A 1105671-nucleotide genomic window follows, 5' to 3' on the forward strand; every position below is an offset into this window, starting at 1 on the left:
ACGCACGTACGCGTATCTCGTACACACGAACACACGCGCACGCACTTGGGTGGGTTCGGGATCAAACGCACTCGCAAACACACACAGACACGCGTGCATGTGGTGTTCGATTGGTCTTCCTCTGACGTGGTGGCTTTGCGCATTGACCGGTGTGATGATGTCGTCTGACACACTCGCGACGCAGTCTGCCTGCCTGTCTGTCTGTCAGTTTGTCGTCTGTCTGTGCGTCTACTTGCAGGCGGAATTTCCGCCTCCTCTTGGATTTGTGCGTCGTGTGCACCACATACTAGCCAATTCCTCCCTGTAAGTGTGTGTGTGCGTGTGCGTGCGCGTACCTGCTGGAAGTTGGTGGGAGATTCCGAAACTGCACGCTCCTGAGTTCAGAAACCCTAAAGATCGAAATTGAAAGGCACAAACTCAACCTGTTTTTCGGTCCTCGGCGGTGTTTCTTGTACGGTTTTTGTCGGTTTTTGCCGAGTGCCTGTTTAGGGCCCATCAACAAGTAGGGTCGCTAGGCAACGCGAGGCTAGCCGACCGGCGGGGCCCAGCGGGGCAGGGCAGCATGTCGGCAAACATTGACTCAAGGCGAGGCGCCCACAGAATGTCCCTGTCCGTCCACGCCTCGCGCCGACGGGCACGCTCGCCGCCGAGCGTAGCGGGGGTCGAGCGAGGAATTTCTCCCGAATTTCTCCCAAAGTCTGCTGCGTCATTCACAACGTGAACGGTGAGAGCTTTTAACGGGCTTGGCAAAAAGAAAGTTGAGGGTTGATCCCACCAAAGGATTCCTCGTTCGCAATGCAATCCATTGGTGGGGTCACACGTTTCGCACTGGTGTAAATTCATTCAGGAAGTCACTCAGGAAAATTCACTCAGAAACGCGTTTGAGTCCCATTTAGTGACTCTGGAGCTGAGTTTCGGCCGCCTCCACCGGTCTTCTAGCCAATCCACTGTGCAGCCCCGCAGTCAGAACGTCGGACGACTTGTCCTCCGACTCGACGGGCTGTGGCATTGGCCCCCTCCCCATGGCTCGGCCATGGCTATGGCTCTCTCCGCGAAGGATCAGCGACTCTCTTAGAAAGGCGGCCCTTCGGCCGGCGTTACGTGGTTCTTGCAAGGCCGCTCCGCGAATCTGGTGGCTTTCAAACCGCCATATCATGCCGTGCCGGCCGGGCCCGGCTCGGCGGGACACCAAACTGCCGGGCGAGCCGCGCGCCAGGAGAGAGAGACGGCGAGTAAATAAAAAAGGAGTCTTAGGGGAGCGGGCGAGGGGCGTCCGTGCGTGAAGAGAGATAGCGCCGCTGAAGGAATCATAGGGAATTACTGTGAAATGTGTTGGACGAAGGCAGCGCTGCAGGCAGTCCCTGTTTATTTTCCATTCATTCTTTTTATTTTTCTTAAATTTGTTTTTTTTTTTTCGTCGCGCTGACTTGAGACGGTGGCTTTTATTCTTGATCGGTTGGGTATTAATAGCCTGGGCTCGTCAATCATGGGGCAGACTTTGAATCCAGGACTGCTACTCGTTTCACTGCATGAGTCCGCTTTCATCGCGTGGAACGGACGAGAGTCGTGCACAGTGGGCCAGAAGACCGGTGGAGGCGGCCAAAACTCAAGACTCGATTTGAGTTCTTCAGTCGCTAAATGGGACTCGAACCGAATGTGTGACCCTACCAATGGATTCCTCGTTGGGAGGGCCAAACCAAAGGTGGGGTCACATGTTCGGTTCGAGCCTCATTTAGCGACTCTGGAGCTCAAAACGCGTTTAGAGTTTCGGCCACCTCCACCCCTCCACCGGTCTTCTGGCCTACTGTGCGGTGGGACTCGCGCAAAACGCGCGTCTGATTAATTTTGAAGTGGAGGCGGATGCAGTCGGCACAGAGGACTCCTCAGAGGAGCGCGGGCGAATTTGTCAGATATCCGTTGGCGCGCGTCCAACACTGTTAATGGGGCTGTTCCGGCCAAGCTGGTCCCGATCCCGACCCGACCCCACGCTGGTGTCCCCTACCGGCCCTGCCACAACACCACCAGTTCTTTCTTTCCTCTCCACCTTTCTTCCCGTCGCTTTTGGCTCGCCACTGTTTGAAAAGCCTGCGGGCCAAAGGTGGGGCAGGCAAAGTGGGGACAGCGAGGACAGGTAGGGCGGGGTGATTGGAGGGGAGGGGGCGACGTCGCACCGCGCCAGGCCACGCCAGCGGCCGATATTGCAGGCGCTGTAAACGTTGCGAGTTGAAAATATCTCTGAAGGAAAATGTGATTTGCTCGCGTTTCTCCTGCCCCTCCCACGCCCATTCCATTTTGTTCGGCCAAGGCCCCGCCACGCCCCGCCACGCCCCGCCACACCCCGCCCCTTCTGGCCATTCCTCGAGGCTTGTCATTACGAAACAAAATGTAACTGCCGGGGGCGTGGCGCGGCGTGGCGGGGCGCGGCGGCGGGGCGCCAGACGATTGTGCCGTACGTGCCAATGGAAGGTACTGTGTGAATGACGGTTCTATCCCCGCGAAGGTAGCGAATTTAGCTCGGGGGGAACGGCGCACCCTGCGCGGCTGCAGACCGGGCGTCGTCGCTCTGTCTCTCTTGCACGCATACGGGGCGCCTCTTGAGTGCGAGAGAGACAGAGCGACGAAAACGACGACGGGGAGCCCAAGCGACGTGTGAGGCGAAAGGTGCTGCCGGGGGTCGCGAATTTACTCGCGTATGTTTGTTTGCGCGCCGTGAATGGGCCTTGCAAACCAGATTGGATTCTTCGCTCGCCCTGGAAAATGTGTCGTTCAGGAAAATAAAATTTACTTTCACGAAGATTTTTTTTTTTATGACAGATCAAATTCTTTACAATGTGACTCGAAGTTTGTGTTTTAATGTAGGCCAAGTCTGCAGTGCACCGTGCTGCAGCCTGGCGTCCGAACCGAAAAAACTCGGAAAGCCGACGACAAATGACACCTCGCAGCCATTGAGATGTTTGGTCCTCGCGGCTTGCTTTAGGGTGAGGGAGAGAGAGAGAGAGAGAGAGAGAGAGAGAGAGAGAGAGAGAGAGAGAGAGAGAGAGAGAGAGAGAGAGAGAGAGAGAGGAGTCCGCCGCCGAGGCGTAGGAATGTGAGGGAGGACAGTCCCGCTTCAGAATGATTCCAAAACACTGCTCATCTACCTCTCTCGCACTCAACGTGCACCCCGTGTGTGTGTGTGTGAGAGAGACAGCACTCCGCTGCCGAGCGGCGGGGAGACGTCGCAAAGGTTTTAGGTTCTTTGCTTACGTTCGCCGCTTTCTCGTGGAAATGAGGCCTTGGCTACTTTTCCGCGCCGACTCTCCCCTCCCCCTTTCCCCCTCCGTTTTGTCGCAGCAGGAAAAGCTTGAGCAATGAAACTGCAATGAAATATGCAAAAGAGTCTGAGGTACGGGAGCGTGCAGCCCTTTGAGCCCGACGCCACGATTTGCTTAATGTCTAATCCCCGAGGCAGGCCGCAACACTGCGAGAGAGAGGGAAGGCAGACGGGGCTGAAGCAGCGCAGAGGCGTGTGCGGCGACAAGAAACGCGTGGAAAAGAGTTGCATTGTGATGAGGCTGGGCTGATGGTGAAGCCACGTGCCTTTGCAGCAATCAGTCTCCGCACCGTTAAATTCCTCTTAAATCACACTACACGTGCCCGAGTCGGAATGTCCCCACTCGCGCGCTGCGCCTCGGGTTCGACTCCCGGCACTCCGCGTTCGAATCCCACGCAGCCTTGTCCCGCTTCTCCACTTCCGGACTTTTGCCCGGGATCTTTCGCCGTTTAGCGGAAATTGGATTTCGGCACGCGCGAGGCGGCGCCTGGCTGGCTGCCTGACTGGCTGGCTGGCTGACTGACTGTTCGCGCGAAGAAGGAAGAAGAAAACAAGATGGCCCAGAAAAGGGAGTGTGATGTATTTTCGTTCGGCGCGCAGTTATTGATGGAGTTTGTCGAGGGCCGGACAAGAAGTCACGTCTCGCTCGCGGCCCTGTCCAGGTCAGCCAGCGTGTATTTTTAGAAGCCTTCGCGCCGTGTGTGTGTGTGTGTGTGTGCGTGTGTGTGTGACTGCGTGCGTGTTGCTGGGGGAGTGTGTCCCATTGGTCGTGCTGCGCTACGCCGCGCCACGGATCACTGTGGTGTGAATGCTTACGGAGGTAATGCCCCCTTTGGGGCCTCTGGGGTGCGGGGCGTGGCGGGGCGTGGCGGGGCGCGGCGCTGAATGCGCGGGGACCGTGTCGTCTGTGTCTGCGGCTCCCCCTCGCCTCCATTCTAACCCCCCGCCCCGGTGACCATACGCCTCACGCTCGACTTCGGTGACATCAAAGGTTAAGGCAGGTGGGCCTCGCGCACAAACCACCGCCATCACCACAACCACCCTCCCCCTCCACCCGCGTCCACCGCCGTGGCGCGCCATCACCGCCGACCTCTTCCGACTCTGATTCCATCGCCTTGCCGCCCGCGCGCCCGCACCCGTTCCATTGCCGTGTAGTGCCCCGTTCCGGACCGTTCCGGACATTGAAACCAACATGGCGAGCGGAGCGCGCCGCGGCCGAGCCCGGCCGAGCCTCGGGGGAGCGCGGCGGGCTGGTGCCGAGAGTCGTTCTCGTCGCTCCGTCTCCCTCGCACTCACGGGGCGTCCCGTACGGGTGCGAGAGAGACAGAGCGCCGAAAACGGCTCTCGGAGGGTGCCCGCCGCCCATTGTGAGCGGGAATGCCACGGAGGAGTGGGGTGGGCCGTGCGGCGCCGCGCGCCCACCAGGCCGGACTGTGTCGCACCGCATATTTCAGGAAAGGCAACGTGGAAAAAAGACACGGTTACTTTGCGCGGCCACACAGTGTGGTGCATGCTCCGATTCATAGCAAGGCCGCTCGGCTCCCTTCAAAAAATTCGAAAAAAGTCAACAACAATATAAAAATTATAATTCCCCTAGGATATAATTCTGACCCAGCAACAATCGACGCAGTCCTACCTAACATTAATTAAAGTCTTGTAAAAATCAACTTGAAAAAAAAAACAACAAAAACTATAAAACATAGAACTAGACAATGTTCAGAACAGTAGGAACAGAAGGACGCTCCCCGACACTGTTGGCGCGAAAATTGGTCCAGTGAGGTGCGACAGGGTGGGCAGGCCGGGCAGGCGTGGCGACGAGTGACCCATTTTTCTGACGTGTGGGGTAAAGGCTGCCGAGCAGCCAAGTCCTCTTCCTGCGAAAGTGGAATTCTCAATTCCGCGGCGCGCCCCGCTAGCCGCGCACGTCTACCAATTTATTTCAGAAATGCTTTTAATTTTGCGTTCCAGTCCCTCCAGTGCCTCCCTCGCTCCCTGTCACAGGCCTGGGTGTGTGCTCCGCAACAAAAGCAGAGAGCATGAGTCGCGTGGAATTTGGCGTTTTCAGGTATTTCCGCCTCGCCTCTGCCTCCGTGCGTGTGAGTGTGTGTGTGCGCGCGCGCGTCTCTGTGCCGGTGGCGCCTGCAGCATAAAGGAGCATATCCTGCTTAACTAGCTTCATCAGAAAGAGATAATGGAAAACGGTCTCTCTCTCTCTTTCTCTCTCTGTCTCTGTCTCTCTCCCTCTCTCTCACTCCTACGCGACGCCCCGTGAGTGCGAGAGAGACAGAGTGACACTGTCAGACTGCATCGTTCCCCTCCAGCCTGGGGCGGCTTCCCCGTGATTGGCACCACACTGCCACCCTCCGCCTGGACGGTGAAAACCATCCGGCTCAGATTTGATTCGATTTCTTAGTCATTTTAAAATGATCAGCCAGGGAGTAAACAAGTAGCGTAAGACTTCTTTTTCTATATTATTTTGAAAATGCACAATTTTGTGCAATTCAGACGACAGTGCTTGTTCAAGTGGTATTCTAGTCGGACCAAACTTTTGAACAACATGTTTTCAGTCGGACCAGTGTGTTGGAGGTATGCGGAGGTAGCCTTGGCAAAGTGGTAGTAGTGCAAGGCTAGCTCCTTCCCAGTGTGTCACCAGGGGCATGTGTGAAAATGTACTTCCGATGTACTCACTAAACGGAATGTGGCACAGGTCGACTTCCGATGTCGGTCACGTCCTTTCTACCCAGGGCGCGCCTGCGGCGTCGTCCTCACTGGCAGATAATTGGCGATGAGCCACCTGTACGTGTCGATTGGGTGGTGGAAAAGGAAACGGCCGCTACCGGGAGGCGATCCCGCGACCGGCCGACCGCGCGTCTTGGTGGGGGTTGCCGCCGTGGACCATCTTGGATGGAGCTGCAGAAAGGATTGTTGCCTCCTTGTTTGGGGGCTGGGCTGCCTGTCGTAAGCGGGACCGAAAAGGACCTCTCCTCTCTCTCACACTCTCTCTCTCTCTCTCTCTCTCTCTCTCTCTCTCTCTCTCTCTCTCTCTCTCTCTCTCTCTCACTCTCTCTCTCTCCCTCTCTCACTCTCTCTCTCTCTCCCTGTGTGGACGGGGTGGCTGTTCGGGCAATTGGACTCGGGCCGAGGTCAGGTCGTCCTGAATGGGACGGGGCGCATCCACGCATCCGGCCGATGGGCCATTACGACGTCGTTAGCGGGAAGGGGGAGGGAGGGAGAGAGAGAGAGAGGGGAGGGAGGAGGGAGGGAGGGAGAGAAGAGCGCTAAGGGCCATAGGCCCTTTCCCCTCGCTGCTCCCGCCTTTGCCGGACATGCGTAGTGACCAGCAGAGACGACGGGGAGGGACCAGGACGACGGCAAAAAAATGTGCGAAATGTGTTTGCCTGTCAAAATATTGAGTTTCAGGGAGTAAACCTGAGCGCACCCCATTGTTAATCGCAGTGAAAAGCACTTGTCGCACGTGACGTGGTGTAGTGTGACTGTGTCTACAGGTGTGAGTATGTGTGCGTGTGTGTGTGTCCCTGTCTGACATCGGAGCCCCATTGTCGCTCAAGGCTCACCTGACATCATGCCCCGTCTGCACCGTCATGGTGTGTTCATCAATCCACAGTGGGGTGGCGGACGTCACAACTCTTGGGCCGAGAGAGAGAGGGAGAGAGGAGGGGGGGGGGGGGGCAGCAGACGGGGCAGCGTGGCAGGGACGCGTCCAAGCCGGACGCAAGTTGAGATTGTCTTTTTCAGATTTATACGCAGCGAATGCAGGACCTGGCTTGCGAGAGATAATCCCCTGACCGAGCCGACCCGACCCATACACCTCCACCACTCCACTGCCAGCGCCAGCGCCAGCCATACATCAGGGGCAGGATGGGCACGTCCCCGCCTCGCCACGCTCACGCTGCGAAGCGCTGCGAAGCCTGCGAAGCCCCGCGAAGCGCTGGCCAGCGCTGGGGCGTCCGGCGTTTGCAAGTGCGCAAACAAGCGGGCAGTGTAGTGCCCCGCTGCGGTGCCGCTTTGTCGTGCAGAGAAAGGAGGGCGGTGTGGAGCGACCCTGTGCCAGTGGTCACCAGTCACACTTGCCAGTCACACTCGCAAGTCACACTTGCAAGTCACACTATGTTCCAGAGCCTTGTCCCGACTTGAGCGACTCTGGTGCTCAAAACGCGTTAAGAGTGTTGGCAGCCTCCACCGGTCTTCTAGCTGGCCCGCCGTGCGGGAGTCCTGCCTCTGTCTGCCACCGAGTTACGGCCATGAGCGGAGCCCCCACGTGTCTTTCCCCCGAGCAGCTTGCCCCCCGCTCGCCCGGGGCTCCCCTGTATCGAGGACAGTCTTCGGCCCGCGTGTGAGAAGGCAATTTGTGCGAGGGAATGGAGTTAATCCCTGGCCAGACATAGTTTGTTGTTGTTCGCACCTGTTGCCCCTTGCGTGGGCAGCCCGGCCGTGGTCCATAGTCGCTCCAGTGGCCACTCCGGCCATTCTGGTCGGACTGCGCAATCAACAGAGTGGACGCCGAACTTATTTCGCCGCCGAGTTGGGGCGTACTAGTTGGCGAGTTGGCAGCGGCTCGTTCAAATAAGCACCTGAGTGGGACAATACGGTGTGACTAATGATTACGCTCAACACGGTGCTGCTGCCCCTTCCGCGCTAAAAACAGTCTCGCCTATCCGCTTCGGATATTTCCAATACCTTTTCGAGTAGGACGAGTCTACTCCGGGTGACTTCCAAGACTACAGTGGCAATCCTGCGGAAGCGTTGTCTGTTTTGGAACGGATGCTGAGCAACAGGCTACAAGGAAAGTGCTTTGAGCTCCAGAGACGCTAAACAGGACCCGGAAGGAGCGTGTGACCCCACCAATGGATTCCTCGTCCGGAGAACAATCTATTCGTGGGGTCACTCGTTCGGTTCGAATCCCATGTAAGCGACTCTGGAGCTCAAAACGCTTCCGGGATTTCGACCGCCACCACTGGTCTTCTGGCCCACCGTGAAGACGCGGAGCTCCGTTCGGATCCCGTTTGAATCTGGCGCGCCGCCGCACCGCCTCCCAGATGAGCTCGGAGCCGACGTGATAAGGCGAGGCGCGCTTTGTTCTTCGTTTTTGGAAGGCCGCGCTGCAGCGTGATAAGATAAAGGCCGTCGCGTCTGTCCGCGCTCCGTCTCTGTCCCGCGTCCGAGGTCTCCCCGGCGCGTCTCCGTCGCACGCGCGTCACTTGGGGCGGGTAGCGTCCTCGGCCGCTGCAGCTATCAAAGCGTGATTCAGTATTGTGCATGCTGCCGGCAGCAACGCGTGCGACGCGCCTCGTGTGTTTGTGTGTGTGTGTTCGCGTCCGTGTGTTCGTGCTCGAGTGTCAGGTGGCCGCGTTGGCCTCCCGAAACGAACGAACCCCGTGTCAAAACCGCCATCGTCGTGGCACCGTGTCGATATTCTTCGGGCGCGCCTCGAGTCGGAGCAGACACGTCTTGTTATCGGGGACGAGAGTGCAGTCGCTGCAGTTGCCGAACCAGACTTGTTGTACGTGGCTTGAGTCGCCCGGAGACAGTCAAGCGTGTGCACCTGCGCCGTGCCACGGAAACTGCCGAGGACGATGAGATCGTAGGATCGAATACGCTCAGTGATTTTTTTTTGCTGCGGCTGCTTTTAGGCGGCGACACATCCACCCCCGTGTGCGTGTGTGTGTGTGTGTGTGTGTGTGTGTGTGTGTGTGTGTGTGTGTGTGTGTGTGTGTGGATTACCTTGGCTTGCAGTGTATCGGGCGGCGGGGGGTTCGCTTCCGGGCCTTTTGTCGCGGGCCGGCATGGAGAACAGGTGCGTGCTCGGCCGCAATTGGAACACACCTCGTGTGTGGCGCGCCGCGCTGCGCTCGGCCGTGGCGCGCGGGGGTCGTACACTGTCGGGAGCGCGCCGATTTACGTCTTCATTACATTCCGATCGAACCGCAAAGTGTGCGGTCCGCCAGCCAGCGCACACGGCACGCTCGTGGCGAGCGGAAATTTTCACCCAGTTGTTTCGTATAATGTGATACCGACTGATTTGAAAAACAAAAAGACCTTTGCAAGTTCATGAGTGTTAAAAAAGACTGCCAATTTTATTTTGTTCTGTTTTCTGTCAAACGCTATACTGCTGCAAATAATTTTGTTACTGGTTTTAAGAAGATTTCCGAGATTTTTTGTTTTAAGTCAATTGAAAAGCGAAATAAGATTTTTGGTTTGACACTTGGTGGTTGAGTTGGTAAACCGTGTTTCCACTTAAAAATTTTAAAAACAGGAAAAATAAAAACACGACATAGTATGCAGCTAAAGTTTTTGGTTACGTTTTTTCAAACAGTGCCTGGATTAGGGCGGTCGTGGGCTAAGGGAATGTGCATGTAACTCGGCGCCCGGCCGCAGCCCCCCTCCCTCCGGCCTTCGCGCGTGGCGAGGTTTGAAATTCGCGGGCCTTTATCGCTGTAGAACATCGCCCTGCACGGCCCGCCGCGGCCCGCGCGCCCTGCGTGTGTATTTCACGGAATCGGCCCATTTCAGTCGCTGCCATTCCGCTCCGCCTGTTCGGAACTACTGGGTACGGCGTGGCAGGGCGTGGGGGGCGCCAAGCCAGCCAAGGCGCGCAGGGTGTGCCGCTGCTGCGGGACACTGAAAAAATTATTTTTGACGTGACGCACAGTGGACAAGAAGACCTGCGCAGGCGCTGAAAACTCCAGACGCGTTTTGAGCTCCAGAGTCGGTAAAGAGGCCTTGAACCGAACGTGTGACCCCACCAATGGATTCCTCGTTCGGAGAGCAATCCATTGGTGGGGTCACACGTTCGGTCCGAGCCCCACTCAGCGACTGTGGAGCTCAAAACGCGTCCAGGATTTTGGCCGCCTCCACCGGTCTTCTGGCAAATCCACTGTTGGGCGTGCATGCCGGCGTCGATGTAATCCCTCCCGATGCCTCGATGCCCCGCCCGGCAAGTTTATTATCCTGCACTATCTTATCAAGAAAGTCCCCCGCAGACTGTCCTTCGCGGAAGAGACTTTCGCACGTTTTTAAAATAGACTGCCGCAAAAATTAAAAGTACAATTTAAAGAAAAAGAAAAATGAGGAAAGTGAATCTGTGGGAGATGTAGGCAAGTCGTGAAAATTAGAATCTAGTCCAGCGGTTCCCAACCTTTTTCGGTGCGCGACCCCAAATTTGTAACAAAAAATTTCCGCGACCCCACGGAAAAATTTCGCGACCCCACGCGACCCCTCCTTTAGCATGCCTTTGATACAAAGTGCGATAATCCACCTTAGTTTGGGAGCAGTATTGCCGCAAAGTTGATCAAAACGGCCACAAATGTCTTTTAAAAATCGTGTTTTGGGCCGACTTTAAGCAGCCACTGCGTTTGATCCGAGGCGGTATTTCGTCCTCCCTCAACGGGCATTTGTTCTTTGGACCTTCCTTTAACATGCCTTTGTTACGGAGTGCGATTATCGGCCTTAGTTTGGGAGCAGTATTGTCTCAAAGTTGATGAAAACAGTAAAAAATGCCTTTGAATGCCATTTTGATCCACTTTGAGACAATACTGCTCCCAAACTAAGGCCGATAATCGCACTCCGTAACAAAGGCATTCTAAAGGAAGCTCCAAAGACCAAATGCCCGCTGAGGGAGGACGAAATACCGCTTCGGATCAGACGCAGTTGCTGCTTAAAGTCGGTCTAAAACACGAGTTTTCAAAGGCATTTTCGACCGTTTTGAACAATTCTGCCAGCCGGGAAACAGCCGCGACCCCAGGCGACCCCAACCACCTCGCCGCGACCCCTCGAATTTTTTTCGCGACCCCCTTTGGGGTCGCGACCCCAAGGTTGGGAACCGCTGATCTAGTCCTATGCAATCATCCTGTATCAAATGAAACTCTTCGGTGTTTGTGGGGAATTGTTATCCTCTACGTATTTTCAAATTACATGACAATAGAAACTGCACTCATGTCCTTTCACGAAGGTGATGTCCTGCTTTCGTCGCGTAACATTTCGAATCCTCCCGAGCTAACCCTTCTATCTCTCTTTGATTACAGGTGAGCGTGACAGACTCAACGACGGCGACCACGGGTGTGCCGGCGACAAGGGTAGGCCTATACCTTGAGGAAAATGCGCCTGGCACTTCGCTGTCTCTCTCGCAATCATCGGGGATCCGGCATGGGAGCGAGAGAGACAGAGCCCTGTGCGCTCAAGTGTGTGTCAGAGCGTCACGCTAAAGTCGTAATGATGCTGCGTGTCTGCGCGTCCCGGCGACTGGAAGCGATCCGATTTAAAGCCGCGTCTCGCGATGGGATTGTAAGTGGATATTTCGCAAACAAGGTTGGATGGATCTCATTTCGCGCGGCGCCGCGAGATCGCCTAAACAGCGACAGCGGGCTCACTCCGAGCCGCGGCTCTCCCGTCTCTCTCGCGCTCCTCCGGGACGCGCCGTGCGTGGGAGAGAGACAACAACACGCGACTCGGAATGAACGCCTGCAGGATGGGGCGGGGCGTGGAATGAAGAGAAATCCGTCAGGGAGCGACACGAAGAAAGTGGAAAATTTTGTGTGCCGCTTGCTCTTGCCCCGCGCGGGTGCCCACTGCGCCTGTCCTTATTTCTGTCATATTTCAAACTGTCCGTCTGTCTTTGTCCCTCGCTGCCTCGCGCCTCGCCCCGCCTGCACTTTCGCTTTCCGTGCCTCGACACAATATGCGTGCATGCAGACACGGGTTCTTCACCTCTCACCCTCTGAGGCGACCTCCTTCTTCTTCTTCTTCTTCTTCTTCTTCTTCTTCTTCTTCTTCTTCTTCTTCTTCTTCTTCTTCTTCTTCTTCTTCTTCTCTTCTTCACGAAACAAAATTTGGGTGGGCGATACGGGTCCACGACCTACCATTGGAATGTTGAGGCGGAGTGGGCGTGGCTTTGCTGCCTCTCTTTGGTCAGATTTTTGCCAAGAAAGTGACAGAAAGAAAATGAATGCGCGAAGTTAACGCGATTTTTACGACTGACTGGCCCCCTGGAAAAGTTAGTCGAAAGCATCGCAACTCTTATATTCATTCACGTACATTTTTTTGCGGCGGGTAGAGAGTCAAGGAATCCAAAAGAGTGTCGCGATGTATGCGATCGGCCTGTCGCATACAAAAAGAAATTTTCATACCAGCTTCGGGAGCGGAGCAGAAATAGCGCAAGTGCCGCTTTTCAATGCCATCAGTCTAGTCTCGAGAACACTGTAAAGTATGTCATTTTGGAGGACAATCGAAGAGGAGATTTCCATGACGTGGTCGCTCGCACGCGCGGTGTGGGCGTGTGGCCGCGGGCCCGCAGCGCGGAGGGCAAACTTGGCGACGGGGCGGCCCGGGCCCTCGCGTTCCAGCCCGGATAATAATTAATCGAGTTTGGCTAACCGAATCAATTTTATCCGATAAGCATCCATATCCAGAGACAGATTGGGTTCGGGCCGGATTTAATAAGCGGTTATTTGTCGGTCTTTAGCGCTGCTCCGCGCGCCGCCGCCCTACAGTGTAGAGCACAGTGTCCGCCCCACCCCGTAATTTGACGAGTTTGATCAGCGGGGGATGCAATGACCTGCGGCGCTGATACCCCTCCCCTCCCTCTGCTCAACCACTAACCCCTTCCCCCTCCCCTCGAACTCCTCGGCGGCGCTGTATCAGGCAGACACGGCCCCAGGCGCCTTCTCCGCGCGCCTTCCCGCGTGTGGTGCGGCTGCCGGGTGCGTCCGCCTGTCTGTCAGTCTGTCTGTCTGTCCGCTCGCCGCGTGTCCGCGCGTCTGTTTGCCAGCCCGTCTGCGCGCGCCCTTCCCTCGCCACGCCGCGTCTCTGTCTCTCTCGCACCCCCGGGCGCGCCCCGCGAGTGCGACGGGGACAGAGCGACGCAGCGACCCCTCGGACTCCGTCGGCTGTCTCGCGCGGCGCCACGCCTTTTCCTTATTATTGATCCAATTTACGCTTTCTCCATATATCCATCAAAGTGATTGTCAGCTCGGCTCTAAAATTGCCCACCACCCCGCCGTCCTCTCTCCCTGTCTCTCTCTCTCTCTCTCCCCTGACTCGCGCGCTAACAGACACGCGGCACCGGGACTTGCAGGGGGAGGGGGCGTGCATAAGCGACGTGGCGTTGCCACCTCCTGCCATCACTTCCGTTCGTTTTAATCCCCCTCTCTCGCTCTCTCTTTCTACATTGATATTGCTGCTGCAGCTGCCGGGCCGTGCAGTCAGCCCTTGTTATCGCAGGTAATTACTGCAGCCTTGAGTTTGCCGCACCTGGCAGGGCGTTCCGGGCGGGGCGGGGCGGGCCGGGGCGGGGCGCCGAAGTGATACACCCTAAATGACCCGATTTCCCCTTCGCGTTGTAATTCCCATGTAGGCCCGTGCTCGCTGCTCGCACTGCAAACACCACTCCCCGCTCCTTGGCGGTCTACCGCGCGCTTTTGTCTGCAGAAGTCTACGCTCATCAAAAAAACTCCCACCGACTTTTTTTTTTGTTTTTTCGTTCCGCTCTGTCCGATTTTTTTCCGTTTCCGGCTAAAGAGGAAGATCTCTTTCATTCGGAAGGCGGCTCAAAGTCACAAAGTGCTTACACACTGTCGGACAAGACGGGGAGAGAGAATGGACTGGGAAGAGGGGCCGAAAAAAAAAGGGGTTAAAAAGCGAGTGGTCCGCGGAGAGAGGTGACTTTCGTCACTGGAGGCCGACTCCGAACCGCTCCGGCGGCGCGTCGCGCTGTCTCTCTCGCACTCGCTGGGCGCTGCCTGCGCGCCCTTGGGGTGCGAGTGAGACGGAGCGACGCAGGAAGCGTTTAATAAGCGCGGACAAGGCGCACAAAGCTAAGCAGATTCCTCGGGGGGAGCATTTAAACCACAAAAGGAAATGCAAAGCGCAAAATGCAAATGGCCGCCGCGACAAAAGCCTCCCTCTCGCTCCCTCCCGCGGCCGCGCCGCCCGGCCAGAGCGAGACGGAGCAAGGTGATCGAAATACAATTAATTCTCCCTTCGGCTTTCGCGAACCTCGTTTTACTCACCCACGCGCTGCTTCAAATCTGCGTCGTCGTTTTCAATTTTTAAACGCATTTTTATTTTTATTTTAGATATTTTTTTTTTTTTTTTTGGGCAAATCAATTTGGCGGCGGAAGCGGCGAAGCGGCGCGACGCGCATTAGTCGATCATGGGAGACTACTTCCTAATTGAAGGGGCTGAGAGAGAGAGAGAGAGAGAGAGAGAGAGAGAGAGAGAGAGAGAGAGAGAGAGGAGGGGGAGCTAGGTGCTCGGTTCCTCGGGGTGGCATTAGTTACCGCCCTGATGGCTGGCCCGGAGTGACGCCCCGGACAGGCAAAGGGTTGCCCGCCCCGGCCGGCCCGGGGTTTGGAAAGTTGAGGAAGGGAGGGGGGAGGGGGTGGGGGTCGCAACCCTTTCCTACCTTGATCGCCAACTATCGCCCCGCAAATTGGAATCTGTGCAAGCTTCCAGCGCGGGGGGCGGGGCGGGGACGGGGCGGGGACGGGGCGGTGTGGGGGGCCTGGATGGACTACAGCGCCCTCGCCCCCGAGCCAGGCCGGCCAGGCCCGCCCTTTCCTTGCTCCATCATCCGAGCCAAATTGGACCTTTGATTGGATTAGAGATTGAAGGCTCAGCAGACATCCGCTTGCAGCGCCAGCCGCTCCGCTGGCCGAACCAACATCCGCCCCCCTGCCGCCCCCGCCGCCCCCGCCGCCCCCCGGGGGCCGCGCGCCAGGATATGGGGGTCCTGCAGCGCTCATCCCACTGCCGCCGGCTCAAATTGTGTCGGTGCGAAAGTGGGGGACTATCCGCAGTCACTTAGGGCGACCAAATTCGAACCACATCCCCGAAGAGACGAAGAGTCTGTTGCACAGTGGGCCAGAAGACCGGTGGAGGCGGTCAAAATCCCGGACGCGTTTTGAGCTGCAGAGTCGCTAAACAGAACTCGAACCGAGCGTGTGGCCGCACCAATGGATTCCTCGTTCGGAGGGCAATCTATTGGTGAGGCTACGTTCGGTTCGAGTCCCATTTAGCGACTCCGGAGCTCAAAACGCGGTCCGGAACTGAGACCGCCTCCACCGGACTTCTGGCCCACTGTGTGTCGTCCCCCACGTGACTAACAGCTCCCCATAGAACAGGAAAAGGTCATATTGACGTCAAGTAAGCTAAAATTGATAAAATTTAGTCACGCTCTGCATCAGTGACCCCTCATGACTAGAATTTGACTGGGTATTTTGTGTCAAATTCATATCATAAGATATCATATTCAATAAAAGGATATCAATTGACGTGCACTTGACGTCAAAAATCGCTAACTTTGACCGTCGGCAATGATGTCATCTTGTCACCAATCATTTGACATCATAGTGACCTTTTTCTGTTCTTTGGGTCGCGGGGGCCGAGTCCCGTGGCTGCGCTCGAACTTGAGAGGTTAGGCTGGATTAGTGGGGCTCGGCTTAGGGCGGGCCGGAGGCTGTCTCTCGGTTCACGGGCGACCCTAACGCCTGGGTGCAAGAATGTGGCCCCCACTTTCCGAAGTCGAGCCGCTCGCAGTGGCCTCACCCTGTCAGGGCTGCGACCCAGGAGCTAATCAATCCCTCGCACGGATGACAACCATGGCCACCGCCAGGTGTTCCTGAATGTCCTTCGAGGACTGCGGAGCGAGCCCACGCCCGACTGACGGGTCGGGTTGTTCACCGCACTGCAAGCAGTCTGCTGCGTCGCAGCCATCGGCGACCGCGCTGTGGATGTAGTTTTGCCGGAATAACACTCTCCGCTCTAACAACTTTGAAATTGAAAACGGTTTGCATTTTGATTGCGGCATTGATACCGCGCGAGGCGGGGCGGGGTGGGGCGGGGCGGGGCAGGGCGGCCCAGAGGGCTCTCCGACCAATTAAGAGGGGACTACGTGGCGGCTGGGGAATGCCCAGGGAATGGCTGGGCAGCCACAATCAATGAAGGATTTGGCAAGACGTGTCCGCGACAGTCGCGTCATACCGCTGTCTCTTTCGTGTCTTTTCTTCCTTCTCTCTTACGCTCGTATCTCCTCCCCACTGAAAAGTAAAAGGACGGAATTCATTCCATCCTGGGGGATAGAAACAAAGTCTCACCATTCTGTGGCGAGAAAAAAAAGTCTCACCATTGTTTTGGGGAAACAAATGTCTCGCCAAATATGGCAAAAATTTGCAACCCCACTCTATTGGATCCGGAAAATATCCCAGCAATTATTGCCATATTTTGACAAGACATTTGTTTCTCGCCAAAAATGGTGAGACTTTTTTTTTTTTCGCCTAAAAATGGTGAGACTTTTTTTCTCGCCACAGAATGGCGAGACTTTTGTGTCTCCCCAAAATTTTTGGGCCATCATCTCGCCTTCAATTTTTGGCGAGCGATAGCGAGCCCATGCCGTGTTTGGGGGTCCCAAAAAAGGGACTGGTCGTGCGTCTGTCTGTCTGTCTCTGTGGTCCGTAACTCACTCACGTTTCTCAGCCTACTGCACAAATAGTTTAAAAATTTCGCACCGGAAGGCTCCTAAATCCCCCCCAGGGGAGTTTATTTATATTCACGATTACTATTGTTTGAAATATTCAAACATCTTTTTGAATTAGGTTCTTAGCGTGGTTAGGTTGGCAGTGGTTGGCAGCTCGTAGCAATTTTTCATACTTGCGGCCGCGACTCTAAAAAGGGGGACCTGGCAAAACATTGGCAAAAAAACAAACAAAAGAGCAGAAGAGCTTAGAAGTGAGTACGGTCATAGTTTTTCGATTTTTTAGAATGATTGAAACCCCTCCGGAGAGTCAACTCAGTGAAATACGGAAAATGAAAGTGACAATTATTACGCGTTTCGCCCGTCCGTCCCCCCCTCTCCCCTCCCCCACTACAGGGGAAATGTTTTAGTCAGTGGAGTGTGTTTGATAATTGCAAGAATGATTTGGTTTTTTTAAACCTTTGTGAGTGTATTTCCATTTATATTCTCAGACACTATATTTTTCAGTTGTTTCCTTTGCTCAATAACAGTTAAAAAATATATTAATACATTCTATGGTACAAACCAGATGCTAATCTTGCCAAAAAAAATAGTCTTTGCTGACTTTTGGGCACTGATTCTGGGAAAAGGCTTCATTGCAATGCTGTGAGTTTACTATAGTACTAACCTTAAAGAAAACCATATGATGAGTGAGTGTAGCGCATTCAAGGTTTGACATTGACATCAGATTCAATGAGACGATTCACTGACTTGGTCATATGATTTCATGAGACGATTCTTTTAACTTAATCATACATTGTCTGCGACAACTGGTAATTTGTGTTGGTCATGGTTTGATTTTTTTTGTTTTTTTTTTTAATTTACTCAGAATGTTAGGTAAATACTTTTGCTAAACTGTTTCAAAGATTAAATAACACACCATGACTATTTATCAATAAGATAAACTTGCTTTAGCAATAAGTGGCCTCGACATTGGATTCTATGACACGATTCATTGGATCTGACAGAAGGTCTTCTCCGTAAAGTAGTTGAAATCAGCCTGCCTGTAAATATGTCTCTTTTTAATTAATGCAGATAAATCAATATAGTTAATCCACTAGTTTAAACTAAAAGGGAGAAAGGCTATTTAGGTATTACTAATAACATTGCGTATTCATAAGTTCAGTAACAAGGAGTTTTCGAATGGTAATTGAAGTATTTGTGAATCGTATTAAGCAATTCAATGCTGGCTGTTAAATGTTACTCGACTGAGTAACAGGGGCAGGGTTCGTGGCATGACACTATGAACAGGAAACGCTCTTAAAAACCTAACAACTGAAGACCCATACTTTCAACTAGAATTACATGATTTGCGACCAAAATTTCCTCGGTGTTTCATTGCTTTCTGCAGTATTTGGTGTGCTGATCACAAAAATGACTTCCAATGCCCTCCCAGACCTTTACTTTTCCAAATATTTACCAATTTTTGGGCCAAAATTTTTCATCGAGTTTTACATAGTTTCCTGCAGTTTTTGGTGTGCTGATCACGAAAATGACTTCCAATTTTATCTCAGACCTTACTTTTTCCAAAAATTTACCAATTTCGGACCAAAATTTTTACATCGAGCTTTACATAGTTTCCTGCAGTTTTTGGTGTGCTGATCACGAAAAAGACTTCCAAATTTTATCTCAGACCTTTACTTTTCCAAAAATTTACCAATTTCGGACCCAAAAATTTTTTCATCGAGCTTTAACAGTTTCCTGCAGTTTTTGGTGGGTGATCACGAAAATGACTTCCAATTTCATCTCAGACCTTTACTTTTCCAAATATTTACCAATTTCGGACCAAAATTTTTACATCGAGTTTTACATAGTTTCCTGCATTTTTTGGGGTGCTGATCACGAAAAAGACTTCCAATTTCATCCCAGACCTTACTTTCCCCCCCAAAATTTTCCAATTTTTGACCAAACTTTTAAAATTGAGTTTCACATTGACCCTGTATTGGGCCCTTTCTTTGCATATATTCTTCACCATCTTCTACAAGAATACAGACGCATCGCTCGCCTACTACGCGCCCAAACAAAACGGCGCGTACCCCTAGTCAGTGCCCGCACAGTGGGCCAGGAGACCGGTGGAGGCGGTCAAAATCCCGGACGCACTTCGAGCCCCAGAGTCTCTAAATGGGACTCGAACCGATCGTGTGACCCCCACCAATGGATTGCTCTCCGAATGAGGAATCCACTGGTGGGGTCGGTTCGAGGCCAATTTAGCGACTCTGGAGCTCAAAACGCGTCCGGCGGGTTTTGGCCGCCTCCACCGTCTTCTGGCCCACTGTGCAGGTATTCCTGGGTCCGGGCAGCGTCCCGGTATTTTTCCGAGTCGGCAGCAGCCAGCAAGCGCAGCGTGTATTTCGGCGCGCGAGTTTTTCCTCATTGCGACGCCTCAAAGGAGAAGGCCGCGCCGTGTCCCCCACTTTACATAAATCCTCTGAAATCCCGGCGCGATGCGCGAGACAGGGCTTCGTGCCGTGCCGTGCCGTTGGCAGGCTAGTGTGCCTCTGTTTCTCATTACGTGAGGGCACTGCATCGGACGGACAGACAGACAGACCGCCCTTGTAAACGTGCGTCCCCTTCCGGCGGCTGATCGTTGGATGGCAAATAGAGCACCCGGTATTGCGGAGTGACACTGCCCAATGTGGGTCAGGCCATCGCCCTGTCTCTCTCGCACTCTCGTGGGACGCGCCGTGAGTGCGAGGGAGACAGAGCAAGCGGGTCCGGACGGATTCGCCCTGCCGGCTGCAGTGCGGTGACAGCGGTGTGAAAAATTGAGCCAGGGTTTCAGGTGACCGGTGAAACTGTGAAGGTTATCAGAGCGGCAAAGAGGGCCTTGACGGGCCGGGCGAAAACAAAAAGAAAATGGCGCGAAGTTTTAACCCGGGCGTGGGTTCACCCCACTGCGACGCGCTGCCACGTTCATTCGGTCCTTAGGGTGTCGTGGCGTGGCGCCCCGGGTCGTCGCGGGGCGGGGCGGGGGCGGGGCGGGGCGCGGCGGGGCGGGGCGGGGCGGGGCGCGGCGGGGCGGGGCGGGGCGCGGCGGGGCCCGCAGGTCACACGGGGGCAAGCAGGGCGAGTCGGTGGGGACGGCGCTCGCTCGGTCCGTTGAACGGATCACGGTAAGCCCCTCTAAGTACAACCCCTAGGCCTCACATGCCGCCCATTCCCATGACTCGAAGCAGCACGACGAACCGGATATTGCGCACTTGGGCGGCAACCTTCTCGCCCACCCCCAGTCTCCCCCTCCCCTCCCCTCCCCTCCCCTCCCCTCTTCTGCTCGCCCGGCGTCGCCCGGCGTGTAGGTGTCGGAAGGGAGGCCAGGCGACTTCCAGTCAATTTCGCTACTTCTCGAGACGGACACTGCCGCCGTCAGGAGGATATTTCTGGTATTCTTGACCATTTTTGGAATTGAAATTGTGTAGTGGAAAATAATGCTGTAAGGTTTCAGCATTACTTTAAAAGAAAAAAAAACCTTTGTGACAGTGTTATTCTTAAAGACCTTATAGATTGTCAAATCCTTACGACTACCATAGATCGAAAGAGACGCTTTAATTTTTAGGGTTCAGAACATATTTAGCGGTACAACTCACGCAGTTGTACTTTTTCTCCTTCACATTTCGAATAGCAACATAAGGATGATTTTCGGAAAACAGGGGTTGTTTTGTTGGACGACCCCTCTTGGCCTTTCTTTCTCCTCTCCTGTCTTTTTCTTTCCCTTTCTCTCTCCTTCCCTCTCTCTCTCTCCCTCCCCCGGCGGCAGGAGGGTTTTCAGCCACACTCCGGGCTGTAAAAGGCCGCCCGGCTGCAGCGAGAATGTAAAGAAGTAAAGCGCATGTGGAACGACCGCCGCGCCCTTTGGGCCCTGCTCTGGGTCAGGAGGTCCCCCCCCCCCTCTCTCTCTCTCTCTCCCGTGTCTGGGGTGGAAGGATAAAGGGCGACGCTTGTTGTCTGGAGTGATGATTGTGCATGCTTCATTCTTGTGCGGAAAGGACACGCCGGCCACTCAGAGGCGGCGGCCGACCGACAGACTCAATCCGAAAGAGAGAGAGAGAGAGAGGAGAGAGAGAGAGAGAGAGAGAGAGAGAGAGAGAGAGAGAGAGAGAGTCCGAACCATTCTTAGGAACGGATGGGCAGGCGCAACCGTGACATTCCCAGTGTAGGCTAACGTCCGTCTGTCCGCACTTGGCTGCGGTCTAGAGACCTGCACGGTAGAGCTCTGGTAGGTCAACTTTTGTAGTGTCGTGAGGGGATGTACTAGTGCCTAAAGAGTAGGCTCGAAAAAATTAAATTAATTAGCAAGTGACGACTGCTTATTTTTGGGAGGCCAGGCAGTCGGCCAGGCCGGGGGCAGTGTCTGCGGGAAATAGTTCCAGCCGGGTTCACTGTTCTGGGGCGCCAAGGCACAGTCGGGAACAGCCTGCGGTGCGGTGCGGGGCGGGGCGGGGTGGGGGGTGGGGGCGGAGGGGTCGGTTCGGCGAGTGTGTTTGGGCGGCGCGGCGCGGGGCTCCGCGGTTTACGAGTCATCCCGCGGTGTACGCGGCGGCCAGGGCGGCCACCTGCCTGCAGCCTCCCACCGCGGTACACTCTCACACAAAACCATTGGCCCAAAAAAAGGACAGAAAAAGAGCGAAAGTTGTATGCTTCATTGTTTCGCGGCGCAATGGCCGGCGAACCCCCGGGGCGGGGAAGCGTTGTCTCTCTGGTACTCGGTCCGTTAAGGAGTGGTGCTATATTTCAATCAGGCCCGGGCGAACTGCTGGCGCGCTCCAAACGTTGCAACCCGGACGAAATAAAAGGACGAGGCGAGGAGGTTTCAGCGTTTTGGCGCGAAAATCTCCAATGGCGCATCTGGCGCCGGTCCAACGCTGTACAGGGCTGCTGTGTCAAGTTGGCCCTGCCAACAGGGTTATGGAAATCAAATAGAGTGGATGGGGTAAGGGAGTGGCATCTGTGTGTGTGTGCGTGTGTGCGCGTGCGCGCGTGTGGATGTGTGTGCGGCAATGCACGCCAGTGTATGATGATGCCAGTTTTCCGTTGTTCGATGAAATAATGCCATTTTTTGCGTCTGTCCACACTGGTGCCAACAAATGTAGGCTAGTGTTGCGCATTTCAGTTTTCTCCGTTTTCTGTGTGGACGTTCAAAAAACCCTTTCTTTAAATTTTTGTCATGAATATTAGACACTAGAATAAATATCAGCAATACTAGATGATTTTACTTTTTTTTTCTCCTTTTGCACATTGACCGTGACTCGGTTGGCGGTGTGCTGCCGATCACGGTCGCCGCTGATTAAAATGGCAGGGCGAGTAACTAGGTCACGTGGAGTGACGTCACCGTCACTCCCCGCTGTGCGTTGACAATAGACCGACGCCGCCGTCGCCACCGCCCCTCCACAGACCGCTCCAGTCCTGCAAGGGCCGCCGCCCCCTGCCGCCCCCTGCCGCCCCCGGGGCTTGGTTTACCTGCCTGCCTGTCTCTCGCCCGGCTGCCTGTCCTCCGAGCCTCGCTGCCGTCCGCCTCCACCTGCGCCTCTCTCTCTCTCTCTCTCTCTCTCTCTCTCTCTCTCTCTCTCTCTCTCTCTCTCTCTCTCTCTCTCTCTCTCTCTCTCTCTCTCTCATTTCTCACTGTCCTGCTTGCGTCTCCGGAAAGTAACACTTCGGTGGGAAACAGAATGACTCCGTCCAGCATCCGTGAACGACCTGCCTACGCACGGCACATGTGTGTGTATATGTGTGTGTGTGTGCGCGCCCGTCCGTCCGTCCGTGTATGCAGACACCTCTCCGAGGGCCGCCCACGGCAAACACCGCGTTAAATTCCACCGATGTGTGTGCGGGCCACGTTCGGGGATTTGCAGTGTGCCCCCACTGGGCGGGTCGCTTCGAAGTGGATGAGTACGCGGCAGACGAGAGCTCGAGTTTCCAGCGCACGCTCAAAATAAAGTTGAGTCTAATAGACGACAGTTTGGTCCATCTTCCTCCCATTTTGTCCACGGGAGCACTCAATCAATTTTTCACTATGATTTTATCAATAGAAAATTGAAGAAACAGTTTTAGCCCATTTAGACTTATACAGCTCGCTCCTTTACGTTTGTATTGACGTAAAGGTATCACCTGCAAAAAAAATTAATCAGTGTGGCGTGTTGATAAGACGATAGCCGACTTTATCGAAGCGACTGGTTGGCTGTGGGAGCGTGGCCTCGCTGTGCGCCTGCGAGGTAGGCCTGCCCGGCGCGCTGGAGCGTCGCTCGGTCGGCCGGCGGCCTACCTGCCGGGCGCCCTCAAAGACTCAAAGATCCCACCTCTTGCCTTTGCTGGCTAATTTCCGCCGTTTAAAAAGTGACTGTCCCTTTCTGCCTTCATCCCGGGTAATCCGTCCCTGGCTAGCCTTCGTCATTTCACGGCCCAAAGCGCCGTTAATCATCGTCGCTCCACTCTCCCCCTCTCTCTCCCTCTCTTTCCTCCTTTTCCCGTTCTGTCTCTCTTTATTATCATTTCCCCTCCGTTTGGATTTGCTGTCCGGCCGCCGGGCTGGCCGCAAGGCAGGCCGACTCAGTAAGCCTAGTTTATTGCTGCATGCGATCAAAAGACCCGCTTCAACAAAGTGGCTGGCGTCGCGCTGTCTCGCTCGCACACATGCGGAACGCCCCACGAGTGCGAGGGGGACAGCGGCGGAAGCAGTGCACTGGAGCGGGCGTCCAAAATCAGGCCGGCTGCATTCGTGCGTTGTTCGCTGAGCTTGGTTTTGGAACTCGAGTCGGTGATTGCGAAACGGTTGTGCGAATCTAACCAAGTTCGCTGTCTATCACTACTGGCGTAGGCTTATACCGCTTATTTCAAAATAATGCTGCAATATATTTTTAAAAATAAACTGTAACGGAGAGAAGTATCACATCGAGGCCCCGTCTGTCTTCTGTGCGCGGCTCCGCTCATTCAATTAATGCAGCATTCGTTTTCCCCTTCTGACCGGCCCACCGGCCTGACCGGCCTCCGCACACAACAAACCCATAAAAACAAATTGAAAAAAGGGGCTTTGAAAAAAGAGCGAAGGGTTGGTACTCGCGCCCCATTCTTCTTCGGCACTTGGCGGTGATGTGTTTACGCGCCCCACCCCTTTTCATTTATGTATCTTGGCGGCGCTGCGCGTGGAGAACATGAGACGGAAATTAAAATGAGGAATCCAATTGCAGAGCGTTGGACCGCCAGCGAAGCGGAGCCGGGCGCACCAGCCAACCGTTTTATTTTCTCTTTTTTTTTCGTTTTGCCTAATCCCCGAGCCGAGGAAGAAGAATTAATGCGTCAATTACGAAGCTCACTCCGCTCGCGTGGACCAGTGCACCACCAGTGTACCACCGGCCGCGGCTCCGTTCGCGTGTGGTGAAAGCGAGAAGGCGCGTCTTGGTCGACTTTTCTTCGGAACAGACCACCATGTTTAACTTATTGAATTTTTGAACCGCTTGAAACCAGGTTTTTGCACTTCCAACTGTTCCTCTCGTGGAGTCCGATAACGTAGCTAAGGCTATCTCTTTTCAGTTTATGGAATATATACGAGCTACTCCCAGAATGTCGTCGTCCTATACTCTTCCAGTAACTCTTTGACTTATTTTTGAACGTCACAAAAATTAATTCTTTATTTATTTTTACTTGCGATGAAAATATCCCGGCATGTGTCGTCGAGCCCGATGGCGCGCCATCTGACGACGTCTCATTTAAAAGTGGACAGCCAGTGAGAAACATTTTCGCAATTTCTTGCCAGAGCCTCCTCGCGTATTTTCACTTGGGACGAGTGGACACTCTAGGTGCGAGTGGGGAAGAACGCGAGCGGGACGAGTGGACACTCTAGGTGCGAAGAACGCGAGGGGGTGGTCCCGGCGCCCGGGGGACCGGGACCGACCGGGGCACGGCCGGCGCGGCGAGGGAGATAAGCAGACGACGCGGGGCGCGGGGTTCGACGCGAATTTAGGCCGGACTGTCCCGGGCCAGCCAGTGGCTCGCGCAAAAACTGCTGACAAGGTTAGTAATTAAGTAATGAGGGAGAAGGACCCCTGGGGGACGGCGGGGGCGGCGCGGGGGCGGGCCGCCTCTCGCTTTCACGGTCTCGTTGCGCAACTCGATATCGGGCCGTGCCGTCCGAGTTGGCGCTGTGCTTCGCCGCTTTTTCCTCGACGGGACGACGGCACCCTCCGCGACTCTAATGAAATGGGATTAACATTATCAGGAATGGTTCCGCCGGACCGGCAGGCCGAAGGGTTGCGAACCACCATTGCGGCATGCCCTGACGCCGCGCTCGTTCGAGCGCGGAGAGGGAGAGGGAAAGAGTGAGAGAGAGGACATGTACTGATAGAAAAAAAACACAGAAATTACACGGAACACGTCTGGTCAATATTTACCTACCGCCCGTACCCCATTTTTTGTACATTTTCCGTACCAAACTACGGAACTTTTTTGCGGTATAGGTTCGATCTCTGTTGAGTCCCGCACCACTTACATAGCATTTCAAACCGCAGGCTTGAAACAGGTGTAAACTTTTCGGGTCGTCCGCCCCTTGCATGCTCCACTTCCGTCTCCCGGGTTCGACTGGCGACGGCGGCGGCAGCGCGGCACCAGGCCTCATTCATCATTACTCCGTACAGCACTCGTGCATTGTCGCGCACCTGCTCTTCCCCCGGTGTTTTCAATTATTTACGCTCCCCCTTCGCTTTAAACAAGCCGCCCTGCTCTCGCCTAGCTCTCTCGAGCGCCGCCGCGTCGGTCTGGCTGAGCACGATTTTTATTTATTATCGGGACGATTTGACGCCCGCGGGAAGGGGGAGGGGGGGCGCTGAATATTTCCTTGTGAGTTAGCCGGCCGGGGGGAAGGGGTTGACGTGGTGCACGCCCGCTGAATGCCAAGCACTCCTCCGATGTGCTGACTCTTTGCGGCCGGCGAGAGAGAGAGAGAGAGGGGGGGGGGGAGATAGAACGGCCCAGACACACTGACAGCAGGTTATAGATGGTTTCGGAAGGTAAGGCTGTGGTGGTGGCGGTACAAAACGCGGTGCAGAGTTCGTGCGGCCCCCTTTAAAACTTGGGCGCGCTTCGCCGTGCTTCGCTGTTTCGCTCTGCTTGGCGCTTCGGTTTCGGCTGGGGCTGATGAGTGCGCAATGCCACTGCGGAGCCGCATGGCGTGTTGCGACGACAACGGGCAAAAAAAAGACAAATGAACAAAAAGAAGAAGCTGGGAAAAAAATTGGGTTGATTCAAGATTTTGGGTTGAGGAGATCCCAATACCCCTTAATACGCCCTTAATACGTTTAAAAAAGCAGGAAAGGCCCCGAAAAATTCAATAGATTTGGTTTTCGTATTTTTAAAACAACAGCGGTAAAAGTTCTCTCTCTCTCTCTCTCTCTCTCTCTCTCCTCTCTCTCTCTCTCTCTCTCTCTCTCTCTCTCTCTGAACAGTGTATCCAACATTAGGCAGTCCGAATGGGCGGTACGAGTGGCGGCCTGTGGGGCAGCGCGTTGACTGGCGTGTCCCCGGGGGCGGCGGGGGCGTCGCCCGGGGGGCGGAAGAGACAGAGTGAGGGGGAGGGGGGAGTGTGGCTGGAGTGATGGATGGTGCAGAATCTCCGTGCACAAAGTGATGACGGTTAATACAGCGCCAGCCACGGCCGGGCTGCCAGGCTGCCAGGACACCTGTGCGACTCGGAGCGACGGGCTACCTTTCCCCGGCCTGTCACGCTCTCGTCACGCTCTTCTGGCTAACGGACAAAAATGTTAGAGTACGCATTTCAATGTCGTCATTGACAAGAAGATTAACTTAAAGTACTATTAATTTTGAGTCTTTCTTAAATTTTTTTTTGAGACAAGGGCTCAACTGTCGTCCTGCCGCGTCCCGAGATATGTGGCGATGACACCCACCACACACAGAGTGCGTGAGAAAAAGAGGGAACGGAGACAGAGGATGAAAGACAATAGGCGACAACGGATGACGCCCAGAATAGTGGCGCTCAGATGTTTGGTCTTCATTTTGTGAGGTTGCTGGCCCCGCCGCGGTCGCTCCGTTTGTAAACAAGTTCCGACGTTTCAAAGAGAGAGGTCGAAATCGTCTGTCCGAGTCGCGTCCGACGGCGCCTCAATAAAAAAGCACTGTTTGGACAGTTTTCTAGTGTGCGCCCCTGCAGTTGGACGGACGTTTGCAGGACGGATGCTGGCCGTTCAAAGGGACCCGCTAAAACGAAGGAGTTATTTTTCCGCTAACAGTGTAGTGGCGGGCGATTCGTCGTTCCCGTTAAAAGCGCGACCCCAGCGGCCGTCTCCCCTCGTGCTTTAGAGTTTGGTTTAATTTCACTCGCTTGTGTAAGCAAGCGTTTTCGCTTGCGCCGGCCGGCCGGTCGACTCGCTGAAAATATGCCTTTTGTTTTTGTGCCGTCCCGCAGCATCGCTCTGTCTCCCTCGCCCCCATGCGGGACGCCCCACGAGTGCGACAGAGACGAAAGGACTGGCCGGCTGCTCCACGCTTGTTGCGCCTCGCGCGGTAGACTCGTCGCCTTGTCGACGTGAGTTGGGGAGATTCACAGATTTCCAGCGAAGTGAGCCAGTAACCGGTGGAGGCGGCCAAAATTCTAGATGCGTTTTAAGCCCCAGGGTCGCTAAACAGGACTCGAAATGAACGTGTGACCCCACCAATGGATTCCTCGTTTGGTGAGCAATACATTAGTGCGGCCACACGTTTGGTTCGAACCCCATTTAGCGACTCTGGAGCTCAAAACGCGTCTAGAGCTTTGACCGCCTCCACCCCAACCGGTCTTCTGGCCCACTGTGCTCTGGCGCGTCCGACTCCCCGATCGCCGCGCGCGCCTGCCCAGGGGACTACTCTGCACCCTTCCCCGCCTAGCGGCCCTCGCTGCCCCCTCCCCCACCCCCACTTTCACCTTTACCCACGCACGCGCAGCCCAGCCACGCCGCCGGAATGGACATGCCATTTTGAAATCAAACCGCCATCTTCGTTTTATTTGTTCCCCGCTGCTGCGTGACACTCCCACACCTGCAAGCGAGTCAGAACTCTTTCATCGCCCTGTCTCCGTCGCACTGGTGGGGCTCTCCGTAGGAGTGCGAGGGAGACAGAGCAGCAAACCGCTCCGCTGGAACAATGTCGACAACTACAAGGTCGGAGGAGCCTTTCCGACTCTGGATTGCTATTCAGATTGGGGCACAAAAGGGCGCGCCCAACTTTGGTATCGAGATTCGGATTCGGGCCGCACGCGGGCCGCAGTGTCACCTTGAGGCTGGGGCCGTGTGTGCTTGAGCCGTGCTGCGTGGTCGGGCACCTGTCTGCGCGCTCGTGTGTGTGTGTGTGTGTGTGTGCGTGCGCGCCCCCTCCCCCTGGAAATGTCACCCCTTCCTCAGCCAGTCGATAGATAGCCCCGCACAGGCTAACGTTGAAATAAATGGAGTAGAAGGAAAGTGCTGGGCATCGGGCAGGGGTTCAAGAGGGATGGAGGGGGGAGGGGAGGTTGAGCTGTCTGGAAGGGTGCGCGCTGGCCCCCTGGCCGCCCCAGGCCGGGCCCGGTACGGCAAGGTGTAGCCCTGGAAGGAAAGTAACTTCCAAATCATTTTCCGTGCTCCGCCATTAATTCGAACGGCTCTCGGTATCCCCCGACAAAGCCGACCCTGCGTAGGCCACTCAATTCGTAGAAGCGTGTGAGTTTTATCTCTGTTTTGTCAATTTTGTTATTTGCATCAACTCTTTTGACTGGACTAGTTCAACCTCATTTTCTATATAGTGGATTAGTTCTCGATTTCGGAAATTCTTGCGAGTTCCTGCCAATCTCATTGAGCCAACGAGGCACTTATTTGCCTCTTCTTCTAACTCATTCACGCGTGTGAAGACAGCCACCTGATTCCGCACATAGCTTTGGCTGGTCAGCCTCTCTCGCACTCACGGGGCGTCTCGGAAGAGAGGGAGAGGAGGGGAGACGGCGGCAAATTCCTCCGAATTCCGGCGACACACTGCCAGGCGGGCCGCGACGCGCGGCGTCTCTCGTGTCTACGAGGCGAGACCGCGACGGCGAGACGCTGCTGCCAGACGAGAGAGAGGGAGAGAGAGAGACGAAACGTAATCCGCTTGTGCCGCTCGCGGTCTGCCGCGGGGACTGTTTCGGGCGGCGGCGTCTGCGTCGCTTTGTTGGCACTGAGGCACTGATTTCTCAAGGCGGGCGGACAGACGGACAGACAGTCGGTCAGACAGACGGACGAGCACGCGCGTATTGACGTGTGTGACGACGGTAATTAAATCGGGGCGGTGATCGCCGCCTTGCCTCGGGCGCGACCCCCGGCCCCCTCCCCCGCAGAGCAACATTCGAGAAAGGAAAACATGGCTTCCGGAGTGTCAACAGTGGGGAGCACGCGTCGCCCTGCGTCACGAGTCAGAAGAGTCGTGTCTCTGTCGCACTCATGGGGCTCTCCGTGAGGGTGCGAGAGAGACAGAGCGACAAACCGCCCCTCTGAATCGCGGGGCTGCCGGCCTTGTGAACCGCCGCAGTAATCCCTGCTGCGCCGCTAATTGAATGCGCCACGTTTTGCGATACCGCCTTGTTTTATTTGGATATTTTTTTCTGTCGAATGAAAAAAGCTTGAAAAAAGAACACACACGCTCACCCACCTTTGCACTGCTGGAAATGGAGCGACCCAACGGTACACAGAATTAGGGGGTTTTGGAATCAAAAAAAGAGGGCGTTTTGTGAACAAGCCTTCAAACCTTGCTTTTCTCACCAAAATGAATGTATTGGAAATAAAATATGTTGAAGAGAGGAGACTCTTCCTGAATCTATAGTCCCCTAAATTTGCGTTAAATTGGAGACAATTCACCTTGTTCAAATGTCCACAAATTAACGAGTGTACCCATCGCAACTCAAATAAAATAAGTCAAAACCGGTTTATCAGCGTTAGTTTGTAACGTTTTTTTTCTCGTTTTTTAAGTACGAAATCGGAATGACTGCCAAGCCGAATAGCAGTGTGTTGTGACCTTTCCTTTCGGGGTGGCCGCCACGGAGGCAGTCCACCCTTCTGATCCGCTGCACCGTGCCGGCCAGGCTAGCAGCCCACCGCCGAATGGATTGGAGCAGTGTACACACCACTCGTCAGCACATACATCAAATGCAGGGCGTCTCTCTCTTGCGCACAGGGCCCGCAGGGTGGGACAGGGATGCCCGCTCCTTACAAGCTATTTGCATGCTGACCGCCCCGGGGCAGAGAAAGTAGCCATCTGTCTGGAAGCAACTCGGTGCGTAATCTCCATCTACCCCTATCGCGGCGTGGTGGGCAGGCCCTCCGCGAGGCCCTTGGCAGACCCTCCTCGCACGAACGCGGCTAGTTATGTCCACACTCGGAAAGCGGCCCCCACTTTGACCAGCGGCCTTTCATCACAGTGATACGAGCTGTTCCCAATTTGTAGCAGATGATACACTTAAATTAATCAACTGTCTGTATTGTCGTATGCAACCTGCTTGTGCAGTGTGCAGCCAGCCTGGAAGTAAAATCTCTACACCGGCGATGTGTTGACCTCACATCCAATCGCAAAACATCCGCAAGTTTTGTCTTAATCCATTGCCTGTCTTTCTACTTGCTCTTGGCCGGTTTCGTTCATTTGACTTTAAAAGTCGTTGATTGCATGAACAAAAAGTTAGCATGGGTAGTACTCTTTCTTATAAAGACACTCACAAACAAAAAGAAATTAGAAACAAATTTCTTTAAAATGTCTACTTTTTGACGATTTTGATGATTACCCTACTTCATTACCCTTGCCTGCGGTTCCTCCGCGCCCCGAGGAGATTATCTGCTGATTCCATTTCCCGCCGCCAGAGTGCACCGCCCAAGTTTTGTGTGTTTTGACGCGCCACGCCGCGATGGCCGTATTAGCATGCCACATCCTGCGAGGGCATTTGAATGGCCCTGCCGGCACTCCGTCTCTCTCTCTCTCTGTCTCTCTCTCTCTCTCTCTCTCTCTCTCTCTCTCTCTCTCTCTCCCACTCACAGGCCCCACCGTGAGGGTACGAAGGGTGCGAGAGAGACAGAGCGACGAAGCATGGCAGTGGCGCCCAAGTAATTTCGCCAATTTCCGGCCGCGTGTATTATGTGCGGCTGAGGGTGCCTGGCGGGAAATCTGCGCATTAGCCCTGCAGTGACTCCTGATTGGCCAGCCGGCCTGCTGGGGTTATGAAGAGGATCTGAAAAAAGGATCGTAACGCACAGGCCAGCACACACACACGCACACACACACACAGTGAGGCGTGCGCAATCATGGAGCCTCACGCAGGTGGATTAGAATGGGAGAGAGAGGGAAAGTGGAAAAGCTGCTGAGGGTGAAACGGCATGCACTGCCTTGCTAATGTCGCGCCTCTTTGTAAGCGGGAATGAGAGGGTTCATTAGGCACTCCCTCTGTGTGTGTGTGTGTGTGTGTGTGTGTGTGTGTGTGTGTGTGTGTGTGTGTGTGTGTGTGTAAAAGGGGGGGGAGGTCGATGTTTCAACGGGGGTGCATTTATGTCCAAGGATATGCGGTTCGTGTGTGAGTGTGCCAAGCCGCATCGTAAGATGAGCAAAGCTGCGAAACCAGTGGTAGGATGATGCTCTTTCATGTGGTTGATGCAACAATCCAAAAATGGAACGAATGGACCGAACTTAATTTGTATTCCTTGGTTTTGCAGAGTAGGGAACGCAAGGACGTGTTTTGACTCGATATTTTACAATGTGATTACAATGACTCAGGGACTTTTTTTTTGGCTCGGGTTGGAACCCTTCGAGGCGTTTTGTCGAATCCCCCTGTGCTGTTGGGCGAAGCGTCGGCAGTGTTTTGGCGGACGTCGAGTCGCGGCAGTGCGTCTGCGAAGGCAAGCCAGGCAAGCCCAGCGGTTGCTCTGAGCCGATTTCACAACTGCCGGCGCTGCTCCGCACGCGGTGTGGCGGGCACTGATCGCATGAGCTCCCGGCGAGCCTTCCAGCCTTTCAGAGCATCTCATGCTGAAAAGACGGTTGTCGCGCCTTCGCCGTCCGCCAGTGACTTCGCCTTAAGAGCGCGGCCACTTCTGATGCGGATTACAGGAAATCGTCGCGAATCGCTCCATGCTGCGACACTTTCAAGGATAGCCGGAAAAACGTCATATTCGAACCGAGCCTCCAAAACCCCCAATCAGTCACTCAAAAATCTGACATAATCCTACGCCTTTAAAACGTTCTGACCGCTGAGGTCTCGTCTGGAATAAAAGAGAAATGGATGAAACTCGTGACCTGCTCGCCCGGAGAGAGCGACAAAAATGTGAAAAAGAGAGGAAAAGTGAGGCGAGTCCCGTAATGAAAAAATAAAAGCGTCTGAGCGCACAGGTCCTCCCGGCCCACATCGGCACACTGTGTTAGCAAAGCTCTCGGAGTAATCCCTTGACCAAGCTGGTTTCGTGAGAGATAATATTTGTACAAAAGATCTCGGACAGGAGGGGCGCGTGGAGTCACGGGCAGTACTGTTTTTTTAGCAGAAAAAAGCAAATCCCAGGGTTGTGTTGGTTACAATTGGGCGAAGCCGCTTTGAAACGCCGTCGCCACTCCCAAGAGACTCAGTGCGCTTTTAACAAGCTGTCGCGCGTGGCCGAAGAGTTGTTTTCATCGCATGAGGATTGTTTTCCGAGCCTCTGCTTGGGGACGGCTGCTCCCTGGGAGGCCAAGTGGTGGCAGCCGGGTCAGAACAATGGCGTTGGTTGCGGTAAATAAATTTTTGCAAGGTTGTGGTGTCAGGTGTGGCGAGCGCAGACTGCGTTTCGTGTTAAGTGCACGTTTTTTGTTGCGGTAAGGTTGATGTGGGGGCTGCTGCAGGTGCTCATTGGATAAACGGACGAAGGGTACTTTCGTTGTCGGTCCTGAGCTTGCGGTTTTAAGCTTCCAATTTGTAGCTGCTATGTAGTTGGACTTGGCTAGAGGTTTTCCTTGCCAGGATCCTAGGTGACAGACACGGCGTGAGTGTAGAACGGTCAGTGGACGCACGATCGGGCATCCGGGTGGAGTGGAGGGGGTAGCAGGGCTTGAGGCGGACGCCGTCCTCTTAATAATGTATTGGCGTCGTCCGACACGCCCCCCACCTTGCGCCGCCTAGCGCCGCCCAACCCTCTGGAACCACAATGTTTATCCAACCACTTGGTGGTCCCGATCCTGCGAATCTCATGAATCCGTCTGCTGGGCCACTTTGTTCTACCTCGCCAAGTTCCATTACCAAAAAAGATGGAAAAAGTACTCGCTGTGTTTTTTTCTGCTGCGGTTTGGAATTGTACCGACCGAGGCAATATTTATCGTGGTCGGCAGAATTTATCTCGATTTTTTTGTCCGTCGGGCATTGAAATGGGCAGCGCCCGAGGGCAGCTTAATGCTTCGGCATTCCGCAGGGATGCGCTTTCGGAAGGGCATCGGGTTGTTTGTGGAAGGAAGGGTGGCCGGTGGGGCGGCAGGGCCAGGGCGGGGCGGCGGAAGGGCCGGCCCTGCCCTTTTGGGCGGCCTGCATTCCACCCATATTGCATTGCGATATGACGCGTTTTGGTGAATGGCCTTCTCAAACCTGTTCTCTCTTTTGTTGCAGGTAAAGGACGAGCGATCGCCGCTTCCGGTGGAGGCAACACTTCTCTGCCGCCTGCACCGCAGTGAGCTTGCCAGCTTTTTCCCCCGACTTTCCCACCTTTTTTTGGCGGGCAAGGCGAGTCATTTCGGGACGGGGAGCACATTCTCGCAAGGTGCGCTCGGGGCACCGTTTGAGGGGCCATTCGGCCGGGGCGTGTGTACAGTGTAGAGGCACGGCGGTGGGGGGAGCGGTGGGGGCTTAAAGCAAGCCTTGGCTTTCCTGTACATTACAGGCCCCCGCCCCTAAGCCGATTAGTGTGGGATGGAAAGAGGCTGCTCCCCTCTCCGGAGCTGTCTCGGCCGTTGTGACCTCCGTCATCCCTTGTCAACTTTCGCCCGTTTTGACCAATCGCGCGGTTCGCACGTCCCTCAAATTGGGTCGGGATTCCAGTGGCGCCGGACTCTCTCTGCCTCTCCCTTTTCTTTTCGAGCCGGCGACCCTGAGAAGGCCAAGCGAAGGCTGGCGCCGTTACTCTGTGTGTGTGTGTGTGTGTGTGGTACCCCAGGTCAGGCTCGGGGCCTGTCTCGCCGGCAGGCGGCCAATAAACTCCTACGGGATGTACTCAAGATCCTACGGGATCCCCGCGTAAGATCCGCTCCCCCCTCGCCATCCCCGAGCATTCCTCGCGAGCCTCTGACGCCATCAGAGAAGCGCGCAACCTCTTCCCCCTCTCCCCTTTTCCTCATCTGAAAAAACCCTCGTTGCCTCGTTTTCAAGTGGCAATGCCTTTTCCCTGTCTTTGAAGTCTTTCATCGCGAAATACTATGGCCTGAATTTCCTCCCTCGTGACATCCCGACCGAGTCCAGACTCTGCGTAGTGCATTTACCTGTCCACTTGCCCAGCCCTTACCCAGCGCACTGGTAGCCTCCCGGTCAAGAGACTGTGAGCTTTGAGGCTTGATACCTGCTGAGCACGCTGCGTTGTATATTTTAACCTTTGTCAGTGGAGACCACTGCCCTATAAAGAACACCATGATGGTCGTTCTACATTAACTTGGGTTAAACGTTCAACGTCTCTGTACCAAAGATGAATCAGGATTTTGGACGGCATTCGCATACCGGGTGTCGGTGCCTCGCGTTGCCAGGAGGCAGTGGCCCGGATGATGCAGAGCCTCCCTAGTCTCTTGGCAGTGTCCAGCTGGTCAAGTCCTGGAGTCGCGCCAAATTGGCCTCCAGCCGCTGGACAAATCGGCCCGGCAGTGCTGTTGTTGTTGTGCCTTTGTGCCCGGCAAGCTTTGTGGCATCGACGGAGAAGAAGGAGAAGGAAATTAATGAAGAAGGGGCTGTCTGTGGAGTGTCGAGCGACGCGCGGTCAGCCTGCGGGGTCGGCAACAGCGCAGCGGAACGCATGCGTATCCTCGCGCGGCCTGCCTCGCGGGCGGACTCGGTCATGTCCTTCACTCTGTGAGAGAGAAATGGGGGAGAGGGCGGAGGGTGAGAACTCACGCCTGTGGGTCATGGCATGACGGGCCGACAGGGACGTGGGTTAGATGATGTGTGAATTAATGAAGAATGGCGTGCAGCTTGCCTATAGGTGGACTGGAAAGAAACGTTATCATTCTCGTTGTTATTATTTGTGACGTTGGACACCGGTTTGCACGTGAGGTGACGCGCTGTGGGCCAGAAAGCCAGTGGAGGCGTTCAAAGTGCTAGTCGCGTTTTTGGCTTGACAGCCACTAAACCGCAATTGAACCAAACGTTTCACACCACCAACGGATTGCTCTCCGAACGAGGAACCCATTGGTGAGGTCACCCGTTAAGTTGGAGTCCCATTTAGCGACTGTGAAGTTTAAAACGCGTCCAGGATTTTGACCGCCCCCACGGGTCTTCTGGCCCACTGTGTAACGGGTCGCAGAATTAACAGGTGGAAAATGAGCGCGTCGAGCCGCCGAGCCGTCAGGCGGGAAGGGCTGAGGTGATTAAAGGTTATCGATTGGTGGGGAAGGAAGGGCCGACGAAGGGCAGCGAGGGCAGCCCTAATGGCGTCCCTTAGAATAGGCCGTGCAACGAATGAAACGCGATCGAAGCCACACGACCGACTGCTAATTCCGCGGCATTCCGACCGGAAACGAGATTCGGACCGGAAGTGGCCGGAAGCGGCCGCTGAGTGAATCGTGTCGTCACGTCGACTGGGAGCGCGGCCAGGCCGAGCGTTTGTGACCCAGGCCGTCGGGGGATCCGATAGACATTCCTGCGGGCTTCGCCGCGTTCGCTCTGGTCCACGAGTTGGAACACAAAAAAAAAAACAAGAAGAAAAACGTTGTTCTTCCTTTCGATAAATTCCTCTCTCCGCGTGAGTGTTGGTAGGTAAGTAGGGCTACAACGAAATGCCTGGCCGCGCGCCAGCTCCGCTCGCCGCATTTCTTTATTGTCTCGCACCTGAGTGCCGTCAAGGTGATTTACCGGTCCGCCCCGCCTAGGTGCAAGGCCCGTGGCGCAAGCCCTCTCGGCGCTGATTTCCCATCCGTTTGTCTGCCATCGGCCCTCGGATAGGCCCGACGCCAACCCCCTGTCAATTAGAATGCGTTACTCCGAACCGTTCTCTTCCACCGGCGTTTCGCAAGGAGGGGGAACGTCTGCGAGCATCACGGTCTTCTCACGTCAAGACGAAGCTGTGTCATTATTTTGCACATGTAACGAAAAACGGCTGTGGTGCCATTGAGAGCCCCGGTGATGTCACAGGGTGCCAGAAGGCCGTCACAGTGGCCGAAACTCTAGACGTAATTTGAGCTGTACAGTCGCTAAATGGGACTTAAAACGTACGTGAGACCCATTAATGGATTCCTCGTTCGGAGAGCAATCCATTGGTGGGGTCACACATTTAGTTCGAGTCCCATTTAGCGACTCTGGAGCTCAAAACGCGTCTAGAATTTTGGCTTCCTCCACTGGTCTTCTGGCCCACTGTGGATGTGCCGCTGGGTCAAATCGAGCGTGTTGCGCGTGCCGCCTCGGCGTGCCGCGGAGTGGTCGGGCTTGGGCCGCTTGCGGTGTGGCCGCGTGCCAGTCTCTTGTGTGTGCCCCTCCACTGCCAATTAGGGGAACCGCAGCACTCGGCAAAATAAAAGCACGCTGCAGCCCTATCAAATTGAAAAAAAAAGGAGAAAAATTATAAAGGTATTGTTAAGTTCTTGAACTAAGGCGTGTCACCCCACCAATGGATTTCTCGCCGAACGAGGAAGCCATTTCGGTGAGGTCACACGTCAGGTTTGAGTCTCGTTTAGCGACTCTGGAGCTCAAAACGCGTCTAGAGTTTTGGCCGCCTGCGCCGGTCTTCAGGCCCTCTGTGCGGCGGCGGTATTATCTGCGATTGTCACGATGCGTAAGATGAATGAAAGGGGGTGCCACACGTGCCGGCGACGGTTCGTGACTCGGCGAATGAGAATGTTATTTGAGTCTGTAGCTGCAGTGCTGCCAACCTGCTGTTCCTGCCACCTCACGTCACAACAGGCTGGCGCAGCGCGAGATTTATTTGTTATTACCATTGCTGGACCATTCTTCACGCAAAGGTGCTGCCAACTTCCTAATTGCAGTTTAAGGGGTGGGTCCGCCGCACGCATTTCAACTGGATGTGTAGTGCCCCCGCTTTCTGCGGCGGCCTCGGCGCGCCCGGCCTACTATGCAATCATCAGGCACGACTGTCGAGTCGGAGAAAGAAAAGAAGGAAACAGAAATCTGTTGTGGAATGGCGCTGGCGTAATAGCTGAGCTGACCTGTTCTTGAGGACGGAGTCCATTAGTCTGTTTCTTCAGGTTAGAACCCATTTCTACAAATTTTAGCTGCTGCTCGGCAAAAAAAAGTAGATTGCAAAGATTTATATTTGCCCTGAGAAGGTGCTGGGCATAAAATGTTTCGCCTGCAGAACTTTTTGCAATGCCTTGGTGTTTTTCCAATTTTCCTCGACAGTATCTAGCCACCGACTCCTTGATAGTGCGCTCATTCTTGACAGGTCTACTAAATTCGCTCGCATCCCGCCAATGGCAGCTCATTTCCGACTCTTTGGCGATCTGGCCTCTAGGATCGATCGGGAGAAGCAGGTAACCTGCTCGGGCCTGCGGCAGCCTACGGCAGCCTGCGGTTGTTGGCCGGGCCTGTCTCAACTAAACGCCGCAAGACGGTCGTATCGGCACTCGGTCGGCGCGGCAGATGCGGCCTCCGGTTCGGGGCATATCCGGTGCGGGTTAGTGCCCGAGGGCTGCTTCGTTTGAGATGACTGGGACGACCCCACAGGGCCCGAAGAAACTTTGGGGTCGGAGTTGGAGGCAGGCGGTGTGCGCCAAAGGTGGCACGCCGCCAAAGGTGGCATCAACGGGCCCACCTTGACGCCCAGTCTAAACACGGTGCGTTCGAACACCCGCTGCTCTTTGCGCTTGCTCGTTTGTCGCCCATACATGATGCACTTGTGAACGCTAGCGCCCACCCCGCCTCCAAAGACACCACCGAAAAATAATCCGGTAACTTAGAGTGTGCGCTCTAGTTTGCAGAGTCGTGGTGCTCCACCCGGTCGGTCGGCGGAGTCTCGCTGGAGCCGGAGCACGTTACAGGTTTGCTTTGGCAGTGCGTTTCCATCCTTTGGCCTCCTTTCCTCATCCTCTACCGGGGCACACACACTCACACACACACACACACACACACACTCACACACACCGACGAGCAGGATTCGTGGAACTGCTTCCCTACTTCCATTTGTCTTGTCGCGGTGTCCAAGTGTGTGAATTGCTTTGGCGGACGGAACAAGTCGGTATATTTGCCGTGCCAAACCGAGGAACGCAAACATCCGATAGGTTTTTTTCTTGTCGGTTGTTTTTTTACGGTACGGAAAAGGACGTTTCGCCAACCGACTGTTTACTGCGTGCGTATTGCGCGGGAAGGAAAGGACTGCGTCACGTTTTCCCATACGAGCTTCCCGGTCCGCGTCCTATCGTTGTCGCTGCGGAAAATAGACAACACCCGGCGCTCGATATTGACTTGCGAGGCGCGACGCCGTCTAGACCATATCGGTAATTGGCCCTGTGGACTAATCCCAAACGGCGCTCTGTCGCCCCCGAACTCCTTGGGAACGCTCCAGTTGTGCGACAGAGACGGAAGTTAAGTGCTGTCGGAGTATCCGCTGGCGTTCCGGCCAGGATTGTCATCAGGTGCTCCGGACTTTATTTCACTCGGGCAGTTCCGGTTGAACTGTACTGTCGACGAAGGCCGGCAAAGGTCGAGCTTAGGAACCCGGCGCACAGTGGCTCAGTAGACCGGTGGAGGTGCGGCCAAAATCCTAGACGCGTTTTTTGACTTCCAGAGTCCCTGAATGGGACTCAAGTCGGGACCCCACCAATTGATTCCTCATACGAAGAGCAGTCCATTGGCGGGGTGACACGTTGGATTTGGGTCCTTGTCCTCCTCTGGAGCCCAAAAAACGCGTCCGGGTTTTTGAACGCGTCCACCGGGTTTCTGGCCCACTGTGCTGCGGGGCACCCTGGGCAGGCGTTCTCTGTCTCTCCCTACTGGACGACATGGTGCGGGGAATTACCGGCTGGTCGAGTGATTTAGGGCTGGAAGCAGTGCCAGCGAATCATTAAGGTGCGAAGGACTCGAAGGAGGCTGAATTATTGGGGCGGTCCGTGCACCGCTCACGAAGATGGAGAGCTAGGAGGAGGTGTAGCTAAATGAGGTGGCTAAAGGAGGAGGAATGAAAAAGGGGAGAGGAGGACGAGGAAGAGAAGAAGGAGTTCCAGGAAGCTCGAAAGGGAAAAGCAAAGTGATGCAAAAATTTCCTAGAAGGTCCGCGAGTCAAGGAGGAAATCTTTTGAGGACCGCGAGGATCATTGCCGAGCGCGGTGAGGGCCGAGCAGGGCTGAGGAGGGGCCACCCCCGATGCGCTGTGGGCGATGTCGGTAATAGTAACTACCCTCAAAGTCAGGAAATACGGGTGGTTAGTTTCGAGGTCAATGGCCGAGGGTCTGGTGGGGTCTTGGTGTGTGGCCCTGCAGACTGACTCCGAAAGTCAGTGGCCCCTCTCGCACTCACGCACCGAAGGTATACAAGAGCAAGTCGAAGCACAGTTCGGAAGGTGGGTGTAAAGATGGGAAAAAGCCCGAAGGTACAAAACAGTAGGATTGGATGGACACTGCTAAAAATAAAACATTAAACTATGACTTGGAACAATATATGAAAAGTGACAAAATTGTTTTCAAATTCCCATCTCTTTGCTCTTGAATAAAAATTTCAATAAATAGAGAAAATCCGGGGATGCAATAAGACGAAAAGTGGGGAAGGTTGGGATGCGCATGGGGGATACGCTGTGTATGGAAAGTGGGGAGGGAGGCCGGATGGGGTGCGCTTCGGCTCACAGTGTAGTGACAGTCTTGGAAAGTTTCCGCTCATGTGCCTGCGTGAAGGGCCGGGTCGGTCCGGGCCGCGTCGCCGCGTCGCCGCCACCCCACGACGCCACATTGTTAGAATGGCGAGGCGGCCCTGTATTACCCGACCCGACTAGGCAGGCAGTAGTTAGGCCGGGCTCGTAAAAGGACAGCCAGTCTAATAAAGCTTAGTGGCCAGATCGCAAGTCAGTGCACTGCCACGCGTCGTCGTCTTCGTGTCATCATTCGGCTGGCTGTGCTTCAACGTGCTCTCTGCGTTGACTGTACGTGTTGTGCTGTGAGGCCGTTTAACCCCGGAGCCGTGCGTGAAATTAATTCACGACAAAAACATTGATGGAAAAATGGGGTGGGGCGCGCGCGCCGCTTAGCGCATTATATGTGTGCAAACAAGGCGACTAACGGGGCGCCGGGGGACGCCAAATTCAATCATTAATTAAATTAGCAAGTAGATGAAAGTATCGGCAGCCTCTTACGCACGCACACTTAGAGCCCAGATTACAGAGCGTTCACTTTGCAATGCCTCAGTGCCTCCCATTAAAGTTTCTTACGACACCCTGCCTCCCCTTGGGCGAGCCCTTGGGCCCCGCCTGGCTGCCTGGCGCCCCGAATCCCTGTAACCCTTTCGTGCCAACTCCTCCACTCTCAGTAATGGCCACTGTGGCAGTCCCATGATAGCAAGTATGCTCGCCGCGGCCCGCCGGCCCTCAAGTCTCAGCCTGTCTCCCTCGCACCCACAAGACGCGCTCCACGAGTGCGAGGGAGGCAGAGCGACACGTTTCAGCATGAGCCTGGAGGGCGCGAAGCTGGGAGCAGAAAATTCTTAAATCACGCCCTTAAGCTCAACGGTGAGAGAGCCTGACGCCCTGGCCGCCCAGGCCGCCTCTGTGTTTCGTATCACAGATTGGCCCTCCCCCTTTCTTAATAGCATTTAGCCTGTGAATAACCTGGCCGCCCGCTCTCCGAGGGCTTATTTTCGCAGCGCCAAAGATCGCGTAAACCTAATGTGCTAAAACGATTAGGCCCCGGGCGAAATATTCACCTGGAGCGTTTGGGGAGGCGGGGGTTCGTAGAGTTGGCCCTTCGCCCCGGATTTGGACGGAGAGCTGCGGTGGATGCGTCATGACGTTTTACCCTCCGGCATCTTTGATCCTTTTCCTTTTCTTATCTCTTATTCGCTTCCTTGTTCCGCTCTCTCGTTAGGCCAGTTATTTCGGTCTCCTCCTCCAACTCCATCCCTCCTCCCCCAGTCGAGCAACTTGCGGTATTTCACAAGGGTGCCCGCTTCTCCCCTTCCGATGGCGAAACCGCGCCGTGCGGGCCGAAGTCACCCACCCTGTTTTCACGCTTGGCCCCTCCAGATCGCTCCTCCTCTCTTTGAGATCAAATTAATATAATGGAGAAGGCCAGGCGGCCTGGTGCTAGTCCTCCAAGGCGTCCTCCAGGCCTCCCCCTTTCCATTCGGGGAAAAGGGGGAGGGATTCAAGCGGGTCCATTCTCAAAATTCGCATGTGGCGGTATGCAGTAATAAGCATGCAGGAATTACGTAACAGCACGCAGTGTTCGGTATCTGTGTTTCCCTCGCACCCCTTCGAAATACGAGCCATGATTGCGAGAGCGACGGCATCATCAGTCTGCAGCAAGGCGGTTTCGGGTATTTGAGCCACCCGGTGCGGGTCGTGAAAACACCTGACACCACTGTAAGGCCTTACGTCATTCCGTGGCGGTTCGTGCCGCGCGGTCGCGCCCCGCAGATTGGCCGCAAGAAAAATCACCCGGCGTCGGCGGATTGCTTATCACCGTGGTTAGCGTTACCTGGCTGACCCTAACTCGCCGCTAATGAGAGAAAATGACAGTGTGGGTCCGCGGCGTTTCTCGCCTTGGGACCCGGTTTCGGTTTCGGCGTCGAAATGCCAGACGCGCGTATTATTGACGTGTGGGAGAGAGTGAGGAACAGGGCGGCGCACTGACTCTTGACACGCGAGCCCCCCGCACCCCTGGGGTCCCCTGCACCTTACACGCGCTATCAATTACAGATTAGATTCCCAGCTGGGGCGATACCACGCATTGCGGCGTGGTCTCCGGGAAATTTGTCTTTTTTGCTGTTGGCTTTCTTCCACCTTTTTCGTTTGTTTTCCTCAGGTTTTACTTCTAAGGCCGCTAAAAAGGCCACGAACTGGAAGTAACATTTTCTGTGTTAACTGAGGAATTCGCTTATAGTTTTTCTCCCGTGCTATTATTTTGCCCTGTTTTTTTTAAATGATTTCTGCCTTTCGCTTTTTGGGCCTTTTTTATTCCTTTTCTGTCCGTTTTCAACGCTGGCCAAAAAATGCCGCTGACTTTTGTGTAGGTTCCTAGTGAAAAAAGCGCCATTCGAGTCGTACCTCTGTCTGTATTCCGACTGATTCCCAACAGCCGCCCTCGTTATTTGCGAAACCCTCCATGCGACCGCTGATATGGAGGGATTGACGTACGTGAGAGTTTCCCCCGTTGTTCGCGTCCTTTTCTATCTCTCTTCTGTCTTCGGCGTCCCCGTTGCTGCAAAGTTAGATCCATTGTGTTGCGCACCGGATTGCGGGGGGCGGAAGGTAAAACTGCGTGCGTAGTGCGGTGCGGGTTCGACTCCCCTTGGGTGCCGCTTTTTTTGCCTTTGTTTCTCGGGGCCTAATGCGTCTGTCACGGCCATACAGCGTTTTTCTGGCAGTGCAGTCTCAGTGCCGCGAACGCAGCGCTGCCCGCGGCGGGGAAGGTCAGAGAAAAATGAAAATCTCCTTCCATTCCGCGAATTTCATCTCAGCCTGTGTACCGCAGCGGCCTTGGAAAAGCGAGGGGGGAAATTTTCTCCGGCCGGCAACGCCACCTGCCGTCCCGCCGCGGCGAAAAATGGAATCAGAGGAAAATGGCGGCGTGAAGGCGGAGATCGACATCTCTTTACGTGAGCCGAAACCGGGACGACGTCCGCATGTCAGCGCCTCCAACGCCTCGAGCAAATAGTCGCGTTTGCCAATGAGATTGGCAGCATGTTGTCAGCCGGCGCGCTCGCGCACGGACGCACCCTGAATATTTATTTCAGATTTCGCATATTTTTTTGCCCTTCCTTTTTTTGTGTGCGCGCCATTGTGATGACATTTTATCGTTGTTCTTTTCTGCCCATCAGTCATTTTAGGCTCGCTGTACCCTGCGCCGCCACCAAAAAGGGGACTTGAAAAAAAACTACAATTTTATGGACGTTATTTAGAACGAAATATGCATTTTGGATCATTTCAGCTGGTGGGTTGAATGTCACGAACGCCTAATCCTGAACTGCAAAATCGCCTCACTGCGCAGAAAGCTAAACTTAACCTCTCTGACCGCTCTGCGTCCATATTTCTCTGGTATCATCAGGAAAGAAGTGGCAGGAGAGGGGATGACCCGCCCGCATGGCCCTGTTGCGTTGTTGAGGGGAAAGGGGGCGGCGGAGGGGGCAAGTCACAGGCTTTGGCCTGGATTTAGGATAGCCCTTGACGGCGCTGCAATCTCACTGCCAGGCGCGGGGAAGATCCACGCATCCAGGGACCGCGACGGGGTCGGTTACGTCCTTGTGGACGGACTCGGCGACGGAGTCTGCCTGCATCCGGGCCGCCAAGAACCCGGACGCGAGCCGGACCGGGGAGATAGCAGCGAGGAAACAGGGTGCGATGAGGGGACGATAATTAGCGAATTCGGAGAGGGGAGGAGAGGGAGTTGAAGGCAGAAAATAAGGAGACGCTGGGCGGACGCTTTGCAGCGAGTTTTACGATGGTCGAGGCAGAGGCTGGAATCAGAAGTCCTTGGTCCTCAGATATTCTTCGTGCTTCAACTAATTGGAGTGGAATCACAAACTCAAAATGCACATTGGTTGGCGCCCCGCTCAACGTCTTCTGCTCTGCCAGTTTCAGTCCTCACTCCGAGATGATCCGTCATACCTCTGGGTATATTTTCAATCGGTGAAATCAATTCTGTAAAAATCTCAATTGGCTTTTTCTAGTGGGTTCCGTCTTACGCGAGAGGAGGTCCTGAATAGAAACGTGGCCGACAGTGGGGGAAGGTGCGCTGTCCCGACCCTCGACCGCCCCCGGAGTGGAGCCAGCCGGCGACCGGATGGTGGTCCAAGTAATTAGAAGATACAAGTAAGCGTACTTTATCAAGACGTTGGGGCCCAGGACGCCCCCGCCCCCTTTCCTCCGGGGGGTTCCTGGCGGCACGCGATGTTCGGTGGGGACGTCGATGTGGGATCTAATCTACGGTATGGTTTTCCGGGTCGGCGCACCGATCCGGGTCACGCCGTTTAAGTGCATTCTGACCCCTGTAAAGATTGATGAGAGAGCCTCCAGGTGGCTTCCACGCTGCGTCGTTCTGTCTCTAGCGCACCCCTCCGCGACACCCCACGAGCGCGAGAGGGACGGGAAAGCGCTCGGGAAACAACCTGCGGCTCGGATTCCAGCGACGTAAGGTGGCCATGCGCGCGCCTCTGGTTTTGGCTGAATAATTAAAAGCTGGAGCCAGGTCCGCGGTTTGCTAAGCCTTTCCCACCTGGACGAACCTAATCAGGTATCCCGGCTGTCGCTGCTTGCGGTGCTTGCGGTGCTTGCGGTGTGGTCGGGGTTAATGCTGCTACAGTTAGGTGCGTCCGACTACGCAGACCCGCCACAACGAGATTTACATAGCACCGCTCTTGGAATTTTACTGCCCGCTTCCTGCGGATTCCAGCGGCTGAAGGCGGTTGTCCTGGAATTAAGGACCTCGTGTGTGCTGTGGCCTCTAGTGCGGGGCAAGGCAAAGGCGGGTTGAGGTCAGCGAACAAAGGGGCCGGTTGAAACTTTGAAGAGTTCCGCGAAAGGTGGGGGTTGTTAACATTGTGCATGCGAGTTTCGGGAATTGCGGAAGTGACTGGACTGAACGACTTGGCGCACTCGTGGAAGACACACTGTGCTGTGAAAATTTTGACTTCTATATTTTGATACAAATCAACGGAATTTTCCGTATGAGATGAGTTGGAGGCTACCGAGGTCGCCAATGCGATTAGGGTTTGACGTGATAGCTCTCCGTATGGAGTGCACTCTTGAGTGCACTTGCCTTGTGTGTTCAAGTCGAAACCGGATCAACGTTGCGGGTGCAGTGTTTCTGGGCAATGTTTGCGAGACGGTCTTCTGGCCGGTCCCCTTACGACCGCTGCGGCTCCTCCACGATGGATGGCGAGGTGCTGGGGCGGAACCACACCGCAAGGCTCGGCAAGGCGTCGGACGGGAAGGTCTCCAAGTCAGAGACCCTTCCCTCGTCCCTCCGACCCGCAGGGCCGAAGGGCTGCGGGGCCCGGCGGCCGAAACGGCCCGGCAGGCAACCCTCGCTACCCGACCCGAACTAACTCTGGCGGGTCCCATCGTGGGCCTCAGCCCGCTTCAGCCCGCTTCAGCTGGCCCCGGAAGTTATTTGTTCTGCCCGAAGTTATCGTCGGTCGAGATATCGGAACCTGCGGACCGGGCTGTGACGTCACGAGACCTGGCGTCAAAGGACCACGCAGTGCGCGAGTCCGTGATCCTGTCGACGAAGTGGCTCTGTTTGCACACGCAAGACCCTAAAGTTGGGGAAATCGTTGACCAGCTGAGGACCCCCTAAAGTTGACGAGCGCTAATGTCTGTCTCTCTGTTTGTCGCAGCATGGAGCAGCAACCGGATGCGGACTACATCAAGATGTTCGTGGGCCAGCTGCCGCGGTCCATGGACGAGGCGGACCTCACCAGGCTGTTCGAAGAGTTCGGTCGAGTGCACCAAATCAACGTCCTCAGGGACAAGGTCACGGGGCAGAGTAAAGGTGAGTGTGTCTGGAGGACGGAGCCTTGACAGCGAGCGGAGCGAGTTCGTTTTCCCATGACTGTGTCAGCATCCTTGGCAGTGTCAGTGGGCCTTCCGGCCACGGCCTCGGCAGCAAGACAAAGCTCTCCCCCCGTCTCTCTCCGACTCGCTGGCGGCCCGACGGTGCGACGGAGATGGGGGACGCTGCCGTTAAAGACTCCACTGTCCCCCTCAGAGTTATGAAGATGGCTCCATTAGGGATGCATATTTTCGGCCGGAGGGAAAGAAGGGGGTGGGGGCCGGCCAACACGTTGCACACTTCCCTAAGCAGAAGCAACAAATTTCCCATCTTGTCTTGTTGTCTTGCCCCACTCCCTGCCTCATTCTCTTCAGCCGATGTCTCCGCGCGTAATAGGGTCGAGAAAACGAGCAGACAAACGGACGGACAGACAGACAGATGAAAGGCTGAGCGGAAAGGGAGATGCAGTAGATAGGGTGAAAGGGTGGGGAAAGGGTATGAATAGGGGCGGTGAGCGGCAGCGGTACGTTCGACCGGTGTAGGTTTGCAGCTCAGCGCGCTGGTTCCACTCCGTCTCTGTCGCACTCATGGGGCGTCCCGCATTGGCGCGAGGGAGACAGAACCGACGCTTCGGAACCAGTCGGCTGCTGGGGATAATAGCTGTCTCGCAATCTATTCTCACAGACGACTTGCCTCGCGGCGCTCCGCCGGGGGACTGCCCCGGTGGCGTAGCCTCGCGCGATGAGTCTAATCCGCCCGTGATGCATAGCTATCCGTTTTAAAATGAAGCAGCTCGTCACGGCTCCGTCGTTGTGACGCCGTGAACGCTGAGGGACCGTCCATAAAAGCGGAACGGACTAAGAGCCCCTTTACCGCCGCGCGCGACGGGAGCGACCCACCTAACCTAACTTTGCCATGCATTGCAGATGGGGCCGCGGTGATCCGCACAGGGAGACCATCCCCCTTAAATTGGTCACGGGTTCCAAGTGCTACTCACGCCTGGCCTCCTTACTTCCTTGGAAGATGTTTTCGTAGGGAACATGTCAAAGCGCAGCAAGTCGAGGGGGTTTTGAATATCTTCGTTGTTGTACATCAATTTTTATGGTTGCGTAGTGCTGCTTTTGGAAAATTATTTTCATTACAAACTTACTATTTCAGACTAAAAGTTGCTTTTATTTTGCACACTTTTCCGGCAGTGTATATCGTGCCAGCCTGCCCACCCTTTCCGGCCGAAAGGTGAAGAAGTCCTCGCGGAGCCACTATGCAGATTGATGGAACTTCACTGGGCCCACAATGTAGCGCCGGTGGCAGGTGCTCGCTTCAGCGTGCATGGGTGTGAGTGCTTGTGTGTGTGTGTGTGTGTTTGTTTGTGTGTGTGCGCGCGCGTGTGTGTGTGCGTGAATTGGAGAATGAAAGCTGCTGTAAACGGTTTTACGGGGCGGCCGTGCAGGCAGGCCTAGGAGGCACTCGAGAGAGGACGTGAGCAGCGGCGCAGGTGGAAGCTCTGGAACAGATTTTCACAAAACAGAAAATATAATTGACAGATGTGACAAATTCTGTTGCTTACCTTTTTTGGCGAGGTCGATCTATTTATCTATTCCTCTATGTGTATGCATGCGTGTGCCTCGCTACCGCTGCATAGTTATTCTGTATTCACTGGAGGAGCGAGTATGGCAAACACACCGTGCGTGTACGCCTCTGTGTGTGTGTGTGTGTGTGTGTGTGTGTGTGTGTGTGTGTGTGTTGCGCGCTTACTCCATTCCCGCGCTGCCTGATGGTAATAGGCGCCATGACTCATTCCAAAATGAAAGCAACGAGGGTTATTCTCAGAATTAGGCTCGTCTAGCACCACCTATAGGTACGCCTCTAGCTGCGCCTCAAGCTACGCCTCAAGCTACGCCTCTAGCCACGCCTCTAGCTACGCCTCTAGCTACGCCTCTCGCTACGCCCCTAGCTACGCCTCTAGCTGCGCCTCTAGCTACGCCTCTCGCTACGCCTCTAGCTACGCCTCGACGTGCAAATGGCAGGCCTTTTTCTCGCCTGGGGCATGGTGGAGTGCTCGAGGTGCGCGCGTCATTACCGAGTGTCACTTTTAGGACGCCATTCGAATTTGGCGCGCTGCGGGGCTGCGGAGTGGGGCTCTTTGGCGCGCAGCGGGGCGGGGCGGCGCGGGGCGGCATTGGCTCCATAAAACTGGGAGTAGTGCGTATATATTCGGTGAGGGGGTGGGGTGGACCGGCGGCACGGCGCAAGGGTTGTGCGTCAGGTGAGGCTAATGGACCGACCGGACGCAACAAGGGTCAAGACCGTCCCGTCCGAACTGTGTCCCTGAAGGTCCCTGGCGCTCGGCCCGCAGGGTGGCGCTTTTCGGAAGCAACCGGGTGCCACCTGGCGGCGCCCGGCGGCAGCGCCCTCCTAGAACACCCCTGCGGCCCTGCGGGGTGAAGGGTCCGCTAAGTGTGAGTACTGACCCTTTTTTGGGCGAAAGTATGGTTCGGGGTCGCGGCGAGGGGAGTGCGGTGTGAGGGTGGGGCTTTTAGCCAAAACGGGGCGGGGCAAGGCGGCCCGTTTCGGAGACAACCGGTTTGACACCGTCGGGTGGCACTTCGCACGGCCGGTTGGAGGAGGACTCTTGGTACCGCGCTGCTCCAGGATTGAACACAGCGGCCACCTGCTGTCAGCCCGAGCCACGACCTCCTGTCACGTGTGTCGCCGTTTTGACTAACTTGGCTGCAAGACTGCTCCGCAAACCAAGGCAGGAAATCGCACTCCGTGACAGATAAAACGCGATAAAAAGGACGATCTGTGGTTCTTGTCCCATACCCGCCCCGTCCGAAAATCGAACGCCCATCTAACAACGTTGGCGGACTTTTTCTGCAAGCAAGTTCCCCCGTATCGCGCTTGGCGATCTTTCTTTCCGCATTGACGAACGTCGAAAGAGGACGCGACCGTGTTAACATGCCGAGGCAACGTCGTCGTTACACCCGACGAGCAAGAACACTGCAACAGTTTACTACCCTCGTGCCATAACGCTCAGCTTTTTCTTGGCTGTGGAGGGCGTCCCGGTCGTACGGCCCCAGAAGTGCGTCACCCGCTAGCTGCAGCTCCACTGGTGTCAGAGCCTCACCCAGTGGGCCAGAAGACCGGTGGGGGCGGCCCAAGCTGTAGACGCGTTTTGAGCTCTAGAGTCGCTAAATAAGACTCGAACCGGACGTGTGACCCCACCAATAGATTCCTCGTTCGGAGACCTATCCGTTGGTGGGTCCGCACGTACGGTTCGAGTCCCATTTAGCTACTCTGAAGCTCAAAACGCGTCCGGGATTTCGACCGCCTCCGCCGGTCTCCTGGCCCAGGCCGCTCCACTTAAAGACAGTCGCCGGAACGGCAGTGGGGGAAGCCAATGAAAAAAGCCCGTTACATTCCCTAATTACCTCGGAAGCCGCATCGCGTCTTCCAATCGCGGCTCCTTTCCCCTCCGCGCTTTCAATTCGCGGCGCGTTGTGTCGTGATGGACTCCATCACGGAGCCGTCACAAAACTCGCAACAAATTAAATTTCCTCGAAGACGGCGAGGACGGCCAGCCACACCACGGGGTGCGCCGCGAATCACAGGACAAGGCCACAGCGGGCTGAGGGGGCTGTCTCTCTCGCCCCCACGCGGCACGCGCCTCGAGTGCGAGAGAGAGCGAGCGACCGCCCGGAGTCAGTCTGCAGCGGACACGGCCCCCGCAGCGGTGGCACAATATCAACTTCCTTCTCCCTCAAGTTCCTCTCCATCTTCATCCGGGACGACTTCCCCCTGGAGGGCTGGAGCGGGCTGGAGACACCAGGTGGCAGTCGCAGGCCGGCCGCCCTTTATTAATGCCAGCAGGCCGCGCTGGCCGCGCTGCAGGCAGAGAGTCGTTTCCGTCGCTCTGTCTCTCGCGCACTTGGAGTGCGCCGTGAGTGCGGGGGCGACAGAGCGGCGACCCTCGGAATCAGTGTGCTGGCCGCCAGCCACTTAGGCCTCTGGAAGCCGCGTTGCCGCGCGACGCGTGCGTCAGTGTGTCACCCCGCCTGCCCTGCCTGCCCTGCCTGCCCCGCCCCCTCGCCGTGACGACGGACGAGGCCGACGTGACAGCCACGCCTCGACAATGCCGCGCCACGCCAGCCACGCCAGCAACGCTAGCAACGCTTGCAACGCTCTGACCAAGCGGCGGTGAGCGCGGACACTGCCTGTCCTCGTCACGCACGCTCGGTGGGCCAGAAGACCGGTGGGGCCGGCCAAACTCCCGGACGCGTTTCGAGCTCCAGAGTCGCTAAATGGGATTCGAACCGAACGTGTGACCCCACCCATGGATTTCCCTCCGAACGAGGAATCCATTGGTGGGGTCACTCGTTCGGTTCGAGTCCTGGAGCTCAAAACGCGTCTGGAGCTTTGGCCGCCGCCACCGGTCTTCTGGCCCACTGTGCGACGCAACGTGACGCAGGCAGGCGTGTGCATTCAGCACATTCAGCGCATTCAGTGGCTGGTGCGTCGAATGAGCCATCGGTCACTGCACTGACTGCCTCCCCCTCCCCCATTTCCCCTTTGACGCGCCGACGAACCCACCTCACTGCAGAGCTAAGCGAATGTGACAAATGACGGCGATGTCCATTCCACTGCCCCCCTCTTCCCCCCTCTTCCCCCACCGGCGCATTACCGCCTAACCACCTTATCATCTCTCGAGCCATCAATCACACAGCCAATAGGCATCGCGCGTGCGCGTTTTCGAATTGACCAACATTTTGATGGTCAGAACATGTTGCTATGCGATTTGAGTCACAAACTCACCACTATAGTGGTTGAATTTAATTTCATGGCGCTTCAACACGTGCCTGGGACGGCCTCCAGCAGACCACGAAACGCCATTTGACACCACGTGCCACGAATTGACTCGACCGCACTTGGCACGAGGCCGTTTAGAGTAACTAGAGTCACGTCAGATCAAGAAAACACGACCAAATCCAGGAGCGTCGATGTGAGTCGAGTTTCTTGGTGGTGTATCGTCGCCAGAGCGCCACCCTCCCCCACCCCTCGCCCTCGTCAGCCTCGTAAGCAAGCAAGCAGGGCGAATTCGACTTGGGTGTCTGAATTATCTTCACACTTCTCTCTCTCTCTCTCTCTCTCTCTCTCTCTCTCTCTCTCTCTCTCTCTCTCTCTCTCTCCCTCCCCCCCTCTCATACACACACCTCCTCTCATTGAGCCGTCATTAGTCGGGATGGAATGTGAAGCACGTGGCCGCGAAACCGCCAGCAGCCGAGATGCGTCGTGGATGGAGCTGCATCCGATGCTTCCCCCTCCCCCTCCCACCCCCCTCTACCTTCCTCGCCCTTTCCCTTGCCGCGCCGCTCCCGAATGGAAGAGCGAGACAGGCTGGAGCCGGGCTCAGGTTGCTGCTGAATAAGGTAAAGGACTTAAACATCGATGCGAATTTGCTATTCTTTTTCGAGAACGATTTCCTCTTGCTCTCTCTCTCTTTCTCCCTCCCGCTGTCGGTCCTTGTTTTGGCGGCTCCTTGATTCTGCCGTCTGATCCTCGATCCCCGATCCCCGGCCTCGCTGACCTCAGAGGAGATCAGAACTCGGCCGCCGCCTGTCTGTGTCTGTGCCGGCGCTCAGCAGGGAGAGAGAGAGAGAGAGAGAGAGAGAGAGAGAGAGAGAGAGAGAGGAGAGAAGAGAGAGAGGTAGGGAGGGAGGGAGAGAGGGAGGGAGAGAGAGATGTCCTTCGAAAACAAATCGCACATCCGTTCCCCTCGCACTCATTGGCATGGACGCGGGGTGAACGTTTTGGGGACGTTTCTGAACGCCAGCTGAGCCCGTATGGCGTCCCCACTCTGTGTGTGTGTGTGTGTCCAGCCACCCTGCTGCCCTCTGAGTGTGGTCGCATTCGGCCGGCGCCCTCTTTGTTTGCTAGTCTCTTTGTGTATCTAGAACCCTCCCCCGCCACCCTCCTTGCCGTCATCCCCGAGTGGCTGGCACGCCCTGGTACGCCCTGGCACGCCCTGGCACGCCCTGGCACGCCCTGGCACGCCCTGGTACGCCCTGGTACGCCCTGGCATGTGTGTACCCGTCCGAGCCGAGCGGACGCGAGGGACCGAGCCGGGCCGAGCCGGGTAGGCCCGAGCGAAGCCGAGCCGGACCGGGGCGCACAAGACACCGAAATGATGAACAACACACTGTGAAGTTGCAGCGGGGCAGTGGCCTGCGGGGGCCACACTGCAAGCTAGGGGGCTGGAGATGGCGTGCTGTCCGGGGTGGCTGGATTACAAAACCGAGGCGAAGTGGGCGAAAAGGTGACGAAAGTGTAGACATGGTGGTTTGGGCTGACTGCGTACCGAGTGTCGCGTGAAGTCGAGTCCCTTCGACTCTGTAACATTCAATTCGAAGTCTCTGTTTTCGCGAAGTTGGTTCGGCCGGAGTGTTTTCAGTAGTGCACCCGAAGCAAGCCCAAAGTGACAAATAGCAGCCTGCCCGCCTGCCTCAACGGCGGCGGCCCTACGCCCGCCCCGCCCCGCCCCGCCCGGACCCATTTGGTCGTTTGGCTCCTCAGACAAAAGGGCCGGGCGGTCAATGCGCCGCGCGTCGGCCGCGTCGCCACCTTGGTTGCGGAAATGAAAGGAAAAGTCACAGAGCGGCGGGGCGGGGCGGCAAAGTCTGCGCGAAAGACGACGGGCCGCGGCGGGCGCGCCGCCAAATGAATCAAGTTTACAACTCGGTTCAATCTGCTTTCGCGAATTAGTCCCTCGCCTTAATTGAATCGTCACGCCGAGGCGACCAGGCCGGCCAGGCCGGCCGTTGCGATGAATAAATAAAAACAGCGCCACCTCTCTGTCTGTCTCTCTCGCACCCGTGCGGAACGGCCCGCGAGTGCGAGAGAGAAGGAAGGCGTCCTGGCACCGCCCCTGCTGGCTCATTGTGTCCCGACCGACTCAACTGTGAGCAGTTTCAGCTGCTAATTCGTGTGTGTGTGTGTGTGTGTTTGTGTGTGTTTGCGCAAGGAGTTGTGTGTTGGTGAGTGTTGCTGCAAACATTCCTTTTGTCTCTAATAGTGACTTGGTGCGCCGGCCCCCAAATGGATGGCCGTGTATCTCCCTCAGTCCCTCTCTGCCGCCTCCCCTCGTCCTCTTTCTCTCCCCCCCCCCCCCTTCTCCCCTTTCCCCTCCGCGGCGTGCCCTAGGTGCGGCCGCTGCATGCTTGAGATGCCAAGAAGGTGTAAACTAAGGACATGGCCGGCGGCGGCGGCGTGCGCCGTCAAGTGTCTGTGTTGCGTCTCTCTCTCTCTCTCTCTCTCTCTCTCTCTCTCTCTCTCTCTCTCTCTCTCTCTCTCTCTCTCTCTCTCTCTCTCTCTCTCTCTCTCTCTTTCTCTCTCTCTACCTCGGCGATTCATGCATGATGCATCGGGCGGCCGGTGCCGGACAGACAGCTGGAAAAGATTTTCTCAGGGAACAACGGAACCCCGTGAGTGGATTAGACCGGGTATGCTACGTGTTTCCAGTTTCGTGCGCTTCATCGCCCTGTCTCTCTCGCACCCTGAGAATGGGGCGAGGGTTCCACCCCAGCAGCACCCGGGCAAACCTGGCAAGCCTGGCAAGGTGCAGGACTCAATTTAGATGGATTATGCCCTACACGGTCGTGCGGGCTCACACCCCACAGTGGGCCAGAAGACCAGCGCAGGCGGCCAAAACTCTAGGCGCCTTTGCAGCTCCAGAGTCGCTAAACAGTCGCGAACGCGTGACCCCACCAATGGATTCCTCGCTCGGAGCGCAATCCATTCGGGGTCACACGTTCGGTTCGAGTCTTGTGTAGCAACTCTGGAGCTCAAAACGCGTGCGGAGTTTTGGCCGCCTCCACCGGTCTTCTGGCCCACTGTGCCAGCAGCGTACCGTTGGTCGGATTGAAGTCGGACAGGGCGGCGCCGGGCCGCGCGGGTGCAGTGGGTGGAGCATTAGGGCCGTATTAGGGCTGGAGGCGGGCAGGCAGGGCCTGGCGGGGCCAGGCAGGGCTCGGCGAAGGGCGGCCAGGGCAGAGACCTCATCAAGAGGCTCGGAGAGGACGGTAAATACACGCACGAGGACTGCTTGGGCTCGCTGGGGCCTTACCAGGGGTCTCGCTGATGATTGTCAGGTGAGCCTGGGGTCAGTCTACGACGGAGGGAAAAAAATATGAAAAGAGCTGTGGAAAGCAATGAAAAGCGCTGCCCTCTTTTCGAAGGCTTTGAAAAAAAGGAAGGTTTTGCGAAAGAGAAAGATGGATGATGATCAAAAAGATTTGCGTCAACCCTGCACGGCCCCACATGCACAAGCGCAATGACTTCGCCAAGTACGACTGATTCCGGAAAGTATTTTGGTCGCCCTGTCTCCGTCGCACTCGCGGGGCGTCGCGTCGGGGTGCGAGAGAGACCCCGTGCCCCACTCAAAGGGAGAGAAGGCGATTACGCCATAAATTTCCCGCACTCATGTAGGTCGCGGAGGGCTCGAAGGGACCGCTTGTGAGATGACTTATCCCCGGGTACGCCTCGCCCCGAACGGCATGTCGCCGCACTGTCCCTCTCGCTCACCCGCACGGGGCGCTCCGAGTGCGAGAAGGACGGAGCGACCGCACTGTGGGAAAAAATCACAGGAAATCCTGTAGTGATTAGTACAGCTGGCACTGTAGTTCAGAGTACAGGATTTACTGTACTTTTTTTACAGGATCTACTGTACTTTGTACGGACTTTACTGTACCACAGGAGTGAAGTACGGAATATCCTGTACCTGGTACAGTAAGTACTGTAGCCAGGCACAGTAAATCCTGTGTTCTGAGCTACAGTAAATCCCGGCAAAAAAATTAACGGGATTCACTGTGGTTTTTTCGTACAGTGCGGAGTCGGCCCCGTGGCCCTGCCCTGATTCAGGACAGGTGCGACAAACTTTGCTCGATCACCGAGTGCGCGGGCCGGGGCGGCACGGCGACGGCCAACTTCCACAAGCACCCCGTCCTGTCCGACGTTCGCGCTCCTCTCCAAGAAGTGCCGTGTGCGTGTGTGTGTGTGTGTGTGGGTGTGTGTGGCCGGATTACACGCCATGTCGCGGACTTCCGGACTCTTCTTTTTATGTTGTTGTTGTTGCCTCGCCCTTCACCTGTGGCGGCACTGCAAGGAGTTGCTTTGGCCTGCTTTGGCCTCCGGAAGTCGGGGGCGGGTGGCTGGGTCTGTTCGCGTCACACGCCTCTCCACCGGGTGCATTCCTTTGGGCGAAGGAAAGGACAGGAAGCATTTCATTTTTCGGTTTCACCCACTTAAAAAGTTGAACAACTTATCGTCGCCGCGTCAGCAGGGTAGAAGTAACACTGCCTCGCCAAAAATAAGGAACAGGAATTGAATAAAATATACTTGTTAAAAAAATGCGTGTAAAAAGTAACGGCGTTGACGGTTTTTGTTGTTGTTGTTTTTTGCGGTGAGTATAGCGTCTGCCGGACAATGGCAACAGCAACAGAGAACTTGGCGGCCGCGGAAGCTTGAAAAATGCTAATAACTTGATGAGAATGGCAGTCTTGATGAGGTGGCAGCAGGGCACAATGGGGACGGGACCGGACCGGACCGCGCCAGAGTGGTCACTCCATCCGACCCTACTCCACTGCCCCGCCCCGCCCCGCCCCGCCCCGCCCCTGGATTAGCGCGGCTTTCGCCACCTTTTCGCTGGTCAGTGTGGGGGAAGGTGAAAGGGAAGGGCTTGGAGAGCGTCGCACGGGGATCTAGTGCTGGGGGGGGGGGGGGGGGGGGCACAGGCCGGCCACCCTTGTCATTTGTCCTCCATGATGTATGGCGAGGATCCTAGCGTCTCACTCCCGCGCACGCTGACAGCCCCCTCGGCCCCCCATGCATTCCACGCCCATTCCCCCTCCCCTCCCCTCGCCCCTTCCCCGAGCACCTCAACCCGAACCCCTCGGCCGCCCAGCCCAGCCCAGCCGCCCCTTCGCGCTCTTGAACCTCACCCATATATTGTTCAATCCACCCGCTGTCGGTCGTCCGTCTCGCACCCTCTTCTTCTTCTTCTTCTTCTTCTTCTTCTTCTTCTTCTTCTTCTTCTTCTTCTTCTCTTGCTTGCTTGCTTGCTTGCTTGCTTGCTTGCCTGCTTATGCTGGCGGGCGCCTGCTGTCCGGAGGATAGGCAATACGCCGGACACGTCTGCTTAACGGGACTGCCTATCCTCCAGCGCGACAGGCGCCCAGGCGGACTTCTTTCTGATCTATTTATCCATCTATCTATATCTATCTGTCTATCTGTGTATCTATCGTGCGCCACGCCCCTTCCGCCCCTAGCACTCGTTTATTGCACCCGTACCGTTCCCCCCATCTACACTTTAGTGCACACAAACAGGGCGCGCGCACACACATACACTTGGGCACCCGCTCGCGAAGTTTACTTGCACACATGCAGGGCATGCACACACACACACACACACACACACAGAGGCACGCACGCACATTCACAAACACAGTCACCCACAAACATGTCCCCTCACGCACACTCACACACACACACACACGGAGGCCGGGCAGTGAGACAAGTGAGGCGGGCCGACCCTGTCCGTGGACGCCCTTCTGTTTGCCATTCGACGCTATCTCCATCGAGAAGGGGGACCGAAGTGATGGAAGCAGCCGGGGGAAGGGGGGGGGGGATACGACCGATGTCGTTGTCCGCATGCAGTACAGAATACTTAATGGCGCGCAAATCACAAAAATGTTCCTCATATAAAAACGGGTCGTGCTGCAAACATCACAAAACTGGTTTTTGCCAAAATGAAAAAAAGGAAATAATCAAGGCGTGAAAAAGAAAGGTTGGGGTGACGGGGGGCGAACGAGGAGGGGATGGGGGTTTTTCGGCGTGTTTGAGTTGCAGGCGAACGACGGCGTGTATCATATTAAGCGTCATTGCAATATCTCTGGCCGAGTCATAACGCGGACTGTCGCTCCGTCTCTCTCGCACGCGCCGAGGGTCGCCGCTGGGTGCCGCTGGGCCGTGGGGGTGCGAGAGAGGCAGCGGCAGCAATCACCGCGGGGCCGTTCCGACATTCACCGAGAAAGTGCGGCGGCGTCGAGTCGATATGTTGGTCGGGGAAAGTCAACAGCCCCGCCTGCCTGGCAGTGCCTGGCCTGCCTGCCATGCAATCTAGAGCAGCGAGCGTGTTTGCCCAAAACGCGTTCGCCCAAATCACTCGCATTGGGGACGTCTCGACGTCTCGCGGGACGACCAGGGCTGCGCCAATACTAGCTCTCTCGCCAAAATATAAAAATTATGTTTGCTGCAAAAAAAAATTACTTAGATTGCCGTCTTTGCCATGAGGTACAGTGGGCCAGAAAACCGGCACATGCGGTTAAAACTCTAGACGCGTTTTGAGCTCCATAGTCGCTAAAAGGGACTCGAACCGAACATGTGACCCCACCAATGGATTGCTCTCCGAACGCGGAATCCATTGGTGGGGCCACACGCTCGTGTTGAGTCCTGTTTAGTAACTAGACCGCGTCTAGACTTTTGTCCGCCTTCACCGGTCTTCTAGCACACTGTGTGACGCGCCACAGCCGCACCACTCCTTTTCACAAAAGCTTATAACCGTCGATAGAAAAAAACGGCCGCCCCCGCCACGCCACCGTTAGCAGTGTGTACGGTGAAAACCGCCCTAAATTGCCGGCTCTCTATTGGCACTAGCTTTGATGTGAAAGGGAGTCATATTTCAAGATTTGCTGCGGGCCGGCGGCGCCAGCGGCCGTGGGGAAAAGTGCACTCCTAGGGCGGGGTGGGCCGGGGCGGGGGACACTTGTAGGCAATATGGGGAGAGCGTATTGGCGGCCTCCAGAACGGCCTCCACGGCTGGAGCGTGGCGGCACCGTGACCATCCCCAGCAGGCTGCTTCAGCGTCGCTCTGTCCGCACCCCTGGGCCGGTCCGCACAGACAGAGACAGTGCGACGCTGTTCGCAAGCAACCCTCAGGCAAAAGGCACGGCACTAAAATGTCTTTGGCGCAACTTCTTTATCGCAGTGCACAAAGAACATTTGATGGCTGCTGGTCCTCGTGGTGACCGTGAGGCCCCGTGAGGCGGCCATGCTGGTTTGTTTTCCTTTTGCCGCCCACTTTTGCCGGCTCGGCCGGGCTGCAGACAGTCGTTTTCGTCGCTCTGTCTCTCTCCCACCTACATGGAACACCGCTTGAGTGCGAGAGAGACGGAGTGACTCAGGCGGCCGGGCCGCTGAATCGAATCCTCTTCCCTCCTCGCGTTCGGCCGACCAGCGAGCTGATTCCGGAGGGTCGCCCTGTCTCTGTCGCACTCGGGGGCGGCCCGTGGGGGTGCGAGAGAGACGGGGCGACGAAAGGGCGCCGGAATCGGTCGGTGGCTGGCTGCCCGGCCGGCACGCGGTTCCTGGGGGATTTCCGGTGGAGCGGAGCCGAACAACGCTCATGTTATGGAATCCTGCGATCCTGCCGGTGGGGCCGTGGCGTCCTGCCGCCCCGCCGCCCCGCCGGCCGTCCGGGGCCCAATCCCGATCCCCTGGGATGCAACCAATGCCTCGTATTGATAATGGGAGCAGCACAGCAGGTGGGTGGGGCCATCCCACAAGCACCAGCCCCCTCCCCCCTCGCTCTCCTCATTTTCCCGTCCTTTTTGCTGCGCTCGTCCTGTTGCTGTATTGTTGATGTTCCTTTATTCATGTCATTCATTTTTTGGAGGCATTTTTTCCGTCCCCTTCCCGCCCTTTTCTATTTCGGGCCTGGCGTACGTACCAGCATTGCCTCCGTCTCTCTCGCTCCCTCGCACACCCCCTGGTCGACTAATGCGCTCTGCCTCGCTCTGCCTTCGTCCATGTTCCACGTAACGCGCGTTACCGCTTGTTTTGCCGGCCAGTAGGGGGCCAACCCCACCCCGCCCCACCCCGCCCCACCCCGCCCTACCCCACCCCGCCCCACGCCCGCGCTCGCTCCGCCGACCCACTGGAATTTACGGGGACGGTTTCAATGGGCGAATCGAGCCCCCCAAGCCGGGCCGAGCGCCACGGCACGCCACGCCGCGCCAGCGCGCTACGACCGGGCTTCCGCGGGTTTGGCTTCGTTCGTACCGAACGACTACCAGCGCGTGTTTATCCCGACTTCCCGGCGGCCTGGCACCGAGCCGGCAACCCCGTACTACGCCGAGAGGGGTGACTGGCGGGGGAAACCACGAAATTCAGGTGGCGAACGGACAGACAGACGGACGGACCAATTGAAGCGAAGACCAAGTATTTTTCCCTAGACACCTGCTTTCATTTTGTCCGGATGAGCATACTGCTTGGCATACTGTTTTTCACATTTTCACATTTTTTGCGAGTCCAGGTGGATGGCCGCGCGGACAGGCGAGTTGACAGGCGGGTGGACAGGCGGGCAGGCATTGCCGCAGCAAAGCGAGTGCCGGCCATCCCCCGGCCGTCCCCTGGGTGGGCTCCAGGGCCGCACTTGTGCACATGTACCCGTGCCCTGGCCGCGCTGGCCGCGCTGGCCGCCCTGCGCAGTGCTCCCGTGAAAGGGTTGGCGAAAGCGCTCCGCCGAGCCCCAAGAGGGGCCCTGCCCCCGGCCCTGCCCCCGGCCCTGCCGGCCCCCGAGAGGGGCCCCTGACGGCCACAGCCCCCACTCGTCGCCCCCGCCTTCCCTCTCCTAGTGTCCCCCAGGGCCGGCCGGGGGAGGGGGTGGGGGCTCGCGATATGGCCGCTATCGTCAGATTCTTTCAATTCGGCTAATGCAGGCTGCCCGAGGCTGCCGGGGCGCTCGGCCAGAGGCTCGGCCAGAGGGTGGACGCGCTGCCACACTGCGTTTCGGACCATCGGCCGCGGAGAACCCGGTACTCTTTTCGGCCTCTTGCCGGAATGGCCAGACTTTACATCGACTTTTCAACTAACGCAACCATGGGAAACGGCGACCGCACTGGTGGGGATTCGAACCCATGACCCTGACCCCCGCGCGCTGCCGCGCTACCCCCTGAGCCGCGGCGGCGGCGCGGCTAATTCAGTGACGCAGTGCGGCCTGACACCCTCACCTGCCGGGGTAATGGACTGCCGCAGCCCCCCTATGGCGGGTGGCCACCCTATGGCGGCGCTATGGCGGGTGGCAACCCTATGCCGGAACGGCCTCCATTATCGGCCCCGTAAATCAGCCTTGCTTAAAAAGGGAAGGGTGCAGCAAGTGAGTCGCATTGCGACAATCAGCGCACTGCACTTTTTCACGAGCCGCACCTACCGAGTTTCGCCGTCCCTTCTCTCCCCCCCCCCCTCTCTCTCTCTCTCTCTCTCTCTCTCTCTCTCTCTCTCTCTCTCTCTGCTCGCGCGCTCACCCTCTCCCTCGCTCCCACAGCTCCGTCGGCCATTGGCTTTTAATTCCGGTAAGTGTGGACCTTTGAGGCGAAAGGTTGTATAAGTAAGGCTCTGGAGTGCACCCGGAATTGCTCCGTTTCTTTCTGTGTCTTTTTTTTTCGTTCGTTCGTTGGTTCCCTTGGTGGCCGCGTGGCCCTCACGGTCCCTCACGTCACGAGGTCATAAATTGATGAAGGAAGGACTCATGAACCTCTCTGCTTCTCTCTTCCTCTCTCTCTCTCTCCCTTCCTGGCGGGGCAGAAAAGCGCCGATGGTCATTGACGCGGCGTTGTGACGGGGCGGCCGTTGCCACCCTTCATTCCACCCTCCTTCCCTCCCCTCCCCCCCCCTCCCCGCTCGGCCCGTCTCAATCTCACTAATGCGTCCAGGCGGCCGGCATAAGTCCACGCCAGCGACAAACAAAATTGTCAAGTGCGGTCATCAGTCCAGCCGTGCCGTGCCGTGCCGCGCCGTGCCGTGCCGTGCCGCGCCGCGCTGCCGGACGCCCTATCGACGGGTCAGCCCTGCTGCGTTGCCCCGCCCTGCCGGCATAACAGCCACAAACTGTGGCGGCCAGAAGGCCGTATCTCGGCTGTTTTTCTTACCCCGATGGCTCTGTCTGGCGCGGCCTCCAAGAAGTCGACCCCTCCCCTCCCTCCCCGCATCGAGGTCCCCCAAGGGGCGCGCTGCTTTCCTGTTTGCCGGGGAATAAAACTTTCGCGGGAAATAATTAATTGCAGTTGCTTTTCGTCTTATATATTTATTTATCTGCGGACCGCGGTCAATACAGTGTTTGTTTTTGTTGTTGTTGTTTGGCTCACCTGTTTGCCCCTCGTTGTTGCAGGTACGTTCTTCTTCTGGCTATCGGTGGGGTGCCCGCGAGTGAGTCAACACGGCCACTTCTTTCCTCGTACCGTGAGTGCGTTCCAGTCTGGCCGCCCTGGCTTGGCCAAACATCGCATGATTTGGCCGTGGGCGGGCTTCACGGGGAAACTGTGTGGTTATTTCTGTTAGTGGAGGCGGTCAAATTCCCGGACGCGTTTTGAGCTCCAGATTAGCTAAACGTGACTCGAACCGAACGTGTCACCCCACCAATGGATTGCTCTCCGGACGAGGAATCTTTTGCTTGTGACTCACACGTTCGGTTTGAGTCCTGTTTAGCTACTCTGGAGCTCAAAACGCGTCTAGAGTTCTGGCCGCCTGCGCTGGTCTTCTGGCCCACTGCGTCGCGTTCTTGGAATTTACAGTGCAGGCTCACCTTCGGGCCAGGGAGGCCAGGCAGGGCAATGAGTAATTACTCTAGCGGTGCAGTCATGCAAGGGATGAGCCAGGGTCGCGGGGCCGCGGACCGACAGCTCGATAAAATTCTTCGCCGCGAGAAAAAAAAAGACAGTAATTTGTCGCAGTCGGGCAGCGGGAGCGCGCGCGCGGCTCGTCTTGTGTCATATTTTATTACCTCTTTTAAACTTTGAAAACTTTAAATAAATGGGAAATAATTTAAAGGGGAAAAGTTTGCAGTGAGGAGCAAAAAAAGAGAAAATCAGAAGACGCAGTCGAACAGGCCAGGCAAAAAGTTAACGGCCGCGGTGAGGCCGTTTTACATCAAAGGCATCGCGAAAGGAGAGCAATAGTGCTGTCACGTGTTCTTGCGTCCCCAAGCGCAGTTGCATCAACTAGTTTGCCTCGAAAGCTGTCGTGCCGATTCCCGAACAAGCTGCTAAGTTTGTTAGAATTCAATAAATTTTCGTTGATTTTCTGCAGTTAAGTTTCCGACGAAGAGAGCATCCCACAGTCAACATTTCTTAAAGTCATAGTTTGAGTCGTTGACTTCGCTTTTTTAACAGTGAAAGACAAAAATAAATTCTATCGAGAGAAGTCAAAGAAAAATCGTTTTTACCTCGCGTCTTTTTACCGGCGATTCCGCCGCGTAGTTCACCGAGTCTTCGTCCTCCAGGACCGTCAAGGACCCTAGGCAAATCCTCCGGCCCGCGGTCCATAATTGATAGAGCAGGCGCCCTTCGTCATATTGGCAGACCGCAGGGCGAAAGGGCCCACAGGGCCCACAGCGCGCGGACTCACCTGAAAAGGCCTGCCCCCCCCCCCCCTTTCCCTCTCGCTCGCCACTCAATCGTCGTCCCCCACCCCTGCCCCTAAAGCCACACTAATCTGGATTTTACTTTCACCCCCTCCCCTCCGCCGGCCCCACCCCTCGCTCCCTTCACCACATCCATCGGACCGGGGCAAACTTTGCTCTCGCGAGAGCACTACCCCCTAACATCTTTCACCATATACTTTTATACATGAAGTTTCCGCTTTTATGGTCAATATATAATTTCGCATCTCCGCGCCGCTCGGCCGCGCCCGATTCCGCTTTCGGCTTTCCGTCTCACCGGGCCGTTTGGTCGTGAAAGAACCGCCGAGGAAGCGCACAGCGCGCTCGGCTTCCTGGTCCGGTCCCGCTTACTCCATCGGAATGAGCTCCCAGACTTTTCTCTGGTCCAAATTTTTCGGATTTTTTTAATCTTTCTTGTCAACGGCGTGAGCTGCGAATAACACCCATGAAAGAACTTTCACCCAAAATGCCGTTTCTCACACTGAGCCAGAAGACCGGTGGAGGCCGTCGACCCCTCCAATGAATTAATTGCTCTCCGAACGAGCAATTCATTGGTGGGGTCACAAGGTCGGTACGAGTCCTGTTTATCGACTCTGGAGATCAAGACGTGTCTACATTTTTGACCGCCTCCACCGCCGGTCTTTTCGCCCACTGTGCCCCACCAGTCTCCTCCTGAGAGAGACACCTGTAACTCTCTCCGTTTACCGGAAATCTGGAATTTCGTCAAGTTGGTTTGGCGGCGCGGCGGCGCGGCCCGGCCAACTCCCAGGCGGTACACATAATTCCGCAAGTATCTGGCGCTGAAGGGGTGCCCCTTGCCAAACATCTCGTTCCGCCGCCCCGTATCCATCGCCCCCAACTTTTCACACTAAACTATCGAAATTCCTTCCCCCTGTGACGTCTTGCCGGTCTCGCCGGTCTCGCCGCCACAGCGAGGCGTCCTACCTGCCTCGGCGTGTTTAGCGCCCCGCGGCTGCCCCGGTTTTAAGACCGCCTTGTAAACCAGCGACGCCTTACTCACACTGTCTCGAACTGATGCAGGGCAAGGGGGAACAACATTGCATTTCAGTGTACAATCTTTTGTTTTCCACGAAAATTTTAACGAATTGCAGTGTCGGTACAAACTTCATTGATTTTAAAAGAATTTCATTCAATTTTGACTAAATTTCGTAAACTTTAAAGAAATTGGTCAGTTTTTTTTTAAAGTTAAGAAACTATCTTTTGATTAAACTAGACACTCAGGTCTAAAAAAATCAAACAGGAAAATTTCTTTAAAATAAAATTGAAGATTGCGTTCAGTGCGAATTCGATCAATTCCTCTGTTGTTTAGTGGGTTTGAGTGGCTGTTTGCTGCGGGCCCATCTCGATTGGGTGAAACGTCGTCCTTTGTCACCAGCTCCTTCCCTCGGCGGAGAGAGAGAGAGAGAGAGAGAGAGAGAGAGAGAGAGAGAGAGAGAGAGAGAGAGAGAGAGAGAGAGAGAGAGAGAGGATGATCTTGGATTGGGCATCGGTTCCAGAGAAAAACATGGTTCCAGACGCTGAAAATATATATATGACGGAAAGAAAGAGAAGGCGAGAGCGGTCTTTTTTCGTCTCGCCGGCAGGCAGCCAGACGGAGCGGCGAACCGGCCTCCGAACAGTGATGTGGACTCGTGCCTTCCAGCGACATAAATAAATAAGCGTGTCACATGATTTATGGACGCCCCCTTCGAATTGGAGGAAGTGGGCGGGAAGGCGTGGCTTGGACGCGTCGGGCCCGCCGGCAGCGCCGGCCTGACGAACATCGAACAGTTTGCTGGCGATAGGGGCGAGTCGCGACGCGACCTGCAGTGCAGGATGACAAACGTAGAAAATCGAAATTAAACTGAAATTTAACCTAAACCAATAGTTGTATCAAACGGAGTTTCAAGATCACTGTCACAAAAATTTGCCTTTGACAGAAAGTGCGCAGTGGGCCAGAAAGACCTGTAGAGGCGGCAAAAAATCTAGACGCGTTTTGGGCTCCAGAGTCCGTAAATTGGATAGAACCGAACGTGTGACCCCACCGATGGATTCCTCGTTCGAATAGCAAAACCATTGGTGGGGTCACACGTACTTTGAGTCCCATTTAGCGACTCTGGAGCTCAAAACACGTGTAGAATTATTTTGGCCGCCTCCCGGTCTTCTGGCCCACTGTGCAGCGTGAAACCTAAATTTTCACAGCAGTGTAGAACTGGCCGACGGACTTGACGTGACTCAGCTTCGCTTGTGACAGCTCGTCACGTGACACTTCAGGTGACGACACCCTTGTCACGTTCGTCACCAAGGTTGCGTCTAAACAAATGGGGATTATTTTCGTCCTGTGATACTGACGGGCGTTTTGCTGTTGTTTGTTTCAATGGCGTTTAGTTATTTACCTCTTTTTTCTCGTTGTTTCACCGCGTCTTTTTTTTTCGCAGAGCCGCGCTGTCAAGAATGTTGCAGGCTTTGAACGGGGCCGTGGATGCCTGCCTGCCTGCCGCTGGCACGAATGTGTCAAACTTTGGCGTCTGACAGGATAAACTAAACAGGCAGCGCGGCGCGTCGCCGCGACGCAAGCTTGTTTATTGCGCGGGTTCGGAGAGGGCGCCGAAAATGCGGAGCTTGGGGGGCGGAAAATAGCGGAAGTAATGCGGTGTACCCGCCGAGACTAGCAGGTAGAGGGTGCCTGTACTCTCGAAGCAGGGTGGCCACCGACCGGGAAAACCGGGAAAACCGGGAAAAACCCGGGAAAATAAAATCTCCTTGAAAAACCGGGAAAAAACCGGGAATTTCATATTGAAACCGGGAAAAAGGCGAAAAAGGCCTGCGCTGCCTGTAGGTCAATCTGAAGGTTCAGTCGTAGTCGTCGGCGCCGCAGCAAGGGGTACTCAACTCAAGATAATCATTGCACGTCTAGCTGGTAATCAGTGAAACAATCAACATCATCCAATGAAATGACAATCATACTTTCGGGGATTCAATCACTTTTTGACCATTTTTGCGAGACCACTGCTCCCAAACTATCAGCGGTCAAAGCCTTCCCGAGGCGGGCCACTAAAGAGCAGGGTCCTCAGAATAGTAAGGCGTCGGAGGCCTTTGACCGCAACTAAATTGGATGCAGTGACCGCTCAAAGTCAGCAAAATCGGTGATTTTCTGAAATTCATTCACTGTTTGACCATTTTTGCAAGACCACTGCTCCCAAACTATCAGCGGTCAAAGCCTTCCCGAGCGGGCCATGAAAGAGTAGGGTCTTTAGAATAGTAAGGCGTCGAGGGAGGCCTTTGACCGCAACTAAATTGGATGCAGTGACCGCTCAAAGTCAGCAAAATCGGTGATTTTCTGAAATTCATTCACTGTTTGACCATTTTTGCAAGACCACTGCTCCCAAACTATCAGCGGTCAAAGCCTTCCCGAGGCGGGCCATGAAAGAGTAGGGTCTTTAGAATAGTAAGGCGTCGAGGGAGGCCTTTGACCGCAACTAAATTGGATGCAGTGACCGCTCAAAGTCAGCAAAATCGGTGATTTTCTGAAATTCATTCACTGTTTGACCATTTTTGCAAGACCACTGCTCCCAAACTATCAGCGGTCAAAGCCTTCCCGAGGCGGGCCATGAAAGAGTAGGGTCTTTAGAATAGAAAGGCGTCGAGGGAGGCCTTTGACCGCAACTAAATTGGATGCAGTGACCGCTCAAAGTCAGCAAAATCGGTGATTTTCTGAAATTCATTCACTGTTTGACCATTTTTGCAAGACCACTGCTCCCAAACTATCAGCGGTCAAAGCCTTCCCGAGGCGCTGCCGCGCCCTGAAAAAGCGCCTTTGAACCACTAAAATAACCTAGAAAAGCCTTAATTTTGACCGGGAAATACCGGGAAAAAACCGGGAATTTCATTTTTGGAATTGAGTGGCCACCCTGTCGAAGGCAGTTCGAGTTTATCGCAGAGCTGTCGATCAAAATCTAACCGCAAGTCTAGAGCTCGGAAACAAAAATTGAGTGCACTCTATCCAAAAATCAATAGTCACATCAATTAAATTATTACTGCTTTTCGGAGTTTTTCTGACGCGCTCTCAGGTCAAGCAACATGAACTGTGAGTGATTTTCGTCAGTCTAAACCAAATGCAGAGCTATCTGCAGGCTGCAGGCACCGCACAGCAAGCAGATCAGCTGCTTGCTTGAGCCAACCGTATTAGCTGTCAGAACGTGGCCCGTTTTCCCAGCGCGGTATCCACTGAGCCGGCATCAGAAATAGTCCGACCTGCTGCTGCGACTCGGAAGAGCCTGTCTCTGTCGCACTCACGGGTTGCCCCATGAAGGTGCGAGAGAGACAGAGCGGCTTGCTTCATTGCATTTTTTAGCGGGAAACGACGACACTCCCGGGGGAGACTAGACGGGGAAGCTTGCCAGAAGGCCGCGGCTGAGATATGCCGCGAGGATTATAGGCACCGCGAAGTACTAATTTCGCTTAATTTTGCCGCCGCCCCGCCGCGGCGCCGCGGCCACGACACCTGCTGGCCGAAGAAAGCGCCCCGCGGTCTGGTTTTTGTTTGGGGTCGTTCGAAGCGGATTATCCCGTAGCCAGGACACGGAGAAGGCGAGTCACTGCCCCACAGTGGGCCAGAAGACCAGCGGAGGCGGCCAAAACTTTGGACGCGTTTCGAGCTCCAGAGTCGAACGTGTGACCCCACCAATGGATTGCTGTCCGAACGAGGTTCGAGTCATTCCTGAAATTTCATTGTCATATCCATACAAGGTGTCTCTCTACAAAACAAAATTACGCAACTCAATGCGGGCGTGTGCAGAGTTTTGTACATTCAATTCACGCTGTACTCGGGCCTCTCTCCCTCTCCCGGAAGATAATTCTGCCCCGCCACTTTTGAACAGAAGAGTGGGAAAATACCAGGAAACGTGACGACAGGCGACGACGGTGCGCACGCCTTTTCTTAATGAAATTTAAAATGGCGGGAGACATGACTGCCCAGCCTGCCCGCCTGTGTGTCTGCCAGCCTGCCTGTCCGTCTGTCCGTCCGCGGCCCTCTCATCGCGTCCCGCGGCAGAGACGCGCGGCCTCGCCGGAGCCACAGTTTAAACTTTTTAATGTCACCCGCGTTTTCTCCTTTAATTAACCATGAATCTTGAGCACCGCCGCACGTGGCCCCGCCCACGTCACTGCAAGGATCAAAGAGGACACTTCCGAGAAAAGGGAGTCGGGTCTGCGTTCCTATTCATAGCGAAGCCATAGCCAAGCTGCGGCATTTCCCGTAACCTTGCTTGTGTATTTCCGCGTAATCGTCGCTCTGTCTCTCTCCCACCCCTCTGGAGCAGCCGATGTGTGCGAGAGAGACAGAGCGACACAGCCTGCCGCGCTCGCGGTGTAGTGCACTTGTCGCACCCATAACGTGCGCTGCCTTACGACTCCGCGCACCGCGCACTCCTCTCCACGCGGTTTACGGTGTAGCGACTCGCGGTGTAGCAAGCGCTGCCAGCGAGAAGAAAAATCGCCGGTGCTCTGTGGGCCAGAGGGCCGGTGGAGGCGGTCAGAATCCCGGACGCGTTTTGAGCTCCAGAGTCGCTAAATGGGACTCGAACCGAGCGTGTGACCTCACCAACGGATTGCTCTCCGAACGAGGAATCCATTGGTGGGGTCACACAATCTGGAGCTCAAAACGCGTCCAGAGTTTTGGCCGCCTGCGCCGGTCTTCTGGCCCACTGTGAGGAGAAAAATCGCCGCCAGCGAAACTACAGCACGAGATTTCTCCGCGTGAAATACAGCGAGCACATAATTCGGCCGTTGAGCCTACACGCCGATATTATGCTAAAAGGTGGGGCCAAACTTTGGCTGGATGTAAACATTAAGCGAAGCGCTAAAACTGCCTCGGCCTCGGAAAGTGGGAAAGAGTCCAGCGCGGCGCCAGCGACGTGCTGTTTCCCTATTTTTATTTTTCCAAGTTTTCTTTCTTTTTTTTCTTTTGCGGGGTGGAGGGATGATGCATTCAGTCCCGATGAACCGCCACGGGCAACGCTGCCGTCTTCTGCAGAGTCGTCTTCGTCGCTCTGTCTCTCTCGGGCCAACGCGCCACGCCCCATGAGTGCGAGAGAGACAGAGCGACGAAAACGACTCTCGGAATCAGTGAACCGAGTCAAACCGCGGCGGTCCGAGGCGTCGGGGTGTAGCCGCCTTCTCCTTCTCCTTGTTGATCTGCCCGTCAGCCTCCAACAGGTGTGTCCCCGAGCGGCCTAGGCGGCCCACACTGACAGTGCAGGCACACTGCGCGTACCCGGCGTTGTTCCGGACAGTGGTTCCGGCGCCCTGCTCTCTCGCACTCGCATCACCATCCAGCAATCCATTGGCGAGGTCGCACGTTCCGCTCGAGTCTCATTCAGCGACTCTGGAGCTCAAAACGCGTCTAGCGTGTTGGCCGCCTTCATCGGTCTCCAGGCCCGGGGCGCACGTACCGAGCAGACTCCAAAACTGCAGTCTCGGACACACCGTGAAAAGGCCGGCTAAGCCTTCCTCAGCCGATACGGCTTTGCTGCCCGCTCGAAACTCGATCAAAAACTTGAGGAAACGGAAGGTGGCCGCGCCGGTCACGCCGAAAACGCCCGGTCCCCGCAGGGGCGCAGAAAAAAGCGGTCCAAATCGAATCCCAAAGCACCTGTCCCGCGCTGCTGCGCTACAGCCTCGGCTACAGCCTCGGCTACAGCCTGCCACCCTCCTCCCCCTCGATGCCGACAATGGATTGATTTGGGAGGCCAAGCGGACGGGGCGCTGCGCCGGGCGCTGCTGGCCTTAGTGTTTTGATTTGGGGAATAGCCCCTCTGCCCCGCCGCTCTGCCCGTCGACTGTTCAACTTTTTTTTCGCGCTACTTCCATCCCACCGCGGTGGAGCCACGATTCGCTCAAGTGCTCCAGTCTAAAAGCTCTGTCTCTCTCGCTCGTGGACAGGACGCCGCGTTCGTGCGAGAGGGACAGGTGGACGATGTTCGCTGCGCGCTGCAGTGCAGGCAAGGCGGTGTTGGTGGAAGTGAGGCGAGTCCAAGGGCCTCAGTGTGTGCGGACTGTCGCCTCCCAGCCTCGTGGCAGCCGGGGGGTGACACGTACGCACGCGCGCACACACACACACACACACACACACGAGTAAGTTGCCGAGCACCCCCGCCTGGCTTTCTAATAGCCCCAAAAGCAGGGCTCTGCGGGCGTCTCGGCTTCGCTTCTTCGCCCCCCCAGCAGCTCGCGCCGCCCGCCAGCCCCGCCAGCCCCCCACCCGGCCCAGCCCCGCCAGCCCCGCCAGCCCCGCCAGGCCCAGAGGCCCCCACGTGTGACAAGAAGTCAATACTCGCTGCAAAAGTCCGCCCAGACGTGGTCACTTTGTCTGAGTGACTCTCGTAATTTCAGCGTTTTTCCTTTTATTGCTTTCATTTTTTATTTTAGTTCTTTTATTTTTTACCCTGGGATTTCCCCCGCCCTTCGACTGTAGCTTGGACTGCACGGCTCTCAGTTTCCTCCCCTCTCTCTCTCTCTCTCTCTCTCTCTCTCACTCACTCTCTCTCTCTCTCTCTCTCTCTCTCTCTCTCTCTCTCTCTCTCTCTCTCTCTCTCTCTCTCTCTGTTTTTGTTGTCGTAATAGAGGCAACGCGCTATGCACACTTCTGCTTGACGGGCTTACCTACCCGAACCAGGACAGGCGTCCAAGAGAGACGGAATTAATCTGTGCACGAATGGGATTCAATTTGCCGCGAAAGCGAGACAAATTGTCCTTTGAAGGCAGCGGCACGCCATTTGCGGCGGTATTCGGTACCAGATGGCGTATTGCAAGCCATTACGCACCGGCGGACCGCGGACCACGCACACGCTAAATTCAATGTTGGGGCAAAATCATCCTCCTGCAGTCGGTGTTTGCTTTTTCCTCCCCTTCCCTTCTTCCTCCTCGGTCGCTACCCCTACTGTGCATCTCTCTCCCTCCCACTGCCGTGCGTGCCGCGTTTGCGTCCCAGTCGGTGACGTTACGAAATGCCGAAAAACTGCGCAATTGGGGAGCCGAGGGAAGGGGCCTGGGCCCCGTTGGGCCCTGTGGGTGTGGGCCCCACTGTAGGCTGTGCCCCCTCGAGGGTCGGCACGGTGTTGGGAGATTTGGCTGCAGGCTGCGTCCACGCCGTGTCGCTGTCTCTCTCGCACCGACGCGGGACGCGCCGGGACGCGCCGTGCGTGCGGCAGAGACGGATCGACGACATCTCCGTTCGGACTCGGCAGACTCGGCCCGCCGGGACGGCCGGGACCGGGAATTCGCCTCCAGATTCCTCAATCAGTAGCGAATCCTTCGCTCGCTTTAACCCTCAATTCTCCCCACCCCTTTTCTTCGGCTGTGCCGCGCCGGGGCGGCCGGGCTGTTTCGGGGGCTGTCCGTAAGCCTGCGAGGCTCCGGGCAAGCCGTGGGCAAGCCGTGGGCAAGCCGTGGGCAAGCCGTGGGAAAGCCTTCGCCGAGCCGCTGCGACATTCAACTAAGCCCGTGATGAAGCCCTCCCCGGATTTGCAGGACGTCTTGCTCCTATCAGTCAGTCGCCCAGTCCTATCCGTCCGTTCGCCTGTCTGTCTGTCTGTCGGTCGGTCTGTCTGCGTCGTCACCTCCGGGCGGCGTGCTTCGATCCTCTTATTCCCTTTCCACTGCTTTCTTTCTTATCCGCCGTTTGCTTCATTCGTCAATCGCTTCCACCCTTCTTCTTCTTCTTCTTCTTCTTCTTCTTCTTCTTCTTCTTCTTCTTCTTCTTCTTCTTCTTCTTCTTCTTCTTCTTCTTCTTGGGCGCTGGCTGGATTGAGCGATTCGCAGCGGCAATTCGTGTCGGATGCTGCTTTGGCTGCGTTCCTGAACTCCCTGGAATTCCCTGGAACTCGCGGTGCCTCTCATTGAACGCCATAATCACTGTAATTGGCCCACGGTCGCCTCAATACTTCCAAGAATCATTTTATTTTTTTGTATTTTTCCCTCCCTTTTTCTTGTTTAACTTTGGAGGGTCTGGGCGTGGTGGTGCTGGTGGGGGGCAAGAGCAAGGGGGATGTTCACGATGAGAAAGTTTGCAAATGTAGACAGACTCTTTCAGACAGTTCGTTCTCTACCTCTTTTTTCTCTCTCTCGCTCTTTCCTTATTTTCGACTGTAAGCAACGGAGGGAGCAGCCAGGTGACAATAAAGGGGAGGTTTCACGGGGCGGGGCGGGGCGTGTCCGCGGCGCATTTTGGCAGCGAACTTGGAATCCATGATGGAGAGCTGGCCCGGCTCGTAATGAGTGCGAGAAGGACGGAAAGAGGGCCGTATTCAGACCATTAGTTCTAGTTACCGGGCCGCGCAATTCCAGGTGCGTGCCCCTTTCGGCCCCTCCAAGGCCTGTCTGTCTGTCTGTCTGTCTGTCTGTGCGACTGCTCGATTTGCCCTGACCCCGTAATCATGCCAAGATTTTCGTGCGCCTTATCGTGGGTTACCCCGCCAGAGACTACGCGAGTTGCCGACTGCAGCGCTCTGCGGCAACGCTGCGAAACATTCTTCCAAAATCCTGCCAGTGCCTCGGTGTCACTGCCGGTTACCCTAAAAATTTTGTTTCGGATGAAATATTTCACCCTGGGTGTCAAGGCTTTCAAAACTGATGGAAATTTAAAAACTTTCTCCAGGCGGGCGACAGCTTGCCGAAAGTTGGATTCTTTCCTCCTGTTGGCTGTGTATGGGGCTCTGGCTAGGGTGGAAAATCGGACGTCAATGACTTCTGAAGCCTTGCAAAGCCGCCGCCTCCCTTTCTGGTGCACCCTTTGATTGATGTGTTGGAGATGAAACGGTGGCCCGGCCGGCCCGCCGCGGCCCGCCCAACTCGGCTGGCTTTGTTTGGCCCTCCAGTCAGCTGTGAATGCGCGCAAGTTGGCAGGACTTCATTTTGGCGCGAATATGGCTGCGGCCGCACAGTGGACCAGAAGACCGGTGAGGCGGCCGAAACTCTAGACGCGTTTTGAGCTTCAGTGAGTCGCTAAACAGGACTCGAACCGAACGTGTGACCCCACCAACGGATTCCTCGTTCGGAGAGCAATCCATTGGTGGAGTCACACGTTCGATTCAAGTCCCATGAAGCGACTCTGGAGCTCAAAACGCGTCTCCGATGTGGACCGCCGCCACCGGTCTTCTGGCCCACTGTGCGCCCTGTCTGCCCCTTTCGCCACCGTTACAATTAATCCGAGGCCTCATCGTGGCCCAGTGCGTTCGGCTGTTCGCCCACTTGTGGCTCAAGTTCTAAGTCCGCCAATGGGCCCGCTGCTTGTGCAACAACTGTGAATTAAGCTCCCCTCTGCCTCTCCTGCTTTTGATGTGCTGGCAAGCGTGACTAACGCAAGTCGAAATTTGCCCGACCGTTGTCACGTTTTGAAAGCAGCTTCAGCCATCCCTCCCACGGCTGAAAAGGTTTCTGGTTTGCCCAGGTAGCATACGTCTTTACGTAGGCGATTTCTAGGTTGTTCCTGAGAAAACCAGAAACCCTTTTTGCCGTGTCAGCCTGAGTCTTGATGGCAAACCACGATTAAAACCCCGCGAAAATGTTTCGTCACCGGTGACGTAATCGGTGCTCTGCTTGCACTGCGGTGGAGAGTCACTCCCGCCTTGGGAAATTCATTACCTCACACCAGGGAAAATGAAGGAAGGAGGCCGGATATCAAACGAGTTTTGACTTCTTTTCGTCTGCTGCTCGCGCTCAAACACAGAGACGATTAAAGTCCTGGCAGCTCTCTGTCTCTCTCTCTCTCTGTCTCTCTCTCTCTCTCTCCGCCCTAACCTTGCCCGCTCCGCGCTTGGCGCCTCAGAAAAATTGCTTCACAACATTTTGCCGGATTACTGCGACTGGCGCGCCCTCTGCCAGTGATTAATGAAATATTAAGGCGCTTCCTCTCCGCCGCCTTGCCTTACAGTGCCCTGCCTTGCAGTGCCCCGCACCACCGCCTTGCTGTACAAGCGGCGATAATTTTCTTTTTGCTCGGATGAGCTGAATAATTGATCGCATTGGCTGAGCGGGGCCGAGACGTTTGGACGAGACGCGAGCGCGAGGAGTCTGTCCGGGTCGATTTGGCGCACAGTGGGCCAGAAGACTGGTGGAAGCGGCCAAAATTCTAGACGCGTTTCGAGCCCGAGAGTCGCTATACGTGATTCGAACGGAACGTGTGACCCCACCAATGGATTCCTCGTTCGGAGAGCAATCCATTGGTGGGGTCAAAAGTTTGGTTCGAGTCCCATAAGCGACTCTGGAGCTCAAAACGCGTCTAGAGTTTTGGCCGCCTCCACCGGTCTTCTGGCCCACTGTGCGCTGTCGGATTGGACGGATTGATTCCTTTGTTGCCCGGCTTTGAAGCTTTTGAAGCCGTGCGTGCAACGCGTCCGATGATTCCTAGAAATCAAATGTGACTTCCAATTTCTCTGGAGAAAAGTGAGTGGTGTGTGTGCGTGTGTGTGTGTGTGTGTGTGTGTGTGTGTGTTGGTGCGTGCGCCTGCCTGTAGGGCCTAGCTGGCGGAAGGCCGTTGAAGGCCTCACGGGTGCCCTTTGAGCCGGTTGGTCCGCGCTATACAAGATGCGAAGCATGCGAAGGCCCGAAAAGCGCACACACACACACACACGTCCTTACGCAAACACACACTCACACGAGCACTCTTAAATCTTATGTGTATGCACACTCAGGGGCACGCACGCGCACGCACACACACACACACACACATTTGCGAGCAGAACGGCTCGCCCTTTGGGTTTCGCTATTCATTTACTGCAAGAGCAAGGGGAAACGCAGTCACACACACACATACACACACTAGCCGCAGCGCGATGGAGTGGCGCCAACAGGCTTAAGCTTGGTCCGGCATATAGCGTCTCTGCGAAAGTTGCACACAAAATGCATGCCGCTATATTTACACACTGACACAAACACTGCGGAAAGCCGCGTCCTATGTGTGTGTTTGTGTGTGTGTGTGTCTGTGTGGTGCGCTGGTTTTCCCTGCACTTCTTTCAGCTCCTAAATCATAATGCGACATGTTTTTGACGTCGTCGGGGTCCTTCGCTCCGCCGCGGCGGTCCGGTCCCGTCGGGCCCCGTCCGGTCCGCCCCCGCGCGCACAGACGTGGTGGCGCGCGGCCTTGCGCGCGGCGGAGCGGAGCCCAGCGGAGCGCGGTTTGCTTTTTGCAGGCATTCCTGCCATTCCGCCTCCCCCACCCCCCTCTCTGACTACAGGCCCTCACACACACACACACACACACACACACACACACAAAATGTAGCTTATTATTGCATAGCGCGGCGCGGCTGGGCGCAGTAGTTAGGTCGCGAGTATGATGAGAAAGTTAAATGACCGCTTTCAATGAATGTCCTTACACTGTCGGATGCAGCGCTCGCCGAGGTAGTGCTGTGTCAGTTTGCCGTGCAGTCAGTAAACAGCACTCTCCCATCAGTAAAATCAAAAGCAAGCGTTTATTTATTTATTTCTTTTCACTTGCCTTCTGGTAAAGCCTCTACACATTTTTCAAACAAAATTTGCCGTGGGCCGCCGAATTTTAAAACTCGTCCGTGTCGCAGCACGCCCATTTCGCCACCCCGCGACGCCGCTGGGGGACCGTTGGCCGCAGCAGGAGTGCAGGGCGGAGACAGACAGACAGACAGGCAGACAGACAGGCAGACAGGCAGGCAGGCTCCATATCCCGTGTACGCATAATGCCCTGGACACCCGGTCCCCTTCGTGTAGACCGTGGATGAGTAAATATTTTGCGTGGCGCGATGGTCGTAATTGGCGAATGCACTGTATGTGGGCGGGGGCCCTTTGCCTCCCCTCCCCCTCCCACCTGCCCTGCGCGAGCCACTTTGAATCGGCTCGCCACTGTACATATATTTGGCCCGGGCAAACGCTTTTTACGCCAACCGCACTAATACACGGCGTCTATTTAATTTTGCAGTGTAAACAAAATTGGTCGAGAGGAGGGGGCAGGCGTGGAAGAATCATTTAGAGCGCAGTGAACCCGGTCTCGCGTTTCGGCTCCGCTCCGCTCGGAGTGCCGCATACGTACAGTCCCTGTATAATTTGCGCGATGTGTATTGGGCTGCGTTTTGGCGACATCGCACATTCTCACATACCCTTGCCACACACACAGACGAAGTGGCAGACACGTACGCGCGTGTTTATGCATATTGGGTCGTCCCAAAGAAAGGTGCAGAGGCCAATTGAGGTTTTTTTCAATCGTTTTTTGTTTAAATTATTTCATCTCTTTGCCGTGTTTTGTCCCCTAATTGTATCATCCGATGCGACTCTTACCTCCCTGAAAATTGCTTTTCCGGGCGGCACGCGCGCAACATGCGCGGCATGCGATGCTTTCCGTGCGCTCAGTCAGTTTAATTTTGTTTGCCGAGACTTCACCGCACTGGAATACATCAATGCAATGAGAGGGGGGGTAACGAGCTAACGGGGGAGGGGGTGAGTACTTGAGGACTGGCAGGTGTGGGGGGAGGGGGGCTGAGGGGGAGGAAGGAGCGAACTGAGGACGAGATGGGGTTGAACTGAGGGGGGGGGGGAGGACGAGCCTCTAAAGCAGGGGACGAAGGAGTGAGGGGACAGGAGAAGAAATTAGTGAGTCGAATAAGAAAGGACGGACTGGGTAAATGCGGGGGGGGGGGGTATTTTATGGCCCGGGAGGCTGGGGCTGAGGGGGTGTTGTAAGTACAAGTCAGGTGCAGTGCTCCCTTCCTCCGGGGCCCCGGTGGGCCCTCCTTATGGTTGTGCCTAAAAGGGCAGTCGCTTCTCGCTGTTGCACTGCAAAAACCACGAAATTTTAACAAACGAAAGGGTACCATACTGCTCATTCGGTTACAAAGAATTTCTTCGCAAGCTTTATGTGTGCTTGAAGTGTGAAAACTTACAAAGACTGAGTTCGTTTGATTTAACAGTGTGGGTAATGCTGGGCTTCTTGGCAGTGTGCTAACTCCGGGCGGGGCCAAGGTGGGGCCACCGCTGGGGCGCATCGCTGTGCAACTTTTGTCATCAAGTCATAAAGCGGTGTGCTTTCTAATTGTCCCTCCCTTCCACGCGGGACAGGTGGCGCCACTGTATTGCAGTCCAACTTAAGGAATTTGCGGGCTTCTCCTGTTCCGAATTTCGGTGGGCAAAGGCGGCCCGACTCAAAGCCGCTCCAGCGCACAGTGGGCCAGAAGACCGGCGGACGCGGCCGAAATTCAAGACGCGTTTTGAGCTCCAGAGCCTGTAAATGGGTAGAACCGAGCGTGTAACCCCACCACTGGATTCCTCGTTCGGAGAGCAATCCATTGGTGGGGTCACACGATCGGTTCGAGTCCTGCTTAGCGACTCTGGAGCTCAAAACGCGTCTAGAATTTGGGCCGCCTCAACCGGTCTTCTGGCCCACTGTGCGGCGGCGGGCTCGCTCTGTCCCTCTCACTCGTGGCGCGCCTCGCGGGGGTGCGAGAGAGACGGAGCGAATAAGCCCGCGGGAAGCCGCACGCGGGAAATGAGCGACGCTCTTCTGGAAGTGCGCGGAGGAGAAAAGGGGGCATCGGGACAAAGCGCGGCGACAGCGAGAAAAACAAGGACGGCGAGAAAGGAAGGAAAACGAGGAAAACAGGCGCGGCCAGGGTCAACCGCTGTCTTTCTTCCAGCCCCGCTTCACCGCGCGGCCGGCAGGCTCGAGAGTCGTCTGTCTCTCTCGCACTTTTACGGGGCGCCCCTTGAGTGCGAGAGAGACTCTCGGCATCATTCTGCAGGCCAGGCTGGTGACTTGAAGGGACAGCGCCTAAGGGGGCAAGAACAGCGAGGGCTGAGCTAATCCGCCTGGGTCAAGAGGCAAAATGGGTGGAGGTGCTCAAAATCCTGGACGCGTTTCGAGCTCCAGAGTCGCTCAGTGGGTCTCAAATCGAACGTGTGACCCAACCAATGGATTGCTCTCCGAACGAGGAATCGATTGGTGGGGTCACACGTTCGGTTCGGATCCCGTTTTGGGACTGTGGAGCTGAAAACGCGCCTGGAGTTTTGGCCGCCGCCGCCGGCACCGGTCTTCTGGCGCACTGTGCGAGGGGTGGGGGAGGCCGGGGGGTGACGGAGCAAACGTAACGGTGCAGCGCGCAGTAATGCCGCCGCTTTACGAGTGGAGGGACAGTGTAGGAGCGACACCGACTTGAGCCGCATTTACATGCTTTACTCCGCGTTTGACGGCGTGCGTGTTGTAAAGTGGTGGAAGTCAAGGGTCGCCCGGAGGATAGGCAATGCGTTTCATCTGTGCTCCGCGGGCCTGCCTACCCGCCAGGCGCTATCGCGCTCCACCCAGTCTCTCTCTCTCACACACACTCACGGTGCGTCCCGTGTGGTTGCGAGAGAGACAGGCTGGTGCCCCTCGCGGCAATGAATTCTGTCAATCGCCTCATGGAGTGGAGAGCGCACGCATGCGGGTTGGCGTCCCGCTGTTCGTTGCGTGCGAACGAAGACGAAGAAGGAGGAAGAGGAGGAGTGGCAGGCAATTAGTTTTTTGCACTTGCAGTGCCGTGGAGTCGCAGGTTGGAAATGGTAGGGAAAGGGTGGCGTCAACGGCGACGCAGGGTTCGAGTTGAACTGTCGCGACGACACCGACGCCATGATGCGCTCCACTGGACCACGCAGCGCTGCTGGAGTGGCCTGGAACGTCTTGTGGAACGTCTTGTGGAACGACCTCGGACATCCTGGAAGTGGAACGGCTCGGAACGTCCTGTGGAACAGCCTGCGCAACAGTCTGGAACGGTCTGGAACGTCCTGGAACGGCCGCTGGAGCGCGGCAGTTTACGGACATAACTCTCACACTTGGCTACGGATTGATAACAGCCACGGAATCCGCGCCACATTCCACACAGACAAATGCACATACAAGCACGTTACGCACACCGATACATTCTCGACCTGTTCACACGCACACGCGCGCACACTCACACACACACACGGCTCGTCGTGTCGGCATTCACGCCCTTCACAGCGCGCACGCACGCACACAGTCGGTTTCGCACCTTCAAAGGCCTCAAACGCGCAGCGAGCCCAGCAAGCTCGGCAACACGGTTAAAAGCCGAGCGAGCAGCCACTGTAGGACGAGGGGGAAGGGGGGGGGGGGGGGGCAATTTTGATCCGACTTCGACAGAACAACGCGACTCTGTTCGCTCAACTGAATGCGACCAAACTACTTGTCGACAGCTCTAGGAGACACTGATCTAGCTGGCGCTGTTCTCAGCAGTTCCCCTCGTGTTGGTTCTCGGTTCACGTTCGGGATTATAATGTGGGCTGCCACATGCGGCTACACTGTTAAAAAACTAGTAATTTTACAAAATGTTTTTCTCAGTGTACACGTGTGAGACAAAGTTCTACGACGGTAATTTTGAACCGATACGAGCGCCTTTAGCAGGCACGGCACTGGAAGCCGCAGAGAGGGGAGGGGGAAGTCCAGGCCGACTGGACGTGTCGGACGGCAGGACGAGTCCATTTCCGGTTTTCGGCAAGTCCGACTGTTAGTCAAATCCCGGCCAGAGGGATTGTCGCCGGTACACTGCCAGCCCGCGGACGTGTGGCTTGCGGTGGGGAGGGCTCTGTGACGGCGTGTCGCGTGGTTAGGGTGACGCAGATGGGGGCCAAGGCGGGGCGGGGTGAGGCGGGGTGGGGTGGGGCGGGGCGAAAGCTGTTTAGGCCTCGCGAGGCGGCGAAACCTTACCCCCCGTCAAGTTGACGAAAGTCCGCCGCATTTTACGGGGTTCGCATCCCTCGTGAACTAAGGGAAGTTACACGCATGCGTGGGGGAGGGGGGGATTTGGTTTTGATTTGATTTTGACCAGAATCCCGAAACCAAGCAAAGAGGCGTGGATTAGTATTCTTCGGATCTCCCGCACAAAATAAGTTCCGACTAAACAAAAACGCAGTACGCGTGTGGAAATAAAATGCGGCAAGCGGAAAATGTTGTGCTAGTTTTTGAATAATTTTCATTAAATTACGAAGCGCGCTGCGTGCTGCCTCCCGCGTCCCCTCTCTCCTTCCCGACTGTCTTGGAAACAACAACAACTAAACGACCGCGCGGCGAAATTTGAATTTGGCGCGGCGGCAGCCTGTCCAGGCGCGGCGAAAGTTACTCGGAACGCGGCGTCGCGGTAGCCGAAGTCGCTGGCATAAATAAAAGGGCGGGGCGGTAATCTCGGCGCGTTAACGTCAAATCCGCGTAACTTCAACTGTAATTTCGATGCAAACTACGTGCGGCCCTGCGGCTTGCTGGATGGAGACTGATGCTGGGTCAAGGAGAGACCTAAATAAATGTCACGTAACGTTTTCACGCCGCACAGTGGGCCAGAATGGAAGACCGGTGCAGGTAGCCAGAACTCTAGTCGCGTTTTGAGCCCGACAGTCCTTAAATGGGATTCGAACCAAACTTTACTGGTAAAAGTAAAGCGTAGTAAAACCCTCTGTTCTCAAGCGTAATCAGTTTTAGCTTAAAATCAAGCGTAACAAGCTCTTCCCCAAGATTTCCCCTATCTAAATGCATGGGGAAATTTCCAGAGTATGCTCCATTTCAAGCGCTACGTCGTCAAGCGTAACTTTATGCTTGACTCAAGCATAGATTTGCGCTTAGTTCTACCAGTGTTGTAACCCCAGCAACGGGTTCCTCCTTCGGAAAGCAATCCATTGGTGGGGTCACACGTTCGGTTCGAGTCCCATTTAGCGACTGTGGAGCTCAAAACGCGTCCGGGGTTTTGACCGCCTCCACCGGTCTTCTGGCCCACTGTGCGCCGCCTTGGGGGCAGGCTGGCTGGCTGGAGCGCTAATTTTGGCAGGCGAAAGTGTGTGCGCGGTGCGCAAGCTACTGTTCCAAAACGGAACATCGGTCAAAGGGGCCCGCCGTGGAGGAGTGGAGGGAGGGAGGGAGAGGGAGAGAGAGCAGAGTATAACCAGCGACGCGGCAAGGTGCACGCCTGCCCTTGGTTCTGCTACACTGGAATCAGGCAAATACATCAACGCGGACTATCATTAATTCAGTCCCATGTCTCTCTACACTCTCGGTGACATGCTTCCCCCCCTCCCTCCCCCCTCTCTCCCTTCCTGCTTTCATCCCTCATATCCATCCACCACCCCCTCTCTCTCGCTCTCTCGCCCTCTCCGCTGGTGCGAGGGAAAGAAAAGGTGGGATGGCTTCTTCTGCCTGCGTGCCGCCAGCAAAGGGTCGCATTGGAGTGGGAATATTCCAGCGGGCATGAAACGTAATGTACCGGTGCGCCGCCCATCCCCCTCGCACAGTGGGCCAGATGACCGGCGGAGGCGGCCAAACCTCCAGACGCGTTGAGCTCAAGAGTCACTAAATGGGACTCGAACCGAACGTGTGACCCCACTAATGGATTCCTCGTTCGGAGAGCAATCCATTGGGTGACCCATCCGTTCGGTTCGAGGCCTGTTAAGCGACTCTGGAGCTCAAAACCCGTCCGTAATTTTGGCCGCCTCTACCGGTCTTCTGGCTCGCAGTACCGGGCCTGCCACCATCCTCTCTCCACCATGACGATATGTGGAAAGCAGGGCGGCGGCGGCCCCCCCCCCGGGGGGGGGGGGGGGGGGAATAAGAGAATGGCGGGGAAATTCATGTGCCGCAAATGGGACTGGCGCTATGAATTGAGGTGTGGTGGGCGGCACACTTGATTTGCTGCCAGAATGGTAATGGTACACGCAATTCGAGCGCCCCAGGGCGTGCGTGTGTGCGTGCCTGTGTGTCACCATGAATAAGAAGAATGGGAGCTAATACTGTCTTCTTTTCCTTATTCGACCCGCCAAAAAAAGCAAAAAAAAGAAAGCTAATGGAAAATCTGCGGCGTGACAATAATAAATATATACAGTGTAGCGATCCGCCCCCACCGGGAGTCGAACCTAAACCTCTTACGGCGTGGATTCAGATGGGAGGTGGCTGGTCTGCCGTCGTCGTAACCCACTGCGCCACGGCGCCACTCCATCCGACCCGTGTGGCGCTGCAGGATGTGTGTGTGTGTGTGTGTGTGTGTGTGTGTGTGTGTGTGTGTGTGTGTGTGTGTGTGGACAGGAGGCTGCACAGCAAGCGAAGGGGCCGCGGAGACGTTGACGTACTCGATCCGATCAGTAACACGTCTTCGCCCTCGGCCGGCTTTTACTCTGATGTATGTGTTCTGTAAACTGTCCCTACCCCGCACTAAATAGACACCCCCTCCCCTCCCCTGGCCCGCAGTACGTGGCCGCTTCTGATGACGCGTGCTGCTGCACACCCCCTCCCCCCCTCCCCATCCCGCGGTGTCGCGACTCAAAGTGACAAAGTGCCTGTTTACTCGTCCGAGACGGAGCTCTAAGTGACGACAACTGCGGCCAGGGTGCTTCCCCCCTCCCCTCTAGCGCGTTTGCGGGGTGGATAACGCAACGAAACCGCGGGAAGTTAACAAGGACTCGCGGTGGCCTCGACGACAGTAACGGGTGAAAAGGCAGCCGCGGAATGGCCCTGCAGCCCCGACGGATGCACTTAGCTCGTCTGGCGCGGCAGCGGCGGGGCACAGTGGGCCAGAAGACCGGTGCAGGCGGAAAAAACTCCAGACGCGTTTTGAGCTCTAGAGTCGCTAAATGGGACTCGAAGCGAACGTGAGACCCCACCAATGGATTGCTCTCCGAACGAGGAATCCACTGGTCGGTTCACACGTTCGGTTCGAGTCGTTTTTGGCGGTTTTCACCAAGGATTTTAAAAGTGCGGGCCTTTTCTTTGGCTTTCCCTCTTGACCGCATCAATCAATCTCGTGCTTTTGTTTGTCTGCCGCCCCGTCCGTCTGTCTGTCTGCTTGTCTGTCTGTCTGCCCGCTCCCTCGCCGTCCGCCTGCCCGCCGTGTTGTAGGAGCATTTAGTGGGCGATCCCTAACCATGGCGAGTGGGATGAAAAGTGGGTCAAACTTTTATTTTCCGCGCCGCCGGAAAACGGCTCATTGGTCTGGATGGAAGCCTCTCAATCTTGCCAACTTTACCATCACACCACTTTCTCCGCGGCCGAAGCCCCGCCACGCCTCGCCACGCCCACCCAAGGGCAATAATTCAATTCCCCCCAAGTTTTAGCTCAATTTATTCCTTTTTCGGAAATTAATTTTCCATTCAGTCACGAAGCCGTCGTTGTTTGCGCGCGCGGTGTGTGTGTGTGTGTGTGTGTGTTGTGTGTGTGTGTGTGTGTGTCAGAGAGAGAGAGAGAGAGAGAGAGCGTTCCTGGGTGTGCGTGTAGGAACTGCAAGTTTCCTCCCGAAAGGATGACGTCTGTATCGCTTGTAATCCGCGAGGTCCTTGCAAGTCTTGCATGTCTGTGTGTGTCTGCGTCTGTGTGTGTCTGTGTGCGTTTGTAACGTACGACTGTTGTGATGCATGACGGGGCAACCTGCTCCGGGCAGACCGCGGCCGGAGCAATAATCTGGCCGTAAATCAGTTTCCCTTCCAGATGAGCACTACCTCTTGCCTCTCTCGCCGCGCCTCTCGCCGCGCCTCTCGCGTCGCGCGCCATATTTCGGGGGATTCCCTCCGCGCAGCCAGCCGCAAACTGCTTCACCCCGTCCGCTGAGCGCCCGCGTCGCCGCGAACCCTCTTTTTATCCTTCAGCCCTCGTCCCCTCCCCCCCTCCCCTCGTCCGCCCTGCCAAGCGCCCGGCGCGGCACACTGGCCCGCCGCGCGGCCGTGGCGCAAGGGTTGCCTATCCCGCACTTCACAGGCGCTCGCCGCCGCACAGCGGCCAGAAGACCGTTGGAGGCGGTCAGAACCCCGGACGCGTTTTCAGCTCCAGAGTCGCTAAATGGTACTCGAACCGAACGTGTCACCCCACCAATGGATTGCTCTCCGAACGAGGAACTCATTGGTGAGGTCACACACTCGGTTATCGAGTACCATTCAGCGACTACACGTCTACAGTTTTGACCGCTTGCGCTGGTCTTCTGGCCCACTGTGCAGCCCCGTAGAGGGTCGGTTTTGGTTTGCACCGCGTGGCTCCGCGTGGCTCCGCGGAGGACAACCACCCCAGCATTGCGGCGCCCCCGTTATGCAACCCGCCGGGCTCACGTTGGCACACGTGCGCGGCCAGCCGGCGGACGCTGAACAGAGCTTCCGTCGCTCTGTCTCTGTCGCACTCCAGGGGCGTCGCGGAGCGGTGCGAGAGAGACAGAACAGCGGCGGCTGGCCGGCGAAGGCGCTCGCCTCGCCTCCCTCGCCGAGACGGAGCCTCACCCGTTGCATAACCTGGCGGGGCGGTGCCCGCAGAGCGGCGGCAGGGTTTGTAGAAATGCATCAAGCTTTAACGGGGACGACGGATAAAAAGAAGGATGGGCAGCCCTCCTTATGATTTATCTCGGGGAATCGTGTTATTACAATGATACGCCGTGGCCGCCGCCCTATCTCGCAGCGTGAAAGGAACTGTCTCGCAGGTAGAGGGATGGTGGCCGGGCGACCTGCGCTGCGAAGCGAATCCGCGCGCTGTTGCGTCGCTCCGTCTCTCTCGCGCCCCTCGGGACCGCACGGGACGCCCCGCGAGTGCGAGAGAGACGGAGCGGCGGAAGGACTGTTCGGCCTGCTGGCGTGCGAGTGCGAGGGGGAAGGGGCGGGAAGGCACTGCGTGGGGTAGGGGTACCCCGATTAGTCGTGCAGCAGGCAGGCAGGCGGGCAGGCGGGACAGACAGGGCTGGCATGCAGAAGGCCAAAGCACTCTCTTCGCGCCGCCGTGCTGCGCGTCAAATTTGCATCAGGCTCTGTCCAACCGGCTCGGAGCGCGCGCACGCGGTGCGTCTCTCTCGCGCTCATGGCGTGCCCCACACAGGTGCGGGAGAGACAGGAGTGGCCGACGAACTGACCGTCGTGTAAAATTGACGCGGCCTCCCGGGCGAACTCTCTGTTCCTCCACCGCGACGCGAGCGACGCGAGCGACGCGAGCACCCACACGTCGGTGTTGGCTTGCCTGTTTGCCGTCCTTGTTAACGATGTTCCTCGCAGTGTATCCTTTGCATCCTCCGCCGCCTCACCTCAGACAACGCCTCTTTGGGCTTTGTCGACGACTGTCCTTTTTTCGCCCCCTTCCTTCCCGGCTGCCGTGTTGCATTTCAGAGACAAGCAAGCCGACGGGGTGCCTGTGTGTGTGCGTGTGTGTGTGTGCCCGCGCGCGTGCGTGCACGTGAAGGGGAAATAAGCCAGGTGTATGAGTGCCTGAGTACGTGTTATGCTTTTTGGAAGCCTGAAAGGATCTGCTGTACTTCGTGCTGGTGTGTGGCATCACTTCGCTTTCCTTTATAAAATTTTCCAGCATGGTTAAAGGTTATTTTTTTCGTCCGTTTTTTTGTCGTTTCTCTCGAACCGGAATGCAAACCCGGAGAAGCAACCCCCGGAAGGCAACCCCGAGAAACGAATCCCAGAAAAGTAATTCAGGGAAAGCAGCCGAGAAAGCAACCCCGGAAAAGCGACTCGGGGAACAGACTGGGGGAACCCACAGCTGTCAAGCCACCTTTGTTCTCTTCCCTATTCTCTCGCTCTCCGCATCACCATCAGTTGCAGCGAACCGTAGAGCAACAACGTCCTGAAAAATTTGACAATTTCGGCTAAAGCCGCGGTGAAACATGTGTGAGGTGAGCGGGGTGACTGAGGTTGCGGCGAGTGGGAGTGTATGTGGGTGTGACGGAGAGGGGAGAGGGAGGAGAGTGAGAGGGAGGGGAGGTGTGAGAAATGTTGTTAAGTTGCCTGGGCCTCCTCCTTGTTGTGGTAAAGTGAGGTGGAGCCGCACCGCCCGACGCGCCGCGCACGCCGCCTGGAAGGAAGAGATGGCAGCTTTCTCTTTGTCTCTCTCTCTCTCCCCTCCTCCTGCCCCGCCACAAACCTCCCTCTTCCTCCTTTCTCTTTCGTTTCGTCGTGACTTTCGGTACGCGGCGGTGATTTGTGCGCGGAAATGTTCGCATGCGTGTGCAATTCTTCAGTAGATGTGCGTGTGTGTGTGTGCGCGCGCGTGTGTGTATGTGAGGTGGGGAAGCAGTGGTGACGTTTCTGATGTGGGAGAAAAAAATACGACGAGTGTGCCGCGTGACTACAGTGCGTTTGCTCACGTGTGGCTCTGGTGTTTGTGTGAGTGTGCGTTAGAGAGAGATGGGAGACCTTGCGGAAAGACAGAGAGAACACGGGAGTGATCGACAAAATGGCGCATACCTCTGGTTCAGGTCTTTTTATTCAATCAGACCACCATAAAAGTATGACCGGCTCGTCAAAATTTTCAGTCGGCCTTTTTGGGTGCAGGTGCGAGCCTATAGCGCGTCTGCGTTCTCTGCGCGGAGTTTGCGTGTTGTGTGTGCGTGAGAGGGAGAGAGAGAGAGAGACGAAAGTTTTGGTCTGCGGTAGGCGTAAGCGCCGCACCTCTCTGACCCGCGAATGTTTTATAGCCATATCGCGGCTACTCCCCCTTGACGCTCTCTCTCTCTCTCTCTCTCTGTCTCCCTCTCTCTCTCTGCCCCCCGCAACACACACGCGCGTGCTCGCCCAGGAAGGGATGGGGCAGTGATTCGCGGCGTGTCGCCCGGAGATGAGTGTGGGCGGTTTGGGGCTTGAGCCCATCATCATCCGTCTCTCTCTCTCTCTCTCTCTCTCTCTCTCTCTCTCTCTCTCTCTCTCTCTCTCTCTCCCCCCCTCACGTGAGATCTCGTGCCCGGCCAGGCAGGTGGCGATTCGTGATTAGTGAAGCACTTAATCAGCTTGCCGGGCTTGGTCCCATCACACGCATGTCAAATCGCGGTGTAGGGACACGAAGCCGTACTGTCGCTTTTTATTGGACTTCGATTACCATCAGCAAAAAAATATAAAAAGTGTCGAGGCCTTCCGAAAATATTTCTTTTGTAAACCTGATTTTTGTGTTTTATGTTTGCGGCACAAGTTTTTTTTTTTCCTGTTACTCCTCGTGCAATTTGCCCACCGGGCGGCGACACTGCGAGCGTGCACCAGGCTGCCTTGTGTGCGGAGAGGCCCCTGGTCCCGGTCCCGGCCGCCCTGCTGCGTCCTTGCAGGCCTCGGGGGGGAAAACTATCATCTGTGATTTTCCGCAAGGATGGAGGAGAAGTCGACACGTGATAGACTCCCCTCCGTTGTCCACACACACACACACACACAAACACACACACACACACACTCACAGAGTATAGGGGGCGAGCCCATTGCTGCCAACTTTGAAATGGATCCGCTTTGTCCAGTGCGCCGGCGCAGCACTGCCACTCGATAGGTCCAACTTTGTCTTCCTCGCGGGAAATTGTTTCGGATTAATTTTTGATCAAGCCGTCTCCGGGGAGTTTAAGGCCGACGCAGCAGCAGGCTGATTCTGGGAAACGGCGGCGCACTTGGCGCTGTCTCTCTCGCACCCCAACGGGACGACCTATGAGTGCGAGAGAGAGACAGCGACGAGCTTCGCTATCAGCCTGCAGAACGGTGCCCTGCCCGCCGCTTTGGCATTCGAGGAACCTCACCCCAATGTAAGTCGGACTCGCGTTTTCACGCATTTCCTGTGCCATCAACGCTTAAAGCCAAGTACTTCACGAAGCATTGTAAGGTGCAAACAATTACGTTTGTCATACGAAAAACGAAGGATTTCCTTTGTGAATCCTGAATTAATTTGCAAGTTTTTGAGAGTGTGGCTCCCCCGGCATCCTTGTTGCGATGCAGATTCTTGCCAATGATGACCGGCCAGCCATTGGCAGGCATCCAGCGACGAAGGCTCGGGCCGAACATGACGGAGCAGCCCCCTTCCGATGCCGATTTCCGCCGTTTTCCTCTCTCTCTCTCTCTCTCTCTCTCTCTCTCTCTCTCTCTCTCTCTCTCTCTCTCTCTCTCTCTCTCTCTCTCTCTCTCGCAATACGGATGGAGCGCCATCGGCGAGTGAGACAAGGCGATAAGGAGACACCGATAGCACGGGCATCGGGGCATCGGCAGCGACGGCCGACAGATGGCCGCGATTTGGCCGGCGGAGCGGTTCGCTGTCTCTCTCGCACTCGTGCCCCGCCCGGGGCGGACCGTGTGGGTGCGAGAGAGACGGACGGGGTGAAGGACGGGATGACGAAAGGGCGCAGAGCGAGCGTGTAATCGTCTTGCTGCGTCAAGCTACACCTGTCCAGAGACGCAGCAGGTGCCCGTTCGCACCATGACTTAAAATTTTAATTTAGCACCTTTGTTTTGCAAATTTTGACTATAACTTTACGAAATTGCTAAAAAAATTTGACATTTTTTTAAGCAGATGATATCTTTATACCTACTTCAAAACATACCTAGAACAATACAAGACGTTTTCATTTCATTCTTCCTGTGTGATTGACACAGTCACAAATTAAAATTTTCCCACAAATTAAAAATTTTGCTGTTTGAAACATCGGCGCTGGCATCTGCCGGTGTCGGCATCCATCTGTGTCTCGTGCGTCTCCAACACTCACTGTGGTGGCGATACACCGCGGAGCCTAGCCCCTGGGGGGGCTGTGTCTGTCTGTCTGCCTGTCTGTCCGCCTGTCTGTCTTCCCGGATGCACTGTCTCAACGTGTCTGTGGCTGCACAGGCGGGTATCTTCCCCGCCGCGCCGCCATCTTCCCAGTGTGCCAGTGCGTGGCCGCGGTCGCCGCGTCGCCTCGGGCGACTGTACAAATTACGGCGTGCCCGGATTCGATTCCCGCCAGCCTTATCTTTTTCGCGTTTACTCGGCGTGACAGGCATGCCGCAGCGCTGCAGCCCCCCGGCCTGAGATTGCGATGGGAGGGTGAAATGAAATAGTCGCCGAGGGTAATTTTGAGGGCGGCGGCAGCCCTTATTCTATTTTATTTTGTGTGCGATTTTATTTTTGAGTCGCGTCGAGGCGGATTGTCTCCGGAGACGGAGGGGCCGACTTGCCGACCTCAAGCCGACGCAGGCTGCTTTTCGGTTAATTAAGGGTCGGCCGGAGGGACGCCTTCTCCTGGCTGGCTGGCTTTCGGTTTTTCTCGTCCGTCGCGCAGACACGGAGCACAGCCAGGGACACCACCATGCCCCCTGCACTCTAAAAGTGCAGATAAAAGTGAAGGTGATAATTCTCTATATTCTCTATATTATGGTGAAAATTCTCTTCTCTATATTATGGTGAAAATTCTCTTCTCTATATTATGGTGAAAATTCTCTATATTATGGTGGTGCAGCTGGCTGTATAACATACCATTGAGAATTCACTGCACCGTATAGATATTTTGACTAATTTCTTTCGTTTCATGGAGAAAATCTTCACCTAATATGGCGGTGCAGCCTTTCACCGTAAGACATTAGGAGTGTGGTTCCCCATTCATCGTTCCGTCGCTCTGTCTTTCTCGCTGCCGTACGGGACGCCTCACGTGTGCGACGGAGACCGGAGCGCCTAAGGATTACAAAATGCGGGAGTGACAAGAAAGTCAAAACGAAAATCTTGAGGGAGAAACCTCTCTTGCTCGCTCATGAGCGAAATGCCTGTTGAAGATATAGTCGTCGCAGACGTCATACGAGATGCGGCCTCCTTAAAACCGGTGTTTCTTCAAGTTACACGGTCGTTCACCATGTCCGCTCTGTGTGTGTGTGTGTGTGTGTGTGTGTGTGTGTGTGTGTGTGTGTGTGTGTGGAACGCGATCCGGGCTGGCACGCGAATAGGGTGCTGCGCTGAGGTGTGCTGAGGGGGATGTCCCGGGACGTCCCTTCGGGTTCCCCTTCCCCCTCCCCCGCCGCTCCTATGGGAACTCCTGCTCCTCCTCCACGACGACGACGACTCGGGCATATCGCGCGCACACACAGTAAAAGGGATGGAAATGTGTTTTCCGGATCATTGATTCACAAAAGTGCAATCTGTCCGCCGTTTTAGAGGCGGAAGCAGGGCGCCAGCCTGGAGGAAGAAGAGAGAGGGGGGGGTGGAGGGAAGAAGTGAGAGGAGGGGAAGGTCACGAGATACTGGTGCTGCCGACCCGCATGATCGAGTTCGGGACCTCCCTTACTCTACCTTTTCCTCGTCCTGCACCCCCTCCCCCCGCGTAGTCCAGACCGGCCCACGCACACTGTACTACCTATAGGCCCGCCCGCCCCGGGGGAAATCTCAAACCAAAAAATTTGCCCACATGGAACTGCGTGGCGCGGGAAGGGTGTGGCTGCGGAGCCGTTCTGCGAAGCTACTCGGCGCGGGGGAACGGCCACTTAGACGGCGTCAAGTCCTCCAATGCGTCCCACAGTGGGCCAGAAGACCGGTGGAGGCGGCCAAAACTCTAGACACGTTTTGAGCTCGAACCGAATGTGTGACCCCGCCAATGAATTCCCCGTTCGGAGAGCAATCCATTGGTGGGGCAACACGTTCGGATCGAGTCTCACTTAGCGACTCTCGAGCTCAAAACGCGTCCGGGGTTTTGGCCGCCTCCACAGGTCTGGCCCACTGTGGGACGGCGACACGGTTCTGACCGAGCGGTTCCTTGGAACTGTCTGAAAGTGGCCGGCACTCGCCGGGACTCGGCCTGATCCGTTTACAAGTTTGGCTTGTCGCCGCGGGCGGCGCTGCAGGCTCATGCCGAGCAGCCGCGCTCTGTCTCTCTCGCACTCGCGGGGTGCTCGGCACCCCCCACGGGGTGCGAGAGAGACGGAGCTACCGAATCAGCATTCGGAAGTCCTTCCTTGTGCAGCGCAGCATCGCCTTAAGGGCGACAGTGCACTGCCTGGCTGCTAAATCCCGATCGAGCCTGCTTTGCCATGCGCCCCCTTGGCGCCCCCACCCCCACCCCCACCCCGCGGCCCGTCCGGACGGCCGGCAAGGAAGGGTGGGCCCCGCTGAGCCTGGTGGGCTCGCGGCCGGGCCGGCCCTCCCTCGAGCCCTCCTGGGCGCAGTGGCATTTAAAACGATATCTGATGCTGCAAGGGCCGCTGCCGCCCCGCCCCGCCCCGCCCCGCCCCGCCCCTCCGAGGGCCGACGCCATCCCTTTCGCGGGGCTGGCCGAGATGGCCGTGGGCCGCAGGGCGGTGGCTGCTCGTGTCCGGAAAATGTATAAAATATGACGCATTGTGCGGCACCAGTGGTCCCCTCGGCCTTACGGGCCTAATGGTACTGCCCCAAACAACAACAACATTAACTCCAGGTATTTTTGCTTGCAGGATGCTGTTTCGTCACGTTCTACACCCGGAAGGCGGCTCTGCAGGCTCAGGACGCCCTCCACAACATCAGGACGCTGGCAGGGGTGAGTTCGATTCCCGGCAGAGTCTCCCGGTTTTTCCCCTTTTCTTTGCGTCGTTTGCCGGTTGCACGAGAGGGCCGCAAGGTGTCGGTCGGGCGGTCCTTTCGTTTTCCACGCTGCGGCCTGCTTGCAAGCCTGCTTGGCTGGCACAGCTGGGGGCCGCAAGGTCGACCGCTAACGATATGCGTGGCCGTCCAATTTTCACCCCACCCCCTCTTGCGCCCCCACCCCCTTTTTCTGGTCCCACCGTCCCACCCCACTGATAGAGTCGGGAAAGGCCGCCGCTACCGGGAGTCGATCCGCGATCCTCGCGGACGAAGCACGCTGTCAGTGACGAGCCGAAATTCGACAGTGTGGGCGGCGCACCGGGCTAAGCGCGCCTTCGCATCCAAGCCGATGGGGCAATTTTGGACGGCAGCCCGTTGTAAGGCAGTGACGCAGCGACGCAGTTTCACCTTACCCTCCATCGAATGTCTCAGCCAGCCCGGCCCGGCCCGGCCCGGCCCACAGTGGGCCAGAAGACCGGCGCAGGCGGCCGGAACTCTAGACGCGTTTTGAGCTCTAGAGTGGCTGAACGGGACTCGAACTGAACGTCTGACCCCACCAATGGGTTCCTCGTTCGGAGAGCAATCCATTGGTGGAGACTCACGTTTGGTTCGAGTCCTGTTTAGTGACTCCGAAGCTTAAAACGCGTGCGGGATTTTGTCCGCCTCCGCCAGTCTTCTGGCCCACTGTGCCCGGCCCGCTCCCTCGCCAACCTCACGTGGGATTCTCTACATAAAAATAAGGCCCTCCTTTTACGATGATTGGCTGAGCCGGCCGCCCCTCCTGGAGCACGTGACGTGCGCCCTGTCTCTCTCTGTCTCTCTCGCACTCGGGGCGCGCCCGGGCGTGCCGTCGGGTGTGCGAGAGAGACAGAGCACAGGCTCGCCACAGGGTGATTCGCGTGGGTTCGCGAGAGAGAATGTATCGATGCGTCAAGCAGTTTTGCCTCAGCCTGCCCTCTATCCTTCTCTCTCCCCCTCTCCTGCACTTTCACTTTCCCTCTCTTATTCTTCACCGCCCTTCACAACTCCCTTCTGCGGAATCTGCCAAAAAACTGGACGATACACCGTGTTTTGACTTTGAAGGGCCTGTGGGGGTGGTCCTTCTTTTTCTCTCTTCCATTTATATTTTAAGCGGCAAAGGGCGCAGAAGTTAGCTCGGTTCAGCAGTGTGGCAGTGAGGCGATACTAGCGACGCCCTTTAACCCCCACCCACACTCTCTCACTCTTTCACACACACACACACACACACACACACGTGCGCGCGGGCCGAGTCGAGCGGGCGCGCCCTCACCCACACACAGACACTTCTGCTGTATGACCTGGCGCCCTTCTGTTCCCGGACAACACCTGTGCGGCTCGCGGCGTCTGCTCCGCCTCCCCTCCCTTCCCCTCCCCCTCCTCTCACCTTCCGTATCACTGCCCGGGCCGGCCGTGCATTTTCCCACCTCCTGCATGTCGTAACAGCCGCCGCTGATATTCCGAAGGGTTCGTGCCGTCGCTCTGTCTGTCTCTCTCGCTCCCTTTCGGGCCGCCCCTCGAGTGCGAGAGAGACGGGGCGACGAGGCAGCGGCGAGCCTTCGCCGGCGTGGAGGGCGGCCCGGGCCACAATGTGCTGAGCGGCGGCCGTGGCGATATACTTGGGTGCGTGAGGGGCACCCCAATGAGAGGCTGACCGGCTAACGGTCATTCCCTCCCCTCCCCCACCCCTTCCCCCTCCCTCCCCTCCCCTCCTCTTCCACACCTCGTTACCGTCCGCGTTGTGTTGCCGCGCTGCCGCCGATGTTGCGGCCCGATAGAGGCGAGAATGCTCCCAAATTAACACGCCGTTGATGCGTTCCGGAAAACGGGCCGGCCGGAGCGGGTGTTCGAAGCCGGGCCGCACAGTGGGCCAGAAGACCTGTGGTGGCGGTCAAAATCCCTGACGCGTTTTTTGGGCTCCAGAGTCGCTGAATCGGACTCGAACCGAACGTGTGACCCGTGGCCCCACCACTGGATTGCTCTCCGAACGAGGAATCCACTGGTAGGGTCACACGTTCGGTTCGAGTCCTTTTCGGCGACACTGGAGCTCAAAACGCGTTTGGAGTTTTGGCCGCCTCCGCCGGTCTTCTGGCCCACCCTGCGAGGGAGGCACGGTTAGAAGTCGTATCGAAGAATGACAATACCAGTGTACTCGTTCCTTTTTTTTCGAAGGGCAATTCGTTGGAAGGGTCGGGTAGGCGGCCCGACGGACTTCCCTATGTTGCCTTCGTCAGTCTGTCTCTCTCGCAGCCACTGGCCGCCCCGCGAGTGCGAGAGAGACGGCGCGTTGCCGTGCGGCCGGCGCTACAAAGTGATTGATAAGTCTGACTGGTTAACGTTTACGGCTCCGCGGTTTGAGGCCCAATTTGCGGCGATGGTCTTCGAGACCTTCGAGGTCGCTCCCGAAGAGTCGCCTCTCTCTCTCTCTCGCACTCGCCGGGCGTCCCGAAGGGGTGCGAGAGAGACCGAGCGGCGAAAGGACTCTCTGGTCGCGAGGCCTGCCTGGGCCTGCCAAGCGTCGGCGGGGAAGCCCTTAAAGTGGAAAAGTGGGCGTGGCCGTGGCGTGCACGGTAATGTCTGTGTTCGCCGGCCTTTTCGGATTTGCAAATACCGCGGCACGCCACCAGTAAAATAAAATTGCGGGGGAGGGGACTAGTATTTGAACCCAGGGCCGTGTCGTTAAGCGGCCTGCATCGATTGAATTGGGCCTGTCGGTCCAACCATGCAAGAGGAGGTCGATGTGTATGAAAGTATCAAACTGGTTGCAATCGAAACATGTTGAAGATACATTTGACTGTGCTCGTGAGTCGTTAAACAGGACTCGAACCGAACGTGTTCCCCGCCAGTGGATTGCTCTCCGAACGAGGAATTCTTTGGTGGGGTCACACGTTTGGTTCTAGTCCTATTTAGCGACTGTGGAGCTCAAAACGCGTTCGGGATTTTGACCACCTCCGCCGGTCTTCTGGCCCACTGTGCAGTGCATGCGGGGTGCGAGTTTGGTTCCCGCCACCAGGAGTCAGGAGAAGCATGTCTGCGTGGCACTCTCCTTTTCCCTTTATTTCCCTCTTTTCCTCTTTTCCCCTCCTATTTTCGCAGTGAGCGCAACAAATGCGAAACGACACGGGGATCCGGCCGCGATGAAACATTCCGTATCTGCGCCCCGGGCTTAACTGCGCCAAGGAATCGGAACGAGACGACTGCAAAAATAAGCATTTGATAAAGGTGGGGGGCGGGGGCGCCGCCTTTGTGTACGGAAGTGGCGCCGCGCGCGTCGCGTTCGATTTTCCTCCCGGTTTCTCCTCTTCCTTATTCTGTTAGTTTTCTATTCCTTTGTTTGGGAAAGGAAAACATTGTGCAGCAGCGGTGGGCGGATCTGCCCAGATCAGCGCAGGGCGCGTGCTTGCAGCGGTGCCTGCCAATACTGTGCAGCGGCGCACAGTGGGCCAGAAGACCGGCGGAGGCGGTCGAAATCCCGGACACGTTTTGGACTCGAGAGTCTCCAGACAGGACTCGAACCGAGCGTGTGACCCCACCAATGAATTGGTCTGCGGACGAGGAATTCGTTGGTGGGGTCACACGTTCGGTTCGAGTCCCATTTAGCGACTCTGGAGCTCAAAACGCATCTAGAGTTTCGGCCGCCTGCGCCGGTGTTGGCGGGATAACCTACTCCCCGGGTTGAGTTAGACCCGTCTTCTGGCGCACCGTGTGGCGGCGCGGGGTATCGCCGGGGCGTGCGCGGGGCGGCGCGCGGGGTAGCGCCGGCGTGTCACTGCGGGGTATCACCGCCTCGATGTGCACCGCGTGCGCGCCGCCCCGTTTTTGCCGGGCCGCTTGGCCGCTTGGCCGGCAGTAAAGGGCCAACCCCGGCCGGCCAAGGGCTGATTCCGACTTGAAGGTCTCTCTCCCTCTCTCGCGCTCACGGGGCGCCCCGTGTGGGTGCGAGGTAGACAGACCCTGTCCGGAACCAGCCCGCTGGAAGGGCCGGCCCTGCAGGACGCGTCGTAAAGTCAGAAATAGATGTGGTCCTAGCCGTGCCGGCCGAGCCCTGCCGGCCGAGCCCTGCCCTTCGGGGCCCTAGGCCGGCCCCTGGCCCTTTGAGGCTGCCTCCAGACTGCCGCGGCCCTGCAGGTTAGCCACCCTCGGGCAGCAACCGCACGCTGTTCGGGATAGCCTTGGAACTTGGGCTGTTTAGGGCTTACATTGCCTTGCCGTTGCCGGCCGCGCCGCCCCGATGCCGTCGGCCGGCCGGGACGAATATTTCTTTTCGATTTACATCCGCCGGCCTCTGCCACTCGTGTGTCGGACAAGGGCCGCCGCTGTCCGGCTGCGCGCAAACTGACACCCCGACGGGCAGCCCCGCCGCCCCGCCCGCCCCACCGGCATCCAGCCCGGCTGACAGTTCCGAGAAAGCGGTTGCTGACGGAAGTCTCCCCCCCCCCCCCCACCCCCACCGACCGCGCCGCGCCCCACACACCCCCGCGTCCTTCTTTGCCTGCTCCGACATTTTCACATTTTGCTGACAAAGCTGGCGCGCTACCCACATCACATCATATCCTCCCTGGAGCCCCCTGGAGCCTGGAGGGGCGGACGGACGTCTAAGCGACTGCACTGCCAATAGCGGAGAAGTGGCGCCAACTGTCCTGGACGACGACACCATCGCCACGACACAGTGGGCCAGAAGACCGGTGGCCGCGGCCGAAACTCTAGACGCGTCTTGAGCACTAGAGTCGCTGAGCTGGACTCGAACCGAGCGTGTGACCACGCCAATGGATTGCTCTCAGAACGAGGAATACATTGGTGGGGTCACACGTTCGGTTCGAGTCGCATTTAGCGACTCTGGAGCTCAAAACGCGTCTAGCGTTTTGGCCGCCGCCACCGGTCTTCTGGCCCACTGTGCGTTACCAACATCACCGCCAGGACGCGACAGCAGCGCCGACTCGCGCCCGAAAGGCTTTCCTAAGTACCAAGTGATTTCCTGTTGGCGGCGCGGCGCCCGCAGGCCGGCCAACATGGCGCCACGCCGCGCCGAGGGAATTTCTCGGCGGAAAGTTGGCAAGGCGCGCTGCAAACAGCGATAGAAAACTTTCACCTCGTTCGGGGCATTTCGCGGCCTGCTGCAATTATTAGGTTAGCGCTGCCGCCGCGGCGCCGCGGAGCCGCCCCCTCGGCCCCCTCGGCCCCGCCACCGGAAAGCCATTATCAAGAGCTGCGGCCTCCGTGGAGAAATCTTAAGCCGCGTGTTAACTCGTGTTTATTCGGTCCCTCATGGGCCGCGCCCGCCGCGCCCAGATGAGCGTTCTCCTTCTTGCCTCCCCCGCGACCGCCGGCGAAGGGGAGGGGAGGGAAGGGGTGGAGGGGAGGGGGTTGGGACATCGTCCCCGATCGGATAGTGGAGAAGGTAAGCAGAGAAACGCCGCGTCTGAAGCGGGGGACGAGTCTCTTTCTCTCTCTCTCTCTCTCTCTCTCTCTCTCTCTCTCTCTCTCTCTCTCTCTCTCTCTCTCTCTCTCTCTCTCTCTCCCTCCCTCTCTCTCCGGCGGAAGGAGGGAGAGGGACACCGGAGGGCGCTCGGCCCGTGGAGACGGGGAGACGCGTGCCCACAGATGCGGAGCAAGCGAAGCAAGCCCCATTCGGTTCAGTGGCTGTCCGCGAAATACGTGTGGAGCCACAGGGGCATGGGGCGGCCTGCCGGGCGAGAGGGGGTTGGGGGGGGGAGGAGGGCGCGGCGCGACCGGGGTGAGGGGCGGGTAGGCGAAAGCCGACAACTTTGCCGGTACAAGTTTCCGGCGAAACTTGCAGTAGTGCCGTATTTCATAAGAGGGGCCGGCAGCGGCACGCCAACGCAAAGAGGGGGGGGGGGGGGGAATGGCGTGCGGACAGGTTGCCACGCGAGGCGCCTTCTTCGAACACGAGGTTGACACGGGATAATTGAGATATGCGAGACGCTGGCCCAGCGGGCAGCGGCGGCGCCCGTATTGTTGCAGGGCGCTAAGCCGCGGCAAGCCTTTTCCGGGCCAAGCACTCGTTAAGTTTCTCATGTTTCCTGTTTTGTTTTTAGCAGATGACACCGTGCTAAAGCAAAAGCAAGAAAATTTCACCTGTTGGGGGTCATTTGCGGCCTGCTCAATATTGTTAGGCGGCGCGCCCCCTCGGCCCCCTCGGCCCTGCCCCGGAAAGCCATTATCAAGAGCTGCGGCCTCCGTGGAGAAATCTTAAGCCGCGTGTTAACTCGTGTTTATTCGGTCCCTCATGGGCCGCGCCCGCCGCGCCCAGATGAGCGTTCTCCTTCTTGCCTCCCCGCGACCGCCGGCGAAGGGGAGGGGAGAGGGGGAAGGGTGGAGGGAAGGGGTGGTTGGGACATCGTCCCCGATCGGATAGTGGAGAAGGTAAGCAGAAAACGCCGCTCTGAACGGGCGACGAGTCTCTTTCTCCTCTTCTCGTCTCTCTCGGGTCTCTCTCTCTCTCCTCTACTCGCCTCTCTCGCTGTCGCTCTCCTCGTCTCTCCGGCGAGGAGAGGGGACACCGAGGGCGCTCGGCCCGTGGAGACGGGGAGCGCGTGCCCAGCAGATGCGGAGCAAGCGAAGCAAGCCCCATTCGGTTCAGTGGCTGTCCGCGAAATACGTGTGGAGCCACAGGGGCATGGGGCGGCCGCCGGCGAGATTGGGGGGGGAGGAGGGCGCGGCGCGACCGGGGTGAGGGGGGTAGGCGAAAGCCGACAACTTTGCCGGTACAAGTTTCCGGCGAAACTTGCAGTAGTGCCGTATTTCATAAGAGGGGCCGGCAGCGGCACGCCAACGCAAGAGGGGGGGGGGGGGGGGGGATGGCGTGCGGACAGGTTGCCACGCGAGGCGCTTCTTCGAACACGAGGTTGACACGGGATAATTGAGATATGCGAGAGGCTGGCCCAGCGGGCAGCGACGGCGCCCGTATTGTTGCAGGGCGCTAAGCCGCGGTAAGCCTTTCCCCCGGCCAAGAGCACTCGTTAAGTTTCTCATGTTTCCTGTTTTGTTTTTTTGACGTGTGCATGGGAGCTCCTCTCAGACTGTGGCTGCACCGACCGTGAGGCCCGGAAGACGTTCCCGTCCCTTCGGGCATTCGGCCCTTCAGGTGCGAGACCAGGCGTCGCTCAGTCTCTGTCGCACTCGTGGGGCGGCCCGCGGTGGTGCGAGAGAGACAGCCGGCCGGCCAGTCCGGGGAGATGGGGCACCTTAGCCGGCCGGCGGAACGCCCCGACTCTTTTGTGGAGCCTCCACAAAAATGCGGCGGCCGGCCAACGGCGGGCCAAAGGGGCCTGTCCACGCTTCAGCGGGCCTAGCGGGCTCCGCGCTCCGTCTCCCTCGCCCGCACGGGGCGGCCCGCAGCGGTGCGAGAGAGACAGCGAGACGACGGTCCGCAAGCGTCCCGCAGAGGGACTCCAGCAATGGCGAGCGTTGTACAGCACAAAGTGAAGGCGAGAGCGGATGGGTCGTGGCGGGGCGGGGCGGGGCGGAGGTCCAGAACGACAAAAAGGAGAAGAAATTAAGGAGTCCCGACCCCAGCCTCGGCTCTTTGCGCGCGGTAGTGCCGTGAAGGGGAAGGGGGGGTAATAGACCATCGCGCAGAATGTCACCCCACCCCATTCACTGGAACGGACTCGGACGCCACGGCGCGGCACGGCGCGGCACGCCACGGCACGGCTCAAGGAATTCTTGTAGTAATTTGGCGGGGCCGGTCTGGAGTCCACTCGCCCGGTCCGTGCCGTGGACAGGCCGCATTATGGAGCCCTCCAAGGCCCTCCAGTGGTCCTCCAGCCGCGCTCCAGCCCGCTCCAGCCGCATCGGGACGCGGCCGCGCGGCCACGACGCGGCTCGACCCACGGTCTATCTACACGAGAGCGCAGCCGCTGTCCCTCAGTCCCAGGGTCGCTTCTTCTCAGATTACAGGCAGAGCCGCTTTTTACACGGACCAAAAAATTTGCTGCTTACTTCGATATTTCCGTCCGTGTTGACAACTTTACAACCACGCTCACCCCACCTCTTTTTGTTTTCGGCCTCGGCCAGAGCCGAAAGAAGTTCTACGAGGCCTGCTTTGCCTCGTGAGGCAGACGCCGTGGCGGGTAGGCCTCGCGGGGACAGGAGTGGCCACGGGACTGCCTACCTCGCAGGCGCTCCCACCCGCCCGAATTGACAGCTGGAGCTAGGTGCTCCGTTCTCTTTCCCTCTCTCTCTCTCTCTCTCTCTCTCTCTTCTCTCTCTCTCTCTCTCTCTCTCTCTCTCCTCTCTTCTCTCTCTCTCCGTGTGACGTAACACGTGCGCAGAGTGGGCGTGTCGGATTTGCCTCATTAAGAGACTCCATGGAAGCGGGCAAAGCGAACGACCGTTTGCCCTAATTTGGCTTTGGCTCGCCCCGCACTGGCTCCGGTAGACTGAGAGACGTTTTTGTTGCTCTGTCTCTCTTGCGCTCATGGGCGCCCCCTGTGGGTGCAAGAGAGACAGAGCGACGAACACGACTCTCGGAATAGGTCTGCAGGCTCCAGGTTCCAGCGCAGTCCTCCGGTGTCGAGACTCCAGCGCCTGCCGCCAGGTGGGTAGGACCACGATCCCCCCCCCTCTCTCTGTGGGTGTGAGAAAGACAGCCGGCGTTCCTACAGGGGAGGACCAATTACCTTGGCTCGCTGTTGTCGTTGGTAAGTGCAGAGAAATATTCGCCCAGGCCGGCCACGGGTCACAGGATTCTAATTGCACAGCCTGATACTCGCCCTGGAAAATCGGAAAATTGCAGCGTTTTCTTGGAGAGTACCGAACAGACCTGTCCGGTCTCTCTCGCGCCAATGCGGCGCGGTTCGCGAGAGCGAGAGAGACGGAGATACGAGTGTGGGGCTGCTTTTGATCATCAAGGAGCCCGGGCGGGGCGAGGCGAGGCCAGCGGAGCGAGCTAGACATACGGGAGTGATACTTATTGCTGGTTGTTGCGAGAGACAAATAAAAGGAATGGCCTCATTTCGGCTTCATCATCGCCACGTGCTCCAGGTGCACGCCGGCCAGAGTCGTAGACAGGGAAGGGGAGGGGGAAGGGGGGCACCCTCAACCTCAAAACCTCAACCAGCATCACGGAACGCGACAAAAAGTCCCCGAGCTTCGGCCTTCTTTCCTCCCCTTTTTCCCGGGGCCTTGTTACGCCACTGATGGTCCTTGGCACGGCACTGGGAGGACACCGGACTCGGACCGAATGTGTTCCTTTGAATCGGCGTCGTTTTATTGCAGGCTTCAGTTCGTTTTTTTTTTTAAATTGGAGGTGGCGGGTGCACATTGACATTAGGAGACCAAAAATGGTTTGCGCCGAAGAGCGGGTTCTTTTACCTTCTTCGTCTCGTGACCCTTAAATTGCTTCTAAATGTCACCGCGACTCCCAAGTATTTTTCCGCGACCCCTTACCCTCAGGTTGATAACCGCTGTTAATCCTCGTGGTCGAATCAAAGCAAAAGATCAGCCTTCCTTTTAGTGTTGTTTTTTCGGAAGGGAAAGGGGGTTGCCCAAGATATTTCAAAGCTTTAAATTGCATCCCTCTGTTAGCGGAAGTGTTTCTCTGTCTGCTCCCGTGGCGTATGTGTTCGTCCTCGCCAGAAAGGGTTGCCCCCTCCCCCCCCCTTTCCAGACCCTCCGTCAGCGCCAACGAACATGAATATTTATTCACGACGGTTATCCTGCCATCTTCATCCGGTGCGGCCGGATTAACCTCAGACAAACACCGGCAGGGTTGTTTATTTTCACTCGAGTCGCGTTGTTTAGTTGTTTATCTTCCCACCCGGGGCGCTGCGGGGCGCTGCGGGGCGCGAGACCCCCAAGGTGGTGATTACGATTGGTTGCCAGGCTTGTCCGTCCGCCTGCAATGCCACGGCAGTGCGGTGGCCTTGCCCCGCGGTCTCCCTTCAACGACTCATCTCATTAATTTATTGAGATAGCGAGTCACATGCAAACACACTTCCTCGTACTGTCACAAAAATTTTCATAAAATCTCAAAAAACTTGATGGGGACGAAATTGCCTAATTTTCATGAGTTTTCAACAGGTAAGTACAAAAAAACTTTTAAAAAAACGGAAAAAAGCCGACAGAGCCACGCACTTTGCGGAAGTTCCCAATTTGTTTTTAACAGTGTTCCTGCTTCCCTCCCGCGCGCCTCCCCGCTTTTTGTTGTTGTTGCTTTTTCTTCTGCCCTATCAGGGAGGGGCAATTAGCCGAACGTTTTGCTCAAGTTGGGCGGAAACGACGCGTCGCGGAATCTCTCGCCGAGGTTTTGCTCGCATTTCGCGGCGGGCTCTCTCTCTCTCGCACTCACGGGGCGTCCCGCTCGGGTGCGAGAGAGACAGAGCCACGCTGGCCGCGGCGGCCGGGCGGCACGCGAGCTTATATTCATTTCCAGACCCGCCCTTCTTGCGGTGTGCAGGGCAGGGCGGGGCTACAGGCAGGGCCCAGGACCCTCCGTGTTGTTTTGCGACACCTTCCGGTCGAGGGCGCGCGCATCGCACTTCGCGGAGGAGAGGCAGCACAAGGACAACAATAGTCGTTAGGGAACGGAGGATGCGCATGGAGCAAGGACACACACACACGCATTTTGTTGGCCCTGCTCTAGCCCGCTCTCAGCTTGAAACCACACCATCTCGACACGACCAGATTAGTTAGTCAGTCTGCTCAAAAAATTTAAAAATAGTCGTCTGTACCATCGAAAACATATGAAACAGCTGCCTAATATGTGTTTCCAAGTGAACTGGAGAGCCAGGGCCGGCAAAAGGTGACTGATGAGGAGGGCCTGCTGGAAGTGGGGCACCTCGACAACTTTCCTGCGAATCGGCAGGTTCTCCAGCGGAACAAAGTTGAGCCTGAAAATCAACAAACGCCGCGTGTAGTCGAGCCGACCGATGTTGTTTACGCGTTGTGCGAAAACACGAACCGCGACGCCAGTGCCGGGGTTCGACTACCGGCGGCGGCGGCGGCCCGGCGAGCGTTTTCTGCTTGTTCTGCTCCACACACGCACGTGCAAGGCACGTGCATCCCCCCGGGCTGTCATTAGCTATTGTGCGAGGGGCGGAATGTGGAGCAGAATGTGATAAAATGTGTGTGTGTGTGTCGGAAGCGGCGGCGGTGGTGGCGGTGGCCCGGGGGGGCTGCAGGGGGCCCGGCGTGTTGCCTTTCCATAACGAGAAGTAAACAGCCACTCCGAGTGCCTCACCGCAGCCGCACTGCCTCGCAGCCTCTGCCTCGCGCAGCCTTAGCCTTGTCAGGTCGCCCGCCAACCGAGCAAGCCGCCAAGGCGCCATGCCGACCCCCCCCCCCTCTCTCTCAAAACTCTTCTTTTCATCGTCATTGTTGTTATCCTCGCCGTCTGCATCGGTTTTGGCGACGGGGTGCATTCGCCCGGCCGCCCCCGGCCGCGGTCCTTTGATGCTGCACAAAGTAACGCCGGCCAATCTGTTTACCCGGGTAATTAGCACTGTTTTCTCAGAAGGAGAGGCCAGCCTGAAAAACGAGAGAGAGAGAGAGGGGGGGGGCAACCCGGAGAAGCCATCCCTTTAAGAGAGAGTGCAACCCAGAGAGGCCAGCCAGAAGAGGAAGAGACAAGCTGACAGGAGAGAGAGAGAGAGAGACAGACAGACAGACACAGACAGACAGACAGACAGATAGATAGTAGAGAGCGAGATAGAGAGGGGGGGGGAGAGAGAGGAGCCCGGAAGGGAAATGAGAGGAAAGAGAGCGCGTCCCAGGTCGCCGTCAAGGCCCGCAGAGGGTTCGAATTTTCGCGGGAGATTCCTCGGGGAAGCCTCCCACGCCACGGCTTGCGGTCCAGGACGCGATGCTGCGCGGTGTCTCGGACACGCGCGGCGATGTCGCGGACCGCCAGGACTTGGCTTCCTGGGCCCTGGGCGCCCTGGGCTTGGCGAGGCGGCGCGGCGGCGCGGCGCAACACACACCGTGGCGCCACCTGTTGGCAGCGCCGCGCACTACGCCGCCGTCAGCTGGCCGCCGGGGGGAGGGGGAGGGGGAGGGGTGGGACTCGCCGGGTGGTCTGCCTCGGCCGCCCCGGCCGGGCCGCCCCGGCAGCCGCATCGCCAACGCGAACCCTCTAGCCGCGCCGGGGGGGTTGTGTTTCACAGTGGCGTACAGTCACCTCAGCGCAGGGCCGGGGTTTAGTCTACTTTTGCAGGCGGTTAACAAAAAAAAACGCAAATCTCGCGTCAAAATGTCAACAAACCGATGAAACGTGTTGCTGACTTTGCTGAGATTCCCTCAATGTGCCGGTACTCGGGTCTAACTTTTTGTACCGCGCCTCGGGAACCCCTTGGCCTTACTTAATTTTGGAGCACCGGCCGAGCAGCATCATTGCTGACTGGTCAAAAATATTTAAATTCGCTCCTGCAGCGAAGCACGTCTATGGACGTTTTAACTGTTAACTGGAGCTGTTAAACTCTAAGCTTCAGCAAACTCTTCGTTCTTCAAACAAACTTCTTTTTATCAATCTTGGTGCTTATTTTCTGCGACTGTGCGCCCCGCGATGCATGTCGTCCGATATCGATCTTCGATACATCGACCGCCGTTTCGCGTCACGTGTCGTGTTCCTTTCTTATTACTAATTCTGCGCGGGGCGATGCCCCTTCCGCTTCCCTTTGAAATGAGGGAGCTACACCGCGCGCCGTCCCTCTCGCTCTCGAGTGGACGGTCCGCGAGGGAGCGACAAGGACAGCTGTCGCCACGTGGATGGCTCTTGACCGAGCTCTTGACTCCTTTTACGTATGCAGGCCTCTCTCGAATGCAGGGGCAGGCCAAGTCAGTCGGGTCACGTGAGGAGCATGGGTTGAAATGCGCGTCCCAAAATCCGTCACTTGGGAACAGCCGTCTCACTTCCTCTCTCTCAGTCTCCACCTCTGTCTTCCCGCTGGCTGGCCGGGTCGCTTCCTGGGGGCTTTCCGCTCCAGGACGCTGTGCTACTTTGAGCAGAACCTTGTCGGAGCGAAACCCTAAGTGGGTCACGGTAGTTTCGGAATCGAAGAGGTGGACGTAGGTTTTCTTCGTATTCATAAGGTTTTTCTTGGTATTTTACAACAACAACTTTGTTTTTAAATACATTTTTCGTCGTCTTATGCGTGAACTGTGGGTTCAGATACGCCACAGAATTTTAAGAGACCTCGTCAAACTAGTTGCAAGTTTCCGAGTGATCGCTGTTGGACTTATGATTTGGATGCTCCGATTTTGACTAATTTAGGGAGTCAATAATGCCCCTGAGCGGCGCTATTAAATGCAAATGGGGCCCGGAATGGGGGCTCGCGCGTGTCTGCCAGGTCGAGGCAGCTCGGGGCTGCAACAACTTATTCATGCAGGTGACATTAGGACGACCCCTCCAGGAAACTTGGAGGAAGCACACCGCCAAAATCAAGTCCGAAATAGTCGGGCCAGAGTAACTTTCCCGGCGTTTCCACGACACAGCAACCCGGCTCGATGCAGCTGCAAACATAAATGTTGTTCGTTCTTGGAACGCCGCGTTTTTTTTCCGTTTGCGCTGGGAGACTGCTATTCAAACACGGTACGTCGGTCAAAGAGTCGAGAAACACACTCACGCGGACTCACTAACACAGACGCGGGCCACGCGCACTCGGCGCGTTTGGGACACTGCGAGGCCGAGGTTGTCCCAAGTCACGCCAGAAAATTCAAGTAAAAGGTAGGAAAACGAAATCACGTGGCTTTGATGTCGGCGCCAGACTGATTCACTTCGTCGCTCTGTCTCTGTCGCACCCGTGGGGGGCCCAGGGGGCTGCAAGAGAGACAGAGGGACGCATGGTTGACTATCCGCAGATAAGTTTTCAACGTCGGATCTGTAGAGATTGAGGGTTAACAAATATCGATATCGTTTCAGCCGAATCAAATCGTGCTCTCTCGTACTGATTTTTTGTCTAATAACGTATTTATAAAGCGTATATGCATTTTTGTTTGTTTTAGAAACATAATTATCAATTCCGTCATCACAAATCTGTTAAGCTTCTTGACGAAATTCTATTAGTGCGCACAAACGTCAATGAAATTGGGAAAATCCTCGCGTAATAGGGTCACCGATTTCATAATTGACCGAAGGCTCTTAGGAATCCTTTTTTTAAAGCCCCGAGGCCGAAGCATAATCAGGCGTGCATTATGGAAGCCAGTCTAGTCTGCCCCTTACGTCATCGACGAATAGGATGTCGGAATATTTAGAGGCATCCCCTGCGTCAATGGATATGGATAAAATGGGTGAAGGAGAGACGGCGAAACTGACCATGCTCTGCCAGACGGCGTTCCTGGCAAGCAGCCGGCACGACCGGTCAGCCCTGCCTGGGAACTTCTCTCTAAAATTCGATTCCTGACGCAACTCGCCCCGTTTCCGAGTTAAGTTTTCCGCCCCTTGTCTTAACTCGCGGACAATCGGCTGCCGAGGATGCCGCGCAGACCCCCAGCGCGCCAATGCTGTTTGCCATACCGGCGGGGTCCCGCATCGCGTCATGTGGGCGGCGGAGAGAGCCACGTCGGCACACGGGACCTGCCGTGAGTGCGAGAGAGACAGACCGACCACTCTTTAGTGCGCAGCCGCCCGAATCGCAACTCGCTGAGTAAATTTGGGATCACACGAGACAGCCTCGCACCCCTCGCCCGAATGGTTCTTTCCTGGTAGTCCCGCTGCGTTTTTGGCGGGAAGATTAATTCGAGCGGGGCCGTGTGGAGAGGGGCGCCGTTTAGGTGCCAAAGAGAGCAGGGCGAGTCACTCTGGCGCATTGTCGCCGAGTTCAGGGGCCCCTCAGTGGTAAAGACCGGTGGAGGCCGCCCAACTCAGACGCGCCTTTAGATCCACCGGGCCCTAATGATTAACGCGAACCGATTTTGGGGAAGATCAATGGACTGTCTCCGACGAGGAACATGGGGCCGTTCACCCAATGCCGATGCAGGGCGAGTCAGTGCTGGAATATTGTCGCCGAGGTTTAGGGCCGCTCAGTGGTCCAGAAGACCGGTGGAGGCGGCCGAAACTCTAGACGCGGTTTGAGCTCCAGGGCCGCTAAATGGCGAACTCGAACCGAACGTGTGACCCCATCAATGGACTGCTCTCCGAACGAGGAATCCATTGGTGGGGTCACACGTTCGGTTCGAGTGTCACTTAGCGACTCTGGAGCTCAAAACGCGTCTTGAGTTCTGGGCCCGGCACCTGTCTTCTGGCCCACTGTACACCGCTCAGCCGCGGAGCGATGACGTCATCGCTTCTGCACGGCCCCTCCGCCCCACAGGCTGCAGCCCGCGCGGGGCGTTGACACAGGTGTGATCGGCAGCCCGATGGGCAGCCCGATGGGCAGCCCGGGGGAAGGGATTTCTAGTGGCGTGTCGCTGCGGCAACCCTTTCCCGATCGCAGAGTGCATGGCGTTCGGCCACGTCACGCCCGTCAAGCCCCGCCACGCCCCGCCACGCCCCGCCACGCCCGACACCCATCGGCTATTTATAAGACTTGACGGGCGGGGCGGGCGGGGCGGCGTGGCCGTGCGTGGCTCAGATTGTTCGCTGACCAATGGCACGAGCGGAGAGCAGCGCCCCGCCGCCGCACAGTGGGCCAGAAGACCGGTGGAGGCGGTCGAAATCGCGGACGCGTTTTGAGCTCCAGAGTCGCTAAACAGGATTCGAACCGAACGTGTGACCCCACCAATGGAGCTCTCAGAACGAGCGAGGAATCCATTGGTGGGTGACACGTTCGGTGGATTACGAGAACAACACTTCACCGGAAGTTGCTTCCGGCTTCACCTGCACGCGCCATTTTTCATACAGTATCCGCCTCGGTTTTTCGGGAGCGGCTATCTGCAGACTGATTCCGAGAGGCGGTGTCGTCGCCCCGTCTCTCTCGCACCCCTACGGGCAGCCCATGAGCGAGAGAGAGACAGAGCAACGTGAGCGACGCTCGGAATCAGTCTGCTACGTGAAAGACGGCTGCTAATTCGCGTCGCGTCGCGTCCACTGTTTGGCCACCAACCTGGCGGCTGTTGGAGGGGGAGGGGTACAGAGTGAGCGGCTTCAACGCGAGGCGATAGAAAACCAACGTGATTTGTCTGCTTTTTGTACTCAAAGTCTCTACAGTGTTCCTTGTATTCCGCCGACGTCACATGCTACTTGGTGGAGGGGGAAGGGGCTCACTCCCCGCCCCCTCACTCCGCTGCCCAGCGGTTCCGAAAGAGTCTTCTTTTCGTCGCTCTGTCTCTCTCGCACCCTCACGGGCCGCCCCTTGCGTGCGAGAGAGACAGAGCGACGGAGCGACCCCTCGGCATCGGCCTGACGGCCCCCATTTCACGGGCCGTGACCGTCCCCGATGGACTGACTACAGTCGATACCGCCGTTGGAGAGTTTACGGCAGGCGGCCGGCCGCTGCGCCACTGGAAACTCCGCCAATCGCTCGCACCGCGGAGGAAATATCACAATTAAGGCTCAGGAACAGGGACTTTCGGGACGAGGTAGACACGCCCGCCGTGCACTGGAGCGCGCTGCAGGCCGGTTGCCTACCCGCTCGTTCGCAGGCGCTACCCACGGCGGACGCATCTCGCTGCCTCTCTCTCTCTCCCTCTTTCCGATCTTATATTTTTGTAAGCGCGCGTTTGTGTGTGTGTGTGTGTGTGTGTGTGTGTGTGTGTGTCCGGCCCGCTTCGGCGGCGCTTCACATTGACCCTATTTCTCAAAGTTTACGCCCCGGTCCCCGACGACAAATGGCCCCTCTCGCAGTGCCGTACCGTACACTGGAAGGGGAGGGGGCAAGGGGAGGGGGGCTGCAAATCCAGTCGAGTCCATTCGCGGCGCGACGTAACGCCGTTCGGTTCATCGCGTTGCCATCCGATTCGCCGGGCCGCTTTTACGATTCGTTTGGTGTGTGGCCGACGCGGGGGAAGGGGGAGGGGGGAGCAGGGGGAAGGGGAAGGGGTGGAAGGGGATGCGACGGCGTGCAGCGTCGCGGGGTCGGCGATAACTGTGCCGGCTTTGCGGTGGACTGATTCCGAGAGTCGTTCTTTTTCGTCGCTCCGTCTCTCTCGCGCTCCCACACCGGGACGGGCCGCCGTGGGTGCGAGAGAGACGGTCGGATTGGGCCCCGCTGCCGGCCGCGGCCCGCGGTTTGCCGCCCAGTTGCGTGGCTCTGCGCTGCCCCTCCCCCCTCCCCTCCGCGACCCGCGGCATCGGAGTGGACGGCTTAGCCTTTCATATCGCTTTGATGGCTTTATGGATGGATAGCCTGGATAGCCCGCGTGGCCTGCAATGACCAGCGTGACGCCGGGGGAGGGAGGGAGGGATGGCGGTCGTCTGGGCCGCCGGCCGCCCGGACAGGCGGGTAGACAGACAGACAGCCAGGCAGACAGTCAGGCAGACGGCCTGAAAGGGCTAGACAGGCATACAGGCTGGCTGACACAGGCTGGAGGGGATGGACAGGACGCACAGACAGACAGACAGGCAGTCGGGCTGAAAGGGCTAGACAGGGAGACGGGCTGAAAGGGCTACAGCTAGGCTGGCTGCCACACTGGCTGGAAGGGCTGGACTGGACGCGCAGACAGGCAGGCATGCGGACTAAAAAGGTCGCAAGACAGGCATGGGGAGGGAAGTAGATCGGCAGACCAGGCGCTCAGTCGTTTCTATTTCCATGCCCTGCCATGGCGTGAATGATTTCGCAGTCAAAAGGCGACGTGTGCTATTCCAGGAAAGGGCGCGACCTCCGCGTGCCGTCTCTCTCGCACCCCGACGCGACGTGACGGCGCGCCACGTGAGTGCGAGGGAGACGGAGCGACGGAAGCACGTTCGGCATTAGCCCCCCTGTCTTGGCGACGCTCCCCGAGACAATGCTGCTCGCACCCCCGCACACTGCGGTGCACTGGCACTGCACTGGCACTGCACTGGGTGGGGTGCAGTCGACAAACGGCGCACGCATGCACCTCTCTAATGGCGTCTCTCTCCCGCTGTCTCTCTCTCGCTCTCACTCCGCGTGTCGTTTCTCTCGCTCTAAATAGAACAGTGGAATCATTTTCGGAGCTCTCCTCGCGGCCGGTTACCCGCGGCTCCGCGTTTTGCAGCAAACGACGACCTGCCGAGCGATTCCGAAGCACTGTGTTCGCTCTGTCTCTCTCGCACCCCTACGGGCCTCACGGAACGCCCCATGAGTGCGGGAGAGACAGAGCGGCGAAGCGACTCCTCGGAATCGTCGGTCTGTGCGGGTACCAAGTCCGCGTGCGTCGTCGTCTGCTCGTTTCCCTCAGGACCCACTTCGAGATCTCGAAGCGAGAGCAAATTAACCGGGCGGGATTTGTAAGCGGGTTGTTACGGTAGATCAGGCGAGGCGGGGCGACGCTCGGTCGTCGGCCGCGCCAGGAGCATTTGTACCCTACTTGTCAAAACAGCGGCGGAAGTGGACCGGGGGCGGGGGAGTTATAGGTGTGACCGTGTGTGCCAGCTGGCAATAATGGCACCTTAACGACGGCCCCTTTGGAGGAGTCCCCGCCCGCCGCGCCCCGCGCCCCAGGCTGTCTCTCTCGCGCTCACGGCGCGGTCCCAGTGGGGCCTGTGGGTGCGACAGAGACAGAGCGACGGCACGCCGCGCAGAATCGGCCTGTGCTGCCGGGCCTGCCCAGGCCTGCCTCGCGCACCGGTAGAGTTCGCCGCGTCGCCGGCAGGCCCCGCCCCGCCCCGCCCCGCCCCGCCCCGCCCCGCGCCCCGCCGCGCCGCGACGCCAGGCAATGCGTCGGTGTAGGCGCTAGGCGCGCTCCGCCAGGCTCCGCCGGGGCACTGCAGTCGGCGCGTCGGACCGTCCCGACCGCCCCGTCAGACGTCGCGACACCCTTGGCGGAGCCCAGAGCGGAGCCGGGCCGCACGCCGCCACCCCCGCGCCCCGCCGCGCCCTGCCCCGCCCCACCGCGCCCCGCCCCGCCTCGCCGCGCCCTGGGAGCAGCGAAGCAGGCGAAGCAGCAGGAAGCGCATCTGCAGGTTGGTGGCGCCGGGACGCCTGGACGCCTGTTGCGCCGGCAGGGCACGTGTGTGAGAGTGTGTGCGTGGGTGTGAGTGAGCTGGCGCCAGCGCGCGGTGCTCTAACCTCCCTTTGTACACGTGTACACTGGGCCACGTGGCGTGGGCGCCGCGAGTTACACGTGGCACGGCGAGCGGCCTGGGTGGGACAATGCCATAAACTGGTTTGGTGACATTCTTGTATGAAAAGTTAGCGTTGTCATTGTGATCCAGTAACAACCGAAACTTTGCCAGTGTGCCCGCAGTGGGCCAGAAGACCGGTGGAGGCGGCCAGAATTCTAGACGCGTTTTAAACTCCAGAGTCGCTAAGCAGGACTCGACCCGAACGTGTAACCTTATCAATGGATTGCTCTCCGAATCAGGAATCCATTGGTGGGGTCACACGTTGGGTTCGAGTCCCACTTAGCGACTCTAGAGCTCAAAACGCGTCTAGAATTCTGGCCGCCTCCACCGGTCTTCTGGCCCACTGTGCGCGCTCACGTGGTGGCGTGGCGCGGCTTGTCGGCCCGCGGACGTGCTGAAAGCAGTGTTCGCCACGCCGACACGCCGACACGCCGCGCTGCTGCAGGCCTGGCGCTGCCGGTACAGCGCAGTTTCATGACTCTCTGAAATAGTCCGGCGACCTTTCGAACGCTGCCGCACGCTGCCGCCCCTCCCCGTCGGCGGTCGACGGCGTGGTGCAGCGCGCCGCGTTTCGCTCGGAATGCGCCAACGGCCGAGCGGACCGATTCCCGAAGAGTCATGTCGTCGCTCTGTCTCTCTCGCGCCACGACGGGGCGCCCGTAGAGTGCGAGGGAGACAGGGGAAATGCGGAAATGGAAATGGCCGCCGAATTTTGTTGCGCTGGTCCTGGCGGTGCAGCCAGGCTGTCGAAGCGTGCTCACGTGCCGAGGTATTCTCGCTAGGGCAGCGCGGCAGCGCGGCAGCGCCTGGCAGCCAGCGGGCCGTCGTCTGTCTCTGTCGCACTCGCTGGTCGTGCCGAAGGGGTGCGAGAGAGACAGCGCCGAAACGACCGTTCGGAATGGCTTGGCAGGACCTCGGCTCTGGGCGGGGGTGGCCGCAAGGCCCGCAAGGGCGGCCGGGGCCCGGCCCGGGGAGGGGCGGGGGGCTCGAGCCCTCCAAGGTATGGGTGCTGGCGGCTCGCCAACGAGGTACTCAGCTCGCATTGTGTTTTCCTCGTTTTCCGACGCGAATCCGCTCCGCCGCCTTCCCGTCTCCGCCGCTCCCCGCCCACCAACCACTAACGCCCGTGTCTCCCTGTTGCAGATGCATCACCCGATCCAGATGAAGCCGGCGGACAGCGAGAACAGAAATGGTGAGTGACAGGGACAGCGACAGCCCTCCCCAAGTCAAGTGCGCGATGCGTTGCAGGCTAGCGCCCGCTAGGTAGGCAACACTTCGTGCCCGGCCGGCACGCCAGCGGCCTACCTGGTGCTCGCCGGGCGCCGTGCCCGCCCCGAGGCCCGCTCTCTGCCTCCCTCACCCCCACCTCAGTCTGTCTGTCTGCCCCCCCCCCCTCTCTCTCTCTCTCTCTCTCTCTCTCTCTCTCTCGCTCTCGCTCTCTCCGAAAATGCCCGTAAATCGCTTCCCCCGCTCGGCCCGCCCGGCCTCGGCGAGGGCCTCGTCGACGGCGAGGTGAGTCTGGACCGCTTCCAAATGCCCCGACGGCCGACGGCAGCCGACGGCGTCCTGGCCGGCCGGACGTTTCGTCAAACTGCCGCGCTCGCCTAGGTGCTGCCGCCGCCACCGCGCCGTTTTTAAAACTTGACGCACGTGTGTGTGTGTGTGTGTGTGTGTGTGTGTGTGAGGTTGTGTGTGTGTTTCGCGCCTCGGCCCGGCCCCACGTCGCGGCACACACATCGCCCTGCTCGCGATTCATTCGGTGGACAATGGCCGCTCTATGCACACCGCGCGTCCCTGCTCTGCTGTCTGTCTTGCCGCCCGTCTGTCTGTCTTTCTGTCTGTCTGTCTGTCCGTTCGTCCGGTCCGTCCCTGTCCACCGCAAGGCCACACAAGTAGCCGCGACACACCTGCCACGGGGGCATCACACGTCGCCGCGTCGGTGGTGGCGCCGCCGCGAGGTGGTTGTCGGTTGTCGCCGCGCTGCACACACACACACACACACACTGACACACACACACGCTGACACTCTCTTCGCTGGTGGCCAGATAAGAAGAACATCCCCGCGACCACAATCGCCGCCTTTGTGCGTGTGTGAGAGAGAGAGGGAGAGAGAGAGACCACCGCAATATCAAGCGGAATTCCCCCTCACGACTTATGGCGGGAGATTCAAACCGGCGGCGGAGGGGGAGGGGAAAGGGGGTGGTCGATTAGTGCTCGGCTGGCAAGCAGTCAAGCCACTGGCAGATGGGCAGGGCAGGGCGCGGCGGGCCAGACAGAGACAACGTGTGGAGAAGTCCGAAGCGCGAGTCGATGGGGCGACGGGGCGGCAGCGTGCCGCCGAACTGACTTATAGAGCGGTGACATCGGCCAGACAAACAGGCAGGCGGCATTTCGCTGCTTTAATCGATGGGACTTGGGCCGCTTCGCCACTTACTCACTCATCCGCCCCGTCCCCGTCCCACCCCGGCAGTGCCGCGGCCCTCCCGCCCCGCCCCGCCCCGGCGGGCTATCCCTCGCCGCCCCGGCCTATCTCTCCCCCTATCGGCATGAATCATTGATCTGCTTCGCTTCGCCGCTAATGATTTTAAATAGTTGTTTAAATAGGGCGGCGCGCCGCACGCGTCGGCACGCCATGAGGGAGGCTACACTACACTGTCAGTCGGTGGCCGGGCAAAAGTCACATTGCCAAAACTCTGGACGCGTTTTGAGCTCCATAGTCGCTAAATAGGACTCGAACCGAACGTGTCACCCCACTGAAGGATTCCTCGTTCGGAGAGCAATCTATTGGTGGGGTCACAGGTTCGGTTCGAGTCTCATTTAGCGCTCCAAACGCGTCCGGGATTTTGACCGCCTCCTCCGGTCTTCTGGCCCACTGTGCGGTCTGGCCAGGCCTCCGTCGAGCCATCGATTAGGGTAAGTCACACGCGCCCTGGTACAGACTGCCATGGTGGGGGCGGTGGGGTGGCCAAATGTTTCATGAGCAGCTACTCGCGAGCCAATAGTGGACGGACGAGCCATGAGCCAGGCGACACTGCGTACAGGCGAGCCACCCATGAAATTATCATCTCAAAGTTGAGCAGAAGCTATCTTTATACCAACTCAACTCTCAAAATCGATTTTTCTTTCTTTTATGTAACTTCTCAATCTTTTGGGGTAGGACTGGGGATGGTTGAAGTGGTGAACGCTGAAGCGTCCGGGCGTTTGGCAGTGTGATGCCCACCTGAGCGCAAAAAGTGCGTCTACAGTGTGACAGCGGCTTGAGGTCATCGAGTGCCACACCATCGGCACAGTGAGGGGAGGGAGGAGGGGGCTGGAGGGGCGAGCGAGGGAAGCGTGTTATTTAGTGTCTCAACGACTCCACCTCATAAATTACGCGTTAGGGGTTGAACCGCGTGCGGGGCGCCTGGCCGGGCGCCTGGCCGGGCACCGCCCCTCCGCGGGGTGTGCGTGGGTGGCGGCGGCTCGCGCGGCACACCGCGGCGGCCAGCTAGGCGCGTCTCCCTGTGGCCGGGGCAGGAAAAAAGCCGCTTCCGCCGGGAGTCGAACCCGGGCCGGTCGTCCGGCCACCTGACCGCACTGCGCACAGTAGGCCAGAAGACCGGCGCAGACGGCAAAAACTCTAGACGCGTTTTGAGTTCAGAGTCGCCGAGCAGGACTCGAACCGAACGTGTGACCACACTAGTAAATTGCTCTCTGAACGAGGAATCCATTGGTGGGGTCACACGTTCGGTTCGAGTCCCATTCAGCGACTCTCGAGCTCAAAACGCGTCCGGGATTTTGACCGCCCCCACCGGTCTTCCGGGCCACTGTGCTGCGCCACGAGACACGAGTATGTGACCAAATTATAGAGGCCTTCCTTCCGGCCGGCTCGCTTCACGGGGCGATAAATTTTTGAAAGGCAGTAATAAGGCGGTGAGTTACGGCGGCGGTGAAGGCGGGAAAGCGCCCACCGCTCGGAAAATAAATTTCCCGGGAAAGATGGGGAGGCGGATGAATAGAAGGTATGGACACGGCCGCCCCTCTAGCCCGTCTCTTTATGGAGGCTGCCTGGAGCCCGCGACGTTCTCCAGCTCTCGCGGCCACCCCAGCACTCCCTTGAGCAGTCACCCTTCCAGTACCCCGTCCTAGCAGTCACCCTACCAGCACTCCCTTGAGCAGTCACCCTTCCAGTACCCCGTCCTAGCAGTCACCCTGCCAGCACTCCCTTCCAGCAGTCACCCTTTCAGGCACTCCCTTCAAAAGTCTCCTTTCAAGCACTCCCTTCCAGCACTCCCCTTTCCGTCAACAGCGTTTCCTCTGGCCGAGAGCGTTTCTTCTGGAACTCTTTCTGAGAACTCTCCGCTCTGCTCGGCGCTGTCTCTCCCGGCCGCCCACCCCTTTGCTCGCCGCCACTGCCGCCGCATTGCCGCATTCAAACTCTGGAAACACTGGAAACACGAGTCGCTGCGAAAGCGGAACAAGTCAGGGGAAACATTGATGAGGCTTCGCCGGGCTTCGCGTTTCGCTTCTGCTCGTCCTAATTACCGGCGTATCTACAGTGTGGAAGCCGAAAGGTCCAACTTGGCCGTGAATTTATAATTGGACAGCGAGTTGTGCAGTCGGTCGGCCGGGCGCCAAGTGGCGGAGGCCGCGCGCCGCGGACCATGGAGTGGCGGCTGCAGGCTGCATCAGCTGACCGAACGCGTTTTGAGCTCCAGAGTCTCGGTAAATGGGACTCGAACCGAACGTGTGGCCCCACCAATGGATTGCTTTCCGAAGGAGGAATCCATTGGTGGGATCACACATTCGGTTCGAGTCCTGTTCAGCAACTCTGGCGCTCAAAACGCGCCTACAGTTTCGGCCGCCTCCACCGGTCTTCTAGCCCACTGTGCTGCATCAGCACGCGCGGTGGGCGAATATCTAAAAACGCCACTTTGTTTATTTTCTTGCGAAACGCGCGCGGGAAACAAATCGGTCTCGATGTCCGGTACTCTAGTTTGGCGTGAGCGGCCAACCGCCAGCCCGCCAGCATCCTCCCCTCCCCCTCCCCGTCCGCCCACGCAGCAGCCCCTCTGTTTACTTCTGGTTGCTCGGAAAGCACACGGCCCGTGCTCCGTAATTGCTCTCCAGGGTTGTTAAATGACGTAACACCTTGAAGGCGCCCCACTACACTCCCGCCTTGAGTTTGCGTAGGTTACTCACCCCCCGCGCCACGCGCGCCACCGCAAGTCTTGTTTAGGGCTGTCTCTCTCTGTGTCCCTCTTGAACTCGCAGGGCACCCGGCGGTGCGAGAGAGTCGGAGCGACGATGCCCGCCGCCGTGGGGCGCGGTCGGTGCACAGTGGGCCAGAAGACCGTTGGAGACGGCCAAAAACTTTAAACGAGTTTTGAGTTCCAGGGTCGCTAAATGGAACTCTAACCGAGCGTGTGACCCCACCAATGGGTTGCTCTCCGAACGAGGAATCCAGTGGTGGGGGTCACACGTTCGGTTCGAGTCCCGTTTAGCGACTCTGGGCGTCAGCGCGCCCGGGATTTTTACCGCCTCCTCCGGTCTTCCGGCCCACTGTGCGCTCGTTCGCGCTCAACGCGCCAAGGGAATGCACGTGAGTTCCGCGGTGAACTCGGAAATTCCCTGGGCGGGCCCCCTTCCCTCTTTTTCCGCGGTAACCCCTAGCCGGGCCTCCCCCGCCGCTAGCCCTGTTTACGACGAATTAAAAATAGGTCTTTGACAGGTTGTGAAAGACCGCACGCTTGAGTAGAAACACTCGGTGGTCGTAAAGACCCACCAGTCCGACGGAGAGGGGGAGGGGGAGGCACGTACTCCACGCCGCGGTCCGTCAGGGGGGCAGGGGCCGAAATGCACCGCCAGGCTGTCTCTCTCGCACCCATACGGGGCGCCTCACGCGAGAGAGACAGAGCGACGAAAACGACTCTCGGAAATCAGTCTGCGGGGATCTCGAACGCGGCCCCCATCAGCAGCCCAGCCTCTGCCCACAATGCATGACCTCTTTTTCTAGATCCCCGTTTTAGTTCGGCTGCTCTGCCCGCCTTTGACGCGTCTAGGGCGGGGTCTAGATCGCCTAGGGCAAGGCGGCGGGGGGTAAGAAAACACCTATTAGAATAGCGGTGTGTGTGTGTGTGTGTGTGTGTGTGTGTTTACGCGACTGTTTGAACGAGAGGGGGGCTGGCTAAAATTGAACTAGATTTTTCGACGGGCGTTATTGAAAAAGTTGACGGGGCAATCCGACACTGCGACTTGTTTTGTCTCGTTTCTGAGATGAATGGCCGGACGGAAAGGACAGACAGACAGACAGACAGGCAGACCGACTGTCGGACTGGGTACTGTTTCGGAAGTCAGTGCACACCCTGCCAGTCTGTTCCCGCCGGTGTGCCCCATCGTCGCAATAGCGTAGCGTGGTGGGGGCGCATAAACTTCCTGTGTGTGTGTGTGTGTGTGTGTGTGTTGGTGTGTGTGTGTGTGTCGCATGCTTAACGCATGCGCATATAACGCAACATATATCGATGGAATCTTTGGACTTCCGTCGCACTGCTAGAAATATCCCTGTGAACAAAAGACGCGTTTGATTTTTACGACTCCTTTCTTTTTACGGCGATCGTTTCCATTTTACAGATTTCCGTTTTCCATGAACTTTCCACGGAATTTTCCGACTGTGCACTCCTATGCACTGACTCAGGGACCGAGGGGGCGAGGGGGAGGGGGCCCAGAGACGCGAGGAGAATACCGACAGTGACGACGACTCCGAGGGCCCCAACTGAAATGTGAGGCTGGGAGAGGCGGTCAACTGGCCAGGCAGCTAGCTATCGTGTTTACGTTTGCGGACCGTCCTGATGACGCATCTTGATAAAGAGGAATCAACACTGCATGCCGATGGAATTTGAAAGACAAAAAGGTTTGAGTAGGTGACTCGAAATCGCAACCTTAATAAGTCATTTCTTGAACCACTAAAAATTTACTAGCAATAAGTGAATTTTTCTGAAGGATTCATATAAAGTCACTTTGTTGCAGGCATACACTATTAATTATCACCATGGTTCAAGAAACGACCGTTTCGAGTGTGGGGAACGGGATGCCTCCTTGAACACGTGTCTGACTGCAAGCTTGCACTCCCCTCGGTTACTCCGTACTTGCGGAAAACACACACACACACACACACACACACACACACACGGACACCCCTGACGCGCGCTTCGAGATCTCGAAGGTCCATCCGAGGCCCCGCCGGACTCGCAAGTAAACAAACAGCGGGGCGAAGCGTTTGAGGAGGGCCGAGAGGGCCGACGTCAAATCCAGGCTCTGGCTGGCCGCTCACACTTTTCTTTAGTGGCTCAACGTATTTGTCGAGTAAACTGGGCAAACCAGCTCGCCCTCCTTTGAGTCTCGTGTGTGTGTGTGTGTGTGTGTGTGTGTGTGTGTGTGTGTGTGTGTGTGTGTGTGTGTATCACGGACGCGCGCGACCGTCGGCCAGGTTTTTTAGAAATCCACTTTAAGCTCTAGGCGCGTTCTTGAAAAAAAAATTCCGCGGAAAGTAGTTTATTTTGCGCCTTCTTTCCCCTGTTCTTGGTGGCCCCGAATGAATCGGGTGCGAGGGAGAGGGGAGAGGGCAGGGGTGCAGGAAGGGGTGAGTGGGAGGGGGATGGAAGAAGTCCGTCACGGCACCAAGTGCTGGGGCGTTTCCCACGTGTGTGGTGGTGGTGCCGGCTTTGGCCCCTTTGCGGTTGCCCACTACGCCGTCAATCCTTCCTGACTGCGTGGGCGGGACAATGTAGCCAAGTCGTGGGAAATTTCCCCTTCGTGGGAGTTTTTGAACCCTGAAAAGGCCAAAAAAGGGGGGATGTCTTAAGGGAACCTTTTATTGGCCTAATTTTTTCCATTTTGCTTGAGCTTCTCACGGTAAAAACGGTTTCTGGTTTTTCCAGGACCTCCCTGGAAATCGCCTATATCTCTACCATAGGCTTTGTGGTAAAACCTGTTGCCGTTTTTATCGTGTTAGTTAGGAACATTGCCTGAAAGATGGTCTAAAGTGGGAAAAATCAAACATAGGACGTGGCAACCCTGACGTGGGACACCTTCCCTTCCCTTTCCCCCACCGTGAGGGAAATTTGCCACCGGCAGACTGAAGCCGAGGGTCTCGCTCTGTCTCTCTCGCACCCATACGGCACGCCCCGTGAGTGCGAGAGAGACGGAGCGACGAATCAGTCCGCTGAGTGACCACGACGACGGCGCCGTCACGCAGACCGCAGCCCACGCGTGCAGTGCCTTGTCCTTTTTCCGATATTGGGGATGGAAGGAAAGGGAGGGACGCTCTGTCTCGCTCTGTCTTGATAAATTGACGAGGCTCGCCGTCAGCTGGGGCCCAGAGGGCTGCCGAGCCGGCCGAGCCATTATGCCGCGGAACTAAGTATGTGTGTTGGACTCGAATTACATTCATGATTCATCATTTTCTGTTTCAGGTGAGTTTGGTCGCCTCGCGTCGCCCGTCGCCCGTCGGGTCGTCTGCAGGTAGGCCAGCGACGGGGTCAAAATGGAGGAAACTGGAATTATTCAACTCCTGCCTCTTGTTGATGGAGAGACCTGGGAAACTTAATTGACCCAATGCGTCCTGCTTGCGGCTTAATCGATACCAGCAGAATTTCTCCGCACACCGCGGCCAAAATTCTAGACGCGTTTTGAGCTCCAGAGTCGCTAATGGGACTCGAACGGAACGTGTGACCCCGCCAATGGATTGCTCTCCGAACGAGGAATCCATTGCTGGGGTCACACGCTCACCCTAGTGACTCTAAAGCTCAAAACGCTTGTAGACTTTTGGCCACCGGCGCTGGTCTTCTGGCCCACTGTGCGTCGCTGTCTCTCTGTCAAGGTGGCTGCATGGAGTGCGGGAGTGCGGGGCACGGCATGCAAACTTGTGCGTTGAAGTCTCTGAGCTAGCGGCTGTGGCCGAGGCTGGGGCACGCGAACGCGACATGCGGCCGGCCCGTCCCAGGCCCGTCCCAGGACACTGCCGCCTGTCCCCCTCCCCCTCCACGATGTCGATACCGTATCGGAGACTTCGGTCTCTGCCGGAAACCGAAGTCCTTGCATTATTCCGACGACGGGGAAAAAATAAAAAATAAGCCCGTGTTTCATAATTTATAAACTGAGGGGATGGAGCGAACTTCGCCCTCGCCTGCATGAATGATTCAGCCGCCCTATCGGCCAAGGGCCTTTGTGTCGTCCGAGTGCCTGCCCGCCCTGCCCGGCGCATCTCGGGGCATTACCTGCAACACTCCGTCTCTCTCGCACCGCCGGGCCGCGGCCCCTGAGTGCGAGAGAGACGGAGTGACGTCACTTTCTTTGCTCGACTCTCCAGAGTCACGCCATGCCGCCCCAGCCAATGCCCGTCACTCATGCTTAATTAATGCGTTTATCAACTGATGACCCACCCCGCTGCCACCGATCGATGTCTCAACTAGCGTGCCTCTCTCCCTCTCTCTCCCTCCCACTCGCGGGCCGCGGCGAAGGGGCGCGAGAGAAGGCAGGGCGCGTCACTGTCGGGAATCGGACTGCATAGTGACGGACTCCTACGATGGAGACTCAAAACGGCAATCGAACAGAAATGCATAAAAAGATTCTTCTTTGTTATGCAGCGCTTCCTCCGTCGGCTTTGTGGGGCAGAAACACAAAACGCGTCGCTCTTGACTCGCAGACCATTCTCAAGTGCAGTCTAAATCGGGCTGCGCATCATCGGCTGCACCCGGCCTCTCTCTCTCTCTCTCTCTCTCTCTCTCTCTCTCTCTCTCTCTCTCTCTCTCTCTCTCTCTCTCTCTCTCTCTCTCTCTCTCTCGTAATAAGTGCACGTCTGCCATGAATCTCGAAAGGCTGTGAAATGTGAAGTCGTCTCCTTGTAGTGTAGTGCACTCGTGGATTCTTGCCGGGATGTGAGTGAGTGTGTGTGTGTGTCCGTGCGTGCGCAGGGGCAGACGTGGCTCCTGGCTGAAACAGAACTGTTGATAACAGCGACCAGGAACGCCCAGCCAGAGAGAGAGACAGAGAGATGGAAGGAATCCAGACGCCCCGAACAGAGTCGGTCTCGTTTTTAACCCGGTGGTCCGGGCCGGGCCGGGCGGCCGGGGCCGGGATGGCTCGGTGCGTCTCTCTAGGCGGCCTCGAGGTCAGGAACGCAACGCACCCCCGCTAGAGACGCAAGTCTCTCATTTGTCAGTGCTCCGAAACAATAGCGGCGCTGCTTGGCTGCTCGGCTCCCATGCCGTGCCGTGGCGTGCCGTGCCGTGCCAGTCGCGGCTTGAGTCAAAGTGGCACTGTCATCCAAGACGAACAAGGACAGCAAACAGTGTCGGGAATTACCGCACGACAGTCACAGGAAAACTTGATTTTTGGTTTCCATCTTATTTTCCTCTCTCTTTCTCTCTCTCTGTTGCTGGTGGTGGTACTCTTGTCGGGCCTGGGCTCGAGCGAGGCGAGGCGAGCAGGCCGCTTTCATGTGTTTACTGTTTGCACACGCCGCGCCCCGCCACGCCACGCCCCTGCGTCTACAGCGCGGCGCGCTCAAGCTGAGCCCGAGGCTGTGCCCTGGGCTGGGCCCCCGGGTCAGCTCTGCTCAGCCTAATTCGCTTTTCGTGGCCGACGCACAGTGGGCCAGAAGACCGGTGGAGGCGGTCAAAGTTCTAGACGCGTTTTGAGCTCCAGAGTCGCTACATCGGACTCGAACAGAACGTGTGACCCCACCAATGGATTGCTCTCCGAAGTAGGAATCCATTGGTGGGGTCACACATTCGGCCTGGTTGTGGAGTCGTGTTCTGTGTCATCTTAAAGTCTCGTTCGCTACCTACAGCTCGCGAGACTCGAAGCCCGCGATAACTCGTGCCCGTCGATGCTGCGGCCCCCTGATTCCGAAGGACCGCTCTGTCTCTCTCGCACCCCTACGGGACGCCCCACGAGCGCGAGAGAGACAGCGGCGAAACGAATGAGTCGGCAGCCGCGCTGCAACGGAAGCGGAAGCCTGGTCCCGCCCGGAGGATGCACCGTGGATGCACGGCCACGGCACGCCGCGGCCGCGTAGACCCTCGCAATGTCGCCGCGTTTTCGCCCCAGTTACGTGGCTGCGATCCAACGGGCAGCGATGGCGCCATGGCACGCCACGCCACGCCGCGCCATGGCCATGCACCGCGACGCCGGGCCGTGCCGGGCCGTGCCGAGCCGCGCCTCCTAGACCTAGGCCGTGTCCTGGGCCGTGCCGCCGTGCCGTACTGCTTCTAGTGGCGTCACTGTCACTCCCACAGTCGGCTAGTCAGTCAGTCAGCCACACGGCGGACGGCCGGACCGAGTCAGCTGCCAGCGCGACTGGTGACGGCGGGGAGGGGGGGCAACTATCAGTTGGGCCCGGCCTGCCGGTCTGCCCGGCGGCGGCGGGTGGGGGCGGCGAGGGGGGCGGGGCCGGCGGGCGCAGCGGCGGGCGGCGGGCTCAGTCGCGCCGCTCCCTGCGTCGCGGTACCTCACCTCGTCGCGTGGCCGCCGTCCCTGTCGCACCTCGCCGAGCCCGCCGCGCCCGCCGCGCCGCGAGTGTCAGGACCTGCTTGTCGTCCGCCGGGTTTCCCCTCCGAACGCGCGAGTGCCTCAGTGGATTGCAGTGAAGTGTTGTGTGGTGTGCTGCAGTGCGCGTGCTCGGACGATCTAGGTTGGTCCCTGCTCGGCCTCCTCGGCGTGTCCTCGCCGCCACCGCCGGCCGATGACGGCGACCATGGCCCCGCTGCTGCTCTACTACGGATGCCCCGTCGTCCAGGACGCCGGCAAGGACGCCGGCAAGGACGCCGTCAGTGAAGGTGGTCATGTTGGTGAAGACGACTCGACGTTCGGACGCCAGGCCCGGCCGGGCCGGTGTGCCACTGACTGACATTCTGACGACCACCGGCACCGCGACTCACTCTGTCTCTCTCGCACTCGTGGCGCGCTCCTGAAGGGTGCGAGAGAGACAGCGGGTCCACGGTTCGCGGGTTCAAAGCCTCCCACGTGACTTGGCTGCCGTGGGTTTTGACGGGTGTGACATCACTGTGGGCGTGTGCCAGTGTGCTGGTGATTCTGACGGATGGTGGAGTTCGCCGCGAGGCATGCCTCAGCGTCGGCGGCCCTCTGGCCGTAACCTGGCGCTCTTCACGTTCGTAACGGCATAACGCATCTCCCGTCGCTAAATGGGCCTCGAACCGAACGTGTGACCCCACCAATGGATTGCTCTCCGAACGAGGATCCTATTGGTGGGCTCGCACGTTCGGTTCGAGTCCTGTTTAGCGACTCTGGAGCTCAAAACGCGTCAAGACTTTCGGTCGCCGGCGCCGGTTTTCTGGCCCACTGTGCGTCAGCTGCTCCTTGCATCGCGACAGCGTCTCTGACGCGGACCTAACCTGAGCCTCGGCGAACGGGACATGCTCGCGTGCAGTGCAGCGCGGTGCAGCGCGGCGTCGGCAGATGCATAGTCGCGTTGCGTCATCTATGTACCAAAGCGTTTGCGCATGCGGTTGCGGTGGCCACGCTCCGGCGAGCCCCTTATTATTGTTGCCCCGGGTTCAAATCCCCGCAATCTCCCTTTTTCATCTCCAGCTGTTGTTGATTGTTTTATTGTTGTTATTAATTTACCACCGCGGCCGCGTGGTCTCGTCGCGCTAGCCCGCTTAGTCTTTGTCGCCGATCTGTCTCTCTCGCACTCATGTGGCGCCCCTTTCAGGTGCGAGAGAGAAAACGACTCTCGGAATCAGCGTGCCGCCACTCCGCCACGCGACACGCCGGCGTGTCCCTCGGTGTCACTGCATCCCGGGTTCGAATCCTCCCGCAACTGCCTTTTTCTTTTTCTCTGGTACCGGCCGGTGCGGGCACCAGCCGGTACCTCACGCCCGGCGCCGCGCGCCACGCAGCTCTGTGGAGGTACCCGTCGGGCCCGCACTATAATGGGTGTGAAGGTGGCTTCCCAGGCACGTGTTTCTGCCTTGACCCCGCTGTCTGTCTGCCCGTCTGTCTGTCTGTCTGTCTGCGCTTCGGTCGGTGGCAGTGGGGCGACACTCGCGCCGCGTATTCTGCACGCACGCCATCGGAATTGGCCAACCATTCCGCCGCCATTTCCAGCCGCAATTGTGTTGCGCCAATTTTTTGGCGGCGTTCGGCAGTTTGCCTGTTTGGCGTCGCGCATGGCCTACTGCAGCCTACTGGCGGTTGCCTCGCGTCCTCGCCGCGCTGCCGCCACCGGAAGTGTCTCTCTCTCTGACTAGTACTTCCGGCCGACCGGGTCCCGGCCCGCTGCCCGCCGTGCCCGCCGCGCTGTGTGTGATTTTTCTGGCACTTTGCACTCGCGGGGGCACCCGCCCCGCCCCACCCGGGCGGCAAGAGGTAGGGACCGAACACTTTGAAAGTCAAAGCAGTGTCGCCTGGCCCGGCCTGGCCCGGCCTGCGTCGCGTAGCGCGTAGTATCGCTCTCGTAGAGTCGTTCTCATGAGACGAAAATTTCAATTCCGGCAGCGCGGTGGGTCTGTCACCCAGTCGGCCACCGGGCCAGGTCGAGCAGGGCCGGGCAGGGCCGGGCACACCTGCAGGGTCTCTCGCTCGCACTCGCGGGGCGTCTCGGAGGGGTGCGAGAGAGACAGAGCTGGGCCTACCACCCCGGGGAAGGCCCTCACAGTGTTGTGGAGGCCCTGAACTTGGCTGGGGATGGCGACACACGCGGTCAACGGCCACGCAGTGGCTTCCGCAAGCGGCTCTTAGCAAGTCCGAGTGTCACACACACTGTGAAAATCCCGCGAAGGTTGAAGGTTTCGACAGAGTAGCCACGGGTGTGCACTCCCGATGGGGTCACCGTGTCGTTTGCTGGTGGAGGCCAAATGACCGGGCTGAGGTGCGGGTGCACAGTGGGCCAGAAGACCGGTGGAGGTGGCCAAAATTCTAGACGGCGTTTTGAGCTCCAGAGTCTCTAAATGGGTTCGAGTCCGTTTTAGCCACTCTGGAGGTCAAAACGCGTCTAGTGTTTTGGACGCCTCCACCGGGTCTCCTGCCCCACTGTGGGGTGTCCTCTGAACGGTGCAAAGCACACCGAACTACTCGGTTGAGCCTTCCGAGGTTCGGCAACTCCGTGGCATTCCTAATTCGAATCCCTCTGCGCCGCTCTTAAATTCCGAAAATTGCCACTCGTTTTAGCGGTGTGCCAGCGGGGCCCGATGTAGTGCGCTAACCAGGTCTCATGATGTCGATCATATGGACCGAATGGATGGACTGGATGGGGCGTATATTTGCAGTCGGCCTTCCGGTGTAGTGTCATCACGCGCCAGGCCTGGCACGTGTCCTGCACGGGTTTCCAATTCGTCACTCGCGTGTTGTGAAATTTGAACTTGTCACGATCTCGTCACGCTCGCATCAAAACGTGTCACACATGTCACAATCTTTGCACTCACTTGTCACGACCTCGTCACACTCTTTTATATTTTACGCTTCTTTTATACTGCTTAGCACTTTGTGCGGTCACAAAGTGCGTCACTTTTTTTTTTTCATTTCTTTTTCGAAAAAAAAACGCGAAAAGACAAAGTTCCTGACAGTGTGCGTGTCTGAGGGATTACGCGCGTCACATGCAAATACGTCGAGACAAATACATTACACCGAAACATGCGCCCGCTCCTGTGAGATATGCGTCGACCTTATCACCTTTGCGTGAGCCAGGCGGGGACCCCGGGGACACTGCACTCGAAAAATTCTGTATTAACAGTACCTGCGGGGTGTGATAATATACATAGTACTTTCTTCAGTGTGCCAGATGGATTTCTTTGGACGCTTGGGGGAGTTGACCAGAGCTGAAATAGTACACCTGCGCGTGAAAATGAAAATTCTTTTCAATCAATGTCGTCAATGTTGTCGCACAAGCGTTAGTTGAATGAAACCGTCTTTAGAGCGCACTTTTCTCGAGAAATGAAAACCCTCGCCTGTTTTTTTTTCACAACACCCGAACGTCGGGGTTTGCTTTTCCGCGCTTTTCTCAGAACGTAAAGATGTGGAGCATGGAAAATCGGAGCCTGCCCCTTCCCTTTCCAATCTCCTTCCCCCTCGCTTGAAACTCCGTCGAACAAAGGATTCGTTTCAGTCCCGAGCCTGGCTGCGTGGCTGGCTGGCTGCGTGGCCGGCAGCCACAGCCCTCGTGGCGACGGCTGGAGTCAAGTAGAGGTTAGTCCGTCTGCGCAGCGCCGCTCCGCCCGCCACACTGTATACGTGCAACCGCTTCCCTTCACAGATAAGCCTTTCGGTGTACTGCAATCAACTTTTCCCAACAGCGGCCCTTTTTATCAGGGCCGCCCGGATGTTTGGCCGTCCAGTAGTGTAGGGTTCGTTTCGGCTGGCCAGCGCGCCAATCCGCAGGGCCACCCACAGTGGGCCAGAAGACCGGTGGATGTGGTGAAAACTTTGGACGCGTCTTGAGCTCCAGGGTCGCTAAGCAGGACTCGAACCGAACGTGTGACCCCACCAATGGATTCCTCGTTCGGAGCGCAATCCATTGGTGGGGTCACACGTTCGGTTCGAGTCCCATTCAGCTGTACTCTGGAGCTTAAAACGCGTCGAGAGTTTTGGCCGCCCCCACCCGTTTTCTGGCCCACTGTGATCTAGGGTTCTCACTTCACAGTGCTCTAGACACCTGGTGCACGTCTGGCAGGAAGCAGTCGTTAGTTTCTTTCCATCCGAATCTCGCGCGTGCATAGCTTGTTTGCCGCGGACTGTCGGCAGCCCGTTCGTCGTTCCGTTCCGTCGTCCCGTTGTCGGACGAAGGCCAGAAGGCAAGGCAACGATATGGGAATCAATCAGTTGGCGCCTCCCGAACGCGCACCGGGGATTCCCGGCTGGGCCTCTATTGCAGTGTGGCAGCGCGCTGGGCCAGGCCGCTGTAATCCCTGGTAAGCCATCGAGCGTCCCTGGTGACCCATGCAGAGTCCGTAGAGAGCGTAAATATCTCCCTCCACCGATCCCCAGTGATCAATGATGGAACGTCCGCCCACACCGCACAGTGGGCCACAGTGGAGGCGGCCAAAACTCTAGACGCGTTTTGAGCTCCAGAGTCTCTAAACGGGACTCGAACCAAGCGTGTGACCCTACCAATGGATTGCTCTCTGGACGAGGAATCCATTGGTGGGGTCACTCGTTCGGTTCGAGTCCCGGATCTCAAAACGCGTCCGGGACTTTTGACCGCATCCACCGGTCTTCTGCCTCAATGTGCGCATACCAAACGCAACTAGAGTGATGCTAAAAGGTTCCCACTGATGCTCAGTGACCGGTATGAGTTCATTGATAGTGATCCCCGTAGTGGTTCCCAGTGGTCCCCGGGCAGTGGTCTCGAGGAGGTCTCGAGGGATGGCTGGGCTGGGGGTCCATGCAGGCTCCACCGCCGGGGCTCCGTCTCTCGAAACCTAACCTCTCTGTCAATATGTTTGCTCGGCCGCCGGCACTCGCTTCGGCTTTCGGCTCGCGCGCCAAACCGACAGACGCGTCCTTCCTGCCGCCCTGCTGGCGGGGACGCCGTCGAGCACGTCGTGGAGCACGTCGGCGGCGGGGACCCGCGTCACCGCGGTGTTGACACGCCGGGCTTCCATTACCTGCCCCGGGCCTCGGGCCCCGGGCCCCGCACGACCCGGACAGGCCCTCCGCCCTCGCGCGCCAAACACGATAGGGATAACCCACCCTGTCTCCCTCGCACCCTACGGGCGCCCCGCGAGTGCGACAGAGACAGCGCGGCGACGCGGCTCCGGGAACCCCGGAATGCCGGGGAGTGTGGGTGGCGGGCGAGGCACGTCCGTATGCACGTCTGCCGTCCTGCGGGACGCCCCGTGTGTGCGAGAGAGAGGGTGGCGAAGGCACCGGGGAATGTCCTGCCCTGCTCGCGGGCCGGTTGGGAAAGGCTCGAGACTTTGGCGATCTTGGTTTTGCTCCTTGAGTCCTCTCACCTCGACCCCACCCACTGGGAATCCAGGAATGTGACGTCATTTTCGTTGCAATGTTATGCACTAATGTCGCATCCATGTGACTGGTTCGCATCATGATACCTCGAGTCGCGTTAAAACGAATGTTAGAACTCTGCCCAGTGGGCCAGAAGACCGGTAGGGTCACACGTTCCCTTCGAGTCCCACCCATGGATTCCTCGTTCGAAGAGCAATCCATTGGTGAGGTCACACGTTCGGTTCGAGTCCCATTTAGTGCTTCTGGAGCTCCAAAACGCTTCTAGAGTTTTGGCGGCCTCCACCGGTCTTCTGGCCCACTGTGCACTGGTGGCTTACGACGCTCCCCCAGGGCGTCGCGCCCGTCGCGGCGATGTACGGGCGGACGCACCGAGGCTGTTTAGAAGCATATCGACAACCGCCCAGTGATTTCGTTTTCCGAGAGAGGGGGAGGGCGGGGGGACATCCGGACCTGGAGCGCGGCAGCAGCAGCGGCGACACACTCCGCTGCACCCGCCGTGATGTGGACCAACGCGGCGCCTCGCTGTCTCTCTCGCACCTGCACGGGACGCCCCATGAGTGCGACAGAGACAGAGCGACGGAAACGACTCTCGGAATCAGTCCGCAGGGCCGCAGCGAGGGACTTTGTCTATGGCCCGTACCCGGTCCAGAGCGCCACGGCCCGAAAGCTACGTAGCGTCAATCTAAGTCCCGAATGAACCTTCAGTAGTGGGAGAACCTCTAGAGCGGCCCTGGAGTCTCTTAGCGCCGAGACACCGCCGCCGCAGTGCTCAGAGGCCCTACAAGCGCCTGCAAGCAACTACACTGCACTGGAGTACAGTCCCTGCGAGCCTCCAACAAGCACTGCGCGGCACTGCGCGGCACGGCACTGCAAGGCCCTGGGGTACAGTCGCAGCAGGCACCGTGTGATGCAACTTTCCCACCGGCCGATCTTCCTTTAGGGAGGGGAAGACGATCAGGGAAGGTCGTGGACGAGAGGGGGGGGGGGGGACGCGCACGCGATGTCGCGGACGAAAAATCACTCCGGAGCAATCCTTGCGGCAGCCGCGGCTTGCAGTCTCGCTGCGAACAGTGTCGCTCTGTCTCTCTCGCACCCCCACAGTGCCCCAGTGCGCCCCGCGAGTGCGAGAGAGACAGACTGGCGGGTTGGTTGCTGGCTTTCCTGATAAGGCTGGGGGCGTCCTCTGTTATCCTGGCGCGGGGGGCGTGCCTGGGCGTGCCCGGTCGTGCCGCCTGCATGGCCTGTCTGTCTGCCTGTCTGTCTGCCCGTCTGTCCGCCCAGTAGCTTGCGGGTACGTACTCGTCGTGCGGTGTGCCACGCGGTGCCACGTCTAGTGCCACGCTGCTATATTGCCGACGGCGAGGCGGGCGAGGCGGGCCCGTTACCCGTGTCCGTGTCACGCAGAGACCAGCCGTGTGTGACAGCCGCCTGTCTCTCTCGCACCCACGCGCGGCGCCGTGTGAGTGCGAGCGAGAGACTTCCCAGAGCCTTCCCTGTTGCATGGGAAGCGAGGCGGTCCATTGATCTGGTCCCTCATCAAGTCAAGGTCGCTCGGCGCGTTGCACTCGCGGTGCGACACGGCGCAACAGTTGCAGCAGCGGGTCTCTCTCTCGCTCTCTCTCGCACTCACGGGGCGTGCCGCGGGGCGCGAGAGAGACGGAGCGACGGCGGGCGCTGCTGCCAGCGCGGCCGCTTGCCCAACGACGCCGTCGGTAGCTTGGCGCCTAAAACAACGTCGCGTCGTCGAGTCAAGGGTCACACCGGGGCACAGTGGGCCAGAAGGCCGGTGCAGGCGGCCAAAACTCTAGACGCGTTTTGAGCTCCAGAGTCGCTAAATGGGACAGCAACCGAACGTGTCGCCCCACCAATGGATTGCTCTCCGAAGCACAGTGCTCGTCCACGTCACGTATCGCTTCCAACAGGCTCGCGACTCCCGCCGATTTGCAGGTACAGTCCGCGCACTGCGGCCCGGTGGCGTCACACGGCGCCCGGCTCGGCTCGGCTCGGCTCGGCTCGGCTCGGCTCGTATGACGTCGCCGGCTCGGCGCTGCGGCGCTGCACTGTGGACTGAGACTGCACGGCGCACGGCAGGTTGAAGGTGCAACGCAGTGCAATGCCTCATGCCTGCTGGATGTTGGTCGTCCGATACGGAGAGCGAAGACAAGCCTCTGCCGCGTCCAGCAGGTTGCTTGATTCCGAACGGCGCCTCGCCGTTCTGTCTCTCTCGCACCCCCACGGGACCACGGCACGCCCCACGAGTGCGACAGAGACTGTGCGGGGTCGGCCCGCCTCGCCACGAGGACGACGACTCGCTCTGGCGTTGTTTGACGAGGGCGCGTGGCCGTTGTTCGACTCCTGTCAAACGGATTCCATGCGCCGCTCTGTCTCTCTCGCGCCCAGACGGAGCGCCCCGCGAGTGCGAGAGAGACGGAGCGACGACGCCCGGAATCGCTCCGCGGCTCCGCGGCGGGGCCGATGAAGACGAGACCAGGCATACCGATGGAAGACAATGGCCGTCTCTGTCTCTCTTCGTGATTGTGTCTCTCTCGCCCGTGGCACCTGTGCCCCCCGGGCCCACCTGGGGCCGTGCCGGGCCGTGCCGGGCCGTGCAGCACCGCTACGCGCCAGCCCGGCACCGCGCAGCACCGCGCCGGCTAGGTACTTAGCTCGATTGTTTTCCAGTCATTCCCGTTCTCATCTTTTTGTCAACGTTTTGTTGATTTTTTTGTCACGCCACGAATGTGTTATACGTAAGCCTTGTGACTACCCCATTGTAACTACCCCATCAGGCCAAAAAGTGCGCACCCTCACTCGTCCATGACTCGCTATGAACGACAATTATTTTTCTGTTTTGTTTCTGTTTGTGTACGTGGTGATGTTAGGAATGGTGCGGGTACGGCACAGAAGTTTGCCTCCACACCTGCGTTGTCGAAGGGGCACCAGGGGCAGTCCGCCCCACGATAACATCTTTCTGTTCTTTCTCCGCCGCGCAAGCACGGCGCGGGCACACCGATGTGTATGGGCCTTGTCAGGTAGTCGACGAGGTGCTCACGGAATCCTCGGAGAGAGGGAGAGAGGGGGGGAGCGTGTCCCTACCGCGCTTCGCACAGCGACGCAAGGACACTTTTTTCTCTCCCTCGGTACCTCGGTACTCGGCTCGCGCTGTGCCGCCGCGCCGTGGCGGTACCGTCGCCTACACTCTCAAGAAACGTTTTGCAGCGATTTGAGTTGCAAATGCGGGCCGGGCGCATCGCTTTTCGTCGCCGCTCTGTCTCTCTCGCACCGCCACGCGGCGCCCCGTCAGTGCGAGAGAGACAGCGACGACAGCGCTGCGGGCGTCGAGTGAAGTGACGTTCGCACCTGCCCGTCGGACTGCTTGCCGTCAGCGCGCGCGATTTTGAACGTTGGCGCGCCGCCAGCGCCGCCTTCGGGCGCAATTATTGCCATTATTTTTCTGCATTCGTTTGTCTTTGTTTCTTTCTTCATTTAATAACGAAAAACACAATAAAAGCGCATTTTAATGCGAGGTTGGCACTCCTGTGCATCCTGTCTGCGTGAGGGGAACCTGGGGGAGGGGGGAAGCGTAAGGATTTGAGTTGTGTCACGACTGCAGCCCCGCCCCCTCCCCTTCCTCCTTTTTTTGCCCAGGACAGTGTATTGACTGGAGTAGTACACTGTTGAGTGTGCTAAGCTTGGATGAGCCTTTAATTTACAATGCCCAACGCACCTTTCTTTCACACCGGTCTCCAATGACTAGTTTGGTTATTTTTTTCATTTCATCGGTTCCTTTTTCCGGCAGGTGTAAAAACGGGGGGAGGGCGCGGCGCGTGCTTTAGAGACGGGCCCGCCATCTGCATTGCTAACACGTCCGGGATGCCCCGTCCTTCCTGCCGCCTCTCTCTCTCTCTCTCTCTCTCTCTCTCTCTCTCTCTCTCTCTCTCTCTCTCTCTCTCTCTCTCTCTCTCTCCAACAGCGAGACAAACATGTCACACTCGTCTCCAAACACACGGCGATAGGGGTCATTGGCTCCTCCAGCGGGCTGATTCCGAACAGTGCTTCGTCCCTCTGTCTCTCTCTCTCTCTCGCATTCGTGGGGCGACCCGCAGCAGTGCGAGAGAGAGCCGAAAGCACCGTTCCGAACAGCGTGCTGTGCTTCTTAGCCTGCGCGGGTAATGTCTCGCTTTTCAGCCGCCCCCCCCCCCTCCGGCAGCTTCTGGTCATATTCGGACGCGCCACTGTGGACGTGCGTCGAATCAATCAGAGTGTAGTGGCGGATGCCGCGCTCGGGGGGGGGGGGGGGGGGGGGTCACGTGAAGCCGAGGAAGGAGCGACTGACGCAGAATTGAGGTATGCGTCTGTTGCGCCTCTGAAGTGCTCGTTGCGAGAGAGACAGAGCGACGAAAGCGACTCTCGGAATCAGTCTGCAGGGCGGAGGGGTGCAACGAGTCAGCCAGACTCGCGGCATCAGAGTGACGATTTTTGAGAGGGTGGCTCGCCCCGTGCCGTGCGCCATTGGGCCACGTCCGTTCACTACCGGCGCTGCCTCTGTCTCTCTCGCACTCTACGGAACGCCCCACGAGCGAGAGAGAGAGAGATACGGCCACGCCTCGCGCTCCGCTCCCCACCCACCGGCCGCCATGCCGCCTTGCCGAGAGGGCCCTGGACCAAGCCACCGCCAACCCGATGGCCCGAAAACCTGTTTGGAGTCCGTGCGAGCCAATCCGGGAGCCCCTTGGCGCGCCTTGGCTTGGAGAGGGTTTGGGACGATGCTCGCCTTGGCCAGCCTCGACCACTGGCCGAGCACTGGCCGATGGCCGCCTGCCGCACTAGAAGTTCGTTTAGGTCAGGGGGAAGTGACCAGAAGTGGAGGCAGACGCGGGCTCGCCGAGCCATCGCGTTGCCTTGCCGCCTGCCTCGGCCGCGCGGCCGGCCCGTCGCACTGCGCTGCGTGCGCTGCGGACCGGTTGCCTACGTCGCCAGGCGCTCGGCCGCCGTCAGCTTGCGTCAGCTCCAGGAGGTGGCCTCTCTCTCGCCTTCATGGGGCGTCCCACTGCGGTGCGACGGAGACAAAGCGGCCACGCACAGTGGGCCAGAAGACCGGCGCGGACGGCCGAAACTCTAGACGCGTTTTGAGCCCCGTCACTTAACATGACTCGAACCGAACGTCTGTGACCCCACCAATCCATTGGCAATCCATTGGTGGAGTCACACACTCGGTTCGAGTTCCATTTAGCGACCTGGAGCTCAAAACGCGTTCGGGATTTTGACCGTCTCCGCCGGTCTTCTGGCCCACTGTGCGGCCGCTGGTCCACGCGGTGAGGCCGAGGGAGGGCAGGGAAGGGCAGGGAAGGGCAGGGCAGGCAGGGCGAAGGGCGGCTGGCTGGCTGGCCGGCCGGGCTGCCCTAAATGCGAGCTAAAAATAAAGGCCGGGATGTAAACAGAAACTGGCAATAACTCCACGCGACATAAACACAAAGGCTGGGCGTACTCGCCCGGCGAAGCCTTGGCGGACCCCGGTCCAGACTGACCAGAGGGGCCATATAATCGCGCGCGCGCGTGTGTGTGTGTGTGTGTGTGTGTTCTCGGAACACTAGGGCGGCGGCGGAGGGGTGTGCGCTCGGTGGGCCGCAACGTACTTAACCTGGGGCCTGGGGGTAACGTTATTAGCCTACCGGGTACGGCGGCACCGCACTGCGTACCGCGTGCCACCAGGCGTGCCACAGTCGCACAGTCACGCCGTGAGAGAGAGAGGGAGAGAGAGAGGGGGGGGGGCGCTTATGCTCGAGCGGCCATAGCTTGGAGCGCTCCGGGATAGCTGCGTCAATCTACCAACAGGGCGATTAAATTTTGAATCTTTTTTTCGGCGGTGGCGTCCGATGAGTTCCCTTCGGGTTCTGCCGGCATTGCTGGAATCGTGGAAAGGTCTTGGTTTGCGTGCCTCGTGCCTCGGGCGCCGGCAAGGGCCGGGCAAGACGGCGCGGGCCAGCGCCCCGCCAGGCCAGCTGACGAAACACGGTCGGCACCCCGAGCAGGCGGGGCTGGCAGGGCTGGCGGCCCGGCGGCCAGGCAGGCAGGCAGGCAGCCCAGGGCGCATCGCGCATCGCGGTGAAAGCCGCGACCTCCCTGCGGCCGCCTTGCCGCCTTGCCGCCTCGGGCTGCACTTTGTCTTATCTCGCGATGCTCCGCAGATACTGCAGAGCACGGCCATTGCGCGCGCTGCGCCGCGCGCGCCGTGAGTGCGAGAGAGACAGACGCCGAGTCCGTCTCGGAGAACGCGTCCGACTGGCTGGAAACCCGCGGCCGATCCGGGTAGCGGCCGAAACGCGGACGGACGTCAGTCGCATGCCGCGGGGCCAGTTTCAATGTTCGGTCTGTCTCGCTCATGCATGGGCGCCACTTTACAGTGCTTTGGCTTTCAAAGTCTTGTTCCGTTTTTCCACCGGCAGAGCGCACAGTGGGCCAGAAGACCGGTGGAGGTGGTCGAAATTCCAGACGCGTTTTGCACTCCAGAGTCGCTGAATGGTACTCGAACCGAGCATGTGACCCCATCAACGGATTGCTCTCCGAACGAGGAATCCAGTGGTAGGGTCACACGTTCGGTTCGAGTCCTGTTCAGCGACTCTGCAGCTCAAAACGCGTCCAGAGTTTTGACCGCTGCCACCGCGTCTGGCCCACTGTGCCTCGCAGGCCGCCGGACGCACTCCCTGGCGCAGCTCTGAAAAAGGGGTGGGGGTGGCGGGGACCCCGTCTCGTTGCCGCACACCTGCAGACTGCCGGGAGTCGTTTCGTCGCTCTGTCTCTCTCGCACTCATGGCGCGTCCCGTGTCGGTGCGAGAGAGACAGAGCGACGAAAACGACTCTCCGAATCGGGGTGCTGGCATTGTGTCTCGAGTCTGGGGTCGTTCTCGAGACCAGACTCTAAAGTGGCGCTCGGGTGTAAAGTGTAAAGTGCTTGCTACCGGCGGCACCTTGGTGGCACACCGCTGGGAGGCGCACGGGCAGCCCGCTCCTATTTTCGTCGATATTTATGCGTGGCCACGCCCGGGGAAAGGGGTGGGGGGCCTGCAGCGACAACGGTGACAACGGTACGCGAACTAACTCATTTTATTTCAACACGCTCCGGGCCCGTGGGCCGGCATCAACCGGCATGCGTAGGGATTTAGGGGAGGGGGTGGACTCATTCCGAACCTTCATCGCTCCGTCTCTCTCGCACGGCGGGACGTGCGGGAGAGAGCGAGAGAGCGGCGCCGTTCATGAAATATTGATACAGCATTTGGTTATTTGCTACCCGTCGCTGCATTCGTTTCGTTATGGGATTTCAATAGCATGCCGCTTCTGGTGAGGTCCCCCCAGTTCCGCCCCCGCCAGGTGCGAGTCCGTGCCACAGGGGGCAGGGACACCACCCCACAGTGGGCCAGAAGACCGGTGGAGGCGCTCAAAATTCTAGACGCGTTTTGAGCTCCAGAGTCGCTAAATGGGACTCGAACCGAACGTGTGACCCTACCAATGAATTGCTCTTCGAACGAGGATTGGATCGGTGGGGTCACTCGTTCGGTCCGAGTCCTGTTTGGCCACTCTGGAGCTCAGAATGCGTCAAGAGTTTTGGCCACCTTCACAGGGTCTGTGCACCCACCCCAAAATTTAACGACGGTTTTTATGCGGTTTTTTTTCTGGTGTCTTGAGGGGCAGTTCAGGGAGCAGCGTGTTGCACTGTGCTGCAATGCATTGGCACGGTGCCGGACACGCGCGTGCCGTGCGGGGGCGGGGCGTGGCGGGGCGGGGCGGGCGGGGCGGGGGCGTGCGCGCCTCTCTGCCGCGCCCCGCCAGGTGCCGAAAGACCCGCCTGACGGACAGCCGAGGTGAATCCTCGTACACATTTATTTCTTTGCTGTGGACGAACGACACTGACTGCCAACATGACCGCCTTCACCAACATCACCACGCCGAGACGTGGCGTCCGGACGGGGCTGCAGCGGGGCAGAGGCATCGGCTTGGCGGTGGTGACGCCATGGTGACGCTGTGGTGAAGTCGCGTGCGCCTCCGGGAGACTCCATGGTCGCTGGCCGTGGAAACTCCCCAGGCCTCGTCGACGCCATGGTGGCGCGTGGTGGGCCGGTCCCTTCAAACCGCACCTGCTCTTGCAGCCCGCTCCGCCTCCACCGCCTCCACCATGCCGGCCGTGCGGGCGTTGCTGCCGCGGCGACGCCTATGATGACGTCACCCATGACGTCATGAAGAGCAAGCACGCTCGCAGCGCCGCCTACTACTACCCCTACAGCGTGCACCCCTACGCCCTGCCGGCCCTGCCCACCGTCACCACGGCCACCTTGTCCAGCGCGCTGCCGGGCGCCGCGGCCGGCGTCACCAACGGCGTGGTGGCTAACGGTGTGGTGGCGAACGGGGTGGCCGCGCCCCGCGCCCAGAGCTACTGGGTCACGCCGCCGGCCTCCTACTACGAGCCGCAGATGCCGCCCGTGGCCCCAGGTAACGCGCCGCCTCGTACCCAGTCGTCCCTCTCGCGCTCGCGGGGCGTCCCGCAGGCCGCAAGGGTGCGAGAGGGGCAGAGCGACCCTCGCCAATTACGTTCCGAACGGCGGCAAGAGCCAGCTTCACATCGAACGCAGAGTCGTCATTTTATTCAGTGCACGCAAAAAAATAATTTTCATCAGAGCTAAAAAATTAGCACCCGCACCAATAAGATTAGCTCTATAGGCGCAGCTAATTTTTTAACTGTGTGGCTAAAAAGTGTTAGCTGGGCGATTCTAGCAACGGATCTAACGGCCTAGCTGGAACTGTAAGTAATCCTTAGCTGTAAACCAATCAAATCTTGCTGATGAACTACTCAAGTTGTTTGCCCCCTAGTTATTCCGAGATGAAAAGATGAAACCATCATTACGAATAATGTCTACTCCATGTGGTCTAACGGTCACGGACACATCTTAAGTAGGACGGAGTCGTCAGTGACCCTTGACGCGCTCACGAATCACTCAGAATTGCCCGCTGGAGTAAAGTGTCACTCCAGCAGGGGAAGCGATCCGCCACCTGGCAGACAATTGTAGAAACGATGGCGCCCAGACTAAGTGAAAACGCATGCTACACTGTCACCGCGCGCGAGCGGCGGCGCGACGCGCGCAGCGCACTCTCGCGGCGACCTCCTCCACCGCGACGGTGACTGGACGACGATGACATCAACTGGTCTCGTCAGATCGCATTTAGCTTGTTTACTAGAAATTTTTGAAGGCTTGCAAACAATAGTTAGCAGCCCACGACTAGCAGTATTAACAAACAAAATTGGCTAAATCCGCCACAAATTTGTGTTTTGCGAGAGTGGTTGCTTGGCAGGTAACCAGCTAACCATCTGGGCCCCGCGCACCTGAGGTCGCTTGTAGCTGTGCTGGTTTTTTAGCGCCCGTGCTAAAAACGATCTGTTAAAAAAATTAGCACGGGTCTGATTTACATTTTTTTGCGTGTGTGACGGACACAGTTTGTGTGAGAGAGAGAGAGGAGGGCTGGGTATTAGTGAGTGTAGGTGTGCTCGGGGTGGTGCGCGAGTGGAGGAAATTCCACATCGCCTAACTTTCTCCATTTGTGCGTTCCTCCGTGGCCGTTTAGCTAGCCGGGTTCACCTGCCTCATCCCCGCGGTCTCGCCCACGTGTGTCTGTAGGTGTGTGTGTAGGTGTGTGTGTTCAACATGCAAATGGCGTGCGGCGACGGACGGGCGGGCGTTCGGACGGACGGATGGACGTACAGACAGACAGACAGACAGACAGACAGACAGACAGACAGCCCGCCTGCACGCCCCATACCAGGTCGTTGCATACGCATGACCGTGTCATCACCCGCTACTACCGCGCGGCGTGGCGTGGCGCGGCGCGCTCCTCCTGTCTCCTTTGCTCCCATTGGCTGCCGGTGTCGGCTTGTCGGGCTTGTCGGGGCGCATTCGGAAACGAAGCGACTAATTGAGTCAATCTGGCAGCGCTCTCTGTCGCTCTTTAGCGGCTCCGCGGGGTGGCAATTATTTTCATTTGGAAAGCAGTTAGGCGGGCAGTGGGTCTGTGAGGCGGAGGGGGAGGGGCGTCGCTTTTGGACGGACGAGGCTTTCCCTGGTTCCGTCGTTTTCCAAAACTACCTGGCCGCTCGCCAGCGCGGGGGGCGCCCGTAAGTCAGCCCGCCTGCTTTCGGATACCTCTTCCGCCCCCTGGTCTTGTTAACCAGATCCTCCTCCGAACAAATGCTACGTGGGATTTGGTGCAGACATCATGTGAACGAATCTCCGTCAAAACAGTGCGCTATTTTACATTAATTTAGAAATCCTGGAATTTCAGTGATTTGAGTTTACCTTGTCCTGGACGGTTTACCATCAATTTTAGCCATTTTCTGGCCTGGCCTGGAGACTGCGGACCGATACCGCGCGTCGTTTTCGTCGCTCTGTCTCTCTCCCACTCACGGAGCGTGCCGTTTGGGTGCGAGAGAGACAGAGCGACACACCTGATGGAGGCGAACGCGGCTCCACCCGCATCGAGTGCCTCCCCCTCCCCCTCTTTTGGTGGCAATGTCACAATTGTTATTTTGGCTGTCGTTCTTTGGAGGCGAGCCAGGAAGCAAAGGCCAGCGAGTAGTCGAATTGTAACATTAGCGTCGTGTGTGTGTGTGTGTGTGTGTGTGTGTGTGTGTGGTGTGTGTGAGTTTGAGCGTGTGTGGCCCCTGAGCAAGCCGCCCCTCTGTCTTCCCCGAGCGCACCTTGGCCTGGCCATCGTGTTGTGGGGTCTCCCTGTCTCGCGTCGTGGGGGTGACGAATCCCGAAAGCAGCCCCTTCTGTCAGAGAGAGAGAGAGAGAGTAAGGCACTTTATTATTTTTCATTTGCCCCTCCAGTAGCCGCATGGACGACCGCAGAAACGCAACTCGCATGCGAGCCCGAAAAAACTCAGTGCCACTCAATTTAAAATTTGGAACGGTGACGAGCGACCTCGACGAGTTTGCCGATCGTAAACCGGAAGCAGGCTGACAGTGTAGGGGCCGCGACTCTCTGATGGCAGTGGAGTGGAGTGGAGTGACTCTATCGGCTGCGGCCATCACGACCACGTCACCACAATGTAACAAATTTTTCCTGCAAAAATTTGTGAGTGAGAATTTGTAAAAATGATGGCTCTTTGCGCCACTTGACTAAGTATCACTTTCCAGGGGGGGGGGGCTACCGTACATGGTCTCCATGCCCGCCGGTCCAGATGCCGGCCGTTAAGTCGATATTACCGCTCACGTTGTCTCAATGAAAAGGAATGAGTTGTAAACGAAGACGGCGAGAGCGGCGCTGCCGTCTAACAACAGGCGCTAACGGACCGTCCCTCTCTCTCTCTTTCTCTTTCGCTCCGTGTGAGGTGTTGCAAGCCTTCAATATCCTCGCCACACCGCGATTTACCGGCGATTTATACTTTGACAATCTTCCGACTTCTTCGATATTTCTCTTCCCAATTCTGGCACTGTTCTTTCCTTGCCTCTGGGACTTCCCCGCTGCACGGCACCCGACAACGTCTTTTTTTTTCGAGCCAAGAAAATGTGTTAATTGTATCACAGGAATTTGCTTGAAACATGCGAGTCGATTCACTTGGCGCAAGTGTAATACCTTATTTCGAAACAAACTTTTTTTTGGCAGCCCGGACATTGCCTTGCCTTCCCGCCTGCAGCCCTGCAGTATCGCAGGCCGCTCGCTCCGCTCCGCTCGCTCCGCCCTCTCAGGGGCTGTCCGGTCAGATTGCATTATGGAAGGCAGTGATCGATGCTCCGCCTTCCATAAAACACCGCGGACGCCGCCAGGCTGGCCAGGCCGGCGCGAGGGGCCGCTGGAGAATGGAGTGGTCACTCTGGTGGTCAGTGTCACGCTCCCCATTCCCGACGGGGCGTTTTGGAACGCGCCGCGCCAGTCTGATGATGACGCCTCTCTGCCGCGCCGCCCCGAGTGCGAGAGAGACGGAGCGGCCCTCGCCGGGACGCGCTCCAGCGCCAGAAGGACGCGATGATACCAGCGTTCGATTTGTCCGCCAACAATGCCGCGTTGTTTGACAATGAAAAGGCGCGATTGGCTTTTGGGAGGGGGGGGGGGCGCTGGCAGCGCAAGATTACATTGTAGTCGCCTGGGCCAGCCAGCCAGCCCGCAGCGCCAGCAGCCAGGCGGCATTATCTCCCGTAATTTCGTACATGTAACCCCTAACCCCGTCGGCATCACAGTGCTGTGCACTCTCTGCGTTGTGCACTGTTAATTGTTTTCCTCTATCATCCCCCACCCCCTCAAAAAAATGTTTGGCTGCGGCGCACGTCCACTGTTGTGTGGAAACAAACCGCACTGACAGGCGGCAGGGCGCAGCGCGCGGCCTCGCACAGTGGGTCAGAAGACCGGTGGAGGCGGCCGAGACTCTTGGCGTGTTTTGAGCTCCAGAGCCGAACGTGTGACCCCGCCAATGGATTCCTCGTTCGGAGAGCAATCCATTGGTGGGGTCACACGTTCGGTTCGAGTCCCATTTAGCGACTCTGGAGCTCAAAACAGTCTCGGCCGCCTCCACTGCCATACACTGTGCCTCGAAGTGGCAACACAGCAGACTGATTCCGAGAGTCTTTTTCGTCGCTCTGTCTCTGTCTCACCTGGACGGGACGCCCCAGGAGTGCGAGAGAGACGGCGCGACGAAAGCGACTCTCTGTCTGCGCAGGCTCCCACGGCCGCGAGCCGCAACGCCGCGCACTGTGGACAGCGGCTGTCACTTGGAATCACTTTGAATGGCGCGTGTTCGAATACCGGACAGCCTTGTCTCCGCCACTCATTACTTCGTTATTATCTTTGGGCCTTTCAGTGCAACTTCCGCACCTGTCTGCATGCCCTCTGGTGTGTCTGTGTACGTGTGTGTGTGTGTGTGTGTCTGTTTAGAGAAGTGTTTGTGTGTAGGTGTGTTTGAGAAAAAGGGGGGTGGGTGTAGGTATCGACCCTTACGTCTGTTAGGGGCGGGGCATCAAGGCTACTGTCAATAATTAAGCAAGTCGCCATAAGACGACCCATAAGACAACCACTCATCAAAAAGACCTCGCACACCCCACCAAATAAAAAGTATCGAACAGTTTTCTCGCTCGTAGCAAGGCGACAATAGGCATTGGTCGTGCTTTGCGTCGAAGGGACCCCCAACGGGTAGGCAGCCCCAGATGCAAGCGGTGACTTCATCCTCTCAACTCTTTTTCCCGCTTTTCCAATACCCGTCCCTCTGTCCCTGCTCTAACACACTCTCACTGGCTGTTGTTCCGGAGGTGCGAACGTGAAGCACTGCGGTGCTATGCTAGCCCTTTCTCTCTCTGTCTCCCTCTCCCCACCGAGGGTCGCCCCGCCACGCCACTGCTTTCTGCTTGTTGCTCGCAGCGACTCCACTTGTCATATCAATTTGATTGCACGGGGTGCGCCTTAATGAACCACCTAATGACTCGGCTGTGTCGGGCCGTCCGCGCGCGTTCTAGTCGTTCTGGCACTCGCCTCGTACTAGAGGGCGGGGAAGGGGGTGGTGAGGAAACTTGAACTTGGTTCGGCGGTGCACAGTGGGCCAGAAGACCGGCGGAGGCGGCCAAAATTCTATGCGCGTTTTGAGCTCCAGAGTCGCTAAACAGGGCTCGAACCGAGCGTGTGACCCCACCAATGGATTCCTCGTTCGGAGAGCAATCCATTAGGGGGGGTCGCACGTTCGGTTCGAGTCCCATTTAGCGACTCTGGAGCTCCGAACGCGTCTAGAGGTCATTTCTGGTCACCCTTTTGTCTCCTTCTCCTTCTTGTCGGTGCCGGCGGCGTGCGATGCGAGGCACGCGTTGTGCCCCTCCCTACAGGTATGCGCGTAGCTTCCGCCGACCCACTGTGACAGTGCTGCCGCTCTCGCACCCGGAGCGACCCGGCGTTTTCGTCGCCGTCTCTCTCGCACTCGCGCGGCGCCCCGTAAGGGTGCGAGAGAGACGGGGCGATGCGCGGAGACGGAAGCCTCGCCCATTTCGCGTCTGGGTGACGAGGCGCCGCGGCCCACACCGCCACCGGCGCACGTGCGCGTGTGTGTGTGCATAGGTGTTTCATGTTGACTTTGGCACCGGTGAACGTGCAGGGCCGGCCTTGTTCCGAATGGAAAGGAAGTGACATTTTCGGCTGCGTTTCTCCACCACTTTTTGGTTTGTTTGTTTTTAGATGTTATTTGTGTACTACGAGGCTTGGGTTTTCAAGTGTGCACAGTGTGGCCTGTCGGTCGGGCCACACCCTTCTGACCTGTAGTGTACAGCATCGCACGCACGAAACCTCAGGAAGCCTGCGAAGTCCTCGTCCGTGTGGCTGACACTTCCCCCTCCCCTCTTTTTCTCCCTCATCGTTGAATCTCGTATTTCGTGGCAAAGTCCAGCGCTCAACCGCGGAACCAAAAAAAAATGAACAAATTGTTGGCTTTGGTTTTTGGGTACGAGTTAACGCCAGTGGCGGTAAGCTACGATGCCCGTGTGTACAGCCGAACGAGTCGTTTCGTCGCTCGGTCTCTCTCGCACTCATGGGGCTGTCCGTGAGGGTGCGAGGGAGACAAACCGCTCTGCTGAATCGCTCGGCAGTGCCGAGTGTGGTGGCTCCGCCGGTCAAGAGAAGCCTGCGAAAAACCAAGGCCACACACAAGCACCCCCGCGTACGTTGGCAGACACACAGACACGCTGACACGGACAGGGTCAACCCCCAAATCCTCAAGCTTGCCGCTCAGAGGGGCAGGGACGCGCAGGGAGCGCCCGTCAGGCAGGCACGCCGCGCGCAGCCGTGCCGGTTTGGTTGCCTACCCACCGGGCGCTCCCCAGCCGACTCAGCAGAGAGAGGGAGAGGGGGAGAGAGGGGGGAGGGAGAGATAGACTCCGTGCTGTGGAGGGGCTGGTTTAGGGATGCGACAGGGCTGTCCTCCGGCAGCCCCGGAGCGAAGGGGACGAGCGGTCACGCGATGCTAATGTTCAAACCCCGTGATTGATTGGTTCATTGATTGATTGATTGATTGATTGATTGATTGATTGATTGATTGATTGATTGATTGATTGATTTAGCTGTTGGTTGGTTGGTTGACGTTTGCTGACCGGTTTGCTTGGTTTTTCTGTTGCAGAGAGAAAGTTGTTCGTGGGCATGCTGTCCAAGAAGTGCTCCGAGAACGATGTGAGACAACTGTTCGGCCAGTTCGGCGCCATCGAGGAGTGCACCGTGTTGCGGGACACCAACAACCAAAGCAAAGGTGAGGTCGTCACGGCGTTTGCCCTGAAATCGAATGCCTCAGCTTTGAATCCGTATCGACGAGGCTTTCAGCCGTCACCGTTTCGGAGTTAAAAACGTCTGAAGTCTGAAGGTGGGATTCGTTGAGTTAGCACTCCCCCCAGCCCGGCCCCTCCCTTCCCCTCCTCCCCGCGCGCGTCCAGGATTAGCGGGGGCCTGCAGTCTCAACAGTGCTCCGTCTCTCTCGCACCCTGCGGGACGCCCCTCGAGTGCGAGAGAGACAGAGGGACGAAAGCAGCCTGCCGCTGGCCCGGCGGGGGTCTGTTACTGTTAGCGGTGGGGCTCGAATTGATTCCTGGGCCACAGCACCAGGCACACCAGGCACACACTGCAAGACGAGGGCCATTTCCATCGCTCTGTCTCTCTCGGATCCTTAGGGAACGCCCCATGAGTGCGAGAGAGACAGAGCGACGAAGACGGCTCTCGGAATCAGGCTGCAGGCGCAGCACCGCAGCTGCTTTCAAGTCTCCTTGTTCCCCGGCGGCCGCGCGCCTCGTCTCGCCTTCGAGCGGTTCTCCTTCTTTTTCCATTTCTCTTCTCTTTTTTTGTTGCCGAAATTGCTGCGGTTAGTGGTGGAGCCTATCGCCTCTTTCTTTCGGGCTGGAGGCAAGCAGGGACGGAGTGCCTACTTGACGAAAATACCAACTTCCGGCTCCATCACTTTTAACTGGCGCGAGCGCTTAGCAACGTTTCGCGGAGGACAAGATATCGGCATGCAAGTTCTCAATTTCGTTATTCTAGACCCAACGACACCTGCAATTCCTCATTTTCGAATTATTGAACACTACGCGGAAGTTATTTGTTTGGTTGGCGCTCTTCGGAGGGAAGTCCCAGGCGCGGCGGGCGGCGCGCGCGTACGGATATGACTGACCCACATTATTGTACGGTGGCTGTCGTCGCTTCGTCTCGGTCTGGCGTTCTGTCATCATTTCTGGTGGGGTGCCGTGGCGTGTCGAGGCGCGGCACGGCACGGTGCGACGTCGGCCGACGTCGGCGCGGTGTCCGCGGCCGCGCGGCTCTGGGGGGCCTCGGGCCTCGGGCCTCGGGCAGGCCGTGCCGGCTGCGCGCTCCGTGTGCTCCGCTTGCAAGGCGAAGTGCAGAGGCATTCATTTTCTGCCAGCTGTAACTGAACACTCGTCGGATGGGGCACCGCCGGGCCTCTGAGCTGGCCGGCTGGCCTAGGCCGGCCGGGGCCCCGTCGAGGTTCGCCTAGGGCTGCGTTGCGAAACCAACTCGTGAGGCCCCCGCCGACGGCAACCTTGCGACAGGCGGGACGGTCACCGGCGGAGTCGCGGACGCAGCCCTAGCACCCCGGACGCGGGGAAGGGGAGGGGCGGGGAGGGGGGCGTAGCCGTGCCGGTGCGAGCGAGACAGACTGCCGCACTGCCGTGTGTGTCGAGCAGTGTCTAGGGGCCTAGGCCAGCCCGTCAGCCCGTCCCCGCGTAGTTTGTGCCAGCGCGAATGTGCGGCGCGTCTTCGCCAGGCTTCGCGCTTCGCCCTGCAGGTCTCCGAGTCCCTGGTGCCGAACGCCCTCCCGCCGCACGGTGGGCCGAAATCCCGGACGCGTTTTGAGCTCCAGAGTCGCTAAATGGGACTCGAACGACCGCCACCCCACTAATGGATTGCTCCCCGAACAAGGAACCCGTTGGTGGGGTCACACGTTCGGTTCGAGTCCGGTTTAGCGACTCAGGAGCTCAAAACGCGTCTTGAATTTTGACCGCCTCCACCGGTCTTCTGGCCCACTGTGCGCCGCGCCGCCGTGGGCGAGGACTCCGCCGACCGCGTACGTCGCCCCTCCGTCACGCCGTGTCATTCTCCTGTTGCAGGTTGCGCCTTCGTCACCTACACGTCCAAGCAGTGCGCCGTGAACGCCATCAAGGCGATGCACCACTCGCAGACCATGGAGGTGAGTGAGGTAAATTACCACCGTCGAACCATTTCCCTTTTACCACTTTTGACCTCGGTCTTGTTTAGAAAGCGACGAGACGTTGTTGTTACTCGGAGGCAAGGCGGAACCGTGAGCGCACAACCAACAGCAGACCGATCTTCAAATAATCGTTTCGTCGCTCCGTCTCTGTCGCACTTGCGGGGCGATCCGTCGAGAGAGACAGAACGACGGAACGATCCTTGGAAATGGCGCGTCTGAACCTGCCCGGCCCGACTGGCTCACACCAGCTCGCACTCACTCCCGCGCCTGGCTTTCGGTTCGCCCCGCCCGACCAATCAGAGGCCCGGCCGGCAGGAGTCAAAATCTGCTTCTACGCACCTTCGCGCACTGCTGCAGCTAGAGCCGCTGCTGGCGCTGGCCGCTGCGAGCGATAGCCGATAGCGGTCGTAAGGCGACGGCCGAGCCGTGCGTGACTCCTCACTTCACTCGCAGTCGCAGCCAAGCCGTAAACAAACTCAGCGTGTTCGCCTTCGCCTGCACGTGTTTCACCTTCCCCATCTTCCTCCCATGGAAATCGCGTGGAAGGTTGAAACGAGTGCGAGCGTGGCCACGGTTCCGCTGTCCCGAGTAAATGTCTCCGAAGTTTCTTTCCGTTTCTTGCGACACGTTGACACGTCTTTCCGTGCCGACAGTGCGGCAGCGTGGTGCGTGCTGCCTCCAAAGTGCTGTAACGTCATGCCCTCTCGATGATTTCAGGGCTGCTCTTCACCGCTTGTTGTCAAGTTCGCTGATACCCAAAAGGAGAAAGATCAGAAGAGACTTCAGCAGATGCAAGCCAATTTGTATAACTTAGCAGGGGTTAACATGGGACCACAATACCTGACTGTGAGTAATTTTCTTTTCAGCCTTCAATTTTTTTAACAAAATGGTTTTTGAGGAAACTGAAAACGCTTTTTCAACGTCAACATCAACGGGATACTTTAGGATTTTTTGTACTTTTTTTATTTGCAGGGGGAATCCCATTCAGTGTTGGCACCTTCATCCTTACAACTTCTTCAACAGTTGCAAACCAATGCACAGGGTCAAATGTCCCCTCTCTCACTTGGCACGTCTCTTCAGCAGCAGTTGCTTATGCAGCAGCAACTTCAATCACCAGGTACAGTCACTGCAGTTTCATTCAAAAATTTCTTATTCAACAGTTTATTCTGATTTTTTAATTTTTAAATGTTTATTGTTTCAGGACTGCACAGTTTAGCTGCTCTTCAAAACTCAACAGGATTGGGTTTGACAGGGTCTTCGCCAAGCGGAGCAAGCGACATGACCCAGGCGAATCTGCAGAACCTTGCAACCTTAGCTAATTTATCCGTCAGTCCTGGTAAGGCACAAATTATCTCTCATTTCCCCCACCCCCTTGTCAAATTTTTACATGTTTAACTATGTCACTAATTAATATTCGATTGGCTAGGTGTTAATCCGATGAGCATGCAGAATCTTGTTACATTGGCAGCGATGACTAGTGGGAGCAATCCCAGTTTGCAAGTTTCACCAACAGGTAGGCAATTTGTTGCCCACTTTTTATATTTCTAGAATATTTATTACATTCATTTATTACAAAACTCATGATTGAGAAATTTAAGGCCTTTTGATAAATTTGAAATGACTGAGGTTTCATTTCACCCTCGACCCATCCAGAAATTTAATGTCGTACATCTGTTGTCTACAAGAGTATTTTTAACTTGCAAACAATTCACTGTTCCTCCAACTGCTTGTCTTAATAAACTGGCCATGACATCTAACATTCCCATTTAATTCTGTATTTGGGATAAACAAATGTTTAATAACGTAAATTTTTTTAAATCTTTGTTGTATAGGATCCAGTGCTTCTGGACTAAGTAGCCCAGGTTGGTTCCCTTTTGTCAGTTATTTCTGAATAGTTTCTGGCTTTGGAAAGTATGAGCACTTGCCAAGAGAATTGTTTCCATTCCCTTTGGTGGCGAGCTTTTTTCTATCTTTGGTGACTGATTTGTTCTTGCATGTTTTGGTAGATTTTGCTAGGTGTTACTTTCGTGCAGCCCAGCAGTTCTTTTGTGATGAACTAGTCTTTGTTCACACCTTTCATTATTCATAAAACTAAAATGTGAATTAGTTTAATGGGAAATAGCACATACATTGTTTTCAAGCATTTAAATTTGGATAAATAGGGGAGCATTGAAGCATCATTTTATTAATATTTATTTGACATTTTCCCTTTTTTCCTGTAATAGCATTAATTTGTATGTATTAAGATATCCCTCATCCTTCATCGTTCTTCCTCTTAGCTACTTGGATGCACTGGGTCCCCGTTCAGAGGGGCATGCCTTATTACTCTACCTACTTGTGGCACCCGTAACAGTTTCAGTCAGCATAACGGCACGTAGCGGACATTTATTTTCAAACATCTTTTTTCCCCGTGAATCGAAATGGTTTATTGCATGCAACAAGTGACTTGTTCCATGTGTCCTCTTTTGCTTAATTTAAGTTGTGTGCTAGCCAAGTGTGATGTGTTTGTGTGCTTTTAACACATTCTTGTAGTTATTGACCGGTAGATGGTAGATGCCAATGTGGATCTTGGCTCATGTAGTAGTTAAAGGTTTACATTTTATTGTTTTATTTTGTAATGATCTTGATTTTCCTTATAACTACTCACAAATTTCAAAAAAAGTTATTTTTGGATCACCATAATGGGAACTTGGTTGAATCAACCTATTCAAACTATTGCCCTAAAATTGTATATATGAGAACTGTACCTATGATCAGTCAACCTGCCTCAGTAGTTTGTATCATTTAACTTCAATATGATCTCTGGAGGCAGTTCTGGGTCATGGGTTTGTTTTCATAGGAGCATGTTGTTTCTCTGTTTCAGCTCTGTCCAGTCTCACAAACTCGTCTGCAGGTGTGTGTACGTGTCTGGAATATCACTTCCATAAGTTTTACAAGTTTACCTTTTCATTTCATGTGGTTTGATATGAGTTAAATGTGAGCTAGGGCACTGTTTTGAGCATACATTTTATTGCTCCAAGAAAATTCACAAATTCACTCAGATTTAAGTTTAGTATCAGAACTAAAGTGAATCAGCAGTTGAAACCTGGAACTATGACACATCCATATTTTTTTTCCTTATTAAAAACATGGCTAAAAATAACTTTCTGTTTTGTTAACTTAGATTTTTTATCATTTCTCTCCTAGTAGTAATTGAATTAAATGAGTTCTGGTACTGTTTTCTATCCTTCATTTTATTTAATGTTCACGTATCTTACCTTTATTGTAATTGCATGAAGATTTGCCTTATGTATGTGGCACAGCTTTAGTCTTTGCATGGAATAAAATTAACTGGTGTGCTTTTCGTTGTCTTAGTATATGTTGCATCTATTGCATACCCTAAGGTACTGTTCTGAAATGAACTCCAGCTCTCAGGCTGAAACTATATACATGTGCAGATTTTATTTTCAATGAGTGTTGAACTTGACAACCTCAAAAAAAATAGTGTCTCCTGAAATTATTTTCTTGAGTCTGGTCCAATTTTTATATCTAGGATTTCTCAATGTCCAGCTTTGTTGTAATCGTAATTGAATTTGTACCTTTTATGTTTTTCAGGGTCACTAACTGGGACTTCTGGAGGAAGTTCAATGAGTCCAGTCACCAGCCTGGGTCTTACTGGGTCACCTTTAAGTTCAATGGCTTCACTGAACAGTCTGAATGCCATGACAAATGGCTCAGGGCTTGATTCAATAACTTCTGCATACCAGCAATATGCAGGTGAGTTCTTCTCTTTAGTTTCAGCTCTCTGTCAACTGAGTTTACTTTCACTATTCGTTCCCATTTATTTGCTGTGTCCAACGCCCTTGTCGTCCCACTGTGTGCGTTCACTAGAAATTTGCACTTTGTGAAAAATCTTTTTGGGGGCAGCTAAAACTCTGCTTACACAACCCCTTGAAACAAGATTATATTTTATTTGCCATCAATTATTTGTCAATACTAAGTTTAGGGTGTGATAAGAGCCACCCTTTCATGCACTTTTTTTGTATAAACGCAATTGTTTTGTTTCATTGGATGGTTTCCTTGTTTTATTTTTATTTTTGTTGATTTTGCTTTGTTTCTTTTTTTTTTCTCCTCGCTTGTACCAACAGATATGCTGGTATCTCCAAACGGCTTCTCTCAATTTGGTACAAGTAGTTTGGGCTCTGGCAGCACAACAGGAACTGGCAGTGTAGCAGCTTGTTCTTCCTCAGGAAAACAAATCATGGGACCAGAAGGAGCCAACTTGTTTATTTACCACCTTCCGAACGAATTCACCGATACCGACCTGGTACAGGCATTTTTGCCATTTGGCAATGTTATATCCGCAAAGGTATACATTGACCTAGATACTCACAAATCGAAATGCTTTGGTAAGACTTAAGTTGTAAAACTAAATGTATTTTGTAATTTTGTCAGAATATTCTGTTGTGTTAATTTGTTTCTTTTTTTATTTTGTCAGGCTTTGTTTCGTACGACAACCCTGTGAGTGCTCAAGCAGCGATATCAAACATGCATGGATTCCAGATTGGTGCCAAAAGATTGAAAGTCCAACATAAACGCAAGAAGGACAACAACAAGCCCTACTAGGATCCTTCTTACCAAAGGTATTAAGCTACCCTTTCGCCTTTCAATTTTGCCTGATGGCTGCTAGTTTGTTAGTTTTGCATTTCCAAGATGTGTATATGCAACAAGCTTACATTGTTCTTTCTTTCGAGTCTGGATGGAGTGGATGAAAATAATCGGCATTGACTTTTTATTTAACTTATGCATTATTGCATTGCATTCTTTGCCGACTGCAAAAGCATTTCTATTTAGCCCTGCACAGTTTAACTCGTTGTCTAAATCATTCTTGAAAAAGAAAACTTGTTTGCAAGATATTTGTCTTCAGTGTTAGTCTCAATGATGGAGTAAGAATGGATTAGGAATTGTATAGAACCAGTCAATGTTCTATGGTAATTCCATTTTTCCATTGTGGTATGTTGGCTTAGTGCTATGAGCCACCAAGCTGTTATGTTTTAACAATAATTTTAACCTGTCTCTGTGATATTACCTGTATTAAGGGATAAGTGCAAATTGGACAATCCACTGTGATATTCATGAAGTTGTCATCTTCTTATTGTTGATGCATTGCTCATCTAGTCAATGATACCTTAAACATAACACTCTGTAAGTTATTGACACACAATGAAATGTGTGCTGTGAAGGTAACTGTTCCATTTTTAGGTCTTGAATTTAAAGTTAGCAATAAGGACATCCATTTGGTATAAGTCAACCTTAACGTGCAAGCCTTGGAATTTTCTTACCAAAAGTGCTTGGTGTCTTCCCTGACATACAAGCTCTAGGCTTAAGGGCAAACTCTCAGAGTTTGCAGCTCTTAATTTTTTGTGCATATTTCACTTTATTATATTTAAAGTGCACATCTTTCCAGTTTGGCAGCATTGCATCCACGGCTTTGCCAAGCATGTTCTCATAATCAAATTGCTCAAAATAATGATTTCTATGAGCTATTGAGACTTTTAATTTCTATTCATTAAATTTTTCTAGTCTCCCATCTTTATACATAAGAGAAGGACGTCCATTTCTCTATTGCTTAAACTTTTGCTTAAATTGTGTTCCTTTCTTTGCACCAAAGAGGCCTAATATATTTGTTATGACTTCCCAATTTCTGTTTTCTTCTTATTTGTTTCAATGTTGTCTTGTGTTGTGTATTGCATGTTGGACTGCACTCCGCACTTATTTGTTTGCAAACAAATATCAATTTGGTGCAAAGCTAAAGCACCAACTTAAAATAATGTTTAAAAGAAACTAAACACCCGATCCCCCTGTAGATCAAAACATTGCCGCTCATGTGGATCTTGATTGTTTTTATTATTCTCAATGTGCCAAGAAGGTTGGTCAATGTGTTTCAAAGTAACTGCTGTGATATTTCAAAATCAATTTGCATTTCATTAGTCTTATTGCTCATGAAGACAATATTACCTCCTCTTCTTTCTTCTGTAACCCTCAATTTATGTGAACTTGAATTGGACAACAGTCAAGATTTTCAGGAGTTAATTCTGTGCTTTTGGCTGACTCAAATGCTTTACAGTTGCAGTTCCCTGATTTCATCTGTGTTAGGATGACACTTTGTGTTCTAAAAGAATTTCTCCCGCATGCCTTCTAGGTTTGAAGAGCACACAAAGCTGAGCCTGAAATGTGTGCAGTCCACTTCTACCATCCAATTGACAGATGCAAACTGTTCTTAAACTTAAACATTTGCTGCAGCATTTCGCCTTTCAAAGCATTTTGCCTTTTTGCAGAGACCTATCTGTGATTTTCTTTCTTTTTTTTTTCAAAGAGAATTTCATTTTTTTAAGACTGCTTACCATAATTTACTCGTGTCTAAGTTGAATTTGCCAAGCTTTCGTTGTTTCATGAAAATCTGTTCATTCTTGTTGTACAGTATATTGGAACTCATGCGTTTAATATGAACAGCCTGCATCTCTCAAACATCCCTTTTCTTCTAGATATCTAGTCACAATACTTCTTTGCTCATGTGTGTGTGTGTGTGTGTGTGTGTATGTGTGTTTTTTGTGTTGTTGACATAGATGCTATGTCAGGTGGTTGGTCCTTGAAAGAATAAATTTTTCCAGTAGTTTTCATTTATTGAGGAGCTGCATGTTTGTTTTTATGATGGTTTCGTTATTTTTGTTCATTGTTTGTCATTGTAAGGGCTGAATGTTTCAATAATTCATTTCTTTATTAAAATTGTTGTTTTCCCACTATGCATACATTTTGTGTGCGTTATGAAGCATGAGATTAAATTATCCAAATGTTGGAATATTTTTCTTAGAAGGACCAAAGCCGCAACACTGAAATATTAGCTTTTCTTTTGCATGAAAGGGTGTATTTTCTGAAAGTTCGCAATGAGGTTGTTTCAAAATTTTCCAAATTTTTCTCTTACTACCTTAATTTATTTTTTTCAGCATGAATTCCATGGAGGGCAAAGAGAAATTAACTCAGCGACATACTAATTCTATTTCTTTGAGTTTCACTTTTTAAAAGCTTTGTTGAAGGAGAATTTTGGAGCTGAAGTTTTAATTTTATTTGTGTTTTCTATTAATATGGTATGACGTTTGACAGTGAGTCATGCATTTATTCACATTTCACGTACAGGTATGAAAAAATTGAAGGGATGAATGAAAATTCAATATTTTGGCATGTGTGGTTGTGTTTGTTACTCATTCCCATGAGGATAAATTGGTTGATTGAATGTATGGATAGGTGGAGTGACTGAAAGTGTGTATGGCTATTTCTTTGTTCTGAAGCAAGTGAGATTGGTGTATGTAGGTGTGCCTGTATGTACTTTGTGTGTGTGGTGTGTGCGTGTGTCTATGTATGTATTGTGTATCTTTATGTCCGTGAGGAACCATTCACACTGAACTCTCGTTTAACTTTTTATGGGTGTTTGTATTCATCCACAGTTTGTTTCCTCACGTATTGTATTATATGTTTTAACACTGGTGGCATTGTGCGTGGGTTGTTTGTTATAGCTGCCGTGAGCTGTGGACCATCCCTATCAAAATAACACAAGCGTTCCTTCGTTCGCTCACGCCTCTGTTCGCTCGCTAACCATGGTGTACGTACGTAAGTGTGCGTTTGCTTATTCGGTCAATCATTTCTGCAAAACAAGAAATAGGCAAACACAAATTGCAGCAAAAGTGTGGACTTTACCTCCTACATGCTGTTTGGAACTGAAATTGTACATATGAAAAAGTTAAAGAAATTTATTCTATCTATTTTTCATTGAGAAAGATTTTTGTTTAGTTTTAAGTTCTAATCCTGTTAAGATTTCACATAAACAAATTTGACTGAAATGTTTGTACTTTGAAATAGTTGTCGCCTTTTTACATTGACTCAGAGATGTCAGGCCTGTAGCCAAGTTAAATGTTAGTGTAACACTGTAAAGTGACTCCCCACCAAACACTTGCTAATTCCATTGTTTGCTCAGTTAGGTCTTGGGAAGTAATGATTGAGTATGCCAAAGTTTGTTTCACTGGATTCCACTGCTCCTGCTTCTTGCTATCTTGATTTTGAGTAAATTTTCCTCAAGTCTGCCACAATTTCCTTTTAGTTTCTCCGTTGTGTCTATACAAAACACGGATGTTTGTAATTTTCTTGGTTTGCTGCGCTTTACTTCTTTATAGCCCATGTATTTTTTGTGTTCTTTTCTTTTTTTGAATATGTACTTCTGTAGTCATTTTTTTCTCTTTTTGAGTGGTCTGTCACGCCTATGGTACAAGTGTGGCAGCAGGTTACGGATTTCCAGTTTCCTTTCCTTTCTTTATCCTTTGTTGTTGAAGTGTGAAGAGTCAATATTATTGGTAATGTAGTCACTGACCTAGCTTATGATGGGATGCATGTAAACATGCTCTCTGGAGTGGAGCAGATGAACCAAATCAAAGGCTGATTTATGTAGACTCTGTGTTTCTTTGTACTTCATGTTGTGTTGTTTGTTCACAAGTGGTCATGTCTGCTACACTGTTGTGCAACAGTGTAGTTCCTGATTTGTGTATTAATCTTGTATCTAAAAAGAGGCTTAGAGAGGGTTAGTTGTTTAGCTCTAAGTCTTGTCCTCTAGTCTTAACAAGGAAAAATAGAGACCCGATGGATTGTCTCATGCTACAATGCAACATTTATGATGCAGAGACTCCCGTCCATGTTACCATTGTTCTGTCCTGATCAATCACTTTTTGAAAGGTTCATGACCAAAGATTTGTTTAGTGAGAATATGTGTAATGCAATGCAAGTCTATTACTTTTTTTTTCCTCTTCATGGTAAAAGCTGTCACTCCATGCAATGTGCACAATTCACGTAACTTTGCCTTTTAAACCACCTGAAAAACATAAAATATAAAAAGCAGCCTGGCAAGAAGTACTGTGCATCTGAGTTATTTCTTTTGAAAATAGTTAAGTCACCTCGTTTAGAATTTTTGTTGTATTGATAATTTGGTAGCTATTGTAGTAGTCTTGGGTTTCTCGTATGGAAAAACAAATTGACTTGCTTACAGTTCTGCACTGTATGTCGTCAAAGGAACCTTATTATTTTTCTTTCGTAGAATTGTTTATTAGGTTCAAGTGTTCATCTGTTTCTGTCTCTATTTGTACATTGATTATTCATGTTTTGTTGTTAAATACTTTTGCCTTGCCCTCTAGCAAGCAAACTCTAGCCATGCAACTGTGAACTGGTTCAAGTGGTTTTATAGTGTAGTTTTACATTGTTGACCCACCAACTCCGCTGTTAACGGAGCATACCTAATATTTTATTTGAAGTCCATATTTAAAACAAAGAAACAGTATTAACTGTCTGTCGCTTGAATAATTTTTGTTTAGTTCATGTGTGATGTATTTCATGTCAAAATATCTATGGTACTTAACTGTGTTTGGCTTACTGTCTGTTTAAATTCTATATTCAAATATATCTATCTACTTGATACAAGTTTTGTACTATTTGTGATATGGAAATGAAAAGATTATATTTATTGTTAAATGGAACAATATTTTATTAGAGACAAGATTATGTAATAAATTTCATGTGAGATGTGTTAATGATGTTGATGTACTTAAATGTTTGTATGAATAAGGATTAGTGTTTGGTAAATGTAGTTTTACACTGCTATCTTCAATTGGGTGGAAACTGACAAAACTAAGTGATTATTCTACTGCTATGAGTGCCATTCCAACTGATTTGAAATTGAATCAGTTTTACCTGACAATGTCTCCTTCTTAAAACTTGATTGTTGAAATCTTTTTGCTTAATTTCATTTACAACAAATGATTTGGATTTTGCAGTTCCTCTGTTCGACTGAACTTGTAGAAATATTTGTCATTTATTTACATATCTCTCTGCCAATGTTGCTTATCGTAACATTTGTGGTCTGACAGGGGATGCTATCACATATTTTTGTTTATTTTTTGCCAACTTGAAAGTGGTTGCTGTTACTACTTTTGCATTGCTGTCCTTCAGAATGAGGTTTGATAACAGTAACGCTTCATACGGCCTCAGGTTGCTAGTGGAAAAGAAATGCATTTGTCAAATCCAAACCTATTGTGCAAATATGTAAAAGTACTTTTTATAATGTGCTCTTGCGGAAGAACAATTAAGTTCCAAGCAACTCAAAATAAGTTGACCTTTTAAAGCACTGCATGTTCAATATGCCAAAGACATTTGGTTTTCATATGCACAGAAAGCTCATAATTCAAAGTTTGCTGTATAAAGTGTTTAAGTGACTGAGAAGGATCAACATTGTAGTCAGTTATCAATAGCAGTGGATTGTTTAAAGTCCTTTTGAGACAGAGATTAGCATGTTCAGAAAATATTTGTGAAATATTTTTTCCCTTTAGATGGAATATTAAAATTTCGGTCAGTTTTTGACACGAAATTCTGTTATGTGTAGAAGTAAAATAGCCTTTTGTTATAATGTACTTAGTCAAATTTGTACCAGGAAAAGAAAGTTTTATTTCCCTGAGAATTATTTCATGTTACATTAAAATCAGGCTTAGAGTATTAAAGATATTTTGAAAGTATTCAACGAGCTTTATTGTATGCCACACATTCATCTGACCAATGCCATATGACACCGAGAAAGGATGAGCTACAAAATCTAAACTGGGAGCAGTGCTTATCAGGGTTCAAAAGAAACCACAGGATTGAGTTGATGCGGCAGCGCATAACTGCGTGTCACAGGAAAAGTTCATTAAGCACTGAGCTCAGTGCCTTCTGAGCTAGCTTCTGTTTCTTAGACCCAGCAACGTCCCATATGAATTTCAGACAAATCTGAGGTGGTCAACCATTTTCATCGACACTCCTGACACTATTTCGAGGGCCATTTTGGCCTTAAGCAGTCTTTTTCTGGTGAAAAACAGGAATGTGCGCCGGATAGGTAGGCAACCCGTCGTCCACAGCCTCTTCACCGAACCAGCACTCAACTAGCGTCGTGGGAAAAGTCGTTTGCACACCAAATAGTATGTCTCAAAGACCATTGGGCAACGGATATCTGTTTCTTAGACCCCTAGCAACGTTCCATATGAATTTCAGACAAATTGAATGTGGTTGACCATTTTTTACATCATGGTTTTTTAGCGTTTTGGGTGAAAAATTTAAAATGGCCCAAATTAGAGTATGTTGTGTTGGAGCACTCCCTCAACACTCCTGACACTTTTTTAAGGGCCATTTGGAAGTGGAAAACTGGAATTATTGGAGTGTGTGCCAGTAAGTTAGCCAACCCATCATCATCTACAGCTCCTGCAGTGCAGAACTGAACTGGCATCACGGGATTAAGTTTAAGCCATTTTGATTTTTTGCTGGTAATGGTACTAACAGGTCCTGACATGAATGGTCGGAAATAAACAAAACAAAAAACATTTGATTAATTAAAAATTTTATTTAAAAATTTACAAGGGCAACATACTAGTGTCCTACCTCATAAAGCAAGATACGGCTGTTATTCAGTAGCCAAATCAAGTGACACTGCATGCAACAAGAGTTCAAAAATACAAGGCATTCTGTGAATAGGCACCATTGTTATACAATTCATTAAATATATGATTTAGATAAACTCTTTAATAACAATAGAACACTTCATAATCTTGAAAACTTGTAACTCGAAATTCATACAGTAGAAAGTTAAGTGAATCAAGGCCACTAAGTGTGAAATTCTTCCTCACTTGTCAAGTTACAATACACTTAGGAAGATGGTGTCTGGAGAGGAGTGAAACATTTAAAAGCTATGTACAGGAAAATGATGGGGAAAGCCCCAACCCAGGCACCATCTGCCTGCCTTCCAAAGCAAATTAAAAGTTAAAGGTCAAGAGCAAAGATAATGTGTGTCAAAATGTAAATATGGCAGTCACAGACAGTGCTTTACACACCTGGAACATAAAATTTCTTTTAACGAATCATACCAGTAAATATCTTAGGCACTTGCTCTTCCAAATAACCCTGCTTTAAATTTTCTACTTATCAACTTTACAAATGAACTACGGTTTTGTTCCTCTTCAACAGATATATTAATATATTTTTAAAAAGAAGATACAAAACAGAACTGAATGCCTTTCTTTTTTAACTAAATATTACACACACACACAAATTTGAAAATTTAACCCCCCTTCCCAAGAGGATGGATTTCACTGATAGGTGCATATGCAGTAACTTTTATTCACCACACTAAGAGTGGCTAAAGTTTTGCATGCAACGGACTAGGTTTAGCCGTCTAGAGGCTAACACTGCATTTAATTGCCTCCAACCACTATAAACAATGATGGAGACAAAAATAGAGCAAAAAAAGAAATCACACACTAACTTCTATCATTAGTCATGAAATGATTGTGAAGAGAACTTAACTAAGCCATGATAGATGCGTTACATCAACAGAAATTAAAATGAAAACAATGTTATAAACTATAAGTAAAATCTATTAAAACAAACGATATGTTGATTTCTTTGACACAAAGTAAATGGCAACACATAAGCAGAGAGTGAAACTGCTATGTCAATAAATAAAAAGGAGAAAACCATAAACTGTTGGCACAATGAGTAAGAAATTAAGAAACAAGGATAAAAAAAAATTAAAAAAAAAAAAAAACAGATGCAAGGCTTTCTAATTTCTAAGTAAACTTATGCAGCTGAAATAATGCCATTCTATTTGATCCGTGAAAGGTACGTTCATATTGGTCTGCCAGGTATATTATTGATTAATTAATCACCAAAAAGACAAACTATGTCAATAGTCATTAACATACAATGAAGACCATAGTGTTACTAAAAATAAGAAAACAAGTGTCATAAATGACTTAGCTCATTGAAGTTCACCTGGGACCAGAAAACCTACAGAATTTTCTTCACACACAACAAAACATAGGATAAAAGGAGAAATCAAACTACAGGAAAATAATTGAAAGGTCAGAAAGAAAGTAATGGAGAAGAGATGATAGATAAATAGAAGAGAAAAAGAGAGTGAATGAGAAAAAGAGAGTGAGAGAGAAAAACAGAGAGGGAGAGAGAGGGAGAGAAGAATAGAGAGTGGTAGGAAAAAAAAATGAAAGTCAAAGATCACAGATACAACAGAGAAGAGAGAGAGATAGAGAGAGAGAGAGAGATGGAGAGAGAGAGGCAGAAAAAGCAAGAGAGAGCCAGAGAGAAAGACGAGACATAAACTATAGAGAAGGAAGTGAAATGAGTTAGATGAGAGAGACAGAGAAAGCAAGTAGAGAGATGGAAAGACAAGAGGAGGCAGGAAAGAAAAGACAGAAAGGAAAAGGAAAGGCTGGACATGAAAATTATTCCAAATTAAAAACAATGATTAAAATATATCCGGTCCCATTAAGTGAGTGTTCCTGAGCAGAACTCTCTATACATTGCAGTAGAATAAGTACTACAGAGACACGTCCAATGCAAATTGAGATTGATGCAGGCTTTCCATTTTTAACGTGTTAAGTACTTAGTGGCAATCACTGATGTGGCCGCAACACAGCAGCATCAAGAACAGCTTGTTTAGACTACATCAGTCTAAGAGACACAATGAATGTTTAGGAACAATCACAGTGATTAGCACCATTTAAAAAATTAGAACTTAAATGTGAACAATATTTGAGAATGAGATGAGCAGATGTCCACATTGCAGAAAGTGTACAACCTACAACTACAACCTGGTCCAATTCATGTGTGTGAAGCATGGATGTAATTTAACAACTTTATAAAGGAGAAAAGAAAATTGATGAACAGGTGGTTTGACTTTTGAAAAACTTTGTTACAAACACAACAACATAATCCATTAGTTGTTGTCAAGTTGGTATGTCTTGGAGGATGATGATGTGGTCAAAGTTCTTCTCTCTACGGTGCGCTGTGTCATGGACTGTTTTAGCATTCGCTGCTCCAACGACTTGGTTTCCACTAAGGACCCATCGTCAGCCACCCTCATGGAAGAGCTAGACGTCATGTTCCGGTCCAAGTCCCCCAGGTTGCTCTCCGAGAAGGTCGAGAAGTTGCTGGTGCTCATGCTGGACGCGCCCGAGTAGTCCAGTGGCGGCGGCGGCGGTGGCGGAGGCAGCGAGTGGTCCACAGTGCTGCTGGAGGAGTACGTCTTGTACACGGAGCTGCCGAAGGGGCCGGGCCGGCCGTCCACGCAGGGGCTGAGCGGCCCTGCCGGCGAGGACGTGGCCGAGGCCGACTTGTCAGACTTGCCGGCCTGGCTCGTGCTCGCAGACAGCGAGTAGAGCTGCGGGCTGGCTGGTACGGGCGGCGCCGAGCCGAGGCCGAGGCCGTGCGGAGTGAACGCGCTGGGCCTGGCCAGAGGCGTACCCAGAGAGCCCAGCGACCCGGACCCGGGGCTCTTGAACGTGCTGGTGCCTCCGTAGTGCTGTGGTTGACTAGGGCTGTACGGGCTTGGGGTGGGCGTGGCCGTAGGGGTGGGCGTGGAGTGCGCGCTGGCGTACACGCCACTGCCCAAGCTGTTCTGGGCCGCTGGCGGCGGCGTGGCCAAGGTTGCGTAGCTGTTGCTGGGCGGGTGGCTCGAGAAGGAGCTGAGGCCTGGCGGCGAGCGCTGCGCGGTGAAGTGCGGGCTGCCATGCTGCCCCTGCGGGTAGGACTGTGCCGACTGCGCCACCCCCGCGTTGCTTGGACTAGAGTAGGCCGGACTCTGCCAGGACGGCGCGCCGTGGCCAAAGCTGCTGCCGCCGCCGTGCCTGGCCTGGGGCTGAGCGGAGTCCCCGTTGACACCCGAGTGGTGGTAGTGGTGCGGCTGATGCTGCTGCTGTTGCTGCTGTTGTTGGTGGTGGTAGCCATGGCCGGCACCGGGGGAAGGCCCCGAAGGAGCTCCTCCTGGCCCGTGGCCGTCCGGCCCGGGACCTCTGCCGTCGTACCTGCAGCAGCAGACAAGGCACTAGTCAGTGGAGAGGCCAAAACCACGTGAAACACCGCGCACCCCAGCTTAGCTTAGCTGTGCCTGCTATGCAAAGAAAGCTCATTAGAATGCAATTCTTTTGTCGTCAGTTTACAGGTGTTAAAACTTGGAAAATATATATACAGCATTAAAAACAAAAACAGTTTGAACACAGCCCAACCTCGGTTAAAAAAGTGTTGTTAAGAATGAACCATTTTACATAGCGCAGCATCACTTTTGTTAAAAATCAGTGGATTGACAAAAAAATGGTAATGCCTACACAAAAGCATTGTGAAATTCTGTTGCTTGCAAGGTGCATTTGGGGATGACATTGCTTATTTAGAAGGATATTTTTCTCTTTTTTAAATTTAAGAACAAAATTTGAGATAAAAATTAAGCCACAAGTTGGCTTTGATTGAAATCAAGGTGAATATTTTATTGTTAGAATGGCAAATGAGCGATAGAGGATGCCCATGCACATGCTCAAGCCTTTAGTTTCGGCGAGCAATAAAACAAAACGAAAAACGACACACACACATTGTTACCTCGTCGTGAAGGACTCATAACCACTTCCATAGCCATCAGTTTCACCATCAGATGCACTAGCATCACCTCCCTTCATCTTGTACTTTGCTTGTCGAATGGCAGTTAAACGACCTCTGGCTTCTTCGAGCTGTCTTTCAATACGCAGCACTTCCGACCTGTAATGTAAAAAGAATTATCATTAAAACCAATCTTGATTTTGATAAGAAAACACAACCATATTACACATTAGAAATGTACTGACCTTGCATTGATTTCTTGAGCAATTCCACCGACCATTCGCTTGTTCAGGACGAGGCTACGCTCTTCTTCATTTTGAATAGCTTGTTGAGCTGCTCTAACTAGGTTATCAGTTGCTCTTTTCACAGCATTTCCAGCAGCTTGAAGCCGTTTAGTGCTTTCTGCATCAGGGTCAGCCTTCACCTGAAAATCCCATAGCAAAAGTTAAGTATACAGCAGTTACCTGATAAAAAAGGCAAGTATTTTAAGGGACTATTTTCATTACCTTGCAAGCAACTAATAATTGTGCTGTAGAAGATGCAACTTGTTTAGCTGACGAGATAAGTTTCTCCTCAGATGCTAGACCCTGCACCAAGGCATTGGCAGATTCCACAAGGCTGTGTGTGGCTGCTGCCACGAGACGAGCTGCTGAAATAAGGCCTTCTGACCACTGGCCATCTTCAGAGCTGGTCAAAGGCCTTCGGCTCACTTTGCCAAGGTCCATAAGCTCTCGCTGAGCGGCTGATGCTGCCTTGACCAATGCTGATGTTGCAGCTGCGATTGATTTTGCAGCTTCCAGAATCATTTCATCAAAATTCATACTTTCATCGGCTTCCTAAAAATAGATAAGAAAACAGAAAAAAAAACCGTTTAGTCTCCATAGTTCAAAAGTGCTGCATCTTTGCTTAGTGGACTTTAAACCTCCTATTATTTTAATGGTTTTGGTCTAAAGTATTATTAGTTCTAGCACACAATATTTATTTTTTAAATAAATGAAAGTAATGTGTGGGTATCCTGATGTTCGTTGTAAATAGCTTCACTGTAGGAATATGTTTGATTCCTGGTTGGTAGAAAAATACAACCAAGAATATCAAACATATCTCACAGTAATAAGCCAAAAGATCCTCTTGAGAGCTGATTGTTGTCTTCTTCTGTTCAGAGATGGCTAAGCAAAGGTGATCGTCCATTTAGTGCGACTATCTAACATCTAAATAACCAAATTTTGGAATACTGCTCTACAGAGTTGATGGACGATCAACACATTGCAAAGTTCTACATCATAGACAGAAAGCTCTACATTCTACGAATTACATCCTTCTACATATAACCTACATTCACTAAGAGGAAACAAAAATTACCTGAACTCCCTGGATAGAGCGTCGTGGCCTTAATGCTGCTAGTTTCTTGGCTGCTGCATCGATTGAAGCTGCTGCACCAAGCAACTCATTCTCCGCAATGACAGTGGGGTCATCGGGGTCAACCCAGTCAGTACCTAAAGAATACATAAATGTGATCATTCAATTGGAAAATACAAACACAATTATAAAGAAAGACAAGAAATGATGCCGAACCTTTGAGCAACTCAGCCATGGCCACTAGGTTAGTGACACACTGGGCGATGAGCCGCGAAATGGGCAGTAGTTCTTGTTTGGCTTCAGATGAACCTGGTCTATTAAGGGATTGCAGAACTGCTTGCAAAAGTTCACGATAGCGAGCTGCAGTGTCTTGACCCGCAGAAAGAGTACGAATACGCAATTCTTCGGTTTCTGCTGAGTTTGCACATCCTCGACAAATAGTTAGCATATCAGAAATTGCTTTCCGGCCTACATTAGCCGCTATTATGATATCTTCCTGTTTGCATGAATTTCCAGCAGCAACAGCTTTGGCAGTAGCAAGAGTGATCGGTTTGGTACACCGAACGAGGTCTTCCGGAGTAGCATGAGATTTGACTTGCTCTGGAGAGTTTAAGGCCTGAACAGCATGAGGAAAGAACCATTAGTCAGTGAAAGATACATGGCTTGACAACATCAAAGAAAAGAAAATAGTTTGGACCAAGTTATAGAATTCCATGAAGGAAGACTTACTCTGATTTCCTGTGCAATAGCCTCAATTGTAGATTCCAATGCACGAGTTCCCCGAGTGTGTTCATCTTCAACAGCTTTCACAGTTTTCAAAAGGGATGTTACATTTGTCACCATCACCTGCAGAAAACAAATTAGGAATTAAGAAGAGTGTCCTGTGACTTCTGAACAGAAACACAGACTGTTAGCAAAAACTCAAAGGTTATTTGATCTGTGATTATGCTATGAATTTTACAGTTTATGCAGGGTTAGCTTTCTCTTATTTTGATTGAGTTTCATCATTATGTAATAACAACCAAAGACCTATAAACCACTAATTTGTGTGTGACTCCTCTAGTTTCTAAAGTGCAGGCATACTTATGCTACAATGATATAAGGGAAAAACAAAGCAACAAGATAGGCATCCAGGATGAGTAGTATTTAAATCAACATACCATTACATTGCAGAAGTATCTTGAAACCCTACTACCATACAATTTTTACTATTATTGATGAAATACTATTTCAAACAGGTTTTTACTGCTTTATTGTTTAAACAGTTCTACAATAGATATATTTCCAGAAACCCAAGAAACAGTACGATACCAACCAAAACAAATACATTGATAGAGTAATTTGCCATAGGCTAATAAATAAATAAAAGTTGTATAAGAAATATAACTCTCCTAAAAAGCTTAAATCATAAATAAATGCTTAATAAATAGGCTTAACAAATAAACATAAGACTGATATGTGTACAGAAGAAAAAAATGCGACACTCTGAAGCCCTCTACTGTGCATTATAGGGTACATCAAAGTTTTTATTACAAGTTTTATGTTGCAAAGTGCGACTTTACAATATAGTAAATAATACAAGGAAAATAATTGTGAATCCCCCAAACTATTCTCTTGCCTCCGATGCGGGTCTGTGGCTAAGTTGTGTCCATCCAAAGCGACTCGCCACTTGCTTGTGAGGCTGAAGACAGCACACTTTCAAGCCTATTGAACAGATACATAAATAAACAGACGGACATGGAAACACATTGAAATTTAAGTCCACAAAGTTCACAAAGGAAATGTGACATTCAAGATGCAGAGAACAAACTAAACAACAATATTACAAACAAAACTCTGCATGTGTGTTACTACTAAAACTGTACATAACAACAACTATCTTCAATGAGAAAAGTGATGGAAAAAGTATGACAGAGAAAAGTAAGGTGTTATTGTAAGAGATTCTTTGCAAGAAAAATGAGATTTGAAACATATATGAAACACTGAGCATTCCACAGAAAAGGATGCAACAGAACAAATTAAAAGCCAGGCGCTAAAAGCCAGGCAACACTCACAGTGGACTTAAACTTGGTGCACCATTTGTCTGTCCAAAACTTCTGTTCTCTTACCACAAGCAAGCAACTTAAGTCCAAGGTGCAGATCACCAGCTTTGTTGATACACAGCTATATAGTTCCCTCAAATTTCTGCATTTCTTCAAATACACTTCTTGACACTATGAAATATTAGCAGAAGATGTCCTGAATCTATAACTATGTATACCCATTATAAGGATGAGGTTTCAGTCACAATCCAGTAATGTTAACTCAAAGACCTTCAGGCCCTCGAGTATATTCAACCAGACAAGTTATAAAAGAATTAAACAGAAAGAAAAAATAATATAAAACGTTTGTTATTTAGAAAGTTAAAGAGGAACTTCACCTTACACCTAACTTATAGAAGCATTGTGAGTAACCATCTTGGTTCTCATGAAGTCCACTGCGAGGACACACCAAAGAACTAATCAAAACTACATATCACAATGATTGTTAGCATTCCAGTGCCATTTGACATAAACAATGTAACAGTTAAATCAAAATGCAATTAATTCTAAAAGAGTCACACCAAAGTCGATCTAAGGAGTCTTTGATTATTAAAACATTAGTTAGAAGCATAAAACACTCTTTAAAAATGATAACTTAAAAGCTATCAATGAAACTGCATGCTTCTTCAACTGAACACAATACAGGCACGAACAATGAGTATCACAGAACAAATTGACTAAAATACTGGTTAGACATCAAAAGAAACAAAGCTAAAAACCTCAACCTTGATAGATTGAATTTACTGTACCTTTGCAGAGTCTTTCAAATGGTTCATGGAGGGATCGTTAATGCTTTTGCCTGATGCTGCCTTTGTGGCATGGATCAGATCTCCAAGAGCAGATGCCACATCTTTGACGGCATTGATAAGCATCACCTGCAAGGAAGAAATAAATAAACTGGTTTAAGAACACGCAAACACACTCACAGATACAAATGTTGAACTTTATGGTGCCATGAGAGTATATAATACCTGTGCCTCTGGATTGTTGGAGCCAAGGGAAGCAGCACCAAATTTAACAACCTCTGCTAACTGTACAATAGTAGAAACAGCATTCTGGGCTGCAACAGCTAGCTGTTCTTGAGATGAAGCAGCACCTGTGATCAAAAACAAAAGATATAAGCTGAATTCAGCACCCCTCCAATGTGATACAAGATGTAAACAGTGCCAATGCTTACCAGCAACCAGGGTTTTGGTGTCCTCAACAAGGGCTTTGGCTGTCTTCAGAATATTTTCTCTGTGGTCCGCAAATGTGTCGTCTTCTCTTTCTGCATTAAGGGTGCCAGCTGTCGCAAACATGATTGTTGTATCCAAATCTCCAATAATGCCCGACACAGTGGAAGCAGCATTGATGCAAGCTTGGGTTCCCCTCGAGCCAGCTTGAAGGGCAGCAAGGACTTGGGACACCTTTTCGGAGACATTCCTGGCACTGTCAGCAACGTCACGCTGAGCAAATGTGTCACCAGTGGGTGCCATCTGGCAAGCTCCACCAGCGGCAACAAGGTCAAGACAAGACCTTCCAAGTTCTTGCACACTGGTGCGGATCCGAGAAGATACATCAGCATTAGTTGTTGACATAGCCGCTCCAGTGGAGTCCGCTGCCAGCTTGCAGTATTGATGAGTAAGTTCTGCGGCAAGCTGGCCAAGACGGGCAGGATCATTGCCTGACTTTGAAACCATCTCTTGAGCTATGCGGGCAATCTCTTTAGCACATGAAACCATGCGAGTCTGGTAGTCAACGAAGCTATCAGTGATGGTGATTTCAGTAGTGGTCGACACTGATGTGCGGTTGTCAGCAACACGAGTCATAGCTCGGGTGATTGTATCCAGGAGACCAGTTACAATGCCTGCTTGCGTAGAAAGCTGTTCAAGTGTGCCAGCCAAATCCTGAAGAGCATCCCTTGTGGATTCAGCCGATTCATCGATTTCAGGGTGAATGTTCAGTGCTTTGGGGTTGCCTCCACCTTCCTTGGTTGCGTGAACCAGTTGCAAAGCACATTCAGCAGTTGTTTTCGTCTGGTCAAGCAACCTCATTTGTTGTTTGGAGTGAACCATAGCAGAGGCAGCACCCACTGCCCCAGCTACCAAGGGCTCAATGTAGTGAACTAGTTGAGTCACCTAAAAATAAAATTTAAAAATTTTCAGACACTTAAAAAAAGGCAAAATTGAAAAGAATTAAAATATTAACAAAAGACAATGCTTACTGCATGGCCAATATTTTCTGCTTCATATTTAGCAGCATGTCTCAAGGGCTCAAGCTTCTCTGAGATCTCATTCACAGAACTCTCCATTTGATCAGTGAAACCCTGCAGCGTGTTGTCGCGTCTCGCAGGCAGGCTCTGAGACACGGCGAGAAGCGACGTTTGATCCAGATCTCTAATTCGTGAGCTCAAGGTGTCTATGGCCGCATCACAATCCTTCTGACCAGGAGCCTTATCCCTAGAATCAAACCAAAAGCCAAAGTAAGGAGACATGCCAAAAAACGCGTGCAAAGCCCCATCGCCCAGGCCCATGTTAATTTAGCACCAATAACCATTATCCAAAGGTAATGCCATGCCGCTGGCGCTGGCCGCTACCAACTAACCTGATGGACGACACCAACTTCTTGATCGAGTCACTCACGCTCTTGCTGTGGTTGGCCAGCAGCTGCCACGTGGGCGGGTCGCGGGGGTTGACGGCGAGCCCCTTGGCGGTCTGGATGAGGTTGCACGAGCCGTCCACGATGGCGCGGCCTGCCTCCAGGATGGGCTCCTGGGCCTCGTGGGCCGCGGCGCCCAGGCGGGCGGGCCGGCTGGCAAACTCGGGCGAGCCGGCGTAGGTGCACAAGCTGTCCACGGCGTCCAGCAGCGGCCTCGTGGCCTTTAGGCACGACTTCCTGTTCTCCTCGCTGTAGTCCACGTCGAGGGCCTTGATGTCCTTGACCAGCAGCGCCGTCGAGTTGGCCACGTCCTTGGCGGACTGCACGAAGTGCTTCTTGGCGACGGGGTTGGTGGTCTTGAGCGAGGCCATGCGGCACGCGTTGCACAGCTGGCTGGTGTGCTTGGCGATGACCGTGGCGGCCGACAGCACCTGCTGTTGGCTGCTGGCGGGGTTGGTGAGCGAGCTGCACGCCTGGTGGATGGCCTGGGCGGAGCGGGCGAACTGCGCCTGGTCCACGATGCCCGGCCTGCCGGCCACGCTAGTGGGGTCCGACACGGCCACCAGGTAGGCGGCCTGCGCCGATGCCTCCACCAGGCCGCAGATGAGCGTGCTCACGTTGCGCACCGACTCGCCGAACTGCTCGTGCTCGGAGCGCTTGGCGTGGTTCGCGATGCCCGTCATGCCCTCGCCCAGCGCCTTGGATTTCTCCATGAACGCGTCCAGGCACTCGAAGTAGCTGAGGTCGCTGACGGGCTCGGACGGGTGGTCCAGCAGCGGCTTCATGCTCTGGATCTTGCGCACCGCGTTGTCGCACTCCTTCTGGCCGGGCGCCGCCGAGGTGCACACGTCCACGAGGTGGTTGATGCTGTCGGTGACGGCGCGCGCCGCCGCCGTCAGCTGGTTCTTGGAGTTGGGCGCGCTGGGGTCGGCGGACACGGACTTGGCCGTCACGAGCAGCGTGGACGAGGTGGTGGACACGCTGCGCAGCGAGAAGATGATCTGCGTGCGCGTCTCCGTCTCCTTGGTCTGGCCGGCCATCTCCATGCCGACGTTCACCACGTCGCCGAACGCCGCGCCGAAGTTGCGCGAGGACGTGGCCAGCTCGGACGAGCTGTGGATGGACTGCACCACGTCGGTGGAGGCGTCGTTGAGCACCGCGGCGGCCGAGTTGAGCTCCTGCTGCAGCTGGCCGTACGACTTGTTGGTGGCGGGGAAGTGGTCGGGCGAGGCGAGGAACGACGACACGTCGTGGATCGACATGATGGCCGAGTCGATGTCGCGCTGGCCGGGCAGCGAGTCGACGCACGCGTTGAGCGCGGAGGACACGTCCTTGGCCACGGCCGCCATGTTGCCGGCGTTGTCCTGGTTCTGCAGCGAGCGCCGCGCCTCCTCCACGAGCCGAAGCGACCGCAGCATCACGTCCTCCGCGGAGGTGATGACGCGCTCCTGCGTCTCGCGGACCGTGGTGGTGGCGGCCACGCCGCGCACGGCCATGGTCAGGTCCTTGAGGGAGGCGGCGGTGTCCCTGGCGGCGAGCCCGGTGTAGTTCTCGTTGCCCTGCGACGCGGCGGACAGCAGCTGCGCCATGGCGAAGTTGACGCTCTTGCTGGTGCTGCCCAGCTGCAGCGCGGCCGTCTCGGCCGTCTCGCCGGGCAGGGGCCGCAGCTCGGCGCGCTCCGAGGCGCGGCGGAAGGCCTGCAGCTCGGCCTGCAGCGAGCGGATCAGGTCGGACGCCGCCTCCAGCTCCGCGCCGGAGCACGCCTCCCTGGCGCGGACCGCGGCGGAGCGGAGGTCGCCCAGCGCCGAGTCCAGCGACTGCGAGCTGCTGCTGAGCTGCATGGCCGAGGCCTGGTCGCTCACGGTGGGCAGCACGGCGCGCGCCGACTGCACCACGCGGCCGCCGGGCTGCAGGAACTGCTCCGAGGCGTTGATGAGCGCCAGCTGGCGGTCGGGGCTCTCCGGCGCCGCCATGGTGCCCTTGACGCCCTCCACGAGGCGCGGCACCAGCCCCGCCATCATCTTGCAGTCTATCATGAGCTCCTCCTGCGAGGCCTTGTTGGCGTTGTGCGGCGCCACGCTCTGCGACGACGCGATGCACTGCGTGGCCGAGGACGCCGCCTGCTTGGCCGCGGACTCCAGCTTGCTGATGAGCTTGCGGCGGTACTGCGGGCTGGCCGCCGTGATGGTGGCCGAGCGCAGCTCCTCCACGGCCTGGATCAGCTGCGTCTGGCGCGAGCCGTCGTGCGGCGTGGACGCGCACTGCCTGGCCGCCTCCACCATGCGCGACGTGGCGTCGGCCAGCTGCTTGGCCGCGGCCAGTAGGCGCCGCTGCAGCTCCGAGTCCGGCTGCCGCTCCGCCTCGCCCTTGATGGACTGGATGAGGTACGCCGTCGCCTGCCCCAGCAGCTTCGCCTGCTTCACCATCTCGGCGGCGTCACCCTGCGACTTGACAAGCTTGTCCGTCGTGACCAAGATGGTCTCCACGTGGTCCTCCTCCTTCGTCTCCCTCGCCTTCTCCCGCGTCCCCGACCTGTCGGGACACACGGCACAAGCACAAGCAGCGGGGTCAGGTGCGGTGTGCGGCAAGGGTCAGGAGCAAGGGCAGAGCAGCCGGCTTTCGCCTTTCGGCTTGCCGAAGAAGGGAGTGGGGTTATCGCGACGGGACCAGACCAGCACCCCCAGCCCAGGTTAGACCCCGAAACGGGAAGGGAAGGCGACCATCGGGGAGGCTGTGGTACAGGGGCCAATTTACTATCATCAAATTGATATTCAACTGAATGAACGAATCAGTTAAAACTAAGGGCTCTAACCAAAAATCACTTTAAGACACTGAATCATTTTTTTTCTGAATAGAAAAATATCTGCTTCCCCAGTGGTTGCTTACGAACGAAAAGTATACTACAGCAGGCTTTATTTTGTACATGTTACAACCCATCCGTTCCTCCTTGCAATTTAGTAATCATTCCGGGGTTGAAATAAAAATAACAAGGGAAGCGCAGGGGACAGTGACACTGGACACGACACTCATGAACAACACCTTTCCATGATAAAATAAGTAGCACATCACTGAAGTGCTATAAAGCGCATGGAAGGTGCCAGTGCCTCCCCACTTGTGCCCTGGGCTTCCCCGTCGCTGCACAGTGGGCCAGAAGACTGGTGGAGGCGGCCAAAACTCTAGACGCGTTGAGCTGCAGAGTCGCTAAATGGGACACGAACCGAACGTCCACCGACGGATTACTCTTCGAACGAGGAATCCATTGGGGGGGTGACACGCTAGGTTCGAGAACCATTTAGCGACTCTGTAGCTCAAAACGCTTCTCGAATTCAGGCCACCTCCACCGATCTTCTGGCCCGCCGAGCGCTCTGCGCGCCGCGACACGGCGACCGCAACTTACTTGATGTGGTTCAGCAGCTCGTTGAGGGTGCGCGTCACCTCGGCGGCGGCGGCCGCCAGGTCGCGGAGCAGCCTCTCGTCGTTGCAGGACTCGTTGCACACGCTCACCAGGCCGTCCACGGAGCGGCCCACCTCGCGCACCGCGCCGCGCAGCTGCTGCTGGCAGGCGGGCGAGGACACGGTGGGCGCCACCACCTTGGCGCAGGCCACCAGCTGGGACGTGGCGAGGGCGCACTGGAAGGGCAGAGCAGAGACAAGGTAAGCGCGTGCACGAGGATGCTCCCACACCGACCCTGCCACACAGCGGGCCAGAAGACCGGCGCAGGCGGGCGAAACTCTAGACGCGTTTTGAGCTCCAGAGTCGCTAGATGGGACTCGAACCGAACGTGTGGGTCACACATTCGATTCGAGTCCCATCTAGCGACTCTGGAGCTCAAAACGCGTCCAGGGTTTTGGCCGCCTCCGCCCACTATGTACCACCCTCCCGTCCGCCGAGCTGCTCTCACCTGCGTGGCGGCGCCGATGACGCGGTTCTGCGTGCCCTGGTCCGGGCAGGTGGCGGCCACGCTCTTGGCCTTGATGACGAGGGCCGCGGTGGTGTTGGCCACGGCCTTGGCCAGTCCCAGCAGCAAGTCCTGCACCTCGCGCCCGTACTCGTCCTCGTCGCCCATGTTGCTCAGCACCTGGTGCGAGGCCTCGCCCACGCGGCTCGCCGCGTTCAGCAGGTTCTGGCGCGGCTGCGACGACAGAAGCAAGTCAGTCAGGACAACCCAGTTCACTGAGACGGGCGAGGCAAAGCGACGGTGGCGGTGAGACTGACTTGGTGCGTTACCTCTCTTGTTTCAGGCTCCGCAGCTCGCAGCAGGTCGCTGAAGGCGTTGCACAGGCGCCTGGCTGCGTCCAGCAGGCGGTCCCCAGAGTTCTCGTCGTCCATCAGGGCGGCGATCATCCTCACTCCCCGAGTCATCTCCGGCAGGTTGCTGGTGATGGTGGTGATGGCTGCCCCCACGGCAGTGTGGTCCACTTCTTCTGGTGGGCCAGCAGTCAGCGTCACCACCTGGGCCGTGGCAGCATTCATCGCTGCAATCTGGGAGCTTACGTTTTGCTTGTTGGTGTCGAGGGTGGATTCCTTCCATTTTAGCGAAGCCTGGCAAAATAAAAGAGACGTTAGCAAATAGGACAATGACATCTATGTGTCAATGGTAGAAGACACCTAAAGACTCAAATACATACAGGGTCTGATCCAAGTTCTGGAACCTCAATGCTTTCAATGAGCTCCTTCTCCACTGTTACAATTATGTCTTGTCCAGTGTTTATCGTAGATAACAATGCTTGCTGCGGTTCAGACAGCAGATTGGTCACCTGTGATTGTTGAAGCTGCCAAAACAAAATTACAGAATTAGGTTTGACTTTAAAAAAGTTATTCAGAAAAAGAAATCTAGTAAATGAGATTAGAAAAGAGAAGTAAATGAGAAATGGCAAGAATGGCACGCTTCAAGCTAGAAGCAGCTTGTTTGCATTTATGAGGGAATTATTCTCACACATAAATGACTTATTAAAATATATCTACAGTTTCATAAAAATGTTAATAAAAGGAGTACCTACTCTGCTCCAATTGTAACCACCCTCTATTAGAGGCAAGACATGGAACAGATAACACACAAAAAGACAAGTAAGTAGACAGTCACCAAGCAGTCACCCAATATTAGTCACATGCTTTAACACAAGCTGCAAATTAAAACGATTCACAGGATATTTCATTTTGATTTCGGGACATTTATTGAATTGTATTGCAGGGCGCAACCCAACAATTAATTGTTGGTCAGTGGCAAATGCTTCCAGCATTTGAAAATTTTATAAAGAAAGTCTAAAACCCCAAGGTAATAGAAGAATTGAAAAGGAAAAAGACTTTGTACAGTTTCATTTCCAATTTGCAAAGGCACATGCTTTTAGGCACAGCTTAGACACATTTAATTTGATGACACAAATTATGAATATACAGAAAGCAGACTGTAAGACAATAGAGATTGGATTAGACACATAATAAGTCACCTTATCATGAAAAGGGAAAGCACATTCAGAAAATAGTTCATGCCAGGTTTTGGATAGGAGTCACTTGAATGTGACAGAAGAGATATTTTCATTTACACATTCTGAAAAAGCAGCGGTATGTTAGCTGTCAATAATACAGCAGCAGCTTGAGTACTCACCGTTGTTGCTTGATGGCCTACATTGATTTGGCCAGTTGTGGTCGTGTACTGCACTCCACCTATATGGCCAGTTCCATAGGGTCGTTCGCCTGCAAGAAGCGTATACACACTACAGCTACAGCAATAACGACGCACACCGCCTCAAGCTTCACCTAACGCAGTGCAGGTGTCCACACTCCTCAGTTTGCACCCATTCAATCCGTTGGTTAATTGATTGGTTGCAAATCTGGGGTAGTGCAAAATGTACACAGTGCAGTTCAGAAAAATTGAATTTGAATTAAATGGTGAAAAGAGGGGACAAAAAAGTATTTACAGTAAGAAAACTGAAGTAAAAATTGACTGTACAGGACTTGACTTTCAAATTTGATTAAATGTAGGACTTTAAAAGAGTAAAATTTTCACAAAATTTTGTTAGAGATTCTGGCTTGCCTGAGGGCAGCAGCGTGTGTTTGCAGCTAACAGGCTTTGCCTGGTTGCACATGCACTGCACTTTTAATGTCAACACACTGCTACACAACAGCCCCTGAGCTGTATTAACATCAAATAGAGTACTCAAAACAGTACAGAAACTTTACTAACGTATCTGAGGTATTTATTTTCTGATAAAGAGCCAAGGTAAATCAATGGCAAGATGGTTGCATTCATCTCACCGATAATAAATCAAACTTTGTCAAATGCTTACCATCAGCTCCTGCACGCATGATGGCTGGTTTGGCCACTGACTCTGTGTTGACTCTTCCAATTTTACTGCTTTCATGTTGAAGGATAGTTGCCCTGTTAACAGTAAAATGTACAGGACAGTTTAAGACAAAAGCAAAATACACAGAATGTTTTAGGTTTAGACTTGGGATTGAGAAATGCTCTTACTTGAGTGGAGAAACACTGTCTTCAACCATGGTAGAACCCTCATCTCCTTCAATTCCAAAGTGGTCTTTTGACTTCTTTTTCTTCAAAATGATATCGATGTATCCTGCAATGAGCTGCTGGATTTGCTCAGCCTCAGTGGTCTGCACGGAGTAATACTGATCTGAGTAATCACCAAAATCCAAGGTGAATGTGTTAGGGGAGGCTCCCCACCGGCGCACTGTTGTCAGTGGCCATGTCTTAAGAATTTCTTTGGTTTTTTCATCTAAACGAAGCACCGAGTCTTTTGTTACACCCAAGAGACGAGGCACTAGTTTGTTCTTGCCTTTCATTTTCTCTTTCACCAAGAAAAATGTAACACCATAGGTTTTCAGGTCTCGGGCTGTCTTTGTGTAAACAACTTTTGCATCCAGTTCTGATAACCCTACATGCTTCCGATGCTCAGCAAATATTTTCTTCTCCACACCCTTTACTTTTATGTATGACTGGGGAAGGAACTCCTTCAGATCAAGGAAGGGTGGTTTGTGCTTCTGCTCATTGTGATCTCCAAACTGAATATGGCATTGAATTCCAGCAAACTCACAAGCTTTTTCAAGAGTAACAGGATGTGTTCCATCCAGCATAGCATCCCGAGCTTGCACATATAGCAGGTTCAGCTGAACAGGGTCTCGAGAATCAATATTTTGATCAGAAAAGAAGTATTTACGCCGCAGCAATACAGCCTCATTTTCATCAATACCCTGCTCTCTCAAAGTTTTACCAGGATCAATCCAGTTCACTTCATCATCTGTCTTTAACTTTTTACGCAGTTGTTCCATTTTGGCATCCCGTTCTTTCTCTTCCTTTTTCCTCTTCAATGTTAGTGTGCCAAATTTAGATTGATTTTCGGTATCTTCCTCCACATTTTCTCGAACAAGACTGTATTCATCATGGTTAGTGATACCAATTTTTGTGCAAATAACAACCATGAGATTAGCAACAGGCTGACTATCATCCACTAACATAGTCTTTAGTGTTCCATCTAACATTCTAACTCTAAGTGTACGCAATTTTCTTCGATACTCAAGGAGATCCTGCCAAAAAAAAATTATTGATGGAATTAAAATAAGATTAAATTTTACAACCATAAAAATACTGAGGCATAAAATAATTAAATAAATTGAATGAAGTCTCAAGCCTTGATACTCACCCCATTACGAAGAATATAATACTCTAAATTACGTCCAGGTTCCAGCCACACACCCTTCTTGACATCTTCATCAGCAAGGAACATTCCATAGTCCTGAGCTGTAACACATTGACAAAAAATTATTAGTCGATCAGTTTGAAAAACTAACAAGACTGGAAAACTAAACAAGACAGTACTACTCACGCTGTCCAAAGTTAGCTTCTGATATCTTCTCCCGTATGATGCGGCAAGCATCAAAGACGGAAGTCGAAGGGTCGAATTTCATCGTCTTCGTTACATTCTTGTCGACAATGCTTATTTTCAGCGATAGTGTGGCCATCTTGGAGGCGAGGGGCCCGCGGCCCTAACTACTCTCGTTCACTGCAACAATAGAGAAAAATACATTTTTTTTAAACTGTCAAAAAAGGGGAGGAAAATGAGGGTTGTCGAAGCAAATACAGTATTTTCTGTCGACAAAAAAATAAATAAATCTTAGAGCAAATCCAAGGGACAACACTCGTGGCGGCATGGAGTGAGATGGGAAACGGTGCAGTGGAGGGGATAATGAGAAGGAGGGAGACAGATAGGGGAGATGGAAAGGGGGGGGGGAGAGGAGGGGGGAGGGAAGGCCAGGCGGAGGCGGGACGCTCGAGAAGGGCCCAGCGGATAGCTTAGGGCTGAGTTTGAAAACAAATAAAATTTCACTGCACGCGTCCTGCTCGCACGCGGCCTGCCAGGCCTGCCCTGCGTCGGGAGCGACAGAGACAGAGTCGGAGCCTGCCCCCGATATAGAAGCAAACGTAACGCTGGCGGCCTGGCGGGCGTGGCGCGGCGCAGCAGAGTCGCGCCGTCTCTCTCGCACTCGCGGGGCGTCGCGTGCGGTGCGAGAGAGGCAGGGCGACGCGGCGCGGCCCACAGGGCACCCACGCTCAATCGCGCCTTGCCGCGCCGCACGGCCGCACGCAGGGGCCCTGCCTAGTGCCTTGCCGCCTTGCCCAGCCTGGCTCTGGCCTGGCAACTTGCTCCACTCGATGCCAGTCTGCCGGCAGACTCATTCCGAGAGTCCGCTTCGTCGCTCTGTCTCTCTCGCACCTACACGGAGCGCCCCGCGAGTGCGAGCGAAACGGAATGACTCTCGGGGTCAGTCCGCAGTGTGCCAGTCCCAGCAACCGAACCGAACGGACCCAATCCCATCTCATGCCGCCTGACAGAGTCCGAACGTCCACCGTCCGAACCGCGCGGTGCGGCGAACGGGCCGTCTTTAATTTAGTGCGGCGCCACACAGTGGGCCAGAAGACCAGTGGAGGCGGCCAAAACTCTAGACGCGTTTTGAGCTCCTGAGTCGATAAGCAGGACTCGAACCGAACGTGTGACCCCGCCAATGGATTGCTCTCCGAACGGGGAATCCATTGGTGGGGTCACACGCTCGGTTTGAGGCCCTAGCGACTCCAGAAGTCAAAACGCGTTTAGAGGCTTGGCCGCCTCCGCTGGTCTTCTGGCCCACTGTGCGTGGCATGCGTGCGAGAGAGACAGGCCGACAGCCCAGGGTCGCGCTCTGCTTCATCAGCCAGCGCGACACAAGAGTGAGGCAGACCGCCGCACTGTATGACTGTCCGCCAGAGACGTCGTCGCCGGCCAGGTCACCGCCGTCAGCGCCGCGCCGTCGGCCGTCGTGCAGGTGGGCCAGGGGCGGGGCAGGCCAGGGCGGCGTTAGTCACAGGAAGCGGCCCGCCCCCGCGAAGCCCCTTCCCCTCTGCCTCTTGGACAGCGGCCAGCCGCCAGGCAGCCGCCAGGCAGGCAGACAAGCGCGGCCACTGCGGCCAGCCAAGCCAGCCCATTGCCCCCAGCAGGGCCCAGCAGCCAGGTGGGCAGCCAGCAGGCCGCAGCACGCAGTGGGCCAAAAGATCGGTGGAGCCGGTCAAAATCTCGGACGGGTTTTGAGCTCCACAGTCGCTAAAACCGACTCGAACCGGACGTGTGACCCCACCAATGGATTCCTCGCTCGGAGAGCAATCCATTGGTGGGGTCACACGTTCGGTTCGAGTCTTATTTAGCGACTCTAAAGCTTAAAACGTGTCTAGAGTTTTGTCCGCCTTTTCCGCTCTTCTGGCCCACTGTCCGGCGCCCTGTCCCTCTCGCACCCTCACGTACCTTTCGGGAGGCCCTGCGAGTGTGAGAGAGACAGCGAGGCGGTTCGAAGTCGGCCTGGCCGGGCCTCTCGGATACTACAGCGAAATCGGGCTCCACACTGCTGCAGACTCGGTGTCGGCTCTGTCTTCGTCGCACTCACTTCCTTAGGGCCGCAGCGGTGCGAGAGAGACAGCGAAGCCACAGCTGGAGGCGCGACACTCCGCCAAGGACGCTTCGCGTGGCTTCGCGCCGCGCAGCCGTCCCGCGTCCCGCCTAGTCCCGCCCGAGAGAGGTGCGGCTCAGCACGGCGCGCTCCGGATGTTCCTGCCTCCCGCCTGCTTCCCCGCGAGGGGCCGACGGGCCGACGGGCCCGACAGAGCCTTGACCGTCACACAGTGGGCAACTGTTTCGCGAGACGCCCCCCCCCCCTCTATTCCCGTCTCTCTCGCACAGCACGCCGAGAGCGACTTCAGCATTCCAGAAAGCCCGGGCGATAAAGCAGCCTGCAGGCTCATTCCGAGAGCCGTCGCTCTGTGTCTCTCGCACCCACACGGGACGCCCCACGGGTGCGAGAGAGACAGAGCGGCGAAAACGACTTTCGGAATCGGTCTGCAGCACACAGCTGTGCACGCAGCCGGCAAGGTACGGACTCTCGGGACTCGCGAGCACGACCGACCAGTAAGGCTCAGCATGAGGCGAACGATCCCACAGTGCACCAGTGGTCTAAAGGGTCTAAAGGCGACAGGCCGCCAAGAAGCCCTACGATAGCCTTAATGGAAAACCCAGTGGACCCCCCGTCAGCCTTCGCGCACAACCTTTGGGCAAAAATAGCCAGTCGGCGCCAGCGCGCCGGCCAGGCCGACCGGTCAGTGGGCCAGAAGACCGGTGGAGGCGGCCAAAACTCTAGTCGCTTTTCGAGCTCCAGAGTCGCTGAATGGGACTCGAACCGAACGTGTGACCGCACCAATGGTTTGCTCTCCGGACGAGGAGTCCATTGGTGGGGTCACACGTTCGGTTCGAGACCTGTTTAGCGACTCTGGAGCTCAAAACGCGACTAGGGTTTCGTCCGCCTCCACCGGTCATCTGGCCCACTGTGGGGCGGTCTAGAGGGCCAGCGCTCTGCCAGCGGTCAGCCCCGGGCCGGGCCCCGCAACTAGGGCACGGACCAGCCGGCCTAGGCCAAGCCAAGGGACGGCGTGGGCTGTCGCACGCCGTCGCACGCCGTCGCAGCGATGACTGAAAGCGGTTATTCGGCCATGCAAACGGCGACGCGGAGCGGGGCTTGGCGGTGGCGCCCACACACATACACACTCACAGACACACACACACAGACACACATATATACACACACACACACGAGCGCGCACGCGGCCTGCAGTCAATGGGCCTGGCTGCCGCTACGCCCCTGGCCCCCCTAGCCGTCGTCGAGCCCAGCAGCTCGATGCCGAACACTGCCTCCGACGCGCCGTCTCTCTCGCACTCGAGCGGGGCGTTGCCGGGCGTCGCGTGGGCGTGTGCGAGAGAGAGAGAGAGAGAGAGAGAGAGAGAGGAGAGAGAGAGAGAGAGAGAGAGAGAGAGAGAGAGAGCGCTGCAGCCATCCGCCGAACTGGAACGCCAGAGCGGAGCGTGCGGCAGAGTGGTGTCGACCGAATCCATTCCAGCGCCACACACGCCAGACACAGCCTCAGCAACACACGCACACACACACACGCACAGAGCGCGCCAGCGGAGGGAAGCCACAGGACCAAACGAAACGTATCGAAGAAGGAGAAGGAGAAGAAGGGGGTTCGACACGCAACAGGAAGGCGCTCGCTCAGCCTTCATATCCGAACCGGCCACCCCCTCCCACAACACCCAGGGGGACGGACCGGCGGACCCTTCGCGGAAATCTAGTTATTTGGGCGGAAAATGAAAAATTAGAAGGCCGGCCGAGGGGTGAAGAGGCCCCCGTGAACCGTGAACCAAGCAGACTGATTCCGAGGCTCGTCGCTCTGTCTCTCTCTCTCTCTCTCTCTCTCTCTCTCTCTCTCTCTCTCTCTCTCGCTCTCTCTCTCTCTGTCTCTCTCTGTCTCTCTCTTTCTCGCACTCACGGGGCGTCCTGTAAGGTGCGAGATAGACAGAGCGACGAAAACGACTGACCGTCGAGCCCCTGCCACTCCAAGCATAGGCCATCCCGGCGCACACGGCTGCGTGCGGGACTGCCTACCCAGCCGGGCGTCTCTCTGCCTGTCCGTCCGTCTGTCTGTCTGCCCGTCCGCTCGCCCTCGTTCATTACGAGAGAGGCAGGCGTCGAGGCGCAGGGCGCGCAGGGCGCGCAGGGCAGCAGCGTGGCCCAAACACAGCCCCTTTAAGGGCCGAAGGTCGTAAAGTTGGCGCAGGACACTTGCAGCCCTTATAGCCTTCCGCGGGGAAGTCCTAAAGGGCTAAAGGGTCCGAGGCGTGGCTCTGGCCGTGCCACTACACTGGGCGGGCTGGGCGCACCCTCTCTGCCAATTATAACGTGCGGGACCTAGAGATGTATACGAAGGGAAGACGACCACCCTCTCGGCCGCCCCTCGGCCTCGGCTGCGAGTGCGAGGGAGACAACGAGAGACGCTCGGCTAGATGGATGGGGTTTCCGTTCCAGAAGCTGCAGGGGGCGGGGCGGGGCGGGGTGGGGCCGGGCGGGGCGTCGGCGCAACACTCGATTTATTGCCGATTTGCGGTCAAGTCAACGTCGGTCATAATGAGGTTAGCCCGATCAGCCCTGGCTGGCTGGCTGGCTGGCTGGCTGGCTGCAGGGTGGCCATTATCAGCAGGGCGCGCAGACACGCCCAAAACACAACCCCAAAAGCAAGACGATTCGGAGCATAAATCCGGATTAGAATTCTTTCAGGCCCAACAGAAAAAAGGGAGTCTAGAATGGAGAACATCAAACCAAAAGTGGTACTCAGTATAAATCCAGACTGAATGTCCAGGTCCAGGTCAGACAAAATTTTAGAAAGCCAAAAATATCCTTGCAACTTTAAAAACGAAAAACATTGTATGCAAGCGTCGTTTTGAGGGTAAACTGCCAGTGGTCGAAGCCGTCACTGTCCGATTCCCGATTCCCGCCCCGTTCCGGCTCCGGCCTTCCGGGAAGCGGCGAGGCCAAGCCGACAGCGACGTGGACGCGCCCATCGCCAATCGCAGCGACATATTTCGCCCCTTTCCCCCGCCGACGTCACGATGACGTCACACCGGGTCGTCACAAAGGGGGCGTCGGGCGTGACTGGCCCCGTCACGTTCCCCATGGAAAAGCGCCGGGCGAGGTCACGGCCGGGCGCTCTGTCTGTCTCTCTCGGACCTCCAACGGACCGGCCCGCGAGTGCGAGAGAGACAGAGCGACGGGGCTTCTCAAAGGTCGGCAGTCCCTTGACGTGCCACCTGCCCGCCGCCCCGCGACGCCCGCGACGCCCCCCGACGCCTACACCCGAAGCCTTGGGGCGACTTAGGCCCAAGTGGGGGCTGCTCTGGCTCAGCGCGCGGACATCACTGCAGCAAAAGTGTGTCAAGATCCGCACAAAATCAAGCCTTCTCTACGCCAAATCCATGTCAAAGGCGGGAGTCGCCGAAAACTTGGCAGTGGCCCTGCTGCAATTCCTCCAGCGACTGCGCTCACAGCAGATCAGCTCCAGACCATCGTGCAGCTCCATGAAGAGCAGCGGCAAGAGACTGATTCCGAGCAGCGGTTTCGTCGCCTCTCTGTCTCTCTCTCTCGCACTCGCGGGGCGTTCCGAAGGGGTGCGAGAGAGAGAGAAAAACAGCGACCGAGCTGTTGTTGGCCGCGTTCCCGCGACACCGCACCCCTTGGAAGCGCGCCTGGCCGCGCCTTTGGAAAGGGGGGGGGGGGGGGGGGGGCAAAGAAAGCAAGACGTACGGCCGCGACTCCAGCCTCGCCGCTCTGTCTCTCTCGCACTCACGGGCCCTTCCTTGGGGTGCGAGAGAGACAGAGCGGCCTCTTTTCCGGGGCGCTCGCTCCTCTCCAGCGCCGCTCCAGCGACCACTGCGGTCCAAAAGCAGCCCAAAATTTAAATTTCCCAGTGGCGCGGCGCCGCGCAAAGACCAAGAAGAGGCATTACAAGTCGCGGCGACGGCAAGGGTGGCAAGTCACGGGGTGCTGGAGATAGCGACCGGAAGAGAAAGAGAGAGAGAGAGAGAGAGAGAGAGAGAGAGAGAGAGAGAGAGAGAGAGAGAGAGAGAGAGAGAGAGAGAGAGAGAGAGAGCGAGGAGGAGGAGGAGAGAGGCGGAAAGGCAGGCGAGAGTAGGTGAGCGGGACAGGAGGGGAGGCATGGAAAGCGTGGCGAGGAGGGTGCGGCGCGCCCACCAAAAAGCCAAAAAGGGAATTTCCGCACCTTTCTCCTCCACGCCGACTGTCTGTCTCTCTCGCACCCATACGGGCCGCCGCAGGAGTGCGAGAGAGACAGAGCCAACGAGCCTGCTGGAGGCTCCAGCGGCAAGCTCGACAAACGGCTACAAAACGCGCGACGGGCGCGGCGGGCGGGGGGTCCTCCCGGCTGATTCCGAGAGTCGTTTTCGGCGCTCCGTCTCTCTCTCGGACTCAACGGGCGTCGCGTATAGGTGCGAGTGAGACAGTGACGGAAACGACTCTCCGCGGTAGAGAGGTGTGAAGAGACGCGAGGCAAGAGACAATCGGGATTAGAGAGGCGGGGGAGGGGGGAGGGGCGAGGCCGGCGAGAGGGAGGCAACGACCCTACCCGGGGCACCCGTGGGTGGCGGGGGTGGCGGCAGGGGCGGCGCGGGGAGGAAGCTCCACATAATCACCAGAAAATTACACACGGCCTACTACCGCCCCCAGGCAGGCCCGCCCAGGCCCAGCCAGCCCGCTACCGCCGCTGCAGCAGGGCGGCCGGCCGACGGGGGCGGCCTGGGCCTGGGCCTGGGCCTGGGCTCGCTTGGGGGCGGCCCGGCAGAGGCAGCCAGAGGCGGCCAGAGGCATAGTGGATCAATAGCGGGGGCGGCTGGTGCGTCTGGGGGCGGCGCGGCGCCGCACGGCGTGGCGTGGCACGCGGCGCGGCAGGGCGCGGCACGGCGCGGCACGGCGTGGCATCGCACTGACCCACTGAGAGCCCGGCTAAAGGCCCCGCCGGGCGGGGCGGGGGACTCCGAGGGTGCGGTGCGGTGTCACACGGCGCGTACCGCACAAGCGTTTACATTCCCCCCTCTTTAATTTTTGTTATTTATTTTTCCAGGCCAGGTTCGCCGGTTTCCCCTCCAGGCCTTTCACGGTGGGCTTCCTGGTAATTAATCATTATTGCTTCACCTGAGGGACTGCTTCGCGCTCGGCTGGCTGCCTACCCACCAGGCCACCCTTCATTTAACGCGCAGGGTGGGGCGGTGCTGCTACACTGTAGCAGCCACCGCTCGCAAAAAGGGACGCTACGCGCCTCCCGTACCGCACAGCGCACCCACAAAGCCGGCGGTAGTTTCTGAACAGCCAACATCGCGGCTAAAGTTAAAGCTAATGTAAAATGTGACATCTGCTAAAAACAACTTACGAGGGGTGTTCGCCGAAGCGGCGGGCAGCGTCGGGGTAGCGCCCCGTCAGCTCCACATACCTGCAACACACACACACACACAGACACACACCGTTAGAGCGACCAAAACGTGGAGTTGGTTACGTGATTCGCGCACGCGGCGGGGCGGGGCGAGTCCGGGATCGTGTTTGTGTTCTCGCTGCGCCGTGCACCCCGCGGAGGGAGGGAGGGAGGGAGGGAGGGATGCTGGGCGCACCCCCGCTGCGACGGGCCGGACGGACGACGGGGCCCTGGCTGCCTGCCTGGCTGCCCGCCTGCTGACGGCCCTGGCAGGCAGGCAGGCAGGCACACGCAAAAAGAGAAGTAAGGCTGTGGCAGGGTCCCACAAAGGACAGTGTCCCGCCATTCGCACCGTGACAATCAGCCGACAATCGATTAATTTAAAAGTAATCGCGATTATTTAGCTAATCGAAGTGCATTTCGCCAAGTCCAGATCCGATTAATTGATCAATCGTTTTCGACTGGCGATAACCAAACCAAATAATCCAAACAAATCGCGATTATTTCAAATCGAGCGACTCCGATTAACACCAATAGGCCCAAGCTCTGTGCGCGCGCCGAGCACGGTGTGGCACCCATTCACCTGGGGCTCCATTCATCACTCCGTGCCATTGCCGCCACGGCCGCCCCCGGTCACTCCACCGCCACCGCCCCGCGGCCCCACCCAGCACCGAGATAAGCCCGGCGCCAATAAAACGGACACAGCGACACACACTGTTTGCCGCTGGCTTTTGTTCTTTTCCTTTTTTCCAGTGGTCGCGCGTGCCGCGAGGGTGTCGGCCGGCCGGCCGGATCGCGAGGCGCGTCCGACACCGGACTCCGCGGCGGGGAGGGCGAGGGACCCTCCACGGGGAAGAGGAGGAGCATGCGGTGCGCCAGGAATGCGCGGCCGCCACCGCAGAGGACGGCGTCGAGGACGGCGTCGAGGACGGCGTCGGCCGGGAGAAGCCCCTGCCGGGTGGGTCGGCCCGTCGAACACGCGTGTCGTCGGGTTGCCTACCCCGCCCATTCGGTCCCTCGCTCCGTCTCTTTCGCACCTGTTCGGGGCGCCGCATGAGTGCGAGGGAGGTCGAGAGACCCCTGGTTCCGGCGGACACATCATCAGAACCCACCCTCGAACGTCTCGGGCCCTTTGGTCATCCAATGGCACTCACGCCAAACTCGTGAGGACACCCAAACGGACTCCGGTACCGCATATTCGAGTCCCTTTCGGGGTCGCCGACCTCAAAAAGTGTCTCCACTCCAGAGCCCGCCGAAACACTGCGCTGTGGCGGGCGGCTGGGCGGCGCACTGGGCGGGGCGCTGGGCGGGGTCGAACGCCGCCAGAAAGCCAGGCCGTTCATCTTGCAAAGCAGTGCACACACACAGACACAGAGAAAGACAGACGCACACTGGGGCCGCGCGCAAAACAATAGTAATTAACCCCAAATCCCCAGCAAACGGAAACATGCCACCGGAGGCAGGCGAGGGGGGCGCCGAGGGGGGCAGTGAGGGGGGTGGTAAGGGGGGGTAGAGCGACGAGCGCTTCCACGGAGGGCTTAAATCGAAGACCGCAGTCCGCCGCGGCTGCCGAGAAAAGGCCTGGAAGGCAAAGAGGAGGCCGGGTACACTGTCAGGGTAGTACAGTGCCGCAAGGACAGTCTAAGGGAGCCGTTAGAGTCGCCCAAAGGCTGTTAGTGGTACCGACGGGGCCGAGAGGGAGTTCTCTGTCGCACTCATGGGGCGTCTGGGGGAGCGACGGAGACAGACAGTCCGGCGCACCTGACACCGCGCCCCTCCGCGCCACTTCGCCGGCCCGGCCCAGCCGCTGAGTCGCCGATTAGGCCACCAGAGGGCGGTGGCGGCGGTAGCGCTGCCGGCCACAAGAGGGGCTCGTTACCCCGCGCTCCGTCTCTCTCGCTCTCACGCGCCGCACCCCGCAGTGCCCAAGAGAGAGAGAGACAGTCTGCGGTGTAACGGACAAGGGCCGGCATTAGGAAATTAGCCTCCCCATTCAGAGACGGTCCCCTTTTTAGATTTTACCTCGACCGCGCGCCGCTCGCCGAGCCACACACGGCCCCGGCCACAAAGAAAAGGAGAAAAGGGTCTTCCCCGACGGGAATCGAACCCCGGGCCGCCCCGGGCCCAGGCTAGCGGAGGGTCACTCTCATCACGGAACACACACACACACTAACTCAAAGACAGGCAGGGTCGGTCTCAGCATTCATTGCAAGCACGCCAGGCAAACCCGTCCGTAACACCTTAAAATTGCTCGCTGGCGGTCGAAATCCCAAACGCGTTTTGAGCTCTAGAGTCGCTAAATGGGGCTCGAACCAAACGTGTGACCCCACCAATGGATTGCTCTCTTAACGAGGAATCCATTGGTGGGGTCACACGCTTGGTTCGAGTCCCACTTTGCGACTCTAGAGCTCAAAACGCGTCTGGAGTTTTGGCCGCCGGCGCCCGTCTTCTGGCCCACTGTGCTGGGCGACACGCTGGGCCGGGTGCCGGGGTCAGGGCACTACTCTGCAATCCACTCGACAAGGGGTAGCGCCCCGCCGCCTCGCCTCGCTCGCGCGTAAGCTTCCGGGGGATTACCAGCACCCACCGATCCCCTCCCCCTCCCCCCTCCCCCGCGGCCAGATCCCCCGCAATAGCAAGCGGTCACGCTCCCAAGGAAAATATCCGTCACATAAAGGCGCCGTTTTAATCTGCACGGAGTACCAGTCGGATTAACTCGTTGCGCGGTCCGGCGGCGGGGAACAGATGGACAGTCAGAATCGCTGTCGCACAAAAAACGACAAAAGATAACAGTTTCCGGTCATTATGATAATGCCGAGTCAACGAGAAGGACGCCGTCAGAAGGACGCCGTCAGAAGGACGCCGTCAGAAGGACGCCGTCAGAAGGACGCCGTCAGAAGGACGCCGTCAGAAGGACGCCGTCAGAAGGACGCCGTCAGAAGGACGCCGTCAGAAGGACGCCGTCAGAAGGACGCCGTCAGAAGGACGCCGTCAAGACGCGCAAGCGCCGAGGCCTCGTGGACGGTCAGAAGACGTCAGAAGACGCGTCAAAACGTCGGGATCCTCAGGACCTCAATAGTTTCGCTCAGAGCGTCCACGCGCGCAATCACCGAGATGCCTCACAGTACCACGCTCCTGGTATTCCGAGCTCCGACCATTCAAAGCTCCATCTCCCCTCTCCTTCTCCACACATACACACGCACGCGAGAACAGAAAGCTGACGCCTGGGTGTTCGAACCCGGGGCCGCAGACGACGTCCTTACTGGAAGCTCGGCTGGAATCGCTCGTGAAAAACAAACGCGGTACCGAAACGACTGTCCTGTGCCACCGCAAGCTCGGCCAGCTCGGCGTGCTCGGCGTGCTCGGCGAGCTCCAGCAGCCACCGCCCCGCCAGACTGCCTTGTCAGCGCCGTCAGCGCCGGGGGGCGGCCGGCAGCGCAGGCAGGGGGTAGCGGGGGCCCACAATGCATCAGGGGCTGCATGCGGACAAGCCATGCGGCACAGGGCCGGCCCAGGGACCGAGGGGCCGGCCCTTCAGAGGACACCGCCCCAAACACGTCCAGCGCACACACACCGACCGACACACACACACCCACACAGACAGACACACAGGGCAGACAGACAGACTTGCAGGAAAAGTCTGGCGGCCAGGCGGACTGCCCAGCCCGAAGGGGAAACACGAAGAGTGCTACGGCGAGCGAGTAACTTGGGCGCCGGCAATCGAGTTCTTTGGGGAGTCCCTTGGATACGCGGAATCGGAACAGGACGCGGACGCAGCCCAGGGCGCTCTCTACTCTAGGCTGCGCTCAACGCCACGCTATTCCACACCGAAAAGCGAGTCATTTTAGAGGCTTCCGCATCATGACGGCAAAACCATCGCATCGCACCCCTTCGCGCGTCGCGTGAGGTTCTGAAAAACTGCGGGCAGGCCGGGGCAGACAGACAGAGCAGTAACACCAGGGCGCCGCCACGCCCCGCCCCGCCACGCCGAGGTCACAAAGTACGTCGAGGTGTCGCACGTCGCCCTGGCGCCGCGCCCCCCGCGAAGTCGCGTGGAGCTGTGGGGCGTGGCGGGGCGTGGTGGGGCGTGGCGGGGTGCGCAGCGGGGCCCCCAGCGGGGCTCGGGGCGGCCTGAGGCACTTTACGTAATGAAGCCGATACGCGGCCTCGCCTCTCTCTCTCTCTCTCTCTCTCTCTCAGCGGGAAGGCGCCGGCCGCCGCTTCCACCCTTCAACGCACGCCCCCGCCCGGACCTCGGCCGGAGCCCGACCGGAGCCCGACCGGAGCCCGACCGGAGCCCGACCGGAGAGCCAAGCGCTAGCCAAACCCTACCGGATACGCACCGGAAACCGGAGGTGCGTACGGGAGGAGGAGACGCGATCCTGCGTTCGCGAGCGAGCGAGCGAGAGCGAGAGAGAGCGAGAGAGAGCGAGAGACAGGCGACGTGCAAACATAAACCAATCAACGTGGATCCGCGCGCCTAGCCGGGAAGCTAGTAGGAGAAAATCAAAGGCAGCGAGGGACGGTCACACGTACGACACCAAGCGTGCGGCACGAAGAAACAACTCGACGGCCGAACGGTCAGCGCTACAGCCAGAACGCTACAACGCGGCAACGCGCGAGCAGAGGAAAATAGCACGCCACACGTGGCGAAAGGGACAAAAACACTCATGCACACACACACACACGGGCCGCGACAATTTACGACGCGTGTTATCGGCACGGCCGAGCGAGAGAGAGCGAGAGAGAGCGAGAGAGAGCGAGAGAGAGAGAGAGAAAGAGAGAGAAAGAGAGAGAGAAAGAGAGAGAGAGGCGGGCCATACGGGGTGGAACGGCCGGCGGGCGTCAGGGCGGGGAGACGGGGACACGAGACGCCAAGAGCCGAACAAGTGGGAATCCCTTCGCGGAGAGGTAGAGAAGGAAAGACGGGGCGGCGAAGGGAGAGAGACAAAGACGGAGTGAGCAAGGGCGGAAGAAAGTCGCGCGCGACGCGCTCCACACCGTTAGGTCCCCTCCGGGCACCGCGCCGCACCGCGCCGCACCGTGCACAGCCGGTAATCGGCCGCCGGATTTCAACCAGGGCGAACTGAAGGGACAGCGGGACAGAGGGACGCAGCCCGAAGCAGCCCGGCGACGCAACAACTCAAACGCCCGGCCGGTTGGCGGGTTGGCCGGATCCGCGCGGCCAAGGCACTTCCGGTTTGAGTCCGCGTTCAAAGGGACGGCGTCGCGCCCCACGGGACGGGGACACCGCAAGGGAGACCGGCGGAGGCGGCCCGCAAACGTGTTTGGAGCTCCAGAGTCGCTCAATGGGACTCCAAACGAACGTGTGACCCCACCAATGGATTCCTCGTTCGGAGAGCAATCCATTGGTGGGGTCACAAGTTCGGGTTTAGTCCCATTAAGCGACTCTGGAGCGCGAAACGCGTCTGGAGCCGGTCTTCTGGCCCACTGTGCGGCGGTGCGCGGACAAGCAGCGAGGCCGGTGCCGGCTGGACTTACGTGGCGGCGAGGCGGCGAGGTGGCGACCATCCCGCGGGCAAGGGCCGCTGGGCCGTGGGGCTGCTAGGGTGCCCAGGGGGCCGAGGGCGCCGAGGGCGGGCAGGGGAAGGGCCTAGGGCCGCCAAAGGGCGCCGAGGGCTGCTGCCGTGCGGCCGTCCTGCCGCGTCCCACGCTGGCTGCCAACTGACTGCTCCGGCCCGGCCCGGCCGCCTACAGCATCTCCCGGATCGCAGACGGCCCAGAGCCGCCCTTGCTTGCCGCCGCCCTGGCCGCCCTGGTCGCCCTCACCCCCAGGCCGGCCTCGGCGCACCGCGCACCGCACCGCGCCGCCAAGAGGGTTGAAGGACGGCGAGGCCAGGGCGCCTGCGCACAGCGGCGCACAGCGGCGCACAGAGGCGCGCAGCCAAAGCCTCCCCTCCCCTCCCATCCCGGCCATCACATGCAAGCACCCTCGAACCTCCCCCGCGAGCCATCAACGCCTCCCCCTCCACGCCGCCCCCGCCGCCCCCGCCGCCCCGCCGCCGCCTGCCGCCCCCGGCCTCCCCTCCCCGGTCCAGGCTGTTCCGCCCCGCTCTCTCCATCTATTTGTCTCGCCCTCCCCTCCCCCGCCCCGCCCCTCGCATAGTCGCCGCGTGTCATCACAATACGGCAAATTGCTGATCATGCCTTGCATGTCCGCCCGGCCATGGCCGTGCCGAGCCGTGCCGAGCCGTGCCCGCCGTGCCTCCATTCACCTGGCCACCCTCTTCCCCCTCCTCCTCTAATTAGAGATCGGCACAGCGTCGCAAGTGTAGTTACAGTAGTGGCTAATTTACCGCGGGACCGCGTGCAGCGTGCACCAACCACGTGACGCCGCGAGGGTGTAAGAGGAGTTTGCCGGTGGAGTCGCAAGGGGTGCAAGGGGTGCAAAACGGTGTGCGCAGTGGGCCAGAAGACCGGTGGAGGAGGCCAAAATTCTAGACGCGTTTTGAGCTCCAGAGTCGCTAATCAGGACTCGAACCGAACGTGTGACCCCACCTGGATTCCTCGTTCGGAGAGCAATCCATTGGTCGGGTCACACGCTCGATTCGAGTCCCATTCAGCGACACTGGAGCTCAAAACGCGTCAAGAATTTTGTCCGCCTCCACCGCTCTTCTGGTCCACTGTGGAGCGGGGGTGCATGGGGGGTGTAGGGTTCAAGGGGTGTAAGGGATGCGCGGTCAGCCACCCCCTCGCCACGGCCCATCGCCACCAGATCGGCGGACATGTGCATGCCCTCGCTGCAGCTCGCTGGTGACAGCAGCAGCAGGTAATTTGGTCAAGCTAGTAGTATCGTGTCAGAGGCAGCAGCCCCGCGCCGCGCCACGCCGCGCCACGCCGCGCGAAACCCGAGCCCCGCCGCCCCGCCGCCACGGGGCGGACGACGGGCTGCACGGCCCGATGGAGACGTCCACGGAGAAAGGGGTGGGGAGGAAAAGCCGGTGAAGAGGGTAGAAAACAGGAAGAAAAGGGGGTGGAGAGGAGCAAAAAGAAGGGGGTAGCGAACCTAGTGGCCGAGGACTCAGTAAGGAGGCGGCCTGGAAAGGGGTACAAAAGACGGTGCAGAAAAGGTGAAAAATGATGAGGAAAACACCCTCGCCGCCAACGCCGCGCCGCTTCTGTGAGTCCCCCAGCGCTGTACGCCCGATGTACGCCACACTGTAAGCCCTGGTGTGCGCCGCGCCACGCCGCGCGCTCCGCTGGTCCCTCCCTGCCGCCTCATGCCGAAGGATTGTTCCGTCGCTCTGTCTCTCTCGCACTCACGGAGCGTTCCGCGTGGGTGCGAGAGAGACAGAACGTTCCTCGGGAATGAGGCGGCTGCGGGTCCGCGACGCGTGGCCGGCACAAAAGCAGGGCGTAACTCAAAACCGGCAAGGACGGGGACGTCCAGGACCGTCCAGGGCGGCCATCCCGGCAGTGACAGCGAGTACACTGTGCGCCGACGTCCATGCACACATACACACGCACGGGCGTGCTCCAGCATCCAGCAGGTTATACTTTCACATTAGCGGAGTATCACCACACAGTTGGCTGGCACGACATCGGGTGGGGGGGGGAGGGAGGGAGGGAGGGAGGGAGAGGGAGGGAGGGAGGGAGGGAGGGAGGGAGGGAGGGAGGGAGGGAGGGGGGAGGGAGGAGAGGGAGAGAGAGAGAGAGAGACAGAGAGGCGTCACGGGAAGGCAGCGGAGATCGCCGCGACACTTTTCTGCTAGACCGACTCCGTTTCAAAAGGAGACGGGTCCACACGACAACGTGTCATATCGGCTAGAAAGGCGCGTCGCAGCCACGCTACGCTCAGAGAGGCCGAGCCAACGCACAGTGGGCCAGAAGACCGGTGGAGGCGGTCAAAATTCTAGACGCGTTTCGAGCTCCAGAGTCGCTAAATGGCACTCGGACCGGACGTGTGACCCTACCAATGGATTGCTCTCCGAACGAGGAGAGCCAACGCCGAGCCGACGCTCGGTGGTCAAGTCTCAGGCGTTTACGCGCGTTTACGTCCAGCGTCAAAGATCAAGAACGCACACATGTTAAGTTTTACGTTGCACTTTGTGCACGAAGAATGCACGCATGCCTCACCGGCACGCCCTTTAGACAAGCAAAGGGCCCAAAGGGTGCAAGGGGTCCGGTAAATTACCCGCGGCCCTTGATCTGCTTCATCATCCCCTTGGTCCTTCCCTTCCTCGCCCTTCGGTCCTTCGGGATGAAATGGACCAATCCCATTTGCCGACCAACAGAAACAAGTACAAGAAAAACGTCAACATAAATTTTCATTTCTTCCCTTCAGCTCGCCGGAGAAGAGAGAGGGAGAGAGGGGGGGGGGGAGAGGGCGAGCGGCGGCCCGGGGATGCTCCGGGGAGGCTGCGGGGGTGGCGGGGGCCGGCGCCCCCCTGGCGCCTGGCCGCCACTGCCCGCCCGGCCGGCATTCCGAACAATCCCTCGCTCTCGCTCGCACCACCACAGAACGCTCGGCGCGCCCTGCAAGTGCGACGGAGACAGAGCGCCCCCATTCGGAGTCAGCCGACTGGCGCCAGCAGCGCAATAGCGGCGCCGCGTCGGCCGCGCGACGCCAGCGAGCCCAGTGAGAGGGGACTAGTGCCGCCATGGCCGCCACTAGCGCTGCGTAGGTTTCATATCGGCCCGAAGGACGAGTGGGGGGGGGGGGGGGGAGTGGCCAGGCCTAGGGGAGCCTTTAGGAGAGCCTTTAAGGGGAGCCTTTAAGGGCATCCTTAAAGGGCATCCTTTAAGGGCATCCTTTAAGGGCATCCTTTAAGGGCATCCTTTAAGGGCATCCTTTAAGGGCATCCTTTAAGGGCATCCTTTAAGGGCATCCTTTAAGGGCATCCTTTAAGGGCATCCTTTAAGGGCATCCTTTAAGGGCATCCTTTAAGGGCATCCTTTAAGGGCATCCTTTAAGGGCATCCTTTAAGGGCATCCTTTAAGGGTAGCCTTTAAGGGTAGCCTTTAAGGGTAGCCTTTAAGGGTAGCCTTTAAGGGTAGCCTTTAAGGGTAGCCTTTAAGGGTAGCCTTTAAGGGTAGCCTTTAAGGGTAGCCTTTAAGGGTAGCCTTTAAGGGTAGCCTTAGGGCAGCCATACGGGCTATCCGTCGCAGCAACCGGCTGACATCATGTGACGGGCCACAGCTCAGACCGGCTTATAGAGAAGGATTTAAGTAGTAGCTTCATATTACGAAGACGTTTATCAGTATTTAGATACATTTGCACCACACTGAGAGTTCAGAAATGTTACAGCAAAGCATTTCTAAACGCAAAAACAAAACGAAAATCCCAATAAGTAGGAAATTAGTGTGTAACACTGAACAGCAACACTGAGTCGCAAAGCCAAGCCAGCCTACACCCACCCCTGGCCAAGCCCCTGGATAAGCCCCTGGCTGCTCCGCAGAGCCTGCAGACTGATTCTGAGAGTCGTTTTCGTGGCTCTGTCTCTCTCGCACTCACGGAGCGTTCCGTATAGGTGCGAGGGAGACAGAGCGACAGTGTGCTGATCGAGCCCGCCGCGTCATTAAGGCATGACACAGCGCAGGGCCGACGGGGCCGACAAAGCGGACGACTTGACTCGCTTTCCAGACTCACTCACTCTGTCACTGCACCCAGAACGCCGAGGCGACGCCGAGGCAACACCGGGGCAACACGCACCTGCAACACGAAAACAACAACACCGTGAGCATCGCGATTTCCAAGGGCCGGCACTGCACTACGAGGACACGCGCCAGTTTGGGGAACTTGACGACCAGTCATCATAAACACATTAAAAGCGTCGGCAGCGCTAGCGAGGCTATAGTGAATGGGACGAGGGCTGCCCGCACCTCGTTCCTTCTGGCAAAAAAAATGCAGCACTACCAGTTTAACGACAAATATTCCGCGAGAGAAAAGCAATGGGGCACGACGGCAAAGGGGTTCCCTTCCCTCTCGCCGTCATAAAGGGATAAAATACACGCCGCCCTCGCGCCGGAAAGTTTTATAGAAGGCAGTTTAGGGTGGGCATTCCGGGATGCGTGTGACGTCATGCCCAAAGCCCGCCCGGCTATGCTGTCCGAAAAAGGGCGTCCGAAAAGGGGTGGTCTAATCGGGGCGTCCGCAAAAGGGGCGTCCAAAAAAGGATGTCTGAAAAGGGGCGTCTGGAAAAGGGCGTCTGAAAAAGGGCTTCCGAAAAGGGCGTCAAAAATGGCGTCTAAAAACAGCGTCCGAAAAAGGGCCTCCATGAAAGGTGTCAGAAAAAGGGCGTCTGAAAAAGGGCGTCTGAAAAAGGGCGTCCGAAAAAGAGCATCCAAAAAGGCGTCCAAAAAGGGCGCCCGAAAAGGGGCGTTTAAGAAAGACGTCCGAAGAGGGGTGTTGTCTCCGGTTTGGCTGTCGCGGCTGTCCCGCGCGGGGTTTGGCGGGGTGTGGCGCTGTGGCAAAGCCCTCTCGAGATAAGCAGTCCGATAGACTCGGCAGGACCCAGTCACCGAACGGTACAGTCACCTCGATACGCGCTTTGGCGTGCACTGTACGCGAATGAACAGGAATCCTTCTCTAAGGAAGTTCCTTGGGACTGGAATCGAGCACTGCGCCAGAGTAGCGCGTCGAGCGCGGGAGAGAACTCAGCGTCTCATTCCTGTCATCGCCAAAATGCTGCCTGCCCGGAACTGCGACCAGCGAAGCGTGCTGGTTTTGAACCCGGGTTTTCGCGTCGCTGGAGCGTCGCCGAAGCGTTGCCGTCGCTGCAGTCTGCCCGCGTCGCAGGAATGTGCAGAGCGGCAGAACTGTACCGCACAGCGTGGCACGGCGAGGCACGGCTCGCCGAGCCGAGCCCAACAGCGCTTTCGTCGCTCTGTCTCGCTCGCACCCGTGGGGCGTCCCGCGGGGTGCGAGAGAGACAGAGCGACGCCCGGCGACGCCCGGCGACGCCGAAAGCGCGCGCAGTGCATGCAAACAAGAGCGTCGCGCTTCAGGTTCGCGCCGTGTGCTGTCAGGCTGTTACGACAGGGGCACGGGTTCGCGTCCCGCCGCGGGCGGAGCCAGGAAAACGGGAGAATGCGCGGCCGGCGCGGGGATTCGAACCCGGAGCCGGAGGCGCTCGCCCGTTTTGCGCTGCCCAAGGCGAAGGCAGCCCTGTCGCCTGCTTAAACTTTTAATTGTTGATTAATTCACAGCGCGTCCCGAAGACGCTGCACACCCTGCAGGCTGAGAGTCGTTTTCGTCGCCCTGTCTCTCTCGCACTCATGGGGCGTCCCGCGTCGGCGCGAGAGAGACAGGGCGACGAAAACGACTCTCGGAATCAGTCTACGGGGCTCCCTGGGCCAGGCTCGCCTGGGCGAGGCTGGGGGGCGCGTCCAAAACCCCCTTCTCTGTCGCGCTCTCGTAACGACGCTGTAATGAACGAGAGAGAGAGAGAAGAGAGAGAGGGAGAGAGAGGGAGAGAGAGAGGGAGAGAGAGAGAGAGGGGGGGGGGGTCCCATCACAGCTACCACGTGCCGCTAATGCCAATACAATAAAACGGCCTTCAGAGGGGCGTACAGCAAGTCAAAGAGGGGGGGGGGAGGGGGACAGGGGGCATGATTTGGGTGGGAGAGGGTGGAAAAGGGACGGGTGGGAGAGAGAGGGTGGGAGTCCAAAAGGGGTGGAAAGGGGGGTAGGCAGGGTGGCAACGCAGAGAAGCAGTGGAAGAGGAGTGGAAGAGAAGACAGCTAGGTTGGGGAGAGTGACACTCTTTCTTTCATTCTCAGCGTACACAGGCAGGCGCCGTGGAAGCAGGCCCTGGGCTTTGGTCGCACCTAATTGAAAGAGGGAGAGAGAGGGGGGAGGCGTGTGGCCGAGCGTGTTGACAAACTATGAAGCGCCATGCCGACGACGACGGTCCACAGTCCGAACGTCGACGCGTCGACGCACTGCCAGTGTACTGCCATAGTGCACTGCCCGGCCGCGGACTCGACGAGTCGTTCAACCCGTTCAACCTGAGTACTACAATGCACACGCCAAAAAGAATCACACCTCGAAAAATGAAAATTTGTTGGAACAAGCTGGATATATCAGCGTGTGATTGTATTTACGTACTGTAACAGCATGACAGCCTGCCACCTTTTTCCAGCGGCATGGCGCTCTTTTTAGGGGCGGGCCAGGTGGCGAGGGAGGCCTAGATCTCGGCTAGACGACGGCGAGGGGCTGGGAGGGGCGTCCGCGACACCGCGTCGCGTTGCCGCTTCAAAATATCCTCCAAGGACGGGCGGACAGACGGACGGACGGGGGGCAGCGGCCACCACACTGTGTCATGCGTGCAAGTCGACGGCACTTGCAGTGCAGGCCGCAGACTGATTCCGAGAGTTGTTTTCGTCACTCCCTCGCACCCCGACGGCACGCCTCATGAGTGTGAGAGAGACAGAGCGACGAAAAGGACTCGCGGAGTCAGTCTGCAGAAGGAGCAGAGAGGAGACGCGAATGAGTTGCAAAGGAGAAGGGCTGGAAAAGGGGGTCCATCGTTTCGTCCTTACTGCGAGAGTCGCTTTCGTCGCTCTGTCTCTCTCGCACCCATACGGGACGCCCCACGGGTGCGAGAGAGACAGAGCGACGCGGGCGCCTTCACATTCAGAGTGGGCGAGGGCCCCACAACGAGAAAGAGACGCTGTGTGCGTGTGTGTGCGTGTGGGCCTGGCCGACGCGAATTGGCTGAAATGACGGACTGGCATAGTGGACGCTGTCAAGCAGCCTGTTAGCCAGCAGGCTGATTCCGAGAGTCGCCTTCGTCGCTCGGTCTCTCTCGCACCCATGGAGCGTCCCGTATGAGCGCGAGAGAGACAGAGCGACGAAGGCGACTCTCGGAATCAGCCTGCAGGCAGGGCCGGCAGGGCCCAATCGGACGGAACGAGACGCGAAGCGACGCGAGGCCAGCACAACGTTTAGAATCCGTCTCACAGAGATCACTCGGATACACACACCGCACGCGCCTTCGCGCCACGCGCCAGCAACTTACCAAAAAATCTCTATTTCAGATATTTTGGAAACGGTCGACAAGACGTGTAAAGCATAAGACAACAGAATTAGGAAATCGAATTTTAAATTGAAGTCGCCCTCGCCATAAAGTTCCGAACGCTCGCCGTTTAAGAGATACAGTCAGCTTAAGTTAGATTTGTACGTTTTTGTTGTTTTTTTTTCAAGTTGGCACTCTCTGCACTAGGAGTGAGTGCGCCCCGCCCGGCCGTGCAAAAAAGTGTACATAATTCCACACTCAGGGCTTGGCAGGGCTCCGCTCTCCGAGGCGCTCTCTCGCCTTCCGGTTTCCTGCCGAGCATCGTTCCGTTCGTTCCGTCGCTCTGTCTCTGTCGCACTCCCGGGGCGCCCCTTAGGGCCCGTCGGGGCGCGAAAGAGAGAGAGGGAGTCACCCCGGTGGCCCCACTTGGCACTACACCATCCATCAATGCGCGATGCAGCGGGCGCGCCGCGCTCGCCGCGCTAGCGCCATGGAAAGATGGAACCACGCCCTCCCCCACCCCCTTTCCTTCTCGCCAAACTTTTTCCTCGCGTCGACTAACGCGCCGATTTATGGCACTGCAGGCCTGGACGCAAATTAAAAGATGATGCGAGTCGAAACTTTAAAACTTTTCTGGCGGTGGCCCGGTCCAAAGGAGCGGGACGGACGCGGGGAGGCTGCGCGAGGCTGCGCGAGCGAGCCAGGCTGTTCAAACAGAGCGGCCAGGCCGTGCGCCTCAAGAGGGCGCGGGACCGCCGCCGCCCATGTGTTAGAATCCAGGCCGCCCCGCCCCGCCCCGCCCCGCCCTCCGCGATCCCGCAGTCTGCATGCACCGGATGCACCTACAGCCTCCTCCGTCTCTACGGGCCGCGGAGCCCGGCCCAGCAGACGAACAGTCGCTCTGTCTCGCTCGCACCCATGCGGCACCCCGGCACGCCCCGTGAGTGCGAGAGAGACAGGACGAGCCCGGCTGGCTTGGCTTGCTACTACCCACGTGCGCCGCGCCGCCGCGCCCCACCATCCTCCCAAGCCCCAATGGGACTCCGAGACGGGGAATGGAATGAATGGGCAAGTTTCACTACGTCTAGTCCGGTCTGAAACGCGAGCAACAAACAGCTTCAATTACAAAAAATAAATTAAAAAATACATTCTAAAAAATATGTTTTGAAAAAAAGGCAAAGTTTCGGTTTTTATCCGGTTTGGCACATCACAAATACTGGCTAAATCCTGTTACAACGTAAAACTTCACAAATATTTCATGCATTTTAAGCGAAACTATTTTTTATCCAAGCACTTTAAAGAATGCAACACAGAAATGTAATACAGAAAGATCAAGTTGGCCATACATTGACAAAACACACTTTTGAACACCGGGCTGTGATGGAAGGGAGTGGAGTTCAATTCTGGGTAACTTTGATTCAATTCACAGACCAGTGGCTGGGCAAAGGGTCTGGTACGAGATCCATCTACCCCACCTGGCACGACGCCAAAGGTAACATAAATTATCAGGGCAGGCTTCTACTGCCAAACCACTACTCAGACACACACCTGAGAAATTGCAGACGGAATAAATCAACACTCTTGTGAAAAGTAAGTTTGAACTCCCATGAACCATCAGAGCAGTTCGGAAAGGGAGAGAGAATCATCACTACGAGGAAGATGTTGTTATCAAGAACCAACACAATGCCAAAATATGTGCAATGAACCCATAAAGTAAAAGGTCAAGATGTAAAGACATAGTAAGCTGGCATATCAAGAATTTTAAAAGTGAAAATAAAGGTTGACAAAATAAAATAACATTCAAAACATTCACCCCTACGAGAACTCTGCATGAGCTCACTGCTGTGTTTGGACCACAAATTGAAAACCAAGACTAAAAAATTACAAAGCCAGGCCTACCAATAAAGTAGATCGACGCTCAGCTTGGGATTCCGCACGAAAAGCAGAGAGGCTAAATTTAAAACACTACAAGGACGCCCACCACCATAACCTACAACCACAAAACCTCGTAAAAAACAACAGCCCGCACACAACAGTCGCACCGATATAACTCCTAACCTATCTTTGAGGCGCAAGGCAACGCCGAAAGTTTTCAGACACACCTAAAACGGCACACGCAGAACAAAGGGAGCAAAATCAATACCAGACGGGCAGACGGGCGCCACCTAACCTCACTTCTGGCTCGGCCAGGATCGGTCGACATCGACCCGCGCGCTTCGAGAAGGAAAACCCACGCCCCCCGCGGCAGCGGCAGCTAAACCCAGCAAAACCACGCAAGGGCAGCGCCCTTTCGCCGCCATTCACGGCAACCTTCGGTCCAAACCTTTGCTTTTGGTGGACGGCGAGTCCTGGGCTGCTGCTTGTTTATTCAACTGTCAACACGGCCAGAAAAAGCGCTGCATTTCGGGCTACGCCCACACCGAGCGCCGGCGAGCGCGTTCGGAAGACGGCCCGGAACGCGGCGCTCCGCGACGGCCGCGGTTTGAACGCGAAACCGAGAAGGGTCCGCGAAATGCGTGGCAAAAGCGTCGCGCGCCGCGAGGACTCTACTGCTAGTCGGTCGCGAGCGACACGGCAGTCATGGCGGCGGGCGGCGGGCGCAGAGCAGAGCGCAGGGCGGACGCGGGCGCAGCGCGGCGGGGCGGGCGAACTTGCATCTGCGAGGCAAACGCCGCGCCGGCGGGCGTCGCGCCGCGGGCCGCGGACGGGCGGACGCGCAAAGGGACGCCCGCACCGCAAACCACCTCATGCTCACCTTGGAATCGGGGTCCGCTAGCCGGAAGTCCGCGGCGACGACATTAGGACTTGGCCAAAATGCACACCAAGTCGAAATTCTCGCTCCTCCTGCGCGAAGCACGAAGCACGCGAAGCGCGAGCCGAGCGGAGCCGTGTCGGGCCGAGGCGACTCGAGTGTGGGGAGTTGGGCCTCCCCGCCTCGCCGCCTTGCCGCCTACAGCGGTGACGTCACACCCCGCGGCCCGCGCCCCGCGGTCGGCACTACGGATGGGCGTCGCGGGGCGTGGCGGGGCGCGGCGGGGCGCGGCGGGGCGGGCGGGGCGGCAAGCTCGCCGCCGAGGCCGGGGCGCGGTGCAGCGAGCGGCGGCTGCAGCGGCCAGGACGCCGACGGCGGATGCTGCGACTGGCGGCGACGCGGTGGTGCGGCGCCACGACCACGACGGCGTGGCGGACCAGACCAGGATGCGAGCACCGCGTCGACGACCGCGGCCGGAGCACGGAGCGCGTGAACTGCAGCTGGAGCGCAGCTGGAGGCTGGAGACCTCGAAGGCTGCAGCTGCGGACTCCTTCGCTCTGTCTCTCTCGCACTCGCGGGGCGTGCCGTACAGGTGCGAGAGAGACAGCGGCTGTCTGCCCGCCAAGGCAGCGGCGAGTAGTACGGGTAGGGCCGCGTCTGGCAGGTCGGCAAGGCCTTATGCCTGCCGGCCTTATTTGGACTACGCCAGGACAGGTCCGAGGCTCGCGAGGCTCCGAGACCGCCGGGCCTGCCGGGCTGGCGGACTGGCACGTCCTCGCCCACTCCAAGTCCCATCCGCAGCAGGACGGATCCTGGAACGCCAGAAAGGGGAGGGGGGAGTACGGAAAAAATTAACAAGGCATACCGGGTCAACTGAGGAGACGCCGTGTGAGGAGAGCATCGTGGGCAGAGCAAACTATCCGGTAACGTGTGGTGCGCCGTGTTGCCGCGGGGGCAGGGGGCGCGCGCGAGTGACGTTAGGTAATGAGTATCCTTCGCCCTTACCTAACCTTTGCCATTCCGAGAGTCCCTGGAAGCAAGGCGATCCATCGAAGACAGCGTTACCTAATTCGCGGACAATCAACTGAGAAGAGACTCTGTCGCGCCTGTCTTTTCACGGTTCGCCCGGAGAAGAGAGACAGACGCACACACACATACACACGTTCGCGTTACGCCAGCCGTTTCGAACGCCCGTCGGATCGGCCGGACCGGCGTGGAAGCGAGACGGGGCACCGGGTGTGAAAGGGAGAGCGAGTAAAGAGAGACAGATGGGGGCGCGGGGTATTTTTACCCAGGTGCAGGGCAGGGCGGGACCAGGCGAGGGGGGAGGGGTCTCTCCCACGCACGCACACACGGCCGCCTTGTCACGCGCGTGCGACAGAGAGGGAGAGAGGCCGTGGTTTCTGGCGCACCCGGCGTCGTCTCCGTCGTCCGTGGTCCTCCCCCTGCGAGGACAAGACACAAGGCTCGCGTCGCCCGGACAGGTTACGTCAGACGAAAGTCAGACCGTTTCGCGGAAAAATCAGTTCGCCTGGCGGTCACTGCATTTCCCGACGCTCTGTCTCTCTCGCACCGCCGCGGGACGGCCCGTGAGTGCGACAGAGACAGAGGGACGAGTGGAGCCGCCGAGCCCGGTTTATTTCAGGCGGGTAAACAGTGGGCTTTGCCTTTGCACTGCCGGCTGATTTCGAAACGGCGCTTCGTCGCGCTGTCTCTCTCGCGCAGTGCGGGACGCCCCGTGAGTGCGAGAGAGACAGCTCGCCGCCGTCGAGTCCGTGGCGCGCGCCGCGCGGCGAGCCGGGCCCCGGCCACGCCAACAAGGACTCGCGCGACGACGTCGACGCCGTCCTCGGCGGACCCTCGCCGTCGTCGAACCGCGTGCAGCGTGCCAGAGATGGCGTCGATTGGGCTTCGCAACGCCGCGGCACGGCGGCACACACCTGGCTGCGCGTAAAGCACGAAGGTTGGTCCAGTTCCGGCCGCGGGAGTCCGTCCACGGCACTGCAAGCAGCGCGCGGCGCCGGCGTTCCAACCTCGCGGCGCGCGGACTCACGGCACGGCGACGGCGCCTTGGACGGCGCAAATACCCCACGGCACACCGCGCGGGGTCTCTGCCGCGCGGTGTAGCGCCACCTCGCGACGCGGCCCGGGGCCCGGGACCCAACGCGACGACGGTGTGGCAGAGTGGCGCCAAGCCCGCAGACTCATTCCGAGAGGCGCTCTGTCTCTCTCGCACCTATCCGGAACGCCCCATGAGTGCGAGAGAGACAGACCGACGAAAACGACTCTCGGAATCAGTCCGCTGTCGGCCCACGCGGACAAGGCGACAAGACGGTCTCCGTTCCATTCAGCGCCGGACCCGTGAAGGACGCCATTTCGCATGCCGGGGGAGGGGAGAGGAAGGGGGAGGGGGCAGACATGTGTCGCGTGCCGAGACCGAGAGCCGCGCGATGTGATGGCGCCGCCGGGCCGCCACGAAGAAACGCACCAAGTTGATGATGGATGGATGGCCAGCCTGGAGAAGCAGAGCGCTCCAGAGAGCCTCGCTGGAAATTTGCAGGCCAGCCGCGCGGAGAGCGCGGCCATGTCCAAACTTAGCGCGCGCGAAAGTCGTCACGGAGTACGGAGCACTCAGGCGGCGCTCTGTATGTGCCGCGTTTCGCGCTCCAGAGTCGCTAAATGGGACTCGAAGCGAACGTGTGACCCCACCAATGGATTGCCCTTCGAACGAGCAATCCATCGGTGGGGTCACACGTTCGGTTCGAGTCCTGCTTAGTGACTCTGGAACTCAAAACGCGTCAAGAGTTTTGCCGCCTCCGCAGTGGCTGTGGCGCCCACCGTCGGGGCGATAGGCAACCCGCGGCACGGCCCTGCGCGCCGGGCCTGCCGCCCGCGCCCGCCCCCACACTGTAAAATCAAAAACCACGGCGCCGAAATCATCATTTTGGAAAGCGGTTCGAGAATCGGTGCCGACAGTGTAACGGGTGACTCAGCGAAAGAGTGGCTCCCTCGGGGCGTAAGCGTAACAGCGTAACAGCGGAGAGAGGGATGGAGGCGAAATGATGGGCCGACTCTCAGGACTCTCAGCGGACTGATTCCGAGAGTCGTTTTCGTCGCTCTGTCTCTCTCGCACCCATACGAGACGCCCCAATGAGTGCGAGAGAGACAGAGCGACGAGAGCGGCTCGCAGTCTGCAGGACTTTGGATAGTGGCGGGGAGGATAAAGTGCGTGTATAAAAGGGCGGATCGAAGGCAGGCCGGAGTAATGAGGGAGGGAGAAAGAGAGAGATAACGAGTGCAGGACGCCGATGAGCAGACTAGTTTTCCAGGCAATTTTTCTACGTTCCTTCCTCGAGAGATAATAGATAATATTTGGGATGCGCCGATAACCAAACTAATTTCAAGACTTTTCCCATTTTTTCCCCTTATCTCGGCGGATACTGCGTCCGACCTAAGCCGCGAACTTTACTCGCTTTACGCGTTTTGATCTCCAGAGTCGCTAAACAGGAGTAGAATCGGCTGTGTGACCCCACCAATAGATTCCTCGTTCGGAGAGCAATCCATTGTTGGGGTCACTCGTTCGGTTCGAGTCCCATTCTGCGATTCTGGAGCTCAAAACGCGTCAGTTTCGGCCGCCTGCGCCGGTCTTCTGGCAAATCCACTGTGCGTTGTCGCTAACAAGGCGGCCGTTAACGACCACTCTGCGGCCGAGCCACCGCGCATCGCCACGCCAACGCCACGCCACTGCCGATTACGGCCCAGAGATGTCGCCAGATTTTAATGACTCGACATTTGGTGTAGCCTACAGTGCAGTGCGCTGCCTCATTCCGAACGGCGATGCTGTCGCTGTCTCTCTCTCTCTCGCACTCATGGCGCGTCCCATAGGGGTGCGAGAGCGACAGAGCGTCGCGGAGCCTAGCCGCCCGGAGCAGTGTTCGGAGGCAGGGGGTTGTTGTTAGTCATCGAAACAAGGAGTTAATGGGGCGGGCCGGCCGGCTGTCTCTCTCTCCCCATCGCGCTGGCTGTCTCCCTCGCACTCAGGCAGGCAGTGGACCCCCAGCCGGAGGAGAAAAAGAGGACCTCGTCCAGCTCCTTAATCAACACGAATGTTTTTAAAGGCGAAGAAAAGTGAATTATTCGTTTAGGAAGATGTTGATTTATTGGGGTGAGTCGTCGGGGGAGATGATGCTGGGTGGAGAGAGGGCTGCTCTGGAACAGAAAAGAGGAGGACGACTCGAAGCGCGTCGCTGTGGACAAGAGAATCACATATACCTTTTCGACGCACAGTGGGCCAGAAGACCGGTGGAGGCGGCCAAAACGATTGACGTGTTTAAGCTCCAGAGTCGCTAAATGGGGCTTGAATTGAACGTGCGACCCCACCAATGGATTGCTCTCCGAACAAGGAATTCATTGGTAGGGTCACACGATCGGTTCGAGTCCCATTTAGTGACTGGAGCTCAAAACGCGTCAAGAGTCTAGAGTTGTGGCCGCCTCCACCCCGGTGTTCTGGCCCACTGTGCGCAGCAAGCTCTTCGTAGTTCGGCGGAGATGGTACAGCCCGCGCCAAAAGGGCGCCGCGCCTCACCCCTCCTGCCGGGTTCGCGCGTCCGCGCGTCCGCGCCGGCCACTGCGACAAGTGCCGTGCTTACATTCTGTCATTCTGTCTGCCATCGGCGCATCCCGCCACGCTTCTCACAGACACTAAAACATTTTATTATTCCAGGAGGGGGCAAGCTTGCTGGCTTGCAGTGGCGGAGAAGGAGACGCGGAGAGGGGCGCTGGAACGGCGCTGGTTCTGCTTCGCCGAATGTTTCTCTCCCCCTCCCTCTTCCTGCTTTGCTTGGCACTAACTTCCTCCTCGCGACTCGCGGCCCGCTCCTGCTTTTCTGGCGCATTCATTGGTTCTCGGTCCCCGGGGTCAGAGATTGGTTTCCATTTCCGAGCAGTTAGGCGCCGCGATGGGACGTCATATCCCTGGAAAAACAGCGCGGCACAGCGGGCCAGAGGACCGGCGCAGGCATCTAAAACTCTGGACTCTAGACGCGTTTTGAGCTCCAGAGTCGCTATGGGACTAGAACCAATCGTGTGATCCCACCGATGGATTGCTCTCCGAACGAGGAATCCATTGGTGGGGTCACACGTTCGGTTCTAGTCCTGTTAAGCTAATCTGCAGCTCAAAACGCCCCTAGAATTTTGGCCTCCTCCACCGGCCTTCTGGCCCGCCTTGCGTGGAGGGATCACGGACGGGATCATTTAAAATTTTGTCGTTCGTTGGTGTTGACACGACAATTACAGTATATTTACATCGTGAGAACAAAAACCAATTTTATTTCCGCCTTTTCCCCCTTGTTTTTGACAGTGCCGGGGGCGTGTCGCGGGGGCGTGTGTGCGGGAAGTCGGTTCGCTTCGCGGCCGCGCGGCGGCAGTAGGCGGCAGTGCCCTGGAAAGGCGCAGGCTGCGAAGGCGGCGAAGGCAGCCAAAAGGCCGGACCACAATGGACCGATGGGAATGGAGCGGTTCCGTCTAATGCATTTTCCCTCGCAAAAACTTGCCGTCCGTTCGCAGCATCAACGTAAATATTCCTGCCCCGTTAAAAGCCGCCCTAGGAGCGCCGAGCAGAGGTCAACCCGCGCCGGGGGGAGGGGGAGGAGGGGGCGGTTTCAATGACTCCCCTCAGCGCCAGCAGGTTTCTCTCTCGCACCCCTGCGCGACGCCCCGTGAGTGCGAGAGAGACGGAGCGACGGAACAGTTCGGAATCGGCCCAGCTGCCAGCCCTGCCAGCCCTGCCAGCCCTGCCAGCCCTGCCAGCGCGGCTCCCTCCCCGATCGTGACGTATGTATCTCTGTTCGGCCATCCATACAAACCTCGCCACTACCATAAATCACACATTCGTCCTCTCTCTCTCCCTCCCCCCTCTCCTTTTCCAATCCGAGGCAGCCCAGCGACACTGTAAAGTGTCCCCTAAACGCCCCGTGCATTATAATTGCTGCCATCGCGTAGTTTGGTCGTCTCTGCGACGACGAGAACGCTAACGAGAGGGAAGAACAAACGTGTGTGTGTGTGTGTGTGTGTGTGAGAGAGAGAGAGAGAGAGAGAGAGAGAGAGAGAGAGAGAGAGAGAGAGAGAGAGAGAGAGAGAGAGAGAGAGAGAGAGACGGGCAGAGCTGCTCGAGTGCAGTTGTTAGTGTCGCTATAAGCATCCCCCCGGCGAACATTTGGGGATTACAAACAGGGCAATGTTTAAATTTCACTGGAGTTCGCGGCTTCAGTTCGAATTGGTTTAGCGTGCACGGCGTGGTAACTCTTTTCTGTGGTCTCTGTGCTCCCCCCTCCCTTCTCTCTCTCTCTCTCCCGCTATTTAGTGGACAGGGCGATGAGGGGCGCGCCGTCTTTTGTAACAAATACGTACGGGATGAAAAATTCATACGGACGTGCCGCCAAGTCCGCCAAGGGGCGCTGAGGGTAAGAAATGTTTGACTTGATGCGCATAGCTCGGGCGATAAATCAAAGCTAGCGCCCCGCCCCGCCCCGCCCCGCCACGTTCAGCTCCACTGGGCGCGGTCTATGGCGCGTTCAAAACACGCGCGAGTTGTACGCTGGAATCGCTTCGCATAATCTCGAAATATAGATTCGAGACTCCGAGGAAAACCGCGGCGAGCCGAGAGCCGAGCCCGAGCCGCGCTTCCTGCCTTGTCGCAGCGAGGGTGGCTTACATCGCACAGTTGATTTGCCAGAAGACCGGTGGACGCGGCTAAAACTCCAGACGCGTTTTGAGCTCCAGAGTCGTTATATGGGACTCGAACCGAACGTGTGACCCCACCAATGGATTGCTCTCGAAACCACGAATCCATTGGTGGGGTGCGTCACACGATTTTTCTGATTTCGGAGATTCCTTTATTCTCTCGGTGGCCATCCAGTGCCGAAAGCCTCCACGGCGCTCCACGGCCTCCATGGCCTCCACGGCCTCCACGGTCTCCCAGGCCTCCACGGCCTCCATGGCCTCCATGGCCTCCACGGCCTCCATGGCCTCCACGGCCTCCACGGTCTCCATGGCCTCCACGGCCTCCACGGTCTCCCAGGCCTCCACGGCCTCCATGGCCTCCATGGCCTCCATGGCCTCCATGGCCTCCACGGTCTCCCCAGCCTCCCCGGCTCCACGGCGTTGGGGCCGGAGGCCGAGGCCAGCACTGCAGCGCGCGGCCAAGCGGCCAAGCGGCCATCGCCCAAGTGTCGCACTGATATGCAAACATTTTACACCCCAGTGCGTCGCGGCGTCGCGCCAGACCCCCTCTCCCTCCTCTTCTCCTTGTCGACTTGCCGCATCTATCGAACTCGTCTCCCTCCTCGCCACGCCACTGCAATCAAAACACGAGGCGGCGTACCCATCGGACAACGACGGTTATCAAGATTTCCTCCCCCAGCACTGGCAGTGCACTAGTGCAGCACTACCCCCTCGCTCGGCCCATCCCCTGCCGAAAGCCATTAAGAAGACGCTTGTTTATGTTTTTATACATTTCATTTTTTGCGGCAATCGCCGCGCGACTCGCTTTGGCATGATGAACCGAACGAACAACACCAAGTCCATTTGAATGCGTCATGAATAGGAAACTCCAACAGTCGCAGCCGAAGTGAAAAAGAGAACTTGGATTGTAGAAATGTTCTTGAAGAAATGCTCTTGGGAGAAATGTCCGGAAATGCTCTTGGGCTATGGAAATGCTCTTGGGCAAAGGGGCAAACAACGTCGAAAAAAATTTCACTTTAATTCGAAGTTATTTCAACGTAATTTCAACATTATTTCACGTTGTTTCACGTTATTTTATGTGAAACTTACACCAAAACCCAAGTTTGTTTTCCCCTCGTCTCGGGCTGTCGAAATGCTCTCGCTGCTGTGCATGCGTCCTGTGAAGGGGACGATTTCTCGTCGTGGCCTGGGCAGTCCGGGGCAGTCCGGGGCAGCCTGCCGATGCTGGCGGGCGTCCAGGGCGCGTCCCCCACTGGCAGAAGAAGCAGGCCCCGTTCCAGGCTCTAGCGCGCTGCAGGGACAGCACTGCAGTACAGAGTTAGAGAGTACAGGGCGTCGGGGTCGGGCAGCCAGCGACCCCCCAGACCTACCGGCGTTCATGTCGCTCTGGCCCAACCAGGAGGTCGCTCCGCTCTGCGAGTCTCTTAGACTGATTCCGAGAGTCGTGTTCCTCACTCTGTCTCTCTCGCAGTCACGGTGCGAGAGAGACAGGGCGACGAAAGCGACTCTCGAAATCAGTCTGCAGGCGTAGTCGCGACACGATGAAACCGGAAGCGGAATCGTGGCGCCGCTTATGGCACTCCAAGACAGACGACGTTGGAAACGACCGAGGCGGCATATGAATTACGTGCCATGAAATTTCAGGTACGAGAACCGAGAAGAGAGGCGAGTTGACGACGCACGAGGATGAGTGTTGGAAAATGGCGAGGGCTTCTTCCCCCTCCCCTCGTGGGGCCCCACCCCGCCTCGCCCCGCCCCGCCCTGATGAATGTTCGCCGTGGCGCCGGGCCGCGGGGGCACGGCGCCCCGTGTCGGGACAGGAGGGCGCCCCGCCCTTGGGTCGCCTCCAGGCTTCCAGCCGCTTCCAGCAGCCCCGCCGTCTCTCTCGCTCTCGCGGAAAGTTCGCGAGAGGGACAGAGACAAAAGTCGCGGCCCTTCGGAACGCAGCCTCCAAAGACCAGCCCCCTGGCCATGCCACGCCATGCCACGCCATGCCACGCCACGCCACGCCATGCTGGCAGGCGGGCCAACCCTGGACCGCCGCCGCCGTGAGTACCGGCGAAAGCAATGCCTCGGCTGTGCAGGCAGATTCCGCACAGCGTCTCGTCGCTCTGTCTCTCTCGCTCGAGCACGGAACGCCGCGCGAGTGCGAGAGAGACAGAGAGACTGTCTGGTGGAGGGCCCCGAATACACGGCTAGGTCGTTATCGCGAATAGCATTGCTTATTCGTGTTGTCGAGGCCAGAAGGGGCGGAGGTGGGCGACGGGAAAGAAAGACCTCTTTTTTGAGACAAGGTTTCAGCAGACACTGATTTTCAAATGTATTTCCAGCAGAATGCAGGCGTCCGCTGGAAACCAAAGGTGAAATTCGCCCTCGCACTGCTTCTTCACATGTTCTAAATTATAGAATAAATAAAATTCAAAATTTGAGTGTGCACTAACGGTGCTTTGTTTGCCGAGGGAACTCAAAGAGCCATTCCGTTCCAATCCGGCTAACTCACTGAACCCGAAATTTTGGGGGCTCACACTCCACGTTCGCTGATTTGTGACAGTTTTTTTCCTTGTTTTTCTCGGAAAAAATATTGCTTTTCTGTCTGCGGTGCCGCGGTGAGCTTTTGAGGTATGGTTCAATCAATCGAAGCGGTCGTCGTGTTTACCCAAAGATCCCTTTTTTTTCGTGTTTTTTTTTTCGGCTCGTCGCGGATGGGATTGATACTGGAAGCTGGATGCGTGTTCTGCCATGTCCACCCCTCCCCGCCCCGCCCCACCACGCCCTCGCATTACCAGCCAGTCATTCCATTTAGCACGTTTGTGGCGTCACCAGCCGCGGTCGGGTGCACCCGCCCCGCCCCGCCCCGCCACTGCTTGAGCGAGGTGAGGGTGTGGAGCAGGATAAGGCAATTTGGTAAATGCTCGCCAGCTGGAGCGGCACAAGCACTGCAGACTGATTCCGAGAGTCGTTTTCATCGCTCTTTCTCTCTCGCACCCACACGCGACGCCCCATGAGTGCGCGAGAGACGGAGTGACGAAAACGACTCTCGAAATCAGTCTGCAGAAGCACTGCCTCCACGGCCTCCACACTGCTAACTGGCTGCAGTAGGCTGACTGGCTCGTTCCGCTACTTCACTTTCACTCTGTCACTTTCACGAGTTTTCATCGACCTTTGAACAGTGGACACGTTTTGATCTATAACGTCGTTTACCTTGTCCCGTTTGTTTGCGAAAAGAGAGGTTTTCTTGTAAGACGACGGGCCGATGTTGACCCGATGTGCAAACGTCTCTCGGAGCACTGCCCTACTCTGTCGCTCTGTCTCTCTCGCACCCCGGCCGGACGCCCCACGAGTGCGACAGAGACAGAGCATTCGGTCTGCAGGGGCCAATCAGAGACGCGTGCAAACACCGCGATGAACGATTGGCGGATATCCGGAGGAAGGAGGGGGAAGGACCTCCATCGTCTTGCCAGGATTTGCACAGGCAGCGCATCCTTGCGAATTTTATCTGAAACTACGCTGCTGTAGTTCCAGTTCGCCTAGGCGAACTGGCTCCGAGCGGGGTGCGCCGTCGCTCTGTCTCTCTCGCTCCCACGCGGGATGTCCAGTGAGCGAGAGAGATGGATAAAACCTCCCCCTCGGATTCAGTCTTCGCGGTTTCGGCCCATTCCCCAGACGCTGCTTGGCGCTGTTGGCTCGATTACTCCCTCTGCGGGCAAGCCGATTCAAACTTGCCCCCCCCCCTCGTGTGTGTGTGTGTGTGTGGGGTGTGTGTGTGTGTGTGTGTGTGTGTGTGCTTCTGAGAGAGCGTCCGCCTGCAACTCTTCCTTCCCCATGTTCAACCCTAGCATGCACGGTAAAAACGCGTCCTGGAAAAACCGACCGAAGGGCTCCAAGGTTCTATGAAGGCCCGTTTCTAGGACGGTCCTGGAGGAAATGGCAAAACTTCCAGGACCGTCCTGGAAAATGGTGCGTTTTTATGAGCCGGCCACCCGTTTCCAGGACTGTCCTAAAAGAAACGGACGCTTTGGACCAGGACGGTCCTGGAAACGGGTGGCGGGCGGAACCTTGGTGGAGCCCTTCGGTCCTATGGTTTTTCCAGGACGCGTACCGTGTGCCGCCATGCCCGTTGAACAGGGGGTTTGAGGAAATCCCGGCCGGCACACAGTGGGCTAGAAGACCGATGGTGGCGTCTAAAATTCTAGGTATGTTTTGATCCCCAGAGTCGCTTAATAGGACTCACTCGAACCGAGCCTGTGACCCCATTAATGGATTCCTCGTTCGGAGAGCAATTCATTGGTGGGGTCACAGATTCGATTCAGTCCCATTTATCGACTCTAGACTAGAGCTCAAAACGCGTCCGGGATTTTGACCCCCTCCACCGGTCTTCTGGCCCACTGTGCGACGTCCGTGTCCTGTCGGTTGGACTGGATCCTTCGTCAAACTTTGAACCCCGTGCGGCACTCGTGATGGTCCATACTCCGGCGGCCCCTCCCCCGCAGTCCCGCAGTCCCCCTGTACGCAGTGCCGTCGTCGTCAAGGCAAAATGACTGTTTTATGATTGTCAGTGCCATTCACCACAACGACGCCACCACTCCCTTTTAGGGCCCCTCGCGTCGCGTCTCTCGTCGCACCAACGCGTCCCGACACACCCAGCGCGTGCGAGGCTCGCGGTGCCAATTTCAGGCAATTCAAAAAAAAAATAATCAAATTTAAAAATCCAAATACCAACCTTTGAATTTTACATTTCAAATTCCAAATTTGTGCGAGTCAAACCGCAAGTTTTGAAGCCTGCGGCCTTTCTGAACCAGAACACAGGTAAAAATTTTGGTTCTACGTTGTAGGGGAAGATACGGGAGAAGGTCGGAAAGTGGTCGAAAAGGGTTTGAAAAGGGTCCGAAATCGGTGGCGCTGTCCAGTGGGGTGCGTGCCTTGCTCCCTTTCTCCGCCACGATGACTCCGGTCCGCTGGAATTTGGGCGTGACGACAGTGAGCAGCGAGACGGTGCGACAGTGCGGCTGTCATCTCGTCTCCCCCTGCCTCTGCCTTAGGGGGATGGGGTGCCCGGCAGTGCCCCGTCCAAGCCTCGTCGCCCTGTCTCTCTCGCACGCATGGGCGTCCCGTCAGGGTGCGAGAGGGACGGAGCCATCAGATGGACTCGCGGAATCAGCCTGCGTCCATCCATTACACGAAGAAGCGAAAACTGTGTTCATTGGGAGCACTCGGCTGCGGACAAGCAAACAGGCCTGTTTGTCTTCGCCGTCGTCGCTCCGTCCCTCTCGCACTGGCGGAGCGTCCCGACGGGGTGCGAGAGAGACGGGGCGGGCTGACTGAAGGGATGACACGATGACGCGCGGTGCGGTAGCGAGTGTGTGACAAGGACGGCCGCTTTTTACGGCTTCGTTTCGTCTCGCGGAGAGAGAAAGTGGTTGGCTGAATCGGCAGGGGTTGCAAAGAGAGATGAATGGCGAACCACCCCAAGGATGACGCAGTGCGAGAGGGAGAGAGAGAGAGAGAGAGCGCACGATGACGGAAGATGATGAATGATTAATAAATGATTCATTCATGCAGATTTTATGTTTTCACGCGGGTTACATCCATCAGGTAAATTGAGCGTTCATGATGGGCGACACTTCTGGAGTTTCCTCTGCCGATTTTTGTTCCAGTGCGTTGGCATAACATTCTCCTGCAAACGAACATGAGGGCAAAAAACGAACCATCTAGCGTTTAAACCCAGACTCTTTAAAAACTATACACCCAGTAATCTGTTTCTTTTTCAACTTTCTTTTTAAATTTTTAGCGACACAACTATTTGCATTCTGTTCAATTTCGTTGGTTTTCAAAAAAATCAGCATTAACCGTGAAACAAACGTACTTACCGTAAGAGAAATCACAGAACACCTGCCCAAGACTGCAGATATCAACGAAACTATTTTCCTCTGCTGGAATAGCTTTAGCTAGAGCCATGAAAACCTTCCCCCACCCCTCCCCCAAAATACCAACTTCCCCCAGTGTCCGTCCTCCTCGAACCAATTCGCTTCCTTGGACTTCCTTGGACAGTGTCCGGCTGGGCTTGATTGCCCCAGCAGAGGTCAGCAGTGCGGCCGAACTGATCACCAGCCGACCCAACGGACCCAGCAGCATTCCCAGCGACATAACATCGCAGTCCTGGCATCGCCGCATCGCGGCATCGCAGTGTAGTGACGTCGTTGGCGAGCGGGGCCCGGCCCGCCACCCCTATCTCCAGATGCATCTGTCTGATCAGCCCGGCCCACGCATGTCTGTCTGTCCGTCCGTCCGTCCGTCCGTCTGTCTGTCTGAAAGATGTAAAATCCACCCGCGCCTCAAGAAACATGAATCCAAGCGAGGACTTTCGAATCCCCCAATAAAAGCATTTTAAAAACTGAACTACTGTCTGTCCGGCACCCATGCGGCTCCTCGCTGATTCGCCCAGACAGTCTTTCGTCGCTCTGTCTCTCTCGCACCCCTACGGAACGCCCCATGAGTGCGAGAGGGACAGAGCGACGAAAAACAAAAATCCGTGTTCGGAATCAGCCCGCAGGGTTGCCCGGGCGGCCCCAGGGTCGTCGAACGACTCCGGGTAGGGCGCTGCCAGGCGCTGCCTTCTCCCTTCCTTTCCTCTTCCTCCGGTCCGGACTCCGGTCCGGACTCCGGATGGCGCTGTCGCTGCTACACTGCGAGACAAGGCGCCGCTACACTGCGGACTGACTCCGAGAGTCCTCTTCGTCGCTCTGTCTCTCTCGCACTCTTGGGCCGTCCCGTGTAGGTGCGAGAGAGACAGAGCGACGAAAACGACTCTCGGAATCAGTCCGCTGCCTCCCCTCCGGCAAGTCGCCCCGCGCCGCGCGCTATTGACTGGATTATTGCCGAGCAAGATAAGGAAGCGGAAACGCATTCTGAAAGGAATCGCTGCCGGAATTAGACAAAGTGCAAAGGCGAGCCGCGGCGCCGCGGAGCCGCGCAAAAGGGATGCGCGCGTATCAGCAATATTTCTTGCAGTGCGGGGGCGGCGGCACACTGCGAGGCCGCGGCGCGTGGCGCGCCACTGTAGTCCGCGTGTATCGCTCGGGATGAGTAACACGCATGTCCTACACAAATCACTTCGCGAACTGCGCGCGCGCGCACACACACACACACGCTCTCTCTCTCTCTCTCTCTCTCTCTCTCTCTCTCTCTCTCTCTCTCTCTCTCTCTCTCTCTCACACACACACACACGAGATGGATTCACATAAATGCGAAAAACTCCCCGCTGCGAAAGTTGTTTCGCGAGATGTTGTGATTCCGCGCGCTCCGCGGGGGCGGGCCGCGGCGGGCCTCGCGACTAGTGCGCGATTTACAACGCGCCCACCGAAGGATCATTTTTATTTTTTTCTGTGGTCCTTAAACGGAGTCACTGCCACGCCAAAAAAAAGCGGGAATTGAACTGAAAATGATTAATTAAATGCTAACGCATTTGTACTGGTGTTTCAGCGTCGAGAAGAAAGGTTCGAAGTTGTTTATGAGAACTCGTAAAATCCTTAAATTTTCATGTTCAGATGGACGGACAATTAGAATGGAAAGTCCATCTCAATTCCACTTTGACATGAACAGGGCAGGTTCCTCCTATGACGGTGAAAACCTTGGCGACAGCGTTTCGTCTTTACGCGTACTTAAACACCGAATGCAACCAAGACACGATCTAGCTCGTTCGTAAACGGAGCTTCATCTACGGGCTCTTTTTAGCAGTGTACGCGGTGCGCCGGTAGGGCCGGGCCCAGGCAGCGCAGGCAGAAGATGAGAGCCATTTTCGGCGAACGTGCCCCGGCCTCACGGCCAATCGGAGCGAGGGGCGGGGCGGGGCGGGGCGGGGCGGGGCGGGGCGGGGCGGGGCGGGGCGGAGGAAACCGCGGTGTTCGCTGGCTCGGCGGGGCTCGCTGGCGCCACTTCGGCAGGAGAGCGCCAACCGGGCCGGGCCGCCCCAGACTCCCCAGACGATCCAAACAAGCAGAGGCAACCATAAAGTTGGCGAGGAAGGCGACGAGAGAGAGAGAAAGACGGCCGCGAGCGAGCGAGAGAGAGACGGGGAGACGCGGTGCGCGGCGCGCTCTCGCTGCCGGTGCGGTCGGCCTGGTCGGCCCGTGGCGCCAGGATGCCCGCCCCTCCCGCACACCGTCGCCGCCGCCCCCGCCGCCCCCGCCACCCCGCGCCCGGAGACTCCACACTCCGCCCGCAGCGCGCCGCTCGCTCTCTGACAGGTGAAGGCACCATGGGGCGGGCTCTCACCCTGTCTGCCTGTCCGCCTGTCTGCTGCCACATCCGCGCAGCTCTGCCCTGTGTTTCGAACCCGCCACCGGGTCCGAGTGCGCGACCCCTGCTTCAGACACGCCCTTCCCGGGGCCCTCCCCCGGCCCGGCCTGTCCGGACCATTTCCTGGCCTGCATCAGATTTTCGCCGGCCAAACTTCTGCTGGCGTCGCCGCCCCGCCCCGCCCGCCCCGCCCCGCCCCGCCCCGCCCCGCCCCCGCCCCCCGCCCCGCCCGCCTCGCCCCGTCGTCGCGGGGTCGTCGCGGACGCTGTCTCCGTGGCGGGGGGCGGATGGCCGACGCCTTGCCCGCGAAGTTGGCGGCGTCGCGACGTGGCGGGGGGGGCGGGGCGGGGGGCGGGGCGGGGCGGCGGGGTCCTTCTTCGCGAACTCATTCCCCCTCCAAGCCCCGCCTGCAGGTTGAGTCCGAACGGCGCCGCACTGCTGTCTCTCTCGCACTGGCACGGCGATTCCGCATGCAGGGAGTGGTGCGAGAGAGACAGCGCGCTGTTCGGAATCGCTCTGCCGGCTCGGCCGCCCCGCCCCGATTCGGTGGCGTCCCTTCGGTCCCTTCGGTCCCTTCGGTCCCTTCAGCGCGATGTTGCTACTGCTGCGGTGATCCCGGGCCGCCCCTCCCCTCCCCCGGCATGGCGCCGGCATGGCGGTACGCTGCTGGCGTCTCCAAAGTGGCGGCTGGATGCCTCTGGCGCGCTCTGCCGCTCCGCCGCTCCGCCGCTCCGCCGCTCTGGCTCGCTGGCGCCAGCAACCAAACTTTTTTCCCTGCCTTCCTTTTTTGGAACTGTTCCCAGTTATGGGGCTCTATTTGTCTTGGCTTTATCGCCGCCCTGTTTGTTTGGAAGCCACGCCGTCTCTCTCGCACCCGCGGCCCGGCGCGTAGAGCCCAAGGGGAGCGAGAGAGACGGAGCGAGCGCTGGCCGGGGAAACGTGCGGCGGGCCTGGCGGGCCTGCTGGCCTTCGCCCCGACCACGCAGTGCACGCAGTGCACGCAACGCACCCCTCGCGGATCGCGTTGCCCGGGCACTGCATGTCCACCCGGACGACGCGGCCACCGTGACCGGACGACGGCACCTTCGGTCTAGAGTATAGCACCAGGCCGCCGCGAGTACCGCGCCAACAACCGCACAGTGGGCCAGAAGACCGGTGGAGGCGGCCAAAACTCTTGACGCGTTAGGGGCTCCAGAGTCTCTAAACAGGACTCGAACCGAGCGTGTGACCCCACCTGGCTCCGAGAGCAATCCATTGGTGGGGTCACACGTTCGTTTGGAGTCCCGTTTAGCGACTCTGGAGCTCAAAACGCGTCGAGAGTTTCAGCCGCCTCCACCGGTCTTCTGGCCCACTGTGAGCCGCTTCGTTTCGCCGCTCTGTCTCTGTCGCACTCGCGGCGCTGTCCATAAGGGTGCGAAAGAGACAGAGCGACACACCGCCAGCAAGGCACCTGAACGCCTGCGAAGCCGTGCGTAGGCAACCCTCGGACGAGGAAGCGCCCTTTCTGCCTACGCGGCAGGTGACAGGGGCTCGAGCGGGCTGGTTACAGACAATGCCCTGTCTCTCTCGCTCCCTCTACGGCAGAGTAGCCCAGTGATAGTGCTAATGCGATGCTACGTCTCACCTGACACAGTTCAAAGGAACAATTCCTCCGCCTCCAGTGACGTCTACTGTGATCAGCCCGCCCCGAGCACGAGCTGTGATAGACCAGGGCGCAGAGGCGTTGGTTCCCCGTGCTGTGGTCGGCGGACTCCGAACACCTAAGAAAAGCAGGAGGCATCCACATAAAGACTCAGGCTCGGACTGGCCCCCAAAAGGCCCCGGCGGATAAGACCGCAAAAGGCCCCCGATCATCATTGTTTTTACCCTTCATGACCAACTTTGTGAGGCTAACGCTCCCAAACTATTTGCGGTCAATAGCCTTCTCGTACAGGGCATGAAAGAGTAGGGTCTTAAGAATTCTAGGGCGTCGAGGGAGGCCTTTTACGGCAACTAGATTGGACACGGTGGCCGCCCAAAGTCAGTAAAATCAGCAAATTTCCGAGATTCGACCACTTTTTGACCAACTTGGTCCCAAAATCGTTGCGGTCAAAGGCAAAATCGTTGTGGTCAACGTCTTCCCGATACAGGGCATGAAAGAGTAGGGTCTTAAGAATACTAGGACGTCGAGGGAGGCCTTTTACGGCAACTAGATTGGACACAGTGGCCACCCAAAGTCGGTAAAATCAGCAAATTTCCGAGATTCGACCACTTTTTGACCAACTTGGTCCCAAAATCGTTGCGGTCAAAGGCAAAATCGTTGTGGTCAACGTCTTCCCGATACAGGGCATGAAAGAGTAGGGTCTTAAGAATACTAGGACGTCGAGGGAGGCCTTTTACGGCTACTAGATTGGACACGGTGGCCATCCAAAGTCGGTAAAATCAGCAAATTTCCGAGATTCGACCACTTTTTGGCCAACTTTGGTCCCAAATCGTTGCGGTCAAAGGCAAAATCGTTGTGGTCAACGTCTTCCCGATACAGGGCATGAAAGAGTAGGGTCTTAAGAATACTAGGACGTCGAGGGAGGCCGTTGGCCGCAACTAGCTCGGACGCAGTGGCCGCTCAAATTCAGCGAAAACGGCTACTTTTGGAGATTCAAACACTTTTTGGCCAACTTTGTGACGTTACAGGTCCCAAACCCGAAGGCCTCGGCATATTCCTTTGCCTGTCTGCTCTGGCCAGTCCGAGCCTCTTAAGACTGCGAAGAGGGTGTAGAGTTCCAAACTTTTCTTTCCATTTTCAAATTTCTGACAGTTAAAAGTACATAATTGCGTTTGGAGTATTTCTACCTTTTTTGGCGCCCTCGCTGGCGCCACTTGCAGATGGACGAATCTTGCTCGTGCTGAATACCCGCGCGTTAAACTTTGTAACCTGTTTCCCCACCTTTTGCAGTGTGGCATGGGGCGTAAGTCACCGCTGCTTTACTGATTGTACGAACTCTCTGAATTCTCGGCGCGTTCGTCATAAATCAACGGATTCCAGCCGCGAGAGGAGAGAAGCGCGGTGGCCCCAAAAAAAACTCTAATTGCCGAGGTCCGCTTCCATTCCAAGTTTTAAAACAGAGTAGGCGGCGCCCAGGCAGCGCCCGCCCCACCCCCAAAGGGCTGCTGCCCGTCTGCCATGCTCGGCGCCAGCGAGGCTGCGTCCGCGCCGTGCGCGTCTCCAGCGCCAGAGGGAGAGAGAGAGAGAGGAGAGAGAGAGAGACGCCAGGTGGCGTGCTGCCGCTGCGGACGCGGCCCCGCTGTGGTTACTGTTCCAGCCCTCCAGCCCTCCGGCCGCGCACCCCTCTGGGGCCTCTCCGCCTCGAACGCTGCGCTGCCATTGGTCGAGCCAGCCAGCCAGTGGCGCCGCCCCTCGAGGGGCCCCGCGTCGCGGCCTCTCTCTCTCTCTCTCTCTCTCGCACTCACGGGGCGGGCCGGCTGGCTGCAAGGGGGCGAGAGAGACAGACACAGAGCGGAGCGAAGGGGAATCCTTAAATCTGCGTCCTGTGAACTGCGACACCGCCTCCACTGCCACTCTCGTGCCAAGCGGAGCGATTCCGAGGGGGGCGCTCTTCTCTCTCGCACGCATGGGGCGTCCCGCAAGGGTGCGCGAGGGTGCGAGAGAGACAGGCCGACGACAGCCCCGCTCGGAATCGGCCTGCAGCGAGGGGGAGAAAAGATGAGATGGGACCTTCCGGGGAAGGGGAGGGGCGGCGGAATGCTTGCGAGAGTAGTTTGCAGGGAGTTCCAGGGCGGGCGTGCCAGACCGGCCCGGCCCGGGCTAGTTCCATTCCACGCCGCGACAAGCAACTACACTGTGAACCATCGAGAGAGAAAATAAAGCATTAATGGGCACCATAAAGACGGACCACTTTCTCAGAGCAAAATGGTGTCCGTAAAGGGGTGATTCCAAAGTCAGTTTCGTCTTCAGAGCACCACACCTCGTCAGACTGCACAGTGGACCAGAAGACCGGCGCCGGCGGACGAAATTCTAGACGGGTTTTGAGCTCCAGAGTCGCTAAACAAGTCTCGAACCGAGCAGGTGACCCGACTGGATTCCTCGTTCGGAGAGTAATCATTGGTGGGGTCGTTTCGAGTCCCGTTTAGCCACTCTGGAGCTCAAAACGCGTCCGGGATTTTTACCGCCACCACCGGTCCTGGCCCCCTGTGGACCGCCCGCGCCCGCGCCCGAACGCCCGAGAGGTAGGCAACATCCCACGCGGCACACTCCGGTGCTCACGCATTGCCTACCTCCCGGGCGCGTCTCCCCTGTCCCTTTTTCGTATTTTTCGTACCAGCTTACCGGAGCCTTTGCCGATCCGGTCGCCGAAAGCCCTCGACTACGTACTCACGGCAACTGTGTTCCACGTTATTTTTCACTGCCTCCCCGAGCCCAGTGGGCATCACTGGGTGGGGCGGCGCCATTTTGAGATTTGCGTCCCTGCACCATCCACGTGGCGGGGCGGGGCGGGGCGGGGCGGGGGGGGCGGGGCGGGGCGTGCGCCAGGACCGTTCCAGGCCCTATCTCGGGCCGCAGGGACACAGGATGGCCAGGACGGCCGAGGACGCCACATTGAAAGCCCCCCCCCCCCTTTTCCTCCAACTCCAACCCTTCGTTTTCCCTGACAGGGACGACCCTGTCTGATGATGACCAGGGCTGCCATACCTCAGAACCCCCCCCCTTCCCCACACACACAGATCAGAAACAGAGCCGTGATAATTCAATCATTGCCAGGCAGTGCCAGGCAGTGCCGGGCAGCGTCACTTGATTAGTCTGATGGAGTGGGCGCCCTGCAGACTGATGCCGAGAGTCGTTTACGCCGCTCTGTCTCTCTCGCACTCATGGGGCGTCCCGCATGGGGGAAGGGAGACGGAGCGACGTGAACGACCGTGAACGACTCTCCGCATCAGTCTGCCGGTGTAGGAGGCGAACTGTACCCGTCGGCGCAGAGTACCCCCGGGTACACAACGCCTAGGGCCATAGTACCCTGGGGTACATGACGACTAGGTTCAATGTACCCAGGGGTACAATGCGCCTAGGTGCCAGGCGAATTGTACCTCGGGTACAATGCGGCTAGGCGAAACGTACCCCGGGGTACATTTTGCCTAGGCTTATTGTATCCCCCGCCGGCCGGGGGAGGATGCACGTCGCCTAGGCGCAATGCATCCCCCCCCGGGTACAAAGAGCCTAGGCGAGGAGTATCCCCTCGGCCGGCCGGAGGGGGATACAAAAAGCCTAGGCGCAATGCATCCCCCCCCCGGATACAAAAATCGAAAAAAAAAGAAGAAAAAAAGGGGGGCCCTTCTCCCACCTCCGCACACAGGTCGGAGGGCCGCCTGCAACTTCGGTGGATCGGGGGAACCGGTGCTTTACAGGCGGCGACCCCAGGGGTTCTCGTCTGTATATGGGCCGGGCTTGAAGGGCGGGTTTGACAGTCTCTCTCTGCCTTGAGAGCCTTTGCTTTTCGCGGGGTGGTCTGTACCAAATGTACACCCGCTGTCCGGCGCTCTCTACCAAACATACAGTTTGTTTAAGGGCCAGCTTCAAAGGACTTATCATCTCCTCCCGACGAATCAAGGAGGACCCACCCGCGACCAATTACGGGTGGCTGGATTGACGGATCGAATACTCCGTCGCTCCAGTGCCGAGGCCAACCCGCCGAAGCGCAGTTGCTTTTTTAGACACCCCAGCGGAGTGGCCAGGTGAATGTGACTCTGACCACTACGCTATCAAGCTTGTACGTCTGGCGTCGTGTTGGACGACGGGTTTGAGTTGCAGTGGAAGGAAGCCAGTCGAAAAATGTAATGAAATGATGGGAGTCGATCCCAGGACCTTACTGCCGGGACCGCACGACTTTTGCCGCTCGCCCACCACGGCCCATGAGAATGGAGCGGCGTGAGGCGGGCTCTTGACGCGACAGGAATGGACCGACCCGGTCAAAATTTCACAAGAAGTTTGGGGAGTCGAACCGCCGCCCTCAGCACGGAGAAGCGACGCCTCTACTCCCTAGACCACCACGGCACATGCAGTTCGTTGGCTGAAGTCACGGTTTTCAACCACACTGGGCGAGGCAGTAAAATTAAATGTTAATGTTTTTTAGGAATCGAACCCCCGACGTGTGGGGGCTGTTTTACACGGCTCCGCTCTGGGGGCCTCAAAACCCTTCCACAAAAGAAAGGAAATCGAAAAAAAAATTGAGATGCCGGTATTCGAACACCGCACTGTGCAAATGGACAACGTCGTCCCTTTGCACAGTGCGGTGTTCGAATACCGGCATCTCAATTTTTTTTTTTGATTTCCTTTTTTTGTGGAACGGTTCGAGGCCACCCGAGCGGAGCCGTGTAGAACAGTCCCCCACGTCGGGGGTTCGATTCCTAACAAACATTAACATTTAATTTTACTGCCTCGCCCAGTGTGGTTGAAAACCGTGACTTCAGCCAACGAACTGCATGTGCCGTGATGGTCTAGGGAGTAGAGGCGTCGCTTCTCCGTGCTGAGGTCGGCGGTTCGACTCCCCCAAAATTCTTGTGAAATTTTGACCGGGGCGGTCCATTCCTGTCGCGTCAAGAGCCCGCCTCACGCCGCTCCATTCTCATGGGCCGTGGTGGGCGAGCGGCAAAAGTCGTGCGGCCCCGGCAGTAGGGTCCTGGGATCGACTCCCATCATTTCATTACATTTTTCGACGGCTTCCTTCCACTGCAACTAAAAACCCGTCGTCCAACACGACGCCAGACGTACAAGCTTGATAGCGTAGTGGTCAGAGTCACATTCACCTGGCCACTCCGCTGGGGTGTCTAAAAAGCAACTGCGCTTCGGGGGTTGGCCTCGGCACTGGAGCGACGGAGTATTGATCCGTCAATCCAGCCACCCGTAATTGGTCGCGGGTGGGTCCTCCTTGATTCGTCGGGAGGAGATGATAAGTCCTTTGAAGCTGGCCCTTAAACAAGCTGTATTTTTGGTAGAGAGCGCCGGACAGCGGGTGTACATTTGGTACAGACCACCCCGCGAAAAGCAAAGGCTCTCAAGGCAGAGAGAGACTGTAAAACCCCGCCCTTCAAGCCCGGCCCATATACAGACGAAAACCCCCGGGGGTCGCCGCCTGTAAAGCACCGGTTCCCCGATCCACCGAAGTTGCAGGGGGCCCCTCCGACCTGTGTGCGGAGGTGGGGAAGGGCCCCCTTTTTTTTCTTTTTTTCGATTTTTGTACCGGGGGGGGGGGTGCTTGGCCTAGGTTTTTTGTATCCCCCCCCGGGCCCGGCCCGGGGGATACTCCTCGCCTAGGCTCTTGTACCCGGGGGGGATGCATTGCGCCTAGGCGACGTGCATCCTCCTCCGGCCGGCGGGGGATACAATAAGCCTAGGCAAAATGTACCCGGGGTACTTTCGCCTAGCCGCATTGTCCCCGGGTAAAATTTCGCCTGGCACCTAGGCGCATTGTCCCCCTGGGTACATTGAACCTAGTCGTCATGTCCCCCAGGGTACTTTGGGCCCCAGGCCTTGTGTACCGGGGGTACTCGGGCGGGGGGGTACACTTACACGCTGACACCGGCCTGCACTGCCATGCACTGGCCATGGACTAACTCTCAGTCTCTGGTCTTCGGCCGCACACTGAATGAAACGCAGGGCAGTCAAGATGAGCTCAAAATGACGTCAAAATGGTGTCATTTTCACGACAAAAGGGATCGAATTCCGCCGCCGTGAATTCCGCGAGCCGACCGCGTGACCGCGCGAGTGCGAGAGAGACAGTCCGGTGCCGTCCCCGCGGCCCGCGGCTCTCCGCACTCCGTCCCGGGAGAGATGTTAAATTAATAGAGCACTTGGCCGAGGTCCCCCGGGCCGCTTGGCGCAGCTCGGCGTGAGGCAGCGCCAGCAGTGCTTTCGTTCGCTCTGTCTCTCTCGCACTCGTGGGGCGGCCCGCAGGGGCGCGAGAGAGACAGAGCGACGAAAGCACTGCGGCGCCGCTCGCCGGGAGAAGCGCTTCATAAGTCACCCTGGGGACGCCCGGCCCCGGCAGCCTCGGGTAGGGTAAGCATCACGGTGGTCATCGCGGGGCTCGCGAAGAAATCGCCTTCCAAAAGGGCCTTCGGGGAGGGGAGGGGAGAGGGAGGTCGGCGCCCTCCTCGTAATGGGACGGAGGCTATTCAGGTTACGATACGATAAATTCAAATTAAATTATGGCCGGTTTTACCGCGCGCGAACAGGCAGACAGACAGACGGACGGACAGACAGACGAACTGCGAGTGAGCCAGAGCGACGACGTAGTCCTCCTCCGCGGCGGACCATCTCGATCTCGATTCTCCGCAAACAGGGCTGTTTCCGCAAACAGGGTTGTTCTTGGGATTGCTCTGCGCGTTGCTGGTGGCGTGCGTGCGTATCTTAGCGAGATCGGTTGGCCACGTGACCCCCCTGCCTATTGGAACACCATTTGCGTGGCCTCCTCCCCCCCCCTTTTCCGTCTACCCCAGCGGCTCTAATTCGTCGTCGAGGCAATAAATATACATTACGAATTGACTCGATCGGCTGGGCCGCGCTCAGATTTTGCACGAGAGAGTGAGAGAGTGAGAGTGAGTGAGAGAGAGAGAGAGAGAGAGAGAGAGAGAGAGGGGAGAGAGAGAGAGAGAGAGAGAGAGAGAGAGAGGCGGCCAGGGGAGGGGGTTGGTGGCGTGGAATACATGATTCATGCCCTGGTGCGTAGCCTACAGTGTACGTAACAAGGGCCGCGCCACCATTTTTCACAACGTCCGCTCCTCCTTTGGCGGATTTATGAACTGATGGCGATCGCGGGAGAGAGAGAGAGAGAGAGAGAGAGAGAGAGAGCGACGGGAAAAGAAGAGGGAGAGAGAGATAGCAGCCGTGGCCAAGCGGGAGGAGGTGGAGGAGAGCGTTGTCTTACTCGACGGCCCCATACGATGGCAGCAGAGGGGGAGTGGAAAATTGATATTTGTTGTGGTGTTGTTCATTCCGACGATCTCTCGAAAGCGGCTTGGTTGGTTCGCGGTTCGGAAACATGAAAGGCTAGAGACTTTCACGCGCGGTGCATAGCGCACAGCGCACAAGTGCCACGCACAGTGGGCCAGAAGTCCGGCGGAGGCGACCAAACTTCTAGACGCGTTTTGGGCTCCGGAGTTGCTAAATGGGACTCGAACCGAACGTGTGACCCCATCAATGGATCGCTCTCCGAACGAGCGATCCATTGGTGGGGTCATTCGCTCGGTTCGAGTCCCATTTAGCGACTTTGGAGCTCAAAACGCGTCTGGAAGTTTGGCCGCCGGCGCCGGTCTTGGAACACTGAGGACCGCTATTGTGATGTTATCCCCGCATTCTACCTTATCTTCCAAAAGAAAAAATCCCGGCGGTTTGCAAACTGCGCCTTCCCTCGTCTTGGTCCGAACGTCCCCAACGTTCAGTCGTCGAACTTTGGCGGTGGCAGCCAACCCTTGATCGGATTCCGAACAGAGTCATTTTCTATCGCTCTTACACTCATAGTGCGTGTGCCGTGCTACGTAGGGCCCCGTAGGGGTGCGAGTGAGACAGAGCGACGCCGCAGGGCAGCATCCTGCTGGTCGAGGGCCTGGCCTGGCTAATGGAGCGCACTGGCCACGGCCAAGGAAAGGGTTGCCTCTTGTCGGCCCGGTCCCGCCTCGCGAGGGAACGCAGTGCCATCTCGACGACCTTTGTGTGCCCAGACAGGCCAGACAGCCGCGCCACTGTATTTGCGGATTCACGGTCCATTCTTTCGACCACGGAATGTGTTCCCTCAACCTCCCCGCCCTTTCGGGACCCTCCCAGCCCCCTCCACCCCCAACCCCTTTTTTTTGCCCTCCTGCAACGCGACTAGTGACTTGGGAGTTCGCATAAAGTTCTTCGAGGAAAAGATAAAACTGAACGCTGACGCGAGGAAGAAAAAGTCTGAACCCGCAACGATAATGCTCCGTAGCTGAAAAAAGAGGTCTTAACGCAAAGTGCACAGTTTGAAAAACAGAAAGGAGACGAATGAGGAAGGGACGGTCAATGTCATCGAGGGTCGCACACGGGGCCAGAAGACCGGTGGAGGCGGCCAAAATCCCGGACGCGTTTCAAGCTCCAGAGTCGCTAAATGGGACTCGAACCGAACGTGTGACCCCACCACACCAATAGGTTCCTCGTGCGGGAGCAATCCATTGGTGGGGTTACACGTTCGGTTCGAGTCCCATTTGGCGACTCTGGAGCTCAAAAACGCGTCCTGAATTTTGTCCGCCTGCACCGGTCTTCTGGCCCACTGTGGGTCTGAATCGCGCAAAACACCAACTTTTCTACGCCCTTCCGTTGGGGCGCAGTAAAAGCAAGCTCCGCTCTGTCTTCTCTGATCGCAGACAAAAGCCGAAGGCAAAGCTCAGGGCGCTCGGAGTGGCAGCGAAGTTCCCGGAAGTTCCGCAGCAGACTGATTCCGAGAGTCGTATTCGTCGCTCTGTCTCTCTCGCACCTGTTCGGGACGCCTCATGAGTGTGAGAGGGAGACAGGGCGACGAAAACGGCTCCCGGAAGTTCCGCAGCATCCGGTTCCGGCGGGCGGGAGCAGCGACAGTGGGAGTCACGTGTTTCCTGCGAGGCAGTCTTACAGCGCCCCGACGACCCGTCATCCCGGGCCACGCCGGACGTTTCCGGTGCACTCGCAAAAACAGCTGCTGTATTGCACACTTTTGTTGGTCCCTCTTTCCATCTCCGTCCCAAACAACATGAGCATTCAAGCTGCGCCTCAGGGTTTGCACCTCCTTTCCAAGAAAAAAAAAACGTGTCGTTGAATAGTCGGTGATAATATTTTTTGGATGAGTGTCGAAAATGGGCATTGATACGGTGCAATGGCGTTTCATGAAATCATTTCGGGGCTGTTTCGATGCTTATTTGTTTTTTCGTGAGAGTGTAGCGGTGTAGCGGTTTGCACTGGCGGCGACGCGCAGCTGGGCTGCCCCAGGCTGCCCCAGGCTGCCCAGTGCGACGAGTGAGGCGAGTGCGGCGTGTCACTCCGCGAGGCCCCCGAAACAATTCAATCCGGAATTGAAGGGAATGGGGTGGAAAAGAGAAGCAGCCAAGCAGCCGAGGAGAAGACGCCGCAGAGCGAGGCAGGGCGGGGCGGGGTGGGGCGGCGGGGAAGAGCATCCCCAGGAGGGGCCGGGGCCACCCCTCCATCTCTCGGCAAAATGGCTGGCTCGTCCAGCATTAAAAACAAGCCGAAAGCGCAAGCAGGCTGCAGTGCCGAACAGCGCTTTCGTCGCTCCGCCTCACTCACATTCATGGCGCGTCTTGTGAGAGAGACAGAGCGACGCGGACTCCTTGTAGCACCGAATTATAGCTTCAAAGTGCACCTCTAACTCTGTTGCTTTAGTTCACACTCTAGGGTTGGAGTGCTTTCGAAGGTCACTCCAGGCAGAGCACACTCCGAGTTTTGTACTGTGCCGTCATACGCATAGTAGGCCAGATGACCGCTCCAGAGTCGCGAAACGGGACGAACAGAACGTGTGACCCCACCAATGGGTTGCTCTCGGAACGAGGAATCCATCGGTGGGATCACAGGCTCAGTTCGAGTCCTGTTTTGCGACTCTGGAGCTCAAAACGCGTGTGGAGTTGTGGCCGCCGGTGTCGGTCTTCTGGCCCACTGTGACACGCCTGAGTGCGATAAGAAACAGTCTTTTGACCAAACCTCTGTCACGCGCAACCGTCTGACCGTGTCCTTGAGTGTACTCCAGGTGCGTAGGCACATTGGTGGTTTGCCCACTGATGAGGCACCACTGCGTTGTTTACGTCCGCTGCTCTTGGCGCCTGCAATGCAGAGGCATGCCGTCCCGCCAAACACACGTGTGTGCGTGGAGGCCTACCCTGGGCTGTCAGGGGCCCAAGAGAGGGAAATTTCAAAGACGCGACGTAAGATGTTTCGATGTTTCGCGTAGCTATGGGCGTATGCGACCGAGTGCCCAAAGTCATTCAAGCCAAAAACTACGAGTGGCAAGGGTAGGCTGGCCACCGGAACATACCGGACGTGCCGGAATGTACTGGTGGGCAGAAGGGAATTGAAAGGAGCCATATCAATGTTTTCAATACACATTTATTATTTTTATTTTATTTCTGAACAACAATTAGCTACAGACTAATAGCTAAGGTTGCTTCATTTTTACTGGGGTTCAGAGTAGTGCTTTGGAGATACATTGCTCCGCAGCTTAACCACTTAGCAGATTACGTCTTGCGGTCCTTCAGAGACCCTGGGAGATCAGATCGACAGCTTGCCTTATAATAACAAAAAATTTCCTTCATTTAATTTGTTTGGAATACATTCACTCTATTCAGAACATTATAAATACACTTAATCACAGCATTTAAGTGTTGCACATTTTGTTTGATTCATGATTCTTGCCAACAGATCTGGTAGACAATTTCAAAGAGAAGAAAACACAAAATATGTCCAAGCTAAAACAATCAAATTTATATTTTCGTAAATTCTTGCTGTTAATTTTGTTAAGGAGGTGACCTAACAGATTGAAAGCTTTTAAAGGATAAAACAAAACATAAATGCAAAGTAGAAATGCCCATGGTCAAACATCATATTCAGTAAAACCACATGTTTGTTTTCAAATCCATCTGTGGTAAATTTGAATCACAAACCAACCTTCTTAACAACAGTACAAACCATCTTCCCCACAGTTACAGAAGGAAGCTAACAGTAAACATTTCAAATGTAATTTGAAGTAACTATCCTGATATGCAGTAATCTGATATTTTAACATGAAAATTTCACACAGCAGCCTACTAAAAAAAGCAGATCATATGGGTTGATCAGAAGCAAGTTCAAACAAAAAATGTCACTCAGAATTCGTAAATAATGAAATCCACACACAATTTTTCAGAATAATAGAGGCAAGGGAGAGCATTTTCAAAGAATACACATAGCACTCAGTTTTAAGTCTTTTTCAGATGCCATCACAAAAAGAATATGGAGGGGCATTTTCCAAGAATACAAAAAGCACACTGGTTTAAGTCTTCTTGAGGTGCCTTCACAAACAGAATTAACAACAAACACCTTTCACTAAAAAATCATATAATTTGGCATAAAATCATATAATACATTAAAGTACCTATATAAAGGATCTTAAATGCTGATCATGCTAAAAAATGATCAATATTCACACTAGTACCATTTCACAGCATAAATATGTAGTAACAATATGCCTCAATTGTGCAATATGTGCATGTTGGTTCAATAAATTTAACAGAAAAAACTTGTATAACATCAATAAACGAACAATCTCTGGAAACCATAGAGCCGGCTCTTCTAAGATTTGTAGTCAACTGAAGAAAAGCAGTACATTTATCGATAAGTTATTGGTCGCTCCTATCCACAAAATGTTGACTTGGTATGCAAAACATTTTAACAGACAATGCGTTAATACTGAAAGACAGCTAAGCTCTTGACATGAGTCTAGTCAACAACATTCATGGAATTCATGCCTCTCCAGATCATGTATTATACTGTATACATCACCTTCCTCTTTTTTTTTTGCAAGCTTACAGTTAATTGTTTCATTAAATTTTAAAGTCAGAATAAGTTACATACATTCACAAAACCAAATAGAAACATTGGTTGGAAAACAAGGTTGTTTTTGATCAAAGATATTGTTCAAACTTTTTGTTCAAACCAAGGTAAACTTTAACAGAACATTAGCTTATGAGCTCTTATTGCATTCAGTAGGATATCACCATAATCCATTACAATCACAAAATGTGATTAGATTTTTGATATTTTCTTAAAAGACAGAACAACCATTCATTTTTGCTTAAAAACAATAAAATCAAGAATGTAGATGAGAAAAAGTTGTTTGAAAATAAATCCTGATGGAAATTATGATTACGCTTCAACAGAGCAATTCTATCACTAGCAACAGGAATATTTGTAAAAATAATTATTGTAAAGAAAAATCTGACTAGACACATGTAAAGCCACTACTCATTCTTTTTAGCAGACTTGCTCTTGGGCTTAGTATTGTCAGCAGGAGCAGATTCAATGGCCGGTTTCTGACCACTTGAAGATTTGGCCTCTTCTTCCATCTCTGCAGAAAATCCAAACTCATTTACACGAGTAGGATCAGTCTTATAAATGTACCTCTGGTACAAGAAGATAAGGAAGACAATATCTGAAACAAAAAGTTGTTTACGTGTGGGACAAGATAAATAAGGTCAAATGGGGAAAGTGCTGATCAACAGCTACAGTTGCAACTACATTATTAGTCAAATGAAACTTACCATCTCTGAAGCAGCCAAGGCGATACATCATGGGCATTTTGATCACAAAGGCAAAAATATCATCGATGAATGTATTGAGAAACTTGTAAGAGAGCATTCTCCATGGTAAATGGGCAACAGACTTCATTTTGTAGTTGATAAAGAGCTGAGGAGTCATCATAATAAAACCTGGCAACAACAACAAAAAAATTACAATCATGTAAATAAATGTTTCTAAAATGATAGTTACAGAAAACATACCAGCCAAAGCCAAATTGACAAAAATAAATGTTGGAACTCACCAAAAGTCAACAAGAAACCATAGAGCATATTGAGGATGAATGAGTACCATCCACGATGTTCCACATAAAGGAGGGCATAGACAGCATAAGCAGCTAAAAGTGGGTAGAGAGCCCATGAGAGATAACGGAAAGCCAGCATGTCATATTGCTTGGTGCTAGATTCAGTGTAGGATCCCTTGTCAGCAAAGCTGATACGTGGGAAAATCCCAAGCACTTTCTGTTCCCGGTTGACTTTGATGTCTACAACCTGAATTGATTAAGAAACAACACATCAGCCTTTTCAAAGAAACAGTGCAAAATGAATGGTACACATGTTAGCATGTTACCAACCTTATGAATTTTCCAAATTTCAATAAGAAGGCCAATGCCTACACTGATTCTGACAACAGTATTAGTGTCATTGTCCAAAACATACAAGAGCACGACAAGCGATTGGAAGACATTGAAGAACACTGAGCGAACAGACAGTCCTTCTAATGATTTCCTGTTGTTCCAGAATTGAATATCTGATACAAATAAAAAGGAACAATTAGAGTGAACCAAAGAAGAAAATTGATAGGTAAAAGAAGTATAAGAGAATAAATTAAAATATCCACCATTTTTGAATGCAAGGAGCTCAAAAACACTATGCAGGATTGACACAACTGCAGTCAAAATTAAGAGGTAAGTTGGAGTTTCCAGCAAGGCCTCTTTCAAAGAGTCTTGGTCTTCATCTTCCTCTTCAACAAAATTGTCACCAAAAACACTTGAAGTCCATTTGTTCCTCATAGACTGGGCAGTATACATCTGCCACTTAAAAAGTGACAGAGGCTGGAATGTGAGTTCAAGATCAAGGGTTCTGTAGGGTGATAAAAAAAATTAGTTCGGTTTCAGACAGTTTAAGTTAAAAGACATGTGGCCATGGCAGCATGCTTACTTGACAGTTGAGTTGATGGGTTGGTAGTCGCGAAGCATATTCCAGAAATCATTAAAGTAAACAGCTGGTTTGTAATGAGTACCAGCAGGAAGAAATTCAATAACTGCAAATTGTGAACTGTATTAATAAAAATGGTTGAATATCAACTTCTTAACTATCAATCCATACTTACATTCATTGAGTGGAGGAGGAACTGTTCCCTGAACCCAATTTGTTTGATCAGTAACCAAACTAATTGTGAGATTAGGATGCCAGTGGGACATTACTTCTTCTTTTGTAGTCTCTGCTTTCTACAATTTATAACACACAAGAGTTTCAGATCAATAAAAAGTTTAACTTCAAATTTTTCAAGTTCAATGTGCTTTAGCAGTATTTACCAAGACTTCTTCAGGTGTCGCTGAGGTTTCTCCAGTCAGTAGGTTCTTTGTCTTCATATAACGCCTACGCTTAAACTTGTTGAGTTGTCGCACATTGTATGTGCCAAATTCAGAATTTTTGGGAGACTTGCCATGCTTTGTCACATATACATGCAAGTATAATGATCCATTGTTTTGAACAGCCTTAAATAGAATGAATCAAAAATTAATGTAAAAATACTTATGACAGTGTTTGTTGGAATAGTTGATGACCGCCTCACCTCAGATGTTTGAATTTGGGATTTTAAAACATAAGTTCCATCCCCATTGGGACCACCATACCAGTCTCCATAAATTAAATTATTCTTTCTCCAGATTAATGCTTCATGTTTATCAAAATCTTTGAAGGTCTTTGATTCTGATATAAATACATACAGATCCTAGTTGTTAAAAAAGAGAGAAAAAATAATTTTTAAACTACAAATTTTGAGAAAATAATGTAAGTCATACATGTAAAAAAAGGTCTGTTCCTTACCAAGGCAGTTCCATTTTCAAATAAATTAAAGGCAGGCAGGTTTCCCTTAGTTTGGACACCAGTCTGTGGGTCTGTCGTAGTAACTGGAGCTGATGGTCGTCGGAAGAAAGAAGTGATAAAGTAAATGACAAGCGCACGGATAATTAAAGACTTTGTGATGGCCATGAAGGACTCCATTCCAGTAGGTTGTCTAGCTTCCTGCTGGTTTTGGGGAGCCGGCTGATCCTGCAACATAAAGCAGAAACCTTGCATAGTGATGTCTGTACATACTTGGCAACATAATTTCGAAGAAAATTTCATCATCATTGAGAGCCTTAAGCTTTCGTAGCGAACGTGGCAGCAAACAGTTTTTTAGGGCGATAAAGCCTCACGCCGTAAAAACACATGTCTGAACAAGGGTAAGTCAGGCTGTTCAAACTACGTCAGGTTGGAGAAATGTGGCATTCCGTTGATGAAAAGTGAAGAGGACACCTAACCAGTAGGTACACCTACTTGAGAGCCACAGGCGCCACAGGACACTGGGGATGGCAAACTCACCACTTGTTCCTCGGTTGCCTGGGCCACCGCCCCGGCGTCGCTGGGCGGCCCAGCATCCCTCGGCGCTTTCGAGCCACTTTGCGCTGCCCCCTGAGCCATGACCTCTTCAATTCGGGCCAGACTGCCCAAGGTTTCGGCCTTTGACGAGACGAGCAACTAGCACGGAACAGGAACTAGGCAACGGATCGGCTGGCCCTGCGCCAACGTCTGCAGCGGTCTCCGAGCTGGTTTCTGGTTTCACAGGAGAAAGGGGGTCAGCACACGGCGGAAAACCCGACAAGCAACTTGCACTTTGGTCGGTAAAAGTATTTCGGAGAAACGGCAAATGTCATCGTGAATCAGAAAACAATTTGCTGGAGTACTCACCGGAGTCACGGGCTCGGTCGGTCGTCGTCTGCACTAACTCAACGCCTTGCGAGAAGAGAAAACAAGAACCAGCATGTACGCGGACAGATGACAATCGCACCAAAGTGGCTCCAAAGTTCAAGTTGGAAATTTCACCGTCATCGTGAGTGATGTAATTGCAGATTTCACTCTTGGCTGTACTCTTGGGCAGGTTCAATCGTCTTCTCATGTTATTGCACAAGTCGTTACATGAGTTTGTCTTGTTTTTTTGTGTTTTTTTTAAGATTTTTCGTGTGACGAGTCTCCATGATCAGACCAGTATATCTGTGTTGTGTATTTTCGTGATGCAGTTATCGTCTTTTGTGGATCGAGCGCTTCAGTTACACGAAACAGGAAATCATCACTGAATTTCTCTCTCCTTTTAGAGGAATGGGCAGGCTCTTAGACTTCTTTCAAATCTGGAAAGTGATTGATCGCGGCCCTCTCCTGTTCAAATGCTGCCGCGCTGTTCTGCGGATACGCCTCGGCCGTGCGGATACCGGCCGCAGCTATTGGCCCTCGAAGTGCGTCGTCTGCTACGGCCCTGCGCACAACAGACGCGCATCATACAAGTCAACCATCGCCATCGATCGGCTTGTGGAGTGTCGAGTCGCCTGCAAAATGACGTCCCCGCACGGAATTTGATTCCAGCTTCCAGCGCGGGCCGTCCACTCCGCGGCTCTGGGAGAGGACCTCGCGCGATGCCCGTGTCTCTCTCGCTCTCGGCGCGGAGACCCGCCGTTCGATGTGAGTGCGCGTTATCGGGTGTCCTGGCTGCGACCTGGGGCCTGGGCGCCTTTGTTTACGGTGTGGGTGCCCAAGTGTCAGTCGGTGCAAATGCCCGATAACAAAGAAATGTGTGTATTGCGGTCCGTCGCGCTCGCTGGCTCGCTGCACCGCGCCACCCTGCGTCCGCGGGGTGACACTTGTCGTGCGAGGGTGCTCGACTGGGCGCAGTTTGGCAGCGCTAAAAGTGCGCAGCAGAAGGTGTTATGACTGCAGTGTTGCATTGTGTGTCGTTGTCGTGTAGCGCAGGTGTGTATGCACCGAGGCGATGCCTTTGTGTGGGCCTGCCAGTGTCATGGGGCTCGGGGCGCGGGGCGCGGCGCAGTGCGTGGGTGGCTCGGCAAACACTGCCACTGAGGACCAAGTTGCTCATTCATTGTGGTTCAGGGATCTCAGCCTGTTGCCTATCCTAGCTTTGTACAGTCTGACTCAACTTCCCTGCTGAAACACAAGATGCAGTCTCTGAACGCACGAACTTTGTGAATTCTGCTGCACGTCAGCATTTTACAAAACTCCCTATGTACTTCCCCATCTTTGTTTCATTTATTATTGCCACAAAATACACTGTAATTAAATCAATAGTCTGAGCCCTGTGAAAAGTCTTTTCTATGACTAAGTAGTTATCATTTTTAGTATTTGTCATGTTCAACAGTAATTCTTTTTGAATGTTGCTTCACATATCCTGTTACGTAAGAGTTTTCCTACTAAAGTAATATATTTTATTCAGGTCTGACCCGAGTGAAGTGATAGAGGTGAACCCTCTAGGAGCCTTCTCTCTGTAGAATGCTAGATCATTCACTGCCAGCCTGGGAAGAATGGATTCTGCTGTGCCTATCCCCATCGCTTGACCAGTTCAATTGCTTTTCTTGACAAAGTATCGTTTCGACTGGTTCAAAATGGGCACTGCGTCTTCCAAGTTCAAAAAGTACCTTCAGCATGGAGATGAATTTGCAGCCATGCAGGTTTGTGTTTTCATTAATATACTTTATATGTGTACCTCTTTTTACAATTCTATTTTTTCTTGACTGGCTGCTCCTAGTGTGAGGATGTTTGTCTATCTTGCTTTCTTTCTTTCAGGTGTTTCAAAGCTCAGGAGATTTAAAAAGACATCTAGACCCCAACACAAGCTATGGGGAACACCACAATCATAATACTCCTTTGCATTATGCAGCAAAGCATGGAATGAAACATCTGCTTAGGTACTAATAATTTTCTTCCTTTTTTTCTTTTTTTTTTTTTTCTTGGCTGTAGCTGAGCTATGATTTACAATATTCATTAACTTAATTCTTGTGTTTCAGGACATTTTTGCATGACCTTGGAGGTAATCCAAACAAGCGAAATGCATTTAATGAGACTGTCTTGCATGCTGCCTGTAATCTGGAAGTCAACAAATGGTTCTCAGCACAAGAGCGCAGAGCAGCGTGCGTGTCTTTGATCTTGCAGTGGCGAGGTGCAGACCTTAATAATGGGGGCAGAGAACGCATTGATCTACAAGCTCAGGACCAGGTAAAATGAAATGACAATATTCCTCAGCTTTTAAGAAGTTAATCAAAACTCTTAACACACTTTTCACTTGCTGGTTGCAGAAAGGAGATACTGCACTCCACTGTGCGGCCGGCTCAGGCCTAAAACGTTGTGTAGAGCTGCTCCTTGCTCATGGCAGCCCTCTGTTTGTTGAGAACACAGAGCACCTCACTCCATGTGATGTGGCAGTGCGTGCGCAGCATCATGATATTGCTGCTCTTCTGGAATCAAGGATGGTTTTCGTAAGTATAACTGAAAGCAGTTGAAAAAAAAAAGTTCTGATTGGGTGACCGTGTTGACCCTCATTCTGTACTTGGCTACGTTCTAGGCTGACACTAACGACACTGTTAATGAGGCTGAGCTGACGGGAGGATCTGAGCCTGATGAAGTGTACAGTGGTCTTCGTACTCAAGATTTACAAGAGGCCAAAGACCAGCTTTTAGTCGAAACTAGTGATATGTTACACATACCTCTCTTTACTGCAGAAGCGCTTCTGAGAGATAATGGTAGGATTTACAAGAGACATTTATCAATCATTTATTGATATGCGTTTTCTCTTGCACTCCATAACATGTGTTTCCTTTCAGAGTGGTCTCGGGAGTCTCTTCTTGATAAATGGATGAAGGACCCAGTTCAATGTTGCCATTCAGCAGGTGTTCAACCACCTCCTTCAGCCTTAGAAGGGGGCCCAAGTACATTTTGCCTGACCAGACCAATGCATTTTCCTAGTGTGGTTGAAGAATCTAATAGCTGTGATGAACAAGAAATGGAGGGAACTGGATTAGAAGACTCTTATAAGTCTCCTATTCGACAAAGGACGCACTCTGTGGACAAGGGCCCTGGACAACAAAATGATGAAATCGAGGTACTTATAGGACTCGATTTATTTCTACATATTAATTGTCCTTTTGTTTTTTACAGACCTGATTTCTAGTTTCAAATAATGTTTATATTTGTTTCAGTGCTCAATCTGTATGCTTTCTGTTAATACTTGGGCTATGCTGGAACTTGGCTCAATGAGTTGTGGTCACACATTTTGTTCAACTTGCTGGGAAAATTATTTGACTATGAAAATACAGGATGGTGATGCTCATCACATCAGCTGTCCTGAGTATGGCTGTGATATTTTAGTTCCTGTTGAAGTGATAGAAAAGTCTGTGACTCCTGAGGTGGCACGAAGATATTTACAATTTGATATAAAAGTAAGATTCTTAAAATTCTTTCCAGATTTAAACACTAAAATTAACATATTTGTGATTGAATACTTATTTGTTAAAGCAACTTGACTTATTGACGTTTTGTTTGTATCTTTCCAAAGGCATTTGTGGAAAGCAGCCGCTCCATCAAATGGTGCCCGAGGCCTGGTTGTGGGCAGGCTGTAAGGCTTCCAGAAACCGAGCAAATTCCACCGCCAAACCAATCAGCTGCTGCAACTTCGCATGCTGTTGACTGTGGCAACGGTCATTTTTTCTGTTGGTTAGTTTAACATCAGCTCCATGTATTATTTGTTTGCCCAAAACCTTCTGCAAACTAAAGATTGTATTTCTGTTTGCATAGGGAGTGTCTTGGTGAGGTACACGCCCCAAGTGGGTGTGAGCAATGGCAAATGTGGCTGAGAAAAATTGCTGAAGTGAAGCCAGAGGAACTGCCCACGTCTGGAGTAGACATTGAAGATGCTGCTAATTGTTTATGGCTTGTGACAAATTCCAAACCGTGCCCCAACTGCAAATCTCCCATCCAAAAAAATGAAGGCTGCAACCATATGAAGTGTTCCAAGGTAAGATTGGAGAAATCAATACTCGCATGAGACTTTGTGATTCATCTTTCTAATATGTACTATTGCTGTAATTGCAGTGTAAGCTTGAGTTTTGTTGGGTTTGTCTGGAAACCTGGAAGAAGCATAGTTCTTCAACTGGTGGCTACTTTCGCTGCAACCGGTTTGAAGCTTCGAACAAGGCAGATGAGCGTCAAGGTGTACTCATAAGTGAAGTATGTGTCTAAATTGTATTATTTCAAATTCCACCATATTATACCACATGTAAAATGTATCACTGCTATTTGAATGATATAATCTTTCGTTTTACTTTCAAGGCCATGGTGCGCAACCAGCAAGCCACTGAGCTGAGTCGATTTTTACATTTCTATACGAGGTTCAGGAATCATGAAAACTCACAAAAGTTAGAGGAACCTCTGTTAAGTTCAGCCCCTGCAAAAATGGCTCTTCTGGCTGCTTGCTTGGTACCTTCCACCAGGACCAGGAGTCCAGGAGATGGTATGACAGGTCCTTTCATTTGTTGAGGGCTTCTCCATTGTTCTGTCTTTCATTGAAAAAATGTTCATGTTCCCCTCTTTTCCTCTCCTACAGAAAGCAAAATTGAGAAAGGAACACAGTTTGTGGTCTCTGGTGTCAGAGAGCTTCTGAAAGCCCGAAGAATCCTTTGTGGTTCTTATGTGTATGGCTACTATCTCCAAGATAATGGATACAACAAGAGCATATTTGAATTCATGCAGGTAGTATCTTTGCTTTAGAAATTTAAAAAAAAACTTGGTATCCTGTGTGGGAGTAGGAATTATTGTTCCTGTATTTATCATAATTTTTAATTTGTATTTATTGCCATTTTGTAGAATGAATTGGAGGAAGTAACAGAGAAGCTCTCAGAGCAAATTGCTCGCCCTTATCTGAGAACACCTCGCTCACTCATAATTCAAACAACAGCTCTGGTACGCCGTAAAAGACATGAGTTTGTACGAGCTGTTAATAAGGGTCTTGTGCCTCCAGAGACACCACCTGTTTTGCGTAAAAACCGAAAACGTCGATTCCCTGGACTAGTTCCAGAACTTCTGGATGATGTAAGAAATATCCTCAACTTTTTAGAAATCAAAAAAATTCTCATAATTCATGTTTTGTTTTGTGTTTAAATTGTTTTCTCTAGAAGGAACTGTCACAAGCCATAGCTGCATCATTAAAGGAAATAGATCCCAATGATAGCTGGGCCAAAGATGTTCTGCACCATCATGCATTACAGCCTCCAGACTATGACTCTGATGAAGAGGTTAGTATATTGTGCCATTAGAAAATACCTGTCCTATCCTATCCAAAATAAATGGAAACATAAAAATGGATTTCTTTGCAGTCTCCTTGTTCAACTACAACACCGCTGACTTTATGTGGGAGGTTTGGTTGTGTGCGCCCCTGTGCACAAAATGCAAGAACTCAGTCTTTACACCAGTTTTGTAGTTTACGCTGCTCTCGTGCAGTCAAAGTGTCTTCTACAAGTAGTGGTGATTCCTACAACCTTGATCTGGTCATTGCCTTAGAAATGTCTAGACTTCAAATGATTGAAGATGAGCTTAAGAGGCATCAACTGCAAGTTCCATCTCAAGTTTCATCCAATTCTAATGAGTAAGATACTTAAAGCAGGGAATAAATTCTCTCTACGATTTTACCATATTCAACCTTTTTTTTTTGCGTATTCTCTCTGTTTTAGCAGTGCCTGTCAGTCACAATCAATTGCCAACCGACCCCCTGCCCCACTTCCTATGGAAGTGGAGAATCGAGCCTTCATGGAGGGCACAGTAGCGCATCCCCAACAGGGTGAGCACAGCATGCCAGCTCTGTAAGTTTTCTTTTTAGTTTTCTTCTTTGGTCCAAGCAACTGGGGAAACATAATTAAACAACAAAAGACAAAGCGGTATTATATGGCATTTTTCAACATTTATTGATTTTCTCTGGCTAGCTAGTCTGCTCTGAGCTGACTGACAATTAGGTGCATCTTGCTGCATTTTCAATATATTTTTTCTTCTAATGAAAATATGTGCATTAGTTCCAGTCTGTTTTAAAATCTTTTTACGTATTCCAATTTCGGCATTTTCCTTGTCTTTTTTTATTGCAATATTCGTGTGCATGGAATCTGGAAAATGTCTCATTAGTCTTCTCTCATCCTGCTTTTAGGCTCAAACAATTTGTAGTGTTCCATGTTACCATGTTTCCTTTTTCCCTTTTAATTTCTGGTCAAAATATAACATGTGTGTTGTTCCTTATTAAGAGAAAATGATCAATATCTGAAACTGCATTGTTGCCTGTCAGATGCTCTGACTGTAGTAGCCATGTGCATCAATGTGACGTTTTACTGTGCCATAGTTGCGTGCTTTTCCATGTGCTTCATTTATTAATTTCCTCATTATAGATGAAGGCATGATAGGAACATAAAAAGGATTGTGGATGCTTAAAGTAGATCCTTCCTAACATTAATATTTTTGTCGCCTTTACAGAAAATTTCGATGAATCAACTAAGTCATCTATTCATCTGCCCCTGCAAGATCTGGAGCATCTGAAAGAAATCTCAGAGACACAGGAATCATGTCAAAATGAGGAAAGAATTGCAACATTGTATACTACAGGCCAAGTGAAAATGCAGTTAATCAACAGACCATACTATGAAAATGGAGAAATAAACAATTTGTGAGTAAATTAGATGAGCAGTCCCATTGAAACCAGTTTCCTTCAAGTTTGAAACTAATTTTGTATATCATTCATCATATTGTTGCAGTGGAATCAATAGAAATGACTGGGCAAAGCCATTAGCTGAACCTTCGTTTCTTGTTGGAAGCTTTAAACGGGAACACGGCGAAGATGGCCGTTTTGAAATAAGTGACATACATGAAAATGGCATATTTAATGAAGAAATTATCAGAAGTACCAATGGTGATGATACATTCGATAATTATAATAATTTTGAAGAAGACGATGGCTCAGGCGAAAGGTCTCTGAAGCGGTCTCATTCAACTGGCGATCTCATACCTCGGCGAGTATGGGGTGCTTCTAGGAGAAGAGAGCCACGCTACCACTTGGATTCAGACCATTCTAGTCAACATGATGACAAGCCGGAGGAAATAGCGAGGCGTATTCTTAAGGCGGAACGCCATACCTTACTTCTGGTTGGACTACATGGTAGTGGTGGTAGCACCGCCGGGAGCACCGCCGGGAGCACTGCAGAAAGCACTGCAGAAAGCACAGCAGATGACACTGGTGTTGACTATGGCCTACAATCATCTCTGGATGAAGCGAGCACCACTGCATGTGATTCAATGAATGCTGATCTTGAGGTAACTTGTCAGGACTCTCATCACTTGTGAGCATGGAAATATTCCTAATCATATTTTTTCTTAAGTTGGATTGTGTTTTCCACAGGTCTGTGGCATTTTAAGCAGCTGTAAACCAAGCCGAAAACCCGGTGAAAAGTCTGCGCGTAGCTTTACAAACCTTGCAGCCATTGGTAAGAAACCAGCACTAGACCTTGATTTGGAGTTTATAGACGAATGTCGGGTGGACACAAGTCAGCAGCAGGCTCCCTCAACATCTGATGCGCCTCAAGAAAGCAAACCTCTTATTGTCAAAGAGAAAGATAGTGATTGGAAGGCAGTGTCCACCTCCGCATCTGGTAGTTCCTGCACTTCAGGGTTTGCGGGTCCTTCCAACAGCACAGCAAGCTGCATAAAACATTGCAAGCAGACTGGCACAAGAGCATCTGGCTCTGCCGCCAACCAGTGTCTTCGCATACGGATCTGTAAGTCCCCTCAGCTTGTGCCTATTTCGTTGCCCAACAAACCCTTACAAGAGACTGATAGTTCTAACGAGTACGAATCCGAGACTGGTATCCCGAAATCCCCCACCCTCTTCATTAGTGGTGTCTCCATCAGCAGAACCCCCGAGCCCCGGCCACGGTCCCCCACCGCGTTCTCTGGACTCGCTGTGTCCAGTGTGGCTGTGGGGCGGCAGTCACGGGCCTCCAGCCTCACAGTCCCAGCCGCCCCTTCCCCACCATCGTCAATTGAGGCAGAATGTTCTCCAAATCTGTCCCCAACGCCTGGCCTGTCCCCCTGCCTGTCCCCCTGCCCCTGCCCCAGTGGAGTAGCCACTGCCCCTGGTTCTCCCAGAGCTCATCCTCACTCGGGCACACCATCGCCTATCTTGAGTCCACACACAGCCAACATTCAACAACCAGCGACCAAGAGCAAGTCTGCCAATGAACCTGAGCGAGAGAGAGAGATGTTCAGGTTCCCTAAGTCATCGACAGATGGTGCTCTAAGTTCTGTTCTCCATGTCCAGGAAAGCAATTTGAGCTCTGATGACTTTCATGAAGCCCTGTTCCTGCTGGAACGCAGTAAAGCTGTAGGTCCAAATGTTGTCACCAAAAAACGTAAAAAATCGAAAAAAGAGAGAGACAAAGATAAAGAAAACAGCAGTGGGGGAAGCAGTAAGCCCCTTGATATTATAGAGGCGAGTTCTGCACTCTAGAAGTTCTCTCTTAATGGTTATTTCCTTACAATTCAGATTTCTGTTTTGCATGCTTCAGTGTGAAACTGTCAAAGTTGTCAAAAAAAATGCTTCCAAGGTTTTTTTCCCAAGCGCTCTTTTCTTGTATTCCTGTCTATATGATATGATGGGTGCAAATCTTCCTTTGTGTGATTCTATATATTGTAAATAGATTAAATTTCTTGTTGCTTCATGTTATATGCAACAGGACTGTGTCCAATGTGGCTTCATAGCCGACTGAATAACTGATGACAGGTTCTTGTAGTGGCTGGATGAAAATAAAGTAAGTGAGCTGATTTGTTAATTCTAGAATATATAGTTTCTAATTCTTAGTTACTTTAACATTAAAACACATAAGTGTTGTTGACTGGTCTCCATTATCTGCATTGTAGGTGCTCTTGTAAGCTTCTGTACACCCATAGCACTTTGACAGTCCCATTCCTTCAACTTATGTACATTGTTCCATTTTCACATAAAAATTCGAATTCGACTGACTTAAAGCATTCAAATTTTGTTTTTGATGCATAAAATTTGTGATTGATTTATGCCCTCTGTTGGTGTTTTGTGTCTGCCTTATTATACTGGTGTGCAACACGTTGCTGCGATACTGATAGTCGGACTCCCTACGGTAAACATGATCTTTCCTGGTTTAATGTGTTCTTAGAAGTGCCCTTTAAACATTATTATTACTAATATTCACCTTGTCCTTAATACCATTGTAACTAGACACAAAAAACCTTATAAAAACATGTAGTGTTTAGAAGTACATAGAAAAGTTTGCAAGTGAAACTGACTTCTGACTTTTGAGTCTTGCCTGTGGATCAAAAACCATTTCTATCAATCAACCTTTATTAAGTTGTGTTAAGAGTCTGTACCGTCAGTTTTTGTGAGCTTGAATGTTTCTCAGCCTCTCATCTAAGGATAGTGTTTATCTCTCCAGTTTTTTCATTGCATGATTTATATTCTTGTCTAAATGTATGATACAATAACCAGTCGCTTAGCACCTTATTAGAGCTTTAATTAATATGCAAATATCCTTAATATTTGTAAGATGTGCAGTAAGAAATGCAATGTTAAAATATGTGTGTTAGTTCCACCATATTCTTGTGTACATGGTTTTGCTAGTCCAAATATTTTGTGTCCAACATTACTAGTGATCACAATAAATCAATGATTAAGCTTGTAGAATTCCAAAAAGAAAACCACTTTATAGTCATAGTTATACTGTCAAGTCAGTAGTGTTATTACTGTATGTATGATGTTATGTGTAAACCTTTTATTTTGTAGTACATTTCTGTGTAAAGTATTAAAATTTAATCTGTATTTTTATGACGTTTTAATGTTTGTCAAGTTTCGTGTAAGAGCTTAATTGGTGCACCATTGGAGACTAAATTAACTGCCGAAATACTGATGATATCAACGAAAATGTAGCAGCATTTTTCTTTCTTTGGTCATTTTGGACTGTTTTATCTTATTGCATTTGCCCGGTATCAAAAGCTCTAGAGTCTGTGTCGTATAAACCAGTGTTCAACCAAACCTTGATTACTCTCCTTCATTGGGATGCAAATTTGTTGCCAAATATGCTAAGATTCATTATTATGAGGGCCATTTTCATTGTGATAGAATTTTATTTCTGCAGTGCCTCCCTATTCATTGAAGCCAAATTGTGTTCAAACAATACCCTTTAGTCATGCCAGTTGATGTATTTAGTCTCATTAATTCTTTGAACAATTATCTTTGCTTATACATCTCATTATTTTAAAGCAAACAAAGAAAAAACTTATTATGTGTTTTTGAAAAGTGGCTCATGGTTGCCTGCGTATCATAATCAACAATATCCTTAAGTGTATTGAGTGAATTTCTGTGTTCTAGTCAGTCTTAATAGTTTTCAGAACTTTTCCCGGGAAGGATGTGTCTTTTTTAAAAAAAGAGATCTATTTAAATTTGTGGATTTTGGTTGTGTGTTTGTAGTTTTTTTGTATGAGTGTGTTTGTGTTTTCTTGATAAGAAACACATCTCGTTTTTTTTTTTTTTTTTTTGTTTCTTTTTTTTTAACGGATCAAAAGTTTCAAACCTTCTGCATTTTTATTGTGATATATTTTAACGACTGCCATTTGGTCCCGGCTTAAGATGAAGTGAAAAGTGTGAAGTTGTACTTATAAGCTAAAATATCAGCCACATTTAAACAGTGTGGAGAAGTAATGAAAATGAGATGGGATGTGAGGCAACAGAATTAGGAGTTGTATTGTGCATGGAAGTGTTGGAAGTCCAGTATTGTGCCACTAATATTCGGTTTCCATTTGCTTGACTTCTTCCAAGTGCTGAAACAAACAGCATTACTGTTTTGTTCTAAATTGAAAATAGATACCCTTCACTAAGGAAAATACATACTTTTTTGCATTTGATAGCAATAGTGAGGTGTTGAAGGATGAAGAGGCTGGAGCTTGGTGTTTATACTTCTCTCCATGGTTACTATTCTACTCTATTGAACCAATCAAAACTACATAAGTGCTAATCAAGGCAAGCTTTTCCCGTTTCTTTATTAGTGTCTTTTGTACTGTCGATAACATATTACATGTGGTTGCTGTGTGCCACTAAAACTTCACTGATTTGATTTTCATTACCCACTTACATTATTTACCGTAGTAGTATTTGCTCACATATCTTCTCCATAAGCATGTGCAATGAATTCTATGTTTTAATACAGAAAAGGATAACTTTGCAATATGACGGGATTGCCCTTATTCAAACTCATTCCAACTTAAAATTTTTGCACATGACTTGAGAGGCCTGCAGAGCATGAACTTTGAAATGCACCGGAATAATTGTAAATACATTTGAATTGCTCTATAAAAAATTTGGCGCCAGGATGTTTTGCTTTTGTTTTCAGGGCATTTGCAGACGGCCCTAAATTTGTGCTTTTTCAGCTCATTATTTTATTAAAAATTGTGTGATATTTTCATTTGACTGATATGTGCATCGAAGAAATATACACTTGTAACAGGACGTACTTGAAGTGTGTTATGTTTTTCTTTTCAATCTCACTTCTCCTTCAACGCACCAAAGCAAAAAACAAATCAACAACAATGAAAACAGTTACACAATATTAAAATCAGTGTAAATTCTATTCTAAAGTTTCAGGGTAAAACTACTTAATAGAAAGTGGACAGTATCCTTACGACTGGCAGCGTAGGCCCTAAGTTGAATGGCATTGAAAATAAGATACGCGTTAACATCTTACAACAGACAAAAGGTTTTATCAGTCTCATGTTGTTGGCAAGAAGCCCTTCAGCTCCAGCCTGACAGTCTTGTTGATTTCCGTCTAACGGTGTTTTCTTCACTGTCGCTCACGTCTCCTGTCTACACCGCCTCGAACAGTGGCGGATACAGAAATAGACAAAAAATAATTGTCTTTTTACATCCAAGGACAAGGTGCGACTGGCGGGGTGGTGGCCATCCAAGGGGGATGTAGGGGCAGCTACGCCCTTCCCCCTTCCGCTGGATTCGCGCTTGTTCTCATTTCTGCTCCGTCCGGAACGACTACCAGACCCGTACTCTACCGCCTAGGCGTGCCTCGCCTGGCCTAGCCGTGCACGTTGGCTATCCTGTGTTTGGCGTTTTGGATCTTCCACCGGCGACGCAGCAGCTCCCTGTCCCGGCCGTGCGCCATCAGGTCCTCCTTGAGCTCGCCCAGGCTGTTGGGGCGCTGGGGCCGCTGCAGTGCCGGCCGCGTCCGCGTCGTCGGCCCTGGCTGCACCGACGATGACGACGACCGCGCACTCTTGGCGCCCCTCGAGCTGCAAGGACAAGCCAGTCAGTATCTCGTTCTAAAATAGGACCCGGATGCAGTGGGCCAAAAGACCGGCGCAAGCAGCCAAAACTCAAGACGCGTTTTGAGCTCCAGGGTCGCTAAACAGGACTCGAACCGAGCGTGTGCCCCACCAATGGATTCCTCGTTCGGAGAGCAATCCATTGGTGGGGTCACACGATCGGTTACAGTCCTGTTTAGCAACTCTGGAGCTCAAAACGCGTCCGGGATTTTGGCCCCCTGCACCGGTCTTCTGGTCCACTGTGCGTGGGTTTGGAAGGAGGGCATCCGCCTCACACTTACCTGGAGGCTTTCGAAGTCTCTCCCAGCACCTGATCCCGGATGTCCCGCTTTCTGAGAGCGTGGATGAGGAGGGACTTGAGCAGGACGGCGTCCTCCGGGTGGAGCTGGACGCCGTCGGGGACGCCCTCGCCCAGGACCAGGGTCAGGCTGCCGGGGGCGGGGCGGGGGGTGGGTCCGCGGGCGGCCCGCGGCAGTCGGCGGAGGTTGATGGACCTGGCGGGGGTCATCTTGAGCGGCACGGTCCTCTTTGCCACGTCCAGGAAGTTCCTGGACACGCCGTCGTCGACACTCGGCAGCGGTATCGAGTCGCCCTGCACTGACCGAGTAGGGGGTGACGTGACGTGGTGACGTGTGGCTCCACGCGCCTTTTAATGAAACCGCGATTTAAAAGAAAACGGAATCGATCAGACGTTTCGCACTGTACCTGTTCCTGGAGGTTGGCGCGGTCGGCGACGAGTGCCAGCAGCGAGATCATCGACATGAACACCGCGATGATGGGCGTCATGGTGTACACCCTGCGCCGAAAGTAAAGTAAGCCTTGGTGTTGGCTGTACCACAAATCCCTATTTTACAAATTCAAACACAGCCTAGTTTGAATCACAGGAAGGACGCAAAGCGTTTGGACGCGTGCTCTGACGCGTGGTGTTCGTTCCTCTTTGTGCCGCTGGACCGGCTGAACCGGCTAGACCTTCACCGCGGCCCGAGCTGTCCGTCCTGCGAGGCTTCACGGCCAGGACCTTGATGTCCTGCACTCTGCGTGAGGCAATTCGACTTGGGGAAGTCCCGGAACAGCTTCTTTCCAACTGGCCGACACGCCGGCACAACGAGTCCGAATGTATTTGATCGCAATAATCAATTCGATCAATTTTCCGCCGCCCGTTCAAAATAATAAAACTTTAAAAAAAAAATAACACTAAGAAGTGTCTCTCTCACTTTCTCACGCGCACCCTTATAAGAGCGAGAGAGACAGAGAGACTGTCTGCCAGTGGCGCGGCACTCACGCGTTGAAGGCGGGGAAGTCCAGCGGCAGTCGGTCGTCAAATGGCGCCCGCGGGACAGCGCCGTCCTATAAATAGGATGAGTCGCGGGACGCGGAGGAGGAAGGGGGGGGGGGCATCCTCACGCACATACATAGACTCGTTTCTTTTGTTCGGTACCTTTCAATTAAAAGGACTGCCATCGTGGACACAAGAGGAAGAAGTTTCTCTGACCACGCACCTAAAAAAATCTATGGCACCCGAAGATTATTTCGGCCAGGGATCCAAGTGATTGGTTTCCGAATTTCTCTTGGAACACCAACCAACACGAAAATCGCAGTGTTGTCATTTGGACGTCGTTGTGCCTTTCGAAGGTCAAAAAGAAACGTAAAAAAGAAAACGAGTCATTTTTTGTCACCCGTTTTGACGTCACGCATTGCCATCAGACCGCATTTGATGACCTCACGTCGACAGTCAAATTGAGCGCCGTTTTGGTCGATCCGATGTTGGTCGCTCCGATTTTTTGGTCGCTCCGATTTTTCGGTCCCTTTGCTGGGCTTGGGGGCGCATACATTCATGCAGTCGGGCCCGCCGCCATCTGGCCGTTACACTTCCAGCGGCCTTGACTGCATTACGGTGAAGTGCGGTGGAGCGAACAAACCTCCTCTAAACACAGAGAGTGCGCGACCACGCAACGCAGCGGCGACGCAGTCGATCATGTGGAACGCGTGGAACCCGCGCTCATGCATACACCGCTTCGAGAATATATATATCTTCACATGTTAAAAAAAAAAATGAAAATTTAGATGATTTCGTCTTACTTGGGGGTCTGAATTTGTAAATTCATAAAATGGCACGAATATTAAGACCAACGGGCTGAAAAGTTTTACCTGTTGTCTGAAATTTGAATTTAGACTAGCAAGTCTGAATATTTAGAGCGATGGCTATCAAGTTTTGTACATTGTCGTCCGAAAAAATAAATTCATACTTGTGAAACGGAAAAAAGAGTGAAAAAAAAAAAAGTCCCCCTTTGTTTCATTTTTCGATTTCTCAGAACTTTTATCAATACTACGTTGTATTTCAAAATAATTTACGTTTAGTGTCGTAAAAGCATAGAGAAGTTTCAGAGCTCCGAAATGGACATTTTTGCTCTATCCGCTAGGTGGCGCTGTGTCGCATGGATGATCTTTTGGAGCTAAAATGCCACTTGAAGGGCGAAATCGCGAATATTTTGTTACAAAAATTATTCCCAAATGATTGTTTGAAAAGGGGATGAGCGCACCAAAGCAAGATTCAGGTTAATAAGAGCAGTATAAGCTAAATAACAAAGAATACAATTTCACTCTCGCGCATGGCCACGGGTTTGGCGCGTGGTTGGGCTAAGGCCGCTCTCCCTCGCAATTCAGCAGTCCCTCTAGCCTTTTTTACCACCTTGCAAGGGGACCTTTGGGGCCCTTTTTTTTTGAGGGGGAATGCGGCGTTGAAAACCGATGGGTCGCCGATTTTTTCCTCGGTTTTTCGCCCCTTTCGCTTGCAACTTGGGTTTTTTGCCACTGGTTTTTTTTTTCCCCTGTGATCTAAAAATTAGACAACTCTCTAAACCCAGACCGCGAAAGAAAGGGAGAAAATTCGACTGTGAAGTAACGTTTCTTAAAAAAAAATTTTTTCGAAAAATTTTTTAAACTCATTCAAAAATACTATTGCCACAAAAATATTTTATTTGCCAGTTTTGATAAGAAATGTAGCCGCGTGGAAAGCGCATCGGACTTTTGTCAGTCACGACCACACTTTTCTGTGAACACAATAAAATTAAAACAAAAACAATACAAAAACAACAACAACCAAACTTGGCAGATGTGTGCGAACTCCTCGTGCGGTGCTTTCTCCGTCAGAAATGACCATCAACAAAAACAAAGGAACGCGCTTTTGCTGTCTGCTGGCGTCACGGCGGCGTCACGACGAATGCATGACTCATTTAATTTTCGACACGCACAATAAAAGGCGAAAAGAAAATGACTCTGGCGGATGTTGTGCCGCATGGCCGCCGCGCCGGGTCCGGGCCGGCATGCCTCGCGTTGTTGTTGATGTTGTTGGTTTGTTTACTCGTCTCTATTTGACTGAAAACGTGTGATCTTGAACGCAGCGCGTGGATTCACGCGGATTCTTATCTGTGATAATAATAATTCTCTCTCTAATAATTCTTTTTTTTTATTTTTGCCGTGCAGTACCGACGCATCCATTTGATCCGCCCAGCACGCCACGCGTACTCGCTAGTCATTCATTAGAGCAGTGCAGTGGCGCAGTGGCCGGCCCACTGCATCCGTGTTGACCCACGCTCGGACCGGCTCGGAAAAAAAGAAGGGGGCAGTATTGGGCAGGTCAGTGACCAGACACAAGAGAGTGCCCGGGAAAATCGGGGGGGGGGGGGGGTCATTATACAGGCCAGGTGCGCGAGATCGGCATCGACATCAAATCTCGAGCCAGGATATGAGTCGCGTGCTCGCGCCTCGGCGGGGGTTTTATTATGCTTCAGTCATTTCTTCACAATTATTTTTATGGCAGGTGTTATATTGCCAAACCGGAGACAAAGTGACGAGAAGCCGCTCTGCAGCCGCAAAATCACAGATGTGCGTCAAATTTGGACATTAATTAAAAATAAAAGAAGAAAATATTTTTCTTTATTTTTGGGTAACAGCTTTTTGTTTGGTTTGCACAGACCGTTGTCCGTACCTCCGCAGCGCTCCGCGTCATGTGCGCGTCCAAACCCTTCGCCGAGACTCGCTGCTCTGCAGTTTACCTACTCCTCGTCTATTTCCGGCCGATTTCCCGCTGCTGATGCTCGTCACTGGAATTATCCAACAACGGCAACAATAACAACGACGACGACGCGTCGGACTGGCGCATCCAAATATAGCCCAGGTTATTTCCAGGTAACGGGGGTTTCGGTACGGTCAGATGATGCGCTTTCCCCCTCCTGCTTGTCTGGTTTTCTGGTTGCCTGCTTGTCTGTCTGCCCGTCTGTCTGTCTGTCTGTCTGTCTGTCTGTTCGTCTGTCTGTCTGTCTGTCTGTCTGTCTGTCTGTCTGTCTGTCTGCCTGTCTGTCTGTCTGTCTGTCTGTCTGTCTGTCTGTCTGTCTGTCTGTCTGCCTGTCCTGATGCGTTTGCGTCAAGCGGAGCGCCTGCGAACTGCGAGGTAGGCAAGCCAGTAACGCACACCAGTGGCGCGGGCCTGCCCACCTCCCTGGCGATTGCGATTGCGATTAATGTCTGGACCACAAATGATCGTCTGCCTTTCGGGCCCGCCCTGCCATGTCGGTGATTCACCAGCACGTGACGGGTCGTCCCTACTGAGGCGGCCTCGATCTCGCCTCTGAATGCCACCATAAAAAGATGGAAATTCCCTCGACGCGCCTGGGTCGGAAGGATTGCCAACCAGCCTGCCTACTAGGCGACTTCTCGAGGTGACTTGCCCAGTTGGCAGGCGGAGGTTGGCAACCCTATGGCGCACCGCGGCGGGAATTTTCGCCAACTAATGTGGCAGCACTGACTGGGGCAAAGGAGGCCCGCTTAACTGTAAAGACCCCAGGAGGTGGAAAACACGACCGTCTGCCTCAAAATGTAAAACTGTGCCGACCCGTCCGGGCCGCGCCGCCGCCGACTACAAATTCGCCGCGATGTAGTTGGGGCATTACCGGCGATAGCCCTCCCCCCCCCCATCCCCACCCCTTTCTCTGCGGCCACTCGCCCTCCTTTGTCGTAAACAGTTTTCTTTCTTCCCTTCCGGGTCAATGAATAAAGGGCAGTGAGTGAGGTGGAAAGGGGGGGGGGGTACTCCAGGGGGTAAGTGCAGGGCAGGGACCGCCGGTCTAGTTGATTCTCCCCGCGGCCGTTCGCTGTTTTCATTTCGCGGATTGCTTCCGGATCGCGGAGCGACTTCTTAATGCCGGGGCGAAATTTCAATGATGTCTTCATTCACTTCAGCGGCCAAATATCTACATTCTTCGGTGGGAAACGAGGACAGTTTTCAGATTCGATTTGCAGAACCTTCGAGGAGCGTTCTACTGCAAAGGAATTGGGATTTGAAATTGAACTGATACTGCGGGTTACCTTAAGTACTTTTGTGTTTGGTTTGAGCAGTTGACAACCTAACAGGAGCACTTCGGACCGAAGCCTGGATCCACAAAGTGGAGTGTGTCTTTAGTTCCCCACTCGCGGCGAAGCTTTCAAGCCTTTATGCCTCGGCTTCGCCTGGCTTCGCCGACCGCCTTGCTGTCCGCCTCTTTGCCCCACCTCCACTTTCACTGGCCGCCACTGTAATGGCCCTCGCGCTGTCTCCCTCGCACTCACGGGGCGCGGCGTCGCGGTGCGGGAGAGACAGAGCGCGGCGGCCCCGCCAATCGCATCGCGCCGTCTCGAGCCGCCCTCTCATTCGGGCCAAAAAGAAAACATGGAAATAAAACCACCACAACAACAAGAGCCACGTAACTGACGTAACTGCACTGGGTCCGGCACGCAGGTGCACGGCTCTGCGCAGCCGCCACCCCCCGGTGGAACAGGGGCAGGGGAGGGCGGAGGGGGGGCACGCAGCGCGAGGGGCGGTGCAGCGCGGCAGCGCGGAGGGGTGAATATAGGTCACAGAGCGCCGCGGCGCCGCGGCGCGCACCGCCATGCCCGCCGGATAACATCTGAGACGGCTGAACGGGCCACCTCAGGGCGCGGACGGCGGCGGTGCGGCGGCGGTGGAGGGGGCACAATCCAGCGCCGAGCCCTGACCCCCGCCAAAGAGCCAAACTGACCCGTCTAAGGCACGCCGGACAAACCGCCCTCGTCAACGCGCGCGGGGCAGGGAAGGGAAGGGGCCGGTTCCACCCGGCCTTTCCGTCCGTCTGTCGGCCACGCGGGCGGTTAGCACACTGCGTGAGGCGGGTATCGCGGTCACTCCATATTTATACCGGCATGGCGGGCCAGGCCGAGGGCCAGACTGAGGGCCACCCTGAGGGCCAGCCCGGGGCCGCGAGTGGAGTGGCGATCTGGAAGTCGTTTCCGTGGCGGGCGGTGCCGAGGCGGTGCACGGCGGGGAAGTAGGTTGAATCAGTCTACTCGGCTGGGGATTTCAGCGAGACCGTTCCGCCCGCGTCGCCGCTGCGGAGGTGGTTACGGAGGACTGCTCCCCGCACGAGAGGGAATTACCCCAGCATGAAGAGTCATGAAGAGGCTCGGTGGCGGCGGCGTAGGCTCCGCGTCGGAGAATTTGCCTAGCGGCTCTCTACCTGGGGGGTCACGACCTCATTTAGGGTCGCGGAAAAACATAAAGGTCGCAGAAAATAATTTTTGGGTTGTGTGGCAAGAGCATGTTATACCAGGCCGAGAGCATTGCTCCAGGCCAAAAGCATTTCTCCAGGTCAAGAGCATTTCTTCAGATCAATAGCATTTCCCGACGCCAAGAGCATTTCTCCGCGACATGGAGCATTTCCATGTCGGATCTTGCCGCCTGAAACACGTCGCGTCGAAGAATGCCTCGTAGACAGAACACAACAGTGCAATGCAGCGGCACCCACACACATGGCAGCACTCATACACACACGGGGGCTGAAGAAAGCGAACGCCATCCGATGCAACGCCGCCGCCGTGCTGGCCCGGGGCTGGCTGGCCTGGGCTGGCCTGGGCTGGCCTGGGCTGGCCTGGGCTGGCCTGGGCTGGCCTGGGCCCCTCGTGGGGTGCCGCTGCGCCGCTGCCGCGTGGGGCGGGCCTAGGCGGGCCCGGGCGGGGGCGCGCAACAGCGGAGGGCTGTTCTCGGCCAGTCTTGTTCGCGACGCTGCCCCGCAAGGAGCTCAGCGCACTCGCCGCCCTCGCCGCGCGCCCCGGCCTGGCACCGCGCCCCCACCCCCGCCTCGCCCCGCCGAGGGTAAACAACGTGCTCCCCGTTGTGCCGTTGTCCGTCTCGGCCGAGCAGGCCGGGCTATGTTGACGGCAAGGCGGCCCGGGACAACACAGCGCCGCGCTCTCCCTCGGAATCCCCGCCACCCCGGCTGCGACGGCGGCAGGCTCCAGCCCCGGGCCGGAGGTAGTCCCGACCGGCAGGACGTCGTCGACGTCGTCGTCCGCGAGGGATGCCGCCGCCCGGGCCGGTGGCGCCCCGGGCCGTCCCCTGAGCGTGCGCGCGCCCCGCCGGCAGCGCGGCATGGAGGTCCTCCATGAAGTGGCGTCGGCCGTGGAGCCGCAGCCGACCGCGGCGGACGACGGCGACCTGGACGAGGACGATGACGCCGTCCCCAGGGTGCTGTTCCCGTCCACGCCGCACCGCAAGCGGCAGACGCGGCCGGCCAGCTCGTCCATGTCGCTCACGCCGCTGTGGCAGCAGGTCATCAAGTACCACCGCCTGCCCGCCGCCGTGGACAAGGACAAGGTGTTCGCCGAGGTGGCGGCGCGGCTGCGCGACCCCGAGTGGGAGGTGCGGCAGCATGCGCTGCGCGTGCTCGTGGATCTCATCGCCGTGCTGGAGCCCCGCGACCTGGCCGTGCTCGTGTCATCCACCGTGGCGGCAGAAACCATCGCGAACCTCGGCCACGCCGCCCCGGCGGTCCGCCAGACCGCCACCGAGGCCCTGGCCACGCAGCTGAAGCGGTCCCCCGATCCGGAGGCGGTGCTGCTGGGCGTGGCGGAACAGGGCCTCGACGGGCAGCTCGAGGGCCAGGGCCAGGGCCCGCTCGGCACCATCCTGGCGCTGCCGGGGCTGCTCGGCCGCGCCATGCAGGCGCACCCCGGCTGGCAGCTGTCGGCGCAGGGGCTGGCCACGCTCACGGCCTTGCTGTCCGCGCGGCTGATGCAGGTCACCTACCAGCCGCACGCGCTCGCCGCGCTGCTGGCCGTCCGCGACCTGGTGGGCGGCACGCGCTTCTCGGCCGCCATGGAGGCGCAGAACGCCGCCACCAGGAGGGACTTCGCGCTACTGTGCCAGGTGTACGACGGCGCGGACGAGAACGGAAACCACGACGATTCGAGCGAGGAGTCCATGGCTGAGGATGACGTCGGCAGTCAGCACCGCGTGGACGTCATTACAGTGCAGGCAGCCGAAAACGCGCCGCCGGGCCGCGTCGTCATGGAGACCGAGATCAAGTTCGACGCGGACACGGCCATCACCATGACCATCCTGGAGGAGCAGCCGCAGCAACAAGAGCAGCAGCAGCCGGAGCAGCAACTGCTGCAGCCGCGACTGCGGCCGCCGCTGGAGAAGGCCGCGTCCACGGAGAGCGACGACGGCGCCGCGTCCGCGGACACCGACAGCGACGACGAGGAGGACGCCGACGACGAGCACCGCGACCACGACGTGCTGGACAGGAACACCGGCAGCAACGCGTTCGTACTGCAGGTGCTGACGGACGACGAGGACGACGAGCTCGACGTCGTGGAAGGCGCGCCGCAGGACGTCCCGGACGCGCTGGACACGCCGCGGCGCACGGCGCGGAGGGTGCGCTTCGGAGGGGAGATCGTCAAGATGAGGACGCCGGACAGCGACGCCGCCGACCAGGCCGAGAGGGACGGCGACAGGAAGGAGCGCGAGAGAGAGGGCAGGGAGAGGGAGCGCGAGAGGGAGAGGGAAAGGCAACGGGAGAGGCAGAAAGAGAGAGAAGGGGAGGTGGAGCTTGAGATGGAGATGGAGAGACAACAGGAAAGGGAAACGAGCACCACCGAACCGGAAGTCGCAGCAGAGGAGAAGACAGAACGAGAGAGACTGCAACAACAACAAGAACAGCAACAGCAGCAACAGGAACAACAACATAGAGAAGAAGAAGAGAAACGGAATGAACAGCTTAGAGTCGAGGCGGCGTTTCAACAACAGCAACAACAACTTCAACAACAACAGCTTCAACTGCAACAGCAACAACAGCAGCAGGAGCTGGAGCAACGAATGCAGGATCAACAACAGTGGCTGTTGCAGCAGCAGCTCCAGGAGCAGCGTCTGCAGCTTCAACAACAACAGCAGCAGCAGCTGGCGGTGGAGTCCAAGAGGATCCAGCCCAAGGTGCGCTCCACGAGCCACATCCCGCTGCCGGTGGCCGCGCGCCGCCCCGCCCCCGCGCACCGCGGCCAGCTCGCCAACGGGCTGCGGCGGCCGGTCCCGGACACGGACAGGGACTCGGAGCCGCCGCGGTCGGCGCCGCTGCCCGCGCCGGTGCCGCGGTTCCGGCCCATCGAGCCCCTGCGGCCCTCCGGCCTGGGCCCCGGGCACGCGGCCACGACGCCGACCTCGCCGGCCGCGCCCCTCGACGTGGAGCGCTACGGCCAGCCCGACTCCAGCACCACGCACAAGTCGGGCAGGGCCTCGGGGAAGTGGGCGGAGGACGCGCCGGCCGGGCAGCCCGTCGCCCAGCCCGTCGCCCAGCCCGTCGCCCAGCCCGTCGCCCAGGGCCAGCCCGGCAGGGACTCCCCCATTCCCAACCTGGACGGCGGCGAGTCCCTCACGTGCTCCAGCAGCGAGAGCGACTTCCAGCAGCTGGTGGCGCGCGAGAAGGAGATCCTGGCCGCCGGCAAGGAGGTCGCTGGCATCGACAAGCACGTCATCGAGGACCTCGACAACAAGGTGAGTTCTGTTGCCTCGGAATCTTGCACTTCCTGTTTGATGCTCGGTGTTTTACCTCACTGTAACTTTTATATTTTCGTTTTATTTTTTATTATTTTTCACTGTGTATTCCGCTGCGGATGGCATGCCAAACCACGCCGCCCTGCCGCTCGGTGCGTCTCGTCCCTCGTGCGCGAGGCTGGCGCTGAAGGCTGGCGGCGAAGCTCGCCAATTTGGTGCGCGGACTCCACTTTACTTCCGCACTATACAGTGCACTGCCGTGGCACTGCGGTGCAATGTTTGCATTCTGCATTTAATTTGCAGTTACCGACGCAGTGACTGCGGCGGGCGGCCCTCGGGGCGGCCGCGACACGCACGGCAGCGTCCTGGCCGGCCTCCGTCTCTCTCGCACTCGCGGCTCGTGCATGTGCGAGGGAGACAGAGCGTCGGCCGCGTGGTGCGGCATCATTCGAGTCTACCGGGACATTACGCGCACAAAGCGAGCAGCAACGAAGCGCACCGGTCCACAGTGGGCCAGAAGACCGGCACAGCGGGCCAAAATTCTAGACGTGTTTTGAGCTCCAGAGTCGCTAAACAGGACTCGAACCGAAGGTGTGAACTCACCAACGGATTCCTCGTTCGGAGAGCAATCCATTGGTGGGGTCACACGTTCGGTTCGAGCCCCATTTAGCGACTCTGGAGCTCAAAAGCCGTCCGGGATTTTGACCGCCTCCACCGGTCTTCTGGCCCACTGTGGGGTCCGGGGCTCTGTCAGTGTTGTCGTCGCTCCGTCTCTCTCGCGCTCGCGGCGCTGACGGCAATCAATGGTGTTGTGGCTGTGTCGGTGTCACCGGCGACAATAACACGGCAGTCCGAGCAACAATCTGCCGACGATATGCTCGTCGCAGGGCTCAGAGCGCCGCCTTCGTCGCTCTGTCTCCCTCGCACCTAGGGACGCCTCACCAGTGCGAGAGAGACAGAGCGACGAACCGAGGCCAAGGGCGGCTCCGCCGCGGCGCGTCCAAGGCAAGGCAGGCCGAGGGCCTCTTCAAACACCGCCAGCACGTCGTCGCTCTGTCTCTCTCGCACCCCAACGGGGCGCCCCGCGAGTGCGAGAGAGACAGAGCGACGAGAACACTGTTCCGCGATCAGCCTGATGGCGTGGGCGACGGTCACTCCGTGAGGAGCCGTGAATGATTAATCGCATCCCTTCCGGTTGCCAAGTTGCCGCGTTGCCCCCCCCCCCTGCCCCCTAATCCCGTCTCCCCGCGGGGTGACCTTGAAAGGGTAGTAGCAGTGTGACGTCACCTCCTTGGCTGCACCGTCTGGGGCACCACCACGTGTGGAGCCCCCTGGGGGGTCGTCAGCTGTCGCACGGACAAGCCTTGCAATAATGCATGCCACCGATCGGCTGGCTCACATCCGTCTGTCCACCGTCCACCCACCCGTCTGACCTGTAGGCCCCAGTGGACTCTCGATTTCTGGCAGCTCCCTGCCTGTCTGTCTATCTTCCTGCTTTTCAAGTCGGATTTGGCATTTTTCAAAGCGCACTTGGAATTTTCCGACGCTTGAGCACGTGTGCGCCGGTTGGTAGAACGAATTGAACACAATTTGGTGGTGTGCTAGTCCCGCAATTTGTGCTTTGAGGCTTCACGCAGTTCAGTGAGCTAGGTCAGCGCGCCTGTGAGATCGAGGGTAGGCAACCCGCTTCCCTTCCGCGCACTGGGTTGCCTACACCGAACGTCGCAGGCGCTCCGCGTGCGCAGTCCGGGCGGAGAGACAGAGACGGAGAGGGGTGCACAGTAGCACGCTGCACGCTAAACGCATCGGAGGGGTGGGCCGACTACAATGTTGTGGGTGGCGGGTTCAGGAGTCACTGGCGGTCGCGGGGCGCAGCGGGGCGCGATCCTAGGCTGGGGAGGCCCCCCGAAAAAGGCAAGGGGTGGGGAAAGATTGGCAAACGCGGCGACGCGGCGACGCGGCCCCAAGACGGCGGGGCGGCCGTTGAGTCACGTCTCGCTGATGGGCGTAGAGCGTAGAGGGGCCGGCATGCGGGGTGTAGCACCCGCAGTACGACGCGGAAGGGGAGGGGCGCCTGTCCGTCTCTCTCGCACCCCCACGCGCCGTGAGAGAGAGAGAGAGAGAGAGAGAGAGAGAGAGAGAGAGAGAGAGAGAGAGAGAGAGAGAGAGAGAGAGAGAGAGAGAGAGAGAGAGAGAGCGAGAGAGAGACTATGGGCTGCCCCAGGTCGTGCGGCCACTGTAAATCACGGACGGGGCGCCGAAGGGCCAAGGGGCCCTGGCCTCTGGCCCCTCAGCCCTCCAGGCCTTATCAGTCCAACCCTAACCTACAAACGGAGAGCCGTGCAAGTGGGGCAGTTGAAAGGGAGTCTTCACCTGTGTGTGTGTGTGTGTGTGTGTGTGTGTGTGTGTGTGTGTGCGTGCGCGCGCCGTGTGTGCTTGTGTGTGTGTGTGCGCACGCGCATGAGTGAGTATTTGTTTATGTGTGTTTCGGCCGTAGGGGGCAGCGGATGGGTGGGTCGAAGGTTTGGTTGCGAAGTAAGAAACGACACAACACATCAATAGGTCAGTGTTAAGCTGGCGTGTCGTGTCAGGTGGACAAGCTGTACACACACAGGTGACGCTGCCCGCCCCGCCCCGCCCCACCCCGCCACGGGAAAAGGCGTTCTGGGTCCCAGGGGCTCGCGTGCGGTGGCCAGACGGGGCGGCACGTGTGATGAATATTTTTCAGATTCGGATTCAGACTCGGATGGGGTTGCTGACTGCTGACCACGCAGAACGAGCACTGCAGCCTGAACAGTTGCCGCTCGCTTTCTCTCTCGCACTCATGAGGGCGTCCCGCGCGGGTGCGAGAGAGAGAAAGAGAGACAGAGCGCTGTTAGGAAGCAGACGGTGCATTTAAATCTCCCCCTGCTGGGGCCCCACCGTCTAAATTCCCCGCGCTCAGGAACGTTAATGACTGTTGTGTATGCAGAAAAACCAGGCGGGTCGGACGGTCGGACACGCCGCCGTTTTTTATTTTTCGTAAAGTAAAGTATAAAGTAAAGTATAAAGTAAATTAAAGTAAAGTAAAGTAAAGTAAAGTAAAGTAAAGTAAAGTAAAGTAAAGTAAAGTAAAGTAAAGTAAAGTAAAGTAAAGTAAGTAAAGTAAGTAAAGTAAAGTAAAGTCCAGTCGGTTTGGTCGCCATTTCGGCCATTTGCGGCAACACTGCCCACAAACCAGATTGGTTAAACGCACACACCATGCATGCTGAAGAAAGGTCCAAAGACACCACCCCGTCGAGGGGGCACGATTAACCGGCCTGGATGGGGACGCAGCGGCCGCCCAAAGTCAGCCGAGAACACGATTCACTGACCGGTTTGGCCAACTTTGCGGCGAGGCTGTTCCCAAAGCAATCCGCCTAATCGCACCCCCTGGCACGCTAAAAGGAGGTCCAAAGACCACCGCCCCGCCGAGGTGGAGCCGCGGGAGAGGAAGGGGAGGGCGGAGGGGGGAGGAGACGCCGGGTTCAGGGGTCGGGTCGGAGGGGAAAGCGTCTCGACTCGAATCAATGCCCTACTTCCCAATGCACGCGACACATTCGCCCCCTCCACCCCTCGCTGCGCCAGCCTCGCCAGGCAGGCTCGCCGCACTATACACCAGTTTCTCCGGCCGGCGACACTATCTCGAGCTGCTGAGGCACCGGCGGCGCTGGAGGCGGCACGCCACTCTAAGGCCCGCTGGACTCTCCGACCAGCCAGCCAGCCACTGGAAAGCAATCGTTTGGTCCAGTGACACGCAATGATCCTTTGCTCTGAGTATCTTCAAGAAGGACAACTAAATGCAACAAACCAAAACAAATTACTTATGTTTTGTTTTGAATCTTTCTTCGATTTTGGTTTTCCAATGGAAAGGACCTTGGAACACAACAAGTGGATATCGTCATATGCGTTTCGAAGTCCCTCGGCTGGAGCTCCCAGGGCCTTGTTGGCGGCTTGCGGGTCCGAACAGCCATCTCGTCGCTCTGTCTCTCTCGCACTCGTGGGGCGTCCCGTCGGGGTGCGAGAGAGACAGAGAGAGACGCTCGGCAGGATGGCCCGGCCGGCGCCTCGTGCGCTTCCGCTGGCCGGCCTGAGGCCTGAGGCCCCACAACCCCCCGAGAGGCGTTTTCGTCGCTCTGTCTCTCTCGCACTCACGGGGCGTCCCGTATGGGTGCGAGAGAGACAGGGTGACTCTCGGAATCAGTCTGCAGGGTGTCAAGTGCCCGCCCCACCGCTAGCGTGCCGGCCGCCGGTCGGCGTAGCCAGGGCGTAGCGTCCGAGGCTCGGCCAGGACGTCAGGACGTCTCGCTCCGAACGGCGGCGCCTCGTCTCGCGGTCTCCCTCGCACCGCCGCGGACTAGTGCGGACGCCCCGCGGGCGCGAGAGAGACAGAGCGACGCAGGCGCGCCGTTCGGACGCAGTCCGCGGGCCGGACCTGCGATCGATGCGTTTCTTGAGAAAGCGGTGGGGAAGGTAAAGGTGCGGCAGGGGAAAAAGGGGGGGGGGGTGAAAAGGGTGCGCCGCCGGGTTGCACACCACACCTCCGAGCAATTCAGAACGAGCTCAATGGCAACGCCAAATTAAAAATTAATTTAATTTTTTTTATTTTGTAAACAACCCATTAAGGATGGATAATGTCGCGCGAAAAATCCGTTTCCCTGCCTGGGTCAATTCGTTTTCCCCGGCGGCCCGGCGGTGGTTCCGCAATGTCGTTCATCATCGGCTGTCCTGGCGACAACGCAGTGACATGGGACGTCTTCCCAGATGGCCTTGCCCAGGCCCTGGCGCCCTGCCCGAGGCCCTGCCGGCCTTGGCGTGCGTATTGTCGCGTCGCGGACGTTCACCCACCCCGTCCGCCCCGTGCGCTGCAGGCTGCCATGCGGACACGGCGGTGCACAGTGGGCCAGAAGACCGGTGGAGGCGGCCAAAACTCTAGACGCGTTTTGAGCTCCAGAGTCGCTAAACAGCAGCACTCGAACCGAGCGTGTGACCTCACCCATAGTTCGGAGAGCAATCCATTGGTTCGGTCCGAGTCCTATTTAGCGTCTAGAATTTTGGCCGCCTCCACCGGTCTTCTGGCCCACTGAGCGGTGCCGTCGCTGTCCTTGCACCCCTGCGACTGGCTGCATGAGTGCGACAGGGGCAGAGCGCCGTTTCGCAATCAGCCTGCTGCGCAGTACGACTGAGAGGGCACAGGGGACGTTCGGCCGGCCGGCCGGGCCTTAGCAAACACACACACTGGTAAAAAAAGAAAGCGTCTCATTTTTGCCGATGATTTGGAAGCCACTTTTCTCCTCGTATCAACATTCTATCGTCATTCAAGGTTCAGACCTTATTCCTTGCAGCACTGACGAAGTTCCTCCGTGAACCCCACATCCGATTACCCTTGAACTCGCTTGAACCCATCGCTATTTTATTTTTACACACTTTCACTGCGCCTACTTACCTGTTACACCCCCCTCCCCCCCCCCTCGCTAATTCCATCCCCAGCCGTCATTTTCCCCGGCTTCTCGCCCAAAGGCCGGGCCGGGCAGCCTGATTGGCAGTCCGCGCTCGCTGGTTCCGGAAGTGGGGCGGTGCGATTGGCGGATTGGCGCGGCCGCGGGGTGAAGGACCGCAAGGACCTGAAGGGCCCCAAGGACCTGCACTGCCAGGAAAGAAAAGAGAATCCGATCGAATCATCACGATCGCTGTCTTCATCGACACGTTCAATGTTTTCAAAAATTTCATTTTTTTTAAGAGCATACTAGCTTTTTTTGTAAGCTTAATTTTTTTTAAACATGCCTTGCAACGTTTAATCAAGGACCCTGTCGTCCAGTTCAATGAAAGAAAATCACGGTTCAAAAAACGGAAGTAACGAGGGCGATCGGGTGGCCTTGCGGGTCGATGGCCTTGGGCGGCCCGCCGCGGAAAGTGGAAAAGCCTGGGGAAAAGCGGAGAGCGAGTTCCGAACTTTGGTGCCCTCATGAAAAGCGCGTCGCGCTCGGCCTGCCTGCACCTTGAAACTTGAAAGCGAAAGGCCCGAAGGGGGTGGCAGGGGGCGGCGCGAGTGACATGATAGTGACCTTGGGGGAGGGGGGCGTGTGTTGTCACTGGCCGCTCGGGGCTGGAGGCGAGGGGTCTCGCTCGCTGTCTCCACACGTTATCTTCATGCAGCCTAACCTAACCTAATTTTCGTGCGGCAGGAGGACTGGCGGCTGCAGGCGGCCGCCTTGGACCGGCTGACGGCGCAGCTGCCGCAGCTGCTGCAGTTGCCGGCGGCGGAGGGCGCGGCGTCCGCCACGTCGCTGCTGCGCCTGCTGGTGACCGTCCTCGCCGAGGACCGGCACGCCAGGACGACGGCGACGTGCTTGGCCACCATCAGGGCGCTGCTGGAGCAGCAGGCGGCGGGCCAGGGCCAGGGCCGCGACGCGGTGCTGCCCGTGCTGGGCGTGCTGGTGCCCGCCGTGTGCCGCCGCGTGGGCGGCTGCAGCCCCATGCCCGTCAAGTTGGAGGCCGTACAGACCGCCAGGGCGCTGGTCAAGTGCGTGCGCCCCGGCCCCGTCGTCGACGGCCTGCTCACCGCGGCCTGCATCGGCGCCAAGAGCTCCAAGGCAAGGCCTGGCAAGGCGGCACACAGTGGATTTGCCAGAAGACTGGTGGAGGCGGTCGAAACTCTAGACGCCTTTTGAGCTCCAGAGTCGCTAAGCAGGACTCGAACCGAATGTGTGACCCCACCGATGGATTCCTCGTTCGAAGAGTAACCCGTTGGCGGGGTCGCACGCTCGGTTCGAGTCCCCTATAGCGGCTCTGGAGCTCAACAAGCGTCTAGAGTTTCGACCGCCTCCAACGCTCTTCTGGCCCACTGTGAAAGCTACGAGCTCCGCGGCCTTCTGTCTCCCTCACACCCACGCTCTTTGCAGATGCGGGAGTGCTCGCTGCTGCTCCTTATGTACGTGGCCATGACGTTCCCCAGCGTGGAGCTGGACGGCCGCTGGGCCAGGGTGTGCGCCAGGGTGGCCCTCGCGGCCCGCGACCCCCGCCGCAGGGTGCGGCAGGGCGCCCTGGACGCGCTGGCCGTGCTGGCGCAGTTCATGTCGTCTCAGCAGATGTCCACCGCCCTGCGCCACGCCGCCAGCAAGCAGGTAAAGGGAGAGGGGGCGCATCGAGTGGATGGGGTTCAACGGGTTTCATGTAGGGTCCCTCTTTCTTCCGAAACGAAAGACTTCGACCGGCAGCGGGAGGTGCAAAGAAACACACTGGCATAACAAATGGCGGGCGTGAGAAAGAAGATGTGTTTTGCAATTACGGGCTGATGGGCAGGTAGGAGGGGGAGGGGAGGGGGAGTGTGGTCTTGAGAAGCAATAAGGCCCTCCCGCCAAGGCCGAGGTCATACAAAGGGGACCCGGGCAGAATGGATGCAGCCGTTTTCATTCACCCCCCCCCCCCAACCCCCCTCTATGTGGGGACGGCAATTTCACCGATTGCAAAGAAGGCGGGGCGTTCCCACCATTAGACGACAAACGCAACGCGAAGACGGCTTTTTCTTCTTCCACGCGTTTTGAAGTCGCGCGTTCCATTCTTCGCCGAAACGACAGTGGCGGGAACGGGGTGACTGCAGAGACCTGAACGCAATAGGGTATTTCCGCGACTCTTGAAACGGAAGGAAGAAGAACACAAGTAAGTGCACAACTTCGGTCCCCTCGCCTGAGGAGGGGGTCCAAGGGGCAGCCATCTTTACCCCTTCCTCAGGCGAGGGGACGGAAGTTGTGCTCTTACTTGTGTTCTTCTTCCTTCCGTTTTAAGAGTCGCGGAATACCCTATGAGCGCGGACACGGCCGAAGTGGGATTCACTGGCTTGTCTTTCCGCAGTCCAGCCCGATGGCGACCGACGCCTACCTGGCCGCGGTGCAGGCCCGCCTCGCCCGGCGCCTGCTCCCCACCGTGGCCGCCAACGGACTCATCCTGTACGCTCTGCAGCTGCCGGCCAACGGGTACCGATCGCCGCACCACCCCTCGGGTAAGCGCCACTCGCCACTCCATCCTCGACGTCGTTGTTGTTGTTTGTTTCTTTGTTTCGTTTTTGAAGTTGGCGGAGAGAGCGTATGGAAAGGCCCAGCAGACTGATTCCGAGGAGTTGCTGTCGTCGCTCTGTCTCTCCCGCACACACACGGGTCGCACATGAGTGCGAGAGAGACAGAGCGACGAAAACCACTCTCGGCATAAGTCCGCTGGCCGGCCGGCCGAACACAGCCGTTGTTTTGCCTGCTTGTGCAAACAAGGGCCGTGATTGGCCGCGATGGGCCGCGTGGCGATACCCCGTGCGCCCTGCGGCCCGCACGCGAGGGGTAGTTGTGCGCGGGGCGCAAGGGGTATCGCCGCAGGCATTGATTGGCTGCCTTTGTGCTCCCGCTTCCGCAGGGCCGGACGTTGACTGGATCATGGCCGGCTCCGGCTTCCTGTCTTCCGGGTCGGCGCGCAGTCGGGAGCAGCTGGCCGACCCCATGAGGTGAGTGAAGCGCCAGGCAGCCCCCCGCAGTGGGCCAGACGACCGGTGGAGGCGGCCAAAACTCTGGACGCGTTTTGAGCTCCAGAGTCGCTGGATGGGACTCGGACTGAACGTGTGACCTCATCAATGGATTGATCTCCGAACGAGGAATCCATTGGTTGGGTCACACTCTCGGTTCGAGTCCTGCTTAGCGACTCGGAGCTCAAAACGCGTCCAGAGTTTTGGCCGCCTCCACCGGTTCAACCCCAGTTTAAATTTTCCTCGCTGCCTGTTCTGACTGTTCTTCGGCGTTGCAGGGAGGCCGCGGGACGGCTGAGCGTCCGCCCGGGCAACCCCTGGACGGACCGACGCTGGGATGCACCGCCGCCGCCGCTGCCCGCCCCCACACCCCACCCCCACCGCGTGCAAGCCGTTCAGGTGAGCCCAGCCCGGCGATACCCCGTGCCGTGCCGGCCGCGGTACGTGGCGATACCCCGCGTGGCGCTCACGCGTCCTTGACAGCGACTGTCAATACGCGGGGGGGACCCGGACGCCGGACGGGGTGAACGGACTTGACTCGTTCCTACACTGTAGGGACTGTAGTCAGTAGACACGTCATTGTGTGTGAGGGGGCGACCACCCCTCACTAAAAATTGTTGACTTCACTCTCCGCGCGAATGTCCAGGGAAACTCCACAGCGCGCCTCTCTTAGTACCCGCCAACCTGTTGTTGTTTGCTCTGTCCTAGTGTTGTTGTTTTTGGTGCGTAATTTGTTCGCGCGTCGACGCGATGCGCTAGGCACCCCCGTGGCTTGGGAGTCTCGCAGGTCGAGCCGAGTGCTGCCTTGCAGTGCCTTGGCGTGTTGGCGTGCGCAGAGGAGTGCACGGGTGGAGCTCACGCGTCCACCGTGTGTTCCTTGCCGTCAACGCGCGTGACCCTCGGCGAAACCAAGTACCCGTTTCAATCCCAGTTTCCTGCTGGGAACTACTGTGCCATCATAATTCAATTTTCTTTTTGGTTCAAAGAAAGACGTTAACTTATCCTAAATTCAGACAGCAAAAGGAGCCCGCAAGGCGTAATCTCAAGGAATCTGAATACGAATCGAGCTCTTTTCCTCGCGTTCGTTCTTTTATTGGCTCCTTGATTCTCGTTTTATGTCGACCTCGTCGATAAGGCTGCACTCTCCGCCGGACCCGCCCGTACCGTGTTTCGCCGCCGTCTCTCTCGCACTCCCACGGACCCCCGGCCCGGCCCACGAGTGCGAGAGAGACGGATGCAAAGGGCGTCGCCATTGATTCACTCGCCTCACTTCGCCTCGCTTTGGTGCGGTTTGCGTGGCTTCCAGAGTGTGTCGCGTGCGCCGCCGCCTCATTGCGAGCAGTCGTTTCGTCGCTCCGTCTTCGTCGCACTCGTGGGGCCGCCCATAGGGGTGAGAGAGAGACAGGCGACGAAACGGACCTCCGGCAGGCGGAGTCCGAACCGAACCGCTAGCAGCGGCCGGCAGCGGCTGGTCGACCCGACTGGCTAAAGGGCTTGCCTTTTTTCGTCCCACCTCGAGGCCGGCGGTTCCGTGCAGCAGGATCAAAGCACCAAGCGCCCTACAGTGCGGAGCCGACGGCCAAAATTCTAGACGCGTTTTGAGCTCCAGAGTAGCTAAACAGGACTCGAACCGAACCGAACCCCGCCACTGGATTGTTCTCCGAACGATGAATCCATTGGTGGGGTCACACGTTCGGTTCGAGGCCTATTTAATGACTCTGGAGCTCAAAGCGCGTCTAGAATTTTGGCCGCGTCCACCGGTCTTCTGGCCCACTGTACGCCCTGGCCGCTGTGACGCGGGGCGGCGGGATGCGTGCGTCGCCGTGGCCGATCGGGGGGCTGCGGGGGCCTCGCTGGGAGGGGGGGGGGGCGCTCTCGGCCGCGGTGTAGTGGCAGCACGTCATTGATTGCCGCGCTGCCCCGCGACAAGCTGGCCGCGCGTTCGGCCCGTTGGGCCCGTTGGGCCGTTCGGCCGGCATGCGCGCCGCGCCGCCCGTCCACGTCGCCGTCGCGGAGGTTAGGTTGCGGGAAACGCCCCGGCGGCACTCCGACGACGCGAGCCCGCGGTAGCCGCGTCTCGCGCGCACCATGCTGCTGTGCCGGATCGTCGGCTACCGCCCCATGCTGTACGCCACCAACAAGGTGAGCCTGTGAGCCGCGGGGCGGGCCGGGGCGGGCCGGGGCCAGCGGCCAGGGGACGGGCCGAGCGCCCGCGAAGTCTTGGGTAGGCAACCCGACGGCAGCCGGGCGGGGCGGGCGGCCTACCCTCGCTGCCACAGGCGCGCTGATGCCGATTCGGCGCACCACGGGCCAGAAGAACGGTGGAATGGAGGCGGCCAAAACTCTCGACGCGTTTTGAGCTCCAGAGTCGCTAAACGGGACTCGAACCGAACGTGTGACCCCACCAAGGGATTGCTCTCCGAACGAGGAATCCTTTGGTGGGGTCACACGTTCGGTCCGTTTAGTACGAGGCTACGCTTGTTGTTCCGATCTATCTCAGTAAGTTCTTCGGCAAGAAAATGACTTGGCAATGCCCTCCTTCCAGGACGACCAGCGTCCGCGAGTCCCTCCAGGCGGGGCGCAGGGTCCCGGAGCCGCCACCGGCACGCCGTACTGGGGCCCGGTGGACAACAACGACCACGTCTTCTTCTCCTCTTACGGTGAGCCCCTCTCTCATGTCCAACATTGTTTCACTTTTAGAGAGTGCGTCTGTGTTGATGTGCGTGTGAATGCGAGGACGATATTTACTTAAGAGTGTGTGGGGGAGGGGGGCGTTTGTGTGGTGTGAAGGAACATTGAGCATTATGGCGTTGACGTGTAAGTTCGTGTGTGTGTGCGCGCACACACACAATGTGGGTCGCGCCTGTGTTTGTGAATGCACTGCATGCGAGTGTGTGGGTGAGTCACAAGGTGTATGCATGCAATCCCCCCACCCCCACCCCCTCCCCTCCCTCAAGCTCACCGCCCACTCTCACCGGCTGTACATCCATCTCTTCGACGTGCGCTAGCAGCAGGGCTAGCAGGGCTAGCAGGGCTAGCAGGAGCTCCTCCAAGACCCCCATATGTAAACAAGTTACGACGTCCTGGGCCTTCCGGGTAAACTCGACAAAAAAATATTTTTTTTTAAAGTTCCTGTCCCGAGTCCTATCCTTAGAAAATGGGATAGCGACAAGTGAATGCTCTTGAAAAACATTCAGACCACACGTTGTCCCATTTTCTAGGAACACGATCGAATATTTTTCTGGGTGAGGCCATCCGATCATTAAATCAGCAACTGTTGAGACTTTTCGTCGCCGCTACTCGGGGGCACGCGGGATCGAAGCAGGTCGATGTCACGAATTTTGTATAATATTGTCTCCACGGAATTGGGCGCTTGAAGGGCCGGCCGAGGGAATATGGAACTAACCGTCCCCGACGGACGGGAATGAGGGCAGCGCCGTCGAAGCGGTGCACGCTGTCCGCTGCCCTGTCCAGCCTGTCCCTGGACAGCCCGACAGGTTAACGAGGGGTATCGGATGACCGGCCGGCAAAGTGATACATGCAGATGGTATCTAATTGGGTCATCCGGTGACCCGGCCCCTGGGGGGCGGGGCGGGGTGGAGCGGGGCGGGGCAGGGCGTGGACCTTCCCATCGCGGTTCGGTCGGTGCAGTCGCAAGCTTTGTGCTGATGGAAAGTCAGTCTGTGTTCGGTTGGCAAGGCGTGCGATCCGAAGTCATTTCTCGGCTGTGTTGGCAGGCATGGCTCCGGGCGGCGCGCGGCAGCCCCTCTACTACCGTGTGGCCCACGACCCCCTCGACCCCCACTACACGCAGCAGGCGGAGAGAGGCAAGTACTACGTTAGTCACACGCCCCGAGGGCCAAGAGCGTTTTCTTCAGGGAACCTTCATTTTGGCAGTGGGGTCATGATAAATTTTGGCCACCATTCATGGGTCGAGTCGGAAAAGGTTGTGATTGTCTGTAGAAGCTTGCATGTAGTCAAAATACTTGTTGTTTATTTTTTTGTTTCTTGGTGTTCCTTGCTTGATCTGAGATTTCTCTGCGCAGGCTTCTCGCTGCTGCACCCCAGCAGGGTGCACCCCTTCGTGTACCCATACCCCTACTACCCCTACGCCTATCCCTTCCACCACCACCACCACGCCAACGGCAACCTGGACCTCCACGCGGCGCACGCCGAACACCTCAGCCAGACGTGGCCGCCGAGGGGCGTGGCGGGGGCGGACGACCGCGCGCCGCCCCCGCCCTACAGCACCGCCCCCGGCGCCGCCCCCGTCGCGCCACTGCCGCGGGTTTTGAGCTCGCCCACCAACCGCAAGGGCAGACGTATGCTCGACCCGCTGCCGCACTCCTCCGGTAAGTTGCTAGTGATTTCTCATACCGGACTCAAGGGTTTCAGCATTCCTCTGGCGCACAGTGGGCCAGAAGACCGGTGCAGCCGGACAAAACTCTAGACGCGTTCTGAGCTCAGGGTCGCTGAACAGGACTCGAACCGAACGTGTGACCCCCCCCCCCAATGGATCCCTCGTTCGGAGAGTAATCCATTGGCGGGGTCACGCGTACGGTTCGAGTCCCATTTAGCGACTCTGGAGCTCAAAACGCGTCTTTCGGGCGCCTCGACCAGACTTCTGGCCCACTGTGTGACGGTTGCTGCTACCAGAACCACGAGACCGCCTTGCAACCAGCTGAACCTCTCCCCGTTCCTGAGACAAGGGACCCGGGAGTATCGAAATGGAAGTGACGAACCGGGCCGGCCTTCCCCTGCGTTCAGGTTCCGCCTCGGTGCAGTCGCGGAGTAGCGCCGGCGCGGGCGGCAGCGACGCCAGCGCTTCCGAGAACCGCCACAAGATGCCGCCACTGCCGACGGCCAACGGCGTCGACCACCACCACTACCACCACATGCAGGTAAGCGGCACCGGCACCCCTCGGGGTTCAACAGGCGTTAGGGGGATCGGTGATCGCCTTGACGGGGTGGCGGGTGCGGGTGCTGTGCCCAGGGTGAGGTAAGGGTGAGGGCCCACTCTCCTCACCGTCCGAGTGTTCGGCCTGAGGGTGGGGAGAGGGAGAGGGCCGAGGAAGAGCGTTTACTTGGGCCATAAAAGATTAACGGCTCCGATCGCGTGAGTCGGCTCGGCCGTCACGGCCGAAGCTGACCCGACCCATCTTGCCCCGCACCGCGCACCGCCCAGAGCCTTTCGAGGCGCTCAATTATTTGTGCGTCAAAGACGTCGAAGACCGGTCTGGCTGCCGTGGGCTGCCCTGGGCCCTGGGGCCGAGATTGCAGGCTAGCAGTAGACCGATTACGAGTCGTTTTAGTCGCTCTGTCTCTCTCGCACACACCGTGCTCGCACCAATACGGGACGCCCCGGAGTGCGAGCGCGACAGACCGACGAAAACAACCCTATCTGCTCAGCGTTTCGTCGCTCTCTCCCTCCTTCACAGTACGAGTGCGATCAGAGAGAGACAAGAACTGCCCCTTTCTTGCAGAACGGCTCTGGGGAGCGAATCGTCGCCGACGACGCGTCCTCGAGAGCCGTCGTGGTGCCCAGGAACGGCGTGGGCGGCAGCAACAGCAGCAGCTGCAGCAGCAACGCCACCAAGGACTCCAGGGACGCCAGGCCGCTGCATCGCGGCCAGGCCGTCCGCCCCGCCGCCCCCAACCGCGCGCCGCCCCCGGGCCGCCTCGCCGCCCCCAGAGCCTCCGCGCTCGGGGCGGCCGAGCACCCGCCCCCGGGAGGACAGGCGCCGCCGCCGTCCGTCGTCGACTCGAGGTAAGAGGGTCTCGTTCGGCGTGGTCGCGGAGGCATCGATGGTGGTCGATGTCCGAGCGGGCAGGTGCGGGACGCACAGTGGGCCAGAAGACCGGGTGGAGGCGGCCAAAACTCTAGAAGCGTTTTGAGCTCCAGAGTCGCTAAATAGGACTCGAACCGAACGTGTGACCCAATCAATGGATTCCTTGTTCGGAGAGCAATCCGTTGGTGGGGTCACACGTTCGGTTCAAGTCCTGTTTAACGACTCTGGAGCTCGAAACGCGTCTAGAATTTTAGCCGCCTCCACCAATCTGCTGGCCCACTGTGGAACGCGCCTAATGCTCTGCCTGACCCACTTGGCGGGGCAGCGCCGGGGAAGGGTGCATCGATGCGCGTGCATGATTGAAGCCGCGACCGCATTCCTCTCCGTCAGCAGTCCGTCTCTCTCGCACCCCTACTCGGCTTACGGACGCCTGCGTACGCGAGAGAGACGGCAGCCATTATTGGCAGTCCCCCCGGACCTGTTGTGCGCGACGGCAATATTCTCAGTGCTCTGCCCTTAAACACGAAGCACGCCACCGCACAGTGGGCCAGAAGACCGGCGCAGGCGACTGAAACTCTTGACGCGTTTTGAGTTCTAGAGTCGCTAAATGGGACTTAAACCGAACGTGTGACCCCACCAACGGATTCCTCGTTCGGAGAGCAATCCAATCCGTTCGATTCGAGCCTCAGCGACTCTAGAGCTCAAAACGCGTCTCACCGGTCTTCTGGCCCACTGTGCAACGTGCCTTGATGACTTTCACGAGGGGCCTTGTCGGGGCCGCTCGACCTTGGAACAAGATTTCTCGTACGTGTGTTTGTCTGTCTGTGTACCTGTCCGCGGCGTGTTGGTGTGTCCGTGCCTGTGCGCGTGAAGTGCCCGAAAGCCGGCCTGGAACGATTTCACGCCCTCCCTCCACCCTTGCCATTGATTTCCGGTTCGATTCGGCCCCCCGGGGCCACGCCAGTGGTTGTCCGGCCTGAGCCTGACCTGCCCCAACACGACAGCGTCGCGCTGTTGGCGGCCGGGCGCCCCCCGCGGCCCCCTGGCCGGGCTGGCCGAGGCCCTGGCCGCCACCCTTGGGGGGCCGCCGTCTCTTCACCCCCCCCCTCTTTATGAACCCCAAAGGTCACCGCGTTGACCTGTGTGGGCGGCAGCGCGCCTCCAGGAAGCCACAACATCGTTTTCTAGTGCCGCCCCAATCACTCATCGAAAAAGAGGAGGGACAATGCGGCTGCTTCGGCCTTCGCCCGCTCCGGCAAGCAGTTGGTCGGTCGGTCGGTCTTCCCTGCCGCTGGGGCAGAAAGCTACTCGTAGTTGTTGCTTGCCCGGCTCTGCAAAACGGAGCACGCCGCGAGGCCACTGGACTTGACGGTCTCTCTCAGTGCCTACGCTGCATTTCTCGAATGTTGCAAAGGACGGGGTTTCGTGTTGTGACTTGAACGCACGCCGCTGCTGCTGCATGCATACCCCGCGGGCTTTCTTCCGTCGAGTACAGCCACGTTAGTAGGAGGGAAGCCTCCGTGAACCACCAGTTTCGAAAAGGTTGGCAACCTAAGTCTGGCTGCTCGGCCGCGGGTGGCAACCCTCACTCCGAGAAGGCGTTGAGCGGGAAGTAGTCGTCGTAGCGGGCGGACGGCACCACGGCCTGCGGACACGAGAGACGTTTCCGTCGGTCCATCTCTCTCGCACCTCAACGATTCCACGAGACGCCGCAAGAGAGCGAGAGAGACAGCCCGCTGGCGGACTCACAGGGATCTCGGCGAATCGCGCCGAACACTTGCGGTGCTCGCGGATCATGGCCCTGAGCGCGTGCAGCTGCCGCCCGGCGGGGACCACCAGCGAGGACGTCATCTGTGGGGCATGCCGTCAGACGAGCGTGACGTCACACTGGTGGCTTTTACAGTGAAGAGCCCGTGGGCGCGCTCCGCACGTGTTGGTGCCGCTGGTGCTCCTCCTCGTAACGCCGCCGGTCGCGCTCGCTCTGCCTGGCGCGGTCCTGGTGCTGCGGGGCATGTCAGTTAGACGGCACAGTGGATTTGCCAGAAGATCGGTAGGCGGCCACAACTCGAGACGCGTTTTGAGCTGCAGAGTCGCCAAATGGGACTCGAACTGAGCGTGTGACCCCACCAATGAATTGCTCTCCGAGCGAGGAATCCATGGGTGGGGTCACACGTTCGGTCCGAGTCCTGTTTAGTGACTCTGGACCGCGCGTCTACACTGGACGAACCACGTACCCGCTGCAGCGCGGCCCAGGTGGCGTCGGCCGCCTCCCGCGCCCGCCGCTGCACGCCGGCGCGCCACTCGGCGCTGCCCAGGTTGTCCGCCACGCACCTGCCGCCACGTCGCTCTGTCTCTCTCGCACCCCTGCGGAACGCCCCACGAGTGCGGGAGAGACAGAGCCTGCTGAAAAATCGACCAAAACGTCAAAATCCTGGCCGGGCTGTACCTCTCCCCGATCTGCGCCGCGCGGGCCCCCACGTTGCCGGCGAGGTGAGCGATCTGGCGGCCGCTGAGGACGGCCGCGTCCACCAGGAAGGCTGCCTTCTTGTCGGCCGGCGGCGTGGACGTCAGGAAGTCCTCCATCGCGGCGGGGGACGTCGGGTGGACCACCCTCGCGGCGACGGACTTGGCCGCGCGCCAGACCAGGGCGTCTGTCTCGTCGATCTGTGGGCTGATTCCGATCCACTGTCTCTCTCGCACTCGCGGGGCTGCTAACCCTTCGCTCAGTGGGCCAGAAGACCGGTGGAGGCGGCCTCGAACCAAACGTGTGACCCCACCAATGAGTTCCTCGTTCGGAGATTAATCCATCGGTGGGGTCACACGTTCGGTTCGTGTCCCATTGAGTCACTCTGGAGCTCAAAACGCTTCTGGGAGTTTGATGGCCTCCACCGGTGTTCTGTGGCCCACTGTGCATCGAGGTGTACAAGTACTGTAGTACCTCTGCGGTATGGCGGTGCGTGGCAGCAGCCCGCACAGCCCCAGAGCCGCCCTCGTCCACCCCATGGCTGCCCCGGGCGCCGCCTGTAGAGAACACGAACATGATGGGCTAGACAGCAGTCTGCGATGTAGCGAAAGCGAAGCATTTCCACGATGCTTCCAGGTAGAGCCGCACCTTGTCACATTAAAATAAAATAATCGGTGGGCGGTCTAAAAACTAAAGCAAAAACAAGGTCATTTTTAACGTGCGGAAAGTGAACACGTGGCGGTGCTCCAGCCCCCATTGTTGCATGAACGCATTGTCGCAATTTCGCCCTCAATTCGTCGGACATTGTATTTTCGGCTCGCATTCACGTTCCTCGATCACGCCCCGAACGACGTTGACGCACGGCGCAGCAGCGCGGGGAGCCGTCGGCCTGTCTCTCTCGCACCCACACGGGACGCCCCGCCTCTCGGAGTCAGCCCGCGGGGAACCGGGGAACGAGGGAACCGCCTCGAAAAGCCGCATAAAGGCGGCGGCGCGATGAAGGCCGAGGCCGAAGTGCCGAAGTGCCCCTCGGAGGGATCGACACCTTTTATGTCAGACTGTCCGCGACGGCGCCGCCATCTATCACACGGTCAAGGTCACGGTGTGGCGCCGCAACGCGGCCCACAGTGGGCCAGAAGACCGTTGGAGGCAGCCGAAATTCTGAATGCGTTTTGAGCTCCAGAGTCGCTAAATGGGACTTGAACCGAACGTGTGACCCCACCAATGAATTGCTCCTCGAACGAGGTATCCATTGGTGGGGTCACACGCTCGGTTCGAGTCCTGTTTAGCGACTCTGGAGCTCAATAAGCGTCTAAAGTTTTGGCCGCCCACTGTGCGCCGTGTGGAGGGAATGGACACTCTGCGCCTAAAACACTTCCTTTCGTTTACCTACGCGGCAACGTAAGGTTTACGGCTTCGCCAAAGCACGGCGCGAAATGGCGCGTCCCGACCGGCCGGCCGGCCAGGCGGGACTAAAGCGCCCCATCAGCGCGTTCAATTTATTAGCTGGAAAGGTGGAGGGGGGGGGGCGGTGAAAGATTACCGGGCTACCCCCGACGCCGTGGCTCGGTACCTCCACTCTATGCAACCCTCGGGAAATCCCCCGCCTATTCCAGCAAGGCGAGGCGCGGCAAATTCGAACACCGCAAGGAGTCACGGCGACGGTCACGGTGACTCACTGTCAGGCAGGCAGCCGGCCGCCGCAAGTTTGTTGTTATCAGCAGGACGGCGGAAACGGGTAGGGGGTGGGGGTGGGGGTAGGGACGCCGCCGGCCGCCCGGCCGCCCCTCGCGCTGGCCTAGGCGCGGCGTTGTCCAGCCGCGGTTCGCGGGTTCGCCGCGCCGCCGCCTGGAGGGCGCCACTGCGGCGGCCGGGCCAGGGCGGCCGGGGCGGCCAGCCTGGACGTCGTCCTTCGGCGTCGCGACGCCCAGTGCCCCCAGTGCCGGTGTCCGGGCAGCGCGTGGCGCGTGGCGGCGTAGCGTGGTCGAAGCGACCGCAGGTGAACCGCTCCGGGTCAACGGCGTGGTCGCGGCGGCAGGGGGTGTGAAGCCCCCGGCGGACTGTTCAGCGCGCAGCTCGTCCTGGAGCCATGTGAGCCGATGGTGCTGGCGCAGGGCCGCGCCGCCAGCAAGGATGGCGAGGACAACAACAACAACGCCAGCCTGCCGGCCGCCGCCGTGGAGTTCCGCGACGAGGACGACGAGGACGGCGAGGACGCCGCCGGCGGCCGTTGCTGCTGCTGGTTCGGCGGCCGCGGCGGCCGCCGGTCTTCCAGAGTCAGCCCCGAGGGCTCCTCCAGCTGGCCGAGCACGGAGGTCGCCGTCAAGGGCACGGAGCGCTACCTTCAGCTCGACGACGCGCGCCCCCTCACGGAGATCCTCACGCTGGACAGTCTCGAGTCCTGCAGGTGCGACCGCGGCGCGGTGGGCTGTGCGAGGTGGATTGGACGGTTGGATGGAGGGAGTGCCCAGGGTTTCTTCCACGCGAGCTCACAAGTTTTACTGAACGAGCCGTAGAGTGACGCACACCGGTACTTGCCCGCAGCCAGTCACCCGCAGCCCACGGCCGGGCGATTCCGCCGCTTGACGTTGTCTTCGCTCCATCTCTCTCGCACTCATGACGAATGCCGAGTAAGCGCGTGAGAGATAGAGCGATGCAACACTGTTTATTCGGAGTCAGTCTACAGGTGCGCGTCGCGGGCGGCGTGACACCCGGCACCGTACTGTCGTGCGATTCAAGAGAGTCGTTTCGCCACTCCGTCTCTCTCGCACTCGTGGGGCTCTCCTTTAGGGTGCGGGAGAGACAGGGCGGTAAACCGTTCTTCTGAATCACGTGTCAAAGTTCGCCAAGACGGCGTAGTATTAGTACTCGCAGGGTTGCCGGCGCCTTCCGCGAACAATCGTCCGAGAGTAAACAGTGCGAGTTGTGCACGTCACATCGGTGTCTCCCTCGCACCCATGCGGCTTGCCGAAAGGGTGCGAGAGAGAGCGAGGAAGAAAGAAAGCCGACCGCGAGCCATCGACCGCGTGGCCATTCACAAGTTCGACGCCGTGCACCGTCGCCAGCGTGCGCGAGCGTGCGCGAGCTGCCGTGCGTTGCGTTCGGTCGCCAAGAACGCGTGCGTAGCAGCGGCACATCGATTACACCGCCGGCGGGCTCGCTCCGAACGGCGCATTCGTCGCGCTGTCTCTCTCGCACTCATGGGGCGTACCGGGCGCGCGCGAGAGAGACGGCGCTCTTTTCGGAAAGGCTCGCCGCGCCGCGCGGAGTGCGGTGCGGGTGTCCTGCTCGCCACGCCGCACTAGAAACTGGTGTATACTGTGCGTCTGGAAATACAGTATAGCCGCGGACGACACCAACCCAGTGCAGTACCCGTTATATTTGCTTTGTCTTTTCATCCGGTGCGGTCGATTCTCGTGACCCACTCCGCCATCCGATGGCCGATGGCCGAACCATTCCGATAGGATGCAGAATGCACGCCACTGCGCGACCCAGAAAATGCACGACCTTCTGTCAAATTGTCCCATTTTTTGGACTGATTCTCTTTAGACAGAGCGCGTAAGTGCAAGCCCATCCTGTCCACCTCTTCGTCGGCGCCAGTCAGCGGCTGAGGAGGTGTCCGATGGACTCCCGCGACCGCTAAAAAACAAATCAGTGGTTTCTTGTCGCGTTTTGCCTTGGGCCTCCTCTGGCACGCAACTGGTAGCCGCCGTGTGTACTACTTCAAATTGGATTCCATGATTCCGTGGAGCGAGACAGGCCCGACAGGCCGACTCCGGGCGGCGGTCTCGTCGACCTGTCTCTCTCGCACCCTCCCGGAACGCCCCGCGAGTGCGAGAGAGACAGAGGAATCAGTATGCAAGGGTCAGCGCAGAGACCCTTATGGAAGTAGGCCACCGAAGCGAAGGGGTGGGGGTGCTGGACTGGAAAGGAGGTCGCGGTGGAACACGCCTGCCGTCGGGGCGGTCCGAGCCCTGGGTATCTCTCGGTCTCTCTCGCACTCGTGCGGCGCTCCGATGAGTGCGAGAGAGACAGGCCGACAGACCCCGCTCGGAAGCAGCTGTCTGAACAGCCACTCCAGACGGCACGCGTGTCTTGGCCCGACTTGGGCCCCAACGAGGTCGTCTTGCGTCTCGGCCGCCTCCGCACAGCAGCGTAGCGTTTCGTCGCTCTGTCTCTCTCGCATCCATGCGGTCCACCCTGTGAGTGCAAGAGAGACAGCGGGACCTTCTTCGCCTCCTTTCGGCGCAAGTCATTCCCTCCCTGCTGTAGGGGCTGCCAGCCTTCCCGGAGCGCACTGTACGACGGCATGGTGTCAGAGGGGTTGCCTACAGCCCCGGCGGCGTCGCCAGAGTCGTCGCTCTGAGGGGTTGCCTGCCCAGTCCGTCAATCTAGGCAGGCCGGGCAGGCCGACAGTAGCGCCCCTGGCGGCTGCGTTCACCATTTGTTCTGGAACAACCGATCAGCCCGACCCACGCCGCCCGAGCGCCGGCCTGCAGCCCCATTTGACAACTTCTCACTTTGGTGTTTTGAAATCATGTCCAAACTGATATATGAATGTGGAGTGAAAGTGACAGTGCGGAAGAAAAAGTGCTGCTCGAGTTGGTCCGTGTACGAGATGGAACAACTGGGTGAATCGTGGAATCCAACCCTGGAAGATGTTACCCTTGCCCTATTAACCTGTAACACGATAGAGACGGAATCAGCCAAGCTGTCAGAAAATAAGAGGATTTGCACTTAAATGTAGAGTGAGTGAGTACCTTTGTTCTCCGTATGTTTCTGTGAGTGCTGCAACTTGCCATCCACTTTGGTAAGCTTAGTCCGGTCGCAGCATGTGGCTTTTTGTTGAACATGCTGACCATTCACATAATGTTATCTTGGCAAATGGTTTTAGACCAGAATCAAATACCTATGATGATTCGAGGTATTTGTACTGTTATTGGCCGAGTTCCTCGTCTCTTGGGAATGAGAGACCTCTTGTTCGAATGAAGCCTAAATCACTGCGTAAAAGTCATCAAATCCAAACAAATGAAATTGATATGACTTCGTTAGTCTGGATTTGGCTATTATTTCATGACAACAGCATAAGAATTTCATCGGCACTTTATGTTCCGTTGCTGGAAAACTGTTCTCCCATTTATTTTAGAATTAGCATTTCCTTATTCTTCTATTTCATCCATGGTTGGTTGCATTCCCCATCAAATCACTTTTTAAAACAATTAGATTTTCCCCATCCCTCCGAAAGTTACACTATTCAACTCATCGTAGAACTTAGGAGATAAAATTGAAAAGCATTATATATTAATAGTATAGCCCATATCTAGTTTGCAAAATAGCTGGCAGCGGTGGGATTCGAACCCACGCCTCCGAAGAGACTGGTGCCTTAAACCAGCGCCTTAGACCGCTCGGCCACGCTACCTGTTGAGAGACTATCGCTGATGTGAACGAACGACACACACGGACGGGCTGGCCATAGCTCTTCGTGGCCAGCTGATGCAAGCTGATGCAGGGTCCCTCAAGTCATTCCCTAGAGCACGGCGTACGCGTGAATTAAGGATCCGAGCAGTTGGCGGCTCGTTCTGTAGTATCAATCAGCTGCTTAGTTTTACCCTAGTACCGTCTAGGAAAAACCATATTTTTCTTATAAAGTATTGAAAACGAACGAAAGCACTCCCTCCAACGCCGGGGGAATTTTTCATAATAACCTGAGCGAGCACGCTTGTTTGAAGAAAATTACCAATCGCTAGATCAGCGAAGGTCCTCAAACCACTGAGGGAAAAACTTGCCAAATAAACAGGCGTGGTTTTTTTTTCCCGCGAAATTAGTTTGCAATTCTTATTCTTATCAAAACTTGGAGGTTTATAAACGTGGCGGTCGATGGCCACGATGCGACGCGCGTGGCGTGGCGCCGCGGCGTGCAGAGAGTACGAGCCGTGGCCAACAGATGGCACTAGTGGCGCTGGCGGTCGAAAGCCCGTCGTACGTAGCAGCGTCCATGTTGCTCTATGCCAGGCCTGCAGTCCGCGGGGTCAGCTTAGCCAAAGGCGAGCTTCCATTACATCGCGGTGCTCGCCACGGGTCGTCGTGCATACTATTGGTCAGCCGCGCGCACCATGTGGTTAAGATTATACTTCACAGAATCATTTCTGTAGTATATCTTCCTTTCTCTCTACTCAACAGTAGAATAGAAAACACCACGATGATGAGGATTAATCCTCTTCTCTGAGCGTGAGGCAGACTTCAGGTGAACTTGTCAGAGTTTTCTGAGTCATCGATGATCGTTCACTGTTCCTTCGGGTTCAGGATGGGAAGAGGATAATCTGAGTGGCCCCACCGCTTCTGAAATCTTTGATTATGATTCCACTCCCTTCTGCGGGGGATTTGGGATAACGATATGGACACTCGTCTGTTATCCACAGACGACGTGGAAGGCTGCTTTTGCGAATGGCAGTTGCTAGGCCTTCCTGATTGACCCCAGACAAAATACCTCCCCGACGCTGAAACTTCGATCTATCTTTACCACTCAACGCAATGCCTTCCGGCCTTTTAATCAGCATTATTACTTCTGTTGCAGCGAGCCCCAACTGACACATCATGCGCCCCCGCAAAAGCCGGTGTTGGCGAGGCCCGGCGGCAACTCCAACCCCACGCCCAACCAGAGTGCCTCGAGCGCCGCTAGTTCGGTCCTCAACGGCGTCCAGCGGGGCGCGTCAGCGCACCACCCCCTCGCCCGTACGTCCTCGCTAGTCCTCGCCACCGCGCAGTGGGCCAGAAGACCGGTTGAGGCGGCCAAACCCTAGACGCGTTTTGAGCTCCAGAGGTGTGACCACATACCAATGGATTCCTCGTTCGGAGAGCAATCCATTGGTGGGGTCAGGCGTTCGGTTCGAGGACCATTTAGCGCGTGATTTAGCGACTCTGGAGCTCAAAACGCGTCTAGGATTTTGGCCGCCTCCGCCGGTCTTTCTGGCCCACTGCACCGCATGCTCTTGTCAGGAATGATCAAACAGTGTCGGTAACCTCTGTTTTTATTCTTCAAGCCCTGGACATGGAGGACTCGTCGCCTCGGAACGACTCAGCGTCGTCCAGCCGCACTTCGGCCCACGCATCCAGCTCCACGGTGTCCCTGCAGAACGGGAACGGGCCGTCGTCTGGGCCGGCCTCGGGGGGCACGTCGGGCTACCAGTCCGCCGCGGCCTCCCCCGGCACCAGCAACAACCAGGTGCGTCACGCCGCGGGCAAAAAGAAGACGCCCAACGTGGGGCTCGAACCCACGACCCTGGGATTAAGAGTCCCATGCTCTACCGACTGAGCTAGCCGGGCTGGTGTAGAGGGGCGAGGGCAACGCAAATGACGTTCTCTGCATCCCCCACCGCGGAGTGCCGGCCCCCCACTTCATCGCAAAGCCACAGCGGTGGGGGGAGCGACTCCTGCGGGGCGATGCGAGGCTAGCGAAAGCGCGCGCGGCATGAAGGAGCCTCCCCTCCTCCTCCTCCTACCTCCCCCCTCCCCCAACGGTCAATGTATTTTCCTGAAAGAAAACCATTAAGGCACCTGCTTTCTCACCAGGTTTTGGAACGAGAAACAACACTAAGCAACGACTCGTCTGGCGACGGGGAAGCCCCGGGCTTCACTATGGTAAGCCAGGTGAGCTCGAACTGCGTACGCGTACTTGCTTGGTGCCTCGTGGCGAAGGATGTCTCTCTCGCACTCATTGGGGCGTCCAACGCCGAAACGGCCCTCGGAATTAACGGGCTGACTGTTTCCGTCTGCACGCCTTGCAGGTCCAGGCGGCGGTCGACTCGGAGGACGGCGTCGACGGCGAGAGTCACCCCGTGGCGGCCCACCCGTCGTCGCTCACCGAGGGGCCCCTGGGGGAGGACGGCCCCTCGCTGGACACGCAGCACGCCAAGCACGCAGGGGCGGCCCAAGGAATGGTGAACCGGGTGGACCTCTCACCGCCGCCCAAGCGGCAGTCGGCTGCGACCCGAAGGGCGACCACACGCCCGGGTAGGGGCGTCCGAGTGTAAGTGCATCACGCCAGGTGCCGTCAGGGAATTCCCTCGGGAAGGTGTCTGTCCGCCCCTGTCCGTCGTGCGTGTATGTAGTTTGAACTAAGTCAAAGAGCCAAATTGTCTATCTCATGATGCGATTGCAGGCTGAATAGGCCGCGAGCCACCACGCCAGGCAGCCTGGGTTCCAGTGCTGGCTCAGCCAGCCTCATCAGTCTCGCTAATGGAAGCCTGAGCTCTTCCCTGGGGAACTCAACAGCTTCGCTCTTTGCGGACACTCTGCCTGGATTCGACAACCCTCGAGAGGCTCTGAATCACGGTCTCCAGCAACTGGATTCCATGGAGTGGTATGTTTGCTATTTTATTTCTCCCACCGAGTTGAAATTTGATTCAACTAAATGAATGTCAACCAAAAAAAAAAAAATTAAATTTGAGCTTTGTTTTATTTAGGGAAGTGACAATGCAGGCACTTCAAACAATAGTTCGACTTTTGCGACATCATCCAGCCATATTGCAAGGACAATTGCACACCTGCTGTGAGTCCCTTGCACGCCAAGTGAAGAATTTAAGATCTCAAGTTGCAAGGGCTGCCTGCCAAACAGCCAGTCATTTATTCCACACACTGAAACGTGGGATGGATCCTGTAAGTAACCATTTGAATTTATTTGTCGAATCTAGAAATTTGGTTAGTATTTTAAGTCTACATAGATTGTTGTTGCTCACAGGAAGCAGAGGACCTATCTACAGCTCTCTTCAACCGCACTGCAGATACCAATAAGTTCTTGAGAGCTGATGCAAACTCTGCATTAGATGTTATGACTGACAATGTTTCTCCTGCAAAGGCAGTGTCAGCAGTTGTACACAAAGGCTGCAGGTATGTAGAATCAGTTGTTCAAGCAGCATAACAATATTTATGTGACAGTCAGGTGCACCTAAAGGTCAAATGCTTATTGTTCAAGGGAAGGTAAAAGAAACATCTGAGATTTTTCTTTTCTTTCTCATATAGTATTTTCTGTAGTAACAGGACAAACAAGAACACAGTACAGCAATAACCAAGACAAAACAAAAGTAATCAATTTTTTGCATAAAATCCTAGGTGAATCAACTAGTAGTTAAAAATTGATGCTTTACTACATCTTTCAGAGATAGTGCTGTTGACTATCAAAATAAGCAATTATTTTTAATAATAACAAAACAGTACAAAAATATGATATAAGTAATGCTCTTTTTATAAATCAACTAAATGCCAACCAAAGAACAGGGAGGGTGGGCATTAAGTTAATCTTATCAGTAAACATGATCCGAAATAAAAATCTGGTAAGAGAAAAAAAAAAATAGAATGTAAACAGGCTCCTTACATCTACAGAGTAGTTATAACATTTACACTAGTTCTCACACCTTTCAGCATTTTATGTCATGAACAATTATTGTTTGGCCCCATAATAGCTGTCAGGATTTAGTGATATTACACAAGAATTATCTGCATAAAATTGTACACAGGTTATGAAAACTGTTGTTAGTTTATCACATTGACTATGTCTAAAGTACTCTCTCTAAATTATGAAACAATAAGACAAATACACTACAAAAAAACAATATAACTTTGACAGTTGACTTTAAAGATACCAGATAGTACTACAACAAGATTGCTTAGATCTAATCCTTTGGCTAGAGGCAACTGTGGTGTCCATATTCACCATGAGCCACTCATAAATCACAGAATTTTAGAAATTCATAAACAGTAGCTTTAAGATAAGTTAAACACTAAATGTGATCACCTCTTTGTACATTTACAGGCATCAAAATGCAGTCGTAAGAGCAGCAGGTGCTAGACTTTTGGCCCGACTAGTTGAAAAGATTGGAGTGGAACGAATTATGTCACAACCACGAGAAACAAGAGATCTCATGCTGCTGACAAGTGCTCGTCTTTTGATGGAGGGTAGTCTCGAAACTCGGTCTTACACCAAATCGATGCTGAAGAATCTCGCTCAAGATCACAGATTAAGCTCCATCCTAGTTGAAATCGTGCCATCAAATGTTATGAGAAGCATTGACAAGACATTAAAGAGTTGTATTTTAAGGAAGTGATAGTACACCGGCAGTGTGTGAATTTCTCTGTGATTGTTTTAAAAGAATTAAGGTGCAAAATTATATCTGCTGTAACTGAGCCCTTTGCTCAAGTGGATTTCCATCATAAATCCTATGCAGTATTCATTATAGAAAAATAACAAATGTGTTGAGCAAAAAAAGATCTACAGTCTGTGATTTGAAGAAATAATGTATAGAGTATTGAAATAAGAGATTCTGATCAACAGTGTTTGCAACGAGCTGAGATTCCAATCTGAACGTGTTAGATCCTGGGGATTGGCAAACAAATTGACTTGTATTTTTTGTTTTAAATCTGTCCCTGCATTGTAATACATGTACATAACCAAGAAACTGTGAGTATTCTGTTAGGCGAGGTACATATAGTAACCAATAAAATTGGAGAAGCTTAAATACTATTCAACAAAAGTGTTCTGAACCAAATGAAATAGAAGTTTGCAAAAAATTGCTGAAAGCCAGGAAAAACAAAACTTAAGTAAAGTTTTGTCACATTAAATCTTTTAAAAAGAAAATAAAAAAAGATGAAAGCGCAGTACTTGAAATTTTTCAACAAACACAGATAAGCTTCCCCAAACAACGGTTTACTGTATTGCCTTCAGATATTTCAAGTTTTGTATCAAATATTGCAGCTAATAAGTACTCTAATAAATAAAATCAATTTTACAAATCAAGTCCTTACCTCAGAAAGAAAGTCCCTCAAATAACTTGTGGGCCAGGGACATCATAAAACAGGGAAGCTAGAGGGTAGCGGATGGCAAATGCTAATGCACTACAAATTACCTGCATGAACAAGAAATATTATTCAGGGTTAAGTGTTCATTAACAAGTTAAAAAAGAACCTTCATATTCTGCAAGTAATGGAAGTTTTACCTGAATGGTAATAAGAACAGTTGTAAGCTTGGCTTCATTCATTGGTCCAAGCAAGATGAGCACAAGGTTGATAAGTGTAAGGTTGTTACACTCAACCATACGATCATCCGGGTCTCCTCTACCACAGCTATCTGGATGTGGTGTCACAGTGTCACGCCAACGAATAAGGCCTAATTTTCCCAAGAAACGAAGAGCCAATAGCATTGGTTTTTTTAGATCAGATTGTTTAAATAGGGTTACACTTGGTTCCAGCTTGTTTGTAGCAAGGTTCAACCTAAAAATGGTGCAAGAATATTTATCATAGCAATTACTCTAGTTTTTAAAAGAGAAAGAAAGAGAGAAAACATACCTTGGCATGCGATGGCGGGGACATGGCACTAAATGGAATAGCTGGGGAACTGAATACAAGAAGTTGAAAACTTGAGGTATGAAGAAAAGTAGCATTGTCTTGCTGAAGTGTCCTAAAATGCCCACTACAGCAAAAGTCATACCAGAAAAATAACAGAAAGTATCCCCAACAAAGACACGTGATGGGTACCTGAAAATATTATTGGGATATTATTTGGAGCTCAATCAGACAGAAAGTGTACAGGGTGTATTCACACTTACCAATTGTACTTCAGTAGTCCAAGTGAAGTCGCAATATAAGGGAATAAGAAATAAAGAGAAAACACATGGGCCTGCCACAAAGTCCCACTCAATTCTATGAGATTGAACAAAGCAATTGATGATGCAATGACAACTGATTGTCCTACTTCCAGTCCATTCACACCAGCCAAGATGTTTATCGCATTGGTGCAAAATACAGCCAACATTCCCATGTAAATGTAATATAGGGGTCCTGATCAAGAAGAGAAAATAAAATAAATGGCATAGCTATTTTAATTTTCTGGAACTCTGACTAAAATCAAGTAAATACAACCCATTTACCAAGATTTAATGAAAATCCAATCCAGGACCTCAACGGCTTTGGCACAATTATTGTTGTAGCATTGAAAGTGACATAGTATACCATGAGCAATGGTAAGGAAGCCACAGTGGGAAGAAGCAGTTTGTGCCGCCATCTCAGATCGAGGACGTCGTCAGCAAAGCCCAGCAAGAGCATACAGCAGATGGAGAGAAGTGCAGCCATCAGCTTTACGAGCTAATAACAGAAAATTTAAGAGATATACTTAGGAAATATTTTTTATTTTACAGATTAGTTGATGACCAAAACCTAGATGGGCAATGTATTAGCTTACCTCATCGTGAGGGAAGTCGTCATTTGTAAACAAGGAACGGCTAAATGGGAGGGGTATGAAGAGAAACATCGTCACCAAGAAAATGGAACCAGTAACTACTCCAAGAGCCTCCGGACTGTAATTGAATGAAAAGGTTGTCAGGATTCACATCAAAATAAAAGCAACAACGGACAAAACACACCAAGATCAAGTTGTTTACACTCACACTTTATCCTTCGTCTGCTTGTTCAAGTCAATACCAAATAAATTGGCTTTCAGGAACATGTCCTTGAGCCGAGGAATGATCCTGACGGTAAAGTGATAAGCCCCGAAGGACATCACCACGTTAATGATGAGCGGCAGAAACATTTTAAACATGAGAATGAACATATTCGAGTGCGACTGATGGTGACGGGGTGACGTGGTTAGGGTTAGGATCCTCCACCTGCTGCCCTCCGAAAGGCCTCCTCCACAAGTACACACGCCAACGTCTGCAGTCGACACGCGGCCGCGACCATTGCAGTCCTTTAACCCGAATCGGCAGTTTTCAGTCCATTGCAAACGCTCAGCGCAGCCACTTTTCGTTCAGGTTTATCAGTTTCAGCTTGTTGAGATGAGACGCTAGGGTATATATACGCACGTAGAGGGGGTCGCGACTTCTGCGCCTTTCCCCCACTCCACCCCCCACCACACGGACCACACCACTCCACAGTAGGCGTTTTCTCTCTCTGTTGTTGCCAATGTAACAATTTGGTCAATACCACGACAACTGACAGGTCGTCTTCGGCGTTCAATCTTCAGAAGACCTTTAGATCTTTGATTGCACGAAGCGACTGTCTTGACTGCTTGTTTCCTGAAGAGTTTTCAACATCCTGTTAGTTCTTTCCTTTGGGGTCTCCATTCACCACAGTACTACTTAACCTCTGATTTTAATACAATTTGAGCCATGGTAAGTTTGTTTTTGCCAAGTGTGTGAATCATAGGCTATTTATCGGTCACGACGCGTACCTTTTTGGAATAAGGATAGTTACAGTTATAGCTAGAATTGATTGAACTAATCTTCGGTTATGTGGTGTTGTCTTATTCAACGAGATGACGATTCAAGTTTTAACTCATCTTTAGTTTTTGTGCACCAATAAAGCTCTTACTTTTTTTGCTACAGGCAAGCGAAGTAGAAGAAACTCTCAAGAGAATCCAGGCTCACAAAGGTGTTGTTGGCACAATTGTCGTCAATGCTGAAGGTAAGAGTCTCGATTTCTTTGACCACAAACTAAAATTATATTCATGAAAATTTAATTACCTTGTTTCATTTTTATATTCTGCTCATCAGGTATTCCGATTAAAACTACATTAGACAACACCACTACTGTTCAGTATGCTGGCTTGATTGGACAACTGTCTGACAAGGCACGCAGCGTTGTGAGAGATTTGGACCCCACCAATGATTTGACATTCCTGCGTATACGCACTAAAAAACATGAAATCATGGTTGCACCAGGTGTGTATAATATCTAAGAACTTGTTGAATGTTAAGATAAATAATATTTTATCTGTGTTATTGGGATTTTCTTTGTGCCACCTAGCTAACAATATCTGTTTTGTTTTTCTTTCAGACCGAGAGTTCATTCTAATAGTAATACAAAATCCCATGGACTGATGACGCCTACTGCACTTCAAAACCTTCCATGTGCATTCATCATAATCTCTGTACTGTGATGATCAAGATATTATCTGTGTGCTTATCCAAATTTTTGTGAGGGTAAAAATGTAAAAAATCCTTTTTATAATTTAATTATGCTTTTACTACATGTTCTGTTTGAACTTAAATATGTACTAATATTTAATCGGAATGGAATGTGGGGTCAGGCCCCTTTTTCCAGTCAATAAATTATTTTAAGTGTTAAGATATAATCTTATTTACTTAAGTGATTTTTTATTTACTTCAATGACAATGTTTTCCAACATTATCAGACCAGGAAATCAGGTTGCAATAATCAATAAGTTGAGAGTGGACAAGAGGGGGTGGGTTTGCTGGTGGGGGGGGGGGGGGGGGGGTTAAAGAAGTAGCACAGAATCAAAACATTGGGTTGCTATGACAACTGAGGAATGCTTGCCTCCCGAGCCGAACACGCCGCATACAGCGGCGTAGAGACTGCTGCTTATCGCGGGTGGTTTTCCCTCTGAGGCTTCTATGATGAAGGTGAGAAATTACTGACAAATCTATCCCCACTGTCTTACATACCAGCACGTCATGGTAGGACAAGATTCCAGCACGTGCCGATTTCCTATTTCAGGCAATGATGGTGCCTGTAGCTTCACTTGCACTGTTGACTGTCAGTGTGGTCTTAAGGCCAGTGAGTGCTTCGACATCTGGTCTAAAATGTAGCACTATCAAAAGTGCATATGTTAACTTGTGAGTAGAAGAGGAAGGGAGAAGTTTGTGATGTTTTTAAAAAATTATCTCTGAATCCTCTACAGTTTCTTTTCTGTACTTTGTAGATGTGGTTATTGTGTAGGCGGATCGACAGGATTGCAAGATTCTGAGGGTCAAGACACATGTAATATTTGTTATGGTTCCAATGAGTGTACAAAATGCAATGATGAGGCAAAAGAAGGTAATGCAACACACAAAGGATGAGAAGATTCATGAAAAAGTTCACAGGTGTTTCCAGTGCAAAAACACTCTTTGTTTTTTCTAGGGTGTGCAGCTCAGAGTTTTCCTCTTAAATTCGATTTGGCAGTCCATGAAAGAAGTTATAAGTTATATCCTCAGAGTTCCTTATTGAAGGAAAATCTTGAGAACTATGCTTGTGTGGTGAAACCGCAGGATGATTCTTCTGTTTCCGAAAGAACAGAGGAGGAGCTCACAAACACTTTAGTTCTAGAAAATGTACCTTACATTGAAATTGATTCCAAGGAAATGAAAATAGGACATTATGTTGTTAAATGCTATGACAATATGTCAAAGGAAGTAGTCTTCAACACAACTTTTGAAGTGGTTGATAGTGGGAGCTTCACAATAACTTCTATGAGCCCAGAAATGGTGATGCTAAACGTTCCTTTCAAGGTAAGTTCAAAAGCATCAGTAACTTTCTTCAAACTTTTTGATTTTAGACTTGTTATCAAAAATCTTTCTCTTCAGGCTGTGTTTAATGGGACATTTTCAAGTGAAAAAGCACTCATCTGCTTTACAAGAATAAATGATTTGATTGAGAACATTGTGAGTGCAAGACTTTTGTCTGATGGACTTGTTGAGTGCGACCCAATGATTGTTCATGATAAAGCTGTTTCCGTTGGTATTTCTGAAACGCTTGAGGCAGCTCTTGACTGGTGAGAAATGTGTTAAGCTTTTGTAAGCTTAAGGAAGTTACTGTACTTCTTATAATTTTGTATGTGATTATCTGTATTCCAGCTTATCAAAAATTAATATGAGAAAGTTGGTAATTCATAATTCTGATCTATTAATTAAGAAGTCAACATTTTCTTCCGATTTAAGATTAATTTTTATTCAGTTTGATCAAAACATAAACCCTTCTAGTGACTGCATGAAGGCATTCTCACCAGAAACAATAAGTTTATTTGGAAAGGGTGAGTTTCTTTCCAGGAGTAGTCTTCATCTATGAAGGAAAAGATTTCACTCACTCGACAATTGTTTCCATCACTGTCTCCATCACAGGTTGGCAATGTTGGATACGAGCAGATCAAATTGTTCTTCAGCTTGGTGAGGATCCAATAATTCATCCAGGTTCTCGCATCTCACTGTCCCCAACAAATAATATTCAACAAATAAGCTCAGATATCAAAGATGTGCAACCCTCCCAAGTCTACACCACAATAGTGGATGATGTGACAGACCAAGTAAAACTGCATTGCATGTATATAATTTATTATTGAAACTTAGGCTCATTTTTGTAATGTTTTCTTTTTATCTGAAATAGGTTGTTGAGCCAGTTTACAATGTACTAGCTCCCCGCGTTGCATGCTATGGTATTCGCCATTCCAGTATGCAGTCATTATTTTATGCACGAAAAATGAAGAGGGATGACACGAAGGAAGCAATGGTTGATGGAAACAGTGTAACTGTTCTTGAGGTAAGAAAAGTTTAGATGCATTTAACTTTAATCAATAACAAAACTCCAAAGCAAATAATATTGTTGCTTGATTTTTCTGTCACAAAAGGTTCAGCAGTTAGGCGGACAAACTCTGTTGTACAATTGGTCAGTCAGCTTCAGCCCTTCAAGTAACATAAATGCATTATCACAACGAGACATACTTATGACATGGTTGAGTGTACGCACTTTGGATAGATCAGTGCGAGGCATTACTTCAAATAGAATAAGTTTGAACAACAGTTTGGTATGTCTATGAAACGATGTGACAAAATATTTTTTGAAACTTTGGATGTAACACGTGTTATTTTTTGTTTAGATGCTTAGCAATGTGGATTACACTATCACAGTAAAAGGTACAAATGCACTGGGCATGAGTGGAGAGGAAAAGAAGATTCCTCTTCGTTTACAGGATAGAAAGCCATTTTCGGGAGAGCATAGAGCACGTACTTCTGAAAGAATCATAGATGCTTGTACTTCAGGAACCCCTCTTGATGTTGTACTTTCATGCTCTCCTGCTACATTTTCTGATGTAGAATATCGGGTAGAAGCATTAACATCATGCTGTGATGGCAATTTGAATTCAGACATTTTGGGACAAATTGGGGTAAGGACATGAGAGAAAAAACTGTTTTTACATTTTCAAGCTCATAATAAATTTAACAAGCTCTCGTCTGTTTGCAGTATGCTTGGTCAATAAAATCTTACAATGGCACTCAAGTTAACATTGGACATCACCAAAGAAAATATTTAAACATTCCATCAGGTACATTCCGTGGAGGAGAACGCTACAAAATAACATGTAATTTGTACCATAAAACGCTGAATAAACCCCTTGGATTTGTAAGTGTTCTAAAGAAAGAGGTTGCAACACAGTAAAAGACTTAAAAATAGGAGGTTTTCTTTTTTTTTTTGTTTGGAAAATCTTTACCTTATGACCTTACTTTAACATTCTAGGCTAGCACATCAGTAGTAATATTGGAAAGAGGTATTAAAACAAATATTAATGTCAGTGGTGTTGGAATAAGCACACTCCAGCCTTTAATACTGGATGCTTCAGGAAGTGTAGATCTTGACAACAAAATGGGATCTTTACAGGTAACATTTGCTTACAATTCCACTTTAGAGTAAAATTTATAAATTTTAAATATTTTTGTTATCAATTTTTTCTTTTTTAGTTTGAGTGGAGCTGCCGCATGATAAGTAGTGAACCTGAACGTGTTGGATATGGGGACAACCAATGCTATGTACCTACGCAAAGGAAGAAGTTGGTGCAGGAGGCATATGCTGCAGCATTTAGGAAAGCCATTCTCCATCTCCCAGCTGGGTCTCTTCCAGTTGGGCGGTAAGTGAAGGCTAACTTTTTATTTTTGTAAATAAAATGGGTTTTTGAATTGATAATATTTATTTCTCTTTCTTCAGGTATTCTTTCAGTATCAAAGTATCAAGAACTTCACAGAAATCAAAACCCATTAGCAATGTGATGACTATTGAGGTAGCAATTTTAGGTGGATCTGCACCACTTGTGTACATTCCCACAAGAAACCCAGGCAATATTGAAAATCCTTATGCTCATGTTATAAACCCTGATGATGGAGTAACACTGACAGGTATAGTGTTGGGAACAAAAGCAGGATGCCAAATTTATTGGAAAGGGGTTGATCAGCCTGGTTATATCACCACCAACAAAACTTTGGTAGATACTCCCAGATGTTTTTCTTAATAATTTTCCACATATTTAATTACATGTATGACCCTAGTATTTATTTTGGACAGCTAAGACATGAGCCGCTCAGAGCTATAACTACTTCAGAAAAACCACAAGAGATTTCTGCTGAGATACTACCTGGACTTGTCGGAGATGCCAAGTATCGATTCCGTTTATCTGCCATCTGTAAGAGCTCTGCAGGAAAAGTTGAACTGTCTTATGTGGATGTGGACATAATCACTGATGCACCTCCTGTTGTAAAACCACTATCGGTTTGTGTTCTTTGTGTTTGTTGCTGAATTTACTTTCTCAACACAAGTAAATTAATACAATTAATCTTTCAGGTTGAGCCACTTGAGGGAGAAGCATTAGTAACTGAATACAAATTCAGTACTCAACCAGCTTATGATGATTTACTTGATTATCCTCTAAGATACATATTTGGCTTTCAAATTTTGGACGAAAGCAGCACCATCCCTAGCCCACCGAAATTTTTCCACTCAAGTAGTCAGAAGCTTTCTACAACAACCTACCTACCTGCTTGTGAGTGATCAGCCCAGTCATTGTTGTTGTTGTTTTTGTCACATTTCAAAATAATTAGACCCTTTTTTAAACCTGCAGTGTCCCTCGCAACCACTAAAATCCAAAGTTTGCTTAGAGTTTGTGACATTCGTCACATATGCCACACTGTGGAAGGACCTGTTGTATCTTCAAATGCCCCAAAACAGCTGACAACTGGACATGTCGAGTATGTCACTCACAAAGCCACTTTTCTCGAAATATTGAAGTCAGAAGTTTTCTGAAATTCCTCCAAATGTGATTCAATCTTTAATTTCGTTAATTTTAAACAGATTATTGAGTGAAGGATTCTCAACATTTCTTGCGGCAGAAGAGTATGAAGATGCAATCATGCTCGTTGAAAGCAGTATGACTACCCTGGAGGTGCTTGATGACAAGTCTCTCTACAAATTAGCCTCCAAGCGGGTAGAAAATGCTGTCAACACTCAGCTGGATTCTTATGAAAAGAGGTATTCCTCCATCACTTACATTTTCAAGAAAAAAATTTTCACCAAATGAAAAGCCTTTACAAAATTTGTTCTGATTTTAGACTTGATGCATCACCTGATGAAGTCAATGCAGCTCTTCGCTTTTTGAAAGCAGCCAATGCTGCCTTAAAGCATGGTTCTTTTTCTCAAGAGACGCTTCAAAGACTAGTTGCATTTAAGGACAAAATTCTGAGCATCCTTAATGATCAGACCAAACTATCTACTGGTAATTTATTGTAAAAGGTTTTAGACACCTTAAAAATTTTCTATTTCTTGTGTTATAACTTTGGAAATTTATTGTTTTAGAATACCAAAACAACTTCAGGAAAAGAAGACAAACTCAAACAGATGAAGAAATTCCAAGGAATATATTGCAACCTGAAATGGTAAGTTCTCATCCTCTCCCTCTATTTTGAGTCTCCATCACACTGCCTCCCATCTCCAGCATAAAATTCTTATGTTTGTGTTTTTACAGGTTCGAACATTTTTAAGTGTGTCAGAGGTAGCAATTTTTAATTTAAGTGATACTGAAAAAGCATTAAATGAAAAGCGTAAATTACTACAAAATGTGTCCTTCTTCATGGACTCTCTATGCAGAGGTCTGCGTAATTCAGTTCCATTGTTCATTGGTAAGACTGAAATACAGTATTTAATAAGAAAAATCAATTATTTGTCTTGCTCTGCACTCAAAATAACCTACGATTATTTCTTTAATCATGAAACAGGTTCTAAGGTTGTGAGCTTTAGTGTACAACGACTGAACATGCAAATTAAGTACAAGGATGATCTTGCCATACCTGATTGGAGATCTTCTAAGTCAGGTGGAGTGCCTGTAAATGCCACCGCACAGGTAAGTCTTTTCCCCAACAATGAGTATACTGTTTATGTTTGTAGCATTTCAATTCAGATGTTGCTGTGATTTAGATTTGCCTCGGTGAAGATGTTCGTTTTCTACTTGGGGGCAGCATGGTGTGTATGGGTGCTGCATTTTACCCTATGGACTTGTTAACAGAAGTTGCTCAAATATCCATGAAGAGCATTAAGCGGTACGTTTTCTGATGGAACAATTACTATTTTATCAATTCTGTCTGATTTCTGCAGACATGATGAGCTTTAACAGATTTTATCATTGTTTAAAGGCATAGCTCTGTTTACCACGTGAAGATCATTCCAAACGCATCTCAAAAGGTAACAAACCCAGAAGATAATGACGGTTTGGATGTAAAAAGGCAGACTGTAAGGGTTACAATTCCTATTTGGAGTGAACAGATTGCTGGTGGATTGCATTTGGAGGTAAATAAGTTGAAAACATGGTAAACTAAAATAAAATTTAATAGTTTTTAAGAAAAATATGTTTTTGAATAAATTATTCTATTTTTCCCAGTGCCGAGTGTGGCTGCACGGAACCTGGGATCCCAAAGCCTGTAAATATACTAAAATTGCAACACTTATCAACAAGCCAGCAGTGGAATGCCAATGCAGTTTTGTTGGCTTTTATGCGTAAGATTTTGTTTTAAAAAGTTCATTTTAAGCACTTGGTATTTTCTTGAATTGTAAGGAGCTTTTTTTTATGTATTTTAGAGTTTTTGCTGTGGAGTCACCCACAACTACGACTTCCACAACGACAACCACCACGACAACCATACGACCAACATCAACAAGAAGCACTCCGACTTCAACTGAGATTCAAGCAGTGACCAGAATACTCACAACTCCTCCGACCACAAAAGCTACGACTACACCGACACAGTTGCCCACAACTGCTATTCGGGAAGAAACAACATCACTTACTAGTGGAGAGTCAGTCTCTCATTTACCTCCAGGGATCCCCATTCCCAATACGTCCCAAAATTTCACATTCAAGTATGTTGTTATTTATCTTTATAGTGATTTTTATTGAAAAATTTCTCAAATATTCATGGAATGATGCTTTCAGAATTCAAGAGGAATTTTCTGCCACAGTTGGTTCAAATCAAGACGCTTTCACTTCACAGCTGAAACAAGACATTCTGAAACAAGTAGAAATGCCAGAAAATATGATTGCCAGTATTGACTTGGCTCCAGGTGCAGACTTGAGTACACTGGTGCTCTTATTATTTTTATCTATGCTACATGTGAAAGTTTGATAATACATGTTTTTCCAGGCAGCATTCTCGTAACTCTTCACCTAGTTGATACAGATATACGCACGGTTAATGACGTGCTACCAACTTTAGCAGCAGTTCTTCAAGATGGACGGTTGTCTGTTAATGGTGTTGATGGTAGACATTTATCCGTACCACCACAGCGGTTGACTCTACTTCAACGCCGCAGTGACAGCAGTTTTGTGGCTTGGATCATAATATGTTGTACAGGATTTGGTTTGTTCAGTATTGGATCTCTCGTTATTGCTGCAATTGTAGTCAAACGGCATTTGAGAGACATGACAGACTTTACCAACAGCTCTGTAAGTTTCTAGGGAAAGAATGCCTTGAGAACAACACCCTGTTCTTGATCATTAAAACTGATTCTGATGTTTCTTTTTATTTATTTTCAAGGGAAGTCCAGAAATTACAAACAAGACCCCAGCCTATGGTCGTTTCCATTTAGAACAAACCCTAGATGGATCTGAAGCAACTCTTTCACGTTACAGGAGTTCAGTGAATAATCCTTTGGTTGTTAGTACCATAGGTGGCTTAGCCTCTGTGATGGGAACAAATGCTCTGTTGCCAACAGATCATCTTACCTCAGATGTTCAGTGAGTTCACATCAAATCATGCAATTTTTTGTAGGTACAATTTTAGTTGAATAAACTCGATGTGTAATGTGACTATTTGATTCAGTTTCAGACTTCAACCATCCCAGGTGGAAAATAAGAACTCATCTTCACCTTTGCACCAAGCTAGGCAATTGTCTAATCTTCCCAGCAGCAGTGGGAACACTAGTGGAAGTAATGGAAGTGGCAGCAGCAGCTTCAACATTAGTCACAGAAGAACGAGAAGCAGGATGAACGAAGGGAATGGGGACAAACTTGATTTAGAGGCAGAAGGAGATGACTCTGGCATTGTCATCAATGGCCAAGTCAATGTTGTCAGAAGTCAAACTCCTGAAACCAGTGTAAGTTCTACAACATTCTGTATTTTAGGATAGTCAAGTTTCTGTCTAACACTACAGCGTTCCCTGGTTTCTAGGGACAACAAGCACCCCAGGTCCGCATACTGCCAGGCACACCCACCGAGAGAGGTGATGAGCTTTACATGCACATCAGTGACAATCAAATTGCGTAAAAGTAGTAAGTCAAGAGTGGAAGATAAGTGTAGTGAGTGTCAGTTCTTTAAACTTAAGAGAATGATGTGAAATTGATTTATTTCTGTACATTTTGAATAACAAAATAAAAATAATAACAAGCTTTACTGGACAAAGTACACAAGAGTAGTAGCTAAGACTGTTTACACAGCAAAAATGGACACAGTATTTATAAATGTTGAGTGTCGGATCAGAAGGGGGGAAAAAAGATATTGAATGTACCATTAATGACATGACTAACCTTCAGGTTAAGTAAAAGTTTGAAAGAAAAGGAGTAATATGTAGCAAATCATATGATAAACAATTCTAAAACCCAAAAGTTGGAAGTTTTGAAAAACACAGAATGTTTAAAGCCACAATTGATATCAATTTTTATCATTGTTTGGCACTACAACTCAACCGGTCTATATGCTAAAATGCATAACTTGGGTAAGTAAGTAAATGAAATGAGAACAACGTACACATGATAAATTATAGGTAAAGATATCATTCATTTAATCAATTTTTGGATTACTCCACAAAATTATTCCAAGGCAATAAGCCAAAATCACTGGTATGTTCCTCCACTAATAAGTTGCAAACAAATATACTCCATTCTAGGCTGACAAACTTTGCCCATAATGTTGCCAACTCAATGTGTCTATTTGCCAGTCATCTGTGCATTTGAAGAAAACAGTTGTAACAACAATATAGCCACTCATCCCTGCCTTTTAGCACTTCCTACCTATTTACAGCCCCATAAAACTTTACCTCTAAGTCAAATTACGAGCTTGCAAGCTAACACATCATACATTCCAATCAGCACCTTACCTTCACTTTGTAGTACGTGACTACCCCATAAATTCATATATAAGTGAACAAAACAGAAAATCATAAAGACAACTAATGCAAGAGCATAGTGTATATGTACATATACGTATGTATAAAGAGATTTGAAAGAAACAGGAAGATTATCAGAAAGAGAAGGCAGATAGAAGGCTTTAAAAATCAAAGCTGTCAGTTCACAATAGATAGAATGGGCAGTCAGATAAACATGCAATCTGACTCAAAAAATGTCATATCACAAATTATTTACGAGACCTAATTATATGATATACCAAAAAGGACTACTGTAGAATTTCTATTGAAACATCTACATATACACTTCAATACTAGAAGGAAAAAAAACTGCTGTTTTTTTTCTTTTCAGGTAAATAAATTATTCATCTTGAAGATCAAGAGAACATGTTCAGAATGTGATTGCCCAGACTCAAAGACGTATCCAAAGATAAGGAAAATAAAAGGACTAAATTCCTAATCAGTTAAAATACAATGAGGCCCCGTTATAATAAACCCCAATATAAAGTGACGATTTCTTATAACAGATTGACTATAACGGAGTTTCACTGTGACTCTAAATGAAAGCCAACAATCAACCATGGCTTATTTCTTCCCTTTTTGTAACAAAAAAAAAAAAAAAGAAAAAAAAGTATTTTTTGAGACCAAATCTTTAACTCCACTGTAGCATAATAAATTCGCAGGATTTCCAAGAATAATTTCCATCTATTATCTTTGCATGAGCTTCCATGTTGGTGGTTGAGGCCTTTGATAATACTACAGGTAATCAAACCACAGAGGCGGGAATAGGTAACGGGATAATTAATTATTTAGAACAAAGAGTGAGCTCTGAAGATCAGTCATCTGTTTGTGATCCTTTTATCTCAAGTTCCCTGACAGGAGCAAGGATCAAAAAGGGCACAGATAAACCCGGCAATTTTCATCAGACAAACAGACACAAAACCAAAGAATGTTATGAATGATAAGCCATCCATCATTAAAGTGATGAAGGGCTTAATAGTGTAACAAGAAACAGCTAGAGTACAAACTGGTCAGTGATCATTAGGAGAATTGCTTCCACAACATACACTTCTCTGGTGCAATAGAGGTACTGCATAAGGCACATCTGATAGCATGACATAATTCCACACCCCATCCGAGTTATAGGTCTTAATTTGAGGAAAAGGGGAGGGAAACAAAAACCGACAGTCCATGTCAAAACTCAAAAAGAAAACTCTGGTTAAATTTATGAACTGTGGTCATGCAAAAGGTTTGAGTTCTATATAAAATGCTTCACCATTCAGTACTATTGGGTTTGTTTGAAAGGCAACAAACTGAACAGATACTAAGAGTAATATTGTAACCCTTTGTCTATTGTTTTCTCTACAAAATCTTAAGCAAGAATCCAGAGGAGAACATTCGATTCACAATTGAATAGATCCACAGAGGGCAGACTTACCGAAATCATTACGTCTTTTTTGTGAAATCTGTCCTGGCTAATGCTGACCTGCCACACTGACCTCAAACGTCTTAGCTTAGACTTTTGATCAGATTGCAATATGTAGCAAATTAACTGTAGTGCAATCTTCTCAATGCAGAAAATCTTCAGCATCAGCAGCTTCAACAGCCTGGAGCTTTTCCCATTCATCATCTATAGTTCCAAGTGAAAGAGGGTTCCGTTTAGTGAGATATGATAAAATTATTTCAGAAAATAGTCTTGATGTATTATTATGAATGCTTACCAGGTAATGTGGCAGAAGAGGATGATGATGATGAAATTACTGTACTGTCTTCGTTGCCTGTATCACTGTCATCTGCTTATGGATGAAAAAAAATTATAGAAAATTGCATTGACCACAAAAAGAAGCACAAACAAAGATAAATGAGACACTCTTACCTTTGTCTCTGCTTTTCCCCAGGACCACCATGTCCCCTTTATCCCTCATAGTTAAATCCAAATTTTGACAAGCGCCAATATTATCGCTTTCAGTAGTTTCACCACTCTTGGGGCATTTTTCATAGCTACTGACTGAAGAAGACTCTTCAGTTTCATAGTCATTCTCAAGGAGATCCAATGAATCAATAGCAGTCTTGACAAATGAAAACAGCTTGTTCTTGGCATCTGAGATTAAGGACTTTTCAGAATCTTCATCTGATGGAGAGAGGGCACTGCCGTTTTCAGGAGACTTTCCATCAGAATAATGATTTTCTTTAAGCGGAAGTTTACGAGGAGATGAAGGTGTTGAGTCATGGGTTTCCAACTCATCAGATGGTTTGGTTTTACATTCTTTTTCATATTCTTGAAGTAATCTGATCTGCTCTTCATCAGAAATGTCCATTTTACTTGAGGAAAATTCATCTTCTGAAAGTAAAAAAAAGAATTATTAATAAGGCAAAAACTAATTAAAAAAGGGGGACTGAGTTAAATTAGTTACCATGATTATTCAAAACTTGCTCAGCTTCTTGAGCTTCACGGTGTTGTCGTCTTTCTTGGGCTTGGCGCCGGGCTTCTTCATCCTCAAGTAAGGCTCTCCGAAATAGAAATCTTTGCCAGAAATCAGCATGGCTCACCTGATAGTCAAATCATTCTTAGTCAGCTGTCCAACATTCTAGATATCTAATGAACATAAAATGTCAAGTTAAGATACTTGCCTTTGAGGGGACAAGTTTGGTATACTGTGAATGGAGTTCTGCATAAGTCACCATAAGCTTAGTTAGGCTATCATTATTCAACAAGTCTTCTTGAATGTCAAGCCAAGCAGAAAATTGAGTCGCCTCAATATCTGACGGCTCTGCTAGGAAGGTTTCTTCGGATGTCATTAGTGTGTGCACCTGAGCCTGGACTCTAGTCAATACTACTGGGATGTTTCCACGCATGACCATGGCTTCTTGTTCACTATCATCAGGGGCAGGATTGAGAACAGTATTAACTGTGCCTAAGAAGGAAGACATACTGCGTTTCATGGTATTGACAGTTGACTCGGACTGTGATAGATCGAACTGCAGAAACATGAAAAAATTTCAATGACAATCGTAATATTGAGTAAGAGCTTCATTGAACCAAGAAGGAAACCCACACTAAGCTGTTCTTTGAGCACCGATGTAGTTGAATTAACCACCTGAGATGCTTCATTTTTAACAGTTGAGGAAAGTTCATCAAGATCTCGTTTGACAAACTCTAGAACTTCAGCAGACTGTTAAGAAAAATACAAGAAGGCAAACATCAGTTCTCAGAGAAAAAATTGCACATTTGGAGCGGATAAGAACCACTTTGAGAATTAAGGAGTTTACCTTGTTTTTAGCTGCATTAACTACGCCAGTCAATGACCCCCACCAACCACTGCAATCATAAATGAAAAAAGATGGTTGTTTAATGTTCGAAAAATACATAGACCTCTGCACAAAGACAACAGGCCTAAAATGGGTTTTCATGCATAAAAACGCAAAAGTTGTGAAATTTGATGGTGCTGATGAGCCTAAATAGCCCACTTCAGAAATTCAAAGGAATTCTGATGCAACAGTCCCAGCTGGGAACGGTGGAACGGTGAAAATCGAAATGCGTGGTAATTGAAGATTGCAGGCAATAACCTTAGGGCAGCATCTGTGACAACTACTGACATGGACGACACAAGATACCAAACAAAAGGAATGAGTTTCCCGCAAACTCAGATAAAATTAATTTAAAGGACAATCAAGGTTTTGAGCAACAAGACGACATTATCGGACTAAAATAATGATCCCGAAATGGTAAATAGTGCCCCACGATCAGACTTAATAGAAGCACTCACCCTCCGTCAGCCATCGTTCCAGCCCAGGTGTTGTCCGTTGCCTCCGCCCAGGTTCTAAAATACACCAGGCATAAGACTAAACTCGTTTTACACAGCAAAATGACGCAAAAGTCACAGAAAATGGCAAGAGCAAGTGTCTAATAACTTGTAAATATTATTGTTCGTCGGCCATCTTGCTTTGCAGCAGCAGAAACAAACAAACAATAGCGGATACGGAACTGGTGGGACTTCCACTGCAGCCAAATGAAGTGGAGATTCAAATTATTTCGAGCGGTGGTCGGAACTGCGTTAAAACGCATCGGATGGACTCTTATGTGTCAATTGCCATTCAAGTGGAGCATTTAGGGAACGACAGTCTTTTGTGAGTACAAAATGTCGGTAAGATACTGTCAAAAGTGTGAACGCATTCAACCAGGATTGCATGGATACTACCAACAGCAGAAAATAAACTTGATTTTTATAGTACAGAAGCTGTTGGCAGATGGAAATTGAATTATGTGAAATTTAAACCAAGAAATCAGTATAATATTTTCAACATTTGATGCGCCTCTTTTACCCCAGCATTTTCGAAGCTGGTAACGCGATCGTTGTTAGAGACATTTCGTGACGACATGGTAACAAGGTAGCTCTGAAGGCAGACATCTCACTTGTGCAGACGACGTGCGACGTCTTACGACTTTTTGCGGAAAACTGGTCATTTTAGATGTGATTTCACGTTGTTGCTTGGAAACCATGTCGACACCGACAGCTTCATAACAGCAACATGAAAATTCGACTTTCAGTAATAGCTTGGACAAGTTTCTGTTCAGTTTTGTTACATCTTTGTCACTTTGTTCAAAATGGGGATTCTCAACTGCTCATCAACGTCAAAAATCAGGTTTGTGTACAGCACAATGCTTTGTGAACTAGCTGTAAATTGAGTTGATACATTTTTATTTGAGGAAGGGTTTGATCCTCAATACGAGGAATTTGGTATCCTGTTTCCTCTGACGTGTTTATGAGACAGTAAGGTGTCATAACCTACCGTTGTGTCCTGCTTGTGGTCCTGAACTGCTCGCACAATTGTTGTGTATATACTACTCATTTTTTGTTTGTTTGTTTTCAGGGAGGTGACGTTCTGCAGGAAACCATTATATCAAATGTTACGGAAGACGTTGTGACTCTTGAATTTCAGAGGTCAGACGGAACGTTAGTAACACAACTAATAGATTTTAGGAAGGTAAGTTTTGTGAACTGTTTATTACTTACTTTCTGAGTATTATCATAAACTTTTTTTTGACTGTCTTTTGTTTGTACAATTACTTTGTTTTCATTTTTTAGAATGTTCAAATTTTGAAAGCCTTAGTATTAGGGGAGGAGGAGCGAGGACAAAGTCAGTATCAAGTCATGTGCTTTATATCACACATTGAAAAGGCTGAATTTATATCATCTGATGCCATGGCCAAACTCAGACAGGTAATATAATGTATTTCAGACTCAATTTGGATTATTTGTTTAGAACAAGCAGTCTAACACGGATCCTAATTCTGTCATTAGAAAAATCCTGGGACTGTAAGGATGCCTGAGGAAGACAGAGGAAGGCATAATTTCACAATGGACCTATTTGTTGATACGAGTAGATCAGGTGTTATCTCTAAGCATATTGCAAATCTCTGTACTGAGGCAAAAGATGCCACTTATACTAGAAAAGCAGATCTCAAACTTTGGTCAGAACAACCCGGTAAGATATCTTTTCAACTACTAATAGACCTTCAACTTCAAATCTTTTTTTAAAAGAGACTAATGAAACTTTTTTCCCTTGAAGGTGCATCAATGAACGCTCTTCTTTCGTGTGTTCGCCCATTCCCCACGGAAAACACTTCACCTCCAAGGTGCTTGGACATAACAAGCCTGTGGAATCCATGCATGTGTCATCTTGAAATGTGCATTGGGTGGTACCCATGTTCACTAAAGTATTGCAAAGGCAAAAGTGATGCTTCATATCGGTGTGGTATCAAAACCTGCCGCAAGTGTAATCTCTTTGCCTATTTTGTTCCTCAAAAGCAAATGTGTCTTTGGGATGAATGACCCCGGCCTTACAGTGGGCTTTTCTCATCACAAACACACCTGTTTGTTGGCAACGGCTGATGTGTTTAGTGGATGAAGGCTCACTGGAAACCGTACAAAACAGCGGTTCATCACTCAGTTTTGTCTCTTGTCATTCCAATCAGAGGATTTTTGCCTGGAGTAAAATTTACTATCCCTGTAAGCTTAAGTTCCTGGCCAAGATGGTCACTCATTTAACATTTGTGAGAACATCACATGTGAGAACATGTCACTATGGTGCTAACTCTTATAAAAGAGTTGTGTTTGGTATGTTGACTTAAAATTTATTGTGAGGTACCATTCTCTCTGCTTGGAGCTTTTTGTGATATATTGTGTTTAAGTTGTTGAAAAGATTTCATGTCCAGATACTTTTTATGCGACTGTAGTTAGCAATTAATAGCTGTCTTATCCTTTTAATTTTGTTTATCTATTCTGCTCTTTACTGCTGCAAACGTTCTTTGTCATCCAATTTTAAAGTTTATAGAAGTTTACTCAGTACCAGTTGAATGCCCTGTTATCAGTCAATAATATTTTTTATTTTTGATCTCACCCTGGATGTATGAAACATTCCTTTGATATTAAATTAAGTTTTATTCCATGTTTGAGAAAATAGCAATTCATTATAAAACATGAAACATTTTTTTTGTCCTCTTGGAATTGTTTTTGATTGCTCTGATGTGATTAAGAATTAACTTTTGTAATGGGTAAATAATGTACGGCCTCATGATATGACTAGACCCATCTTGGATTCTATGAGATGCAAGGAATTTATATCTTTGTTTCATCAAACTTTGTTCCAAGAAGATGGGCTTACACATGTAATGTTTTTGCACTTAAATTTCTTTGTGAATTTTGCGTTTTTCTAAATCATGTGATAAAGATCTATGATTAATTTTTAAGTTAGGAAAATGATGTTTCTGTAGCATGTATGTGTAAGATGTATGAATGTGTGTCTCTTATGAGTTTTGGGGTAAATTTTGTAAAGACTCGGTACATTCTCTGGCATGTATACTTGGTGTATCAGACTCACTCATTGAAGTCAATTGCTGACAATTGGCACATTGTAGTGTGGTTGCTACAGTCTTCTCCCTTCGAATATAACTTTTGACAATGAAATGGTAATCCAATCTTTATGTGTGTCATTAATGGGTACCACACTTCATTACTGTTTTTTTTTTTTTAGAAAGTGCAATGGCATTGGTGCTATTTCCCCTCGCAAATATTTAAATCTATTATTGTCTCGCATCTCTGGTTTCTTCCCCATCTGTTTGAGTGGTAGGTCAGCTGTGACTATTTTAGCAGCAACTGTAACAACATTGTCAATGTTTCCAGTTGAGTCTCAGTGGTGTGAAATGCCTTTGTCCATCTGTAGCTCAACTTGATTGAAGATTGGGAGCAATATTTTTTGGTAGGTTTTAGACACATGGGATTTTATCTTTTTTTTGTGTGTGTGTTTTTAAATTCCAATGTCCCAGTAATTATGTAAGTCCTTACAGACATATGTGTTGTCTATAAAATTCAAGGGCAAAGAACTGAAGTAATTTTACTGACGAGTGGTGATTTAGTCAGTGCTTGATATTTTATTTTTACCATTGTAATGAATGTAAGTGCCATTCTACTGAAATGTTGAACAGTATACCTTTAAAAAAAATTGATACTATGTAAATATTTTACCCCTCGCATCGCAGAATACTAATTTTTTTACATTTTGTACCTGATAAATAAAGCATTACTACTGAATGTCTCGTGCGTCGTCCTTCTCTGCCGCCTTTTCCTCCTAGAGCCAGTTTGTGGGCGAGCCCCCTGCCCCCTGGCGCGAAGCTCGGGGTCCCTCTAGGGGTCCCCCTCGTCGCGTCACGCAATGCTGCTTACTTTGTATCGCGGGCCAGGCCAGGCGCCTCTCCTTGTTCTGTAGGTTAAATGTCGAGCACATCAATTCATTATGCCAACAAGTGCACATGGCTGTCGGACCGTCGGGCCAGCATGCTCGTTCCGAACAGTAGCTCTGTCTCCCTCGCACCCCTCCGGCATGGCCACGGCCTACCACGGCCCCACGGGTGCGAGGGAGACAGCTACTGTAAAGTGCCTGCCGGCAGTGGAGGGGCTCGGCCCAATGAGATGAGAGCTCGGACGGGGCTCGGCCAAGGCCACGGGATGGACGGGTAGCAACGCCACCACGCCGGGTTGTCAGTACCCCTTGCGCCAACGCGCCGCGCCGCTGGGGACTCATGCCACCTACTCGCCTAGCTCGACGCGCTCCAAGCGGCCGAGCGCGGCGTACCGACGGGACCGCTAAGTACAGGGTGTGTTCGACTTCCCGCCCCGCCTGCATGCGACGCCGACGACGCGGTGCCTCGCGACACCCCGGTTGGCTGGAGCACATGACACCCATCACAGCACATGCCATGTGGGCCAGCCAGCACCCACATACGTTATGGAACCGGCTAACAAGAATGTATGGCAACGGCGGATGCGGGGAGGGGGGAGAGGGGTGGCCGATGAGAAAAACAGCCGCCCCTCCCCCACCCCCTGGAAGGACAAGGACTGTGCATTTTGTGGATCGAGCCACTTAATAAACGCGGGCGGAGCCAGGCCAGCCTACCGCCGGCCGGCTAGAGGGAAGCACCTCGGATAGCGGCCGCGCCGGCGCGTCGGATGGGTTGCCTGTCTGCGCCTGGGGCCGGCCTGGGCCTTCCCCGTCGGACCGCTCGGAGCGCGGCAGCGCGGCCGTCGCTGGTGACTTAGCAAAGACCTAGCAAGACCAAACGAACTCCAGTCAGACTCCAGCACTTCAAACTAAAAATCCCATTTCCCGTGTTAATCAATGTTAATTTTCACATTTGATTATTTTTTGAAAATTGTCACTGGGTACATATCCGCCCGCAGGTCGCAGGCAGTCGCAGCGCGGGGTCGCGGGTCGCGCCGCCTGGGTGGGTGCGTGCCGCGTGCCGCCTTGCGTGCCGCGTGCCACCCCGTGCTGTGCGTGCGACAGAGACAGAGAGACGCGGGCTGGCTCTAGCGCGACCGAACGGCCGGTCCACGCGCGCGGCTGGGCCGTCGGTGGTCGCCGGCGCGCTTCGCTTGGCATCGCTCAGTCCGCGTCGGAGTGGCCTAGTGATCGGTGATGGCCGCCTCCACGACTCCACGAAGGCGTCCTCAGGGCGCGGCCGCGTGCGCCGGCGTCGGCGTGGTGGCGCTACTCCTGCTGCAGAGCGCGGGCGCCGTGCAGCTCTCCGAGTTCTACCCCTTCGGCGCCAGCGTGGGCCCCAACGTGAGCCAGCAGGCGCTGCCCACCAGCTACTCCAGGGACAGCGCCAGCGTGGAGGCGCGGCTCCGAGTGCCCATCCACTTCTACGACGTCGCCTACGAGAGCGTCTTTGTAAGTGCGCCTCCAAGCCTCGAACCGCGACAGGCCTGCACAAATTAAAGCAAACTAAAATTTTAAAACAGGAAAATATTCCTTAAAAATAATTTATTTTGTGGGTAAACGTCTAGTAACAGATACTCCTTCCGCGTGATGCAATGAGAGCAATACCCTCCCGGAGGTACCGCCCCACCCCTCCCAAACCCCCACCCGGCCCCAGTCCCGCCCCTGGGCCCTGCCCGACGCGGCTCTGCGCGCTCTGCGCGCTCTGCGTCCGTGTCCCACTGGTTCCCACGCCCCGCGCCTCGGGGACTCGGGAACGCGAACGTCGCCCGTCTTTGTCTAGCACCTCGGGGGGAAAGAGACGGCGTCGTTTTTGGGCTTTCGGAAGCGCAACCCGAGGCGGCTTCGGAGCTATGCCGATAGATAAACGTGTGCAAATAGTAGCCCGCCGGCAGGCTGATTCCGAGAGTCGTTTATGTCGCGCTGTCTCTCTCGCACCTGCAGGGAACGCCGCATTAGTGCGAGAGAGACAGAGCGACGAAAACGACTCTCGCAATGAGCTGCGGCCCCTCGCCGTCCACAGCCACGTCCAAAGCGGGCGACGGACCTCCAGGTCCCCCGGCGGGGGAAGTCCAAGTGCGAGAAACTCGCAGTCCCATTTCTCAAGAGTCTCCGCACAACTTTGCGCAGAGTAAAATCGAGGCAGGAAGGAAGTGGGGTGCAGTTTTAGCGTCTGGCCGCTTTTCAACCCCCGGCGCCTTGCTTACGGACGCCCCCGCGTCGTCCCCGCCGTCGACGCCGACCTCCACGTCGCCGTCGTCGCCCGGTCGGCGCGCTTTGGCGGCGCTCTGGCGGCGCCCTCGCCGCCGTAAAGACTGTCTTCTTTACGAGGCCGTGCTCCGCCTGCTCCGCGAGGCGCGACATCTTTACGCGTGGCGGACTGTGAAATCCCAAAATACTGGTGCCGGCTAGCACGCGGCTGTTGTCAGTCGGAAGCGCTTGATACACTGTATCGGTCGGTCATTGGATAGCAAACCGGACCGGGAGGTGTCTAGGTGTATGTCAACCACTTTGACCCTTAAAATATGACAATAAATTTTAAAGGTTTTTTTGTTGTTTTTTTGCTGTCGTGATGAGACTGTGGGCTCTTAAGTGGCACAAGGGGCGGGCGGGTGTCACATTACGATTCCCCGCCACTGACTTGTTGACCGGCGGGTCCGCGGTCCGCGGGTCACCCAGTCTCACGCCTTCGCGCCTTCGCGCGCAGCCTCCGCCACTCCGCCCGGCCAAAGGCTGCCGACACGCCCACGCAGGCTTCGTTATGCGGGTGGAGGAAGCACCAATTAACCAGCTCATCTCCACCCCGCCTCGCCCCGCCCCGCCCCGCCCCGCCCGCCCGCCCCGCCAATCCATCAACCGCCATTGAGGCGCGGAACGCCACTCACTGACGCCGGGTGCCGCCGGGTGCCGCCGGGGACGAAAATTAGCGTTGCACCATCCAAAGAATTCCCCAAAAAGGAAGGAAACAGAAAAGGCAAAGACATGTCTAGACGCTTGGCAGAAGAAAAAACATTCTGTTTCTACACGGTGGTTTTGGCCTGTTGAGGTTGGTATCTGAAGCTGGCTTTGAGGCGGCCCACGCGAGAGTGAAGGGTCAGATTATTTGGAGAAGCACTCTGGACCATACTTCTCCTTCCAAAAATTAAAGCTTCGCATACATCATGCGTTGCGTGCGATTGCCTGCTTCTGACGGATCACCACGTTCCTGAAAAGGAAATCAGTTACATGCATACGTGTCAATGACGCTGCGCCGCAGACTGACTCCGGTGCGAGTGGTGGACGTCCCCGCGAGCGACCGCTGGGCGTAGCGTTCACCTCAACAGCAGCAGCTGGTCTCCCTCGACGCAAGCAGCAGTCCGAGCTGACGACAACGGAAGACGCGTCACAATGATGGGAAGACCGGCGCCGACGTGTTTTGAGCTCCAGAGTCGCTGAACAGGACTCGAACCGAACGTGTAACCTCATCAATGGATTCCTCGGGATTCCTCCGGAAAGCTTTCCATTGGTGGGGTCACACTTTCGTTTCTAGCCACATTTAGCGGCTCTAAAGCTCAAAAATTACCCCTGGGATTTTGACCGCCTCCACCGGACTTCTGGCGCACTGTGCGAATGGACTGCTGACTGCCTTTGTCCTCGGTAGCGGAGTGGCCATCAATGCCGACCGCAAGGGGACTCTCTGTCCGGTGCGCCTCGTTTGTCCTACCGTTTCTTGTCCAACTCGTTCGGTGGCTATTTATCGCGTATCATTTCCACTACCTGCGAAGTCAAATTTAATATTAACTATATAAGTCTCGAAATTAAGTTTTCTTCATAAATCCCATATTTAATCTTATTTAGTTTCGTATTAACATAACTTGTATAGTCAGATAAGATTTCAGTTCACGGGTTCATAAATTCACGTCTCACTAGAAGCGTCTGATTTCTAACGCGAAACGGTCCAGTTTATCGGCACCTGATTCGCGGGACAATGTCTAATTATGAGGGGGAGTACACCGGTCATACTCCCCCCTCCAAAAATTTAATATGCTTGCACACCTGCTTCCGCTTAAGTGCTGCCTTTGCTTGATAACCGACATCCCTGCGGGCGTAGGCAGCATCTAGAAAGAACGCTGGCCACCAGCGAGAGAGACAGCGCGACGGAGCCGACTCGCCGAAGCGAATCCGAAGCCTTCCTCAGAGGCGTGCACTCCGTGTTGCAGGTGAACACCAACGGGCTGCTGTCCTTCCTGACCGACATCCCGCAGTTCCTGAACCTGCAGTTCCCCCTGGACTACCCGGTGATCGCGCCGTTCTACGCCAACGTGGACACGAGCGCGTCCGGGACCGTGTACTTCTAGTGAGTGAATACCCCGCGCTGGGGTGGCGCACCGTACCCGCGGGGTATCTCCTAAGCTAACTTGACCTGTTCTTTCCAGTGAGTCGGAGGAGGCGGCGGACCTGCAGAAGGCCGCGGTGAGCGTGCGGCGCTCCTTCTCGTCGTCCACCTTCCAGCCGACCTCGGTGTTCGTGGCCACGTGGGAGCGCGTCGGCTACTTCAGCCAGGGCGCCGACAAGGTAAGGGGCGGCGTCGCACAGTGGGCCAGAAGACCGGTGAAGGCGGCCAAAATTCTAGAGCTCTAGAGTCGCTAAAAAGGACTCGAACCGAACGTGTGACCCTACCAATAGATTCCTCGTTCGGAGAGCAATCCATTGGCGGGGTCACACGTTCGATTCGAGTCCCAGGCCGCCTCCGCTGGTCTTCTGGCCCACTGTGCTCGTCCATGTATGACAGTGCCCTCGGTGTTCATGGAGACAGAGCACTTACGGTGCAGGCGGCGGCCGTGTCACCATGGCCTGCACTAACACGGCCTCGGCCTCCTCGCAGGTGAACACGTTCCAAGTGGCGGTGAGCAGCGACGGCACGCAGTCCTACGCCGAGTTCCTGTACGCCGACGACGGCATCCAGTGGGTGCGCGGCGTGTCCCGGCAGCAGGGGCTGCCCGACGCGCGCGCGCAGGTGGGCTTCGTGGGCGGCGACGGCAGCTTCTTCGAGGTGCGCGGCTCCGGCACGGACCACGTCATCAACGTCAACAAGTGGACCAACGTGAACGTGCCCGGCCACTACGCCTTCCGCATCAGCCCCACCGAGGACCACCAGATCGTGCAGGCCGACCTCGCCGACGCCGGTCAGTCTTGACGTCAGTCTTGACGTCACGCTCGAGGTAAGGTGCCCCGGCCAGGGAAAGGGGTTGATCACAGTCTGTGCCCCGCAGCGCCCGTGGACAACGCGACGTGCGTCAACGACAACACCCTGTGCCACTCGTTCGGCCGCTGCACCGAGACGGTCTCCGGCGAGTCCTGCTGCGTCTGCAACGACGGCTACTACGGCAACGGGCGGCAGTGCCTGTCGCAGGGTGAGGACCCCGGTCACTGACCACCCTCGCACGGTGGAGGCGACCAAAATTCCAAACGCGTTTTGAGCTCCGTTGCTCAACGGGACTGGAACCGAACGTGTGACCCCACCAATGGAATCCTCGTTCAGTGATCAATCCATTGATGGGGTCACTCGTTCGGTTCGAGTCCCACCTCGTGACTCTGGAGCCTTAAAACGCGTCTAGAGTTTTGCCCGCCTCCACCGGTCTTCTGGCCCACTGTGCCTGGCCGCCAACGAGGCTCGTCTCGCTCTACAACTCGGCGGCCTTTTCCAGTGGTGCCGCTGCGGGTGATGGGTCGGCTCTTCGGCGTGCTGAACGAGATCAACATCACGGCGCTGGACCTGCAGTCGTACGTGCTGGTGCAGGACGGCCGCTCGTACACGGCGCTGTCCCGGGTGCCGGCCGACGTGGGCGCCGAGCTGCAGCTGCTCACCCCGGTGGCCATGTCCATCGCCTGGATGTTCGCCAAGCCGGCGGCCGTGGGCGCGCCCAACGGCTTCACGCTCACCGGCGGCACGCTCACGCACTCCATCGAGCAGTTCTTCCCGCAGTCGGGCGAGCGGCTCACGCTCACGCTGCGCTACCTGGGCCTCGACGTGTTCGACCAGCTGCGCCTCGAGGTGGAGGTGCAGGGCGCGGCGCCCAGCCTGCCGGCCGGCGCCAAGGTCAACATGGTGGAGCACGAGGAGTTCTTCACGCGCCAGGCGCCCGGCGTGCTGCACGCCAGCTCGCGCCAGGCCTACACGCTGGACGACGCGCCGCTGGAGCACCGCTTCACAGTGGAGCAGCGCATCGAGTACGCCGAGTGCGGCATGCCGGCCTGGCTGGACGACGCGGTCGCCGCCCCCGCGGACTCCCAGGACGAGGCGCAGGGGCTGAAGCTCAAGGCCTCGCTCAGCCTCATCTCCTTCGAGCCCAGCGACAACATCGTGCGGTTCGCGCCCATCGCCAAGATCACCAACAAGCTGAGTGAGTACGACAAGTTGGCAGCCTGGCTTCGCGCTCCGCCCCGCGCGGCCTCTGCAGATTCTCATAGTCCGCTTTGGTCCGCTTCCGCAGACGAGACCGACCCCTGCGAGGAGGGGCGCTACCGCTGCGGAGCCAACTCGTTCTGCGCGCCGTCCGGGGACTCCTTCGAGTGCCACTGCAGTGCGGGGTGAGTCGGCCTGTCTGTCTGTCCTTCCGTCCGTCGGTCCGTCCGTCGGTCCGTCCGTCAAAGCGTCGTTGGCGCCCGCAGGTACCAGAAGCTGGTCACGGAGGAGACGGTGCAGAACGGCGTGGAGGAGTGCGTGGACATCGACGAATGCCTGCTGGGCCGCCTGCCCTGCTCGCCCAACGCGCGCTGCATCAACACCCCTGGCGGCTTCTCGTGCGAGTGCCTGCCTGGCTTCCAAGGCAACGGCGCCTCCTGTGAACGTGAGTAGGAAGAGACAGCGACAGTCTTTACTCCTCCACGAAATTCTTATTTCAGATTTATTGGGGAAGTACGGTACCGCGTACTTCCCGCTACAAAAATTACTAAAGACCGGACATACCCCTCGGGGGGTATTAGTGGTGTTGGGAGCGACGCAGCCAGCCACTAACTCTGCCACGAACAGTAGCCGCCCGCGCGAGCGCGCGTTCCTCCTCAGCCGCGTGTCGACCTCTGCCGGGAAAAGAAACACGCAAAACTGCGCAACACTGGAATCAGCCGCCCATCCCCTCGACATTGTGCGTGATTGAATGATTGAAGTGTCCTCCTGAAGCAGGAAATTGCCTTTCGGGTCCATGCGATGGTACATGGGATCCTGGAACTCGGGACGTGGCACAGTGGGCCAGAATACCGGTGGAGACAGCCAAAACTCTAGACGCGTGTTGAGCTCCAGAGTCGCAAAACAGGACTCGAACCGAGCGTGTGTCCCCACCAATGGGGAGCAATCCATTGGTGGGGTCACGCGTTCTGTTCGAGTCCCATTTAGCGACTCTCGAGCTCAAAAGGCGTCTAGAGTTTCGGCCGCCTGCGCCCCGTGTGTCCGCAATGGCATACGATCATGTGTGGTCTAGCCCTTAGTGGTAATGGTAAGCAGGGTAGGCAACCCAATGCACCGCTGCGCGGCGGGTCGGCCTTCTCGCCGGGCGATTGCGATTGCGATTAATGGCTGGACCACAAATGATCGTCTGCCTTTCGGGCCCGCCCCGCCATGTCGGTGATTCACCAGCACGTGACGGGTCGTTTCTACTGAGAGGAGTGGTTTTCTCGGTAGACTGGGCGTTCACCCTTATATACCTTAGCCGAGTCTGACACTCGTCTTTGTGCACCCCGTTTCTAGGGCTGTGTTTTGCAGGTCTTCTAGTTGCTTCAACCTCTTCACTCCTATTGATGCGTCCCGTTTTTGCAGCCGTGGTGACGCAGCGCTCCTGCGCCGAGCTGGGCTGCGACCCCGTCGCCGGCGACTGCAGGGACAACAGGTGCTTCTGCGTGGAGGGCTACGAGGGCGACGGCTACCGGTGCAGGCCCGTGCGGGTGGACCCCAGGGAGCAGGACCGCAGGCAGCCCGACCCGAGGTACCCCGACGCCGACCCAAGATACCCCGACCCGAGGCAGCCCGACCCGAGGTACCCCGACCCCGACCCAAGGTATCCCGACCCTAGGTACCCAGACCAGAGGCAGCCCGAACCAGAGCCATACCCGCCACGCAGCAACCCCAACTACCAGGGTACGTTTCCAGAGCGACATGTTGGCGGCGAGGTCTTGACGGCGAGGTGTTGACGCGGTGCTCGTTGCAGCGCCGCCGCCAGCGCCGCCCTGCACCGTGGCCGAGGACTGCTCGCCGCACGGCGTGTGCACGCTGGACGAGCGCACGGGCGCCAAGGCCTGCGTCTGTCTGCACGGCTTCGACGGCGACGGCATCACCTGCCAGCACGTGGACCTGCAGCCGCACTGCGACCCGGACGGCGTCAGCAACTGCGTCTGCCCCGAGGCCTACATCCTGGACACCAATATCTGCCTGCCCGCGGCCGAGGCGGCCGAAGAGTCCGAGAGTGAGTGGGACACAGGTGTCTCTCTCTCTCTCTCGCACTCACGGGGCGCGCCGTGTGGGTGCGAGAGAGACCGGCCGACGGAACGATCTGGACTGACTCTCGCCTCGGTTGCAGTCTCCTGCGACTCGGCCAACAACTGCCACCCGCACGCCTCCTGCGTGTACGTGCCCGCGCTGCTGCAGCACAAGTGCGTCTGCAACGTCGGCTTCAGCGGCGACGGCTTCGAGTGCTCCAACAACGCAGGTGCCTTCCTCACTTTGATCCGACCACCATCTCTCTCGCACTCGCCGTGACGCTGGTTCTTCTTTCTCTCCCAGGGTCGTGCCTGGACCTGCAGGACTGCCACCCCTACGCCGAGTGCAAGCTCCTGGAGCACGAGGACCGCTACGACTGCGCGTGCAGGGCTGGTTTCAAGGGCGACGGCCGCCTGCAGTGTGTGCGCGACGAGCCGCCCGGCTGCGAAGTGACGCGCGACTGCCACCCCGAGGCGCGCTGCATGCCGGTCAGTCTGAGTCCGACGCACTGTGGATTTGCCAGAAGACCGGTGGAGGCGGTCTAAATCCCGGACGCGTTTTGAGCTCCAGAGTCGCTAAATGGGACTCGAACCGAACGTGTGACCCCACCAATGGATTGCTCTCCGAAATCCATTGGTGGGGTCACGTGTTCGGTTCGAGTCCTGTTCAGCGACTCTGGAGCTCAAAACGCTTCTAAAGTTTGGCCGCCTCCACCGGTCTTCTGGCCCACTCCGTTTCTGGAGCGAGGGGTAGCGACGCGCGAGGACGAGGGGAATGACCTGTCGCTACCCCGCGCATGGGGGGATACCCGAGAGTCCCTCGCTCGCGGGGTCACGGTGGTATGACGCCTCCACGGCTGCCCCGGCAGGTGGGCCGCAAGTACCAGTGCGTGTGCGGCGCGGGGACGCAGGGCGACGGCAAGACGTGCGAGCGGACGACGCCGCCGGGCTGCGAGGTGCTGCAGGACTGCGGCCGCTTCGCGGAGTGCCTGCGGGTGCGCGGCGAGGCGGGCTACCGCTGCCAGTGCCTGCCCGGCTACCTCGGCGACGGCTACCGCTGCGACGTGGACTCCAGCCGGCAGCGGGAGCGCGAGCGCGAGTGGGAGCGCCTGTCGTGCGGCCCGGCCGGCAGCCGGCGCTGCACCGAGAAGGACTCGGACTACATGGTGGTGGCGCAGGGCATGGCGCTCATGAAGGTGCCGCTGCTGCCGCCGCAGACCGCGTCGCAGGCCGGCCAGCCCCTGCAGATCCACTACTTCCAGGAGGCCATCGGTAAGGCCTCGGCACGCACGGTGGAGACCGGCGGAGGCGGACGAAACTCTAGACGCGTTTTGAGCCCCAGAGTCGGTGAATGGAACGCGAACCGAACATGTGACCCCACTAATAAATAGCTCTCCGGACGAGGAATCCATTGGTGGGGTCACAAGTTCGGTTAAGTCCTGTTTAGCGACTCTGGAGCTCAAAACGCGTCTAGAGTTTTGGCCGCCGGCGCCGGTCTTCTGGCCCACTGTGCCGCGGCCACGTGCATCATTGGTTTGGCGCCCCGCCACAGCCCTAAATCCCTCTGACCCGATGCCTGCAGGCGTAGATGTGGACTGCGAAGAACAGCGGATTTACTGGAGCGACGTCGCCAGCAAGTCCATCAAGAGCATGTTCTACAACGGCACCGGCATCAACACCTTCCTGGACGCGGAGATCGTCAGCCCCGAGGGCATCGCCGTGGATTGGGTGTCCAGGAACATCTACTGGGCCGACTCCTCCAAGGACACCATCGAGGTGGCCAGCTTGGACACCAAGGGGAGGACCACCCTGGTGCGCGACGGCCTGGTCAACCCCCGAGGCATCGCTCTGCACCCACAGAGAGGGTGAGTAGGCGGTGCGCAGTGCACCGGCCGGCAAAAGTCTTGGAAGTGCGGGTAGTTGAACCCATGTTCCGTCTGCAGCAAACTGTTCTGGTCTGACTGGGACCGCGCGGCGCCCAAGCTGGAGTGGGCCAACTTGGACGGCTCCCAGAGGGAGGTGTTCCTGCAGGGCAACGCCGTCAAGCTGCCCAACTCGCTGGCCATCGACTTCGACAGGGACGAGCTCTGCTGGGCGGACGCGGGCACCAAGTCCATCGGTGAGGCTCGTGGCATCCAGCCAGCTTTCTCGTTTTTTTCACAGAGTTACTAATTTAGATTAATTTTTTTTTCGGTGCGCAGAGTGCATCGGAATCAGCAGTGCCATAAGACGTACGGTTGTCGCAAACGTGACGTACCCGTTCGGGCTGGCCATGTCTGAGGACAACTACTTCTGGACGGACTGGCAAAGGTAACTGGAAGGCCCCTCGCCTCCCCACAGTGGGCCAGAAGACCAGCGGAGGCTGCCGACACTCTTCACGCGCAGGCTCGGACTGGCCAGGGCAGACAGGCAGAAAAATCTGCCGGGGCCTTTCGGGTTTGGGACCAGTAACATCACAAAGTTGGTCGGTCAAAGAGTCCTAGTATATACAGGACGAAAGTAGCCGTTTTCGCTGATTTTGGGCGGCCACTGCGTCCGATCTAATTGCGGTCAACGGCCTCCCTCGACGCCCTAGTATTCTTAAGACCCTACCCTTTCATGCCCTGCATCGGGAAGACGTTGACCACAACGATTTTGGCTTTGACCGCAACGATTTTCCGACTAAGTTGGTCAAAAAGTGGTCGAATCTCGGAAATTTGCTGATTTTGGATGGCCACTGTGTCCAATCTAGTCGCCGTAAAAGGCCTCCCTCGACGTCCTAGTATTCTTAAGACCCTACTCTTTCATGCCCTGTATCGGGAAGACGTTGACCACAACGATTTTGGCTTTGACCGCAGCGACTTTCCGACTAAGTTGGTCAAAAAGTGGTCAAATCTCGGAAATTTGCTGATTTTGGGCGGCCACTGTGTCCAATCTAGTAGCCGTAAAAGGCTTCCCTCGACGCCCTAGTATTCTTAAGACCCTACTCTTTCATGCCCTGTATCGGGAAGGCTATTGACCGCAACTAGTTTGGGAGCGGTAGCCTCACAAAGTTGGTCATGAAGGGTAAAAACATAATGATGATCGGGGGCCTTTTACGGTCTTATCCGCTGGGGCCTTTTGGGGGCCAGTCCGAGCCTGTTCACGCGTAGAGTGTACAGCTCCGGAGTCGTTACACAGGATTCGAACCGAGCGTGTGACCACAGCAATGGATCCCTCGTTCGGAGAACAATCCATTGGTGGGGTCACACGTTCGGTTCGAGTCCTGTTTAGCGACTCTGGAGCTCAAAACGCGTCCGGGATTTTGACCGTCTCCACCGGTCTTCTAGCACACTGTGCTCCACTGACCTACAACAGCGTGCAGCCGTTAACGCAAATTTTGCATTCCCAGCCACAAGGTGGAGAGCGCTTCGCGTCCGGAGGGCGCGCCCAGACCGGCCAAGGACGTGCCCCTGGGCGGCTCGGGCAAGATGTACGGGCTGGTGGTGGTGCCGGAGGCGTGCAAGAGAAGTGAGTCAAGGGCCAGCGCCTCAAAGCCGCAGAAACGAAACACGAACATTGCAACACCTTTTTAAACTGTTTCAGTGCAAAACCCCTGCGGCTGGCAGCGGGGCTACTGCAACCCAGACCAGATCTGCCTGCCCGACGGGCACGGCAACAGGCGGTGCGTCTGTCCGGAGAACCAAACGTGCGTCGAAGAGTGAAGAGTCACGCCGCGCGTCGCTCGAAGCGTCTTACTACTTACAGCGGAGCAGGCGGAGCCTCCGTCCCTTCCGCTTCCACCCACTGACGCACGGTGTGGAGAGACACTCTGACTCCACACCGTGCACCGACGACATGCTCGCATGCGCAGCAATGCACAGCAACGCGCAAACTGCCCGCAGCGGCACTGCAGACGGCACCCTGGAGGATGACACTGTTAAAAAAAAGGTTTTGTCCGAACGACCCAAACTATCAGTTGACCTTCTGAATCGGTACAACATTCCTAAGGAAATCAACTAAATTTTGATTAATTCAATTCCACGTTTTTGATAGTGTACGCTGCTAGTTATTTATTGCTGTTATCCACGCTTCGGCGACACTTTACCCGATTTGCACTGTCGCTGCTGTTAGAATCAGTATTTGTTAAATGGTTGAGGAGATTTTAATTTTGATATTTGATTAAAACGTCCAGGAATCAGTGTCAGGAATGGTAGATTGTAAAAGCGGTAGTTTCAAAGTCTTTTTTATTGTGAAACGAAAATAAAACAATTTTGTAACGTATTGTCTTTTTCTTACCCTGCGGTGCTTAAGTCCAGCTTAAGGAAAACAAAACAAACAAAAAACGGTGAACGCCTTCATTGAGCTTTTTATTCATAAAAAACAAAAGCACCACAATTCGATACTCATCACAATTCCCAGCAAGGAATGAAAAGATAATCTGTCGATTTTAAATTCGGCGATTCGCGTGATACAATCATTATAGAGAGATGCTACGTGGATGCAAGCCGTTAAAAGTTCATTTCTCACTGGGATATTTTTCGACAAAGCTGATCATATCTTTCGCTCAATCCCCGACATTGGCTCCGAACAAACGATGATCAAAAACATCCACAAACATTACTCAAGTGACAATGGTCGAAAAGCAAGAGGCTTTTGTCGCCATTTTACTGGGAAAACGGTTAAAAATCTAGAAAACATATATTCTAAAATCTACATGAGGTAATTACCACCTATATCTCAGACAAAAATATTTGGTACAAACTATTATTGTGATTTCGACGTGACATCTATAGAGCACCCCCTCAGGGTCCGTGGGGTTCGCTCTCCTGATCACTCCTTGAGACATCCCCAAGAGACACATTCGCTCTAAATCTACAAAATTCAGTCGAGTTGCAAGTACTCTCGCGCACTTGTCAATCCACTAAGGTACACAAATAGTTGCTATGTGGCTCGAGACCAGCTAAAGCTCACACTCGCTATTGAAGCTGCTCTCCCCACCTTCTCTCTCAAGCGCCACATATGTCCACAATGTTCTTAAAGGGTTCCCATCACGGTGACGACTTGTGGAACATGGAGTGATTTCGCGGCGCTCCGGGGAAAATAAATCCAGCTTTCTCTCATTTTTTCCAATAGAAAAAAAAAACACAGCCCATAAATATGTGTTCGAGAACAGCACCACTTTGGTCGGTGTTCGTCCAACGGTGTGGACTACGAAGTACAATAAAGCACTTGTTTAATCCTAACCAAGCACCACTCTAGTAACCTTGGGTGTCCGGTCAGATTTGACTGCCACCTCACAGGGAGCGGCAAGGCCCTCCGTCTGACCCAAGGTTTAAAATAATTATACTGATAAAATCACAAAATGACAAGCTCCTCCTCTCAGTCAAAGACAACAGTCTGCTACTTTTCTTTTCCCTGTCGCCAGCGACATCTCATCTCTACCAGGGGGCACGGCGCCTAGGGCGACAACCTAAACCTAAAGGTTTTCTATCAGTCAGAGTTGCATTGTTCGTTGCTGGCTACACTCGCGGGTCGCACTCGAGGGTCTACTTCTTGATGGAGCCGTTGTGGAGGGAGGGTCCCTTCTCCATGGCGGCCTCCAGGTCCGCGTCGCCGTCCTCCACGAACGTGCCGATCCCGTTGAACTCCTGGAAGGGAAAAGGCAGCATTTTTGAAACCAGGGCTGACAGCCCACAGTGGGCCAGAAGACCGGTGGAGGTGGACAAAATCCCGGACGCGTTTTGAGCTCCAGTGGAGGTGGACAAAATCCCGGACGCGTTTTGAGCTCCAGAGTCGCTAACTGGAACTCGAACGAAACGTGTGACCGCACCAATGGATTGCTCTCCGAACGAGGAATCCATTGGTGGGGTCACACGCTCGGTTCGAGTCCTATTTATGAACACTGCAGGTCAAAACGCGTCGAGAGTTTTGGCCACTTCCATCAGTCTTCTGGCCCAGAAGGGGTTCATCCTAGGAGTCCTGCCATGATTTATGAAACTTTTTGTTTCCATTTTGGCGGCCGTACCGCAGTGTTGAGCGCCTCGCCGTCGGGGGACTCGAGCTCGGCCTTGGACAGGTGCTCCACCACGGCCGCGGCGTAGAGGTCCCCCAGGCAGTTGTTGGTGGTGCGCACGCGATCGCTGCAGCAGAAGGCAGAGGCCGTGAAGGGAAAGGCGGCGACGCCGTTTGGCACGATTCGTCACTTTGGGGCGACATCATCGCGGATCGATGTGTCCAGACACGCACACAAACCAATCGACGGCAAACAGCAGGGACGCCTCCCCGGCCGGGATGCCGATGGTGGACAGCACCATCAGCAGCAGCACGAGCGCGGCGCTCGGCACGCTCGCCGAGGACATGGAGGCCGCCGTGGCGGTCAGGCTGCAAAGAGCAAAAGCAAACCACGTCAACGGGCGGCTTCCTTTCAGCAGACTTCGAGTCGGACAGTGGGCCAGAAGAGCGGTGTGGAGGCGGCCAACATGCTAAACGCGTTTTAAGCTCCAGAGTCGCTAAACAGGACTTGAACCGAACGTTTGAGCCCATCAATGGATTCCTCGCTCAGAGAGCAATCCATAAGTGGAGTCACACGTTCGGTTTGAGTCCCATTCAGCGAATCGAAAGCTCAAAACGCGTCTCGAGTTTTAGCCGCCTCCGCCGGTCTTCAGGCAAATCCACTGTAGCGCGGAGGCACTGAACTGACCAGACGGTGGCCAGGTCGCCCCAGCCCAGGGTCATGTAGTTCATCTGCGCGATGAAGATGGTGGCCACGGCGATGAAGAGCGCGGTGCCGTCCATGTTGACGGCGCAGCCGATGGGCAGCACGAAGCGGGTGACGCGCGGGTCCACGCCCAGGCGGTCCATGGTGCGCATGGAGATGGGCAGGGCGGCCGCGCTATAACGCAACGATGCACAAACTACGTAACACGCGCAACACACGCCAGGGCACAGTAAGCCAGAAGACCGGTGGCGGTGGACAAAATCCCGGACGCGTTTTGAGCTGCAGAGTCGCTGAATGGGACTCGAACCGAACGTGTGACCCCACCCATGGATTCCTCGTTGGTGGGGTCACACGATCGGCCCGAATCCTCTTTTGAGAGTCTGGAGCTGAAAACGCGTCTAGAATTTTGGCCGCCTCCACTGGACTACTGGCCCACTTGCAGAGCGCGCCAACTATTCGGCGACAAACTCACGTGGAGGCGGTGGCGAACGCCGTCAGGTTGGACTGGAACAGGTTGGCGTAGAAGCGGAAGGGGTTCTTGCGCAGGAAGGCGTAGTAGATGAGCTGCATGATGATGAGCTGGTACAGCAGCACGCCGATGACCACCGTCAGGATGAACCACGCCAGCTGCGCCATGACCACGGCCAGGTCGTCGACGGCCAGGATCTTGCCGCAGATGACGGAGCACACGCCGACCGGGGTGAGCCTGGCAAAGCAGTGCAGAGCGGCCGTCAAGCAGTGTCAACCAGCGTCGCCTCGTCAACGGTGGAGGCGTCCAAAACACCAGACGGGTTTTGAACTCCAGAGTGGCTTAACAGGACTGGAACCGAACGTGTGACCCCACCAATGGACTGCTCTCCGAATGAGGAATCCATTCACACGTTCGGTTCCAGTCATGTTCAGCGACTCTGGAGCTCAAAACCCGTCCGGGGTTTTGACCGCCTCCGGCGGTCTTCTGGCGCACTGTGCTTCGCCTCACTCACCACATGATGCCGGATACCATCTTCATGATGACCTCGTAGATGGTGCAGAAGAAGTCCACCACCACCTTGCCCTTGCTGCCCATGGTGCTGAGCACGGTGCCGAACAGGAGGCAGAAGAAGATGATCCCCAGGGTGTTGGTGCCGTCCCTGAAAGAGGACGCCGCGTCAAATCGCGTCGTCGCCGCTTCCCGGCTGTTCGTCCAACGATACCCCTCGCGCGACGGGGGCGCGAGTCTCCGACGCGTGAGGTAGCGACGCACAATGGGCCAGTAGACCGGTGGAGGCGGCCAAAATTCTAATCGAGTTTTTAGCTTCAGAGTCGCTACATGGGACTCGAACCGAACGTGTGACCCCACCCATATGCTGCTCTCCGAACGAAGAATCCATGGGTGGAGTCACGAGTTCGGTTCGAGTCCCATTTAGCGACTCTGGAACTCAAAACGCGTCCGGGATTTTGGCCGCCTCCACCTGTCTTCAGACCTACTGTGCGACGGATCGAATCCGTAGATTGTGTCTTGGTGCCTACCTGTACTTGAGGGCGCGCTTCATCTCCACGCTGGCCGTGCTGGCCGTGAGCGCGGCCACGGCGGGGTAGGCCTGGGTGGTGGCGGCGGTGGGCCCGGTCGGCGAGAAGGGCTCCTCCTTCGGGACGTACACGGTGTGCACCTGCAACAGGACCGAGGCCGTCTCAGCCGGGGCAGTGGCTGGCTGCGTGGAGCGTGGCAGCGTGGCCGAGATACGTGAGGCAGCAAGCCTCTGTCTCTCTCGCACTCGCGGGGCGTCCCGTAAGGCGTCCCGTAAGGGTGCGAGAGAGACGGAGCGACGAAACGACTCTTCGGAACCGCCCGGGCCGGCATGAGAAACATGTCGTACTCTGGACACATTCCTCATACCGGCCTTGGCGCCATTTTGCGGCAGCGGACCGAACCTCGTTCACGTCCAAAGCGCCAGAACACTCTACCGGTAGTGTGGGCAAAGGAGTTGGGCATTCGTCATGAAAAAGGCGATTCGGGCAAGTCTAATGGGCCTCTCTGCTTTGGCTTACTTTCTTTTGTGTGCCATTTACCTGTTGGAATGCTGCTTGGAAAAGGTTGTCTGCGAAGAGGTTTCTGTAAAAAGACGTTTGTTATAAGCAGTGGGCAGGGGTCAGAGTGAAGAGCGAGGCTGCGACTCGCCTAGTCGTTGGCTAGTCGTCCTGAGTCGGAGGACCGAAGGACGTGTCGGACTATCGGGAGAAACTTTTGCTTTTGACTGTAGCCGGCGGAAAAGAGGAGACTGATTCGCAGACGCCTTTAAGAGCAGTGGTACAGTCCCAAGTCACGAGACCGAAGGTCTATTCTTAGACAAGCAGCGCCCGAGTGTGGAACTGCTCACAATTGAGGCGACAAGTCTAGAGAGTCTAGGGTGGCGGGACAGGAGACTGGCCGGACCCTCTGCCTCCGCTCTAAGACACCATGCCACTATTCCGATGTGCTTTCCAAGCGGCAGTGCACAGAAGCCATGAGAACACTTCGTTGACAGACTAGTAACCCTTTGTTCAATCAGATGAGAGCGTCGCCTCTGTCCTTACCTTCCGAGGTCGAGCAGGCCGTCCATGACCTGGGCGCGGTCCCGGGGGTCCCTCGTGTCCCTGGAGTCCAGGGGCGGGCCGTCCTCGCCGAAGGACAGCGGGTCGCCGGGGTGGATGGCGAGCACCAGGACGATGCCCAGCATGGCGTTGAGCAGCGAAGTCAGCGCGAAGTACACCAGCGTGCGCAGCGCGATGCGCCCGTTCATGCGCGCGTTCAGACGGGAGGTGCCTGGTTCAAATACCGAGTCAGATGAGTTTTATTAATTCATTTTATTATTTCATTCATTTAGGCATCCATTTATTTAGTCGTCCACCCGTCCGCGTCCGTCCGTCCGTCCGTCCGTCCGTCCGTTCATTCATTCATTCATTCATTCATTCATTCATTCATTCATTCATTCATTCATTCATTCATTCATTCATTCATTCATTCATTCATTCATTCATTCATTCATTCTTCGTTTACCTGCGATGAGTGAAGCGATGACAAGCGGCAGGATCATGAGCTTGAGGAGCCGCATGAAGAGTTCTCCGGGGTACGAAAGCAGCAGCACCCAGTCATCGTGCAGGTCCAGCGGCCTCAGCGACAGCCCTGAAGGGGAAAGGCGGAGAGGGTAAAGTATCATCATCCCTGACGGCCCTGACGGCCCTGACGGCCAGCAGCGAGGCTACCCCTTTGTCGGGTACGTCCCCCTCCCTGTTCCCTATCGACCCGCCCAGCCCGGGCTTGGGGCAGGCCTCACAGCTGACAGGGTGAAGGGTGCGGTGGGGTGGGGTCCAAGAACCAGAGTTTATTATCACTTTGTCACATTAATCCTAGAGGGCTGAGGGAGGATTGCGTCACAGACGGACCGGTTCGAGCCAGGGGTGGGCATCAAGACTTGGGTTTGGGCGCTGCCATCCCGCCCAAGGAGCAGCGCACAGTGGGCCAGAAGACCGGCGGACCGGACTCGAACCCAATGTGTGACCCCACCAATGGATTGCTCTCCGAACGAGGAATCCATTGGTGGGGTCACACGCTCGGTTCGAGTCCTATTTTGCGACTTTGGAGCTGAAAACGAATCTAGACTTTTGGCCGCCCGCACCGGTCTTCTGGCCCACTGTGCAGCGCAAGGGGCAGCCCAACCTTCCCCACACGCAGCGAGGTTGGAGGTTCACCCGGCGGGCGGCACCAGCCACCCCCTCCCCACTCGCTCCCTTTTCGAAACGCGAATCGATCAGGTTTTTGACCCCGCGCACTTTCTTCAGGCGTACCGCGGCCCAGACGGCCAGTTGAGGTGAGACGCGGCGACTCCGGACACGTTTCGGCCCTGGCAGCCCCCACACTCAAATTCAACGCATGATGGCACTATGGATTGCCTTTCGAAAGAGGAATCCCTTGTCGACGTGCGGTTGATTCGAGTTCTACTTGAGTTGTTTGACGTGTTCGCGTCTGGGTCTGGCAGCACCAGGGCCCTGCGGTCAGACAACTCTGTTTTGATAGGTCGCGAGGATTATGGGGTCAAGTTGAGCTCACTCCCACGCGCTGCTCGAGCCAAGCCAGCGACGCCGCGACCTGCCCCAACGGCCCCAACCGCCCAGCGGTCGCAAGAAAAAACAAAACAAAAAACGAATAAACGACCGAAATTCTCATACGCGACTGGGGACCGGGGGCTGGGGTTGGCAGTGACGGGGAGGTTGTGTCAGAGGACAAGAACAGAGCCGAAGCCGGGAAGCCTGGCAACACGTTGGCAAGACGTGCCAGCGCCGCCGCACTGTACAGCGCGCTGAGCACGCTCCGTCTCCGTCGCACTCACGGGGCGTCCCGCTGCGTCCCGCTGCGTCCCGCGGGGCCGCGAGAGAGACAGAGCGACGATTCGGCTGAATTGCGCCGACGCCCGGCCCGGGTCCACCCTGTCTGTTTGAGTTTCAGCCACAGGCGGGGCGCGCGGCCAGACGCCAGCAGACTGATTCCGCGCAGCGGTTCGCCGCTGTCTGTCTCACACCAACACGGGACAGCGAGGACGAAGCGGACGCCCGGAATGGCCCTGCTGACCAAATGCACCGTGGGGCAATCTACGGCCCAACTTGGATTCTTTCGGACGGAAGTTCCGTCTTCGAACAGTGTCGCTCTGTCTCTCTCGTACTCGTGCGGACGCCCCGCAGGAACGCGAGAGAGACGGATCGGCCCAAGAGGAAAGCACCCCTGCATAAAAAGACTGCCCACGTGCAACCCGCCCCTGACGCGGGCGGCTATCATGTTGGTCGCCAGCCAAGGCGCTGCAGTCTGTCCGCCTGTCTGCCCGTCTGCCTGTCTGTCCGCCTGTCTGCCCGCCTGTCTGTCTGTCCGCCTGTCTGCCCGCCTGTCTGTCTGTCCGCCTGTCTGCCCGCCTGTCTGTCTGTCCGCCTGTCTGCCCGTCTGGCTGTCTGTCCGCCTGCCCGCCTGCCCTTCCGGCAGTCCGGCTGCAGGCAGACAGACAGGCAGCCAGGGGCGACATACGGCGAGTGTAAACAAAATCCGTTGCTGCTTTTCTTTTGAAAGCACGCCGCCTGGCGGGACGCGGAGGACGCGGTGACGTCAGGGGTCGCAAAGAGACCGGGCACACCCTCTTGGCCGGGACGCAGAACGCCTGCACGCTAGCGCGTCGCACGTCAGTCCACACGTCAGTCCGAGCGGCACTAGTGACAAATAATTCATTAGAACCAAGACACGAGAAACACATGCATGCGTGGCTTTTTGCAGTGTGTTGGCGGACTCCACGTTTCTGGCGTGTTTTTTGGCGGAGGCCTACAGCCGGAGAGCCAGACGATTCGAAATGCGACAGAGTGCAGTCAGACAGACAGACAGACAGACAGACAGACAGACGGTCCAGGCAAACAGACCGACGCGCTGGCATCACTCTGGTATCGATCCTGTCTGCTTGTCTTGTCGCTTTTTACAGAGCACGTGCTCATCCATTATGAGCGGCAGACTGACTCCGAGATGTGCTGCTGTCGCTCCGTCTCTCTCGCGCCTGTACGGGTTGAGACACGGGTGCGAGAGAGACGGAGCGACGGTCTGCAAGCGATTGATGACGGAGGCGGGCGTCACGCTTCGGGCCGCGGTGCACGTGTTTATGATTTGCCCTGAAGAAAGGGGAAGCGAGGATCCGAAGAGTTGCTTCGTGAAAAAGGATTCAAGCCGAAAATTTAGCTTGGCTTGCATGCATGCTGTAGACGAATTTTGTTTTTGATTGTGGGGGTAAATTGCTGAAGGAAATGGGAGTGTTTTCCTTGTCGACGGCGGCTGTTGCCTGTCCCACGCACCCTCAGCCGCCCTTTCGGCTGCCACTGCTGGAGTGACACTGTAAGAATCAAGAAGCCAGACTCGGGCCCCGCCACAGTGAACACAATCGATTCCCGAAGCCCACCAAGTGCCAACCGCCGAGAGCTAGGAGCAGGCCAACAGTGCTCTCGTCGCCGTCTCTCTCGCACTCGCAGAGCTTGGAGAAGGCCACACCGGCAGGGCTCTTCAACCAATCAGCGCGCTGCGTTTACTTCCCGCCGAAAAACGCATCGAGGTGATTGGCTGAAATTCAGTGACGTAGTGCCCCGTCGCACAGTGGGCCAGAAGACCGGCGGGGGCGGCCAAAACTCTAGACGCGTTTTGAGCGCCAGAGTCGCTAAACAGGAGTCGAACCGAACGTGCGACCCCACCCTCGTTCGGAGAGCAATCCATTGGCGGGGTCACACGTTCGGTTCGAGTCCTGCTCAGCGACTCTGGAGCTCAAAACGCGTCTAGAATTTTGTCCGCCTCCACCGGTCCTGTGGCCCACTGTGCGTCGGTCCTCCACGCGTTAAACGCCTCTCGGGGTGTTTCGCGACCTCGCACCCATTGCAGTGTGGGCGCCTTGCGTGGCAACCCGGATAACAAAGGACACGACTGTAAAAGGGAGACTCACCCAGCAGGACGCCGCAGAGCACGCCGACGAGGGTGGCCAGCAGCAGCAGGTTGCGGGAGAGCCAGCTCTTGAGGCCCTTGATGCTGTCCTGGGGCCGCGAGGAGCCCCGGCGCACGCCGCCCAGGGCGCCAAGGCCCCCCAGGCCGCCGCCCAGGGAGCCCCGCGCCCCGCCGGACTCGGACCGGGACATCAGTGGGCCTGCAATCCGTCAAGGTGGTCGTGAAGGCCGTGAATCAGCAGAGATAAGGAAGGTGCGCGGAGGTTGTTGACCTCGCCGCCCCCGCCTCTCACCTCCATCGCTGCTGTGGTGGTGGACCCTCATCCACGGGTCCGCGGTCCACCTGGTGGACGTGTCTGCTGCCCTCGTGCCCACGGCGAGGCCCTGGCGAGGGCCCACGGCCGCCCCCTGGCGGGGCCCCGCTCCCTTCGCAGGGCCCCTTACAGGGCCCCTTACAGCGCACGTGCGCCGGCCCTGGCCAGGCCCTGGCCAGGCCTAGCCCGCGGCAGGCGGTGGGGCTGGAGCGGGCTGGAGCGGGTTGGGGCTGGCTGGAAGCGGGCTCGGGCTGGAAGCGGCGCAGATTCCGCGGCCGTGCCTCGTGCCAGCCCCTGGACGCACTGCCTCACTGCCGGCCCGCCCGTCCCGCCCGGCCCGGTGCGACGCCCTCCCCGCCAGCCTCCCCGCCAGCCCCCCCTTCCGGTAGCGAGTCGAACGAGTCGAACGCCCTCCGAGCGCGCCGAGTCCGGCCGAGTCCAGCCGAGCGCGCGCCGAAGGGGCCCGGAGGGGGCCGAAGCCAGCCGAAGCCAGCCGAGGAGGCAGAACGCGAACGCGAACGCGGGCGCGATCCCGCTCCCCTGGCGCGCTACCCCTTGACGAACGAAACCACCACCAGCACGGCGCGGCGTGTCGCGTGCCGCGTGCCGCAGCACTGGCGGCGCGTGGCGCGGTCCTGTCCCCGGCACGGCAGGGCACGCCCGGCAGCACGCGGCCGGCTGCGCGAATCCCACGCCGCGGTCTTTTCTTTGCCTCCTTTGATGTCCCGCGCTGCTTGTCCTGCGCCGCAATCAGGCCGGCGCGGCGGCCTTGGGAGAGTCATCAGAGGCACGCCGACGGATAGGGAAGCGGCAGGGGGACAAAGGTGCGGGGCGGCGGCGTGTCGCCGGCGAGGTGATGGTGGCGGTTCAGTGGGCCGCGATCCTACCCGTCCGCCCGCCCGCCCGCCTGCTTGCCTGCCTGCCTGCCTGCCTTCACTTCCACCCCGTTGGAGAAGGGCCGCGGTTACGCCTCGCGGGGACACCATGGCGCGGTGCAGAGTGGCAAGGTCGGCTCGTATCGCCCATTGTGAGTGTGTATCCCCAAGACGTCGGACGTCATCGGGGCGCTTTCAGAAACCACCCCCGCAACCGCCAACGCCGCCAACGCCGCCAACGCTTGAAGGCTTCCAGAATTGAATAGTGGCGCTGCTGGAGCGGTGGTGGCGGCGGCGGCGGTGGTGGTGGAGGCGGCAGTGGAGCGCCGCCTGTGCCGATGACGTCACCAGGGCGCGACGAACGCCGCCCGAACGCCGCGGCGCAGCGCCATCAATGGAATGAAGCAGGCAGTGCCGCAGTGTGTACACTGTCTCCTAAACCAACCGGCCGTTTTATCTTTTCTTCAAAGAATTTTTTTAAAGACCTTTTTCTTTTGTTATGGTTTATGTGTTCTCAACGGAGACCTAGGCTCTCCATGGGCTTTTTTCATGCAGCCTCCACCATTTTGCGAGTTTACTTTTTTTGGAGGGTACGGCAACCACAGGGAAGTGCCCCTCCTCCCCATCGACCAGGCTCGGCAAAGACGAGGATATCAGGGACCTTGATCACTCTCAACGCCAGGGGCAGCCCGAGGGGCAGCCCAGCCCTCCCTCTGCGTCAGTGTCCCGGTCGCTCGGCCTAGCTCGGCCAGCAGGGCCTGCCTGCAGCAGTGCATTCACCCATGCGACCGCCGCACCCCGCCCCGCCACGGGGATTAAAGAGGCTCGATTTAGAAGCGTCGCGTTTTCCCGCCCCCAGGACGTCCGCAGCCACGCGTGGCACTGTGTGTGTGTGTGTGTGTGTGTGTGTGTGTGTGTGTATGTGTGTGTGTGAGAGAGAGAGATCGTTCGAGGGTGTGAGTGAGATGGAGGGAGGGGCGAGGGGCGTCGAGCCGCATTGTGTCTATGTACATAGTCCTGACGCATATTCGATTGGGAGGCCCCATTCGTGCGGTGTGTAGATGTGTAGATACACGAGGCCCGATACCGAACTACCGGCCGCCAAGGCCGACCTCCAGCTGCCCCCGCCACGCTGCAGAAACCTCCTCCTGCTGGAATTTCTTTTCTGAACGAAAATTAGAGGTGCGGTTGTTGATAAACATTGGCGTGAGTGTACTGCAGGCTGCAACGCTGCCTCGAAACGCGATAGCCCAGCCAGCCTAGCCGGCCGGGATGGCGATGTGTTTGGCGTCATATGAGGCGAGGCTCCCTCCACACGGGCGAGCTCATGATTGATGCCCGAACCGAACCGCCCTAGTCGCTAGTCGCGCTGTCTCTGTCGCACTCGTGCGGCTCCCCGTAAGGGTGCGAAAGGGACAGAGAATCTGAATGGCGCGGCTGGTCGCGGTGCGCACACTGTGAAAAAAGGTCGGGCGACCGCACTGCCATGGCACTGCCGTGGTCATGGATCGGCCAATCAAGGAGTGCGGGCCTGGCTGCCTTGCGTCACCGCCTTGGCTCTGGCCCCTCCTTGGCCCAGGCTCACCCCCGGCAGACAGAAAGGCAGACAGTCAGACAGACAGACAGTTAGACAGACAGACAGACAGTCAGACAGACAGACAGTTAGACAGACAGACAGTCAGACAGACAGACAGTTAGACAGACAGACAGACAGTCAGACAGACAGGCGGACGCACGGACAGGCAGACAGACAGACGTTGATATCTTCCTCTTTCATCGCTGGACTTCTTCCTTTTTTTTTAGCGCGAGAATAATGCCGGGGGTGTTAGTCTTCCTTCCGGAAGACCGGTTCGCGGAAAGTCTGATTTTATCGAGCTGCCAGCACGAGCGAAGGGGACGGCGGGACGGGTCTGCCGGGCCGCGGTCTGTCGCGGACGGGGTCCTGGACGCAAGGGCGGTCCGGGCGGTCCGGGCGGCCCGGCCCCGAGAGCTAGGCGAGTCGGAAGCGCCCCGTTTTAGACGGCACGGCGGGAAGGGCGGCAGCCGGTCGGTCTGTCTCTCTCGCACCCCATGAGTGCGAGAAAGACCTCCCTCTCGGAACCAGCCTGCAGGGCCGGGCAGGGCAGGGTGGGGCGGCATTAAGGTCGTCCGCATTTAGCCAGAGTCCCACCTTGCTCTTTGGCCCGCGATGGACTTGGGAATGCCACCTCCACCACCACCGCCACGACGGCGACGGCTGGGTGCCTGGTCATCGTACAGCCCGTCGCCCCTTCGGACGCCCCCGAGAGCAGCTTCGGGTGCACTCGGCCCCCGCCGCTGGTCTCTCTCTCCTCAGCCACGGGACGCCCCATGAGTGCGAGAGAGGGAGAGAGGGACGGAGGGCGACCGCGCCGCGCACGTGCCGGGGCCCTGCGAGGCCCTGCCAAGGCGGCTTGCTCTCTCTGTCTCTCTCGTCCAGGGAAACCCCGCGCGTGCGAGGGAGACGGGGAGACGGCGCTGTCATGACTACCGTCGCCGCCCTGCCGCCCCGTCCGCCTGTCCCTGTCTGCCGATGCGGCCGGTTCTACGCAAGCCGCGCAACCCGAACCGCCCATTCCTAGAACTTTCCTGGCGTGCTCTAATCTGCACAGTCGGGGAAATTCTCATGAGTGTCCCTTGCCCTGTGTAACCGCGGGCTGGAGCGCCTGCTGGGTAGGCAATGCAGTGCACAGGTGCCTTGCGGGCTGGCCTATCTCGCGTTCGCAGGCTGGAGCGCCTGCTGGGTAGGCAATGCAGTGCACAGGTGCCTTGCGGGCTGGCCTATCTCGCGTTCGCAGGCTGGAGCGCCTGCTGGGTAGGCAATGCAGTGCACAGGTGCCTTGCGGGCTGGCCTATCTCGCGTTCGCAGGCTGGAGCGCCTGCTGGGTAGGCAATGCAGTGCACAGGTGCCTTGCGGGCTGGCCTATCTCGCTTCCGCAGGCGCTTCGCTTCGCGCGGTCGGTCCACAGTGGGCCAGAAAACCGTGGAGGCGGCTAACATTCAAGACGCGTTTTGAGCTCCAGAGTCTCTAAATGGGACTCGAACCGAACGTGTGACCCGGTGTGACCCCACGCATGGACTGCTCTCCGGACGAGGAATCCATGGGTGGGGTCACACCAGGCTCGGACTGGCCAGGGCAGACAGGCAGAAAAATCTGCCGGGGCCTTTGGATTTGTGACCAGTAACGTCACGAAGTTGGTCAAAAAGTGATTGAATCTCCGAAAGTGGCCGTTTTCGCTGAATTTGAGCGGCCACTGCTTCGATCTAGTTGCAGCCAACGGCCTCCCTCGACGTCCTAGTATTCTTAAGACCCTACTCTTTCATGCCCTGTATCGGGAAGACGTTGACCACAACGATTTTGCCTTTGACCGCAACGATTTTGGGACCAAAGTTGGTCAAAAAGTGGTCGAATATCGGAAATTTGCTGATTTTGCTGACTTTGGGGGGCCACTGTGACCAATCTAGTAGCCGTAAAAGGCCTCCCTCGACGTCCTAGTATTCTTAAGACCCTACTCTTTCATGCCCTGTATCGGGAAGACGTTGACCACAACGATTTTGCCTTTGACCGCAACGATTTTGGGACCAAAGTTGGTCAAAAAGTGGTCGAATCTCGGAAATTTGCTGATTTTGCTGACTTTGGGGGCCACTGTGCCCAATCTAGTAGCCGTAAAAGGCCTCCCTCGACGTCCTAGTATTCTTAAGACCCTACTCTTTCATGCCCTGTATCGGGAAGACGTTGACCACAACGATTTTGCCTTTGACCGCAACGATTTTGGGACCAAAGTTGGTCAAAAAGTGGTCGAATCTCGGAAATTTGCTGATTTTGCTGACTTTGGGGGGCCACTGTGTCCAATCTAGTTGCCGTAAAAGGCCTCCCTCGACGCCCTAGTATTCTTAAGACCCTACTCTTTCATGCCCTGTATCGGGAAGACGTTGACCACAACGATTTTGCCTTTGACCGCAACGATTTTGGGACCAAAGTTGGTCAAAAAGTGGTCGAATCTCGGAAATTTGCCGATTTTGCTGACTTTGGGGGGCCACTGTGTCCAATCTAGTAGCCGTAAAAGGCCTCCCTCGACGCCCTAGTATTCTTAAGACCCTACTCTTTCATGCCCTGTATCGGGAAGACGTTGACCACAACGATTTTGCCTTTGACCGCAACGATTTTGGGACCAAAGTTGGTCAAAAAGTGGTCGAATCTCGGAAATTTGCCGATTTTGCTGACTTTGGGGGGCCACTGTGTCCAATCTAGTAGCCGTAAAAGGCCTCCCTCGACGTCCTAGTATTCTTAAGACCCTACTCTTTCATGCCCTGTATCGGGAAGACGTTGACCACAACGCTTTTGCCTAGGCTATTGACCGCAACTTGTGTGGGAGCGGTAGACTCACAAAGTTGGTCATGAAGGGTAAAAACTATGATGATCGGGGGCCTTTTGCCGTCTTATCTGCCGGGGCCTTTTGGGGGCCAGTCCGAGCCTGGGTCACACGTTCGGTTCGAGATCCTTTTAAGCACTCTGCAGCTCAAAGCGCGTCCAGAGTTTTGGCCGCCTCCACCGGTCTTCTGGCCCACTGTGGCGCGGTCGCTCGTCCGCAGATGGGCTTGCCATGTGTGGTGCCCATCTGCCGGCGAGGTAGATTGGCTGGCTGCATTGTCACTGCGATAAGATTGCACCCCGATGGCAGGGGCAGGGCCGGCAGGGCCGGCAGGGCCGGCAGGGCGAGGGTGGGGCCAGACGGCACCGGCTGCAGTATTGAGCACCGCGACCCCGCGACATTAATATCAGATGCCCCCGCCGGGGGAGTGTTTTCCCTTTTTGCTGTTTGCACCAGAAGCTCCGTGGGGTCACGACCGACTAGACTTCGCAAACCTCTTCTTTTTTAAATACGAAAAATAAAGATAAGTTTGGGCCAGGTGCGTCCTCACCTGCTCTACCGCGGTGCTACGCGCTACGTGCTGCGGGTTGTATCACAGACGCGTCCGGGAGTCCGGCGGGCTGGGCTTCAGACGACGGCGCCGCTGAACGCCACCATCCGCACGTCGGTCTCGTCCTTGACGGAGCGCCGCGGCACTGTCCGGACGGCGGGGGTCCTGGTGCCGGGGCCCCTCCTCCGGCTGCGGGAGGTCCTCGTCGGGGTCCCCGGGGCCTCCACGTTGGCGTCCGAGATCGCGCACCGGGGGCAGCCGCTACGCCTCCACCGCCGCGCCGCGTCCGGGCCGGGCTCGCCGACGACCGCGATGACGTCCGGGAGCGCGTCGAGAGACAGCACCCTGCGACGCCCCGACGTCCTGAACAGCACCGGGCCGGCAGGGGACTGGGCGCGCAGGCTGGGGCTGGTGGCCGAGGGCGCGCGCACAGCGCACAGCGAGCAGCCCCCACCGCCCCACCCCCACAGCGTCCTGTCAGGGCTGACGGGGTGGGGCGGGGCGGCGGGGCGGCGCGGGTCAGGGATGGGTTAGGCTAGGTTTCTATTAATCACCAGAGTCGCCGTCACGACACAGTGGGCCGGAAGACGGGCGGTGGCGGACAAAACACTAGACGCGTTTTGAGCTGCAGAGTCGCTGGGACTCGAACCGTGACCCCACCAATGGCTTCCTCGTTCGGAGAGCAATCCATTGGTAGGGTCACACGTTCGGTTCGAGTCCGTAGCGAATCTGGAGCTCAAAACGCGTCCAGAGTTTTGACCGCCTCCACCGGTCTTCTGGCCCACTGTGCACGGCAAAGCCGCTCGTTGAACAGCTGGGCCGTTGCGGGGCTTGCGAGGCTTGCGAGGCTTGCGCGATGACGACGGCCTTGGCGGCCTTGGCGGCGTGCTCCGCGCCTACTTGCAGACTTCCAGGCGGAAGCGCGGGGGACATCAACGCGTATCGCTCTCGGGCAGCAAGACAAACTACGCCGAGGAGACGGGGCAAGGCGGCGAGCAAGTTTTGCGATTAGCGCGCCCTCCGCGCATGCTGCTCGATGCCATGCGGGCCATGCAGGCCGTGCCGCTCTCGCGTGCCGCCTACACTGTAATGCTCCCCGACTGGTTGGACGTCAAAATCCCGGGTGTCATGCAATACAAAACACGCACGAAATTTTTTTAACATTTTCAGTTAAGGAAGCACTGGACGCTAACGGCGAAAAATGCCAAGTTGGTGTGTTCTGGGACCGTTGTGCATGCAACCAGTTCATCTTTAAAATAGCTTCCCTACTATCTTACCGTGTACATAGCACCCGTCTCTCTCACGAGTCACGAACATTTTTCGACGGGTAAGTTAGTTAATTAGCAAGGCCCCCTTGTGTAACTGAGCCGCGGCGGCGCCCCTTAAGCACGCGACGGCCGGCCTGATGAAGTGCCAGTCCGCCCCGTCCTACGAGACGCCTGTGGCAATAATTGCAGAGTCCTACACTGGGAAAGCGGGAAGCGGGCGGGCCTACACTGGAAGCTCCAAGTGCACGACGAGCCCGCGTCGGGAAGGTCCCGACGACCGTCGCAAGGTTTCCCTGTGTTTGGCGAGTGCCGAGTGCGCAGTGCGGGGCGTCGCTCTGTCTCTCTCGCACTCGCGGGCCGTGCCGCGGGACCGGAGGGGTGCGGGAGAGACAGCGACGAAAGCAGGGCGGGTCCCGGCAAGGCGGGGGGTGGGCAGCCCTCCTGGAGGTCGAGCGATGAGCACACAGCGGGCCGTTCTAAATGTTTGAAGAGTGAGATGGGTGCTGGGGGGTCTTTCTGCCGCATTCAGTGCCCTGTGCGACCACGGCAGGGCCGCCGCACGCCGCAGCGTTTCTGGACAAGACTGAGAACCGAGGTAAAACGCACAGTGGGCCAGAACACCGGTGGAGGCGGCCAAAACTCTAGACGCGTTTTTAGCTCCAGAGTTGCTAAATGGGACTCGAACAGAACGTGTGACTCCACCAATGGATTACGCTTCGAACGAGGAAGCCATTGGTGGGGTCACACGCTCGGTTCAAGTCCTAGCGACTGTGGAGCTCGAAACGCGTCCAGAGTTTTGGCCGGCGGCGACGGTTTTCTGGCCCACTGTAAAACGCCGGACACCCAGGGCACCCCCTCCCCCTTTCCCAGCTGGCCCAATTACCCTGCACGGTCGCTGCGGTGTAGTGGTCGCACCACCGCATGGATAGGTCAGCCGGCCGGCCGCCCAGGATCAACGGCCGCGACTATAGAAAGTTTGTCATTGTCGCGGCACGCGGGGCGGGGGGGGGCGGGGCGGGGCGGGGCGGGGCGTCCGCGTCCCCAGGGCGTCCCTTCCGCCGACTGGCACCTCGCCCAGAGCGGCCGGCCGGCCGGGCACCCCGTGTCCTGCCAGTTCTGCGTACCGTCCCCGGCAAAACCACGCGCCGGGGTACCTTCCGCCTCAAGAATGCCCCAAGGGGTGCTGCAGCGATGACGTCATCCTTCTCGGTCGCCGTGGACGACCTCCGGGACCTGGCCTCGCACTGGCCGAGAAAGGGAGGAGAAGAAGACGAAGATGTTGGTGTTGGTGGTGCGGCGCAAATGAGGTTAGCACGCGGCGCAGCACAGTGGGCCAGAAGACCGGTGGAGGCGGTTGAAATCCCGGACGCGTTTTGAGATCCAGAGTCGCTAAATGGGACTAGACTCTGGAGCTCAAAACGCGCCTAGCCTTTTGGTCGCCGGCGCCGGACTTCTGGCCCACTGCGCGCGGCGAGAGGCGTGACTAGGATTGGCCCAGGTCGGCGACCTGGTTGGCGCTGGCCCAATGGGCCTAGGGGCCAGGGGGCCTAGGGGCCAACGGGCCAGGGTGGCCGGCCTGGGCAGGCCAGGTCGGCGTCGGGCTATAAAAGTCGTATGGGAGGAATGGGGGCCTCGCCCCTGGCCGCCCTGGCCGCCCCCGCCACGCCGCCATGCTCGCAGCACCGCGTGCAAGTGTGTGGCTGTATTGACCACAAAGTGGCAGGGCGAGCACGCCGTGTGTGTGGAGGCACGAGGCACGCGACACAGAGTCACAGCGTCACTCGCGGAATAGAGTCACAGACATGCATTCATGGGGGAGCGTTGCCGCGAGAAATCCCGCAGAAAAACCTCGTTGTCGGTACATTTCTCAATGAATCTTATTGCGTTTTTACGTGTGTTTTTATTTATTTCAGAACATAGTATCTTAGACCTACTTACATAAATACGGGGCTACACGAGAAATAAATAGACTTATTTTTTGGTAACAGCATGGCAGAGGGAAGTCAGTCGTGCCTCGTTCGGCGAACCAGAATCTTGGCCGTCATGATAGATCGCGCGTTCTCGGTTCGTGGGTAAGGGCCAGAGCCCTGGCCGTGTTGGTCGTAGACCTAGTCGTAGACCTTCTTCCGATAGCTGGTCCTGCGCACTGCCGACGGCCTGGGCAGCCTGTCCTTGTAGCGCAGGGCCCAGGCGTCCACGGAGAAGGGCATGGGGGGCAGCATGACCATGGGCAGCCACGCGCCCGTCGGCGACCCCGCGGCCGGGATCATCCCCGGCTCCTCCGGCGTGGCGGGCTCCGGGGGCGGCGGCGACGGCGACGGGAACCCCGTCACCAGGACCGGCTCGGGTGGCGGCGGGTTCATCTGCATCATGGCCACCATCTCCTGCACGGCGGGGTAAACGGTTTATTTCAAGTCCCCAGCTTGGGTCAGAAGACCGGTGGAGGCGGTCAAAATCCCGGACGCGTTTTGAGCTCCAAAATCGGTAAATGGGACTCGAACCGAACGTGTGACCCCACCAATGGATTGCTCGCTGAACAAGGAATCGATTGGTGGGGCCACACGTTCGGTTCGAGTCCCGATTAGCGACTCTAGAGCTCAGATCGTGTCTAGCGCAGCGGTTCCCAACCTTTTTCGGTTCGCGACCCCAAATTTGTAGCCAAAAATTTCCGCGACCCCCAGGAAAGGTTTTGCGACCCCACGCGACCCCTACTTTAGCATGCCTTTGATACAAAGTGCGGTAATCCGGCTTAGTTTGGAAGCAGTATTGTCTCAAAGTTGATCAAAACGGTCACAAATGTCTGTGAAAAATCGTGTTTTGGGCCGACTTTAAGCATCTACTGCGTCTGATCCAAGGCGGTATTTCGTCCTCCCTCAACGGGCAATTGGTCTTTGGACCTTCCTTTTGCATGCCTTTGTTACGGAAAGCGATTATCTGCCTTAGTTTGGGAGCAGTATTGCCGTAAAGTTGATCAAAACACGATTTTTCAGACATTTGTGACCGTTTTGATCAACTTTGAGGCAATACTGCTCCCAAACTAAGGCAGATAATCGCACTCCGTAACAAAGGCATGCAAAAGGAAGGTTCAAAGACCGATTCCCCGTTGAAGGAGGACGAAATACCGCCTCGGATCAGACGCAGTAGATGCTTAAAGTCGGCCAAAAACACGATTTTTCACAGACATTTGTGACCGTTTTGATCAACTTTGCGGCATTTAAGCAGTCACTGCGTCTGATTCGAGGCGGTATTTCGTCCTTCCTCAACGGGCTATTGGTCTTTGGACCTTCCTTTAGCATGCCTTTGCTACGAAGTGCGATTATCTGCCTTAGTTTGGTAGCAGTATTGCCGCAAAGTTGTTCCCGCCAGTTGTTCCCACCCCACAGATTTGAGCTCCATAAAACGGCGGTCTTCTCGCCCTCTGTGCTCTGTTCTTGTTGTTCAAAGCCACGCACTCCGAGACCCGCTCCTTACCTGGTCCATGGCGACTGGCCCTGCTGGCCCTGCTGGCCCTGCTGGCGTGGTCTCGAAATAGTTCGTCGAGGGTTCGATCAAGTTGTCTCTGATGTCGTGGTGCGGCTGCTGCTTCTGCTGGATTCCGGAGTCCGCCATGACCACGACCACGGGGTTGGGGGAGGGCGGCGCCGACAGCGGCGTCCTCGTGGAGTACACCGTGAAGACGGGGCCCTCCGTCACGACGGGGTCCTCATACCTGTGGGCAGAGGCTCGGTGAAGCGGTCAGCCTGCGAGGGCAGGCACTCTAGCGGCGCGGTCGCGGACACTTACAGTGAGGTGTCGTTGGAGGGCATGACGACGTGCACCCCGGGCGTCACGTGCAGAGGTCCCGGTGTCGCCGACGGCCACCTCACGGGCAGCACGTCACTCGCCCCGGACTGCACCGTCACCGGTGGCGGCGTCCACCGCTGCGGCGTCAGCGGCATGCGGTGTTCCGGGGCCAAGACCGAGGCCGGGGCCTGCCTGTCCACCTCCGGGGACCACCTTCCAGGCAGCAGGGGCTCCGACGGCCGCTGCACCGGGAGCGCCGCCTGCTCGACGAGCACCGCGGCTTGCGGGGGCGCCTCGGCCGGCGCCTCGGCCGGCTCCACGAACACGATGGGCTTCCAGTCCGGCAGCGGCATCGGCGGCGGAAGCATCCCCTCGGGGACCTGGGGGTCACTGGGGGCGGCCGCGTCCTCGGCGGGCACGGGCGTCGACGGGAACCTGACGGGCAGAACGGTGGTGGCGACTGGCGTGGTGCTGGTCGCCGGGCTGGTCACGGCGGTGGAGGCTTCGCCGACGGGACGTCCTTGAGCTATGGGTGAGAAAACATGGAGTGTGAGAATCGTGGGCCTCCAGCGTGTGAGAAGCCTCCATGAAGAAAATCAAGAAAATGATCGTGACTTGAAGTAGCGTGGGCAGTACCTCTGACGGGGGCGGTGACGGGCGAGAACCCTTGCGACGGCGGCGGCTCGGTGGTGGGCTCGGGCTGCTTCTCGGTGGTCGTGGTGGGCAGGGCGGCGCCCACCTTGTACACGCTGGGGGTGGTGGGGGCCGCGGTGGTGGGCGCCTCAGTCGCCACCGTGCTGGCCGTGCTGGTGGTCGTGGCGGCGGTCGGCGCTGCCGTGCTGGTGGTCGACGAGGAGGCCGCCGTCGTGGTCTCGGACGCGTGCCGCGGCGGGCAGCACCTGGGGTGTCCGCGGCCACCAGGCTCCCTCTGGCAGTACGGCTCCACCGCAGTGCTCGCGCAGAACGTCCCGGAGGCACTGCGAGTCGGAAGCACGGGTTCAAATACCCACACCAGGAGGATTTTTTATGAGGTCTGCCTACCTGTCCGGGGTGTGCTGGCCCAGGGATGCGGGCAGCCCCATGGTCTGTGCGTGCGAGGTCTGCGCGCGCCGGGCGCTGGGGCACCGCCTGCCGCACGGCTCGGCCTCCAGGGGGCTCTGGCCGTCGATGGAGTCGGCCAGAAAGCAGATGGACGACAGGTGGCTGCACAGGTTCGTGTCTGCGGGGCACAGATTTCGCGTCCTAAATGCCCCCGCACGTGGGCCAGAAGACTGGTAAGGCAGTCAAAATCCCGGACGGGTTTTGAGCTCCAGAGTTACTAAAGGGACTCGAACCGAACGTGTGACCCCCACCAACGGATTGCTCTCCGAACGAGGAATCTGTTGGTGGGGTCACACGTTCGGTTCGAGTCCTTTTTAGCGACTCTGGAGCTCAAAACGCGTCTTGAATTTTGGCCTGTCCCGCTCGCCGTGTCCTGGCCCACTTTGTGCACGCGTGCAGAAGGGCTGCGTCGGCCGCGTGAGCAGAAGTCCGCCGTTCTGCGCCAGCTCGCCGTAGTGGCCCGCGTTGGTGTGCATCACGTGCACCACGCTCGCGTCGCCCGCGTCCAGGCGGTGCTTGTTCTGCGGCCGGATCAGCGGCCGCGCCGGGTCCAGTCCTGCAAAGGGACACGGTGTGAAGGACGAGTGCGGCCAGGAAATTCCGGAGCTGCAGATTGGCTAAATAGGACTAGAATCGATCATGTAACCCCACCAATGGATTGGGATTGCTCTATGAACGAGGAATGCATTAGTGGGGTCACACGTTCGGTTCGAGTCCTGTTTAGAGACTCTGCAGCTCAAAATGCGTCTCGAGTTTTGTCCGCCTCCACCGGTCCTCTGGTGCACTGTGCGGCGATTCCGTGGGGTGCGAGAGCGACAGAGCGGCGTACTGGCGTACCGATGATCTTGTGCACGCGGAACATGACGCTGTCCGCCATGATGCCGCAGACGTGCGCGCCCAGCGAGTGGCCCACGCAGGTCCAGGCGTCGCCGCGCGCGCCCGAGTCGCGCAGCAGGCGGGCCACGCCGCCCACGCAGCGCGCGGCCAGGGGCGCGTTGTGCACGGCGGCCGGGTAGCACGGCATCCTCACCAGCGGGGACCAGTCCACCACCAGCAGGTTGTAGTTGCCGGACTCCAGGTACGCTGCGGAGGGCAACTTCAGTTACACTGCTAATTTTAACCGAGTAGGTTAGGTTAAGTGAGGTTGGGATACGTGAGGTTAGGTTGAGGTAACGTTAGTGTGCAAGTCTTCGGCCTCGCCGGCCACCCACCGTCTCGCAGGATCGTCATGGGCAGGGTGTCGTGGGCGCTGGCGTAGCCGTGCACCAGCACGATGGTGTGCTTCTCGGAGTCCCAGTCGCCCTGCAGCAGGCTGTTGGCCTCGGACACGTTCACCAGCCGCGACGAGTTGGGGCTGAAACGAGCGTGTGAGTGTGCTGCAGACTAATTCCGAGAGCCGTTTTCCTCACTCGCTGTCTCTCTCGCACTCATAACGATGGGAGTCTGCTGCTGACGCTTTTTCTCCCTCACACCCCTACGGGACGCCCCACGAGAGCGGGTGGTACTTATAGCAGAAGTCTTAGCGGGCGGTTCACGGTGGGCGGCCAGAAGACCGGTGGAGGCGGCCAAAACTAACGCGTTTTGAGCTTCAGAGTCGCTAAACAGGACTCGAACCGAGAGTGTGACCCCACCAATGGATTCCTCCTCCGGAGAGCAATCGATTGTTGGGGGTTGGGGTCACACGTTCTGTTCAAGTTCCATTTAGCGACTCTACAACTCAAAACGCGTCCGGAATTTTGACCGCCTGGCCCACAGTGGGGCGGTCCTACCTGGTGTAGAGGTGCACGCTGAGGTCGCCGTCGGGGCACACGTCCTGCGTGTCCTGCAGGCGGCGCCAGACGCACTCGCTGCGCGGCTGGCTGACGTTGAGGGTGCCGAAGGACAGCGCCTGCAGGATGGCGCCCTGGCGCTCCGCCCCGGGGAACTCGGACACGGCGTCCCAGTGCAGGTCCTCGTCTGTGGTAATGGAAAACGAGTGCCGGTGTCAATACCCCGCGCGATGCGCAGGCCGCGAGTCGCTGTCGCGCGGAGTAGTGACGACTCTCTCGGCGGTGCGTGACCACCACATGCAAACCGCAGCGCAAACCACACCGTTTCGTCGCTCTGTCTTTCTCACGCCTGTGGGGCGATCCACGAGTGGGAGAGAGACAGAGCGACGAAAGCGCTGTTGGGCCCGCGGGCCGCCGGAAGGGCTTTCTCCGTCACCGCCCTGCCCTTCTGGAGGGACGGCCCACAGTGGGCCAGAAGACCGGCGCAGGCGGCAAAAACGCGTTTTGAGTTCGAGAGTCGCATTGGGTATTTTGGCTGTCCAGATTTTCTGTTCTCCCTCTGCGACTACACTGCGTAATGCGCTGCGACGCTGTCAATCAAAGGCACATGCGTCACTACACCAAAAGGCGATACTGATGAGGTTGGCCGATGAGCTTCGTGTGTGTGTGTGCGCGCGTGTGTGTGAGAGTGTCAGTCCGCCCGTCCGTGCGTAAAAGGGGAAGGGGTGCGAGCCATCACGTACTGATTGACCCGCTTGGTGTGGCGTGGGACACTGCGATGATTATTTCGGATCAGTGTATTAAATCAGTGAATAATAATATATTTTAAAAAGTTGCCACGGATTTAATTTACGCGCTCTTTTCGCATCAGAGGCCACGGATTTGAATGAAAGCCTATGAACTCATGAAAACCCGAACCAATACACTTGAACTTTTTTAGGTGAGATCAAGGTGAGTAGTTTACAGTGGTGACCCATACGGGCAGCACTACACTATCGCGATATATCGAATCCACCAAAAACGAGATATCGATACGGCATGGCGGCCGAAGCCGAGCACGTGAGCTGACAGGACAAGGCGGATGTCACTGTGCTTTCCGTTGCTCAGGCAGCGCACGTCGCTGTGGGCGGGGCGGGGCGGGGCGGGGCGGGGCGCCAACGTGAGGCCCGGAGTGTCCCATGGAACAGTTAGGCAAGTGGTCACTGAACGGGACTGTACCGACCAGTCGCCAAATGAAGGGGGTCCTTTGTGTCCTCTGCAGAGCTCTGGGTCCTTCTGGTGCAAGCACGGCAAGCAGAGCTCTCTCTACAGGATGTCCAGCGATAAGCGCCGTGCCACAGAGAAAGTGCTGTACTCACAAACGTTGCTTTAAGTTTCCAGTGTACCATTTTATTATTTTTAAAAACAATTTAAAAAAGAGAGTTTGCTTGTTTAGGCCGTAAAAGGCCAAACTTTGGCTTAACTCAGGGCTTAAAATAAATTATGGGCCCGGGAAAATGCATTTACTTTTAATAAAAATGATTTTCCTAAAAGCTTCACAATTTTATGAGGGTAGGGAACAAGGAGCCTTCTTTCAAAGACGTCCTGACGGCCTCCCTAGAGAGACGCGTTTTGAGCTCCATTGTCGCTAAATGGGATTTGAATTGAACGTGTGACCCCACCAACGGATTGCTCTCCGAACGAGGAATCCATTGGTGGGATCGGTTCGAGTCCCATTGAGCGACTCCTGGAGCTCAAAACGTGGCTAGAATTTTGGCCGCCTTCGCAGGTCTTCTGGCCCACTGTGACACAGCCAAGCACTGTCAAATGTGTAACCTTTACGCACGGCGACCTGCCAGCTTGTCGATCCTCCTCTACGTACCAGGCGCACCCGGTTCACTGGCGGCGGCGGCGACCAGCAGGCTGGCGAGGACGACGTGGATGGCCGCCATCCTGGACGACGTGGAGGCCATCCTGGAGGGCGTCCTGGAGGACAGCCTGGACGCACGGGGCACCTGCATGGCGCGGACGACACGGAGTGACACGGAGTGGCGCGGAGGTGCGAACTGGCGACGGCCAAAGCCCTGCCGCGAGCCATAGGTATGGGTCGGGTCGGCGTTCCCGGCCCCCGCCTGGTGTTTTCTCTCTCGCTCGTACGGTACTCGCCTCTCTGTCTGGCGCACGCGCATGCGTGTACACACACACACACACACACACACACACACACACACGGCGGTGCCATTATTCCCGAAAGATAATCCCTCTTGTCTGCGAGTCTTTACGACACTTCGACCACGTTCGGCCCATCGACTGATTTTCCACGCACTTTCGATCGTTTGAAGGGGCGGACGATTGGGACGTGAGGAGTGAGAGAGACAGCGCGAGTGTCACACTCGTAACCACTAGTTTATTTTTCAATTACATATTTACAAAACATACATGCTAATTACACGCAAGAGGGTTTGGCCCTACGGGCAATAGTCTAAACGTACTTTACTAAACACTCATACCAACATTAAGGACGAACGGTAAAGTTACTCCCTTTCACTTGGCACCAACCACAAAGAGATTGGTCGGCCTTTGCATCAGGTACTCAAAGATCCATCCGCAACAAGTCACCCCTCTGTCATTTCGGCACCCCTCCCTGCCTTGGTCAAGTTCAGCTCTCTTAAAAAGTGCAGTCTATCTTTCTGAAATAAATACACTGTGAAATGTCTAGAAAAAACAACGATAACAATCAGAATAACATCAATGATGACAACAAAAATTCAACAAAATTATCTTATGGCAAGCTAGTCCAACTTTAAAACAAACAATAACGAAAACAGCAACAACAACAACAACAACTTGGCATCGCACCACGCGGAACTACGAGAAACCACCGACCTGACTAACGTAGTCTAAAAGTACCCGTCATTTGTGTAAAGACTATTCAACACACAGTCGCAGAGTGTTCCTCACCCGAATCACAAAACCAAATGCATCTTCCCAAAACCGAAGTCGCGTAAACTTTTTGACATGTCACGTAGTATGGCGAGAGGTCACAATTGACAAACACACAACACAATAAATAACGATAACGTCCGCGGTCCCTCCAGTGGGCCACGGACATAAATTATAAATTAATGAGCGTTTTTTTGGTTTCCTAGAGTCTTCCCTCCTCTCGTCGGCCAGGGCACTGTTTCCGGTGTGCCCGCTCAGTCGAAGGGGCAGTCCCTGTTCAGCCGCATGGCCATGCAGTACGTCCCGCTGGCACTGCAACAGTTCCAAGGAAATAAACAACATTTTCACAGTGTGTCACAGTGCTCAAAGTAGACTCCACCTCTACCTTCTGTTTTTTTAAATATTTTTCAACTTTCTTTTTTGAAATTTTTAAAACATTTTTGTTAGTCTTTTTTTGTAAACGGAAACAATTTTTTTTTCTTAAATTTCATTTTTTACCAATTTTTTTTTAAAGTTGGTGTCAGCTGGCGCGCAGGGAAATATGGGTTTACGCTGGAGTAAAGATAAGGGAAAGTAGACCGGCGTGACACCCACCTGTCCGGAGTGTGCTCCCCGAAGGGCATCCTGAGGCCGGGGTTGGCGATGAGCGAGCCGGCCAGGGGCCTGCACTTGGAGGAGCAGGGCGTGGCGAACCAGCGGCCCGGGTGCGACACGGCGGTGGCCAGGTAGCACGCCGACAAGAAGTGGCTGCACCGGGACTTGCCTGCAGCAGAAAGAGAGAGACAGTGCCTACCTCGGTCCGAGCGTGCACGTGAGAGTGAGAGAGAGAGACTCACGCAGGCGGTGGCCCTTGCAGGACGGCTGCACGCGGCCGCCGTTGATGCAGAAGTCGGCGTGGCCGACCTGCGCCTCCTCGCCCAGCATGCCGGCGTTGGTGTGCACCACGTGCACGATGTGCGCGTCGTCCCGCGTCAGCTTCAGCGACGGCTGCCCGTACTTGTCCAGCAGCGGCCGCGCCGGGTCCAGGCCTGTATGTGAGAGCGAGAGGGCCGTCAGGTCGGGGCAGTGCGGAGGTCGGCGCCGCGGTCTCTGCACAGCCGCCAGCAGCGCGCAGCGCGCCTGGGAGGTAGGCGTCCCAATGGGCAGGGGAGGCCGGTGGACGGCAGTTGGGATGCCTACCTCCCAGGCGCCACCGCACCACAGTGGGCCAGGAGACCGGCGCCCCAAACTCTGGACGCGTTTTGAGCTCCGGAGTCGCTAAACAGGACCCCACCAATGGATTCCTCGTTCGGGGAGCAATCCATTGGTGGGGTCACTCACACGTTCGGTTCAAGTTCCATGAAGCGACTCTGGAGCTCAAAACGCGTCCGGTATTTTGACCGCCGCCACCGGTCTTCTGGCCGACTGTGCGGCCTGCCACCGACCGGCCACTCACCGATGATCTTGTGCATCTTGCGGTCCATGTGGTTGCTCATCATGCCGCAGATGTGCGCGCCCAGCGAGTGGCCCACGCACAGCGTGTCCTCGGCGCGCGCGCCGTGCGCCGTGAGGTGCGAGTAGAGCTGCGCCGAGCACTGCGCCACCAGGCGCGTGTTGCTCAGCGCCGACAAGTAGCACGGGAAGATGGTCAGCGGCTCCCAGTCCACCGTGAACACGTTGTAGTCGCTCCGGGAGAGGAACGCTGCGGAAAACAACACCGATGTCACTGTCAAAAATAAATAGGAGCTTAAGTGGTGACTTGTTTATTTGTTTTCACACGCGTTTGCAAAGGTTTTGGGTACGGCGAGCCTTCACTCTTATGGTACCGACTCTCCCAGCGACGGTGACAACAACCAGCAGGTTCTGGCGTCTCGCCCAAAAACAAAAACAAGAGCAAAACAAAAAGAGCGAGCCCATTATATTCTTTGTCTCCACAGGAGAGTCGGGAGATCTGCTTAGAGTCACGGAGGCTGAACCCGAGAGGGAGACACGGTGACACAGAAAACGGTGCGCCCGGCTCGTAGGCAACCCCGTCAACAGTGTTGCCCCCTCCAAAAGCAAAAATAAATAAATTTAAAAAAATCAACGAGTGAGAGCTTGAACCTGGAACCTTACCGTCCCGAATGATGGTCATGGGGGCTTTCCTCTCCGTCGAGTTGAAGCCGTGCACGATGATGACGTTCTTCTTGTGGGGGTCCCAGCCCCCGTAGCGCAGCGCGGACGTGGACCGGATGTCTATCCTCTTCCGGAACGGGCTGTTGCTGCAGATTGAGGAGGATAGATAGAAACATGAGCACGGGAAGTGCGCCTATCGGGCAAAATAACCGAACCGATACATAATGGGCCAGAAGACCGGTAAATCGGCCGAAATTCTGAACGCGTTTTGAGCTCCAGAGTCGCTATAAATGGGAATCGAACATAACGTGTGACCCTACCAATGGATTGCTCTCGGGACGAGGAATCCATTGGCGGTGTCACACGCTCCGTTCGAGTCCTATTCAGCGACTCTGGCCGGAGCTCGAAATGCGTCCAGAGTTTTGTCGCCTCCGCCGGTCTTAACCGCCTCCACTGTGCGATAGAATGGAACCGATTTCCACGGCCAGGGCTGCTTACTGAGTGTACATGTAGAACTTGATGTCCGGGTCCGGGCATGTGTTGGTGCGCTTGTAAATACATTTCCAGTACCGCACGTCCATGGCGTTCCAGAACAGTCCGTCGGCCCCTGGAACAGACAGACGCACAGCGGCTGAAAAAATGGGTCTGAACTCATCGCGTCGTGATGGATCTTCCGGATGGAGTGCGAGGGAGTGCGAGGGAGACAGCGGCGCCGCGGCAGGCCATCGACGGGCCGGTCATCGAAGACGTCGAAGACAGTGGAAGACCGACCGAGGGGCAGTTGGAGACGGAAGGCCCCAGAACAGGTTCCCCACAAAGTGTGACAACTGCCGGCGGACCGGCGGACGGACAACGAGCTTCCTGGCTGTTACTTTCATGCCGGCCGATGCGAGTGCCGTGTGCCGTGTGCCCGACGCTCGGGAATCGCGCACCAGAAAGGCGGCGACGTCGCAATTGACTTCCTGCTGAGGGCCGCCTCGGTACAATTGTGTGTTCACGGAGGGAAGAAGAATTAAGAAAAAATGCGGAGAATTTGGGATAAGACAGGGAAACAGGGCTTGCGAGGACTCCTCAGCCTTGGCACTGCCTGACGTATCGGTTCGACGTCGGCCTGTCGCGCTGCCTCGCACTCCTCCGAGAACTCCGTGAGCTCGACAGAGGCAGAGCCGGGTCCATACGATATGCAGCAGCCCCGTCCCTGAACTTCACCCTCCGCCAAGGTCCCCTCCTCGTTCCACGCGCGGCTCACCAGGACGGTGTCTCTGTCTCTCTCGCACCCCCTCGGTACCCCTCGGGACTCCCCGTGTCCAGGGGGACAAAGACACGGCCGCGTCCTAACTCGATGATCGATTTGGGGGCCTCTGAAAGGTTTCCCAGGTTGTGGCAGGCGATGATTGCCCTCGAACAGTATCGCTCCGTCTCTCTCGCTCTCGCAGGGAGTCCCGGATTTTCCGAGGTGGCGCCGAAAACTACGGATATTCGCGAGGCGCCATGGACAGAAAGGAAAAGTCATGGGAGCCACTCCCCGTTCCAGGCGGCGCTATCGCGACGGGATCACCAGGGCGTCCCCGTCTGTCTGTCTGTCTGTCTGTCTGTCTGTCTGTCTGCCTGTCTGCCTGTCTGTCTGTCTGTCTGTCTGTCGGTCTGTCTGTCAGTCGGTCTGTCGGTCGGTCGGCCTGTCTGTCCGTCTGTGCTTTGGGACGTGCGCCTCCAAAACGTCGCGCCGGAAGAAAGTCCCTCCAAAACGGGGCGGATCCAGGTGAGAGGCCGCCAACAACTGCAGGCGATGTGACGGGCACTTGCGCGGGTCTGGTCGCGGAGTTCTGCCCGCGTGCATGTCACACACACACACACACGCGCGCGCAGAGCGGTCAGAATGCGCGCGGATAGAGCGGGCAGATGGACCGCCGGCACAAGGAACGACAAGGAACGTACCCCGATCTGGTTCCTGCTTCCCCACTCGAAAGTAGGTCCAGGGAACCTGATGGACACGGCCTGCACTGCCTTGACGGCCCGGACGGCCTGGAGTCCAGGCCCTCGACGCGGCGAGGCGAGGCTCGGGTCAGTGGACCAGAGTGTTAATGAAATCGAAAACGCGCCGGAACCTCCGGCGGATTCGTTTTTGTTTCCCCGGCCGCCGAACGACGCCCGAAAAAGGCGGCGCCCTTCACTGCTGAAGGGCGTAGGACGGCGTAGGGCCTCAAGGTCGTCCTTCAAGGTCACCGCAGGGCTCAATTAGAGCGGTGAGTGGCGGTACCGCGGTCCCAGGGCTTTCGTAACACTGTCGCAGGGCTTTCCGTTACGTGGCGTAGGAAGGGCCAGCCGAAGGGCGGCTTGCCGTTACGTAGGGCCGGGACTCTCACTGCCAATGTCGGGGCCTGCCGTCCCTTGCGCGTGGCTTGCGCGTGGCTTGCCCGGCCCGATGACGTTTCGTACAGTACAATAAAATTGGGTGCGATTTCGGTCGGGCCCGAGGGAGCCTGCTGGTCAGGAATTTGAGACGCGAGACCTCCACTCTCATTTAGTCCCCAGCCCAAAATTTAAAAAAAAAATCAATAATTTTTTTAAAATAAATTTTTTTATTAAAATGTAAATAAATTTTTAGAGCAGCTTTTTGCGTACTTTGCATTGCCACCGAGGTTTCCAGGGCGCCTGCAGGGGCAGGATCCACCCGAGTGCACCACTCCATCTATCAGGCCGGGGCCCGTCACTCAAAACTATTGATATTCTAATCGGGTCGGACGACGGTTCGGGTTCAGCCGGCGCAGCGCGGGCCATGGCCGGCGGCACGGCACAGTGGACTTACGAAAGTCGGTGAAAGTCACACTTGGTCGCTTTTCGTTTCAATCCGATGACCGGCCATCGTGATCCAGTATCCAGTATGGCAAGCGGGACACTCCGGACGAGAAGGCTGCGGCCCCGTGTTCACAGCGCCCGGCCCTTTGTATACTCAACGAGCAGCGCTGGTTTTTAATTAGCGTGGGCTCTGGGGCGTGACCTTACGTAGACTCGTGCTTCTGCGAGTGAACATAAAGCACACCTTTCGACAGCATTTTTGTTACAGTGGCTCCAGCTTCCAGTGGAAAACTAACCACCTGGGTGATTACCGTAAACCCCGCGGTGTCTCAAAGACAGTGTCGGCGACACCACGCAGTGGGCCAGAAGACTGGTGGAGGCGGCCAAAACTCTAGACGCGTTTTGAGCACCAGGGTCACTGAACGCGACTCGCATCGAGCGTGTTGACCCCGCCAATGGATTTTTCTCGTTCGGAGAGCGATGGGGTCACATGTTCGGTTCGAGTCTCGACTCTGGACCTCAAAACGCGCCTCTAGAGTTTTGCCCGCCTCCACCGGTCTTCTGGCCTACTGGTCGACAGTGGATCATAAAGACAAAGACGACGAGACTGCTGCTAAGTGAAAGCCGAGAAGACAACAGGTGGCGTCATAATCCGAGCGGTACAGTCGCCGCCAAAACGCTTCGGCGTGCGCGATGACCCCACACCGCAAATAATCCCAACGGTTTAAGAGAGGGAGAGAGAGAAAATACAGTGGCCGGCCGTTTCCGCTGCGCCTCCACCAGAGGTCCGGAGGTGGATGCCCTCGGGCTTCGGGGGTGGCGCACCGTGGCGCACCTCCATGCCCACGCTTCCCCGAAAAGTTGAAACGAAACGAAATAGAAACTCGGCGATTCGCAGAACACAGTGGCCGCACGGCGCCCGCAGCTCGCTCCTCCCGCTACGGATATCGCGCATTGTATGCAGATGCGTCCGGCCAGATGTCACCCAGTTCGGCGCGCCCGCGGCCTGGCCGGGGTGACGTATGATCTCGGGCCGTGAGCCGAACCGAGTTTGCATCCACTTTTGGGCAGCGATGTGGAGCGAAGACGGGCACCGCTACCACTGCATTTTAACGCTTCGGTCACTGTGAGACTACCATCAACTGCAGCCACTGCATCGTCAAGGCAAGCCGTTTTGTAAATTTGATTTTTTCATTTATTTTTTGGTTTTGTTTTAATTTTTTTACGCGCACACTTGATTTTGGAATGTTATTTTGTCCCCCACTCTTCTTTTAACGGTGTAGGCCCCGCGACGGCCTTGACACTCGCCGGCGAATTGGGATGAAAGTGGCACTTTCCTTTTCCTTCACCGCCTTCTGCCGGACGGGCCGTCGCCTCTCCTTTTGTTTTTGTTTGTTGTTTTCGTTTTTCAATTTTACCGCCGCCCCTCTTTGTTTCCGGCTGCGGTCTCCGCCTTACCAGGATAATCGGCTTTATTTCGTTCTTTTCATTTTTTTTCGGTCATCGCCTTCTTGTAATGGGTGAGGCGTCCTCGCGTAACCCTCATTGCTGTTACGGCACCACCATTTTTCATACGACGCCCTCCTTAAAGGACTGTCGCCTGCCCTTTCTTATCCCCGAAGCCATCTCAACAACAACAAAAACATCACAGAGAGGGGCTGGTAATAATAACAATAATTGGTTCGGTGAAGGGGAAAAAAGAAATAAGTGTGATTGCGGGAGGAATTGCCGCCGTGCTATTGTTTCGTTGTTCACTCACGTCGTCTGCTGCGGCGGCGGGTGTAGAGTATTTTTACAACGGCAATAACAGCAGCAACAACAACAAGCCACTGGGTGCCTGGCGCGCCTGACGGTCAGCCTGCGAACCTCGGGGTAGGCAGCCAGGCGGTGCACCCCTGCGTTGCGGTACGGCCCACCCCGGGGTTCGCAGGCGCTCCACGCTCCGCCCCGGCGAGACGATCTGTCTCTCTCGCACTCCTGCGGCGTCCCGCAGGTGCGAGAGAGACGGAGCGACTCTTGGGATCGGCTCGGCTGTGCCCGGTGATGCGACCCCTGCCCTGTCCGGCGGTACTCCCATAAGGAAAGCACGCGGCGGCTGGACACTGTAAGAGAATGTTACGTCAAATCGACTTTGATTACTTTTACTGCTGTATTGTACTGAAGAATTTACAGGCTACTCCAATGATATTACGAAGGAAAGCAACCGAGCTATAGTCGATTCGCCTTACGACCCGCGTTCCCCCGCGTGACGGAAGCACGCCGTCGTCCGCCCAGCGGCCCAGCATTCCATCCGATTCCGTCGTCGCGTTCCTGGGCCCGCACGGCCAGGACGCCGACGGCGACCAGCGGCCCGGAGGCACGCCCCTGCAGTGCGCCAGCAAGCTGTCTCTCTCGCACCCCTGCGGACCGCACCGCGAGTGCGAGAGAGACAGGGCGACGCGGGAGCGCTCGGCGGGGAGGCTGCACAGCAGCGGCGGTCCACTGGAAGGACTCCCGCATACGCGGCGCCTACTTCCTGGTGCCCCGCGAATGCCTTGCCCAGCTCGGGCCCTACGCAGTCTCTCTCTCTCTCTCTCTCTCTCTCTCTCTCTCTCTCTCTCTCTCTCTCTCTCACACACACACACACACACACACACACGTGCGCGATTTACCGGCCGCCTTTGTGTAGGCCTGTATAAACGACCGCGCCGTCGCTCCGTCACGCTGTCCGGCAGACGCGACGCGAGGCTGTCAGGAAGTCGCGGACGCCGCGGTGGCGGCGGAGGCCCTTAGCGTCCACTGGAGGCAGCCGTCTCATCCAGGGTTCAAATGGTGGCGGAAAATATCTGCAGACGGCGAGCCGTAGTACCACAGTGGGCCAGAAGACCGGTGGAGGCGGTCTAAATTCAGCTCCAGAGTCGCTAAATGGGAGTCGTACCGAACGTGTGACCCCACCAATGGATTGCTCTCCGAACGAGGAATCCATTAGTGGGGTCACATGTCCGGTGCCTGTTTAGCGACTCTGGGGCTCAAAACGCGTCTAGAGTTTTGGGCGCCGCCGGCGGTTTCTGGCCAACTGTGCATTGAGGTGGTGGTAGGTAAAGAATAAGTTGATTGTTTTTGTAAAAAAATAAAAATATTTATTAACTAAGACTAGCAAAGATGGCCTAGGCCACGACGTCCACGGGGATGGCGTCGCTGATGGGGCGGAAGCCGTTCTCGTCGGCAGTGTAGGTGACCTTGATGACGCGGCCCTCGGGGCTGGTGTACTGGTAGGAGCCCATCTGGGCGGGCACGTAGTGGCCGCGGTACTCGCCGTCCGTCACGGCCTTCAGGGAGAGGTGCTGCGCCACGGCCGCGCCGTCGCCGCTCACGTAGCTCAGCGAGTGCTGGTTGAAGTCGTCGCGGGTCTCGGTGCGGCTCAGCACGGGCACGATGTACGCCGGCTTCTCGACGAGCAGCTGCTGCGGCATGCCGGCGGCCACGGCGGCCAGGGCCAGGACGACGAGGAGCTGCAAGGCAGTGAGGGTCAGCACGGCGTCGGCCGAGGCGTCGGCGTTGTTGCAGTACTTCGTCGGACAGCGCCGCGGCAGTGCCGCCACCACAAGTTGGTAAAAATTCTCACGAAATTCTCACGATGCACAGTGGGCCAGAAGACCGGTGGAGGCGGACGAAATTCTCGACGCGTTTTGAACTGCAGAGTAGCCAAACAGGACTCGAAGCAAACGTATGACCCCACCAATGGACTCCTCATTCGGAGAGCAATCCATTGGTGGAGTCACACGTTCGGTTCGAGTCCCAGCGACTCTGGAGCTCAAAATGCGTCCGGAGTTTTGGCCGCCTCCACCTGTCTTCTGGCCCACTGTGCGATGCACGAGTCACGGGTAACCAACCTCAGCCTATCTGCCAGGCAACTCCTCAAGAGCAACGTGTAGACATCGCCAGGCAGCATGCTGAGGTTGGCAACCCTTCGACCACTGGTGCATCGAGGGAATCCCCGCCCAACCGACTTGTGGCGGCACAGCACTGCAAACCCAGAAGAGGCGGCCGAGGCGAGGGCCGTCTTCTGGCGTACTCACGCAGGCGTTCATGTTGGCGCTGGGCTGCTGGGGTTGCTTGCTTCGGGTGAAGGTGGACCGCTGAGTTTGGTGGAGTGGCCCCGGTCACCTCCGTTTTTATACCGACCCCGTGGAGGGTGGCGGTGGGGGTGTCGGAAGAGAGCAAAACGGAGGGGTGGGGGCGGGGCAGTGCAAGGGTGAAGCCGGGTGAAGCTGGGCGGCTCAGCGTGTACACCGCTAATGCTGTTGTAGCCGCGGCGACCGGCTTCGCCCGCAGCGACAAGATGCACGTGAACGCCAAGCCACTGTTATTTTTTTTAAAGTTTTTAGAAGATAATACCTTTACTTTAAAACATACCAAACAGAACAAAAATTGCTGCCTTTTTTTATCTGTACGGCTACGGCTTTGACGTCGTAGCTTTGATTCACTTGTAGGTCAGCTGAATCTGAACTGTGCTTCTTATGTTCTCATAAACAATGCAGTATTGGCAAAAGACTTAAATAAAATTGCACGCGTGTTTTGAGTTGGGTGGGATTAGGTCACACACGGCTTTGCGAGTATGGATGTTATGCGCGTGCAACTAGCATGCCCCTGTCTGCGCGCGCGTGTCTGTGTGTGAGTGCGCGTGTGTGTGCATCCTGTGACTGCGCGTCGTCTCGCTTTGCGGGTACGTTACCCGCTGCTACATTCGTCTGGGCCGTCTGGGTCTGGGCACGCTTGAGAATCGCACGACATACACCTCAAAAAAAGTTAGAAGTCAAATATCCACGTTGAATTGCGTTCAGACGAATTAAATTACAATTTTTCTAATTTTGCGATAGTCAGCGTGTGTGTGTGTGTGGGGGTGTGTGCGTGCCTGTGTGTGTGCGTGTGTGTGTGAGTTGGTCAGCCTGACACACAAAAAAGGCCGAGGAAACCCTCCGCCGCCGCCGCGTCGCTTCGCGTTGCAGCCCGTCGGCCTGTCCGTCCGGTTCTTTGGCCACATTCCTCAAATTGTAACAGGTCCCTTTTCGCGCGCCGTACTTTTCCTTCTCCCGGAAACCTCGAAGAAAGCGAAAAGAAAAACGGATAACAAAAGCACCTTTTATCATTGGCGGTGGCCGGGATGAACTTTATGGGTGCGTACCGCAACAGTCGCAAAATAGAAATATTTTTTAAAAAATGAAAATGAAATTGGTTATAAGTATTGCAAACTGATTCAATGAATTGAATGCCGTGACTATCTGATGGGTGATCCGGTGGATGGACCCTTCACGCTCCGTCTAGGGCCTAACCAACTCGCAGCGAACAACGGAGGGTCTGGTTGGTCTCGTTATTAGCCCACGAAAATGAAGCACTCGCTTCACCCTTTTGCTCACCGCACCGCCCTCCTCAGCTGCACGTTGGAACTCACGCTCAACCAGTGCATGTCGTCGGTGCAAAGTCAGCCTAGCACATTCACAGTGGCGTGTATACAGCCACCACGCGCTGGAGTCCTGCGGTGGTGAGATTGAAAAATTCCTCAAACTTGCGCAACGATACGACGCCTCCCACACACACCACACACCGCAGTGTGTCAACACGGCGAGCTGCGACGCGCCGCCACGCGAGCACGTCGAATTTGCCATACTTCCCGCCTTTTTGCGTTACCAGTGTAGGCGCCACCTCGTCATGCTTCCCGCGCCGCAGAAAACGCGCCAAATTTCTATGCGCCCCTGTTCGCTCTCGCGCTCTTCACTTGGGTTCCTCTCTCTCTCTCCCTCTTCTGCACCTTTCTTCGCCCTCGTTCTTTCTCTCTCCCGCTTTCGCTGGGTTTGGCGGCGCCTTTTCGAAGCGATAACTTGGACGGCGTTAACGTAATACCAGCAGCCGGCTGGTCCACCGTCTCTCTCGCACTCGAGCGGCGCCCCGCTGCGTCCCGCGAGGGTGCGAGAGAGACAGAGCGGCGTGGCTGCCGTGGCTCCGCCACCCAGATCCCGAATTCGCGGGCCGTCTCGGCACGCGTAACCCGGCGAAATGGCCGGCCGGGGTGGCGGACCGTAATCTCATTAAGAAAGCAGTGCTAGTCTGGCAACTCTGTAACGTGTTGCTGATTTTTTGTCAGGTCTGTACTCCGTCACCAAGACGTTTTCCCACACATGAGCTTTGGAAAAATAAATTTTAAACAAGTTTGCATTTTTTTTCGAAAGGCGGAAGGGGGGGGGGGGAGAATTTTGTTCTCTTTATGTTTGTCTACTCGAGTCAAAAAATAAAAACGTGTCCGAAGCAAACTTTCTCTGCAAGAAGCACACACAGCGTTTTCATTATTGCGCCTCCAGATAACATTCAGGCCCTGCTTTGCTGCGTTGCTTTGCTGCTTAGGCCGACGGCGTGCCGACGGCCCAGGCCCGGGCCAGCCCCGAAAACGCGCAGCGAACGCGCATCACATGCACGAGAACAATGCGAGCGCCCCGCCCCGCCCCGCCCCGCCCCGCCCCGCCACGCCGTGCCGCGCCGTGCCGCCTGGCGGCTCCTTTTTCGGCGTGTATGACTTTGATCGAGACAAGAGCGCACCACGCATAAAGCCAGCCAACCGGACGGCTAGTTTTCGGCGCGCTCGCCCGCGTCTCGTTGCGTTGGGAGCCTCCGCCGTTTTCAATGAAACTGTTTTTCGTTGTTGTTGTTTTTGTTGCTTCGCAGTGCCGAAGCAGAAGGCCGCGCCGGAACCAGCAGAGCAAGAAGTGCACCAGCGATGACATGCCGCCGAGGCGGGGGAGGGGGGGGGGGGAGTGGAGTGGGGGCGGGGAGGTCGCCCCGTGAGAACCCGTTAAGCGACGGTCGTCTGTGTCCCCGTCTCTGTCGCGCCGCGACGGATCGCCCCGCGAGTGCGAGAGAGACAGTCACTTGGCGCCTGCGAAGCGCGGGGTAGGCCGACCCGCAGCGCAGCCGTGTCGCGCGGGTCGGCCAGACGGACGGACACACGGACAGCCAGGCGGACGGACGCCGGACGCACGCATCGGCTGGTGAAAACGGGGCACGTAACAACACTCTACCGCCCGCATATCCTTCCGAATCACCGAGCGAAAATTCGGGCGTGGGCTGCCTCGCCACCGCACAGTGGGCCAGAAGACCGGTGGAGGCGGCCAAACCACCAAACTCTAGACGCGCTCTGAGCTCCAGAGTCGCTAAATGGTCCTCGAATCGAACGTGTGACCCCACCAATGGATTGCTCTCCGAACGAGGGATCCATTGGTGGGGTCACACGTTCGGTTCGAGTCCTGCTTAGCGACTCTGGAGCTCAAAACGCGTCTAGAGTTTTGGTGGTTTTGGCCGCCTCCACCGGTCTTCTGGCCCACTGTGCAGCGCCCCCTCCACCGCGACTGCCGTCTAGCGCCCACTCGAAGCTTATCGGCCCTGTAGGGCTTCAAGAAAAGGTAACCCGGCGCAAAAAGGCAGCAGCGTGGGCGGCGGTGGAGGGGGTTGACGGCGGAAGGTCGGGGACGACCACCGCGACGACGGTCGGGGGAGGGGGGGGGGGGCAAGGGCGCTCTGGTCCAGTCAGAGCGTGGCGTCGGGACCTGGACCAGAAAGAAGTTCAGCAAGGGAAAGCCCGGCGAGCAGCCGCTGTGATGAAAGGATTATGCCAAAGTGTGTGTGTGTGAGTCTGAGTGTGTTCGCCATCATATTGGCGGCTCGATGAGTAACTGACATACCGTTACAAAGTCTTCCCCTGGCCGGTGCGTCGTCGGCGTCCTGCATTGGCATGCCTCCAGTGTAGACACACCGACGCCGGCCGGCCGGCTGACCTGGGTGACATCCTTCGTCTGTTTCCCTTGTACGTACACACCTTTTGTTCCGGGCCGTGTGTGTGTGTGTGTTTGTGTGTGAAGACATGATGCCCTCACACCACTTTCCCCCGTGCCGATAACACGCACACGCACACACCCGCGCGAGCGTTCGAAATAAGTCACTGTCAAAATTATAAATTGGGCCCTGGTTCCTTCCCAACGGGCCGTCAAACTGGAGCCCCGGCCGGCATGGCCCCGGCATGGCCCCGGCATGGGTCTGGCCTACGGAATCTCCCGAAACGGTCATCGCAAGGACGGCGAGAAGAGCCTCGGGAAGGCGGCGCCACGGCGGGCCGACCGAGGCACGCGCTTGCTGCTGGAGCAACGTTCCAAACGCACTTTCAATTAGTCCAGTCATCTGGGAACAGAATTATTCTGCAACACGCTCAAAGTGAAGCGGCCCTTGCATGAACGCGCGCAAAAAAATAAATACACACACACAAATGGCAGTCACGACCCGTTGTTCTGCTCTTTCTCCGCTCCAGTCCTTCCGTGCATTTTCATTTTTTCGCGAGGAAAAAGAATGTTTCGATTGATTGTGCGCTGCGCTCGCTCCTGCCTACTCCTGCCGCGCCTGCAACAATGGTTCTGAAGAGAGTTGCCCTGGGAGGAAGCGGCCGCCAACGAGACGGCGAAAGAATGAGCCGGACGAAAGGCGCGACGAGTGTTGCGCTTCCATCATCGAGCTTCGATTGCGTCAACGCGAGCGACGCGAGCTCACCGACAAACATTCAAACATTCCAATATACGAGCACTGGGGATAGCACAGTGGGCCAGAAGACCGGTGGAGGTGGCCAAAACTCCAGACGCGTTTTGAGCTCCAGAGTCGCTAAGCAGGACTCGAACCGAACGTGTGACCCCACCAACGGATCCCTCGTCCGAAGAGCAATCCATTGGTGGGGTCACACGTTCGGTTCGAGCCCCATTTAGCGACTCTGGAGCTCAAAACGCGTCCGGGATTTTGAACGCCTCCACCGGTCTTCTGGCCCACTGTGCATTTGCCGCCCTCCTGGTCCACAGCGTTGCGTCGAGCTTTCCCGCGCTAAGCCCGTGCCGTCGCCGTGCTAAGCGGCCGTGAACGGCGAGAGGCGTGGTGCGGCGGCGCGGCGGCCGGGGATTTCGGAGGCGACGACGCCACTGGGAAGCCCTGCTGCAGGCCGGGCCGCCGGGCCGCCTCCACTCCTTTCTCTTGTAATTTTGAGATCGGCTCGCGTTTCCGGTTCCGATGCGCACGTCGTCCACAAATCACGTAACGGATCGGATGTCACGACGACGCGTCCGTGGTCGCCGCCAGGCCGCCTCGTCCACGCGTGTCCAGCCCGGCGGCGTGGTTTATGTGCCTCGGAAGCGCATTTGTCTGCTTAGCAGCGCTCCCGCCACGATCGAAAGGCCAAGAGGTTTAATTAGTGGCAGCGAGGCGCGTGCAGCCCGGGGTCGTTTCAAAGTGGGTACCACCTGCTAACTTGACATATTGGGATTTTGGTTTTCTATATTTCCTAAACGGCTAGAGATAAAAAATGCTATGCATAAGATAACGATAATTCAGAGTTCAAAATTCAATTTTGAATTTAAGTTATCCTGCCCTCAAATTTTGGTAGTCGAAACAAATCTAAAAATTGCAAACAAAAAGAGTAAATTCTTTCTTTTTTATGGAACAAAAAAGGAAGATTTCTTGACAGTAGCATCTAAATTTGAATATGCCAGTTGTCTGGTCTCTATATTCAGTACTCACCATGATTGGAGGCCGCTATCAGGAACACGGCGAAGGTTAATCCAAGCGCTCCAGCCACTTGCACGGATAATCCTGCCATGGTGCACACACAAGGGCGCACCAACACTACACACACGCACACTCACTCACACACACGCTCGCACAACTAGGGGTGTGTGCGGGGCGGACTAGACACGAGCGTCACTACGAGGGTGGGACGGAGGTCATCTTGCGGGCTGCATGTCTCCGGGAGGTCGTGCACGTGGTTGGACCTCGTGGTTACTCCTCGTGGTGCACCGGGTTTAGGTCCTCGTACTGCGTCCTGCGCGCGGGGCTGTCGGGGTACGACTGGAGGCACTGGGGCAGACCGCCCCCCGCCCGCCCCCTCCCACCGCCCCGACGCCGGGTTCGCGCCAGACACCGGCCAGCCACGCCTCGCCCCTCCAGGGGCCTCTCGGGGCCCCCGAACCCCACGCCGGTCCTTTCCCGTCTTCCAACCGACACTGGACCGGCGGTGGAAACTTTTTCCTGTTTGGTGTGGTCATTCTATTTTCTAAGATTTTATAGTAGTATGTCTTTTCACAAAATTTTTACATTTGAGATTTTTGGCAGTTTTCTAAACTTTTGGTAATTTTTCTGTAATTTTCCGATATTTTAATGTGTTGTGTGGGATTCTTTTTAAATTCTCCGTCGAGTTTTTGGAGTCCACATGGTTTTGGAGTCATTTTGCCCCCCTCCGCCTGGGCTTGATGGCGATGATTGCCTTTCTCTGGAGGTGAATCACAACCCTCAATCATTGCCGAGCTGCAACGCGAGTTTGCGAACCGCACCAACCAAGAGCAAGGGGGCCATCTCGAGGGGCTGTCCGGCTAAGGCCCTGCAGGCTCAACTCCCAACATTGTTTCTGCTTCGCTGTCTCTCTCTCGCACCCATGGGTGGGACTCGTATGGGAGCGGTACAGCGACAAAGCACCGTTCGGGAATAAAAACGAAACTCTGTCGATTTTTTTCTTCGATTTGTCCTTTTATTAAGCCACCAACACCGCAGCTCAATACTAGTTGCTAAAGCTTGTGTCTACCGGGACTGCCTGCCGTGTCATTCATTTTCGTGTTCGCCCTTCCTTGCAGTCCCTTGCAGTGGCGGGCAAACACCGCGGGGGCGGGCCAGGAGGGCCAGACAGGCGCGGCCAGACATCATCCAGACAGGCGGTGCAGCAGCAGGCACTTGCCGCCACTGTAATTTTCTCCACCTCGCCACACTCGAAAAGGGCCCGGCCCGAAACCCGCCCAGTTAGCGTCTGGGAGCGAGACGCCGCCAGAGAGAGAAAGAGAGGGGGGGAGAGCACGCCGCACGCCGCGCACGCAGCCGGCCGGCATGCACTGACCTGGTACAACGTACAGCGAGTGCGGCGAGTGCGCGAGGGTTACCCAGACAGCCCGACGGCGGCCGGCGGCAGACAGGCGGCAGACGGACGGACGGACCGGGGGAAGCTCGCTTGAGTTTCCAGTTTGGCGAATTAATGAGAAAGGTCTTTCTCGCTCTGGCCCGGGCCGGGCCGGCCAGGCTGACCCACATGCTCAATGCGGCCCGAAGGCAGCCCGAAGGCAGCCCGAAGGCAGCCCGAAGGCAGCCCGAAGGCAGCCCGAAGGCAGCCCGAAGGCAGCCCGAAGGCAGCCCGAAGGCAGCCCGAAGGCAGCCCGAAGGCAGCCCGAAGGCAGCCCGAAGGCAGCCCGAAGGCAGCCCGAAGGCAGCCCGAAGGCAGCCCGAAGGCAGCCCGAAGGCAGCCCGAAGGCAGCCCGAAGGCAGCCCGAAGGCAGCCCGAAGGCAGCCCGAAGGCAGCCCGAAGGCAGCCCGAAGGCAGCCCGAAGGCAGCCCGAAGGCAGCCCGAAGGCAGCCCGAAGGCAGCCCGAAGGCAGCCCGAAGGCAGCCCGAAGGGAAGGGAACCAAGATCGGACCGCAGCTACCCAATGGACCAGCACGCTTCGTGCCGCCGTCGGTTCTGCGCCACTTGCCACCCTTCTCCTGATTCACTTTAGGCCATCGACATTCGCGCCGTTTTACTGCCGATTTAGCGGTCCGCAACGGATTCACATTCGGATCGGGATTCGCGGAATATTCGGGGCGGCCGAGCGCGAGTTACGACTGACAGACGAAAGAAAAGAAAGAAGTGATGTCATTCGTGAAAGGCCGGAGGCGGGAGCGTCCCTCGGGACCCTTCCCTTTCACCTCCCTCACTGCCCCTCTCTCGTTTCTAATCGTTTTCGTCGCTCTGTCACTCTCGCACTTGTAGGGCATCCCGTATGGGTGCGGGAAAGACAGAGAGACGAAGACGAAAACCGCCTCTCGGAATCAGTCTACAGTACCAGCACTCAGAGAATCGAATGGAAGTGGACAGACAACAGGTAGCTACCGGACAAACTCTCACTCAAGAGAAGCCGTCCTGGGCGTTAACGCAACCACACCGTGGGATTTTCAAATTTATTTTTCTATTTTTTTAAACTGAAGTTGGCAGCACTGCGCGTGAAAATTCAGCAGTGGCCCGGAAGTGGCCGGCCCGCGCCAATCAATCGGTCGGTTGGCAGCACTGCCTGCGGGCGGACCGAATTCCGCCTCCCACACGTCGTCTGCTCCGCCGACACGCACTCCGGCCGGGCCACTCGCTCTGTCTCTCTCGCACTCACGGGGCCTTCCCTCCACGTGCGAGAGAGACAGCGACGAAAACGACTCTCAGTCCGCAGGCCACTGGAAGCTGGAAGTGGACTGGCCAACGTGTTGTCGCGCCGTGCGGGCTGCGCGGGCTGCGCGGCGCGGGCTTCGCATTCCGACAGGGTGGCCACTCCCAAAACAACAAACGGCCGGGGAGGCCGTGACTCGCGCGTCTTAATGTCGGGCGAATGTTAATGTTGGCTGCGCGGTTGGTCACAGTGAGGCAGGTCACTGCAAAACAGCGGGTGGAAAGTAGGGCTGGCTTCTTCACTGTCACTGTTGTCACTACTCCGCGTTCGAGAGACATGCCCGTAACGCCACCACGACAGTCTCTCACACACGGGGTAGCGGCGACGGTGCGGGTCTTTTCTCCGCTCGACAGAGGCGGCAGCCTGATGCCGAAGAGTGGCTCTGTCTCGTTCGCACCCCTGGGGCGATCCGCAGGGGTGCGAGAGAGACAGAGCGGCACCCGGCAGCACCTCGCCCAATTTCCATGGCGTGTTGTGATGGCTGGTCGGCGCGGCTGGTGTGTCCCGGCCTGCCCTGCCGGGTGTCAAATGGCCCATCATGATGTGACGCCCTGCGCCTGCGCGGCCTGCGCCCTGGGCCTGGCCCTGGGCCTGCCTGCGAGCGGCCCGGGAGAAACCACACGTTTCAATCAACGGCTCCGTTCATGCATTCATCGGCGGGCCGAGTCCGAAGAGTGTCGCGCTGTCTCTCTCGCGCTTATGGGGCTTCTCAGCGGTGCGAGAGAGACACTTGCGCTGCCTTGCCTTGTCTGCTATCTTCGCACTTTGCAGCAGCGTTCCCGAGCGCTGACTCTTTCCTGAATTCTCCGACCTGCAGACCGATTCCGAGAGTCGTTTTTGTCGCTCTGTCTCTCTCACACTCATGGAGCGTTCCTCAAAGGTGCGAGTGAGACAGAGCGACAAAAATGCTTCTCGGAAGAAGGCTGCCGCTCATATCCCCGCGCGTGAGCAGTGAGCGTGTGTCCGGGGTGTGTCCGTTCTTTCTCCCATTAATTGCCATTCGCCGCGATGGACCGCTTTGGACCGCTTGGGACCGGCCCACAGAGGGCCAGAAGACCGGTGGAGGCGGCCAAAAATCTACACGTGTTTTGAGCTCCAGAGTCGCTAAATGGGTCTCGAACCGGACGTGTGATCCCACCAATGGATTGCTTGCTCTCCGAACGAGGAATCCATTGGTAGGGTCTCACGTTTGGAGCTCAAAACGCGTCTGGAGTTTTGTCCGCCTTCGCCGGTCTTCTGGCCCACTGTGCGGCCGCGCCGTGGAGGTGGAGGGGGCGGTGAAGGGAGCTGCTTGAGCGTGCCCAGCGTGCCCGGGCAGGGCCTAAGGCAGGACCTAGTCGTAAGTCTCAGAACAAGAACATTGTTGTGCCGGCAGTTAGCGAGGCGACCAATCAGCAGCCCGCTTTCCCTTGTGTCGGCTGCACTGCACGTCGACCTATCGATCTATCGAACCGAATCGACCAGCCTTGACCGAGTGGGTCTTTTGTTTTGGGTCGGGTTGGCGAGTCAAATCCGTCAAATTCAGCCTGCCTGGTTGTTGGCGACAATGACAACCAGCTTTGAACAATGCTTGCCAGTCTTGGTGAGTCGTACTAACCTGCAAACCCGGTTCGGTCTTGGCATTCGCCCAGGACGTTTCCCCATGCACAGTGGGCCAGAAGAACGGTGTCCGAAATTCTAGACGCGTTTTGAGCTCCAGAGTAGCTACATGGGATTCGAACAATACGCGTGACCCCACCAATGGATTGTTCTCCGAACGAGGGACCCATCGGTGGGGTCACACGATCGGTTCGAGTCCCATTTAGCGACTTTGGAGCTCAAAACGCGTCTGGTGTTTTGGCCGCCTCCATCGGTCTTCTAGCGCTTCTAGCCGATGTGCCATGGTTCTGCCCATAGTGGAGATTGACTGGTGTGAACACTGCGAACAGCGACCGCTGCGTTGTTGGCAGTCGGCGGCTCACCGCGGCGCGGTGACGCAACCCGCAGCTGTGGGCCTGCAGCTGCCGCAGCTGCCGCGACAGCGCGTCGCCGCGTCGCCGCCAACGAGTGCCTGTTACCGGCTGCGGCCATCTTCGGGGAAGTACACTGCAGTCGGCATGCACTAGCTGCGAGATTCGGCAGCCTCCAGCGGTCTGTACCCTAACCGCGATCCCGCGGTGTCTTTCTCGCGCTCGGGGGCTTTCCTACGGGTGCGAGAGAGACAGAGCGACGCAGGATGATTGCGCTGCGTTTTGGCGCATGAAGGGCGACGGTTGGGGCGCCTGGTTGCAGCCGGCGTCGCCATGATCCTGGCCGTGCTGGCCCCGGTGGTGGCGATGGTGGTGTCCATCACCACCACGGCGTTCCTGGTGCTGCAGACCGCCTTCCTGCTGCTGGCCGCCGCGCTGCGCGTCGCCGCGTGCGCGCTGCTGCCGCTGCTGCAGGCCGTGCTGGCCGTGCTGCTGTACGCCCTGCGGCCCGTCATGCTCGTGCTGGGCTGGCTGCTCGGGCTGGCCGCCGTCGTGTTCCGCACCCTCGTCGCCCACCTGTCCCGGTGGGTGGCCGCCCTGTCCGCGCCGCGGCCAGCCCCCCGCAGGACGCAATGAGCCCCCAATAAACAGTGTCCCCGAAGTGCCCCGGGCCCCTGACCTAGGCGACGCAGCCCCTACCCTCCCCCGCACCGCGACGACCTCCATCCCGAATTGGATCGCTTTGGTCTGCGACGGCCTGCCGACCGATTCAGAAGAGTTGTTTCGTCGCTCTGTCTCTCTCGCACTCATAGGCTCTCCGTAAGGGTGCGAGCGAGACAGAGCGACAAAGCGATCCTCTGAATCGCTCGGCTGGCGGGCCGCGCTTTTCCGAGTTCTTGAACCGCATCGGCTTCGCCATGGCTTCGCTGCTTTGCTGCTTCGCTACTCGGCTGCCGCCTTGATTCCGAAGGCTTGTTTCGTCGCTCTATCTCTCTCGCACTCATGGAGCGCCCCGTACACGTGGGAGAGAGACAGAGCGACCAAAAGATCCGAATGATCCTTCGGAACCAGGCGGCTGGCTATCGCGTAACCTTCCGATGGCAGGTCAGCCCAGCAGACTGACTCCGGGCACTGTTTGTCGCTCTGTCTCTCTCGCACCCTAAGGCGACGACCCCTGAGTGCGAGAGAGACAGAGTGACGAAAGCAGGGCTAGGAACGGGGCCAAGCGGAATGACTGCCTGTCGAAAACCAACTCCGCGAACACGCAGCGCGGCGGCTCACTTGCCCAGTCAAATGGGGCACGAGGGTGTCAACCGTTTACAGCCCGGAGCGCATTGGGCTAGAGGACCGGTGGAGGCGGCCGAAACTCTAGACGCGTTTTGAGCTCCAGCCAAAGTAGCTTGGGCTCGAACCGAACGTGCGACCCCACCAATGGATAGGTCTCCAAGTGAGGAATCCATTGGAGGGGTCACACGATCGATTCGAGCTCCATTTAGCGACTCTGGTGCTCAAAACGCTTCTAGAATTTTGTCCGCCTGCACCTGTCTTCTGACCCACAGTGGGACAAGGAGCAAAGAAGATTGGGCACTGCAAAGGAGCTCCCGGCCCGGAAGCAGAATAGAGACAGCGACGAAAACGACTCTCAGTGTGCTGCCTGCCTGTCCGGTGCGCGCGCGTGGCTCGCAGTGTAGTAACAGCACCGCGCTCGCCCTTGACCCCGGACGCCACTTTCGGCCACCGCGTTCGGCTGCCGGCCAGTGCTCCCCGGCGGACGAAAACAAAAGTGACTCGTTCGACCGTTGGTGTGAATGGAGTGGCTAGACGCGAGCCCGTTGCTTCGGTCGCTTGTCTCTCTCGCACCTTCACGAGACGCCCCACACAGTGGGCCAGAAGACCGGCGGAGGTGGCCAAAACTCGAGACGCGCTTTGAGCTCCAGAGTCGCTGAACAGGACTCGAACGTGTGACCCCACCAATGGATTGTTCTCCGCGAACGAGGAATTCATTGGTGGGGTCACACGTTCGAGTCCTGTTAAGCGACTCTGGAGCTCAAAACGCGTCTCGAGTTTTGGCCGTCTCCACTGGTCTTCTGGCCCACTGTGGGGCGGCGCACTGCAGCCCTTCACGCAGCCACCCGTTGGGGTATCGACGCCGAGCAGGGAGGTTCGGCCACCCGGTCGGGCAAGCAATCCGCCGCCTATCTCGCCGGTTGCGGTTTCTCCCGCGCGGAGACGTAAAAATTTGAAACTCGCCACGGTCCGCGGCCCAGCGGCGGCCCGTTGTCGCTCCGTCTCTCTCGCGCCCCCGACGCCTGCGGCAGCCTGCGCGGCGCGCCAACGAGCGCGAGAGAGACAGCAACAGCGGGCCAGGGGGGCTAATCAGAATGGCTGTGGATGTGGAGTAGACGGAGTAGAGCAGAGCGCCATTAGAAAGAAGTTTCGCAAAAAGCCTTCCGCGCGGAACCTGTCCGCGATCAACACGCGACATTTTTTTCTCTCGCTGCCGACGCTCTGTCTCGCTCGCACCACTACGGACGGCGCCCCGAGTGCGACAGAGACGCAGCGACATTCTTCGGAGCCAGTCTGCAGTTCCGGCCCCGCCTCTGACGTCACACGCGCGTCTGCTGGATATTTTGGAGTGGCGAGGCGGCGGGCTGTGCGGGCAAGTCCGATGGGCCCCGTCGCCGGCCGGACAGTGGGCCAGAAGACCGGCGACGGCGGCCAAAATTCTAGGCGCGTTTTGAGCACCAGAGTCGCTAAATGGGACTCGAACCAAACGCATGACCCCAATGGAATCCTCGTTCAGAGAGCAATCCATTGGTGGGGTCAGACGTTCGGTTCGAGTCCCATTTTGCGACTTTGGAGCTCAAAACGTGTCCGGGATTTTGACCGCCTCCACCGGTCTTCTGGTCCACTGTGGGCCGTGCCGCCGTGCGGGCTTGCCGCTCCCATCGCACCCAGCGCCCCCAGCGCCCCAAGCCGATATCGGACTCTGCTGCTTTGCTTTCTCTCAGGTTCCGTCCGAACCTTATGTCCATGAGACGCGCGGTCCACGGTCCGAGAAAGGAAGTGGAGTGGTGGGTGGGCGGATGGATGCGACCAATATGCTCATCCGGCCGAACGAACGCCAGGAGTCTGTCTGTCTGTCTGTCTGTCTGTCTGTCTGTCTGTCTGTCTGTCTGTCTGTCTGTCTGTCTGTCTGTCTGTCCACCACAGGGTACTCAATGAACAAATGAAATGACCTCCCCGTGTTGTTCCAATTTTTATTGCCGGACATCAAAATTAAATTTACAGTGGTAGCGCCTCTTAAGCCAGCTTGAGCTAACTGTTCTTCTCTGAGGACCAACTACGTCATCACCTTTCAATAAATATGCTTCCAATCAGCCCATCTGTCTTTTTCACACATACATATCGCTCTCTCACTCTATTTACAATTTACACATATTTACACGCACCCGCCTACCTTACTCTAGGTGTATCACAATTGTAGTTCACAGCCTCCGGAGACCCTCCGTCGATCAGAAAAAGAAGAACCTCCTCCGTGACTGCCTAAGACGTCTTGCCCTCGCCATCGCTGCACAAGAAAAAAAAACAATAGAAGTCAATGCTGTTGTGAAAACAACAAGGCACTTATCAGAACTCATTTCAATTAGCGTGTTAGGTTAGGTGGGTGTGTCCTTTACATTACAGAGACCAAGATATTTTTTTAGATTTAATCTTTTACCCATATGCACATGCACGGAAAATGAGAAAAGGTATAGCGATAGTTGATTGCGGGAAAAATCTGCGTTCCACCACCTGCGCTCCATGCGCGCTGTGCGAGGGGTAGGTCATTCCCTCTCGACCGTGCCAGGTACAGTGGGCCAGAAGACCGGTGGAGGCGGTCAAAATCCTGGAAGCGTTTTGGACTCCAGAGTCGCTAAATGGGTCTGGAACCGAACGTGTGACCCTACCAAAGGATTCCTCGTTCGGAGAGCAATCCATTGGTGGGGTCACACGTTCGGTTCGATTCCTGTTTAGTGGTTCTGGAGCTCAAAACGCGTCGACACTTTTGGCCGCCTCCACCGGTCTTCTGGCCCACTGTGACATGGCGCCAAGCCACGGCCACCCTGCACCAGCGCGATCACCTTACCTCCCAGCGGGGTCGACATGCATGACAAGCTCGAGTGCCTGCGGCAGGACGGAGGGCCTTCGGGACCCCCGTCACCTTCGCCGCCGCCGGGGACCTTGCTTCGCCTCTGGAAAGCGGCCGCGCCGCGTCGCCAAGGTCCTGGACCAAGTCCTGGAGAGCGCCGTCGTCCTTCTGTCTCTCTCGCAGGTAGTATCTCGCGAATTCGGCGCGAAATAGAATTTCAGCGTGTGTTACGCAACTCGTACCGCTAATCCTTCCTAAAGCCCAGCTGCGTGGGACACCAGGTCTGCCACCAGGTCAACTGGTCGCTCTTTTTGCGTCTTTAAAACCACTTCACTCAATGTCGAAGTTTCTTTTTAATGTTTTCCCCGCCTGGCCTTGGCCTTGGCGCCGGCACCCTCGGCGCGCACTACGGGGCTGCGTGCGAGTCGTCGCGGGTACCGTCGGTGCACTGCTAGTGCCGGTCGCCTCGAACGCCCCCACGGGCCAGGCCGCACAGTGGGCCAGAAGAGCGATGAGGGCGGCCAAAACTACAGACGCGCTTTGAGCTCCAGAGTCGCCACATGGGACTTGAACCGAGTGTGACCCCCACCAATGGATTGCTCTCCGAACCAGGAGAATCCATTGGTCGGGTCACACGTTCGGTTCGAGTCCCATTTAGCGACTCTGGAGCTCAAATCGCGTCTAGAAGTTTGTCCGCCTCCACCGGCCTTCTGGCCCACTGTGGGGCGCCCTGCGAGAGTGCAGTCAGTGGGCCGCGGCCCGCCGTCCAGCCGCTCAGCCTCGGTGAATTGATTAACTAGTAGATGACGCGCGAGCCAAGGCGAGTGGAGGTTATGCGGGCGGTTACAAGCACACTAGTAATCATTGCCGCACACTTGTACAGTCACTGCCGAAAGAAATGAGCCCCGCCGTAAACTCGAAGGGGCATCGTTGGAAGTCGCTTGCCGGCGGAGTGTCGCCGGGCTCATCTCTTTTAGAAATGACGATACACTGGAAAAAGTTTTGTTTTTTTACTTTTACTTTTGCGCACTCTAGCAAGAGGGCGAAAACACAAAAGCCGAGAGGGAGAGTGGACAGAACTGAGTAATGTGACGGCTCGCCAGACCGCCGAATCCAGTTTGACCACCCGGGTATGAAAAACTCGGAGGTGAGCGGTCAGGCTTGAGGCCCGGGCCTGTTCCGTCTGCCCGTGGTCTGCCGGTGCCGGGGGCCGCCGCCAGGGGCCAGCCGAGCTTCGTTTCGTCGCTCTGTCTCTGTCGCACTCATGAGGGCCTCCATGAGGGTACGAGAGAGACAGAGCGATGGAGCGATCTTTTGGATCGCTCGGCAGGCGGATACACAGGTCTCGTTTCGGCCAGGTGCTGGCATGACCGGCTCCAATCCCAGGCGGCGGTCCACTTACTCTCTCTCTCTCTCGCCAAGAGCGGCCGCCCCGCGAGTGCGAGAGAGACAGAGCGACGAGAGCTCTCCTCGGAGCCAGCGTAGTAGCCAGCGTGCCGGGAGGGCCTTGCTCCGCCTGCCCGACACGTCACGAACAGGCTCCTGCACGTCACGAAAACGTCACTGCCTTACGTTTTTGTTTTGTGCTGAGATAGCGCGATAGGTTTGTCTGCTGAATGCATCGGTGAGATAGTCCCTGGTACCCGCACGGCAAATGCCTGGATTGCCCTGAGACTTCCTTGTTACGAATGCACTTCCCCGAGCCCTGGCCTGCCTATCTTTTGATTTATTTTGAAGATTCGAACGGGCCAAACCCCGTGTAACGCCGGCCCTCCCACAAATCACCAAGTATTGACAGACAGCAGGGCGAGCTCCAATGATTAACTACACAAAGCAGGCGAGTGTCCAGCCCACTGTCCGTTGGCCTTACGCTGTAAGATTCCGACTGGCCTTCTGGGTCAAGTCAGAGAAAGCCGTGTTCAAGACCGTCAAGGCTAGAACAGTGGAGGACCATCGGTGGAACTACCAATGTGAGAGTCCGTCGAGCTGCGAGGAGTTGTAACGTTTTCTCAAACATGCAGGGTTTGCCACAGCCATGCGGGAAGACCAAGTCGACTGGAGACCGAAGCAGACGACGCACCGGCCACCACTGGAGGGACTCTCCGGCCACCACCACAGGGGATTAGAGTTAACTCTGTTTGGTTTTTCTGTTTATTTCATGCAGGTTAGGCTAGGCTGGTTTGCTCTCACCACTCGGGGAGGGCGTGATGCCCGCCTCGCCCTTGGCGAAGGGCAGCTTGTCGCCCGTCTCCAGGAAGAAGGTCCCTCTTGTGCTGGAAAGGGAGAGACAGGGCAACGTGAGCGAGGAAGGGAACCCAAGTTCGCGCGTTTTATGTGTGCCTCGCGTGGTGGCGAGTCGCACAGCGGATTTGCCAGAAGACCTGTGGAGGCGGCAAAAATCCCCGACGCGTTTTGAGCTCCAGAGTCGCTGAATGGGACTCGGACCAAACGTGTGACCCCACCACTGAATTTCTCGTTCGGAGATCAATCCCCCATTTAGCGACTCTAGAGATCAAAACGCGTCCGGGAGTTTGACCACCTCCGAGTCGGTTGGGCTGCCTGCCGTCCGGGCGGAGGACGGGCGGGTGGCGTAGGATGGGCTGCCTACCACGCAGGCGCTGCTGTAGCGCGCCAGGTACCCCCACTCCTCCCCGGCCCGGCCAGTCTTGGCGGGAAACTGGCAGCCAGCCGCATGAGACATGTTCCGTTCTCAGGGCAGAAATGAAGCTGGAGGATTCCGGAAGGACCGCTGAGGACGAGGATGACTGCACGGCGACGGCCCTCGACTCACTCCGAGCCTGGACGCGTGCTGTTGTCGTTTTGTTTTGCGTTCGTGCCGGGGAGGTTTTGACCCTCGTTTTGACCGGTTTGGCGCGCCGCCTGCGCGGGACCGCCCGATATGACGTCCGTCGTCGCCGGCAGTAGAATGATTCCGAGAGTCTTTTTCGTCGCTCTGTCTCTCTCGCGCTCATGGGGCGTCCCGTATAGGTCCGGGAGGGACAGAGCGACGAAACCGACTCACGAAACCCGCCTGCAGGCAAAGGCAGTCTAGCCAGGCACGGCGCCGCGAGACAGCGGTCCGGCGTAGTCAAGGAGTTTTGCCGTCGTTTTATTGCCTCGGCGAAATCGATTCCCGGAAAACAGACGCGCCGGCAAGGCGGCAAGGCCCACAACTAGCTCCCAAGGTACAGTACCGTCACGGTTCCGTCCCAGTTTTAACTCTTCTCCTTGCCATTCCGCTAAATTGCACTGACCTAGGGTGCGCGTGGTAGCCCATGGTGACGGGCTTGTTGCCGGAGCACCTGCCGCTGCCGAAGGCCTCCATGCTGGGGCACTGCACGGCGAGGAAGGGCGTGCCGGTCGCGTTGAGCGACTCGGCGAAGAACCGCCAGGACCGCCAGTGGCTGCAGAAGTCTGCACGGGAAAGGGACAAAAAGGAAACACGTTTTACAGTGTCCGAGCGCCAGGGTGGTGCACAGAGGGCCAGAAGGCCGGTGGACGTGGTCAAAAACGCGGACGCGTTTTGAGTTTCAGAGTCGCTAAACAGGACTCGAACCGAGCGTGTGACCCCACCAATGGATTGCTCTCCGAACGAGGAGTCCATTGGTGGGGTCACACGTTCGGTTCGAGTCCTGTTGAGCTACTCTGGAGCTCAAAACGCGTCTAGCGTTTTGGCCGCCGGCGCCGTTCTTCTGGCCCACTGTCGGTTCGAAACAAGTGGATGCTGGCCGCACCGTCGTCGGACAGGATCCGGGCGCCGGCCGGGCAGCCGGGCTGCAGCCGCGCGCCGCCGTTGGGGTAGAAGTCGGCGTGGCCGGTGGGGTACGCCACGCCGTAGCTGCCGCCGTCCGTGTGGATCACGTCCACGAAGAGCGCGTCCGAGGACGACAGGTGGCTGGTCCGCAGGTTGGGGTTGTTGAACCCGGGCAGGGCGGGGTCCAGCGCTGCGGAGGAGAGGAGCGGAAAGCCGTGTTGTAGAGATAAGCTTACGAGTTCCTTATATCTAGGTGCACGTGTAAAACCTTAGGAAGTATTTTAAGCATACACAGTACAAATTAATTTAGCTTGTTATACGAAGAAATAGTTCGTAAATTACAAAGTGTTTTCTTTGTAAGCTTATGTATGATACTTTGTTATAACAAGCTACTTTTCTTTGTAAGGCCAAAAATGGTTTGTAAGGTTTCCAGAGTGTGAGCGTTAATTTTTAAAAAATAACAGTTTTTTTTTTAAATAAGGTACTGACCTGTAATTCTGGGTATTTTACCCTTGGTGAGGAACTTGCCGGCGAAGCCCGCGGCCTGGCCGCCCAGCGAGTGGCCCACCAGGTACACGGTGTCGATGGACAGCGCCCCCGCCTCGTGCCACGCGTCCAGCTGGTAAGCCACCATGCGACCCACCTCGGACACCAGCATCAGCGGGATGGGGTACAGCGGCGCGGCCGCCTTGGACCAGTCCACGAAGATGACGTTGTACTTGGCCTGCGCGATGAAGGCTGCGGGCAACACCGTGTCACACAGTGGGCCAGAAGGCCGGCGGCGGCGGCCAAAGACGCGTTCAGAGCTCCAGAGTCGCTAAATGGGACTCGGACCTAACGTGTGGCCGCATCAATGGACTCTTCGTTCGGAGAGCAATCCATTGGTGGGGTCACACGTTCGTTCGAGTCCTGTTCAGTGACACTGAAGCTCGTCCGTGACTTTGACCGCCTCCACCTGTCTTCCGGCCCACTGTGCGTGAGTCAGCGAGAGGACGACGCCGGCAGAATCAGCCAGCATCATTTGGGGTCCAGCCATTAATCGCAATCGCAATCGCAGGGGCAGTGTAGGCACCCCGCCGCACTGCGGCGCGCGCTGTGCGAGTGGTTGCCTACCCCCGGTTGGTCGGGCGCTCAGGACGCCGACGTGCTTACCGCTCATGACCACCTTGACGCTCTCCTTGTCCGGGGTCTCGGTGTACCCGTGGAAGTACATCATGGTGGGCATCCTGGGGTCGAAGCGGATGTCGTTGAGCACCTTGTCGGCCTGGGGCAGCGCGAAGTACTGCGCGTAGTCCTCCAGCGAGCTGCAATCCATCACGACCCATCAAACATTTCTTCTTTTTACCGTCCGCGCCTGTCCGTTTTGTCGGGCGGCTAGGCACACTGGGATTTGCAGTGAGGTAGATCAGTACGGACCCTCCGTAGATGCGCAGCTTGACGGTCTTGAGCAGGGAGGAGCCTGGGATGGACCGACTCCGAAACGTGGCGCTCACTGAAAAACGCAAAAATTAAAAATTATTGCAAAGCGAATGGACAGGCAGAGCAAGCGACGACGCGTCTCAGCAGGAGGGATCTTCGTTTTCGAAAGCAAAAAGCCACGTGGCGAAGAGGAGACACCTTTTTCCCCGTCCCTAACCTTGCCTAACCCCATTTGACGGTCCCGACCTAACCCCACCCAAACCTCCTCTTTCCTCGGCGGAGGTCGCGCGCGCGGTTCGACGACCTAACCCAACCTGAGCAAGCAGAATGTCATTTTTGGTCGGCGGTGGTGAAGTGATGCGTGCGATCCGAAAAGTCCTGAAGCGGCGCCCAGCTCGCAAGGCGCCGGATTCACGAACTCAGTATTCGTGAACAGCGGGTTCTCGTTCTCACCGGGAAACGCGAGCGCGGCCGCGACGAGCGTCACCAGCAGCAGGCAGCGAGGCGGAGGCATGGCGGCGGAGCGGCGATCCTGGGGGAATCAGAGAACACAATTACAAAAACAAAAACAACATTTATTTTGCTCACACTGAGAACAGTGGTTTCTATTTTTTATCGCCAAACAGACACGTAGCTCGTCCAGTTTCAAAAGCGACGCGACGCGAGAGAAGTGAAACACTGGATGCGCCTGCAGGCGTAACTCTTTTTTTTATGTGTGTGTGTGTGTGAATGCGGCGACGAATATGGTCAGTCCACGTGCCCTTCCATGCATTCCATGCTTCAGCAGCAAACGCGCTCTTCTTTGCCGCCTAGTGCCTTCGCCGCTTCGCCCCCCCCCCTTTCCCCCCAACACACACACAACCATTCCTAATTTCCCACGGAAGGCAGATCCGGCGGCGCCGAATTTCGCGGTAGCTTTCCACCTACTTGCTTCCCTCCGCGGAAGCGTGGGATGCCCGATCTTGAGAAGGTCACGTACTCCGCGTAGTCCACGTAGTTCGCGGGTGGCCGCCTCCGCACCGCCCCACCGACACGGTCCGGCCGCGGTCCAGCGCGCCGAGCTGCTCGCAAGTAGGGTCCACGGCGGCGCCTTTGTGAACAGCTCGACGCCGTCTTGCGGAAGCACCACGCCGGTTTCCGTCACACTCGTTTTCAAAGCAAGAAAGGCCCAAAGCACGAATAAAAAAAATAGTTGTGCACCTGCGGCATGAACTTGAAGGCCCTATCACTACGTAGCATCCCCTCAATCGAACCGGATCGATAATGTCGGCTCCTCTTTCAAAGAGCAGACGCGTATTGTCGCGGCTAAACACGTGCGTATGTGGTTTGGCTTTGCGGTGGGCTGGTCGACCGGGCCGATCGGGCAGCGCGGGCACGCAGAAGGCACGCACAGTGGGCCAGAAGACCGGCGCAGGTGGCCAAAACTCCAGACGCGTTTTGAGCTCCAGAGTCGCCAAACAGGACTCGAACTGAACATGTGACCCCTCGAATGGATTCCTCGTTTGTGGGGTCACACGCTCGGTTCGAGCCCCATTTAGCGACTCTGGAGCCCAAAACTCGTGTAGAATTTTGGCCGCCTGCGCCGATCTTCTGGCCCACCGTGCGCAGGTGGGATGAATCGGGCGATGACGGTCGACGCGGTGGTCGACGCGGCGGGTAAAGACACGCAACACGCAACCAGAATCAGCACTACCATCAGCATCGGTAGGGAGAAGACAACGACCCAGCACGGCAGCACTTTGGCAAATCCGGCCGGCGCCACTTTTGGACTTTTCCGATCATCTGCGGAATAGCACCGCGATCACCGCACCATCGGGATAGCCCACCGGTAGTACCTGGCCGGCCACCACAGGATCGCTCGTCCACTCACTCATTCACCCACTCACTCACAAGCGCGGATCCAGAGACGGAAAGGGGGGGGGGGACCGGAAGGAAGGAGCACCAACAAGCACGCCGTCATCCTGGACCCCCTGGACGGACAGTGGACACAGCAGCTCGCGAGCTAGGGTCGGCGCACTGGCGACAAGGCGCTCCATATCTCGAGTTGAACATGAACGAGTGCGTGCACGCGTGGATACCTTTTGGGCGACGCCCCTCCTTGTCTGTTCGTCAATAGCCAAACCGGTCCGGCGAGCGCCGCCAGACGGCGTTTTCGAAAAGACGGCAAGTCCCCGAACACGGACCAACACAGACACACGGACGGGGGAAGACGGCATCATCTCCCCCGATCGACCGTGTCCTTTCAGTGTCAATGTCGCTCGCGGGGTCGGCCCGGTCGGGTTCGGTCGGCCCCGACCGCCCCGGGGTGCGTGCGGGTGGTGCGGGCCACACAACACCCCTCCCGCTCGCGGCGCGGACGCGTCACGAACACGTCACGGACAGACTTGGCCACATGGCGTGGGACGCTCGCTGCCTTTTTGTCTTTTTGTGCCCCAATCTGTCCGGCCGCGAGGACACGCGACATATTTCTCGCACTCGCGTGTCTTGTCTCGGCGTGGGGTAATCGCGGTGCCCAAAACATGGAAGACACCCGCCAAGTCCACCTGGGACTGGCTGGGTATCCCTGCACTGTAATGACGCGGGCTTCCGGCATTGCAGCGTGATGATACATTGTATGGCTGCACTTCGGGCGGCCTGCAGTGGGCCAGAAGACCGGCGGGGCGGCCAAAATCCCGGACGCGTTTTGAGCTCCAGTGTCGCTCGAACCGAACGTGTGACCCCACCAATGGATTGCTCTCCGAACGAGGAATCCATTGGTGGGGTCACACGTTCGGTTTGAGTCCCATTTAGCGACTCTGGAGCTCAAAACGCGTCTAAAATTTTGGCCGCCTCCACCGGTCTTCTGGCCCACTGTGCGGCTGCGCTCACACCACAGCATCGCCAGCATCTTGTGCCTACCTAAGATTCTCGCCCGAAAAAAAGACGGAAAGATTTCCCGCAACTCCGAATAGTACCTTGCTTCCGGGTGCTGCCCAACCCAGTCGAGCGTCGAGCGATTCCGAAGGATTAGATTTGGTCGCTCTGTCGCACTCACGGGGCGTCCCGTAGGGCCGCGAGAGAGACAGCGGATCGGGCCCGGCGGCATGGCCGTCCACTAAGCCTGCTCCTCAGTTCACGCCCAATGCCAGGGTTGCCGGGGATGCAAAATAGACGATTCGGTGACGTCACCGCCAAGAAGGCCGGCCGCATGCGTTTAGTTTTAGTTCGTTGTTGTTTTCTCGTGTCGCGTGGGCGGCGGGGAATTTGTTGTTTGTTGTGCGTGTCCAGAAGCGAGTTCGATCGTTCCGCTTTCGGGCCATTTCGGTAATTAGGCGACAAGACGAGCAGGCGGCGGCAGCGGCGGCAGCGCGTGGCAGTTCAAGTTTACGGTCAGAGTGGCCGCCTGGCCGTGCTAGAGGCGCTGCCCGCCGCACCGGTTCCCACAAGGCCGAGCCGGCAGTGCCGGCCCAGCGCGGCGTGGCGCTGGAGCGCGGTGGCAACCCTAGACTATCGCCCGGCCGGGCCTAGTGGCACCCTGGGTAATTAGGGGAGGCTCGAGCCGGGATCGGAGGACACACGTCCCATTAGCTCCGCGGCGCCGTTTTTCCATTGACGCGGACGGGGCGGCGCACAGTGGGCCAGAAGACCGGCGGAGGGGGTCAAAATCCCGGACGCGTTTTTACCTCTAGAGTCGCTAAATGGGACTCGAACTGAACGTGTGACCCCACCAATGGATTGCTCTCCGAACGAGGAATCCAAGTTGGGTTCGAGTCCCATTAAGCGACTCTGCAGCTCAAAACGCGTCGAGGATTTCGGCCGCCTCCACCGGTTTTCTGGCCCACTGTGCGGCGCAGACGAGGACGGGCAGGACGTCCTCGGTGGTAAGGACTTTCTTTTAGGCGGCCCGCGTGGGCGGGGCCGGGGGTGGGGCGGTGTGCTTCGGCCCTGTGGCTTATCAGTGCAGGCTACCTGGTTAGTGTCCTGCTTCCTCTCCACACTGCCAGAAAACTAAGCCACCTAAAAACGGAAAACGACAACAGACTGTCCGTTTTAAATTTTTAGTCCACCTCGCGTCGGGCTGTGATACAAAGAAAAACCACTTGGAAGCGCGGACCTCGCGGTCGCTCGCGGTGAGGGTTGGATTGCGATTTTAGGAGGGAGGAGGGAAAGACCAGGTAGTCTCGCGTTCGGCTTTCAAGACGAAAGGAATCACGGAGAGTCCAAATGACAATCGCGCTATCGCGCTTCCCACGACCAATCGTTAGCAGCCGCGTGTGTTCCGCGGCGGTTCATTTCCTGAGGAGTCCCCGTGAACCTGAGCGTAGTATTGCATTGCAAATCAGAGATGCATACTCAGCCAGTCATCAATAGTATGAGTGAAAAATAGCATCCCTCCCCGGGTTTGCGTGACACAACCGAAAACAGTAAAAACGATTCGGGACACGGCTCGCGGAGTTTCCGGTGGATACCATGACAAGCAATCAGGGAATCCATCTTCGCAAATCGATAATCGGCTCAAATCAGCGTGACGTTGGGCTGCCTGATACGACCCAACGCTACATTCGGTCGGAGAGGAGATGGCAAAAAGGGTCAGATTCACGCCAGCCCTCCCCGGCAAAGTAATATGGTTCACACCTTGGGAGGCAAAATACTCCATATCAACTTGGAATTTTCGACGCTGTACTGTATACAAGGCAGACTGTGTTATTCCTGCAAAATTTTCACCTTAATTTCTTTGTTTCTCAAAAATATTTTGTTGAAGTTACTTTTAGCTGGCCATTTTCTGCGTCCCCAGAGAAAAGCCACTTGAGAGCCACGATTTTACATCTAACTTTCAAAGTGACACCTCCGAGCTCTCAGGCGAATAACTCTCGAATAATTCGAGCTGCCCTACTGTCATTCCCCCGACCCTCTTTTTGAGCGCGACGTCTCAAGGGAAGCCCCTCGTCAATTTGTTGTGGGCTGGATGCTCGATTCACGAACGCCGAAAAAAAAAAATACGATTTCAAGAAATCCTAGGAGTCACGAAGTCAATTTGATTAAGAGAGTGGAGAAAGAAAAGAAGTGGTGTTGTGAAGTTGTGGCTCAGGGGACTACCAATGGCAGTGGTACCAATGTGGTCGATGTGCCACCCGTCGAAATTTAAACTTGACAATAAATAGAAATCAAAATGCTGGTAAATTCAAAAAATTCCAATGCTAATGTGTTCCGCAGTGTTCTGACAATGGAACATCTTTAAAGACCATCATTATTAAAATGTTCTTAGCAGAAAGAAGGCAGTAAATTAATTTTCAAGGGTTGGCAACAATCTTCTCGGCGTCTACGCCCTTGCGAAAATCGGGAAGCTGAAAGCACCAGCAGTCGGGCATTAAAACTGCCCCTCCATTGTTGCTGACGTTGAATTGTTTGGCTTGTTTCAAAAGGCTATGGTTCTCTAGTCATGTTTTCTTCAATTCTGTGTAATAGTTCTCACTCACAGCGAATCAACACCACGACGGTTGGTTTGACAAACTTCATAAACTCGGGAGGGAAGGTTTCGAAACGCGGGTGAGTCTTGTTCGAGGAACATGAGCACTGCAAGTCGCGAGGTGGAGCGAAGTGGTCCTAGTGCTAACTGAATCACAACAACAACAAAATTGTTTTATTTGAGAAACTTTATGTCAAAAAAAAGAACTTTTGTTTTGCTAATTTTTTGTGAATATTTTTTTAGAAAGTTATCACATAAAAAATTGAAAATTTGTTTTATATGAATTTTTATAAGCAGGAAACAAAGAAAAACAAAAAAGAGAGCAAAATTATACAGATTTCAAATGCTACAGTTGGTTAAACTGTTAAACAGGTTGCAAACCTACTGCGCATGCCCAAACACACTCCGATCAAGAAGTATTATTGGATAGTTCTACCCGAAAAACTGCGTTCGAACCGACACCAATTCTATTGTTGCATCTTGTCTACCTGCAGTCAAAGAAATTTTTCATTTCGAACGCGCCATTTCAGCTTTTGGAGTAAGCTGTACAGACCCAAAATGAAGCTCGGCTATTGGTCCGCCCCGGCTCGGCTCCCCCCACTCCCTTTGACGAGTCGAGTTTTGCCATGGAAACGGCGATTTTGACAGCAAATTTCTCAAAATTGGCCGTTAACTTTTTAACCAGATTTCAGCATGAGAATCAGCGTTCAAAGTTCTACAAGTCTGCAAAATCTCATTAAAATCGTATAGAAAATTTCCGAAATGCATAAAGGGCCACACAAATTGAATCTCGGGCCGGCTGAATCCTGGGTATACTATAAGGCTACTTCGTGCCTAAAAAGGGACTCGCGAGATCTCCTCCAAAATAATCGCAAGCGGAGACTTTGTGATGTTTGCGCGACTGCACGGCCAGCCTGCAGGGCCGCCACCGACACCCCCGATGAAAGTAAAGTCCGCTGGCGCACTCGAGCATAATCCGTTTCAAAAATGTCAATTTTGTTTTTGTAAAATCTCGTCTTAAGTCTCGGCCGAGGAGGGTGCGCGTGGATTGGCTGGACTCCTTTCGGCACTCACTCGCACACTTACGACTTTTGGGGCGGGATGTCCGGGGCTGTCCAGACTGCAGAGGCGCGACTCCTTGACGCGACCGCTTCCGACGGCAACGCACGCACGTGTGGGGCTGGCTTGCTTCGCTTGCTGTGCTGGCATGCCGGCGCCACTCCGACTGCTCTGTCCCGGCAGCTCGGCAGCTCGACTCCACACTCAGCAACAGCGGCAGACGCCTGCCCTGCCCGCCCCGCCGGCCCGGGCCTCCAAGCCAAACCCCGAACGATCAGCGATCGCCCACCGCCGCCGGTACTGGAATATGATGGCCGTGGACAGTGGTTCCAGAATCGCGGGATCGAAAAAGAGGGAGGGGCATGGGCGACTGCCTGGACACTTCCTGGACACAGCGCAGGGTATCGCCGAGAGGGTAGGCAATCAGCCACACATTGCCCCTGAAAGTGGGCAGTTTTGGCCTCTAGCATCCAATTAGTTCTAACAAAATTTAGATGCATTGCGATTTTTTAAAAATTCTCTTTGTAGTTTTCTCATTTCTAACAACTAATGGAATCCAGCCATGCAGCACAATGAAAAGATACGTTAAACTGACATACAATTTAAATAATCACCTTTTAATTGTTCATAACAATATAGTCACATTTTGCTCCTATAGTTAAATATGTCATTTTACAAGTAGGGTACCATCAGATCAATAGAAAACAAGTGACCGCAGAGACGATTATCGGATTGTACTGTATCATTCACTGATGTTACAGCACTTGTAAAAAGCCAAGTAAGATACTAAGTCTTAAATTAAATTGGCATTTTGAAATTCAACTAGTGAAGTATTTTTTTTAACACTGTGCTGGCTGTACCTTTTTTCTCTCTTCATACAGTGAACATAAAAAGACACTTCATAAAAATAACACAGACAAGATTCAGTAACATGTAACTTATTAACACCAGTAATGGTTAAAATATTCTTCCTCCGAGTCACCAAAACTTACAAGTACACTGGTATCAATTCAATTAAAATATTCAGAAACAAACAAAAATATAGCATAATGTACACAAAATCTGAGACATTCCTCACAAGCAGATCTTTCACTCAATCCCTAGAGTCTCAAACAGTGGTTTCCTACAAGCAATTCCAACAACGGACTAACACTCCAGGTTGATTGCTAAGAGAACTCAGGCAAGACTTGTGCAGTCCCGCCAAATATAAAATAGAATCTTTGAATCCCATAAAAAAATTAATATGGGTACCACTTAAACTTGAGATCATTACAGAGGAAAAAACTAAAACGGTTGAAAAATAAAAGAGATTGAAATAGTTGAAGAAAAACAAAAAAACAATGTCAATCATGTAAAAGAGGTTGGGCAAAGTCACAAAATGTACATATGTTTAACAACAGCATTAGCAAGAGGTGGCAAACTTTACAAAAAGTCGAATAATTTCTTAAAAAAGGAAAACAACATACAAGTTCCCAACAGGACCTTTGGTAAAATCAAAATCTATGCTCCAAAATACAACAACAAATGCTAAAAGGATGTGTCTGGAGTTTTCTAGGAAACAACAGAGGTAAAAGGTTTGGCTGGTGGGTTGACACGGGAACACTGCTGTTCTTTTGATTTATCTGAGACACGGAAAAATTTAAGCAAACTTGTTGATGCTCCATTAGAGCTGCTGCCACTTGCAGAAGGATCAGAATTAGATGAACGCCTAGAAGGTGTTTTTCTATTGGTCTGAGTCGATGCACTTTGAGAAGAGCCGGGTGTGACTGGGGCCATGCGGCTGGAAGAACCTTTCCCAGGTGTTGTTCGGCTTGAACTCTTTGCAGGAGTCACTCGGCTCAAGGACGCTCTTGCTGGTGTGGCTCTACTTGGGGCTCCCTTGCCAGGAGTGGTCTGGCTGGGGGTTCTTCTTGAATTTGATGAATGTACAACGGCATCCTGCCCAACAATACAAACATGGAGTAGTGACAATACAAACAGCAACTTGATAATCTTCAACTAGCCAAGAGTTTCACAAACCTGATCTGAGGCACTCTCAGGCTCTTTCTTGTCAGTGGAATTCCTCTCTCTGCGAAGTCTGGTAAGCCAGTCCACATTTTCCTTATGGTGGACACCTGGCGAACACCTGTGATGCGGTGAAGTACCATCCAGAACATAGTTGGGCAAGTTCAATGTCGGAGAGTTGAAACCCATCCTACTGTGACGGGCACAAAGCTTTTTTGGTACAATTTGCGTAGTTTGACTGACAGCATCCTCTATTTTCCCAATACCCTGCAACAAAATCATGGAATAAGCCATGCATACAGACATCAGAAACAATGTAAATTCAATGTAAAGGAATGGTTCTCCTTACCTGCAAGTCATCATTATGCGGGAGTCTCTTATGAGGACTGTCAGTTCGTCTATCACTGATCCTCCTTTTAGATGGGGTGTCAAGGGGTTTCCTGGGTGAAGAACTTGACCCTGGTAGAACATTTTGATCCTCCACAGACGAAGTTTTCTTATCTTTTTTGGGACTGCAAAATGAAGACACTTGATGGGATGCTTCCGCTGTCACTCCACTTCCGACAGCTGATGTTTCATCCTTAGAACAGCTTGCGTTCTCATTGACTTTAAATTTTTTCTGGGGGCTCATCATTTCAGAAGGGTGACATCTCTTCCTGGGACTAGTTCTTCTGGCGGTAGCAGTATCCAGCAACGTGCAGTGCTTCTTTGGGCTTGATGGACACGATGAAGAGGCAGCATCATCTGGGTGCGGTCTCTTCAGGGAACCAATTGGTTCCATGTGGGGCTTCTTCGAGGGACTTTGACCTAGTGTATCAGCCAAGTCAACCTCATCGGCGGAGTGCTTTCTAGCCGGGCTAAACAAACGCCGGGCACCACGGCCTGGTCCAGCTACATTGTCAGGAACTTGGTTTAAAATGGGACGGGCCTCCTTCACACACTCCGGACAGCTGCTATCCTCCTCCCACAAAACTTCCAGACGCTTCTTGGAGCCGTGGGGAGCAGAGAGAGGTAAGGGCGCTCTGGTGGCGATGCAGCGCAAGCAGGGAGTGGACAGGCGATGGCACTGGGTGCAAGGCGCACTGGGCTGCTCCACCTCGTTGTCGGGAGTCCTTTGGACACACGGAGTCCACCGACGCCACGACGTGAAGCTGGGCGTGATTGGGGTGGCTGGAGTGGAAGGGTCCGCCTCCGAACGGCCATCAGCAAAGTCCTCGGCCCAGCCGTGCAGTTCGACTTGGTGGTTGTCTCCTCTGAACTCTTGACCCACCCTCCACATGCAATGCCTCGCATCGTCTGAGCAGGTCACAATCTACGAGGCAAGAACACCACAGATTAAGAATAACTAAAGAATACGCAAAAATACTTCAGAAAAAGACCATGCAAGAACATTTCATACCTTTACTTCTCCTATGGGGCACCAAGCAACACTTGTAACTTCAGCATTGTGGCCAACAAGTTTCACAATAGGCAAGTAAACTTCACCCTTCTTGCTGCTGGTGTCCCAAATGTAGGCATGCTCATCACTGGAACCACTCAGCAGGTATCGTCCATCTGGACTGAGACATGCTTTGACATAAAATGTGCTATTTTTATGGCCTTTGAATAAGGACACTGGAACAGATAAAAACAAATTAAAATCCTGCAATGACTCAACTGAGCTCTAGTCCTTTGAATTTATCAAAAGATAATCTTACCAGGTTGTTCTTCATAAGTAGAAACATTGTAACAATAAATTGTGTTGTCCATACATGATGCATACAACTTGAGTCTACTTGGGTCTAGAGCTAAACATGTAAAACCGCTTCTGCCAGACCCATTAGGGGTTGACATTGAATATTGTGGTTGTGGCTCACGTCGATAAGTTGAATAGCTTTTCCTGATGTCCCACACTTTCACTTTTCTGAAAAGCAAAACCAAGAAGGATTAAAATAAAGCATTGCGTAAATGGTTTATGAAACATCATAGGCTCCATATCTTACCCATCACCAGCCCCACAGGATATGAGACTGTGAGCATCCTGAAAAGCAAGTCCAGTTATACTGCTAGCTCGAGAAGGTGTTGGTTTAGTCCTGCGATTGCGACCTCCTGATGTATTTCCAGGAGTTCCTACAAAGAAGAAATAAGCAGTTAAGAATATAGATAAATTTTCAAAGAACAATTTCTTTTTTCTCTCTACTCACCAGGGGCACTGTGCGAGTTACTGATGAAATTGTCAGGCCGAATAGCAAGTTGATTCCTTTGAATCCGAGTATCCCAAAGCATGATGACTCCATCTCTTGCACCAGTAGCAAACATCACTTGAAACAGTAAAGATTTTCATTTAACATCATATTTTAGGTTGAGAGAAAATAGCCTTTTGATGTGGAATGCAGTAGAACAACACCTTTGAAATACTTACTCTTATCATCATGGGGGAAAGCAACCGTTTTGACGCTTCTTGTGTGCGCATGGAATCGGGCAACTTCTTGAAAGTTACCTGATTCTTGCACATCCCACAAAACGGCAGTGTGATCTCCTGAGGCACTGACCAACTTCATTTCTCCTGGTGCCCATGCAATGTCAAATATGGCATTGTGATGGGCTTGGTGACCTGTGAATGCCAGACCCACAGAATGAATCACCGTACCCCAAAGGAGGAAATTGAACCCACAAGAGTCAACAAGCTCTTGGACTTACCTTCAAATGGGTTGTGATCACTGCGTAGATTTGTGTTTTGGAGAGCGATTTTACCATCTTCGTTGGCCAAGGCCAGCAAGTGCTCATTTTTAGGAGTGGTACAAAACGTACAAGCAAACACTGGAGGTTCTGGGTTGAAATCTGGGCCTTCTGTGCTCGGTACTATTCCTCGGAACTCATCATAATCATGGCACTTCAAACGTCTGAGTGCAATCCTGTAGTCAGACCAAGTTCCTGGACAGAAGGATACAAATTGCAAGTTAACTTAATGATAGACAAATCTAACCTCTCAATCGTCGTTAAGAAACACGAGAATTTTACAACAAATATCAACGAAACAGACTATTTTATGTTTCTCAGCGAAAAAGATGCAAATTTTAAGTTCGTGAGAGGAAATGTTGGTGAACACATGCCTTGTTTTATTATTGTTTGAACGTTAAAAGGCTCAGCAGAACAGTAACGATCTCAGGTTTATCGGCGAATACTTACTTTTTCCTTGTTCCCGTACGTTGAGAGCGTCGACAATATTCATTTTTCGACTCTGAGTTCAAATGATGGGCAAAAATTTAACGTACTTCATTTACTATCAGAAAAATAAAGCGAAAATCCATAAACTGTCGACGTTTGTTGTCCTCAATCTCGCGCGAAGACGTGTGTGTTATTGAAGTGCTGCCAACTTCCATGTGAGAACTCAAATCTATGAACAGCATTCCAAAGAAACACTTCTAGTCCAATGCAAGCCACAGTTTACATCATCGAACAATGAACACTAGATACTTTCTCCTCGAAAAAAAATTGTTTTCTGTTAAGTGGAATGGCTCTAGATGAACATGTTTTTTTGTTACCAGCTTGGAGCTAGTGTTCAAAAGCGCGCTAGAAAATTTAGTGGCGTGATCGATTCCTCGCACGAGGCTACCTTCAGCCGATATGAAAAACTTCACGCTGATTAAGGGAAGCAAGGGAAGGTCCTTAAACGACCACGTCAGGGATGGCGAAAAGAGACAGGGACCGTCGGGAAACCAAAACCAATAGAAAAATCGAAACCCCCAGACAGGAAGCGTGATTCTGAATGCACCCAAATGCATAGTTGGAAATGTAACCCAGGGTGAGAGCAGGTGAGAGTAATGTAACTGACGGTAAAATGGTTGTACTATTTATTCAACGTCAAATCAGCAATACACATTTAGTAACACATGGTCATAACTGTAATGCCGGGCTAGTTTGTAGAATATTTGCTCTCTAGTCAAAAGAATAGTGACCCTTGTTCATTCAGAAGAAAACTTAGTGAAACTGGCTCATTTTTTAAGAATTGAAATTCTAAGCGCTTATAATTAAGAGAGGTGACTTGAAAAAACTTGTTGGGTACTTGTTTCAAGATTATCAAGATTCATAAATTCAGTCACAATAAGTTGGTATTATTAAAGGAATTTGCTTGTAAGGTTTAGTGCAAGAATACACAGTACACAATTGCACCTGTGATGCTCATTTCCATAATCACATTTTTAAAAAGCCAAGATGGTAATAAAGTTACAGTCCGTTCAGTGCAAGATTTCAAAATTACAAGCAATGAATATGTAAGTTCTTACAACTCTATGAGGCATCTCACAATCAAACCGCACTGGTCATTTGTAAAAAGAAAAAAAGAGCATCCCAAACTCTGTGTAAAAAATTGCAATTTGCGTGATTAGGTGAGACTAAGTGTTACAGTTTCATACCTAGTAAAGCTTACCCAACTAACCTTGTCACCAAAAGAAGATTTTTAGTTTAGACACCATGAGACTACAAAGCTAAAGTTTCTCATCTGGAAAATACTAATTGGGAAAAGATAGCTGGTGACAAGGCAGATGGCTTTCTAGAACTTAAGCATATAATCAGGCCTGAATACATGCAAATTTAACAGGTAGAAAAACTTTACATAGAGCGTGTTATTATACATAAGAAAGGAATGCAAAACATTGACTAATATTTAATACAACTCCTTTCCAAACATGACAATTGCTTCTGTGTGTCACACAACACACATAGTATCACAATAAATTGTTCTTGATCTATCATTAAATGCTAGACATCAGGAGAACTATTACAGAGGGACCTCAAAAGCAGACCTTAGACTCAAATTAAATACTCAGTCTTTGCATAATTAGTGTTGAAGGCTTTTAACAACAACTGAGATCTTTTCCCTAATGTCAGACTTCTTCTTCACCAATGGCCCATCAACTTCCAGGAAAGCTGTTCGATTGATTTTGCCTGGAACAAGTTTCTCTACATACAAAGCCTGCTGCTGTGCCAAAACCTCCTTTAATGCCTGAAAAATGAAATTTTTTTTTAAGGATTATTTGTTGTAATGCAACTAGAGGTATGTTTCAATTTTAAATATATCAACAACCCTACCTTGTCTAATTTCTGAAGCTCAGAAACTTTTTCAGCAAGTTCAGGACCATCAGATTTCAACTTTGTTTGGTGATCAGCAATAGCTTGAGTCTCAGCTTTTAGGTCACTTGTAACAGATTTTAATGATGAATTAAAGCTGTTTAGATCTTTAATTTGCCTGAGCTTGTTCAGTTGGTCGTCATAAGCATCATAGGCAGTCATCCTCTTAAGTTGGTGGCCTGATAATTAAAAAGAGAAATACATTGTAATAAGCAATGGACCATAGGTTTTTATGGAATAAATAAATTGAAGTGATACCCACTCAGAACCTTGTCCACCAGACCAGCAATGCGAAGTCTGTTTTCACTGGCTTCGTCCTTGTTGATAGAGAAATCCAGGCGGACGTAGATGATGACAAGAACAAATAGGAGGAACAGGGCAATTATCAAAAGAAGAGGTTCTTGCAACATCAACAGCCGTGGGAAAGTGTAGCTAATCTCCACATCCTGAAAGCAAGAAAAAATCCATGATACTCAATTGCCTTAAAAAATAACTCAACTGAATAATAATGTGGGATTATCAGGTACCTGGATGTGATGCTCAATGAGGTTGGTTTTGTGCAGAACAACAACAGGGCGGCCCTTGGTGTCCAGGTAAGTAAAATGAAGAGTATCAGGAAGACGATTGATGGCGTATGGAGCCTTAAGCTTAATGTTTGTGCAACCCTCAGGAAGAATAATTCTGCAACATATAATTAATTTTTTTGTTTAAATCTCTTAGTAGATTAAAATTAGAAATTAACAGTAGAGAGGAAATAAATGATTACCTGGTAACAGCATCATCTACAATCATATCATCAAAGATGTGATCAATAAAACGAATCTTAAGGATATAATTGTCACCAGAGTTGTACAAGTACTCGTAGCTAGGCACATTGTAGCCAATAACATAGTGAGTTTTCCATCCTCCAAAGAGAGGGAACCTGGGACGTAAATTTAACTCAACAGCATCACTCATGACTCTCATGTTGGAGGTAGAAATGTTTCCAATATCATCCCGGTAGTAAGCATCAGTGGCAGATGCGGGGAGAATGGTCTTGAAGCTTTTGACACTTGACAATCCACTGCCACTCTCTCGTTGGAACTCGAAGCGGGAGAATGAGCCTTTCAAAATGGCTCCAGTGTGCTCCAAATCGACGGTCTCTTCAATGGCAATGTTACCCCAGTGAGACACTTCAATTGCTCGCTGCAAGTTGCGGACTGTAAGGAATGGGGTGTTGTTCTCGCAATGAATGACCATAGCATCATGGCTGAAGGCTGGGATGTTTTCATATGGGCCGTAGTTGAGGGACTGGTCAGCCTGGCTGACGGGCTTCAGCTTGGTGTAGCTCTCCACATTGCGTGCGCTCAGGTTGACTGTTGTCTTCTGCTTGACGACAAGGTACGGGCTGAAGATGTAGTGGCTGCCAGTGTACTTGATGAGCTGCTTCTCCTTCTGGGAGATCTCCTTGGGGAACGGCTCCAGCAGGTGGCTGTGGATGGTCTCCAGGGTGATGGTTACCGTCTTGCCGGTGCTCAGAGGGGTCTTGAGGTCGACGCGGTAGAAGCGGTGGCCGCTCCTCTCCTGGCCCTTGACGGTGGTCTCCACCAGCTTCATGGGCTTGACGCCCCCCTTGTTGGGCTCCACCAGGATGGCGTTGATGTAGGCCATGGAGGCCGTGTGGGCCTCGTCCACGACCAGGATCACATAGCGAGCCGCCTCGGCGCCCGTGTTCTCAAACACCATCTGAGTGTTGATCTTGACAAGTTGCGATGCCAGGTCGACTAACCTGTCAGCCTGCTTCACCCGCAGTGAAGGGCTGATCACGTCGGGTGCGGCCAGCGACGAACCGCACAAAAACACCAGCGCGACCAGCGCGACGCGAAGCCCCGTCATTTTAAAGCCACACGCAGCACACTGAAATTCGCGACTCTGGACGTGTCGCCGTCGCCACCTCGGCAGAAGCAAACAAGCCGGCTGAAGACGACGACACTGAAAAAGCAGACCGACGTGCCAACTCGCACCGGAAGTTGTCACGACTACGGAGCGCCGCGCCGCAGCGCCAAACTCAAACTGAGTGCTTCGCGGACGGAGATTCCGAGCGCTTTACGGGGTGGTTCAGTGAAAAGAGACCCGATGATGGTTAGGGGAACCTTATCGGGTGTGCTTGAAGTTGAAGATTCGAATCGTACGTCGAAAGTCCTCACTCGGCACTGGAAAAGCCGTCGGAATCGATGAATGGCCGTGAGCTCCATTCAAACTGATTCACAGTCCCTGACACTGTTGCCAACGGACGCCATGTGCCTCGCAGTTTTGGACATCATCGTAGCGACATGCCTTTGGTTGGAAAACAAGTAAGAAACAACAAGGTAACGTTTAGAACCGCTTGCACAAGAAGTCTTTCGGCGTGCTTTAAGCGCTGAAAGAGCGTAAGCGGCCGATCACGGCTAAGGGTTGGCTAAGGGGTGGACTGCTTCCACAAGGCGGTGCCTCGCGTGCCGAAAGGGTTGCCTACGCGTGGCGGGCCGTGTCCGAGGACGCCGTCTCCCTCGCACCCACAGCGCGTAAAGCAGTGCGACAAGGACGCGATGCGCTCCTGCACGCGTCCCTGGCGCCGCTCTCCTGGCTCCCCCACCAGCAACGCGCTCGGGGGACTTCGGCAGACTTCGGGACGCGAAGGAAGCGGCTCGGGCGTCGCTTCGGGTCGCACTCGGCTCGCCTGGGCTGCGTCTCCTGGCGTGCTCTGCTCGTTCGTCAATACAGCACCGTGCTGTGCTGTGCCGCGGTTGGGGTGTGTTTCGCTCGCGCCCGCTCCGTCGCGCCGTCGCTGTCCAGTGCTATGTGTGTGTTCGTGCAGTTTTAGGTCGCCGTCGCGTCCTGTGGATTTTTCAAGGTGTGTACACCCGCCTGGACGGGTGGCAGGACGTCCGCCAGGCCCTCGGGGCCGTGTTAAGGCCCGGAGCCCGTCCCGGAACTGTGTTCCGCTGGGTTCCGTAACCTCCCCTGGCCGCCGGACCCTCGCAGCCAGGTGTGCCCGGGGTGGCCGTCGTCACCGCGCCCCCCTGGACGACGAGGGGCCGTAACATCGGCCTTACGTGGTCCTGCACTGCCGGGCCGAGGCCGCGGCCGAGTATGACGGCAATCCCAGCTCCGAAAAGCCGCTGACGAGACTGGGAAAGCGGCGCACCCCTGCGGAGGCAGCAGAGGAACCACCCCTTATTGTCTGGCGAAGACGGAAGCGAGTGGTTTTCTGGGAAACGCGGGCAGTTGGAGGCGCCCCCCGGCCGGCAGACACCGTTCTGGGGCGTTATAATGCTTGTCTGTGTCATCCCGACGCCGCCCGACGGCCGGGAGCGGCCAGAAAGAGCTTCTGCAAGGGCCACCCCCGCGCAGAAATGGGGTTATGTTAGGGCTGTAAACATTGGCTCGGAGTGACGGACCCGGGGTGCTTGCGGCCACTTTTCGCCGGGTTTGGAGTCTGGTTTTGAACCCGGGTCGGTCGGGCTGGATGCGGGATGCTTGCCCGGTGCTTTCCCTGTCGGGTTTCGGCCGTTTTCGTTGAAAATGAGCCCTTGAAAGAGGCGAGAAGTGGCGACAGGGAGAGCACCGTGGTGCATCAGACGGCTGGCGAGCGCGTTTGCACGTCGCAGAGCTCTCACATTCCGAACTCCTGCTGCGTTTCGCTTTGCCGCGGGTTCGAGTACCACGCTCTGCCGAGTTTTTCCCACTCCGCCTGTACTGGGCGGACCGGCTCCAAGTTCGAATCAGGGTCGCTAGGGGTGCGGGAGGTGCGGGCAGCGCCTGGTAGGTGGGCAACCCTGTGACACGGTTGTACGTCGGGTTGCCTACCTGCCAGATGCACGGGGCCTTTGCTGCCAACCTAGTGCCGACCCCAGTCCAGTTTCTTAGCATGTAAACACGAACCTCTCTCGTGTGCACAGCCGTCTAACCAGGTATTGTTTATGTTGCAGGTGTTTCGGTGTTTCGCAGCCAAAATCATCAGTGCAGTGTCTAGTGATCAGTGTTGAAACCGAGGTCGGGAAGGCCTTCGGTAGCCGCCCCTGGGGGTGGCACAGTGTGTGTTTGTGAAGTGAAAGTGCGTTCATACCGCGGTACCTAGTGCTAGTGCTCAGTGCCCCATTTGGATTACTCTTCTCTGGCTATTGGATTAAAAGCCACCGCCATGGAGGCCCGTCGTATGGATTACCTTCTGCCTCTCTTCTTCGCCCTCGCCTTCGCTCTCACAGGTAAGATGCATGCTTTCTCACTCTGCCCCACGTCGCGAGACCACTTCTATCCCAACCAAAACGGGGTAGAAAGACAAAGGTGGACGTTGTCAAGACAAAACGCCCCCCTCTGAATCCAGTATTTGAACCCACGACTATAAGCGTAAGTCCACTTCGGGCAGCTTGTCCTCCTGCTGGCAAGTGTGTTTCGCAGGCTGTGGTTCAAATACTGGCTTTGGACGGACGTTTTGATGGCCAGTCCACCTGGTTTCGATCCCCTCGCTGGGCGCTTCTGTGTCAAAACCAGCCAAACTCAGCCTCCTGTCAAGGAGGTTGCTTGTCAGGTGGTGGTTTCTGGCATTTGAGCTTTCCAGAAGCTGACATTTTAAAATGAGACATAGAATGTCCCTGACGAGTATCCAGCAAACATTATGGCCAATGAACTCGGCTCGAAACATCAAAATGGGGCTCTAGAAATGGGGAGCACCCTGTCATAAATTTAAAAGCTATGCTGCGAATCGAACTCCAGACCCTGGGGGATACTACCAGCGATTTTAAGCTCCCGGCCATTGATTTTACTGGTTTAACTATTGACAAACGGCGGTACGTTCAATTTCCGTGTGCGCCGATCCATTGAAAAGTGACGAGAAACGTGACGATTCGAACCCGCAACTTGCTAGTCAGATCTGAACCCCTTTACCCACGCGGCCAAGCGCTCTCTCCTGATCGTGGCCGTGCCACCGCGTGCCTGCGCGTGGGCGCGGAGTAGCCTAAAATTGCGCCACCGGACGGTCTTCGGAAATGCCAGGCCGAGGCAGGAGGCCAGAGACTCTGCGAATGAATGCGCACGCGAGGGACACGGGGCACCATCGCGGCATCAGGGAGGCGGTCTGGCTTTTCGGCCCAAGGAGCGGTCCGCCAGCTCGGCCTGTCCGCCTGCCGCTGCCTGCCAGCCTCGTCCGACCGGCGCCTTGTGAATGTGAGGTGGTGGGCGACGCACGCACACTGCGACGCACCGCCGGGTCGCGTCGGCCGGCCCGTCTCGTGCGCACCTGCCGGGCCTGCCGGGCCCGCTCGCCCCGCTGGTCCATCGCATGCTGCAGCTGCTCCCGTTGTTGTTGTTGTTGCTGCTGGAGCGGCGGCGTCAGCTGGGTGCAGCGTTGCCGCGAGGACGCCGCGAGGACGCCGAGGAGGGTCTGGAGGGTCTTGGGGCGGACGAGGAGCAGGGCGAGCGGCGCAAGCTAGCGCAAGCGGGCTGTGTGGGCTGGCGGCAGGCTGGAGGCAGCTTGTCCTGGCGTTCCAGGCGCTGTCCTGGAGTCAGTCCCTGGAGTCGCTTGATGCGATCGTCCATTTGGATGGAGTGGGCTAGCAGTATTTATGTGGGCTGCTGAGGCGGCTATAATGGAGGCTGTCAGAGGCTGCTGGAGGCTGCCGTCGGGTTTGTCGTGGCAGGCAGGTGTCGTGGAGTCTGCTGCGGATGATGATGTCAGTTGCCGGAGAGTTTTGGAGTCTGTTCGGTCAGTGTCAGCTGCCTGGAAGTCTGTTCGATGACAGTGTCAGCTTCCTGCAGTCCACTCGATGACAGGATCAACTTCCTGCAGTCTGCTCGATGACGGTGTCAGCTGCCTGGAGTCTGTTCGATGACAGTGTCAGTTGCCTGGAGTCTGCTCAATCACAGTCAGTTGCCTGGAGTCTGTACGAGGACAGTGTCAGCTCCCTGCAGCCTGTTCGATGACAGCTGCCTGGAGTCTTGCCCGCTCCCTTCCACTGCGCTCTCGGCAGCCTACGGCAGCCCGGCAGGTGACGCGCTAATTATCACCTGGCGTCCAATCGCTGCCATCTTCGTCGAGGGCTCCAGAGCGAGCGAGCGAGAGGGAAGGGGTGGGAAGTGGGATGCCTGCGCGTGGGACGAAGGCGCCAACACGCCGGACGGCCGCACACGTACTTGGCACGTACTTGGTAAGCACTGCGGCAGCTTGTCCAGGATTTCGGCCCAACGAACCTGGAATCAGTTTGGTCGAGTTACGTGGATGAGCGCAGGAACGCGCTTCAAAGTCCCGCCGGTTTACGACGTCCGCGGAGCCCTGGGGTCATTGGGGGACTGGAGGTGTGTGGAGGACTGCGCGTTGCACAGTGGGACAAACCGGTGGAGGCGGCCGGAGGCGGCCAAAACTCTCAACGCGTTTTCAGCTCCAGGGTCGCTTACTGGGACTCGAACCGAACGTGTGACCCCACCAATGGATGGCTCTTCGAACGTCGAATCCATTGGTGGGGGTCACACGTTCCGTTCGAGTCCCGCATCTAGTGACTCTGGAGCTCAAAACGCGTAAAGAATTTGGGCCGCCTCCACCGGTCTTCTGGCCCACTGTGTGGTGTCCCCCAAGGGTTTTAGGTTAGGTCAGTGTCGGTGCCGTGCCGCGTGACGGCTGCATGTTTGATGGCGGCCAAATGCTTGGGGAGTCAATCAGGCTGTGTTGTCCAAAGACGCCCCGCCAAAGCCGCGGCATTATTGATGAAAATTGCCCAATCGGACGTGCCATCTCGCAGTCCGGCCGTCGGTCCGCCTGTCCGCGCCACGCCACGCCAGCCACGCGCAGCCACGCCACCGCAAGGAAGGAAAAAGGTCGCGCCTCGCGCTCACTACGACGGAACCAATAATTTCAGGAAAATATCTAGTAGGTCGGAAAACAGAAAGGAAAACTAATGAAGAGAAGCAACGTTCTACCGGCCGCTAGAGTGTCGAACCCACGTCAAAAATAAGACTATGCAAACCGGAACCAGACACGCTAACCACTGGACTAACACGACTTCACACGCATTGAACACCTCGACCAGAGACAGCGCCTGTCTCGCTGCTTCCGCGTGAGGTACAGCCCGCATGTCTGTCTGTCTGTCTGTCTGTCTGTCTGTCTGTCTGTCTGTCTGTCTGTCTGTCTGTCTGTCTGTCTGCCTGCCTGCCTGCACCTTCGACAATCATCGCGGCGGCGCCTCGCGGTGACTCACTGAGTGACGTCATAGTCCACCCTCCTTCCCCGCCGCGTTCCCCGCCCTGCCCGCCCCTGCCACACCCCAGCGCGTGTCCAGCCCGGAGCGCGTCGCGGACGTCGCGGGGGGTCAGTGGCGGTACGACACGTCGCAGTGGAGGTCCTGCCTGGCCTGCAGCAGACTGATTCCGGGAGGCGTTTTCGCCGCTCTGTGTCTCTCTCGCACCTATTGGGGCGTCACATGAGTGCTAGAGAGACGGGGCGATGTCTATAACTCACACCGTTCACAAATTTTTGGCGATTTTGTTCTTCTGCTTGCCCCGTTCGCGATTCTCCGAGCGTGAAAGCCACCTGATTTCTGGACGGGCCGCGCGTCACTGCGTCACCGCGTCGGCGGGGAGGTGGCGGTTCTGGAGCAGGGCCGAGCAGGGCCGAGCAGGGCCGAGCAGGGCATCCTCGTCCGTTCCGCGTCCGTTCCGCGTCCGTTCCTTAGTCCGTCCTTGTCGGCGCGTCGAGCCCACCCATCCGGAACCAACGGACCGACTCAAGAATAAGACGTGTTCCGGTGCGCGGGGTTAACAATTACTCCAAGTCCACGCCCAAAAAAAAGTATTTTCTTTCTTTCCTTTCTCTCTTCCTGAATTTGTCCTTTCGAACCCTTCGATTAGCGCCAACAGGTGCAGCTCCGGTGTGTTACGCGGTCATCCTAGGCCGTCCATTAGAATTATAAAGGGGCGCCAGCCTTGTTTGCAGAGGGCCAGAGGGCCGGCCTCTCCCCCCGTTCCTTTTTTTACCGGTCGCATCGCTCGCGGTAAATCGATTAGTGCGGCCCCCGGGAAATGTTTTCCGAGAGGCGAGCGGGCGCCCTCGTCTTTGCGAAGCGGTGCGGAGCAGCCAGGCTGCATAACTTGATTCCACCTGGACGTACCCAAATTGTCTGCTTTCGGCTGACGCCTCTATGCGCTTCATGTCGATAATGCCGCACAGTGGGCCAGAAGGCCGGTGGAGCCAAAACTCCAGACGCGTTTTGAGCTCCAGAGTCGCGAAATGGGACTCGAACCCAACTTGTGACCCACGAATGGATTGCTCTCCGAATGAGGAATCCATTGGTGGGGTCACACGTTCCGTTCGAGTCCCATTTAGCGACTCCGGAACTCTGACAGGCTCGGACTGGCCCCCAAAAGGTCCCAGCGGATAAGACCGCAAAAAGCCCCCGATCATCATTATGTTTTTACCCTTCATGACCAACTTTGTGAGGCTACCGCTCCCAAACTAGTTGCGGTCAATAGCCTTCCCGATACAGGGCATGAAAGAGTAGGGTCTTAAGAATACTAGGGCGTCGAGGGAAGCCTTTTACGGCTACTAGATTGGACACAGTGGCCGCCCAAAGTCAGCAAAGTCAGCAAGTTTCCGAGATTCGACCACTTTTTGACCAACTTAGTCGGAAAGTCGTTGCGGTCAAAGCCAAAATCGTTGTGGTCAACGTCTTCCCGATACAGGGCATGAAAGAGTAGGGTCTTAAGAATACTAGGACGTCGAGGGAGGCCTTCTACGGCGACTAGATTGGACACAGTGGCCATCCAAAGTCAGCAAAATCAGCAAATTTCCGAGATTCGACCACTTTTTGACCAACTTAGTCGGAAAATCGTTGCGGTCAAAGCCAAAATCGTTGTGGTCAACGTCTTCCCGATGCAGGGCATGAAAGAGTAGGGTCTTAAGAATACTAGGGCGTCGAGGGAGGCCGTTGACCGCAATTAGATCGGACGCAGTGGCCGCCCAAAATCAGCGAAAACGGCTACTTTCGTCCTATATATACTAGGACTCTTTGACCAACTTTGTGACGTTACTGGTCCCAAACCCGAAAGGCCCCGGCAGATTTTTCTGCCTGTCTGCCCTGGCCAGTCCGAGCCTGACTCTGGAGCTCAAAACACGTCCTGAGTTTTGGCCGCCTCCCGTCTTCTGGCCCACTGTGTGCCGATCGTCCTGGTGTTAGTTGGAGGATCGCTGTGCAAATATTCCTAGGCCGTTTCAAGGGCCACTGCGGGGCCTAACGGGGCGGCTCCGCTGGGCTCGGCACGGCAGCCATCTAGATAGAGTATCTGCGGCGGCGGATCGCGGGGCGCGCGGGGCCCGGTCTTGGCTTGGTCGGGGTCCTCCACTGTATAGATTCGGCCGGCGCCGCCGCGCCCTGGGAGGCGTCTGTCTTGACGGAGATCTTGAACATCTTGGAGGAGAGGAGGAGTTTTTCCTGCGGCGCTGTGCACGGCCCTGGAGGCCGGATGGCGCGGTGTGTCCGGGCGGGGCGGGGCGGGGCGGGGCCTAAGCGTGTCGTGGGAGCGATGGTCTCTTGATTACTCACTAACTGCCCGATTTGCTTTTGTCTTCGTCTCGCGATCCCTGCCGTACTGCTGTACTCCCTGGGGGCCCTGCCGGTGACTGGCGCCTCTGCCCGCCAAGTCGCCAGAGCCTTTGTTTCGCCGCGAAAGGGACGCCGCCCTCTCGTCGCCCAGAAGAACAAGCGGCGGGGCTGTTTGCGATGAAAGGGGTAAAAATACCCGCCCCTAATTTGAAATCGAACGGCTTTGGCCGGCTGGCTGACCCGTTCGCGGTTTTCGGAGTCCCCCGGCGGCGCCCGCGTCTATTTCCAACCACTTTGCTGCGCTGCACGGGCGGAGTGGAAACGAAAAAGGGGGATGGATGCAAACGGCGGGGTCAGGGTTCGACTCCCGGTCGGTGCGAGCGGTCGTGTTTACACGCCGGGTTTGTTTACCTTTTTCGCGCTTCTGCGAAGGAGCCGCAGAGCTGTGTACGTGTGTCTGTGTGTGTTTGTCCGTGTGTGTGTAGATGATGTGATTCTAGGGCACGGCAACTAGGTGGCGAGGCCGTCGTGCGAACACGGCATTGTCCGCCAATCGCCGGCCGTATGAAAAGAGAGAATTGCTTATTGGCGTCCTCCTCGACGATCCGCTTCCTCTTTCCTCCACCGAGCCGCTCCACAGTGGGCCAGATGACCGCGGGGGTGGCCAGAATCTCGGACGCGCTCGTCTCTAGAGTCTCTAAATGGGACTCGAACCGAGCGTGTGACCCCATTGCTCTCCGAACGAGGAATCCATTGGTGGGGTCACACGTTCGGTTGGAGTCCCATTCAGCGACTCTGGGGCTCAAAACGCGTCTAGAGTTTTGGCCGCCGGCGCCGGTCTTCTGGCCCACTGTGCGCCGAGCCGCTCTGCTTGTCCAGCGGAAGTCGCGCCGCGGCCGGCCGGCTACGCTGGAGGAGGCGGAACATCGACCACGTGACAGTGGGGAAATTTTTACGCCCATTTTTTACGAGTACGAGGGAAGTCAGTCACTCTACTTCAGAATTGGATTTTCGGAGCCGCTTGGCGTCGTCAACGGAGGCCATAACTACGACGAGTCGTTCACGATACAAAGCGCGGGCGTGGGGCACCCCGGGCCGAGGGTCGCTCTGTCTCTCTCGCTCCCCGGCGTCGTCCTGCGAGTGCGAGAGAGACAGAGCGAGCCCGCTGGAAGGAGCCCGGCCGTTTGAATGCATCAGCTGACTGGATAATAAGCGCCCTTGATGTGTGCCAATTGGCCGGCGGGCCAGGCAGACAGACAGACAGGCAGACAGACAGACAGGCGGACAGACAGGCTTAGAGGATATGCCGGGGTGGGCGCTGCGAGCGAAAGGGTTCGCCATGGCGGGGACGGCGACGCGGCATTTGTAAACTTACACCTCTCGGGGTGCACGAGGGGCCTAAGTGAAGGGGCGACCACTTCGTCTTGTCCGTCTGTGTGTGTGCATGTGTGTGTGTGTGCGTGTGCGTGCGCGCGCGCGTGTGTGTGTGTGTGATGCAGGCGACGCTCGTCCGGTGCAAGGCGAAGGGGGAGGGAGGACGTCGGCTTCCGGCTTGAGCCTCGGCTCGGCTCGGCAGCAACGCCCTTCTCCTCGATCTCAGGCTTTTACAGTGTAAAGGCGATTCCATAAACCGCGTGTAATTCGCTGGCTGAGGCTGGCGAGGCGGCCGAGGCTGGGGTCAAAGGCGTCATCAAAGTTTATACGGGCCACTCACTCGTTGGGCGCAGACTTCCCAGACGCGGCGCTGATGCCGCGAGACTGCTTCACGCACCTCTTTTGACTCCTCGGCCCGCACTGAGAATCATTTCTAGGCTTGCAGTGAGCGTGCGAGATTTGTTCCAGCCCCAGACACGCACGCACTCACACGGACGCTCCACGCTAAGCAAGACTCGAACGGAGCGTGTGACCCCAACAATGGATTCCTCGTTCGGTGAGCAATCCATTGCAATCCATCACACGTTCGGTTCGTGTGCCAATTTAGCGACTTTGGAGCTCAAAACGCGTCCGGGATTTCGACCGCCTCCACCGGTCTTCTGGCCCACTGAGAGCTCCCACACACTGGCAGGGTCTTGATGCAAATGATTTGTTGTGTCTGGTGCGGCGTGTCGGCGTGTCCCTGTGGCCCTGGCATTGTCAGGGCCGAGGCCCCTGGATTGCCTGCAAGCCCATGCAAGCCCTGCAGGTGTGCTCCACACGTGTACGTGCCGCACTCACGGCCCGCGTGCAGCGTGCAGCGGGGACCGCTACGGTCGTTGACTCGCACCACGTAGTCACGGGTTCGAATACCCGCTTTTTTTTCGCCCCAAACTTTTCCCCCCGCTCGTCGCCCTTTGGTTGGTAGTGTCCTCGATGGCATCGGCGATGCAAATTCGGGGCCCTTGGCTGCGGCCCTTGAACGGCGTGGTTATTTTTACGCCCCTTCCCCTCCCCTCCCCTTTCCGTCCCTTGGCGCGAGGAGTGCGCTGCTCAAAGGGAAAGGCGTCGGTGGCCCTTCCCGATCCTCTCGGCCCTCTGATTGGGCAGGGCTAGGGCTGGCTAGGGCACTGCTAGGGCACTGCTAGGGCTGGCGGCGCTGCGGCACTCTCTTCACCGTGGTCGTAAACAAGGCCTCCAACCCCTCCCCTTTTTCGCCGCACAGTGGGCCAGAAGACCGGCGCAGGCGGCCAAAACTCTGGACGCGTTTTGAGCTCCAGAGCCGCCAAACGGGCCTCGAACCGAACGGGTGGCCCCACCAATGGATTGCTCTCCGAACGAGGAATTCATTGGTGAGGTCACACTCGGTTCGAGTCCCATTTAGCGACTCTGGAGCTCAAAGCGCGTCCAGAGTTTTGGCAGGCTGCACCGGTCTTCTGGCCGAGTCTGCCGCGGAAAAAAAGACTTTGGACGGAGCCGGAGCCGTCCGTAGTTGGGGGGGGGGGGGGGGATTGACACTCGCTCCGCCGAATGTAGCGGGCCCGGGTTCGATAGTCCCTCCGCCCGCCGCCGGCGACGCACGTTTTTCGCGCGCAGGATTATGACAATATTCACGAAGGACACGCGGGAAACAGCCGCGGTGACATTTTGGGAGGGCGGGACCGACTCGGCTCAGCTCGTCTTGCCGGTAGTCGTGCCCACGCGCACTGCATTGTGGTCGCGTTGCTTCGCGTTGCTTCGCGTTGCTTCGCGCTGCTTCCGGTGGTGTTTCGCTTCGCCTCCATGGAGGCGGACGCGGCGCCGCCGAAGTGACGCTCAAGTGACGGCGAAAGTGGTCGCGGCACAGTTTGACAATTTTACAGTGCGACCGCGTCCAGCAGCTGAGCTGTCGTGCCCTCTGTGCGAGAGAGACAGAAGTTATGCACCCATTGGGAACCAGGCAACGTCAATAAAGTCACTCCTGCCCGGGCGGGAGTTGAACCTTGGCCCCTGGCCTTACGGGTCGGAGGCTTTGCCCACGCGGCTACCGACGTCATCTATCACAGCTGCAGCCGCTTCGCCCCACCTGGGCCCTGCACTGTGATCCAGCCTGTAAAGTTCTTCCCGTGGCCCCGTTTACAAATCCGTGGCGTGGAAGGCTTGGAAGGCTTGGAAGCAGCGCATGTTGGAGTCCGCCATGGCCAGCGACTGTGAGTTCCTTTCGTCGCTTTGTCTCTCTCCCACCCAAACGGGACGCTCCACGGGTGCGAGAGAGACAGAGCGAGGAGAGCGACTGTTGGAGGTAATCCTCGATTGCACCCCAACCCGCTCCTTGTGCGCTCCTGTGAGCCTTCCCCGCCCCGCCCCGCCACCTCGGCCACCAGCTGTGCTGGCCCGGCTGGCCGGCGGGCCCTACATGCGCCCCGCGCCTTCATAAGCACTTGTCCCTCCCCACGGCCCAGCACGGCGTGGCCGCGGCGCCATCTGAGATGCTGTGTGCAAGCCGCCACGCCGCCACGCCGCGGTCCGGGCGAGGGGGCGGGGGCTGGCAGGGCCGGGGCGGCGGCCCCTCCCACCCCCTAACTTTGCGAGCCCCCCTCGTGTCGTGCTCAGCCTGGCGCCCCCTCCCCTCTCTCAGCCTCCGGAGGGCTCTCCGCACCCCCGCCGCGCCACGCCGCGCCACGCCGCGCCACGCCGCGCTCTCCCGGCGGTCAAAGCACCCGTCGATCGATATGTCCCGTTCAGCTGGGCGCGCCGGCGTCTCTCTCGCACCCACGGCGCGCCCTACTCCCTCCCTCCCCCTCTCCCTCTCGCCACTACCTCATTCTTTCTCCCTGGGCACGTCGCGCATCGCATCGCCCATCCCTTTCCTGTTTTCTTTCCAAGCAGACAGACGAAAAGCTCGGCCGCCTGTTGGGGCCGCCCCCTACCCTCGTGCTCCGCTGTACCCCCGTGCCGCGGCACCCTGGCGAAACAGTGTTTGAACGAACAGGGACGAGCTGGTCTGGCGACCATCGCACAGTGGGCCAGAAGACCGGTGGGGCGGCCAAAATACTTGACGCGTTTTGAGTTCCAGAGTCGCTAAATGGGACCCAAACCGAACGTGTGACCCCACCAATGGACTCGTCGTTCGGAGAGCAAATCCATAGGTGTGGTCACACGTTCAGTTCGAGTCCAATTTAGCGACTGTGCAGCTCAAAACGCGTCTAGGATTTTTGCCGCTTGCATCGGTCTGGCCCACTGTGCACCGCCCTCACAATTCTCGTAACCCGGATCCTAGATTTGGCTTTTGTGCTTGCTGGGGAGGGAGGGGGCAGGGGCTAATTTCTACCCTTTCCCCTGGAGGGTCCGCCTAGCTCATATAATTTTCTGTATGAGAAAAATTTATTATAATTATTTTTTTGGATTGAAGACGCGCCACCCTTGCCCTTGTACCTGCCGTGACTTTGTCGGACGTTGTACGGCATCGCGGCGGACGCAGGGCTTTGTCCACGACACGACCGGTGCTTATTTTATTTTCTTCTCTCTCTTCGCGCAATTCTTTTTCTCTCTCTTTCTCTCTCTCGGAAGCCCGCCACGCCGTGCACGTTTATTGAACTCGAACCTCTGCACCCATCCCACCTGCAGCAATATGAGGGTTGTTCAGCCCTCTCCGTTGTGGCCGAGCACGTGGCCAGCGAAATGTCGCTAATGCGACTGGCGTGGGTTCTAATACTATCAGCAGAAAAAGCTCTATTTTTATTCCTTTTTAATTTTTTTCGTTTCTGTTATTTTATACTCCCAAGCCGAGTGGGGCGCGAAATGCGGCTCCCTGTGTGGTGGCCGCGTGCATGCATCGAGTGCGACTTTGCCGATGCGTGCGGCAGTGCGTGCGTGTGCGTGCGTGCGTGTGAGTGTGCGTGGTGGGGGACGGTCGTGGGGCTATTTCCGTCCTTTCTTCGCGCGAAATATCCTCCTTCCTCCCCGGTCGCGCTGTGCCGCGCTGCGCAGCGCCGTGGCGGCGCTGTGCCCGCGCTGCACGTGCTGCCCCGTGTAAACAAACAGCCATTCTTCGACGTTGTATCGAAGAGCGAAGCGAAGCCAAGCGAAGCCGGGCGTTGGCACACGGGCCATGGATTATTACGTAACATTTTGACTTCGATCAAAACAAACGTTACACCAATCACCAATTCCCTTCCCTCGCCTCAAAGAAAAATTGAACGTCTAAAGGTATCATCTGCTAAAAACACTGTCTTTCCTCGTGTTTGAACCTAGGCCCGTTTAGTCCGTTTTGCCTCGGTTTGCGGGGATGACGAGGCTCAGTGGGACAGAAGACCGGTGGAGGCGGTCGAAACTTTTGACGCGTTTTGAGCTCCAGAGTCGCTAAACGGGTCTCGAACCGAGCGTGTGACCCCACCAATGGATTCCTCGTTCGGAGACCAATCCATTGGTGGGGTCACTCGGTCGGTTCGAGTCCCGTTTAGCTACTCTGGAGCTCGAAACGCGTCTAGAGTTTTGCGCCCCCACCGGCCTTCTGGCCCACTGTGCGGGGGTGCGGAGTGGCGCATGACCCGGCACTGCTCGCGGGGATTAGTCGCCGGGCTCCCAAACAGACAGAAGGTACACTCGTACACTACACGCGCCAAAACGGGGTCGGCGCGGTCGCCGCCGTGATTTCGGACTGCTTGCAATCGTCCCGAAAATTCAGAATCGTTCCAGAGAAAAATAAATCACCGCGGGAAAAATATTGTGTCTCGGCCGGCCCCGCCGGTAGTCGAATCCAGGCCGTGCACTTGCAGTGCTTGCAGTGGCCCTGCGGCGGTCTCCGCCAAAGGCGAGCGTTATGAAAAATTCAGCAACCTTACGGTGCCGACGGCGTCCTTGGCACCGCGTCGGGGGCGAGGTCAAGCGTGGCGTGTGTTTGATAAGCCGTTGGGGATGCGGAGAAGAAGGGTTGGTTTGGCGGGTGTTTGAATCGCGGACCTAGGCGGCAGTGTAGCTGCACGTTGGCCCGACTTGGAAACGGGTTAAGGGCGGATTGCCGCTTGAGGGGACAGGAAGCTGTAAGGGAGCGGGTGGGTGGTTGGGGGTGGCGGCGCAGGGGAGGGAGGGAGAGGGAGGGAAGGGAATGAGGATCGACCCGCTGCAGTGTGATGTGCCACAGTGTCATGCCGAGGTGCGCTGGCTTGGCCTGCTTCTCTCTCGCACCCGGACGCCCCGTGAGTGCGAGACAGTGCGAGAGAGACCGGAAGCACTGCAGACCACCGGTCGCTGAAAACGAAAAGCCACTTTGCCCCCGGCGGGAGTCGAACCCACGCCTTCCTGCTGTTGGCTCATCCCATCCGGCGGGCCGAGCGTCGCCCGGTCGGTCGGTGGGTCGTCAAGCCATTTCCGAGTGGCTGTGGCGATCGCGTAGCAGCAGCCAGCACAGCGACCGCGGTGCTTAGGACCTGTTGTGTCTGCGCTGTCTGAGTCGATACGGTATACGTCCCTTATTCGCAGCAGTCTGTCTGTCCGTCCGGCGTGTGATATTCCTGGAGCCGATCGGAACGGTCTCGCCCACGATAAGGTTGCCCCACAGCGACGAACGAAAAGGACGAGGAAGACGAAAAACGGAGCGAGAACTGCGGCGAAGGGCCGAAAGCGGGCGGGGAAGGCGAGGAGACGTCTCCGTACGGCTGTCACTTTCTTGCAACGCGGCCGCCACACATGGTCGGCGTTGTGGCAGGCCCCTTCGCGACATGTGCATGGCCTACACTGCGCGCACAGTGGGCCAGAAGACCGGTGCCGGCGGCCAAAACTCTACACGCGTTTTGAGCTCCAGAGTCGCTAAAATGGACTCGAACCGAACGTGTGACCCCACCAATAGATTCCTCGTTCGAAGAGCAATTCATTGGCGTGGTCACACGTTCGGTCCGAGTCCCATTTCTCATCGAGTTGGCAGGGTCTTATTTTTCACCTCAGAGAAAAGCGCATTTTCTCCGTGGAAAGTCGACCGGAAACGTGTTTTTATTTTTCCGGGCAGTGGAGTGCTTTCCTCGGTTTTCCCGCCTCTTGCAGGCGGACGGTGGCGACAAAGCGTCACTCACGTGTGTAAGCCGCTCTAAAAATGGATGACGGCCTCATGAAAGAATCTCTCTCCCTCTCGCAAATGAGAAGGGCGCAGGGGTGCAATCTTACTCCCTCTCCCTATCTCTCCCTCTCTCTCCCCTCTCACTGGAGGCTCATCTCCGGCCCGGCCGCCCCAGACGCCACTCCGCTCCTCACGGCCCTAGAGGCTCTAGAGGCCCTGGAGATTTAGGGAAGGGCGCGACACTTGGTTAGCACGCACACTGCGACGCGAGCGCCCTCCGCGCCGCCGGGCCGGCAAACGAGGGCACTAGCAGCGTCGAGCAGCGTGCCCAGTGTGCCAGCGGACGGTCAAAGGGAAAGAGGGACGCTGCCTCTGTCTCTCTCGCACTCGTGGGGCGTGCCCTACAGGTGCAAGGGAGACAGAGTGACGCTGGCCCCCTGTGCGTCGTGGCCGGCCCAAACGGACCTTCTCAACTTTTAGATTTCAACAGTCCTAGTTTTCCCAGTAACTTTCCGGAAATTGCTTCTGTCTTTACCATAGGCTTCCTGGGAAAAACCAGAAACTGTTTTTTTACCGTGTTATTTTTTGGCTTCGGGATTGCAGCAGGATGCGCGGCCAGCCCGCCTGACGCCCGGAATGCGCTGACCTTGTGATAAGCGACGCAGCAAGGCCAGCCGGACACGATAAGCGAGCGTCGACGCCTCACTGCCCCGCTGTAGAGTGGAGCGAACATTCGCGGAGATGATTCATATGTGAAAATCTATGCGTTAATCGTGCCGAACCTTGCGATCGATGACAGAAGAAGGAATTGATTTTTGACAGTGTATGATTTGAGTGTTAATCATCCTTTCGGCACGCGCCGGGCGTCTGGGTGCGTGAATTTACACACAATGGTGATAATCCTGGTGGAGAGAACCGTGAGGTAGGGCGGGGCGTCACCCCGCCTGTCGCGGCAAGGGAACTCCATCCAGTGAGGGAAGCTCCACCACAACCCGCAGAAGAACTGCAGGGTTCAGGTTCAGGTTCAGCCCCAGAGTCGCTAAAAGCGACTCGAACCGAACGTGTGACCCCACCAATGGATTGCTCTCCGAACGAGGAACACGTTCGGTTCGAGTCCAGACCAGAGAGGTCCAGACGCTACACTGCCAATTGTCGACTCGTTTCGCGTGACGCAATTTATGCACAGGCTCGCGAACGCCGACCGGATCCGGACCGGTCGTCGCCCCGATTCTTTTTCCTGTGTCGCTGACGAGGCCTAAGTGGGGCCCGCACGGCCCGCAGACGATATATATATGGCGGCTCATGCGAATTTGAGTGACTCACACTTGATCGCCTCCAGCCGCCAAGGCGCAGCCATTCTGCCAAAAAGTAAAATCTCACAACAAAAAATAAAATTAAAAAGAAATAATTAAAATAATGAAAAAGCAAGCGTTTCAGATTTGGCTCACAGTGGGCCAGAAGACCGGTGGAGGCGGCCGAAACTCTAGACGTGTTTTGAGCTACAGAGTCGCTAAATGGGACTCAAACCGCAGTGTGACCCCACCAATGGATTGCTCTCCGAACGAGGAATCCATTAGTGGGGTCACACGTTCGGTTCGAGTCCCGTTTAGTGACTCTGGAGCTCAAAACACGTATAGAGTTTGGGCCGCCTCCACCGGTCTTCTGGCCCACTGTGCGTCGTCTTCTGCTTTGCCGGCGCTGGCAGTGGCGTTGTTTGTTGTCAGCGGTAAGAGTGATCCCGTCCGAGACGCCTTCTGCTTTGACGCGCGTTATTCGCAGTGGCGTGCCCGATCGCGTTATTTACAGCGTCGTTTTGCGCGCCGTGAGTGCGAATAAGGCTCGCCTGGCCCGCCGCCAGTCGCTCTGTCTCTCTCGCACCCGCTGCGCGACGCGGCACGGCCCGCGAGTGCGAGAGAGACAGAGAGCGCGAGGTTATCGCTGCGGCACGACGCGAGGCGCGACGCGGAGGGCGTCTATCAGTGCGGACACCTCTGCCGGGGTCGCTGCCCGGCCGAGTGAGACAAAATAGACGGCGACACATTTTCTGGCCACTCAGTTTTTAACTGTGTGGGTGGGGAGAGCTTTGCATGTAATTGAATGTGCTGTGCGTTCGCACCTCGCGCGAGCCGCGCCAAGGACTCCGCATCACCACCCGAAAAGCGACATGACCACGCCTCTGTGCAACACGCACGCACACAGATAGTATGCACACGAATGCACGCACGCACACAGAGCTGCCGTTCGCATCGTAAAATTGGTACGGGAATAAAAATCCCACAGAAGCAGCGGCACTTTCAGAGAGGCTGCTTTGAGGCCCGTCTGTCCATGTTGTTTCTTTACGGCCTCGCGGAAAAGCGCGTTTTTCCGCGTTGGCTTTCCCGTCGTCGTTTTTTGCGGGGCATACCGCAGCGGACTCATTCCGAGAGTCGTCGCTCTGTCTCTCTCGCACTCGTGTGGCGTCGCGTGTAGGTGCGAGAGAGACAGAGCGACGATAACGACTCTCGGATTCAGTCTGCGGCCGCCAGCCACGCCGCCATGCAGCAATGATGAAGACGTTGAGCGCGACGACGGGCAACGGGGGGCTGGGGACTGGTCGTATGAGAAATTCAGCTTGCCCGAGTTTGCGCCTTAATCACATTTTGTCCCTGTGTGTGTGTGTCAGTGGGGCGGCCGCCTGTACAGTGAGGGCGGGGGCTCCTTAGGACACGACGAGCTAATGTTAAAATCAGAAGCGATTCCAAAGTTTGGCCTTTTGTATTCGCGCGGTTTCCACCAGTGGAGTAGCTAGGCTGGCAGTGGGCGGGGAGCCACGCGCGCCGTCTCGCTGTGTGTGTGTGTCGCCCACACTTGGCCTCATGGGTCGAGTCGAACCAGCCAGCCGGGCCTCGTCCGCCCCGCCCCGCCCCGCCCCGCCGGTCCTGTGGCTGCGTCCTGCGGCCCCGCCGGTCCTGGCCCTAACGATGTCACGCCGTCCTTAGCGGCCCGATCGCCGAACGCCGCCGGTCCTCTTCGATACCACCGCCAGCTACCTTTTCTGACACCCCCCTCCCCCGCGAGGGGCTTCGATTTTTGACCCCTTGCAGGTGGGCTTTGATTTCTGACCCCCGCCAATGGGCTTCGATTTCAGTTCCCCAGTCTATTTAGTCCCCCTGCCAGTGGGCTTCTTTTTCTGACCCCCTGCCAATTGACTTCGGTTTCAGTCCCCCTGCCAATGGGCTTCGATTTCAGTCCCCCGGCCAATGTGCTTCGATTTGCTTCGATTCGCTTCGATTTCAGTCCCCCGGCCAATGGGCTTCGATTTGCTTCGATTCGCTTCGATTTCAGTCCAGGCGCGCACGGCGTGATCCGAACAGTGCCTCTCTGGTGCGGGGGTGGTGTGAGCCAAGTGCAACCGCGGTAGCGCACTGCGCGTCGCGCCTTCCTGCTTGGCTCTGCCTGCCGGTCTGGCGGTGTGGCGGTCTGGCGCGGGGCGCGCGCTGTGTGTGGATGCAGTTGGCCACTCCCTTCACTTTCAGAGGCACACGGCTCGTATGTAAACAGCGTGATGCTGTCCCCCTCCGCCACCACCAAGGCCAGAGCGAATGTTGTGTGAGTGTGTGCGTCTGTGTGTACGCGCTTCTTCCGCCCCCGCTGCCCCCTCTTGATTCGCTCTTTTGTGTGGCATGCTGGTTGATGTTAATGAAATTCGTATCAAGAGCACCGAGAGGAGGGGTGGGGAGGGAGAAAGGGTTGGGGACCGTCCATGTTTCACGTACCGCACCCACACTGTATATACCTCGTCGCAGTAGTGCGAGAGGGCAGACGCTCGTTGGGGTCCCTTTTCTCCAGTGACGCAACCCCTAGGGCCCCAAGGGAGGCCGGGGCTGCCCCACCACGCATTGCGTAAGGGCTGGTCTCGCCACCCCCTGTGGCTGGCCCTGCCCTGGCCCTGCCCTGGTCCTGCCTGGCCGGTCTGCTTTTGACAAGGCGCTCAGGCCGATTCGCAATAGCCTGTCGCTATCGCAGTCAATCCCTCCCGCTTCAATCTGACTGCGAAGATGCGCTGCGGATTGCCAGTGATTCACCGCACTGCTGCCGGGAGTGAGCGAACACAGTGGGCCAGAAGACCGGTGCGGCCGAAACTATGGACGCGTTTTGAGCTTCAGAGTCGCTAACCAGGTCTCGGACCGAACGTGCGACCCCGCCAATGGATTGCTCTGGAGCGACTCTGGAGCTCAAAACGTGTCCGGGGTTATGGCCTCCAACGGTCTTCTGGCCCACTGTGCCCCGTTGTGATTAAATTCATAGTCCCAAGTTTGCTGGATGTTTGCTGGAGTCGCTTATAAAGGTCTGCGTAGGCCTGAAAAAAGCACAGAAGATGATGACCGATCGAGCTGCCTGGAGCAGAGCGGGAAATCCGTTTTTTCTTTCGTTATTTTTCTTTTTTTTTTCGCCCCTTGTCTTTTTGTCTCCTTTTTCCTGGTTAAGTTGTCGCCCGAGTCCTGCGTAGGTCGGAACTCGAAGCAGGGCGGAGCAGGGCGAAGCAGGGCCAGGCCGAGGGTCGGGATGAACTAATATCCGTCACGCGGTTCACGAATCATCCCCTGATTCCCGCCTCGGACGGTTAGACAACATTTCCGATTAAATTTGGCAGCACTAACCCTCCTCGAGAAAGAGAGAGAGAGGGGTAGAGAGAGGGGACGCCAGGAGGGTGCGAGAGGGAGGGGGAGGGTGACGTGTCCTGTTTGAATGTAATCGTGCGGCGTGGCGGCCGGGTGGGCTGGAGGCAGGCTGGAGGTGGGGGTGAGTCTCGACTGGAGTGTCCTCACCGGCCTCACCCACATCCCCGCGCTACTGCGCACACACACCTTGACACGTGCCCACAGCGCTGCTAAAAATTACTTTTAAAAAAGAGACTGACGAAATGAAGACCACCACCACGTCTGTTAGAATTGGAAAATTCCAGAAAGCGCGCTCTGAAGCTTTGTTTTTTAAAAGGGAAAAAAATTGCTAGCCACAAAAAAAGGGGTTCTTAAATTTTAGGAAGATAGGAGACAGTGCTTTTCCCTAGAAGTTCTTAGAGAATTTTCAAGTTGTTTTTTTTTTAAACTAAACTTTAAGCTTGACTAAGAAACTAGCACGCGGTCATCTTGATACCCGAATTGAGTTGGTTTTGCAGCGAAAGCGCGCTGGCGGCGCTGGCGGTGCGGGCCGTGTGGGGTGTGGGCCTGCCCCGGGAGAGCGATGGGCAGGCAGCACGCAGCACGCAGGCCCACATGGGCGCGGCCGGGCCGGCTGGCTGCGTGCGAGGCGCGCGTGGTGCGGGCTGGAAGGGTTGCCCTGGCCCTTTCCGCACGCGGCCCGCCACGCCGTTAGCTTAATTGACCACCCTTGTGTCTTTTGCCCACACAAGCGCTCTGACCCGATACAGTCAGTCGCTCCGGAGTTGTCGTTGTCGGTCGGTGCCCGAACTGCCTTGACACTGTTGGAAAACACTTCGCAGTGCAAAAAGAAATAATTTTTTAAAAAATTCTTGAATTTTGCTCTTGGTACGAAGAATCCATTGGTGAGGTCACACGTTCGGTTCGAGTCCCATTTAGCGACTCTGGAGCTCAAAACGCGCCCAGAGTTTTGGCCGCCTCCACCGGTCTTCTGGCCCACTGCGTGCCACTGCAAAAGATTGGCCCTATGACTGTCAGGCACTTTGGTCGCAAACAGCTAATAAATTAGCAGTCCGTAACTGACTCACCTCACTGAGCGCCCGCCTTGATTCACAGCGCCCTAAAACCAACGGCCTAGAGAACGACCGCGTGCAGTGTGAAGCTTGCTTAGATTCAGAGCAACCTACACTGCAAGACCGTACAGCTTGTTTTAATTTTTCGTTTTCTAATTTTCTTTTTGCCGCCGTTGGCTCGCTACAATGCAAGGCGACTGCAGCCGCAGACACCGGCATGACAAATACCTTGCCGGTACCGCCGCCGCGCATCGCGCTTCGCGTTGCCACTCCAGCCGCTCCAGCGCGCCAAGCCGACCAGTGTGTCACCGCACTATAGTGCTGCCGACGCCGCCGTGGTCACGGACAGACGCATCCCTGTTGGATTGCGAATTAAAATACATTTGTAGTTTTTAAAAAAATTAAAATTATTTTTTTTAATTTTTTGCTAAGGCGGGCGCCGCCTAGTGCTGTCGAGGCGCTGCTGCGCGGTCGCGGCGGCCGAGCTTCCGTCGACAGCTCTAGTGCGCTGCGTGTGCGTCGCGGTGCGTCGCGGTGCGTCGCGCGGATTGTCCCGGATTGTCTTGCTTTGCCCTTACCTGGCGGTAACCTGCGGCGGGACGCGCGCTGCCGGCGCTGCCCGTTCCGAGCCGCCGCGTCTCTCTCTCTCTCGCACTCGCGGGGCGTCAGTCTTCCCTCAGGGGGTGCGAGAGAGACGGGCGACGTTCGCTTTCGGAATCCACCCGCTTCGTATTTATGGCGACGCCCTATCGCGCCACTGCAATTTGTCCGACGTGCTTGCAATAAAGCGGTGTGTGTGTGTGTGTGTGTGTGTGTGTGTGTGTGTGTGTGTGTGTGTGTGTGTGTGTGTGTGTGTGTGTGTGTGTGTTGCATCGTGGTCGCGTCTTGGATTCTTCGCACACGCGTTTACCTCCCTCTCTCTTTCTGTTGAATTCGCGGCTGAGTTTGTCCTACTGCAAGTGGCAGCAGGGGGCGTTTGTGTAGGTCGATTTCCCCCCCCCCTCCTCTCCCCCTCTCTCCCCTTTCCCTCCCCTCCCCCGCCGGTGGCGACGGCGTCATACGGCCATTGATTGATTGCCAGGGACCGAAGCAGACCAGACTGAACGCGCTGCTCAAAGGCAAATCGACCCGAGGCGAGCGCCGGGCAGCCCGCTTGAGCTGGACGACGGGACGTCCGTAGCAGTTTAGCACCCCTCCAGTCCAGAGGGCCCCCCGGAGTAGAACGAGAAAATAGCGGAAAAGAGACCTTGCTCCCCGCGACAACTCCGATAACAATGAATAGCATTCAATAGTTTATTCGTTTCTTTGGACTGAATTCGTCCGCCTTGTCTCAGGTCAGTAGAGGGTGTTCGTTGGGACGGCAGAAACAGGGAAAAACGTAATTAATGGGTCATTCGTTCGCGTTGTTGGGTAAGTTTCAATCAAGCGTAACGTTTATGATTACTGCTGGCGCCCCACTGCGGTCACACACACACACAGACACACACACACACACACACACACACACACACAGTGGCACTGCGCTGAGCAGAAAGTGCGCGTACCACCACAACGTCATTGTGGCCGGGCCAGGATCATTGGATTATATTCTAATGGCGCCTGAGATACACATCCAGGACAAGGGGACCCCCCCCCCTTCTTTTCTCCCTGTCACTGCATTGCGAAACCGCCGTACGTACGCGGTGCTTTGGAGCTGGACGACGACGGTGGGCGACTGGACCGGCCGAGGAGCCAGCACACTGTTTCCGAGAGTCGTTTTCGTCGCTCTGTCTCTCTCGCACGCATGGGGCGTCCCGTATAGGTGCGAGAGAGACAGAGCGACGAAAACGACTCTCGGAATCAGTCGGCTCGGTAAACGAATTCAGCCCGTCTAAAGCCCTATTTTCTGTCCATTTTCTCGCCGACTGCTTGCGCTTCGAGTTTGGCGCGGACCTGTCCCCTGCTTCCGGAACGCCCCTGGGGATTTGGCCCGGCCTTTTGTTGCCATCGTCTGCCTGCCGCGAAGCACCGCGAAGCTGCGATAGAGATCGACGCGACGACGCGGCGGCCGGAGCGGCGTATCTGGCGGTCGCTGCGACTGCAGTTAGGACCCTGCGTCGCGTCCAGGACGGACAGTCGCGGTCCCGCCTCGCCTCGCCTCGCCCACCGGAGTCTGTTTGACGCCCCGCCCACGCGCCTAGAGCCTTACTCGTCCACCTGCGCCTCGTGTGTGTGTGTGTGTGTGTGTGTGTGTGTGTGTGTGTGGTGTGTGTGTGTGTGTTGCGCCGCAGTGCGGCCCTGGACCCGACCAATCCAACGCATCCAATATGACGAGCGCTTTGCTTCGTCCAGCTAGTGCCAACTATACTGTTGAAAATTAATTTTCATTTCGTAACCTTTCGTTTTCCAATATTCTTTTTTGGAGTAGACCCTGTATTTTGACCTAGGTCTAGTAATGTTACAGTACGTGTTTATCACCGAGTGGAGTTTGCCTGTCAAATAGTTGCAAGAACATGAAAAATTTCGCCGCCGCCGGCCGGGCTCGAACCCGCGATACTCGATCGTCGCTCACGCATGCGGCCTCACTGTAAACGGCTCTATTCTGCCCGCGGTGCGTTCGCGGTGCGCGGACTGCGGTGTGCGTGCGGTCCGGCCGACCCGCGGCGTGTAGCTCGGACAGTGACGGGTGGGCCCGCGGCATGTGGTCGCGGAGCAGCGGCGCTCTGTCTCTCTCGCGCCCCAGCGGGACGCGCCGTGAGTGCGAGAGAGAGCGACGAGCGGCAGCCTGCCGCTGCGCCGAGGAGGCCGAGGAGGTCAAAGGGGAGTCGATCATGGCATTTAAACGCGGTGGGTCCAGTGGCCGGGCGGGCCCGTGCGCAAACCACGTCACGCGCGTGTTTTCCGTTTTCGAGTGCCGTGGGCGGCTAGGCGCCTTGCTCCTTGGACCGCAGGCTGCCAGCCCCGCCAGCCCCGCCGGCCGTCAGCGAGTATGGAGGTGTTAGGTGTCGCTGCGAAAAGCGTGAGCCGTGACGCCGTGGCCTTCACTGGAAAAAAGGCAGTAAAAACAACAACAAAATGTTTTGAATTTTAAAACGTACGATGGATTTGACCTGACTGCAAACAGTCTGTAGTGAACGAACTCCATGTAGTCAGAACATCCCGTTGGATAAGACGACGGTTTGACTGGTAGAGCTCTGGCCGGCCCCCTAGCGCGCTGTCTCTAGCACAGGTATTATGACGGAAAGCCAACTCGATGCAGGCATGCAGGTGCTCATTCATGCAGGCTGGAGAGAGAGAGAGAGAGAGAGAGAGAGAGAGAGAGAGAGAGAGAGAGAGAGAGAGAGAGAGAGCGCACCTGGAACAAGGCCGCACGCTTTTTTGCACGCTCGTCGCTGCGTTGTACGTAGTCATCTCTGCAGTGCACTCCAGTAATGCAAAGACAGAAAATCAAATCAGTGAAAAAATATACCCGGAATCGCGCAATCCGCGGTGGAGCTTCCTCGGAAAATACAGGAAAATGCTGAAAAAGTCTTGGCATGTGAAAATAATGTAGAGCCGTTTTCTTTGCCTGGAGCTTCTCATGTGCATTTTGGCTCATGATGCACACAACGCATCATGAATCAATCGCATCGAGTGCGGCGTTCAGCATCACTGCTCTGTGTGTGTGCGCGCGCGCGCGTGTGTGTGCGTGTGTGTGTGCGCACGCGTGCCCCGCCTTGCGTAACGCCCCGCCCCGCCTGGCTGGCCCATCGCTCGGTCAGTGTAATTTATTATTGACTCCCAGCAGCCAGCTTCCACCGCAGTAGCCTTGACCTGCATTGTGTTCATTTTATCCACTTACCTCTCGCAGACTTTTACTACACTTCCTCCTCCAGGACCTCTTCTGTCCGTCTGTCTGCCCGCCTGTCTGCCCGCCTCTGTGCAGCCGTGGCGTGAAAATGCCGCCACTGTCGGCGCTCGCAGACAAAGGCTTGCTCCTTCACACCTCTGCCCGCCCGGCGGTTGCCCGGCGGTTGCCCGGCGCCTGTTCGCCCACCGGGGGGCCGGGCCGTCGGGGACGTGACGAGTCTGTCCTTTTTGCAGGAGCCATTGTCACCACGGCGGCTGCCGGTCTAGGCTGCCTGCACACTGAGTCGTTTTCGTCGCTGTCTCTCTCGCACCTATGCGGGACGCCCCATGAGTGCGAGAGAGACAGGGCGACGAAAACGACTGAGTGTGCAGGCTGGCTGGCTGTTCGATGACCTGGAACGGCGGCGGAAGACGCTGCCGGCGTTTAGATCACGGCTGGAAAGATCCAGGCTGGAATCTGCTCCAGGATGAGGCCGAGGTTGTAATAACCACTTCCTGGGGGAGGTGCCTCCACGACCCGCACATCGGGGATCCCTGGATGAGGGTTGTCCATCTCTCTCGCGCCCCCACGGGCCGCCCCGCGAGTGCGAGAGAGACAGAGCGACCGTCTGATGGGCTTCCTGGAATGAATGGAGTGGCACCTGACCCGATGCTACGGAAGCTAGGCCCTTATTTGTGTTTCCAGAAGCCCTGCGACCCGCCGTGGCGCGCAGGCGGCACTCTCTCCAGGACCTTATGAGTGTCCTGGAGTGTCCTGGAGAAATCGCACGGACCCCCGCACTTCTGTGATGGCTGTCACGAACAGTTGTCACTTTTAGGAAAATCGTGACGCCCGAAAGTCCGAACGCGTGAACAAAACATGGAAAAACAGACTCTGAGATTCTTTTCGCTCTTGACGTTGGTCTGCCACCCCCCCTCCGACAACCGCAGTCCGTTGGATCATAGATTTGAAAAGATAATATTTTTTGGTGGCCCGCGGTGCTTTGCAGTGTGCTGCCTTTGTGGCCGGCCAGGGTCTCTGAGACCCGGGCCCAAAACAAGATCAAGAAAGCGCCAGGTGTTGTGCGTGTCGACCCCCACCCTCTTCCTTATCGTGACCCCCGTCCCACCTACGGACACTACGGACAGCCGCAGACGCACTCCGCAGGAACATACAGTTCGCTCTTTGGCTTCCAGAAGTGGGAGTCTCTCTCTCTCTCTCTCTCTCTCTCTCTCTCTCTCTCTCTCTCTCTCTCTCTCTCTCTCTCTCTCTCTCTCTCTCTCGCTCGCGCTCGCAGCTGATCGCTGTCGAGACTCTCGAATTGGCGAGCGATTATTTTCCTACTCGATGAGTGCGTGCGCTGGGCGAGCTGGTTGAGCCGGGCTATCGGTGCCTTGCCTTTCCAGTAACAATGTGCATTGTCCCTCGCTCGCATCCGCGCCACTGATTTAATGGTCATCGGGCAGGATGACTCTCACTTTCGAGATTCGCTTTTAAATTTTTAGCAGTGCAAAGGGCTGGCCGCGCTGTGCATGTCGCGAATCTAATGAGGTGTTGATAGACACGGCCTTCTGCAGGCTGAGTCCGACCGTCGCTTTGTCTCTCTCGCACCCGCACGGGACGGCTCGCGATTGAGAGAGACGGAGTGTGCGACCTCGGCCGGCCACTCCTGGGCCTGCAGCAGGCGTCGTGCGCGCCCCGTCCGCCCCGATGGATCAGCGAGGCGCACGAGACGGCACACCTGGGGCCGCCTCGTCCCGCCTCGGGCCCCGCACGCCCCGCGCCACCTGCCGGGGCCAGGGGGCTCCGAATTTATCGATCAGGGCCGCTCCGGGTTCGAATACGGACGGAAGCGTCAAATACTTGCTGAGTATGGAAACAAGCACACTATCAGCCTCTTACTGTCTTTATCGTCAGTAACCAGGTATTATTGCGTATTATTGCTAGTATGTAGTATGCAATTTCTTTTTCGATACGTACAATTTACTGCATAAAAATCATGATTTTTTTTTGTCAAAACAAAAATGCAGAAAATACGAACAAAAGTGGAAATTTCATGTCAATACCATGTACTAAAAGTCAATAAGTAGCTAGTGACCAACTTACTGTGCTTTATCGCAGTAAAACCAGTATTATTGCGTATTTATGCTAGTTTAGTACAATTTTTCGTACGGTACAGATTTACTGCATGAATATTCATGATTTCTCTCTTTTGGTAAACAGTAAAATCCGACATATACGGAATCTTATAAAAGTCAGTAAATCTTCCATGCAAGTGACATGTACTAAAAGTCAATAAGTAGCTATTGCCCAATTAGGGTGTGCTTGCTGAGTATGGAAACAAGCACTTTTCGGGCTAACATTGTGAGCCGGTCGCTCCGAAACTAGCTGTGATGAAGGCCCTCCTGAGGCAGGAGATACTAGAGTGGGGTCCAAAGAGTACCACGCCGTCGAGGGAGGCCTTCAACCACAGCTAGATTGGACGCAGTGGCCGCCCAAAGTGAGCTAAATTTAAGCTTTTGTGTGGGTACCGACATTTCGACCAACTTTGCTAACCTGTTGCTCCAAAACTAGCTGTGATTAAGGCCTTCCAGAGGCTGGGCATAAGAGTAGGGACTAAAGTGTACGAGGACGTTGGGGGAGGCCTTCCACCACTGCTAGATTGGACGCAGTGGCCGCGCAAAGTGAGCAAGTTTGCAGCTTGGCGGATTCGTTTCCTCATCCAGTCCTCGTTTTTGACTGGCGTGAGTGAGTGTGGACTTCCAGCCGGCTCTCCAGCTCCAGTGCCTCCAGCGCTGCCATAGAATTTAAATTGAATCATCCGACCTCACAGGCCGGGCCGCGCGCAGCGGAGCGACGCGATGGTGGGGGTGGGGGTGGTGGTGGGGGGGGGGGGGCGTCGCGTATCGCACCGACCGCAGGCGCGGCGTCGCGACGCTGGCCGGTGTCGACCCTCGTTTGCACTCCGCCGGAGAGAGAGAGAGAGAGAGAGAGACTGACCGTCACGGTGCCTGCCTACCCCCTCGCACGGACGCAAGCAGTGCGTGCACGTGTTCCAACACAAGTGCCATAAAAAATGCTTCTGAAAACGCCAAAATTTTCTGACTTAGCGATGTGGTCAGCTGATGTTCTCTTCGATGGTTTCCCTTTCACGTTCCAAAATTCTGTTTCTAGTTCAGATGGTCGGTTGTGCCCCTTGTGCGACGTAACTGACTCTTGCGTTCTTGTTTTGCAGGTGGGTGTACTACACGGCGCGGACCCGGACCTGGGCCAACCCTTTCCGGTACAGTCCGCTCCAACAGTCCAATGCCCCGCCGCTAATGGTAATAACTCGCTCCAGTGGCAATGCTCCGAGCCTTCGCCGTGAGAAATTATTTTTTCCTGGTTATTACCAGAGTTTTGTGTTTTTTCTCGTCGAATCCGTGCTTTTTGTCGCATGTTTTTCCCTTCCGTGACGTTGGACCGACTAATGGTGACTTGTGTGTGGACAGCGTCGCATCGCCTCCGCTTCCAAATTATTGTTATTTCTTTTTCGTGAGACGTCCAGGGCGCACTGACGGCTCAAGTTGTGTAAAACCCGTCGACTTACGAACGTCTCTTCATTTCTGAATTATTTTTCTTGGTGGCACCGGGCCGCAACAGTTTTCTAGAGGATGCTGTGCGTTGCTGCGCACTGTATCTGCGTGCGCTACACTGGATAAAAGTCTCCCAGACTTGATGAGGCGCGAGGGGCAACAAACACACTGCCATGTGGGAGGGGGCCGCGAGGGGGCAAGCCGAGCAAGTGCATAAGACAGAGCCAAACATCCAGCCGGAAGTCGACTGGGCCTACAGTGATTCCGAGAGTCGTTTTCGTCGCTCTGCCTCTCTCGCACCTACTCGGGACGTCCCATGAGTGCGAGAGAGACCGAGCGAATCAGTCTGCTGCGTTGCCTGCAAGGAGGCCTCTCGGCAGCAGGATTGTTGCAGGACTGCAACTGTGGGCCACTCCCTGTGCTCGGCTTCATGCCAAGAGTCCTGCACCAGTTCATTTTCACAAAATTCACTGTTTTTTCTGTTTTCGTGGCAGCACTGTCGGCGTGCAGCCCGCCCTAATGCTGCTTTATGAGTGGTACCAACACTCCGAAGCATTTTTCCCGGCGTCGTAATGTGCGTCCCATGCCCGCCGGGGATACCACCAAATTTAGAAGCCTGGACAAACTACGCTTCCCTTCTTCCTTTTTTTGGGTCATGCCTCTGCCCCTTCCTTTGCTGTGCCTGTCGGTCTGTCTGTCTGTCTTGTCTGTCCGTCTCTCTGTCCGTCTGTCTGTCTGTCTGTCTGTCTGTCCGTGTGGGGGTGTAGGGTCATACGCATTTCCGAGGCAGGCGCCACGCGCCGCTGCCACTTCTGGGCCTCACCAAGGGAAATGGGAAAATTAGAGCAATGAAGGACACCGCCGGTCCTTTCCACTGTAAAAAAAAGAAAACCCATAAAATAAAAAAACAGCATCTTTTTAAAAAATGAAAGTAATTTTTAATTCTTAAGCAAATGAAAAGTCGATTTGATTCGACTTTGTTTTTCGCAGTGTCTTTCGGCACCCATCTGTTGGCACAGTTGTGCGTGCATATGAACTGGTCGCATGCGTTTCGCCGAGTCCATTACACTGTCTGTCTGTCTGTCTGTCTGTCTGTCTGTCCGCTCGTCTCTCATTATGTCATTTGTCGGTGGTAATGAGCAAAGCCTGCATGGCCACGGTGTCGCGGAGACCGCCTGCCTTATTTTAATTGGAATTGACGGGGCGATCGGAACCAATTCCAAGCCGCGTCTGTCTGCATGTCCGTCCGTCCGTCTGTCCGTCCGTCCGTCTGTCCGTGTTATCGGTGGGCTGCCGAATCGAGCAGGGATGAAATGAACGAAAGGGAACATCGCCGTGACCTGTCCGGCTGCGTTGAACACGGTCACGCCATGAGAGCTCACACACACCCCTCTGTTACGCCTCCCCCCCCCCCTTTTTGCACACGCACACACACAAGCGCACAGAACAAGAAGCATGCTGTACATTTCGTTTTCCCCGGAGTGTACCGTGGGGGCTCAAGCGAGCCCAGTCAGGTACCATTATCAGTCAGGATAGGCCGCGCGGCATGCCCCACCCGGAAGATGGTATCACACTGGGATGACAGTCTGTGTGTGTGTGTGCGTGTGTGTGCGTAGGGCGGCATCTCCGGGAGCCGCGCTCCATCCCGCGGCCTTCTCGGAAGCGCCATGACGCCGTGCTGTGTCTTCGGTGTAAATAAGGCCTGTATACTTCAAAGTGTACCTCTGTGTGTGTGTGTGTGAAGGCGTTTGAATTGGTGTAAACAAGATGACGATCAGCGCTCAGCCACCGTGTGGCGGCGTGGCGGCGAAAGGGTCGCTGCGTGCGCTGTGCGTGTGCGTGAGAGGGGTGGCTCTTTATCTTTATGAGAGTGCGTTAAGTCCTTTGAGGGGCGTGTCACCTCGCCGTTCCCACATACACGTGTCGTCCTCGTCGCTCCGTGACCGCGTGGCCGCGCGTGTTCGGGGCGACGAAGGGAATGGGCAGAGTCTGATTCGATTGGCGAGGCCTGTGTGCCCAAGCCCAACAGGCAGAGCAGGCGGGTCACAGTGGGCCGGAAGACCGAAGAGGCGGTCAAAATCCCGGACGCGTTTTCAGCCCACAGTCGCTAAATGGGACTTAAACCGATCGTGTGACCCCACCAATGGATTGCTCACCGAGCGAGGAATCCATTGGTGGGGTCACACGTTCGGTCTGAGTCCTGTTTAGCGGCCCTGCAGCTCAAAACGCGTCAAGAGTTTTGGCCGCCTTCTCCGGTCTTCTGACCCACTGTGCAAAAAAGTTCCAGCCAGTTGCATTGCAATGTGCGGTGTGAGGGGTGCGGCGGGGGTGGGGGTATAATGGCGGTCCACATTGCTATGCTTGTTTGCACCTCGGCCTTCGACTGCCTCAGGCTGCCTCGGGCTGCCTTGGGCTGGGACTGGGACGGGGCGCAGTGGTCGAGCAACAGGCGCCTCCGAGTCATATCAGTTCCACTCTGCGGTCAGCTGTGCCGAAGGTTTTGCTGGAGGAGCTATAGATCCAAGTCGTGACTTTCGGCCGTGTATGTATGTGTGAGTGAGTGTGTGTGTTGCTACACTACACAATCCATCCAGATTAACTCCCTGCGGGAGACTCGTCCAGGGCAGCCCGTCAATGCGGGCGGCAGTGCCGTGTCTGTCTGTCTGTCTGTCTGTCTGTCTGTCTGTCTGTCTGTCTGTCTGTACGTGTCCCACGGCCGTGACTGCGACTTCGCACTGCGGGCCACTGTTCCAGGTAAACACTCCGCGTCACGAAAAAATTTACTGAAATTTGATTTATATTCAGAACTCACAAAAAAATTCTTTGGGGGAAAATCAAGATTTGAACCCGGGAGTTCGGGCCAAGAAACCGACGCCTTTAACCTCGCGGCTACTAGGAGGTTGTGGGACGCCCCACCCCGACCTGCCCCATCCCGCCGGATCGAATCAGCCGCGATCGGATCGGAGCGCCGCGCAAGCCTTGTAGGGCAGCCCCATTTGTTGGCTAATCTGCACTCGCCTCAGTCGCCTCTCGCTCGCCGCGATATCCCAGCAAAAACTACTGCAGGAAATCAATCTATTTATTTTGCAACCGGAGAAGTTTTGGTCCATTCATTATCTAATTATTTGATCAAAAAAAATAATTTTTAGTTTCGACCATACTCTGAAAATAATTAGTCAGGTCTTTTAATCGTGTATTTCCAGCCTAACTTTTCTGTCTCTCTGTCTTCTCTCTGTCCTCTCTCTCTCCCTCTCTCCAGCGGGCGAAGAGCGTGCGCAGGGACACCTTCCAGTGAAGCAGCCCGCTGGAGAAGGTTCGTCGGACGTGCCTGCGTTCATAACGACATGGAGATTGAACGCGGAGAAACAGGGCTAGACTTGACGGCCATTACCATGAGAATGTTGGGGAGGGGGTCCGTGGGACTTGTGTCGGGGACCCGGGTGTCGCCGCCGAGGTGTCCCGGCCGGTACAGCATGTGCTTTGGGAGGTAGCCGGGGCCTCGGCCGGGGCCGCGCAGTACTCTAGAAAGGCCCCACTCCCCCCCACACTCCCCGACCGGAGCAGGGGCTTCCCTGTTAGTCTTGCGAGCGACCCGAAGCACAGCCGCCTCGTCCCGAAGGGTCCTTTCGTCGCTCTGTCTCTCTCGCACCCCTACGGGGCGCCCCACGAGTGCGACGGAGACACTCCGCTGCGTTTGTGGGGCCTCTGCGTGCCTACACGTGTAAAACGCGTGTACGCGCCGCGTCCTTCCGGGACCACGGCAATGTCTCGCCAGGTACACCACAAAAACATTAAAGAAAAATTAAAATTAATCTAAAGCGGGCGTCCTACAGCGGCGGAAGGCAGAAAAAAGTGTGATGGCGCCGCTGGGACTTGTTTCCATGAGAGGGAGGCTCGGAGGCGACGAAAGAAGCCCGTAAACCAGCCCGCCCTCCCCTTCGCTTAAATTTTTGTCCGCCCGACGTTTGTCCGCCCGACGTTTGTCCGCCCGACGTTTGTCCGCTCGACGTTTGTCCGACTGACGTTTGTCCGATCTCATTTCAGGAAAGAGGGAGAGGGAGAGTATAAATATTCCACCACGTCAGTGACAGATTAGTCGTCGGGATGGACGAAGGGGAAGCGGCCACGCTGGGTTGCCTACCTCCGAGGCGGGCGGGTCCGAAAAGGAGCCTGTCCGTGTCACTCCCACCAAAGTAGGGGTGGGAGCGTCTTTGATGCCCCCTGGCAGCCGATGGGGCCCCCGGCATTTGGGCCGGCCACCAGAACTTCCAGGTTCCCGCTGTGGAGGTCCTTGGCGTGGTCCTCAGGCCGAGCGAGCTTGGTGCTGCAGTGCAGGGCGACTGCACTGTCGCGCTTGGCTTGCCGCGAAACTGTCGCGCTTGGGCTGCCGCGACACTGTCGCGCTTCCCCTGCCGCGACACTGTCGCGCTTCCCCTGCCGCGACACTGTCGCGCTTGGGCTGCCGCGACACTGTCGCGCTTCCCCTTCCGCGACACTGTCGCGGTTCACCTGCCGCGACACTGTCGCGCTTGGCTTGCCGCGACACTGTCGCGCTTGGGCTGCCGCGACATCGTCGCGCTTCACCTGCCGCGACACCGTCGCGCTTCCCCTGCCGCGCCACTGTCGCGCTTGGGCTGCCGCGACACTTTCCCGCTTCCCCTGCCGCGACACTGTCGCGCTTCCCCTGCCGCGACATCGTCGCGCTTCCCCTGCCGCGACATAGTCGCGCTTCACCTGCCGCGACACCGTCGCGCTTCCCCTGCCGCGACACTGTCGCGCTTCCCACGCTACGACACTGTCGCGCTTCCCCTTCCGCGACACTGTCGCGGTTCACCTGCCGCGACACTGTCGCGCTTGGCTTGCCGCAACACCGTCGCGCTTGGGCTGCCGCGACATCGTCGCGCTTCACCTGCCGCGACACCGTCGCGCTTCCCCTGCCGCGACACTGTCGCGCTTGGGCTGCCACGACACTGTCGCGCTTGGGCTGCCGCGACACTGTCGCGCTTGGGCTTCCGCGACATCGTCGCGCTTCCCCTGCCGCGACACTGTCGCGCTTCCCCTGCCGCGACACTGTCGCGCTTCCCCTGCCGCGACACTGTCGCGCTTGGGCTGCCGCGACACTGTCGCGCTTCCCCTTCCGCGACACTGTCGCGGTTCACCTGCCGCGACACTGTCGCGCTTGGCTTGCCGCGACACTGTCGCGCTTGGGCTGCCGCGACATCGTCGCGCTTCACCTGCCGCGACACCGTCGCGCTTCCCCTGCCGCGACACTGTCGCGCTTGGGCTGCCGCGACACTTTCCCGCTTCCCCTGCCGCGACACTGTCGCGCTTCCCCTGCCGCGACATCGTCGCGCTTCCCCTGCCGCGACATACTCGCGCTTCACCTGCCGCGACACCGTCGCGCTTCTTCTGCCGCGACACTGTCGCGCTTCCCCCGCCACGACACTGTCGCGCTTCCCCTTCCGCGACACTGTCGCGGTTCACCTGCCGCGACACTGTCGCGCTTGGCTTGCCGCGACACCGTCGCGCTTGGGCTGCCGCGACATCGTCGCGCTTCACCTGCCGCGACACCGTCGCGCTTCCCCTGCCGCGACACTGTCGCGCTTGGGCTGCCGCGACACTGTCGCGCTTGGGCTTCCGCGACATCGTCGCGCTTCCCCTGCCGCGACATCGTCGCGCGTCACCTGCCGCGACACTGTCGCGCTTGGGCTGCCGCGACACCGTCGCGCTTGGGCTGCCGCGACACCGTCGCGCTTGGGCTGCCGCGACACCGTCGCGCTTTCCCTGCCGCGACACTGTCGCGCTTGGGCTGCCACGACACTGTCGCGCTTGGGCTGCCGCGACACTGTCGCGCTTGGGCTTCCGCGACATCGTCGCGCTTCCCCTGCCGCGACACTGTCGCGCTTCCCCTGCCGCGACACTGTCGCGCTTCCCCTGCCGCGACACTGTCGCGCTTCCCCTGCCGCGACACTGTCGCGCTTCCCCTGCCGCGACACTGTCGCGCTTGGGCTTCCGCGACATCGTCGCGCTTCCCCTGCCGCGACATCGTCGCGCGTCACCTGCCGCGACACTGTCGCGCTTCCCTGCCGCGACACTGTCGCGCTTGGGCTGCGCAACACTGTCGCGCTTGGCCCTGCACTGCAGCACCAAGCTCGCTCGGCCTGAGGACCACGCCAAGGACCTCCACCGCGGGAACCTGGAAGTTCTGGTGGCCGGCCCAAATGCCGGGGGCCCCATCGGCTGCCAGGGGGCATCAAAGACGCTCCCACCCCTACTTTGGTGGGAGTGACACGGACAGGCTCCTTTTCGGACCCGCCCGCCTCGGAGGTAGGCAACCCAGCGTGGCCGCTTCCTCTTCGTCCATCCCGACGACTAATCTGTCACTGACGTGGTGGAATATTTTATACTCTCCCCCTCCCTCTTTCCTGAAATGAGATCGGACAAACGTCAGTCGGACAAACGTCGAGCGGACAAACGTCGGGCGGACAAACGTCGGGCGGACAAACGTCGGGCGGACAAAAATTTAAGCGAAGGGGAGGGCGGACAAATTTCGGCAGGACGGACAAACGTCGGACGGACAAACGATGTACACCGCTCGCCCCCCTCCCCCTCTCTTCCGGGGACGATAAGTAGATGAGCTCATTGGGCGTCCGTGCAAGCGGGGCGTGGTCGCGGGGTCAAAGGAGTTGATCACGGATGTAGCAAGTTGGTGGTTCAAACACTCAAATTTTTAAATTTTATTTTATTTTTTGAAATAGGTTTTTTTTGGCTTTGTGTATGTGAGTGTGTGTGTGTGGCCGAGGTGTGCTGGGGCCATCAGCCACCGATTGGAGGCAATCAAGGATTCAAGGGACGGCCCTCGCCTCGGCCGTAGCCCTCTGTAATGAACACGCCGGCTGCTTATGGCTGCCAAGTCGAGTGTCTGTCCTAAAGGGCTGAAGGGCCTACAGCAGACTGATTCCGGGAGTCGATTTCGTCGCTCTGTTCCCCTCGCACCTTCGAGGGATGGCCCACGAGTGCGAGAGAGACAGAGCGACGAAAGCGACTCTCGGAATCAGTCTGCAGGCCGTGCGCGCCGCGGCCGTGCTCTAGTGATCGAGATTGGGCGGGCGGTCACCGCCCGACGGAAAAGCAGACTGCAGCGCCGCACCCCGGCGAGCTTCGGACACTCTAAAACCGAACAGCCGAAGTTGTCTCCGGTTCGACTCCTGTTCGCGCCTAAACGGCCTCCTCCACCCGCACCTCACCCCTCGCCTTGTGCTCGACCCGAGAGGTGCTGCCATCTAGGTGGCAAAACGCCGGTCGGGCGCACGGGTAACTGGCCGCCCGGACTGAAATCTCGGGCCGGGCGGCCGCCCCGCCCGACGAGCGTTTGGGCGGGCTGGGCGGCCGCCCGGCCGGCAAAGACGTCGGGCGCGCCATGGCGTCGCCGCCCGCCCAATCTCGAACACTACCGTGCTCGCTGTCCGAGAGGATTGGGTATTGGATGGACGCGTGCCAGAACGGCCGCACGCCTTTCCGGGGCCCCCGGCTGCGTCCGAGCCGAGCTCCGAGTCCAGCCGGGCCGGGCCGGGCCGGGCCGAGTCGAGCCGGGACCGACGGTGTGTGAATAGGGTCTTTACCGCAAACGATATGGTGGCCGCGTCCGTCGACGAGACGCGACACGTCGCCGGCGTCGTCGTCAGCGACGTGCGGTGCGTTGAACCCGGTTGAACCAGCCGGGGGAGCCGGGGGTGCCGTCGAGGACCGCGCGTCCGGCCGGCCGGGGCTCCAGTCGCATACCAAGTCCGTCATCGGCGTGGCTGCCTCCGCGCACATCGCCAGAAAAACAACAACATGGCGATTGGCGGTGTTGTTGTTTGTTATTGCTGTCATTATTGGCACTCTTGTGGCGGTGCGTACGAAGCGGGCTGAATGCAGTTCATCAGGCAGCCTCGAACGGGGCGGGGTGGGGCGCGAGGCGAGGCGCGGTGGAGAGGTCGAGGCTGCAAGTGGGAAGAAGCGGACGATAATTGGTGAAACAGACCGCGCTGGCCAGCACACACACACACACACACACGGACTCGCCGCTCTCGAAATCGAATGGAGTGTTTTGGCAGTCCATATACGGCAGCGGGGCCATCGGGCATCGGGCCACACGGGACTCGGCGAGGCGGTCTGGTTCACTGGGCGACTGGGCCAGACCGGGCCGCGGTCCAGTAGTGATGGAACGGACCGAGCGATCGGGAGGAGTCCTTGAAAGACTCGGAGAAGGACGAGCAGGGAGTGATACTCGTCGAGGCTTTATGAGGACATTACACGGACAAATTGTGATGTATGAGGTGGGGCGGGCGGACAGACGGACAGACAGACAGACCGAGAGGGGTACTTACTCCATCTGTTCCCCGCGAGGGCCAAGCCATCTGGTGGTCCTCGGCGTGTCCTCGGTCCTCGGCGCGAGCGTGGACGCCTTTCCGGCCGCCCCGCCTTCAGAAAGGACCGCCGCTGTGAGTCCGATCCCCTGCCAGGGCCCGGCCGGCCCGGCCCACGCGAACCCCGACCAGCGCACCTCGGAACGAAGAACGGAACGAAGGCTTCGCCGCGTGAACGTGAACGTGTGGCCCACCAATCGATCGGTGGGGTCACTCGCTCGGTTCGAGTCCTCTCAGGGATTCCTTTTCCGCTCTTTGAACAGCAAGCTTTACCGGTTCCGAATTCGATCTCGGCGACTCTCAGTGTATTCTCCCCACGGCGTGTGCGGTGTAGTGGTGTGCGGGTGTGCGGCCACCCAGCCGATGCCAGACGATGCACGCCAGCAGACCGATTCCGAGGGTCGTTTTCGTCGCTCTGCCTCTCTCGCACTCATGGGGCGTTGCCTATGGGTGCGAGCGAGACAGAGCGACGAAAACGACTCTCCGAATCAGCCTGCAGGCAGGCACCCGCACGCACGCACGCGTAGACGGTGTCGTGCTTCAGGGAAAACTCGCTCTAAATATTCATTGGGCCGGCTGGGGGGCGTGGACCCCCAGCACGGAGCCCGCCGCGGCGACGTCGCCGACGAGCAGACAGACAGGCAGACAGACAGACAGACTGGGAAGTCAGAGGGTGCATCAGGAAGTGGTTGCGGTCACGACGTCGGCCGGGGGTTCGGCGTCGAACGCGAACCGCAATGTGGCTGTGACTTGCCCGTACCGCAATCCGGAGGTGCCGGGCGGCGCCCTTCCCGAAGCGCGTTCGGCGATTTCCCGAGTGGTTCCCGAAGGCGCTGCTTCTCGGCTGCCGCGCTGGCCGGCCGTAAAGAGTAGCCACTGCACTGTCGGTGCAATCAGCGGAATTACTAGTGTGGGGCCCTGACTGCCGCCCGGTCTCTACTTCCGCTGCCAAGCGACGCCAAGCAGGTCGTTACACGGCGGCCCGGAGAATGCCGCTCTGTTTCTGTCGCGCCCCCGCGGCACGCCGGCTCGCCCCGTGAGTGCGACGGAGACGGAGAGACAGCGCCTGCGGACCCCGGCCAGGCTGCACCGCCACACCGCAAGCGCTGCGGGCGTGCCCGCCTTGCCCCTGCCAGCCATCCTGCAGGACCTCCTACAGGTGGCTCGTCCAGGAGTCCATGGATCCAGTTGATGGCGTATTCAAGCCTGGACACCGCGCGGTGGGATGGGGCGAGGAAAGCCCCCCCCCCCCCCTTTTCCCTTCCTCAGAATGTCGCATCGCCGTCGCCACTGTGCACAGTGGGCCAGAAGACCAGTGTAGGCGGCCAAAACTCTGGACGTGTTTTGAGCTCCAGAGTCACTAAATGGCTCTCGAACCGAACGTGTGTGACCCCACCAATGGATTCCACGTTCGGAGAGCAATCATTGGTGGGGTCACACGCTCGGTTAGTTCCATTTAGGGACTCTGGAGCTCAAAACGCGTCCAGAGTTTTGGCCGCCTCCTCCGGCCTTCTGGCCCACTGTGCTGTGGTTTAGCCACAAGAGTCCTGCCTTTCGCTCTGCGCAGAAAATGGTGAATCGGGTAATCGAAAGTGCGTGTGACTTGTGATGAAAAGTCGAAAAGGGATGAAAATGGCAGGAAACTCAGCTTGCAGGGCCAGCTTCTTTGATGTGCGTTCGGCCTCTGCCTCCCAGCCGTGCTGCAGCCGAGGTGTCACTGCTTGGTATTCGAGCCGCGCAGCCCGGCGCAGCCCTTTCGTGCGCGTCGTTTCGTTTCGCCGTTGTCTCTCTCCCACTCACGGCGCGTCGCGCGAGGGAGCGAGAGGCACAGAGCGACTCGGCCGAGCGACCAGAGAGGACCTCGGCCGAGAGCAAGCCGCGGCTGTGATCCTCATCACAAAATCATCTGGGGACGGCGGCGTCGCCATGGCAACGAGTGGAGTGGCACGTGTTGCCAAGGCGGTGCACTCCAAGTGACGTCAGCGGCTCACGGGCCTCAGCTTCCAGGGAATTATTTCCAAAGGACGAAAGCACTCTTAAAGTTTTACAGTGAAGATTGTCTATACCATGGTGAAAATTCTCCATATTATGGTGGTGCAGCTGAGTTTATAAACCATTGAGACCTTGTTGATATTTTGACGAATTTCGTTTGTATTATTGAGAAAATCTTCACCATATATGGTAGTGCAGCATTTCACCGTAAGGCCTTAAGAGTGGGGCTTTTTTGTGGATTGCCAAAAATGACCTCGGCCATAGATTTTTTCCGAAATTGGAATTCGCGCCCCCTTCCTGTGGCGGTGGAAATCGGCCAGCAGTGTCGCTGCATGGCGGGCATTCCCTCAGCGGTATTCTTAGCAAGGCGGAGCGTGGCGGAGCGTGACACGAGCGCTGCAACACGCAACTAGAGCGTTGCAAACGCGTGCCCCGATCAACGTCCATTCGCGTTTGTACTGAACGTGAAAAGGAACGTGGGAAGAACGTGACATCGTGACAGGTGCGGCGTACCGCTGGAGCGTGCTCCAAGTCGCCCGGCGAGCGTAGAAAGGCATGCCAGCTGCTGCGGTGTAATGAGTGAAGGGTGTCTCCACTAAACGCTGCCTGGTGGGTACACTGTTGGCGGCGCACAGTGGGCCAGAAGACAGGTGGAGGCGGCCGAAACTCTTGACGCGTTTTGAGCTCCAGAGTCGCTGAATGGGACTCGAACCGAACGTGTCCCCCACGACCATTGGATTGCTCTCCGAACGAGGAATCCATTGGTGGGGTCACACACGTTCGGTTCGAGAGCCATTTAGTGACTCTGGAGCTCAAAACGCGTCTAGAGTTTTGGCCGCCTCCACCGGCCTTCTGGCCCACTGTGCATCGATCTCGGCACAGATTCGTGTCGTTTTCTCCCGGGGCAGGACGCTTCCATTAGATGAGTCGGTCCTTCACGGCCCGCTGATTGGGCTCTGGTTTTTGCCTTTGGGTCGCGGAGCTTCGCGAGGCTTGGCGGCTCCTGGCAGTCACAGGGCGGTGCCCGTGGCGGTGCCCGTGGTGGTGCCGGCGGTGCCTTGGGAAAGCGACCAAACATCAAACAAAACAATGTCGCTAATGGTTCGGCTGCGCCTTTCGCCGATGCAGAGTGCTTCTCGCGCCTTTCACCGACCGATATTGTACTCTTTCTAGTCTTTCAAAAAAATTGAAATTTTTCAAAAATGGACAAAACAATTTTGTGGAAGGAGCAGGTGGAAGTCTGGCGAAGCCATGTTAATGGGGGCACAGAAGCTAACGCCTGCAGCGTGGCGGGTTCCTTGAAAGGGAAGCAACAGCACCACCGCCTCTGTCGGTGAATTATATTGGAAAAGGGAGTGGGTTCGTCTTGGTTCGACCACTCCCTGTGTGCTCCTGGGGGGTTCAGGGAAGAAAGACGGACGGACAGACAGGCAGCCTGCACTATCAATCAGCTAAGTATCCGGCCGACGGCGAACGCAAGGCGAACGCAAGGGGGGAGGGACGCAGCGACGCAAGGCGGACGCAAGGGGACGCAAGGCGGACGCAAGGCGGACGCAAGGCGACGGCGACGCAAGGGCGACGCAAGGCGAACGCAAGGCGGACGCAAGGCGGACGCAAGGCGGACGCAAGGCGGACGCAAGGCGGACGCAAGGCGGACGCAAGGCGGACGCAAGGCGACGCAGGCGGGCGCAAGGCGGACGCAAGGCGGACGCAAGGCGGACGCAAGGCGGACGCAAGGCGGACGCAAGGCGGACGCAAGGCGGACGCAAGGCGGACGCAAGGCGGACGCAAGGCGGACGCAAGGCGGACGCAAGGCGGACGCAAGGCGGACGCAAGGCGGACGCAAGGCGGACGCAAGGCGAACGCAAGGCGGACGCAAGGCGGACGCAAGGCGAACGCAAGGCGGACGCAAGGCGGACGCAAGGCGGACGCAAGGCGGACGCCCGGCAGCAGGCTAGAGCGCCAGAGCAGGCCTCGGAGTGCACCGGGCTCGTATTAGAGTGCACGAAACACGTAACACCGCCTGCAGGTTGCACAGCCTATGGGTGGCACTTACTAGGTGTCGGCTGAACCGCAATGTGCGCGCCATTCCCAACTGCAATCCGCGCCGCGCGCTGCCAGGCCGTGCCAGCAACAGGCGTGCAATCTGGATTGAGCAACTGGTCCCGAAATTGCCGGGCATCCTCAGCAGCGGGCATAAACAGGACCAACTGCTGTCGCAGCGGATAATCGTCGGCCAGGCCGGGTTAAACGTTCGACAGTTGATTCTCTAGTCGCTCTCGCGGACGTTGGGGCACTGGAAGTGGAAGCTCCTGGTTCGCCCGTTTTGGCAGTGGGCTGCTTTGCAGTGAGAGTTTTGTTTTTGCTGTGCACTTCCTTTCTGAGGAGTCGCCGTCCAGAGTGGGCGAGCAGCACCCCTTGACCATGAGCCGGGCTGGTTGCATGTCTGGCTAGCCTAGTGCCTCTCTCTCTTTCTCTTTTTCTCTCTCTCTCTCTCTCTCTCTCTCTCTCTCTCTCTCTCTCTCTCTCTCTCCCTCCCTCCCCCGTTCTCTCTCCGCCCGTCTTGGAAATAATTGCATGCATAGGGACATATTTGCTGGGTGTTCTGTTTTAGCTCGGGCACGGTCTGGGAAAACGGTTCGAAATAGTCTGGTCTTTAACTTGAATGCACGGTACAAAACGGTTCCTGGTTTTCCCACGAAGCCTATGGAAAAGACACGGGCGATTACCAGGGAGTTCCTGGTAAAACAAGGAACCGTTTTTATCGTGTGGACGTGGGTTCAAATCCCACTGAACCTTCTTTCAAACTGTTTCTTCTTAACCTTTAATGTTTAACTTGTTGTCTGCCACTGTGTCACTCTGTCTGTCCGCCTGTCTGTCGGCCCGTCCGTCCGCCCGCCCGCCCGCTCGAAGGCGTGCCGCGTGACGGTCCGACCGCCCGACGCGGTGCAGGGCGTGCCAGGGCGTGCCAGGGCGTGCCAGGGCGTGCAGGGTATTGAGTGTCGAGCCGTTCCAAATCGAGAGAGTCATGACCCTTCGGCGTCGCCAAGGCGGCAAGGCGGCAAGGCCTCGGGCGAGCCTCGGGCAAGGCGGCACCGCTAAGGGCTGCCAGGGGCGTAACCGGATGCATGTTGGGCCGTCTGGAAGACAGGCACGCGCACGTGAGGGGAGGGGAGGGTATTTAACTATGCGTGCATGGTAGGCACGGTATGCGCCCTGTGTCCGGGACACAGTGGGCCAGAAGACCGGTGGAGGCGGTCAAAAACCCTAGACGCGTATTGAGCTCCAGAGTCGCTACATAGGACTCGAACCGAGCGTGTGACCCCACCAATGGATTCCTCGTTCGGAGAGCAATCCATTGGTGGGGTCACACGTTGGGTTCGAGTCCCATTTAGCGACTCTGGAGCTCAAAACGCGTCCGGTATTTTGACGGCCTCCGCCGGTCTTCTGGCCCACTGTGAGCCGTGGCGTTCTTGGGGCCAATCGCGGCGGACCGATTCCAAAGAGAGGCTCTCTGTCTCTGTCGCACTTGCGGGGAGCCCCGAGGGGGTGGGACAGAGACAGCGTGGCGACTGTCCATCGACCTTCCTGTTCGTTCCTGTTGCGTTGTCGCGTGCGGCCCCGCGGTGCGTGTTCCAGCGTTCGGCCCGTCTCGCCCGCGGGGCGTCAATCCGATCAAACGCGCGCGCATTGGCGGGCGAGGGACCATCCCTAAATTGCCGGGTGTGTTAGCTGAGCGGTCAGCGTGTATGCTCCGGATCATGCATTTCGTGGGTTCAACTCCCGACAACTTTCCCCCAGTTTTATTCGTTTTTTAGGGAGCCTATGTTAAAGTTCGCATTGTTTGTACTATCTGCAGATGCAAGTAGAGGACTCGTTAAACCAGCGGTTTGAGTATCCCTATTCTGAGCCTGTTTGACGTGGGTTCAATACCACCTACAATTTCTTTTTTTTTCCTTTTTTGTACGTTGACCTCACCTCACCCCTTCCCGGACGACACCATCGCCGATACCCAGACTGACAGGCGTCGGCCCCGTCGGCCCCCCGTCGTGCCCTGCCCGTCTCCGCGTGGCCCTGGCGTGCCCCTGGCGTGCCCCTGGCGTGCCTTACAATTACCGTCAATATTTGAGGTGGACGTTGACATCGCGGGACGTGGCGTCATCACGCGAGGCGCCCAATCAGAGACAGAGGCGACGCCGCGACGCCCACCACCTGTGGCTCCACTTTGGTCTAGCCGCCTAGCCGGCGCACCACCACAGAGCCGCTGGAGTTGACCCAAAACAACTTAAATTTTTTAACTTTTCGTTTGCAAAAGTTGTAATTTTTTATTTATTTTCTTTCGAACTTTGAAATATTTTGAACTTGGCGCACACGCCTTTGTCGTCGACTTTGTACGTTTTTGCATGAGGCTTCGCGGGGCCCCCCGCGTGGGTGCGAGAGAGACGGCTGCGTGGGCTGCGGGCCGGGCGCGTGCGTGCGAGAGAGACGGCGCGACCTAATTACACGGCAGCCCCGCGGATTGATCAAGCGGCTTTTAACAACATTGCCGACGTGACTGGGGCGCCCGGGGCCCAGCACCGCCTTGCTATGCCGTTTCCAGGCGGTTTCATAAGCGGGATTAAAATTCAATTCTCGACCCGAAAATGCTAAGCGGCACTTCTGAGCCTCATTGGTGAATCGGCAGGGCCGTCGCACCGAGGAGAGAAAATCTAGGCCGACGACGGGGATCGAACCCATGTCGTTTGCATCCAGAGACGGGCGCTGTACTGAAGACTGGGTATGTTTATCAATGGATTGCAGGATTTGTCTGGTCTGGTTCCAGGACGGCCCCTATCGTCGAAAGAAAAAAAACACACACTCACACACACACACACACACACACACACACACACACTTACTCACTCTGGAGGCCGAATGGCGGACCTGACCGCGCGCGTCCTCGTTCTGGTGATGAAGTGATTGCGGCTGGTCAGTGTGACGATGATTAAGTGTATGTGTGCCCCGGGGACCGTCCGCCAATGCACTGCACTGTCACAAAGATTTTTGTAAAATCACTTTTTGGCATCACATGGGATGACCTTAATAAATGTTGACCGAGTTTACTGCGTTGACGTGTTGTGTTTTGTGGTCGGTTAGGACGAAATAATAATTTTGGTGCCATGCATCCCGAGGGACAGGCAGACAAGGCCTCTGAGTGTGTGCTTGGCGGGGGCGGGGAGGCCAGTGCAGTGTCAACGTCCGCAGACATCAAGTCGCATATCGCGCGCCGCTCACTTCCCGCCACCACTATGACGTCACTTTCGTGGAGGCGGCCAAAACTCTAGACGCGTTTTGAGCTCCAGAGTCGCTCAACGGTACTCGAAACCGAACGTGTGACCCCACCAATGGATTCCTCGTTCGGGGAGCAATCCATTGGTGGGGTCACACGTTCGGTTCGAGTCTCATTTAGCGACTCTGGAGCCCCAAACGCGTCTGGAGTTTTGGCCGCCTCCGCGGTCTTCTGGCCCACTGTGCCGCGACGTGCCTGCCGCAGTGTCGCAGCGTGGCCGGGCATACGGCATGCAGTGTGAGTGCTGGTCGCCTTGCCGACCGCGGCACCGCGGCCCGTGGGAGATGTCTCACTGAGCCCCTCGAAACGAAACGAGGAGGACCCGTGAGTCAGCAGGCTCATTCCGAGCACCGCTTCCGTCGGTCTGTCTCTCTCGCGCCTGCACGGGACGCACCATGAGTGCGAGAGAGACAGCGAACATTGCTTTCAGAAGAGGAGAGGTACGCGGGTGACTCACGCCCTGCTCCTTCGGCGGTTCGCAATGCTCCCAACGGCCGCGAGCCAAAAATGAGATTTGCGCTTCGGCGTCTCGTCGGCGTCAACTTTGGAATCCCTGATGCGCTCTTTCAAATGAACGGAATCAAGGCAAGGCTGCTCCGCGTGGCGCACCGCGCCGCACCGCGCCGCTCGTCCAGCCTGCCGCCTCTTAGCAATTCAACGAGAACAAACGCGCGTCGGACGATACGAGGAAAAAGGGAGGGGGGATGCCGGATGGGGCATCTTGCCAGTGCGGCTGAAAACGCACGCAGTGGCGCACATTCGTCCATCGCGGCCCCCGCGCCGTTCCCGCCAACAGGAATGCCAACGTGGAAAAAAGAAAGAACAAATGGCAACAAAGTCGATAGCGAGTTGCGGGGGCCTGGCCGGGCCTGGCCGGGCCTGGCGTACCGGCCGGTACTGTACAGTCGCGCAAAGTGTTGTTTCCTCGCCGCAAACGGCAGCCTTGTGTGTTTGACAGACGAACGGGCATTCTGCATCCGCGCCTCTCGCGTCTCTCGCGTCACTCGGCCACTAGGAGAGGCCAGCTGCGAACAAGCGCGGTCCAGTGAGATTTAGTACACACCAGCCCGCTCAGACGAAGACATGTTTGCTCAACGAAGATGAGTTTTCTGTGTGGAAGTCCTGTCCAAGGACGAGTGTGACCACCGCACAGTAGCCCAGAAGACCGGTGGAGGTGGTCAAAATCCCGGAGAGCTCCAGTCGCTAAATCTGACTCGAACCGAACGTGTGACCCCACCAATGGATTGCTCTCCGAACGAGGAATCCATTGGTGGGGTCACACGTTCGGTTCGAGTCCTGTTTGGAGAACCTCCCGCGGCCGTGGCCTCCGCCGTACCGACCCCAGCGGGGTGCAGAAAAATGCTCTTCCACGATGATGCCAAGCAAAGCAAAACCGAGGGCCTTCTGAAAAATTACGAGCCCGTTGAAAAATGTAGGGGGCTGCCGGGAGTCGAACGCGGGTCCCTCGGGGCGAAGAGCGGCGCCCTTACGCTCGCGGCTACTGCAAGGGGTCACACCTCAGCGTGCATTGTTAATGCAAACTCGCGTTACGGCTCCACGGAGTGGGGCTGCAACCAGCTGAAGCAGGCCCTAGTCCGCCACCCCCGCGCGGCTCGGCGGCACGGCGGCACGGCACTGTAGGCACTTGGGCCCCTCCCTCCAAAACAAAGCGCGGCGGGGGCCTGTGTCGCGCAGCAGCGCGGCAGCGCCCAGCTCGCCGTGGGGCTCGGCGACGCGACGCCAGCGCGCTCTGGCGGACGCCGCGGGACGCAGGGAAGGCCCCACGCGGCCCGGCATGTGGTGGCCCCCGCGGCCCCGCGCGCCGCGCCCGCCGCGGCCAAGGCGGCGGAGTGAGGGAGAGGCTAGCTCCGCTTCGCTCAGTGGGCCGGCGCCCCCCGAGCCGGCAGCACTGCCATGGGGCGCGGCCAGGGAGGGCCCCCGGCGCCGCGCCTCTGTGCCGCGAGACGACCCACGTGGCCGAGCACGACGCGGCGACGCGGGGCAGGCGGCCAATCACGGGCCGCGGGCCGGCTGGGGCTCCGAGCAGTACGGCGTCGAGGAGGATGGTCCTTGGACCGGCTAGGCCAGCGGTCCTCAACCTTTTTCGGCTCGCGACCCCAAATTTGTAGCCAAATATTTCCGCGACCCCCAGGAAAAATTTCGCAACCCCACGGGACCCCTCCTTTAGCATGCCTTTGTTACGGAGTGCGATTATGCGCCTTAGTTTGGGAGCAGTATTGGCTCAAAGTGGGGAACTCGAAAGGAAACTGCTTAAAAAGTCGTGCTTTGGGCCGACTTCAATCAGCCACTGCGTCCGATCCGAGGCGGGCCTTCGTACTTTCTCAACGGGCAATTGGTCTTTGGACCTTCCTTTAGCATGCCTTTGTTGCGGAGTGCGATTATCCACCTTAGTTTGGGAGCAGTGTTGGCTCAAAGTTGACCAAAACAGTCAATAATGCCTTTGAAAAATCGTATTTTGGACCGATTTTCAGCAGCCACTGCGTCTGATCCGAGGCGGGCCCTCGTACTTTCTCAACGGGCATTTGGTCTTTGGACCTTCCTTTAGCATGCCTTTGTTACGGAGTGCGATTATCCGCCTTAGTTTGGGTGCAGTACTGGCTCAAAGTTAATCAAAACCGACTTTAAAGGCATTTTTGACCGTTTTGATCAACTTTGAGCCAATACTGCTCCCAAACTAAAGCGGATAATCGCACTCCGTAACTAAGGCATGCAAATGGAAGGTCCAAAGACCAAATGCCCGTTGAGAAAGTACGAAGGCCCGCCTCGGATAAGACGCAGTGGCTGCTTAAAGTCGGCCCAAAACACGATTTTTCAAAGACATTTTTGACCGTTTTGATCGTGTCGTGCTGTTCCTGCGTCACGGAGGCACGCGCGTGCGCTCGGATCGGCATCGGTGTCACTGAAATTAATCAATATTATCCTTTCCCGTCCTGCCCAGTCACCGTGACCCGCAGCCTGGTGTCGAGCGACGATCCTCTCCTTCTCCTCTCTCTCTTCTCTCTCTCTCTCTCTCTCTCTCTCTCTCTCTCTGTTACACACACACTCCCACAGAGGCGTTCATTGTGGCCGATGCGGCCATTGTTGGCGGATGAAAGAGATGAGATTGGATTGACGTGCCCGTCGTCCTGGACGGACGGACGGACGCCCTGCCGCCAACGGGGTCATCTCGCGACGTCACAACCATGTTGTTGTCGTTGACATTGTTGTTTTCCTTGTCGTGGTGCTGCGAAACAGATTTCCGGTTTCATCCCTCGCCTGCCTTGCACGGTGGGCCAGAAGACCGCTGGAGGCGTTCAAAATCCCGGACGCGTTTAGAGCTGCAGTGGATAAATGGGACGCGAACCGAACATCCACCAATGGATAGCTCTCGGAACGACGAATCCATCAGTGGGGTCACACGTTTGATTCGAGTTCTCTAAGGCGGCTGTAGAGCTTGAAACGCGTCCAGAGTCTTGGCCGGCTCCACCGGTCTTCCGGCCCACTGTGCCTCGTTGCCCGCGTACTCTCCCAATCCTAATGGAGTTTGTTGTGTTGCAGCCGCCGCCGTGGAGGACGACCGCGCCGGCCCTCTGTTCATCCACGAGCCCATCAACCGCGTCGACTTCTCCAACACCACCGGCGCCACCGTGGAGTGCTCCGCCATGGGCACCCCCAACCCGGAAATCGTCTGGATCCGCTCCAACGGCACCGCAGTCACCGACGTCCCCGGCCTCCGCCAGGTACTGTGGCCGAGCGGTTAGCGCCGCAGTTTCCGGGACCGGAAAGCGTTGGTTCAAACACTGATTTACTTTGTTCTTTGCTAAATTTGTTTTGTGTGTGCTTTATTAGGTCCTTCCGAACGGCAATCTGGTGTTCCCGCCCTTCCGCGCGGAGGACTACCGTCAGGAGGTGCACGCACAGGTGTACGTGTGCCTGGCCAGGAACCCCGTCGGCTCCGTGCACTCCCGCGATGTCAACGTGCGCGCAGGTCCGTACCCCGGCCGATGACGGCCTCCCCCCTCCCCTCCCCTCCCCCCGCACAGTGGCCCAGAAGACCGGTGGAGGCGCTCAAAATCCCGGACGCGTTTTGAGGTCCAGAGTCGCTAAATGGTACTGGAACTGATCGTATGACCCCACCAATGGATTGCTCTCCGAACGAGAAATCCATCGGTGGGGTCACACGCTCCGTTCAAGTTCCATTTAGCGACTCTGGAGCTCAAAACGCGCCGGGAGTTTTGGCCGCCGGCGCCGGTCTTCTGGCCCACTGTGCCCCGGGGCAGCTGGACATCGGCGGCATGTGCAGAAGGGCCCCGTAATGCCTGTGATCAGTGCCGTGCCACGGACGCACGGAACGCACAGCGAAGCAGCGAGCGAGCACGGCCGTGACGACGACGCGTGCACTGGCCAGCCGAGTCATTGAGTCGCTCTGTCTCTCTCGCACTCATGGGGCTCTCCGTAATGGGAGCGAGAGAGACAGAATCGCTCGTCAGGCTGCGTGCACGCGCCTCCTCGCCGGCCAGCTGGCCGACGACTCCGCTGTGCGCACTCCTCGCTCCGTCTCTCTCGCACCCCGACGGGATGCCCCTCGAGTGCGACGGAGACAGAGCGGCACTGCTCGCATTCAGCGTGCGGTGCGCTGCCCTGTCGTCGGTGCTTCCCTCCCCCTCCCCTCCCACCTAAAATACGTGTCCAGATTGGCTCCGTCAGCAAAGCTTGCAAAAATTAAAAAAATAAATTAAAGTCAGACAATTACAATATCTAAGTACCGAGAAAAAATAATAATTTTGAACTCAATCGTAACAAAATTAACGAAAAAGTGCCATTTTAATTATGTTTGGAAATTTGTAAGATTTTGTGTTTGTTGGTACCGATATTTTACCGGTGCCTCGTTCACTCGTGTTGTGTGGCGGCATGCTTGGCTGGCGGTGCCTATTGATTGTGTTGTCATTTTCGTGTTCACGAGGCGAGACGCGAGGCGGGCAGGGGAAAGACAAACGAAAAATCCCGTTCCGAGTTGACCGACAGCGAACCGAGTTCGTTTGGAGTCGTTTCCTCTGAACCTCTGATTAATCTCTCATCGCGTTTGCATTATTGGGAGGACTCGCGTCTCGCCGCACCGCCTCGCCGCAACCAGGGACTCCAGGAACTCCAGGGACGGAGTGGGCTGAGATTTGGGATGCAAACACCGCAGGGTTTTAGTTGAAACGAATTAAATTTCAGACCGGCAGTGCAGGGCACTCTAAAAAATTGATGTCACTTTCTGACGTCAAAATTCGGGATTTCGGGCTGAAGTTTGGTTCCTGCCAAGGCCTACAAAATTTCTTCAATGTCAGAGCACTGGCATTTTTTATCGAAATAAGTCGGGGAAGTGTGTCGGAAACGTTATTTCCCGACTGACGCTAGACAAGCATGTCGACACGTTCGGGTACTTTGCAAGGGTTCGGTCAAGGCAGTGAAATGCGGAAAGATGCCGGAAGAAATTGCGGAAGGTCCGCGTGGACGCGGCGGAAGGGCGATGGTCGCCTGCGCCTTCGCCTGCGCCTACGCCCTGCGCCTTACGCCCTGCGCCTTAAGCGCCTGCGCCTTACGCCCTGCGCCTTACGCCCTGCCCTACGCCCTGCGCCTTACGGCCCTGCGCCTTACGCCCTGCGCCTTACGCCCTGCGCCTTACGCCCTGCGCCTTACGCCCTGCGCCTTACGCCCTGCGCCTTACGCCCTGCGCCTTACGCCCTGCGCCTTACGCCCTGCGCCTTACGCCCTGCGCCTTACGCCCTGCGCCTTACGCCCTGCGCCTTACGCCCTGCGCCTTGCGCCCTGCGCCTTACGCCCTGCGCCGAGGGCCTGGCCGGCCTTGCCCAAGCGCGCCGGGCCCGGACTCGTCGCAGGGTCCGCTGCGTGCTGTGGGGCTGGCGCGCTGGCAAACCCTTCCGGGGATCGACCGGGGCCGTGGTGATGGGGGTGGGGGCTCCCGGGCCGTCCCGGACGCGGCGCGCGACGCCTGGCGACGCCCCGATGGCCCACCTGTTGCCGGGGCCGCCGGCGAGGCGAGCTTGCGGCGGCCGCCGCGAGGGGGCGCCACGTGCCGAGCCGATCCGGGGGCGGTGCACAGTGGGCCAGAAGAACGGCGCAGGCGGCAGAAACTCTAGACGCGTTTTGAGAATCAGAGTAGCTAAGCAGGACTCGAACCGAGCGTGTGCCCCCACCAATAGATTTCTCGTTCGGAAAGCAATCCAATGGTGGGGTCACACTTTCGGTTCTAGACCCATTTAGCGACTCTGGAGCTCAAAACGCGTCAAGAGTTTTGGCCGCCTCCACCGGTCTTCTGGCCCACTGTACGTTGGGCGGCAGCGCGATGGGGTGGGGTGGTTGCGGCTGGCGGTGCTCCTTGTTGTTGTTTTGTTTTTGTTGTTCACTGGTAGAACTGGAGCGTATTTTACGCCTTTCTTCAAGAGTCGTTCTCCGATCCACTCCCTCTACCGCTTATCTAAATACATGGGAGAATTTCTCCTCTACGCTTGACTTCAAAGCGTACAGTCTTTGACCATAGTTGTATGCTTGAATAAAGCGGACGAGTGGGCTTCAGTTTTACCAGTGTTGTTGTTCTCTCGCGTCTCGCTGTGTTGTTGCTGTTTGTGTTTTGGATGTTTGGTCGCGTGGAGGTGGCTGCACTGAGAGATCTAACCCAACAGGCAGGCTGAGTTGGCAATCCTGTTGACGCTGGTTCGTGCCCGGGGAGTGTGTGCCTCCGTATGTGGCAGCACTGGCGGCGTGGAGCGCGGAGCGGTGGCCGGTGGTGGGCAGACCGCGGTCGGCCAGAGCGCCCCTAGCCCTTAATGGTAATGGTAATGGCGAGGTAGGCCGCCCGCTCCACTGGCGCGCCCAGCGCGTTGCCGCGCGTCGTTCGTCGGGCGCTTCCCGCTGGCGGTAGAAACCAACCCGCGCTCCGAACGCACCTCGTTCGCCGCGAGTTCGCTTCATTTTCACGCGGAGAGAAAAAAATAATGTCCAACTATTTACGTCCATTGTTTCAAAATAAAATTAAAATTATTTTGGAAAGTCCTCCAGTGCAGCTCCTCCCCCGACGATAAGCGTGTTCCGATGATGACTGTGACCCTGTTCCCCGAAGTGTATTGTAGGAGTGTTTTTTGACTTTGTCTCTGTACTGTGGTGATGCCGTTTGGGTAAGTCGTTCCTTGTCTTTTGCATTAGATTTTTTCTAAAGATTAATTCGTGCTGATTGAGCGGGAACCAAACACAGTTAGTTGAGTATTTTGCCCGTGTGTGAAAAAAATTATTGATCAAGACTACGGTTTTGTAAAAAAGAATTTCCATCGGACTCTTATAAAACTCTAAGACTTTCCTTCTCGCGCCATAGGGCATTTGTAAAGGCAATGATAATCTTTTTAATTTGTTTCCCTCTCGTGTGGCCTCGCCTTGCGGCGTTTGCAGTGGTGTCCCAACACTACGACACGGACGTGAACAAGGAGTACGCGATCCGGGGCAACTCGGCGGTGCTAAAGTGTCAGGTGCCGTCCTTCGTGGCCGACTTCGTGTCGGTGGTGTCCTGGCACACCGAGCAGGGCGACAATTTCACGCCGGGTTCCGACTACGGTAATTCGGAGTGACGCTCTCTCTCCCGCATGCCCTAGGCTAGAGCCTCCCCTTTTCCAGCCAGGTTCCCAGCAGAACGCAGCAAAAGCACCGAAAAGAAAAGCGCCGTCGGCTGGGCTCGAACCTTGACTCGCTCTCTTGTCCCGCAGTGGTGCAACAGTTTTATCAGTCCGAGGTGAACAACGAGTACGTGATTCGCGGCAACGCGGCCGTGCTCAAGTGTTCGATCCCGTCGTTCGTGGCGGACTTTGTAAGCGTCGTGTCCTGGGAGGACTCCGAAGGCCACTCGTACTCGCCCAAGGACAGTCACAACGGTAACTGCTGGCTAACAACACCCGAACCGCGGTCCTTTTCCAGGCGCCTCCAGCTGCCCTAATCGTGTTTCCAGTGTCTCGCAGAGCCCGACTAATCCGTAAGAAACATCCACATCGTCCAACACTAGTTTTCTTTAAACTTTTTTTTTCGGTGCTGGCGTTTGGGTGTTTCTCGCGGTGCGGCGGTTCGAACTCCACAGGTATGGCGACCGCAGCGCGCGGCGTGTCGCGGCGTGTCGGCGTTGTCCGGCTGTACTAACGTGTCGCGTGCCCCGCAGTCGTGTCCCAGTTCTACGAGGCGGAGGTCGTCTCCGAGTACGTGATAAAGGGCAACACGGCGGTGCTCAAGTGTAACATTCCCTCCTTCGTGGCGGACTTTGTCCGCGTGGACGCGTGGGTGGCGAGTGACGAAACGGCCTACCTGCCGACCAGTGACTACGGTAATGCCCTGCGCGCCCTGGGCGCCGACTAACCTAACCGGCCCTTTTTCCCCGCGTAGTTGTCAACCAGTTCTACAAGGCCGAGATCCTCACCGAGTACGTCATCCGCGGCAACACGGCCATCCTCAAGTGCAGCATCCCCTCCTTCGTAGCGGACTTTGTGAGCGTGCAGGCCTGGCTCACGGACTCGGGGGAGGCCCTGGTGCCCGGGGGCCAGCCGGACGGTAATGCTCCACGCCGCGCCGCCGCGCTCGGCGCCGTGCTACCCCAGAGCGAGCAGAGGCGTCGCGGAGCCCGCCTCCGCGGCGCGCCTGGCCGCCGTCACAGTGGTCACAGTGTGTCAAAGAGTGTCAAAGAGTGTCGCCCCTCCAGACAGCAGCCTTGCCTTGTGTCCCCGCAGTGGTGTCCCAGCACTACATCACGGAGGCCGAAAACGAGTACGTTATCCGGGGCAACTCGGCGGTCATGAAGTGCAAGATCCCCAGCTTCGTGGCGGACTTTGTGTCGATTGACGCGTGGCTGTCAGACTCCGGGGACACGCATGTGTACAGCAAGGGCCAGACGGACTACGGTAAACAGAGTCCCCTCCCTCTTTCTCTGTCTCTCTCCCCCGCAGGTGAATGCGCACGTGCTTTGTCTCTCTCTCGCAGCAGTGTGACTGATCCGCCTTGCGTTTTCTAGTGGTGGCTCAGTCGTACGAGGTGGAGGCGGACAACGAGTACGTCATCCGAGGCAACTCGGCCGTCATGAAGTGCGAAGTCCCCAGCTTTGTGGCGGACTTCGTGCACGTTGAGATGTGGGTGGACAGTGCCGGCAACTCTTACCGCCCGGACGCTGACTACGGTAATAGTTCAGAACGAGTATCAAAATTTTAATTTTTTTTCACGCGCGGGGGTTTTGGTAGTTGAACCCGCGTCCTTTCACCCCGCGCTTGGCGTCGATAGCCACTCGGCCACGAGCATGCACCCAGTAGAGGCAGGTTTCAGCTGACGTTCTGGAGTGTCCGCCTCCGCGCCGAGCCGAGACTAACCCAAACCTTCTCCCGCAGACCAGCAGCAGCACCGCGAGTCTCTACCCGCTTGTTTGTTTCTAGTGGTGCACCAGTTTTACCAGACTCGCGTCATCGACGAGTTCGTGCTGCGCGGCAACGCGGCCACGCTCAGGTGCCTGGTGCCGTCGTTCGTGGCGGACTTCGTGCAGGTCGTGGAGTGGCTGTCGGACGACGGAAAGTCCCACGTGCCCTCCGACGACGGCTACGGTAATGGCAGCCCTAGCGCAGCCCTCGCGCAGCCCTGGCACGTCGTGCACCCTGGAGGGCCGTCGGAACCAAACTTCACAGTCAATTTTAAAAAATATATACAAATTACTGTCGACTTTCTAATTTAAAAAAAAAACAAATACAACTAAACTTGTCTTTTTAAAAAAAATCATTGACTGCGGAATTTTTAATCTCCGACAGCCCCTTTAAAAATCACTATGAAAATTGTCTTAAAAAATTCAATGACTGAGGAATTTTTAATCTCCGACGGCCCTTCACTGCCATATGATGACTCTCCTCTCTTCCGCAGGAACGACTAACTCTTTCTCCCCCACAGGAACCACCCACTAACCCCACAGGAACCACCACCACCGCGCTGCCGCGGCCACTGTCTGACCTGCGGCCCCGCTGCCGTTGTTGCTGTTACAGTGGTGAATCAGTACTACGAGGCGCAGGTGTACGATGTGTTTGTGATAAAGGGCAACGCGGCCGTGTTCAAGTGTAACATCCCGTCCTTCGTGTCGGACCACGTGGAGATCGGCAACTGGGAGGACTCCCAGGGCGGCCGCTACGTGCCCAGCCCGACCGACTACGGTAAACAGACAGGCAGGAAGCACGCCGTGTCTACACGACCCTCTTCTTTCCAGGACTTTTCCAGGAGTTTGCAGGTCGCAGTGCAGTGGGCAGGCCGGAGCGTGAAGTGGACAGAGCGCGTCGCCCCGGACAAGGCGGACTGCCGCACGGGGAAGGTGGTCGTTGCGAAGCGGCGGCGCCACGTGCGGGTTGCGCAATGGCGTCGCCTTTCGCGGAAACACCTGGCCCCTCCCAAGCGAATCATTTTGAATTTAGATCACTCAATTCTTTTCTTAGTTCCAAAATTTTTACTGTTGAAAAAATTCTAAAACTTCAGACATGTATTGTAAGACTTGATAGTCTGAATCTATAATTAACAACATTCTCTGAAAATTTCTGCTCAAATCCCCTAAAAATTCATTTCAGACTGAAGCGTCTGATAATTTTGAATAGTTTTGATTGAAATAATTTAAAAATTCTTTGAGTACTTAACTGTCGAAACTGTTGAACGCGACTTGTCTGGGCGCGACATCGCTGCGGGTGGTGGTGGTGTGTCGTGGACTCGGACTGACGGTGTGTTGCTGACGCAGTGGTGACGCAGCAGTACTCGGTGAACGTGATGGACGAGCACGTCCTGCGCGGCAACACGGCCATCATCAAGTGCCACATCCCCAGCTTCGTGGCCGACTACGTGACGGTGGCCTCCTGGGTGCAGGGCGCGCAGGACGGCCAGCACGAGATCCGCGAGGAGCACGACTATGGTAACATCTGCATTTGCCGGTTACAACCAGTCACTATCGCATGGAGAGAGAGTCAATTCATGCAGCCTTCTCTTTTTTTAAAACTTCCGGTCTCAATGAATTCATTTACCTGCTGTTTATGATCCAAGCTGAGGACAGGCTCGGCTAAAAACGAAGCCCGAACCGTAAAACAAGAAATAACTGGCAAATGCAGCTGTTGCTTTTCTCTTTGCAGGGCATTTTTTGTAAATCGTTGTGGCTGACTGGAAAGCATATGTTCTGCTCTTGTTCGTGGAGTAGAAAGCCTGATTCATACAAGCTGCACCTCGTAACTCAAACATGTCTTCAAACATTTAAAAAAAGACGTCAGTTGAATAAGAACTGCTTCAGTAAACAGAATAAAGATTTCATTATTACTTATGACACTCAGAGGAGGTACACTGCATGAACTAGACTTACTACTCCATTCATAAACGGTGTCTTAGTGCCTGTGCTATTTCAATGATGATTATGTTACCTGTATGCTATGTTTGTATTGTGATGTAACCATAACTATCCAGTTTTCCTGAAAAGCGTAAAAAATAGTAAACACTCATTGCAACAGTTTCTATCTATATGTGTATGTTCAAGCGTTTTTTAAAAATTACCTTTCTGCGTGGTGAATCGTGCGTCATCGCAAGTTTGTTACAAATCTTAAATTGATTTTGCTCAGGAAAACTGAATTTTTATGAGTAGAATGTAGACACTAAGAGCATGGCTTGTTTATTTATCTTGAAATTAGTGGTTGCACATCATATCTAAAATAGAACTTTCATTCCAATCAATTTGAAAAGCAATCCAAAAAAGAAATTAATATCTAAAGTTTACTAAAATCTTTTAGCTTGGAAGTTTGCAACCATTGATTCAGTTGAACCTCAGTGTCTCCCGTTTTCTTCACAAGGAACTTAATATTTTATTGCAAATCCTTGCCTGTAGTGAGGTCCCTAAAAATTAAACTCGTGTCAGTTGTGGACTAGTGTCCTTTTTTATTTATTTTGAAGAACGGACTCAACTGAGATTCAACTCAAGATTTCCTTTGCGCGGTGCAAGAGGGTTGTTCAAGCTAAGGCATTTTCTAGATTTTTGATCCATTCTATCCTTATATTTTCTTGCCTTCTTGCTAAACCCGAATGCACTGTGGCCCGTGCTGTGCGAAAACATTCGACGTTTGCCTTCTAGTCTGTCAAATTTTAACTGAATATATTGGCACTGATGAGTATAAGTCGAAGCATAGGTAAACGTTTCTCGATGTTCTTGTTCTTCGTACTTAAATTATTATCTTGGTTATCATAACACGGCCTCCTACCCGTCGAATGTTTTCTATTTTCATTCATGTGAAGTTTTATTCTGACAATCGAAAAGAGGCAGCAAGTTCCGAGACATTAACTACTGTATCAAAATCAAGTCGCGTCTTTGAAAGTTAAAAAGCAAAGGAATCTAGCTTCTTTTTATCGACAAGTAAAAATTTGCTAAAAGAAAGCGAACTTGCTCCCTCTTGGACCACCTGGGCTGGGCCTGACGCTCCGCTTGTGCTGTTGGCACAGATGGCAAGTACCTGGTCCTTCCCTCCGGAGAACTCCACATCCGCGACGTCGGCCCCGAAGACGGATACAAGACCTACCAGTGCCGCACCAAGCATCGCCTCACCGGGGAGACTCGTCTCAGCGCTACCAAGGGTCGTCTAGTCATCACCGGTAAGTTCAATTCCACTTCCATTCCATTCATTAAATAATTAATTCATTTTTGAAAGTTCAGCCGTAAATTTGTAGAGGGCATCAAATCGCGATTGCATGAACCATCAATCGATGGAGCTGACGAACCCGAATTCGGGCAGAAGGCACAGCATGTCTAGTCGTGACATCGAAGGCAAAGATTTTGTGTGCCATTTGTACGAGAATATCCGAATTTGGTGCCCTCTACCAGATCAGAATGATTTGATTAACTTTTGAGAAACTCATTTTAGCATAGGTTGAAGGCAAATAGCGGGGTTTGATGCGAATACTGCGCCATCTTGTAAATACTAGTTTGACATTTTGAAACGTCTTCATGTACAGTGTCTCTCACTAATCGTTTTTCAGTAAGATTCTCTAGTTACTCTGACCATTTTATACCTATACCTTTTCCTTTTCAATTTGGCCTTTTGAATCCTGTTGCCCTCGCTATTTACCATCTCCTTTGTTTCATGAATTTTAAATTTTTGTCAATCAATTAGATCCGTAGTCACTCTAATTGATTTGTGTTAGGTGTGGTACCGTTTCCCTTAGTCGCTCCGCTCTCCCTAAAAGTTAAATCTCCAGTAGATTCCTCTCCTTATTTAAAAAACCTAGAATCATGTTGTTTGTCCTTTCTATCATACCCTCTTCATTATTTATTTTTAAAATTTAAATATGACTTGTATAAATATGTAAATAACGTAATTTTCGTGTTCACGAGTTTATTTGATCTTTAGACTCAATTTTTCATTGTTTGTTGGTGCCACACCTGTGTTGTTTTTACTGTGCAATGTGTGTCGCTTTGGATGCAGTTAACACCGTGCCACCAGGCTTGTCATCTAAATCACAATGAATAAATTCTTTTTTTTTTACGTATTTGGTTCAGAACTTTGCTGGTTGTTAACTGTGTCCAGGCCATGTCTTTGTGAGGGGCGGTGGATCTATTTCGACTCGGGGTAGATCCCCCACCCCTCTGTTGTGTACTCTGTGAAATCGTTGCCTGAATGTTGGGATAAGGGTACCCCTGTTAGCTGACGGCCACTCCTTTCGTAAATTCAAAACAAATCATTAAAAACTTTTTTTTACCTTTTTTTTGTTTCAAAATTTTGAAATGTATTGAATTGAGAGATAAACGCGAAGCCAGGAGGGGAGGAGGAGGTGGTGGTGGTGGCAGCAGTGGCGAAGCCTGGCGCCGCGTCTCACTCACACATACACACACACAAACACAAACTCAGAGTTTCCGCAACACTGTGCAGGTTGAAGTACAGGGTTGCGCCTCGAGTTATTCGCGTGCGGTGAAACCGTCGTTTCCTGTTCCTCCGCTAGAGCCGGTCGGCAGCATGCCTCCCAAGTTCCCGACCGCCAACAAGATCACGTCGTTCGTGGTGGCAGGCGGCGAGGCCACCGTGCTGTTCTGCCCGGCGCAGGGCTTCCCCGTGCCCAGGTCCAGGTACGACCGAGGGAGGGACCGAGGGTGCGGCCCACAGTGGGCCAGAAGGCCGGTAATGGCGGTAAAAATCCACGACGGGTTTTAAGTTCCAGAGTCGCTAAATGAAGCTCGAATCGACCGTGTGACCCCACCAATGGATTGCTCTTAGAACGAGGAATCCATTGACGGGGTCACACGTTTGGTTCGAGTCCCGTTCAGCGACTCTAGAGCTCATAACGCAGCTGGAGTTTTCATCGCCTGCGCCGGTCTTTTGGGCCACTGTGCGGCCCTGCCCCGGCCACGGCCCCCGCCCAGCCCCACTGCTGCGCGGATTCGCGGGCTTTGGCGGGGCTGGCGTCCACCTGTTGCTCCGCTTGCTGCGCGCTGCGCTCGCCCCGACCCTGAAAGCCGCACTGCCGCCACTTCGCTCGGCGCCGAGCCAACCCCACCCCGCCAGGGCTCGGCCAGGCTCGGCCAGGCTCGGCAGGGAGTATTGACCGCCGCGAGAGATTGGGACCACGGCGTGTTGGGTGGCGGCGACGCGAAGCCCCCACTGTGTCAAGGGCTGCAGCGCCGCAATGGCTGGCCGGCTGCTGCGGTGGGAGTCGCGCCAGCTGGGCCGCGGCGTAGATCAAGGGCTCGCGTGGCGTAGTGGTTATGGTCGTCGCTTCCCGTCTCCGAACCGCAGGGTTGGCTCCCCGCCTTCCGTCTTTTTCGTGGGGCTCTTGCACTCGGGCAGCGATCCACAGAGCGCGGCGTCTAACTCGACGGCCTGCTTGTAGAGCCCGTGGGGGCGTCCGGCCCAAAGTTCCCCACCGTAGACACGGGCCGCAGCTTCCGGACGCGCGAGGGCCTCGCGCTCACCATGCTGTGCCCGGCGCAGGCCTTCCCCGTCCCGATGTACAGGTAACGGCTATACCCCGCGCGCCTCACCCGGCGATACCCCTCGCTTTGTAGAACCCGTCGGCGCGGCCAGCCCCAAGTTTGCCGGCGTGGAGAGCAGCCGCGGCCTCAAGGCGCGCCTCGGCGAGGCCATGACCATGCTGTGCCCGGCGCAGGCCTTCCCCGTCCCGACGTACAGGTAACGAGCACCCCGCGCCGCAGAGACGCTAAGTTCGGCTGTTTGGCTTGGCAGAGCCCGTCGGCTACTCCGGCCCCAAGTTCCCCACGGCGGACAACCTGCGCGGGTCGCGAGTCCGCTCCGGGCAGAGCCTCACCCTCCTGTGCCCCGCGCAGGCCTTCCCCGTCCCAACGTACAGGTAACGAGTGGCGATACTCCGCGCTACAGCGACATGCTCCCGCAGAGCCCGTGGGCTTCTCCAGTCCCAAGTTCCCCTCGGCGGAGAGTTTGAGAGCGGTGCGGGTGCGCGCCGCGGACACCATCACCCTGCTCTGCCCCGGGCAGGCGTTCCCGGTCCCCATGTTCAGGTAGGCCAGGGCTCAGCCAGGACACCCTGCTCCCAGCCATCCAGGTAGAGTAGTTCGCGAACTCGGAACGTAACGCCTCCTTCCAGAGCCCGTCGGTTCGGCGGCGCCCAAGTTCCCCACCGCCAGCAAGGGCAACATCTACTCGGTGGCGGCCAGCAGCGCCCTCACGCTCCTCTGCCCCGCGCAGGCGTACCCTGTGCCCTCGTTCAGGTAACGACTAGTTACTGACCTGTCTCCGTAACTACAGAGCCGGTCGGTAGTTCCGGGCCCAAGTTCCCCACGGCCTACAAAAGTCTCTCGTTCGCCGGCTCGCTCGGCCAGAGCGTCACCATCCTGTGCCCCGCCCAGGCGTTCCCCGTGCCTCACTACAGGTAACTAGGTCCTTCCCCGAGGGGTGCCCGGTCCCAGCGTTCCGGTAACTAAGTAGTTACGCTGCTAACCCCCGCGGCACCGCCCTCGCCAGAACCCGTCGGCAGTTCGGCGCCCAAGTTTCCGAACGCGGACAAGAGCAGGACCTTCGCGGCGTCGCTCGGAAATAGCCTCACGCTGCTCTGTCCCGCCCAGGCCTTCCCCGTGCCCCACTACAGGTAACCAACGAGTAGGCCTGGAGGAGGAGGTTATCGGGTAACGCGTTGAACAGGGTGGCAGAATACCGGTGGAGGCGGCTAAAACTCTGGACGCGTTTTGAGCTCCAGAGTCGCTAAACAGGACTTCAACTAAGCGTGTGACCCGCAGCAATGGATTCCTCATTCGGAGAGCAATCCATTGGTGGGGACACACCTTCGGTTCATGTGCCATTTAGCCACTCTGAAGCTCAAACGCGTCTAGAATTTTGGCCGCATCCTTCGGCCTTGTGGCCCACTGTGCGTTGGGTGACGGCTATCGAGTACACTGGAAGCGTGGGTAGTGACAGCAACGGGAACACCCCTTATCCCCACGACGGCGGCGTGCTGACGGCGACCCTCTGACGCCCCCCGTGCCCCTCAGAACCGATCGGCAGCTCGCGGCCCAAGTTCGCCATGACCGACAAGAGCCGCACGTTTGTGGTGTCGGAGCGCGAGGCCCAGACGCTGCTCTGCCCCGCGCAGGCCTTCCCGGTGCCACACTACAGGTAACTGGTTGGTCGGCTGCCGTCGGCATGGCGACCGCGGACCGCGCTCCAGCATGCCAAGCATGCCCCAGTGTAGTGGCGCCGCGCTCCGCAACAAGTGCCCACCCCCACCCCAACATTCGGCGACGCGGCGGCGGCGCGGTCCCCACCACTGCTAAAGCGCCCTCCCTCCCCAGAGCCCGTGGGCGCCAAGGCTCCGACCTTCCAGAGCGACCTCAAGAGTGGCTCCTTCGCGCGCCGCCAGGGCCAGAGCTTCGCGCTGCTGTGCCAGGCGCAGGCCAGCCCGGCGCCTTCGTTCCGGTGAGCAGCTCCAAGGAGCAGTTTGGTCCTGGTTGGAACGGTTGGGACACTTGGATCGGCCGGCCGGCTAGGCAACGCTGTTCACAGAGCACCGGCCGGAACGCGAGCAAGCTCGCCGGCCGGCCGCTGAGGGAGATCCTGGTTTGTTGGTGTAGAACCCGTTGGGACCAAGTCGCCCAAGTTCTCGCTGGACGCCAAGAAGCAGTGGATCGAGCGCTACGAGGGCCAGGGCTTCGCGCTGCTGTGCCCGGCGCAAGGGTACCCCGTCCCCGCGTTCCGGTAAGCTGGCCACAACCTCTCCGACTTTGACTTGGCGATCGCCGCGCGCAGAGCCGGTCGGGGCCAAGGCGCCGTCCTTCGCCACCGACTCGACCATCAGCGCCATCAGGCGGAGGCGCGGCCAGGGCTTCGCGCTGCTGTGCCCGGCGCAGGGGTTCCCCGTGCCCGCGTTCCGGTAAGCCAGACACTCCATGTCGGCCCTTTGCCGCGCAGAGCCCGTCGGGGCCAAGGCGCCGGCGCTGTCCACCGAGTCCATCTCCCTTGTGAGGCGCAAGGTGGGGCTGGGCTTCGCGCTGCTGTGCCCGGCCCAGGGGTACCCCGTGCCGTCCTTCCGGTAAGAAAGCTTGTCGAACTTGACTTGGCGCTCGCAGAGCCCGTCGGCGCCAAGGCGCCCTCGCTGTCCGCCGAGTCGTCCATGATCAAGCGACGGGCCGGCCAGGGCTTCGCCATGCTGTGCCCGGCGCAGGGGTACCCGGTCCCAGCCTTCCGGTAAGCTTGTCCTCCGCGCCTCACTGCCACTCGCGCGCGCAGAGCCCGTCGGGGCCAAGGCGCCCTCCATCTCCACGGACTCCACCAACCTGAAGCGGCGCGCCGGCCAGGGCTTCGGCATGCTGTGCCCCGCGCAGGGGTACCCGGTCCCCCACTTCCGGTAAGAACACTGACGGCGTGCCTCGCGGCTTGGCGCAGAGCCCGTCGGGGCCAAGGCGCCGTCCCTGGCCGTGGACTCGACCGTCATCGCGCTGCGGCGGAGGCAGGGGCAGGCGTTCGCAGTGCTGTGCCAGGCCCAGGCCCACCCTGCCCCCAGCTTCAGGTAGTAGAGTCGCCTACTTTCCAAAACACCAACACCCTTGTCCCAGCAGACCAGGTACGACCTCGCACGACACCCGGGTTCGAACCCCCACTCCTGCAGTCTTTTCGTTTGTCCTCCACCCCCGCGCGTAGAGCCCGTCGGCGCCAAGGCCCCGTCCTTCTCCACGGACTCCGGCACCAGCTCGTACCGCCGCCGCGAACTCACGAGCTTCGCGCTGCTGTGCCCCGCGCAGGCCTTCCCGGTTCCGCACTACAGGTAACACGCCAGCTGGCCGCCAGCTCCGCCGGGGCCCACTATCCCGCATCCAGGTAGGCCGACCACGAGTCTCGCACTCTCGAACCTTGGCGCGATCCTCGCAGAACCCGTCGGCGCCAAGGCGCCGTCCTTCTCCACGGAGTACACGAGCTTCGCCGTCACGAAGCGCCAGGGCCAGAGCTTCGCGCTGCTGTGTCCCGCGCAGGCCTTCCCCGTGCCGGGCTTTCGGTAAGCGCTTACGTCGCCACTCCACGACACTGGGACTTCCCTGGGTAGTCACACGCTTCCCCTCCCCGGTCCTCCTTCGCAAGTCAGGGGTCCTCAGCTGACGGGGTGTCCTCGACGGCGACCTTAGTGAGTCCTCGCGTTGTCCCCGTAGAACCGGTCGGCGCCAAGGCTCCTACCTTCTCTACCGAGTCGACCAGCTCCACCTTCAAGAAGCCGCTCGGCCAGAGCTTCGCGCTGCTGTGCCCCGCCCAGGCCTACCCCGTCCCCGCCTACCGGTGAGACTGCAGACCGCGTCGCTACCCCCCGCGACAGAGCCGGGGTATCGACGAGGCTAGCGTAGTTGTGTCGTCGAGGTTAACATGGGCCCTTGGAACCGACCAAAGCAACGGGGTTTACTCGTCCACCTCCTCGACGTGCAACCCCCTGGTGTCTCAGAGCCCGTGGGTGCCAAGGCCCCCTCCTTCTCCTCGGAGGGCAAGAGCATCACCTTCGAGAAGCGCCAGAGCCAGAGCTTCGCGCTGCTCTGCCCCGCGCAGGCCTTCCCAGTGCCGTCGTTTCGGTAAGACGCTCAGATGGAAAAGGGGAGGAGAGACCAGCAGGACAGGGATGCCCTTTCGGCCAGGCGACGGTTTTCGCTGCGTCGCTCGAAACGAAATGTCGAATGTTGGCGCGCAGAGCCCGTCGGCGCCAAGGCCCCCACCTTCTCCACCGAGTCTAAGATCTCGTCGTTCGAGAAGCGGCTCGGCCAGAGCTTCGCCCTGCTGTGCCCCGCCCAGGCCTACCCCGTGCCCAGCCACCGGTAAGATGCTGCAGGACTTACCCCGGCCCGCCCCAGGTAACGGTTTCACCCGAGGTTTCGCCCCGCTCCCCCACGCTCACCCCACATCGCCGTGCCCCAGAGCCCGTCGGCGCAAAGGCCCCCAGCTTCTCCACCGAGTCAAAGAGCTTCACCTTCGAGAAGCGGCAAGGCCAGAGCTTCGCCCTGCTGTGCCCCGCCCAGGCCTACCCCGTGCCGGCCTACCGGTAAGACTCGCAGCAGGACTGCCTAGGCCGCGTCGCTACCCCGCGTTCTCGCAACGTCCTCGCAGAGTGAGTAGTGAGTCCCCTCGGGCGCGGGGTATCTGCAGCGGTTCACGCCACCCGGTTCGCCCTTCCTCCCCTCAGAGCCCGTCGGCAGCAAGGCCCCCAAGTTCTCGACGGACGACAAGAGCCGCTCGTTCGAGCGCTCCACGGGGCAGAGCTTCGGGCTGCTGTGCCAGGCGCAGGGCTTCCCAGTGCCCACCACCAGGTAAGCGCGGGCAGGCCCGGCAAGCCCTCGTTCAGGCGGCGATACCCCGCGCGTTGCGAGTCTGTCGCGCGGAGTATTCCCAACCTCCTGTCCGCCCCCAGAGCCGGTCGGCACCAAGGGCCCCACCTTCTCGACGGACGACAAGAGCAGCGCGTTCGTGCGGCCGGCCGGGGCGGCCATAACACTGCTGTGCCCCGCGCAAGGCCACCCCGTGCCGTCCTTCAGGTGAGCCGGGGTTGAACCTGCGACCCACGCCACAACCACCCTGACCACCCTGCGGCTAGCCAAATCTCCCTAATTTAATAAACATTATTAGAAAATTAAAAACAAAATCCCGTTTTTGAACACGAGAGTTCACGTCCTTTCGCTCACGGGCGGAGCCAAAGCCGATGGGGCCGGTGCACGTTCCCGGACTCCAGGCGGTACCCTGTCCTCGCGTTCAGGCGCGACACCGTGGGCCTCTGTCTCTGTCGCACTCATAAAGACACTCCGTGAGAGTGCGAGAGAGACAGAGCGACAGGTTTGCTGCGTGCACCGCAGAGCCCGTGAGCGGCACCGCCCCCAAGGTGACGGCCACGTCCAAGATCACGGTCTTGAGCAAGGAGGAGGCCGCGGCCGTCGCGATGCTGTGCCCGGCCCAGGGCCACCCTATCCCGCACTTCAGGTAAGGCGGTAAGGCCGTGACCCTCCACGACGCGCTCCCTTGCAGAGCCCGTGAGCGGCGCGGCGCCCAACGTGCCCCCCACCGCCAAGTACACCGTGTTCTCCAAGCCCGTCGGCGCGCACATCGCCCTCCTGTGCCAAGCGCAGGGCCACCCTGTCCCACACTTCAGGTGCGTCTGGCGAGCGGCCGGGTGCTCGCGGGAAGGGCAGCAGCAACAAAAAATAAACAATTTGAAACTTGGAAAAGCAATAGGCTTATGCAGTATTTGAACCGCGGACCCTTGAAGTGGATGGAAATCCTACGAGTGACCGTTGCGCTACGAGCCCTTCCCGTTGCCCGGCCCGCCGTTTGTCCCCTTGTGTCTCACGATGAGGACTCCCCAGAGCCCATCGGCGCGTCCCCGCCCAAGTTCGCCGGGTCCAGGACCTCGGAGTCCTTCCGCAGCCACCAGGGCCAGTCCTTTGTCCTGTTCTGCAACGCCCAGTCCTACCCAGCGCCCGCCTTCAGGTACAGTCCGTTCTAGCCCGCCTTCAAGTACTGTCCGTTCTCTCCCCACTCTCTCCGACACGAATCAAGTAAGTCAACGTGTCTGCATGTTCTGCTTCCCCGGTGAGTAGCCCGAATTTTGTGCACACTGTACAGTGTACATACCGACATCATGTAAATAATTCAATGTAAATTTCCGAGTCGCACGAGTGTGTCACAGTAAGACGTCGTAGTTATTCGTGTCGTGTAGCTTCCACTCTGTCTTTTCGTTTGTTTTTGGAAAAGACGGGATTTTAAAAAACAAATCTCTCTATGTTCTTTTTGTTCTTTCATGTCCTGTCCAGTACGTCAACCGGGCGTTGCTGTTTTTTGCATTTTTTTTTCGATGCTGAGCCAATGAGTGGGATAACTATTTCTGCGGCTATGCGAAGCGCCCGGCAGGTAGGCCGCTAGCGGGCACGCGTGCACTGGGGTTGCCTACCCGAGGTTCGCAGGCGCTAGCCGGAGCGCCCGGCAGGTAGGCCTCTAGCGGGCACGCGTGCACTGGGGTTGCCTACCCAAGGTTTGCAGGCGCTAGCCGGAGCGCCTGGCAGGTAGGCCGCTAGCGGGCACGCGTGCACTGGGGTTGCCTACCCGAGGCTCGCAGGCGCTAGCCGGAGCGCCCGGCAGGTAGGCCGCTAGCGGGCACGCGTGCACTGGGGTTGCCTACCCGAGGTTCGCAGGCGCTCCCTGAAAAGACGTCGCCACGCCCTGTCTCTGTCGCACTCATGGGGCGTTCCCACGGGGTGCGAGAGAGAGGGGGATGTTTTTGTTCCGCGCATTGGCCCAGTAAGGAGAAGCGGCAAGCGTGTCTGGGGGATCTTTTTGGGGGCTGTGGAGATTCTGCGGCCTCAGTTCTTCACTGCCTCTCCAATGCCTCTTCAGACGCTAGCGCACAGTTTGCCAGAAAACCGGTGCAGGCGGCCAAAACTCAAGACGCGTTTCGTGTTCCAGAGTCATTAAATGCGACTAGAACCGAACGAGTGTCCCCACCAATCGATTCCTCATTCGGAGAGCAATCCGTTGGTGGGGTCACACGTTCGGTTCGAGTCCCATTTAGCCACTCCGGGGTCCAAAACGCGTCCAGCATTTTGGCCGGCGCCACCGGTCTTCCGGCTCACTGTGTGACGCCTCTTCGCGCTGCATGCTGCATGTACTCGTCCGTAGAGCTCTCCGGGCCGATGGTGGGGCCGGGCCTGCCCGCCAGGCTCCAGGCGACTGGAGTCTGGAGGCCGTCCGGGACGACTGCGGCGGCGGCCGGCAGCCTGGCCATCCCCTGCGAGGGGCAAGGCTGGCCCACGCCGCACACGAGGTGAGGACGTTAGCGTAACCAACCCATAATTCTTAAAAAATAAAAAAAGGAGAAAAGGCACTACTAGGCGACACTCTCTACCCTGCCCCGCCCTATCCCAGCGTTCAGGTGAGGGAGCGTCCTCGGGGTTCGGCTCCCGTAGGGTTTGGCTACATGCCAGCGTTTCCCTTCAGAGCCCGTGACGAGCGTGCAGCCGCGCGTCAAGAGCGAGTTCTCGAACGGCGTGCGCATGGAGGTGGCCGGCGGCAAGCACGCCTTCCTGCAGTGCAGCGCGCAGGGCTTCCCCGTGCCCGGCTTCCGGTGAGTGGAGTGGCGAGTGGCGGTACCCCGTGCTGCCCGTGCGCGCGGCCGGGCAGGGAGTATCGCCGCCCCGTCCCGCATTCAGACAAAAGTGCGTGCAGTCGGGCAGGGAGTATCGCCGTCCCGTCCCGCATTCAGGCAACCGTGCGTGCGCGTGTGTGAGTGAGGTTGGCCACGTCCTTGCAGAGCCCCAGACCAGCATGGCCCCCAGGGTGAGCGTCAAGGACGTGACGGGCATGCTGCGCGTGGCGGAGCAGGGCGCCACCCTGTCCCTCTTGTGCGCCGCCCAGGGCTTCCCCGCGCCGGCCTTCAGGTACAGTCGGCAACCCTAGCGCCCTTCCCGACTCAGGCGACGATTCCACTAGGTAGGCAGGTCGTGCAGATGGGTGTGGTCTTTACAGAGCCCCAGGCTAGCGTTGCCCCCCGTCTCAGCGACACCAAGGTGGGGTCGAAGCGCGAGCTGGTGCGCGCCGCAGCGGCCGTCTCCCTGGTGTGCGCGGCGCAGGCCTCGCCGCCGCCGTTCTTCAGGTATTCGCTGCTACACTGCAGAAGTCCTCGGGTCCCAACATTCAGGCGACGGGTTAGGCACACAGAAACACAGACACCGCCACTGCCGCCGTCTTGCAGAGCCCACAAGCAACATCGCGCCCAAGTCCTCCGGGGAGAAGTACGAGGGTGGCCGTCTGCTCAGCTTCGCCACCGGCAGCCTGGCGCTGCTGCTGTGCCCCGTGGCCGGGTACCCCGTCCCGGTGTTCAGGTCAGTCCTTTGCCCGCTGTCCCCCAGAGCCCACCAACAACATCCCCCCGCGGCTGGCGGGCCGTCGCATCGACGGCAGCCTGGTGCTGGACGTGACGAGGGGGGGCACCGCCGTCATCCTGTGCGAGGTGCCGGGCTTCCCCGTCCCGCGGTACAGGTCCGTGTCGCGCTGTCGCCGCCACACTCACACACACACACACACGCGCGCGCCCCGACCGACATTCAGGCCACGCCAGAGTGCGCGTTCTGAGCAAGAACCGTGATCGCCAGAACCCACGAGCAACATCGCCCCCAAGGCGCCCGGTAAGAAGTACGAGGGCGGTGAGATCGTGCTCGCCGCCCAGGGCGTGGACGTCTTCCTGCCGTGCCAGGCCACCGCCTTCCCAGTGCCGCGTTTCCGGTAAGTCGGCCTCCTCGGCGTCCTCGGCGTCGGCCAAGGTAAGTCCGCACACTCACGGAAGCAGTGGCCGTCAGGGAGGGACCCTTTTGCCGCGAGTCGGGCGTGGCGTTTCGCCTTGTTACCCCTTCCCTCCGTCTTCGCCGATAGAGCCGACGAGTAGCGTGGCCCCCAGGGTGCCCGAGGGACGCCTCCACGAGAAGACCCTGCAGGCAGGCCGCGACGCGACGCTGCTGTGCCTGGCGCAGGCCTTCCCGGTGCCGCACTCCAGGTAGGCGACGTGGAGACACGGGGCGCGGCGGCCACAGCCACAGGGAGTAGGGAGTACCGACCATCCACGGCATTCAGGCACGCTAGCAGTGCGGGTACGCTGCGTTCACAACATTGAGGCAACGCTCCGGCCACCCACGCGTTTTGCAGAGCCCACCAACACGATGCGGCCCAAAATCACGAGCAAGGGCATCGAGTTCAAGGACGTGGACTCGGGGCGCGATGTGGCACTCCTGTGCCCCGGCCAAGCTTTCCCCGTGCCCTTCTACAGGTAACGCAGGGCGGGTGTAGGTTAGGTCAGGTTAGGTCCAGTCAGGTTGGACCAACCACGAGTTTCTCACTAATTTTCACCGCCCTCCTCGGCGGAACAGGTAAGTGAAGGGTTTGCGATATTGGACGCCGTTGGCTCACAGGGATTCCCTTCCCGCGGAAAGGCCGCTCACTTCCGGTCCGTACCGGAAGCAGCAGGTTTGAATGTGCCCGCGGATGTTGCCACGTTGCAGAGCCAACGGGGTCCGTCCCGCCGCGGGTCTCCAGTAAGAGCATTGAGGTGAAGGGCGTGAGGGTCGGAGAGACGTTCGTCGGGCTCTGTCCCGGACAGGGCTTCCCCGTCCCCTTCTACCGGTAAGAGAGTAAGAGAGAGACAGAGGCAGACCTCGCGTCTTCCTAGTTCCGGTTGCCGCCGATCGTTTCAACTGTAGAAGTTCAGCCCCTTTGTCATTCAATGGATTTTACCGTTTGCAGTAACAAACTCAATGGATGGGTCATTTATGTGGGGAGTTGAAATGAAGTACTTCAAGTTCACTGAAGATCATTCCTGAAAGAGGCAGCTAGCTTCATCGATAGACTCGGTGCACGTGTTTACATCAGCAGACGGTTGGTTGTCGACTTAGAGCGATGTACCTAAATCTGTATGGATGACAAACGTGCATCTTGTTTAGAGATGGGACTATCTCGCCTCTCTGGAAAGGTCTTCCCGGACCAGCCTTGACATCGGCCTATGCTTTCAGGTGGTACAAGTTCGAAGAAGGCAGCTCCCGCAAGCGCGCGGTCACCCTCAACGAACGCGTCAAGCAGGTCAGCGGCACCCTCATCATCAAGGAGGCCGTCGTGGCGGACTCCGGCAAGTACCTCTGCGTCGTCAACAACACCGTGGGAGGCGAGAGCGTGGAGACGGTCCTCACCGTCACAGGTATGGCTGCCTAAACCCATTGCTTTGCTTACTGTCTGTTGTTCAACCAGTCAAATTTGCAGAAATTGGAACTAATATTTTCTTACGTTTTTTTTTCAGCACCCTTGTCAGCAACGATTGAACCACAAAGCCAGACTGTAGATTTCGGCAGACCAGCTGTCTTCAACTGCGTTTACAAGGGCAACCCTGTGCGCACCATCACCTGGAGCAAGGACGGACGGTCGCTCAACCTCGATGGACCAGTGCTTCGAATTGACGCAGTCAAGAAAGAAGACAAGGGCATGTACCAGTGTTTTGTTCGCAACGACCAGGAAAGCGCACAGGCCAGTGCTGAACTGAAACTTGGAAGCCGATGTAAGTGTGAATGGCAGATGGGGTATACATAATTTGTTGTGTGTTTGCGGAGCTCTCTATTTATTTTGTTTCTTCGTTTGCAGTTGACCCCCCTCAGATTGTTCACGCCTTCTCCTCTGAGACTCTCCAGCCTGGACCACCTGTACATCTCATGTGTGTTGCCTCTGGAAACCCAACGCCTGAGATCTCCTGGGAATTGGACGGAAAGAAGCTGACCAGCAGGGAGAGGATTCAAGTCGGACAGTACCTGAAAATGAATGGCAACGGCAATGTGGTTTCACACCTCAACATTTCTTCCATCCAAACGGCTGATGGTGGTCTTTACAAATGCATCGCCTCATCCAAAGTTGGCTCCGTTGAACATGCTGAGAGGCTCAATGTGTATGGTGTTCCATTCATTCGTCCCATGGATAAGCGAGCAATTGTTTCTGGAGAAACTTTATTCGTCACCTGCCCTGCGGCTGGTTACCCAATCAAGTCTATTACTTGGGAAAGAGGTAATCATTATTGTTCATTTTATTTTATATTTAAAATGTTTTTCTTTTAAAAATTAGCTTTACTAATGTTGGTTCCATTTTAATATTTTTGCAGATGGACGTACCCTTCCTATTAACCGCAAACAGAAAGTTTTCCCCAACGGCACCCTGATCATTGAAAATGTTGAGAGGCAGTCTGACCAAGCAACTTACACATGTGTCGTTCAGAATGAACAAGGATTTTTGGTGAAAGGCAACCTGGAAGTTCAAGTCATGGGTAAGTCACAAAGTTCCACCATGGTACAGACAATGACCTCTTTTGTTTACAAGTCTTACATATCAAATAATTCTTTTAAAAAAAAATTACAATTTTTAAAATTTAAATTTGAGGTCATTGTTTTTACTATGGTATTATTCATTTAACCTTCGGAACTTCTCCATTGTTCTTTGTGGTTGAGAACAGCATTCAGAAATATTCAAAAATGCCTGAGGAACCTTACATCAGTTCATAAAGAATTCCATTGAAAAAGAATTTTTTTATTGCATCTAATGCTGTTACAATCACATAGAACATAAATTTTCAGGTCGAAAATATTGGTTTGCCCTATTCCCCTGTGTGACCCCTATTAGCTGTTGCCTAAGGAGATTTTTCTTTCTTTTCCTATATTTTTTCAAGGGTTCTTGTACAAAGTGTTCGTGCTATTTTATTCCATTATTTCAGTGAGTCATCGTCAGGTAAGTCTGTGATCTTTCATGTGTAGGGGTATGCCTGGCTGTTGTTTTCGATCGTGCTAGAGGCACTTTGCATATTTTCAGGGTCATATGTGTTCTGTCTTGCTCAATGTCATTTTTGTCTGGTCCTTCCTCAGTTGTCGATGGTCCTTTTGAATATCCTTCTCTTTGTTGGGTGAATTCCAGTTCCTCCTTACATTACACCCTTCCAATTCGAGGGTCCTGTAAATGCCGGGGAAAGTGTCCAGCTGAATTGCCATGTCCCGAAGGGTGACAAGCCAGTCAAAATCGAGTGGCACTTTGATGGCGGAGACATCAAGTCCACAGCCTTGGCCATTGTCACTGTACCTTTCGGAGACAAGGCCGTCTTGCTGTCAGTCAATTATGTTGGGCCTGAGCACAGCGGAAACTTCACTTGTGTTGCCAAGAACGCTGCAGGAGTCACCAATTACACCGCAGAGCTCCTAGTGAACGGTTGGCCTGCAAGGATATTTCTGCGGTTGACATAGTTGTGGCTGTCCTTCTAGAGCATTGATCCTTTGGCTTTTTTTTTTCGTTTTCCTTCCTTTACCCATGCTATCCTCTCTCCTTTGCTTTTGCAAAGCCGTTTTCCTTGGTTGTTTTTTTTTCGCATTTGAGTTGTCGATGGTCCAGCACAGAGCCGCCTGAAATGAAAGGGAAGGGGACAAAATTAAATGAACTTGCCGTCCGTTGGGTGTCCGACTCCAGAGCCGCCCACCATCAACCCGTTCTACTTCGGCGAGCTGCCGCTGCCCGTGGGCCAGATCGCGCAGCTGCAGTGCGTGGTGCCGAGCGGCGACCTGCCGCTCAACATCTCGTGGAACTTCCCCGGCGCGGACGCGGCCGCGGCCAGGGGCGTGACCGTCATGAAGCTGGCGGAGCGCGTGAGCCTGCTGATGATCGGTGCCGTGGACCCGCGCCACGTGGGCAACTACACCTGCGTGGCCAGCAACGCCGCGGCGGCCGCTACCTACTCCACGCCCCTCACCGTCAAAGGTGGCCGTCGACGACCGCGCCGCACGCAGCCTGCCGCATGTCCAGCATCCGTTTGTTTTTGTTTGTTTCATTTTCTGGCTTTTTAAGTTTTATTTTCACCGCGTCCTTTCCCTCCTCCTTTTTGCCTTACGTTGATCCTGGACTCCAGCGCACACCACCTCGTGTTAGGAATTTCTCACGAAGAAAGCGTTCCCCCACCGAGATTCGAACCCGCGCCGTGTTCCTAGTGGCGCCGCTGCTGTCCGCCATGTCCTTCGGAGACGACCCCATCAACGAGGGCGACACGACGGCCGTGCAGTGCACCGTGGTGAAGGGGGACCAGCCGGTGCGCGTGCGGTGGACGTTCGCGGGCCGCGGGCTGCAGCACGAGAAGGAGGTCAAGGCCGGCAGCCACGACGGAGTGGAGGTGTCCAAGGCCGGCCTCAAGATCAGCACGCTGAGCATCGACGCGGTGCAGGCGCGCCACAGCGGCGAGTACCGGTGCACGGCCACCAACGCGGCGGGCAACGACACCCAGGCCGCCGTGCTCAACGTCATAGGTGACCCCGGAGTGCGAGTGGGCGACTGCACTGTAGGGTATTGCTGCTTTTGCTGGTGTGTGTACTGCCTATGTCCATCCCACTTCTCCCTTCCTCCCTTCCGTTTTCTTGCTCCTGTTTTATTTAAAAATGCCTGTTAGGTCCGCGTTGTCATAGTCTACGTTTCCCTCCCCTCACACCGAAAAAAGCGGAGTCACTGGGAATCGAACCCCTGACTTAGACTCCCTCCTCCCCTAGTGCCGCCGTACATCGCGGGGCTGTCCTTCGGCGAGGACCCGGTGTACGCGGGCGAGGCGGCGGCGGCGCAGTGCGCCGTGCCCAAGGGCGACATGCCCATGAGCATCGCCTGGTTCCGGGACGGCGTCAAGCTGGTGTCCGGCGTGGACGGCGTGCAGGTGGGCAAGCTGGGGCAGCGCATCAGCACGCTCAGCATCGAGCCCGTGGCCGCGCGCCACAGCGGCGAGTACGTGTGCGCAGCCGCCAACGTGGTGGGCAAGGACTCCCAGGCCGCCGTGCTCAATGTCATAGGTGACGTGCACCTTTGGGCCTTCCGACCTGTCGGCCGTCGGCATGGGCTCTGGCTCGAGCAGCAGTTCTCAACCTCGGGGTCACGGAAAAATATTTTTGGGGTTGCATGTTCCAGCCCAGGGTCACGTTTCGGTTGCTCCGACCTATCTTATGATCCTAGGGTCGCGGAGGGTCGCCAGACCAAGTGCATTTTCTGAATTTAGGCTGTCGCGTCCCGATTATTTTTTCCGCCATCCATGGAGTTGGAAAAGGTTGAGGGCCGCTGGGCTAGAGTCTCACTAGATGAATGGTAGTTTTGACTGCCTGCCCAAACCTTTTTTGAAAATTATTATTATTATTTTTCCAAAGTTTTAAAAATAACTTGCTCTCTCCCCTTTCCTACCCCCACCCCCCTAGCACCCTAACACACACACTCACACCCACAATTCAGGTCACAAAGGAACACATTTGCGACAGCGTTTTTCAACCAAGAAAAGAACATCTTCCACGGCTGGAAGTCGAACCCCGGACTGTAGTACTGCGACTTCCTCCTCTTAGTGTCGCCGGTCATCTCGCCGCTGTCGTTCGGCGACGACCCGGTGAACGCGGGCGACGCCGTGGCCGTGCAGTGCTCCGTCATCAAGGGCGACATGCCGGTGGAGATCTCGTGGAGCAGGGACGGCGTGGAGGTCTCGTCTGGCGGCGGCGTGCGCGTGGACAAGCTGGGGCTTCGCATCAGCACGCTGAGCATCGAGTCCGTGGCGGAGCGCCACCGCGGCAACTACACCTGCACGGCCTCGAACAGGGCGGGCGCCGAGAGCCAGTCCGCGCGCCTGGACGTCCTGGGTACAGTCGCCGTAGACAAGAGCGCCCCGTGCGCCGCCTAGTAGTGGTGTGTTGCTGTTCTAGTGTAGACGTACTTTCCCTCTTGACTGTCCTTTGCTGCTTGTATACTGACCTTCCCCCAACCCCGCCCCGTTAGGTGTAGGTCTTTCCAGGCGGCTCTGTGTTTAAACCTGCGCGGAAAAAAATCCTTCCCCGGTGGGTCTCGAACCCCGAACTCACGCGGTTCCCTCCCCTAGTGGCGCCCGTGCTGCCGGCCATGTCCTTCGGCGACGACCCGGTGAACGCGGGCGACGCCGTGGCCGTGCAGTGCTCCGTCGCCAAGGGCGACATGCCCATCGAGATCCGCTGGAGCAAGGACGGCGTGGAGCTCAAGTCGGGCGACGGCGTGCTGGTCAGCAAGCTGAGTCCGCGGCTCAGCTCGCTCAGCATCGAGGCGGCCGGCGAGCGCCACAGCGGACAGTACACTTGCACCGCCACCAACAAGGCGGGCTCCGGGAACCAGACGGCGCAGCTGGACGTGCTGGGTACTTGCAGACCGATGATCGATACTTCTGTGTCATGTCTTAGCGCCTGGCAGCATGAACCCCTTGCTTGTATCCCACCTGTTTCCCCTCCTATCCCAACTCCTTTCCTTTTCTGTCCTGTTTATTTAATTTGAGAAAGTCGGTCCATCGTTGCTCTCGTCGTTGAATCCTTCACGTTGGACGCGAAACCGAAAACTTCCGCTAGTGGGAGTTGAACCCACGGGTGACAGAATGCTTTTCCGTAGTCGCCCCGGCCGTCTCGGCCTTGTCCTTCGGCGACGAGCCGGTGAACGCGGGCGAGTCCGCGGCCGTGCAGTGCTCCGTGTCCAAGGGCGACCTGCCCATGGAGATTCGCTGGAGCAAGGACGGCGTGGAGCTCAAGTCCGGCGACGGCGTCCAGGTCAACAAGTTGAATTCGCGACTGAGCTCTCTCAGCATCGAATCGGCCAGCGAGCGACACAGCGGCCAATACACGTGCACGGCCTCCAACAAGGCGGGCTCCGGGAACCAGACGACGCAGCTGGACGTTTTGGGTACTCGTCGTGGAATGACACTGCTGTAGCGTTTGTCAGCTATTTGACGTAGTGGCGCGTTCTGGCCCCATTTTACCCTCTGCAGCATGATCCCTTTGCTTGCCAACCACACCTTTCATTCCCTCCCTTCCTGTTTGGCTGATTCGTTTCATGGGAAAAGGTCTGTCTCGACACCGTCGTCGATTCCTTCGCAGCTTGCAGTGAAAAGAAAGTTCCTCTAGTGGGAGTTGAACTCCGAGCTTACTTGACATTCCCCTCCCTTTAGTCGCCCCGGCTGTCTCCCCACTGTCATTCGGGGAGTACCCGGTGAACGCGGGCGAGTCGGCGGCCGTGCAGTGCTCCGTGCCGAAGGGGGACCTGCCCATGGACATCCGCTGGAGCAAGGACGGCGTGGAGCTCAATTCGGGCGACGGCGTCCAAGTAAACAAGCTGAGCTCTCGGCTCAGCTCGCTCAGCATCGAGCCTGTGGGCGAGAGGCACAGTGGACAGTACACTTGCACCGCCACCAACAAGGCGGGCTCTGAGAACCAGACGGCGCAGCTGGACGTGCTGGGTACAACCACTGTCTTTGCTTCTCGATGTAGTGGAGTTGTGTGCATTGCATCAGTAGGAACGCGCCTTTCCCTGCTTCCTTTTGCCTCGCCTGTTACCCTTTCACCCTTCTTGGTTTACTGTCTCAACGTGGGTTTGGGCTAGGCGTCTGTACAAGGCGGCTGTTTGAAGGTTGCAGACTCTCGTTGTGCGCGCAAAAACAAAAATCTGGTTTATCGGGATTCGAACCCGCCAAACTTGAACATCCTACCTGTTTCCTGTAGTCGCGCCGGCCATGTCCGCGCTGTCCTTCGGCGACGACCCGGTGAACGCGGGCGAGTCGGCGGCCGTGCAGTGCTCCGTTCCGAAGGGCGACCTGCCCATGGAGATTCGCTGGAGCAAGAACGGGGTGCAGATCAAGTCTGGCGACGGCATTCAGGTCAACAAGCTGAGCTCCCGGTTGAGCACGCTGAGCATCGAGCCGGTGGGCGAGCGCCACAGCGGCCAGTACACTTGCACCGCCACCAACAAGGCGGGCTCCGGGAACCAGACGGCGCAGCTGGACGTGCTGGGTACAACCACTGTCTTGATGTTGTAGTTGCATTGCATCTGTTTGCACGCTCCTTTCCCGTTGAGCCTTGTAATCCTTGCTTGATTCTGTATTCCCTATCCTCTTCCCTACCCTCCCTTGTTTTACTTTTGGTTCGCTTCGGAAAGGGTTAGCCGTCGTTTGCGTTAGGTGGGACTCTCTGCTAGCGTTGGTCCAAAAAAAAACAGGGAGGAAGATAAAGAAATTCGTACCCCGCCGGGGTTCGAACCCGTCACCTTGAGCGCCGTGCGTGTTCCTAGTGGCGCCGCTCATCTCGCCGCTGTCGTTCGGCGAGGACCCGGTGAACGCGGGCGAGTCGGCGGCCGTGCAGTGCTCAGTGCCGAAGGGCGACCTGCCCATCAACATCACGTGGAGCAAGGACGGGCGCGAGGTGCACTCCGGCGACGACGGCGTCGACATCAGCAGGGCTGGGCAGCGCGTCAGCACGCTCACCATCGAGCCAGTGGCGGAGCGCCACCGGGGCAACTACACGTGCACGACGAGGAACCGCGCCGGCACCGAGGCCGCGTCGGCGCGCCTGGATGTGCTGGGTAGGGCGTCGTAGTGTGTGTGTGTTTGTACGTGTATGCAACAGCGTGCTTTGCAGCAGAGTAGTTTTGTTCCCTTCCCTCCCTCCCCGCCACCGCGGTGGCCAACCTCCCCCTGACCGCGCTGGCTGCCCCCAGCGCCGCCCGTCATCTCGCCGCTGTCGTTCGGCGAGGACCCCGTGAACGCGGGCGACGCCGTGGCCGTGCAGTGCTCCGTCATCAAGGGCGACATGCCGGTGGAGATCTCGTGGAGCAGGGACGGCGTGGAGGTCAAGTCCGGCGACGGCGTGGAGGTGGGCCGCCTGGGCAACCGCGTGCGGACGCTCACGGTGGAGACGGTGGCGGCCAGGCACCGCGGGCTGTACACGTGTGTGGCCAGGAACGCGGCGGGCGAGGACCGGCAGTCGGCGCGGCTCGACGTCTTGGGTACACTTCCACTGTACCAGCAGTAGTGTGTGGCTGCAGTAGCTTGTGCGCGTAGTCTCCGTCTCTGGACGTTCCCCTCCCCGCTCCCCGACACTGGAATTCAGCCCATTCGTAGTGTAGGAGCACGGCGCTGAGAGTCACGCCACGTGTTCCGCCAGTCCAACCCCAGATCCTGGCGCTGTCCTTCGGCGACGACCCCATCAACGCGGGCGACACGGCGGCGGTGCAGTGCACGGTGGTCAAGGGGGACGCGCCCATCAGCATCACGTGGTTCTTCAACGGCGTGGAGGTGGTGCCGGGCACCAAGGGCACGGAGGTCACCAAGACGGGCAAGAAGATCAGCGCGCTGAGCGTGGAGTCGGTGCAGGCCGCCCACAGCGGCGAGTACACCTGCAAGGCCAAGAACAAGGCAGGGGAGGACATGCAGTCCGTGGTGCTCAACGTGCAGGGTGTGTGGCGGCAGCGTAGTCAGCATAGTGCGGCGGTTTGGCCTTCTTTTCTGTTGGTGCACGTCTTGATGCCTTGTAGTTTCCCCCGACCCCTTCCCCTACACCCCTAATTGACGCCCCCGGCGTGCAGTGGCACCCCAGATCCTGGCGCTCACGTTCGGCGACGACCCCATCAACGCGGGCGACACGGCGGCGGTGCAGTGCACGGTGGTGAAGGGCGACGCGCCCATCAGCATCACGTGGTACTTGAACGGGCGCGAGGTGACGGCCGGCGAGGGCGTGGAGGTCAACAAGCTGGGCGGCAAGATCAGCGTGCTGAGCGTGGAGTCGGTGCAGGCGCGGCACAGCGGGGAGTACTCGTGCAGGGCCTCCAACGGCGCGGGCTCGGACACACAGACCGCCGTGCTGAACGTGCAGGGTATGAAGACGAACGTGTAGTCGTAGTACAGGCGCTGCGCGTAGTTTGGCTGGTGTTCCCGCCCCTTTCCCTCCCCGTCTCTCCCAGCCCATCCAAGCTGTGATCCTCAAGGCGCCGTGTGGGTCGGCAGTTTCCCCGCAGATCCTGGCGCTGTCTTTCGGCGAGGACCCCATCAACGCGGGGGACACGGCGGCGGTGCAGTGCACGGTGGTCAAGGGGGACGCGCCCATCAGCATCACGTGGTACTTCAACGGCAGGGAGGTGAAGGCGGGCGCCGAGGGGGTCATGGTGACCAAGGCGGGCGCCAAGATCAGCATGTTGAGCGTGGAGTCGGTGCAGGCCGCCCACAGCGGGGAGTACACGTGCAAGGCCAAGAACAAGGCGGGCCAGGACTCGCAGTCGGTGGAGCTCAACGTGCAGGGTAGGGCGCTGTGTGTTTTTGCAGTGTACCCGTCGCTAGCATGGACTTAGCGCGTGGATAGCGTTGCCTTTTCGTTTTTTACTCTGCCGTGTCATTGGTGTGTAGTGCTGGCCCACCGCTCCCCTCCCACCCGCTCTCCTCCCCCTGTCGATCTCACGACGCGCCCCCCGCGTGCAGTGGCCCCCCAGATCCTGGCGCTGTCCTTCGGCGACGACCCCGTGAACGCGGGCGACTCGGTGGCCGTGCAGTGCACCGTGGTGAAGGGGGACGCGCCCATCAGCATCACGTGGTACTTCGACGGCGCCGAGGTGAAGGCCGGCGGCGACATGGAGGTGACCAAGGCGGGCCACAAGACGAGCGTGCTGAGCGTGGAGGCGGTCAAGGCTCGCCACAGCGGCGAGTACTCGTGCAGGGCCTCCAACAAGGCGGGCCAGGACACGCAGACGGCCGAGCTCAACGTGCAGGGTACGCGGCGGCCACCGCGGCCACGCCGGCCGGACGACCGGGCTGCTTGTTGTCGTAGTTTGCGCGCGTAGATGACCCTCTCCTCCATGACCCCCTGACCCTGCCCCTCTCTGACGTCGGCCGCGGCCACAGTCCCGCCGCAGGTGCTGCCGCTCAGCTTCGGCGAGGACAAGTACACGTACGCGGGCGACACGGTGGCGGTGCAGTGCACCGTGGTGAAGGGCGACGCCCCCGTCAAGCTGGCCTGGTTCTTCGACGGCGCGCCGCTCGAAACGGGCGGCGGCGTGGTGGTGACCAACGCCGGCCAGCGCGTCAGCATGCTGAGCGTCGAGTCGGTGCAGTCGGGCCACGGCGGCGAGTACGAGTGCAGGGCCTCCAACGCGGCGGGCCAGCACTCGCAGTCCGCCATCCTCGACGTGGCGGGTACAGTCACGATGTTAGATGGATGCTAGCCTCCCGCTGTAGCCTATTTGGTTCTCGTTGTTTTTTCTGCTGCTTGTCTTTTTAAGTTTCCACCATTTCCACTACACTTTCCGCCCCCTCGTGTATTACAGTGTGTGTATGTGAGTGACTCTGCAGGTGTGTGCGCGTCGCTGGTTCTTCATGATAGTGATTGACTTTGTGTGTTTCTGTGTCGAGTGTGTAAAGACAGCCATTGCTTTCCAGCGTTTATTCCTATTTTTCTACGTGCTTTTCTTCGGCATAAGTGATATGAGTGTTGGAGGTTGCGTTGAAACTGGAAACCCCAGTGGGTGTCCGCCGCCTCTGACGGGCACCCTCTGACGGGCACCCTCCCCTCCCCTCGCCGCAGTCCCCCCTCAGATCCTGGCGCTCACGTTCGGTGACGAGGCCGTCAACGAGGGCGACACGGCGGCCGTTCAGTGCACGGTGGTGAAGGGCGACATGCCGCTGACCATCTCGTGGGCGCTGGACGGGCGCGCGCTGGACGCCGCCAAGCACCCCGGCGTGCAGGTGACCAAGCTGGGCCCGCGCATCTCCACGCTCAGCATCGAGCAGGTGCGCGCCGAGCACATCGGCGAGTACACGTGCACGGCGGCCAACCCCGGCGGCAGCGCGTCCACGTCGACGCAGCTCCACGTCCTGGGTACACACTCCGTACACTCTGAACCAGCAGTCTGTTGCGTATGCCCGTGGTAGGCGTAGTCGGTTCAAGTAAGGCTTGTCTCCGCTGTACATACGTCTTGATTTGCTTTGCCTCCCTTCCCTCGGCTCCCTCGTCGGCGCCTTGTACAAAGCGACTTGCTCCCCGTCGTCTCGCACGGGGTTCCCGAAGGAGCGTTCCGCCCCCACAGTGTGCCCAGTGTGCCCACGCTGTCCTCTTTACAGTGCCCCCGCACATGACTCCCTTCAAGCTGGAGGGCCCCGTCAACGCGGGCGACATGGTGGAGCTGGCGTGCCAGGTGCCGAAGGGCGACCGGCCCGTGGCCATCGAGTGGCTACGCAACGGCTCGGACGTACTTGCCGAGACGGACGGCGTGGCCACGGCCATGTTCGGCGCGCACACGCGCTTCCTCACCATCGCCAGCGTGGCGCCGGGGCACGCGGGCAGCTACACGTGCAGGGCCACCAACGCGGCGGGGGTCGCGGAGCACACGGCGTACCTGGAAGTGAACGGTACGGGGAGACCGCCTTTCGCGTGCGGCGTGCGTGTGTGTGGGTTGCTGTGTGCCAAGCGGCGGTTGGATTACTTGTTTACTTTGAGTTTGCTGCCTTCTTTCTCTGTCTTTGGGCCCGCCCCTCCCTGTCCCTCTGCTACACGTACAAACCGGGGGGTGCTTCCGGGAGGCCTTCCAGGATGGCGTGCTAGGGGTGCGCCGTCTGCGAGGTAGCCGGCCAAGCGGTCGCGAACCCTTTCCCTGGTGCCAGGCTGCCTGGCTGACGGTGCCGTGTTTTGCCTAGTCCTCCCCCACATCCTGCCCTTCGCGCTCGACGAGGAGGTCAACATGGGCGACAGCGCGCAGCTCAACTGCCACGTCTCCAAGGGGGACCGGCCGCTCCGCGTCTCGTGGACCTTCCAGGGCCGGCCGGTGCGCGCCGAGGACGGCGTCGAGGTGCTGGCCGTCAACGAGAAGACCAGCATCCTGACCATCACGTCGGCGTCGGCGGCGCACAGCGGCAACTACACGTGCAGGGCCGCCAATTCGGCGGGCGTGTCGGAGCACTCGGCGCCCGTGCACGTCAACGGTGCGGCTCGCTGGTGGAGGCATGCTGTGGCGTGGCGTAGTGGTTTCTGTGCTTGGCCTCTTCTCACCCCCTACCCCTTCCCCTCCCCACACTGTCCCACGCTAGGTCCAAGTCCGCGGTTCGAACCCCGCTCGAAAACGTTCTCTCTCTCCAGTCCTGCCCCACGTGATGCCCTTCGCGCTCGACGAGGAGGTCAACATGGGCGACAGCGTGCAGCTCAACTGCCACGTGTCCAAGGGGGACCGGCCGCTCAACATCTCGTGGAGCTTCGAGGGCGCGCCGCTGTCCCGGCTGGCCGGGGTGGAGGTGGTGCCCATGGGGGACCGCTCCAGCATCCTGACCATCACGTCGGCGGCGGCGGAGCACAGCGGGGCCTTCGAGTGCACGGCGGCGAACCGCGCCGGCGCCGTCACGATGGCCGCCCCCGTGCACGTCAACGGTACTGCCAAGCAAATCGGGCTGGCCGCCCGGCCGGGTGACTGTAGATTGCTCTGGTTGTGGGCGCTGTTCTGTTATTTTGTTATCGCGATTTTGGAAAGCACGTCATTTCCCTCCTCCCTAACTGGCCCCGCCCACTGCCCCTGGAAGATGGTCGTCGTCGTGGTGCTGGTCGCTGCGTGCCGTCGGTCGAGGGTTCGACTCCCGCTGATCGCCGAGCTGTCTCTTTCCCGCAGTGCCCCCGCACATCACCCCGTTCGCGTTCGAGGCCGAGGCGTTCGCCGGCGACAGCGTGCAGCTGTCTTGCTACGTGTCTCGCGGTGACCTCCCCCTCACCGTGTCCTGGCGCTTCGACGGCCGCCTCGTCCCGGGCGGCAACGAGGCGGCTGCGGACGCCAGCCTGCCGCCCGGCATCTCCACGGAGAGGATGGGCACGCGCAACAGCGTTCTTACCATCGAGTCCGTGTCCGCGGCCCACTCGGGGAACTACACCTGCATGGCCAGGAACAAGGCCGCCGTCGTGGAGCACACGGCCCCCCTCAAAGTGAACGGTACCCGCAACTCGCCGCCTGGGACTTCCTTTCCGCTGTGTAGATAGTTGGTGTGTGGTGGTTTCCGCAGATGCATACTCGCCCCCGCCCTCTTCCCTCCCCACCGTGTCCTTCCCCCTACCTGAGAGGTCTGCCTGCAGTTGGGTGCTCACCTTGCTGTGTCTTTGTCAGTTCCACCCAAGATGATGCCGTTCTCTTTCGGAGAGGAAGCGTTCCACGCTGGCCAGTCTGCTACGCTTCAGTGTTCGATTCTGGAAGGCGACCTGCCCCTGACGCTACGCTGGCTGTTCAACGGAGAGCCTATTCCAGCCTCACACCCTGAAATTTCGACCGCCATGTTCGGGAAACGAGCCACAATGCTTAGCATTGATGCTGTGTCTGCAAAACATGTGGGGAATTTCACTTGTGAAGGGAAGAATACTGCTGGTACAGCCAGCTTTTCATCAGAGTTGATTGTTAATGGTTTGTCTTTATCAACAGATATTTTTTCACCGGGCTGGTTGTGCTGTGGCTGTTAATGAATGTAGTGAATTCGGTGTTTGGTTTTGTGGATGTATTCCAAATTTTCTTGTCTAAAACCTAATTTTTATTTTACTGAGTCTATCAGTTACCTTTTCTAAAGGTACTATAAAAAGAAATAGCCAAGTTTCTTCTTTTGAAAAATAGCCTTTCCACATCTCCAATCATTCGGAAACAAGCATGCTATGTTCAAATATGTAGGCTGCTTTGTTCTATGGTTAATTCTTTTATTTGTATTTCTGTTTCAAATTCACTTTTCTTCAGTTCCCCCCAAATTAATACCTTTCACTTTCGGTGAGGACGCATTTCTCACTGGCCAGTCAGTGAGCGTTCAGTGTGTGGTCTCAGAGGGTGACCTACCTGTTCGCCAACGATGGTCTATCAATGGGCAGTATGTTTCCCTTTCGCTCCATGATGTCACCATCAGCAGAATAAACAGACGGATGAGCGTGCTGGCTATAGAGTCGGTCAGTGGCAGCCATGCTGGCAACTACTCTTGTGAGGCAAGCAATGATGCTGGCGTGGCTCGACACTCAACTGAACTCATTATTAATGGTTTGTGACCTGTGCAAACGCCACTTGCTCCGCCAAGTGCTCATGCCACCCCACATGCTTAAGCGCCAATACTCTGTGCCAAAAATGGCGTGTCCAGGTGCATGGAGTGACTTCCCCGCATTCCTAAGACAGGCATTATTTTTTACACTTACCAAATGATAGATGAGACAATTGTAGCAAAAATTTAGTCTGTGTGAAATTACATTCTTAACTCAGATGATTTATTTGCTTTATTTTCTTCATCCAAATGTAGGCTTGAATTACTAATGCCACTGTCTGAGGAATTTAACAATGACTCTGTGTCTGCATCTGCTGTTTTGGAACTAACTTGGAGTTGACTTGGAAAATCATGTTTGTCCTTACCCTTTCTTTGTCTTATGTGTCCATTACTATTGTCTGATGTTGGCTGATGCAAGTGTGACACTGTGTCCTTACTAAGTCGTTGCTAACTACCATTTTCCTTTTCTATTTTATTTTAGTTGGCCCCAAAATCATTCCATTTTCCTTTGGCGATGAGCGTTTTTCTAGTGGAATGTCAGCAACTCTTCAGTGTACTGTCTCTGATGGAGACTTACCTCTGCGGCTTCGTTGGTTGATCAATGGGAGAGTTGTGTCCCGAGCCCTTCATGACGTATCGGTGGCAGAAATAAACCATCGACTCATTCTACTCACAATTGAGTCGATGACAGGCAACCATGCTGGGAACTACACCTGCGAGGCACGAAACCGGGCCGCCACTGCGCAGTACACAACAAGACTTGTTGTCAACGGTCTGTGGTTAACTCATTTGAGCTTGCTGCAAAATTTTTCACAATTTTGTCACATTGGTGTGCAGTCCTAACAGTGGCGGTGGTTCCATGGATTGCTTTTTTTATCGTCTTCTGTGCTGTGGGATACATATGGTTATTGTGGATGACTTCTCTTCTGATAACACTTAACTTAGGCAGAGGATTTACCTTCAAATGGGCAAAAATTGGAAAGACTAACAAGAATATGCTACTTTCCATAATTATTTACTGTACATTATAATAACATTTTCAGGACTGATTTAATTTAAATATTTCAATGTATTATTTCTTTTAAATGGGATTACAGTTCCTCCAAAAATATCCCCCCTGAACTTTGGTGAGGATGTTTTTCAAGAAGGCGAGTCCGCTACCCTGCAGTGCACTGCATCACATGGGGATCTACCCATAGACTTGTCTTGGAAGTTTAATGGCCAGCCCCTATCGGATGACAAGAATGGTGTATCAATCTCATCCATGGGGAAGCGTGTCAGTGTCCTAATGATTGAGCCAGTTTCTGCGGTGCACATTGGAAACTACTCGTGCTTTGCCAAAAATAAAGCAGGATTATCGGTGGAAACTACAGAACTGGCAGTTAATGGTGTGACTCATTAATTTGATTGTTTTGTCACTTTTGTGTTTCCAGCACGCTGTATTATGCCTAGCAAGCATGATTGGATGTAGAGGCTCTAGGTGTATTTGTTGCCCTTTCTTGGAGGATCTTGGTGCTTTTGTTGTCTCTTGTGACTGTGCGAAAACTATTGGACCACAAATTACTCTTTTTTCAGTTCTCCCCAAGATTATTCCCTTTGAGTTTGGATCCACTCCAATATACGCAGGACAAGCTGCCCAAATAACATGCTTTGTTTCGGAGGGGGATCAGCCACTAGAACTGTTCTGGAGCTTTGAGGGGGACATAGTCACGGCTAAGGAAGGAATCAGAACCAACAAGTTCGGCCGCACCAGCACCCTTCTTATAGACCCCACATCTGCAGCTCACACAGGAAACTATACATGCATTGCAAAGAATGCTGCAGGTGTGGTGAACCACACTGCAGCCTTAGATATTTTTGGTACGCCCCATTCAGGAGCATGAAATGAAAGGCTACGATGTTGTGAAGGAGGCGAAGCCTGCGGCATGCACATGTGAATCCCTATCTCTCTGTCTCATCAATTGCAATGTGTTTGAAGCAGTGGGGCATGGTGTATGATGATTGTCTTTTGTGCTCTTGCGAAAGCATGATGTTCGTATGGCATTTTCTGTGAACTAACTTTTCTTCGCAGATTGTCAAGTTATCTATCTAAACTTTAAGACAGGTGTTGGGTGTAGATAGTGTGGAAACCATTGTACTCATGCGGAAAATTACTGCTACATTTCAGTTGAACCAAAAATTCAGCCCTTTGGATTTGATGATGAAGGAGCGATGGGAGGGACCTCGACAAGACTGATGTGTGTGGTGCTGTCTGGAGATCTTCCTATGAATATAATGTGGTTTAAGGACGGTGAAAAAATTGAGAAGAGTAATGCCAAAACTCACCAGCTGGATGACTATACGGCAATCTTATCACTTTCTCAGTTGTCATTATCCGATTCGGGGTCATATTCTTGTGTTGCCTCCAATAATGCTGGCAATGTCAGTCATTCATCAGAGCTGAAAGTGAAGGGTACTTGAGTCATTTCTCAAGATTTTGATGTTTTGAGCTCTTAGCTTTATTTGTTAGACTTACGTTGATGTGTGAATCCTCATTTGTAATATTTTTGTCTTGCATCTTGCTTTGTTTGCAGTGGTTTCCACACTAGACTTAATGTATTGAAACATCCTCCCTATTTTTAGATTGTGCAGAAAGGTGTAGAGCTGGCAATACCCATTATATCATTGGGCTTGTTTTCTTTTGATCCTACAGAAAAACCTCAAATTGAACCATTTTCTTTCAACTCACAAGGAGTAAATGGGGGCACCACAACCAAAGTGATGTGCACAATTCTAGCCGGGGACCTCCCTGTTCATTTCAATTGGCTGAAAGATGGCCTTCCTCTTCAGTCTGATTCTAAACGTATTCAGCAACTAGATGATTTCACTTCCATTCTTTTACTTCCTCGACTTAGTCTTCATGATGCTGCTAACTACACTTGTGAGGCTCGAAATGAGGCTGGAATGTCAACTCATTCTTCAGTCCTACGAGTAAAGGGTACTATAAAGTCATATTTTTTTAAGTTTGTATTCAATTTCCCTTGTTGTAACTTTAGAGTTGTGTGCATTCCAAGTAGCATGCCCACATTTTATTTAAAATGTAGATTTTTTAATTTATTTTTTCAAATCTTGACAGTTTTTTGTTATGTTGAGAATTAGATGCTGTCTATATTTTGCTTTATATGTAATCCCGATTTTAAATGAATTTATTTTCCTCTCATGAACCTCACATTTGTAGCACTGAAAAATGGCGGCTAGTATACACAAATTTTTGGGAAAACTACAAAAGAAAGGAATTGGAAAGGAAATTTGGATAGCACTGAACCTTTTTCTCCTCTGGACAGCACAATCCCAAGCACAATCCTGTCTATAATCACTGAATCGATTCTGTCCTATTTTGTTCCTGATAGAAATTCCAGCCCTTCTGCCACTTTCTTTTTCATCCGATTATGCAAGTGAGGGAGATTACGTCCAACTCACTTGCGTGGCCTCCAAAGGGGATCAGCCTATGACATTTTCATGGACACTGGGTGGCGAACCGATCATACCATCCATGGGATTATCTGCAGTGGCAGTGGGCCGACAAACAAGTTTACTGATTGTTCAGAGTGTCACTTTTCGACATGCTGGCGTTTACACATGCCTGGCTGCCAATGATGGAGGACAGGCACACCGATCAGCAGAACTCATAGTCAAGGGTACAATTGCTGTGTATATCTGCTTGATAATGTTGTATTAAAATCAAAATTCCAAGTAGTGGGCAGCTCCATACTCTTATTATGTACTTTGGATCCAGCCAATCTCTCATACCCTACCCTAACAAGCCATTTATTATTTTCCTAGTTTCCAGAGTAAACCTAGATTCATGGTGGTTGTAATACATAGTTGTTTTGTTTGTTTGCTGCCAAATTATAAAATTCCTGAAATGCTTGTTCCAGAAAGCAAATCATAAAGAGCAACACATTTTTTTCCCTTCTTCCTCTCTATAAGGTCTTGATGCAGAGTTTATTTTTTTATTTGTCTACAGCAATTCTAGGATTGGTCTGCTTGTCTCGTCTTTGAAATTTTGGTGTTGCCGTTCAGTTGCTCAGGTCAACTTTTATCTGCCTTTGTCATCATTCCTGTGAACTACTCTATTTTTGTTTCATCGATTGTATTCGGAACTCCATTTGCTCATAAACATTGGCCAACTTCTCGCAATCTCTGTTCTCAACTCTTGACAACTCAGTGCATTCCTCCAAGAAATAATCCTCCCTTTCCCCTCCCCTTCCCTTTCCCCTAATTTTGCTTGTTATTTATGTTTTGCTTCTGTTTGTATTGTAGATGGTCAGTCTGTAGAAAATTGCATGAGTTGTTGGTAATCATTGTACAAGTGTTGACCTTCATGTTTCCTATCCTTTGTTGTGTTTTGTCTAAAGCATTGTCTTTCAGTTTTTTTTTTGTTTTTTTTCATCTGTTTCTTGTGTGTGGATATGGTTTGTAGTCTGGTGGTTTTAATTTGTATCTGTTATTTGTTAACTTGCATGCCATGTCTTTAGTTTTAACATCTTCTTTTGACAACATTTTATTTTATACTTGATAAGTAATCTATCCAGCGCTGTATCAAATTGTATAAATTTCTTTTGCCTGCATGTCATTGGGTTGTTTTTATTTTGTGTGTTTTTTTTTTGCTGCCTAAAGCTTTGCATGGTTTTAATTTGCATGATAACATTAGTTAATAGTACTTAAATTTGGAATTATGAATGAAGTAATACATGGCTTGGAATAAGTTAAATGAAGCGACAGTGTTTCATTTAAATATCCAGCCCATGTTTCTTGCAGACCACTTTCCATGCTACTGGAAGGTGGTTATGGATCCCTGTACTAATCTCTGTATTGTTCTGCTGCAGTTCCACCCCGCTGGATTCTTGAACCCACTGACAAGGCTTTTGCTCAAGGCAGTGATGCCAAAATTGAGTGCAAAGCTGATGGCTTCCCAAAACCTTCAGTCACATGGAAGCGAGCTGCTGGTATGTAACATTTTTACCCATGTCAATAATTTTAGACGTTTTGGTTTGAAATCAGAACATGGCCTGATAATATTGGAATTTTCAGGTGACACCCCTGGTGACTACAAAGACCTGAAAATGAACAACCCTGATATCAAAGTGGAAGATGGTACTCTGTTCATCAACAACATCCAGAAGAGCAGTCATGGCTACTACCTTTGTGAGGCAGTGAATGGGATCGGCTCAGGACTCTCTGCGGTTATAATGATTAGTGTTCAAGGTGACTGGAAATTTTTCAGAAAATGATGAAGCATCTCCTAAAAGAGAGTGCACTCCCTTTAATAGTTTGTACTGTGTTTCAGCTCCCCCAACTTTTGACATTAAAATGCGCAACCAAACTGCAAGACGAGGAGAGCCATCTGTTCTTCAGTGTGAAGCCAAGGGCGAGAAACCAATTGGAATTCTGTGGAACAAGAACAACCAGCGCATTGAACCGACCAACAACAACAAGTAAGGCATACATCTTATTTATTGCCCAGATAAGAAATGTTATTGGCTTTATTGAGACCACAGGGATTCTGCTGGCATAACCAAGAATCAAGACTAATAAAATCTTAAAATCTTCTAGGTACACTATTCGTGAGGAAAATCTGTCAGATCGAGTTGGATCAGACCTGAGCATCAAACGAACTGAACGAAGCGATTCAGCTCTTTTCTCATGTGTTGCCACAAACGCCTTTGGCAGTGATGACACAAGCATCAACTTGATCGTTCAAGGTTTGTCAATAGAATTAAGTTCGATAGATGTCATACAATAGTTTTATCTGAATTTTCACCACTTCTATTCAATTTTACAGAGAATCCAGAGGCACCTTACGGCTTGAAGGTTTTAGACAAATCTGGCCGCTCAGTTCAACTTTCATGGGCTGCTCCTTATGATGGAAACTCTGCTATCAAGCACTATTTGATTGAGCACAAAGTTTCAAAAGGTGGGATAGCGATGTGGTAGAAGTAGACACTTCCTATAATATCTTTCAGTGTCAGATAAGAAAACTAATTTGTTCTCCAAATAATGCTTTTTAAAAATTTCAGGCTCTTGGGAAATGGACATTGATCGTGTGCTTGTACCTGGACAACAAGTAATCGCTCATGTCATCAACCTGCGGCCTGCTACCACCTACCATGTTCGTATTGTTGCTGAGAACGAAATTGGACCCTCTGACCCATCTGACACCGTCACTATTATAACTGCTGAAGAGGGTAAGTTGGTGAAAATATAAAATTGTTCTTACTAGAAATAGTAAATTCAGGAGTGTAATAACAAAATTTTCTGTAGCACCCTCTGGCCCACCAACAAATGTGCGAGTGGAGTCTACTGACCAGACCAGCCTGAAGGTTTTGTGGAAGCCCCCAGAAAGGGAGGAGTGGAATGGCGAAATCCTGGGCTACTATGTTGGATACAAACTAGCTACTTCGGACAAGAAATATATCTTTGAGACTGTTGAATTCTCCAAGGAAGAAGGAAAGGAACACCATCTAGTCATCAACAACCTCAAGTAAGTTTAGTTGTCAGCTTAAAAATATTATTGTATTGTCAGTCATTTTTGTGTTTTTCTAATTATGATCCCTTTTTTTTTTTAAATGCTATTTAGGACCTACACTCAGTACTCAGTTGTCATTCAAGCCTTTAACAAGGTTGGGGCTGGTCCCATGTCTGAGGAAGTTCGCCAGTACACTGCTGAAGGCAAGCCTGAGATGCCACCAACTGACACCACCTGCACTACTCTCACCTCCCAAACGATTCGTATGCGCTGGGTGTCGCCACCTCTTACCTCAGCCAATGGTGTCATTCAAGGCTACAAAGTTGTATATGGGCCCACGGATACCTGGAATGGTATGAAATACTGTGACTTGTTGCAAGTAATGTAATGCGGTTACAACTGAAGTGCTTTGGTTAACTGTGTTTCCTTTCCTCTTTCCTCTTTATTACCAGATGAAAGCACAAAATTGACCATGAAAACTGCATCTAGTGAGACAATCCTCCACGGACTCCAAAAGTACACCAACTACAGCATGATGGTTCTCGCCTACACATCTGGAGGTGATGGTGTTGCAAGCAGCCCTATCCACTGCCAAACTGAGCAAGATGGTATGTCCTATTATCCCCTTATTTTGCCACTTGAGAAAATTGCAGCAAATCACTTGTTTTACAAATGTGTTCTCTTTTAGTTCCTGAGGCTCCAGCTGCTGTCAAAGGTTTAGTGAAATCTGAAGAGTCAGTGCTGATTAGCTGGAAGGCTCCCACAAGGCCTAATGGTGCCATATCTCAGTACACTGTTTACATGCGAGCCGGAGATGATGAAGGAAAAGATGTCGTAAGTGTCCTCCTTTTTAAGAAAATATTTTTAAAAAATCTGTTGTGCTTTACTGGCTGAAGTTACTTTTCATTTGTTTTTGCAGAAGAAGAACACTGTAGAGTACTCTGAGACAAGCTTTGAAGTTAAGGATATGAAGAAAAATGGCCAATATGAATTCTGGGTGACCGCAAGCACTGTCATGGGTGAAGGCCCACCATCTAACTCTGTGATGATTGCACCAAATGCCAGGAGTATGTATATTAAATTTTGATGTATTTTGAGTTTAGCTACCTGTGCCTTCATTTTTTTAATGTTCTTCTCTTTGCAGTTCCTGCCAAAATTGCTTCCTTTGATCGCATCTTTACTGGCAAATACCGTGAAAATCTGAAACTGCCTTGCCTCTCCGTCGGCCTACCTGAGCCAGAGGTCAAATGGACAGTGAAGGGACAATCACTTGCCCCTGGTGACAACCCACACTTCCGTATTGTTGAAGGAGGCTTGATGGTAATGGGAGTAACTCGCGAGGATGCTGGAGAGTATGTTTGCTCAGTGGAAAATAGTTTCGGAAAGGACACTGTCACTCATCAGCTAGTTGTTCATGGTGCGTTTGGGTGTAATTTATTTTTATTTTTGAGCTCTTTAATCTATTTTAGTTTCAGTTTAAAGACTGCTTGTGTTTATGTATTTAGCTCCACCTCACACACCTCAAATTGTTGTGGCAATGACTACAACCAATTCCATTACAATGAAGATGAAACCACATGCATCGGACAAAGAGCCCATTAGTGGTTACACTGTCCGGTACAAGCCAGAATACGGTGACTGGGAAACTGTGCAAGTGCCCGCTGATGAAGCCAAATACACCCTTCAGGAACTTGGCTGTGGACTAAAATACCAGATGGTTGTCAACGCATTTAACAGGTTTGTGGTTTTGAAAATTTATGCCTGATCAGCGCTTGAATCTGATTAAAATCACAATCTTTTTGCCATCAGCATTGGAATCGGTGATGAGACTGACATCTTGACTGCATCAACCAAAGGCTCCAAACCAATCAGCCCTGAAGCTCGTAACTTTATTGAGGTTCAGAGCACATCTGTCACTTTACATCTAGGAGCTTGGCAAGATGGTGGCTGCTCTATGAATTATTTTGTCATTGAGCACAAGAAGAAGTAAGTTTCAGACTTTTCCAGTACAATCTGCATGTTGAGTGGGTGCTAAACATGTTAGTGTTTCACTCTAAATAATTTGATAAAAAATTAATTTCTTTCTCAGGAATGAGAGGAACTGGAATCAGGTTGCAAACAACGTCAAGCCCAATGCCAATTTTGGAGTTGGTGATTTGGAGCCTGCTCAGTGGTACCATTTACGAGTTACTGCTCACAACAATGCTGGTTTTACTGTGGCTGAGTACGAATTTGCTACCCTGACCGTCACAGGAGGTAAGATTTTTTTTTGTCCTGTTTTCCTTTAATGGATTTTAATTGTCTTGTGTTGAACTCTCTAAAATAATTTTCAGCAAGTGTCATCTATATTCTAAGTTCTATTTTTCTTTTGAAAAATTAATTTTTTGGGATTGTCAATTTGTTGATTTATGTTACGTTTTGAGGTGAAATCTAATCAACCTGAAATATTCCAAGGCAATTCTACTCATGTTTAGTACTTTACACCTCTGTTCTATCACGAACTATCCCTTATGGAAAACTAGATTTTTTTGGACCAAATCCTGAGCTAACACCTTGGAATGTTTCAGGTACTATTTCCCCGCCTAGAGACATGACTCAGAGCAATGCAGAGACCCCTTTGACGTTCATTCTTGCAAATTTGAATCTGGTGGTGCCAGTGGCTGCTGCGACTTTAGTCATCATCATCGCTATAATTGTCATTTGCGTCATGAAGGGGAAAAGCTCTCAAGATAAAGGTGAGCAACAGGTTGTTCCAAACATTTTTCATTTTATTTTTCAGGAACTATTGCCCCGCCAGAACGAGGCCTCATCAATGTAAATGAATATTTCCCCTGGATCCCAGACTGGATGGACTTGAACGTAGTCGTCCCAGTGGCCGCTACCATTGTAGTTCTTTTGGTCGGCATGATTGTAATTTGTGTGGCTATTTCCCGACGCTCTCGTGGCCCCGAACAAACTCGCCTGAGAGGTACTTGCTAGTGTAAAATACTAGCACAGCTTTTATTGGAGAGGAAGAGCCTCTTGTGTTCATAACCATCAACTTGTCTGATACTATCTGTAGCAATTAATATTTTTGCTCTGGGTGTTATACATTTTAAATTATTGGATGCAAATTTATATGTTTGCGCATTTGCAGATGATGTTGTCTACAACCAGTCCATGCCCGGCACAATGGGCCAAACAATGGGCAAGCAGCGACCTGATCTTCACGACGAGCTTGGCTATATTGCTCCACCCAATCGCAAACTACCTCCAGTACCTGGCTCAAACTACAATACCTGTGATCGTATCAAGAGAGGTACTAATATAAGTAAGGTCATCGCGGGGGGACCGCGTTTCTCACGATTCTATTTTTCATCTTGCCTGCTGTCGTTGTCGTTGGCTGCTGGTTGTTGTTGTTGCCGTTTCCTCTCTGAGCTGTTCACCATCGTCGATCTGTATGTAGAACTAGCTTTTCAATTCATCAATCAGTTGTTACGACTTCTCAAGTGGTGCCCCTCTATTTTCTGCTGGGGCACACTTGATCCCAGGTTTAAGAAAGATTACAAGACGTACATAACAAAGCACACATTTCATTAAAACAGCACTACAATTGTCTTACATTTTGGAGCAGTTCTTCACAACTTTTAACTAATTTTCATTCTGAAGGATACATATTCCAACCCAAGCACAATAATCAATAAAGGCTCCAATGTGTGGGTCATCTGCATGTCGGTAAGGAAAAGTTGCTGTTCTTGCTGCGCTGCTTAGTTGGTGAAACAATCTATTATTTTCTAGATTTTCTACTAAAAAAAACATTTTTTATTAAGCACAATAGATACATTCTTATTTCACATTAGAAGCCTGATCTAGTGTCTCACCATGAAGAAGTATTATTTTCATCAATCACCTTTGTTAGGGTTTTCAACAGGGTTGTTTTGTTGGGTTTTTTGTTTCTTTTTTGCGGAGCCAGAGGAGGAATACCGTGGAATGTCACTTCGGTCTTCTGTCTATGTTGTCTTTCTTTCGTGAGAAGAAACGAAACGTCCCCCTTGCGATACTTGTAATTTAAGAATTAATTTATCATGTTATATTGTCCTTGTAAGAATCAACTGCAAACACCCAATGGTGATAATTTGGTTCACACTCTACAAATATCTTTTGGATGTAGAGTGACCATCCTTGAGTCATGCAGTTTTGTATTTTTTCCCCTTAAATCAATTCTAGTGCTACAGTATATGGTTTTATTTATAAAACCCCCAGTAGTCTTTGAAGCAGCTCCCATGCTGCTGCTGCAGGATTCCTTTGAGGAGTGGTCTTTCATCACAGACCTGCTAGGTTTACGTTTCCAATGAACTTAAGCCATGCGCTGTTTTGATTGACAATAAATCGAAGGTTTTCCTGTGTTTGCTTTACGCTGTTGACCCCAAGCTCTGCCTTGCCTTACGCTTGAGGCCACCTTACGCTCCTCCATCCTCACACCCCTATCTGTTAAATCAGGTCATTCATTCAGAAGCCCGCATGCCACTTGGGACCCTCGCCGCCACCTGTATGAGGAACTAAGTCTGCACCCACCTGGTGTGAGAAGACTCCCCCCCTGTCCCGGCTCCGATGGAACAGTCAATGGCAGAGGTATGAGGAGACCCGTTACCTTTTACATTTGATTCTGATTCAGTGATAAGTAATTTATTGGAGTCTTTGAGAACTTGGATGAAGTACCAGTTTTATTCTCTGTAATGTTATTGGAAAGTTCAGGTCCATGTGGACCAATGTAACCATCACTAACACTGGTATTGTAATATTTTGGTGCAAGTGCTTTTTGTTGCATTGTGTGGAGTTGTAATTGAACATTTCTGACTTGGGGTGATATTAACATTCATGAAGCATAGACAAAAGGGGTATTCATTCATTCTGAATACAGTAAACAGTTTGTCTTATTTTTAATTGGGAGTGTACATTAAAATATATTCATCAGGTTAAAGGTATGTGGGTACAACTTGAAATATTTAGGATTTCTGAAACTCGTTCTAAAACAATGAAATGTACTCAAATAGTTGTGGTTTATGTCTTTGGGCTTATCAGAGACACCTCAGGCAAAAACAGGTGAGTTCTAACTTTAGTGCTTTTAGAAGATCAGCATCACAGCCCTAAAGCAACACTCAAGTTCAACTAGTTTCACTTCTAACCCTGCTTTATTTTTAGCTTTGCTCTAGTTCATTTTTATTTTTTAAAGTACAGTATTCCTCGCATGCAAATTAGATTAGTTCCTCTTCATGTTTGCTTTCAAAACAATAGTTACTGCATTTCAGTGTTTTTTTATAGAAGAAACCCTACTACTTGTTATTCCTTCTGCATTTTGATCTTGATTTTGTTATATTGTGATCCTGTTAATCAAGTTAACGTTGCAAACTACTTGCAGGAGAAAGTGTCTTCTTTGAAGGACTAAGTGAGACATTAACTCTAGTAGACTTCTACCTCTGCACTAGGCCTGTCAGAAAATGAGAAAAGGCTAAAGCCTTAAAAAACACAGTACTGAAATATAGGCATGACAAGTACTTGCAGACATCAGAAATCTTTTTAGAATAATGGATGATAAAAAAAGATAATGTTATAGAATTTCTCTTTGGTTGACACTTTTGAATGTGCATCCAGATCTTCTTTTAGACATCAATAATAGTGTCATACTTTGTGTTTATTTGAGATATTTCATATCACCATTAGTAAGAGATAAACTAAACAAAAGAACTCCTGTTAACACATGTCAAGAGACACAATTTTTTAACAATTTATTTTCTCTAATTTATCTCTTAATTTTTTTATAGGCATGGAAGATGAAATTTGCCCCTATGCAACATTCCACCTCCTTGGTTTCCGTGAAGAAATGGATCCCTCCAAAGCCATGCAGTTCCAGACATTCCCTCACCAGAATGGAACTGGACACTCGGGCACTATTGGACCAGGCGGAATGGTGAATGGAGGGACAATGGGTCACATGCACTCCCGATCAGGATCTCAATCAATGGTGTGTTACGTTTGCCTGATTGTGCCTGTGTTGTTTGATTGAAAAATATTTACTTTCTTTGTTTTGCCCTTTCAGCCAAGAGCCAACGGCCGCTACTCCCGCGTGGGTGGTCAGGGAGGCCACAATAACACTTTCTCACCTGAGTATGACGATCCCGCCAACTGTGGTGATGAGGAGGACCAGTATGGCAGTCAGTATGGACCATATGGCAACCCCTATGATCATTACGGAAGTCGCAACTCAGTGAGCCGGCGTAGCGTTGGTACGTTCCAAAACACACTTACTTTCAGACCAGCAATTCATTTTAAAGGATACTTGTGCTTAACTTTATTTGGGGCCTCTGTTAATTTTTTAGGATCAGCAAGGAATCTGCCTATGTCAAGTAGCCCTGAGCCGCCGCCACCACCTCCTCGCAACCACGATCCCAATGATTCTAAAGACTCTAACGAGATTTCGGAGGCTGAGTGTGATCGCGATCAGCTTGTGAACCGCAGCTATGGTGGTGAGTAACGACTATTTATGGATTGAGATTCATTCTAGGGTTAACAGAATATCAGTCTTAAAGATATTGTATGGTCTAGAGAGGGTACAGTCTTGTGGGGAAATTTTCCATTAGGTCACTAAACAATATATATTTAAGTGCCTTTCATATTTGACACGGGTAAGTTTTACAGATTGATGAGTTTTGTACTTTGCAGCATGTAGTAAGGTTGGCTCTGTAGATATAATTAAACTGTCTCTTCATTTGTAAGCTTTCATTTGTACCAGGGTGTTGAATCTCATATGAGTGTGGTATTTTAGCTGTAATTACAATGTAAAGATTGTGTTTGTTAATTTTTTTTAAACCTTTTTTTAATTAATTTTTTTTTATGTTGAACGGCTGCAGTTCAAAGCATACCACAGTCCATCTATCTGACAGTTTTATTGGCACGAGGCTTTTTGGACAGAAAGTGTACAACCATGGAGACAAGCTTAGTAGCTTGACTCCATGGTAGGTATATGAATCCAAAACTCTACTATACTTTTCAATATAATCCAAAAATTATCTAGCCTGCCTCTTATATTGTATGTACAGTACTTTCTCTCTTAATACCAAGAGGGGTTCCTCTCTTTTTTCTCTGACTCGATCCCCTTTTTATCATTATTTTGAACAACAGTGTAAAAACTGTGAAAATATTGAAGTTGATCCCTATAATTACTTGAATGTGTCCTGTTGTGGCTCTGTTGGTAAGAGGTGAAAGATTTGTGTTCCAGCCAGCTAACATATACATGTCCCAGTGTAACTAACAAATTGTGTGTGTGCTTATGGGGCCATGGTGGCGCATCGCAACTTTATTCTTTTGTGCACTTTCTCTTCTATTTATTTCTTTGCACTTATTCACAAATGCAAGCAGTCAAGGAAATACATACAGTTTATGTATTATATATTATTTATGCTACCGACATTTATGCTAAGCCAAGCTTTATCAAATATTACATCTTTATAGTAATGACCTTCTCTTAACCATCAATTAATGTTTCAGTTTGATAATAATAATAATTTATAGGAGCTTGGATGTGAAACAGTTTTCTTTCACCCTCCAAATATAAGTATATAGCTTTTTTACCAAGAGCTTTCTGACTACAGAATAACCTAAGCTTGTGATTGTGTTCAACAAGGGTTCAACCTTTACATCACAGTTTTTTCACAACATGTTATGACGAAACTTTGCAGCTCTTAATGCACTGTTTACTTGTCATGACTCAAATCTCTCTTTTTGCTTTTTTTTACAAAAATTTATTTACAGTGAATGTGAGGGCCAACTCCAAGGATGGCATGACCACCGAGGAGATGCGCAAGCTCATTGAGAGGTGAGAACAGAACAGGGTTCAATTTGTGACGGTGGTGGAGCTTCATCTGAGGCTTACATTTTTGTGCGACTGGCATTCCATCTAGTTGTGACTCTGCTGGTTTGGGATGACTTTGGTTCCTTTCTCAACAACACAGTACCAGTACCTTAGCTTGATCTAAACCTGCAGAATGAATCCTGTCATCCACCTCCATGCTGTAATACTAACCATTATTTTTATTCCCGACTAAACAACACTACAGACAACAAACTATGCTTAAGACTCAAGTTTGTTGATCTGTATGGTACATGGTACTGGCAATCTTGCTGTAGGTCCTTGACCTTTTGGCTTTGTCAAGTCTCTTCCTCTCTTTTGGTAAACGGTTACAAATGTTAATATTTTATTTTCCACTTTTTTTTGTTGCTGTTTTTAAATCCTTTATTTAAATGTGTACCTTTGCTTCTTACAACAACTTTTTTGTATAGAGTATAAATTTGAAATATCATGTCCATATTGCATGGTTTGCTGCAAGTATTTTATCTAAAATTTAGGTTTGGTAGTATGTCTGTACATTAGTTTACGGGGTGGTCAAGGGTTTAGTATGAGGAATAAACTGCATGCCAGCATGTTTGTCTCTAACAACCCACTTCCCAGGGATTTTAGGAATCTTTTGACAGTTCATCTTAATACTCTGCCTGTGAGCATGTGTAATCTATTCACCTGATTTCCTAAACTTGTGAAGACTCACTCAACAGCTACTAGTATTGAAAAATATCCGACAGGTGTTGCCAGATATCCTTCGGTCAATGTGTCTTTTGACTGCCTTGTAGCAGTCTGGATGGTTTATGCAGGGCAACAGAGGGATTATTACTGGAAACTGTTTTGACAAGTATTTTGTAGTTTTGCTTAGCTGCATGATTGTATTCTGTTAAGTTGGGCTCTATCTTCTATGTACTTACTTAGCGATTTTTTTAACCTAGTAAAGCTTTGATGAAATTGTATAATCATGATTGGTTTTTAATTGATGGGCTCATTCTCAACTTGAAGCGTTTCAAAGCAGAAATATTACGCTTTTTCACGGCTCAAATATCTTAGCTCATTTTTTACAAGGGTTCTGGACTGATAGTTTACCAAATGTTTTTTTAATCGATGCTGTATTTTAATCAACTGTGACTTTGGTGCTGAGTAGAACATATTTTTTAACTTCAATGTCTTTTGCTTTCAGAAACGAAGCAGGCCCCCACCAACAACACCACCAAAACGGACTCACAGCCTACGATACTGTGGCAGTGTAATCTCTGAATCTCCACTCACAATGTACCAAGCCGGTACAACAACTGTGTGCCATACATAGCGTTATGAGGTGTAAATTAAATACGCCTTGCACATCGCCAGACCATCACCTCAAACATACTTGAGGATAGTGTTACTCTTTCAGTGTTAACAATCAAAACATTTCTCAATGTGTTCCTCTAAGAACCACAAATTTTTCCCTTTTTTTCCCTTCCCTCTTAAGGACTGAATCTTCTTATTTCATCATTCATGTCACAGCATCTTATATCTGAAAATATTATCAACCTTCTGTAATATTTGTGTCACTCCTTACGAGCAACACAAGAAGTTCAATGTCTATGCCGTAAAGTTTTTCATAGCTTTAGCTTTCTTGTATGCGTCATTTAATCAGTTTAAAACTTACCTAGGGAAAGGAATGCTTGAAAAGTTTTGTCAGCATTGAAAAATGTGAAAAGATAATTTCTGAACTTTGGCTGAGATCTTAAAATGATAGGTTTACCCTGTATGATATAAATACCATATTGTTTAGTCAGTAGAAGTCTTTTGTGTTATATTTCATTCTCCTGCTGCTCTTTGTTTATATTGTTTGTTTTTATTTTGAGTATGATTGTTTATTGACTTATTGGTGTGTATACGTGCTACAGTATGATCACTATTGTGCATGGGCGTGGACTCAATACTCTGTGTTTTACAAGAGTAAAGACAATGACACGCTCTCTGCAGTCAAGTCGCATGCCAAATTTATTATACATATTCATATATTATGCTATGTACAATATACTCATTATACAGTGTGTCCATTAAAACATAATATTTGTGTGAGTAAAATTAATCACAAGCAATGAGGGGTTAGTAACAAATGACATCATGTTTTTTAGTCTAATTTTGAATTACTCATCCCTAGTCAAAACTGGGCCCCTCTTGGCCAGTTTCTTTCAATTTCTTTCTTATAGTTGGACATTGCATACCATGATACTTCCATTAAACTATTGCAGTATTGAGTAACTGTGTTCCTTGCCATATTGCAAGGTCATGTGGTTTTACTCTTGAGGCGTTGGCTGCTATTGATGTGAATGTCCATCTCTTTGCATGTTCGTGATGTCATTTGTGACGACCCCCAAATAGATTGATGCGTTTGGAGGAGTGGATCAGGATTAATGTTGCTCGTTTTGTAGGGATTATAATAATCAAGTTAGCTCTAGCAGTAGATTAAGCATGAAGAAAGGAACAGGGCTGAGACGTCAAGCAAGCTGGGCCAGTCAAGGTGATTGTCACTGGATCACAACAAAATGAGCTCTTTTGCTTTCTTGGTGCTGAGCGGATTCGAATATGTACCATGTCCGGTCTATAGTGTGTGGTAAATAGAACAAAATTCATTCAATGGGATGCACCATACACTGGCTCTAGCATCACAGCTGAGGTTTTGAAATGCTAATTGATAGCTCTGATGTGGATGGCATGCATTATCACTCAGCTGAACTGACACGTGTATTTACCCAACTATTAATCCTGATATGTTTCATCTAAATGTGTTAATTTCAGTGGGGCTTTTAAGTCTCTGTGTCTCTTCCTATTCCAATTATCTATGATTCTTGTATCATTCTTGGGCACACTGTGTGTGTTTGGTTTTCAAGTAAAGCTCAACATGTGACATGTGATATTTTGTCCTGAATTAAGTTAATATTTAAATTTTTTTAACTTTTTATTTCTGATTGTTGTATGTAGTACTTGCTGAATGGCAGTCACCCAATGGTTTCATTTAATTTATAATTGTTATTAATTATGTGTGGATTGATGGTAGCTCTAAATTGACACCTGTAATGGTTAGTCCCGTACTACGGAGAAGTATGAGACTGGCAAGGGGCAACATTGATGTCACTGCCAAGTGATAAATATGCGTCCGTACTTATCACAGAAACAGCGATTGACAAGAATTCTCTTCTCGTAGCACTCCGGGCGATGACTGAACTTTGCATTTTATTGACTTTCAACTCCAAAGAAATGTTAGACTGCAAAGAACTTTCTCACTTAAAGACATTTTGTTTTGTCCCTGACTCCTTTATTTCTTTTTGTGTGTCATTTTTTGTTGGTCTTTTGAGTTAATTGTGTTCACCTAATCGTGTCTGGCAAGTTTAAACCGAGCATCCTTTCTCCCAGTCAGGGAGTAAGTGCAATGCATTGTATTGTGTATGTGCAGTTTGACCGGTGGAATGACAGACCAGTACTCACTGTGATAGATGTGCTGGTTTTTTTAATGATATGGTGCTAAGTGGTAAGGAAGAGAAAGGTAACAATTCTCTTCTCCCTTCAATTGTCGGGTATTTATGTCATGTCTTGAAGTGAGAAGTGGCACTGCAGATTATCTTGTACTGAATGATATTTGTTCCTCCTACAATGGAGGGAAGACCGTATTGAATGGGGATAACTACAATCAAATGTAAGACTCATAGTATTCAAAGAAAATCGAATGAGACCAAATCTCATTGATATTCGTAAATTAAATACTCAAAATTGGGTCAGCCCAGCACCAGAATGAAGGTTATTAAAGCTTGATAGCTATCTTGAAGTGCAGATGATATTCTATTCGCTCATATCTGCAGTTTTCTAATTAATTTTAATGCAGCATGTTATGAAATATCCACCTTATGAAATGAAAATTTCGCCAAGTTACTCTGTAAGTTTCTTTTCGTAGTCAATACTTGAAACTATGTAGTCCTTGGCTTAGCAAAACTTAATGAATTTAATCATATTCATTCAATTTGTATTTGTTTCTATGAGTTTATTTCATGTATTTCTGTGTGTCCTTACCATATGGAGCAGTTCCATATTACCCATTAAAATTATTAGTGTAATGCATACGCCCTGTGGGCCCCTATCCTAGAAGACACACGCTTCTATCATTTCTGATCTGATTCGCATTCATGAAATGCTTGATGTATTGCCCCAGTGCTGCATTTTTCAGTGTCAAACTACTCTTTACCTAATAGTCTCTTATAATGTACAAAGTATTTTATTCTCAACAGTGTATTTGTATTCAAGTAATACAAAAACATTTACATTTAAACTTTGCTTGGATGGCTTTGCAAATTTTTTATTAAATGTAATGCTAAGTTTAGTATAAGTGCAAGTTATGTTTTAAATAACTTAGCTATCTATGTATTATATTATATGTCATTTTACTTCTTTTGAGTTAAATGGGTGTCAGAATGCAGGTGCAGAGATGGAAACGGATTTGCTCTATTTGATGAGGGGCTGTGATGCCTTTTAGGAAAAAAAAGATCTTGTCAGAGTTGAAAGCCTTTTCTAGCATTTCAATCTGGAAGTCAGGAAATCAATTTGAGGAAAAGTTAGAATGATGAATTTTAAAAACTATTTACTACACTTTACAGTTGGTAGCTTTACTGTGAGCGTAATTCTCACAAATACTTTTTCTGTCATAAGGTACAATATGGAGTAAGTGTACATGCCAACTGTGCTCTCTCCCTAAAAAGAGATACATTTGCTCAAGTAAGGATTCAAAGAAGTGGAACTTTAAAAACAGAAAAGTCAACCTGCTGCACTTTTGTCTCACTCATTGGCACAAGTAGAATATTCTTGCGAATGTTTGAAACTCGAGTGTTTGCTCTCCAAAGTGATAAATTTGACGTGATATGGGTTTCATGGAATTGGATCGAATGAAGAGGAAGGATGGAGACAAATCAGAGGAAAAGAAATTTGGAGGTGAATTGTGGCAACATTAATTGTGCTTTAAGCATAAATGATAAGTATTTTTTTGATGTGGGATTTAACACCTTGATTTTACCTTCCTTGACCACTACACTAGTTTCTGCTCACTTTTAGGTTTATTACAGTGCTGTAACATTTGTTCCTGGATGTGAGTAGTAACAGTTAGTAATTGTCTTTCCTCTTCATTCTGGACTTGAGCAGTGCTAAGCACAGTACAGTATGTTAACAGCTAAAATAGCGGAAGGCTTCCTTTTGTATCCTCCATGTAAGTTTATCCGTGGGACTGTGATGTTTCATTAGCTTAATGGGAAGCGTTCAGTATGCTGTTAGCAATTTCATCAGGATGCTGAGCATGAAGGCACAAAGGATTGTAAAGTGTCGACTTTTGCTTCCTGAGAGTCATCATGTTTGGGGGTCTTAGTCTCACAAGGAATCGAGCTCTTCGGTATTTTATTTATTCTTTGCCTTTTTGTCTTGTACATTTTGTATAATTTTAGCAATACTTATTTGTGTTGTATGTAACATAAATTTAACCATATTAGTTTGATTGCTTAATGGTTTTCAATCAAGCCTACCTGTGATGCTAGCAATTCGTCATACTTGTATATGATTTACAAGAGGAATGAAATGAAAAGATTCTCAATATTTGGGAGCTCACCAGTGCTTCATGAATTTGTTTGAAACAATGGAGGCTTTGCTTCGTGGACATTTATGATTTTAAGTATGGAGCCTTTATATTTGTTCAGTTTTTCTTTCTTTGCCTGTCTTTCTTTGTTTTACTTGATAACTATTTGTTTGAATAAGGTTGACTGTTATGCCAGCAGAGGATGGAAGCACCCTGTGTAACCCTGTGGGCTGGACTCCTAATACGGAAGCTATTTGTACCAAAGTTGTAGAGTGGGTAGAACATTTGTGTTAATAAATTATAAATTAAATTTCTCCAGTATATTTTCATGTATCCTATAGTCCAAAAATATGTCTCGAGATCACAAACATTTTTCTACACTAGCTAGAAAATAAATAGGGTAAATTGGGTCTGCACCCAGTGAAGGGAAGGTCGCTTAATACCCTCAGGCGATGATGGTTCGGTTGAGAATTTGGTCGGGTGCCTGGAACGCCACCGGGAACGAGTCCTCCGGCATCAACATGCCTTTAAAAGAAACACCAAAAAATATTTAAAAACTGAAAACACTTACAGGGACTGAGCTGTCGATGCACAGTGGGTCAGAAGACCGGTGCGGGCGGTCAAAATCCCCGACACGTTTTGAGCTGCAGAGTCGCTAACCGAACGTGTGACCCCCACCAATGGATTGCTCTCCGAACGAGGAATGCATTGGTGGGGTCACACGCTTCGTTCGAGTCCTGTTTAGTCACTCTGGAGCTCCAAACGCGTTTAGAGTTTTGGCCGTCGGCGTCGGTCTTCTGGCCCACTGTGGAACACTGAGCTGCGCCGAGCTGTCTGCCGACCTCCGATACTGGCGGTGATGCAGCAGGTGACGATGCCCGTGACCAGCGACCGCAGGGCCACGTCGGACACGGTGGTCCTGGCCGAGGGCGCGATGGCGGACAGCACACTGATGAGGATGGCGAGGGAGCCCAGGTTGGCGAAGCCGCACAGCACCAGCGTGCTCACGGCCAAGGACCGCGGCTTGGAAGAGGAAAACAAAGTTGAATTTTTTTGCCTGTGGTTCCAGACACTATTCCGAGGCTGCGTCGGTGGGTCCGTGGCTCCCTGCACTGTGTGTGTTGTCGAACCTACCGACAGAAGGTTCGCCGCCTTCATGTCCCCCATCCGCTGGAAGGCGACGAACTCGTTGACGACGGTCTTGAGGCCCACGAGGGTGGCCACCCTCTCGCACTCGGAGGGCTCGACGCCCATGAGCCACACCACGGGCACGAACAGCTTGGCCAGCAAGAACTGCAGGGAAAAGTAAAGGGTGAGAATCAAGCTGCGCGTACGCCTTGGACTGACTTCTCGCCTACCTCGAAGGAGAACTCCTGCAGGCCGACGAGTCCTCCCAGCCAGGCGACGACGCTGTTGACCAGGTAGAGCAGCGACACGAAGGCCACCAGGTTGGCGGCGATGTTGAGCACGATGTTGATCCCCGCACTCGCGCCTCGCGCCGCCGCGTCGATAACGCTGCCGTCCTCGTCCTCTGCGCTGCACAGTGGGCAAGAAAACCGGTGGAGGCGATCAAAATCCCGGACGCGCTTTGAGCTCCAGAGTCGCTAAGTGGGACTCGAACTCTGAAGCTCAAAACGCGTCTGAGTTTTGGTCACATTCGCCGGTCTTCAGGCAAATCCACTGAGCGCTGCCGGACCTGCCGGACCCGACGAGGTGCTCGGCCGTGGTCCGGGACTCCTCCGTCTCGGGCAGCAGCAGCTTGGAGTAGGCCAGGGCGCCGGTGGCCGACATGACGGACGCCGTCAGGAGGTGTCCGGGATCCGCGCCGAAGGAGATGTACGCCGCCAGCACGGACCCTGTGCACAAGGTAAGCACTCCACTGTTCAACTGTGCTGCACTGCAAGTCTCGTAGAGGTGCGAGAGAGACAGAGCGATGAAAACGACTCTCGGAAACAGTCTGTAGGGCGTGGACGTACCCGAGGCGGTTGCGAACCCGGTGCCCATGACGGCGTGCAGCTCGGAGCTGGTGAGGCTCTCGATGTAGGGCTTGATGAGCAGGGGGCTCTCCGTCATGCCCAGGAACACGCTACCCGCCGCGTTGACCGACTCGCACACCGTGGTGCCCATCACGGCCTGCAGCAGGCCGCCCACGCGGCTCACCACCCACTGCATGACGCCCAGGTAGTACAGCACCTGGATCAGGCTGCTGAAGAAGAAGACGACGGGCAGCACCTGCAACCCGAGGGACGCGACGACCGGGGTGATGGCAGGACTCTGGACATGGACTACGGGCACGGCCGGTCAGCACAGCACAGTGGGCCAGAAGACCGGCGCCGGCGGCGAAAACTCTAGACGCGTTTTTAAGCTCCAGAATCGCTAAATGGGACCCGAAACGAGCGTGTGACCCCACCAACGGATTCCTCGTATGGAGAGCAATTCATTGGTGGGGTCACACGTTCGGTTCGAGTCCTGTTTAGCGACTCTGGATCTCAAAACGCGTCCGGGATTTTGACCGCCTCCACCGCGGTCTTCTTGCCCACTGTGGGCGGGCGAGCAAGGCGCACCTTGAAGGCGAAGACTGACTTCTCCGCGACCAGCATGTCGCCGAAGACGAAGGCGGAGCCCGTGTCGGCGCACCGCAGCAGGGCCGCCACCTTCTCGGCCAGGCACTCCAGGGCGGTGCGGCCCTGCGGGAAGCGGATGGTGAGCAGCCCCATGAGGAACTGCAGCAGCAGCCCGGTGAGCACGGGCCGCCAGCGCACCTGCCGAGCGAGCGGAGCGCAAGCAGCTGTCAAGGGCTCCGCACCCTTCGCACCCACGCCGCGCGCTTTGAGAGCGAGGACAGCGACGACAGCGGGCCAGAAGACCGGTGCCGCCGGCATTTTGGCGTTTTGAGCTCCTGAGTCGCTAAACAGGACTCAAACCGAACGAGTGACCCCACCAATGAATTCCTCGTTCGGAGAGCTATTCATGGGTGGGGTCACACGTTCGGTTCCAGTCCAATTCAACGACTCTGGACTCTGGAGCTCAGAACGCGTCCGGGATTTTGACCGTCTCCACCGGTCTTCCGGCCCACTGTGCGGTGTTGACGTGACTTACTTGCCTCGGGTGGCGAGAGAAGGCCCATCCCAGCGCCACGAACACCAAGACCCCGAGCAAGGACACCAGCCTGCGCACGTCGCCGCCGATGTCCACCAGCAGGAGGGCGAGCAGGGCGACCAACGCCACCGCCAGGGCGGACCAGCGCAGCGCGCGCCGCCCGAGGCACGGTGAGACCGTCCTCCTGAGGGGCTTGGTGGTGCGGAGGAGCCACGGCAGCGCGTGCGGCTTGAGCACGGCGTAGTACCCCAGGCCGAGGTAGAGGGCGCTGAGCACCAGGATGAGGAAGCCCAGCCCCTCGCAGAACTGCAGATCTTGAGCTCGGCCCGCTTTCACTAAAACGGAAACAACAAAGTAAATTTGAAAAAATAAATTTAAAAAAAGGAGGTTGTTGTCCTTTACCTTGACTCTGCCAGTGCAGCACGGCGAAGGCGATGTAGACGGCGACGAGGGTGTGGCCCGCCACCACGCTCGCGCGGTGCGCGGCGGCGCGGTGCTCGTGGAGCCAGGCGCGCTTCCGGTGCAGCCACATCCGCACCTGGTGCAGCGACGGCGACGGGCCTGGCGCCTGCTCAGCCACCTTGCCCGCACTGCCTGGGGCCCGGGAGGCCCCGTTGACGGCGACCTGCATACCCTGCAGCGTCGAGGGTTTCACTCACCCACCACGATTTGGGAGTCGAGAAAACGATCCGAAAATCGTGACGACTTCGCACCTGTACCTCCTGGTCCTGCTGCGTCTTGCCCTCGACGTCGTCGTGGCCGTCCGCGTCCACGGCGTCCACGCAGCGCACGCCCGTCAGCCGCAGCTCGTCCTTGGACACGTCCTCGGACACGCCCTTGGACACGTCCATGCCGGCGCCTGCAGCAGTAGAGAGCGACAGAGAACTAGTCTGCGACTTTACGGACTTCACTTGACAGAACAACAGATTCTGGTGCGCGCGCTGCGCGTGGACGGGTGGGCGGGTTGCCTGCACTTGCGGTGACAGGCGCCCAGACAGACGGACTGACAGACAAACAGAGCGGAGCTTTGGATTACAAGGGACGGCGCTGCATCCGCGAGGATGGCCTGCTTTGTCTTCGTCATACCCCTAATCGCGGTTTATCAGAAGCCCGAGGCGTTCTGGCATACAAGGAAGACTTTGTGTTAACCGGGAAAAATTATGCCAGGTATAATTTAAAAAAAATATATATAAATATTTTTTTGTGAAGCGGAAGGCCTTCTTGGTGTCCGCCCTTATCGACACGGCAGCATGTGGCGTGCCAACTAGATGTTTGCACGCGGGGGGAAGAGGGAGAGAGCGGAGGATAGACCATGAATGAGCTCGTAGTATACAGCGACCATTTCTCGGCATGACAGATAGCGCGCGTCAAACTAGTGGCGCCGCAGTTTAGGGAAAAGGCGCGCCTTGCCAAATGTGACCGCACGGAGTGGAGCGGACTGTACCGGGTTGCCGAAAAGGACTCTCCAGAGCGGTCGCCACGCGGTGGGCCCTCGGAAACACCGTCCGAATCGTCCCGTTAGATTGATTCCCTCGAGTTGGACAATATTAACAACGCCCCAGTCCGACCGATGCGACGCTCTGTCTCTCTCGCACTCACGGCTGGGCCAGAAGGGGTGCGAAAGAGACAGAGCGACACTTGTCCCTGCCATTGACATTGAAAGGCGACGCCGCATCGCGGCACTGACCTTCCCCCAGCTGATGCTCTGTCTCTCTCGCACGCCCACGAGTGCGAGAGAGACAGAGCGACGATTTCGGAACGAGCCAGACAACAAGTTGCGGCGTTGATCCTGGCGCCTTCGGCCAGTTCATTTCATTTGGGGCCGATGGCCAGTGGTGACGCTTTGCACTCTACTCTGCAGCCAATAAGAGGGCAGCTTGGAGTGGAGCGCGTCCGCCCCGGCCAATGACTGCGCGCCCGCGGACCTCTCGCATCATCTGCCGCTTCTGCCCCCCGAAGAGGTTCCCCCTCGGGTTCCCCGAACGAAAGGAGGAGGGGGAACGCCCAATTCTCGCACCAATTATGGGGCATCACCAACAGTCTCTTCATTTTCCATATCGTTTTTCGGGAAGTTATTCAGATTCTGGAGGGCGTGCGACGTCGCCGGAGCGACCAGACGCGTCGTTCAGGGTTCTGAATTCGATTTACTTTGGAACACGAGGCTGCTGACTGCCGCTGTTGCGGACGCTTGTTCTTTTACCTTTAGCTCACATCAAAATGCTCTGGAAATCAACCGCTCTCATTGTATTTTTTTAAAATCGACTTTACATACAAAACACATCTACCCGCTTATGAATTCTCCGTAAAAATAAAACGGAGTGCAAAGTAAATGAAACAACTCTTGTTTTTCTAGTGATTCGAAAACACCCTGCCGGTGAAAGTAAACGTCAGAGCTCTGCGCGCAGAGAGCCAGAAGACCGGCACGGGCGGCCAAAAAAATCTCAACGCGTTTTGAGTTCTAGAGTCCCTAGGACGCGAACAGGACACGTTCGGTTCGCGTCCCAATTAGCAACTCTGGAGCCCCGAACGCGTCCAGAATTTTGGCCCGCCCCGCTGATCTTCTGGCCCACTGTGCTGCGGGGCCCCCTAGGGGCAGGTCGACGTTCGCAGACGACTCAACTTACGGTGGACAGCAGGGTGATGGTGCGACGACGGCGACGGCTCCTCTGTCCGCCGCACTCGCCGGGCCTCCGACACGGACTGACCGGCGTGCTGCGGTAGTACCGCGGCGGTACCGGTACGCCGTGGGCACATGCCATGGCGGCGGCAGTCCTTCTCGCCAGCGCCGAGCCGCGAGCTGCGCTCAGCTCAGGCGCCTGCCGGATAGGCAGTCCCGTCGAACAAAGGGGTTGTGCGTGTTGCCTACCCCCAGCTTGGCAGGCGCTATGAACACGTCGGTGAAGAAGCTGTGCACAATGCGTTGCCTACTTGCCGGCGCATGCTCACACTATTCCAGATTTTCTTCAGGAGTGGACTGTTAAGGGTCGAAATAGTCCTTCAAGTAGAGTCAGGAGTCTTAAGTGAGTGCTCCAGTACAACATACTCAAATTTGATCCGTTTTAAATTTTTTGCCCAAAACGATAAAAAAAAACCATGACACATTCTTTCGATGAAAATGGTCAACCTCCTCCGATTTGTCTAAAATTCATCTGGAACGTTGCTAGGGGTCTAAGAAATTGACATCCGGTGCCCAATGGTCTTTGCGACATTCTATTTGGCGTGAAAATGACTTTTCCCGTGACGCTAGTTGAGTACTGGTTCGGTGAAGAGACTGTGGACGATGGGTTGCCTACCTTCCGGCGCATGCTCACAAAAATTCGCGAGTTTACTTTTACAGCCAGGATGTCTCTAATTGCCTATTGCCGCTCTGTGGCGTGTGGAATGTGTGGCCTACCTTCACGGCACCACGTGTTATGGTTTCGTCTTGTGGCTTGCCCAATAAGATAAAGGAACTTTTTAAATAAGACATGGGGCAAAGTAAGATTGTTGGAGTGTTTTATTTTTCAAAAATATGGAATGTCAACATTACATTGAAACCATACCAATATGCAGTAAAAATCACAGACGAGATGAACTTTATACTTTTTATACTAAATACAGAGTCTTCCCAAAAACCCTGGCAACCTGAAGCCAGCTGAATCTGGTCATCGAAGCCACCCTGCATGCAGACTTAAAAGATACCTGACTTTATCCGCTTGTGGGGTATTTGCAAGTCACCGATTAAACAAATTATACAAATTATATTGTATGAAAATAAAACCCTAAAAATATTTTTTAAAAATTTAGATGCAGAATGGTAGAGGTATATGGACAAAATGTTGCATGAATAAATAAGACTAGACATAAAACGAACACATCTACTAGGAAAAATACCAAAGTTGACTTTATGGTGCAACATAAAAATGACAAGATGATAATAATAATAATGATGAACAGTCACTATAAGTAGTTACAGGCAGAACAAGCCTGAAGGCCGTTGCATACATTTCAAAATTAAAATCACGAAGAAAATATGACAACAGACTCAATTTTATCATGACACAGTGGCATGAATTGACAATATTGCCAACACATTTAAAAACTACAGGTAAAGTACCACCGTTTGATTAAGAGACAGTAAACAGGACGGAACTTGCTCAGACTCAGGAGAACGACAAAAAACTGTCACTTAGGATTAACAAGGGTTCCTTTGATAATTAAGTCAAATGGTGTGTGTAAAACCCGGACTACCATAAGAAGACTTTTTGAAAATGTTCTGTCGGCTTATTTGGCCTATTGGATCTTCTTCTTCAACAGGAACGGCGTGGAATGAATGTGTACCTGATGATAACAATTCTCGTTTGGGTCTCATCATGCTGGGAAAGAAAGAGAGAAAATGAATTATGATAAGACAGTCACAGTACCAGACAAACTCAGATAGGTAGAGAAAGTAACAGCCGCTGTGAGAAAGGGCATCCTCCCTCTCTGGGACATCACAACAGGTAAGCAAAAAAAAAGCATTGCAGACAGAACACGGCAGGACGTTGGTGGTATGTGATAAATGAACAAAGCTGTAAAACAAAAAGCAGAGAAGTGAAATGACTGAAAAGAATACATCACTCTGCTGCAGTTTACAGGAACAGACACCTGGACAACACAAAAAGTGAACACAAATAGGCTTAGGTCAGCGCTGACTTGAGGTACCTGGTGAAATAGATGTCAAGTCAAATGCAAACTCTTTCTGATAAGATTCCCAGATCAGTTTCAGAGTTTGTCTGGTACATTCCAAAGACCGGTGTTTCGTCAACTCCTAAAGAGGGGCAGATTAAGTAGGGAATACCAGATATCCTCCTCTGGATGTCACTGTGCGAAGAGTTTGACAAAGCAAAGACAATGCATAAGATTAAAGATTTAAAAGCTTATTGGTTAAATGACAGCTGAATTTAGGATATTCTCATGAAGTGTCTTTGATAGAAACAAATTATTATTTACCGGATCCACTTTGCACCCTCATCTCCACCCACTGACGAGCTTTCTCCATTTGAGGACTCAGAACTGAAGATGAAATAAAATGTTATTTGTGAGCGTTGCTATTCTGGTTCTGCCTTCACTACTATATTCATTCAAACTGGTAGGTACATCTCATACTGCCTTGGGCAAAAATTCAAACGCAGAAAACAGAAAATTTTTTTATCATCTTTTTATAGATTTTACAATAATGAAAGATAATTTATCAAATCCCTAACAATAATTACATAATGCGTAACACATTGAATACCAGCTAATGCACATATCTGAAAAATATTTTTACTTTAGTGATTAATTAATTGAAAAAATAAAACACTTACCCTTTAACATCAGCCACTGAAACTTCCACATCCTTAAAGGTGTTCAGGAGAACAATAGAGACAATAACTATCAAAAATCCACAACCACTCCCGAGAAAATCCACAGCAGACATGTTTTCCCATTCACGGAAAAGAAGGGCAGAAGCAATTACAACGAAAGTTGTAAAAAGGACATAATACACTGGTGTAACAATACCAGTATTAAAGAGATCCAATGCACGATTTAGGTAGTTCATTTGGACCTGCAAAAGATGAAACATAGTGTTACCAGAATGCCATAAGCAAAATGTACAAAACAAGAGTTTCTTGTCAAGAACTTACCACAATGCATGCAACAACTATAACTAACAATGTCAACGTCATCCCACCGGCAAGGGCATTGTCACCCTCAGCAGCGATGGCTTCCTTCACTGCCAATCCCAGACCCTTACATCCCAGGACAGTCACCGATCCCACTGAAGAGCAGAGCAGGACGTAAACAACGACATAGCGATGTCCATAGTTGGGTCCAACATAACATGCGAGAACAACTGCTAAAATGATTATGAGGATTTCATAAACAAGAAAACCTGAGAAGAAAAAGAAAATTATTAAGTAAAATTTAAACAGTGTGATAAGTTGAGAGAAATAAACAAGACTTAACTTACCTGGTTCTTGCAGTTTTTCTATTAACATACTGAGACTCTCAACCTCTTCCTCATGCGGAGCATGTATTACAATGACTGTAGAACCCAAAATACACAGGCAACAACCAAGCTGAAATCCAGAGAAGAGCAAAATAAATAAATGTTTGTTACAGGTTTATTTTAAAAGGTGACTGTACTGATTATGACAAACCTTCCCCAACAAGTTGAGCTTCTCATTCAAAAAGCGGGATGCTAAAACTGCCGACACCAAAACACTCAGTGCTCCAAGAGGGGTTACTAAGGCAGCTGGAGCAAAGGCGTATGCAATGAAGTTTGAAGCTTCACCAATACCCACTGTGAAACAAGAGGGCCGAAATGTTAAGGACAAAATATTATTTGAAGCTAAGAGCATGCATGTAAACCCAAAATTAAGTCGTTTGAAAAATGAGAGACTGAGAAGGCCTTCTACCCAGCAAACTCCAGACCAATCCCATCAATGCTCTCCATTGCGGCCATTGACGACATGCAAAGATTGGTCCAAAGTTTCCGATTGAATTGGTTAGAAGAGTGAAGGTATATCCAGAAAGACAGGTTTCAGTTGACATGCTCCACTTAATTAAGGATTGTCTTACTCGTTAAGAGACCCGCCCACCACATCCAGTCTCTGAGGTAGCCGAAGCCTCCAGCACTGGCACGGACGCCTCCAACCTTGTTGATGCGCAAGAGGGCCTTCTTCTTGATGATGAAGCTGCTTCCTAGAAAGGAATAAAGTCGAAAGTCAGAAAAATGCAACGCTGGAGATTGGCTGGTGATGTAACTGAGGCACCAAGAGGTTATGGCGCAGACTTGGTGACTTACCGATAAAGAGCGTGGAGCCGAGGGCGAGGCCCAGCCCGATGTAGAAGAACGTGATGTCATTTTGGTTTGGAGGCGGAGTGACGGTGGACGCCACCATCTTCTACATGCACCTGGCACACCAAACGAAACAACGGTGAGCACCATAAACAAATCAAGACAACACCGGGCCGTCAGCGTCCAGCCAGCAGACGACAGACAGCAGTGTAGCCAGCCAGGGGAACCACTCAAATAATGGAAGAAAGAGCATATTTTACAGCCGCATTACCACGGTGTGACGTAAGCTGAGAACGCGAGGAACACGAAGATTGAAAACAAAACGATAAAATCCGAGGCATCTTAAGACGATCGTCTTAAAAATTGACACTTTGGAAAATTTGAGCTCGATTTTTCATATCTGGGACTTCCCGCTTCAAATGCGATGTGGTCTGCCTACCCCCTAGGCGTTGAAAGAGCTGCAAAAGCAACTGTTGGGCCGCGGTCCCCGCGGTGAACGGTGCCGTTGCCGCGATGGGTGTCTTACCTCCGGGAGATAACTGCCGTGGTGGTGAGGTCCCCATACACCCCTAACGTAGAGGCCTCTATCCTAACGTAACCAGCAAACACGAAACTGGACGACTCTGCTACGCACTTCTAACTCACCTGGGGAGCTAGAAAAACACTGGACCGAAGGCGCGGGCGCGCGGCCCGGAGATTAGTCAGTCACTTGACGAGGCAGAGGCAGATAAGATACGTCGGACGTCGGAGGGCCGCGGGATGCCTGGACGAGCATCAGCGGTCTCTGCAATCGGCGAACTGAGTCCTGGGACCGATGGGTCAGCTCAGGTGGTGCGCCATATCCACGATATCGCCCGATTGCCACCTGCCCCCAAGATTGCCTGCTTGTCTTAGATAAGTGAGGCGGGCAGCCTGGCCGGGCAGCACGCAGCAGCGCGATGTCTCCGTCAGTTCCTGACAGCGATGGCGATGGCGGCGCGGACCCTGCTGGCGTCCCTCGGGGTCCTGCTCCTGGCTGCGGCCGTTTGGTGAGCTCTCCCTTTACTTCCAGGGCGCCACACCGCGGGAGAGAGTGAGAGAGGGATACTGTGGGTCCCGGCGGTGACTAGACGCCACGGTGCCTTGACGCGGCACTGCTGAACCGCCTAAATAAGCCTGCGCTGCAACGCTATGCGACGCTATGCGACGCCCACCCCGACTCGCCTGGACTCACTGCCCGGTTATCGCTCGTCCCAGCGAGACCAGACGTCCCACCCGAAAATTGGACCGCCCCACTCCCCTGATAAGCGGATGGCATGACGATAGGCGGCCCGGCCTGGCGGTGAGCTTACGCCGTGCCGCGCCGTGCCGTGCCGTGCCGTGCCGTGCCGTGCCGTGCCGTCGGAAGCGGTCGGTTTGTTTTTTGCGCGGACCGCACCTAGTGTGCGCGCTCCCCCCTCCGACAGCCGGCATGCGCCACCCTGGACACACACGCGTGGCCCGGCGAAGCCCCTACTCGCACCTACTGTCCAAACGGTGACGCCACCGCGTCCGCTATGCGTCATCAGGCACACCGCGGCGGCGGCTTTGGCCTGAGGGAAGTCCAAGTCCGACCGACTCGGCGCATCATGTGCGTTTCGATTTTATCTGCAGCGCGCAGGACAAGCTCGACAAGCTCGACAAGCGCGCCTCGGCCGACGCGGACATCGACCGGCTCACCGATGACGCCCTCGCCGGCATCGCGACGTTCGCCAAGGACACGGGGCTGGTCAGCCTCAACCTGCCCGATGTGGACCAGCACTTCTCCACCGTGAGTTGCTCTGTCTCTCTCGCACCCGTGACACAGTGGTCCAGAAGACCGGCGGAAGCGGCCAAAACTCTAGACCTGTTTTGAGCTCAATGGTCACCAAATGGAACTCGAACCCCTACCGTTGGATTCCTTGTTCAGAGAGCAATCCATTGGTGGGTTTCATACGCTCGGTTCGCGTCCCATTCAGCGACTCTGGAGCTCAAAACGCGTCTAGAGTTTTGGCCGCCTCCACCGGTCTTCTGGCCCACTGTGCGTGAGGGATGACGCCCGACGAGTGCGACAGAGACTCTCCGAAATGAGAAGTCCGCTTGATGACTTGTGCAGAGACTCGTGCACACACTCTTAACCTAACCTGAACCTGACTCCGCTAGACCGTGGCGTGGATCCTCAGCATCACCGGCAACCTCCAGCTGATGAATGGCCTTCTCACCAACTTCCAAACGATCCACCGCTTCGAGGACTCCCTGCTCACGTTCATCGAGTCCACGCAGGCGGACAACCCGAACGAGCTGGTCCTGCGCGTTGGGATCGAGATTCCGGAGATCGACGTAAGATCGGTGTACCCTCTGCCTCTCTTTCTCCCCAACACAGCGGGCTTGAAGATCGTTGTAGGCGGTCAAAATACCGGACGCGTTTTGAGCTCCAGAGTCGCTAAACGGGACTCGAACCGAAGTATGACCCCACCAATGGATTCCTCGTTCGGAGAGCAGTCCATTGGTGGGGTCACTCGTTCGGTTCGAGTCCCCGCGACTCTGGGGCTCAAAACGCGTCTCGAGTTCTGGCCGCCTCCACCGGTCGGTGCCCCGGGACGACGCGGGCTGGAGCCGTGATGTGCTGCGTGTTTCAGGCTGCATACGCCCGGACTTCGACGCGCCGGAAGCGCCGCGATGGTCATGCAGAACGGCAAGTTGCCATGGCGACCTCAGTCGCCTGGGTGAGTAAGGCGTGCGACCCTGCGGTGTGAGAGTAGGCAGTCCCGCCGAGCGCGCCCGGAGCGCCTGCGATGTCTGAGAAGGCAGTCCCGCCGAGCGCGCCCGGAGCGCCTGCGATGTCTGAGAAGGCAGTCCCGCCGAGCGCGCCCGGAGCGCCTGCGATGTCTGAGTAGGCAGTCCCGCCGAGCGCGCCACCACGACAGCCGCCTACCCTCCGAGCTTCTAGTATAGAGGCCTTCATATCCCTGTACGGAAATGTAGGGCTGTACTCTCGTCTTACGAGTCGGTTTGTGTTCCGTTGCAGAAAGATCAACGTGAAGGTCAAGGACGGCGTGGTGGGCTGGCTGGCGACGTTCATCAGCAACCTCGTGGTCGGCTTCGTGAAGAACAACGTCAAGAACGCGATCGAGCACCAGCTGCCATCCGTCATCAACGACATCCTCGCCAAGCTGGACATCGCGGACATGATCCGCCCTCACTTGGCTCCCAGGCTGGCTCTCTGAACCAGCAAACCAGTTTTTTAAATACACGACTGCCTGGCAGGATGGATTCTCTCTCATGTTTTTCGGCACTGTCACCTCGGGTTAATGGGGTCGGGCATTAAAATGCGAAACATCTTTTCATACTGTTTTGAAAAATGTCTTTTATTGAAATAAGAACAGACTTAGACAAAAAACAAAACAAAAGAAGAAACAAACAACATATAAACCATATGCTAAATCACATCTGACACTGCATCACAAGAAATATTTTTTTAAAGGCTGCAACGCCAGCAGGGAATGAGTACATTGACATCCTTTCCAGATACACTCTGCTGAGCAATTAACATTTAACAATTACAATACACCAGCTTCCAAGAATAAACTCATATTATAGATAAAAGACTTAAAATAGAGAAAGAGGAGAAATGGGAAGAAGAAGAAAAGACAACACAATAGCCAAGCTCAAAGGCATTTGGTTTCGGATGGAAACTACTAGAATAGAGGAGAAAATTATGAAAGGTTTGCATAAGAGCAGAGTTGAAAAGAACTGAGAACAGCATCTTTGAAAAGAAGCCGAAATATGAAATAATGATTAACATAGTAAATATAATGTAGAAAGTTTGAAAGGTTTTGAAAGAGAAGAATAGAATAATGAGGTAACAGCTAAAAGTGATTTTACACTTCAAGAAAGAAGTAACTTTAGGCATACACATTTTTTAAGCATAGCTGTGGTACATAAATATCTACACTATCATGAGCATCTTCAGAAATTTTATCTAAGCATACCATTACAAAATAGTTCATAGTCATATCCCTTCAAAAAATACTATGTTGGTCTTGCAAGTTTCTTCCAAGGCAGGACCTGCCCTAAATTTATCATTTGTTTAGAATTCAATGACACATCACTTGGTTAGCAGAGGCGGCACATGCATCCTTCACACTTTAACATCAAGTCCAAACGAGCGTGTGCAATACAGGCATTAAGTGTCAAGTGACCATATGCCGGCAGATAAAAGTAATTAAATTCCTAGTAGCACACATGCTCTCCACGTGAACAAAGACAAATAGAGCACCACCAGAAAACATCATCAAGCCAACAATGATTTTAAAAATCAACAATTAACATGCAAAATCCAGTTACAAACATTGAACTTTTTGAAAATTCTTCTAAAAATTGAGTACGCTTATAAATGTTAAACAGACTATTTTGCTATTTAAAAAATGAAGAAAATGTTGCATCTCTACACAAATATTTGGTTTTAAAGGAAATAACTTCTTGAAAAATAAGGAAGTTTTAAACCACTAATCCCCAAATTGTTTACCTGCACTGTTCAAAATATGGAATAAGCAAGTTGCCTTAAACCATTACTATGGATCACTTTGCATCCAAATACAACTAACAAAAATATAAGAGAGAAACTTCAATCAATTCGTGCGGAATGTTCCAGACATGCTTATAATACGGCCTTACAGCTTGTTATGAAGCAGCTCAATTTTGAATACAGAAAAGACCTGAGGAATTCGGCACAAAACACACATAAACTTAAGATATGCTCCACAGAAAAAGATTCCTGGAATATCACAAAGGATTATACATACAACTGCAGTGAACATTCAATTAAATCTGCTCTGCTTAGGTGCTTGTAAGAAAATGGAAGAGACAATCCAACAACACACCCCCATCAGTGTAGTGAAAAGTTTGTCAAAAAACACGATTCATTTTTCACATTAAAAATTATGACGTGAGGAGGGAAAAAATTGCCTTTGCGCTTCAGTAAAAATTACATTTATGCTAGGCCTTATTACCGTAACAAGCCCTTGATAAAAAATATCTGAATGTGCAGTCATTGAAAAATGAATAGGGGCACAAATACAACTTGACTAGCCTTAGGCTTTTACCATAGTATAAAAATGTGCACTGGAGTGTGCATAACAATTTTCAAACAACAGGATACACAGTCCACCTACTTACTTTATCACAAAAATGTTATTGTAAAGGTACACATGATACCTCATTATATGGTGTTGTAATTTAGCTTTCAGAATAAGTTCACAGAAAGACAGTACAAAATGTAGGTTGCATGTGGTACCGCACAAAACTTGCAAATTTTAAGCCTTATAAAAGGACAAGCTGCATGGCAGCTGATGAAATATATTAGTTTCCTCAATGATAGCAAAGAAAGAACAAAAAAAATACACACACAAAAATAAATAATAATACCTTATGACTACCCCATACAAAAGGCAACACTGAACCCTACATTATTTAAACACACCTGTATTCCTCAGGTACAAAATATTTCTCAACTAGATACTGGTTTTACATGACCCTGTCATTTGGTACCACTCAGATGAGAATCTGGCAGAATTCAAGGGCAAAGGAACATCAGAAGGACTTCAATTAGAAGGAGAATACCTAAGCACGTGTGTCACCATTTTCATCCACATCCATAATCATGGAATAAAGGAATCCAGTTTTCAAATAGAAATCTTCGTACCACTGTACCCCTCTTCCACCAAGTTTCAATTTCTTTGGCTTAACAGTATGAATTCAAACATATGACAAGAATCTCACCCTAGTTTTAACATTGCATCATTTGGAATGAATCCTGCGATCATGTAAAATAAGTTCACAGCATATTATATTTTATTCATCTTTTGTAGGCTCTACAGCACTTGAAAAAAGAAACAAAAAAAACTATGATAACTTTGCTTTGATTTAAACTAAATACAAAAAATTAATGAAAGGAACATTTGATCAAGAGGTCACAGGAAGCATGGAAACACAAAAGTACTTCAAGAACTCACAAAACAACAAAGCTAAGATTGCTTTGCATACGAAAGCCGAGCTATGAAAGCATGAGCTGCAAGCTTTTCAATATCAGACTAGGTTTAAAGGTCATCTCGATAATGTTAAAAACCTTTATAGACGAGTATCGTAACAGCCATTTTCATTGCCGTTCCCATTACCCAATGCATCCTCCACATCTTTTTTCGGAGCACTCAATTCCAGCATAAGGGAATGCATTCTAAAATGCAAACGGCTCTCCAGCGAATAGCCTGTATAGTTCTTCCTTGCAGTTTCTATCAGTTGAACAGCATGTTCTTTATCCCCCTGGTAATTTGCAATTACTGCAAGTTCAACTAAGGCATATGGAACAAGGTGGGTATCATCTTGAATCTGTTTTTCAAGTTCAATAACTTTCTGTAGACATTGTTGAGCTTGAAGAGGGCTTCCCATAACATGAAGGAGAGCACCTTTTAGCAGCAGAAGAAGTGCTCTAGAATTATTGAAGGGAAGAAATTACATCTCAGTAACACATGCACATGTATGTAAACACATAGAATACATGTTGTAATTTACCTGTTGTCTGCATCAAACTCAGATGAATATTTTTTTGTTTGCTCAAACTCTTGCAAAGTTGTCTCCACTAGTTTGTAAATATTTTCTGCTAAGGACCATTTAGTCTTCATAGTTTTAAATAGATTCCACATGTATACCAGTTCAACTCCAGGAAGAATAAGGAATTTTCTCTGTGCAAAGTAGCGTTCAGCCTTCTTGATCACAAATTTTTCCATTGGCAGCGACTTTCCAGCAAGACGTTGCTTGTATTCGGGTGCCGTCCTCATCAATTCTTCCACCTAAATTTTTTAAATGAAAGTAAGCAAAATAATAAACAAACAAAAAAATAAAGGAAAGAGGAAGGCAGCAAAGCAACAATCATTTTTTAAGTGTCAGAAAGCTTACCTTCAAGTTTTCTTCTGGTGTTAAGTCATCAATCATGAGCATAATAGCAGCCTGCTGGTACTGGTAGATGGTACGGGACCACCTTGACTTTGCCACCAAACTATCAGCATATTCATTGGCAAGGCGCCAGTCAAGGCGTAGGGCGTGTACAAACATGAGCTCCCAGAAACACAGATGGTGGAAGTGGGGCCACTTGTTTTGCGAATGCCATGATTGAATGTACCACTTGTCAGCTTCCTCCAAATTTCCCTTCATAAACTCCAGGCGCCCTTTGAAGAAGAGGAACCACACTCCTCGGGGGTACTGAGCCAGCTGCTCACCGAGAATTTTCTCACACAGCTCCAAGTTTCCATCAGTATGGCTCAGGACGTACACCACGAGAAGGTTGTACGCTAACAGCATCATCACACATAGAATCTGAAACAAACCAGGCAAGATTTAAGACTCCAGAATTAATTTTTTTAAAATTAATATTATTACTTTCATTTTAAATTACTTGTCTGAGGCCAGTTTTAAGCATGAACCCCTGCTCCAACTCCTGCAGTCCAAACGACTTGTTCCCCGCGAAGCCGATGAACTCCAGCAGCTTGATGATCCTGGCCGGCAGCAGGGAGATCATGAGGTTGAACGCGCCGATGCCCATCCGGACGCCGCTCTCGAAGTGAACCTGGGGCACAACACGGAGACACATCACCATCAGCGCCATCAGCAGGCCAAGTCGCACGCGCATCGCGATGCACAGTGGACCGGAAGACCGGGCGAGGCGGCCAAAAGTCGGGACGCGTTTTGAGCTCCCGAGTCGCTAAATGGGACTCGAACCGAACGTGTGACCCCACCAATGGATTCCTCGTTCGGAGAGCAATCCATTGGTGGGGTCACACGTTCGGTTAGAGTCCCGTTTAGCGACTCTGGGGCGTCTAGAATTTTGGCTGCCTCCACCGGTCTTCTGGCCCACTGGGCCATGGACGGACGTCCCTGCCCAGCAACGACCGGGCCGTCATGCCCCCCCCCCTCAAAGCATGTCCACGACAAATTTGAGGTTTCATGTGGCAGGAAAGGGAAAGGAAGACTCGCCAGGGAAGCCCTTCCGCGGGGTGGACGCTAAAGACGGGGGCGTTGGGGGAGGGGGAACAATGCGCTGCACTGCACGGGGCGCGGCTTCCGGGCTGTATCTTGCCTCTGTGTGTGGGCGTGTGTGTGTCTGTGGCCGTGTGTGTAGGCTCACGCCCCCGACCTCCCCGACCCATGGGCTCACCCCCCCCCCCACCCCACACACACACACACACACACACACACACACACGCACGCCGCGGCCAATAAGGGGCCGATGAATGGCAGGCGGCACCTAGACGTCACTGGACGTCACGACGCCGTGGCTGCGATGCGCTGCTATGCGCATGATGGCCTTTAATTGCACAGGCCGCAGCGTCGCGCTGTCTCCCTCGCACTCGCGGGCCGGGTCGGGCCGGGTCGGGCCGGTCCCTGCGTTCCGCTGGGGTGCGAGAGAGACAGAGCGGCCGCAAGTAAGGCGGCCTGGCGGCCCACGCGCACACGGCCGCGCACTTCCCGAGCGCGCTGTCACTCCCATTAGTAGTCACTCCAACCGTCGCGGCAGTATCAATCTTTTTTGTGCCATTTTTTTCAAGTCGCTATTTTTGCAACCCCTTGATGACGTCATCCGTCTAGTTTGAATTGCAGATGAGGCGATGTGCGGGGGGCACAGTGGGCGCCCAGACAGGTAGGTAGCGCCGGCGCCACAGGCCGCAGCAGGCACCCGCTGCAGCGAGAAACATTTATCTCTGAGGAAGAGAACGGGCCGAGGCCAAATATATCTCCACAAAACAACGATAAAAGACGAACAACAACAACAACGAAACGTAACGACTAGTTAATAAGGGCGGCTGCATGAGGCCTTGGGTATTCCCGCCTCCTGCACTTCTGTGCCCTTTGCGCTAGTGGCTGGGGTAAAGGGGCGGGCGTTGGCTCCGAGGACGCCCTGGCAGTCCCTGGGACGCCCTGACAGTCCCTGGCCATGGCCCTGTGGTGCCGCCGCGGGGGCCAGTGGGCCGCCCGCCCCGCCCCGCCCCAGCGCCCTCACCTCAGGCAACCAAGAAAGCCACCCCACCAGCAAGCAGACTGGTTCCGAAGAGCGTCACTGTCCCTTTCACAGCCGTACGGGGCACGCCCCATAGGTGCGAGAGAGACCCCCCGCTCGGCATCAGTCTGCAGGTGAGAGTAAGGCCGCCCGCGGTGGGTCTGTACTGTACGCCCTTCCTCATTATCTCGCCCTCCTGTCTGTCCGTCTGTCTGTACGTCCGTCCGACTTCATGGACTTGCACGATGCAAAACGAACTTCCCACTCCCACACCAACTGTCTGCAGGCGAGGAGGTGCTAATGCAGCCAATGTAAACAGCAGACTGGTTCAGAGAGTCGGGTCGGTTTTCGTCTCTCTGTCTCTCTCGCACACGGTCAGCCCCAATGGTGCGAGAGAGGCAGAGAGACGAAAACGAATCCCGGAATCACTTTGCCGCCGCCAGGTGCAGTAAAACAGGATTGATGGCTCGCATTCAACTCGAAAAAGCAAAAGCAATTTTAAGTATTTTTATTTTTTTGCCTTTTTCCCTTGTTTTTTGTCGTCTTTGCTCGAAGTGTGGCCGTGCACCGTGGAGCGAAACAGGCACCTCGGCAGCGTTAGCAGTCAGGGTGACCCGCAGGCGCGTGTATGTGTATCTGTGTGTGTGCGTCGTGTGGATGGAATTGGATGGAATCGCAGCGAGCAATAATTGTAGGAGCGCGTCGCAGTCCGGGTGAGCACACACCAAAAAAAAGGTTCGTAAAGTCGAGCAACGATTCCAAAAAATGCCCAACGTACCTCATTGACGCCCAGACAGGAATTATGAATAACAAACAGGCGGCAGTGAAGCCGAACGTAACCCAATAGAACCTAACGCCCAATATGAAAAGTGGGCCAGCAGACCGGTGGAGGCGGTCGAAATACCGGACGCATTTTGAGCTCCAGAGCCGTTAAATGGGACTCGAACCGAACGTGTGACCCCACCAACGGATTGCTCTCCGAACGAGGAATCCATTGGTGAGGCACAGGTTCGGTTCGAGTCTCATTTAGCGACTCTGAGCTCAAAACGCGTCTAGAGTTTCGGCCGGCGGCGCCGGCCTTCGGGCCCACTGTGCAACGACACTCGAGTTAATCTCGTTCGAGTGCGGTGGAGAAACTGTGACAGCCGATGAGTTCAGACAACACAAAGTCGCGGACCTACACCGCAATCTACCAAATCTGCCAAATCTAATTCGTTCCCAAGGGCACGGCCACGGCGCCGGCGAGCCAACCACAAGCTGGCCGAAGCTGGCCCGGGGCGAGACCGCAGCGATGTGCGGCCAGACCCGAGCTCTGTGTCTCTATTTCCGCTTTCCGAACCTTGGTGAGGTGGCCGAGAGCGCCTGCGAAGGTCTGGGTAGGCAGTCCCGTAAGACACAGCGCGCCGCCGGGTTGCCTACCGCCCGTCCTGCAGGCGGCAAGGGTCGCCTGCGAAGGTCCGGGTAGGCAGTCCCGCAAGACACAGCGCGGCGCCGGGTTGCCTACCGCCCGTCCTGCAGGCGGCAAGGGTCGCCTGCGAAGGTCCGGTAGGCAGTACCCGCAAGATCAGATCGCGGACGCCGGGTTGCCTCGCACATCAGGGGCACTGGGATTGTCTACCGCCCTATGTGGCCTGCACTGCGAAGGCGATACACTTGCAGAAAATATTCCGCGCGTCCGAAACAAAAATAAATCCTTCGACGGTGCGTGCCCCGCGTCCTCTCAAGGCAAATCGATGCAGGGCACCGCGCGGCGCACACGCACAAGAACGCCGAAACACTACTCCACTGGATCGAAACGGAGCAAGAGGGCTTCCCGGAGGCCCCCCATTGTTTTCCAGGAAAGTGTCGTCTGCTCGCTTTCGCCGTGCCGACGTCCCGAGAGGCCAGAGCTCTGTCTCTCTCGCACCCATGGGGCGTCCCGTCGCGGTGCGAGAGAGACAGAGCGACTGACAAGTGCAGCCGCGCTTTGTTGTTGTTGTTTTTATCTTGGCGGCGCAGAGTGTGCGCTGTGAAGAGAGCGCCTTGGGGACGACCTTGAGCTTGAGCCGCGCCTGCCCTGCCCGCTGCCTGCAGCATGCGGCAGCATGCCCGAGGTAACCAGCGCAACTGCTGGATCGGCGAGTCGCAGATACGGCGGTGCCGCGCGCCTCCGGACGCCGTGAACCAGTTTACTGTTCACTGCGTCTCCGGGCACCTCCGGGCACCTCCGGGCAGCACGGCCACGGCGAGCATTAATGCACCGGGGAAGTCCGCTCTTAACTAAACACAATTTCTCAGTGTGGCAGCGCGAGTTGAGACGGACACTCTCGCCTTGCCTTGTCGCACTCGTGCAGCGTGCAGACCGAGGCAGACCTTGGCCGTGACAGCGAGGCCGAAGCGGGACCGGCCCGGTTTGCTGTTCTAGAAGACGAGATAAGGGAAAACTTTTCTCCTTGACGAGTCTCGAAGAAAGTGACCTAGATAAATTTTGAATTCTCGACCAAAGAACAGTTGAATCTTTTACTTGAAATTGACAGGCGCGATGCGCGGCAGGTGGGTTGCTATGGGATCACACGGCCCATCGCGTGCCCAGCTGCAGAGCGTCCTCCAAAAAAAAGAGAGAAAAAAAACATTGCATCCTTGGCGCTGTTGGCGAGTTCCCTTTTGGGCGTAAACGGTTGGAACGTTTCGTGCGCTGGCGTGATGAGCCGTGGACCGCGCAGCCGGCAGCCTCATCCCGGACACTGTCGCCATCTCTCTCTCTCTCTCGCACTCGGGCGTCCCGTCGCGGTGCGAGAGAGACAGAGCGACGAAGGTGCGGTTCAGAATCATGTGCAGCATGCGCCGGCCGGACCCGCGACGAAGGGTCCGGCACTCAGTCTCTCTCGCACCTCCGTACGGAGCGTCCCACGAGTGCGAGAGAGATGGAACCGGTACTCCATGGCCGCGCACCTGAGGAGACTGCGGCCGTGGCCGCCGTGACCACACCGCAAGGCCCCGGCAGTGGACACGCTGCGCCCGGCTGGGCCTGGGCTGGCTCGCTACGGCTACGTCGGCGGGTCAGCGCCCGTCTGCCGCCCGGTACCTTCAGACCCCCCCCCCCTTTCCCCCGGTCATGAAATCGTGAATGCAATGCCGGTGGCGACGCGGAAGCACGCAGGAGCGCGCTATCGACGTGCAGGTGCGAGAGAGACAGCGCACCAGTCATGCGCGTCCAGCCAGAGCTTCTTTTCGACCTGAGAGGTACCAGTTCATGGCAAGTCGATGGCGGCATGGCGGCGTGGCGTGGCGTGCAGGCTTCGTCCGGCAGAGCGCCGCACCGCCGCGCCGCACAGCACCGCAGCAACGCGGAAAGCGCGCCGGGGAAGCGAGTTCCATAACGCTACACTGGACGGACACGCTGCAAACTGGAGGCCGTTGTCGTCGCGCTGTCTCTCTCGCACCCGTGAGGGACGCCCCGCGAGTGAGAGGGAGACACGTCGACGAAAACGACTCTCGGAATCAGTCTGCTGGCTGGGCTGACGCGGCTGGCTGGCTCTCGGAAAGCGACCAATCAGCGCCGAGCAGCGCGTGCCTGTCGTTTGCGCGCGGAAAACGCCACACTGCCGCGCACCTAGAGCAACACCGACCACACGCCTCATGAATACAGAGTTCACCGACAGCTGTTACCCAACCGCCTGTTAGACGCCTTTACAGCGTCGCGGTCGCCCGTTCTAGAGGTGCCGACTCTCCGCGCTTGGCCCTCCTTCGGAAGCATGACGACAGGCATTCGGCGGGCCAGTGAGCGTCCAGCCCGCTGGCAACCCTAGCGCCCCAGATCTAGGATGGCAGGTAGGGCAGGTAGCCCTAGCGGGCGAGCGAGCCCCCCACCCACCCCGGGGATCACGGCGACATGAAGCGAGTCCCGCAGTCACCCGCAGCGTTTTGTCGCCCTGTCCCTCTTGCACCCTTACGGAACACCCATGAGTGGGAGAGAGTCGGGGCGACACTGCCCCTAAGCCTGCTGCACAGTGGGCCAGAACACCGGCGGAGGCGGCCAAAACTCTAGTCGCGTTTTGAGCTCCAGAGTCGCCAAATGGGACTCGAATCGAACGTGTGACCCCACCAATGGATTGCTCTCCAAACGAGTAATCCATTGGTGGGGTCACACTGCGGTTCGAGTCCCATTTAGCTACTCTGGAGCTCGAAGCGCGTCTAAAGTTTTGGCCGCCTCCACCGGTCTTCTGGCCCACTGCTGTGTGCTGTGTCCTGTTCGGAGTGGGCCTGCGGCAGCCTGCGGGCACAACGGGCTGCACGGCGGGAAAGGACAAAAAGGACGGAGGCGCACTCGCGCACGCGGCGGTCTCTCTCGCACCCCAACGGCGCGCCCGGAGCGCCGCACGAGTGCGAGGGAGACGGGGCGACACTGTTTCGGAGCGCGCGGCGCGGATAGCCGGGGGCCTTCAATTTGGAACCCGGTCCGCGTCTCGATACGCACTATCTGTCCAGCCTGCCAAGCCAAGACCGTCAAGCCTGCCGAGACTGTCAACGCCATCCTCCTGAGGAAAATGGGACCCCCTCCCCCCTGGAAACGCTGAAACGCCGGCAGTTGCCGGGATTTTGAGAGTCACGCGGTGACTGCGCGGGAAGGCTAAGCCACGGCTGAAGCGGGGCGCTGGTTGCGGCACCGCGGGCACCGCGAGCACTGCGAGCACCGCGAGCACCGCGAGGGAAGTCCAGCAGAGTCATGCAGCATTCGCTCTTTCTCTCTCTCTCTCTCTCTCTGCTTTCGCTCCGAGCGGTGCCCAGGGGGCGACAGGGACAGCAGTCTTCAGCCCTTCTGGCCCTCAGGGCCTTGGTGTGGATGACAGAAGATAACGGGCGGGCTCGAAGAGCGCAGGGGAGAGGGGAGGATCTTGACCCAATGAGCGGTTAGCTGCCACGGCCTCAAGATAATCAATCTGGGATGGCCCAATGCAAAGGGTCAAAGGGCTGCCATTCAAACAATTAACCAAGAGAGTAAATTGTTTTGAAGAGACTTGAGGAGGGTGATAAGTGGGACATTAAGCTCATTATCAAATTGAAAAAATAAATAAATATATACATATGGGAGAAAGTTTGAAGCGCTACATTAATTGAAGGGGTTGATTACCTTGTGCGGGTCGTCGGTCCAGTCTCGGTTTTTGAGGATCTCAGCGCACTCCTTGTAAGAATTGAAGCAGGAACGAATCTTCAAGCCAGCCTTTAGGAATGTGACCAGAGTTTCATCCTCCACAAAAGTCAGGATTGACTTTAGGAGCAATGCTTCAGCATAGCATAGCTCTGCGTGCAGTTCCATGGCAGTGTAGGTATTGTAGTTGGGCCGCTTGACCATCTTCCCTATGGTTTCGTAAACTGTATTCTTCCTTCGATGCTGCTCACAAACATTTACACACGTCTTGAGGGCGGCTGAGGCTGCCTTGATGTGCTTGCCCTGGAACGTCAGCATTGCCTCAAGGAAGCAAAACACTGACGACCCAAGAGAATGGTACAGACTCGTATCTTTGAATGCCTTCAGTGTCAAGCGAGCTTCGTCAAACTGGTTATTAAAGAAGAAATTGATGGACTTGCGAGCGTCTATGAGTGAACTCTCCAGATCCTGTCCAGTTGGCTGATAAAGATGTGCGTCTTCAATGTAAGCTTCAGTGAGCTCCTCGCAGGCGTCTTCAAATTCATCCTGTTCTTCCTCCATGGCTGTGATGGCTGGGCAGGGGGCTGAGGTTGAGGTTGGTCTATGGACGTCCACACTCATGGTGCTGCCGGCTGACGGAGACGGAGTCCAGGGGGAGGGCCAGCGACGACGCGAACGCCAGCGCCTCGAGCACTGCAGCAGGCAAGGCAGGCAAGGCGAGCACTGCACTAGCCGGCGAGTGGGCGAGCACTGTCACGAACGCCATGGGCACGGGCACGGCAAGAGCGGCAGCGGCGGCGGCCTTCATGACTACTGCTACTGCTGCCGCTGCGGCAGTAGCGGCGGCAACGTTGCTGCACCTTGGCGACACCACCACAGCACAACACGGCGGCGACAACCGCTCCCCAGGGCCCCGATGCACCAAATGACACACCCAGAACCATCCACGCACACCAAACCCCGCTCAACGATTATTCCAACGAGGGGAGGCGCGAAAATAGGACGAAAAAGTTGCAGTAGCGTTCATGGCTTGGTTTTGCTTGACGTTCCTCTTGGTCTTCTTTTTTTTCCACTTCCACCCACTTTTTGGCGCGGCCTTTGACAACAGCACCGTCTGCTGGAAGGGGGAATTCCTCCTGCCGTGATTTTGACAGTCCTGTTTTCTGGGGAAAAGTATTTCTTGGCCTCGTTCTTTCAACGTTGCTGGAAAGTGTTTGCGAAGGATTACTTCTTGATTTATGGGCCTAAAGAGCTAAAAGTGGAAACTCTTGAAAGCGACTTGGAGGATCGACTGTTGAGACGAGAGGTCGACGTTGACATCTCAACCACAACAAACTAATTTGAGGTTATGCTGTTTTCGTACTAGGTTGGATCCCGAGCCTCCGTCTCTTTTCCGAGAAGTTGAGACAGTTTGGAACACTGACAACTCGTTTCATCCCGTCAGAATGGCGCAGGGCCACGTTCAAAGGGTGCGGCTACTTTACAAAACCATTCTCAAGCTTCACAGAGGCTTGCCTCCAGAACTACAAGTACTGGGGAACTCCTATGCAAAAGATGAATTTAAGAGGCATAAAAACTGTAATTCAGCAGAGGCTGCTGTTTTTATGAATGAATGGACGGTAGGTATTGATTTCATACCTGATACCAATATTTAAAAATTATACCAATCAAATCGCTCATGAATTTTGAACATGTACGCTCACACAAATTATGTAACATTTTTCATTGTACGTCATTCTGTGCTCATGTTTGTTGCTACAGAAGTATGCCTTGGACATGTCAGAGCAGCTAGGATTGAGAGGACCCAAAACAGCTCGTGAAATTGGAGACAACTTAGATGAAGAAGCTCTTAATCATTTACGAGATGAACAGATAGCGCAATTATATGAATTACATCTGGCAGCCACTTCACAGTCAAAGGAAGAAAAAACATAGTGTCACTTTTATGTCAATAACTAGTGTATTGTATGTATTCTATCTCCTTCATGAGTAAATCAGATCAAAATAATACTTTCTATTCAGAGCTCTAGGTAACGATCATTGTATAAAGTTGTACGAATGTACGTTTTGTAAGTCGATTTCTGTGGCAAATATAAAAGCCTGACAGGCAACAACAACAACTCTCTCTAGAACATTATTTTTTATCATCCCTGCAAGCAAATTTATAAAAACTGCTCCCTCCCCTCCCCCCTGGGAAAGTATAGCACGTTCGTCACAGGAGACGAAACGAACTGTACACGAGTGGTAGTCGGGGTGCCGGGTGGGGGTGGGGGGAACGGCATACAGCAGGATCCCGGTACCCACCCGGTGGCCATCAAACAGAACCAAACATAACCCCAACTTTATTCTGCTATATGTTCTGCTAATGACCAGTTTAGCATAGTTCGACGCCATTTTTAGTTTCTATTGAATTAACTGAATATCATTATGAGGTTTTAATTGTTGATTGGACAAAGCAGATTTGCTTTGCTTAGAAATGAAAATGGATCCATTGAAACAGGAATCTGCCACCACACAGTCTGATGCTGTGTTGTGGTTTGTATTTCTGTTGGATCCCAGCTTGTTAGAAAAGCATTTAAATGAACAGGACTCAGGTGAGATGATTTTTCGATTTCATTGCCTTGCAGCTCTGTTTGATTGGAAACGGTTGTTGACTCTACTTCACGGACTTTGTTCGTTACTTTCCAGATCCCACTCCTCCTGAACTTATTACCAAATTCCTGACCAATGGTCAGGCAAATAATGAGGCGAGGAGTAAAAAGAATCTTGCCTTAAAAATCCTTTCACTCAAGGTTGCTGCTCACCTCAAGTGGGACATGTCTGTTTTACTCAACAGGTTCGGATCTTCTGAGAAGTAGCATTAAACTGTTATGAGCATATCACCAATTTTTAAACTTATTATTATGTATGAATGTTAAATTTTCAGACTATCGCTGGGTATGCAGTTTCTACTCTTAAAAGATCTGATCTACATGTCACGACAGGAAGAGTGGGACCCTTCTACTGACATAGCTCTGAATTTTGATGATATTACTCCTCAAGTACGTAGTTCTGTAGTTACCTTACAATTGGAAGAGGTTGGACTAGAGGATAAACTCTAATTTTTTCCTATTTCAGGCTTTATTCTCGATAGTGCTGTTTCACCGTTGGGTCTTATGCGCTCTTGTTAAACAAAATATTTCTATTAATTGTTCCTCCAGTGGCAATGGAAATGCTAACATTGGTAGGGCACCAGGAGCTATTACCAAGTGAGTTCCCAACAAGATAATTTGATTTCCTGGTGCCATTTTATAATCATTGTAGATTTAAAAGACAATAAAATTACAAAACTTTCCATACAGTGGTGCTTCACCTGCAGAAATGCCTCCTGATGAGGTGTTGAGACTTCTAGAAAAGCAGGCACCTGAAAGTGTAGCAGTGTTACAAAAGGCTCTGCAAGCTCAACCTACAAACTATTCAGTTCCAACATTTGACACTTTTCAGCCTTTGACAGAAGACAGCAGCGATGTTGAAATGCTGTGGGAAAAGTGTGAACCAATTACTCTGGAAGAATTTCGATCACAGGTATGATAGCTGCCATGTTTTTCACTGCATTGAATTATTGTTAAAGAAAATAAATTGAAAAGGTAATTTCCCTTCTTTTTAGCTTCATTTTGACCTTGGAGTGTACTTCATATTTCGCCAGGAGCATGATTTGGCAAGGCAAAACTTTTCTGCCTGTGATGAATTATTTTCCAAGTGCTCTAGGCCATCTGTGTATTGCAGTGTGTCCCGGCCTAAATTAGATGGCTACCGAATTGCATGTGGTGTTTTTTCCCCTCAAGCACAAACGTCACTTCTGTGTCAATTCCATGCTTCAATAAAACAACAGTACATGGTATTTATAATAAGAAGTCCAATTATTTTATCTGTTTCCTGCTTTTTACTTCAAATATTAATAAAAATGTTTTTCTTTCAGGGAATAGTAAACATATTGATCCAGGACAATAAATCTCAAGAAATCCCAATGGTTCATAGGGAACATCTTGAATTAGATATCCAAGGAGCGATACAAAGTGGCAAATTCACTGTTGCAAGAGATCTTCTTATACATGTACAATGCTTAAATATTGCGCGCAGACTTGCTGGTTCTCTTTTGATCTGCCAAGACTATTCTCACCGCATCCGTGCTGCCGGACCCAAGGGAGCTGACATTCTTTTAAATGTATGTTTTCCTGTCCTAATTTTCATCAGAGAAAAATGTTTTATTTTGATTTTAAATACATTCTAATTGTTCTTAATGCTTATTTTTCAGATTCTAAAACCACTTTTGCTTGAGGACAAAAAGATTGATGAGCTGAATGAACACGTGTCTTGCAGGTTTAGGGTCAGAACATTTATTCGAAACCTGTTAGAGTCAGGCAATCAGGTAGCCCTCGCCAAAGCTGTTCAGGCATCTCCTGAGTTTTGTTCTCTATTCAAGCCCAGTGAACTTGACCAACTCTGTGGAAAAATCACTGATATTTCCATCCCTTCTATGTTGTCATCAAGTTCATGGGATATCCCAGACCTCGGTCCAAGAAGTTAGTCATAGTATAAAGTCATTTACAGTACAAGGTTTCTTTCGTCAAGAGTTTCTTCCTATTTTTATCTAATCATTTTAAAAAATTTCTTTTCAGAAAACCCTCGTCTAGAAATTGGATCTGTGGAACAGCAATTAATTCAGTCTTATGATCCAGAAGAAATACGCCAATTATTAGCCAAACTTATCAGTGTTCCAACAGGCAAATCTCAACCCAAGTCTGTTTGGAATGTTAACAGTAAGGTAAAAAGATAAGATAAATTTAAAAACTGAAACCAAATGAAAGTTTTTTAAATGAACTGTTAAAGGCTTGTAAGGCTTACTAACAAGTGTTGTATCTTTCAGTGGGAGTTGCCCATCCCGGTTCATAGTGTAGTTATGATTTTACCCAAAGGATTCCTTCAAGACTTTTGTTATATCCTCCTGGCTAAAGCCCATGAGCTGGCGTCTGTGCAGGTTGGTCCATTGTCTGCGTTTTGAAGAGTGTTCAGTCTGGTTTAACTTTGCCGAATAGTAATTTTGAGTTTGTTACTCCAGGAATATTCATCAGCTTTGAAAATGTATGCTATTGTCGATGAAGAGTTAAGGATTAGTCCTAACATTCCACCAATAGTCAAATTGATGAGACTTTGCAGATGGGAGGCTCTTGTTGTTGAAATCACACAGTATTTGGATGAGTGGCCTGCTCATAATGCCCGTAAGTATTGGTATCTGTGGGCCAATATTATTCCTTTTGAGAGTAAGAAGTGAATGAAGTCAGTGTTGCGGCTTTAATTTTCCAGGGTCTAACGAGCTTGCTGAAGCCTGCAGGGCATGTTTATCAGCAAGGCAAGCAGGAGAAGCTTTAATACCTCGCCTGGAAGTTGTGGAGAGATGTGTTCTCATGCTATTGAATGCTGGTCCCCCAACTGCTGTTATTGGATCTCCACTTGATTTTCTTACAAAATTGGATAGGCATTGCGGTCATGTTGAACTGGCTGCAGCATTTGCTTATGCATGCCAAGATGTTGTACGGCAAAAGAATTGTCGTCATGTATCACGAGACGCTTGGGACTTAGGTAGCCCTCTTGCTCCCAAGTGACTGCTTAGTAATTATTATTCTCTCTTCATGACTCACATTTCAAGCTTTGTTTCCAGTTCTACCTGTTTTCCTGAAGGAAGCTACCAAGCGTAACAGCTCAGGCCATGCAGTTCACCATTCCCACCGAGACTCACCTGCCAACACGGGTGGGCTCTGCACCTCCTCATTGTGGGCTTTTCTTTCCCAGCTCAGGGAACCAACCATGATATACCTTGCTCTTTCACTGTTGGCTCGCATGCACAATGTTTTAAAAGACGACATAAAGTTGGACATTAATGTGGACTATGTTGATAACAGCAAAGGCTTCATTATAAGTGTCAATCTCTGGCCAGCTTCTATTAGTGGGTAAGATTAATTTTCTTTATGATTTCCTGTATGACTCACAACATGATGTGCATATTAACTTAATTACTTGTTATTTAAAAAAAACTTTCAGACCAAATTCATATTCTAGTCGTACAGTAGCAGAGATGTTATACCGGCTTCTCAACCATGCTTTAAAGTACAATCCAATTAATGTGGGCTGGCTGAAAGTACTTGGAGATCTCAACTATGGTAAGTTCTGCCCTTGCTTGCCTGAGTTAGTGCTTGACTCAAGTAACTGGTTTCTCAGCTGTGGTGTTGTGGTATTTCTGTTTCAGTGATGGATCACTTGTCTGCAGCTTTGAAGGCTTATTTGGAGGCAGCTGTTGCCGCAACTGACTTTTTTAGTCAACCATTGCCAAAAATGCAAATTGATGACCAAGTCATCCGTCGGATGATAAAATGCTGCTCTTCTTTACAATGCCACACCCAGGTCCTTACCCAATTTCCTTGTGGATGGATGAAATCTTCAGGACTTTGTTTCCTCAACGTCTATTGCATAATTGTTTTTGTATGTTTGTGATTCTGTAGGCTGCAGTTCTCTGTCAGTTTTTGGAGGAGGTTGATTACGCCACTGCTTTCAAATGCTTGGGTGAAACTAAAAGTGGAAGTTGTGCTGATGCAATGGACTCATATTATGAATGCGTTTGGGATACAACTCTTTTAGAATATTTAGTGCATCTCCACACCAAGAGAGGAGAAACTCATCGTAAACAACTTGCAGTAAGTACGTTTGGAATATTAATCTTGAGCAAAGTTTCAAAGTGATTTAATTTGTCTTTGAACTTTCAGATCCATACTATTGGTTTGCTTGAGTTAAACTCCAACAACAATGCAGAAATTCAACGGGAAGCTGAGAATGTGAGAAAGGCTCGGTTTCTGAGAGCTTTAGCACACCAGTATGTTTGTTAACTAAGTGTATATGACCTTTTGTACATAAAATAAAGAATAGAATAATTAAAAACTCAACTTATAATGAAAGTACTTATATTTAGCTTTTATCACGACAATCGTAAACAAATACAGTACATCACACCACTTTGCACATTAGTGTCATTTTGCAGAGCCAATGGGATAAACAGAATGTACAGAGCCAACTGAAGGAATGCCATTTGAATTCAGTGCAGGACAAAGTACACCTACACCAGATGATCATTAGATATAATCTTTGGTACATAACCATACACTATAATAACATTTTTTTTTGTTTCGAGATTGGCCATTTAGACAAGTAGGCTGCTAGTTCCCTTGCAAAATAACACTTGTCAGTTATAAAAGATACAATAATACAAGGTGATAATGACATTTGTACCAATGAAAAGAGGATCCGAAATAAATTTTAACAATCATGCAAGTTACAAATTTTTCTAATCACAGGAGAAAGTTGAGAGGAGGCCAAAGGAGACAGCAAACAACTGGCAAAGTATTACTTGAACAGTGTTAGAAACAGTCCAGCCAAAGAACCATTCACTCCCATCACCCCATGTCATTCACGTCACAATCCTACCCTCTAGTAACTTAAAAATAAAATTTTCAATGGTGACGAGATCATGACGCATAAATTTTTTTTAAAAGAGAGAGAAAAAAAAATTAACAACTGCAGTAACCAACTTCTTTGCAGACGCATTTTAAAACCATGAGTATGTACATTGCACTGCATAGGATGGGTATGGCATTTACATATAACCCAAAAGTACATTAATCAACTGCTACCTTGTTGGCATTCCCTCGAAGAACTCTCTTGGCAGGAGGCTCTCCGTTTTCTTCCGTCTGTAAAATATACAATTGGTTTAAGTCTTCATCTGATCTCCATACCTTCACTGACTCATTTAAAACAGTAGACACTCACCTGTACATCAGTCTCATTAGTTCCTGTATTTTCTAGCTTGCGCCCCCTTAGTTTACGACCCCCAGTGGAGTTTGTGGCAGGGACTGACTTCTCATTTGTGGCAGCAGAGCTATTTGTGGCAGTGGGAGCTGATGCTTTCTCAATGGTGTTGTTGCTATTGTTAGTATTGTTAGTATTGGATGTAGCATTACTGTTCATAGTGATTGCTTTCTTAGTGACAGGAGGGACTTGCTGATACATCTCGGGAGGCAGATAATGACGAGTATTGACAAACATGGGATCTTCGTGTCTCTTGAAGTACATTGTGGGGATTCGAGCTTCTGTAATAAACTCTTTCATCTCAAATGTTGTTGATTTGGTGTTCAGCAACACCATTGCAAGATCACACACAGCCCACATTTTCTGAAATAAAACAAAACCAAAATTTAGATCATGTATACTCTGCAAACTCAGGTGCCTGCAAGGCATGCACCCGGAAGTGTGTGCCTGCAGGCATGCACCAAGAAGTGTGTGCCTGGCACACACTTTTTGCAGAGTAAGTGCAAAAGGAGGAATGGTACTGTAGCACTACTTACTTCATTAAATGCTGGGTCCTCTCCTTTCAAAGCATCTTTATGATTCTTCATGCGCTCAACTACATCTTTGTAAAAACTATAGCTATAGAAATCGTTCTTCTGCATGAGAGGTTCCAAAACAAACCATAGACACTGTCGTATTCTAATAAGTTGGTCGATTTCCTCATTGCTGGTGTATTCAGGATGATGTGTCAGGATAGGCACAGCAAAGACCAACATGTAGTCAGGTAAAATGTGTTTAAGTTGGCTCATGGCCTTTTCCATGGATCCTGAAAAGTATAAAAAATAAAAAATCAGGTTAAAGCCTTATAATATTAATATAAACAGATAATATCTAAAGAAAACAATTCCTGAAATTACCTGCAGATGTTCCCATTGTTATTTGTTTGACATAATCTCTTCTCTTATTGATATCTGCTGCCATGTAATTTTTGACAAGGACTTTTAATCTCTTTTCTGACTCTAGACCAGCCAAGGCGTAAAAGCCCATGAAGTCCAGAGGTAAACACTTATTCGGGATGCCTTTGCCAAGGCCCTTGTGCAGTTTTGTTGCAAAAATTTCTCTCACTTGAGGAACTTCATCAACCATCAACTGAGATAGGACATAAAATTGTTCAACACTGTACTGATCTCCTACACCCTTTTGCTCACAGATCTTTAGCATTGCACATCCAGCAGCAAGCCGTAACCAAGACATTTCAGCTTTGCTCAACTTGTTGGATTGCAAGAGGTCGCCTCTTTGAACGATGAATGCATTCAGCATTCTGAAAGTCTTTTGGGCAGACAAAGTGTCAGCTTTAAGCCCCAGAAGCCAACGAGCCATAGTCTTCATTCCTTCAACCCTGCATCGAGTTTCTTCAGGCAATGCATCTTCTCTACACCAAGGGTCATCATGATCTACTCCAATCCAATCAGTATATTCCTTCACAAGTAGCTCCTTAACAATCTGAAATAAAGAACCAATGCAGGTGAAAATGGAACCCTAATGTCAATCCACCATCAAATTCTTAACATTTGATAACCTACCTTCCTCGAGACTATATTTTTTATTTGAACTGGATTTTTCTCAGGCAAGTTGTATGCTATATGACCCAGTGCGACAATAGCTGTTCGGTAGTGTTCAGAGGTTGGCTCCAAGTGTTCTTTTACTTTCTGCAATTGGGGAATCAAAATTAGCAATGTGTAGAAGCACTGACAGGAATGGATGGAGGCTAACTGTATTAAATTATACCTCTAAGATTTCAGCAAACAACTGATCTTGGTTGTTAGTGACATTCACATACAAACACCTAATGGCCTGTTTAGCTTGTTTGGGTGTTCCTTCAACGGACAATCTTTTACACGTGGGAATCAATGTTTCTGCAATTTCCGGGAATTGCTCACCTAAAATTTCATAAGTAGAAAGATCAGACTAAAACAACCAACAATTATTGTAGTTTTTTGAGTAATTTTAAAATCAAATACATACCAATTGGCCGGAATTTACCCACAAACGTCAAAACAGACAATACTAGGGGGGCAACTTCATCTTCCAAGTCTAGGAACGATATAAGATGCGACAAAATATCCTTGTGGAGGAAATGAGATGGAAACACATAGGATAACATCTGAGGAATGAAAGAGACACATTGAAACAATCAACAAACGCTTCACATTCAAGGTAAAGTTCACCCCATCAGGTATAGAAAGGACCTTACCACCAAAAGTTTCAGTCCTCTTTCTCCAGCTGTATTTGGGTGGAGGCCAACCTCTTCAATCAAATTGCCACCTTTCAGGCAATCTTCAACATAGCCCACAAGAATCTGCAATAAACCATTATGATTTATACTACCGCTCATCTTAAAAATATGAACTGAGACACTACTACATTACATTCAAAGATTTACCTTTAATGCCTGTTGGTCCACCATAACAGAGGAAATCCGCTCAAGTAACAACTTAACTGTATTATAGTACAGATTGGTCATAATAGGCTGGCCAAGCTTTTTCAACATCAAAGATGTGGTTTCAGCACAGTCTTTACATGAAATATCTGGTCTAAGAACAGATTCCATGCCAATCAGAAGACTTTGATCCTTCAAGAGGTTTGTGGAAAATCGGGCAAGAAATTCTTGTGCTTTTACTGGTTCAGGAAGAAACCTAGAGAGTGCCACAATACGTTGTTGGATGTCTCTATCCCTTTCCGGTGATTGTGGTTTTCGATGTATTTCCAACCACTCTCCAACACTTCTTCGGACACTGTAAAAGAACAGGAACAAACACAAACATCAAATAATGTCAAACATTGGAGAAATGTAGAGTACCAAAAGAGACAGAAACATACGCCAGTTGATTTTTCTGGAGCTCCACAAAAGCTTTAGTGGCATGGTCATCAATAGTTCCCAGAAGATGGTACAGTTTCTTCATTCTTTCCTCAGCAGGTAGTTGATATGGTACTAAGCAGGTGTTAAGCAACCTTTCTACTAGAAGTCTAAAATAACAGATACATAAAGTAAAAACGTTAGATTATACCCTTTTCAAATTTTACACGATTAATTATTAGTAAAAGAATTAAGCACTTGCCTGTCTTCCATTCCAGTCATGTAGTACCCATGAAGTATTTTGTCCTTGATCCAGGTTACTGCCTTTTTGGTTGCTTGAGGTACATCTGAATCATTGAGATGCTTTTTGTAAATCATGGCCAACCCAGTCATGGCCTCTCGACGAATTTTGAACTGGTGATGGAAATAGAATGAATATAATTAGCTGTAAGGCATCAGATAGATAAATTTGTTTCCTGAATTCTAAAATCTTGAGGGCGTACCTTTTTGTCTAAAGTTCTCTCTTTAACATACTCCAAAAGATCTTCACTATCAGAAACTACTTCAAATTCACGTCTTGCAGTAGAAACAATAGCCATCACAACTTCATACCTGTGGAAACAAAAAGAAACCAGGGGAATCACAGTAATAGAACAAAGGATAAGATGAATCCCCACAAAGAAGAAAGCAGTGCAGTTAACTTACCGGACAGCCTCTTCTGAATCATGCTGTCGCAACTTCAGTGTATCTGTGATTTCCTTACGCAGTTCAGGATGATTGATCAAGAAATGCATGGAATACTGTACGCACTTGATGCGTATCATTACACTGATGTCATTAAATCTGTAATAATTTTTGTAGAAAAAAGATATTACCAGTTGGGGTTTTAGCATCATTCAGAGTGCAAGACAAGAACCCCTGAGTCTTACCTGCCCAGAAAAGCTTTCCACAACTGGGAATGGGCCCTAGCAAGGGTAGAGTCCTTTTCAGAAAACATTCTGGCGAGCAGAGAGACAGCACCAAGTCTTTCATTTTCTTGAGCACTCTTAAGTTTACATTCAAGCTGTGGTAAGACAGCAAGCAAAACCGAAGGGCAAATGTGGTTCAGCTCATAAATAAGATCATATACTTTGGAGGCAATACCAAGGCCCCGTTCCTCTTTACCAAGAATGAGAACATGGTTGAAAAACTGAAAAGCATACAATAATGTTTAGTTTTCAAAAACCAACTAAAATACCAAGAGCTATTGTCAATAACAGAAAATACTTACGGCTTGTATGTAGGGCTCCAAAGTATCACTACATTTTATTACAAGTTCCTTTGCGAGAATATAGGCATTCTTTTTAGCAGATTTGTTGGGTTCAACAATATTCATCAAGATAATATCAAGTAGTTCATTGGACACAATATCTGACTCCGTAATCAAGGGGCACAGAACGTCCAACATAAAGTTTTTCACTTTCCCAGAATGCTCGTCGCTATATGAGGAGAAAACACACAGTTGATTTAGACATGAACAATGGATAGGATAAACAATTGATGGGATGAAATTTGATAAGACCATTGAAGCTTACTTAAAAATTTTAAACATGAGCTGGAAGAGATTGCAGAATATTTCTTGGGAGTCTTCTAGTTCAAAACACATATTAAAAGACTTGACATACGCCAAGTTTTCCAGTAAGTAGAAGTATCTTTTAAAAGCGGGATCCTTTGGATCTCGCAGGCCTGATAATTGCTTTATGAGGAACAAGAAGATGGTCTGGAAAAGAGCATTTTAAGTTATGAAAGGTATGATACTTTTCTCAGAACTTGACAGATAAAAATCAAACTGAGCTCATACCTTCACTTGTTCAGGGTCCTTGTATGGTGCTTCAGGAGCATAGACACGAAGAACGTCAGCAATGCAACAAGCAATAAGGAGTTGGACATCTCTGCTCTGATGGGTCAAGAAGTGCTCTTCTGCTAAGTGTAAGGCTAGGGGAATGTATTGCTGGTACATTCCCTCATCTTGTCCCATAGCCTGAAGAGTATGTGCCAGTGTCTGAAAAAAGGTTCAAATAAGAAAAGTCAGTCAAATGAAAAAGGTTAAAGGAAAATATGATTCAGGTTTAAATAAAAGGTCAATCATACTTTCAGTCTTCTGATCAGCTCATCAGGCCCCAAATCATCTGATACAGCGCGGCAGCCCTGAGGGTAAACAATGTCAGGAGACATGGCGGCAGCGGGTGTTTGTGGACCATCAACACTGTAACACAAACAAAAGGTTTAGATACTGAAAAGATAATTGAGCATTAATGATAAATTACATGAAAAGACAAATGACTGCAACTAGGCAAATGAAATTTGGATCAGTTAATTAACTGAGTACAAGAATGTAACTTGTCCCCCACTACCCGCAACTACATCTTAAAGATATTAGAAAAAGTATATGAAGCCTTTAAGTCCACATCAACGTCCTCAATAGTAAGAATTCAAAATGTACAAATAACACAAGATATAAAATCTCAATAACCACAAAATAATATTATGAAGGATTTGTAGAATCGTCGACCTCTCAAGTCAGTTGATACACAGATATGTCGATGTATCAAACCTTTTCATTCATTCCAAATAATCTAAAATAAAACAAATTTAGGGTAAAACTGTCCTAGTCCGCAGGTGATGCAGAAACAGACGCAATGAGACATAGAAGCACAACAAACCGTGCCTTAGTAACATGTTTCTAGAAGAGTACCCACAACAATCAGGTCTTTGGCCTTGTTAGGTTGGCAACTAATGCATACAGAGCTTCGAAAACAACCAAGCTTAAATTGGAAAAAAAGTGATCAAAATTTCACACCGAAACATTCTTCTAAGGGTAAATCCACTCGAGATAGCTTGACACAAGTGTTAGTAAACGAATTTGTACCTCAGACGACGCACAGCAGTCACAATCGGCAGGGTCTTGCCTCAGGGCCTACCGAGAAGTAGGCCTCCCAAAAACCTTCTACTACAACACAAAACAAAGCTTTCCACTGAACATTCGATTGGCGGTCACACTGAGTCTTGGTCCAGTCACATCTCTGTCAACTAAATAACTACATATCCACTAATAAAGTGTTTAAAACACAGAAAGACGCTCATTCTAGCACATCAGAAAACTGCGGGAAATATTTCCGGTAAACACCTTACGTAGATCAAGACCACCAACCTAACACACGTCGGCCTTCTTCGACTTCTTCAATGTTTGGCTATGGAACGGGAAACCTGTTCACGGCCTGGATCTTGCTTTTAAACATGCAACGACGCGAGAGCGCAGCACCGTCGACCGAGCACCGCCATTTTTGAAATCGAGTACTTGAATTCTTCCCTCTTATTTTCCTTTTGTTAGACTGTGTAGTTAGTTTGGCATTGCATTTGTTCTTTATTTCAGCTATGTACTCGTGCAGAATATAAGCAGAAAGGACCGGCAGTAAAAGAGGTTTTTTTTGTAACACTTGAGCTGGGTTCATCTCAAAGAACAACTTACAACAGAAAGCTCCATGAATGGAGTCCTAACCAAACCAACTGTAAATAATAAATCAATGTATGATTTTAACATTGTTAAATCCCCTACAGTCCCATAAGGAGTCTAGGACTTTAGTGCAACGGGGACGCCAGCCTAATGTTTCTCATACCTTACCTCCCGCCACTCCCTCCCTGCCCTCGCTACAGGTGCCGCCCTGAAAACACGAATAGGAAAGAGACGTTGAGCAGCTTTACCCACATTTTCGATTGGGAAACATCTGATTGTCAAGAAGAAAGAAGTCAAAACACGACGATTTTTTGATTGACACATAGGCAAGCGCACCCACTTCAACGGTAAGAGCTTTACTGAACTTGTTTGAGTTCACACGACGCAGTTGTGCTGGCAAACAAGGAAAGTGGTCGCACTTCATTTCGGAAGAATGGCCTTGACGTCTTTGACAGGAGCAGACAGGAGCTTTTGTTGTGGTTCAGCTTGTTGCCATTCGCCACATTCAGTTTTCTTTTCCAGAAGTAGTTTGCTGTTTTCTCTGACAGTTTGATTTCACTGCGTCCAGCTTTCTGCAATGCAATAACCTGGCTTTTGTTTTGATTAGTGTTTGGTTTGCATTTTTAGATAACTGATTCGATCGGTACCTTTCGAAGAGGAAGGCATTTGGAGGAGCTATGATGGGGGCAACGAATATAGGAGCCCTCTGTGTGTTGGTGATCGTCTCCTTATCAAGGTATGCATTTATCAAAAACCATATTCCCATAGAATCACTGGCAGATTTACGAACCCACTTACTAGGCACTCCATCCCATCCCTCTCTCCTGCGGCTGACTTGTTGCTGACAGAGAGGAAGGTTTGTCAAAACCCGTGCTAACCAAGCAGCAAAATAAATATCCATGGTTTGAACGTTAATTTCATATCTTTAACAAAATCTATTCTATGCACTCCTCAGTAAAAATGATTGAAATCTTTGAGAGTTGACAGCTGCTCTTCCGTTAGGCGTGGAGGAGATAGATCTGCATGTTATCTCTGTTGAAATACTTCCCATATCCTTGAAGCCACCAAGCAGACGTCCCGCACCGACGAGCCGCGTCGCGTCGTCTGCTCAGAGTGCACAGTGCACTATCGGGTCTCGGTGTGCCTCGCGGTGCGCGGTACCCGTCTCATGCTGATTCTGATACCGAAGGGGGACGTCCCACGTCGCGCTGGGGAAGGAAGGAGGGGTCCGGCGATCCCCGCTCCACCGGAACTCGCAGGGGGAGCGGGGTGGGGGCAGTGACGCGAGGAAGGACGGAGAGGTGTCTCTCTTTCGAGGACTTTTCGAAGGAAGCTATTTGGACGAGGCTTGTGGGTGCATATTCACGCCTCGGAGGCTCGCCGTTCCGTTCGCCCTACGCTGGTAGGCAACCCTTCCGTCGCTGGTAGGCAACCCGGCCGTCGCTGGTAGGCAACCCTTCGCACGGCGGATATTGCTGTTGCTATTATCGGCTGGACCACTAATGATGATATGTCTTTGAGGCCCAGGCGCCGAGGCCTGAGGCCAGCAGCCAGCAGCCAGCCCGCCGCGTAGTGTAACACGGCCTGTCGGCCTGTCGCTCTCCGGCCGGTCGTCACATCCCGTCCGTGATTGAGAGGGTCGTGTTGTGCCCACGTTATCTCGCCCAAGGTCAATTCCAAACAGCAAACGGAAAAAAAAAATCACAAAAAAAATCTGTTTGAAGCTTGTGTGCTTAAGGCCTCTCGTTTATGGAGAAATTGTTATAAAAAAAAAAGGGAGTTCTGGATTGTGGTTTGCTTGTTACAGTGCCGAGGCTGCTGGAATTCCTTCCAAGGATTGGGATTACATCATTTTTACGCAGCACTGGCCAGCCACTGTTTGCCTGCAATGGAAAGCGGAGGGCACTGGCCACTCGTGTGCTCTTCCAAAGGCGAGCATGTGGACTGTGCATGGAGTATGGTGAGTTTTTCTCAAGTGCTATTGTGTTTTACCTTTGTTCACTTTTAATCCGGTTTCTGTTACTCTGATGTGGTTTCATTCACAGGCCTACAAAAAACAACACTAAAGGGCCCATGTTTTGCAACAAATCCCTACCTTTTGATGAAGAAGCCCTGGCACCAATTGCCTCAGATCTCCAAAATTACTGGATCAATATAGACATGCCTACACCTCCGTACTCGTTCTGGAGGCATGAGTGGGAAAAGCATGGAACTTGTGCTGCTGCTCTCCCTGCCTTGCACAAGGAAATTGACTACTTCAGCCAGGGCCTTGATTGGCTTAAAAAGTTTAATATGTACACTGCTTTACAAAATCAGGGAATCCATGAGGGCAATGCTTACATGGTGAAGAACATCAGAGAGGCTGTGAGGGTCCAGTTTGGAAAACTTCCTACGGTTCATTGTTACAAAGATTCGGTAAGTATTTATTGTTTTTGTTTTTGAGAAACATCTTATTCTCATATGATGATAAATGTTCTCTTTTTAATTTTTTAGAACACCGGAAAGAGTTACCTCTTTGAAATAAGGCTGTGCTTTGACAAGAGTCTTAAGAATATAAACTGCCCCAAAGCCTGTTCAACAAACTGCCCCAACGTCCCAATTGAATATCCGACTTTGAGTGATCTCAACAAGCGAGTGGAGGTAAAGCGTAAGTGGCTGCTTGATCTTTTGCGCATTGTTCGCTGGATTCAATGGATCACTTACTAAAGTTTTAGAAATTGTATTCTGTTTCCAATTTCTCATTTTCTGCCTTCATGTGTCAACAAAAAATTTGGGAAATACTTGAGAAGGACATTCTCATAATGCTTTTATGGGTATTTTACTTCAGCAGTATACTTTGATGCTAAGTCTGCAAATTTGTAGCCCAGTGTAAGTAGATGCCATATTTGTTGAGTAGACATAAATTTCAAAGCATAAATTTTAGTGCAAAGCTGAGAAGAATGAAATTTTTTACTGTCACACTCAAACAATGGAACATGTTCACCTAATTGGAGCATTCTTTAGTTAAAATTATCAGGTGATTGAGTCAGTGGTGTAGGTCCCATTTCCTTGTACAAGACACTCAAGATTTACTTCTGCTGTGATATCTCTTTTTCTTCCTGTTAGTTTGTCTTCTGTTTTCTTCCATACCAGTAAATAGTGTATGGAGAGACATTTATGGCTTCCTCTCTGCTAGATATATGCATGACATATTCTGAATCTTTGTTAGCTACCCTTTTTTTCATGTAAGTAAATTTTAAATATTAAAATGTTGTCTACAATACATAGAACTACATTATAAGTATGAAAATGTGAATTAGAATAATTTAATTATGTGCATCAATATGAGATTTCTAGTCATCTATCTCTTTCATGCATGGTTGTCTATATCTGTGCCTTATTCTTGAATCAAATCTGAAATGGTTTTTCTGTTTTTGCTCTCCTCTGCCAACAATCCATTTCATTCCATTTGCAGCTACATTTTCTTGTGTGGATGAAAAGTGTTTCCTGTACTCTAATTAAAAGTTTTGTTTCTTCCTTTTGTCTGGATTTAACTAAGGTGAACACACAGACATATTCATGATTGATTGTGAATGATATGAAGGCTGACTTACCTCTTTTTCTGTTATTGTATGAACTGAGAGGAATCAACTGTACTGTTGATACCTCTCTCTCTCTATCTTTCCCATCTTGTACTTTTGCTTCATATATTAAGTTATTGGAATGATTGTCTGAAGATGATGTCTAATGCTCAATAGTATTCCATCTTTGGAAAACTACTTCCACTCTCTATTCTTACCATCTGCAACGAAAAGCATAAGAAGGATCTGTGATTTTGAGCTCTTGTGTATCTTGTGTGACATCTCATGGTTGTGATTTAAAGTACTGTTTACATTGTAAATTTTTCATGTTGCCGGAAAATTTTAAAATTAACTCACATAGATGGTACCCCCACACTTACCAGTAGTCAAACTCTGCCCAAAAATTTACCACCTTCCTAAATTGTTAATAAATTTTACTGCTTTTAGAATGACAGCTTGAACTTCTAAAGCCCTTATAGTGACATTTTCTTCAGTAACCTTTGTCTTGCATATTTTCTTATTCAAACGAAAATTTAGGACTGTGTATACTACTTGTTAATATGGTGTTAAAGAACCATATTGCCGTTGGGGAAACTATCTGTGTTTAATCGGTGTGGAAAGTTGCTTGAATCATTATATTTGGTTCAGGAAATTGGTTGGAATAAAATATAATGTAATTTATCACTGAACAATTTATTAAGAGAATCTTAAAATGGTTATAATAGTTCATCACATTACATACACAGGTAATATTTCAGTTGCCCACATGTTTGACACTTTTGAAAAGCTCCAAATGATGAGCATTATTTCAGAATTCATCCAATCCACATTGTGCTATAGAGTAATCACAGAAGCCACAGAAGAGTTTTTCTAAGTTATTACTGAGCTTTAGCAACAATTAACACAGAAGATGGCACAAGACCTAGCAACCAGAGAAAACAAAAAGGTTAACAATGTTCTCAACAATATTCTAATATCATAAATGATCTTTATGAACATACCAAGAATTTCAAGTGGTTTCTCATAATCTTCAAAGGCGAACACTTTCCTTGGAAATGAGGTCATTAAAGAAAATGGTGCGTCTCCATCAGTGCGGTTCATTTCAATGTACACTCTCACTGCTGAAAGTGTTTCTTTAGCCCCAAATGTTTGAGTAAGGGCTTGACCATTAGTAAGTCGTATCTAGGAGAGAACAAAAGAATGGAGTCACACAAAACGAACCATACTATCATATCATTTATTTGAAGTTCACCTGCCAATGAGTTTTTATACTAACCTGAAGCCTAGTTTCACTGTAATCTTTCGGTGCAGAAGGTGTAGCCGGTTTGACTTGGACAGGCACAGGTGCTGGAGCTGGGGTTACCGGGGTAATTCCCGCTGCTGCATCAGCCTTGGCTTTCCTTGCTGCTTTATCAGCTTCTATTTGTGCTCGAACTCTATCTCTTGCTCTCTTGTCATCCTCTTTCTCTCTTCGTCTCAACTCGGCCATCTTCTTTATTTCTTGCTCTTCAAGCCTGAAGTAACACAAAAGCCACATAAAGAATTTCAGTGACTATAATTATTATCAAATTAATTTGTAAAAATGTGTAAACTTACTTGCGCTTTGCTTCAATCATCTCTTTCCCTGAACGAATACGATTTTTCTCTTTCTCGAGGGCTTCTAGCTTCTCCTTCTCTTCGCGCTCTTTTCTCTTCATTTTCAGCTTTTCTTCTAGCTTCCTGACTTGCTCAGCCTTCTCTTCCTCTGTCAATGGTTTCTTTTCCTCAGTGGACTCGGCAAAGTCTGTATGCCCAGTTTTGGCAGCATGGAATTCAACTTCAGACTGGGTCTTAAAAAGCTTATTGCATCTATGGGTAAATACAGAAAAATGAGCATTTTTATTGGCATTTATCAAGCAGAAATTATTCAAAGAAGAGGAATCTAATGTCTTACTCATTGCATTTGAGTGACTTAGCCTCTGCTTCGGCAGTCTCTGCACTTGCGGCTTCTTCTCCATTTGCATTGGACGAGGCAGCAGCGCCACTTGAACTAGATTCCACGTCATCATTATGAGCCAACAGCCTGAAAAATTAAATATATTCCCTCAATATCAAATCAGTGGAACAACAGAAAGAATGTTGCTGAAACCATGGCTGGATGATGTGAGGTTGTCAGTAAAAAGAGAGTCAAAAAGAACATTAGAGTCAAAAAAATTATGGGTGTGAAAGATGGTCGTATCCAAGTGAGCATGAAGTACTCGTCTGGCGAGAACTGGACGACCGATTAAGTAAGTTACCACTCCATTGCCGGTTCCACTCCTTTGTTGCCAGTCATTTGTAGAGCCTTCTCCCTGAAAGAAACGAAACAAAAGCGATTTTCAAAAAGGCTGGAAGCCACACACAAGACAAAAGCCCACTTCCGAGATGCAGTGTTTTCCAAAAGCCTTTGGCTGGTCATTGTAGGGAATACATTGAACTCGGAGGGGTTATGGTCGATCCGCCGACATGATTCGACACAAAACTTACGCTTTCTCGCGAAGGAAGCCCATGTCAATCAGCATATCAACATCTGCCGAAGACATGGTGGCTTGATGAAACTTCCCAGAACAACTAAGTAAAACAAATCTTCCTTTCGGAAGCGTAAACGATGATTTGTAGACGATTGCTGTTGTTGTCAGTGTCACTTACGTTCACGAGTGTAAATAGCCGACGCACTTATTCGCACCACATCTTCTCTGCAGGCAGGAGCAGGCGCCAGTTAGGTTAGGAAGGTTAGAGTCAGGGAAAAGTTTCGAATTTAATTCGAAAGCTCTAGTTCAAATAAGTGGAGCCCTTTGCGCAGCTAGTGCGAAGCGGGACTCGTTGTTTTAGTACCTCTCGATCGTGAAACAACGAGCGTATCCTGCTGTAGTCATCCTCGACCTGGAAATGTTTTGTTTTGCTATTGATCTCCTTGTAAAATGAAAGTAACTATTAAAAGTAAGTACCCTTTCTTGGACCCACTTGGTTCATTTACCATTATATTGATGTCACCACTAGTTAATATTTTTACCTGCTCATTTGAAATGTTAAGAATGAATGCTCTGGAAGTGAAGTGTGTGTTTACCACTTGAGCCTCATTGGCCCTATGCATTGTGCCAGTTAGCATTTGTGTGCAACCTCAGTGCTTCTGTATCTCATTCCTGTTGTGTACCTTCCAGGCTGGACCGGAGTAGCTACATGGAGATGGGTAGCAAATGACGACACCTGCGGTATTTGTCGTTTAGCTTTCGATGGTTGTTGTCCCGATTGCAAACTGCCAGGAGATGACTGTCCTCTAGGTAACCAACTATGTTTGAATTTAATTAATTTTTTGTCATGGTTTTTGAAGCTACTACTCACAGTGAATTAATCATCTCCTTGCCTTCTGCTTTCCAGTTTGGGGCCAATGTTCTCACTGCTTCCACATCCATTGTATTATGAAATGGCTGAATGCCCAGAACGTTCATCACCAGTGTCCCATGTGTCGCCAAGAGTGGAAGTTTAAGGAATAAGGCTGTGAGTATCAATTCATCAAACGAATTCTCATGGAAACTCACCCTTTTCAGGAGTAGTCAATGCATGATAATTAGATCTCTTTAAAATTGGGCGTGTCCAGTCGTTTCAGGGAAGATTCCTTGGATGTCAGTGCAAAAGTTAATGAGGGTGATCCCACCTCACCACACCTTTCCCTAATGCTGTGTCCTTGGTTTCCTCCATCCAGGCATTCGTGGTTTGCGGGAGGGTGTCCTGTTACAGCAGCGTCTCCTAATCTGTGAAAGGTATGTGTAACAGTCTGGGCAGCGCAGGCAGCGCTGGCCTCTGACTTTGACCCCCTTCCCGTCTGCCGCGGGTTATGCAAACGGACTCGCTCGCTCTCTCGCACTGCATCGCGTCCCCACTGAGTGCGACAGAGAGAGCCGGCGGCTTTTCCGACCGCGTAGAGTTCATGCAGGTCACATCGCGGGGCCATGTGAGGCCCGGAAGGAGAGGGGGGGGAGGTTGCGAAAGTGACTTGGTCCACGCGGCCCTTCCAGGACTTCCAGGCACCCGCCTCGCCTTGGCCGCCCACACGCGCATCGTGACATCGTGACGACGGAATAACGTGCAAAATAACTGGCAGTAATGTTTTTGCCTACAGTTCGGAACCTCTCTTGCTAGGTTAGCCCGGCTGGGCTGGCTTGTTTGGGACGCCCCCCAGCAGCGGTCTGTCTGTCTCTCGCGCTCGCGGCTCGCTCCGTTGGGGTGCGAGAGAGACGGTGCCGCACGTGGGGTCAACGGCCATAATTCGACCACACTATTGAGCCCAACGTGACGGGGCTCTTGTGTTGTGGAGGCTCCTCTGGACGGGGGGAGTCGGCCAATTTGGACGCGCAGCGCGCAGGCCGCGGTGTCCTCAGACATCCTCCGGACGTCGGCCCCGGGTTCTAATCCCCGTTTTCCCTCGACAGCTTTATTTTTTTGCTATTTTGATCTGCGCGCGCGGTTCACGCCGTGGTCCGCTTCCGTCCGATCGCGGTGTGCCTCGAAGTTGCGCCACTGGCATTGGCCAAACTGAGAGCATGAGGCTGCCTGGGCCGGCCTGGGCTGGCCGCAATCCGTAGGGCTGGCCGCAACGATTTATGGGGTGTTTTTCTCGAGCACCCGCCTTGCCTCTCCCTCCCCCCCCCCTTTTCCCCATTCCCCTCTCACGTTCCGCCGCTTCCTTCTCCTTCTTCTTTCGTGGCGGAACACGGCGGGCGGACGAGGAGAGAAGATCACGCCTTTGAAATCTTTTTCATCCGTTTGAAAGCGGCCCGGCCCGGGCCGTACCGTGGCGGAAGGACTTAGCTGGCCGTGTGGGTCGTCACGCCGCCGCGCGGTCGCGGGTTCAAATCTCGGCTCCTAAATATTTTCCCCTCTCATTCTGTGGCTACCTGGCGGGGAGGGGAGGGGAGGGGAAGTCCACCCGGTCCTCGCCGTCGCACAGTGCGCCAGAGGACCGGTGGAGGCGGCCAAAACTCTAGACGCATTTTGATCTCCAGAGTCGCTAAATGGGACTCGAACCGAACGTGTGATCCTACCAATGGATTCCTCTCCGAACGAGGAAACCATTGGTGGGGGTCACACGTTCGGTTCGAGTCCCATTTAGCGACTCTGGAGCTCAAAACGCGCCCGGGATTTCGACCGCCTCACCGGTACTCTGGCCCACTGCGTCGTGCGAACCTACTGCACGTACTCCGGTGCGGCACGGTCGGCAAGGGAGCTCCAATGTCTAAGGGCCGAGTGGGAAACGGCTTCATTTTTCAGCCGGATTGCGAGCCGTGCCGTGCGCCGCCGTGCAGCACGTAATGAGCCCCACGTCCTCGGTGTACCTACAGTGGTACAGTACTGCACGCCGCGTTATTGCAACAAATGTTTGACCGCGAATCCGGCGCTCCCTCTTTATTTCTGTCGCTCGAGGGTGCGGCCCGGTGCCGCCCCGCCGGCTAAAAGCTGTTTTGACGCTCGCCCATTGTTCGGAACCAACTGTCCTGTACGTGCCGCACCTTGGTGTGTTGTTGAAGGCTTTCGGGCTTTCGAGGCACTTGCAGGCGGTCATTCCGAGTGGGGGTCTCGCTCTGTCTCTGTCGCACTCCCGGAGCGTGCCCGACGTTCTAGTCGTGTGCGAGAGAGACAGAGCCCGGAGTGTGGACAGGGTCCATTCATTTTGCGTACCAAACTGAGAGTCCGAAAAAGGATCATTAGTGTTGTGAGGAAAAGTGGGCAACCCCTTAAGGTCGTCCATAGCCTCCAGGGCTCTCTACTGTTTCACGCCTCTCTGTCGTCGTTTTAATCCGTGTTGTTTTTTGTTTAAACCTGCTCCTCTTTTCTCCTTATTATTTCATGTGCTGTCTCGTCTTATTGTGTGCTATGGGGCGCCGCGTTTCGCTTCACTGGGGAACCCCTCTTTTTTCCTCTCCTGGCGTGCCGTGCCGTGCCGGCCGTGCGCGCTTAGACCTACCTAGATCTAGCCAAGCCGGCCGAGTCCTGCTTGAGCCGTTTGCTTGAGCGTCTGCCCTGCCGCAAAAATACCCCTTAACCAGCCATGTAGTTTTTAAAAAAGATCCTTTTTTTTTAAAGATGTGGTGTTGCCTGTTTAGGGGTGGTCCAACGTTGGGAAGGAAGTAACTGTTTCTGCCATTTCTTGAGTAGTATCGCAAAACGCTCCTAGGGAGCAGGGGGAGGGGAGAGAGGGAGAGAGAGAGAGAGGCCGTTTACCGCGTTGCCGGCGATCGACAGACGACGCCTTTGTGGTTCTTCCTCTTCTTTTGGCGCGGTTAGCCGGAAAATGGCTATGGCCGAGGGCCGAGGGCCTGGCGTGCTGGCCTGGCGACTCGCGCGTGGGACGCTGCAATGTAGAAAGAAAACGCCAAAGAAAATACTTTGCTCGGCGCCACGTGCACGGAGGCCCTCGCGGTTTCCTTCGGTTTCCTTCCGGACAACAACAACAAAACCCTTTCTTTCTCCTCTGCTTCGCTGGCCTGACCCTTCGGCCCCCTTCGGCCCCCTTCGGCCGGGGAGGTGCCCGGAGATCCGGCCTGGCCGCCTCGCGGTCGTCGTCTTCCAACAATTGGCTCGTGGACGTTTAACCAATGTAACCAATAGGGTTCAAATTTAAAATAAAGTCAATGAGATACTGTAAAAAAGCAAACTAAACAGGACTGAAAAAAAAATTTTTTTTTCTTGAAATAAGTAGTCAAAATAATAAAATAGAAATAAAGTATTTTTCTCTCTCCGGTGACAACTTTGTCCCCGACGGGACGTCAGTCTGAGGCAAGCGCCTAGGCATCCTGGGCGGTGGTGCCGGGTAACAGGACTGTTCCGACGCTCTGTCTCGCTCTGCCGCGCGCCGATTGTGCCGCCCTTGCTTGCGGTCAGCGCGCCGCGAAAATTCCCACGAACGGCTCCGCCTGCAGCGGGCTGGTTCCGAGCGAGAGGTCCTGTCGGGTGGTCTCCCTCGCACCCGTGGGGACGCCCCTTGAGTGCGAGGGAGTGAGTGGACCTCGCGGGCTTCGCCTGCTTCGCCGGGCGGCGCCTGGCCTGTCCGTACGCGATCGGCTGGCGATGGAATGCGTTATTGCCGTTATTGCGGCTGTATTTGTTATTTATTCGTGAGATTTTTCTCAATCGCTTTGTAGTACCGCTAGGTCGTTTTGTGTACGTGCTGTGCACACTGTCATTTAAGAGGGAGAATTTTTTTTTTGGAAGGGTCTGACTTGAGCGCCTTGCCGCGTCGCCGGTTTGATGATCTTCCTCCGCCCCTGCTATGTCTGTCGCTGCGCCTAACAGCCTGCACGCGCCGACGAGGGTCGAGGAGAAGCAAGGTGCACACTAGGAATTTCAACACTGCAAATCCAAAGGAGATACTTTTAGTACCTTTTTTGGCGATTGAGTATTGCCAGAAAATCCTACAGAAAATCCTGCCTTCAAAGAGGAGATACACAATTCGCCAAATCTTGGCGATACTTTTGTGTGCCGCCGTTTTGAGGGCAAGATTTTTACGGTAAGGCCGTTGTTGGTGATGTACAATTTTATCGCCAAAAAAGATAATCGAGTATCGCCTTTGGATTTGCAGTGAAACTCTCCAAAATTTTTCTAAAAATTATTATAAATTTTAAAAAATGCTACTTTTTTTGAAAAGACTAAATATGTTCACTAAACTTTCGTAACAATTCCTTCCTTACTAAGTCTCCATAAAAAAATAAAAACAAAGAAAAAAAACCAAGTTAACTGAGGAAGGTGTAGTACACTTTAAAATTTGTTTCCCCCTTTGTCTCACACCTGCACGACTTGTCACACTGCTGCCTCATTTGACTGCTGCAGCGCCCAATTAATTTCTTTCGCAACGCCTTGCCTCTCTTTTGTGCAATTAAAGCGGTGGGTTATTGTGGCGGCTCTAGCGGTGCAGCGGCGGGCGTGGCGGGGCCAACCTCGCGGGGGCGTTCGGCAAGCACGTTATAACGCGGAAAATAATGTAAATACAAATTAACTCCCTGTCAAAAATTTTAAAGAGAAACAAATACTTTAGGCTCTTATTTAGAGTTCTCGTGGCACCGTAATAGCGGGTCTACTGCGAACGGGTTGCCATCGCTTTTATAAATGATGCGCAAAAAAAAAAATTCGTCTAGAACGGGGGGCTGTTGACTGCGAGTGACTTGATCCCCTGATCTGTTTTGACCGAGTTTGAGTGACGACCCCCTGCATGCTGGTTGTGCACGGCGGTCTGGCACGCTGCGCTCGCGGCGCACGCGCTCTCGGTTTCGTCATTTAGCGCCGAGCGGTTGGATTCGGAGGGGGGCGGCACTTATTTAGTGACCCTCCCTCTCCCCCTGCTCCCCCTGCGCAAGGGCCTAGGCTGCATTTAGAAGTCACCGGGATGCGTCCAAAATTAAACGAGTGTTCACCTCAAGGCCTGACTCGGCGACACTCCCCCCCCCCTCCCCTTTTTTCCCGGTGGTCACGCTGCGCGCTCCCGTGTGGCTTTGGAAGCCCTCGCCCTTTGTAGCCCCAAGGGCTTAACTCCTTGTGCAGCCAAAGACAATTTTGCTCTCGACATATTTTCTCTCGTTATTCGGGCTTCGCGCCCCGTGCGGGGCCCCGTGGGGAAAGCCGCTCGAGGCGCAAGTCATATTTAGAGTGGCGGCGTCTGTCGTTGGTTGTGGGGGCCTTGCACTGTTAATTTTTTTTTTTTTTTAGGAAATCCCCGGGCAGCTTGTAGGGGGTAAAATTTGGCCGCGATCTGCGGAAAATTCCCAAAACCCCTTTGTTTGTTTTGTCTCAATTTTTTTAGTTTCCGGCTGGTATGCCTAGAGTTCATATTTAACCTGTTTGAAAAAAAAAGTTCCTGGAAGAAACTCCCGACAGAGCTTCGGAATTTCCTAATTTCTTTTTAACAGTGTGGCGGCTTGTGGCGCGAGTCGTGAGCATTTCTATCTCACTTCTTTTACCAATCTGTCATGTTATCAGCCGGTCCGTCGTTTAGTCAGTTTGCCGATCGAGACTTGCACAGTCAGCCACTTAGTTTGTCAGTGCCAGTCAGTCAACCGGTCAGTGGGTGTGGGAACGGATGGGGAGAGGGGGGGGGGGATGATGCGTATACGATGGGAAGGTGAGAGCCTCTGGCAACAAGCTTGCCGGAATCGTGAGCTTTCGCACCCAGATCTTGAATGGTCGAGTTCCGTGAAATAGGCCTGGAGTCTACCTGAAATCGCCTTTTGGAGTCTGGGTGGCTGGGGAGCGGTGGAGGTCTGTCACGTTGGGCAGGGGGAGGGGGGGGGAGGGTGAAGATGAAGAAAAATAACTGTCGCGAAGTTCTTATGCCGTTTATGACGAGACTTGAACTCACGCCACCCCGTCCAGTTTTCTCTAGTCCTTCATTACGTGTTTCAGGTTGTCTCCCGAACATAAAATCAACATCCTGCGCTGCAGCCCTTTGCTTCACTGAAAGTGCTTGTCCGCGGCTGTTCTGAAAAGAGGCTGCTTGAGGGCTGCGACTCAACACGGATCTTAAAGCCTTAGTTACGAGGCTTTAGAACACATCGAAGTATCCGTGCCTTCACTTTAACGAAGGACTTTTTGGAACGTTTTTATTAATCTTCTAATTTAATCTTAATAATAAATTAAACAATAAACCTGGTTCTCGAAGTAATTAATCGATCCTATTGAACCCGTTTATCTTTCATCGTCCGCATTACGATCACAATATTTTATCTCTAAGTTGAACCATCTTTTCATACGGCTTTGGAGTAAGTCACTCGGCTTTGTTTTGATGCGAGGGCCCAGTGTGGTGGTCTTTGGCGCAGTGCCGTCGAGGTTCTGCCGCCAGGTTCTCGGCCACCTGGGTGGGGGTGTGCGGTAGGGCGGGCGGGGGCTGCCGAACATGCTTTACCACGCAGTTCTGGGGCCAACAAACTCTGGCGATGCCAGAAGCTGAAGCTGCCAGAGGCTGCCAGAGGTGGAGCATCCTGTATCTAGTATCTCTGGGCTCAGAGGAAACGACTATGGTGGTGTTGACTGTCGTTAAAGGCGGCACGAGAAATAACGCGCTCACTAGAAAAAAAACCTAAAATATAGACCAGTCGTGGCCAAGTGGAGAACAAGAAGAATCACAAAAGACTCAGTTTGGTCATTTAGAGTACATTTATTCACTGAAAATATGTTGCATTTACAATAAAATATTCTCACTAACAAGCAAAGGGTCTTAAATATGCAAAGTTAAAGTGCTAAAAAGTTGTCTTTTGTGATTCTTCTTGTTCTTCACTCGGCCATGACTAGAATGATCTATTCTCTCCTGTTGAAGCCAATATCGATGCCGTTGACTTTGTGATTTCATTTCTTGATTGTGCTCTGCTGTTTGTAACTAGTTTAACATTCCTTGACACAGTACGTAATGTTTTTTAATGAAATAAACGCGCCTTGTGTAGTTTTCCTTAGTTACCATCTCTCCTTTGATTCAGGCAGACTATCTGTGGTCCAGCAAGCCAGCCATCCAAGCGGCGCTCGGGCGGCGCTGTGAATCCCGTCACGCACCGCTGTCTGCAGGTTGCCTACCCCGTCTTTCACAGGCGCTCATACTTGACCAAAGCGACTTTCCCACGACTTTCCTTGGCTTTTCCGCAGCCACTTCCCTGGCGCTTTCCGACACAGGGGCCAAGCAGTGAGTTTGCAGCAGTGAGCCGACGCGCTCTGGTCGTGACTGTGTAACGCCCAGCTTAACGCCGTCACTCTGCCTCTCTCGCACTCGTGCGGCGTTCCGATAGGGTGCGGGAGGGACGGCGAGGAGCTTGCGCGCTGGGTCCTCCTTGTCGGCCGCCTTGTCGCACGCGGCCGGCTGGCGGGGCCCGCGGCCCCTCCCCCGCTCACCCCACCTCCCTCGCCGATGGGCCGCTCTTGCCACGGTTTGCTGGCTTGGCGCAGCTTGGCGCGGGTATCCGCGGCGCCCGATGCAGCCGGCCGGACCGAGCTGGCAGCCCACGGCCGCCAGGCAGGCTGGCAGCAAGCGAACGGCCGGGGCCCGCGGCCCGCGCCAGCAGTAGTATGCCATTGGCCGCCGTGGCGCGTGGAGCCTGGCGTAGCCGTCGCGTCGCCGTCCTCCCCGTGACATGCGGCCGCCGAGTGCGACGTGTCCGACGAGTCCGGAGCGCCGTGACGTGACGCGAGTGTGCGCCGCGATGGCGACGTGAGCATGGCGTGCATGGCCCGACGCCATGCTGAGGATGTCCACGCCGTCGCTCATGGCGTCCAGCGCGTCCAGCGGCGTGCTGGCCGGTGTGGGGGCGGCGCACGGGCACGCCCCCCGCGGCAACCCGAACCACCACCAGAGGCCGCTGCCGCCGCCCCCGGTGCCGCCGCGGCCTAGCCGCTCCGTGGTGGCGGAGGCGTTGGCGCGCACGCGGCGGGGCGGCAGCGCGCCGCGCGACGCGACCGAGTCCGGCACCGTGATGGTGGTGCCGGTGACGCCGACGAGGCGCGCGCCGCCGCCGCCCGGCCAGACGCCCCAGCAGCCGCCCTCGCAGCCGCCGGCCGCGCAAGCCGCGCCACCGGGACCACGCGCTTCGCGGGGCAGGCCGCCGCCGCTGCCGGACCAGCCGCCCGTGGCGGTCGTGAACGGCACGCCCAGGTCGCGGTCGGCGGGCCGCCGCCTCAAGGACACCCCCGCGCCCGCACTGCCGCCCTGGGCCCTGGACAAGCAGCGGCACGCGCCGCCCGAGCACGCCGTCGACGTGGTGGGCAAGGCCTCGCGCGAAGCGGACGGCGGCGGCGGCCGTCTCCGGTCACCGTCGAAGCCCCTGGTCCTGAGCCGGCGCCCCAGCCCTGCCGGCAGCCCCGCGCCGTGCGCCAGCCCCCGGCTACGCCGCGCCAGCCCCACCGTCCTAGTCATCGACCCCAACCACGACTCGCAGCTCAGCTCGCTGGACTCGGGCAAGGCGTCCGAGGACGCGGACGGGGACTGCTCCAGCGGCGGCAGCGCGCGCATGAGTGACTCTGACGGCGGCCGCAGCGTCGGCAGCGGCGTGCAGCTGCGCCGCCGGTCGCGAATCCTGCAGTCGGACTGGTTCGAAGTGGAGGGCGACGGCAAGGAGGTCCGCTACTCCAGCTGTCAGATCACGATCGAGGACCCCAAGTCCGTGGCCCCGGCCAGCCCCGTGCCCCCGGCCAGCCCCGTGGCCCCCAGCCCCAACAGCAACGGCAGCAACGGCGTGACGGTGGTGGTGTCCGCGCTGCACGGACTGCACAACGACGCGCTCAGCCCGCTGAGCTGTGTGGCCCCTGATTGCAGGACCAACGCCGGCCTCAAGCGCCTCGTCATGGCGTCCCTGCAGGGCCTGCCGCCGCTGCCCAAGAGCCTGAGCGGCGCCAACCTGCTGGACGGCAGCGGGCTGCTGTTCACGCCGGCCGAGATGGCGGCCGTCACCGGCATGGCGCCGCCCGCGCCCGCACCCGGCGGCGGCTCCGGCGCGCCCTCGCCCGGCTCCGGGTCCGGGTCCGGCCTCAGCCACTCCGGGAGCTTCCGCCACCACTCGAGCGGCAGCCTGAGCTCGCGGCCCACGCCCCCCAGGGGCACCACGCCGCCGACGGGGCCCTCGGGGCCCGCGGGGTCGCGCAACGGCTCGCCCCTGCAGAGCATGTCGGTGCCGCCGCCGCCGCCGCCCCGCACCGCTCGCCAGGGCAGCCGCACCGCCGCCAGCAGCCTGGACGCCCAGCTCGCCGTGCTCAGGAAGGAGATGGTGAGTGCCGGCCCCGCCCCACAGTGGATTTGCCAGAAGACCGGTGGTGGTGGCCAAGACTCTAGACGCGTTTTGAGCTACTGAGTCGCTAAATGGGACTCGAACAGAACGTGTGACCCCACGAATGGACTGCCCTCCGGACGAGGAATCCATTGGTGGGGTCACACGTTCGGTTCGAGGCCTGTTTAGCGACTCTGGAGCTCAAAACGCGCCTAGAGTTTTGGTCACTTCTACCGGCCCACTGTGCGCCCTCGGCCCTTGGCCCTGGCGAGGCGCGTAGTCCTAGCTTCACTTTTAGTTTCGTGCGCGGTGACTCAAATCAGCTGCTTTCGTAGTGAGTGAGTGTTTGTGCACGCTTTGTGTGGCTTGGCCCCGTCGTTGCCTCATCGGTGCCGTTTTACAGTGTGGTTGCTTGATAACCGCGTCGTGCCCAAAGCACCCAGTGCGCCGAGCGACCGCCAGGGCCCCGCCTTCCTTGTGCGCCAACTGGAGCGCCGGTCGGTGGCATCGCACTCGTTACCTAAGCCGATTGCTCCTCCGCCCCTCTTTGGGCTTGCCGCCTGCTGCCGCGCGGTGTCGCTCTGTCTCTCTCGCACCCACGCAGCACGTCGCGCCGCCGGCGTCGGATGGAGAGACTGAGACAGACAGAGCGGCGAGATGAAATTGAGACAAGTTTTAGGTTGGTTCTTGCGGTGGCTCCGTCGGTTTGTCGCCTCTCGTTGCGTCAGCGCGCTGCAGCGGACCCCGCCTTGATCGAACCGGGTGCCTTCGGGCCTTACTTGCAGTGGAGGGGGAGGCGTGGCGAAGCGGAGCCAAGCGGAGCGTGCCAAGTGGAGCCGAGTCGCGGAAGGTCGCCCACTAAAAGACGGCGACGACGACGTCGTGCTTTTGATACGGCCCCAATGCGTGTCTGCTAAGCGATTCCGAAGGACCCGGGGCCGCATCGCAGTGGGCCAGAAGACCGGTGGAGGCGGACAAACCTCTAGACGCGTTTTGAGCTCCAGAGTCGCTAAACAGGACTCGGACCGAAATTGTGACCCCAACGCAATGAATTCTTTGTTCGGAGAGCAATCCATTGGTGGTGTCACAGGTTCGGTTCGAGCCCCGTTTAGCGACTCTGGGGCTCGAAACGCGTCTAGAGTTTTGACCGCCTGCACCGGCCTTCGGGCCCGCTGTGTGCATGCCGTTGAAGCTAATTTGACGTTTTGGGACCAGAAGCGCCTGCGGGGTAGGCAGTCCCGTTGAGCTCCGCTGTCGCCGTGCTGCCTACCCTCCAGGGGTTCGGCTCCAATCTTCGCTGCCGCGCCTTCCTGGAGTTCCCGGTGAATGCGGCGGTTTGTTTGCGGATTCGCGGCCAGTCGTCGCCAGTGAGTCACGCCGCGACCGATTCGCTCGCTTCGCTGGCAGCGTGCCTTTGGGAGCGAGCGAGGCCCCGGGGGCCCGCCCTTGGGCCCGCCGCAGGGCAGGGGGGTCTCTCGGCCAGGTCGGTCGGACATACGGACGGCTTCTAGGTCGGCTGCTGCGAGTGTCGGGGCACGCTTCTCCATCTGCCTCGCACAGTGGGTTTGCCAGAAGACCGGTGGAGGTGGCCGAAACTCTAGACGCGTTTTGAGCTCCAGAGTCCAGAGTCGCTGAATGGGACTCGAGCCGAACGTGTGACCCCACCAATAGATTGCGCTGCGAACGATGAATCCATTGGTAAGGTTACACGTTCAGTTCTAGTCCCATTTAGCGACTATGGAGCTCAAAACGCGTCTAGAATTTTTGCCGCCTCCATCGGTCTTCTGGCCCACCGTGCAGTGGAGTGGCGGAGGCTTGGCTTCGCCGCCGGCTAGCGGCTCGGTGAATGAATCACGCGTTGACCTTGCCGTTCAATCAGTGCAGCGGGCCGGCCGGGCCTGGCCGGGCCGGCACTGCGACCAAAAACCTAGAAAACCCCAAACCAGGTGCGGCCGCCCGCCAATGCCACGCGGCGAGCAGCGCCATTTCGGAGCCCGCTGCGCTTTGCAAACCCAACCGCACACCTTTTCATGCTGGTGCCGTGCGTGTTGTATGACCCCCCCCCCCCCCCCTCCGCGCCGCCCGTAAGCCGGTTCTGTCGCCGGGTTGCCCCTCCCCTCTAACGCCTCCTTGTTTTCTCGGGTACTCCGCGGTGGGGGCGTTGGTGTGCGTGCGTGCGGGGTGCATCGTTGGCAGTCCGTGCGAGAATGTGCCTGTGTGTGTGAGTGTGTCCGTCCCTGTGCGCCTGTGCGTGCACGCGAGACAGGGACACACACGCACACACTCAGGCGCTTTTCCGGAAGCAGCCAATACCGAGCGAAGGCGAAGGCACGATAAAACGGTGCCGTGGCTCGGCCGCTCGCGCATGCTCAAGTGGGTGGCCGACTGACTGACGCCGCCGTCCTGGACGCGTTATCGACGGAGACGCCCCCTGTGCAATGGCACCGTGTGTGTGCCGCGCCGTGGCGAGCACAGCGCAGCGCAGCACAGCGACGCGAAAACGGGGACAGCTTAGCTCCCACAGTGTGCCACTCGCGAGTAAGGGACAGCCTGCCCTTAAATTTAAAAAAAACTTTAAAAACCTTTTGAAAAAAACTTTGAAAAAACTTTAAAAAAAACTTCGACAAAGTTTTAAAAAAAAACTGAAAGAAACTCTAAGGAAATTTTTTAAAAAATACTTATATTTGATTAAGGGTCTCTCTCAGGCTCTTTTTTCTCGCAGTGTTTTCTGTTTCGAGAGAGACGGATCAGGCCATGAGCTGAGCACTACCGCCGAGTGTGTGTACTTTGGGCGTTCTTCTGAACAGGGCGGCACAGGGTCACCACTTGGATCATGTTCTCGCCTCGTCACACACTTGTCGAAGCACCGCGAAGCACTCGGCTGTCGCGCAGCGGTTACGTATCGCGGAGCTTGCTTTCTCGCTCCAGCCAGCTAGCTGCACGTGCACTGCAGCCAGCAGCTATGCGTCATGCGCTGCAGAGTCGTCGCTCTGTCTCTCTCGCACTCCCGGGCTCGCTGCATGGGTGCGAGAGAGAGACAGAGCGACGACTCTCGGAATCAGTCTGCCGGTCGCCGGGAATTCGTCGGAATCGTCGCACAGCCGACCATGAAACGGTGGTGGTGCTGTATGGAGTCGCGGAAAGAAGAAAAATCCGTCGTCGGACACAACGTCCCCTTTTTCCCCTGTTTGTTTTCGCAGTGTGCCTTGCGAGTCGTGGGTGGGGACGGCTTTTGACGGGGACATCTCTCTCAGGAGGTGTTTACGCGCGGACGGTGGCTAGCGCCATCGTCGCGGCGTGGCGGCGCGGCGGCGCGGCCGCGCGCTGGAACTGGAAAGTCAGGAAGTGCGTCGACTACGAGGCGTACTACTTCCGAACGGCGGCAGGCCGGCCGGCCGCCTTGATTCCGAGGGGTCGTTTGGTCGCTTTGTCTCTGTCGCACTCATGGGGCGCTCCCCTGAGGTGCGAGAGAGACGGAACGACGGAACGATCCTTTGGAATCCAGCCAGCCAGCGCTGGTCATAGCAGGATGCGTCGCCGGCAACGAGTATTGTGCCGCCACACTTAGTCGTGTTGGTTTCGTCGCTCCGCCTCTGTCGCACCTACACGGGTGGCCGACTGTGTATCAGACCGTCGAAATACTTCTGTTTTTATTTTTAAAAAACTTATGTTGAATGTTAATTTAACTGCTTCATATTGTTTGTGACGCATGTTTGGTTTGTGAGGCGCTCGACCACGGTGGCCACCCTTGCTTTGCGGCGCTGGCGCCATCGAGATACGTACCGTACCTCTATATAAATTGGCGGTGCCGGCCGTTCCCGCGGAGAGACGGAGCGCGACGGTCCGTGGCGCCCCCTGGCGGCCGATGCGGGCTGATGCGGGCCGATGCCTGTCGGATATCGTTCCTTTGATGACCGCAGTGGCGCAGTTGGCCTGGCCGGCCTCGGTTATTAACTGTGGCTGCTGCCCGGACGCGTTTTGAGCTGCAGAGTCGCCAAATGGGACTCGAACAGAACGTGTGGCCCCACCAATGGATTGCTCTCCGAACGAGGAATCCATTGGTGGGGTCACACGTTCGGTTCGAATCCCATTTAGCTACTCTGGGGCTCAAAACGCGTCCGGGATTTCGACTGCCTCCACCGGTCTTCTAGCCCTACTGCTGCTGTTGTGTGGGCGGTCCGCTGAAACCCCCAGGCGTCTATATCTCGGAAACGGGGAGGGTTGGCTGCGTTGCGGATAGGACAACCTGGTTGTAAAATTCAATTTCCCAATTTCCTTGTACTGTCGTTCGTAACGCTCGCCGTTTACGAGCGATTGACACTTACACTTTTTGCTGCTCGGCTTCCGCCTTCGTTTAGTTTCCTTCGGCCGCCGGCGTTGCCTGGCGTTGCCTGGCGTTGCCGCACGCCCACGCCGACGGCCGCGGGTTTCTCGCTCGACGCGAGATTAATTGGCATTTAGGCCCGTCGCTCCGTCTCTCTCGCACTCGGCCCGCAGCGACGGAGGCGGCGGCGCTCTGATTCGAAATCGGCCGGGTCAGCGTGAGTCACTCCGTCTGGCCGACTTGGCTTGACCGTGAGCAAGGCCACACTGCAAAGCAAAAATCGAAGAAAAATAGTTTGGATTGGAAACCTGCCTCGTGGACGGGGAAAAGTAATCACCCTGTCTATACCCCACGCGCTGGACTGTGTCCGCAAGGCGAGCGTCGAGAGTCTCCCGATTAGGGGGTAGCGACGGGTCGTTTCTTTTGCTTGCGATACGGCAGGAGCGCACAGTGGGCCAGAAGATTGGCGGAGGCGGCCTAAATTCAAACGCGTTTTGAGCTCAAGAGTCGCTAAATGGGACTCGAACTGAACGTGTGACCCCACCAATGGATTCCTCGTTCGGAGAGTAATCCGTTGGTGGGGTCCTACGTTCGGTTCGGGTCCCATTTAGCGACTATGGAGCTCAAAACACATCCGGCCGCCTCCACCGGTCTTCTGGCCCACTGTGGCGCGACGCGTGGGGCATCGCCGCGGCCGGGGTCGTTCGTTTTGCCGGGCAAAGCAAGGCAAAAAGATTTGGGGGGGGGGTAAAAGTGGCTGCAACATGACAACTCATTGGTCAAGGAAATGGTCGGCTGGCTTGTCGCGCCGTACCTGGCCGTGCCTGGAATATCCCCGCGGTCGCTAGTTTGTCCTTTCATGTCGACGGCTGCGTGCACTGCGTGCGGCCGCCGCGGGAGGAGTCGCAGGCGCGCCAACCTTGCAAGGCACTGGACGCGCAATTATATCCTTTTTATTATCCTCCTGCATTGCCTGCCGTGTTATACATTTCCCTCCGCATTAACGGCTCCGCGGACGAGGCGGGACGAGGCGGGCTGCCTTGGCTCAGCCCGCTCAGCCAATCCGGACGTGATGGGTTTGTTGTTGTTGTTGGCGCAGTATGAATTGCCTGTCGCTGCTGTCGCTGCGGGTGGACAATGATGGGACTGGCCTTGGCGGCGTCGGCCCGGTCGGCCCGGCCCGCGTCGCGACGCTGTGCATCGCATGCCACGCCACTGACTGCCACGCCGCCGTCCAGAGTCTCTGGAGGAAGCGGCCGTCTCGCGGCGCGCGGCTCGAACTTGCAGCTGGTCGAGCTTCAGCGGCAGCCGAGCAATTTGCATGTCAAACAGACACAAAGTGGAGTCGCAAAAAAAAAAAATGTGTTTAAATAAATGTTTTAACTAGGTGAAGTCATAACTTGAAGTTAAGACAGAGTTGCCAATTACAAATTTACATCTCAAAACAAAAAAAAATATGTACTTGGATTATGATTTTTAATTTTGCTGAAGTTTGTACGTGGGACTTAAATTTGTTAAAATAAATGTTGTAAAAACCCTGGTACTGACTTTCTGAGGGTGCGTCCGTTTGCTGGACGTTCGTAGGACCACCGCACTTAAAATTTTAAGTTTTACATTTTTTTTAAGACATTTAAAATACGTTTTGAAATTGAAAAGAAAGCTAAAGATAAGAAGTCGTGTGCACATGAAGCTTTTTAATCGCTCAATCCCGCTCGGCGGTCGTCCTCTGCCTTACAGTGGGCCCGAAGACCGGTGGAGGCGGCCAAAACTCTAGACGCGTTTTGAGTTCCAGAGTCGTTAAACAGGACTCGAACCGAACGTGTGACCCCACCAATGGATTGCTCTCAGAACGAGGAATCCATTGGTGGGGTCACACGTTCGGTTCGAGTCCCAATTAGCGACTGTGGAGCTCAAAACGCGTCTAGAGTTTTGGCCGCCTCCGCGGGTCTTAGCCCACTGTGCGCCGCGCCACTGTTTAGCGGCTCGCTTCTCCCGGGGCGCGGCGAACGGAAAAGGGAACCGCGAAATGTGTTTTTCGGCGAGACGTGTGTCCCGTGGGCACTCCGCGGCAAGGCGCTCCTCTCGCGGCCCCGCTCGTTGTGGGTGAAAGTGCGCCGGGCCGCGGTGCCGCGATGGACTGGGATGGACGGACGGGACGGACTCGGTGAGGCGAGGGAGGAGCGAGCGAGGCGAGCGAGCCGCGGGACTCTGCCGATCACGAATACGGAGAACTAGGAAGCATACCGATTAGAGCGCTGCCCCACGTCTTTGCTGTGCAATTAGCTGCACCTCGCTCCGTCCCTCTCGCACTCGCGGGCCCCACTGGGGCCCCACTGGGCTCCCCTGGGGGTGCGAGAGGGACGGAGCGACGCGGGCGTGGCACGGGCTGCGCGGGCTGCGCGGGCCCCAGCGGATAGCGGGTGGAAGGAGATGCCATTGTAATTGCCGTGCACGAATTTTCTAGCCGGCAGACCGGCCCGTGTTGTTGTTGTTGTTGGCGATTCGGCGCCGCGGCTGTCATTTCAGACGTTCCACTGCGAGACCCTAATTCGCAGTCAGGGTCACGACACTTTGGCGAGACGGCTCGGGTCCGAGGTTCGCGCCCCGCCCGGGGCGGGCTGCTTTTCAAAAGTGGTGCCGATTTTCTGCGCGGCCTGCTTGCCGCGGACTTTTGGCGCGGAGTGTCGGCGGCCTTCCCTGCACTGCTGCCAACCGGGACACCCGGCAGACTGATTCCGAGAGTCGTTTTTCGTCGCTCCGTCTCTGTCGCGCTCATGGGGTGTCCCCTAGGTGCGAGAGAGACAGAGCGACGAAAGAGCCATCGGCCGGCAGGGGACAGAATGGACGGAATAGCTTCCCTTTTGGAGTCATCATCATTTCACGGTCCTTTGCGCGTCTTTCCCGCGCGTCGCAAGCCGAGGCTGCCGCGGCTAGCCGACCGTGGAGAAGCAGTCGTCGGGCTTGATCGGGGAGCCATCCTCTGTCTCACTCGCACCTGCAGGGACGCGGCGACGCCCTGCGGGTGCGAGAGAGACAGAGCGATGAAAACGACTCTTGTCTGCAGCGTGGGTGCGTGGCTTGGTGCGTGGCTTGGTGCGTGGCGCGTCGTGCGACGACGGGCGTGTCTGCATAGCCTAGTGTAGCCACCCTCGGCCTGCAGGCTGCCTTCGGAGACTGTCGCTCTGTCTCTCTCGCACCCCCACGGGGCCGTGGACGACCCACGAGTGCGGGAGAGACAGGCGACTGTCGGGATGTAACGCCGCGTGTCCTCCCGCGCATGTCGGACGAGCCCGGATGGATTAGAAGTGTTTGATCGGTTTGAGCCCCGCCGGCCCACCAGCAGCACAAGGAGTGCGTGAGAGTCAACACGGAGTGCCTTGCAGTGCCGCGCCAGCTGCAACCACTGCGCTGTGCACTTACAGTGAGCCACTCGACTGGTCTCTGTAGACGTGTGTGGACTCCCCTGCCGGCACACCGAGCGACGCCCCCGCCGTCTTGCAAAACTTGTGGAAACGCTGCTGCCGTGTGACCCCCGGTGGCCCCGTCTCTCTCGCACCCCTACGGCCCTACGGGACGCCCCATGCGTGCGAGAGAGACGGACAGGCCCGCAGTGGCCCGCGACGGAGTCACATCGACTGCAGTTTTCGAAAGACGGGCATTTCGCACACAATGCCGGTTCGCTAATTGTGTTCGGCGGCTGTTCTCACGCCGAATGTGATAATAATAATAATGTGCAGGGATCCATGGGCGGCCGGCCGTCTGTGAGCGCAGGCTGGAAACTTTGTTGCGCGGCACAAGAGTTGTTAGCGAAGATTTTGCACAGTCTGTTTCAAATTTTTAATTGTTGTAAAACTTGAATCAATTGGTGGGCAAAGTGGCCTACATCAATTAAATTTTTGTCATTATTATTTTTTTAAAATTTATTTCAAAATTATTTTTTTGCGAGGCATAGTGTATACTTTTGTAAACGCACGACTTGCAGTACGCGGAGTGCACTTGCACCGACTCAGAGGGAGGCACACAGTGGGCCAGAAGACGGGTAGAGGCGGTCAAAATCCTGGACGCGTTTTGAGCTCCAGAGTCACTAAGCAGGACTCGATCCAAACATGTGACCCCACGAATAGACTGCTCTCCGTACGAGGAATCCATTGGTGGGGTCACGTTCGGTTCGGTTCGAGTCCCATTTAGCGACTCTGGAGCTCAAAACGCGTCCGGGATTTCGACCGCCTCCACCGGTCTTCTGGCCCACAGTGCCGCGCACAAATATCGCGAGGCTTTCGCGGATAATAAACGGGGTGTTTGTTCGTGCACTATCGCAAGCTTGCCTGCCTTTGCGGCGTGTTTCCACGTCGTCGTGTTGCTTGCTGCTCCACTAGACTCGTTACCTAGACCTTAGGTATACCTAGACCGCGGCCCTTCGACGGCGTCGGGTCGGCACTGCACGCCACTATGCCCTTTACATGGACCAAGCCATTGTTCGGGCCGGCACTATGTACGCGCGGCACGGCGCGCCACGGCCGCGACCGGTTTTGCAGTGCCACGGCGCTGCGCGCGCCGCGTGTGTTCCGTTGGCCTCAGAGCGGAGCGCGGCGCGGCGGCCTGGCTGCACGCGGCACTCGGCTCGGGACGGTGCGAATCACGGCCTGGCTGTTTATTCCCAAATGAAAAAGGCAAAAAAAAAATCACTATTTACTAACATGTTAAAGAAATTCATGAAAATTGCATTAAAAAAATGTGAGGTGTTTAAAAAAAAAACAAATGAGTTTTTTTTAATGTTACAATCTTTTAGTAATTTGGAAGTCTCAGGCGTCTTCACGACGTCGCCCGCGTAACATTTCCTGTCTCGCTCGGCTTGCTCTGTCTCCGTCTTTGTCTCCCCCCTGCGTTGAGGTTCCCGGACCGCCTTCACGGCCTGCAGTGCCCTGGCAGAGCCCTGGCAGAGCCTGCACGGCACGGCTTGCGCAGGGACCCGGAACGGCACACTGTAGCGCCGCGGCACCGCGGCACTGGATCCGAGGAGGAGGAGGAGGAGGAGCAGTGACTCTGTTGTTAAATTGTGTTCGTCGTGACTGGTGGTACAACGTGGTCTGATTCCGGACTCGGTCTCTCTCGCACCCCCTTGCGGGCCCCGCCACACAGTGGGCCAGAAGGCCGGTGGAGGCGGCCAAAACTCTAGACGCGTTTTGAGCTCCAGAATCGCTAAACAGGACTCGAACCGAACGTGTTACCCCACCAGGGGAATCGTCGTTCGGAGAGCAACCCATTGGTGGGGTCACACGCTCGGTTCGAGACCTATTTAGCGACTCTGGAGCTCAAAACGCGTCGAGAGATTTGGCCGCCTCCACCGGTCTTCTGGCCCACTGTGCCCTCCGCCGCCGTGCTGTGCGTGCGAGAGGGACATGGCGACGAAAGCCGTTCGCTGGTCGTGAGGCTGCCGTTGAGCTCATTGGCCCCACGCGCGCGCGCGCGTGTGTGTATGTAAGTTTTCGTGTGTGTGTGTGTGTGTGTGTGTGTGTGTGTGTCGTGTCACGCGTGACATCGTGACGCTCGGTGTGGCAACGCTCGTTACGCGTTTGGAAGGGTGTTAATGCAAAGCACAGCTGGTCTGTGTAGGCCGAATGCCTGCTTACCGCCCGGCTTGCCGCGTCTAGCGTAGGTCAGGGGTCACTTAGTGGGTCACTTGGTGGGTCGCCTTGCCGTTGTTGTTGGCGCACCACTCGAGGCGTGCCAAACTGGCGGATTTTAGGCGCGTTGCCAGCACGGCACGCGGGAAGACCGCGGCGGTCTTCCGCCGTCCGGAGGCGCGGTCCGCGGGTTCGATCCCCGGCCGCGCGGCCTTTTTAATATTTCCCGGGGCGTCTCGTTAGGGTGATAGAGGTGATCCGGCCGCCGATCTGAATACTAATGAGAAGGCGGATGCTGCTCGTCTCCCTCGCACCCGAGGGGCGTGCCGCAGGGCCGCAGGGGTGCGAGAGAGACGTGCGGTGTCGTCATCGAAATCACAATGAAACCAGTTTGGCGGCAGGAGGCAAGGGGACTGACCGGGCGGGCCAGCAGCAGACTCATTCCGAGAGTCGCTTTTCGTCGCTCTGTCTCTCTCGCACCCACACGCAGCGGCCCGTGCGCGCGAGAGAGACAGAGCGACGAAAAGGTCTCAGTCTGCTGGCGGGCCTGACTGCCCCGGCAGGGCTGTCATGCCGCGGGAGGAGCAGGAGCCACTAAGGACAGTAACCCCGAATTGTTATTTCGGTGGCGGTGTGTCGGCGGTCTTAGGCAGCCCACGCCGTGCTGTGGGCCAGAAGGCGTGGAGGCGATCAAAGTCTCGGACGCGTTTTGAGCTCCAGAGTCCCATTCAGCTACTTTGGAGCTCATAACGCGTCTAGAATTTTTGCCGCCTCCGTCAGTCATGTGGCACACTGTGCGGCGCTACCGTCGCTACTCCACGCGCGAGAGACCCGATTTAAGCGCAGCGGTTGAGGGCCCCTCTCGCGCGGGGTATTCCCACCGGACACGCCGCCCGGTGCGCGTCTGCGCGTCAGTTTTGCAGTGGCGCAAGCGGCAAGCGGCACTACACTGCAATGGCATCACGGGGCGCTTCTCGGTGGCTGCCCCTGTCAAGGCCTGAGGCCTGCCTTGGCCATGCTTGGCTGCCCCACTGTCTCTGTCTCTCTCTTTCTCCCTCCGCTGCCTGCCCGAGGATAAACAGCGTTAAAGAACGAATCACGTCTGCAGGTTCGTTCAGAACAGTGTCGCTCTGTCTCTGTCGCGCTCGTCGCACGTTCCGCAGGTTCCGTAGGGTGTGACAGAGAGAGACACACACAGCGAAACCTATTCGCTCTCGGCGAGGCATAGCCATAGCCGCAGTGGCGGGCGAGCAGGGCGACCTCAGCGTCGACTCCGCCGATATCATGATTGATCAGCTGATGACGGCCAGGGCCACCCACTCCACTGCAAGCGCTACCCGCAGCCGTGCTGGCCGTGCTGCAGGCTGATTCCGAGAGTCGTTTTCGTCGCTCTGTCTCTCTCGCACTCATGGGGCGTCCTCTGTGGGCGCGAGAGAGACAGAGCCTCAGTCTGCCGCCCCGGTGCCGCATGCCGCGGGCCCCCATGGCACCATGATGGCACTGCCCGCACCGCCCGCACCGCGCCACGAGAAGCAGCAATTGGCCGCGACTCCCATGCATTTAAGGCATGTCTCCGAAAGAGAGAAAGGGAGAAAGAGAGAGAGAGAGACGCTGTTTGGAATGAACCTTCCGCCGCCTGCGCATCTTGCGGCATCTTGCCACGCCACTGGCAACACTCGGGCCCCCGCGCGTCCAAGTCTCTTTGAGTCTCCTCCAGTCGCCTCGCATCCGCGGCTGGGAGGCCTGGAAGGCTGGACGCTGGAACTGGAGTGCCTGGAGTGTACTGGAGCCAAGCCGGAGCTGGGTCAGTAGGGAAACGGGGAGGGCGGAAGGGGGAGCGGCGCCGCTGGTTCATTGACCGGCCAGCCCTGGCCAGCTCGTGCTCTGCAATGGCCAGCCGAGTTGCCAGCGCCGCCAGCGCGGCCGGGGAAGGGAAGGGGGGTCATGACCCCGGAGAGCCCAGCCCGCCCCGCCCCGCACGGAAACCCCTGTGGGATAGGCTGGCGGTAATCCTCCGAAATAACTCGGCCACTTCCCTCGGACGCGTTTTGAGCTGGAGAGTCGCTAAAGTAGACTCGAACCAAATGTGTGACCCCACCAATGGATTGCTCTCCGAACGAGGGATCATTTGGTGGGGTCACTCGTTTGGTTCTAGTCCCATTTAGCGACTATGCATGCAGCTCAAAACGCGTCTTGAGTTTTGGTCGCCTTCGCCGGTCGTCTGGCCCACTGTGCGCTGGCGATGATACATACCCCCTGCTGGTGACTTCCCTCGGTGGCGTCGCTCGAACGTGGAGTATCGCCTGGTCGTCGTTTCTCTCTTTTCCGCGGCTAAGCTAGCCGGATGGAAAATGCGAGAGAGGACGACGCCACACGCATACGCAGTGCGTTCCTCCTCCCTCCCCTCTGCCGTTTGCGGCGCGTTTTGCAGGCGTTTGGCTTGGCGTCGCGCTGCCGCCTTTTCTCATACTGTTATCTCAATCACCTCACGTAACGATGTGTCGCTGCGAGTGAGTGTGAGTAACACTCTCCGCAGCATCCTGCACACTCACCAAGGCACGCACACACGCATGCACTTATTAAACAGGGTCTTTATTCCTCTCGTTACCGCATTCCTCTATTCGAGCCCAGCCCTGTGGGCTGGCCGGGCTGGCAGTTCTCCGCGCGGAGGAGTTTGAAAAAAAAATCGTAGGCATTAACCTTTTGAATGAAATTGGCACGGCTTGTCTGATTCCGAGAGTCGTTTTCAACGCTGTCTTTCTCGCGCTCATGGGGCGTCCTGTCTGCGTGCGAGAGAGAGAGAGAGAGAGAGATGCGAAAACGACTCTCGGAATCAGACGATTGCTCTGCCCGACTTGCGGGCGACGGAGCGCCGCCGCGGCTGCCGCATCTGAAGCAACCGTGTCGCTCTGTCTCACTCTCGCGCCCCTGCGGCCTGCGGAGCGCCCCGCGAGTGCGAGAGAGATGGGGCGAGTCTGGAGTCGTCTGTATGGAAGCGACGTCCCGTTAGCGCGTTAGCGGGTCTAAATAGGGCGGCAGAGGACCTCTGCGGCTGCAGCTTGGCTAAGCTTAGCGAGGCGGCGGTGGCAGCCTTGGCGGCAGTGTGGTGTACATACATAGCAACCTAACAACGCACCACTGCACAGTGGGCCAGAAGACCGGTGGAGGCGGTCAAATTTGCGGACGCCTTATGAGCTCCAGAGTCACTAAATGGGACTCGAACCGGGCGTGTGGTCACACGTTCGGTTCGAGTCCCATTTAGCGACTCTGGAGGTCAAAACGCGCCCGGGATTTTGGCCCACCTCCACCGGTCTTCTGGCCCACTGTGTACTGGTGTCGTGTGAGATACGGTCACGTCAGCCAATATTCTGTCGTGAGATCGTTCGCTTGCGACGGCCGCTGTCCGGAAGCCTCGTTCTGCAGATTGATTCCGAGAGTCGTTTTCGTCGCGCTGTCTCTCTCGCTCTAATAGACCACCCCGTGTAGGAGCGAGAGGGACAGAGCGGCGAAAACGACTCTCGGAATCAGTCCGCTGGATTTGGCTCGGCGGGCTGTGTGCCTTGCAGGCCTTGCACCTCCCCGCCTTGCCACTCTGCCACCGAATGCGAGCGACGCGACCATCCTGCCAAGAAAAGCTGCATAGGGCTGCAGCACGGGCGGCTGCTATGATGCAAGTCGACTTTGCATAACGTGCATCTCTGTTAGCGTTAGGTCTAGCGTCGGGCTCCGTGCCCGCAGCAGAGTGAGCCAGAAAAGACCGGGGGAGGCGGTCAAAACTCACGCGTTTTGAGATCCAGAGTCGCTCGAACAGAACCAGATCCAGACTCGAACCGAACGTGTGACCCCACCAATGGATTCCTCGTTCGGAGCGCAATTTATTGGAGCTCAAAACGCCTCCGGTATTTTGAGCGCCTACCACCGGTCTTCTGGTCCACTGTGCATTGTGGTGCTAGCGCACCAACCTAGATGGATAGGTCAAGGCGTTCCTAGTTTCTGCTCCGGTGTATAGCGCAGTGCACCGACCCGTGTACGAGACGTTACTCCCACCGGATAACCCAGTCTCACTTGCGTACTCGCTTTGGACGGGCCGATGGGGAACCCCCTGCGCTATGAGTCCGATTCTAATCGGGTTACGTACAGCCAGTGCTGGCCGTGTGCTGTGTGGACAAAGGGTTGTGTTTGTTGGGCTTCGCGGGACCACGCCGCGCTGGGGAGCTCCACCCGCCTCTTTGCTCATTTTCGGTTTTCAGCTTGTTTCCAGCAGACTGATTCCGAGAGTTGGTTTCGCCGCTCTGTCTCTCCCGCACTCATGGTGCTGCCTGTATGAGTGCTAAATAGACAGCGCGACGAAAACGCCTCTCGGAATCAGTCTGCAGCCAGTACACTGACCTCTGGTATTGTCGCCACCTAACGCCCTTCCCTTCGGTGTGTTGCAGTACGGGCTGCGCCAGCTGGACCTGTCGCTGCTGTCGCAGCTGTGGTCGCTCAACGAGTCCATCCAGGAGTTCCGGCAGCTGCTGCAGGACGAGGACGCCGACGGCCTGGAGGGCGCCGCCCTGTCGCCGCCGTCGCCGACGTCGCCCGCGTCGCCGCAGAGCTCCGAGGACGACCTGCGCGACCTGAGGGACGCCGACGAGCTGTACTCCGGACTTGGCCTGCCGCTGCAAGGCCTGCAGGGATTCCAGGGGCTCCAGGGATTCCAGGGCCTGCAGGGCTTCCAGGGCTTCCCCACGCAGGGTGTGCCGGGCGTGCAGGGCGCGCGCTACCACCGGCCCGGCACGGCGCCGCCACCCGCACCCACGTCCGCCCCCGCGCACCGCCACTACCACTCGGGCCGTACCAGCACTGTGGACTTCGGCGACGTCTGATGGCGGTCCAACACCAGCCTCCATTCGTAATCGGGTGTGGCAGGACAGTGACCACGTGACCAACCTCGGTCAGCAAGTCCCGGCACCTGTTGTGTGCAGACTGACTCGGAGGCGCTAGGAGCGTCGTTGAGGCTGCCCGTCTGCATTCTTGTATCTGTTTTATAGCTTTCTTTTGCGTGTGTGCGTCTATCTGTGTGTGTATCTGTGTGTGTATATGTGTGTGTGCATTTGCGTGGATGTTCTCGTGAGCTGTGCAGTCGTTAATTGTACAATAATTGTATAGGAAGTGTGACATGTGTTTTGATGCAAGGCTAGTGGAACTTGAGTTGTCCTAGAAAATGGAACGTTTCTTGTCATACCATGTTTATCGCAATCCGTACCCAAATTGATTGCTAACTAAAGAGACTGTTCTTGTTTAATCGTAGGGTCTACAGTTCTATCAAATCAATGGCCTTTTGTTGGATCCAGTCTTAACTTTTTCAAATAGAAGCTTTTAATTGTTTATTGATTTTAACTAAAACACCCAAATTGCCTTCATAGAAATATTAAATCATTTTGAAAAGTGGACTAGTGCCCCGTTTTATTTTCCACACCAAATAAAGGGTTCTTTCTTTCTTTCTTTCCTATAAGCACTCATTCCTTTTTTAGATCTGTGAGAGAGTCCAGTAGGCTAGATACCTTTCAGAGGGAGGACTGCCTGCGATTAGTGTAGCTGCTTTCTTTCTAAGACATGGATTTGAATGAAACCAAACGGAAACGATCCATCCCTGAGTGGATGAAATGTCCAGACTCCTCTCCTATTAAAAGTCCAAATAAAACTAAAAGCAGAGGCCTTAAACCGCAACGCCCTAGCTATCCGACAATTTCTATTAAGAAGTCAAAACAAATTCCAAAGCCTGTCAAAGATGCAGTGCCACACACTAGTAAACCTCACCAACCAAAAATCTCAGGACCTCCACTAGGCCAAAAGATTGAAAGTGGGGAATGCAGCAGCAGCAGCTTTGCAGTTGATTTTCAGGCGGAAAGTTACACTGTTTCAGAAGACGATTATTTAATGACTGTGGATGAACTAACTGGTGTCGCTCAAGAACTGATTAATGAAGCTCGTCAGGAAAAGAGGCTTTTATAGCCAACTTTTAACATCTAGTTCTTTTTATATTGCTTTCTTGAACTTCTACTTTACTGTTGAAAAATTTTAAGTCATGGCTTGAGTGGATGTGCAATGTTTTTCTTCTGTTTGACATTTAGGTTTTTCTATTTCTTTGAGGAATTAAAGTGGTCGTGTAGGCTGGTGCAGCTTAAAAATACTTAAATTTAACATTTTTGTAAGGTTATATGCAGGAAATTCTGAAATGATTTACCTGAACAAAAAAATTAATCCAAAATGTGTTTTTTGTAGGCTTGCTTACACTGTGATAATATTTCTCAATGGTATTCTGATGTGTTGAAAATGTTTGACAATACAATTTTTTCCTCATGATTTAGCTTTTTTGAGAGGTTTATTAGTTAAGTAGCTTTTGCAGAATGTGTCATCACTTTGTATTCAGTAACTTCCTATGGAGTAACCAGTAGGATGGATAAATTACCTAATGTTGTGGATTGTCACGTTCAGAAACAATTATGCACATATCAGTCAAACTGAGGAAGACATTTTATACTGTGCACAAATGCTCACTACAGATCCACTAGGGCCTCTTACTGACTACTGAAATTTTAAAATTTACAGGTGACTTCCAGATGTTGAATGGGGCATCGTCTTTTATTCCAAATGCTGTAGGGTTGTCCAGTAAAAATTTAAACACATTTCCATGCTTTTTTTACGGAGATGAGATTCCTTGAAATCTAGTTGCTAGTCTCATCTTAGATTGGATATCTTATTACCAGTTACAGTACGACTAAGCATTAATGACTATAATTACACTACAGTATCTGGTAACTGTTTCCAGATGTTATTTTAAGGGATTTGAACTGTCTCAATTCTTTGATACTTGGCAATTGTATTGCCACTTCTTTTCTGTTAAGACTGTATCTTGCATCCACTGAAGATGGAATAATAATCAATTTATATGTATGTGATCTTTGTTCAATTTGTGTGTATTGTGATTGCGGTTGTCAATGTTTTTTTAATAAATATTATTGTAGGAACTGAAATCTTTTTTCTCATTTACTCCCAAACATTTTTATACATGCTTAGCTTGAGTCTCTGAGTCTGAGGATAAAAAGGAGGAGGAATTTTAAGAGTTTGGAAAAAAAAAAAAACAAAAAAAAAACAATTTGAGTTTGCTGATATTTTATTTTTTTGTGGCTAGATTCTGATCAGTTCATTTAAAAACTGTGTTTCCACAATCAAGTTCAATGATGAAAAAAAATTATGATTTTCTTTAATTTTGATGATAATCCGTACCATTCCAGAATATATATAGTATCTACATAATTTTCTTCAGGCCTCAAAGCTTTTATTTGCTTAGTTTCGTTTTTGAGATGGTGGCTCTGAAACCAAAAAGATCATAAAGGTTAAGCAGGTGCATGACAGAAGCAAGATAAGAATTAAATTGAAATCCATTCATTTGAGTTGGTGTGTGCAACTTACGTTTGGTGCTTTCCTCCACTGAGAACAATAAATGCAGATTGAGTCTCTTTCTGCTTGGCTTGCAACATGTTTAGGGTTCCAAGAGGAGTGTCTGTAGAGCTCATTTGCTTCATAAGCTACGAGAAAAAGATCAAATTAGAATGCAGATGTTTTGAGTCAAAGTGACAAAAAACTTATGACAAATGACGGCATTTCACTTACAACATCTTGCTCCTTCTTTTTCATCCTCTTCTCAACCTTATTCTTTCCTGGTCCTTTGCCATGAAACTTGTGTGAGAGGTACCTGAATGAATCAGCAAGGACAATGTTGAATTTAAAAATTGTTGGCAATAACATACTCCAATTCTTTCTACCATGTTTTGTGTAAGACACAGAAAAAAACAAAAAGAAAATCTTAATACCTGAATGCCTCTTTGGCATTGAGCACATGACCTTCATCATCAATATAGTCAAGCTTGACATTTGGTTTGTATCCATCCTTGTCTTTGAATTCAGATGTTGGACCGGCATACCTTTCTCGTCTCCCAAACTTATCATCCTCACTGAAAAATAGTTAAGGAAATAATAAATAATTTTGCTAAGGAGTTAAAGTTTCTTTGAGCAATGAAACTTACGCATGTGTTTTGTCTTCAATTGAATAGTTTTGGGCCTGCAAATGAGCAAATCGGGAGGCTGAAGGCCTATTGGAAACCTCCTTTTCCAAATAGCCTTTGCTAACAGCTAACCTCAAGGCACCAGCCATTCCTCCACCCAAATCTGGCTCTGGGTCCAAGATGGGTGTCTCCATAGGTTCTATTTCTGCTGGAGGTTCATCTGATAAAAAAATTAAAAACAAAATTGTGCTTTAATTACAACTTTAAACTCCCACAAAATACCACTGTTCCATTTATTAAATGAAGTACATACCGCCTTCCACCTCATTCCACGCTCCTCGTTTTCCATCCTCTTCCTGTCTGCGCCGTTGCTCCTCAATCATTTCTCGCTCAAAATCCTGAGATGATAATGAAATTCCAAATTACACTGAATGCAACAATAGGCTTATGGTTTCCTTTGCTATAGCAAGAGATACTTACAAGGAGTTCCTCAGCATCTTCATCTCTGTTTCCCGCAAGACCATAAGTTGGAATATCACCTAGGGTACGACAGAACTCAGCTGTGGAATTGAGAACAATGGAACCACCAGGTTCTGTCTCTCCAAAGGCAGGCTGTAATTCCTCCTTGACAATAGACTGCGCCACCTAAAAGCAAATTTCTCTAACATTCAAACTTACATCATCTAAGTTTCATAAATACTAATATTAAGATATAATCTTTTTACCATCTCCACATTTGCAGCTTCTTCTACTGCTTCCCTCTGCATTAATCTCCGGGCCTTTTTCAGAGCAAGCTCCAACTGCAAATCCTCTTCTGGTTCCACTTTAATGGTAGCAATATCCGCAGGAAGAGCTACAAAATCACACAATTTGTACAATTACTTTCATATCTACTGAGAAAAGAAAGGAAATTTGAAATAAAAGTACATACGGGGCAAGTCATCAAGGTCTATTTCCATAGGTTCCTCTTTTATGTTCTCATCATCTACGGTACTTATTCGAGGAGGAGGGGGTGCCTTCAATTCATCGTCATCATCAACAACACGAGACCTTATCCGCCTTGACCCAAAATCTTTGGAAGGATCTTCCTGCTTTGTAATAGCAGCTAAGTCATCAGCCTTCAATATCCCCTTCTTACGGACTTTCTTAACCTGAAACAAACAAAATTGTGGGTTACTGCAACTTTCAAAGACAAAGAAAAAAAAAGGACAACATCAGAATTACAATACAATGCATTTTGCTTACAACAGTAAAACATATATTGTGCTCACCTTTTTTATTTTCTTGAATTTAGTACTGATTTCTTCCTCATTGTAGTACTCTGCTGCAAGCTTGGGTGCTGGCATTGCAAGAGTTTCTAGACGTTTTTTCATCAATTTATTTTTTACACTGAGAGCCTCTTCCCTTTTACGGGCCAGTGCAGCAGCAGAGTCATCCACACCTTGAAAGCCACAATGGAAATAAAAATCAACAATCTGTGGCACAAATAACACTAGCAAAACAAAAAAAAAAGAAAAAGGGGGGGGGGGGGGGCCAAGCACCAACATACCAATGGTGAAGCTCTTCTTCTTGACCCCATCAATTTCTTCATCATATTTTGATAAAACTTTAACTTGAGGGTCTTCATATGTATCCATTTCCTCATCATCATAGGCATTGTAACCAGGCTTTTGTTTCCTCCTGTCAATGTTCTGCAAAAATTTCAAAGAAAAATGATTTTGCATTCAAACAGAAATAAATGATTAAGAAGTACAAACTGGATTCATAAGGCAACTCACCTTCTTATGATGTTCATCATCCAACATGTTTACATTAACCAACACATCACCCTCTTCTTCCAACACACCCTGATCCTTCAAGGTTAAAATTACTTGCTTGCCATCACCAAAGCTCCCCTGAAATTACATTTTAAAAACATCAATGACTTATCGATTGGATGGAATGTTGCCAATTGCAACATGCCAGTTTATCATAGGAAAAATTACCAAATCATGTTCAACACGGAGCCCCCTCAGGTCTTTGGTACTGTACACATTTCGCCGCTCTGTTTTCATTTCTTCAGCGACAAGGTCTCCAACACCAAACTCTTCATCCATTTCTTGTAACAATTTAGCCTAGGGATAAAACCACAACCTTGAATAAAATCACGGATGCAAAGGTAAAAAGATAAGAAGTAAATAGGATTCAGTACTAACTCTTTTTTCTGCTTGTGCTTTTTCTTCAGCAATCTTACGGCTCTTGTCAATCCAAGAAGTTGCACTTTCCTCTTCATCGCTACTTGATTCACCTAGTTTCTTTATTCTGGCCAATTTTTGTTCCATGACACGTTTTGCTCTTCGCTCTGCCAGCTTCTCTTTGAGTTTGTCAGCCTTGACTTTCTTGGCCAGGTTATCTAAAACAAACACAATGCTAGTATACTACCTCTATGAAAATTCAGCAGGATTATAAATGGCTCATGGCATTAGTCAGTACCTGCAGGTTTGTGGACAAACTCTCCAAGATCATCATTGATAACTTCCAAACCAAACTCGGCTGCAGTCTTCTCAGTAGAGTTTTTATAGTCATTGTCAGCTCGCACTTCCACAGAGGTGGGTTTGTCATCAACTTGTAGAGGTTTCAAACCCAGTTTTGCACGTATTCTGTTTGTCTCCTCAATTGACAATGAGTCTCCTGCACCAGAGCTAGACTCGGGTGGTGCATTTGAAATAGCTGGAGGAGGAGGAGGGGGTGGGGTGGCTTGACGAGATATCTTTGGTGGTGGTGGAACCACAATGCAATCATCATCTGTAAAGATAAGACAGAAATATTCAAGTTAAACTTTACTTTCATTGTCAAAACAGATCCTAGCCACACAGACGCTGTTCTGCGAGTGACCTGTATCTGGGATGAAGAGAGGATATGAATGGGGACACTATGAGTGAGAAAAAAATTGGAAAGCCCTGAATTGATGCTCCAATTCAGATGACAAATAAAAAGTAACTTCAAGATAGCAGCTCTGTGTGTCAAGACATCGTTAGGTTAGGTCCACACAATTTCTAAGAACCATTACAGAGAAACAGACAAAGAGGCAGTTAACAGTACAGAAAATGACAATTACCGGAGCTAATGTAAGTCGGACTATCTTCTTTAGGGCGTTTTTCTGCTCTCTTGTCCTTGTGATGTCTCTTGTGGTGGCGGTGTTTTGCTCTTTCACGCTCCCTCTCCCTCTCCCGTTCCCTTTCCCGCTCCCTCTCTTTCTCGACAGATCTTGAACGACTTCTACTCCGGTGCTTGCGCTTTTCTTTTTTATGTTTATGGCCCATTTTGAAATATTAATCAAAATCTAACAAAACAGAACATAAATTTTACGCCGGACACTGTGGTTGCGTTGAGTTTACGTTCGACAGACAGAACCGTGCGAATAGTGTTTCGTCCTGTCTATAGCCCATTGGTGTTGACACCAACAAATGGTACTGCCAATAGTCATGGGCAAGTTGGGCCAGAGTGTCTCTGGGAGTCCCAGACTCCCAGACTCCACTCTACTCGCATGGGCGTGCTCTGGGTGTGCTCGGGGGAGAAGTCTCACCACAAAAACCAGTGTATTAATTGTGGTGCTCATGCAGCAGAGTAACTTAGGGTTCACAATATAATGAGGCCATCACGAGGTCACACTAATTTATTTTTATCCACCAGCAACAAGAATAAGACATAAATTTACCCACTAATATATTTTTCTAGGAGAAGAAAGAAAAATAAAACCACAATATCATTTCACAATTATAAAGTACAGTGAATGGGTCATTACAAACAAACGCAATTTACGGCAAAGGGATTTAATACTATTTACATATTTAAGGCAGCTTAGATCAAGCAATGTGCTTTAGAAATTCAAAATATTTGGTAGGATGCACATAAGGGGTGTGACAGTATCGTCAATTTTGGTATAGTGTTGAACTATAGAGAAGCAGTCTAAATAATGGGACCACTACGCGACGGTCCATGTTTATGTTGAAGGTATGTACATTTGACTTAAGTCTAAGTGAAATAGTAAATTTTCAATACATAAAGGTATGTACAGTCTACTATTCTGCCAGAGACTTCACATCCTGAAAAATAAATCAAAATTGTAGAAAGTCAACATAGTAATAATAATAAAAATTAAAGTGTAAGAGACCAGAACCTAGGTGAACTTACATCATTTTTGCCTAGGACTTGCATGACTTCTGTTGCTGAAAGAGTTTTATACTTAATCAAAGCACCTGCTAATTTATGTAGATCATCAGCATGAGTTGATAATAACTTCCTGGCACGCTCCTTAGATTCCTAAAATCAAAAAGAAAGAAAGGAAGAATAATTGCATCATTTCAACTTGCAAAATCAGAATTTTTCTCATTACTTTTCAACGATTAGGTTACCTTAAGAAGAATGTCTATATCTGAATCTACAACTGATTGCGCTGCCTCGCCAAGCTTTTCTTCTTCGTTTATGACACGGCTGTTGGTTTCCATGCCAAAAGATTTCACCATCATTTTGGCAAGTTTAGTAGCAACCTAGAATGAGGTTGATAAAATTATTAGCTACATTTCAGGGTAAGAAGGTCAAGTTCAAGTTCAATTTTATCAATCCGAACAAATTACATTTATATCTGAGGCGCATCCACTGGACACACCATCAGTTCCATAAAGTAGCTCTTCAGCAACTGTTCCTCCAAAACAGATGTCCATCTCTGCTTTGTATTCTGCCTTGGTTTTATGTCTGGCATTTCCTTCAAGGAAGGTTGTCTGCAGGAATGATATGATCAATTGCACTGATGTCATCAAAGCCCAATTCTGAAGGTGGTATTTGATTGATGGTTGTGGCGGTACTTACATGTCCTAGTGCAGGGCCCCGAGGTTCAATTGTTACCTTGTGCACTGCATTAGTGCCTGGAGTTAAGATTGCAACTAGTGTGTGACCTGCCTCATGGTAAGCAGTTATTCTCATATCTGATGCCATAATTTCACTAGAAGAGCCCCAGGCAACACCTAGAAAAACAAATAATGCTCAGCTTCTAATTAAAAGTTACAAAATAAGAGGATTTGATAAGTGTTTCAAAAGGCACTTACCCAATACTAATCTATCAAATGCTTCAAATATGTGATGCATCCCCACATACTCTGCATTTTCGACGGCGGCGTTAATTGCGGCCTAATGACAAATGGAAAAGAAAAAGTGATTGAGATATATACAAAAGTCAACTAAATAACAATCTTAAAACTTCATACTCACCCAGTTAATAAGATTTTCAAGCCTAGCACCATTCCAGTCACTTGTCAATCTAACAACTTGATCAATGTCAATGTTTCGGCAAGCAACTTTCTGCAAGTAATACTCAATAATATCGCGTCTTTCTGAACTTGAGGGGACAGGTACCTAGAATAAACAGAACAGTAGAATTACATTAGGGTGAGACTTTGCCATGCAGAAATAAACTTTGTCATGCAACAATAAAGGAGCTATACCTTGATGGTCATATCAAAACGGCCGGGCCTCATGAGAGCAGGGTCCAAATCATCATCTCTGTTGGTAGCAGCTAGGACCATCACTCCCGAGTTTACTTCAAAGCTAGAACAGAGGCAACCAAATTGTTGAAGCATATAGACATTAAATACGGAAAAAAATTATTTCACATAAACCTACCCATCCATTTCAGAGAGCAGCTGATTGATAGTTTGGTTAGCATATGGATGAAAATGGGAGTTTACTCTCTTCCTTCCAACTGTATCAATTTCATCAAAAAAGACAACACATGGGGCATTTTCTCTAGCAACACCTGTTACAAAACAGAAAAAGAAAACAAATGGTGAAAACTGAAAAAATATAAATACATTGAAAAATAAGTTTTTGGAGGTTTAATTTTAAATACATGTAGTTGGCCTTACGGAACAATTCACGAATTCGCTTAGAACCCATTCCAACAAAAGTCTCATCAAATTCAGACCCAGCAACGAAGAAAAACGGCACCCCTGCTTCTCCAGCAATAGCCCTAGCAAGCAGGGTCTTCCCAACACCAGGCTCTCCAACCATCAGAACACCTAAATAGAAACAATGGTAATGAGTGCATTGTAATTATTGAAAAACACCAACATATTATAAAGACTTTATTATTCTACCTTTGGGTGCCCTAGCTCCAAGTTGTGAAAAAGTCTTAGGATTTTTCAAACTATTCACCACTGTTTTCAGCTCGTTTTTGACTTGTTCGCACTAAGAAAACAATAAAAATACAAAGCCAAAATAAAATTAGATAGGTTTAAACATTGCAATACACTTAATTCAAATTGCCTGACATACCCCTCTGAAATCATCAAATGTCACGTTGACTTCTTCTGAGTTGAATGCATTAAACCTATTCCCATTGAATCTTGTAAAAAAGACATAAGCTGAGGCAAAATAAATAATTAGTGAGACATCAAAAAATAATACCAACAGACAGACTAAGATTGGGTTGAGAAAATATACTCACCTAAGAGAATTGTAGCTAATATACTACCACCAAACATCCAAGACACTCTTGTATACCATCTGGTGGAGATTTTCTTTTCAATTTGTTGATAAATTGAAATAAACTCAGCAACTAAACAGAAGGACATGGCAATACATGAATAAAACTATTTTTAGACTGAAGCAGAGTAGAAAAATTTACAATCTAAAGTAAGTCTACACAGCATACCACTTTTGGGATCAAACTTTTCCAAGTAATGTTCTCCAATTTCAGGGTTTGCCTTTCGCTTCTGATAGAATGCACCAAGCCATTTTTCTTTTTCTTTCTCCACCATTCGCTCTGTTTTGAACCCTCTCACCTGAAAGGCTGCAAAAATTATTTGGTTACAGAATATACATGACAAAAAAAATAAGTGTTCTTTAGTTTTTAGTTTTTTTTTTAAGGCAAAATTGCTGATACTTACTGTGGTTGTTTATATGGAGTAAACCATTTTTAGAGGACAGGATGCATACCAGGTTGGAGATCTTCGAAGACGGAAGGTGGTGTAGACCTTTGCTTGCACCAAATAATGGTGACACATCCCAAGTGGCATGCTTTGTTTTTTGAAAAATTGGCAACCTCAACTGAGTAGATTTCTTTGATTCACTTAAGTAAATACTTGTTTGAGCCCCCATCAATTTGTTACCTAACCGACACCATCTTAAATTTGGTTTGGTAATGTACAAAATCATCTCACTCTTTAAATTTTTCACAGCCTGGAAAATAAAATGATGTCATCAAACATACAACACAACATTATGAAAAAGACTGCAAGCAAATCACACTCAAATAAAGGTGTCCGCACCTCGTCAAAACTTTCATTACATGTTATAGTAACTGGCTTGAAAGAACTTTTCCTCCTATGGGAGACCTTTGAAGCTTTAAACCCATTTACTAGTTGTGCTGTTGATGTGGTTAAACAGTTAGATAGTTGTGAAAGCTGATACACTACCTGTACAACAAAGAAACAGGATAAAAATTACTGCAAAGAAAGTCAAGTCTCGACACCTTCGACAGAAGAAGTTTGCCATTCCTTTGACATGAGAGCACAATATTCTAAATTAAATAAATTTGCAGCTCAGATTCACGTAGGACACTTCGAATGTCACTTTAATGTAAATTTGGACAGCAGCCAATTTAATAAAAAGTCCTTTTGTGTATGTTACATCACCCAACATCTGCAGGATCATTCATTGCTAACAAACAACGAAAAAATATCAAGTCCCACTGACAACCAGGGATTGTGGTCTTGCACAAATATCGGGTTTCTACACAAAATGTTTCTGCACGAGGGCAAATTTCTTGAACACTTCCATATGCAATAACCCCAATATCTGGAAGTGACAAGGCTTTAAGGTTATAGTAACCCACCACCATATCATTACCGGATGATAAGGTTGCAACGACAGCATTGTCAATGATCGACTCTATTTCAGTAGTACGAACAAAACCTTTTGAGAACAAAGCAGTAATTTTAAATGTACAGAAAACAGTTTAAAATTGGGCAATAATCGTTAAAGTAAACTGAGTCGGCATTGTGGATAGGACTCTTAAAAATATGCGAAATACATATCCTGCCTGAGTTGCAATTTCGCATACTACGTTCCGTCTGTTTGGTTGATGGTTTACTTTAACCTAAAACTCTTTTCAGTTTGAAGATTGATTGTGTCTTCCCGCAACTTATTTGTTACTCCTAGCCAGTATCTAAATTAATTTGGGATCTATTTATTTGTGAAATTAAACCATCAATATGGCGGTTTATAACGACGAGAAACTGCGAGCCATGGAAGACGAAATGAACAGGTATTATATTAAGTTAAACTGTTCTGTCAGGATCCATTACTTCATGGTTTATGTTCTTTTTATTGAGTTTTTCCCTTGACCCATCGTGCCACTTTTTGTTTTTGTTTCCGTGAATCAATTTATGTCCATGTACTTGTCACGGTTTACTACTATTAATTCTGCTCTACGTTTCTTGTCTGTACATATTGCATCTTTTTAACTAATTGCTCAGATTCGAGGAAGAAATTGGGCTGCCCATCATGCCTCCACCACCCCCTCCACACCTTCCTGCTGTCATTGGTGCAAACACCTACCACACTGTTCAGAGACGGCTGGAGGAGCAGCAGTATGTACCAGGGGGGATGGGTGGCTACCCGACTGTACCAGGAATTCCACCACCTCCACCTCCACCTATGCTTGTTCCACATCAAGTTCGCCTGCGCGCACCCCCAATCCGCCATCGTAAGTGTCTAGAACTCAAAGAATAATTTTTGCAATAAATTTGACGCTTTTAGTAATGTATCTTGTTTATTTTAGCCATGCGGCCCATGGGAGCAGAGCAGCCCCAGCAAGGATATCAGCCTCCAACTCCTTACATCAACCACATGGGTCCTGGAATGATGCCTGTTCAGCCCATCCCATCAATGCAGCCTGTGCCCTCAGTAGTCAGGTATCAAGGGTGGTTCATTATACCCAAATAATACTCTATTTGATAGTGTTTTAAACTCGGTTTTCCACTACTTTTGCAGTGCTACACCAATGATGTATGCACCTCAAGTAAATGAACCGCAAATACCCATAAATATGATGGACCAACGAGCATACAGTGTGCCTGAAGTATCCAATTTGGCACCTGCTGCCATAGTTCAAGAGAGCATTATTCCCTCAACATCAGTGGATACAACCCGTATCAAACCAAAAATACCTAGGGAAATTCCAATATTACCTCCACCCCCAATTCCTATGATGGAGGAAGCAGCTCCTTCCAAGAAAAAGAAGAATAAGAAAATTGTCCGTCAAGCAGGTGGCCAGTCATGGGAAGATCCCTCCTTAATGGAATGGGAAGAAGGTATATAATTAATTTAAAAAAATAATTTAAAACTTAAACTTTTATTTTTACTAAAAGTAATTTTGTTTGCCTTGTCTTATTGTTATCTTTGTCGACAGATGACTTCCGATTATTTTGTGGAGATTTAGGCAACGACGTTACTGACGAGATTTTAATAAGGACTTTCAGCAAGTATCCATCGTTCCTTAAAGCTAAGGTGGTTCGTGACAAACGAACCAATAAAACAAAAGGTTTTGGATTTGTGAGTTTTAAAGATCCTCAAGACTTCACCAGAGCAATGAAAGAAATGAATGGTAAACTTGCCAAAATATGGACCCTCAATACTTCCACTTAAGTGTTACTGTTTTATCAACTTTATTACTTATTTTCCAGGGAGGTATGTAGGAAGTCGACCCATAAAGTTGAGGAAGAGCTCTTGGAGAAACAGATCCGCTGATGTTGTAAGGAAGAAGGAAAAGGAAAAGGCAGCACTTATTGGTCTTCTGACAGGAAAGTAAAATCTTATCTTATGTGAATGTGTATGAATGTTAAAGGCATCACACTGAGTAGTGTGTGCAGAGTCTGTGACTATGATAAATTTAAAAGCTTTGTTTTCAATATCCATCAATCTCAATTTATTACAATAAACTAATCAAATTGAACAACCATTGCTAAATGAAAAATCTCCTATATGATCATGCTGCCAATTTTGAGGAGGGAGGGGGCATCCAAAGGAAAGTCTTCATTCACATGTGCTCCACATGAGCATTTTATTGCTTGCAACTAACCAACTGTTACAGAGCTGAATCTGCTTCTATCAGCAGAAAACAACATAGGGAAAGCTGCAAATTTTATATCACACAATAACCGTAAGTAACAAGTCTTTGAAAGTCATTAACAGGGGAATGTGGGTTCCACATAAAACTAATAACAAAATCCAAATCTTTTCTAAAGACAACATAGATGGTTATATGGAAGTCACAAGGTACGATTCTAATTTGGTGAACAGCAATTCTATGATAGCACAAAACATGAGTCACCTGTTTAACCAAACAAATATTTACAAACAATTTGAATAAGAAATCTTGTGATCAAAACATTTAAAAAGAATCACTCACTCTTCATCATTGAGTACCTGGGATCAAAAAATTTATGGAGAGAAAATATTTGGCTGCATACTTCCAGGTCTCTTAATGAATTCTGTTACCATTATGTTGTTTGAGCTTCAAGAAAAAAAATCGTGTGATAGAGGTCATACTAAATCACTGCAAGCAGTTTATAATATAAATTACCAACATGCACCTCAAATACCCATCATGCACAAAGCTCTCCACTGTAAATACTATCACAAATTTCCTGTGACCAATCTTACATTTTGCCAACTTACTTTTTTCTACACAGCATGCTTAACACACTTCACACCAAGAATACCTAAAGTATAACAATTACAATTCAGATCGATTTAAGTACCTTTTTTTATTACTGATCCTAAATCTATGACTTGTTTTCTTACATAACCATTATGTCTTCAGCACTTAAATCGTCAATTCGCACACTTTCTTCAACCATAGAACAACAATTTATCATTAATCATTGGCTTTGCACACATTTTGACATGACATCTCACTGCAACAGAAACTGAATGGCGTTTTCACTGGAATAGAGTGGGCTTGTTAGGAATTCAATGGAATTTATAAACGCCAAATTCATTAGATCTTGGGAAGTCATGAAATCAGATGAGTCAAATGCTAGAAGGCAAGAACGTGACAAGGATAAGTTTTGGTCTCAGATGTCTAAACACAACACAGATCAGGTATTGTCGGAACTAATGAAGACTTTTGAGTCTGCATTGTCTTTTTCACACAATGGCACCTCAAAACATAGAGAAAAGTAATAGAAGAAGCCTGCGATAAGAAAGGATATAAATCAATCAGAATTAGAAATTAGGCAAGACAAGTGAGAAACCAACCACATGAGAGCAATTCTTTACAGAGTAGCTTGAGCAAACACCAAATAAACCCAACTAGCAGAAAACCTTTGAACTGTTGAACTACTTAGCAAATATGATTTTGTGTGGTTGATCTACAAGGCTATCACATCATGAAGTTATGTGACCTCCCTTTCCACCAAATAAACTAAACTATTTGCTAATCAAGCACTCAACATACCATAAGCAAATCTACAACCAACTGCTGTCTTCAAAAGAATGAAAGAAACGAGATTAATTGATACAATAATTAACACGGATAACACAGATAAAAAAATCTAAACTAGACACTTAAAATGCCACTGCTCAGTATATCACAATAAAACAATGTACCTGACACTTCCATGGGAGATGGGGCATTTTTAAAGGTACAGCCACAGCACAAAACTTAAAACAAAGGTAGAAAGGGTTAAGTGTTAGCCTGAAAAGTGGGATATGCAAAAGGTGCCGATACTGCACTTAATAACGCTGATTATTTGTATATAGGTAGATTTTGAAAAAGAAAACAGTAATAAACTGACAGAACTACTGGAATACTGTTCCCATAAAATACAACATAATTTTCAAGACATACCTAATCATTTTTGTCTCTGACTAACCAGGAGAATAAACCTCAGGTAGAACTTGATGGATTTGGTAAGTACAGTGATGTCTCATTTGATTAGTACTGAATACATTGGAAGCCTAAAATCAGCCCTAAATCAAACGAGTACAGAAAAGGAAGCTCTAATATGGAAGATCATAATTTCTGAATAATTTATCTTAGCTATACAAAGGTGGATTAATATAACCCACATACAAGACGTTCATTTACTTCCCAGGAACAGGACAAGGTGTTATTTTGGAACAAAAAAGGAGAAATATTTCTTTCCAGTGTCTATGGTCACAGAAAGGAACTGATACATAAGGAGAAAGAAGAACTTGCTGCTGCATCAAACAAAGCAATGTTTAAGCAAACAAGAAACAAACTTTCTTTGTGTCTTTTTTTGTTTTGTTTTTTGCATTTCATTTGAGCAACAGAATGTAGGCACACCTACATCAAAATATTTCAAGGCAAATCGAGATAAGTTTCTGCTGCAAACAAGCAATGAAAATGAAGCAGCAATGATGGCAAATACATCTCAGACAAAAATACAGACATATGAGCATATATAACACAATAAATCTTAAAAAATAATCAGTTTAGAAATTAACATCACAAAACTCACAACACCCAAGGTCCCCACAAGAAATGCAGCAGTCTTGTAGCATTTGTAACAAATAAAAGAGATGTGAATTTACGTTGGGTAGTTCGAATTGAAAACCAAAAGATGTAAAATGCAGCTGTAACAAGGAAAAGATAATAAAAAAGAACTAAGGATCAGATCTATCTTGAAGCATGAATTTTTCTCCAGTGGAGTGGTTTCTCTTTTTCATTAGATTCCCCACAAAATGATAACAGCATTAGGAAAGCTGTGGCTAAGACACTTCTTAGTCGCTAGTGAGAGACCTTGGAGTTTCTAGGTGTATTCTGTGGGAAAACTAGTACAAGATAGTACAGATTATTGGGAGGGAAGGGAAGTAGGCCGTTTCCTTTTCTTCAAAATAAATAAATAAATAATATTAAACAATTGTAAATGAACACAAACTCACGACATCCAAAACAGTAAAACAAAATATTAAATAAACAGCTGTGGCTAAGCATACAGGGGACTTTGTCACAAAGTATGCAGGAGATGAGTGAAAGGAGAGAGGTGCAGTGGCAAGATGTGTTAAGGGAGCTGAGCATTGTGGTATGATTAATTGATGGAATAAACCTTACTGAGTGTGACTAGGCCCTACACCACTTACTCTTACCTGAAACTACGAGTAAGAAGAGAACACACAGTCCTATGTATGCAGCAAGGGACAGCACTTAGAATGCAAATACAGAGTACTCACAGAGGTTTTGGCTCATAAGTCCACATACCGCTTCAGAGTATGAAATTACATAAGAGAAAGAGGATACCATCCTAGGTTGGTGGCCTCTTCTTATTTTTCCCCCCTTGAATCTTGTGGCCACAAACATAGGGTTAAGTTGGTTCTGCAAGTAAAGGGCTGTTAAATGATCGGACACATGTTAAAGGCAAGGGAATGTCTGTGAACATACAACTGATTCGATGAGGTTATCAAACCAAGACCAGAAGAATATACATTGAAATACTTTTTAGTAGATATGGTAAACACTACATTAAATTAGACGATAAGTTTTTATTACAAACTTTGGCTTTTCAAAAAGCTATCAACAACTAAATTTTAATCACTCGTGACTGAAAAATGCAGCCAGACACAAAATTTCCAAAGTTTATGCCAAACTAGACACTTGATGTGGTAAATTATTTGATCTATAAATCAGCACCTTCACTTGCAACACTTCAGATAAACACTCTTTCTTTTAACCTTCATTCATAGGCACATGGTACCACCGTAACAAATTCTTTAAATTACAATTACACAATTGATTGTCTGGCTAACGAATACGAAGAGTTCATTTCAACAATTTATAGGGTCCTCATACAAGCAATCTACAGCCACACTACACAAACTACTTCCTGTAACCAACAGTACAACCACCTTAGACCACATTAAAACAACAAATACACTTCAGCAAGCATTGTTAAGAACAAGCCCCAAACATGTCACAACTGACATTCTAGAGTGGAAAAGTTGAGTACTAATGACTGAAGATTAGATACGAAAAAAATGAGCCCAGCAAATCAAATGCATGATTTAACAGTCTTGTAATAACATAAACCCTAAAGAAAACATTACTTCACTCCCAATTACCGCAGAGACTTCAACCAATCTGGTCAGTTCCCAGTGAAGAAAAATTGGCGATAATACTTTTATTAACAAAGAATAAAGAGTCATGAATAACATCAAATGACAAAGTATCCTTCAGAATATCACTTACAAAGTATGATCACTGGAAAAGGAATAAATTTAACAATGAAGGGCAGAATCTAGTTTAAGGTTGTAACATTCATTTGCATATGATTATTACACAAGAGTAGCATGTCTCATATACTCCTCATCTCTTGTTATGATAAAATCTGTGAGAAAGTAGTATACAGTTTTCAGAATTATTATTTTCATCTCTTTTTGTTAACAAACCCATGTCATTGAATGTAAATAAAAAAAAAAAAGTTTCCCCTTTTTCAGAGTTCAATGAATTGAATAACTTGTCAGTTAAAGAAATGAATCAGAAGTTTTTTGAAAGCCTTAATTCATTGTGCCAATGGCAGCGTACATGTAACAACAACATTGAGATTTATCAATAAAAATGTGTCCACAAAACTGCAGTTTCTTTAAATCTAAGGAAATACACAGTGATGCAAATGGGAATCAGAGTCAAACAGGTATCGAAGAGTATATGACAGGGACAGGCACCTCAATAGAATACAAACATTTTGGCAAATTATTAAAAAAAAATTGTGGCGTGAAATACTGACAACACTCCTCTTGCTATCACATGACAATACAACCAGTAATTCACTCCATAGCAGCACCATTAGCACACTGATTTCAAAGGGAAACATACAAACACTTCCAATAATGACAGAAGATAGTCCATGCTACCATTTAAAAAATCTCACATTAGAAGAAATAAACAAGAACAAAACAAATACAACAATGCAACATAACAATATAATTTGCTCCAAATCTAAGAACTGGGCTTATAACAATACTCAAACTACAAAGAAGTGCACTTAGAATCTTAGGTGGTGTAAGACAAAACAGTGGTGTTTCCTTTCTGTATCATAAGTATTTGTTCGTCACCAGCTTAAAGTTACATGGGATAAAACACCCTACTGAAGAAAAATATTATGACTAGCTATCATTATTTTGACCTTTCTTGTATTGCCACTCTTAAAGAAGAGTTACAACATCATATGGAAGTAAAAACTAACTAGCATTCTTTCAAAAAATGGCGAGCCATACACAACAAATAATTCCTTAAGTATGCACCTTGCATCACCATTGCAATATATTTACAAATAACACCATTGAGAGTTGATTCTGATGTAAGCAAAACCCATAACACTGAATCACAAACAGACATGAATGAAACATGTACAAAGAAAGCCAAATGCTAATTTAAAACAAATAATTCTTATTTTCTTCATGGCAGTTATTTACACTACCAAGTCAAAACAATCTTTTATTGTTAGTAAAACATCCTTGAGACCCACAACTGCAATAGCACTCAGCACAAAGGTAGCAAAATCAAATGTTTGTCCATGTACAAGTAATGATACTGCCTCATCTGGTGGCATGCAAATATCATGTCACCACTTTAAAGCAGCCTTCCACCCTTGACCCTCTCCCCCTCCCCTTCGTCATCAGAGCCCCTTCTTAAGTAGTGACGCAGTATTTGCACGCAGCCTCTCAGGGAAATTAAAAGAATAAAATTTGGCAAATAACCACAAATTAATACCAAGTTTTCCATAAAATGAAAACACACTCTTCCACAACAGAATACAGTGATTAAATACAGAGATCGACAATGGCAAAAATAAAAACCAGGAATAAACATGGCTTACAAAGGTGACTTTATAACTATCGTTCAAAGACAACATTAAAGAAATAAAGAAACTAATCTCACATTTAGAGTGGCAATTTAAAAGCAAATTACACCTTGTGATGTGCTGGACACATGATTTATTTTAAAAAATTAATTGGGATACTGGCTCAACACTAATGCAAAGAAGTTAATTGTAATGTAATAATTAAGTAACTAATGGTAAGTCCCTTTGCACTTTACAAGGGGATTATAAGCGTAAGATTCATTGAAACTTAATGCTCCAAAGTCAGTGCTTGTACTGATATTGCTCTCTAACAAGCACATTATGATTTATCATATCTTACTTTGAGCACCACAAGACTTAACACCAACAATTATACACAATCCATCCTACCAACAATCTTTGAACTCACTGTTTGTTTGAAGACATCCCATTGCTTTTAAAACAAATGGGATGCCAGGGATATCTTTCATCCACTCTGTTCTTGGCTTTCAACAACAGAAGAGCCAGATGCAGATGGGGGAGACTTAATACAATACTGTTGAAACCACACATCTGAATCCATTCATAATTATCAAGTGAATTGTGCATTGGTTGCATCAGACTTGGTAGCAAAGATAGGACTAGTAGTACAACACAGAATTAACATTAATAAAATAACTCCAATGAAGAAGAATCACAAACAATTCAGGATTTAACTTGCATCTGCAACTGGCATCAATCTGAAGAAAATTGATCTCCCGTTTGTGCCATCAAACTGCCACAGTTCAAAACACTTACATATCAATCATGAAAATAAAGAATAACATATCAGGTCACAATAAAGGTAAGATTCAAAATATAATGCATTAATATCACTTCTAAAAGATTATCCATTGCAATTCTCATTGCAATGAATTGCAAATGTTTTTTTCCTTAAAACCACAGTTAAACACATTAAATTACAAACATCGTTCAGGATGTACTACCAAACACGCATGAAAGTTCTTTAAGAGAAAGAAATCAGGTTTCAAGAAACACGTCCGACTACTGCATTCGGTACGTAGACTACAAGTAGGCCTTGTAATACTGATTATCCTAACTTCAAAGGTGAGTTTCCAACTCCTCAAAGCTCCCTGTGTCTGAAATTGAAAGAAAAAAGATTATTTTTCACATCCATTTTGCTTGTAGTTAGTATTTGGGGCTCAGAACAGAAAAAAATGTGAGTGGGTGACATGCCTGCTAGATCAACAGGGTCAGCTCAGTGACCTCTATGAAGACAAATCTCATCACTGTACATCATGGGGATCACTGGTTGATGCGATTTGCATCTCTCTTAGCTGCACTTCTCTTTTGATATTAGTTAAGCGTTCATCAAATTCACGTTGAAGTGCATCCTCCACCTAAAATGACATAAGCAAATATTGGTCAGTACTTGTAAAAGTTCAATTAATTAATTGGAGAAGTTTCTAAAGGACTTACTTTCTTCTTCTCTGCATCTAGAGATGTTCGTACAGATTGATATTTTTCTTCCAAGTCCTTCTTCTTGTGTTCATAGATTTCATCTAAACGAACTCTTTCGCTTACACCCCGTTCTACAGCATTACTAGCCAGTTCTCTTCTCATCTTGTCCATCTCTTCCCGATCTTTGTGCTTCTTAGCAAGCTCTTTCATTTCTTTCCTTCGAGTCGCTTCTAATCTACGCATCATTTCTGCAGTGTCCCGGTCTTGTAGGGCTTTAATTGTTTTCATTTGATTTGCCTGAGATGACTCGACAGTCTTTGTTATAGATGCAAACACCTAAAGGAAAAAACACAAGGCAGTTTCTGGGTTTATTTGAGCTCAGTGGTAGAAGATTATATCTTAAAAGCCAGACAACAAAGTCAAAACCTACCATCTCATGGTACTTTTTCTGCAATTCTCTTTCTTGTGAAAGTTGTTCTCGAATGACTGACATAAATCGGTCGTTTAAGGCAGACTGTGAACCTTCAGTTTCGGCATCTTCACCTTCATGCTGTGAAGACGCATCTGGCACACCAGAAGAGCTAAGAGAAAGAAAAAGGAAAAATTAGTATCTCTTCTGAATTTTTGTTCATAAAATGATTGTGAATGAATTGCAAATCTGACTTACATATTTTGTCGAGACAAGCGCTTCACAAGTTTGTTGCTCATATAAAACTTTGTTTTCGACTTCTCAGCTTCCTGAGAACCCCGCTGAATTTGAAGTCTACTTCTCTCCTGAAAATATGAGTATAGTTTAAATGTTTAAAAGGCACACTGGGACAAATGGGCAATCAGTTTTTGGTGGGGGAGGGGCAGAGGCAGAGAGAGGGTGAGGGAGTGGCAGAGGGCTAGGGGGGAGTGGAGAAGGGGGTAGGGAGAGAGTTAAAAACACAAACCTTTTCATGTTTTTTTCGCAATGTCTCCAACTTTTTGTCCATTTCCTGTCTCTTCTCCCGAACAGATTTGCTTTTCATGAGTTCTTCAAGAGTTTCAACAGTGAGCTCCTTTTTAGCTACAAGAGTATTGTCACTATTAATTAAAGGTTGTTTGAATAAAACTAAAACCGGGGCAAACATATTATAAAACTTTGCTAATACCTTGCTCTTGCAGATTTGAGATTTCCCCACTGGTGGAACGCACAACAGCTCCTGCTTTGTCGACAGAAGCAGCCTGTGCAGTGGGTGCAATAGAGTGTCGTTTCGTGATACTAGCAGCTGCACTGGCACCTGCGGCTGCCCCGGCTGCAGCGGAACTGGCTGCCACACCCGCCTGCCCAAGTAATCCAGCAAAGGATCCTGGACCTTTAGGGGGTTTAGGGGGTATCACCATCCCAGCTGGTTCATCCGCATCGGACATGGATCTATCACACAGAATTTTGCTGCCATCCCCATTCTGTAACAAAATCATTCTTTGATTAGAGCAGAACCAGAAAAGATCAGACCAAAGGACACAAGTCAGAAAATCTGAGGAAAGCAATCAATGTGAGAAACAAGGCATATACATACATGAGCACCATGTCGAGCTTTGGGAAGAGCAATTCCAAGCGAATCATTCTCCAAATCATCATTTTCAATTTCTTCTGTAAGCCCAGCAAGCATTGTGCTGTGTTTCTCCAACTTATTTTGGTACTCAGTTGGATTAGCAAGTGCCTCGGCAAACATGCTAAATTGGTCAGGAACAAAGTCATTCACTTTTATCATCAGGAAAAGTGTAGCTAGTATTGGCTGCCCCGCTTCATTTCGTAGAGTTACATGACGATATCCAGGACAGAGCCCAACCAGCGGCAAGATTCGGTGACCAATCAGTTTTCCCAATTTTCCAGATTCCTCATAAGCAGCAATACGAACAGAAGCAAGTTCTGGCAAGACTACCTGCAAAGACAAAAGAGGACTTGATTAAAGCAAGTCCTGGTCATGTTCATTGTTGACAAGATGGTGAACCATGGAAACACAACAATCCAAGATTTTTTTTTTTTTCCTTCCTCTAGTTTCAACTATGAACTGAAATACTTCCAAACAAGACAAGAAATTTTAAAACAACGAAACAAATAATGAAAAACTGATACAAAACTGGACCAGCCTCTGGAAACAATGAAGAGACATCCAAAAAGCACACTTCTAGCTGAATCAAAACTTCAAAAGCTCCAAATAACAAATGATTGTAGCATTGCTACTAATTTACCCAATGAGATCTTGCTGAGTATATTCCAATACATCAAATCCAATGACCTGCTTTTCAATGTAGGCAAAGTTTGCAAGAGGTGGCGTCGCTTGGCCCAAGAACCCAGACTGTGGCGTAATCGTAGCCTAGACGATGAGGACATGTTGGTCAACAGCCTTGATTTATTGGCTTTAGCACCACGTTTGAAAAGAGTTTCTTTGAGTACAGAATTTCATAGAGACAAAGTGTTCAAAGCATTACTTCATGGAGAAAAGAAATTACAAAGTTTGAAACTGAGTTTCCGAGAAGGGTCATTGTCAGTGGCTCAACTCAAAGAACTGCTTCCGGCCTTCTCACAACTGAAGCACTTGGATTTGCAGCTACCTTCAGCCTCACACGATGAAGCCTTATTCAGTGCTTTCCACCCTCTAACAGAATTGCAGAGTCTCAGATTGACTGGCTTTGTTTCTCCTGTTACTGAATTGCTGAGTTCAATAACAACCCACTGCACATCTCTGCACACCCTTATCCTAGTTGATTGTTTGATATTTTTTAGAGATGAACATCTTGTTGCTTTAGTATCAGATGGAAGACCATGGAAATCTCTAAAACTGATGACATACTTCATCTCAGAAGCAGCCTATAATTATTTTGCATGCCTCAAGAACCTTGAACAACTTGCTCTGATAAAGTGCAAATCACTGACAGAGCAAAATTTATTGCAAATTGCAACACTGCCACTTCTCACTAATCTGACGGTAACTGAAAATTGCATACTGAGTTCCACTGCAATAAGCACTTGCCTACAAGTCCAACCCATGGCGTGCCTACTTGATATTGACTTCACAGTTTACAGGTAAGCAAATATCTTGCCTACATAATTGTTTTGAAAAAGCTGAAAATTTTCTGAAACTTATGCTTTTTTTTTTTTTTTTAGGGCTGATGATGATGTTGCCCTAGCCATAGCCACAACATGTACACAGCTTGTTCGTCTAAGACTTGCTATGTGTCTGGTTACTGATGAAGGACTGCGGGGCATAATTCTTAATGCCTCTAAACTTCAAGATCTTGATTTGGAATGTAATATAATACGCGGCCAGTGCCTCTACCTAATACCTAACCACCTACCAAATCTTGTTAGACTGAACCTGCACCTATGTTACAATGTGTTAGTCAATCTGAATGAGATTGTAGCTCGTTTGACAAGATTAAAAATAATTGATCCATCAGGTATTGTCATAGAAGGAAGAGCAGTAAAACGTGTTCACCCTCACATCTCATAATAAAAGAATCCCATGATCTTGATGCAATTGTTACTTACAATATTACAATCAAACGGTACATCCTTTTCATCATCCCTCACATAAACTGGATTAATTCCATTGTTAGGTACAACTCTTGTTCGAAACTTCTTCCGTAATGAATCTGCTGGTAAACCATACAGAGTAATTTCAACATATGTATTGATTCGTTTGTCAGAGAGGAATTGGCCTGACAAGACATGAACTTTCAGCTGCAAAAGATAGCATAAAATATTAATTAGTGGAGAGGCATGAGATAAAGAGAAATGTTAATATTTTTCCAAACATAAAAATTACTTACAGTTCCTGCAACAATGCCATCCACACGAGAGTCAGAGAATATGTCCAATTGCCGATCTTCTCTACGCATGAATTCGGGTTTCAATATATATCCACACCTTTGATTATTTTCAAAAACTCCAATATTATACTGCATTCCTAAATCTACGTTTTTTTGTTGTTTTTTTAAAGAGAAGGAAAATAATATTACTTATAATTCCTCAATCAAAAGGTACCAGATATAGGAGAGTGAAATAAAAATAATCCACACACCAAGAGTTTGATAGTTCAATGCAACCAGTTGACATCCTGCATTCCAAAATAGCTGAGGCATGAAGTTTGAAGAGTCAAATCGTATTCCTGCAGGGTATACTCGACTCAGCTGCCGCTTGTTGTAATTCACAAACTCAGTTGGGTACTCTCTTAAAAGGCTTAGAGCTTGTTTCTCATCAAAAGATGACATTTCATAAAACCTTTTCTTCTCTAAAAACAAACGGCAAAATATTAACAGACATCCAAAACAAGTTCCAGAGAAAGAAATTAAAAAAAGAATCTGTCTTTGTCTAAAGAGACAGAACTTGTCCTCATACATGATTTAATAAAGGTTGTTTCTGTTCCATTATATTTTTTGCAATCGTCTTCATGTTCATTTATAGCAGATTTTATACAGGTTTCCCTACACTAATTATTATAGTTATATTGTCAGACAACAAACCTAATGCCTTCTCAAAGGAGACGAAGTGCACTGGCTGAACATAATTCACGAGAGCAGAGATTTCTTCGCCTGCCTCAGTTTCCTTGGTTTTGGAAGCTTTCTCCTTATCAGGTTTGTCAGCTTCAGCATCGTCATCGCTGCTACTGTCATCTGAAAACACCAAAGAATCATATAAGTACTTGAATTGAAGAGGGGTGAGAGCAAATGGAAACATTTTACGAACCATCATCATCCCCACTTGCTTGTCTCCTTCGAACAGCAGCTCTGGCCTGAACTATGTCACCATTACTCGCTTTGGAGGGTTTAGGTGATGTAACACTCTCCATATTATCAGGAGCTCGTGCTGCATCTGAGGAAGTGTCTTCAACCACAGGAAAGTCATCAGCTTCTTTCTTATCAGCTACATCTTTTTCACCATCAGTTTCTGCGTTATCTTCTTCTTGAGGTTTCTGCTCTACACTTGAACCTTCAGAAGGGACATCGTCTCTTTCACAACTTTCTGATTCTGAGGCCCTACTGACAGCAGCTGATTCTGTCGCATTAGTTGGAGTTCCTTCAGCTTGAGAAGCCTCTGATGGTGTAACAACAGACTCCGCTGGTGCTCCTAGACCCTTATCAGCGCCTGGAGCAGTTTCAGCTACTGGACTTGTTTCAGCATCTGATGATCCGGAGGAGGTTTCTCCTTTCTTTTTCTTTTTGTTTTTGATTATTATCTTTCTCTTTAGGAGGCTTGGTGGAGGAAGGGAATCACCTTTCAAGCCATGAGAATCCAGAGGAGCATCTAAGAGCATGTCTCCAAAGATCTCTCTACAATACTCAGCAATTTTTGTTTGCTGTTTTCTATTACAGTGGTTTTCAAAAGAGAGAATCACAGGGTATTCTGATGTCTTGAAGGCGCACTCAGCTATAGCTTCAATTACCTCCTGTGGACAACAAATATTAAGGAAAATTTAAACTGATTCATTTGATTGAATCTACAAGCCAGGTAGTCAAATGATGAGATGGTATTTACCCTAGCTGACACTTCAGGTACGAATGTGTAGCCATGAACAATACAAGGCTCGTCTTTAGGACCATTCCAAAAATCAAGTTCAACACACCGACAACCAGCAAGTAGACACTGACGGTAAATTTCAACAGACGACTTTCCAGTAATTTGATGACCTGAGAAAACAAACAGATAGATAGTCACCATTTAAAGAGCAGACGTATGCTGGCATTTAGCTTACTTGAAATTCATACCAGTCAAGTAAGTGTTGTGGCTTGAATTAATAAAGTAGTGGGCAAGTGGGTGTTCCATAGACTCTGGATTGCTTATTTCTAACTTAGAAGCAGCAATTATGGGATTATCATCACCCATGAGATACCTTAAAAATGCATCAAAGCTCAACAAATGCCTGTTGACATATTCTTTCTTTTTTTCATACTGCTCAATGAAGGCCTGCACATTGTGAGTTTTAGCATATGGATGAAGAATTTCATTTAAACGAGGATCACGCTGAGTTCCATTTAGAAACTGCATAAATTCATTAACTCCAATCATCTTTGTGGATGAATTACACCTGAAAAAGACAAGAGTAGAATGATACTCAACAGAATTATTAGTTTAGCTTTCATTAAAAGGTTGGAAAAATACTTACAGGCTATCATAAATTTTTTGAACTTCCGTCCGCTGCATAAGGTTTTTGTAAATGGGATAGAAATGCTCCTCAAATGTGAATTGAGAAGGATTCAAGACAGACGTCTAGGATGAGAAAAAGAAATAACATTTTAGTTCACAAAATCAATAAATGGTTGAAAATAACAAACAAATGCTTTGAGAATACTCCTGCAAGATGGGTGGGAAAATAATTGTTCAATCAGGTCTTATTATGTTTGGTATGTGGTGAGGTATGCCTAAAATTATGATTCAGCTACTTTAAGGGAGAATAATATTTAGGTGTGTATATAGACAAACAACTTCAACTTTCTTTCTTTTATTTTAACAATCATCAAAAGGATGAGGTTTGAGGTTTGGGTGCCTGTGAGGTTGTCAAACCCACATGAAGCTAGTTGTAAGTGCATTATAGGTGCTTTCAAGGATGCAAAACCCTGTGCTGTTTTCTTACATTGATCAAGAATTAATTTACATAATCGTCTACTCTACATGCACTATACTTGCGCAGTTGATCTTTGTCTTCCTCTAGTGGTGCTCTATTTAAATAAGTTTTCCTTAAACAATTTTTTTAAAAATATAATAATATTACAAATTGTTTTTTTATACTCTTAAGCCTGTTTTTTTCTTTTGTTAAATAAACTTACAGCAAATGTTAGTTAGCAACAGTATGATTGAATTATAATATAAGATTCTAGAAAGTATCATGCAGCAGCAAATTTCCACCTCTATACAACAGCACCTTATTTGCATCCTCAGTGCAGCTTGTCAAATGAAAAACGCATGTTGAGATTTCATCTCCAAATCTTAGTGCACTAGTGATCAAAAGACTTTTATTTAGCTTTGATTAAGCACAAATTAACACATGTGATAGGGTTTTAGTGCAAACTGACTAGACATCATGTTTTCTAAAATTCAGACCCAACCTCGCCAGTGTACACACCATGTAAATACCATGTGCGTCCTTTACTCTGATTTTCGCTTAGCTGCCCAAGTCTGGAAAAGATTTGTTATCAAACTGGTTTAGATGTCTTTATAAACTAAATAAACTTTTCATTTTAGATAATTTAGGATATGTGTAATAGGCAGGATTAAATTAGTTTTTAAGTGGGACTCCAAAGGGTTAACAATGGACCACCTGTAATTTGATTGTTTCTTGGTACAAAACTGTTGATGAAGTATATATCTAAGAACTCTCGAGAAGAAAAGAGGAATGAAAGAAAAACTTAAATAAAGCTTAGTGGCAGATTTAAGAAATGTAGGATTATCAAATCTCCAATGAAAGTAGCATGAAACAATTGTCTTACCTTATCCTTTGTAACACTAGGACCATACACTGACTGTAGAGCCTCCTCTACACGCTTTTTGTCTTCCTTATTAGATGCAAAAAATTTTATTATGCTGCAAAGAACAAGCCTGATGTTATGTCTGCTTGAAATGGATTAAACAGTCAAAGAAATGCAAAGTTACCTTTTGACAGGAATGTTTCCTGCCTTGTCTACTTGCAGACACAGTCTAGTATGAACCTTCATAAGGAATCTCATGGTTGAACTATTCAGGAGGGACAAGCTGAATATAAGCTTGGTAATCTCATCTGTCCATAACTGTATAAAATATGCAATATTAGGAAAATAACTGAAATATGAAATTACCTAGTTGTAACAGATTTTTACCTGAGCACTTTCTTTCTTGGAAGTGTAAAAATTGATAAATGTAAGATTGACAAAATCACTTCCATGACAAATTGTCACTGTGCAGTCCTCCAGACATATAGATAACATCTTATCATCTATTTTGTCCTCTTCAGAATCACCTTTGCCGGCAAGTTTCATATCGCTTGGCCCCACGATACTTTTGTCCTTTGAATCTGGCGTGTCGGCTTTACTGCTTTCCACTTTCATGCCGCTTTCCACTTTACCCCGAATTTTATGATCCTTCACATAAATTTAATATGTTAATTTAATGTGCACCAAAAACGTACAAGAATGTACAACAAAAATAATGTAAAGCAAAAAATAATGAACCTGTCCCAGCATTACCTTGGGAATCTTGGCATATTTGCCTGTCCTAGCATCTCTGATTGATGTCAAATCCAGTACTTCCAAAACCTCCTGGAAACATTACATTTGTTACATGAAAAGTCTAAAATTAAGCACCAGACATCTAGAGGAAAACTCAGCTCATTCTTTACCTTGGTGGTTTGATCAGTCCAGTAAAGGAAGAAGCCATTTTCATCGATGTGCAAAATAACGGGAGTTCCAACTCCACTACTCTGTTTTGCAAAAAGAAGAAACAAAAATAAAATACAAATACAGGATATAAACTGCACGCAAAACCATTTTCCTTTACTGGGGTGAAACAGTTCGCTACTGAGGAGACATTTGTTGGACTTTATAGGATTCATACCCACATCACATTGGTTTCGGAAAAAAAATTTAATAGGATTATGTGTGTGATCCTGGACACCTCAAATTCTGGACCAACTCTTGATAAGATAGCACTGCACACATGGCAGTGTCACTTCCTAACATTTGGCTCCACTTTTGCAGTAGAACTTGCTAGTGCCTAGAACTGCCGTGTGCTGGAGCTGTCCCTTGGACTAAAGCCCTCGACTCGATTCGCCCCAACCTCCAACTTGTGGCTCGGGACCCTTGGAGGTCTTGGAGGCAGGCATCTGCCATAAGCGGCCGCCCTGGCTAGCCCTGGCTAGCCCTGCCTGGCCCTGCCGCGCCGCCAGGGAAGACGGACGCTGTCGAGGCCCCGGACAAGCAGGCAGCAGCGCGCACGACGCACACGCGGGAAAAACGGAGGGAACATCTTCTTTTTGGCGGGCAAAAAACGGGACGGGCCGAGCAGGCCGAACGTAACCTTACCTCATCCCACTTGATGAACTCCTCGCCCTCTTGCAGCCTCTTCGGCACCTCGGCAGTCTTGATCTGCTGGACCGTGGGCTGTCCAAAAGTCGTCCTGGGCGGCGCCAGCGACGGTCCTGGTGTCGACGAGGACGACGAGGCCGCCATGGCGGCACGCCCGTGGCCAGGAGCCTGACGGGACGGCGCGGGGCAAGCCGCGGGCAGTACGGGCAGGAGTAACTACAAAGACCAGGCGAGCCAGGCCAGGCTGCCAGGCCCCCGTCGGCCGTCGACGTCCCCCACAGGGCACCACAGGGCACCACAGGGCGGGGGGGTGGGGGGCGTGGGGGGGCTCCCTCCCAAGCCTGGGCCAGGCCTGGGCCCTGGCAGTCCCTGGTGGCGGCGGCGCACAAGCGGCGCTACGCGCTACGGCGCCTCACTTGCACGTCAATGACGAGCCTGAACAGCCTGAAGCTGACGTGCTGGGCCGAGCCGCGGGACGTGCCCGCGTCCCGGACGACCCGGACGCGAGGGCCTGGAGCTGTGGCGCGGGGGCGGACGGGCCGAGGCCCTCGAGGCAAGACGGGCTGGCCGCGCTAGCCCTGACCCAGGCACGGGGCCCTAGCCCTGCCAGCAGTAGGCGCCTCGGCCTCTCGTGTTCGATTCCATGGCCTCGTCCCACTCGTCCCCGCTGGCCCCGCGGGGAAGGGGGACTAGAACGCATCGTTGGTCTGGACACCTCAGGCGGTCTGTGTCGGCATAACACTCGGACCGATCAACGCGCGCGCCGTCACCAAAACGCGTAGACAGAATCACGACCTTTCGCGAGGAGCCAGCGCAGTGATTTTTTCTCCCAAAACATCTGTGGCATTTCTTCCCTTTTCCACCAATCAGAGGCACTCACTGCTCTGGTCAAGGGGGCGCTCGCGGCAGTCGCGCCTACTGAGGTCGCGCGGGGGAAGGGGCAAGGAGCCCGACTGGCCTGCCGGGGACCGCTTCCAAAAGGCTGCCAGAGAATTGTCCTCGGGTTTCAGTGCCAAGACGTACGCGCACGACGGGTACGTGACAGGACTGAGCAACCATCCACTGACCTGAGTTGTCTGGGGCGTATGCCAGGCTAGGCAGCGCGAATGTGCGCGCACCGTATTCATATCGAGTTGGGGGAGGGAGATCCTGCGCGGCGGTCCTCCTGGAGAGGCTAGCCCCGTTGCCATGGCAACGGGGGAACGCCAATCCGGGGTAGCGGCGGTCGCGGCACCACCGCAGACTGCCCAAGACTGCCGCAGACTCCCAAGGCCCGCTGCTCCGCTGCTCCAGTTCACTCCAGGCCTCCAGTTTGTTTACACCAACTCCATCCTGGAACCTAGACGCTTGGCGCTTTGCTCTTCAATCCTCTACTACCCCACAGCGATGAATGTGAGAAGTTTTAGAGAAAACTACTGAACTGAAACATCAACACACTTTATTATAAAATTCAGATAGTAAAACAAGAAATAGGTCCTCCTGACAGAAAAACGCAAAAAAATAAAACCCATAACAGATTAAGTAACAATGATTAAAACAAAACTTTCACACATAACAGGTAACAAATTTTTAAAAGTGAAGTGTCAGTCTTGTTTTCTGGGCCCAGGTATGTAATGTACACATCACTTAATACAAAGCTGAAAAATGACTCAAAAATAAAAATTACAAATTTACAAACATTCCCTACTCAAAAATAAACAAGGGGAGAAAAATAGTTTAAGATGTAAATTGAATTGAACTTTTCATTAGGTGCTCTATATCATTATCCTAAAACATCTTCAACAAAACAAGATAACAATATAAGATATTTACTTAACTTAATTCTACACAAAACAAATGAACTTACCCTAAACCTCAATATTTCAAATCAGATTCGCAGTCTAAAGTACTGGAATGAATTTGGTACAAGACAAAGGTCCTACCTCTTAAAACTGACTCAGCTTACATGCGGAACAAACCAAATTTAGTGTCCCCAATGGGGGCATTGAGAGCTGCTCTCAAACTAAGGCCTAGCACTTGGCGAGTATCTCGAGGATCTATGACACCGTCATCCCAAAGCCTGCACAAAAGGAGGAAACAGCTCAGTGAAATTAATCGTTTACATGTGCTCACCTCAAGATTCACTGAAGATAAGATTAAGCACCTGGCACTTGAGTAATAGGGACTTCCTTCTCTGTCAAATGACTGGATTATCGGGTCTTTTAGCTTCTTTTCCTGCTCTTGTGTCCACTAGGAAAGAATAGGGAACGAAGGAGGTAATTTGAGTATGCAGTGCAGGCCTCCAAAAATTAAGGCTCACTAATAATTTTCAAATTGAGAGACTCACAGGTTTTCCAGCTTTTTCATGTTGGGCTCGTGTAATATCAGCAAGAACACCAGCTGCCTGTTCTCCACCCATTACAGATATGCGTGCATTGGGCCACATATACATAAACCTTGGACTGCACAAAAGATAAGAGAACATGTTTCAGCAAATTGCTTGAAACAAGATCCAAAAAAACAGAGGAGAGTTGCATTTACCTGTAGGCACGTCCACACATTCCATAGTTGCCTGCACCATGGGAACCACCAATGACTAGAGTAAACTTTGGAACTTGGGCACAAGCTACTGCTGTTACCATTTTTGCACCATGCTTAGCTATTCCACCAGCTTCGGCTTCACGTCCAACAATAAATCCTGAAAAAAGAAAAACAAAAGTTATTTTTCAACAGTAATTTTTTTAATGGGGCACAAAAACTTTAAGGGATTCCTGCCTTACCTGTGATATTTTGTAAAAAGATCAGGGGGATTTTGCGTTGGCAACAAAGCTCTATAAAATGTGTTCCCTGAAAGTTATCACGTTATGCATTAAATGTGAATAGCTGATAGTAGAAGGTGTGTACTGTAGCAGATCATTACTTACCTTTATAGCTGCTTCAGGAAACAGAACACCGTTGTTTCCTACAATACCAACAACATTACCATACAGACGGGCAAATCCTGTAATCAATGTATCTCCATACTTTGCCTTGAACTCATCAAATTCAGAACCGTCAACTATGCGGGCAATGACCTACAAAAGATTAATTTTGACATCTAAAAAATAAGAAAATAAGAGATAAAGGGAACCAAATGCTGTGATTTACAACAGACCTCTCTGACATCAAAGCTTTTTTTACGATTGGTACCGACAATGCCATACAATTCATCAGCAGAAAACTTTGGCGGAGCAAATGTAGCTGAAGTTGTTTGAGGGATATGAGGCCTGTTCAGATTTCTAACGATTCGTCTTGTTATGTGCAAAGCATGTTCATCATCTAGGGCATAGTGATCAGTCACTCCAGAAACACTGCAAGAAAAAGGAATAAGGAATTATTATTTCATACAATTGAGACAAGATAACATAAAAAATGAAAATAAAGTTGTAGAGAAAGAGGAGGAATGTACCTGCAGTGAAGATCAGCTCCTCCGAGTTCCTCAGCAGAAACTATCTCTCCCGTTGAGGCCTTCACAAGTGGTGGTCCTGCAAGGAATATAGTACCTTGCCTTCTCACAATCACAGTTTCTTCAGCCATTGATGGAACATATGCACCACCCGCAGTGCAGCTTCCCATAACAACTGCTATCTAAAAAAAAGTAAAATAAAAAAATTCTATCTCTCTTAGAAAAAATGTGATCACTATAACTGAGCCAAACCTGAGCTACGCCTTTTGCAGATAAGTTGGCCATGTTGTAAAATATTCTTCCAAAGTGGTCCCTGTCTGGAAAGACAGTTGCTTGATGGGGGAGATTTGCACCAGCAGAGTCAACTAGGTACACGCAGGGCAAGTTGTTCTGTTCCGCAATCTCCTGTGCTCTCAAATGCTTCTTCACGGTCATAGGGTAGTAGGAACCAGCCTTAACAGTGGCGTCATTAGCTACAATCATGCATTCAGTGCTGGAATGAAAACATCAATCAGCAAGGCAAGCTATTTGCAAAATGAAATTACCCAACATAAAAAGACGTCAATTACTTGGCAATTTGACCAATGCCTGTGATAATTCCTGCAGCTGGGATGTAAGCATCTCCATACATGTTGTGTGCCGCTAGTTGTGATAGCTCCAGGAAGGGAGAGCCAGGGTCCGTAAGTCGATTAATCCGTTCCCTAGCAGTAAGCTTTCCTTGGGAAACATGTCTCTGCACAGCTTTTTCACCCCCTCCTTGAACTATTTTGCCAACTACAGTCTGTAGCTCATCAACAAGAGCTTTCATGCCACGGTAGTTTTCCTTCAGGATTGATTAAAACAAGACGGTTTTCATTAAGAGAAAAACATCAGATATGTAATAATTTCTGGTCAATAAAGTTTGCTTTGAACAGTGAAACTTATGGCAAATAACACAAGTACCATAACCTATTATAAGCATGTGGACGAACCTGGTACTCGTCGCTCGTGTGGTCGGGCTCTGTGCCAATGACATTCGAATTTAGTGAGTGGAAGCATCTTTTCAAGGTGTTGCTTTTGCAAAACACCTTCTGGAACCTGAGCGAGAGCATCCTTTAGGGCACAGAAACCGCTGACATGCAACTGGTGTGTTTACCGAACACCAGCTCGCAGGAGAAGGGGGGGGGGGGGCAGGCAGAGGCGTACCGGCAAGGAGGGGAGGGGGGCAGGGACAAGAACTTCTTATCTCATCCATGAGCTCACGAGGACTATCTGATCGAAGGTCACCAAGGAGAGGCTAATTTCTTCACATGTGTTTTCGGTCGCATCGATGACCACACACAGTGGAAGCGATTGTCGGCATTAAACTCCCTTAGTGACACTGCCAACTCGGGATTTGTGAACAGAAGTTCGCAACTTTGCCGCAAAAACGCTGAGTTGTTTTCCTGGCGCTTGGGGTATAGACGCACGGGTGCATGAAGTGGCGATGCCCCCTGCTCACAGAGACACTAGACGGGGCACGAGGAGAGGAGAGGAGGGGGATAAGAGAGGGGGGCATCCATGAGGGGGCGCCAAGGGGCGGGGGAAGTGGGGGATCTTATGGTCCATTGCTAGTACTCTGGTGCCTTTGACGAGAAGGGGGGGGGAGGATTCCAGCAGACCGATTGCACTCTGTGCTTAGTTGCTCTGTCTCACTCGAACCGTCATGTGGATGCAGCACTTATAGCGTGTGCTTATCCACCTTTGAGTCGCAATTCACCAACATCAAAAACAATTTTTGCAGTTGTGCGCGTTATAAAGCAGAAGAAAATTGAGAAAATTACAATGAACCAGACAATAATGAAGGGCGCTGCACAATGGGCCAGAAGACCTGTGGAGGCGGAAAAAATTCTAGGCGCGTTTTGAGCTCCAGAGTGGGACTCGAACCAAGCGTGTGACCCCACCAATGGATTGCTCTCCGAACGAGGAATCCATTGGTGGGGTCACACGTTCGGTTCGAGTCCCATTTAGCGACTCTGAAGCTCAAAACACGTCTCGAGTTTTGGCCGCCTCCGCCGGTCTTCTGGCCCACTGTGGACTGGCCGCAGGCTCCGCCCGCAGGCCACATCACATGGTTCCCTGGGGAGTGGCGATGTCGCGTAATGTTTGGTCTGGATGGCAGCGGGGCGGCGAGCGGTACTGCTAAGCACTGGAATATGGTTCTCGAAACGGATTTCGAAGAGTCGCTTTGTCGCTCTGTCTCTGTCGCACTCATGGGGCGTCCCTTAAACTGTGCGAGAGAGACAGAGCGACGAAACGACTTCGCTCCTCTCCGCCCACCCACTGCGAGGACGTCGAGGACGCCGAGGACACGCGCACCGGAACCAAAGTGGGTCAGCCAGCGCGGCTGGAGCCGCTGGAGCGCGGAGCCCTACCCTACCCTACCCCATCCAGCGTGCCGCAGTCTGCTACAGTGTGGGAGTCTGGCGCAGGGGCGGCTGGACCAGCTGTACCGCCGCAGCCACGACAACACACCACACGAACATGCCAGTGGCAGTTTTAAAGGGGCGGGGGATGACCTCCCCTTTTCCACATCTCCAACACGCCTGACAATAAGCCATCTGCAACATGTTCACTCCCAGGAAGGCAGGCAAGTTCCATGACCTCCCCTTTTCCACATCTCCAACACGCCTGACAATAAGCCATCTGCAACATGTTCACTCCCAGGAAGGCAGGCAAGTTCCAGGCAATCACCCCCTTCCCCTACCCCGCTCTGCCCCAGCCAGATGTACGTGCAATGAGAGAGGAGAGGCGGTAAAAGGCTGTGGCCAAACTGTGGTGGGTGTGGTGCCAGGAGCTCACCATGAGTGATCGCCCCTGGTTGCCCTTTTCGAGGCCGATCTCACTGCTATCGGGACAGGGGAAAAAGGGCACCCCACCCGCAAAGGGCCACTTCAAAAGCTTACTTCAAGCCAGTTGAACCAAACCCCAGGAATGACCCTGATTGCAAAGTCTCTTGGTTTTGCTGGGCCTGAAGACCGATGGAGGCGGCCAAAACTATAGACGCGTTTTGAGTTACAGGGTCGCTAAACAGGACTCGAACCGAAAGTGTGACCCCACCAATGAATTCCTCATCCCGAGAGCAATCCATTGGTGGAGTCACACGTCCGGTTCGAGTCCCACTTAGCGACTCTAGAGCTCAAAACACGTCCGGGATTTTGACCGCCGCCGGCGAGGGGGAAATCACCCTTAAAAACTGTGACCCGACTACTCCCTATTACGTTCTATTACGCTATTACAGAAGGCTTATTACGCTCGAAAATATCCAGATTTAGGCTAAAATTGGACCCCGAAAAGGGAAAATTTTAAAAAAATTGGCTATTACGCTATTACTATTACGCGTAATACTTAGAATTGGTGACCCGACTATTACGCGAGTGATTTCCCCCTCGGCCCCCGGCCCACTGGGCGAAGTCGTTCGCGATCCCCTGAACCCCCTGGACAGTTTCATCATCGTTCGCACAAAATAAAACCGGCAAAGTGTCGTCACAAAATAACGACCCCTCGGCACCCTCGTGCCGTGCGTGTCCCTGACAGATGAACGATGGAGTCTCGGAGTGTCGACTCTAGCGGGGAGAGTGGCAGTGCCGGCACCATGTCGTTGCCTGGCAACGCGCAACGCCCGCGGACTGAGCTCTGCTTTCGTCGCTCTGTCTCTCTCGCACTTATGGAGCGTCCTGCAAGGGTGCAAGAGAGACAGAGCGACAAAAGCAGTGCTCCAAATCAGTCTGCTGGCAAGAAGCACGCCTCGGAGCATGGCGAGGCAGGCAAGGCAAGGGGCGTGGTGGGATCGGTGGGATTCGAACCCGCGTCCGCCGTGCGGCGTGTGGCTTCCCTGGAAGAAAAGATCCCCCCTTTCCTCGGCACGCCTTGCCGCTCACGTGACCTCGCGCCCCAACTTATTCATGGCATCCAGGCGAGAGCGAGAGAGAAAGGGAGAGAGAGAGAAAGAGAGAGGGTGAGTGTGAGAGAGAGCGAGTGCCTCGCCAAGACGGACGGCGCCCTTACCGCGCAACGTTATTTGCACGATAAAGTGGGTGAGGGCCGGTCGAAGGGCCGGTCGAAGGGCCGGTCGAAGGGCCGGTCGAAGGGCCGGTCGAAGGGCCGGCCCAGTCACATGGACGGCCGAAGGGCTAGCCCACTGCTCATTTATTTTGCTAAAACGCTGCTGGAACTTTGTGGAAGGTATGGGTCGTCGACACGGCAGTGGCGGCTAATCTTGGCATAGGCTACAACAAAGACCCAAGACCCTCTGGACACTCAACAAACCTCCATGTATTCGTACAGCCTAAATCAACACGTATTTGTGCAGAGCGCACATGTAAGGAACAGGGACCAGGGACATAGGTGGAAGACTGCAACTTGATGCCCGGCCGGGGGACAATGAGACGAGGCTGGAAACACGCAGAGGGCAGAGGGTTGCTGCCTCGCAGGCCGATTGAGGAAACGCCGGGCCGGGGAGGGGGAGAGGGGATGGGGTAACGACCAGCTCACCCTGATTACCCCCACCCTCCCCTGGCCCATATTACGCAGCTCGAACCCAAAACATTTCTGTCAATCGACGAATATTGTGTGCAGTGCGCTTTGTATACAGCAAGCTGCACACGGGTCTCCGTCCGTGTGTGCCTACATTTACACACTACACGGTAAAACCGTCTCCTAGGAATGAACCGATTCTCCTGGGAATCCCATGGAGATGGATTTACCCTGTAACTGAGCGTGTCTCTTTTCTCTCCTCCTCTCTAGGGACCCTCTCTGTGGTCCCTACTCCTCTCCGGTCAGAGCAGGTCAGAGCTGGAGCCCCTGCGGAGTCGAGGGTAGGCCACGTGCCGCGCTGGCGTGCTGCCGGGCAGGGCTGGGCTGCCTACCCACGACTTCGCGGGCGCTGCCGCGGTCCCGGAACGGAACAGAACGGGGCCTGCCGACTGATTCCGAGAGTCGACCTCATCGCTCTGTCTCTATCACACCCGTACGGCACGCCCCCTGAGTGCGAGGAAGACAGAGCGACGAAAACGACTCTCGGTGCTGGCTGGGGGCAGGGGCGCGCCCTGGAGGTCGGGTCACAGACTCGTGCCTCCGCATCCCCTCCATCAGACTGATTCCGAGGGTTCGTCGCTCTGTCTCTCTCGCACGCGCGGGGCGTTCTGTTGCGGGCCCCCGCGACTCAAGATGTTTCGGTGCCTTGAGTTACCGAAACACACCACCGAAACAGTTCCGTCAGGGCGCGGGGGAGCGACGGTAAATGACACCCGGAATCGCAGCTCCAGCGGACTGAATCCGACAGTCGTTTCCGTCTGTCTGTCTCTCTTGCACCTATGCGAGACGCCCATAAGTGCGAGAGAGACAGAGGGACGAAAACGACTCTCGGAATCTTTCTCGGCACAGTGCATCCGCGCACCGCGTCCTCCCCTCCCAGCTCCGGGATGCCTTCTCGTTGAAGACCGTCGCGATCCTCGTCGACGTGGCACCCGTGGCACCCGCTGCCCACCTCTCCCTCGGACGCCCCTCGGTCGGTACGCGTGCACCGGCGCGGCCTAGCGCGGCCTAGCCAGGACGAGGGCGCGAGGGCGCGAGGGCGGCCAGGGCCTGGCCCCTCCCGCCCGGCTCCCGCTCTCCTCCCTCTCTCTCACTCCGCCTTGGCGGCTTGGCGGCGCAGCGCAGCAGCCCTGGTCGATAAAAGTGTACCCAGCGGGGCCCAGCGCGGCGAGCACTGCGGGGCTGGCAGCCTGCGCTGCCAGTGTGCTAGCACCGCACCCTCGGACCCCACGCCAGCGACCCACCCCGGCCTGCCCCGGCCGCCACCCCAGTGGGGCCCAGTCGGCCCAGTCCACAGTCCCCGCCAACAGCTGACGGCGTTCGTGCGGAGTGCGCGGTGCGCGCGGTGTCGAGGCTGGTCAGGTGTGGCGGCGCACCGCGGCTTACAGTGCCCTGCCTAGCGACGTGACGATGACGCCGTCGTCCGGGTCAACGCCGGCCTGCCCAAGGACGGCGCCGCGGACCCCCCGAGGGGCCCCCGTCGTCGCCGTCGTCGCGGCCCCCGCGGCCAGCCAGGGCAGCCAGGCCAGCGCCGCCGACTGCCAACAGTGAGCCGCGGAGGCTGCGACGGGCAGACGGGCGGTGGTGTCGACACCGGGACACCGAGACACCGAGGCGCCCAGCGAGAGACGTAAGTCTGCCGGGGCGTGCCCCGCCGCCAAGGCACCAAGGCGCCAAGGCGCGCCGAGGCCTACCGCACCGGAGAGCGGCAGAAGCAGGCAGAAGCAGGCAGAAGGTCGAGGCCGTGCTGCCTCACGCTGCACTGTGCTGCGGGGCTGTAGGGCCGAAGCGCGCCGCCAAATCATCAACAAACTTTTAGAGCCTGCCCGACAGCAGTGCCGCTGCTTGCTTCCACCTGGGCACCAGTAGAAAAAAAGAAGAGGAAAAAGAGTACGAACCCTGTCTGGTCCATTACGTAACTTGCTGACTTAAACCTGCTACAAACACTCATTGCGTTTAAATAAGAGTTAATTTAGTTTTTAACCAAAGACGGTTGGGAAACTGTGGCATGACGTTGTGATCGTCACATATTTTGACAGCGTCACCAGGCATCACGTTACTTTCTTAACCAGTATGTTTCTTATCAAGAAACTAATCTCACTCGAGCCTTGTTCAAGTGACCTTTCTGGAATAATGTTTCGATCACGTTTCCTGTGTAAGTGAAACAATAATGTTTGATTTGCGGTATGGGAAGGGGAAGGGGGGGGGGGCAGACTCCCATGCAGCACGCTCTCGCCTTGCTCTCGCCGGCGGCAGCTGGTTACGGTATAAATAAGCAAAACGCCAATTCGGTCTCGAGCCGAAGTGAAGGAACGGCGGCCTCGGGGAAGTAGCTCTGTCTCCGTCCCACTCGCAGAGCGTACCGAAGGGTCGCGAGAGAGACAGAGCGACGAACCGGGGCTTCGGAATCGGGCGGCTGGGGGGATTTGAACCTGCGTCACGGCAGCACGGCGTGAGGGTGGGACACGCCTCACTGTGCGAGGGTGGCTCCGTCCGGTGGGAGGGGGAGGGGCATGCCCTGCGGGGTCAGGTAAATGCAGCTGTTGAAAAATAAATCCACCCTGTAGACTGATTCCGAGAGTCGTTTCCGTCGCTCTGTCTCTCTCGCACTCACGGGGCGCCCCCTACTGGAGCGAGAGAGACGAAAACGACTCTCGGAATCAGTCTACAGTGTCGAGCCGCCGTGCCCACCAGCGCGTTATCGACTGTTGCAGGTGTAGCTGGACATCTAGGACACGATGGCGGACAACGGCGTGGCTTCGATGCCATCCTCGCCGCCGCCGTGCCCGGAGGGGCTTAACAACGGCCTCCTCGTCGGGTAAGGGAGAGAGATAGGGAAAGAAACCGGCAGCAAAAAAAAGTAGGCCCCGCCGGTATTTGAACCATGCACCGTTCCGACAGTGGCGGGCCGTACGTGTCCTACGGCATCGCGGGCGTGCACAGCCACAGCGCGCTGGCCAAGAAGGTCCCCAACGACAAGAACAGCCTGCTCGTGGGGGCCGTGGAGCTCGGCCTGGGGGCGGCGGGGAGCGGCCCGCCAGGCTCGGGGGCGGGGGCCGGCGGGGGCGGCAAGCCCGCCATCACCCTCAGCAACCTGCCGCGCCGGCCCTCCGTGGACATCCAGTTCACCAACCTGGCCTACTCTGTGTCCGAGGGGCGCAAGAGAGGTGAGCACAAAGTGGATACGTCAGGAAGAAAATAAAATTTCGTTTCGTGGTGACTGACTTTGCTGGATAAGCCGAATTCCATAGCTGCAATGAAAATCCGGTACGTACGCACAACCAAAATCTGATAGCGGCGACCGAACATTTGTGAGCGGACAACTAACTGTAAGCTGGGGTGTGTTGTCGTCATACAAGTGTCCAGTCCAGTCGTAGGTTGGTTGTGCGTATCACCTCAACAAAGTTTTTTTTCCTTCGTGGTGGCCTGCATTGGCCGGGAAGGAAGCGCCGTGAGCTAACCACCATTGGTTTGCCGCAGGCTACAAGACGCTGCTCAAGACGGTGAGCGGCGCCTTCTGGTCGGGCGAGCTGACGGCCATCATGGGACCCTCGGGGGCGGGCAAGAGCACGCTCATGAACTCGCTGGCGGGCTACCGCACTTCGGCGCTTAGCGGCAACATCCTCGTGAACGGGCGGCCGCGCAACCTGCGCCGCTTCCGCAAGATGTCCTGCTACATCATGCAGGACGACCAGCTGCTGCCGCACCTCACCGTGCGCGAGTACATGATCGTGTCGGCCAACCTCAAGCTCAGCGACCACATCGGCGCCGCGGCCAAGCGCCGGATTGTGAGTACAGCGTCTGTCTGTCTGTCTGTCTGTCTGTCTGTCTGTCTGTCTGTCTGTCTGTCTGTCTGTCTGTCTGTCTGTCTGTCTGTGTGTCTTTGTGTGTACTGATTCGCCGCCGCGGCCTCCAGGTGGACGAGCTGCTGGAGACGCTGGGGCTGTGCGAGTGCCAGGACACCCGGACGGGCAGCCTGTCCGGCGGTCAGCGCAAGCGGCTGTCCATCGCGCTGGAGCTGGTCAACAACCCGCCGGTCATGTTCCTGGACGAGCCGACCAGCGGGCTGGACAGCTCGTCGTGCTTCCAGTGCCTGTCGCTGCTCAAGTCGCTGTCGCAGGGCGGGCGCACCATCGTGTGCACCATCCACCAGCCGTCCGCGCGCCTCTTCGAGATGTTCGACCAGTTGTACGCGCTGGCCGAGGGCCAGTGCATCTACCAGGGCTCCGTGCACGGCGTCGTGCCCTTCCTCGCGTCCATGGGCCTCGAGTGCCCCAGCTACCACAACCCCGCCGACTACGGTGAGCCCCGCCCAGCCTGGCCAAGCCATGCCGAAGCACCGCACCTGCACACTGCAGAAGACCGGCGCAGGCGGCCAACACTCTAGACGCGTTTTGAGCTCCAGAGTCGCTAAATGAGAATCGACCCGAACGAGTGACCCCACCTCGTTTGGAGAGCAACCCATTGGTGGGGTCACACGTTCGGATCGAGTCCTATTTAGCGACTCTCTGGAGCTCAAAACGCGTCCGGGACTTTGACCGCCTCCACCGGTGTGGTAGTGACGCCGTGCAACCCCTTGGCCAATGCAGGCTCAGGCCAATACAGAAGATGATCTCTCTCTCTCTCTCTCTGTTTGGCAGTGATGGAGGTGGCGTGCGGGGAGCACGGCGAGCACGTCCCCAAGCTGGTGACGGCCGTGGCCAACGGCAAGTGCAACAACCTGTACCAGACCGGCAAGTCCGCGCTACAGCAGCCAGGCAACGGCGCCAGCCTCTCCGCCAGCACCTGCGACTGCGGTAACTGCACTGTCATGCCAAAAAAAGAGAGAAACTACACTGTTATTCAACGCGTGTAACGTCTTATTCGAGAGAATGTTAATTTTGTCTCGTTTGTTTGAACGTGACACGGCCGTTTCATTGGGCCAGTGTCACATTCCTTTGAACGCAGATGATCGTTCAAACGAACGAACGTGACAAAACTCAAATTCCAACGAACGACGTCTCGCCCGTCGAATAGCAGTGCAGGGCGGTATTTGAACCGACGACCGCGTACCGCGTGCGCAGGGCTGTCGGTGAGCAGTATGCGGAGCGGGCCGGGAGCGCCAGACAGCTGCCAGAGCTGTCCGAGCTGCGCGCACTCCGCCACCACGCTGCTGGACTCCTCCGACGAATCCCTGAGCGGCGGCGGCTTCCCGACGTCCACCGCCAGCCAGTTCTGCATCCTGCTCAAGAGGACCTTCCTCTCCATCATGAGGGACCAGGTGAGTGTTGTGTTCCCCTCGAGGAGTCTACCACTGCACAACGGGCCAGAAGACCGGCGGAGGCGGCCAAAATTCTTGACGCGTTTTGAGATCTAGAGTCGCTAAAAATGGGACCCGAACCGGACGTGTGACTGGTCTTCTGGCCCACAGTGCATTGATTGAAAATATGTACACGAAAGTGCGTTCTGAGGACAGACTCAAGTTTTTAGTGTTCGGAAGGCAACTTCCGGGATTTTCCTATTTATTTTTAATATCGCTGTTCACCTTTCGTCTTGACTTGGTGCTTGGTCTCCGCGCTGCGTAGACGCTCACGCAGTTCCGGCTCATCTCGCACCTGACGGTGGGGCTGCTGCTGGGCGCCATCTACTACGGCATCGGCAACGAGGCCTCGAAGGTCATGAATAACGCGGGCTGCATCTTCTTCACCGTGCTCTTCGTCATGTTCACCGCCATGATGCCCACCATCCTTACGTGTAAGCATCTGCAATGAGTCGTTTTCGTCGTTCTGTCTCTCTCGCACTCATGGAGCGTCCCTAAGGGCCGTGAGGGAGACATAGCGACGAAAGGACTCGTCTCAGAATCGCCCCACGATCGCGACGGATCAGGGAATTCCCAATGACTCACGCGACCTTCTTGCGTTTCAGTCCCGATGGAGATGTCCGTGTTCGTCCGGGAACACCTCAACTACTGGTACTCTCTCAAGTCGTTCTACCTCGCCAAGACGGTGGCCGACCTCCCTTTTCAGGTAAGAAAAACAAAACCAAACGAAACGATGGTTGCAACGCTTCGCGCTGCGCACGCTAAAAACGGAACCTGGTTTTCCCAGGAAGCCAATGGTGAAGGTATAGGCGATTTCCAGGGAGTTCCTGGGAAAACCAGGAACCGTTTTTACCGTGCGGCGCTGCGTGGTGACCGCCGTGGCGGTAGGCAACCCTCCCTGCACCGCGGGCGTGGTGTTGCCTGCATGCACGGCGGCGCCGGCCCGCTTTCATCGCTCTGTCTCTGTCGCTCTCACGGGGCGCGTCCCGTAGGGGAGTGAGAGAGACAGGGCGACTGTCGCCCTCTGTCGCCCAGTGGGCCAGTAAACCGCCCCAGGCGACCAAAACATAGACGCACTTTGAGCTCCAGAGTCCCTCAATGGGACTAAGGAGCTCAAAACGCGTCTGGAATTTTGACCGCCCCCGCCGGTCTTCTGGCCCACTGTGTCGGCTAATGCCACTGTGTAACCCCTGCTCCTGCTCGGCCCTCAGCTCGCCTTCTCCGTGGTGTACGTGTGCATCGTTTACTGGATGACGGCGCAGCCCATGGAGGCGTCGCGTTTCTTCATGGTGCTTGCGATGTGCCTGCTCGTGTCGCTGGTCGCGCAGAGCCTCGGGCTGCTCATCGGCGCGGGCATGTCCGTGGAGGTAAGGAAGGACAGCATCCGCAACCAGAAGCGCGGTTCACAGTGGGCCAAAGACCGCGGCGGCGAAAACTCCAGACGCGTTTTGAGCTCCAGAGTCGCTGAATGGAACGTGTGACCCCACCAATGGATTGCTCCCCGAACGAGGAATCCATTGGTTGGGTCACACGCTCGGTTCGAGTCCGGTTTAGTGACTTTGGAGCTCAAAACGCGTTTAGAATTTTGTCCGCCTCCACCGGTCTTCTGGCCCACTGTGAGACGCCTCTACTGGACACCTCGGCAGAGACAGGCACCGACCTGCAGACTGATTCCGAATCAGTCTACTGACAGTCGCCCTCCCTTCCCCTCCAGAGCGGCGTCTTCCTCGGGCCGGTGACGTCGGTGCCGGTGCTGCTGTTCTCGGGCTTCTTCGTCAACTTCAACACCATCCCGCCGTACCTGCAGTGGCTGTCGTACCTCAGCTACGTGCGCTACGGCTTCGAGGGCGCCATGGTGTCGGTGTACGGCCTGGACCGGCAGAAGCTGCACTGCTCCGAGCCCTACTGCCACTACAAGAGCCCCAAGAAGTTCCTCATGGACATGGACATGGCCGACGCCAACTTCTGGCTGGACGCGGCCGCCCTGTTCGCCTTCTTCCTCATCCTGCGCTCGCTCACGTACTTCATCCTGCGCCTCAAGCTCCGGTCCACTCGATGACCGGCCGAGGAGACCACAGTGCCGAGGTGGGAAAACTTGCAATGCCACTTCACTTTGACGGGTCCTCAAGCGCCTGTCAGCCCCGGGGTAGGCAGGCCCGCACATCATGCCCGCTGGACGGGCGGGCCTAGCGCCGCCGCGGCAGGCTGATGCGCAGTGGACCAGAAGACCCGTGGGGACACCCAAAACTCCGGACGCGTTTTGAGCTCCAGAGTCGCTAAATGGGAGTCCATTGGTGGGGTCACACGTTTGGTTTGAGACCTGTTTAGTGACTCTGGAGCGTCCAGGGCCGCCCGCGCGGGCCCATCTCGATGACAAATGTTGTTTACTCGGCACCCCCGCTAGGGCGTCTTACTGGACAAACAATGCCAGCGCTGAGCTCAAGGGGGGAACTTGCGTGGAGGCACGCTTGATCCAAATGTACTCTAAAACATGATCAGCTCACACCACCCCTTGTCAAACTCTTTTAATCTGTGTACCTTTTATAAGTCTGTTTCTTTTTCTTTGTAATTCCAACTATTTAATAACTTTACTTTTACTATTAGGTACGGCTGTGATGTTTGAGGTGCTTTGAATAGTTTGTTCCATGATTATGTTGCATTTGCGTGAACTGTGATAACTACAGGTGTTAAGGTGTTGTTCGAATGTGGCTGCTGTTCCAGCCAAGAAGCTTTGAAGTAAATGATCTGTGGTTTAATAGGAGGCAATGTTTAGTTGTGTCAAAGCTGCCCAATTCGACTTAGAAGAATGCAAACAGTATGGCCATTTGTCGTCATTTCAGATTTCACAGAGAGGTGTCATATCCAGCCATAATTTGACTTTGTATGTAATAGCTTTACAGGTATTTTTTACCATATTGTGTTCACAAGATGTACAGTGCATTGGATTTGATTCACTGACAATTTTATACTAGCAGCCTTGTGACTGGGCAAAATGTGTCAGTATTTTTTCCGTTTTATGTGATAGTGTTTTCTATTTTCTTAGTAAGTCTAGGGACTAGAATTGGAATGCAGCAACAAAAATATTTTTCAAGAAATCAGATTAAAATAAAATTACTGTAGACAAAACATTGGTCCCCTTTTTTTCCCCTTTATGGTTTAAAATTACCATGTAGAAGTTCAAGAAGGAAACTAACAAACAAAAAAACAAACAAATCAAAACAGAAAATAGCTTATAGAATGGATTTATTCATGAAATATATAACACAAACCTTTGATATTGATAAAACCATGATGCAGTTCTCTACAGCACACTTCGATGTATGACCCTTCAGCATTTTGACAACAGTAGATTATTACCACACAGAACAATTAACTATATCACCCGTGCAAATTGTTAATGATAAAATTAATGTGAACAGCTATAAACAAGGAACACATGTGATGGGCAAAATGAATAATAAGAATGTAACTGAAAGAACAGATTGCACAAAAGAAAAAAAGGGTGGGGGGAAAGAAACAAACAGAATAAACAACAGTGTGTTTTGAAGAAGCCAACAAATGACCAGTAAACATAAGTAAAAAAAATGCATTATAACTGTCTGATTCCAATGTAATTCAAGCCTCTGCAGTATTACTCAAAACCGGGAATGTGATCGACTGGTTCTTCGTCGTGGAGATCTAGATCCACTTCGTTTACGAGGTCTGAATGAAGGAGATCTACTGCGGCGAGCTGAAGCACGAGCTGGAGACCTAGTCCTGCTGCGCTTTTTGCGAGATTTGGAAGAAGGTGTGCGACTTCTACTTTTCCTCTTGGAGCGCCCACTTTTACCTCTTGATCGAGACCGGGTACGTGAGCGTGAAGGTGACTTGCGGGATTTCTTCTTGTCCTTCTTCTCTTTTTCTTTGTCTTTTTCTTTATCCTTTTCTCTGTCCCTATCTTTATCCTTTTCCCTGTCCTTTTCTTTATCCTTTTCTCTGTCTTTATCCCTATCCTTTTCTTTAACCTTTTCTCTGTCCTTTTCTTTTTCTTTCTCCTTGTCTTGGTCTCGATCTTTCTCTTTCTCCTTGTCCTTGTCTTTCACCTTTTCTTCTTTCTTGGATTTTGATGGTTCTGGCTCTGACTTGGTGTCACCATTGGCCGTCACTTCAGCATTTTCTGGACCAACATCATTTGATTCATCTTTCTTCTCACTTTCCTTATCTTTGGAATTTTTGTCTGAGTCTTTTGACTCAGTTTCCTTTTTGTCCTTGCTATCTTTAGAATCTTTAGTTTCCTTCTCCTTGGTTGGTGTCCCTTTGTCTGAGCTTTTTTCTTCTTTGGATTCCTTAGGGTTCTTCTTCGATGATTTATGAGATTTAGTTTTGGATTTAGACCGGGACCTTCGGGGTTTGGAGGCATCCCTGGATCTCTTGCGACTTCTTGAACGAGACCGTTTCTTTCTAGGAGATCTTGAGTGGCGCCGAGACCTAGAACGAGAACGCTTGCGTGATCTGGATCTTGACTTGTGTCTTCTGCCTCGGGATCTTGAACTTGACCTTCTACCTCTTGACCTGGAACGACGTCTGGATCTTGACCTGCGTCTTCTATGGGATCTTGACCTCGATCTTCTAGACCTTGATCTACTCCTCGTTCTTCTCTTCTTGTCTTTTGCCAGCATACCAATAACTGGGTCAATAGCAGCAGATATATAATTTTGGGCTTCCTTCACTCTGCTCATTGCTTCTTCAATTTCTCGTTGAGCTGCTTCATTTGTTTTAGCCTGGGGCTTAATTATTGCTTGAGTTGAATGAGTGATTGTTACACACTTCCCATTTAATTCTTGACCATTCATCTTGAGGGCTTTAATTATATCAGGCTGATCAGTGAATTCAACCAGAGCATAACGATTGGGATCATCATCTCTGGAACAAAGCTTAACATATTTCACCTCACCAGCTTGAGTGAAAAAGTCCATAAGTTGTTCGCCTGTGACATCGTCATCAAAACCAGACACTAGAAGGGTCCGTCGTATTTCTTCAATCTTCTTGATGTCATAGGATGTGGGAAGCTGTGGATACATATCCAAACCTTCCATCTCCAAATTAGGGTCGATGGTAACTATGTACTGATTTGGAGGAGTCCCTTCAACCTGATTCACAACATGGGCTGGTAGTTTAGGTTCAATTTGTAGTCCTGGAATCATCGAACCAGATGCCATAATCTCCAGAGCCCGTTGTTCATCTGGTATCTCGGAGGTGGCCACAGGAATCACAATCAGGGCTCTGTCAATGAAGACAGTGTTGGTGAGGTGCTGAGCGACACCAACACAGGATGAATCGTTGTACTTGACATAGCAAATTCGAGATTGGACTGGTACAGCAACATCTCGAATAGTAGGGTACAAGCGAATATCATCTATCTTCCCCAAAAACCCGAAGAGCGTCGACATCTGGTCCTTGGTGGCCTGTGGGGCGATGTTTGTCACTTGCACGACTTTGGTCACCATTTTCACGATTTGACGGCTTCACAGACACTAAATACTGCTAACAAACGGAGCTCGACGGCCAAGTTTGGTTAGGGCACCTAGACCGGCAAGGTTTGGCCCGAGAACGCCAGCTCTGGTGTGCCTCTCGTCGGAACTTGGTTCTTCAAGCACTACATTCTCCTCGTTTATCTTTTGCACTTCATGATTTTAAGAGTCCGATTCTCCAAGTTGAAACGGCAACAATACGATGGCTTTTTGCAAGCCGCTTCACGCGTCTGCGTCTCAAACAAACGGAACGGATTTGGAACTGGAACGTCAGGAACAACAGCGCGCAGGCGCAGAAGCTGACCACGTGACTAAACGTGCGCGAAGCGCGCGAGGGGACAACTGACCAAATGGACGAACTGGCAACGACACTTATACGAAATTGGTATCTCGGCTGAGATGACGTAAAGAGAACCAGTACATACCAGTGTGGAGCAGTTCTAACATGTTACTGGTTGCACCATCATGCGCAATCTGTGTAACTAAGCGAAGAATGAATAAATACAGCTAAAATGCTTGAGGTTTGAAGAAATGAAACACGGTACAGTGATTTCTCATGAAGTGTATTCAAAATTAAATTGATGAGCAGAATTCATGGTTTGTAAGGAAAGTAACAACATTTTACGTCCAACTGTAGGACTGTTAAGAATCAGGTAACAGAAAATAAAACTTAATAATCATAAAAATATGTCAATAAAATATGAACTAATGTTGTAACTTTGTAATAACAATAAACAGTAACACAGTAAAATTTTTGAATTTTAACAAATTAATGAAGTACACTAATTACTCATCAGAATCAGATGATGGTGGGCTCAGTGGCAAATCTTCATCAACGACCGTTTGAAGCATTTCTCTAATCCTTTCAGCACTTTTGGCACGAATTTGTCGAACAAACTCTTTGTAGTCCACAGCCTTCCTGGCAGAAACCTTTGCTGGGAACGACTGATCTTCTTCAGGATCAAGATACCTTGAGCATCCAGCCAAAGAGGTTTTCTGATCCCTGAAAATAAAAATAATTAAACAAAAAAGATTTAGGGTGACAATGGTGAGTAAAACTTAATGTGGGACTAGAACAAGGGATAAATTTGTACCTCAAACTCTTCTCATTCAAATTTGAAGCAGTCCGGCAACGATCCACCGATGCAGTGAGCTTTTCAACAAGGCCTTTAATTTCAACCAACTCTGTTGACACAACATTTTGATTTGCTGACATGTTTGAATTGGCATCTTTAGCACGCTCAAGGTAATCTTTGAGACGCATCTATAAACAGAAAAAAAAAAAAAAAAAAAAAAAGAAACTAGGTACACACACATATATAAATAAGTAATTTCAGATACAAACTCTCAAGAATTGTGAGCGGGCAGATTCATTTTTCACAGCCCCAGACTTAGCTGAAACAACAAATGAAAAAGATTTTTATAAATATTTGCTAGTGAACAGAAATAACAAGGAAAATTAGTTTCCAATATTTCAAACCTTCTTTACTAGATGTAGAGTAAACATCACTAGTATCAATGCCACTGTCCCATTCTCTGGATTTATTTTTTCTACTAGTACTTGGTGTCTGCCTACTATCTTTAGGAGCGCTGGAAAAATATATATTTGGGACTGCCTTTGTCCCAATCTCAGAGGGTGAAGAGACTGCACTGCTATTATTCTTCAAGTTTGTAATTTTGTTGCCAGAGATGGTAACTAAATTAATTTGCCTGCTGTTGGTGACTTCTTTGGCAGTCTCAGCCACGACAGATTTCAGACTATAGTCAATGACTTCACAATGTTCCACTTGCTCAACTGGTGGCTGAATAGGACTAGGTTGCAGCACAGGTGAACTTGGTTTTTTGTTTTCGGTCTTCACATGCTTGCTAGAGTGGGAGTGGGCCTGAGGTACAATTTTCTCTACTTGATGGGCTCTCTTCGAATGTTCCATTTCAAAGCTGTCATCCTCAATGGGACTATAATACTGACGAGTGGTATTGTGACCATCCTGCTCTTCTGATTCCGAACCAATCTGAGGGATTGAAGAGGCTGTGCTGCCATTCTTGGCATTTGTATATTTATTGCTGAGGATGTTAGTTGAATTATTACTTGGCCTGTTGTTTGTGACTTCCATTAATGGAGTCTTCACATTAGTAGTCTCAGCCACAATAGGTTTCTTGCTGAAGGTGGTAGTTAAATTATTATTTTCCCTGTTGTTTGAGACTTCCATTAATGGATTCTTCATATTGGTTGTCTCAGCCACAACAGGTTTCTTGCTGAAGGAAGTAGTTAAATTATTATTTTGCCTGTTGTTTGTGACTTCCTTAGGGGTCTTCATATTGGTGTTCTCAGCCACATCAGGTTTCTTGCTGAAGATGGTAGTGAAATTATTATTTTGCCTGTTGTTTGCAACATGGTTTGTGACTTCCTTTAATGGAGTCTTCACATTGGTAGTCTCAGCCACAGCAGGTTTCTTGCTAAAGATAGTATTTGCATTATTGATTTGCCTCTTATTTGTCTCATGACTTGAGATTTCCTTCAAAGAAGTCTTCGAATTGTTTGTCTCAGCTGAAGGTTTCGCACTAACACAATCAAGGTCCTTCTTGGCTCCATGATTTAATTTATCTCTAGGTGGTACATTTTCTTTGATTTTGGGATAAGACTTGTTGTTCATAAAACAGGCAAACCTGGGCGGAACTTTAGGTGGTTTTGCAGTCTTTTTCTTGGGTGCAGCTTTAGAAGGGATTTTAAAAGAATTCTCTGATTCAGTTTTTCCAAAGTTATATATCTCGCTTTTTCTGACTTTGGAGCAACTATCTAATTCTTCTACCTTCTGCTTCCAGTGGTTTGGTTTTGGGTCATTGGCCTTAGAAATCTGTTCTTGATGAGGCTGGATTTGTTTTTCTTCAAGGGAAAAACTGCATTCCAGAAATTCTTTGCTGGATTTAGAGTATAATGTTCTCTTGCCTGTTTTTTGACCTGGTGTGTTGTTGGTCCGAACATTTGAGGATGATTTATCTTCTGGTCTGGCAAAGGTAATTTTATTCAGTTTGATACTTGGCATCTCATATTGAATAGCCCCAGTGCCAGCTACTCCTAGTTGAGCAGGTTTGCCAGACTGCCCCTTACTAATCGGAGTTGGTGGAACCTCTATCTTCCTCTTCTTTGATTGAGAAGGCGAGTGGGTTGAAGCTGAACGCTTTTGGCCACTTAACTTGGTTGAATCCTTGACAGAAGAAAACCCAGAAAACCACCTTTCTACTTTGGAGCAGTGATCTTCTTCCCCTAATTCTGACAAGGGGCTTTGAGCTCTGAATGTATTTTTCTTTGAAATTTCTGGAGGGTCATGAGTAGATACCGTGATGTCACTGTCTCGTCTGGGACAAAACTGCCTATTCTTTGGTGATATATCAAACTTTTCACGGACTGCCTTTGCACTATGAGATTTAGACTGTGTTAAATTGCTACCATAAAATTGCTGGTTTGTTTCTGGAAGAAAGAAAATAAGAAAGAACTTATAAATTTAAAAGATTTCTATACTTTAAGTGACACAAAATCATTACTGAAATTAAGTATAGGAGACACTGACCTGGTCTCTCATTTTGAGTAGTCATACGGATCGTATGAGTGTTTCTTGTCTGAAACTCATCACGGTCTCGAGGAGGTTTCAATACACTTGACTGTGTCGAGCCAGACCCATTTAGCGAGCTCTTCAAATGATTAGGGTGAGATGAAGTCTGAAGTCTGGCAGTCACAAGATTCTGTTTGGATGAATTTAAGCTCTCACTATTTCTCCAGTCAACACTAGGCTTTAAGAATAGTGTTCTAGTTTCTTGTTGAACGTTGAAACTAATTCCTTGAACTGTGCCAGTATTTTCTGACCCCTTTCTGACCCCAGCTGGAGGCAGAATATGTAAAACAAAGTATTACAAGTACTGAAATTTTTTTTCATTTGAATACAACTTGAATTGTTTATCATGATCAGTACCTGCATTAGATGTAGTTTCACCAAAATTTTTAGCTATGTTTTGACTGGAACAATATGAATTTAAGCTCTTCACATATGACAGTGCTGTCCTGGTGGAACAGCTCTTGTGATTCATCTGAAACATAAATTTGATTCAAATCTAAAATGTCAAATTTACTATATTAAAATTAACAAACAATAGGACTAAATACTAACATTTGAGATGGTTCTTAGTTCGTATAATTTATCCAAAAATATGCCACAACCCTGGAAAAAATTTAATGATTGCCAGAAGTTAAACAAATTAGGTAAAATAAGGAACCAGCTAAGAGGAATTCTCAATCCATTACCTGTGAATAAGATTTTGTGCAGCATTCAATGAAAGAATCTCTTAGGGTGGGCCATTTATTGAACCAAATATGAGCCTTTTCATCAGCCTCATCTTTGCTCAACACTGATTTAAACAGGATGGTGTAAATGCTCATTTGGCCATCCACAGATAGGTCTAGAATCATCTTAGCTACATATTTCCTGTAAAATAAAATTGTCATGTCAAGTTCAACTTTGGAGGAATAAAAAGACATGCTATGGCACCTACAAAAATATACATACAGGCGAAGTGACACTCTCTTGAAAGTTGCAGAAATCTTCTGTTGATCTGCTTTTAGGCAGAGAGAACTCAGAGCTGTCAGAATTAATTCTTGAAGACTTGTTTTAACATCTCGGGCAAGTAACAGAGTTAGAAGGCTTTCTGCACATTTGTTGAATATTGATGTGCTCAAGTTTACACTCGGCTTGCTCGACAAACACTTTAAGAGAGAAATAATGCATCAAAATATACCATCCAAAAATTTATATTCAAACAGGACATTAGTGAATAACTTACTATCAACACATGGCATAACTTGGTAAGAACCTTCACAGCTTCTGGAAAGTTGGAGGTCTTATGCAGTGAGTCTTGCTTTCTGATATCAACAATAAAGGTAAGACATCCACAGAGAAGTTGCGAAATTTCTTCATAATAAGAAGACCAAGGTTCTTCAACCTAAAAGAGACAGAAAAGTGAAATGAAAATGACACAAGTCCAGCCATAATATTCCCGACAAGCAACCCCTGCCTAGTGTACCTCACTGTTCGTTGAAAACTCATCGAGACACACTGTCACAATCTGGACAGCAATTTTCCTCTGCAAAGTGTAAAGTGAGGAATGCAGATAAGATTTAAACCACACTAAATGATAGTACTTCCGTCTTTGAGATTTTACCTCCGTCTTGTCTCTGAGCACCCTCTGGAGCTCGGCCACCACAGCCCCATCCAGTACGGGCGGGGGCGCGGCCTGGCTGTTGGCGCTCCGCTTCGTGGTGAAGTACTGGTAAATGTCGACATCCTGACGATCTTTGCTCAGCAAAATCGAATGCAGGGCTGGGGCCTTCGGCTGAGACGCCACTTTGCGAATGCTCTTCTTCTACAGACAATAGAAATGGGGGTGCCGGGGTTAGAAGCTCATGCGCTGGAACGGGATGCTTCACAATGGTGTTTGCTGAGCCTATACACTCGCGATAGTCAGGAGAGCACGAAATGCCGGACACTTACCGGTACCATTGTCGAAAAATATATCTTGAAACTAAATTACCGGTAAGGCAAGCACGACTCTTGAAACACAAAAGCGTTCCGCGGCTGCGGTAGCGGTAACGGTCGCCTCACACGAATCAAATTTTGCAGTGCGGTGGCTACTTCCGCCGTCGCTGTGGCCAACTGTCGAAACAAAAGAGGCACGTATTTTGGTTTTGCTGTGCGAGTTTCTCTCTATTCAAGCCGTACAAATAGCTTTAAAAATTTTAAGTGACGTTAGGAAAAAAACTAGTTCTTTTGTTTTTTGAGGGAGTGGTGCGCGCGTTTGGCTCAGGTGCAGTCGTGTTGGTACGAAAACACATCCGTTTCGATTCAAACCGCGCTTGCGAGCAATGCATCCGCCGTTCTCATTTGAAAACCAGAGGTTCGTTTTAAAAGCGGGAATTCGGTCGGTGGGGGAAAAAATCCCTCTGTGTAACGCTTGATTCCACGCTATGCGTGTCAACACCCACAGCTGACCGGCGGAGTCCGTTCCCCTCCCCTCCCCGTCGCCTCGGAGGAGGGGGTGCCAGGGGGCACCCACGGGGAAAGTGGACGTTTGGGCCCCCCGACGGAGGACGGGGCGCCCTCACGGCCCCCACGGCCCTCCCGACGCTCCCGGCGCTCGCCCAGTCGTATAAGAGCTAGGGCCTGGTCTGCGAGTGCGGCACTCTGGCAGACTCCACCGGACCCAGCATGACTGTCCCATCACGCTCCTCGGTGGTGAGTGCACGACCTTGACAGACACACCCCCGTTTGGAAGGGAAACATAGCTGACTTGACGAGGCTTTCGTCTCATTCCGTCGCTTCCACGAGTGGAAAGCCTTGCCTTGTGATTGCCCTTCCTGCAGGTTTGCCCTGCAGTGCTTCCACCAAAGGGGCGGATATCCGTTTGTGGCCTAAAAACGCGAACGAGTGATCTCAGGACGTTCAGACTCCTCAGACCATGGTGTCCCCGAGAAGATTTAGCGCATGGTGTTAGAGTTCACCCGTCTGATACACCCGGTAGCGCCTGTGAGGTAGGCCAGCGACCCGTACTTCAACACACCGCTGTGAAGACGATGGCCTACCTCGCGCCTGACAGGGGCAAGGTAGGCCACCGTCTCCACAGCGGAGTGCGCCAGGACGGGTGAGTGGCCTACCTCGCAGGCGCCTTTAGCGCTACATTGCAGGCACTTACAGGGACACATCGCGTTAACACTGTTGACTTCTACTCGTAGCCCTGTGAGTGCAAGAGGGACAGTTAACCTCGCGATGGGTACAAAAGCAAAGCTCGTGTTTCTCCAGCCACAGATAGTTTTTTTTGATCTCTCGAAAACAGTTTTAGCCTGCCTCGGGACGTTGTGACCGCACTCTCCGTGCTTCCGCTTCGCTTCCTGCTTTTGTCGCTGTCTCTCTCGCACCCTTAAAGGACTCCCTAAGAGTGCGACGAGAGCAGTGCTCGGCCTGCTGACCGCGACACCGACTCCTTGGTTCCTTTCCGGACTACGCAACGTGCGACTGACTCAACGAGCGTGTTGTTGTCTTCACGCCGCGTTTGCGGCCAACCCGGCCAACTCGGCCAACGCGGTCGAAAAACGAAAATCGCGCGGCCAGCCGGTGGTCTTGCACACTTTGGAGGCGCAACACGGCGTGGGCGGCAGCGCGTTACGCCGCTGCAAAAAGGCGCCGGCAGACTGATTCCGAGAGTCGTTTTCGTCGCTCTGTCTCTCTTCCACTCGTGGGGCGTCTCTTATGGGTGCGACAGAGACGAAGCGACGAAATCGACTCTCGGAGTCAGTCTGCTGGTCGACTGGAAAAAGAGGAACAAGGGAGGACACGCCAATCTGGGCATTCCCTGCGCCGTTGAGGCCGGTAGTGAACCAGCGCCTGTATGTTTGTGTGTGTGTGTTTCAGTCGTTCGCGCTGCTGGCGATGCTCGTCGTCGTCATCCTGGCCCTGGGCGAGGCCGAGGCGCGGCGTCCGCGACCACCCCGTCGACCAGCCGCCGTGTACGAGAACCCCGGCGGGAACCACGGCGGCCCCTACTCGGACCAGCACGCCGCGGCCTCCGGACACGGTGAGGACGAGGACTGTGAAGACCGCGGCACAGTGGGCCAGGAGACCGGCGGAGGCGGTCAAAATCCCGGACGCGTTTTGAGCTCCAGAGTCGCTAAGTGGGACTCGAACCGAGCGTGTGACCCCACCAATGGATTGCTCTCCGGACGAGGAATCAGAGCTCGGACTTTTGGCGAAACTGACTGGCTGATGTAGCTCGAAGAATCCATTGGTGGGCTCGCAAGTTCGGTCCGAGCCCTATTTAGCGACTCTGGAGCTCAAAACGCGTCTAAAATTTCGGCCGCCTTCGCCGGTCCTCTGGCCCACTGTGCCCTCGCGCCCTCGGACCGCGAGGACCGCCAGGCGCCAGGACATGTCCGCCGCGGCGAGGATTCAACTTGCCACCACGCAACAATGAAGCCGAGCTGCTCGGAGGAGAGAAACCAGGACTGCGTTTCGTCGTCCCGTCTCTGTCGCACTCGTGGGGCGAGCCGTAGGAGTGCGAGAGAGACAGAGCGACGAAGCGAGCAGCGGACGGCCGCTTGCCGCTTTCGCGTCGTAAAACGGCCGGACCGGGACAAGACGTTCCCCGGAGATAAAAATCTCGTCACCGCGTCGCCGCGTCAGCCGACCGACAATGTATTCTTGGCTTTCCCTCCCAGGGCACCACGGCCGCGTCCAGATCAAGGTGTACCGAGGCCCCGACCACGGCCACCACGGCCACGCCCCCCACGGCTACTGGGTCAAGCAGCCCGCCGACGACGCGCCGCACCACCGCCGCCGGTAGAGGTAAGTCTGGCTCCTTACCCTCCCGCAGGCTCCACCTGATCCACCCACCACGAGGAAACAACAACAACAACACACACTGAAAACTAAAGTGTGAACTTAGTGTACTAAGTCAGCGAGTTCACACGTTAGTGAGTCCACGCTTGAGTTTACAGTGAAGTTACACTATTGTAACAAGTCAACAGAGACTCTTTGAAATTTCAGAAATTGAAAGAAAGTCTCCCAGATGCGGCCACTTTTGCCACTTTAACTCCAAGTTAATTGCCCTTTGTGCGGCGCCGCGGCGGCGCCTTGTCCGAGTGAAGGAGGAGGAGAGACATATAAAACGCCTGGCTTTCCCTTCCAGAGCTCCCTGCCGGTGACTCCAGAGGCATCACGAGCGACGCGTGCACCAGCAGACTGCTTCCGAGAGTCGTTTCCGTCACTCCGCCTCGCGCGCACTCATGGGCCGTCCCGTATAAGGTGCGAGAGAAACAGAGCGACGAACAAGACCCTCGGAATAATCGTACTGGACGACCAGGACGGCGAAAGCATCGCGCCGTCGCGCCGTGGTACTTCCCTGTCCCACGTTCCGCGGGACTAGCCGCCAGGCTGGTAGCAAGACTGACAGAACCGTAATGTAATTGTAAATAAATTTATTTTGTACATATGGTTGTTGCTTTTATCGACGGGAAGATCTCACTCGCTCAGACATCCACGAATATGAGTGTGTAGTAGTGTTCTTGTGAACTTTTGTCTGTGGCGTATTACAATAAATGGATACCTTATTTATGAAGGACTGTTGGATTTATTTTGGAAACGTTCCACGGTTTATCCACTTGCACACATTTTCGCCATGCTCATGCATTTGCCGACTGTGGCACAGTGGGCCTGAAGACCGGGGTAGGCGGCCTAAATTCTACGCGCGTTTTGAGCTCCAGGGTCGCTAAGTGGGACTCGAGCCGATCGTGTGATCCCCCCCCCCCACCAATGGATTCCTCGTTTTTGCAGCTCAAAATGCGTTTAGAATTTTGGCCGCCTCCGCCGGTCTTCTGGACCACTGTGTGTGGCAGGGTGCGCGGGTCAGCCGGACAGATAGGCAGCCCAATCGGCACCCGAGGCCCCTCTTGAGGCCAGGAAGAGGGGGGGGGGGGGGCAAGAGGAAGGAAGAAGGAAAAGGAAAGGAAGGCAAACGGCGAACAGCAACAGCAACACTGACAATGGTCTCCGCAGCTCGGATGCTGTGTTTTTCCTGTAATTTCGTCCTATCCAAATGAATTGGTGATGTATTTCCCGCTGCGTTTCGCGTTCGTGGCCCTGTGCATCACGAGCCAAGTGCAGGGTGAGTTTGGAAAGTACCCGTCGTCTGTCTAAAGGCCTTGTTTTCGCCCTCATAACCTGTACGGCTCGACGACTGATGTGTGTTTACAACAAATTATCTGCCCTCGGCTGCTTTTCGTCTCGGATTCCTTTGACAGTGGGCTCTTAGATCCTTTTTCGTACAGTCCTGATTGGCTTTCACTGTGAGGGCAAGATTCTAGTCTCGTCTTCTCAGACCATTAACCTATCCCACGGTTTGTTTCTTACAATTATGTGGTTTGACTTTCTGTATTTTGTTGATAAACAAACAGTCGTCGCCGTTTCAGTCATCACACATGTGAAAGGGGCTAATGTAATTGGGGGTAATGTCTCTAGGTTTGTTGTTTGCTTGAACTTGCTTTTGCTGCTGCAGGTCTAAGTCTTCACTTGGACCATGACGCTGAGAGCTCCATGCTGGACACAGAGAATGCAGCTCAGCTATCTACCCCGGAAGATGACAAGGTTCAGTCAGTTCCCAGTGCAGCCGTCAGTTTTGGATTTTTGCAAGAAGGGAAGTCTGCGACACGGAACTGGAATGGAGACATTGATGAGGACGATGAAGAAGAGGAAGAGGAACATAATCTGGGAAGGAAGGAGGACTTAAAAGGAGGCTATGTGGTGCCCAAAGGCAAGTTTGCTGGTGCGAAGCCTGAGGATCTTGACCACTCTGGGAAACACAGTCAAAGAGGAAAGTATACTTGTCTTCAGTGTGAAGAACCGGATTGTCGACCACAGCCTCAATGTGAGGGTGCTTCACAGGTATGAATCTGTTAATTTCCTGACAGAATGCCATTAGAGTCTGATTTCTCATGTATTCATTTCTTCCTTTATTATTGCTTCTCTCTTTGTTTCCAGTGTTACACTTCACGAGTGAGGGAACATAATGGTCAAGAACTTATCAGCCGAGGCTGCATTAAACCAAGTGATCAAGTACCACTCATGTGCTACACTGCGAGTTCAAGTCGGCATGCTATAAATTGCTGTGGTGGTGATAACTGTAACAATGGTTCCTTCCCAGAACTTGAGCCTCTGAAAACTCTTGGTTAGTAGCAGCTTTGTGGAAACTCTTAAGTTTTAGACTACATTTACAACTTACCACTGATTTTCTTGAAAATTCTCTTACAGGCCAAGAAGAACCTGGTTATGATTTGAAGCTAGTTTTTGCCATACTTGGCCCTGTGTTGCTTCTTTTCATCGTTGGATCAATAGTGATTTATGTTATGCGGCGAAGACATCACAAGATAGTTGAGGCTGCCAGAACATTAGCAGACCCAGACCCATTTTACGCTTCGGAGGACTTACTTCGTGCTACAGCTGCGGGAGATTCTACTCTTAGGGTAAAGTCAAATTATTGTCTTTTGTCTTCTTTTTCAGAATTAACTTGAAATTTCATTTCATTATCTCATTTGCTTTATTTATTTGTTTAGGAATACTTGGAGCATTCTTTGACATCTGGCTCAGGATCTGGTTTGCCATTACTGATTCAGCGGACCCTAGCAAAGCAAATTTCACTTGCAGAATGCATTGGGAAAGGTCGCTATGGTGAGGTGTGGCAAGGGTATTGGCATGGAGAAAGGGTTGCTGTAAAAATTTTCTTTTCTCGTGATGAGGCATCTTGGAGCAGAGAAACTCAGATTTACAGGTAAGTGCTGTAATGAAGTCACCTCTCTGTCAGTAATTATTTGACTTTTTCTGCATGCTGTTTATCTAATTTTATGTTATCCCTATCATTTTCAGCACTGTGTTAATTAGACATGACAGCATTCTTGGCTACATTGGATCAGATATGACTTCCCGAAATTCATGCACTCAACTATGGCTGGTTACTCACTACCATCAATTGGGGTCACTTTATGACCATTTAAATCGTGTAACCCTGACCAGTAATCAAATGATGAAAATTTGTTTGTCAACTATCAATGGACTTCTGCATCTCCACACTGAAATTTTTGGCACCCAGGTATGATGTTTGTTTTTGTTTTACATTCAAGTCCAAGTTCAAGTCACAGTCACAGTCCTGGGCCTTGTGTCTTACATGTCTTAATTTTACAGGGTAAACCAGCCATAGCTCATCGGGATATCAAAAGTAAAAATATTCTGGTGAAAGACAATGGATGCTGTGTTATCGCAGACTTTGGTTTGGCTGTTACCCATGTGCAATCCACAGGGGAGTTGGATGTTGCTCAAAACCCACGTGTGGGAACTAAACGATATATGGCACCTGAAATTTTGGATGAATCGTATGTTGAACTGTTGCTTTGTGCAAACTTATTGAATGTTTGCTTGCATTTGCTTTTTTTCAAAAATTAGTCTTCTGCTTATGTATGGCTTTTCATTGTTTCAGAATCAATATGGAATGTTTTGAAGCATTCCAGAGAGCTGATATCTATGCCTTTGGCCTAGTTCTTTGGGAAGTGTGCAGAAGAACCAAGTCCCATGGTATTGTAGAAGACTACCTTCCTCCATTTGGGGACTCAGTTCCTTCTGACCCTAGTTTTGAGGACATGAAGAAAGTGGTATGCTCTGATGGTCAGCGACCCACAATTCCCAACCGGTGGTCTTATGATGAGGTATGAAATGCAGCAATGGAGTTTCAAGCATAATATTTTAACAGATGCTTTAAAAAGATGCTGTTCTAACTTTTGTTTTTGCTTCCTCATTTCCAGACTCTAATGGGCATGGCAAAGCTCATGAAGGAATGCTGGCATCATAAATCAGATGCACGGTTATCTGCATTAAGAGTTAAAAAGACACTAGCTAAGCTTGCACCAACTGATGTCTTCTTTCATCTGGATGATTGAAATGTGAACCATACGACTGAATGCCCTGACACTGCCAATGTAGTGGTAGAAGTTGACTTTTCAATTTTGGAACTTTGCACAGCTTTAGTCTGTGATTGTCTTCCCCATCCCTTTTCATGGAGACTGAAGAAGAATACTAGTGTGGTGCCACATCTTTCAATTTGGGGAAGAATAGTGATAATTAGTTTGTAGCTTGTAGTACAACATTTTACAAACATAAAATTAATGCATATACATAGACATTGAGTTGAATTAATTTATGAAGCCTTTTAAAGTAACTGTCTACTACTTAGTTTCTGGGAGTTATATATGTAATATACTTCCTAGCTACATCATTGCTATATTTGGTTAATGTAAATGCTCAATTGCCTTTTAGTACCTTTTGTATGTTTTAATTAATTTTAAAATTGTTATATTACTCTACATCTATTTTTAAAATTTTGATTTGTGAATTTTAAATGAGAGAGGTCGTACCCATAATTCATGACCGATTGGGGGAGAGAGGGGAGTTCTGGCCAAATTCTACACGGTCTCTCAAATACATGGGAGGCCTAAAATCGGCTACATAATATGTATACGGCTCCTTCCCTCTAGCTTTCTGCACAGATTTGTAGCTCTTAACCCATTCAGGGCTGAAACAATATTATTGGGAAATAATTCATTCTGTTACTTTCCAAAGAGACTGGAGTCAGGATACGTAGTTGAACTTGCTCTTGACAAATGCTAAACAATATTGGTCGTTTGCTGTGGTGGATGGACTATGATTTCTCTGTCAGGCCCTTTGATTGAAGTGCTAAGGCCTCTTCACTGGGCATGCCACTGGGATCTCGCATAGGAGAGGTCATCGTTGATTCTCTTACCTGGAGTAGGGTCATAATTTGGTTTTTGTTATGAGTGAGTTAAACTGAAGTTTACCTGCATGCCTTGCCGTCCGTTTATATCCCTTAAGTTTGCTGTTTTGCTTATTTGATTGTACTGTAATATGAGTTACTTGTAGTCACTTTTGTGAGACAAGCTTGCTCTGTTAACTATTTTTAACTACAATAATGGGCAACCATCTTTTAAAAAATAACTCCAACTTAATCTTGAAGTAGTGAATTTGTAAATATTATTTTTAATACGCTACATTTAGGATATTTTTGAATGAAACATGTTTTTGTTCTGAGATGCGGTTGTACTTTTTCATCAGTACTTCGGTTAAGACGAAGTTCGTCATCATACAAAGTGTACATGTTATTTTTTACCATGTGTTGATGGTATGAAATGTTGTGAAAGAACTGTTTGTACTAACTTCAGCACAGATCAGGTTAGCTCTGTATTCTGAATATGCCAAAGTGGCTTTGCTTCTTTTTTCCATCACGTTTTTAAAATCTTAAACAGCTTTTGAATTGTGGTAACATACAACATGAATAATACCAATTAACATTTTAATTAATGTTATCAAAGGTTGTGCATCAATTTATTTTAAGTTTTATGTTATAACTTGTTATTTTGTCACTTCAAATATTGTACTGTATTATACATCATTTGGTTGATTTGAATATCTATCTATCTAGAACTTTGATTTCTATTGAATGTTTTGACTCAATTCTTAAGGCAGTTGTTCATACTTCTTTTGAAATAATGATAGAAGTAAGATTTGGTTTGTTCTGGTTTGTGCTCTTCCACAGTTGGAAAAGAACTGTGGCTAGAATATTTGAGAAGTATTTTACCATTACCTGCACCAATCAGGAGATGGAGTTCAAATCAAAGCAAAGACCCATGATGTGGAAAAAGAAATATTAATAGTGATATTTTAGTAATGTTGTGTCAACTTCATGTGCCATTATGGCAAGACTGATAAAATTTGTGAGTTCAATACTCAACGTCACTGAAAGGTCTGCAATTACTCTTGCCACCTCCAACAAAATCTAATTTTATGTGTTTGTAGTTGCTTATGTGTACAGTAGAATTTATTTTAAATGTATTTGCTGTGTACCACCCACTTCTATTGACCAAGTACAAAAGAATGAAACAAAAAAAAAAGAAGAAAAAAAGGAACAAACTAGAGTGTTTTACATTCACCTCCCAAAGCATTGTATCCTTTTTTAAAGTATGGAAGAAAATCTGCTAGATCTTGCTTTACTAGAAATCGGACCTTGGAATCCGCGGGCTCGGGGCTGAACTCTCTAAGCGTCTCAAAACACATGCACATATGAAAAAAAGGGGCTTGTAAATCAGAGTCCTAAATGTTGCAAAGAGAGGAATTAATGAGAGGATGAAGAAAGTAAGGACACATTTTTTGACACTACCATTTATTAAATGAAAAGTGATGAATGAAGATAGTGATTGAGAGAACAATAATTGTTATTAATGTAATTGTGTACACAGCGATTGATTTGTTGTTAGTACGCTCTGCTGACGCAGCTTATAATTAAACATTTGGAAGTAAAACCCACAAACAACCAAAACATACACTAAGGAAATCAATAAATAGTAAATTTGCCATCAATGGGAGAAATTAAGGCAAAAAATACAAAAGGTACTAACATTAATAAACATAACAAAATAAAGCTTGGGTTCAAATAATGAACAAAACCAGCTTGCACAACCAAATAGCAGGACTACCCAGTTATAGACCATGCAGAATTAAGTTTCCCTTTCTTGACTAGGTCCCAAGAAAATGTAGTGCAAAGGCCCGTTTTCATTGATTGGATGATTTTCCCATTTTGAATGGGCAAGGCACATCCAGAAGTTCACAAGTGACAATATGATCATGCTACTTACACATTACAAGGCAGGGTTTAGACTGTTATTGGTTGTGACAAAACTAAACTTAAGGGGAACATTCTTTGAGTGCCCCAAATTCACTTAAAGGAACAAATTAAAAGCTAACAAAATCCTTTAAATACATAAGCATTGATTCAGCATTTTAGCCCATAATCCCACCTTAAACTGCAAACAAAAATGCAGTTAACATGTCGTGCCACAGGCTGGTTACAATAATTAGACATTGGGTTGTTGTAATAAATGGGCCAGTATATCTCACCATGTGTATCACACTACAATCCCTAAAAACATTCATCCAAGATAGTACAAGAGACAATGCAGTGCTAAACATTCTACAAGACATCAACGCAAAATGACTAAATTTGCCCATCTGAAGAGAAAATTCTTACAGCCCCACAAACATTCACACATTTGCGATGTATCGGGCAGGAATAGCCTGAAAACGCATGGTAATTTATAAACGCTCTGTCTGTAAGAAAATTACAGGTGGGTAGAAAAAACAGATAAAGAGAGAGAAAGAGTACAGAAAAGCATGATGCCCTCAACAGGCTCACATGAGTATTCAAAACAAATCCATATACTGACCTACCTTCACTGGCAAATAATTTTACAAATAATTAGAATAATTACTAAATAAAATCACAGAATAAACAAAAGTTAGCCAAGCTTCCTTTATGTATTTGGTGTACAATTTTAAGGTGCAAAAAATCACAATAATTTGTATCTAGAAACATAAAATCAAAAGATGTACATTTTATTTGAATGAAACAAATAAGTACACCTGACCACAAGTGTCACCTCTTTGCACGACAAACAAAATAAAGATGACTGGAATTAACACAAAACAATAAATTATAAAGGGAATTTGGTGGACAGTGAAGGTAGGACAATTGTTGCAATGCAATTAGCGTTACAACATTTGAAAGAACAAATAATACATTCGAAAAAATCAAACATACATCAAGTAAATAAAATGCACTACTGTGGGTCGTTCTAAAGCCCTTATACAGAAGTTGTAATTCCCGTAAAGATGATTTGAATGAGCAGGGCTTCTCTAAATTGGCATTTGTGTTTAAAATCACACCACACGTACTTCCTGGTGTGAAAATAAAATGGTGACTGGATTGCCAAAGTAATTTATCAAAGGAAGCTATGAGTGAACAACCAGCACAGACAGTACATATGGAGACGCAAGATCATGCAACCATATTCTCCGATATGATAGGCACTGTGACAGAAGCCTCGGCTTGACCAGTGGACCTAACCCTTTCACGCTCTTCAATCATCTTTATCTCATCTTCAGTTGCCATGATCATCAGGTCACAACCAGCTTCGGAAAGGAGCTCACGCTTACGAGCAGCCAGCTGCAGTTCAGCCAAATCTGCTTTGGCCCTTGCTTCACGCAGGGCTTCACGAGCCAATTCAAGTTTCAGGCGCACAGCCTCTGCTTCCACACGAGCTATCTCGCAACGCACCTAGAGTGATAAGACACAGAATTATGTCTAACATACAATTACAGAATTTTTTAACAATCCGTTGTATATGCCGTAGAAATAAGAATACCTTGGCAGTGTCAGCCTGAGCTGTGCGCTCACGCAGCCCCTGACGAGCAGCAGCTAAATTCAGATGGTGAAGCTCCTGGGCATGGCGGATCATCTGGCGCTGGCGCTCAGCACGGGAGTCCAGAGAAACCATTTCGACGTCAGCTTCAGCAACTCCGATCACACTAGCAGGCATCACGATGAACCTGAAGATAAAAAGGGTTGAAGTAATACATTAGTGACACCACAAAAAACCAACATTGTTTGTGTTTTTTTTTTTCAAGCCTGCCCCTTTCTAACCCTCTCAAAGGTATATACACTTATTATTTAATATCAGTACTATAAGAAAACCATCAAAGTGCATAGCACGGCCTCATTTTACGGAAATCTATCTGGATTACAGTTGAAAATGTCACCATCACATCAGTGGAGAGCTGCGGGGGAGTACCGCGATCCTAGCGCGGCCGGATAAAAACATTGAGCCTAGCAGAAAGCCAGTGGAGGCGGTCGACCTTTCGAGGCGGAAAGCCTCCGTCTAAGAACTCGCGGAGACGATTATTTACATACGGCGACGGTATCGCTCGAAAAGCGGCGCCCAAATTCAAGAAAAGTGATTCAGAAAGGACTAAATTCGGTTTAATTTCAACGATGAAGCGTAGGAGGCTTCATAAGGCTTGACCGCAGACCACATACAACAGACCAAAATCAATGAGCTATCATTCATTGCAACCATTCCTGGTATTCCCTCCGTTACATTAGAACACTGGCAATTCCGAATTAAGCGGGTTTTCATACCTGAATCGAAGGGGAATACCGTAAACGGCGTCCAAATTCGAACGAGGAAAATTTTTCTTGCGGCAACAGAGGGCTATGTTACTTACAGTGTTGCCAAGTAAACTCGCTTCACGAAGCTACCACCAGAGTGCGCTACAGTCACTTTTCGTAGTGTTGTTTTTGTTGTTGTTGTTGGAGTGGGAGTCTTCTGTCCTGCTGTTGTGTTTACATCGTAATTTAAATTGTCTCGTCGTTGACAGGAGGCATAACTTGACGGAATGGCGTGCCAGTTTAAGCCATATGCTGTGGTGGACGTGGAGACATTGAAGCAGAATTTAAATGCCGACGAACACAGTGGTATGTAACCAAGTGGTGCTCGAATAACCTCGGTCATCAGCTGTTCTCTTTGCCTGACAAAGGCTTATTGTAGTTCCGAGGGCTCGGTTGGGTTTTACTTCGTTTATCACGATGTGCACTTGAAATTGATATCTCTTTCGACACCAACGGAATCGAATGAAATACTTTCCATGTTACCTTTTTCCGCAATGCAGAAATTATCTTTAGCAAACGTACATGTCTAACTTACGACTCACACATTTTAACATTTACAGGTATACGATACAATGATTCCAGTGGGTCTAGAACAATGGCCGAAGACTTCCCCATCCTGGACAACTGTAAAGTGTCCTTGTCCCCAAGTGGCGAGTTTTTTGTACTATCGCACAAAAGAACACTCTGTATTTTGACAGGTAAAGATTTTTCTGTTTGTGATTCGAATCGTCCTCTTGATATGTTTGCGACATAATTTTTTATTCTTACGTAATTTGGCTGCATTGGTTTGCAGCTAAATGGGACTCACATGAAGAGGATGATGTTAAAACAAAGTTTAAAGTCACCTGGAAGGGTGACCCTTGTCACAATGAAAGGTAATTCGGTGTTTTCATACTATGTATGTTTCAGGAGTTGTGCACTGATGATGATTGGCTTATGAATAATAATTGCCTTTGGTATTTCATTTTAGTGAAGAAATTACTGCAGTTATGTGTCTTCCCCTCATCATGCCAAATAAACCATCTCGGTCAGCTTCAGAGCAGATTGATTGGACATGCATTGTTGTTGGCTTTAGTTCTGGATTCCTACGGTTTTATGATGAGGTAATTGATAAAAAAATCATCTATGATAATCACTTTAAATTTGAATGGTTAATTTGTGAGAAATGTTTTAGGGAGGTGATCTTCTGCTTTCTGAGCAAATCTATGATGAACCATTAATTCATCTCAAGTGTCAGAGCTTTCATCCATCAAAAACTTCGACTTTCGATGACTATCCTGAAGAGCTTTATGCCACATTCCGCTCAACAGTAGCAGTCATTCCAGGTTTTGCATTATTTCAAACACTACGTGCTTGCAGAAATCAACTAGCAAGAGGTATGTTTTGAATTTAAACACCTTTTCCTAATTTTTTTTTATTGTACATTATGCTTTGATTTTGGTATTAATGTTTTGTTTCTCCAGTGAAAGCAAATTTTGCTGAGCATGTAGCACCTCCTCCGCTCACCCTGAAGAAGTGGTCTTTTGTGGACCAAGACAGAATGAGAGATTGTGAAGTCATTGGACCATCGTCATCAGATATGTTTGACCATTTGATGACAGCGTCCATCTGTGGAGGTTTCAATTCATGCTACCGTTCAGGTGCCCCAAAGTCAACCCTTGTGGTAAGTGGTTTACACGAATGCTTTGCTGAACAAATTAGATGTGTGACTTTGATAACATCTTAAACACAGGTGGCTGCGGGGAAAGGTCCTTTTATCGGTTTTCAGTATGCTTTGGAAGGTGTTGAAGGGAGATCAGTCTTAACAGATGTTGCTCAGGTTGTCAAAAGCAAGTTTAAGTATGTATCTTTCTAAACATTATCTTTTCCCTCCTGTTTGTTCATCAAAACATCTTCATACTTACTCTCTTCTGCAGGGGTCTGTTTGGGTCCAGGAGCAATGATCGACAGAAAAGCACTGCTATTGAACCTCCAGAGTCTCTTGCTTGCAGGTAAAACATGACCTTCATGATTCCAGTTTAGTGTATTTACCCAGTTTAAAATCAAAATCTTAATTTTACTATGTAGATTTGGTTTATGTGACTTCAACCGAGAAGCAGACAAAATTGTTCGATCACCCAACCGGGAATACTCTGCAGTGACTGATGCTTTAGGCAGAGTGACTCTTGTAAATAATATAAGAGGCATTGCTGTCCGTATGTGGAAGGGTAAGTATTCTTCCACTTACTAGATTGTAAAAATCTTTTTATATAATATCAGTTTTTTATTAGAGTGCAAATTATATCAATATTTTAGGGTACCGTAAAGCTCAATGTGGCTGGCTTCAGATAGAAGAGGAAGAGCCATCCAGTAAAAAGAGTCCAAAGCATCTTCTTCGTAGTGTTCTTTTCCTTGTCATATATGATCCCAAAAAGGGTGTGCTTGAGGTGTGGACTGTTCCGAATGGTATTCGAGTAGCTGCTTTTTCCTGCAGTAAAAAAGGAAGACTTCTGTACACTAGTCATGGACTTGTTGGTTTAAGTAATGTGGCTGTGAAATGGGCTAATAGGAGCCTGCTACCGTGTGTCTTTCTGGATCCCTGTGGCACTCTGTTCCAAGTCATTGTCCCTTTCCACTGTGCATTAAGGTAAGGCTTTCTTCCCTATAAAATGTTTTTCTTAACTTTAATTTTAATGTGGGTGCTTTCTGTTCTGTGGAAGCTAACTCTTACATTTTCACTGTACAGTGATGCCACAAGTGAGAGAGCTGCAGATCTCGCTCTCTTGAGGAAACTTAAAACTGTTTTAAGAGAGACTGAACTAGATGAGGAACAGCTTGCCCAAGAAGTTGGTCTCTTAGCAGCAGAATTAAAAACAGCAGAAGTTCGTAAGCAGATGTTAGCACTGTTGACTTCCAGCAGACATGTCACTGTTGATGCTCTCGAAGGAGCCCTTGGTGTATTCTTTGATAGAGCCTCAAGTGATGGTGTGTATTCAGAAAATTTTAAAAATGGGATCATAATTTTTTTTGTTAAAGTATAAATATTTATTTAAATTCTTTACTGTACCAGATTCAAGGTCATCAGATGGAAGCAGGCAAATTCTTCTTCTCTCCATTCAGCAACTAAGGAACCTTATTTCCTTCTATAAATTTGTGCACCAACAAAAAGAGAGGCCTCCAAATTATTCTGCAGTGGTTCCTCAAGAGGGAGTATCTGATTTAAAGGTAAAATTGTTTCACTTTCCTCAGTGGCAATGTTTCCTATTATGTGTATAAACGTGTGGTTTTACACACCAATTTTGACATTTTCAGGCTGTTTGTGATGTGTTGTCTGTATCTGAACGAGAAGTAACTGCTATGAAGTCACTTATGGCTCTGCTGGATTCTTATGTTAGTTCCCATAGTTCTCCTAAGCGTGAAGCTCGTGTAACTTTTACTGAACGCACTTCTAGTGGTTCCTCTCTAGTGGATTTCTTGGCATGCTTCGACTTTGGCAAGACTTGTAAAGGAACTGTCGCTCCTCATGCTGTGGGTATAAAGAAACAGCTAGTTCCCGCTAAAGTAACTTCACTTGGTGAGTGGTTTCAATGTTTCATAAAGAACTGAAAAAAAAAGGCAAAATGATGTATAATAATGTTTATTTTTCTTTGCTGTCCAGCTGACCTTCTGTTCCAAGGTATTCTCTACAGTGATATTCCCACAGAAGTCTGGCAGACTGAAGCTGCCTGCAGTGCCATTTTGCCATCCAATCTGCTCCATTTAGCAGTTCAGTTTTGGCTCCATCGAAATGTTGGTAAAGCTTTAGAAGTTGAAATGATTCGCTTTTCAGAAGTTGTCAAGGCCATATGCTTGATGGAAGGTAAAAATAAATTTCATTAAAAAATAAAACCAAACAAACTGGCTCTCTGAAAATATCTAAGAGTTGTATTTTTTAAATTTCCAATTTTTTTTTTTTTTTTCAGAGGTGAACACCTGTGATTTGTCCACACTTTGGTCTATGGTGAGAGTAATGCTTGCTGAATCTGACCACCCATTCAATGCTTTGACTGCAGCACTTGTCTGTCGAGCTGTTGCTGTATCTTTGGAAAAACATGGTTTAAAAAAAGTACTGTGCATCTCATAACTCCAATGTTCTATTTAATTAAATTCAATATTAGTTATAAAAATAAGCTATGCGTTTTTGCAGCATTCGAAGTCTCCTAAGAAGTCAGAAATTAGTGGTGACACATCTAAGGATTCAGATATGTCTGAAGGGACCAGCAGTGCTGACACTTCTAAGGATTCAAGCTCTAAAGCTGAGTCTCGTAAAAGCTCAACTGAGTGGGAAGATGTGTCTTGGGACTCTGTCAAATGGAACTTGTTGATAGGTCGTCTTGAGGATATTGCTTTACTTGACCTAATTGTCGGTCAAAACCCAGCTGACTTGTGCGATCTCACTGAAAATAATGCTGTTCCTTGTTTGCGTTATGAAAAACCAAACATTTCCTTGCATCGAATACTTCACAAAGGAAAAGGTGAACTAAATTGACATCCTTGATAATTTTTGATTTGCTGATTACACTTCAACAGAATTGTACCCGCATGGTTTTTGTTTACAGGTGCTATATCAGAACAGGTCGCAAAGTGGTTAACGAGCTGCGGTGTTGATCCTAAACTTTTAATTGACAGTTCGGATATTGAACGATCTGATAAGAATGTGGGTTTGGTTAATCGTAGCCTAACAATGGACGAAGATGAATCTGGCCTTGAAGACAAGTCAGAAGCCCAAATCCGTGAAGGCTTACCTCTTACTGCAGAGAAAGGAATAGAGGCTACGTCTGTATCTGCCCCATATTCACAAATCCTGGAAAAGATTTGCTTATTACGAAAGCGATTCCCATACAGTCTTTGTGGAAGTGCTCTCATAGCTAATGTCAGCTGGGAGCTTCTCCTAGAATGGCACAAATGTCCTGAACGTATCGACATTTTAAATGCAGTTGTTCAATGCTTGCAAATGATCCCTAACATACATATTCGCCAAGGTATCCAAACCGTGTTTATAATATATTATCAGAGAAAAGCGGCTGTTAGGTAAGATGTGTAATTCTTTTTATGTTTTAGGGCTGAGTTCAATCATGTGGACTTCTCACCTTAAACAGCGAATTGAGACTGCTGCAAAAATTGTTTGTGATACTCATGGAAATCCAAAGGAAAAATTGTGTCGCAAAGAACTTCAAATGTCTGAAAGTCAGCTGACTGACTTTGTTGAGTCGTGCTTGAAGTTTATTGAGTCATTTATTGAGGTAATTACACCTCATGTTGCATCAAATTTCTTCTCATAACTGAAGAGGATATAATCATTAAATGATCTTCTGTGACAGGCTTCAAACTTGAGTGAAGTTATGCATCCTCCTGGATCTGGATCAGTTGTGAATCGTTGTGAAGACATCTGGGATTATGATGAACAGATTTCTTTGACAAGTACTCCATCTTTGACTGCTTTAGCCTTGGTCCAGCCTCAAGCATCCTTTGACCACCTTCACCTTTTACACCAACTCACTGCTACCATGCACATGATACTGGCTCTTGGCTTAAGGGGACAGCAGCTGACACCCATTTTTAGTCCAGTGGTTTGTCTCTCATTTTGTCCCCTCTCTAAATCCGTTTTGCCAACTTTGTGGCATCTGTATAAAATGGTATTTTACAGGAATGGGGCATATTTTTCTCGGATGGTACATATACTGCAACCAAGGATACACAGGTGGTGCCTGAACCACAACTGTGCAATAAACGAGCTCAGTTTCTCATCCGTGCTGTGACAGGTGCCCTCCAGGGTATGCTGGCTTCGGACCCATCACATGTAACTGCTTTAGTAAGTCAATTTTTACTCAATTATTATTATTATTATTACTGTTTAGAAACTTCTTAAGACTTCACCAATACTTCACAACTCTTCTAATAATACACAATCTGTACTCACTACAGAGTGAAGGACCTTGTTCTGACATGAGCACAGCCATGAAGTGGATGGGGAAATGTAAAGACTTGGCCTATACATGGCAACTTCCCATGGATCCCATTCGTCGACACCAAGTGTTTTTACTTTATTCCTCTGGGCATGATCGACTTGCTGAAGAGGTACGAGTTTGCTCAGCTATTATAATTGATTTGGTCTACTTTTTCTCTTGCGTTACTTTAAAATTTGGAATTTTCTTGTTCCAGGTGATGCCCTCTGTAAACGATGTAGAGTTACTAGCTAGCCAGCTTCTACCACTTTGTGGCCAGCGTCTTAAGCTTATACTGGATGGTTCTGGGGATCTAATGGATTCTATTTCAAACCTTGACCCTACCTTGACAATTTGGCTGTATGAATTGGTCAGTTTGAAGAAGAAAAATGCTAACAATTATGCCTTTTATTTGAAGAGGTTTCAATGCTTTTTTTCTGTTTTGTTTTCTTTCAGAATACTACTGGCGTTAGACAAGTCTCTCTGGCAGATACTGCTTTACTTGCAGCTCATGTAGCCCAGTATCTTCCTGAAGACCATCCTGAGGCTCCCTTAGCAACTGATTTGTGTGAAGCCCTTCAGGCACTGTCTTAATCTATTTCAGGGTTGTTGATTTGCTTGTGACTTTTTTTCTCTGATTCATTTTAAGTCAAATTAAGAACAACTTTGTCATTTATTTATTTCTTATTGTTTTTGATTACCCATATGTTTTGGATTTGGTTTGCTATGGCATAGTTATTTTGTTGCTCAGTTTATCTATCATGCCAGATTTTTGAACTGCAAGTTCTCGACATGCATTATGCTCCAATATCCATAGCACCATCATTAGTTGTTTTCCTGGAATCAGCATGTTTTAGATGTGTGCTTGAGTGATTGTATGATACACAACATTTTTGTTGTTTCATCGTAAACTAATGAATGTTTTTATCATTTTTATGTTGAAGTTCTTTGTTGAGAATATTTCATAGCCCCGTTTTTCGTTTTGTTTCTCGACATATTTGCAGATGTTTCCCTTCATTTATGTGCTCACTGTCTGTGATCATTATTGTTACAATTTTAATTACTCCTAAGTATAAAGAATCAATTTAAAATAAAGATATCTAGTTTATCTTGTATTCAAATTTTTAGTCCTTATTTCAGGGGCGCCAACGCGTTCGAATTTCAGGCGGAGCAAGAAGCGGCGCTCTGCCGCGTGGGTTGCCTACCTTTAGGCGTAATCACTCTTGGATTGATCGCGCCACTTAGTGTCGCGGAGGGGATGGCTGACAGGGGAAAGGCGTCGGTCCGAATCAAATATCCCTGGATTCGATTCCCCAGGTTGCCTTTTTCATGGCCACTACTTCCTTCTAAATTCTTCATCCCTATTGTTTGTTGCACCGCGCCGGGAAGGTAGGCCACCCCTTTGGCTCGTCACAGGGAAGACGTGCAAAACAAGACAACAGAGAATTGTCACTCCTGGGAGTTGATCCCAAGTTCTTTATGAGGCCGGCCACTACCCTTGCGCTCTCGCGGATTTGTATGGCATGAATGCACGGGAGAATAAGATTAAACTTCATAAAAACATGAATGTTTTCAAATAAACGTATAGCTATATTTTCCTCTAGTTAATCAGCAACAAAAAATATAAATCTGCCGTCATTGTCATCATCCGGGTAGAATCCTGCCCATTTTAAGGACTTACAACTTATTGGGTGATCAAGCTCAATGTGTTACACTTGTGTTGAGACGCACAACTTTTCTTTGCACCAATTCGGTCTCCAAACCTTATGCTGAACAGATGTCAAAGAAACATACAGATTCTTTTTCCTTTTTTTCTTTTAATATGAGACCCTGTATAATAGTTGGCTCTTTCAGTCAGAGGAAAGCATAAAAAAAGACAGAAAATCTGCTGGTCTTGTGGATTAGCCAACAAAATGGGGAATGATGGCTATATCTTAAATATCTCCAAACAAAAAAAAATAAAAATAATCAAAATTTACAGTATTAAAACAAAGTGTTACAATCTTCTAACTATTATTTCTTTTTAATATAAACAATACAGACAAGTAGGATAATCTTTGTGAATTCACATTTGACAGATCAATAAATTCCACATATCACTGGAGTACTTTGACATGATCTTGCTCTTACCATATTTACATATTATTCTACATTTAAATATTTATATTTGTACATAAAAACACACACTCACTTTAGTTTATGTTTGAATCTTACAGAGACTTTCTAAAAAGAAAAAGGAAACAGCCATTCGGTATCTTTGTCAGTGCTGCTTGGCTGCATGGCTTTAGCGAACACATATCACATTCATGGAAGGTGTGGCCTGGCTGCACCAAAGGAGAATTTGTATGGCTTAGACCCACACCTGCACTAAGGGAAGTAAATCCATGACACAATAAATTTCTTGATGATTTCAAAGTTCTCTCGCCCTCCATAGTGGTCATTCACTATGTAAAACTACACTAAATCATAAAAATTTCTCATCATAAGAAACCCATGTCTAGAGCGTTGAATAAAGCTATTGTGTCACTGTGACTTGATATCCTCCAGAAAGGAAAATTCATCTGAAAACGAAATGCACAGCATATAGAACAAGAATATTTTTCAGTCTACTCTGAGTTGCTTCAAAACCACTCTGAACCACTCTGAACCAATCTGATGGTGGCTTTTAATACCTTTTTGGCAGCATCCTCTTCATCAGATCCATCTCCCACCACAACATAAGTGCATTTTCTTCCAAACCGAGCAACAATTCGCTCAAAGCAACATTCTTTGCCTGCAAAAATTTCCTAGAGATAGTTAGCAATTTTATTGGCATCAAATTCTGATTTTTAAATTTGGAGTGCACTCACCAATTTTTGTAGCAGAATAAATATTTTCGATAGGAAACATGCCACCAAGGCCATACAACAACACTTTGGCAAGCGCAGGAACTAGTTGGGTTGTTGTTACAAGGACGTTGACACAGTTAGGTCTAGAAAAATTGAGAAAGGAAAATTATAATCACTCACAACACTTTGAACACGACTGTACAAACAGAACTATCTGAAAGCCGCACCTGCTGTTGATTAGTGACAAACATTTTAATGCGAGAGATAACCAATTATCTGTGACAGCTTCAATTTCTGTCCGAAGCTGAAGCCATTCTTCCCTCTTGGTATTCCCTAACAAACCTGCAACACGATTTACAATCATTAGCCTCCTCGCACCTCAGGTAAAATTATTGAAAAAGTTAAAGAAACAGTCAACAACAAAAGAAAGAGAAAGGGAAAGGTAAAAGAGAATTGTTAAAAATAAAAACAGGTAAGAAAACAGTTGAAGAAGCGGCCCACCTCCGACGGCGTTTCTGTAGTTGTTGTACACGTCCTTGATCTTCCGGTACCGGAATGCGAGTTTCCGCATCCAGTCCACGCCGCCCCGGACGCCGCCGCCGATGGGCAGCCCCCCTGGGCCCAGCGGCGTGCCCGGGGGAGCGCCCCCCAGCGCCGCGGTCGCCACGCCGCCGGCGTCCACTTGGAAGCCGTCGGTGCGGAAGTTGTACCCGTTGAGATCCTGGCCGTTGTCGTCCGAGGACACGTCGTCGACGTGGACCTGGTCGCAGAACTGGAAAAGAAAGAGAAAGAGAGCGACGTGAAGTTGGCGGAACAGGCGAATGGGGAAGTCCCAGGAAAAGGACAGTGGGCCAGACGACCGGTGGAGGCGGCCGAAATTCTAGACGCGTTTTGAGTTCCAATAGGTCTCAAACAGAGCGTGTGACCCTGCCAATGGATTGCTCTCCGAACGAGGAATCCATTGGTGGGGTCACACGTTCGGTTCGAGTCCCATTTCACGACTCTGGAGCTCAAAACGCCTGACGCCTGCCACGCGTACCTCGAGATCATTGAAAAAGAAGTGTATGTCCGCGAGGTTGAAGATCATCTCCTCCATGCGGACGCCCAGCTCCTTCAGGGAGGGCAGGTCCTTGCCGTACTGCGCGCCGTAGTCGCCCGTCAGGAGCGTGTGGAAGATGATGATGGTCTCGTCCAGGTCCCAGATGAACACTCGCTCCAGCTGCGTCTCCGACGCGGGGGGCGAAGGGTTGTGCCTCCTCCCTCTACCTCGAGAGCTCCTCGAACCTGCGACATTTAAGTCAGAAATGAAGGCCTTGGCTGGCGGCGTAGTTCGAACCCGGGCCCCCGGCGTTGCACTTACCCTCGGACCCAGAGTTGTCCCTTCTCCTGGCCGTGCCGTTGGCGGGCTCTGCCTTGACCGGGGACGACGGCCCCGCTTCCGGTAGCAGAAACCCTGGCGAATCTGCCACGAACAAAAAGTTAATCTAGAAAACAGAAAATCGCCTCGGGAAGGCAGTGGGATTCGAACCCGCGGAAGTACCTGGCAGTGCGTTGATGGAGGCGGCCAGCTGGTATGGCGACCCGGACACCGCGGACGACGGGCTGCCCACGTAGGGCGAGTAGGACTGGGCGGCGTAGTAGGAGGCCGCGTACTGCGAGGCGGTCTGCGCAGCACCGTACGGCCCGCCGTACGACGAGTAGTCTAGGCCCTGGAAACAAGGAGCAGTGAGTTCGGCCTCGGCCGCCTCATTTCGAAGGATCGTTTCGTCTCTCCCGTCCCGTGCCCCAGCGACACATAGTGGGCCAGAAGACCGGTGGAGGCGGTCAAAACTCTAGATGCGTTTTGGGGTCAAGAGTCGCTGAACAGCACTCGAACCGAATGTGTGACCCCACCAATCGATTCCTTGTTAGGAGAGCAATCCATCGGTGGGATCCCACGTTCGGTTTGAGCGACTTTGGAGCTCATAACGCATCCGGGATTTTGACCGCCTGCACCGGTCTTTTGGCAACTGTGCGGAGCTTGTTGACGCCGTTCGGGGTGTCGCACTGACCGCGACCACCATGGCGACGTCGGCGCGGGGGACGTGAGGCGCTGGTCCCGACAAGGACGCCCTGGAGCACTGCGACGGGGCCGGTGGCGGTCGACGTACTGCCTGGGTCGCGCGACGCGCCCCGTGCACTTCCTCCGAGTGGAGTCCGTCAGCTCGTTTGCCGCCCAGCGATTCCGCACGGCGTTCCGTCACTCCGTCTCTCTCGCACCCCTGGGGGACGCCCCATGAGTGCGAGCGAGACAGAGCGACGCCGTTCGGCAACAGCCTGCCGCTGATCGCGCTGACGGGGCAGGCGGCGTCGGCAGCGGCGTAGCACCGCCGCCAAGCGGTTGAGGCTGACTCACCCTCACCCACCCAAAGTCTTACAGTGCACTAGAACCGCAGGCCGACTCACCTGCTGCGGAGAGAATCCCTGCGCGGACGAGGAGAAGCCCGGGCCGCAGTTGTAGCTCGCGGCGTAGGCGGCGTAGGCGCTGGTGGGCGACTGCGCGCCGGGGGCGGTGGTGTGGGGCGCGCTGCCGCCGGCCCCGCCGCCCCCGCCGCCGTCCAGGCCACCGTACGCGGACGACGCCCCGCCGCTGCCCGAGCCCGTGCTCGACGCCCCGGAGCCGGTGGCGTAGTTGAGGTAGCTGCCCGCACTGCCGTTGGTGGCTGCGGCAGAGGTGGCAGAGGCAGGGGATTTACTATACAGGCCTGGAAAAAACAAGCGGGCGGGGACGAGCGCGTTAGGGCGGAGGCGGTGCAGAGTGGATGGTGCAGAAGCAAGAAGCAGGAGGCAGTGTGCCAGTGCGGGAGCGTCGGTAGTCAGCGCACAGTACGCACAGTAGGCCAGGAGGCGGCCAAAATTTTCGACGCATTTTCGAGCTTCTAAGTCGCTGTACTCGAACCAAACGTGTGACCCCACCAATGGATTGCTCTTGGAACGAAGAATCCATTGGTGGGGTCACACGTTCTGTTTGAGACCCATTCAGCAACTCTAGAGCTCAAAACGCGTCTAGAAATGTGGCCGCCTCCATCGGTCTTCTGGCCCATGTGCAGCGCCAGCCACGCGCGCCCGAGGGTAGGCCACCCAACGCACTCACCTGGGAGGTTGTAGCCCGGGTAGGCTTGCGAGTTATAGAAGCCGGAGTTGATGTAGGGCTGGCTCTGGCCGCCGTACGCCTGTTGCATGCTGCGGGCAGAAAGATACACGCACTGAGTCCGTGGCGGCGGGAGGATTTGGCGGGAAATCGAACCGGTGCCCTTCGTCGCTCCGTCTCTCTCGCACTTACGGGGCGTCCCGTAGGGCTGCGAGAGAGACGGAGGGCTGGCGCGGCAGAGTGAAAGCGCTCACCTGGAGTAGTACTGCGACGAGTAGGAGGCCGCTTGCGAGTATTCCGCGTCCGCTGAAACATACAGGGCCGCCTGGTCAGCGTGCGGGCCGGAGTGGCCGGAGGGCGGAACGCTGTTGACGGCCGCCCCCGAGGAGTCGCCGCCCCCGGCCCCGCCCCCGCCCGCCCCCGCCGAGCAGGCGGACGGGCCCTCCCCGCCCCCAGGGCTGTGCACCTCGCTCTTGACACCTGCGTCACGGAGTCAAGGATCGAGGTTAGGTTAGTCGGTTAGGCACTCGCCCGGCATGCCCTCAGTTTAGCGGAAATTAATGGAAACTGGATGAGCATCGAAAAGGCACCACAGACCGCCGCAGGCCACATGCACGCAGACCAGGTTAGGCGTTACGGCAGCAAGCGCGGACCGAGAGACGGGCAAAGGGCCTTGGCTTCTAAATAGCCGACTGAAAGGTAGGCCGAACACAACACTTTGCCCTTGCAAGTAGGCATTTAGTGCTACATACTTTGCCCCCTCTCAGGCCGGCTCTGGATCAGCCACTGCACAGTGGGCAAGAGCGGTGGAGGCTGTCCAAATCCCGGAGGCGTTTTGAGCTCCAGAGTCGCTGGGACCGGGACTCGAACCGAACGTGTGACCCCACCAATGGATTGCTCTCCGAACGAGGAATCAATTAATGGGGTCACACGTTCAGTTCGAGTCCTGTTTAGCGACCCTGGAGCTCAAAACGCGTCTTGAGTTTTGACCGCCTCCACCGGACCCACTGAGCACTGTTGCGGCATGCTTCAAGGGTAGGCCCGCATGCTCGCCGTCAAGACACTCACCCGCGTCTACGCCCGGGCTGGAGCTGTGGCCGCCCTGAGGGCCTCCGCCTCCACTGGCGGGCGCCGTGAGCTGGCCGTGGCCCGTCCACGCGTCCGTGGCCGAGGCCGCCACCGCGGCGGTGTGGCCCGCGGGGCCGGCGGGGCCGGAGTGCGGGGGCCCAGACCCGCCGCCGCCGCCCCTGCCGCCACTGCTGCTGCCGTGCTGGCCGTGGAGGGCCAAGACGCCGGGGCTGCCGTTCACCAAACCTGCGGCAGAGGAGGGAAATGAAATGCCGCTGTCTCTCTCGCACTCCTGGGACGTCCTACATCCGTGGCCTTCGTGGCAGTCGTTAGACTGCTGTCGCCGGCTGGCCGAGGCCGCGAGGGTGGCCGTCGACTGTCCATGAGTTCAAGTTCAAAGCTAGGGGTTCCAACTCGCAGCCCTGGGTTGGCTGTGCGCTTGCCCGTGGCCTTACCGGGGGCGCTGTTGCTGCTGCGCTGCGAACGCTGTCCTGGCGGTCCTGGAGGCCCTGGAGGCCCTGGAGGCCCTGGCGGGGACCCGCACGACGAGTCGCCGGCACTCTCCGGCGAGGACGCGTCCAGGCACCTGAAACAATGTCCAACGCAAACATGAGGAGTAGGCACGCTGCGCCGCGCCCCGCACCACAGGCCAAGCCACCCGGCCGTTATTGTTCCAAGTTGTCTCTCCAAACACGCTCAGCCTCAGCCGGCAGGGTCGCTGTCTCCCTCGCACCCCTACGGCACGCCGGGCACGCCGGGTACGCCCCGCGAGTGCGACAGAGACAGAGCGACGAAACGACTATTTGGCGTGCCTCAGGACGACGCGCATGTGCAAGTCCGGGTCACAGACCCCTGCCGCTTCCGGCGGGGGCGGCCGGCCAGCGGAGCGATTCAGAGTCGTTCCGTCGCTCTGTCTCTGTCGCACTCATGGGGCTCTCCATGTGGGTGCGAGAGAGACAGAGTTCTGAACCGCCCGGCTGGCCTCGTCCGTCCGAGGTCGGCCTGTCGGCCTCGGTGAGGCCTTGGGGGCGTCGGGGCCTTGACGACGGCCCGGCCACGCCCACACCAGCCACAGGCCGTGCCACAGGCAGTGCCACCGTGCAACAAGCCGAATCCGAACACCGCTTTCGTCGCTGTCTCTCTCGCACTCGTGGGGCGGCCCGTACGGTTCGAGGGAGAGTCTGAGCGATCCGGCACTGTTCGGAATCAGCCTGCAGCCCCCATTCCATTCATTCGTTCCGACTCCACTTGCGTCGCCAGAAATGCGAGGGAATCCCGGAAGGACATGATTTGCTCCTACACGGCAAACTGTGGCGTTGCCAGCACACTGATTCCGAGAGTCGTTTCCGACGCTCTGTCTCTATCGCACCTCTACGGCCTATGAGTGCGAGGGAGACAGAGTGACGAAAGCGACTCTCGGAATCAGTCTGCAGGTCGCCGCCGATTGGCTGCCAAGGCGTCGCCTGCAGGCTGACGGCGCTTTCATCGCGCTGTCTCTCTCGCACTCATGGTGCGTCCCGTGAGGGTGCGAGAGAGACAGATCGACGAAAGCACTGCTCGGAATGAGTCCGCCGGAGATAAGGGCCTTATCTGCGGCCAATCGCAGCGCGGAGCGACAGGGAGCGAGGAGCGAGGCGGTGACGAGGAGCAGTAAGGGCCGGCGGGGCGGCATGGCGCCGAACCGGACCCTTCATACAGTGCCGCGGCGTCTGTGTTTGCCAGTGTGTGCGTGCGTGTGCGTGTTTGACGGGGCGGTGTGGCCTAATGGACAGCGTGTTTTGTCTCGGCTCCATCGGCGGGGCCCGTATCCCGATTCCGATGGGTCGTTTGGCCGCTCCGTCTCTCTCGCACCGCTAGGGGACGCCCCGTGAGTGCGAGAGAGACAGAGCGCCTTCGGCATGGGGCGGCCGCCAAGGCCGGAACGGCAAACAGAGACAAAGGACAAGAAGGGCGGCGCGGCGGCGGGCGGGAAAAGGCGCGCGACTCGGCGACGCTCTGTCTCTCTCGCACGCACCATTGCTCCGTGTGTGCGGGAGAGACAGAGAGAGAGGGTGACAACAACACGGACCGCGGCTCGGAATCGGCATGCAGTGGCGAGGTTGGCGGCGCTGGCGGCGCGGTGTGTGGCCGCGGTGCTGTTTCAGCGAGAGCGCCGCCGTGCCGCGCCGTGCCGCGCCGTGCCGTGCCGCGCCGTGACCCCGAATCGGAGCGACCGACCGTTGGCGTTTGCCGTTCGCGGAATTAGTTCCTCCACCACCGCACCGACACCCGGACTCATGCGGTCCGTAAGGGTGCGAGAGAGACAGAGCGACGGAACGGCGCCGCCGGCCGGAACAGCTCTGCAGGCTGATGCCCCACCGTGGCGCTGGCGCCGTCCCTCTCGCACTCAGTGGGCATCGAGAGAGACAGAACGACGAAAGGCTGCACGTCAAAACCGCGCACAGTGGGCCAGAAGCGGCCAGAAAACCGGTGGAGGTGGTCAAAATTCCGGACGCGTTTTGTGCTCTAGAGTCGCCAAATGGGACTCGAACCGAACCTGTGACCCCACCATTGGATTCCTCGTTCGGAGAGCAATCCATTGGACTGAGTCCCATTTGGCGACTCTGGAGCTCAAAACGCGTCCGGGATTTCGACCGCCTCCACCGGTCTTCTGGCCCACCGTGGACACGCGGGCGGACACTCACCTGCTTCTCGCTGACTGGTCCGCGTCTGGGTCCGAGAGCGGGCGCTTCACCTGTGGAACAGAGGGGCGCAATTATTAACAACAACAACAGTAGAACAACAAAAACATCATCATCATCACGAAGAACAAGAGCAGCAGCGGGGCGTAGGCGACACGTGGCGAGGAAAGGTCAAAGGGTGGAGCACACGTGCAGCCAGGTTGTTAGCACGGGAGAAAAACACACGGCAGGGTGGCGTCTCGCGGAGAGGGGAGGGGGGAGGAGGAAGAGGGGGGGGGGGGGGGGAGGGAAGAGGTTCGGAGGGAGGGTGCGGCGCGCCACCCCGTGCGCGACCCCCATTCGAAAGGAAAACAAGCACGGCGGCGGAAATTCTTCAAATAAAAAAAGGACAAACTCGCGTTGTTAAAAAGAAAGTGAAAATACGACAGTAGCGTGACCACATGTGGCGCCCAAATCGCTCCTGTCAAAACTGTGGCTTGGCGCAGGGCTTGCGCGCGGCGCGGGCGTTGGCGTTTTTGCCTCCGAGGTGTCTGTATAGACCGATTCCGAGAGTCGTTTTCGTCGCTCTGTCTCTCTCGCAGCTATACGGGACGCCCCATGAGTGCGAGAGGGACAGAGCGACGAAAACGACTCTCGGAATCAGTCTGCTGCCGGAGCCGTTAGGGGCGCAATGAGACGTGCAGGGGCAGAGGCCACCGCTCCGTGAAAGACGCAGTAAAAAAATAAAAACAACAATAACAACAACAACAAGAAACAGCGCCGTTTTCATTTTCGAAAAGATGTTCCTAAATTGTTTGGATAACGCAGATGCCGAGTGCACCACCCCCACACTGCGAAAGGCCGGGAAGCTTGCGGACAATTACGGCGCCGATTCGAGCGTAATGCGATTAAAGCCGGCAGTCGCTCCGTCTCTCTCGCACTGCCGCAGGGCCGTAGGGGTGCGAGAGAGACAGGAGGCGCCGTTCGGAACAGGCCTGGGTGGGAACAATGCGCCGCCGGCGGGCTGCGTTCAAAGTTCGAAGCGTTGGCGCTTGGAGGCGGCGTGCGTGGCGCAGCGTGGCGCGGCGTGGCGCCGGGCCAGCGAGCTGCGTCCGAAGGGGCCGCTCCCTCTCTCTCTTTCGCACCCCTGCCGGCTAAGGCGTCGGTGAGCGAGAGCGGCCACTTCGGACGCAGCCGCGCGGGCTTCAGCCCCGCTGCACCTCAAAGGTGCGCTTGCAGTGCACCGCGCACGCTGCAGCCGCTGCAGCCGTCCGTCGTGGGAACGCGGTGCATTAGAGGATGCGAGTTTGGCCCGCCGGATGGATGGATGGATGGATGGATAGGTGGATGAATCGGGGATGCAGGCGCCTGTAATGACGAAGAAGGGGAGGGGAGGGGGCTTCCGTTATGGCCCGTGTGACACACCGCAGCCAAACAAGGGCACCGTTTTCCACCCCCACCCCCAGGCACCTTGATTTTGAACAGTACTCGCTCCGTCTCCCTCGCGCCAATGACCTCACTATGAGTGTGTGAGAGAGTCGCCAACAGGCCAGGCAAGGGGTGAGTCCGCACTGGACTGCCTTCGGACGTCTAAGTCCAACCAGCGTTTCATCGCTCTCTCTCTCTCTCTCTCACGCACGCACGGGATGCCCCGTATAGGTGAGAGAGGGGCTCGGAATTCATCAGTCTGCAGGAGCCTCTGATTCGCAGAGGTCCTAGGTCACAAGTAACAAGCCCAAAGCCAGGCAGCGGCCCGCTGCTCCAGCGATAAATCGATAAATCCAACGCCCCCGGCCGGTCTCGAACCCGGGACCCGGGACGCGGGACGTCGCGCGGCTGCAGCGGGACGGAGCGGCCCGATGATGGACGACCGGTGAACCCGACACTGCACTACTACACTGTACACACTCACCGCGTGCAGCGCCGGCAGCGCCTGCTCCAGGAAGGCGTGCGGGGGAGCGCGCCGCCCTGGCCGGCCCGCCAGCCAGTAGGGCATCACCGTCACCATGGCGACCAGAAGGACTCGCGGACGGCGTCTCGGAGCACTCACTCTCACTCACTCGCTCACACACACACGCGCGCGCACACACGCAAATCCACTACAGTAATCCGTGTCAAACAACACGCGAGCGTCACGCCATGTCGCTCATCATCTTGGCACGAGTCCCTTCCTTCATCTCTCTCACACACGAGCACCGACACTCACACACACACACACACACACGCGCGCGCGCGTTGTTGTGGCCTCACGGAGGTTCCCTAGGTTCCCGGAGGTTCGCGGCACCACGAGCCTGGCCGTCTTGTCCTTGCCGAGGACCGCCGCGGCGCGGGCTGCGCGAGGAACTGAGAACTGAGAGGAGGGCGGCTGAGGCGTCTCGGAGGACGGCAGAGGGCTCGGCGCTCGGCTCCGTCGGGGAGGTTCGGGTCGAGCCGACGCCACGCAACACACTGGAAGACTGAACTGACTGAAGCAAGCGAAGCAAGGCCGCGGCAGGACTCAATGCCTGCCTGCCTGCCCGCCCGCCCGCCCGGCTGGCCCGGCAACGCGTGTGCGTGTGTGCACGTGTGTGTGGCGTGTACCATAGTGGCATGCCAGCGGGCGGTGTGTGTGTGTGTGTGTGTGTGTGTGTGTGTGTGTGAGCTCGTAGAAGTGCGTGTTTGTGTGAGCCCCCAGTGCGTGTGTGTGCGTAAGGCAAGAAAAAGGGCGGTTCGTACCGAGGGCGGCCTGAAGGAGAAGGTTCTATACTACTACGGTGTGCCTGCAGTGTCTCTTGTGCGTCGGAGGGTACGGCACAAAAAACAACGAAGAAGAAGAAAATAGAGGGAAAAGAAAAGCGGACTGTATGAAACGCGCCGGTTCTTCCAGAAATCGTCCCCTTCTCTCTCTCTTTCTTCCTCCCTCTCTCTACGCCGGCGTGCGGGTCCTAAACGCTCTCCCTTTTCCTCTTCCTCTCGTTGTGTCCTCTTCCTCCCACTCGTTTTAAAACGCGGCGCGCGAAAGCATTGAACCTGCTGACAGCAACGCGCCTGCTTATCGCGCATACCGCTCGCGTACGTGTGTGTGTGTGTGAGGCGTGTGTGTGTGTGCGTGTGCCCTGCATTGCTGTGTCGTAAGTCCACGAGTGCCCAGGCGCTGCCCAGGCGAGGCGCCATGTGACACTGCGAAATGTTATCAGCCGTCGTCTTGTCTGGCCGACGTCAGGACAGTGGCGGCAGTGGCGCACTCGTTCAGGCTCCGTGGCGGCGTGGCGGCGCACTGCCGCCTGCGTTCCGAGTACTGTACCCGCGTCGTTTAATAAACGATTTGAAATTTTCATTGGGCACTGTGAAAAAAGGGGAAAGTTGAATCGAATAAAACTATAAGTAAAAGTTGTCTTGCCTGATTCGGACGGAAATTCTACTCGATTTACCTTGACTTTGTTTTACAACGTAGTGGGATTTGATTTTCCCGCGTGGTCTTTTCCAGCGAGAGGCTTTGCATTGCGCGGCGGCCCCTCGCCGGCGGGGAACCCTGCGGGGAGTCCGGCCCCACCCCGCCCCGCCCCGCCCCGCCCCGCCCCGCCCTGCCCTGCCCCGCCCCGCCCCGCCCCGCCCCGCCCCGCCCGGGCTGCGGGACATGTGTTGGTGGCAGAGACAAAAGGACGAATGTCGTCCTAAGACGCGCAGTGCGTGTGTCTGCACTGCACTTGCCTGAAAAGGGGAATTGCTAATCAGCTTCCTGCCGCCTCGAAGCACGCGGCCTTCCGAATCGTTTCATCGCTCCGTCGCACTCGCGGATGGGTGCGAGAGAGACAGAGCGACGGAGTGACCCTTCCGGCCTTCGGGACGTCCACGGCTGCGGTCACGCGCAGTGGCGACCTGCCCGAAACAACACCGGCGTCGTCGCTCTCGGACTCTCGGACGGTCCCCCGAGCTGTCAGCTCGTCAGCTCGCATGTCAGTCAGCCGTCAATCGGCCTGTCAGCTCGGCCGTCGATCCGTCAGTCCGGGCTAAACGACGGCGTGCTCCAGTTCCCAGACATCCTCGACGCGGCGCCTCGGGATTCGGGCGGAAAGACCGCCGGTAGCGGCCGCACCGGAAGTGCGCCGATCTGCCAATAGCGTTCGGGGGGAGGGGGGGCGCCGTTCGCGGGGTAAGCAGTAGTAAGCAGCAGGGCGGGCAGAGAGTGACATCTCACTCCTGGCCGCACTGGCCGGGCTATCGCCTGATGAATGATGCAGTGCGGCCCTGTAGACTGATTCCGAGAGTCGTTTTCGTCGCTCTGTCTCTCTCGCACCTACACGGGATACCTCTTGAGCGCGAGAGATACACACACAGCGACCCAAAAGGGCTTTCGGAATCAGCCTGTTGTTGGCCCGGGGCTCCCCTCTGGCCCCTCTGGGGCTCTGCATGTTTCCAAACAGTAATGCTTTCGTTTGCCTGTCTCTCTCGCACTCATGGGGCAACTCGTAGGGGCGCGAGAGTGACGGAGCGCTGTTCGGAATCAGCCTGTCGGGCAGGGCGAGAGCTTTCAACTCCGTTTATAGTCCGCCAGCGCGGCGATAGCCCGGAGTCCCGGAGACGCCCGCGGAGCGCGGCGCGCGGTTACGTCCCGTCTCCGTCGCGCAGCAGACGGATTCCGAGAGTCGTTTCCGTCGCTCTATCTCACTCGCACACGCACGGGACGCCTCGCGAGTGCGAGAGGGACAGAGCGACGGAATGAGTGTGGGGCGGGCCCGGTGGGCAGGACGCCGCGGTGGGCGCGTGACCCGGTGGGCGGCGACCCGCAGACTGGTTCCGAGAGTCGTTTTCGTCGCTCTGTCTTTCTCGCACCTACGGGACGCCCCGCGAGTACGAGACAGAGCGACGGAAACGACTCTCGGAATGAGTCGGCTGGCGCGGGGAGGACGGCGGCAGGGAGACTCTGGGCGGCGACCCAAACGCGCGGCGCTGCAGGCGGGTCTAGCGGCGCCGTCGTGCAGCAAGCCGAGCAAGCCGAGCAACCTGTCGGCAACAAGTGGGCGCGGACTCGCAGTGCACTGGTTGCTTGCAGTGGCGGGGAAGCAACAGCAGACAAAATGCACATTCAGATACAAATTCATTTGAAAAACTTTCAAATAGCGTCAAGGTTTTTCGAAATCGCAGCCACGAAGCAAGCGTTCTTCTCGTGACCCGAGCACCGCGTCGTGCCCTGGCGTGCCTTGCCGTGCCGTGGCGTGGCGTGCATCGCAGCGGCGCTTCCTCTCGCGGCAAACAGACGTTGACTAATGGTCCTGGAGCGGACGGGGTTAACTAAACTCTGTCAATCCGCTGGATGCACTTCCAGCACCACTAGCATCGCGTCCGACATCGCGTCCAACATCATCCTGGACCGGGGCGCCTTGAACTTGGGACGCCGCGTCGAAGCGCTCGGCATTGTTACTGTGCAGGCACAGAGAGCGGAGGCCGCCAAAACTCTGGACGCGTTTTGAGCTCCAGAGTCGCTAAATGGGCCTCGAAGCGAACGTGTGACCCCACCAATGGATTGCTCTCCGAACGAGGAATCCATTGGTGGGGTTGCACGTTCGGTTCGCGGCCCATTTAGCGACTCTGGAGCTCAAAACGCGTCTAGCAATTTTGGCCGCCCATCGGTATTGGTTCAGCTACTACCAGTGTACCTCACGTCTCCTGTCTCTCTCGCACTCATCAACAGCCCATAAGAGCGACAAGGACGGAGCAGCGGAAAAAGCGTTACGTCATAGGTGGACGATCCGGGCATCGCCACCAGCGTATCAAGAGCGGCCGAACCCTCTGGCTGCAGCCCATGGACAGACACGGGGTATCGACGGGAGGGTCTCCGACACCGGACACCGGAGCGTCTCACATTTTCTGAATGACCGATTTTTACTCCAAGTCCGCGCGCGGCGGCGGCGGCGGCAGTGCCCTCCAGTGAGTATACATGGGGCTGATTCCGAGAGTGTCGCTTTCGTCTTGCACTCGTGCGGGGCGTCCCCTGAAGGTGCGACAGAGACAGAGCGACGGCTCCGGAATCAGTCTGCTGTACTATGCACGCCGTCCACCCCCACGGCAAAGCGACGTCTCCATGCCCCCCCCCCTCTCTCCCCTACGTCACGTGCGCCTCGTTAGTGGAGTGTCTCGCGCAGACACCTGTCCGCAGGTAGGGCACATTCCTCGAAACATTCATCACCATCATCAGTGTGTGTGTGTGTGTGTGTGTGTGTGTGTGTGTGTGTGTGTGTGTGTGTGTGTGTGTGTGTGTGTGTGTGTGTGTGTGCGTGTGTGTGCGTGTGTGTGCGTGTGTGCGTGCCCAGGCGCGTGGGAGGAGGAGGAGGCTCGCTGGCTGACTGGACGGAGCAGCGCGCGGAAACGCCGTGCAAGGTAGGCAGCCAGCATGCACCAGTGTCTTGCGGCTCAGGTCGGGCGCGCTGTCTATGCAAACCTATACCACTGCTGCTGCCGCCGCTGTTGCTGTAGTTGTTGTTGTTGTTGATGTCGTCGTCGTCGTCGCCGTTGTTGACTGTTGACTGCCGCTGTGCCCCACGAGGGGCCCTACGAGGGGCCCTCTGCTGACTCCCTTCCCTCGCGGCGGGCAAACAAAAAACGCTCCGCACTAACCACGTCGGAACCGTGGCGGTGTCCACGCTCCCTTGGCGGGGAAGGGGGGGGGGGACGCTTCCCGAAAAGAGGAAGGAACTCCGTCTCGCCCCGTCATCGGCGCGTCATCGGCGCGTCGTCACGGCCGCACCCCTCTCGGCGCCTCTCGGCCGATCGGCCACCCTCTTCTCGGGATAGAGGCCCCGTTTCGGGGTATCGCCGCCGGTTTTCTCCCGAAACAGGTAAACGGGTAAACAGGAGTGCAGCGTAACCCTTTTCCTTAACGAAGTCCTCGTGACGAGGTGGAAACGTGGAGACGCGGCGAGGGGAGCCCGCACTCCCTCGCTCCGTCTCTCTCGCACCCTCGCGGCAATCGCCGTGAGTGCGAGAGAGACGGAGCGAGGACGCGTCGCCTGGCCTCGCCGCCACCGTGACCACACGCGTCTCCCTTTCCAAGTTCCCGAGCGACACGGCGCATTTACCCGAAAAGAGAGTCGAGAGCGAAAGGACGGCCCGAAGCCCCCGAGGACTCAACGCCCCGAGCAGGAGGAACACTGAAAGAAAGGAAAGAAACAGTACGGAAGGCAATATTTTACCTTCCGCTCATCACTTTCCGTATATTTTCCGTACCGAACTACGGAATTTTTCGCAGTGAAGCAGGCGCCCCTCGCCAACTATCCATCACTGTCCTTGCCTGCCTCCTTGTCTGGCCGCGGCCGTGGACGCTGTGGACGTCAGGATCGTCATGGACGTCCAAGAACGCCGTAGACGTCAGGCACGTCATGGACGCCCATGGACGCCGACGTCGTGAACGTCAGGAACGTCATGGACGCCCATGGACATCAAGAACGTCATGGACATCAAGAACGTCATGGACGTCAGGAACGTCATGGATGCCCATGGACGTCAAGAACGTCAAGGACGCCTACGAACGCCGTGGACGTCAACGTCATGGACACCCATGGACGCCGTGGACGTCAGGAACGTAATGGGCGCCCATGGACGTCGTGGACGTCAGGGTCGTCATGGACGCCGTGGACGTCCTGGCGGCCGTCGCGCCAGCCTACCTGAGCTGTCCCCGTGCATTGAACCTCCACGGCCACGGCGGGTCGGTCTTTGGGATTCGTTCGGGCAGCGGGCCGCCCAGACCAAGGCCTAGACCGCCGGCCGGGCCACTGACCCATACACTGCTGACCACCATGAGTTCGACGTGGGAATAGTGATCCAGCCAGGGTCCCAAGACCGTCCCTGGTCTACGCCGCTAGACCAGACGCCAGCCGCGCCGGCCGCGCCGACCCGCCTAGATCAGCAGTCCATCCCGGTCAAAGGCTTCTGTAGTCAGCACGCCCGGCCCGCGGAGCTACGCGGAGCCACGCGGAGCCAAGCCGCCAGCCTCCGCGACTCCGCGGCACGCCGAGCGACTTCTCGACGGCTCCCTGCCTTTAGATCCGCCTCTGCTTCAACCTGTCCCCAATTTGGCCCATTCTCTCGCTTTACCTGATCCCTCGCCCTTTCGATCCTCTCCCTCACCAATCCTCTCTTTGCTCGATCCTCTCCTTCACCAATCCTCTCCCTTTGCTCGATCCTCTCCCTTTGCTCGATCCTCTCCCTTTGCTCGATCCTCTCCCTTTGCTCCGTCCTCTCCCTCACTTTCCCCCCGCAGCCCGCACCTCTCCCTCCCTGTCCACGCCGCACCAATAACGATTGAAACATGAGCCCGAGTCTGGTGAAGGGGGAGGGGAGCGGCGCGCCTGGAGGGAGGGGCAGGGGGGAGGGGCACCGCCCAATCAGGGAGTGAGAATCGGTGGGCGGGGCCAGCCACTGCTGCAGCACGACGGCGTAGCAGCGCCTCGCTCGCCCGTCTGTCTGTCTGTCTGTCTGTCTGTCTGTCTGTCGCTGCTCCGTGCTGTTTTATTCCATCTTCCCTCATTATCGTTGATAACTTTCCGCCCAGTCCATACCCTCAACCTTCTGCATATTCGAAACACCATTTAATGAATAAAAAGAACAGAACCTGAGATAAGTTTGCGCTGCGTCACCAAGACATTCTATGGGTCGGCGGCGCCAGGTTCGATTCCGTTTCCGCGCGAGGCGGTCGTGCCACCTTTAGCAGTCTTTGGCACCCGCCCAACGGGTTGTGGTCGGTGGGCGGGGCCAGCCACCCCTGAGACGGGCGGGGTAGCAAAGGCCTCTCCTCCCCGACCTGCGCGTCTGTCTGTCTGTCTGTCTGTCTGTCTGTCTGGATGCTCACTGCTGTTATTATTCCATCTTCCCTCATTATCGTTGATAAAACTTTCCCGCCCAGTCCATACCCCTCAACACCTTCTGCATATTCGAAACACGCATTTAATGAATAAAAAGAACAAAAACCTTGAGATAATGTTTGCGCTGCTGTCCACCAATTGACATCTCTATGGGTCGGCGGCGCCAGGTTCGATTCCGTTTCCGCGCGAGGCGGTCGTTGCCACCTTTAGCAGTCTTTGGCAGCCTTCTGCGCGACGCAACGGGTTGCTCCCCCTGTCGAGGCAGCGACACAAAGGCACAGCCTCCCCTCGAGAGGACGCTCCACTGTCAATATTTTGGCTCATCTTCCTTCCGCGACAGGCGGCGAAACTACCGCCGGCCGGCCTGTCTGTCTGTCTGTCTGTCTGTCTGTCTGTCCTGTCTGTCTGTGTACCTCTGGGTGGGTTAGGGTTGCGGGGCGCGCGGGAGGAAAAGGGGAGTTTGGAGTCGAAGTTGACTGTCTTAGCGCTCTGCACGAGCTCTATGAACGGTCTCCAAATCAAATCCCCCAAAAAATTGCTAAGATAAAAGAAACTATAGTTTTATTTTTTGATGACGTTGACGGTAAAGAAGAATTGATTGACTGCGAGGGAACGGGATGGAAAAAAAATAGACCGCCCTGTTAGTTAATTGGATAAGATTATGTTTGCGCAATGGCCGTGAGACGGAGTGAGAGAGCGAGCGTCGCGAAGGGGTTGTCGCAGCGTCCCCCCCCCCCCCCCCAGGCACGGCAGCGTCAAAAGGCCCAAATGAAGATTTATTGTAAATACACGGCGGCTGAGATGAGCAGTGCAGATAAGCCTGCGGCCCAGCCGAGCGATTCAGCAGCGTCTGTCTCTCTCGCACCCTGAGGAGCGCCCCTCGAGTGCGAGAGAGACGGGCTGATGGTTCGGCATCGTCCTGCTGCGGGCGGAGACACCCTTGCTCGCCTGGGCGTGCCTGGGCGTGCCTAGGCCGCGTCGCACCCACCCTTGTCTGCTTTTTGCACATCAGGGAGATTACTGTCAACCTGTGTGACACGTCCCTCTCTCTCTCTCTCTCTCTCTCTCTCTCTCTCTCTCTCTCTCTCTCTCTCTCTCATCCCGGCGTTCTTTTGATGCAAGCTCCTCAATGCTGCTGCGAAAGCGCAATCACAGTTTCGGGAATCGCATCGCAGGAAAAGGCCAGCAAATTTTTGGGAGAGTAACTTTAATTCTTTTCCGCGGTTTCTCCCACGGCTGACCGCCTTCTCGTGATTTAGCAGTGACGTCATTTTTGGCCGCAGAAAACGCGAAAGGGTTGCGACGCCGGACTCGCGGTCGACCCCTCAGCGAGCAACCCTTTCGATCATTTGATTCGACTATTGCATTCGTGAGACTTTTTTCTCCGCATTTTTGACGAATGGAGCGCCAATTCTCGGCCGGAGCGGCAAGGCCGGCAAGGCCCGCGGAAAGGGTTAGGCTGGCCGGTGCGCGGCCGGCAGGCGCGCCAACCCTCGCCCTGTGGAGCTGCCGTGTGCAGGCTGCTCCCGGGAGTCGTTGGCGTCGCCCTGTCCCTCTCGCACTCGCCGCGCGTCCCGTAGAGGTGCGAGAGGGACAGGGCGACGGAAAGGGCTCTCGGAATCAGTCTGCAGGGCCGGCAACCTGATCCGGCCCACCCTTTTCCCCTTTACGCGTTTTCGGGAAACGGCGGCCTTGTTTCCGCGAGGGTTGTATCGAAGCAAAAGCGACCGCGCCGTGAGAAAAACACCTGGATCGCGACACTGTACAAATTCCGCGCGTTCCTAACCCTTTTCCCCTCCCGGGGCGAGCGGCGGCGGCGGCAGGTTGGTTTTGCATGCAACCCTCACTCAACCCTTTCGCGAAAGTGGGAAAAAGTGCGACTCTCGGTGGCGGGGAACGCCGTTGGGAAAGAGTTTGTTGGCGAAGAGGGTCGCAACGGTTCCTCTTGGTTCCTCATTAGTGCAAAAATATAAAAAAAATGCAGAAAATAAAATTTTTTAATAAATGAAAAAATTGCAAAAAAGTAAAAAACAATAAAATTGAAATGTGTTTTTAAAGAAAAAGTAACCGAAATGGTCGAGTAAGTAACGTGCGACATACTGAACATGCTCGCTCCTTGGACGAGTCACAGCGAGGAAAAAGCACGAACCTGCAAAAACAAGAAACAAACACACGAATTAGCAGGCTTACTGGGGGTCGCTCTGCGGCCACGACTAAATTAATGAAGTTAGTCTGAGGCGAGCCTTCTCCTGTCGCCCCTTCCCAATCGTTGCCAACCACGCGCCGACAAATTAAATTTGACGTCGTTATGTGCGCTCGCTCGCTGCAGGCTGCTTTTGGTCCGCAGGGAGTCGCGCGCCTTTCCCCCGCCCCGCCCCGCCCCGCCCCGCCCCCCCGCCCCGCCCGCCCCGCCCCCCCCGCCCCGCCCCCCCCCACCCCGACTCAGCCGCAAATTGGAATTATGCCGAGTCCTGCAACAGGTCCTAAAGCGGTGTGGTGTCGTCAGTCTAAGGACGGTCAGCAAAGGGAAAACAACATGGGTCGCGAAAAACGCGTTGTCGCAAATTTACAGTTGGAAGCACAGTGGGCCAGAAGACCGGTGGAGGTGGCCAAAACGTTGGACGCGTTTTGAGCTCTAGAGTCACTAAACAGGCCTTCAACCGAACGAGCAGTGGCCCCACTAATGAATTCCTCGTTGGGAGAGCAATCCATTGGTGGGGTCACACGTTCGGTTCGAGTCCCATTTAGCGACTCTATGGCTGGAGCGCAAAATGCCGCGCCTGGGATTTTGCCGCCTCCACCGGTCTTCTGACCCACCGTGGGTTGCCGGCCGGCGGAGAAGCGGGTGTCCTGGCGCTGGCGGTAGCAAACCGAGCAAGTTTGTTTCGCCACTAGGGGCTTCGGATTTAGGAAATTGCTTGTAAGCGGCTACCAGTGGCGGGGCGGGGGAGCAGAGCCGAGCGGGGCGGGCTGACTTGTCGTCATCTTGTTATAGGCAGCGGCGGGTCGCGTTTGCACTCAAGTGCCTCCCTCCCCCGCAGTCCGGGCCATCGTCGCTCCGTCTCTCTCGCACTCGTGGGGCGTCGCGTCGCGGTGCGAGAGAGACAGGGCGCCGTCCGGAGCCAGCCCTGTCCCGGCGCTAAGCCGACACCGATGCCACCGGGGCCGCCGCCCTCCTCCCCTACGGCAGGCTGATTCCGAGAGTCCTTCTCGTCGCTGTCTCTCTCGCACTCATGGGGCATTCCGTATAGGTGCGAGAGAGACAGAGCGACGAAAACGACTCTCGGAGTCTTCGGCTCGCGGGGCGCCCCGAGGTGCGGGACCGTCTAGTCCCGCGGGGACCCAGAGTGAGTGAGTGAGTGCGCGGTGCCGCACCTCCCCTCTCCTTTCAATTTGCATGAATGAGGCGACGAGCTGTGTGTAAATTTCACGAGATAAACGGATTTCACGCCCATGTCATTACGTCACCGCCATTTCCTACCCGCCTTCCATCTCGCTCTCGCACCCCTTCGGGAGTGCGGGGCGCCCCCACGAGTGCGAGAGGGACAGAGCGACGGAAGCGCTGTCCGCACTGCTACTCCCGGCTACTCCGTGGCAGACGCTGTTTTTTTCCGACTCCTGCAGTGGGCCGATTCCGAGAGTCGTTCTCGTCGCTCTCGCACGCACGGGGCGGCCCGTTTAGGTGCGAGAGAGACAGGGCGACGAAAGCGACACTCAGTCTGCGTAGTGACTGCGACTGTTCTTAATCAAAACAGACGGGCGGGCGGACACGAGGGCGGACAGTGGCGGTGGCCGAACGGCCAAACCTCTTGGGGCGCAATTATTAATAATGTGCTGCTGCTCCGGGTGGCGACCGACTGGATCGTGACTGTGGGAGTAGTGTATGACGGCCGGATCAAGTTGCCCCTCCCCCTCCCCCTTCTCCCCCCTCCCCCTCCCCCACAATGCGTGGCCCGCTCCTGCAGCTTTCCCGATCTGCACCCCTTCGCTGTGCTTCTTCCTGCCCGCACGCCGTTCACTGCGTTGTTCAATGCGTTGCGTTGGGGGATGGGGGGTGGGGGTGAAAGAAGTGGGAGGGGGGGGGGTGTCACCCCCTCTCCAGCAGTCTGTCTGCCGCCACTTCGACGGCTTCGAGAGAGCAGTCACCCCCATGGAATAATGCAAGTGTGCGTGTGTGTGTGTGTGTCCTGCGGCAGTTTATTGGCTTCCGCCCCGAGCGATATCGACAGTCGGAGATACACAGGGTGAGAAGTTTTGACTCTAAGCCTTTCTCCATACTGCATCACGTCTAAATAAACAAACGGACGCATGAACACACACACACTCCGTCCCTCTCTCTCTCTGTCTCTCTCTCACAAACTCTAGTGCCTTTTTCATCCTTTGGGTCATCGCCATTGTGCCTGCGCGTCTATAATCCCCTACCTAACCTTACCCACACGCACACACACCCACACATACACACACAACAACATATGCACACATACACACCTACACACACGCCGAGGCTCGGAGCCACACGCCCGGAACGCGGCAGAGAGGAGAACCCTTGGATGCGATAACACTGAGTACTTGTATGTATAGTCCCAACACCTTTGCATGTTCGCGAAGGCCTCAGCGGGGGTACTCAACAAAAAGGCTGCCATGCGGATTCTCAATGAACGTATGGCGAAAAGGGCAGCACACACACACACACACACACACACGGAGGCACACACACACACACACACACACGGAGGCACACACATGTAGGCATTGTGATCGCCCATTGTTATTGGTCCCATACCTGCTCTTCAACTTTTTTTTCTGGTGTTAGCAATAGTGGTCTTTATATTATTCTGTCAAGAGGGGTTTTGTCAAGAGGGCCATCGGGGGTGAAGTGAGCAGGGAGAGAGGACGGCCGGGGAAGGGGTGCAGGGAAGGGGGAGGGGGAATGGCAGGAGTGCCGTGGATAAATACTCGGCGTGCAACTTGTCGCACTGCGTGTGCTGCTCGTTGCCAACATTTTATGTAAATTTCCCATCCGGAGATGACGGCCTTACACGCACGCAGGCACGGCCCATTCATTCATTCATTCATTCATTCATTCATTCATTCATTCATTCATTCATTCATTCATTCATTCATTCATTCATTCATTCATTGCACGGGACAGGCACATTTGTTATGAACAAAAAAAAAAATCATCAATTTTTTTAGAAAATCGCAAATTACGGAATTTTTGGTTGTAATTCGAGACTTCCAACTTGTTTGACGAAGGGTCCTCCCAAAATCGAGAAAATAATAAAAAATGAAGAAAAGGGTACGCATTGACGATCTGGGACGCGTATAGAGTCGAACAGACAGAGAAACAAAGGATAAAAAGGGGAGGGGGAGGAAGGGTTGATAGGAAAAGCGAAATAGATAGACTGAAAAAGAAATTTGATACGTGCCGTGAACGAGCGATCGTAAAAAGAAGACGAGGAGAAAATTGTGATTGCGAGGGAATGATTTTGTATAGAAACGGTGCGGCGCGGCCAGTCGATTGGAGGGTACACTATGACATGTGCACTCTGCGGAAAAAGGATGCGCTGAACAGATAGACGCAAAAAAAAATTCAAAAGGAGGAGGCTCTTTCGGAGGACGTTTAAATGTCTGTTTTGGCTATTTTGCGGAATGGGGGGTTATTTCAAGACGGAGGGACGAACACAGCGTCTCCGACGGGGAGCCGTGCAGCAGGCGGCACGGCGGCACCGAGGGCGGCACGCAGCTCAGGTGCCCGACGACAGATAAGACAGCAGCGGAGGGGAATTTCACAAATGAGCGATTTCCAATTATTATCGATGTCGTCGCATCTCGTCACAGAAGCACAAGCAGACGCGACACACGCACGCACACACACACACATACTCTTCCCCTCTCCCCCCCTCTCTCTCTCTGACGCATGCATGCAGTAACACACACACTTCCACCACACACATGCACTTACACTCGAGAAGCATTACGCACAAACTGACCGGCCACTCGAAAAATGTGTCCACTACCGCTACTACACAAGCTCTGCACGTCACTGCACCGCAAGCCACCGCACTGCGAGTGCATCAGGCACGCGTCCAGTCAAGTGGCGCGCTGCTTTTCCGCGGTGCCGAGACTCGTCTCGAGCTGAACGATGTTGACGGCATTAAAAGTAAAACAGATAACGCCACGCCCGAGCGCACATCTCGGCTCGCTTCACATCGGGCACGTCGACGAGGCCTGCAGACTGAGAGTCGTTTTCCTCGCTCTGTCCCTCTCGCACTCATGGGGCGCCCTGTGCAGGTGCGAGAGGGACAGAGCGACGAAAACGACTCTCAGTCTGCAGTCGGGGTGGAGCCTCACAGCCGAGCGACGCGACCGCGGGCCTCCCCGTCCCCGTCCCCGTCCCTGGCTCGGCCAGGCAGCACCAGGCAGGCGCTCTGAGGCGGAAGACCGGTCGCGCAGGCCGTCTCGCTCGCACTCGTGGGGCGTCCCGCCACGTCCCGCGCGCCCCCCACAGGTGCGAGAGAGACAGAGCGACGTGGATTACCGGCGCGCGCCTCCAATTGTGGGAGCGAAAACGCAAACAAGAAAATAATCAAGTTCGTATAATCTGGACGTGGCGGCGAAAAAAATACAATAATGTCCGTTTTGAAACGATTTTCTGTACTTTCAACAACCCTCTTGTTCCAGCTTCCTCATTAAAATTTGTCGTATTTGAAATATTGTTTTCCGGCAGTGTAGGTAATGAGGGCGTGCATGGCCTGCATGGCGCGGCGGTCTGCGGCCGGCAAGTCCATTGTACAGCATCAGTAATGGAGCGAATGATTGCTCTTTCAGCTGCTCTGTCTGTCTATCTGTCCGTCTGCCTGCTTCCTGTCTGTCTGTCTGTCTGTCTGCCTGTCTTCTGTCTGTCTCACTCCCAATCCATCAGCTACTGCTCTTTTGTCCGTCGCCCTTCATCCCTATCTTTATCTTTACTTTCATCTGGCCTTCACATTCGCGAGTTGCAGACTGATTCGGAGAGTCGTTCTCGTTGCTCTGTCTTCCTTGCACCCAAACGGGCTGCCCCTGCCTGAGTGCGAGAGAGACAGCGCGTCGAAAACGACTCTCAGAGAATCAGTCCGCATAGGTACAGCCGCAAACCAAAGCAGAAGAATTTCCGCCGCATTCTATTTTCACCACCCTCTTTGTATTAATTTCCATTTCGGACTCGATCGCGCTTTGCATGTGTGGCCGTGAGCGAATTAATTATTTATTCTTCTAATTAAGATTACTTTTGAGTCCGCGAGGCGCGCTGTACACGCGGCAGATGGCCGCAAACCAGTTCCCCTCCCCCTCCCCTCGGACTTGCCGCCAGCGAGCGCGGAGCTTGGCAGTGTAGGACACCTGCCCCGAACAAAGTAAATGTTTGCATAAAACGGCCAATGGAGCGTTATGGAAGGGCCGACCTTCGGGGGCCTCGGAGGCCTTCGGCCTTCCCCGGCAGCAGCGCATCTGCAGGCGCCAGCACACTGTCCGAAGGGCGTTTTCGTCGCTCTGTCTCTCTCGCACCCATTCGCAGCTGGACGTAGGTGCGAGAGAGACAGAGAGACGAGAACGACTCGCGGAATCAGTCTGCAGGGATTCTATCACATCTGCTTACGAGCAGCCTCCTCTCCACAGAGGCCAGGGCCCGATCCTCCGTGGAGCTGGACCACCCCACTGTTAACCTCTCGATATACCGCCCACTAAATTTCTCGAAGATTTCACGAGAGTTTTCAGCTTTTCCAAAGATTTTCCGCAGCCTCTACAGCAATATTTAAAATATTTTACCAAAAATTTCTTAGAACATCGTTTTGTGAAAAGGCGTGTTGACGAGGAGGTACGCCTCACTTGGTCATTTGGTCATTTGGTTACTCGGTGGTCCTGCTGGACCTGTAGACTGATGCCGAGAGTCGTTTACGTCGCTCTGTCTCTCTCGCACCTATACGGGACGCCCCATGAGTGCGAGAGAGACAGAGCGACGAAAGCGACTCTCGGAGTCAGTCTGCTGGTGGACCCCCTGGCCGCGTGGTCACCTACTGGACTGTGTCGCGTCTCAGGAATGCGGGTGTCGTCGGGGCACTTTATGGCCACACCGCGGGTGCGGGGGGCGGGCGGGGCGGGGCGGGGCGGGGCGGGGCGGGCGGGCGCAGGTGAGTCAGGGACCGCCACCGAGGACGCGTCGCGGATTCGGAGCCGCCTCGTCCACGCCCGTCCCGCTGGACGAGGGAAAAGTGAAACAATTTGTGGAAACGGGTCGGGCGGGAAAATTTAGTATTTGAGTTTTGGTCGAGGTGGGTGAGCTCGCGCGGGCATGTTGGTGGTCATGCCCGCGCGGCGGGGGGCGGCGGGGGGCAGCGAGAGGGGCGGGGGGGGGGGGGGGCATGACGGTATCTGGAGGCCCAATCTGTCGTGATGCCCGTGGGTCGCCGTGGCGAGTTAGGCCCCAAAAGGTGGTAAACAGATGGCTTGTTGTGAAGGGCCACACGGATTACGACCGTCGGCCTCGCTGCCACTTTCCACCACTTTCCACGCGCTAGACGCACGTCGTGGACCTCGACACTTTAACGCCGGCCTTTACCGTTAAGCCCCAGAATATTTGCTTCAGACAGAAATGTGTAAACGTTTCAGCCCAGGCAGAAAAACTTGAATGATCTCCTCAGCGCCAAAGGGCAGCTAAGCAGCAGTTTGACCAGGAAGCGGCAAGTTCAAGTATCCCGACTCAAAAAAAGGGGGGAGGGGTTATGTCTCACCTTTTGCAGATTTTGTGGATTTGTACGTGAAATTGCCTATCCATCAGGCGTTTCGTTAAGACCAAAAGTAGGGAGTCAGGACCTCGCGACCCACCCGCCCCCTGCACTGAAAATTTACAGTTCGTTACTCAGTGCACGTCGGTGCACGTCGTGCTGAGTACAAGGGGACGAATAGTAAAAGAACTTTAGGCAGGTTAAATAAACTAATAAATACAGTTTAGCACGCAGTTACGTGAATTTCAACGTAACTGTCTCAGCAAAATATTGTTTAGAATCTGCGGAGCCACGCTGACCTGGCGCTCGGGCGGGCACGCACGGAGGGCCTAACGTTTATAACCCTCGTTGTTTCGGGGACATGATTCCCATCGCATGGCTGGGGGTCCTTTTATATGCATTCTGCTTTGTCCTCCCCGTCAGCCTGCAGCGCACCTCTCCTTTCTTTCCAAATTCTTTTTCATTTTCCTCTCCCTTTCCTTCTGCAGCCCGCGTCGCGTCGCGCGCGGACCAGCGGCACCGAGCGTTTTCGTCGCTCTGCCTCTCCCTCGCACTCATGGGGCGTCCCTTGTATAGTTGCGAGAGGGACAGAGCGACGAGAACGCCTCTCGGAATCAGTCTGCTGCAGATGTGCCCAAACGGTTTACGGAGGGCACGCAGTCATTTGGCAAGGTGCTCCTTTGATCCCTGATTTAATTCATCAGTCTTCTCCTTCTTCTCCTCTTCTCCTCCGGGGCCGTACGCGTGATAATTTATGTCGTGTGTGTGTGTGTGTGTGAGCGTGTTCAGTGTGTGCGTGTGTGTTTGCACATGTGTGAGTGTGTAAAGGTGTCCAGTGTGTGTGTGTGTGCGCGTGTGTGTGTGCGCGTTGCTCGTTGTCACTGAGGGGCCTTTATGAATAACTCGTTCCCTGACTGATGTTCCGACCGTTCGCCACGCGCCGGGCGCATTCCTGCCGCTCGGCGCGCTTCGCCACCACAAAACTAGTACCAGTGTAGCAGCCCCTTCCGCCGTCCGTGTCTCGTCCGCCCCTGCAGTGCAGTGCAGTGTGAATGGATCAAAAAGGGCGCAGCGTGGTCGTCATGACAACGACGTGGGTGGACGCGCTGCGCCGTTGGCGGGCACGTGTGTGTGTGTGTGTGTGTGTGTGTGTGTGTGTGTGTGTGTGTGTGTGTGTGTGCGCGTGCGCGCGCGCGCCCTGCGCGACACTGGGGGACTTTATATCTGCCGGAGATCCCATAAGGTGCGCCTTATCTTGATGCCATCGCTGGCGCGGCTGGGCCCGTGGCTGAGGCCCACGGCTGGAGCCACGGCTGGAGCCACGGCTGGAGCCACGGCTGGAGCCACGGCTGGAGCCACGGCTGGAGCCACGGCTGGAGCCACGGCTGGAGCCACGGCTGGAGCCACGGCTGGAGCGTACGGACCGCGCTGGCCGGCTGGATGAGCTGCCGGAGAGGAATCCTGTGCCTGCAGCGCCTCAGAGTCACTGCTCCAGCCAGTGACGTCCATTGACGTGCCAAACCTTTGCCTCTCCCCCTTCCACAGTGGGCCAGAAGACCGGTGGAGGCGGCGTTTTGAGCTCCAGAGTCGATAAACAGGACTCGAAGCGAATGTGTGACCCCACCAATGAATTCCTCGTTCGGAGGGCAATCCATGGGTGGGGTCACACGTTCGGTTCGAGTGCTGTTTGGTGACTCTGGAGCTCGAAACGCAAACGCGTCTAGAGTTTTGGCCGCCTCCACCGGTCTTCTGGCCCACTGTGGCTTCCCCTTCTCATCCCTCTTACCCCCTTCCCCCTCCTCTCCCCGCCCCTGGCACGAGCCTCCCCCCGCTGTGCGGGTTGGTGCAGCATTGTGGGCCCCTGGGCCTGGCCGGCTCCTGTACCGTGTCCAGGACGTCGCCCGGTACACTGGTTCCGAGAGTCCTTTTCGTTTCTCTGTCTCTCTCGCACCCATACGGGACGCCCCACGAGTGCGAGAGAGACAGAGCGGCGGAAAGGACTCTCGGTCCGCAGGACGTCCAGGACTCCTGCCCACCCGCTGGGCAAGTCCAGTCGCCGCGCTGGAGCTCCATGGAGTTGCAGTGAGGTGGCGTCTGCTGCCGAACGGTAATGCTCCGTCCCTCTCGCACCGCGGCGGGACTTCCCCACGAGAGCGAGAGAGACTAGCAGAGGGGGGCTCCAACCGTCGTTGCCCGGACTCCGGCTCCAGGAGGGTCCAGCCGCGCCGCTCGATTCCGAACGGAGACGCTCCGTCTCTCTCGCACCCCAGCGGGCCAGCGGGAGTCGCCACGAGCGCGAGAGAGACAGAAAGAGAGCGCCTCCAGCCTCCCCTCGCGGCTCATCCCTCTCCCACGCACAATGGGAAGCGCGCGTTAGCCTAATTATCATCCGCCTGGGGCGGCCGACCCGTGGGAAAAACAATAACAACAACAACGACAAAATAACAACAACATCAGCAACATGTAAAAAGTCAACAGCACTAAAACAGCATCGCCGGCTAGATTAGCGATCGGAATGCGATTCACATTCGTCTGCCTGCCTGCCTGTCTGTCTGTCTGTCTGTCTGTCTGTCTGTCTGTCTGTCTGGCCGCCCCCGCGCCGGCGCGCTTCGCGGCTTCGCGGCTTCGCGGCGCTTCGACTGTATCGCTTTCCCGGCCGCCTCGAGTCCGCTCGAGTTTCCAGAGTAACACATACCGAGTCCGGCGGTCCGGCAGCCCTAGGCCCGCCCCGCTTTCCGCGGCCCTGTGACGGTCACGGCGCGCGACCAGTGTCCGGACACTGGGCCACTCGCCGCGCCGTTCACGGTCGCCGTGGCGTGCTGGTTCCCTGGCCCCAGGGTCGCGGGTTCAACTCCCCGTCGCCGTTCGGTTCTCTACGGTCCGATCTGTTTAATTCATGCTTCTTTTTCATGCAGGCGACACTTTTCGAAACTGATTTTCGGGCACCGGGGAAAAATTCTTGTCTTTCCAAGCACATGACAGTCAATCTTCGGGGTCTCTCTCTCTCTCTCTCTCTCTCTCTCTCTCTCTCTCTCTCTCTCTCTCTCTCTCTCTCTCTCTCTCTGGGTCGCTTCGTTTCAAACAGACTCGGCGGCGGCACGGCACTGAGGCACGGCCCGCTGACGTCTGATCGACATTCGATGCCGGTGAGGGTGGCGCTCAGACGCAAACAAAAGAAGACGCATTTTTTTCGATACCAGAACGCACATTCCAGTCGCGAGGCTACGCGTGAGAATACCTCGAAAACACGCCCACTCAGCGAACCCAGGTATTTCGGAAATTTGCCGAGTTTGTATGAAAAGTATTTTTCGACTCACGTGACGATTGTAGTGAATTCAAATGTAGCGGTGTCCGTCCAAATGAGTATTTAGAGAGACAAGAGACCTGAAAACCTCGCGGGGGGCAGATTTCTCATATTTTAATTATCTGACTGTCCAAACCCGAGCGCAGGGCATATGGGTTTCTCACGTTTGAAATCAATGTCTGTCCAATCAAATAGTCGGGCTATCATCGCAAGGCGCGTGGTGTCGGGGTTGCCAAGGTCTCTCCCCTCTCGTCTCTTGGACAGCCTCTGCGGGTGGACCTATCCTGTCCTACCCACACCTGTCTGGTGACAAAAGCCCTCTGTCGACACTTCAAGAAGCCCGGCAGACGTTGCTGAGAAAATCTACTCTGGAAAAATATTTCAATAATAAAAACGTAAAGAGAGAGAGGAGCGGCATTACTCAAGCAAATATCTTAAAAAAGATGTATAAAAAAAAAGCACGAAAAAATTTCGGTTTAATAGAAAAACGTGTAATTACGATGAACCTAAAGTTTGAATGACACACAGACACACGCACAAACATACACACACATACACAAACACACACTCACACGTGCGCACGACGCGCGCGCCCAGGAGCGAGCGCACGCATACTCACGCAGAAGGGCTTTTGGAATGCCAACAAAAGACGTTCGGGTCGAGATTCTCTCCCATTCCCTTCTTATACAATCGTGCCGGGGCGTTGCCAATATAAATCCCCTATCCCCGGTCCCCTCCCCTCCTCTCTTCTCTCCTCCCCTGCCCGTGTCCTCCCGATGCCGTCCCGTATCCAGGAGCTTTTCGTCTTGTGAGTCCTTCAGCACCAAAGCCGATTAATTGTCGTGTCGGGAGAGAATGAATCGGGCCGACAGACAGACGGACAGACAGACAGGCAGACCGGACCGCCCGGCAAATTGCGGGCGCGAATTTACATGCGACAACGTCTCAAACTCGCGCGCCGCGCGCGAGCTTCACCTGTACACTGAGAGCAAGCGCGACACATCTCTCGGGTCTCATCTGGCACACGCTGTCGAGGTGTGTGTGTGTGTGTGTGTGTCCTGACAGCGGACGACGTGTTAACAAGCTGCCCCGGGGAAGGCTGCGCCGGGCTGCGCCGGGCTGCCCCAGCGGGATGGATGGGTTAGACTGATGTCGCCTATTAGGCCGCGGGGCCGCGGGGCCGTGGGGCGTGACTCCCCCACCCCTCCACCAGAAAGACTCTTTCGGTTGGACGCCGCGATTTTTCCTTCCAAAGTGTCGTCAAGGCGGAGAGCTGGCTGCGAGGGGCGGACGGGCGAGGCGTGATTCCAGAACCGAGATCTGGAGGACGGGGTCCTTGAGGCCGGCCGGCAGTGGACACACACACACACACACACACACACACACACACACACACACACACACACACACACACACACACACACACACACACACACACACACACACACACACACACACACACCGTACATTTTCCTAACATTTCCGAATAAGGTTCAAGGCAGGCAGACAGTTTAGGTGAATTCTTACAGCTAAAATGCTTCGAACACGGTACAGGGTCTTTCGACCTCACTACGACCTCACCGTGTTGCGCTGTCTGTCTGTCTGTCTGTCTGTCTGTCTGTCTGTCTGCCCGTCCGGCACCCACACGCAACAATAGGTCGACATGGGTGTCCGACAAAGACAACAACTGTGTGCCTGTGTGCCTGATGAACGACGATAACAGCGCTCCTCCACTGGCAAAAATTAGCGCCAAAAGCAAAACTCGCGTTAGTACCTGCACTGACAAAACGGCTCGGCAGCGAAGATTCGACGCACAGTGGGCCAGAAGACCGGTGGAGGCGGCCAGAAGTCCGGACGCGTTTTGAGCTCCAGAGTCGCTAGATGGGGCTCGAATCGAACGTGTAACCCCACCAATCGATTGGCAGGGTCACGCGTTCGGTTCGAGTCTTGTTTAGCGACTCTGGAACTCAAAGGGCGTCTAGGATTTTGGCCGCCTCCACCGGTCTTCTGGCCCACTGTGCGACGACGCCAATCATTTTTCCCCCTGACGGGTAAAAATAGACTCGTCGCGAAGGACCGCTCGTGCGATGAGTGAGACGAATGGGAAGGGTGAGCGGGGCTAGACAAAGAGAGCGGACTAGAAGACGGACTAGAGAACGGACTAGACGACGGACTAGTCTACGGACTGCGGACTAGACGACGGACTAGACAACGGACAAGCCGGTCCTAGTCAGGGACTGCGACAACCGACGAAAATAGACCAAAAAGTGGCCTGCGAAACAGGCGGCCGCTTGCTCCGCATGCTTCTCGCTGCTCCTGGGCGCGGCGGATCCTTTGTGCGTCAAGTTCTGTCGAGTCTTCGCGGAAGCCGGGCAAAGGGAAGCTTTTGGTCGGAGCGCCAATAAGCAGAAGAGAGATCTTTATCTGCATACAGCGAACCGAGCGTGTGTGTCTGTGTCTGTGTGCGTGCGTGAGTGGTAAATACAACTCAGTCCAGCTGATACGTCCCCTGTCCTTGCTGCCAGCACCATTCCGAGCCAGAACGAGCACGATTTCGGTGTCAACAAAAATACGGTAAACAAATAACAAAATTTAATGTAAACCGTACGGCTCCTCTTTTTGTCGGCCCTTAATTAAACACGCGCCATGATGCCGGCCTAAACCCGAGCCCGCGCCTCCGCCCGCTCCGCCCCCGACGAGTACTCTAAATAAGACTCACGGAAGTGTTGCCGCATTCCCGGGCGTAAGGTGTCAGCCCTGGAAGGGCGCGGCGTGGCGGCGCGGAGCTTGCAGCGTCGCTTACAGCGTAGCGGGCCCCGTACAGCGCACGGCACACCGTGGGCCAGAAGACCGGTGGCGGCGGTCACATCCCTCACGCGCTTTGAGCTCCACACAGTCGCTAAATGGGACTCGAACCGAACGTGTGATCCCACCAATGGATTCCTCGTTCGGAGAGCAATCCATTGGTGGGGTCACACGTTCGATTCAAGTCTCTTTTAGCGACTTCGAAGCTCAAAACGCGTCCGGGATTTTGACCGCCCCCGCCGGTCTTCCGGCCCACTGTCGCGCACAGCGCGCGGCGCCGCAGAGCCCCCGGTATTTTGACACTTGAGTCGGAGGCAAAACACTCTCAAACCGTGACTCAACGAAGGCCGACACCGAACAGTGCGCGCTCTCGCTGCTCGGTGCCCCGTGAGTGCGAGAGAGACGACGTGCTTATCGCGCGGGGGTCCTTGGTGGGTCATCCTTCGTCCTTCCGGCGTGCCAATGTTATTGTTGTCGACACTAACTAGGCGGCTCTCGAGGCGCGCTTTGGATGGGCGACTCCTGCCGACGCGTGACCCCCGCCCTTTCCCCCAACCGGGCCCCGCTGGGGCCCGCGGCGTCCCGCCAGCGACATCCGCCGTGCCCTACACTGTCGGCAAGGCTCGTCTCTCTCTGTGACGTGAAAGCGCTGCTGCACCGTTTTCGAAACTCAATCTGGTTTGATCTATGTTTTTTCTCAATTTTCTAATTTGCCGACTCACTCATGACCATGTGCGGCCGGGTGGAAAGAATCTGTAATGTATTTTGCGATATAGTATTGAAGCTGCTGTTGCAAAACTGAAATTATTGACTGACCTACGGCACGCGCTTCAGAAGATTCCCGCAGTTCCCTTGACCGCAAGGTCACGGTTTCAAACATACGCTATCCTACAAATGGCAGAGTGAGAGAGAGAGAGAGAGAGAGAGAGAGAGAGAGAGAGAGAGAGAGAGAGAGAGAGAGAGAGAGAGAGAGAGAGAGAGAGAGAGAGAGAGAGAGAGAGAGAGAGAGATGCGCCCTGTCGCGCTGTCAGCCCGTAATGCATATCATCGAAATGACAGGTTGACGCCGCCTGCTCTCCTCACCAGGCGGAACCTCTCTGTTTAAATAGCACCTACCCTGCCAAAACGAAGCTAAAAGCAAAGCTGAAAGCCCAGCGAGCGATGAGACCACCACCTTTGCGAAGTCCTAAGTGGAACGACTGAAATCCGACTGCCTAAAAGCTCCTTTGGGTTCAAAACGACTCGGTTTTGGAATAACCCCTTATTTTGGTCACCAATTCTAGTGGCCAATTTATCACTGCAGTTACGATTTCGCGTCTTTCCAGCATGAAGTCTCTCTCTTTTTCGTTCCAGTTGCCCAAAACGGTGAGTATTCCGTTAGGTGCCATCGGCTGGGGGCTGCACCTCACCCCACAGTGGGCCAGAAGACCGGTGGCGGCGGCCAAAACTCTAAACGCGTTTTGGGCTCTAGAGGCGCTAAATGAGGTTCAATCCAAACGTATGACTTCACCAATGGATTGCTCTCCGAACAACGAATCCATTGATGGGGTCACTCGCTAGGTTCGAGTTCCATTCATCGACTCTGGAGCTCAAAACGCGTCTAGAAGTTTGGCCGCCTCCACCGGTCTTCTGGCCCACTGTGCGTCCCGCCGGTCGGCGCCTCAAAGCCCCGCCCCGCCCCGCCTGTTTAGATTTTAGAACTTTAAGTACGCTCGCTGCCCGCGTGCCCCAGCGTGCCGCTCAGTAATTTGTTTACGAGTGTGTTTTCGCGTCGAGACAACAGCCCTCGCAGCCGCCGCTGCCCACATGAAAGGCGTCTTTGTGGAGCGCGCCGCCCCCGCCCCGCCCCCGCCCCGCCCCGGCGGGGTGGAGGGTGTTGCCAGCTGTCTATGTACAAAGTAGCCGAGTAATAAGGCAACTTGACGAGCTAGCAGGTTCCCCTTGCTTCCATGACAGTGGAGCGGTGAACACAAAGTAACGCCCTATCGGAACCATTGACAAAATTTACCAAAATTAAAAAAAAAATAAACAAAAAAATTATACATGAAATTTGCGCATTATTTGGAGCCTTAAGCTTCGCAATCAATAACATGTGCCAATAATACAATGTAGAAAGTCTAAAAAAAGGGAACCACGAAAAATTTAAATTATTTCCCCCCATTTTCATTGTACTGCTATCACTTCCGAGAGAGACCGGCCGTGAGTGTCGAGACAGACGCTCGTTTTCCCGAAGGTCCAATTGCCGTCATCTAATTTGGAGGCTAATGAATTCGGAGCCGCGACGAGGGCGGCCCGCGTTATTGTCACTTATTACGTCAGTTTGGACGCCCCGCACCGCCCCGCCCCGCCCCGCGGCTCGGGTTTCACCACATTGTCGAATGCATTGTGGGCGAGAGTTGAAAGTTGTTGGGCCCAGGGCCGCACGGCCGTACGGGACAGCAATAGACCAGGTCGCTGCTCCACGACGCCGGCCGGCGAGCTCGTTCCGAGCAGAGCTCTCTGTCTCTCTCGCACTCCTACGGCGCGCTCCGTGAGTGCGAGAGAGACAGCGATGAAAAGTTCGATATTTTTGCGTCAATGCGATGTGAAACGGACGCCTTTGCGGCTCGGCGAGCCCCTGGACACACTGTCACGCAAGACGCCGCAGTGCAACGGGACTGCCTACCAGCCCCTTAGGGCGAGCCAGCACGGCGCACGGCGCGGGTAGGCTAGCCCGCTACGCTCCGGAGCGTCGCAGGCCTGCTAACGCTCGCCTTAAGTCAGGCAGGCTGAAATCACGGCTTTCAAAGGTGCAGTTGGGTCGTCGGACATGAAGGCGCACAGTGGGCCAGGAGGCGGTCAAAATCCCGGACGCGTTTCGAGCTCCAGTGTCGCTAATCAGGACTCGAACCGATCGTGTGACCCCACCAATGGATTGCTCGTTCGGACAGCCATCCATTGGTGGGGTCACACGTTCGGTTCGAGTCTCATTTAGCGAACTGTGGAGCTCGAAACGCGTCCGGGACTTTGGCCGCCTCCACCGGTCTTCTGGCCCACTGTGTCGTCTGTCAGTGAGGCAGCTGATCGGCCTAAAGTAGCGCCCGGAGTCCCTGGCGTAATCCCGTGGAAGGACCTCCCGTGAGGGACTCGGCCGTGGCTGAGCCGGAAGGACAAGGCAGGAATAAAACCAAAATCTAGTCGCGCAGGCTGGAAGACTGAAGGGTACTTGAAGAGTGCGAAAAATAAATCTTGAAGCGCGGCGCCTTACAGTGAGTCAGAAGACTGATGGAGGCGGCCAAAACTCTAGACGCGTTTCGAGCTCCAGCGTCGCCAAATGGGGCTCGAACCGAACGAGTGACCCTGCCGATTGCTCTCCGAACGAGGAATCCATTGGTGAGGTCATGCACACGCTCAGTTTGAGTCCTGTTCAGCGACTCTGGAACTCAAAACGCGTCTAGAATTTTGGCCGCCTGCGCCGGTCTTCTGGCCCACTGTGCGGGGGGAACTCGGTCCGGTCTCGGAGAACGCGGAGAGTGTAGCGGTGCCCATCGTCGTCCCGGCCCGGCCGGCCTGGCCGACCACCCTGCCTGACGCCGGCTATTTGTTCAGGCCTCGGCCGAGATGAATCTCGGAGGCTGCGTCGTCGGCGGCGAACCTGTCACTGATTCAGATTCAGATCCAGATCCGGCCGAGGCGAACCTCGGATTCAGCGTCAGGTCCGAAGGGGAATAGCAGGAGACGCCTTCTAGCCAGCCAAAAGAGTCATTCACCCCGACGGCCCTCCCCTCCCCGCCCCGGCCAGCCGCGCGAAGTTGCCCGACCAATACGACACGAAACGCTTCGAGGCGTGCGCCAAGCAGGAGGCGTTCGAAAACGCGCGCGCCGGCCCCGCGCTCCGTGCGAGTGCGACACAAACGGACGGACGAGCAGGCAGACAGACCGACACTCTGCCTCCCAGAATGCAATGCGGTCGTGTCGATTTGTGCGATGCTCCTTTTTCTCGTGTTTCTGTTCGCCTCGTCGTGTTCGCGAGACCCCATCGGCGCGCGCACTCACACACACAGACACACACGCACGCACACTCAGCCACACATTCGAATTGAAGACATTACCGGACGTAAGACAATGTTCCAATCAAGGGCACATTTGTACGACCAAGTCTTAGAACGCTTGCCTGAAGACACCTGAACTCACACCCAGAAAAATGTCTTATCGGAAGAAGCACCAAAACATGATGTGAACCTCTTTAGAACCAATGTCATAAATTGGCATAGACACCAAATTGTTTTATTCACGAAATCATTTTGAACCAGTTTTGAACCTGAAAGCGTAGGCTGGTTCCATTCATACTGCCAAGTTCTCCTCTTTCCGGAGGCACATAAAATAGGCCTATTCTGACGCAACCCACATCTACCAACGACACATAACGCGCTGGCTGAACAGTCCAAAGTTCAGATGGGACGTGGGTTGCAGCCTGTGTCACACACCCTTTCCAGCACACTGCAAAAGTAACGAAAACAGCGACATCTCCTGCTGCAGCTGCTGCAAGACCGCCGCGCCAGCACACCTACAGTGTGGCTGCACTGTCAACACGGCGAACATCACGCGCGGAACGTACGCGCGCTACACCCGCAGCAGCTGACGTCTTTAGTAAAAAGTGCCGACTTGGGTTGTTGGCAATCGGGGAAACTGTCCAAAAACCGCGCGCTTAAAATGGTGAAAAGAACCCACTTGCCACGATGGGGACTCCTCCAAAAGTACACACTAAATGTGTGTGTAGTATCATTGTTCAGATTTAATGAGGGATTGCCCTGCGAACGAGCAGTCCATTGGTGGGATCACTCGTTCGGTTCGAGGTCCTCTTTAGCGACTCTGGAGCTCAAAACGCGTCTAGAGTTTTGTCCGCCTCCACCGGTCTTCTGGCCCACTGTGCCCCACTCGGCCGCGCGACCTTCCGGATGTGCTTTCGCCTCGGCGGCTTATCATCGGGGCATCTAAAGAACAGTTAAACAACTTGACTGCGCTTCCTTTGGGAGTGCGCTGGTTAGGTTAGGCAGCAGCTCCTTTGCTCGGCCATTGTGCCACAGAGAAAACGGGAAACGATCCCCTTCCCCCCTAACCCCAAAAAATAAAATAAATAAAATGAATAAATAAATAAGAGCGTTGAACATTGATCTAGACATTCAAGCGTGTTTTATAACAATAGAGTTCTCTAGATGAGATTTTTCTCAGGCCGGAGAGTAATCTCTAGCAGAGAGTATTCTACAGCTGAGAGTATTCTATAGCTGAGAGTATTCTCTATCTGAGGAAAAGAATACCACATTTGAAAGCCCATGTCCCCATGGGCGGCGATCGGCGCCTGGTGACATGAACAAGGGTCATGTGGCACGGGTGGCATGCAGCCATGGTGCCATGGCACCGTGGTGCCACTGAGAAGACTTAGAGGAGCGCATAAGGCGTCCATAAGTCGTGTGGTGCCGCGGCGTGCGGCCATGGTGCCATGGTGCTGCCCAGAGGTATGTATGGCCAGGAGGGAGAGCCGAGGGCCGCTCGGAGAAGCTTGGAGAGCCAGGGACCCCCAAGGGGAAAATATATGACTGCGACGAAGGCAAGATGCAATAACTCTTGGTGATATCGCGGGATGCGACCAAGACCCTCTCCCCTCTCTCTTTCCCCCTCTCTCTCCCTCTTCCCTTTCAGGCTGGCACGGCAAGTTCAGGACGGGGCCCAACCAATAGCGACTGTAAATTGTCATTCTATATCCAGAGGTGTGAATTTTATGGGTTTCGTAAATGAATACTCCGCGCACGGAGTTCGGGCTAGTGATATTAATATTGTTGCCCGTTAACAAAGGGCTGCTGCGCTGCCGTTGGGTTTTGCAAGTTTTGAAGTTTGAAATTTTAAAGCAAGCAACACGCGCGCAACAGCCCCGAGGACAACAACCTTCCATCTCGTCAACTCACACCGTCGGTGAAATGTGCCATTTTTCGCGTTTTCTTTCGACAGTTAGTTTCGAAACAGCGAATAAAAAGAACGGCAATAACGACTGAAAGCGTTGGGAGGATGCACAGTGGGCCAGAACACCGGTGGCGGCGGTCAAAATTCGGGACACGTTTTGAGCTCCAGAGTGACCGTGTGACACCACCAATGGATTGCTCTCCAAACGAGGAATCCATTGATGGGGTCACACGTTAGGTTCGGGCCCTATTTACCGACTCTGGAGCTCAAAACGCGTGTAGAATGTCGCGTTTTTTTTCACGACAGTTTGCTTCGAAACAACGAATAAACAGAACGGAAATAACGACGGAAAGTGTCGGGGCGGGCGAGGCCCGAGATGAGATCAGCGCTTTTGATGCTGGCTGTAAATTCCAACCCGCCAACGTCCCAACTGAACCACTCCGCCGTCACAGTTAACAACAGAAAAATCAACAACAACATCCAGTGCTCACCCTTCGCGCGTTTATGTCTCTGCCATAACTGAAATTCTGCGAGCGGTGCCGAGGAGTGGAAGTGGGCTGAGTTTCTGCATCGCTGTCTTATCGCTCCGGTGTCGCGAATCTCATTGAAAAGAATGACAACCCGGCCGAGAAATAAGAGGAAAACCACGCGAAATACAAGCGAATTGACGCGATGATAAACCGGCTGTATTCCAACGGGTTGTTGTGTATACAGAGATCCAGCGACGGCCTCGCGAGCTTTGACAAAACGATCTTCCTGAGGGATGCTGCAGCTGCTTACCTGGTGAAAAGATCCAGGATACGGGGGCGAGTAGTTGGCATAGTAGGAGGGCGTAAAGATCATGACGAACGGGTCGGGCGCGGGCGAGCTGGTCCCTGCGGCTGTGGTGAGGCCGGCCTGCGCTAGCTGCGCTGGCCTGGGGCTGCAAGGCTGCGACGCGCCAAGGCGATGCCTACGGCCTTCCTGGGGAGCACCGCGTCCTGGCCAAGGACATGGTGGGCGTCGCTACACTGTCACTTTCACTGCACCGGCGGCACTACACTGTACTACACTGGGGCGGCACGGGGTGCGTTGACGGCGCCCTGGACAGGCAGCGCCAAGGCTTTGGCGACGGACCGCGGGCGGGCTGCGCTGGCGCTGCGGCGGACCAAGACTGGAGGCCCGCGTGATGCTGGCCGGCGCTGCCGCGGCCCGCCCCGCCCCGCCCCGCCCCGCCCGCCCCGCCCGCCGCCCCGCCGCGCCCCGCCGCGCCGACCAATGCGCGGTGTGCGGCCGGCGGCGCGGTGGGCGGAGCCTACACCGCTCCGAGGCGAGCGCGGCGGCCAGGGTGGGGGAAGGATTCACTAACCCTCGCGCACTACAGTGCACCAGGACCTCGCCAGTGGCGTAGCCAAAGCAGCCAAAGCCAACGCGGGGCCAGGGCGGCCTCCGCTCCATGACGCTACCAATTGAATCCTAAAGGTGCGGTAACTGTACAGCTCTTCTACCTAAGCTTGGTCGCTGAGTCCCTTGCTGTCGCTTGCTGCACGTATCCGATGTCCATCGGGCGGGGCGGCTGAGTCTTCAGAGCAGTGGTGGAGCCAAGGGGGAAGGACGGGGTGGGGCTGGAACCTTTCGTTTCGCCCTTACGCCTGATGGGCAGGCAATGTGCTGTACTTTCTACTTAGAGGAAGGCGAAGGTGCGCTTAGGCCGCTGCATAGTGGGTCAGAAGACCGTGGAGGAGGCGGTCATAATCAAGGACGTGTTTTGAATTCCAGAGTCCCTAAATGGGACTCGAACCGAACGTGTGACCCCACCAATGGATTGCTCTCCCAACGAGGAATCCAGAGGTGGGGTCACACGTTCGGTTCGAGTCCTGTTTAGTGACTCTGGAGGTCAAAGCGTGTCTAGAGTTTCGGCCGCCTGCGCCGGTCTTCTGGTCCACTGTTCTGTGGCGAAGCCTCCCAGTCGTCCAGTGTGTCGCACTGTGCCCAGGTGCAGCTCAGTGAATGTCCGCGGCTCGCACTCCAGTACTCCTGGAGAACTCTCTCCATCCCCCTGCGCTACAGCCCGCTCGCGGTGCCCACACCGCAAGCCGCGCCCCCACCCCCTTCGCCACCCGGCCCGCTCCGCTCTGGAAATTTGTCATACCTCAGCGAGAGAGCTAGCGAGGGCTTCCCTCCCTCACCTGGCCGCGACCGCGGCAACACCGCCCCACCCCGCCCCACCCCGCCGCCACCCCAAACGCGGTGCGTGCGGCCCAGACCGTTCCGCTAGAACGCCGCAACTCCAGCCCGGCTGCTGCAGAGTTACTGCGTTCTTGGTTTTTACGGCGGGGCTGCCGCGGATGCCGGGCTGCCGCCGGGGCGGTCGCGTAGAGTGGTCCGTCCCAAAGTGAAGCCTGCGATGTGTTTGCCGACACGAAGCAGGTGTGAGTGATCTCATCCCCAGCCTGGCCCGTCTGTCTGTCTGTCTGTCTGTCTGTCTGTCTGTCTGCGAGTGTGTTCGCCCCTTTCTCCCAGCCCTTGCGCGGGACCACGCACAAATGACGTTAACCGATTGTTGGCGACGAGGGTAGACCCCGGTTCGACCACTCTAACTTCCGTGCCGTGGACCATAGGGGGTTGGTCGGAGGTGGTATACGTGAATCCGTGAAGTCATTTTCGGACGGCCCCGGAGCACCGTGTGCCAAGACCAGGGAGGCGGTCAAAATCCCGGACGCGTTTTGAGCTCCAGAGTCGCTGAATGGGACCCGAAACGAACGTGACCCCACCAGTGGATTGCTCTCCGAACGAGGAATCCATTGGTGGGGTTGGGTTCGAGTCCTGTTTAGCGACTCTGGAGCTCAAAATACGTGGAGAGTTTTGGCCGCCTGCGCCGGCCTTCTGGCCCACTGCGGAGTGAGCCCGCCCCGAACAAACACAGCAGCAGCATGGCAGATGCCACTGTTTGAACGGAGCGCCAAAGGCGGCCAAAGGCAGCGCCCTCTCGAAAGCGCGCTGTGATTGAGGGCGCGTGGCGCGTGGAGCTTGCGCAGCTCTCCGGCTCCGCGGCCCACAAGGCGGTGGAACCCGATAACGGGCCTTGGATTAGAAGGAAGCAACATCCTTCTTGTTTTGTCGTCCTTTTGCGTGCGAGCGGCTTACCGCTTTGTGCAGGGCTGGGTGTCCTGGAAAGACCTGGAGGCGTCCTGGAGCGAGGCTTGGCAAGGCTGGGGACGTCCTGGAGAACCCTGGAACATTTTGTTGGCATCCTGGAGAACCCTTGAAGCCCTTGGAGGCGTCCTGGGGAACCCTGGAAGACCTAGGAGGCATCCTGCAGAGTACCCTGGAACACAATGAACATATGTTGACTTTATGCTCGTCATTTCTTAGTGGAAAACGGAATGGATGGTGTAGGAGGCGGCATCCTTGAAATCCCTACGGAAGATTCTTAGGTATCCTGGAGAACCCTGGCGGACCCTGGAGGCGCCGCGGCCCAAGCCGACAGAGGACCCTGGAAGGTATTGATCCTGGGCCAGGGCCGCGGCCAGGGCTCTGGTGGAGTCCCGAGGGCAGGGCCCTCAAGGTGCACCCCAGGGCGTCCGTCAAGGCGTCCGTCCGCGTCCAGCCAGCGCCCCGCCCTGCCAGTCAACTGGACTTCCGGCCCCCAAATGAGGCACACCGCAAAAAGGGGCCAGCCATTTCATTGACCGAAAATTGGTGAAGGCGGTCAACGCAGCACGCCTTGGAAAGGCTTCCGTGAGAGCAAGACGACGGCTTAAGTGTCTCACGGGCTCAGTGTCGTCCGGCCGTTCTACGCCGCCGCGCTCCAGCACACTCATTCCGAGAGTCTCGCTCTGTCTCTCTCACACCATAAGACCGCCCCGTGAGTGCGAGAGAGACAGAGCGACGACTCTCGGAGTCAGTCTGCAGACTCCGGGCGGCGCTCCGAGCCGCTGGAGGCTCTAGAGGGGCTTATAGAAGGGGCAGGAAGCGTGGGCGGAGAGCGGAGCGCGCGGCCCCGTGTTGCATGTCCCCGAACGACGGCAAAAAACAACAACACAAAACAGGGGCGGAAAAATAAATGAAAAGGGGCCTAACAGCAACAACAACAACACGAGATGAGTCCATCTCGAGCAGCGCGACCTGGGGGAGCCGCTTCATCGCGGTTGACAAATTTCTAAGAAAGTTTTGAGCGATGGCGCTTTTGGAACACACGGAACACACCCCCCGCCGCGCGGCGTGGCGCGGCGCGGGGCCGGGTGTGAGTTGTGGCCGAGGCGTGATTCAGATAGGCGGCAACTGTGATTCATTACGTCTTTATCGGCCAGGACACACACACACACACACACACACACACACACACACACGAGCTGAATGCTGACACTCTCGTTTCTTTAATTCGGCCGGCCTATACTGAACTGATACGGAGTGAGTGGGGCACCCCAAGCAACTCGAGGTCGAGTGTTGTAGTACACTCGGAACACGAACTCGGTACTTGCAGGACGGAGGGCGAACTTGTCCGAGTCCTGTGGCAAGCGCGGGGCGCGCGGGGCCTAACGGACATGAGCCCTAGCCGCGTGCTTATAGCTGACGACGTCAGTCGTGTTTTGACGTGATGCGATTGTCAGATGTTTTGATGCCAACACGAGGAGGTGTGAAAAGGGCGCTGCGTCGTGTCGTCTGCCTGTCGTCTGCTTGTTCCTCATTCCTCCACGTCACACAGGATCGCTTGGTCCCCCCGCCTAGCCCCGCCTGGCACAGCCTGGCACTCCCAACCAACCTCCTTGCTTGTTATGATGCGCGCGTGCGCTGACCGGGGTTCGATTCCCCGATGCAATTTCTCTTGCCGGATGGTACGTCCTTGAAAAGCTCTGCACTCTTGGCAATCTATTATACTGGCTGAACAATGCCGAAACTTGCATGTCTCTCATGTAGCAGGGTCATCAGTGACATACCTTTGACTCTCGATCGCAGCTAAGAGAAGTAAATTTCATGCTTTGGTAGATGTTGCAGTAATTAATGTTGGAGTTTTTGCAAGAGAAAAAAATGCTGCAGTGGCAAATTTATTTTGAAGTAGCAGTGGCAAATTTTGAGGTAGCAAATGTTGCAGTGGCAAATTTTGAAGTAGAATATGTAGCAGTGGCACTTTTTGAAGTAGCAAATGCTGCAGAGGCAAATTTTGAAGTAGCAAATGTTGCAGTAGCAAAAGCAAATGACAAATGTTGCAGAGGCAAATTTTGAAGTAGAAAATGTTGCACTAGCAGATGTAGCAGTAGCAATAGGTAGCAAATGTTGCAGTAGCAAATTTTGCAGTAGGTAGCAACTGTTGCAGGGGCAAATGCTTTAGCAGCCTCTCAAGAAAATACCCCCTAATTTACGAATCAACTCTTTGTTTACAAACAAAATAGTAATTAATAACTCACTTTACAGTGACGTGGAGAGTGGCAGGCTCCAAGTTGTTGCGAATGGAAAAAGTAATTTGAGGATATCGATTGCAACGACGGAAAGACGCGAAGGGGAAAGGAATGAGAGGGAAAGAGTGGAGGGGGAATGCCCAGCACCCCTCACTGACTAACGTCTCTAACGTCTCTCATGGCGCGTGCTGCGGGGAATGCACATCCAGCCACTGAAAAAAATAAACAAAAATTATTAAAATAAAAAATACGAAACCCGTTTAGGACAAGTCGGTACAAACAAACAGCATACGCACGCTGCGTACTACATGCACATCGGTGAAAACGCGCCGCGATAAATCGATTCGGTGTTGAAAATCGATGCGGATTTCCACCTGCAACAGTTGGGACTTGGCCGCGTACGGGGCGGTCTGGACGGCACCGCGGGGGACCCCCCGCCGGGAAGGTACGTGTGGTCCACCTGAGCCCCGGCCACGCCCCGCCACACCGGTAGTAGCGGCCATACAACACACACACACACACACACACACACACACACACACACACACCACACACACACACACGCGCGCGCGCGCTCGTGTGTTTTATTGAGCGTGCTTATCACCATCAAGATAACACCCTGCATCTCGTCCTACAGGGCTGCGGCAGGTTCAGGTACTAAGGACAAGATACCAGCTGGCTGCAGCGACGCGCGCACCTTCTGCACGAACAAGGGCAGCAGCGGCAGCACGTATTTAACCGCAAAGGGCAGCTCGGCGCGTTCAAAGCCCACGCGTTATTTTTTGTACGCTGTGTTTATAAATTGCACGACGTGGTGCTTCAGCGGAAAGAAATGAACATTAGTCAGCTGTCTATGGGGCGTCGAGAAGTGGCGTAACTTCGCGGGGAAGCCCATCCAGTTAGCGCTTTAGACAGAGAGAAACACACACGGAGAGAGAGAGAGAGAGAGAGAGAGAGAGAGAGAGAGAGAGAGAGAGAGAGAGAGAGAGAGAGAGAGAGAGAGAGAGAGAGAGAGCTCTCCCCCCGGCATGTGTCCCCGGGTTACTCAGCTGGCAACCCTCACGGCCTCATAAGGGCTGAAAAAAGGCAAACAAAAAAACAACTTTCCCCTGACAGTAAAAGGGGGCGCCCGCCGTTTTACTCTGTAAACGGTGTGCTAGTAAGAGACAGCGGCATTTGTCAGCATTCCAACCAACCTAGGCACACAGAAAACGAATCTGCGATTTTCAACTCAAAGCCCCAGGCTTGCCCCGCGGGACATCACGAAAAACAACAACAAAACAAAGGCCTCATTAAAATTTAAAAATAAAAATAATAAGACAGCGCGACACGTTGAAGCGTTGGTCGGAACTTGAAGGGGCCGTAAAGCTGAAACTAAAAATACAATTAATTCTAAAAAAGGGAGCTCGAGATGCGCGCTAAATTCTCAGGGGTGCAATAGCGGCGTCCGCGAGAGTAAAACATCCCGCGCTCCCTTCCGCCCATTATTTTCGGCCCTTTTACATCTCTCTCTCTCTCTCTCTCTCTCTCTCTCTCTCTGAACACGGTTCAGTAATGACGCAACGAGCCTTCCGGTGTCCCCTATAAAAAGCAAGGCGGTGGTCGCTCATGAGTAAGACCTCGTGTCGAAGCCGTACGAATTAATCCCGAGGCCCAAGGAGGGAAGGAGTACAAAAACAACAACAAAACGAATCCCGTGCGACGCAGCGGGGTCAAGCCACTCCAAAAGGACAACTACTTTTGTACACCAAGAAAATCAATTTCGGGTCACACGTTCCATTCGAGTCCCGTTTAGCGACTCTGGAGCTCAAAACGCGTCTGGAGTTGCAGCCGCCTCCACCGGTCTTCTGGCCCACCGTGCAAGGCTCATTCTCAGGATATTGTCTGGCGCGAAAGCGGTCCTCGCTGCTCGTGTCCTTTGCTTCGGTTTGAATGTCACCTTTCCTATGTGAGGCTCCCAGAGTGCCCCGCGGTGCCCGCGGACCGTGGCGAGCTGTGGTCAGTGCGGCCTGGTGCGGCCCCAGCCCCGAGGTACCGAGTCTCGGGCCCGTGGAGCCGTACTGTGGCTCTCTCTCTCTCTCTCTCTCTCTCTCTCTCTCTCTCTCTCTCTCTCTCTTCTCTCTCTCCCTCAGATAGACTGCCGATCCGGACGCCCTCCCGCCCGAAGCATGGCGGAGGGGCAGCGAGGCGGACATGGCCGGGGCTTATGTTACACACCTCTCGCACCGCGGCCGCAACGCGCCGAGGCGCGCCGCACAAGATGAGCGTTGCCTGTCCGAGGCACCAACAAAGCATCTGCGAATCGACGAGTACACACAGTGGGCCAGAAGACCGGTGGAGGCGGACTAAACCCTGGACGCGTTTTGAGCTCCAGAGTCGCTAAATGGGACTCGAACCCGAACCGAACGTGTGACCCCACCAATGGATTGCTCTCCGATAGAGGAATCCATTGGTGGGGTCACACGTTCGGTTCGAGTCCTTTTTAGCGACTCTGGAGCTTAAAACGCGTCCAGAGTTTTGGCCGCCCCCACCAGTCTTCTGGCCCACTGTGTGTACTCGCACTCATCGATTCACAGATGCTTTGTTGGTGCCTCAATTCAATCATTACAGTCATCGCGGACACAATCAACTCCAACTCACTCGTACCCCACGTTAAAAGTTTGTTTTAAATTTTCGACAGAGTCACTACTTGCCTGTGGCATATGCACGCCCTGCGGCCATCGCATGCCATCGGTTTATACAGTCACTCATCAATACTCCATGGACAGGTGAACGGGGAGAGGACGGCAAGAACACCGTAACTGGTCCGCTGGGGCGGCGGACTTACGGGGCTTTTGGCCGGGACCTCCACCGGGGCAGCGAGCCATGCGGAGCAGCCCGCAGACGTCGCCAGGCATCAGCACCACCTCGATGGAGCTGTAGGGGACACCGGACAGACACGAGCGGGCAGGTGGACAGACGGACAGACAGACAGACGGACAGGCATACAGACATACGCACAGCTGGACAGGCGGACGCGGTGTGAGCACTCGCGAGCATCTCAAGCGCTCTCCGAAACCACCCCCGCAGCAGACTTATTCCGAGAGTCATTTTCACCGCTTTGTTTCTCTCGCACCTATACGGAACTCGCTATGAGTGCGAGAGAGACAGAGCGGTGGAAATGCCTCTCTCGGAATTAGTCTGTAGAGGCATAGTCACTCCACGGACACTCACTCGCCCTCAACAACCCACTCCTACCTAAAAATGATCATCATCATCCCGGGGGACACACACAATCGGTATTCATGAAGGGGGACCAATTAGTGTCTTGAATCTCAAACTCTCCTATTCAGGACTACGGAAAATAATCAACGGGCATTTGAGTTTCCTTGAAATTTTTCACAGGTGGATATGACTGACGGCTGCTGGAGGTCCGAACCGAAAGAGCCCCAAAATGGTAACGTGAGTGCGACGCCCCTTTGCGTCCGACCTTGCCGCGACCTTGACAAGGACGCGAATGGCGTGGGGCTTTGGTCGCCTATTTAGCGGTGCGCCGTGCAGGACACCAGGATAACGCTAAGCAGGCCGCACCTGGATTTGGACTCGCTTCCTTCATTCAGGGCGTCGGCGGCGCAGAGAGGCGCGGCGGGCGCCTGCTTGTTGCTGGGGTGCGCGGGGGCGGGGCGGGGCGGGGCGGCGGGGTGCGGTGGCTGGGGCTGGAAATCCGAACCGCATTTCAATTATCGTGTTTCGACGACGACTTTAATGCGATTCCCTTCCCGCCTTCTCCCCACCACACCCCACCCCGCCCCGCCATGCCACGCGCTGCCACCCCGCCCTTTGCCGCACCTCTCGCCGCTGAGTCCCTCGGGGGAAGTCCCCACGGATGTATCCGCGCCAGAAAAAGCGATAGAAAAACTCGAGAGAAAAAAGTGAATAAAACGAAAAGTGAAGGTCCCTGGAGCAGCGTCACCAAGGTGTGGCCCTACAGGGCTACTATTTGGGCTCTCCTCTCGGAACACAGTGGACCAGAAGACCGGTGGAGGCGGCCAAAAGTCTAGACGCGTTTTGAACTCCAGAGTCGCTAGATGGGACTCGATCCGAACGTGTGACCCCACCTGGATTGCTCTTCGAACGAGGATTCCATTGGTGGGGTCACACGTTCGGTTCTAGTCCTGTTCGGCGACCCTGGATCTCAAAACGCGTCTAGAGTTTTGGCCGCCTCCACCGGTCTTCTAGCCCACTAGGCAGAATGGACGCAGGAAAATCACCCCCCCCCCCTCCTATTTTTTTCTATGGCACCTCGATAACCTTCTGAAAGGCAGGCAAAAGACCAGACAATACGTCTGAAAATATCAAAAAGTGCTACTTCGTCCTCTCGAAAGGCCGCCTCTGGATCCGCCTCTGGCTGGAGAGGTGCGTTGGGTGGCCTACCGAGCGCGCTTCAGGGGTCCCGCCGCACTGGGTCGTTGCACGCCCGACTCCAGGCCCGACTCCAGGCCCGACTCCAGGCCCGACTCCAGGCCTGGAGGACGCGGCGAGGGGCGAAGTGTTGCCATGGAAACGGGCGTCATGACAGGCCCAGCCTTCGGCCCTGGCTGCCCTGGCTGCCCTGGCTTCGACATGCGACACCATCTTACACTCAGCCACCCTCCCCGCCGCCTTTCTTGCCATCGGCAGAGGGCCCTTAGGCGGCCATCGGCCCACGGCATAGGTCTGGGTGAGGGCAACCATCACCATTTCGGAAAGCAGCAAGCAGCGCTCGCGAATACAATTGCACTGGGTCCACGAAATCATCTATAGCTACGTCTTCACTGCTAATCCAAAGGTAGGACAAAGAACACTCTCGCGAACATAACAGACACAGGTCCATGAAACCATCTCCGTAGTCACATCCGCACAGCTAATCAAAGTTTCAGCCAAGTATGCCAACATGACATACATTTGCAAGTGTTGACCAGTTATGTCCCACGCTTCCAAGTATGTCTTGCATTTTAGAGGTCCGACATGTCAGACAATGGTTTTCAATCGTTGAACAATGAACAAACTGTGTCCTTAATATTCCAGGCGTGGGACAAATAGAGTGGGCGGCACTTGCAACTGCAGGACATTATGGTCTAGTAAACTCCATAGACATCAGTTGTAGGGCCCAGTTTCGTGTGACTTCTGTTGGTGCTTTTTTTGTTGTTTCGGTTATTTCTTTTCTCCTGGCTCCTCCGCCATCACGAAGCGAGCCGAGTGGTAATTTTATATCTTCGCTTCTCGGACGAAATGTAATAAGAAAGCACAATGGAACTTTTCTCGGGCATGCTTTTGTTTTCCCAGCCAGCCTCTCTCTCGACAGCGTGGCAGCACTCAGCGAGTCAAGGCCCACCCCCTCTGCGACCCCCTTTCACCACCCCAGCCTCCCCCCCCCCCGCCCCTCCTACTCCCTGGGCAGCCCCCTGCGACCCATGCCAAAAGCAACCCCCTCACTCCCTTGCACCATCCCTGCTCCCACAGCCCGCTGCTGCTGTTGCAAACTTTTCCGACTCCGTCCAGCATCCCCAAAATGCCCAACGCCTGTCCGCTTCGTGGAAACCGTATCCCTTCGCCGACTCGGCGCAAGCCGCCATTTAGAACGCCGCCGATCTCGTTAGCAGCACTCCTGTCCGAGTGCGGAGCGGCCAGCAGGCTGATTCCGAGAGACGTTTTCGTCGCTCTGTCTCTCTCGCACTCGTGGGGCGGGGCGCGAGAGAGACCACGGGTCCGAGAGAGACGGAGTGACAAAATGCTCCGCCAGGGCCGCCCACCGCCTCGGGCTGGCCACGGCACCCTACGCCCTACGGCGACCCACCCCTGAGGAACTATGGAAGGACCGTGGAGGGACCATAGACGAACCATGGACGAACCATGGAGAGACCATGGAGGGTCCATGGAGGGACCGTGGAGGGACCGTGGAGGGGTTGTGGAGGGACCGTGGAGGGGTTGTGGAGGGACCGTGGAGGGACCGTGGAGGGACCGTGGAGGGACCGTGGAGGGACCGTGGAGGGACCGTGGAGGGACCGTGGAGGGACCGTGGAGGGACCGTGGAGGGACCGTGGAGGGACCGTGGAGGGACCGACCCCACTCGCTGATGTTGGTGATGAGCAAACGCGGTGCGGCCGCAGTGCCGAGTGACACACGATACCAGGAGGGGAGAGGAGGGGAGGGGAGAGAGGGGGCGGAGGGGAGGCTGCGGTGTTTTCGGGGTGGTGCTTCATACATCGACCCCGTTTTTCTCGCCAAGGTGATGATGTTGTTCATGGCCGAGGCGTAATGACCGCGGCAACCAGTCGCTCTGTCTCTCTCGCACCCGCAGGGCACGTCCCCTGAGTGGGACAGAGACGGAGCGTCTCCTCGCAGCGAGAAAGCAGAGTGGACCGCCGGGAGGGTAGGCAGCCCATCGCACACCCGCGCGCGTTGGGAGGCGGTCGCTCAGGCGGTGCCGCCCTGTCGTCAAGGGAGTGCCGCAGCAGTGATTCTAAACCATGTTCTCCGTTCGATCCGTGATCTGTGCATCTGGTACAACTAGGAGACGTTTCGTTACAGTAATTCAGACACTTTGAACTCTGCGTTCAAATCCCGAATCAGCTCTCACGATTCTTTTCACTTTCGCTTTAGAATTTTTGTCCCCGTCTCTGTCAGTATTCTACTGGCTTAGTTTGATCTGATGCAGCGCCTCGAAGTAAGCCGTCAGTCCAAATTGCACACCGCGGTGGCTTTACTGACACACTATCTCTCTCGCACCTTCACGGTAAGGTCCCGTGCGAGAGAGACAGGACGAATCGGCCGCAGCCGATGTCACCTCATACGCAGTCCAATGCAGCCTCGTCGAAATGCATGAAATTCACGACCGCTGTCCTGTTTGCATGCAAAAGGCAGGTTACCTTAATAGAATCCGCGTTTCGGCCCGTTGCTGCTGGCTCGCATATTCATGTGTTGTGTCCCAAGATGCCGAAGGGATCTTGGGGTCTTCCGAATGCCTTCCCGAAGGCTTCACGAAGGCTTCCCGCAGGCACTCTGAAGGCTTTCCGAAAGCTTCCGAAGCCTCTTGAAGTCGTCGTTGCCGGCAGCTCTCCACGAAGCACACGACCGAGAACTGGACCTAGCCTCTGGTAGGCTATGTCTGAGACATCCATAGGTCCAGCCGGACCACAGACAAAGCCTAGGAGAGGCTATGTCTCGTTCCCACTGTGGAGGCACTGCAAGGGCACTGCCGCTGTCTTCGTCGTCTGCTTCTTGCTTCCGATTGCGGTCCAGGGTGGAGCGGCTGCTTCACACTGCAAAAGTTTGTTGGCACTCTACGACAAATTCGTGGATGGCATTTTCATCACTTTAAAATGATGGCAATGTCATCACAAATTGATGACAAAGGTCCTGGGCGGGACACAATTATTATGTCAACTATTTTGATGACATTCTTGTAAATATGCCTCAAAATTTTTATCCAGTAACAACGAAGGTGCACTGGTCAAGTGTCTAAATAGCTGCGTGGGAGAGAAAAGGGGGGGGGGGAGTGGGCTCCTTTCCAATCACTGTTTTCTGAAAACCGTACACCCCGACACATAAATCGTAGGACTACGTTTAAAAAATTGGGAGAGCGGTCAGAGAAATGCACAAGTTGACAGCGCTGCCGTCACAGGAAACGTCCAACGGTAATTTGTCTTCAATATTCACCGATTTTCTGGGTCTTCCCTGGTCAGCGTGATCGGGGCCGCTTCGGGTGAACTGCGCCGAAGATGCACCAAAGCTGCGTTGAACACACCCGTCTCGCAGAGTGGTCGGATCCGAACGGGCATCGGTGAGGACACGGCGCCAGTTTTAATACACCCTCGCCCCTCTCCCCTGCCCCCCTCCCGCCCCTGTCCCTTCGCCGGCCGTGGCGGTGGAGGCTGCAGACCGATTCCGAGAGTCGGTTTTCATCGCTTTGTCTCCCTCGCACCCATACGGGACGCCCCGCGAGTGCGAGAGAGACAGAGCGACGAGAACGACTCTCGGCATCAGTCTGCTGTTTATTAGAGCGATTCGCATAATCGGATGCCGTCTGCATAAACTCTCCGCGGCAAAGTCCCGCCGGATTAAGACGGAAGCCGAGTGCTGCTGGCGTCGTGACCTGCAGAAGAGTTTCGTCGCTCTGTCTCTCTCCCACTCCCTGCGGGACCCCCTGAGAGTGCGAGCGAGACAGAGCAACGGAAAGAACTGTTCGGAATCGAATATGAGCGAGCCGCGACAGGAGAAGAAAGAATGCAGCAGCATGCAGGGCAGATGGCCTGTCTCCCTGTGCGTTGCGGGGGAAGCGCTGTCCACTGTCAATGTCTTACGGTGAAAGGCTGCACCAACATATTATGGTGGAGATTTTTCCATAATAAAAACGAAATTCGGCAAAATATCTACAAGATACAGTGAATTCTCAACGGCATGTTATGACGTCAGCTGCACCACTATAATAGGGAACATTTTCACCATAATACGGAGAATCTGTACAACATTTAGAGTGCAGGTTCAAGGCTGGACTTCTAACAACGCGGCTCTGCCTAGCATGAACCGCCCGCTGTAAACTTAGCGAGGGAGGTTGAAGTTTCAAGGCTGGACTTAAAACCGAGGGGGTAAACACTTCAAGAAATCGTGTACAGACTACTCGGTATTACGCTGTATTACGGAGGTATTACACGTGTATGACGGCCTAAAAAAGCAAAAAATTGGCACATTTTACCCGAAAAAGGTATTACGGCCACGTGTATTACGCGTAATACACATTTTTTTTGTACAGGGTTTTACGCGAGTGGTTACCCCCTCGCTTAAAACAACGGCTCCGTCCCCCCGCGACAGCGGTGGGCGAACCCTGCTAAAACTTGGCGCACACAGGATTGTGGGGATGTGCTAAGATGTCTGAAGATTCCAGCTTTATTTGCTATACGTTTTGCCCAGTCACATACATTTTAAAAACCTGAAGGTGGAGTGTGACTAGATTGAGTACCCAGTTTCGCGGTGGCGCTAATGCATTGTCAATGCTAATTTTCCATGACACAATTTTTTTGTATTTTTTTTTTAAACTATTGTTGAGGGAAACGGCGATGAATTATGGACCCGGAACCTGCTTTACAGTGGACAACAATTTTTTGTCGCATATTTCGCCTAGCTTTAGGCTTTTTTGTTTCATCTTAGATCCTCCGAGACCCTCGGAAGCGCTAGGTTTCCGTGATTTTTCTCGTTTCTTTCCGGCTTTGCCATCGCGTAATGCCATGTAAACTACCCTGCGTTCGAAGTTTTCCGGATGATCGCGGGGAGCTGCGCAGGGAGCTGCGCGGGGAGTCGGGGACATACCCCACGTGTGGGAGCGACCTCGTGGCGTGGAGTATCGCGAGTATCGCCATGAGAGCGGAGCGTCACCGCTGACTAGGGCAGATGCGATTAGCATTCTCCCAGCTGCGTCCACCGAGTTCTGGTCGTTTGGCTCGTGCAGAATTGTTGGCTTCCCTAACAGGCACCGCGTACATAAGGAAATAAACGTCTCTAAAATGTCAATAAATAAAAAAATAGTGAAAAAACTATAAAGTGGATTTTAAAAAAATGAGCGCATATCAATTTTATTTGTCAAGTCCTGCTTGAGAAGTGATAATTTCGGTACGCTATACCAGAAGTTTTATTCCCGTCATCCTTCTCTGGCACTGCCTCGGGCAACGCACTATACTCCAGCGGCTGCCGACGATACCCCGCGCCGCAGAGACCGCAGCATTGCCGTTGGGGTTCCGGACTCCGCCGCACTGCGGCGCCACTGTCGCCCTCAGCACCGCGCCTCCACAGTGGAAGCCGCGCGGAGTCTGGCGGAGTCCCTGGCCCTTCCCGCCAATGCCGAGCCGAAGACTGTCGAAGACTCGAACAAGTTCACGAAGTTCAAGAAGTCAACGCACAACTAATACGCCAGTCCCAACTCCCTTCCTTTCCAGTACTTTCATTGGCTGCTCAGACACAATGAAATGATTTTTATTTTCTGGCGAGATACTTTGATCAAAACTCATTGTGAAAAAAAAAGAAAAAGAAACTGAAACCACGTGACTTTGAACTTTTGTTTCCAAATATTGAACGGTTTTGGAGTGACTTTCCGCTGAAAAGTCTCTACACACTTAAAGGCTACGGACAAGTTTTGCTAGAAACTGGAAGTTTTGCGCATTAACCATTCTGGTGACAAAAAGGAACCAGGCAGCTCATGACAAATATTTTACTGGCTGGCAACAATTTTGCCACTGGATGTCGTAAAACGTACAGATTGATACCATTTCTTAAGAAAACTGTCCATAGTCAGTTGGTGTGTAGTAGTATGCTGTGTATGTCAGTCCACGAGCTATGTCCATGCGTCTGTTCGACCGTCGCTCTGTCTGTCTGTCCATCTGTCTGTCCGTCTGTCCATCCGCCTGTGACACGTTAGCGCCGCCCTCCAGGCCTCCAGGCTTGCATCTCGGCGGTAGCTCGGTACCGCTTCGCTCGGCTTCGCGCCGCACAATATCACCGTGACGCAGCCGTTCTCTCTCTCTGTCTTTCTCGCGTTTGGTCCAGCCGGCGCAGCGTCCGACCACGCCCTCCGCGGTGCAGCCTCGCTCGCTGGAGGCTGGCTGGAGTCTGCTGGAGCCTTCCTGGACGCCGGGCTGGCTGCAGTTTCACTGCCGGTTGTCTCGCTGGAGGCTTCAGTCTCACTGCTGCAGTATTAAAGATTGTTTGGCTGGAGACTCTTGCTAGTGTGGTCTTTCTGTGGTCTCTTTTGGAGGAGTCTCTTTGGAGTCTCGCAGCACGCTGATAGAGTCTCTGCGCAGCATCTTTAGCTTCTCTTTAGAGTCTCGTCGCAGCATAGTTGGAGTCTCTCTGAAATCTCATTGCACCATGGTTGGAGTGAAGCATGGAGTCTCTGCAGTAACTGACTGGAGTCTCTTGGCAAGCTGACTGGAGTGGAGTCTGATTGCCTTTGAAGCGCAGCGAGCGCCTGTGAAGTCCAGGGTAGGCAACCACCGACGACAGTCGCGTTCGGCGGGTTGGCCTACCCTTCGATGCGCAGGCGCTTCCTGGGGATGGAAACGCGTATTCAACTTCCTGTCGCCGGGTCAAAAGCAATCCCGAAGAGCAATCCATCGGAGGGGTCACACGTTCGGTTCAAGTCCCATCTACCGCCTCTGGAGCTATTGGCCGCCTCGCCTCCACCGGTCTTCTGGCCCACTGTGCGGCGCGCTGGTCCGCTCAGAGCCATGACTGGACTCCAGCGCCGGAGGGCCGGAGGCGGCTGGAGGCTAGTGGCGCCAGCACTCCCGCCGCCCCCTGACTCGGCTCCGCTCGCGCTCCACACAAATAAAAATGAAGTGTTAATTGGCGCGGCAGCGCGGGCAGCGCGGCGGAGCAGGCCGAGAGGGGCCCCGGCCACTACGACCCGATCGGGGCGGTTCGTTTTGAGAGAGGCCGGCCTTTGTGGACGCCGACTTACGCACTCGCTGTGTGTGTGTGTGTGTGTGTGTGTGTGTGTGTGTGTGTGTGTGTGTGTGTGTGTGTGTGTGTGTGTGAAGGGACGGCGAGGGGGAGTGGCTAGAGAGACCCCTGTCATTTTTGCGGGTCAGCACACTATGGTCTACGGGCTGCGGCAAAGCCTGCGGCGAGCGGCCGCCGCCGCGTCCCCCTATCGCCATCCTCGTCTGTCCGCCGCGGCGGCCCGGTGGGTGTGAGAGAGAGGGGCGCTGTTTTATAATAAGCATGTAGGGAGGGCGGCGGGCCGATCAAGTCGCCAAGGGCGAAAAATGCCGGCGCCGACGCACCGTTTTGCCAAATTTCGGGGCGGGACGGGGAGGCACTGGGTCAACCACCCCGACCCGAGTGAGGAGAAGAAGGAGAAGAGTCTCCAGTGGCGGAGTTGGTGTCGGTTATTGGGTGCTGTTTCGCCAGCCAATTTAAGTTTTATTAATTGTCTAGGAAACTGGGGAAAAACGGTATCGACGTACTGACCGGTTGAACTTCTGTAAAAAATGAGCGGGGCAACCTTCCCAGTTTGAAAACTGACCGTATGGCACCTTCAATTTATCATCGTCGACCGAGCAGTGTCAGCATTTGAGTCGCACAGTCTCTTCGATGACCGTCGCAGTCTTACGATCGCCCTTGCTTCTGCCTGTGAGACTTGGAGTCCCGCGGATCGCAAGATCCGTTCGAGTCATCCGTTCGCATCCCATACTTATCCCTCTTCCGGCCGCCAGTGGCCCAGTGACACTCCCTCTCTACCCCTCCGCCTCCTGTCCGTCCTCTCCGTCGGACTGGACTCACCTGCCTCCCCACCTGCCCGAGCCGGGGGCGGGGCCGGCGGCAGCCTGGCGCCCCACGCGCCCTCTCTCTGTCTCTCTCTTCCTCTCGCACCCCTGCGGGACGCTGCGGGACGCGCCGCGAGTGCGAGAGAGACGGAGCGACGGAGCCAGCCTGCTCGTCCTTCGCGCCGCGCGCGCCAAAAAAGCACAAAAGGAGGAGTGCAGCGTGAATCGGCCGCAGACTGACTTCGAGAGTCGTTTTCGTCGCCCTGTCCCTCTCGCACACACTCGGGACGCCCCGTGAGTGCGAGAGGGACAGAGCGAGGCCAGTCTGCGGGACGGCACCCCAACTGCGCGGCCGAAGTTAGCGCCCTCTCCGTCGGACGCTCGCTTTCGCATCGTTCGGCATTGTTTGCAGGCGCTATTTAACAGCCGTTAACGTGCCTCTAATCTGGTTAATAGCTGCGCCGCACTCTCTCTTCTCTCTCTCTCTCTCTCTCTCTCTGTACCTGTTGCGCTGACCGGCTTGGTTTTTTGCGTGGGTTCGCGCACACACTGCGTTTTGGGGGCCGCTGTGGCGAGACTGTGGTACGGCGGTGTCAAAATTGGCAAAATTGGGAGAGAGAGAGAGAAAGAGAGAGAGAGAGAGTGGAGCGAGGATTGGCATATGTGGGGTCAACAGTCGGCGACATCCAGACGCAGATCGTTATCTATAAAAAGGTTGCCCGAAATGGTTCGGGTGATTCCCAGAAAAAGGCGCCGGATTCGGGGAAGCGGCGGGAACCCTTCAGTCGGGGGCTGCGGTGCGACCGAGTGCAGGTGTGTGTGTGTGTGTGTGTGTGTTTGTGTGAGTGAGGAGAAGAGCGTCTTCAGACACCTCTGCGCATTTCTGCCAGCTACTCAACAAACAATGCAATTTCGAACCGCGTGGTTCCGATCAGCTGGAAAAGTAAAAGGTGAGGAAGGGGTAGAGGCAGGTGAGAGTGAGAGAGAGAGAGAAAAGGGGAGGGGGGAGGGGGGGAGGGGGGGGGGGAAGGCGTGGCCGCATAATGTGGGAACGGGCCGGGCTTTGATTTCCAGAGATGCATCACATAAAAGGCTGTGCGACGGAGAGAAACGGCGGCGCGGCGCGCGCGTCGGACAAGGACAGAGCACCGTGACGCTGCAGAAGGGGTGGCGTCTATGTACAAAAGGAGTGAAATCCAGGCGGCTACCGGTTAATAGCACGCCGCCGAAGGACCGAAGGCTGCGCGCGCCGCTAGTGCCGCCGCCGTCATAAGAAGGAAAAGAGTTACGGGATCGATTCCCCATAGGGACAAACCGTATTTTCGTCGACAATTTTTTTTGTCCTGAGACTTTTCTGCAAGGTAAATATTTTGTTGCTCGTGTTTTTTTTAGCTTCTTGGCGATTGTTTGATTAAGATCCTAGACTAAAAGTGTGCACCGTCATTTCTTTTTTTTTTTTGCTTCGTTTATTTGGAATCTGTATTTGTGAGGGTGTGAGGCCCGGCCATTTGTTAAGGCACGTGGGGATTCACCTGCGTGAAGCGTGAAATGGAACGGCAGCACTCGCGTTGACAACAAACACTTAAACCCTCATTAATCAGGCACACCGATTGACTCGCACAGTCCGCCGGGCCGTCTGTCTGTCTGTCTGTCCGGCCGGTTTGTTTGACTGTATAACATCATTCATTGCATTCAAAACGAAACCACTTTTTGAAGAAGAAGAAGAAGAAGAAGAAGAAGAAGAAGAAGAAGAAGAAGAAGAAGAAGAAGAAGAAGAAGAAGAAAAAGAAGAAGAAGGAGAAGCAGAAGAAGAAGAAGAAGAAGAAGAAGAAGAAGAAGAAGAAGAAGAAGAAGAAGAAGAAGAAGAAGAAGAAGAAGAAGAAGAAGAAGAAGTGTGGTTTCTCTATGGGACACCGAGCGACAGTGCTAATTACTAGTGTGGCCGGCGGCTCCCCCGTTCGCTTCTTGCTCTCTGGACTCTCTGGGCCCGCGCACGGTGTCCCTCTGCCTGCAGCAGACTGAGTCCGAGAGTCTCTCTCTGTCTCTCTCGCCACTAATGCAGCGGGTGTGTGTGCGAGAGAGACAGAGGAGAGAGAGAGAGAGAGAGAGAGAGAGAGAGAGAGAGAGAGAGAGAGAGAGAGAGAGAGAGAGAGAGAGAGAGAGAGAGAGAGAGACGTAAAAGACTCTCGGAATCAGTCTGCTGGGTGTCAGTCTTGGCGTCGTCCGTCTTGTGTGTGCCGCAGCTCCCGCCGGGGCCAAGCGCTGGGCGGCCCAGACCGTTTGGCCCAGAGCGGTTGGACTCGCGTCGTGTGACCCAAACCTAATGGTTTCTCTCCGAAGAAGCTCCAGGTCACACGTCCGGTTCGAGTCCCATTTAGCGACTCTGGAGTTCAGAACGCGTCTAGACTTTTGGCCGCCTCCACCGGTCTTCTGGCCCACTGTGCGCCGGCCCCTGGACACGCCCTTCCAGGTACTCACTCGGACCCTCGGACACCAGCACAGGCCGCGCCGCGCGTCCGTCGCCGACCCGGCGGAACAAGAGTGGAAGGCGGCCTGAAAAATGTACGAACGCATTAGCGAGCGGAAACACACACACACACACACACACACACAATCGCAGCCTTTCCGGGATGTGTCAGCAGCGCAGAGGATGGGTAAGAAGGAGAAAGAGGACGAGCACTCAAGTGATCTCGTCAAAACTATCAATCCATGGAAAATATTGAATACATTTCCCGCTGAGCTTTTAACAAACTGAGAGAAAAAGAAATGAGGACAAGTTTTCGTTTGGTAGAGAAACGTTAGCAGCCGGCGCGCATGGGAAAACGATAGGGATGTGTGTGCCGCCTCGATAAAGAAGCGTTATTGTGCTTTTTGTGTTCGCGGCGAGGTGGGTCTGTCCATTATGTTCTCCGCTCCGTGGAGTCGTCGGCCGCCCCGCCCCGCCCCCGCCCCGCCCCCAGCGCCGCCCCGCCCGGCGCCAGCCCGCGCCGTGTCCGCCCCCTTGTCCCCTCACGCCGAGTTTTGTTGCATCTTGGCGCGCGGGGTTTTAATCCCGAGGAGTCGTCTCATCGCTCGGTCTCTGTCGCACTCATGGGGCGTCCCCTACTGGTGCGAGAGAGACAGTCACTGGTCGAGAGGGTTGCCTACCCTCTGCATGGCAGGCGCCTGTCTTTCGTCAAGAGGACATCGCCTTAACTGACATTCAAAAGTCAAGAGTATTCTAGTGCTTGGAAACACTTGTATTCCTGAAATTTCCTCCGAAACAAACTGATAAACATTTGAAATGAGTGCAGGATTCCGCATGGATCGTGTCTGCCACGTTTCGCCCAGGTGGCCTTCGCACCTGCGCGCCCTGTCCCCCCGATTGCCATAGTGGAGCGATTCCTCGCACTCCTCGCTGTCTCTCTCGCTCTTACGACGTGTGCCCTAGGGGTGCGAGAGAGACAGTGCGGGCGGCCGACAGGTGCCACCCACCCCCGCCGCTGTCCCCATGCTTGCCCCAGGCCCCCAGGCCAAGCGGAGGCACCGCCGGACAAACGACCAGTCGTACCTGCCGTGCTGGTCGAGCCGAGTTGCGAGGCTTCGCCGAGGCGGGGCGTCAAAGACATTTCGTAACGGGATTGGGGCACCCCGCGGGGCCCCGTGCGCCCGACGGTCCCCGAAGGTCCCGCGAGGGAACCCTCGGGACCTCACAAGCAACAAGTGTCACATCCGCGGAAAAAAAGAAAACACGCACTGGTCCACTGATATCTCTTGAGTTGAACACAACAGGCAGCGACGAAAAGGGTAAGTCAAATTATCACACTTGCTGCAGAAAAACATAATCACCGCGCCAAAAAAGCAATTAATTTCATCCGTTTTGGACCAAATCGTCTTAGGTGGTGTTATGGCTGACCCAAATATCATGAAATGCATACGTGAATATACAATACAAATGGCACTTATAATGCGATCACTTTATCACGGGACTAGCATTTAAAAAAACAGGTATTGCTATTGAAATGAATCCATTATGACACTTTAAACCAAAGTGGACTTCATTGCGCCGATTTTTTTTTAAAGTTGACTGTCGTTTACACTTGCCGATTCTCTGACGACAAAGGCAAGGCGCCGCAATAGATTTCGGTGCTGTGCGCTGTGTGACGCGGCGGCCTCTCTTTGGTGGTGCGGAGCACTGCGCAGCACGGTGTCACATTCTTTTGCCGGTCACGCAATGTTATCTCATTAAATTCCTTTGTACTTCTTTTTCGCAAACTAGGTGGCTTGTATACCTGGTAATGATGTGGCGAGGCAACCAGTGGGGCACCAGTGGGGCACCGGACCGCACAGAGCAGCTGTCAATCACTGACGCCTCTGACGACGCCACCCGCATCAGTCAACACAACCAAAAAGTCAGCATCATTTTTTGTGGAAAAAAAATCGTGTTTTATGAAATCAAAGTCAATTTTTTTCGAAATTAAACTTAAAATTAATGAAAACAAAAAACTAACCTGAAAATTCAATTTCTTTCTAAAGAAAAAGTTTTTGTTTTTTAAAAAATGATTTACTTTACTAGAGTTTTTATCATGTCTCCCTTGTTCACTTTGGACCTGTTTCGACGTGTCGTGAACACACGAATGACTCCTCGACAATACACCTACAAACCTACACAAACAACAGTTAACGTTTAGACTGCTGTGTACGAAAGGAAAGCCATGTCCTCCTCCCGTTCTTTTTCCCTCGTTGAGAATGACCCTGAAAGCTTCGGAGCTTATCATCGAGGGATGAGGGTTACGACCTACTTATTCCCTCTCCCTCCATCTCTCTCTCTCCTCTGGTGTTGTGGGCCCCACGTTCCATACAGTAATGACACTTATTTCGTCAATTTGACAAAATGCATAAGTGGCTCTATGCGTGTGTGCCCGCGCGTGCCGGACGTCACGCGTGTTTGTTTTTCCCTGTCGCGTCTGTGTGCGTGTGTGAGAGAGTGAGTGAGTGTGTGTGAGTGAGTCTGTGTGTGCGTGTGTTGTGCATCATGAGATTCCCCCAAGAATATGGAGGCACGCCACGAAGTGTGTCCCTCAAAGGGGAGCCATGCACGGCAGTAGCTGTGATTTTCAGCTCACAAACGGGTGCGGATTTCATCTTCGTCACAGCAAACATTTTAAAAAGCCCTCATTCAATCACTGGAAAAAGGTAAAAGTCCTAACTTTTTGAACTTTTTTTTAAAATTTTGGCAGAGAAACTAATTTGGCAGAGAGCTGTGCTTTCGACGAAATCTACCCACACCCACAAAATCACCATACCATACAAAACTGAATTTTTTCTAAAAAAAAAAAAAAAACAGTTTTATTTTTAATATTTTGAGGGAATTTTTTTTCGCGTTTCTTGGGTCGTCCAGTGCGTGTCGTACACGGTCCTCTGCGTTTCGTGGCCGCGCTGGCCGCGCTGGCCGGTGCTGCCCGTCCCGCGGCGGCCTGCTGGTGCTGTTGGCGTGGCGCTCACCGGATAGCCCTTCCGTTTATGCATAATTTCACGTCAACAATGCGGCGGCCTCAGACCGGATAAAATTTGTTTCGGCGCGGTAATAGAGACGCAACACGTATCTGCCCACTTTGCCTTCCGACCGCACAAAAATGCAAAAAAAGAAGAGAGGAGATAACACCTGGTAAAACTAGTCAAATTTAATAATTGAATGCTCAAGAGGCCCACTTTTTCGTGTCTGTCTGTCTATCTGTCTGCCTGTCTTGGCCTGTCTGTATGTTTGTATGTTCGGCGTATGTGGCAGGATGTTCTCTGAAGACACGCTGATTTCTCCACGTGCGCCACCTGCATGAGGACTCAACCTGTCGAGCTGCACCGCGCCGGGCCTCGGGCGTGGCAAGGCGTGGCGGGGTGGGGCGTGGCGGGGCGCCAGTTGCTCGAGCAGCACGAATCCAAAAACAATTGCGTGCCGAGAGCCGCAGCGCCGCAGCGAGCGAGAAGAGAACGTGTTCGGAGGCCAAGGCGGGTCGCGGCGCGAGGTTCTAGCGCTGCTTCTATTTCGCGTGTACCCCCCCCCCCCCCCCCGCGTCCCGTTCCCGCCCTCCGAGTGCAGCTGTAGTCCGATTCGGAACACGGCGTGTCGCTCTGTCTCTCTCGCACCGCACGCGACGCCCCCACGAGTGCGACGGAGACAGAGCGACTCGGTTCGGCGTCGGCCCGCTGGCAATCGCGTGACGGTTGATCCTCCACCCGGCCGCGCCAGCGTACCCGCCCGCTGCCCGCCAAGCCGCGCCAAGCCGTACCCGAAAAATTCTCATCCCTCCTCGGCCTGACTGGGCCCGCCTCGGCCTGCCTTGGACCCGGGGCCAGCGTGCCAGCGTGCCCTATACCCACGTGTGGCATTGACGTGAGCCCGTCCGACCGTCCGTCAGGGACGGCCTGACCGACTGAGGCAGCGCGTTCGTCTGTTCGACGGTCTGTTTGTCAGAGTGACGGTCTGTTCGTCAGAGTGACGGTCTGTTTGTCGAGACTGAGCCCGTTCGTCAGAGACACAGTCTGTTCGTCGCAGAGCGGCGTTCTGTTTCTCAGATAGACACAGTCTTTTCGTTAGAAATGCACAGTCTGTTCGTCGCTGGTATTCTGTTTGTCTGAGTGACAGTATTCGACAGAGTGACAGCCTGTTTTTCAGAGTGACAGCCTGTTTTTCAGAGTGACAGTTTGTCAGAGTGACAGTCTGTCCTGTTTGTCAGCGCGAAGTCAAGTCACTACGACACTCCCTCCTCCAAACATCAGTGACACACAGGATCTGCTTGCATATTTCTCAGCTAGCTGGACCCAGCTCGTCTTTCGTTTTATCCGTTTCTGCCCGTTCAAAAGGCACCCATAGACAGCCCAGTATAGGCGTAGGTTGGCTGGCTTACAGCACGGCACGGCCAGTCGCCTTTAATTGCCTGTAATTAGCCTGGTGTGAGTTTGTGATCTCCGTGCATGTGTGTACGTGCGTGCGTGCCAGTGTGTGTGTGTGTGTGTGTGTGTACCATGCTAGGTACGTCGTGAGGGTGAGAAAGGCACGCTGCCTATAATTCGCTCGATCTTCTTCGCCCTGTTCCTGTCCAAGGAAAACATACTCTGTCTGATCAAAGAGCCTGGCGCAGAGCAGAAAAATACGAGCACACTCTGAGAAACTGTAAAGCATTTCACGTATCACCCAGGCTTAAAAGCTTTGCGTTGTATTTTGAGGATATGTAAGGAACAAACTATTTAGTTTTGTAAGACGAAGAAATATTTCGTAAATTACGAAGAATTTTCTTTGTGAGCTTATGTACGCTCAAAACACTTTGGTATCAGAATGCCCCAAATCATTCAATAAATATACCGCACATCACGGAGTCCGTTTGATCCAGGCATTTCGAAAATTGTTCCCCGTGCTTTCCCACGACTTTGGACACGCTATAAATACATTTTTTTTTCGCTTTCGTCCCGGCTACCGCGATGACAGGGGCGCCCCCCGTGCCCCGCGGCAAGCAGTGGCGCTGGCACCGCGCGGCGCCAGGCTCCGTCGCGCGGCGCGGCCAGGGCTTATCGCCGGGCGGCATCGCTAACAATGTGGTCCTAAACAAAATGGATGCGTATTCAGATCAGGCTGGGGCTGGAGGGAAAAGGGGAGGGGCGGATGGATGCGGCGGCAAGAGAGGCCGACTGCCGGTGCACTGGCGGGGACACAAATTGGAGCAAATAAAAATAAATTTTGTGTGTGTCTCTTTTTAGGTTAACCGCATGAAAGCTTGAGCTATTACCGTGCTCGTTTTCTAAACATTTTGTTTCTGAAAAACCTAGAAAACTCTGCACAGCAGCTTTACCCTACGTGTGCAACTATGCACGGTTGAGCGAAATAAAATTTCTACCTGGCTCGTTCAGTTCCTAAATTTTCTGGTAAATGTAAAGGTACTGAGATGTTAAGAAGCAAAAGCGTTCTCTAAATACATCCAACACCAACTCAGTAAAAGTCACTTTTTTTTTAAAAAAAAAAGAAAGGAAATTTTTATTCTTTTATTACAGTGTACGCGGTGGGCCTGTCACCGGTCCGCTGGCCTCTATTACGCCACGTATCCGCACTGCTTTTATCCCGGCCAGAAAAATAATAATGATGGTTGAGCTCTAGTCGGGTCTGGAGACTCCAGAGACTCCAGGCGCGGGGCAGGGCGGGGCGCAAACGGATGTGGCGACTGCAGGCCGGTCGCCGCCTGGACCCTTTTGGCAATATAATTTTGGCGCGCGCCTAGACGCCGCCGGGCGTCCGCCCTGCAGCAGGTGTGGGGCTGTGGGGGCAGGCGCCCCGCTCCAAGCCGACACGGCGCCGGTCTTTCAGAAACAGCGCTCTCTGATTTGCAGGAGACACGCCACCACACGCGGCACCAGACTTCTCCGAGGTTATAAAGATTGCTGTGTAGTGAAATGGTCGTTCTGTGTCCAAATTGTGTCTTGATATTTTGAATGTTTTCGTGTTTCATTTACTTAGCGATTTTTTACTGTTTTAAATTTTTGAACCATACTTTGGAACGATCCACGTCTCAGTTTTCTGTAAGAAATGGGAAATTCTAGTCTTCAAGTGGCTGAGTTGAAGATAAAAGTTTGCCCTGCCCTTTCAACAAAATCTGATTAAGCAACGCCGCCTGCCGTGACACCCACACACATGCCGCAATAAATGCCAAACGCGGCCCACATAAAAATGAGTCAATATTAGTATTAAAAGGCGAACTTGTTTTATTTCTTCGTTTTTGTCGGTGCTTTTTACGGCGCGGCTCTGAGATCCGCCTTTTTGAAGTCTTTTTGCCGGCCGTTCTCGGGAGCAGTAAACGCGGAGGGTGTGGCCGTGGTGGCCGGCTTGCAGTGAGGTGCCCGTCCGTTCGCCGCGGCGCGGCAGCGTCCGCCCGTCCGCCGACTTTGCACAGCAGCCCGTTTAGAGAGGAAAACCGACAATTGGTTTTCGCTGATTACGTTTCGGAGAGCAAAGAGAGCCCCACCTCTTCATTAGCGGCCCGGACCGACCGGTCGGAGCATCGCGAGCGTCGCCACCACGACGCCAGTTTTTCGTCAGTTCGGGCAAGTCTCGCGGGCTGCACTGTTGAAAAGGTTGAGCAGAAACGGTTAAAACCAATTTATAACTCGTAGTTTGGTTCTTTCAGTTCTGTCAACGAAATCTCAGTCACCTAAAAAGTGCCTTATCTGTATTCAAGGATGTCCTTTGACATTTGCACCAGTTTCCACCTAGTTTCCAGGGTGTTACTTTCACTGGCTCAGGCCCTGCGACTGATACCACAAGCAGTGGTTTGTCGACGTCAAATGTCTGTCTTCTGCAAGGCAGTGCCTGGCGGGTAGGCCACCTTTCAATGAGCCTCGGGCGGTCCGAACGGAAACAAAAGAGGCCCGCGGGCCGGACTGTTCTAATAGTTCTATGGTAGAGTTCGTATCCACTGGTGCACGTGGATGTGGATCATGGAATGGAGGCACGCAGCACTCACACATACACGCGCGCGCACACGCACACACAGCGCACACTCACAGCGCACACGCAAACCGGGCGGTGCCCCATCAGGCCCTGGACCCGCCCGTGGCGCCAGACCTAGGGTCCCGGAGGCTCGGGTCCTGGAGGCCCGGAGGCCCGGCGGTCCTGGGGGCTCGGGCCCTCTCGGGCCCCTCGGGCCGCGCCGCCAGACCGCCGCGCCGCCACGCCTGTCCGGCCGGCCACCCCACGGTCCAGCTCGCCGGCTCGCCTCCCTGCGCGGCGGCACCTTTACTTCTCCAGCCTCCAGCCATGCTCCAGCCGCTCCGGACCACCGCCTCGGGCGCGCCCGGACTGATTCCGAGAGTCGTTTTATCGCTCTGCCTCGCACTCATCGGGCGTCCCCCATAGGTGCGAGCGAGGCAGAGCCACGAAGACGACTCGGTCTGCAGCCGCTGCAGCGCCGGGCCAGTAACGATTCCAGCTGTCGAACCGTTCCAAGTTCCAGCCGCACTGCGTACTGGAGTTTGCTTTTCGTTCCAGACTCCGCAGTGCGTGGCCGCGGTGGACGCTAGGCTGTGGCGTAAAGGCAGCATGCGACACGCGAAGGCCGCCCTGGACCGCGCTCGGCGCGGCCTCGGCTCGGCAACCGGACCCGGCTCGACTCGGTTCGGCTCGACTCGGCTGCCCCATTCGACCCCTAGGCCCTGTGCCAGCATGGAGACAGGGTGGGGGCAGCAGGGTGAAGGGACGTATCGACCTGTACCCCACTGCCCCCACCCTCCCTCTCAGACTCCCTCCCACCCGCTCTGTCACCACGCCGACCCCGGCCGACCCGCCAGTACACTGTCATCTCGCGCCCGAATTCAGCCAATCCCACAGCCGAAAAGCAAGTCCGCACGGTCGGCCCCTTTTTGTTTTCGCCCGCTCTAGGTGCGGGTACGGCCTGCAGGTGATTCCGAGAGTCGTTTTCGTCGCTCTGTCTCTCTCGCACCTATACGGGACGCCCCATGAGTGCGAGAGAGACGGAGCGACGAAAACGACTTTCGGAATCAACCTGCAGGCCGATAGAGTGGCAGGCAGGGGCACTCCGCGCAGCCACGCCCTTCGCGCCGACAGAGACAGACAGAGAGAGACAGAGAACGGGTGAGAGGGCGACCTGCTGATTATACAGTGTGCAGCTGCCCTGCTGAGCAGCATGCTGACTCACGGTGGTCTTCTTCTTCTGCTTGCTCTTGTTCTTCTTACCCCTGTTCTTCTTGCCCCTGTTCCTATCACTCGTCTTGTTCTTGTTAACTTGCTCTTGTTCTTCTTACCCCTGTTCTTATCGTTCGTTTTGCTCTTGTTTACTTCCTGTCCATCGTAAGTCTTCTTCTTTGTCAACTTTAATGTTCCTCTTGTTCCCGTTCCGCTTGTTCCTATGTGTTCCTAGTGTGTTCCCCTTTTTACTATTTCTCTTGCTCTTGTTCTTCTTTCCCCTGTTATTCTTGCTCTTGTTTCTTACTGCCCCTGCTTTTTCTATTGCCGATCCACGATTCCACTCTACTCCCTGTTCTATCGGTCGTTGCTCTCATTGCTCTATTCCAATTCCTCTACTCCCCTTCTTGATCATCTTGTTCCTCTTCTTGTTTCTCCTGCTGCTGCACTGAGCCTCCCTCTCCCTCGCAGTGATTAGCGCGGTCTGCCAAAACGTGTCGGTCAAGGCCACCCCGCAAGGTCATCCATTCTGCAGCCCTAACGACCTTGAGGACGGTTAAACAAACACGGTCATCCATCCGCCCACGGGTTCTGCTCGCTCCATTTGGCGAAGGACTGCAGTCATTAGTCACTGCGGGCATGAATGACTGAGTCTACTACAGCAGGCATGAATGGGATCCTTTTCCACCATGCGCAACCGAAAAAAGTCACGCAAGAAATTTTCTAAAAAAGGACTGAGTTCTTACTTTCTGATTTGAAAGACATTTTTGGCATGTGAGCAGGTGGTTGGGGCTTAGCCCTACTTTCAGGTCGACCACCAGTCTGGGGATGGAAAGGAGATCTAGGGGGACTTATTAGTTATCAGCTTGTTCAAAACTCAATTCGTTACAGGATAAATGAGTTGATCAACCACATTGACTTCAAAGTACGTCAACAACAGCTGTTTGTCACAACTCAACTTTCCAAACTTTTGGTTGTTTCAGATTCAAACTTCGACTTACAAGCCCGATCTCTTAGTTCCTTCCAGCGTCACAAGGGTTCGGACTCTTTGATGGCAGTTCGTGCGTAGAGATCACTAGAAAACGCTCAATGCCACACCACCTCGACCAACTGTGGGTAGGGAAGATGTGGAGGCAAAACAACAAGAAACGTGCGAATCTCGCCCGTTTTAGACATAAATCAATGTCATACCGAAGCTGAAAACTAAAGTGTGTACTCATTACACACTAAGGTGCTCTGTAGTACTCAGTACACTCTTAAATTTTCAGTGATATTTGATTCATTTCAAGGAAATCATTTGAGATTCGATTAAATTCGAGATTGGAAAAGCGCCGCTTCGATCGTCACCACACTGGGCCAACCACCGCAGCCCGGTCACGCGGCTGTCCGTTGGGTTGCCGACCCCGACGCGCCAGCAGCGCCTGGACTGGGCGGGTGGCAACTCCGGGAAGGGACCAAGGGACGGCACCTTCCGGCCGTCCGTTCGTCCGGCGGCTCCGGGCCTTACCTCTGGTGTCGCGCCGCCTTGCTGCGCCTCGCGCCGCCTTGGGTGGCGGCCCTGCCTGCGCGCTATTAAAACGGCCCTGGGGGCGTGGCGCCGCGGGGCGGGCCGCACACCTCCCCGGAGGAAGCTAATGTATTTCGGCGCGGAAATGTATTCGGCGAGCGCTAAGCCGGCAGCGCCTCCTCACTTAATCCCCAGTTGTTTATCACCATTTTTTTTTGGCGTGTAGTGACGTCCAGCCAGTCACACCTCATTATGCAGGCAGGCCCGTGGCAGCCCCGGGCCAAACAGTGCAGGGGACACGAGCCCAATGCCATACAGAACCGGCCTTAATTTCAGTGGACACTGCCAAACATTTTGGGATGCGCGGCTGGCGTCGAGCGAAGCGTGTGGTAGGTACAAACTTCGATCATTTTCACTCCTAAAAGTCTTACGAAAAAAAAACCTAAGAATACAAAAAAAATTGTGCATATGAGGCCTTTTTTTTCAAGTAATACGAAGCAATTTCTTTGGAACATAGTGATATAAACAGCTCTGGGGATCGTAAACTGTTTGCAGAAATCTCTTCGTACGCCGCTGCCAAATTCACTTCAAGAACTTTTGAGTTGTTTTTTGAATCGTCTGTGACTGGGCTGGGCGGCGACTGTCCCCTTTCATTAATGTTTGTTTTTTGGGCTGTCCGTTTTTCCCGGTTGGCGCGTCTTTCCGCCCGTCCGTCCGGACTATCGCCCTCTTGACAAGTGAGACTACCTTCGTTTCCCCTGACGAGTGTTGCGAAGGGCTGAATGGGTGGAGCGGGCACTCCGCCCTTCGGAGGGTTTGTTGCGCCACCTACGCTGTATAATGACCACCCTTTGGACAGCCTGGCGTGGCCCAGCGCGGCCCGGCGCGGCGTGGCGGTGCCGAGAAGGGTTCCCGCCCGCCCGGCTCGTTTTGGGGGAAAGATATGAATGGAAAGTCCGCGCGGCGCCACGGCGCCACCAAGGCACGCCGCGCGGGGGGCGTCGTTCACCTTGGCCCTGAGCCCCACGTCCTTCCACACTGTTAGAGTTTCCGCACTTTGGTACGCAAAGTGAGCAGAATTTTGGGTAAGGAATGTACGGAACTTCCTGACAATAGTTCTCCGTCGTACGAACCCTCGTCTGTATAAGGATCGCACTGAAACACAGTGATCAATTATTGGCTTCGTGATTATTCGTGCTTCTTTCGACTCACTCTGTGGGTTCAAACAGGATTGATCAAATTTTTTTATCAGATCACCAATGAAGTGAGTTCAATCCAATCTATTAACGTGTTACTTTCAGTACTTTTGACTTTATCGTAAAGAGGAAGGTATTGGGCACTCTATCTGTCAAAGTGAAATTTCTTATTGCTCGGAAAATCGAACAAATTTTAGGCGACGTTCCTTAAGTAATTTTATCTTCTTCCATCAAAGTCTCCCCTTCCACCCCTCCTTCCCTGTTAACGTGGATTAAGTTATGCCCCTACACCAAAAAGCTTCAGTGTAGCTGAGCCTTGTTTCAGAAAAAGCGCCTTTCAGCGGCCAGGAGACGCCTGGACGAAAATCTGAATTCCATTTTTAAACTGTCGCCGTGAGACAAGGTGCCTCGGGTCCTGGCGGCAGACTGTCGTGTGGTTCACACGAGCGGGTGTGCCACTCTGTCTCTCTCGCGCCCTTGCGAGGCGCCCCGTGGGTGCGACAGAGACAGAGCTCAGGGCGGACGAGGAAGCCTTTCCGAATCACGTGCGACAACCTTGTCACCGGCAGAGGGCAAAGAACGGTGTGGCGGCCGGTAGGGCCGGGCATTCATGCCGGGCGGGCTGGCGGCAAGGTGACGCAGACGCCGCGCCGCAAGGACGCGGCGGACGAGGGGGGGAAGTCCCGGCCCAGGGTGGGGGGAGACACGGGGGCGGCGCGGGGGACGCCGGTGGGTGGGGGAGGAGCGCCCGGCGGCGGAACGCGCTCCGATTGGTCGAGCGGCGGCGGCCAATGGCAGCGGCTGCCGTCGACCAATGAGAGCGCGGCCGGCACGCTGCCGCGACAGGCAAGTGGCGCTCCCCGCGGCGGCGCGCGCAAGCAGGCGACGGTGGCGCAGCGCTCGGCCGCCGCGCGAACTCAATCCGACTAAAAACTGCTTCCACTTACATGATTATCATTAACGACAGTGCTCGGGCGAGGGGAGGCCGTACCGCGCCGCTCCGTGGCGAACCTCACCGTGCCGTCCGAAGCCTCCGTGCCGAGTCCGCCGCGCGCCGCTCCGAGCCGCAGCGCAGCGAGCCTGCAGCGTGCCTGCAGCGTGCCTGGCCGCCAGCCGCGCGCGAGTGTGTTCCTGCAGCATGCGGCATGCATGAGTGAAGTGAAGTGCGAGTGCCTGGATACGTGTGTGCAGTGCAGTGCAGTGATGTGGCCGAGGTGGTGAGCGAGGGCCCCAAGTCCATCCCGCCCTCCCCAGGGCCGGCGCGCCCTGCCACCGGCACACTGAATTTCTCGGACATCGGCAGCCCGTTCGGAGCGGGTAGCTCTAGCGGCGGCGGCGGCGGCTCCAACACGCCGACACCGACCCCCTTGGGGGCGCCGCTCATGGGCACCGGCGAGGGGCTGGACGGGCCCCCGCCTGGGCCGCAGCCCCAGCACCCTCACATGCTGGGGCTCGGGCCGGCCACCCCTCACGACGGCTCGCCGCAGCACCCCAACAAGTCCGCCTTCATCGAGCTGCAGCAGCATGGCGTCCCCGGCGGGCCCGTGGGGCCCTACAACCCGGCCCTGCGGTATCACCCGCACTCGCACCCCTTCCAGCACCAGGGCATGGGCTCCCCCGGGGGCGGCGGCGGACCCCCTCACCACCCCCACCACCCCCACGAGACGCCACCGCCCTTTGTGTCGTCGCCCAGGTCGGCGTTGTCGGCCTACCCCTTTCCCCCCATGCACCAGAACTCGTACCCGGGATACCACCTGGGTTCCTATGCCCCCCAGTGCCCGTCGCCCGGGAAGGACGACCTCGACGGCACGTACCTGGACGGTACGTTGTGTGTGTTTATTCTAGTGGTGTGAGTGGGTATGTGTCAAGTGCCAAGTGATCAAGTGCAGTGCCGTGCTGGAAAAAAGTGCCACCATTGGATTACGTGCGTCAGCGTGTGTGTTTGTGTCATCAGTTCAACGGTAACGCCTGCAAATTCATTGTGCCAGCCGACGTGAGTCGTGGAGACAGTGCCACAGTGTCGAACCGAGAAGTCCGTAGCCTCAAACCACCAGGGAGCACTCTGTGGAAAGGGTCACCGGGAAAGCGCCGAGCTTGAACCAAACATTTTGACTTCAGAAAATGTTAATATTGTACCCAAGCAGCTGGCACATGATTGTTTACTTCCGAAAGAGTGTGACATTGTACCCAGGAATGCTCACGTCAATGTGCAGAGAATTGGCAATGGCAAGTCAAAGTCGTTATAAAAATACAAAGGCCGAAGGCCATTGACTAGAGTTATTCTGATGACGAACTCACTTTTTTGGTTGTAACGTGGTTCTCATACAAGCACCCTGAAAAGTAAATTGACTTTCTAAGGAAGACGAAACTAGATAACTTGCGTCTCTGAATTGCGCCTTTTGGCTGAAAACTTACTGGGAACCGGAAAACGTCACCCTGTCGTCAAAATAACATTGTCACTTGTGCCGTTTCGCGTTCTTGGAGCTTGCTGAAACGTCTGAATTTTTCAAAGGGCAAAATGTTTGGTTCAATGAGACTAGAGGGAAACCATGGTGGAAACTATTACAGCTTGCGGGGACAAATTTTGTCCGCTTCAATTTAGTTCATTTGACTGCATTCTCGCGCCCGAAACATTGTGTCAGGTGCGTGGCTAGGACTCTGGCAGAGGTGTGGACGCCGACGCGGCGGTCCGCAAACTACACAGATGGACACAGCGTAATCTCTGCACCATCCAAAGCGAGCGGGAACACGCGATGTCGCGAGCTTCCGAAGTAATAAAAAGGTAAAAACGAGCCGAGAAAAACGCGCGGCTCGTCAGTTAGTTACACGCAGTCTCGTTATCGGGTGCAGAGAACCCGGCGCGACGTATTGTGACGCTATGCCCGTTGTCTGTCGACGTCTATTTTAGTCCTTTTTTCGGATGCAGGCTTACTGACAAAAAGTGTGCTTGTGTCCTTTGAGCTGCTCTTGGCCGAGCTTCAGAAAATTAAATTATTGTCACAAACAATACGCAAGGCCCTCGGCTATCGGCAGGAGCCACTCTTTGACCAAGTCTCCGCTTTTGGGGGCGTGTCTCCGGTCAAGCGATACAATGCGCACGGTTTTCTCCGGTGGCGTCAAAATTTTTGACGTTTTTTTTTTTCGGATTTACCGGACTAATCGTCACGGGCATCGGGTCCGGCCGTGCGCACGCGGCAGGGCCGTTTTGTCCGCCGTTGTTGCCGACAAATGGACACGGATATTCGGACACTCCCAGTCGGCATGATTTATCCTCGGGGCCCACGCGACTGGCTGCAACCCTCCAGGGACACACCCCGGCGCGCCGGCCCCGCCGGCCCCGCCCCCGAAGTGCCCCAAGGGCTTGAAGCGTCAAGGGCCCGAAGTCAGCCAGAGACCCGACAGCCGAAAGGGTTAAGGGGCGTGCTGGAACCGCCGGCGTCGCAATGTAACACTGTGTAACCGTCCCAGTGCGGTACAGTGTACACCGTTGTTGGGCGTTACAATGTCCCAGTGCGTGGATCGGTGGTTGGCCGCGGATTCGAAGCCGGAGGGTGGCAAAACAATGGCCGGCGGGGCGCGATGGCCGCGGGGACGTCCCGCGCGTCGTCCGCAGCGCGACATCCGATTACATGACGTTGTAGCCCGTGTCCGAAACCGAACCGAACCGAAGCCGCCGTGGGTCGAAGCCGGAGACCTGAACAGTGGGCGTTTCGTAAATCGCGGTGAGCGGGGAGAGAGAGCTACAAGTGTCTCGCGCGATGGAACTTTGGGGAAACTTTGTCTTGCTGTTTGTTTTCTCGTCGTCACGCCAACCGCTTGCGAGATCTGGTAACTCAGAACGGAGACAGTTGTAAAGTCACCGAATACGAAGGTGTGCGAGAATAAGATGACGAATACGAGGAGCTTTTCCACTGTTTCCAACTGACCGTAACCAGCGCAACTGTCTAAAAAACAAGAATCGAAACTTTTGGAAAAATTTTCGGGACTGTACTGTTTGGTCTTGTGACAACGCTGGATCGAGCATTTTTGGAACGCTGTAGCTTCGTGGCCGCGCTGACGCGAGCTCATGTCATTAGGTACTCGCCGGAAGGTATCGGGAAACGGGGTGAGGCAGGTCGTGGGGTGAGCGGCTCCATTTTCAATTTATCACGAGGATGTTTGCGCTGCCCCCGCGTGGCTTGCCTGGCTTGCCGCGTGGCGCTTGAGCAACACACTTATTGGAAATTTATCGGGGTAATTAACCAAGCGTGCAAAGCGCGTGCATGGTCAGGCAGCGTCCGTTGGCGTTTGGCGACGCGAAAAAAGTATCCGTAAGCAGGAATTTTACAACGAACTGAGCAGATACCTTTTGTCTAGTCTTTGTTTTTTGATACTGTGGGTTTTGAGTAAGCGCGAGTTTTCGTGTCAGGCGTAGGACGTAGAGTCTCAGGGAGAACAGAGAAGTAAGAATACGATCAGAATTTTGTCAATATGTTCTAGAAATGGTCCATCCTAGTCAAAATTGGAGCCATAACATGTATCTGAATTTGACTACTCTGTTCTCCCATGGGCTTTACTCTAAATCGGAGATTTCCGAATGCTCAAAATTAACCGGCAATGTCAAACTGTTAGTTAATAGCACGTCTCGGAACGGTTTATCGTAGTAGTAGTGTCTAGACTCTACACTGTTCGAAGTCCCTTCCCCTTTTCCGCAAAATGGCGTCTGGCGCGCGGGGAGGCCTGGGGCATTGTGGGTGTGGAGGCGACGATAAACATCAAATAAACAAGCAATGCGACTGTACGCGGAGATTTTGATTTACTGCAGTGTGCACCCAGAAAATTGTTACTTCATTGAAACCAAGAAAAGCCATTGTTGTGTTTGTTTTAAAAAGGAAAAACACGTGTGAATCAATGTCCTAATTGACATCATGTCGAGTCAATCCTTTCGCAGTGATTCAAAGAAAGCGTTTTCTGGGTGTGAGGGTCGGTCGTGAGTACAAAGACGTCGAGTGGCGACCCTTCGCCAAACGGTGTGGAGGAAATTCGAAAATGATGGAGTGGTCCACAGACGTCCGCACGCGTGCCGCGCCCCTTGCACGCTTCCCCCGAAACATGCCAAACCCCGACAGGCCTGTCGGGGTGCGCGTCCCTTCGCCAACAAGTAGCAGTGTCGGGGACCTCAAACAGAGTTACCAAATTGATAAACCGAAATTGCCCTCTCGTGCCACTGCGTATGTGTTTGCGTTGTGTGTGTGTGTGTGTCGGCACTGACCTTCCCGCCGAGCCCATCCCAGGGCCGGCAACGCGGCAACGTTAAAACAGTTAATTAAGTTAAGCCCGGTTGGCACCCCTGGTCGCTCTGCGGCGCTGCTGTAATGAACCCATTCATCTCAATCGCGGGGGAGAAGAAAAACACTCGGAAAAACAACAACAACAACATGACGGATTGCGGCGTGAAATATCGGGCGATTCAACCCACACGCCGGAATGTGTGTTTGGCCGCCCGGGTCACCCGCAGCGGCAGGGAATTGGGTCCCAGTTTAAAACGAACGTCCTCGATGTTGTTGTTGCTGTTGTTGTTGTTGGGCCCTTGGTGGTACTGCAGGCCAGCCCTGCAGAGCCCTGCAAGGCCCTGCACTGCCCTGCGTGCCGAGGGCCCTTTCAGCGCGTTCGGGGCGCAACACGAAGGGCGCGGCCCGACCCTTGGCGGGCCCTTGGTTGGCCCTCCGTTGGCCCTTGGCCCTTGCGGACATGGCGGTTAATTCCCATGACGGTCCCTGAAATATAGACGAGGCGTTTGCGTGGCGCGGAGGGCTGCCCGTGCGTGAGGGGTTGTGCGTCTGTGTGGGTGAGCGTCTGTGTGTGCGTTAGGAGCGTGTAGGTGGGAGAATGTATGTGTGAGTTAGTGTGTGAGTGAGTGCGTGTCAGTGTGCGTGAGTGTGTGTGACTTAGTGAGCAAGTATCTCTCTCTGTAGGTGTGCCTGCGTGCGTGAGTGTATGTGACTTAGCGAACAAGTATTTCTCTCTGTAGGTGTGTCTGTGTAGACGAGCAAAGTGCCTGTATGTGCGGGAATATGTGTGTCTGTGTGGGTTTGTGTGTATGTATGTGTGTGTGCGTGTGTGCGTGCTGTTGGAGTGTGATGATGTCCGTGTGGCCCGCAAAAAAGGCGGCAAAATTAAAATACAAAAGGTATATCGGTTGAAAACGTTGAAACGGCGACTGGTTTGGGCTGTCGTCTTCTTATTCCATCGCTACGTGAGCTTTTTTTTTTCGTTTGTCGGTACGCGTGCATGTGCGTAGCCAGCCAGCCAGCCTGTCTGTGCGTCCGGAGGCACTCCTATGCCACCCCCGCGTTGCCCGCGGAAGTCTCACTCCGAGACCATTCAACGTGACGGTCGTCGGAAGCCCCCCTCCCCCAAGCCCTTTCCCCCTCCCCCGGGGCCAGCCGCGTCCACACGTCTCACAGCAATTTGTGCTAATTTGTGCAACACATTTAGCACGGTTTTGTTTGTGCTCGTCATGATTCGACCCACAGGGGAGGTGTGAGTGCGTCCGCACGCGTGTGTGCGTACGCGTCGTACGTGTGTGTGTGTGTGTGTGTGTGTGTGTGTGTGTGTTTGTGTGTATGCCTCTATGTCTGTGCGACGTGCATGTTTATCCATGTTTCTATGAAGTATGATTGAGTCCACGTGCGTGTATATGTTCGCGAGTGCACGGAGGAGTGCGTTTTTTCGGCGCCTGGCTTGGGTGGCCGAACGAGAGGTGTTTATCCGCGAGGCGATCTAGAGTCCCCCTTTTCCGAGTCCGTTTTTCCGGCGGTGTATTTTGTGCATTCCCTCTGTCGGTGTGGCGGTCGGCATCGGGGCGCGGCCAGCCGCCGGGCCAGCCCGCCAGCCCCGCCACGCTGACTTGGGCTTTTAATTGTAGAACAAGAAGCCCCCGAGGGAGCGCTCGAACGCGCGCCGAGTGTTTCTTTGTGTCCTTGTGGGTTTTGTGTGTCGCTCTGCCTCTCTCGCACTCACGGGCCGGCCCGGACGGGTGCGAGTGAGACAGAGCTATCCAGTTCGGAAGCAGCATACCATAGGCAGAAGGGCTCTAGAGAGGAACCACAGGAAGGGGGTGGGAGACTTCTGGATCGCAAAGTGCTCATGCATACTGCCCCTGGATGACTGGTGGTAGTGCCCGCAGTGCCCGCAGTGCTACATGTAGATTAGTGTGGCTTCCGGTGGGTGCACTGGTATCGCGGCATGACGCGGCATCTGCCACGGTGTTACAAATCAATGCCAGAAACCAACACGCTTTTCACGCCCGCCCCTTCTTGTCAGGGGCCGTGACGGCGGGCGGGCGTACAGTCGGCCAGAGAAATCGAACCGAATCAAAGATCGATTTTTCGGTGATGTTGGCGACCGCCTTGCGGAATCATCCCGAGACATGTAAACAAACAGAGCGGCGGCGAGATGCGCGCCTTGATAACCCAATTTGTCCAGTGGCGGGTTCGCACGACGGGCGAGGCATGGCGAGGCATGGCCCAGCCCTACGGAATTAGGACGTCCGTGTCGGGTGTCTTGTGCGCGGCCGGCGTGGCGGGCGGAGTGGGGTGGGGCGGTCCCGGGGTCATTCATGGGTGAAATAGGGCGACACACGATCTGGTCCCGATTGTTAAGCGCAGGACTCATACATCCCGTTCCGCCCCCGGCCGGCCGCCGCGCCGCCGCCTGCTTGGAGGCCTGCAAGCCGCCGCGTCGGATAGACATGTCATGTATCGGCAGTTGGGCTAGGTCGGCGATACGGCAAGCAGCCGCTACCGTCGCTCTGTCTCTGTCGCGCTCGTGAGAGGACTTCCTAACATCCAAAGCGCCCAAGGGCTGAGCTGTTGTTGAATCGTCTCTGAAGACGGAGCTGTTATTGAATCGTTTATGAAGACTAAGATGTTATTGAAACACCTCTGAGAGGACTTCCTCACGTCCAAAGCGTTCAAAGAGGCTGAGCTGATGGCTGAGCAGTTATTAAAACACCTCGAGAGTAAACTGATCTTCCTATAGGTTATCGAGTGGCGCCAGACAGAGTTTAAATTAGTGTGCAGGATGGTGGTGGCTCTCGTTGGTAGATGTTTGCAGTCGAGGTGGCGTTCACAGCACTGACGGGTGACGACACTGGCGAAAAAAAAATTGATGCTCTCGGACTGATTGTGTATGCAGTCTCACGGAATGCTGTGCACATGAATTTGTATGGCAATGCCAAAGAAATGGTATGGCTAAACCCATGACGCTCAAATAATCTTGTGAAATCTACAAACATTTAGTGAGTTGATTTACTGTGCGAAATATGGCAAAACGGGACGAAACCGTAATCAAAATTTTCAATTTATTACTGTGTGGAAAACAATCACTTTTTCCCTGGCAAAAAAAACTTGGCACTGTATGAATGTGTGTGTAACACAGCACCCAGCAAAAATGATCCAAAGCCTTTGATACAGTCAGGAATATGTTCCTGGCCTCAAAGACTTTAAAGTTTCCAGTTAACGAGTCAAATAGTTTGAACCAAAATCTACGATGCATAATTCATTTTACAACTTGCCACTTAACTATTTTCAGAGCAATTAGTCTTGTTTGTGATATGCACGTGGTAAAAAGCGGAATGTAGTGATTGGAAACTTGAATGTAGTTTTTTCTCGGGTGGTGTTGGTGGTGGTGTCCGAAAAATCATAATAGGTGTTTCCATGTTGGCCTGCCCGCATTGCGTGTGGTGGGGAGGCAGCGTGGAACAAAACGGAGCACAGGCTCATTGCGGGCGACACGTCTCGACGGGAGTAACACTGCACGTCAGCTGTCGCTCTCGAACTTGCCGGGCGTCCCGCGGGGCCGCGCGAGAGGCTGAGCGACGAGGCACTGTCAGACTTACGCGGCACAGTGGGCCAGATGACCGGTAGAGGCGGCCACAATCCCGGACGGGTTTTGAGCTCCAGAGTCGCTAAATTAGACTCGAACCGAACGTGTGACCCCACCAATGGATTGCTCTCCCAACAAGGAATTCATTGCTGGGGTCAAAAGTTCGGTTCAAGTCAGGTTTAGCGACTCTAAAGCTCAAAACGCGTCTACAATTTAGGCCGCTTGCACCGGTCTTCTGGCACACTGAGCGCGGCTGTGTGCGTGTCCTACCCTCTCGCTTGTGTGCTAATCTGCGCCCTCGCAGACGCCGCGCTCAATGGCTTCATTGTCCACGGTGCGCTGCGTGGCGGGCTGCCAGGCTGGCTGCCAGCTTGCCAGGGGTGACCCACATTTCGGACCATTATTATTGGTCGCTGAGCATAAATCGCCCCGTTTTGTTTCTTCGCTGCACACTGAATGCTCGTGGACTTTTTGTACATAACTTTTGCTGCATTCGTGCTGGTATTAGTAATGCACAAATTTGTACATAAATTCCTAGGTACAATTGTCAAAATTTATGTCTAATTTATGCATTAAATTAAACTGGGTAGCTTACAAATGCACAAATATGGTTATAGTTATGAAAAACGAAAGTACAAAAGCATTAAGTGTGTGCTCTACATCGTGCGTGGAATGTGTGCTCTGAGAAAATTTGTTGTCACTTCATGACGGATTCAGATGACAATTTTTTATGACTTTCACTGCAAAAGCAGTTCCTGGCACTTTCAGGCCCACCCTGGAATAAGGGGCCTATTTTCTAGGAGTCGCCTCGGAATCCCAGGTTTTGCTATTGCCATGTGAAATTGATGACAATGTCAAAGCAAATTGATGGCGGTATCAAAGTTCCTACTCTTATTACATAGGTGTGACACCAATATCATCAACTCTGTTTTGTTGACAATCAAGTGAGGGAAATTGACCCTGAAATGGTCATGAAGTGACAACCTAAATTTGGACAGTGGGGGCGCCATTCTGACTCTGTGCTGTCCCTTGCAGATAAATGCCTAGACGACGGCGGACTTCGAGTCAACGGGAAGGGCAAAAAGATGAGAAAGCCCCGGACTATCTATTCCTCACTCCAGCTCCAGCAGCTCAACAGGCGCTTCCAACGGACGCAGTACCTGGCCTTACCGGAGCGGGCGGAGTTAGCAGCATCTCTTGGACTAACACAAACTCAGGTGAGTGTCGATTCCGCTTTTCGGGCAGCCCAGTCACCGCCGCACAGTCGGGCAGTTGAGCTCCAGAGTCGCTAAAACAAAACCAGAACCGAGTGTGACCCAACCAATGGATTCCTCGTTCGGAGAGCTATTCATTTGTGGGGTCACACGTTCGCCTGGTCTTGTTAGGCGACTCTGGTGCTCAAAACGCGTCCGGGATTTTGACCGCCTCCACTGGTCTTTAGGCTTTGGCCCACTAGGCGCCATGGCGTCCGCGCGGCTGGGTCCCGTTCCCAGTGTAGGCAACCTGCGTGGCGCGAGTCCGTTTGTTACTGCAGGATGGGAGGAGCCGAAAGGTAGGGGGTGGCGCCCCCGGCTCCAAGCCCTGCCAGCCCTGCCTGGCTAGAGCCGCCAGAGCTGCCGGGCTGGCGGGCGGTCAGCGGGAAGGCGGGCAAATCGATTGCATATCAGATCAGAGTCCAGCCAGCACTACACCGTAACGTCCCGTCGAAAAATGGTTCCATTGCCGCATTTGCATAGCACCCCTCGACGGTACACTGCGAAAAAGGAAGCAGGGAGGTGTGTGCCCAGGCCTGGCGGAGGAAATTTGAAAGACTGCTTGGCAGAGTACGCGGGTGGAAATCACCCACCGAAACGGGGGCCTTAGTAAGTGCTAGTGGTCATTCCATCGCAACGCAGGAATGCGCGGCCCACGTCAACAACACCCACAACAACAACAACAATGTGTGTGGCAAGTAATGGATTCGCGATTAATACCGCCCCTTTTCCCGGAATCTCGCCTCGCTTTGCCGGAAAGTTCCGCCAGGCTGACTCCGCGGGTTCGACTCCCGGCCGGTCTCGCTCAGTTATGCCGGCTCTTTTTATTGAAGGCTTGTATCTCAGCGGTGGTCGAATCTCTTGTTTACTGCGTCCGTTTTCTCACAAATTCCGCCACCGTTCTTCCCACATTCTCATACATAGTCCTCCGCGAACGGCTAGCGCGCAGCGTGTGCTGTCTCTGTCGCGCTCGCTCTCTCTGGGCGTCGCGGGGCGTCGCTGCCGAGTGTGCGAGAGAGACACTGTCGTGAGTCACTGCCTATTGGCAGTCGTGACGGAGTGACAATAACGACCAAGGGGCTATCGGCAGTAGCGCCAAGCGATCACTCTCGCCGCGTTGGCCGAGCATAAATCCATCGGGGAAAAAGAAGAATCAGAGCAAAAGGGAAAAAGCCTGGGGAAAAAATCGCACGAATGCCTTCGGGTAAAACAGGTTGAAGAATCTGCCTCTCGCCGTCTCGCTGCAGGTTCATACACTAGCGAGCTGCCGCACCGTGCGATTTCTTTCCCTTTTTATTTGAGATTGCTACTGGCGTTTTTAGAGTGTAGCAACCACCGCGGCGGGCGCTGTGTCGTCACCCCGGCAGACACCCCATTCGGTCCGGTCGGCCGGTCGGTGGGTCCGCCCCCCGGGTGGCCCGTCAGGACGGGGCCTGCCGTACAGTGGGCTGGAAGACCAGCGGTCAAACGCGTTTTGATCTCCTGAGTCGCTAAATAGGACTCGAACCGAACGTGACCCCACCACCAAGGGGCTCCTCGTTCGGAGAGCAATCCATTGGTGGGGTCACACGTTCGGTTCAAGTCCTGCTTAGCGACTCTGGAGCTCAAAACGTGTCCGGGATTTTGGCTGCCTCCACCGATCTTCTGGCCCACTGTGCGAGGACCGACTGGAGTGTCTTGCGATGCGCCGCCGTATTTGTTTCAAGCCAAGAGTTATGGCGACACTGTACGCCACGCCCCGCGTTTAAGCCCCTCTGTCGGGTACCTCTGTCGGGTACCACACTCGCTTGTCCGGTACAGTTACGCTGGACATGTAATTGATGCTACCGGCGCCTGTGTTATTTTTACGACTTTGCGTTACGATTATGGCCGAAGTTGGTAGGACGGGCTGCCGGTGGTCAGGGGTCTCTACCCCCCCCCCCCCTCCCCCTGCCTGTCTCACTGTGGAAAAATCGCGTGTCAGGCGCGGTGCCCGAAGGTGTCTTTTGCACCGTGTCCTCTCTGTATCCCTCGCTTTCGTACGGGACGCACAGCGGGCTAGAATAGCGGAGGAGGCGGTCAAAATTTGAGACGCGTCTTGAGTTCCACAGTCGCTGAACAGGGCTCGAACCAAGCGTGTGACCCTACCATTGGATTCCTCTCCGAACGAGGAATCCATTGATGGATTCACACGTTCGGTTCGTGTCCCACGTGACTCTGGAGCTAAAACGCAGCTAGAGTTTTGGCTCTCCACCGGTCTTCTGGACCACTGTGAAGCGCCTCATGAGTGCGAGAGAGACTAAGCGACAGCCTGCAGAAGTAATTTATTGACGCCCCCAGAGGGCCATGCCGCCGTGCCGCTGTGCCCTGCTAACTGGACGGGTTAACCTTCCTGATTGGCAGACTCAGATCACACTTCAAGGGCGAGGGTGGAGCCCTTGGCGCCAATTAGTAACCGGACCGGCCCTTGGAACTCGACGCACGCGTGGCGCCCTACGCCCTGCCCTACGCCCTGCCGGCCCTGCGCACTGCACTGTAGAACGGAACGCCGCCCCGATCCGCCGCAACAATGACAAGTTCGACTGCATTCTGCTTGCGGAGCGATTTGACTCACAAACCAACGCACGCGCGTTCTATCTGTCTGTCTGTCTGTGTATGACTGTCTGTCTGTAAGTGCACACAAAAAATAGTTTCTCGAACTAAGGTATACTTGCATCAAGTGAATTTACTGGAATGTTTTATGGCACGCGCGCGCGCGTTGCAAGTAAATTTTCTTGGATTTAAAAGCGACTTTTAAGGGTGTGTCTGTCTGTCTGTCTGTCTGTCTGTCTGTCTGTCTGTCTGTCTGTCTGCCTGTCTGTCTGCGGCTGTCTCTCTGTGTGTCAATGAGACTCTCCTCCTGTTCCCGCTTCGTTTTCGCAGTCTGGCCCTGCGCATAGCGTGCTGCGTCTGATGCGGGCAGTATTGGCAGACACGATGGGGTCTGGCCGGCATGGGGGTTGCAGAGAGCATGCAGACAGCCCACACACCGACCAACCTACTCCCGCTCTGCTCAAAATTCCACTGAATCTATTATTTTCACGCGTGCAGTTGTTGCTCTTTTTTCGCGGGGCGTTCGCGGACGGAAACGAAAAAAAAAGTTGGTACTTGTCAGGCAATTTGCTCGCAGTGATGCGCGCCCGGCGCCTCGGTGCAGCGCCGTCTGCCTGCCCGCGCAAGTCTGTCTGTCTGTCTGTCTGTCTGTCTGTCTGTCTGTCCGTCTGTCTGTCTGTCTGTCTGCCTGTTTGTCTGTGTGGTTTGAGGACTCCTTCCCACGGCAAGCGGTATGTTGGCTGCAGCGCTGCAACGATAGAAACAATTTCCACGTGTTTCTCCGACTGGCTGCCCCGTGCCTGCCCCCCACGGTTGACTCATCTAGGTCCTCCACGGCGTCCACGGCGCGTCCCCGGAGCAATATTTGTGTCCCTGGAGGACGTCGTGAGAACGCCGCCACTGGGACCGACTGGGACCCACCGGGATCGGGTCAGGATCGGCGGGGGTGGGGGAGCCAACACCAACGCCCCCATAGGCCCGGCCAGGTCTCGGCCCCCATGTGCGTGTGACTCACGCTTCGACACAACCGACCCCGACTTGCAAAGAAAACCCGAAAAAAATCGGCTGCGAATGATTGAAATTGCGTTATAGGGTGTCTCGAGGCAGCGGTCAGTCACTGTTTTCCGCAGTGTGGAGCCACTGGGGTGTAAAACCACCAACACATCTCCTCACGCCGCGTCGCTCCGCGCGCCGCGTGCGCGATCCAACGCACGCTGATAGCACGCAGCCAGCGCTAATAGTCACACACCAGCAGCAGCCAAAATACGCAGCCACTTGTTTAAAATTTTCTAAATGTTTTCAATTTTTTAGTAATTTTTTTTGTAATGGAAAGGGAATTCTTGGCGCTGTCTCTGAGCCACCCAGAGAGTGTTTCCGCCGGCCTTCGGCGCCAGTGCGTCGCCGCCCCGCCTCTCGCGGGCCCCCTCTGCCCCCTCCGCCCCTCATGGGGCCCCTTTGAGTACTGCCGCCAGCCAGGTACCGGGAGTACCAGGTACCGAGCGGAGAGTACCCCAATGTCAAAACGATCGCTGTGCCATTGGCACCGCATCGTTCGGGTCCCCGGAAATCCTAACCTGCTCATCTGATCCCTCCCTCAGCTTAGATCTGCTTTATCTTTTCATTGAGACCCTTCTTCCCTCTGACTGGCCCTCTGATACTTCGTTCTGATCCTCTCCCCCTGACCCTTCCCTTCTGATCCTCGCCCTCGGACACTTTCCTTCTGACCCTCCTCCTCTGACACTTCCCTTCTGAACCTCTCCCTCTTATCCTTCCCTTCTGATCCTCGCCTTCTGACCCTTCCCTTCTGATCCTCTTTCTCTGAGCCTCCTTTTGTGATTCTTCCACTGCTTTCCATACTGCACCTGTAAATTTCTCATCCTCTCCCTGTGGATCCCTCCCTGCGATGCTAACAGGCGCTATGCTAAAGCACGTTCACTGTGACGTGACGTAAGTACGGCTTGCCTTTTGTGTGTGCTGCTGGTTGCATTTGCGTTGCACTTTGCTGCAGCGGACCGGTTTGCGCCTCCGGTGCGTTTCCGTGCGAACTAGCCAGTGAATGAAGGACTACTTGTACGAGTGCTCTAAAGTTGCAGATAGGTGTGTGTCTGTGTGTAAGTGTGTTTTTGTGTGAGTGTGCGCGCACTCCGACACACTCACTCTCACACACACACACTACACGCGAGCGTCCGTTACTTGCATTCTTTTCGGACCCACTCTTGGACCACAGAGAGGCCGCCTTCAATATCTAATTGCCCAGCACGCGCGTGACACGTGCGTGTGATGTGTGTGCATGTGTGTGTGTGTGTGTGTGTGTTCGTCGATACCTTTTAATCGTCCGACTCCCCTAGCCGCGGCCTAGCCGTCAACCCGTTGTCGCTTGAATATTCATAAACGCACTCACACATACACTTACGCGCACACACACACACACACGCAGGCACACGCACAGGCTGCAGCGCGGATGGCTGATTAATGCGCTTCTCCAGCGCGTCCCCGTGAAATCGCCAGCCTGCAGACGGAGAGGAGTCTCCTTCGGACAGGTTGGGTCGCAGTGGGTGTATAGCAGTAACAAAACGAAAAGACCGAAAAATTGGGTTTATTATTTTTCTACTAATGAATGTCAAATCGAAAAAGTGACCGTCCTTCCCTCTTCTTTTTTTTTTTGCGGAAAGGGTCTGCCTTGGACCCTTTTGCTATGGGAAGGAGGCGTCGGAGCGTCCCTTTGCGCCCCCACCTCTGTCTGTCCGTCCGTCCGTCTGTCCGGCAGTCTCGTGCCACTCGCATTTCCATTTTATAACCTGTCGGAGGCAAGCGGGCCGCACAGCTAAATGCGACAGCGGAAGATAGGCATCGCGAGTATAAAGAGTCGAAACGGCGCGGTCACAAGTGGCCAAATACTGTAGACTGATTCCGAGAGTCGTTTTCGTCGCTCTGTCACTCCCTCCCGCACCTCTACGGGACGCCCCATGAGTGCGGGAGAGACAGAGCGACGAAAACGACTCTCGGAAACAGTCTGCTTGCTCTGTTGTGGTCCCTCTTGCTTTCGGGGCCCGGGCGATGGGCCTTGTTAAATAAGTGAAACAGTACGTCCATTTCCACGGTCGGGCGGCGCCACCTGTCTCTCTCGCGGGGCGTTGCGCTGTGGGTGCGAGAGAGACAGAGCGACGGTCCGCATGGCACCGCGCGCGCGGGAGGCTTATCTTGTCCTTTTAGAATCACACGAGCGGCGCCACGGAACAGGCGCAGCGTGGCGCAGCAGAACGCCTCTTGAAATATACATGCGTGTGTCTCGCTAATTACAATTAGGACGTTCAAAAAGCGTTCGGAGGTCGGCGGCACGCCACCGCACTGCTGGCAAGCACTGCCAACCCATCACAATGCGATGATGTGCGAATGTCCGCCGCATTAAGTCTAATGAGAATGGGAGTCATTTTTTTTTCATCTCAACGCCTTCATAAGGCAAAGTGTTAGGCGCGCGGTAAGAGGAAGAAGCCTGCGGGTTTTGAGCTGGGATATTTTTTTTTTTTCAGAGGTTGGTGAAAAACTGTATAGTGCTCTTTCTAATTTGGCGGGAAATGTTTTTTTCTTTTCCTAAAATTTGAACGCTTGCATTAGGCAAGTGCTAGACGCGCGTTCAAAAAAAACTAAACTTTTTTTTTGCACAGGTTGGTGAAAATTTGTACAGTGATCTTTCTAATTTGGTGGGAAATGTTTTTTTTTCTAAAATATCTCAGCGCCTCTGGAAGGCAATATGTTAGGCGTGACTATCAAATTTTGAAACGGGGTTGTTTTTGTCATTTTTTTTAGGAAAGGTTGGTGAAAATTTGTACTGTGCAATTTCCGGTTTGGCGGGAAATATTGAAAGCGGACGGCTTCAAGGTCACGTGGCGGTTAATTACGGCCCGTTGGTAGCACTGCGCCTCGAGTGGCGGTAACGACGCTCATCTGTCCAGGCCGCGTCACAGCCTTGTCGCAAACCGCGCGGCACTCACTGCCCGCTCGAAAACCCGCGTAGCGTCGCGTAGCGTTCGGACATGCATAAAACAATCCTTTCTCCTGCTTGCCGGACAAAATAAATTTCTTCCGCCTTCACCTCCCCCTCCGTGACGGCGTCCACGCCCTCCCCGACACGCCCCCAGGACCCACCCACTCCGCCAGCCCGCCAGGCCGACGGCAGGCCGAGTCCGGGCTCCGGGCCGGACGCCGCACGAGGCCGGCTGGTTGCCGGTTCTCTCTCTCTCTCTCTCTCTCTCTCTCTCTCTCTCTCTCTCTCTCTCTCTCTCTCTCTCTCTCTCTCTCTCTCACGCACCGAATCGGTACAGGATTCTCAAGGGCTTGACCCTGTGCCGTGCTGGCAACAGGAAAAAAAAGGTTAAAAAGATAAAATATGTTTAGAAACCTCAAATATCATAGCCAGGTCTAGAAAACGTCTCAGATTTAGAAGAGACTAGCTTCAAATCCAAAAATCACTCATTGTTAAATTAAACGTCCCACGTTGCAATCATGAAAAAAAAAATTAAAAAGTGTCGCACCAAAACTTTTTGCGCAGTTTGCAAAGAAAAAACAGAGAAAAAAATGGTGTGGTACCTCGCAGGAACTTGTGATGTCGCTGAACATTGTGTTGGTGCCTGTACACCATCCATATACACCGGCATACCGCACCGAGCAGGCAGCACCAGTGGTATTGTGTGATATGATGTTTTCTCATCACACACACACACGCACGCACGCACACACACACAAGGACGGTCACGTGTACGCTCAGACAACAGGGAGAGAGGCAGACGCGAGGGGAAAAAACAACAAAGAAATTAATGTGAAATTAATATAGTAAATCATGTTTTCGTTGTCGCTCACCTGACAGGTGCAGTTGAGGAATCGCGCGTGAGGGGGCGGCGATGGCGGCGCACCGCGGCCCGTATGGCCTGCACGGCCATTTGCATATTGGGTGCGAACCGTTCACACGTGCCGCAAAAAAACGGCAAAATAAAAATAAAACGAAACAATAAAAAAGAGGCGAGTTAGTACAAAAACGGCGCAACGTTTAAAACTGGACATGACTTTGACAAGGGTGAGACGCCGCGCGCGCGACCTGGGCGGCCCACTGGAAGGCGTAATCTGATTTAGGGGCGCTATGTGCAGAGAGAGGAGAGAGAGAGAGAGAGAGAGAGAGAGAGAGAGAGAGAGAGAGAGAGAGAGAAGCGCCGCCGCGCGGAATCGCTCGACAGGTTGGCTGGTGATTCCTGGGCGGGCCTTTTTGCAGTGCAGGTGGCTGCCCTGCCCTTCGACGGAAGCGGCTTCGTCCTCTGCGAGGAGACCGTATGACAGTGGGCCAGAAGACCGGTGGAGGCGGCATAAACTCTAGACGCGTTTAGAGCTCCAGAGTCGCCGTTCTCTATTTTGATCACCTACCACCAGTCTTCTGGCCCACTGCGCGTCCTCTGTCAGGACGAGACCTCGAGGAGTAAATCGGGTTAGAAGTTTAAAGTGGTGCAGCGTGGTATGCTGCAACGGCCGGCCGGCCAGCGCGCAACGCGATAGTTTGTCAAATTATAGGCATTGCGCCGACAGACGCCAACACCTAGTTCATTACAGTGGGGCAACATCCGGCCAAATTCACCAGTTTTTTTTCTCTCCTCCAGTACTCTATGTTACACTGGTCTTTGAGCGCAGGATAAGGAGAGAGAGAGAGAGAGAGAGAGAGAGAGAGAGAGAGAGAGAAAGAGAGAGAGAGAGAGAGAGAGAGAGAGAGAGAAGAGGGAGGAGAGGCGAAACGAGAGGAGATCAGGCATGGGAGAGTGCTTGTCCTGACCGGACCAGTATTTCAAGGTATTCACGAGAAAAGGGAGAGGGGGAGGGGAAGAGAGGGAGAGAGAGGGAGTCTGTAGGCCTCGGAGACGCAGCCGGCACGCCCCCTTGGAGCCGGCCGCCGCCAGCACCGCGACCAGCGCTATCCGCGTCTCTCTCTATCGACATGCGACTTAACGTCGGCGACCTATTCGCGTCTCTGTCTCTCTTTCTGTACCCGCAGCCGAATCAGCACCTTACCGCTGGACGGCAGCAGGGCAGCAGACTGACTTCGAGACTCGTTTTCGTAGTTCTGTTTCTCTCGCACTCATGGGCACGCATGGGTGCGAGAGATGCGGAATCGGTCTATAGAGAGAATCTCATAAAGATGTCGATTTTGCCTTGATATGTAGTGGTCCGCTATAGTTTGCCTCAGCTTCCCAGAGAGCAAGGCGCTGAGATAGGCAACCCGCGCGACACAGGAGCGTCGATGCCAAACTGTTGCCTACGCAGCAGGCGCTTGGCTGTCCAACTTATCGATTTCCTTTGGCGGTACAGTTTGAGTCTCGCAGTGTCCCCGGCCCTTGCCTGGCCCTTGCCCGGCCCCAGCGTTGAAGTCTCCGCGAAGGGACCTACAGTGTGGGAGGCGATTTGAATAACACCGTAAAACTGAGGCCCTACAGCACGGCTCCCGCTCCACGGAGAGCGAGAGAGAGACAGAGAGAGAGAAGACAGGCAGAGAGGGTGTCATGCCCTGCACGAAGTCCGTCTAGGCCCTCCTGGGCTCTAGGGAGGTAGGAAGGTTGGGTATCACACCACTGTAGCAGGACAAAACTTACCCATGACGTCATCGGATCCGCGGCCCTTGGGACGGCTCCCACTGCAGCATGCAATTTCACCGAGACTTTGACCCCTAGGCGGAGTCCAGGCAGCGCCCGCGCTGGAAAAAGACAAGGTTATGCGGTAGTCTCTCATTGTAAGGCCCATTCTCACTGCAGGCGATGCCCCAGGCATGGGAAACTGGTGCAAAAGTGCACGGTCAAGGTGTGTGAGTGAGCGCGAGAGAGTGCACCACGACGGTCAAGGTGTGTGAGTGCGAGAGAGAGAGAGAGAGGAGGGGGGGGGGGAGGGCAACGGTGGCAAGCTCGCGCTCCAGCGAGAGAGGCGAAAAAAGGAGAGGAAGTTTCGTGGACATTTTCGCTGGATGCAAGTCGGACACAGGTGCGGAGGACGCGTCACGACGACCTGACACGCTGTTCGTCAGCACTCTCTCTCTCTCTCTCTCTCTCTCTCTCTGCGGCGCTGACGAAGAGTGACGCTGTGGCGGGGACACGCAGACACAGTGATACAGACAGAGAGAGGCATGAGCCAGCCAGGCGGCGACCGGCCCAAAGATCGTCGGCGAGTCTTTGCAGAGCGCTTTCTGAGAAGTATCCGTAGAATGCCGCGCGGCGCAAGGCTGAGCCCCCCTTTCCCCCTCCCCTCTCCCCCGTCCCCCCGCCACCACCGCTATTGTGCACCTGCCAGTGCCCCTTGCTTTTTTATGCCGACCATTCCCTCACCCCGTTCCGCGCGCCCAATAGCGCCAATAGACGCTGGCGCGCGCGTTCTCTTAATTTCGTCTCTCTCTTCTCTCTCTCTCTCTCTCTTCTCTCTCTCTCTCTCTCTCTCTCTCTCTCTCCATATTTTTTTTTCGTAATTTTTCGCAAATTTTTGCCTCCTTTCTCTCTCCGTGTCTCTTCTCTCTCTTCGTAGTTTTTCGCAAAAATGGGACGCCCAGCAGTGCGACCGAGCGACCGGATGCAAGCGAGCGCAGCAACGCGAGACGCGAGGTAGCGACATTCTGCATCACCGCGTTCTCACGACGTGGAGGTGGAGTACACTCCCAACAAGAAGTGCGTCATCATCAACAACAACAACGACATGCTTGTCGCGTCGCCTTCCGTTCATACGATTATTTGGAATCGGTTTGGGAGAAAGTTTCGAACCGATATGAGCGGTCGATTAAAACAAAAAAAAAAGATGTGTTCGTCTCGAGGGGGAAAATGAGGAAAAAATAGTTTGGAGTTTTTGGGGGACCTGCTTAAGGTCCTACGTGACGACGACCCCGGTTGAGATACGATTGGGGCGTGGCCAGCCGAGCTAGAGAGGGGGGGGGGGGGGGGGGGTAGGGGGTCTGGAGGAAGGTGGGCGACCGATCACCATACGTTCAGGACTATGGGCGTGTCCAGTACGAGCGCCACACACGCACACTCAACCGTACACGAAGGAGAGAGAAAGACGCGAGGAAAAAAGGGAGACTGAGAGAGACCAAGAGACAGACAGAGAGAGAGAGAGAGAGAGAGAGAGAGAGAGAGAGAGAGAGAGAGAGAGAGAGAGAGAGAGAGAGAGAGAGAGAGAGAGAGAAAGAGAGGAGGGGAGGGGGAGGGGGTAGGAGGAGAGCGCGGAATTCAAATGAACGATTGGTCCCCGAGCCTTCGTTGTCGTACGTTTCTTGGCATTGTAATCACATTATGCGGTGGGAGTCGAACCACGATGCTCACACACACACAAGCACAACACACACACACACACACACACACACACACACACACACACACACGAGCATTCACAGCCGGTCACACACACCCTTTTCCAACGTTTTAATAACCGAACGGCCGTCGGCTCATCTTCACACCGCCGGCCGGTCATCTGTGGACATTTTCCAGTGGCGGTCACTCGATTCGTCGACCTTCAGGCCTGACGACGAACAATGCGCCTTATGTAACTCCAATGAATGTTACATATCCACGACGGTCTTCTTTTTGTTTTTTTCGTGGCTCTTTTTTTTTCATTCCTACCGTTTAGTTGTTGTTTTTTAGCGTGCGCGGCTGATTTGGTTCGCTTCGTCAGAGACGGGCGGCCAAGTCAGACATCGTGTCGTGTGCTAGTGCCTCTGTGTGTGTGTGTGTGTGTGTGTGTGTGTGTGTGTGTGTGCCTTTCCTAGATGCCCGCGCGCGACTTTACATAACATTGCATATTATCAAGTTATTTTCAGGGTCAAACATGTGTACTACCATTGTACGCGCGTGCGTGCATGTGTGGGTGCAAAAAGGCGCGCGGCGTGACTCATAGTGTACGGTCCTTTTTCGTGTGTTTGAGCCCGATTATCATAGAGTTATTGGACACAATGTCCTTCCTGACTGGCTGTGTGTGTGTGTGTGTGTGTGTGAGAGAGAGAGAGAGAGAGAGAGAGAGAGAGAGAGAGAGAGAGAGAGAGAGAGACTCCCTCCCGAATTCCCCTTTTTTGGCAGTGTGGAAGGGGGCAGCGAAGCGAGACCCCGCCAAGGTGAGAGAGCTTCTGCCGGACTGGGAGGAGCGCCGAGCGAAGGGGCCTGACAGACGCACTGGGATAGCGATAGAGAAGCATAGAAGTGCGCGGATGATGGAAGAGGTCCGAGATAGAGACTTGAGAGACGCGAGCCCCCCCTGCCGGCTGCCCGCGCCGCCTCTCCGCGCTGCGCGTTATGGAAATGCAGCTGCACTGTCAGAAAGCATCTCTACTTGCCGAACTTGTTAAAAAAAGGACGTTTAAGAGAAAATCCAATGAAGAATCTACGTTGAAAGGTCGTTCTGTTAAAATCGTGACGTAATCAATGCCGACCTTGCGAGGGTGTGCGACTGTCTGTCTGTCTGCTGTCTGTCTGTCTGCCTGTCTGTCTGTCTGTCTGTCTGTCTGTCTGTCTGTCTGCCTGTCTGTCTGTCTGTCTGTCTGCCTGTCTGTCTGTCTGCCTGTCCGTCCGTCCGCCGGCTCGGGGGAGGACCGGGTCATGCCCCCAGTTGAGCCACAGCACGGCCGCCTACAATTAATCAAACAGCACCTGACTTGCCCAAGCGAGAGGTTTTCTTCCGAAGCGTGGCAGTTTGGACACGAGTCCTGTTGCACGTCCTGGTGCCGACTGCCGCCGCTATAGGGGTGCCCCGTGTCCTTTCCCGCCGTAAACAACAGCAAGGCGCCATTGTTTTATTGGTGACTGTCTCGCATTATGGCCGGGTGGACACCCTAGGCTCCTCGTCACGTGTGGCGGCGCAGCGCGGCGTAAAAGCCAGGCGAGCGCGTCGGCGATTCGAATCTCGCATCGAGTCGCAGCCGCCGCGGCCGGTTGGACACCCTATAGCAAAGCGGCGGCGGTGCAAGGCACAGACATATACCCTTCAAAATCCGCGTTCGATGTCGTTTCAATTAGAGACGGCGTGCCACAAAAGCGGCAAACCGGTTCAGTGTGAAACGGTAGCACGCCGGCACACACACACAACACACACACACACACACACACACACGCACAAACAGGCCAGCGTCGGCCTTCAGCACATTCGTGTGAATATCGTCAAAGTATTTATTGTTTTATATTTTTGTTAACACTAGGCGTGCGCGCCCGGCCAGTAGTGTCATACGAGGTCGCCCGGCGGCGCCAAAACACGTTTGCCCTTGCGACGCCTGTGTGTGTTCAAATACGCGCTCACACACCACACACACACACATACACACGAACCGGCGCGCGCGCGAACGCGTGTCATACAGCAACAGGCCGCCCTCTGGTGGCAGCTAATTGAGTTAGGCTCCCTCGAGGCGCCGCGCTCTGTCCCTCTCGCTCCGCTGCGGGACGCTGCGTGAGTGCGAGAGAGACGGGGAGACGGCCACGGCGGTCGGGGGATTCGCCAAGCCGGCAAGCCGCCAACACCCCTCCTGTTGCGTCCTTCCCTCGGGGTGATTCTCGCTGACAGCCCCGAGGGGCATCTCCGGGCTTTCTCACAAAAACCGCGACGGTGCACAGTGGGCCAGAAGACCGGCGGAGGCGGCTAAATTTCTAGGCGCGTTTTGAGCACCAGAGTCACTACATGGGACTCGAACCGAACGTGTGACCCGCACAATGGATTGCCCTTCGAACGAGGAATCCATTGGTGGGGTCGCACGTTCAGGTTCGAGTCCTGTTTAGCGACTCTGGAGTTGAAAACACGTCTAGAGTTTTGGCCGCCTCCACCGGTCTTCTGGCCCACTGTGCGGTGGTGGGACTCGAACCCGGGTCCTGCACACCCTGCACGACGTCAAGAAGGCCGTGTGCAAGGCCGGTGTGCACACACGCCGAGCACGACGTCAAGAAGGCCGTGTGCTTGCATCCGGCGCGGCTTCGGCGCGTCTCGGCTTCCGGTAGCAGTTCAGCTGTCCATCACTCATCGTGGACCCCCATTGTTCTTGGGCCGTCCCGCGTCCCGCCAGGCGAGCCAGGCCACGCCAGGCAAAGCCAGGCGCGCTGCCACCAGTAGACTGATTCCGAGAGTCGTTTTCGTCGCCCTGTCTCTCTCGCACTCGTGGGGCGTTCCATACAGGTGCGAGAGAGACAGGGCGACAAAAAGGACTCTCGGAATGAGTGTGCAGGCCGTGCCGCCGTGCCGCCGTCCGCGCTGACGCGGGTCTCCGAGTAGGGCAGGCCGGCGAGCCTGGCGGCGAAGGGCAGCACTCTCGCCAGGCCCCTCTCCCCGTCTCCCTCGCACCTGTCGGGCGGCCGTGAGCGTGCGAGAGAGACAGAGCGACGCAAGCGCTGTTCGGAGTCGCCCGCCGGGCTGTCAGACCCCTCATCCTGCACCTAATCGTCATGGGAGTCTGGCCGCCCTGCCCTGGCCGCCCTGCCCTGGCCCTCTCGGGGGGCAGCGCGTTGGCTCCGAAGAGGCGCTTCGTCGCTCTGCCTCTCTCGCGCCCCAGCGCGACGCCCCGCGAGTGCGAGAGAGACGGAGCGACGATTCGGAATCACTGCTTTTTCGATCGCTGCTGAAATAATTAATGAACGCGGCCGGGGCGTCCAACGCCTCCCGATTCGTCTCGTGCCTCGGAGTGCCTCGCAGTGCCTCGCAGTGCCTCGCAGTGCCGTGGGAGAGAGACGAGGCGTCCTCACTCTGTCTCCCTCGCACCCCTACGGGGCGCCCCACGAGTGCGACAGAGACAGAGGCAGTTGGACCTGCAGTGCACCTGCACGACGCCGTCCTGCGACCCGCGGGGCGCGCGGCCGCCGCCGAGGCCTTGACATATTCCGGGCGACGGGCGCCGCGGCACCCAGCGGTCGCCCTGTCTCTCTCGCACCGCCCGGGACGCCCCGTGAGTGCGAGAGAGACAGAGGAGCTCGGACTCGAACCGCGACTGCAGCCAGGCCCTTCGCCGGTATGAATGGGACTGGGGCTGCTAGCCGCGAGTTGTAATGGTTACGCCGCCGTCGCCGTGCTCTGGCGCCTCCACTGGGAGAAGGGGGAGAGGGGGGGGCGTCGTCGGCCCGCTCGGTTAATTACCACGACGTGCGCCGATTTCTGAACGTCACAGCGGCACTGCAGACTGATTCCGAGAGTCGGTTTCGTCGCTCTGTCTCTCTCGCGCTCATGAGGCGCTCCGTGTAGGTGCGTGAGAGACAGACCGACTCCCAGCCCCAAGCGACCACCACAGCGCGCCGCCGCCGTAGTCTCTCAATCGAAATGCAGCCGTCCCTCCCCCAGGCTGGGCCTCGCACAGTGGGCCAGAAGACCGGTGGAGGCGGCCAGAACTCTAGACGCGTTTTGAGGTTCAGAGTCGCTAAATCAGACTCGAACCGAACGTTTGACCCCACCAATGGATTCCTCGTTCGGAGAGCAATCTATCGTTGAGGTCACAAGTTCGGTTCGAGTCCCGTATAGCGACTCTGGAGCTCAAAACGCGTCCGGGATTTTGACCGGCTTCACCGGTGTTCTGGCCCACTGTGCCCCGCCGAGGCGGTGCCGGTTTCTGTAACCCTTTGCCGCGCCGAGTCAATCCCCAGCCAGGCTTGCGGTGGGTCGTGCATGTCGCAGCGCAGTAGTCTGGCGGTGCCGGCCGAACCGCGTCGCTCTGTCTCGCTCGCACCTCCGTGGACCGCTCCAAAAGTGCGAGAGAGACAGAGCGACTGTCCTCGGGGACAGTCTGCTGCAGCGGGTCTCATTAGGAAGCGCCTGCAGCGTAGGCCGCTCCGCAACGCTGCGTCGCGAGGCGGTGTGTCTGTCTCTCTCGCACCTCTACGGAACGCCCCGTGAGTGCGAGAGAGACAGAGCGACGAAAGACCTGCCCTCGGAAAGCCTGCAACACCGCGTCTCTGGGAGGCGCCTGTGGCGTAGGCCGCTCCGTAACGCTTTGGTGTGTTGCGGGACAGTATCGTCACTTCGTCAGGCGCTAGACTCCACCACTTTTCCAGTTGTTGTTGTTTGTTGACGTGTTCTACGATGAGAGTGCGTGCGTCGCTTTTTGTGTTTGCGTCGTGTATAATGGCATGTTACGTGTCACTAAAGCCATTCCTCTGTCTCTGTCTGTTCGCAGGTATGTGTGTGTGTGTGCGCGCACAGCAGCTGGAGTTGGCGGACTACTGCCCGGTTTTTTATTTTCTTCCATTTCGTGAGCGTTTTGCAACTATGCAAGCACTGAAGCTGCACGTGTTTGTGTGTGTGTGTGTGTGTGTGTGTGTGAGTGAGTGAGTGAGTGAGAGAGAGAGAGAGAGAGAGAGAGAGAGAGAGAGAGAGAGAGAGAGAGAGAGAGAGAGAGAGAGAGAGAGAGAGAGAGAGAGATGGAGTGTGTGGCAGCGTGCCAGCGCCGTGATGGACACCACCCTCTTTCTCGTCGATACCGACACCATCCAGCCTCTCTGGGTGACGGACGCGTTCGTAACTCCGGACGGCTTCTGCAGCAAAGTGACCGATTGAATCGTTTATTGACAGGCCGAGTGTGTTGCACACTGCAAGGAAAGTCTTCTTTATTTTTCATTTCACTTTATTTTTCTCTCTCTACAAACCGAGTGAGCGAGGAGGGGGATTCTGTCGGCCGCGTGAATGGGTCGAGAGCGACAGAGTGCGAGGGCCACTTCCGGAGAGAGGTAGAGGAGGACAGAAAAGACAGACTGGCGCGAGTTCCTGTCCGAACGGGTTGAAATCGTTTTATGACACACTTGCCGTCACTCACGTGGCCGCGTCGGCGTCATAGAGGTTTTTTTTAGTGGGTTTGGGTCAGCGGTATGCGCGCGGCAACATGATTAAAGTAGGAAAAACTGCGCAGCCTTAAAAGTTAACGTCAAACTCGACTAAAATTTGGGTATATTTTTTAGTAAGATTGTCTTTTCTGAGAGTACCTTAAAACTTTTTAGTTAAACAAAAAGTGACTGAAACTAGTCGATTTGTCCTAACTGAAGGACCTGTGGCGAGCCACGCGTGGGTCCCAATCAAACTAGTCCAGTCCCTTTCTTTTCTATTGGGCGACACTTGGAAAGTCGGTAAAAAACGGTTGAGCGGTCCTTCGGGCAGGGCGTCCGTCTGCCTGCGGCGCGTCGCTCCGGCCGCTCCGACCCATCGCAGTGTGACCAACCTGTTGCCGTCTTAGCCGCTATCGCCTCGGCTCTTTTGATAAATGACGAATCTCGCTCCCGTTTTGCCGGCGACACTGGGGACTCTTTTCCCACCGGCCTCGGCGCTCTCCGTCCCTCTCGCACTGGTGCGACGCTCCGCAGGGCGAGAGAGAGACGGGGCGCTGTTGGGCCTGAGCCGGCCGGGCCCGGCTCGTCACCGGGGACGCGGCGGGACGCGGCGGGACGCGGCGGGGTAGCCGGGCGGAACGACAACTGGGCAGCTTGGCGCGGTGCGCTCCGTTCCATGCGACTGCCCCCCCCCCCCCCCCTGTCACCACGTTGGACTTCCCGGCCCTCGTATGATTGATGGCTCGGTTACCATGGCGACGAGGATCGTCCGAATTTGAATTCCCCGCGCGCGCGAATTCGCGAGCGGCAATTAAGAAGCGCGCGCGTCCCACACCGGAAGCGCGACAATTTTATGGCGCTCCGTTCGAATCGCCGGCGGTAAATCAAGCGAGTGGGTGCCGTCTGCGGCCGCATCTCGAAGCGAGCAACTGTCGAGGTATCGAAGTGTACAGTCGCGCAGCCGTACACGCGCTGCCTCATGCGTGCTCTCGAAGGCGACGATCGAGATATCGAAGTGTACAGTCGCGCAGCCATAAACGTGTCGCGCTGCCCATCCGCACTGCAGTGGCGGCGCGGGAAGATATAACCGTGCATTCCTTACGACTTCCGCACGAAGGGCAGTCGAGCGCGGCAGCGGCAGGGAGGGAGAGAGGGGGGAGGGATGGGATGTCCAGGGCCCTTCAGTTTAAAACAATCAAGCGTCCCTGGGAGGCGGACACTCACACATGCGCAGAGAGAGAGAGAGAGGAGAGAGAGAGGAGAGAGAGAGGAGAGAGAGAGAGAGAGAGGAGGGGGGGGACGTGCTACAAGTATCGCTCCTTGTGCCGTACCGCGGACCCGTCATACTTTTGTACTTTTGCGTGCGTGCGTGAGCAAGTAACCGTCGGGATGTCATCCTGTCTGTGAGGACGCGTCGCCATCTGATATGAGGAACGGGCGCGTTAAGGGGGAAGCGGGGAGGGGGAGGGGGAGCACCCCGGGACAGAACGCTTTGGGCTGCCTGGCGATATCACATGCAAGTCGCGACAGGTGTCCCTGCCTACAGGCTTTACAACTTTTATCGAGTCACCCCCACCCCTTCAGTACCTCCCGGGCCGACCGGCTTGGTGGCGACACACGTGGGCCAACACCGCCGTCGCGCCGTGGGCCAGAAGACCGGTGAAGGCGGCCAAAACTCCAGACGCGTTTTGAGCTCCAGAGTCCCTTAACAGGACTCGAACCGAACGTGTGACCCCACCAATGGATTCCTCGCTCGGAGAGCAATCCATCGGTGGGGTCGCACGTTCGGTTCGAGTCCCGTTTAGCGACTCCGGAGCTCAAAACGCGTCCGGGATTTCGGCCGCCTTCACCGGTCTTCTGGCCCACTGTGCGCCGCCGTGTCTCCCGGGCGCCGGTTTCCGTCGGCCGGTACGCACTCCACTTCGTGTCCTCGGGGTCCTCGCAGTGGCGTGGCCGCGCGGCCGCGGTGCTGCCGGCAAGGCGGAGCGGGGCAAGGCGGGGCAAGGCGTCGCCCTGGAGGCTGTGATTATCTTGTCAGGCGTCACTCCGACGTCACCAGCCGGCCACGGCGCGCCGCGCCACGCCACTGCTCGGGGCGTCCTTCCTTCCCTGTTCCTCCTCGTCCTTGTTTTCATCAAACAATTCTTTATAGTTGCCCGTTTTGTTTTTAACGAGTCGTTTTTTGTTTTGGCCCGCCGCACTGGCGGGCTGGTGGGCTGTCGGCCGGCCGCTGCACTGCTACAACCCCCGAGCGATGTCCCCGCCCTCGTGTGAGCCCTCGGGGGGGCTGCCCCCCCCCCCCCCCCCCAGGGGCCCCACCGCGCCACGCCCCACCCTGCAGGGCCTCCGCAGTGCGGCAGCGCCCACCCGCCACGCCCCACGCCCACACGCACACACACACGGCCTTCATGTCGTTGGTCCCGACACTGTCACAACTGCACCGGCAAAACGCACACAAGCGGCGTCGGGAATTTTTATCGAACGGCTGGCGAACAAAACGTACGCCGTGTCTGCCTGCCCGTGTGTGTGTGTGTGTGTGTGTGTGTGTGTGTGTGTGTGTGTGTGTGTGTGTGTGTGTGTGTGTGTTCGTGTGCTGCTGGCCCGCCCCGTGGCGGACCTCACGCGATTGCCTGGAGAGTCGGACTGGAGCCAGACTGGAGTCAGCCATTGAGCGACCACGGGACGGACGGGGCCCCGGCCCGGCGGTGCGGTGCGGCCCGATGCATGTGCCGCCGCTAATTTCGACATCGCCGGCCGTCTGTCTCTCTCGCACCCACGGCGCGCTCCGCGGGGCTCGGCGGGGCTCCGTGGGGGTGCGAGAGAGACGGGGCGACGAGGGTGTTCTCCACTTGTCGATCCTCCTCGATGCCCGTGGGCGGGAACCGCGCCGAAACGGCGGCCTGCAGACCGAGAGCCGTTTTCGTCGCTCTGTCTCTCTCTAGCGCCTGCACGGGACGCCCCGTGAGTGCGAGAGAGAAGGCGACGAAAGCGACTCCAGTGTGCTGGCTTCGCCTCTTGCTTCGCCTGCTCCGTGAATCGCTGCGCTCCTTGCAGCCACGTGTGTGATTGGAAAATAGGCGAGGCTGGGATCGAAGGGCTGCTCTCTCTCTGTCTCGCTCGCACTCCTGGAAGGAGCGAGCGAGAGGGAGAGAGACAGAGCAGTGTTCGGAATCAGACTCCAGGCTGGAGTTTGGAGGCAGCAGCGCAGTGCGAGCGCGCGGACGGACGGACGGCTGTAACTAGTAATTTGACTGGGTACCGCCACCACGCCACGCCACGCCGCGCCGCGCCACGCCCCGCCACGCCCGCCCCTGCTTGCAGCATTACTGGAGACGCTGGAGAAACCCGGCTGCTGAAACCGGCACGGGAAACCTCTCCGGCAGGCGACTTGCACGGCGAGAAAAAGTGGAAAAGCGAAAAAAGGGCGCAGGCAAACCCTTGGGAAAACCGCGGAGTAAAAGCGTGGGCAAAGGAAACGGCGCGTGCTGCAAACCAAAAAGGACATCGCGAGGGGTGGCGCCGCAGCCGCTGCACTGCGGTTCACTCCGGCGGGGGTTCTTCGCACATGGTTCTCGCTGTGGTTGTTGACACCGCGGGGGCCGCCGAGGGGTGCCGCGGACGGAGGGGCCGGAGACAAAGGCGCACAACAGTGTAGCCACGCACCACGCGGTGCACGCGGTGCACGCGGCGCGCTAGGCCGCTAGGCGCGCAGGTGGCGGTGGAGAGGGCAGCCCACGGCCTGAAAGAGGTCAAGAGCCAAACGCGCCCCGCAGGGAGGTCGTGGCGTGATGCCGGCCGGCGGACAGACGGACAGGCAGACAGACAGACAGACAGACAGACAGACAGACAGACAGACAGCTCAATGCACAACCCCAGCAGACAACACACAACAAAAAGGGGGAGAGGAATCGGCATATTATGGGTGCTTAAGTCCTTAAAAGCCAAATTGTTGAACCGATGAGTTGGTGCCAAACGGGTCGAATGGCCGAGTCGTTCGACGATAAGAAAACAAACGCATTCATGTCAGTGCGCGTGTATCGGACAGTGTTCCTGCCAGTGTCATGGTTGGTGGAAAAGGGTGCGAGACACGGTTCATGAGGTTGTCCGGGCCATGCGGGGTCGCCCCATATGACAACTCTATCATGGTAATGCCGCGTGCTCTCTCTCTCTCTCTCTCTCTCTCTCTCTCTCTCTCTCTCTCTCTCCTCTCTCTCGCCGCTCCATCCTTGTCCGTCATCGCCCGTCGTCCCAGCAGCAAGTTGTTAAGCCTAATTCACTCAATTAAAAAGCCATCCATTTCGAGGCTGGGATTCTCGCACTGTATGTGTTCGAAACGCGAGTAGGAAATGCTATCCCTCATTCATTCATTCATTCATTCATTCATTCATTCATTCATTCATTCATTCATTCATTCATTCATTCATTCATTCATTCATTCATCGGCAGTCGGCAAATGAAGACAGGAATTTGTCCCTCGCCGATAAGAATCTTGCTCACATGGAATTACCACTCCGAATCCCCCGCTCAAGTCAAGCCGGGGAGGCGTTATAGCATAACATGATTGAATTAATTAGAACATCCTGCTGTCCCTGTCGCACATACGCACAGAGAGAGAGAGAGAGAGAGAGAGAGAGAGAGAGAGAGAGAGAGAGAGAGAGAGACGCACGATCCGGCGCTGCTACTGGGCTGCTGCTATATCATCATAAAATTGCTATATCGAAAGGATACGGCGCCTTCGTGCAACGCGGCTCCAATTAGACAACAAGGCGTGTCGATATCTCGCGATATCTCGCGATATCTCGACATCGCGTTCGATACAACCATTTCCCGCTGCGAATTCCTGGGACCCATCGGGAAAACCCACGCGGATGAAGAATTTTAAATCTTCAGCGGCGTCGTCCGCCATTTTGGATCGACAGCCAATGGATTGACTCCCGGACCGTCACACGGAAGGCACTTCGGGTGTAGACGAGACGAAAAAAAAAACGGTGGAAAAAAACTTGTTGAAGGGAAGGGGAAATGTAGTCCGGGAAAAGCTGTATCGGGGACCTGCACTGCAAGTCACTGCCCCCTCCGAGGCCCTACGGGGTCCCGCCAGTGGAGTGCGACCAATACAAGGCTCTGCATTCACTCCGGTAGTCACTCACACTTTTTCAGGCGCAGTGACTGGCAGTCGGCTACCCGCCCGGTCAATAGCATTTTTTCCCTCAACAGTTTTGTCTCTTCCGAACGCCCCCTGAAAGCTTCTGAAACTCAGCCCGGGGTCGGACAGTGGGCCAGAAGACCGGTGGAGGCGGTCAAAATCCCGGACGCGTTTTTGAGCTCTAGAGTCGCTAAACAGGACTCGAACCGAACGTGTGACCCCACCGATGGATTGCTCTCCGAATGAGGAATCCGTTGGGGGTCACACGTCCGGTCCGAGTCCTATTTAGCGACTCTAGAGCTCAAAACGCGTCCGGGACTTTGACCGCCTCCACCGGTCTTCTGGCCCACTGAGGGTCGGGGTGTCTGGCTCTCTGGGGGCCGATCGGGGCGCGCGTGCGGTGCACTGGTACAGCCCGACGGGGGCGGGTACGTTCCCGTATCGCCCCGGTCGATCTGGACCCAAAAGGAGTTAGAGTGTGTTCCATTACCCGCGGGCATGTTCACCGATGTTGCTTTACGCCGACCGACCGCAACAACACTTATACCGCTCGGAGGCGGTCAAAGTGTTTCACATTCGCGCGCGCCCCATAGCGCGGACTTTGAAAGCCGAGTCGATTCAGCGGGCCGAAGTGTCCTGTCTGTGCAGCTCTCGAAGGGCGGAGTGCGAGAGAGACAGAGCGACGCAACGATTCCCAGAAGCTAAAGGGTTAAACTGAGATTCGCCTCGTGCCGCGAGAACCGACCGACCAACGCCCCCGTCCCTTAATTGGAATGATTTGTGGGTGTAAACTGAGCACCTTCCCTTGTCAACACGCTGCGAGTGTGCATGTGGGAGAGAGAGAGAGAGAGAGAGAGAGAGAGAGCCCTCGAAGGGGGAATGACACAGTGCATGGGACAATACGAAGTCACCGAGTCGCGCCGCTCAGATTCTCAGATTCCTCTGTGCTCATTGATGCGACCAATTAGTCAACTAATTCATCTATCTCGCTCGCTCCGCCGGCCTTGGCGGCCTCCGCCCATAACCATTAGGATGCCCTTCGAAAGCTGTCCCATATCAATTAATAAGAGCCCCGCGCGGAATCCCGAGTGCCATTCTACTCATTTGGGGCAAATTGTCATCGCCGGACGCAGTCTCTCTCTCTGGCACTCGTGGGCCGGCCCGACCGGGTGCGAGAGAGACAGAGCGACGGAGTCGGACGGAGTCCAGCCTAGAGCGGCCGGGCTGAAGCGCGCCCTCCGCGGAGCTTTTCGCGAACGGAGGAGCTCGTGTTTCGAGTAATCGACGAGCCGTTTAGAATTGTGGCTACTTCAGCTTTGTAAGAACGCGTCTGTGTGCGTCTGCGCTGCGTGTGTGTGCGTGTGAGTGCTCGATCCCTTGTAAAGTAACAAGCACAGCAGCATCAATACAAGAGGTCGGCGACAAGAGAGTAAAGCCGGGAAAGGGAGCAGCGGGCTGCTTCCAAACGGCGCCCTTTCGTCGCCCCGTCTCTCTCGCACCCACGGACCGCGGCGCATGCCCTGCAGGGGTGCGAGAGAGACGGCGCGGCCCCCGGAATGAGTCTGCCGACGCGAGGGTCGCGCTCGCATGCGGGCGGCGGCGCGCGGCAGCTATTTGTCCCTGCAGCACTGCCTGTCTCTCTCGCACCCTCACGGCACGCCCCAAGGGTGCGAGAGAGACGGAGCGACGAGAGCAGCCTGCTGCACCGTAACTTGCAGTGTAGGGCACGGGGAATGCCGAGGGGAATGCCTGTTTGTCCGAACAAGACAAGTACATTGCTTTGTGAAACGGATTCGTTGGCGACAGTCTCAACATCGCTCCGTCTCTCTCGCACTCGTGGGCCGTTCCACCTGGGTGCGAGAGAGACGGAGCGACGAAAAAGCGCCGTTCGAAATCACTGCACACTTGTTTGCGTCAAAGTGGTATCTCGCGGAACGCATCACCCGGAAAATTTTGAAAACTGCAGCCCGGATTGGGTGTTTGGTTTTCCGACGCACAACCGACCCTTGGCGCCAAAGTGCTCAGTACACAACCCTTATTGGTGTTCAGAGCGCGCTGTCCTCAAAATTTCCCGCCATTTTCCCCTCAGGATGCAGCAACAAAACCGAAACCGCCTCCGGGGTTTGTTTTTGCCGGTTGGTACCATTGACGCCGCCACGCCGCCGCGCTACGCTGCCCCTCGCCGCGATTTCACAGCCCCCCCCCCTTCCCCCCTCCGGACACCACGGCGGTCGACCAATCCGATTCGGGCTCTAGTCGGCAGCCGTGGCGGATCGGCCACCGAATCGGGAAAGGCGGGAAAAAAGAAAAAGGGAGGGAAAAAGAGAGAAAGAAAGAAGACCGCGATGTAACAGTGTAACAGGCGCGACCGCCGCGCGGTGGACCTACCTACAGTGGTGCCAACGCGGACCGGGGCGGCGCCGCCAGTGCTGCCAACCCCGGGGTACAGAGGGCCAGAAATCTAGCCGCGTTTTGAGGTCCAGAGTCGCTAAATGGGACTCGGAACCGAACGTGTGACCCCACCAATGGATTCCTCGTTCGGAGAGCAGTCCATTGGTGGGGTCACACCTGCGCTTCGAGTCCCATTTAGCGACTCTGGACCTCAAAACGCGGCTAGACTTATGACCCTTCCACCGGTCTTCTGGCCCACTGTGCGTCGTCGCCGTCGTCCCCTCATCGCGACATTCCCCCTGCAGTGCGGCCAACGTCACGCATACCGCGTCGCCGGCGTGGAACACTGTGGAACATCGGGGAAAAAGGGACAGAAAGAAAGGACGACCGCAGAGCGGCGCTCTCAGGCCGAGGCGCCGCTCCCTGTCCCTCGGTCTGTCTGCCTGTCTTCCGTCCGTCCGTCCTTTCACCCCTTCCCCTCCTCATTTGACTCTCCAGATGCGAAATGCGCCTCGCCACTCCTCATCGCCACCTGCCATCCTTCAATGCTTTGTGTGGGGTCCGCAGGGTCCGACGGGGGCGCTACGCCACAAAGACCCCCGTATACACTTGAACGTTTCCTTTTATTCCGAGCAGGAGGGTGTGGTGGACGCTCCACCCAACCGACGCGCGCTCTCGGAATTTGAGATCGCAGAAGTTTTTGCGATTTAAGTCTCCCTGTCTCCTTTCGACCGTTCCCTCTTCGATCCTTTCGTCCCTCTTTGATCCACCCCCACCCCCTCCAGATCGCATCCTGTCCGGAACCCAACGCACAGGGGCACTGGTGCGCGTTCTGGACTCCGGCAAGGACTCCGCTCCCTATCACCGACGATCGGCCGCGTCGTCTCTCTCTCTCTCCTCTCTCTCTCTCTCTCTCTCTCTCTCTCTCTCTCTCTCTCTCTCTCTCTCACGCCCCATGGGCGCGATGACTCTCTCGGAATGGGGGCTGCCGGCGATCTCCAAGTCCGGTAGCGCGGTAGAGCCTGAGAGAGTATATGAGCGAGAGAACCCCTCTCGGCGCCTACAATGTTCGCGATGAAGCACTACTTGGCACATGCGTACCACTTGCTCCTCGACAAGGAGAGGAGAAGAAGAAGAAGAAGAAGAAGAAGAAGAAGAAGAAGAAGAAGAAGAAGAAGAAGAAGAAGAAGAAGAAGAAGAAATGAGATAAAAAGAAGAATGAGGTGGAAAAGAAGGAGGAAAAGGAGAAGGAAAAGAAGGAAGAGGAAAGAGAGAAGGAGAAGAAGAAGAAGGAAAAGAAGAGGGACGAGAAGGGGAGGGGCTGAAGCGGGCTGAAGGGTCCAAGGATAGCGGAGGAGGTGTGTCCAGTGTGTTGCGCCCGCGGCGGGACGGGCCGCGTCGGCTGCGTCGTCTGGAAGGAAGCCTGGACGGCTGGAGGGGAGGGGGAGGGGAGGGGCACTTTCTGGTACAACTCTGTGCGCCCCGGGGCCCTGGTGGCGCGGCGCGGCGTCGAACGTTCTTGTTCCAGGTAACGAAAAAGGGAACAAATAAAATGACGCGGTAATGCTTGTCATTTCTATGCCCGGCCCGACTCGCGCCGGGCGTCTCGTGGGCAAAACGAACACAAAAAAAAATGTCGCAGAAACGCGCGCTTTTGCCCCCTTTTTTCGATGTTCCTCGTCGCGACGAGTGATTTTGACGAAAAAAAGACGTAATATTTAAATTTTATTGTTGTTTTTTTTTCACTTGCTATATCGCAGTGCAGCGGTCGGGCGTCTGGGCCTACACTGTGAAAGGGGGGAGCGTGTTGTGGGCATCGTGGCAAAAGTTGCCGAAAAACTGAGCGTTTCGACAGGTGATCCTAGACACGTCTTGTAGCTTGTACGTGCGTTCCGTGTGTGTGTGTGTGTGTGTGTGGGTAATCTCTGTGGGTCCATCACGAAATCCACACAACCACAGCGGCGTGCGCGTCCCAAGGTTCCTTGTATTGCGTTGCCCCGCGGCCGTACACTGTTCCGACTTGGACTCCATTTTTCTTCTCATTTCTTCCCTCCCTCGGAGTAAGCCACGTCCCACCGAGGCGTTTTCCCGACAGAGTGGCAGACTCGCAGTGCAGTGGGACTCGCGTAGGCCGCTGCGGCGCCACGCCCCCTGGTACACTGGGAAAATCTGCGTTGTCACTTGACCATTTCAAGGCCAATTTTCGAACTTCGCATCTAAGTGTGTCATAAAAACCTGTTGATGGCTTAGTTGTCACGCACATGTGCAATTAGTATAGAAGCTTTGATGATTTTATCAAGTTTTGATGTCATCGTTTTCAAGAGAAGACAAAGCCATCTATGACAAAGAGACAACAATAATGTGACGTCAAGTCCGTCTCTCTAACCGAGGGCCTTTCCCCTGTGTGTTGCAGGTCAAGATTTGGTTCCAAAATCGACGGAGCAAATACAAGAAGATGATGAAGGCGGCCCAGCAGGCGGGCGGCCCCCACAACAACAACAACAACAGCAGTGGCGGCAGCGGCAGCGGGCTGCAGGGCGGACCGCACAACGCACTGCCGCATAGTCCTCAACCCCCCCACATGGGAGGTGAGTCCAGTAAGTTGACCAGCCATTTTTTATTTTCTTACTTTTAACACGAGTTTTGAACTGGTTTCATAAGTCTAAGTCTTCTGAGGCTGTTTCAAAAGTGCCCCGCTTCGAATGTTTGCCGATTTGTTCCTTTCTTCTCCATGTTCATGTTCTACTCCTCTTTCACCTTCTTTCACTTCTCTTTATTCTTCTTTTTCACCTTCTTCTGTGTTTTCCCTCTTAAGTCATCTTCATCTTCTTCTGCATCTCCTCCCCCTCCTCTTGCTTCTTCTTCTTCTTCTTCTTCTTCTTCTTCTTCTTCTTCTTCTTCTTCTTCTTCTTCTTCTCCTTCTTCTTCTCGGCTTTATTGATTCCCTCATTGGCACTTCCTAGCCGCGGGACAATGCGGCAGGTGCTTTCCAACGGCCGCGTCGCTTCGTCGCCGCTCCCGTCCTTTCTTATCTATGCCGTTGATAGAAACCCGTCCACGTGCTCGCGGATAGAGCCGCCGTGCGGATAGAGAGGGATAGAGGAAGGAAGAAAAAAGTTTGACAATCGGCACGTCGCCTTTGTGGCGCGCGAATTGGCACTCGCCATTGTGGGCCGCGCTACAGACTGATTTCGAGAGTCGTTTTCGTCGCTCTGTCTCTCTCGCACAGACACTGGACGCCCCACGAGTGCGAGGGAGACAGAGCGACGAAAACGACTCTCGGAATCAGTCAGCTGGCCGCGTGACGCGCGTGCCAAAATAAGGGCTTTGTGCGATCCACACCTTGTTACTCTCAAGGGAGCGAGTGCGATAATTGAGTCCACGAGTCACCGTTGCCTTGCGAAAATGAGGCGAAATAAGGCCCTAAGGGATTTCAAACTTGGTTAGCTTTTTGGAACTGTTTAAACTGAACGGATTGCAGATTCCATGGTTGTTGTCACTCCTTGACAAACTCATGGGTGACCCTTAGGTGCAGTTGAATTCAAGTCACTGGTGACGATCTCATGATAACTCCTATGCATTTTTACGTTAATCATATTAAGATGATATGAACTTGACTTGGCCTTGAAATTAATATCGAGTGGCCACTAAAATTTTCGAAAATCATGAGTAAAGGGCCATAGTATTGCGGTAAAAGGCTCTTTGGCCTCTTGGGGCGTTTTGGTTTAGCAAGTTCGGGCTGCAGAAATTCTGACATCGGCTTGGGAGGCTACAGGCTGCGTAGGTCCTTCGGGGCATCTTGTTGTTTCTTTCTCCTGGATCCCGTTTGCTGACAGTGCGGCGTGTTGTGTTGCAGGCGGCGGATCCTCGTCCGGCTCGCAGCCCAGCCCCTCGGGCAACTACATGCCCCACCAGACGCCCACCCCGAGCTCGACGCCAGTCAGCGACATGTCGCCCGGCCCCCACGGCCTGTCGCAGAGCCCGCCCGTCGGCCCCATGGGCAGCCCCATGGTCGGGGTGGGCAGCTGGGACGTCAAGCCCCCCATGCCCCACCACCCCCAGAGCCACCACCCGCCCCACCATCCGCCCCACCCGGGCTACGTGACGCCGTACTCGTGGTACCAGGCGGAGCCCAACCCAGGGATGCTCACGTAAGTTCACTTTTCTTGTTTGTTACTGTAAATTTCAAACTCTGTCATTTTCTTAAAAAAATAAATAAATAAACACTAACTTCTAGAAGTAAAATACTATGAACAGAACTTCCAGTTTTGTTTTGTAAATTGAACAAATATGACTCCTGGGTCATGAAAATATACTCGAGAAAAAAAAACACAGTGCAGAAAAATTTCAGCACAGTTTTGAAAATTTTCTTAGTGTTGTTTTGCTTCATGGCGTTTCTTTGTTGTGTTGCAGAGTTTGGCCATAACGCCGACCCTGGGGCTTTGCGACGACTGCCAGCGAGTGGCGGCGATAGTTGGCTGCACTGCAGAGCGACCGCACTGTGGAGGCTGCGGCCCCTTCCGGCTCGGGACGGCCAACCTTGAAGAACGAAAAACATTGCACGTGACTGAATGGAACAAAACGAAAAACGAAATGAAGGAAAAATTGTGTGGTAGAAGGCGAAGTACTACTTAACGGGCTGGGAGCGGAAAGCGACATCTCACCTCGGCTCGGTGAGAATCTAATCCCAGCGCTCAATGATCAAATCTCGAACTAATTCGATCCGATCGCGTGGGCCTCCTTCGGCCCCCAGGCAACCAAGTTCACTTTCGTCTTGCAGTCCCCCTTTTTTGATACTGATTTTTAGTCTGATGTTTGTAAATGCCGCGTCTTCGTTGCCCCCTTCATGTTTGCATGGATTGACAAGTACTTACTGAATCCAATCAAGTGATTACGCTTTTTTGTCAAAGATCGCCGACACTCGCTGGTCACTCGTCTTGTGATCGAGTCCCGTGGTTGTTGTTGTTGTTTTTGTGAGATGTGTGGACAACTAATAGGGATTTTAATGGCATTTATTTACAAAATGTTACCGTTCTTGATACTGCAGACAGTTTAAGGACCTATGGTGTCGTACGTATTTGTAAATATTGTTAGGAATTTTTATTTGTTTTTAAGTCTGAATGTTATAAAAAATACCTATTAAACTTTAATTGAAAGTGTGTTTCAAAATTTTTTACTGTTGAGCGCAACACAGGTACAAACTGTAATGTGACAAAACACCAAGTGTTTTGATTGGCTTTTTTGCGAAGACGAGGAGCTAAAAATCTGTGCGACCTTAGATAATATATTAAAGAAATTTGTGCAGGATTCCAAAGAAAGCAACAAAAAGTAATAAGTGTATATTTGTGAAAGTCAAATTATTGTTGTGGATTTGTTATTTTAGTATGTTAAACTTAGTGGAATGCAATTTAAATCTCTTGGACGGAAATCACAAGCAAGAAAAAGCCATACTCCCGGCTCCATGTAATATATTGTATATGTAAAGTATATGTATATTAGGTAATAATTGTCATAGCGATTTCCGTCCGACGCATTTACCTTGCGTTTTGCTAGAACAAACTTGATTTATATTATAATATAAATAGAACCAAAACTACATGAACTGGCTCATTCTGTCATTCTCCCTGACTACCTCCCCGCAGACTGTTTCTTGAGACGTTGGAGCGATCCACGCCGGTGCAGAGAGGAACACAGCTGTTTTCACCTCGGAGGCAAAAAAGGAGCAAAAAACGGTTTCCGATACTCGGCGAACACGCCCACAGAGCAGAATAAGTAGAGAGGCCGATGGAGCCACTGGGTCCGGAAAAGACTCTGGCCGGCCAAGCGTGGCGCTTGCGCGCGGAGGGGCCTAACAGGGGGGCAAGTTCACCGGGGTACACTGCTAAGGAAAACCTCGAAAAGAAAAGAACAGAACGGACATGAAAACTTTGCACCAGCGGCACTGACAGATATATAAAGAGCTAAATAAATGTTCTAAAACAAAAACGCTTTGGATTTTGAAGGAAAAAGAAACAAGTTGGAAACAGCCAGAGGCAGCTCAGAGAAGTCCGTGCAGCAACGTCGCCTGGGGCTGTATTGCAAGCACGGCAGCGGCGGCACCTGCAACCTGCAGGCCGCCGCCACCTGCAGCTGCACACTGAAAGTCGTTTTCGTCGCCCCGTCTCTCTCGCACCAAGACGGGCTGCCCCAAGAGTGCGAGAGAGACAGAGCGACGCAAACGACTCTGTGGAGGCGGCGGCGTGGACCGTCGTGACTGCAGTGGCGAAACGGTCGAGCCGAGGCTGTGCTGAGCGTTCGTGCCAAATTCTCATACTCCAAAATACGCCGCAGTGCGTGCAGCGCGGATTGCTGCGTTTTCGCTTTGCTGGCAGTATAGTGCGCCCAAAAACAGGCCTCTTCAAACCAAAAACATTTGCTTTAGACTGCGTAAAAAATGAGCTTGAAATTTTTCAAGTATATTTACTTGGAGTGCATCAAGTATATTTACTTCAAATGCATCAAGGATATTTATTTGAAGTACCTCAAGTAAATTTACTCGACATGTGTCAGATAAAATTCACTTTGTTCCAAATAAATTAGCTTAGAAGCGCAAACTTCGGGTGTCGCCGGCAGTTTGATTTGAACAAGTCACTACTCAGTGCTCGCCACTGCAAGGGGCGGATCAAGCGGAACGCGAGCACGGAGTCCACATTAGAACTTAACGACCGTCTTGATCTCGAAGATAGCGCGCTCTGCCCCACTTTACCGAAATCGTATCACTCTGAACCACAGCGATTCTGAAATGTCTCTCTCGGAGCTCTGTCTCTCGCACCCCTGCGGCACGCCCCCTGAGTGCGAGAGAGACAGATGCGGCCCTTGCGGCGCGCGAACGCGGCGCCAACCTGTGGTTACGGCCACTGCAACCGACGATGATTGTGTTTGTCGCACTGCAGCCTGAGGGTCGCTTTCGTCGCCCTGTCTCTCTCGCACTCATGGGGCGGCCCCGATAGGTGCGAGAGAGACAGAGTGACGAAAGCGAATCGGTCTGCTGCTGCTGGATAAGTCGGAGACTTTTCTCCAGAGGGCTCGTTGAGGGCAGTGCAAGTGCCAGCGGACCATTCCCAGCCAGCGGCGCAGCAGCACAGCGACGGGGTGGTTGCGAGTCCGGCGCAGTGCAGCGCCCAGTTTGAGACAACTAATTATCACCCCAAAATGGGCCGGCCTCTGGGTCGTACTTGGCGTGCACTTCACAGTGCACCCTAAGGCTCTGCCCAGAGCACACACCACTACACAAAACAGAGCTTTTCATAAAATAACTCAAGTCGCAGTTTTGGAAAACTATATTCCTCAGATGCATTTTTGATGAAAATACTGTCAAACCTAGCCGATAGGTATGCCAAAGGACTGAAAAATCATTGTGACATACTGCTGCCTGATACCGTCGGTCGCTCTGTCTCTCTCGCACCCACACGGGACGCCCTGCGAGTGCGACAGGGACGGAGCGACGATCGGAATCGGGCGGCTGTTGTGTCCACAGCTTAGCGCCCCGTTTACAGAGCAGTGACAGTGGTAACGAGCGATCGAAAACGGTGGACCACCGCGACGGCGGCCACGGCCACGGCCTCCAGTGTAGTGGCCGACGGCCTGGCGGTCTCTCTCGCACTCATGGGGCGTCCCGTATGGGTGCGAGAGAGACAGAGCGACGAGTCTGCTGGCGGCGACACCATTTGTCGGCCGGGGCGACCGCGCAGCGCACCACTGTATGACAGGTGAGAAATGTCTCCTTCCTGTGGGGACAGCGCGCTGCGCGGGCTGGTTCCGAGAGTCGTTTTCGTCGCTCGGTCTCTCTCGCACTCATGGGGCCGAGCGTACAGGTGCGAGAGGGACAGAGCGACGAAAACGACCTCTCAGTCCCGCAGCTAGCACAGCTAGCGCAGCTAGCGCAGCTAGCGCAGCTACCGGGCTTGCTTTCGTGGTCCGCTGTCACTGCGTGGGCCCCAGACCGAGGCGCAATGATGGATTCGGATAATTCGTTTTGGATCCACGAGGACGAATCAAAGGCAAGGCGCAGTGGGGAGCAGGACGAAAAAAAGCTGAAATTGAAACATTTTTGGTTTTTCAAAAATGTTAACATTTGTTTAAAAGATAAGCTTAGTTGTCTATGTTGCAGTTTTTGTTCCTCGACTCGGCTTGGGTTCGTGACCAGTACAAAAGCTGTAGTACTGGAAACCCACGGTCCGGAACAGTCTTAGAGGGACCCTTGTCTTCCAAAACAACAGCTGGCAAAAAAAAAAACAAAAAATTGGCATTTGCGGTCAAGTGTTGCATTCGATCGTTTCGGTTCTGGTCACAAAGTGACTTACAGTTGCAGGTCAACTTAAAAATCTCTCGTTGAGGAAACAAATCATATGTCCGCGTTCTCCTAACCTTTCTTTCCGCACTCCACCCGAAAAAAAAGGCAAGATAAGACTTGGAGGGAAAGGTGGAAATAGGGGTCCCCAAAGCAAGGAGCAGAACGGAGCTTCCTGCTTAAAACTCTACGCGCTCGCTTATCGCTCGCGGTGTGTCCTTGAGTCCGGGGAAAATTTGTGAAGCGTGGGGCCTGTCATTTCGTTCGAACGAAACGACTAGGGAACCCGAGGGGCGACCCGCTGTAAAATTTTGTGTACAATGGTTGTGAGAATGTGTTAGAATGTGCGAGGTTTCGGGCCTATTTACCACTAGCTGCCTGCTTACAGGCGTTTTTGCCACCTGAATGTGAAACGTGTTTAAATTTTGTACAATGAATGTGCGGGAAGTACGAAGCGACACGTTTGCTTAGCCCACTGCTTTCGGGACAGGTCAATTGTCGGGGATAAACAAGCAAGAAATTAAAACAAGGTTGAGCTGAATAATTAGCGGTCCACATGAAGCTAAAATTTGAGTCAGGTAAGATTAGAGCTTTGTCGCCAATCACGCTCGGTTCGACTTTCATTTAGCGACTCTGGAGCTCAAAACGCGTCTAGAGTTTTGGCCGCCTCCACCGGTCTTCTGGCCCACTGTGCGGCGGTGGTGGGTGGGGCGCGCGTTCCTAGACCTGGAAGATGGTCTCCATCGCCGTGCCGATAGTGCGGACTGGTTCCAGGTGTCGGTAACTGCCTTGTTGGACATCCGTTGATAGTGGTTCGCTCCGTTCCTTGCCCTCGGAGTATAAACCAAAGAAACCTGTGGAAACTTCGCTTAAAAGTCTCGTTTAGGACGGGTGGCACTCCATACACCAATCACGGTCCCATAAGCGATATTTTGCAAGGACGACCAACAGCAGCCGTGGTGGCACTGAACGCGAGGGAGAATGCTGTCTGAGGCCAGCAAGCAGGATCATCCCTTGTTATGCATGTTGTCATCTGTGTGGAGTGGTATAGCAGCTCGCTCAAAGGGAAGGAGACACAGAGACAGATAGACAGGCAGACAGGCAGACAGACAGACAGACAGGATAGATAGAAAGGCGGGCAAATGAACAGACAGGAGAGAGACAGAGAGAGTTCCACGTTCATTACAATTAGGTGAGATGAACCAACTGATGAGTGGCTCGCAACTACCACTTCATTAGTGGTGCCCACTCCGTACTGTGGATAGCGCCACTGTCGCATGAGGTTGGTCGAAACTAGTGAGTGGCAAACAGCTTTTTGGGGGCAAAAAAACAATTTTAACATTAAATGTTTTTAAAAATTCCTTTCTGGTGGCAGAGTGCAGCTCTATGTTGGTCGGTTTATGTGACGCTGTTCACTTTTGCGGCGATGCCCAGCGGTCGATTCCGAGAGTCGTTCCCGTCGCTGTCTCTCTCGCACTCATGGGGCATCCGCAGGCGCGAGAGAGACAGAGCGCCGATACAACGACCCTCGGAATAAGTTCGTGGCGGAGCCCGGCGGTGGTCGACAGCCGGCCGGTTCCGAGAGTCGTTCTCGTCGCTCTGTCTCTCTCGCACCAACACGGGACGACCCGTGAGTGCGAGAGAGACAGAGCGACGAAAGCGACCCTCGGAGGCCGGCCGTGCAGCTCGGCGGGCGGATGCAGCCGGAGGCCGGCGGTCCGGAAACACCGCCGGTCGGAAAATCCGGGAGCTCCACTCTCATCCTCGTCTGCGAGACTCGGCGAGCAGAGCCTCCTGTGCCTGGGTTGCCGGGATGGGCGAAAACGGGACAAAAGACTTGGGCAGGCAAACGCGGCGGCCCATTCAGAGCGCTCACTAAGAATGTATCCGAGCACGGATTAGTCTATTAGCGGCGCGAGGCGGGGGTCGACGCCGCCACTGCCGCCGGACGAGCCGGCCCAGAGACCTTCTCGTCGCTCCGTCTCTCTCGCACCCACACGACACGCCCCGTGAGCGCGACAGAGACAGAGCGACGAAAACGACTCTCGGAATCGGTCTGCTGGGCCAGGCCGGCCCGGGCCCTGGGCCCCCCGTGGAGCGTGGACTCCATCACCGTCAGGATCCCGTCAAAGGCCGTCTGGGTGCCGCGCGCCGGCAGCCGGGTGCACTGCCAAAAACAGCACGAACAAGACCGACAACACGCTGTTGTTGTTGTTTTTGGCAATGTGTTTGGGATTCAAATGCAACCCCTCACGCCTACCGCGGACACCGACGGTCAGTACAACCCAGACGCACCAGTTTCACTATCTGGACCACAGCATCTCTCAGAACGAAGTATTCTCCAGCATAGGAGTAAACTCCCATCGAACTCTAACATAATTTTGTTCTCTAACATGGCAGTATGCTCCAACATTGTAGTATGCTCCAACACAGGATTTTACTCTAACACAGCAGTACACCCACTTAGGATTTTCCTCAAACATGCGAGTATACTCCAACATAGGAGTCTACACTCTCAAATTGAAGCATACTTTGACTAGAGTCACAAAAAAAATTATTGATCAAATCATTGCCAAAACTTCTACGACAATGAAACTCACAGGCAGAACTAAATCAGCTGGTTGTTCATGCGTTTGATTTTTGCCGTGATCCGCGATTGATCCGGAGCGATACAGTAGTCCGATTTGTTTTGCACCCACAAGGTGAAGGCCGGCCGCTATCAGGCCCATCTAGGGAGCCAGCCAGAGCCAGCCGGCCCACCGCAGATGCATATTGATGTATCGACTTCCCCCCGGGGCCCTGATCGGCCAAGCGGTCGAGAGTTCAGAGCGCGGAACCCACCCACGTCACGTGGTCACGAATGGGACTTCTGTGCGACAAGCCAGATTTTTTACATCTTACGTCCCCACAATTTGAAGAGCAGGCGCGGTGAGCCCAAAGTAGGTCACACAACTGCACTTACACTGAAAGTAAGGGGAAGGTTCTGAGCGCTCATGTATATCTCATCCCCTGTCGCCACTTTCGCAGTATATATTTTACAAAACACAAAACACACAATTCACTGTTTTGTCACATATCACACCATCGAGTCACTCTTCAATTAAATTAGTGGAGTGTGTTCTCGATGCTATCTCCTCCAGCTTCCAAGGCGCGCGCGCACGCGCGCGTGTGTGTGTGTGTGTGTGTGTGTGTGTGTGATGCCCCCCGCGGAGGAGCGCTGGGCAGGGGGAGCCTTGGGGGGGATGCGCTCCGCTTCTTGATATTGAAATTAAAAACCATCGAATGAATGGCAGGCGGCAAGGCCCATTGTGCGCAGAGTACACTGCTATTTTAGTCTTTTATGCGAATCGGGAGGGCGGTGCGCGGCTGCAGCCGGGATGCGCGCGCACACACACTCACTCACACGAACACACACGTACACACCAACACACGCACACACACACACACACACACGCACGCACACGACCATGCACGCACGCATACACATGGCCAGCCATGCGGCGTAATTCGCGTGTTTGTGGGTCGACCGGGCCGAGTACGTTAACCTTCAAAAACTTTGTCCGGAGCGATGCTCTTTCAAATCGGGGAAGCTGCATAGCAGCGACACATTGTAGTACACTGGAAACCTACGTGTGCACTCAGTGCACTCAGTGAGTACACACATCAGGGCTCTGAGTGCTCTTGAGTGCTCCATGTGTAATGCACACTTAAGTTTGCAGAGTACTTTCGAGAGGGACGGTATACTGTAAAGCTATGCTCCAGGATTATTGGATTATGAGACGGCAAACAAACGAAACATGGGGAACTGCACTGCGAAAGGATCCGCGCGCGACGACGCCTACACTGCGAAAAAGCAACACCAGTCGCGGAATTCAATTCTTTTTTACAAAAAAAAATCAGGGCTAGTTGTGTGGTATAGCAAGGCGGTTGAACGGTTCGCGCGGCGGAGTTTCCCAAAATGGCTCGGTCGTCGACGTAACTCCGGTCCAGACGGCTGCCGTCCGTACGGCCTGGACAATAGACAACGACATATCTACCCTAATACTCATCCGCTCCCCCCCCCCCCTTTTCCCCCTCCCCGCACTGCTCCCATTCACTCTGTCGATTCATTCCCGTGCAGCCCCCTCTCTATACAGAAGTAGTAATTTGATACCAGTTTTGTTCTGAACCAGAAAATCCAGACCGCTCGCGACCCCCCCCCCCCTCCCCCGGGGCCGTGCCATTCAGTCTGCATGACCTGGAAGGCATGCAAGCACCCCCTCCCCTCCCCGTGCACACACTGCATCGCTCTGTCTCTCTCGCACGCACGAGAACGTCGCACGAGTGCGAGAGGGACAGAGCGACGACTCGGAATCAGTCTTCTGCCAGGCTGGAGGGAAAACGTCCAGCTGATTCAGCTTGTCATGTTGGCGCGTCTGCTGCGGTAAGCCGACACACACCTTCGAGAGCGGGAAAAAAAGCGGAACCGGTAGCGGGAGTTGAACCTCGGATCTCCACGCAGAAAGCTAGTGTCTGAACCTAGGGTCTAGGGTCACTCATCTGGTTATTGCCCCGCCGCAACCAGTGGTTTGCATTCGTTGAAATCCGTGTGTTGTCACTCCCACATCATGCAGGCTTCATTCAATGCAGCCCAAACATCTCGCTGTCACCAAAGCACACCGGACGGACGGACGGACGGACAGACAGACAGACAGACAGACAGACAGACAGACAAACGTGACGCGCAGCAAGGGGTGCAGCAACTCGCGTCGGCCATCCCTTATTTTTAAAAACCCGCCGCGACGAGGCTGCAGCGGCCCGCGATTGGTCGGTTGGCTTGACGCTCCTCCCGTCGCCTTCTCCTCCTTCTCCTCGGCTGCCCCTTTCCCGCCCTTGCCCTGCTTGCCATGCCCCGGCACGCCTTGCCGCGCCTTGCCGCGCCTTGCCTCGCCATGCCACCCTCCAGCGCGCGCTCCAGCGTCTCCAGTCATGTAGAAACGCTGGTGCCGCCTCTTTTCTTCAAGCGATCTTCATTTTTTTTTCTTCCTCCGTTTTTTTTCTTTTCCTGGCCACAGGTCGTGCCAGTCGCTAGCCCAGCCCAGCCAGGCCCCACCGGGGCCCCCCGCGCCCCGCCCCGCCCCACCGCGCCCCACCGCGCCCCGCCGCGCCCCGCCGCGCCCCACCGCCCCCCCCACCCCGCCACAAAACTTCCCAGGCAGGCGCCATTCGCCGTGGTACTCGCCGAAAAACCTGGAAAGGGTTAGGCAGACCGGCGAGACACGCGTGGAGGAATGCCTTTATATTTTCGAGGTGCTTGTCGTTCGTTGAACAACGCGGTCCTGTTCACATGGACAGCAGGCGCAAAAAAACTGAGGTCCAGCGTCGCCGCCGCGGCTGGGAGTCGAACCCGGGCGTGGTGGAATTGCCCTGGGATGAATGGGCGTCGGTAATGAGGCCGGCAACAACGACCATATTGAGACGTGTCCAAGCTGAAGAAACGCGCCGTATTTTAAAGGGGGATGCGACAATCGCGTCATTTGCCACCCGCAGGGCGACCGCCCCCCGCCGCCCCTGCAGACTGATTCCGAGTCGTGCTTGGTCGTGCTGTCTCTCTCGCACTCATGGGGCCTCCCGTGTGGGCGCGAGAGGGACAGCTCGACGAAAACGACTCTCAGAATCAGTCTGCCGCCCCCGCCGCCCCCGGCCGCACTGTCTTCCCGCCCATCCAGTGCGTCACCGCCTTGCTGCCTTGCTGGCTCCGCCTTGCTGGCTCCGCTCGGCAGGTTTCGCGGCACGTGCGTGAGTCGCAGAATTAGAGGGCGCTGAATCCCGGAGCTAACGAACCGAGTGTCGGGTGCGGCGCGGTGCGGTGCGGCGCACAGCGTACGCCCCATCCCTCCCGTGTGCCACATAATCCTTCAAAACCACCCCCCGGCCTGTAGGGCGCGATTCCGAGCGTCGCTCTGTCTCCCTCGGGCCCCGCCGACCCGCCCCTTGCAGAGCGAGAGAGACAGAGCGACGGAAGCGCCGCTCGGAGAGCAGCCTCACAGTGGGGGCACGCGTGGCCTTTCCCGCCGTTGTCCCGCCGTTTGGCGAACAACATGACGAGTTCGCCGACTTGATGCAGAATACATCATCGCCACGGACAGACGGACAATATTTCGGGAAAACCTGTTTGCGGTTTCACGAAATGAAGCACTAGGTTCAGTGGAGAACTGCAGCTGAGCGATTGCGACGCTCCCCCCTCCCTCCCCCTCCCCCTCCCTTTTGAGCCCCTCAGGTGACCGTGCCGGGGCGAGCCGCTCACACTCATCAACTCCAAACTAACCTAACGCACTGAAAAATTTTGCTGTCACTTAACGTCGAATCAGTGGATGGCATTTTCATCCCTCTCAAGTGATGACAATTTTTACCAGATGACTATTTCCATCAAAGCTACTACACTACATTCATAGGCGTAATAACAATGGCATTCTGTTTGAAAGGAATTCGAATCGTATGCCTGTCAACAGAAGACCGGTGGAGGCGGCCAAAATCCAAGACGGGTTTTGAGCTCCAGAGTCGCTGGGACTCGAACCGAACGTGTGACGCCACCAATGGATTGCTCTCCGCACGAAGAGTCCATTGGTGGGGTCGCTCGGTTCGAGTCCCGTTTAGCGACCCTGGAGCTCAAAACTCGCCTAAGGTTTTGGCCGCCTCCACCGGTCTCGGTCTTCTGGGCCACTGTGCTCCCCCTTCGCACGCTGCGCACGCTTCGCACGCGCCGCACACTCCTCGTCGCCGCCCCGCGCACTACGCGCTACGCGCCGATTCAAAGATTATGATTAGGTACCACTGATGTGGTCCATTTGCAGCCTTTGTCCGCACCCCTGCAGCCCGCGTGACTGCAGGCTGTCTGTCTCTCTCGCACCCAAGCGGGGCGCCCCCTGAGTGCGAGAGAGACAGAGAGCGGCGTTCGGAATCGGCCTGCCGCGCCGCGTGCCGGCCTCTGCTGTCCAAACACGCCATTCGAGGCTGGTCTCCTGGAATGATCCGCCGAAGGGAAGCCAGCGGGCTGTCTCTCTCGCACTCGTGGGGCGCTCCGTGTGCGAGCGAGAGAGACGGCAGTGTGCCGAATATGCCAGCAGGGCAGGGAGAGCCGAACAAGAAGCCGGACTTTGTTGCTCTTGTCGAGGGCACATCATAAGATCCTCTATTTAAAAAGAAATCTAGTGCTCTTGAAGCGCACAAAATCTCTCAACAATGCCAAACATAAAATTTTCATACGGTCAAAGCGAATGGGACCTTGTTCAAATCGAAGCAAACGATCCGAATAGTAATTCAAACGGTGAATTTCCGAATTTTAACATTTCTGGGAGAGACCCTCTGAATGGCATTAAGGCCACTAAGTCAATTTGAGTCAGTGGCAAGTGGCGGCAATGCGATGACAGGCTATCCACTACTTAGCGCACAAAACGCCAATTACAGAGTCGCCTCTTTACAGGGTGGTGGGCCGGATAATTGTTACGGCATTATTAGCCGTCGGAAACATTCACCAGTCTATTCGGCGCTATTTATAAAAGTGTGACCGTGTATTTAGGCTGTGTCACTCGAGCACGCACACACACATACACGCACACATATGCACGCTGTCCGCCCGATGGACGAGATGTTAACGCTTAGCCTGTAATTATAAGTCGTACCTCAGCGTTCCGCCTACCTCCCCTTTTCCCGATCCTGTCTACGACCTCTCCCGTTTCGATCCACCTCGATTCCTCTCCCTTTCCGATCCTCTCATTTTTCGATCCTCTCCCTTTTCGATCATCCCTCCCTTGTTGACCCTCTCTCCCTTTGCGATCGTCTCTCTCTTTTTGATCCTCTCCCTTTTCGATCTCTTCCACGAGCCTCTCCCGATCAACTCCTCCCGTTTCCACACAGAATTAGTGGAACCCTTCTAAAGCGAGTGCATTATTTCTCAGTCGCAGGGCTACGATGACATATTGCACTCAGCCCCTGTCTGTCTGTCTGTCTGTCTGTCTGTCTGTCTGACGGAGGCTGGCCGGCGGTCATCAGTCACAAATCGTGCACTGGCCTCTGAACCACGCTGATCCCAATCCTGACCCCTCGATGACTGAATAAACAAACGACCTGAGCTACGCCCCCACCTCCCCCGCCCTGTCCCTCCGCCACTCCCCTCTCCCTCCTTCCCCTTCTTCTCCCCTCCCCTCCCCCGCCACGCTCCGCCACACTGCTCCAATAACCATCCAATTAGGCGGCTGGCAACATCACACCCCGGCTTACGCACCTCTGTGACTCTTGCCCCTTTTACTCCGATCCAACAACAACAACAACACGATGCGCGGCGCGAAGCACGCCGACGACAGCAGCAACAACAAAAACATGCGTGCCAATTGGGCGCGGCAAGGACACTGTCTGTACCGCCCCAGTGGGGCTTTACGTTTCAATCGGCGCGGCACTGTAAGCGGCGACTGGGGTCGTTGGTGCCAAAGGCAATTAGTGGCTGTGGGAACTACACTAGAAGGCGGGGCGCTCTCCGACAGGCGGTCCGCCGCGGTCCGCGCACGCCGGACGAAGACCGATCGTGGCGACGACGCCGAACCGCGCCCACAGTGGGCCGGAAGACAGGCCCAGGGGCCAAAACCCCAGACGCGTTTTGAGCTCCACAGTCGCTAAACAGGACTCGAACCGAACGTGTGACCCCACCAATGGATTCCTCGTTCGGAGAGCAATCCGTTGGTGGGGTTACACGTTGGGTTCGAGTCCCATTATAGTGACTCTGGAACCTGAAATCTGTCCGGGATATTGACCGCCTCCACCGGTCTTCTGGCCCACTGTGCACTCGTCGTCCCGTCCCTCCTCGGTGTCTGCTGCAGGATCCGCCTGGAAAATAGGCAAACAGTAAGGGGGCGAAAATTGTTGTTTTGCCCCCTCCAAAATGTCACCTCTGCCCAGAGCATCAGAACAACGCTGCAGCCGCTGAAGCGCACCCCTTCGTCGCTTCCTCCCAGTGTACCTCCTCGCTGTCCCCGTCCGCCACCAGGACACCGCAAAGTCGTCCGCGCGCCTTCTGGACACTAATTTATTTTCATTTCACTTCTTTTTACGACTCTAAGACTGGTCAGCAGGAAGTCCCAATTGTGTCGGGGCAAAGTCGCCTCCCGGCCATGCAGCGGCGTCCATGCAGGCAGACGCTCTCTCTCTCTCTCTCTCTCTCTCTCTCTCTCTCTCTCTCTCTCTCTCTCTCTCTCTCTCTCTCTCTCTCTCTCTGCCCCTCCTCCCCCCTCTCCGCCTCCACACATCCTACTGAGCAAGGAGCACGCGGCGCGATGGGCTAAATCCGTTGAATCCACTTGGCCGAGCGGCCTGCGCACACGTCCGCGACACCCAAGGACCGCGGTTCGCCTCGCACCGCCGGCACTTGCAGTGCAGTTTCTTCCCCCCTGCCTTGCGGACCTGGCGGCACCCATCAAGAGTTGGGAACCGGGTCGCGGCGGGTCGCCCTTAACTAGGCCCAATCGCACGATTAGCGCACCGCGCGGCACAGCGAGCAAAGCGCTTGACAGAGAAGACAAACTACTCGGCCCCCGCCGCGGCCTGCCCGCCAGACCGATTCCGAGAGTCGTTTTCGTCACTCTGTCTCTCTCGCACTCATGGGGCGTCCCGTGCAGGTGCGAGAGAGACAGCGACGAAAACGCCTCTCGGAATCAGTGGACGGGCCTGCCCGCCAGGGCCCCGCGCCCCGCCGGCACGGTCCGCGACAAAACAGCTTCCCACGAGGCCGGAAACGGGTTTAAAATAAGAAGATCCGTACAGGATTAATAGTGTTTTGATTCGCTTGTCCCTTTCCTCCTCCCCCACTGCCCTCCCGGGGGTCCGCGCCGTCGTGGACTGCGGCGTGGACTCGTCGTGGACTTCAGCGTGGACTCCGGCGTGCACCCCAAGACAGTGGCATCGGCGTGGTCACCACGCCGTCTCTATCCCGCTGCCGTGACGGCACCTGGGTGGGCGGTGGGGACCCGCCCATTAGAAATCCGTTTCCTGCCACAACAAATTTTTTTAAAAAGTTGGGATTAGTTTTTTTTATATATATATTTTGAAGTGCACAAGGCCACGGGCGGAGACACTAAAGTTTGTCCAGCAACGATCAAAATTTGCAAAAAGTGTTACTCTCTTTCGGTCAGGCCGTCTGTTTGCACTGGGAATCCAGGAACATGACAGAATGTTGAACGCTGACCTGGCCAATTTTTGGCCGATTCACATTCGTTTCAACGTAATGCCTCGATCTTTTACTCTCAGAAATTCAAACACTGCATGCAAATTATTGTGTCTTTCTGCAAAATATAAAATGAACACTAACGAAAGTGGCGTTTGCTTGTTATTGCATTCATTATTTCGCAAAACATTTTTTTCCTCCATTCGGAAACATAAAAAAAATTAAAATAACAAAAACAAAAAAAATTGTGCGTGGTTGGTCGGCAAGGCTGTCGGGTTGTCACCGCGAGGCAATGCCAAGCAATGCGAAGCAGTACCAGGCAGCTGGTGGGGTGGTTCGGCACGCGCCCCGCCCGGCCACACCACGCTCTCATTTCGGCGCCTTTTCGGTTTTCCCTATAATTATTATTATTTCTCTCTCTCTCTCTCTCTCTCTCTCTCTCTCTCTCTCTCTCTCTCTCTCTCTCGTTTTTTCACCTTTGCGTTCCTTGTTCCTAACTCACCCCTCACACTCACACTTCTCCATGTCTCTTTGTAGCGGGCGGATGCCTTTCTTCCTTTTTTTATTATCCTCCCTCTCTATCACACACACACACACACAGACGCTGAATGTGTGCCGGGCACGTGACTCTGCTTGGAAACGTTTGAGGAGCTCGTTGAGTTCGGTTCGGGGGTTGGAATAGTGGGTCAGACGGGACGGGCTGCGCTGCTGTGCGCTGCCCCCGGCCTGCCAGGGCCTGCCAGGGCCTGCCCGACGCGTTTTGTCCTACTTCCGGCCACCACTCCGCGGCGCGTCACTCTGTCTCTCTCACACTCAAGGGGCGTCCCGTCTGGGCGCGAGAGAGGCAGAGCGACGAATCCGACTGCTGCTGACGGGGTGCGAGTCAAGAACGCGCAACGAACGCAGAGCGCCGAGGGAGAGGAGATTTTTGTGCCCGGTTGCGTCCGCGACGCGTGGCAAGCAGCACGGAGGCGCGCAGTGGATTTGCCAGAAGACCGGCGCCAGCGGCCAAAACTTCAGACGCGTTTTGATCTCCAGAGTCGCTGAACCGGACTCGAACCGAATGTGTGACCCCACCAATGGATTCTTCGTTCGGAGAGCAATTCCTTGGTGGGGTGACACGCTCGGTTCGAGTCGCGACTCTGGAGCTCAAAACGCGTGCGGGATTTTTGTCCGCCCCCACCGGTCTTCTAGCCCATGTGCAGCGGTTGTTGTTTTCCTCCGGACAATCCCCTTTGCAACCCGATCGGAAATCAATCCGGAGCTCGACGCGTGCGGCGGCACTGTAGGCACTGCGTGTATCATCGCGGACTTTGACGAGAATCATCAGATAAGCGGAGCAAGCCGCCACTGCACGCGGTGCGCGGTGTGCGCGGTGTGCGCGCGGTGGACACCTGGATCCGGGCGTGTCGCAAGTCTGGGTCGCTCTGTCTCTCTCGCGCCCCCGCCGCGCGCCCCGCGAGTGCGAGAGAGACAGAGCGTCCCCGTTTCGGAGCGGCGGCCCGTCGGCAGGCTGCGGGATGCGATGGGGTTGGTCTGGTCAGGGTCGCCGCTCTGGCCGCACCCTCGAGGGGGCGTGGCCGCGCTCGGAAAACTGCACCGAGGTACTCACCCTTTCTGTCTCTCTCGCTCCCGCACAATGCTAACGTGTTTCCTTCCCGCCAGATGGCGGCCTGCCTTCAAAAGCGTCGCGTCCTACTCTTGGACAAGTTGCCCGCTCCGCCGCTCCGAGTGTCGCACAGTGTCGCGCGCGGTGGCGGCGGTCGTCTCCACCTCCTGCTCTCTCTGTCTCCTCTCTGCCTCTCTCTGTCTCTCTCTCTCTCTCTCTCTCTCTCTCTCTCTCTCTCTCTCTCTCTCTCTCTCTCTCTCTCTCCCCTCGCCACGCGCACGATTGTAGTCGATGAGCCGCTAATCTAATAGCAGTAATTTGCGTGCTCCCAACAATACTTGACATGTGTCGCGTGGCTACGCAGGCTACGAGCCATGGTCTCCGCCTGGAGCACTTAGACTGCGAATAACAGGCGGGCCGCTTATATGCAGGTCAGCGTGACTGCGGATAGCCGCGTCAATACGCCACCGATTCGATCCTGAAAAACACACACACCAAAAAAACGAGAAACTGCGAATATAGAGACCTTACTTAATTTATGTCTGTGGACTTTGTTGTCCATAACTATTACCATTTTGTGCGTGTTTAAATTAATTTGTGTACAAATCTAAACATAAATTGGGGACCGACTCATAAAAACTTGAGCACAATGTGTAGTGTGCAGGTCAGGGGACCTGCCAATACCGACTTTATCCCGGAAGGAGAGAAAATCATGACGCTTGGTACAGCAGCAAGGTTGTCATCCCTAGAGTTTGTTGCCCGTAAGAAATCTTTAAAAGTCGACCAAGTTGATGTCGCTTTGTCACGGCGTGCTGTCGAGCAGACATGTTGCTATTCAGAGCATTCCCGCTTCTTTTTTTTTCATTTTAGCTCTCTCTCTCTCTCTCTCCTCATTTTTTTTCTCCGCACGTGATGTGATATACCTCTATCCGTTGGATTTTCCGGGCAGGCCCCTCCTTTTCATCCCGTCCTTCCGGAAGACGCGGCAAAAACGGACATTTTACATTTTACATCCCTCCGCTCGGCCGATGCAGGAAGGACTACCACACTGGGAAGGACTGCAGCAGACTCATTCCGAGAGTCGTCCTCGTCGCCCTGTCTCTCTCGCACCTGTACGGGACACCTTACGAGCGCGAGAGAGACAGAGCGACGAAAACGACTCTCGGAATGAGTCTGCTGCTGCGGCAGTGGCTGTCCGAGTTCCCACAGGCATTCCTGGAGCGTTTCGAGAACAGCGGAACAGCGATGGCGGGACCAAAAGGAAAAACAGCCACTAGCCACCAGGAGCCACATTGCTGCGCCGGCTTGCATTCTCTCGTGTAGGTGCACCTTGCAAGTGCGACGCGCGCCTGTGTGTGTGTGTGTGTGTGTGAGCATGTGTTCGTACGAGCATATGAGTGTACTTGCATACACACATGCACACACTCACACACTCGCACACAAGTGTGTGCGATTTATTTGCGATGTTACTTGGTCGGGCAAATAATGTGTCCACACCACTTGGGGCAGCCAAGCCGCACGGGACGACGACGAGAGTGATGCGGTCGGAACTTAGCGAGCACAGAAAGTTAAAATAGTTCGCTCTTGACTCTGTATCTGTGTGTGTGTGTGTTGCGCGCGCGTGTGTGTGTGTGTGTGAGTGCGTGTGTCGTCAACTCCGTGACTCACAGATCGTCCATGCGTAATTGGTCGTTTCAATTAGCCTGGTATCGCTTTACGGCGAGCACTCGTCCGATTGGCCGCTCTTCTTCGCGGTAGCCGTTTCCAGCCAATGGGAATCGGCCGTGCGGCCAGCCAGGGGCGGATCCAGACGAAGGGTTCAAGGGGCCGCGCAGTGGATTCCTCGTTCGGAGAGCAATCCAGGTGGGGTCACACGTTCCGTTCGAGTCCAGTCCCATTTAGCGATTCTGGAGCTCAAAACGTGTAAAAGGTTTTGGCCGCCACCACTGGCCTTCTGGCCCACTGTGCAGGGGAGGGGCTAAGTCGCAAAAGTTGCCTACGTGGGCAAATGCACAAGAGTTGCCTACTTACGCAGGGATGAAGTCACAAAAGTTGCCTCCATCTAGGGGTGAAGTGCATCTTGTTGCCTAAAAATCTTCCGGGGGGGGAAGGGGGGAGGGTTGCATCGCCTGGCCGTGGCCGATACTGGCCGCGTGGTGCCGAGCACACCCTGTGCGCGCTGTGCGCCTACACCAGGAACGCCAGGTACACCTGACCAAGCCATTGTGCGTCTGCATACTCGTTTTGACAGAGAGAGAAAGAGCCCCTCGAGGTGAAGGAGGCCCCGAGCAAGTCACCGTGTGACTCCGCACAACACGATCTGTTTTCTTTTACGTCTGCCTACGCGCGCCACACCGCGCAGCACCGCGCCACTGTGCTTGTCGCTGCCGGCTCCCAAAAATAATAATTGTTGGTTATTATCGGGGATTTTTGAGCTCCAGCCAGAGTCGCTAAATGGGACTCGAACCGAACGTGTGACCCCACCGATGGATTGCTCTCAGAACGAGGAATCCATTGGTGGGGTCACACGTTCGGTTCGAGTCCTGTTCAGCGACTCTGGAGCTCAAAACACGTCTAGAGTTTTCGCGGCCCACTGTGCGCTGAACGGCGCGGTCCACCCGCCACGCACCCTCGGCTGGATCTAGGTCAGCGGACCGATTTCGCACTGTCGTTCTGTGTCTCTTGCACCTGCATGGAACGGCCTACGAGTGCGAGAGAGGCAGAGCGATGAAAGCTCTGCAAGCTGCCGCCCCCGCCGCCCGTGGGCCGCCACGGGGGACACACCACTGGAGACACCGCCGGGGGGTTCGGCCACCGTGTCCAGCCGAGCGATTCCGAAGATCGGTTTCTCGCTCTGTCTCTCTCGCACCCTCACGGAGAGCTCCATCAGTGCGACAGAGACAGAGCGAGGACACGACTCTTCTGAGTCGCTTGACGGTGGACCAAGGGGGACTTACCTGGCGCCAGCACTTGTCTGTCTCCTGTCTCACGCTTGCAGCATGCTACATGACTGTCCGACTTTTCCGTTTTCCCCGTCTCTCTCTCTCTCTCTCTCTCTCTCTCTCTCTCTCTCTTCTCTCTCTCTCTCTCTCTCTCTCATATTGAGTGTGGGCGGCGCTTTGTCCGTCTTTGTCTGTTGGATTAGCGCGGCTCCGTTGCACCTTTTGTGCGCACTGACCACTCCAAGACCATTTCCAGCCGTTTACTCTGATTGACTGAAACCAACCGACTCACACGCGTGTTTGTGTGCGTGACAGCGTGGACAGTAGCACAAAACTGTCAAAAGTATTTTTATTTTTATTTTTTCTGCGACCTTGTGTGCAGAATCAAATTTGTGTAGGCTGTAAAGTGAAGACATATGAATGTGGTGGAGCAGGAATGAACCTAATTAATTTCGTCCTGACTTTATTAGTTCAAGACTGCTGGTCAGAAGGCGCTGCTGGTCCTTAGACGCGTTTTGAGCTCCAGGGTCGCTAAATGGAACTCAAACCATAGGTGTGACCCCGGGGTCACCAATGGGTTGCTCTCCGAACGAGGAATCTATTGGTGGGGTCACACGTACGTTCGAGTCCCAGCGACTCTAGAGCTCAATACTCGTCCAGGGCTTTTGACCGCCTCCACCGGTCCTCTAGCCCACTGCGCGCTCATTTCCGTCTCCAGCACCAAAACGAAAAGAACAAAAATATTTCTCATCTGAATGAACTTTTTAATGAAACACATGCCAGGATACCAGTGTGTGAATCGGACAATCGGGCACGGGTGTTGGTTCACGCGCCTCGCACTCCCACAGCCACCCGGGTGCAGCCCGAATGCCGGAGCTCGGATTTGGTGACTCGCTGCGCGAAAAGCGCTGATGTCTCACTACGGGCCGCTGGGCTGCGCTGGGCCCTCTCTCCCCGCGACGCCCCGACGTGGTGACCCTTTTTCTCCGGTGGTTTCCCGGACCAATGCTCGGAATGATACGGGACGCGTCCGAGGCTCCGGCCGACTCCGGGGGCTTCGGCTCCGAGAAAGTGTGAGAGAGAAGGGCGACGTAACTCCGCCGAGGGGACGAGGCAGTTACGGCGCTCCTCCCTCGACGACAAGTTGAACAGCCTGCATCGGAAGCGCGCCCGTCCTTCCCGTGTCCGTCTCTCTCTCTCTCTCTCTCTCTCCTGTCCGCCTCGCCGCCCTTCACGCGGGGAAGGGTTCTTCTGGTGGACGAACGGACGGACGGACGGACAGACAGATAGAAGGAGGGGGCTTTCCGGAGCACAGCAGCAGCAAAGACATTTCACGTCACGCTTTTTGCCTACTCGGCAGGCGGTGCACTGTTCGAAAGGAAGGGGTGGGAGGCCCCACAGTGAGCCAGAAGACCGGTGGGGGGGGGGGGTCAAAATGCCGGATGGGTTATGAACTCTAGTTGCTAAACCGAACGTGTGACCACACCAACAGATTGCTCTACTCCGAACGAGGAATACAACGGTGGGGTCGCACGTTCGGTTTGAGTGCAGGGTTTAAAACGCGTCGATAGCTTTTGCCGCCGGCGCCGGTCTTCTGGCCCACTGTGGAAACCCCTTGCAGCGCCCCCCCTCCCCTCCCTTTCTAATGGAGTAAAGAGGAAAAAGCAGGACGATTTCTGCCGCGCTCGACAAAGTTATTGGTCATTAGCCATTTCGGAGACCCTCGGACACCGTGGAGGATGGCACTCGAAAACATTAAAAACTGCTGCAACCAGTGGGACGACCTTGAGACCGACGAGTGCATAGAAAACAGGAATGTGAAACAAGTTGTGTACGAAGTATACAACCGACTAATTGGCATTGGACGGGACAAAATAGTAGAGCGACTACAACAGGTTGGAGCGGCGACGGGATGCGACATGGGAAAGGACAAAGTAAGCGAGTCATTGTTAAACAAGTTAGCGATAGCAAAATCAGCGTAAAGCTAGTCACAGTTAAACGAGTTAAAGGATTGGGAAGTCAGTGTAAGCGAAATGTTGCAAGCGAGTCTGTGTAAGCGAGTGGTTAGTGAGCGAGCCACTGTAAGCCAGTCAAGTCAAGTCACTGCGAGCGCGGGGTCGGCCACCGCCCCCTACCGGTGCTAATCTTCGCCGAGCAAAACCCGCAGCGCGGTACCGCCAGTGTACCGCCTGTTGTTGCTTGTGACGGGCGCCTGTCGGACACCTTGAGAGAGAGAGAGAGAGAGAGAGAGAGAGAGAGAGAGAGAGAGAGAGAGAGAGAGAGAGAGAGAGAGAGGGAAAGAGAGAGAGACGGGCGGGGCCCCGTAAGGGGTGCGCGGGGGCCCAGCCATGATGAATGAAGGAAGCGGCCAAGGACCCACGGCCCGGAGGGAAGGGACGACGTTCGGCTATGCTCCTCTTGATTCAAGACCGATTTGTTCCGACTACCCAGCAGCAACAAGAACGACGACAACAACAACAACTGGGAAAAAGCAAGTGTTATGGAGATAGTAGTGGTAGTGCGATCGCGGACCATAGGTATACTGGAAATCCGGCGACAGCCGCGGGTACACTGGGGGAAAGAGGTGCGTTTTAAACTTGGACGTTGGGTTCAGCAGGGAGACACCTGTCCTTGAGGACCCGAGTAAAACGCCAGGGAAGACATCCTGAGAACACGCTTGGACTTTGCGAGACGCGCACACACAGGCACACACACACACACACACGTAGCACACACGAACACTCACGCACACCCTGGCGGTGTCATAGGCCAAGGTCACACACCTCAAGACATGCGAGAGAACATAGGTCAGAAAAAGGCGGGGAAAGGGAGGGGGGGGGGTGAAGTGAAGGGCAGAAAAGGAGAAAGGAAAGGAAATCGCGTGAAAGAAATGGCTGGTCGAGCAATTCCTTTATAACCACAATTTTCGACAATTTTACACTCACATATTTATGCGTGATTTTTTTTCTCTATTTTCCTCCTTTTTCTGCTCGGAATGCTGCTGCTGCTGGGTACAGTGGATGGGTCGGGTCCGTCCCCCTGCCCACCCCCTCCCCCTTTTCCAGTGGCGCCACCAGCAGTGTGATAAATCACGCGAATTTTACGCAACAATTGCTCCATTTCGCCATGCGTGAGACAGTTCCTATTCTTCGGGGTGCGCGGGACAGGCGGTCGGCTTTTGGGGCGACCGAGAGGTGCCGTCCAGAGGCCCCGGGCCGCCGCCTCGCCGCCCCAGCCTCAGGGGGTGTGCCATGCAGCCATGCAAAAGGCTTCCCTCCCTGCCTCCATGAAAGCAGCCAATCTTCTCGCGTCTGACCAAAATTTTAAAGAAAATTATTAATTTTTGTTCTTTTTGAGAAAGTTGCACTCTTTGTCTCAACTTTTAGGATCCGCCCGTGTTCAAAAACCTTCACACGTAAAAATCAAGGGTTCAATTTTCCATCTGATCGTTGTCAACCACCCCTATGACCCCACCAGGTTCAAACTAAGTACTAAAGACTTTTTCTGAGTGCTGGCAGAGTCAAACGCTGGCCGTCACCTGTCGAAACCAAAATGAATCAACACGTTTGCCAATTATTTTTTTCCTGTGTGATGAACTGACCGTGGCGGTGCGGTCAGACTGAAGCAGGTCACCGCCTTTTGTGCGCAGTATGGACTTTGTCACCCCGCGGATATTTCCCAGAGGAAAGTGAAAAGGCAGGCAAATTGAAAGATATTCTCCCCGGCCAAGAAAACACTCGAGTCCATTGTGGCCGGCCCCGCCGTGGCCCAGCCGTGGCCCAGCCGGACCGAGGAGGGCCCCGCCCGGGGCAGGGCCACGCCGTGGCTACGGCAGCAGGGCGCCGCTCTCGTCAGCCTGTCTCTCTCGCACTCACGCGGCGTCTCGCAGGGGTGCGAGAGAGACAGACAGAGAGCAGCGCTCAGCGCCGCGCCTCTTGCGCGTTCCGACAGTGTTCCGACCAGGTAGGCGGCGTACTCCACCACGGATTCCAGGAAGCCCCGGCCAGTCACGCGCCGGCAGCACCAGCCCACATGTGTCAACAGCGGTTTGACGAGTTTCCCATTTTTCGGCGGTCCAGAGTCACTGCGAACGAGGATCAGCAGGTCAAGTTTGTGGCAACTGACGCTGGGAAAAAACGAGTCAAATCGACTAGTACAATTTGATTGGTTTTCTTTGAGTAATATCATTTTCATTGATATAGTACCTTCTGAATTTTTCACTTAGGTTTTTTCATAACCAAACGTGTGACCCCACCAATGGATTCCTCGTCCGGAGAGCAATCGATTGGTGGGGTCACACGCTCGGTTCGAGTCCCATTTAGCGACTCTGGAGCTCAAAACACGTCTAGAGTTTTGGCCGCCTCCACCGGTCTTCTGGCCCACTGTGACGCGCTCCGCGCTTGGCCGAGTTGGCGCCCGGCCCGAAATTTGAAAATCCACTCCAGCTTTCCGGCCTCACCGCCGCCGCCGGCGCCTTTCCCGTTTTCCCAGTCAAGCTCCACGGATTAAGAGCGGCAAAAAGTTTGAGAGGCCTGGCCTGGCCGGCGTCGCTGCTGGCTTTGGCGCCATCAAGTGCGCCGCTGGAGCATCCCTAAACATTCTGTGACGTCAACGACGTCAAGCGGCAGCGGCGGTGGCGAGTTCGAACGAACGGGGCTTGCTTGTCGCTCGTTACCCACGGAAATCGGGCGTGGACCGAATAGGCCAGAAAGAAGACGATACTCTCGGGGGAAGGAGGACGGACGGACAGATGGATAGATAGACGCACTAGGATGGTCTGATAGACACACCGGCGGACAGATAGACGGACGAACTGGCAGGCATAGAATGGCCGACAGACAGACAGACAGACAGACAGACAGACAGACAGCATATGGGGATGGACCGACTGATAGAAGGACAGACAGAAGGACGGATTGATTGACGAACATGCGGATGGATAGGCACTGGACGCAGATAGACAGACAGACATACAGACAGAAGACAAGCAGACTGACGGACATTCCCTGTGACCTTCGTTAGCGGAAAGGGCTAGCCGACTGTGTTTTGACACCTGCTTTCCGAAAACGAATCGTTTTTCGCACCCCGAGCGACACCTTCGCCGTCTGGGTGATTTATAGTGCCATCGCGTCAATTGACGTCTCCGATTGCTGCGGGGGCGGTTTCATTGGTGTGCGAGAGAGACACTCTGTCACTGCAGGCGTTGGGCCCGTCGAGTGCGAGAGAGACCCTGCATCCGTTCCACCAGAGTCATCCATCATGACGCCCATCCATCTAATGCTCAAAATATGCTGACAAATTCGGGAAAAGAATGTAAACAACGAATAGAAGCTTTGTTTTTTAGGGTTTTACAAGCTTGATCAGATCTAATTTGTACGGTTGGACTACGTCGACTCCCGCGTCGGGAATCGAACCCACGCCCCAGGCGGGGACGCGGAGGACCGCGACGCACCGCGCGGCGTCGCAACCGACTCAGCCACCGAATTCCGTCGGTATTCATCGGCTTTTTGCTCTCGGCAGCTACTTGCGTGTGGGGAGCACGTATTCTCGAGCAAATAAGTGTGTCGGCTTCCCAAAACTCGTGCAGCCGAGGCGGCGCGGCGAGAGACCGACTGGCCGGCCGGCCAGACTGCATTGTCTTATTTTTCAGAGTAACTTGTCTGCGTCCGGGAAGGCCACAATGAGCAGCGGGGGGCGCGCTACCTGTTACACGTCACAGGTGCTTTTATTTTTCGAGTGGCGCAACACAGTGGGCCAGAAGACCGGCGGAGGCGGCCGAAACTCTAGACGCGTTTTGAGCTCCAGAGTCGCTAACTGGGACTCGAGCCGAACGTGTGGTGACCCCACCAATGGATTGCTGTCCAACCCGAGGCTGTCAGTTGGAACCCCTATCAGGAACGTTGTTGAACCTTGAACATTGGTGCCAACAAATAGAGAGGAGAGTTAGAGGGTGGTAGAAAGAGCCCATGGTTTATGAACGCAACTGCTAGAAAACAAAGCAACGGCTTATAAAGCGAAACTTTACTGGTGCAGTTTTCTAGAGTGTTCAAAGTGGGGGTAACGAATGGTAAATTTCTTGTCAGCTTGATTACCCATGTTACCCCAATTACCGCCGATTTACATCAAAATTTATCCTGGATTGTCTTTGGACCACGCAGAATTACCCCAGGTAACCTAACCTAACCTCAAAATTTTTCTCAGATTACCCCGGACAACCTTAACATCTCTGGTCTTCCGGAATACGGTTTTAATTTGCTGTCAGCTGGATTACTAAAGTCGGTTCGAGTGACTCACGTTACTCCAGTGTGACAGTAGTAACCGTGGTGCTATATATCGTTGCGTCAGCGTTATGTTGGCGTTTTGTTGGCGCCGCTTCCTTGAACCTGGCCAGCCTGAATAGACCGATTCTGAGAGTCGTTTTCGTCGCTGTTCTTTCTCGCACTCATGGAGCGTCCCGTCTGGGTGCGAGAGCGACAGAGCGACGAAAACGCCACACAATGTCACGGCGCGGCGGATTGTCCGAATCGCGAGATAGTGTAGTGGCGAGAAGGCAGCGGTGGGAAAAGGCGGCCGCCTCGCCGCCACTCGCACGGCACGGCGCGGCACGGCACGGCGCGGCCGGAGGAGGAGACGGCGACGCCGTGCGACGCCGTCACGCGACGGGACGCGGTGGGACGCGACGCATCCGCGGAACGGTCGCCCGGACGGCCGGGAAGGACGCCACCGCGACGGTCATCGCGACGGTCATCGCGACCGCCTCCTCCAGGACCTCAAGGCAACCCCCTCATCCATGCACTGGAGAGCGAGAGAGAGAGAGAGAGAGAGAGAGAGAGAGAGAGAGAGAGGAGAGGAGAGAGAGAGAGAGAGACAGAGAGAGAGACAGAGGGGGGGGGGACTAAAAAATGAAAATTAAGAAGAGACCGCTCAAAAATGTGTTTAACAATTTAGGTAAAAATGAATCGAAGTTGTTTTTAGGTTGTGCGAACTTCACATTCCAAACGGCTAGAGATAAAAGCGTTATGCACAGGATAACTTTATTTAAATTGAATTTTTAATTTTCGGTATCTTACGCATAACCTTTTTATCTCTAGCCGTTTAGGATATACCCAAAATCTCAATAAATGTTAAGTTAGCACACCCTGCTTGTTTTTCCCTCTTATGATACCACTCAGCCATCTTGACCAGCACCAAAAACACCCACGGCAAAGTGAGATAAATCCAGGAAACAAATAAATTCGGCAACGGAGTGAGCGTAGTACCGCCGCCACCGCCGCGGGTACCACCTCCGCGGATGATATCATAGCCCCCGCGGCCCCGCGCGCCTCCAGCGCACCGCCGGCACCGCCAGCCACTGCAGAGGGACGACCACAGACGCGCCGGCAATGCCGGTGGGGCCCGGCCGCGGAAAAATGTTTTCAAGGTTGCGCGGAGCGGAGCGGCGTCGGCGGCGAGACGCCGAGCGATGGAGATGAGTTATACGAACAACGTACTGTGCCTTTTCGGAAACTGTACAGACCCACCGCAAGATGGCGCGGCCGGCACCTGCCGGAGACGCCGCGTGGCACTCTGTCTCTCAGATCTCTCTCTCCCTCTCTCTCCCAATCTCTGTGTGTTAGTGTCGAGACTTTCCGTTTCTCGTCCGCTAATTCAACAGCGCGTCAAGCGCTGACCGACGGGCCGGCCTGTCTGACGTAACGATTTGAAGCACGTCTCGCTTTGTCTCACCGCAAAACGTGTGCCCCACATCCCTACATCTACCATTACACTACGTACTATACCACGCTGCTGTAGTACACCACCGGTGTGGCCCTCACACCCAGCCGCGCGCGCACCGCCGATAATGTGGGTAACAACAACAATAATAATAATAAACAAGCAAACAAGAAGCAACAAACAACATCAAACAAACAACAAGGAACAACAACAAACGCACTCGACATACGCGAACGTAGAATGAACGGATAAAAGATTTAGATATAGATCCGCGTCCTTGCCCGCTAAGCCCCGCGTCACTTGAAGCGCCTGCATGATGGCCAGCGAAGCGGCGAAGCTTAGCGCAGTCAAGCAAGCGCTTGGCGGCGCGGACCAGCACTGCGCTGTGTGTGTGTGTGTGTGTGTGTGATTATCCTTGATTGGCTCAATTGAACTTCCTCTGTAGGACACTGCTGCTCGTCGCCGACTGCTTCGGAAGGGCCTGGGCGGAGGGCCTCGACGTCGTCGCCTTGGGGCTGGGGCGGCCCGTCGGCCCGGGGCCGGGGGAGGCCCTTCGCGTCCTGCAGGTGGTGGACGGCGGAGCCTTGAGGGCGTGCCTTGTGACGACAGCGTGCCTTGACGGCGTGCCTTGACGGCGTGCCTTGACGGCGTGCCTTGACGGCGTGCCTTGACGGCGTGCCTTGACGGCGTGCCTTGACGGCGTGCCTTGACGGCGTGCCTTGACGGCGTGCCTTGACGGCGTGCCTTGACGGCGTGCCTTGACGGCGTGCCTTGACGGCGTGCCTTGACGGCGTGCCTTGACGGCGTGCCTTGACGGCGTGCCTTGACGGCGTGCCTTGACGGCGTGCCTTGACGGCGTGCCTTGACGGCGTGCCTTGACGGCGTGCCTTGACGGCGTGCCTTGACGGCGTGCCTTGACGGCGTGCCTTGACGGCGTGCTGCAGGTGACGGCCGCCGTGCGCCGCGCTGCGGTGAGTCGTGCCTTGCGGGGTCACGCGCTCCGCTCCGGGTTGACTCAACTCCGTCACGGCCTCCAGGAACCTCCAGGTGCCTCCGAGGGGCCCCCGGAAACAAACATACGAATTACAGGATTCGAACAGCAGATTGATCGCGTGTGAATCGAGATACTCGGGACGGAAGCCGGTAGGACAACTTTGTAAAAGGAAAAAAAAGGATCCAGAAGGGAGGGGGGAGGGGGGGGGAGGTGAAGGACTGAGGGCCAGAGACTGCCATTGTTCTATACGGGGCCAGGCATTTGGACTATGTCGTTCGAAATGCCAGCCGCTGCTGCCGCCGCCAGCGAGCCGCCAGCAGCCTGGCAGAATTCTGCAGCACCTCGCCAACAACAAGAAGACCCTCTCCGGCCTGCTCGAGGCCTGCCCGACCCTGCGTCACCAACTTATGTTTTTTTCCCGACCGGCAAAGGATCATCCGTTCATTTCGTTTCCTTGTCTGATCTCGTCCCAGTTGAACCCAATCAGAATGTGGTTTGTATGACTGGCCCCGTTCCATCAAACGGGAATTGTTTTCATGAAATTAGTGCCTTGTTTTTTTCGGACGTCCCTTCTTTTCTTCTCCTTTCTCCTCCACGTTCGTCCTTCCCGCCCACGACAAGGTCCTGCGCGACCCCACCACGAGGCACCCCCTGCCAAGACTCACCAATCAGAGGTCACCCCCAAACAGTGTCCTTCCCGAATTTCACTGCAACAAAATACAAAATAAAATGAAAAAAAAATATAGAAAAAAAGAGAAAAAGGTGAGAGTTCTGCAACGGAACTCGGACTTTACACGCCCCGCCGCACGCAAGCCAACTCGCAAGAGCGAAGCACGGCAAGGCGCGGCAAACAAGAAGACCTCTGGAACGACATTGCAGGCGGCGGTGTGTTTCACTGTGTTTCACGGCCCGCCCGAAAAACGGCCCGCCGCCGTTCGAGCGGTGCCGAGCAAGGCATTGCATTCGGAACAGCATTTCATTGAATCGCGCGTGAAACAAATCGAGTGCAGGTCACACGAGGAGAAAGAAGAAGAAGAAGAAGAAGAAGAAGAAGAAGAAGAGAAGAAGAAGAAGAAGAAGAAGAGAAGAAGACGGGGGAGGAAAGGGCCCCTGCCTTTCGCATTCAAAAGTCCAAAAGGGCCAATTGCTGCTATTTGGCATGCCGGCCCATCCCGTCCCTTGCCAGCCCTGTCCAGCCACCCGCAGCACGTGCCTGGAGGGGAAAGGGGGGGAGGTGTTTTGCCGTTCCAGAACCCCAGAGAGGGCCGGGGGCGGTCGAGGGCCGGCGGCGCCGCCGGTGCCCACGCCAGAGGCCCCAGTGGCCCCATGCAGCAGAGCATTTGAGCTAATTTTCTGGCCGAAACTTTTGTGGCCGTCGCAGAATGGGGCGCTCGCGGTCCACGCGGTGCGGCGCAGCCAAGCCAGCGTCCTTGGGCGATTGGTTTGCTGGAGCGCTACAGGCCGCACCCGCATGCCGCGCCCGCCCTGGACTCCAGCAGCTGGACTATACAGCGGGGACACTTCGTGGAGGCTGACGAGGAGGGGAGCGCGGACACTACTCGGAAAAAGAGTACTCCGCGAACGTCACAAAAAAGTGATTCACCGACACACGTTCTCTCTCTCTCTCTTCTCTCTCTCTCTCTCTCTCTCTCTCTCTCTCTCTCTCTCTCTCTCTCTCTCTCTCTCTCGCATACACACAGGGGGAGAGGTCGTCACTCGATGCCCTTTGATAGGCCTTGGCCCAAGAGGTCAGCAGATGAGGCTCATTCATTGAAACATACGGGCCCATCACAGTGGCCTGGCAGTCCCTGGAGCTCCCCTGGAACTCCGTCTTGGAATCCCCCTCTCCTCCTGGAACTCCCTTTGAGAGCTCCACTCCTCCTGGAACTCCTTTTGAGAGCTCCACTCCTGGAACTCCCTTTGACAGTTTCACTCCTCGCTGGGGGGAAGCTCCCTCTCCTAGGTTGTCCTGGCTAGAAGCTCACTCCTCCTGGAAGCCCCTGGAACTCACCGGGAGTATACCTGCTTGGAGCTCTCTGGCCACTACAAGCTGTCTGACTGCTGTAAGCTCCCTGAAAAATCACATGCGACACCCCCCACTCGTAAAATTTCCCTGGATACTCAACTAGGCCGAAAAATAAACAGCCTGGAAACCCAGCCTAGAAAACACTGCCAGAGAAACACGTCCAGAAACAGACATCCTGGAAAACGTGCCCTGGAAAACGCGGCCCAGCAATTAGAACAGGGAGCCTCCACGAGATGAGTGCTCAATCCTTTCCCCGCGCGTCGCTGCGTCGCCGCGTCGTCGTCGCCGCGTTGAGCATTGTGGGCCTCCCCGTCTTACTGTTTCAACCACTCGCACGCACAGGGTATGGTCGCTTTTATTTTGTCGGCTTTTGTCCTCCACCGGAAACGGAACCAGCGCGCTGCCTCGAAAGGGAGAAGAAGAAGAAGAAGAAGAAGAAGAAGAAGAAGAAGAAGAAGAAGAAGAAGAAGAGATAAAAAAACAGCGCGCTTCACAGCTATACCCCCTGCTCCGCAGCACCTCCACTGGTTCCGGTTACGTCGATGGGTGAGTCGATACCCCTCGATCTCGGGAAGCCTAACTCGATTACTCGATTCTTGGGTGGATTTATCACGTCAGAGTTCCTGTGCATGTGTGTGTGTGTGTGTGTGACGGGGTCGTCACTGGCGACGTGTCCTGACGATATGGCAGTTTTTTCTGCCCCGGAGCGCCGACCACTCAATCGTGGTTGTACGCTTCTGACATGTTGATCTGCAGAAGTCAAGTCAGTAGTGGTAGAGGAGGCTAATCAGGCAGCACAGTGTCGACGCCTCCAGCGTGGGATTGTCGAAGCATTCCACGTGCTTTGCAAAACTCGCCGACGGTCCCCACAGGGCAGGGCATTATGAATAAATGGTCCGTCTCAGTGACGTAAAACGACAGGGAAGTAAAGATAAGATACGTGACATCATTTTAACGTCACAATGGGCCTGGAAACGAGCGTGTGATCCCACCAATGGATTCGTTCGGTGAGCATTCCATTGGTGGGGTCACACACGTTCGGTTCGAGCTCCATTCAGCGACTCTGGGGCTCAAAACGCGTCTGCGATTTTGACCGCCCCCACTCCGACACACATCGCCGCACCGACGGACGACACTGCGGCAGACAACGTCGTCGGCGCGCGTTTTCCGAGTAACGCGCGCAACAAGTGGCGGATTGAATCGGGAATGAAAATTAGTTGTCCGGCCGGGAAAACCCCGCGGTCCGCGCTGGCCGCGGCGGCGTGGTGCCGGGACGGTGATGCGAGCGTGGAGTGGCGGCCCGACCAGGCGACCTGCCGGAGCGCGGCCAGCGCGGGCCTCCACGGCCGCCACGGCCGTGCGCGCCGAGCGGGCTCTGGAGCCGTCGCTGCCGCCACCTAGCGGCCGACGCCCGAACCGCGTCCCGCCGACTCGGCGACTCAGTCGATCCGTGACGCACCGACGCCGACGCCCGCCGCGTGGTACGTACGTACTCGCTCAGTACCTGCGCGCCTCCAGCGGGCAGCGCAGCAGTCCACTGCACTGTGTCGAAAGTAAAGTTCAATTAAGAGCAATTTGGGCGGCCGACTGAGCATGCCTGTCATGGGACGCGACGCGACCCCGGTCACGAATCTGGCCGAGGGAAGTCCCAAGCGGTTCCAGCGCCCACGCACCGGTCGGACCGAGGGTCAGACACCGTGGGTCTCACTTGACACCCCACAGGACAACTCGCTTCGAACGTACTCGACGACCCCTTTACTTTACTCTCCTCTCTCTCTCTCTCTCTCTCTCTCTCTCTGAACTCTCTCTCCCTCCGCGGCGTCAACCCACATGTGGCCGACGTGGAGACACAATAAGCCACATACAATGAGCCGCTCTGTAATACAATGCCTCTCTGGTTTTTCCTCAATGACCCTTTCGCTGACGTCTCTCTCGCACACCGCGAAGAGAGAGAGACAGTGGGGAACAAACGGCGGTGACGGAATCGGATTCTGGAGCTCGACAAAATGAAGAGTGGTCCAAGTGTCAGGGCTTGAAGATCACTCGCAGTGATCCCAGTACGTAGTGTTCCACCTTCATCCTCTAACATATTTCAGTGGCTTTACCGTCAGTAAGCAGGATCATATAAACAACAGTACTCTCAGCTGAAGAAGTGAGCACAGTTTGGTACCTGACTCAGCGCACAACAAGACACTCGTATGTTTTCAGTGTTCTCCACAACTCGATACTACAAACGCCGCCCAACTGCCTCAAGGCAGCTGGACGGGCAGGACATCTTCCTCCAGGTTTTCCAGGAGCGGTCCCCTCCGACTCCAGCGCTCCAGCACGCATGGTTCCAGGAAGGCAGCGGCAAGGCAGTGCCAGCTGCATGTATCCGGACTCCCCTTCCCCGAGCCTCACGGAGCCTCACGCAATGGCCCGAAGATGGCGGCCGGTACTCGCGCCATCTTTGTTTCCTGCGTACGCTCACACACACACAGACACACAGACACAGACACACACACACACACACACACACACACACACACCACACACCTTCGTATGGCAAAGAAGTATTTGGCAGGATTGCAATTAGAGAGACAACAATTTCGTTCGTTTTTGGTTCTCAATAAAATCGGTGGAAAATTCGTTCGCCGGCTAATGAACATAATTGTTCCTGGGCGAAGATAAAATATACGCCGGTTTGACCTTTCCGAGAAAAATAACTTTGCACTCGTCCGTTCTCACATTCCCATTGCAGCAACGAGTCGCCGTCACACACCCTGCTAATTGATTAGAAGCGTCTCCTAACCTTAAATGTTTAATTGCAATTTGTTGACTTCCACAACTTCATTCAGCCCTGAGTTAGAGCAGTGATTACTTAACGAAAATTCTCTCCCTTCTGCGTTGCGGGTGAGTAGCTGTTCTGTTCCTACTGGAGAGGGCTCCCTCCTGCTCCCGAGAGCCCCTGCACCCGCGCCGTTGGGTCACAGCTCGATCGAAATCGATTATGAGATTACAATAAGTAGTGGCTGAACAAATATTGGCAATCATCTCGTGCATACGAGCCGGCCGTGTCGAGTGTGCCCATGGTTTGCCCTTGGTGTGCCCATGGGGGCACGCGGTGTGCCCATGGTGTGCCTACGGTGCCCGTGGTGTGCCCATGGTGTGCCCATGGTGTGCCCATGGTGTGCCCACAGTGTGCCGCCCCCGACGCCTCCACTGATCAATATTTAACCCACCCCCCCGTGGGTCCCAACCCCTTGGAGGGCTCACCGCCCCCTCCACTCCACATGCCGCGAAACTACATCCCTGGCTGGATCCGCGAGCGGAGCGCGAAGCCCCAGGGCCCCAGGGCCACGGGCCGCAAAAATAGAGGAAAAAAAAAAAACAAAACAAAGTGACATGAGCGTGTGTTACGGAAGTGTCAGTGGAAATTGCTTTTGATTAACATGGAATGGGACATTCGGAGTTGTCTTTTGTTTTCGTGGGACTCAGCCGCGTCCGACTCCCACAGCGTTACCGCGCGTCAGTGGGATGACACCCCACGAGGCCACGCTTGTCTCGTTGTTTTCGGCGGGAATTTTCAAACAAGGCTGAAGCCGTCGATTCATCGAAAGGAAGAACGTGCTAAGGCCGCAGCTTGATACCTCGATACGCCTCCGATACCGCGATAGATACCACAATGCCTTCGATACCTCGATGACGTCGAGAGCTGTACGAACTGAATCTGCGGGAAGGGGTTTGGCGAATGCAACAACAAATTGAAAGTGGCACTGGGATCACGTCGCTGGCTCGTAAAAGGCGTCAGCGCTAACGCGCGTTGCCATGGCAACGACACGCCCCCGCGCTACGCCGCGCCACGCCGCGCGCCAAGCCCAAGGCACCGTACACAGTCACTGAATTTCAATAGGGAGAGCCCGGCCTCTGCAACAAAGTTACAAAGAAAAACGAATCGGCGCCAGAACGCCGTGCCGCTTTATTTCGTGTATTTTTCGTCGTTTTGAGGACACGACATTGTAGCCAGGGAAGGCCAGGAAGTCTGCATTCCTGTGAACCGCGAAATATGCGAGCCGGTGAAATTTTCAACAGCCAGGTTAGCAAAACAAAAGTCAAAAAAAGCAAAAATATGACATAAATATTGGAAATGTTGTGAGTAAACTGGGAGTGCAGGTGCGGGTGTCTATAATGGGACACGCGGGCAGCGCCACGCCATGCCCTTGGGGCTCTCTAGGCCTTTACGTGTGGACTCGGGGCGGCTAGGCTCGGACGGTGTCCGACACACGACTTTTCTCGGAAAGTCACATCGGACGATGCGACCTGTTTAATTCCACCTTGCGGCTCTTCAGGAAAGAGAAGACGGGGAAAAAATGGAACCGTGAAAACGGCTAGTTTGGAATCGAGTTGGAAAGGGGAGGTCGAATTGTTCAAAAAACAAAAAGCTGTGCAACATATAAGTGGAATTATTTTTGGCGTGTTCCTGGCAAACAAAAAGGGCGCGAAGAGTATCAAAAGATTCATTGAAACCAGAGTAGGAAAGCTTTATCAGGAGACACGAACACTCTTCTTTTGAGAGGAAAATGGAAAGTGCCAAACAAAATATTCTTTTGAGAGGAAAATGGAAAGAGCCAAACAAAACAAGTTGCGCCCCAACCATTTTTTTTCCTTAGAAAGAAACAAACGAGTATTTTAGAGAAACAAACATTTAATCCAGGTGAAAACGAGCCGACAGCAAGACTTGAGAGCAATGCGAAAAACGATTTGATTGGTATGAAATTAGAGCGTTCTCGTTTTCATTATCTAATCAGGCGATATTGTTTGAAACCGTGTCTGCCCGACGCCATGGCACTGTGCCGGCGGCGGCACGCCACGCCAGGCAGCCATTTTCTGTGACAGTTGGTCGATACGCGCGCCCGTTGTCCTCTGTGTTGCTGCGCTGGCGCCGCCGAGCCACGCACGTGTGTGTGTGTGTGTGCGCGCGCGCGCGCGTGTCCCTCGTACGGGGCTCCATGCTCCAGGGTCGCCAAGAAGCACACGATGATACCTACAGATTCCTCGTTGAAACAGACACACATCACAGAGGTCATCTCTGATCATCCACGCATTGTTGACGAGTCTAGAACCAGACACTTCTACGCTAGACCATGACCAACTCATTGGTATCGAGCCGCTTCTGAAAACGCCAGTGGGCCGGGTTATTGGCGCAACTAGCAAAAACTCTTGATGTGCGAGCCCACCAACGGATTGGTAAGGTTCGGTTGGAGTCTCATTTAGCGACTCTGGAGCTCAAAGCCCGTCCGGGGTTTTGACCGCCTCCGCCGGTCTTCTGGCCGACTGTGCGCCGCAGAGCGAAGAGCTCGCCAAGGGTGGCGGATCTTCGCTCTCGGCGCCTCTCCGAGTGTTGCTGAGCCCCATTCAAGCTCGGCAGCACCTCTTTTCTTTCGCCGCCATTCACGCGCCGGGCAACAGGATGAGAATTTGTGTCCATTATTGGGCAATAACACACTCGAATGAATGGAAGCACTCTGTAATTTCAGCGGTAGGTCGGGAGGCGGGGCGGACGCGCAGGGCGGGCGGCGCGGGCGGAGCGGGCGCACCAAGAAAGCCTAACTAGCGAGCCTGCAGACTGGTGCCGAACGGAGGTTTCGTCGCTCTGTCTCTCTCGCGCTCATCGGGGGGCCGTATGGGTGCGAGAGAGACAGCGCGACGAGGCACTGTTCGGCCTGCTGCTGCCTGCTGGTCCCTTCGAGTCCCTCGGACCGTTCGGGTCAGGAAGTGACATAATGGTTTTACCTCTGCAACATTCCGTGTACGACCCGCGCAAACTGAGCCCTGGCGCCACACAGTGGGCCAGACGACCGGTGGAGGCGACCAAAACTCTAGATGCGTTTTGAGCTCCAGAGTCTCTAAATAGGGCTCCCGAGGGCCTCACCAATGGATTGCTCTCCGAACGAGGAATCCATTGGTGGTCACACGACGACCGGTTCGAGTCCTGTTTAGCGACTCTGGAGCTCAAAACCCGCCTAGGGTTTTGGCCGCCTCCACCGGTCTTCTGGCCCACTGTGCACTAGAGGAAGAAGAGCAGAAACGAAGAATAAATAAATGCGGAAGCGAGTGTGCCGCGAACAGCACGAAATCATCGGGATGAAGAGATTCGAGCACTGACGAACCATGCGTCTTAATGACAAGCATTAGCTAATTAATTCACCTCAAAAGTGTAATTCTGCTCCGAGGCTGCTATTAAGCCTGCAGGCGAAGACGGCATATGGACTCGTTAGCTCTCATTAGACTCTCTGTCTGCATAGCGAGTTTTTCTGTATTTCTATTTGGGGAATAATTGTTGCTGTACCACTGTAATCACCCCATGGATTTCAGCCAATCTTGTTCTGCGTGGGCTTGAGAGACGGTTTCGCGCTGCTTGGCCTTTTTCGAAGGAGCTGCCTTGAACATGCGTTGATTTCCGCATGATTTTAAGGCTAGTCAGCTTTGTGAGAGATTTCCATTAAATTTGAGTTCACTTATGAAGGGTTTAAGCCACCACTAGCTGTTTTGTTTCCACGAAAGCTAGTTCAATTAAGGAGTCTATCAAAGGCACTGACTTACTTGCGTCGCCGATGTGTCTGCACGTGGGAGCCTCCTGTGACGCCCAGTGGGCCAGAAGACCGGTGGAGGCAGCCAAAACTCTATAAGCGTTTGAAGGTCCAGAGTCGCTAAATGGGACTCGAAACGAACGCGTGACCCCACCAATACATTGCTCTCCAGACGAGGGATCCATTCGCGTCTAGAGTTTCAGCCGCCTCCACCGGTCTTCTGGCACACTGTGCGACGGCGGTGCAGATGATGATGTGACGCGCACAGCGATGACAGACACAAGTCGCACGGATCCGTCGTATCATTCCTACAATATTTTCGGTTTGAGACTTTTGAAAGTTGTCGGCGACGCTGTCCAGACGGGGATAATTAGGGTTGGGCCCGGCGGGCAGACCGAGCTGGCAGCCAGCAGGCAGCCAGCCAGCCGGCGGGCCCAGCCTAGGGCGGATGGGCAGAGCCGGGCGGAGCAGAGACACATCCACGGACTTGCCGCGACGCCCCGGCGGACGCCCCGGCGGCCCAAGGCAAGGCCTTGCCTCTCCGACAATTACCTGGATGATTGCTACGTGTGTGAGTCCCGTGTTCCGGTCTTCTCTCTCGGGCCCAACCCAACCCGTCCCGACCCAGCCCAAACAGTGGCCGCCTAGACAATGCCAAATGTTCGAGAGGCGAGTGTCACCGGGTTTTTCTTGTGTTTAATCTTGTGCTAGATTTTAAACATACGCCATTTTCAAAAGAAAGCTTCGCGTTTAGACAAAAAATTTTTTTAGTTTTATGCGGTTGAGGTGCAGAGTTGGTTGTGAAGTGGACACCCTCGCGTGCGGACGGTCAAACATTCGACGCCTCCCGGTAAAGAATATGGAAGCACAGGGTACATGCACACGGACTCAACACGCCAGGGGACCCCAAGGTGGCGGCAGCGCGGCTGCAGGCCAAAGAGTCGTTGCGTCGCTTTGTCTCTGTCGCACTCGTGCGGCGTCCCGTGCGGGCGCGAGGGAGACGGAGAGACTCTTCTTCGGAATCACCCGGCAGCGGGCGGCAGGGCGGCAGCACCCGCGGGACGAGTTTGTTTTTTTATATCATTCTCCCGACATGCACAGCAGGGACTGACGTACACAGTGTCGAACAAGTCGGCAGAACAGGAGGACGACAAACGAAAGGTTATAAAATGAGAAGTTAAGTTTTGAATGGAAAACTCACTGCATATAAAACCTGTGGAGACACGATCGAGCACTGAGAAAAAGTACCCAGAAAAATTCATTCTTGTTCCAAGAATATTGCATGAGATAGCAGAAAGTAAATGTTAGACGCTGGCCAGACTTCTAGCGACAGTGCCAAAAGTTTTCGGGGTGCGAAGAGCTATGATCACCGCCCATGGCCAATAGTCTTTCTCATCGTCAATAGTCTTTTCCATATAGCATTCCTTCGCAATAGGTACTACTAGCAAACCCTTCGCCATCGCAAAGAAGTTTCATTCATCGCTGGCCAACAAAGCAGCCAAATCGTGCGAAACACAAATGCAGAAATCTTTCGCAAGGAGGTTTAAGAGAGCGTATTATTCGATACATTGCACATATCAAGCCAGAGTCCTGGTCTGGAACGCGTGAGTAAGAGACTGTCCGCGTCAACGGATCCCGGCGGAAAGCTGAAGAAAACTTTTGGTCGAGTTGCCTAAGCGAAGAAATTTCCCGTAATACGAAGAAAATAGCGCAAGCATATTACGAAGGTGTTTTTTTTCTTTGCATCGTACAATGAAAATACAGAATTTCTGTATTAAAGATTCGTATTAAGAAGGCAGTTTGCTTCGTATTATGCTTGCGTCGAATTGACTGTGACATAGCTGACATTTCATTGTAAGGCATTTAGAGTGTGGATACTTCATATTCGCTCGTCGAGGTACCGCAATGGCGGCGATGCCTATGCAAACCGGAGTCCAGGAAACGGATCGCGCTACTATATCCAGGGTAACAACCGGATAAGGGTGGCCTGGCGGTGAGCCTGGCGTAGCCTGGCGATGCCTGGCGTGCCCCGGGATAGTTAGGCCTCCTCGTTAGCGATGTTGCATGAGTTTCAGTTATTTACACAGGAGAGCCACGGTGGCCAATAACGCCCCCCGTGAAAGGTGGCGCGTCGATTTATTTAAAAACAACATCAACAACAAAAGGATGCGTCTTTTCTGTCAGGCGGGAAGCAACAACAACAAGAAGGAAGGTGCGTTTCGTCGGACTTTATCTCGTTGATGAGGCCGCGAATGCGACCTGCGCACATGCACTCACACACATACAGACACACACACACACACACACACACACACTCGTGCACCTGCCTGATGTCGATCGTAAGGCCGAAATAAGGCCGTGTCCGAAGCGGCTTTCGGGTCGTCGCTGCGGTGGCGAAACGCGGTCGCCTCGCTCGTCTCGCAGGACGTCTTCCTGCAGACTGATTCCGAGAGTCGTTTTCGTCGCCCTGTCTCTCTGGCACTCATGGGGCGTCTCGGAAAGGTGCCAGAGAGACAGAGCGACGAAAGCGTCTCTTCGAATCAGTCTGCGGGACGTTCTTCCACACGCAGCCGGCAGGGCGACGCAGCGTCGAGTCGTCCCGGTAGCCAGGGCATGTACCCCTCGGGCAGTACACACGCACACACACACACGGACAACCACCGAAACAATCAAGTTACCCGGTGGTGCCTCATTTCGTTTTATTCGGTCGTTGAAGGGCGTGTTCGGTGAGGCGCCAGGGCGCGCCGGGGCGGTGTCTTGGCGCCCCGGCTACCGCCTTGCTGGTGCGGGGTGATGTTCCCAGAAAAAGCGCAGCCGCCTTGTTATTTCTCGTGTCCCAGTTCCGCGTTCACTTTTCCTTCCTGCGACCAGAATATTGAAGACTCACGCCGGCCGAAAAAGAAGGGAAAAGAAGCGGAAAATGATCATGACTCGAGCATCGAACCCGGGACCCGCGGGAGGCAGTGCCCTGCCCCAACCTGGCCGCAGTGCAGGGCGAAGGCAACTGCCACAAAAATTGTATTCTGAATCATGGAACGAAAAACTCCGACAAAAATGGTATTCTTAAATTTTTAATGTCCACAAACATAATTTCTGAATTGTGGTACGAGAAAAATGGAACGGCAGCACGTACTATGAAGGCGAGCAGGTCCCATGAGCTTCCCATAGTGGCCATCCACCTTTTCAACACGTGACTTTACTTTTATCATGTTTAAAAAAAAAATTAACAGCCAAACTTTTATTTTCAGGAAATGACCAGCAAGTAAGAGTTAAGCACAAGCAAGTTTTAGAGAGTGAGGGGGGGGGGTGAGCAACCTCCGTCCTCTCTCTTCCTCAACCCCGTTGTTTCCTCACGACATTTCAGCAGCCCTCGTGTGTGCACATATACGTCCGATAACAGTACGTGGGCATGCAAGGCAATTTGCTCTCTCTCTCTTTCTCCCTCCATTTCTTCGGCGTGATTGAGACGTTAGGTGACCCAGGGGTTGCTAGATTGTGGCTGCGATTGTACACACGTGCTCATCTCGTTAGCCAATCAGAACACTTCGCGGTTGATGCTTGCTGCAGTGACTGTGGTCAGCTGCTTTACAGGTGTGTCTGTTTGCAGAACACCTCCCCCGTTGGTCTGACTGGACCGGCATAGCGGTGAAAGCAATCTGCTGCTAAACCTTTCCTAGATGTATCGATAGAACAGATAAAATGCTAATTCTGTGTGTAGTCGATGAGCTGTTCCCCGTTAATAGTTTTCTTTTTCTTTATCGGATTTGTCAAGTGTTTGTCTTACGTCCCAGATACGTCATCGCGAACAACTTCTTAAAAATCGACTCATTTCCGTTGTTATTGTGTTGATAATAACGAGGCACTGTTTTTGCTGCTGTTGTTGTTCATGTCGTGGCACCGTGGTCGTGAGCGAGCAATCGCTCTGCCGCCGACCGCAAGGCAACAAGCCTGGTCACTCTGGTCACTCTCGCGGCCGGCCGACATGTGAGGAACTGACAATGGAGCGGCCTCCGCGACCCCTGTGACCCCAAACAACAAAAACAACAGCGATCGCACGTCTTCCGGGTGCTTTTGGGACTGTCATACTTGCGCCGCAGCACAGTGGGCTAGAGGACCGGTGGAGGCGGCCAAAACTCTAGACGAGTTTTGTGCTCCAGAGTCGCTGAACAGGACTCAAAACGAACGTGTGACCCCACCAATGAATTGCTCTTCGAACGAGCAATCCGTTGGTGGGGTTTCAGTCCCATTTCGCGACTCTGGGAGCGCAAAACGCGTCGAGAGTTTTGGCCGCCTGCGTCGGTCTTCTGGCCCACTGTGCGCAGCATCTTCGTATATATTCTGCCCGGCGCATCAAACATGCTTTTAAAAGTGACTTTTGTTTTTCTTTTCAACGGTGTAGTTGTGGTCGCTGGAATCCTGGTCAGCCGGTCACGTGGGAACATCGGCTCCGTCATCCCGCCTGCGATCTGATTTGGTCCGGTGTGAAGCCTGGTCAAATTACAAGCTTGCCTTGCTTGCCCTCATGTTGCCGGCATTTCACGGCCGCCAACACGGTTTAGTTGCATAATTCGTCGTCACTCTTCCTTTATTTTTTCTTTTCTTTTTCCGGGGCTTTTCTCTCGAACAAGCTCTTTATTTGAGGCCGACCATGGGTGGCGCCATTATCATGTTCGTGGGACCGGATTATCGCCACCACCGCCATCACTAACACCACCTACATCCACCATCACCATCACTAACACCACCACCACCGCCAACACTAACACTACCACCATCACTAACACCACCACCACCACCACCACTACTACTTAATCGCGCGCTGAAAAGAAGCGTTGGCCAGAAAGTGTGGCCAGAGTCTGGCAGTGTAGCGGAACCAGGTTCAAACGATCCTGCTTGTGAAATTGTCATGCGCGCGCCTGAATAACACATGTGGCGACTGCCTATGAAGCGCCCCACAATTACAGGGCCAGCCCTTTGCCAGCCCTTTCGGCAGCCCTTGCGTCCCCGCGGCGCAGCCGAGGGAAGGGCATCGAGGGGCCAGAAACTACAATGTGCCAGAAGACCGGTGGAGGCGGCCAAAACTCTACGCGTTTTGAGCTCCAGAGTCGCTAAACATGATTCCAGCCGGACGTGTGACCTCATCATTGGATTCCTCGTTCGGAGAACAATCCATTGGTGGAGTCACACGTTCGGTTTGAGTCCGTGCTAGCGGCTCGGGAGCTCAAAACGCGCCATTGATCGCCTCCACCGGTCTCCTGGCCCACTGCGCGTCAAGGCAAGTGCAAAAATGAGAATTTGTTTTACGTTCTCTCATATTTTTGTCGGCGGCGTTCTCGGCCCAAAGATGGTACCTGCCGGACTCTTTTCGACGAAACGGAAGACTAACTAGACATGTGGCGCATAACTTGGCCGCCCGATTGTCCGTAATCGGCCCGTGCCCCTAAACACACATCCATATTGAGAGGCCTGTGCAGGCCGCCGCGCCGCGCCCCGCCAAGCCATGCAGGCCCTGCACCGCGCGCTCCACTTCCATGGATAATTCAACGACCAATTCTCGGCTCTTTACGCTGAAACGGAGACGAGTCTACGACTGCCCCGACGCACTCACTCACACACATACACACACGTGCATACACACAGACATTCTCATTTATGACACGTGACAGGTGGTTATGAAATGAGACCCACGTCCACACCTGTGCGCGACGTTTTCCGAAAGCACCCGAGTCACCGGTTCCGAACGCACCAAGTCAGGTCACAGTGGGCCAGAAGACCGGTGGAGGCGGCCAAAGCTCCTGACGCGTTTTGAGCTCCAGAGCCGCTGAAAACAGGACTCGAACCGAACGTGGGGGGTCCACCGATGGATTCCTCGTTCGGAGAGCGATCCATTGGTGGGGTCACAAGTTTGGTTTCAGCCACATTTGGCTGGCGCCAAAGAAATGTCCTAAGTCATGTATTCTTAACAACGTTGGTGACGAATTATTCAGTAATGATAGCTCGTTTAAAATTTGTTGTCGCTGTACGCTGTACTTATTAACATAGGTGTGACAAAAGGTGTAATGACACATTTTATGTGTACAGGACAATTGGCCCCAAAACATAATTTATCGTCACAACGGAAAATTTCATTTGAAACAACGAAGAACATTCCAGGATGGATCTGCAAACTCTCTGGCTGGAGGTGCTTATTCGTACAAGATGTTTCGAATCCTGGATGGTGTCTTATCCGGAGCGAATCTCCAGCAACGCGCCTTATCTATGATTTTATTTTAAACATGACCGCCGCTGACCCGATCCGCCTTTGTCGGCTTAATGCACGCGAGGCGGGTAATTCAAACGCCAAAAGCGCGGCAAGCGCGGCCAGCGCGGCCGAGGGTACCGTTTTGGCGCACTTTGTATCCTTCGCACGGTCCGTCGCGGAATACTATAAAAAGGTTAAGCTTTGGGTGTGTAGTTAGAGAGAGATCGCGTGATAGCCGCGCGTGCGTGCGTGAGTGGGAGGGGGAACGAGGTAGATCAAAATGGCGGCCGGGCCGAGCCGGGCCAGCGGGTGGGGGTGCTGTTGATACTTCTCAGAGATAAGGCCGCCGTGTACGTGCGCGGGGGTACCTTGAGTGATATCTCGGAGGTAGGAAGAAAAAAATGGAAAAAGGAAAAAGAATTCTTGCGGTGAGGTCAAGAGAGAGAGAAAAAGAAAGAGCGAGTTAAGTGCAGCTTGCGTGTCCCTTCCGTCCGCCTAGCCTCCATGCAGGGCAAGGCGGCAAGTTGGGGCTCGGTGGACTGCGGCGGTATTGCCTGGAACTCGAAGCGACACAGTGGGCCAGAAGACCGGTGGAGGCGGTCAAAATCTTGGACGGGTTTTGAGTTCTAGGAGTCGCTAAACGGGACTCGAACCGAACTTGTGACCCCATCGATGGATTGATCTCATAACGAGGAATTCATTGGTGAGGTCACACGCTCGGTCCGAGTCATGTTAGGTGACTCTAGAGTTCAAAAAGTGTCTAGTGTTAATTAGGCCGCCTCCACAGGTCTTCTGGCCCACTGTCTGGCAAGCAGTCAAGCAGGCAGTCAAACAGGCGGGCATTATGGCTCGAATAAATGCATATCAAGAGCACGTGCTCCGGGCTTTCCACCTTCCAGAGGTGTTCATTCGGCTCGAATCCAAAATCACCAGTCATTTCATTATTAACAGGTCATCAGGATTGTCGTCCGATATTAGCAAAGTTTGCACGCTGCCCGTCTAAAATTCTTATCAATCTCCTGTTTGAAATTATTTAAGCAACCACTTTTGTACGTCTAAAGCGTTTCCTGGCGCAGAGCTGCGAATTAGAGCCGAGCAGGCTTCTCCTAGAGCGGACCATGAGAAAAGGTCTCTCGTGAGTCTACACGCGGGTTGCCTTAATTCGGAATAAAAAGAACTCAGACGGGTTCGACGCGGTCCCGCGTGGCCCGTGCTGGGAGCTCCGCTAGCAGCAGTCGGATTCCGAGAGTCGTTTTCGTCGCTCTGTCTCTCTCGCACCTAAACGGGCTGCGCCATGAGTGCGAGGGAGATGCGTCGAAAACGACTCCCAGTCTGCAGTGGAGTGTCGGTAATCGGCCGGCCACCCTTGCCACCGTGCTTGCCACCCAGCCGGTGGCCGCCGCCCGACACGGAGTTCGTGAACGTCAAGAGATGTAATTTTTGTTTTCCTTTCGGCTAGAGAAACCAGCCACCCACCATCCACTTCATTAGCAAGTCTCGGAAGCAATTATTAGCTTTCGTCGTGTGAGGAAAGGAATGAAATTCGGCGCCAGTTTCCACCGCACTGGCACCACGCACGCCGCAGGCACGGCACGCCACCCCACACCGTTCTTGGTCCTTCGACTAATCGGAGTTCGGCTGCACGGGCGCATCCACACACACACACACACACACACACACACACACACAAACACACACACACACACACACACCGCAGAAGTGTTCTTCACTGTCAAAGAGTTACAAGTTGCAAAGCTGATGAAGTCACTTGGAGTAAGTAACCTTGATGGTTTTGGAATTTCCCATGCATGACAGTGTGATATCATGTTTGCTTCAAATTTGACGACGCTATTTAATTTAAAAAGTAAAACAAATGACGGTGTGGAATTTTGAAAACAATTTTTCCTTTCGCCTACCGCAGGGGTCTCAGAGTGAGCATGGCTTGCGCGCAAGATGAAGAATAAGTGGATGGAGGAAGGAATAAATTGAGGCGGCGAAGGTGTACACGCCGGACCCGACCCAGCCGCACGGCACGGCGACGCGGCGCGCGACACGCTGCGCTGCTCGGCCGCACGGGCTGACTGTCTGTCCTGTTCCTCCCATATGGCCTTGTGAGTGCGAAGAGAGCCGGCCACCACGGCGACGGCCGTTGACACGTTTACAGCTGGGCGACGAAGCAGTGCGCGCACCAGTCTGGACCTGTGCGCGCCGACTGGGCTATCTTTCCCATTGCGGCCGCGCGGGCGTTGTGGCACGAGCTCCGGGCCGGGCGGACTTTGACCCTTTCTGAACCCCGGCCTACCGGCCGGGCGCACTTCTTGTGCTTCCTGGAAGGGCCCCCTGATGTGTCCCCCACGACGGCACGACGGCGCCGCAGCGCCGCGCAGCGCGCCAAGGCGAAGGCTGGGCGAAGGCTGGGCGGAGGCTAGGCCCCCCTAGACTCGGTGCCCCCCGCACGCGATGGGGGCCAACCCCACGGGCCCTCAGTCATTTACTACCCTGTCAGAAATGTGGTCCTCCCTCCGAGAAGGACACGGAAATCAGACTGCAGCTTGGTAATGTGAATGTGTAGGCGGCAGCAGTTGGAAAAAAACGATTTCATTTCGTCCTATTTATTTAGAAATTCAGAAAATGTATCGAGTAACCGCATTGTGTCGCATATCTGCAGATAATTTTTTAAATCAGTTTCTTCATTTCAATAGTTTTTTGTAGTTTTTTTTTCTGGTTTCCCAGCCGCGTGTTGGAAGGGCTGGCCATCTTTGGCGCGCACGTTCCAGCCATTTCTTCAGCACTTGCTCCTTTTCGTTTCGGAGGGGACTTCCCTGCGATCATGGCAGCCCAGCGCGCTACACTTAAAAGACTGGAACAAGCAGCGCCGGTCAGGGCCTAATGTGAACGGGGCCGTTCAAGGTACGCACCTCGCGCCGGCTTTCGGTAAGGGCGTGGCGTGGCGGGGTAGGGCGGGGTGGGGCGCCGACAAATTGCGACCTTATTGTAATTATAATAATGATGCAAATATTGGTCGATCAGGCTCAGGCTGCGCGGATGAGCCGGACCGCCGGACCACCGAGCCTTCTCTCTCTCTCTCTCTCTCTCTCTCTCTCTCTCTCTCTCTCTCTCTCTCTCTCTCTCTCTCTCGCGGCGGGGCGGGGCGCGGCGGCCGCACAGCCCTCCACGTGTTATTATGCAAATGAGCCCGCCGCGCCATGCGCTCTGTTGGCGCCGGGCGGGGCGGCTGGGCGGGGCGGCCGGGCGGGGCGGGGTGGCCGGGCGGGGTTGGGCGTGCGGAGCGTCGTTGTGGCCGTGTAGTACAACATCCTCCCATGCCGGGCCATGCCGGGCGCGCCGCGGACGCCGAGCGCCGACAGGGTCTGGACGGGGTCGCCGAGGATCGAGGCAATGCCGCCCCGCTGCACCTGCGCGAGTTTCGGCGCCGGCTCCACTTTGGATGGGAAGATCCACCGGGCTTGTCCGGAGCGGCAAAACGACGAGAACGCGGAGACGGCGATCGAACACCTTCCCCGGCGGAAGGAAGGCCAGAAGGCCACCTGCCTCGGTTTTTGAGACGCCGCGGCGTTGAGTGGTCCCGCGAAACGACCCGGCTACTGCATGACTCGGTTGACCGTGGCTAGAACAACGTATTTTCAATTGGTTTAAATGTGACTTACGCCCTTACACCTAAAGCCAATGGAGCTGTCACGCACCTCGTCAGCTTTAGACCAACAGATGTAGAGCCCGGAGATCAAGAGAGATTCCTGATCCACTGTGACCTGCTACGAAATACTACAGGTGTCTACCTCTCCGAAGCATTGTGACTGACGGGCTTTGCATTACGTAACTCATCTTGAAACTTCCATTTCCATTTGCTGTCATTCAATGATTAAAGCTTGTTCTGGTCACCGATTACGAGACACCTGTATTTCATGGCGGGTCACAGCGGGTCAGAAGCGGGTCAATCCTGGGTAAGGTTGATACGTGACAGAGAACAAAAGGGCCAACGACGGCCCAAGATCATTTCTGGTCATTGGCCCGTCATATTTCGCCCGTCACGTCCTCTTGGCCTACCCGCTTCACCAATGAGGCCGTACTGACGCATGAAGCTCCACCGCAAAATTCCTGTCCTGAGGGTTGACCCACCGTACCGTTTTGTTTACCATCATGGAGGACCCACTGTCACTTTCTGTGTTGTGCAAAATTTCTGGCGCATTTGCCACATATTGTTGCCTACTTACAGGCGTTTTTTCCTCATGAATGTGCAATGTGTACAAATTTTGTAAAATGAACGTGGGAAGTTGTTCCTCCTCGGCAATCATCGTGGGTATGTGCTGTCGGAAAGAGCAGGATTTCTGCTGTGTTTGGCACACAGCCGTTTTTATCGCCCGAATGTAGAATGTGTCGATACTTTGCACAGTGAATGCGGGGATCGCGGTTGTCCCCTCACCGTGACCCATAACTGATTCCCATAACGTTTTGTTCACTGTGGGAAACCTGCGTGAAGGTCGACATCCGTGGCGCTGTAGTCTGATTCCGAGAGTCGTTTTCGTCGCTCCGTCTCTCCCGCACCCATACCAGACGAGTGCGCGTGAGACGGAGCGACGAAAAACGACCCAGTCCGCTGGCGGCGGCGCAGGCGCGGGTAGGCTAGACGGCTGGGAACGCGGCGTGGTGTCCACTTGGACGTGTTGCCGCCTGGCCATCTGTGACCACCTCAAGGGTGTCGACGGCGAGGTGGGGGAGTGCGGCGTCGTCGCCGTGGACGCTCAGAGGCATCAGCATGCGACCCACAACACCCAATTTGGAGTAATAATCTCCTCCGACACGTCGCCTGGCCTGGCCGGCACAGGTTACCCGCTCCACTGCCAACAGTCTGGAAAAATTGTCCAAAGCATACATCGCACAGTGGGCCAGATGACCGGCGCAGGCGGCCAAAACTCAATGCGCGCTTTGAGCTCCGGAGTCGCTGAACAGGACTCGAACTGAGCGTGTGACCCCACCAATGGATTCCTCGTTCGTAGAGAGTCCCATTTAGCGACTCTGGAACTCAATACACGTCGAGAGATTTGGCCGCCTTCACCGGTCTTCTGGCCCACTGTGTAGCGGGGTTTTTCGCAGTGTCTGTATTTGGTGGGACGGAATCTGACGTCAGCGTCTGTCTGAAAAAGGCGCGACGCCCGCGTGCCGTCTCGAATAAGCAACGGAAATGTAATGACTCTTTTTCTTTCCTCCTTTTTTTTCCTCCTTGATATTTTTTGTTTTTGTTTTATTTCGCGACGGTTCCGGTGCGGTGGCGGCGCGTGCAGCGTGGCCGGGCGCAAGGCGAAGGATGCAGTGCCGTGGCGCCGTGGCACTGCCGACTTGCGGCATGGCGTGGCGCGCCAAGGCCACGGAGATGATATCAGTGGGAAACAAAGACACTGTGTCCAGCCAGTCTTCTCTGCCACTGGAAAAAAGATGTGCGTTCGGATCCTGTGCTGCCATCCTCCCTTTCCTATGACATGCAAACCTAAAATAATTTTTTGTTCTTGTCTCAGTCCTGTGTTTGATAATGTGGCTGAGAGTGAAGCTCTTTCAGTAGAGTGGTGACATGTAACCCGTTCCCTCTGAGCACGCATATCTGTTCAGGATGCTGCCGCCAGCAAACGTTCGACTGCAAGTGTAGGGCTCGACCCAGGTCCCGCCACAAATGGCCAGATCAAGGACCCGGCTTGCTTCATTTTAAACACAATATTTCTTGTCTTACCACCTTGTCTTACTTAGTGCATCAACTGACTAGGTCCAAAGAAAAATTAAACCAAATCGTGTACTAAAATTTGCTTAATTTTGAACGGCACTGCACAGTGCGCCAGAGAACCGGCGGTGGTGGTCAAAATCTCGGTCAGAGCTCTTGAGCCGCGAAATGGAACTCGAACCGAATGTGTCACCTCACCAGTTGACTGCTTTCCGAACGAGGAATGCATTAGTTGTGTCGTATGCTTCGATTCCTGTTTAGCTACTTTGAAGCTCAAAACGTGTCCAGAGTTTTGGACGTCGGCGCTGGTCTTCAGGTATTCCCCTTTCCTGCATTAAGAATCCTTATTAATTTCGGCGCGCGCTTCTACAGGTGTCTCTTTGTACCGACTTGCGTGCTCTCCGCAGCATTATGTTTCGCTGCGTTCAACAAGCACGGCACCGCCGGCAATACATTATGCATGCCATATCACCGCCTCACATTACAAAATGTGTAACAGTGATTGTTGTGTGAGAACTCGCTCTTGAATGGAGCGTGTGGTACCTACTCTGCTCACATCCGTGCGGAACCACCACGCCCAGCTCTATGGGAATGGCAGCTTTACGTTTCGCGCCAGCAAATTTCAAGTCTCGAAGCAAGTCGCACAGGGGAAGCACCCTCGCCCTGACTTTTGACACATTTGTCTGAATGTTTGGGTGGTTAGTTAGTACGAGTCCAATCTGCACCCTGCTGTCATGCAGTGTTGGGTTTTCAGTGTCCAATGCAGCGGACATGTAGGACCAAGTACAGAAAACTCCACAATTGGCATGCTGAAGTGTGGACTTTTCAGTCGCCACAGTTAGGAGAGCGGAGTTTTCAGTCTCGACACATCAAGTGTGGAGTTCTCCACGTACTCACCTTGCCAAGAGATAGGGGTTCTGCGAGCAACTCTACTCAAGTGTGGAGATGCGAATTCCACACATCTACCAACACTGAAAATCGTGCGCACTCAACTTCTCGGCGCAAACGTGGAGAAATGCTCCGCACCAGAGGGAGAGGAGATCTCCACTCTTGGTGTCACAGAGATGTCCTGTATAGCCGGGATAGAATAGTGGAATCGTCCAAATGTCGACAACTCGTCCTACCCTGGTCGAGGAGTGCATCTTGTCGAAGCCCAGGCGTCCCTGTTCTGCACGCCGCATGCCTGCACGCCGGTCCCGGCCCTGCCAGCGAAGCGCACCAAAGTGCGCCAAGTGCACAAGGCGGTGCGATTATTAGCCCGATGGCGATCTGGTTCGGCAGGCCTGCTCCGCCCCATCGACCGGATGATTGGCGTCTTAACATCGACCGTGTGCATCAATAGTGGAGCGGCCGCCTTCTAGTTCTTTCACTCGGGGGTGGCTCCGGAGAACGAGCTGAGTCGTGAGAGTCGAAATTACACTCGACTTCCCCGCTGTGGAGGTGGTAATTGGGCCCTTGGCGGTGGTGTGCGTACTTTACTGGTCTCAAGAGAGCGGTCAATTTTAACGTGGTCGCACCCCCAATCCATTCGCACCTATTTAAAACACCTGCAGTGGCGGAGATACGTGGGGTTTTGTGGGTACCGTGACTGGAAACTGACAATGTCAGCCGCCGTACTTTACTGTTCTCTCTGTCAGTTTCAACGTGGTCGCGCCCTCAATCCATTCTCACCTATTTGAAACAACTGAGGTGGACATTCGTGGGTTTTGCTGCTTTTAACACGATTTCATGTAGGTCTTACATGAGGTCGCCTAAAAACCAACCCCTATGCTTTGACCGGAAACTGACAAAATCGGTAATTTTCACCGCACTTTTCTGTTCTCAAGTGAATGGACAGTCTCAACGCGGTCTCGACCTACTCAAAACATCTGCAGTGCTAGAGGTTCATTGGTTTTGCTTCCCACTCGACTTCATGGGGTTTTTTACATGGAAGCACTGGGAAAGCAGGCCCCTTGCATTCTGACCGGAAACTGACAAAATCAGCCGCACGCGCTCAGCCTGCCTCTGCCCGGCTCTGGCGTGCCTGTGTTTACAGGCAGTGAGAACCCTCTGATTTTGTAAACTTGGCAATCCATCAAAGCCCGAGACTTTGTTAATGGCTGTGTGGCAGCGCGGGGGGCGGCCATGGTGGTGGCCTGCCGGACTGTGGTGGACGGACGGGCTGGGCGCACGGCGCACGGGGCCTGGCCACGCCGGCCGGGCTGGGCGGGGCCGCCTCGCCTGGTGGGGCATAAGAGGTCACGCCATGTTGGAGTCGCCTTGAGGGAACCGGTTGAAGGCCCCGCCCAGAATCCCCCCTCTCGAATTACCATACACGAACACACACACACACACACGCGCACACACACACACACACACACACACACACACACACACACACACACACACACACGGGCGCATAGGGCAAATCCAAGCCACACCTTTCATGGTGGTTGCTGCTGATTCCGCAAACGGCTCGTTCGATAGTCTCGCTCTCGACACGCCTAGCCGTGAATTCAAATCGACTTCATTCTTCTTTGCAAACCCAAAATCCACATCGCGTTTTGAGCTACATAGTCTCTTAATGAAACTCAAACAGAACGTGTGACCTTACCAACAGATTCCTCATTCGGAGAGCAATCCTATGAATCACACGTTAGGTTCGATTCACTTAGTGACTATGAAACTCAAAACACGTCCAGAGTTTTGACGGCCTCCACCGATCTTCGGGCCCACTGTGCGTTGACTGTCTTCCGTCTGACTGCCTGTCTGTCCGTCCTGGGTGGCGAGTCGGATGGCGTGAGCAGCAAAAGTGCAGCGGTCCGCGGCGTGCGTCTTTCCTGGAAGATTATTGCTCACTCGCTCATCCCCGCAGGGACCCTCCCCCGGCGCCCCCCGCGGGGCCCCGCGGCACAAATTACAAGGAGGGCCGCATTTGCATATTGGAAAGTTGGCTAGACTATGCCTATGCCGGCAACGCTGGTCCAGTATGGGCGTCGCCATGGCGTCGTCGGTTCTCTCGATTCCCGCGAGATGCTGCCGTTCCAAGCCGCCCCTAATGACAGGTAAGGAGGAGTGGATCTAGAACCGGTACACCGCCAAAAGCTCGGCCGGGGATCACGACACTGCCAAAGGTTCAGATCATCACCATAGATGACAATTTCAAGGCTGGTTGTCCGAACAAGAATGTCATCTAAACCATGGTAGCTTCACTCTGTAGTCGCGCTAATTGCAGGGCTTCAATCGCAGTGACTTAAATTGGTGATAACATTGTCATCATTTACAAGTGATGGAACCACCCCTTTAAAAGGGATGGGAACTTAAACAATTCTTTTCAGACACCCTAATGTATGCATGCATGCATGTGCCAATTTTGATGTGACAAAACACGAAAATCCGATGAAGTTCACCCAAATGTCAGAAACTCTAACATCCCGGTGCCCTGGGGAGTGTGCCCGAGCGCGCCAACGCATGACACTCGAATTTATTGTAGTTTGGAATTCCTCAACAGGGAAATGTCCGTGTGGTTCCTGCGGCCGGCTAAAGGCTGCGGCGCGGTCGGCCAGCAGGCTGACTCCGGAGAGTCGTTTCGTCGCTCTGTCTCCGTCGCACTCGTGGGGCGTACCGATGGGGTGCGAGAGAGGCGGACCGACGAAACGACTCTTGGCTGCGGTGCGCGGGCCTCACCAGCCTCACCTTATTACGGTAATAATAATGATTAGCGGCTCGCGACTCGAACGCTTCAAGGTTAGACGGAGAAGGGCAGAGAAAGGGTCAGATAAGGGCAAAAATACACAATGCGTGCGAGCGAGAGGGATTCGTGTTGTAATGTCGCCGTTCGATTGGGTCTGGTCAACGGGCAAGGCAGTGTTTATTGTTTTGCGAAACTCGTGGACGTGGAGGACATTTAGTGACCTGGGGACCAACAGTGCCATTGGATTAAAACTAGGATATGGTGCAGAAACTCATCCTAAGTCTTTCCTTTACCCCAAACGACAGCCATTACCACCGAAATTTTTCTGCGGTAGTGAACTGCAGGATCAAAGAGGCGTTTGATACCCAATTTTTTTGCTGTTGATGAATTTGGTTCGAAGGTGTGACTGTTCACAGCGCGGCGTATCTTGAAAATCAGTGGTCGGCCGAGAGTGTTTACACGACGCCCTAGGCCAAACGAATCCCTCCAAACATAACGTCTATGCTCGCGCTGCAGCACGGACAACACTAATGGCAACACGAAAACAACCACCGCCTTGTTAGAAGCCGTCATTACACCTCAGTCGTGCCGCAGAAGGCGGTGGGTACAGTCACACACGACACCGTCGCACCGGGTACAGGCGGGGCAGCAAGTCTTGATGAACAAGGCAGTGGTGTCATCTCTGCTGAAGTGACACTCGTCCGTCGATCGAAGCAATTCAAATTGGGTGACATTATAAGCTCCTTGATAGCAGTACTGGTGAAGTTTTCGTGTGGCTTAGTTCTGTCTGGAGGGTTAGGTTAGGTGAGGCGGGAAAAAGTTTTCATGAAAAATGCAGGTGGTGGTGACGTCTTCGAAGTGATATTCAACATACGAAGGAATTCAAATTGGGCGACATTATTGGCTCATTGGCTCAATAATTCCTTAATGGCAGCACTGGTAAATTTTTCGTGTGGCTTTGCTCTGTCTCGAGGGTTTGCTGCCGTGCCGGGGGGCACTAGGCGACCACACTACATGCTCCCTTTCACCTGCCGCTTATTTCTGAAGGACCACACGGTCTCTCTCGCACCCCTGCGTACGCCCCTGGAGTGCGAGAGAGACGGAGCGACGAAACAATCCTTCGGAATCAGGCGGCTGCAGCATTAAGGAATGAAGTATTCACAAAGCGCCGGCGAAATACTCAGAAAAGTGCGCTTACATTATGAACGATACGCTGGACGCGCGCGCGGCGTTTTCGTGTCATTTCCACATGGTAATTTTATGCAGTCCCCCACGAATTAACAGTGGTCTTGTTCGTTCTAGTTTCTTTTCCTCTCCGCGTAAAATATGCCGGGTCGCGCAAAATTACGCGATAAAGTATGTAGAGCCCCAAAGGGCGCTCGTGTTTACACGCACGAGAACTAGCCCGGAATTACGGGGCCGACGAATTTCTGACGAGACAAAGTCGATTATCAGCGTCTTTCCGATTCCTTTTTCTTTTTTTTTCCATCCGGCTTCGTGGTATTTTTCTCTTTTGCCTGTCGTGCGCGTGATTGGAAATCGTGACTCCGTCGTTTCTTCCAATGACGGCGTCTCGACCGATCGCCCGACGTGCGGGGACGAGCCAGCATGGCCGGACACTACACTGCCTGAAAAAAAAGAAGTCTCTCCAAGGGGGAAAGTGTCTTTCTATTGTTTTCTTCTTTTTCTGGGCGGGGGTATTTTTTGTCTAGCCCACTTGCCTTCAAATACGACGTTCTGTGTAGTTCTGCGTATTAAGTCAAACCCACACATGGGCAGAAAAAGTTCTAACAACACTGTCGCAAATTTTTTGATTTAAGGGTTGCATGTCTTTGTGAATTTTCAACATACCTTGATGCGGTTTCAGACCATCATTCTGTGATGAATTTAGACTCTAATTTAACCGAGAAGGGGGCTCTAAATATGAGCAGGAGATTTCTGTATGAAGACATGATTGGCTCCACAAGTTAGCAACTCAACAGCCATATTTTTCTGTGTGTATATATATTTGGGTGGGGCTGAGTCTCCAGGTCTGTGACGGTCTTTTGTTTCTGGATCCACCAATCCCGTTGCGTGGCGTGCCGAGCGGCAGAGCTCCGGGCGACATCATTGGAAGCAATTAGGAAACACTCCAAATTCCATTCGGACGGCGAACCCGCCGAGCTGAACCAACTGAGGCAGCGCGCAGCAGCCCCCGAGGGCTCGCGCGGGGACCGCTGTGTAATTTGCCTCGATATGTGTAATTGTGGTCTTTCCGACCACCTCGGTGCGTTCGAACACACCCCTTCCCCCGATTCACTTCGATAGAGAAACGACCTTCTGGGAAGGATACGTTCCTAAACAACAGCGTACTGTACACTGTGCAAGGGCGGGCGAGCTGAAAAAAAAAACGAAAATAAAAAGCCCGTGGCGTATTATTTGCAGTCTCGAACCGCGAACCTCGAATCACGAAAGCGCGATACGCGATGACGTCAGCCTGACAGTCAGAAATGGTCAGAAACGGTCAGATGCACGCGGCGCGGTCCATGTCGGCGCGGGACGGAGACGGCAACGACGCACAGTGGTTCAGAAACAGAAAAAGCTGTGCAAAAGAGATTGGTTGCAGGCCGTATAAGATATTGGTGTGAAACCTTCATCCTGGGGTTTTTTGGGGTCGCCGAATTCATTCCTGAAGTTATTTTACACCATTGACGTAACGCTTAGTCACTAGCGTTACTTTTTTTTTTGCGGGGGGGGGGGACTGTATGTGTACTGTACTTGTACATTTTCGGGGTCGCTGAATCTATCCCTGATGTTACTTTGGACCATAGCCTAACGTTTAATTACTAGCGTTACTTAGTTTTAATTTCAGTTTTGAACGCTGTGTTTATTCCTTTGCTCCTACGTTTTGGGGGTCGCTGAATTTATTTTTGATTTTATTTCAAATCGTGGACGTGCCCCTTTCATAGAGGTATAACGTGTATTTGTGCATCACCTTGTCTTTCATTATTTTGGAAAAGGTTTAAGATATTATTAAAAGAGACATCAGTTACTATTATCCATTTAATGTCGGCTATCGGCGCGTTTTGAGGCCGGATATGCAGGTATATGCAAAAACGGTGAAGTGCGCTCGAAAGCTGACATGATTAGCTTTAATATGAGCCCAAGATCTCCAGGTTCCAACAGGTTCCACAAAAGTTACAGGCAAATCTTTTTGAAAAGTTGTCGAAAAAACAGTGATTTGCATTGACACAAAAGAAAGGGATTTAACACGGAACGGAATGAGTGAGCGCAAATCTGAAGGCACCGTTGAAAAGAGGAGAGTTTGGACTACCTAGCTGAATGTTTAGATTTTAACCAGCCTGTCATGTTCGTCAAGGAGCGGCCGCCAAAAGAGCGGAACACTTCGCCCGCTCCAATCGCTTCGCGTGCGTAGCGCCGAAGCGGAAACGGGCTCGCCTGTCCTGGCGAGTGCGTGGGGTACCAGTGCAAAACAAACTCGGCTTTGGGCCCTCCTGACATCCCTCTTACCCATTGCAAAGTCGTTTTCGACAAATCGCAAAGTTGAAAAAAGGACTTTTGCACAGCATTTTCCGTTTCTGAACCACTGTGCGACGGGAACACACCCGCGCCGTGTTTATAATTCGTTGGCCCACGTTGGCTGCCATTGGCCGCGCGTGCTGGAGGCCTGGCGGCCGGTCGGCCTGCCTGGGCCTGCCTGCCAGTGTGGGCGGCCCCCATTATGCAAATTAGGAGAGGGCGGTGGGGGACGGGCCGCGATCACAAGGCGCTGCGTTAAAACATTAAACCAAATATGCACACCTTTTCCTTATTCTTCTTCTTTGTTCTTCTTTATGCTTTTCCATTCTTCTTCTTCATCCTTCGTCATTATTCTCCATTCTTATGCTTTATTCCTGTGCTTCATTCTTAAACTTCATTCCTGTGCTTCATTCTTAAACTTCATTCCTGTGCTTCATTCTTATGCTTCATTCGGATGCTTCATTCATCTTCTTCATCATTCATCGGTCTTTATTCGACCGACTTTATTTGGTCTTCTTCGTGTCTTCATCAACATTCTTCTTCGACCTCGGCACCAGGAAGACGGCTGGCCCCTCTCATTCAGTGCACAGACTCACGATTCGGATAAGACCCGCAACGCCACCACGACTGCGGCGGCGCCCCACCCACACACTTACATGCACGACCCGCAAGGCAGCAGCGGCAACGAAGCAGTGGTCTTCCCCTTGCTTGCAGTGCAGAGGCGCGCAGAGTGATTTAAATTTTACTGATTTTTTTACCCTTAACGGTATCGATTAGTATACGGTCCCTGGCGAGTTTTATGTCGCTGTAAAATGTTATCGGTGCTTATGAGACTGTGCCGATCGGCTGCGTCCACTTACATTCAATGTGGGAGACAAGCGCGCCATCTGGTGGACGACGGCGATTCAATTTTCGTCTCATTATTTCCACCGTAAGTAAGCGCCGCAAAGTTTGGAAACGGTCACTCAATGAGCGCGTCGTGTTTTTCAACGTTTTCCTGGAAGCCCATCCGTCTCGTTCTGTGGCTTGTGTGTGTATGTGTGTGTGTATGTGTGTGTGGGCGCGTGGCCATGTCATCCTTATTTCCAGCGCCACCACAAAGCGAGAAAACACCACAAGGATGAGTGAGTATTCGATTGCTCGGGTGTCTCTGCCACGGCAGCTGTTTGCGCGCGCGCGTCATAATATGACACGCGCTTGCATGTGTATGTGTGTGTGTGAGCGTGTGCATGCATTCAGGTGGTTTTGTGTGAGCGTGTCTCTGCGTGTGCGTTCTGGAACGTGACCGCACTGTGCTCTAGTGGATCGTCAATCCGCTTTGCAAAGCTGTCGGTATGAAAATTGTGAAAATCGTCTGTTTTTGAAGCTTGTTCGCCTTTTTTCTGGTTCTCTCTCTCTCCTTCTCGTTGTCCATTGGACGGGCTTTCCGGTGTCGCTTTCCCGGAAACAATGGGCGGGGACGGCCTGGCTCCGGAATGCACCAATTGTTTTCATTGTTCCGATCCTGGAAGGGGCGCGGCCCCACTGAAAAAAGGCCGCTTTTTCTCAAATTTATTTCCCATAAACGGCCGCGAAAATGTGTCGGTGCAGCTTCTTCTAAAAACTCGTCGGCAATGTGACCTCGCGCAGAAATGATACAGAGAAGTGCACATCTGCTGTTGACGTCATCTGCATTCCATTCTTTCATTTCTTGTTTTTCGACTTTGAGAAAAAAGATTTTGTTTTATCGTTATTTTTCTCGCCAGGTGGATATTACTCTCTTGATTCGGAAAGTATAGGTCCTGGGTAAGTAGTGTAATGACAGTGAAGTCCCAGGCCTGATGGTCGTCCTTAGGCCTCGTCCAGGTCGCTTACTCACTCTTTCAATCAAACTCCAGTTTAACACGCGCAAGTTCCCTGCAGCGTTTGTTCTTTTGGTCTTTCCACTTTGGCCAAACATCAATTAAGGAACGGAAACGGCATGTAATACAGGTCGGCGAATATTTTGTCTCGTTCCTATCTGAAACCGAAAGTAAATCAATTGACAACAGGAGAGAAAATGGGTTAATTAAATCAGATTAATATTAAGATTTACCACTTTCCTCTAGCTACTGATAATTATTTCTAGAAATTGATACTTACAACGAAACGGTAAAATTTAGCTTCCTCTGCTCACCAGTCAGCTAGCAGCTACTCCAGCCACCCGAACCAAAAATACCAGTCCAGCGGACCTCGTGGTGAAACCGAGCTTGAGAAACACTTCCAGTGCACTGCTGACGTTCACAACCCCCTCCCGGGCTCTCCTCACGTCTCCTTGAATATTTTAACTCGTTGTCCGGCCGAAGATGATTGTAGGGTCAGGTTCTGTACCTTTTTGGAGCCAGCGGGCCGCAACCAGCGCGCCAGAAGTGCGTCATCCATAGCGAAATAGCAGGGCCGTGGGGCGGGGCGGGGCGGGGTTGGGCGGGGCGGGGCCCGGGAGCGTGGGACGCACTTCCAGGTCGGGTCCAGCCGTGATCATATCGCGCGCACGGCCACGCGTGCTCGCCGATCGCTCCGCACGCCGCTTCCCCGGGTTCAAAGCCCCACTTACAAGCACGCCACGTTCAGGGCGTTTAACGCGACGTGCGGAGCAAAAGAAAACACGAAAATGGGCTGACGCGCTTTGAAAGCCGGTTGCCGCCGTGCGCGGCGGGGTGTTACAAGCGGCGCCAGCCCCATTTTCGATAGTCTCGAACGATGCCCCGATGGCTAAAGACTAAGCGCAGAAAATGGGGTGCAATAATAATTTCAACTGGATAGGTGCTAATCCGCGTTGGAGTTAAAATGCATTCCAGGTCAGGCAGACTCCACGTCGTCAGCACGGATGCAGTATTTCGCATTTCGAGTATTTTTACCCATCAGAACTTAAGGGGGAGTTTTCACTTCGCTGCTCTAGAAGTCATGTCCATTGCGAAGTCAACTGATATTCATGTGCCGAGCCAGCTGGAGTCGCATATGCAAGATGGTGCTCTCCAGGCAAGGCGACGCCATGGAGACCCAACCCCCTTCCCACCACCGCCTTCCCCATCCCCTCCCCCGCATCGTTCCAGCCGAGACCCAATCGCAGTCAATATTTAAACGCCCGCCTACCAATATCGAAATTATAGGCTGGCTGGGGAGGAGTCCGATATGGGAACGAGTTGAGTTTCGTCTCGCGGCCCGCGGCGTGGCGAGGCGGGGCGAGGCGTATAGCGTGTGGGGCGGGGCAGCCATTTAATGCTCTGTCCGTGAACCCCCCTTTCACTAAGACACACCGCAAAAAAAAAATGACCTGGCATCCTGTAGGACAATCCCCAGCGAGAAAATCCTAGAGTCGTTTTCAACCATGCAATACGGGAAACACTAGGGAACTCCTAGTTTCACGAAAGTCCTTTTTAAGCTAACTCTAACTTCTTATACGATTGGGAACCACTCAGGTATTTCCACAATGATCTTTAAAGCTGCCTATATTTCTGGAAGCAGTTGGCCGTAAAAGGGAAATGTCTGCATCAGAAAATAAGGTAGTGTAAACGGTGCAAACAAGCGTCGCGATATTTCCCCGTCACGCATATCTTTCGCACGTCCAAACCGTGTTCAGTGAAAATGTTGCAAATCGCCAATAGAATCCACGTTTGGCCTCAACGAGAGACGTTGGCGGAATCTGGTCCTGTCTTTAGCCCCTGCAAACCTCGGGGTAGGCAACCCGCATGCACCTCTCTTGGGCGGGTTGCCTATCCGGTCCGCCGTCAGGCGCTATGCGCGCGCGCACACACAGCACGGTGCAGGTGGTCGAAACTCTAGACGCGTTTTCAGCTCCAGAGTCATTAAATGCAACTCGAACCGAACGTGTGACCCCACCAATAGATTCCTCGATCGCAGAGCAATCAATTGGTGGGGTCACACGCTCGGTCCTAGTCCCATCTGGAGCTCAAAACGCGCTCCAAACAGTGATTTTCAACAGACTTTTAAACTCCCCCTCGTTTCGCAGTGTACGTTCTTGTTCCCCAGCACGTGAGGAGGGTCCGCCGAGTCGTGATTGGCCGTCCATTCCGCCGGCCGTGGCGGCCGTGGCGGTCCGTGGGCCCCGCGCCAACCTGTCCCGCGCCACGCCCGCCACGCCCGTCGTGCGGGGCGTTCCAGCCTGCGGGCGTTCCGGCGTGAGGGGCGTTCCCGAAGACGCGCGCGGCGGTCCCAGCGTGCTTCGGGCGGCGTCCGGAAAGAGCCGAAGGCACCCGAAGGCCGCCTCCGAAGCGGCGCCGCGCTGTTTGTTGTTCGTGAGGTTTTAGACGGAGTGTACTGCCGGGGTTATCGTGACCAAGATGGCCGCCAGTTTCGAATGCGGCGCCGAGGCGGGGCGGGGCGGGGCGAAGGCGGGGGCGGGGGCCGGCCAGCACAACCCTGGAGCACGGCACGCCACGGCACGCCAGCCCGTCACGACTCCGTCTCAACCCGTGACTATGACTAGAAAGAATGGGGCGGGGAGTACAGAGAAATAATAAACAACGTCTGATATGCGCCGTACACACTGTCCGCACGTTATCAATTTTTTCCCCGATATTTCTCATGAAAACAAGAACATAATTCTGGAGAGGACGTGCTTATTTTTTGACGGGAGGGCGAGTTCCCCCGACGGATCCCCGCGCAGAGCCGCGCGGTCGCTGACTTTCGGAGAACTTGCGTCGCCCTGGGCTGGCTGCAACGGTTGCATGTCTCCGTGTACAAAAAAAATAAATGTTACTCCTGTGTGTTTAAAGAATAGACGCGGCCGTCACACACACACACACACACACACACACACACACACACACACACACACACACACACACACACGCACGGCACGCATTCGGGCGCGCAGACGTGTGTACGTGACCACACACATTTGCGTCATAACCGTGACCAACCGAGTCAGCCTGTGACTGCCGATTCCGAATGACTTTACAGTGACATTGAGATTCGTTACGAAATTGGCAGCGCGCGCACGCACACACGTACACACACACACCATGGCAAATACACGGTGTAGTGGCGATGCTGGACGCGTGATTCCGTCATTATCGTTTCATTAATGCACGGATAATGAATAATGAAGGGAGGCCGTGCAATGAACCGACGAAAGGAGGTAAGGTACGCGTTACTCGAAAGGGAAAAGAATGGAGAGAGAGGGAGAGAGAGAGAGAGAGAGAGAGAGAGAGAGAGAGAGAGAGAGAGAGAGAGAGAGAGAGAGAGAGAGAGAGAGAGAAATGAAGACGCCTCGACCTTCACCGACACTAACCGCGCCGTTTCCTGCAAAAGTTGTGACGGAGCACTTTTCATAAATCACGTGGAATTAGCCGGAAAGTAAGAGTAACGCCGGGAAAATGATGTTATCCCGTAATAGGATGCTCAGACGGTGACACAGAGAGGCGGAGGGGAAGTGGGGCGCGGCAGCAGGGAGAACCCGCTAGTTAGAGGTGCTTCCAGGCAAGACTTCGGACTAGCAGCTGGCTACGTGACGTGGACGAATTTCAATGCCGCACAGTGGGTCAGAAGTCTGGTGGAGGCGGCCTAAAATTCTAAAGGCGTTTTATGCTCCAGAGTCCCTGAATGAGACTCAAACCAAACGTGTGACTCCACCAATGGATTCCTCGTGCGGAGTCCTCTTTAGCGACTCTGGAGCTCAAAACGCGTCTTGAGTTTTGGCAGCCTCCACCGGTCTTTTTGGACCTGGTGGTGTTTGGAAACAGTCTTATCGGGTGCTGGAGCGTGGGAAATATGCAGTAAGTCGCGACCTCGTAGTCGTAGTCGCACCTTCATAGTCCATAATCACTACCGAATCTATACCTGTGAGAGGAATGGGCGATAAGTGCAGATTCCAGAGTAAAGATGCTCCGTCTCAAGTCAAATTCATTTGCATGAGCGTTTCTTTAGGTACAAACAAATACATGATGTACTCTGTGAAATTTCTTGAAGGAAGATAGGGTAGAGAAACAAGCATAGGCAGGGTGGATCTGAAGGAGAACAAGATGGTTAAAATTGAATCACTTACAGACGTTATGAACATGATCAAACTTACACCAAAATCGATCGTTCTGAGATTTGCCTTTGTTTGGCCCACACCGTTTGCCCCTCTGAGTAATGCCAGTGGTGCAGCATAGTGAAACCTCGAGACATCTTTTCCAACAACTAAAGGTCAATTCCGAATCACGACGCAGATTTCCTCCTTCTCGATCAGGACGAGGAAAGCCTCTCATCGCCACTGGACTTCCCCGCAGCGGCCCTGCCAATAACCACGCATTACGCGCAGGCAGACCGATTCCGAGAGTCGTCTTCGTCGCTCTGTGTCTCTCGCACTCGTTCCCGTATAGGTGCGGGAGAGACAGAGCGACGAAGATGACTCTCGGAATCGGTCTGCAGGGAGGGCGAGGCAGAGCAGTGAGATTCCTGGCAACAGGTGCCAACGGGCCGGCCGGCCCGAGGAAGCCAATAGGCGGAGAGGCGGGGCGCGTCCCGATCGGAAAGCACTTTCCTGCGAATAGCGAAGGCGTATTCGCAGCAGCGGCCTGATTCTGCTAGTCTCTGTCTCTCTCGCACGTCTACGGGACGCCTCATGGGTGCGAGAGAGACAGACTCGGAATCAGTCTGCAGCAGCCTCCGCAAACCGGCCGACCCCCTTTTGACCCGCGCGGCGCACCGCGGTGGTGCGGACCGCAGCACCCACGGCAAGCTCGTGCCGTCTCCGTCGCACCCACGAGGGCGCGGGGCGTCCCGCGAGGGGTGCGAGAGAGACAGAGCGGCGAAAGCGTTCATCGCCCTGCGGGACTACTTGCTCTCGGGCACAATTGACGCAATCTGCGTGAAATTGTGCGTGCGCGTCAAGTGTGAAAAAGGGCGGTACACTGCCAGGAGCATTTCTCGAAAATGATTATCGAACGTTGTGGCAACAGCACCATGCAACCAGCAACAACAACAATAATAACAACAACAGCGACAACAACAACAACAGCAGCCGCCGCCATGTTGCCATGAGGCCATGTTGGCGGGTACAGACCTGTCATTATCCGAGGCGTGCTGGGCCGGGGCCGCGCGCGAAAGCCCTCCTCTCTCACTCGCACCCATGGGTCGGGACGCGCGGCGCGGGCCGGGCAGCAGGGACACAAAGTAGACTGTCTGGGACCTGCGTCCAGGGCGGCCGCGGAGACCCTCTCAGCGGCGTGCTCGCCGACCGCCAGTTGCGCCGATCTCGCGCGGAGAGGCGGTCCGGAGGAGTTTCGGACGCCGTCCTTATGGGCTGCACCCACACGACGGCAACGGTGTCTGTCTGTCTGTCTGTCCGTCGGTCTGTCCGTCCGTCCGTCTGTCCCAGGGATGAGCAAGATGTGTCATTAGGACCAGTGATGCTGGCCAGGTGGAAGCTCACCCTCATTTCTCCCAACTACCCTCTTCCGCCGATGGCCCTTTTTCGCCTTTTTTTTCGTATTTCGGAGGAAAGGCAGGTACCCGTCCCGCGCCGAAAAGCCGAAATTTAGACGCAAACATTTTTCGGACATCCGCACTACACCGTGAAACCATTTCCGAAGGCATTTCTGAGAATTCAAAGAGATTTTCCTCCACTATGACGGAATTTCTGACCATTTCCGAGGCATTTCTGAGAATCCCGGGGCATTTTCCTGAGAACCCAAGGAGATGGTTTGAACGTGCACATATGCCATTATCACGAAGAAAAAAGGGATTTATCTTCGGGAGCCTTTTGCTCTCTAATGCATAAATCACGCGCGCGTGTACTCCCTCGTTACCGTCGAAATTGCCCACATACAGGCGGTTTTCAGCAAAGATCCAAGTGAGCGGGAGTGAGTTTGGGCTGGATGCGTAAAAAGAGTCCAAAGAAGTGACAGAACCCTTGCTCACGCTCGTCTACAAGATCATGAGGTCCAAGCTGTCCATTGAGCCCGGGATACGAGCGGTGATGTGACTCATGCCTCCCCCCCTCCCCCCCCCCCCCACACAAGCGCGCACCGAAGCCACAACAATGGACGCAAATGGCTTTTCGTTCCTCCGTTCGACTGCACCTTCCCTTGCCACCCTCGATTTCCTCTCCCGGGCCCCTCCCCCTCTCTCTTCCCTACCCCTCCCCTCCACCTCCGGGACCCTCCTGGGAGCGCCCGCGACGACGTGCGCCGTCCGCGCGACACCTCAAAGAATACTGATCGCGAGGAGAACACACCTCGCGCTCGCGTACATTTTGTCCATTCATAAAACGTCACACGTTGGAGGGAGAGACGGGGGGTGGGGGTGGGTAGGAGAGGAGAGTAGCATGCAAACTTTGTGTCTGTCCTGTCTGTCAGTCGTCTGTTTGTGTGTCGGTATACACTGTAGGAAATTTTGCGGTAAATGGGGTACGGAACAGGATGTACTGTGAACAAGCTAATGTATGGTTGATTCACATACAAACGAATGTGACACAACGCTCAACCGAACGTGACATTTTGTCATAGTCGATTGAACTTGATGTCATGTTCTTGGAATGAGAGTGTTTTGGGGCATAACTCCCGTTTCGCATTGACTGTCCGGTCTGTCTGTTTATTGTCATGTTTGTTTGTCGTTTGATTATTATATGTCACTGAACACTTTCGTGTTCCATCTTACTTTGTCTTTGTTTCTATCTGTGTGTGTGTGTGTGTGTGTGTGCGCGCGTGTGTGTGTGTGTGTGTGAGTAAGTGAGTGAGTGAGTGTGTGCGCGCGCGTGTGTGTGTGCCTGTTATCTGAGGGCAGAGCCAGCATTCATGCCCTACCCCTATTTAACATGAAGAAAGCACACTGGAGCGCCCTCTTCTTGGCTTGAAGATGCTAGTACTACTATGCGCAGTGCGCGGTGGCAACATCTGCAGGGACTGGAAAGGGTAGAGGGGTGAAGGGGGAGTGGTGAGAAGTAGTGGGAGGGGGTGACAAGAGGATCGTGTGAGGTGTACGGCCAAAGTGCGCCCAACTTGTGACAGGCGAACACTCAACTCGCAGAATGAAGACGCGGCCCGCGCGACGTTCGGTTGCATTGTCGTGACGGTCTGTCTGTCTGTCCGTCCGCCTGTCTGCCTGTCGATCCGCCTGCAGTCGGCGCCGTCTGCTTTCTTGCGGCAGTGTAGGGGGTAGAGGGGCTTGTGAACGTCGCTCGACTGAGTGACTCGTCTACGCTGCCAGTGGAGCGAACGGCACGGCACGGCGAGGCGCGGCGTGGCGCGGCGTGGCACGGCTCTGTACTCTGCAGCGGATGCTTCAAGGGCGCTGGCTGTGCTGGCTGTGCTGGCTGTGCTGGCTGTGCTGGCTGCGCGGGCTTCGCCTGCCTGTGCCTCACGCTTCGCCGGTGCCTGGGCCTGCAGACTGAGAGTCGTTTTCGTCGCTCTGACTCTCTCGCCCTCATGGGGCGCCCCCTGTACGCGCGAGAGAGACGGAGCGAGAGAACGGCGCTCGCGGAGTCAGTCTGCAGGGTAGAGGCCCGGGCGCTGCTGGGCCTCCCCGCCTCTCCCGCTGCTCCGAGCGAAACGAGTGACTCTGCCTTTCGGGGGTGAAATGAATGAATTATTTTCATTTTTTGTTTCGCATTTTTCTCCGTGCGTCTTTTTATTTCAACACGACGACGCCCACCAGGCGACCTCACCTCTCTGCTCCCGAAAAAAAAAATTGAAATAGGATTGAAAATGGCTGTGGAAATTCGGGAAAGTCGGGAAATGAGCGAGCATTGTCGTGGGAAACGGTGCGGTACGTTTCACCCAATCACTGCCGCGTGAACGGGCCGTGCACTCTCCCACACGATCGTCACTTTACATGCGTATTACTGTCTCATTGAGTTCCCCGCCCTTCCGCCTGTCTGTCTGTCTGTCCGTCCGTCCGCAACCCCTCCGCGCGGCCCACCCCCCGCCTCGCAGCACGTGTTCTCGTATCAACATGCCTAATTCGGTAATCGCCACACTCGCCGCGTGCCTCTCTCTCTCGCTCTCTGCGCTGAATAGAAGACCAAATGAGTGTCGCGTGGTGCGCGTTCGAACGCCGTGCGCGCCGCTTTTGGGTCGTAACTGCTCGGCCGACGGGGCAAAGTTACGCGGAATCGGTCATAGGTGCGTCTGAACGCCCTTTTCGCCCTCGTGGACAGACAGCGTGCGGCCAACGCTCCTGGGACACACACACAGACACACACACACACACACACACACACACACACACACAGACAGACAGACACACACAGAGAGAGGGGGGAGTACTGCTCATACGTATTCTGAGGCACCTGAGCAACGCGACAAAAAACGACCAGAAATTCGCGGCTCCGGACCACGAATTCCATTAGTCGTTCTGCGGCCCCGCGAGTGCGTAAAGTCAAGCACTCTCGCTGCGCCACTTGAAAACCTTTTGCCGCGCGCGCATAGTTTCCCAGATTAATGGATTGTGAAATGATTTTCAACCTTCCTGCTGCTCCGCCGTCGTCCGATGGGGCGTCCATCACACCCCTCGGCCGCTCCGTCTCGCTGGCTCCGTGTTTCGCCACCAGGACAAACGCGTTAAAAGATAATCGATTCAGAGGACAGGGCAGAAGAAAGGGCGAATCAGACACATCTCTCTCTCTCTCTCTCTCTCTCCTCGTGGAATATTTTCAAAGACAGTGGGGTGGCGCGCACCGCAGGGGGCCGCGAGGGCGGAGGGGTCCCCGTTGTCGCTCAGAAGTCCGATTCCGAGCCGCGCTTCGTCGCGCTGTCGCTCTCTCTCACACACCACGGCACGCCCCGCGAGTGCGAGAGAGACAGAGAGAGCGCTGTTCGGCATCAGAGCGTCTCACCGACTCCAACTCGTTTGCCTTGATTCTTCTTGGGCGATGGGGTGGGCAGCAGGGGCGTGGGACTGGATATTTTTTCGGGGGAACAAGAGGAAGAGGAGCTCAAAGCAAGGCCAGCAAGACAGACAAAAAAGAGATTTTTTTGCCAAACTTACATTGCGGGCGACTCCGCCGAAAGCGAAACTGATAAGCCGGCCGTGTTGCGAAGACGAGGCGAAGATTCAGGGGCATTTTCCACGCGCCCGTCGTCCGCAACCACTAACAAGGGCGCCCCGCGCAATAATTGAAAAATAATATTCGCGGTCGGCCTCAGCCTGTCTCTCTCGCACCCGTACGGCATGCCCCACGAGAGAGAGAGAGAGAGAGAGAGAGAGAGAGAGAGAGAGAGAGAGAGAGAGAGAGAGAGAGAGAGAGAGGCTGGCCCGTCGGCCCGCCCGCCCTGGGCGAGTCCTTCCCCCACCGACACCTCGACTGGTCCGAAGATCGAGGCTGGTGGCGCCACCTCGCGGCGCAGGTGGGACCCAGGCATTCCCCGCCGCGACCGCAGCGCCACCTCTCGGCCGCGGCGGCAACCGCTCGCACCGGCCTCGGCGGCTCGGTCGGTTCCAGCGCGCCATGGGGGGAAAGGAGAGGGGGAGGGCGTAGGTTGTGACATGGACAAGGACATTAGAGCATTACGATGATTGGCGTGATAAGCTGATAAATCCACAATGCCCTCATTGGATAACGAGGCGGGGAATGTACATCCACGAGCTTCCTTGTGCGTTCCGACTTGTCCCAGTGACGCGCCTCGGGACGGCGAGGTGTCCGCTGCACTGGCGGAAGACGGGCAGCACGACCAGCACCGACAGCCAGTCCGGCAACGCACAGACAGGTGCGGTCCGTAGGCGCACACCGTCCGAGAAAAAGAAACTTGTTGGTTTACCAATTTCTAACTACAAATATGCCTTATTTTTGAAAACATTATTCTTAGACAGAATAATGCTAACAGTTGGACCCTGTTGCTCATCTGACACCATCCAACTCTAAAACAAAAAATTTCGTTAAACTAAAATAAGTGGAAGTGTTTTGTTTCTGTTTTTTTCCTGACCGAGAATACCGAGTATACATTCTGCTTGGGGGCAGGGCATTACCTAGAAGTCAACTTGATTTTAAATGAATTTTATTTTTCTAAGAGTTTGGTCTACTACTGGAAGAAACTTTTGCCTGTAGACTGAAGCCGGCATGCTCTTCTCCCAGACACCTTATCGTAGCGCAAAATTACGCATCCAAAGGAGAGCGGACTACCAAGAAAGGCAAGTGAGTGTGTTTGAATGACAGAAGTCCACTTCCGAACTGTTATATCTAGGGAATTCCAATCCTGTCCGGTTCCTTCCCCACTCCCCCCTCGCTGGTCCCTTCGCCTGCTGTGACCTTGCCCAGTTTGCCGCCAATGAAGCGTTACAGTCAGAGAGGGGAGGGGTGGGGGGAAGTGTTACGTGATCCTAATCAAGGAATACATTGTTTTCGCACGTGCATCGTGATCGGCTGCTTAGCAGCGTTGGCGCTGCAACTGGGCGACAGTATGCACGAGTTGCTAACGGATTCGATACGAAAAGAAGTTTCGCGATTTGAGGACAATGCCTGTGTGATGTCGTAACACAATGGACATTTTGGAACGAGACGAAAAACCCTGCAAACATCGCGGGACATTTTTCAGAGGACATTCGTTAGAAGCAACAATACAACCTCTTCACGGGAGTCCAAGCAGCGATACCGCAGATCGATCGCCAAAGTCAACTCAGATTGAGGTTTCCTATAAGAGCTCCTGCTTTGATACTAGTCACTTTTCGATTGAGGGGGAGGAGGTTCGAACGACACCAGGTCTTTTTCATTTCACTGACCCGTGCCGGACAATGCACTTTGGATGTTAATCCCTGACCCACCTAAATCATGGTGCATATGCATCATTGAATGTCAAGACGTACCTGTAACGGAAACGCTTGGCCAATTTAATATAATCGGCGTGTAATTTCGAGTTCATAACTCAATCCGTATTGGCTGGCCTGGCGGTGCGCGCGTATACGCACCGCACTCCACCGCGGCGGGAAAATCACTTGGAAAAAATAATAATAGTCGCAGCGAAAACGAATAAAAAAAGTGACCGCACTAAGCAGGCGGCGTGTACGAGTGGGCAGAAAAGATAAATAAAAAGTTCGGGCGTTGTTTGAGGGCGGTGTAAGAGCGTTGCCACGCGGCGAGACGATTCCGAATTCCATCATCAATAAAGCAGGGCGGCCGACAACCCTTGCCCGGTGCCATGCCGTCGGCAGTCATTGTGTCCTCTCAGTACTGTGCTGTGACACGCCGCGCCGAGCACGGACGAGGCTTCATCTCAAATTCATCACCATTTTCTCCGAAGTGTGTTGCTCCGGGACGGAGCGCAATAGGCCCCAGTTCGATACTCCAATTCGATCGCCGTATTCTTTCCGCTTTAAAAATACAAACCTCGTCCGGCAATTGGGTTCACAATCATCTTCCAAATTGGACCCGTAACTCGGAGAAGTGACGACCAGATTTTAATTGCTGTTTTTTTCTTTCTTCAAATTTTTGTTACGTCTCTATTTTACTTTTTAACGCGTTGGCTACCGCATTGCTTCAGTGGAGTCTGTCCGTCTGGCGCTGCGCTAGGCCGCGAAGCCAATAATGTGCGACACAGCTCGCAGTGCAGTAAGTGTACACCGCCGCACCGCCTCCCCGGCCCCGGAGCACTATGTCATCTCGTTGAACTCATAAACATGGCCAGTCATTACGAAGAAAGGCGGCTGCTGCGTTCGTCCCAGGTGTCTTGGCGGGCAAAGAGGAAAACCGCCGGTCTCAGGGAGAAGAAAAGAGTTCAAACGATGTCAATTTGACCTCAAAATTTGACCTATTATGGCATTAAAATGACGTTTTTTGGACCTGATTTCAAGTACCGCTTTTCAATAGACACCTGTCAGTCTTGGACACAATTAGCCAACTTTGATACTGAAAATTTTTTTGACTTAATTTTGACTTTTACACCAAAGCGTGACCTCACCAAACCCCCCTTTTTTTACAGGTTTTCCCCCCTCTTGCTTTGACTGAGTTATAGGTGCATGTATAGTAGGCCCCGCGTCATTCCTCACGTCCAGCGTGTACATGGCGGCGCGGCGGGGTGGGGCGGGGTGGGGCGGGGTCGGGCGCGGTGGGGCGGGGTGAGGCGCGGCGGGTTCTTTATTAATTTGGGAGGCACAGCAGTGAATAAGGAACGCCACGGCAGACACCACGCACGGCCTTGCACGGCAGTGCGGCCCTTCCTTCTCGGGGCAATACTCCCCTTCTTGCCCGCCGGAGCGCAGATTTAAAACAAAAAAAAGGATGGCAATTTAATTTAAAAAAAATAATAACTGAATCATTTTGAGAAAAAATCTTATTTTCTAAGTTGAAATTATTTTATATAAGTTCATGTCCAGTTAGTTGACTTTTACTTACAGCAAGAGGAACTTCTCGAAAACAAACACCAAATTCACCTGGTGCAAGTAAATCATGTTTGGTCCAAGACATGTACACAACTTTTTAAGGGTGCAGAAGTTGGTACCCGTGTTATGGCCGTTGTACACCATGAGAAGGGTGATCTTGTCCGTAGCGATACTCTGGACGGCAGCAAGAGTATTTAATGTCCACAATGAATATACGCTGGGCTCAAGAGTATTTGGTACCAGTGATGAAGAGTGACTCCAACGACAAGAAGCCACTTTTCAGGGTGTAGTTCTAGTTAGTTCACCAGTTGTTGTTGCTGCTGTTGTTGTTGTAGGTGCGCGCCCCACAAAGGACCGGCCGTGGCGCCTCGCGGTGCGTCGCGGCACGCCGCCGCATAAGCAAGCGGGGTAAACAAACAACAACAACACGAGGCGCCCAGTGCAGCACACAATGAAGGCCCCCTCCCCCTTTTTTTGGCGCAACGCGGCGCAACGACGCGGCGCAACGTACGAAGGGCGGCGGATTGATTTATCTGGGCGCATGTCTGTTATTACTGTCCAAGGATGATGGACAAGTCTCCGGTCGGAACGGACGGACGGACGCACGGACGCCTCGGCACCGGACGGGACGCCGGGACGCCGGGACGCCGGGACGGGGCTCTCGGACCATATAATTCCCTTTGGCGCCAAGTCCCTTCGGTGGTGCAGACGGCAGAGGCGCAGCGCGCCGTGTGTGTGTGTGTGTGTGTGTGTGTGTGTGTGTGTGTGTGTGTGTGTGCTGCAGCTGTTGCAGTTTTTGCTGGTGGCGCAGCTGCACAAAGGGTGGCTCGGTGTTTTTTCGGATGCAGCTGTCGGGGTGAAAGCGCCCGAGGAAGAAAAACTCATATCCACACACGTCGCGGTGGGATGCGGCGGGAGCGGGGGGTCAAACCGGCGACATCTCACAGTGGGCCAGAAGACCCGGTGGAGGCGGCCAAAATTCTAGACGTGTTTTGAGCTGTAGAGTCGCTAAATGGGACTCGCACCGAGCGTGTGAGCCCACCAATAGATTCCGTGTTCAGAGAGCAATCCATCGGTGGGGTCACACGTTCGGTTCGAGTCCTAGCAGCGACTAAGGAGCGCTGGAGCTCAAGGCACCTGCACCGGTATTCTGGCTCACTGTCCATCTCCCACCGCGTTCATATAGCGCGATGAGAAAATGAGATGTTCCACCGAGCTTTTCAAACACGTCGTCTGAATGGGTTCTGATTTGGCTTGCGTGTGACTGGCTTGTAGTACTGATCTTTGACACACGCGCACGGAGACGGACAGTCAGAGAGACGGACAGGCGGCAAGAACCTCCCCGCTCCTCCTCCCCCCCCCCCCTCACACACACACACACACACACACTTACACAGACTCACACAGGATCACGCGTACGCACACGCACGCACGGGAGAGGAAGGTGGTCTGGTTTTGCGGGGCGTGGGGTCCGGTGGGGTCCGGTGGGGTGGCGCGGCGCGGCGTCCGAAGCGATGCCACGCAAATCACTGTAATTCCCTGCATCCCCTGCGCCCATTCCGAGAGTCGCTTTCCGTCGCTCTGTCTCTCTCGCACTCGCGGGGAGGCCCCCATCAGTGCGAGAGAGATAGGGCGACGAAGACGCGGCGGACTTTCAGAATCAGTCCCCCGGCTCGCCAGCCTCGCCTCGGCGGGCCGCTCCGTGCTGCTCCGTGCTCCATGCCGACGCGCTGCTTGGACGGCAGCAGGATGGCCAAGAAAACCAAGACAGTGCCGGATCCAGAAGGTCCTGTGCACTGTAAGGAACCGCGGTGCATGGATGGCAGAGTGCGCACAGTCGGCCAGAAGAGCGGTGGAGGCGGCCAAAATCCCGGACGAAATTTGAGCTGCAGAGTCGCTACATGGGACTCGAACCGAACGTGTAACACCACCAATGAATGGATTGCTCTCCAAACGAGGAATCCATTGGTGGGGTCACACGCTCGGTTCAAGTCCTGTTTAGCGAAGCGACTGTGGAGCTCAAAACGCGTCTAGATAGTTTTGGCCGCTGGCGCCGGCCTTCTGGCCCATGTGGTGCGACTGTCCGCTTTCATAGTGTGTCTGCCGCTCGGTGTGTTTGTGTACTTGCGCGCGCGCGCGCGCGCGTGTGTGTGTGTGTGTGTGTTTGTGTGTGTCTGTGTGCGTGTGTGTGCACCAAGCGCACCATCCATTGCACCTGATAAATCTATCAATAAGCCCCAGCCAGCCAGTGCGGGCTAATAACACATTCGGGATGACACGCATTCGAAATGCACGGATTAACAGACGTTTAACGTAATCATAGAAATTAGGGCTGGGGCGCCAGAGCGGCGGCGCGAAGCAGCCGGGGGGAAGGGGACGGGGCGAGCCCCCCTGGCCGCGCCCGCTGCGCTACAAAAGGACCGACCAGCGGCCCAGCGGTCCTTTCCGAACGCGCCCTGTATATCCCGGTCCGGTATCGGCGCGCGGGCTTTTGACCTGCAGGTGTTGAGGGGGCAGGGCGTGCGGCGGAGTCGGCTCCGTCACTCTGTCTCTCTCGCACTCACGGGGCGACCCTCATGGGTGCGAGAGAGGCAGGGCTCGGAATCAAGGCGGCCAGTGTGCAGGCCGGCCGGGGCGGGCAGCGACAATTATACTGCGGAGCAGCACACACACACACACACACACACACACACTGTAACAAAGGAGGCAGTTTGTGATTACACCTCGCAGTGCGCCAAGGCGGTGCCTCGTCAAACACGCATTGACAGGGCGGACGGTCCGGCCGCCCCAAACGCATACGGCGCCTCTGCATTTCGAGTCGCTCTGTCTCTCTCGCACTCACGGGGCGTACCGCACAGGTGCGAGAGAGACAGAGCGACGAAAACGACTCTGGCTGCGGCGTCCTGCACCGACCGGGCGTCGTGGGAGACACGCCACCGGAAAAAAAAGGAACCTCTGTCTTTCGGGTCTGCGCGACTAGCAGTGTCAAGGTCGGTCACGACGGTTGTGGTGTCAACGACCTCGTCAGCGGCCTTGAGAGGTCGCAAGAAGAAGTTGTTTTCTGAGCTGCACGGTTGGCAGTAGTGTCGTCGCATGCAAAATCTAGGCTCACTGTCAAACCAAGGTGCGGAGAAAATCTCTACACTTGGATCAGTGGGCCGGTGGCGGACTAAATTCTAGACGCGTTTTGAGTTCCAGAGTTGCTAAATGGGACTCGAACCCAACGTACGACCCCACCAATGGATTGCTCCCCAAACGAGAAATCCTTTGGGCACCTCCAGCGGTCTTCTGGCCCACTGTGCTGTGCAGTGGGCACAGGAGCCCCTATCTGTGCCACAAACCAAAACTTGAGACTATTCAGTTTCGGAACTTACAGTTTCCTGTGTCCACATCTCTCTGGATGAAGATGAACGCAGGCCTCGACATTATTTTTTTTCTTCGGCAAAAGCCTACCGTATTATCAAAAGCACGCTTTGATTCAGTTTGGCCGTGCGATAGGATCTCCCTAACGACTGGCCGGCCGGCCGGCCAATCACAGGCGTCCTTCACACTTTCCAGTTCGCTGATAGGCATCTCCGATTATCGTCTTCGATGACACCCCATTGGACGTAAAGGGGTTTATCTAGGCATCTCGCCGGTGGCACTCATAAGTCCGCGTTATTGGCCGATCAAATACCTCCTGGGCAGCCCGGCCGGCTTCTGTGTTACACAATCTACATCTGCGCACCGAGTGGGTAACCCTAACCGTGCGTCATATTTGCTAAAATAAAGAATCACTGCCTCGATCACTGCAAAGGCAGTGGTAAGTTAGCTTGCCACAAATTTGGCAAGCCATTTTCAATGCCAAAGCTTGGAAAGCTTGACATGAAATCTTCATAAGCTTGCCAAATTTTGACAAGGTGGGAAGTATTCCTGAGGCAAAGCTTGCCAATTTTTGACATTCAAAACGGCTTGCCAATTTTGTGGCAAGGAAGCTTACCACTAGCTTAGCAGTGAAAACAATCTACATTGTTTAGAAATTATTTTTTTTTTTTACAATGTCGTCAAGCAGAGCCGAAGAGTTCTTTCCTTTTTAAAGTCCCCTCGGACACTCGTTAATTTCAAAGGTCGACGGTTCGATCCCAGACGTCGGCCATTTCTTTTATTGTGGGCAGTGAGCGGGTGCACATGACGGCCCGCCATTTTGCAGGCCGGGTGATGGACGAGCCGCGAGTAAGATATATTCAGTCCGACTGAAGGGGGCGGATTCTGCCCTCTCTCTCTCTCTCTCTCTCTCTCTCTCTCTCTCTCTCTCTCTCTCTCTCTCTCTCTCTCTCCGCCTCGAAGGTACTGCAGTTTCCTGATGGCATCTGGTCACGAGAAGTATACATACCAAATGAGATATTTTTGTTGCGTGCCGTGCGCGTGACACCGCCGTGACACGACGCTCGCGACACGCGGCCCTCGCCCATAAATCCGTGTCGCGAAAGAAACGCTGCTTGTTTTGGATGAGGTAAGCAAGCAGCCCCTTTTTGATGAACTGTTTTACCCTTTTGATCGTTCCGGTCTGAATGCAAAGTGCAGCGCTTTATGGGCCATAGGCCGCCATAGGCCGCCATGGCCTGGCGCCACGGACCTCGTGCAAGTCCGTCGTAAAACACAAAGTCCTTTACGGCCTGCAGTGTTGCCACACCTCGCTCAAATTTTTCCACGCTGTGTTTCTTGTTTTCCTTGGGCGGCTTTTCAGAAGGAGGAGCGCATGTAAGATTGGCTTTGGTGGGCTTTTTTGGTGTGGCAACACTGACTGCGTTGGTCCGGGTGACCCTTTCCAGTACTATGTACTATACTCCTAGGCATCCAACATGGCCGAGCGGCTACGTTGTCCATGTCTGTCAAAATACGAACACAAACGCGCGTGCACTAACACACACACACAAACACACAAGCGCACACATTGACTGCGGCAAGGATTGGCTGCTCCCCAGGTGCCCTGCTACAAAAAGTCTGTGTCGGTGGTACCCCTTGCCCGCTACGGGCGTGGTTCCGAGAACTCCCACTACGAGCAAAACGCATACCCAAAGGGACTACTCTGGAATAAAGGCAAGGTAAGCAAACTGGATGCATTATATATTTCGGCTGCCATTTTTAAAATAAACTGAAAGATCGTATTTTTAAGTCACTTGCATTGTGGCGCGGCCATGCGCACGCTTCGGGTGTAGTTGCGGTGGCGTGGGTGAGTCACGACCAACGCGCGAGGTGGGCGGCGAGCTCGTATCAGCATCGTCGCAGCGAGTGTGAAAGTTGGCATTAGTTTTACAGTAGAACAAACACCCTCTAGTCGATTTTTTATTTTCATTTGTCATATTGACAATTTTATCCGTATTTACTCACCCTTGAAATCTTGCGAAGTTTTAGCATATGTAAGGTACGAACTATTAAGCTTGTTACGCGAAGAAATAGTACCTACATTACGAAGTATTTTCTTTGTAAGCTTGTGTATGTTCAAAATACTTTGCAATAACAAGTTACTTATGTTTGTAAAGCCCAAAGTAGCTCATCAGTTTTTCGCGGAGTGCTGTCCAATCTGCACAACACAGACCACACTACCGGTCGAAACATGAGTATAAACTGTAGTGGATTACAATTTACAAACCGACAAAATATGCAAGGATGCGAGTTAGAAAGAAAGATACAAAACGAAAAAAAAAAGGCTCAAACCGAAGAGTTATTGAATGACAGTCGATCATAAATTTAAGGGTTGGCGCGCGCGCCAGGTATTTCGTTAATCACCGCCTCACCTGTTAGGCGGTCAATTTCCAAAGGCATCCCCGTCAGCCGATTATGGGACACACCAATCATGCGCCGGTACGGTTCGGGAACAATAAGCTTTCGGTCGTGGGGGCGAAAATTGGGTGAGCAGGTGTAGGGCCCCGAGTTGGTACGACGCCAAAGGGATTCACGTCCTTGGATTCAAACAGCAAGACATAAGCTTATTTATATATGCAGAGTGAAAAATTTTGTAATCTTCGCGCGTTATGTTCTGCCTTTTTAATGCAAAAGGATCGCTTTATTAACTCAAGCAATCAAACGGTATCTCTTATCAATCTCTTTGTCATTTGTCAGTCGCTGCGGAGGAAGACGAGTTGGATTCCTTTTCTTTTTGGGTCCTCCGAGAGAAATTGTCGAACTTGAACGATAAATCAGACACTTTATGACAGACAATTACTGAGCGGCCGAGACGCCGAGGTAATAGACCAAGTCGGGCAGGGGAGGGGAGAAGAGGACCGGGTCAGCGAATGCGGATGAAAGGGAGAAAAAAAGCTGATTGACAATCCTAAAACTGTTTCGGAAGAAAAATGCTTCACATTTGATTTCTTGTCGGATTTCCTGCAACATTTTCTTCCTAAACTTGAAAGGTAAGCCGATTATTGATTCGGCAGGACCCACTCCTTGTATCTCTTGAAGGTAGATGATTTACAGTCGAAATGCGCGCGCGCGCGCGTGTGTGTGTCTGTGTGTGTGTGTGTGTATGTTCCCTTGCACTGCCAATCGGCCAATTACGTGCCCTAATTGACCGGTTTGTGAAGGACCGTGCGGCTCAGGCGGCAGATTCGCTTGGATCATAATCGGCGTCCTCGTCCTCATGTAGTGCAGTCGGCTCCAGCACCTTTTTCAAGGTCCTGGGCCGAGGGATCGCAGGCCAAAAGCAGTTTCTGCAACCTGAAAGCAGACCGTACAGCTGAGGAACAGGAAAGAATGGTCTTGGTACAAAATATTGCGCTTCACTTGGACCATGGACTTCTTGTAAGACCACATGAACTTTTTTATAGAGCATGGGCTACTAGGAGTACATGGCATTTTCTTGCAATGTACTGTGTACTTGCATAACTTAACGGAACATTAATTACTTTTGGAAGAAATGAACGTGGAGCACTTACTTTTGCTAACTAAACAGAACTTGCACAAATATCTTGAAACAAGCTGGTCTATCATTTTGGAGCGAGATGGTGCACGTGCCAACGCTACTGCAAGATCTCTTCCATCTCTCACCACATTTGTTTTCATCATACCAAACTGCCCATGACATCTCCATTCATTCATTCATTCATTCATTCATTCATTCATTCATTCATTCATTCATTCATTCATTCCCACCTATTTTTCGGCATGCGTCATTGATTTCCGAGTTGGTTCCCCGTCGTTCGTTTGGCCACTCATTTTCGCCGCTCTCCAGCCTTGTCACCGTACCCATCCGTGTGACCGGCTTTCGCGCTGCGACACATCACGGCGGCGATGGCACGTTGTTTTTGTTTCTCTCCTTGTTGCTGGCACGGCATGGCGCGGCGCGATACCATCGGCCACGAGTAAACCAGCGCATCGTTAGGAGGCGAGCTTTAGCACGTGTGCGGAGTGTGCATCCCGCACTTCCTATATAGTTGCGGAATGACATGGTGGCTCATCTGAGGACTCAATTGCACCTTTTGCATGCATTAGTTCAAACTTGTAACGCGCGCAGTGCAGACCGACAGACAGGCAGACAGACAGACGGGCAGGCAGACGGACGGACAGACGGATAGACGCACGGGTCGCTCGTCAGACGGTCGGACGCACGCACACAGTCACGAACACAAACATATCCACTGCACGCTCGGGTGCCTACTGCTCGGCGTGCCCCCAGCCTTCCGACCGATTCCGGAGAGTCGTTTCGTCGCTCTGTCTCTCTCGCACCCCTGAGGTACGCTGGCGGACGCCACACGAGTGCGACGGAGACGGGCCGACGGACCGATGCTCCGGATGGCTCGGCGGTGAGTCCCACGGCCCACGGCCCTCGGCCGCCCTCGCCGCCGCGTTGCCAGGTCGCAGGAAAATGAACGACGCATCCCTCATCGAACGTCAACCCGTCCGTCCGTTCGCAGTTCGCACCAACTTTTGGCCCCAAAAATAAAAGTTGTGGTTAAATTCAACAACTCGCTAGCAGCTGTGGTGCACTCTCAAAACCTGATAAATTATCTTAGGCCTTACAGATAGAGAGATGCAGCTTGAAAGTGCTTGGAGCATTGGAGCTTACAAAGGAAATACTCCGTTAATAATGACCTGTTTCTTCGAATAACTAAACAATTCAACTACCTCAAATATGCTCAAAATAATTCGTAATTACGAATTATTTTGAGCAAATTTGAGGTAGAACGTTAACGTCGCGTCGGAATGAATGAACGCGCCTCAGCACATCCTGCCATCTCCGCATTCTCGACCAATTGGGTTCATCCATCCTCCACTAGAAACTTTACCCATATTCTTGAGTTTGAAGATTGAGCATCCCCGTTGGTGTCAACGCGTGGATTAATCGCTTTTTCTAGCGTTGGTACCTATCTGGCTGGCGGCACCGCCAGTGGCCGGCAACGCTGAGCAGCCCCGGGCTCGCGTGCCGCCCAGGGTTCACCCCACATTTTGATTTATGTTAATTTTATTTATTTCCCTCTTCTTTCTCTCCTTGGCTCGGTCGCGGCCCGTCTCACAGGGCTTTCCGCGTCCGTTTTCCAACGGCTTCACAGTTGGCACAAATAAACACTTTGAAATTTTCGAAGTTATTTGAAATGTTCAGCGGCACATAATTAATACTTGAAATCCGTCGAAATCGTAGCGTTACATTAAACGGTTAGGTAGAATTTTGCAAGATAGTGCATACGTGGGATTTGTACAATCTTGTGCGTAAAAATGCACAAGTTTATGAAAATTTGAGCTAAATTTTATGCACTTCAAATCAGACATCACCACGTACAAAATTGTGCATAAATATTTTGCGTGTTTTGAACGGAGTTTCGCCAAAACTTCTAATGTCTTTTTTTACGACTTGTGCACCGCGGTTCCCAACCTGTTTCCGACAGTGCCCCAAGAACGCTTTTACGGCGCAGTGGCACTGCTGCTCGGGCCAGACATACACAACGCTTCTATTCTATTGGCCGGGCCGGCCGGTTTGAGAGGCGAGGAGGGGCTTGCTGCTTGCGGCGTGGCTGCCTGCCCTGCCTGCCCGGCCAGGCTGCTACGAGTTGACAGCCCATATTTCTCGGACCCCTCCCAGGCTAAACGAATTCGTTCGCCTCGGCTCTTCACACCCACACGGCAAAATGGCGGAACGTATAACTTACTCGGTAAGCTGAACCACTCTATCTGAAGGAGGGGCATATCTTTACGAAAAAAATTATCCACCTTATTTACTCCGTGAAAAGAGAGGATTCTGCAACAAAAACCTTTTAGGGTCTTGAAGGTCATTTTTTTCTGCCTGGAACCAGGAAAAGATACTTCCAAACGATGCTCGGCTGGGTTTTTACTTTACCCAGTTGGCGATAACGGATTATTGCAATTGCAGAGTTTACTTGTTTCCACTCGGTTGCTGTGTCATTGATTCGGTAAGTGTTGTATTGACATGTTCTCACTCGGGTCTGGAATTTTGCGAACCCACTTCTGGCAGTGTACGCCCGTGGAACGTTTCGCAAGCGGAGGACTGGAGTTGGAGTAGAGAGGCCTTGACGAGCAGCGGCTTCAGTCGGGTTACAGCGCCGGGGAGTGGCGTGGCTTGGCGTGGCGTGGCATGGCGTGGCGTGGCGTAGCGTGGCATGGCTTGGCATGGCTTGGCGTGGCGTGGCGCAGCGTGGCTTGGCTTGGCGTGGCTTGGCGTGGCTTGGCGTGGCGTGGCGTGGCGTGGCTTGGCGTGGCGTGGCTTGGCGTGGCGTGGCGTGGCGTGGCTTGGCGTGGCGTGGCTTGGCGTGGCGTGGCGTGGCTTGGCTTGGCGTGGCAAGGCTTGGCGTGGCTTGGCGTGGAGGGGCGAGGCGCGCGGCGGCGGCTGAGGGGCACGGGGATCGGCAGCGGCACGAAAACTCCATGCACCTTGCATTCCATACGCAAAAGTACACCGCGAGAAACAGCGCTCCGACAAAGCGACATACGAAAAGAAATCTCGAACAACTCACTTGACTGAATCTGGGAAGAAGCAGGGCTAGAAGACTAGTGGAGGCGGCCAAAAGTCTAGACGCTTTTTGAGCTCCAGAGTCGGTCAATAGGACCCCACCAATGGATTCCTCGTTCGGAGAGCCATCCATCGGTGGGGTCACACGTTCGGTTCGAGTCCCGTTTAGCGTCTCTAGAGCTCAAAACGCGTTCGGAATTTTGGCGGCCTCCACCGGTCTTCTGGCTCCCTGTGCGAAGGAGGTTGATCGCATCCCGATACGCCGGCGACGCGGCCGAGTGGGAGTGACAAAGTCGCCGGCCAAAAGTATCGACGCGGGGAAATACCGTCACGGCACACCCAAGTTTGGCGGGGCGACTCCCGTGCAGCCTGTTGCGTGACTGCAGAAAACAACAACAACAACAACAACAACGGGCCAGACGCAGGGAAGGAGCAATAAGAAAAAGACGCGGTCATCACTAATAAACCGCATGGGTGTCCCAAACACCCCCAACCACCCCCATCCGCCCCCCACCCCGTGGTTCGATATGCGTGCTGTGCATCGATTTTCCAAAAGTGTTGAGCTCTTTTCACCCCCACCCCCCTCCTCCTCCCCAGCGCGGGTCCCCCTGTTGGTCAGGCACGCGACGCGCCACCACGAGGCGGCGGCGCGGCAACCACCCCCTGGGCCGTCCACCACACCCTGGGTGTCAGCTCGCCGCACGCGGACCCACGGACCTCGTCATTTTTTTCTACTTTTTCCATTTCATTTTTTTTCTCTTTTCGAACTCGATGAAACTCTTTGATTCGGCCTCGTTTACGTCAAGAAGTGTGTCAAAGCAGTCGAGAACACTTACTCGCGGAGCGGGTCAGAGTTGCGTCGGGGCGATCCTCCTTCCTGGATGCCCCAATGACAGAACGCGATGAAGAATCACGGCAAGACAAGACGTACTGTCCTTGCCTCGATCCGAACGTGTGACCCCACAATGGATTCCTCATTCGGAGAGCAATCCATTGATGGGGCCACACATTCGGTTCGAGTCCCATTTAGCGACTCTAGCTCAAAACGCGTCTGGAGTTTGGCCGCCTCCATCGGTCTTCTGGCCCACTGTGCGGGACGGCGTTTCAGAGAGGCGGGCCTGCATGGCGGCACGCGGCATCCTGTGCGACACCCAGATCCATCGTTTATCTGTCTCGGGGCGCGACGGCTGCCTGTCAGGGCACTGTCAGGGCCCCTAGCCGGGCCGCCGTCTGGTCGTGTCATCGGCATGCCGCCAATCAGCCGCCCGAAGGGTCGCTCTGTCTCTCTCGCACCTGCACGGGACGCCCCATGAGTGCGGGAGAGACAGAGCGACGAAAACGACTCTCGGAATCAGTCTGCCGGGCAGGCAGGGCGTCCGTGTCCATATGGCGGCAGGGGGTCGGTGTCTCTCCCCCACTCGCCGCCCCAAAATGGCGTCCCAGTGCCACAAGGTGCCACCCAGGGGTGCCACCCGGACTCGGACCGGACCCTCACAACGGCGTCCCTGCGGCCCCCACGCCGCGGACGTCGGGGCCGCCGGCCTGCAGACTGATTCCGAGACTCGTTCTCGTCGCTCTGTCTCTCCCGCACTCATGGGGCGTCCCTTGCAGGTGCGAGAGAGACAGAGCGACGAAAACGACTCTCGGTCTGCTGCACCTGCCCTGCCCACGCCGGTCAAGGAAAAGGGGGAAACGGCGGAAGCAACAAAAAGGCTTGCATCTCAAGCAGGCCAATGGGGGCTCCGGGTTTCTATCTGGGTCGGATTTGGGAGTAGTATGAGAATTGCCAACGCCACAGTCAGTGTGTGAGTGCGTGTGTGTGCGTGCGTGTATGTCTGCGTGTGTGTGAATGTGTGTGTGTGTGTGCGTGTGGGGGCAGGGTAGGGTCGTGAGCGTTTTCGAGTTAGGGACAGATGCGTGTTTTTCTCCGGAGTCGACGGACTAGCCCACACCACCTGTTGCCGGCTCTACACGTACACACACGCGCGCGGGCACAGCACACACACACGCACACACATCCTTCTGCGCTGCTTTCCGGAACTTGGCGGTGAATTCTGCCACCACTACACCCTCTCCTCGCGTGGCGTGAGCGGCCGGGAGACGTCCTGTATCAAACGGCGAACGCTCACCGACACTCCCATGCACACTCACACACACGCACGCCTGCACACGCACGCCTGCACACGCACACACACAAACGCGCGCGCGGGACGGACGGGCGGCGTTTGGCTCGGCTGTAGACTGATGCCGAGAGTCGTTTTTTCGTCACTCTGTCTCTCTCGCACCCATACGGGGCCTCCCAGGAGCGCGAGAGAGACAGCGAGGGAAACGACTCTCGGAATCAGTCTCCTGGTGACTTGCACGCACGGTGGCGTTCGGGCAAGATCGCTCGCCTCGTTGCGCTCGTGGTTTTCCTCCTTTGCGCGCTCGCCGTGCGCTCTGCGGACCGAGAGGCGCTTTCGTCGATCCGTCTCTCTCGCACTCGCGTCCCGTATGGGAGCGAGAGAGACAGAGCGACGAAAGCAACTCTAGGAATCAAAGTCTGGACACGTGACTGCGTAGGACCACCCAAGCCCTCCTTTAAGTTTAGTTACGTCTGACTTAGAAAGAAAAAACCATCAGGCTTTGCATAAATTTTTCAAAAAAATTTGCAGAGGCATAGAGCCATTCTGTCGGAACGGCACGGCAGGATGCCACGTGACAGGTTCAAGGTTGAAGAAGAAGAAGAAGAAGAAGAAGAAGAAGAAGAAGAAGAAGAAGAAGAAGAAGAAGAAGAAGAAGAAGAAGAAGAAGAAGAAGACAAGGAACACACACACCCCTCACACACACTCACAATCTCACACGGTGTCTGTCTGTCTGTCTCTCTCTCTCTCATACATACATACATACATACACACACACACACACACACACACACACACACACACAAACACACACTGACAGACAGTCACGCACACACTTGCGGTCGGTCCACTGCCCGCCGTTCACGGCCACATAGGAGCCCCAAAGTTTTGCTACGCCCCATTGGCGGTCCCTGTCCGCCAGGAAGTGGCAAACTGGTTGTTAGTTACTGCGCACGCCACAGCAGCACACACTGCTAAAAAGAAAATGTAAAGAGATAGGAACCTACACTCCCAATGTCCTACTGGAGAAATGCCGTGCAGTCATAAGCCAATTTTCAGTACTTTACGATATCTATCATAATCCTGAGAAATTTGTTCTTAATTTTAAGACACTGGTCATGAGTTATTGAGAAACGTATCAAGACACTTTAAGACACTCGCTGTGCTGTCGTACTGACCTTTTTGTTCGTATACCAAGCAAGAAAAAGCTGCTCAGTAGGATCTACAGAGTATGGAGTAGCAGACTTGGAAACGAAATGATGCGAGAAACTGACATCAAAGATAGATAAGTTACAGGGCTCAGTGACGAAAGTGCGTTGGAGCGGGTGAACGGGGCCCTCCCCTGACCTATGGCGCGTTGCGCGCGTTGCCGCATGTTGAGATCGTTTTGCGGTCCATCGCCGTGCCGTACCGCATGATAGCATCATGAACGCCCTGACCACGGCCAACACGACCCCCAAATAACAAAAAGACTTTCACTTAACACGCCGTTTTCGCGGCAATCTTCCGTGTGAGTGTGTGCGAGTGTGTGTGTGTAGTCGTGATTGCCTTGATTACCATAATTCGGCTATGGCTGTAGTGGCGTGCGCGCGGGGCGTCATAACCTCATAATGAGTCCAATAATGAGTGTAATTAATTAGTTCGTATCGCCCGGCTCGCGATCCGACAGTGTAAACAAGAAGCCCGCCATCTTGTCTGTCATCGCGGCACCGCGGCACTCGGCAGCGAGACGAAAATTGACCAATTTCGAGGTTAATGCGGAATTGATTACGTTACTGTAGGTCAGTGTGCCTTTGCAAGGCCTTATCGAGATGAGCGTTCAGCGACCGTAAAACGCTTTATTTTTGTTCTTGTTTTATCTCTCTTTCTCTCGCGCGATACTGTACACCTTGTCGCGCTCGGTCTGTTTCGATATCTCGATCACGCGATGCGCATCTCGTCCCGCTTGATTGAAACGTGTCAGTTTTCACTTGTCGCGGAGCAGAACTTTATGTCCGCGTATTGGGCGGAGAACATTTTATAATGGAATTTCAGTTCTCGTGTTTTTGTTTTCTTTCATTTCGATTCTATTTTTTCCTTCAGGAAGCGCTCCGCGTCGCGGGGATCGGTAGAAGGAAGGGGATGAGTCGTACGTGTGGGTGCAGTAATTATGGGCAGGAGAATCGTAGTTCTTTCCTTGAACCCGTTAGCTGTACGTGCGTGTGTGTGTGTGTGTGTGTGTGTGTGTGTGTGTGTGTGTGGGGGGAGTTACTTGTGTGCGAGAGTGAGGTGCGCTTCCAACCTTCCTTCCAATGTGAACACACACACACACACTCACACACACACGCACACACACGAACTCATATGCCGACGGGTCATGTCCTTTTCTGGCCCCCATCATACCACAATAAAACTCCCCAGATACGTGATAACTCGGCTGGGAGGATCCGATGGATCCGAACACGTCGTGCGACCTTCCCGTCGATACATTTTCCGAGTTGCCTGCAGGCCCGACCGGCGGCAGGCCTGGCCGACGAGGCTGACTGACTCAAGCCGTCCGACGATATCCCTCGTCTCCTCGTCCTCTCCTCGTCCACGGCACCTGCCAGCGGGGGAACCCGACCACGTGATTGCCCTACAAAATTAATTTCTCAACTTTAATTAATTTTTCCGAATACTTTTGAATTTATCACCCGGCAGCGTGAACCGACCGATGGGATCTCCGATCGGTCTAGAACCGCGCACGCCTCCAACAACGTTGTGGAAATTTTTGAAATGTAGAAGAGGTGGTCTTACAGGTTGCTTTTTGTCTTGGCTTTTCACTCGCAACAAAGTCCTTTGAACAATTTTTAAAACTACGTCTCACACGAGTTTTGAACAAATTTGTACGAAATTTCGCTGGAATTCGTGTGATTTCGCAAAGAAAATTTTGCGAAAAATTTCACACTATGAACAAAATTGACTGAGGCCACGTACTGCAAAATGCTGTCAAATACATTTTCTCTGGTGTGCTGTCTAGTGTAGGCCTTTACATTAAGAACATTGTTCTTAGCGGAGTGACGACTCTAGTGTAATGTTCTTAGAGGAGTGAATACCCTTGTGGAATGATCTTAGAGGAGTGACGACACAGGTGTAATGTTCTTAGAGGAGTGGTGACTCGGAAATGTTGTTTTGTTGGCGGCACTTGTCATCCGTCCGGAATGCCACGTCTCTGCCCGTCCTTCCGAGACGGCCGGTTGACTCATCGAGCAAGAGGCGCAGCCGGCGTCACCTCCACCGTATTCCGAGGAAAAGATGAAAACTTGATGCGAGCAGTTCACGACCTGCGCTACACCTTTAATTCCTTTTTCCATCCGTCAAGTCCATGCCCGCTGGTTACCTGACGCGGCCCACACCTCCTTGCACGCAAAGGGTTATGCACCCTGACGGACTCTGTCAGTGTTGCCAGACTGACAAAAAAAAGAACATCAGCCGGATTTTATTTTTTCTCTTTAAACAATGGCGAGTGTGCGTTATCTCCGACTCGGAAGAGAGGGATTGAGTGCAGGGTGCGCGCCGCCCTTCACCTGTTGCAGTCAAGGGTCGACTTTCAAGAAAAGTTTACAAGACAAGGTTCAAGTTGAGTTTCCTGTGGTGTTGTAAAGTGTCAAGTTTCGTTTAAAATTTGAAGTGGAGAGTCGAGTCAAGTATCGTTTTAAGTTTCAAGTGATGAGTCAAATTAAGTTTCTTTGACAGTTTCAAGTTAAGTTGCGTTTTAAGCTTCAAGTAAATAGCCAAGTAACGATTCGAGTAAAGATTCAATTTCACTTCGGGTTCAAAGCAAAGGACCGGGTGAAGCTTGAATTCCATTCGAATGAAGATTCTTCAGGGCAGTCTTCAGTTAAGTTTACAGGGTAGTCTCTGAGTGAAGTAAAAGTGAGTGCAAATTCTAGTAGAGTTTTTAGTTAAGGTTTCACGAAGAGAATATTCTGAGAGTATACCAGCCTCGTTGGCTGAAAACGAGGCTGGTGCTCCTTGGCTGAAAACGTGGCTACTTCCGGGCCGACTGGGTGTTTCTGTTTGTCTGTCATGCAATGTAACAACTGACAGCAGACTGGCCGGCCCGCTGCCCTCTGCACTGGGACACACAATCGTGAACAAAAGTCGAGGTCGGCTGGGAAAAAATCCGTGAATCGTTATTTCGCGCAGCTTTTTCCCTTCTGCGTTTAAACAACTCGACCCTGCCCTCGTTGGTCCGCCAGAGGGGGGAATATACCACGCTTTCTTTCCATTACTGGTACACAGCCATAAATCGCGCCATTGTCACATCAATTTTTACGAGATTGAGCGCCGGCTTGTAGGCGCGATGTAGGCTCGGGTAGGCGGGAAGCGTTAATTTGACCGCCGCTGGCGGCCGACCCAGCCAGCGCGACCCTTCGATTCATTCTCATCAGGTCTGGCATTCCACGAGCTGCCCACGACCAACATTCGGACAGTTGCACTGATTGGATTTCGCCTCTCTCGCTAATCTGGATTTCCTGTTACCCGTGAAACGGGTCCGTTATTCCCAGGGATATCATCTGCAAAGATTCACTTGTCACAAAGAGATGGTTGAGGAGCGGATCCGCATAGTACGAGTAGCTTATCTCAGTTTTAACGTCTCATCAACCACCTCATTTGCTTCTTGCAGTGAGATGTTCAGGTTCGGTAGCGTATCTAATCTTCGAAGTTATCACGCAATCTTATGGTAGGTAGGTAACACCTTTGCCTTTTTCCTTTTTTTTTCTGTACAAAACATTTTCAAAATATTGGACCACGCGGCGGTCCTGTGTTTTCCGTTTCAGAACCAGAAGAATTTTAAACAAACAAAAAATAAAAGAGAGGGATAAAGTTTTTTTTACAGGAGGAGGGGAAAAGGCTCCTGCAATGTTGCCGGGCCTGCCTGCCTGGGCCGGGCGGGCAGCCATGCCGCGGCCATCGCGCCCGCACTCCCCGCTTCCCCGCACGACTCCGCCCTCGTCTGTCTGTCTGTCTGTCCAGCCGTCCCACATGGTCTGCCTGAGCCGGCCCAGCTCGGCCTATCCATCACAGCCCCCTGCCCAAAGAGAGAAAAAAAAGGCGCGCTCTCCGGCAGGGGGAATCGAACCTACGACAGTCATGACACCATGAAATATTACTACCTCTCGCTGCTTTAAGACTTACTCGAACCGCGAAGCCATTACAACCACACCCTCGGCAGTATCAAAGGAAAAAAGGCAAACAGTAAAATGCGGCGGCGTGGCACAGTGGTGGAGGCGTTCAAAAGTCTAAACACGTTTTGAGTCCTTGACTCATTTAGCGACTCTGGAGCACAAAACGCGTCTTGGATTTTGGACGCCTCCACCGGTCTTCTGGCCCACTGTGCGTGGGGATTCGAACCTCCAACCCGGCTTCTCCCGTGGCGTGCGCAGGGCGTGCGTAAGGACCCGCACGCACGCGGGAATCGATCACGACATTATTTGCCCTCGTCTTGTGAATAAACCCTTCCGTGCGGGCCCTAATGACACCACTGCCTATTGATAAAGCTTCTTTGTGTATTTCCCGCGCCGCACGCGACACTTGGAGCAGAGCACTTCTGAGTTATTCACACAGTGTATCGGCGCAGATTGTTGTTTTTTCTATTTTATTTTTCAGCACTAGTCGTGTGTGTGGGAGAGAGAGCACGCGTTTATGTATGTGTGTGAGTGTGTGCATGCGTGTGTGTGTGATGCGTGTGTGTGTGTGTGTGTGTGTGTGTGTGTGTGTGTGTGTGTGTCGGGGTGCCGCGGGGGCGCGTAGCCTGGTCACCTGCCAGCCATCCCTCCTGCTAATGAATGGGAGGTAATTTGCAATTACGGTGCAGGGCCGCCGCGGTGACGCCTAGCAGCTTGTTGCACTATTTCACGGCCCCTGCCACACCGCGCCAAAGAGACACACTCTTCATTTATGCGCACAGTGTAGTGCCGCCCAACACAGAGAGGGGGGGGGGACAAGTTAACGCAGATTCGTCAGCATGAAAAATAGGGAAAAAATGCTGCGATGGTATATTGCGATTGCAATATGACTTTCCAAATCGGTTCGTCAATTTGTAACAAGTGGGCGTGCGTGTGTGTTCGTGTGTGCGTGTGTGTGTGTGCGTGTGTGCGTGTGTGCGATGATGTGGCGCCTTCTGCACATTCGTTCAATAACGAGGGTGTGCGAGTGTAGGAGCGGTATTTTGGGTAAACAGAGGGGGCATCGGGGAGAAGGGAGGAAATTATTCACACACAAACTCACCCATACTCGCACACATGCACACACACGCGCACACACGCGCGCCTATGCCGCTAATTGCGTCAAGCCACCACACCCTCTACGCGTCAGTGGTCTATGTGCTTCAGAACAATTTTCCGCTGAGCTCAGCAAAAATAAAATTGTTTGCCCTTTTCCTTTCTTCCTAAAGACACTCGGGAGTCTTTATCCTTTCCCTTTTTCCCATTCGGTGCACTGGAAAACGCTGTTGTTGCCACAACTCAGGTCGTTTCTTGAACTTGAACCAAGAAAGTTAACTTGAATTAAAAGACTGTACTTGTATCATTTATTACTCAATTCACTTCTTGCAAATGTATATAATCTTGGTTCAAGATAAGATTTTTTCGGGTGCAGCGACAAAATGGACAGGCGCCACACTGTAACGCTAACGACCTGGTGGAGCGATACTCGCGTGAAAATGATTTGCCGCCACCGGAGATTGATGGTGGCAGGGTGACATGCAGAGCGATACTTCAGTAATAGTTTGTAATGTATCCAGTCATTGCGGCAGGACAAACGGGCCGAGGTGGCTGCCTTTGGCTTGCTTTGCACAGTGCCCATGGGCCAGAAGACCGATAGAGGCGGCCGAAACCCCAAATGCGTTTTGAGCTCCAGAGCCGCTAAGCAGGACTCGAAGCAAAGGCGTGACCCCACCAATGAATTCCTCGTTCGGAGAGCTATCCATTTGGGGTCACACGTTCGGTTCGAGTGCCATTTAGTGACTCCGGGGCTCAAAACGCGCGTCCGGGATTTTGACCGCGCACGGTCTTCTGGCCCGCTCTGCTTTGCTCTGCCAGTGCGTTTAGACGGCAGGTCTGCTGCATGCTCGCTGCATGCAGTACGGGTCGTAAAGAAAGAAAAACCAAGGAAGGCGACACGTAAAGTTTTGCATGAGCAATGAACGCGGCGCGCTGACTTTGACCCTCTCCGGACGACCTAACCTGGCGACGCGGCTCTGTCTTGAGGCCGCTTTCCTCTACTGACAAACGGAGTCGATCCTCTGCTGGCAAGACTCACCACCTGACTACCACACCTGCTAAGCATTCAAACACCTGAGTAGGTTTCATCAGCCCACTGAAAGAAAAGTTTAGTCAGGGCAACAAAAATGTTAGTGCCATTTACTAGAATGTGTCGTTAAATAAGAACCAACTCGAATTCTTGGAGGAAAAAACACACTGTCTATTGTGGTGGGAAGCTCAATCTTAACCAAATGATTCAGCAAATTTCCCTCAAATGCTATCAAAATCAGGAATTTTTTTTAAAAATTTAAGTTTTTCAAAAATTTTAGCCACACGTAAATTAAGCTCAGAAGGCGGACGCACTATTAGAGACCTTTATAAAAAAAATTCTATGAAGTTTTTTTTAAAATAAGTTACGTCGATCCACAGCCAAAAAAAATGACTTCTTGGATCAAGAAAAATACCTTTCCTTGTTTTGTTTTTCTTTTAAGAAAGATTTTCTTTGCCCAAACTTTTCTTTTGTATGGATAAAAAAAAATGTGTATCAAGAATATTTGTTTACAAAAACCAAGAAAATTGAAAATTAATAGACTTTTTTTTGTCCAGTTTTCCGGTTGTAAAAAAAATCCGCCTTGTTACGGGAAAGGGGGGTTAAACGAAAGTATGAGCAAACCCTTTCCATCTCGAAGCGCACTTGCAGCCACCTCGGCCACCTTGGCCACTGGGCGACAAGTGCACGAATCATCGCTGGCAGCTCGTTTGAATCGCCTTTCCGGAAAGGCACGCTTACCCTCCAGAGCCTCGCCCCGCCATTATGTCATTGAGGGGCCATCCGAAAGTGAGGAGACGGGTAATGCGTGTAATTCCGTTCACAAATAGGCCGTGATGGCGCTTTAATCCTGACCTACCCGAGGCAGTTCCCTGTTGCACGCTTTTGGGTAATGTCAAGTTAATTGGTCAATTCACGGCGCCGTGCTGTTATTAGAACGGTCATCACGAGCCGAAACCTAGACAACTATTTGTTTGTGTTTCTTGTCGCTTTATTCTGCTTCTTAAACGCGGCCCACACCCGACCCGATTCCTTATCATCAACACTTTCATTTATTTAAGCTTCGAGCAGCCCAGACCCTGATTGTCACCTTTTACTCGCCAAAACTAACTGATGTTTGTTTTATTCTTTTTTTTTCCTCACAGAGCAAGTAAACTTGACATGTGTCAAGGTTACTTCGCGCATCCTTCCCACATTATGTACATCCTTCGTGCCATTATCGACATGCGTCATGTCCCCGCCAGGCTGTCCGTCCGCCCGTCTGCCTGTCCGTCAGTCCGTCTGCTTGTGTGTCTGTATGCCTGTCAGTCTGTCTGTCTGTCTGTCTGTCCGCCCGCAGTGCCCGGTCGTCCGGGTCGTGCGGGTACCGAGACTCGATCCGTAGTTCCGAGTCCCTCCGCCAGGGCGCAGCACCGGCCAGGATACCCGCCTTGGCCGTGCCTTGGCCGTGCCTTGGCCGTGCCTTGGCGGCGGTGCAGGGAAACAAAAAGGTAATGACTTTAATATATTCTGAAGGCTCCCCTCCCCTGCCTTCTTCTTGTTCATTTTTCCCGGGCAGGCAGTGGTACCAACATGGTATCAACGTGGTACCCAACGTGGTACCAAACACGGCACTACCAACGTGGCACCACGCCACCACCATCAGCCGGTGCAGAGGGGGCCAGAAGACCGGTCGAGGCGGCCAAAATTGTAGACGCGGTTTGAGCTCCAGGGTCGCAAACAGGACTCGAACCGAACGTGTGACCCCACCAATGGATTGCTCTCCGAACGAGGAATCCATGTGGGGTCACGCGTTTGGTTCTGGTCCTGTGCGACTCTGAAGCTAAAACGCGTGTAGAATTTTGGCCGCCTACACCAGTGTTCTGGCCCACTGTGCGGTAGTTGGTAGCACTGCATGTCCGTCCTCTTGGAGGCAGGGGCACTTGCTTCTCCGAGCCACACTCCAAACAGTGCAGCAGCGCAGGATTACTGGCAGCAGAAACAGTAGCTTTGAAATGTCCCACCCGACCATCTTAAACCATCATTTCAAGACTACAAAGCAGACCGCGAAATGTTTCTAAAAACAAGAACTTGACCAAGAAAAATCTGATGAAAATGACACGGTAAATTCATACGGGCACACCAAAGAGCACAGAAAAGGGGAAATTTATTTGAAGGTAAACTCACTATTTTAGGGTAAAAGCGCTTCAAAAAGGTTTCACCAGGTTCCACGACCACGATAGGTATAGAAGGGCCTTACCACTACGCTTCGACGCGGTTACACAGGCTTCTGATGTTGTCGTTTCGCTGTCGTTGTCGCTGGCGAATTTCAGCGACGCCCCGAGGGGTTTGGCCGGCCTCAGGCCACGCCGCGCCACGCCGCGCCGGGCCGGCCACGCAACCCCTTAGATAAGTCACCGCTGTACGCACACACCTGAGATAGGCTAGATATGGTCGGTTCAGTCTAACGTGACAAAGTGGGCGTGCGCGTGCGAGGGTCGCGTGCGGCCGGTCACGAGATTCCGTCATAAATCCCGAATATCAGGATGGCGGCGCTGCGCCGGCTGGAATAACCCCCTCCGGAATAACTTGCTCCCGCCGAACGAGGGGTTGACAAGCTGAGCGTACGCTGATTCGACTATTTTCGACGCTATGGATGGTTTTTATTGTTATTTATTTATTTTTGTCTGGCGCTTCCATCCTCTTGTTTCGACCCTCCGCTTTCGAAAAATAAGAACCGCAAAAGTATTTCTTACATCAAAAATTAATTTCAACGAAAAACTCATAGTGGAAACTCAGTAAACAAAGAAACGTTATTTTTGGCCCATCCCGTTTATTTAAAAATTGTTTTATTATTTTTTCAGTGTTTGGAACCCTGCGATATTTCATTCCAGTGTCGTTTCGGATCATATTAATCTCCGTTTTAATTCGAGCGCGGCCGCTTGGGGTTGCGCATCGCGCGAAGCGTTGGCGGCGCAGAGAGAATGATGGTCTACGCGGCCAACGTGTGGTTAGCACCGCCCTCTAAAAATCCGAGATAAATGGCCGTGCGCTCTACGGGCAATGCAAGGCGGTGGGTGCGTTTGGCGCGCTTTCTGTTTGATTTCAGCTGCCGCGCTTCGTCGCTCCGTCTCTGTCGCACTCCAGGGGCGTCCCGTGGGAGTGCGAGGGAGACAGAGCGACGGGCGGCCGGCGGAGGGTCTGCGGCGGTTTAGGGGTGGAAAAACGGAAGCGGAACCGAAGGCCAAGGGGAAAGAGCGCTGGCGAGGGGGCAGCAGACACACAACAGGTGAACCTATCAACGACGCGCCGTCGCTGTCCTCAGAGGGACTCGTCGCCCTGTCTCTCTCGCACCCACGCGGAACGTCTCATGAGTGCGACAGGGGCAGAGCGACCAAAGCGCAGTTCTGAACTAACTTCCGAGTCGAGGAGCCATATTCTCTCTCTTTCTTTCTCTCTCTCTCTCTTTCTCTCTCTCACACCTGGCCCGCCGTCGCACCGCGGGGGTTGCACTTTTCCTTCCCCGGTAGCAGATGCACTGATACCTCCGCTCTATAATTTAATTTCCCGAATTTTTATACGCACCGACGTATCGATATATCGAGCGACCGAGAGACAGATTCGAGCCGGTAGCGTTAACCTCGCCGCCACGCCACCACCACACCCGAAGTCGCTTCGTATTCAGAGCAGACATGTTTCGGCTCCCGGAGGAGATCGGTGGCAGTGATGCCTTGCGATACGATCGGGTTGTTGTTGTTGATTCGCGTTGCTGTTGTTGCTGCTGGCCAGCCGAACGCGCAAAGGCCGCAGCACGTCCGAGTCGCGCGCCCCGAGATCCGAAGGCACGATTTTTGTGTTTCACGGAATACTTCTGCGTGTTGGAATAATATTTTCCTTGAGGTAAATAAAGGAATACCCACCCGTGTTCCCCCCGCGGGCATTGGGGCTCTGGGGACGGGGCGGGACGGACGGGGCCCTCGCCGGTCTTATCACCCCAGCCCGAGCAGGCAGGCAGCAGGCAGCCAGCAGGCAGCCAGCCACGCCCACCGCGACCCTTCCGGTCAAACGAAAAAGAGAACGCCCGCCTTGCTTCGAATCGTCAGCAGCGAATTCTCATAGAACATCAATTTCTCATAAGGCTTTTGTTGCGGGAGCTGCACAGTGGGCCAGAACCGGTTAAAAGCCTCCAAAATTCTAGACGCGTTTTGAGCTCCAGAGTCACCAAACAGGACTCGAATCGAACGTGTGACCCCACCAATAGATTCCTCGTTCAGAGGGCAATCCATTGGTGGGGTGACACGTTCGGTTCGAGTCCTGCTTAGCGACTCTGGAGCCCAAAACGCGTCTAGAGTTTTGGCCGCCTCCCCCGGTCTTCTGGCAAATCCACTGTGCGCTGTCGCGGTAGCCTCGCCGAAGACCTGTCCGTGTGTCTGCCTGGACGCCTGGACGACGCCTGGACTCGACCGACCGCCTCAACAGCATGCAACATGCCGCCCCGCTCGCCCTCTCGCTCCAAGGCCACCGTTTCCTGCTGGACTTAGCTTTCCGTCAGACCGTCCAGTCCAAGAGTCCGGCAGGCCACGGGGCCGCCCCGCCCCTCCCCGCCCCGCCCCGCCCCGCCCCGCCCCCGCCCCACCCCGCCCCGCCCCGCCCCGCCGAGACACGCCAAGCGGCCAGCACCTCGACATCATGCCAATGACAAAATCCCCGCGAACCGACGCAAACCAACAGGGACATGCGAAAGTAGTTTTCCACTCTGCCGAAAGCAAGGCGTCACTCTTTCTACAACTTCGCGTTATTTCTCCACCGGAGAGAGAGAGAGAGGGAGAGAGAGAGGGAGAGGAGAGAGAGAGAGAGAGAGAGAGAGAGAGAGAGAGAGAGAGAGAGAGAGAGAGAGAGAGAGAGAGCGTAACGGCAGCAAAGTCAGAAATATTTCCAACTTTTATTTGTAACGACGGGCGTGCGTTCAACAAGAACACGAGCAGCAACAACAACAACACATTAGGGTTGACCCCGAGGGGTGTCATTCATCAGAGACACCGGCAGCCGGTTCTTGTTGTTGTTGTTTGATGTGCATCAGCGTGTGAGTGCATTACGCTGCTCTGTGTTTAGGGAATCATTTACCTACCGCCACCCGCGCGTCATTAAGACGCTGTTTCAAGAGCGGCTGCCGAAATGGAAGTCAGGATGACAGACGGAGAAATTCGCATAAAAGTAAGCTAGCGCCACTTCTTTAAATAAAAATGTGTTTTTTTTTTCACGTACTTTTGCTGTGATAAATAGAGGTGTGAAAAATAAAAGTTGGGATCGAACCAGCGGTAGTTGGTGTCATCGCCGAGCACGTTGCCAACTGCGCTATCGGGAACAGGCGCTAAAACGGCGCGCGTTTGTCGCCGAGCGGCGCCGTTCCAGCAGCTGCATCTCCATGGAGTCTCCAGCCGGCGGGCAGGCCACGCCAGGCCGTCCGTCAGCGAGGAGGCGGCAATGCAAGACACTGCAAGACCACCCGTCATCGCCGCGGGCGAAGCAGACCCTTCGCCGAGTCGCTCCGTCTCTCTCGCACTCACGGGGCGGCCCGCAAGGGTGCGAGAGAGACGGGGCGAAGGAACGACTCTCGCCCGGCTGCCACCGACGCCGTCCCGCCCCCGTAGCACGGCCGCCGCAGCACTGCGCGGCACGCCACTGCCCGGGGCGCGTCTGCCTTGTTGATGTTGTTGGGGTTATTGTTGCCGACACTCGTCAGGGACCCACAGTGGGCCAGAAGACCGGTGGTGCGGCGGCCAAAACTCTAGACGCGTTTTGAGCTCCAGAGTCGCTTTACAGGACTCGAATCGAACGTGTGACCCCACCGATGGATTGCTCTCCGAAAGAGGAATCCATTGGTGGGGTCACACGTTCGGTTCGAGTCTCGTTTAGCGACTCTGGAGCTCAAAACGCGTATATAGTGTTTTGGCCGCCTCCGCCGGTCCTCTGGCCCACTGTGCAGTGTAGTGGTTCAAGCTCGATACAAACCTGCTTTCACGTCACCTACCACCACCTGACCTCACCTTGCCTACCCTCACTTGACTTAAATTCGAATTTCCTTCGCATGTATGAACCTCTGTCTCGAAATGCATTCACGCAAAACGCGCGCGTCACTCTTCAAATTTGACGAGCATGTTCGCTGCTGTGTCTGTACATCAGAGTCGCATACTGGAAACCGGACAAGTGTGTGCTCAATGCACACTTTTGTAGTAAAAGAAAGTCCTTATACAAACTTTCGTCATTAAAGAGTGTCCTTTATATGCATATAAAGGACACTCTTTTGCATGCACTTTCGTAAAAAGAGTGTTCTTTACGCACTTTCGTAGTGAAAGAGTGTTCTCAGGTGTCCAATGTGCTTATGTACACACTTAAATTTTCTCTGCGTGAAAACAGGCAAATTTCCTCCCTGAAACTTTGTACTACAGGCCCCGCTTGCTGGGACCTTGAGCATCCCGACGCCGGGCCTTTGGCCCGTAGACTGATGCCGAGAGTCGCTCTGTCTCTCTCGCACTCACGGGGCGTCCCGTATAGGTGCGAGAGAGACAGAACGACTGAGCGGGTTGCGAGGGGCCGCTCGGTCCTACTCCGTAAGTTATGCTCCCGTCCGTGTAATTATGACTTTAGCTCCTTCGGTTACGTGCGCGCTGCACGTACGGAAAGGCCCGAACGGCTCCCGAGCGAGCGCGACCTTCGTGCGTGAACCTGAATCCCGAATCCGCGCGCCGCCGCGCCGCTTCTGGGTCTCCTGGTCTCTAGTTATGGCCGCGGCGAGTCTCTGGAGGCGCAGCGCGTGGAGCTATAGCGTTTCCGCACATCGCTTCGTTGCTGTCTCTCTCTTTCTCAGTCCTGCTTATGACTCTTTCATTCGCGCACTCCTACGCGACGCCCTGTCTCGTGAATGCGAGACAGACCGAGCGACGAAAGCACTGCCGGCGCACAGTGGGCCAGAAGACCGACGTAGGCGGTCAAACTACCGGACGCATTTTGAGCTTCAGAGTCCCTAAATGGGACTCGAACCGAACGTGTGACCCCACCAATGGATTGCTCTCCGAACGAGGGTTCCATTGGTGGGGTCACACACTCGGTTATCGAGTCCCATTTAGCGACTACTGGAGCTCAAAACGCGTCGAGAGTTTGGGCCGCCTCCACCGGTCTTCTGACCCACTGAGCGGCGGTTGAATGGCACCACGCCGACGACCTGGCCGCCGAGCCCTGCCTTGCCGCCCAGAGGACAAGGGTCTTGAAGGGCGGCGCGGTGCGGTGCGACGAGACGAGGGACAGGGCAACGTAATCGGCAACTAATTGTAGGATATCGATTAGCTAAATAGTGGCCTCAACAACATCATCGGCGCTGCGGTGCTTGGCGGCCTCGGTGCCGCCTGGGCCTCGGCCAGTCGACTCATTCCGAGAGTCGTTTTCGTCGCTCTGTCTCTCTCGCACCTGGACGCGGCGCCCCATGAGTGCGAGAGAGACAGAGCGACTCTCGGAACCAGTCCGCAGGGCGTAGGAAATGCCGGCCTCGGCCAGGCCGGCCAGCCCCACGGCCTCGGCGGCCTCCTCGGGGCTCCGGGGCGGCGGCGTCAGGTCGGCGTCAGCGCAGAACGCCCCAGGGGCCCGGCCCGGCCAGGCCAGGCCAGGCAGGGGCGCCACGATCGAAACCAACACTCAATGATCCCCCATTTTATTGCTGTAAAATAAAAGGCCGAAATTATATCTCGATGACCATTCAGTCGGCGGGCTAGGAGAGATTTCCTCGCTCGAAAAAAAGGGTGTTTTTTGTGCCTCGGTGAACGCGCACTACGCCGAGTTCACATCAATAAAATGCCTCACGGAGATAAACTGTCCCAGTGGAGTCTAATGAAAGTCCAATGTTGGTTGTGGTGTGGTATGATGAGGGTGATGCCGGGTCCGGGTCCGGGTCGGGAGTCGAACCCGCGACCTGGCGGGGACACGAGGGACATACTGGCGTCCAGCGACCCCGTAACCAACATAGTCACCGACCTCCCCATCTCAGTGCTTCGCGAAATAATCTCATCGGCAACACCGGTTTCAATTCGAAACAGTGGCGGAGCCAGAGCCGGCCAAAGGGAGGGGACAAAGAGTGACTTTTAGGCTATAGGGGCCCAAGAGATGTCATATAGGCGTTGAGCTCCAGAGTCGCTAAATGGGACTCGAACCGAGCGTGTGACCCCACCAATGGATTCCTCGCTCGGAGACCAATCCCCTTGGTGGGGTCACACGTTCGGTTTGAGTCCTATTTAGCGACTCTGGAGCTCAAAACGTGTCCGGGACTTTGACTGCCGCCACACTAAATAAAGCTCCCCGATTTGGCGGTGTACCGGCCGGCGTCGGCGCACTCTCTCGCTCCCGCTGCCATACATACAGACATACATACACACATCCAGCTCCGTCATCCAGGCTGCTCCTGTAATTTGGGAGGGACCGCTTCCTCGCCCCTTGCTGCCCCTCGCCCCTCCTTCCCTCCGGACCTCCCTCGGGACCTCCCTCAGGAGCCCGGCGCCGCAGCAGACGCCACCGCGACGCGGTCCGGGACGACGGGCCGCCGAGGCGCGCCGGCACTGCCCGCAGACCGACTCCGAACCGACCGCGCTCCGTCTCTCTCTCGCCACTAAGAAGAATCCACAGGACCGCCCCGAAGAGTGCGAGAGAGACAGAGCGACGTTATAACGACTCTTCCTCGGAGATCGGTCGGCAGCAGGCGTCGTCTGGACTCCAGCAACACACCCTGTCAAGACATCCGCCATTCGGCCCGCGAACAACAACAACAAAAAATTAAAATAATAACAACAAAGGATAAATATTTTTCCATTATCCACGCACTGGAAATGTAAACTAAACATTTCCACCGCCGCCCATGTCAAGACGCTTCATCCCCACCAATAATCCGTCGAGCTCAAAACACAACAGCAACAACAACAAAATCGAATAAATTTTCCTTTTTTTCATTATACTTTGGGCATGGGAATTGGAAATGAAAAGTTTCCACCGCGGCCCTTGCCGAGACGCTGCATACTATCCGCCAATAAATTGCGTCCGAGCTCAACAAACAACAACAAAGAATTAACATGTGCTTCTATTATATTCCTCCACACGCACTTGGAATGGAAATGAAAAATTTCGACACGCGGTGACGCTGGCCAACCAGCCCGGCTCGGACTTATCGTTATTCGGCCATCAGCGGCCCGCGCACCGCCATGGCGCGCCCGCCAGAAAAGTCGTGAAGGACCCGGACCGGTCGCCGTCGCCGCCGCCGCCGTGATGAAATTGAAAACACATCAGCGGGCCGATTCCGAGCGATGCTTTCGTCGCCGCGTCTGTCCGTCTCGCTCGCACTCGCGGGGTGGTCCGTACCGGTGCGAGAGAGACAGAGCGACGACGGAACGAGTCCGCCCCGGTCAGTCACGCCGCCCAGCGCCGCCAGGCCGGCCGCACCATTCCATTCACATCAGTGACTCCTCAGTTTTTGGCGAACGCGCCGGAACAAAGTTTTTAGTGCCGCTGTCTAATCGCGGATTGGTCTGACGGTGCACAGTGGGCCAGAAGGCCCGTGGAGGCGGTCAAAACCCCGGACGCGTTTTGAGCTCCAGAGTCGGTAAATGGGACTCGAACCGAACGTGTGACCCCACCAATGGATTGCTATCCCATTGGTGGGGTCACACGCTCGGTTTGAGTCCTGTTTGGCTACTCCGGACGTGGAAACGCGTTTCGGCCGCCGGCGCCGATCTCCTGGCGCACGGCGCGGTGCGACCACCCTGCCGCGACAAAAGTAAGTCCGTTTTCACAACAAAGTTGGCAGGTTGGCTGCACCGTTTTGTTGCCTATCGGGTGGTCATCGGCGATCAAACTGACGCGTCAGTGCCGCCAACTTGCTGACAAAAGTAAGCCCGGTTTAACAAGGTTGGCAGGTTGGCAGCACTGTGTTATTAACCCCCTTCCCTGGTGTCTCCGGCCCTTCCTTGCCCTTTGTTTACCTTCGCCGCGTCTGCCCTTTTTTTCCTGCCCTCGCCCTCCTCAGCAGACTGCTTCCGAGAGTCGTCGCTCTCGCACTCACGGGCCGTTCCGCGTGGGTGCGAGAGAGACACAGCGAGACTCTCGGAATCGGTCTGCTGCTCCGGCAGCCCTTCCCTCCCCGGCCCTCGGCGCGCCTTGCGTTGGCGCCGCCCCCCGTGCGCCGCGCCGGCCGTCGCTCTGTCTCTCTCGCACCTGTACGGAGAGCCCCATGAGTGCGACAGAGACAGAGCGACGAAAAGACTCTTCTGAATGACAGCGCCGACAGTGCCGCCGGAAGCGGCGGCGCGTCTCTCGCACACCGACTCCCGAAAGCGCCAATTTCAACTGCACGCGCTCCACGCCTGGCCGCCAGGGCGACTTGAATTTTCACTCGCAAAATCACGAATTCGCGAAATTCTCGAGTGCACGAAATTCACGCGCGCTGGATCATTATGTGCGAATCACACACTCAAAGAATGATTCAGTGAGATTTGCTGCAGTGCATAAGAATTTGTGCAAACATGAATGTGCGTACTTAAATATGGTTATAGTACGAATCATGTTCTCCATTTCTGATATTCAGAGAATTATTTCTGAGGTTTGACAGCGGGATCAAATTTCTCGGACGTGATTCTCACTCCAGCAAAAATTTCAAAAATATCACGAAAACATTGCCATTTTCTACGTTTCATGATATCTAAATTTACTTTTTTCTAGCGATCCCCGAAAACAATGCCGGCCGGTAGTCGACCACGCCCAAGCACTCGGACGTACTTCGCGTAGATCTCGACTCGGGGACTCGTAATGTATATGGACGTCGGCGAGTGCGTGCGAGGGACCAGCACACTGAGAGGCGTTTCAGTCGCTCTGTCTCTCTCGCACCTACACGGCGCGCCCATGAGCGCGAGAGAGACAGAGCGACCAAAACGACTCTCAGTCTGCTGCGCGCGCACTCTCGCGGCCGGCGGGGGAAGCACTTGCAAGTGAATAAACTCGAGTGGGGCTTGCCCGGCTTGCCCGGCTTGCCCGGCTTGCCTAGCGGACTGATTCCGAGTGGGAGTTCTCTCTCTCGCGCTCACGGGGCGTCCCGAGAGGGTGCGAGAGAGACAGGATGTGCCGGCCGGGCCAGCGCCACCAGCACGCAGGCATAACTCAGCGACGGGACACTCGCACGTAAATCAAGGAACATGCGAAAGGAGCGAGTAAACGCCGAGCCCCACCAACAGTGTCGCGCCGCCTCGCTCGCGCCCCCACGGGCCTAACGGCACGCCCCGTGGGGAAGGGGGAGGGGGAGGGGAGGGGGAGGGGAGAGAGAGAGAGAGAGAGAGAGAGAGAGAGAGAGAGAGAGAGAGCGGCGCGCGCGATGAAAACGCCTGCGTCGTAGCGTCGTGCGCACTGCAGTACACCGCTGTGCGGCGGGCTGGCCTACCCTGAACTTCGCAGGCGGCGTGCTTCAGTCTCTCAACAGCTTGAGCGGATTCGACAGCTCCAGGCATCGCCAGGCGCCGCCAGGCGCAAAAGGGGAAAATGGGGCAGTGGGCCCCAGGTCGGGCTCCTCGCTCCTCTCCTCGTGTTGCAGTGTACACTCCAGTCTGTAGATGTCGTCAAGTCCCGCCGGCTGCAGCGAGAGTCCATCGAGGAGCCCATGTGCATGTATGCAGGCAGGCGAGGCGGGACTGCACCGCCATGCACGCCCAAACAACGAAGTCGATGCCATGCCGTGCTTCGCGCCCCGCCCGGCCGCGCCCCGCCCTGCCCCGCCCCGCCCCGCCCCGCCCCGCCCCGCTCGGCCGAGGACTTGAATAACTGGCTGGACATATCGTTCTGGAAGTGGGCCCCCCACCCCACCCACCCTGGCAGGAAATGGACAGGGGACACACCCTCGGCGACGCCCCACCCTCACTCGGCACGCAACCCCTCCCTCCTCCCCCGCCCGCCACGCCCCGCCCGCCCACGCCCCGCCGACACCCCTGTTCGACCGCGTATTACCTAATGGGTGCCACACCACCCACTCCGTGCACTGCGTCTCGCGCTCACCTCTGCCGAGAGCGATTCGACAGAGAAGTCGCTCTGTCTCTGTCGCACTCATAGGGCACTCCGTGCGGGTGCGAGAGAGAGAGAGAGAGAGGAGAGAGAGAGAGAGAGAGAGAGAGAGAGAGAGAGCGCCGAATCGCAGAGCGCTGCTATAGTTGCAGTGTTCGAACCCGGTACGCTGCAAAGAAGACGGACCTCGGCGTGCAACAGGCAGAGAGCCGCCCAGCACGCTTTACAGTGCTTTCGTCGCTCTGTCTCGCTAGCACTCGTGGGGGCGTCCCGAAGGGTGCGAGAGAGACAGAGCGACGGAACATTTAACCGATAAAAGGAGCTCGCAATTACTGGCCTTGCTTAGTGCGGGGACAAGCTGCAAGTGGGCCAAAGCCTCACTCTCACTCTCTCCGTCTTTCTCTCTCTCTCTCACACACACACACACACACACACACACACGTCACCCCCCCCTTTCCCGTATACCAACAACGGACTAACGGCCCTTAATAACCAGGTGCAAGTGTCTTCGCTTTTACTGCTGCGTTTTATCAAATCAAAAAGCATTATTTTCGGAACTCTCCCTTTCATTGATACGAAGTGAGAGCCTAGGATATACGAGTGCTGCGGTTGGAGATGAAAACCAGAGCCGCACCATCACTCAGTGGGCCAGAGGGCCGGCGGCGTCGGTCAATTATTCTAGACGCGTTTTGAGCTCCAGAGTCGCTAAATGGAACTAGAACCGAACGTGTGACCCCCCACCAATGGATCGCTCTACGAACGGGGAATCCATTGGTGGAGTCGCAGGTTTCGGTTCGAGTCGCATTTAGCACTCCGGAACTCAAAACGCGTCTAGAGTTTCGGCCGCCTTCACCGTTCCTGGATCACTCCCACCTTGCAGAAAGGTTCAACGGATGCTTCTATAACGTTCGCTGGTTTTGACCCCGGACGAGTCCAGACTCACTCACGGATAGAAAATTAGAACCCCCGACTGGAAAAAATCCTCATGAGCGTACGTGCGGTGGGTTTGAACCCGGAACTCTTCTGACTTCTCAAACTGACCACAACCCACGCGGCCACGGCACCGCCGCCGCCGGTCGAGGACAAGCGAGGGTTCCACCTGGATCCCCTTGTTTCGATTCGCGGTCGCCGCGCCACGACACCCTGCAGCCACGAAGGGCCATACCGTCGCTCTGTCTCTCTCGCACTCATGGGGGTCCCGTATATGTGCGAGAGAGACAGACGAAACGACTCCGCGGGTCCCTGGGTCCCGCGCTACGGGCGTCGCCGTGCGAGGTCTCCGAGGTTGCCGCCATCGCCGTGTTCCCCGAGCGGGCAGACTGACTCCGAGAGTCTCGCTCTGTCTCTCTCGCACCCGCACGGGACGCCCCGTGAGTGCGAGAGAGAGAGCGACGATAAACGACTCTCGGAATCAGTCTGCGGGGCAAGAGGCAGGCCGGGCGAGTGGCCGCGTGGCCGCTCTACATCACCTCGACGTTATCTGGAGTTGTGGTGGCGGCTGTGTCGGCGGTAGCGCCACGCCCATACTCATCCCCTTCGCCCCCCCCCCCCTTTCTCCCCTCCCTCCCCTGCACGGCGCGGCCGCAGCGGGGGGACCTTATTTATGCCTGCTCTGGATACCATGCGCGGTGTCCAGTGCAGTGTACCTACACCGCCATGCTTTTCCACAGTGTACTTACACTTGAATTCAAAAATACTTCGGAAAAGTACCAAAAAAACGTCTTTCTGGAGTTTCGCTAGGGACCCCAAAGAGTCTTTCTGAAGTCTCTCAGTGAAGTCTTCCTGGAGTCTCCCATAGGAATGCTGGACTTTAGCCCAGAGACCGGCCGGCATCCCATAACTCATCTCACCCGTTCCATCCGAGAAACCGAGCCGAGCCGAACCGAGCCGAGCCGAGCCGAGCCGAGCCGAGCCTGGGCGGTCCGAACAGGAGGCGAAGCAGCGTTATTTCTAAAGCCGCGTTGACCACCACCACGCTCTCCGCGTGGCGGAGCAGCAGCAGACTGATTCCGAGAGTCGTCTTCGTCGCTCAGTCTCTCTCGCAACCGCGCGGGACGCCCCGTGAGCGCGAGAGAGACAGAGCGACGAAACCGCCCCTCGGAATGAGTCCGCAGTGCGCACTCCACTGGGAGACGGCGACTCCAGAACCAGCAATCACGCAATGCACGTCGCCGAACTTGACTCCGCGTTCTGCAGACTGAGAGTCGTTCTCGTCGCTCTGTCTCTCTCGCACCTGTACGGCACGCCCCATGAGTGCGAGACAGACAGAGCGACGACTCTCGGAGTCAGTCTGCAGGAGCGCGGTTCTACGAAGACAGCGGCGTCGGGGCGCCGCGTTGCAGCATGCTGATTCCGCGCACTGCGGTCTCTCTCGCACTCATGGGGCGTCTCGCATGGGTGCGAGAGAGACGGAGCGACTGCAGACTCCGCCCGCGGCGCGTCTGGGCGCGTCGTGGCGTCGCGGCGGCCGCGCCACTGCAACTCCACGACGCCATGGGGCCATGGGGCCTGGCTAGGCACGGCCAGGCACGGCCAGGCACGGCGGCCCGGGCCGCAGCCATAAGCCTCCCGTGTTACCCGATAATATAAACCTCGTTGTTACTTTAGTGCCGCCGCGTTGCCCGGCCGGTCGGCCTGCCTCGTATGTTGCACGCGGAATCGCTCATTGTTTTATCACGCCACTGCAAAAAAAAAGCAAAGAAAAAAAACAACGGACCGAACGAGCTTGCACACTTCGCGCTGCCGTCGTAAAGTTTTTCTGGATTTTGACTGTGTATTTTGTTCATATTTCGTTCGGGTCTGCGTTGCCCAGGTGCAGCGCAGCGTGCGTCGGCGCCTCCAGCACGCCGAGCGCGGTCGCTCTGTCTCTCTCGCACCCCTGCGGCGCGCCCCGTGAGAGCGAGAGAGACAGAGCGCGCTGTCGGCCGCCTGCAGCAGCAGACTCATTCCGAGAGTCGTTTTCGTCGCTCTGCCTCTCTCGCACTCATGGGGCGACCCGTGCAGGTGCGAGAGAGGCAGAGCGACGAAAACGACTCTCGGAATCAGTCCACGGCAGCAGCCCTGGGGTCTCCAACAAGAAGGCCCTCTCTACAAAGTTGCGGCTTTCTATCTTTGTCCCACCTCCACCCCGTTGCGCCCCGCCACGCTCCGCCATGCCCCGCCATGCCCCGCCATGTACGGACTGCGCCGCTTTATGGCTTCTGAGAAGGAGAAGGGCTGCCGGGCTGCCGGCCCTTTAGACACATTGCGTACGAAGGACGGAGTACGGAGTACGAAGTACGAGGAGCGGGCGCCAGCCAGCGCCGCCCATTCGCCTCGCTCTGTCTCTCTCGCACCTGCAACAAGGCGTCCGCCCGCCCCAGGAGTGCGAGAGACAGACCCTCCCGGCCGAAGAGGGGCGGTCCGACGGTGTTTTCCGAACGCGCCGAAAGCATACCCCAAAACAACCCCAAGGCCGCCGCCAGTGAGATTCTGAGATTCAGACAGGTGGTCTGAGTTTGGAGTTTGGGCACCATGGTTTTCGGAAGCAATGGTCTAAAGATCGACACTGCTGATGCAAGTGTAGACCAAGTACACACAGTGCAGGCTTTGAAGTGTGGCGCAGCTTGGTTCAAGTTTCAAAGTGTGAACGACATTTAGGTCCACGCTTGCAGGCACAGAACTTTCCACGGTACAATCAGAACATATCGGAACATATTAACAGATAGGCAACTTGGTTGGCCCATAAACAATCTTTATATTTTCCTATTTGTTTCAATGTGCAACACATACCTGTCAAATATTTGTTGATCACGCTGAGTTGTGTATATCCAACCTTGGATGGGGATGGCTGCATCACCAAACGGCAGAATGATATTGTCAACGAATAGCACTCATCACTTAATTTTGTCCAAACACTTGAGTCTTATCACTGGTCACAAATAAAATAAAAACTGAGGAGGCAATATTAAGTCTTGAAGTCTTGAAGGAAAGAAGCACTAATAGGAGTTCCTTTCTTGATCTCATTGTGAAGATTCCTGGGGCCCGTCGGACCAGGCCATAGTGAGGTTCGTAGGCCCTATAAGGGGGACACAATTTCAGAGTTTTGAAGCGTGTCAACAAGCGTGACGTCCTGTCGCGTTCCCTTCGTTCAATTTGTTTCATGATTTCACTGACACAGCACTCAAATTTGCGTGGAACAGTCCAAAAACGAAATAAACGAGCCAAAAGCACCCACGAAAACGCGCGTAGAACATTTGCGACGCAACTACAACTAAACAAAATCAGACAGAGCTGCCAACATAGAAAGTTACAATAAAACAATGTATCAGGTATAGTCTTCAGTAAAATCTTTATTCAGACATGATAAATGGTGTGCATGAAAAGACGCAAGAATGATTAGGGAGGATTTTGGTAGTTTACTCAAACAGTTGGGATATTCTTTTAATTTCTTATGTTGGCACCATCGCCGAGGTCTGTTTTGTTTTGTTGCGTGAAGTGCGAGCCCGTGTCTGCTTCTTGGCTCGTTTATTCCGTTTTTCGAACTGTTGCAGACAAATTTGAGTGCAACGCGGCAGTGAAATCCTGAAACAAACAAATTGAACAAAGACGTCACGTATGTTGACACGCCTTAAAACTCTGAAGTTGTCGCCATCTAATTAGGTCCGCCTAACCTCACCTGGTCCGCCAGCTTCTTTTCTGTAAGACCGAATTTATGGTACCACCTTAGTGCTGATTTACTTTGTGACCAGTGATAAGAATCAAGTTTTAGGACAAAATTAAGTGATGTCTGCTATTCGTGGACAAAAACATTCTATTGTTTGGTTATGCGTGGACCCAGCTGGTCACCACCTCAAAGTGTAGACTTCGTCCAAAAAAAGACATTTTTTTAAATTTTATATTGCTTTCTACTGTTCCAACGGGAACATTAAAGCACCTTAAGCACGTCCAGCTCCTCAGCCTACCTCCCGCTCCTCCTCCTTCTTCTCCTCGTGGCCCTAGGCGGAAAGGGAAGCGCCCTTGTCAGCCGATCCCTCCCGCCCACTCTTTTCGACGCGCGTTTTGTCCAGAGAGGAATCCAGAGGCCGCGACGCGCCGCGCGATGATTATACACGAAAATGAAGAGGAACACACACACACTCACACACAGCCGACGTGTGTGGGGGGACGCGGCTGCCGTACGTCAAAACGAATGGGAATTATCGGTAGCGGAAGAAGCGCACCTCCTGGCTGCGTTTCAACACGTTGTTATTTTCCTCGTCGTGTCTAAGTGCTTGTGTGTGTGTGTGTGTGTGTGTGTGTGTGTGTCTGTGTGCGAGTGTGCGAGTGTGAGTGCGTGTGTGTGACACTGGGCGTCCCTAGACTGTGCCGACCGACGCTGCGCGCTGCGCCCCCGGGGCCCCACATCACACTCCGCAGACTGATTCCGAGAGTCATTTTCGTCACTCTGTCTCTCTCGCACTCACGGGGCGTCCCGCATCGGTGCGAGGGAGACAGAGCGACGAAAATGACTCTCGGAATCAGTCTGCCGCTCGGCAAGTGCTGTGCGTTGCGCCGCGCGGGGGTGACAGTTTTCCCGTGGGCAGGTGTTACGTGTTTTGGTGGACGCGCTGCGCCCGGCTTGCGTAGAGAAATGGCTGCATGTTTTATTCATGTCCACCGTGTGATTTGCATGGCGAGCCTCCTGGACGGCGTCCTGGACGGCGTCCTGGACGTCCTGCCGGAGACTCGTTCCGAGAGTCGTCGCTCTGTCTCTCTCGCACCCACACGGGGCGCGCCGTGAGTGCGAGAGAGACGGAGCGGCGACTCTCGGAACGAGTCCGCCGCTGGACGCGGCTCCACATCACTCACTTCGCCTGCCCGGTCACTTCATTCAATCACTCTCTTGCATACCGCCCACACGGGAGGAAAACAACAACAACAACAACAACAAACGAGCAAAAAAAGTCAAAAAAAGTTTGGATCCGGCGGGATTTGAACCCGGGCCCGGTTCGGGTGGCGCGGGAAACGACGCGCACGTGCACACCACGTGGCGCCCCGGCCGGGACGACGTGCCGCGGACACGCGGACGTGCCAATCGGGGTGCCGACGGTGCCGACGGGTACATTGGTAAAACCGTGAAACCGCATCGCGGTGTGGCGCCATTACCGATACTACACCGTACCGATGGACACGTCGGCAGCGAGGAGAGGGAGAAGAAGCAGGGGGAGACGGGTCCCACCCCCACCGTAAAAACGGAGGTGGGTCCCACCCCTACACTGTAACGCGAGTTTCTGGAGGAGCATTGTGGTTCCGTATGTTGCTTCTGAAAGATACTAAAGTGGGCATACCTGTGAGGAGTCAGTATCAAACACAGTTTCAAAAGTATCTGGAGTTTTGGCCTCCTCCCGCGGTCTTCTGGCCCACTGTGTGCCTCCACAATATCCCAAACGTAACGCAACGGCGATTGGAATTCTTGTCGTCGTGAACTGATTGGTTTTCCCTTTCTTTCCAGATGCATACCTGCCAGAGGAAACCCCGTCTTTCTCTCATTTGGCATACGGTCTTGAGGCCGGTTTACTAATTTCTCGTTTAGGAAGAGCATCGGTCGCGTGGCGGCGGGTGGCGGGGCGCGTGCCTGATGCTGATAGCTTGATTGCTCCTCGTTCGCGGAGTGATAAAGATCCAGTCGTGCAAATCCAATTGACTCGCGGTGTTGCTCTATTTCGTGACTCCGTTTCTTTTCCCACATTTTTTTTTTCGAGTCAGTATCCCAGGGCGATGTTTGCAACGTAGAGTCCTTGTGTGAGGACCTTCCTTGGGGACGCACGTGTCGAGTCGGCCAGCACCACCCTGACTCCGAAAGAACGTTTCGTCGCTCTGTCTCTCTCGCACCCTCACGCAACGCTTCATGAGTGCGAGAGAGACAGAGCGACGAAACGTTCCTTCGGAGTCGGGCGGCAGCGCGGCAGCACAACCTTGGCGAGGCGTCCGCGCGCCACGGCGCCGATTCGGTGGCCGTGCTGCCCTCTAGCGGCGGCGCCCGCAAGCGCGCCGAGCGCGGCGCGCGGGGTATCGCCAGAGCGCGGGCCGGTACAGTGCGTTCGCCTGGAGGAGGCCGTGCAGTGGGTCAGAAGACCGGCGCCGGCGGCGGTCGAAACTCTAGACGCGTTTTGAGCTACAGAATCACTAAACAGGACTCTAACCGAGCGTGTGACCCCCGCCAATGGATTCTTCGTTCGGAGAGCATTCCATTGGTGGGGTCACACGTTCTGTTCGAGTCCCATGAAGCGACTCTGGAGCTCAAAACGCGTCTAGAAATTTGGCTGCTTCCACCGGAGTTGGTTTTCAAATTAATTTTTTTTTTTTTTAATTTTAAATGACGAGGGTTGTTGTTTCCCAAACGTGTCCAGTAGGTTCAAAGGGGGAAAATGAGGTGTCAAAGTCAAGTCCTCCTTTTCCAATGTCACCTTTAATAAAACCGAGGTCATGCCCTGCCCGCCCTTCGACGTGCAGCATACTGAGTCCCTCGTCTCCTCGTAGCTTACAAAAATATATGCACTTCTCTGTTCGCGAGGCACTTGAAGAGTGTCACATAAACGTGCGCGATTTCGCAACTATTGTCCTGAAATTATTGTCTGTCGTTTTGGTTTAGACCGTCAGCCGAAAATTCATTTTGATTTGCCCGCCAGCTGAAAAAAAAACGGGCGGCTCTATTTTTGTTTTCCAGCGCGCGGTAAACAGCCGCAAGGGAAGTCCCAGCCACGGCGCCCCCCTTGCCGCGCGCAAGTTTGTGGACACTGTTAACTACAAAAATAAAAGCGTCGCGCTCAATAAATTAATAATTGGTAAACATTTTTTAAAAAATGGTTGAAATGAAACGCAGCCCGTCTTTCCATCATTTGACGTCCGGCTGGAAGCGCGCCTCCTCCAGCTCCTTGCTGCCGGGGCTGCCGGCCGCGACGGACGGCGCGCCGGCCTTCTTGTCGCCCACACTGTACGCCCACTTGTCGTCGGCCGCCCTGTCCGCCTTGTCGCCGCCGGCCTCCGTCTCCAGGAGCACCACGTCGTGGAGGCGCTTGTCCTCCTCCTCGCGGCCCCGGTGCGCCTCCAGGTTCGCCTCCAGGCGACGCAGGACGCCGTCCAGCGACTCCCAGGGCACCTCTGCCGGCCGGGAACGAAAGGGGTGAAGGTCAGTGTCCGACACTACAATAAGAGGGGCAACGCACAGTGGGCCAGATGACCGGCAGAGGCGGCCAAAATTCTAGACGCGTTTTGAGCTCCAGAGTCGCTAAACAGGACTCGATTCAAACACGTGACCCCACGAATGGATTTCTCGTTCGGAGAGCAATCCATTGGTGGGGTCACACGTTCGGTTCGAGTCCCGTTTGTGACTCTGGAGCTCAAAACGCGTCTAGAATTTTGGCTGCCTCCATCGGTCTTCTGGCCCTCTTACCCCCAAAAAAAGTAAAAATCAAAAACAAAAGCCGAATTTAGGCTTCCTTTCAGAAAACTTGTGCGGCCCACACTTCAAAATTGGCTGCCCGCTCGCCACAAAAACAACAGCAAAAATAATAAAAACAACAAGGGGAGGTGTTTGTTTTGTACCACTCAGGTCGATGAGGTCCGCGGGGTTGACGCGCTGGACGCGCTTCGAGGGGCCGGGCGACGTGTCCTGCTGGCGGAACCAAGGCCACGTCTCCTCCGTGCCCCACTCGCCGATCTCGTCCTGCCAAACAAGAGAGCGTCAGAGGTTCGACTCCCGCCGAGGTAAAAATCCATGTTTTACTTTCGTTTTGTGTCTCTGTTTTTGTTTTTATTTTGTTTTTGTCACTGTTTTTGTTTTTGTCTGTTTTTTGTTTAGTCTCTATTTTAGTTTTAGTCTTTGTTTTTTTTTTTGTTTTTTTCGTTTACTTTGTTTGCGTCTTTGTCTTCGCCATTGTCTCTGTGTTTGGGAGCGACTGACCAGCGCCGGGTGCATCCGCTTGCCCATCCGGGGCACGGACTTGGCGGCCTTGGCCATGAGCTCGTCGTAGTTGCGGCGCTGCACCCTGTGCGGCACACTGTGCTGTACAGTGTGCTGCCGCCCCAGCACGGCGTCGTGGCCGCCGAGGGCGGCGTGCGGCGGCCAGTCGCCGTCCTCCACCTGCAAAAAGAACAGCGAGCGCCCCGTCACACAGTGGGCCAGAAGGCCGGCGCCGGCGGCCAAAACTCCAGACGCGTTTTGAGCCCCAGAGTCGCTAAGCAGGACTCGAACCGAACATGTGATCCCACCAATGGATTCCTCGTTCGGAGTGCAATCCATTGGTAGGGTCACGCGCTTGGTCCCATTGAGCGACTCTGAAGCTAAAAACGCGTCCGGGATGTTGACCGCCTCCACCGGTCTTCTGGCCCACTGTGCGTCACAGACATCAACTAGTACTTCTTTCCCTTCCGGGTTAGGCGGTCGTGGTCTGACCTGGAGGGGGCGGGACCGTCGGTCCGGCAGGTGGCTCAGCTGGCTCCCCAGGGCCTGCAGCAGCTCGGCGCGGCGCGGTCGCGCCTCGGCCGTCTTCAGGTACTCGCCCTGGTCCTTGCCCTGGAGACACGCCGACAACGTTAGACGACAACAACACAGCTAAAGCAAAAATCAGCAACGTATCCAACAACAACATCACTGCAAATCCTTGCCTCTCCCGAGGCGCTCTATTCTGTATGACGTAGACGAAACGATGGAAAGGGGCTTCGTCCTTCTACGCGACCAAACCTTGCCGTTCGGATAACCCACTGCGAAAAGTACCAAAAATACGACGTACGGAGAGCCAAGTTTTGGGCACTCCCAGAAGGCATTCCGGGTCCTGAACGCCAAATTTTGGCAACGGAAACCTAGCGTCGCAGGGGCGGCAAGGACATACCAATGGATTTTTGCATGTTGTTGTTTATGTTGTTTTTGGTTGCACGTCACCTTGAGCAGGAAGTCGTCGGGGCCGTCCCCGGAGCGGCGCCCGATCCGCGGCACGGACTTGGCGGTCTTCATGAAGAACTCGTCGTTGCGCTTGCCGATCCGCGGCACCGACTTGGACGCCTTCAGGAAGAAGTGGTCGTAGCCGTTGGCGTAGCTGGGCACCAGCTCGTTCATGTCCGTGCTGCGCCGGTCCACGCGCAGCTGGGGGACGAAACGGAGCGGAGCGTGGCACAGTGGATTTGCCAGAAGGCCGGTGGCGGCGGCCAAAACTCAAGACGCGTTTTGAGCTCCAGAGTCGCTAAGCAGGACTCGAACCAAACGTGTGACCCCACCAATGGATTGCTCTCTGAACGAGGAGTCCATTAGTGGGGTCACATGTTCGGTTCGACTCCTGCTAGCGACTCTGGAGCTCAAAACGTGACTAGAATTTCGGACACCTCCACCGGTCTTCTGGCCGATTGTGGTTTGGTCAACTGTTTTATCAAATACTTTATCCGACGTGCTGGTACAGATTGTTTTGCAGTGGCTTACCGGGGCCTGGTCCGCGTCGTCGCCGCCGCTGCGCCGGCCGATTCTCGGCACCGACTTGGCGGTCTTGAGGAAGAAGTTGTCGTAGTCGCTGGAGCCCATAAGGAAGTTGTCCATGTTGTCGTACTCGTCGCTACGCCGCACCCTGGGCCGCGCCCTGGGCACCCCGGTCGGCTTGTCCTCGGCCAGGACGCCGCTCGCCAGCGCGCAGAGGGCCACCGCCACGCCTGAGAGAGAGCGAGAGAGAGAGAGAGAGAGAGAGAGAGAGAGAGAGAGAGAGAGAGAGAGTCAGGATCGCGGCGATACCCCTTGTCGCTCGCTGCGCGTCGCTACCCCGTGCGTCCGCGGCGCGCGCGCGCGGTCGGGAGCGCCTGTGATGCGGCGCGTAGGCAACCCGCCGGCCCCACGTGCGCAACGGGACGGCTTGGGCCGCTTCGCAGGCGCTAGCCGTGGGCCCGGGGCGGCCAAAACGCGGTTTGAGCTGCAGAGTCGCTAAACAGGACTCGAACCGATCGTGTGACTCTACCAATGGATGCCTCGTTTGGAGAGCAAGCCATTGTTGGGGTCACACGCTCGGTGCGAGACTCGTTTAGCGACTCTGGCGCTCAAAACGCGTCTGCGGAGTTTTGGCCGCCTCCACCGGCCTTCTGGCCCACTGCGCGGCCCCAACTTGAACCACGCACTCACCCAGCAGCTGGACGATGGCGCTGACGCGGCGAGTCGCCGAGCAGCCTCGGGCCGCCATGCTGGCACTCAATGGCTGCAGCAGGAAAAGCGAAAGTACAGTCAAAGCAACCAAACCGCGGCACCGAAACACCGAGGCTTTCTCGAAAAAGTGAAGTCGAACTCGGCTAACTTTGGTCTGCCTGTCGGACTGGGTGGCTGGCTACCTCGCTGGCTACGCTCCGCGGCCCTCCATCGCGTCCACGGTCGCGCTGGGGACTGCACGGCCGGACCACGGCCGCCACGGATGGCTCTCGACGCACGCTCGTGCTGTCCCACTCGCACGCGCACCAGCACGCGCGGGTGCGAGGGAGAGGCGACACGCGAGACGCACGGAGGCGGGAACGTGATCGAGAGTCTGTTATTGCCATGGTTCTCTAGCCGACCGACACCCCCACCCCCTTTTTCTTCGAACCACCCCCAAACGGCAGGCTGGCTGTTGTGCCCGTTGCCTACCTAGCACTGTCAAGGAAATTTAACTCGGTTTTAGGGCACGTTTATCTGTAGCAAAAATTGAAAAATGAATGTTAAATCTTACTAGGTAGGTACAATTTTTTTGGTTTGTTCGAAATATTTCGTAAATTACGACGTATTTTCTTTGTAAGCACAAAACACTTCATTATGACCACTTTTCTATTGAGGCCCAAAAAAAAAGTTTTTAATTTTTTGAGCGTGTTTTGGAACCAGGCCGGGGCAGAGCGCCCCAAAAGACGGACTCGCCGGACCCACTTACCTGAGCACTCCTCGCGAAGCCGATCAGTCGATGCGGATCGATCTCTAATGACGGTTCAAATCGGTGCGGTACGCTTTTATACGGCGGTGTCATCGCCCCTCCCCCCCCCCTCCCCCTCCCCCGTCTACCCCGCATTTCCAAACAACACGGTCCGTGAACAAGTGCAGCGAAGCTCCTTCCTTCCTCCCCTTCCTCTCCTGTTCCTGCTGTGTCGGGGTCATGAGGGCTTGGATCGGTACACTGTAATTAAAAAATCAATTTGAAAACCAAAAGAAAATTTGTGTTCTTGTCTTGGTTTTTGTGGGCTTTTTTTTTTTTTGTTATGGGACCTGTAACTTGACGCGGCCCCCGCAGAAAACTCGATTTAGCTTTCATTTTATTTTGGCCGGCAGTGCTGATGATGATGGACGTAAGCCAGCCGAATATTTTCTATTATTTTGTATTCGAGGAGATGTGAGTTGCTTTTTAGAGTCGTGTTCAGTTCAGTGTTCAGTGAACCCTCAAAGTACGAGTAACACTGTGACGCTGCATGAACTGCACACTCGAGCGAAAGTGAAACGTAGGAATTCAGGAAGAAATTGAAAATACTTGTTTTAAGTCTCATTTTATTAGACTAATTCAAGCAACTCAAACTCATGGCGGAGAGAAAGCAAAGACTGTTGTAAACTAGATCGGTTGGGCCTTATGGGATTTACATTCAGGCATGTTTCAAGGAGTTCTCGTCGGGGTAAAGGTGTGAATGGGTCACAGCTACGTCGGACAGTGCCCTGCTAGTCAGGGAGGTCTACTTGGTTCACAGTGGGGGTGGCCGGGGTTCTTGTCTACTGGTCGAGACTGCTGAGAGGGCCGAGACAGGGCGGGTTCTGCAGGGCAGCCGGCCGCGGCCGGCTAGCCAGGAAGAGCGGGTGGGTCTCCGGTGACGTCACGAAACCTGAAAACAGGAAAACCACACATAGGTTTCAGTCTACACTCATTCAGTCTTAAGTGGAAATTCGCTATTGTGTGGTGCTGCAGCTTTGTAACTTACGCCTGGAAATTCATTCATCCATAGTTATGGCAGATATTTTGTCGAATTTCTTTCTGATCATGGAGAAGTTCTCCAGCATAATGTATGCTGCTTTTCACCGAAAGACATTTAGAGTGTGGCTTGCTAAGACCACATTTAGTGTTCACTGAACGCCCTGGCTTGCAGTAAGCTTTTCATCCGAGGGAGGGCGTGGAGGGACGAGCGTTCCGTTCCACGACAAAGGCGGGCGTCCCACAGTGGGCCAGAAGGCCGGTGCGAACGTGTGACTCCGCCAATGGACTGCTCTCCGAACGAGGCATCCATTGGTGGGGTCACATGGTCGGTTCGAATCCCAATTAGCGACTCTGCAGCTCAAAACACGTCTAGAGTTTTGGCCGCCTCCATCGGTCTTCTGGCCCACTGTGCATGGAGGGAAGAGCGCTCCGCTCCACGACAAAGGTGGGTGTCCCCGTGAGCCACAGGCGTGAGCCACAGGGGGAGGGGAGGGAGACATGTGTACGCGCCGTACGCGACGCCCGCACTGGCAACACACGGACTGACCTACTTCGTCCTGACAAAGAAAAGAATTTATTTCTTTTGAAAATTTTTTAAGTTTTTGTTGTTGTTTTTTTTTTCAGGCCTCGTGAGTGGTGGCACCCGATTTTTGCCGCAGCCGTACGGTACCCCTTTTCCGCCGGGACTTTACAATGTACAATGTGCCCTTACACATTAGCGGGCGAGCACCTACACTCGCCGAAGGGTCCCCACCCCCTCCCCCCGGCCGACAGCCCATGTCGCGGCGAACGTAATGAGGGGCGTCGTGGCGTCGCAGCCACCCCCTTTCCCTCTCTCTTTCTCCCTCTTCCACAGTGGGCCAGAAGACCCGTGGAGGCCAAAACTCTAAACGCCTTTTGAGCTCCGCAGAAAGGGACTCGACCCGACCGTGCGACCCCACCAATGGATTCATCGTTCGGAGGGAGGTTCCTTTGGCGGGGTCACACGTTCGGTTCGAATCCCAGTCACTCTGGAGCTCAAAACGCGTCTAGAATTTTGGCCGCCTCCACCGGTCTTCTGCCCCACTGTGCAGGGGGGCCTCTCCTCTCCCTCTCCTCCCTCCCTACTCTCCTCTTCCCCTGCCTCTTGCCCACCCCCTTCCCTTCGCACCCCCCGCACGCCCACTCCCTCTCCCACTCACACACTTCAACACTATTGTAGCCCTTTTAATCTACCCATCTACCTATGCCGATCGCGCCGCGTCACTATCATGGACCAGGAGAATGATCCCGAGAGTCGTTTTCATCGCTCTGTCTCTCTCGCACTCACGGGGCGTGCCGTACAGATGCGAGAGAGACAAGACCGACGAAAGCAACTCTCGGAATCAGTCTGCACTGTAGGACCGCGTGTGACAGACCAGCACGACAGCTTTGTTTTCGCAAGTAGGCTCAAGTGCCGGACGGATTCCCGCCTATGTTTCGTTTTTGTTGTTGTTTTTGTTTTTCTCCCTGCGGCGCTATTTTCGCAGCGCAGGCCCGACCTGTGCCTCGCAGCTTCGCCTCCACCCATTAGCGCCGCCTCTGTGAAAACCACGGCGGACACGTTTTAAAAAAATGGCGGGAAACCTTTTAGCAGCAGGCAGCCGCAGCCAACGCAGTAGGCAGGTTCCGAGAGTCGTTTTCGTCGCTCTGTCTCTCTCGCCCCGGTACGGAACGCCCCGAGAGTGAGAGAGAGAGAGACAGAGCGACGAAGACGACTCTCGGAATCAGTCTGCAGCCAAGCTGCACTGCAGGAAGAACAGGAAGGAGGGGAGAGTTAAAAGGGCGCTAATGTTTTTCGCCGGTCTGACGCGCCGCCGATGCGATTGGATTAAATCTCCGATGTGATGCCGCCCCGCCGTACTCAGGGGTGGATCCGGGAGGGGGGATGCCTGAAAGGTAGGCAAAAAGCCGCACTTTTCCACCACCCTTTTATGTACAGACATGGTTTTCGTTTGCTCACCTCCCACCCCCCTTCTGAACCCGTCTCTGGACGGCCGTACATCACGGGCAAAACGGTAATCTGGTTTGTTCTACTCTTCATTCAAACTACGTAAGACTTTGCGCTCTTCTTCAATCGCACAACTACACTTCAAGGTCATTCCCCCGTGCATTTAGGTAGGTGAAAAGAAGCGCATGAGCTGTTACGCGCATCATGAAGGACGCTATACGTACGCATGTTACGCCATACTAGTTTTACAACCAGTGATTCCGACTTTCCCGACAGCGATTGTTGACAGAGCAGCAAAGCCTTTTCCCAGCCCGCCCCCACAAGTCTGTGGCTCCGCGAGTTGCCTAAAAAGCTTTCGCCAAGTCGGCTGCAAAGCGGGAAGCTCATTGGCTGTGGCTCCAGCGCGGCGCCGCGTTGCTTGGCAACCGTTTCTGACAGTGTACTCGTCAAGCCTGATCCGCGGGCTGAGCCCCACACCGCGGCCCCGTCACACAGTGGGCCAGAGAACCGGTGGAGGCGGCCAAAACTCCAGACACGTTTTGAGCTCCAGAGTCTCTAAATGGGACTCGAACCGATCGTGTGACTCCGCCAGTGCATTGCTCTCCGAACGAGGAATCCATTGGTGGGGTCACACGTTCGGTTGTAGTCCTATTTAGCGACTCACCGCCTCCACCGGTCTTCTGGCCCACTGTGCGTCAGGCTCCGCTGAACACCTGCCGCGTGGCGCCCCTCTAGGGTTGCCGCCCGGCGGCCCTGTGGGTGGCGCTAGGGTGGCCGCCCTCCCGGAGACTGACCTGGCTTTAGTTATCGGGCGAGTACCAGGCGTTGCAGGCTTCGGTGGCAACCGCACACAGGGCGTTCATCGTGTTGGCCGTGGTATCCACTTCTGGAACAAAGGAACGGCGTCAACATAGCTGCAGTGGGGTGCCCCGCGTGCGAGAGAGACAGAGCGACGAAATGAGTCGTCGGAATCGCTCGGCCGGAGAAAGGGGCGCATAGCCGGGAGGGCGGGGCAGCTCGGGGACGCGACGACGCACTAGGTCGCCTGCTTCCGAAGAGTCATTCCGTCGCTCTGTCTCTGTCGCACTCACGGGGCGTGCCGCATGGGTGCGAGAGAGACAGAGCGACAACACAATCTTTCGGATTCAGGTGGCTGGCCGAGAGGCAAGGGCAGTAGGGGGCAAGGGGCTGTTGTCGAGGTTGTTGTTGTTGTTGGCCTCACCCGCCATGGACCGCGCCTGGTCCGGAGAGCCCCGCTTGCCGAAGATGCTGCCGTTGAAGGGCGGCTTCCTGAAGGTGGCGGCGGCGGGGCCCGCCAGCAGCAACAACGCTGCCACCACCAGGACGACGAGGAGGGCGCGGACCTGCATGGCGCTGCGCTGCAAACCGAAAGGGCCGGGGCTGAGACGCCGCACAGTGGGCCAGAAGACCGGTGGAGGCGGCCAAAACTCTAGAAGCGCTTTGAGCTCCAGAGCCGCTAAATGGGACTCGAACCGAACGTGTGACCTCACCATTGAATTCCTTGTTCGGCGAGCTATCCATTGGTGGGGTCATCCGATCGGTTCGAGTCCCATTTGGCGACTCTGGAGCTCAAAACGCGTGTGGAGATTCGGCCGCCTCCACCGGTCTTCTGGCCGGAAAGTCACTTTCGTCGCTGTCTCTCTCGCACCCATGAGGCGTCCCGTATCGGTGCGAGAGAGACAGAGCCCCCAAAGCAGGATACATGCAGGCAGGTTGTGGGGGAAGACGCTTCGAAGTACATCTGTGGGTAGTATCGGAAATAGAACCGACACGAAGGACAATACGTAAACAGAGTGGCCTTGGTTGTCCATCGTCACAAGGAGTGAAACACCCTGGTTCTGGTCCTAAGGCGGCAAGCGAAGTGCCGCAGTGGTTCTCAACCTTGGAGTCGCGCACATGAAAATGTCGTAGGGTCACGGTGCTGGGGCAAGCGCGGATCTAGAAGGAAGGGCAGCCCCCCCCCTCCCTTTTCGAGGCAAAAAACAACACTTTGCACCTGGAAGTAAGCATAAAGTGCAACGCTGCTTCCCCCCTCCCCAGGCTGGACTCTGGATCCGCCACTGCCGGGGTCGTCGCCTGGGGTCGCGGTGGCTCTCCGGCACTTCCCGCCTGGCCTGCAGACTGATTCCGCTTAGTGCTTTCATCGCTCTTTCTCGCTCTCGCTCCTTGTGCGGGGCGCCCCACAAGTGCGAGAGAGACAGAGCGAGAGCAGTGAGTGGAATTAGCCCGCAGGCCGAGCGCTGCCGGGCACTTCGCGGAAACTGGAAAACCCACCGCCTGTTTGTCGCTGCACGGATGCTGGGCAGCGTGCAAGCGGACAAATCCTTCCAGGAAGGGTAAGGGAGAATTAGCTCCTAGGAAGTAAGGACATACTCCGTGTGCGAGAGACTTGACCTGACGCAGCCACAGCCGTGCCCAGTGGTTAGCGTTCAAATGGGGCAAGAAAACGATAAGTGCGGGCTGTCGTTCAAACGGGGCAAGAAAACGATACTAACTGGTGGTTGTCGTTCAAATAAGGCATTAAAACCATAACTGGTGGTCGTCGTTCAAATGGGGCAAGCAGAGTGACCGAACGGTGCAGTGTATACTCGTTCAAATGGCGCTGCTGGTCCTGGTCAAAGTGAATCTAGCGGGGCTCCGTCAAATGGGACCAGCAACTGACGCGCAGATTAGGACGAACTCCGTGACGCAGTGAGTGACGTCACGTCGTCCCACGCACCCTGTCGCTCTGTCTCTCTCGCCCTCATGGAGCGCGCCGCATCGGTGCGAGAGAGCGACGAAGCGCAAGGCTGTTTGCACCCACCTGACGGTGACGGGGTTGCGTGGGAAGAGAGGAAGACGGCGAACGGCACTTGTAGCGAGCCAGCGAGCACGGACTGTGTTTACCGAACTCTCCACCCTGTTTATATAGAGAGCCACCCCGGCACGGCGTGGTACAGCAGCTGCCAGCCCCCACCACGCCGCCACCCCGTTCACCCCGTTCACCCCGTGCGTCGCGCCGTGCGTCGTTCCCAGGGGAGGCGCGCCGAGGGGCACAGTGGGCCAGAAGACCGTTGGAGGCGGCCAAAACTCTAGACGCGTTTGAACTCCAGAGTCGCTAAACAGGACTCGAATCGAACGTGTGACCCCACCAATGGATTCCTCGTTCGGAGAGCAATCCATTGGTGGGGTCACACGTTCGGTTAAAGTCCTATTTAGCGACTCTGGAGCTCAAAACGCGTCTAGAATTCTGGCCGCCCCCACCGGTCTTCTGGCCCATTGTGAGGCGGCAGGGAAGGGGTGCAACAGCCTCCCTCCTGCATGGAAGCTGATTACGTCCAAAATAACCAGAGATGACTGCGCGCGCTGACGCTAGCGATATCCGGTCGGCCGTATTGCCTATTGGCGAGACAGGCCGCCGCGTGATTTAATTTCATTCCTGTGGCACAATTTCGCCTCTATCAAGGCCGGGCGATCTCATCGCCGGAGGAAATAGGGCTGGGACTGCCGAGGTCCCTCGGCGGACGGATTCCGAGAGCGGTTTTGGTCGCTCTGCCTCTCTCGCCGTCCTGGGCCTCCCGTATGGGTGCGAGAGAGGCAGAGCGACGAAAACGACTCTCGGAATCGGTCTACGTACAGTGCCACAGCGCCGCGCCACAGCGGCTGTCGGCCCGCGGTGGATGTGCTCGGCGAGCTCGGCCTGGGGTGGGCGGTTCACAGTGGGCCTAGAAGACCGGCGCCGGCGGCCAAAATTCTAGATGTGTTTTGAGCTCCAGAGTCGCTAAACAGGACTCGAACCGAGCGTGTGACCCCACCAATGGACTCCTCGTTCGGAGAGCAATCCATCGGTGGGGTCACACGCTCGGTTCGAGTCCATTTAGCGACTCGGGAGCTCAAAAATGCGTCGAGTATTTTGGCAGCCTCCACCGGTCTTCTGGCCCACTGTGCAGTGCTCCTTGCTACTTGTTGTCAGCGTTCAAGGGTACCAAATTTCTGGCCGCATTTTGCTTTTCACCCCACGGCACTCTTGGGCGATGATGTCTTTTCATTTGGGAGTTTATTTTAGTACGCAGGGGAGATGCAGAGGTTTTTTTCCGCAATTATTTTCCCAATGAGAACAGCGATTGTGTACAAAATTATCACATTTTGGTGAGCTGCTGGGCTGCTGGTGACGGATTTTCGTCTTGAAATAGCCCACGATGAGTTTTTATCTTCAGGCGTGAATCCAGGGGAAGGGGGGAGGCCGCCTGAGAGCTAGGCAGAAAGTCGCACTTGACCCCAGGCAGACAATTTTTGTTTCATGGTTTTCCCCTGAATTAATCTCTGGGTCCGTCCTTGGTTCTCCTTGGGCTTCTTCGCAATGGAAGCATAAGGACCCCCCCCCCCCCAAACCTCCCCTTTCCTACTTTGTTTCGAATAAAGAGCGAAAAGTGTCATCCTGAGGTATTGGCACGCCAATACTACACTACACTATCCATCATCTCGGTGCTCCTCGTACAGAAGTGAAGTTGGAAACGTGGGGTTTAGGTTTTCATTTCAGCGAGGTCAAGTGAAAGGAAGGAGGCGCCTCGCCTGAGCGGATGAGATGGAAGAAGAAATAGACACCGTTTTCCTTCTAGTTTCACTGGTGGTGGGGGGCTCTCATTTTTTCGTTCGTTTACAGTTTGTCGACGACATTACTAAACAAAGTTGCATCTTCTAAAGTCTGCTCATGTTTTTGGAAAAGGACTTGGGCGATTCTCTGATTCAAAGAAACGAATTCAGCCTTGCATCTAGCGGCCAAGGTAGCGAGCGGGAAAGTGGGGTGGGGAGAGGAGGGAGAGGGGGGAGAGGGGCGCGGTGGAGAGGGCGGAGCAGGTGGCAGAGTCGGGAACTACTGACACGAAAAAGTAAATGTGAACCGACTGGTGTCGCGCAAGCACTGAGACTCGTGCGTTTTCAAAGACAAATCCGGATAAAATTGTGTTTTTTCTTCCGCGCCCTTTGTTTTCTCCTCCCGAGCGGAGACGGCGCCGCGCCGACTTCTGCCCAGCACACCTGTTGCACGTCACGCGGTTGGTACGAGTGGTATCATAGTAAACAAAGAGAAAAGTTGCAAGATTAAAAGACAATCACTCCGAGCCTGCAGCTGCAGCAGCCCACTTGAAACTCATTGAACTGCAGGCTTTCATCGAGCGAGGGCTGAATCTGAAATGATGGTCTGAAACCCTGCGCTCTCTCGTCCATCGCCGCCGACCAGCCGCGCGCCCGAAACGAAAAGGTAAGCAAGAGTCGCGCACCTGCGAACTCTCAGCGGAGTTGGCATGGAGTGCACTGATAAGCTTGAAATGGGCGGACCTTGAATTTACTTGTACGCTGACTGAGTTTTCTCGATTCCCTCCTCGTTCGGGAGTGGAAACGCGGCTCCGGCCCTTGTTCCTTGTTCGGCCGCGCGGACCGCGAGTCTCCTCGCGTAGGCGCGCGGGGCACCCATTCATCGTAAGGTGTGCGTTTGTTTGTAAACGAGGCGAAACAACAACAACCTGTTGAGGCTGGGCTGGAAACTCTTGCAGTGCGGGCCGTGCCGTCCTGCAGCACTCCGCGCTTGTCCCGTCCGGCGCGTGGTCTGTGAGGTTACGCGATTTGGGAGGAAAATGGTGCGTGATTTCGGGGTCGGGTCCGATGTGGCTAGGCGTGCGTGCGGACATAACCTCTCCGGTTCTTGCTTTGTTCTCCACCAACAAGTCGCAAGGCCTGCTGAGTCAACTGTTGGCTGCGTTGTTCTTCCGCTATTTGCTTCGCTGTGACTTAAAACGTTGGAGTTTTTTTGGCGTTGAGTTCCGACCACATGTTTTCCGCGAGCTACATGTGTGTAAACCTGTTCCTGTGTTCTGTGAGTGGTGATGGTAATAGTTTGTTATACTTTGATTCCAGAACATGTCTTCCACTTCCGAACATGATACAAGCTCTGAAACTATGATGGATCTCAGTTTTGATAAGTCCAATGAAAGTGGTGTAGAGTCGGGGGATGACATATCTGGTAGCAGTGCTCCTCTTGACGTTGATATTAAGCCAAAGGACCTCTCGGTGAAGTGTAACATAAAGCGGCTGAAACCCATCCCTCCACCGCTCAACTTGAGAAATGATGATCCCGAACCATCCAATGGGGTTTTAACCACCCTGAAGGAGTTTGCAATCATAGCCACAGGACCCCACAGCCCCCTAATTCAGAAAAACCTTCCATTCAGAAAAAGGTATTTGGTTGAATTTGTTTTTGTGGTTACTTACTCTTTGGTTAAGATATTTGACTAAGCCCTCCTTTTCTTTTCTCTCAGAGCCCACAGTGTGCCTGATGCTGTTGAAATCGCACCCATGTCTGCTCCTCCAACTGTTCTGAAATTCTCTCCTGCCTTATTCAAGCAAGAGCAATCTCCCGATGGTGGATCCAGTCCTCCTCTCAATTTATCACTGCCTCCTACTCCAAGAGAGAGCACAAGTCCTCTTGAAGCCTCTGCTGTTGTCTCATCCACCCGACCAGAAGTGGCATCTCCCTTGATCTCTAGTTCATCTCACCCTTCATCAGAGTCTCAGCACCAAAATTTGGCTCAGCAACCATTTTCTCGTCACCTCATTCCTCCTTGGAGTCCGTTTCTCCCTTCCCCGTCCATGATGTCTGGCCACTGGTTAAATGGGTCACCATCGGCACTACTCAGCCCTGCCCCGTCATCTTTAGGCAGTAGTCAGGAAGACCTGCGCCTCCCTGCCCCGCTGCCTCTTTCATCTGTATCAAATTTAGTCTATGAAAGTGATCCCTGGAGGCTTCCCTGGCCTTATCCTGTGTGGCACTGCTTCCAGATGGGTAAGTTAGCCATTTGTTCTGATAAGTCAATTTGCATCCCTTGGCATGGTTAAGATATCTGATGAATTTGATGTTCTCTTTCAGGAACTTTGTTACGCTTCTCCATTAACAACTCTGACATAGTGCTGCGTGCAGAGGAAGTTAATCAGTGCAACGAATTACAATATTACACTCCAGAGAGAGTGGGTCCACTCCTTGTTCAGTCCATTAGTCCCAAGGATACTGGTGTGGTAGACATAACATTTTCATGTGTTGCCCCTGGTCTGTCTGCTGATATAAAGCTTGTTGCCACTTGTTACTCTCACCATACGTTCTTGGTCATGGAAAAAGGTAAAAAGTTTTTCTTGATGTCTTTGCTTGTGTTCTGTTTCTTGTATTTCAAACTGTTGACACTTTCCTGTACTGTTCTCAGGTTGGTCAGCAGTGAGTCCTGAATTAGTCCTTCGGCAGTATGGCATCCAATGTCAGCTGCTGGAAAGTGGGGATTGCTGTCCACAGCCACCAAAGGTGCCGGCCGTGTCGTCACCTGGCATTTGTGAGAAGTTCAAAAGGTAAGATAATGAACAAAGCAATCATTCAAGTGTAGTTCATTTTAAAGGAGTGTCTTAAACTTTGTGTATATTATTTCAGGTTCAGCTTCTCACCTGAAGAATTGGGTTCACCCCTGCCTACTCCTAGTTCGTTGCTTCTGTCTCCGCCAAACACACCCACTATGAAAAGTCAGCATTCTCAACATGCATATCAGAAGGCAACCAATCAGGCTTCTCAGTCATCAAAAGCTGCCAAATCGAAGCAAAAAGCTGGTAACTGTCAGACAACAGAGAAACCCCCTAGAGCATCAACCAAAATTCCCTTGGATCCTGACAGGCCCAAGAGGCCTATGAATGCTTTCATGTTGTTTGCAAAACAACACCGATTGAAGTTGATCCGCATGCATCCTGGAAAGGATAACAGGTGTGTTTTTGATCTGGTTCTTATTGTGCTCGACTGTGCCAGAATAGGTTTAGGGAATAATTCAGTTCTTCTCTTTCTCAAATTATAGATTTGTTAGTGTGATTCTGGGAGAAGCATGGCGACAACTTCCTGCCGACGAAAAGGAAGTTTTCATTGCTGAGGCCAAGGCTTTGTCATCTGAGCGAAAGAGGCTTAATCCAGATTGCTGGAAGCGAAGAAAGACCCAACCACCAGGCGCTGGTCCGGTAGGTGCTATCAAGGCTGAAGCAAGTGATTAAAGAAAGACAATTTTAGATTTGTTGTTCTTTGTGTTACATTAGTAAGGTGCTGTGCAGCATAACAATGCTCTTTTCTTTTTCTTGTTTTTCTTTAAATTGATATTTATGATACCAGTTGTGTTTGTTGATCTGAGAGAGGAATAATGTTCCATATTTTAAGTGTAATCTTCAATGTGCCTCTTTTTAACTAATTTAAGTAGTGGAGTCATGATAGAACAATTAATCCAAATTTGATTTGCATTCTTTGTGATATTTGTCTGCAAGGCACATTCAATATCATCTCTTGCCAGATATTTTTTAATCAGTAAATCAGAACATCTGGAGGTTCTATGTTAAGGTGAAGCATGTGGTTTCTCACCTTAATTTTTTGTTTGTTTGACCTTAGTTATAAGATTTTTAAAACTACTTTGTTTCAATCTTTTTGGAAATTGTCCGTCCTGTTATAGATCGAAGAATTGAGTGGCTACAATCTATTTGAGTTGAGCAATTGCCATTGATCATTATGCCAGATGTCTTTCTTGTTAAGATTTGTTTGTCAGTCACTATCATGATCTAGTGATTCTTTTAAAACTGATATTTTTAACTGTGTGTATTTTAAGGAACTTTTAAAATATTTGACTCCAGAAAGACATTTTTGCTTCAGGAAGAGCCCAATGACGATATTGAAGGTGCTTCAAATTTTAGGTATTCTGAACTTCTACTTACTGTATGTGCTGAAACTTTTGTTTGGACAGCACAAGACCAAGATTGGTTGTTGCTCATTTGACTGTAATAAAATTTATGATGTTCAATGTTGAGGAGCTGCATTAGACCACATCATATTTGTTTTGATGTTAGGAACCAAGTTACCTTCAAAGTATACTCTACAGACTCTTTCTGTAACCTTTGTGCTGCCATACCTTCAGCATGTTCGGAATGTTGTTTCTTGTATGTACTTATAGGTACGTGGCCTCATTTGCCAGCAGTTTTTGTATCTCTTTAGTGGGCCTTGCTAGGTAGCAATTAAGCAAACTGGAGTATAGTGTAACGTGAACAAGTGAGATGAGGGTTATTTCCTTCAATGTGAATTTTGTATTAATTAAGTTCAGTATAATAGAGTGGTGCTCAATTGAGATCTCACTTAGTTTATTCAGCTGCAGCTGTGATGTTTTGAAAGGAAGGATGAAAGTTTGGTTCAACCTTTGGTACTGATCTAAAACTGTTAAATCTTAAGGTGCAGATATTTTATTTTTATTTGATCAAAAGTGTGCCATATAATATGGTGTTGTCATGATATTCTTTTCTAATTCTGCTCCTATTTCAAAATACATGCAAGAATCGCTCAGTCAATAGGGTAGTTTTAAGTGAGAAATTGTACAGGAGAAGTTCAGTACATATTGATTTGGTCTGGAACCAATGTGCTTGATGACATCAATACCTGAGAAGTGAATACCTACGTACTTAGGCCGTGTTCATGTTTTCAGATAAGGTTTATACCAGTGCAACTCATTGTTGATGCTTCCGGCTACTGGGCTGAAACCAAATCCATACCCTGCTGTTTAAATTGAGTATGTAACACATGCTAGCCCAAGCCTCCTCGTTACTCAAGAGTGCTTGGCTTCCAAGTTTTCAAATTAGTTTTAAAACTTGTTGAATGGTTTTCAGGGTATCATGTAGTGAAAAACATATTCTATAAATATTTTTATGTTTCTTTTTTTTTTAAATGTTTAAATTTTTTAAATAGTGTAGAAGGTCTAAGAAGTCTTTCAGGAAGAAATGAAATGAAATAAGGAAGTGTATATGTGATATAGAAAATGTGAATCCCTTCAATTAAGATGACATTAATTTTGTTATGTATTTTATCCCTACTTAAAGAAAAAACAAAACAATAAAAAACAGACAGATTGCTCATTGGAATGACACCTGTGACTTGTCAATCTTTGGCAGATGCTATTTAGTTTAGCATCAACTGTCCATATTTACGTAAATTAGGGAACATATTCTCATGTTACTGTAATTATATTTTTCTTGTATTACAATTTTATTATGAAACCTATTATGATGTATCTTTTCATTATTTACATCTTTCTTGAAGCCCTGGTGCTTCACAAGTGATTGCATTTAATTGTGAGATAATTGTTTTGTTTTTGTTTACTTTATAGAATGAGACTTTAAAAAGTGAAATTTCATTCAAGAATCAAGTAGTGTGTCTAGCTTTTCTTTTGGAAGATCTCAATTCCCTGTGGGGATTTTCAGTCAATGCCCATTTCTCCCACAGCAAAGAATGTCTTCGATCTCAGTATCTAGTTAAGCTCATCTTCATTAAGAAATCAGTCCTGAAATTCTGCTAAGGAAAGGATCAAAACTGTATCACCTAACATTTTTTGTTGTTCCTTCAGTTTACTTTAGTTCTACACATGACATTCTTCATGACGTTTCTCTCGATTTAGCTTTAAGTGGACAGATGTGAGCTTGTAAATTATGACAAATATCAAGACCTGCATTTTTTTCCCAAACTTCTAAGCAATCAAGTTAAGATTCTGTTTCATAAATTTTTAAGTTGGACAAGCATATGTGGAAATGGTTGAAAGCTTTTCATGGATAATTCACTACCTTCCTTTGCCTATCTCTCTTTGTAAGCACTGATTTGTGGAACATCTCAGTGAAGTTCTTGATCTCAAATGTCCAACTGAAATTTTTCAGACAAAACAAACGAATTCTTAATTATTGATTCTAATGTAATTTTTGTCACCAAGATGATATTTTGGGCCTTGTTCTTTTACCTTAGATTCACCGTTGTGTACCGATTTATTTATTTACCCATTTGCCGCTGATGGGATAATACTTGAGTTACAACATGGTTGGTAGTACTTTTGACAATCTATCATGAGCTAATGATGTAAAATAGATGAGTGAGGAGAAGGGTAACACCTTTGGAAACCTTACCACAACTTTGCTACCTATCTGCGAGTATACAGTAATTTTCATAAATCCACTTATTAAATTGTGTTCATTCTGAGGGAATGCTGTAGCGTGGAAGATGTTTGACAACCTGTGCCCTGCCATTGTCAGCCTTGATCTCTATATTTTGCACAAGATGCCACCTTTGTCTTTCATCAAGTTTTGCCTAAATGTAATATTTAATTTTGTTTTTCCTCTCTGCATGCAAGAGAATTGTAGATTATTCCATATTCTTATTTTCTTATTGAACGTTTTAAATTTCAACAACTTTTACTTATAAATAAATGTTGTCTTATGACCCAAGCAAATGTCTTGATTTTCTTTTACCTTGAGAAACCATTGCTTTGAGTGGCAAGTTGTTTCATTGGTACTCAGTACGGAATGGCATGAAAACTGTGACATGAAATCAACCATTCTTTGAAGGTTAACACACTACATAAGCTTTATTCATATGATGCACCACTTTGCCAAGACAATATCAGCAGAAGCAACAGAGAACTGCTACTAAGACACAAAGAGATACCTGCAGACCAGGTATTTTAAAATACAACTTGAACACAGAAGGGTGACTTAACGCTCTTATTCAGAGCATGGTAGACGAACAACATACTAATGCTAAGACTAGTTCAAGAACCACCTAACAGATCGAAATTTCTACCTGCCAATACCATTTCTCTTAAATTAAGTTCAATTCCTACCCACAATGATGTATATCAACAATGTTGCCAAAACAATGTCACAAGGAACATCCTTAAATCAGACCAAACTAGCTAGAGGTGAATGAATAATTTCCACAATCTAGAAGTATGCAAGAACTCTACGACTTCTCTACTAAATATTTTTAAAAAATGCACCCACAGAGTGCATGAAACATCAATTACCTGTACGACACAATCAATGCAGTGATTGCAAAGAAATAAGATTCATATTTTAATGTACTCTACAGAAATGTGCAGCTTAGCTTCCTTAGTTTTGGAACAGTTAAAAATGTGCACAGAAACGAATGCATGCACACTAGTCACTTAAATTAATAACACACATTATCAAGAAGATTCTTTCACCAATTAAGACCAGCAAAGTGCACAGTAAGGTAAGCAATCACTAATTAGGAAGTAACATCACATATATATCTTTACAGGAGATCCAGCCTCCTTTACTCACTACTGTAACAAAAACTATAACTTCTTTATGTTTCAAACTTTACTTAGGGGTAATAAGCTAAGATAGAACAAAACTGTTCCACCTATCAGTTAGAATTTCTTCTCATAGATGAAGACAGGGTAACACTTGGCACAATGGTTTAAAGAATTAGTACACTAAAGACATAATCAAGGTTCAAACATTCAAATTGCAGAAAAATTTAACAATTCTAAGGATACATTGTGTCTGTTAAGATACAATGCTCACACTCCTTGTATTATTTTGCACATAAAAAGCTCCATATACACAAACAAGTGTTAACGTAATTATACGCACGCCGGCATGCAAACAAATTTTATATAAATTAGTGAATACTTTCATATTACATATTCAATTGTTAGTTTCAATACATTGCACAAACACTAAAATATTCTTTATGAGAAAAATAAGTTTGGAAATAGACAAAATTTGCTGTGTAATTCACACTGAAAACTAATAACATTTTTTTTTAATGAAATTACTGCAGCTAAAATGTATTATTGTGGTAGATCACTTAAAACTTACTCATCAAATCTAAATTAAATTGCTTCAGAGCTGGAGGAAGCATTAAGCACCCAACAATGGCTCTCATCTAAAACGAATACTGATAAGATTCAATTCACTACGGACAGGTTTGTCCAGAAAACAATTCTCACCAACTGACTCAAAATTGTGCCAATTAAATGATAAATATCAATCAAATCCACATGGCATAAAACATCACAAAACCCACTGTTGAGAATACTCATCACATACATTGGACCAACATAGAATTTTAAATTACAGTTAAAGGGAGAAGAAATTTCCTCAACCCTTAACTGAAAAATTCAACACCATAGAAATCCTAATATTTCATTTACAATCAACAAACTGCATTCAATCAATGCTTAATGAAGCAAAAAACAATGGACGCAAAACTGGTATGACACCCTGTTTTGCTCTCACTGCACAAAACAACAAATCTCTTAACACTCCAAACAAATTGGCCAAAATGCCCTGTGTCGCCAGGTTCCAACCCATGCAACATACATCCCATCAAAGGCAGGACAGAGCAAATTACCAAATCTCATATCAACCTGTCAAGGTATGATAGAGAACAACAAATTTAATTCCAGCTTGATGCTAGTGCCACCTCAATGAGGTGGGTAAGGCGAATACACAACTTGAGGTGGAGGAAGTTGTGTGCCACCAGATGACGCATTCAAATCATAAAGCTGGTAATCAGATTCAGAGCAGGTGTCAAGGTCACACACTGGTATCTCAGAGATATCCAGCATCGATTGGCCAACCTGAAAAAGAAGTTATAAATTAAGAATTAAAAAGGTAAGGTTCAAAATTAGACAAGTCCATGCCTTATGCAGCAGTAACACACCTCAAACTCTTTTTCTGTCTGAATAACAGGCACAGCTGTTTGGCAAAAAGGTGGACCAGCCTGAACATCCACTAACCACTCTGCATCAAACGGGAACAAGAAAAAACACATTAGAGATGTGATCGATTTCTTATAGAAATGTTTGAATCACGGATCGAAGCCTTACCAGCCATGAAGAGATCATCATCTTCTGTAGTCAATGATGCCTCTCCAAGAGTGGTCATATCCTCAATGGATGTGTCATTCAATTCTTCACACAATAAGTTGGCCTTTGGAGAAGAAATTTCAGAGGACTCCGCCAGAATTTCATCCGCTCCCTCAACAGGTGACATGTTTGCGTGAGACATCATTAGGCATACTGAAAATTGAAAATCAATGTCATCATAAAAGTCTTCTCTAAAAGTAAACAAGCAAGGTATGAAAAAATTCAAGTGTGTCACGTACCAGCCAATGTAAGATCATCATCTTCTTCTGTCAAAAAGGATTCAAGCTGCATTCCTACTTCAGATTCAACAAGAGAGTTCTCAGAGACGCCAGACTTTGTTTTTGTTGCTTTACCATCAAAAATATTTGATTCACATGAATCTATGCTTGATCCTTCTGACTCCACAGAGGTCTCAGAAATGAACAGTTCAATTTTTGATGATTTGCAACCAAATATTTTAGATGCACATGAATCAATACTTAACACTTCAGTGCTCTCAGAAATGCTCGATTCATTTTTTACCAATTTACAATCATCTTTCTCTCCAGTCAAAAATGATTCAAGCTGAATCCCAACATCAGATTCAGTGAGAGAATTCTCAGAACTGCATGATTCAATTTTTGTTGTTTTCCCATCAAACATGTCAGATTCATATGAATCAATACTTAATCCCTCAGAGCTCGAATCAATGGCGTTTGATGCATTAATTCTTGAAATTCTATTCTCTTTAAATTCTGCAGAAGCATTGTGAAGTTTTTCTGCTCGTGTCTTGCCCCTTTTGCGAAGCTAGAAACAGCAAAAGTAAAAATGGTATCAGTCATCACACCCTCCCTTATCTCAGAAGAATTTTTTATTTGGTTCCAGGACTTTACTGAATTTTGATTTTGATACAATACCTCCTTGTAGGATTTATCAGCGTGTTGGCTACGGACATGCTGCAACAACTTTGCATTGGTAGCGTACTGCTTGTGGCACCAAGGGCAATGTTCTGCTTTCTTCGCAACAGTTCCAGCAAGTTGATCAAAAGAACCATTCCCTGTCTGTGTGAGAAATGAAATGTCATAGTTACAGCCTGCTAAAGTGACATGTGACAAGTGTGGTATTCACCAATAGATCCAAACAGACCTTGACAGCCCCAGGATGAAACTTCATGATGTGAGCCTTTCTCTTGGCATTGCTTTTGTACACCTGGAAAATTAATCATAGCTTAATATTTTATTACAGAACTAATCACAACATCATCAACATAAACTAATTTTTACCTTTTCACACAGATGACAGTAAAAATCTCTGGTGGTTTTCATGATAGGCAAATTGAGTTCAGGCACCTCATCAGGAGCAATATTAGGATGATACTTGGCAATATGGTTGACCAACATCCCTCGTCGTTTGAAACCCAGGAGGCACGGCTTGCATTTGAATAGGTATTGTTCATTCAGATCACGAAGTTTCCTTTCAATAGTCTTTTCTGTGGACTTCTTCCTATTCTGTAAATGCAAAATAAAATGAAAAATAAAACAGAAGCCAAAATAATCAATTCACAGCCACTCATCGCAATACATACATTTTTCTTATCATCTTCAGTTTCGGATGTATCATTTGGATTCTGAATTTCCCAGCTATGTAATCGTCTTATATGTTCCTTCAACTTGTCACTGCGTTTGAATTTTTTCTCACATCTCTCACAAGTATATTGCTTTTCATCAGAGTGCCTGGAATTAAAGGCAACATTTTGAATATACATTCAATAAATGACTGTCCACTGAGTCAGTCGATAGATGTTACTTACCTCAACATATGTTCTTCATACTTCTGTGCACTGGAGCAAAAGCGATCGCAAAGAGAACACTGAACACCAGCACTTTTGTGAATCTTTGTGATGTGCTTCCTGATGCTCATGTATCCAGAGTATACCTGTGGCATATAGGGTGCACAGTAAGCAATTGTCGTTGAGTTTAAAATGACTTTGGCAATTAAGAAAATAATTATTACTTACCTTGCGACAAAAAGGGCACGAAAAGGAGCCATTATCTGAGTGACTAGCAACATGTCTTTTCAACCCATCACGATTGCAGTGGGTCTCTTTGCAAATGGAACATTCCCACAGGGAGCCCTGACCTGGAAAACATGGCACACAATGAAAAACGTGAGAAACAGGCTACTTAACCGTCAGAATACATCTTTTCCCATTTTAAAAGAGGGTAAATTCACCGTTGTGAGTTCTCAGGTGACTTCCCAGAGCTGAATTGTTGAGAAATCGTTTGGAACAAATGTTGCATTGTTTTGGCTTGAACTCTTCCGAGCCATGGGCCCTCAGGTGGTTTTCAAGACGGTCTTTAGCAGCAAATCTCTTGTGACACGATGGACAACTATGTGGCTTGGTACACACGGGCATATTCGGGAACGAGATTCTGTCCCGAAAAAGCACCCGTGAAGAGAAACATGAATCTCCGATGCGATTTGACCTGGACCTGGTGGACGGGACGAGATCTAGCAGACGACACAGCTGCACGCAGGTTCAGATAAAAAAAAAACTCCCTAGCAACGCCCTAGCAACGGGCACGCTGGGCCACCATATACATAAACAAAAAACATAACCTTCGAAAGACCAATCTGTTCTTGCATAAAACTATCAAATTGGCCATGTTGCAGGTTTCAAATTTTGATTTCTGTTGATTCCGAGGTCCCCTGAGACCGAGTGAAGTGTCCCTGTGGTATGAGTCAAGAACGAGGCACTTCCTGGGCCCAGCGACGTTCTCGAGAGGAAGAACAATGCTCGCCTGCAGACTGGACCAGAAGCAGTGCCCTCGTAGAAGAGCTGCTCGAAACAGAAACCAGTGTCATTTCAGACCGAAATATGGCAATTTTGAAAGAGCAAAGACAGACTGGATCAATGATAGACCCTGCACTTATGAGTGATGTTCGGCACAATAAAGTGAGTAACCACTGTCTACGCACACCTCCAGTTTACTTCTTTCTTAACTTTTCAATATCTACTTCTTTGTTCTTTTGATTTCAGGACATTCGTTCGACTATAAGTTCTGGCAGGTCCCCACCGACTAATTCGGAAATTTTCATGGAAGCCAAGAGGTAATCAAAGTGCTTTTTGTATGTTTGGTTTATTCATTACAACTATAAGCTCACGTGTCAAACTTCTCATTTCCTTACAGAATGTTAAAAAGGGAAGAAAAGGCAAAGAAGATTATTACCATTCAGAATAAAATTGTTGATAATGAAGTTGATCGATTTCAGAATCACATTACAAGCTTGCGCAAAATGAATCAAAAACTTGAAAGACTTGCTTTTCCAGCCCCTAACTTGGCAAGAAGAAAGACGAGCAAGGGGCACCTCTTCCATGTACCTAGTTTGGTGCCCAGTGATGGTGCTTCTAAAATACACAGTTTGCAGAATAATCATCTCGACCATGATATATTATCAAAAACTAGTGGAAATGTCACTGTGATCAAACAAGATGATCACTGTAGACAACCCTCTGACCTGAGAAAAAAGTCAAGTTTAGCGATTTCTGGTCAAAAAATGGAGGAACATGATATACTTCAACACAATCCAGCTCTAGTCTACCAGTCTTCATCTGAAAGTCAAAATACAGTTTTTGAAAGAATTCATCAGAAGTATATTGAATCAGAAAGAAATCGTGTGTTGAAGGAAGGAGCAGCTTTTATTAGACACTCTAGTCCAGTTAATGACGGTGGTGGTCTTGTTACTCAACTAACAGCTACCAATGCTCCAAAATTTTTGCCAGTCGCAAAGGATCATGTTCATTTAGCGGAGTGGGTGGAAGATGCATCTTGTTCCAGTAATTTTAAGGAACCTGATATTCAGAAAACAGAAGTATGTATGGAAGAATGGACTTTGCCATCAAATGGATGTGAGATCAAGCAGGCTCCTAAAAGATTGACTGATGTTGAGAAATCAGAATTATCAACTAAAACTTTGCCGCATGCTGCCACTGCATTGAAGAAAGCTGAGCTAAATAAATTAGAAAGCATGAGTAAAATGTATGCCAAGTGGATGTCAAAAGTTTGTGTAACTCCAGGCACAAAGTACGAACACCTTGGTCCATGTAAAAGTAAAGTAGAACAGGACAAAGCCATAGGCCATAATTCTATCTCAAGGGAAGAGAAAATAATGCAAGTTTTGCATGCTATACAAAAGCAAAAGGATAACAAAACAAACGTCTCCATTGATATGCAAGCAGATAAGTCTCGTTTTTCCAAATCTGTTAATGATATCCGAGAAGAGAAAATTGAACCAGAGACAAAGTTCAGAAGAGCTATCAGCGGTTCTTACGAACATCGAATCAAAGCCCACAAAGATCTTATTTCGCATCAGAAAGCAAAATTGGAAGACCAGCAGAAGCAAATTGAGGAACTGAAATTGTCGCAACTCCGAATGGAAAATGAAAAGTCTCAAATGCAAGTTAAGAAAACATTGAATGAGGTAATGGATTCATGTAATCAAAAAGTGAAAGCTCAAGCAAAATCGCTGAAGTCCTCACTATCCCTAGCCGATTTATCTCCTGGAAATGATTTTGTACTTCGTATGGAACAGAGAGCTGTAGAACAGAAACAAAGAAAACTCATTACACAGGAACGCAGAAAACAGTTGGAGGAAGAGAGGAAAAGGAAGATGAAAGAAATGGAAGAAAGAAGGCGTCAAGAGGAGGAAGAACTTGCAAAGAAAAGGCATGATGAAGCAAGAGAGATGCGAAGAAGAGAGAGGGAGTTGAGAGATGAGACAAGGAGAGAGAGGGAGAAATTTATTGCTTTAGAAAGGAAAGCTGACCAATTTCTGAAAAACAAAAGGTTGAGATATGGTCTTTTAGGATTTAAAAAGCTTGTGAATCTAAGAAAAGAACAAGAGAATGTTGCTGTTGAATTTTATGACCGCAGTCTCTTGCGTTCTGCTCTAAGAGTATGGAGAAGAGAAGTTCATTTAAGACTTGAAGCCAAAATGGATTGTGCTGATAACTTCTTTGCCTCCAATCTTCTGCATCGCTGCTTTAATGCTTTCAGAATGGTAAAGCAAATTGTTCATGGATTCTTAATATGTTTAGTTAGCTTTTGAGTGTCTTAATATCTCTAGTTCTTTAATTATGTTTAATTTAGGCAGTACACGAGAGAATGAGACGTATGCAAGTAGCCATGGACATGCATGATCTTCACCTGCAAGAAAGATACTTCCATTTATGGCTCAAGTTTACCCATGAACAGCAAGAAATGGAAGCAGAAAAAATGGCCAAGGCTGATCTTTACTTCTCCAAGTTCGTATTACAACCAAAATTTCTTGATGTGTTAATAAAATTGAAAGAAAAACTTTAGAAGAAAACTCTAAACAATGGCATGTTTATTTTCCAGAGTATTACTGAGAAGGCACCTCCATCTCTGGAAAAAATATCCTGAGGTCGCACAGTTAGAAAGGGAAAAAGAGCGGCGCAAAATGATGTGGAGGAACAAAGTTCAACAGCTGCTGCCCGATTTCCGTCCTGTTTTAGCTTCTGATTGATGAGGTTTCATCTTAATTTTATGAGATGTGTACAAAGATGTATTGAGTTGTGAAATGACTTGCAAAGATTATTTTCAGTTACTTTCCACAAAGTAGCAGTATCAAATTTTCCCTAGTCATTAGTTATAAAAATATCTCACACAAGTTGAGTTTAATTATTTTGTTGTGTTTAATTGTTATTGACTATTATGAATATTGTTTACTGTGCCTTGTTATTTTTCTGAAAGTCTAGTCGCAAATGTGTCCACCCATGTGTATTGGCCTACCTGAAATAGTGGGAAGTGAGGACAAAAGAAATTTAAACTTTTTCTTTAATTTTTTCCCATATGGATAATTTAATTTTCTGTTCATTAAAAATAATTAAAATGGCATTTTTAACTTCAAACACATGTTTCTGAAAACTCATAGTCTGATTGCACCTGAAATGAGATAAGTGTTTATTGTGTTTTAGACCAATCGATGTTTAAGAAAGTTTAAGAACTACAGTAATATAAATTAGGATTGATAATGTCTTACCTTTATTCCAAGAGAAGGACCATGGAGACTTAAGTGGTTTATCGTCAGTCTGTGATAAACTGTTGAAGCTCTGTCTGCCTTGGTTCTTCAAGCTGAGTTTGTTGTATCTAAAAAGTTTCTCGGGATGGTTCTGGTATTGGCTCGGCCGCTGACGAACTGTGAAACAATTAAAAATAAATCGTCATTCTGAGAATTGTTTCTCTGTAGAGAAATTGCCATGTCGTTAGAGGAAAATGTCCCCGGAAGCAAAATGTCAGTCTCAGAGAGACATCTGGGCCTGTCCGGGATTTGAACCCGGGACCTCTCGCACCCGAAGCGAGAATCATACCCCTAGACCAACAGGCCATGCTGAAGGCCACCGTAAGACGCGCACTTGAATCCCTGGCTGTACAGTGGTGGTGGGGGAAGGAGTGGTGGGGGCGCGATGCGCGCGCAGCCGCGGCGAGGTGGAGCGGTGATGCGGCTCGCCTCCGCGCGGCCAGGGAGGGACAGAAAGTAGTGCACGGTACACTGGTACAGGGCGAGGCGAATGGGAGATGGGATGGGAAGTTGCTTGCAGGTAGACACTGACTTGACAGAGACACTCTGGCCCGTTGCTTTGCAGCCTTTGGGGCTTCCCTACGCTTCCCTACCAGGCACGCACGTCCCCGATGCCGGGCTGCACTCCAAGCCGGGGCCGCACATGGTGGTGGCGGGGATGGACACGCTCTTGCAGTTCTCCGTTTGGCCTGCGACACAAAACGACAGCCGTGAGCTCTCTTCAGATGAATGGGCCCACTCGCCCGCTCCAGGCGGCCCAAACCGGACGTCTTGTGGTTAACCAGGGGGAATGCGCGCGAGCATTCAAACATTTTTCCCGGTGTGCGCACCTAGAACTTGAACGTTGTCGTGCTGCACACTGATGCTTCCGATGCTCCTCACGACCGGCTGCGTGCGGCCCAGCTCCACGCCCGCGGCCGCCACCAACACGAGCAGGAGCCACGCATCCTCCATCTTCAACAACAAACTTTTACACTGAAAAACAACAACAGCATTTACACTGGAAAACAACAACAACACCTCCAGTGAAAAAACAGGAAAAACACATCCTCTGTAAAATCAGCCACTACACTTCCACTGAAATCCGCCTGCTACACTTCCACTGGAAAACGACAGCTCTTGCGTAGAACAAAAACAACAGTTCCACTGAAAACAACACTACTTCCACTGAAAAATAACAGGTCCGTTTCCATTGATTCAACAACACTTTCACTGAAAAACGAAACAACGGCACCTCCACTGGAAAACAACAACAACAACACCTTGGCGAGAGCGTCCTCCGCGACGACGCGCGCGTCCTGGGGAAGGCTTGGCGCTGGCTGGCGCTTCTCAAACTTCACACCGGCGCTTCAGACCGCCGACTGGTGTGGTGTGTGCTCTCGCGCGGCGGCGCCACGCCGAACGGCCGCCGGTGCCGCGGCCCCCTAGGTCCTCGCGCTTCGCGCCGCCGGGCCTCTTGTCGTTGTTGTTTTCGTTTTTGTTGTCGTCCATCGCGCGCAATTATTCGAACGGGGCGCGCCGGCGGAGGATGGCCCAAGGGCTTATCTCGCCACTTTGCGGGCCGACAAAGGGATAGGGCGGTCGCTCTGTGTCCCTCGGACTTCGAAGGGGCGCACTGTGCGTCGCTGTGCGTGCGAGAGAGACGGAGCGACTCCACCACCACTGTACGGCGAGCGCGCTCGTTCGGCCAGATCGCGGGGCGCAGTGGGCCAGAAGACCGGTGGAAGCGGCCAAAATTCTAGATGCGTTTTGAGCTCCAGAGTCGCTAAATGGGACTCAAACTGAGCGTGTGACCCCATCAATGGATTCCTCGTTCGGAGAGCAATCCATTGGTGGTGTCACGCGTTTGTTTCGAGACCCATTCAGCGACTCTGAAGCTCAAAACCGTCCGGAATTTTGACCGTCTCCACCGGTCTTCTGGCCCACTGTGGGAGGGTCTTGGGGGCGTGAGCGTTATCTGAGCCTGCGAGGCGTGAGTACCACACTGGAAGAGTACGGCGGGGAGGTTTTTCGGTTTTTCTATGCGTCTGGTAAAGAACGTAAAGTTATCGTGAAGAAAAGAAAACCTGACCAAACTGGGGCAGCGCCGCGCACCGTGTCTTGGGAATGTTTCCGTTTTTAATTGTTGTTGCTGCTGATGTTGTTGCTGAACGCAGTCGGATATGGCTGCGCCCATTTCCATGCCCTCGTTCAGAAAGAGGCCGTTTTGTTGTTATCTGCCGCCCTGCGTGTGTGTGTCCAGTCCAGTGCATTTGCTGCCTGAAAAATGTTTCCGAGTGGTGCCGACGGCTGCACACAGAGACACACAGCACACACACACACACACGCGCGCGCGCGCATGCGTTTGTGTGTGCGGCTGGAATCCATGTGTGCGTGTCCATCCATGCGCAACCAGACAACGGCAGCTCCCCGGACTATTTTTCTCTTTTTTCCCACTTGGACAATAATTGACAAGCTGACGCGGCAACGCATCGATGCGCTTGCGGGCATTGCGGGCGGAGCACTGCTTTCGTCGCTCCGTCTCTCTCACACCTATGCGGGACGCCCCGTGAGTGCGAGAGAGACAGGGCGATGAAATTCGAGGCTCTCTACGAAAGCGGTGCCCGGAATCAGCCAGCAGGTCCAGCCCGGCCGGGAGCAGTGGCGGATCCAGAGCCGGCCTGAAAGGGAAAAGTAGCACTTTTTGCCTACTTTCAGGGACAAAGTGTTGCTCTTTGCCTACCTCTAAGGCTGCTATTGGCTGCTACCAAGCGGTCAAAGGGCGGAAGGGGGGAAGGGGTTGACCTTTTGCCCCTTCCCCTGGATCCGCGCTTGGCCGAGAGTCGTTTCCATCGCTGCATCTCTCTCGTACCTATAGGGAAGTCCCACGAGTGCGAGAGAGACTGAGCGACGAAAACGACTCTCCGTCTGCTGGATCCTGGTTCCGAACCCGCGCCCGGGCGGCCGGGTCACTTCCTTCCTGTGTGCCTGCGGAGGAGGCTCGCGCGTGGCGACCAGCGGAAACGACTCGAGCAAGCTCGCGCTTCGCGCTTGTTGCTTCGCGAAGTGACATACTACCGCTTCGAGAGAACAAGTTGGTCCGTCCCGTCCAAGGCTAGCCAAGGCCGGGGCTCCGGCGGCTCTGCGGACTCATTCCGAGAGTCGTTTACGTCGCTCTGTCTCTCTCGCACTCGTGGGGCGTCGCCTGTAGGTGCGAGAGGGACAGAGCGACGCTCGGAATCAGGGAATCAGTGTGCTGGCGGAGAGCAAGCTGGGCTCCGCCCGCCCCGCGGACGGGCGGGTACCAATGGGATGGGACTCCTCTTCTGCCTCCAGAGTGATTTCGAAAGTCATTTTCGTCGCTCTGTCCCTCCCGCACCCATGGGGGACGCCCCATGAGTGCGAGGGAGACAGAGCGACGAATACGACTCTCGGAATCTCCTACAGTCCGCCAGGAAGCTGGCGCCGTACTCGAGACGAAGCGTGTACACGCGTGTATAGCACCGCGGAACACCAATTGTATTTATTGCCAAATTGCAGAAGCCGCGGCGCCATCATTCCTTGTCGGACTGCGAGATTTACTCCTCTCCCCCTCCCTCTCTCTCTCCACACACACACACACAGACACACGCGCACACACTTACGAGCAAACACTCGCGGTTTGCCCAGGGCTTCGCGCGTCGTGGCGGAGGGGGAAGTCCGTGCCGGGCTTTGGTCACACCGCCGCCACTTCGTTTCACAGATTCTCAAAGGAAAACACTGCGGCCAGGCTTGTTCTCTTTCTTTATTGATGCGTGTTTTCGTTTTGGTTCGTACATAGTAGCAGCAAGCAGTGTTCCGTTGTTGATTGCGTTGCCGGACTTATCTCCACGCCGTCACGGGAAAGAATAAAAGCAGAAAGGAATTGACCTCCCGAACACAGGCTGTTCCACGAACCCACTCCTTTTCCTCAGTCGTACACTGTTAGCACGGGGCTCGATTTTTCGGGCGGGGAGAAATAAGATCGAACTGCTTACACCCAGCCCGAGTTTCGACGTAGTACAGCGGGCCAGCGAAGACCGTGGGGGAGGGGGGGGGGTCAAAATCACAGACGCGTTTTGAACTCCAGAGTCGCTAAATGGGACTCGAACCGAACGTGGTACCCCACCAATGGATTCCTCGTTCGGAGAGCAATCCATTGGTGGGGTCTCACGTTCGGTTCGAGTCCTGTTTAGCGACTCTGGAGTTCAAAACGCGTCCAGAGTTTTGACCGCCTCCACCGGTCTTCTGGTCCACAGTTCGTAATTCGGTACCCACATAATTCGAAAATCGAGTCGAACGTGGTTCCATCTCACCCCATGCTCACCCCAATCTCATTTTCAACCCGCTACAAACAGTGTGTACACAATGACATTGAATCTAAATTTAATTCGGCGTGCGCTGTGCCGCTGTGCGGTGCCGCCATGGACTAGGGCCTTGGCTTCTTGAAGGGACTGCACAGCCGGGGCGGGCAAGGCCGGTGCACGGGCAGGCCGTGGAAGGCGGGCCCCGTGTCCACCATGGTCTTGACGGGCACCCCCGTGCCGTAGTGCGCGCTCTCGGGGCAGTACATGGCGGGCACGGCGAGCAGCTCGGACAGCGTGTTGGCGTACAGCGCCACGGGGTACTCGACGCCGCCAGTGCCCCAGCGGTGCGACACGAAGTCGTCCAGCGGCAGCCGGAACGACGCCTGCTGCTCGCTCTGCAGGCCCCTGCGGACGAGACGTTTCGTCGCTCTGTCTCTCTCGCACACTTATGGGACGCCCGATGAGTGCGACAGAGACAGAGCGACGCACAGTGGGCCAGAGCACCGGTGGAGGCGGCCAAAATTCTAAACGCGTTTTGAGCTCCCGAGTCGCTAAATGGGACTCGAACCGAACGTGTGACCCCACCAAAGGATTGCTCTCCGAACGAGGAATCCATTGGTGGCATCACACGTTCGGTTCGAGTCCTGTTTAGCGACTCGGGAGCTCAAAACGCGTTTAGAATTTTGGCCGCCTCCACCGGTGCTCCGGCCTTCTGTGCGACGTACTTGTTGGGCACGGCGGGCACCCTGGTGGGCAGGCGGCGGTGCACGGCGCGGTGGGCGAACTGCTCCTTGTCGTAGACGGGGTCGGGGTCGGAGCGCGTGGACAGCAGCGAGCTGACGCGCACCGAGTCGCGCGGCCCGTAGCCCCAGCCCTGGGCGCGGTGGTAGCCCTCCGCGTCCCAGTACGTCATCACGTTCTTCTGGCCCACCTGCAGCACACAGCGCGCGGAGGGTCACAGTCGACTGATCCTGCAAGAACCGTGTTCGTCGCTGTCTCTCTCGCACCAACTCATGGGGCGTTGCGTGTTGGTGCGAGAGAGACAGAGTGACACAGACGAGTCTCGGAGTCCTGCTTTGCTTGTTCTGCGGTGGAGGTGGAAGACGCTGGCGATGGTTGGCGCTGCACCCTTAAAATCTTGTAGTCAAAATTCTCCGTATTCGATCCGTATTGCAGTGAAAAATTCTCCACATAATGGTGAAAGTTCTCCAGATTATTGAAAAAATTCATCACATAGAGGTGCACCTGACTTTGCAACTTACCTCTGAAAATCATTGTACACCATAGATATTGTATCGAATTTCTTTTGTAAGAATGGACTAAATCTCCACCTTGATTTCTTTGGTGCAGTCTTTTACTGCGATATATGTATTTACTTGGAATGGCGGCTGGCCTACCTGGTCGCTCTGCTGGCGCTCCGTGTGCGGGTGGTAGTCCATGGCCGACGTGGACACCATGGGGTCCAGCAGGCGCACGAAGCCGCCGCCCTCCGGCGGCACCAGCGGCTGCACCGAGAGCCCATCGCTGCGAACCTGAGTCCCAAAATACAAGCACTGGTTCGAGAATGGGTCATGTTGTCGTTGGCGGGAAACAGAGCATATCGAGATATCGAACTAAATGAGCATCGAGATATCAAACAAAGTGAATTTTGAGATATGGAACAAAGTGAATGTTGACATATTGAACAAAGTGAATGTCGAGATATTGATCAAAGTGAATGATGAGGTTTCGAACAAGGTGAACGAGATATCGAACCGGGCACTCGACGTCGGGCGAGAGGTCGACGAGCTTCCCCAGCGTGGGGATGACGTCATTCCGCAGGTACGTCGAGTTGGTGACGGAAGCGGCCGGACAGGTGTCGACGCTGCTGTTGTGCGGCCGGTGCTTTATCTGAAACAAGGAGTCGTTCTCCGCGTAAATAGACGACGTCAAAACGCCCACAATACTAAAACGACGAGTTACAGTGTCGCGTACGTGCTCGTCGAACTTGCGCGCCAGGGTCATGCGGCCGGCGCTGATGTAGTTGCCGGCGAAGGTGGCGGGGTCCTTGGTGGGCTCCTTGAGGTCGTGGGCCAGGCCCGTGGTGGTCAAGTGCTGGTCCCAAGTCACGGCAGCGTCGCGCGTCGCCAGGTGGCATGGCAGTGGCCTCCGCACGCGCTGCAGCAGGCAAACGTGGTCGTCGTCATCGAGGCCGTCAACAAAAACGTCACCGAGGTCGACAACGAGGACGTCAACAGGCACCGACCCAGGATTTTTCCAAGGAGGGGAGAGAGTAGCGCTTCTGCCTACTTGCAGGAAAAGTATCCAAGGAGGAGGTAACAAAACCGTCTTTACGCCCCTCCTCCTGGATCCGCTCCAGGACATCGTCACCGAGGCCGTCACCGAGGCCGTCACCGAGGCCGCGCGCGTACTCACGTCGTAGCGCTCGCTGATGGGGTGGATCTGGTACAGCCCCACGCCGGAGGACGTCTTGTAGGCGTCGATGTTGGCCAGCGGCTTCTGGCACAGCCACTGGTAGTCGCCGCCGAAACCGCATGGCGCGTACTCCTTCGGGGGCGGCTTCGGGGGCGGGCATAGGGGCAGCCTGCGGGAGGGTGCCAGCAGTTGGATCCATGCTTCCGTCACTCCCGCACCCAACGGAACGGTCCATGAGTGCGAGAGAGACGGAGCGACGGCTGCGGAATCAAACGGCAGGGCACACCGGTTTGAGCAGAGTGTTCGCAACGGGGTATAGCAAACAGCAAACCTGTACACTCCCATGGTGGTTTTTGCAGGACGCGACGCGGCGAGAGCGCCCCCGCCCGCCGCTCAGTCCTCAGTCCGCTCTCTGGGGCCGGGGCCCTGTCTGGGCCCTGCCGGGGTGGCGGCCGGGGGCGGCGGCGGGGGCAGCCAGGGGCGCGCTGGGGGCGCACCGCGCGGCGCCGGCGCGACGCCGAGGTTGCCACAGCGACGACGCACTGTTTTCTGTGGGCTGATTCCGAGAGTCGTTTTCGTCGCTCCGTCTCTCTCGCACCTGTCGAGGACGCCCTATAAGAGGGAGAGAGACAGAGCGTCGAAACGGTTCCTCGGAACCAGCCTTGCTGCTTCTTGGCCCATAGGGAAGAACAGGGGCAGCTGAACCCACCCTCCCCAGGGAAAGCCCAACCGGTGTTGCCAAACTTGGCCCGCGAGTTTTGGTGCGCATTTTTCCGACTTTCCTCTGCGCAGTTGGCTGTGACTGCGAGGCTCTGAGAGGATGGGTGGGTGGATGGATGGCCTGGCGGGTCAACAATAAAAGCTGCGAATGGAGGAATGGAGGGAGCGCTCTGGGAATAGAGGGAGCAACTAGAGCAACAGTGGGCCATGGCGGCATGGCATGGCTATGGGCATGCCAGCGGACTTAATCCGAGAGTCGTTTTCGTCGCTCTGTCTCTCTCGCACCTACAGGGCACGCCCCATGAGTGCGAGAGAGACGGTAGGGGAGTGCCGGATCGCGTGCCTGCAGTTGGCGCGGCCCAAAGCGGTCACGTCCATCACCGTGTCGGCGTCCTGGGGAAGCGCGCGCGGGGGAGAGGCGAGGCACATCCCCGCAAGACCCCCGCAGCCATAGGGGTTGACGCGACAGTGGGGCCCCGCCCCGGGGGGCACGGGGGCACGGGAGTGGCGGAACGCCAGAGGGCCCCAGAGGGGGCGGAGGTGCGGTGGCTGACAATCGAAGCTGGCGTCCCCGAGGCCCCGTCAGGGCCCCGCATGGCTCCAGCAGACGACGCTAGCAGACGACACTCGTCATGACGAGCAGGAGGTCCGCGTCAGCGCGGACCCTGGACGGCAGGACGGGATCCTCATCGGACAGGACGCCGTCGACGCTGTCCGGCGAGCAGTCCTTCTCGAAGACGGTGTCCTCGGCGGACGCGTTCGCCGACATCGTGCCTGAAGGTGCGTGGAGCGGGGGCGGATCCACAGACAGTTTTGTAAAGGGGGATCGCAAGAGTTGCCCACCCGCACACAGTGAATCAGAAGACCGGCGGCCAAAACTCTAGACGTGAGTGTTGAGTGACTTGGTTGTTGCGCAGCGCTGTCATTCGACGAGCTGGACAACGTGCTCGCGCTGCTGCAGAAGGCCAACCTGCTGATGCAGCTGGAGAACGAGGTGTTCCACGACAAGTTGTCCAGGGAGAGCCCCGAACTTCTGGCAGGTGCGTAATTCTAGACGCGTTTTGAACTCCAGAGTCGATAAATGGGACTTTGACTGAACGTGTGACCCAATCAATGGATTGCTCTCCGAACGAGGAATCCATTGAATCCACGCGCTCGGATTGAGTCCCTGTGTTACTGATTCTGGAGCTCAAAACGCGTCTAGAATTTTGACCGCCTCCACCGGTCTTCTGGCCCACTGTGGGTTGTCCGCGCCTGGTGGTCGCAAACCAAACCGAGGAGCTTTCCAGGCATGTCGGCCATCCTGGAAGAAGAGGCCGCGGCGGCCGGCAAGCGTGTGTCCGGGTCCGAGCCCGCGGCCAGCGAGGACGCCGCCCCCGCCAGCCAGGGGAGCCAGCCGCCGAAGAGCACGTCGACGACGTCCCCCGTCAACACCATGTCCGGGGCCACGACGCTCAGCCGCTCGGAGCGCTCGCGCTCGCAGACGCGCTCCAGGATGGCGGCGTCCGCCGCGTCCGCCGCGTCCGCCACGTCGGAGTCGGCCAGCGGCGCCGCCACGGCGCGCCTCGCCGCGCTCAGGGCGAAGCAGGCCTCGGCCAAGTGCGCGGCGGGCTCGCTGGACAAGGTGCCCAGGTGAGAAAGGAAAAAAAGGAAAGAGAGAACGAGTCCAGGCGTGGGACATCTGCGAGTATGGCGCGCGTGGGATTCTAATTTTAATTATTACTTTTTTCTCAGGATGAGCTTCAGCCAGCGCATCGACATGACCGAGGAGGCGGCCTTCCTGGAGGAGAAGCGCACGCGGCAGCTGCGCCAGCACGGCGAGGCGACGGTGGCCCACCTCAGGGCGCAGATGGAGGAGGCCGCGGCGCAGCTGGCCGAGACGCGCGCCGCCAGCGTCGGCCTCGACGCCGTCGCCGCGGCCGGCGCGGGGGGAGACTTCGGCCTCGGCCGCGCCACGGCGGAGAAGTTCCACCGGTGGGTTGAGGTGGTGGAGGTCTGGAGGACCGGTGAACGCGCAGTGGGCCAGAAGACCGGCGGAGGCGGTCAAAACCCCTGACGCGTTTTGAGCTCCAGTTCAGAGTTCCTAAATGGGACTCGAACCGAACGTGTGACCCCACCACATTGCTCTCTAAACGATGAATCACAAGATCGGTTCGAATCCTGTTTAGCGGCTCTGCAGCTCAAAACGCGTTTAGAGTTTGGGCCGCCTGCGCTGGTCTTCTAGCCCACAGTGCGGTGAAGGCCTCGAGGCCGCTTGAGGTCTACAGTGCCTGTTGGGGCGGAGGGCGGACGTAATCGGAAGTGTGCATGAACAGCTGGCTGACTCCGAACACTGCTTCCGTTGCTCTATATCTCTCTCGCACTCGTGGGGCGGGCCGTAGGGGTGCGAAAGAGACAGAGCGACGAAGCTCAGCAGGCATAAAGCCACGAGAGTGCAAAGCCAACCGCACGCCAGTGCGCGGCGCTCAACGCCGGCCGAGGTAGCCTGCCCCGCACAACACCCGTGTCCAACGCTTGGGTGGCTGCCTACCCGCCATTAAGGGCTAGACCACACATGATCGTATGCCATATGGAGTTCTCCACGTTTGCACCGTGCCGATGCCGAGAGATAGGGCACAGTGGGCCAGAAGACCGGTGGAGGCGGCCAAAACTATAGACGCGTTATGAGATTCAGAGTCGCAAAACGGGACTCGAACAGAACATGTGACCCCCACCAATGGACTCCTCGTTTGGAGAGCAATATATTGGTGGGGTCACACGTTCGGTTTGAGTCCTTTTTAGCGACTCTGCAGCACAAAACGCGTCTTTTTTGTTTTTTTGGCCGCTAACTTCCAAGTGCGGAGCCTAAAAATACCACACCTCCGCATTTCAAGTTTGACAGTGTCGTTGTCCGGCAGCTACATGACGGACCTGATGAAGCTGGCGGACGCCACGGTGGACAGGCTGCGCCTCAAGACGGCCTCGCTGCGCGCGCACCACAAGCGCGTCCGGGCGGACATCGCCGTGAAGCGGGAGCTGGGCGACGCGCTGCGCCCCGTGGACTTCGACAAGATCAACATCGAGATCGAGGAGTACCAGCGCAAGATCGACAACAAGAACCGGCACCTCATCGACCTCAAGAACATCTCAGGTTGGCTCTCTGTCTCTCTCGCACTCATGGTGCGTCCCGTTCAGGTGCGAGAGAGACAGAGCGACGAAATGATCCTTCGCAATCAGGAGGGAGGGGGACAGACTTGGGAAAGCTAATTTGGAACGAAGGCCGCCGGTTTGTAAAACGGAGTGCATGCGCTGCGCTGCGCAGGGAGCGCCACGTCCAGACTGCTGGCGAGCAAGAAGCGGCTCTCCGACCTCACCAAGCACCTCAACGGCATCCAGAGGGACTGCGCCTCCAAGCGGAACCAGATCGCCACGCTGGAGCGAGACGAGCACAAGGCGAGGCGCAGTGGATTTGTCAGAAGACCGGTGGAGGCGGCTGAAACTCTAGACGTGTTTGTTTTGAGCTTCAGAGTCGCTAAACAGGACTCGAACCGAACGTGTGACCCCACCAATGTACTCCTCGTTCGAAGAGCGATCCATTAGTGGGGGATCACACTTTTGGTTTGAGTCCCATTCAGCGACTCTGAAGCTCAAAACGCGTCCAGAATTTCGGTCGCCTCCACCGGTTTTTTGGCCCTTTATGACACGACACTTTGGGAAAATCAGTCTGGTTTGCCGGTGCGGTGGTTTAACCTAACCTGTTCCGCCGCAGGTCCTGGAGGACGTCAGCAAGGCCGACGCCGCCCTCAACAACATCCGCATGCGCATGGAGAGGCACACGGTGAGTGCGACAGTGGGGCCTTAGTGTGGCCGGGGCCCGCCGCACAGTGGGCCAGAAGACCCGTGGCGGCCAAATTCTAGACGCGTTTTGAGCTCTAGAGTCGCCAAATGGGACTCGAACCGAACGTGTGCCACGGTCCTTGTGGAACGCAGTTAAGTCATTGGTGATCTGGGTCGAACGCGTCAGAGGTTAAGCTGCCCCCACGGCGGTTTGTGGCCATGGGCGCGTCCGACGCTCGGTTCGCTACCCCCGAGCCGCCAGGAGCCGGCAAGTTTCTCGAGCCCTCCCCTTTTCCATCGTTTTCCCGGAGTCACAAAAAAAAAAAAAAAACGAGTGTGTGCACGCGCCGCGGACGGGCGAGTGGGCGACGGGCAGCAGGAGGCTTTCGGGGGAAGTCGAAGCCGGGGCCGCCTTCGGGAGAACGGCACACACTTGTGTTCTCATTATTACTCGCACGCAGCCAAGGTGGCCTGTCTCTTGAAAAGGCTTGGTCCCTGTGCAAGCTGTGCAAAGACTCCAAAGGCGTCGCGCAATTAGTCACCACCCACGGGCCTCGCCATCGCCATTGCGTTGTGGGGCCACGCGCACACTGGAAAAGAGGAGGGGAGGGCTTCCCTCTTTTCGACACCGTTTTATGGGATTTCGACTATAAAATCGCCGGCGCCCGTGACTGACAGTCCATCTGGGTCCCAGGCGCGAATCCAGTGGGGAGGGGAGGGGGAAGGACAAGGACAATTGACCACCCTTGGCAGCTCGACAGCCGCCCACCTTGTAAGGACGGCCGCGTCTCGTTTTGCAGTGCAGGCGAGCTTGTGTCGGGCATGAATGGTAGGGAAACGGCCACACTTTGCCCCTGCAAGTAGGCGAAAAGTGCTACTTCGGCCGGCTCTGGATCCTTGCCTTGCCACCGCCGGTTCCTCAGTGTGTCAGTGTGTCCCTGCTGCTCGCCGTGCTGCAGGTGCCCGACGTGCTGGCGTACGTGCGCCTCAAGCAGGACCTGGACGTGCTGCGCCGGGCCGTGGCCGTGTGGTGGCGGCGCTGCGGCGTGCAGCAGCACACGGCGCGAGACCTGCGCAAGGCCATGCAGGCCACGGCCTCGGCCGCCGCCTCGGCGCGCACCCGGCCCGGCCCGCCGCACGGCCTCCACGGCCAGCAGGGCGCCGAGGCCGAGGCCCGCGCCGACGAGCTGACGGAGACGTCGTCCGAGAGGGGCAGGGCGCCGCTGTCCGCGGCCGGCACCAGCGCCCCGGCCAGGAGGAGGCGGCCGAGGCAGAGACGCAGGCGGAGTCGCGCGGCCAGCCGACACCGCAGCCGCAGCAGCAGCAGCCCCAGCGCCGCGGCCAGTGCCAGTGGCAGCAGCTGCACCAGCCCGAGCAGAAGCAGCGGCAGCTCCAAGTGACGCTCTCAGCTCTCCGGCACGTACAGTGGGCCAGAAGACCGCTGGAGGCGGTGAAAACTCTAGACGCGTTTTGAGCGCCGGAGTCGCTAAATGGTACTTGAACCGAACGTGTGACCCCACCAATGGATTGCTCTCCGAACGCTGAATCGAATGGTGGGGTCACACGTTCGGATCGAGTCCCGTTTAGCGACTCTGGAGCTCAAAATGCGTCTAGAGTTCTGGCCGCGTCCACCGGTCTTCTGGCCCACTGTGGAACGCCGACCGTGCCTTATCTTTGGCACGAGACGCCCCTTTCTGGACGTAAGGCGATGGGTCATCGGAAAGGAAACGCGTGTGTCCGTTCATGTACACTTTATTAAAACCAATACAATACAAAATCTTTTGCAATCAAACATCACAGCGATACATTATTTTTGGCACAAAATAAGAGTACATAAGAGATCAAGGCACAATGCGCTTTCATGAGTAACTGTTAGAACACTAACACAGCAGAAATAAAGATAATTGCTACTTATGTAATGTGTCATGGTAAATATCCAGCTCTTCAGTATGGAAGAACATCTTACTTGATGCGATAGAAATGTTTTTTTCATTGAAAACATCATTACAGACCTACGTACGTACAACTATGAATTTCCATTCTGTTACAATGCAAGTCTAATAAAAGTTCTATAATAAGCAATTTATGGTCTATTATGATCTCTGTATCATATATATCATGCAGATGCCATGAGAAATGACTTTTCTTTACCTTGGGACCTGATGATCTAAGTATTGTCTTGCAATAGTCTTCGAATATTGAAAGAAATTACAGTCCATTTTGAGGGAAAGCCAAATTTCTTTGTGCTTCAGGGCAGAATATGTCCTCCTCACATTCACACAATATCACAGGTAGATGTCATTAATGACAAAAATAGATTATATTCACCAGAATGCGACACCATTAATTAAGCAGACATGATTACAACAATTTCATAAAGTCTGTAGACTATGGTCTTACAGAATACCAAAAGCACTCAAATTCAGTCGGCTCAAATGCTCTACCATTAAGAGAAAACACAGGTGCACAAAACTCAATTCAAAATATATCAAAAAATAAAGATTTTTTAAATTATTCTAGGTAATGAGTAACACATAATAGCTCTTTTAAAAATCTGAAATCATACTACGACTAGAACTTACACTAGTAAATTGCAGCACAATACTGAATGGCAGGGCAGAAAGCAGCCAGGAATAAAAGATAACATTTATATAGAATATAATATATAATAACTGCACATGCCATTGGACCAAGTCTTGCAATGGATACGAATTAAACTTTGATTTAGCAAAATTGATAACTATAAAGTACACAGCAGTAAATTCTGCTGAAGATATGATGGCAACCATAATACAAACAACTTAACTTAACAATGAGCTGAATTTAGGAAAACTTTTAAGTAGGGTCTTTCAGTATAAAGCTGTATAAAAGTATCTTAAACAGTGGGTAGAAGTAATACTTTACGTGAACTACAACTAAACAACTTTTCACAAATCCATTGGTGCAGCATAAGAAAATCCTGCAAATATATCATCAGCTTCTCGTACACTGGCCGTCAGAATACTTGTTGTAGAATGTGATCGGGCGACAGAGCTTGAGACAGCTTCTCTGGTGAACTCAGGATCAATGTGGCGTAAATCAAAAACTTCATGCTACAAGAAATAAGAAAATATGACACAATGAGTGAGCTGAATATCCATGAAAGAAGACAAAGTGGAACACGAGAGAAGCAACTCACCACATTTGGATTGAAAGGCGGTCTGACTTTTTTGGCAAATAAATCATCCCAATTGATTTGAGAGAAAAATGAGTGCATTTTCAGATTCTCCAGGTCTCCTTCTGCATATCCAAGTCGCATCCTGGGATCCTTCTCAAGCAGCTATGTAACAAATGCATGAAGAAAATGAGTAATGCTAATGTTTTTGCTTTGATTTTGTATTTAAAACAGTACTCTTGAATAGTCTGGAATGAAACTTACTTGACTAAGAAGATCCCTTGCACTTTCAGATGTTCCTGAACGAAGTGTTAGCGGCTTATTCAGAATACGCTCATACATTTCAGAAGTATTACGGCTGTAGAAGGGGGGAAGCCCATATAACATTTCGTAAAGGACAGCCCCTAAGCACCACCAATCCACAGCTCTTCCATAAGGCTGAAAAATAACAAACCCAAAACATGATAAACTTTGGAGAAATGAACATTAAGTCACATGGTTAATCAAAATTGTGATTTGAGCTCACCTCTTTCCTGATTATTTCTGGTGCTAAATACTCAGGCGTTCCACAGAAAGTGTGAGTTGTCTCGACCCCCATTAGGTCCCCTACTTCTTTGGAGAGGCCAAAGTCAGTCAACACAATATGACCTTGGGCATCAAGGAGTATGTTCTCAGGCTTCAGATCCCTATACACAATGTTCAAAGAATGAAGATATCCTAGGGCAAGAGAAATTTCCCCGGCGTAAAACCGAGCTCTACTTTCAGGGAATGTGCGCTCTCGCTGCAGATGAAAGAAGAGCTGCAACAGTAAAAATCAATTGAGAATGAAAAATTCCCCACTCAACACAACATGAAGTCAGTGTTCATTAATGAAAGTTGGCTTACCTCACCACCATTAACATAATCAAGGACAAAGTATAGTTTATCAGTAGTCTGGAAGGAATAATGAAGACCAACAAGAAATGGATGATGAACATTTTTCAGTAAGATATCTCGCTCTGCCATTACATGACGAACTTCATTTTTCCGCAAGATCACTCTTTTACTGAGAATTTTGATTGCATAATACTGTCCTTCAGAACAATGACGAGCTAGGAGGACTTTACCATAGCTTCCTTTCCCAATAACACGTAGGAACTCAAAATCTCGAGGTTTAGCACTGTTGGCAAGATTACATTTCAATAAGTGATACAGTAAGCTAACAAATAACTGCTTATATGGCTGAAATTTACTTACTATAATCGTTCAGAGGGTCCCAAGTTAAGTTGGTTCAATTTTTCACAGACATCAACCCCTTCTGTAGTATCTTCCAGTTCTCCGTCACCTTCAGAACTCAACTTAGGGCGATCAAGTTGAAGGAAGGCTCGAACTTCTGGTCTGTTAAGTAACAATAAAATTTTATCATCTGAACACTGATGCAATACTCAAATACAATTCAAAGATGCCTTACATTTCAAGAAGTTTCTTATCTTGCATTAGCTGTTGTAAAAACATGTCAAGTCCTTCTTGTCTTGATGCAATAAACTGAGGGTCTAAATTGTTCCCAAACAGCTTTTTGCCAGGAAGTTTTAATTGAATACCAGGAACCTACACAATTAAAGGAAGTCAATTGAAAAATACTGAGACTAGTAAAAGTCAACATATGCATGAGTAAACAGACATAGGTACCTGTTTCCGAAGAATATCAAAAAGTTTGTAAAACTCATTGTATCGCCGAAACACAAACCATGAATCATTATCAGAGCTAATGGCCACTTTATAAACCTGAAAAATAATTCCTGAAGGTACAGCAACTATGACCACAATTACAGCACAGTCAGTCAATTCTTAAGATATAATACCGTGAATTTCTTTTCCTTTTCTCTGATTTCAGAGTCTTCAACTGATGCCGTTGTAGATGGAGTACACTCAGGCATATTGGCAGCTAGCATAATTCCAAGACTAGACTTGGTACCAAACCCAGCATGTGGTTGAATCCATGAATAAGAAAATTCTGAAACAAACAATGGCCTGAGTTAAAATTCTGCAATAAAGTTTGTCTTGTTTCTCTTAGTGGTGCACATGTGTTAATGCTTCACAAGCCAAATCATTGCTGCTACTGCACCTGATTCTTTATTGACATGACTTCGCAGATCACAGAGAAGGCTTAGAAAGTCGATCATAATGACAGAACTAGCTGAGGAGTCAGACCACTTCAGAATGACAGACCTACTGAATATGAGGCATCAAGCAGAGGACTATCAAGTTGAAATGAGAGCAAAGCTTGATGGTCAAAAACAACTACCAGAATAAACATCCCCCTCCACAAAAGGTGGCTGGACTTTGCCTCATTCATATCCCTACCACCTCAAAACTAGTGGCTGGGAGTGGCAAGCTGGGAGAGGAATTTCATAGCTTCATAATACATTTCAAAAAAGTATCGATAGAATTCAGCTCATAAATTATAAAACTTCAGCGGGCACAGCAATGCTTGTCAAGAAGACTAAGTACATAAAGGATGAAAGAGTCTACGAATAGTGCTTATAAACTTTGATCAGACACAAGGGGAACTGCATTTCATTTATGAATGGTCCTCAGGTGCCCATTCATAAGGAAGCACCGAAAAATGCAAGACAGGAATGCACAATTGCACACTGCACAAATGCAATACATAACAATAACAAGGTCGGGGCGGGGTGCAACTTCCACACATCGGGAAAGTGTTGAAAGATGCGCGGAAAGGGGAAAGCAGGTGGCCAAGTCACAGCAATAAAAAGGAGCAGTGTCCACACGCAAAGGGCGATACATGATTCATTGAAGATAGACTCAGCCTATGAAAATACAACCGACCCTTGAATGAATCAACTTATCAGCTGTGAGCTGGGCCCGCACGTCATGTGAGCGGTTGCGGTTGACACTTCAAAACCATATCAGTGATGTAATAAAAGAGAGAACAACGGAACTTCAATGAACTACCAAAGATGCGCGGTTTGCACCTACCAGGGGGATTCTTCAAGATTTACTACTGTGAAGAAGGTTGAAGTCCGTACTCTGATCTCTACACATACACTGCACATTCCAAGAAAAATGAGAAAAAAAAATGCATTTGGCATGTTTGTTGTTGTTTGTGACTGTACTCGGCAGAGATGCTGACCGGAAGAAGATTACGCCCACCCCGGAGTGGCGCCAAAGTGCTCGCCAGCTTTTCCGATCCCATCTCTGCTCGTCGTCAACATTACTCGAAATTTCTGGACGGACACAGACAGGTAGACAGACAGGCGGTTCAGCACCAAAGCAGCTCATTTACTTGCGGCGTTCTTTGTGGACCGGCTAAAATGGACCAAGTGAGTACCGAGCTGTTAACTCTCGTTTCGTTGGTTTAAAAAGCCGCTGCGGACTAAATTTGCCCTTCTTGTGAATCACATCGCCGTTTTTTTGTGACATTCCCCGAGTATTGCACATGTTTTGCTGGTGGATCCGTCTAGAATGGTTATCGGTATTGGCCATTTAGTTAATTCATTCTTTCCCATTCACTTGGATTCTGGTGGAATATTGTTCACACATTCATCCTTCGCTCAGACTTTGCTTCTCTCAAGAGCGATTTTGTTGCGTGTCTGAGACTAACCTGTACATTGATGCGTCCGGCACTCGATGATTTGTGGTTATTGGTTCTTCCTAGGCGGACGAATTGTGCATAATGTCTGGATGTCCTGAAATTTAAATGACATTCATAGAAATACAAAAAGTGTGTTCTACTTATCATCAAAATTCAGTATGGAATGCTTATTTTGATCAATTTTAATTTCAGGTTAATGTGCTGAAGGAGAAGGGCAACGCTGCTCTCCAGCAAGGAAATTTTAAAGAAGCAGTGAAGTGCTACTCAGATGCTATCGCTCTTGATCCAAACAACCATGTCCTCTTCAGCAATCGTTCAGCTGCCTATGCCAAAGATAACCAGTTTGAATTGGCATTGGAAGATGCTGAGAAAACAGTTAAATTAAAGCCTGATTGGGGGAAGGTAACGTTGCAGTTATCATGTTGCTTCTTCTGTTGTTTAGTCTTGGGCTTGACACTAAAAATTCTTTGCTTTTTCCAGGGTTATTCGAGGAAGGGCAGTGCCTTGGCTTATTTGGATAGAGTTGATGAAGCTATTGAAGCTTACGAAGAAGGTCTGAGACAGGACCCTACCAACGCTCAGCTGGCCGAGGGATTAAAAGAAGTCAAAGCAAAGTCATCACCTTTCCCTGGAGTGGATGCAGCGCTATTCAAGTCTCCTGATCTCTTTGTCAAGCTTCGCAATGATCCCCGCACACGAGGCTACTTGGAAGACCCTTCCTATGTTCAAATGATTACCAAGCTTCAAACTGACCCTAATGCTAAATTGTAAGTAGCACTCTCTTCACTGCAGTCATCACTTGTTATTTATGTTGCTGCCAGGTGTCAATTTACTTAATTGTTGAAGTTTAAATGCTAACTCAAAATTAAATGTGTGTTGACCGTAGGGAAGGGCTTGAAGATCCTCGAATGTTGGCAACAATATGTGTTTTGCTTGGCTTAAATTTTTCAATGGCGGGAGAAAACGAACCTATGGACACTTCAGAACCGCCTCCACGCCCTACTCCCCGCCCGACACCTCGCTCTGCGGAGCCTGAGAAGAAAAAGGAACCTGCAGAAGACCTGTCCAATCTCACTGAACCCCAGCGACAGGTAAATTTTCAAAGCATCAGTTTATGTTTTATTAGTTAAATCTCAAGCCACAAGTCTAATGCTTGTGCAATTCTACAGGCTAGAAAAGAAAAAGAAAATGGTAATAACGCCTACAAGAAAAAAGATTTTGCCAAAGCTCTTGAGCATTACAACAAAGCAGTGGAGTTGGATCCTGCAGATATAACATACCTGAGCAATATAGCAGGTAATTTAACTATACTTTTATATTGCTGCCTTCATTTTTTTTCTTTACTTACAATTTAAAATGACATTTTCCTGTTTTCCAGCCGTTTACTTTGAACAGAAAGAATATCAGAAGTGCATTGCACAATGTGAGAAGGCTATTGAAGTAGGCCGTGAGAACAGGGCTGATTTCAAACTGATTGCTAAAGCCTTTGCCAGAATAGGCAATGCTTACAAAAAACTTGAGGTTTGTGTGAAATATTTCTCAATATGTGGGAATGTCACATCATGACCATTGTTTTTCAATTTGAGTGCTTCTTTTTGTTCTTAGGATTGGTCTAGTGCTAAAACCTACTATGAAAAATCTCTTTCGGAGCACCGAACTCCCGAAATTCGCACCCTTCTTTCGGATATGGAGAAAAAAATAAAGGAAGCAGAAGAAAAAGCGTACATAGATCCTGTCAAGGCTGAAGAAGCTAAGGAGAAAGGAAACAGTCTTTTCAAAAATGGTAAAATAATATTTTCTTTCTAAATTTACTTTTATTTGCATTCAATAGTTCATTCGTTTTTTTTTCTTCTGTTTTGTGAAATGTAGGAAACTATGGTGAGGCTGTGAAGTACTACACTGAAGCTATCAAACGCAACCCTGCAGATAGCAAGTATTACAGTAATAGAGCGGCTTGTTACACAAAATTGGCTGCATTTGATCTTGGACTGAAGGACTGTGAGAAATGTTTGGAGCTTGATCCCAAATTCAGTAAGTCTTTGGTGTGGATGTGATGTATTGCTTTGTTACTCGAGTACTGTTCTCAAAAAGTTGTTCCTTTGTTACAGTCAAGGGCTGGATTCGGAAAGGAAAGATTCTGCAAGGAATGCAACAACAAGGGAAAGCTGTTAGTGCATACCAGAAGGCATTGGAACTTGACCCTACCAATGCGGTAAGTTCATAGATTTTTACTGAATATTTTTGCACCTTGTTGTATTTAAATTTTTTTAATTTCATTTCTTTTTATTGAAATCTTACAGGAAGCCTTAGAAGGGTACCGCTCATGTAGTGTTGCTGTAAATTCCAATCCGGATGAAGTTCGTAAACGCGCAATGGCTGACCCTGAAATTCAAGCCATTCTTAAGGACCCAGCTATGAGACTTATTTTAGAACAAATGCAAAATGACCCTAAGGCACTTAATGAGTAAGTATTTCTTTCTTCATTTTCCAAAAAAAACTTCTTTGTCAAGACTTTCACTGTGCTTTTTGTGTTACAGTCATCTCAAGAACCCTGACATTGCGGCCAAACTTCAGAAGTTGTTGGAGTCTGGTTTGATTGCTATCCACTGACCCTTTTCAATGATTGCAAGGGATTGAATTCATTACTTGAAGCCTTTGGTTGATAAGAGAGTACGTAGCTCAGCTGCTATAATATGTTTTGTTTAGCTCACCAGATGATGGCAGCTAAGGACTTTGTTGTCAGACTGATTTTTTTTCCCTACCAAGGTTCTTGTTTTTCTGTCACCTTGTGCTTCTTACGGAATTGTTTTTAATAACATGAACATTGTATAGTTTAACACTCATAAAACATTTTTAAACAAGAATCTGTGTCATACTGCCAGCCATTCCTTAGGTTTAATCATGTGTAAGGGGTCAGTTATTGTCCTATCATCTTTAACTTTGTTTTCTTTCATCATCCCTCCCTTTAGTTTCATTAAACTGTCATATGAATGCAATCCTCAATAATATTGTAAAAACACCAAACTAGATCTTAAAAAAAAAAAAAGCCCAGTAAGTCTCCAGGACCTGTATTCAACTTACTAACTGTCTCTTAGCGCTAGATTTTGCAATCTAGAGACACTGTCCCATGTAGTGGTACGTGGTGTGATAAAGAAGATATCTGCATACACGTGGTTCTTTTTTTTTCCTTCTCTTTAATCATTGATCCTTCGTTACATTTCTATGAATCCAGTCCACATAAAATTCAAATCGTTTAAAAATATTTTAAAGTAAAAAAGTACATGTGTATTTTCAAGGGTACAGTTTTCTGCTTTCTAGTTGCCGACCAGGACGTGTTCTTCTGGGTTTAGAAGCGCCCTCTCTGCTGCAATGCGAGCGTGGTCAGCAGCAATGCGAGCAAAGAGGTCGTGGTGTTTCAGCTTGGCTGCCGCCACTGTTGGAGTGTCTTGAACTGGGTGACTTAGCTGGGCATGGAATCCATGAGCATCAGCCACATAGTCCACTGTGCGAACTTTGGATCGTGGGTCCACATAAGAATATTGACCTGATGGGAAAAAAAGCAATATAGCTTCCTGGTATTTAAAATCAAGTTCTTAAAACTGATGAGATGATCTCCAGTCAGTTATATAGTAAATGAGTCAAACCTCTAACTACACCGGTTCCATCACTAGTCTCTGAATGCACCCTATCCACATGTCCTGGGGCTCTGCCAGCTGCGTAGGAGAAACTGTAGGGCAGTGGCGGTTGTGGTGGTTCCTCAGTAACCACCAGCAATTGTCCTGCTTGAGCACATACTGCTAAACTTGCAAGCGCGAGGAACTGCAATCCAAGGGAGACAATTCAGGAGTGCAAATATCTAAAATACAAACAGGCTGAACTCTCTCTCCTAGGCATAATCATGTTAAAACTGATGTCACTGCCATGGCCATGGCCTTCCTGGTGATGTCACTAGCTGGAATGAAAGGCCGCCCGCGCGGTGTACCTGGCGCGTGTTCCAGTCAAACCTGTTGACCTGCCAAAACACCTTCAAGGTTCCAGACTGTGGAGGTGGAAGGCCTTGGGCATGTCTCGATGTTCCAGAAGGGAAACCCGCCCCTTGCTCCGTCTTAAATTCTTTTCAATCAATCCAATTCATGGACACTACTCAATCGGTTGAAGATGTCACATCCAAACATCTATCTTTTCACCCCACTTTTAGTCCGATTTGAGTCAACCCAATGCACCTCCCCGCGACGGTCCTCAACCATCCAGCTGTGCCCACACCAGGCGCTGGCTCCATCCAGGACCAGACAAGAAGGGGACTCACCACAACGGGGCGCAACATGTTGGCGGACTCACGTAATGATTACGACTGCCGGAGCTGCCTGGGGCCAACGGACATGTGTGGCTGGGACGTCTCGACCCGCGAGAGTTGGAGCGCGAGACCACGCGGGTGGGGCGGAAGAGAAGATACTCGCGGAGAGGGGGTACGGGCAGGGGGTCAGAGAAAGCGGTACTTTGTACTCGAATTCAACATGCTGGAGGCGTCGGCCTTGCCTTGTTATCTTTCTTTACAAATTCACGAATAGTGACAATACAGGGCTTGGAGTCAAAATTGTGATCAGAAAACAGTGTTCAGAATTGTGACCTAAAATTTCTCTATTGAAATTTGTGACTGTTCAAAAATTCTGATGCATCTGAATCACCAGTAAAATGTGAAGAAGGCATGGTTAAAAGAGATGGAACCAGTACACATGTCATGAGAAGCACGTTTATTCAATGTAATAAGATCATACAAATCAGGACAGTTCATGCAATTTACTCCACATAAACCAAGGCTAAAGGGGGAAAAAAAGTATTAATAACAAAGTTAGACATGATTACAGCTCAGACAAGTTTCCGCATCATTACTCAGCAGTAGCAAATACTTCAAAAACATCATAGCTATAATCATGGCATTATAGGTTGCATAATCAGAAATCATTTTTTAGATCAGAGACGTCATGGGATTGGCTCCGATGGGTTATTCATCACCATGCAAACTTCAGAAGATCAAGTTTAGTGAACTTTTGACAAGAGTTCAACACTGACCAATCATTTCTTTACAGGGTAGGAAAATTACTTGAAGTGTTACGGTATCTCAGTTGGTGATGCATGAAAAGAATAATCATTACCTCATAGACCGTGATTGGGAGTCATCATCGATAAGTAACGCTTGGAAAATAAATACGCTGTAGCACAAGTGTTTAGCCAACTCAGACGCTTCTAGCTGTCATTAGGAAAAACCTTCCAGTGGAAACCGCAGAAGGAAAAAAAGTCCTTCATCATTGTCAGCAAAGCACTTGAGAAAGTTTCAACCAGATGTACAAATAAAGGTAGAATTAAGTTAAAAGATGCCTCAAAGCTAGTAAAACTGGAATATACTTCAATGTTGCTCAGTATGTCAAATGTCTTCATTAAATTCAGGTGAAGAAATTCAATGTAACATCACAGACAACTCACTAGCAAATTAAGCTCAGAAACAGATAAATCGTCAAAGAGATCAGATGTCCCTATCAGAGTTTCATCACAGACTTAAAACTTCCAAACTAAAGGCATCGTAAGTGTCAAGGCTCAAAGTAAGCTGCACAAGGAATTAAAATTAAAACTTTATGGTATTGACTGAAAGAATGATAGAGGAAAAGGATTTAATTATGTAATTGGATAATCAGAGTTAAAAAGCTCAAATTTAGCTCCATAGAGAGTCAGCATAAATAAAAGGTCATCATATCCAATGAAGAAACAAAGCCATAAGCCTTGCATTGACAAATATAAAAGACTTTACCTGATGTTTGTGGAGAACAGGGGAAGCTGAAATAAAAGAAACATACAAAAATTAGTACAGCAGAACATGAAGCATTAATTAACTGCTTAGCTCGATGTAAAAGAGGACTAATGTCTTCACAAAGTCAGTCCCTCGATTATTTTCACAAAGATCAACAACACAGACCAAGGTAAATTCATCACATTTGTGAAGACCAACAGTAGAATTACAAAATCAGTCCCTCAAATTATTTCAAGAAATTCAACAACACAAAGGGTAAATTCATCGCATACAACAATACTAAATGCCACAGCATAAAAAAAATCAGTGCCTTAGTTCATTTCATGAAGATCAACAACACAGACCAAGGTAAATTCATCACATTGAGATAAACTATGCCAGCATTACAAAATCAGAGCTCTAATCAGATGTGTTAACGTAGACGATATTGTAACTTAAAAAACCAAGTGTTCAGAAAACTCAGACGCTTCTAGCTGTCAATAGGTAAAACCTTCCAGTGGAAACCGCAGAAGGAAAAAAAGTCCTTCATCACCGTCAATATGAACACTCATAACCACCAAAATGACACATAACTTGGCAAAGGTGCTCTGCTTCCTATCCAACAAGGCAAACCCTTGCAGGGAGCACAACGAACTAAGAGGACAGCAAATAGCACAATGACTTATGCAGCTGACTCAGACGCTTCTACCTGTCATTAAGAAAGACTTTCCAGTGGAAACCGCAGAAGGAAAATAAGTCCTTCATCATAGCCAGCAATAGTCGAGGTGTGCCACGCTCACCACGAGAGTTCGAAGCAAGAACTGACTACAGAGACCTAGAATCGAGGGGACATACCAGCAAGACTCGCATCGTGGCACAGAATCGGCAATCATGGGACGCTGGGCTGAAGTGGACTCCTGCAGTACTCCAGGCTGAAGAACTCGGCCGCCAACAACAGAGGCAGCACGGCAGTCGTTCTCAGCCCCAAGGAAGGCTCCAGCCAGCCGGCGAGGCCTGCAACACACGGAACACACGTTAGATTCAGAGGTTAGAGTACAGGGAGAGGCCCGCCTGTCAGGAGCGAACGTGGCAGGTTTAAGGGCTCATCAGATTCTTTTTCACAGCACCATCAATATGTTGGGAAAAGAAGACATTATTTAGAGGTAATCATCATGAAACCCGGGCGATGCTCCGAAATCTAACCAATTGCGAGCGAACACGTGGTGAGACCTCAAAAACGGGCTGACGAAGTTCGTCGCCCAGAGGCAGGCAGTTCAGTAATGCTTGCAAAGAACTGCACTAGATTATGAGATGTAAGCGAAACAGAAAACGGGAAAAACTCACCAAAGAAATGCCAGGCACACAAGACATGCCGGTATAAAACACGAGCAAGTCCATGACGACGTCCGAGGTCCGCTGCGTCCGCTGACAAAGTGGCCGACAAACCTGACCTGGTGGATGGTGTGAGGCAGGGAGCGGAAAGGGAGCGGCTTATAAAGCAGGAAGCGGACAGCGCTGTCTAGGTTAGCCAACCTGCCGACACTAAGTTTCTCGGGATCCTTGCAGTTCTAACTAATATTGTTCATGTTTTAAAATTTTCCTGTGTTTCCAAACGAAAAAATACTTGAATGAAATAATCAGAGGATATCGATCAACAAATTCAATGCATTTTCCGGATGATAGATGGGGGAAGTTTCTCTCGCCGAAGGAAAATTCTCGAAAAGCGGCGCGCTTGCCGTTTGAAGCAGACTCGTCGAGGCCTGCTGTCGGCCTCAAAAGGGATCGGGCCGGGGCCTGTGTGTGTATGCAGGGACGGAAAGGAGCTTATAACAGGAAGCGGACAGCGCTGTCTGGTTCAGCCAACTGACGAACTGAACTTTCTCGGACCTTAGCAGTTCTGAACTAATATTGTTCATGTTTTAAAATGTTCCTGTGTTTCAAACGCAAAGAAATCCGCGCACGTGATGAAATAATGGGATAACATCAACAACTTAATTTGCTTTTCCGGATGATAGTATGGGCGAAGTCTCTCAGCCGAACGGAAAGATTTGAAAAGTCGGCAGTAAGCGTTGCCGGTTTCGACGGTCTACGTGACGCGATTGAATTCGCGCTGATTTCGCCGGCAAAACGGGATCGCAGGCAGAGAGACCTATGGCGGAAATGATACTTTTAATGCCAATTTGAACCATCATTTCAAAAGCTCCCTGCCAACTGCTACCGACAGTCTGTGAGAAGCGATCATTTCTGAGCTGATTCATGAGAGAAGGGCGCCCTTTTCTCATGGCTGATTCGTAGCATTTGCCTCTGTCGTCCAGAGATGCGCTCTTCTAGAGCATTTATCATTTGTAAAACCAGAGGGTTTTTAAAATTGATTCATTAATAAAACCTCACAACTAAATCAAACTACACAGGACTTGTTCCACGTCAAGGATGAACATGAACATGATGGTAGGCAATCCATCCGTCTCAACAGGTGGTTGGGTTGCCTGGTTGCGCGGCGCTAAAATCGCTCCCCCCTTCCCACTAGCCACCATGTAGCCACTGCACCATCAGGTAGCAGCGAAATCTGAGCCAGCCCTTATCTGCTTGCGCAGGAGACCGGAGTCCACAATTATTGATTAATTTGGTCCAGCAAGGTACCGGCTTCATGATCGTTCATCTTCCCGGCACGTCCCCGCCCCGCCCTACCGTTTCCGCCCTTCACCTGTCTGTCTCTGTCACTCCTGTTGATCTTGCACTTCCGTTCTCGATCCGGCCGCTGGGACTTGGACTCCAAGGCTGGGAGTGAGAGAGAGAGAGAGAAATGGTGTTTGCTTGTTTGTTGTGTGTGTTCTGCGTGGCCGGAAGATTTTGCGACAGAAATTAGTTGATTCGGAGATGGCATGGTAAGTCGACTTCATTGCGACAGCGGTGTTCGCGACGAACACGGCTGCAGTGATGTTTGCCACCGCTTTCGCGGCCGTCCGCTTTCGAAGTGCGACGGCCCAGCCGGGGTGGCAGGAGCCTGTTGGAGGTTATGTTTTCTTGTTGTTTACTGGTCCCGGTGTGATGCGTCGTTAATTTTTCGTGGCACTTGTCAACACGACCGGTTATACATCAGATTAATTTTTGGTTTCCAGTACGCTCGCTGCATCAGCGTTTGCTGGTGGTTTGCCTTGTGCCTTGCTTGGTTAAGATGGGATGTGAAGTTGGGTCCTTCTCTACATTTCAATTTCAATGCTCGTAAAGAGAGTACTTCATAATCTAATCTGATTTGGACGTTCAGTTATGTAAAATACTTTTGGACATAACTTCTGCATAGGAATCAAAACTGTTATAATATTAATGCAGGGATAAATGTCTGAATGAATTACGTTGATTTCAACTAACTTGGATACTGTAAATTTATTTTTGGCCAAGTTACATCGTGACATGTCTCCCTGCACACAATAAACATAAACCTTAAGGGCAGATATTTCGAGATGGACTGCCAACAATTCTTTTGTTTATTGGCGAGAGAGCCCTTAGCGAGACATAAAAATGTGATTCAGTCGCAACACTGTAAAAATTTTGACTGTCACTTGATGACAACCTCCGGGCTAATTTTCCCACCAAGAATGCCATTCAAACAATTGGTTACATTTTTGTCACACCCATTCAAATAACATCGGAGCTTTTATGAAAATGTCATCAATTTGTGTTGAAGTCTTAATCGTTTGAAAGTGATGAAACCGTCATCCAGATTTTATCTCAATGTAACAACAAAATTTTTCAGTTAACAGCCCCAGTAGAGAGCCTGAGAATGGCCATGTTTCTTTCCGTGTTTTATGACAGTCTAGTATCGTTTTAACCCCTGATGCCTGCGTTTCAAATAGTTGCGATTCAGAATGTAATATATCGTCATTAGGATTCAAAGATTTTTGGCTGCTTGCGTTTCAAATGGTTGCGATTCAGAATGTGTCGTCGTTTTGTTTCAGAGATTTATGGCTCGAATGAAGATGAGGCCCGACGCCGCGACATGCGTCAAGGTGGAGCCGCCGAGTCCGCCGTCAGGACGTCGCCGAGGCCGGAGTGCCGCCAGGAGCACCGTGAAGCGGCGTGGCAGGTCCGCGTCGAGGTCCGCGTCGCGGAGTCCGCCGCCAGGAAGCAGGGGATGTCGCCGAGGCCGGAGCGCCTTCAGGCACCCCGTCCAGCACCCCGTCCAGCACCCCGTCCAGCACCGCAGCAGGTCGCGGAGCAGGTCCGCGTCGAGGCCAAGGTCGCGGTCCGGGATGCGGCGGTCGCTGCGGGGTCGCTCCTTGGCGCCTCGGTCGTGCGCCCAGCGCAGCAAGTCGGCAGCGCCGGCCCGGGCCAACGGCCACACCAACGGCCACCCAACGGCCACCCAAGGGGAACGTCAAGCTGCCGCAGTATGGGGCCGCGCGGCCGTGACTGGAGCCCGCCACCTGCCCGAGGACAACGACAGTGCTACTCGCGGGCCAAGTCTGAGGCACCCAGAAGGCCAAGGAGCCCCTCCCCGCAGAGGCCGACACACCCTTCCCCGTGGAGGGGGCTGCCCGACCGCGACAGAGGAAGACACCAGTCGCGAAATCGTTCGCGAAGTCGCTCACGAAGTCGCTCACGAAGTCGCTCGCGAAGTCCGTCACGGCGCGCCTCGCCAAAAAGGCCTCGTCGATGGCCGTCCCCCGCAGCGCCGCGGCGCGTTGTCCGCGCCAAGTCTCAAGCTCCCTGCAGGACCTCGAGTCCCCACCGGCGTGGAGTCCGTGGCAAGTCACAGGCACCCTCGCGGGGCAGGGCGGTGTCGGAGGCGCCACCCGCCAAGAGGCCCAGGGGGCAGCCGGCACCGTCGTCATACAGGCCACGGCGCAGATCACCGATGCCGCCATGGAACGATATACCCATGGTGGGATGCATCAGAAGGGCACCGGTGAAGAGGAGGCCGTCACCACCGCCTTCACCAAGCTCGTGTAAGAGACCGCCGTCGCCGCCGAGGCCGTCGGAAAGGCACCGATCACAATCCAGGTCACCGAAAAGGCCTCGACCATCGCCGCCAGCCTCGCCGCTCCCATCCAGGTCGCCGTCTCCGCCCCCAGCCAGGTTGACGAAGAGGCCGCCGTCGCCGCCCCCAGCCAGGTCGACCAAGAGGCCGCCGTCGCCGCCCCCAGCCACGCCGACGAAGAGGCCGCCATCGCCGCCCCCAGCCAGGTCGACGAGGAGGCAGTCGTCGCCGCCCCCAGCCAGGCTGACGAAGAGACCGCTGTCGCCTCGCCCAGCCACGCCGACGAAGAGGCCGCCGTCGCCGCCCCCAGTCAGGTCGACGAAGAGGCCGCCGTCACCGCCCCCAGCCAGGTCGACGAGGAGGCCGCCGTCACCGCCCCCAGCCAGGTCGACGAGGAGGCAGTCGGCACCGCCCCCAGCCAGGCCTTCCCTCAGACCGTCGGTCGGCAGTTCCACGGGAGTCCAAAAGGATGCGATGCCGGACTCCGACTTCAGCAAGACACTGCCGGTCTGGCTGCGCGGCTCGGCCAAGGCCGTGCTCGAGGCGAGCCGGAGTTGCCGCCGGTGCAGAGGGGGTGGCTTCCGACCCAGATGGATCCAGACGGCGCCGGCGGGGGTAAGCTTCACTGTGTGCGGCTGCAGTGCCGACCTCGACCCCTTGGTGTTGGTCGGCGTGGTGGGCATGGCCGTGTGGACTCTGTCCAGGGCGCCCCCCGTCCAGGTGCTGTCCTTCGGCGGCAAGGACGAGTCGGGCAAGCGGCTTGTGGTCGACGCCGAGGACGCCTTCGTCAAGGAGCAGGTGCGCAAGCACTTCCATGTGGTGCCGGGGCCGCGCCGGGTGGACGAGGCCGCGAGGGAGGAGGCCTTGCGTGTTGTGCTGGGCCGCATTGCCGGTGTGGTGCGGCTGCGCGCCGCCCGCGAGACAGGCTGGTGCCCGTCGTGTCTGGAACACGGCGTTGCCCGCCGCCTGACCTCTAACCATACCGTCGGAGACTGCAAACACCGAGCGTGCTGGTGCTGGTGCTGCCAGAGTGGCTCTCCCTTCCGCGGCCTGCTCGACAAGTACGCCGTCCACCAGATTCTGTCGGTCCGCCTGGGAGAAGCCAGGATGAAGCCCGTCAAGACTGAAGAACTTTCACGCAGTTCGCCTCTGGATTCTTTGGATTCGTCAGGAAGTTCCGCGGCTTCATCAATCTCCTCAGCAAGTTCTTCGTCGACTTCCTCGCCAAGTTCTCCTTCAAGTTCTTCGTCAAGGCCCTCTTCAAGTTCTCCGGCAAGTTCTCCCTCAAGTTCTCCGTCAAGGTCCCCGGCAAGGTCCCCGGCAAGTTCTCCCTCAAGTTCTCCCTCAAGTTCTCCGTCAAGGTCCCCGGCAAGTTCTCCTTCAAGTTCCCCGGCAAGTTCTCCTTCAAGTTCCCCGTCAAGTTCTCCGTCAAGGTCCCCGGCACCTTCTTCGTCAAGGTCTCCGTCAAGGTCCCCGACACCTTCTTCGTCAAGGTCTCCGTCAAGGTCCCCGGCACCTTCTTCGTCAAGGTCTCCGTCAAGGTCCCCGGCACCTTCTTCGTCAAGGTCTCCGTCAAGGTCCCCGGCACCTTCTTCGTCAAGGTCTCCGTCAAGGTCTCCCTCTAGTTCTCCATCAAGGTCCCCGGCACCTTCTTCGTCAAGGTCTCCGTCAAGGTCCCCGGCACCTTCTTCGTCAAGGTCTCCCTCTAGTTCTCCGTCAAGGTCCCCGGCACCTTCTCCCTCAAGGTCTCCGTCAAGGTCCTCGGCAAGTCCTTCGTCGACCCCATCTCCGGACTCAACCTCCGCTGTGCGTGCTGAAGCTTCCTCGCCTGTGTCTTCTGAGGTGGTTTCTCCTGTGCCGTCGCCTGGGCCTTCTGGAGAGGCCTCGCCTGTGCCCTCTGGAGAGACCTCCCCTGTGCCTGCTGAGTCGCCCTCTCCTACTCCTTCTGATGTGCCTCCAGCAACGCCCACTCGTGCGCCTCCTGGAACTTCTGGAGCGCCCTCTAGTCCCGTGCCTTCTAAACCACCATCTCCCGCGTTGTTTCAAACGTTTGAGCCACTCTCTCCTGTGTTGTTTGAACCGTTGGAAGAACCACGCTCTCCTGTGTTATTTGAAACGTACGAACCACCATCACCTGTGTTGTTCGAAACGTACGAACCACGCTCCCCTGAGTTGTTTGAAGACCCATCCTGTCCTGTGTCGTTTGGAACGCCCCCTCCTGTGCTAACTCTCCGGGCGAAGTCGTTGAGTCTGAAAAAACTCAAGGTAGCCGTCGACGAAGCGCTCAATGCTGCACCGGCTAAGGCGTACTCCAGCTTTCGGTCTGAGCTTCCTAGTCCCAAGCAGTCGCTGCAAGTCATGGCGGTGCACGTCCGGCCCAGCGGCCCTGCCAGCCCCATGCCTGCGACGGCCGCCAAGCCCCTGCGCCCCGTCACAGTGGTCGCCGAGGCCTCCTCCACCACGGCCAGCACCGCGCACAGCACCGCGCCCAGCACCGCGCCCACGGACGACTGCAGCCCGCCAGTGCAAAGCCCGGACGCCGTCGCCGAGGACAGCCCGCTGGCCGATGAGGAGCCCTCAGGTACAGTACTACAGTACTCTGAACGCGTTTTGAGCCTCTGAGTCGCTAAATGGGACTCGAACCCAACGTGTAACCCGACCAATGGATTCCTCGTTCGGAGAGTAGTCCATTGGTGGGGTCACACGTTCGGTTGGAGTCCCATCTGTGGTTGGGCGGGGAGAGGGGGGGGGGGGGGGGGCATTTGTTATCCATGCGTGTCCCACTCCCCCTTCCGCGTGGCGTGGCCCAAACGAGGACGGAGTGGGACCGGTCCGGACCAGGACTAGTTTGGCCCTGGGCTAAGGCTCATCAGCTCAGAGCCCAGCTGGGGCCTTCCGTTATCACACTTATCTTGGTGTTTCGTCGCGTTTTTTAACCGCTTCTCTTCCTCCGCTCCACAGACGCCGACCATTCGTGTCTCTGGTGCGGCCAGACGTTCAGCGACGAGGCGGAGGCCGAGGCGCACTCCGTCACGCACGCCGAGCCGGAGTCCGAGCCCGAGTGCGCGTCCAAGACGGAGTCGGAGCTGGAGGCCGACGCCGTTCCGGACTCCAAGGCGCTGCAGCTGCGAGAGGCGGTGCTGCCCGCCGGAGTGGATCCGGACAACGCGGACGACGCGCCGGTGGTGGCGCCGGAGGCCATGTTGACGCCGGACAGGTGCGCGCCGCTCGTCGGGGACTTCGCCGTCGCTCCTCCTCCTCCTGTCAATCCTAGTCTCAGCTGTTGTGTGTCTGCGCAGCTTGCGCAGCGCGCGCCGCAGGAGCACGGAGAGTTTAGCCCGGTACTGCGAGGAATCCCCTGGAGGGCGCCGGAGCCGCCTTCGTCGACGCTGGCCTGCAACGAGTGCGCGCTGAGCTTCAAGACGCGCGTGCAGCAGGCGCGGCACCGCCTGGTGGCCCACTGCAAGCCGCGGTCGCAGCAGTGCCCCGAGTGCCCCGCTACCTTCGGCTCGCGCGTCCGCCAGCGCCTGCACGTGGCCGCGACGCACCGCGCGCTGCGCCTGCCCTGCCAGGCGTGCCCCGCGCGCTTCCCCTCCGAGCTGCTCCTCAGCGCGCACCTCCTGGTGGAGCACGCCGCGCGCGGCGCGGTGCTGCCGTGCCCCGCCTGCTCGTCGCCCACCACCTCGGCCGGCCAGCTCACGGCGCACATCCGCGCCTTCCACCCGCGCCAGCAGCCACTGCACTGCAGCGTGTGTCCGCGGGACTTCGACAACGTCTCCTCGCTGCTGCTGCACCACTACGGCCACCTGGCCGCCATGCGCCGCCAGCACTGCGCCGCGTGCGTGGCCTGGTTCCCCGCCATGGAGCTGCTGCAGGCCCACGAGCGGTGCGCGCACGGCGACCCGCTCCGCTTCGACTGCCCCGAGTGCGAGCACCACGATCACGCCGCCGAGGCCCTCAGCCAGCACCTTGCCAACGCCCACCCCGGCGCCACGCCGTACGCCTGCCGGTGCGGACTGCGCTTCAACGCGCTGGTGGCCTTCCGCGAGCACGCCGTGCAGAGCCTGCACTTGGCGGCGCTGCTCGCGGACGTCGAGGACTCGCCCACCTTCGTGTGCAGGGTGTGCAAGTTCGAGTCCAAGGAGCGGCTCGCCCTCATGGAGCACGAGGAGGCCCACATGCAACTGCTGCCCCTCCACAGGGTGGCCCAGGTCCTCACCCTCATGCAGGATGCCAAAGTTTATTCAGACTCGTAGAGACAATGTTGCCAATTTTGAGTCGTTAGGATAAGCAGAATTGTTGCAATGTTATTGGTTTGTTGCAGGATTATTATTTTCAGTATCTTTAAAGCAAATGGTGACATCCCTGTGATAAAAGAAGTAATTATTTTTATGCCTTGTTTTTGAGAAACTGTGGGTTATGAAATGATGATTTCCTTTTTGAGATGAAAGATTGTTTCCCAGATCTCCTGAGAGCCGTATGTGCTCTATTGTTTTATTTCATTTGTTGAAGATTATATTGTGGAATAACTGTAAAATTGACTAATTTTTACCTACAAGTTTTTCTTTGTAGAATGATTTTCCTCATAAGTTTGTGTAACTAGATCTAGTTTTTCTACTGATTGGGGCAGTGAAAATCTTATTACTTTTGTTTTTTTGTTTTTAATAGTCTAAGCCATGAAAACTATTACAAATGACTGATTTGCATTTTTGTTGTGTACAACAACCAAGCGATGAAAAGATTAAATGACTGATACACTTGCATTTTTCATCGTTAAAATCATTCTCCTGAAGTTCCAAACGTACATATTTTATCACAAATTTTTTATTGTGGGTTCACTTGTTAGTTAAGTTTCAAGCAAAGATTTTAAATTAATCTCCATGGCAAATAATAACTTGTGGCAAGAGCCAGCATTTATCTATACTTATCTCATGTTGTGTTCCTCTGTTGTCCTCATCGCCCTGGATGTAGAGTGGCAATGGTAACCACATAGCGTGGAAGTCTCCCGCAGGGGTTCGACGAACAGTTTAAGGAATAACCGGAACCGGAACGGGGCATTTAGAGTTCTAAAGGGCCTTTAGAACTCGAGAGTCCTAAAGGGCATTAAGGACTCTAGGGGCACTAAACTGTTCGCCGGAGTTTTTCATTCATAGCAAGCGTGGAAGCCTCGCGCAGGGGTCCGCTCCTCACATCAGTGCCGTGGCGTGTGTGTCAAAGTTGGTTCGAATTTCAGAGCAGGTTCAAGACAGGTTCTGGCTCTAATCTCATTCATTTTCGACCTGACCACCGAAGAGGACTGCCGCGAGACTACTGGTTTGGTTTAAGAGAAATTTGCAGGAAGGTTGCATTAGAGTCCCAAACGCCAAATATAGGGCCCTTTGAATCAGTGGAGTTGGTTCGTAAATTTGGCTGATGCCACCTTGAAGGTAGGCAAGGCGACTTGTTGGCATTTAGCCAGAGGGTAGGCAAAAGGTGTGATGTACTCTGCAAAAATTCTGGCTGGAGTCACCCCTAAGAAGATTCAGCTTTAGAGTGGGTCATAGAGTAACACTCTGTTAAGTGGGTGTTAATAGAGGACAGGGCTGTGCTCCATTTTTAAAAAGTGGAAGGAAAGTGGAAGAAAGAAATGAGAGCCAACTTTAAAAAGAGGGATTCAATTTATTCGTGCAAACAACGACATGACAAATTATAACAAAGCAAACATCAACAAATCAGCATGGTTGAACAATACACTACTACACACTACCAAATAGAATTAGGATTGCCTGTATAATAAAACATTGAGAATGACATCTTATCTTCCTTATCATCCTATCTCCCCAAATTGCTTGAAATGCATCACATAGCTACAAACCATATCTCGGCGAGCATGGAACCCATGCATGTTACAATAAACAAACCACTCAAAGATAGGAAAAATGCTTTCTGGACTAAACATGTTCTAAATTTTTTTTTCTTCAAATATGTGATATGGGTTAGAAAATCTCCCAATTGTTAATCAAAAACATCATAAGACAAACATAAAGATAAATTATTAAGTACATTGCAATAATGTTGTTGATGTCGTCTTCTTTTCATTTAATTGTCACTGGATGCATCTTACATTAACGTTTCCTTTTTTGGAATGTATGTTCAATGAGATAAAAGGGTAGAAAAAACTCTTCGTATGTTTAAATTTTTTTTGGGGTGGGATTAAAATACTTCAATTTATCGCACAGGATCTTGGTTGGTTGAAGTCCATAAGTAGCACTGGTACCGCACAACAGAGAGGAGCAGCTTAGCCCAGTCCATGATCCTCAAAGAATCCTTGAGGTGTTTCCTCCTAGAACAGAGAGAGAAAATGTCATGTAGGTACCAAAATTCATTAATGTAAGAAGAAACAAAATGGAGAACTTTTATGATTCACTTCCAATTATCTACAAAGGATATGCTGTAAAACCAATTTAAGAAATTAAAATTGAAAAATGATGAAAAAAAAAGTTTTAAAAAAGAAAACAGTCATAATTATTGAACAGCACAGACTTCTGTCCCTTAATCCTAATTGCCTGACAAAACAAGCTCCTGTTGATTCTTAGTTGCTTCAAAAATGCCACCTGAAGTCCGAAATTGAACCAGAAACATAGAGAATGTATGCAATGAATGTTCCTAATACAGATTCAAAGGTGTAGAGTTGAATAGCTACAATAGAGGCAATTGTCATAAACTTAGTGGTAATGTGGCATCACACTACATATGAAAGGGACAAAAGTCAAATGCACTTGATATTAATTTGTGATTTAAAAAAAAATACATGCATCTCTAACAGTACCCAGGAAACTTTGTATGGTGAACATGAACTGTAACAGCTCTCCAAATCATAAATCAGCCATGCTAGCCATTTAGAATTTCCAGCACCCAATGAAGCAACAAAGAAAGTAAAGAAGCATTTTCAAATTGTAAAGGAAATTCAAAATGAAGTCCTAATAACATGAGGGACATACCTAAAAAGTGATCATCCTGCTGATGTAAACAATCAAACAGTAACTTTCTTTTCTTTCTTTCAAATTTTAGAAGTGATGTTTGCTCTGAACAACTTAAGAACACAAATGAGATCTTCTGCTAGATGCACAAGTAAATTAACGGAAAAGAATAGATTCAGAAAAGATACACTTCAACCTCAAGACTCAAATTTGATATAACCCTGAGTAAATGTGTACATGACGAAGTTAACTGCATGAAAGGAAGAGCAAATGATTGAAGGAATTAGCAAAGGCAAACTAAAAGAAAAATGATTTTTCTTGAACACAATTACACCAGGACATTGGTTTCTTTTTATTTGTACCTCATCTACATTGATATACTTTGAAAAACAAAATATGAAAAAAAAAAAAGAACCCATGTGTGACAATACGAAGAATATATATTTATATATGTATGTATACTTTGGTCTGGATCACTGCCACAATGCAAGCTAGTAATTATATACTTTGAAAGGCTCCTATCACACGAAGCAACATAAGTTCAGTACAAAATTCTGTATGGGAACGTAATTTACTTCTGTCATGTGCCTCAAATTCTTATTTGACTATAGACTCTTTATTTTGATTAATATGGTTTAACACGCTGACTGCGACAAGTCTACCCATATGGGTTCAATCCGAAGACATTACAAAACCAATCACAGTCAACATGTTAATGCAGTACTTGCCTTTATATCTCAAAAACATTAGATAGCTTGATATGATAATGATATTTAAATGGGAATTTTTAATTTTTTTTTTAAAGATAGAATTGATTGCAATTACGTATTCTAATACTTTTGATGCTTATTGAGGTGCACACCTACTACAAGAAGTCACACCAATTATGAAACCACTAAAACTCCACAAAAGACAGAAAAATAAAATAAAATTGACCTTTGAAATATTTTGGCTCAATTAGGCAAGGTTATCACATTTTACTATTTAGACCAGCAGTATTAAATTGTTGAGCCTTTGAAAACAGCACAATAAATAATTCTGATCCCTAACTGAATAAATTTGAGTAACATAGATAGGATAATATGTATGTACAAACTACATTTGGATTGGCACTATCACGCTTTCGGTGCTCTATGGCAATTACAGCACATAGGACAGTTTATAAGACACACGCAACACGCACATCCCATGAAAGCTACAGGGAATACTAAGGAAAACCCCTGTAGTTGGGTTGGCACTATGCTGCCCACTAAGTGGCATATTGCTACATACATAATACTAAGACTAACAACAAAACCAATAAAATCAATTGACAAGTATAGAATGACAAGAAATTATTTCAAGAGACCATTGCACATCTTGGCAAGTTGATAGCTTGACAGCAGAATGGTAAAACACTGTGAATGAACAGGAAAGCCATAACATGCTAACGGCCATTGAAGTGTTTACACACATTTGAACAACTAAAAGGCAAGAACATGGATCACAGAATAATTAGCTCTCCATACAAAGGACATGTCTACAATCATAAGATCAAAACCATTGAACTTGGAACAAAACAAGTAAATACCTCAGCAAATACTTTTGAGAAATGAGAAGCGACAAAATAGAAAGTAATTATTTCAAGACAGTACTTTGGTCTCCCCTGTCAACAACAAACAAGTGCGCAAAAATCATCACACATTTATGCTTGATGGGTCTGAGAGACCCACAACCATAGTGCTATGTACTAAGCTCATCTAGAAGTAATTGAATTATTAAAATAACTTTGATTATCAGTTTAACATATTTTAAAGAATTGATATTGCATTATATTACATCATTTGACACTATAATATTTATCTATGTTGGTCCCTTTAGAAGGACATTTGTTCATCCTTCAGAACATTACTATGAAAATGGTTCAGATAACAATGATACTGTATTTATGCTTTCACAGAAAGGGTATTTTGCATCTTTCGGTAGAAGATAATGAAAAATATTTTCTACATGTAGAGTATTAAGCACAATTTGTGAGATCTGAAATAAAGTTAAATAGAGCTTTACAGAAAGTGAAAAAAAATTACACTGCTTGTATGGAATTGGACATTGCAAACCAAGCCTTTTCCCCCAACCTAATTCCAGTTCAGCAACTCAAGCAACCATCACCACATACTGTATTTATAAAAATTGATCCCCTGAGTTTTGTACGAATCCAGTGACAGATGGAGCTTTCCTAACACAATACATAGAACTGAGAACATGAGGATGCTACCACAAGGAGAATTATACTCAAACAATCCACCGTATTTCACATTTGATTTTTAAAAACCATGATGGACTACATAAACATCACTCTGGAAAGGCAATTTAGAATGAAAAGGAAGTGAGCAGTGGAAAGTCCAATCATGAAACTGAAACTGGACTTGCGGAGATAGTTGCGTGCAGGGTGCATTGAGGCCAAGGCAGCCAAGGTAGACAAGATGCCGATGATGATGGTGGTAGAAGACGGACAGAAGGGTAGCCTTGGCGCACTTTGGCTTTGACTAGCTACAGGAGGCCTATCTCCCGTAGGGCGCCCTCCACCTCGTCATCCTTTGGAAACAGTGCAAACAGAAGGCTTCATGCTAAGAGGAGCTCCTACCAAGCTACAGCACAGTATAAGAGCCATTGCAGTTAAGTTCTGTCCTCAACCAATTTATTCTAAAGTACCCAATTTAGAGAGAAAAGACCCAGATATCAATGCAAAAGGATTTTGCAACATCAACATACCTCTATGAATAAATGTAAGACTATTTACAGGCTGATATAGACCAACACAAACACACAAGCCAACATAGAAAGGAAACACAAAAACAAACAAACATACAGCAAGCACAAAAGCTCATACTGCGAGCAGAAATCTCAAACATATAGATTCCACTAAGATTGTACTGAGACAATAATTCCAAAATTGAGCAAAAGTTGTGAGAATGCTTAAATGACTGCGCTAGGTCCTTACTAAAAACGCCTTCTACCTACATACTTTGCTAAACTAACATTGTAGACATCAATATGAACTTACTTTACAAAATAGGCTCTCTCATTGGCTGACTTCTCTGTTAAGTGCACAACAGATTAGTAATGCACTAAACTCATGCAATTTTCTCTCCCTAAAAACACAATGGCATAATGTCATGCAATAAGATATTTGCATGCATTCATTTTGAGCTTCACACAGGTCAGTCATGCCAGTTACAAAGAAAATCAGAAGCAGGATATTGCAGATATTTGAAATCTTTCAATAATATAAACTCAAAACAAATTAATGAAGTGTGTAGCCAAATTGAACTGAATTTAATAAGGGATACAAGCATAGAAAGAGCGCTTAAAGGTTGCCTTGTGAGTGGGGCTCACTTAACACCTACTCTCTTTTCTTTTAAAGGTACCCTAGCACATAATGTTGTCAATAATCAGAGAACAAAAATCTCAGACTTGTTCTGTAATATGCACCAAACTTTGAAAAGGTCTGTTGTATCTATTTTGACAGCCCAACTAGATTCCTAACTTGCAATATCAAAATTGAGCACAGCAAAATTGAGCACAGCAGCACAGTAGGCTGCTTTACTGCCAGAAATAGACTAATTTTCAGAATAAGTATTTTTTTTTACGCTCAGAAAGAAGAAAAAGGGAAGAACTCAATAATAGTGTGGTGCAAAACATTGAAAAACAATGATCAGGACGCAAGAGGCAAGGGGCACAGTAAGAAGGTATCTCTCCACTCTCAATCCAGCTCAAAACAACTTTTGAGAGCAGGTAGTTTTCATACAAAAGACAAAACACCTAAAGACTTGTACCGTATCATATCATCGAAAGCAACAAAAATAAAGATTTGAAAACATAACAAATACACACACACACACACACAAAAAAAAAAAAAAAGAGAGATAAAAAAATATTTTAAAGTGCAGACAGGATTCATGCATAAGTAACTGATGTTATTCACACATGGGCTTTACAAATAACATATACAATAAGGCAAAGGCTGCAAAGGGTGCTTTCTTTCCTTAACTATTACAAAATACTGTAGGAGCCATTAATATGGCTAACTAAAAGTATGTGTGGGGTGAAAGAGAACATGTGGAAAGGAAAGGAGAGGCAGGTCATAGAGGAAGTAGAGGATGCAGTAAGACACTACTGCAATGGAAGAAGCAAAGACAGTTTCACAAAACAACAATTATGGAATGACACTCACATCCCCTTGGAACAAGCATGCATATTTCTTAAGTATCAAGATTTAGACGAGCTCACAAATCAATACATGGCATGAGAAAAACATAATACAAGTACAAGAGGAGAATACTGTAATTTAAAGGTGTTATTCGAGTGACAAAATCTAAGTAGAGAGATTCAAGAAACTAGTTGACACAATACCCATCAGTAACTACTGTATTTGTTAAATATAAAAAACACCCTAAATTTAGAGGTTCCTAAATAAACAAACTTGTGTTTGCATAAGATGATTACTAAGGAAAAAAATAAAAAATAGAATCAGTTACATGAACACATTCCAAAGCCCCCAAAACTGGGCAACAGGGTGCATGTTATATTAATAATAAATACAGTGCTAGATGACATTAGCTATGAGAGGGTTATAAAATGCCACATCAAAAGCAGCAATAATACTGAGGAAACTTTGCTAAATCTACATTTGTTTGGCAGGCACTTAGGACAACTGAGATAAAAGGAAGAGAAGTATTAAAACAAAACAAAGGTTTAAAGTAGCTCTGAAGGGATGGAGATACAGCTTTGTCACCAATTTTAGTTTTGAAAGAGATTACAAAGTTATTTGATCATGGCAATGATCTAGAGTTGAATAGCTGTGTCACCATAACTAACCTCTTGCAAGAGATCCTGCGCAGCAATGGCTTTCAGCACATTCTTCTTACTTGTCTCTTGGATTTCGCCTCCCAGAAGTAATTCATCTAATATGAAGTAGGCTTTTTCAAAATTGAATATTATGTCCAGTTCACATACCTGCAAAGTAAAAACTGATTCTCAGTATGTCTAAACGCATATAACAATAAGATAATCCCCAAGTGAAGTGTCACTTACACTGCCAAAATATTTGTCTAAGAGCTCAACGTAACGATGGATTATTTCTAATGTTAACAGTTCATTGGCATCCTGCTCAATGGCACAGCAAAAGTAGAGACTTGCGTACCTGAAAAAAAAAAGAAAGGAAGTTTCGAATTAGACTCAGATCAAACCTCAGGCTAACCATGGTCTTACTCAGAATAGTTACCTTTTGTACACAATTTTTACATCTTTCCATTCCAAGAAACTACACATCTTCGGTTTTCTAGCGAGGATTGTTGTTATCAGCTCTCGAGTTATCTTTTTCTTTAATTTGTCTGGGTGTGCCACATACCATTTTTGAAGTCTTAACTTGCCTTGACGGCTAAATAGAAGCATAAACTGCATCTGTAAAATGAACAATAGCAATTGCATCAAAATAATAATAGCTAACAAGATAGTGCATGAATGTGGTTGAAAACTTTTCCTAATAAACATAGACCAGCTGTGAGAGCCAAAGTTCAACAATAAGTAACTTGAACCTTGGCTATTGTAATCAATAATTTTATTGAAGGATGTAGATGTGTTCTGGACAACACTGCAAAAGAGCACCAGCGAATTTGAGGCGCAGCCTCCTCCGTGAGAATAGGTTAGAGCAAAATACACAAAGGTGTGATTCCTTCAGTAACGCTCGGTTCAACTCTACTTAACGACAAAACGTGGGTTCTTACCGTACCCTGCGACACCTTGAATACAATTCAATACTAAGTGGGACACACCCACACAAATTACAGTAAATACAACAAAAACATAATACGTATGTCCACCTAAAACGTCACTTTCATTGCATTTTTCTTGAGCTTGAGCTCGACTCGTCGAGTTCGAGTTCGGCTCGGCTCGGTTCGCGGGTTCGGGTTCGGGCTCTTCGGGCTTCGGCCGCTTCGGCTTTACAAGTGTTTTAATAAAATGAAATTGGTGTCAATTCCTGTTATTGTATCATAATGTTTCATTGATGTCATTTTTCTTGTCACATAATCAGTTCAGTCAGTTGGTTGTCTATGGTTCAGTTCGTTCAATTTCCCAGTCCAGAGCTGAGAGAATCCAAAGACAAACCTCGAGTTGCCACATCTGCCGCAAGAGGCAGCACCGTAGCGCGAGCAGAGCACGTACTAGCGGCAAGTAGGCGGCAAGAAACGAAACCCCAGCCGATTTGAAAATACACTTGGAGTGTTTGGTAAGGTCTAAAGTTACACTTCAGTGCTTCCAGTAGCTTTTATTTGGACGTTGGCAGCATCAGGGTGTGGAAGCTGGAATGGTGGCGATACCCCAAGGCACGGGTTTCAAGTGCACTCACAGACATGGAGTATCGTCGATCGGGGTTCAAATAAATCACTCTTTGCTGCTTTACTCAGTTGTAGAGTTGTAGACGGGTCCTTTAGAGGTAGAGATGGGATTGCCCTGATGCTTTATTGTGTTTTGGACTTTTGCCTCAAATTGAATGATGAGGGAAGGGTGGAAAAAGATAGATGAAGGTCATTATTGGCTTGTAGAATAAATTTTAATACTCCTTTTGTCACAGATACAACCAACTCATCAAGTCTGCTCCGTGGTTGTGTTCAAACACATTAAACATGATATATGTTTGTATATATTTATAAATCAATTCAAGTAACTATTACATAGAAAACAACACAAACATTTACAATAATTTGCATATATACAGCCTGATTTGTGAATTTTACAGGAAACTAGTACTGATGACTGTTTTGTACGAGGCTTTTTTGTATGTATTAATATTATCATGAAAAGAGGCACAGTAGTCCTGTCTTCAATCTTCACCATGCAAGTGCATCTGCGGTCTAAACTCAACGCTTAATTGAGTATTCCTAAAATTGAGGTGCATTTATTCAGGAGTATTTTCAGAATAAAATTCTAATTGATGAAGAAAATTGTATGGTAGTTGGGAAACCACCTCACACTCTCTGTGCTTTTTTTTTTCGTTTAACCAATACTGCAACTGCTCTAAGCAGGGCTGTTTAGAGACAGAGTACTTCTTCAATAACATTTCTTAGCAAATAATCTTTGGTATATTTGAATTTGAGTGACAAAGAAATAGATCTCATAACACTTACACAGAAGACTACATTGTTTAAAATTGCGTACTGATAGTGCTTTTTGACAGTAACACAGAAAAAAATGCATTTCAATAGATAGCAATGAATATATAAGTGTGAATGACTAAAACATTCTACTAAGTCGCTCTTAACAATAGTTTATCTTTACAAAAAGGTAACATAAAATTTTATGATATAAATAGCATTATTGCCCTCTAAAAATTACACAGAAAACTTGTAACAACAACAGTAACAACATTATTATCTATTGACAAACTGAAAGAAAGAAGGGGCTGGGAAGTGTTCACTCAAAGGCTGCAATGCGGTGACATCAAAAGACATGCGGTTAAGGAGAAGAAGAAGAATGAGAATGGCATATGAAAAGAGAAAGAGACAGACGGATATACTGAGAGGGGGTGGGGGAGGGAGGGAGAGTGGGTTGTTGTTAGCCTAGACGGGTGCAAAAATTGTCCAGAGAAAATCAGAATGTTATATCACAATTGTGGTGAGCTAGGTGGACATCTGCAGGCCCTCTTGCTCGGCGTTGTTGTTGTTGAGAGCGAGCTCCGCCTTGCCCAGGCTGCTGAGCCCCTCGTAGGCCAGGGCCTTCTGCACGACCATGGCGAGCGGCGAGTGCTGCGGGCTCCGCCGATCGTCCTTGTCGTCGTGGGCGTCGCGGTCTCGGTCTCGGTCTCGGTCGAAGGCGTGGATGCCCTGCAGGCCCTGCAGGCCCTGGGCCAGCCCCTGCGCCGTGGCGGCGTACAGGTGCGGGGGAAGGCCGTCCGGGACGCTGCCGCCCGAGTACGTCACCTTGCCCATGAAGCTGCGGATCTCGTCGAAGTACGCGTCCTCGCGCTCGTTCTCGTTGGAGCTGCCGGGGCTGTCGGCCACCCCCACCGAGCCGTCGTCCGTCTCGTGCTTCTTGAGGTGGCGGTCCAGGTTGGTCTGCTGGCCGAAGCAGCGCGCGCACAGCGGGCACTTGAACGGCTTCTCCTTGTGGTGGATGTTGCGGACGTGCCGCTGCAGGTTCGACGAGATGCTGAAGGAGCGCTCGCAGAACTTGCACTTGTAGGGCTGCTCGCCCGTGTGCGTGCGGAGGTGGCGCGTCAGGTTGGCGGAGCGCGGGAACACCTTGCCGCAGAACTTGCACGAGTACCTGTCCTTGAGCTTGTTGCCGGTCTGCGTCGGCACGGCGGTCTGGCCGGGGACGCCTCCGCCCACGCTCAGCACGTCCTGGAAGGGCTTGCTGGAGCCGAAGTCAGACAGCGGCGAGCGGAGGAGGTCGTAGGGCGGCCGGTTGGCGTTGCCGCCCAGGCCGTTGGTGATGCCGTTGGCCAGACCGTTGGCCAGTCCGTTGGCCAGCCCGTTGGCCAGAGAGCCCAGGAACGGGAAGTGGCGGTGTGGGCCGAACGGGGGCGGGTGGTGCAGCAGCCTGTCCGAGCCGGGCCCCGGCGCGCTGAAGCCGGGGAAGGTGGGTGTGGGCCGGTACATGGCCTCCAGGATGGACTGCGGGATGGGGTGGATGGGGCGCGGGTAGGCCATGGGCACGTGGTGGCCGGGGCCGGAGGAGGGCGGCGACATCGCTGCGGTGGGCGACGACACCGTGGTCGAGCTGATCTCTTTGTCGGGCTGGCCGGGTCCGGGCGGCGTCCTCGGCGTGCTGGCGGTCAGCTTCGGCGACGGCGTGCTCTCCGCGCGCCGCGGAGGCCGCGGACTCCGCTGCCGCCTGTCGTCGCCACCGTCAGCCGAGACCGGGGACGCAGCCGGGCGGCGCTTGACTCCGACGCTGAGGTCCAGGGCCTGCTCCTGCTCGTCCTCGTCGCGGTCGTCGTCACCTCGCGATCGCTTGCCGACGGACTCGTCGTCACGGGGGCTGCGGCTGCGCCTCGACAGGTCGCGGCCGACGCGCTCATCGCGGGCCTCCTCGTCGTCCTCGTCCTCGGACGTGGCGCTCTGCAGCATGTGGCGCGGCAGGCGCGGCTCGGGGAAGGCGCACGCCTTGGCGCTGGCCGCGCTCGTCAGAGGCCGGGCCGGCGACGGCGTCTCCTTGTTGGCGGCCTCCTCGGCCACGGGCGGCGACACCTTGCTGCTCTGCGGCTGCATCCCGCGGGACGGCGGCAGCGGCGCGGGCGGCGGCGTCATCCACTCCTTGCCGGCGTTGGGCGACGGCAGCCCGCCCTTGATGAGCGACGGCGGCGAGCGCGAGCGCTCCCGCTCACGTTCCCGTTCCCTCTCGAGCAGCTTGTGGTGGAACATCTGCAGCTGCGAGTTGAGGAAGGGGGCGCCGTGGGGGCTGTGAGGGCCGGCGGACGGCGGGAAGGACAGCCCGGAGTAGGGCCCCAGCAGGCCGCCGGGGTAGAAGGGGCTGAGGGCGCCGCCCATAGCACCGCCCATGGCGCCGCGCGGATACAGCATGAAGGGCGAGGGCTGCTGCTGCGCCATGGCGCCGCCGCCACCGCCCGGCGCGGAGCCAGACGTCCCGGACGCGCCGGTCGAATCGCAGAAGCGCTTGTGCTTGTGGAGGGAGGTGACGGTGCTGAAGGCCTGGCCGCACTGCGTGCACTTGATCTGCATGCGGCAGTCCGCGTGCATGCGCTTGTGGCGGCACAGGTTGGAGAACTGCGTGTACGCCTGCAACAACAACCAGAAGACGTCAGAATTAGGCCATCAGAACAAACCGGCCACAGGCGCCACATGCCGGCGCCGCGGCGCCGCGCTCACCTTGAAGCAGACCTCGCACTGGAAGGGCTTGACGCTGGAGTGGATGTGCGTGTGTTGCTTGAGCCCCGACGAGGTGGCGAAGGTCTTGCCGCACTCCGCGCACGCGTGCGAGCGCGCGCCCACGTGGTGCGAGCGGATGTGGCGCTGGAGGTTGGACGGGTCCGAGAAGACCTTGGAGCAGTTCTCGCAGGGGTAGCGGCGCGCCTCCGGGTCGCTGAGACTGATGGGCCGGACGTCCGGGTGGGCGAGCGCCTTGTGGCGGTAGAGCGCGGGCCTCCACGAGAAGGCCCTCGGGCAGGAGCCGCAGCGGAACTGGTCGGCGCGGTAGCTGTGCGCGCTCACGAGGTGCTCGTCGAGCCTGGAAGCAGAGGCACCAAAGTTAGTCCTCGGCATGTGCCCAAGGAGGAACGAGTCGTTCACGTCGTTCTGTCTCTCTCGCACTCATGGGGCGTCCCGTATAGGTGCGAGAGAGACAGAGCGAATCAGTCGGCAGGTGGCGGAGGGAGCACCGCTCATTTGGCGCCGGTCAGCAGATCATTGGAATAAAAAAGGGAACGACCGCCACCGCTGATGGCAGTGGATCAATGACTGCACAGCCTGTCGGCGTTCCCAGCAACATCCTTCTCCCCCGCCCTCCTCTACACTCCTCTACACTACGGGGGGGTTGGGGGTTGGCGTGCCCCTAATCTTGAAAACGCGCGAACGCAAAGGGCTGCCGATGAGCGCCGCGCCCCCTCCCGCGCCGCGGGACTTCGTCGACTTCGTCGCGGCCAACTAACTAACAAAACATCCTAATGACGCCAATGACACCGTCACGGCCTTGCAGGCGGGGCGCACGCGGGGCGCACGCGCCTGTCGCGTGACGCGGTGGAAGCGTCGTCGCTCTGTCTCTCTCGCTCGTCGTCGGGCGAGACGGAGACAGCGACGAGACGATCCTACGGGATGGCTTGGCGGCCGCGCGGGGGTTGGAGGCCATGCAGGCTGGCATCCAGCCGGCCGATTCCAACTGGATTTTCGCCACCGTGTCACAGCAAGGGCGAGAGAGACAGGGCGAACGGGGTTTCCGTCGCCCCGTAAGGACGAGAGAGACGGGGCCGCAATGAGTCTGCTAGCCAGGCCAGCACGTCCCGCGTCCCGCCCGGCCCCGCTGCGTGACAGCAACACGTTCGCGTGTTTGCCTATCGGGGCGGCAAGTGACTTCCTTCCGGAGGCACTCGAGGGGACGATCCGCTTGCCTATCGGGGATCGGTGTCGCTGGAGTGCCTGTGTGTGTGTGAGTGTGTGCGAGGTGTCGGTGCGTGTGTGTTGTGTCGCCGAGCCGTGAGAAAGGGCAGGTGGGCCGGCGGGGCGCGGACGCGGCGTCGACGAGGCGTCGCGGGCGTCACCGCAACAAAAAGACGCCGGAGAGGCCCCCCCCCCTTCCCCCTCCCCTCCCGCCTCATTCGGGACGCCCTAAGTGAGCGATGGGGTTGGCTTTCTGAGCGGCAGGGCTAGGCAGGGCTAGGCGGGGCCGAGGCGGGGCTCATCGTGGAGGGGAAATCACCGCGGCCGCCGACATTGTCTTGGCGGCCGCACACACGTGTCGCATTGTCCGCCCCGCCCCGCCCCGCCCCGGCCCACCCCGGCCCGGCTCGCGCCTCTCGCGTGCCAGCGCGCCATCAGAGTCCCCTCCTCCCACACGAAATTAATTAACGTCTTCGCGCATCAGCGCGGCGTCGTCGCGGCGCCGGGGCGGCAAGAGCTTTACTTACTTCTCGAGGTCGGGCAGCGACTTGGCGCATTCGACGCAGTGGGTGTCGCTGTCGTCCTCGTCCTCGACGTCCTCGCGCTCCTCGCTGTAGTCGCGGTCGTCGCCGCCGGTGCCAGAGTGCTGCGACGCTGAAAGGAAGAGCGACGTCGTTATTTGTCATTCTGATTACTATTGATTGCCATCCGCCCCTCATTCGCCGGGAAGGTGAAGGATGTCCTGGCCGCGCCGTTAGGCCGCCAGGCCCGCCAGGCCCGCCACCATGCCACCGGGTGACACGTCGGAGACGCCGGAAGGCCGTAAGCCCCTCCCCCTTTTTCCACTTGGCGGGGCCGCGGAAGATATTGAGTTCGTCCCTAATCGATTCCCTCACAAAGCGCCCAGTTAGAGTACCCGCGAAGACGGGCCGGTTAAACAGGCCGACGACGAGCGCGAGCCGAGGCGGCAAGGGCAAGGCCGAGGGCCGAGGACCGACGGGGCAGTAAACGCCAGCAACGGCCGCATTTTTATGTCGCTGCTCTATTTTTTGTCTTCCCCGTCCACGTGACGGGAAGTTGGACTGGAAAAAAGTGTCACCACCGGGCTGGCCTGGCCGGGGCGGTCGGGCGGGCAGCGGGGCCTGATGACCGAAGCTATTAACAGGCTGTGAGGGGCAAATGAGCCGCTAGCCTAGGCCCTTCCCAGCAAGGCGCGGCGACGGCTGCCCACCATTCCCACACGCATTACCTAGTCAAATGAATGCCGCGGCACGTACCCCAACCGCACCGCCCTGCAGGCCCTGCAGGCTGTAGGCCACGGCGGCCGCGGCCACAGGCCGGCTGGGTTTTCAGGAAGACTTTCAGGATGGGTTGCGATTTGAGGGCAGGATCGGCTTCCGGGGTGGGCGTGGGTGGCCGGGCTTTCGGGATGTGCTTGCCTCACATCCTGTGCATGGCTGGACTTGCTGGCGCCCTGTTAGAGTGGGATGGACACCTTCCAGAGTGGTTGGGCTTCCAAGACGAGCTGAGCTTTCGGAACGGGCTCGGGCTGGTCAGGCAGGTGCATCATTATAAAGTCCCTCCGCCAAAACTTTACAGCCCGGGAGTGCTTTGTGGACACAACAACACACGCACCGGAACCACAATGACAGGCGGGGGCCGTGATTCGCTTAGCTTGTACATTGAGTAATCGCCTCGTCCGGGGCGGGGCGGGGCGGGGCGGGGTGGGGCGAGGGCCCATAAAGGCGCCCGCTAATAGCCGCGGGATGGCCCGTGCGTCCCCGCTCGTCGCGCTGCCCAGCGCTTCGGACGCAGCGCCACTAGTTTTACACTTGTCGTCCTTTTACTTTGCGCCCCGCCGCGCCGCGCCGCACGGCCGCGCCTCGCGTTAAACAAATAACGCGCCAGATAAGTGACCGGCGTGACCGTCACGCGAGCCTCGTAATGGAACGGAGCCGTGCCATCGGCCCGCGGCAAATTCAAACAAGGCGGCCGCGCGCCAAAACCGGCTAGAAGGCGCTCGCCACCTGTTGCGCTTTCTGCGGGGAAAGTCCTCCCGCGGTTTCGAGGAAGGAACCCGAAGGAAGCCACGAACCGTTTGCTCCAGCACCAACTGGAGTGCTAATGAGGCTCTGCCGTGATCGGAAGGCGCGACCAGGGGCGCGTCCTCCCCCGCGTGCCCGGCTGGCTGCCCGGCTGGCTGCCTGGCAGTGGCGCGGCGGGTTGTTTCCAAACGTAATCGATGTAAACGAACGCTCTATCAGGGCGTGCATTCGCCAGGCATTCATGCACGAGCAGGACGAATTGGGCGGCGATTCTATCTGGGCTCGGCAAACAGAGTCAGGCAGGCAGCCAGGCCGCACGCGAAGCGAAGAAGGCGTCGCGGTGTCCGATGACGGATGATGGGTTTGCTAACGCTAACGAGGACGGATGGACGTGGCCAGGCTCACATTTGCACGCGCGAACAGCGGGAGGACGGGCACCAAGAAAGGCCTGCATAGCAAAGGCTCGCCGCTGGCTCGGGTTTGAGCGAGATGCACACCCGTCAGGCCGAAGGGTGTCTGATCGGGAGAACGAACGTGTGGGAAGGAAAGTTGGACGTAAAACAGTGTCGGTGCAGGCAGGCCGAGGCAGGCCGAGGCAGGCACCGTGGCGACGTGGAGCGGTATCAGCATCGCCGGGCGCTGCGAAATGCGGCTCTAGACGAAGGGGGTGGCGGAGCGCGCAGCGTGCCGTGCTTGGCAGTGCGGCGGTAGTGTTGACGGACACGCCATTGTTCGCGCCGCGGTGTGCGGTCGCCGCGGTCGCCGCGCCAAGGTGGTCCAGCAGTGATTCATGAGGACGTTATCACCCGGACGGCACGGCACGACGCGGCACGGCGCGGTTAGCACAATGGACAGCAAATAAGAAACAACGGCGACGGCGCAAAAATGGCGTGCGCAGCGCGCGCAGCAGACTGATTCCGAGGAAGGTCGCTCTGTCTCTCTCGCTCTCTAGAGGCGTCACGTGTAGGTGCGAGAGAAACAGAGCGACGGAAAAGACTCTCGGAATCAGTCTGCAGTCCAGCGAGCAGAGCGGCGGGCCGGGCGGCGACGCGCGCCTGCAGCCCGCCGGGTAGGCAGCGCGACGACACGGCAGCGCGGCGCGCGGCCCGCCTGCCGGGCGTACTACCAGCAAGGCCCCCGTGTTCACCTGGCGCTGGCTATCCCGCGGTCCGTGGCGGCGGGGGCGGCGGGGGCACACACGCCGTCAGCACGCGGCGAGTCCGCGGTGGCGTGCCCATCGTGTCATCACGATGTCCTCACGCGAGGCGCGCGCGTTGTCGGCACACTGCGATAGGCGCGTCCGGAGGTCCGACAGGCAGACGACACCGAGTCGTCCTCGCGCTGCCACGGCGGGGCGTGCGTGTGGTGCTCGTCGCTGTGCTCGTCGCGATGCTCCTCGTGATGCGCACGCGGCGGTGTCGTCCCGGGGACTGGACGAGGTACCGGCGCGGCGGTCCTGACCTGGCCGTCGTCCGCGGCACGGCGGCACGGCCCTCTGCCATTGGCTGCGCGGCGGGGGTGGCACCGCGTGGCGCGGCGGTTGGCGCTACCCTGATAGCCACCTGATCGCGGTTCCCACCCCCACCCGGCAGCGTGGCGGCGAGGCGGCGAGCGAAGCGGCCCGCCAGGTACTCTGGCATATGTCACGACGCCGCCGAGGAAGCCGAGGGCGAGACCGGGCGAGGCCAGGACGGCCAGGAGGGCCAGGAGGGGAGGGGTTGCCAGCACGCCGCGTCGCCAGCCGCCGTTCGAAAATATTTTTCGAACCCCCATTGCTTGTTGGCGCTGCGGCACAGCGGGCCGGCAGCAGGGCATCAAGGGCCTGCAGCAAAGGGGATGCCAGGGGATGGGGCGGAGGCGGGGCGACGCCGGCGACGCGCCGCAAGCGGAGTCCGCCTCAGAGCCGACGAACCACTCAGAGCCCTCCGCAGCCTCAGCCTCAGAGGGTGGATTTTGCGGATCACAAGCGAGTGTGTAATTGAGCCGCACTCAAGTGAGCATCGCGGGGCTTTTTACAGACAGGCTCCCTCCCCCTCGAGGGCCCTCAGCGCCGGCCGGCCGCCCGCCCGCCAGCCAGCCAGCCGCGCAGGCAGGCACCGTCTGCTAGCAAAACGGCGACCAATGGCGCGGAAAAACGCGACCACTTCCTGCGCTCCGCGCCCCACCCCGCCACTCCTCTCTCTCTCTCAGATGGCACAGCGTGGCTCTTGGGCGCAGATGCAGCCTTTTCGCCACAAAAGGGTATTAAGTTGGTACCAGCGCTGCGGTGGCTGCATCCACAGCGAGTTGGGGTGCGGCGGCGCGGCGCTGCCGGAGCGCGCACCCACTGCAGCCAACAACAAATTTAATGAAAAATAAAATTAAAAAGACCGCTTAAAAACGGCGTCGAGCGCCGGGGCGAACTCGCTGGCATGAAAGCCAAACTTCCGCGGCCCTTAGTCGTTGTTTTCTCTCCAAATTTGGGGCGCAATCATGAACTGGTTGCGCGAGCGTGCGAGCGTCCCGAGGCGTCCCCGGGCCCTCCAGCCTCCTCTCCGGGGCCAGGCGCCGCCAGGCCAGGCGCCGCCAGGCGCAGCGCGCGGGGCTCCCTCTCCGGCAGCTCCTCTCAACCCCCGCGGCAGCCGTGCCGTGCCATGCCGCGCCATGCCGTGCCATGCCGTGCCATGCCGTGCCGGCCGCACCGCACTGCAGCAGCGGGCCTTCCGCCTGGACGGCCTTAGAACAACATCATCAGCTTTTGCGGAGAATGAGAGAGTCAGACAACGGCGATGAAAAGCAGGGGAGCACTGGCTCACTCACACATACACGCCGCAGTGCCCCTTCTGTGTGTGTGAGTTTATCAGCCATTTCATCCATTATGAATACCTCGTCTGGTGCCGCGGCGAGGCAGTGCGAAGCCTCCGCGTGCGTACCTTTGCAGCAGGGGCTGTGACTACTCGCGCTTCTCTCCCGCATCTTCCTACCGAAGTCAACAGAACGGCAAGAGCAGCGCTTTTCTTTGAAATGTTGCAACTACTTTTTCACACATACACATTGGAAACCAGCGAGTCATGGTGGCGGGCGACGCTCGGCCCGTCACTCGCAGGCCATAGAGCGCAGAGGACGCGCGGAGCGGGACCTCTCGCTCGCACTCACGCACGTCCTCGTGACGCGCTCTCTCTCTCTCTGTCTCACTCTAAGGCGACCCTCCCACTCGGCGGCCGCAAATGACGCGTAATACGCGGCCGTGCGATATGGAAGTACGGGACGCGCTGAGACGCGACGACGTCGCTCCGTCTCTCTCGCACCCCCACTGATGCCTTTGTCGACAAAGGCACGCATTTTCCGCTCTTCTCACGCTGCTCAGCCGGACGGAGCGAGGCGGGGCGAGGCGGCTGGACGTGGAGCGCGGCGCGGCGACGCCACGGATGAGCGCCTCAAGGAGCGAGGCCCTGGCTGCCCTGGCCAGCGCATGCCTGTGCGGTCCGCGCCGTTATTAGATTAATCGAGGGGGAAAGAAAGGGGGGCGGCCCCGCCACAGCTGGTGCGCTACGGGACGCGGCACCGTGAGGGTACATGGTTATGCGAAGCGACAAGTGCAGACGGACACAACTCGGCATACAGTGTAGCGCGCCTTTTTGGCCACGGCAGGGAGCGGGAGGGAGGGTGCTTACGGCGCGCGGGGCTGCAGGGCACAACGCCTATCCTTCGAATGCCAGGGGGGATTACCTAAAAGCGCTTCAACAAGAGCGTTAGGTCTTCATGCCTCTTTGGCGATTTGATTTTATGGATTAAAACACCCCAGCGAGTTGCCCCGCCCTTGCACCAGTGCTGTGGGAGTCGCGGGTTCAAACACCGGGCTAATCCCCTTTCCCACTTTTTTTCCACCCGCCGCTCGCGGCCCCTTGTAATAATAATTATTGCAAAGCGATGAGAGAACAAGGGCTCGCCGCGTGGTGCCGCGTGGTGCCGCGTGGTGCGCGGTGCCGCCTCAGGCATCGCGATGCAACGCATCTTCCCCGTTCCCAGGCCGGCTCCTGGTTCCCACCGCCCCGAGGCTGGAGGCGCTGCGAGGCAGCCGTCGGTGCGATATGCCGAGACCGCAGCCAGGCCGAGCCAGCCAGCGCGGCCAGCAGCGCCACGCCCCCGGCCGCCGCGTACCGCCGCGTACAGCACCGCCGCGGGCACGGCAAGGGTGCGGCACCGGCCACTACTTGGAGGAGCAGCGGAGCGTGCGCGCGGCAACAGATGCCGGGCCGACCACTTCCTGGAGCGAGGCGCTGACCTCGGGGAGTGAGAGAGACAGCGCGACTTGACTGCCGGTAAAGTACGCGCGGCAACTGGCGGCCGGCCCAGGGTAGCCCAGGGTAGCCCAGGGCCAGCCGTTGACGGGACGGCGGGGAGGAGGAATCAATCCCGAATTAGCGTGCCGAGCCGGAAAAAGGACAGACACAAAGATAACGCAACTCGATGATAATACGCGTTTTTTGAGAGAATCGCCCACGAAACGACACCACCAACAGCAGCAACACCGAGAACAACAATCCGCTGCGAGCAGCAAGGTCGAATTCCGCGTGCGCACTTCCACTCCACCCCCGCGAAGCGCGCGAAGACGAGGGGCACTCGGCGAGGGGCGCGCGGCCGGGGCGCGCCAGGTAGACAGACAACTCAATGAAGGCGAGGTTGGCGGAGCACGGCGAGGACCCTTGAACCTGTCGCTGTGGTGACAGGTAGGGCCGGGGAAGGGGAGGGGGTAAGACGCTACGGGGTGTGTTGCGCGCGTTGCGCTAGACAGCCCGGCCGCGCGGGCCGCGCTGCGCGCAGCAGGTGGACGTACTCGCAGGCCGACTCCGCGTTCTGGTTTCGTGACGCCGCCTCCCTCGCACGCACGGGGCGTCCCGTAGGGGTGCGAGCGAGACGGGCCGGCGAGACGCCGTTCGGACTGGCCCGAGTCGGCCGGAGTCGGCCGGAGTCTTCGGACTGGAACGGCGCGGCCATATGGATGAAGTGAGGCAATCCGGTCCGCAGTGCACTGCATGCAGCGCCATAAGGCACCCTATCGCGGCGGGCATCACGTCAAAAGATGCAGAGGCCGTTTTTATTTTTCGTTGCGGAGAAACGGTTGGCTGCCTGGCTCTGCCGAGGATCACGGCGTGCATGGCTGGCATGGCCAGGCGGCGTTCCGCGGCGTTCCCAGGCCCCGTCGCGCGCACACAACACACAACGGTCGTGCCGGGCGGCAACAGGTGGCTGAACGGACAGACTGCCAACTTCAGACTATCAGGCTGAAGAAAAACTGTCATTTTGAAACGGAAAACTATTCCCGGCCTCCAGAAAAGGACAAAATGTAAAACGATGCATTCGCGACCGTTTTGCCGAACGAACGGGGCCACTCACTTTGGTTGGCCTCCCAAAAAATGTATTTTTAAAACGCGAAAAGCAATTGTCAAATTTTACGACGGGACACACTGATGTAGTTGCAAATGCTCGTGGGAAAGCAAACAGGGCTCAATCATAACCCAGCGTATGACGTACGCGCGAGGCGGCGCGAGGCGGTGTGAGGGGAGCGCGGATTTGTTTGCCAGGGGGCGGGGACCGACGGGGACCGACGGGGACGCCGGGGACGCCGGGGCGGCCGACTGACCGATTGACCAGGACGGGGCCGCTGTCGTGCGGTGTCGTGGTGGTCAAGCAGTGTGGGCGTGTTCGCCAAACACCGAGAGAACGATCGCGAGACAACCTTCATGGCATCGACCTTTAAGGAGGCAAGCAAATTTGAAGTCGTCCGCGTCGTAGTGATAAAGCAGAGACATAATCGCCGTGGATAATTTTCTAACCTCGAAATGGTCGTCTAATCGACCGTGCACCGAGCCTCTATTTTTAAACCTCTCCGCCGGATGCAGATAGAGAGATCCTCGAGTGCTTGCCGCGTCGCCACAGCGCTCTGTCTCTCTCGCACTGGGGCGACGCGATGAGTGTGAGAGAGAGAGGGCCAGTGCGTCACCACATCGACAGCCGCGGCATAATTTCGACGTCGATGATCGCGCGGCCGCCCCGCCGCACATTCGTTTTCCAAATCATTACTGTCATGCGATTTCCGGCGGACGGACCGGACGCCGCCACTGGTAAATCCTGGCCGTCCGGCGGCAGGCCGATTCCGAACGTGTGTGCGTGACTTTGTCGCTCCGCCACGGAGCGCCCCGTGAGTGCGAGGGAGACAGAGCGACGAAGCACTGCTCGGAGTCAGCCTCCTGGCGGCCTGTGGCGGCGGTGTGCTGGTGTGCGCTCATGGCAGGTGTCAAAGAGTCAAGCGGCCGGGTCGGCCGGGTCGGGGGTGGCTCTGGGGGCGGGGGTTAATTGGGGGCTGGGGGTGGCGGCGCGGGGCGGCACCGGAAGTACCTCGCAACCTGCGCCGTCATCCCGGACTCCCGGACGGCACTGATTCGCCAGCCGGCTGCGACCACGCGACACGCAAAACTCGTCGTTAGATTTGAAATTTGAATGAAATTGGAATGAGGTTCCACCACCTCGCGCGCAAGTGCGTGAAGTGGGGTTCGTCCACCGCGGTCCGCGGCCGTCAAGCGCGGGACGGGGCGCACCGTGCGGCCTGTCTCTCTCGCACTCATGGGGCGTCCCATGTGGGTGCGGGAGAGACAGCGGCTCTCGGAGTGGGTCTCCTGCTTGTCCGCGGCACGGAGCGCGCGGCACGGAGCGCGCGGCGCGCGGCGCGTGCGTGATTGGAGATTGGCGTGGCACCGGTCAAGCGTCGGCCTCCCCCCGGCGGCACGGCCTCGTCGGCCAGGTGCTCGCTGCCGGCTAGGGCCGCCGCCAGCGCCACTCCGCGCGCTCCGCGGCCGCGGCGCGACGTTACCGTTAACGGAGCGGAACCTCCGAGCTCCGCGCCGTCTTCCCCTTCCTGGCTTCCTCGTCCAGGTGCGCCGTCAAGCCGCCAGGCCGCGCACGATACACGCCGTGATAGCGGAGGGCGACTCAAACACGCTCTGTCTCTCTTGCGCTCGCGCGGCGTGCCGGGTGAGCGAGAGAGAGAGAGAGACGCTGCTGGCCGAGCCCATCAAGCACGGCAAGGACGTGGCGGCATTCGGCCCTACACTGCAGACAGGCACGCTGCTTCGCCTTCCTCTCTCTCGCACCCATAGTGAACGCCCCGCGACTGCGAGAGAGACAGAGCAGTGTTCGGAATCCACCTTCTCTGGCCGAATTAGCCAGGTGTGGTCAGCCCGGCTCGGCGCGCGCGCTTCGAGAATCATAATCACGCCGAGATATTATAATAATTTTGATCTCCGAGCCGAGATAAACGCAGCACGCGCGCTGCACCCTGGGGAGGGAGGCTGCGGGGGAGGTTCAAAACAAATGAGTGCGGATTGCTAGCTTAGGGAAGGTCGCTTTAAAACGAACTCTTTTGTTAATTTTGTTAATTTTTCCTCCATAACAAACAATTTTTTTGCTATGTTTTCGGCTGGGTGGTGATCTGTTTCTGTCTCTCTTAGGCGTGCATGCGGTTACGTTCCCGCTATGTAGACAAAACGGATTGGACTACACCGGAGCAGCAACGGCGTTATAAATTAATTCGGAATTTGAATGCATTCGTTGCAAATGACGCAGCGACAACCATCTAACCGTGTTCCACTGCATGAGACTGGCGTTTTTATCGGTGAGAAACTGCGACGCTGGCGGGAAAAAAATCAAGTCAGGGTGGAGAGAAACAGAGAGAGCGAGCGAGAGAAGAAGAAAGAGACAGACAAAAAAAAAAACCGCGGGCACGCGTGGCCACGTGAAGCAACCCGTTCCTCAGCGCGGGGGATGACTTTCCCTCTGCCCCCTAATCTTATTTAAAAAAATAAAAAAAGCGGAAAAAAAGAGAAGGGGAGGTAAAAAAAAAACAGGCAGATGACGGAAAAGGGGTGGGGTAAAAACAAATAGCGCGCACGGCCCCGGCACGGCTCGGCACGCGCGGTGCGAAAAAGCGTGTCCGATGCAGTGTAGCTACGCGGCGACGCGGTTCGATCGGCGCGTCATTAACGCATCGCCTTAATCGAGGCGACAACCCTTGCTTCCCATTAGCCGGCCGACACGACACTGGAAGCGACGTGACGCGGACCTCGCGGCGACACGCGCCAAAAAGTTCAACAAACCGCGGCAGGCTGCTTTCGAGAGCATAGTGCGGTCGCTGTCTCTCTCGCACTCAAGGGGCGTTCCGCTGGGGTGCGAGAGAGACAGAGGTTTGGATGGAGCGACGTGTCCGGAAATAAATGATGAGCGCGTTTTACAAGGCGGTGCCGCGCGAGTCTTATTGCGAGGCGGTTCGGTTCGGTTCGCCACGCGCCTTCCTCCATGGAGACTCCGGCGGCATCATTTATAACGCGAGGCGGACTTGGCGGGGCACAGCAAGCAGAGCGAGTCGCAGCGTAGTGCAGTCACTAGCAGCGCAGACTCGGAGTCTCCTTGCAGTGCAGTGCACTGATGGATGGACGGGCCACGCTATCACACCCAGCCTGATTGCCCATTGTCAGCCAGCACTCTCGGAGAAAAGGCTTTCGCGGACTTGCATCCGAGTAGCGCTTGCGCAAAAGTTTTTGCACAGACTTTTCACAAATCGAGTTAAATTTGAAAGTATGAACTTGGAAAAATTTTTGCAGCAAACCTAAATTTAAAAACGTGGGCGAAAAAAAAACTGTCAAAGATAAAATTTTGCCACAGTGCATACAATATATTTCTACAGAAAACTTAAACTCATTCTTTTTTGGTAAACCCATTTGTTGACAATTGTAAGGTGACCCATGATCGGAGAGCATTACGAGTTTCCCGGACGTAAGTTTGCTGCACATTAAGGCCGAACAAAAAAAGGAGGGGCAGCAGGGCCGGGGGTGGGGGACATGCAAGGGTGGTTTTCGGATTCAACCCTTTCGGAAGGGCGGGAACTGAAACCGCACAAAACAGCACATTCAAACAAATGTGGAGCTAGAGAGACACGGCGGAGAGAGGGGAGGAGGCGCAAAATGAGAGAGAGAGAGAGAGAGAGAGAGAGAGAGAGAGAGAGAGAGAGAGAGAGAGAGCGACAGAGAGAAAAAAGTGTCGCAGCGTATTGTCACTTGGCCGCACCCCTCGCGGGCTCACCCCTTTCTCGCCTCATGAAGGGGTCGCCTCGCGGATGATGTCGGATCATGGCCGCACAGATATGTATTCCGTAACGGACTCAATTGTGTCATTAAATGCGCCATCGGTGATGTCCAGCCCCCGCCCCCGGTACAGTCAGCGCCAGAGCCCAGGCGCAATGAAATATGAACTTCTGAACAACACATGAAATAATAATAAAAATACATATTTTCGAAAAAAAATTCAAAAATTATCTTTGGTACTTGGAACTTATCGTCCGAAAGAGGCATAAATAGGCAATTTATCGCCAACTGTGCCAAAATTATTTTCGCAAACTTTTTGACAGGGGCTGTGAAGGCCAGGCTGTGCAAATAGAGACACCGCGGAAGGATAACCTGGTGTGGCGTGGCGGGCGGGGACAGCGCGTGCCGCGGCGTGACGTCGCCTCGTCTGTTTGCAGGAAGTATCAGCGCCGTTTTTAAACGCGCAAGACGATGATGTATGAGGGTTCGCGTGCGATAGACAGAACAACTACTGTTTAGCGAACCCCATCGACATCAAGTCGAAGTCACCACGCGCCAGTATTCAGCGAAAAAATGTTAGAAAAGTAAAAAAAAAAGACAAGAAAATTCTATGAGAATGAAAGAAAAGAGCCGTTGGCAGTGAAAATCAGTGATATGAATTGATAGGCTGCTAGAGACTCGGAGAGACCGAGGGTCCGGCGTGCGACGCGGCGACGCGTCACAGTCGCTGGATCACTGTCACGCCGATGATGAGAGATTCAAATAAAGATATCAAACAAATAAATGCAAAAAACTCATCTCGGTTTGAGGACACGGCCGCAGCAGCGCCAAAGCTGCGGCACGCGCGCGCAGTGCCACGCAGTGCCACGCAGTGCCACGCAGTGCCACGCACGGCGACACGGATTTGAATATTTAAAGGCCGCCCCGCCCCGCGCCCCTCTGGACCCTGCAGTCCAATTCCGAGCAGCACCTCATCTCTCTCGCTCTCACCCCACGACTGCGAGAGAGACAGAGCGACGAATGCGACACCCGGACACCCACCCCTGGCTGCTTGGCTTGGCTGCTCATACGACGGGAGCCGGCGGACGAGTCCGAGGCCTCGAAGGCCCTCCACAAGAACAACATCAACAGCGTCATCACCGTCACCCCTTCCTCCCCCTCCCCTGCCCATCACCCCGATCACCAAACAACACGAATCCATTTTCTATTGTCGCCGGATTATTATAATGGTGATTATGTCCTGGCTGGCTGCTCGAGCAGGAGGCTTACAGCCCCCGGCAGCCGTTTGCTGCAAAGAAGCGGTCCGGGGTTGCTGCGACGCGCTGCCGCTGACATCTCCATCGAACGCGACGCGACCGGCCACGCCTAGCAGAACGCTGTCTCTCTCGCACGCATGGGGCGTGCCCGAAGGCCCGAAGGGTGCGAGAGAGACAGAGCCACGCCCCGCGACGACTAATAGCCGGGTCCGCCGGGTCCGCGTCGTAAATCACCGGGACGAAACGGGTTGGCGGTCGCGTGGCCGCCGTCGCTGTCGACAGGACGACGATGACGCCGAGGTTCAGGTTGGCTGGGTGCTGTCCGGGTTCGCGACGTCACCAGGATGACGCCGAGGTCCAGTCGGCAGCGTGCGCTGCTCAGTTCGACAGCCCCTGGACGACGGCGTGCTCCAGGAGGCCGTCAACCCCGCCGCCCCGGCGCTTCATCTTACTCGCGCGTCCAAGTCACCGCCCCGCCGCGCTGCAGCAGCCTTGGGAGCAGCAGTGCAGCCTCCCCGACGCGGAGCCTTCCGACCCGCTCCCCATTTGAATGCCGCGGTCCCACGAGCCCAGCGCGCCTCGCTGCCGGCCGGATTAGGACCGAGTCATCGCGGGGCGCGTGCCGCGGGGCGGGGCAGGGCGGGGCGCGACCACCGCGACTTTAAAAATAAGATTACTTCCGGTCGTCGCTTCGCTTGCTTCGCGATGCGATGAGAGGTAGGTGCCGCAAAGGGTTGACCCGCAGGCTGCTTTCGGCGCTGTCTCCCTCGCACCTATCACGGGACGGCCCCATGAGTGCGAGAGGGACAGACCGACCGGCTCGTCAACATGCACGTCCTAAACCCATTACTCTCGCCTCTCGCACAAGCGCGTCGAAGCGAGTGCCGGGTTTGTATAAACACATCACCGCCAATCCCGGCACTCCAATCGCCTTTCATTTTAATACGCGGCCAGATTCTATCCCACTCGAGAGCTTTTTTCTAGCCTCTGCTGCTCACTCTGTGAGCGCTCTTGAGAAACTAGTCGTCTGGCCTGCAACTTTGTATTTGTCACCGTTCTGCACAGCAGCCGCCGGGCAAGGACTCTCGAGAGCGGGACAGCCTGCAGGCCGGCTGACGACTTCGAACAGCGCTTTCGTCGCTCTGTCTCTCTCGCACTGACGGCGCGTGTCGTAAGGGTGCGAGAGAGACAGAGCGACGGAGGGACTGGATGGGATGCAGAGCGATAAGGCGATAAAAGAAGTGCCAACGAGAGAAAGAGAGAGAGAGAGAGAGAGAGGGAAGGAGGCGCATAAAGACGAAGGCAATACGGCCGAGGAGGCATTTAATTAAAACCCATTAACGTCTTCATTAGCAGGCCGAGTTTTGAGTCGACGTGCCGCCACTGTCGCGCCTCCCCTGCACCGAGAAAGAAGTTAGGCCGAGCCGAAGAAGAGTGTGCCTCGTTTGGACAAATGAGCAAGACCTGCGGTGTGGGCAGGGCCGGCAGGGCGAAGGGAAGGCCGTCGGCGAGGCGTCAGGGGTACGGCCAGGGAGGCCAAGGCAGCCACCACACGGCGCAGGCGGCACGGCAGTGCCTCGGCAGTGCCTCGCAGTGTGATGTGCAACCAACGCAATCTGCTACATCTCGGCTCGGCGCACGTCTCTCTGCTTATGAGTCGTGCGTCTTGAATATTAAAGCAGCCCCCCCCCCTCTCCCTCACGGGCCGCATTAGCAGCGAGCACGGCGCCTCTCTCTCTCTAATTGCTGCACGGCCATGGCGACACCTAGTTTTGTTTATGGGACAGCGCCTCTTCATTTTCGCAGCTCGTGAAAAAAAAAAACAGCCGAGGAAACACTTAACAAACGACAGCAACAGCAACAAGGACGACCGCAGCCAAAGCAGTGCGCGTTGGCAGTGTAAATTAACGGCGCAGTCGTCAACGTCGGCGCGTTATTCGTTATTCGAGATTCGTTTCCGGCGATCGAGCGGACGACGTCGCACATCCGGCGAGCACCGCGCGCACCGCCGCCAATCCACGCGCCACCTACACTGCCTCCAGCTGCCTCTCCGGAGGGGGAGGGGGTGGCGTCGCCGCGCCCTGTCTCCCTCTCTCGCACCGTGAGTGCGAGAGAGACGGAGCGTCCGAGGGCAGCTCTGAAGGCGCACCTGCCACCGCGGATTACAGGGCGCGGCCCGCGCTTTATTGAAAAGCGAGTAAACACTGAACTGACTTACTCGCTTTTCCCACGCGGAGAGAGGAAGGGGGGGGGGGGGTTCTCGCGCGAGGAGGAGGGGGCGTAGATTTACATTGCCGAAAGCGCGTCTCTCGCGAACGTCAAGAGCGTGGCGCCGAAGAGACGTCGGCGACGACGAGGGGCTTGACGACGTCCCGGCGGATGACGCCTGGAAACCACGCCACCTGGCCGCCCCGGCGCAATGTGGGGCGCAGTGCCGTTGCCCCCCCCCCCTTCCCCTTTCGGCCGCCACGCCCCTTCCTCGTCGCCGTCGTCCCGCGTCGCGTCGCAACGAGAAATAATGGCGCGCCTCGAAGGGCCCGACGCGAGGCTAGGCCGGGCCGCGGGCCCCGGGCGGCCTGACGCGAGGCTAAGCGACGCCGGCCGATCCGCGCGCGTGTTCCATGCAAGGCGGCCGGGCAGGCAGGCCAGGCAGGCCAGGCAGGCCGGGCAGGCTGGGGCCAAGGCAGTGATGCCTATCTCACGGACCGCAACGCGATTAACACTTTATCGTCGGACAGGCAAAGGTAGCCGAAGAGGGGAAGGGGAGGGGAGGGCCTATCGCACCTCAAGGGGAAGGCCCGCGTGCGTGCGTCGCCGCGTCGCCCTCAGCCTCATCGTGTGTATTATTTTACAGTGGAATTACTTGGTGCGGTCGGCCATGCGGGCCATGCCGGGGGGTGGCGCCACTGGCGGTGCGGGGCTCGGGGGCGCCGTGACGGCGACGACGTTTTATTCTTCTTCTTCTTCTACGGCTTCCTCGCTTTTGAACCTCGTTTTCGTCCCTTTTTTCACTTTTCCCTCGCTTCTCGCCGCGCTGCCGTTGGCTCTGCGAGTCCGGCTCGGTGGCCGCGCAGTCCGCGCACCGTGCGAATGAGTTATAGCGATTTGATAACGCGAGGCAAGGCGGCAGGGCGGCGGGGCGCTCGGGACGACTGGCCTGGCCGGCCTCCTTGGCGGCTTTGGTGGCGCTGTTCGCCACGGCCCGGCCATCCAGGCCAGAGGCAGGCAGCTCACATGCGTGGCATGCCTTCGCGACATTGCTCGGATGGACGTGGAAACGCGAATAAAAACCGCGGTAAATCACAAATCGCCTCCCCCCCGGCCTTCGCCTCGCCTTTGCAGCACGGCCGAGCACGGCGCCCTTCTAGAAGTAGTGGTTGTTTTGGACGCTTCGGGCACCGCGCCAATCACGTACACACTCGCAGTCATTCGTCACACACACACACAAAGGCACACACACTGTCTGAGTGTTAGAGATAACTCATCAGCGCGTCGATGCTGCGTCATCCCAAAGTGAGCACATCTCCCTTTTCCCCCAAACCACTCTGCGGCGGCCCCCCTGCTACGCCGCTGGCTCCGTTCGCGATCGTCTGTCCGTCCCCGTCCCTCGCACTGCGATCGCCACGAGTGCGACAAAGAGGGACGCGCGCCCCCCGCGAGCCGCCTCCCCGCGGCGCGCAACACGCCCTCGCCGCCCTCGGCCACTCGGAGCAGAGCAGGAGCGAGAGGGAGAGAGAGAGAGAGAGAGAGCGAGAGAGAGAGAGAGAGAGAAAGCGAGAGAGAGAGAGAGAGAGAGAGAGAGAGAGAGAGAGGAGAGAGAGAAGAGAGAGGAGAGAGGGAGGGAGGAGAGAGGAGAGAGAGAGAGAGAGAGAGAGAGAGGGAGAGAGAGAGAGGAGAGGGAGAGAGAGGAGAGAGAGAGAGAGACCCCAAGGAGCGGCCGTCCCATCCTCTAACGAACGGGGCGGGGCGGCCGAAGGGCGGCAGTAAAGATAACCACGACCACGTGTTGCTGCAGGCTGATTCCGAGCAGTGCTTTCTTCGCTCTGTCTTTCTCGCACTCGCGGGGCCACGGGCGTTCTGCAGGGGGTGCGAGAGAGACAGCGCGAGGGGCGTGCCTAGGCGTGCCGTGGCAGCCGCCCAAGTGGCCGCGGCCGCCGGATCGGAAGTCGGGCCGTCGTCGGAAGCGGAAACAGTTTAGCACCCTCTCGGCCTCGCGGCGCGTCGCGGCGGCGTCTCGGTTACTCACCAGACTCCCGGTCGCTGCGGTCGCTGCGGTCCTCCACCGCGCTGTCGCTCAGCATGTCCACCAGCAGCGGCTCCCGCGGGCCCAGCAGCAGCTCGGCGCCGGCCGGCACATCCTGCGTCGTCTCGTACAGGATCTGCGGAGCACAAACAGACACCAAACAATGAGAAAATGGCCAAAACATAAATTTTGGGAGTGTTGTCGGCGATGAGCTTGCCGAGGACGCCGACGAGGCCGTCGGGAAGTTGGAGGCGACGGTGTCGTGACAGAGCGCCGTGATGGCGGCGTTGTGGCGGTGGAGTGCATGTCTGCATGTGGGAGGGGGAGAGAGTCGATCTCGCCGAGGGAGGATGCCTGCACTTGAGCCCCCGCCGAGCCAACCCCGCCTGCACTGCAGAGGGGAGGGCCCGCCGACACGAACGGGCCGAGAGCGTGGCGAAGCGTGGCGAAGCGGGGTGACCTCGTAAGCCTTCTGGCGCCGCCCCTGGCTGGGAAGGGGCTGGCGCGGCGCGGCACGGCACGGCTTGACCCGGCGGAGAACAGGTTGACATTCACAAATCGCATCATGCCCCGAGTTTAACCACTTCCGTGCGGCAGCGGCAGCGAGATAACGGTGCAACGTATTACATAAGTCGGGCCGGTGGAGGGGGTGGGTCATATCGACCTCGGCAGCTTGGTGTACTCGGTGGTGTGCTCCAGAGTAGTTACGCGGCGTAGGACGTGCAATTATCATCATTATGCGACCGCGGCGGACCCGCGGGGACCGGCGGGGACCGCGCGGCCGTCTTGACGGAGCGGCGCGGCGGCGACCGGCGGCCTCCGCGACGACGGCGTGCCCGCGTCCGCGGCCACGACAATGAAATACAATGTGGCTCCCGGTTTTACGGACGCGCTGCGCGGGCCATATTCCTCCTACGACGTCCTGCCAGTCCTGCCAGCTCCGCCAGTGCCGATAAGGAAAGCAGTTTGCGCGGCCATCATCAATCCCGGCGTGCTCCGCTTTCAGCGGCAACATTCAGCGAATGGCCCTGGGAGAGGCTAGAGGCCAGTGAGCGCCCCGAGCCTTCGCCATCGCTCAGCGCCCGCGCGCCGCGCGCCGTGCGACGCGAGGGTAGGCCACCCGACCGCAGGCGCGTCCCCGGGAGGGCCTACTCGCAGGGGGCCTCCTCCCAGGGGGCCTCCTCGCGCATCCCCGCGCCGCGCAGCGCATCCCGACGAAGACAGCACGGCACCGCATGCCGGGAGCTCTCTACCAGTCGATGGAGCTCGATTCGAACGCATGGCGGAACCAATGCATTCCTCGTGAAAAGGGCAATCCGGCGGCGCCATCGCGAGTTTGATTCTAGGGATTGGTACACAGTCAAAATCAGAACACGTCCGCATAAGTGTCAGCGCCCCGGCTGCCGCACGCTGCCTCACTCTCCGGGCGCGGCGCGCGGCCGCCATTTTTGTGTGTTCATTTTGTGCTGCCGCCCCGCCTTGCCGCCCCGCCTTGCCGTCCCGCCCTGCCGTCTGCCCGCGGGATAAGCCAGAAAAGTGACGGCGGATAACATCGCGGCCACTTAGCGTTCCTAATTCCGGACAGGTTCATTTTGCCGGCCGGGAGTTCGCCGCGTTCCGCCGCCAGATGGCGCCACCGCCCCGCCCGGCCCGGCCGTGGAGGCAAAGTGACAGTAATTGCGAGGTTACGACTCTGGCAGAGGAAGGGGCAGCCGCCGCCGTGCCGCCGTCTCGGCCGGAACCTCCCCGGCGGGACGGGCGCCACTTTTTAGAGTGTGCGGCGCGGACTTGACTCGCCGTACTTTGATAAGGCTGAGGGATTCATTTTCTTATAGCGGGGCGGCCAGGGCTGGCCAGGGCTGGCCAGGGAGGCGGCAGTAAATTCCTGGGGCTGCCCGCCCGCCCAGCCCGCGGGCCACTCGCACGTTTATGGTTCGGCTCTGAATATATGTCCGAGGATTGTTTACGCCGATGCGGCTCTGCAGTGAGCCCAGCAGACAGATTCTGATAAGCAGTGCCTTTGTCGCTCTGTCTCTCACGCATTGGGCGTCCGGCGGGGGTGCGAAAGAGACAGCGACGAACCACCCCGGCCGCTCGGCCCGCGGGACGTGCTTCAATGCCCTCATTAGGCTGAGGTTCAAACACCGCGTCGTTTATTTTTTTCGGGGTGTTGTCTTTTTTTTTGTCTCGACACGATCATGCTGTGCTAATCCTTGGGAAAAGCCTGTGGCGGCGTGGCGGCCACCGAATTGGACCACTTACGGCCGAGTGCTAAAGCAGAGGGATCCGCGGCGCTGCACGTGCCCCCCCCTTTCCCCCTCCCCCTCGGCCACGCACCCTCCGCCACGTTTCCGGCCCATTGCCCCGCGCACCGCCGTGGATTCCCCCGACCAGAAACTTTGCCGATTTCTTCCTCAGCAGACGACGGCGACGTCGACGACTTTTTCGATCCCTCCGCCGCCACTGCGACTCACCGCGCCGCCCCGCCGACCCTCCGGCCAGCCATCGCGGTGGCGTCAGAGTCCTTCTGTCTCGAGTTTTGTGTTTTACGACATAAGTCACGCACTCGGCCGCGCGACGCCGCGCGGTACGTCGGGATCGTTAGACTGCGGGGAACTGTGCAGTCGGCCCTCGCCGCTTTGTTTCTCTCTCTTTCCCCTTCGCACCCTGACGCGCCGCCCCACGAGCGTGCGAGAGAGACAGCACTTTTTCGGAGTCAGCCTGCCGGGGCGCGCCCGTCGACCCTTCATATTCTTCGCCCATTTTCCCCCTCGTCCGCTGGGCCTGGCTGGGCCTGGCGATGGGCTTCTGGGCCTGCTCGGCGTTCTCGGGCTCGCTGGAGAGGCCGCCGCCCGGATTAGCCCGGACGACCCGCGCCAGATTTCCAATAAATTGCTGCCTGCCTGCCTGACCCCGCGCGGCCAGCCAGGGCTGGCAGCCACTCCACCGGGCAGCCGTGCGCCGCCACGCTCTTGACCCAACACTTATCACGAAACTCCTGAAGGGACAATTTCTCAGCCGCGAGGAAAAAGGGAAAAAAAGGTCGAAAAAAAGGGGAATATAATGAAGCCCGATAGCCCGGCCGGCTGGCCGCGGCTGGCCGGCTGGCAGTAGAGGCGCCGCCTCGAGAGTTACGGCGCCTTCAACGCGCAATCCCAAATTAATTTTTACAGCGCGGGAAAAGTCCTTTCGGCGCGCGGCCGCCCCGCCCGGGCTGGCGGCACACACGCCGGCACACCTCGCGATTAGCCACCACACTGCAAGCCCCGCCCCGCCCCGCACGCCCCAAAGCCCGATACGCCCTTTCACGGCTTATTCAGCCCGTCTCGTGACCGGCTCCGAGAACAACACGGCAGAAAAGAGAAACACACTCACACAGACCAGCCCCTGCAGCGGGGCACAAGCTAGTTGAATAAATTTCCGAACGACATTCTCTGTGTGCAGCGCGATGGGGGTGCCCCGTGGGGGTCACGCAGGCCGCGGGGCCGCAGGGGCGTCAACCAGCGGCGCTAATATCACCTGGCGTCAGCGGAACACACAGTGTCGCGCAGAGCACACCGAGCCGGGGAGGGGGAGGGGGAAGGCTAGGGGGAAGGGGCGCATGAATTGTTAAGGGGTCCGTGATTGCCCTTGTGCCCAATGGTCATTAGGTGGCCGCGGGGCTGGCCGTGGGGTTGGCTCGTGGCTCCCGCGGCAGGCCTCGCGCCGCCTCGCGCGCGCACACACTCTCACAGGCACACACAAACACACACACACACAAACCATAACTGGTGCACGTACACACAATTATCACGCCACCGTATCAGACAGGGGCGTGCGTCCCTGCACTCCGTGCACGCCGTGCCTGGCGGGGAGAGGCCGCGAGGCCGCCACACACGGTGTAGGCGCCCTTGTTCGTGTGGCGCCACGCCCCGCCCCGCCCCGGCCAACCCGATCGCGGCGCCAATTGGTCGCTCGCCCGACCGTTTGTGCTCCTCCCACGCAACAGTTTGCAGCGGCAACGCAATTTTCCACGCAAACATCGTGTCACCGGGGGAGTTACACGACGATGGGCGACCACACATACACCCACACCGCACGCACACAGACACACAGACACACACACAGAGCGCGCAACAGCCATGCTCAAGGGCAGCACTACAGGGCCAAAACAATGAAGAATGAGATGGTACTCACCGTGCTGCCGTGCAGGAAGGCGCGCGCGTTGCGGGCCTCGGGCCTGGACGAGGACCTCACGAACTTGAGCCAGTTGGCGCGCTCGGCCGTGGCGTCGCAGTAGCAGCGGATGGACAGGCCGGCCATCCGCACCTGGAGGACAAGGACAAGGGGACCATCAGGACGGTGCACGGCGTCGACCCCGCGCGGCGCCCTGTCTGTCTCTCTCGCACCCCTGCGGGATTCCCCGAGTGCCCGAGAGAGACAGCACTGTTCGGCATCAGACTGGCGGCAATTACCCTCGCCGTCATCTCGCGCGCGCCGAGGCGCGTCGCCGTCGGACAAAGTCGCACTACCACAATTAAGATGAATGCGCAGAGTACATTTGCGGGGCGCGTGGCGTGGCGCGGCGCGGCGCGGCGACCCCAAGCAGAGCGCTAGCAGAGCGCCACCCTGGCGGCGGTCCGACGGTCCTCCCTCCCATCGCTCTCCCATCCCGGCAGGCCGTCATCCGGGGAGGGAGGAGGAGCCTCGCTATCCGCCCCGCAGTCCCGGCCCGCAGTCCCGGCCCGCGCCACGAAGCGCCGCCGCCGCCCCCGCGCCCGCGCGCCCCGCCGCGCCCCGCCGCGCCCCGCCGCGCCCCGCCGCCCGCTCCGCAGACTGCGGTAAGCCACGGCCCGGCGTTCCGCTTGGCCAATAGAGCGGATCCCGCGCGTCGACTCGACTCCTCCATCGCCCTCCTCCGCCGCCACCTCCTCTTCAGCTTCCCAGCTCCGGGCGGCGAGAGTGAGAGTGAGAGAGAGGGAGGAAAAAATGAGGCGGGACGGATTTCGCAAACGACCAGGCGGCCCAGCCACTTTTCAAACTTTTTACGGAACTCTTTCCACCGCGAGGAGAGAGGGCGCGGTCGGGGGTTGGGGAGGACGCGCGCCGAGGACGACGACGACGGCGTGGACGGGACGGGAAGGGAAGAAGACGAGAGGCGTAGAAGCGCATCGGAACATGCATCGCCACTCAGGCTCCCCGCCCCACCCCGCCCCGCCCCGCCGCGACCGCCCCTCGGCAGGGCAGGGCGTCCGCCGGCCGCCCGGGCGGTCCATACATCACCCCGGGGCCGAGGCCGAGGCCGGCGAAGCGGGCCGCCCGTCCCGTCCCTCCCCGTCATACTCCTTCCAAGCCGGGAAGCCACCGCGGCCCGGCCGACGGACTGGTACCGCACGGCGGACTCCCCATAAGTGCGAGGGACATGGCGAGGCGGCCGCGGCCCAGGCTCCGGGCAGGGAGCGCCGCGAAGGTAGGCAGCCCAACGGGCACCTCACCTGGCGGCGGGCTTCGCGGCGACGCCGCCAGAGGGCGACACGCCGCGGCGGGGGCGGCGGGGGCGGCAGGTGGAGGGTGGCGCGAGGGTGGCGCGCGGTGGCGCCCTCGCCGCGGAGGGGGGCGGAACTACTACAGCGAGGCGGGGGCGGCGGGGCGGCTGACAGGTGAAGCCCACCGAGTCATAACGGCGACCACGCCGGCGAACTGAAGGCAGAAGCCGCACGTGGCTCTTAGTTTGAATGGACGCGCCGTCGCGGAGGTTCAATCCGCCGCGAAAAAACAGTGTCCGGCTGAAGCCAGGGCCGTACACCGCCGTGCAGACCCTGGAGGGGGAAGGGGGGACTTGCGGGGACCCCCCGCAGGGTGCGCAAGAGGACGGGGTGGCTTGGGCGTGGCGGGGCGTGGCGGGGCGTGGGGGCGGGGGGCGTGGTGGGCCGGGACGCGCACCGCGGGGAATGTTGACACTCGGCGCGGCGGGGCATCGCGGCGCGGGGCGCGGCGGGAGGGCTGGGCGGTGCGGCCCTTGCAACAGGCTCGGACGGAAGACCCCTCCTGCAAGGCCACTGTGGACGAACTCATCTACCCTACAGCCTTACAGTGTAGCGTTGCATGCGCAGCAGGCTGCAGGCTGATTCCGAACCGGGCTTTCGTCGGCCTGCCTCTCTCGCACTCTCGGGATGTTCGACGAGGGGAGCGAGAGAGACGGAGCGACGAAATCTCTGTTGGGAAGCGCGCTGCTGGAGAGCCACTTGCTCATAACAGGGCCGCTACGGCCCGAGGCAGGGAAGATCACCAAAAGGTCAAGCAAGCTACCTACGCGTCTACGGACTACCAGGGACTACGCAACTCAGCGGGGGCGCCTCTAAGCCCAGAGCTCGCTCGCACACCATTCACACTACACAAACTCACACACACACGCACACACACGCACGCGCCTTCCAAGTCGTCTTCCTTCCAGCGCAGCCGTTCCGAATTTATTAAAAAACGGAGAAAGACACGCGCGCGCCACAATTTGTCATCCTTAATATCAACTCGACGAGGCCATAAATTGGCCCGCTATCTCAGGACGTGCGAGTGAGACAGAGACAGCGAGACGAGGGCGAGGAAGACGGAGACAGCTGCCCGGAGCATCTGCATGGAGTCTCTAATCTCGGCCGGTAATGGATCTCGGGGCCTCGGCATTATGCGCGCGATATCGCCTATTCACAGGGCAACACCTCGCAGCCAGCCCGAGCTGGCAGCCTCGCCATGGGAACGCGGGGACCTCCTTTTGTCGCCTCGGATCAGCGATGATGAGGCGGCAGAATACGAGACTGGACCAGAAACCTCCCCCACCCCTCCCCCTCCGCTGGCAGTCTGGCTGGAGTCTGCGGTCCAGCAGCCGCCAGCACGCCGCCAGCGGCCCGTCCAGAGTCCGGATCGGTTTCGCCGTTCCGTGGAAGTGTCACGGCAGCGTCACACACTGCGAGGGGAGGCGGGGGTCGACGGCAGTGTCGCTGACTGAGCTGCCGGACAGCGCACGTCAAGATGGAGACAGCGCGGCCAAGACAGGCGCGACAACATTCGAATATTTCGTGTCGACGGAAAAAAGTTGTTCACACTTCTGTTTGATGTTTGCTGTCTGTCTGTCGGTGTGTCTGACTGTCTGTCTGTCGTGTTCAAGCTTCAAGCCGTTCCACAGCTCGCAAATCTCAATTAAATTTAGGGTAGGGGGAACCACGCGTGGCCTAACACGCTGCGGGGTATTCGTCCTCATCTGGATCCGTCACTCACTCACACGCACACACGGCCGGCCGTCGTCCTTCCTGGACACGGCCCACAGTGTGCCCACAGTGTGCGCGCAGCGGCCGGTGCTTCCTATTCACACGGACGCACCCACACTGGCCTACACACACGTACTCAGGTAGATAATCACATCGCTCTCTTTTCTCGTCCCGAATTTGCGACGGAATGGAGTCTCGGCCGTTCTGCGTCCCTCGTTCCGGGTGACTGGCCAGGGCTTTACAGTGGCACAGCGCGGGGGCGTCCGAGCGTGCGGGGCTGCTTAGGGCTGCCGTGTGGAGGCGTCGGCCCGAGCGGAGTCAGCGCGCCACCGCTCAGACTGATTCAGAGAGTCGTTGTCGTCGCTCTCTCGCACCTACACGGAACGTCATATGAGGGCGAGAAAGACAGAGCGGCGAAAACGACCGAGCGGAGGAGAAAATGAAGAAAATTGAAATGGAGCGCCGCAGGGGTGGCGCCCCCGAGTGGCGGCATCGCGCGGCGACGCTTCTTGATTCACGGCGAAGCGCTTCCCCTCCGCGGCGCGGCACGGCACGGCGTTAATCAAAGTTGTTGTCGGGCGGAGAACACGGGTCCGGAGACGGAAACACTACCGCACTCGCCTCAATAGGTCCCCGGGGCCCCGGCGCCTCCCGACCGCTCCCACACCTTTCTCCCGCCCCGTCCGCCGGCCCATTTGACTGTCTGTCTGTCCGCCTGCTCTGTATATCTGTCCGTCTGTCTTTTTGCATATGTCCGGATGTCAGTGCCGCCTGCCTGTTTGTCTGTTTGTTTGTGCTCTATGTCTCTCCACCGGTCCGTCCGTCCGTCCGTGTGACGTATCGGCATCTGTCGAGGAACTTCAGTCGGATGCGCCGGCAGAAAAGAGACAGGTCTGTGTGGTATGACACGGCCTGACATGGAGGACAAGAATAATATATCGCCTGGGAGAACACGAAAAGGGGTTCGCGTCTTATCGTGCTCCCTCACCCCTATCATCGCCCTCGCGTAGGTGTGCTGTGCGTGCGTGTGTCTGTGTGAGTGTTTACACCTTTCGACACGCTCTGTTGCATATCAGGGGCACCAACACACACACACACACCTTTCCACCCCCGGCGCAGACAAGAAGGGGTTGCAAGTTAAACAAATAAGGCAGAAAGTTTCGCTCCACATTCAGATAAACGACAAGACAGTTGAATTAAACGGGAATCCGCGGGCGGAAAGTGATTGGTTCAGCGATCTGCAGCGGAGGAGGCGAAGGATGCTTCCGTGCTGGATCGGGGCGTGTGCGTGCAGGACAGTACAGTGTGCGTGCTCGCCAAATTTTCCGTCAAAGGATTACACGGGATTACTGGGCGGCTTATCTGGGCCGAGTCCCTATGCCGTGCGTGCACGCGTTGTGTGTGTGTGTGTCCCGCCCCACGTCGCGCTACTGGGCACCGCCAAGACGAGATGGATCAATGAATGAGGCGTAAGAAAGGGCGAGGGATGAGAGAAAGAATGAATGGAAGAGGATATGAATGCGCGCGGGGCCCGTCGCCGGCCTGCCTGTGGCCTGTCGGGGACGTTGTCGGGGACGTTGTCGGGGAGGATAGAGGACTTCTCTGGCTTCCGCGCGGAAGCAAGCAAGCAAAGCGATATGGCGGTGTCCGTCATAAGGGATGCCACCTGGGCGTGCGCTCGTGTGTGAGTGAGTGTGTGTGTGTGTGTGTGTACGTGCGTGTGGACAGTATCGCATGGGAAGCCCCGCCGCTGGAAACGGGGATGACCGACTGAGATTGTGCTTCAAGTGGCGGGCAAACATGATCTAGTCTGCTCATCACCCTCCCCCCTCGGGGACGCGGACAGGTGCGCCTCACGCGCGCGCTTCTTTGTGTTCGGTCTTCACTGCGGAGCGAGCGAGAGAGAAAGGGGGAGCGTGGTGGCAGCACACCGCGGGTTGTAGTGCGGTATTTTTTTTCTAGGTTAGGCGAGGCTCCTTGCTGTCCTCATCAGATAGCGGCGCCACTAACAAGGCCCGAGGGCCGCGGGGGGAGGCGCCAACAACTCCAATCAGGAGGGAAGGGGAGGCGCGGCGCGGCCCGCTCGAATTAGCAAGGTGAGCGGACGGGTCTTCATGACGGGGCATCACGGGAAGGACCGCACCCCTTTAGTGCCTGACGACTGTTTGAGAAGCGGGCGGGGCGGGGCGAAGGGGGTCGTTGGAGGGAAAGGTGGCGCCGGGGCGTTATCTGATGACATGCATACGCTCCTCCTCACGTCGATAGCCTCCTGGCCAGGAAGTCGGGGAGCGGGGAGGCGCCGCGCTGACAGCAGGCAGCGGGCCGGCGCCTCGTTGCACGGGGGGAGGGGGGGGGGAGGGGGCAGCCAGGCCGGCGCATTGAATCGACACGCAACACGCCGCCGCTCTCGGAACCCAAAAAATCTCAACTCTGCGGCCGCGTCGCTGACGTCGAGTTGACGCCGCGCGCACCAAGCCGTACAGTGCACCACGACGACGACGCGGGAGGAAACAAAAGAGAAAGGAAAATTTAATCGGCGCTATGCGGCTGCACTGTGTGTGCGCACGTTATTCGCAACAGTGATGTTGTCGTCGCCGTAATTAAGGCCAATCATGGCACCGCTCACACACGCACACACACACACAGCCGAGTGCGCCACGCGCCGCACCGCTGTTTTACGTTCGACACCGATTTGTCAAACGCTGTACAGCAGCGGGCACCCCGCCGCCCCGCCCCCTCAGGATGAAACGCAGTTTAAAGCCAAGGCCGACTGGAAGGGCTGCACTCACTCATTCACTCTCTCTTTCCCTCTCGCGCTCCACCCCCTAATAAAAGTCATCATTACTTCCCGCTGCACCCCGAGCATGGGGCTGGGCGCTCATTGTGCGCGTCGCGTTGTCGTCTTCACTATCGCCCGGTCGGCCGTCTCTCTCGCACCCACGGGGTGGCCCGAAGGGCCCGAAGGGGTGCGAGAGAGACAGAGCAAGATGGCTCTCCCCTCATAAGCGGATCATAACGCGACGCGCCGAGTCCGCCGACAGTGGCGTAACTGCCGCGCCACTACTGGCGGTGCAACGCGTGTGCAACGCACTTACGGCCGTGTTGCGCCGACGAAAGGGCAGCCTGCCCGATGACGACGGTCATGTCGTCGATGACACGCCGCGCGACGCGCCTCGCCGTGCACGCCGCGGGGCAGCGCTCAGGGCAGCGCTCGGGGCAGCGCGAGGACACTGTGTGAGGACACCCAGCTGCGAGGGACGCACCATTACCACCGCGGATCATCCGCAAATCCTCCGATCAGTCCAAATACGTCATCGCCGAATCATTTACACATTCCTTGCACGGGCGCGACAAGCGTGCGCATCTCACGACGCCAAGTCGGCCTCCCCATTCCTTCCCATTTTCATTTTTCGATTCTTCTCTGTCAGAGTATAGTGGCACAAAAAACAATGTAATTTGACGCAAAACCTTTAATATCTGATTTTTTTTTTAAATTTTTATCTTTTGTTGATTCAAATTTAAAATTCTGCCTTGATTTGACCAAAGATCTGAAACTAACGAAAGAAGCTTAATATGTTAGAGGTGCTCATTTTTCTGGCAAGTGAGTTTTTTTTTCTGAACTGTACAAAAATTTTGACTATTTTTCTGGACAAAATTGACTGTGCTGTCAAGGAAATACAGACAAATTTTCCCCCAACTAGGCAATCATTTAGCTGGATGCGTCGCGGCCCAAACTCGGAAAGCGTGAAAACCGCCGACAGTAAATGGTGTGAAGTCAAAAGACAAGGGTGCACGATCAGGCAGCGGGGAAAGGAGTGAGTGAGAGAGGGGGAGGGGTTAAAAAAAAGTGTGCGATGTGCCGGGCCCGGCCGGCGACCCCACAAAATACAGTTGTTCCCCCATCATTGGGTACAGCGCCACGCAGTGTGCCGCGCAGTGAGCCACACCCTCCCCGGACAGGAGCTATCGTTTGACAACGGAACATTGTTCTTCAACCCCTGCAGCAGGCCGGGCCGGGCCGGGCAGCGCGCGAGGCGGCGAGGCGGAGAGCCTCCCCCGTCCGTCCTCCTCCCACGACCCATCGCCTCTCGCCCTCCCTTCACAAACATGCAACAACTGTTTTCAAACGTGTTGACTCGACTCATTTTCGGAGGCTAAATTAAATTTTATCGCCTGTTGGTCGCAAATTGACTCAAAGTAGTGGAAAATTTGACAGCGAGGATAGAGGCGGGCGGGCCAGGGGGAGGCTGTCCGGAAGGAAGTGATCATCTCGCGCCGGAAGGACCGCGACTTCCCCGGTAGGGAAGGGTGTGCCAACTTACACAAAGTTTCAATTGAAACGGCCTCTGAGACTCGTAAACGGAAAGCTTGAGATACGCGTGACAATAAAGGCAACTTAATTTTGAGTTTTTTTTAAAAACTTTTCCCCATGGAAACGTAAGAGAAAATTCACGTCGCTAACCCTTGCTTTCTGGAGCGCATGGTGATGCTGTTCTGGGGTGGAACATAAAATTGAAAGACTATAATGTCCGCTCGGACCCCTTTCCTTTCTCGACGCGAGACTGTGTGAAAATAAACGTATGCCGAGGTCAAGTAGAGACACGCTTCGAGGCCATCCATTGCCATGCACCCTCGCGAGGGTGGCTGGCTGGAGTCCCGCCGCTGGAGTCACTTCTCCAGGCTGGATGGACAACATGCTGCCGCGTCATCCCAGCGATATTGATGTCCAGCATCGCCGTGACACAATAGTCGCGTAATTGCACTTGGGAAGTCCGTGCTTGCGTCTCTGTCGCACTCACGGGGCGCCGCCTGGGGTGCGGGAGAGACAGAGTGCTTGATGACCTCGGTCCATGGTCGGACGAGGGAAGCCCCGGGGGCAACGGGGAAGCACCGCAGGTGCTGAAACAGTGAGGGGGCGCCATGGCGGTGATGAGGCGGAGGGTGGGGGGAATCATAGAAAAGACGACGGACCAGGTGGAGAAAGCCGACGAAGCCGATGCAAAACGCGGCAGAAAGAGGGAAATGGACGAAAGAGGGATGGGGGAAAGGGATGGTGTAGAAGAAACGAAGGAAAGAGAGCCGACGAGCAGAAGATTGCTGGATAAATTAAACGGGGGGAAATGCAGAAGAGGTGCACACACAACTCGTGCAATTATTCTCTCATGAGCCAATGCTCTGCTAAACGACGGAGAGCAGGGCGCACAGGGTGGTGTGGAGGGAACGACAACAACAAGTGTAAGAGAGAGAGGGAATCCAGGATAGCTTGGCGAAAAGAGAAGCAAAGTGAAGACGCTGAGGCACCTCGTCGCCAGGACGGAATCAAAGTGCCGTTTCTCAAAACGAATTTTTAATATCGCGGCGTCGCGCCCTGCCTGCGATCCTCCGCAGCCTCCCCTCCCCTCCGCGCAGCCAGCCAGCCAGCCATCCGTGCGGCTGATTATTTTTCTGCGGACGGCACCGAGATGGTTTGCTGCGGTGCGGAGCCGAGCCTAAGTGAGCGGATAACTCGGCGAGGGGCGGAGATGGCGCGGAAGGGAGGCAGCCACGGCAGCCAAGGCAGCCACGGCAGCACGGATTGGCGGGGAGGAGAGAAGGGCCCCGCCTGGCCGCCTCGCCTCCCTCGCGAGTCACAAGTCAGCCACTTGGCACAGCATTTTCATGCCAAATAAGGGAGATCACACACACACACACACACAACATCATGTTTGCCTACAGGAAGTCATAAGCGCGAGGATCTGAAAATTATGATCGGCCGCTGGATCTCGATCCCGCAGCAAATTTTGGGTGCAAAATGAGTTGAAAAGCGTGGAATGTAAGTGGCATCAACTGATTTCTTTGCCGAACGCTTTCCTACGGGATCCAGTTATCATGCAAAGTGACGAATTGGTCGGACCCGCACACGCTGTTTCCTCGGTGGAGTGAGTGAGACGACCCCGCGGCGACGGGGCGGGCTGGGCAGGCAGCGCAAGAAGGACACCAATCAGGGCCAGGGGCGGCCAGGGGTCAAAAAAAGGCCGGTGGGTCGAGAAGGTCCTGCAGGAGAGGAGGTCGAGGAGCGGCCTCCCCTCTTTATTGGCCGGACAAGCCACTGGCAGGCCGGCCTGGCGGCAAGAAGTGGTCCTCTCTCTCTCTCTCTCTCTCTCTCTCTCTCTCTCTCTTCTCTCTCTGAGTGGCCGAGTGGGAGGGAGGAGCCCAGGAGATGCCGGCCGGAGGAGTCCGGGCCGCGGCCGCGCGGTTATTGGGCCGTATATCAAGACGCAGCTGCTGCTGATGGCCGGCCGGCCTTGCAGGCTGGTCCCGCTCCGTCTCTCTCGCACTCACGGGGCGGTCCGCAGGGCCGCGAGAGAGACGGCCGCTGTTCGGAGCCCGCTGGCTTCGCTGGCTTCGCTCGGCCCCCACTCCGCCGCGCCCTCCTCGAGAGCCCCGCCCCGAGGCCCCGGCGCCACCAGCTACCCCCTCGTACATTTCGCTGTCGCCCTGCCGCCCGACCGCGACTCGCTGTCCCTCTCCCTCCGAGGCCTTCTTCCGGCCGATGACTTCTTCCTCCCCCCCCCCCCAATCCTCTCTTTTTCCTCGACGTTGCGTTTTCGTTTTGCAGAGTAGCGGCGAACGGTGTCGTCGAGGATGGGGTGTGGCCTGGCGCGGCCCCTTGGGTGAAAGGACGAGGCGGGGCGAGGGGCACGGCGGAGTGAGAGGCTTCAGCACTTTGCCACTCCACACCCCCTAATTGCTGCAAGCACGCGAGAGTGTGTGTGTGCGAGTGTGCGTGAGGCGTGGCGGAGCGTGCGGCTGAAGGCAGAGGCGCTTCTTGTAGCGTCGACGGCTCCGCGCGCTACGCGCTCCGGCGAACGCCGAGCGAACGCCCATCCATCATAACCTCAGAGGCAGCGGCAGCCTTACCCTCTCCGACGAGAGTGCAGACTGACCAGGGCGGCCGAGGGCGGCCGAGGGCGGCCCTGTGCGGCTCGTTCGTCATGTGACCCGGCCATCCGACCTTGGAGCTGACTGGGGCGCGCCGTGCTGCAGCGTCATTGGCTTGTGCCGCGTGTGTCTCTCTCGCACTCGTGGATCGACCGAACGCGAGCGAGAGAGACAGGGCGACAACCGCCCTGGCCTCCCCCATGAGGTTGCGCATCTGGGCGGGCGGCGCGCGCTTCCACATCAGGGACACACACACACGACCGCACCGAATCGACGCGTGAAAATATTTGAGGTCACGCTCGTTTCCGGTTCCGGCAGAGAATAGTGAATTTTACAGCGATTCGCGAGGGGCCAAACCAAACCCCTTCCGCGCGCCGCCGGGCCGCCGCCGCGCACCCCTGCCCGCCCCGCGCGATGACCGACCAATTTGTCCTGCCCCCTCCCCTGCCCCGCCGACGCGCACCCTCCCTCCCCTCCCCGATGAGGGTCGCGTCACACTCATCCATGCTATCTTAACATCATAACATATTGCCCTGTGAACGTCATGTTATTATCAGCGTTTTGTCATCTGGACCAAATGGCGCAGCGCAGCCTCCGGTTACGCTGCAGCCTCTACTGCCCTGCGGAGCCTGCGGACGACCCCTCGGTCCATCTCTGTCGTCGGTGCGAGAGATAGAGATAGAGAGAGAGAGAGAGAGAGAGAGGAGAGAGAGAGAGAGAGAGAGAGAGAGAGAGAGAGAGAGAGAGAGAGAGAGGAGAGAGAGAGAGAGTGACAGCGTCCTGCCTCCCTAGCACAACGGCCCGCTGCCGCCTGTGCCCTTGTTTTTCGCACTGCATCATCAATACAGTGAGTCGCAGTGTGCGATCCAGTAGAGAGGGTTTTGGCACACAGTTTGCCGACCTACGTACAGGCCCTGTGTTTGACACACGTGACAGGAGTATTTTCCGTCGCTGTCTCTCTCACACCCATATGGGACGCCCCCCTGAGTGTGACAGAGACGGAGAGACGAAAACGACTGTCGGACATTGAGTCAAACCTTTGTGCGCACCGGCTATTTCCGTCGTCGTCACCGAGAGCGCGGCGAGTGCAGCACGTCGTTGTTGTTGTTGATGGTTTGCTTTGAGCCGCGCCGCGTTGGATTCCTCAAGCGCGTTATGGTCATTCCCTATCGGCACAACGCCGCCACGAACGTTCTGTGCAATTTTTACAATTTCTTCGGCTTGACTCTCTTGACCCGGGGATAGCGACTGCAAACTCGACCGGTCTCCAGCGAGAGGGGCTTCAAAGGGGCAAGGACTGAGAAGGGCCGAGGGCCCATGGGCTCTGGAATGGGCCGTAAAACTCGAAGGGCGCTCAGGGCGTCGCCGCCCTTCTCCAAATGAGCCCCGCGCTGCGTCCCTTCGTCACGGGAGAGCAGCCCTCCAGCGTGAGACAATTTAGAGATCCCCAATTTCACTGCCGAAACGATAAAATCTTCTAAACACTAATAATCCAATAACGGACTACTGTAAATTATTTTATGTGATTTCTGATATTCTGGACTCCGCGAGTGGACGTTCCAACGGTCCGAGCGGCGCGGCGCGTCTCTCCGGGAAAGAGGACTTGGGAGGTGTGGCAACGGAGGCGGCGGCACCGGACCGAAACGGCCGAGAAGAAGAAAAAAGGCGACATGTCCCTTTTCATCCGCAGCAGCACACTGGTACAGTGTGGTATTGCTCGATGCGACCTGTCAATCATCTCGCTGGCCGGCCGGCCGACGAGTCGAACGCGACGCAACGCGCCGGACACTGCGGGGCGGGGCGGGGCGAGGCGGGGCACTGCATGGGGTGGCACCAGATGAATATGATGAAGTTCCCCCGGACATGTTAATTGTCACCTTGTTCCAGCCTCCCCTGCCATGCGGATGGACCGCACGCAACAGCCAGAGAGAAGAATATTGAAAAGAGATAAAAAATAAAATAGTAAGTGGACCGATAGGTGGAGATGGGAGAGGAGTCGGTGCAATCAAGACGTCACCTCGAGGTGACAGTTATGCAAACAAGGAGGCCTTGACTTTGAGATGTATGCATGAGAAAGAGGCGAGGTGTCGTGAAGGGCAAGGCTGACCTCGCGAGAGTGTGTGCATCTGTGCGTGTGTGTGCGTGTGTGTGTCACATGGACGCGACAATTGTACACACACACGGGGACGCAGAATCACAGCGAACCGTCTCCGACTTCATCATCGGAATGAAGAATGTGTTTTAGATGAGGTGGCCGGCCGCTGGGCCGGTGAGGGTCAGAGGGGGACAGGCAGGACACCGTGCGTGTGTGTGAGTGAGCGAGGCTGTGCATGTGTTTGTTGCCCATGGACCAGTCGGGCACAATCGCCGAGTGTGTTTTTGTAAGGCAGGCCGCGCTGACCAACGAGGAAAAGGGGGAGGGGAGGGGGAGGGGCGGGGCTGAGGAGAGGAGAAATGACGGGGTGCAACAACGCCTGTTCCATTCAGCAGAGCACCCATGGGCACCCGGCAGTACCTCCCCCTCCCCCTTCCTCGGGATCCCTCTCACCGGGCCGCGGAGGGCGGGGCGGGGCGGGGCGGGGCGGGGCACCGCGGCGGCGGGGGCATTGACGTGCCACCGCGACCCCCGCTGTCCGTCAACTGTTGCGTACACTGCACACGGCGCACGCAAAAAGGCCGGCCTGGCGGAAACAGTTCTAATGGCAGACAAAACGCGGCGCGGCCGAGACAATGGGGCCGCCGAGGCAAAAAGGCGCGTGTTTACTCAAACAAATATAGAGAGACTCGATATTATGGAAATGATAATGTAGTATATTGCGAGCCCGTTAAGTGAGTCGCGGCAATATTTGCATGCAGAGGGAATGGGAGGGGGAAGTAGCAGTTGGAACTTCGCGAACCGCTTCACTGTTTCAACTCCCCCCCTTTTTACACACACACACACACACACACACACACACACACACACACACACACACACACACACACACACACACACTTAAGCACAGCCTTTCACGCAAACCGCACAACCGCCAAAAAGAGAACCTCGAAAAAGGACAAAACGGAAGGTCCGGGAGCGAGAAATAAGTGGTTATTTTTTGTTGTTCTCAGCGGCCAGAAGCGTGTAAAAATACAAGGGACAACCTCGAGTGCGGTGGTTGCTGGAAAGTACTTCCCGCTGCCTGGCCTTGCCCTTGCCCGCCCTTGAGGGTGCCCGTCGTGGACGCCGTGGTGGCGGTGGACCCGGTGGACGGACACCCCGAGGGACGCGCCGCTGCTTTGTGCAGGTCGCCGTCAGGGTCAAGGAAGGCAAGTCCGTGGAGCTGGAGGCTGTGCCGGCTGTACCAGTGGCTGCTGGACCTGGCTCACGCTGGACCGGACGAGACAATGCGGCTAATTGCCAAGGTGACGCGATATGCAAATGAGTCGCATGACGATCACGGCCTTGGTGACCTCAACGGACACGTCAGTGGCGCGTCACTGGCACGTCAAACGCACGCACAGGGGCTGGCGCGACTCCCGTTACAGTGACGCTATACTTTTGTTGCTGAAATGCGCGATTTGGGCGAGAATCTTCCTATCCTTGCCATCCCCCGTGCGGTGCGGCAACGCGAGGCCGGACTCTAATCCCCGCATCGGGTGTTGATCTGTCCCGATCTGTCGCATTGTGACGCGTCGCCGCGCCAGCCAGCCCGCACTCCCCAACAGACAAACACATCGCGGCGCTGCTGCCGACGGGCCAGCGGCAAACATTGCCGAAGCGTGCCCGTAGTAGTAGATTTTTCATGACAGAATTGTCTGTTGTGAATGAAAATTTGCCATCTGTGCAGATCGTGCAGGTGTTCAGAGGTGTTTTTTTTTTTTTGGCGTGGCTGTCCTGCGCGGCGGGGTTTATTGGCCGTAACGGTGTGGTGGCACTCAAAGACAACGCGAGCGGGCCCCCTGCAGTGTCGGGCACTCGGCGGGCTTTACTGCGTACGGCGCCTCGCCAGCCGCACCCCGCGATTTTCTGGCCGCCAGAGCACCATACGGACACAATCATTGCGTCCAATGTCTGGCGCCGCTTGGCCGCGAGCTACAAAGGTTTGGCTGCTTTTGAATGCTTAGGGACGTCCCCTCCGGCTCCCCAGCACACCACACAGCGTCCCAGTGACGTCCAGCCGGCGGGCACGCCATGGGCACGTCATGGGCGCCATGGGCCAGCCTCCGCAACGTTTGATAAAACGCCCCCACGCCACACCTGCAGTCCGTGAGTAATGCAAAACATGCGTCCCTGGCGTGGCAGGGCGTGGCGTGCCTAACACCACCCCACAGGACGCGCACTAAAGTCCGCACGATCACACGATACATACGTATAGCAATTCACTTTTAGCGGGTACAATTTTGGGTAGGTGAATACTAAAAAGCACATCACAAAAAAAAGACTTCTTGGATCAAGGAAAATTTAACTTTTCTCGTTCTTTTCAAGAAAAGTGTTCTGGATCCAAACTTTTTCTCTTCCATGAAGAAAAATTTTCATGTGTCAAGAAAATTTTTCTTATAAAATACAACAAAATTCAAGATTAAGAAACCATTTTTCTGGGTGATTTACATTGAGTGGTGCGCAGTGTTTCGTCATGCCTGTCCCACAGGCCTGAGGCCCGGATGGCCTGGACGTGTCAATCACGTCCAGGACATCGAGGACGCACCGAGGACGCGTCCAAGAATTAGCCCTCCTTTTCAATTCCATCAAACGGACCCCAAAACGTCCGGCGCGGAATCGCATCAGCAAAACAGGAGCCCCCTGCTCCCTCCCCCCTCCGTCGACGAAACCGTAAACGCGAGCTCTTCACCCTTTTTTTAGTGCCTTGCCGCTTTTGCCGAAAGAACACTGGCGGAATCCGCGAAACGCCGCGCGGTATCATGGAGGTGTGAATTTGTGGGACATGCTTGGAAAAACGCGGAGGGGACGTGCGGCACCCCAATCAGCCACTTTTATTCCCTTTTTTCGGGGGAAATTAGGGTCAGTGTGGAGACACGTGTATCCAGGCATGGATAAAAACACGGAGGAATCAGGTAAGGCGTCGGGGATCACAGGACGACTTTGGGTATCGAAATAAAACTGTCCGCGCGACACGGCGAGCAACCCCTTGGGAAAGGATTAACTGGGAAACAAGGGAGTGGCAAGGGCGAAAACGGAGCGCAAGTCGCGAGAAAATTCGCGAAAAAAGGGTGAAAAGAGGCAGTTTCGGATCCCTTGATTGGCGGTTGCGTATTTCTGTGCGATCGGCTGCCACCGTGAGACGGAGTGACGGACGAACAGACAGACAGACAGACAGCCCGCACAAAGCGTCATGGCGCACAATAGCCAAGGGTCAGCACCACTGCGAATTCATAACCGAGGAGGAGGGACAGTGACTTCTGCATGCGCAAAAAAATAAAAATAATTTTGAGGCCGTTGGTCAGAGAGAAGTCAACCCAGAGCACAGGCAAGGCGCGCTCCGAGGGTGCAGAGGGAGGGGGGGGGGGGTCTTGGCCTGGACTGTACCGGTGGCCGGACGCCGCGGGGCAGGCAGGGCCAGGCTGCCCGACAGATGTGTCGATTGACATCTGTATCGTATGCCCGCTACCTGCACGGAGACCCGCCTCGCATGCCTCGCTTCGATCTGGCTAATCTTCCAATGTTCGTTTTCTTCACTTTTTCCCTTTTTGAGACGAAGGAGCGTCGGGCAGGCCGTGGGCCGGGCGGCACCGGGGATGAGTGAGACGTTGACAGCGGCGCGGTTTTCCGCATCGGAGTGGAATCGAAATCGCGATCCGAGCCGGAAATAACGAAACGACGCGGCAATGCTCGGCAAGCAACCCCTTCATGTGCACACCCCCTGCGCGGCGCGGATCCAGGACCGTTGCCCCTCCCTCGAAAGGTACATCGCACTTAGCCCCTGTAAGTAGGCAACCATTAGGGAGTCTCAGCGACCAGAAAAACCAATCCAACCGTATTGTAATTTCCAATCCAAAATCAGAACTGAAAATGAACTGAGGAGCGCTAGAAACGAAACAAAAGGAGGCCAGCAGTTCGAGACAAAAGGCCGAGAATCATGTGAAAACGGACGGTATACGTTTGAGCCGCGCACGCGTGAGCGGGCAGCGCGGTCCGATTCCGAACGACGAGCCTTCTCCCTCGCACTCATGGGGCGTCCCGTGGGCCCGTGGGGGTGCGAGAGAGAGGGCCGAGGCGGGCCGAGGCGGGCCGAGGGGTGCGCAGAGCTGACCGCCACATATCGGCGGCACGACGCGACGCGCGGCCGACCGTGACTAAACCAATCGCAGCCCTGGCGGCCCCGCCCCCGCACACCACCGCAACGCGCCGCGAGGGCAAAAGCGAATATCTTGCGCCACATTTGCACCACAGATACGGCACCACCGCCGCCGCCCAGGGCTCGTTTCTTTCACTTGGAAAACCAAGAGAGAGAAACAAAAAAATCTGGTCCACGTCGTTGGCGCCCTTCTTTCTGTGCGTGTGATAACGACGTCTTGGTCTGCGACTTCCTCAGGACTCTTTGACAGACGCAAGGGGGTGGGATGGGGGGCAATGGGGGAGGGGAGTGGGAGAGGACATACATCGCCAAAAAAGAACTCACTGGTGCAAGTCATGACTCGCGCTGGCGTGAAAAAATGTAATTGATTTGAATCAACACCTTTGCTTGATAACTAATCGTTCTCCAGCGAGTCCAACCCCACCTACCTTGACCTAATGAAACTGGTCGCAGTTAGAAATTCGAACCAAGGCAAATTTGTGTACAAGTCCAAAGTGCTTCCCAAAGTACGTGTCCGGCCAGACGAACCAGAAGCCACAGCGGCGGCGCCTGTGCTGTGGCTCCGAGGCGAGGCGCCACGGTTCCCAGGCCACTCTACAGAGATAAGTCCGCGGCGTCCATGCGGCGTCCTCGGACCAGACACCCCGCTCGCGGAGGGAGGGGAGGGGAATCTCGTGGGAGGACAGGCGGCCGATAAAAACCGAAACCAGCAGTAAGCCGCACTCGTTACGGTGCCGGGGCGCGTGTGTGCGTCCGCGCGGAAGAGGCAATGTGATCCGCGGCCCGCGCGCCGCGGCACGACCCGCGCCGCGACAGGTGCCGCGGCTGGTACACTCGCAGAGAAAGGAAGCTGGCTACTCACGTCCCAGGCGTAGCGCAGGTCGGCGGGCTCCAGCGTCCACTTGCCCTGGAAGGGCCCGTAGCGGCTGCCCTTGGGCACGGCCTGGCGCGTCCACACGCCCGCGTCGCCGCGCAGCTCCAGCTCGGGGGGCAGCAGCTGCGCCACGTCATCGCGCAGCCGGGCCACGGGGTGCTGCTGCAGCTGGTGGCGCTGCAGGTGCATGAGCTGCTGCTGCAGCTGCAGGTGGCGCACGGCGGCCGCGCGGTCCGCGGCGCCCTGCTGCTCCGCCTCCTGCGCCAGCCGCGCCAGCCGCACGCGCTCCGCCTCGGCGCGGGCCTGCCGCCGCCGCTCGCGGCTCTCCTCCACGATCTCGCCCTCCTCGCGCTCCTCCTCGTCGTCCTCCTCCTCCGAGGTGCGCAGCGCGGGGCTGAGGCTCAGGCTGCGCGCGCTGTGCGCCGGCGACAGCGCGGGGCTGGCGCGGGGCTGCGCGCGGGGCTGCGCGCGGGGCTCGCCGCCGGGCTGTGCGCGGGGCTGGCCGCGTCGTCCGAGTGGTCCGTCAGGTGGCCGATGGCGTCGCCGAGGCCATCGTCGTGGTGGAGGCGGTGCGGGGCTGCGGCCATCACGTCCATAGCGGGGGCGGCGGGGGAGGGCGCGGATGTGTCGTCGGACGCCTTGCCGTCACCACCTGCAACAAAGTCGAATTACAAGTCGCGGCCGCCGGCCAATCCCGGGTTCGAATCCCGGCCCGGAGCGGATTTTTCTTTTCGACCTTTTTGTGGCTTTGGCGGCGCTATGGTCGTAATGACTCTCTAACCGAGACTAATGGGCGTCTGCTTATCGCGGCCGGCCAGTCCGCCAGTGTGGTGTCGGCAAGTGTTTGGCCGAGCAGGGCGAAGACATGATGGCCGGAACATGGCGCGACGCGCGGCGCCAGGGATCACCATTCCCACCATTCCCACTCCCAAATCGGCATGGCACACACCGCGAGAGACTCCGCACGAGCAGAGGAGGTGGGGGCGAAGGGCGACGGGTGTGTGGGGTGGGAGGGAACGGCCTTCATTGTCTCATTTTCCGATTTCACACTTTTTCGCGAAGCTCTCTGTTTGAGACGCGACGCCTCCCCGAAGAAGAACAGGCTGAATGTCAACATTTTTAACAAAGCAAGCATGAACTCAAAATGGACCATTTTTGTCAGTTTTGACCTGAATTTGACACCCCGTCATGCGCTGACGCCGTCCAGGTGGCGCTACTGTCGCGGTGCGGTAATTCGGCGGTCAATGTCGGTGGGAACGCGGCTTGGCTTGGCGTGGCGTGGGCGTGGGGCGGGACGGCGTGCGCCGGCGTTACGATCCGCGGCGGCGCACGCTCGGCGCACGCTCGGCGCGGCCTCAAGGCGCGGCTCCGCGGCGACAACACGTTGGCCGTGTTCCTCAAGAGTCACGACACCGACCGCCTAATTGCCGGCCTTGCCGATCACGCTCGTGTGGGAGACGGCGGCGACGTGCACGCCAAGGCAGCGCCGCCAGCGCCGCAGTTTCAGTTTCACACACTCATCCGGGCCAACACGGCGGTGCGGGACAAACGGCCGGATTGGCGGCCAAACAGGCCGGGCGGCCAAAGCTAGGCGAAGCGCGTTCCGAGAAAGGGCGGCGTTATCACAGGCGGGGGATGCGAGCCGCAGCCCGAACAGCCAGGGCAGCCCTTGCAGGGCTCGGCAGGCGAAGGCGCACGAAAGGGCAAAGAAAGAGGAAGCGAGATAACGGAAGGGAGGGGGCGGGCCGTGGAAGGGTTGTTAGCGAGGGCGCTGTGCGGCGCGGTGCCCTGCAATACAGAGCCGCCAAGGCTGGCCGACCACGCGAGGCAGCCCATCGCATCGGGGACAGTAAGGACGGGCTAGGGAAGGGCTAAGGACGGGCCGAGGGCAAAGCGCCGGAACCGCAAGTCTCGCCTTCCGGCCCTTCCGGCAGCCGGAAGGGGCTGGACAAGGCGAAGGGCCCCAGGCGGCCCCAGGGCTGAGGGCGGCCTCCCCCGCACGGCCAGCCCTGAGGACGTCGTCGTGGGCGCTGCGGGGCCGCACGGGGGTCGCAGGGCACCGCGCCACTCAAAGGCAATCCAAACATTGATTCACAAACACGCACGCTGTTTCGTGTTTACCTGGAGCCAAAGGGCATGGCGCAGCCTCCGCCGAGGCCTCCGCCCCCGCACACCCCGCGCCGCCACAGGCCTTCCCCGAAGCGGACCCTTATCTCCGCGGTTTCCTTCCCGGACGGCCCGACCGAGACCGACTCGAACGCGGCCGCCGAATCGCGCAAGCGACGCGTCGCGGAGTCGCGGACTATAACGGTGCACTGTTTCGCAACCGGGCGGCCCTGCCGGCCCTCACACAGGACCCTCCGCACTTCAAGGAGGTCCTTCCAGAGCGTCGTCGCCGAGCCCGAGTTGGCCAGGGCCAAGACAAGCAAGCCCTCGACTTTCATTAGTCCGTTAACGTGATTTCGTTTCACCACCACCGCGATCCGTAATGTCATTAGGAACAATGCGACCTCCCCGAGTCCCTGGGCGCGTGGATGGCCTGGACGGCCTCCTCGCGGAGCGCGGCGCGCACGCACCCCGCGCGGCCGCGGCCCGGTGCACCTTTTGTTTCAGCCGGCCGAGGTGCTTGTCTTGCTTGTCGAGGTGCCGCGGAGCACCCCGGGGAGGCACGCCGCGTCCTTGTCAACACGCTAGAGACGTTGCGGATCCAGCTGGCCCACCGCGCGCACGGGCCGAACGCGACGCCGCACACACACACACACACACACACACACACACACTCACTCACTCACTCACTCACTCACTCACTCACTCACTCACACACACACACACACACAGTCGGTAGCGTGGGTGTGGCGGCCGCGTTATCCGCCAGGTGGAAACCCGATCGTCTTCGGGGACGTCCGCGGCGTCGCGCACCGGACGTCGGCCACGTCAGGGACTCGGACTCGCGGCCCGCAGTGACAAACAGGCCGGGCCGGATGCAAAGGCTTGCCGACCGGCAGTGCACCGCGAGCCATGCAGTCCATGCAACCGGTGAGCTAACATTCGGGAGCGCGATGTTCCAGGCATGACAAACCTCCAGCCGGACGCGCAGAGAAACACAACTGATCACGTCCCGATCGCCAGGGAATCCCACCAAAATCACATTCCGCCAAAGCCGCAATCGAAGTCCCTCCAAGCCAGCACCGGCCAACACTGCCCTCTGACATCCTCGGCACTGTCCTGGTCCTTACCAGCAGCTCGCGATGGGGGTCCTCGGCATGTCGCGAGGGGCGCCACTGTCGCGGTGTCACTTTGTCCGCGGAGGCACTCACTGTCCGCAGTCACTTTGGAGGCACTCACTGCCGCGGGGTCACTTTGTCCCGGGAGACACTCACTGTCCGCACTTCATGGCACAACCTCGAAAAATCCAGAGAGGCTCGCGGGGAAATCCAATCACTGCACACACACACACACGGCACTGGTGACACACACGCGCGGACGGCACGGCGGTGCGGCTGGGAGTGAGGCGGCCCGACGGGCACGGGGATGGTGCAGCCTGGCGCAGCCGGCCGGAGACCGCAAATGGTTGTGCTGCTGCTGCGCTGTCCTGTCTCTGCTCTATCATGTCCTGGTCCTGCCCCGCCGCCCCGCTGTCACCCGGGCCCGCTGCGTCGCTGCGTCCCGCTGCGGTGGCGGCGGCGGCTCGTCGGCCCGCTCCGACTGGTGGCGGCCGAGTGGTGGGGGGAGGATGGGTGGAGCTTCGCGCCCGCCCGCGGCCCGCCGGCCAGCCGGGCCCGCCCACAGCGCGCGGGAGGGGGTGAGCCGTGGCCCTGCCGCCGTGCCTCGGCCGTGCCGGGCGGGGGCGCGCGCCCGAGCGGAGCGGGCCGAGCGCCCCGCCGAGCCCCGTCCCCCCGCCGACGACGACCTGACGACGACCCCGCGCACCCTCCGGCCCGGGGCAGGCCTTGGGGCAGGCCCCTCGTCAGGGTCCTCCAAGCGCGTCCCGTCCTCGCGGTTTGGTTTGGCAGGGATCCCTGCCAAGTTTGCCAACTGGGGCACGCGGGCCGCGCCAGCTGCGGGCCTTTCTGCCGGGGCGCCCGGACTCGACGGGGCTCCGCCCGCCGGCTTGATAGGCAACCCTTCGGACGCCCTGCTTGACTCAGGACAGCTGCAGGCTACACAGTGCTTTCGTAGCTGTGTCTCTATCGCACTCATGCGGTGTGCCCTAGAGGTGCGAGAGAGACAGAGCACTGCTGCGGTGGGCGGCCGATATCGCGCACCGGGCGGGAAAAAGTGCATCGAACTGCAGTGCCCCGGATATCCTGAAGGCCTTGGCCGTGACGCTGCGCAGCCGCAGATGCACTGGCAGATGCAGGCGGTTCAAGAACCAGCGGCCGAATTCGTTCCGCCCACCGAGACATCCGGACGGCTGGCTCTCCGCCAGGGAGTGGCGGTGGTGGGCAGGGCCTGAGCGGGGCCGGGGCCCGGGCAGGGCGGCGCAGCGGTAAAGCCTCGTTCGCTTCCACTCCGTGCTTCCCTCATTTCGACTTCAAAGCGACACGGTGGGCTCTCTTGGAGCGGAGCGCGCTGAGCCGTCCTCTCGGAAGCGAAGCCAACGGCGAATTTTCGCTACAACTCCGCCGCGCCGAGCGCCGCCGGTTTATATCAAAACAACCCAAAAAAGAAGTATTAAAATTCTGGCGCAGACATGCTAAGACCGCGGTGCGCGCGTTTTAATGGAAAGCGTAGAAACGCACTAAAAAAACCGCAGCGGCTGCACGCATCACCACGCACACCGCACCCTTCCCTTATGACTACCTCCATAATAGTTTAATCGGCGGTTAAAATCTCGAGCGCGAGTGCCGCCGCCTCGTGAGGTCGCTCGGCGCTCCGCGGCCTTCCCTGGCCGAGTCCGGCAAGTCCCCTCGCCGTCCTTTCGATACAATCGCACCAGAAATCTGGCCGGCCGGCCGGTCGGGTCGGGCGGAGCCATGGCGGAGCGCCACGCAGCATATTATGCTAAATCCGCGGCAAAACGCATTTAGTTACCGTAAAGAGTAAAGGGTGGGCGCCACCCAATGCCCCCGCCCCGCCCGCCTTAGAGAAGCATCGTCACCATCCTTGACATACTTTTCCCTGTTAAAGTTCCGTAGGCGTTCATGAGCAGTAGCTCGATATTGTTCAAAAATTGGCGTCGTTACAGATGGGCAGATGGTTGACAGGTTTATTGTAATAAGACAGTAAAATATTGGTAAAATATCGATAACTGAATCATGCATTCATTCTTCTATCATTCATTAGTTTACTGGTCATCATTCTACTCGTTCATTCATCTTCAAACAAATCTTAAAAAAAAATTGTGGATTGACGCGACAAGCTTCGACCCACCCTGGGCGAATCACTTGAGCGGACGACGTCGCCTGGAGTCGCCCGGCCGGCCACGCCCCCTCCCCCTCCCCCGCGTCCACGTGAGACACGCTACGTGCGACACACGCGTGCGTTGCACACAACCGACTTATCTGGTAGGGAAATGAGCGCAGAGTCAGGCTATCTGGAATTCGTTAATATTGTATCATTAGTCGCAGATTACGTAAATGTGGAAAGGCCGCCGTGGCGGGCGGGCCGGCTCGAAGCACGGCACGCTGATCCACGCCATTCTCTTGGTTGTCGCGGGGTGTCTCCATCCAGTAGCGTAGTAGCAGGGCCCAAAGTTTGTTTTAGCAGTTCGGTCCGATTTTCGGCTTCAAAGTTTACCTGCCACGCATTCGTCTGTGGTCATCAGAGGCTTGGAAGTTGGTGGTGTGCGTGTTGTAGAAGCCACAGAGGTGACCTCTCCGCTGCTCCATCCTTTCCTAAGCCATAGGCACAGGCTCTGTCGCACTCGCAGGGCGTCCGACAGGGGTGCGAGAGAGTCAGAGCTGCACAGCCCGCTGGCAGCGCGTCGTGCAACAGCCCCAAAATTACCCTTTTCCCCCGGCCTCGAAGCCTGGCCTGGCTGGCCCAAGGGCTGGCCCTGTGGCGGTGCGCGGGGCGTGGCTCGCGACGCCGTGCGTGTCCCCTTGGTCCCTCCCCGAAGGTCGCGATGGCTCGCCGAGCGCGCCGATGTTTGGACCGCTTGTCACATGCACGGATCGACAAATTACAGACGCGGCAAAGTTTCACGTCCCGACCGAGTTTGGAGTGTGTGTGAGTGTGTGTGCGGCGCACAACGCCGAAATGGAACCACGGCACTGGAGGACGAGTGGCAAAGCCTGGCGAAGCCAGACGCAAAAGACCACGAAACGGGACAGAAAGGCCCCGGTCCGTCTAAAGTGTGTATAAGTTTCACCTGGACGACAGGGGACGAGTGGAAAAAACCGCCCTCCGTCTCCGTAGCACCGCTTTCCGTGTACTTCTTTCTCTACTCGGCGCGCAGCGCGTGGGAAGGCAGGGAGCGCTCCCCTTCGAACGCGCGTCATCGTATAATTACGCTAATAGCGAGAAGGAGGGGGACATTTCGTGTTTTCTGCCCCCGCCCAGCGATTTCACGACAGTGTCGAGATACCGCGCGCCGCGCCTCGCGAGGCGGGACAGCCAGGCAGGCACGGCTGGCAGCCATGGCCAGGCCGTGGCGCCCCAGTCGATGCCACTGGATTGCACCGCGCCGACAAATTTACTTATATAGAAGAAACAAAAGCAGCCTTGAGCCAGAGACCGCTGGCGCGGAAAACGAAAACACACGAACAGAGAGAGGGAGAGAGACAGAGAGAGGGGGCGGTGGAGAGTGGAGGGGGAGATATCGAGGCAGGAAGGCAAAACTCTCAAAATTGAAAAGAAAGCACTGGGATGGCAGAAAAGTGGTTGGGCAACGGATCCCGTTCATCACAAGTCGAGCGGCAAACAGATTCGTTGGCTGGCAAAGCGGCGAGGCAGGCAGGCAGGCTCGAGGGGGTGGTCGGCGAGGGTGTGGAGCGGGTGAGGAGCGCCCCAAGAGGAACACCAAGGACGACTTATCCCTTACAGCAATCGACAGGGATTTTCGCGCCAGTATGTTCCAGCACGACCATAGCGGAGGACCAGGTACGATCTAAAATAAAAATTCAGACTTCGGTGGTTTCTGTGTTGTGAACATTTTGAATGAGACAAGTACGTTTCCGGAAAGCACGCAGTCCTTTTGAAAAATGTGAATTTTCGTCAAGTTGGCACGTCCTGCGTTCGGCCCACCCCGCCTCGGCGCGGCGGCAGGGCGCGTCCCGGAACCTCATCGTCGGGAAGACCTGGCCAGGATTATTAATAAAGTCGTTCCTGCGCGAGACGGCGCCCGTAATTGGAAAGTGTGATCCCGAAATGGGAGGGCGTGGCGGGGCGGGGCGTGGCGGGGCGGGGCAGGGCGGGGCGGTGGCGCCGAGGTGCGACTGCCGGCACGGCCTCCCCGCCGTCACGACCGCCGTCATGCACCACATCGCTTTCCTTTGCTCTGTTTTCCAATCGCCCGCAGCAGGGATGGACTTTGAATGAAAAGAAAAGTTGAAGATTGCCAGTCACGCTTTCTCGCTGGAAAGCGTAGGCGCGGCGCTTTCCGCGTTGCTGTTCATCGAACGTCCTCTTTGTGGGCTTCCAATTACCGTCGCCACGCCGCGCTCCGTGCGGCCCAAGCCTCACGCACTCCATGTAGGCGACGCGCGCGGAGCACCGCGAGCCTTCCGGCCAAAGTTTGTTTTTCCCTTGGCGGCATTTCAAGGGTTGTTTCCACCCCTGCTGGGAGCCCTGGCGGTGCTCGGCGGAGGTGGCAGAGCCCTCGCGGGGCGCTTCAGGGAGAAACACGGGGGGAAACCGGGGCGCCGCCGTTCCAGGAAACCTCCCCCTTCTCCAGGCAACCCTCCCATGACCCCTCCAGTCCACCGCCCCCGCCGCCACCCATGTCCTGGCCCCCTCCAAGGGTGGCGTCGTCGCGAACAAGAGGAGTGTTGGATTCGCGACAAAACATTTCATTACAGTGCCGCTACACGTGCTACACGGTGGGCCGCAGGGGGTCGGCCGCCGGGCCGTGGAGGCGTCAAGGAAGGGGTGGGGCGCCTTTGACACACTCTCCACCAACCCTCACCAACACACACGCACACATACATGAAGCAGAAAGGGCATCCGCAGATGACGATTACTGAACTCATCTTTGGCTGCTGGTCGTTCTCAAATCGGTGACCTACATTCGATGAAGGGAATGTCAATTCCGTTGTCACAACGAAACACACCACCTTTTTCTGTGACGAGCACTCGTAGGCCCTTGAAGCGCCTGAGCGCGAAGACAGCCAGACGCCGACCGCGCCTTACGCCTTTGGCGCCAAACCGTCGCCGCCCTGACGCGACGCCGCGACGCCCCGACGCGCTGGAGGTCCCCGTCGCTGTCCCGGCCGAGGTCCCGGCCCTGCCCTGTGCTTGTCACGTAATTACCGCGTCCGCGCGGACCCTTCCCTTCCTCCGCGAAACATCGGGAGGCGGAGGGGTTCTCTTTGAGAAAAAATATGGGCAATTCCTGGAACCATGGCCCAAAGAACGGAATATTCTTACGCGAAAAAGGATAGGTTTTTATTAGAAAAAGAGGCCTAAGTTCCTTCAAAACAGTCTCAATTTTTTTTCAACAATTCAGGACGGTAAAAGTTATGAAAATAATCCCGATGCACGAAGCAAGCGAGGAGGAAAGCACAAGGACAAAAGTCGGGCGACATCATGTGTGACAAATCGGTCTTCCAGCCACTCGAGCGACTTCCGTTGACGCGCGGCGGCGGCAGCGCGGCAGGGTCGACTCTCACTTATCGATATATCGAAAAGCGCGCCGCGGCTTTCTTCAACGGTATAAATTTCTCACAAGAAGACTACTCGACGCGATAAGCGAGCGGGAGCTGCCCACACACACCTTGAGCTTCACTTCCTCTCCTTGATTTTATATGAACTTAGCAGCCGTGGCCAGAGATAGGAGGGGGCAGGGGACTTTTAAATTCAAGAGGTAGACATTTAAACCGACTCGCGCGCAGCAGGCAGCGGCGCACCCCCACATAGGTGTGCCCCCTCCTCTACCACCCACTTTCACGTCCTGTGCAACGCGAGACGAGACCCTGTGTTGTTGCGGTTGCTCCGGAACAACAACAAAAGACATCAGGATGAAATCACACACACACACACACACACACACGACGGTGCAGCGGAGATAGTAATAAGCACACACGACAGCTGCTTCCGGCGCGCCACGTGCCGGCATGCACTCCGTGAAACTCCGTGCAACTCCGCGACGACGTCTTCTTTTCTCCGACGGCCGTCCGCGCGTTGGCGCGCTTGAGGAGGCATCAGCTGATTCGTGTCTTGCCGCGCCGCGTGCCGCCGCCTGCCCGCGCGCACGCGCGCTTCCGCTGCGACCGGTCGAGGCGCGCACACGCTAACTGACGAATTCCCTCCGCGCGGGGGAAGATTTCATAGTTGTCTTGCAAAGGGAGTGGTCAGCTCAGTTGGACGGTGCCAAGTTGTTCTTACGGTGGATAACAGCTCTTTGCGAAGGAAAGTGAGGTTAGGGTTGACGTGATTTGGCTGCAGTAGCGTGTAAATTCTTACAAAAAACCCTGATATGTTGAACATTCCTCAGTCAAGTCGTCCAAGTCACGAAGTGGAGGTGAAGCAGCCTACTTCTCGAACTATGCTAAATTCGTTCCAGAACCCTCTGGCTTAGTGAGGTTAGGTTTCATCGCACAGCCACATAAAAACAGCAAACAGATATCCGTGTTTCAAACCCGTTTCGGAGCACACTCTGCTTTTGCAGGGACGTGCTAGGCAGTAGTAACCAATGCAGACCTATTGGCCGGTCTCCAAGCTGCACTACACCCCCTTCGTCAAACAGATCATTTCAATACCCAACACGGGCAAATGCCCCCGACTTCCTCAGAACAATAACGCATGACGTTTCACGCATCCGAGCGGCCTGACACTTCAGTGAGTCGACACAGAGGAAGAATAAAAAATAATCGTAGTCACACTGCTTCTGCTGCGTGTGAAATTATTTGCAATGATTCACACTGATTCAAGCAGGAATATTTTTGCGTATAGCTGTAGGAATTTCGCATCTTTGATAAGAAAAAACTCAATCCAATCTTTTAAGGTTATTTCTCGCTCGTATCATAAGCTAAAAAGCGAAAGCCATGTTGATTTTTTTCAGCACGGAATCAGATTGAAGACGCGTATCGCAGTCGCGCGTATCACCATATGCTTCCTCCACGCGAACGCTCAATTATATCGCATTACAGCCCAACGGGCCAAACGCAGTGCAGCTCGGCAAACAATGGCCGAGAGTGAAACAAAAACAGGCGTTGCGGGGCCACTTGTCGAATTACACTGGCGTGTCTTAATTTCGTGAAAAAGTACTCGAGACGCGTGTTCACGGCTCACTGGGGATGTGCGGTGTAGTCGTTCGCCATTGTTTCGTGTCGTGCTGGACCAGTGTCTGGACCAGGTCGGCGGCGAGGCGGCCCTGCACTGTGAACTGCATATGGCAACTGCGGCTAGGACGATCAGGCCGAAAACAATCCGCAGGATGTTGCGCCAGCGGTCCCTGTCTCAAGTCGAGACTCAACGACAGATAAGTCAACCGTACGCGCAAGAAACTTTATCAAGGGAAATATTTCGCTCTTGGTCCAAGTGGACTTTGCTTGTTAAAGAAAACCAAGCACATCTCATAATCTTATTATCTTAGAAAAGTGTTTTGTATTGTTCTAGATACGTTTTAAAGTAGTAAAGGTATTATCTGCTAAAAAGAGATATGGGAACTTGCATTAAGGTGTGCAAAAGCCTATTCAACAGCTGCCGTAATGATTCGGTCAATTATCGAACCACTGCGCGAAAAAGCAAACGAAATCGACAGTCTTTCCCGCGCGGGGGTAGTAACCCCTTCGTTGACAAATATAGAGACATCAGAACATCCGTGCCCTCTCAGTGGAAGAATGCGCGCTGTCGAGCGATTCCAAAGAGTCATTTCGTCGCTCTGTCTCTCTCGCAGCCCTTCATACGAGTGCGACAGAGACACGGCGATGAAACGCCTCTTCGAAATGAGTGTGCAGAGCCGCGGGGAGTGCGTCGTCCCGCCCTGGAGGTAAAACGGCCGCGGCGGGCGGCCTTTGCCGCGCCTCGGCTCCCCCGGTCGCCAAGCATCTGCCTTTGACTTCCGCTCGCGTCAACGCGGTCCTCGACGAGGCCGTCGACATGATGAGGACAGTGGTTGCGCGCGGGGGGCATTGTCGGCAGCAATCAGACAAAATGGGGATGAACTGCTGAACTCTTGCAAAGGTGTCGCCCGGCGCGGCGGGGCGCGCGGCGAGCCCATCTTTGGCTTTGCTTTTTTAGGGGGGGGGGGTGCTCTGTGTAGCGGCAGGAAGCGACGCCATGTCGTCACAGACACTGAGGCTGTTTCACTGTAAAGTATGTGTGATAAATGTTCCAATTTAAGACGCCCAGTCCAGTATCAGTTAAAATTCAAGATTTTGCAACTGCGATTTTATAAGCCTAGTCGCCAGAACCCAAGTCAAAAGCGTCGAAACTCAACATTTCTCTAAGAGTAACGGGCGTATAGGGGCAGGATGCATCGTGTTTACTCGTCTTAAATCGCGCAGACCGATTTTTATGTGAAAACGCTGACCTCAAGGATTTTTTTTCCGGCCAACACTGAAGACGGACTGGACGTCCACTTGCGTCAGCTGTACGTGCTCCCAGCCCGTGACGTCATACCCACGGACAGCCAGCTGCATGTCAGTCTGCAGAGGAAGCGGGCCCTTTCAAGACGGCGCGGCGATTGACAAGAGCTCGTCCAGTCCGGACGAAATGGACTTCTAATTCGCACTGTATTGGAGCAGCCTCACATAGGGCCAAGCCGCAATCATTCGGAATCGACGAAAAAAATACTGCAGCCTTTATTTAAATGTCGGCGTTTTCCCGAAATCGGCCGTGGGAATGCGGAGGAAAGGATTGCTGCCAAGGACATCTCCATCGCGAGCATCACGCGCGCATCCGGTTGAATTAAAACTAATACAGAGCCATTCAATTGGGCCTTGTTGAGACGCCACGGAGTCACCACAAAAGCCAACTCCTCCGATCTCTTCTCAACCGGAGGCAGCGACCCTTGACCGGAGTGGCGCGGCCTCTGGAAACATCTCCCCGAGCAAAGGGTTTGCGTTGCCGCCCTCCCGGACCTCGCCCGGACCCACCGCGCAGCACAGCATCCACAAGGCACCTGATTTACCCTTTTTCGAAGGATTTGGCAAAACGAGGAAGTCTGCAGTCCTCTTCCCCACGTTTGCGATAAATCCTTTCCCGGATTGCCAATAAAAAAAAAAAAACAGTTGCTCAGAGGATCGTCAACCCTTTGCGCAGAACCTGCTTTGTTCCGTTTTATCCAGTGAAATATTCTTCTTTAACGAGAAAAGGATTGAGAAGGAGTGAGTTCTATTATAGCGCTATCTTGGTTAGGTGAAGATTGTGGGAAACGCGAAATGACAGAGTTGCCAGGTCCTCTGCTGATTGATTTTATTCATCGAAATCAACGATTTCGAAGTGGGCAGGCCAACCACGGCAGGCCGTTGACGAAAATCTAAACGGAATGAAGAGGGAGGGGGAGAGGGGTGAGGGGTAGTGTTGTGAGTAGTGATATCCTTGAAAATAGCCGCAGCACGTGGGTTCACAAAATGCAGATGAGAATGCGTCCTGCTTTGCAGCCACTGACAAAGTGGGGCCGAGAGGGTGCTACCTTGGCCCGCGAGTCAGCAAACCCACACACTCTCACGACACGCCGGCACACGAAGCACGGAGTCACCTTGAGGCAGACTTCTTCCCTCCCCCAGCCAGCGCGCGCTGCGAGACAAAACCTTAAAGTTTGACATCCATTGTGGTGACCTTTTGATTGCACGTTCAGCGCACCGGCTAAATGATATCTCCGTCCCGCTCCGACCGGCCGTTAAGTATAGAGGAGGAAGAGGAACAGTCGAGCACCGCGGCGAAAAGAAATGCATCGCACTCGAGTTGCCCACACGAATTCAGCCCTCAGGGAACCGTCTAGGTTTCAGTTCCGTGACATTGATCGCGGCTTGCCTACAGGAAATACTTGACTTCAACCTTGAGGAAGCCAATTTCAAGTGAGCTCCGTTGATCGTAACCTGTTGAATTCATAGCAAATGACCTTTGGGCGTGCAATAAATGTGAAACAAGATTACAGTAAGTGAAAACAAGGTTATGCAAAGGGGAAACTGAGTAAATAAACGTAAACCAAGAAGGAAATTTGTCGTGCCCTCAAGCCTGCACGTGGGTATAGGCCTCCGCCACGTTAATTAATGGCCTCTGTCGAGACTGAGATGGCTCTTCCAACAAGAAGTGCGCGCTGAGTGCTGCTTGGCCAATTCCAAGCCGTCTCCCCGAGGAGGCAAAGTGACTAATGAGTCTTTCGAAACACCACCGACAACAAAGCTCATCCACCGCGGATTAAGTAGTCCCCTAACGCCCCATAAAGCACCAGAAGACTGCCTAACAAGACGCAATGAGAGCGCTCCCCTCCGCCAAATGTTCACACATTGACTAGCAGTCCTGTTGCACCGCCACTTCCGGCGAGGCTCAATGGGCGCGCTCCGGCAGGCATCGTAGAGCACAACGCGCCTAGTCGTTAAATAGCTCAATGACGCTACTGTGGAGTCGCGTTCCCATGGAAACGCACCTGTGCCGGACCCCCGTGTGGGAACGGTGGCGACCTTGGAGCCCAGCCGACCTCGCGTAGCGCCGCCCTTGCGATGCGTCGGGAATGAAAACAGTGTGGTGAACGTGGGAACGACGGCCTTGTTGACCTTGTGGAGGCGCCTCTGGGTAATCAGTGGCATTGACGCCACGCCACGCCACCTGCCCCCAGGCTCCGCATGGCTCAGCCAGCAACCCGCTCCTTGACTCGCGCGGCCGCAGGGCTGCGTGGGGGTGGCGCGCGGGCGGGGCGGGTGGAGGTGCTGCCGCCCTGCCCGCCCTGCCCAGCGCCAAGCGACGAAACAGTTTCAAGTGCAGGCGGCCGGCAGGCAGCGCCACCACTAGGACCGACCCTCAATTTTCATCCCTTTCTCCACCCTAGCTGCTCTCTCTCTCGCCTCGCCCGCACTCGTCTAGCCAAAAGGACGTGTGGGTGTGTGGCGAGAAAGCAGGGCGCCGTGTGTGCGAGGCTCAGCGAAACTCGGCACGGATTCCACTTTAGAGTGTGGGCCAGGGCCCACAGGCCAGAGGGTCCGGCCCGCTGGGCTCGGCTGGGCTCGGTGGCAGACAATGCCGTCTAGTCCGCCGAGTGGCGCAGAGTCTTTATCCCCTCGACGGGATGGCGCTCTGCTCGCTCTGCTCGCTCTGCTCTCCCTGACTGTATGAACGCCCTCCGCTACTTCCCGTGCTGCTGCCGCGTCCTGCTGCTCGCTGCCCTGCAAACCGATTCCAAAACATGCCACTTCTCTCTACTCTCACACCCTTGCGGAACAACCCATGAGTGCGCCAGAGAGTGTCGGGATCATCACACGAGTCCGCTGGCCGCTCGGCGCGCGGGGCGCAGGGCGACATCGGGCGGGGCTTGTGGCGCGGGGGGTTGGGAGGCAGCAGTCTCCGCAAAGGCAGCGGAAGTGTCTGGGTCATTGTTCTGTGGAGGAAAAAGCGGGGGGATGACGGAGGGGGCGCGAAGCCGCGAAGCGCAAGGAGGGCGGCAGGCCGGCGTGTCTAGAGGAACGGTTCATCGGGACCGCAGTCCTTGGCTTTTGCTTTTCTGCCTTCGGTCTTTGTTCTGCTCCGCGCGAGTTTGGACAAGGCTCGACCCCCGTTTACGGACCATTACGGACCACTACACTGAGAATTGAACATTTTATGTTTTTAGCGGGATTCCTCGAGCCACAGCGAGGGTCAAACGACGTAGTGTGTCTGCGATCTCTCTCCCGCCGCAGCGGAACATTAGACGCACGCACACACCCACTCAGTATCGGCGACGCGCGACAGGCGACATCGGAAGCAGCTTGCCGACCAGTCAACCGCTTTATCCATTTGAAACACACACACACACACACACACACACACACACACACACACACCATTCCGGAAAAGTGGCCGTGTAAAGCCTGTTCGCGCGCCGCCCCACCCACCGCGACGATCTGCAGTGTGCAAGAAGTCGCGCCACATAAAATTCACTCCGCCAATATCCCTGCCCCCTTCCCTCCCGCCCTGCCCCGCCCCGTCGCCCGACGCGTGCGCGGTTCAAATAAATAAATGTAGGTCGCGCTAAAAAGTGTCGCGGCCGTCCGGCGTGGCGGGGACAGGCCGCGTGGCCGCCACTACTTCGCACCATTTTCAGAAACAAGTTTTTATGTTTGCGCTTTGAAAAATGGAAAGGAGCACTTTTAAGAGAAACTGTCTTGTAAAGTGCGATCCAGATACCATAGTTTGACGGCTTGGCACGGCGTAATGGAGAAGATTCATTCCACCCTTCCCGCCTTTCCCTTTCCCAAACTGCCCCCACTCCTTTTTCTGTCTGACTCCCTCTCTCTCTCCAGGTTGGTCAGCGGCGCGCGATCACGAGGCCATTTCCAGAGAGAAAAGGGAGTCGTATCGAGCAAGTTTACAAAAGAATTTACAAAAGGCCTCCGCGATTGTGGCGCGTTGCGTCTCCCTTCGGCTCGCTTTCATCCCTTTCGCAATCTCTCCGTCTCTCTCTTTCTCTCTTCCGACGCTATGCCCCACCCTTCGCTTCACACCCTCACGCACACACACATCCGAAACACACACACACACACACACACACACACACACACACACACACACACACACACGATGTCTCCCCAATTCAGCCGTTGGTCTTCGCGAAAGTGATGTCGTTTCCCTGTACACCGTCGCTGGACAATGGGTGCGGGGGTTGGGGGGTGTTGGTGAGGGGAGGCCGTGTGGGGAGGGGGTGTGGGGAAGGGGGTGCGAGGCTCGGCGGCCGCCACTCCCGGGGGCGTGCGGCCCAGGACGACGGCGGTCCGACGACGGCGACCCCGGTGGAGCTGCGCGGCGTGATAAGGTCCATCTGATACTGGCCTCCCTCCAGTAGTGCCGCTTCCTGATGTCCTGCCACGCCCCGCCACGATTCGGAATGGAAAAGTTTAAAGGGCGAGGGAAAAAATAGACATTTGGAAGCAGCAGCGGCCGCGGCACAATGGCAGTCCGAGCCCCGCCCCGCCCCGCCTCCGTGTTGATGGTGTAAATGGGGTCCTTCGGGCCGATGCCGAAAGTCCGCCTGGTTTTCGTTTTCGCTCCGCGCAGGGAGCGGCACGATGCGGCGCCGCGAGTGGCAACCGCTTTGCTTGACTCTGCTTCGCTCTGCGGCTTTGTGGGGCGTCGTCAAAGGAAAAGGTCCTCAGTCTCTCTCGCTCCCCTTCGGAACGCCCCACGAGTGAGACAGAGCCATGAGGAGGCTGCCGCCGGAAGGGCGCGGCGAAAACGAGCAAGAAAGTCGCGTTCCGGCAATGCCAAATTTTTCCCCAAAAGGCGTGAGAATCGCCTCGAGTCAACCCGTTCTGAGGAGCAGAATCCTGGAAAGGAGGCAGGTTCACTGGGAGATGAACCCTTGCCGCTTTCTTGAGGTCCACCGCGTCAAAAGGGTTCGTCTCTCAAAGGCTTTAACAAGATAAAGGGTCATCCTCGCGGCAACCTGCCACCGGCCCTCGACGCGACACCTGAAAGAGGAAGATGTAACCACCTCGTAGCGCAAATTGAAAGGCCCTCCGGAGGGAGGGGTGAGGCGTGTAAATAGATGACGAGGACGATAAAGCGAGGGGAGCCGACAGATAATGAAGACGATCACCTGGACGAGGGTGCCGCGTTGTCTGCGTGTGCCGGCCGAGGAGGTGCGCGACCCTTCGCGACCCGGCCAATCGGAAAAGTTGATGCAAAATAGTTATCAAATGAGGTTCACTTTTTTCCTCGCTGGAAAAAAATGTTGACATTGTACATGGAATTCCATTTTCTAAGTTTTAAAACTTTGCAGCTCTAGGAGTATTTTTAGTGGGCGTAATTAAAATATCAGAAGGAAAAAAAACAATAAAGTCAACGTCAAAGAGAGAAAAATGATTTTAGATTGTTCCCGCGCATGATGACTTTGCGTGTGAGCGTCCCTCACCCGCAATTTGCAATGAAATCCTCATTTCTTCGCGAAATGACGCAGTCGCCGATCCTAGCAGACGACCGACGACCTTTGGAGGGTTTCAATGTAGGGCCAGAGGGAGGGAGGGGAACGGGAGGAGGGGAAGGGAAGGGGGTTAGTCGGCTGATGACAACAGCGCGCGCCACATTCGCAATTCGCGCATACGCTGAATCTATTTATCACGATGCGATTTCTTTCGCGAGGCCGTACGGCAGCGGCAGCTAGGCAGGCGAGGGGTGGGGGAGGTGGTGTGATACTTTAGAGAAGGGGTGGCAGCACGGCAGAACGGCGACTCCTATAAAATGAGCATCGTAAAGGAAGTATGAAAACATATTGCACACTTCCTAGCTACTGTGCTGGCGGGGCTGGCGCGGCAGCTCCACTGTTGTGCGTGGGTTTGAACCACGGCCGCGAGCGTGGGGCGTGGCGTGTCAGAACGCCGCCAAAATGTCTGTTCTTTTCCCTTTGCGGCGCCGAAGAAGGCGTCGCCACCCGCCGAGTCGCGATGGCTTTCACTTCAAAGGCAGGCAGTGCAGTGTGGCTGCAGGGCCGCTGCTGCTCAGTCTGGCGCTCCCAATTTTGGCACCCAGCAGTCGAGGGAAAACAACATCAAGGTTTGGAACACAAATCGAAAAGAAAAGAGTTTTTGTTCGGTTCAAGGTTAATATTTTGCTTGACCGCCGTTTAGAAATTTCTTAATGGTTGTCCTTCGTGATCTAGACTTGCACGTTCAAACGCCCCCATCTCCGGCACACTCTTAGCGACGCCTGCCAGTGCACCTGGGCGAGGGCTGGCCTGGCTGCGCTGGCTGTGCTGCGCCACAGCCGTGTGAATTAATCTTGCCGACTGTCGTTATTTCCACTGAGCTCCCCGCTCATAATTAAGCACGCCTCCTCGACCTGGATGTGTGTGGTTCCCCCTTCCCCCCACTATCCTTGGCGGGGCGCGCAGCTCGGCGCAGCTCTCGGCACGAGGCCGGGCGCGCTCAAGCGCACACCTCGAGCAGACAGAGGTGGCTGGGTGCATGCACGCAGCCATCGCACTGTACAACAACATTTTCCTAAAGCGGCTGGGCGATAGCGAAACAAGCCACTTACGTTCGTGGTTCCGGAGAACGCGGCGGCGAGGAAATGTGGTCGTTTTCCGGCTTTTCGGACTTCGCACTCGCACTTCATTAAGTCAGAGTTATCCGGAATGCCTGAAAGGATGTCTGTCAGGATTGAATCGTGTTCGGGACGGAAAAACACACACTTGATTCATTTTCAATCTGCAGCAGATTACTTTGGACTTCCCTCGGCGTATCATCGCCGTCTCGGACCAGCCATCCAGTGGTGGGCGGCCTCCAGCGCCGAGGCCACCACCGCAGAGGCCACCACCCACCCACCAAGGCACACAGCCGGGGGCTGTTTTGGGACGGGCGGCGGAGGCTGGTTGCTATCCGGGCCGCTATCCAGTGGGGTTTGTTTGGCAGCCCCGCAGTCCCGCCCCCTCAGCCAGCAGAGCCAGCACAGCGGCGGCGAGGCGGCCGCAGCGGGTTGAGGCAGCTTTGTCCTAATATTGTCTCTGCTGGCTCTGCTGGCCGGGGCCGGTGGGGCCGAGGCAAGGGTGGGCGGGCAGGGCAGCCATCAGAGCGGATCCAATCTGCTACCTCCGCCAGGACCCACCCCGAGCTGCAAACCCGAACACGGACTACACTAGCACGCGGCCGAACGACGCCACCAACCGGGAGGCGGCAGCATCAGGGCGTCCCGCGCGGCGCACCGCTCCCGCAGGACACCCCCACCCCTCCCCTCCCCGCGCTGTCTCACCCTCGCGGAGCGCCACCGCGCCCTCGCGGCATTCATCCATTGTGGAGATGAAATTACTCAGAATTGTGAATAATTAATGGCGTTTAGTTTTAATTGAACGATGGCTTCCCCCGCCCACCGCCGTGAGGTCGACCGGCCTCCCGGATAGCACGCGGCGCCGCGTCAACCTGTGGGTTTTCGCCGACGCGGGGATTTGAACCCACGCCGCTGTCGGCCAAAGCAAGACGGACGGCCCGGCCAGAGTAACGAACGGTGTGGCGGTAAATCTCAGGGAAATTGGAAAGCGGAGAAAGCGACGCGCGTCGCTATTTTCGCCGGCGGTTTGGGCCGCGTCCGCGTCGCCCATGGCAATGCCGTCCGAACGGGCCGTCAGTGAGTGTGTGTGTGTACTGAGAGACAATAAAAGTAATAACATATCGAAGAACAATATACGCGAGTTTGTCTGGTCGGGGACCGCGCGCGTCGCGCGTTTTACTACTTATCACACACAAAGACCACACACGCACCAACGAAAACGCCTCCAGTGTGCCCTCAAAACGCACGCACACACCTACACACTCTCTCACACACACACACCCGTCACGTGACGTTCGAGTGGCGGCGGAACAAAACCGATACCAATTCACAACAAAACGCCGCGCGCGCCGCGGACGCGTGCGCCGCACAATGAGGAATTAAAAGTGTAGCGATGTGAGTGGCCGGTCGTGTGGCGACGATCATCGCACCGCTTGTTATAGGTTAGGCCGGCGAGGTTTCAGAACGGGCGGGAAGGGCCCGGGTTCGATCCCAGGTCGAGGTGGGACTTTTTTGGCGCGTGCGTCGATGCAGGTTTGGCGGAGCGAGTGCAGTCTGGCTCGCCCTTTCAGGCTGCCCTGCCCGCTCTGCCCGCTCTGCCTGCCCTCACGTTCAAGTGCAGCGAGCAGGGCAAGCAGGGCATGCAGGCCACCGGCCAGGAGGGCCGCGACGGGGAAAAAGAGAAAAGAGAGCCACCGACATCTGCTATCAAGTGTTTCATTGGTCACCGAGCACTCCCCGCGTAGCGCGCTGGCTGCTGCGCTCTTTTTACAGCCCGTGGCTCTTTGGCGTAGGAATAGCGCGGGGGGAGGCTAACCGGCTCACGGGGAAAACGATGCGACAAAGCACCTCTTAGAAAAACTTGGCCCCTTCCAGCAGTAATATACGAGCGTGTCGAGAGTGACGTCATATTTGTACCAACAAGCCGAAAGCATCGCGGCCGGTGAATGGTACCGCGCGACGAGACGCGACGCCCGAAAGCCGTAAAAATGTGGTTTCGGTGAAATGACGGTCGGGCCTCGGCCAAGAAAATAAATAAATAAACGCGTTTAAAACAAGTGAGGGGAGGCAAGTGAGTGGGACATGAGAGTGAGCCAATAAAATGGGACGGGAAACAATTGGTCCATTGGACGCTTTGTTACGATGTCTGGCGTCCCCGCAGCCCCGCGGCCCGGCCGGCGAGAGGGGCCTCCCGCCCCGCCCCGCCCCGCCCCGCCCCGCCAAAGGGCCGATCGGCAGGCCGAACGTGCCCACGGCCTGCTTGTCCGCCGGCTGGACCGTCCCGCCGGGCCCGCAGGCCTGCCACCCTCCGACAACGCAGTGCTCGGCTCAGCGACCGCAACAGGCCCGCAGTCACAACGCAACTGGCTGAGCGCTCTGCGGCTGTAGAGGGGCTTTATGATCAGCGAATGAAGACGGTTTGTTTTTAACGCAAGTCAATGTCGATTGAGGAAGCACAAGACGAGGTTCAGTAACATTAAAGCACTTGCAGTGCGCGTGAAAATTTGCTCAAAGGTAATTAAGGATGAGACAAATTGTGCAACTAACTCTGTTGCAAATTTTCCTAAATGACTTTCCCGTTCCGAAATTTTTTCTCATAATCACAAGGTCACATTTCTCCTGGAGGGGCCGGTAAGGATTCAGAAACACGTTCGACAGCCTGGACTTATCAGCCAGCGACTTATATCTCAGCTTGACCAAGTTATTTTAAGCGAGCTCTTTCGAGAAGCATCACGTTCGCGGACTCGTCGTGGACGCCAGTCGGCCCGCCTGACTCTATTCATGACAGAGCGAGACACTTGTCGCGAGCGCGGACGTCACAACGGCCGGTTTGTTGACGAAACGGGCACACGTCGCTGTCGGGGAAGACAAGGATGTGTCCCAGCCATTCACAGGATGTTGTGCAAAGAGCGGCACGGAGGCTCCTCGCAGTGCAGCAGTACCGAGCACGCCGCGCAAAGAGACTGGCAAAGCTCAGCCGCACTGTCGGTCAGGCGACTGGTATGCCTCCGCTATCAACGAGCTCGATGAAAAAAAATCCTCTTCCAACAAAAAAGCTGAATCTCAGAAATTCATGCCAAGGGAATCTCCAAGAAATTTGCGGAGAGGAAGTGCTCAGCTCTTCACAGAAAGATACTTACAATTATAAAATTCACTAAAATTCTACAGGAAATGTTTACTTCTAACCTAACCTAATTTCTTTAGCACGGTAAGACTCGGTACTGGATCTTCCAGGACCGCCGTCCTGGTTTTCCTATGCATTTAGCATAGGAGAGATCAGGACGGTCCTGGAAGATCTAGGACCGAGCCTTGCCGTGAGGAGACATTTACTATATTCCTACCAAAATTCTACAGGAAATATTTACTTATCTCTACTAAAATTTGTCGAACGTCCAAAGGAACAGTGTGCCTCTTTCTCGAAGAGTGACGCCACGTCGCGTCCCGGTGGGAATCTCCCCTAATTGACCGTGTGCCGTGGACGCACACAGTGAGCCTTATCGTCCCGTTTCGAATCGCCCGCTCCGCTCGGGACCGCTCGGACGGTACCGCATCGAAGCGGCGCGGTACCGCCGCCAAAAGCCACGCAACTCGGGCAGTGCGGCCACCAGGTGCGCTGATCTCGGCTCGGCCAGCACCCCAGAGGAGAGAGGCGGCAGGGTTGCCGAGGGTGGACCGACAACAACTGTGTCGCACCATCTGCCACCCCATCCAAGCCATCGCGCGCCTTTTCAAATTTATGCGCAAAGTTGATCCGTTATTGAACTTCCTAATTTCTTGCTGAGGGCCTAGCTTGCCCCCCGATGGGAGACTGGTTTGGTTCCCCTCCCGAAAATCTGGGCCATAAAAACAGTGACACACTTGGATGAGGCATCGCGTCGGCCTGGGACGCTCGAAAGGCTGGATGTTTGCACGAGAGAGTCACTGATACCAGGAGTCTGGGACCTTATCGGGATCCGCGGCTTCCTTCCAGAAAACTCGGAACAGATGCCTTGCCAGCAGCAGCTCGACATTCGGTATCTTTGGAGGCGGCTGACCATATTTTTTGAGTCTGGTCATTCACTCTCAGTACCAACGAGGACGCTGAATAGCGCCCCAAGTTGTCGTTCCCTCCGTGCACCTGACACACCTCCGTGACTTGTCGCGACGCCGAGGAGGCGACCTCAACAAACTGCGCAGTCATTGGCGCGTGCCGCCGTGTGCCCTGGCTCGGTCCTGCCAATAAGCCGCCCTGCTAATAACGCTCTCCGTGATTAATCGAGGAGCGTCAAGCCACGAGCTGGCGCCGCCACCGCGGCCGTGGGAACGCGTCTGGCGGCACAAGCCAAAGCAGGTCGGTTTCTTCGTCACTCTGTCTTACTCACGGGGCTTTTCGTAGGTGCGAGAGAGACAGACTGGGAACCAAGGCCCCTGTGATCCGTCCAGATGATCCGGCGGCAGAGTTTCGCTTCTCCCAGAAAGGGCGGTATGCTCGACTTTGATAAAGCCCGACTCCTCCCACCCCTTCCAGCTCCTCCGGCCGGCCTCCGGATGGTTCGGCCCCTCCGCCGCCCCCGACGTGCCAGGGCGTGCCGGAGCAGGGCCGGAGCACGGCCGGAGGCAGCGTGAGATTACGTTCGTGGAACCTGTTTGCTCTTGGGGGTGTACAAGGGGGCCGCTGGCTCGGGGACATCGTTCGTTCCGTTTTCGCAGTGTTCACATGGACCGTGCCGTCGTAGATACGGAAAACTTGTTTCCCAGAAGACGGACCCTTTATCACAGCACCACATCCTCCAGAGGAAGGCTTCGGGGCCTTGCGTCGTCAGCCTGCGCAGCACAGAATGAGCGTAGTGTGGCAATCGGTTCGGATTAGCTTATGGTTTTACTCCATTGGCCGTGCGCTGCCGTAGAGTTCCTTTCTTCAATCAAATCACGCCATTTTTGAAAGTGAAAGGGCGGCTGCGTCATGCTGCGTCCTCTGCTCCAGAAGGCTCTGCTCTTGTTGCTATCGCGCGCCGCAGGAAGGAGGACGAGGAAGCCTGGATGGGCGTCCTTGCCCGTCTCTATCAGCCCGTCCGACCGCTCGTCCGCCCACGCCGCCAGTGCGTCCGCCCGTCTAGGAAGAAAACGGATTGGATGCGAACGGCCGGACCATAACTCATTACCTGAGTGCATTGGTGCATTGTTCGTGTTATCGCTGCAATGCGAGTTGTGAATGGCCGCGACGCCAAACCGTAACACACACGCTCTCTCTCTCTCTCTCTCCTCTCTCTCTCTCACACACACACACACACACATACACAGATGAGGAACCAGACCACGGGGACCGCGATGACGACCGGCTCCAAGAAACGTCGAAACCAAAGCGCTACCAGCCCCACGCTGCCGTCGCTCCGTCGTGGTGAAGGAACTCGGAATCGATGTCCGGGGCTCCGGGGCGGCCCTCAGGTGCCCTCCGGTGCCCTCCGGTGCTCCGGCCGACGGCGGCGCCCGAGGTGCACGATGTCTTCCATTTCCGGGGACCCGGCCGGCGCCGTCGGCCTCGCCGCCTCGCGTGACGAGCACGGAGTAGGCGCTGTCTCCCCCTCCCTCGTCCCGACTCGTTCCGCATGCATATCTGCCGCTTACTGCTGCATTTTCTCGCCGGCCACGCTCTCCCCCATTCGCACCCCTTCCGCACACTGTCTTCAGCCTGCGACGTGTTCCCCGCGCCCTTCCCTCGCCCAACCATTTTCCCTTCTATTTTTTTAAGGCACTCTTCCCGCAACGGACTCACCCACCGTGGCGTCGGGCAGAACGAACTAGATCAGTCTGTGAGTCACACACCTGCACCTCTCGCAAGGCGGCGTGCAGGCCTCTGTGTGTGTGTGTGTGTGTGTGGTTCCATTTGCATAGGAGGCCCCCTCCGCCCCACGTCCCGTGTCACTCCGGTCCTCACTGATCCCTGGAGAGGTCATCCCCTTGTTTGTTCCCACCTTGTGTCCCTGGAAAGGGACGCACCACGAGGGGCCTAACCGCCCCAAGCCATGGCAGACAGCTTGACGCTCAACTAATTAGCCGGGTAATGCTTCACGGCCGTTTAGGGGACCATCTCCCAATTTACTTGGGAATGAGACTGTAAAAATCGCACAACACACAAAATTTACTTTTCTGGTCGTTCTGGTCAGGGGACGGTGGGAACCGAAAAAGGGAGAAATAATAGTGTACGCGGGTTCATTATTTTGCCAAGTGATCCAAAATAGCCATTACAGGCGAAAAGACTTATCTGACCAAAGGGGAGGGGGAGAGGGATATCGGGCGACTGTCCCTCGCCTTGATGAATGGAGCGGACACTCGGTGGACTCACGCACGGCATCGCACGACATCGCCGTGATTGATTCCGAGGGAGTGGACGCGGCCATACAAGCACAAGTAAGAAAGAGGAAAGGAGGAGCAGCCTGCAGACACAACAGGCAGAAAGAGTCCACAATTTTTTCATGTTCATAAAAATTATCTCATTTTAACCTCGGTTTGAACCCATCTCTCTTTTCAAGATCTAAAGAGCATTCTTCGACCTTGACCATGGTGAAAAAACTGAGAGAAGTAGGCCAATTCTGTTGACAAATAATTGTAAATAGGCGTCGGCATGTACCCTCGCAGACGAGAAAGGGGTTGTTCTCACGCGTGTGGCGCTGGCTGTAGCCTTGTTTCCCCCGAACGCGTGAATACAAGTTGACGGTTCAAAGGTGGCCGCCCCGCTGCCGCCCCGCGATGCCCGTCGAGGTGACATAAAAAGCGACTCCGCTCCCAGGGACTCCCAGAGACTCCCGGCGGGTGGCGGCGCGTCAAAGCCAGCGCGCCAAGGAAAAATTGGGGAGGAAAAAAACATCGAGAATTGAGGAAAAGCGATAACTTTTGGATGGGAGTGTCCTGTTACCTACCGCCGCGGCGGCGCGAGAATTTTATTGACTGCTTTCTCTGCTTCCGCTCGGCGTCCCGGGGCCGCAGAGAGACCGATGATTCCACCGTCTCTCTCGCACTCGTGGGGCGTTCCGTTTGGCTGCAAGAGAGACAGAGCGAGGGGCCGTGCTAGGGGTGCCCGGGGCGCGATCCTGAATTAGCTGGTCGGAATGACGGAGCCGACCCGCCAATAACCGTCCAGTCCATGCTTCAAAATAGCCGCCTCGGCCGGCGTCGGCCGATGCCTCGCGTGGACCCACGCACTGCACAGTTGAAAGGATTTCGGAAAACTGCCAGAGATCTTGGAAAATTTCTAAGAAAGATGGCGGATGGAGGCGGATGAAATGGTACGAAATTCTGTCCTTTCTTTGCAAGGAGCTGCTGGCCACACGGCGGAGGAAGCCGGCCGGCACGTGCCGCACCTCGCAGCGGCCTGCAGCGCCTGCAGTGGCGTGGCGGCGGCCAAAACTTCCGCCACCGGCTGCGGTGCGCGACTGTACAAACGTACGAAGCGCCGGCGTCCCGTGTCACCGGACGACGCACCGAGAGAGAGAGAGAGAGAGAGAGAGTCGTGTGCCGCGTCGATCTCCTCGACACGCACGCCACGCCACGCACCCCGTGCGAACCGGGCGCTGGCCTGCTGCTGTCGGTCGCTACACGATCTAAAGTGATATCAAACTGCACCCCGACACACACCGCCGCTGCAAGTGCACTGCAAGTGGCGCCGTCTCCTTGTTCCATAAACCCCGCCACCTAACGAGTCCCGGGCCTTCCCTTGGCAGCGAGTGGCACCCGTCAAACGGCTCGACCCGCTCCACTCGGCGGCGTGCAAATCGCCCTCGCGGCCCCACCGGCCGCGCGCCGCACCGCGTATCGGAGGCGTAAAAACTTTGCAGGTACACGGGCCTCTCGCGACAGCGGTTTGATAACGCGTCCACCACCACGCGGGGACCTGAACCGCACAGTGCTGACATGACAAAAAAAGTGGTGTTTGTTCTAATTTGTACAACTTGTGTCCTTAGGTGGTAAATATCAACCATTTTCCTAATTTTATTGCCCTGATCGGTAACGTTCATCGTGACAAAATGGGCACTCCAAGTCGGATTTCCATCCACATCTCGCGAACGATGAGTGCTGGGAACGTTTTGCAAAAAGTATTTTCGATTGGGAATTCGATTTCCCACTCACACTTGTAAGGCTTGCCGTTCTCGAGATTCGGCCAAGCCCGGCGATGGCGCTGCACGGCGCTGCAGGGCGCGTGCCCGCTGCTGGCCGTCACGGCCACTTCCGCGGGGATGTTGTCCGCGACCTAACGGCCCAACTGCCCCGCGGCTCTTTCATTAAATATACAGAGTCGCGCGCGCCGCGGTTACAGGGCCGGCTTGCGGGGCTTTGCAGGGGCTCCAGCGCACCGCGGCTTCAAATTTCAGCGCACCGGATGTAAATTCCCCGCGTATGTAAAAACCCTCCGTCCTTGCTGCGCGCGCTGCGCTTTACAGGGCGTGGCGTGGCTCGCGGCCCTTACAGCAACCGCCATACGTCTCGATGACTAAATCGCGCACCCGCTCGGCTTACACCAAAGTCTCATTACTTTTTATTTTGCGCGGTGTACCGCCGCTGTAATAATAAGGAGCCAGGGTGACTTACTCACCGCGCCCATTAATTTTTTTTGTTTCGTTCCCAGGTGAAAAATAATCCCGGCATACCACCCCTGTGACACGCGACTATCTGCGGCCGCTATCTTGGCCTTCCTGACATGCACGTGGGGGTCAGTGTGCAATGCATATGATAATCATAACGAGGAAACGAGGCTCTGCCCTTTCCTGGCCGCCCCGCTCCGCCCCGCCCTCCGGACAGCCGGGCCGGCCCTCCTGACGTGGGGCGCGCGCATTGACTCACCGCAGTCCAAGAGTTTTGACAAGCAGCGACGATAAACGCGGCGAAAGTATCGAGTGTCGCGAGGAAGGGCTGAAGACAAGCTCCCGCCTCTTCGTTCGGGAAGCCACTGCACTGCATCCGTTGCCCTTATCGCCGTTTGCTGCTATATTGGAACTGCCGCAGAGATAGAGTACCGAGATGCCATCAGTCACTCGCCTGATGCGACAAGGTCCTTCTCGCAAGTGCCGTGCCAAGCCAAAGCGTCCGCCTCGCCTCCAACACAGCCCTCCTCCTAGGCAGGGCAGCACCCAGGACAGCACGGCACGCCAGGTGGACAGCAGTAATGCGGACACGGTGGTTATGACGGGCCAGCCCAAGCGTGACCCCGTGCGTGTGGCGGGCGTGAGGAGGGCGAGGGCGGCACACACACACACACCACTCGCCATATGGATGGGACCGCGACCAATGACGGGACGCGCCGTGGAAAATCAGTGGCGGACACCAACACACAGAGATTGAGTGCGCGTGCGTGCCTCGGCACTCATTCATACACGACTCATCACGCGGTTACACAACGCTCTTCTTCTTCTTCTTTTTCTTCTTCTTCTTCTTCTTCTTCTTCTTCTCGCCTTCTCGGCCAATTTTCCAACGAAGTATTAAAATGACAGTCTCACGCGAGTGTGTGCCCTGAGCGGTCTCGGAGTGCCACGCGCGCGCCTCAACTCTGCCCAGGCCGCGCCCCCATAGGCCCGCCGGCCAGTTTGTACGAAAAGGTTGCGTGCCCGCAGGACACCACTATATACCAAATTTAAATATTTTTCTGGAAAATTATTGTCCGCTGCATCGACTACTCTCCACGAGGTCACAGGCCAGTAACGAAGCAGTAGTAGTGGTGGTGCTTGATCGAACAAACAAGGTAGGAGGGGTTTCAGGTTTCGGGTTTCAGCTAGGTCTTGCAAAACTGATTCCGAAAAGTCCATATCTCTCGCCATCGGGATGCTGCACGAGTGCGACAGAGAGCCCTGGCATCAGTCTGCTGCTGGCTCGTTTCAATCCGTGCGCAAGCGGCGCCCTGTACTCGTCCTTGATTCGCGGAAGGCAAACGGTATGGCGGGTAACTGGATGGTAATGCCGCCTGCTTATGCTATCGCCCTTGTTAGGTCGCGTGGTTGGTCTCTCTCTCTCTCTCTCTCTCTCTCTCTCTCTCTCTCTCTCTCTCTCTCTCTCTCTCTCTCTCTCTCTCTCTCGGTCGGCCGCCCCTTCCGGCCCGCGCACCCCCGACCGGCCTAACCACTGCTCACATTCGGGGGCTGTCCCTTTGACCCTGTTTCATTTAAGTGCACATCGCCCTGGGTTTTACTACCCGCCGCCCAGTTAAACGGGGAAGGAGTGAGCTCGTCTGGGACCATCTCATTCCAGCGCGGAGAAGGAGAGGGGCTTCAGAGGAGAAACAATGCCAACATCAAATGTTCTCAAAACAAAACAATTTTTTACTCGTAAAAAAAAATCCACGTTAATTCATAAAAATGTAAAAAAAAAAAAAAATGCCAGTAACGTTCTTTTCCAACGGAGGCTCGAGATAATAAAGATTCAACGATAGGAAAAGTAACTTTTTTTTTCATGATGCAAATTCCCTCAAAATTTTACGTGTTGCAAAAAAAGCGCTCCTCCCAAATTCATTTTTTCCACCACTCTGCGTCAGTAACGCAAGCAGGCCGGCAAATCGCAGCCGAGGTGCGTCGCCTTATTTGCATGCGCGTCGCAGCGAGAGACGCATTTCTCAGAAGCCACTCTCGGTCTCTCTCGCTCTCTCTGCCCTTGGCGCGAAGGGGCCTGCCTGCCTGGCGGGGGACGTTTCGGCCCTGTCATCGTGATCCCTCGCGACAAATTTTTCTCGCAACAGAAGGGAGATCTACTTTGGCGTGTCGTTTTCGTCGACGTCGTCGCGCTGCTCAAATGGGTGTCCTTTGCTGTTTTCCTTTCTTTTTGGCTTCTCGACCCTTTTGTCCTTCGCCGCCCCGGCAGCGTGAGGTGCCGTGTCGGTTTCGGGAGGGGGGGGGGGCAGGGGGCGCGGCGGGAGGGGCTGATGTTGGCCCGCCGCAGACCCGGAGACGCCGGCGGCCGGCCAGACTGCACGGCGACGCGGCGCTGCAGCTGCTGAACTGCAGACTGGTTCCCCGAGTCGTCGCTCTGTCTCTCTCGCACCTGTGGGGGACACCGTGAGGGCGAGAGAGACAGAGCGACGGCTCTCGGAATCAGTCTGCTGGGGCGGGTCGGGCCGGACGTGTGTCACGCCTGCAGCCCCTCCCCAGCCAGGCCCAGCGTGCCGGGCCCAGAGGCCCAGAGGCCCAGAGGCCCAGGCCCACGGCAGCGAATCATCACTATCGATCGCAGATAGGCGTTGCGATGAGTGCCCGGCCACTCGCGGTGTCATCGCGCTTCCCCAGTTCCTCGGAAAGGGACAGGCCACCGCGAAGAACGGAAGTCGCAATGATGACGATATGACCCCAAAATAAGCCTTTTTTTTGTCAAACTTGGTCCATGTTGGCAAGACAGACAGACGCAGCAAAGTAAGAATGGGATATTACCAACTCTTCACAGAGCCATATCGATGTAATTTGTGCGTGTCCCCACCCCAACAACACCCACGGTCCGCGTGGGCACACACAGTGTGGCGGTGTTGTTGGCCAAGCCTGCAGGCTCTCTCTGTCTCTCTCGCACTCACGGCGCGTGCCGCGTGGGGAGCGAGAGAGACGGCGACTGAATCGGGCCGCACTGGCCGGAGCGCGGCGGGCTCAGCCTCGCCGTGACATAATCCAAATGGCACATCTGTCCGCACTGCATGCCGTGCCGTGCTCGGTGCCGTGCACACCCTTTGTTGCGTGTCGCTCATCCCATGCGTCATCCCCCTCCCCCTCCCCTTTCGGCGGCGTTAATTGAACGCGTATTGGCTGACAATCTGCTGCAGTGACCACCGCGACGGCGGACCGCCCCACACTCCAGACGGACGAGCCGAGCGGTGAAAGGAGCGGAGGAAGGCGGCGGGCGGGCCGGGCAGGCCGAGCTGGCAGGCAGGCGTGTGTGCGTTTGATGGACGCGATCCACACCCTCCGCGGCAACACGACGCCGCACCCCCCGCCAGAGAATCAGCTGCCGCGCGATACATCTTTATTTGAATCGCAGCTGGCGGGGACAGGGACAGATCGCGGGAATCATTTACCTTTCACCAGCGACGCAAAGTTGGGATTCATTCCGCGCAAAAAGAGAAAGAGAAGAAGCGAGAGGCGGATGGGAGGAAAAGGAGCATCAAGCGGAAAGGGATTGAACTCGTAAGATGTTCAACGAAACCAGTGACAACGTGGGAAGGTTTCGTTTCCGGGGGAAGATAACTTCCGCCGTAAAGTGGAAGACTCACTCCGAGTAAGACAGAGACTAACAAGGGGTACCCAACTCAAGATAATCATTGCACGTCTAGTTGGTAATCAGTGAAATAATCAACATCATCCAATGAAATGACAATCATAGTTTCGGGGATTCAATCACTTTTGACCATTTTTGCGAGACCACTGCTCCCAAACTATCAGCGGTCAAAGCCTTCCCGAGGCGGGGCATGAAAGAGTAGGGTCTTCAGAATAGTAAGGCGTCGAGGGAGGCCTTTGACCGCAACTAAATTGAATGCAGTGACCTCTCAAAGTCAGCAAAAACGGCGATTTTCTGAAATTCATTCACTTTTTGACCATTTTTGCGAGACCACTGCTCCCAAACTATCAGCGGTCAAAGCCTTCCCGAGGCGGGGCATGAAAGAGTAGGGTCTTCAGAATAGTAAGGCGTCGAGGGAGGCCTTTGACCGCAACTAAATTGAATGCAGTGACCGCTCAAAGTCAGCAAAAACGGCAATTTTCTGAAATTCATTCACTGTTTGACTATTTTTGCGAGACCACTGCTCCCAAACTATCAGCGGTCAAAGCCTTCCCGAGGCAAGGCATGAAAGAGTAGGGCCTTCAGAATAGTAAGGCGTCGAGGGAGACCTTTGACCGCAACTAAATTGAATGCAGTGACCGCTCAAAGTCAGCAAAAACGGTAACTTTCTGAAGTTCATTCACTTTTTGACCATTTTTGCGAGACCACTGCTCCCAAACTATCAGCGGTCAAAGCCTTCCCAAGGCAGGGCATGAAAGAGTAGGGTCTTCAGAATAGTAAGGCGTCGAGGAAGGCCTATGACCGCAACTAGATTTGACGCAGTGACTGACCAAAGTCACCAAAGTCACCAATTTCCGACACTTTAACAGCTTTCCGAGGTCGGCGCGCAAATCCCCAATATTTCCCAAATCAACATAATAACATCCTATAATCAGTGATAAATAATAAAATAATCAAAAGAAATCACATGTAATCATACTCTAAATATAATCAGTGAATATGAAAATCTTGAGTTGGTTACCCCTTGGAGACCAATTTCTCAGGAAAAATGCCAAAATACCCCAATAATTGAAGGTTGATCGCCGGCGGCTATGGGCCAGTAAATAAAACAGCTGTACAGCGGTCCACGACGCGCCCCGCGTGATATGACACACCGCTTGCGCAGCTCCGACAGTAAGACAGTTTACCCCCCCCCCCTCCCTCCCTTCCCTCGCATCGCAATGAGCCGCCAGCGGGCCGCCACCCCACTGTGTTGCACAGATAGCCTGCCTCCGATAATGCATTCATGATTCCCTCCCCCCTCCCCCACTACTTCGTGTCCAGCCTCGCCAATCGTCGGCCCCTTTCACACTTCTATAGTCTATTTTGTAATTGTTAATTATTTCGTTCTTTGTTTTCCCACCGCCCTCCAAAGCAAGCTGCACATGCAGATTACCGCGGACACAATGCAGCCGCGTGCCCCTCGCCGGACTGCAATTGCACCTTTCACGGCGAGTCGCCGCTGGTTCGCTGCGACACTGTGGCGCCGTTAGTGCCGCTGGACGGAGTCCGACGGAGTCACGTCTCGGACCAATCGGAGGGAAAGAAAGAGAGGGACAGAGAGAAAACGACGCGGCGGTGGCGGTTCGATCCGTGAGAACGCCGCGGTTTTGTTGGAAGAAACTGTGCATGAATGATTGAATGGGGCGGAGGTGGACCCCCCGCCCCGGGGACACGGCCCCGCCCCGCCCCGCCCCGCCATTGAAACAGTCATTGATCGGTAATGAAGGCGATCGGAGGGTGTTGTGACGGAAGCGTCGCGCAAACACAGGGAAGGCAGCGTCTTGCCCATTATTCATATCGAAAAGAAAAAAAAAATAGCTTCGGCTGCGCGGGCCGATTCCAAGCAGTGGGCTTCGTCGCTCTGCCTCTCTCGCACCGCCACGAGACGCCCCGCGAGTGCGAGAGAGACGGGTCGGGAAACGCGCTCTCCGGTATGGTGATTATTATTGGTTTTCGTGAGACAGAAACAACATCCCCAGAGGACGCGGCGGGGCGGCGGTCGCGTTCGACGGGGAGCTTCGGCGTTTCTGAATCATTCATTTTCGATTTCCCTCACCTTCTTTTCTTGAAAGTTAACTGATAAGTCAGTACTTCAGAAAAATGCCATCCGATTGTTGAAGCAAAGGTGCTTACTTTTCATATAATCGTACACACCCAGAGAGTGCAGAACTATCCCTAATCTATTTTTTTTTGCAGGGCCTGACGCCCTGCGCCAGTGGCGGCCTTTCGTCCGTGGCCTCCATCCCCTCGATCCTCGACGCACATCTGAAAGGCGTTAAAGCTCGGCGGCCGCCCCGCCAAAACACACCGCGTTCCTGGAAAGGGAGGCCGGCCTAGCCTAGCCGCCTAGTCGCTCTGTCTCTCTCGCACTCATGGGTCGTCCCGCAGAGGTGCGAGAGCGACGAAAACGGGCAGGGCGAAGCCATTCCAGCAGACGCAGGCAGACGCAGGCAGACGCCACCCCTTTGCAGCCAGGGCGGCTTGTCTTTCCGGGAACAGGACAGCGAACTTTACGACCTCAGGAATCATTTCAAACACTCGCGGTAAAATATCCATCGCGGCGTGGGCGAGCCAAGGAAGGGCCGCGCGGGGACAGCCAAGGTGACATGTGAGCTCGTAAAGAAGGGCGAACGACCGGGCGGGGCGGGGCGGTCGGCAGGCGGTCGGTGTTCCAAGGTGGCGTTTAGGTGTCACACGCCGGTGTCTGTGAAGCAACCGCAAACACGCCCGGCGGCAGGGCAGGCAGCCACCGGCAGCCACCGGCAGCGGCCGGGCGAAAAATCTCACACGTGACATTGCCGAAATCGGGGAAGGGAGGCGTGCTGAGTGATGGCAAGCAGCAGGTCGAGCAGGAGTCAGTCGCACGTGGAGACGGGAGAATCGCATGCAGGCTGCCCCACGACCATCGAAGTTCAACAAAGCCAACGGTTAGTGTTAGCGCGTCCAGCTGTGGGGGCCCGCCCGCCGCTACATTAGCACGTCAAATGGTGGTTCAGTTATAAAATTTTAAAAAATTGGAAAATAACTATGAAAACGAGAAATTTACACAGACTGACAATGTTTCCCTGGAGCTTCGCAGCTGCAAGTAGAGCAGGTTGAAGTTTAAGTGCGCACTTGCTCGATGCGAGGCAGGGCAGTACACTGGGTTGCCTACCCTGCCCATCGCAGGCGCCAGCCACGCCAGCGCAGTGGCTCCGTCTTGGTCCTATCTCATCACCACAAGCGTGAAAGAATTCTCAGCCAAAACTAAACAAAGCTTAAAATTAAATTGATTTTTTTTTCAGACATTTTATGGGCTCATGATGAAATCGCTAGAGGGCATCATGGTGATAATGGTGCGGGCGTGCAGGTGCTCCGTGGCGCTAAAAGGGCCGAGGGCGAGGCGGGCGAGGCGCCCCGCTGGGCCGTGGACTGGGCCGTGGACTGGGCCGTGGCGCCGCGGCACAGTGGCCGGGCCGGCAGGGTGGCCGGCCGAGGCGAACAGTTTGCTCCGCCAATTACTCAAGGCTGAATGAGTGGGTCAGGGCCGGCGAGGCCGGCAGGCAGGGCGAGGCCTGGCAGAGCCTGGCAGAGCCCGATGCACAGAGATTGGGGGAATGGCACGCACAGCGTCGCGGCGCCACCGCCCGCTGATACTGGCCTTAAAATATTCAAGCAAGAAAACAAATAACAAAAAAAAACGAACACATTGACACATTTTTCTAAAAGGTACACACACTTGCAGACAAAAATAAACTAAGAATTGTTTTAAAATGGCACCTTTAATAACAATGAAATGTACAAAATGGAGGGATACACGAGACACTACTACTAAAATAACTTAAAACTGGCTTAACACACATAGGATGGGAACTGAGAAGGAGACTCTACCCCGAAGCTCACCGCAGAGGGAAGAGCAAAACTTTACAGTTATGTTTTTAACAGTTTGCTTTACATTCGGGTTGTGGGATCGTCCTGTCACAACAGCCGTTTCGGGCAAGGACACAGAAGCGGTGCTCTCGAAACAGATTCGAGAATAATACAAGGCCGGTCCAATCAGGAGAGAACGAGAGAATGAAACACTGGGGAAGCTTCGCGCGTCTTTCTCAAACAGCAAGACAGCAGCGTTATGAATAAATATTAACAATACGCGGCGAATAGTAATGCCGTGATCGGAAATAAATCGATATTGTTCTCGCAGGAGCTCGGCGCGGCCCTAGCGGAGGCGTCCGGGTGGTCGATTAATAATTCAACTTGGAGCCGCGACCGTCGGCAGTCACTTCGGAGTCTATTTGCATAAAGGCAGTTATGATATGTGTCAGTTTTGGGCGTGGCCGCGACGTGCCGCTGTCCCGGCGAAAGCTCCCCCTCCCCTCCCTCGAGATAAGACGAGCACACCCAGATTCTTGGGCCGTGAAGCACGCGGCACGGTAACTCCGATTCACTTACGGGGCACTATTCGACTGTATTGTGGACAGCAACCACTGAGAAATCATTATAAATAATGCGAAGATACAAAGAGAGGACTTGACATGGCGTATGCTAGGGAAACTAGAGTATAATAGCTTCGGAGGAGTTAATCAAGATAACGAAATTCAGGTATTTTTTGGTAATTTTTTCGACATTGATACTGACAAATTGGCTGCCGGAAAACGAACCACACTGGAATCACTGGGCGGTGCTGCAGTGCACCTCGCGGCGCGGCGTGGCCGAACAGAACACTTCACCTGTGCGGCCGAGAGATAACGCGCCTTCGTTATCAGTTTCACAACTCTGGGCCGCCGAGGCTCCGCGCGGCGCGCAGCGCACTGGCCGACCAGCACGGGCCGATCGGAAAGAAAAAGAAACGCACTAGCGTGGAAAACCGGCACTAGAAACCACACCACTGTCTTCTCAAGTTGGAATCACTCGAATTTTCACTTTTGCCGCCGGAAGCGGCATGGCGGGCGGCGCGCATCGGCCTCAGCCGCGACTCTCCTCCTGCCGCAGGGCCTTGACGAGCAGCAGGGCGAGCACCACGTTGACGACGTGGCCGAGGCACAGCGTCATGCTGATGCCCGCCAGCCAGGCGCTGCGCTCCTCCAGGAACCACGTGAGCTCCTCCACGCAGCCGTAGAAGAAGGCGTTGCCGGTGACGGTGTCGCGGCACTCGGTGGGCAGCGGCTTGCGCAGCGACAGGTAGTCGGAGGGGCCGTCGGCGCCGCAGCACGACACGGACTCCTGCACCTGGTTCAGCACGTAGCTCACGTCGTCGTACTGCGAGTTCATGATGAGCTTCCGGAACACGTCGCGCAGGATGGGCTGGATGTGCGAGTTGTACGTCGAGTAGTCCAGCAGCACGGCCGAGCCGGCCAGGCCGAACAGGAAGCACACGGCCTGCGTGGCGGCGAAGATGCGCAGCATGGCCTGGTTCTCGGTGAGCGCCGAGCAGCAGCCCACGAACGTGCACACCAGCACGAGCAACGACCCCGTCAGCAGCACGTACACGCCCGAGTAGAAGCTCCACAGGTCCAGGCGCGTCACCCAGTCCTCCATGCCGGGGTCCTTGCGCATCCAGATGCACATGCCGAACATGGCGGCGCCGAACAGGAAGCCCACGATGTTGAGGCAGAACAGCGTGTACTTGATGCACGAGATCCAGCGGTCGATGCGCTCGTCGTCCTTGCGGGCCGCGAACACGGCCTTGGGCGCCATGGCTAGCGAGGGGCGCGGCGTGGCGCGGCGGGGCGCGGCGCGGACTGGACAGGTGTGTCGCGGGGCAGGTGCGAGCGCACACTGGCCGCGCGCCGCGCATCGCGACTCGCCGATAAGCGCACCTATCTCCTTATCGCGTCGCGGCTCGTCGCGTCGCGGCCAGCACGGCGGGGCCCGTGACGTGCCGGGGCGAGGCCCGGGCGAGGCCCGAGGTGAAACGGGGTCACCGCGTAGCACGAGTAGCACCGCGTAGCCCGCAAGGCCGCGCGATGCGCCGTTATTGAAACCACCCAAAAATTAGAGACTCTCTGCTATTCTTACGACGGTTCGCGGGGATTCCCGCCGCGCTCCTGGTCGCGGTCTGTCCTTATCTGTGCTTCCTCCACCGCGGCGCCGCGGCCGGAGAATCGGAGATACCGGCCACTGACTCACTTCCGGTCGAGGAAGCGAGGCGAGGCGATCAGTGGCGCAACCCGCGACAGCCCCGCGACTTCCGTGAAGCGCGCAGCATCACCGCCAGGGCCAAGGACGCCACCGCCGTGCCCATCACCGCTCCGCCCCGCCCCGCCCCGCCCCGCGACCGTTACAACACCCCCCGGGCACGTGCCTTACCGTTCATACGCCAGGGATACGTCCGAGGTTAGACAACGGCACCCAGTTCGGACGGTGCAATAATGTGCGTGCTGTGTGTGTGTGTGTGTGTGTGTGTGTGTGTAGAGGCAGGGCGTGTCCCGCACCACGCCCACCCAAGGGGCCAAGACGAACGACAAGGAAAGTACGACGGCAAGCAGATGTTTAAAGTAATGTTGTAGCGTTCCAGTTGAGCTTGCGCAGCAAGTCGCTCGTGCTGCTTCGAGGACGTGTCGGTGTGTGTGTGTGTGTGTGTGTGTGTGTGTGTGTGTGTGTGTGTGTGTGTGTGTGTGTGTGTCGGGGGCGTGTCGCGCGGAGCAGGGCGAGAAGGACAGGGCGGCAGGGCGAGCCAGAAAGCGCGCATTGTCTTTTCCGGAAGCTCGTCTTGCCTTGCCTGCCTTGCCCCGGTGGCCGCGGCAGGCCGGGCAGGCCAAGCAGGCTCCCCCTGCTCGCCCCGTCCCTCAAGACGTCCCTCAGGACGTCCCCCAGGATCCCGGACTTGCATCCACTCGAAAACGTCACGGCCTCCGCCAAGATCGGCGGCGCAACAGCCGCGGGGTGCTTCCGAAGAGCCTCTTCTCTGTCGCACTCACGGGGCGTCCGGTAGGCGGTGCGAGAAGGACAGAGCGGCGAAACGACCATTGTTTGGATCGCTCCCTCCGAAACCACCGCCGACGTCACCGGTTGTAATCACTTTCGCCCGGCCTGGCCTGGCGGCGGAAGACTCGCCAGGCGTCACGAAGGAAAAAAGGAATTAAACGGCGAAAAAACGTGCCACGTCGATAGTAGTAGTCGTCCAGGGGTATCATTTGCTTCTTTTATCGCGACCTGGCCGAGCCAGCAGCAAGCACACGGTGAAACGCGAATTCCCTGCCGGGTACAATCATGCGACAAACTACCAGCCATCCCTCTCAGATATGAGTTTGTTTCCTTGCGCTCTCGTAGCCCAAGAACAAGAGACACTGTCCAAACCAACGCACAAATCGCATAAAAAATGAATGATTGCAGATCGAAAATTCAGAAGAGCATCTCCAATTACGGCGACGGTTTTTTCCTCTATTGGACTACTTTGGAACCAAGACCAGTGAAAACGTCGAGGATAGAGATCGAAAAATAAGGCTGGACAGAAATGTGGGAGCTAAGGGAAAATGTCCTAACCCATACCTATCGGAAAACGGAGCCTCTCCCTCGCACCCCCAACGCGTAGACAAGACAGACACCTGCCGGCGGACGCGAGACGCGAGGCTGCGCGAGGTCGAGGGCCTCGCGACGATCCTCCCAATCACAAGAACAAAAGGCCAGGAGGACAAAGCGGCCGAGATGAAATAGATACGCGATGGACCGCCAGGCCGCATCCTTCCTGGCCTCTTTATACCATATGAAGATTAAACCCCTTTCGCCGGCAGCCTTCCGCCGCGACAGTGCTGATGAGCAGACGACCGAGGACGACGCATTCCTGTCCCGGGCACTGTCAAAAACCTCCAACTGACTGACATTTCCAAGCATTCCGTCACTTTTTCTCGTGTTAATGGTGTAGACTAAGTGAATTTTGAGCCAGTAAAACTGACCCGCAGTAAAAGACGCAAAGTGGAGACCTTTCCTGCCAAAAGCAGAACGTTACCAAGGATGCAAAAGAAACGTTGCTTTCGATGTTTTGTTTTCGTTGTTTCGTTTGTTGGCGCGTGTTGTTATTTTTTTGTCTGACATGAAGTAGTCTCATTCAATTACGTTGCGAACGTAGCGGGCTTCGAGACGATCGATCAAGCAGAGACACTCAGCAGTGTCGCTGCGTCCTCCCCTCGCCACACGGCCAGCAGGCCTTCGTCGCTCTGTCTCCCTCGCACTCGAGGGGCGTCCCGAAGGGGCGTCCCCAAGGGGTGCGAGAGAGACAGAGCGGCGAAAGCACGGAGCCGGACCGCCAGGCGCGTGCCGCGCTATGCTAATTCGACCGTTTTACAAGCGACATCGCTGCATTTACAGCGTTACACACACAAGGTACGGTCCTCGTGATGGATGAGCCACCGGAACCATCGGGAACCACCCCCCGCCCCGCCCCGCCCGCCCCTGGCGAAGCCAAGGCAAAGCCGGCACCGCGAGAACAGCGTCGCGCGCGCATCCCGCCACGCCCAGCGCTCTCTGGCGGCCGCTCTGCGAACCGCCTCCTGTCGCCTATTAGCTCATTCATGATGGGACGACTTCATAACCCTGACCGTTCGTGCACTGCAAAATGAAACAGGGAAGAAATTGTTCGCGCTCGTTACGTGGAACACGTTTTCTGAGCTCTTCAATACGGTTTCGGTTTTTCTTTTCACACACTCGGACCAAAATTCACGCATGAGGAAAAAAGATGCGCTCGTCTGCTTGTGGCACCGTGGATCAAAACAACGTTGGACTAAAAATAAAACGCTCCTCCGAGTCCCACGCTGCCGCACTGGATCGCCAGCAGCCGGCGCATCTGCTTTATCTATCTGAAGTGGCGATAGTGTCTTGGCCGCGTCTGACTGGGACTGGAGAGAAAAACGTCAAAGACGCAACGAAACCACGCAAACTAATATCGAGAGGAAAATACTAGAATGGTCAATGAAACAACCTTGAAACGCACCTTCTCGGTCGGTTGGGTGAAGTGCGGTCGCTCATATGGAGAACAACACGCAAAGTCTACAGAAAACGACGAGGGTGGCCAAGGAAAAGGAAAGAAGCTACTTCGGCGTCAAAACACGTTGGGACCATAACCACACGAGACGAAACAAGGCCGGTTGCTTGAATCGCGAAAAACGCGCAGCATGGAGAGAGAGAGAGAGAGAGAGAGAGAGAGAGAGAGAGAGAGAGAGAGAGAGAGAGAGAGAGAGAGAGAGAGAGAGAGAGAGAGAGAGAGAGAGAGAGAGAAGGGACGAGGGACGAAGGTACAACACGACAAAAGGGTTCGACGCCCGCTTACACACCTGCTTGCTTTACGACGGTCCAGCACGAACACACACACACACACACACACACACACACACACGAACGCGTCTGCAGTAGTGGACAGTTTGGGTCTGCACTGCACGATAAGGCGCTGGATTTAGAGGGACGCTGCATCACTTTGGCGCCATTCGGACGGGCATTTCGGCCGCGATTGCCGAGGATTGCCGCCCTCCTGGCAAGTCCCGCCGCATTTTAAAAAGCCCGCCTTCCGGCGCGGCCGTCGCGAGAAACAATTTCACTTCCGCAATTTGCCTCATTCCCGCAGCAGGAAGGAGTACAATAAGGCGTGAAACGACAAAAATCTACGTGGCAGCGCTACGACGAATGCAGCGGCGGCAGGGCACTCTGGCAGTAGTTGCTTTGCTTGCACTTTGCAACACGACACCGAAATTGGTCGCCACGCCACGCCAGGCGCTGGCTGCTCGACGCGGGGCTTCTGGCGTTCGGTCGGTCGGCCTGGCCTGCGCGGCGGACTGCTTGGTGACCCAGAGGGCAGAGGGACGTGTCCGCCGGCACTGAAGCAACACTGTGGCCACAAGTAGCACATCCAGGCGCCTAATGGGCAGGCCAGGCGTGGCGTTGATGTTCTCATGGCTCTGCGGAGGAGCGCTGCCGGGAGGGGGAGGGGGGGGCTTACAATGTGTGAAACGCGTCCGTTCCTTCCCCAGCAGCCGCCCACTCGCAGAATACACAATCCGATCGCATTATCAAGCCGATTTCAAGTCGATTCGATTCGAACCGTCCCCGAGGACGCGCCAGCAGGACAGCGCGGACCTGCACGCTGGAAGGAGCTCCGTCGCTGTCTTCCTCGCACCCGCATGCGACGCACCGTGAGTGCGACAGAGAGAGCAACCAAGGCGTCTGAATCACACTGCGGCGGCGAGCACGGCGTCGGCCCCTCGGCAGCGCGACGCTCGGGGACCGTCCGCGAGAAAGGATAAGAAGGCGGGGGAGTCACTGAGTAGATATCCAGCGAATCGAAATCCGTTGGGCTGGGCCGAGTCCGCGCCGCCAGACCCAAGACGACGAGGCGCCCCGCCCCGCCCCGCCCCGCCGTGGTGGCCGATAGCACTGGCAGAGCGAGTGAGATGGATGGCCGGGCCAGTGATTGGGTGCGAGAGAGACCGCGGCCCAGATCGCTATCGTTACTGCCGGCCGTGCCGTTCTGCTCCGCACTCGCTCGCGGCCTCTGCCACGCACACTGCCACTTGGGCCCCGGCGCGCCGCCGTGGTGGCCGTCCCCTCGGTCCCCTCCAAGCTCGTCCTCGAGGAAAGCCAGCACGCCGGCGGTGCTCGAACCCAGAGCCCGCGGCGCGGCTACGGAAAAGCGCCGAGGAATGGCGAAGATAAAAATAGCCGTGTTTTCCTCGAGGATTTTCTTCGTGTCCGAGATAAGCCTCAACGACGCGAAGGCCTACTCGGAACGCCGCGAGTAATGTCCGCCATTCGGTCACCATCGCTTTCCGGAGGGCGTTCTTCGCGTTGCTAGCGTTCGTCGCGCCCGCCTTCAAGGCTCGCCTCTGTCTCTCTCGCACCCGTGCGGCACGCCGGCACGCCGCAAGGGCGCGACAGAGACAGAGCGATGAATCAGGCGGCGGCTGTCGATCGACGCGGGGCAAGGGAACCCATCCCGCCGCCGGCACTGCTTTGCGTGCTCCGCGAGCCATTTTTCGGTTCGGCTCCTCGGAGTGCCCTCCCCGTGCCGTCGGCCGTCGGGCTGTCACGGCCATTCCCCGCCGCCAGGCCGCCAGGACGCGACGCCATGGCCAGGTCGGCGAGGTCCGAGGCGAGGTCGATGCGATGCCATTCCGAGTCCGCGGCCCCGCGGCCTTTGCGGCTGCGGCCTCCACGCGGACGGGCCGCCATTTCTCAGCCCTGGGTGGTATCAGGCAGACCGTCGCAGTGTTGCCGCAGAAGTTGACAAAAATTTCCGCGATGCACCGGTGTCGAATCGGTTGCCAATCTCAATGTACCTGGACTCTGATCTCCAGAAGTTGTCCGAAACGGTCCAAAAGACAGAATGAACTCTTTTTGCATCGTGGGAATTTTTCGATTGGCAGCAGCGTTCGCGCTTACGGACGGCCCCCGGGCCTCGGGGGGCGGGCGGGCACGGCGAGGTGTGGCGGGCGGCTAAACGACTCAGGCCCGCCGGAGGGCTGATGGCCTAGGGGTGGGCAGTGGCGGCGGCGAGTGGCGCAGCAGACGACGACGACGCCGCGCCGACGCCGATGGCCGACGCCGACCGACTTCCTGGCGTACCGTCCCTTATCAGGACACAACACCGACATGCCATTCCGTCATCACCGCCCCGCCCCGCCCCGCCTTGCAAGTCCCGCGGCCAGTAGCGTCCGTCACGCGACGAGGCGCCTCGGCCGGAGATGTCGATACGCGTGCGCCAAAAGTGGAGTGGGGCCCTCGGCGGCACGGCACTGCTCAGAGACCTCCAAGACCTCCAAGCACTGTGGTAGTGTCTATAGCCAGCCGCCGAGCCACTCCAAAGAGTCGGCAACCCTTTCGGCATCGATGTTTAGCTTTGCCTACTTCAGCGATAACACTGCTCCTCAGAGGAGTTGCAGTGTACCCGCGCTGCAGTGCTGGAATGTGATGCTCTCCTGGCTGTCGCCGCCGCGGGGCGGGGCGGCGCGCTCCCGAGGCGTGCCGCCACATAACGCGGCCGCGATGCGGTTCATGGTGCATCAGCGTCTCTGCGTCCGACTGCACCACCGCGATGACCAATCAACACAAAGCGCAGCGCGAGACGGGTGGTCGAAACGCCAAATCGACGATACATTTTGACGCTGTCTCTCTCACACTCACGGGGAGTTCCAACTGGGTGCAAGAGAGACAGACTATGGGAATGAGCCTGCAGGGCAACGCATTCCAGGAGCGCACCGCCGCGGTACCGAATTCATTAGAGAGACACCTCTCGATGGAGCCGCATAGCGTCACGCGCCGTGTCACCGCGTCACCGCCTTGACGGCGTCGTCGGGCTGGCCGCGGCGCCGCGGCTGGCCGAGCACGGCGGTGCGTGAGGCGGCGCGGCGACATCGGCAGACAGCGGCCAAAAGCATTTCTTCAGCCGGAGAGCATTTCTTCAGCCCGAGAGCATTTCTTCAGCCCGAGAGCATTTCTTCAGCCCGAGAGCATTTCTTCAGCCCGAGATCATTTCTTCAGCCCGAGAGCATTTCCTCAGCCAGAGACCATTTCTTCAGCCCGAGATCATTTCTTCAGCCCGAGAGCATTTCCTCAGACCGAGAGCATTTCTTTAGCGGTGCGTCCCCGACGAGGCACGACTCGCGCGAAGCACTGCCAGCTGAAAAGGGCGCGAAACGGGTCCAGATACGACGACGACGACCAGAGCGCTGCCGCCGGGGCCGCCTAGGGCCGGACGGCTATCAGTGCACGCCCCTTTACGACGTCCCGGCCCGCCCGGCCCCGCCCCGGCCCGGTAGCGAGGCGCGAGACGCCCACTGGGACGGGACGGGACGCAGCACCAGGGCCGACAGGGCCGTATCGGCGGCCATTGTCTGGGCAGCGCTACACAGCCCGGCGACGTCGAGCACGGCGACGTCGAGCACGGCGACGTCGAGCACGGCGACGTCGAGCACGGCGACGTCGAGCACGGCGACGTCGAGGCGGCAAACAAGGAACGCGACGCAGCCGCAGCGCACGCGCGCCCGAAGGGCTGCCTACCTCCCCGGCGCTCGGCGCGCCGCTCCGTCTCTCTCGCACTCGCGCGGCGTCGCGCGGGTGTCTAAGGGAGTCAGAGCGACGCATGCTAATGCGGCGAGGCGTCGCGTGCGTGCGCGGACTGACTCACGCGGCGTCAGGGATTAGCGGCGTGAATTTGTACCTGGCTGAAGCGCAGTCGGGGTCGGCCGAGCGACCGTCTGCAGGTGTTGGCAGCGAGGTTTGCAGGGACTTTTGGCATCGTCGCAATGCGGCCAACCGCGGTTTCCACTGGGTATCCTCTTAACGGACCGCGACTGGGACCAGCCAATCGTTCTAGAGACGAAGAGGCCCGGCGCAGCAGGGCCATGAATGAACACACAATTTGTCCCCACGCGCTCCCTGGCACTCATTGCCCTGACCCCTTCTCCCCCCTCCTCCCTTCCCCCGCGAAGCCGTCTGCCAGTAACAGTCGTGACGGGGCCCTGGTCACGGAGCCGCGGCCGCCACGCCGCTTCCTGTCACACCGTGTCACAGCCGTGTCGCTGGCCGTGCTCGAATCGCCCTCGATGTTCGTGCTGCGGACTGCCCGCTCGGAGTCCTCGGAGTCCGGCCGGCCGGCAGCAGGCTGCTTCCGGACAGTCGCTCCCCCCCTCGCACTCATGGGGCCTGCCGCAGGGGTGCGAGAGAGACGGAGCGCTGTTCGGAAGCAGCCTGCAGGCGAGTGCGAACACAGGGAAGAGGCAAGAGCAAAGGGGAAGGGGAGACCGGAGGGGGAGGGGTGCTGGATGATGCTTTTTAACGTTTGTCTCGCCAGGCTGCTGCAGGCTGCTGCAGGCGGCGCGCGCCGAGTTCGGTCGCCGTTCCTTGAAATACGTCGCCTTTGAATGGGGCCCTGTCCGGCCCTGTCCCGCTCGCTCCTCCAGGCGATGTGCCATGACATCGCAACATCCGTTGTGTTGACAGACCAGACCGGGCTCCGGGCCCATCGGGATTATATGTGCAGTCACATCCCCATTATATTCCCCTTCGGGAAACAAGTTGGTGATGATCGTTTTTCCTTTCATCGGCGTGTCGTCGCCGCGGCGGGGCGGCGGGCCTCGGCAAGACGACGCCGACGACGGCCAACAAAACAACGACTCGACTCACCTGCGCCCTGGTCGGCCTGGTCCCCCAGAGCCGCCCGCCTCGCGATGGGCTTGGACCTCATGTCGGCCCGGCGGGGAGGTTAGGTCACATGGCTGTGCGCACCGCGGTGTTCTCGGAGACGACGACCATCGCCAGCAACAATGGGCGACGCGGTGGGGCGACGCGGTGGGGCGGGGCGGCGCGGGGCGGCGACACGCGCTCCGCGCAGGGAGCGGCGTCGTCGGAGACGTGCGGGGGGCGCGGGCGGGGGCGTCGCGACGCAAGGCGTGCCGCGGGCCGCGGGGCAGTTGGCGCCTCGCGGCCCTCGTGGGGCCGGTGGTCGCGGTGGTCGCGGTGCCGGTGCTGCTCCCTGCTGGTCGCGCGGCCAATCACTACACTGCACGCCCAGCGCTGCCGGGGCCTCGCTGGGGCCGTGCGCTGCCGTGGCCGCGGCGTGGCGGTGTCGCGGGCGTGCGCGCCGCTGCCTGCGAGACGCACAGGGCACTGCCTGCCCGCCTGCCTGGCCTGCTACAGGCGGACCGGAAAATTAAAGCAAAAGCGGGAGCCGGCCGGTGGCGCCGTGACTAGGGCTGACCACGCCACGCCACGCCACGCGCACGCACCGGCGAGGGCCCAGCACGCCAATGGACTGGAAACTGCAGGCCAGCACGGCCCTGGCTGTCAACGCGCGGAGAGGGGCCTAAGCCTGGCTCAGGCTCTTCGCTCCCCGTCCCCCTTCGTGTCATGGCTGGTTGCGGCTTTACGGACTAGTTACGGATTTCAAGTGAGCCGCATAGACGCTTAGACGTCACAGTTATTACACGTCTGATTTTCGCGACCCCACTTTTGTCAAGCACCTAGATTTCAACAATTCCGTCCCACAAACATGCCGTTGTATTAAACCGGGTTCAAGGACGCACGCGAGTACTCGCCCCCGAAAATTTCCCTTTCAAACTTTGACACTTTGCCGAGCCACTGGCGTCCCTTGATCGTTTCGCCACGGACGAGCGGACGGCCACGGCCTACGCCACGGCCACGGGCCGCACAAAAGCCTGGGAAAAAGTTTCGAGCTGTTGGTCACACTGCACGCAAACTTCCTGCTCCGCCCTCCAACATATATTTTTTTTCTCGCTCCCTCTCGCTTTGCCGCGCTGCGACCGCTCGCACCCCTCTCTCTTTCTCTCGCTCCTTCGATACTGTACCGCTCGCGAGGATGTCGTGCGGGCCTGCATGGCCACCCGTCACCTTGATGACGGCCGCGATGACGGCGTTGATTGGCGTGGCGGGGAGGGGGTACTTACTTAGCCTGTAAATACCCCGCCATCGGGTGGTCGTCCGGGCGGTCTCTGCCGGCCGGGGTATCCGCGACAGCGCCTTGCCATCGCGTAGACGACGCGCCGCGACACAGCGACGCTGCCGGCGTCTGGAATAAGAATGCAACAAAGTACAGGGCGTGCTTACAGTGGGGTAGCGCGGCACACATGTGGTGAACCGCGTATGATATACAGGCAATCAGGCTGGATGCACGGAGGCAGGGCCTTGCAGGGCCTTGCTGGGGTGGCCAAGTGGCCAGTCAGATTTACGGCAGGGGTGCGTAGAGTTCTGCACCGCCCGCCACGCCCGGCCACGCCAACAATGTTCTGGCATCTCCATAATGGTGGCCGTCGAGAGCGCGAAGCCTCCCTCTTCCAGCGTCGTTGCGACACGGCTAACCTGGCCTGGCGCCCCCTTCCCCCACCTCTTCTGGGTCTCCACGCGCTTCCTATCCCGCGGCTTCGCGGTGCTCTCCCACGCCCTGCCACGCCCTGCCACGCCCTGCCACGCTCTCCCAGACCGCGCTGTCGAGAAGCCTGTCCTGCGCACATTCGCGTCGAGTCTGTCCCGGCAGGCCCCGCCCCCGCATCGCCGCCCCCGCGACGCCGCCCCCGCCCCATCGCGGTTGGCCCTCTTCGCGCCCCCGCCCCCGCAGCGCCCCCACCCCTCGCAGGCTCCAGGCATCCTACTCATCTGCCCCCGCCGCCCCCACCGCCCCGGCCGCGACGCCCCCGCTGGGGACGCGCTGCTCCCGGCCGCTCCGCTCCGCCAACGTGAGGACCGCGTTGATCGATAAGGCCCGGCATCACCGCGCGTCACCGCCGAAGTCACCGCCACAGCGGCCGGCCGAGGGGCCGAAGGGCCAGCAGCGTCAAAATCCAAAGTCGATTCCTCGATGTGGCACCGAGGTACTCTCTGAGGTGCCCTAGGTGGCCTGGTGCCAGGTACCCGGTACCCACCAGGATGACTGCCTTCTCCGAGGAGCCGTGGGTGTTCCGCTGCTGCTCCTATAGCGCCCAAGGCCGCGGGTGGTCCGCCTCGGAGGCATTCAAGACGTGAGCTCGCCCCCAATGAGCGCATTACGTATGCTGAATAACCCCCTCCCCCTCCCCACCTGCTACACGGCCCTCCGTCGCCCGCTGCTCCCACCTGCGTCTTGCGTAGCGCTGGTAGGGATTGAACCCGCGATGGGCGATGCTTCCCCCACCCTCTCACCATCCAGGATAGAATGGACCACAAATGATCACTTTGACACAACACGAGTCTGGGTATGTCCACACCTAGTTCCCGTTACTGCAAGTGTCAAGTTTCCCCGCCACAAATTTGGTGCTTTCAGCTTTCATCCCTGGTTTCCGGACTCCATGCCAACATTTGACGTTCCATAGAGAATGCCAATAAATTTGACGCTGTATTCCGCCCAAACGCCAAACATTGGCGATCCAGAGGAAGTGCAATAATTTGGCTTGAAAAGCATTGTTAGGTCACAGAAAAATTAATGTCCTAACAAAAGCTTTTACTGCTAAGGATCTCTAATTCAAATCACTGTTATTATACAAAGAATAGCAGGACTGGACCAGACAAACACAAGACCTGCATCTGTATTTACAGACTACGTGTCATTATGGCTGGCCTACATTAGAATCTCTTCCGTTTGGCCAGCAAATCTCAGACACTTGGAGGATAGTACTCACATCAACAGGTAGAAGCTGGATATCACGGAATCACTCTCTGTTGATGAAGCGTTGCCATTGTAGACAGTCTCAGTACATTCTCAAAACAGGCAGACTTGAGCCAGTCTCCTAGCCTCACCAAGCAACGCCGGTCCCTCTTCAGAGCCATCTTCAGGTTAGAACAGTTCAATAATATTGGGATGGCCCGCGCGCGATTTGGCCTCCCAAAAGTGGTGAAACACAATAAAACATGAGAGAAACAAGCTGACGCTGATCGCGGCGAGACGAAACACACACCAAAGTTGAATTCTCGACATTTCGACGTACGAGGGGCGCCATGTTGCTGTTGTTTTGTTTTTGTTTGCCGCCATGCAACGTAACCTCTCGAGTGCAAATAACAGCTGAATGTGAATCTGAATCTGGTTTCAGCTGACTATTTGCACTCAAGTAGTTAGGAGGTTGTGTAGCAGTCGACAAACACAAAACTTCAGCAAAATTTGCCTCTTGGACCATCGAAACGTCGGAATTGTTACTTTGTGTAAGTTTTGTCTCGCCTTGTTCAAGTTTTTTTTTGTGTGTTTCACTAGCGCTTGGCGTCTCGCTGGCGAGGGGTGTTACCGAATACTATGTGCACGGCCCCTTCACATCTTACAGCCTTGCCAGGTGGGCCAAGTGCAGCATAGGTGCGTCGCTCCATCAAGCCTCTCCCGCAGTCCGCCGCCACTGCAGCAAGTCCTGCAGGGCCTCCAAGGCCTCGTAAAGGCGCGTAATTAATTCGCTAGAGATAAGACAGACCGCACGCGGCTCGTCACGGCACGGCTCGGCCCGGCCTGGGCCAGGCTCGGCATGACGGGCTTATCTTCCGGCACCGCTCGGCCGGCGTCGTCATCGTCGTGCTGCGACGCGTGCGCGGCGGCCGCGGCCAGCTCTGTCGCACCCGCGGCACCTCGCGCACCTCGTGCAGCACGAGGACGGCGACGGAGGCGGCCGAGGTGTCTCCCCCCGGCCGACCGGATGCCCTTATGACGGGCATGGCAGCGGCGAGGGCTGGGGCTGAGGACTGACGCCGCACTGCCACCACGGCGGCGGTCACCGCCACGCGTCGTCGGGGACATCGCGTGCAGTACCGAGCCGTCCCTCGGACACCACGACAGCGCTCGGGGTGGCGGCGTCTAGCGGCGTCCAGTAGACTGATTCCGAGACGTTTTCGTCGCGCGGTCTCTCTCGCACTCATGGGCGGGCACCCCGTGGGTGCGAGAAAGACGGAGCGACGAAAACGACTCGGAATCAGTCTGCAGGCTGACGGCCACGACGGCCAACGCAAACAACGTGGGACTCTTTCAGGCGGTGAATAGTTCTTTCTGCTCTTTTTAGGTTACAGTTCCCAAAAAAATTGCAGCGGAAGAATAAGACAGTGTTTGAACCGTCACAAGTGGTTCTGTTTGATCGTCGATATCGGCACGAAGTCACTATGGGCAGAGGGAGAGAGAGAAAGGAGGAGAGAGAGAGAGAGAGAGAGAGAGAGAGAGAGAGAGAGAGAGAGAGAGAGAGAGAGAAGGGCGTGCTGCGTGCTGCACATCACGCGTCACGCGCGGCGCGGCTCGGAACGGCGCGCAGCGACACGGCACGCTGTGCTGCGCTGTGCTACGCTGCGACACTTTACGATGACGACGGGGTCCGAGATTGCCTCCTCACTCATGAAGGCCAACGGCGCAACGGAACAACACGGCCAACCGGCAGTGCAGGCACGACGCGGCACGACGCGGCAGCGCGGCCCTCGAGGGCCCTCCCCTCTAATTCGTCCCTTTGTCTCGAGTCATAAAAGGGCCGAGCAGCCGAGGGCCGCCGAGGGCCGGCCGTCCATAACGCACGTATTTGGCGCGGCCGGAGGGACCAAGGGCCGAAGGGCCCCCACTGTAAAGGGCGCGTATCGAAGGACACCTCGTAAGCCGGACGACGACCGCCACTAGAAGGGCAGAGAGAGAAACGGAAGCGGCACGCTGCAGCGAGCGCTTGGCGAAAAGCTCCAACGGCATGCCTTCCCTTCGCCTACATCTGCAGCAGACAGAAGTGGTCGTCTGCGAATAAGTTAAGGGAATCTTTTATTGTTTCATTTCGCCGCCTAATTGTCTGGCGGCGCGCATTCTTAATTAGCGGGCCGCGCCCCTCGTCCTCAAGCCGAGCCCCGAGCAGGCGGAGCGGCGTAGCAGACCGTCTGGGCCGTCGTCTCGTCAGCGGAGGCCGGAGGCTGACTCCGCGCCAAACGGCTCGCGTCCCGGACGCAACGCAGCTGGGTGGCCGACAACTGCAAGGGAAAGGGCAAGGTGTGCTTGGGAAGACTAGAGGGCTGAAACTTCGTTTTCACCTTTCGAGTCCTTCAAACAGGACTTGATTCAAAACAAATCAAGCCGTTGGTTCGTCCGCCGCACCGCGGCCCCGGCCCAGAGGCCACGACGCCGAGGGTTGTGGCCGGCAGGCCGGTAGGGGGTTAGATCCTTACAATTAGGCGCAGGCCAAGTCGAGGCGCGGCGGACAAAAATCGGGCGGAGGGTAAGTGGCGAGTAAGGACACTGACGGCGCCGCGCCGAGGCGGGGCGGGCGGGGCGTAGCGTGCGGATAGTGGCCGCCCATTACTATGGTAATACGCAAAGCTAATTGCAGATGGCTATTAGCAGGCATCGGCCCTTCTGCAAGGCTGCGCAAAGCGGTGCGCGCCCAGCCGTCCTCATCGGCGGCCACGACGACCGACAGCCTCGACGGCTACCTCCAGGACGGCGTCGACGGCCTTCTCCAGGATGGCGTTGACGGCCACCGGCAGAACAGCGACGAAGGAGACCTTCAGGACTGCGGTGTCGACGGACTCCTCCAGGACAGCGTCGACGGCCAGCTCCAGGACAGCGTCGACGGCGTCCTCGCGGGTGACTCTTCTGAGTATCGAGCGCGGCGCGGCGACTTGGCGGCCCCCTCCGCCGCGGCCTCGTCGCGCCGCCGCCGCCGCGACTTCCGTCCCCGTTCATGTCTTATAAAAATATTGCCGCTGGTTTATTATGAAATCGATTCAAATCTTCGCGCTAATAACAGGGAGCCGCGCGCTCGGCCGCCGCAACTACCCCGTTCGCCTATCTGCCTCCCCCTCCCCTTCTTCCCTTTCTGCTTTCGAATAGCTCCTCCGCCGCGGCGCGCTTGTAGCGCTTTTACTGCTATGAGGCGGGGTCAACGCCTAAAATTCAACTTGTTAAAAAAATCGCCGCTCTATCTCACACGGTGGTGTCCGGTCCCTCTACTCGGTTTTATAGTGGCGGGGTCGGCGGACGATACCGACGAGACTCCGCGCGGCAGGGACATCGACGCCGAGCCCTCCCCAGGCCCTGCCGCCGCGCGAGCCGCGCGGGGTATTCGCGGCGATAAGCGCAGATACGCCGAACTTGTCTCCGCTGCGCGCGCTGCGCGAAAAGGGCGCGAGGGCGACACAGGAAGGCGGCAACAAGATTGAGCCATTTATATTCCGCGGAGGTCGCGATGATAACGCGTAAGGCCTGCACCGAGGGGGGCCGCCCGGGGCCCCGCCTGCAGTCCCTTTTCGTGAATAAATAACTTTAGGGCTGCAGTGTAAATCAGGGGCGGCCGAAAGACACGCCCTTTATATCGCAATAAAAGCAGCGAACGGCGAGGCGGTCGCGCGGTCGCCTCCATCGCGATGCTGGCCGTGCTGGCCATGCTGGCCATGCTGGCATGCCGGTCGACATGAAACTGCTCAGCCACCGACGTGTTCCGCGTGGTTTCGCCATTTTCTGCATTTCGTTGAGCGCCGTCTCGTCGTGTAGGGCCGCAACCGCCGAAGCCTCGAGCAGGTGGGGACGCCACACCGTAAAAAGAGCCCTTTCCCACGGAAATGTGTCGAGGTGGCCGTCGTGTCTTGAGGGCTGCTGACAGGCCAGGCACCCGCACGACGGAGCTCGAGGAGCAAAGACAGATTACGTGGAAATCCAGAGGAAAAATCCAGAACGATCCCTGCTGCTCGTTCTCTGCGGTTTGACTCCGAACATTGCTTTCGTCGCTGTGTCTCTCTCGCACTTACGCGGCGTCCCCCAGGGGTGCGAGAGAGACACACCACTGAAGCACCGGATTCAGCTTTCTCTCCTTCCTCGCCGAAAAGAATATCCGCCCGCGCACAGCCACACCGTCTGCGGTATATCGTTCCCCCACCAGCCTGTCACCGCAAAGCGCAGCAACGTCCCCCTCCTCTCCCACGGAGGGATAAGCCAAGCGCAACGATCTGCGAGACAAACCGAAGATAGAAGGGCAACATGGCGGCGAGGACGGAAGGGCGAAGCGGCGGCGCGGCGGGGGAAGAGCAAGAGGGGCCGAGGCAGCGAGGCAGCCGAGGCCGGCGAAAGGGAGTCGCGGAGAACGGGACGGGAGGGGAGGGGGAGCCGCAGAGAAGAGCCGGAGTGGAGGGGCAGAGAAGATTCGGGGAGAGTATTGATTGGGGTGCGTCTCCGGCAGCGCGTCCAGCGCGTCTCTCCCGGCCCGGGGTCTGAAGCCGCAGGCCAAGCCACAGGCCCGCTGACTCGCCCGCTGAGGTGTGCCGCGACAGGCTGACACGCCACTGTAAAGCTTCCAGGAGAAAATGGTCCTTGAAAGAGATGCCATCTGACCGCACGCGGTTTTCGAGCCTGCCTCGTGGTGTCCTGGAAGCGCCACAGTGGCGCCCGCTCCCCCCGCCGCCGCGGGGCGCTGTGCCGTGCCGCGCCGTGCCGCGCCGTGCCGCGCCGTGCCGCGCGCCGTGCCGCGCTGCGAGGCGGCGGCGAGCACAGCCATGTATTACAAGTTTAATAATTGATCCGAGAGTTCGCGGCTGTTTGCGCAGAGAGGATCAGGCCGGTCCTGCGGTGCGGCTCGTCGCGCTGTCTCTCTCCCACGCGTACGACGCGGCCCTCGAGTGCGAGAGAGACAGAACGTCGGCGAAACCGCACAGTGCTGTGAGTGGTGGGCAGGTCCTCCGGGAGGCCCTCCGCGCCTCGGGGCCTGGGGTCTTGGCCAACAAACTTGGCTGGCTCCTCACTGCTCCGGGGCTTCGCTGGATACACTGGATACACTTCCGGGCCTTCCGGGGAAAGGGGTGGCGGGTTACGCGGGAACGACGCGGCGACGCGGCCGTCACCAGTAGCGCCATTCCGGACCGTCGCCGTGTCTCTCTCGCACCCCGACGGAACGCCCCGCGAGAGAGACAGCCAGCGCGCAGCCAGCCCACCGTCCGGAGGCGGCCGCGCCGGCAACACCCATTGTCCGCCGCAGTTCAAGCCCCAGCCCTTCCCAGGCGTCTCGGCGTGCTGCGCGCAGCGGACTCTGGCAAAAGTACAGGAGGCGGAGGCGTTCCAGCAGAGAGAGAAGAGAGAGATGTAGAAGAGAGGGGGCAATTTGGCGGGCAGACACGTGGGGGAGCCTCGGAGCCTCCCCCTCGGCGACCACATTCAGGTCGAGAGGCCCCGCGCCGATCGATGGAGCGCCACCGACGCCCCGCGACGCCCCCTCGAGTGGCGTCTCTCCAGCCGCCGCTTCCTCACAGCGCTCGGCCGCTCGCGGCGTGACAGGCGAGCAGGCAGCGTGCCAATCGAACAGAGTGGACCGAAGTGGGCCAGTCATAGTGGGGGGTGGTCCTTGTCTCGCTGCCAAAAAGAACGGGTTCCGCCCACGGCGCGATTTCGTCTTTGGGGCGAAACGCCAAGTCTTTTCAAGGATTTCCTTTGCTGCTCGACGCTGCGCGGTAGGACTCCTCTGGGGTTTGAATCGTTTCATGGGTAGATAGGCAGAATGCCGGGGGAACTGCTCGGGAAATGTCAAAGTCGTGTTTGGTTGTGACTGAAAGCGAGGCAGAGGATAGGACGATACTCTGTGCGGAATTCGTCTGCTGGGCCTGGAGCGGGGTGGAGGCCAGGAGGGCCGCCATGGCGCGGATGAGCCCTGCGGCCCCGCCCCGGCCCGCCCCGCCCCGGCCGCAGCAGAGGCGCCGGCATTGGGCCCGTGCTGTCCCTTCGCCCCCACCACCACGGCGCTGTCTCGCGGGACGCATCCCAGCCCACCGGCTGGTCGGAGCGTCCCGGCGCATCCCGGCCTCGGCGCGCATGCCCCGCCATCGCCACGCCCCCGCCACCACCGCCACCCAGCGCGCCGCGGCGGCCGCGCCACTGTCGGGTCATCTGCCTTCCGCCCCGCGGCGTCGCGGCGTCGCGGCGTCCCGGCCTCGCGTGTCCGGCCGGCCGCACGCCATTGGCCGCGGGGCACGCCGACGCCCACGCCAGCGCGCGAGCGCCACGATGATGAAACGAAAACACGAACACGTTTCGAGGCTGGGCCGGGCTGGGCGTCGGCGGAACAAGAACAAACAGAGAGTGAACTCTTTCCATCGCAAATAGAGACTCGACTAAAAAAGTCTGGAGCGTGGTTCTGTTTTATAGTGTTTCTGTCGGCCGGAAGAGTGATCTTTTTATGTTTGCGCTCCGAGCGAAGTTTCGCTGCGAATTTAATGGCTGGAAGCGAATTTAATTGGAGGCCGAGAGGGAAGGCATAAGGGCCGCTCATAGAGCGATGCCCAGCAGAGCGGCAAGGGCAGGCTTCGCAGTGCTTCGCACACACGGGGCTGGCTAGGGACTCACCTTTCCCCTCCTCGGCCGCCACGCCCCGCCACGCCGCGGCCAGCTCCACTCTCTGCCGCCATCTTCCCGCCCCTCATCCTCTCTCCTCTCCGCCTTTTCGGTTTCCATCTCGTCCTACGGCCCCTCGCGCGCTCACCTTCTCTCCTCCCCCTGACCCCCTTGCCCCGCCCCGCCCCGCCCAGCCACCCACCGCGCCTCCGGGTTCTAATCTCGTATCGATCCGGAGGGGCCTTGGGTCCATCCCAGCATCCCACACCGCAGATGCGGGGCCGGGCGCTCTTCCCTTCGCATCCCCCCTCCCTCTCCAACTCTCTCACAATTCCCCCTCCTCTCCCTCTCTCTCTCCCTTTCTCTTCCCGCCCCCTCGCGTCCCCTCGCTCTTCGCTCGCCGCGCGCTGCTGTACACCAGTCCCTCTCACTATCCCACCTATTCACCTGGCCATCGTGGCGAACACTGTGAAGAAAATATTTGAAACTGACGCTGAGTCCCAAGAGTCACATGCAATTTCTCTGGCCCGATATGGCACTCGCTCAACCTCAAGAGAGGGACGTGTTTCAGCAAAGGAAACTATGGATCTCCGGGCCTTTTCGTGAGTTGGAACCGAAACCTCTCATGAAAAAAGTAAAGTCACCACTCCTGAAATGTTGTTTCGAGTTTATTCAGGTCAAGAACCCTTCCCCTATCCTTTTCGCACGCCCCGATGCACAAGAAAAACAAAGTGTCCAAAAAGAAAACGTAAAAAAAGTAGTCAATTTTTTTTTATAAAAACACGTGACACATCACGCGACGTTCCGCGTTTTCTGTTATCAGGGCCACGGAAGGTGCGCGCCTCGAGGAGTGCGTGGGCTGTGCCGGCAGGGCCGCCGGGGCCGCGAAGGAGGGGTGACTTCAGGACGGACGGGGAGGGGGGGGGAGAGAAAATGAGTGAAATGCCGTCCTGCCGGATAATAACCTCACGACCGTCTCGGCGGCCCGCCCCTTCACTGTCCCCCCTCCCCCTGTCCTCGATAAGTGCCCCGCCGCGCCACCCTCCCCTCCCCGCCCCCTCACGACGTCCCCCGGCCGCCCATCCCGCCCCCACCCTCCGCGATCGCGATTTTGAGAGGCCGCGCTGTGCTCCCCAAAGGTTAATCACGAATTGCCGCGGCTCCACCTTCGCCCTGCCTTCCTCTACATAATTCATAACCGTAACGGTTTTAAGCTCGTGTGCAGATAGCCCCCTGCGCGTTTTTTTGATGTAAAGATGAAATGTCGCCCTGACCGGCCTGGCCTGGCCTGGCCTGGCCGGCCTGACAGATCGGTATCTGGCAATGACTAAATGAGTCTCGGCCGTGCTTGGCGGCTTGGCGGTCTTAGGCCGAGATCGCATGTCACGCCACGGCACTGGACTAGCGTGTCTCCGAACAGCAGAACGCCGTTTGGCGCCATCAAAGTAAAAATGCGGATATCTGGGTGAACACTGCCAATGGCGGCTCATACTTTCATTTTCTTTCTTTTCTTCGAGAGGAAATACTTAGTGTATGTTTTTGCTTCTGGCCTTCTTCGTTGGCATAGTGCACGCAAGAGAACGGGGCTTGTATCTGCATCTTACTTTCCTTCTTCAATAGTAAAGAAATTTTGCAAACCTTTTTCTCGGAACTTTTATTTTTAAAAAGGTGATCAATTAGCGTATCTTACTTGTCACAAAATTCACTATCTCGACATTTTGGAAGCTGTAAAATTGATCGGGGCCTCACATTTCAACAAGTGAATTTAGGTCCAGTGGTGTAGGCGAGACCAGCGCAGCCCGCTTGGCGCCTCGCTGTGGCGGCTCTGTCCGCCACCCACTCCCCGTCCCCAAGCCGCGTCAGCTCCACTTCCTGGCGCTCCCAGTGTCGCAGCGCTGTCCCCGCAAAGCAGCGAAGCAGGCGAAGCACTGCGAAGGCGTGCGGCCTATCGCGACATCGGCTATTCAATTTACGACCTCATTTTTCCTCCGTGTTAATTAGTCCGCGATAAGGGCGGCCTTTTTTACATGCATAATTTTCGGCCGGTCACGTGATTCATGACTTTCCCGATGCATTTCCCGATGCCGCGCGAGCAAGCCGCCGAAATCAGCGCGCCACTTTGGCGGGCGCGAAGCAGCGAGATGCCACGGTCACTTAAGGGGGCAGAGGGAAAGAGTGAGATGCCGTGCGGCACTTTGAGGAGAGCAAGTGAGAGAGAGAGGGGGAGAGAGAGGGGGATGCCGCACGTCTTTTTGGGAGGTGCAAAGAAGGGAAGGAAGGGTCGCCGGCGGAAGATTGCTTCCCAAAAGTCGCGCATAAAATGAAAAGCCGTTGCTCTCTGCGGCGGCGGCGCGGCGGCGCGGCGGGGCTCTGGCCGCTCGGCGCGCAGCGAGGCATGCGCGCTGCTGGTCCGGGTGTATTTTACGAGAAAAGATATGTCTTCATTTCACGTCTTGCCTCCAGCAATGCGCCCGACGGCACGGCGGAGGAGGGGAGGCGAGGGGGAGGGCGCTGTAAACCAGGCCTGCCAATACCCCGCGCCGCGCTGGCGCAGCAACGAGGAGTATCGGCAGCGCTGCTCTATGTACGTAGCCTCATTCTCTGCTCTGTCTCCCTCGCACGCCGCACGCCCACGGGATGCGCCCCGTGAGAGCGAGCGAGACAGAGCAAGTCCCGTTCGGAACCAGCCCTGCTTCCTCCGAAGCACGGCGTAACGCATGTGCGCGCAGCAACAACATCAGAAGCATTCCCCGCTCGCGTGCCTGCCTGCCTGCCTGCCTGCCTGCCTGCCTGCCTGCCTGCCTGCCTGCCTGCCTGCCTGCCTGCCTGCCTGCCTGCCTGCCTGCCTGCCTGCCTGCCTGCCTGCCTGCCTGCCTGCCTGCCTGCCTGCCTGCCTGGCCGCTAGTAGTAGTTGCGGACTAAACCAACACGCTTAAGACATCAGGCAGGCGCCGCGCGCGCCTCTTGGCTGCGAGAGCGAGGCGCTTAGAAAGGCATTAGGATCGTAATGCGGATGGTAATCAACGCGACGCGAACGCGGCAACGCGAAGCAACGCGTGGCAAGGAGAACCAACGACACTGGGAATGGAAACCCCCTGCAGATCTCCAGGTAGGCCGACCCGCAGCACAGGCCTGCACGTGGACGGCCTACCCTCCAGGCGTCAACGACCAGCAGTGTGAGCTCCTGGCTGGCATCCGCGCCACCAGCATTCATCGCCAGTGTATTTGAATCTCGGGCTTGGCTGGCGACCCGCACACACCGAGGGGGTAAATCCGATATAGGCATGGTAGGGTCGCCCTGCGCTGCGCGGTGCTGCGCGGTCAGCAGTCCGCCAAAGGTATGGCCGTGATCCAGCACCCCCCCCCCCCCCCGGCCCTTCTTACACGAAGTCCCCGACGCTGCCGCCACCCTCGCTTTTTATACATCCAGATAGATGGTTGGCCATATTTCACGGGGACCGCACGCGGTCTAGTCGCACGCCACGCGGTTGCGGCGTGGCGTTGGCGGGGCCGCGGCTGCCAAGAGGCCGAGCGGGGAGGCGAGCCCCGGCGAGGCGGCGCGGTCGAGCACGAGGTGCGAGGGACGCCCGGTGCGCCTAGGTATGCGCCCCCACGACGGCGGCCTTCGCTCCGCGGCCTTCTTTCAACCCCTCCCCCGGATCCACATCGCCAGATTAATTTCTGTCTGGCGAATAATTAATTCCGGAGCCCCCATCCCCGTCCCGCCACCGCGTCCCGCGTCCCGCGCGCCGCGCCCCTGCCTCGTCTTGTGCCTCAGAACCGCGACGCCGCCGGATGTTTGCAGGTGCCACCGTTTCTCGCTTGGCCACAGCGGCGGTGCAGAAGGTCGGACCAGTCCGAGGGGAAAGCTATGAACACTCGCGTGGTGGATTCAATTGATTGACTGCGATTATGCCCAAGAGGATTGGGACCCAGCAACTTGGAGGGAGAGAGAGCATGGTTGCTTTTGAGAGCATTCACCAGGCTGACCTACAAGGACACCGTCTCGAGCTCCCTGCAGAAACTACCGCGTGCTTCCGGGTGCCCGGCCCGTGGGTCCGCGTAGGCCGAGGCGTGGGTGGACCTGGGCAGGCAAGGCGATACTTCACAGTGGGGCGGCCGGCGCTGCCTCGGCGGCCCGCGTCCTCACTCGGAGCACATTCGTCTCCCGGCGTCCGCGGCGCGGAACGCGGAGAGGAAATTGTTGTTTTGTTCGATTCCAAGTGATATAGAAGCGAATAACGGGCGGCCGCTCCTCGGCGGTCCGAAAGCCTCGCAAAGCCCGGCCGGGCTGCGTTCAGTTACGCCCTTCGGCACTCGTTCGGCAATAAACGGCCCGGCCGGCCAATGGGCGCCCGAATATCTCCGGCCGGACTCCGAGCGCGGCGCCCGTCGCCCTGCCTCCCTCGCACTCAGGGGGCGTGCCGTGCGGTGCCGTGGCGGTGCGAGGGGGACGGCACCGTTCTCGGACTCGGCCCGCTGCGCGGCCCGCGGCCATAACTCGCCTATAATTGGGAATTCGGTCGCTGCGAGCGCCGCGAGCGCTGCAGCAGCGGCGCGCGAAGAGGCACGGCCCGCGCGACGCGGCGCCAGGCTGCCCTCGCCGAGTCCAGGGATCCAGCAACAGACGAGTACTGCAGGCTGCAGGCAACTCAAAACCCCCGGCAGAGTAAAAACAGTTTTCTTTTTTAAGAAAAACAGTTGGCAGTGCCCTGAGCACTATTTCCCGGTTTCCCTCGGTTTCCTCGCATTGTAGGTCCCCCCGCAAACGCGAACTATATCGCACCTCCCTCGCAGGAGCAGCAGCAGCAGCTAAGCCACACACGAACACCCACCCACACACGCACGCACTCGAACGGACACTCACACAGACGCTCGCAAAACCAAACACGCACTCACACACACGCACACCCATGCGCGCGCAACGCCCCTCGTCGTGCGGTCGTTCCCGTTCTGTCCGGCACGTCCGGCGCATTGCCTCAAACTTTGGCCAAATTTACGACCACTGACGTCCATCGCGTGTGGCGTGGCGCGGCGCGGCCCATAGAGGGGTCCAGCCCGATGCGGGACGCGTATTGAGAGCGGCAAATGGATTTACGGTGGAGGGTGAGGAATGTGTTTGGACGCCAACAGCACGGCACGGCGGCAAGCGGAGGCAATTTCAAATTGGCAAAACGGCACACCCGAAAACAGGAAGTCTTGTCCTCAGAGTGCCCTGGCCAACCGGCCTCGCTACTGCAGATCAGAACAACGGCTAAAGAATTTCCAAAAAGAACTTGAACTCCCATTTTTCGGTGCAGTGCTACCAAGTGCTACAGAGAAACACTTTTCCTCTTGTTCCCTCTTCCCGTGTGTTTCTTATTTTTCAACGCATCATCATAAAACCGTTGTTGCTGCCTCCGTGCTCCGCGCGGGCTCCACGCTCTCCCACACTCGCCTCTCTTTTGTGCCTCGCTTCAAAACGGGGCAAAACGAAGCAGAGCGGAGGCAAACAACACACGCGCCATTTTGCGTGGATGGAGCGGCGGGGCTCGTCCGGGGGCAGGAGCAGGCGGGAGCGGCCCGCGATGACCTGGAGTGCGATTCCGCACAGTGTTGCGTCGCCCCGTCTCCCTCGCACCCCTTGCGGCCCGCGGCACGCCCCTCGGGTGCGAGAGAGACAGAAGCCACAGCATGAAGTGCGTGCCATTTCCGCGCGCGTTGTCGCTTTATGGCGGAAGGGCGGACGGAGAGTGGCGGAGGGGGGAGAGGGATCCGGTCCACGCATCGCCGTGGTGGCCGTAGCGGCCGCAGGGGCCGTAGCCACAACACCGGCAGCCTCACGGCAGAGCCAGGCAGAGCCCCTGTCTCAGCACTGCGTCGTGCCCGCAGCAGCCGGGTGGTTCTCAACAGTCGTTTCGTCGCACGTCCTTCTCCCGGACCCACACGGGACGCCGCATGTCTGCGAGAGAGGCAGGGCGACGAAGATTGTGCCAGAAGTCACTGTGTTCGCTGAAGTCGGTTTGACGGCCTGCTCGCCCCCTATTCGCCCATTCCGGGCTCCCCTGCCGACGGCATGCCGACGGCAGCCCCCTTGGCTCCGGGCGCGGCACACCGCACACCTGCGAGCGCGATGGGCTGCCTACCGCCACGGCGCTCGGCCGAGGTGCTGGATGGGTTGCCTACCCGTCAGGCGCCCGGCAGGTGGTCTCCTCTCTCGCGTCGTCGAAAGCTTTGAGCGCTTCGCGGCAGGGGGCGGCAGGGAGCGGCAGGGGTCTGTAGAATGGTCGCCACCTCGAGAAGGTGCCCGGGCTGTCCACGCACAGACTAGCGGACGTCCTGGGCGAACCGCGAAAGATACTCTGTAGAGTGGTGGCCAGCAAGTCCGCCGAAACCAGTCTGTCCGCCCCCCGATGAGCCGCGCGGAGACACACTGTGGCGCCAGTCTGTCTCTCTTGCACCCATACGGCGAGGCGCGGAGTGCGAGAGAGACAAGTGGGCGAGGCTCGTTGCCATGGCACCGCGGGCCGCCGTGCCAATGCCGTGTCGCGCCCAGGCTGCCCTGCCCGGCCGGGCCGCCCCGCGACTCAAACGGCTTGTTTCAGATTACAATCGTCCGCCGCCACCACCCACCCTCAATTTAAATATAATTTTCTGCAGCGATGCAGCGCGCCGAGTGCGCCGAGTTCGCCGAGTGCACACGGTGTGCGAGTACAGTGGCGTATCAAGCGCCGATCACGGCGTCCAAACGTCACGTATCACCTTTACAATGTAGAACAACCCCCCGCGCGATACGGAAATGCCACGGCCGGCCGCGGCCACGACGTCGAGGGCCACACGTGGAGGACGACGGCGTGGAGGTCGACGGGGACGTGGGGGACGTGGGAGAGGAGGATGACGACGGCGACGGGGGCATGTCCAACAATCACTCACTGAAACAGCGTAAGGACGACCTCAACTTCGACAACGTGAAAAGTGGTGAAAGTGGCAACTCAAGGGGGTGGACGAGGTAGGAGGAAGTCAGCCGTAGGAAGGAGGAAGGAAAAAGAATTGAAGAGTGCTGCTCGCCGTCTCCGAGATTTAGCCTCAAACGACATTGATCAGCATAATCGGAATAATGCGGCCCCGGGGAGCACGCACGAGCCCCATACGGTGTGCGCGCGTGTCGCCGGGAACGAGGGGGGGGGGGGTTCCATGTTGCCACCATGGGCAGATTGGCTTGGCAAAGGACGCACGTGCTAACGACGCGTGAAAAAAATAAAAATAAATGCAGGGCACAGGTCAAGTGGCCCAGGACAAGCGAAAAATCTGCGAGCCAAGCAAAACAAGAGATCGCTCGAACTCTCAGAGGGCCTCGTCATCATTGAGGACCTCGTCGTCATCGGGGACCTGGTCGTCAAGGCCCTCGTCATCGCAATGGAAGGGCCTCGTGACGAGAACCCCACCACCATTAGGCCCTCGCCACCGAGACCACCTCGTCACCATGAAGACCTTGTTGTCCAGCCCCCGGCCCGGCCCGGCCCGGCTCACGCCAACGACAAAGTATCACCGCAGCAATAACGAAACAAAATAATTGCGGCGCATAAAGCACTGCGAGGCGCGGCGGCCAGGGCGGCACGCGAGCAGAACGGCCGAATGCCGAGTGCCGTGTTTGTTCCCCTGCACTGCAAGCTTGCAGCCCGACCGCGCCACTGCAGCACTGCAGCCGCATCCCTTCATTTGCACGGCCACTACACTGCAAACGCCCCCTTTTTTCCATCCGCAGCCTTGTAGAAGAACGGTAGCAGCCCCTTTGTGCAGGGCGCGCGCATTAGAACGCCACCGGGGCAGCCCAAGGCAGGGCGCCACTTAAACGGTGTTTATCTAAAGTAGTTGCGGCCCCCCGTGTCCCGCTGGCTGCGCTAGCGCGAGCTCGCATCGGCCGGGAACACGGCGGCGGTAGTGACGAATTGGTGTGCGCGATGTACGATGCCGCCTGCCTTCGCGGCCACCCCGCCCCCGCCCCCTCCCGCCCCCCGCGGCGCGCACTATCGCGCGGGGACTTAAATGCTAGAGGGATTGCTTTTCATTATTCCGTGGGTGTTATCATACAGGTCATTCAAGCAAACAGAGGCCATTAAGAGGCACTCGCGGGGCTGCAGCCGGCTGGGCTGCGCGGGGCTGGGTCAACGGGTGGCTCGTGGCCGCCCCTGCCTTTCCGCCACGACCGCCGCGCCGCCACGCCCGCCACGCCCCCGCAGCAACAACTGGCCGCTAATGGCGCCCTCTGTCACGCTGTCACGGAACCAACGGCCGCGAGTCCTCACCGCGACTTCTCCGGAGAAAAACAAAACCGCCCCCGTCGCTGCGTCTCTCGCACCCAGGTGGGACACCCCACGAGTGCGAGAGAGATAGCGCGACCGTTCGGAATCAGCCCGGATCCAAATCGGCGCCGCTTTTCCCGCCAAAATCCGCGCGCTGGCGTGCGCCGCGATCGCCGGGGCTGTCGCCGCGCACGCGACTCCAACGCCGTGGCCGCCGTGATCGCGATCCCCGTCATCGTGAAGCCCGTCATCCACGTCACACATGACGCGGAAATGGCGGGCAGGCCGGTGCTTAGCGCGGACCTGGAGACCGCGGCGGCCAAGGCGACCTCGCCGAGCAGCCCGCCGAGCAGGGCGTCCGGGGTATTTCAAGGACAAGCCCCCGGCGGCGAGCACGGCGGACAGGCGGCAGGGCGCCGCGCCCCGCAATCTACCCCTTTGGCCGGCGGGCTGCTTTCGAACAGTGCCGCCCTGTCTCTCTCGCACTCGCAGGGCGTTCGGCGGCTGCGAGAGAGACAGAGAGACTCCCTTCGGAGTGAGCCAGCCGCTCGGCTTGGCACTTGTTGCGTGTGTAAGTGATGTGGCGCGAGGCCCGCTGGCTTTGCCCGGCTCTGCCCCGCATAAATAAATAAGCAAATAACGCCCTGCTTGTGCGGCGCGAATCAAAGTCGCTCCAAACCGATGACCGATCGCCCCGCCAAATTCGCCCCGCGCGGTTCTCACCTTTTCTTGTCGCTGCCGACGAGAGCCATTTTACTATTAGCCTATTATCCCGCCTTAGTTTGGGGCCAGTCTAGGAAAAATAAAGTACGAGACAGAATCAATACGATAAAGAAAATTTCGGCGAAAGAGGGCACCCCGGCGAACCGGCTCTGGGAGTAGAGCTCACCAGGCAGTTCCCCCATCTCATCACAGGAGCAACCTCGGTGCTCGGAGTTACAACGCATTCGCGGGTTGTTCCTTAAGGCGCAACAGAGACGGAGTGACCCGGAATAAGGCATCTACGGGCCAAGTGTGCCGAGCGAGTGCCCGGAGCGTCTTGGCATGACCTTGTTGCCTTGTGACCCAAACGGCTCGGAGAGGCGCTGGCGCTCGCTGGCGCAGGGGGCGACGGCCTGAGTTGTTGTGGCGATGACGTACACTACGTTTACCAGTACGGGTGCGCATCGCGGCCGCATCGCTTCTGGAGAACTGTTTTGGCGACTCAGCGCGGCTCGGCGCGGCTTCCCCGGCGCGGTGACTCACGAGCTCTATTATTCGTGTGCAGCGCCGCCGCGCGGAACGACATGAACCGCGTGAGCCTGCAGACTGATTCCGAGAGTCGTTTTCTGTCTCCCTCGCACACATACTCCGTGCGCATGAATGCGATAGAGACAGAGAGACGAAAACGGAATCAGTCTGCTGGCCTATCATTGTGTCGTCGACGCGGTCCTGGCGGTCCTGCGTTCCGCTGGCTGGTCCGGCCGGGGATCCCCCGATGTCAACGTCGCTGGAAGTCCAGGCGAGTCCAGGTGACACGCGTCCCGTCGGCTAATTGGAGCAATTACCTCGTTTATTACGTACGCAGCGAGTTAAGTCGTGGACGGTCTCTAGCAGAGTTCTGAAACTGGTCGTTCCCACTTTCCCATCTTTTTTATCTCTCCTCCTGGAGGTCCCCACCTGGAAAATCCGGAATGAAACTTGGCGAGTCTAGTAGCAGTGCAGATTCCACGCGCGGCCAGTATTCGCACGCCTCGCGCCTGGAGTCCCCGCTTGAATGGCGAGAGGGAATGGGATGGGAGGAGTGACGCGCCGTGCGCCTGCACGCCGCACTTAGAGCACGCCGATGCGGGCGGCAGACGAGCCCCACTGCCCAATCAATCCCGTATGTGACGTCGTCTTCTGCCTCCCGGCGGGGAATCCGAACCTAAACACGCGCCGCTCACTATTCGCGCGACTCTCGTTGTTTTGTCGCGAAATAGACTCTGTGCGTGACGTCGTCCCGGAACACAGCCGGTCCGCGGAATCAATAATGCGTCACTCGGAAAATGAGTGCGTTGTTGTTGTTGTTATTGATGAGCAGCGGAGAGGATCCATCCCGGCGGCAAATTCAATCCTCGGGGCACAACGGCGACCCTTTGAATGGGTTTTCCAGGTGAACGCGCTGCTTTGTCGGATGGCGTTGACGTCCCAAATTGGCCGCCGAACCGTCGTGGCGGTCCGCTGGAGCGCGCTGGAGCAGGTCAGGGTGGCGCGCTGGCGCGTCGGGTCAGGCCGTCGGGCAGGGGTCGTGACCTGAGCGGACGATGCCTCCGCTGCTGGAACATGAACGAGGGGACCGGGATGGAGCGACGGCAGCGACCCAGCGCGGCGTCCTGGAGAGTCCTGGAGAGTCCTGGAGCCGGAGAGTCCTGGAGCCGATGACCGGGCCAACGCGGCGCTATCAGCCTGCCGAAACGCCGGGCGGCGTCTCCGCCAAACTGGTTGGCCTGTGACGTCGATGGCCGACGACGCCGCCTGGATGACGCGTCGCGACGCCCCCCTCTCCCCCCGCACCGCGCTCCGGGCCCACATCTTCGCCGGGGTCCTACCAGTACCTGCGCGATTCCCGGCACCGGGCAGACTATAAGAAGCGCGGACGCCGGCCCGACGGAAACATTCGTCTTCCCAACTCCACACACCCAGGACACCATGAAGTGCGCTCTGATCCTGCTGGCCGCGGCCGTCCTCGGCGTGAGCTACGCCGTCCCCGTCCCAGGTGAGCATCCACGCTTGATTTATACAACGTGCTCATCGCTTCATTTATTTAAACTTGAAAATATCTCACACCCTTGCTCTTTTGCCCGCAGATCCTCACCATCACCACCACCATCACCGACACCATGGTGGCTATGGCGGGTTCGAGGGCGGATATCATAGGGAGTACTACGGCGGCGGCGGCTACGGTGGACACGGCGGCTACGGCGGCCACGGCGGCTACGGCGGCCACGGCGGCTACGGCGGTGGCCACCCTGGCCCGGTGCACGGCGGTGGCTACGGCGGCTACCCCAACAACGGCGGTGGCGGAGCCAGCTTCAGCCAGTCGTCGGCGCAGTCCTCGGCCTCATCGTCGTCCTTCGGCGGCGGCCCCGGCTCCGGCTCCCAGAGCCAAAGCCAGAGCCAGAGCCAGAGCTCCAGCGGTAGTGTCGGGTAAGTGTCTCTTGTCTTGGCCAATCTGAAATTCACAAAATCATAATAAGATTATAAAAATATTCTAGGGCCTATATCCCCAATTTCTAAGTCCATTCATCGTAAAGTTTTTGAACAAGTTGCTATCGCACGGCATGATCTGTCTCAGCTTTTTTTTGTCTCATTGGCATCCCGCGGCTTTGCCACAGCGGCACTACTCGGCGCGCCAAGCAGCCAGAGCTGCCATCTGGCGGCAGAGCAGTGCAGCCCGCCGCGCGCCGTTCGCTTTGCTAAGCGCAATTTTGTTCCTATTTGCAGATGGGGTCGCTAATCTCCTATGCGACCGACTCTTGATCCTGCCGGATGCCACCACCGCTGCCACGTAGTCATAGCGACCTCTCCACAAGACTGACTAAAATAACTTGAATTGGCGTCGAGGCGTCTTCGGCGCGACGAAGACACGCTCGTCCGGTTTCTTGTTTACCTGTTTTCATTATTTAAATAAAGCTCACGTGTACCTTGATGACGTCGTCTATTTCTGAAATTCCCGCTCGGTGACAAACAGGCTTCCTCACGATGGAATTGACCCTCACGAGGGAGACGAATAAAAGGTGACCCACAAATCGGCTCTGAAAAACGAATCCCCAAATTGAACAAACTTTTCCATCAATAACATCTGGGTCCTGCGAGCGAGCAGCTTCTCTGATGACCGTAAAAATCACATTCGGTCATGCTGGACCTGATGAGACTTTACGATCCTGGAGCCGCAATAATGAAGCGACAGCGGCTCGCAAGGCGATACCCCTTGCCTCCAGCGCCTGGCGCGCGGAGTAGAGACGCCGCCCTGCCGCCTTGCCAGCGCATGGAGTATCGCCGCGTCCATTCAGCCGCGACCCAGAGCATGGAGTACGTCAAGCGAGCGCGCGGTGCGCGATGCTAGGAACTGACGGGGAAGGGGGGGAGGCACGGCGCTGTATCGTAAGTGAGTTGAACGCGAGTACTACACCTATAGAAGCGCCACCCGGACCGCTGGGCGGTCCTACGGCACTCGACGACGGCACTGTACTGCTCCGCTGCTCGACTACAGCCTGGCTACAGCGCGCCGTTGTCACCGCGATGAAGCAGGGACCACACCGGCTGGGCTGCAGGCTGATTCCGAGAGTCGTTCCGTCTCTCTCGCGCCCTTGCGGACGCGCCACGAGTGCGAGAGAGACAGAGCGACGAAAAGGACTCTCGGAATCGGTCTGCTGGCCGGCCCGCCAGCGGAGCGGGGCGCAGAGCGCTATCTTCATCTCGCCGTGGGAATAATGTCTAGCGAGCTGCAGGGCTGCATGTCCAGCCCGCGACAAAAAGCGCCCGGATTGCTTTTTGCGGACTCTGTCTCTGGGCTTGCGAGAAGAAAACGCCGTTGCCAAGGATCAACGTCTGCCGAGGTTCAAAGCCGAGAGGGTATTCGCGTGAAATACTCTAAATACGTTGAAAAAGTCTATCCGTCAAACTCGGCCCAAATATTGTCGAAGAGATTTGCCAACCCAGTTTGTGATCGCCTCATGGCAACCGAACATATCTCTTGACGTTCGGCTTGTGACGCTGGTGTTTTCCCCGCCGCCCTCTTGCGGACAAACTAGGTACTACTTGGCCAGTCGCTGATGGCATCGTTAGCAAAAGGTTACTCGACCGCGGCCGGGCTGACACCTGTTTTGTCTCGGTGCCAAAACCGTAATGCGCGTTGCTTTCGCGTCAAAGTGATTGCCAATTAATCCCGAGCAACGAACCTCCCGTCACACGTATCTGCCGCTGTAACAACTAACTAGCACGGCGGGGGCGTGGCGTGCCGGGACGTGGCGTGGCGGGGCGGGGCGGGGCGGGGGGGGGCGGGACGGGGCGGGGCGGGGCGGGGCGGGGGGGGGCGGTCGCACACAGCGGGCGAGCCAGTGTTAACCAGGCAGGCCAAGTAATACGCTATCACTAGCTTCCAGGAAGCGCGGGCTGACCAGCTGATGTCCCCGATAGCGACCTGGGGGCAGGCCTGGGCTGGTCCGGTCCGGCGTCCTGTCCGCGTCCTGCCCGCGTCCTGCCTGCCCGCTAGTCCTGCACATGTCATCTGCCATCTTCTTTCGCGGCGGCCGGGCAGGCGGCAGCGGGGAGGAGTCACGGAAGCTGATTGATACCGCACACTTTGATAAGTACTGGAGAAATAAGGACAAGACGCAGATCACAACAAAAGTTGCTCGCGGGCTCTGCTTTTAGGGTTCCGAAAGAGCGGCGTCGGTGGAAGGAGCTGCGCAAGTACTACCTGGGCACGTCGCAGCCGGCGTGGCTCGAAGCGAGGAGCCCAGGACGGGCTGGCCACGTCCAACGCGTGCTTGACCACCGGGGGAAAGCAATGGACGTCAACGACGATGTTAACGATGGTCGCGCTGCGTCGCGCTGTCTTGGACCCGAGCGACATCGGCCGGCCCTACCGGGAAACACGGCGTGGCGGCCCGGCCCGGCCGGCGCAACCCCCGGCACAACCTGTGCACTTTGTGGACGTCTTACTTAGCCAGCAAAACTGTTAAAAAAATTTTTCTGAAAAATTTAGACTTTTTTGACTGAAGTAAATATGCAGAACTCCTACTGAAAAATTTAGACTAAAACCTGGTCTGAAATTTTTAACTTACACAAATCTTAACCTTTCAGACAGGTCGTAGTCTGAAAAAAAAGACAAAATTGTCTCAATTACTAGATTGTTTTGTCGAAAGTGGCAGCAGGGAAATTTTTTCCCCAATCGGTGAAATGATAATGTTCGCTCCGAACCTCAAAGGAGAGACGTCCCAAGGAACCGTCTAGGTAAAAAATTGAGTGTAGGGCAATGTCCCCGATGTGGGACTCTTTCCCCGCACTCATCTGGAGCTGGCATGACGCACCCTAGGGAAAGCGGCACGGAGCCAAACCCCGAGAGGTAACTTCAAATGTCATTGTTAAACTCGCGCGCTTGCTACAGATATAAATTTTGGGATGGGGGCGTGGTGTTTCGTCATAGCCAAAAGAGTGATGGCCATTTCGGGTTAAAAAAATTAAAAATTTTAAAAGAATAAAAATTTTTAACAAAACAGGCTCTTTTCCCACACTGGCGCCACCTAGCGGAGAGAAAAAAGCTTTCGTTTTTTCTGAAGTCCCCGAAAAGGAGTCGGATTAAAATTTAATGTAAACTGATTGTGAGTTAACCAAGTTAGGTTGGAAGAAAGTTGTCCAATTTTCTCTTATGTTTGAACATATTTCAGAAAGTAGTCTGAATCCGAAATTCAGACTCTTGAGGTCTGGGAAATCTGACGCAAGTTCATAGAATTTTGAGAATGAGTACAAAAAGACACCCTTTGAGTCTGAACCAAACTTTTAGACAAACCCTTTAAGAAATAAGACAAAAACTCTGATTTTTTTAGAATTAAGTCTGATTTCAGATTCAGACCGCTAAGTCTGACAAAAATTTGGGCTGAATTTCAGAATTTTTTTAACAGTGACTTTCATTCGGCGCGACGCGTCGTCGACGAGGTCGTCGACAGGCTCCGAAGGGGATCGGGCTGTCCGATTATGCAGCTCAATCGCCGGCCAGACTCGTGCCGAAACGGCATCAAGGAGACTTTCCGCGGCGAAAGTCGAAAGAATGCGCCTGCCGTTGTTGTGGCCGGTGTCGGTCTTCCTCTCGGATCGCTACTCCGCCTGGGCAGACTCGGGCCGCGCCCTGGCTGCCCCAAGGCGGCACCGCAGCACCCTGGACCGACCCGGCCGACCCGGCGCTGCGGCGCTGCACTGCGCGCGTGTCCCGGAGGAGTGTTGCCGCGCGTGCCGCCCGCGGGGGCCACGAGTGCGCCTACTTTGGGCCCTTCCTGGGCCTGGGCGCGAGCCTGGGCGGCATGACCGGTACGGGCCCTAGCCCCGCTTCGGCTTCGGACAGCCCTCCGACACGGATCGCCCACTTCCCGGTCAACGTGCAGCCACTCTCGCCGAGGACCAAAGTTTCCGAACGTGAAAAATAAGTCGTTACTTTGTAGGGCTGGTTTTTGTGTAAATGCATTCCGTTTGGGAGACAAAATGCTGTTCTGACTGTTCCAAAACTCCATAGGCAATTGAAAATTGAAAATCGGAGCTGCTGCCCTCCGCCCGGCCGGCCTTTTCACCGTTTTCTGCGTTTGGCGCCTTATCGCGGCGATCTACAAACTGCGTGGCGCGCCAATTACAATCGCAGATGTCTATCTCACTCTACCTCTCCGCCCCCGTCGGCCCCCGTGCCAGCAGCACCAGCGCAGCCCTGGCGGAATGGCCGACCGTATGCGACTCACGTTTATGCAAATCCATTTCATAAAATGGCGGCAAACGCACTTAACGCCTTAATAGTCCACCGCTCTGCTTTTTAGGCTTTTATTCCGCACGTGAGAGGGAGAGAGAGGGAGAGAGACTTGGCCGTAATGGGACCTACCTGTTGTTGTCTCTAACGGCCGCCAGCCTCACTGTAAATATCGAACAGCGCCGCCCGTTCTGCGAACACAGTGCAGCGGCGCAGCTAGTGCAGCGCCCTGAATATTCGATTGTCGTTTGTTGGCGGCGGCAAAATGCAATTATTTGAATCGCCGCGCGGCCCGCTCGGCCCGTTCGGCCCGCTCCCCTTCGCGGGGATGTGTGAGGGTTGTTACCTGATTACGCCTTAATTAACTGCCGGGCAATTAAAGTGGGAAATGTGGGTGGGTCCCTAACGCTAAACCGGAAAAAAAGGCAAGAAAAATAAAATTGAAAACAAAATTGAAAATCCAAAACAAAAAGTTATTTTGATTATTTGAACTGCGTGCAAAGACTCAAACTTACTAATGTGGCTTGATGATCAAGATGTTTTATTGGCCTTCATCGCTGCTAATGAGCACCGGGGAAAAAGAGGGGAGGGGGGGCGGCCCAAACTAGATAACAGGAAGACATATCTCACTTTATGAAGCAGCCGGCGCCGCGGGCGAGGATCGAACCCGAGTCTGCTCCCTGCTCAGCCGTTCGCCACCTTTCATTTTCGCCACGATTTTCGAGCGGCCAGCCTCGCGGCCAGCCCGAACGCCACGGCGTCCAAGACGGCGTCTCATCAGGCCGCCAATCGCGGCGAGAACGAGGCTGTGGCCGCGGGGCACCTCAAGCCGCAGAGCGCCTGGGGCGTAGGCAGGCCGCCGTGGAGCGCGGCGTGCTGCCGCGTGGTGGCCTACCCGGCACTTCGCAGGCGCTAGGCGCTCGTTGGCCGCGTGCCTCGGCGTGCCGCGTCGGCGATGACGGTCTCTCCTCGGCAGGGTGTTGTTGGCGGCGATCTGGCCGACACCTCGGCTCAAAATCGCACCTACATGAGGGCCTGGGGCCGGGGGCCGGGGTGTTCGTATGCAAAGCAGTGAGGGCGTTCCCAGGGCGTTCCGTCCAGGGCGTTCCGTCCAGGGCGTTCCGTCCAGGGCCTTCGCGGGCCGCGCGGGGCGTTCCCTGTCAGAGCCCGCTCGGTGCAGGGACAACGTGCAGGCCATTTCTCTCGCACCCCCGCGGCCGCGGCCAGCTTGACGGTGTCCCCCGCCCCACCCCGCGCGCTCGAGAAGACTGACATCTGAGTCAGGCATCAACACGTGTTTCCGGGACTGCCGCTGCGCGCTGTTAGAGCGCTGTTTGAGCGCCGCTGGAGCACTGCTAGCGGGGCGGGGCGGGGCAGGCAAGGCAGGCCACGGCGGCGCACGGCTGGGTCGAGAATATGCATCCATTCAAGTGATAGGGCGCGGCCGGCACGCTGGGCTGGCTGGGCTGCGGGTGGCCCTATTGGCACTCCGTCCGCATGGCGCTGCGCGGCCCGCCACGGCCCAATCGACGAGACGAGACGAGGCTGTGGCGCTCTCCCCGCCTCCCCAGCGCGAGCGGGACGGAAAAATGTGGAAATAAATACGGTCCGAAACAATGCAACAGCGAATCCGCCTGACTTTCGCCGAGACAAGCCGACCGACAGCGCGGGCCCGGGGCTGTCCTGGCTGTCCTGGCTGGGCTGTCCGCGTTCCGGCCGAGTGGGCATCCCAGCAGCGCGGCCACCCCCGCGGCGCCACGCCGCCTCATTCCGAGGGGTCGGTGCTCTGTCTCTCTCGCACTCAAGGGGCGTTCCGAGGGTGCGAGAGAGACAGAGCGACGAAACAATCCTCCGCCACGCGGCGGCCACGTGCCCCACGTCCACCCACCGCCTTCCGTGACCGAAACAACGAAACAGCCCTCCGAGCGCACGGCACCGCCTTGCTGCCCGCCAGCCCGTCTGTCCGCCACAGCCCCTTATCACTGGCCGGACCAGTGACCCACTGGCGTGCTGGACGGACAGCCATGAAGAAATGCGGAACACTGCGAGGCAAATAATTAATCGCGTGGGTGGACAGCGCGCTGGTTTTGTCATCCAGCTCATTCCTCGGCGAGTGCCGGGACTTTCACTGCTTGTCTAGTTTGGGCTCGCTTGGCTGAGATCCGCCATTATTTTAACGACTCACTTCATAACCACGTCCCTCTCCACACTTTGTCTTTCTCCCCGGCGGCTGATCGGCGAGCTCGGTGAGGCCGGCCGGCCAGAGGCAGCCAGAGGCAGCCAGAGGCTGGCGGGGGCGAGCCTCGCGCGATGGCTCTGGCTTTGTGCCGCTTTGTGCGCTGGGTCTATCTGCCTCCAAAATCTCCGCCGCGGTCTGCGAGCCGCATGCGGCCGGGCAAAACAGTAAATCACCAAACCTCATTGAAAAATATGTGATTCTCCCCGGGGGCTGCCCCGGCCGACCTGTCGAGCAGTCACCCCGCGGAGGTGGCGGTATCAAGGCGATCGGAGCACCACTGCGAAGGCTGCGGCAGGGCGAGGATGTGGCAAGGCTGCAGCCAGACTCGCAAGGCTGCAACAAGAAGGCAACAATGGTCCGGCGAGCCAGCAATGTGTCAGCGGAGCTTTGGCGAAAGGCAAGCTTCACCTAGAAGGGCAATCTAAAAAAAAGGCTCTGGTCCAAGCTCCAGCAAAACTCCACCAAGGCTCCAGCAAATAGGCAAACCATTCGGCTCCCGCCGAACTCAAGGATAGCAGTTAAAACACCAAGAAGCATTTTGGAGCCGCGTTTCGGCGCCCGTGTTGGCTCGGCCGAGGCAGTACGGTGGGGCGATCGCGGGGTAAGCACTTACTTACCTTGTGCCAGCCCGCTGCTTCACTGCAGTCCGAACACGGCGTTGTCTCTCTCGCACCCCACATAGTACGCCCCACGAGTGCGAGTGAGACAAAGCGACGCAGCCGTGTTCGGATTCAGCCTGCCGCTTCGCGCTGCTTAGATCCTATTATGCCTCCCCACGGGTCCGAGACTCCGCCCGACCACCTCAGCGCCATCTAGATAGCGGGCATCATGAGGACTCGCTTGCTCTACAAGGCAGTGACACCTCGGTGTACAGTCACGAGCGGGAGGGAGGAAGGGCCACAAGGGCCTCAAGGGCCGAGCCGGAAGGCAATCAAAACGACGAGGAAGCGCACGCGGATCTGGAGCGAAGGAGAGAGAGGACGCGAGCAAATGCTGCGGAAAGACGGAGAAGGCGCGATATCACCTCCAAGTCGATCGAAATGAGCGACCGCCCCGCTTCGAGTCCAGACTTCCAGACTTCGAGATAGTGAACTGATTAGGGCCTCGTTTCCATGCCGAACTAGAGCAGTGGCTTGACCATTGACCAGGACCGCCGCAACGCGCAGCAAGACTCGAAAGGCTTCAAAAGAAGGCCCTTACTTTTGGGTGTGCCATTCTTATTTTCTGCGATAAGGTCAGTTTATTCGGTTAGGAGAACAAGGGAGAAGCAGAGAGAGAGACAGTGACGAAGAAAAGCAACGGCGCGATTGATGCAAAGGTCCTCTTAACGCTGCGCACCGTGCATCGCCTCGTTAGTCAACTAAATTAATGAGGCGGAAGCCCCCGCCCCGCCCCACCGCGGTGCAAATCCAGTCTAATTGGCGACTCCACATTCCGTCAGCGAGCATTAAACTCGCGGCCTGTATGAATGGATGGAACGGTTCCGCTGAAACGCGCCGCGGGTCGATAATGGAATGCACTTACTTTGCCTATTTAAATAAGGCGCGGCACTTAAATTTTGGTACTCTACACAGCACTAGAGTAGTACTGTTCAGATTGTGTGAGCTTTTTCACTTTAAAACGGGCTTTTGAGGTAAGAAGCAGAGCGGAGCAGCGAGTGTCAGTTAGCGCGCCAAAATGTACTGGCCAGACTGCAGGGCGACACGCCAACCGGGTTTCGTCTCGTCGTTGGACCGGCCGCGGAAGGGCTGTGTGACCCCTGCCCCGCGATCTCTGATCTGATACGCCCAACCGACGGCGACGCTGCTTTTGGGCAGAAGCAACTTAGCCAACTTTGGCGACAAGGACGTGTGCTTCACCGTGGAAAGCGACGGGCAAACAACCACTGTTCTGTAAACGCCCCTGCTCGGGGAAAGTAGCCGTGAAAAACAGTGTGGCCAACGACGCCGCGACAAAACAGCGTCGCGGAGTGAGCGCCAAACAGCTGCAGTACATGACAGCGCCAGCGCGCGAGCGCCCGTCGGCCGGGCCGCTGGTTGCGCCCGGTGGGTTCGCAACCCAACGTACTCGCCGCTCCAGCCTGACTCGCGCCGCTCCCCGCAGAGGGCCAGAAAACCGGTGGAGGCAGGCTCGGACTGGCTCCCAAAAGGCCCCAGCGGATAAGACCGCAAAAGGCCCCCGATCATCATTATGTTTTTACCCTTCATGACCAAGTTTGTGAGGCTACCGCTCCCAAACTAGTAGCGGTCAATAGCCTTCCCAATGCAGGGCATGAAAGAGTAGGATCTTAAGAATACTAGGGAGTCGAGGGAAGCCTTTTACGGCAACTAGATTGGACACAGTGGCCGCCCAAAGTCAGCAAAATCAGCAAATTTCCGAGATTCGACCACTTTTTGACGAACCTAGTCGGAAAGTCGTTGCGGTCAAAGCCAAAATCGTTGTGGTCAACGTCTTCCCGATACAGGGCATGAAAGAGTAGGGTCTTAAGAATACTAGGACGTCGAGGGAGGCCGTTTACGGCGACTAGATTGGACACAGTGGCCACCCAAAGTCAGCAAAATCAGCAAATTTCCGAGATTCCACCACTTATTGACCAACTTAGTCGGAAAATCGTTGCGGTCAAAGCCAAAATCGTTGTGGTCAACGTCTTCCCGATAGAGGGCATGAAAGAGTAGGGTCTTAAGAATACTAGGACGTCGAGGGAGGCCTTTTACGGCGACTAGATTGGACACAAAGACCACCCAAAGTCAGCAACATCAGCAAATTTCCGAGATTCGACCACTTTTTGACCAACTTAGTCGGAAAATCGTTGCGGTCAAAGCCAAAATCGTTGTGGTCAACGTCTTCCCGATGCAGGGCATGAAAGAGTAGGGTCTTAAGAATACTAGGACGTCGAGGGAGGCCGTTGACCCCCCGCAATTAGATCGGACGCAGTGGCCGCCCAAAATCAGCGAAAACGGCTACTTTCGTCCTAAATATACCAGGGCTCTTTGACCAGCTTTGTGACGTTACTGGTCCCAAACCCGAAAGGCCCCGGCAGATTTTTCTGCCTGTCTGCTCTGGCCACTCCGGCGTCCACGCTCTCGGGCCAGAGATGGGCGAGAGAGGCCTGCACTGTGAATCGCCTCACACACGGCACGGCACGTGTGTCCTTGTCTCGATCAAAAACGCGGTGCTGCGACAGGAGTCGTTCGTGGCCTCAAAACCGCAAAACCAACGAGAACCATGGTTTCCGCATGAAAACCAAGGGATGCACCTCACCACGACATTCGTCGAAGCGCGTCGTGGAGTGGACTCTGATTCGAAATAACTGAAACTTGAAACAAATTTTTCAGTCTTTTATGGTTTTATCGTGTTGGGAAAGGCCATGGGAGTGCTGCGACGTCTTATCAACAACCGGCAAGGCGCGTTATTGGAAATACAAGTGAAACTGCTGCGTGTCCATGGTCCTTCCCCGGCGCATTCACTGTGCCCCTGCACTGGCGGACTCGCGACGTCAGACGGAGCGGCCGGCACAGCGATCGGCACACAAATCGCAAAGGCTGCGCTGCGCCGCGCCAGGTGCGCTCATTTATTTATGAAACGGGTTCTTTACTCGTTCATCTAGCCATAGCTCTGCCTCGGCTCTGCCTCGGCTCTGCCTTGGCTGTCGTGCCGCATGGACTGCACCGCCAGGGTCACTCGTTGTTTGCATCTCCCCAGCAACTCATCCGGACCGAGCCCCCCGAACAAGATGCAGCGGCCCCCTTTGCGAGGCTATTCCGAATAGCCTCGTCGCTCTGTCTCGCTCGCACCCGCGAGGCGTCCGCAAAGGCAGCGAGAGAGACAGAGTGACGAAGCACTGTTTGGAATGAGCCCATGCAGGGTCCTGGGTGGAGCAAAAACGCCGCAATGTAGTTTCGGCGACAAAATGTGGCACCAGGGAGCATTTTCGTTTCGGCGGACGCATGAGAATGAAAATGGAGGCGTAAGTTGCGATATGGAACGTCGTCCATAAAATACAGTGTGGAGTCGGTTCTGCACGACCAACACCTCAGCATGCAATTAAAATGGCACCTGGACCAGGGTCAGGCTCCCACCTCAGCCAACCAGTTTATGGACAGGCCCCGAGGGGACCGACACAAAGACACTCACTCACACCAACACAAATGGGCCTCACGTTATACAATAAACTCACCCCACTCGCCGTTCCGTCTTCTCTCCGATAAACAAAAAATGGCAGCAAATACACATCCCGATTTCCGCATCGAAACTTACACGCTGTCCAGCTGGCCGCTTTTTCACGGTGCAGTGGCGGGGCGGCGGGGCCGGGCCGCTGGGGCGGACGCCGCGGACGCCGCGGACATTCCTGTGCTCGCCTCTGCCCGTTAACGAGCCCTGGCGGCCCTGGCGGCTCGCGACGCCGTTTTTTCCTTCCGTCCCATCTTCGCAATCAATCCACGTACGGCCGGGGCGGCTCAGCGACCGCCGCCGTTTTACTAATGGCGCCACTCCCCGCCCAACCCCACCCCGCCCCGCCCCGCCCCGCCCCGCCCCCAACCCCACCCCACCCCGCCCGCCCCGCCCCGCCCCGCCCAACCCCACCCACCCCGCCCCGCCCCGCCCGGCGCCACCCCGCCCCGCCGGGGTGGTTTGCCTATCGGCGTGCATCCGCCAGCGCGCCGCGGAATGTGCCTACAACACTAGAGGGGGAAAAATCGATAAGTAACGATCTGGTGCCTCGATTTGACGAACAGCGTCTCCTGCCACGCAATTTTTAAAACTTTGATCAAACATAAAATATTATTTGATTTTATAGAAAGTCGCCTCTCACTCATTTTTTCTCCAAATTTTATGAAACTTTTTTGACAGCGTAACGAAACGGCGCAGGGTCCATTGATAGTCCAACCGTACATCGATCAGCCCAATCAAATTCCGTGGACACGGTGTGCTCGGCCCAATCAGGGAACACCTCTGGGTCTGGGTCTGGGTGTCCAGTGGGAAATGGCGCCGATATGTAACATCGCCGGCCTCATCGGCCATCGGCAGCGCGGCCGACCGGGTGCGGGAGTGGGTGGGAGCCGTCCGCGGGAAAGCCTTGGATGCCGGCTGGATCGACAACAACAACAACGCAACAACAAAAACATAAACAACAACAAAACAGGGGCCCGATCGGTCGCCCGCAGCAGCAGCCGCAAAGATGGCCCAGTTTATAAGAGCTCGAAAAATTGGGCGCGTGGATTCGGCTGGGCCGGCCAGACAGTGCGGACCGGGCCGTGGCCAGTCTGATGAAAGCTGTGCGCGTCATGTGAGTGTCTGGCCCCCCTCCGACCCCTCCGACCCCTCCACCCCCTCCACCCCCTCCACCCCCTCCACCCCCTTCCCCTCGAGACGAGCCAACTCGCGAGCCGCTCACCACCGACACGAAGAGGCGACGGCGGGGCAGCGATCGCCACCAAGTAGCGATCGACGAGACTGGGAGGCGAAAGCTTGCAAGCTGAGAATTATTGGAGTGGGAGTTTTTTTTTGTACGGGTCAGCTGGAGGGTAGGTCAACGACAATACGCGGAAATAAGGGTTTTCCAGAAGAATATTTAAACGAAATTTCGAATTGAAATGTGGGCTGGTCCAGTGAGAGGTAGGCCAGCTGATATACTCCTCTAACGCAGTCCACCGAGTCGAATGGTTGAATGGCTTTTCGCTGCAGCGGGAGGCGAACGACGCCTTGGCGAAAGAAGACGACCGACCTGCGCGAAACTTGGAATGGGACGAGTTCGGCGAAGGAAGGAGGAAAGGGCCTTTTGAAGGGACGGTGCCTTTGCCAGCCTCTGGGCCCAGCACCGCCCGCCCCGCCGGCCCCGCCGGCCCCGCCCTGCCATGTGTCTCCTGAAATGAATTGGACGCAGGGGCAGCGTCGCATCCAAACGGCCCTCTTTACTCCATGGCCCAATGGGACCACCGCGGCGAGACAGGATCCGGAGAGGCGGAGGAAAAGGGGGGGGGGGGGGGTCAGCAGCCCGACGTCGGCGCTCCGGTCAATGTGTCGTGCCTGTCATTCATAAACAGCGGACACTTTTTGGAGGAAAGCCTCACGATATTGACCACCCTTTTCCCTCCCCCTCCCCCTTCCACCTCGCCTGTCTGCCGCACTCACGCACCCGGTGCGCGGCCGAGACGGCCTCCCGGAGCAGCATTGGACTGGCGTCGTTTTCGTCGCTCTGTCTCCCTCGCACTCAGGGCGCGTCCCGTGCGGGTGCGAGAGAGGAAGCGACGGAATGAGTCCGCCGCTGCGCGAGTTAATCCGCTCGTGAAGATGATCCTCCAGATGAGCAATTTATCTGGCTCATTATCGTCCGCTCGCCCGCTGCGTTGAAACTGCTCTGGATGCTCCGGATGGCGGCCGATGGCGGCGGGCCTCGGCCGGGCCGGCCGTGGGAAGCCTTTCTTTTTCATGCTGCGGCGATTCCGCACAGTGGTGCCTTTCGTTGCCCCGTCTCTCTCGCACGTCACGGGGCGCTGCTTGAGTGCGAGAGAGGCGGCGCGACGAAACAACTGTTCGGAGACGGCCCGCTGGACGGCGATACCGCGTTACATTTGGCGGCAGGACGTCCTGCTGCTTTGATTGAATCTGTTGTGCAACGCGCAGCGCGTAGCCACGCCGGAGCGGACGCGAATCCGCGACCGGCCGCGCGATTCAGTCCTCTCTGTCTCTCTCGCACTCACGGGGCTCTCAGTGGGGGTGCGAGAGAGACAGAGCGACGAAGCGATCTTCTGGATCTGCCGGGACCGGCAGGCAGGGCAGGGCAGCGCGGCGTGCAGTGCCCGCAGAAAAACACTGACGCGTGCGTGGGGTCGCAACCGCTGCCTCGGAGCGTGCGCCAGCGCCAGCGCACCAGCGAGGAAGCCTCTGTGAAATTTCATCCTGGAAAAGAACAATTTCTTAAATTGAACAGGTCTAGACGTATTTTCAACTCGAAAATACAAGTGTGGCGATCACCTTTGCCGCTATGAACACGAAGTAGCTATGCCTCATGAGCCCCCCCCCCTCGTGGTGCCTTTTTTCTCTTCTGACAGTCGAAGCAGAGGCATGTCTACAGACTGAGGGTGCGGGGCTTCCCTCAGATGTCCCCGTCGAACGGGCAGGCAGGTGCCCTTCCCGTTGACACGCCGACTTTCGGCGTCGCCTTTGGCGCGGCTTTACGGCAGCCGAGGGATCGCCGCGTCGCTCTGTCCCTCTCGCACCCACACGGGACGTCCCATGAGTGCGAGGGAGACAGAGGGAGGAAAACGGCTCTCAGTCAGCAGGCCGGCGGCTGGGCGGCGCGACGCTCGGATCGGCTCGGCGTCCTCCTTGGCCTGCGCGGCGGGCCGTTTCGATCCTCGTTAGGACCGAATCGATGAATCGATTCCCCCTGAAATGGGAATGGGATGTTGACGGACGACTTTTGTTTTCGGCAGCGCAACGCCGGGCAGCCAGTCACTCCTCTAATTGGCTCGGCTGGCAAGAATCGAACCGCGTCCCTCAAAACCATCCTCAGGGGGACTCTTCCACCCTCTCCCCCCTCCTAAGACAGGCCGACTCCCAGCAGTGCTTTTGCCACTCTGTCTCTCGCATCTTCATGGGGCGCTGCTGAGAGACAGAACGATGAGAGTGCAGTGCGGAATCACGCTGCGGCACACGTCGGCCGAGTTGCAGAGGCAACAACTTGGGGCATGATGCGGGCCTGCTGGGTGGCGGCCACGACATCCTTTGCTCATAGATCGAGAAGAAAAGCTTTTATGGACCAAACTCAAGCACGGGTTACGATACAAAAAAGTTTCTACGTGTCTCTTATTTTTTGAACCCAAATCAGTTTTCTGGTAAAGCCTGAATGAATAAAAGTGAAAAAAATTCGCATAAACCAATTTAGGACAACGTTTTTTTTTTAATCTTTCACTTCATTATTTTCTGCAAAGATGCCTATGCAGTCATTCATTAATCACCTCGCGACAGTTTTACCTTTATATCCGCGATAAAGTGCATTTTAATTTCTCACCTACTTATCGCTTCGTCCATCCCGACCCGCTTTGCGTCTCGAGTCGCTTGCGTCACTTCAGAGTGGTGGCAGTGCAGTGGCAGTGGCGCCCGGGGGCGAAACAACTCGCACTGCGTCGCGCCGTGGATGCGTCTCTCTGAGTGACTCCGTCACTCTGTCACTCCGTCAGCGCGGCGTTACCACGCAACTCGGATGCAGGCCATGCAGGCCAGTTGGCGGGGGTCATCCCCTGCGTGTGGCAACCACTGCAAGAAGATTAGCGAGGTGCGCGTTGAGTGGAAGACATGACGCGTCACACACACACACACACACACACACACACACACACACACACACACATTCACGCACGCTAAAGCAGGGACCCAGTTTACAACATGAAACCGAAATCCTAGATTTACGGAGCATTTCTCCCTCAGGCTCAATAAGGATATAAAGCGTGTGTTTTGATGTGTGTGTGTGTGTGTGTGTGTGTGTGTGTGTGTGTGTGTGTGTGTGTGTGTGTGTACAACAACATTGCGGTAGTGCAGAACTCATCGGCCGTCCGCCTGGCATGGCAGAGTCCTGCCTGAGCCATGTTACCGTATGGCTTCATGCGCCCCACTACACCCCGGGCCGCCCCGCCCCGCCTCGCCCCGCCCCGCCGCGTAATGTCTGCTCCGCAACAGATAAAACATAGAAACGGGGCATAAATTCCTGACGTATTGCGTCTAGCGAAACCCGCCGCCCGGGCCGCCACGGCTGTGCACGTGTGAGTGTACGAACATGTGCGCGCCTGTGTGTGTGTGTGTGTTTGCATGTGTCCCCCCGCACGTAGCGGCGTCCTCCCACAGCACGGTGAAATTAGATGCACAAGTCTGCGAAAGTGGCCGGTGTGCAGTGGCTTGCAGTGCAGTGCCTGGCCGTGCCTGGCCGTGCCCGCACTGGTCGCTGGCACGGGTGGTCGCCAGCTGCGGACAGAGCAGGCAGGCCACCACGGCTGTACGGGCACGGAGAACACGGGTGGTGGAGCCACAATTTTGTTCAACGCACCAGCCGCCCGCAATTTTCCTTCGAATTTGTCCCGAAAGTTTTCGTGGGACTCAATCGTAAGAGATCTCTGCAAATGATAACATCTATGCGAATGCACTGGATTCACTCACTATCGTTTCTTTCAATGTGCTCTGATTGTTCTTGTTTTTGAATCAAGTGACGAATCCCACGGTGCCCTCCTTACAGAACCCCCTGTGCCCCGGTCGCCTCCCGGAAATCAGTGCCTCACGGCCACGGCAGGACGCCCTGTTTCGCCATGTCTTTATGCCATTAATTCCTTTCGGCGACTGGAACAGTTACCCGGGACGAGAGCGTCCTGCAGGGACATTTCGGCGAGCTTCTCACGGTCGCCCACCCCACCCCACTACGCCCCGCCCCGCCACAAAGTCGGCTTTACGAGAGCGCCATTCACCGTGCCACTCTAAAACACATTTTGGCCTGCCGAGTGCTTTTCCGCCGGATCATGCCCGTGCGTGCACGTCGCCCTCGCTGATGTCGCGGCCTGGCTGGGCCAGGCTGGCCCGCCTGCCCCGGCACGGCAAGAAGACATCCCGGCCACCTCGGGCCGTGTTCTCAAATTAACACCGCCATAAAGATAAGGCTCGCCGAGCGGCCAATGGTATTTTGCGAAATGCCGATAAGGCGATTCGTATCCAGCGCGCCTCGCTCCTGCGCCCAGCGGCCCTGACTTGCCCCGACTCACTGCTGTTGCGTCCGCCCGGCCACGCGTGCGCGCACGACTCACTGGGTCACGGGAGTGATGATCACGACAACGGCAGCCCAACAGTGCTTTCGTCGCTCTGTCCCTCTCGCACCGCGGCCGGGCGCTCCGAGTGCGACGGAGAACAACGCTGTTTCGGAATCATGAGCCCGCAGGGCCGCCCGCCCGCCCGCCACCCGCAGGGCCACTTCCGAAAGGCGTCGCGGTGCGATTCGTGCCGCGGACGCGACCCGAGCCGTGCTGATTGTGAATTGTATCGATAAGTCGAGGGATTAAGTGGCGTCGGGATCAGGGGCCCTCCTGCGTTGCATCACCGGGGCAGTAGAAGTAGTAGAAGCAGCAGGAGAAGTGGTGTCTGTGTGTGTATGCGCGCGTGTGTGTAAACGTAGATGTGTGTGTGTGTGTGTGTGTGTGTGTGTGTGTGTGTGTGTGTGAGTGTGAGTGCGTGTGCTGATTGCCCCCATCGTAATGAATGAAACGAGTCTGTCTGTTCGCCGATAGGCGGGGTCGTCTATTTCTTTGGGGGCACAAAACACGGCCTCCAAGAGAGATGACCTCCGAACTCGCAACAACAGGCCACAGCATGCTGGCTAGGCCGCCGAAATGGGATCACTTTAATTTCAAGCGAATGACAGTTTAAAAAAAATATGCAAAACCTCGAATGAATGAATTTTATAGAAATTAGGTAAACCCAACAAGGTTTTTTTTTCAATTTTTTTTTGTGTTTGCGTTTGTATTTTTTTGTTCAGTTTTTCTTAAATCTTTTCTCTTTTTAGTTTTTTTTGGCCCTCTTCCCCTGTAACACAGCTTGACAACAACAGTAAAGTCCGCTCTTTTTTCTGCACGCCTCCCCGCCGCCGCCCCCACGACGGGCTGTACCGCGAGTGGTTACCGGGTCGGGTACCGGGACGGGTACCGGGACGGGTACCGCGGCCGGAGGGTCTGGAGGGGGCCGCGCGCGCCTCGCGCCTCGCCTATCCGGCAGCAGGCGCCACCTGGCGGCGGGCAGCGCGACTAGCCCGCCTAGTGCGACCCGTGGCGGGCGTGTGCCGAGGCTGGCCGCGCCGCGCCGCGCCGCTCCGGGCGAGGCGGGGGTGAGGCGAGGGCGCCCATCGAGCCTCCGCGGCCAGGCCTGGGCCAGGCCTGGGCCAGGCGCCGAGCGGGCCTCGGGGCACAAGTCAGCCAGTGAGGCTTGTTAGAGAACGGGATAGGCTTTGGGCGGCGGCGCGGCGGCCTGCCCTCCGTTCGGCCTCTCTCTGCTTGACTTCAGGAATCAAAGGACATGTATGCCTCTTTCTCGGCGGCTTCCCGCAGCCTCAGCGTTCTCTCGAAATCTCGCCGGGAAGCTGTCGTCATCGGAAAGTGAGCGCCTCCTCATGGACGGGCACGTGGACGACGTGCTGCGCAATGCACTGAAAGGACTGAAAGGACTGAAAGGACTGAAAGGACTCCCCGACACACACCGGGCGTCCGACTCGAGAATCCGACAACAGAGACGGAATCACAGTCGGAGTCGGAGGCGAGCAAGGCGGGAATAATGGTGGGCGCGGGTTGCGCCATCCAGCGAATGGAATGGGCCAATCGGCCAGTCGCACGGAGCTCAATATGTTAATTCCTCACGCTCGCCTTGCTTCGCCTAGCTTCGCCGTGCTTCGCACCGCATCCTTGGTGGTCCCGCACCGCGCCGCACCCACCGCCCGAAATCGAGAGAAACCCGGCAATTCCCGCTCTCAGCCCGGCCGCCCAGACGTTGGGCTAGGCTCGCCCCAGACAAAAAGATTTCGCGCCCGTTACGGGCACAGCCCGAGCAAATCTGGGCACAGCACGGGCGTGTCCGGGCTCAGCACGGGCTCAGCACGGGCTCAGCACGGGCACAGCACGGGCACAGCACGGGCAGGTACGGGCGCACCATCCGAAGGCGGGTCGAGGCTCGAACCCGCATGGGGGCAAATGCGGGCAAATGCGGGCAAGTACGGGCAAGTACGGGCAAGTGCGGGCAAGTGCAGGCAAGTGCGGGCAGATGCGGGCAGATGCGGGCAGATGCGGGCAGACACGGGCAGACACGGGCATACACGAGCACATACGGGCACATACGGGCAGATGAGTCTGCATCCGGATCGCCTTGAGGTTTGTGCCCGAGACCCATTCTTGGACGAGCTCGGAAAAGCTAAACACGAGTAATCGAAGCCTGGAGCAGTTCTACATGCATGGAAGCTATGGGGACCATCTCGTGCCGGATGAGCATGGAAGTAGTTTGGGTTGCCTAAGCTACAGGGTGATACGGGGCTCGTCTATCACCGTAGCTTAGGCGACCCAAACTACCTCCATGCTCACCTGGCACGAGATAGTTAGCTTCCAGGCATGCAGCACTGCTCCAGGCTTCGATTACTCGTGTTTACCTTTTTCGAGCTCGTCCACGAATGGGTCCTGGGCACAAACATCAAGGCGCTCCGGATGCATCCGCATCTGCCCGTATGTGCCCGTGTCTGCCCGCATCTGCCCGCATTTGCCCGTGCCTGCCCGCGTCTGCCCGCATCTGCCGCATCTGCCCGCACTTGCCGCACTTGCCCGCACTTGCCCGAACTTGCCCGACTTGCCCGTACTTGCCCGTGCGTGCACGTCGCCCTCGCTGATGTCGCGGCCTGGCTGGGCCGGCTGGCCCGCCTGCCCCGGCACGGCAAGAAGACATCCCGGCCACCTCGGGCCGTGTTCTCAAATTAACACCGCCATAAAGATAAGGCTCGCCGAGCGGCCAATGGTATTTTGCGAAATGCCGATAAGGCGATTCGTATCCAGCGCGCCTCGCTCCTGCGCCCAGCGGCCCTGACTTGCCCCGACTCACTGCTGTTGCGTCCGCCCGGCCACGCGTGCGCGCACGACTCACTGGGTCACGGGAGTGATGATCACGACGACGGCAGCCCAACAGTGCTTTCGTCGCTCTGTCCCTCTCGCACCGCGGCCGGGCGCTCCGAGTGCGACGGAGAACAACGCTGTTTCGGAATCATGAGCCCGCTGGGCCGCCCGCCACCCGCAGGGCCACTTCCGAAAGGCGTCGCGGTGCGATTCGTGCCGCGGACGCGACCCGAGCCGTGCTGATTGTGAATTGTATCGATAAGTCGAGGGATTAAGTGGCGTCGGGATCAGGGGCCCTCCTGCGTTGCATCACCGGGGCAGTAGAAGTAGTAGAAGCAGCAGGAGAAGTGGTGTCTGTGTGTGTATGCGCGCGTGTGTGTAAACGTAGATGTGTGTGTGTGTGTGTGAGTGTGAGTGCGTGTGCTGATTGCCCCCATCGTAATGAATGAAACGAGTCCGTCTGTTCGCCGATAGGCGGGGTCGTCTATTTCTTTGGGGGCACAAAACACGGCCTCCAAGAGAGATGACCTCCGAACTCGCAACAACAGGCCACAGCATGCTGGCTAGGCCGCCGAAATGGGATCACTTTAATTTCAAGCGAATGACAGTTTAAAAAAAATATGCAAAACCTCGAATGAATGAATTTTATTGAAATTAGGTAAACCCAACAAGGTTTTTTTTTCGATTTTTTTTTTGTGTTTGCGTTTGTATTTTTTTGTTCAGCTTTTCTTAAATCTTTTCTCTTTTTAGTTTTTTTTTTGGCCCTCTTCCCCTGTAACACAGCTTGACAACAACAGTAAAGTCCGCTCTTTTTTCTGCACGCCTCCCCGCCGCCGCCCCCACGACGGGCTGTACCGCGGGTACCGGGTCGGGTACCGGGACGGGTACCGGGACGGGTACCGCGGCCGGAGGGTCTGGAGGGGGCCGCGCGCGCCTCGCGCCTCGCCTATCCGGCAGCAGGCGCCACCTGGCGGCGGCCAGCGCGACTAGCCCGCCTAGTGCGACCCGTGGCGGGCGTGTGCCGAGGCTGGCCGCGCCGCGCCGCTCCGCTCCGGGCGAGGCGGGCGAGGCGGGGGCGAGGCGAGGGCGCCCAGCGAGCCTCCGCGGCCAGGCCTGGGCCAGGCGCCGAGCGGGCCTCGGGGCACAAGTCAGCCAGTGAGGCTTGTTAGAGAACGGGATAGGCTTTGGGCGGCGGCGCGGCGGCCTGCCCTCCGTTCGGCCTCTCTCTGCTTGACTTCAGGAATCAAAGGACATGTATGCCTCTTTCTCGGCGGCTTCCCGCAGCCTCAGCGTTCTCTCGAAATCTCGCCGGGAAGCTGTCGTCATCGGAAAGTGAGCGCCTCCTCATGGACGGGCACGTGGACGACGTGCTGCGCAATGCACTGAAAGGACTGAAAGGACTCCCCGACACACACCGGGCGTCCGACTCGAGAATCCGACAACAGAGACGGAATCACAGTCGGAGTCGGAGGCGAGCAAGGCGGGAATAATGGTGGGCGCGGGTTGCGCCATCCAGCGAATGGAATGGGCCAATCGGCCAGTCGCACGGAGCTCAATATGTTAATTCCTCACGCTCGCCTTGCTTCGCCTAGCTTCGCCGTGCTTCGCACCGCATCCTTGGTGGTCCCGCACCGCGCCGCACCCACCGCCCGAAATCGAGAGAAACCCGGCAATTCCCGCTCTCAGCCCGGCCGCCCAGACGTTGGGCTAGGCTCGCCTCGGCTCGGGCCAGGAATTAACGCACACCGCACTGCGAGGCACTGCGAGGCACGACGCGCCGCTTGTGCATTGTGAAGCAATAGGGCGGCACAATTAACAGTGGGGCCACGCCGCGCCGCGCCGCGCCGCGCCACGCGACGCCCTTCCGCACTTCGGCGGCACGTTTAAATGCGATCCACACGACGCTCTGGAGGCCGTGACCCGCGTCGCCCTCGCCGTCGTGCCGGGCCGCGGTTTCAAAATTTGGGCGCAAAGCCGCGTGCCGGACGCAAGGGCGCGCGGTGGTTCGCACCACACGATTCCCTTCCACTGAACACGGCGCAGAGCATGGCAGAACCAGCGGCTGGCTCTTTCCAGTATCCCGGGCTGCTTGGTAGGGTTGTCTGTCTCCCTCGCACCCGCTCACACGCGACTCTGGAGCGCCCTGAGGGTGCGAGAGAGACAGAGCGATGCAAGCGCTGCTCGGACTGAGCCTTGCTGCCCTGGATGCCGGCAGGGAGCGCCTCATCTGTCAATTTTCCACGCACGCGGACCGCACAGATCATTCTGATTGGTCGCATCTATCGGACCCCCTTTTCTGCCCTTTCCCTCTCTTGCCCCTCCCCACTCCCCCTCCGGCGGGCCGCCGCTTCCTGTCATTCATAACTCGGCCCGGTCGAATGTGGGGCGGAAACACTCAAACCAACAGACAAGGCCCGGTCAGCCTCCGGAGTGTGTGACCAGGCCGGCGGCGTCCGTCCGTCCGAAACAACGTCCGCCCGGCCAGTGTGCCGCCTTCCTGTTGCCGTTCCCGAAACGCGTCCAGAAGCGCGGCCGTGTTCGTCCTCACGTCGGCGCCCTGATTCCGAACTCTGCTGGCTCCACGGTGGGAGATCTCCTCCCCGTTGTGGCTGGCGGGGAGCGCCGTGCGGGTAGGCAACACGTACGCCACTGTGCTCGACGGGGCGGCCCGCCCTCCGTTGCGCAGGCGCTTCGCCGCACCACCCTGGTAACCCTAACAGTTCGAGTGATTTCCGAATGCCATCGAAATCTCCTTGGGGATTGTGCGCGGCAATGCGGGTGGGTGCTGTCTGTCTGTCCGCCCGTCCGTTCGTCCGCGGGCCCAGCACCTGTCCCTGCATCGTCGCCACCGTTACCTGTCCAGTTACCTCTGCCGACCCCGCTCCGCCCCACCCCTATGATGCAGCACTGTCTCGGTACTCATTAGGCTCCAAATGGAGCAATCGCCGAGATCGTAAATAGAGTGAGGGGCCGCACCACGGCGAGGCCCTGGCCGGCCCTGGCGCCATCAAGGGCGTATCGTTAATTCGTGTGTTGTTCGGTCGCGGCTAAATGTTTTGGTTTCGCCGTGAGCACTTTGACCGAAAGGTATGGCCATTAACAGAAAGCTCAAAAGTCGGACGATTAACTCCAGGACTTTTCGATTTTTTGACCAACTTTGTGAGGTTACTGGTCCGGTCAAAGCTTTGCCGAGGCAGGGCATGAAAGAGTAGAGTCTTAAGAATACTAGGGCGTTGAGGGAGGACTTTGACAGCTTCTAGATTGGACACAATGGCCGCCCAAAATAAGCAAAATAGGCTACTTTCGGAGATGCAATCACTTTTTGACTCAAATAATCTCCAGTAATCCCTTATCAACATTATCATTTATAATTTCCCTCCATCAGTGATATTCGTAATAATCGAACAATCAAAAGTAATCACGTGTAAAACAAATGTGCCCTTTGTAATTTGAATACTTTATTAATCAGTGTGCATGAAAATCTTGGGTTGATTACTCCTTGGGTCCTGCCCCAAAGTGTGGGTAATGAAGGGCGCCTCCCTCTGCCCCGGCGGGGCTCCCCGGACAGGCCGCTGTAATTGATTGTGACACGCGTGAGATTTATCCCGCTTTGGCGCGCCCGGGCACACTGCTTTATGCACAGGCAAGGGTGGGGCCGTGCCGTGCCGTGCCGTGCCGCGAGCCTCGTCGTGTCTCGTGCCGCGTGCGCCGTGCCTTGCCCTCTGGTATCCCTGTCCTCGCTTCTTCTCCCCGGATGACAATGAACACAACAACTCGTGCGGGACGCGGGGCGACAGAACAAGCGCTGCCACTCCGCACTACGTCACTACGGCGTGGCGGCGCGCGGCGCTGGCCGCGGAGTAACAAGGCAAAAAAGGAACGCGCTGCGACCCTCTGCCAAGTAAAACGCTGGGATGGAATCGCTTCTCTCTTGGTTTTCGTCGTTCACCCAGCCCTCCTTTCTGAAGTCATCTCATCAACAATAGCGAAACACAAAAGATTGGAAAATTTAAAACATTTGTTCTTTGAACGTGTTTAATGATTGAAAGCCAGCGAGCGTCATGTTGACTTCCAGGATGTACCTGAACAACACCAATGTCATCAGTCTGGTTCGAACGCTGGTCGCACTAGTCTGCGGTTTTAGCATAGACTACGAGTGCCCGGCTCTGGCTTGCATAAAAAGGAAGGACAAATCGGTCGGTCTGTCTCGTAACCCACGACGCCGGCTCACCGCGTCTAGCTTTGCCGCCTCGCTGCTTCGCTGCAGTCCTGATTGCACTCTCGGACCATTATTCGGTCACCTTTCCGCGTCGCATCCGACGTGGTCAGCCCCGGGCCCCGGCAGCAAGCTGATCCGAACGACGCTCTCTGTCTCTGTCGCGCTTGCGGGGCCTGCCGCAGGGGACGAGAGAGACAGAGCAACGGCTTGCTTGCGGCCCCCGCGGAGGTGATGCAAGTCGCGAGGCCCCGCGGCCTTATGCCCGCCCAGGCCGCAGGCCGTCGCCGGCAGCCTGTCGCCGGGATGACGGATACCTCGCCGACCACGCCGTCCTCCACGCCGCCAGTCGGGAGCCGAGCGGACTTGACCTCTCGGGGGTGAAGTGCATAGCGAAACCAGGAAGGAGGGGAGGGGAAGAGGAGAAGGGGTATGGCAGAGGAGGGAGAGGATCGGGCCTATTGTTGCCCGTCAAGGCGAGAGTGTTGTGGACCGTGCCCACCGCTTGAACACCTATCCACCACGCTTCCGCCTTGGCCATGCTGGTCCTGTTTTGTAGGGCCTTTTCCGTCTGCTCGTTCCGTCTGTCTGTCCGTCTGTCCGTCCGTCTGTCTGTCTGTCTGTCCGCCCGCCATCCCGCCCTTGTTAGGGCCCACACCCGGCAGGCCTCGGCATCCCCTGCACTGGCTCTCATTGTGCAGTGCAGCGTGCCGTTGTCGTTTCGCCGGTGGAAAGTCCCGCGCTTCATTTCACTTTTCTTGTGTTGGGAGTGAGCGGGTGCCAGTCACCCGTCAAATTAGGTGAACCCGGTCGTCACTTGGGCGTCGCGCGCCGCCTGGCCGGGCGGGGCGGGGAGCGGCGCGGCGGGGCGGGGCGGGCGTCGTAGCCGGACGCGGTGCCGAAAGTGTTTTCGGGGCGCACGAGTTTTGCATCGCCTTCCTCGCGGCAGCGGCCTGCCCGGACTCACTCGGATGCTCGTCCAAAGAAAGGCAGTGGGGCGGCGCGGGGCGCGGCAGCGGTGCAGAGGCGAGCTCGTTATTTTTTTCCACACCATCTTTCCAAAGGATATCGAAGCACGAAAGTTCGGGCCCGCCAGCCCACCGGCCCGCCAGCCTGCCAGTGTGTCACGGCAGACACCTGTCGGAATGACATTCGTGAATCAGAAAGCAAGGCAGGCAAAGGGAGCGGCGCGAGGCGCGGCCAGGCTGGCCCAGGCTGGGCGGCGGTCAAGTGTGCATCCTGCACTGCAGACATTCCGAGAGTTGTTTTCGTCGCCCTCTTTCTCTCTGTCGCACCTGTAGGATTCGAGAGTGACGGAGCGACGGAAACGGCTCTCGGAATGAGTTTTCTGAGCTCGTGGGCGACTGGGATTCGTCTGCGGCTCAGCTCGGCCCAGAGGAACGTTCGGAAAGTGAGTTCCCGGCGGCAAATGCGTCCACCAACTCCGAGGTCGGAACGAGGGGGTAACGACTTCGGGAATCCGGCTGACAGCAAATTGGGAGGTAATCCGGGGTAATCCGGCGTAATCCAGAAATTTTTTGGTTGTAATCCGGAGGTAGTATGGGGATAATCCGGGGTAATCCGGGGTAATCCGTAATCCGGCTGACACGAAATTTAACAGTCGTTACCCCCTCGGGTCGGAAACAGGGACCGGGACATGCCACATGACTGTCTCAACTTTTCATTATTCTCGGTGCGCGAGAGGGACAGTGAGAGTGTGTGCGTGGATGTCCTTGTCGCAGTGCAACAGCAAGAGACGGACGCCGACGACGGACCGCGGTGAAACCCAGGAAGCGTCTTCGGCTATACAGGGCGGCCTCCCGCCGGCGGACGCTCGGACACCCACGGAACGCGCGCGTGGCGAATGGTCGGTGATGAGACGAGAACCTCGACGAGAACGCGTCGCCCGGGCGTCGCCCCTCCCCGACCACCCTCCTCGTCGCGGTGCCAGTAGTTGCCCTGCGGGCGACCGGGCAGTCTGCCAATCACACTTTTACTTTCTCTTAAAATCATTTGGCGTTATTTTGGCGTCGAGATATTGGCCGCACTTGAATTGAAATTTATAGCCAGTAGAGTCGGCGAAAAGAGAGATAGAGACAGTAAAAACACGCGCAGCAGAGAGAGAAATGGAGAAGAAAACCGACCCAATTCTTTCCTCGCCACAACTCTCATTTTTTTAGCCTGACGCTCATTTTGGTTCCCGATGACGTTGTTTACTTCATGCTAATCACTGTTTGTTTATGCCGCGCTGTAATCTGCCGCGCTTTACGAGTCTGCCTCGCCCGCCTCACTTCGGGCAAGCGCGAAAAAATATTTGCATAATAAAACGAGCGAAAGGAATAGAGATGTCAGTAACTTCTTTCTGCATTTCGCCCCCGGGCTGCACCGGGGCGGCGAGGCGCAAGGCGAGGCGCAGTGAAGGGGGGAGCGGGAAGGGCCAGAGCGGAGCGAGGCGACCGGCGAACTCGTCTGTAGCATTTTCCGTCATGTGGGCGAGCCGGGGCTGCTCACCTCACGCTTAGGACCCGGGGTGCATTTGACTCGGCTCGGCTCGGCTCGACTCGGCTCGGCTCGGTTCGGCTCGGCTCCGCTCGGCTCGGTCCGGCTCGGCCTGGCCCGACCCGGTGGTGACAACGGGCGCCGAGTTTTACGGATGAAGCGGGTGCATAACTCAGATGTCGCACGCCCCAAATGACTTGTCCGATCCGTATCGTCGAGACAAATGAAGGCTGAATGTGCGCACAATTATTGACGCAACAGCCGAACGGGCGATCGGCACAGCTCAATTGGGAGGCTGGCTGGCTGCTCGGGCTTGCCGCCCGCGCCCTGCCGCCGGGCCGGGCCGCCGGGCGGACGTAACTTAGCCCTCGCAGGGCTCGCAGGGCGCACGAAAACAATTGCAAGTCGTAAGTATCGCGTGGAATAAAAGTGAGACACGTCAAATAACTTTTCCATCTTCGAATTTCGTTTTGTTATTGCGCTCGGCGCGCTCGTGCCTTGCACAACGGAGAGGACAGAGTGCCGCTCGCGCCCCGTTACGCTAAGCCGCGAAGTCGCGGCGGTGACCCCATAAATTTGGCGCCATATTGCTCGCGTTATCCGTTTACACGGAATAGTGTCTCGGGGGAGGCTTAGGGCCAGTTCACACTGCCGTTTGTATCAGAGCCGCGCGAGCCGGCCAAACGACCGCCTCTGTGTTCGTGTGTTGTGTGTGTGTGTGTGTGTGTGTGTGTGTGCGCGCGCGCGCGTGCGAGTGTGTGTGTGTGAGTGTGTGTGTGTGTGCGCGCGTGCGCGCGTGCATGTATGTGTGCCCCACTGTGTGTGCCAAAAATTCCGAGACATTGTATGAAGCACCGGTCGCGATGGCTCAGCTGACAGCTTTAGCCTCATTCACACCTGACTGTACTGTAACATGACAAGATGGCATCGTGTGTGTGTCGCGGTGGAGAGGAGATTTAAAAAAAAAGTACTTCTTGCCCCACACGCGTACACACGGTAGGGGAAAAAAGAAGGAAGAGGTGGCCAGTGTGAAAAAAGAAGATAGGTTCGTGCTGCATCTTGGTTTGTTCCGACGTCACCGCAATGTCTCACCTCTTTGACATCCGATATACAGTATGTTTTTCTCTGGGGGGCTTTCACCATGCACACAGAAGCGCATCCCTTTTGCACGGCAGTCTTGCTTGATTCTTCAACACTTTCCTCCGCTGAGTGCTGAATTCGTCCCGCTGCGCTTGTTGTCGCAGAAGCCCGTGCGTATCGTGACTGTCCGAAAATGTCCTCCGTGCGTGGTTTGGCACGACCAGAGGGGTAGGAGGAACAAGGGAGGGGCCGGGGTAAGCCGTTGGGGGAGAATTGAGATAGAAAATTAAAGAAAGCTAAATTGAATTTAGAAAAAAAAAGAATGGATGAAGATGGAAAGCAGGAGGAACCGGGAAGAGGGAAAATAGAGGAATAGAAAATTGAGAAACTCTTGAAATATTGAAATGGAGAAAGGTGCAGAGGAGCAGGACGACGAAGAGACTCCCGAGGGAGAGAGGCTGTTGAGGAGAGGGGAAGTCGAGGCCCGCATGATTCGACCAATCACGGCGTTCCTTCGAACCATTATTATTCCGGACAAAATTTCAACCTGTCACGTCGCTTGCCGTAATTTAATTGTGCATATGCGCAGTTCCAAAACTTTCACCGTGAGAAGCAGCGTGCGGTAAGCTCTCGTGACTTGAGGTGGAAGAGGAGCACAAAGTGTTGTCAAAACGTTATGGAGACATCCATTATCGATCGGCTCTCTCCATATTCATTCACGTATTTAGTTAACGGTTCAGCGGATCGTCCTTGACACACAGACACGCCGAGACGTACACTCACACACGCACACAGACAGAATACTCGCATACGCTCACACTCGACATTAGAGTCATTCTTCGGATTCCCCCGCAGCGTTAATGGTATAATCTGGCTGTGTGTTTGTTGTGGTTGGGACGTCCATCAGGTGGAGTGGATCGGAAGGAGAGAGACGCGTGAAAACGAAAACAACGCACGTGAATGCCGGGGAAATGAAGCGAGCGGACCGAGATGACCGCTCGCACTCCCCGCTCGTCGCTTCTTGGAATTCAAACAAAATCACAGTCATACCGGATCACATTCTAAACATGGCAATAAAAACAATTGTACAGCGAAAAACGCAAAACGTACTCTTCTTGAAAAGAAAAAAAAATCACGCAAAAATGTAAGGAAAAGATCCGAACGTAAAATGAAGAAAAACCAAAAACACAAACTAGAAAGGATGAAAAAATAAATGATCGCTTTTAAATGAAATTACATAATATGCAAAATAGACAGCTGTGACCTCTAAGTTACACTTCTTCATTCGTTTAGCGCGATGATCTCGGGCCAAAGTGCAAGTGCGTGCGTCCCCGAGCGAGAAGACGCCTCGGCCGCTAATGGGGTGCTGCCTGTTAGCGACACGCGCTCCTGGTAAAACTTTAAGAGGCACGCTGCTCCGCCCCGCCCCGCCCCGCGCCGCCCCCCTCCGCCACGCCCCCTGTCGGATAGGAGCGCATTCAGGTGTCACAAGGCGTCAAGAGGACCGTTCCGTTAAGTGAAGAGGCGGGGCGCTGGCGATAGCATCTCGGCGGGCGACACAGTGACCACGCTGACCACGCCATTAGGAAGCATCCCCGTGCTCCAAATTCAGGCGAGGAATACCAACCGCACGCCAAAAACAGGCATCGCGAGCGGCGTGTTGGCAAGGCGAGTTATCGGCCGCGGGATCGAGAAGGTGGTGGCACTGATGGCGTCCGCGCGGCGTCCGCGCACACAGATGACGCAGAGATACCTCCCCGGAATGTTACATGATGGCGCCCATTTTTCACAAAGCAGCTAACGAACGACGTCCGCGGCTGCGTAACTTGGTAGTCTGTTTTTAAAACACCACAGGTCGGCAAACGGTGGTCGACGGTCGAAAATGCAAAGTTTTTACTGCATTCGGTAGACACCGTGCGTGTTGTTTGGTCCTTGGAACGAACTGTCAACAGCAGACCGTTGTCTGCAGTAACCTGTTTGAAATCCGACTTGACGTCCAGGCGACCCGCACCTTTCGCCTCGCTCCCGCGTTCAAGTCTCCGGTGAGTGCGTCGCGCTTCGCGCCCCGAAACGGTTCGCCAGAGTAACGAGTCCACCAATGCCACTTCTTGGCGTTTGGGCGTTGCAGATTGGGGCTTTCAGGCGGGCCGGCGTGCCAAAGCCGCGGCAGAGCAGATCCAGAGCAGAGCCAGGGTACAGCCACTAGATAAATCACCTTCGCGCTGGCCTACCAGGGCCTACCGCTCGACAGACGCAGGCCCACATGGCGCCACACCTTGCTCCCTTTTCGCTTCTTTGCCCTAATCTTCCCTTTATTCTCTCTCTCCGTTTGAGTTATCACATCATCAAAAAATTTACGAACTCTGCCAGCCAACAAGGATAACGCCACTGTCGCTTGTTTTCTAGTTTCGGCGTGCGCGATGCAAACATGGCCTGTTGCGCGCACAAACACAAACACACACACACACACACACACACACACACACACACACACACACACACACACAACGCGACCATTACCACCGTGCTAACACACCCGCGACCACCAGAAACAGCGGGGCAAACAACAACTGCAGCGGCAAACCACGCAACACACTGCAACCGCCGTAAAGCGCCGGCGAGTTGCGATTTGCGCGACAAATTCGAGCGTCACGCCTTCCTGCGGCGTGTCCGCACATCGTTTGCTTTCATCTGACACCGACGCGCCCAAAGGCCGCCGCCAAAGACTGGTACGAAAAATGAGGGGAGAAAATTGCTTGCGGATTATGCTCACAGATCCTTGCTCTCCGACTCGGGCTTATCCACTATCACCAATACAACTACAAGCAGGAACCGCTGAATTGAAAACTGTGCGTGACAACAATTTTTTTTCTTTCCGCACGGTTTTTGTCTATGTTTTCGAACGGTGGCTCATTTGTCAGATTGTATGCATTTCTCTGGTGAGCCCTGACGACCCGCCAGCCGCGCCTGCCGGCCTGCCGCGTGACCCAGCGGTGTCATCCTTTTAGTGTTGCTTCTCGGAACGCATTCGGCCTAATGAATTAATAAGGCGCGGCTGCAATTGAAAGTGACGATAATGACGGTGCTCATGCGCGGCCCGCCCGGCCCGCTCGGCCCCGGGCGCCTCGGGGGGAGGAGGCCTCTTCGCGGAAAGGAAGAAGACTTCAGCGGGTTCTGTCGACACGAAAAATTTGACTGCAAGGATACCAGCCAATGAATTCTAAAACTTGCCCAACATCGAAGGTTTTTTCCCAAATTTTTGGATCCTTGGGGAGTCTTTCCTGCTAAAATCCTGAAAAATATTTCAAATTGTAGGTAAGTAATTTCTACCTATTTCTTAGCAAAACAAAATAAAAAAACGCCTTTTTGTTTGCGGAATGTTTAGAACATCGCAACGAGGCTGTCAACCGGCGTCTGGCCTAATTGCTGCGCAAATCGGAATACAATTGCGCCGGAAGTACGGCGAAGTACGGCGCCAGATGCAAATATTGTCGTGTGCGGCTCCGCGGCTCCACGGCGCATCGGGTTGTAGGGCTGGCCATTGTCTCGCAAAGAAAGCTACAGCGTGTGACAAGAATGTCGCCGCTGTCGCGCTCATTGTTATCCGCTGACCCACTGCAAGGGGACAAAAAGTGAGGCTTCGTGATTTAGCGTGAGTACTGCACGGCCGGTGAACCGAGCGGGAGTCGAACACACCGGCTGCTGCGTTGACCGTCAGCGGCGGCGAAGTACGGTGGGACTTTGGTTTTTTGTGAAGTGTCTGTCAGGCAAAGGAGGCAAGTATGTGCACGTATCAATCGGCATTCAAAAGTTCATGTGCAGAAGGAGTGACTAGTTGACCGAATCAGGATTTTGCAGCGTCTGACTGACTGACACACCAGCCGAAAGCTTCCGCCCTTCTGCTGACCCAGCGGATCTGCACGTACACTGCGAGGCGGCCCTCCCAGACAATGTTGCCGCCGAAGACACGCTCGTTTTTACAGCGGCCACTCGGCTCCATTTTACAGCGCCACTATTTGCATAGGCATCGTGTCGATAGTGCGATAGCATCCAGGGCAAGGCGCAAGCGCTGCAAGGCGGAGGCAGGGACGATATGTGAGGGTACGCGGCACTTTGAAAACTGATTCTGATTTACGAGATGGGCAGCGGCATACCGCGGCACGCCCCGCCCCGACAAGGCGGCACACCACATCGCGAATCGCCCAAATTCCTCGATAACCGCCGCCTATTTTTCACGCCGGATGAACAGTCGGCCAGACAAAGCCCCGCAGGCTGCGCAGGCCCTGGGCCCCAGGGGTGCCCTGCCGCCCTGACGCACGTCCAGATCCTGGAGCCGTTCCCGCGCGATGCGCCAACCCCCCGAGGGCGTCGGCGCCAGTGGCATTGAGAAACTTCTTCTTGACCAGCGGCGCCCCCGGCCCCACAGGCCCGGCACCGGCCCGGCCGACATCATCAAATGAACCGGGCTTTGTGCGTCCGTTCGAACGCACGGCGTAAGGCCTCCAGGATGAGGGGCAACGCCAACGAAGATGAAGTGCCGAATGACACTGCCCAGGCTCCCCCGCCCCGCCCCACCCCGCTCGCCCGCGCTCACGTACGCAAATAGACAGTACGGCCCCGCCGGCACACTCATATACGGATCATCCCGCGCGTCTTTAATTAGCGAACATCATAAATTCAAGTTTGAGCTGCGAGGGGGGGGGGGCACGGCGCCCGGGGCGGGGCGCGGCGAGGCTAGCCCATATGAGGGCGCCGGCCGCTGCGCTCGGCGCTGGGCCAGGGAGTGCTTGCACAGAGTGGTCCGATGAGTCGGGCAATAAATTGAGCTATCGCACGCCGTATAAATATGTGCAGCGGGGCCATCATCATATCGTACGGGCGTCCTTGGAGCGAAGCCCGCAGGTGGAATGCGGCGGACGGCCGGGCGGCGGCAGGGCGGTGGAGCGATAGGGCAGTGAGACAAGGCGGTGAGGCGTGCAGGTATTACGTGTCGCCGTTTTGGAGCCTTTCGGAGCACTTTGGAACGGTGGGTATGCCCACACGGTACTGCGCAGGCGCCTGGTGGCAGCACCCCGAACTGACTGCGATAGGAAAGCTAGACCTGGTCCACCACACCGCGCACCGCGCGCACCGCACGCGGGGGCGTACACTCGGCGGTACACACTTTCCCCTTTATGAATCGCGGCCCAAAACACACGGCGGCGATAGCATCACGCGTCATGAATCAGGCGATCGACTAGGGCTCTGCATTAAATTGCACACAGCAGCGAGTGGCGGCGGAGGGACACAGCTGCGCGGTAACGGTGGGGGTAGCAAAAACGCAAAACCGCCTTTCGAAATAGTGAACGCGTGCCGCCACACCGCTCACTCATTTCAGTAAGCTACTCCGGTGAAACTCCTGAACAAATTTCTGTTTTAGATCTTGAAAAGGAGCAAAAATGGGAAGCACGTACATTTCTTTGTCGTTGTCGTTAAACATGCTTCCCGTTTTTCACTCCGTCGGTACTACAACATCAACAACAATAACAACAAGAGAGTCAAGTGCACGGGGCACGTGTGCTGCGGTGTCAGTCCGATGATGTAATGCCTCCACTGGGTTTATCTTGTCTCGCCATTCACGCGGGGCCTGGGCCCAAGCCTGGGCCTGCCCGGACTGCGCCGCCTGCCCGGCTCTCGGGGTGCAGCAGAAGGTGTAAATGCAAATGTCGCCATATATTTCCGAAAGGCTGCGAATTGAATCCACCCCATTAGCGGTGCCGTGTGTGCATTGCCACGTAACAGACGGACAGACAGACAGACAGACAGACAGACAGACAGGCGAAACAAATACAAACAGACACACAGAGACAAGCGTACCGACATTTAACACAAGAAACAGAATAGACCGAACAGACGTAAAATGCACATGACACACGCACAACACACACTCACAGGCGTTTTATATCAAAAAGCTACTGCCCCCAGAGCTGAAGACATTTTTTCTCCAAGCCCTTTCGGCGTAGCGCGCTACTGTATCGCAAAAAGAGACCTTTGAGCTGCCAATGCAACATGACGACTGCACGGAGGGCCGCAGCTAATGGCGCTGCAACAACTGCAACTACTTCTGCTAACTAATAAGATCTCGCTGCGCCCCGCTACTGGATGCAGCGCATGCAACCCCCCTCGCCCTCATTGGTCAGGCTGTGCAGCGCGCAAACAGGTCGGGAGGAGGGAGGGGAGGAGATAGCAGAGCGCACTGCTTGCATGCGCCGTGATTAGGCCGCGTTGCACGTCACCTTATTATGCAGAGTGTAATGATGCCCGGAGGACCCGGCCGGGGACTCCCGGAGGGAATGCCTCTCCGGGCAGCGCGCCCCGGAGGAGTGCGGGGTGGCCGGCCAAGGAACAGCAGCCGCAAAAAGGGTTGGACAGTGGAATCACACATTGAAAGATGTTAGCGGGGAGGGAAAACGGGTGTTAAAGCATGGAGACGTGAAAACAAAACCAGTAAATTGCCGACGGATGCATTCTACAGCCAACCCGAGGACCACGTTTCTGGGCGGCCCTGAGATGGACGTAGGCGGACCACCCTCACGGCGGCGTCCTTGGCGCCAGACGTCCGGGGCACCACTCGTCCCCGTCCAGCCCCTGGGCGTTGCGGCGGTGCGGCCCCGGCGCTCCGCGGGGCGCCAGGCCGGCCAGGCCGCGTTTCGCTTTGGGTGAGGTAGAGGGCGGAGCGGGCGCGCGGACAAGCGGCCGGCGGACAGGCCGTGGCGTGCACGCGCACGTCGGGTGTGGCCCGCCGGCGCGCCTACAAGCAGTCCTCCAACCCTCTCGGCTGCCGCGCTGCCTCCACGACTGCCTCGCCGCCTCGCGTCAAAGGCGCCGCTAATGCGCGCGAATTAATAAAGGCCGCTGTCATAAAAGGGACGCGCACGGGAGCCGCGATATGTTTATCCGCGGCCGCGATTTATGGCTTGCGCAGCCTTCTGTTTAATCCCGTATTTGTCATAGGCGAGTCGCGGACGTCTGCGCCGGGTCGCTGCTAGATCGGCCGCTTTCGTCGCGCATTAATATCACGCCCCGCCACGCCCCGCCACGCCCCGCCACGCCCCTCGCGGCCACTTTCCGCCGACAGTGGCTCCATTTATCAGAACTATTCGTTTTCCTCCCAACGGCGGTCGCCTTTTTCTCTGTCACCGCACCGGCGAGAATCTTGCTTCGGTCCGGAAGTGGCGCGGACGCGTGGCTCCGGGCGTTGCGGCTCTTCTTGGTACGTCGCGGTGCTTGGCGTGGAGTTGAAATACTAGCCAGGGGAAGGCCTTCGGCCTCGATGCTGAGCTGGATTCTGCTGGAGATGGAAATGCATTTTTATCAGTAGTAAATTTGGATGTGTTTTTTTTTTTAAATGAGCCTCTTTTCTTTTTGGGGGGTGATAGCCAGGGAGTATGCTTTTGCGCGAAGGATTGTGATTCGGCAATGGTTGGTTTCTCCTTGAATCGAGGGAAAGGCTATTTAATAATCTAAAACTAATGTCCAACCAATCCTAACCTAACCTAACGGGCTCGTGACAGATCTTACTCTACTCGTGACAGATCTTACCCTACTCTCGACAGATCTTATTCTCAAACTAAATGGTCCAACCAATCCTAACCAAACCTAACGGGCTCGTGCAGATCTTTCTCTACTCGTGACAGATCTTCCCTACTCTCGACCGATCTATTCTCAAAACTAAATGGTCCAACCAATCCTAACCTAACCTAAGGGGCTCGTGACAGATTACTCTACTCGCGAAAGATCATACCCTACTCGCGACAGATCTTATTGTCAAACTAAATGGCCTATGAAGCTGGCGTACGACTATGGAGCTTGGACTATTGAGCTTGGACTATAGAATATGGCTATGGAGCTTAGACTATGGGCTTGGACTATGAGCTTGGACTATGGAGCTTGGACTATGGAGCTGGATATGGAGCTTGACTATGGAGCTTGGACTATAGAGCTTCGACTATGTATACGCATATGAATAGTAAAAATAAACGAGGAAGATACCTCTTGTAAACTAAAGGTCAGGGGGGGGGGGGTCGGACAAATGAGCTATTCAAAATCCAAACAGGGTGCTTCGCTTCGCTCAGCAAATAAATCAGCGGCCGACTCGGCGGGCTGCACCCCGCGGAACAAAACCCGACAAATTGACAGGCGCTCGGACGCACCCCGCGACGGCCACCTGCCACGCCGCGTGCCACGCCGCGGCCCGCCACGCCACCACCTCGGCCGGCCCTTGGCCGCGCGGCCACCGGGTAATTTATTGGCGAACCCAGTGTTTATTTATGTGGCCGCGGGTGGGCGTTGTTGTCGCGAGTGCTCTCGCCGCGTGTCGCGGAGCAAGCACTCCGATTCCGAGAGTCTTTATTTCGCTCTCTGTCTCACGCACTCCTGGAGCATCCCTGAGAGACGAGAGAGAGAGAGAGAGAGAGAGAGAGAGAGAGAGAGAGAGAGAGAGAGAGAGAGAGAGAGAGAGAGAGAGAGAGAGAGAGAGAGAGAGAGAGACGGAGGAGAGGAGACAGGAAAGAGTCTTGGTGTGCAGAGCGGAGCGGAGCCAACTGGAACGGCTGATTGGGTGCCCGCGGCGGCCGGCTGCCCGGGATGAGCTGTGGCAGAAGGCCTGTCTCTCTGACGAGGGGGCGCTGTGCTGCCACGCGAGGCCCGCCGGGCAGAGAGAGAGAGAGAGAGAGAGAGAGAGAGAGAGAGAGAGAGAGAGAGAGAGAGAGGGAGCGAGACTGAGAGACAGACAGACACTGGCTAGGAGAGAAATGAGGCGATGGGTAGGGGAGCATAGTCGGAGGAATTTAAGCAAATGTTGTTGGGTTGAGTGCAGCTGGTCAAATTTAAACAGGCCGAAACAAGGGCGGTTGACTGGTAGAGAATAGCTCAAAATAGCTGTTAGTGCATCAGCAGGCACGGTTGGTTGGGGAGGGTCGTTGGGCAGGCAGGCTGGGCGGCAGGGCAGGGTGCGGTGGGGCTGGAGGGGCAGGGCGCAAGGCACGTCATATGGCGGCGACGCGCTCTTTGCCGGCATGCCAAGACGGTAAATCAAAAGGCGAACGCAACATTGGAATCGGCGTGGCGCGGACCGCCAGGCCCGGCCAGCCCATGGCCGCACTTAGCACAGCTAACTGGTCCTCCATCAATTAGCCGGCCGTAGACCAATATTTGCACTCTGCTGTGACGCCCGCCTAGCAGGCCTGCCTTCCATAAAATACGCAGGTCAAGAAGCTGTTTATGGGCGAAAAAAAAGGAAACCGCGAGAGAAAAGTGGTAATGTGGAAGGTATGTAAAATTAATACGGGCGGTGAAGCCTGCGACGAGCAGCGATGGGGTTCACAAAACTGGTCGTTGGACGGTAGGAGAGCGGCACCCTGACTCTCTGCGCCCCGCCACGCCCCGCCCCTCCACTCGCACGGCACCGCGCCGCGTGGGTTTCGACAATCGCGGTATCTGTCACTGCTTTATTTATTCATAATTCAGTCGTGCCTATGCCATTGGTCAACGCGGGGCTCCCGTTCATCGCTGCTCGCAGGCTGATTCCGAACACTGCCGTCGTCGCCCTGCCTCTCATCTGGCGTTCCGCAGGGGTGCGAGAGAGGCCGAGCATCGAGGGAGTGTTCGGACTGCTGGACGCGGAGCTGCAGGCTGATTCCGAGCTGTGCTCCCTCACGGTGTCTCCTCCACACCACTGGGTGCGAGAGAGGCTGCGCCACGAGAGCAGCGTCCGGAGTGAGCGCGCTATGCTGCTCCGTGACCTCTGAGCGTCAGGTGCGCGCGGGCGTGCCGAGCCACGGGCGGCACGACGGGCACGTGCGAACGGCATGGCGTGAGCTGCACGGCTGCATGCCCTTGTCCCAATCAGCGACGCTTCAGCGGCCACCGGAAGCCTGCAGCGGGGCGCGTGGGCGGCCGGGCGGCCGTGCAAGGACCGGGGGTCCGAGACCTGTGGTCCGAGACCTGTGGTCCGAGACCTGTGGTCCGAGACCTTTGGTCCGAGACCTGTGGTCCGAGACCTGTGGTCCTGGACCACCAGAACGACTGAAGGGCGGTCCGCAGCAGCCAAACGGCCGCGGCTCCGTCACGCCAGATCCGTCTCGTAATCCGATTTCGCAGATTTCACGATCCGTCGGAGAGAGTTCCTCATACTCCCTCCGTTAACGATCCATTCAAGATACGTGCCCCACCCCCCCATCTCTTTTCGCGATCCAAATGGGGTATCAGACTTCATAAGTCCTTCACACTCATTCCTTTGCACATTATTTTTACGCACGCCTTTCAAACACGCAAATTTTTTGGGAAAGCTTATTTTTGTGAAATTTTTGCGACTGTGCATATGCCAATGTAAATCGTAAAAACTCATTTTTTTAAATTGATAAAATGAGCAAACTGAAAATGAAACCTATCCCACCCCCTTGTAAATTGGAACGGGGGAATGAACGAGGGCGAGCTCGGCATCCCGTCTGACTCCACTACCTGTGGCCGCCGCAAAACACTGCACTCACACACCGGCCGCCGTTTTGACGGCACACTGCACCATGCCGTGTCAGCGCGGCGGGCGGCTCCCGCGGCGACTAGCGCGGCCCAGAGGTCAGAGGCGTCAGCAGCGTCGGTACGGCTAATGCTGGACATGCCTCGGAGAACAACAACCACTGTGCCATTCTGCCGTAAGATAGCCAAGGTAACGCAGCCCCGCACTGGAGCAGGGCGTGGCGTAGCGCGCCGTGGGGCGTGGTGCTGGGATGGATGATATGCGAGGTGAAATCCGCGGTTTAGATATCAGACTAGTGCCTGAGCACCTGTGTGTGTGTGTGTGTGTGTGTGTGTGTGTGTGAACCTCCCTCCTGGCAGGGCAATGCCACCGCCCTCATAATACACCAAGATAGCACAGCTACCATTTCACGGACGACCGCCCCGCTGCCGCTCCGCGTAAGTTGTTGTAATACCGAATTGAAAACAAAATAATCACGCCTGCAGCCCGCAGTCCTGGGCATTGAAGTTGAATTCGTGTGGCTGCTACCCAAGTGGCGTGTGCTATTTAATTAGTGACGTCTGTGACAAGTGGATGTCTGTGATGTGTGAGCGCATGTGTGTGTGTGAGTTTGTGTGTCTGTGTGCGCGTGCGTACGCGCGCAGCCTCGCGTCGGAGTGATACCTCGCTGATTAACGCCACCGCAGAACAAGATAATCGTTGACTGATGCCGTACATCTTTCTCGGCAACATCAATAATATTTCCCCGGCGGCTCATGCACGGCACGGCATAGGCCAGCTCGGACGCTCCGCAAACGCGTGTGCTGGTGCGTTTTGGCCTGTCCCAGTCCGCCGTATCCATCAAAGTCACGCCAAGCCCCGTTCTCACATAAGTTTTGGCTCTCGACTGCCACACCCCGCCACTGATGAGACTGCTGCTAGTCCCGGGGCACATCGGTGTGTGCGTGTGTGTGTGTGTGTGCGCGCGTGTGTGTGCCCGCCGTTTTCACGTGCTCTTAGTGGGCGGTGGGCGGGCGCGGCCTGCCCGAAATCACAGCAGGCGTTGTTTGGAAACCAAAGCCGGTGCGCCGCCTAATTTCTCATAGCGGTGTATTCCGTTTGGGCGGACACAGCCATGGCGTCTGCGGCCCGCGGCTCGCCTTGCGGAGAAACGCGCTCGCGAGCTCGGAGGGGTCCTGACGGATCCGGGTCTCTACCGAATATGAAAATTAGTATACGAATATTTCCAGCGAAGCGACTGTCCCCCCCCCCCCTCTCTCCCCTCGCGTGTTCGCGCTTCTCTGCGGGAGGATCGCTTTGCTCCGCTCAACTGGTTCCAAACCTCATCTATAAATTGTGCAGCGCGTGTTATTACGCGCCGGTCCAATTGCTGCCAGATTCATATTGCGTTTCGCCTGGGTGGGCCGCCTTCGATGCACCTTCCACAGACTTCGAAACACGAACGCGAGGGAGACGAATTTCTTCTGAGTCAATGGATAACTCTTCATGGAGTGTTGTCATTTAGCACGAAATTTCCTGACATGACCAGAAACCAGCCGAGTATTCATCCATCTCTTACATATGTGATCAATTTGGAATGACAGCAGCCTTTTCGTTTTATGGAAGTGTTCTTATCTGTGTTTGCTTGATTACGAGTGTGCGCCGGTGTGCGTGCGTGTACTGAGTTCATTTGCGAAACATGCTTTCAGGACAGCGGTCTGTTCGCCAACCCCTAAATTTGTAGAGCGGCAGTCATCCGGCAGTGCGGTCCATAGAGTAGCCGAGGGCCCCTATCTCTTACAAGCCCCCTGGGCCCCACAGGGGGTGGCACTCGGGCCCAAAGGGCAGCGCGATTGAGTTGCCACTGCGGAACGGACAGGACGCAATGGATGAAGCCATTACGTGACCAAGTCGGGGAGGGTGACACCCTGGCCGTGCCACGCCCGCGTGGGGGCACCTCTGGCTCAGCTCAACTCCTGCTGAACATCCACCTCCTGAAGCGTGGTTCGCGAGCTTTGAATTGAATTGGCCTTCCTCCGAAGTGCAACTCTTTTTCCTCGATTGGCTGGTCTGTTGCGTCCTCCTCCTGATCCACCTTCTGCGTTCATTCCTAGCCCACCTCTACCTGTCCACCTCGCGGTCCACCTCCTCACTCGGCGTCCCGCCGTTTAGCCTCTAAGTAGGTGAATCACCCGCGAGCAGCATCGGAACTGGTTCGGCAGCGTGGGTCGTTTTCCGCGCGGGATTTATGTCGAGTTTCGGTTTACGCCGCCTGGCAGATTTCACCCGGCGACCAGCTCAATGTTTGAGAGGGGAGCAAAAAAGATTAAATAAATCAGGTCAAGTGAGGAAAACAGTCCTAAGCTTGCTGCGAGCAAACTTGCAGCAGGCGAAAGCCTTCTTGCTTAGGCCCGGGGACCTGAACGCAAGGGGCGCCACTCCAGTTGGACGGAGTCTTAAATCATGGCCACCACGTTCCCAGCCGCTTACTCCCCAATCGACTGGTTTCCGTACATAGTGCCCCGCGCTTAGCTCTGCGAATACTGCGCCTGGTCAGGCAAATGCTGGACCTTGTGCCGCCGCGCTAGTTGGGTGTCATTCCGCGTTCTTAATGGAGACCCAGGCAACCTAAATCGAGCGGCAGCCCATCGGGTAGCCCCATCCCGAGCCTGGCAGGCCTGCCTGGCCGGCCGTGCCTGGCTCCCCCTAGCGCTACCGCGCGCATTTATGAGGCTGGGCAGCGTGAGTTCTCAATTAAGAAGAAGGTATGCCAACACAACGAGTACCGCGCGTGGAATGCAGTGCCTATCTCAATTCAGTGCACCGCCAAAAAGACTCGAACATCTCGACGGTCATACTCGCTGTTTGTGCCGGCCGGTAGCACTGTGTAACCTTTTGCATTGTGCGTGCGTGCGCCGGACACCCTTCGACTCCTCATCTCTATAGGTCACCACGACACAGCGCTGTCCACCGGCTGCCCTTCTGGGCACCATGACCATTCCTTACATTGTGTGCATGAGTGTGCGTGTGATTTGAACCGCATACGCGGACACAAACACACACGGCGTGGTTCATAGTGCCGATGGGCGCAACTAGCACAAACGTGTGTGTGAGTGTGTGTGTGTGTGTTAGTACGCCCACGGCTTTCCTTTGGGACGCGCTACGCACATGCCTTTCCAGCAAACACGCACTCACACAGACACACTCACACATTCCACACACAATCAGCGCGCGCCCAATAATTTGGCCCCGGCAGCACTAGTGCAGCCACGGGAGGGATAGCGGCGGGGCATGTTGGTTAAATTAAAGCCCACGCAGTCCAATAACCTAAATCTGAATCGCAGCTTCCTCGTCCCGAAATTGCTCGCGTTTCTCTCGGCGGGCCCCGCGACGTCGGGAAAACGAACCGGTCCGGAGCGTCATCATACCGTCAGTCATCTCTCTAGGGCCACGCCGGGCGCCGCGCCGCCGTCGTCGTAGAGTCCAGGTGCCGGACGGTCGCGGGCCGGGATGGCTTCATCGCAGAGGCGTTGACAGCAGCCGGCCTGAAAGTCACAAAAGATGGAAAAATCGTCCACGCACCACAGGGGATGGAAAAAGAAAGTGGATTAGGTGTTGCCATGCAGCTTTTTGGCTGTGCTTTCGCGTAGTGTGGTGCAGCGGGACGGGAGCGCACGGAAGGTGACCTTTGGGTGGACAGCAGTAGTGATGTCCTCGGGTTATTTGCGCGCCCCTTGTGTGAGCGGCGTGTGTGTCAGAGACTGGGTGTGTGTGTTCGTGTCCTCCAGCAACGACAGGGCCCTGCTAGACCGGGCGTGTCAGTCCGGTCCTTCGGGGCGCTATGCCTGCCCAGGGCGCCGTGTCTGACTGTCCGTCCGTTGGGAAGGGCAGGGCAGGGAAGGTCGCGCGTCTCGCTGGCGTCGCAGCGGCCCGCCACGCCCCTCAACGCAACTTTGTACACAATAATACAGAGCTCAGCCCGCCCGCACGCCGGTAGCGCTTATATGCATGACCCCACGCAGGACGGCATTTGAAACCACAGCCGCCTCGTCTCCCTCACACGCGCGAGAGTCAGAAGGAGAGAGGAAACGCGAGAAGTGGTTGCTTTCGGACGCCAACGCACGGAGCGGCGGCACCCGCGGCGGCCCTCTGCTCGCAGATTTATCACACACAGGTAATGAACACACACCTACACGGACACAGCCACACACACACACACACATGCGCAGATGCAGTGGACACAACAAACGACAAAAGCGGTTCAACGAGTTCGAAAGCGGGCCGCCTTACGACCAGAAACTTGGAAAACAGGGTTAGAACTAGAGGCACATGTTTGAAGGGGCCGGTGGCTGATTTTAGTTATGGACCACCGTGCTGTGAGTCTTTTCTGCCTTCAAGGACAGGTAATCCATTCCATTTTCGGAACCAAAGTACGACAAAGTCTAAGGACTCAGATAAATGAAGCCCACGAGAAGATGTCCAAGTTTTCTGGAAATGCCCGTTTTATGATGATGTCCAAGTCTTAAGAAGATGTCAAGTCATATGAAAATATCCATGTCAAAAATGTCTACGTCATGTGAGGATGTCTTCAATGTCTAAGAAACAAGGAGGTGTCCGACGACAGTTCAAAGTGCCGAAATCAGGAGACGACAAGGACCATACCGAAGTACAGAATTTGGCACCAGCCACTCCTCGCGCTGCCGCTATATCTTCTTGTCAGTTCACCGCTCGCCGCTTCCGCGCCGTGCCGAGCCGGCCGTGCACACTTCCGCGCGATATTGATGATCTCTTTCAGAGCGGCCCCACCACACCCCACCCCGCCCCACCACGCCACGCCCCGCCCCGCCACGCCGGCACAGTTAGTACATTGAAAGCGCGCGCCGAAAAAGAATGGGACGTGTCCTGATGTGCAGAGATAACCCACGCCATGTGCAGGGCATGTGCAGGGCATGTGCAGGGCATGCTGTTGCCATTAAGCGGGAGCACACAACGCGCGAGATTCACACGTACGGCGACGAACTTTACTCAGCGAAATGGTGTTTGTTTTCGGCTAACGAGAAGCAGGTAGAAAGTCAATGGGGCATAACTTGGCGGCGCGAAACAGCGAGTGCGTTACTGCGCTGTGTTTCTCATAGTGGCGCCGAGTGCGTGGCGGTGGTGCGGACCCGTGAATGCCTCAAACGGCAATCAATGAAGAATGATGACCGTGCCTTGTCATTTCGCGGTGCGGCGCTCAGCCAAAGGGCTGCAGTGACAGCTATTAGGGAAAAGTGAATGGCCATTCTGTTGAGAGAGCCTTTTTTCCGTTGCAGTTGCAATTGTGATTCTTCTCCTTGGCTGGTGTGTGTGAAGACTGGTCGAGGAGTCCATTACTTTCACTTGATGACATTCAATGAACTCATTTCGAATTTGCAGCTAGATGGGATCTTCCAAAAGAGCAAGAGCGGACTCCAAAAATTCACATTTGCAGAAACTTGCGTCGGTTAAACTATCATAGGTTTTCCCACCACGAAAGATTCCCACTCAATTGTCGATGATTAGTTTGGGTCTAGGGCGTTTGCCTCTTTTTGCGTTAGCTTCACAACTTCGGCAGAGTATTTCCCGTGGCCGCCCTCGCTGTTTCCCCGCTGCCAGCCCGCCGGCCCGGACTGGGGGCCCCAGTGACCAGCAGGCAGCGGCCCGGTCAGCCGGTCCGGTCGACATTCATAGCTGTTAAGAAATACGATTCCACAACGGTCACGAGGTGCAAAGGATAGCCTGGCCGTTTGGCCGTGATAGCGTTATGTCTGCAAGCGAAAACGCTTTGCGCGGGGCGTGGCGTGGCGGGGCGTGGAGTGGAGGCGCGCGGGACCACGCTGCACCCCCAACAACAAGTCCCATTCCTCGCCCACCGTAAGGACACCAAGGGCGTGCAGGTGGACGGGTCATAAGTGTCGATCCAGGCGGTGCGTGCCTCCGGTCGCGCCCAAGCACCGATGCAGTGCCATGCCGCACGCCACGGTGGTACCCCATGAAAAATAACAAGTCTTTTGAAGAAACGGGGGCCTGAAAGCCTACCGTGTCTTAATTTTTTGCGAACCTTGTGACTTGTTAAACGATGATCCGTTCGGCGCGTCTCGCAGGCCGACAGCCGTCGTGCTGTCAGGGAACTTTCCGGGCGGGCAAGCGCAGGACGTCGAGGCCAGACGTCTGCCTTCATGACCCTTGTGGCCCAGGCGGCCCGGGCGGCCCGGGCGGCGCAGTCTCAGCCCGTCGGCTTGCTCGCTCGGGAAACCTGAGGACGGCGCCGTGCCGAGTCATGACGGCGTCCCGGCAGTCCTTATTGCGACATCGACGGCTCGACCAAATTCTCATACCGGGCCGCGCCGAAAGCCTCGGCAGCCTCGGCAGCCTCGCCGCGTCATGTGGAAGTTTCCCCTCACGACGAGCGAGATGGTCAGCCGATCGGCGGGAGAAACCGGCGTCACCTCGGTCACTCACTCACTGACAGCCGGCAACGCCATCTGCGACACCGTCTTTTCCCGCTGTTCGTTTGAATCCGCCGTGTCCCTGTAGTGCAGCGCCCCGGCAGGTGAAGGTGATGGATCAAGCAGAGCGCGCCATTTAAAGCCGTGTTGAGTAATCTAATCCGCCGCTAAGACATCGTTCACGAATCGCCTGCTGGCCTATCGTGTTCGAGACGGCGCGGCCGCAGAGGCCCTTGTTCGCTGTCCTGTCGGGGCGGGGCGCCGCGGCCCGGCGGCCCGGGTCAGCCTGACACCCTTCCGCACGACAAGCTGGCTGGGGCCCGCTGACGGTACGACAACCGACTCGTGACCCTCCGTGTGAATGTCTCCATATCCAGGCGAAAAACACGGCGAGGCAGCGCTGCAGCGCGTCTTCGGATCACGAAGGCGCTGCTCGCTGTGCTGCTCGTCCATTGTTTAGCGGCGGCGCGGCCACGGCAGCGGGCCAATCGCTAACGGGACGCGAATCACACCGCGGCCGCGGTTTGAGGTGCTGGCTGCCATATCTCGCCTGCATGCCGCCAAGGTACCCTGAAATGGCGCCGCGACCCGCACTGTGTCTTTGTTTTCTTACTTCCATCTCATTTCCTGCCATTGCTTAGCGGATATCAAAACTGGTAACGCTGAGGCAAAAAGTCGCAAATGTTCGCTCTCGAGTCTCTTTTCGACCCCGCTGCTGACGCGGAATATCTCCAGCACGGCGTTGTCACCACTGTCCTCGCGGCACGCGATTCATCGACGTTCCTCTCGGGGCCCGCGCGTCGCGGCGTCGCGGTGCCCTCAAAGCGGCCGCCGCCCTTCGCGGCGAATCTAGCCCCGGCACAATGGCGACAGCGACGAGTCACGGGCGGAACGGGAGGGGAGCGCGCTGGCGCGCCGGCCTATCGATGACAAACTATCGACAGTGATGGACGCGTGCGATCGGCATAATTATTATTTCGGCACGGCCGGCGGCGCGTCGGGCGCGCGAGCGCGAATGAGTGAGTCAGAGTAGGGGATCTGATAGTGGCATTTTTATAGTGCACCTCCTTTTCTTTTCGTGGCCAGCCGATCGGTATCGCGCAGGGACGGCACTAGCGAGTCCGTCCTGTCAAAGGCAACCCCGGACGTCGAGGGGGTGTGGGAGGGGGTCTGCTTAACGTGTAGTATCGCAACTGTGTGAAACGGATATCGCACCTCTCTCTTTCTATCTCCCTATCCCATTCAAACATCAAGGACGCTTCCCCTGCGATAAGGCCGCAAAAAGTGAGAGTCAAACGGAAGGTAAAGCGTCGGTTTCGGAGTGGCAGCCTCGACGCGGTTTTCCAGGATGGCAGCGTGCCCACTCCCACACTCCGTGTTTGTGTTTGTGTGCGCGCACGTAAAACACACACACACGCACACACACACACAGAGCAGCCTTAGACACAATACGGAGCACAGAGCGGAAGGAAACCTCATCGCAACCAACGCGTTAGATAAGGAAGGAAATGAAGGAAAAAAACACAAGACTGCCAGCTTTGCGCAGTACTCGATCCGCTCTGCGTGTTCGTAGGGGGCGCGTCGCGAGTCGAACCACTATCACAGCAGTTGGCAGTGAGTGACTAGGGAGATCCTTGTCCATCCAGTCGAGTCTTTCAATTTTTTCGCGGTCAGTGTCAAGTGGGCCGGACTCGAAGGACTCACAGCAGACACTGTTGATGATCGCCTTATCACGCACGCCTGCACACGTGCGCAACACACACACACACACACACACACACACACACATGCACACACACACACACGCCTAGCTCGAGGTCGCGTCCTTTGTGTGTTCCATCTTTTGTGCGCTTCACCTTGCTGCTCTACGGTCATTACTGCACGCAAGGGCGCGGCGCGAGGAACCGACTCGACTGCTCCGAAATAAAAGCAGAAATGAGAAGGCCGCGCGAAAGAACACAAGAACCTCCTCCCGGTCGGCCGGGTGGCGACGGCCGGGTGAGTCAGTTACTCTGCCGGTAGCAGACAGCCGGCTGGCCGCCCCGTCGCCGACTCGGCTTGACGGCCAGCAACGCGCACGGGCCGAGGCAGGATAATTTCCCCCGCGACTTCACCCCTCCGAAAGCCACCGTGTCACGCACCGCGCGCAAAAAGGAGGACCGAGAAGTAAGCGCCCACTTTCCTCGCGTCTCTGTCGCTCGCCGGGCTGGAGTGCGACAGGGAGCGCCTCATCCGGCTTGTCATCGGCACGATGCTGCCTCATCACCGCGCCATGCCGCGCCGTGCCGCGCCGTGCCGCACCGTGTGTGAGCGAGTCCTTCGGCAAGACCCGCGGCCCCGGTCTCGCTCTCCATCAATTCAGCATAACCCCTCGCTCGCACCGCGGGCTGCGAAGCGGGTGTCTCTGTCGCTCGCCGGGGAGGGCGCACATCTCGACGACCCGTCTCTCTCGCACCCCTTTGGGTAGCTGCACGAGTGGGAGAGAAACACGAGGGCCTTGCCTGGCTGCGTACCACCGTGCGGTGGGGAGGGTCTTCGGACGCCCGTGAGGGTCATGGCGTGCTGTGCTGGCCAGGCCGGCCAGGCCACACGGGGGTCGCCGACGAACACGTTACGCAAGGGGATGACAGGCGGTGACGGTCTGGACGAGGGTCCGTCACGTCGCTCTTTGCACGGAGGAGCATCAAACATTAACTCACTTTCACTCACTCTCCGACCATTAGCTCATTTGCACACTCGCACTCAATGCATCAGAGGTGAAAAATAAAATCACAACGAGAGACACGATAGGCCAGCGATTCTCAACCTTTTTCGGCTCGCGACCCCAAATTAGTAGCCTAATATTTCCGCGACCACCAGGAAAAATTTCGCAACCCCACGGGACCCCTCCTTGAGCATGCCTTTGTTACGGAGTGCGATTATACGCCTTATGGCTTAGTTTGGGAGCATCAACTTTAAGTTGATCAAAACGGTCAAAAATGCCTTTGAAAAATCGTGTTTTGGGCCGACTTTAAGCAGCCACTGCGCTTGATCCGAGGCGGGCCTTCGCTTTTTCTCAACGGGCATTTGGTCTTTGGACCTTCCTTTAACATGCCTTTGTGACGGAGTGCGATTATGCGCTTTAGTTTGGGAGCAGTATCGGCTCAAAGTTGATCAAAGCCGACTTTAAAGGCATTTTTGACCGTTTTGGACAACTTTGAGCCAATACTGCTCCCAAACTATGGTGGATAATCGCACACCGCAACAAAGGTATGCTAAAGGAAGGTCCAAAGACTAAATGCCCGTTGAGAAATCACGAAGGCCCGCCTCGGATCAGGCGCAGTGGCTGCTTAAAGTCGGCCCAAAACACGATTTTTTGGGCAGTTTCCGTGAATTTTTGTTCCCGGCAGTGCTCGGTCTGTTGGCCAGCCGGGAACCGCCACGACCCCAGGCGAGGTGACCCCAGCCACCTCGCCGCGACCTCTCAAAATTTTTTCGCGACCCCAAGGTTGAGAACCACTGCAATAGGCTCGAACACGAATTTTGGGGCCCAAACCCTACTAGGAAACTGCAAACAGCCAAACCACCGCGTCCTCGAGTTCACCACCGCGACCCCACGCTTTGGCCCGCGCCGCCCCTGCCGCTCGCTGCAGTGCTAGCCTCGCGCCTCCACGCCCTCGCAGGGCGCTAATTAGCACCGATTGTGCGACGCGCCGACCTTGCCTCGCGCCACGCCACGCCACGCCACGCCACGCCCACCCCAGCGCCACTCCGCAGCCATGACTCGCCGACGTTTGCGGAACTCCCGTTTACAAAGCCTCTCCGCGGCGCTGGTCCACTGCTAGCGTGACGCTCATCCTGGACGCCTGTGAGGTGGGCAAGCCCGTCGCGCTCGGCAGTGGTGCGGCACGGTGGGCCAGCCAGGGGCTCTCGAAGAGGACACGCATTTTGGCGGCATGAGGGATGACAGCAACGGGTAGAAAACTGCTAGCAGGACACCAAGTACGGCACCACCTTGAAGGATGGCCGCGGGGTCATAGCTCGTCGTGGTGGCTGGCAGGACTGGCAGGGCTGGCAGCCGCAACTCATGCCGATGCGGTTTGACCCAAAGCGCGATTTAATTGTGTGGCAGGGCATGTGTGACGGTGTGTGTCAAGGGGAGTGGGTGAGGGGTGTGTCAGTCTGCAGAAAGCGCCCTGAAGGAGGCGTAACGAATGCCGAAAAGTGAATCTGCCGCGTCACACCTCGGCCCCCTGCTTCATTTTGTTTTATTGTTTTTTCATCGCGCCGACTCGCTCGGGGAAACGCGATTGTTGGCCAACCGAGCGACTCTCTTTGCGTGCCATTGAGCGGCGCCGCCCGTTTACGGCGCACTGTTAATCCAAAACACTTGTAAAACTTGCCGGCATAAAAAATGAAACGGCGTGACTGACTACCCGCATAAATCGAGGGCGGGGGACGCTCCGTTATTCTCGCTATCTTGATGTCCTGTCATTTTATAGGGGATCGAACTCGACCAACGCGCGACGGCGCGACGCCCGTCCAAGGTGGACAGGGATCACACCCATGCGGCCAGCCCGCCACAGCCCGTCCCGGATGACTATTGTTGACTCACTCGCAGAGGAGTGGGAGCTGGCTTCTCGCGATCGAACTGAAATCATCAATCAGTTATGAAAGAAAACAAGAACGGAATAAACATGAAAAAAAAAATAGTTTGGGTCAATACACATGGTTACAACCACCTGAATGTTGAATTGATTGATTCACGAAAGAGCCTGCTGATTCCCAGGATGAGAAGAGAACCTCAAACCCCAACCAGGATGTAGCTTTGACAGACACGCTGGAAAATGAGCTTGCGGCACAGTCTGCAAAGATCTTAAAAGAGCAGAGAAATCGTCGGAGAAAAAAGACGGAAAACTGTCGGTTCGTTAAATTTCCCCAGTGCACCCCATCGGTCGGAGGATGAGTGATATTGCGCGCACGGAGCCATAAAAGAGGTAGCCGCGCATTCCGCTTTACGGCCTGTCCAGTGTCGTTGCGTGATTTAAGCGCCACTCCGCCGCGTCCCCGAACCGCGCGCACCACGCGTGCGTAGCGAGCAGATAAGCCTGCTCCAGTCAAATCCGCAATACTTGGAACGGAAACGCGGAAAGAGGATCTCACTTTGTAAAGAAGTATGGCAAAATGCGCCATATTTGCTGTCTTTTCTTTGGTTCAAATTGACAAAAAACATGATTATTTTTGTTTTTGGAATCACTCGTGAAGCTGCGTGAGTATGTGCCTGTGTGTGCTTGTGTGTGTGAAGCCACCCTGGGCGAGGCAAGAAGAGCGACGCGCGCCGGACTGGCCGGCGGCTGGACAGAGACGGAGCTAGTAGCGAATCGTGACGCCCGTAGATGTGCTCCTGTCCGGTGGGCCTCACTGGGCGTGGCGGGGCGCGGCCCGTCATGCCACACACGGTGTGTCCAGGACGTGCACCACCGCGAGGTGGAGGCGTGCCCCACGCCCCAGGGCCCCAGGGTCAGTGCGGGCGAGTGCGGGTCGTCGCCCAGCGACGCGAGAAGGCCTCCCGTCAAGAAGCTTCCTGGCTTGGCCTCCATGGAAACCTGGCAGAACCACAAATACGCCAACACCGCTTCGGAAATACGGGGAATGTTCAAAAATTATAGTGATACCAAGTGGTCCTTAAAGTTAAAGCTTAGTGGTACCAAAAATTAAAGTGGTACCGAAAACTTAAGAGATACCAAAAATTAAAGTGTTACAAAAAATTAAAGAGGTACCAAAAACTGAAGTGGTGCCAAAACTTTAAGTGGTACCAAAAATTTAAATGGTACTGAAAATTAAAGTGGTACACCAAGACTCCCTCATCCGCTTCTCCAAGAAAAATAAAGGCTGGCTGATGAGAATAACATGGAAATGTCCTGGGCGTGGAGTTTCCCAAGCGGAGTGAAAGAACAAGGCGAAAATTGCCGCCGGCAAGGCTGCCCTCTGCTCGGCGTTGCGGCGGGATGTGTGCGCACCGCGTACCGCACAGTGGGTGCGCTGCAGGCTTGCTTCAATTTGGCCGCGCGATTGCACCGCCGATACCAGCCAATGCATTCTGGAGCGGTCGGCCAGGCGGCGGCCAGGCAGCGGCCAGGCCCGCAATGGGTCAAGGGACACGCACGCGGCCAGTCCATCTAGTTTTGATTTAATAACAACAGTCGCGCGGCTTATGAAGCGGCCACGGCAGGGGCGGGGCGTGGTGGTGTGGGGCGGGGTGAGGTGGCGCGACGGCGCGCGGTCGTGACCGGTGGCTAGTCGCCTGGGTGGCGGGGCGGCGAAGCGCCCTCGACGCGCGTGGTCAATGGTATGTGTGTGTGTCTGTCTGTTGGTCTGTCTGTCCGCCTGGTTGTGTGGGGGTCAGAAACCATACGCGCCGTCACAGACCCGGGCATCCCATCCACGCGCACATCTCAGCGCGCTCCTAGAGTGGGCATAAATCCGCCTCAGTGAGCGTCGATGACGGTGGCGAGACGTGGTCGCGGGCTTGCCGAACTGCACACTCACACCAGGAAGACTTTGGCCGGGTATGACTCGCCGTCGTCCGGCCTGCTGCTGGCCACGCAGTGCTGCTACCGCACCCCGCCCGGCCCCGCCCCGCCCCGCCCCGCCCCGCCGCGCCACGCCCTGCCGCGCCATCCGTAGGGCAGTCCTGTCAGGCGGAAGTGGGATCGTGTGAAGGGAGTTAGAGTAAAGCAGGTGCAGAGCCGCGCTCCGCAACGCCACGCCTCGCCACGCCACGCCTCGACTCGCCACGCCACGCTCCAGCCGGGATGCTGGGTCCGGAAATTGCGTCTCGATCGTATCTCGTCAAAGTGGCCGGCCGTCGCAGAGTCTCTCGGCAAACGAGCCCAGGCCGGCCTAGGCCAGCCCGCTAAAGCCCGCTGCGGCGCGGCCAGGCGGCCACGCGCGGATGAACGGCGCTTAAGCATCCTCGGACGCGACCCGAGCTGCCCGTTTGCGCAGGGAGCGGGCCGAGGCGGGCCGAGGCGTCGAGCTGGGAAGTGCACTGTGAGAACACCCGTACAGACAGACGCCTGGGGATTCCGAGTGTACGCAGCCCCGCAGGACAAGGCAGTCCCAGGCGGGTGTAATGCAAACACAATTAAAAGGGATCGTCTACGCACCCTCGCCATCTTGTTCACTCAGCACTTAAGCACTCAGCAATTTTCTGAACAGGCGAGTGACGCTCGTTCAATTTTGTCCCGCAGAAAAAAAAAAGAAATGCAATTTTTCCGTTTTCTGGCTGTCCCGCCGAGTCTGGTCGGGGCAGGCACTGCAGGCACTCGCTCGTGAGGTCGGCGGCCGTCACTTCACCTTCCCTTTTCAGCGCCGTTTTCAATCTCCATAAACAAGGCTCTGCACTGCAAGCATCACGCGTGCATCCGAGGGGACGCCTTCGGAGCACACCGACTCGCACGCGGCCGCGGTTTAATTCAACGAGGATGCGCTGTACAATCCGTCGGCAGGCAGGTGGAAGCGGAGCAACAGTGCCGAGAAAAGGATCAGCAAAACGGAATTTTAATAAAGAGATTAATCATACTGGGGTTTCAATTAAACAAACTATCTCTGCGCGCGTCGACGTTGCAGAGGGCTTCTTTTCCGGAAGGCAGCCACACAAAGTTTAGAATGCCCGCCGCGACCGTTGCTTTGCACATCCTTCAGATAAGCTCAGCCAATTACTAGAACAAGTGCATCGCCCGCTGCGAGGACAGATGCAGGCATTGCCGCCCGGCGCACGGCCGAGCTCGCGAGATCAATGAAGCGCAGAGCGTGATTGTTTTCCGAGAAAAAGCAATCACACTAGAACTTTTTTCCCCCTTTTTATTGGATCGGGTCACGGGGTCGCGTCGCTACTGCGCGTGATGAAATGGAAATGCTGGCAGTGCCGTGGCGTTGACGCAAGAACACGCTCTGCCTTTGGCGTGCCATGCACAGTCGTACGGGCCGCTGCTCTACTCGTCCTTGCCGGGGAATGAACCTGAAAACAATAACGCAGTCATGCAGCGCACGAGTGGAAAACAAAAGCGGGGGCGCCGCCGCCGGGAGTCGAACCCGTGAACTCCTTCAACCCGATTGGCCCGAGCGTTGGCACGCCTGCTGGTTAACCCAAGCTCGACAACCCTGCGCGTTAAGACGATTGGGCGAAAACGAGCTGAAATTACTCCTCTTATCAGGAGCAAGGAACATCGTGGACCATCACTCCGCACACACGTAGTCCTCCCACACAGACACAAAACACACACATACACACACACACACACACACACACACACACAGAGGCGCGCACACAGACGCGGGTCCCGGAACTCGGCGCGGTGCCCGGGCAGCCCGTAGGACTATCTGCTCTGCTTTCTTTACACGTGCACTGCTTTGCACTGCGTCGCACTGCGTTGCACTCCGCACTTAGCGATGAATCCGCGCCGGTCGTTAATGCCTCCCCCTCCGGACGCTTTCTCTCCCTATTTCAGGACCACCACGCCCAGGGCCAGGGCATAAATGCGGCCAAAATTAGGGGAAAAGGTAAAGAGGCTGAGTATGCAGATGAAAAACGCTTGAGAAGACATTGCAAAACGTGCTTCGCTATAAGACATTGCAAAAGGTACTACGCTAAGACATTGCAAAACGTGCTACGCTAAGATGAGATGAAGAGGGCCCGCAATAAGGATAAAATCTCACCTTCAGCCCTGAGTGACAAACAGAAATGACCTGAACGAATGGGGTAACTCGATTCCCCCAAAGAACGGTAAATCTTTGTAAGAGACAACAAATAACCCTGCTCTTTTTTCGCATACTGCACAGTAAGTGCCACCGAACGCGCGGTCCGGCGCGCTGCCGACCGGCACCGAGATCGGTATCGGTGCGGCGTGGCTGGCCCGGCCGAACCGAACCGAACCGAACCTGGGTGGTCCATTATTCTTTGGGGAGGATATATGGACCCCGGCGGGCTCGGCCACAGCAACGGCAACGGACCCACGCCATCGGGCGATTGACCCGCTTACCATTGGCTCCCAGTGGCTTCCAGCAAAGCTCGCCGATGTCGCTGGGTCACGCGAGTGCCCAGTCGGCCCACGGCGGCGTCCCTCACTTTTGGCGCTCCAGGGCGGCGATGGCGGCGGCGGGGGTCAGGGGCGTGGCCCGGCCCGGCCCGGTGCGGAGGAGTGGTGTACCTTATGGCGGTGTCCGGCGCCGCCCGGGGGCATGCATCGACTTTGCTGCACTACTTCAACAGGCGCCGCGCCAGGGTCGCCGCCTGCACTCTAAGTTAGTGTTAATTGGAGGCTCTGGGACACAGCGCCGCGCCTCCCCGCCGGGAAGGTCCCCGGATTGAACCGTCATCTTTTTCGCGTGTCGACTCCCCCCCCCCCCTCTCTCTCTCTCTCTCTCTCTCTCTCTCTCTCTCTCGCTGCCCCCTAATGGCGAGTCCCTGAGGCCTTGCATAGCTGCTCTGCTTGCTCCGCTCCGGCGGCGCTGCGGCGCGCTGGGCGTCCCGGGCGTCCCTGACCCGCCATATCCCGCCAAGTAGCCGCAGGATTCCACAAGATGTCGCTCACGCTGAAACCTCCCACCCCGGCGGCCACGCCCCGCCAGCCCCGCCCCGCCCCGCCGCGGCTCGCCGACAGCGCAGGCTAGGGCCGACAGGCCAGCCGGCTGCTGCCACACGTCTCCAGTTCCACTATGCACGCAGCAGTGCAGGAGAAAGCATTTCAGGGCGATTTCATTAAGCAGAGATTATGACAGTTTGTTCATTAGGCGAAATGACGTGCACAGAAAAAAGAGATCAGCTGGACTGCGACTGTCCACGATAGATTAATGTGGACAGCTCTACTAGATTAGTTTCGCACGCGAGTTTTTGTACTAAAGAGTTGGGTTTAGTTTTGGGTTAGCTGTGGTGGGTTTTAGTCTTCATATTAGCACAGCAAACTGTTCAAACTGGGAAACTCTGGCGCTTCCCTATTGCCGATGACGTCACCTCGTATTTGCTCTGCACGTAATGACTTTTCTTGCCGTCGAGGAGGATGCTGAGGAGCAGCTCGCTGCGCGGAGTGGCGTGGCGGGGCGTGGCGGGGCGGGGTGGGGCGGGGTGGAGCGGGGCGGGGCGGGGCGGGGCGGGGCGTGGTGGAAGTCGGATGAGGTGCTCCGCAGCTGCACGCCGCAGCATTCTGGACCAAGGGCAGCTGCTTAGAGTGCGACGTCGCGTCGTGCCTACGCCCGAGGAGACCTCTGGGCTGCGTCACTGCGTCGCCACGTCGTCGCCGAGCGCGTCCAGAGCGTCGCGGAAGCGTCCCCGGGCTGGCCAACTCGGGCGGAGGATAACCACATCCCGTTGTAAAATAGAGCTCCTCTCGCCGCGTTGCTGCAAAGGCGGGTCGACTTCTTACAGCAAATAGTGCAGATGGAAGTTAGTAAAGTTAAAATCATGCACTTGAAACGTTTTCAAATTGAAAATTATGCATCGCTGCTGATAATGTGGCCACCGCCGGGAGTCGAAGCCGGGGCCCGCGACGACAACCAGTTATTACCAACAGCCACGTAACTCAAACGAGCCGCCCGACTTCCCATAGCCCAATATGCGAATCAGTTGCGTCTCGTATTTTCTCCGATGATATCGCGAGCGCCTCGCCGCGACGCGGTGGACACGGTAACCAGAGCGGGGCGGGGCGGGCGGCACGGCGCGTGCCGAGACAACGGCTCGCTTTAAATTGGGATCAACGCCGCCGTCGCGCGTCCGCACGCCACGCGGTGGTGGTCGCTCCAAATTGGGGGTGGCCCCGCGACGCCCCGCGACGCCCCGCGACGCCCCGCGACGCCCCGCGACGCCCCGCGACGCCCCGCGACGCCCCGCGACGCCCCGCGACGCCCCGCGACGCCCCGCGACGCCCCGCGACGCCCCGCGACGCCCCGCGACGCCCCGCGCCCGCAAGGAGCCCAGCCAGAGATGCCGTTCCACAAATCAGCCGAAAACCGCTCTGGACAGCGAGGCGGCGGGGCGGCCGGGCGCTGTTTCGGGCGGGCGGCGCCGCGCGGCCCGTCCGGCCCCGCCGCCGCCCGAAGGCAACCGAAGCTCTGCAGCGGCGAGGCGAGGCGGCCGAAGAAATGCTCCGTTCCGTCTTTGCCCGCGGCGGGCGCGCGTGCGATGCGCGAGCCCCGCGCAAGCCGATCGCGCCGCGGAGTGGAGGGGGAGGGGGCGGGGGCGAGGTGCCGCGAGCCGCAACAAGAGCAGCTAGTGCGCGCACCACCTCGCCCCACCCCGCCTCACCCCGCCCCGCCACGCCCCGCCACGCCCCGCGGGGCTGCTCCGCGCTGCTCCGCGGTGCCCCGCGATCCGCGTGGACCGGTCACGAAGTCATTACGTTCCCGAGGCCGCATTGCCGCATTGCCTCCGGCCGCTCCCGTCCGTACCACCCGACGCCGGCGTTCATCATGATACAGGACGTGCAGGGGCGGCGGTGGGGAAGGGGGAGGGGGCACTGATAAAGGCGAAAAGAGGGGGGGGCGTGAGGATGCGCGGCCCTGAAATTTATTTGGCGGTCCGGCGAGTGTGAAAGTCAAAGGACTCAAGAACTGTCGCCAAAATGATGGCATGTGTCGGCGATTAAGTTTTGAATCGTTTAAGTGCTTCTCTCGCCTTTTTTTTAGGAGTTGGGGGTGGAGAACAGTTCCACCGTGAAGTTTCGTGATCCCTTCGTCCGGCCGAACTGCCGCGAAGGATGTCGGAGTCGGAGACCTAAACGCATGGCGGGAGGAGGGCGCCCGCGGCTACGTCGGCCTGCCTAGCTGAAGAGTGGCTCTGTCTCCCTCGCGCTCGTGGGTGCGGTAGAAAGAAGGATGCGACGCTGTGCGGAGTCAGCACGAGTGGGATGCGTGGAGGAGGGTCTCGCTCCACTCGAACCCCACTATCAAACAGTGCAAGGCAGTCGCGGATAATAACTCCGAAAAGCAAAAAAAGAAGCTCCTCGCGCCACTTCTTAGGCGAGTGCCTTTAACGGCGTCTTCATCTGATCGCAGCCGTTCATCTCCGCGGCTGCATGTTGCGCTCATCACGCCCCGCATTCAGCGTGCCGGGCCGTGCCGTGCCGTGCCGCGCCGTGCCGTGCGTGCGCGCGCGCCTTTAGCTGTCCGTGCCGTAAATAAGTGCCAAATCACCGTGGCGACCCTGGGCCGCATCCGAGTCGCCACTCCAGCAGCACGTCCTTCTTGGAGGGGCCGAGCGAGACGGCGGCACAGCCGCCCCGCGTGCGCCGCCGCTGTACCAACTGGACCCGACTGGGGCAGGCCGTCGGCCAGGCTGGCCACCGCGATGATCAACCAGCTGGAAATTAGACTCACGCGTTATTGCTTAATGTAGATCACCGGGCTGCTTTACGACAATGTTTATGTAACTCGCCCACGACGCGCTGAGTGTCTCATTCGCCCTGAGCGATGTGTGAGGCCTGCCGAAACGCATCGACGGAACCGTAAGAAGAAAGTGTGCCGTTCCAGCTGGAGGGGAAATTAGAGTTACTAAATGAACTTATCTTGGGTAATACTTGAAGCACACTCTGCCAAGAGTGTCCTATGGAGTCACATCCTGGTTGAGTGTACTATGAAGCACACTTAACTCTACCTGGAGTGGTTTTGTGCGTGTTGGAGCTCACTTGATATGAATTTTTATGAAGTACAGCCTGAGGTTACCCTGTGTCCGAACTCACCCTAAAACACAGAAACATCTTCATGTCCTCCACGATGTCCTCCTGATTCTTGGCTGTGCCGGACCGCCCCGGCGAGGCTCGCGATGGACGGCGGCCGACATGGTCCGGCTTGGCCACAATCATCCTCAAGTACGTCATGCTGCACCCACGCCAAATGCAGCATTTTCTCCCCGACCTGCCTTCGGATCAGGCACGGTCTCGACTCTCCATATCGCATTGCAGTGTATTACATATTGTTCGCGCGCCAAAGATTCTTAACGCCTTGTGGGTGTGAGTCGCCCGCTCTGCCCGCTGCGCCGCTTCGCCCGCCCTGCCTCGCTGGCGGCTGGCTCGGCCGATCTTTAGGACCCCATGAAAATGATAAACGGAGGCGTCTGCGTCGGTGGCGAACTTGGTTATGATGTTGTTCAGTGGACCGGAGTTCTTGCACTGAGGACACCCTTCTCAAAAGTGCGGTTTTGCCAGAGAGCTCGGAATATTTTCCAAATCCGATGTTAATCGTGTCCCCCGACATTTCTCACCTGTGGCCATGGAGGTGGTGCAAGAATTCAATCTCTTTATCCTGCTCCCCGTTATACGTCTAGTTAACAAGAACGCGCAGTCGGAACTCCCTGGCAAAATTCCTCGAAGCCTCCCGCCCCGCCCTGCCGGCCCTGCCGCAGCGGTCCGCGCCCCGCCCTCTGCATAGCAGCCCAGCGCAGCCCAGCGCAGCCCGGAGGAAGAAGTGCCTCACATTGTTCCGTCTGGCGGTGACATCGGCGTCGCCGGCTCTGCGCGGCCGCCTGGGCCTCGCCGGGGCCCCTCAACTCCTGGGGCGGTCTAGGAAGCGAGCTTCGGCATTCCGCGGCCCCCTCCTCTTCACCTCGCCCTCTCGACGCGCTAACGATACATTCTAGTGGGTCGGCGCAGGCGCCGCGCCCTGCGTTCAGCCGCCGAAACAACACCACCGGATTCACATTTTTCCCCCGAGGAAAAATCGATACGAAAATCAGAAAGCAGCAAAGAAAATAGACTGGAATTTTCGGAGAACGGGCCAAGAGCGGTGAGGGTGCTGGTGCCCGATTCTGCCTTGCCGCTGGCGTGTTAGCACTAGCCGCCGCTCCTCACAAAACCTCGCCCGAAACCCCTTATCTCCACATGGGTGCGAGGGAGACGCCCCGAGACGCAGCCCCCCTCCCCCCTCCCCGCCGCGCCGAGGCACGATGCGCCCAGGGCGGGACGTCGCCAACGGTACCCTGCCAAGAGGCGCGCATCGCTGGCATTATCGCGGGGCGTGTCTGCCAGCCTCGCCTGGCCGCCTGGCGGGCCGACTGCCGGGCCGCCTCGCTACAGCAGCCCCTCGAGACCCTCAAGTTTCACGGCAGCGGCCGCAGCCACAACACACTTTCACGAAAATGGCCGAGCAGTTTTAATCGTGAATCACCGTCGCGAAAAATTCCAGGCCGCAAATGCGTGGCACAGAAGCCGGGCGCAGTCATGCGACAGGGCCTGGCGTGCGGTGGCGTGCGGACGAGGACGACACACAGGAGCTCCGCCGCCGGCCGGTTCGGAGTGAAGCTCGGAGGCACTCGGGGACAACGAAGAGTCTCAGGCGGCGGGACAGACGCCGAACGCTGGGTCAACGCGACACTCTACCCGTGTCGTGTCGTGCCGCGGTCGCGTGTTCCGACGGTTCCCGACGGTTCCCGCCCGCCGCCGGGGTGTCGTGTGCGCGCACGGACAGTGTCCGTCGCAGCCACTGGAGCGTGGAGAGGCTCCGAACCCAACGCCCGAGGCGGCGAGGGCACCCTTAAAGAAAGCCAGCTTTTCGGAACTTTGTTTTTTTTGGTCTCTTAAAAAAGTTTTTGGTGCGCCAACGCGCTTGCCGTCGGCCAGACGGGCGTAACCCATGTGAGAAACCAGTGGAAGATACGTTGCCGCGTCCGATCGTCGGTGAACACGGACACAGCGCGTCAACCAAGCGGCAGCGTGTTTTTTGTTTCGTTTCGCATGCAACGACAAGCTCAAGGGTTTGGTTATTTTCTTCTTTTCCTTGATTTTTGGCTGGACGATTGCAGGAAAATCAATAATAGAGCAAGAAAATAAGCCTTTAATGATTAATTAGGCTTTGTCTCTGGGCCGCGCCTAGACACACTCCTCGGTCGGTCGCACTATCTCTTGCATCTTGGCAGCGTTCTGACAACTGTTCTGACGCGTCTAGCCTCTGAGAGCTCTTTGCGGCCCCACCACTCCGCCCCGCCCCGCTCCTGGCCAGGTCGGCCGGCTTGGCTTCGCATCGCCCGCAGGCCCTAACCCCACCGCGCCGCGCCCCGCCCCGCCCCGCCCCGCCCGACGCGCTACGCGTCCACGTTTGACCACTGGGCGGGAATCTGGGTCACATATGGGCCCCCCCGCCCCGCCCCGCCTCGCCACGCCCTGGCCAACCCCGCCTACGCACTCCGCTCCGCTCTGGGCCGCGACGCTTGCCGACTTTAATTAAAAATATTTGCTCGCGGGGCCAAAAGCGGCCAAAGCGTCGCAGAGAAATGCAGGGCAATTAAAAGCAGAAAGGAGGAGGAGGGGATAAGAGCGAGAATGGAAGAAAACGGAGCGGAGCCGAATCCGGATCGAATATCGAGATGCCCGCCAGTCGTCCAGCCGCGCCTCGCGCCTCGCGCACGGCTAATCATCGTTTGACCTTTAGACTTCCACCGCTCCCCGCCCCGCCCCTCGCAGCGCGTGGCCCCCCCGCGGCACGTGGCCCCGCCTGGGGCGGCCTGGCGCGAGCCGTGCATGCGCCGCGACTGGCGCGCCGCGGAGCCCCATTGTGGCGCTGATGGCATTGCAGTGGAGTGCGATACTCCTGGCTGAGGGCAGAGCATGGCGGGCCGGGGTTACTGACTCCACAGCATTTCACATTTTAGGGGTCGCTAAGAGTGGAGTGCTTGAAGCTCCAGGTCTGTAAATATTCCAGATCTGAAATATTCAAGATCTCGAAAATGTTCCAGATCTCTGAAATAATCCAAATGCATATGCCTACGCCACTCCACACGTCAGGGCCTCGGTCAGGGCATACTTCTAACGGGTGACCAATCCATCCCACTGCCACCAAAAAAAAGCAGAACAACCACTTACAGGCCATCACCGCCGCCATCCTGACACCGGGCCCGCACCACAGAGGCCCGTTCGGCATTCACTTTACTACTCGTGTTCGCGCATACCGCGTCGTTAGTTATCGTGCCTTAATTCTTTGTTTGCTTAAAACTAATTGAGGCCCTTTGTCGTCTACCTGGAAGCAAGGCCTGGAAGCGGGCCGCGCATTGTTGGAAGCGCGAGCCGCGGCCGTTTTACTCGCTATAAAGCTGTTTTAGGCGGCCCAGCCCGGCCGAGTCGGAATGTCGGGTTGATTGCTCATTTGACGCGGACACCAATTGGCGCGACGGCTTGCCTGTGCAGACCGGACCGTTTGACTGGGAGTCTCTTAAAGCTAAATGGCAGCTCAATTGATGCATAAAAGATGCTCGAAATATTTCAGTACAAAGTATTATTCAAGTACTATCCCTAAAGAAAAGAGTAATTAAAGACGATTTTAACGCTGCAGTTTTTATCGTGTTTGGTAGCATTCTAGATTCAGATTATTTTTTTTATTTATCCACTGATTTTAAATAATTTTATCCTTGATTTTATCTCTAACATCTTTTTGTGAATTTTTTTTCTAATTTTTAATAGTGCTTGAAAAGGGCGTTAGGCTGCACTGGCCTCGTCTTGCCCAACGGGGCGTCACGTCTTGCGGCGGTTGCTTTGTCACACCGCTTGGCTCGCCGACTGGCGCTCCGAACGATATTTGAATTTCCCGCCGCGGAGCTCGAAGCGGGCATGGCGGGCAAGGCGGCCAGGGGATTGCAGCCGTCCATAAAGTCCCGCAAGGGCTGCACTACCCCGTGCAGTCCCCGCCAGAGCGAGGAGGTCCACAGCGAGCATCGAGAGTGCCGACAGCTGGGCGGAGCGCCTGGGAGGTAGTCCCGCCTGTCGCACTCGGATGCGCCTGCCCCGCGTGGCTGCCTACCCGGGCCGCGACAGGCGCTCGGCCTCCGCCTAGCGTAGCCGCGCCTCGCCGCCTCGCATAGCCGCGCCTCACGAGGAGCGTTGCCCGGATTATGCGCTGGTTTATGGAGGCACTCCTTTCTACGGAGCGTCGCGACGCCACGTTCTGTCTCTCTCGCACGCGGCGACGGCCCGTGAGTGAGAGAGAGAGCACTGATCGGCATCAGCCTGCAGGCCAAGGCGCGGGCAGCGCCAAAACCGATGTAAGTCTGCCGGGATGAAGACGCAGCCCGCCGCCACTGCCCTGCAAACGCTCAAATGCCGTCAGTTTCTGCCGTTAATTTGCATCAAATTTCCGACCGCCATTGTGTTTACGCCAGGCTCGAGGCGACAGCTGCAGCGGCCGGTCAACTTATTCATTGGCGTCTGAATGCAAAGGACCCCGCTCACATCCCCCCACCCCTCCCCTCCGCTGGACACTTTAGACGCTGTCCGCTCGGGGCGTGGCGCGGCGCGGTCGCGGCGTCCGAGCGGCGGCGGGGCGGGGCGGCGGATTGTGCAACCTCGCCAAGAATGCGATCACTTTCTCCAGAGCCGTTCTGGAAAAGCCTCAAAAGCGTCAAGCGCCGCACTTTGCAAGTGTCGCAGTCACACACGCTGCGGCGGCGGGGATAAATTAATTGGTGGATGAGTTTCGCGGAAGGTCCTAGGAAAAAAAAGGAACAACCTTACAATTAAGTGCTGGACGGAACAGTTTTTGATTTTATTATATCTTGTTGGACAACATCAATCGCGATCTTTCTGATTGTGTATAAACATCCCGATAAGTCAAAATTAGGTTACCAGGTTGTCATTTTGTTTTGTTCATTGTCATTTAAAAGACCTCATTGTTGGTACCATTTATGATTCACCGGGTGGATGGCTTGGACGAGAGGACGACGTGGTGTCTAAGGGATCCGGGCGAGAGGAGGGAGAGGCAAGGGCAGGGGGAGTGCTAAATAAAGAAAAGAAGGGGCTTTGCGAGCTTCTTGCATGCGGGCCGAGGCTGACGCGCGCGTCTCACGGGGACTTCAATTCATCACCTGTTTCGACTCGTGACGGGGAGGGGCCGTATTGTAATGAGGTCCCTCTTGCCTCCCCCCCCCCCCCCCCCCCCGACCCCCGTCCCTCTGCCGCCGCCACCGTGCCACGCCTCACACTGTGCGATGGTACTTAAAAATCATTACGGTTCACAGCGGCCCGGAGGGCGAGTTCGGTCCGTCAGTCAGTCAATGCCGTCAGCAGCAGCAACAACAGCAACAAAGCAACAACAGCAACAACAATAACACTTGCACCGGCCAATAAGGTGGCCCGGCTCGTTATCCCAAACGGGCTGCAGCGTCAGGACGCCAGAGACGCCGAAGAAGCCGAAGAGAGCCGCCTTGCCTCGCAGATCGCCTTTCGGTTTCTTCCGAGGCAAGTGTCAAGTCGGGTCGGCTTCCGTCAGCGGCGACACATTCCGTTTGGTAATTTGCATTGCCGTCTGACAGCGCCAACACACACAAACCATCACGCAACACACACACAAACAGAGAGAGAGAGAGAAGAGACAGAGAGAGACAGAGAGAGAGAGACAGAGAGAGACGAAACATGCGTCCCCGAATGTTGCTGTGCGCCTGATAAATGGTGGTCAACTCGGGTGCAGCCGAAAACCCGACGGGTGATGCGCCGCGGGAGTTGTGGCCCCGTGCGAATAATCCGAAGCCAGCCGCCAATCGGACAGACGGACAGACATGCAGGCAGACAGGCAGACGGACCGACGGGCAGGCGCGGGCGGTCGGACGGTCGGACACGATGGGGCACTTTGCGGTCATTGGTGCGTGCGTGCGCGATTTCACCCGATCGAGATTTATGTCCACGCGCGGCCGACCTAGTTCGATTAGCGATCGGCTGCCGATCGGCTGCCGAAACGAAAGGAGGCTCTCGACTGACCAGCCGCCGGCCGGCCGGCCGCGCATGCCGCGGGGATCTCACCAACAAGCGAGCCATTTTTTGAATCCGCTGCGCAGGAACCTCTGCAGAGTGATTCTGCGCCGTCGTCGCTCTGTCTCTGTCAGCCCTGTGGAAACACCTTTGCAGTGCGAGAGAGACGAAGTCCGTTCGGAAGCGGTCTGCCAGAGCGAGACTCTTCCGGCGGCGGACTGAACAGTTTGAATCGGTTCGGATGGCTTCCCTGCGCTGCTCGTGCCCGCGGCCGCACGACGCGGCTGTTGTGGAGGAGGACGAGTCATCATCGAAACGCTTTTCGCGCTGGCCGCGCGTCCGGGCCACTCGGATGCTCCGTCCTCGTCGCGGGCGCGGCTCGGCGCGTGGGTGCGACGGAGAGGGCGCGGTGTGCAGCGTGGGGCGCGGTCTGGGCAGCGCCGTGACCGCAGACTCGCGGACGCGCGGACGTGCGCCGGGAGTGTGTTTGTATTGGAAGAACGCGATCTGGAAAGGGCCCGTACTTGCACACGTTCTCCGCGTATAACGGATGGCGTTTGGGCTAGCCATGCCTCTGCCGCGTCACAGGGGCGCTGGTAGGGGAAGGAAGGAAGGTGGGGGAGGGGGAGCACGTTGAGATGGGGCCGGTCGGCGGGACGGCCGATCTCATTCCGATGATTTCGATCCGCCGGCCTTGTCCGTGATGGAATGCGTTGCAGGGCGCGGGCCGGCCGGCACATCCCACGCATGCGCAGCGGACCGACCGCCGCGGACCGACGCGGACTTCTGTTTGCACCCGATGTGCAAGGGGCACCTGGGAACGAGCGCCCCAACGTTTGCATAGCGGCACTGCTATGCTCGTCACACACACACACTGAATCATAGGTACGCCTTGTGCACACTGTGTTCAATTGACTATTCGCCAATACTTTTGTATTTCACCTAACCCGATTAAAATTGACCTGATCGTACTAAGTCTAATACTACTGGGACCTGGTTTTTCGTACACGAGCCCCCGCGTGATTCAAAAAGCACTTTCACAGCTTACAAGCGATTTCACACAAGTGCCTGTGCATGATTTTCCTCCTCGACTCCAAGCCCCTGAGACGACGGCTCGTCACAATAATTACGCGTACGGGATTCTAAACCACGCCGAAGGTGCTTTACCTCGAAGCTTTACCTCGTTCGTTAACCACCACGTACGCGTATTTGAAATAATCCAGATAGTTATGACGCACGCCTGTCGACCGACCGTTCATTCACTGCGCGCGTCCTCGCGTGGTTCCGCGGGCTGCGTGCGAAACTTGTCGATCCGCCCGTCTGACTCACTCTGGCACGCGGCGGGCCGGGCTAGGCGGACGACGCGCGCGGACGGCGCTGGCCGCGTTTCGAACGCCGTCCTATGGCCTCGCCACGCCACGCTCCGAGCGGTGAACAATTGTCGTGGCACGGCGCGGCGGCAAGGCACGGCAGGGCCTGGCGTGGCGCGCGCGAGATGGCAATAAACCCGTGACAACTCTTTCGCCTGCCCCGCCAGCTCCGCCAGCTCCGCTCCGCGCCTCGGCCACACGCTTCCCTGGGTGACCATAGCGGCCAGTCGTTATCTGCTGGAGATTTATCGGCCTCGCTGGCCACAAATCACAACCTTTATCTATTTGGCTTCCCTTTCCCTTTATTATTCCCCATTATGAGGTCTTAGAGGCGGCGGCTCCCGCAAGGGCAGCCCGCACTGGCCGCGGCTCCGCGGCCCCGCGGCGTGCACCTCGACGCCCTCCCCGAAAGGAATAGATGCCGGCGACCAGATTGGCGGTGGGGCCCCGCCTGTGGGGTGCTTTCATCACTCTGTCTAGCTCGCACTCATGGAGCGTCCCGTTGGCGTGCGAGAGAGACAAAGGTGCCAAGGCAGCAATGCCCGCACGCAAAGCTAGAGGGATGGCTCCAGTTCGCGAGGCGGGGAGCGATCGGGTTTCCAAGCTCGAAAATGGATATTTATCCTGGAATAGGCGCTCGCCACTCGCCGTCATCGGTCAGGATCGGGCGGCCTGGCAGGTGCCCCGGCGAGGCCTTTGGGGAGGTCGTGCCGTCGCCGACCTGGCCGCCGCCCCGCCAAGCCGACTCCGAGAAGTAGTGCTTTCTCGCTCGCACTCGTGGGGCGCGCCACACAGGTCAGAGAAGGAGCGTCACGGAGTTCTGTTCAGCATCAGTTTGCAGGCCAGCGATAGGGAGGCTTCGGTTTCCGCCGACAACTGGAGGGTGCCCTCCGGTGTCGACAGTGGAGCACTGATTCAGGAAAGGCGTTCTCGGCAGGTCGGTGCATTGCTGGAGGGTAGACAACGCCTAATACGCCAGCAGCTTTGAGTGGTTAAAGAACAATTGGAGCTTTATTGCGAAGCAAACAAACTAGTATTCTCCGTGGTACAACCGAGTAGGCCACCTATGGAAATTTAGAAACTGTCGGCAAAGCAGATACAAAGTGCATGCCGTAGGCATCGTCAATGTTTTGCATGGACCGGAGACATTCACTAAACGAACGATAAAATTTGACGTATCTTTGCGGCGACTATACAGTTGTTCCATCCCGGTCCGTGAGTAAAGTACACATTCGGTCCACCCTGCATGCCACGTGGACGCAGTCTCGGTGGACGCACGGGCACGCCGCGCTGGCATGGGCCTGAAGCTCGCATGCATACATCATGCCGATAACATCCCCCCCCCCTCCCGCCGGTCCGGCCATGCGCGACTTTCCCCGATTTTTGGAATATTCACGTCGAGACGCGCTATCGGCCATTGGCGGAGGGTCCGGTTGTGTCGTTATCGGCAGCCAATCACGGCCAAGTGCGCCGCCCGCTGTGATTTATTGTGACGATTCCGCCCCGTCCTTGGTGAGGCGGGGTGGGGCGGGGCGTGGTGGGGCTCGCGTGGTCAGGCTTCGAGAGACACGGCCGTTGATCGCAACGGAACGGATCTGCGAAGACAATAGCCCGGCGGAGAAATTCCAGAACGACGGCCGCGGCAATAACTCACTAATTTTGTCGATTCAGTACCGAAAATTTCCAGCTTTACCCTGCGCCAGGGCTGGGAGCAGATTAAATGGGGAGGTGCGAAATGAAATCAGTTATCAAGTTTCGAAAACAGCACACGTTCCAACGACCGAAACGCTATCATGCTAACGAGGCTCACCACGGTCCTCCTCCGCCTCCGCCTCCTCCTCCCCCTCCTCCCCTCCCCCTCTCCCTCCTCCCCCTCCTCCCCCTCCTCCCCCTCCTCCCCCTCCTCCCCTCCTCCCCCTCCTCCCCCTCCTCCTCCCTCCTCTTCTTCTCCTCCTCCTTGTCCTCCTCCTCTCTGCTGCATCCGCGTCTGGCCACACTCCAGTGACCACGGCTGACCTCCGGATGACATCACGGCTGTCAGTGTGGACATGGCGGACACGGCCCGCCGGCCGCGGCAGGCTCGCGCGAAACAATCAATCAGCGAGTCAGAAACACACCCCTGAGGGCTGACTCGGAAACAGCGCGTTCATCGGTCTGTCTCCGTCGCACTCGTGGCGTGCGCCGTAGAGGCGCGAGCGTGACCGAGCGACGGAGTTATTCGGAATGAGTGCACAGCTGCCTCGGCCAGTCGGCAGTGTCCCCGAAGGCCTTTCTTCGGCAGCGCCCCTTTCTCGGAAGCGTCCCGATCGGTCAGCAGCGCCGCCATCCGCCAATCAGCGCGCAATCCATCATCGCCTTCGGCTGCGTCCGAAACGCGGCGCCCTGTTGGCCCGGCTGCACGCGCCACGGCGGGAAGAGTCGCTGCGCGTTTCGTTCGCAGACGCAGGGATGGTTTAAGACGTTGAAGACGCCTCGCGGATTGCTTGCTCACACGACAAAAACCTGAGGCGTTTCCAAGCTCTCTGCTCGCTGAGGGTCAAGAAGGTGTCACTCCGTGCACACGAGGCGCAAGCGGGCCGAGCAGCCCGTCGAAGACTCGCGTCGCACCAACGCGCTGTCGCTGAACTGACCTCTTCGACGGGCTCCTCGACGCCCGCCGGCACGATCAGCCCAAAACGCGCCGCCCTCTCTTTCTCCAGCCCTCAGGCCGGGGGTGAGACGAGGACGAGAGCCACCCATCAGCGACAATCGGCGCAACGCGTCGGCCTGTCCATCGAGAACGTCTGGGAGTACGTCAGTTTGATGTATTGGCGGCCGGAAAGTTAAACACTCATGACCCCCGTACCGCCGCGGCCTCATCGTCGCCGGAGCACCTGCGCGACGACGACCCCGGCGGCCACGCCTGGGGCGCCACGGCGGGATCATTTTTCTTGCTTCGCACTGCTCTGACGAGCTGCGTCCATTGAATGCCCGGGCGGCCATCAGCCGACGGTACCGAGTCGGTGGCGCACGGGGCGCCGAGAAGGGGTGTGGTGGCCTCGCGCGGTGACGGATGTCTCGGTGTCACCCCGTGGACGACGAACGCTCTGTTTGCGTTTTATCCCAAGGAAATCAACACCGACGTCTGACGTCTGAGCAGAAATAGAGCGCGAAAGACATTTGCTTTAGTTTCCTGCGTCCTGTTTGCTGGTGCAAGGAACGATAAGTTTGTCGTAGTTCGATTTTGCATGACTGATGTATCAAGGCAAACTACCATATAACTCTAAAATGGGTACTCCAAAAAAATCCTCAAATTCAATGAAAATAAGTGTGACATCATGAAAAGTCCTAGAACGCTTTCAGTCGTGTAATCGAGACTTACATAAAATTGGATTATGCAGTAAATTCCCCGAAAGTCCACAGTACGTCCCATTGGGCTAAATCAGCAAGCAAGGGCTGTCGCTGCGCCGGCTGCGCGCTGCGCTCCGCTATTAGTGGTCGTTGCTGCTGCCGGAGAGGCTGAAGAGTCTGAAGCCGAGGCAGTGGCGAAATGGCGGAGGCCGTGAGAACCACGCCCCGCACTTCGGTGGCCCCCTCGGCCGCCCACCCTGCTCTGGCCGTGGGCTGTGCCGCGTCAGCCACGCGACGGTAAGCAGGTATCATCAGGCGTTCCGAGAATGCATTTGCCGAAGTGGCGGCCCATGGAGTACCGCATGACGCGGCCCGCCCCGCCTTGCCCCGCCTTGCCCCGCCTTTCCTCGCCCTGCCCGGCGTTCAAGTCTCCGCGACCCCCCAGCTGCCCACCGCTTCGCTCCTCCAGATCTGCGCCCTGGAACCGGAAGCCTTTCTCCGGGAGCGGTCACCCCGTGTCCGGTGGCTGAGCCAGGCGCCTCCGCGACCACATCCACGCCACGCCACCCCTTCCGGACGGTCCCGTTGCTGCTGCATTTCATGCGGTTTCCCGTGAGCGTCTGTATCGGATACCCCTCCTCCACGCAATCCCCCCTACACCCCTGTCCAGTCTTCGTTTCCCCACGCCCCTCCTTCCTCTTCACTTTTCTCTCTTTCCCTTCATTCCTCCAATTTCTTGCCACGATGGCAGATCTCTTGACTGTTTCGGTTGCGACGCACACATACGTGCACACAAACGCACCTAATACTTGCATTCATTTTCAAAAAAAAATATTTTACGCTTAATATTGGGTAAAACAGACCGTTGTAGATCGGCGTCAATTTTCTAATCTCTGCCATCCACCCTTAAACCACTTTTTTTCTACGGTTTAAACTAGACCGCAACTCCTCGCTACCACTCTACGGGTGCTTATTTAACTTCTCTAGCAGACGCAACGCGCTGCAGTACCCGCAGCCCAATACTTTGAAGTGCGCCCCGGTAAGGGGAACGGGACGGACTTGGCAGTGGGCACCACTGAGCTCTGCCTGCCTCTGCCTGGCTCTGCTGGCTGTGCGCGACGCAGGTGGTCCTGGCCAAGCGGCCCGCAAGGCCTGCACCGTCTCCATCTCCTCTAATTGAACCTCACAACAGAACCTTTAACGGGTGTCAATTACTCCTCATTCGCATACGCCGTGCCTAAGCTTGCTCGTGTGTGAGTGCGAATGTCAGTGTGTGTGTGTGTGTGTGTGTGTGTGTGTGTGTCCAAGTGTATATGTGCGATAGAGTTCGAGAGGTGTGTGAGTCAGTCCAAGTTTGTGATCAAGTTGAAGCTTGGTGTGTGAGTCCCAGGGTGTGTGCGTGAGAGCAGTGGTGAGTTGTGGGCTTGTGTCGTCCTTTCCTCCCCCGTATTTCAGCCAGTGTTGCCGTTGTACGGCAATAAGCATTGGGTTAATTACGACACGTTGGCCACACTGATCGCGGCCAGGTCCTCCGGGTCGTGTTCGACAAGGCGACACGGGCGGCGACATGGCCGGGGTCCTCCAGGCGGGGCGGCCGGCCGCTTGCACTGCTTGCACTACTCCGTTTGCAATTGCGCAATACTCGCAACAATATTCGCCTCGCAATGAGCAGAGCAGGCCGCCGCCACACTTACGGGGAGCCCCCTCCCTTCACCCAACCCCGACCTGGCGCCGACCCGACCCAGAGACTCCACCTGGCCCTGTCGGCGGCGGTCTGGAGAACATTCACTGTGTCCTAAGTACCCGCGAGGAAGAAAGTTGCAACTTAATAAAAGTTCGCCGTAAGACAACAGTAAACAACCATGAACTGAGATCCGCCGAAGTGACACACTCAAAGAGGGTGCACAAGAACACGCAGCCGTCACAAGAGAATGCTCTCTTAACATAACGGGAACAACTTTGTCTGAAATGTTGCTATTTTTCACAGGAGCGTTTTGCGTTTCAAAACTGGCGCACGGGAAGAGTCACCACCTCCGGGTCCAGCAGTGCAGCCTACAGCCCTCGCCGCTGGAGTCCGGACACAGCGTGGGGCCATGCAGCGCAGTGAGGCTGAAGACTGATTCCGAGAGTCACTTTTTCGTCGCACTGTCCCTCTCGCACTTTACCAGGACACCCCGGGAGAGACAAAGCGACGAAAACGACACTCGGAATCAGTCTGCAGGAAGGCTGGAGATGAACAACGCAGCGGATTGCATTGCATAATTAGGGGGGTAATTTGGGGGCGCAGTAACTGCTACCGCTTTCGTGGCCCAGATTCCTTACGCAAGGTGGCCGCGGTGGTGGCCCACTGCTGCATCTCGTTTGGGCGTGGCGGCGTGGCGCCGCCCGGCGGACGGGGCCAGCGCGGCGCCAGCAGCGCGCCAGCAGCGCGCCAGCCATCCCCATTACTGCCTATTGTTGTATCGCGCTCCGCAACTTCTGGGAATCGCGGCGCGAGGAGACTGGGCCAGAGGCCAAGCAGGGCCTTGTCAAGGATATGGACGGCGCCAAGCGGCTGAGGCCAAGCAGGGCCTCGTCAAAGATATGACGGCGCCAAGAGGCCCGGGGTTTGGTGCAACTGCTCCGGAACCAGAGCTGACACCGAGCGGCTATCAAACTTAGACGTTTCAATAGTACATTGAGTCTAGGGCATGGAATAGCAGGGTAGACCAGATTAGAGACATTTCTTGAGTGACACCCTCCCTTTCGTCAGACGATGTGTGGGGCTCTTGGTGCAGGCCGTCACAGCATGCCACTAACAGCACGCCCCCGTGACCGGAGGCCCCAAGGCCTTTCGGCCCTGACCCTCCGAGGGCGCCCCGTGACCTCGGTGATGGAAACGGGGGCGAAGATAAGACCAGAAGGAGGACCAGCGCCATCACGATCTGGCCCGTGGCTCATGGCTCGGGGCGCGGGGTTCGTGGTGCGCTGGCGCTGGATTACGAACACTGCTCTCGTCGCTCCGTCTCTCCCGCACTCACAGGGCTTCCCTCGCGGCACGACAAAGACAGAGCACCCAGACGCTGGTCTGACCCGGCCTGCTGGGCTCATCAGACACCTCCCAGCGGTCCGCAGGCTTCGCACTATCGGCCGTGCCATCTGCGGCATGAGGCCGCCTTGTGCAACGCCAGCGCCACTGGGTCTTCTTCTCCGCTAAAATCGCGCCGCCGCCCGCACCGGCCGCGTCGTGCCGCGCACTTGCATTAGCAGGGCCACACTCATTAAGGGACGAACGAAACCCTGTCGCGACCCGGCGGACTGTTCAAAGGAGGTAGGCGGGGAAGGGGGAGGGCCCCGGGGCCTTCTTCGGAGAACCGCAGATTAGGGATCACCGCGGCCATGCGCTGCGCCCTGGCCAGTGGCACGGCCCGCACAGCCTTGATGAAGTAGTTGGGAGCACTAGGGGGCCGCGATGCCGAAATGCTTCCCGCTGCTCCGCGTCGCGTCCATCACAACTTGTATCGGACGTGTCATCTTCGGCGTCCTCCTCGGCGGCGGTGCAGAGCGCAGGGCGTCCTGAGGACCGCGACGGCGGTCCCCGTTGTGCAAGACGGTATTCGCGAGGGAACAGCGATCATTACAGGCCCACAGTCCCCGGGCCGGGCCAGCGCTCGGGCCCCACGGCGCTTCGCGCGGGTCGCGTCACAGCCAGGCGGTCGCGCGTCCTTCGCAAGGCTGAGGCAACAAGCCCAGTTAATCTGGTCACAATGCGCAGTGCATTGCTGCTGCACCGCTGCTGGCCGTGCCGGTGCAGGCCCATTCGTCGCCCTTTCTCCCTCGCACTCATGCCAGAGAGCGACGAGACGAGACTTCGCCCGGCGCAGCCTTATCATTATCTCGACGTTTTTCCCCGGGGCAGGGCGCCATTGACGGCAGGCTCCGGCCAGAAGAACAAGTGCGCGTCGCGGCGAAGGCTTTTTTATTGGCAAAAGTCCGCCCCGCGCACGCCGTCCGTCGATTATAGAAACCGCGCGCACTTATCGCTGCGAAAAGCGCTGCCGCTGTCGCCGCTCCCGGTGAAGGTGGTGGCGGCCGTGGCGGGGCGCAGAGGAAGCTTGCACAAGCCGCGAGGGAGATGACATAGTTGATAGCGACTGCCGTGGGGGGTCGCCGTCGGCGCCGACGTACGGCCGCGTCACTCATGAAGGCAAGGGACCCGGTGAATGTCCTGAGCAGCCAGCGATTTCGTTTCGTCCGTTTCTTCGCCGTTAAAAACAGGCTCGGACCCGTGACGGCGAGGGCGCCCCGGCGTCAAGCTTTCGGATCTTTTTACCCGCAAGCAGTTTCGCGGACCCTAGAGCAGGGCAGCGTTTTTCCGCCGCGGGATTCGATGAGCAGCGTCATGCGTCTCGTCTGCTCGAAAGGAAGGGCAGACACGCAAGCAGACTTCCAGAAAGTCGGGCAAACGGAGCCATGAGATTGCCGGCAGTAAGACTCAGTAGAACGCAGAAATAGTGGTAGACTGGGTCGACTGGCAATTTAAAAGACTGACAAAAAACTTAAAACTTAAACGTAAGACGCACAGACCATCAGACTGGTATGCAGACTGACCGGCAGACAGGCGGGCGCCTGGAGAGGCATACGGCAGACACCGTACGCAGCGCGCGGCGCTCATCAGCGTGCTATCAACTGTGTCATCTACGCCATCTCGGCGCCCCGGCCGGTCCACCCCGCCAGCGCGAGTCGTACGCGCCGCGCAGCGTTACTAAAACAGCCACGCGCACTCGATTTTGAATACTCGTCTCTTCGTGCCGAATTGCCGCGGCTGTCCTCCCTGACGCAACGGGTTTGATAGGTGCAATCAGCCAGCCGTGGCCTGCCGTCACGACCGACTCTACTCAAGCGGTGCACGGGGCCGCGAGGCGCCGCCGGTCAGTGGACCAGCAGCGCTGACGGCCGCCGACGGGCACCAGCGGCGTCAAGGGGTGAATCAGGGGAAAACTTTACGATTTCGTTTCGTGTCCGGCTTGCGGATCCACAATGCGGTTACTCCTCTGATCTGCTCCGATGCGCCACTGCTGGCGTGTGCCCCGCGTTCCAGAGGTGCCTCCAGCGGTGCTCCTTGGCGACTATCTCAGAGGACGGCCTCCGGTGGTGTTGCCAGCAAGGCGCTCTGACGTCGCCGCCGCCGTGGTCATGCCTCAGTGGAGGCGAGCGAAAGTACTCCAGTGATAGAGCGACCAGGCGTGGCATGGCGCGGATGGTTCAAAGACCCCTTCGGCCGCGTGCCTTTGCCTTGCTTTGGTTTCGGTGCGATCCGCAGGAAAAAACAGCTGATCCATTGCAAGCGACTCTCAATGGGAACAGAGCTGACAAAACTTCGGTGCGTGTTCTTTGGAGTTGTCGAGATCTAAAGTGCTAAGGCACTCATTGGAACTACAGCGACATACTCCTGAGGCAATTCAAGGGTTCCTGGTTAATTATTAGCTAAGAATTTCATGTTGTTAGTTTCACTTTGTTTGGAACTTCTTAAATTTTGAATCCATGAGAGGAAACGATAACAGGAGAACCCACATGAGCTGACCATGAAAATGGTCCGTTTCTTAAATCGACCATAGAGTAAGTCGCATCCATTTGCATAGCTGACTCACCCCCTGCTCCCCCGTCCACGCAATGCACCGCTCCACAATGCTACAGTTGCAGCCATGAGAGTGATGGCCAATCGTTCACTCACTTGCAGTATCTCTTCGGAGCGCAGCCGTAAAGATTTCCCGCGCAACGTTTTATCGTTAATAACGCGGCGGGGAGGGAGCCGTTCGAACGGTTATGATGATGTACGGAGAAGACTGCTGCAAACACATGACGTTTCTATCGCAGCCAGCCAAGGAGCGCGGCGCGGTCCAAAGCCCAGATGGGTCGTGCCACGCCGTACTGTGCTGTTCTGTGCCGTGTCATGCCCCGCACGTGGCGCTGGTAGGAATGAAATGCGAGAAAAACACTTAATTAAGCATGGGGTTTATCACCGGTTCTCGCCCAGCCTGCGTGATAAATGGCAAGTTCTCTCTTATCTCGTTCATACTCGCGCAACACGTGTACGGACTGGTAGGCAATTCACGCAGGCAAAGCCTCATCAATTATAATTTTTTGAAACGAAATCGGGGGCTACCTACCGAAAAAAAACAGGCAAATAGACTAACAACAGACATACTGAGAGAAACACAAATAGACAGGCGTCTGACAGAACGAAAACTTATCAAAGGAAACGAGGCTCGTTATGGCCATTGTCACCCCACCCCATTGTCTCGCTGCCATATTTCTCCGTGTTCTCCCGGATACTGAGTGTCGCGGGTTCGACTACTACTGACGGCGTCGCTGACTGCTTTATGCTGCTTTATGTTGAAGAAGCCGTGGCCGGACTGAGACTTTGTCGCTTGGGGCGTAAGCCGGAGTGAATAAGAGGCCGGGAATTTATCACGATGTGGGCATGGGGGTGGCCCCACAATTGTAATTCAATGACAGCCCCTGTTTGAATCACTTTAAAGCCAGTCCCGTTTTTTTTCCGTCGGTTCTTTTTTGGATGTTCGGTGTCAGGTTCGATCAGCATTGGCACTCCTGCCGTCCTTGAGCCATCGGCGATGGCGTTCACCACTCCTAGGCAGGGTGGTCTAGGGCGGCTGAGGAAGGGGGAGGGATGGGGGCGCAACAGCATCAAGTTGTACAATTAGGCAAATCACCTGCCAAAGCTCGTCCCAGAGCACTACCGCGTCACGAGATTTATGTGGCACCACACGACGCATGTGTGAATGTGTTCGTAGGTGAGTGTGTGTCAGGAGTGGTAGTGTGTGTGCCTGGTTGTGTTCGCCACTCCCATTTTCGGCGGGCCTGACGACGTGGTTATTGTCCGGCTATGCAAATGCGGGTTCCGCTTTTGCACACTAATACGGCCGAAGCGGTTCTGTATTCTTCAGTGAATGAACCGCGGAAGGATCAAAAATCCCGACCTGTCGGCACCGTGGTACGGCAAGGCGTGGCGAAGCATGGAGCTAGAGTAGGAAGCGCCTAACTCGCTGAAACGGGCTCGCCCGCCTCGCACTGGTCGCAAGTCCATTTAGTTCCGAGCATAGGGAGGCAATCCTTAAGCCGCATTGCACCGGAGTTGGTTGCTCGTAACTAAAGAGGTTTTATACTAACTACTGAAGATGCAAAATTTTTCTCACTCGCTGCTTGTTTTTCCTCAATAGCAAATCTATATCACGGACATTCTTTTTCATACAGACGTCCTTTGGCGAAGCTGTGAAGAGTTGCCTCCTTTGCCCACTCACCGCGAACCCCAGTAAGGCCCCCCCAAGCCCTCTACATTAGAACTCGTACGTTTTGGGGCTCTTCTTCGTTGTGGCAGCGTGCATGACTCCGTTATGATGATGTCCATCCCTAATGTAGTCGTTAAAGTAATAAATTTGACGCAATTGAAATCAGAAACAATTTTTGCTTCGCTCTCGACTCCCCTGGCTGGTCCGGTCGTGCTTTAGTGTTTGTGAGTGTGCATATTTTCTTTCTGTGTTAATATTTCTGAGTGGCATGATGCAAGTGATCTGCATGTCTCGCACCCATATCATACTTTACACGCATGCTCGGGTAGAAGAAAAAGCTCGTTCCGGTTGGAAATGTCGACTGCATTCGCTGGCAGAGGACGACGGCATCCATGGTCGGCGACCCGTTTGACACGACTGCATACAAGCCTTGCTTCAATTGGATGAGTTACCGTTCGCACGCGCTTCCCGAAAAATACTTTGCCGCCGACGCGGTACCGCTTCTCGAATTGCCGAGTGAGGAGGCCAAGAATACATTTGGCCGTCCTCACGCAACGGACAGTGGGGCCGGGTCCGGTTGGAAATCGTCATTCACTTCAGAAGAACACTGCAGTTTCTTCTTGCGACGTGACCCGTTCACTTGATACAAATGTGACTTTAATATGATGCTAGGGATTTGCATCCGTTGTTTTCAAATTACTGGTTTGTATTTTTTAAGTCAAGACCCATCTGAAATGCTGTATCTCACTTTTTTTGAAAGTTTTACAATAAATGCTGACGACCCGTTGTTATCATGAAACGGAACAAATTGGACAAGACAATAATTTTTTCCAATAATCTGGAACACGCTTTCTTCTTTGAGCGGTCGTTTTGCGTTACCGAACGTTGGTCCGCTTCTTTACTTCTCCGTGTGTACCTGGTTCGTCAAAAATGAAAACTTACATAGTTCCGCGACTGTGCAAAGTGAGATATCGCCGAAAACGGTTCGACGCACCGCGGCATCGCAGGGCCACGTACGCGACGCGGGCAGACACTGGGGCAGACGGGCCGCGGCCATTTGAAAGTCCGATGCTGCACCCCTTTATGCAGCTGGAATGGAGCGGTCAATGCCTGACAGGGGCGCGGTGAGGCGGGGCGAGGCGCTGCAGGACGCGATGGGCCGTCGTCTGCGAGTGACAAGGATCAGAAATAACGAATACAGAATACGAACACCGGTTTCCTAACGTGGTGTCATTGGCACTGCACCGTCATAGGGGCCACACTCACACACGCTCACACAAGCCGGGCCAGAAGGGCACTGCCCGCAGAGGGCGTCGATCCCGCGGCTACTTGACCTGCCCCATAACACATGGCCCAGTGACCAAGTGTGCGCGGCGGGGAGCTTGTGTCGTACGTGCCCCCTTCCGAACACTGCGCTCCCAGTGAATGTGATTCGGATATAACTTTGATACCAGCCAATGTGTTTTGTAATTCCCTATTTTTCCACTTTTTGAAATAATTGTGTTTTTGTTTGGGTCTTGCATTGAACAAACACTAACAAGATAAAAATTCCAAAAAGTAAAAAACTCAAAATTTAAACAAATATTTAGAAAAATAAATACTTTGTGTCCTTTTTCCTATTCTTTGTAGACTCGTCTTTCAGCTCCACACGCACTCAGCTGCTCAGCCGGAACTGCTCTGAGCTTTGATCCTTGAAGCGCCCCAAAGCGACTTCGAGACCCGAGAGTATCGCCGGACCTTTCCCCGGGGGCGGCACAGCGGCACGGCTCGGCACGGCTCGGCTCAGCCTGTTCCCAGTGAGTAACGATGTGCCAATTCTTATGTCGGTTCGCGGCCACCGTGATTCATGGCATGGGCCCGGGCCACCGACTGATTTCAAACATGAAATGAACCGGACCGCTTAACCGAACAGAAATTAGACGAAAATTATATCTGCGTGGCGTGGCACGTCAGTCGCTAATAACTGCCGCGAATGGCTGCCGCTCAGCAAACATCGCTGCCGAGGTTCGGCGGTGGTAAATCATGCCTCCCTTTTGTGTCGTGTAACCCGATAGTTTCCCCGGCCGGCATCCTTGAGCCAAAGAAAGCGGGGATAAATCAGAGCGAAAAGTTTCCTCGCACGCACCCCGAGACGCGACCGGGAAAGTAATCGCTCTTAATGTCCACGCGGGCCGATGGGCACGCCATGCGGGCGGGACCACTGGCGAAGCGACTCGCAAGGCAGTCCGAATCGGCGGCCGGAAGCTGAAAGCCAGTGGTCTGGGTCTGAGGTCGCTGGAGCGAGTTAGAGTCCTATACACTGCCCTGCAAGTTTCCCGGAAAATTCGAAGCCCGTTATTTGCCAGCCTTCCGTCAGTGGGGGTGTCGATTTTCCTAACCCAACTGATGGTGAGTTTTGAGTTTTTAATCCCACCGTAGGCCTCGGATTTTTTTTCAGCCCCGTGTTATTGCGTGTAGTCGTTGCCTGCAGTAGCATTCTGTTCCAGTGAAGACTGACGACTGACCACTGCTGGGTAATCCTTCATCTCGGATGGCATTCTTTTCCGATAGGGAGAGATAAGTAATAATTGGACAGTCTGGAGAGAAACATGTCTCTAGTGAGTGAAACCTTGCTGTTTCCCGCTTTTGTAGCGTTCCTTGCCGCCGTGGCCCCGTCTGTCTGTGTGCTTGAGTGTGTATGTGTGAGTGCACCTGCCCGCAGTGGCATCACGCTGCCGCCCAGCCTCGCCCCGGTTGGCTGATCGACCGCTATCTCATTGGTCAAGATCAGGTCGTGGCCGCCCGGGGGCGAGCCAGGGGGCGGGGGCGGGGCGCCGTGGGCCCAAACAAAGGCACAAACGCCTTGGACCGGGCCGGCAGTGCCCGGCAGCGGCGTCCTTGGCTGCGCAGGCACAGGCGCGCAGTCCAGGCGAAGGCAGCATAACCCCCGTGATGGAGGATGAAAGCCCCCGAGTGCAGCACGCGGCAGCACGCGGCAGCTCGCGCACGAGTGAGGCTTCTGGAGGCAGTGCAGGCCGCTTTGCCTCAAAGTAGGGTAGGGTCAGCGAGTGCATGCGAGGAGACGGAAAAAAATGCACTTGAGAAATGAAGGTGAATTTTCGTATCTCTGTGATTGTTGGGATACGAAAATGTTTGAGGCTGCGGTGGCGCCGGTTGATCTGCTAAGGCGTGAAAGTGAAGTCAGGGCGGTGGAGCGGGGCGGGCCGGCCACAAAGCAAAATCAATCTCCACGCAGGATTTTATGGTCGCCTTGAACGCCACGCCACACACACACACACATACTCTGACGGCCGTTAGTGTGGCCCACAACCGACTTTCCAACCAGTGTGGCCCTTCATAGAGAATTCGCAATGCACAGTCGGAGTGTTTCGAGGTACCTCGTCACATTGGTGAGGAGCCCCTAGCTCTAGATGGCCCCGTCAATGCCATCGGACGCGTGCCACACCCAGCGGGGCCGCTCTGCCTTGGCCCATGGCCCATGGCCCTTGGCCCCGCAATGGCACCGACGGCTGCCGGACTGGCTGGACCCTCTGGGGCGTCACGACGCCACGCGACGCGGCGACCCAACGCCCTGCCAGGCACGTGCCTATAACCCGCCGGCCCCAGGCGGCGCATCGGATCCTCACCTCAGCGCGGTCTTTCCTCTTGTCCCTGCGCTGCCCCTCCCCGCCCACTCATTGCACTTGCGCCGTATAGGGGCAGTGGGTGCCGCGCCGTGGTCGCGCCTCGCCGCGTCGACTCATAAATCCCGGCGTTGAGTGATAACTCCGATTCTGCCGGCGATCCCCGCCGCCACCGCGACGCAGTGCGTGCGAGGAGTGCCCGCGGCTCGTGTGGCGGGTTCGACTCCGCTCGCCGCCGCCGTCTGAGATTTTTTTCTCCTCGGCCCGTCTCTCGCGTAACGTTGCGTGGGCGTGCCCGGCCCGGGGCGAGCCGCGGCCGAGGCAGGGGCAGGCCCGCCGTGTGCCGCTAGTGCCTTAGGGACCAGAGATCCAGGTCAGAAAAGACCTCAATTGCGGCTCGATTATAAAGCCGGGCAAAAGGCAGGCATGGCGTGCCGTACCATAACAACAAAAACAATGCAAACGCACTGCGCCGCGCCACGCCCCGCGCCACCCTCCCCTCGCCCCACCGCTCGCGGGGGATGGCTTGCGGGGCTTAAATCAAACAGCAGCGGACCGCGATATCATTACGTCTTGTGCAACGTCCATCTCGCCGCAAACAAAACTTGCTTTCAGTGGCTAGATGTGCGTGCGTATGTGCATTTGCGGTGCACCTCCTTGTGTGTGTGAGTGTTTGCGTGGGTGTATGTGAGACTGCGCGCACCGCGTGGCTATCGACCGCGCTGCGGATCCTGCGGTCGTCCTCCACTACGAATGCGTGATACATAGCACAACCACATTTTGTTTTACGTTCCGTCCTGGAATTTCTTTTTCAGTGATTCTTTTTCTAGTGGAAAAAAAATGACTAACCAAGGCCTGTTTGGATCCCGTTGGGAAAGAAACGGTCTGTCGGCTGAATAAAGTATCGATATTCCATCGATTTGTTCAATAGCCGTCGATTAATGACAGCTCGTTGACTTCATTTCTCATCGCAGGCCTCATCTCACACAGAAAACTTGCTCTCATCGGTCAAATTACAACGTTCGATTCGGACCGCCTGCGGAGGCCGTCCCGTCACACCCGGCTGCGTTGCGGCGCTGCCTACCCCTCTCTTCGCAGGCGCTCGGTGACGTCACCGGGTGTTCCGTTTAGTCGTCGCCGGGGTCAGCGATTGCGCAAGGCGGTGACCGCGCGAATAATGACAAGAGTTGACGTTGGCGGCGCCGGGGTCCTCTTGACGAGCGGAGCCGCACGCGGTTTGCCCGCGAGCCGAGCCGGACCGCCGCAGAGCCGAGCATTCACCTAGAACGAGCGGGGACGAGCGGGGCGGGGGATCTAGCCCCTGAATTAAAAGAATAAGCCCAGGCGGCCGGCCGGTCCCCCTACAAAGCGTTTGTAATTATTCAAATGCCGCGAACAATGGCGCGGCACTTGGTGTGACATTACGGGCGAAGCGGCGTGGCGCAACGCGAGGCGGTGGACGCCGCGGACGCCGCGGACGCGAGCATCGATGGGCCTTGTCTTGTTTTCGAGTGGAGCGGGGACACTCGTTGGCCAAAGGCAGGCCGCTGTGGTGGACGCCACCCACGCGACCACGGGGCCGCGGTGGTAAAGTTGTGGAACCCTCCCAGTCATAGTCACGCCCGAAAATCCATTTTGGTTCCAATTGCGTCGAATTTTCTTAGGCAGCGGCTGCACCTAGCGCCTGCATCGTAGGCACCACCATCTCTGTGGTGCAGCGGAGCGCGGCGGGCATGCCGTCCCGGCCGCTCCGTGCCGACCCGTACAATCTGTCCCCGGCCTGTCCCCGGCCCGTTGACGTCGCGGGCGTCCTGTAGTGCGGCGCGCAGCGGCGTTCTCAGAACCGAACCATGATTGAACAGTCCAGTCCGAGCGGGCCGGGCCCGGCCGGGCCGCGCTTGAGCGAGGGCCAAGCGGCACTGTATGTATAGGCCCGGGTTAACTCATCTGATGATCGCAGAACCATGTCTCAGACCCACCGTCGTGTGTCTGTGAGTGTGTGTGTCGTTCACATTCACCCTGCTGCAATGTAACTTCTAAATGGCGCTACGGTATTTATTTCCTTTTTAGCCGTGCTTTGAAGCTTCTCTCCATAGGGGAGTTCTGTACTGGAACGAAAACAAATGTGTCATCACTGATAATCACTACCCCGCTGCTTCCTGGACTGACCAACACACATGAGAAAACCTTACAAACTTTTTTGGGCCTTTCAAAGAAAAGTAGTTTTTATAACAAAGTATTTTTAGCATACGTAAGCTTACAAAGAAAATACTTCGTAATTTACGAACTATTTTTTCGTAAACAAAGTATTTTAGTTTGTTATATGTATGCTCAAAAAACTCGTAAGGTTTTTGTTTTTTATATGTATGCTCAAATACTTTGAAGGTTTTAAAAGTGCACAACACGCACAAACACGCCACGCACAACACAAAGAGAGAGAGAGAAAAGAGGAGAGAGAAGAGAGAGAGAGAGAGAGAGAGGGGGAGGGGGGGAGAGGGAGAGGGGGGAGAGCGCCACCCCTCGACCCCCGGCCCTTTTACCTGCGCCGCACTGTTGGTAGTTTGATGTTCTGATACAGCAGCAGCTCAAGGTGTTTGGGCGACGTTAATTGTTGGCGAGCGATAGCGAGCCCTTGCCGTGTTTTGGGGGCTCCGAAAAGTGACTGGTCGTGCGTCTGTCTGTCTGTCTGTCTGTAGCGTACACGCTCACGTTTCTCAGCAACTACAACACTAATAGTTACCAAATTTGCACCGAACATCCCCTAAAGGTCCCACAGGGGGAGTTTATTTTTTATTCACGATTACTACCGTTTGAAATATTCAAAACATCTTTTTGAAATTTGGTTCTTAGCGTGGTTAGGTTGGCAGCATATATAGAATTTTTCATACTTGCGGCCGCGGCTCTCAAATACGGGACTGGCAAAACATTGGCAAATAAAACAAAATAGAGAGGAGAAGGGCTTAGAAGTGAGTTCGGTCTTAGTTTTTCGATATTCTAGAATGATTGAAACCCCTCCGGAGTGTCAACACAGTGAAATACGGAAAATGAAAGTGACAATTATTACGCGTTTCGTCCGTCCGCCCCCTCCCCTCCCCCGCCACAGGGGAAATGTTTTAGTCAGTGGAGTGTGTTTGATCGTTTGATAATTGCAAGAATGATTTGGTCTTTTTAAGTTTTGAGAGTGTATTTCCATTTTATTCTCAGACATTATACTTTTAGTTGTTTGCTTTGCTCAATAACAGTTAGAAAATAGATCAATGCAATCTAAAAGTACAAACCAGACACTAATCTTGCCAAAATAAATAGTCTTTGCTGACTCTTGGCACTGACTCTGGGGAAAGGCTTCATTGCAATGCTGTAAGTTTACTATAGTACTAACCTTAAAGATAACTATATGGTGAGTGAGAGTAGCGCATACATGGTTTGACATTGACATCTGATTCAATGAGACGATTCAGTGACTTGGTCATATGATTTCATGAGACGATTCTTTTAACTTCATCATACATTGTCTGCGACAACTGGTAATTTGTGTCAGTCATGGTTTGAGTTGGCTGTCTTTTTAATTTATTCAGAATGTTAGGTAAATACTTATGCTATACTGTTTTAAAGATTAAATATCACATCATGACTATCATTATGAATAAGATTAACTTGCGTTTAGCAATAAGTGGGCTCGACATTGAATTCAATGGAACGATTCATTGGATCTGACAGAAGGTCTTCTCCGTAAAGTAGTTGCAATCAGCCTGCCTGTAAATGTGTCTCTTTTTAATTAATTGAGATAAATCAATGTAGTTTTATCCACTAGTTTAAAATAAAAGGGAGATAAAAGGCTTTTTAGGTATTACTTATAACATTGTGTATTCATAAGTTCAATAACAAGGAGATATCGAATGGTAATTGAAGCATTTGTGAATCGTATTAAGTAATTCAATGCTGGCTGTTGAATGTTACTCGACTGAGTAACAGTGTTAGGGTTCATGTTACGACACAATGAACAGGAAACACACTTAGAAATTGCGAAAATAACTTCCAATTTCATCCCAGACCATTACTTTTCCCAAATTTACCAATTTCTGAACAAATTTTGAAGTCGAGTTCTACATAGTTTCCTGCAGTTTTGGGTGTGCTGATCACGAAAATGACTTCCAATTTCATCCCAGACCTTTACTTTTCCAAATATTTACCAATTTCGGACCAAAATTTTGAGTCGAGTTATACATAGTTTCCTGCAGTTTTTGGTGTGCTGATCACGAGGGCGCCGCGGAGCGCCTCGGCGTGGTGACAGCAGGATGTGCCTTCCTTTTCATCGTAAAAAAATAGCAGACGGAAAAAAGCTGTCTCGGTGGTACTAGGGCGTGGCGCGGCGGCGCGGCGGCACGGCGGCTGGCTGGGTGCTCTTGGCTCGCTGCGTTTCCTTATTGTGGACGCTTTTGTTTGTTTCCAGCGGCGGGGAAACTCTGCCGCGCTTCGATCCGTCGACCCATCGATCCGGTGCATTATGATGATTTCCAGGCGACTTTCGGCTGGCTCTTCCTTTCCCCCGTCGGCCGGAAGGAAATATGGAAAATCGCGCGGCCCGTGTCCGGGAGGGTGCGGCCTGTGGCGTGTTCTGCTCTGAATGCCGGGCTGCCGTGTTGTTGTTCACAACTCGGTACATCTCCGGGCGGCGCCGAGCCGAGCGGGACCGAGCCGGGCCGCGTCGGGCCGAGGAGCCGAGCCGGATGGAGCGCCGCTGTTGCGATGTTATATTTATGTGCGATCGATGATCTATGATTGGATCTCGGTCGTTCATGCGAGGAAATAGCTGAGCCGCACGCCACACTGTAGCACTTTGCGGGCACACTTCAGCGCCCCACCAGGCTTCAGCACTTCAGCGCCCTCCGTCGACAGGTTTCAGCGCTGTGCCTTCGCACCAACCGAAGCATCACCGAAGGCCTCCTCAGGTTCCAGAGGAAGTCAGTCTCTACCTTTCCCTCCATGAGCACAATGGAACCTTCAAAAAATGTTTACTGCACGCATACCCGCCGCGGGGGTCAAAAAGGAAGGTCTAAATAGTACACTTGCCAACATTCGTTTGGATGCTGCGGTCGGCCACAATTTTAAGACATTTGCAACTGTAGACATGTGTACAGTTGGGTCATTTTCGCGGCGCCACTGCTCCCAAACGGAGGTTGCCAAGATTTCGTTCCACTTTGTGCTGACTGTGGAGGGTAAACTACGCGGGCGCGTGCTTCGTGTGCTTCGTGCTCCGTGTGCCGCGGACGCACAATCGGCACAACGGGGGCTGTTAGCACAGCATCTTTGTAGTTTCGCCGTAACGCAGCTCGCCATCATTTTCCCGAGAAACTCCGTAAAGAAGCGGTGCCAGCTTGGCCAGCGCTCTTCGGCAACAAGGCTGCCTGCTTTATTTCGCCTCTTGATGACGGCTGCTGGCTCCGAGGAGGAGGAGCAGCAGAACCATTCCGAGAGTCGTCCTCGTCGTCCTGTCTCTCTCTCTCGAAAGAAGTCACCGAAAGATGCGAGTGAGACAGAGCGACGAAAGTGACTCTTGGATGCAGTGTGCTGGCAGCGCAGAGGACGCACGCCACGGGCGCCGCGCGCGCCGCAGCCGGATGACTCCGAACAGTGCTTCTTCATCACCTCTTCTCTCTCACACCACCACCGAACACACCTACGCGTGGGAGAGAGAGACAGAGAGAGACAGGCCCCCCGAAAGGGCCGACGACGTATTTATTTTGCGGTGGTGCCGATAAGTGCTGCAGACGAAGTGGATGCGGTCGTTTAATGAAGCGAGCAGCACCGCAACTGCATCGCACTGCAGCGGTCTTATCTGATGATTACTTGGCCGGCCGCATTACGAAACTCATCGTCCGATCGATGAAAACGATCTTTACATTTGTTAGCGCTTGAAAAAAAAAACAGATCTGCCAACTAGGTCGGGGCTGGGTGGTGGCAAACCCCGTGCACCCCACAGCAAAGGATTAAAGATACGATGTGGTGCCCTGACTACGGGGTAGTAAAAGAAAGATTAGTCGGACACGAATCCTCAAGGATCTAAAAATTACGAAAGCCATAACGTTCGACCTCATGAAAAAATCCTTTGGCAATAGTTATCCTGCATTGCGCGTAAGACAGGGAGAGTACGCTCTTCCCAGGACTTATAAACTTTTGTTCGTAAAGGGTTACTCAAAGACAGTGCCAAAGCACCGAAGTAATCAACTAAAATTTTCTTCAAGTCTGTCATCTTTTTTTGACGGTGTTTCAATGTTGGGTGGGGTCAACTGGCTTTTATTCTTTAAAATAAAACTCTCTTCCTTATCGATCCATCAACTCTCCTTCGCAATTTTCCCTCAGTTGGTGACACGAGCCAAATGCATTCTTCGGCCAACCACACACACAGCATAACAGCACTCGCCACTGTAAAACACACAATCACTTGGGCGGAAAAAAAATAGTCTACGAGTTGGAACGTGATAGATAAACTTGTTCTGGCCGCGGTGCGTTGGTGCGGCGGGTCAATACTAAATAATAGAGACGCAAGACAAATCCACCTAGCTGCGCGCTGATTGGCCCGGCCGGCGCGCCCGGCGGTCACCGCCAAGACAATGGCCTTCTCAGCGGCCTCTGGCGCGGCGGTGGCGCGGCGGTGGCGCGGCCCCTGGCACGGACTCGCACCTCCGCGTCCGAGCGGCCCGCACCTTGATCTGTCACACGACCAGCGCGGCCAGCGCGGCCAGCGCGGCCGAGAGGGCCGGGGGTCGACCGCCAATTCGATTCCTGGAACGACTGGCCGAATCAGTTAGCGGCGCGGCCAGGGAATGCCGCTTTTGACGGATGGCGGCTGGGCCGGGCCGAACCCCTTCAAGCCTTCCCGCCCTTCAGGACAAAGCCGCCGGTATCGGGGTTGTCATCGCGCGAGCGGCGGTCGCCAGTGTCATGTAGAACACTATCACGGCCACGTGGACACATCGGCCCATTCAAACAGCGGGACTCGCCGTTTGAGCGCCGCGCCGGAATTCGTCTGCAAGTGGAATCTCCTCCCTCCGGAGTGCGCCATCCGTGGAGAGCAGGACTTCGATAGGAAGGCGGACGTGCGCGTGCCACGGCGGACGCGTGCATCTGGGGCCTCGCGAGCTGCCGACCGAACACTTGCAGAGTCCTTGTGTATGCTTCCGAGGCAAAAATCGCCCCATTTGAAAATTAAAACTGGTTTTCAAAGTAAATACACGGGCAGATTTTCATCGTCCGGAAGGCCCATTTTAAATCTATGCTCACCCTTTCCTTCTCAT

General features: G+C 54.4%; 59 protein-coding genes, 2 long non-coding RNA genes and 5 other non-coding genes across 162 annotated transcripts in view; 29 read left to right on the forward strand and 37 right to left on the reverse strand.

Moving 5' to 3' along the window:
- LOC117652954 (CUGBP Elav-like family member 1) overlaps positions 1-154335 on the forward strand; it is a 199003-nt gene extending 44668 nt beyond the window's left edge. The window contains exons 1-17 of one of the 13 annotated variants that reach the window (XM_034398290.1): positions 8629-8834; positions 11356-11406; positions 45499-45653; positions 90284-90366; positions 110713-110761; positions 141662-141787; positions 143652-143740; positions 144470-144598; positions 144725-144869; positions 144954-145088; positions 145179-145265; positions 145585-145614; positions 146616-146651; positions 147347-147508; positions 147880-148140; positions 148230-148374; positions 151303-154335. In XM_034398290.1, the coding sequence (XP_034254181.1) occupies positions 45500-45653; positions 90284-90366; positions 110713-110761; positions 141662-141787; positions 143652-143740; positions 144470-144598; positions 144725-144869; positions 144954-145088; positions 145179-145265; positions 145585-145614; positions 146616-146651; positions 147347-147508; positions 147880-148140; positions 148230-148357 (1614 nt within the window). In that variant the 5' untranslated portion in view covers positions 8629-8834; positions 11356-11406; position 45499 and the 3' untranslated portion in view covers positions 148358-148374; positions 151303-154335. Of the gene's footprint in view, positions 1-8628; positions 8835-11355; positions 11407-45498; positions 45654-90283; positions 90367-110712; positions 110762-134900; positions 135016-141661; positions 141788-143651; positions 143741-144469; positions 144599-144724; positions 144870-144953; positions 145089-145178; positions 145266-145584; positions 145615-146615; positions 146652-147346; positions 147509-147879; positions 148141-148229; positions 148375-151302 lie in introns of those variants that run through there. The other 12 variants (XM_034398255.1, XM_034398204.1, XM_034398215.1 and 9 more) reach the window with 12 other exon arrangements.
- An 833-nt stretch (positions 154336-155168) lies between these two features.
- LOC117652925 (talin-1) lies at positions 155169-196553 on the reverse strand. 8 transcript variants are annotated; one of them, XM_034398153.1, is made up of 24 exons: positions 196383-196552; positions 190262-190320; positions 180609-180668; positions 173146-173322; positions 172963-173060; positions 171777-172846; positions 171592-171683; positions 170910-170998; positions 169933-170076; positions 169520-169846; positions 169206-169436; positions 168701-168933; positions 165250-167835; positions 164870-165104; positions 163844-164783; positions 163638-163762; positions 163416-163541; positions 161315-161431; positions 160802-161201; positions 160589-160722; positions 159736-160065; positions 159475-159653; positions 159233-159388; positions 155169-158667 (listed from the first exon to the last, which is right to left on the reverse strand). In XM_034398153.1, exons 4-24 carry the CDS (start codon positions 173279-173281, stop codon positions 157581-157583), a joined length of 8835 nt encoding a protein of 2944 aa, XP_034254044.1. In that variant the 5' UTR covers positions 173282-173322; positions 180609-180668; positions 190262-190320; positions 196383-196552; the 3' UTR covers positions 155169-157580. The 8 variants fall into 8 exon arrangements, with proteins under 8 accessions (XP_034254044.1, XP_034254033.1, XP_034254052.1 ...); XM_034398142.1 differs by lacking the exon at positions 190262-190320; XM_034398161.1 differs by lacking the exons at positions 190262-190320; positions 196383-196552 and adding an exon at positions 195951-196199.
- A 26957-nt stretch (positions 196554-223510) lies between these two features.
- Positions 223511-228797, reverse strand: LOC117652902 (cleft lip and palate transmembrane protein 1 homolog). Its single transcript, XM_034398119.1, has 12 exons — positions 228696-228797; positions 228330-228560; positions 227793-228017; positions 227539-227697; positions 227279-227461; positions 227074-227191; positions 226902-227004; positions 226582-226823; positions 226316-226491; positions 225986-226232; positions 225705-225872; positions 223511-225595 (listed from the first exon to the last, which is right to left on the reverse strand). Exons 2-12 carry the CDS (start codon positions 228426-228428, stop codon positions 225405-225407), a joined length of 1911 nt encoding a protein of 636 aa, XP_034254010.1. The 5' UTR covers positions 228429-228560; positions 228696-228797; the 3' UTR covers positions 223511-225404.
- A 423-nt stretch (positions 228798-229220) lies between these two features.
- Positions 229221-240349, forward strand: LOC117649355. Of its 4 annotated transcripts, none has more exons than XM_034392019.1 (20): positions 229221-229460; positions 230227-230461; positions 230577-230698; positions 230798-231005; positions 231086-231265; positions 231352-231529; positions 231611-231888; positions 231986-232225; positions 232342-232499; positions 232581-232800; positions 232878-233012; positions 233115-233295; positions 233389-233534; positions 233649-233873; positions 233957-234076; positions 234158-234426; positions 234512-234618; positions 235296-235485; positions 235574-236129; positions 236215-240349. In XM_034392019.1, the coding sequence occupies exons 2-20, from the start codon at positions 230396-230398 to the stop codon at positions 237319-237321; spliced, it is 4686 nt and encodes a 1561-aa protein (XP_034247910.1). In that variant the 5' UTR covers positions 229221-229460; positions 230227-230395; the 3' UTR covers positions 237322-240349. The 4 variants fall into 4 exon arrangements, with proteins under 4 accessions (XP_034247910.1, XP_034247939.1, XP_034247921.1 ...); XM_034392048.1 differs by having other exon boundaries at positions 234515-234618; XM_034392030.1 differs by lacking the exon at positions 229221-229460 and adding an exon at positions 229549-229748.
- An 8825-nt stretch (positions 240350-249174) lies between these two features.
- On the forward strand, positions 249175-260571 carry LOC117654541 (mediator of RNA polymerase II transcription subunit 15-like). The gene is made up of 8 exons (XM_034401245.1): positions 249175-249660; positions 250306-250449; positions 250834-251007; positions 257211-257285; positions 258877-259024; positions 259426-259513; positions 259810-259930; positions 260545-260571. The coding sequence occupies exons 1-8, from the start codon at positions 249175-249177 to the stop codon at positions 260569-260571; spliced, it is 1263 nt and encodes a 420-aa protein (XP_034257136.1).
- Positions 260572-261578: 1007 nt separating this feature from the next.
- LOC117654542 lies at positions 261579-264268 on the forward strand. Its single transcript, XM_034401246.1, has 5 exons — positions 261579-261673; positions 262077-262191; positions 263269-263358; positions 263578-263738; positions 264188-264268. Exons 1-5 carry the CDS (start codon positions 261620-261622, stop codon positions 264266-264268), a joined length of 501 nt encoding a protein of 166 aa, XP_034257137.1. The 5' UTR covers positions 261579-261619.
- Positions 264269-270002: 5734 nt separating this feature from the next.
- On the forward strand, positions 270003-278569 carry LOC117649823 (TOG array regulator of axonemal microtubules protein 2-like). The gene is made up of 9 exons (XM_034392928.1): positions 270003-270191; positions 274359-274516; positions 274825-275006; positions 275354-275431; positions 275569-275810; positions 275943-276143; positions 276247-276439; positions 276522-276670; positions 277593-278569. Exons 3-9 carry the CDS (start codon positions 274833-274835, stop codon positions 277882-277884), a joined length of 1329 nt encoding a protein of 442 aa, XP_034248819.1. The 5' UTR covers positions 270003-270191; positions 274359-274516; positions 274825-274832; the 3' UTR covers positions 277885-278569.
- Trnal-aag lies at positions 273122-273203 on the reverse strand. Its single transcript has one exon. It is a non-coding gene; the product is annotated as a tRNA-Leu (tRNA).
- Positions 273906-274113, forward strand: LOC117639108. Its single transcript, XR_004587340.1, has one exon. It is a non-coding gene; the product is annotated as a small nucleolar RNA U3 (small nucleolar RNA).
- On the reverse strand, positions 275035-275107 carry Trnak-cuu. Its single transcript has one exon. It is a non-coding gene; the product is annotated as a tRNA-Lys (tRNA).
- On the reverse strand, positions 276780-280616 carry LOC117649829 (UDP-N-acetylglucosamine--dolichyl-phosphate N-acetylglucosaminephosphotransferase). Its single transcript, XM_034392942.1, has 8 exons — positions 280219-280616; positions 280014-280128; positions 279703-279916; positions 279382-279613; positions 279122-279310; positions 278773-279046; positions 278582-278682; positions 276780-277809 (listed from the first exon to the last, which is right to left on the reverse strand). Exons 1-7 carry the CDS (start codon positions 280380-280382, stop codon positions 278599-278601), a joined length of 1272 nt encoding a protein of 423 aa, XP_034248833.1. The 5' UTR covers positions 280383-280616; the 3' UTR covers positions 276780-277809; positions 278582-278598.
- Positions 280617-280717: 101 nt separating this feature from the next.
- On the forward strand, positions 280718-281880 carry LOC117649830 (dynein light chain roadblock-type 2). The gene is made up of 4 exons (XM_034392955.1): positions 280718-280941; positions 281155-281233; positions 281323-281490; positions 281606-281880. Exons 1-4 carry the CDS (start codon positions 280939-280941, stop codon positions 281647-281649), a joined length of 294 nt encoding a protein of 97 aa, XP_034248846.1. The 5' UTR covers positions 280718-280938; the 3' UTR covers positions 281650-281880.
- A 174-nt stretch (positions 281881-282054) lies between these two features.
- Positions 282055-290243, forward strand: LOC117647012. 2 transcript variants are annotated; one of them, XM_034388494.1, is made up of 31 exons: positions 282055-282192; positions 282287-282405; positions 282492-282607; positions 282692-283059; positions 283135-283322; positions 283405-283580; positions 283669-283850; positions 283931-284083; positions 284172-284348; positions 284421-284708; positions 284786-284944; positions 285059-285199; positions 285280-285446; positions 285524-285797; positions 285878-286081; positions 286154-286352; positions 286431-286557; positions 286661-286837; positions 286918-287081; positions 287162-287241; positions 287331-287484; positions 287581-287705; positions 287780-287901; positions 287995-288148; positions 288240-288355; positions 288437-288718; positions 288792-288919; positions 289000-289301; positions 289393-289592; positions 289678-289951; positions 290026-290243. In XM_034388494.1, exons 1-31 carry the CDS (start codon positions 282184-282186, stop codon positions 290119-290121), a joined length of 5421 nt encoding a protein of 1806 aa, XP_034244385.1. In that variant the 5' UTR covers positions 282055-282183; the 3' UTR covers positions 290122-290243. The 2 variants fall into 2 exon arrangements, with proteins under 2 accessions (XP_034244385.1, XP_034244390.1); XM_034388499.1 differs by lacking the exons at positions 289393-289592; positions 289678-289951; positions 290026-290243 and having other exon boundaries at positions 289004-289146.
- On the reverse strand, positions 290184-294969 carry LOC117647024 (BSD domain-containing protein 1-like). Of its 2 annotated transcripts, none has more exons than XM_034388508.1 (8): positions 294745-294969; positions 294248-294296; positions 294034-294150; positions 293609-293956; positions 293392-293527; positions 292854-293318; positions 292699-292773; positions 290184-292607 (listed from the first exon to the last, which is right to left on the reverse strand). In XM_034388508.1, the coding sequence occupies exons 1-8, from the start codon at positions 294756-294758 to the stop codon at positions 292546-292548; spliced, it is 1266 nt and encodes a 421-aa protein (XP_034244399.1). In that variant the 5' UTR covers positions 294759-294969; the 3' UTR covers positions 290184-292545. The 2 variants fall into 2 exon arrangements, with proteins under 2 accessions (XP_034244399.1, XP_034244407.1); XM_034388516.1 differs by having other exon boundaries at positions 292699-292770; positions 294745-294966.
- A 391-nt stretch (positions 294970-295360) lies between these two features.
- LOC117647042 (out at first protein) lies at positions 295361-298569 on the forward strand. Its single transcript, XM_034388527.1, has 5 exons — positions 295361-295621; positions 295850-295963; positions 296065-296199; positions 296281-296464; positions 296549-298569. The coding sequence occupies exons 1-5, from the start codon at positions 295508-295510 to the stop codon at positions 296809-296811; spliced, it is 810 nt and encodes a 269-aa protein (XP_034244418.1). The 5' UTR covers positions 295361-295507; the 3' UTR covers positions 296812-298569.
- A 1366-nt stretch (positions 298570-299935) lies between these two features.
- Positions 299936-311442, forward strand: LOC117650473 (nidogen). The gene is made up of 18 exons (XM_034393935.1): positions 299936-300208; positions 302956-303092; positions 303172-303310; positions 303621-303921; positions 304009-304149; positions 304444-305139; positions 305230-305326; positions 305408-305586; positions 306549-306866; positions 306937-307191; positions 307306-307434; positions 307509-307693; positions 308074-308476; positions 308787-309069; positions 309148-309323; positions 309406-309514; positions 310575-310693; positions 310769-311442. The coding sequence occupies exons 1-18, from the start codon at positions 299954-299956 to the stop codon at positions 310885-310887; spliced, it is 4041 nt and encodes a 1346-aa protein (XP_034249826.1). The 5' UTR covers positions 299936-299953; the 3' UTR covers positions 310888-311442.
- Positions 311443-311513: 71 nt separating this feature from the next.
- On the reverse strand, positions 311514-326705 carry LOC117650484 (excitatory amino acid transporter-like). The gene is made up of 12 exons (XM_034393945.1): positions 326482-326705; positions 320354-320551; positions 316900-317025; positions 316437-316665; positions 315933-315975; positions 315393-315532; positions 314867-315013; positions 314356-314589; positions 313866-314057; positions 313412-313546; positions 313191-313305; positions 311514-312813 (listed from the first exon to the last, which is right to left on the reverse strand). Exons 2-12 carry the CDS (start codon positions 320541-320543, stop codon positions 312712-312714), a joined length of 1653 nt encoding a protein of 550 aa, XP_034249836.1. The 5' UTR covers positions 320544-320551; positions 326482-326705; the 3' UTR covers positions 311514-312711.
- A 2946-nt stretch (positions 326706-329651) lies between these two features.
- Positions 329652-337298, reverse strand: LOC117654543 (proline-rich protein 36-like). Its single transcript, XM_034401247.1, has 12 exons — positions 337277-337298; positions 336704-336783; positions 334403-334584; positions 333845-333987; positions 333471-333716; positions 333016-333189; positions 332574-332751; positions 332169-332509; positions 331853-332058; positions 331533-331669; positions 331221-331458; positions 329652-330133 (listed from the first exon to the last, which is right to left on the reverse strand). The coding sequence occupies exons 1-12, from the start codon at positions 337296-337298 to the stop codon at positions 329858-329860; spliced, it is 2223 nt and encodes a 740-aa protein (XP_034257138.1). The 3' UTR covers positions 329652-329857.
- Positions 336769-352104, reverse strand: LOC117649344 (phospholipase A1-like). The gene is made up of 7 exons (XM_034392006.1): positions 351791-352104; positions 339917-340025; positions 339419-339564; positions 338760-339005; positions 338161-338352; positions 337919-338087; positions 336769-337636 (listed from the first exon to the last, which is right to left on the reverse strand). The coding sequence occupies exons 1-7, from the start codon at positions 351867-351869 to the stop codon at positions 337579-337581; spliced, it is 999 nt and encodes a 332-aa protein (XP_034247897.1). The 5' UTR covers positions 351870-352104; the 3' UTR covers positions 336769-337578.
- A 7595-nt stretch (positions 352105-359699) lies between these two features.
- LOC117649456 (lipoprotein lipase-like) lies at positions 359700-372414 on the reverse strand. The gene is made up of 9 exons (XM_034392276.1): positions 372291-372414; positions 366212-366290; positions 365756-365831; positions 365492-365643; positions 364829-365077; positions 364320-364529; positions 363840-363999; positions 362776-362858; positions 359700-360024 (listed from the first exon to the last, which is right to left on the reverse strand). The coding sequence occupies exons 1-9, from the start codon at positions 372411-372413 to the stop codon at positions 359969-359971; spliced, it is 1188 nt and encodes a 395-aa protein (XP_034248167.1). The 5' UTR covers position 372414; the 3' UTR covers positions 359700-359968.
- Positions 372415-372859: 445 nt separating this feature from the next.
- LOC117653287 (protein lethal(2)denticleless) lies at positions 372860-377633 on the reverse strand. Its single transcript, XM_034398874.1, has 10 exons — positions 377436-377633; positions 376947-377180; positions 376669-376860; positions 376451-376567; positions 376250-376376; positions 375965-376170; positions 375667-375881; positions 374617-375579; positions 374283-374534; positions 372860-374201 (listed from the first exon to the last, which is right to left on the reverse strand). The coding sequence occupies exons 1-10, from the start codon at positions 377476-377478 to the stop codon at positions 373815-373817; spliced, it is 2736 nt and encodes a 911-aa protein (XP_034254765.1). The 5' UTR covers positions 377479-377633; the 3' UTR covers positions 372860-373814.
- A 450-nt stretch (positions 377634-378083) lies between these two features.
- LOC117653188 (dolichyl-diphosphooligosaccharide--protein glycosyltransferase subunit 1) lies at positions 378084-381381 on the reverse strand. The gene is made up of 5 exons (XM_034398675.1): positions 380143-381381; positions 379904-380057; positions 379639-379822; positions 379338-379555; positions 378084-379251 (listed from the first exon to the last, which is right to left on the reverse strand). The coding sequence occupies exons 1-5, from the start codon at positions 381249-381251 to the stop codon at positions 379087-379089; spliced, it is 1830 nt and encodes a 609-aa protein (XP_034254566.1). The 5' UTR covers positions 381252-381381; the 3' UTR covers positions 378084-379086.
- A 739-nt stretch (positions 381382-382120) lies between these two features.
- On the forward strand, positions 382121-484367 carry LOC117638915 (Down syndrome cell adhesion molecule-like protein Dscam2). Of its 42 annotated transcripts, none has more exons than XM_034374101.1 (35): positions 382121-382248; positions 383327-383602; positions 428755-428936; positions 429046-429184; positions 432957-433121; positions 437716-437865; positions 448441-448570; positions 450248-450429; positions 450529-450783; positions 450867-451280; positions 451375-451536; positions 462684-462998; positions 468939-469058; positions 469144-469317; positions 469400-469547; positions 469666-469814; positions 469895-470026; positions 470130-470297; positions 470374-470593; positions 470690-470931; positions 471031-471186; positions 471267-471412; positions 471498-471645; positions 471723-471995; positions 472084-472315; positions 472388-472564; positions 472668-472834; positions 473358-473546; positions 473715-473876; positions 475058-475189; positions 476380-476579; positions 476655-476841; positions 476935-477081; positions 478367-478430; positions 479635-484367. In XM_034374101.1, exons 2-35 carry the CDS (start codon positions 383539-383541, stop codon positions 479702-479704), a joined length of 5961 nt encoding a protein of 1986 aa, XP_034229992.1. In that variant the 5' UTR covers positions 382121-382248; positions 383327-383538; the 3' UTR covers positions 479705-484367. The 42 variants fall into 42 exon arrangements, with proteins under 42 accessions (XP_034229992.1, XP_034230024.1, XP_034230015.1 ...); XM_034374133.1 differs by lacking the exons at positions 432957-433121; positions 448441-448570; positions 462684-462998; positions 473358-473546 and adding exons at positions 433400-433561; positions 440827-440950; positions 458631-458918; positions 473146-473313; XM_034374124.1 differs by lacking the exons at positions 432957-433121; positions 448441-448570; positions 462684-462998 and adding exons at positions 433400-433561; positions 440827-440950; positions 458631-458918.
- Positions 484359-489839, reverse strand: LOC117638918 (solute carrier family 28 member 3-like). The gene is made up of 11 exons (XM_034374135.1): positions 489777-489839; positions 487872-488011; positions 487555-487786; positions 487153-487487; positions 486618-486815; positions 486030-486285; positions 485750-485909; positions 485412-485589; positions 485188-485346; positions 484896-485076; positions 484359-484578 (listed from the first exon to the last, which is right to left on the reverse strand). The coding sequence occupies exons 2-11, from the start codon at positions 488001-488003 to the stop codon at positions 484499-484501; spliced, it is 1911 nt and encodes a 636-aa protein (XP_034230026.1). The 5' UTR covers positions 488004-488011; positions 489777-489839; the 3' UTR covers positions 484359-484498.
- Positions 489840-490630: 791 nt separating this feature from the next.
- Positions 490631-494740, reverse strand: LOC117649087 (magnesium transporter NIPA2). Of its 4 annotated transcripts, XM_034391532.1 has the most exons (10): positions 494484-494620; positions 493964-494073; positions 493738-493860; positions 493317-493459; positions 493127-493235; positions 492801-493048; positions 492480-492721; positions 492124-492186; positions 491836-491994; positions 491366-491507 (listed from the first exon to the last, which is right to left on the reverse strand). In XM_034391532.1, exons 2-9 carry the CDS (start codon positions 494058-494060, stop codon positions 491856-491858), a joined length of 1164 nt encoding a protein of 387 aa, XP_034247423.1. In that variant the 5' UTR covers positions 494061-494073; positions 494484-494620; the 3' UTR covers positions 491366-491507; positions 491836-491855. The 4 variants fall into 4 exon arrangements, with proteins under 4 accessions (XP_034247415.1, XP_034247407.1, XP_034247433.1 ...); XM_034391524.1 differs by lacking the exon at positions 491836-491994 and having other exon boundaries at positions 490631-491507; positions 494603-494740; XM_034391516.1 differs by lacking the exon at positions 491836-491994 and having other exon boundaries at positions 490631-491507.
- Positions 494741-494852: 112 nt separating this feature from the next.
- On the forward strand, positions 494853-497299 carry LOC117654544. Its single transcript, XM_034401248.1, has 5 exons — positions 494853-494985; positions 495590-495746; positions 496118-496367; positions 496511-496680; positions 496852-497299. The coding sequence occupies exons 1-5, from the start codon at positions 494921-494923 to the stop codon at positions 497179-497181; spliced, it is 972 nt and encodes a 323-aa protein (XP_034257139.1). The 5' UTR covers positions 494853-494920; the 3' UTR covers positions 497182-497299.
- A 1891-nt stretch (positions 497300-499190) lies between these two features.
- On the reverse strand, positions 499191-509183 carry LOC117649081 (tetratricopeptide repeat protein 39B-like). Its single transcript, XM_034391502.1, has 5 exons — positions 508114-509183; positions 501405-501575; positions 500909-501325; positions 500525-500802; positions 499191-500441 (listed from the first exon to the last, which is right to left on the reverse strand). Exons 1-5 carry the CDS (start codon positions 508750-508752, stop codon positions 500084-500086), a joined length of 1863 nt encoding a protein of 620 aa, XP_034247393.1. The 5' UTR covers positions 508753-509183; the 3' UTR covers positions 499191-500083.
- Positions 509184-509225: 42 nt separating this feature from the next.
- Positions 509226-510251, forward strand: LOC117649131 (succinate dehydrogenase assembly factor 3, mitochondrial). 2 transcript variants are annotated; one of them, XM_034391598.1, is made up of 3 exons: positions 509226-509337; positions 509498-509750; positions 509893-510251. In XM_034391598.1, the coding sequence occupies exons 2-3, from the start codon at positions 509577-509579 to the stop codon at positions 510064-510066; spliced, it is 348 nt and encodes a 115-aa protein (XP_034247489.1). In that variant the 5' UTR covers positions 509226-509337; positions 509498-509576; the 3' UTR covers positions 510067-510251. The 2 variants fall into 2 exon arrangements, with proteins under 2 accessions (XP_034247489.1, XP_034247497.1); XM_034391606.1 differs by having other exon boundaries at positions 509290-509497; positions 509576-509750.
- Positions 510252-510405: 154 nt separating this feature from the next.
- Positions 510406-515105, forward strand: LOC117649063 (integrator complex subunit 8). The gene is made up of 17 exons (XM_034391463.1): positions 510406-510725; positions 510820-510967; positions 511058-511172; positions 511249-511379; positions 511473-511695; positions 511778-512008; positions 512090-512335; positions 512426-512693; positions 512790-512935; positions 513038-513148; positions 513230-513389; positions 513475-513750; positions 513830-514118; positions 514210-514328; positions 514415-514569; positions 514668-514859; positions 514929-515105. Exons 1-17 carry the CDS (start codon positions 510608-510610, stop codon positions 515046-515048), a joined length of 3048 nt encoding a protein of 1015 aa, XP_034247354.1. The 5' UTR covers positions 510406-510607; the 3' UTR covers positions 515049-515105.
- Position 515106: 1 nt separating this feature from the next.
- On the reverse strand, positions 515107-522044 carry LOC117649059 (sister chromatid cohesion protein PDS5 homolog B). The gene is made up of 19 exons (XM_034391450.1): positions 521769-522044; positions 520991-521105; positions 520701-520901; positions 520435-520619; positions 520131-520338; positions 519790-520049; positions 519566-519703; positions 519364-519472; positions 519123-519274; positions 518884-519030; positions 518447-518798; positions 518258-518362; positions 518029-518167; positions 517792-517943; positions 517587-517712; positions 516921-517506; positions 516561-516829; positions 515986-516387; positions 515107-515906 (listed from the first exon to the last, which is right to left on the reverse strand). Exons 2-19 carry the CDS (start codon positions 521072-521074, stop codon positions 515835-515837), a joined length of 3687 nt encoding a protein of 1228 aa, XP_034247341.1. The 5' UTR covers positions 521075-521105; positions 521769-522044; the 3' UTR covers positions 515107-515834.
- A 167-nt stretch (positions 522045-522211) lies between these two features.
- Positions 522212-526594, forward strand: LOC117649113 (ribonuclease Oy). Of its 3 annotated transcripts, none has more exons than XM_034391568.1 (5): positions 522212-522700; positions 522981-523089; positions 524161-524313; positions 524399-524768; positions 524847-526594. In XM_034391568.1, exons 2-5 carry the CDS (start codon positions 523031-523033, stop codon positions 525057-525059), a joined length of 795 nt encoding a protein of 264 aa, XP_034247459.1. In that variant the 5' UTR covers positions 522212-522700; positions 522981-523030; the 3' UTR covers positions 525060-526594. The 3 variants fall into 3 exon arrangements, with proteins under 3 accessions (XP_034247459.1, XP_034247476.1, XP_034247467.1); XM_034391585.1 differs by lacking the exon at positions 522212-522700 and adding an exon at positions 522737-522758; XM_034391576.1 differs by lacking the exon at positions 522212-522700 and having other exon boundaries at positions 522962-523089.
- On the reverse strand, positions 526588-528611 carry LOC117649106 (UBX domain-containing protein 1). The gene is made up of 7 exons (XM_034391555.1): positions 528419-528611; positions 528190-528243; positions 527847-527975; positions 527510-527761; positions 527190-527427; positions 526915-527095; positions 526588-526835 (listed from the first exon to the last, which is right to left on the reverse strand). The coding sequence occupies exons 1-7, from the start codon at positions 528472-528474 to the stop codon at positions 526792-526794; spliced, it is 954 nt and encodes a 317-aa protein (XP_034247446.1). The 5' UTR covers positions 528475-528611; the 3' UTR covers positions 526588-526791.
- A 20-nt stretch (positions 528612-528631) lies between these two features.
- LOC117649069 (verprolin-like) lies at positions 528632-554101 on the forward strand. 4 transcript variants are annotated; one of them, XR_004587958.1, is made up of 5 exons: positions 528632-528871; positions 529093-529212; positions 529310-529429; positions 529635-529692; positions 553044-553173. XR_004587958.1 is itself a non-coding variant. In XM_034391478.1 (2 exons), exons 1-2 carry the CDS (start codon positions 537139-537141, stop codon positions 553473-553475), a joined length of 1953 nt encoding a protein of 650 aa, XP_034247369.1. In that variant the 5' UTR covers positions 536987-537138; the 3' UTR covers positions 553476-554101. The 4 variants fall into 4 exon arrangements, 1 of the variants encoding a protein (XP_034247369.1); XR_004587960.1 differs by lacking the exon at positions 553044-553173 and adding an exon at positions 538212-538348; XR_004587959.1 differs by lacking the exon at positions 553044-553173 and adding an exon at positions 535322-535580.
- Positions 554102-555748: 1647 nt separating this feature from the next.
- Positions 555749-560072, reverse strand: LOC117654428 (U4/U6.U5 tri-snRNP-associated protein 1). The gene is made up of 16 exons (XM_034401053.1): positions 559756-560072; positions 559131-559442; positions 558854-559050; positions 558644-558772; positions 558437-558553; positions 558208-558349; positions 557930-558099; positions 557590-557809; positions 557384-557511; positions 557139-557303; positions 556972-557056; positions 556680-556878; positions 556467-556607; positions 556267-556348; positions 556066-556181; positions 555749-555965 (listed from the first exon to the last, which is right to left on the reverse strand). The coding sequence occupies exons 1-16, from the start codon at positions 559958-559960 to the stop codon at positions 555932-555934; spliced, it is 2442 nt and encodes an 813-aa protein (XP_034256944.1). The 5' UTR covers positions 559961-560072; the 3' UTR covers positions 555749-555931.
- Positions 560073-560295: 223 nt separating this feature from the next.
- On the reverse strand, positions 560296-564719 carry LOC117654432 (ATP-dependent zinc metalloprotease YME1L). Of its 3 annotated transcripts, none has more exons than XM_034401057.1 (17): positions 564543-564719; positions 563963-564109; positions 563582-563873; positions 563347-563484; positions 563140-563250; positions 562968-563056; positions 562790-562880; positions 562559-562711; positions 562317-562449; positions 562139-562241; positions 561906-562049; positions 561743-561824; positions 561507-561661; positions 561275-561418; positions 561053-561187; positions 560832-560960; positions 560296-560743 (listed from the first exon to the last, which is right to left on the reverse strand). In XM_034401057.1, the coding sequence occupies exons 1-17, from the start codon at positions 564567-564569 to the stop codon at positions 560720-560722; spliced, it is 2097 nt and encodes a 698-aa protein (XP_034256948.1). In that variant the 5' UTR covers positions 564570-564719; the 3' UTR covers positions 560296-560719. The 3 variants fall into 3 exon arrangements, with proteins under 3 accessions (XP_034256948.1, XP_034256951.1, XP_034256949.1); XM_034401060.1 differs by having other exon boundaries at positions 564529-564705; XM_034401058.1 differs by lacking the exon at positions 564543-564719 and adding an exon at positions 564191-564214.
- Positions 564720-564728: 9 nt separating this feature from the next.
- On the forward strand, positions 564729-566607 carry LOC117654438 (RNA-binding protein 42). Its single transcript, XM_034401068.1, has 6 exons — positions 564729-564960; positions 565172-565401; positions 565477-565609; positions 565689-566008; positions 566107-566301; positions 566381-566607. Exons 1-6 carry the CDS (start codon positions 564908-564910, stop codon positions 566503-566505), a joined length of 1056 nt encoding a protein of 351 aa, XP_034256959.1. The 5' UTR covers positions 564729-564907; the 3' UTR covers positions 566506-566607.
- A 125-nt stretch (positions 566608-566732) lies between these two features.
- LOC117654426 (1-phosphatidylinositol 4,5-bisphosphate phosphodiesterase classes I and II) lies at positions 566733-583199 on the reverse strand. 2 transcript variants are annotated; one of them, XM_034401050.1, is made up of 22 exons: positions 582983-583199; positions 582301-582381; positions 582149-582220; positions 581783-582043; positions 581580-581713; positions 581417-581510; positions 580096-580199; positions 579698-580017; positions 579468-579619; positions 578679-579378; positions 578456-578605; positions 578014-578223; positions 577763-577905; positions 577482-577673; positions 575506-575871; positions 575098-575392; positions 574897-575012; positions 574629-574735; positions 574392-574542; positions 573980-574297; positions 573737-573900; positions 566733-573639 (listed from the first exon to the last, which is right to left on the reverse strand). In XM_034401050.1, the coding sequence occupies exons 1-21, from the start codon at positions 583127-583129 to the stop codon at positions 573787-573789; spliced, it is 4227 nt and encodes a 1408-aa protein (XP_034256941.1). In that variant the 5' UTR covers positions 583130-583199; the 3' UTR covers positions 566733-573639; positions 573737-573786. The 2 variants fall into 2 exon arrangements, with proteins under 2 accessions (XP_034256941.1, XP_034256942.1); XM_034401051.1 differs by lacking the exons at positions 581417-581510; positions 581580-581713; positions 581783-582043; ... (1 more) ...; positions 582301-582381; positions 582983-583199 and adding an exon at positions 581053-581373.
- LOC117654436 (F-box/LRR-repeat protein 7-like) lies at positions 575790-577450 on the forward strand. Its single transcript, XM_034401064.1, has 2 exons — positions 575790-577016; positions 577098-577450. The coding sequence occupies exons 1-2, from the start codon at positions 576091-576093 to the stop codon at positions 577441-577443; spliced, it is 1272 nt and encodes a 423-aa protein (XP_034256955.1). The 5' UTR covers positions 575790-576090; the 3' UTR covers positions 577444-577450.
- A 1207-nt stretch (positions 583200-584406) lies between the features above and the next one.
- LOC117654435 (probable methylcrotonoyl-CoA carboxylase beta chain, mitochondrial) lies at positions 584407-587576 on the reverse strand. The gene is made up of 11 exons (XM_034401063.1): positions 587381-587576; positions 586979-587232; positions 586662-586902; positions 586413-586591; positions 586119-586314; positions 585889-586038; positions 585745-585811; positions 585506-585662; positions 585312-585426; positions 585129-585214; positions 584407-585044 (listed from the first exon to the last, which is right to left on the reverse strand). The coding sequence occupies exons 1-11, from the start codon at positions 587498-587500 to the stop codon at positions 584927-584929; spliced, it is 1683 nt and encodes a 560-aa protein (XP_034256954.1). The 5' UTR covers positions 587501-587576; the 3' UTR covers positions 584407-584926.
- A 4900-nt stretch (positions 587577-592476) lies between these two features.
- On the forward strand, positions 592477-598472 carry LOC117654431 (ATP-binding cassette sub-family G member 4-like). The gene is made up of 11 exons (XM_034401056.1): positions 592477-592593; positions 593678-593781; positions 593865-594130; positions 594444-594751; positions 594880-595264; positions 595604-595759; positions 596027-596223; positions 596528-596696; positions 596868-596968; positions 597474-597629; positions 597977-598472. Exons 2-11 carry the CDS (start codon positions 593702-593704, stop codon positions 598319-598321), a joined length of 2163 nt encoding a protein of 720 aa, XP_034256947.1. The 5' UTR covers positions 592477-592593; positions 593678-593701; the 3' UTR covers positions 598322-598472.
- Positions 598473-599488: 1016 nt separating this feature from the next.
- Positions 599489-602083, reverse strand: LOC117654433 (probable splicing factor, arginine/serine-rich 7). Its single transcript, XM_034401061.1, has one exon. It carries the CDS (start codon positions 601746-601748, stop codon positions 599898-599900), a length of 1851 nt encoding a protein of 616 aa, XP_034256952.1. The 5' UTR covers positions 601749-602083; the 3' UTR covers positions 599489-599897.
- A 235-nt stretch (positions 602084-602318) lies between these two features.
- Positions 602319-607472, reverse strand: LOC117654427 (putative uncharacterized protein DDB_G0277255). The gene is made up of 13 exons (XM_034401052.1): positions 607313-607472; positions 606984-607184; positions 606846-606905; positions 606606-606764; positions 606332-606528; positions 606070-606250; positions 605936-605986; positions 605741-605855; positions 605342-605650; positions 603253-605241; positions 603118-603167; positions 602867-603036; positions 602319-602775 (listed from the first exon to the last, which is right to left on the reverse strand). Exons 1-13 carry the CDS (start codon positions 607319-607321, stop codon positions 602559-602561), a joined length of 3708 nt encoding a protein of 1235 aa, XP_034256943.1. The 5' UTR covers positions 607322-607472; the 3' UTR covers positions 602319-602558.
- Positions 607473-610036: 2564 nt separating this feature from the next.
- Positions 610037-610922, forward strand: LOC117654440. The gene is made up of 2 exons (XR_004588314.1): positions 610037-610156; positions 610500-610922. It is a non-coding gene; the product is annotated as an uncharacterized LOC117654440 (long non-coding RNA).
- A 382-nt stretch (positions 610923-611304) lies between these two features.
- Positions 611305-615648, forward strand: LOC117654434 (activin receptor type-1). Its single transcript, XM_034401062.1, has 9 exons — positions 611305-611474; positions 611865-612250; positions 612347-612533; positions 612617-612828; positions 612919-613133; positions 613229-613451; positions 613544-613731; positions 613836-614061; positions 614158-615648. The coding sequence occupies exons 1-9, from the start codon at positions 611417-611419 to the stop codon at positions 614290-614292; spliced, it is 1830 nt and encodes a 609-aa protein (XP_034256953.1). The 5' UTR covers positions 611305-611416; the 3' UTR covers positions 614293-615648.
- A 1616-nt stretch (positions 615649-617264) lies between these two features.
- Positions 617265-619545, reverse strand: LOC117654439. 3 transcript variants are annotated; one of them, XM_034401069.1, is made up of 3 exons: positions 619398-619545; positions 618625-618808; positions 617265-618536 (listed from the first exon to the last, which is right to left on the reverse strand). In XM_034401069.1, exons 2-3 carry the CDS (start codon positions 618796-618798, stop codon positions 618258-618260), a joined length of 453 nt encoding a protein of 150 aa, XP_034256960.1. In that variant the 5' UTR covers positions 618799-618808; positions 619398-619545; the 3' UTR covers positions 617265-618257. The 3 variants fall into 3 exon arrangements, with proteins under 3 accessions (XP_034256960.1, XP_034256962.1, XP_034256961.1); XM_034401071.1 differs by lacking the exon at positions 619398-619545 and adding an exon at positions 619019-619151; XM_034401070.1 differs by lacking the exon at positions 619398-619545 and adding an exon at positions 619004-619120.
- On the forward strand, positions 619542-626505 carry LOC117654425 (rab3 GTPase-activating protein non-catalytic subunit). The gene is made up of 23 exons (XM_034401049.1): positions 619542-619733; positions 619988-620125; positions 620221-620302; positions 620398-620530; positions 620602-620803; positions 620891-621090; positions 621160-621266; positions 621344-621418; positions 621495-621634; positions 621723-622053; positions 622153-622391; positions 622477-622631; positions 622719-622980; positions 623065-623265; positions 623369-623511; positions 623593-623920; positions 624005-624427; positions 624507-624688; positions 624767-625015; positions 625093-625257; positions 625371-625523; positions 625608-625760; positions 625847-626505. The coding sequence occupies exons 1-23, from the start codon at positions 619655-619657 to the stop codon at positions 625982-625984; spliced, it is 4278 nt and encodes a 1425-aa protein (XP_034256940.1). The 5' UTR covers positions 619542-619654; the 3' UTR covers positions 625985-626505.
- A 452-nt stretch (positions 626506-626957) lies between these two features.
- Positions 626958-839138, reverse strand: LOC117654429 (eyes absent homolog 2). 2 transcript variants are annotated; one of them, XM_034401054.1, is made up of 17 exons: positions 838723-839138; positions 684853-684927; positions 667848-668028; positions 646014-646062; positions 635101-635150; positions 632872-633002; positions 631603-631654; positions 631352-631440; positions 630664-630962; positions 629759-629927; positions 629579-629680; positions 629258-629502; positions 628720-628990; positions 628446-628560; positions 628240-628361; positions 628063-628163; positions 626958-627951 (listed from the first exon to the last, which is right to left on the reverse strand). In XM_034401054.1, the coding sequence occupies exons 1-17, from the start codon at positions 838784-838786 to the stop codon at positions 627871-627873; spliced, it is 2196 nt and encodes a 731-aa protein (XP_034256945.1). In that variant the 5' UTR covers positions 838787-839138; the 3' UTR covers positions 626958-627870. The 2 variants fall into 2 exon arrangements, with proteins under 2 accessions (XP_034256945.1, XP_034256946.1); XM_034401055.1 differs by lacking the exons at positions 646014-646062; positions 667848-668028; positions 684853-684927; positions 838723-839138 and adding an exon at positions 665502-665857.
- LOC117654437 (homeotic protein distal-less-like) lies at positions 696816-735340 on the forward strand. 2 transcript variants are annotated; one of them, XM_034401065.1, is made up of 5 exons: positions 696816-697561; positions 705644-705825; positions 732158-732341; positions 733601-733895; positions 734158-735340. In XM_034401065.1, exons 1-5 carry the CDS (start codon positions 697123-697125, stop codon positions 734168-734170), a joined length of 1113 nt encoding a protein of 370 aa, XP_034256956.1. In that variant the 5' UTR covers positions 696816-697122; the 3' UTR covers positions 734171-735340. The 2 variants fall into 2 exon arrangements, with proteins under 2 accessions (XP_034256956.1, XP_034256957.1); XM_034401066.1 differs by having other exon boundaries at positions 732158-732332.
- A 3230-nt stretch (positions 839139-842368) lies between the features above and the next one.
- On the reverse strand, positions 842369-846867 carry LOC117650719. Its single transcript, XM_034394305.1, has 8 exons — positions 846837-846867; positions 846068-846140; positions 845384-845607; positions 844853-845053; positions 844367-844486; positions 843875-844054; positions 843517-843637; positions 842369-843072 (listed from the first exon to the last, which is right to left on the reverse strand). Exons 2-8 carry the CDS (start codon positions 846123-846125, stop codon positions 842807-842809), a joined length of 1170 nt encoding a protein of 389 aa, XP_034250196.1. The 5' UTR covers positions 846126-846140; positions 846837-846867; the 3' UTR covers positions 842369-842806.
- Positions 846868-854886: 8019 nt separating this feature from the next.
- On the forward strand, positions 854887-861138 carry LOC117647233 (HMG box-containing protein 1-like). Of its 2 annotated transcripts, none has more exons than XM_034388897.1 (7): positions 854887-855085; positions 855739-856058; positions 856140-856663; positions 856748-856993; positions 857076-857214; positions 857294-857617; positions 857706-861138. In XM_034388897.1, the coding sequence occupies exons 2-7, from the start codon at positions 855742-855744 to the stop codon at positions 857893-857895; spliced, it is 1740 nt and encodes a 579-aa protein (XP_034244788.1). In that variant the 5' UTR covers positions 854887-855085; positions 855739-855741; the 3' UTR covers positions 857896-861138. The 2 variants fall into 2 exon arrangements, with proteins under 2 accessions (XP_034244788.1, XP_034244778.1); XM_034388887.1 differs by lacking the exon at positions 854887-855085 and adding an exon at positions 855185-855461.
- A 121-nt stretch (positions 861139-861259) lies between these two features.
- On the reverse strand, positions 861260-866101 carry LOC117647226 (zinc finger protein 665-like). The gene is made up of 11 exons (XM_034388874.1): positions 865803-866101; positions 865588-865709; positions 865381-865505; positions 865156-865303; positions 864854-865078; positions 864717-864779; positions 864488-864631; positions 863831-864377; positions 863553-863744; positions 863387-863466; positions 861260-863303 (listed from the first exon to the last, which is right to left on the reverse strand). Exons 1-11 carry the CDS (start codon positions 865984-865986, stop codon positions 863148-863150), a joined length of 1986 nt encoding a protein of 661 aa, XP_034244765.1. The 5' UTR covers positions 865987-866101; the 3' UTR covers positions 861260-863147.
- Positions 865720-869281, forward strand: LOC117647207 (uncharacterized protein F23F12.8). 3 transcript variants are annotated; one of them, XM_034388855.1, is made up of 6 exons: positions 865720-865737; positions 866244-866526; positions 866611-866681; positions 866762-868631; positions 868721-868875; positions 868970-869117. In XM_034388855.1, the coding sequence occupies exons 2-6, from the start codon at positions 866308-866310 to the stop codon at positions 869115-869117; spliced, it is 2463 nt and encodes an 820-aa protein (XP_034244746.1). In that variant the 5' UTR covers positions 865720-865737; positions 866244-866307. The 3 variants fall into 3 exon arrangements, with proteins under 3 accessions (XP_034244746.1, XP_034244737.1, XP_034244754.1); XM_034388846.1 differs by lacking the exon at positions 865720-865737 and adding an exon at positions 865992-866107; XM_034388863.1 differs by lacking the exon at positions 865720-865737 and having other exon boundaries at positions 866132-866526; positions 868970-869281.
- A 146-nt stretch (positions 869282-869427) lies between these two features.
- Positions 869428-872414, reverse strand: LOC117647238. Its single transcript, XM_034388913.1, has 5 exons — positions 872395-872414; positions 870503-870626; positions 870266-870361; positions 869634-869789; positions 869428-869536 (listed from the first exon to the last, which is right to left on the reverse strand). Exons 2-5 carry the CDS (start codon positions 870624-870626, stop codon positions 869520-869522), a joined length of 393 nt encoding a protein of 130 aa, XP_034244804.1. The 5' UTR covers positions 872395-872414; the 3' UTR covers positions 869428-869519.
- Trnap-cgg lies at positions 869907-869978 on the reverse strand. The gene has a single exon. It is a non-coding gene; the product is annotated as a tRNA-Pro (tRNA).
- Positions 872415-874098: 1684 nt separating the features above from the next.
- LOC117654552 lies at positions 874099-876809 on the reverse strand. Its single transcript, XM_034401266.1, has 7 exons — positions 876723-876809; positions 876392-876560; positions 875951-876133; positions 875732-875866; positions 875374-875508; positions 874702-874907; positions 874099-874381 (listed from the first exon to the last, which is right to left on the reverse strand). The coding sequence occupies exons 1-7, from the start codon at positions 876734-876736 to the stop codon at positions 874099-874101; spliced, it is 1125 nt and encodes a 374-aa protein (XP_034257157.1). The 5' UTR covers positions 876737-876809.
- Positions 876810-877743: 934 nt separating this feature from the next.
- On the forward strand, positions 877744-883098 carry LOC117654553 (coiled-coil domain-containing protein 113-like). The gene is made up of 10 exons (XM_034401267.1): positions 877744-877891; positions 878029-878151; positions 878401-878669; positions 878712-878743; positions 878846-879085; positions 880009-880241; positions 880413-880543; positions 880860-880928; positions 881887-882139; positions 883052-883098. The coding sequence occupies exons 1-10, from the start codon at positions 877744-877746 to the stop codon at positions 883096-883098; spliced, it is 1545 nt and encodes a 514-aa protein (XP_034257158.1).
- On the reverse strand, positions 882664-887201 carry LOC117654204 (serine/threonine-protein kinase Sgk2-like). Of its 3 annotated transcripts, none has more exons than XM_034400455.1 (10): positions 887061-887201; positions 885923-886074; positions 885750-885845; positions 885532-885668; positions 885318-885458; positions 884967-885240; positions 884608-884880; positions 884346-884519; positions 884106-884246; positions 882664-884019 (listed from the first exon to the last, which is right to left on the reverse strand). In XM_034400455.1, exons 2-10 carry the CDS (start codon positions 886010-886012, stop codon positions 883855-883857), a joined length of 1491 nt encoding a protein of 496 aa, XP_034256346.1. In that variant the 5' UTR covers positions 886013-886074; positions 887061-887201; the 3' UTR covers positions 882664-883854. The 3 variants fall into 3 exon arrangements, with proteins under 3 accessions (XP_034256346.1, XP_034256347.1, XP_034256345.1); XM_034400456.1 differs by lacking the exon at positions 887061-887201 and adding an exon at positions 886911-887048; XM_034400454.1 differs by lacking the exon at positions 887061-887201 and adding an exon at positions 886186-886880.
- Positions 887202-887263: 62 nt separating this feature from the next.
- LOC117654203 (stress-induced-phosphoprotein 1) lies at positions 887264-890843 on the forward strand. Its single transcript, XM_034400453.1, has 11 exons — positions 887264-887404; positions 887869-888078; positions 888157-888443; positions 888563-888767; positions 888846-888972; positions 889055-889197; positions 889282-889459; positions 889546-889707; positions 889785-889888; positions 889977-890140; positions 890214-890843. Exons 1-11 carry the CDS (start codon positions 887396-887398, stop codon positions 890284-890286), a joined length of 1662 nt encoding a protein of 553 aa, XP_034256344.1. The 5' UTR covers positions 887264-887395; the 3' UTR covers positions 890287-890843.
- Positions 890844-890850: 7 nt separating this feature from the next.
- On the reverse strand, positions 890851-894436 carry LOC117654206 (cuticle protein 10.9-like). Its single transcript, XM_034400460.1, has 4 exons — positions 894314-894436; positions 891983-893505; positions 891321-891495; positions 890851-891220 (listed from the first exon to the last, which is right to left on the reverse strand). The coding sequence occupies exons 2-4, from the start codon at positions 891998-892000 to the stop codon at positions 890991-890993; spliced, it is 423 nt and encodes a 140-aa protein (XP_034256351.1). The 5' UTR covers positions 892001-893505; positions 894314-894436; the 3' UTR covers positions 890851-890990.
- Positions 893358-893429, reverse strand: LOC117639112. The gene has a single exon (XR_004587344.1). It is a non-coding gene; the product is annotated as a small nucleolar RNA SNORD36 (small nucleolar RNA).
- A 3727-nt stretch (positions 894437-898163) lies between the features above and the next one.
- LOC117654202 (flocculation protein FLO11-like) lies at positions 898164-903204 on the forward strand. 9 transcript variants are annotated; one of them, XM_034400446.1, is made up of 3 exons: positions 898164-901017; positions 901398-901653; positions 901717-903204. In XM_034400446.1, the coding sequence occupies exons 1-3, from the start codon at positions 898314-898316 to the stop codon at positions 902690-902692; spliced, it is 3936 nt and encodes a 1311-aa protein (XP_034256337.1). In that variant the 5' UTR covers positions 898164-898313; the 3' UTR covers positions 902693-903204. The 9 variants fall into 9 exon arrangements, with proteins under 9 accessions (XP_034256337.1, XP_034256336.1, XP_034256335.1 ...); XM_034400445.1 differs by having other exon boundaries at positions 898164-900037; positions 900098-901017; positions 901398-903204; XM_034400444.1 differs by having other exon boundaries at positions 898164-900001; positions 900038-901017; positions 901398-903204.
- An 870-nt stretch (positions 903205-904074) lies between these two features.
- On the reverse strand, positions 904075-911474 carry LOC117654205 (AP-1 complex subunit sigma-2). 3 transcript variants are annotated; one of them, XM_034400459.1, is made up of 5 exons: positions 911166-911336; positions 910659-910837; positions 910469-910577; positions 910253-910390; positions 904075-904758 (listed from the first exon to the last, which is right to left on the reverse strand). In XM_034400459.1, exons 2-5 carry the CDS (start codon positions 910835-910837, stop codon positions 904714-904716), a joined length of 471 nt encoding a protein of 156 aa, XP_034256350.1. In that variant the 5' UTR covers positions 911166-911336; the 3' UTR covers positions 904075-904713. The 3 variants fall into 3 exon arrangements, with proteins under 3 accessions (XP_034256350.1, XP_034256348.1, XP_034256349.1); XM_034400457.1 differs by having other exon boundaries at positions 911161-911332; XM_034400458.1 differs by lacking the exon at positions 904075-904758 and adding an exon at positions 904772-907969 and having other exon boundaries at positions 911161-911474.
- Positions 911475-911974: 500 nt separating this feature from the next.
- Positions 911975-954581, reverse strand: LOC117652700 (histone-lysine N-methyltransferase PRDM16-like). The gene is made up of 6 exons (XM_034397795.1): positions 954463-954581; positions 937325-937456; positions 933152-933284; positions 917016-917142; positions 915265-915622; positions 911975-915174 (listed from the first exon to the last, which is right to left on the reverse strand). Exons 2-6 carry the CDS (start codon positions 937448-937450, stop codon positions 913054-913056), a joined length of 2865 nt encoding a protein of 954 aa, XP_034253686.1. The 5' UTR covers positions 937451-937456; positions 954463-954581; the 3' UTR covers positions 911975-913053.
- Positions 954582-954988: 407 nt separating this feature from the next.
- Positions 954989-1002400, reverse strand: LOC117652721. Its single transcript, XR_004588179.1, has 3 exons — positions 1002075-1002400; positions 1000371-1000492; positions 954989-955126 (listed from the first exon to the last, which is right to left on the reverse strand). It is a non-coding gene; the product is annotated as an uncharacterized LOC117652721 (long non-coding RNA).
- On the reverse strand, positions 988748-990729 carry LOC117652710 (tetraspanin-2A). The gene has a single exon (XM_034397806.1). It carries the CDS (start codon positions 990676-990678, stop codon positions 989947-989949), a length of 732 nt encoding a protein of 243 aa, XP_034253697.1. The 5' UTR covers positions 990679-990729; the 3' UTR covers positions 988748-989946.
- Positions 1002401-1019567: 17167 nt separating the features above from the next.
- LOC117650563 (glycine-rich RNA-binding protein 3, mitochondrial-like) lies at positions 1019568-1020649 on the forward strand. The gene is made up of 3 exons (XM_034394084.1): positions 1019568-1019716; positions 1019808-1020147; positions 1020445-1020649. The coding sequence occupies exons 1-3, from the start codon at positions 1019650-1019652 to the stop codon at positions 1020455-1020457; spliced, it is 420 nt and encodes a 139-aa protein (XP_034249975.1). The 5' UTR covers positions 1019568-1019649; the 3' UTR covers positions 1020458-1020649.
- The last annotated feature ends 85022 nt before the right edge of the window (positions 1020650-1105671 follow it).

This window comes from Thrips palmi, unplaced genomic scaffold (genome assembly GCF_012932325.1).
Source record: "Thrips palmi isolate BJ-2018 unplaced genomic scaffold, TpBJ-2018v1 HiC_scaffold_10, whole genome shotgun sequence".
Lineage (NCBI taxonomy): Eukaryota > Metazoa > Arthropoda > Insecta > Thysanoptera > Thripidae > Thrips > Thrips palmi.

What these genes read in the sequence shown, in the direction of transcription:
- LOC117654435 (XM_034401063.1), bottom strand. Translation starts at nt 587,500, where the DNA reads ATGCTCTCGCTCAGGTTCCAGAAGGTGTTTTGCAAAAGCAACACCTTG. An exon ending in ATGTGTGGACGTGCCTACAG is followed by an intron (nt 585,427 to 585,505) that starts GTAAATGCAACT and finishes TCTTTTGTGCAG; the next exon opens with TCCAAGGTTTATGTATATGT. An exon ending in CCCTATTACTCAAGTGCCAG is followed by an intron (nt 585,045 to 585,128) that starts GTGCTTAATCTT and finishes CCTTTTGTGCAG; the next exon opens with GCTTTGGGATGACGGTGTCA.
- LOC117647012 (XM_034388494.1), top strand. An exon ending in AAAAGTGCATATGTTAACTT is followed by an intron (nt 282,406 to 282,491) that starts GTGAGTAGAAGA and finishes TGTACTTTGTAG; the next exon opens with ATGTGGTTATTGTGTAGGCG. An exon ending in AGTTTTGTTGGCTTTTATGC is followed by an intron (nt 288,356 to 288,436) that starts GTAAGATTTTGT and finishes TATGTATTTTAG; the next exon opens with AGTTTTTGCTGTGGAGTCAC.
- LOC117647024 (XM_034388508.1), bottom strand. An exon ending in GCAAGTTTTGAATAATCATG is followed by an intron (nt 293,319 to 293,391) that starts GTAACTAATTTA and finishes TTTTACTTTCAG; the next exon opens with AAGATGAATTTTCCTCAAGT. An exon ending in CTCTTCTGCCACATTACCTG is followed by an intron (nt 292,608 to 292,698) that starts GTAAGCATTCAT and finishes TTGGAACTATAG; the next exon opens with ATGATGAATGGGAAAAGCTC.
- LOC117647207 (XM_034388855.1), top strand. Translation starts at nt 866,308, where the DNA reads ATGAGTCAAGAACGAGGCACTTCCTGGGCCCAGCGACGTTCTCGAGAG. An exon ending in GTGATGTTCGGCACAATAAA is followed by an intron (nt 866,527 to 866,610) that starts GTGAGTAACCAC and finishes TTTTGATTTCAG; the next exon opens with GACATTCGTTCGACTATAAG. An exon ending in GCTGATCTTTACTTCTCCAA is followed by an intron (nt 868,876 to 868,969) that starts GTTCGTATTACA and finishes TTTATTTTCCAG; the next exon opens with AGTATTACTGAGAAGGCACC.
- LOC117649823 (XM_034392928.1), top strand. Translation starts at nt 274,833, where the DNA reads ATGGAGGACTCGTCGCCTCGGAACGACTCAGCGTCGTCCAGCCGCACT. An exon ending in CCGGGTAGGGGCGTCCGAGT is followed by an intron (nt 275,811 to 275,942) that starts GTAAGTGCATCA and finishes ATGCGATTGCAG; the next exon opens with GCTGAATAGGCCGCGAGCCA. An exon ending in CAACTGGATTCCATGGAGTG is followed by an intron (nt 276,144 to 276,246) that starts GTATGTTTGCTA and finishes TGTTTTATTTAG; the next exon opens with GGAAGTGACAATGCAGGCAC.
- LOC117654427 (XM_034401052.1), bottom strand. An exon ending in GCACAAAATCTTATTCACAG is followed by an intron (nt 605,987 to 606,069) that starts GTAATGGATTGA and finishes AATTTTTTCCAG; the next exon opens with GGTTGTGGCATATTTTTGGA. An exon ending in AACTAAGAACCATCTCAAAT is followed by an intron (nt 605,856 to 605,935) that starts GTTAGTATTTAG and finishes TTTATGTTTCAG; the next exon opens with ATGAATCACAAGAGCTGTTC.
- LOC117653188 (XM_034398675.1), bottom strand. Translation starts at nt 381,251, where the DNA reads ATGACGGGGCTTCGCGTCGCGCTGGTCGCGCTGGTGTTTTTGTGCGGT. An exon ending in TCTGGTGGACAAGGTTCTGA is followed by an intron (nt 379,556 to 379,638) that starts GTGGGTATCACT and finishes TTTAATTATCAG; the next exon opens with GCCACCAACTTAAGAGGATG. An exon ending in AGCTTCAGAAATTAGACAAG is followed by an intron (nt 379,252 to 379,337) that starts GTAGGGTTGTTG and finishes TTCATTTTTCAG; the next exon opens with GCATTAAAGGAGGTTTTGGC.
- LOC117649344 (XM_034392006.1), bottom strand. Translation starts at nt 351,869, where the DNA reads ATGGCAGGATTATCCGTGCAAGTGGCTGGAGCGCTTGGATTAACCTTC. An exon ending in GATAGCGGCCTCCAATCATG is followed by an intron (nt 340,026 to 351,790) that starts GTGAGTACTGAA and finishes TGTCTGTTCCAG; the next exon opens with GGGCCGACGGACTGTTCTGG. An exon ending in CAAGATGCACAAGATCATCG is followed by an intron (nt 338,353 to 338,759) that starts GTGAGTGGCCGG and finishes TCTCACATACAG; the next exon opens with GCCTGGACCCGGCGCGGCCG.
- LOC117650473 (XM_034393935.1), top strand. Translation starts at nt 299,954, where the DNA reads ATGGCCGCCTCCACGACTCCACGAAGGCGTCCTCAGGGCGCGGCCGCG. An exon ending in GCGGCAGTGCCTGTCGCAGG is followed by an intron (nt 304,150 to 304,443) that starts GTGAGGACCCCG and finishes GGCCTTTTCCAG; the next exon opens with TGGTGCCGCTGCGGGTGATG. An exon ending in GAGTGCCACTGCAGTGCGGG is followed by an intron (nt 305,327 to 305,407) that starts GTGAGTCGGCCT and finishes TGGCGCCCGCAG; the next exon opens with GTACCAGAAGCTGGTCACGG.
- LOC117649829 (XM_034392942.1), bottom strand. Translation starts at nt 280,382, where the DNA reads ATGTTCATTCTCATGTTTAAAATGTTTCTGCCGCTCATCATTAACGTG. An exon ending in AAGCAGACGAAGGATAAAGT is followed by an intron (nt 280,129 to 280,218) that starts GTGAGTGTAAAC and finishes ATTCAATTACAG; the next exon opens with TCCGGAGGCTCTTGGAGTAG. An exon ending in TGGATTTTCATTAAATCTTG is followed by an intron (nt 279,614 to 279,702) that starts GTAAATGGGTTG and finishes CTTCTTGATCAG; the next exon opens with GACCCCTATATTACATTTAC.
- LOC117647042 (XM_034388527.1), top strand. Translation starts at nt 295,508, where the DNA reads ATGAAAATTCGACTTTCAGTAATAGCTTGGACAAGTTTCTGTTCAGTT. An exon ending in TCATCAACGTCAAAAATCAG is followed by an intron (nt 295,622 to 295,849) that starts GTTTGTGTACAG and finishes GTTTGTTTTCAG; the next exon opens with GGAGGTGACGTTCTGCAGGA. An exon ending in ACTTTGGTCAGAACAACCCG is followed by an intron (nt 296,465 to 296,548) that starts GTAAGATATCTT and finishes TTTCCCTTGAAG; the next exon opens with GTGCATCAATGAACGCTCTT.
- LOC117649069 (XM_034391478.1), top strand. Translation starts at nt 537,139, where the DNA reads ATGCTGAGGATGTCCACGCCGTCGCTCATGGCGTCCAGCGCGTCCAGC. An exon ending in CCGTGCTCAGGAAGGAGATG is followed by an intron (nt 538,660 to 553,043) that starts GTGAGTGCCGGC and finishes GGTGTGTTGCAG; the next exon opens with TACGGGCTGCGCCAGCTGGA.
- LOC117649830 (XM_034392955.1), top strand. An exon ending in AATTGTCGTCAATGCTGAAG is followed by an intron (nt 281,234 to 281,322) that starts GTAAGAGTCTCG and finishes TCTGCTCATCAG; the next exon opens with GTATTCCGATTAAAACTACA. An exon ending in TGAAATCATGGTTGCACCAG is followed by an intron (nt 281,491 to 281,605) that starts GTGTGTATAATA and finishes TTTTTCTTTCAG; the next exon opens with ACCGAGAGTTCATTCTAATA.
- LOC117650484 (XM_034393945.1), bottom strand. Translation starts at nt 320,543, where the DNA reads ATGTCCCGGTCCGAGTCCGGCGGGGCGCGGGGCTCCCTGGGCGGCGGC. An exon ending in TCCAAGCAGCATTCCAACAG is followed by an intron (nt 315,533 to 315,932) that starts GTAAATGGCACA and finishes GTCCTGTTGCAG; the next exon opens with GTGCACACCGTGTACGTCCC. An exon ending in GCGAGGCGCTCAACACTGCG is followed by an intron (nt 312,814 to 313,190) that starts GTACGGCCGCCA and finishes TTTCCCTTCCAG; the next exon opens with GAGTTCAACGGGATCGGCAC.
- LOC117647233 (XM_034388887.1), top strand. An exon ending in GTTCTTGGTCATGGAAAAAG is followed by an intron (nt 856,994 to 857,075) that starts GTAAAAAGTTTT and finishes TACTGTTCTCAG; the next exon opens with GTTGGTCAGCAGTGAGTCCT. An exon ending in CATCCTGGAAAGGATAACAG is followed by an intron (nt 857,618 to 857,705) that starts GTGTGTTTTTGA and finishes CTCAAATTATAG; the next exon opens with ATTTGTTAGTGTGATTCTGG.
- LOC117652902 (XM_034398119.1), bottom strand. Translation starts at nt 228,428, where the DNA reads ATGGCTCAGGGGGCAGCGCAAAGTGGCTCGAAAGCGCCGAGGGATGCT. An exon ending in TCCTCCTCCACTCAATGAAT is followed by an intron (nt 227,005 to 227,073) that starts GTAAGTATGGAT and finishes CACAATTTGCAG; the next exon opens with TTATTGAATTTCTTCCTGCT. An exon ending in AAATTTGGAAAATTCATAAG is followed by an intron (nt 226,233 to 226,315) that starts GTTGGTAACATG and finishes TAATCAATTCAG; the next exon opens with GTTGTAGACATCAAAGTCAA.
- LOC117649081 (XM_034391502.1), bottom strand. Translation starts at nt 508,752, where the DNA reads ATGAGTGTGGACGTCCATAGACCAACCTCAACCTCAGCCCCCTGCCCA. An exon ending in TTAAAACTGGCCTCAGACAA is followed by an intron (nt 501,326 to 501,404) that starts GTAATTTAAAAT and finishes GGTTTGTTTCAG; the next exon opens with ATTCTATGTGTGATGATGCT. An exon ending in GAGTTTGATGCAGACAACAG is followed by an intron (nt 500,442 to 500,524) that starts GTAAATTACAAC and finishes CAATAATTCTAG; the next exon opens with AGCACTTCTTCTGCTGCTAA.
- LOC117654203 (XM_034400453.1), top strand. An exon ending in TCACTGAACCCCAGCGACAG is followed by an intron (nt 888,768 to 888,845) that starts GTAAATTTTCAA and finishes GCAATTCTACAG; the next exon opens with GCTAGAAAAGAAAAAGAAAA. An exon ending in ATACCTGAGCAATATAGCAG is followed by an intron (nt 888,973 to 889,054) that starts GTAATTTAACTA and finishes CCTGTTTTCCAG; the next exon opens with CCGTTTACTTTGAACAGAAA.
- LOC117654433 (XM_034401061.1), bottom strand. Translation starts at nt 601,748, where the DNA reads ATGGTGACCAAAGTCGTGCAAGTGACAAACATCGCCCCACAGGCCACC.
- LOC117654543 (XM_034401247.1), bottom strand. Translation starts at nt 337,298, where the DNA reads ATGACGGGTACTTTTAGACTAC. An exon ending in CTTCTGCACGCGTGCACAAA is followed by an intron (nt 332,752 to 333,015) that starts GTGGGCCAGGAC and finishes TGTGCCCCGCAG; the next exon opens with ACACGAACCTGTGCAGCCAC. An exon ending in GGCCAGCACACCCCGGACAG is followed by an intron (nt 332,510 to 332,573) that starts GTAGGCAGACCT and finishes TCCGACTCGCAG; the next exon opens with TGCCTCCGGGACGTTCTGCG.
- LOC117654541 (XM_034401245.1), top strand. Translation starts at nt 249,175, where the DNA reads ATGCAGGCGCACCCCGGCTGGCAGCTGTCGGCGCAGGGGCTGGCCACG. An exon ending in CCAAGAGGATCCAGCCCAAG is followed by an intron (nt 250,450 to 250,833) that starts GTGCGCTCCACG and finishes CCCGTCGCCCAG; the next exon opens with GGCCAGCCCGGCAGGGACTC. An exon ending in ACCGCGTGCAAGCCGTTCAG is followed by an intron (nt 259,931 to 260,544) that starts GTGAGCCCAGCC and finishes TCCTAAATTCAG; the next exon opens with ACAGCAAAAGGAGCCCGCAA.
- LOC117649355 (XM_034392019.1), top strand. Translation starts at nt 230,396, where the DNA reads ATGGGCACTGCGTCTTCCAAGTTCAAAAAGTACCTTCAGCATGGAGAT. An exon ending in ATGAATTTGCAGCCATGCAG is followed by an intron (nt 230,462 to 230,576) that starts GTTTGTGTTTTC and finishes TCTTTCTTTCAG; the next exon opens with GTGTTTCAAAGCTCAGGAGA. An exon ending in GTTTCATCCAATTCTAATGA is followed by an intron (nt 234,427 to 234,511) that starts GTAAGATACTTA and finishes TCTCTGTTTTAG; the next exon opens with CAGTGCCTGTCAGTCACAAT.
- LOC117654428 (XM_034401053.1), bottom strand. Translation starts at nt 559,960, where the DNA reads ATGGGCCATAAACATAAAAAAGAAAAGCGCAAGCACCGGAGTAGAAGT. An exon ending in TCCGACTTACATTAGCTCCG is followed by an intron (nt 559,443 to 559,755) that starts GTAATTGTCATT and finishes TTATCTTTACAG; the next exon opens with ATGATGATTGCATTGTGGTT. An exon ending in ATTGAAGACAAAACACATGC is followed by an intron (nt 556,608 to 556,679) that starts GTAAGTTTCATT and finishes ACTATTTTTCAG; the next exon opens with TGAGGATGATAAGTTTGGGA.
- LOC117654432 (XM_034401057.1), bottom strand. Translation starts at nt 564,569, where the DNA reads ATGCTGTCGTTGCAACCTTATCATCCG. An exon ending in AAAGTTTGATCCCAAAAGTG is followed by an intron (nt 563,251 to 563,346) that starts GTATGCTGTGTA and finishes CCTTCTGTTTAG; the next exon opens with TTGCTGAGTTTATTTCAATT. An exon ending in ATATAGACATTCTTCTTAAG is followed by an intron (nt 560,961 to 561,052) that starts GTAACCTAATCG and finishes TTTTGATTTTAG; the next exon opens with GAATCTAAGGAGCGTGCCAG.
- LOC117654542 (XM_034401246.1), top strand. Translation starts at nt 261,620, where the DNA reads ATGCTGCTGTGCCGGATCGTCGGCTACCGCCCCATGCTGTACGCCACC. An exon ending in TGCTGTACGCCACCAACAAG is followed by an intron (nt 261,674 to 262,076) that starts GTGAGCCTGTGA and finishes CCCTCCTTCCAG; the next exon opens with GACGACCAGCGTCCGCGAGT. An exon ending in CGTCTTCTTCTCCTCTTACG is followed by an intron (nt 262,192 to 263,268) that starts GTGAGCCCCTCT and finishes CTGTGTTGGCAG; the next exon opens with GCATGGCTCCGGGCGGCGCG.
- LOC117650563 (XM_034394084.1), top strand. Translation starts at nt 1,019,650, where the DNA reads ATGAAGTGCGCTCTGATCCTGCTGGCCGCGGCCGTCCTCGGCGTGAGC. An exon ending in CTACGCCGTCCCCGTCCCAG is followed by an intron (nt 1,019,717 to 1,019,807) that starts GTGAGCATCCAC and finishes TTTTGCCCGCAG; the next exon opens with ATCCTCACCATCACCACCAC.
- LOC117653287 (XM_034398874.1), bottom strand. Translation starts at nt 377,478, where the DNA reads ATGAATATTGTCGACGCTCTCAACGTACGGGAACAAGGAAAAA. An exon ending in GCCCCATAGGAGAAGTAAAG is followed by an intron (nt 375,580 to 375,666) that starts GTATGAAATGTT and finishes CTTGCCTCGTAG; the next exon opens with ATTGTGACCTGCTCAGACGA. An exon ending in CGCATAATGATGACTTGCAG is followed by an intron (nt 374,535 to 374,616) that starts GTAAGGAGAACC and finishes ATTTTGTTGCAG; the next exon opens with GGTATTGGGAAAATAGAGGA.
- LOC117649087 (XM_034391524.1), bottom strand. Translation starts at nt 494,060, where the DNA reads ATGGTGGCGTCCACCGTCACTCCGCCTCCAAACCAAAATGACATCACG. An exon ending in CGGCTCCACGCTCTTTATCG is followed by an intron (nt 493,861 to 493,963) that starts GTAAGTCACCAA and finishes ATTCCTTTCTAG; the next exon opens with GAAGCAGCTTCATCATCAAG. An exon ending in TCAGTGGCTGATGTTAAAGG is followed by an intron (nt 492,187 to 492,479) that starts GTAAGTGTTTTA and finishes TTTCATCTTCAG; the next exon opens with TTCTGAGTCCTCAAATGGAG.
- LOC117649063 (XM_034391463.1), top strand. Translation starts at nt 510,608, where the DNA reads ATGAAAATGGATCCATTGAAACAGGAATCTGCCACCACACAGTCTGAT. An exon ending in ATGTCTGTTTTACTCAACAG is followed by an intron (nt 510,968 to 511,057) that starts GTTCGGATCTTC and finishes TTAAATTTTCAG; the next exon opens with ACTATCGCTGGGTATGCAGT. An exon ending in CTCATCGTAAACAACTTGCA is followed by an intron (nt 514,860 to 514,928) that starts GTAAGTACGTTT and finishes TTGAACTTTCAG; the next exon opens with ATCCATACTATTGGTTTGCT.
- LOC117654426 (XM_034401050.1), bottom strand. Translation starts at nt 583,129, where the DNA reads ATGGCGGCCTCGTCGTCCTCGTCGACACCAGGACCGTCGCTGGCGCCG. An exon ending in GGACTGATCAAACCACCAAG is followed by an intron (nt 582,221 to 582,300) that starts GTAAAGAATGAG and finishes TAATGTTTCCAG; the next exon opens with GAGGTTTTGGAAGTACTGGA. An exon ending in ATTGAACTATCAAACTCTTG is followed by an intron (nt 577,906 to 578,013) that starts GTGTGTGGATTA and finishes AAAAAAACGTAG; the next exon opens with ATTTAGGAATGCAGTATAAT.
- LOC117654437 (XM_034401065.1), top strand. Translation starts at nt 697,123, where the DNA reads ATGGGCACCGGCGAGGGGCTGGACGGGCCCCCGCCTGGGCCGCAGCCC. An exon ending in TTGGACTAACACAAACTCAG is followed by an intron (nt 705,826 to 732,157) that starts GTGAGTGTCGAT and finishes TGTGTGTTGCAG; the next exon opens with GTCAAGATTTGGTTCCAAAA. An exon ending in CCACATGGGAGGTGAGTCCA is followed by an intron (nt 732,342 to 733,600) that starts GTAAGTTGACCA and finishes GTTGTGTTGCAG; the next exon opens with GCGGCGGATCCTCGTCCGGC.
- LOC117654436 (XM_034401064.1), top strand. Translation starts at nt 576,091, where the DNA reads ATGAAGAGACATCCAAAAAGCACACTTCTAGCTGAATCAAAACTTCAA. An exon ending in ATTGACTTCACAGTTTACAG is followed by an intron (nt 577,017 to 577,097) that starts GTAAGCAAATAT and finishes TTTTTTTTTTAG; the next exon opens with GGCTGATGATGATGTTGCCC.
- LOC117647226 (XM_034388874.1), bottom strand. Translation starts at nt 865,986, where the DNA reads ATGCCCGTGTGTACCAAGCCACATAGTTGTCCATCGTGTCACAAGAGA. An exon ending in CGTGCCCTTTTTGTCGCAAG is followed by an intron (nt 865,506 to 865,587) that starts GTAAGTAATAAT and finishes TATATGCCACAG; the next exon opens with GTATACTCTGGATACATGAG. An exon ending in CTGATAAATCCTACAAGGAG is followed by an intron (nt 864,378 to 864,487) that starts GTATTGTATCAA and finishes TGCTGTTTCTAG; the next exon opens with CTTCGCAAAAGGGGCAAGAC.
- LOC117654553 (XM_034401267.1), top strand. Translation starts at nt 877,744, where the DNA reads ATGACGAGCAGGAGGTCCGCGTCAGCGCGGACCCTGGACGGCAGGACG. An exon ending in CGGCCAGCGGCGCCGCCACG is followed by an intron (nt 878,670 to 878,711) that starts GCGCGCCTCGCC and finishes GCCTCGGCCAAG; the next exon opens with TGCGCGGCGGGCTCGCTGGA. An exon ending in TCGCTGGACAAGGTGCCCAG is followed by an intron (nt 878,744 to 878,845) that starts GTGAGAAAGGAA and finishes CTTTTTTCTCAG; the next exon opens with GATGAGCTTCAGCCAGCGCA.
- LOC117638918 (XM_034374135.1), bottom strand. Translation starts at nt 488,003, where the DNA reads ATGGACGTGTCCAAGGGCGTGTCCGAGGACGTGTCCAAGGACGAGCTG. An exon ending in AGACGCAGCAGGACCAGGAG is followed by an intron (nt 487,787 to 487,871) that starts GTACAGGTGCGA and finishes TCGACGCTGCAG; the next exon opens with GGTATGCAGGTCGCCGTCAA. An exon ending in TGCAGGAGTTCTCCTTCGAG is followed by an intron (nt 485,347 to 485,411) that starts GTAGGCGAGAAG and finishes TTTTCCCTGCAG; the next exon opens with TTCTTGCTGGCCAAGCTGTT.
- LOC117649106 (XM_034391555.1), bottom strand. Translation starts at nt 528,474, where the DNA reads ATGTCTTCGGCAGATGTTGATATGCTGATTGACATGGGCTTCCTTCGC. An exon ending in GGCTTCCTTCGCGAGAAAGC is followed by an intron (nt 528,244 to 528,418) that starts GTAAGTTTTGTG and finishes CGTTTCTTTCAG; the next exon opens with GGAGAAGGCTCTACAAATGA. An exon ending in GTGGAACCGGCAATGGAGTG is followed by an intron (nt 527,976 to 528,189) that starts GTAACTTACTTA and finishes TTAATTTTTCAG; the next exon opens with GCTGTTGGCTCATAATGATG.
- LOC117649131 (XM_034391598.1), top strand. Translation starts at nt 509,577, where the DNA reads ATGGCGCAGGGCCACGTTCAAAGGGTGCGGCTACTTTACAAAACCATT. An exon ending in TTTTTATGAATGAATGGACG is followed by an intron (nt 509,751 to 509,892) that starts GTAGGTATTGAT and finishes TTGTTGCTACAG; the next exon opens with AAGTATGCCTTGGACATGTC.
- LOC117654438 (XM_034401068.1), top strand. Translation starts at nt 564,908, where the DNA reads ATGGCGGTTTATAACGACGAGAAACTGCGAGCCATGGAAGACGAAATG. An exon ending in CTTAATGGAATGGGAAGAAG is followed by an intron (nt 566,009 to 566,106) that starts GTATATAATTAA and finishes CTTTGTCGACAG; the next exon opens with ATGACTTCCGATTATTTTGT. An exon ending in AGCAATGAAAGAAATGAATG is followed by an intron (nt 566,302 to 566,380) that starts GTAAACTTGCCA and finishes CTTATTTTCCAG; the next exon opens with GGAGGTATGTAGGAAGTCGA.
- LOC117650719 (XM_034394305.1), bottom strand. Translation starts at nt 846,125, where the DNA reads ATGGCGGCCCGAGGCTGCTCGGCGACTCGCCGCGTCAGCGCCATCGTC. An exon ending in CCGACGACTTCCTGCTCAAG is followed by an intron (nt 844,487 to 844,852) that starts GTGACGTGCAAC and finishes GCGTGTCTCCAG; the next exon opens with GGCAAGGACCAGGGCGAGTA. An exon ending in GGACCTCATCGACCTGAGTG is followed by an intron (nt 843,073 to 843,516) that starts GTACAAAACAAA and finishes CCCGGCCGGCAG; the next exon opens with AGGTGCCCTGGGAGTCGCTG.
- LOC117654425 (XM_034401049.1), top strand. Translation starts at nt 619,655, where the DNA reads ATGGCGTGCCAGTTTAAGCCATATGCTGTGGTGGACGTGGAGACATTG. An exon ending in AGGGAGTATCTGATTTAAAG is followed by an intron (nt 622,632 to 622,718) that starts GTAAAATTGTTT and finishes TGACATTTTCAG; the next exon opens with GCTGTTTGTGATGTGTTGTC. An exon ending in TAACATACATATTCGCCAAG is followed by an intron (nt 624,428 to 624,506) that starts GTATCCAAACCG and finishes TTTATGTTTTAG; the next exon opens with GGCTGAGTTCAATCATGTGG.
- LOC117654434 (XM_034401062.1), top strand. Translation starts at nt 611,417, where the DNA reads ATGTATTTCCCGCTGCGTTTCGCGTTCGTGGCCCTGTGCATCACGAGC. An exon ending in CATCACGAGCCAAGTGCAGG is followed by an intron (nt 611,475 to 611,864) that starts GTGAGTTTGGAA and finishes TTGCTGCTGCAG; the next exon opens with GTCTAAGTCTTCACTTGGAC. An exon ending in CCTGAAATTTTGGATGAATC is followed by an intron (nt 613,732 to 613,835) that starts GTATGTTGAACT and finishes TCATTGTTTCAG; the next exon opens with AATCAATATGGAATGTTTTG.
- LOC117638915 (XM_034374090.1), top strand. Translation starts at nt 383,539, where the DNA reads ATGGAGGCCCGTCGTATGGATTACCTTCTGCCTCTCTTCTTCGCCCTC. An exon ending in ACTGAAACTTGGAAGCCGAT is followed by an intron (nt 450,784 to 450,866) that starts GTAAGTGTGAAT and finishes CTTCGTTTGCAG; the next exon opens with TTGACCCCCCTCAGATTGTT. An exon ending in GTCATTGAGCACAAGAAGAA is followed by an intron (nt 472,565 to 472,667) that starts GTAAGTTTCAGA and finishes TTTCTTTCTCAG; the next exon opens with GAATGAGAGGAACTGGAATC.
- LOC117652710 (XM_034397806.1), bottom strand. Translation starts at nt 990,678, where the DNA reads ATGGCGCCCAAGGCCGTGTTCGCGGCCCGCAAGGACGACGAGCGCATC.
- LOC117654431 (XM_034401056.1), top strand. Translation starts at nt 593,702, where the DNA reads ATGGCGGACAACGGCGTGGCTTCGATGCCATCCTCGCCGCCGCCGTGC. An exon ending in CCGCGGCCAAGCGCCGGATT is followed by an intron (nt 594,752 to 594,879) that starts GTGAGTACAGCG and finishes CGCGGCCTCCAG; the next exon opens with GTGGACGAGCTGCTGGAGAC. An exon ending in TCTCCATCATGAGGGACCAG is followed by an intron (nt 596,224 to 596,527) that starts GTGAGTGTTGTG and finishes CGCGCTGCGTAG; the next exon opens with ACGCTCACGCAGTTCCGGCT.
- LOC117647238 (XM_034388913.1), bottom strand. Translation starts at nt 870,626, where the DNA reads ATGGAGGATGCGTGGCTCCTGCTCGTGTTGGTGGCGGCCGCGGGCGTG. An exon ending in CGACAACGTTCAAGTTCTAG is followed by an intron (nt 870,362 to 870,502) that starts GTGCGCACACCG and finishes TTTGTGTCGCAG; the next exon opens with GCCAAACGGAGAACTGCAAG. An exon ending in ATCGGGGACGTGCGTGCCTG is followed by an intron (nt 869,790 to 870,265) that starts GTAGGGAAGCGT and finishes ATTGTTTCACAG; the next exon opens with TTCGTCAGCGGCCGAGCCAA.
- LOC117654439 (XM_034401069.1), bottom strand. Translation starts at nt 618,798, where the DNA reads ATGCCTGCTAGTGTGATCGGAGTTGCTGAAGCTGACGTCGAAATGGTT. An exon ending in CTCAGGCTGACACTGCCAAG is followed by an intron (nt 618,537 to 618,624) that starts GTATTCTTATTT and finishes TTATCACTCTAG; the next exon opens with GTGCGTTGCGAGATAGCTCG.
- LOC117652700 (XM_034397795.1), bottom strand. Translation starts at nt 937,450, where the DNA reads ATGGCCGGCCTGTCCATCCGCTGCTACTGCGACGCCACGGCCGAGCGC. An exon ending in CCTTCCTGCACGGCAGCACG is followed by an intron (nt 933,285 to 937,324) that starts GTGAGTACCATC and finishes TGTGCTCCGCAG; the next exon opens with ATCCTGTACGAGACGACGCA. An exon ending in AGTGCGAGGTCTGCTTCAAG is followed by an intron (nt 915,175 to 915,264) that starts GTGAGCGCGGCG and finishes TTGTTGTTGCAG; the next exon opens with GCGTACACGCAGTTCTCCAA.
- LOC117649113 (XM_034391568.1), top strand. Translation starts at nt 523,031, where the DNA reads ATGATGGGGGCAACGAATATAGGAGCCCTCTGTGTGTTGGTGATCGTC. An exon ending in GTGATCGTCTCCTTATCAAG is followed by an intron (nt 523,090 to 524,160) that starts GTATGCATTTAT and finishes TGCTTGTTACAG; the next exon opens with TGCCGAGGCTGCTGGAATTC. An exon ending in TGGACTGTGCATGGAGTATG is followed by an intron (nt 524,314 to 524,398) that starts GTGAGTTTTTCT and finishes TTTCATTCACAG; the next exon opens with GCCTACAAAAAACAACACTA.
- LOC117654552 (XM_034401266.1), bottom strand. An exon ending in AGCGCCAGCAGAGCGACCAG is followed by an intron (nt 874,908 to 875,373) that starts GTAGGCCAGCCG and finishes TGTGTGCTGCAG; the next exon opens with GTGGGCCAGAAGAACGTGAT. An exon ending in GTGCCCGCCGTGCCCAACAA is followed by an intron (nt 874,382 to 874,701) that starts GTACGTCGCACA and finishes TCTCGTCCGCAG; the next exon opens with GGGCCTGCAGAGCGAGCAGC.
- LOC117652925 (XM_034398124.1), bottom strand. Translation starts at nt 173,281, where the DNA reads ATGGCCACACTATCGCTGAAAATAAGCATTGTCGACAAGAATGTAACG. An exon ending in TCATCGGCGCCGCCACGCAG is followed by an intron (nt 168,934 to 169,205) that starts GTGAGAGCAGCT and finishes CTGCCCTTCCAG; the next exon opens with TGCGCCCTCGCCACGTCCCA. An exon ending in CAGAAAATATTGGCCATGCA is followed by an intron (nt 164,784 to 164,869) that starts GTAAGCATTGTC and finishes TTTTATTTTTAG; the next exon opens with GTGACTCAACTAGTTCACTA.
- LOC117654202 (XM_034400444.1), top strand. Translation starts at nt 898,314, where the DNA reads ATGCCGCCATGGAACGATATACCCATGGTGGGATGCATCAGAAGGGCA. An exon ending in CCGGCACCTTCTTCGTCAAG is followed by an intron (nt 900,002 to 900,037) that starts GTCTCCGTCAAG and finishes TTCTTCGTCAAG; the next exon opens with GTCTCCGTCAAGGTCTCCCT. An exon ending in GGCCGATGAGGAGCCCTCAG is followed by an intron (nt 901,018 to 901,397) that starts GTACAGTACTAC and finishes TCCGCTCCACAG; the next exon opens with ACGCCGACCATTCGTGTCTC.
- LOC117654206 (XM_034400460.1), bottom strand. An exon ending in TGGAACCGGTGTAGTTAGAG is followed by an intron (nt 891,221 to 891,320) that starts GTTTGACTCATT and finishes TTTTCCCATCAG; the next exon opens with GTCAATATTCTTATGTGGAC.
- LOC117654429 (XM_034401054.1), bottom strand. Translation starts at nt 838,786, where the DNA reads ATGCAGCCATCCCCATCCAAGGTTGGATATACACAACTCAGCGTGATC. An exon ending in CCCGGGCTACAACCTCCCAG is followed by an intron (nt 630,963 to 631,351) that starts GTGAGTGCGTTG and finishes TGTTTTTTCCAG; the next exon opens with GCCTGTATAGTAAATCCCCT. An exon ending in TCTTTTTCAATGATCTCGAG is followed by an intron (nt 628,991 to 629,257) that starts GTACGCGTGGCA and finishes TTTCTTTTCCAG; the next exon opens with TTCTGCGACCAGGTCCACGT.
- LOC117654204 (XM_034400454.1), bottom strand. Translation starts at nt 886,243, where the DNA reads ATGATCGACTTTCTAAGCCTTCTCTGTGATCTGCGAAGTCATGTCAAT. An exon ending in TTGATATTCTTCGGAAACAG is followed by an intron (nt 885,669 to 885,749) that starts GTACCTATGTCT and finishes TTAATTGTGTAG; the next exon opens with GTTCCTGGTATTCAATTAAA. An exon ending in GATAAGAAACTTCTTGAAAT is followed by an intron (nt 885,459 to 885,531) that starts GTAAGGCATCTT and finishes GTTACTTAACAG; the next exon opens with ACCAGAAGTTCGAGCCTTCC.
- LOC117654544 (XM_034401248.1), top strand. Translation starts at nt 494,921, where the DNA reads ATGGCGATGGCGGCGCGGACCCTGCTGGCGTCCCTCGGGGTCCTGCTC. An exon ending in TGGACCAGCACTTCTCCACC is followed by an intron (nt 495,747 to 496,117) that starts GTGAGTTGCTCT and finishes TGACTCCGCTAG; the next exon opens with ACCGTGGCGTGGATCCTCAG. An exon ending in GATCGTTGTAGGCGGTCAAA is followed by an intron (nt 496,368 to 496,510) that starts ATACCGGACGCG and finishes CTGGGGCTCAAA; the next exon opens with ACGCGTCTCGAGTTCTGGCC.
- LOC117654205 (XM_034400459.1), bottom strand. Translation starts at nt 910,837, where the DNA reads ATGCAGTTTATGCTTCTATTTAGCCGTCAAGGCAAGTTAAGACTTCAA. An exon ending in GTAAAAATTGTGTACAAAAG is followed by an intron (nt 910,578 to 910,658) that starts GTAACTATTCTG and finishes TTTTTTTTTCAG; the next exon opens with GTACGCAAGTCTCTACTTTT. An exon ending in TAGACAAATATTTTGGCAGT is followed by an intron (nt 910,391 to 910,468) that starts GTAAGTGACACT and finishes TTTACTTTGCAG; the next exon opens with GTATGTGAACTGGACATAAT.
- LOC117649059 (XM_034391450.1), bottom strand. Translation starts at nt 521,074, where the DNA reads ATGTCTCCTGACATTGTTTACCCTCAGGGCTGCCGCGCTGTATCAGAT. An exon ending in TGTTTGCTGAAATCTTAGAG is followed by an intron (nt 517,713 to 517,791) that starts GTATAATTTAAT and finishes CCCCAATTGCAG; the next exon opens with AAAGTAAAAGAACACTTGGA. An exon ending in AAAATATAGTCTCGAGGAAG is followed by an intron (nt 517,507 to 517,586) that starts GTAGGTTATCAA and finishes TCTTTATTTCAG; the next exon opens with ATTGTTAAGGAGCTACTTGT.
- LOC117649456 (XM_034392276.1), bottom strand. Translation starts at nt 372,413, where the DNA reads ATGCCAGCACAGCAAGCGAAGCAAGCCAGCCCCACACGTGCGTGCGTT. An exon ending in GACATCCCGCCCCAAAAGTC is followed by an intron (nt 366,291 to 372,290) that starts GTAAGTGTGCGA and finishes TGATTCCCCCAG; the next exon opens with GATCGCCGCTCCGCCGCCAT. An exon ending in CCGGATCCTGTCCGACGACG is followed by an intron (nt 364,000 to 364,319) that starts GTGCGGCCAGCA and finishes TTTCCCGTGCAG; the next exon opens with ACTTCTGCAGCCACTGGCGG.